This window comes from Balaenoptera borealis (assembly GCF_965194805.1).
Source record: "Balaenoptera borealis genome assembly, chromosome: 17".
NCBI lineage: Eukaryota > Metazoa > Chordata > Mammalia > Artiodactyla > Balaenopteridae > Balaenoptera > Balaenoptera borealis.
Window position 1 is genome coordinate 19,892,083 of NC_138876.1, and position 1,145,762 is coordinate 21,037,844.

General features: G+C 40.9%; 3 protein-coding genes, 6 long non-coding RNA genes and 2 pseudogenes across 27 annotated transcripts; 5 read left to right on the forward strand and 6 right to left on the reverse strand.

The window, feature by feature from the left end:
- Positions 1-57,793: 57,793 nt before the first annotated feature.
- On the forward strand, positions 57,794-546,743 carry SAMD12 (sterile alpha motif domain containing 12). 5 transcript variants are annotated; one of them, XM_082364474.1, is made up of 10 exons: positions 57,794-57,923; positions 98,180-98,358; positions 243,607-243,736; positions 296,191-296,331; positions 495,814-495,899; positions 522,603-522,693; positions 524,987-527,382; positions 531,051-531,120; positions 531,212-531,312; positions 535,034-546,743. In XM_082364474.1, exons 1-5 carry the CDS (start codon positions 57,911-57,913, stop codon positions 495,879-495,881), a joined length of 531 nt encoding a protein of 176 aa, XP_082220600.1. In that variant the 5' UTR covers positions 57,794-57,910; the 3' UTR covers positions 495,882-495,899; positions 522,603-522,693; positions 524,987-527,382; positions 531,051-531,120; positions 531,212-531,312; positions 535,034-546,743. The 5 variants fall into 5 exon arrangements, with proteins under 5 accessions (XP_082220600.1, XP_082220601.1, XP_082220598.1 ...); XM_082364475.1 differs by having other exon boundaries at positions 243,607-243,706; XM_082364472.1 differs by lacking the exons at positions 522,603-522,693; positions 524,987-527,382; positions 531,051-531,120; positions 531,212-531,312; positions 535,034-546,743 and adding an exon at positions 213,251-213,367 and having other exon boundaries at positions 495,814-504,258.
- Positions 108,863-114,150, reverse strand: LOC309615221. Its single transcript, XR_014236644.1, has 2 exons — positions 113,563-114,150; positions 108,863-113,220 (listed from the first exon to the last, which is right to left on the reverse strand). It is a non-coding gene; the product is annotated as an uncharacterized lncRNA (long non-coding RNA).
- Positions 273,255-289,862, reverse strand: LOC309615169. 3 transcript variants are annotated; one of them, XR_014236561.1, is made up of 6 exons: positions 285,865-289,862; positions 282,844-282,874; positions 282,278-282,304; positions 281,866-281,992; positions 277,764-277,988; positions 273,255-277,444 (listed from the first exon to the last, which is right to left on the reverse strand). It is a non-coding gene; the product is annotated as an uncharacterized lncRNA (long non-coding RNA). The 3 variants fall into 3 exon arrangements; XR_014236562.1 differs by having other exon boundaries at positions 277,355-277,444; positions 281,866-282,304; XR_014236563.1 differs by having other exon boundaries at positions 277,359-277,444; positions 277,760-277,988; positions 281,866-282,304.
- LOC309614612 (zinc finger C2HC domain-containing protein 1A pseudogene) lies at positions 365,029-365,807 on the forward strand (annotated as a pseudogene). Its single transcript has one exon. The product of its transcript is annotated as a zinc finger C2HC domain-containing protein 1A pseudogene (transcript).
- LOC309615147 (tumor suppressor candidate 2 pseudogene) lies at positions 366,931-387,600 on the reverse strand (annotated as a pseudogene). Its single transcript has one exon. The product of its transcript is annotated as a tumor suppressor candidate 2 pseudogene (transcript).
- LOC309615194 lies at positions 417,112-437,966 on the reverse strand. The gene is made up of 3 exons (XR_014236616.1): positions 436,247-437,966; positions 435,068-435,127; positions 417,112-428,099 (listed from the first exon to the last, which is right to left on the reverse strand). It is a non-coding gene; the product is annotated as an uncharacterized lncRNA (long non-coding RNA).
- On the forward strand, positions 438,079-457,802 carry LOC309614926. Its single transcript, XR_014236467.1, has 2 exons — positions 438,079-447,940; positions 447,995-457,802. It is a non-coding gene; the product is annotated as an uncharacterized lncRNA (long non-coding RNA).
- A 6,283-nt stretch (positions 546,744-553,026) lies between the features above and the next one.
- Positions 553,027-853,052, forward strand: EXT1 (exostosin glycosyltransferase 1). 2 transcript variants are annotated; one of them, XM_082364302.1, is made up of 11 exons: positions 553,029-554,732; positions 809,991-810,084; positions 811,595-811,702; positions 816,734-816,853; positions 830,504-830,636; positions 832,834-832,952; positions 834,230-834,325; positions 840,417-840,506; positions 845,944-846,104; positions 848,518-848,689; positions 852,494-853,052. In XM_082364302.1, exons 1-11 carry the CDS (start codon positions 553,771-553,773, stop codon positions 852,677-852,679), a joined length of 2,241 nt encoding a protein of 746 aa, XP_082220428.1. In that variant the 5' UTR covers positions 553,029-553,770; the 3' UTR covers positions 852,680-853,052. The 2 variants fall into 2 exon arrangements, with proteins under 2 accessions (XP_082220429.1, XP_082220428.1); XM_082364303.1 differs by lacking the exons at positions 830,504-830,636; positions 832,834-832,952; positions 834,230-834,325 and having other exon boundaries at positions 553,027-554,732.
- Positions 853,053-1,012,231: 159,179 nt separating this feature from the next.
- LOC309615210 lies at positions 1,012,232-1,043,857 on the reverse strand. The gene is made up of 2 exons (XR_014236633.1): positions 1,018,605-1,043,857; positions 1,012,232-1,018,283 (listed from the first exon to the last, which is right to left on the reverse strand). It is a non-coding gene; the product is annotated as an uncharacterized lncRNA (long non-coding RNA).
- A 34-nt stretch (positions 1,043,858-1,043,891) lies between these two features.
- LOC309615198 lies at positions 1,043,892-1,065,747 on the forward strand. Its single transcript, XR_014236620.1, has 2 exons — positions 1,043,892-1,051,707; positions 1,051,994-1,065,747. It is a non-coding gene; the product is annotated as an uncharacterized lncRNA (long non-coding RNA).
- A 1,125-nt stretch (positions 1,065,748-1,066,872) lies between these two features.
- Positions 1,066,873-1,131,226, reverse strand: MED30 (mediator complex subunit 30). 10 transcript variants are annotated; one of them, XM_082364444.1, is made up of 6 exons: positions 1,130,870-1,131,225; positions 1,123,588-1,123,746; positions 1,121,540-1,121,644; positions 1,091,920-1,092,119; positions 1,090,210-1,090,321; positions 1,085,882-1,088,855 (listed from the first exon to the last, which is right to left on the reverse strand). In XM_082364444.1, the coding sequence occupies exons 1-5, from the start codon at positions 1,131,044-1,131,046 to the stop codon at positions 1,090,228-1,090,230; spliced, it is 735 nt and encodes a 244-aa protein (XP_082220570.1). In that variant the 5' UTR covers positions 1,131,047-1,131,225; the 3' UTR covers positions 1,085,882-1,088,855; positions 1,090,210-1,090,227. The 10 variants fall into 10 exon arrangements, with proteins under 10 accessions (XP_082220568.1, XP_082220570.1, XP_082220571.1 ...); XM_082364442.1 differs by lacking the exons at positions 1,085,882-1,088,855; positions 1,090,210-1,090,321 and adding an exon at positions 1,066,873-1,078,205 and having other exon boundaries at positions 1,130,870-1,131,226; XM_082364445.1 differs by lacking the exon at positions 1,090,210-1,090,321 and having other exon boundaries at positions 1,085,882-1,089,361.
- Positions 1,131,227-1,145,762: the final 14,536 nt, after the last annotated feature.

The following is a 1,145,762-nucleotide window of genomic DNA, read 5'->3' on the forward strand; positions in this document are numbered from 1 at the left end:
AGCTTCTTTTAAACTTACTAGAAACAATTTTGTCTTTGTGAGAGTTTTATAACTACATCCAACAGCCTATACAAAGCCTGTCTTTATGCAGTTCCCATGGTGATAGGGCATAATATATGTGTCCATTAAATTTGGAAATGTAATGAAGTGTAATAAAAATCTACTTCAGAAAAATACACTTCTCAGCATATTTTTATTAATTAAAATATTGCATTGAGCGTTTTTCATGTCTGTATGCCTGACAGCAAGTAAAAGCTTTGCCACAGATTAACTGTGACTCTTGAGTTCCATCCAATATTAATTGGTACAAAATAGGAAAGGCATTTTTGCAGAGAAAATATTTTGACTGGTGGCCCAGAGTGATTAATCGTAAACAGTTATGCTTCCTGAACTGTGCATATACCATTTTAAATGCCACCAGCAATACGGATTTTGACATTTGTGTCTACAGGGGTAGAAAAAGACTAGAAAGTGGATATCTTTAATCCTTGGGGAAGAAGTTCCTTATAGATGACTCCCTACTCCAGCCTTGCAGAGAGTGTGACTATTTTGCCCGTGGGGGAGGCATGGTATCATATAAGCAGTTTAAGAAAACCCTGCACAAATTTAACTAACAACAACAAAAGCAAAGAAGAAAAATCATCTTGGTGCACCACTGGAGACACAGAAGTCAAAAAAAAAAGAAAAAAAGTGGGGGCAAGGGACAGGGAACCAAGGAATAATAAGCCAAATTACTCTCATATTCTACTTTGAATAGCTAAAATTCGAAGCAGAAGGAGAGGAAAAGAGACTTATTCTCAGGATGATTATCCAGTTATCTTCAGATGAGAAATAGAAAACTCTCAACTCCTCTGTCTGAGCTCCTTTCTGTGTCTGTCTTCCCAAATTAACAACATCTCAATGGCTTTGACATATTTGAAATCAATGTACATGGCTTCTACCTACCCCCCAAATCAAGAAGAGCATGAACTGCCTCTCATATAGTAAATTAATCTGAGAGATATTTGCCTTTTGAGTTCTTGGGTAATTGCAATGTAATAATTATGAGAATCTTGACTGTCCTGATTGCTGTTCCATGAAATATCCGATCGAGTTAAACCACATTGAGCAACTACTCAACTGAAGAACTAATGAGCTGGACTTACTAGGTCATAAACTCTCTCCCCCAATTTTTTTTTTAAAGTACTCTTTATAGGATTCCCTTTACTTAACCATACCTTAATACCCTAGCCACATTTTCTGGAATTATGAAAAATGTCTGAAAATACCACTGCCCCCACTTTAAATAGTGCCATACTCAAAAATGAAAGGAAATGCTTGGGCACAATATTTGTACTGAACCCATCACTGAGGGCATTATATCAATATTATATTACTATCAGATGGTACCCCTTTGCCTAGCTGTTGCAGTGAAAAAGCAATCGATGGCAATCCACAAATGTTTGGAAGTTCTACAAAACAAACTTTTTTTTTCCCACTGGCTCGGAAGGTTTTTTGGAAGTAGGGGACTCTAGGAGTTGCACATATATCAAGGCAATAATGGAAAGCAAAAGAAGTGAGAAAACTGAAGCCTTTCCAAATCTGGAGGCTCCCAGGGCCATGGAACACAGCCAATTGCCAACAGCTATTCTTCACTGGGTAAGGCAGGCTATGTAAGCACACTACTTTCACTAACCACGTGGAGTGATTCTCTGCTGAAATATATCAGAGGGCTCTTTGAGGGGCCCTAGTCAGGGTTCTAGGGGCTCTAGTCAGGGTTCTGTGATTTCCAACACAGAACAAACACTCCAGCTCCTGTCTGTTCCCGAGTTTCTCTTAAGTGCTCCCCTACCCCCTAACGCTTCATTTCACGTTGAAGCACTTATCAGACTATTCTAATGGTGTCCTTGTCTGTGCCTGCCCATCCACCAGACTGTGAGCCCCTTGATGGTGGGAAATGAATCTTACACTTTTCAGCATTCCACCCTCAATGAATAGTTAACCGTAAGTGTGGATTTACATAGATGGAAAAAGTCTCAAACTGTTTGTAAAATATTGTATACATATGCACACGGATTCTGTCAAATACATAATGGCACACTTCACCTTTTGCACCTCTAGATCACATTGTCTGGATAGTAGATACATTAGGATGATTACTTTATTCTCTGTGCCTGTTGGACTATTTGAAATATTACTGAATTATTAAATCTGAATATGGAAAAAGAGAAAATACCAATACCTAGTCACTAGCTCTGCCTACTGGTACCCATTTATTTATTCATTCATTCTTAGTATATTTTTTCAGTGCCTATAAAGTACTAGGTTTGTCGTAGGCATTGAGCAAGGAGTAGTGAACAAAACAAATTCCTTTTGTACTCTTGGAACTTACACTCTACTATGCTTGGGAAGAGACAATAAATTAGTAAATGAATAAAGATACCAGGCAATCTCAGGTTGCAGTAAGTGCCGTGGTCTGGAAAGATCCGTGCTCAGATGCCGCGGAGCAACTAAGCCCGTGCGCCACAACTACTGAGCCTGAACTCTAGAGCCTGCGTGCCACAACTACTGAAGCCCATGTGCCTAGAGCCGGTGCTCTGCAACGAGAAGCCACCGCAATGAGAAGCCCATGCACCGCAACGAAGAGCAGCCCCCGCTCGCCGCAACCAGAGAAAAGCCCGCGCGCAGCAACGAAGACCCAACACAGACTAAATAAATAAATAAATAAAATAAATTTTTTTAAAAAAGTAGTGCTTATAGAGAAAATAAACCGGATGATATAACAGAGTGACAGGAAGGAGGGAGGGGCTCCACTCGTAGGTGGACAGGAAAGGCTTCTTTGAGGTGGTAACTTACCAGGATAAACGTAGAAGAGTAAGGAAAGGTCGTGGGGTGGCCTATGAGGGCAGAACGTGGGCTGGGGCAAGATCAAGGAGGGCCTGAATGGATGCTGCAAGGAATTCAGATTTTACTGCAGTGCCATGAGAAACAACTGGAATGTTATAAGGGGGGAAGTGGCAAGGTCTTATTTTTCGGAAAGACCACTATGGCTGTTGGGTAGAGAATGGAAGGTGGCCTGCCAAGAGATGAAGCAGAGGACCCTTTAGGAAGACTGGGCTACATTTACTCTAATGGTTCTCAATCAGGGGTAATTTTGCCTCCCAAAGGACACTTGGCAACATCTGGAGACATTTTTGGTTATCACAACCAGGCGAGAGGGGTGCTGCTGGCATCTAGTGAACAGAGGCCACGGATGCTGCTCCAAGTCCTACAACGTACAGGACAGCCCTTCTCAACAAAAAGCTATCCATCCAGTGGTGCTGAGTTTCAGAAACCCTGATTTACGCTATGCAGATCTGCTCTTTGACTTCTGGATTGCGTGACAGAAGCAACAGGAAAAAAAACAAGTTATATAAATTCTAAGGGGTATGTGTTCATGGGAAGCAAAGAAGCAAACTATGGAAAGAAAAGAACAAATAAGAAGAAGCTGTAGGGACTTCCCTGGTGATCCAGTGGTTAAGAATCCACCTTCCTCATGCAGGGGGGATGCGGGTTCAATCCCCATTCAGGGAACTAGAATCCCACATACCACGGGGCAACTAAGCCTGCACACTTTAGAGCCCACACACCACAACTAAGACCCGATGCAGCCAAATAAATAAATATATTTTTTAAAAAATTAAAAAAGAAGAAGCTGTAAAGTTAGAGTCAGCCGAAGTATGGAGTCATCCACTTTTGTACCAAAAGCAAAGATGCTTTGCTCTTGAGACCAGCCGAACTTCCTTTAATTTCCTATTGCATCCTTGACATGGTGACCCTCATTGATAAAAAAAAATACACAGCTATTTTTTATTTTCCTTTAATTAAACTAAATAGCACTCCATTTAGATTGCTTTGTATTCACTTAGAAATCCTTAATGAATGGCACTTCTTGTCCTTGGATGTGTCTTCTTTTCAATAAATTGATAATTTCCCTTCAGAAACTGGAGCATTTTATTAATTAGTGACTAGGATTAAAATTTTTTTTCTGACAACACCTGGACCTTTTCCATTAATATTCTAAAACCAGAGACAGCAGTCCACAATGTACAGTACTGTCAGATATGTTCATCTAGGTTAAGCTGGATTTTTCTTTTTCATGCAGATTGATGCGACGGGATTCTCCCAACAAATTATTATGCTGAGTCTCAGAGAAGGTTTCACACTCAAAGGGAGCCCCTGGGATGCTGTTATTACTCTTTGAAGGACACTTGACTTTCACTGAACATCTGCTTTGCTTAATGTACCTCTACTAAATGCGAGCACCTGAACTGAATATTTTAACCGTGGAAGGCAACCAGCAAGAGACCATTTGGAAAACCCCAGGACCTTTGCCAGGAGGCTAAAGTACAATTGACCCTTGAACAACATGGATTTGAACTGTGAGGGTCCACTTATATAGATTTTTTTCAAGAAATGCATACAGTACAACACAGTTGTACTGTGGTCGTTTGAATCCAGGGATGCAGAACCTCAGATCCAGAGAACGGAGGGCTATGGGACTTGAACATCCGGGGATTTTGGTATCCATGGCGGGTCCTGGAACAAATCCCCTGTGGATACTGAGGGACAACTGGATAACTTAGATCCTTAAAAGAAAAGCCTCAAAATAGGTTTTTAGGGGTTTCCTTTAAAATCTGTATTTTGTGAATGGTCATATTCAGTGAAAATCAACAAAAACTGGAAAAACAAAGATTACTTATTCATATAAGAATATGAACGTTAGACGTACTAGAATAAAAAAGTTCTATTATGAGGCAATGTATAAGCAGATAAATAAAATTAACAGTGAAAGTACAAGTTAATACCAGTGAGGGTGGCAGGATGGGCACTCTCATACATTGTTTGGGGGGCAGGGTTTATTAATTATTACAACCTTTCACAGAAGCCCCTCTAAACAACTTTTTTAAAAGTTCATGCCTTATAATCCGATAACTACCCTTCTATCTTAAGTGAGTGATCAGAGAAGAACACAAAGATTTATGAGTAAGGGTATGTTGCAAGATTAAAATAATAGTGTGAAATGGTAACAATAGTCAGAAATTTGTTAAATGGATTATAGTTAACCTAAAATATGAAATAATAGTAAGTCATCAAAAATCAAGTTTTCAGGAAAACATTCAAGATACTGTTCACTAATGTACCCCTAGAACTTAAAACAGTACCTGGTACATGACATTAAGTCCTCTAAATATTTGTCAAATGAAAGACTATAATATTGAAGAGGGTACAAACCATTTTTTCCAGCATGATCCAAATTCTCTTGTAAGTATAATTTAGATAGCTACATGGATAGACCCCTACCCATGCATAGGAAAAGATCTGAAAGGTAACACTCGGAATTATTTACAACTGTTACTTTTGGGTGGTGGGTTTGTGCGTTGTTTTTATGTTCTTTATTTCTTCCTTTATTTTAAAAGTCTTCTACAATAAATATTAATCAGTTGCATAATCAAAAAGAGTGACCTTTCTAGGTGACAAAAGGTATGTATACATTAGAAACATAAATCACTATTCCTTTTGGTGATGTTTCTTGCTGGCCTTGATTCCATTTCCCTACTGGAGTTCCTGAGTGTTTATGGGATTAATCAATCAACTTAGTTTAACAAACTTGTTAAGGGTCTACCATGATCTGGGGAGACACACGTAAGCAGCACACTTCCTACTCTTAAGGGTATGACAGTAAATATAAAGCCATATTATTTAGTTAGATATTTAATATAAAGATAATATGGTTAAGAGAAAACTAATGAAACCTTTCCATTATCTGGAGCTAGTATCATAATGGAAGTGGGTGGGCATAGGTCACCATATGAGCAAAGAGCTAGAGGGTCTTCACCAACCTGGGGGAGATCAGAAGGAGAAGTTAAAGCCGTAAGGCCAAAGGAATGAGAATACACAGTTCCAGAAGCCAGGGAGAGAAAATGAGTGCAGGAGGAGGCCACGGTGGCATTCTGCCAGGAAAGCAGATAAGACAACACCTGAGATGCGAAGTAAGCAGCATGGGCAGCTGTGCTCTTTGGTGTGTCTGCTGGTCACATCTTCAACTCTACCCAAGGAGAAATGATAAATGACATGTCTGCTGCCTTCTCCAGCCTCAAGGCCAAGTTGCCAGCCCCTCAATCTAACCCTCATTTGTGAGTTAAAACTCCCCTTTCTTGGCTCTATCTCCACAAAACCTTGATCGCTCCATTTCCTACTCTTTCCACATCCCAAGTCCTCCGGCTCTCCTCCCTGCCAAAGAAACACATTCCATAATGCTTTCAAGATTTTAAGGCATTTTAAGACAGAGAAAAGCATTTTAAGACAAGGAATCCATGACTCAAGCTGCAGAGGGAGTCCATTTAAAGGAGATTTAAGTCATTGGTAAGATAGTAACTTTCAAACAAGACCAGTAGCCTGCCCCTGCTTGTCACATAGGGGCACTAAAGATGAATAGCCTTATTACCAGGCCCTTTGCACTAACAAACACCAGGTTTACAGGGAATAGCCCCAGAGAAGAGGTATCTCCAGAGAGAGTCTTACCAACATGCACTGTATTCAACAGCCACACAGATACAATAATTACCAATATAGATCGTGTGACCAAAAATAGCTTAGTGAATTTTGCGGTGTATTGTATAGATAAGCAGCTAGGGTGGGAATTTCTTTTTTAAACACAGAGTTCAGAAACAAATCAACAAAACTCAAAGCATCATAACCAATGTGTAGACCAACGAATGCTAGTTTCAGGGGATGATAACAGCTGTTATGAAAAATGAGAAACCTGGTTACAAATTCTGGGAAAAAAAATGAGAAACCTGGTTAAAAATTCTGGGAAACACTAGATAAGACAAGTGTCTCTACAATGGTCTTTAACGTGGCAAGATAAATTTAATTTCTCCTAGAGCATGAGAAGATATGTAACACTTCCCAAGTTTATTTGACCACAGAATCTCTTTGTGTAGATTATTTTGCAGATCTAGGGTTTTTGTAGGGAGCATAGTTTGAAACTCATGGAACTGGATTTGGTTTTTAAGTTATAAAATCGTATTAGAAGTGACCTCTAATCTCAGTGAGAAGTGATTTTAGAACAGCTGTTATCAGTTGTGTCTGCCCATTAAAATCACCTGAGAAACTTTTAAAATTCCCAATGACCAAGACTTACCCCAAATCAGAACTCAGATTCAACTCAGAATCCCTGGTGCTAGGACCCGGGCAACAGTATTTTATAAAGTTCCCAAGGGGACTGCAACGGGCAGCCACGTTGACGCCACTGCCGTTGTTGAGTCGCCCTCCAACGCAGGAGGCTCTTCAGCATCCTAGATATCTTGTTGAACTAGCTCTTCAATAACGGGGAACCTCTGTACCCCCAACAGGCAGTGAAACATTCCTCTGCTATGTTAAACAGAAGATGAAGCACATTGCGTCTAAGATAACATTTATCTCAGTAATATCTTACATTGCAAACTAGGGTGCATGCTACATTCCTATCTTCCATCGATAAATAAATGTCCCATATTTTTTTTCCCTTATTAGTTTGAACCTAGTGTTTCAGATAAAATTCACATACGGGGAAAACAAAGCTTCAAATGTATTAATAAAGTTCTAACAGCAGATATTGAGAAGCAGATATCTAGACAGAGAATATGGAATATTAACTGCGACATGTAATATTTAAGGGCAGGAATTTTCTATTAATATTTATATACCTAATATGTACCATGCAGAAATCTAAATAGCAGGGATGCATTTTGCATTAAGTAGACGTAGGCCCAGTGAATCTAACCAGCCTCCAGAGCACAGACTGTCTTGGAGGTGGGAGCTGCTATAGCCTTCTTTGCCAATCTTTGCCTTACTAGGAACCTTAATTACTTTTACTTATAGTTCTCCCAAGCACTGCTTTGCTTCTTCTCAATGAATTACTTGGAATCCATATGAAGTCACAAAGCATTGCTTTCAGTTGAATAGTTAAAATTCTTGAACTTCAGGGACTCCAGCCATACAAACCAAAAAAGAAATGCCTTTTTGAATCTACCAAAAACCAGTTTCACAAGGACATCCCAAAAAGCATTGCCCCTGACTTGGGATGAGTCGATAGGTCGTTCTGTTAAAATGCATAATAGTTTAATCCCTTAGATACCCATGGATTTCATGTATTAAAAACAAGACAACAGGCTCCAAATGGAGTCACTTATGCTAAGCCCCATATCACCAAATGTAGGCTTCATTACAGTTTTGGCTCTCCCAGAAATGGAATCTTAAACCAGCCACTGGTTTAATCTTAAATCAGCACTAGTCAGGTAATCTGCCTGATAGACACCTGCCATCTCCTAAAGAAAAGTGACCTTGCAATAACCAACCCACTTTTTTGTCTAGTATAAACTCCTTGTTCCCACTCCCTTTTGCCTATAAAAGTCTTTCATTATGTACAGCTCCTTGGAGCTCCTTTCTGTCTGCTAGATTAGATGCTCCCTGATTCATGAATCATTGAATAAAGCCAAGATCTTTAAAATTTACTCAAATGGATTTTAACACTTGCAAAACTTGCATCAAAGAAAACAAATACCTAGTGCTTTATCCTTAAAATTGAAAAGGTTTATGACAAGGTAGTTGCATTATTTATTTGAATAATAAAATAGAGACCAATTTCAACCTGACTTGCTAAAACCAGCTATCTGATCTTAGCATCGCTAATCTTTATTTCCTTCACAATCCAAGTTCCTTTATTATTTCATTGCTAATGACTGTTCTGATTAAGGAATTAGGGATAGAAATGATCATGCAGTATAATTACGTATGTAGATCTGGAGCTTTTTGCTTTTAAATTCAGTGTATTCAAAGAGCCAGATCTTGCTACTAGATAATTTGTGAAATTATTTATTGCATTAGTAATATGCTGGGATAGTTAAGGAGCTAAGAATTTCAGGATTATGCCATGTTCAATGGCTGGTGGTCCATAAATATACCAAATGAATCTAAGTAGGCCTTTAAAAAAATCCAATTTATTGAATTAAGTATGAGTTTTAATAGCCCAATAAAACATCACTGAAAGATAAATATTGGAAGTTACATTGCCCAATTTCAACATAGCAATTCATTGAATTTTATCTCTCTAGGAAAAAATATTATAATTCTTTTTCACGACAAATTTGTATCTAACTTAAATGATATTCCTTCATGAACCTGATAGCTTCTATAATAATGGAGTAAAGTTATCTGCTGTTTCCAACATAGTTTGTTAGGTATTTTGAAACTGAAATATAAAGAGGGCCTGAGGGAATGTGTAGCACTAAAGAAGAGGAAACACAGCGAAAGAAGCCGAGAGGAGGGGAATTTATGGCTGTGTTTAATTTTGTGGTTGGGCTGCTATCATGTAGAAGAGGGATTAGACTTTCTCTGATGCTTCTGAGGGCTAGAGACCAAATAGAGATAGGCTGTAAAACAACATAAGGAAATATTTTCAAGCAGTTGAAATTATTTCAAGATGGAAAATCCCTGAAAGGAAGTGAGTCTTTCATTAAGAAAAGAAATCAAGTTCAGGCTTGATAAACACAAGCAGAAATATTGAAGAAGAGGTCTGGCATCAGAACCAGGAGTCAACTGGATTACTTTTAAAGTCTGTTTCTACCCTGAGATCCTGAAATTAATTACAGTTAATTGGAGATTATCAAAAATCAAGGAATTTAGTTTAAATAAATCATTTTAGTTTAAATAAATCATTGAAATATCAGAAATCAGAATCAAGCTAAAATAAAACTTTTAATCCAAGGTACAGCCACTGAGAGACACACAAATGGTCATAATTAAATCATTCTCTATTAAAAATCTATACAAATATGGTCATATTTTTTCTATATAAAGTTATGTTTTTTGAAAAGCTGTACAAGAATGGTCTTTTTTATATTTCACATTAAAAACTATAAACTATTATAAACCTACATGCTTTAGGTTGTTATCCCTAGATTCTGAGGTCATAAATGATTTTTATTTTCTTCTTTTTGCTTATATTAACATATTTGTTTTCTTAAAAATGGAATGGTTAATTGAGAAATAAATTTTAGTAAAATATTCAAAGTATGTTTTGTCCACATTCACAGAATAACGTTAAAAACTGAGATACTTAATTTTCATCAAAGCCTCCTTTTAACCTCAATTGTCTGGATATGGTAAAAAAAAAAAATTTAAGTACTTAAATTATAATTATCTAAATTTGTCCTTTAAATTTTTCAGTGCATGTTGGTGGGAATGTAAACTGATACAGCCACTATGGAGAACAGTATGGAGGGTCCTTAAAAAACTAAAAATAGAACTACCATACGATCCAGCAATCCCACTACTGGGCATATACCCTGAGAAAACCATAATTCAAAAAGAGTCATGTACCACAATGTTCACTGCAGCTCTATTTACAATAGCCAAGATGTGGAAGCAACCTAAGTGTCCATCGACAGATGAATGGATAAAAAAGATGTGGCACATATATACAATGAATATTACTCAGCCATAAAAAGAAACGAAATTGAGTTATTTGTAGTAAGGTGGATGGACCTAGAGTCTGTCATACGGAGTGAAGTAAGTCAGAAAGAGGAAAACAAATACCGTATGCTAACACATGTATATGGAATCTAAAAAAATTGGTTCTGAAGAACCTAGGGGCAGGACAGGAATAAAGACGCAGATGTAGGGAATGGACTTGAGGACACGGGAAGGGGGAAGGGTAAGCTGGGATGAAGTGAGAGGTTGGCATGGACTTACATATACTACCAAATGTAAAATAGATAGCTAGTGGGAAGCAGCCACATAGCACAGGGAGATCAGCTTGGTGCCTTGTGACCACCTAGAGGTGTGGGATAGGGAGGGTGGGAGGGAGACGCAAGAGGGAGGAGATATGGGGATATATGTATATGTATAGCTGATTCACTTTGTTATAAAGAAGAAACTAACACACCATTGTAAAGCAATTATACTCCAATAAAGATGCTTAAAAAAATAAATAAATAAAATAAAAAATAAAAAGCAAAAAAAAAAATTTTTTTTCAGTGCACAAACAGCCTACGTATTCCATCATCTGAAAGCTCATACAAATTAATAAAATTAGCATTCTGGACATATTTTACTGAAAGTGCAAGAACATTGTCTTAGTATGTTTCACAATATAATTTTGTACCAAGGAGTATTTTAAATTTTATAATATTTTAGTTTAAAATTAAATCACTGTCAAAAATTATTTAGGGTTATAATCTCAACAGCTATACCAACTATGGAGGTAGAAAAAGTAACAAGATTTAATTCTGGTAAAATTAAGCATTTTACCAAGCAATAACATTGTAGTCAGAATTAAGGCAATAATCACATGGTACAAATTCAAGGAAAAAAATATAATTTATTCTGCTGTTCCCTCCTAATATCATGCAAAATAACTTATGAAAAAATCCATAATATTTCTGTGTACCTATCATTAAGTACTGTATTTTAAAATCATAGCTGCCTTCATTTAAATGCTATGACTGAAAGTTAAAGGTATCACATAAGGCCTTAAAAAGGAATTCAGGTTCCATACTCTGAAAATTATTTGAAACTTCAGGAAATTACTGTATTAGAAAACTCAGCTTTTAAATAAAAAAGATTCTACCAGCCTCACTCGGTATGTAATTTATTTCTTTGTTCTAGAAGGTTGTAATTTTGGAGACAGGCTAAGTAAACTAGTGCGCCATTAAGAAAAATCTGATTCTCTTCCTATCTGGGTAGCACCATATGCACAGGTGAGCATCAGCTGGAAGCAATTACCTGTGGGAAAAAGGGTAGTGACATGAATTGCTTCTGCAAGCACTTGCTTCGTTTTCTGAGTCCCTATCCTTTCTCTCACCTGTACTTGGAGCCACTGAGTACCCTCCTGCAGACTCAGCTCTATTCTCCAGGCCCTACGAACAATTTGATCCCTCATCAGAGAGTGTTTAAAGAGTCCCATTTCAGGACTCAAGAATAAACTTTGAATCCGCTTACTCTAGCCTGGTTTTGGTCCTTTGCCCCACTTCTGATATGCGGCCTTTCGACCCCTATCTTTCAACTCTGCCCTGACAAATGATTCCTGTCTTGTTCTCCTGCACCTGATCATCTGCTTGGAAAGCAGATCAGGAAGCCAGTCTCTCTGAGGCTGGGACCCAATACTGTCCTTATGCTTAAGAAAGATGGAGGCTCCCACATATTTATAAAGTAACACACACGTGCAAATGCATGTGTAGACATGTGCACACACACTAAATTCCAGAAGAGAGTTTTAAAGCTATGTTATTCTTTACAAGTTTACTTTGAACAAACTGGTCCTTTTACCTGCAAAAAGTTCAACACAATAGTACTATGTCAGTCACAAGCAAATTATAGAATTAATTTCTAAAATCAGTTCAAAATACATTATAAGAAATGTAGCAGGAATGGGACTCAGATATAAAATGATGTAACAAATGACTCTACAGTCTGATCATGGTACCTGTGTGTGTCCTCATCAGGAGAAGTGACGGGTGATGTTTCTTAGTCCCTGCAAATTTACTCTTCATTCCTCCACCCTACTCTGTGCTGAGGCTGGCTTGTATGGACAACTCAACCTGCTCCCTTGCCTTTGGCTGCCTGTTGGGTTTGCCACTGAGTAGAAGTAGTGGGGGTTGGAGGGATGATGAGATGGGGCTAGAAATATATTCCCTCACAGCTTCTCTGCCTCCAAGTTTTGCTTACAATTCCCCCTCCACCCCTTCGGATCTAGGGATGGTAACCACTCCCCACTGCTATTAGCTCCAGGGCACTGCACTATCCCTCGTGAGTTTCCCTACATGTGGCCAACACTTTGGTAATAGTCCCTTCATTAAGCTCCACCCGAAGTATCCAGTTTGAGAGTATCATCTATTTCCTGCTGCAACTCTGATACAAGAGATAAAGTCAAAATTCTAAATGTGAGGTTCTAAGTAAATGTAAGGCCAAAATCAAATGGTCTTTCTGGGCTTGTTCTGATGGCCGGGGGTCTCCATTCCTCATGTCCTGAAACCGGAATCCTGGCTCTAGCCCAGGCTTGTGGCTAGTTACTTACATGCTATGAACGGCTAGACCTCCCAGTTTTGACTTCTGCCAGTTTTGTTCTTCTTATGCCTCCTTTGCCAGGCTTTGGTGCAGTCAGAGCACCTTTATAATGTGATGCCATCCATCAACTGCACGACTATCTACCATCATTTGTCCACCTGCCTTTATATACCTGCCTGGCTAGACCTTCTCCAACTTCTGGCAGCTCCTACACGGTCACTACATGGACCTTCTCCAGCCCAGTGGACATATCTTTTCTCTATATCTGTATCTCCCCATTCCTACTGAATCAAACACTCTGAATCTCATCCATGTCACATAGATTCCATATAGGGGACTTGGTATAGAAATAGTTCATATGCTCCATTTTACAATCACTGCAACATCTTTTCTTCATGTGAAATAGGCATGTGTCCACCATTCACTTCCAGAAGTGTGATTTACTCTGCAGTCCTTTTTTTGCCTTCCCCAGTATGGGACATCAGTGGATACCCCTAGCTGGAGTATCCGCAGCTCTCCTCCTTTCAAGCCTCTGCTTTACTAAGTATACATGTAGGATGAAGCCATACACTAGAAGGCAAAATGGCACTGGGACCTTGACCAGTAGCTACCATTACCATTGAAAGAATCCAGAAACACATTTGTAACACTGGTAGATATTTGGGAGAAATGGGCATTCTGAATGCACCACCATGCGATCGGGCCACACTGACTTATTTCAGAACAGATAGAGAAGGAAAGCTGCTCAGAATTGCTCTGTTGATGTACAAGGTATACTGTCTGTTTGGTTGTTCTCTGTTAAATCTCTAAGAACTTTAGAAACAAAATTAACAGTTAGCTTAAGTGGTACTTAACCTTAAATCACTTTAGGAAGAGCCTGGGAGCATTGTGCCCTCTGAAGGGATGGGATAAAAGCAACACATGTGTGAGATTTTATACCGAGTTGATAATATAACTGAACCCTTTAAAGAGACCACTCAAGAGACCTGCCTGGCGGTCCAGTGGTTAAGATTTCACCTTCCAATGCAGGGGGTATGGGTTCGATCCCTGGTCGGGGACCTAAGATCCCACATGCGTCATGCCCGAAACACAAAACAGAAGCAATATTGTAACAAATTCAATAAAGACTTTAAAAATGGTCCACATCAAAAAATCTTAAAAAAGAAAAAAAAAATAGACCACTCAAGAACTTATTCTCCTGCCAACACTTGCTGAGATGATTTGATCTAGTCTCATGGATTAACTACAAACTCGTGACTCCCAGATTTAATCCTTCAGCCCAAATCTGTTCCCTGACCTTCAAAATTACTACTTAAGTGCCTCCTCTACAACTCCACATGGATGTTAGCCAAGCATCTCACACTGAACATGTCCCAAAGAGAGATAATTCTCCCACCTCCCCAGTCTGTGTCTCCTAGACTCTGACTAAATAATACCTCTACTCTTCTAGGTGTGCAGGAATAAAAATCTTGATTCCTCTTTTTTTCTCACTTTCAACCTATTAGCAAATTCAGTTAACTCTCCTTCTTAAATATCTAGAATTTGATCCCCACTCACCATCTCCACCATAACAACCCTGGTCCAAGCAGCATCTCTCTTGTCTAGACTAACACGGCCTCCTACCTATAGCTTTCCTCCTTCTACTTTTTCCCTCTATGTCTATTTTACAGAGAAAAGGAGACTTTAAAAAGGTGAGTCAGATCATGTCACGCCTCTGCTCAAACACTTGCGGTGGTTTCTCGATCTACAAGCATAAAATGTAAATTCTTTATCAAGGCTTATGTGAGGCTTGCCGATCTGCACCCTAACCTTCCTCTGCCTCTCATCTGCTTCCTCCTGATGACATCTCCTATCACACTCTCCCTTACTCATTTTGTTCCAGCCACAAGGGCGTCCATACTCCTACACCTGAAACATACGCCTATTCCAGGGACTTTGCCATGTTGCCTGAAACACTCTTCTCTTGACATGTGCCAGTCTTACTCCATCACCTCCTCAAGGTCTCTGCTGAGGTGTAACCTTAGGGAGACTTGTGTCTGCTCCTTCTACATAAAACAGCATGTCTCGCCCATATCATTCCTTATTCGCTTATCTTGCTATATTTTTCCAGATTAGAATGTAATATATCTATTTACTTACTGCATGCCTTCTTTCAGAAGATATAAACTCCTTGAGGATAGAGACTTTTATATTCTCAGCACCTCGAACAGTGCCTGATACTGAACAGGTTCTCACTGTATATTAGTTAGTTGATTAAACGAATGAATAATGTACTCTTTTGTTCCCAGTCTTTCTCATAATAAAAGCCTGCATGTTTGTACATACTCATACATCATCTGGAACACATCAGACCTTGATTCAGCCATTCACAATGTCCTAAGGATGGGAAATCTGGAGTTAATCATCCTTTTCAAATTGGCACTGCCCCCTGGGCATTCTATCATCCTTATACCAAGACTGCTGGAAAACCCAGATTGAGCGATTACAATGTTCTCCTAAGGAGCCATTTGCTGTTCATAAAACTCAAGAAAATAGCACCTATGGAACAAAGAGGCCGAGGCAGTGTAGACATACATTATCCTGAACAGCTTAAGATGGCTTCCAGGAATAGGATGTACCATGTAATAGCATAATAACCTGTCCATTTCTCATTAAAAGGAAACTGAGTGTACAGCTGGCACCGCACATTTATTTTTAAAGCTCTTACATGAAGTTGTTCTCACAGACTCTAACTGTGGGCTTGAAGATTCTAAAAGAGAATTTCTAATAACAGAAAAATCATCAAAATATCCCATGCCTTCTAAATGTGGAATTAGAAAATGAGGTAGCAGACAACAGAGGGAAGGAACTGCTGCAGAGAATACAGCATGTGAATTTTAGACAAATCTTCTGCTCTTTCAGGATTAATGACGAAATGATTAGAAAGAGTAAATATCTTGTGCCCTATGTTATGCATGATCTACATAAAGTGATTGGCTCAGAGGAGGCACTGAATATTTGGTACTTTTGTTTTTAACCTCTGTAATATTGTTTAAGATCATAGATTTGGATGTCAGGTATACGAGGGTTAATTCTTAGCTGCTACTCACTACCTGTGGAATTGGACCAGTCACCTAGCCTCTCTGATCTTCCATTCTCTTACCTAGAAAGTGGAGAGAATAACACCCTTCAGAGGAGAAGGACTAAACAAAATAAGCAAATAAAAGAATGTAGGTAGTGCAGTGTCTAGCATATAAATAATAATAACAGATACAATACGAGCAACGTAACATAGCAGGCATTGCGGAAATGGAACGGGAAGAAAGAGGAGGCGTGTCTGAACTGCCTTGTGATTACTCTTCCCCACTTTCAGGTCTCTACTCAGCTGTCTATGGCATGTGATTTTGAAGAGCTGCTAACAGGGTGAAAGTCTTTGGACTACTGTTTCTCACGCAGGAGAGAGGGAATTATTTCCCTCCACTTGCCATCTGATTTCCCACCTGACTTCACACTAAACTTAACATCCTCTCCAGGGTTTGATAACGCCACCCTTTCCCTAGGAATTCACGCTCAACCTCTTAGCATTAAGGTGGGTACATTCTTCAGCCACTCCTCCAATCCTGCCCGTCCCTCGCTTGTACTAGGCTGGCTCCACTCTTACACTTGGCTGCCTTTCCCCTGCTCCCTCTGCCCCTGTTATAGAAGCCTCCTCACCACCCCCTGAAGAAAGAAACTGGGATCTCAAAACTCATGATGTTTGCACCTGCTGACCCCACTTCTTTGTTCTCATCCAAACCAAGGCAGACTTATCCTTCAAGATCAAGCCTGTGTATCACCTGCCTGTGAAGATACTGCTGTCTTCTCCACCAATCACAAGTAGAGATGATTTCTTACTCCTTTGCATCATCTATGTGTCTCATTAGAACAGCATTATGCCTTTTAGAACCTCTATTGCAACTACTGGTTCATCTGTAACACAGGATTAGGCTCAGACAGACCTAACTTCTAATTCTAACTACCCATTTACTGTGTGACTTTGAGGATGTTATTCACTGTCCTTGAGCCTCAGAACCGTCCTCTGTAAAATCAAAATCATAATATTTATCTGAGAGGATTATCATGAGAACTCAATGAGATCATGGAAATAAATGTTTAGTCAACACTGTCACATAATATGTGTTTTATGTATACAGTGCCTGGCACACAGAACCTAGTCTTTCATCCAAAATTTTTTATAAAACATTTATGATGTGTCAAGTATTGTGTTAGGAGCTTGAGATTCAACAGAGGCAGTAAGACTCAGTTCCTGCATTCAACAAGCTCAGAGACTGTTACTGGAATGGGTGAGGGAGTGTTGGCTGGGAGAAGGGTGCAGTAGAGCAGGGCATTAAGGGGACGGATAGACAAGGAAAAGTGCAAGCATGCCACAGTGTGGCAGATGGTATAACGGGGTGGGATGACAGGCGACTGCACCCACCCAAGTCTTGGAGGGGAAGAAAGGCTTCCCAAAGGCTTTGGGATTTAAGCCTAGCCCTGAAGCGTGAATGGGAATCAGCCACACAATGGTGGTGGCGTAGTAGTAGAGCTGGTAGAAGTGATGAGGTTGGTGTGTGGCTTGAAGGACAGGAAGGAAGGGCTTGAAGGACATTCTTGGCAGGGAATGTGCGGGGATCTGGAAAGAAAGGAGACCCTACTGGGTTCAGAGTGCCAAAAGCATTTCAGTATGGCTTGAGACAATGAAGCCAGTAAACCAATAAACATTGAACTAATCAATTAGCTAAGTAATTCATTAACTGGACTCTCTACCCTTCCCACCCTCACTAAGCTCTTGTAGCACTTTTCTGCTGCTATCCATTGCATATTTCAAGACGTGTTCACATCCAGTACACTACAGTGTAGACAAGAGTGGTAAGGAGCAGGGGCTCTGCATTCAGACTCTCCAGGTTCAAATCTCAGCTCTAACACTTACTGGCTGTGGAACTTCAGTTACTTACCTCCAGTATCCTCTCTTGTAAAACAGAGATTAAAAACTATCCCCCAAGGGCTTCCTTGGTGGCGCAGTGGTTGAGAATCTGCCTGCCAATGCAGGGGACACGGGTTCGATCTCTGGTCCGGGAAGATCCCACATGCCGTGGAGCAACTAAGCCCGTGTGCCACAACTACTGAGCCTGTGCTCTAGAGCCTGTGGGCCACAACTACTGAGCCCGCGTGCCACAACTACTGAAGCCCGCATGCCTAGAGCCTGTGCTCCACCACGAGAGAAGCCACCGCAATGAGAAGCCGACGCACTGCAACGAAAAGTAGCCCCCGCTCGCCGCAACTAGAGAAAGCCCGCGTGCAGCAATGAAGACCCAACACAGCCAAAAATAAATTTTAAAAAAACAAACAAAAAAAAACTAGCCCCTCCCGTGGTTATATGGATTTAGTTGTTAGTATGGCAGCTGACACAGAGCAATCATTCAATAAATGTTATTGACGTGACACATACTTCTCCCTAAGTTTTCCCTGTGTGCACTTCTTGTTTCGTGACCCAACTGCAAGCTCTTTGGGGTCAAGGACGCAGTTTTAAACATTTTCTCTTCCCTGATAAGACAGAGCAGTGCTGGTTTAAAAGGCTCAATAAATGTGTGCTGACACTGTTATATTAGTTCAGGCAGCATAGCAGAATGCTTAAGATCATGAATTCCAGAGCAAGATCTGCCTGGGCTCATATTCATAGCTCTTTCATTTTCCGACTCTGTGATCTTGGGCAAGTTGCATAACCTCTCACTGCCTCAGTTTTTTCAACTGTAAATGGGGATAACCATAGCAATGACCTCGCTGGTTAGTTACGAGCATTCAGTGGGTGACCTTTTGTAAAACCCTTATTCCAGGGCTGGTATTTAAGAGCTAGTATTGTAATTATTATGCTGTGTGTATTTGTAGCATTAGAATGGAAAATAAGGACTGAAGTGGGAATGCATGGTGTCTAAATATGCAGCCAAACTAAAGACACAATGCCAATTAGAACTGTGTAATTTCTATGTATTTGTGTAAGATCACCTACACATATGTACAAATAAATATCTACAACCTCATTATATCAAAAGTAACACCATTTAATGTAACATGTCATACGTAGATTTCTCTCGGCTCCGTACCTGAATTTGTCCTATGAAATCTTGAGTCAAACAGAATCTTGGCTTCAGTAGAACCCAAGTAAGAGACTGCAGGGCTTCCCAGAAATAAGAAACCAAACAACAGAGACTGCATCTTAATAACCTGAAACCAGCAAATACCAAAAATTACAGCTTTAAAAACTTAGATATTAATGATTGATCCAATCCTAAGAGACTCAGTGTAATTTGAACCATCAAAGTCAGTTCTGAAGCTAGATCAAATCTACTTATCCATCCCTGATTTAGAGCTTATGGATTTTATTATTCTAAGGATCTGTAATCCAACTATCTCATTTGGGGCTCTTGGGGAAAGATGCAATAAAGTGTACAGAATGCTAGGAATTCAAATGGGGGAAATTTCTAACTCCTTAATTAAAGAGCAGGGATAATGCTTTCTGCATGAATCAGATTCATAAAAGTATAATAACAACCATAGATTTATAGTTGGACAACGGATATATGTCATGCTCTTGAGTTACAGCTGAGAACAGAGTTTGTTAAAGCTGAATTATGGCAAATTCCTTCAACTGAAAAAATGTATGCATAAAATATTAGCCATGATACACACTTAGAGTATTCTGCAGTATAATAAAGACCGTTTCTTTTAAAGGTTATAAATTAAGAATGTTTCCTTTCAAATGAAAGGAATTATCAATTATCACTTTCTTTTTAAAAGTGTCTGAGGATGTATCCTGTACCTATCTCCTATATAAAGGATATGTCCTTAACTGTAACATTTTTCTATGTAACCTTCTCCAGGGTCCCTGGATTATAGGCACAAAGCTACTGTAAAAATGAGAGAAATACACCAGTATTTACTGAAATATATCAGTAATTACTATGCTCACTACCCAGTTGCTTCTACATATTCTTTGATGCAGTGGACAGGTTTACAAGCATTCAGAGCACCTTTTTTTCTTTCTTATTATTTTAAGAAAATCCAGGTAGGAATTGCATAGGTAGCAAATATTCCTTGGACACCCACCATGAAGGCATATTTCTTCCTCCAAGCCAGGAAATGAGAGGAGAAAATTTTTCAAAGCATTTGAAGCTACATTTTCATGAAGACACTTGGGGATTTGAGCTTATAACTCACATGTCCAGGAAAGAGAGTTTGTTGGGTGGAATAAGTGACTCCCGAGGCCTGCAAGGGAACTCTGTCACTTGACTGGCAGGTACCAGCCAGTACCTCCAGTTGTGGGATTTGTAATAACATTTAGCCTATGCAAATTACTTTACCAACTCCCAGGATCATCAGTCTGTAGTTTGTTTTTTTCTCTGAAACTTGGCTTTCGTTCCTACTGGTCTGACTTGGGTTATTGCTGAGTTTATCCAAAACTCATCAGCTTTTGCTTCACCTCCTGACCAGGGAGTATCAGCACTTAAGCTTCTTTTTTTGGGGGGCAGGGGGCGAGGGGAAGAGAGCAAATATACATATATCTATATACTCTCTAGTTAATTAGAACTTAAAACTCTCTCTTTCTTTAAAAGTGGCTATTCTTTGAAAGTATTCAAGACTCCCATTCTGTACATTTATCCAGCAGCTCATGGGGGAAAAAAATCTTTGGTCTTTTCCTTTCTTTGTGTTATTTTTTAAACATATTTTTCCTGCTATTTTTAAACATAAGAATAAAGTATATATTTTTGGACATTTTTGAAGCTGTAGAAAAGATGGAGAACAATATTTAAAAACCATTCCTAATTCTGGTACCTTGAGCTCATCACCATTAACATTTGATATTTCTTTCTAGAACTTTTCCTGTGCCTTCTAATAGCATTAGGATCAAAATATATATAGACTGCTTTACATACTTCTTTTAAAATGTAACATTATATCTGAGAATTTTTCCATTTCCACATTCGATGAAAATCTAATTTTTAATGGTTGTGTAATACTCTAATGTGTATATACCCTAGTGAATTTAACCATTTCTATCTTGTTTGACATTTAAAATGTATTTAATTATTCATACGTAATCCCAGAATCTTGCTCTCATCTCTGAGTTTTTTCTCAAAGTTTGTATAAGCGCAAATACTGTGTCAAAAGATATTTTAGAAGACTATATAGGACATACTCTTTGTCAGGCATTGCTCTTAACTTTAATAATATTGGCTTATTTATTTTATCCTTTTAAGGTGGGGGTACTGTTGTTATCCTTATTTTACAGATGAGAAAACAGGCAGCAAGATTAAGTAATTTCCCAAAGTCACACTGGGAGTATGTGGAAGAATCGGGCTTTGAACTCACCATTTGAATTAACCATTGTTCCAAGCTGCCTCTTGGGAAAAGTTGCAAGACTTTTGATAAATATTGTCAATGTTTATAAAGATCATGCAATATGCAACTATGTGTGAGAGTACATACTTCAACTTCCATCATCTTAAATTCACCAGCACAGAATACTATTGCTTTTAATGTCTGTCCCCAAATTTTACATTTTAGATTTGTATTTATTCAGAATATATATATATATTTATTTATTTATGAATCACTCTGCTGTACACCTGAAACTAGCACAACATTGTAAATCAACTATACTTCAATTTAAAAAAGCAGTAAGAGGTATTTAAGGAGGGAAAGGAACTAGAGGAATTAAACTTACATCTTTATTTATTTTAAAGAAACAAATTACATTTATTCAATTCAGCTCCTTTATTCTAAACTTTATAGATGTTTTTTCTCTTTGAGAAAATAGTACTTTGAATGTAGTTGGAGTTCAACCAATAATTGAAGGCTCTAGAAAAGAGGAGAATTAATTCACATCAGATCAATAAGCACTAATTCAACTTACTTGGATATAGACTAGCAGGCTTGAAAGAATAGTGTGGCCACCTGAACTATTAAAGACAAGGCAAATATCTGATAGTGTATGTAGGAAAATTCACAGCATTAATGCTTCTGCCCAGTGAGGCTCCTTTCCTAACTCAGAAACAAGCTAATAGATGCTTCTTCAAGAAGCTTACCATTCGTGAAGGTATGGGAGGTATTTTCCAACAGAAGGCAGTTGGAAAATAATACAAGATGGTACCTAGTCATGAGCTAAATGAAACACAAATGCTATAGTAGGTCTGAGAGGGGAGAAAACTCCACAAGGCTAGGCCCTGAGCTAAGCCCTGATAGATGCTGTGAGATTTATCTAATGTAATTGTATTGAACTGGTGGAGCACGTCCTTCTGAGCAATGGTGAGCCGAATCTTTGGATGAAACCTAATTTAGGAAAAGTAGAAATGTTTGCAAATGGCAATATTTTAAATTGTCTTTTATTTTTAAGCAGGAAATATAATACCTACAACTGTTATTTTCCTCTTATTTCACTATCATGGAAGTGGTTCATTTGGTTTTGTTTTGTTTTTTTATTTTATGTCAAAAGGTAGAAACTACATAAGCAGGCTGACTGTATGCTGTGCTTCTGAACACATTTCAAGTTTGAATAAGATATACTGATGGCCATGTGAGTCAGCTAATTATGAAATATGGTTATCTAGTTGCACTTTATCATAAAGTGTTCTTTAAAATGAGAGATTAGTTTGTATTTCAGAAGCTATTAACAGTAGCCTTTAAATTACAGAACTACGCATGTTGTGGAACTATAGGGTTATTTCTAGACACTTCTTGAGAACAAATACTGCCGCAGTTTAAATACCTATACTACTTCTTAATTATGTTTTGTAGTTAAGGAAAATGTAATTATAGAATGGTTAAATTTTTATAAAAGATTAAGATACAAAGACATCCATTTTTTTTCCACTAGTCACCAAGAGTACTGTGCCTTCAGCCTACAAAAATTTCAAAACCTACCAAAAAAAAAAAAAAAAGCAACAAAAATGTACTGGCTTTAAAATAGAAAGAAAATTGCAAAGTAGGAATTAATAAATGATATTATTATATCTACAGAAGGCATCCTTTTGTTAACTATTCAATGACAAATCTTAAGACAGTTGTATATATGTTAAAATGTACCACTTCCCTTGTTAAAAATATTCGATATAATTTGGACCTTTAAAAGTAAGAGAACTTAAGTTCTGCAAAGTTCTTAACTTGGCCCTGCATTTAAGGAAGTACTTCTGTCTTATCAATCCATTTTGAAGCGCTGCTCATTAAACATGGCTTTCATTTCTCTAATAAGTAACATTCATTATATAATTACCTAAGGTACACTCAAGATATCAAAAAGTATTACAAAATTTCTACATCTGCCTACAGCCTCAATTGATAAAGGTCACTTGCTTCAGGCATGTGCTTTGGCTGACTATAATATTTGAGATGTTAGCAGTATGGTTTCCTCTATTTGAGCCACTGTTTATTCTTCACTGAGTATGTAATTTCAGCTTGCTTTTTGCTCAGACTCTGTAACAAATTATTCACTGCTCCTCCTCAGGGGCCACCCAGTTTGTGGTACTTTGTTACAACAACCCTAGCAACTATATGCCCCTAGGTTGAAATTCCAAACTCCAGCAAGAATTAAATGGATACATCTTGGGTCAGGCATCTTTCTCTGCTCTCATCAGCCATGGTGATGGGGGCAGGATTATAACTCCTGCAGACCAAGTGTGCATTTGAGACAAAGGGAGATCTAAACCTGCATCCCTAGAAAATAGAACAGGAGTTCAGTGCAGATGCTTTACTTGGAAGGTGCAAAACCACGGCGGCAAGTGTGAGGAAAAGGTAGGACTACCATATATCCTAGTTTGCTTTAGTCCTGGTTTGCACCTGTATCCCTGGTGGGTTGTGAGAGAATGATGAGCAAATGCACAAGTGGTTCTCCTTGAGGAGAGGCATGGTGATACTCTCAGCTCCACAAATCAAACACCTTCCTTCTTTTTGAGAAAGGCTGTGTGATGCCAAGTGACCAAAAGGTTCACAGGAATAGAAATCAGGGCCCCAGGGCTATAGTTTCATTTTTGCTCTTGCCTTTCATTTGGCTTAGGAATGTCCACAGAATATCAGGCTTGGAAGGCATCTAGTTTTGCATTCACTGACAGATACGTTTTTTTCATAGTGATTTTTGTATTTTAATGTCCATTAAATAAAATAACCAAGACATCAAATGTGCAAAATATAGTTTTAAAATAATAAATTTTAAAATAAATTTATCTGAAAAATTGAGTAAATCAATTTTAAGAAAAAGATTTAATAAATAATAGTACAGAGAACACTAGAGCAAAAATTGTGAGGGTGGTTCACTAAAGAAGTTCATTCATGAATCCAATGTTTAACTCCAGGTGCAACACGCAAGATATTGTGGTTCAGCCTGATATTGAACAGCCCCAATGACTAGTGTCTCCTGGTAATCCTTCCCCAGTGCCTCAGCCAGGTCTCTCTTCTTCTTCCTCTGTTTGTTCCCCATTAGTCCTGACTCTATTCTGTGGAGTCATACAGAATTATTCTATTGCTTCTTCCTCATGGCTGTCCTTCAAATACTGGAATAATCAAACCTTTTTTTTTTTTTTTTTTATAGCCCAGTTTGCTTTTTTTTTTTTTTTAAAGAAATTCACGTTCTTTTATTTATTTATTTATTTATTTATGACTGTGTTGAATCTTCGTTTCTGTGCAAGGGCTTTCTCTAGTTGCGGCAAGTGGGGACCACTCTTCATCGCGGTGCGCGGGCCTCTCACCATCGCGGGCTCTCTTGTTGCGGAGCACAGGCTCCAGACGCGCAGGCTCAGTAGTTGTGGCTCACGGGCCCAGTTGCTCCGTGGCATGTGGGATCTTCCCAGACCAGGGCTCGAACCCGTGTCCCCTGCATTGGCAGGCAGATTCTCAACCACTGCGCCACCAGGGAAGCCCAATCAAACCTTCTTTTAATCTTCTTTTTCTCAGGGCTAAGTACTCCTATGGCCCTTCCTCATTGAGAATCTTTATATTCTCTTCTCTGTCATCTTATGAATAAAGAAAGAGAAGGCCCATGTCTCAACAGCATATATTTCTCATGCAATCCACTTGGGCAGAGCTCCAGGAGAATACCAAGTCTCAACATTTCTATGTGGCTCAAATTTTGGAAATTCTTACATAAAAATTATTTGATCTCCCCTGTAACTTTGCAAGGTAAACAGGTCAGATTAGTCCTATTTATTAAATTAGAAAACAGAATGACAAAAATGTTAAGCAATGTCCTTTAATTAGAAGACAAATAATAAATGCAAAAAAATGGGGTCTCCATTACTAATATTTTGGGTTTTGTTTTTTTTGCTAAACCTGCTTTTTTTTTTTGTCTCTGGTATCATGAAATTCACAGCCCAAGATGTAAGATGATACGGACAGAACCCACAGAAAATGGAGAAAAGGAAAGAAAAAGTAAAGTAAAAAATTGAAAGGGAAAAAAATACAGGATGTGGAGTGGGCAGATGGGCAAACCAAAGGGAAATGATGGGTATAAAAGAGACATGACATTATATGTGAGTATTTTAGAGTGGATTGTCATACTTCATATTGGCTCTTGAACTTGAACTCCCTGAAGTCAGAGCCTACTGGTCTAGTAGTGATAGGGGGACCTTTCAGAAAATAAAATAAAATACAGTTGACGCTTCACATCTGTGGGTTCAACATCCATGGATTTGACCAACGGCAGATCAAATTTTGCCTGAATTTTGGTTGAATCCACACATTAGGAACCCAGGGATAGGGAGGGCCAACTGTACTACACCATTTTATAAAAGGAACTTGAGCATCCAAGGATTTGGGGATCCATGGGGGTCCTGGCACCAATCCCCCATGGACACCGAGAGGTGACTCTACATATATCCCCCCTAAGGAAGAGAAGAAGTCTCAAGGTCAGCCCCAGGTTTGGTGATTTGCTAGGAGGAATTATACGACTCAGTATATAGTTGTACTCACAGCTAAGATTTATTACAGTGAAAGGAATATAAAGCAAAATCAACAAAGGTAAGGGCACATAGGACAAAGTCTGAAGGAAACCAAATGCTAGCTCCCAAGGGGCCTGTCCTAGTGCAGTCACACAGGACATGCTTACGTCCTCCAGCAGTGTGTGCTTACAATATTGTCCACCACGGAAGCTCAATAACCAATGCATTTATTGGGACCTGGGCATATAAGTACCCATCGCCTGACATGTACCAAAATTCCAGAATCCCAGAAGAAAAGCAGGTGTTCAGCCTGCATAATATTGTTTGTCCAAACGGTTTAGGCACAGTGAGCCACTCTTGTCAGTTAGGGGCCATTTAACATCAGTGTAAGGATCTGTTTGCCATCAAATTCCCAGCTGCCAGCCAAGGCCAAAACTGCAAGCGGACTTCCTAAGGATGGTGGTCTCAGGTCTGCTATGGTAAGTTTTCTGCACACACAGTAAATGCTTCATCCAGCCAAAAGCTCTACTACAATCTCAGGTTGATTAGGCTCTGCAACAGAATTTCTTTTCTCCTCCTTGAAAAAGGGAACCCAAACTGTTTCAGTATATAAGTATTAGTCATCAGAAATACATTGGGGGAGCAGAGAAGAAAAATGGGTAAGACCAAGGAGCTAATGCCTAAATCCATCTAATGGATACATAAATCTACAGTCTCACTGATGATCTCTAAGCAACATTATTTCTCAATCCCACTTGAGAGTTCATTCCTACAACTGAGATATTTCTGCCCCTTAAATCTAACCTAAATCTTTCCTTCTTATTGAACTGGATGTTTCTATCTGGTTTAAGAAAGCCTTCCATTCCCTGTGGAAGCTCAGGTGGTAGCAGCATTATAGATCATCAGGGTCCACGATGATGTCTACACCATGATGTTGGCTCATGAAGAAGCAAGAATTTGAACCTTATATTGAAGGAGCAGGTTTTAAACTTCTATACATATAAAATAAAAGTAATCAGGTCAGGTTACTTGAGGAAAGTATGTCAGGAGATCTGGTTTCCTTCAGAGAAAATTTAGTCACTAATTAACTGTGTCTTCTTGGCCAATGAAACTCCTAAACCTCAGTTTTCTCATCTGTAAAATGAGATTGTCAAGCCACATGGCCTGCAAAGTCCCTTCTGACTCAAAACTCTGATTCAGTGGGTTTCACGATACTGTCAAACACAATACCATTGTCATGGTTATAAAGTCACAGTGCTCTTGACTCAAATGTCTTTTATCCCAAATTCAGGGGTGAAACAGGCAATGGGCAAGGAGCTGGGACTGAGAGAATTGACGTCAAAAGAAAAGGTTGCAGGGATTAAAGGAGCATCCGAATAAAAAGGGTGTTCCAAATACTCTTCCTACTCAGAAATTTTTATTTGAATCATACAGAACTATTTCTTTATGTTCTAGCTGAACTTCCCCTTCTTGGTTTTTAATAATAAAGAAATAAGCACATTAATTTTTTAAAACAGGAAATGACAGGGCAAAGATTCCATAAACAGCTGAAATGTTAATCACACAAAGGCTCCCAAAGCAATTTCATTCTGGACTCCTCATGCTTATGCATTACAATAGGGATTTTCATCAGAACACTGGCCCTTAGGACAGGCTGCTGGGCAAATGACACCTATGGCAGCCTGAATGCCTGTGCTGGCTTTTGAAGGGGCAACCAGGGCAGAATGTTCCAGAAAAGCCATTCACATAGACAGTGGTATTGGTGGGGCTGAGGCAACAGAGGGGATAATTAATCCATTTTGACAATACTAGGTAGTCTGCATATATTATCTCATTTGATTCAGCAACAGCTCATGAGGGGATATAATCATCATGCTCACTTCACAGATGATGGAAATGAGGTTCAGAGAAGGTAGGTAACTTTCTTAAAGTCACACAATCACACAGTGTATCAATTTTCCACTACTGTGCTCTTGCTGCATAACAAATTACCACAATCTCGGCAGTGTAAAACACCACATTGTATTGTCTCACAGTTTCCATTGCTCAGGAGTCCGGGTATGAGTTAGCTGGGTTCCCCATAAAGGTCTCATCAAGCTGAAATCAAGGTGTTGGCCAGGGCTGTGATTCTAATCTGAGGTTTAGGGTCCTCGTCCAAGCTCACTGATTACTGGCAGAATTCACTTCAGCTAGTAGAGCTCACACACACCCTTACCACGTGATTTCCAGTAGGCAGTTCACAACTTGGTTATCTGTTCCCAGGCCAGCCAGGCCCAACCAGGATAATCTCCCCCTTGGTTAACTCAAAGTCAACTAACTGGTAAGCAACCTAATTGCAGGGGTGACATCCAATCCTAGCCCCAGCTACCACCCACACTCAGGTGGGTGGCAGGGAGATCATACAGCATGTAGGCCACTGAGGGTCACCTTAGATCTCTGCCTACCATACGGAGCTGGTCAAAGACAAGCTCAAGACTTTTAGATCTTAAGTTGTGGGAAAGGCATGAAAATGAATAAATACAAAATAAATGTGCTCAGGGATATGTACATATAAATGATAAGTTAGATAGGAAGGAGCTATATCTGCCTGGGAAGAGTCCATAGAGTTCCATCTGACTTTAAAGAGGAAGAGGTTGTTGAGTGGATAAGATGACGGATTAAGTGGGGAGAGTATTAGAGGAAGGGGAAACATCTTCTTTACATCCCTTCAGTGATTCCCCATTGACTCTTCAGATTAACCTTAATCTTAAGTCTTAAATACAACTTACAAGTTCCCATGTGATCTGACTTCTCCTTCCTTGTCAGACAATGCCCCCCTTAATATCTGCCACTTGGACTCACTATACATCTTTTACATGCACGCTTTCCTTTCCTGGAACATTCTTTACCAGTATACTCCTACCACACTTAATTCTCCAAACTGTTTTTCCACAGTCCTACACACACACAAATACAAACACTCGTCACTCTCCTAATTACTATTTATTCTCCAGGTCTTGGTTTAGAAATCGCTACCTCTAGAAAGCCCTCCTCAGTGCCAAAGTTCCGAGTTAAAATGCTCACTGCAAGTGCTCCCATAACGTATGCACTCCTTAGCATCACATTTATTATAGTATCTTGTGCCTGTCGCTTTGAGGCTAGTAGAGGATTCAAGAGAGCCAAACTAAGGGATTAGTTCTGTCTTTTCACTCTTCCATTGCCAGTGCTCACCAGTTACTTAGTAGGTACTCAAAAACTATTTGTTGGATAAATAGGTAAAAGGCACAGAGGCAACACTTGACCATGGAAGAAAATTAAAGGCATCATAGACTAACTGGAAACTAAATTGTTGAAGTCTTTCAGAGCCTATACTAGGGCACTTCATATGGGCCTTAGCAGAGAATTTATAAATAAATAAATAAGTAAACATACATAAATGAGAAATTTTATATAGATATAAGAACAATAGTGCTTAAATCAAGATCAGAAAAAACAGAGACACTTCTTAAAAGTTTGTAAGTCTGATTTTCTGTTGAAATCATAGTCAAGAAATCAGAACTGATTTTTATAGTTGGCCATTCCTAGTATGTAGGTATATTGGTCAGGAGAGGCTAGGTTTTCCTGCAGTAACAAGTGATCCCAAAAACTACAGTGGCTTAAAACAAAGGTTTAGAGATGGGTTGAAGATGGCAGAGTAGAAGGACAAGCGCCCACTCCCTCTTGCGAGAGCACCAGAATCACAACTAACTGCTGAACAATCATCGACAGGAAGACAATGGAACTCACCAAAAAAGATACCCCACAACCAAAGACAAAGGAGAAGCCACAATGAGACGGTAGGAGGGGCGCAATCACAATAAAATCAAATCCCATAACTGCTGGGTGGTGACTCACAAACTGGAGAACACTTATACCACCGAAGTCTACCCACTGGAGTGAAGGTTCTGAGCCCCATGTCAGGCTTCCCAACCAGGGGGGCCAGCAATGGGAGGAGGAATTCCTAGAGAATCAGACCTTGAAGTCTAGCAGGATTTGACTGTAGGACTTCAACATGACTGGGGGAAACAGACACTCCACTCTTAGAGGGCACACACAAAGTGTGCACATCGGGACCCAGGGGAAAGAGCAGTGACCCCATAGGAGACTGAACCAGACCTACCTGATAGTGTTGGAGGGTCTCCTGTAGAGGTGGGGGGTGGCTGTGGCTCACCGTGAGGACAAGGACACTGGCAGCAGAACTTCTGGGAAGTACTCCTTGGCGTGAGCCCTCCCAGAGTCCGACAATAGCCCCACCAAAGAGCCAAGTAGGCTCCAGTGTTGGGTCGCCTCAGGCCAAACAACCAACAGGGAGGGAACCCAGCCTCACCCATCAGCAGACAAGCAGATTAAGGTTTTATTGAGCTCTGCCCACCAGAGCAACACCCAGCTCTACCCACCACCAGTCCCTCCCATCAGGAAACATGCACAAGCCTCTTAGATACCCTCATCCACCAGAGGGCATACAGCAGAAGCAAGAAGAACTACAATCCTGGAGTCTGTGGAACAAAAAACACATTCACAGAAAGACAGACAAGATGAAAAGGCAGAGGGCTATGTACCAGATGAAGGAACAAGATAAAACCCCAGAAAAACAACTAAATGAAGTGGAGATAGGCAACCTTCCAGAAAAAGAATTCAGAATAATGACAGTGAAGATGATCCAGGACCTCGGAAAAAGAATGGAGGCAAAGATCGAGAAGATGCAAGAAACGTTTAACAAAGACCTAGAAGAATAAAAGAACAAACACCTAGAAGAATTAAAGAACAAACAAACAGAGATGAACAATACAATAACTGAAATGAAAAATACACTAGAAGGAATCAATAGCAGAATAACTGAGGCAGAAGAACAGATAAGTGACCTGGAAGACAGAATGGTGGAATTTACTGCTGCAGAACAGAATAAAGAAAAAAGAATTAAAAGAAATGAAGACAGCCTAAGAGACCTCTGGGACAACATTAAACACAACAACATTCGCATTATCGGGGTCTCAGAAGGAGAAGAGAGAGAGAAAGGACCCAAGAAAATATTTGAAGAGATTATAGTCGAAAACTTCCCTAACATGGGAAAGGAAATAGCCACCCAAGTCCAGGAAGTGCAGAGAGTCCTAGACAGGATAAACCCAAGGAGAAACACACCAAGATACATAGTAATCAAATTGACAAAAATTAAAGACAAAGAAAAATTATTGAAAGCAACAAGGGAAAAATGACAAATAACATACAAGGGAACTCGCATAAGGTTAACAGCTGATTTCTCAGCAGAAGCTCTACAAGCCAGAAGGAAGTGGCATGATATATTTGAAGTGATGAAAGGGAAGAACCTACAACCAAGATAACTCTACCCGGGAGGGATCTCATTCAGATTCAATGGAGAAATCAAAAGCTTTACAGACAAGCAAAAACTAAAAGAATTCAGCACCACCAAACCAGCTCTACAAGAAATGCTAAAGGAACTTCTCTAGGTGGAAAACAAAAGAGAAGAAAAGGACCTACAAAAACAAACCCACAGGGGCTTCCCTGGTGGCGCAGTGGTTGGGGGTCCGCCTGCCAATGCAGGGGACACAGGTTCGTGTCCCGGTCCAGGAGGATCCCACATGGCACGGAGCAGCTAGGCCCGTGAGCCACAGCTACTGAGCCTGCGCGTCTGTAGCCTGTGCTCCGCAACGGGAGAGGCCGTGACAGTGAGAGGCCCGCGCACCGCGATGAAGACTGGCCCCTGCTCGCCGCAACTGGAGAGAGCCCTTGCACAGAAACTAAGACCCAACACATCCAAAAATAAATAAATAAATAAATTTATTAAAAACAAACAAACAAACAAACAAACCCATAACAATTAAGAAAATGGTAATAGGAACATACATATCGATAATTACCTTAAACGTGAATGGATTAAATGCTCCAACCAAAAGACACAGGCTCACTGAATGGATACAAAAACAAGACCCGTATATATGCTGTCTACAAAAGACCCACTTCAAACCTAGGGACACAGACAGACTGAAAGTGAGGGGATGGAAAAAGATATTCTATGAAAATGGAAATCAAAAGAAAGCTGGAGTAGCAATACTCATATCAGATAAAATAGACTTTAAAATAAAGAATGTTACAAGAGACAGGAGGGACACGACATAATGGAAAACGGATCAATCCAAGAAGAAGATATGACAATTATAAATATATATGCACCCAACATAGGAGTACCTCAACACATAAGGCAACTGCTAACAGCTATAAAAGAGGAAATCAACAGTAACACAGTAATAGTGAGGGGCTTTAACACCTCACTTACACCAATGGACAGATCATTTAAACAGAAAATTAATAAGGAAACACAAGCTTTAAATGACACAATAGGCCAGAGAGATATAATTGATATTTATAGGACATTCCATCCAAAAACAGCAGATTACACTTTCTTCTCAAGTGCACACAGAACATTCTCCAGGACAGATCACATCTTGGGTCACAAATCAAGCCTCAGTAAATTTAAGAAAATTGAAATCATATCAAGCATCTTTTCTGACCACAGCGCTATGAGATTAGAAATCAATTACAGGGGAAAAAACGTAAAAAACACAAACACAGAGAGGCCAAACAATACGTTACTAAATAACCAAGATATCACTGAAGAAATCAAAGAGGAAATCAAAAAATACCTAGAGACAAATGACAATGAAAACACAATGATCCAAAACCGATGGGATGCAGCAAAAGCAGTTCTAAGAGGGAAGTTTATAGCTATACAAGCCTACCTCAAGAAACAAGAAAAATCTCAAATAAACAATCCAATCTTACACCTAAAGGAACTAGAGAAAGAAGAACAAATAAAACCCAAAGGTAGTACAAGGAAAGAAATCATAAAGATCAGAGCAGAAGTAAATGGAATAGAAACAAAGAAAACAATAGCAAAGATCAATAAAAGTAAAAGCTGGTTCTTTGAGAAGATAAACAAAATTGATAAACCATTAGCCAGACTCATCAAGAAAAAGAGGGAGAGGACTCAAGTCCATAAAATTAGAAATGGAAAAGGAGAAGTTACAACAGACACCGCAGAAATACAAAGCATCTTAAGAGACTACTACAAGCAACTCTATGCCAATAAAATGGACAACCTGGAAGAAATGGACAAATTCTTAGAAAGGTATAGCCTTCCAAGAATGAACCAGGAAGGAACAGAAAATATGATCAGACCAATCACAATTAATGAAATTGAATCTGTGATTAAAAATCTTCCAAAAAACAAAAGTCCAGGACCAGATGGCTTCACAGGGGAATTATATCAAACATTTAGAGAAGAGCTAACACCCATCCTTCTCAAACTCTTTCAAAAAATTGCAGAGGGAGGAACACTCCCAAACTCATTCTATGAGGCCACCATCACCCTGATACCAAAACCAGGCAAAGATACTACAAAAAAAGAAAATTACAGACCAATATCACTGATGAATATAGATGCAAAAATCCTGAACAAAATACTAGTAAACAGAATCCAACAACACATTAAAAGGATCATACACCATGATCAAGTGGGATTTATCCCAGGGATGCAAGGATTCTTCAATATATGCTAATCAATCCATGTGATACAGCATATTAACAAATGGAAGAATAAAAACCATATGATCATGTCAATAGATGCAGAAAAAGCTTCTGACAAAATTCAACACCCATTTATAAGAAAAACTCTCCAGAAAGTGGGCACAGAGGGAACCTATCTCAACATAATAAAGGCCATATATGACAAACCCACAGCAAACGTCATTCTCAATGGTGAAAAACTGAAAGCATTTCCTCTAAGATCAGGAACAAGACAAGGATGTCCACTCTCACCATTATTATTCAACATAGTTTTGGAAGTCCTAGCCACGGCAATCAGAGAAGAAAAAGAAATAAAAGGAATACAAATTGGAAAGGAAGAAGTAAAACTGTCACTGTTTGCAGATGACATGATACTATGCATAGAGAATCCTAAAGATGCTACCAGAAAACTACTAGAGCTAATCAATGAATTTGGTAAAGTTGCAGGATACAAAATTAATGAAGGGAAATCTCTTGCATTCCTATACACTAATGATGAAAAATCTGAAAGAGAAATTAAGGAAACACTCCCATTTACCATTGCAACAAAAAGAATAAAATACCTAGGAATAAACCTTCCTAAGGAGACAGAAGACCTGTATGCAGAAAACTATAAGACATTCATGAAAGAAATGAACGATGATACAAACAGATGGAGAGCTACACCATGTTCTTGGATTGGAAGAATCAACATTGTGAAAATGATGATACTACCCAAAGCAATCTACAGATTCAATGCAATCCCTATCAAATTACCAGTGGCATTTTTTACAGAACTAGAACCAAAAATCTTACAATGTGTAAGGAGACACAAAAGACCCCAAATAGCTAAAGCAGTCTTGAAGGAAAAAAACGGAGCTGGAGGAATCATACTCCCTGACTTCAGACTACAGCACAAAGCTACAGTAATCAAGACAATATGGTACTGGCACAAAAACAGAAATATAGATCAATGGAACAGGATAGAAAGCCCAGAAATAAACCCACACACCTACAGTCAACTAATCTATGACAAAGGAGGCAAGGCTATACAATGGAGAAAAGACAGTCTCTTCAATAAGTGGTGCTGGGAAAACTGGACAGCTACATGTAAAAGAATGAAACACTCCCTAACACCATACAGAAAAGTGAACTCAAAATGGATTAGAGACCTAAATGTAAGACTGGAAACTATAAAACTCTTAGAGGAAAACATAGTAAGAACACTCTTTGACATAAATCACAGCAAGATCTTTTTTCATCCACCTCCTAGAGTAATGTAAATAGAAACAAAAATAAACAAACGGGACCTAGTGAAACTTAAAAGGTTTTGTAAAGCAAAGGCACTTACAACAAGATGAAAAGACAACCCTCAGTATGGGAGAAAATATTTGCAAATGAATCAACGGACAAAGGATTAATCTCCAAAATATATAAACAGCTCATGCATCTCAATATTAAAAAAACAAATGACCCAATGAAAAAATGGGCAGAAGACCTAAACAGACATTTCTCCAAAGAAGACATACAGATGGCCAAGAGGCCCATGAAAAGCTGCTCAACATCACTAGTTATTAGAGAAATGCAAATCAAAACTACAGTGAGGTATCACCTCACACCAGTCAGAATGGGCATCATCAGAAAATCTACAAACAACACATGCTGGAGAGGGTGTGGAGAAATGTGAACTGTCTTGCACTGTTGGTGGGAATGTAAATTGATACAGCCACTATGGAGAACAGTATGGAGGTTCCTTAAAAAACTAAAAATAGAATTATTATATGACCCAGCAATCCCACTACTGGGCATATACCCAGAGAAAACCATAATTCAAAATGACACATGCACCCCAATGTTCATTGCAGCACTACTTACAATAGCCAGGTCATGGAAGCAACCTAAATGCCCATCAACAGACGAATGGATAAAGAAGATGTGGTACACATATACAATGGAATATTACTCAGCCATAAAAAGGAACGAAATTGGGTCATTTGTAGAGACGTGGATGGATCTAGAGACTGTTATACAGAGTGAAGTAAGTCAGAAAGAGAAAAACAAATATCATATATTAATGCATATATGTGGAACCAAGAAAAATGATACAGATGAACCGGTTTGCAGGGCAGAAATAGAGACACAGATGTAGAGAACAAACGTATGGACACCAAGGGGGGAAAGCGGCGGGGGTGTGGGGGTGGTGGTGGGATGAACTGGGAGATTGAGATTGACATGTATACACTAATATGTATAAAATGGATGACTAAAGAGCCTGCTGTATAAAAAAATAAATAAAATAAAATTCAAAAAACAAAACAAAACAAAAAACAAAAGTTTATTTCTTGCTTACAATGCATGATCATTACTGCTCCAAATATTGGTCATTCCAGACTCAGGGTAACAGAACATCCTCTATCTCCAATAAATCTCTGGCCATCATAACAGAGAGAAGAAACATGATAAATCTAAAATGTTCATCTTGGAAGTGACACATGTTACCTTCATCTGTACTCCATTAAAGAAAGCAAGTTTACATAGCCACTCCTGAGTTCAACAGGGCAGAGACATATAAACCTCACACAAGAAGCAGTTCTTCAAGGAGGGGAAGTGAAATATTTGACAAAGAGTAATATAATTCATCGCACCAGGGATCAACGGGCTGCAAGGCTCTCTTCCAACGTTTGGATTTTCACTTTTCATTTGTCAGCAATTAAACATTACAATACTGCCCTGGATTTGGGGTAAAGAATACAAGTTAAGGTTTTAGAGGAAAGAGAAAGAAAGAATGCTCACATTGAAAAGGTCCCTATAGTTCACATAGTTACACCACCATATTTTATGAATAAGAAAACTGGCTCAGCGAAGCTAGTGGCCTTTCCTAAGGCAACTCTGCATCACATGAGAAAAAAAGAGCAAATCACAAACCACTGGCCTCTGGACTTAGGATCATTCTTGCATTGCCTACATGAGATAACCCAACTCCTATCTACAAATCAGACCCAAGACTTTGCACAGCAATGGATATGGTTCCTGCCCTTGAACCTGATTTATGGTCCTCCTGGGGGAACCCCGGAGTCAATGAGTTACAATGGGGCTTTTCTCAAACCAATTCTCCTTGCTCTGTTGAGAGAGGCTGTAATTATGCTCAGTTCTTTCCTTGTTTTATAGCTTGGTAATGACATAGTGAGAACATCTACAATAAAAATGTCTATGAGGCTTTGTTTCCTTTTGTATAAATTCATTGTCTAGAATCTAGCAGCCCCATGTCTTGGTGATTTATCAGAATTAGTCCATTTAGGAAGGAGTGCCTTGCTCAACTGAAGTCTGTGCTCTTTGTTTTATCCAAACACGGGTATTGTCATGTAGCTTCAACTAAGCTCCCATACCTATTTTAAAATTTAAAAAAATAAAAAACAAAAACCCTCTCTGGTTCTCAGTCAATTCTATCCTAAAGCCTCTTTATTCTAATCTTTTTCATGCTTCTTGATTGTATAATGAACACTTTTTCTTCATCATTTTCTTCCCCATTGACATTCCATCTAATCTGACTACATAATCTGATGGCTGCCTTCACTTAACAATTGTTCAAATCTTAGCGATGGCAGAAAACCTAATGAAACAGAGAGCTATTTTTAAAAAATAAAATGTGGTTTATTTAGACTTTTATTCTAAAATTTTTAATATGACCTCCTTAGTATATAATGGATTTTATGTCCTTCAAATTTTCTATGTAAAAACAAGGAGCATATACTCCAACATTCTCAAATCCTTAAGAAAAAGATATATGTATATGAATGGTCAATTAGCAGTTGTTTGCTCTCTGAGTTTTGAGTCCTTTTTTTTTTTTTTACTATCTCTTGTTTTCTACTTTTGATACATTTAGGTTGCATTTTTTTCTTCTAATATATTCAGGGTATTGAAGTGCAAGGTTTAGTGCTAAAAACTGGGCAAACAGTAGACATGTAAAGGAGCTTGAGGATAGACAGATTGGGCTATTCTAAAAAATGAAATAAACGTTCACTGCCTGCAGAGAGGTTAGAATCTAGATTTTTTAAAAGATGGCTCCTGACACTTTTAGGATTTGGAGTCTAAAAGCTTATTTTGGGGTTCCCTACCCCTCAGCTGAATTTTGACTGCTCTCTTCTCATTTGCTGACTCTGGCACAGGGTGCATAATTTACCTTTGAACAGCTCGAGGACTAGGACTTTAAATTCACCTTCTAATGATTTGTTGTTCTGCAATTTATATCCACACACACACATATATAACACAGGTATGGTATTTCCCTGAGGGTTCTCCAACATAAATAAACTAAATGATGTCAAGTCAGACAAGGGAAATTCTTCAAAGAAAGCCAAGTTGGCATATAGAATCCAGACATGGGTAGCACATTTGAACAAACAGGCAGACTGTGTGATAAAGAGCTGCTTCCCTACAATGCCAGAGTTTGGAAAAGTTGAAAAGTTTGGTTATTTGAATAGGACTATTTCCAGAAGACATCATCAATTAGTAGACAGATGGCTGGCTAAGATGAGGAAGTCATAATCACGTCCTAGAGGTCTAAAAACTTAACCTGTTTTGTTCCACAACTTAATTTCCACAGCTCAGCTTGGTTTCATTTCTGTCTTGGCCATGATAACTATACAATGACCCGTTCTCTCTTTGTTTAAACACAGCTGATATGATAGCAAATCTACTGCTAAACACCACAATTCTAAACCAGACTATCTCTTGTATATTAATTATCCTCCTATACAAAAAACTAGCATATGTTCACTATAGAAATACAGGAAAATAAGAAAAGTATAAAGAAGAAGTTGTGTGTAATCCTCTTGCTCAGACATAAAACTTCTACAGTATTTGGTATATTTTCTTCCAGCCTTTTTTTTTAGGATGACTCTTTCTATATCTACACCCCCATTCCCATACACAGAACTCCCCCTCCCAAACACACACATAGGGAGGAAGGCATCTTCCATCACTTACTAGAAAATGACTTAACCTTTTTACTCCTTAGTTTTCTTACCTGTAAAATGCAGGTATAAATAATTCGTGCTTCAATGACTAGTGTAAAGATTAAATGAGTTGAGTTATGGAATATGCTCAGAATCTTGTCTTGCACGTAATGATACTCAATAAATGCTGGCCACTATTATCTTACTGTATATTCAGTTTTGTTTCCTTTTTTAAAAAACTTTCTAAAGTACACTCAAACTCTGTCTCTCCACCTTCATAACCCTAGTCTAAGCTAGTGTCATCTCTCTCCTGAATTACCGCAATGATCATCTAATTGATGTCCCCGGTAGGACCTATGGTCTAGTCTCCATATAGTACATAGGGTCATTTGTTACAAATATAAATCAGACCATACAGCTCTCCTGCTTACAACCCTCTGATGATTTTCAATTACACATAGAACAAAATATAAATTTCTTACTATATGTATCATTTAGGGAGCGGATTCCAATTCATGTCATGGAACCCTGGTTAGAGTATCCAGATCAAACAGGAATCTGAAGGTGGGTATTCCAGAATGGGTGTAACAGCTGAAGATCCCCTCAAGGTCCCAGATGCTCTTTATCTTCCTGCTCCAAAATTGTTAGTCTAAAGCTTTCAGTTTCATGGTTGCAAGGCACTACTCGATCTCCAGGATCTCTTCCATGTTCCAGAGAGAAAGAGAAGACACGGGTGAAAGGGCACAAGTCGAAGTCCAAGGAGGTAAGCTACAGAGTCTGTCCCTTTTGCAAGAATCTTCCTAGAAGCCTCCTTCTACACACAGATTTCACGGTACATCTTTATCGGCATGAACAGTCTCACAATCTCCCTAACCCCTACTGCAGCTGCAAGAGACACCAGGAGAACCAGTATTTGAATTATTCACATAGGTGCTCCACACTGAACCGGTGGCCTGCAGAGAATTAACCCGTTTTGTGCAACAATCACACAAACACCAAGAGATTGCTTTCAAGGGAAATAAGGCATATAAAAAATAAACAGAACACAAAGGCGCTTTTTTCCTTTTTTCCCCCCATTCCCTCCTCATTAACACCATAACCTAAAAGTGGAGAGCAGGAAAGAGTTACAATATAAGACCAGAAAAGGCTGAAGTGCAGCTCCAAAGATCTAGACACACCTTTGATACCTGCCAGATGGGCCTCTGAAGTGCAAAACAGGATCAGATCCCTAAGGGAATTCTGACACACAGGTCCTGACCTATGAATTAATCAGAGAAGCCGCTGGGTGTGAACAGACAGTGCAGGACAGTTGGAGGGTGTGGTCTGGGTAGGTTGCTTGGCCAGGGTGGTCTCCACGACAAAAGAGAGAAATAATTCACTTAGGGGCCAAGTGACAAGTGTAGGGTCCCTCAGGGCAGAGCATGGCAATGACCATCCCTAAGCACGGATAAGAAGCTCATTGCAAATAATTCAATATGGAAACTTATGAAAAATCAACTTTAGTGTTTTCCCATATTTTCCTGCTTTCCACCCTTGAACCTTGCAACTCAAAGCATGTTTTGTGGCCCAGCAGCATTCACCACGCCTGGGAGTTTGTTACGATTCTATGCTGATCTCAAGCAGCTCCAGACCTACAAAATCAGAATCTACACTTTGACAAGATCACCATGGGATTCTTACGCACATTAAAGTTTGAAATCATAAGCTCTGAAATCTAAGCTGCATAAAAGCAGAGCCTTCGTGGGCTTTGTTCAGTGTTACATTTCCGGTGCAGCAAATAGTGCCTGGTGTTACCTGGAGGGGCTCAATAAACATTTGTTTTAGGAATGATTCAATGAGTGAATGCACTAGGGCTTGCTTGCTGAAGATGCATTTGAAAAGATGAGAGTTCCTTGTGTATTAGTCTCTGTACTTCATACACACATGCACACACACGCTTTTTTTAATCAAAGAATATTTTTTTAGTCCATACCTAATGCATACCTCAGATGCATTAGCACAACCTAAATACGTGACTGCAAGATGAACTCCCTTCCTGGACATTAGGAAAGGCTAAATCCAGGGAAGAGGTTAGGACAAGAGAGCGGGGTGAGCCTGGAGGAGTTACTCTCACAACCCAGAAGAACACGCAGGTTGGTGGTTGACCCCGGTGTGTCCAAAAGCCCCACCCCTCCTTGGGGATGAATGCACAGGACTCAGCAGGGAATGACCAGGATCCCATGTCTACAGGGGACCTCGGGAGGCTGGCCCTCTGTATGGATGCCACAGAGCTCAGAAAAGATGCCTGCTCCAGCTCTGGCCTAAATGTGACATTGCTAACTTTTTCTAAAAACCATTCATACCAGATAACAGTCATACCACCAAGCCCCTGCTGGCCTGAAGACTTTTTGGAGCCCCACATGAGCAGCCCAGATTGATGAATAACCCTGGCCAGGGGCATCTATGATGACAGATGGAATTTTCCTCCAGCCTTGGGATGTAAAGACTGTGAATCAGATTTCATTCCATTTAAAGGAAGCAAGAAGTGTGACATTCCCTTTTTAATCTTTTCTTTCTCATTTTTTATTTGAAAATTTTGAATGTACCCAAAGAGTGAAAAGGAAAAGTACAATGATCCCTCATTACCCATCATCCAGCGGCTAAAATTATCAATATGTTGTCAAACTTGATTCATCTATACCCCCCACTTTCCATTCTGTGCTGGTTATGTTTATTTAACAGCTTTATTGAGGTATAAGAGTCATAGAATTCACCCATTATAAGAGTACAAGTTGATGATTTTTAGTAAATTAAACAGATGTTCAAAAATTACCACAATCTTGTTTGAAAACATTTTCATCACCCCAACAAGTCCCCATGGACCCCCTCCTCCCCACTTTCATTGCCTGTTTATAGTCAATTCCTGCTCCCAATCTGAGCTCCAGGCAACCATTGATCTGCTTTCTATCTCCGTAGACTTGCCTCTTCTGGATCTTTCATATATAGGGAATTATACAATATATAATCTTTTGTTTCTGGATTCTTCCACTTAGCATAATATTTTTGAGGTTCATCTGTGTTGTAGCATATATAAGTACTTCAATTATTTTTATTACTGAAGAGTATTCCAGTATACAGATAGACCACATTTTGTTTATGTACTTACAAATTGATGGATATTTGAATGTAGGTTGGGGCTTTTGTGTTATAAAAATGCTATGAACATTCATTTAAAAGTCCTTTTGTGTACATATTTTCATTTTGCCCGGGTAGATACATGGGTGTGGAATTGCTGGGATATATGGTAGTTTTGTAAGAAACTGAAAACCTGTGTTCTGAAGCAGTTGCGCCAGTTTACATCTCTACCAGCAACGTGTGAGAGTTGCAGTTTCTCCACGTTCTCCCCAACACTTGCTTTTGTCTCCATTTTATTATAGCCTTTCGACTGCATAGGAAGTGGTATCTCTTGTGGTTTTAATTTGCATATCCCTAATGACTGATGATGTGGAGCATCTTTTCATGCACTTATTAGCCCTTCATAGATCTTCTCTAGTGAAAAGTCTATTCAAAATCCCTTATGAGATATATGACTTGCGAATTTTTTCTCAATCCAATCTGTGGTTGTCCTTTCATTTGATTAATGGTATTTTTCAAGCCGTTCTGACACTGGATGGTTATGATATCTGCTCACTCAGGATGTACAGAGACCTCACTTAGCCACTTTTAGTTCATTTGACCATAACAAATTACGGGGAGTCAATTTCAACTGAAGCTTTTCAAACTTTACAAAACATAAAGGTCTGCATCTGGACAAAACCAATGCTGGCCCAGCTTGTAGTTAATGGGATGGCCCAGGAGAGGGGGAGCACAGAGCTTCTCATGAAGGCAGAACAGAGGTTCCAGCAAGGACACCTGCTGGGACTTTGATAGTGATTGTAGAGAATTAACATCTTCCAATCCACGAACGTGGAATGTCTCTCCATTTATTTAGGTTTTCTTTGATTTCTGTCATCAATTTCCGGTGTATAAGTCTTATATTTCTTTTGTTAAATTTATTCCTAAGTATTTTATTCTTCTGGTGTTATTGTGAATGGAATTGTTTTCTAAATTTCATTTTCAAATAGCTCATTGCCAGTATATAAAATTACAATTGATTTTTGTAAATCAATCTTGTATCCTGTGACCTTGATGAACTCATTTATTATTTCCAGTCACTTTTTCTGGTGGTTTCCTTAGCATTTTTTTACATACAGTGTGACACTTTTTGCACGCACATTTCTGTGGAATAAGATTCATAGCAGCCTGATTTTAAATTGAACAAATTAGAATGCACCCAAGATTATTCCTATTATAGTGCTGCATATGCCTGAAGAGCAGAGTGCAAGAGGTGTCTGAGCCGTGCTGGGAATCACACAGCATCTGCAGCCTGTCTTACCTCTTCTACAGCCACATGAGACAGCTGTTTGGTTGAGGATTTTGTCAAAATATGCCTATACCTATAAGAATGTGCTGGGGTGGGGAGGGGGAATTATTGGAAATTGCTGCCTTTGGAAGATTGCTTGTCCTGAGGTATGTCCTTAAGGAAGATTCTAGGGAGAGAGAAGAAATCTTCAAGGGCAGGGACTGCATGGGAAAAACAAACTGGAAGGCAATGTACTTTGATGCCTCCGTGTGAAAAGTGTAAAAGTGTAAGAAGAGGCATCTTCCCTACTTCACAGAGGGTATAGATAATGGTACAAAATTGGCATTTTGAGTCCTGCAGAGCGTAGAATTCAAAGAACTAGATAAAGGCAGTGAAAAAAGAGAAGGTTTTACAATGGCTGAATTGTTGCTATAAAATTTGCAAAATCCTTATGCTGTAATAGAATTGAATCCCAACATATCATTGAATTAGTGTGTGTAAAGCACGTAGCTCAGAGTTTGGTTAATAGCAAATGTTCAATAAATGGTAGCTGTTTATATTATTACTATTACTTTTGCAACTAAAATTAGAGACATTCTGCAATTCTGTACAACCAGTATTTATAATGCTAAAGGCAGCTCTCTGCTCAATTTGATGCGCATTTCAGGGACAATATCATGGGACTCCGGAAGTAAATTAAGGCTGCTCAGGATAGAGGCAGACTTCAGAGAAGGCAGTAAGGAAGATGACAAAAACCAAAACTTTGCACTAACCGTGCATGACAATCAAGACCACAAAGTGCTTTTCCCATATCCATTACAGCATTATTCACAGTAGCCAAGATAGGGAAACAAACAACTTAAGTGTCCATCAACAGATAAATGGATAAAGAAGATATGATTTCTCTCTCTTTCTCCAAATATATAAATATAAATATAAATACAGTAAGTCTCCTACGTAAGAACAAGTTCCGTTCCAAGAGCACGTTCGTAAATCCAATTTGTTCGTAAGCCCAACAAAGTGAGCCTAGTTACCCAACTAACACAATCGGCTATATAATCCTGTACTGTAATAGGTTTATAATACTTTTCACAAGAATAATACGTAAAAAACAAACAAAAAATAAAGAAAACATTTTTAATCTTACAGTACAGTACCTGAAAAGTACAGTAGTACAGTACAACAGCTGGCGTACAGGGGCTGGCATTGAGTGAACAGGCCAGAAGAGTTACTGACTGGAGGAGGGAGAGGAGGTGGGAGATGGTAGAGCTGAAGGATCATCAGCAATAGGAGAAGGAAGGCAAGCTGCAATCTCACCCACGCCTGATGCTGATGGCACAGATTCTGGTTCCTTGATGGATTCAATTCTATCTACCCTCTTGAAAATACGATCCAGTGATGTCTGGGTAGTAGCTCTTTTTTTTCTTGTCATAGATGACATGGTAACACTGGATTGCATTCTGAACAGCTGCTGCAACCTTCGTGTACCGTTCTACGTTCAGGTCCTGTGCCTCAAAAACTAACAGTGCCTCCTCAAATAAAGAAAATCCCCTTGCCATTTCCTGCATTGAGAATCTCTTCAGTTCTTCAGTTACTTCTTTTTCCTCTTGTCTCTCTTCATCCTTTCTCTGGGCCTCCAAGTCCATCAGGTCTTCATTAGTAAGCTCCTTGTGTTGCACAGCAAGGAGTTCAATGAAGTCGTCCTCTTGCATATCTAGTTCCAGCTTCTCACTGAGGGTCACTAAGTTGCTGAAGACCACTTTGGACTCCTCATTCACCTTCTCAAATCCACGAAAATCGTGAACAAACTGCCAGCAAAGGTTCTTTCAAACCCCATTCAGGGTTACGGCCTTGCTCCACTCTCTCAATTATTTTCACTTTTGTTTCCATTGTTATTGCTTGGCGCTTCTTAGCAGTACCAGCTACATCACCGCTGCTTTTATGCTTGCTTCCAGACATCCTGGGCTTGAAATAAAGATACTGTACTACTGTACTCTACACAGTACTGTACAGTAAAGTACACAGAAGCACAATCACTTGTAGAGGATGCACACACGTGACAATGTACGCCGGACGTGTGAATTAACTTAAGTGACTGGACATGCAAAACGCACGTTCACATCTTTGAAAGTTCACAACTTGAAGGTTCATATGTAGGGGACTTACTGTATAAATATAAAAAATAATATTCATCCATGAGAAAGAAGGAAATACTGCCATTTGCAACAACATGAATGGACCTTGAAGGCATTATTCTAAATGAAATAAGTCAGAGAAATACTGTACAATATCACTTATATATGGAACCTAAAAAAGCCAAACTCATAGAAACAGAGAGTAGAGCCCCTGTGATTACCAGGGGCTGGGGACTGGGGGTAATTGGGGAGATGTTGGTCAAACAGTATAAACTTCCAGTTATAGGACAAATAAGTTCTGGGAATCACCATGTATAGCATGGTGATTATAGTAATAATACTGTATTTACATACTTAAAAGGTGCTAAGAGTGTAGATCTTAAATGCTCTCACCACAAAAACGAAACGGTAATTATGTGATGTGATGAAGGTGTTAGCTAACTCTATGGTGGTAATCATTTTACAATAGATAAGTGTATCAAATCAACACGTTGTATGCCTTGAACTTACACAGTGTTATATATCAGTTATATGTCAATAAAGCTGGGGGAAAAAAAAAAGACTACAAAGTGCTTGTGAAGAGACTAATGAATAAACCTGAAATGTGTGCATCTGTAGGTGTGTGTTTATATTCAGTAAATCTATTTCAAGCTTATCTGTAATCATATTTAATTACATCTTTAATTTCTAAATTGCCTGATTAAGAAACAAGCTCCCTTCTCATTGTATTTGAAAACCTAACACTGCAAGTGATTGTCAAAAAGGAGGCTATTGCGTAGCCAGGAAGTGCAGCCTGAGGGACAGTTTCAGAATAGATCCCTCCCCTCTCCTCCCCTGCCCTCCCTCCCTTTTCCTCCTTTCCTCACCTCTGCTCTAGTTAAGGGCTGAGTCATCTTACCTGGAGGTTACAGTATCACTGATTTGGGGGGTGGGGCTCTTTGGGCTACATTTAGTTCATTTGGCTACAAAATGCAACCCAGAAGCCAAGTTCTACTTGGTTGGAAGGTTTTTAGACCCTATACATCCCAGGAATCTACATCTGTAGAAACCACCTCTGTCTTTCCCAACTTCTGTGCTCCAAGTAACCAAAAGTCTGATAGGATGACCCAGGGCAGGACACCCAGAAGTGGCCTGAATGTGGTCAGGAAGAAAGAATGCTCAGGTGGCCAGCACCTTCAGGAGAAAGCGGCAGTGTTGGGGCACTCTGGCAATATCTCTCTGCCAGGCTCAGTTTCTCTGCTCTTGAGCAGACAGACAATCCTGCAGCCAGCAGAGAGAGACTCAGGTTGCTGAAAAAAGCAGGAAGCAGGCACACTGATTTTATCTTTGTGTGATGCTTGGCAAGAAGTGACTGCAACCTCAGGAAACTCTGCACTGAATGAATGAACATTCTAGAACCAACTCTGCCACATGGGAAGTGAAGCCATTTCACTTCTCTGAGCCTCCTTTTCTGCTTCTATATATTAGAAATGTAATAATTCCTACCTGTCAGGTGGCATCAAGGGTAGAAAAAGAACACACTCTAGAATGTTCTCTGTGAGGTCCAAAGCACCACACAAAAAGGAACCAAAAAATGACAAGCTCCGTGGTGCTATGTCTAAACTTGGCCCAGATATTAATATTTAAGTGGCTAAAAGCAGGGCCAATTTTCTCTGATATTCTTCTAACAAAGGTAATTTAAATTATAAGAATATACAATATTATTTTCACAGAATTTTATAATGTTATTTTCATTTGAACGAAATGAGTATGGCCAGAAACTTCTTTTTTCTCCTGAGTGGGCCCCTGTACAAAAATACATTGTTTATCACGGCTCTAATTGGCTCCCTTGTTTCGGGCCGACACTCTCACAGACCCATCCTTCACACCACTGCCAGACTTCTCTGGCTCAAAGACATGTCTGAGGTTGACTCCTCTTTTCCCCTAAGGAGCCATATCCAATCAGTCAAGTCTTATGGATTCTGCCTTCTTAATATCTCTCAAATCCAACCATTTCTCTCCATTGCAACTGACATGTCTCTATTTTAAGTCACTATCATTTTTCACCAGAAATTAACAAATTAGCTGTCTACACGGTCACTCACAGGGGCCCCTGTGTTGCTCTTTTACCTCGATTTCTTTCTCCACACTGCAGCTAGAATGATCTTCCCGCACTGCGCATTTTATCATGTAACTCCCTGCTGGAAACTGTAATTGTCAAGATGATCAAGTCCCCAACTGCTGGACCTGGCGTCCTTGCTCCTTCAGGTCCAACCTTCAGATTCAAGCCCTTGCTCAGCTCCTTTGCCTCACTGTGCACCACTTCTAATGCACTTTTCACTCCAGCCATTCCTAACTATGTAAGGTTCTCCCATGCCATGTTCTCATTTTTGCACACACCGTCCTCTTTACTAGGAAGACTCTTTCTAACAGTTTCCACACTCACTGCCTTCACATGCCTAATTCCTTACATCATCATTGCCATCACCTCTTTTGGGAATCCTGCTTAGGACGCCTAAGACTGGGCTAGATGCTCTTGCCCTGTGTCTTCATAGCACTTTACTCTTGTACTAATCTATCTGCACTTGCACTCACCTATTTGCTGCTATGGCTCATCAATTAAACTATCAACTCCCTGAGGACATGAATGGATCCTTGTTCCTGCTATAACCCAATAGTGGATGTTGTGTTCTCACACAGATTTCTTCCCATCTCCGAGCTCCTGGGGGTATAGATTACTGATGGCTCAAAGCCATGTCCCTTGCTGGGCACTGCCCTAGGCTGCAGAAAACTGGCTTGTTTTACATAGTTACAGACCCTCTTAGAGACACCAGGACATAGTTACAGACCCATAGTTACAGACCCTCTTAGAGACACTAGGCCACCAATGACTGGCTGACATAGCACACAACGGCCCGGCCTCCTTGCCACTTTAGGAAATCTCTAAAGGGTTATCTCAGCTCCAGAGCTCCTGGTAGGATAGGACGAGGCCTCAGTTGCAACCTCACTGAATATCCATTTTTCTCCCTGACCCATCCTGCCATCCTCACATTCTTTCACGTGCATCTCCCAAGAATATTCCCCAATAAATCTTCACGCACAATTCACAATTCTCAGTCTTAGAGTCTGTTTCCATGGAACCCAGTCAAAAACATTCCCCACCACCCAATATAGTACCTGGCACATATTAGGTGCTCAGAATGCACTTGACATTCAACAAATAAATGAAAAAATGCCTTTTAAGGCGTACACTCAGAGCAGGAAAGTTGTATTACTCATGTTTCCTTTTCTAGTGTCCAGCACAGTGCCTGACTACTTACTTGCTTGAATGGTCCTTCAAATGTTCTCTTTATATGACTAAGAGGGCAGTCTTCTGGAAGCATATGGCTCCTTTCTTTATGCATCAAGTCCAAAGTGATACAAGCTAAAAAGGAGTATAAAAGGTGTGTAATACTATTCTGCATAATAATGAAATTTGCTGCCTTCAAAGGAAGAAAAAGATATACTGCAAATTACAAAGCAGTTAAAAAATATTTTTTTTATTAGGGTTTAAAGGGACTGTGTTCCCTCTGAGAATTAAAATAACTGTAGGGTAAGCTATGTGCTGTCTAATAGATCTGATAGGTTTTTTTAAGGTGTATCTTTAGGAGAACCCCAAAGGGGATACGCCTTGGAGGATAAATGCTGACCTGAATGATGCTGTAAAACTGGGAGCACCAAGACCCTTCCCTTGTACCATTCTGCCACTTGTTGGGCTGTCAGAAGAAATCATTGATTGACCAAATAAAAACCCGAGGATGCTATTTTGGACTTAATAACTTGGACTTGGGGGAACGTCTTAATGAGGGGAATCACAATGGGTCCTGGAAGGACCCAATGGGTAGGAGTTGGGGTTTTCCAGAACATGAATGGAATTTCAATGGGGACATCTTGAAGATAAGGCTCTCTTGGATAGAGGGGCAAAACCAGTGATAGGGAAGTCAGATTAGAAATTGTGGGTGTGTTCAAAGAGGACCCATCTAGTGAAGGGTTGACTTCTTAGTTAACGCGCACACACACACACACACACACACACACACACACATGCATACTTTTGGACCTTGAAGAAGTTATATTTAGTACTTGGCTTTCAATTTTTTTTCTTTTTTTAAGTAGATTTTATTTTTTAGTGCAGTTTTAGGCTCCACACATTCCTAGCCAAAATTTCACACTATGAAGCACAGTAATTCCTTAGGCTTCAGCAAAATTGAGCAGAAAGTACAGAGGATTCTCATATACCCCCCGCCCCCGTACAAGCATAGCCTCCCTCATTATCAACATTCCCTATCAGAGTGGTACATTTGTTATTATTGATGAACCTGTATTGACACATCATTATCACCGAAGTCCATCGTTTACATTAGGGTTTGCTCTTGGTGTTGTATATTCTGTGAGTTTGGACAAATGTATAATGATGTGTATCCATCATTATAGCATCATACAGAGTAGTTTCTCTACCCTAAAAATCCTCTATGGGGCAATTCCCTCATAAAATTACCCCATCCTTCAGTAAAGAAAGTTATGTATATGTATACATGCACACACACATCTTGATATTCTAATGTGGTGACTCTGGGGAGGCTGAGGGTTGGGCAGTAAAGGAGAAATAGAGCAACAGTTATTGAGGAATGGCTTTCTGGAATATCACCTGTGAAGGTGTAGTACAGTGAGTAGGGGCTCATCACTAAGTAAGAAGTCTCAGGTAAGAGGCCCGGTAATAAGAAACAGCTTTCAAATAGACAACCCAAGAGAGTTTCCTGACCTGAGTCCACAACAAGCCCAAGAGAGTAAACCTCTTGGGTCACATTCTCTCTCTCTCAGGAAGATTCACATTGCATATTGGCATGTCAAAATCTTCAGGAAATTCTATCACTAAAGAAAACTACTTCCTTTAAGACTATATTCTCCAAAAATTACTGATACGTACTAATATCTGTGGCACCGTGTGTGAGGACTGCTACACAACCAAGTGAAGGGATTTATTTAAGAACAGGTTTTCACAACCAAAGAGGATATTCTTGGAAGTTTATGTGGTCACTGGACACAAGATAGTTTGGAGGTAAGAATGACTGGAGATGTGAGCTCTGTTTGGGATGGCTACAATGTTTCAATCCCAGTTCTCAGCATGTGTAGAATGAAGACGGTGGCTAAGGGATGAGAAAAGGAGTCAAGAGAGTAGTTGTTGAGGACAAATTGACCAGACTTGGTCACTAATTTCTCTTAGGATAATGAAAAAGGAAGTAGGAGGACTCACGTCATCATAAAACTTTAGAGCAGGAAGGGATCTTTAAGATCTTCTAGTTGGGCAGTTTTCAAACTTATATTTAGCCTTAGGACCTTCAAACATCAAAGTTTCACGGAGAAACCTAGGGACTTCCCTGGCGGTCCAGTGGTTGAGACTTCGCCTTCCAATGCAGGGGGTTTGGGTTTGATCCCTGGTCAGGGAGCTAAGATCCCACATGCCTCATGGTCAAAACACCAAAAACATAAAACAGAAGCAGTATTGTAACAAATTCAACAAAGACTTTAAAAAATAGTCCACATCAAAAAAATCTTAAAAAAAAAAAAAAGGAGAAACTTAAAGTGCAGGACAGAAGAACGGAGAGGGCCGTGGAAGTGTTTTATCCAACAGAGGAGAAAGGAAGAGTGTAGGGGAGGAATTCCTGGGCTTCACATTCTGAAATCTTGGCTCGGAATTTTTAGGGCATTCTAGATCTGAGAAGAAGTGCCCCAAGATATAGACTTCAAGTATCATTTTCTCCCACTCTCAAAGTAGTCCAGGACAAATAAATTTCAAAGGTGGGAATATTTCACATGAATGGTTTTAGAGGCCTTGCATTGTAGGAAGACCCATAGTTTTGTAGTTAAAAGCTCCATCCTCGAGTTGACTATTTGAGACCAATTCCTGGCTCTATCACACCCCTCCATCTGTTAACATGCAAGAAATTTCTTAACTTCTCTGTGCATACTTCAGTTTTCCCATCTGTAAAACTGGGATAATAATAGAGTAGCATCCATTTCCCAGGGTTATTGTGAAGATGAAATGAGCTATTCCATTGAAAATGCTTAGCACAAAGCCTGACACAAGGCAAGCAGTAACTTTAGCTCATTATATAATAAATGTTATCTCACTACTTAGGATGCTTGCTATTTGCCAAGCACTGTTGTAGGTACTGGAGAGATGAAAAACAAGATACTATTTAAGCCTTGCATTCACTAAACACTTATTTGAAGAATCTTACTTATGCTATTTCTTATGGTGATTTAAAATATGTCCACAAATTCTTAGACACTCCCTTCAAAACGTAGAGCCTAATTCCCCTCCCCTTGAACGTTGGCTAGACTAAGTGGCTCTAGACTAAGTGGCTCACTTCTAACAAGTAGAATAGGCAGAAGTGATGACGTATGATTTCCGAGATGAGGTCACAGAAGACATGTGGTTTCCTCCTTGGATCACTCTCTCTGGGGGAAGCCACTGTCACTTTGTGAGAACAATCCAGTAGTCCCATGAAGAGATGCCTGCTGCAAGGTACTGAGGTCTCCTACCAACAGCCAGCAATAACTTGCCAGGTGTGTGAGGAGCCACCAGAGCAGTGGATCCTCCAGCCCCAGTCAAGCCTTCAGATGATTACAGCCCTGGCCAGCATATTGACTGCAACCTCATGAGAGTCGAGCTACAATCACCCAGCTAAGCTGCTCTCAGATTCCCTGAACCACAGAAATTAGGTGAGATAATAAATGTTTATTATTTTAAGCCATGAACTTCGGGGTGAATATTAGAAAGATAGATAACTTATCCTCAAAAAGCCCTGAAAAGGGGCTTCCCTGGTGGCGCAGTGGTTGAGAATCTGCCTGCCAATGCAGGGCACACGGGTTCGAGCCCTGGTCTGGGAAGATCCCACATGCCGCGGAGCAACTAGGCCCGTGAGCCACAATTACTGAGCCTGCGCGTCTGAAGCCTGTGCTCCGCAACAAGAGAGGCCCGCACACCGTGATGAAGAGTGGCCCCCACTTGCCGCAACTAGAGAAAGCCCTCGCACAGAAACGAAGACCCAACACAGCCAAAAATAAATAAATAAATAAATTTAAAAAAAAGTCCTGAGCCCCAATCTCAACCCTTCCATTGGAAAAAAAAAAAAAAAAAAAAAGCCCCGAAAGGGATATATTGTTATCCATTTCATAGATAAGGAAACCAAGGTGGAGATGTTAATTACTTTGCTCAGTTCACCCAGCTGGTTGTGGTGAGAGGCAGATTTCAACTAAGATCTATAGGTTTCCAGGGTCCAGGGTATTTCTACTCCATCACTGTGCCTCCAAAGACAGTCAATGAAACATACAGCACACATAAGGGAGCACTATAAGGAAACAGGGCCTTGGGGAGGCTTTGCGGTCCGGTTTGCTGTTTTGCCTGAGACCAGCCCAGGGGATGAGAACGAAGGACCCCCAAGGGTCCATAAAAGCGTTGTATGAGGAAGGCAGAGATTGCCTTAACAAATATAGTCTGCATCAATTAAGACACCTTAACAGATACTACCCCATTAACATTTAAACCTGTGAGGCAAAAATTTGCAGATAGTTTCCCCCACTCCCATAAAATCCACATTTTCAGGTTTGGGGATTCTTGAATGAAACCAGACCTCACAGAAATACCTTTCAAATACCAAATTCTTCTCTAACAGTTACCATGGGCTGGAAAAAGCAAGTAGAAGGCAAAGCCTGAGTCTGCACTATGCTAATGCTGGCCTTATCTCACAAGGCACATCTTGGGTCCTGCAATCTTTCTCTCCCAGGTGCAATCTAAATCATCGCCTATGTCCCATTTTTCTTTAACTTCTTTGAGTTTGGCAGACATTAAGGCTGAGCCCCAGATCATGCCTGCAGGTTCAGGAGGGCAGTAATCTGTCATCAGCACCTGCAGTGCCTTTTATTGGCCTCTGACTGCATGAATTCCCTCGACTCTTACTTTCTGACAAAGGATAGACTTTTCTCATCTCTAACCACGAAGGCTCAACCCCATTCTTTCCTCCTGCAACAACACAATATGCTATATTTTCTGTCTCCGGGAAAATAAGAAAAGCATACAAAGAAAAGGCTGCAGAAGTTTCATCCATGTTACTTGCCCACCGTTCAAAAAGAGGCATGTGGAGTGGTTCCTTTGGGTCCACACCTGATATCAGTGTATCCAGCTCCAAGTTTTGACCTTGGTCCGCACTCTGCAAAATTGCATATGGTGGAAACACAATATGTGAAAAATTAGAAAGGTGAGATTGTATAGTGGTTAAGCACACGGCCTGCAAAGCCAGAATGCCGGGGTGTTTTTAAAGCACTTAGACAGATTTCTGGCAAATCATAACCACTCCATTAGTGTTTGATTCATATAGGTAGGTTAAATCTATTGAACAAACTCCCATTTCTTTAGAAAACTGCCTCTATTCTAAGATGGAGCTTTAGTTCTCTCATTTAATCCCCACAAAACCAAACAGTATATTAAGATATTAGAGTTCAGCACTGTCTATCCATCGCCCCATTCACAATTAGGAATTTGGTTGTTATTTTAAAGGAAGAATACTTTAAATATACGGACATTTGCTTAAAGACTTTCTTAATAGTGTTTTATGTTTTCCAATTTTGGTGTGCTAGGAAATTATTCTGCAGGACTGTATATATAAAAAATAACATGTCCTATATTTCAAAGGCAATGTAAAGCACTTTCAAGGGCAAAGTTGCCCATTTTTTATTTTTACTCTCCATTTTTACTGGAGAATCTAGCCCCACCTAAGCTCTGACAGCCCTTTGCTAAGTTTATGTGAACGTTACATGTGGCTCTCTGGTAAATTAACTCCCCGTGCCCCACGCCTGAAATGCTGCATTGCCCTGTGGCACATACAGCCCCAGGGCTCCCAGGGTCATACTTTTCCAGAACTGGCTGCAGACAGAACTGTGGAGTCAGCAACAGGTCTTCGGTAATAATCATTTCCACAAATGTATCGAACACTGTTCAAAGCCTTGCCTACATTTTCTCATTTTCTTCCCAGCATAGCTCATGCCAGACTCAGGAGCCAGCCCTGATGACCCCTCCCATCTTTCTCACACCCACACAAAATGAAGATTCATTGTGATGACTCTGGAGTATAAGAACACTGCTTATACAACTCCACTATTCCAGGAGGCAAATAGGACTTAGAGTCCTTAAAATTATATCCTTAGTATTCAGTGAATTGGTTAAACCTGCTCTATTTCTAGCACCTTCCCCCTGTCATTTTGCCACTAGCAAAATGCCCCCATTGCTTATTCTAGCACCCCTCTGTACTCAGAAACACACACATGCAGATACACAATGGCTAGCACCCAATCGGGATTGGGTCCCACTTCTCCCTCCTTCTTAAGAACAATGGCTAAATTTACCTCTTTGCAAAGTCTGGGTCCTAATGTCTTCTTTGGTAGTGGTTCTCAAACTTTAGCACGAATTAAAATCACTTGGCAGACTTGTGACACCACAGATTGCTGGATCCTAAACCCGTAAGTTTCTGATTCAGTAGGTCTGGGTTGAAGCCCAAAAATTTTAATTAACCAGCTCCCAGGTGATGCTCATGCTCTGGGTTCAGCACCCAGACCTTGAGAACAACTGCTCTAGTTTATAAAAGATGGTAGAAGATTCCAGTCTGCTGTGGGTTGAACTGTGTCCCCCCAAATAGATATGTTGGATTCCTAACCCCAGATACTTGTGAATGTGACCTTATTTGGAAATGGGGTTTTTGTAGATGTAATCAAATTAAGGTGAGGTGTCTTCATAGGAGAGATTTAGAGACAGAGACATACTCATGAGGAAGACCACCATGTGATGATGTTGGCAGAGATGGCACTGATGTAGCTACAAGCCAAGGAACCCCGAGGATTGCTAGCAACTTAGACTAGAAGCTAGGAAGAGGCAAAAGAGGATGCTTCCCTACAGCCTTCAGAGGAAGTATGGCTCTACCAACACCTGGATTTTGGAATTCTAGCCTCTAGGACTGTGAAAGAGTAGATTTCCATTGTTTTCAGCCACCCAGCTTACAGAACTTCGTGACAGCGGCCACAGGAGGCTAATACACAGTCATTGTAGAGACTGAGGAGTTAACCCAATTCTTCATCCTTCCCTGCATTCGCATCCTTGCCATGACTTCTTCATGGCCAGAGTATATTTCCTCACACCCCAACTTTGAGGTTGGCCATGTGACTTGCTTTGACAAATCACATGGGCGAAGAAGCGACAGTGCCCCAGTTCAGAGCCAGGCCTTAAAAAGTCTTGCACGCTTCCTTTTGCCCTCTTGCTCCTCTGCCATTACTAGGAGAATGGCTTCCTCCTTCAGCCTGGGGCAGAGTTCCCCCAAGCTACCCACAAACCTGCAGTGAGGAACAAAGCTGCCCCAGCCTCTTTGACTTAAAGCTAAGCCATCAAACCAAGCTGAGCTGTGTCTAGAGCAACAGAAACCTTCTCCTAACCCACCCCTGTCCTCGCCAAAAGAGCCTTGGTCTGAACCAGTTGTGGACACTGTTTGGCCACGGTGTGATCTGGGCAAACCCTTCAACTTTTCTGACTTAACTGTGAAATGAGGGGGCTTAGATTAACTTGTCTCTAGGTCATTTCTGAATTGATGAAAACATCTACTTCTAATAGTATGAAACATTAAAACAAACAAAAGTGAAATACGAACTTGCAGTTTCATGGGGGAAAATGGAGACCTAATCATCATTAGGTAGCTTATTCACATACTCCTTCAGTCAGGCATTATTTATAAACACATAATATATGTATTAAATATTTATTATGTGCCAGGCAGTGCTGGTGGCTGGAACATCAAAGGTGAGCAGTACCGGAGTCCATCCCTGACCTCGTGGAACCAGTGGAGGCACTGACATTACTTAAATACAGAGAGAGTAGAGAGGAAGCCCACACTCAGGAAGATGCAACAAGACTCAGTGACAGGTTAACAGAGCAGGAAACAGAGAGGAATGCCAAATATACCCCCTCTTTCCTTCTTACCCAGGCATTTTGGTCTCTATCCCTTTAACAAGATTGTGCAATAGAAGCTACAGATTAGAATCTCCTAAAGTACTTGAAAAAAGAAAAACAGTGCTGGGGATGGGAGCCCTACCTCCAGAGATTCTGATGCACTTTGTCAGCGTTGGTATTATTAATATTATCATTATTTTATCTTATTTTGCCCATGGCAAGCGTGTCTCACTTAACAGGACTCTCTCTACTGTACCAAGGATGGAAGGCTTGGGTTTGAATTGCGTACAGTTCCATGAACTCAGAGTTAAAGTATCACCAAGGGCATTTACTGGTTACAGGTATTTTTAAAAGTACCCAGACACAGCCATGTTACCCAATAGGAGGACTAAGCACATACTTAGTGACCACAAAAACAGGTGTGCACATATGCGCTCGGAAACAAAATTGTTCAGTGTTTAAAAAAAAAAAAAATTATCACCAAGAGGGACAAAGAAAATCTAAGTAGTCATCAGGACAGCAAGAATCGAATCCTTGTATTTCCTTGGAGTTATTTTCCAGAGTAATTTCTTTAAAAATTAAATATGGGGTAGGGGCAGAAGAGCTGGGGTCTGGGTGGACCATATGCAATTCTGAGCTCAGGCCTTTAAAAATCTTCTGAGCTCCAGGCCTTTAAAAATCTTGCTCAAATCTGAGTCTGATCTGTTCCCAAGGCCATTCCCTCACCTCCACCAGCGATAAATGCATCTGTATTTCCACACGCGGGAAAAAAAGTCTGGGAACTTCATTCTTACCAGTATTTACCAGCTCTGGAATTCTGCTGCCTTCAGCGTGATTCTTTTTCCTGTCTGCTTACAGCACTCCCAGCACCTGGAGTTAGGACAGAAGTTCCTAAGTTGAAAGAACACTCTCAGATGCTGCTAATTATTAGGCCCTATCACTGACCGCCAAGGGGCTCCCAGACCAGTCAAGCTGAAAGCCTCCTGTCTTGGAAGCCACACAGGTTTCCATCATCTGACATCCTCAGGTGGAATCCTGGTTCCCAGATTTTGTTTCTAATAACCCCTTAGGGGTGATACCTGTTCGGGTTTTTTAGGCCATCCCCCATGCCTACGCGAAGTGTTTAGCCACCTGAATCACCTGAGGGATCAGAATACAGCTGTATCACCTGGCAAGATTCTCCCTAGCCCACTTCCCAGGTCTGAGTAACAAGTTTCAACCGCACCCTGTGCAGCGGCTCTCTGGCCCAGGCGGAAAAACAGAGCCGGCCGGCGGCTCTGCTCCCCTCACTAACTGGGTGGCCAAGGAGGCCAGCGACAAGCCCAGAAGGTCACACCACAAACCCCGCCGCCTCCTGCCTCCCGCACGAGCCCTACCAGGTGCTTACCCCCTTCTAATCGACAGGGAAGAGCTCAATCGCGGGTCTCTGCTCCTGGCGCGGAACGAAATCCAGCGCACGGCATCTTGGGAAATGTAGTCCCAGCTACCTCCCAGGGTTCCCGGGTCTACTCATGAGACCCCCCCCGCCCCTCCAAGAGGGATTTCTCTGCCTGGGTCCGATGAAGCCGGCGATGCCATCCCAGTGTGGAGGCGGGGCCGCGCCCTTCGCAGGACTCGGGGTGGTCTCCCGGGTCGGAGGAAAGAGAGGGAACTACAATTCCCAGGCTGCTCTGCGCCGAGCCGGGAGCCGCCAGCCTCGCTTTGCGTGACCGCGGCAGGTTGGTCCTGGAGCAGATGAGCGCAGAATATTTAGGCGAAAGCGCGAGGAGGGAGGGGAGCGCGGGGCAGGAGGAGTATCTCGGCCCAGAAAATTATGCATGCGTTAGGGAAGCTCTGAGAGAATGGCTGTGGAAGGTAAGGGACGCTTGGGCATTTTAAGCTACCTCTTAACCCGCGCACCCCGATACACACATCCCCGATGAAGCTTGGGGAACGTGGGGAGGAGAGGAACGTGGGTGGTGGCAAGCGGGCCCTTTCCTCTTACACCTCTTGGCACTCACCTGAGCCACGGAGGGCCGGTAGGTGCTTTATTCAGTTACTTTGGAAAGACAGGTAGATGCGCAGCACTCTCGGGTTGGAGGCGAAGTGTCCCTAATGCGAAACGATGTGCTGGGTGTAGGGGGAAAGCCTGAGAGAGCGCTTGGAGGTCTTAGCCCCGAGGTGCCCTTTTCGCTGCCGCACCCCGCCAGGGCCGGCTCGGTGGCCTCGAGGTTGGGGATGCTCACTTTGGCCTCCACACATGGGAGAAGACCCTCGCCAGGTGCGTCATCGGGAAGCATGGACTGCTATTGGGTCGAGGGCCCCTCGTGTGTACGCAGCAGCGATAGCAGCAGATGCACCCAGAGGGTGGAGGTGTCTACACCTGTCTCTTTATACAACCCTCCCGAGGTTAGCAAAGTTTACAGAAACGAAATGGAATCAGCCAGGGATAAGGACAGCCAACCTCTTCCATTGGGGTGAATCCTTTTCTTTGAAGCCCACCTTCTGCTTTCCTCCTATAATTTTGGTCTTTGGCTTTGCAGTTTGGGCTTTATGATGTTGCCACCTTTGAACTGCCTGGTTGAAAGCAGGGACAGGCGGTTCGTGTGGGATCCCAAGTTTTCATTTCAGATGCTCTCACCTTGGAAGACTGGCTTTCTTGTTGAGGGTAGTTTCTGGGGAAAAATATGTGGGCCAGACGTGTTTGTGATGTCAAACGAGCAGTCACACTGTGCCTGAATGATAAATTGAAATGATCATGGGACCAAAGGGGAGTGTAAGTTCATCTACAGAATTATGGTTCCTGAGTGTGGTTCAGGTCAGAGGGGAAGCTGGTGTTGGAAAAAGAGGGCATGCCTGCCAGCTGCAGCAGGCTCCTTGCCAAGGGGAAGTGAGCCTGTTCCTTGGAGGCTGAAGGAAAGAAGGAACCACAAGGGTTTGCTGGCGTCCCTCTCCCCTACCCGCCCCAGGTGAGAGCAACTGAACTAATCTGACTCTTGCTGTCTTTGTAATTACTTAACAACTTGAAGTAGCAATAACCCAGGTCTTGTGGTCAGCACCCATTAACTCGGGAAACTCTTGCTTTTGGGCTGTCTCAGGTTCAGAGATCCCCAGCTGGGCACTTCTATCCACCTATCTACTTACCTTTACTGTTCTTATATATTTGGCTTTTAAATTTATATATATATATATAAATCTATACACACACACATATATAAATCTCATATATATGGCTTTGAAAAAACAAATAACCAAAGTTTTCTGTGCAAATGTAATAATAGGGTGAGAATCTGGCTTTTTGCATGGTTACAGTTGATGGTAACTGAGACAAGACTTTAGATGAAAAAAACAAAAAACACAAGATAAAGTTCATTCTGAGCTTGAGGCTAAGGGCAAGTTGACTTACTGGCACCTCTCTACCTCACCCCTCAGATGACATTATCTCTTCTCTTCCTCACTCTTCTGTGTCCTCAAGTGAAGGTCACTCCCACTGGTTGCCAGTCCATGATGTACTTGAAAGCAATTTCCTGCTCGCTGGAAGAAGTATAGAATTAGTCATATTTCTTGTCTGATGGGTTATTATACCAGCGAAGCCAGACCTTACAAAAACAAAGGCTTTGAAAGGAAGTATGCCTGGACTGTGGAGAGCTTATTTTATTTTCTAGTGACTTGTTTGGTTAAAGTGCCTGTCTAGTAAACAGGAGATCCTGAGTTTGAATCACAATGAGGCCTCAACTTGAAGACTAAAGGGAATATTTTAAACTTTGGCTGCAAATATTCCTATCTCTGGTCTTTACAAAGGCAGCTTTCTTGGTTTGAACTTGGCCCTTCCTAGCTACTCTCGTTTGGTCTTTCAAGGCTCAGGGAAAACTTCACCTCCTCTGGGAACCTGTCTCAACCCTCCCTTCCCTCTGTCTTCTGATTGCTCTGCCCAGTCTGTGGGAGGTGCCTCCTGCATTGTCTCCTCAGCACCTGTGCTTACATTTAACACTTGCCATACTTAACGTACTAACGTCTCTCACTAGACTCTAAGGCTACAGCCCCTGGGGAGTGGGGACCATGTACTCTTTGACTTTATACTCCCAGGCAATAGTACACTACCTGACCCATGATAGGTACTCAATAAATGCTCATGAAATGGATGGGAAGTAAATCCATGGAGCTTTTGTAACTGACTCCATAAGGGTGCATGGGGCTTTCTTAGGAGCCCAAATGCCATAAAATAAGGAACTTTTGAGAGGTTTGAAGGCAGTGGCTCTCACCTGAGGAGGGACATTGTCCTCCTAGGGCATGTTGAGATTTGCAGGGGCTGGTATTGATATTTTATGCCCATGGGCCAGGGATGCTAAGTGTCCTGTAGTGCATGGCCATCTCATACAAAATTCCCAACCCAAAACCAAGGAACAAGCAGTTTCCCCAAGCTCACTGAGAAACACTGATTTAGAGAATAAGGAATATTGCCAGAGGAAATGGAATAGGAAATATAATACATGTTACTTAACATCTGAGGTTTCGTTTCTGCATCTGGAAAAAATGGGCACACTACTGTTTAGGTCCCACTAAAGTTGTGAAGATTAAATAAAGGAAACGGCTTATTAAGAGTGGCTAGGACATGGATTCTCAGTAAATATTACTTGCACTCCCTCCCATCCTTCTCCTCCTATTAAAAAAAGCGGTACTGTTTGGAACCTGTTTTGTATCCTGAATTTTCACTGATTCATGCCAGTCTTTGTAATTAGTAGCAAATTAGAAGCTTGTTTTTTTTTTTTTTTCTTACAGTGTGTAACCTGTTTTCTTAAGTAAGCTTGAACTTGTAAAAGTGTTAAGAGCAAGTAGGGGACTCATTCATTTTGCTAAACTTGTAACTTGGAGTTTAAGATGAAAAAGAGGGCTCATTCACTTTGCTAAACTTGTAGCTTGCAGGTATTTTATGGCTACCCTGGGTTAGGCTTTCTTTGAGTTAATTACAGCATCCTATGTCTACTTCCTAATCTGGTTGTGACCCAAGCCTTACATTTATGGGCAGATTAAAGCTGAGCTTTCCAGCCACAGAACACGTTATGGTCTGCATTCAGATTGGGATTGTATTGGCATCCATTGTCTTAAAAAAAAAAATTGTAAGAAATTACTCCAAATAGCTGGAGAACTAGGACCTCTAGAAAGGAGGTAGCCTGTAGAAACCGAGAGTAATCCCTTCTCCGTGGACAGATTGTGTAGACAGTTGTCTTCATTGAGGCACTGTTTTCTAACATTAATGGGTTGAAGGGAGAGGAAAAAAGTGGATTCATCAGGCATAGTATTGTATTCACCTCTGTATTCCAAGATTGGTGTCTGGCACTTAGTTGGACCTCAGTAATTGTTTCATGAGTGAAGTATAAATGTCCCAGAGCAAGAGAAGGCTTTTCCTACTCCTGGTCCACATTTCCTCTCCTCCTTGCTTCATCCTCAGCTGTATAAGAAAGTGGAGCGGATAAATTTTGTACATAGTGTTTCTATTCCAGCTCTAATAGAATAATAGCTCCTCTTCCATGGCAGAAAGACGCGTCCCAATATTCACCACCCTCCAAAAAGATTTCCAGTTGTCGGCTGTGTGCTCTGAATGACATTGGGCTAAGGGATCCACATTTTACATCCAAAGTGAACAAATTGACTCATCAAATGGCCTCTGATTAGTCATTCAGTGCTCAAGTTCTATAGTTTTTCTCCTGTAAAAGAGTAACAAAACTTCCCATCACCAAAATATTGTAAGGATAAGTAATCATAACAGCGGCTGGGGAAAAAAGGGAAAACAAGATACCTCGGAACCTCATGGCAAAGAGAAGCAATCGTAAATGATGACTCTGTGCCCTGCTGGCGTTCAGAGCTGAGTCACAATCACAGAGGGGGATAAAGACGTCATCTTGATTACAAGGGTGCAGGGGTTATTCTTCCTGACTTTGGGCCGGATGGTAAAGTGGGTTTGCTACTACTGCACCCCAGCAGCGAGTTTACCCCTCACAGGACCGCCTGCCTCTGTAACACTGGCAGCCTGGACAGCAGAGAGAAGATGGGCTCCTGCAGCAGGCGTCTGGGACCCAGAGCGGGAGAGGCCCCAACTCCGGATGCATTGTTCCCTTTCACAGGCTTTCACGTCACCACTTGTCTTCTCCTCGCCCGAGGAGAGCCCATAGAGGGCGGAGAGGGACCAGCAGTGCCATTCTCTCGGATTGCCCCTATGACACGGGAAGTAAGGAGGACGGTGGCTCTCCTGGTACTAGCCTGCCTCCAGTTTTTTCTAACTGCATTTCCATGTTGAGAGCAAGGTTTATGTGCAGTTCTGCTTGGTGGTGCTTTCTGAGGGCAGGCACGGTGCCTTATGCCTGGCCCATGGTAGACTCCGTGTGAGGTTTGTTAAACAAATGAATCCATGAATGAATGGCAGACTGAATGAATGAATGGGTAGGCTAATGACTGCATCTGATTTCTGTGGTAGCCCCTATACACCCCCCCCCCGAGAAGAACTCCCAGCTGCGTTCATTTGCAGAGTGCTTGTTGTAAAAGCAGCGCAACTGTCAACACGCTTCCCTCTCAGCTCCGTGCAGCATCCGGTGTCAGTGTTCAACTACCTGCTACTCGATTCTCTTTCACTTCACTTTTCACCAAGGGTCTTTTATTCTTTTTTTCTAATATTTATTTTGTTCTCTAGCCCACGAGATCTGACTGTCCTGCAGCAGCAGCTTGTATCCATCACTCTGTTTTGGGACATGAGAGTGGTGAATATGAAGCCTTCGCTGAAAACTCCCCGTGCAGTGACTGTGCATGAGGGAGAAGTGGGGTCCCAAGCCCTGCTTGTACACTTGCTGCGACAGGAGTTCCTGCCACTCCCAGCTCTTCTTCGTGACCTCTAACTGGTTCAGACAGGGCTTCAGTCTAATCCTGCTGTTATCTGGCCACGCCCTTGCTAATTCCTTTCAGCCCACCCTTCTTTTTTGTCTGTCTTGCTGTGCTCTTTGGCCAGAAGGAACTAGGGCTGGTGCTAACAAGGGGGAGGTGGTGTAGAACCTCTGCCGGTGTAGCTGTGATCCGTAATGCTGTGGGACACATCACAGGAGGGACAGCCTGGGATCTGAAACCTGTGCCTGAACTCTGGGGACTGAGCGTCAGACGTTGTGCATTTAATGAAGAAAATTGCAAACTCCCTTTTCCTGGCGTTCAGGCAGGTTTTGCATTTGCTGTTGATAAACAGGAGAGCACTGCCTGTGTGCAAGGAACTCTACTAGATTTGGGGGGGGCCACTAAGAAGGAAGCTTAGCCGTCCCCCGCCTCCACTTTGCTGGAGACAGAGGTTCAGATTAGGCTGCATGATATAAGTGCTAAATAAAAGTACAAGCAGCATAACGTGGGCGTTCGGAGAACAAATGGAGCATTTGGTTCTGAGCTGGACGGGATGGGATGGCCTAACCAAGGGGATAGCATTTGAGTGAGCTGTTGAGTACGATACTGATGGGTGGGGAATGGGGGAAGGGCATGGAACAGAGGGCTGTATGTGGAATGTGTGCTACCCCCAAGTCCTGGTGTTGTGGTGGTTTAGCCCTCTGTGGGCAGGAAAGTTAATGAGGAAGCTCCTCTCACGTCTGGTACGTTCCTTTCCCTGTGGGCTCGATTATCTGCTTCACCAGACCTCCGGCACTCCCTGCAGCCCCGTTGGATCTTGCCCATGGTCCTTTTGTAACTACAAGAGCAAGCAAGGAAAGCTGCTCTCCTGTAAGTCAAACTGATCCTTCCCCAATTTTCTGATGTGGATGTAGCAGCACTACCAGCTCAGAGCTGGCTCATGAGAGCGAACTTGGCTATATTTAGTCTGATTTTTCTAAAGCGTGGGTGCAAGAAGCTGCTCGTATAGCTTGCCTCCCGAGGGAAGAGCACACAGGGGTGGCATTTGTCAGGGGACAGGGGTGGCCGCCTCGCTGCCTTCTTTCTGCAGCCTTTTTCCAAGGCCACCTGAGGCTGGGAGGAGCCAGCTGGCAAGTTCAATTCCTTTGCTCCTCGGCTGCCCTTGATGCTCTAGAAGGTGTTTGGTGCTGTTCTGTCCAGTAAATACCATGTCTTCAGGGATTTGATGTTTGTGGATTGGCCATAGGTACAGAATGAGCTCAGGCCTGCTGGTGCCTCACCATGGGAGCTGTGGCACGCACAGTGCTGTCTGTAAGCATACAAGCTCTGCAGGCAGATTGGGTGTGAGCCCCAGCCCTGCCAAGGGCCTGCGCTGTGGGCCTGAGCAGCTCTGAGACTTCTCTGCCCATCTGTCAAATGGGGATATTAGTAGTGATGACCTCCTAGGCGTGTTGAGGGGGTTCAATCAGTATCAAAGCTCTTAGGACCTGGTTTGGTAGTTGCTCAATAAACACTAAGCAAATATTGGACAAGATGACGGTGAAGCTGCTGTCTCTCCTTGCCTTCCTGCCACGTTTAAGAAAGCAGCTAAGCCATCTTTATGGCCCTGTGGTAGTACAGTGTCTGGTATAATTGTAGTTGCTAAGAAAGGAATGGTATTCATTATGTAATTCCCTGAAGTTATGAGGTAGCAGCGAAAAGTAAAAGTGATCATAATATGAGTGTATTTATTCATTAGAGACTCAACACTTAAATAATCTCTCCCCACCAAAAATTTACTTTCCACTTAACACCCACAATTTTGTAGGCCGGGCTCTCTTAGATGGTCTGATAATTGCCCAGTCATACAATGTGTATGTAAATTGACTGCAAAGAGAAATTTCAAGCCATGCAAAAGAGGAAAAAATTTCATGGACTCTTATGAAAGCGACATTGGAAAACTGACTAAATCACACAGCTGTGACCCAATTAAGATTTGGCTGAGTTAGGCCTGGTAACCATTAAAGAAGAGAAAATTGACCTAAAACACTGTTTTGGTAGGAAGCAAAGAAAAATATTAGACCACCTAAGGATTAGAGGTCTTTGGTGAAAAGTGATGCCCTGAAATATAATACTTTGGGGAAAAAATGATCTTTATAAATGGGCGTGAAAAGTCAAACATGAAATGAAAAATGTTTTGTCCTGCTGACATAAATCTTGTTGCAGGAATTATGTAACAGACAATTGATTTTTTTTTGGTTTTTGTTCTAAGAATTAACACACATTTACAACTATAAGTTTGGTTAAATGGGAGATAAACTTCTCCGTTTCTCCTTTCAAGATAAAGTATCATTCAGACTGTTTCACTATTAAGTTTTGAAACTTGAGTCCCTATTTCAAGATTTTTCTCCATGTTCTATATTAGTACTTTAAAAAAGTTTAAAAATCAGATTATTTAGGTATAATTTACATTCAGTAAAATTTACCTTTTGAAGTTCTTTGAGTTTTGGCAAATGTATACAATGTATTCAGTCTTGTAACCACCAAGACAATCAAGTTCAGTTCCTACAGCCCCAAAGGTTTTCTTGTGCCCTTTAGTTACCCTTCACTCTATTCACAACCCCTGACACACACTGCTCTGAATTGTCTTTATACTTTTGCCTTTTCCAGAAGGTTATATAAATGATATCATGTACTATGTTGTCATCTGCGTCTGAGTTCTTTCATTTAGTGAAATGCATTTGGGAGTCATCCATGTTGTTGCATGTATCAGTCATTCAGTCCTTTTAATTGGTGAGTAGTATTCCATTGGATGGATGTACCACAGTTTATTCTCCAGTCATACATTTGGATTGTTTCCAGTTTGGGGTAATAATGAAGAAATCACTATCAACAGTTGCATGCAGGTTTTTGTGTGAACATATTTATTTCTCTTGTATAAATAGCTAGGAGTGGAATTTTGGAGTCATAGTGTGTTTTAACTTATAAGAAACTGTCAAACTTTTCTAAAGTTACTGTGTCTCACACGTATTTTCCTCAATTTGGATTTTTTTTCTACTAATCCTCTGCTGATAATGAGGACCTCAGAAGAAAAAGAGAACAGGAACTAAGCAGGCGGTTGGATGGGATTAGAAGGAAACAGTTTTCCAGAAGTGAGTTCCTTGAGCTATATTACAGAAGAGCACGCAAGTATAGCAATGGCAACTATACATCCTGGTTTCCAGGTTAGTCCAGACTTCAAGGATGGATATAGCCTAGAAATACCACTGGTTTTGCATCCAAAAGAAAGCTGTTTAAATTCCCTTTTATAATGCGCAGTAACAGGAATTTGCCATCAAGTTCTGGATATTGATTTTTTTTTTTTTTGGTTATTGTGGCAAAACAGGTAAGGAAAGCAGCCTAGATGAGGGAGGGCTTACCTCTGGAGGAAATTTGGGTAAGAACATGAAGACAAAAAAGTTAAGACCATGTTTGAGAGGCCACGGAAAGTGAGTTTAACTGGAGCAGGAAACACTTAACCTGTCCCTGGAAGGAATTGGTCTTGCCCACCAAGGGGAGTCGTCAGAGGAGCCAAGGACTCCATTTTATGAAGCCTAAGAAAAGGTTAGTTGATCCAGTCTCCAGAGTGATTTAAGTTTTGGGTATGGCAGGGGCCAGGCTTGTTTTGCAGCTGTGTGTGATTCTGATTGAGAATTGGGTCATGAGCTCTCCCTTTATACATTGCAGGTAAACCAAGCACTGCTCCCGAAGACCACATTTTGCTCAGCCACAAATTGGGTAGAGGGCCTGATAACAGAATTGCTTCCAAATGCAAAACATGGTCTTGGAGGTATAATTTGGGTATGGACACATTAGGATTTCCCACTGGTCTCTGGGACCATGGGATGGGATATTTGAATTTAGGATAGCTACAGAATTCCTATGATACGTGGTTGCCTTAACACTACGCTACCCTGTTTGAGGTTGTAAAATATCAGTTCAGGGTTTTCGTGTTTTTCGTTTGAGAAGGTGCCTGTGCATTACATGGAGGTGAAAATATAATACTAACCAGGCTTCAGTAGATGTACTTTGCACTTGATTTTTGTCTGGAGTTTGGTGTTAAGGGTCATCTAGGAAATTTAGGTAGGTATAGCATTTACTTACTGTAGGTTGGAAATAGAATGTCCTTCATTTTACATTCACAGGTATTTATCGAGCATCTAATATACGCCAGTCTCTAGCAGGGTTTGATTTATAGTCCTATAATGCTGTGGATAAGCTTAGGAAAAGCAGGTGTTCTGAAGACAGATCTGCTTACGTAGTGTTTCCTTTAAGATTCTTCTGGGGCACTTGGATGGTATTTTTTAATAAGTCAGAAATGGGGTCTTGAATCTAACACATGGCCTGAGTCGTTCTTAATAAGCATATTTGGAGATGCTGGTATGCAGACAGGATTCTTAATCTAAGATCACAAGAGGGGACTGAAGGTCTCATGGGATCCTTGACGCCCTTAAACTATATGCACAGTATATATATGGACATTATGTGTATTTTTCATGGCAAAGGGGACAAGGGCTTTTATTCTTTTCTCCAGGGACTAAGGATGAGCATGATGATCTCCATGAGAACATCCATTTGACTTTTTTATTCTGATAAATCTCTAGTGCCTACAACTATGTCTGGCACATAGCACACAACTATTTGTTGAGTAAACAAGAGAACTAGTATCTTTCTGTTAGTTACTACTGACTACTCTGAGCCAGCCTCCTGATGGCCATTCTCCAAACATTAGTTTTCATAATGCAATGGGACAGGTGGTTTTCCCAGCCAATAGCTGAGAGACTTTTGGTCCAGAGTATTGATAATTTTTCCAAGACTGCACAGCTTATTCCTGGTAGGACAGGGCTTTGTTGCCAACTTTGCCATATTCTAGAGTCCATGCTTTTTCACCGTCCTGTGTTGCTTTCTGGTTTTGTTTTAATTTGGTAGTTTGGTTCTGGTTTAGTAGCTGTCTATCGGGAACATTAGTAATTGAAGGGGGGAAGAAAACCAGTGTAATAAACAAAACATTGCTTATTTGGGTTCGACAATAGGGAAAACTATTCCAGGTTTTTAGATCAAATCTCTGAGAAGGCATTTATCTTGATCTTGGCTCTCTACACTTTAGCTTCCCTCTGTGTAAGGAGCCCGAAGTCTTTGCGTTTTTGCTGTGGTTGTTGTTTTCCCATGAGACTTTCCATGTTCACTTATGTGCCCAGCACAAATTAGTGTGCATTTCTATTTTATTTGAATAACAAATATTCATCGTGCACTTGTGATAAGCTCAGCGCTGTGAACGGGATTCACCGAGTGATATAAAAGAATGTAAGGCCACGAACCTTCCCCTCATGGGGCTTACAGTTGCTTCATATTCAAGGCTCGGGTTGCGAAAAAGTAAAAAAGGTATGGACATGGGCAGGGTGGGCAGTGTAGAGGGCCCTGCTCTCTCTCAATCAGAGGAGCCACCATGCCCACAGCAATGGCCCTCCCACTGCCCTGAACTCCCCATGAGAAGTTCTTATAGGTTTTTTTTTTTTTTTTTTTTTAAACATTTAACTGCTGTGGAAAGTTTAATCATAGCCTGGAGAAACTGAAAAAACAAGGAAGCTGAAGTGATAATAAAGTAACGTAAAAGAAAGGAACAGAGGAGCAGATGTGAGAAATACTTCATAGGGGAGAAAACATAGGATTTGAGATTGTGTAGTTATAGGGTGCGACAGCCACGTAATTGCTCCCAACTCTTCAGCAGTACTCCACTGCCAATAAAATCTAGCTCAAACTCTAAAGCAGTCAGGGACCTTCCCAGAGTGTCACAGCCTTCCTTCTCCAGGCTGATCTCCCACCCCTTTTCCCCTAGGAAACTTCCCTAATATTTAAGGGGCCCAGCGATCAGCTGTGTGCTGGCTCACAGGGCACCTTGAATCCTTCCCATGTTGTTTATGCTGGTCTTCCTACCTCGAAGGCCTTTCTTCCACATGTTCACATGTTGTGCTTCTCACGTCCTTCTATGTACATATCTAAGGCAAGAGAATAGGTGGACGAGAGAGGGAGATCTCCTGTGAGAAGCGCGTGACCACCAGGCACCTGCAGTGTTAAGGGATGGGATGAGGAAGAGGAGGCTGAAGGAGATGGGAAAAAGCAGCCAGTGGAGGTACAGGTACCATTTCAGAGTGGAGCGTCTCAGCATCACCTGATGCACTAGGACAGCCAGCAAGACGTGTGCTGGGAAGTGCCCAGGGGTTTGGCATTCGGATGAAATGGGAAGGCAAATCCACATTATAATACTTCAGGGGTGTCAAGGAAGCAGCTCTTGATGCAAATGCATAGAAATGGAAAGAAAATGTATGGAAGTGGAAAGAAGGGAGAAATAGTTATGGCAAGGAGAGATCAAGGTCAAAGGAGATGTAAATGTGGTGAGAAACTGGAAGAAGGAAGACAAGGGGTCTAACCTAGATGGGAAGCAGTTCAAAGAAAGCCTGTATTTTTTAAGCTATGAAATATTTGAGAGTGTTTCTAGACTGTGTGTACATTGACCCAGCAGAGAGGGAGATTTTGAAGATACAGAGGATAAAAGAGATAACTGTTAGAACGAGGGCCATCCAGAGTTTAGATGTATTATCTCTTGGAGAAGGTGTTCTTTCTGGAAAGGGTGGGTGGTACAGATAGGAGTGTTGTAACTTTAAAATAAAAACATGACTATTAAAAAAATTAATACCTAGAATAGTGCCTATCACATAGTATAACTACTTATCATATATTAACTCATTAAGCTTCACATGAATCCTGTGAGGTAGGTACCATTATCATCCCTATTTACAAATAACGAAACGGGCACAGAGATGTTAACTCACTCAGCTAGTACATGGTAAAGCTGGAATTTGATTAAAAACAAAGATGTTCATCCAATTTCCTAGTTAGGACACTTTGGGGAATGCTGGATGAAGACATTATCATCTTCAGAATTTTCTTTAGAAGTGAGACTATTAAACAATCGCCTACTAATATACTGTTATGTCAGTTATATCGATAAAAATTTTTAAAGGATGATCTATAAGAACATGTGGGTCACTGACAATTTCTTGTATGTGAGTTTATTTTGTAATAACTAACTCCAGGTAGGACAGGGATGGAACCAGAGGACTCCTAATTCTCAAATGTTGGGAGGGTATAATTTTCGGAACATGAGTCCTCTTCTGGAGAGGTTAGGCCTTGGGGGGGTGGTGCTTGCTTGTGGAGCAGGGGTTGGGTGCATAGGCCAGCCAGCAGGTACCGCAAGGGCACTCTGATCCTACAGCCAGGGTATGGGGTTTCAGGAAAATAACAGCAAGTAGGAGTGATGTCAGAAAGGAGAGGGGAAAAGATGCTGAAAATAAATTTGGCCAATTTCACAGTTTTGCCAAGACGGGAACATTATCTCCATTTCCTTCTATCTCCTGCCCCCTTTCTGCTTTTAAAGGCCATAAGATTTAGGTTTCCAGGGTGCTGAGGCCATTGTCCCTGACTCTAATGGTAAGGGAGAGTAATTTTCCCTTGCTGATGTTCATTCTGTTGCTTGCAAAGTGTCTCTCTACAACCCCATGAAGCTCCTGCCTCCCTCTGACCTGCTTTGCCTGGCCAGGGTTTCTTAATTGAAACTCAATAGCTGATAGCTTTGGCATCCGTGCGTTTGCTGGGGCTCACCCCAAGGCCATCATCATCGTAACCATACTGCCCTGGCTTGACACAGCACTCCGTGCCTTCCAAAGTACAGCTTCTCATTTGAGCCACAGCTGACCCGTTGGCAGCTGGAACCGGCGCTCTTGTTCCCATTTCATAAATAAGGATGTGAAGGCTCCCTTACCCAGGGTCACAACTCATTAGCAGCAGAGCTTAGATTTAGAACTTGGTGTCTCTAGTCTTTTTCACTATGGCTTCTGTCATTGCTGCCATGATTTGGAAGGCATGGCGCAGTGCCTGATTTGAAGTGGGATGATGTAAAAGGGATCAAGAATTTTTCTTCAGTTATGGATGAAGGCAGCCAGAATGGAGCCTGAGGTCATGTAGTTCTCTGGAGGCACCTAATCTCTGGCTCAAGTGATAAGTTCCTCTTTTTCTCTCCCAGTATTTTGTTGATTCTCTATAACCATATCTTCTAAATAGTTACATTAAAGTAATATTTAAAAACACTTTTTTCAGGTATGAAAATTCTTCCTATTTACCATAGAAAGAAAAAAAATCGTAAGCACAGAAATAAGAAACTAAGAAGAACAGTAGCTAACATTTATTAGACACTTGCTGATATTAGCAGTTGGGGTTGCTCTTTAGCCAGCGTACCCTGGTGCAGCTGTACTGGTGGTTGATAGCGAAGGACTGTTCTGATGGATGGGGGTTCAGGCCATACTGGTGGTTTTGAATACCCTGCCTGTTCCCAATAATCCTATGAGGTGGTGGTTAATATTCATTTCCTGCATGACAAAATTAAGGCCCAGAGAGACTAAATAATTTCCTCCAAATCAGCAGCTGGTAAATGATGGAGCAAGAATTCAAACCCAAGTTCAGATGACTTCAGTGCCCATTCTGTTGCCATGAAACAAGTAGGCCACCCTGATACACCCAGTAGATACACCCTGGGAGAGTTCATATTTCCTCTTGGGCTTTATGTAGGTTACTGGTTATATCTGGTTTAACATAAGTCATTGTAGCAAATCTTAATAGCTGTTTAATTCTTGATAAAATATTAATGCATTTTATTCTCCCTCCTCCTTCTTAAAAAATGTTTGTAAGCACAGTGATCAATTTCATTCTCTTTAGATACAGCACTAATGAGGGCGATGATGGGAGCCCTTGAGAGGGCAACAAATACATAACTCTGCCCATGTTTCACAGGGTATCATCACATTCTGTCAGCTCTGTTCCTGTAACTTATTGACGGTTATTGTCAAGGTCAGAGCCATAGAAAACACTTACCTTTTATAATGAAGGGTGTATGTGTATTAGGTGGCATGAGAGGTCTGTGCAAGATGAGGACAGGATCCAAGTTAATTGTAGAACTCACACTTGTAAAATTTTCTTTAGTTATGCCCATCAACTTTTATTACAGCTTATTGATTCATGTGCACTACTTTTATTTGATTACTGCCAAGGCATTTTATACTTGTAAATTTCAGTATGTTCCTTTAACAAAGTTTTCTACCCATCCTTTTCTTCCGGAGTTTTATTTTGGTCTATCTAGTTATTCCCTAATGTTTCATTGATGTTTTCTTCTTGTTATACAGTGGAAGCAGTTCAGCCATTTTTATTCTTTTGTTTTTTCCTTTTATTGGTTAACTTTTATAACTTTATGTAATGTACTTAAAGCTGTATTTCTTACTCTTTACTCTTTTTTATTTTTACTGGAGTATAGTTGCTTTACAATGTTGTGTTTCTGCTGTACAGCAAAGTGAATCAGCTATACGTATGCACGTATCCCCTCTTTTTTGGATTTCCTTCCCATTTAGGTCACCACAGAGCATTGAGTAGAGTTCCCTGTGCTATCACAGTTCTCATCAGTTATCTATTTTATACATAGTAGTTATATAGTATTGTATATGTGTCAATCCCAAACTCCCAATTCATCCTACCCCCCTTGGTATCCATACGTTTTTTTCTCTACATCTGTGTCTCTATTTCTGCTTTGCAAATAAGTTCATCTGTATCATTTTTCTAGATTCCACATATAAGCGATATTATATGATATTTGTTTTTCTCTTTCTGACTTATTTCACTCTGTATGACAGTCTCTGGGTCCATCCATGTCTCTGCAAATAGCACAGCTTTGTTCCTTTTTCTGCCAGCCATTTTTATTCTCAGTGTTCTAAAATCTTTGATTAAGTAATCTTTGATTCAGAATCATTGCAGTTCTTATGTTCACTACTATGTATCTGTGTTCTAAGTGTTAAATATTTATGTTAGGATTACATTTTCAGATGATGAAACATACCCAGATATTTTATATACAAGTATAGACAGATAAATGTTCTCTACCATTTATTAAATGTGTACTGTATACCAAGGGTGTGGCTTATAACCATTTTCTCTAATGCTTACTACAATGTACTTATTCTCATTTTGTGTATGAGGAAACAGGCATTGGGTAAGTAATTTGTCTGAGGCCACTTAATAAAAGAAGCTGAGAATGAAGCCTGTGTATGTATGTATTGTTAAAATCATCATCATAGTGTCTAAATTCTTTGAGTACTTACTATGTGCAAGGAAGTGTGATAAGCACTTTATAAACTTAAAATCTAGATTTTATTATTATTAGTTTTGTGAGCATAATTTTAAAATGTCATGATCTTTTTTTAAAAAATTGCTTAAAATGTGTTGTTTTTGCTTAGTGTCCTATAAACTTATTGCTAATTCCAAACAAGAATTTGTCTGTTAAATCTCCTCCCAGTACATTCATATATTAGGTATTGTCAGCCTCTTCTCATTGAAGAGAATTTCCCCAAAGAATTCTGACTTGTTTTAAATAAGTCTAGTTGTTCTCTAGACTTACTTTAGAGCTGTCATGTTTGGATTTCCTTTCACCATTGTCCTTGGGTTGCCTTTCCTGGTGTCTTTGTGTTACATTTCCTCTTCTAGGATCCTAGATCTATCTCTTACTTTGTTTTCACCTTGGTTTTGATGGAGCACATCCTCCAGTTACCTCCTGAGAAAAGGTGCATGAGAAGCATACTTTTGGGAACTTGCGTATCTGAAAAAGTGTTTATTCTGCCCTTGTACTTAACTGATAATTTGATTAGACTTTTAAAAGTAAGTTGGAGATTGTCTTTCCTCACAACTTTGAAGCCTCTAATATCTTATAGTTTCCAGTTTTGGTTTTGAGAAATCTGAAGCCTTCTGATTCTTGATCATTGGTATGAAATACACATTTTTTTCTTGAAATTATTTAATCTTTTTATCCCTAGTGTTGAGAAATTTCATGAGAATGCACTTTAGTGTGAGTCTGTTTTTTTCCATTGCATTGTGTATTTAGTGGTTTTTCAAAGTGGAAACTCATGTCATTAATTTCGGAGAATTTTTTTGAATTATTTATTGGATTTCCTTTTATTCAATTCATTCTGTCCTTTATTTCTCTGGCTGCTGTTTTTGAGATGATGAAGTTCCTGGACTGGTTCTTATTTTTGAAGTCTATGTTTTCTATTTCTCATCTCTGTTCTTTTTGTTCTGTTTTCTGGTAGATTAATTTTATCTTTCAAATATCTGTGGCATTTACAATTTCTACTATCATTTTTAACTTTTCCAGAGATTTTTTTTGGCTTCCTGAAGTTTTTACAGCATCCTAATCTTATTTTGTGGATATAATATCCTCAATAAAATATGAAAAGATATTAGTGTTAACATTTTTATTTTTTTCAATTGAGGTTTACTTCACTCTTTGTATTTCTTCCAGGATGCTTTTCTTTCTATTCATTCTGGTCCTTTTTGGTTGGATGTTGTCAGATGTTTGTAGATATTAGGTTCTCTGCCCACATAGCCCACGTAAAAAAAAAAAAAAAAAAAAAATTAGGAAGTTCTCTATGTATAAATTGGGCCTGTCAATCATGGTTTTCATTATAAGATGAACTGGCTGGATATTTTTTAGGACAAGGGAGTGGGTCGTCTTATGTCAGGATTTTTAGGTCTTCTTTTTTTATTGGGCTGGTTAATTACTCAGAAGACCCAATATTCAAACTCCAATATATGATTGCTGGGTATATGCCTTGTTACTCATTAACTTCCAGATAAGTTTCAATGTCTGGTTATATTTTATTATTTTTAAGAAAGTTAGCAATCTAAATGTAGATTTTCTAGTAATTTCCATCTCTGAAGAGGATTCTTTTAACCAGAAATTTCCCTCCACTACAGTTGTCATCTTTGTTTTTTCATGGATGTATTTGAGCACCTGGAAAAATACCTGGTGCAAAGTAGGTGCTCAGAAAACAATTGTTGGATGAATTCATATTTCGCTCAGCACATCAGGCTTTGAGAACAATGTATGATAGGATGTAGGAAAAAGCCTATATGTCCTAACTTCCATCCTAGTGTTGTGGTGCATGTGTAGTCCTCAGATTTGACCAAGGCAGTCACGCAAACCAACATAGATTCAACCCCAAAAGAGAGGGTTTCCTGTTTACGGAACTTCTTGGGGCAAGAGTATATTTTATATTTGAGATCAGGAGTTGGTGTTGAAGTGGCACCAACCATAAATTGGCCTGAAAAAGGGCAAGTGGAAAAGTGCTGGCTGGGTTAACAGAGCTGCTCCTCTTAGGACCTTGCTTATACTTGTGTGTTCAGATGGCAGGATTTTGGAACTTGATTTAAGCACACATTCTGCTGACCGCTTCCTAGAGACTTTCCCATCTGCTCCTTTCTGCTGACTGGGTCTTTTTGAACTTAGAGTGGAGAGATGTACCCACAGGTCACCCACAGCTGCCTCTTTCCATCCTGACTAGCTTTTTCTCCGCTCTTTCTCTCTGCATCTTCCCACCAGTTCTTCATCACTGGGGTGGAAATTGAGGAGAGCTGGATGATGCTGAGCTGGCCTTTATGAAGAGCCAACTGTTGAACCAAAAGGACTCACCTGTTGGCATGACCACTTGCTCTCTGATAATGCCTTTGTCCTTCATTTTGACATCTGGGTTCCCAGTCTCAGGGAGCCACCAGTAGGATCAAGAGTCCCTGAAAGAAGCAAGAAGGGAGCAAGACCTCGCTCCTGAGGAGAATGAGGCAATTGTGTTTATTTTTTTAATATTTTAAAAAATTAATTAATTAATTTATTTTTGGCTGCATTGGGTCTTTGTTGCTGCACGTGGGCTTTCTCTAGTTGCGGCGAGCGGGGGCTACTCTTCGTTGTGGTGCGCAGGCTTCTCATTGCGGTGGCTTCTCTTGTTGTGGAGCACGGGCTCAAGGCGCGTGGGCTTCAGTAGTTGTGGCTCACGGGCTTAGTTGCTCCACGGTGTGTGGGATCTTCCCGGACCAGGGCTCGAACCCGTGTCCCCTGCATTGGCAGGCGGATTCTTAACCACTGCGCCACCAGGGAAGCCAGCAATTGTGTTTAAAGATAATTGTTCAGAAAAACTTGAAATTAGACTCAGTTGGCCAACCATGTTGGGTTTGTCAGGAGATGAGAAAAAAGGGGACTGTATAGGAAAATAGGATAATAGGAGAATATGGTGTCTGGAAATACTTAAAGAAGAATCATTCAATAGGCATGAAGAAAAAAATTATTTATCCAGTTATAAAGCTTTATCAGCTCTTTAGACCTAAAAGTATAGTTTGTTGCAAGCCTAAAGGTTTTTAATTTTTTTGCATAATTTACTATATTTTGTTACTATCCTAGAGCAAGATACTATTAGAAATTCAAGAATTTAGAAAAATGCAACATAGCAACATTTCCCTATCTTTCAAATTAACCTTTTAAAATAATTATAATTACACACTTATTATGTATACCCTTTGGAAAGTAGAAAGAAAAAAATTATCCATGGACCCAACTTCAAAAGACAGCCACTGTTAGTATTTGGCATATTTTCTTCTAGCCTTTTTCTTTGTATGGTTTTTGGTTTTGCATAGCAGGCATAAGGCATTTTACTTGGCTTTTAGTAGGATTTTTTGGTCTTCAATTGGAGTCAACTGTGGTTATATTCTGATAATGCATGTCTGTGATTTATTCTTTTCCTGTCATGAGGCTGAATAAGCAGTGCTTTAGCTCTTGGCTTGAATAAATTCTTTATATGCTTTTAACATAAAACATTGTTCGATTAGAAAGTGAATAATCCTTAGAGCAGAGAAGTATGACGTATGTTTAACAACCACTTAAAAAAAATATCAGATCTAAAAAAAAATCAGAAGCACAAAAATGGCTTGGGGAAAATGTGTATAACAAAGATAAGATTTTAAGGTTTCTAGACGGGAGACAGTCTCTCAGTGGACTCGGGACGTATCATAGATGTCTAGTATTACTTATTAAATAGATGATAATTTTTATTACATATAACATGGTAGTCTCAAGGCAGAGAGGGAAATTTTTTTATCTAGAGGCACAGAAGAGAGGAGTGCAGTACAATAGAGGCATGACTGAAACCAGTTAGAAATTCTGGTCCTGCCTGCACTGCTAACTAGCTGCTACATCAGAGGCACCTGCCCTCAATATCATAACCAATAAAATGAGGTGGTTAAACTATGTAATTTTAATGAGTTTCTATCCTCTGACATTCAACAACTCAATGAATTTATGATTCTGGGGCCAAACACTGAGAACATAAAGATCCTCCAACCCAGTAGCTGCAATGCCTTGACTCTTCCTTTCCTTCCTTCCTCACATCCAGTCAATTACTGAGTTTGACCCTTTTTACTGTTTAAGTCAGGGTTTGGCAAACGACCATCCATTTCCTTAAATAAAATTTTATTACGACAGAGTTATGCTCATTAGTTTATGTATTTATTGCTGCTTTTGTACTGCAGTGGCAGTGTTGGGCAGTTGCAACACTGGTTCGCAAAGCTGTAAATACTTACTGTCTGGCCCCTGATAGAAAAAGCTAGTCAACCCCTGATCTAAATGATTTACAAACCCATCTCCTCTCATTTTCACTACGTTTGTCCTACCTTAGGTCTTCATCTCTTCTCACCAGGAGAGTCCAAGAGCCGCTCATCTAATTTTTTTGACTCCAGTTTTGAGCCTTCCAAATGTGTTGCATACAGAAACGGTATAATTTTTCTTAGAAAAATCTTGAAACACCAGTTTGCTTGCTTAAAACCCTTGAGGAGCATCCTGCTGAACTCAGGATAAAATCCAAATTCCTTACCCAACACACAAAGTTAGAAAACCACTCCACTGATATCTGAAGACCCTTCTAGTCATGAGGCTAGGTGTTTGTTTGACATGACACATATGATATGAATTGCAATCTCGGAAAACCCAACTCAACTCAACCAGTCTTGAGTACGAAGAGGCTATATGTTGGCTCACCCAACTAAGAAGCCTGGGTGTAGATCTATATAGATGAAACCTTTCCCAAGGCTAGGTCTCTAGTTGTGTCACCTGAACTCCATTTCTTTCTGTTGGCTCCTCTGCTGCTGTGTTAGCCCTATTCACAGGCAGGCTTTCATCTTGAGAGGTCAGGACTGCCATAGCAGTTCCTGCCTCATAGCCTCCTGTGGACCCATCTTTTCCCACACAAGTGCAGAGGTCTCTCTGACTGGACAGCGTAGGTCATGTGATCAGGGATAATGGAAAGTGCTGATGGGTTTAGGGCCAGTGCCTGTGCTTATGCTCAGGAATTGGCGAAATCCCACCTGAACCATAAGGAGTGGGAAGAGGGGGAGGGCATTATCCCCAAACAAATAGTGGACTGTTGTGGAAACAGGGTGAATGGAGGTGGACTGAGACAAAATAACCAAGATTCACGGAGCATACCATGAGTGGGAGCCCTTTGACAGTCCAGCAGTAGTAGTTGCCATTAGAACCTGGGGAGGCCCATAACCAGAGTATCACAAAATTTTGGGGATTGTGATTGCCTTACTCAGTGGTTCTTAATTCTGGCTAATCATTAGAAGTACCAGATGCCTGGGCTCTTTGAGGACCAATTAACTTGGGATCTCTCCTGGTTTGCCAGGTAAGAGTGATTTTACACATTCTCCAGGTGACTCTAGGGTGCAGCTATGATGAACTATTGACTGGGTTTAGGTCCTGACTTTATTTACTGGTCTGTGGAATGGGAGCAATCCTCTTCATTCAGCAGGATTTGGGGGATGAAGAAATGAGGCAATATATGTAAGGAATATAGCCTACTTAGTTGCTCAAGTAAATAGGAGCTTCTTATTGGTGTTCTCAACTTTACAGGGATATTATATTAGAGTCCTAGGGCTGTCATCACAAAATGCCACAGACCGGATATCTTTTTTTTCTTTTTTTTAAGAATTTATTTCCAGACAACACATGGATTTAGCAGGGAAAGAAATGAATGCTATTAGAGTTATTTCCTATATTTTAATTTTTTTCCACTGCCCACAGGTGTGCCTCAAGTTTTAAAAGCAGAATGAAGAGCAGAAGCCACACAAGGACCCCCCATCTGAGTTTCTCGTTGTCTTAGTTCAGGCTGCTATATCAAAAATACCATAGACTGGTTGGCTTAAACAGCAAACATTTTGTACAGTTCTGGAGGCTGGCAAGTCTAAGATCAAAGTGCCTACAGACTCGGTTTCTAGTAAGGGCCTGTTTCCTAGTTCATAGGTGGCCAACCTCTCACTTTGTCCTCACAGGGCAGAAAGGGTAAGGGAGCTCTTTGGGGTCTCTTTTATAACAGCATTAATCCCATTCATGAGGGCTCCACGCTCATGACCTAATAACCTCCCAAAGGCCTCACCTCCTAATACCATCACATTGGGGGTTAGATAGCATATAGATGGGTCTTGTTTTTGTATCCATTCAGCAAGCCTGTGTCTTTTCGTTGGAGCATTTAATCCATTCACGTTTAAGGTGATTATTGATATGTATGTTCCTATGACCATTTTCTTAATTGTTTTGGGTTTGTTTTTGTAGGTCCTTTTCTTCTCTTGTGTTTCCCACTTAGAGAAGTTCCTTTAGCATTTGTTGTAGAGCTGGTTTAGTGGTGCTGAATTCTCTTAGCTTTTGCTTGTCTGTAAAGCTTTTGATTTCTCCATCAAATCTAAATGAGATCCTTGCTGGGTAGAGTAATCTTGGTTGTAGTTTCTTCCCTTTCATCACTTTAAGTATATCATGCCACTCTCTTCTGGCTTGTAGAGTTTCTGCTGAGAAATCAGCTGTTAACCTTATGGGAATTCCCTTGTATGTTATTTGTCATTTTTCCCTTGCTGCTTTCAATAATTTTTCTTTGTCTTTAATTTTTGCCAATTTGGTTACTATGTGTCTCAGCGTGTTTCTCCTTGGGTTTATCCTGTATGGGACTCGCTGCGCTTCCTGGACTTGGGTGGCTATTTCCTTTCCCATGTTAGGGAAGTTTTCGACTATAATCTCTTCAAATATTTTCTCGGGTCCTTTCTCTCTCTCTTCTCCTTCTGGGACCCCTATAATGTGAATATTGTTGTGTTTAATGTTGTCCCAGAGGTCTCTTAGGGTGTCTTCATTTCTTTTCATTCTTTTTTCTTTGTTCTGTTCTGCAGCAGTGAATTCCACCATTCTGTCTTCCAGGTCACTTATCCGTTCTTCTGCCTCAGTTATTCTTCTATTGACTCCTTCTAGTGTTGTTTTCATTTCAGTTATTGTATTGTTCATCTCTGTTTGTTTGTTCTTTAATTCTTCTAGGTCTTTGTTAAACATTTCTTGCATCTTCTCCATCTTTGCCTCCATTCTTATTCTGAGGTCCTGGATCATCTTCACTATCATTATTCTGAATTCTTTTTCTGGAAGGTTGCCTATCTCCACTTCATTTAGTTGTTTTTCTGGGGTTTTATCTTGTTCCTTCATCTGGTATATAGCCCTCTGCCTTTTCATCTTGTCTATCTTTCTGTGAATCCAGACCGGATATCTTAAACAACAGAAATTTCTCACAGTTCTGCAGGCTAGAAGCCCAAGATCAAGGTGTCGGCAGGTTTGGCTTCTCTCGAGACCTTTCTCCTGGGCTTGCAGATTGCCTTTTTTTGTGTACATACACATCTCTCCAGTCTTTTCCTCTTTTTATAAGGATGCCAGTTATATTGGATTAAGGCCCACCCTTATGGGCTCATTTAACCTTAATTACCTCTTTCAAGGTCCTGTCTCCAAATATAGTCACATCAGGGGTTGTTAAGATTTCAACATATGATTTATTTTGGTGGTTGTGAGGGGACAATTTAGTCCCATAGCAGATATGGATCCTTTGATTGTCTAATGAAAGCTAGGGTTTCTTTACTCAGAAAAATGCAGAGACACAATACACATTAAACCTTGCATATGTCTGTGGACTTCGAAGATGACTGTTAAACGGGAACATTTGCAGCAGCCTTGCAGAGGAAAACAAATACCAAAGGGAAGGATGTGTGTAAAAAGAGGACATCCCATTCTCATTCATTCATTTATTCAACAGTTACTTACCAAGTGCTGCCCATGTACCAGGCCTTGTGGTAGGGTTATAACAATGACATAGGCAAGGCCCCTTCTTCTCACGACTTACAATTTTTCGTTGATGGAGTCAGATAGTAAACACATACACCATTCAGTATCAGAGAGCACCAAGGGCTGTGTGTCAAGAATCAAAACAGAGTGATAAGGTGTTGTTTGCCTGGGAAGCTATTTAGATTTTGTGGTCAGGAATGTCTTCACTGAGGAGATGATGCTTAAGTGGAGGCTTCAATAACAAGGAGTCAGCCGTGCACATGGGGGCAGAGGGTTGATGGCTGACGAAATGCCTGCTACTCTCTGGTCTATTTTAGTAGCAGCTGGCAGAGCCACCTCCTCTAGCACCAGCTGCTTCCCAGATTCAGTTCTGCTGCCTGCACAGCAAGCAGTCAGGATCTGCTCTGAGATTGGCATGGCTGTTGTGGATTGCTCCCCTAGCTTTGGATGTCTTTTTCTTATCCTGTCTCAGAAATATTCAGGTCATGTGTTCAAAGGGGTGAGACCCATCATTGCAAATATCTGTTCCTCTAAGCACTCACTGACATTACCAGAGCTTAGTCGCTCTCGTTTTTAGCCTGAATTAGAGTTACCATTGTAGGGGGACAAGTTGGCATTGGTGGTGTGGTAAATGCATAAACAATTATTGTGTTGCACTACATGCTTCTATAACAGTATGCTGCGTGCTGAAGGATTTAAAGGGACCCCAGACAGCATCTGGATGGGATGGAGATGACTTTCCCTAGGAGCTGTATCCTTTAAAGGCCCCCCATTGGCCTTAGGGTAGCCTGCTGTGGCTGGCAGACTCCTGTGGGTCTGGTTCTCTCTACCTCTCTGCCAAGAGAGGCTAAGTAGGCTCTTGGGGCCAGTTCTGCTCTGTGTGTCTCATTCTAGGGGCAAGATTGAAAGGGCAGTAGCCTCTGGGCATGCTTTTTCTCCACTTATAACAAGTGCATATGAGGGCAAAGAAAAGTTCATAAGTATGTTGAATTCTGTTGCTCACGTCTCCTACACTCACATCCATTGGCCAAATTAACTTACATGGTCAAGACCAAAGTCATTGTATAGTATTCTGCTCCAAGGGTAGGGGAGTGAATGTTTATCAAACGGTAATCTGATCCACTCTAGCAGGTTAAGTGCTTATAACAGTACCCGTATAGGTCTGCCTAAACTATAAACAGTAGTGTACTTTTTTTTTTTTTTTAGCAAGGCAATGCTTTTTTTTTTTTTAATTTATTTTTTATTTATTTATTTTTGGCTGTGTTGGGTCTTCGTTTCTGTGCGAGGGCTTTCTCTAGTTGCGGCAAGCGGGGGCCACTCTTCATCGCAGTGCGCAGGCCTCTCACTGTCGTGGCCTCTCTTGTTGCGGAGCACAGGCTCCAGACGCGCAGTCTCAGTAGTTGTGGCACACAGGCCCAGTTGCCCCGCGGCATGTGGGATCTTCCCAGACCTGGGCTCGAACCTGTGTCCCCTGCATTGGCAGGCAGATTCTCAACCACTGCGCCACCAGGGAAGCCCCCAGTAGTGTACTTTTAACAGTCTTACTGTCGGGAAAGGGGAAAAAAGGGAGAAGTTTGTTAATATGTGAATGACAGAGTTGGGGGAGGATTATTATACAGGGCGAGGCTTGAGCATGTTAATAGATTTATGGGAGGAGGGTGGAGAAGACAGAAGACAGGGCAGCTTGAGGATTCAGCTGAAACTGGAAAACATGAAATTAGAGTGGTGCCATCTTTCTCATGGCTTTTGATAGCAGCAGCCAAGGAGGCAAATGGTTGGACTGATAACTTTCTTTGATCTGAGCCTTATGTATTTGATCCAGCCCCCTTCTCTCTAATCTTAAGGAGAGATTTAGATGGTAACAGTTGGTGTTTACAATGTTTTAATGGCTGTCATGTTGAGAACTGACTAGAAGCATCTTCAGAAATAATTTACAACACCATAAAATGAATTGCTAATCTTTCAGAGTGTATTCTTTAGCGTTGTTTTCGTTTGTATACCAGCCAAGAAGATCTATACCAATGAAGACACTGCTAAAATATTTTAGAAGCATAGTCTGATTTGAAAAGCTAAGTAGGAATATAAATCCTTTCTCAAACACGCAGTCACACTCTCTGCCGTTCTCTTGTGGTTTTGTTTTCATTGTCTCCTAGGGCATTGTGCATGTATGTGATTAACATGTCCACAGCATGCACACCCACCAGCGTTCAGGTCTACGACTCACCAGTGGGGACGTAAGGGCTACGGGGTATGTGTTGACTTGTACCAGCAGGCATTATTAGCCCTTATGATGAGCCCAGTATTGAAAGGGACACAGGTAATGATGTTGATAATTAACAAGAACATGATCTATTTGATGCCTAACTTTTGGGTAGTAACTTGAAGAAGTGGTAGCACAGTGCCCTGGGTAATGAAAGAAAGCTTTGGAAGTTCAGATGAAGCAATACAGGTATGTGTTGGAATAGGGGAGAGGGTTTTAATGAGACTTAAACTGTATCTCAAAGGTCGCTTGCATATCAACACGTGAATAATCTTAGTCATCCATGTTACTGAAACACAACATTAGCTAAATTTCTCCCTGCTCAAAACCTTGACTTTCCAACTGATTAGTGAAAGAATATTAGACCTCTTGCTGTAATACCCAAGACCTCAAACTCATTATAATCTGCTCTCAGATTATCCTGTCTCATCTTCAAGATTTCTTTTCATGTACTTTAGATTTTAAAAAACTTGTTCCTGCTTGTAAATGCTCCAAAATTCCCTAATCTGTACTTTTTTTTTTTTTTTGATAAATTTATTTATTTATTTATTTTTGGCTGCGTCGGGTCTTCGTTGCTGCATGTGGGCTTTCTCTCGTTGCAGTGAGCAGGGGCTACTCTTCTTTGCGATGCTTGGGCTTCTCACTGCGGTGGCTTCTCTTGTTGCAGAGCACAGGCTCTAGGTGCACGGGCTTCAGTAGTGGCAGCAGGAGGGCTCAGTAGTTGTGGCTCACAGGCTCTAGAGCACAGGCTCAGTAGTTGTGGCGCACGGGCTCAGTTGCTAGACGGCATGTGGGATCTTCCCGGACCAGGGCTCGAGCTCATGTCCCCTGCATTGGCAGACAGATTCTTAACCACTGCGCTACCAGGAAAGTCCCTGTACTTTGTTTAAAATTGGCCCTTCTGCTTGGACACCTTCCCCTGATCTATGAGTGCAAACCTCACCTCTTCTTCAAACCCTGTCTGACATACCAAGTGCCTATGAAATCTTGCCTGATTTTTTTTGCGGGTTGGAGGTAATCATTTCCCTTCTCATTTTTGAAGCCTCTCATCATTACTTTTTCAGCAACGTTTATTCCCACCCTCTCCTCTCCTCATATCATCTGCAGATAACTATTGGCCTGCTTATTTTTGGTCATTATCATAGAAATATTCAATCCTCTAGCTTTCATAGGCAAGTAATTTTTTAAAATGGGGACACTCAGTTTCTATAACTTTTTTGCTAACGTTAAAACTTATGTGCACAGACATTAAAACTTATGTGCACAGATGCTGAGGTACTTACCATCTCTTATTTAATTTCATAGAAGATAAGAAGTCGACACCAGGAAATGCAGGGAAGACAATATGAAAATAAGGACATGCCTTTATACTGAAAACATGTGGCCAGTGAAAAACTCACAAGAGGCTGTTTTCATTTCATTGAGGACCAATGAAATTTTCATCTCATCTCTCTTCTCTGGGTAGACATCTGGGAGCCACTATTTCAGTAGACTGTGAGCTTTGCTGGAGCTGATTTATCTTTGATTCCTAGTTTATCTTTGTCTTTCTCAGATAATCTTGGGTCTCTAAAAACTTATTAAAAAAGGAAAGAAAAAACCTGATTTGTAGCAACAGAGGCAGTTAGTTGGGGGATAGTTTATTCAGAGATCTGACAGTTGTCTAAAATAACCAAACAAGAACATCAGTTCTACAAAAGCATATTTGAAATGTGTATGAAAGAGCAATAGACAGGGATCTTCTATTGCAGGGATCTTGCAGGGATCTTTGTTCTCAAAGAGCAAAGTTTTTAAAATATTCCTAATTATGGCATTATATTTAATCTTTTTCTTATTCCTAAAATGTAGATATGGTTATTTAAATCACTAATACAAATATAGAAAAGCCAGAAATCATTTTCAAATTCTTGTTTTCTCAGTTCTTTTTCGAGTAACGTTTACAAAACAAAACAAAACAAATTGATTTTAACATTAGGAAGAAAGACACTGATTTTTTTTTTTCAAATTTGTGCTATCCAATAGAACTTTGTTTAATGATGGAAATGTTCAATGATCTGCACTGTCCGATATGGTAGCCATAGCCACACGTAGTTGTTGAGCAATAGAAATGTGGCTGGTGTGACTGAGGAACTAAATTTCAAGCTGTTCTTAAATAAAATTAAACTAAAATAGCCACATGCAACTGTTGGCTCCCATATTGGACAATGTGGCTTCAAAGGATTGACCAAGGAGTATTGAGCTGCGATTTGTGATACCAATTTGGATGGCATCTTATCAATTTTCTTAGTAAATTTGAGATACTTTAAAATGAACATTTTTTAAAATTATTCTCTAGCAAGTTGTATACCTGTTAAAGGCTCTATTGACTTTTGAGCTACTTTTAGTCCTCAGATCACCACAAGTTTTTAAAATGCCAATTCTCAATCCTTAAATTGCATTCTGTCCATTTCCTCCATTGTTATAGCTCTTCTTTGATCTTTTAGATAATATGATCTTTGACTTATGTGTATATATACTCATACACAAGTCCATACATATACACACACGTAGATAGCATATAATACATTTGTGAAACTCAGGTGAAATGAGGGATGAGGCTTGTTAAAATTTGAATGTTCCTTTTGTCTGAGCGTTACTATGAATAGAGAATATGAGCAAACAAATTGCCTGTTAAGATGATCTCGCTCCACCCCCTCGGGGAAGGAGAACACCCACATTCGTCAAGTCAAACCGGAACCTATCACACCTTTTTCATGTTTCCCTGATTTGACAGAAAACCCATGTTTCTGCCTGAAATATTCTTTTTTTCCTTAGCTGCCAGGATGACCCTTGCAAGAGAATTTTAAAGCTGCTTTTTCTTCTCTGAAGCCTTTCTGACCTTTTGTCCTCTTCTCCCTTTCCTAACCACACTGACCATTTAGTTACCCCTTTCTTTTTAGTGGAGTTGTGTGTGCTCGTGCATGCAGATGTGTAATCCAAGGGTCACGGTATTTGCTTTTGAAGAAATCAATATCATGAAGATATTAACAAGAGTGAAGGAAGTGATAATTATTGCAGTGGTTACCATTTGTGGGGCACTTAGTAAGGTGCCAGGCATTAACTAAGCACTTTAAATACATTTTCATCTAATTCTTCTAAAGTGTTGTAAAAAAGTTATGATTATCTCAATTTTATAGGTAAGATAACTCCAACTTAAAGCTGAGTAAGTTGCCCAAGACCACACAGCTAGTCAGTGGCAGAACCAGATTTATTGGACTCCAAAGCCCATGATTTTACTGGCTAAAGAATAATTAAGATGTAGAGAGAAAAAAACCCTTATTTCCCCAGAGTAGCATGGTGTGGTGGGAACAGCATTGTATGTGATGTGAAAGAGTTCTTGTTTTCATTTCCCCTTTGCCATTTTCATGGTGGCCTTAAACAAGTGCCTTAGTATCTCTTAAGTCTTTTTCTCCTTCTAATTTCCAATTCCCTCTTTCTAATTAATACCTTAGTGATAGACGATGCGATGTCCTCCATATGTTAATTCTGTACTACTTCCTCCTCTCTTCCCAAAATACCAGACTGTACTATGTAAAGACTTTCTAAACAGTTAGAGACACTTTTTTGTTTTTCATTAGTTTGGTTTGACAGAGAATGCCGTCAGCTCACCCATAGAGAGTATGTTACAAGGTGCAGCTATTTGCTTTTATCTTTATTTCTAACCTCATTTCTCAACTCTCACCAAGGTTGTTTATATATTTGAAAAACTGTCCTTTTTTCCTTCTGGCTTTCACTTTTTTTTTTTTTTTTTTAATTTCACTTTAGTTTTCCCTTTTCACTTAGGACTCCTACTTTTCAAGTCTGTACTATGTTCTTTTAAAGTTACATGACTACCATTTTGCCTATTTAACAATTGTTGAAATTATTAGTGCCAAATATTCCCCCGTTGTGATGGAGGGGGGCCGAAGGATATACATGGAGAATGGATGCTCATTGAGCATGTGGTAGGTGTCAGGTGTCCCATATGTGTTATCTCACTTTACTTTTGTCAATACAATAACAATGTGTGGCGAGTAATAAGGTAATATTAGTATTTCCATTTTATGGAAAAGAGGTAATATAACTTGCCCTACTTATATATATATATAGCAAATAAATATAGAGCTTGGGCTTGAGTCAATGTGTAGCTGTGTGTTGGGTAGGGCAGAGGGATAAGAATAAAAGCACAGGGTTCAGAAACATTTGTAAATTCTTAAAGTATATCTAGTGTTTGTATTTTGTTACATTTTTAAGATTATATCCAACAGAAAGCAAATATCCTAAGTGTTCAGTTTAGAGTTTTGATACTTGTATAGTGTTGTGTAACCAAAGCAAGACGTAGAACACTTGCGTTACCAAGGAAGCTCCCTCTACCCTTTCCAATGAAATCTTCCTTCGTCTCCTCCATTCGGCTCTTGAACCCATCCACTGAGCTTTTTATTTTGGATATTTTTTAGTTTTAACATTTCCATTTCTCTTCTTTGTCTTTTATTTCTTTGAGACTTTCTTGGCTGAAGCTTTCTGGTGTGTGTGTGTGTGTATTAATTGCTCATTGAAGCATTTTTTTACGTGGCCTGCTTTAAAATCTTTGTCAAATAATTCTGAGATCTGTCATCTTGGTGTTGGCATCTATTGATTTGTCTTTTCTCATTCAGTATGAGAACTTCCTGGTTCTTGGTTATGAGTGATTTTTGTTTGTTTAATCAAAACTTGGACATTTTCATTTTATGTTATGGGATGCTGAATCTTAATTAAACCTTCTGTTTTAGCCAGCTTTTTTTTTAATAAATTTATTTATTTTTTATTTATTTATTTTTGGCTGCGTTGTGTCTTCGTTGCTGCGGGCGGGCTTTCTCTAGTTGCGGCGAGCGGGGGCTGCTCTTCATTGTGGTGCAAGGGCTTCTTGCGGTGGCTTCTCTTGTTGCGGAGCACGGGCTCTAGGCTCGCGGGCTCAGTAGTTGTGGCGCATGGGCTTAGCTGCTCCACAGCATGTGGGATCTTCCTGGACCAGGGCTCAAACCCGTGTCCCCTGCATTGGCAGGTGGATTCTTAACCACTGCACCACCGGGAAAGCCCTAGCCAGCTTTCTTTAACACCATTCTGGCCAAGTGGAGTTTGAAATCCACGTTCCCCACTCTGAAGTTGCTACCTGGGAGGTGGGGCCTCTTAGTTATTTATCACTGGGAGGTGGTGAAAGTCCTGACTCCCATCAGGCTTCCTCAACATCAGCCCAGGAAGGAGGGACTGCCTGCTGTGGTGAGGCTGGAAGTCTAGCCTCCCCACAACTCAAATGACATCTGGCCTCCTTACCAGCTGACAGAGATGAAAGTCTGGGCTGTCTACCTGGCCTTCTATGATGCCACCCCGTTGTTGGTTTTGGAGTACCTTATTATAGCTTGGGGAGGGTGGGAGTCTGGGCTTCTCACTCAGCCTTTCATGAAGAAAAAAATCAGAGCAGATCATGTGTTTTATGAAAACTTGGTTCAGTTCATCTATATAGATAGAGACGTGTTTGGGCACTGGTTCATAATATGAAATCTGTTTCTTATAGTATCATGGATACAAATGTTTTGGTCACCATTGTAAACCACCTATTTCTTTATCAGTCTGATACCTCAATCCTCTAAAGCTTCATAGAACTTCTGAGTATATCTGCCTTTGTATTCTCTTCACAAAAGAGAAGAGTTAATGTCTGTGTGCCTTAGAGGTTGTCCAGAGCCTTCTCCTACTCTACTGATGGTGAAGTGTGTAAGTTAAGCATTATCTAAATATTTTCTGTGTTTAGATTGTCTAATCCAGGTATCATGGGTAGGAAGGGTGAATATCTGCTGTGGTTGTTACCCTTAAGTAGTCTCTGGGAATACTTGAAGGTTCCCTTAAAGTATTTTACAAGGAGGACATCGTCTCTGTAGACACGTGAGCTGGAGTGAGTGTGCTTCAGGTGGCTCGGAGCAGGCAGTGTCCCCACACAGCCACACGTGGTCTGAACACCTGGCTGAGATGGAGTCATCCAGGCCCAGCTCTGGCGGCCACACGGTAGCTGTCAAGGCTGCCGTCGGGCCGAATTGTGAGGACAATAGAGTGTGCGTTGGGGGTCCAACTGTTCACGTTCCGTATTTTTTTCCTCCTTCTCTCCTCATCAGCAGAGTGGCTTCCTCCTCTTGTTAGACTAAGGGATGCGTCTATTACTGGTCCCTTCCAGACTGGCTGGAAATGGGCATGTCCTCTTTTAATGCCTCCGAGTTACCCGTTTGGAAGTTTGTGTTTTACCATGTTCTTTTTTTTTTTTTTTTTTAATAAATAAATAAATTTTAAAAAAGATGGCATTGGGATAAATAATAGCTGTCTTTTTTTTTTTTTGGTCTACTGTATGCCAAGTACTTTTTTTTTGAATTTTTGAATTTTATTTTATTTATTTTTTTATACAGGTTCTTATTAGTTATCCATTTTATACATATTAGTGTATATATGTCAGTCCCAATCTCCCAGTTCATCCCACCACCACCCCACCCCCCCGCCACCGTGTTCTTTTTGATGGTAAGAAAAAGACTTCAACCTGTATTTACAAATGTTAAGCTTCGACATATATTTGCAGAACCACATTTAGCTGACCAAGGAGAGGTTTGGAAGTCATATTCTGTCTCCTCATAGCCTGACCCAAATGATAAAATCAAACATAATTTAGCTTATTTAAATTGCCTGGGAGTGGGGGAGTGCAGAATAAGTCAGAGGCGAGTTCCTCAAAGATCCATGAGTTCTTCTTTGATGATAAAGTGAAGGGGGCTGGGGTTCTTGGACCGCAGGGTCCTCCAGAACATGGTTCCACTCTACCCTAGGACAGGACTCACTCAGCAGACTTATTTTTGTAAAGGGCCAGCTAGCAAATATTTTAGTCTCTGCAGACCATATGGTCTCTGTCACCACTACTCACCTCCACCATTGTAGCAAAAGAGTGGTCATAGACAATATATAAATAACATGGCTGTGTTCCAATAAAACTTTATTTATGGACACTGACATTTGCATTTCATCTATTTTTAGGTCACAAAATATTCCTTTAGGTTTTTTCTCAACCATTTAAAAATGTAAAAATTATTCTTGGCTCACAAGGCATATGTAAACAGGTGGGAGGCTGGATTTGGCCCATGGGCTGACATTTGCTCACCCCTGCCGTAGAAGATGTCCACTGGACAGGCTCCTTTGCCCAAATAGACATTGTGCTTCCTGTCTGCTAGCTTAACCCAAGCTTATGTTCCTGAGATATTTCTAGTACATTGCTTTATTTTCATGTTAAAACATTAGTGACCTGACACTCATGAACACATCCTTACTCGTTCGCGCAAAAGTTGTTGTGAGTATTCTGGGCACCAAAGGCCCCCAGATGAATTAAGACTTTTGCCCTCAGGTCTTTACAGTGGAAGACCTGGATTGAGTCCACCTATGATGATAATTTTCTTGATAACAACATGCATTCTTAATGTACATCTTCCTTGCTAAGGTGGTATTATACTTAGGTAAGCTTTCTAAGTCATAACGGGAGTTATGAAACCCAGACTGTAATGTTTCGCTAGGATTTCAGTTTTCTTATTTTTCTCCATAAGGAAGAGCTAAGCAATCATATGTAACTGGTTAAAATGGAATCATACGTTAGTTTGGAATGGTTCATCTGAATGTTAGAGAACACCTGATTCAAAGTGGCTTAACAATTAAGGGATTATTTCTCTCCCAGAGCCCCAAGTCCAGAGGGAGGCAATTACAAACAAAGACTGAGTAGCCCAATGATGGCAGAGCCAGTGTGGCTGTTAGCCTCTTGGCTTTCACTCATGTTTGGAGCCCTATTGTCACAGAAGGTCTTTAGCAACTCTAGATAACACATCAGCATTCAAGGCAGAGAGAGGGAAGGAAGGGTGGTATCAACATCTGTTCTCTCTTGTCAGTTCCAGGACTGTCTTTTTATCCATCTGTTTAGGTCCCATTGGCAGGAACCTGTCAGCAGCCACTTGTAGCTGCAAGGGAGGCTGGAGAATTGAGTTTTGACTTTGTAGACATGCTGTGGGAGGTGGCAAGGAGGAGAGCATTGGGAATGTTTAGCCACCAGAAGTGTCTCCTGCAAAGGGTGGGAGGCCTTTTGTGATGCCCGGATTACTTCTAGGGAGTAGAGTTCTGCCAGATTTGAATCCAGAATATAACGAATAAGGCACTTCCCTTACTTAAACAGATATTTGGAGAGTGTCTGCTATGTGAATATTATATATGAGAGATGTACGAAACAAGGGCCATGTCCTCCAGGAACTTTTTCTCTAGCTAGAAGCAAGAAGTATACATGACATGATAAACAATCTATCTCAATTCTAATAGCTAATAATGGGGATTGGAGTATATTTGTGTTATAAGGTCATGTATTCATTTAGCAACATATATGAGGTGCCAAATACGTGCAACTTAGTCTTTGCAGGTACACAGATGAATAACACTGTTTCTGTTCTGCAGAAGGCAGTCAAGTGAAACAGCAGTTCCGGGACAGCTCTGTGGTTCCGTGATTTACGATATCTTTGAATTATCCAATTAGGTTGGAAGCAACTCTTATTTGCTCTTTTGAAAAATAAAGATCTAAGCTACTCATAAGAAGGGAATGGCAGTCAGTAGGATTGAATCAGTATCTTTCCATCATACCTCTGCTCATTCTGTAAGCAATGATTCAGCATAACTGTACGTTAGTCATTTGGCTAGGCCCTGGGCTTGTAAAGCTCAATAAGAAGTCGCTTGCTTCATGGGGCTCCTAGTTATAGGGTAGGCAGACATGTTAATAAATACTTGCAATGCATGGTGTATACACACACACACACCAGATTTAATAAGAAAAAGAGACATTGTCAACATTGCTTAGGAGGCTATAATGCATACAAAATCAGTTAAAGCTTCACAGGGGAAAGAAGAAAGAGTATTTCTTATTTCCGGAAGGATTACCCATGCAAATAAGGGAAGGGAAGAGTATATTATGGAAAAAGATCAATCCTGGCAAAGCAGAGAAGCACAAGACATCTCAGGAGCTGCAAGCAGCGTCTGTGTGTTGGTAGAAACGTAGGGGCAAGAGCCAGAGCAGCGCCAGTGGGGGTGTTTGCACAGCATCTCTGTTCACAGTGATGCTGGGAATAAAGGACCATTCAGCTTGAATGAGGCTCTGTCCCTTGTCTCGCTACAGGGAGAGTGTGGCGTGGGTGGGGACTGAAAGGGCTGGGAAGCTGCATGACTTCTTGGCAAGTACGATCCACTTGTTCTTACAAATGAACGTTGCGATGCCAGCACATCCCTCAGCTCTTCTTGAATCATCTTGAGATGAAATGAAGCCTGGCACTTTGGCATAGTCTGTTACTGTGACCTAAGTCCCATCGGAATGGGACCCCTCAGAGGTCAGGGCCAGGAAGGCCCGGGCTCGCTTCCAGCAAGTGAAGCATGTCTTCTGCCAGTCAGGCTGGGGCCCATTTTGGAGAACATGCCCTTTCCAAGAACATTTTAAAGTAATCTGATACCATTGAGCTATTATGATCTATTATATTTTTTTTAAAAAAGAAAGCAAAAAACGTGTTATACCTGAAAATCACAATAAGATGATTGAAAGAAGAATAAAAATACTTTTGGAACTTTCCACTTAACAGAGGCAATAGGGAGGTGAAATGAGAGGGAGTCCATTTTTGGTTTTTTGTTTTAAAATTTTATTGTAGAATTTAACAAAATTGATCACTAACCATTCTTGAGTGTGTGATTCAGTGGCATTAAATATATTTATATTGTTGTGCAACCATCACCACTATCCATCTCCAGAACTTTTTCATCAACCCAAACTGAAACTCCATACTAAGCAATAAGTCCCCATTCTCCTCTCCTCCAGCCCCTGGTAACCACTGTTCCACTTTGTCTCCATGAATTTGACTGTTCTAAGTACCTCTCATAAGTAGAATCATACAATACTTGTCCTTTTGTGACTGGCTTATTTCAATTTGTATAATGTCTTCAGGGTTCATCCCTATTGTAGCGTGTATCAGAATTTTATTCCTTTTTAATACTGAATAATATTCCGTAGTACATACATATGGCATTTTGTTTATCCATTTATCCATCGATGGACATCTGGGTTCTTTCCACCTTTTGGCTATTGTGAATAATGCTGCTATAAACATGGATATACAAATATCTGTTCAAGTCCCTACTTCAATTCTTTGGTTGAATTGCTGTATCAAATGGTAATTCTATTTTAATTCTGTTCTTTGAGGAATTCGCCATATGGTTTTCCACAGAAGCTGTCCCATTTTACATTCCCACCAGCAATGCGCAAGGTTTTCAGTTTCTGAGGGAGTGGGTTTTCGCACATGAAAAAAAGACGGTGCCTTCGAATTGGCATCTCAAAACAATGCTAAAACGTGTATTTGCATGAGGAATTTTCTCTAGGTTTTTAAAAGAGCAACATTTATAAAATCTGGTCTTTAACTCCTCATTTTAAGAGCTCACCGTTAGCAACTTTAACATTAAAGCAACAGTGACAGCCCTTCAGGTAAAGACCACAAGCAGCCTGCAGTGTCAATTCAATAACTAGAAATCCATAGGGCACAAGACTGGTTGGGAAGATCAGGGAAACAAGAAGGTCTCAAAGCTGACCTGTGAGCTGCTGAGCCCATTAAATTGAATAAATAACTTTAGTAAAAACAAGAAAGGGTAGTGATGAGGATAGAGATGAGAAAGCAAATGGAGGCACCTTTTACATGATGAACAAAGAGATGGAGGTCACAGCGTGTAAGAGGCCATTTAAAAGTGGCTTGAAAAAAAAAAAAGTCGCTTGATTTATAAACATTAGGGACATGAAATGTCAGGGAAAACTAAACAAAGCCTGTCAGAAATGGTTTTAAACAAATAAACCCAAACACAAAAACTGAAATCAACTGCAGGATTTGCAGGCGTGGAGGGAACAGCTGTGGAGGATTAAACTATATGTGTGAAGAACGTGACATGTGTAGAAAGTCAAAATGCCATAACCCACCTCATGTCTATAGAGATCTTCCATTTTGTACACTTAGTATTTACTAGCAGAGAAAAGATACCTTTTGATGTAAGGCATAGTTGTGTAAAGGCAGAATATTGGTGGTTCGTTCAGCAGCTGAACAGATGTTTCTCCAGTGCCTATTATGTGACCACTTCTGGACTGGGCAGTGGAGATGGAGCTGGCAGTTGTGGTCAGTGAAGCAGACAGGTCAATTAGACAGACATCCTCAGACAGGGGATGAAGCACCAGGATGCCAGAAGCTCCTAAAAGGCTTTCTGAAGAAGTCTGAAAAGACACCTGGGCTGAGTAGGAGTTTACTTCCCAAAGAAGGAAGCAAGGTTGAGGTGGAGTAGAACTTCCTTCTAGGAGGAGGGACCAACATGAGCAAAAGTGAGGGAAGTACGAGAGTCTGATGGGTGGGGAGGTGATGGCAGAGGAGAACAGGAGGTGCTGGAAGCTATCAGCAGCTCAGTGATATTCCTAGTCCATGAATTTCAAGGCAGGAAGCAGCTGGGAATCATGCTGGAGTAAGATCAAAGATACACACTTTTTTCTTTTCCTCACTAATCTCTAAATCTGTCCCATGCCCATCCGCCACCTCCCGACACAGGCTCACCTCTTTTTAATAATCACAATTTTAGTATGTTTAATTGAAGATTCATTGTAAGTAGGCTGATCTTTGGAGATGGGGAAGCTGATTGGTGTTAACAGTAATTAGCCTCACGCTCTCATAGGTTTTCTTCTTTTTCTACCACTGCCTGAATTGGGCATTGTGGTTGGTTCTCCAGCATCTATTCCACCCCTGCCTTGTTGAGTAACAGCGATCTGGTTTGGGGACTTGACCTTAGCTGAAGGTCAGCTGGTTTAAGGGTAATCCTATCTCTACTGCCAGGGTTTTAGTTCACTAACGGATGTGTGTGATTCACTTTGGGCCAATGAGAGAAGATCCAAGTTTGGAGGAGGATTTGGGGAAGAAAACTATGGTCAGTCAAGCTGTCTCTATTGCTAGATGAGAACCAGAAGCTTGTAGCTCTAGTGCCATGTGGGGACCCAGGCTTAGGATAAAGGTGATGTTATGGATAGCAAAATAGAAAGATGAAAAAGAGTCCTTGATGGCACCGTTGAACTTGGAAATCAGCTAACTCAGAACTTTTCCCATTACTGGGCTTCCTCTCCTGAAAGATAATGATTTTCCTTACTGCTTAATCTATTTTGGATTTGTTCATCTGAAACTTGAAATCATCTGCAACCTAAATGATACATGATCTTTGTGGCCTTCAGTAGACACCTGTATGACTTTATGACTATAACCCTTTGAGCCTCATTTCCCTTGTCTGTGAAATGAATATAATTATGTCTCAGAGTTTTTCATGAAGATTATTTGAGACCCACCACAAGTCTGAGGGAAGAGGCATGAACTAATACATGCTGAGTGCCTACGAGGCACCATGAAATAGACTAGTCCTTGTTTTAGGAAGCTTAAAGGCTAGAAGAGAAATTCAGATAATTTTGATATAAAAGAGTTTAAATAGGGTCACATGCATATGGATCTTTGTACAATACGTTTTTTAAGGTCATTCGTACAATGTTGAATACTTGCCATTCCAGGCACATGACCAAACCTGAAGAGTTGGTATTTAAACCAAAACCTGAAGGATGAGTAGAGGTTAGGTGAAGAATGGGGAAGAACAGTTCAGGCAAAGAAACGTTATATACAAAGTCCAGAGGGGACAGATTATGCACGGCCTTGTTGGCCATGTTAAAGATTTTTGAATAATCTGGGTGTAAAATGAAGCCATTAGAAAGTTGTTTTTTTTTTTACTTTTTTATTAAGGAAAATTTCAACATAGACAAAAGTGGAAGAAGTAGTATAATAAATCCCCATGAATCCACCAATTAGCTTCAAGAATTATCAACACGGCCAATCTCATCTCATCTATATCATTATCTTGTCCCCCATCCATTTTTTGTACAGTAGGTCCTTGTTGGCTATTTATTTTAAATAAAGCAGTGTATATATTTCAATCCCAAACTCCCTAACTATCCCTCCCTTCCAGGTAACCATAAGTTCATTCTCTAAGTCTGTGAGTCTGTTTCTGTTTTGTAGCAGAAGTCTCTTGAACTAACCTATACATTTTTAAATGGGATTGCGGGGGTCCAGCGAGGAAGAGCAGTTGGGCTGGTCACATTCTGGGGGAGAGAGGTGAGTAGCTTGGACCAGGGTGATGGCAGTGGAGGTGTGGAGTGAAGTAGGTGGATGGGAGCAGCATTTTGAGTGTAGTGCTTACTGGCTCTGGTGATAGATACAAGGGATGTGGTGACTTATGGAGAGAGTGTGTCAAGGAGGACTCTTCAGTTTCTGTGTGAGTAACTGAAGACAGGAGAAGGTGAATATTTTTTGGTAGAAAAACCAAGCTTCGGTGTGAACATGTTAAGTGTGAGATCTGTGATACACTGACATTGGGATGTTGAGTCACAGTCTTACATCTGAGGCTCATGAGAGAGGTCTCTCTGGGCTGGATTTAAAATTTGAGAGTCATGGTCAGGTTGATTGCATCAGAAGTGCTGGGAATGGATGGGACCTGTTAAGGGAGGAGTGGAGAGTGGGAAAAGAACACCTGACTACTTCTGGGAAGGCTTCCCTCATCTCTCAGGTGTAAAATATTCTTTCACAAGCCTGATCAAGAGAAAAGAAAGCCCTGGGGTGCTAAGTAAAGGGAAGAATTTTATAATCCCAGGCGTCCTCTAAAGGGGAAGAATGCTGAGAAAGGGGGAGACTGAAGATCCTGGGTAAAAGGAAATTACTGATGAAGTGGAGTCTCGAGGGAGATGGGAGGGGATTGGAGGTTCTGGCCTTAAATCCTCTGAGACCAAAGGGAAGGGGATAAGGATGGAAGTTTAGCTACATTTGAAGGCTTGAGGGTCACAGGGAGATGAGAGAATTCTCCACCAGAGACCTCAAAACACACATACCAGCTATATGTACATACATGTGTGCACATTCACTCACACACACCCATTGGTTCATGGATGTCATCCAGGGGGAATGTATGTTTCCTATAACATTCCCTGCTATTTCTTTGATAGTCATGGGTACACAGGAGGAACTCCTATGTGGAATGAATAAATATACTCAGTATGAGCTTTAGATTTTATTTGTGAGGGTATCTGCGTTAAAGGATGTGGAGAGATAAGGTGAAAATAGGAAGCTATTAGGCTTGGCTCCCTTCAGCTCTCCACTCTGACCTTTCCTTCTTTCATGGAGGAGTAGTAACTGTTTTAAAACCACTAGTTCTTTGTTTCTTGTCTGCCTCTTCTATTGGATTGTGAGTTCTTTGAAGCTAACATCTGTCATATATAAATCCGTGCTTGCAGGACCTGGTCCAGGAACGGCACACAGTAAGTGCTCAGTAAATATTTGTTGAATGACTGCAAGAGGGTGGACTTGAGTGGATGCTTGAAGAATAGAGAAGATTCAGAAATGGGGGGAGGGAATGAGCAGTTTTCCAGATGGAAGCAGAGATACACACTAAACTGCAGGGGTTGAAATGATTGCATGGGTGGAAGGCAGTACCCAAGTTGCCTGATATGGTATTGTCATCTGTAATGTGGGGATTAGTTGTTTGCTCAAGGTCAAACAACTTGGAACTGATGGTTCCTGGATTTGTACTCTAGTCTTTCTGACTTCAAAGCTCAGGATTTCCCACCATACCGTGCTCCCTCTTCACCAAATCATTTCCCATAATTATGACCCCCACCTCTCAACTTGGAGATGCCTTGTATCTTCCCACATAGGCCAGATGAAATATTGTCTTTCGCGGACACCTCCTTTATAGGATCTGTTTTCTGAGTTTAGATTTTTTCCTCTTTCCTAGCTCTCCACTGCGGTTTGAACCCACGGGGTATTGATCACCCTGCCCGTGCTGAAGGTATTAAACTGCAAATTGAAGGTGAAGGTGTTGATTCTCACTCTATTAAAAACAAAAATTTCCAGAAGGTGCTTGACCAAAAAGGAACCCCCAAGCGACTGCAGGCAGAAGCCGAGACGGCTAAGGTAGGTAATAATCCAGTAAGTTAAGGAGATTCTGAAGCTGCAGCTTTGCTATTTTGTGGTCCAGCCCCAGATGAGAACCGATGGTGCTTTCGTTAATTAGCGTTGTATCTTCAGTTAAAGAAACACTGCTCCTTGATTGCAGGTAATGAGAAATGAAAATATTGACCGCCTCCCCTTTAGAGTGAAATTGAAACACATTTGTGGTCAGTTTCATCGCATGAGGCTCTGAGGATGGTATAGAATGAGCCACAGGGAAGAGTGCCTTGGAATTAAAGCTGAAAGATTTGTTTGCCAGGCTCAGATTTATCATTTTATGACATGGGACAAGCCCTGTGACTTTTCAAGCCTCAGATTTTTCACCTATAGAATGGGTATCAGAAAAACTCCATCCTCCATTAGGTTGAACAGATGAAAGAATATTATGTATGTGGAAGTGTTTTGTAAAAGGCCCAGTTGGCTGCATGAGTATGAGGGGGCTTTTTGCTGACAATCACAATAACAAGTAATATTTTGTTAAATATATACATATATGCCAGGTACTGTTTGAAGGACTCTTGATATACTGGCTTATTGTCTCCCTGTAACAATTCTATGAGGTAGACAATAGTAAACAAGACCCTAATTAATGAAAGGTATAATTGTTTTATTTTGTTGCAGGATACTTTGTTCTTTTAGTCTTTTAGCCTAGATGTTGGTATAAAACACACCTTGGTAAACTGGGAGGATGGATGATTCTTTAGTAAGAGCAGCGTCTTTCAAAGGTTTTCTGCAATGGAACTGGCACTGTATGGGTTTTTGTCTGCAGTCAGTAAAGATGCTCTTGTTGGAGGTGTATATTAGTTTGCCCCTTGGAAATTGAGAGGACTAATCTTCGTGTGGTTATTTGATTTCTCCCTTGTGCATTTCCTTCAAAGGAATTTCCTTTCAAATGTTGGTTGAGTGGATGAATATGTGCATGCCTTGGAAAGCAAACGTTGCAATCATCCAAGAAAAACCTTAAGTAGAAAGGTCACTTGGCTGTCATACAATAACCACCACTCCCCCCAAAAAAATGCCTTCCAAAATCAGATGTGAATTTTTCTTCTTTATCTGTAGTTTTGAATAATTACCATGGCTGCTTCCCTTCTTTAGTGTGGATAATTAAAAACTGATGCCATAATGAGTGTCTGTGTGTCTGTGTTGTAGGGAGTGGGGAATGGTTAGCAAGGAAGATATTGCAGATATTTTGCACTAGATATTGTAGCTGAGAGAAATTGCACCTTATAGGAAACTGGTTGATTATTGAGGTTTGGTCTGTAAGAGGAGTTGAGAATAAGTGAGCCCTATTATGACATCTAAATCCAATCAGCCAGTGGTGACATCTTGAAAGAGTGAGAAAAAAATGTCTTAAGGGTCTTCTTTAACTAGGAAGATAAATGATTTGTCTGAGTAGGATCTTTTCAAAGAGATGCTTAAAATATTAAAAATTAGAGTGGAGAAAAAGAAAACAAGTTATTGACATTTGCCTGATTTAATTCACCTTTCAACATGTCCAGATTCTCTTTTATTTGCACAACAGATTGGTGATATAAGAAGTTTGATTCAAACCTGATAGGATTTGATAACTTCTGAATTATTTGGAATGTGTGCAATTGTAGTAAACCCTGAATTTTCATGTCAGTAGCACCTGCCTTTGCCTCTAGATCACCTTACGTTTGCTTTGCTGAAAACCTACTTCACTGAGAATGTAGTTGTCCATAATGAACCTTTCCTCAGGAATAACCTACAGCTGGAAACCACACTTATCTGAGTTTGTCCAGATCACCTACAATGAAACCGCCAAACAGGGTTGAGAGGGGATTCTGAATGTCTTCACATTGACATGTTTAGGAGTGAACAGACGAGGAGCTCTTGTTACAAAGTATTTATTTTTTCATGCAGGACTTGATGACAATGGTGGTTGCTGCTGGGGGGACAAAATAAAAAGAGCTTGATTACTGCAGACCTGCAGTGTCACATACCCTGGAGATTCTGAGCCACAGACAATGTGAACATATTCTGTGCATGTACAGACACATTGAAATGTGCCCTCCTGTTGCACTTAGAGGGTTATTGCAGCTGTGAGTCATCCTTTTTCCTTGGGTAAATAATTGAATCTCTGGTAACTTGACCTACATTAAACTTACCGTAAAAAACCTCTGGCTAGAAATGCATGCACTTAAAGCCACTCAGTAGTGTAAGTTGGTACAGATTTTCTGGAGGACAGTCTGATAGAGTTATCAACATTTTAAATGTGTATAAGTTTTGAGCCAGAATTCCCTCTCTCGGAACTTGTCCTAAGGAAATAATCATCCAGATGTGCAAAGATGGCTGTAGGAGAATGGTCACTCTAGCAATGTTTATAATATGAAAACAATGTCCTTTCATAGGACATTGGCTCAAGAAACTGTGTGTTCGTGGAATGGAATAGAGTTCTCCCTTTATAAGGGTGAGGGAGACCTATGTGTATTTATCCTAGTCTATTCAGGCTGCTATAACAATACCTTAAACTAGGTGACTTATAAACAATAGAAATTTATTTCTCACAGTTATGAAGGCTGGGAAGCTCAGGATCAAGGTGCCACCAGATTGAGTATCTGATGAGAGCTTGCTTCCTGGTTCATAGACAGTCATCATCACACTGTGTCCTCACATGGTGGAAAGGGACCAGGAATCTCTCTGGAGTCTCTTTTACAAGGGCACTAATCCCATTCATGAGGGCTCCACCCTCATCACCTAAAGGGACCTCCCAAAGTCCCCTCCTTCTAACACTATCACATTGGGGGTTAGGTTTCAGCATGTGAATTTTAGGGAGACACAGACATTCAGTCTATAGCAGTGTTTATGTGGGAAAATGAGTATGCTGCTATTTTAGAGTGGGGAGAGGAGGGAGAAGGGCAAGTTAACTGCACACTGTGTAAAACGTTCCCATTTTCGTAAAAATATCTTTTCTCTGTTAAAAGGCATCACTGAGTCTGAAAGAGTTCATTCCACAGTTTGAGCAGCAGTTTACATCTGGAGCTGAGATTATGGGGAAAACTTTCTTTTTCTGCACTTGAGTTTTTTTGTTTTTTTTTAAAGATATGTACCCTTCCAAGCATATTTATTTTAAAGCCCTTTTCAGATTGCCCCATTAACTTAAGCAGCTCATCCATGACTTTTCCTGTTTGTTGAGTCTGTATTCTGCCTTTGAGGGTGCTGTCTTTCCTCCCGTGGCTCCTAATTCTTGCTGGTTATTTGCCAAGGGGGAGTTATCTCGGGGACTATGCATGCCTTGGGTTGTGGAGGCCATTTGTTGAGGTGCTTTTGTAGTCTTTGTGCTGCTGAAGCAAGCACTGATGAGGTGCTTTTGTGTTTGTCCCTTCCTGAACTTTCTGGGATGTAACAGCTTTGACCAGGTGTTTAATTATGTTTCAATTTGATGTTCTCTTTGCTGACTGACTATACAAATCAAGTCCCCCCAGATGTGCTCTCCCATCTGCAGGCTTCACTCAGGAACCTGGTTCTAGCACGCTATCATGCCTGTGGGTTCTGCCACTTTTGGTCTGGCCAAGTTGGGCTTTGAAACCAATCCCTCTTCCAGATCTCCAGCAGGCATACTCTGCTTCAATCCTCCTCATTGCTGTGGGCTCCTGGCACCTAGAGATGTCTCTTTGGCCTTATATAAATTTAAAAATATATTTTCTAATATCTTTAAGTTTTTAGAGCCAGAGAGGGGATTGTATAGCACAAGTTTAATCTACCGTCTTGACCCTGAAATTTACATTGCTTTCATAGTTAAAAAATATCTCTATCGCTACATATCTTTGGAAAAATCATCCTTTTTGTTTCTTTATCTTAAATGTGATTTGGCACCCTTGGCCCCAGTTACTCTAAAGACTAGGGCCCTGATTCCAGAAAGAGGTTATCGGTGCTATGAGTTGCCGTCAGCTCTTATAGACAAAAGAGAAATCAATAGAGAACCAAGCTCACTTTGTTTTTTTTGTTTGCTTTTTTTTTTTTTGGCTGCACCGCATGGCATGAGGGATCTTAGTTCCCCAACCAGGGATCGAACCCGTGCCCCCCCTGCAGTGGAAGTACAGAGTCTTTACCACTGGACCGCCAGGAAGCTGGACCCCCGAGCTCACTTTTAAGCCTATTATTAGGTAGCATAGAGTCTAGTTGGAAAAAAAAAAAAAGAAAGAAACAGATCCAATTGAATTGTGGATTTGCAAAAGCGATTTACCATTGGGAGTGCTAAATGCTGGTGAGGACTTAGGAATTCAGAGAGTATGCATGCCATACCACAGCTGCAGTTATAAGTTCAAAATGCAAAAACATGTTGACTTAGCTTTACAGGTGGATACCAGGCAAGAGATAGTACGTATAGCATTTCCTCTCATCGGGAGGGCCAGAAGGTATGAAGGTACACAGCTGCTTCTGTTCCTTCACCCACACAGGGGTACCTACAACTGACACAGATGAGAGCCAAGGTGAGGATGAGTTTCCTTGACTCAGAGAAGGCACAGCCTCTTTTTCCCACCATTCTTTTTACCATTCTAGTCATGTGGGCCCAAGGCTATCTCACAGGTCCTGTAGACCAGGTGTGGTCCACATAGCAGTTTTCAAGGAAGCAGCGCTGTGAGCCCCTGGGGTCCTTCCCGGACAGGCCTGAGGTTAATGAACCCTTCCTTCCAGAGCAGTAGGCATGGGGCTGCCAGAGGGTAGGTACTCCAGGAGAGGAAGAAATGCACCTATGCTGTGAAATACAGGTAACATTCAGATATGCAGTAGTGAGAATGGAAGGCGTCCTTAGCAATGGTGTGACCACAGACATCTTCAGGTGCTCTCGGCAACAGTCTCCTTGAGTCCAGGTTTGTGTTGCGGAAGATGAGGTTGGAACAGTAGGTTGGGGCCCAGTCGTATGGGATTTGAATGCTAGGAGCGTAGATTTGTTTTCTATCTGCACCATCCAATATGGTAGCCACTAGCCATGTGTGGCTATTAAATCCATTAAAAATGAATAAAATGAAAAATTGTTTCCTTGGTCACACCAGCAAAATTTCAGGTGTTCTGCATGTGTCTAAGGATTACTGTCTTGGAAAGCACAGACATAGAACATCACAGAAAGTTCTGTTGGACAGGCTGCTCTGGTTTGTGGAAGCCATTGAAGTTTTCTGGGTATAGGAGTGAGTAAGATGAAAAGATGGAATTGTGTGATCTGACCCTTGTCCTTGGGCCTGGGGGGACATGTGCTTCAATCATGAGAAAAATGTGGAAAGGGGAGTCTGTTTTGAAAGTGATATCCCTAAATGCTCTGATGGTTGGAATTTGAGTTTCCATGGCAACTCAGGCTATGGAATAAGACCAGCCCATCAGCAAACAGTATCCTGGCTGTTCACCTTGGAATTCTGGAATGTGTCCTCACAAGTGGCCTAAATACAGCATTGGGAAACTAGAAACTCTTCACTTCTAGACTTGCTTTTCTAGGTGCTTATGAGAAAACTTACCCTGTGTTTTCATGCCTATGAAATAAGGGTTTCATAAGGTTAATCTTTATTTTTTCTTGCCAGCAATGTTAATTCACCAGAGCCTGTAAAGTGGTGAATCAGAGTAATGATCAAGAGTCTTGGTGGCTTTTTGTGTGTCCCTCTTATATGTGTCACTGCCCCCTTTTTATTTATAAAATCTCTGTTTTGCAGCTGAGAAAACAAAGAATTTGAATGGCTTGCCAAAACTTAGTTTCTGGCTAAAAATTGGAGGAAGATGAAATTCACATCTAAGTACAATGACCCTGAAACCATGATTTTTTTCACTCCTTTAACATTAAATGTACAAATGATTTATTTATTTGAAAAGAAAATATAATCTGATATACTGAGAATCTGGCCAACTAGGTGAAAGAAGAGGTTAAAACGCTGCCTGTATTCTTCCTTTCTTGGATAGAAACACAGCAGATCTTTATTGCTGTATTACATAAAGGAGAAGCAGCGCCAGCATCCAAAACAGTGAATAATTGCCTGCATTTGGCTTTGGGATGCATTCTGTGAATCTTTGGCAGCAGATAGCCTTTTCTCATTAGGCTAATATTAGATTTAGTTTGTGTTTCTTTGGCATTGAGTTAAAGGAGCTGGCCTGGAATTTTGTGTTGGAGGCAGGAGGAGGAGAAAGCCTGGTGCTTTGGGTAAGTCACAGGTGGATAAATGAGAGTTGACTGGAGGGCCGCTGGTGGACGTTTGTAAGAGTGGGCAGGAAGCAGTAATCTGGGATTGAAATGGAAAGTTCAAAGAATTTTGACTTGGGTTAAAGATGAAGGGTGGATTGTACTTAACCTTGATCAAATTACATGGCTCAGCTGTCTCTGAGAAGGTCTGTAGTAATTTGGGGATAGAATGATCTAATTCTTGGCTCTCTGTATTTCTTGGCTTGGGGATCAAGAGTGTCTCCAAAAGAAGCTGCCAACCCAATATAATGTCACCAATGATAGGAAAGGACATAATGCATGGGAAACATAATGAGCACATCCTTAGTTAAGAATTGTCAGGGGTCAGAACAAGAGACAAGCCAGAATGACTTCATGCTATGTGAGTTCAGCTCCCCTCAACCCACCCCATATATGCACTGGGCACTTGGAAAGAAAGAAACTACAGTTAACCAATATTTGAAAAGGTAAGCATTTATTACCAAAGTGTTGAGCTCTGAAAAGTGTAACAGTACAGCATGTATTTGAGCCACCGTTTCATGGTACAATCAACCAAGAAGGAACCTTAGGGAACATCTGACTACCTGATTTATTTCATAGGTGAGGATGAGAATATATGGCTTCTCCAAAATCTTGAAGCTAGTAGTGGCATAGCCTAGCCTAAAACATAGTAATTCTGATCCATGGCCACTGCTTTCCACTCTGTTGTGCTGACAAATCTTATACAAAACAATAAGTGCCTGCAGCCATTTGGTTAATATTCCTTTTCTTGTGTACCAGGACTGTAGTACGTGCCGTTTGAAGATGCAAAATGGAAAGTTGCATCAGGGGAGGTGGAACCCCTATCAGTGGGTGGATCAGAGCCCAGTTACAATTCCATCGACAGTTTTGACCCAGAGAAGATAGGCCTCTGGAAGAAGGCATTTGAGCTCTAAGCGTGGCTTGTCTGGTAGCACTCTGCCCAAATGCTTTTCTCTTCCAGCCTGAAATGCTGGAGATCAATATGTAAACCTTTCAACCATGGCAGCAGTTAGAATCATAACAGTCAGAACTGATAGAGAGATTTCAGAATTGTATGCATCTATGTAAAGGCAAGGGTATAATTTGTACCTAAGAAAGAGACAGACATAGGTGGCACACAGGACAGCAGTGAGCTTCTTCTGTAGTTGTGTTGAAAAGACTCCCAGTCCTTGATGGGTGATGCTGGAAAAGCCAAGAGGTATCTAAAAGCCCTGGTCAACTCAGCTGAGTGAAGAACTCAAGAAGCAGATAAAGTACAACTTGAGAGAGAAGCTTGAGGCCGAGTAAGATGAACGGCAGAAGGTGGTGGAAGAAAGCAGGGTTGGGCCTTTGCTCACACAGCTAGAAGGCTGATGCTAGCTCCTGGTGAGGGGCACTGTCGTTCAACAGGCACACACCATCTCTGAGCATATAGTGTCACCCTCTTTCTCTCTACATACACACCAGATGCTAAAACGTTTTATAAAATCCATATCATTAAGATTTTTAAGTGTATCTTTGCTTTCCCTGGTATCCTATGTCATAGTTGCTGTTGAACTATGAAGACTTGGACTCAGGTGACCGTTTAGAACAGGGGTGTGCAAACTTTTGCTGTCAAGGGCCAGATAGTAAATGGCTCTGCGTGGTGGATGTTGCAGTCCCCACGTGACTTTGAGGAAGTGGATGCATTTCACTGAGACGCTTACAGGGGGACCTGTGGTTTAGATGCACATCTTCACTGCTCCACATTGGCTCGGCTGTGCCGCAGCCGATGGGAGGAGCTGGGCCGCTCAGCTTTAGACACTGCACACCCAGCATTCTGGAGCAATGTTGGGGGAGGGTGAGAGGTGGACAGGGTACTTGAAATAATTTTTTAAAAACACCTTGCTTTCTCTTCTTTCTTCTCTATAAATATACAAATGGCTACTGCTTATGTTCTATTTGGATATAAACTGCCAAAAGTTAATAGTTGTGAAGGGAAAAAAACACGGTAATAAGTAATACAGCATTTTAAACTGCCCTGGCATCACTCTTACCTTGAGAAAAAGAGAGTATTCCATTATGTAAAAAAAAAAAAAATGCGAATTGCACAGCCAGTTCTGTTGTTTAGAGATCGATTATTCATCAGCACGTTGTGTTCAGTCATTCTACCCCCACTGCGTATTCTGAAGTCCACACGTGTTCCACCTCCACTGCCATCACCCGGGTCGACCTCATCATCTCTTAACTGGCTTCCACTTCACTCCTGCCCTCCTGTGATCCGTTCCCCACACGGTGGTCTTGAATCAAAGGATACCACTCACCAGCTTAGCGTCCTTAATGGTTTTTCCTAGCACTTAAAGTGAAAATCCAGACTCATTCCCACGGTAGGAACCCAAGATACTTGGGCCGTGCTTGACCTCCCTAATCCCACCTCACATCAGGCTTTCCTCTGGTTGTCTGAGCTCCAGACATACCTGTCTTTCTGTTTCTCGAATATACCAAGGTCATGCTCTCTTGAGCACATTCATACTTGCCATCCAGTCTGCCTGTATTTGCCCCATTGATCATTGCATCACTGGTTCCTTGTCACGTAGGTCTCAGTCAGATGTCCCTCTGCAGAGAAACCTGACCACTCCAGTCACACTGTCTGACATCACTGTTCGTCCTCCATAGAGCTTCTTCCTGTCTGAAATCATCCTATTTATTTTGTGTCTCCAGTAAAATGTAGACTTCTTGAGAGCAGTGATCTTGACTATCTTGTTCACTGCTACAGCATCAGTGAGTGCCTGCTACAGGGTGCAGCCCATCATAAAGAATACACTTTTGATTTGATAAATGAAATTAGTTGATGTGACCCAGAAGTCCCTTGCCTCTGGGTCTTCCTTTCTTTTGCCTCATAGTTATTTCATTATCTTTAACCTCTCTACAAGCAAGCAGGAGGATACATCTTGCTGGATCCCATAACAATTAATGGCAGGGAATGCTTTTCTGGAAGGTGGGTGCAAGTGGAACATTGTCCACAGGATGAGCAAGGGATACTTCCATAGCTACTCCAATACCCTTCATCCTCAAAGTCTAGGTTGTCCCTTAGACTAGGCAAATACCTGTTTGTAGTCTGTGGTAGGCATTCCAAACTTCACTTAGGCCAAGAGTCTCCAACCTGCAGATGAGGACCAGTGATCTCTCTGCTATCTCCAGGGTTGGCCAAGATTTCAGATGGCGAGGTTCCTTCACCCCCACCCTTAGCTCTTCACCATCCTCAGTGTATGCATCAGCTGACTCCCCTGATTTCTACCCCATTTCCTTGAAGTCAAAACTTGAAGGTAATAGAGAGCAGCAGCTTCTCCTTAAATGACCAGGAACTCCTGACTTAAATTGAAAATCAGACCACCAGGTACCAAGCAACACCTAAAACATTATTGCCAGGGATTTATGAATTAGAAATAGTTTTCAAATGTTGCTTTCACATGTGACCATACATCTCTACTAATAGTCTGCTTGAGCTGCTGTAACAAAATTCCATAGATTAGGTAGCTTCTATAATAGACATGTGTTTCTCACAGTTCTGGAGGCTGGGGAGTCCAAGATCAAGGTACCAGCCAATTTGGTTCCTGACTTGCTGATGGAAACCTTCTGCCTGTGTCCTCACATGGTGGAGAGAAAGTGAGCTCTAGTCTCTCTTCCCCTTCTTAAAAGAACACTCCTCCTATCATGGGGCCGCCCCCTCATGACCTTATCTAAATCTAAGCATCTCCCAAAGGCCCTATCTCCACATACCACCACATTGAGGGTTAGGGCTTCAACATACGAATTTGGGAGGGGCCACAAACATTTGGTCCAGAATATATACCAAATATGCATTTTGGCCAAATGGCTGAGTGTTCAGTCACTATTTGGCTGAAGTGGAATATTATCATCATAGAAGGAATGTCTATCATACAAGGATAAACCTGAAATATTAGGAAGAATACCTATTTATTACAACTTAAAGTTATACCAAGCAGATTTTTTTTAAAAATTGGCATGTAGTGCAGTGTAATAATTCCTCAGAGCCGTCGGCTCCTGTGGTTTTTATATTGCACATTTATGATACTGAAAATATACCCTTTCAACTGAGGTCAGTGAAGGAGCAACATACATTCTGGTCCAGCTCTGCCACTACAGGGTCGTGCTAATGGTGATATTCCCAAGTCATTAAGCCTTCATCCTCTCCGATGATAACTGACCGAAATAAAGACTTCAACTCTTGGACTTGCCATCTTAGTTGAAGCTCATGAGGCAATTTCATTGAAACAATCCCATAAACTAAAGCTTTGGGCTGTATTTTTATAAGTTTATTTATTTTTGACTGCATTGGGTCTTCATTGCTGTGCACGGGCTTTCTCTAGTTGTGGCGAGCGGGGGCTACTCTTTGTTGCAGTAAGCAGGCTTCTCATTGCGGTGGCTTCTCTTGCTGCGGAGCTCGGGCTCTAGGTGCACAGGCTTCAGTAGTTGTGGCACACAAGCTCAGTAGTTGTGGTGCATGGGCTTAGTTGCTCCGCGGCATGTGGGATCTTCCCAGACCAGGGCTCGAACCTGCGTCCCCTGCATTGGCAGGCGGATTCTTAACCACTGCGCCACCAGCGAAATCCCTGGGCTGTATTTAAAGAAGATGCTTTTTAAAAATTCTCAAGATCAAGCTGAATTTTGTTGCCATCCCTGTGGTTTTCTTTCTTCAAAGATGTTTTCACAATATTCATTGTAAAAACATGGTTTTCAGTTCAGCCAGAATGATCTTGTGAATGTGCCCGTCAGATCATGTTGTTCCTTTGCTCAGACTCCTCTCATCACTCACCATTTTCCTCAAATTAAAAGCCAAAGTCCTTTGGTGCCCTCCCAGGCCCAGCATGAGCTGTTCTCTGGCAAGTCACTCGTGTCATCTGCTGCTATACTCTTCCATGTTCAGGCTGCTCCTGGATTAAACCAGATATCTTCCCACCTCAGAGCCCTTGCACTGCCTGTTCCCTCTGCCTGCGATGTCTTTTTCTCAGGATGCACAAGGCTCACTCCTTCATCTTCTTCAAATCTTTGCTCACACATAACCTCAGGGAGGTTTACTGGGCTGTTGTATCAATAATTAAATAATGACCTCTTTTCCGGTGCCTCTGATCCCCGGCTCTTTTGTTATTCCCACTCAACCTACCCATCACTTTCTAAAACAGTGTATCATCTCCTTATCTATTACGTGTATTATTATTTTATGTCATCCATCTGAGTGTAAACTATGTGAGGGCAGGGACCTGATTTGTTTTTTGATCTATCCCTAAGACTACTAACCATACTTGACACTTCATAGGGGCACAATTATTTGTTGTTTAAATGAATTCTTGTAATCAATGTGCATTTAATGTTCACCTGGCTGATAAACTTTTAATATAAAAACAAACCAGGAGATTTTCAAGTTACATGTAAAACGCCTACTTTTATTGGAAAGGGAATTTTCACATAGCACTAGTAAGCCTGAAGAAACATCCCTATCTGTGTTACTAGCAGTGCTATGATGATCAGATGTGTAAGTAACCTACGTGATCAAATGATCATTAATTGTGCACAAGGTCAAGGTTGCCAAAAATAGAGCTGAAATGGCATTTGGCTACTTGGCCTGCCAAAAACCAAGGCTGAAGCCAAATCCTAATAGAATTTTGGCCAAATGCCACAACCAAAGCTGAACTCCATTGCCTCCCTGTTCTTTATGTAATTAAGCAGCTTAGCTCCTAAATGCTCTCATGTCTGACTTGCCCATTGTGTAATCTGGTTTTGGGGAGAAATCTGATACCAGCCTTTTCTCCTGTTGTACTAAATAGACAAAAAAGGGTTAACGCTATACATGCCTGGATAGTAGTAACTTCTTGGAGGTAGCCAGAACTGTAACAAACAAACAGGAGAGAGAAAGGCATCAAAGCTTGGATTTGTTATCAGGCAGAACGTTTTTATAGAGGATATGCACTTTCACGATTTTGATTGCTCCTTACATAACAGTAAAGAACATAGACTCTGGGACTTAGTGTGCAGTCCCTATTCTACCCTGCTACATGCTAGCTGTATAACCTGGGGCTAATTTCTTGTCCTTCCTCTGTCTCAGTGTCTTCATCTGTAGGGGTAATCATAGTATCTACCTCATTGGGTGGTTGGTAGTATCATTGGAATTTATATATAAAGTGCTCAAAACGACTCCTGGCATATAGTAAGCATGCTGTTAAGTTTGCTACTATCATTGTTCTTAATATCATCATTATTGTCAGAAAATATTTTGGCAAGATGGATTAGAGAAAATGCTTTTTTTTTTTTTTCCAGCAGAGGTTTCAAATTGGCTGCCTGCAGCCATATTGGGTCTACCAACACGTTTGTTTGCCCACACGAACTTAAGTTTTAAATGAATTCTTCAGCAGTGGAAAACCCCTGAAGTTCTTCATTTAAATGCTTCAGATTTCCCACTTCACTTGAAAATTTTTTAAAAATCTGGAAATGATAAGCCTAAATTGGTACCAGCTGGAGTTGTCAGCAGCTGCCCCTTTTAGACGAGCAGTCTCTCCACTTTGGTTCGGTCTATGCCTGGCCCTCTTCACTCATGATGTTTCCTGCTAGGCTTCTATAGGGAGTTTAGTTTGTGACCTTCAGGGTACAGGATGCTGACATAGTATAAAAAGTATAGTTAACCCTCTCTTATTTAGTGAGAATGGCTTTTATCTCCTTAAAATGCACATATCATTCAACATTCAAAGTATCTATTAGAGCTCTTATTCTGGTGATACCTATATTGAATAAGACAGAAGTAGAAACTGGGTCTCAAATATGTGCTATGATACAAGTTCTAATATATATTTGGAAGGAAACCAACCACAGTCTGAGAAACTGAGGTAGAAAATAAAGTTGGAGTAGAGGATTGGGGAGGGAAGGAAAAAAGGGAGGAAGGTTGCTTTCTGAAATGAAATCTACATGTTAGAAAGGAGCAGCCTTGCCAAAAGATGGGACAGCTTGTGCAAGGACCCTGAAGTAGAGAAGAATGTCTCCTGCTGAGGAATGGATAGAGACCAATGTGGCAGGTGTACACATGGCTCAAGATGATATTGGAGAGATCCTGTGTATCTGCCTGAATTTTATACTTAGTTCAATAGAGAAATCCATGGAAGGTTTCAGATAGGGGAGGGGCTTACAAAGAGAAGATCCTAGCTGCTTCTCAGAGGGTTTGTTAGAAGAGAGCAGGAGGAGAAACAGGGAGACTAGGAAGTGGATACTGCAGTTGATGGAGGTGAGAGATGGTGTCTTGGGCCAGGGTGATACCAGTAGAAGTGGAGAGAAGTGGGCAAACTTGAAGTTTATTTTGAAGACAGAAGTGGTAAGATGTGATTAGGTGTAACCCAGGAGGCAAAGGGGGGAATCGAGGATGACTCCAAAGTCCCTGGTTTGAGCAGATACCTGGACATTGGTGTTATTTAGTAAGATGGAGAAAAATGGCAAGGAGGGGAGGATGTTAAAAGGGGAAGATTTGAGGTGAAATCAGAAGTTTCATTTTGACCATATTTTATGACTTTTCAGTTACATCCCAGAGAAGGTGTCAGGTAAGCCATTAAACTTTCAAATCCAGGTTTCCAAGGGAGGTCTCGGCTACAGCTATAGATCAGCGGTCACATCTGTCACACTGTGGTGTGTACCTGTGTGTGTGTGTGTTGGTGGGGGGGGGGGGTTTACCAAATATGTAGAAACCAAAGGATTTTTTCATTGGTCCTTACCTCTAGGAGGTTGTATCTCTGGTTTCCCTGCCTCTGCTGCTGCTGCTACTACTTTGATTGTTATCCTTGCCATGTTATTGAACTTTGAGCCTAAGTACTAGGCTGTTCAGTTTGGAGGGTAATGACATAGCATGAAAGCACTTGGGTAGAAATAGCTCATCTTAACTTTTTTCTTTTCAGCCTCATGTTTTTTACCCCCACCCCCACCCCGCCCTGCAACTGACAATCATATTTGCCTACTGTTAACTGTTTTACACATTTGGTGAAAAGAAGCCAGTGCATTGCATGGCCATTTGGGAAAAGGGAGGAGTAGGGTTGTTGGGATGAGTAGCTGATAGTTTTTAAGCTTTGAAGCCTTATTAACTTTCTGTAGGGATATGAGGGTGTCTCTGCTGTTTATTAGTGCTGTCATCATAGTTGTCCCTTGTGTTCACTACCATCCACTTCTCTCCTCCTGGGCTCCTGGAAGACTGCACTTCCCAATCTCCCAGAATGCCTAGTTCTAGATGGTGGCCTGTGAGAGAAACACGCTGCCCTAACGGGCTGGGGCAGCAAAAACCCTGGTGCAAACTTCCAACTCCCTCTTCCCTTTTGGGGAGTATGATGGCCACATGCTCAGATGGCAGAGCACAGAGTCAAAGGAACTTTGATCACCAAGTCACAGCGTAGAGGACAATTGCCCAGGAGCTGACTTGGCACTGACTTTGTATAAGCAAGAAATAAACTTTCATTATGTCCGAAGGTGTGAGGAATGTTTGTTACTGCAGCATAAGCTTAGCCTAATCAGTTTAATCCAGGTGGCATCTGGGAACCATGCAGTAATGTTTGCCCAAAACCTAAGCTCCTCACAGGCAGGCATCTTGTTGAACTTCAAGCCAAGTGCAACCCCTGACAAAGATGGGTGTGCTTGGGCTTCCCTGGTGGCGCAGTGGTTGAGAGTCCGCCTGCCAATGCAGGGGACGCGGGTTCGGGCCCTGGTCTGGGAGGATCCCACATGCCACGGAGCGGCTGGACCTGTGAGCCACAACTACTGAGCCTGCACATCTGGAGCCTGTGCTCCGCAACAAGAGGGGCCGCGATAGTGAGAGGCCCGCGCACTGCGATGAAGAGTGACCCCCCCCCAACTTGCCGCAACTAGAGAAAGCCCTCGCACAGAAATGAAGACCCAACACAGCCATAAATAAATAAATTAATAAATAAAAATTAAAATGGAGATTTCTTTAAAAAAAAAAAAAAAAGATGGGTGTGCTTAACTAATACTCAGTATCAATCATGACTTTTCTTCTCAACAGATGGAGATTATCAGTGCCCTTTTCATTCTGAACTACTGAACTAACATTAAACTGCTATTTGAAGATTTTAAAGCTTTTTCCCTGGGGTCCCAGCAATTGTTACCAATGTCAGGACATTATAGTGCCCCGTTTTGTGTTTGTCTGTAATTGACAGCAGTTAGCTTCTGATCCCATCTCATTTTGATGCTGTGATTTCCTTTAGCTCATGTTTTTTTCTAGAATGTATCACTAAGTGCTCAGTACTTGTAACCGGTCTACATTATTGGCTTTAATTTAGAGACGAAGGTTGTTTTCTCCATTGTTATTTGTGTGTGTGCCTCTGTGTGTGTGTATGTGGTTTCATCCGCTTAAGCAATTATTTAGTTTTGGAGATGCTGACCTCTTTTTCCTTCCAGAATGCAATATGGGTTGTGTCTCTTACCACTTACACATCGACTTTAAGACACAAATGCTTCTCCATGAATGACTCTTTTCCCTCTTGGGCTTACTTGGCTAATATTTATCAGCAACATCTGGGGTTTAGCACAGTGAAGTTATTTACAGCAGTGCATATTAGTGCACTTCTCTGAGTCATGGCAGTTGCTAGCCAACTCTGCCATTTTGTTGAGGATGGTCCCCAGTGGAAACCCAAGATTTGCAGCTTTTTCTCAGGAAGCAGAAGGCTTGTGTGCCTTGATGGAAAATCCAGAAAACATAGGGAGAAGGAGTGGTCATAATAAGCATGGACGTTAGGAATCATCCAGCCTTTTCGTTTTACTGGTGAGAAAATTGATGGGCAAAGAAGAGGGATGCTCCAAAGAAGACATACAGATGGCCAAGAAGCACATGAAAAGCTGCTCAACATCACTAATTATTAGAGAAATGCAAATCAAAACTACAATGAGGTATCACCTCACGCCGGTTAGAATGGGCATCATCAGAAAATCTACAAACAGCAAATGCTGGAGAGGGTGTGGAGAAAAGGGAACCCTCTTGCACTGTTGGTGGGAATGTAAATTGATACAGCCAGTATGGAGAACAGTATGGAGGTTCCTTAAAAAACTAAAAATAGAATTATTATATGACCCAGCAATCCCACTACTGGGCATATACCCAGAGAAAACCATAATTCAAAATGACACATGCACCCCAATGTTCTCATTGCAGCACTACTTACAATAGCCAGGTCATGGAAGCAACCTAAATGCCCATCGACATACGAATGGATAAAGAAGATGTGGTACATATATACAATGGACTATTAACTCAGCCATAAAAAGGAACAAAATTGGGCCATTTGTAGAGACATGGATGGACCTAGAGTCTGTCATACAGAGTGAAGTAAGTCAGAAAGAGGAAAACAAATATCGTATATTAACGCATATATATGGAATCTAGAACAATGGTACAGATGAACCGGTTTGCAAGGCAGAAATAGACACAGATGTAGAGAACAAACGTATGGACCCCAAGGGGGGAAAGAGGTGGGGGGCGGTGTGTGTGGCGGTGGTGGTGGTGGGATGACCTGGGAGATGGGGATTGACATGTATACACTAATAGGTATAAAGTAGATAACTAATAAGAACCTGCTGTATAAAAAATAAATTAATTAAATTAAAAAAAAAGAGGGATGACTTGCAGAAGCCTGCAAAAAATAAGTTATAGAGATGCAAGTAGCAGTCAGATCTTTTGCACCCAATGAAGAAAATGTTTAATCCAAATGTTTATGGGAAAGAAGGTTTCTTTGTTCACAGATCATTTTTAGATTTTATTTCAGGGAAGAAAAATATGAGAAAGTTCGAGTTGTATAGGGGTTGGTTATTTTCATCATTTTAAGGGTTTCTCCACTTTCTTCCTGGAGAGGATCTCCTTGGAGCCATCCCTTGGTTAGAGCAGGGCGGGAAATTGCCTTCAGCTTTATGCTCTGGGCTTGGATGGTGATGGCTGCTAATGAGAATGGAATGAAATTTGCAGCAACATGGATGGACTTGGAGGGTATTATGCTAAGTGAAATAAGCAGACAGAGAAAGACAAATACTGTATGTTATCACTTATATGTGGAATCTAAAAAATAAAACAAGCTAGTGAATATATATAACACAAATGAAAAAGACTCATAGAAACCACAGTCTAGTTGTTACCAGTGAGGAGAGGGGCAAAATAGAGGTAGGGGATTAAGAGGTACAAACTACTATGTATAAAATGAACTACAAAGATAGATTGTACAGCACAGAGAATATAGCCAGTACTTTATAATAACCATAAATGGAGTATAATCTTTAAAAATTGTGAATCATTATGTTGTACACCTGAAACTTATGTAATATTGTAAATCAATATGCCTCAATAAAAATTTTTAATAATAAAATAATTTTTAAAAGGGAATAGCAACTCCGGCTGCTGTTTAAAATGATACCTAGGCTCCTGCATGCATTTCTACTCTTTTAAAAAATATATGTAATATTTGATAAATATACAATAGCATATAAAGTATATATGTGTGAATAATAGTAAATTTAGCACTGGTGAATCCACCACCAAACTTATGAAAGTCTGCTCGCTTTAAACTTAGTCTCTTTAAACGCTTGAGTTCTCTGGAAGTGACTGGCTTCCTTAGCTATATCCTTTTTTATTTTTATTTTTTGGTATTTTCACCTTCTATAAAATATTACTGACTAATCATATATAGCAGTGTCCTCTATAAAACAACCACGATTACACCAATCTTTTTTATTTTTACTTTTTGACTTTATCCCTCAAATATAGTGATTTCCAAAATTGTCATCAGCCCTTTTCTGGTTTTCATACCATTTCCCTCTTGGCAGTGTCTGTGCAGATGACTGTCAGGCCTGATCTGCAGGCCTGACTTCTCTCCTGAGGCCGCTTCCTTCATTTTCAGGTGCCTGGTGGACAGTTCCCCTGGGACCTACTGTAATTACATCAAAAGGAACATAACAGAGGAAAGGCTGCATCCCTTCTTTGGCAACTTGTAAGCCTTTGACATAAAAATCAAGGAGGAAAAATCTAATGTATATTATATTAGATGGCAGTCAAGCCCTTTCTCATCTGTCTTGTAATTTTTTTTTTAATTAATTAATTTATTTATTTATTTATGGCTGTGTTGGGTCTTCGTTTCTGTGCGAGGGCTTTTCCCAGTTGCGGCAAGCGGGGGCCACTCTTCATCGCGGTGCGCGGGCCTCTCACTCTTGCGGCCTCTCTTGTTGTGGAGCACAGGCTCCAGACGCGCAGACTCAGTAGTTGTGGCTCACGGGCCTAGTTGCTCCGCGGCATGTGGGATCTTCCCAGACCAGGGCTCGAACCCGTGTCCCCTGCATTGGCAGGCAGACTCTCAACCACTGCGCCACCAGGGAAGCCCTGTCTTGTAATTTTTTTTTTTTTTTAATTATTTATTTATTTTTGGCTGTGTTGGGTCTTCATTTCTGTGCGAGGACTTTCTCTAGTTGAGTGGGAGCCACTCTTCATCGCAGTGCGCAGACCTCTCACTCTTCATCGTGGTGCACGGGCCTCTCACTATTGCGGCCTCTCTTGTTGCGGAGCACAGGCTCCAGACGCACAGGCTCAGTAGTTATGGCTCACTCAGTAGTTGTGGCTCACGGGCCTAGTTGCTCCGCGGCATGTGGGATCTTCCCAGACCAGGGCTCGAACCCATGTGCCCTGCATTGGCAGGCAGATTCTCAACCACTGCGCCACCAGGGAAGCCCCTGTCTTGTAATTTTTAAGGAAGGTATTTCTTTTTAGAAATGCTGCATACCTACATTACGTAACATTACTTTTCTAAATCATCTTTTATACTTGATTACTGAGTATCAATTTCTATATTTGTAGACTGAGTAGGAATTTATGCTTAATATTTTATAACTTTCTGAACAAAATTTATTAATCAGATAGTCCCATGAACCATAAACTTTAATACACCAGTTTATTTTTACTTCCAGTCAGGTTGAGAGTTGTAATTTAACATTTGGCTTCTTTTATTAAAGAAGGCAGTTTTAAGATGGTTATTATAATCCCAGAGTTAAAGTTTGAGATATTTATAAATGGTTTTAATTCCTATTTTAAATTAATCCTATAGAGGAACAAGGTAGATATAACTTAAAATATAGAAATTTGCTTTTTCTAACAATATGTTCTTACCAAATGGATGAATAAAAGGTTTTATTTGCTATGCATTATCAAAAGTTTAACTTTTCTTAAAATTGGGCCTTAAATCTCACTGTTTCATCAAATGTGTTCTTAAATTTTCACTTTTAGTCTAGTTGCTTCTATTTTTGTCCCTGGGGTAGGTTTTGTGGGGTCTGATGCTTAGATAGTTTTGAAACTTTCGCTATAAAATTTCAAATGTAAAAATTCATAGAGTATGATTATCATTTTAGAATAGTAAATCACAGAAACTACAAATTTGACAGAGCTGACAGATACCACAAACATCACAAAATCTAGAAAAATAAGTTTTTATTAACTGATATGTAATACTTTTTTTCCCTTTATTTATTGACTGCTTGTTCATTGACTGCCTCTCCCTAAAACATTGATTTTGTAATATTTTCTATAGCAAGAATAGAAAAATAATTCAATATTTCCTCTAGTATGTTTGACCAAAATTTCTTGGTATTTCGGATATTGGAATTGGTATCACGTGACCTGTCGTACAAACATACTTACTGGTTGTAGTAATACTACAGGTTTGAGCCCTAAGACAGGAATCATGATAAAATCTATTTCCTAAGATTCCTCCAAACAAGAAAAAAAATAAGGTCTAATTATGTCATATTGTCAAGTCTGTTACCTAGGTCTCTTTTGACTTGGTGTCTGTGAGAGCTAGATTCTCAGCTTTCAGCTTTCCATGTCTAAAAAGTGGAAGAATTTTCTAAAGACTAGCATCCTGCTAGGAAGGGGAATAGAAGCCCTTCATTACATTTCAAAGCTTGCTGCTTCTACTTCATGTACTTCCGGTTCCAAGTGACTTGAGTCCATGCAAGTGAGAGGGTAGTAGAAGTACTCTTAGAAGTCATTCTACACTGAGACAGCTAGTAATAACTTAGCTATACGTGGAATCACGTTATCCATGTAATACCGTATAGACTGTATAAATACCTCTTACTAAACCCAAACTTAAGTTTGTTCTGCCTCAACTTCTTCTTAGCTGGATCCCCAAAATGTCTGTGGATTTTCTAACACGCCCAACATGAGGAAGATGTGACAGAGGGGAGTGAGAGTAGAAAGAGCCAATTATCTTAAGTGACTATGGAAGAGATACTTTACCTTAGCAAATTTCACAAATTGTAACAATATATGATCATGTGATTCCACAGGTGAGGCCCTGAGCAAATGAGGGGATGCTTCCCCAGCTTGAGTTGCAGTATGTTGACCCCTATTCCACCGTAAATACATAGGATGATTGTTAAAAAGCACTAACTTTCCGAATAGTATCTAGTTTAATACACAGTCGATGACGTGGCATTAGTTTATATGATCACTTGAGGTTTTATTCAGTTTGTGTTTTAAAATAAAAATGTATTATCTATTGGAGCCCTCCCTCAACAAAGAGCACATAATCAATTTAAAATGGAATTTAAAAACCCCACTAGATTTACTTTACAGAAATTTACTTGATATTAAAAGGCATGGTTTTGTGTATTTATTCAGTGAGTATGACACACTAGAATCGCTATGTGTGTTACGTTACTTGGATGCAAAGAAAGGGAGAGGAGAGAATGTTTTTAATTACACCAAACACTTATATAGCACTTATCATGTGACAGGTGCTGCTTGAAGTGCCTTTCTTGTGTCGCCGCTTCTAGTTCTAGCAGAATTGCACGGTAGATAAACTGAGACCCCTCCCATTACAAATATCAAGAAATGCTAGATGAAATATAACAGAAATCCTAATCAATACCTGGCAGAGCTTCTAAGCAGGGTAAAGGAAATCACCAGATGCTAGAAACAAGAAGGGGACTAAATACCAGGAGGTGAGAATCTGGGGCGGGGGGGTCATTGTGATGCCCTTGGTTGAAGGTTGACACTTGGGTTTTAAAACTCGTGGAGTTAAGAAGTGAGAGAGTCGGAACTGCTCCCCCCACATAGAATAAGAATGCTGAAAAGGCTGTGTTCTCTGAGCAAGAATGGTCTCAAGAGTCTTCCCACTAGTACAAGAAAGCGAAAGGAAGTGTATCTGTCTTCAGCTGGGTTCTGGTTAGGGAAAGAAGAGTCTTCCTAGAAAAACTTGAATTTATGTACCTGACTTCCTGTGAATTTGGAATTTATATTTGTAATTCCCATGTGTTCCAGGAGCTGAAAGCTGAGAAATTAATTCCCAAATTAGTTTTGTGCCAGTAATAGCCTTGGGACAAGTCCCAGAACCAAAATCTACTCTGGAGGGAGTTTTTGAGATATTAGGGAATCAATAAATAAGTCTCCTCCCAACTATAATTTAGTTGGGACCCAACTAAATTATAGTCAGGCAGATGTCAATTGGAAATTCACCCTGTTCCTGACACATCGGGTTGGATAGCGTGCAGTATGAGCTTGCTAGTACTTCACTCTCAAACCTGATCAACTTCTTCATTGAGTCTTAGCTCAGTTTCACGATTGCTGATCACCCACATGGAACAGACCATTTACAGCAATCTCCCCAAAGATTGTGTGTGGTCTAGCAGTCATCCTTGTCACCATATAATGATAGAAGGAACAATTCCCTAGTAGTATGGAAGTTGCATGCACCTAATAAAATAGCCTCAAAATAGATAAATAAATTGGAGAAATTGACAAATTCACAGTCATAGAAGGAAGTTTTAACTTTTCTTAGTAATTGAGACCCTAGGTGGACCAGTATTAGAAAGGATATAGAAAATATGAACAACCCAGTAAAGAATCTTGATGTAGTAGAGTTAGTAGCTTGGGCTAACAAGGAATACACATTCTATTCGTACATACAAGCCAGTAAGCTACAGCTGACAAAATTAAAGGTGCACATGCTATAACAGAGATTACGTCTTACATCCTTGTATAGAAACTGATTTGTGAAAGGACATTTACATAAATGTTAATTACAGGATTATTTATAATACAAAAAATAAGAACCTAAATAATCAGAAGACCAGCTAAATGAATTGTTCATACGAGGAATACTAAACATAATTTTAAATGATTGGACTGGAGTTATCTGACTCAAAATGCGTAGGTCTCATAAATGTGAGTAGCAATCAAATTGTAGAGTAATATATGCAGCATGATGACATCAATATTAAGTATAAAAATGTAAAAAATATATTTGTGGGTACATAAATCATTGCCAACTGATAAATGACATGTATACATACTGGAGGAAGCAAGGGAGGGGAACAGGTTTCACAAAGGTGCTTTTGACTGTCCTTGAAATTTTTTTGTTGTTAAAAACGATTCTAAAAAAAAAAAAAACCAATTCTAGAAGACTATGCTTAGGGGTATGGGAGTGACGTTTTCAAAGGGAGGAATGTTGGATCTTTGAAAATATTAAAAAATCATACTCTGAATGGAATTGTTTCCCCGTTAAATCTTTAACATTTCCCCATAAGGTGATTGGTAGGTAGATTTCTATTCCCCCCGTTTTAAAGATAAGAATACTGGTGAGGCCCAAGAGTGAGGACCCCAAATCTGAATTTTATACCTTTGGCTCAGTGCTCTGTCCATAATTATTTTACTCTGACATTTTCTAGTTCCCCATTCTCAGGGTGTGATTTCATCATTTTTTTTTCTAAGCCACTTTAGTAGAACGTAACTAATGACTAGGTACTCACTAGAAATCACCAAATATCAAGGATTGGTAATTGTGCCCCCAAAATCATTTAAAAATCACTTTAATATGTAGTGAGTTGACACAACGCTCAAGGATCCAGTCATACCCATTGCCCAATTTCATGTTGCAATGAGAAGGGGGCTGCATTGGTTGTGGCCAAGCTAATTACCATATAATAAACATTTTCTTATGGTTTGTTTCTCTGTTCAGGAAATGTAATGGTAAGCACATAACAGAGCTGGTTTGCAGTTCATTGGCACAATATGTTATTTAGTCGGATGGGAGAGATGTACAGTGTGCTGATTTGCAGGGTAGAAGAGACGGCTAATTTAAATTTTATGATATTAATATTTCTGAATATTGGTTGTAGAATTCATTAAGTTGTTTGATTCATTAAGAAAAGACTTTATATCTAGTGTCCGTGTGGTAGTGTGGAGGAAGACGTTTGTTGTTGTATGTCTATAATGCAAAGAGATGCACTAGAAGAAACCCAGCTGGCTTCATTGGGACTGGGGCGGGGGAATGAAGAGGAGGAATACTGTTGTTTTAGGGAATTTAGTATATTTGTTTTCTGGCACCCACTCAAAGAGAGAGAAATACTGTAAGCAAACTGTGAAACTTGGGTAAGAATGTCTTAGTTGTTTCATTAGTGATTTAAACAAAACTAAGAATGGAAATCAAGTGTAAAGATAACATCAGGAAAGGAATTCTTCAGTGTGTGCCCTGAGAAAGTTGTAATTGAAACTAATTTATCATTAATTGATTTGTGTACTTGGTGGGTTGTGTATTTTGCTTTATTCTCACATTTGCCGTGTTAACAAACAACGGATGACTGTCGGCTCTTTTGCAGTTGTTGAATTAGTGATTACTTTTTTACCCAAATCCCTGATTGGTCATCTTTAGGTTTGAGTCTTCCTCTTGCAAATGCACAGACATGGAAAAATATGGTGTATTAGAGTTCTCTGGACAGAACCAATAGGTTATATAGCTACAGATCCATCCTCCCTCACATCTTCTACTTCCTACCTACCTCGGCATCTGCCTGCCTACCCACCCACACACCTAGAGACTGACTGGTTAAGGAAATCACTCATGATTGTGGGGCCTGACAAGTTCAAAATCCACAGGGCAGGTGGCAGGCTGGAAACTCAGGCAGGGTTTATGTATTGCAGTTTTGAGGCAGTATTTTTTCTTCTTTGGGAGACCTCAGTCTTTGCTCTTAGAGCCTTCAATCGATTGGATGAGGCCCACCTACATCAAGGAGAGTATATTAGGGTTCTCCAGAGAAACAGAACAGATAGGTCAGTTGTGTGTGTGTGTATACATATGCATACATATATGTGTGTATCCATATGACTGATATAAGGAATCAGCTCACACGATTATGGAGGGTGAGAAGTCACCAAATACCTGTAGTTGGCAAACTGGGGACCCAAGAGAGCTGATGGTATAGTTCCAGTCCAAAAGCTGGTGAGCTCAACACCCAAGAAGAGCCAGTGTTTCAGTTTGAGTCTAAAGGCAGGAAAAGACTGATGTCCCAGCTCAAAGCAGTCAGGTGGAAAAGGTTCCTTTTTACTCATGAGAGGGTCAGCTTGATTGTTCTACTCAGGCCTTCAGTTGATGCAACTAATTGCTTACATTAGGGAGGACAATCTGCTTTACTCAAGTCTACTGACTCAAATGTTAATCTCATCAAAAACACCCTCACAGGGCTTCCCTGATGGCACAGTGGTTAAGAATCCGCCTGCCAATGCAGGGAACACGGGTTTGAGCCCTGGTCCGGGAAGATCCCACATGCCGCGGAGCAACTAAGTCCGTGCGCCACAACTACTGAGCCTGTGCTCTAGAGCCCGCGAGCCACAACTACTGAGCCCGCGTGCCACAACTACTGAAGCCCGCACGCCTAGAGCCCATGCTCCGCAACAAGAGAAGCCACCGCAATGAGAAGCCCGTGCACCACAACGAAGAGTAGCCCCTGCTCGCCACAACTAGAGAAAGCCCATGCACAGCCACGAAGACCCAATGCAGCCAAAAATAAATACATACATTAAAAAAAAAAAAATGCCCTCACAGAAACAACTGGAATAATATTTGACCAAATATCTGGGCACCCGTGACTCAGTCAAGTTGACACATGAAATTAACCATTATATATGTTGTATTTTTTTTTTCGTTGTTAAGGTACTGGGACCACATTGTAAGTTATTAGGATACTAGGAAGGAAAAAAATAATGTATCCATTATCCCACTAGAACTTTTCTTTCAGTCTTTTTAGTAAAAGGGTATGTTTTAAAGTATTTTGAAAATATTTGTGAAAATACTTTGGATGTTTGAAAGCTCTTATCTCTTTCGCATATTTGTCCCAGTCATTGGAGCAGAAAGACTAAAATAGGCCCTGGGGCCCTGGATCTTTGTCCAACCTCTGCCACTCGCTGACTTCATCAGTTGAGAAAGAAAGAGAAATCCTCCTGAGCCTCAGTTTCCTTATCTATTTATGAATTGTTTGGGCTTGGAATCTCTAGTGACATTTTCAGCTTGAATATTTTATTAATCCAGGATTTCTTGCAGGGGGGTACATGACCCACTCTATTGCTGCATGCTCGAGGATCAGGGGTGGTGTACAGATGAACAATGCTCAGTTTAATAATTCAATATTTTATTGTGTGTTTGAACAAAATAGGATTTGCACCCAAAATCATGGTTTCCTGATTATTGTTGCTTAGGACAAGGTGAAAACTAACGAAGGCAATCATTTCAGTGAAAAATATTAAGAAAATACATGTTTTAGACTTACATGGGAAAACATTAGAAATGCTCCAAGCTTGGGCCATATACAATATACTGTATTAATCTATGAATCTAAGTTGATGTGCTATCATGATGATGCTTTTCAAAAGACCCAGAAAGACCACAGTTCTCATGGCAGAGAGCAGTGTAGATGGTTGTTTGACACTTTGCTCCACCTGCATGAGTATAACCTGCTGAGTACTGCGCCAGGTGCAAGGATCCCTGGACGAATGGATGAGGCTTTGGCCCTTGGTAGCTTATAATCTAGTGGGGTATCAGGAGTGTCAATGAGTCATTGTAACCCCATATCATGTCTGCAGTAGTGAAAGTAGGTACTAGGGACCAGGTTTGGGATAACAGAGGAAAGAGACCACCTCTGCCATGGGAACACCAGGGAAAGCCTCACTGCAGTCCTTCTCAACCTGGCTGACAAATTGGGGATGGGCATTTCAGGCACAGGCAGTAGGCTGTCTAGAGCAGGGGTCCCCAACCCCCGGCCTGTTAGGATCCGGACCCAGTAGGGGGTGAGCAGCGAGCTAGCGAGTGGCTGCCTGAAGCATCCCACCGGCCCGTCCGTGGAAAATTGTCTTCCGTGAAACCGGTCCCTGATGCCAAAAAGGTTGAGGACCGCTGGTCTAGAGGCTTCCAGCAGATTCTTGGGTGTTTTCTGAAACATATTTTCACATAGAAAGTGCTTGGAGAAAATACATTCTGGAATATTTGCTGTCTCTACACTTTCCTGTTACCTGGCTCAGGGCTTCTATTTTTTTTTTTTTTTTTTTTTTTCTTTTTTAAACTCCTGAACGAGTCCTAAGTAAAAATCTGCATATCCTATAAACATTTTTTTTCAATATGGCTTTTGCCATTTTAAAAAAGGCATAGAGAAGAAAAATGATTTTCAGTGATCTTGGATGAGGGAAAACGTTGTATCCCTAATAAAATGCCTGAGTTTGCTTTTGTGTTCGCTGGGAGCCTACTGTAAAGCAAACCGATGTGGCCTTCTGTTCTGTTCCAGGCGCCAAGAGCTTGCTGGGCTGGGTTCCCACTGAGTCTGTGTAATGCATTCCTTCTGTCCCATCCCATATTGCAGAGCTGCTAAAGCTGATGACATCACCTTGGATGATAAAGCCATTCCCAAATGGGTTATGAGTTGAGCTGCCTAAATGGAGAGATTGGGTTGGGGGTGCAGAGGGGCTTGCCACTTAGTCCAACATTATAATTTCATTTGCCTTTTAAAAAAAAAAAAATGCCCTCTGTAGAAATAGGAAAGATTACACATTTAAATTTGAAGTATTTTATAGGGCTAATTTATTGCTCCATTGCTGCCTGGGCCGCAAGCAGATCTGTTCATCTGTTCCCTTGACAGCCTGCTGACTTAAGTCTGCTTTCCCTCCCAGTGGGCCTCCTCTGGACACCTTGGGAGCTGATGGGAATCATATGGACAAAGTAGGTGTGGGCTGCTGGGAAGAATTGTTTGATGCACAGTTATTCTGGTTGAGAATTTTTCCCATCGGGGCTGGGATTTACATAAACCTCTCTCCCTCCCACCCCTTGCTTTGAGAGCTCAGAGCTACTCATCACTGTTAAACTCTCACCTTAAACGTTACTTGGCCCAGGAGCCTTCCCTGAGCACCAAAGGCATGGGTGAGTCCCTTTGTCATCGGCTCTCACCCCACTGTGTGCTTCCGATCTCATCACGCTTGCCAAGCAAAGTGGGCCCCAGCGGGCTAATGCCCTCAAAACTGTATGTCGTGACCTGGAGGGGGTAGTGAGGAGTCTTATAGTAATGGCTCAAAGAGGGCGTGATCAGCTCATGGACAGTCGTCTGATTGGTTGGTGGTGAGGGAGTCAGCATCATCAGCCTTCTGGTTCCAGCTGGTCTGGGGTCTACGTGCTCGTGGGCACCATACCTTTAACTTCTTCCACCTGGTAGGGTCTCCAGTATCTGCAAAACAGCTCAAAGATATTGTTATGTATATCCCTTGAGGGGGACAGGACCCTGCCCCAAGGCTGCACTATTGTTTCTTTTGACTGTTTCTCCCTTTTCTCCACATGCCCTCCCTTCCCTAATTAGCAACTGTTTGAAGCTGCCCTTTGGAACTCAGGGAAGGTCATGGAGGCTGAATGAAGCTTACTTCCTGTAATCAAGAAATGGGAGACACAAAGTCTTTTGTGTCCAGGAGCCCCACAGGGTTCTGCTCAATATGAAAATAATGGTGTGTCAAGATTTGTAGGACAGAGAGTATGGGGTCTAGAGGAAGTGGTAGATACCGTAATCCAGGGTATGCACAATACCTGTGCGTTATTTAGAATTGTCTGGGCTGCTTATTTAAAAGTGTGTATGTGTGTCCATTTGTATATGTGTGCACGTGTGTGTGTATTTATATGGTTTAGAGCTTCATCCCAGTCGAGTAATTTATATCCGTATTGACTAGGTTTTGGGCATCAAAACCCTCATTCACCTCCTGTTGGCTTTCATTCTACTTCTGGTCCCCACTCTGCCTTTTTCTGTTTTCTTTCTTCATTCCTTCTCTTCATTATATATGGAAGCATCTAGCACAATACCTGGCACAAAGCATGTTCTCAGTAAATCTAACCTCTTTCCCCATCCTTTCTCCTTAATATTTCCAAAATGAGTGAGTGACTAGAATGTGTAGGGGGCACTGCTGTGGGATGTGTTGAGGAAGCGGTGAAGTAGTCAGGTGCAAGCTACTGACTGACTTTTGTCCATGTTATTAGCCTGGAAGGAGGATTGGGGAGGAGGGCAAATAGCTCTGCTTGTGTGGTCTTGGCTGTCTATCATGTTGTCCTTGTCTCCTAGGTACTCTGTAGTGGACATCAAGTACTTGAATTTCAATGTGGTTTTTCATGGCGTGTGGCCTGGGGTGAACCAGAGCAACTCTCTACACTCTTCGACTGACTTTCAGTCCTGACCAATATAAACATCATATGCTTGGAAAACCCAAAGTAGAGGAAGCCCTTGTGATTTGCTTGTTCTTAGTTATAAGTAAGTGTCACTCTTACCCAGAAACCCTGGAGACAGGTGCCTCTGGTGTGCACTCCCCCATGCCCAAGCTACTGCTGCTTTTGGCTCTACAGTGCATTCTTTGATCCTTCACCACCCTTTCCTGAAGGTTTTTGTGGAAGACTGCATTCCTTAACCAAAGCCTCAAAGAGAGGAAAGGATTCCTCTTTATTTCTGGCTTCTCTTAGGTCCTCCCACCCTTAGAACTAATCTATCTCTGGTCAAACATACCTTTAAACTTTGTATAGCTAATATCTTCCACCTAAAATATTGTCTAACTATGTAAGTGAAATGTGACCTATTTTTGTGCCGCCACACGTCTAGCACATAACTGATGATTAAATGTGAATATATGACTGGGGAAAATTGGGGATGAGCATTGCCATTTGGAGAATAACCAATGGACTAGCTTGGGTCAAGGAGGGTTTCCATCTTGGGGAGAGGGGAAGGGTGGGTTGGAAACAGATGGTAAAAGACCTCAGATAGCAGACCCAAGAGCTTGTAGGTAGATGGGGCCCCAGAGGATTTTTCTGAACAGGAGACTGATGGAATAAAGATTCATTTAGCCCCATTGGTTTGAAATGGGGGAGATGCTGGCAGTAAAGTGATGAAAGAGGATTATGAAGACCATTCTAGAAATTGATGAGTGCCTCAAATTTGGAATGTGGTCAGAAGGGATGGAAAGTGAGGAATGGATGCAAAAATATCTTATGGGGAAGAGTCTTTATTGTTGAGGGATATGGAGCCAAGATCCCTGCGGTTTCCACCATGAACTGAAATCGGGGCATGGAAAAGGGAAGCTGGCCAAGGGAGAAGGTGTTATTGTTTGTTCCCTTTAGGGTTTGACATGAAGGTAACTCTTCTTTTTTTTTTTTTGGCATCTCGTTTTATTTATTTTTATTTTTTTTTTGTACAACAGGTTCTTATTACTTATCTATTTTATACATATTAGTGTATATAAGTCAAGCCCAATCTCCCAGTTCATCCCACCACCACCCCCACTGCTTTCCCCCCTACATTTGTTCTCTACATCTGTGTCTCTATTTCTGCCTTGTAAACTGGTTCATCTGTACCGTTTTTTCTAGATTCCACATATATGTGTTAATATACGGTATTTGTTTTTCTCTTTCTGACTTACTTCACTCTGTATGACAGTCTCTAGGTCCATCCATGTCTCTACAAATGACCCAATTTCGTTCCTTTTTACGGCTGAGTAATATTCCATTGTATATATGTACCACATCTTCTTTATCCATTCGTCTGTCGATGGACAATTAGGTTGCTTCCATGACCTGGCTATTGTAAATAGCACTGCGGTGAACATTGGGGTGCATGTGTCTTTTTGAATTATGGTTTTCTCTGGGTATATGCCCAGTAGTGGGTTGCTGGGTTATATGGTAATTCTGATTGCTGGGTCATATGTTAATTCTCTTTTTCATTTTTTAAGGAAGAAGGTAACTCTTCTAAAGGGAGCTGTTCAGCTGATAATTAGAGACTTGAAATGGGAGACCAGGAGAGGGATCAGTGACAGAGATGAGGGATTTGGAAGTTATACACATAGAGGTATAGTTGGTGTCATGAGTGTGAAGAGGTAGTGAGCTTAGGATTAAATCCATAGACTCTGGGAATGCCCAAAGCAGGGGACAAGCTTTTTTTTGGTGTTTTTTTGTTTTGTGTGTGTGTGTTTGCTAGGTCTACAAGGACTGCCCTTTTTTCTTTTTTTTTTTTAATTAATTTATTTTTGGCTGCATTGGGTCTTCGTTGCTGCACGCAGGCTTTCTCTAGTTGTGGCGTGCGGGGGCTACTCTTCGTTGTGGCGCGCGGGCTTCTCGTTGCGGTGGCTTCCCTTGTTGCAGAGCATGGGCTGTAGGTCCACGGGCTTCAGTAGTTGTGGCACATGGGCTTAGTTGCTCCATGGCATGTGGGATCTTGCCAGACCAGGGCTTGAACCCATGTCCCCTGCATTGGCGTGAGGATTCTTAACCACTGTGCCACCAGGGGAGTCCCTTTTTTTTTTTCTTTTTTCTTCATTCTTAGGCTGTTTGTTTTTTAATTGATGTAACAACGATTTATAACATAGGTTTCATGTGTACAGCGTTATATTTTTACTTCTGTATACACTTCAGCATTCTCACCATCAAAGTGAGCCCAATTTACTGGTTAATTCTTCTTTTTTCTCGTTTCCTTTCTTTCATCTGCCTTCCCTCTTTAAAATATAAAATGTGTTTTATATGATCTATAGCATTGTGTAAGTCTAAGGTGTACCATGTGACGATTTGATATATGTATGTGTATATCATAAAATCATTACCACACTAAGATTAGTTAACACATCCATCACCTCGCATAGTTAACTTTGTTTTTTCCTTTGGTGTGTGGTGAGAACATTTAAGATCTATTCTCTTAACAACTTTCATGTGTATCATATAATGCCTTTTCCCCAGATTTATTAAGATATAATTGGCATATAATATTGTGTAAGTTTAAAATGTACAACATATTCATTTGGTGCATTTATATATTGTAAAATGCTTATCACCTTAGGGTTAGCTAACACCTTCCATCACACCCCATAATTACTATTTGTGTGTGGGGGGGGTGGTGAGAACATTTAAGAGCTACTCTCATAGCAACTTTCAAGTATGTTCCCTCTAATCACCAAGCTGTGCATTAGATCCCCAGAACTTACTTACCTTCTAGCTACAGTCACCATGCTGTACAGTACATTGCCTTCCCTCTTTTCTTCCCTTCCTCTTTCTTTTTCCCTCCCTCCCTCCTTCCTTCACCTCTTCCATTCCTTTTTTTCTCTTTACTTTGTCTTCCTTTTCCCTAATCTTGTGCAAAGATGCCTGGGTGTTTAGACGTAGGCTAGGGACAATCTTGGATGCAAGAGAGGAGTATAGGCAGGAAGGAAAACACAGACAACCTTGGGAAAGCCATGGTTCTGTTTTATATGTTATGCACAAGACTACTTTGTCCCTCAAGGGCAAATTACTCCTCATAATAGAAATAAAATTCATTTTGTTAAATGGGAATTACAGGCAACCTATCATACCTAAATGTGTATAGGCTTGGAAATTAACTTGCACTTGGATCTTTAAGTAACCTCATAAAAGTGATTGTCATAAAATTGCCTTTCTTTGTTCTCTGGTTTTTTAATTCTGGAAGACTTGGGACATTCCCCGGTATTTCCATACAGTGATGTTGGAAGTTGAAATCAAAGTGCTGCCTCCTTCTCCAAATGCCCTTCGAACCATAGTTCCCTAGAAACCAGAACTTTAAAAGGTATATCTAAAAGTGTACTCTTTTTTCAGTACAGTATTTTAAGTACTAATTCATATTTGTAGCAAATGTTATCATTTCAGGGATATTTTAATTTATATTTAAAACATTTAGTTGTTCATAAAGCAATTTAATTTTTAAAACAAATACTGTTTGGAAAATTAATGGCAATAGATGTACCTGTTTTCCTACTGAGAACGAGATGATCTAATCATCTTTACGGATCTCAAAGAAAATATCTTTTTGGTAGAGCATTTTCTTGCTATTGTCTGGAAGTCCTTAATACTTTTATCCATGCAGCCAGAGTAACCTATTTCTCACTAACTTAATAGTTCTCTCATCCTTACGTGGGGTAAAATGGACTGCCCCTTTGCAGTGGACATAGGCCCAACCTCTAGCATTGCCTGCTCACCTTCACTTTCTTTGGTTTATTGCAAATGAGATATTTGACACACTCATCTTCAAGAAAAAAAAAAAATACTCAAAATCATGAGTTAACACCTTTATCAACTTGGTCACTTAGTTCATTTGTGTATTTTGCATATGTCTGCAGTTTCAGTTGCTGAAATGTGTGTGTGTTTAGTCATGGGGAAATTACAAAACAACATAAAATATTTAACATATGGAATTTGTCTAAAGAAATTGACAATCTAGTTGCCTGGTGATTTATAGTTTAGAACAGCAAACTGTTACCCACAGGCCAAATCCTGCCTTCTCCCACTGCCTATCTTTTTTAAATTTTTATTTTATATTGGATTGTAGTTGATTAACAATGTTGTGTTAGTTTCAGGCGTACGACAAAGTGATTCAGTGATACATACACATGTATGTATTGTTTTTCAATTGCACTGCCTATTTTGTAAATAAAGTTTTATTGGAACACAGCCACACACTGTCATTTACATGTTGTCTGTGATTGCTTTCACACTACAATAGCAGATATGAGTAGTTTTGACAGATTCTGTGGCCTGTAAAACCTAAAATACTTATCAGGTCCTTTACAGCTGAGGTTCGCTTGACCCCAAGCTTAAAAGCACTTAAATACAAGTCAGTGATGCCCAAAGACTTGCCTAAGCAAGGTCTCATGGAGAGGCATTTTCAGATTGGCTACAGATTCATATAAAACATTATATACCTACTTGGAAGAGGGCAAACCAGGAAGACATAAACTGAGATGACTTTGGACAATTAGAGTCCTAGTTTGTTCATCAGCAAAGTGAGCTTAATAGCTCTCTACTTCCCTGGGTCATAGGATTTAATGAAATCACACACATACACGTGTTTCTCTGGGTTGGCTTCCTCCTCTGGGAAAGACAGGTTCTTGTAGCTCCAGGCTTACAGGATTCTGTTAGTTGAGATGTAAGAAAACCCCTGTTCTATCATCTCAACCTCTCTAGTTACTTGCCCACCTCTGGACCAGTCAGTGGCCTACCAGGGTGCTATGGCCTGAGGGAGAAGCATTTCCCATGAGAAAGGAATGCAACCGAAAAGTACCATGTTAACTGCATTGTCTTTACCTTTGTTAGACCTCATTCTTTGGCTTTACCCAAGCTTTGCGTGTATTCTGGGTTGAGATAAGTATTTTCAACAGCTAAGGCCTAGTGCACACATGGACACTTGACTACGTGGCCAGTTGCGGTGGTGCAGGCTTAAGGAACAGAAAGGCTCCTTTCTGCAGCACCAGCAGTAGCAACTACAGTGGTTTGTTGAGCAACTATGATATGTTTAGAATTCTGTGAATGGGACAGTCTTTGTGATTCTTTCCATCTACCTTGACAAACAGGGATGATTTTCACATAACTGACAGATCTCTATGTACATCCCTGGGGTTATGCACAATTCCTTGAATGCTGGCGTTATCAGAGTTCTCTTCCACAAGAAAGCATGTGGGAAGGCAAGTGGAGCTGACTTTATTACAGATGACCTTGAATCTGCTCAAGGGGTAGGGACAATCATAAAGCACTAACCAACTTTAGCACTTCATTATAACGTTAAAATTAGTAATGACCTACCTCATCACTGATCATAATGCCCTGGGGACCTGTGTCATGGTGGTTGAGAACCACTCTCCTGGAAGAACTTAGAGTCACCTTAGGGTGATAGAAGAGGTTTATAAAATTAGTTATGAGACAAGGTAGATGGATTGAGCACCTAATAAGTGGAGCCGGCATCTGGAACAGTTGAGAGTATAAAACATTCCACAGATAGAGGATTCTTGCATTTGTGAGCCTGTGTTAGTTATAGGTCTCTGGTTACGAGAAACAGAAATCGCCGCCAGTTAGCTTAAGTAAAAAGCAGAATTTATTGCAACAATGAAGTCTATCTTCTAGTCCTCCGTCATCTAAAATGACATCTGGCACATATTAGGTGCAAAGTAAATATTTGTTGAATGCATGATCCCAGCCAGAAAGTCATGAGAAACCCAGCTCTCCTCTCTGCTTCTCTGTATATAATGCTCTGTTCGCCTTTTTTTCCCCCCTGCAGCTGGTTTCTGTGCTACCCAGCCCATGGCCACCCACAGCTCCTGAGCTTATACTGTCCAGTTTCAGCCATGTGATGAGGCTGATTTGATTCCCTCATTTCTCACTTTAAATTCTGGGAGAGAGAGAGTCCGGTCCAGTATGAGCTACCAATGCACCTCTGGCAAATCAGCAGTGATGCAGACTTGGTGGCCAGCAGCATCTTCCCTAGGGTCCTCTGGCTCTGGGTTGGGCATATGGGGAGTATTCCCAGACACAAAGGAATTCATTGTAACTGAGAAGTTGGTCCAGGGTGTCTACTCTTGGCCCAGTGGGATAGATGAGATGAAAAGTGCTAAAGCCAACTCTCCATGTGGTTTGCAGCAAGGCAGGACTCTCTGGGGATGGATGATGGTAGCTGGAGTCAGAATGGTTCAGCCTCCCTGGTCTTAGGTAGACCGTCAACCCTACTCTTCTTCTGTGTTTAATACTCGGGTTCCATGCCAGCCAAGAGAACATAGAATTGTCTTTGAGAAAGTGTCAATTTGAGGCATCCTCATTTTTATGATAGCAGCTAGTTGCTGCTGAATAATAATGGAATTCTATTCCTGGACTTCGTGATTCCATCTCTGAGCAAATGCAAAGCAGGTCTTGGCAGGTATATCTATATATGATCAGCAATGCCAAGGCACCTCTTGCTGTTAAAGCAGTGCAGCAGACATGAGTGACATTTTTAGGCTGTTTGTATGGAGCATAATAATGTTTTAAGGTGGAATGTATTATGCTTTACTCTTTTTTTTTAAACATCTTTATTAGAGTATAATTGCTTTACAGTGGTGTGTTGGTTTCTGCTGTATAACAAAGTGAATCAGCTAAACCTATACATATATCCCCATATCTCCTCCCTCTTGTGTCTCCCTCCCACCCTCCCTATCCTACCCCTCTAGGTGGTCACAAAGCACCCAGCTGATCTCCCTGTGCTATGCGGCTGCTTCCCACTAGCTATCTATTTTACATTTGGTAGTATATATATGTCCATGCCACTCTCTCACTTTGTCCTAGCTTACCCTTCCCCCTCCCCGTGTCCTCAAGTCCATTCTCTATGTCTGCGTCTTTATTCCTGTCCTGCCCCTAGGTTCTTCAGAACCTTTTTTTTTTTTTTTTAGATTCCATATATATGTGTTAGCATACGGTATTTGTTTTTCTCTTTCTGACTTACTTCACTCTGTATGACAGACTCCAGGTCCATCCACCTCACTAAAAATAACTCAATTTCATTTCTTTTCATGGCTGAGTAATATTTCATCATATATATGTGCCACATCTTCTTTATCCATTCATCTGTCGATGGACACCTAGGTTGCTTCCATGTCCTGGCTATTGTAAATAGAGCTGCAGTGAACAATGTGGTACATTACTCTTTTTTAATTATGGTTTCATCAGGATATATGCCCAGTAGTGGGATTGCTGGGTCATATGGTAGTTCTATTTTTAGTTTTGTAAGGAACCTCCATACTGTTCTCCATAGTGGCTGTATCAATTTACATTCCCACCAACAGTGCAAGAGGGTTCCCTTTTCTCCACACCCTCTCCAGCATTTACTGTTTGTAGATTTTTTGATGATGGCCATTCTGACCGGTGTGAGGTGATACCTCATTGTAGTTTTGATTTGCATTTCTCTAATAATTAGTGATGTTGAGCAGCTTTTCATGTGCTTCTTGGCCATCTGTATGTCTTCTTTGGAGAAATGTCTGTTTACGTCTTCTGCCCATTTTGGGATTGGGCTGTTTGTTTCTTTAATATTGAGCTGCATGAGCTGTTTATATATTTTGGAGATTAATCCTTTGTCCGTTGATTCGTTTGCAAATATTTTCTCCCATTCTGAGGGTTGTCTTTTTGTCTTGTTTATGGTTTCCTTTACTGTGCAAAAGCTTTTAAGTTTCATTAGGTCCCATTTGTTGATTTTTGTTTTTATTTCCATTACTCTAGGAGGTGGATCAAAAAAGATCTTGCTGTGATTTATGTCAAAGAGTGTTCATACTATGTTTTCCTCTAAGAGTCTTATACTGTCCAGTCTTACATTTAGGTCTCTAATCCATTTTGAGTTTATTTTTGTGTATGGTATTAGGGAGTGTTTCATTCTTTTACATGTAACTGTCCAGTTTTCCCAGCACCACTTATTGAAGAGACTGTCTTTTCTCCATTGTATATCCTTGCCTCCTTTGTCATAGATTAGTTGACTGTAGGTGTGTGGGTTTATTTCTGGGCTTTCTATCCTGTTCCATTGATCTATATTTCTGTTTTTGTGCCAGTACCATATTGTCTTGATTACGGTAGCTTTGTAGTATAGTCTGAAGCCAAGATTCTGATTCCTCCAGCTCCGTTTTTCTTTCTCAAGATTGCTTTGGCTCTTCGGGATCTTTGGTGTTTCCATACGTATTGTGAAATGTTTTCTTCTAGTTCTGTGAAAAATGCCATTGGTAGTTTGATAGGGATTGCATTGAATCTGTAGATTGCTTTGGGTAGTATTGTCATTTTCACAGTGTTGATTCTTCCAATCCAAGAGCATGGTATATCTCTCCATCTGTTTGTATCATCTTTAATTTCTTTCATCAGTGTCTTATAGTTTTCTGCATACAGGTCTTTTGTCTCCCTAGGTAGGTTTATTCCTAGGTATTTTATTCTTTTTGTTGCAGTGGTAAATGGGAGTGTTCCCTTAATTTCTCTTTCAGATTTTTCATCATTAGTGTATAGGAATGCAAGAGATTCCTGTGCATTAATTTTGTATCCTGCAACTTTACCAAATTCATTGCTTAGCTCTAGTAGTTTTCTGGTGGCATCTTTAGGATTCTCTATGTATAGTATCATGTCATCTGCAAACAGTGACAGTTTTACTTCTTCTTTTCCAATTTGGATTCCTTTTATTTCTTTTTCTTCTCTGATTGCCATGGCTAGGACTTCCAAAACTATGTTGAATAATAATGGTGAGAGTGGACATCCTTGTCTTGTTCCTGATCTTACAGGAGATGGTTTCAGTTTTTCACCATTGAGAATGACGTTTGCTGTGGGTTTGTCATATATGGCCTTTATTATGTTGAGGTAGGTTCCCTCTGTGCCCACTTTCTGGAGAGTTTTTATCATAAATGGGTGTTGAGTTTTGTCAAAAGGTTTTTCTTCATCTATTGAGATGATCATATGGTTTTTGTTCTTCAATCTGTTAATATGGTGTATCACATTGATTTGCGTACATTGAAGAATTCTTGCATCCCTGGGATAAATCCCATTTTATCATGGTGTATGATCCTTTTAATGTGCTGTTGGATTTTGTTTGCTAGTTGAGGATTTTGTTGAGGATTTTTTCATCTATATTCATCAGTGATATTGGTCCATAATTTTCTTTTTTTGTAGTATCTTTGTCTGGTTTTGGTATCAGGGTGATGGTGGCCTCATAGAATGAGGTTGGGAGTGTTCCTTCCTCTGCAATTTTTTGGAAGAGTTTGAGAAGGATGAGTGTTAGCTCTTCTCTAAATGTTTGATAGAATTCCCCTGTGAAGCCATCTGGTTCTGTACTTTTGTTTGTTGGAAGATTTTTATCACATGTTCAATTTCATTACTTGTGATTGGTCTGTTCATATTTTCTATTTCTTCCTGGTTCAGTCTTGGAAGGTTATACCTTTCAAGAACTTGTCCATTTCTTCCAGGTTGTCCATTTTATTGGAATAGATTTGCTTGTAGTAGTCTCTTAGGATGCTTTGTATTTCTGCAGTATCTGTTGTAACTTCTCCGTTTTTCATTTCTAATTTTATTGATTTGAGTCCTCTCCCTCTTTTTCTTGATGAGTCTGGCTAATGGTTTATCAATTTTGTTATCTTCTCAAAGAACGAGCTTTTACTTTTATTCATCTTTGCTATTGTTTTCTTTGTTTCTATTTCATTTATTTCTGCTCTGATCTTTATGATTTCTTTCCTTCTGCTAACTTTGGGTTTTGTTTGTTCTTCTTTCTCTGGTTTCTTTAGGTGTAAGGTTGGATTGTTTATTTGAAATTTTTCTTGTTTCTTGAGGTAGGCTTGTGTAGCTATAAACTTCCCTCTTAGAACTGCTTTTGCTGCATCCCATAAGTTTTGGATTGTCATGTTTTCATTGTCATTTGTCTCTAGGTATTTTTTGATTTTCTGTTTGATTTCTTCAGTGATATCTTGGTTATTTAGTAACGTATTGTTTGGCCTCCATGTGTTTGTGTTTTTTACACTTTTTTCCCCGTAATTCATTTCTAATCTCATAGTGTTTTGGTCAGAAAAAATGCTTGATATGATTTCAGTTTTCTTAAATTTACTGAGGCTTGATTTGTGACCCAAGATATGATCCATCCTTGAGAGTGTTCTGTGCGCACTTGAGAAGAAAGTGTAATATGCTGTTTTTGGATGGAATGTCCTATAAATGTCAATGGAATCTATCTGGTCTATTGTGTCATTTAAAGCTTGTGTTTCCTTATTAATTTTCTGTTTGGATGATCTGTCCATTGGTTTAAGTGAGGTGTTAAAGTCCCCCACTATTATTGTGTTACTTTTGATTTCCTCTTTTATAACTGTTAGCAGTTGCCTTATGTATTGAGGTGCTCCTATGTTCAGGGCATATATATTTATAATTGTTATGTCTTCTTCTTGGATTGATCGCTTGATCATTATGTAGTGTCCTTCCTTGTCTCTTGTAACATTCTTTATTTTAATGTCTATTTTATCTGATATGAGTATTGCTACTCCAGCTTTCTTTTGATTTCCATTTGCATGGAATATCTTTCTCCATCCCTCCATTTTCAGTCTGTATGTGTCCCTAGGTCTGAAGTGGGTCTCTTGTAGACAACATACATATGGGTATTGTTTTTGTATCCATTCAGCAAGCCTGTGTCTTTTGGTTGGAGCATTTAATGCATTCACGTTTAAGGTAATTATCAGTATGTATGTTCCTATTACTATTTTCTTAATTGTTCTGGGTTTGTTTTTGTAGGTCCTTTTCTTCTCTTTTGTTTCCCACTTAGAGAAGTTCCTTTAGCATTTGTTGTAGAGCGTTGGTGGTGCTGAATTCTCTTAGCTTTTGCTTGCCTGTAAAGCTTTTGATTTCTGCATCGAATCTGAATGAGATCCTTGCCTGGTAGAGTAATCTTGGTTGTAGTTTCTTCCCTTTCATCACTTTAAGTATATCATGCCACTCGCTTCTGGCTTGTAGAGTTTCTGCTGAGAAATCAGCTGTTAACCTTATGGGAGTTCCCTTGCATGTTATTTGCCGTTTTTCCCTTGCTGCTTTCAATAATTTTTCTTTGTCTTTAATTTTTGCCAATTTGATGACTATGTGTCTCGGCGTGTTTCTCCTTGGGTTTATCCTGCCTGGGACTCTCTTTGCTTCCTGGACTTGGGTAGCTACTTCCTTCCCCATGTTAGGGAAATTTTCGACTGTAATCTCTTCAAATATTTTCTCGGGTCCTTTCTCTCTCTCTTCTCCTTCTGAGACCCCTATAATATGAATGTTGTTGCGTTTAATGTTGTCCTAGAGGTCTCTTAGGCTGTCTTCATTTCTTTTCATTCTTTTTTCTTTATTCTGTTCTGCAGCAGTGAATTCCACCACTCTGTCTTCCAGGTCACTTTTCCTTCTTCTTCCTCAGTTATTCTGCTATTGATTCCTTCTAGTGTAGTTTTCATTTCAGTTATTGTATTGTTCATCTCCGTTTGTTTGTTCTTTAATTCTTCTAGGTCTTTGTTAAACGTTTCTTGCATCTTCTCGATCTTTGCCTCCATTCTTTTTCTGAGGTCCTGGATCATCTTCACTATCATTATTCTGAATTCTTTTTCTGGAAGGTTGCCTATCTCTACTTCATTTAGTTGTTTTTCTGGGGTTTTATCTTGTTCCTTCATCTGGTACATAGCCCTCTACCTTTTCATCTTGTCTATCTTTCTGTGAATGTGGTTTTTGTTTCACAGGCTGCAGGATTGTAGTTCTTGCTTCTGCTGTCTGCCCTCTGGTGGATGAGGCTATCTAAGAGGCTTGTGCAAGTTTCCTCCACACTTTCGTACATTGAATTATTTAACTATTTTAGTTGAAGCATTTCCAATTTTTCACTCCATTGTATATACCATAATTTAACTACTCTCCTGTTGGTAAAGGTTGTTTCTAATTTTTTCCTTACAACAAAATATTCTAAAAGAAGAATCTTTGTACATACATTATTGTGTACAGTTGAATTCTTGATGGGTTCCTAGAAGTGGAATTGTGGGGTCAAAGGGTATACACATTTTATAACTTGGAATTAATGCCAAAATAACTTAAACAGAAGCCTTACCAAAGAACAGTTCCATTAACAGTGTATGAAGGGCTCATTGTTTTACATTACTTGCTTAATTTACTTGCTTGGTGCATGAGATGTCCTTGATATGCATTAGCGTTTTTCTTCTTTTAACCCTTTGCTAGAATGGAAAATAATTTTATAAATTAAGAAATATTCAGTCAGTGCCTTCCGTATGTCATGGGGAGAACTTATCTGTAAGGACCTTCCAACCTACCTGTGAAGATTAGACAGATTCACTTGAAATGTGGATTTGCAAAAGGGAATTATAATCTGTAAAATGAAAAGTACAAATAAAAAATGCATGGGCAGTTGGAAGGGCTGCTGTGTATGGTTGTGCAGGTCGGGCATTGCACAACTGTAGCCTATGAAGTAAATCTCCTAGAGTTGTGCGGTGCTTGTCTGCTTAACTCTGTGCAACTGCGGTGACGTTGTAGATGATCTGTATGAGCTGGGGTCTTAGAGAAAGTCATGGGAGAGTTGTAATTTGGATTGGTGATTAGGGAATAGGAAGAATTTGAGTCAGAAGAGATGAAGCAGTGTGATATTCCTTGTGGTAGGGATGGGAATAGCAAACCTTCAGGGAAAAGATGTTCAGGGCTGAGGACACAGCCACAGCCCCACGGCTTATGCTAGTTTCCACATGTGTTTGCTTTTGTTCACTTCATTTGTGGCTTTTTTCATGGTTAAAATGATAAAGGCATAGTCTGGCCTTGACGTTTCAAGGTTCTGGAAACCATATATTCTTGGTTTAAACAGAGGTGAACAGGTTCTGGGTTGTTGACTTACAGTAGTCAAGCATACAAGAGACTGATCATAAACCAGAATGCAAAATCATTAATTTCCCGGGGTAGAGGCAACTGGAACAAGATTGAGACCCAGACACTGGTTCAGGGATTGGAAGCCCATCAGAAAACTGCTTGATGAGCCCAGACTTGAGGCTAGAGTTCTGGCAATCTTAGAAGAGATTTCCAACAGTGATTGGATTGGTTTATCCACTCTGGTAATGTTTATGCCTAGGCTCTGTACCATTTCCTAGAATCAGAGCATCCCTTTCCCATTGTCATATCAGCGCTTGATGCAGGCTTATATTCTTATCTATCCTACTTTTGTCACACTATTTTACAACTTACCCAAGGGTTTCTGGTACAGTTAGTCCTTTTGGTCTCCCCACTCCCTTTTATGAGTTGGTTCTTGGCTTTTTACCCCTATTAAAGTTTTATTGTACCTTTTGTTTTAAGCTGCCTTTTTCTTTTTTTAGAAGACAAGCATACAATAAATAAATGTATATTACCTATGCTTGCCACAAACTTCTGTCATTACTGCCTCGCTTCATGTTGGACATGTTACAATTAAGTTGTTAATTTTCTTTAGTTAGCTACATTTTTCTGATCATTTTTTGCCCCCTCCCCAAGCAAAACAAATCCACCCTTTCATGTGTGTTCTTTCTTTGTTTCTGCATTATCTGTGCTAGAATATCTTATTTACCTGTGTCTTCATGACTAGATCCTAGAGTTCCAAAGAGATCAAAGACAATGTATGTTCATGCATGGGCTAGACACAATGCCAAGTGCAGGCTATAAAATAAATGGTCGATTACAGCATAGCATGAACATTCTCATGTTGGAGGCATATAGTAATAGGGGAGCATTTAGAAAGAACCATGGAACTGAGAATAATGCTGATAGATTTGTGGGAGGGGGGCTGAAGGTGAGTAGGTAGAAAGAGTAAGCAAACAGCATCGCCATAGTAAGGGAGACAGAAGGGGTAGCAAACTGTATGGCAAAAGCTTGGAGTGCAATGAATGGAAGACTGAGAGAGATGATGATAGAGTGAAGACAAGAGCCAGATTAGAAGGACTTTGTAAACTTTACCTTGGGGTTTATCTGGGAAAATGATGGCACAGAATTAGGTTCTCTGCCACCATGCTTCCTAGTTGCAACCTAATTGCCTTGCATCTGTCCTGAGTGGAGGAGTTATGGGCTAGGCAGGAGCCCCTGGAGATTTGCTGGAGTCCAGAACCAGAGAGCCAAGTCGGGAGCCAAGTCAAGCCTGGAGTGCAGTGGCGGAGAGCCCTTGGGAATATCAGGACACCTTGCTTCCTGGAGAGAGCTGAATCTGCAGAGCGCTGTGGACTCTGGGATTAAGAGCAGCACCATCCCTGAAAGTGTCTCTTGGAGGACCTCCTGCCCCGTAGGGACCTGTGATGAGAAATGAGAATACATAGGTTGAGTCTTTCCTTTATATGTGAGCAGGAGAACGCCAGCTTCTCCCGCTGAGAGACACAAGGAGGAAATGTACTTCCTCGTCATGGTGTATTAGTCTGGTAGTCTTGGTTTAGTCTGTAACAAAAATCCCCCAAACATCAGTGACAAAAATACAGCAAATTTCTTTTTCATATTACATGTCAGTTGCCCATCACCAGAGGTCTCCACATCAGGGACCTGGGCTGATTGAGGCGTCACCATCTGGAAAGTCAGTAGTTACTATAGCAGGAGGAGGGAAAGATGAATAATTGCACACTGACCCTTAAATATTTTCACTCGGAAGTGATGCACGTATTCACTGGACAGAACAAGTCACATGGGTACAAGTAACTTTGGGGGTTGGGGGGAGTGTAATCCTTTCTGTGCCAGAGATGGCAGGAACTGTATATTGGCAAACAGTGGAAATGTCCGCCACATTTGGGAATGGCAACTGCCAGCCTAGCCATTGCTGGTCCATAAGTCCATTGTCCTACCTCCTACCAGATTACTGCTTAAGGGCCTCAGTAGCTGGACCTGAGCCTCAGGGGTGAATAGAGCCTTGAACGGGCAAACGAAGATAACCTAAAAGGGACCCAGAACTCAGAGAGAGGAAAGATATGCAGAACACTGAGAATAGGTAGCAACTCCTATAGGGATCGGCGAATTATAGCCCATGGACCAAATCTGGCCCAACCAACTTGTTTTTGTGTGGCCACAAGCTACAAAGGATCTTACAGCTGTAAACGGTTGAGAAAAAATCGAAAGAAAAATAACATATCAAGTGCTTTACGAAAGAAAAATAACATATCAAGTGCTTTACAATGTGTCATACGTTCTTCTAAGTCTTTACATTTATCAGCTCAATTAACCTTTACTACAGTCCTGTAAAAGAGGTCCTAGTAGTCATTTTGTAGAAGAGGCCACTGAAGCTTCTAGATAGGTTAAGTAGATGGGTAGAACTAATGAGTCATTCAGCTGGAACTCAAACCCGGTAAGTTGTACCCTAGAGCCTAGGCTCTTAATCTGCTTCCCTGAGCGAACAGTTCTTCAACACTGTGAGTGCAGTATTGAAGTGACAAAAGAAAGATGCAGGAAGCGCATTCTGGTGAGTTCCCAGGAAAGAGCACCATATTTCAGGGAAGCAAAGAAAGTCTCCATAGGAAGAGGAGGCCCCACTTCTACCATGATAATAGGGAACACTAACTTTGAACCCCGATTAAACAAATTGTTACCCACCCCCCCAAAATAACTCTGTTCTTCTCATTAGTAGACTTCAGACCTGTGTTACAAAAATTTTACTCAGTTATTGCTATTATATTTTAAATTAAGCCAATGAAGAATTTATGAAAATTGACTTTCTCTCTTGTACACAGTATCCTCAATTTTTCCTCTTGGCCCACAAAGCCTGAGGCCCTTTAGAGAAGAAGTTTGCTCACCCCTGAACAAGTGCTATGGAAGCTGAGGAGCTTGCCAGTAACATTAATGAAAACAATGATACAAACATTTAGGAAGTTCAGTAATAACATACAAAGCCTTTGTGTAACTAAAAAAGAGTTTACTTTAGCTTTTTTAACATGAAATTTTCCAACATACTCAAAATAGTAAAAGAGTGGTAAAGTGGACCCCAGGTACCCAACACCTAGTTTCAACAAACACCTAGTTTTTACATATTGCTCCAACTGTTCTGTCCCTGGACATTGGTGTATTGTAAATAGACATCCTATCATTTCACTGGAAAATATTCCAGGATGTTTCTATAATAGATGAGGACATCTGTTTTTTTGTTTTTGTTTTTTTTTAAAGGCATAGCCACAATATCATTATCATACCTAACAAAATTAGGAAAAAATGCCTTAAGATTATAAAATAAGTCTATGTTCAGTTTTTCTTAATTTTGTCAAGAAAAGCAGAACTTCTCAATGAAGTGGCATGCGTGTGGAGGAGGCGGTGAGTGGTAACTTGTTCAAGCCAAGAAAAGCAAGGAAAAGAAAAAAAAGGAAACAAAGTAAAAAGAAAATAATGAAGATACAAGGAATAAAATTAAGTATATCAGTTGCTTAAGATGAACATGACTGAGCTCCCTTATTTTATACAGATTCAGTTAACAAAATCCAGCAACATGAAGCACTTTTAAATCAGAGCTGAAAAATGGTTTAAATTACAGGAATGTGCAAAGAGATACCAAGAAAAATAGAGGTTTTAATTTAATATCAAACTTATGGGAATAACTAATAAGAAAAAAAAAAGATAAGGTGTTAGAAGGTAAAGCCTGGAGCTTTTGGAGGAGGAGGAGGAGTTTTTGCCCTACCCTCTGTGCCTAAACAAAACACTAATGAAAGACAGCAAAAACAAACACAATTTTGTTTTATGTTATAAAATAATGAATCTTTAATGGTCTAGGGGCTGATCATAGAGTTTTCGTATCCACACTCCCTTCCCTGTGTTTGTCAACTGCATCATATAATAGTTTCTATATAAGAGAAATTTCTAGGAAGGAAGAACTCCAATGACACTCTAGTTGACAGGTCTTAGAACTGCAAAACGTTAAACTTACAATTTTAATTCTTTGGGGCTGAGATCATTCAATGTTAAAGATCAACAGTCATTAAAAAAAGACCCTAAAACAGTGCCTGACATATATTAAATGGCAATAAATATTAAATATTACAATTAAAAAAAAATCAAACATGGGAATTTGAGGTTAAAAGACTGAATAGGATAAATAAGGACATTACTTAATTATAGGCACAATATAAAGGAAGATATATTAGTCATAAGCATAGAGGCATCAAACAAGACTGAAAAATAAAAGCAGAACTTATTAAAATGCAAAAGAACTTGATATTAGTAAAATTTTAGTGTACAATCTTGCTATATATCTTTCAGCATGACCCAGACCTGGCAAACTGTGTGTTATAATAAAATTGAATATATTTAACTTTTAATTTTGTGAAGGGGAAAGGTATGTGTATTTTTCTATGTCTGTGAAATACTTTCAAGAACCGATTATGTTCTTAGCCCAAAATTTTCATAGCTCATGTTCTCTAATCATAATCTAGTAATTATAAACAATTTAAAAAAGAAATCAATACTAAAGTGATGACCCAAACCATCTTAATTATGTTAATAAAATTCTTCTAAATTATCCTTGGATCAAAACAGAAGCCAAAATTTGAATTACAGACTACCTCAAAAGCAGTTAAATTATGGGACATACCAAAAGCTGAACTCAGGGAAATGTATTTCCTTAAACATCAATATTTACAAAGTAAAATAAAAGAACTTCAAATGTGTCTTAAGAATTTAGAAAAAGAACATAAAAATAAAACCTATAGAAAAAGAAGTAGTAAAGATAAAGGCTGAAATTGTTGAAGCAGAAAATAATAACTTGTAGAAAAGTTAAGCAAGTCCAAAATCTGGTTCTTTGAAAAGACCGTTAAAATCGATAACCTCTTCTTGATTGTAGTTGAGAAAAAGAGAGAGACAGCAAAAATGTGTATAATTAGGGACAAGAAAGGAGATAAAACCACAGATAGAGAACAAATTAAAAGACTTGCAAGAGGATACAGTGTAAACCCTTGGGCCAATGAATTTGAGATCCCTAAGGAAATGTTTAGGATGCAAATTATAGGTCATTTCTGGGGGCTGGCCTAGTCAGAGAAGCCCCACCAAGCTTATTTCTCCCAGTGGTTCCAACTAGAAGTTCTGGACAAGATACCAAAAGGAACTGCCTGAGGCCTCTGAACAGTAAACAGTACAGACCAATGGGGAGGGAGTCAGCACTTGAACTACTGGTGAAGTGGTGAGGTTGCTGGTTTTCCTCTTTCATCCCAGCTGAAACCTGAACTGTGCAGAGGGGGTCCATGGCCACAGGTTAAGAGAGAGACCCTCTATTTCTAGCCAGAGGACCAGGAAAAGGGGGCCTCCTACAAACCAAAGAGTGTGGGAGAAATCTTTTTTTCTTGTTTCTTTTTCTCTCTCAGCCTCATCCTCACCTCAAGGGTGGCCTTATTGTGGCACCAAGTGGGGCCTCGGCGAGGTGCAGGCACCTAAAACCTTGAGAGAAAATGGTCTCTAGCCAGAAGAATCAGAAAAAGGGACCCCCGCCCAACCCGGTCCAAAGAGCGATGGGGGAGGTGACCCCGTTAGTTTCCCTCGTCTCTCACCATTTTGCCGGAGGGCAGCCCTGGTTGCACGGAGGTGTGGACAGTGGGGTGTGTAAGACTCATCCCCGCCTGTCTGTCCAGAGGAAGTGGGAAGACTCACACCTGTCATGGTGGGTACGTGACTGTGCATTCATCAAACTTAGGGACGTGTGTACCAAAAGGAATGAATTTAACTGGATATAGCTTCAAAATTTAAATTTAAACCAGAAAGCTTATACATGCATTTGGGAAGGAGACAGTTTGCATAAATTAATTACTGTAGAAGATATTAGAAACATGGTGAAAGGTCTCCTATTTAAAAGTCACAAGAATCAGGCCACTATACAACTAAGTTCTCTATCTATCAGAAAGCAGTTTCCACATATAAGTGGTATCATACAGTGTTTGTCTTTCTCTGTCTGACTTAACTAGTGAATATAACAAAAAAGAAGCAGACTCAGATATAGGGAACAAACTAGTGGTTACCAGTGGGGAGACGGAAGTGGGGAGGGGCAATATTGGGGTAGAGAATTAATAGGTACAAACTTTAGGTATAAAATAAGCTATAAGTATATATTGTACAACAGAATATAGCCAATATTTTCTAAAAACTATAAATGGAGTATAACCTTTAAAAATTGTGAATCACCATATTGTATACCTGTAACTTGTATAGTATTGCACAGCAACTATACTAATAAAAATTTTTATTCCAAAAAAACTTTTTTTTAATAATAACAACAAAAAAAGCAGTTAATCCTGGTATTACTACACTATTGTGGGCTATAAAGAAAGACAGTCTAACACTAATAGCAAAATGTGATTTTTAAAAAGTATAAAGAACAAAAACTACAGACCAATATCATGTGATTATAAATATCAAATAATCTAGCATTGTGTCAATGAATAATATGCTATGACTAGGTAGGCTTTTTCCAGGAACAGAAAGATATTCAGTGTCAGGAAATCTATCAGTATAATTCATTTCTATAACAAAGAAAAAAATTATTAAAATGCTTCCAAAGGCAGTTCTTAAACTTCAGCAGATATTAAACTTAAGGTTGAGTAAGAATATGTGGGAATTTCATAAATAAAGGCTGTTTACAAAGAAAAAATCAGTGGCTAATGTCTTAAGTGGCAAAACATTCAAATCATTTCAGTTAAAATCAGGAACTAGACAAGGGTGGCTACTGTCACCATTAGTATTCAGTACTGTTTTGGAGATTCTAATGTAGTAAGGAACGAAAATGTACAAATTGATATAAATAGTAGAAAAAAGAATAGTTATATCATCTGTGCTTATTATAAAATTGTATGCCTAGAAAATGCATGATAGACTGATAAAGTACTAGAATTAACAAAGGCTTTGTCCACAATAAATATACAAGTCAATAGTTTTTCCTCTCAATTAGCAAAAATGCAAGAAATGGGAATAAGGAAACACATTGCGTTCACACTTGGTGTCTGCAGTTTACCTGTATGCTGTGGGGAGCTACTGCCGGATGCGAAGCCTGGGAGAAATAGGATCAGGTTTGCATTTTGAAAAGAATGGCTTTGGCAGCTCCGAAGAGACTAGTTTGAAGCAGGGAGACCAATTATGACGCTCCTGCAGTGATGCAGACCAAGACGATGTGGCCTCAAGCAATGGCAGTGGCAGCGGAAAAGAATAGAAAGGGACGGATCCGAGAGATCAAGCAGGGAATAAAGGATTTGCCATCAGCTGATTGGAAGGAAGGGAGAGGGAAGAGTTAGAGATGAATCCCTAGATTCTGGCCAGGAGGCTGGCGGAAGGGGCTGCTGTTCCCTGAGTAGGAACACGGGAGGATGCACTCGTGCCACGTGTTGGGGGTTGGGAACATGTTCCTTTTGGACGTGTCGTGTCTGTGGGATATGAGTATTCAGCAGGCAGGTGGTTACGTGGGTTTGGAGCCGAGAGCGAAGGATGCATTTGAGGAAGACATTTGGGTGTCATCAGCAGGTTTGCCTGATATGCCCAGTGCAATTACTGGACCAGCGTTTCTTTCCGTAGGAAACTGATCTTCAAATGCCTGGCGTAAAGAATGTTTTCCTTTTAGTCCTCCAGACCTGTATACCTCTCTTTTTGTCCACTTTGCTCCACACCTCAGAAGTCTGTCCAGTATGGACTCTCTTGATCTCTGGTTCCTGATCACCTTTGGCCTTGACCAAAGTTTGTGCTTCTGCCAGGCTGTCTTCTCTTGTGGCTACAGCAATTCTGTAAACTTCTGGCAGCTGTTCCCTTTCGGCCTGGAGGTTTTAAAAACTCTCTGCTGGTATTCTACTCGACCTGATCCTTTCCCACACCTTTATAATTAGTCCCTTCATCAATTTCCTCCTAATCTTCCCATTTGATGTGCTGTTTCCTGTTTGCTACATCATCTGGTCAGTGAATTGGCTGCATCAGAATCAGCTGGGGTGCCTATTAAAATCCAGCTCTCTGGGCTTCATCCCATAGTTACCAAAACAGCATTTCTAGGGATGAAACCAAAGACTCAGCAATGTTTCAGGTGTCTCAGGTGATTCTGATCTGTAGCCAGATTGGGGAACCTTCCTTAGTGTTCCTGGTGACACTTCTGAGACAACATAATGTCATGAGCCAGATGTTGGAGGTTAAACAAACAGTTCAATCCCAGGCTCTGCCATTGCCCTTGTGTGACCTTGCGCAAAATTATTTCACTTGTCTAAGCCTTGAGTTCCACAAATGTAAAGGGAGCTCATAGTTCCTTCCTCATATTGTTATTCAGAGGCTTAAATGAGGTAACCCACGTAAAACAGCAGGATGATCCTAAGCTTCCAATTTTCGTTAATATCTGTTGATAGTGTCCAATCTCCAGACACTCAGATTTTACCAGCTTTAGGACAAATAAGACTTGGTCCCTGTATTCAGTCTTGTGAAGGACACAGAAAAGCAAGATAATTTCAGTAAAATGCAATTATATTCTTCAATGTTTATAAACTTCTAATTTGAGTTTAGGAACTTTCACTGATGTCAGCAAAGCTGTGTCCCAGAGCAGATGTGTGTCAGCTCCGTACTATGGAGTAGGGTTAGCAGTTGCTTGGACAGTGTTGCTTTGAACATATGAACAAATGGATTTAAGAACCTAACTATGGTTAGAGATGTTTTGTGATGAACTACTTTGGGAGCGCAGGAGAGGCTGGTTGAAGCAGGGCAGGTTTCAGAGACATTTTTGACATGTCATAGACACTTCAAGCTGTCCATCCGTTGGGCAAGGAGTCAGGGCAGGTGTTTCACTGACAGCTAATAGCACACGGAGTCCATGGAATGTGCATGTGTGGGATCATTGGGAAAGGCACAGTTTGGTACGACAGGGACGCAATATTAGAAACAGCTGGTGAACTGAGGTCATTCTTTTATTCAGCTAATATTTATTGAACTTCTGCTGTGGGTCAGGCACTGCTCTGGGTGTTGGGAACACAGACCAGTGCAAAATAGTCCTTGTCTGTCCTGATGGAACTTATATTCTAATAAGAGCTTTCGTTAATTAACACATGAGTAAATGTATAATGTGAAATGATAATTGCCATAGAAAAGTATTATAAAGCAGGATAAAGGGAAAAGGATGTGTGGGCCGGGGAGGGTGGGTAGGGGGATAATATGGGGCAGCCAGGGAAGGCCTCTCTAACAAGCTAACCTGAGGGGCATGCAGGAGCTGGCCAAGTGGAGATCTGGGGGAAAACATTCCAACAGAGGGAACACAGTACAAAGACCTTGACACAGAGCATGCTTGATGCAGTGGAGAAACAGCAGGGAGCCTGGGTGACTTGGGCAGAAGGAGAATGAAAAGAGTGATGAGAGACAAGATCTGAGAACTGGTGGGAGTTGTAGCTCACGTAAAGCTTGGGTAGCAATGGTGAGCATCTTTGCTTTTACTTTGAGTGAGGTAGTAAAGCACCATTGGGCTTTGGTAGCATCTGACTTACTTATGAAGGGTCGCACTGGCTGCTGTGTTGAGAATAGATTGTAGGGGAGCAGGCAGGAAGCAGGGTTACCACGTGGGAAGCTGTTGTAATAACTCGGGGGTGAGGTAGGGGTGGACCAGCCGGGCAGCAGTGGCAATGGTGAGAAGTGGTCAGACACTTGATGTATTTTGAAGATAGAGCTTCATGTTTTGATGATAGATCGCGTGTGAGCGCATGCACGAAAGATAAGGAGCAGTTCCGATCGACTCAAAGTTTTTGAGCCGAGCAGTTAGAAGGTCACAGTTGTTAGCTGAATCAGAACTGCAGGAGGAATAGGGTTGATGGGTAAGAATGAAAATCAGGAATTCTCCTTTTTTAAATATGTTTAGTTAGATATGGTGGAGCAGGCAGCTTAGGTAGAGAGTCTGAAGTTCAGGGGAGAAGTCCAGCTGCAGGTATAAATTCAGGAGGCATTAGTGTATAAGTGGCATTTAAATCCTTGAGATTGGGTGAGTTTTCTTAGGAAAAAAGAAAAGAGCTGCAGGGACTGGATGCTGGGACAACCAATATTTAGAAATCAGGGAGACTGGGAAAAAACAGGAAGGAGTCAGAAGGAGCAGGTGGTGAGGTGGGAAGGAAGGGGGGTGAGACATGTCCTAGATGCTAAAACAAAGTGCTTCTAGAAGGAGGGATGGTGGAATCAAATGTTCCTGATATGTTGAGTTTGATGATTGAGAATTGACAATAGCATTTGACCGTGTGGAATCAGTCATTGGTGACCCAGAAGAGCTGTCTCAGTGGGGCGATGGGGGTAAAACACCTGGTGGGAGTGGGTTCTGGAGAGAATGGGCCCTGAGGATTTGGAGAACAAGAGAAAGGACAACAATTTTGAGGCTTTTTATTCTAAAGGAGGGAAAGAGATATGGAGTGGGAACAGGAGGTGGATATGGGGACTTGGGGTAGAGATATAAAAAGATATTTCTATGCTGATGGGAATGATCTGGTAGAGAAGAGGGAAGTGAAGTGGGAAGAGTAGACAAGGGCCGAGTGACGACTCGAAGTAGGCACGAGGGTCTAGCATGTGAACGGAAGGCTCTGTTTCAAGTAGGAGCTCCTGGAGTTACGAGAGAGAAGACAAAGCAAGTGGGCCCAGAGACAAGATGGGCGGGTGGAAGGATGAGGAGGAAGGATTGGGGAGCTCTGTTCTGCTGGCTGCTCTGTTCTCAGAAGTAAGAATTAGAATTCCATTCAACAGTGAGGATGGACAGTGGACACTGGAAGGGAGTGGGTGACTGATGGGATTAGGGACACGTAATGGAGATGCCCAGGAGCACTAAGGTCCTCGTAAGTTACTGGCCTTGAATTTCAGTGGTAACCAGTCACCAGGGTCGTGTTTTATTCTCCAGCCGTATTCAGCTGGGCAGCTGAGGGTATTGCATAGACAGAGTTGAATTTATCTAAGGTTGGGGCTTTGCCAGGCAGATGTATCCAACCACATGAGAGAGAGGCAAAATATGCTGTGTAAGAAGTTTAGCTGTATTCTCTAAGCACTGGGGGTCATCTAATGACTTGTGTGTTTTACTAAGCACTGGGGGTCATCTAATGACTTGTGTGTTTTACTAAGCACTGGGGGTCATCTAATGACTTGTGTGTTTTACGAGGATAAATGTGATAGCCATGAAAAGGGGGAGCCCTGCACACTGTCACAGTGGATGGTAAGAGATGATATTAATTGCTTTCGTTTCAGCCACCCTGACCTTGGTGCTTGCTTTCAGTTTGATTGACTGTTGGAAGTCTGGACCTCTCAGTAGACTTGTATCTTTTGTCCACAGGCAGATGATAACTTCCACTTCCACAGGAGGTTGAGGGAGCGTCCACCCCCATTCCCCCTCCTCACAGTCTTCAATAAACCATGTGCCGAGTCAGCAAGCTCTGAGAGGTCTGTGGTTCCCAAAGCTAATTGTAAAACTTTGGTGCGTCACAGAGCACACGTGTTGTGCCACTCTTTTGATTCAACTGGGCCAACTCTTCTCAGGTACAAAATATATTTTATGAGTTAGATATCTATCTAAAGAGTACATTTTGTAAAGCCAGATAAAATTGCATTTTCAGCTAGAGAAATATCAAATATCAGAATGACCTCCAAGGACCAAAACATCCAGGAACACTGTGTATTTTATTAAGTAGAGGGAGCTAAAACAAAATCCATTGTGTGGGTATGTATAAAATGTGTTTACACCAGAATCATCTATCTTGGGATGGCCTTCTCATGACTACTTTATATATACCCTCAGGACCAACTCCATGTCTTTTTTATTATTAGTATTCATGTAAAGAAAAGCCTTTACATGAATTAAGAACCTTAAAAATTATTTATTCCATTAAGCTGTGTTGATTTTGTTCAGATTCGTTTCGTAGCTGGTGAAACGAATTTGTTTCTCAATAAAACAAATCAGGAAAGCCCTGCTGACAAGTCTTACAATTAAACTGGATATGAAATTCTTTAATCTGCAGTTGTCACAAATAGATGAAACATTCACAACAATTTTGTGGAGAAGTGTCTCTTGAAATGATTCCTTTCTCCTCCTCCTTGACGGAAACAATTAAAGCTCATGTTTGCTGACGGAAGATGATTATTTAGTGCTGAACTTGTTATCAGTCTTCCCGTGTGGTACTTTAGTTTGAGGCATGAGTTTTTAAGTTACTGAAAATTTAACATTGAGATGCTTAAGTCTCCCCTAAGACGGCTGAAAAACTCCCTCTGCCCACCAAGCTGTGAGGAGTGGCCGCTAAAATGGAAACTGAAATATTTGGATGATGAGCCTGGGTCCTCCCTAGTTCTTCTCTTCCCCCTCCCTCTTTTACTCAGACAATTAATCGTTTACGGAGTGGCCACCACAGTGCTGGACACCATAAACACTCCAGACTTAGGGGAGGACACAGTTCTCACCCCCGAGAGTTCATAATTCGGGGAATACTGGTCAAATTGTGCTAGGTTGGTTACCATATAGGTTATAGACCTTGTTAGGTAACCAGTACTTCATTGGAATGATGCTTTTCCGTTGACAAATAACGTACTGTCGGTCACTATAAGATTCCCTATTGCATAATCCAAAGTGAGTTTGAAAAACTAGGCAAAAGTACCCCCCCCACTCCGTCCCCCTGCCCCCATGCACACAGTGAAGGGGGCAGCTTCTCTTCGTTTGCTCTATAGCTTCTGGGTCTGGCTGAATGCCAACAAAAGTAGACGGTGACAAGGATATGAATGTAATTACCTGGGAAGAAAGAAGCTTAAATTCTTTTTTTTTTTTAAACCGCTAATGTTTATTCACTTACTTATTTACTTACTTATTTATTTATGGCTGCGCTGGGTCTTCGTTGCCGCGCGCAGGTTTTCTCTAGTTGCGGCGAGCGGGGGCTACTCTTTGTTGCGGTGCGCGGGCTTCTCATTGCGGTGGCTTCTCTTGTTGCGGCGCATGGGCTTAGTTGCTCTGCGGCATGTGGGATCTTCCCAGGCCAGGGATTGAACCCATGTCCCCTGTGTTGGCAGGTGGATTCTTAACCACTGTGCCAACAGGGAAGCCCAAGAAGCTTAATAAATTCTTGGCTTTATCACTTAGCATTTTTAGTACCATTAAGGAAAATAAGGGCCCTGGATAGAGATCATCAGTTGGATGGATCCCAGATGTGGGTATAAAGCATAGAAAGTGTTGAAGGTCATGCATCAGTCGCTCCAGCCATACGTGTGCGTATCTGGTTGTATAACACTATCAGCAATAACATTGTCAAATATGCAGGCGGCTGGAGGATAAATATGGAAGTCGAGTGAAAGGTAAAAGCGAGAATGGAAGAATAAATGACAGTGAACACTTATCTCTCAATAAGAGAAATGATTTCAAATGCACCTTCCTTCAGGCCAGCTCTGACAGGTCTCTAATACAAAATCCTTTGCCTGACATAACCAGCCTCTGAGAGTTAGGGACCCTGTGCTCTGCCACCTCTGCTCAGCACAAGGATGAAGGAAGTAGACCTGGCAGCCGGTGTTAAAGGAGCTTAGCTCAAAGGGAGGATCAAGGGAAATGTGACAGACAGTGAGTGCTGGGTAGAGATAACAGCTGCATGGTGGATGTTCAGAAACGTGTGAAAAATTGGACAATGCAACAAATAAAATGGAGAGGGGGGAAAACTACAATTTTTAGATCAGCATGCACCATGATGCTGGTTTAGACAAAAAGGGAGGAATCAGGCAGGCATTCCCATAGACGCAGACTAGAGGACGTGAAGGAAGAGAGACTTATACGTATACACTTAATATACATTTTACGTGTACGTGTACACGGAGTCCAACAAATCTTTAGTGCCTGAGCAAATACAGATTGACGAGACCAATGGTGAATCTGTGCTACCTAATAGGTTTACCCTTGTCCTAATTATTTTTTGTGGATCACTACCCAGAATGGATATAAAAAGGAATGGCTTTAACCTTTCTCTCAGGCTGATTGGAGTTTTACTATCTTTTTGCTCTTCTCCTTTCTAAATCAATGAAAAAAATTTTGTCTAAGAAACAGTAAATTGAGCCACTCTGACCTTTTGGTATCTGGTTAAAGCAAAAATGTAAGTGATTGTCTTCAGACATCTTATTGATGAGTCTTCCCGAAGAGAAACATAAGCCACCTGGCTTCCTGATTACTTTTCCTACATATCTAGTCCTTTCTCTCTTAACATTTTACCATCAAGAGCCTGAATCTTCACAAATAGGTTCTATGTTTTCAGAACAGGTAATTCATGTAAGTTCCCCGGACTAAATGTGTCAGTATATAGATCCCACTGGGCATTTATAGTTTAAAATGATCCTTTTTTTCTTTTTTTTTTTTTTTACTTCCTCTATCCTCATCCTAACAGTATGGTGAAAAATTGGCTTGCACGTGTTAGGGCGCTTTTTCTTTCCTTGACAGTAGTGATGGCCATGTTTTGAAGTATCTCACACCTGTGCAGTGTGATCTCTCGCCACGCCTGCCAGTTCAGATATTTCAGATATAAAAATGTTCAGGTAGGCTTCCAAGTGATTTAAATTGACTACATTTTCTGAAAAGTCAGGAATTTGAAGATGAAAAGGAATTTTTATATATACTTTTTCTTTACTGAAAGCTGGTGCTGTGTTTTAGCATATGGTTGTCATATGAGGTAATTAAGTCATTAGATTCTAGCAATGTATTTATTTTAGAGACTAAACGAAGCAAATCATGCTAGGAATGCTCACCTTCCCCTTCCTCAACTCCCCTCTCAGCTCTCTAATGCCTTCCTAGAGGAATATCTCGTGTGGGACCAAAGAAAAGCTTTTTCATATTGCTGACAATTACCTGAGCTTATCAGTTATCTTACAAGAGGCAATGATAACTCATAGAAGTACCAACATAATTATTACATCGTTTTCAATGCGGTGAACTTAAATGTACTGATAGCTTGAGCACAAATGATGTTGCTGTGACTTTATTGGTCAAATTATTTAGAATACACAGACTACAAGTTAAGTCACTTTATTCAGTTGTGACCAGTGAATGCAAGTCCTAATTTTAAAAGTACACAGCTTTAGACAATCTGTGGACCTCTTTCTCCTTTTTATAACTGCAGCATGTTCATTAAGGTCATACCATAAAGCAGACCATCTTTAGGCAGAACCGTGTAATTATAGGGATGCATACCCAATTTGTAGGGATGCATACCCAATTTGCATCAGGATCCCTTAGCTCACACACAATCATCAAATAGTGTATGACACTTGAAAGCAAAGGTACAGCCACTGCACCTCTATAGATTATCAAAAAGAATAAAACTGTGCTCCATGTACTTTAGAATGGACATAAGTATATTGTACTACACTGATTAGGAAAACAGTCCCAGAGGACTTTAGATTTTTGTGCAGGGGAAAGAATATAAGAATGTCAGCCAGACTTGCTTTGAAATTCTGATATCAGTTAGGCTCATTCTTAAGCTTTAGCTATTTTGACTCTTCTTTATTAATAACTAATATATCTAAAGATGTCTAGTGCTTGGCAAAATGCCTGGCATACAGTAGGTGCTCAGTAAGTGGTAGGTCATATTATGTGCAGAGTGGTGCTGGAGGAGTTTCCTAGGGGGTGGGGAGGTTAGTAGGGGGTGGAGAGGTTAACTTAAGGGTGTGGAGAACCCCTGGAAACCTCTGGAAAGATGTTTAGCCACAGAGAGTCTGAGGGAACAGAGCAGTGCCATCCTGAAGTTGGATTTCTTTCATTCCCACATGATGGGCTTGCTTGTCTGTTGGTATAAACAGGCTGGACCTCAGTCCCAGACCATTGACTTTTGTCCCCCTCTGCTGACTGTTTAATGCATTCCCAGCTCTCCTGCCTTTCAAATCTAGCTCTGTTGTCGGGAGCCACCATCATAAGCCTTCAGTTTCCACATTTCCTTTCTTTAAGAGCTCACCTGTTTCTTTCACAAACATTTATTGAACACACGCTGTGCACCAGGCCCTTGTGCCTGACATTGGAGATACTGAGCTAAAAAGACAGAGCCGTGCATTCCAGGAACATGTGTCCCAGCTCAGAAGCCCTATGGAGCTTCTGATGCTCGGGGCACACTTCCAGAAGCCTTTCTTCAAGAGGCCAGAGGTGCTCAGAATGATGGTGGTGCGGTGGGTTACAAAAAACATCATTCCAAGGAATGTTCTGTATGTGTTATCTACTAAGGGCTGAGAAGGGTGACATGCTCTTGTGTCACTGAGTGATCTCCCTTTACCCGCAGTTTAGCACAAGTTTATTCATAACTTAGGGAATGTCAGGTGAGCAGTGTGCTAAATGCTTGAAATACAGTGCTAAGTAAGTTTTGTCATTCTGTAACCTTTCAGGCATAGGGAACATATTGGAAGGAGGAATGGGGTAAAAGAGGCTATTTTTACTTTATCAAGATACAGGTATTGGCCCCAGAGCTAACAAGACTGGATTTCCCATTGAAAGGCTTATCTATCTGTAGTAAGACAGGCCTTCAATCCTATAGGGAATCTGTTCCATGTGGTTTGGTGGACCCAACTGTGCCCCACCCATGGTGGTAGGCATATGACTTATGCCTGGTAGTTCCGCATCTCTTTGGCCACAATGATTAGTTCAGATGTGGGCATGTGATCCAAACTAGGTCAATTGGAAACCCATGTAAGACTTTTTTGCCAAAGCTATTGGAGACAATGGCCTCCTTTTCCTTGGGGTTGCTAAGCTGGTAGGAAGTCAGTCTGGGGCTGCTGTTGACCACCATCTTTGCCTGTTGGAAAGGAGAAGAGAAACTGAACCTGAAGAGCATTGTTTAATGCCCCAGATTCAATCATGAATGAAAATAATATTTCCCAGTTTTGTGTGTGTTAATCACCTCCCTCCTATGACCCATTTCAAGGATGAATAGGTAGACATAAGCTAATTTAAATTCGATTGAGTTGCAACTAAAATAATTCTTACAAACTTAGCCATTCAAAAGCTAAGACATTACCAATAAATTCTGGTTGATTTTATAACAGTCTCAAATGTCTAAGCCGTATTGCCTTTGGAAACCACCTAATGTATGTGTCTGATTGATTCTGATACTTTATATGACATGTCATATCCTGTTGGGCAGGCACCCAGCAGACACGATGGTCCCTGGTGGTTTGTTAATAATCCTGTGCTCTGTAAGCACCTGGATGATACATCATCTGGAATTTCTATAGGATGCCCTTACAGGTGTGATATACTTCCCTTCCATTGTTGTTGTAAATGTTTCTCAATCACTTACTATGTACCAAGGATTATTGTTAGACATTACATCATAACCTTTAATCCTATAGCCCTAAGGGGATGGTACTGTTATCCCCGTTTTACAAATGAGGAAATTAAGATGTAGAGCAGTTAAGTAATTTTCCCAGTCACTCAGGTAAGTGCTAGACCTGTGATTGGCCCTTGAACCTGACTCCAGACCACTGTGTAATGGCATCTGTCTGTGCACCTGAAGTGGTTTTGGTTTATACATGTTTGGACTTACTTCAGACAGTCTTGCCCTTTGCTTCCCAGCTCCTTTGTTCCTTTGGGTGACTAGTGTTTCTAGTACCCCCTTTGAGCCAGGAACCATTCAGAAATGACACTGTTTTCTTCCCCACTGATAATATGTGGAGAGGGATATTCACCCATATAAAGAAAATAAGAGTCAGCCTAAGAAAGCTCTAGATTTTCTGGAAACTGTCTTGGAATATGGAACTTGTAAAATCCTATAGCCTCTCCTCAAATCCTGTTAAAATACCAACAGTTTGTCTGAAGCAAAGAAAAATGTCAACAATAGCAAAGAGCCACGGATAAGATTTAAGGAAAAATGAGTCAACATGAAAAGATACTTTGAACCAGAACGTTTATGGTCCAAGGAAGGAGAAATGGAAACCTTTGGGCTCTTAAGAGCTAAGCTTTCCTCTGTACCAAGGACAGCTTTCTATATTCCCAGAACTCCTAGGATTCCCTGCACTGAGCAAACTATACATGTTTCATGTCAGCAGCATGTTATAAACAACGTAAAACTTTTGTCCAAAACATTTTTACAAAATTGAGATGTCATCGCCACAGCCAAAACCAATGTAAATGAAATAACTCAAAAGCAATTGTAAGGTGGTGTTTAAAGCCATACATAATACTAGGGTATAAAGTGTATAAGTAACCCCTATAAGATAAGGGGCAAGAACCAATAACTATATGATAGAGATAAGAAAAGGTTGGAGATGTCAGTGGTAAAATATACATAAAGTGGAATATTATTCAATCTTAAAAAAGAAGGAGGGCTTCCCTGGTGGTGCAGTGGTTGAGAACCTGCCTGCCAATGCAGGGGACATGGGTTCGAGCCCTGGTCTGGGAAGATCCCACATGCCGCGGAGCAACTGGGCCCGTGGGCCACAACTACTGAGCCTGCGCGTCTGGAGCCTGTGCTCCGCAACAAGAGAGGCCGCGATAGTGAGAGGCCCGCGCACCGCAATGAAGAGTGGCCCCCGCTTGCTGCAACTAGAGAAAGCCCTCACACAGAAACGAAGACCCAACACAGCCATAAATAAATAAATAAATAAATAAAAATTAAAAAAAAAAAAGAAACACAACAACCAAATGTAATGCATAGTCCTTAATTAAATCCTGGTTGGAATTAACCAAAAGAAAAGAGGGAAATCCCATCGTATGAAATAACATGAATGAACCTGGAGGACATTATGCTAAGTGAAATAAACCAATCACAGAAAGATAAATATCACACGATCTTACATATGGAATTTTTTTTAAAAAGTCAAACTCATAGTAACGGTAGAATGGTGGTTACCAGAGGTTCTCATAACACACAGTTGTCTATAGTTAATTACCTTAAATTGACTAAATCAGTATTTCATATGCAGAAAGAGGACACTGATTCAGATGGTCAGCCTGCAGTTTGTGATCCATTTTAAATATGTTATAGGCAGAAGGAGTATGAAGACATCTTTGACAATTTGTTAACCTTCCTCATCCTAAAGCCTTGAAGAGAGGGATGGAGTGAGAATGACTGGCTCATAGATGGTACTCAATAAACATTTGCTGTGCATGAATGGCAGTGAGGAAATGAATGACACATGGGACTCCCTTCTGCCTTGTCCAGAGCCTGTGGTAAAGTTGGTCTGAAAACGGGCATCATAATACCTTTCTCCACATTTGCTCTGAGGAGGTATTGAGAAAATGGATAATGCAAAAGCGCTTGGTAAACATACAGCACTGTACACGTGTTTAAAAGTCCTACTGGGGTCCCATGGCTCATTTTAGGGCCCTCCGTGGTCAAAAATTAGAAAGTAATATGAGGCTTAAAAACTAGCTTTACATGCCATGTGACTTTCAGAAGCTGGCTGGCTTCAAACACTCTGTAGCAGAGAGCCTACAAATTTGAAGTTCAGCAACCCCCAACTCTCTGTACCTGATTATTTGCCTTACAGGCATTTTCTTCTTTTCTCTCTGGAGCAGCCAAGTTCTATACTTCCTATAGCTGACTCTGCTGGGTTTGACCTGGTCTTTATTGTAATACATATATAGGAATATATATGTATTTTGTGGTTTGTGTATCGGTGGTGGGGGCTGTTTTTTGAAGTGTCCCCTTTAACAGGGTAGATATACTTTTACAGCTTCACATGTACCCTGTGAGCTCTGTTGGCCATTTATAAACCCAGCCTTTCCTGCATCCTCGGACTTTTAATATTTCTTAATAGATGTACTCAAAGTCCTTTTCCTTTAAGATTTTTCAATTCTGTTCATCTTTACCTTATTATTTATATACTTTATTTGTAAAATATTTAAATTTCCTTCTCCTTGGGCTAGCTGCATTTGGGATTGGCAGATTTTAAAATTTTCATGGGCCCTGGTTTTGCAAGAGAAAAAAAATCAAATGACTAGTGCATGTCTGAACTACATGAATACTATTTAGTATTTATTACACCCAGACAGTTGACAAGGCAGGGAAATAAAGCTTGTTCCTGCCTTCAAGGGGTTCAAAGTCTCGTGAAGGAGATACACATATACAGTATAACTGCAAGAAAAATAATGATACAAGTGCTCGATAATATTAAGGATAGTCTGTAACCTGAACAGTGGAGAAGAGGTTACGGGGATACATTCCAAAACAAGAGAATGACATATGCAGTATCAAAGAGGCATGAAAGGGTAGGGTATGTTTAGATATGGCTAGTAGATCAGTATAGATGGATCTTAGGAAGCTGGGAACAATGTTCTGGGTCATTTCATTGGAAAAAATGACTGGGACTAGATCATAAGGAACTCAATGCCATGCTGAGTATTTCAGCACTGAACTGAAAAACTCAGTGTTTCTGCCAACCGACTGGTGGTTTTATCTCCCTTTATTATAATCTTTTAAAAATATTGTTTATTGAGTATCTGATGTGGCCCTGTTTCAATGCAATCTGATATGTTTGCATTCTCTGGGATTTGTTCAGTTATAAGTGATAGAAAAGTACCTTAAACTATCATATGCAATTAGTCAGTCAAATGATGGGGTAAATATTTATGGGCTCACAACACGGAAGGAAAAGATTATAGTTCAGGCCTGGCAGAGACAGGGCTCACAGTGTCATGAATCTCATCTTTTAGGTCTCTTTTGTCTGTTTTGTCTCTACAGCAATCTCTCTGTATGTGGCAATCCCCAGGTCATGCCCAGTTGACAAATGTCTCTTTCCTGGAAGTTCTTGCCGTCCTCTTCCGAGTTAAGGAACCACTCTGATTGTATTCACTTGTCCAATTGAAATGTGGACCTAGAAGTGTTAGAGAGGTGTCTCCAGGGAAAATATAGATCCTATTTCCAGATGAAGGAGAATGGATGCAGAGCTGGAAGGCAAAAAAAAAAAGTCCGCTGCAATGCTCTATTCTCTTAGAAAGGTTTAGCTACTGATTTATTTACTCATTTACTTATTCACTTAGAATTGGAGGCTCAGATATCATTGATAAGTAGAAAGGGCAAGTTTGATTTGTATGTCTGTCCTACAAGTGGCAACAAGTGTTTGTAGAAAGACAAAAGCTTTGTTCAGTGCAGATGTGGATTTGCCCCTGTTGTGTGCTTTTACAAAATAAATGGATACTTTTGAAGACATCACAATAGTAAATGATTTAACTACAACCAAACTGTGTCTGTTTAATTTCCTACTGACCTTCATGAGGTTGTAAAGCCCAGTGGAGACTTTTATTCTGTTGTGAATTTTGTGTTGCATTGTGTTGAGAAATATTTTGAATTGTCTTTTTTCCCTTTACTTTAGAGCTTGCTGTCAAAGCTGGAATGTAGGGCTTTAAGAAAGAAAGTACTTCCTCAACCAGAACTATAGAGTTGCTAGGGCCCCGCCATGATAATTGACACAGCAGAGGTTCAGCAAACATTGCTCTGAAGTTTGCATTATCAAATCTACCCAGATTTTCCAATCCATGAAACGTCTATTCAAGCACTTTTTTTGAATTTTACCATTGAGAGATTTCTAAATTTGTCAGTTGACCTGTTAGACACTTCATATTATGTTGCCTAAAATAACACCATAAACTGTGGGGGGAAAAGGTGGAATTGTCAAATCACCTACAGTTTTTAATGGTTTTCTCTTTCATATGAACATTTCAATTTCAGTTGCTGTCAGTTCCTCAAAATAAAAATCGATCTTTTTTTTCCCCTTCCTATTCCCATCACTCTGAGTGCTTTCCAGGGAAGTAACCAAATTAAATTTATCTCTGCAGCTTTTGAGTTTTTGTATTTATTTGTTTATTCTTTTCTAATTTGGTGAAATTGTTGCACTAAAACATCCCTTTCGTTAACAGTTCAATTTCCTTCTGCTGTTCTAGATGAGTTGTCAATGATAATATTTGAATTCCAGTAGGTTCTTTGTGAAGAAAAATATAATATCACAGGCTGTCACAGTCAGTTTATTTTTTAAATGACAGCGGTGTTGTTAATACCTTTTAACTTGAATTTCGAGAGGAATTTCAAGCTTTCATAGTTTTAAAATCCATGGAAAAGTAACCACGTTCATACTGTCTTTGCTTGGAGGAAATGCATTCTATCTACTGAATATTTTGAGTTACTAGCATTTTTAACTGTTGACCCAAGCTTTTGATAGGAACTCTGTGAAGAATTGTTAAATGAAGAAATAGTGCTCCCCTGCCCCAGCTGCTGCTTTTGGGTTTTTTTTTTTTGTTCATTTGTTTCTTGTTTTGTTTTTGGGTTTTGTTTGTTTGCTTGTTTGGGGAGTGGTTAGAGAGGCTTTGGGCATTTAATGCCTCACAGAGCTAGACTGTAATATCTAAACTTGACCAGTAGGTGCCACTCTCCAACATATGATGCCCCCTCATCTGCTGACTGTGACCAAATCTGCATAATGGGCGGAAGGGGTGCTTTCACTTTGTCGTAGGAATGACTCTTCCTGGAATTGTCTTGAGGAACCTTTTCCTCAAAGTTCAAGATTGGGTTTTATATATACTTCACAGGCAGTAATGGAATTTTATAAAAGTAAACCTCCAGAAATATGTATAGGTGCCCTTCTCGTTTTAAAAAATGATTGTGATACTAAACAATTGAGTGAAATACCTCCTTGTTAGTGTGATCTGGACCAGAGTCGCATGACATGCTTACCAGTGAAGGTTCCTGGGCCTCACCCTAAGCCTTCTTGGGGCAGAACTTTTTTGGTGAGAAGAGTGTTGATTACCAAGCCTCCCAGGAGATTCTTATGTAAAGTAAAAATTGAGAACCACTGTTATAAAAGATTATTGATTGTAAAGTGGTAGCCCTGCACATGTGTAGGAGAGTGGCTCTCCCACTAAAATGAGGGGGTATGAAAAGGAAAAAATCGTGTATGGTTGACCCTTGAACTTGGCGGTTGACCTGCCTATAACATATAGTCTTCCATGTCCACGGATTCAACCAACTGTATACTAGTGTAGTATTTACTCTATTTACTCTTGAAAAATATCCACATATAAGTAGACCTGCACAATTCAAAGTCATGTTGTCCAAGGGTCAGCTGTATATTGTGTGTGTATATATATGTGTAACTACTTTTGCTTGCAGAGATAACTCTCACCCTTAATATTATATTGAAATAATTTGTTACACATTAACTATATAGAATGTTACTTAAGGGTACAATAATGCATTATTATATAAACATCACCTTTCCATCAAGATTTAAAATCTAAGACAGTAGTCACTGTTAGATATTTAAGACATATGTTAAGGGCAGAAGTCAGAGAATCTAAGTATTTAAATTACATGTAAATTAATTTAAAGCTATTCATGATGTTACATTTTAGTTAAAAATAATAAACATAATCTGGACTTTATTGATAGAAATAGTGTCAGAAGTGGGGGATATGTGTGTATAATGTTCAATTTTGAGTTTTGGGGCAGTTATGCTTAGGATTTTTACCAAATCATACATTTCTACATTTTGGAAATAGAACCATTTCAAAAACAGACCATGTATAGATGTATTCATTCTTGCCCTCCAAGGGTCAAAGCTAGTTTCGTGAAGACACAGTACAATTTCTGTTTCTTGGGAAGTGATTTCTGAAACCTCAAGCTATTTTGCTGAAGTTCAGGTGCCAGCCTATCAGGCCCACTCCCCCTGTTATCCCAGCCACTACCTGGTCTAGCCTGTGGGTTTAATCATGATAGACAAGATGACTGTTTTGGCTGTGAGTCAGTCCCTGTGGATTAAATATTATTAAACTTTGGATAGTTGGCCAAATCCATTCACACAAGAACTTTTAAAGTTTTAAGCAATTATTTGGCATTTATAAAATACAAACACATACAGATGCACATTTCACTAGATTTGTGATCTTTTCGCACCTTCGTTGAAGATCAGTTCAGAATCACCCAAGAAAGTAATGCTTTTCTCTTATCAGACAATGATTGAACCTTAAGGGAAGACGGCTAATATTCTTGGTATATTTTTTATCATCCACTTGCTTCCCAAGTGGCAACTTACTGTCAATATTTAGACCAGCACTTTATTAAGGATATGAAATGTTACTACAGAGCAGATTTCATAAGAAATTTGATCCATCACTATGGTATGATACCAGACTTTCAATCATGTTGTACCATTAGAGTTCCATTTTTAATGTTGCCTGGGCCTGGAACTATGTTCAAAGTTGAAGAATAAAATGAGTTTGGAGAAAATGCATTTATCCCTTTCATTCATATCTCCACCTCAGTCATGCTCTGCCTACCTTGTTGATTGCTCCCAGGAATTTAGTTGAAAATAGTATGTATTGTTTCAGCACTTGCTGTGTGCCCAAAAGTGCCCCATATTTAACAGTAATGCAAATAAGCAATTCCTACCCAAAACAAGAAAAACAAATATGAATAAGTGATGATGGTACAAGTCATATGGAAGCAAAAATACATGATGACATGAAGATATCTTCCTTCTTTTATCTTTTTAGGCACGTAGAAATATTAGATAAACTGAAACATCATTAACAAGTCAAAGTTTATTATTAATTGTGAAAATGGAGACTTTATAGATGGCAAAAAAAAAAAAAAATCTCACCTTTGGGAGAAGGCTGCTTAAGTCTTTCATTCATTAATTCTTAAAAAAGGAAGAAGATGGTATAATCTGGACGTTAGTTTAACCGAGCAGGCTTCACCTTCCTTTTGAGAGAAAGTAAGATCTGGCCTTAGAGAGTACTTCTCTCATAAATTAGAAGTTTAGGTTGATTTTCCACTTCTTTTGGGGTCTAAGTCTATATGCCAATATAACAGCTAGTGTATAATTAACTCTTACTGTTGGTATTGTAGTTCAAATCCTAATTAGTTCTGGGACCTTGAGCAAATCACCTAGCCTTTCAAAGCCTCAGTTTTTTTCGTCTACAAATTAGGAATAATAGGGAGTAAATGAGATGATGATCATACCATGCTTGGCATCAAAATAATACGTGCTTTTCGGTAGAAGCTGTCTGTGTTTTACATACACCTTTAAGGAGTTTACCATCTAGTAGTTAAGATGGGACGTGTATTTATGTGGTTATAATTTAATACAAGGTAGAGTTCAGAAGAGGGAAAGATCACCTCTAACCTAGAAGACTGAGAGGAGAACGTGTCACTTGACCTAAGCCTTGAATAAAAGGAATACCATTAGAATAGGTAGGGAAGCCTTTCTGGGGGTGGAATTACACAAGTAGATCTGGAAAGGTGGGAAGGTACAAAGTACCGATGAGGTGGTCAGCGTGATTGCATCATAGAATTCGTGAAATGCCGCCAGTGTAAGTGAAGACTGGGGAAAATGAAGTAGATTGTAGCTAGACTGTTTATGCTTTGTGTTCAAAAGTTGGGTCTCTAAGCCACAGAAAATGGATTCTCATTCTGAACATTTGGAGGAGTGCATGGCCAGCTCATTTGTAACCACCATACCTACACCCAACTGAGAGCACCATGCCCGTACAGCTTCTTGGTGGCAGATGATAAGTAGCAACAGCCAATGGCTGAAGCATCCTGAACAGCTCTGGACTTCCGTATTATCCTGCTGGTCACATTTTCCACCACACCTATGTAGTCATCGAATATTAGAAGCTTTTTTTTTGGTTGGCTAAGGTAAAGGCTAACACTTTCTAAATAGGCTGTGACTGATTTTCTTGTAAATAATGTCTGCCTGGGGAACTATCAGAGCAACATGACCCTAGCACCTATCAGCCAACATTGGCGACAATGTTGTACAATCAAGTACACATAATTTCATGCATTAAGTCATTACCAAGTGCTTTTTCCATGCATTTATGGTATGAAAAAACCCAGACTAAGAGATTGTGTAGCTTTTTCTAGTTCTTGTGAACATCGTTGACATAGTGGCAGGATTGATCTATCCCAGTTTCCCTTTTCCCCATGGAAATTGGAAAGTTTTTGCTGATACATGGAAGACACAGAACAGCAGGCAAGCCAGAGAATGTCAGGAGGGAATGGGCCCCTCCATGAAGGTCTGTAGTCTTGCCTGAATTGGGGTTCAGGGGATGTTTTACTCACTAGAGACCAGAGCCAAAGTAGGAATTCAAAGCTCTGATGTACTCAGGGCCATAGAAAAATGAGTAAGTTATTAAGTGTCATGACTAATCAAGATATTAAAAAAACTGAAGATAATAAAGCAAAGCCACTGATTAGTGTGTAGATATGACCAGGAGTAAATAAGGAGTTAGGACTTCAGGAAATCTCTAGGAAAGACAGGGTGTCAGCTTTCAAAGCCAGAGCTTTTTCTTTCTCTTGTTGGTGCCTCCTCTGGTCCATCCTGCTAGAATATAGGGACCAGTGTTCTGTTCGACAGTGTTCTGTACCTAAACCGTAGGTGTGCCCATGGGTATAGGTACTGAGCTCTATTAGCGACTAGAGCAGTAAGAGAGCTGACTTTTAGTGAAAAGTTCTTTTTAGGGATGGCAATGAGATTGGAGTGCTAATGGACGATATTATGGCCAAAGCACGAAGGAATACTCAGATCCCGTACAGGGGCCCAAGGAAGATAGTCCATTAACTGCAAAATGGGAGGCAAAATAATGCCTCATTTTGGGCTGTGACTTCACCTCAAATCTTGATGTAGGGAGCTCTAGTAATTGAGTGAGTTCCCAAAGAAAAGTGTTTTTCTAAACTGATGGACATATTAGGATCTGGGTATGGGTTGCAGAAAACCCAATTAAACAGCAGCTCAAGTATATGATTGACTTTTCTCACATGCTACGAAGTCCAGAGTATGCAGTACATGACTGACACGCAGATGTGTAATATCTTCAATGTCACAGGCTCCTTCTGTCTTTCTCTTCTGTCTTCCTTAGCATAAGGCTTTTTGGTTTGCATAGTTTTAGTTCTACTCGACATATCTTCATGCCAGATAAGAAGAGGGGTAAGACCCAAGAGGCAGGTGTGACTGCCGGAAGAGTCCGTCCCTTTAAAAATGGTTTTCCTGGAGGGCAACCTAATGACTTCCACTTCTCTCTATGAGAATAGAACTCAGTCATGTGTCTACTTGCAAAGGATCCTGGGAAGTGCAGTTTACACATTGCTACCCTGAAAAAAATCAGAGTTCTGTTCATAGGAGTGGAGAAGAGATTGAATGACCAATATTCTGAATAACTTCAGAGTAAAGTGGGCCCTGAGACCGGTCCAGCCTCTGTTACTGCTCACCAAAACCCAAGCTCAGATTCCATCTCTGTGCCACTCTATCCCAGTTAGTGCCAGGTAGGGCAGGAGTTGGAACTGGAACTAGTCATTCACAAAGAGGAAGCTCATGTGTACCTTCTGTATTTGTGTTCTGTGCCTACTATAACCAATCACCACAATTTGGGGAGCTTAAAACAACAAATGTACTCACACTTCTGGAGGCCAGAAGTCCTAAATCTTAGAGGAACAGGCAGAGGGCTGCACTCCCTCTGAAAGCTCTAGGGAAGAATCTGTTCCTTCTTCTAGCTTCTGGTACCTGTTAGCCTTCCTTGACTTTGGTCGTATGTCTCTCTGCTCCATCTTCACATTGCCTTATCTTCTGTGAGTCTGTGTCTTCTCCATTTCTGCCTCTCTCAAATCTCCCTGTGCTTTTCTCCTATAAGGGAACTTGTCATTGGATTTGGAGCTCACCCAGGTAATCCAGGATGGTCTCATCATCTCAAGATCCTTAACTTAATTAGATCTACAAAGATCCTTTTTCCAAGTAAGGTCACATTCACAGGTTCCAGGGATTTGGGACATGGACATAGCTTTTGGGTGGCCACTATTCAAACCACTGCATCCTCTGATAAGCCATGAGTTTTCCCAAATCAGCCTAAACCTTTCAGAAATAGCAAGTCAAAGGCACACCCACCATATGGTCTCACCAGCTGTGTATGTTTGGAGAGAATAGACAAAATGATTAACAGCCAGGTCACCTTTCATTTATGGGTGGGCCTTATAATGTTGTTTTGAGCGTTAGATGGCCTTGGTACTAAGTATGTATTCAGTAAAGAGAATCTACCCATTATTACTGTGTTGCTCCTCTCTGGGCTTCTCTATAATGCCTGGTCTAGGAAGGGCAGATCACAAACAGGACTGTGTTTTTTTGCTGTGCGTTATAGAGGCTGGTGCAGAGCTGCCTTGTAAGTAATGACCTTTCCTTCCCACTCAGCTATGGCCTCAGAATATAGATGAAGGGATGGTGAATATGAACTTCATAATATGGTAATAGAAAAAGAATGAGGGGTTAGGGAAAGGCCGATTTAATGGTGGCAGAGGATAGAGGTAAGCCAAGAAAATCATGCGACACAGGCTATTTCTATGGGATGGTTAATGTGAGATACTGTCTTTGAGGACTTAGGCTTTGAGGCACACGGAAAATAAAGTTAGAGAAGGAGGTTTGGGCTACTGCCTCCACCCAGTATGGCCAACTTGCAAAGTTAGTGTCACTGCTCCTTTCAGACTCTCCAGAATCACCTTAGGCAACCATTTTATGATGATTTTATCTTTTAGTCCTGCTCTAAGCAATTATTTTAATTGGATTTTACCTGGGGCAGCAAAAGAGGTGGTGGTTACAGAGGAGGATTGACTTGAGAATGAGAGGTGGAGGGAGATGGCGGCAGTGTTGTGATTCCCCCTCCCACCGCCAGGTGGCGCTTGATATCTGACTGAACGTTTTAACCTTAGAACATGGTCTAGTCTCCTCAACTTTCTCAAATGATGAAAGGCAACATCATCTTGAAACAAATAGCCAACTCTCCATGGACTCTTCACACCTTGAGGATAAAGTTTGACCTTATTGGAAGTTTTCTAGAGGGTCATAAGGAGGTCTTGACAAGATGAGCCTTACGGGTGCCGTTGGCTAGTGGGAAGGGAGCCCTGAGCACAGGGATCCTTTATCCTCTTCATAAACGTTTGTCCAATGAACAAATGACTCTAATAACTTTCCATGAAAGAACCCAGTCCCAGCCACAGAAATAATCCCTTAAGTTTCTTAATTTCCTTTTATAATGCACTACAGGAAGAAGAGCTTATTTTCTAGTTTTAAACCAAATGGCAGCACACTGATACATTTCCTTTTACTTGGGAGAAATCCCCACTGACAGCATTAATGGATTTATTTTAAATTGCTGTTTGTAAAATGAAAGCAAACTCGAAATAATTACATAAAATTGTTTTTTAATGTTTGCATAATTTTTTCATCATTAAAAGCCACCGAGCTCTTTAATATTGAGGCAGAACCATCCATTGAACATAAAAAATTGTTACCTTGATGCTTTTAATATCTCTTCCTCACACACAGGCATTCTCTGCTCTTCGTGGTTATTTATAGTGCTTGTCACATTGGTAGTTTATTCTGACAAATGTATTGTTTTGGCCTGAACTTCACCAAAGAAGTGAGGGGCGGGAGGGATCCTTAGCCTGAAACTTCGCGGAAACCAGGCCTCCATCCTTGGCCTGCCATAGAGAATCAGACAAGGGTGCTACTCTCAGACCTTTAAGTGTTGCTATTCTTAGCACTTAACCTATTTTCAAAATCATCCTCTGCAGAGGCCATAACTCAATACTGAAAAAGCCTACAAAATCCACTTATTAGGATCAAGGTGTGGTTTTTTTAAGCTGTCTTCCTCAAAATTGCAGAGACGGCTGAGGAGTTCAACAGATATTTGCTTTGAATTTAGTTTTACATAACATTTTTTCTCACTGAAAACTGTAATAAAAATATGCCCTTCAGTGTATGCCAGATTTGAATACACCACACCATTAGTGCTTTAACTTGCCCTGACTTTTAGGCAGACATTAGAGAGAAAAGCTTTTCCTGTCATTTCTGTTTCACTGACACCTAACAAAGATTGTAACTCAAGCTGCTAAATAGTTGTAAATGATGATGATTATTTTTGTCTCTATGAATCAGGGCATTCATCAGGAACATGCAAAAATAAACTAAATACAAATGCTAATATGCATTTGTCTTACATAATCCATGAGTTCAAATGTTGCATTCCTCAAAACAGCCTCGCTGGCCTTTTGAATTGGCTGACTTTAAAATAAGAGATGTTACAAATTTGAACTTAAATATTCAAGCTAATAAAAGATTGCTTTTGTCTATTATAAGAGTCCCTGGAAGATACTGTTTTAAAGTAACCTCCCAATAAGCAAACTAAGAAAACGATTAAAAGTGTGGTCTACAGACCACACAGGCAGCCTGGAGGTTTGTTAGAAATGCATAAGCTTGGACCCCATGCCAGACCTACTGAGTCAGAGTCTGCATATTAACAACTCCCCAGGTGATTCATATGCATGTTAGTTTGAGAAGCACTGCACTAGACTAAGCAGCACAAGTCTTGGCTAATAAACTTGTAGTCTGTGGGAGGCACCATTATCGTCCATGAAGACACACTGTAAAGGTGCTCCCCAAACATCACTCAGAGGGCCAGTGTCCAAGCTGTATGGATTCCCAGGCACAGCCACAAGATGATGCTTTAGTAGGTCTTGTGGCTGCATATACTTCAGAAAGCTTCCCAGGCAGTTGTGAACAGCTGGTTTTATAGAAAGCAAGACATTGGAGAATGGGATAGAAAACTGACGGTTTTTAAAGTTTGGATGAAGAGAGGATGGTAAAGGGAAGGTTCACATCAAGGAAAGTGATCATGCTAGCTTGGCTCTAAGGTACCACATTCTCATCAGTCAGGGACCATTTGAGAAGGACAGGAGAACATGAAATGACAGGAAAAGTGGCTGGAGAGGTGCCCCATCCCACATTTGTTTGATACAGATCAGCATGCTAGACAGTGATAGACGTTGAGCTAAGTAACAAGACACTCTATCCTGTAGTGCTTTGTGATAATGGGGGAGAAACAAGAACATCAATAACTCTAATCCAAGTAAGAACAAAATAAGTATGAAAACAAGGTAAAATAATTCTCACCCTAAAGGAAAGAGTAATTGGTTTTAGCTAAAAGAATCAGGAATGACTTCCCCGAAAGGAGCCATCCCTGTTTTCCAGACATTGTTCTTATCACATTTGAGAAAGATTCATATGGAAGGAAAACTGGAGGAAGGTGTTTGAGGATAGAGCAAAACTCAGAGGCATGAAAGGCGTCCTGGGGCCCAGATCAGCATCTATTCTGGTGTGGGTGAAGAGGAGGCGTGTGGTGAGAGACAGCATAAAAGGGTACTTGGTTGTACCAGCGTGGGGACCACAGAGCCATGTTAAGGACAGTCTTCTCTGGATGTTGGCTACAACCTTGTTGATTGTTTGAAGGAGACCCAGAGGTCAAGGAAGTCAACACCCTTTTTTTTTTTTTTTCATTACCCAATAGGAAAAAATTCTTGAAGCTCTTGTCCTTGGAGTCTGTGGCCAAGACTCGTAAGTCATTTGTGCTTTTATCCACACTGATCTCTTGGCAACCTCCAGTGTTTATCAGTTTTTTTCAAGCACTGGCCAGCCATGTCCTCCTCGGACACATGAAACTCATATTCAACACTATTTTACATTTCTAGAGCATGTGTAGGCTTTCAGATGTTTTTCATATCCCACTGCTTCATTGAAGCTGTAGACCCACCATCCGAGGTAGGCAGGAGAGAGATTATTGCCATCTAATTTTGGCTTAGGGGGTTTGTGGGCTGGGGGCTAGTCAGCCTTGGAGCTGGGAATAGATCAAGTTAACTGTCCACTCCATATTTCCATATTTCCTCTCATGCCTTATGGTAAACCACTGTGGTAATCACTAGTTCCAGTTAACATTTGATCGTCCTCTCCTTCGGGCATGTGGATGAGTGAACTCTCTGCTTTTTACTGGTTGAGCGGTTCTGCCCAGGGAGACTGAGTGGAGGTGATGGATGCCACTTTCAGACTGGGACGTTTAATGACCAGCTTTAGACCAGGTGGTCCCTTCATCTGTGTGGTCATCACGGAAAGCATATCAGGATGAGGCCTCTGTCAGCCTGGGTTCCTGAGCAGCTCTGACGAGCTGAGCTGCTGTACTTGACTTGGAGTATGGTCAGGAAATAAACTTTCATTGTTAAGTCACTCGGATTTGGGAGTCATTGCCATATAATCTAGCCTATCCTGATGCTACAGCCTCCATCAAATCCTTTTGTACGTGAGCCAGTGTGTATTCACTGGAGAGTGAAGGGGTGTAAAAGGAACTTGACAGGGTGATAAACTTGACTCTCAGAGGGAAGGTGCTGTGTCTACCTCTTTCCTAGTTAAATCGACCGTTTCTACCTTATCCCTCACACCTCTTTGGAGCCCTGTCTATATTTGTTGAATGAATGAATAAACATACTTCTATTTAAAGTAAATCCTTGGGGTATGTTCTTTCTATCGAGATATGTTTTAGCAATATCATCTCTACATGTTAAACACCGTTAGCCATAGGAATACCAGGTGTAAACACCAACCTTTTCCCAGGAATTGTTGGGTAGGCTATCTTTATTACCATTAAATAGCTAGCATCCTAGGTTTTGGCAGTAGCAAAAAAGGATGAAGTTATGATGTTACTAGAAATTCAAAGCAGCGGATCCCCCAGCTTGGTTTGGTGATATTCCTGCAGCTGCCTATGTACCTTTAGGAGTGTTGTGACATAACACATGATACATTTTAATATTTCATTGAAAACACTGTCTTCTCCACCATTAATGTACCATGCTAGTGAGCCCCTATTCCAGGGAGTAGCATATAGCTGTGTAAACAGGGTCCTTCAGCAGAGATGGTGTCCGTGACCGGTGGTCATTGAAACGCTAAATGGCCTGCAAAGCCTTTGTCTCTGCTGGAATCAGAGGCCGCTGGGCCCGAGGTTGGTGGCCGTGTTCACTGCGCTGTATTCACCTGCAGCCCCTGCCCGCCCCCCCCCCTTATTTCAGTGCATTAATTATTTGCTTCCACTTCTTCTCTTTAATTAGTCCTCTGTTTCAGTCTTCCTGCTTCCTGACTTCATTCCTTTCTTTCATCGTCTCCATCTGTTTCTGTCTTTGAAAATTTCATTCTGGTCTTTAATTGATGTCTTCTCTAACATTTTGTAGTTCATTAGCATTTCTTACCAGATTTCTCACATTCAGTTCAGCCATTTTTTTACATATCTAAAAACTTTAAAACTCTCGATTAAGTATGTTGAGGCTCAAAAAGTCACCTTTTTTTTTTTTTGAGGAAATAAATGTTCCCAAATGCTTGTGATTCTTATAAACATTTTTCTAGTCTCTTAAGTCCAAAGCAGATGGCCTATATGATACCCTTGATATAGCACATTGTATTATTTCAAAACATAATAATTAATGATGGTAATAGTTAACTTTTAATGAGCACATAAATGTGTCAGGCATTTCCCTAAGTGTTTTGTATTTATTATCTCACTCAATTCTTACTAAAATCCTAAGAGGTCAGTATTAGCTCTGTTTTACACATGAGGAAACTGTTTCACAGAGAAGTTAAGTATCAGTAACATGGAATTGAACGAGGCAGCCAGATCCAGGTCCCATTCTCTTAACAATTGTAAAGCGAGAAAGGGGTCTGGTAAATAACTGGTTGGAAATACCTACAAGTCTTTGAAGATTAATTATTTTCCTGTTGGTATCCAAATTTATTAACCTGTTTTCAGCTGGTCATCATGTACAGATTTGTTTCTTAGCTGAAGTGATCATGTAAAAGTCACACCCAGCCAAACTTGGAAGAAAATAAATATTTCACAGAGTCAGTATATTTGGAACTGTGTTTTTAGACCAGGAGAAAACACGAATGTCATTATGTTACACTTGCCAAAGCTTTGGAATTTGGGGTTCTGAGACTCCTGTGCTGTGTGGCTTGCTTGATGCCCAAAAGCCGGGTCCGTCCTATGTCCACCAGGGCACATCCCGTGACAATCTGTTGACACATTTGGATCTCTTCCCATTTGATACATTATTGCCTAAGCTCACCTCACATTCTTTAATATCTTCTGCTAGTGACAAGGATGTTAACAACCGACAATTACTGTCTGTCAGGCACTTGCGCCATGAGCTTTCTGGACATTTCTCATTTGATTCTTATAGCAACTCCATAATGTATGTACTGTCATATTCTCAACCTACAGATAAACAGCCTAGGGAAGTTTCTGTGATTTGCTTATGCTGACACAGATGGGACATTGCAGCACTGGTAACCCCTGTTCTCACCATACGTGATTCGGGGTGTGTGGAAGGCATCCATTCATCAGACATTTCTTAAACCTGCTTGGTGTGAGATGTGCTGAACACTCAGAGGAAGGGGCTGGTTTTTGCCCTCATGGACTTGTAGTCAGCCTTGCACACAAATAATTGAGATAAAGAGATGAATAGTGCTGAAGAAGCACACAGAAAAGACCGACCAATTCCTTGGGGGAAGACTGAGAACAGAGTCAGTACATTTGATTGAGTGGGAATTAACCAGGTGAATAAGAGAAAGGCATTCAAGACCAAGGGAATACCATGTGTACAGGCCTGAAGTCCTTTACTGATTCATTCAACAAATATGTTTGACTTATGGTTACCGGGGGTAAGGGTGGGGCGGAGGGATAAACTGGAAGATTAGGATTGACATATACACACTACTATATATAAAATAGATAACTAATAAGGATCTACTGTAGAGCACAGGGAACTCTACTCAATCCTCTGTAATGGCCTATAGGGGAAAAGAATCTAAAAAAGAGTGGATATATGTATATGTACAACTGATTCACTTTGCTGTACACCTGAAACTAACAAAACATTGTAAATCAACTGTACTCCAATAAAAATTTTTAAAAACAAAAGCAAAAAAAAAAAAAAAAAAACCCATACACCTCGGACTGCCCTCATGGGCCTTACACCCCAAACATCCAGATGGAATGGGATTTCATGGAAGTGCATGGAACAGTTAGCACATAGCTACAGCTGGTGTTTATAAAGTGAAGGCAGGTGAAACTATTGGATTAGTTTCGTATTGCTGCTGCAACAAATTACCACAAATAATGGCTTAAAACACCACAAGTTTATTATCTTCCAGTTCTGGGGGTCAGAAGTCCAAAATAAGTCTCATGAGCTAAAAAATCAAAGCACTTTCATGGCTGTGTTCCTTCTCTAGGGAAGACTCCATTTCTTTGTCCTTTCCAGCTTCTAAAGGGCACCTGTATTCCCTGACTCACATCCCCTTCCACCATCTTCAAAGCCAGCAGTAAAACACCTTCAGATCTCTTCTACTCTGATACTCCTGTCTCCTCCTTAAAAGGACCCCTGTTATTACATGGAACCCAGCTGGATAATGCAGGATCATCTTCCCTCCACTTAAATCACAAAATACCTGCCATGGAAGGTAACACATTCACAAATTTCGAGGATTAGGATGTGGACACCTCTGGGGCCTCTTATTTTGCAGGAGAGGCAGATGATGAAGAGTTTCCTTTGACATCCTGGGACCTGGGCTTTGTTTAATAGAGTCATGGGAAATGAGCAGCAGCAAAAAGAGGAGAGAAGGAAATGTTCAGAGGTTTTTGCTGGTAGAGCTGATGAGGGTCGGAAGTAAGGTAGTATCAGTGGGAGTGGAAAAGAGTAAGCGATTTGAGAGAAAAGTAGTACATTTAGCACTTGGTGATTAACTGGGTTAAGTGGATGAAGGAGAGGGAAAATTCCAAGATGACCCCAAAGTTTCTCCCTTGGTCAGCTGGTAAGCAAATGTTCTTAATTTTCTGCTTAAAATGATACTTTCTGAACTATCCAGTGTCAGCATAAATATTCAGGCCAGTACATTAGCTGCATTGACTTCTAACAAATCACTGGTATTAGGCCTTCCAGTTGAAGTTACTCAGGTCTTCTGTTTTTATATTTTTCTGTCCTCTATTTAATATGGTGGTATACCCAGATGTCTTCTGCACTACATTGCATTTTAGTGTAGTATCTTATGCTAGCCTATGATTTGAGCTTTTAAGTTATGATAAAGCTTGACACACATCCGTCTTTCTTTTGTCTCTTAATATGTTTAAGAAAGTAATTCTTGATCCAGCAGTCTCATTTCTGGTTATATATCCAAAGGAAATAAAATCACTATCTCAATGAAATATCTGTACTCCCATGTTCATTGCAGCATTATTCACAGTAGCAAAGACACAGAAACAACCTACGTGTCTGTTGATAGATGGGAATGGATAAAGAAAATGTGTATATACATATTCCATTGTGTGTGTGTGTGTATGTGTGTATCATTCAGCCTTATAAAAGAAGGAAATCTTGGTATTTGTGACAATATGGATGAACCTGGAGGACATTTTGTGAAAAGAAATAAGGCAGACACAGAAAGACAAATATTGCATCATCTCATCTATATGTGGAACCTAAAAAAGAAAAGAAAACTGTTGAACTCAGAGAGGAGAGTGGTGGTTACGAGAGGCTAAGGGGCGGGGGAAAATGGGAGGTATTGATCAAAGGATGCGAACTTTCAGTTTTATGATGAATAAGTCCTGGTGCTCAAATATACAACATGGTGACTATACTTAGTAATAATGTATTATATACCTGAAAATTGCTAAGAAAATAGTTCACCAGTGTTCTCACCACACACCAAAAAAGAAAATGGTAACTATAGGATGTGATGAATATGTTAATTATTTTGATTGTGGTAATCATTTCAGTGTATACATATATCAAAACATGTTGTACACTTTAAATATATACAATTTACAATTTTTATTTGTCAAAATTCAAAATATATTTATTAAATTCTTACTGTTAAACACTGTGTTTGCATAGCCTGGGAAGAGTATATACAATGCATGTATCTGACAAGTGACTTGTATTCAGAATATATAAAGAAGTCATACAAATCAGTTTTAAAAAGGACAAACAGCCCAACTTTTTTAATTGGCTAAGACTTAGACACTTCACCAAAAAAAAAAATATATATATATATATATCAAAATGGCCAATAAGCCCATGAAAATATATGCAACATCATTAGGGGAATATAAATTAGGACCACAGTGAGAAACAATGTCATACTCCTAGAATAGTCAAAACTTTAAAAAGATCAGCAACACCAAATCACTGAGGATATGGAGCAATCAGAACTCTCATTCAGTGTGAGTGGGAATATAAAATGTTGCAACTACATTTGGAAAACTGTTGACAGCATCTCAAACTTAAACATATAGTAAATATAAAGTTAAATATATAGTACATATAAGGTTAAATACATACTTGCCCAGTGACCTAGAAATTCTACTCCTCTAAGTATTTCCAAGAGAAATTGACATATAGCCATGTAAATACTTGTACATGAATATTCATAGCAGTTTTATTCATAATACTCCGACAGTGTAAACAACTCAAATGTCCATCAACCAGAGAATGGATCAACAAATTATGGTGTATATATATACACAGTGATTCTCTGCAGCTTTAAAAGAGAAGAAATTACTTGTACACATGGCAACATGATTGAATCTTACAGACATTTTGTTGAAAGAAACCAGGCCCAAAAGCATACATACTGTATGATTCCACTTAAATGAAGTATGAAAACAGGCAAAAACAATCTATGGTGATAGAAAATAAAATAGAAGCTGCTATAAGGGGTAGGGATTAATTGGAAGAGGGCATGAGGGGATTTCCTGGGGGAATGGAAATGTCCTATATTTGATTAGGGTATTGGTTACATGGATGAACACACTTCTTAAAACTCATCAACTTTATATTTAAGGTGTATGCGTTTTATTATATGTAAATTTTACCTATAAAATAAAAATATTGTGCTAGGTACCAGGAATGCAATGATGAACAGAATAGATGAGGTCCCTACCTTCATGGATTTTGTAGTTGGATGGGTGAGAAAGACATTAAATAAGAAATTGCATGAGGGATAAGCCTAATGATATGGTGCTACGGTAGCATAAAGCAAGGGAAAACACTCAAGAAAGGTTAGCATCCCGAGAGACGTGACGTTTAAGCAGACTCTTAAAGGATGAGGAAGAGTGACTCAGGTGAAGTTGAAAAGGCAAAGAGGGAAGAGTTTCCTAAGAACTTGGAAAGTGGAAAAAAGAAAACTCACTTATTCAAGGAACTGATGTCCAGTATGACCGGAGGGTGGAGAAGGATGGGGAGGGTGACAGAAGATGACAGTCAGGGGCCAGACAGTGAAAAATCTTGTAGTTCATATTAAGGGCTTTGATATGTTGCTTGGGGCAAGGGGAAGGTGGTGGTGGGTTTTACTTTGTAGAATGATGTTATTGGTATAGCAGAGCCTGCCAGGTTTCTCCCATATTCATTTTTCCTTTCCTTAATATTAAAAATTTTAGCTGGGTATGGCTGCCCAAAGCAGAGGCTTCATTTCCTAGCCTAACTTGCAGCTCTTCGTGGCCATGTGGCTAAGTTCTGGCAAAGGGGATGTAAGTTCCTGGGAGACTTCTCTAGGAGACAGCTGGGGCATGCCCACCTTCTTCATTTCCTGCTCCTCCCTGCTTCCAGGAACTTGGCTGTGGCCTTGGAGGATGCTTGAGGATCCTGGCCACACAGATCCCAGGGTCAGATCCTGAGGACATCAAGGAGAAGAGCTTACACAGTGGTCCTGAGTGGCAAACCTCCAGACTTTTATGAGAAGGAGAGGAAAAGGGAGAGAGGGAAGAGAGAAGAGAAGGTGTCTTTGGAATTTTTTGTTAATGCTAGGTGAAGCTAATCCTAACTCAGATTTGCATTTTTAAAAGATCATCCTGGCCTCGTTGTGATTCCTGGACACACAGTTTTGTCAGCTTTCCTTTGATAGTTTGCTTTCTCTTTTGTTTCCTTGTCCCTTAGGGAGTTAGATGATGAAAATGAAGCAATCTTTTATCCACACAAATAACATTTTATGGTTTTTACTTTCAATTTCTGCAAGTGGCTGCTTTAAGGTATAGGAAAATGATAGACATGATCCACAATTATAAACTAATTACCAAGAACACGGACACCAAATCTCAATAAATGGGTTCCCCCTCCCCAGTTCATATTGAGCAAAGTTGATTAGCATCTTAAATAGGAAAGTTACATGACTCTCATATCTGAGTAGCTGCAAAATGTTAACATATGATAATGATTTACTACATCAACAGTATCAGAGTCCTTATTTTAAAGATGCCCATGTAGTAAGGACTTAAAACATTTTACTCAAAAAAAAAAACAAAAGCAAAAAAACCCTTTTTCTATCTGCAAGGAGGAAAACATAGGCAGGATCTATGCATAGTGATGGTATGGAAAAGGACCATTCCTCCCCTATATTAATCTGAAGTCTCTAGGATGTTTCTGGAGAAAAGAGCTGCCTCCTTTCCCTCCCATCCCCCTACCCCAGTGTTCACCAGGACCTCAGTATCCTAATAATACCTAACAATTTGCTTGGTGTTTTGAACAATTAAATCATGTTACTTCCTTTCAGTGTGTCAAACAAAAGAAGAAGCTAATATTTTTAAAAAACACAATAAAACAAAGGCCATTATGACTGTACTTAGAGCAGAGGGACATTATGAGCTAAGAGTGTTTTAAATTGGTTTTTAATGTGAAAATTAAAGGCATTATAAATCCATCACATGAACAGGATTGTAATTACCAGTCGATATAAAGAAAAAGACATCCTGATAGGAAGGGTTTTAAAGCACCGGAACAGATTACTGAAGGAAATTTGTCAAGGTGGTTTCTCTGGAGATCTTTAAAGGGGAAGAAGCTCATCTTTCGTAGTTGGTTTAGAGGAAACTTGGTAGGAGACAAGTGGTTGAAATTGCTGGCCTTTGAGGGTCTGTCTCTTCTACTAGAGTATTGTAAAAGTTCTATGAAAAGGGAATGTTTTCATAATCTTGGGGTGGGAGAAGATTTCTGAAACAAGACACAAAAAGCACTACTGCTAAGAAAAAATGGTAAATTGGATGCCGTTAAAACTAAGAACTGATCATCATAAAGCATAGTGAGTAGAATGAAAAGATAATCCACAGATTTGTTGAAATGTTTGCAATGCAGAAATCCAGCAAAGGACTTATATTCAAGTTTATAAAGCAGTTCTATAAATTAGTGAGAAAAAAGACAAATACCCCTATTTAAAATGGTCAAAAGAGTTGAACAGGCACTTCGCAAAAGGGGACATTGAAATTGCAATGAACATATGAAAAAGCTCAGCATCATTACTAACTGGAGAAATGCATATTAAAAACAAAACAAGATATTATGACTTTCTCACCAGAATTTCTGTAATTGAAACAACTGCCAATACCAGCGTTTGGCCAGAGTGTGGAGTAACTGATCTCTTACACATTGTTGTGAATGTGTAAATTGCTACAACCTCTTCAGAAAAGTGTTAGGCAGGTTTTTTGTTTGTTTTTTTTTTTAAATAGAGTTAAATAACTACCATGACTCTGCAACTCTACTCTTAAGTATTTGCCCAAGAAAGTGGAAATGTGTCCAAAGACTTGTATAGGGATGTCATAGCAGCTTTACTCAAAATAGCTACAAACTGAAAATAACCTAGGTGTCCATCAATCAGAGAAGGGAGGAAAAAACTAAAACCAACAATGGTATAGTTTCTACACAGTATTAAAGAAGAGTGAACTACTGATGTATGTAACAATATGGATAAATCTCACAGACTTGGTGCTAAAGGAAAGAAACCAGGCGCCAGAGTGCATGCTCTATTATCTCAGTTGTGTGTGGTTCAGAAGGCAAAACTAAGGGTGGAGGGAAGCACCAGAATAGCAGTTACCCTGGGGCTAGGGACTGGGGGGAAAGAAAATGTGTGACAAGTTCTGGTTGAGCAAGGGACATGAGAGGAAACCTCCTGGGGTGATGGAAATTTCCACCATCTTAATCTAGGTTGTGATTTCATGGTGTATACATACGTAAAAATATATTATTGCATTGTACAATTAAGATTAGTGTATTTTACTATTTGTAGACTTCAGTATTCTATATTGTGATTCTGAGTCCTGTTGGAGTATCATTCAGTATTTTTATTAGGTACATTATATAAAGCACCTGTCTTCAAAGACCTTATTTTTTTTTTAAAGTGTAAAAATTTTAAAGTCAAAGAAGAAATTGAATAAATAGAAAACAGCTAGCATGATGGTATATTTCAAGCAAACTATATCAATAATTACAATAAGTGCAAGTTGTCTAAATATACCACTTAAAAGACATAGATTTTTCACATGGAATAAAAAAGGAAGACACAATTATGTCCTCTACAAGAAACCTACTTTTTTTTTTTTTAACATCTTTATTGGAGTACAATTGTTTTACAATGGTGGGTTAGGTTCTGCTTTATAACAAAGTAAATCAGCTATACGTATACATATATCCCCATATCCCCATATCCCCTTCCTCTTGGGTCTTCCTCCCACCCTCCCTATCCCACCCCTCTCGGTGGTCACAAAGCACCGAGCTGATCTCCCTGTGCTATGCGGCTGCTTCCCACTAGCTATCTGTTTTACATTTGGTAGTGTATATATGTCCATGCCACTTTCTCACTTCGTCCCAGCTTACCCTTCCCCCTCCCCGTGTCCTCAATTCCATTCTCTACGTCTGCAAAGACCTTATTTTTTAAAATTTGTTTCCAGTTTTATTGAGATGTAATTGACACACAGCACTGTATAAATTTAAGGTTTACACCATAATGATTTCACTTGCATATATCATGAAATCATTACCATAATAAATGTAGTTAACATGCCTCGTCTCATGTAAGATACACGCCCCTCCCCAAAAAAAAACAAAAATTTTTTTCTGTGTGATGAGAACTTTTAGGATTTACTCTCTTAACAAGTTTCCTGTGCACCACACAGCAGTGTCAACAGTAGCCATCATGTTGTACATTACATCCCTAGTGCTTATTTATCTTATAACTGGAACTGCGTACCTTTTGACCACCGTCATCCAATTTCCCCTCCCCCAACCCCCCCCAACCTACGATAACCGTAAATCTGACCTCTTTTAATATGGCTTGGCGGGGGGGTTTGGTTTTGTTTTTTCAGATTCCACATATAAGTGAGATCATAGAGTATTTGTCTTTCTTTGTCTGACTTATTTCACTTAGCATAATGCCCCCAAGATCCACGCTTGTCACAAATGGCAGGATTTCCTCCTTTTTATGGTTGAATAATGTTCGATGTCTATACATATCATGTTTTCTTTATCCATTCATCTGTTGATGGATACTTAGGTTGTTTCCATTTTTTAGCTATTGTAAATAATCCTGCTGTGAACTTGGAGGTGCAGATATCTCGTCTGCATAATGTTTTCTTTTCCTTTGGCTATATTCCCAGGAGTGGGATTGCTGGATCATATGCCAGTTTAATTTTCCATTTTTTGAGGAGCTTCCATACTCTTCCAAAATGGCTGTACCAATTTACAGTCCCACCAACAGTGCAAAAGGGTTCCCTTTTCTCCACACCTTTGCCAGCATTTGTTATTTCTTGTCTTACTGATAATAGACATCCTAACAGGTGTGGGTTGGTATCTCATTGTGATTCTGATTTGCATTTCTCTAATGATTAGTGATGTAGAGCATCTTTTCATGTACCTTTTGGCTATTAATATATCTTCTTTGGAAAACTATCTGTTTGGGTCCTTGCCCATTTTTTAATCTGATGATGATGATTTTGCTATTAAGTTGTATGAGTTCTTTACATATTTTGAATATGAACCCCTTACCAGCTACATGGTTTGCAAGTATTTTTCCCATTCAGTACGTTGTCTTTTCGGTTTGTTTGCTGTGCATAAACTTTTTAGTTAGATGTACTCTCACTTGTTTGTTTACTTTTTTACCTTGTTGCTTGTGCTTTAGGTGTCATATTGAAAAAGTAATTTCCAAGACCCATGTCAAGGAGTGTTTTTTTTTTTAATGTTTTCTTCTAGGAGTTTTATGGTTTTGGGTCTTAATGTTTAAGTCTTTAATTCATTTTAAGTTAATTTTTGTTGGTGGTGTAAGATAAGGGTCTAGTTTCATTCTTCTACCTGTGAATATCCAGTTTTTCCCAGCACCATTTATTGAAGGGGCTGTCTTCTCCATTGAGTATTCTTGGCCCACTTGTCAAATATTAGTTGACCATACATGCATGGGTTTATTTCTGGTCTCTAGATTCTGTTTCATTGGTCTATGTGTCTTTTTTTATAGCAATACCATACTGTTTTGATTACTATAGCTTTATAATATAGCTTGAAATCAGGAAGTGTGATACCTCCCTCTTTGTTCTTCTTTCTTAGGGTTACTTTTGCTATTTGGGGTCTTTTTCACTTCTTTTAAAAATGTCATTGGACTATTGATAGAGATTGCCTTGAATCTATAGATGGCTTTGTGTAGTATGGAAATCTTAACAATATTAATTCTTCCAATCCATGAACGTGGAATACCTTTTTATTTATTAGTGTTGTCTTCAATTTCTTTCATTAATGTTTTGTAGTTTCAATGCAGAGCTCTTTCACCTTCTTGGTTAACTTTATTTCTAAGTATTTATTATTGTAAATTTCAAACACTTTAGATCATGTATCCTGTCATTTAAAAAAAATAACAGTAAAGTGAATGGATGGAGCATGTACATAATACATCCCTTATTAACTGTATCTTGTGGAACAAAATGTGTTTGGGGTAAAGATCATGATTATTGATAATAGTTATAAACCCACATTAGATATTCTTGATATTTTTTATTCATGTGCTGACTTGACGCATTTGATACCAGAAACCCCCTTTTACTATGCTTACTTATGGAAGTAAACATACTTTCATTTTAATTCACCAGCTGCTTTGTTGAACTTCATAGTCAATATCTTGGTGTTTCAGGGTAACTAATGGATTATATTAAGTATAGCCACGTGGTAAAATTAATCAAATTGCAGGAATAGAAAACTGTGCTGCATTTGATAGGTCTGTCTCTCAAGTCATGAAGCCATGATTTGAAGCCATGCTGGACTGTGTTATAGTGGACAGAAAAGTGGACTTAGAATAGAAAAGATTCTTGTCAAATCTCAGTTCTATCAGACACTACCTCTGACCAATTTATGTTTCATTTTTGAGGTTCATTTTCCTCTTCTCTGAAGGAGGACCAGTAATACCTGCCTCAAAAGGTCATTTGGGCAAGTAGAATAAAATAATATTTGTGAAAATGCTTAGCATAATGCATAATACATATTAGTTTAAAACACAGTAAAGCTTCATTTCTTCCTTTCAGTGCTCCCAGAAGCCACATGAAGCATCTAGACTTGGAGTTCTTCCTTTTTGCTAAGCCACCACATTGCTGGCCACTCCCAGCCTGAATAGCAGAAGCCAGACTACTTTAAACCGTATGCATCTAGGTGAACTCTGAAATATCAATAGAGGAAGGTACCCTTGATGCATGCTGAGTTGTGGCCTGGATTGTCTTCCAGCCCCTTCTAGACCTTATTCTCTGTTTATTCATTATCCTTAGTGTGCCTTCCCTTAAACTCCCCTTCACAAAACTCATAGTCTTTTGAATCGGATCCATTTCCCAGAGGATATTAGCACTCAAGTCTCGTATAATGCGCTGCATCACAGTTGTGTCAAATAGCTGGAGAACAGCAATAACCAAAATCTAGAGCCACTAACACCCCAGAGTGGTGGAATGGGTTGTCTAGGTGGGAAAGCCTACCACATACCAGGTCCTTTATGTACATTTGTGCTAGGTATTCTGTTTGCCTTCTAAGTCCCCTCTCACCCATCTTTGCCCTACTCAGACCCTGGCAGAACCACATCACCCAGGCTTCCTTGACCTCTGACTTCTAGTTGGGAAACACCAGCAGGAGACCAAAGGGCAGGAGGAGAATGAGGTGGAAGTGTTTATTTCTCCCGTTGCCCCATAACAGGCTTTGATTTGACAGTGGCTGCATTCCACTGTCTGAGGCCAGGGCTCCTGTTGGGCAGCATTTCTCCTTTGGCTGCAGCTCTCTTCAGGTTCCAATAGCAGCTCTCTCCCCTTCAGGCCTAGAGGTGGTATCTGCCTCCCACCATTGCTGGCACAGAGGTGCTTCCCCTTCCCCTGTTGGTTCCATTAAGCCTTGCTGTACCTTTGTTAATGCTTCTTACTGTGTTCATTTTCTTTTGCTGCTATAACATGACCACAGATGCTGTGTCTTAAAACAATGTATAGTCTGTTGGAAGTCTGTCATAGGTCTCACTGGACAAAAATCAAGGTGTGGGTAGGGCTTCATTCCTTTCTGGAGGCTCTAGGAAAGAATCTGTTTCCTTATCTTTTCCAGCTTCTAGAGGCCACCCATGTTCCTTGGCTTGTGGCCCCTTCCTCCATCTTCAAGGGCAGCAACAGCAAGTTGAATCCTCATATCACATTTCTGCCATTGTCTTCCACTTTTAAGATTGGGCCCACTCAGGTAGTTTAGGATAATTTCTTCATCTCAAGGTCCTTAACAGGAATCCAACCAGCAAAGTTCCTTTTGCCCAGTAAAGTGACATATTCACCAGTTCCAGTGTTCCAGAGATTAGAATGTTAGCATGTTTGATGGCCTTTATTCTGCCTACCAAAACTACCTGCATTAAATTCTCTTTATTTACCCCTTTGTATCATCTACTTCATGCCAGGACACTGATAAAGTATTCTTTAATCCCATCCCCTAGTGACTCTGTGATATATAGGTGTTGTTTCACAGGTGAGGAGGTTGAGGACAGAAACCAGTCAACTAAATATGGATTTACCATACCACTGTTAGGTGAATTTAATGATCTTGGGTAGTCTAAAAAAAAAAATCAGAAAATCCAAAGTTATTTATGCCTGCCGGCTGCTGGAACTGCCCATAAAATTTCATGAACATTGCCTAGCTCAAGGCAAAATTATTTGGTTTTTAATATGTATATGTCAAATATATATGCACATATGTATACTGCGTACCGACTTCCACAGCCCAAAGATCATAACCCAGAATCAAGTTTAAAAAAAGGAACTATGGGTACGGAAGGTTAGGCTTTATTCGGGTTCCTTTGACCTCTCTGCTTCTCTCCTCATCCAATCAGGCAACTTAGTTTCTTCTTCCTCCTTCTCCACTCTACCCCCATCTCTGTGTGTCTAATAAGTCGTTGCCCCATACCAGGCTTCGATTTGACAGTGGCTGCATTCCGCTATCTGAGGCCAGGGCTCCTGTTGGGCAGCATCTCTCCTTTGGCTGCATCTCTCTTCAGGCTCCTTCTTCTCCACTCTACCCCCATTTCTGTGTGTCTAATAAGTCATTGCAGCTTTGGTGTGAATTGGTTTAATGTGTTACCTCCCCCAGGAGTGTCGATGGGGTGAAAGAGGAGGTGGTGTGTACAACCCCGGGCCATCGTGTTCGCTGTTAGTAGATACCTTAGGCCAGTGGGTCGTTCAGTCCTACCTGATAGGGAACCACGACATCCATGTCCTCACTGCTGACCTCGGTGCTAGGCTAAGCAAAGCAACACAGAAAGCATGCTGGTGAGAGAGCGCTTGGCGGAGGAACAGTCCAAACGAGAAGCCAGGGCTTGGGTCTACAGATTGTGCTAATGCAATTGTAGACAAACTGGAGCAGAGTCCAAGCAGGGAGGTCAGGGCCACCATAAGCATCACTGAGTAGATCCGTTAGCATGAAAGTCCTGTAGGACCAGGGATTTGTTGTCTGGTTTCCTTGGTCTCCATATTCCCAAGCCCAGAGCAAATATTCTGTAGATATTTGTTAAGTGAAGGACTCAGAGAGAGTGGGGAAGGAGAGAAAGAAGTGACATTTCAGGGTTTGTAACCACCCCTCCAAAGACAAAGGCTGTTTTTCTCTCGCCATCTTTGCCCCTCTTAGAGTAGAACACTCAAGGGTTGACAGATGTGTCTTGACAGCCAGAAAGAGGCAAAGCCCCCCAGGAGGTATTAGCTGTTGATTTTGCAAGGGAATCTCAACGGCTGTCTCAACTAATGTGTTTCCCTTTTTAAGGGGACAGTGATATTTGAACGATAAAGCTATACCAATAATACATATGTAATTTACTGGTAATAGAATATCATAGATCAATATATAAATGTATCAGACCAACACACTGTGCACCTTAAACTTATACAATATTACATGTCAACTGTATCTCAATCATAAAAAATAATATCATAGATCATTGGGAAGTCCACTCGCCTAACATACTTCAACACATTCTTCTGCTATTCACATGACCACTTCATCCTCATGACTTATATCACTGAAGTCTCTGCTCACGTGTTCCTCTCTAGAGATGGTCTCCCAATCTCAGTACCACCCTCTTCCCTTACCGTCATAGCACATGCTATGGTGTTATATTACATGATAACTGTTTATGCCCAGAATGAACGGCTATGCAGCTAGGCACTCTCTCTGTTTTGTTTCCTGTTGTGTCCTCAGTACTGAGAACAATCCTTGACCCAGAGTTGGCACTCAGGAAATATTTGCTGAATGAATGAATCTGGCTTTGAATCTATCTGGTGACCTTCGGCAGGCCCATCTCGCCGCACCTCAGTTTTATCATCTATGAAATGGGGGTAAGAATTACAATATGGAGTTATTTTAAGAATTAGATAGTATTCAAAAGATCCTGGCACAGCATCTGGGCTTTCGAAAGCCCTCAAAAATAAGAGTTTCTTTAATGTTGTCTATTTTAATTGTGTATATTCTTGAGTATATGTAATTTTTCTTTGTTAAGGGTAGCTATTATTAGCTATTTAGAAAACTTGTTAATATTAATGATCTAGATGTGAGTTGTAGTAATCAAATCTCATCATCAAAGACAGAAAATCAAAGTTGGCCACTGACCATTAAATAAAATGTTATAATGAAATTCACTAGATGGCAATCTTGGTCTCAGTATGGCAGGAGTTGAGTGACAAGTTCTTATTTGTTAAAGCAAATTGTAAATGACCACATTAGATGACACAAGCAGAACAATAAATGTAGAAAGTGATTTAAGACTAGGTTCTTATAATGTCAGTCCTTTTCGATTTACAAATCTAAGCGGTACGTTTCTCCATAAAAAGTACAATGTAATGCAAAATAGTGTTGCTTTAAAATGTCAAGTGCCGTGAATTACTGAGATGTTGCTGATGGTTTGTGTTTTAACCTCAAACACTCCCAGTTATTGTCTTGATTGTTACAAATAGCAGATGTGCTTTCTGACATGATTATTACTTTATTAAATAATTTCGTTTAATGCCCTTATATCTCTTCCATGTCTCTCTAATAATTTATTCATGAGGCTCATCATATTCTGCATAAAGGTAACATGATTATATTTACACCTGAATTTTTTTTAAATTGAGATGGATGACAAAGATAGGATATTTTAAAATTACTTTGCTGCGCTGCCCTCTAATTGCCAATTTTACTGAATGTGAAATGTGTTTACCTTTTCTTCCTTACGGTTTCCCTGCGAATAATACTCAAAAAGCCAAAGAAAACCCTGTTCACCACAGAGCAGACTTTCAGGCGGGTCCTTCTTAGACCCCCTTCTGCAAGAGTTTTGTGCAGAAGTATCAGAATGCTTTTATTACAGGGTGAGGTGACCTCCATGAGTGTCCTTGGACAGCTTTAAAGCAAGCAATGAAACATAGACCTGTGTTCCTTATCTTCCATTTGGTAGCTGTTCAGTAAAAGTTGGAGTTGAAAGTGTATGAAGTGAAGTGAGTTGTGACAAGTTAAAATGATCTTTGCCTCAGAAAGTCGTCTTTATTCTAGGGAGGAGTTTGAAATGACTGGCGATGCTTGTTTTTGGAGCGTGGGTATCATTTTGTTGCATAAAATGCTCATTTCATGTCTTTGAAGCTATGGGATCCTGCACCTATTGAATTAAGAGGATACTCTACTGATGATGATTTGGGGGAATGAAAACAATGGGTTGTCATTTAACACATGTCACTGGGCGTCCTTCCTGGAGGGCTATGACTGCCTGGACTTTCTAAGTGGAAATAAAAATACAATTCGGATGTATAATTTCTATAAACCACGTAATTTGAGCCCAAAAAAACACTTTTTAAATTGAGGTATAGTTGATTTACAATATTATATTAGTTTCAGGTGTACAACATAGCACAAAATTTCTATAGATTATATTCCATTTAAAGCTACTCAAAATTTTGGCTATATTCCTTGTACTGTACAATGTATCCTTGTAGCTTATTGTATACATAGTAGTTTGTACCACTTAATCCCTGTGCCCCCTATAGCAGAGGGCTGGCTAAGTTTTTTTTTTTTTTTTTTTTCTGGCTAAGTTTTTGACTTCAGCTTTTTGGTAAAAACAGATCAAAATGACCCTCTTCTGCAAGGCCTGTCAAGGTCTTACTTCCCATTCCTATGGAGAATTCGTTTTTTTGTTAGCATTCCTTTATCCCTTAAAACCTATTTCTTTTCTACTTTCCCCTTTCCCTCCTTTCCTTCCTTCCTTCCTTCCTTCCAGCCAAGCCAACCACCTAGCCAGCTATTCAACAATCATTTTCAACCTCTTGCTGTGTGCCATAAACAGTGCGAGGTGTTAACGTATTCAAACGGTCAACGTAGAGATAGCCCCTGTTTTCCTGGAGCTTATAGTGTGCTGTAAAAAAATCGTTTAATACTTGATTACAGATTACTTTAAAGGCTAAAAAGGACAGAGTGCTCTGAGTGAATAACATCAGGAACTCACTTTAAATTGTGTGGTTAAGGCTGCCCTGAGGAAGCAGTGTTCAAACTGGGACTTGAAAGATGAGAAGAAACCATCGTGCCAAGATGGATAGGGGGGAAGGAAGGCGAGGAAGGCCAGGACAGGTAGAGGGGACTGTATGTAGGGAGGCACAGAGGCCCTCATGGAAGTGGGGATGGCCAGCCCCACTGCAGCCCTGTGGGCTTGGAGGAGAGCTCTGAGAATGGAACCTAAGTGGTACATGGGGGTGACCACACGGAGCCTTGCAGGCCAGGTCGGGGGTCTAGATCTGAAGTGTAATGGAAGTCAGTGAGGTGGCTGAAGGCTTACATTTTTTTAATTTCCATTTTTAAGTCACTCTGATTGCTTCTGTGGTATATTGCTTTGGAGGGGGCCCAGGCCAGCGTGAGGGAACCTGGAAGCTATTGCAGCAGTCCGTCCCTCGGTTACCATATTGAACACGTTGCGTTATTTAATGACTGATTAACTTGGCTCTTCATGCTGGCATCAGTGAGTCCTGACACACTTCTGACATACAGTGAGATGTGTCAGGAAGTGTTGAATGCCTGAATTAAAGGCCACCCTTAATGCCGTCCAGGGGGATTACTTCTCTTGTCTGTGACCTTCTGATTTGCTCACGATGATGATCATCTGCCACTGTCCCTGACCGAGGACACATGGCATGCATGTTGCCGAACCCCATAGCACCAGTAATCAAGTGCAGCATCCCTGCCTACAGAAGCAGGCCTGGGAGAGAGAACCACTTGCTTCTCCTTGCCTCGAGAAGCATTAAATTACCTGGTGTTGAAGTTTCCCAAAGCATATGCTGAATTTTTTCTTTTTTTTTTTTAAGATTTGTGTGTGTGCTATTATTCATGTTCTTTAAGGACCTTGCTATTGAATGCAAATATGACTCTGGTATGGGGTTTATACATCTCTCCCTTCTATCTTCATTCTCTTCTATACTGTTTTCAGGAGATCATTTGCACAGCTGCAGAGTAAGAGGTGCTGTGATCGTGTGTAGGGGTGTAGCATTGATCACCTGTAGGGATACAGCAGTGAACACAAATGATAAAAATATCTACCTTTGCAAGAAATTACCTTCTGGGAGCAATTATACAAGAAGATGGTGAGTATTAGGGGGCAAAAAGAAGAGTAAGGGAAGGGTTCTGCAGGTTGGGGTCATGGTTGAGAGAAGGCTTCACCGAGAGGGCAACATTTGAGGAGTGAGCTTCAAGTGAGGACACGAGGGAAGAGCACCCCAGATGAGGAGAGCAGCTCCTGCAAAGACTGAGGCACTGCAGGCCTGGCAAGTTAGAGGAAGGGCAGGGCGGCCAGCGTGGTTGGAGGGGAGTGAGCTCAGGGGGACTGGTGGGATGGGTGGTCGGTGAGATAAAGGTGCAGAGACAGACGAGGGTAGTCCTGTGGTCGACTGTGAGGACTTGGCTTTTACTTTGAGGGAAATGGGGAGCCAGTGCACAGTGTTGACCAAAGGAATTACATGAATTGGGCAGAGACAGACGAGGATAGTCCTGTGGTCGACTGTGAGGACTTGGCTTTTACTTTGAGGGAAATGGGGAGCCAGTGCACAGTGTTGACCAAAAGAATTACAGGTGTGTTGACTGTGAACTGCTCATTAAGTGACAGGGATAACAATCTACCAAATCCATTTGTCTTGAAATTGGTGTCCCAGGTGTGGTGTAGGAAATTGCTGACACTGGCCTTGAGTAACTGTGACATATTGTCATTGCTGGGGGTAGCTTAATTTCAAATAATGGAGTGTCACTTCTTCCCTAATGAGGTCTTAGAGCTCCTACTCAGTGCTGGAGAGAGAGAGACAGGATTGTGAAAAGTAGATCTGTGCGGTAGAGACACTGCCCCAAGCAGCTGGTCATTCGGAAGAGACGCACACACAACTGAAGTAGAGAGGCAGCCCAGCATAATGGTTAACAGCAGAGATTCTGGGGCCAGACTGCCTGGGTTGGGATCCAGTTCTGCCATTTGCAAGCTGTGTGATGTTAGGGAAGTTAACTTTGTTGTGCCTCAGTTGCCACACCATGAAATGGGAATCTTTGTGGTACCTCTTGGCGTTGCCATGAGGATTAGTGACTATTTATAAAGTGCCTTATATGTTTTAAATAAAATCCACATATACTCCCTACCTTTTTCTGGCTTAGGCACCAGGTTCATTACTTTGTGGCCCAAGGAAATGAGATTGCTCTCAACAAAGCCATGATGGCTCTTTCCTGGGTCCCTGTGTTTTCCTCTCTGTCTTTGATGACTCTGCAGTTAAGCCTGATAGTTCAGGGCTCTCCTCCAGTCCCGATTGAAAAATGCAACAGCAGCTTTCCTGTAAGGGGAACACCCTGTTGGAAGAAAATATGTTGGCCAAGCCATCATGCTAATTATCTAAGCCTCAAAGGAATTAATTTTCTGGTAGTCGTTGAGCTTACTGTCTTTAAAAAAAAAATGTTTATTAAATTAATGTGATAGGAAAGGATTTATATTTAAGTAATTGGATGATGGCTGGAATAAGAATGAAGGCATACTGAGAACTAGAGGTACAGGGTCAACATATATTAATTCTTCATAGGTTCTTAGGTTTTTGAGGAATTGGCATCTGTGTGATGCTAGGCTTAGGGTAGGGTCTGGTTCTTTTTAACTCTAGAATCAGATGATAATTGAGAGGAGAGTTCAACCAGGAACTGAGTACTATTCTATACCATGTGCTTTTTAAAAACTATCTCAGTTAATCAGCACTTGGTGAGGTATACAGAGTTTCATCTCTAACTCACAGTCTGAGGAAACTTGACACTAAGAGGCCATACAGCTACAAATGGTGGCCCCAATATTTGGAACTTTTATGTCTGCTTCTCAAGACCCTATTCTTTCCACTCTCTGTCTCCTTTTGGGCAGTCACTGCTGAGCATTATGAGTCGAAGAACTTGATCTCTTCTATCCTAGTAGGTAATAGTAATGCTTTCCTGTCAGAATTTTGGATCCCTAGAACCAGTATTGTAGAATTGACCTGGGAATAAATCCCTGTGTGTATCCTGTTCCTAATGTTCATTGGGACTTACAGACTTTCGACTGTTGCTAAAACCAAAGGATTGTCTTAACCATTCATATAAAGGGGAAAGACTATAAAAATGAGAGACACTAGCTCAAAATAAGGAAGTGACAAAAGTAAGTAATTTGAGTTAAATACCTCTGGGTTGTGTTACCGCAAAGGATCTTTATCCGCTGCTAACTGTGTGTCTCAGAGAATAAGCAGGTGCTGTGGTTGGAGGATTATGAAGCAGCCATCATGAATTGGGCATCAAACAGACCATAGAATCAGACCGTGCTCCACCTCGAGGCTAGAACTCATCCAGTGATGAGAGAGGGCTGCTGAAGTGTGCAGGCACAGGAATGGATGTGTCTGGGTGGGAACCAGTGGTGGCAGGTTCTCTGGAAGGCTTGTGTTTGTAGTCTTGCCAGCAAGTGGGAAGAAGCTTTGAGCATTGCTCAAGAGCTGGCAGAGAACCGCTGAGCTAGAGAAACAAATGCCATTTTCTGAGCACTGAGGTTTCTTGGCAGAAATCTTTGCTATTTGGAACTGCAAAGATGCGAATGAAGACATGAAATAATTTTAGTATTTATTTTTAGTAATTTTTAAGAACGTGCTTAGTATTATCCTGTTTCTAGAGCCACCTCTTCAGATTTGTTGAATTGAGATGGAAGCAACGCCAGGCATCTTTAATCTCCTTCCCTGCCACTTTAAGGCCCTCCACATGATTCCTGTCTGGCTCTTACGTACTCCCATGATGATAAAATCAACCATGTAGGGGACTGAACTGCAGTCTCGGAGCTTTGGAACTGTTGCCAGGTTTGGTAGAATTAAAAATGTCTTGCCTTTCTGGGCTAGACTCAACTTGGATTTTTTTTTTTTTTTTTCCCAACTTGGATTCTTTGTCACCGTAAGATGAAAATTTCAGGCACCAAGGGACAGAAAACATCCAAAATCTATGCATTCTCTCTTTATTCCCTAAAAGAGTAGAGTGCAGAACAAAACCCAGAAACTGCCCACACTGCTCCTGCCCTCTGCGTCAAGGTGAGAATCTTCCCTTATTTGCATGGTCCGTGGCGGATAGCAGAGGACACCCCTGCAACATGCAGCTGAGACTGTGCCATCGCCGGTGGGTGTTAATTCCCACTAGTGGGAATGTGCTTTGACTCCTCTTTTCATTCACTCTCCCTAAGGTCAGGAATGATGGGCCGCAGATGACAAGTCAGTTTTCTCTGTGCTTTGGGAGCAGGTTTAATATGACACCCAGACACAGCCTTTGCACACCATTTGGGATACCGAGTGGCAGATGTTTTTTACTTGAAGGAATGATTTCTACAAAGGGAGAGGAATTTTTGCAGGAAATTTGCAAACATTACATTGACCCTGATCACCTTGTTACAGATCCAGTTAGTCTTCTGGGAAGGGACTGCTAGGAAGGGAAGATCCTAGCAGTGCCTTGCTGGAGAACATTGAATAATTTGTGAATTTACAGTCCCATCTGCTTCCTTTTTTTTTCTGTTTTTTTTTTTTAATTGAAGTATAGTTGATTTACAGTGTTGTGTTAGTTTCAGGTGTGCAGCAAAGTGATTGTTTTATGTATGTATTCTTTTTCAGATTCTTTTCCATTATAGGTTATGACAAGATATTGAATATAGTTCCCTGTGCTGTACAATAGGTCCTTGTTGTTTACCTATTTTATACATAGTGGTGTGTATCTGTTAGTCTCAAACTCCTAATTTATCCCTCCCTTCCCTCCTTTCCCCTTTGATAGCCCTAAGTTTGTTTCCTGTGTCTGTGAGCCTATTTCTGTTTGGCAAATAAGTTCATCTGTATCATTTTTTTTTTTTAGATTCCACTTATAAGTGACACCGTATCATACTTGTCTTTGTCTGACTTACTTCCCTTAGTATGATAAACTCTAGGTCCATCTGTGTTGCTGCAAATGGCATTATTTCATTATTTTTTATGGTTGAGTAATATTCCATTTGTGTGTGTGTGTGTGTGTGTGTGTATACACATACATACATACACCACATCTTCTTTATCCATTCATCTGTTGATGGACATTTAGTTTGCTTCTGTGTCTTGGCTATTGTAAATAGTGCTGCAATGAACTTTGGGGTGCATGTATCTTTTTGGATTATAGTTTTTTCTGGATATATGCCCTGGAGTGAGATAGCAGGATCATATGGTAACTCTATTTTTGGTTTTTTAAGGACCCTCATTACTGTTCTTCATTGTGGCTGCACCAATTTACATTCCTACCAACAGTGTAGGAGGGTTCCCTTTTCTCCACACCCTCTCCAGTATTTATTGTTGTAGACTTTTTGATGACGGCCATTCTGACCAGTGTGAGGTGATACCTCATTGTAGTTTTGATTTGCATTTCTCTAATGATTAGTGACATTGAGCATCTTTTCATGTGTCTGTTGGCCATCTGTATGTCTTCTTTTTTATTTTTATTTTTTTTTAGTATGTCTTCTTTGGAGAAATGTCCGTTTAGGTCTTCTGCCCATTTTTTGATTGGGTTGTTTGTTTGTTTTGATATTGAGCTGTTTGTATATTTTGGAAATTAATCCTATGTTGGTTGCATCATTTGCAAATATTTTCTCCCATTCCGTAGGTTGTCTTTTTGTTTTGTTTATGGTTTCCTTTGCTGTGCAAAAGCTTTTCAGTTTAATTAGGTCCCATTTGTTTATTTTTGCTTTTGTTTCCATTACTCTAGGAGGCAGATCCAAAACATTTTGCTGCAATATATGTGAAAGAGTGTTCTGCTTATGTTTTCCTCTAGGAGTTTTATGGTATTTGGTCTTATATGTAGGTCTTTAATCCATTTTGAGTTTACTTTTTGTATACAGTGTTAGAGAATGTTCTAATTTCATTCTTTTACATGTAGCTTCCCAGTTTTCCCAGCACCACTTATTGAAGAGACTGTCATTTCTCCATTATATATTCTTGCCTCCTATGTCATAGATTAATTGACCATAAGTGCATGGGTTTATTTCTGAGCGTTCTATCCTGTTCCATTGATATGTGTCTGTTTTTCTGCCAGTACCATACCATTTTGATATCTGGAGCTTTGTTAGTATAGTCTGAAGTCAGGGAGCATGGTTCCTCCCACTCTGTTATTCCTTCTCAAGATTCTTTTGGCTATTCAGGGTCTTTTGTGTTTCTATACAAATTGCAAAATTATTCTGGTTCTGTGAAAAATGCCATTGGTAATTTGATAGAGATTGCATTGAATCTGTAGTTTGCCTTTGGTAGTATGGTCATTTTAATACGATTGATTCTTACAATCCAAGAACACAGTATATCTTTCCATCTGTTTGTGAAATCTTCAGTTTCTTTCATTAGTGTCTTAAACTTTTTGGAGTACAGGTCTTTGCCTCCTTAGGTAGGCTTTTCCTAAGTATTTTATTCTTTTTTGATGCAGTAGTAAATGGGATCGTTTCCTTAATTTCTCTTTCTGCTATTACGTTGTTAGTGTATAGCAATGCAACAGATTTCTGTATATTAATTTTGTATCCTGCAACTTTACCGAATTCTTTGATGAGCTCTAGTAGTTTTCTAGTGATGTCTTTAGGATTTTCTATGTATATTATCATGTTATCTGCAGACAGTGACAATTTTACTTCTTCCTTTCCAATTTGGATTCCTTTTATTTCCTTTTCTTCTCTGATTGCTGTGGCTAGGACTTCCAAAACTATGTTGCATAAAAGTGGGGAGAGTGGACATTCTTGTTCTGTTTCTGATCTTAGAGGGAATGCTTTCAGCTTTTCATTGTTGAGTATGATGTTACCTGTGGTTTTGTCATATATGGCCTTTATCATATTGAGGTATGTTCCTTCTATTCCCATTTTCTGGAGAATTTTTATCATTAATGGATGTTGAATTTTATCAAAAGCTTTTTTTGCATCTATTGAGTTGCTCATATGGTTTTTATTCTTCAATTGTTAATGTGGTATATCACATTGATTTATTTGTGGATGTTGAAAAGTCTTTGCATCTCTGGGATAAATCCCACTTGATCATGTTGTATGGTCCTTTTAATGCTGGATTTGGTTTGCTAGTATTTTGTTAAGGATTTTTACATCTATGTTCATTGGGGATATTGGCCTGTTATTTTCTTTTTTTGTGATATTTTTGTCTGGTTTTGGTGTCAGGGTGATGGTGATTTCATAGAATAAGTTTGGAAGTATTCCTTCTTCTGCAGTTTTTTGGAATAGTTTCAGAAGGATAGGTTTTAACTCAGTCCCATCTGCTTCTCATGAGAAGGGAGGAAAATCACATGGTGATGTTGTTAGTGGATCTCAAGGCTCAAATGGGATTTTCCCAAAAGTCTTCTCTAACCAGACTTAGCCGTATATTCTCAATATCCAATTTGACATCTAGTAAACCCACTAGAGTTTATTAAATAATCCAACAAACCTTCATTAAGTACCCCTGAAAGGAAGTACAAGATGGGGATTAAGAGTAGAGACTTAAGACATAGACTACCTATATTTCAGTCCTGGCTTTGCAACTTACTGGTTATATGATCTGGTCAATTTACTTAGTCATTCTATGCCTCGGCTACCACATCTGTAAAATGGGGGTGAAATTATCATCTGTGTCATTGGGTTGATGGGAACAGTAAATGAATTAATATCTCAGAAACACAAAGAACGATGTTTGACACATAACAAACACTGTTTAGGAGCCTGTTGGCTGATGGTGATGATGACAAAGATTATGACTATGATTATGACGACAGTGTTGATGATGACATTGATGACTTCGTTGTTGTTAGGCTGAGAATAAAAAAATACAGTTCTCTCAAGTGACTAGTCGTCTTGGGTGGGGATACAGCCAAGTCAGTCAACGGTGTCATCACAGATTTTGGATGTGTTTGGATAGAAGTGTGCAGTAGTATGAGTATAGAGGAGACTTGGTGTGGGGTGGTGGGAAAAACTCAGGAGGCTGTGATGTGCCAGCTGTATCTCAAGCAATGAGCAGGGGTTAGCGAGGAAAAGAGGTGAGAGCAGTGCCTTCCAGGTAGAAGAACCAGTGTGTGTGAAGGTGTGTGACAAGTTTGAGAATCGCAGTTAGTTTGGCCCGGTTAGTTAACATGTAGGATGCAGGTGAGGGAGGGGTGAGGGATAAGTTGGAGAAAGAAGTAGGAGCCAGATCACAAAGGGCCTCGTATGCCTTAATCGGAGTGGGGCTTTTACCGGGAAGGTCTGAAGCATGGGAATGACAGAGCCAGGGAGGCAGGGAATCAAAGACTCAAACATCAGTGACTCTTACAGCTTTTTGAGTTTCCTCATGTATAAAATTAGGGCCTCTGGGACTGCACGGTATTAAGATCTCTGCTGTGCTTGTAAGTACAGAACGAATGGCCAGAACGTTCTGTTTTTGGATTCTCTGTCAATAAGGCAGAAAACAGATGGCATACTCGACTAGGATTTTTGAGAATAAATGTTAAGGAAAAGACTCTTCAGAGGTGTGAGCTGAAGGTGTGGACAAGGGCCACCTGAGCGAGGACCAGCCACTTCCAGGACTGCTCAGATGCAGGGAGCATCTCGTCCTCTCCCTTCCCCACCCTCTCGTCTTCTACTGGTGCCTCCCATGACTGACCACTACTGGAAGCAAGAGGTCAGTGTGTAAGGTCCCCCTCCTTGGAGTCCAGGGAAGGACTGAGAATAGGAAAAATGGGAAATATCCTGAACTCCTCTTGGGACTGATTGTTCTGAGGCTATTTTAAGTCCTTTTTTTTTGTTTTTTGGCACCTGTCAAAATCCATTGTAAGACAATACCTGTGGACAAGATTGGAATTTGTGCAATATTTCAGATCACCTTCCTGTTCTGAGTCAGAAAGCTATACAGGCTATTTTACCGTATAATCAGCGACTTTGTTCTATTAGGGCATCCTAATGGAAAACCACAGAATAAGTATTACAATAATTCCCCCTCCTTTTCTTTCCATTTATTGAAACTCATCTGTGTGACAGGCTCTTGAGACTTATCACCACAATCCTTAAAACAATCTGAAAGGTGCTTAATATTATTCACATTTTATGTATAAGGAAATAGATGTGTGGTGTTCCAGTAACTCTATAGCTGTAACAAAACTGGGATTCAAATTCGGTTTGGGGTTTTTGTCTATACCCCACTATCTTTAGGCAATAAAGATCCTTTAGGTAAGTCTACCACCCTGCTTTGAGAAAGATACTGGGTACCTGGGTCACTACTGTCATCCCCACCATTTTCTCTACCACCGTCTCTATCATGGTCACCGCCAGCAACAACAAAACAAAAGCAACAAATATTGATAGATGCTTTAGGATGAGGGGCAAATTTTATGGACACTAAGTCTGAACATCTTAAGGAAGAGTTATTTTCGCTTAACCTCTGGTTTTATTTTTTAATGACAAGTTTCAATTTTGGCTTTGTAAAGGGATTTTTATCAGGTTTCTTCTCTCAGGTGCTATCAGTGATAACATATTGGTTATAATTTGGTGCCATGAAACATTTCAATGGAAGTACCAGGTCAGCCACTACTTCAATACTATTTGGATGCAACTAAAATTTTTGCAACATAGTGCAAGATAAAATTGCCCAGGACTGTATGTCCTTCTGCTTTCACCCAAAACGGTGGCTGCTAAAAGTCCTTACAACTGCAGACTGGGTAATTGAATAATTTGTATACCAAATTCAGGTCCAAATGATGCTTTTAATAGTATGATTACTCATAATAAGGAAAAGGTCAGCATTCACTAGTAATTATCTATTCTCTATAATTTTTAAAACATGAAAAAAATGCTGTGGCCAGCACATCCAAAGGGGGAAAGGCACTGCAACACAGCAATGGTATGTGAGAACTGTGCTTTATTATTAAATTAGTAATTTTCATTTGAGAAACACAGTGTATAATTGATCAGCTAATTTGCCCGAAGCCTTTCGTTTAGATACTGTATTTCACATCTCCTTTCACATTTTCACATTTCCAAAAGGCAGGCATCATTGTGTGACATAGTTTATTGATCATCTTTCTTTTTCTGTCTTAGTGATACCTAAAATAAATGCATGTCATAAAATCAGTGACATCTTAGATCAGATGAAATAGGGATTCGGACCCTTTTGTTTATTTTTTCCCGATGAGATATCCCTGAAAGACCAAAAGAACCCTTTGAAGAGAGCTAATGGAGAAGACTAAATTCACATATTCTAATAGTCATTCATTTTTCTAATTTATATTATATGCCTTATCTGTGTGAGACACTGTGAGTACTTTATGGGAGTAATAATCACAATGATAAATAGTATTTTCTGCATTTGGGTAGTGCTTCATAGTCTTTAAGGGACTGTTACATGCATCATCTTATTTATTCTCACAGTTGACTTGGAGGATAGACATCAGTTTCCTACTTTCTGGCTAAAGACAGGTGCAAACCTTCTGAAGGTTGGGCGCCTCTGCTAAGGTTATCCAGGTCAGTATTGACAGAACCAGAACCTGAGTCTCCCAACTCCAAGTCCACTCTTTAGAGCTGGGGCTTCCAAAGTTTAAGTCCAATTCCTGCTTTGCAATCCAACATTTTTTTTTTCTTATGTTCTAACATCTAGATAAACCTCTTTTCCCATGTTTTTTAATTGCATAAGTAATACATGAACATAAACCCACTGTTTAAAAAAAAAGTAAAAATGGAGTAAAAAGTGATGTATCTCCATACCACTGTTTCTTTTCTAGTATTTACATATGTGTAAATAGCTCTTTGGCATAAATCTTACTATGTATAGTGTTTTGTGCTTTGCTTTTCTCACTGTATATATCTTAGAGATTTATTCATTCATTTAACAAATATTTACTGTTCTCAGCACTGAGAGATCCTCATGTCAGTATATGTAGTTTTATCTCTTAACCAATGAAGAATATTCCATTCTATGCATTTACCATAATTTATTAAGGCATTTCCCTGTCACTGGACATTTGGCTTGTTTCCAAATGTAATTTCAGTTGCAACTAATGCTAAATAAAAATATAAAAATTGTAGCACATGCCTGTCAGGGCAAATGTGTACACTTGTGGGCTAGTTCCCTATGTGCAGGGTTAAAGGATGGGCATACTTAAGTTTTAGCTGTTTTTGCCTGTCCACAAAGGAAGCTGAACCAACAGTGTGTCAGAGTGAGCAAACTGAATCTCCATGAACTTTTTTTTCATTTATAAAAGGGAGGAAATAACACACACCTGATAGCGTTCTTCTGACAATCTTGCAGAGTAATGATAGCCATGCTGCAGGGCTTCACCCTCTCTTGGGGATCAGACAGAGCCACAGAAATGAACACAACAAGGGAGTCAATTCCAAGGGCATCTGGATGGTGCCGGCAGTTTGAAAAGGTCAGAGGAAGATGCAAACTTCTGCCTGCTGTGTGGTAGGAGGGCAGAAGAGTAAGTCTGGTCTGCCTGGTGGCTGGGGAGAAATGCATTGGGCTGCGATATTCCTGAAAGAATAGTGTGGATAAAGGCAAGGAAGAGATGAATGTGATGGGAAACCTGCAGTCCAGCAGAATCTGATATGGTGAAATGGAGCTGCAGCCTCTCCCTGGATTACAGCTTTCACTCTGCATCTCTGTAGTCCTGCAGCAAGATCAGCCGCTTTGCTGTGTCTGCTCAACTTGGTCATTGCTTTTTTTGTGTTCCTCGCTTCTCTGCACAGTGACAAGAAAGATACACCCATGGATAGGCTACCTAGAGTCCTGCACATCCCTCTCGTTAGGGAAGAGTGTTCGTCAGAAGGTCAGTGACAGTTGGAACTGGAGGAAAGTATCTAGCCTGTTGCCGCAGTGAAGCTACATTTGAGTTCAGCTCACCTGGACTGCTGTGTAGCCAGCATTCTGCCAGGCGCCTCTGAGGCAAAGAGAGAAGAGGGAAGGGGCTGAGAAGGTTATAACACCAACTTGGAACCCGCTAAAAGCTTTCAGATTAGAAATAGACTGTTGTTTCATCTCAGCAAAGCCCTGGGAAGCACCACGTGCCTCCTTGGATCTCCCTTTGCGGTGAGTTATTTTCCGAAGGCATTTCTGAGCCAGTGGAAACAATAGCAGGGTAGTCAAAAGACATCCTGGCATTTTTAAGGAGGATGAGGATGCCAATAGGGGTGGAGTTTTTGTGAGCATGTGAAGACGGGTAGGTTTTCAGAGGCAGTTGACAAAGACCCAGCCCTCTTTGCTAGTTCGTATTACTGCCTGGTGAGTCTGCCAAAAATCATGATGATACACTTTTTGGTCTCATTACTGCAGCTGTTTGCCCACCATCTACAATTATTTCATATTGTTAGGAGCCTGGCCCGGGTGTGTGTGTGTGTGTGTGTGTGTGTGTGTGTGTGTGTGTGTGTGTGTGTGTGTGTACTCTAGGGTACTCTGCTATTTGTTATTGTTCATTTCCACGTTTGTACTGCGGACACACTATCATATTAGTTGCCACAAAGTAAGAGTTGTGGTTTACAGGAGTGGGATTATTGGAAAAAGAGGCGGGGGCTTGAAGCAGGTCTCAGTCTCCCACTGGGTAGATAAAGTGTTCTGTAGTGCGGTGCCGCACCCCCATCCTTATGAACCTCAGAGAGCCACAAGTTGAGTGGCCTTTTGGGCTCTTGACTTAGAAGAGCATCAGGGTGATTGGCATGTGTAGTCTAGTTAGCAACCCGGAGTCATAAATAGATTGACCCTGAGTCATAAATAGATTGAGAACCATCTACTCTGCATTGTTGTCTCAGACCATAATTGATGGGGCAGGATTCAAACAGATCTTTACCAACTAGCTTGTTTGGCCTGTGCCGCGCTTCACATGGGTTTGCAGCTGCCAGGAGCTGCTGAGCGCAGAGCTGTCCTAGATCGGGTGTTCAACAAGCCTGTAAGGTAAGTGACTGCAGCCTAGATAGCTTGATGTTACCTACTTTACGCTGAGCTGACATTGTAGCGAAGATCGTGGCCGCATGTCCTTCTGCAGGGGAGCATACGAGGCATATGGATCTCCCAGGTCAGAGACCCTAACTTGGAAGTAGATGCAGCACAGTTTTTGAAATGATAATAGTAAGAAACCTTCATATAAATGTTTCCATATAGTAAACATTACTCCAGGCACTCTAAATGGGTTATGCCACTTAATATCCTTCAACGACCCTGTGAGATAGGTACAGTTATTCCCACTTTACAGACAAGGAGACAGAGACATGCTAAGATGATCCACTCGGGGTCATACAGCTGTCGCGTGCTGATTTGACCCTGGGCAGTCTGACCTTAGGATCCCCAGGCCATAATTGGTTGTAAGGGTCCAAAGGGGCCCAGGTGCAGCCATGGGGACGAGGAACTATAGACAGGTGTCAGAAGCATTTGATGATTGGCCCACTGTCTCTGAATACATAACTCAAGAAAATGCAGTCCTGTCATTTTCTCTCTCCAACATCCTGGTGTCTTCTTTTGTGATTCCTACTAGGAACCATTGATTACCAAAAATGGTTTGTGAAGCAGCCCAATTAAGTGAGCCAAGAATTACATGTCAAGTGTTACCATCTTTATTTGCTTATGTCAAGTGGAGTCGGAGTCCTTCTGTGATCAGCAAAGCAAGTGTAAAGTGGTTGATTAATTTCCTTTAAGTTTTGTCAAAATTTGTGTGCAGGGAATCTAATTTTCAGTTTAATTTTTCTTCCTAACACAGACACTCCATTTTTTTTTCTTTCTCTCTCTCACTATTACTGATAGCCGGAACACATCATTTGTAGTTTCATTTCACTTGAGTGTTGGATTAATAATATTAATCTGAATACTTCTCCTTCTTGTCTTTATTTTAAGTAATTTGTAAAGGATGGTCAGTTACAGACCTGCTTAAACAGATGACAGCCATTTTGCAGAATACCCGAAAAAGCAAAAGACTTTTATTGTCCTTTAAAATACTTCCCACACTGAGAAGTTTTTTGTGTGGTTAATAATATTTTTGTGGGATTTATTGTGTGCCTACTTTGGGCTGGGCATGGAAGAAACACAAAGGTGAATAAAACTCATACCAATAACTTCAGTTTTCTCATATATAAGATGAAGATGGTAATTGGATTTCTTTCATAGAGTTGTGATTAAATTATATAATCTTTGTAAATGTCTTAGTCTAAGTACTCAACAAATGTTAGCTGTGGCCACATGGCTTCAAAGGTGTCTTGGCTTCTGATTCTATATGACATGGAACCAGCTGGCTGCCCTGGTCTGAGACCTCCCCATGCTCTTCAAGCTCCCAGACCTGTGTTGGGACTCCTGTTTACTCTTTCCATGTTGCCAACTCCTGAGCTGTGACTGTATTCAATCCTATATCTAGATTTCATCTGAAGACCCCCTATGCTAGGTGTTAACTCAGGCTGTGCAGTGGAGTCTTCACTGGTTTCTCATTGTTGGTGTGAGGATGTGAGATGGAGAACATCTGTAATTCCTCCTCTAATCTGCTTTTTCCCCTTTAGTTATCACTAAAGGATCAATGACACCTCTTTTAGAAAGTAACTCCATCTTAGAAAACTACGGATATGCATGGGAACCAACTCATCTCAGATTTAGCATTCAAAGTCTTGAGATCCAGGAACCCCTAAGGGATAATTTCCCCAGGACTGTCTGTTTTAAAGCTGAAAATCTCAGCTTCCAGGAACCCCTGGTCCCAGGCAAACAGGGATGTTGGTCTCTCTAGATGCAGAAGACCAAGGCAATCAGGAAAGCATACCTCACATCTTGTTTGTATGTAATTATTTTGCCATGATAAAAAAATAGAATTAACTCTTCCTTTTTGAAATACAATAACTGCCTTTAAAGTTCTGTGAGATTGATGAGGCTACTACATGCTCTCTTGAGGGCAGCACCTGAGAGTCAGGAAGGATCCAGGTCTTAGCCTCTGTTTTGTACGTATCTGAAGCTATGTATATCCCTTCCTCTCTAGTTAAACAGATTCTGGAGATGCTGTAGGGCTTTTCAGAATAACAAGACAATTGACAAATAAGTCACTTTTATTGTTTTAAAAACAACTAACTGGCTAGCAGGTCAGCTGATCACCTTATTTTAGCCTCTAGAACAAGAGTCAACCTAGAAAATCAGATAACCACAAGAAGGTTGCTTGTTCATCATGGTGCCAGAGCAAAGGAAGTTGAGTCATTAGAAAGCCATCGAGTTTTAGGAGTTCCACTCACCCATCTGAAGGTATACAGTTGACCATTGAACAATATGGGAGTTAGGGGTGCAACCCTTCACATAGACAAAAATCGGAGGGAAACTTTACAGTGGGCCCTCCAAATCTGATATTCACATCTATGGATTCAACCAGCTGCTGATCATGTAGTACTGTAGTATGTATTGAAAAAAATCTGTATGTAAGTGGACCCACACAGTACAAACCTGTGTTGTTCAAGGGTCAACTGTGTGTATCAGTTCTCAACCCGGAAGTATAATCATTGCTTCCTAAATCTGTCTCCCAGAGATTCCACTTTAATTTGATTGGGGTGGATCTCAGACATTGCTCTTTGTAAAATTCTCCAGATTATTCTAATTTTCATCCAGGGTTGCGGCTAAGGATGTTGAGAACCCTCTCCACTGGGTAGTACCAGACACATTGAAAACCATGGACTTGACCTCTGCTTTCACTCCATAAAGACCAAACCATTCTGTTAAGACAGTACAGCAAAGCATAACATCCATTACTTTCTGTTTATAATTTCCTCGGGAAACTCCAGGTTATCTTAACAGAACTTAGGGGTGTTCCCAAACTATTTCTTATGGTAGGATAAATCTTTAAGTGTTTAACATCCTCCATTTATTTTGTTTTTTTGTTTGTTAATTTTATTTCATTTTTTAATTGAAGTATAGTTGATTTACATTATTGTGCTAGTTTCAAGTGTAGAGCAGAGTGATTCAGGTATATTTTTTCAGATTATTTTCCATTTTAGGTTATTACAAGATATTGAATATTGTTCCCTGTATTATACAGTAAATCCTTGCTTATCTATTTTATATATAGTAGTGTGTATCTGTTAATCCCATATTCCTAATTTATCCTCCCCTCCCCTCTCCCCTCTGGTAACCATAAGTTTGTTTTCTATGTCTGTGAGTCTGTTTCTCCTTTGTAAATAGATTCATTTGTATTATTTTTTAGATTCCACATATCAATATAAGTGATATCATATGATGTTTGTCTTTCTCTGTCTGACTTCACTTAGTGTGATGTTCTCTAGGTCCATCCATGGTGCTGCAACCTCTGTTTGTAATCGATTCTTATTAGCTCCAGTTTTAGATAATGCCATTTGCAAATCTTGTCTCCAAAGCTTAGAAGGGCAGCCCACCAGGAGACTTTAACAGGCACCATATTCGCTCAAAATAAAGAAGCCAGATAATACCAAATAGAATTGTTTCTGTGTATCCTTTACTCCACTTCCAAAAGACTTTCTTTGTTCCTTCCTGGCTTGCCTTTGGAAACTTTGGGGAAACACCATTTATTCTTAGCTAAATAGTCAACATTCCATTGGTTAGACTCCAAATTAATACCACTTTACCAAATATGAATAGCTCTCCTTACTTAATCTGATTATTTCCCTGGTTCTAACTGTTGTCAACCTTTGATACCTTTTTTTTCTGGAGCCATCTTTTCTATGACGTGTTCTCGGTAGTGGTTCTGATTCAACTCTCATGGGCCGGTGGAAATACCAAGTCTCTTTGTCCCTATTTCTCTTTTGCAGGCTTCTTCAAGGTAAACAGCTCAGTTGTATCAAACTGTCTTACAACACAACCAATTTAGGTTCGGCAAAGTTAACTTCTTCGCCTATCAGAGACATAAAGCTAGTGCATTCCTTAGCAACTGTTATTTGAGGGGACTTCTCCCAGCCCTCCTTGCAAGGCCAGAGTGTGAAGGACAGTATATAATGGAAGGATCAGCTGAAATCCTAATCCTTTTAGCAACAGTATGGCTCTTTAAAGCTTCTCCTGTAAGCTGCCCCTGAAATATGATTTTCATTTTTTTAAATGGGGAAACTCAGACATAGTCTCACAGAGAGATTAAATGACCTCCCCAAGGACATTCATTGCTAGTCAGAGGTTGATCCAGTAATCTAATTAAGGCCTTATAATTCCAGCAGTGTTGCCAAAACCACACTTTTCCCTCCTCCTCCTGCTAAACACACTAACTGAGTATGATGACTTGCCTGGCCCCTTGCCCTGGAAGCCCTCTGATGCCCACAGCTGAAGCCATTTGACCACACTTCCGGGTTCTACCCCAGGCCAAGGGCTTGGGATGATGAGTGGTCGTTAATCAGGGGGAATTTAAGGACTCGTCCTCAGGGGTCAGGTCTTGCCACTGGGGCTTTTCCGGGCTTAATCCTTCTGGCTGTGACACAGCCCCATACTGTACCGTGGTACTGGTAATAAATAGGATCACTATTCTGTTCTCCTTGGTTGGATTTTCCCCTTTGTCCTTCAGTTCCTGCAAGGCTAGGGTGCCCAGTTTTGGTGACTGGCCTGCCCTCCCAGAGTCCATGTTCTTTCCCTGAGCGCTTGCCAGGCGGTGGAAGCCCTGCCTTCTCCTGCCCACTCACCACCTGCTCGCCTTCCCACATGTCGCTGGCTTTCACATGTGCCATTGCTCCCTGTGATTCCCGGGTAGATTACTCTCTTTCTTCTACACCTCCTGACCTAGTAACGCCTGCCTGGGCCACTGTGTCACTGACACCTAGCATCTTGCTGCCCTTCCTGACCGAGCTTCTCCCCATTGCCTGTGGCTGGGCTACATCTGCTCTGTGAGTCTGTCTAGGTTCAAGGTTCAAATTTTATGCCACCACCTGTGAAGTTCCAGTTTTTTGGTCTGGACAGGAGCCATCCATACCCTATACCAGTTGAAGATTCTCTTTAGACTCAGCACTTTCCTCCCCTTTTAATTTATTTCTTATAGAACTTAACCTTTTATCCTGGCATTTGGAGGTAACCAGCAGTTTTCTTCTGTATTTCCAAGTGGTAGTTTGGCCTCTGCTTTTGATTTTGAAAATTGTTCTCATTTCTCATTGCCCTTATTTTCAGCCATGGTGTCAGGTTTGTGTCTGTCTTTTCTCTCTTTCCTTCTTTCTTGTTTGATTTTGTGGAGGGTTCTGTTTAATCTGTCTTTCACTGTATCATTCTAAGATGGATGGATGGATGAATGGGGTGGATGGATGGACAGACAAAAAAGCATGCAAACATTCTACCTGTTTCCTTTTTAATGATCCATCATTGGCACGGTTAAGAGTATCTGGTGTGTGTGAAACTGGTGTACCTTTGTGTTTTATCACTATCCCCTCCACAATACCTTAAATGTAGTTAACATTCAACACATGCCTGTTATCAATAATAAGGCAAAAACTATTATCTTGTCAAATTCAGGTTTGGTGTCAGAATGAAGGAGAGGCTTGTACTAGTTTACCAGAATAACCGTATCCTTCATTTTGTGTAGGAAGAGAAACAAGACAAGGCTATTAAAATCTCTGGAAATAAGTGATGTCTCTAAAGGGATCCCATTATCAGATGCACACGTAGTCCTGAATTGCAGTATTTGAAAATATTAGAAATGAGAGAGGTTTGAAATAAAGCAGCCTTAGGAAGGGACAGACATGGGACCAGAATAAAGTTAGATTCTTTCAATACCACATACCCAAAACTGACAAAACAATGTGCAGATATTCCATAATTTATTAAATCTTTATGGACATTTAGGATGCTTCCAAGTTTTCACTATTACAAATACCATAGCAACACGTGTGCACACCTACATGTATTCTTTTTTTTTTTTTTTTTTAAAGTTTAATTTTTATTTATTTATGGCTGTGCTGGGTCTCCGTCTCTGTGCGAGGGCCCTCCCCAGCTGCGGCAAGTGGGGGCCACTCTTCATCGCGGTGCGCAGGCCTCTCACTATCGCGGCCTCTCCTGTTGCGGAGCACAGGCTCCAGACGCGCAGGCTCAGTAATTGTGGCCCACGGGCCCAGTTGCTCCGTGGCATGTGGGATCCTCCCAAACCAGGCCTCGAACCCATGTCCCCTGCATTGGCAGGCAGACTCGCAACCACCGCGCCACCAGGGAAGCCCCCATGTATTCTTTTATACATACGTATCTCTGCTTCTTCTAGACAGAGACCTTGAAGTGGAATTGCACCTTGTGAACATTTAGAAACACACTAATGTGCACTTCAAAAAAAACAAAACTAGTCTGAGAGAGCACACTTCCTCGATGGATATTATCAATTTTCTCAGTACTTGCATATTTCTTGAGTAAGAACTCAATCGTGGTTCTCCTTTGCATGTCTCTGTTTACTAGTGAACGCTGTGCAGCAGTTGAAAATAATGAGGTGAATCTATATGTTTTAGGGTGGAAAATATTTCTAAAATCTATTAAGTAAAAACAAATTGAAAAGAAATGCACGTGGTACTGTCCCATTCATAGGGATGGGCAGGGCTCACAGAAAACCATATATTCCTGTTCTGCATGTATACAGGTATAAAATACATAGGAAAGAAAACATGTGCAAGGCTGTACCTCAAAGTGATGATAGTTGCTAACTGCTGAGAAGAATGGAATTGGGAAAATAGTATGAAAAGAGTGCGTGGCTCTTTATACATCTGTACTGTTTGAACTGTTGCAGTGAAAATGCATTCAAGAATTACTATGTATACTTTTTAAAAATAAAACAGCCATAGTATAATGTCTTCTGTCTCAGATATCTGAGTCTTTGTTAAATGACTGCTGGAATAATAAATGATATAAAAGCCAATATTTAAATAATCAACACCTACTATATGGCAGATCTTGTGTTGGAGCTATGAAGGGTAGAAATGATGGACAGAACTGTGAGTACTCTTGAAATGCTCACGGTTGTGTGTGGGAGCAGACCTGTAGACAGATAATTAAGCCCCACTGGGAAAGGGATTCTAGTGGGAGAATGTTACCAACAACTATGGGAACAAGGCAGGAGAGGGAATTGGGGAAATCCTGCAAATGAGGTTGCATTTGACCTGGGGCTTGGAAAGGTGTGCAGGAATTTTTCACGTAAAGAAAGTGAAAGTGACATCCTAGCAAAATAAAACATTATGCACAAGGGCACAGAAGCAAAGAAGGGGCAGGAGAAATAGTTTATGTAGTTGGAGAAATAGTTCTGGGGAAGTGATGGGTGATGAACCTGGGATGTTATGTTGGGTACCAGTCAGGTCAGGTTTGCCAGCTGGGACCATAGAAATGGGTCTCGTTCGCTCTCGCTTCACCAGCACTCAGCCCAGCACAGCTTGAGAGAATGCATGAGTGTGCTCACAGGCGTTCTTACTATATGTGGGAACCACACTACATCACTGTTCTTGACTTCATCACTCGTGGTCTACCCCATCTCTTCTCCCATCCTCTTGTACACTTCTTCATCAATAGTGTTCCTTTCCCAGGATCTTCCAACTTTCTCAGTCTTCTGGTTTCTCCTTTTCATCACACTGATATCCTCATGTGCCTCTGTTCTAAAACAACCCGCTGTTACTCCCCCTCCTCTCTGACTCCATGTCACCTTCGCTTATGCGGGCCACGGGCTGGATGTACTCCCATAGGTGCCCACATCATCCACTGCACTTCTCTCTCCTTGCACTTCTACCATATACTGCTTGTACCCAATTATGTTTCTCTCTCTTTTGAAACCCTTGGCTTCAAGCCATCATTTTTCATCTTTGTGTCCCCAGCAGATAGCACAGTGCCTGGCATGTAGTAAGCACTTAATAAATGTCAAATAAATGAATTGAGTAAATGAATCCCCTCCAATCCCCCCTCATGAGTTGTTGATTGTTAGTTTCTGTTTTTATACCCGGTCCATCAAACAGTACAATGTCCTGTGTGCCTATTGGACGGTGTAATTATGTGGTTATAGGACAATGCAAATCATAATACTTCATGGGGATGGAGCATTTGTGAGGGTCAATATCACATGGGACTTCAGAGCAGATGGGAGGCCATGTTATTACTGGAAAACACATTTCTATTGAAAAGTAGAAACTGTTCAATAAAACCAATGTTGTAACACCATTGTTAATTTTCATAATCTCATGCTGAGGTTTATTTATGTTAATTTTTTTCAAAGTATCAGTTTTTATTTTAGTGACTAGTTGTGATAGGAAATACATCTGACCCCCCCCCCATCTGAAATAGACATCTCTCACAGAGCTCCTCCTCGCCGTCCTAATCCCATGCTCTCTCCTCATCCAGCTGTATTGTCCTCATGGCACTCATCACTATTCACTGTTGATTTGTTGAGTGTGTCTTTTATGCTAGAATGTAAGCCATTTGCAGGCAGGGGTCTTTTCATTCTTTCTCACTAGTGCATTCCAAAGCGCTTTGCATGGATACTTGCTCAAATATTTCATGAGTGAATGAATCTTCCAAGTATTCTTTAGAAAGTTATCTAGCCATTTGCCTTCTGCCTGATATTTAAAATTCATCATGTTGAAGTTTTCTTCTTTTAAACCTCTGAGAGCTAGCAGGGACCACTTAGCAGCATATTTAAAAACTTGGTATGCACCTGACAGAAAATAGTCATCCAAAGTTATTAATAATTGTTTGCTTGTTTTAAGTGGCTTTTAAATAATTTGAATTATAATATGCAGAGGCATTTTCCCTGCTTTTAGTGCTGCCCTTCTGTTCAGTCCTCTGTCATCTGGATGTACAGTTGAATTATTTAAAATAGAAAATAAAGAAAAATGTAGAAGTGCTACTGAATATGTTAACTGTGGAAATCAGAACACTTTGCAAATAGGAACTACAAAGCCAGTGTTATCACGTGACAATTATAAATTATTTGACACTTTCCTGTGTAGCAGACTTTTTTTTTATTTTTAATAGATCTTTTTGGAGTATAATTGCTTCACAATAGTGTTAGTTTCTGTTGTACATCAAAGTGAATCAGCCATATGTATACATATATCTCCATATCCCCTCCCTCTTGAGCCTCCCTCCCACTCTCCCTATCCCACCTCTCTAGGTCATCGCAAAGCACCGAGCTGATCTCCCTGTGCTATTCTAGCAGACTTTTTTAAAAGCGATATATTAATATTGTAAAATACTGGAGCCACGAACTAAATACACACACACACACACACACACACACACACACACACACACACATACACACAGCTGAAAACTTAACTACTATTTGCTTTGAACAATGGGACAAACAGAGCATGAAATTAAGTGTCGACAGATTTTAATGTCGACAAAAGACATTAAATCTACAGATTTTCAACTTTTGTATGGTCACTTTTCAATGAGTAATAGTAACTTGAAAACTAGTTTGACTCTAAAAAGAATTATGGAGTAAAATACGTTTGATAAGTAGAAATAATATGATTGAAAGGGTAGCTGAGAGAGAGGCTGGAATCACCCTGCATGCAGTATGAAAGATTTTTGCTGCTTCGTAATCAATAATCCCAAATGACTCTGAAGGGCTCCACAGATGTATAAAAGGTAACAGAAAAACAATGGAATGGAGGAACAGAGAATCAGTGGAAAATTAGTTCAGGATCCTTTTCTGGGCTTTTCTTTAAAGGCTCAAAAAATGTCCTGCACTCAATTCTGTCTGGTCTGTATATCAAATGTGTAACCCAGACATTTTTATTATTAAGGTAACGTGCTTTCAAATCAAAGAGGTCAAGAAATGCAGAAGATACCTTTGAACCTCCAGCCTCTTTTTGTACCTGCTCAAAATGCCAAATAGCTAAAAGATCAGAATTAGGCCCCAGAAAAGAAATGGAAAATAATGAGCATGCAAAGGCAGAGAATGAAAGGTTTTTAAATTTAATAACCTGTGTAAATTCAAGGGGAAAAATGGAAATGGAGTAAAAAATGAAAACGGGAGCTAATTAAAAGGGAATAAACAGGAGATAGAAAAAGTGAAAACATGGAAGAGGATTTTCGATGATTTGTGGGGAAATTTGATTTTAGTTCAGTAAGGAAACTGCATTTTTGGTGTATCTTTTAGCGTTGTTACTCATTCCTTCAGACTCTGGATGATGTTTGGTGAGTGGGAGAGTTTTTCTTGTTTTGGATTTGTTAAGTGCTTCCATAAGATCCCAGATTTCATTTTTACAAATAATATTCATGTGCCGAGTAAGCCTTGCTCAGTGAGATTCCAGATTTCTATTTATGGCCCTGAATGGTCCTCCCTAGAGAAGGTCTGACAGCCACATGGACCAAAAAGACAAGACAGATTAGAAGAAAGACTGAGCAAATGACAATGCTTCTCTTGGCCAAGGCATATGTGTACTCATTGGGAGCTTGGATTCATGTTTAATTGGGTATTTGTGGCTAATCACAGAGAAGGCTAAGATTTCTCTTGTGAATAATAACTGCCAGCTTGATGCCTGGATCTAAGAAACCAACAGGATATGATGCCATGTTTCTTACCTTTTTGTGCTGTTTTCTGGAAGAGAGTTATGGAATGGCAACCATGAAATCCTTTGCATTTTTGCCTTCCTATAGATCTGGGTAAATTATGCCACTGAGAAAAAACAAATCTGGATTATTATGCAGCTGTCAATGAATGTTTCTAAAAACATGTTTAATCCTGATTTGCACCTGACCTACACTCCCGTAACAGTAAGTAGTAGCCTTAGTGGGAGTAGTAGCTATAGAGACAGTAGAAGTAGTAAGAAAATAACAATAATGGCAGAGGCTATCATTTATTAATTATAATTGTCAGAAGTAACGGAATAAATGTCATGTTTTGAGTTTATTTTCTAATCACATCATCATAGCAAACCTATGAGATAAACATATTATCCTCCTTTCCTTTATGGTGAAGCAGAGGCATAAAGAAATTGTCACCTGCTTACAGTTAAATAGCTATTGTATGGAAAAACCTAGGTGCAAATCTAGGTCCCTGGAATTCCATTTGAACAGAGTCAGGCTGAGTGCCTATTCGTGATGTTGTCCAGTCTCCCTTATTTAGATCTCTTGGTCTTTCAAGCTTATGTACTTGTGAATATACTTGTGAATATAAAGTGTACTATGAAAGGCCTCTTCTGTGTCAGTCAGTGCTCACCCCACACCTTATACAGTGCGAGGTGCTAATTAAGTATCCAGTAAATACATTCTAATGAATGAATGAATGAATCAGGACAGAGCCCTCATGGTTTTCAAATTCAGATGCACAAGACTGTTCTTGGCTTTGCATGTTGCTTCATTGCTCCCCTTTGTTTTATACCAAAGCCTTTCTCTACCATCAAATTGGGTCAGGAAAAGACACAAGGAAGACTCTGGTTTCTGATCCAGCATGTAAGAAGCTTGGAAGTCACCACTCCATCCTAATAACAAGAAAAACCTGAACAAACTGAAAAATCAATAACTCTTCTTAGATCCACAAGAGAAGTGAAGTCACAGAGCAAACTACTGCCCCCTTAATTAGAGAGGCCAACAGGTGAATACAGAGAATCACATCTAACCAGAGCATAAACCTCCATGTGAACCAGAGCTGGGGTAAAGAAACCTGGACTGTAATTGATGAATTGCTGAAAACTCAGTGTGAACAAATCTGAGAAATAAAAACTCCTTGGGGACCCAGTCATTGGGGGATACCATACTTTTTGTGAATTTTACCTCTTGGAGGTCTACCAGGCTCTCACAGTGAATATCAGACACAAATTCCCTTGTTCATGGAGCAGAGGGAAGGTGAAGGGAACCATTTTGAAATACAAGAGCACATTCTGTTCTTCTTAACAAGTTCTTCCCTCGGGAAAAACTATTTAACAGGATCCTAACCTGCTGGGGTATTTTCAGAGCCTAACTGACCTGGAGGAAGGGAAATACCCAACTCTAGTCCCCATTAGCCTTCTATATGGAGAAAGGATATACCCAGCTCCAGCCCACTCTAAGCATCCCGCTCTACCTAAGGTGGGGGAAACTGAGAAGAACGTATGAAGTTCACAGTACAGAGGCACAGGCTCACTAAAAGACTGAGCCCCAATTATAGGACTGTAGAAGGCTTCCCCTCCCCGCACATCTTACCACCCACATTACTAAAGCCCATTTATAGTAGTTACTTTTACCCAGTACATCATGTCTGGCTATCAAAGAAAAATAACAAGACATATTAAAAGGCAAAAAAAAAATCACAGTTTGAAGAGATTGAAAAACCATCAGAAAAAGACTCAGATATGGCAGAGATGTTGGAATTATCAAACCAGAAATTTAAAACAATTTTGATTGGTACGCTAAGAGCTTTGATGCATAAAGTAGACAGCATGCAGTAACAGATGGGCAATGTAAGTGGATAGATGAGAATTCTAACAAGCAACCAAAAAGAAATGTTAGAGGTCAAAATGTAACACTGTAACAGAAATGAAGAATGCCTTTGATGGGCTTATTAGTAGACTGAACACAGCTGAGGCAAGAATCTGTGCTTGGGGATATCTCAATAGGATCCTCCAAAACTGAGAAGCAAACAAAAAAGAACCCAGAGTAGAATATCTAAGAACTGTGGGACAACTACAAAAAGTTCAACATATGTGTAATACCAGAAAAAGAGAGAAAGGAAAAAAGAAATACTTGAAAAAATAATAGCTGAGATTTTCCCCAAGTTAATGTCAGACACCAAACCACAGATCCAGGAAGTTCAGAAAACACTAAGCAGGATAAACACCAAAAAAAACTAAACCTGTGTATATCATATTCAAACTGCAGAAAACCAAAGATAAAAAAGTCCTGAATGGGGCTTCCCTGGTGGCGCAGTGGTTGAGAGTTTGCCTGCCAATGCAGGGGACACAGGTTCGAGCCCTGGCCTGGGAAGATCCCACATGCCGTGGAGCAACTAGGCCCGTGAGCCACAACTGCTGAGCCTGCGCGTCTGGAGCCTGTGCTCCGCAACAAGAGAGGTTGCGATAGTGAGGGGCCTGCGCACCACGATGAAGAGTGGCCCCTGCTTGCCACAACTGGAGAAAGCCCTCGCACAGAAACAAAGACCCAACACAGCCAAAAATAAATAAATAAAATTTTTAAAAAATAAAATAAAATAAAGCAGGAAAGTGTAACATCCAAAGTTAAAAAAAAAAAAAATCCTGAATGAAGCCAGAACTGGGGGGGAAATGCCTTACCTATAGAGAAACGAAGATAAGAGTTAGATTTGACTTCTCAGAAACCGTGCAGGCAAGAAGAGAGTGGAGTGAAATATTTAAAGTGTTGAGAGAAAAAATAAACCTAACCTGGAATTCTGTACCCTGCAGAATTATCTTTCAAAAGTGAAGGAGAAATATACTTACTCAGACAAATAAAAATTTGAGATTTGTTACTCATAGACCTGCCTTGCAAGAAACATTTAAAGAACTTTAGAGAGAGAAAAAATTATATAGGTCAGAAACTCAGATCTACATTTGAAAGGAAGGACCAGAGAAGGAATAAATTAAGGTAAAAGAAACACTTTTATTTTTCTTATTCTTAATTGATCTAACAGATTAAAATGTTCAAAATAATAACAGCAACAATATAGTCAATTATGTACATGTATGTACATATATGCTTATGTGTAAGTGAAATAAATGACAGTGATGATACAAGGGAGGGGAGAGAGGAATTTAGGTTACTTTGATACTATAAGGTACTTGCACTACCCATGAAGTGGTATAGCGTTACTTGAATGTAGATTTGGATTCGTTTTAAATGTATATTGAAAACTCTAAGGTAATCACTAAAAAAGGTTTTGAAAGGAGTATAACTGATATACTAATACAGGAGAGAAAATGAAATCATATAAAATATTCAATTAAAACCAAAAAAGGCGTCACGAGAATGGAAGACAAATAGGAACAAAGAATAAGTGCAACAAGTAGAAAACAGTAATAGATATGGTGCATATTAATCCAACTATAGAATAATCACTTTGAATACTAATGGCCTAAATGTCCCAATTAAAAGACAGATTATCAGAGTGGATGAAAAAATAAGACCCACTGTATGTTGTCAACAAGAAACTCACTTTAAATGTAAAGATACATACAGATTAAAAGTAAATTAAAGATACACTGTGCTAATCAAAAGAAAGCAGGAATAACTATATTAATTTCAGACACAGTGGACTTCAGAGCAAAGAAATTTATCAGGGATAGAGGGGACATTATATAAAGATAAAGGGATCAGTTTTCCAAGAAAACCTAACAATTCTTAATGTGTACACACCTAACAAGAGCATCAAAATGTGTGAGGAAAAACTGATAGAACTACAAGGAGAAATAGATAAATCCACTCTTATATTGGGAGACTTCAGCATCCCTCTATCAGAAATGGACAGAAAAAGCAGGCAAAAAAATCAGTAATGTGATAGTTGAATTCAAACACCATCAATCAACTATATATAATGGACATCTATAGACTACTTCATCCAACAACATCAGAATGCATTCTTCTCAAGCTCACGTGGAACATTCACCATGATAGAGCACATTGTGGGCCATAAAACACACCTTAACAAATTTCAAAGAATAGAAATAATTTAATATCTGCTCTGAGACCACAATAGAATTAAGCTAGAAATCAGTAACAGCAAGAAAGCTGGAAAATCCCCCAAATACTTAGAGATTAAATGACACATTTCTAAACACATTAGTCAAAGAGAAGTCTCAAGAGAAACTAAATATTTTGAACTAAATGAAAATGAAAACACAACTAATCAAAATTTTTAGGATGAAATGAAAACAGTTCTTGGAGGGGAATCTATAGCATTGAATGCAGGTATCAGAAAAGAAAGATCTAAAATCAGTCGTCTAAGCTTCCACCTTGGGGAAACTAGAAAAAGAGGAGCAAATAAAATCCAAAGTAAGCAGAAGAAAAGAATTCATTAAAATTACAGCAGAAATCAGTGAAATTAAAAACAGGAAATCAATAGAAAATATTAATGAAACCAAAAGCTGATTTTTTTTTTTTTTGATTCTTTTTTAAAAGAAATTTGCTAAGCCTTTAGCCAGGCTAACTAGGGAAAAAAAGACATGACACAAATTGCTAATATCAGAAATTAAAGAGGAGACATCACTACAAATCCCATGAGCATTAATAAAGGAATACTATAAACTGTAAAATACTATAAACTGTACTATCAATACTATAAACAACTCTTTGTCCATATAAGTTTGATAACAAAGATGAAAGACTAATTTCTTGAAAGACATAATCTGCCAAAACTCATACAAGAAGAAATAGACAACCTGATTAGGCCTATATCTATTTAAAAATTGAATCAATAAATTAATAACCTTCCAAAACAGCACCAGGCCCAGATGAGTTTACTGTGAATTCTACTGAACATTTAAGGACAAAATTATACCCGTTCTCTACAATCTCTTTCAGAGCATAGAAGCAGAAAGAATACTTCCTAACTCATTCCATGAGGCAAGCATTTTTCCTAATATCAAAACCAGACAAAGACATTACAAGGGAAAAAACAAAAAAACCCACAGACCAATATCTCTCACACAGTTGCAAAAATCCTCAACAAAATATTAGTAAATCTAATCCAACAATGATGAAAAGAATTATATACTACAACCAAGTGTGATTTATCTCAGCAATACAATGCTGATTCAACTTCAAAAATCAATTAATGTAATCTATCACATCAATAGGCTAAAGAAGAAAAATCACACAATTATATCAAAATTTAACACCCATTCATGAGGAGAACTCTCAGTAACCTATCAATAAAAGGGAACTTCCTCAACCTGATAAAGAATATTTACAAAAACCCTACAGCTAACATACTTAATAGTGAGAAATTCCAAGCTTTTCCACTGAGATCACGAAGAAGGCAAGGAAGCCCCTCTCACTGCTGTTTCTCTAATCCTACTGAAAGTCCTGGCTAGTGAGATAAGACAAGAAAAGGAAATAAAGGGGGGTGGGGAGGAGGAAGAAATAAAACTGTCTTTGTTTGAAGATATCATTTCCGTCTATGTAGAAAATCTTTAAAAGTTGGCCAAAAATAAAAAGCAAATACAAAAACCATGGAACTGATAAAGGACAATAACAAGGTTGCAGGATATAAGGTTCATATACAAAAGTCAGTCAGTTTCCTATATCCCAGCAGTGAGCAAGTGGAATTTGAAATTAAAAACACTATATCATTTACTTTAGCACCCCCCCAAAATGAAATACTTAGGTATAAATCTAACAATATGTATGTGATCTATATGAGGAAAACTATAAAACTCTGATGAAGGAGATCAAAGAGGGACTAAATAAATGGAGAGAGAGTCCATGTTCATGGAGGAAGACTCAGTATTGGTAAGATATCAGTTCTTTCCAGCTTGCTATATAGATTCAGTGCATTCCCAATTAAAATCCCAGCATGTTATTTAGTGGATATTGACAAACAGAATCTAAAGTTTGTATCAAAGGGCAAAAGACCCAGAATAGCCAATGAAATACTGAAGGAGAAGAAGAGAGTTGGAGGATTGACCCTAACCAATTTCAAGACTTACTGTAAAGCTACAGTAATCAAAACAAAGTGGTATTGGTGAAAGAATAGAAATATAGATCAATGGGACAGGATACTGAACCCAGAAATAGACCCACACAAATATAGTCCACTGATTGACAAAGGAGCAGAGGCAATATGATGGAGCAGAGATAGTCTCTTCAATAAATAGTGCTAGAACAACTGGGTATTCATATTGAAAAGAATGAACTCATAGACTCAGATTTAACACCATTCATAAAAATTAACTCAAAATGAATCACATACCTATATGTAAAATGCAAAGCTGTAATACTCCTAGACGCTAGGAGAAAATCTAGATGGTCTTGGGTTTGCTAGTGACTTTTGAGATACTACACCAAAGGCATGATCTGTATAAAAAATAATTGATAAGCTGGATTTCATTAAAATTAAACATTTCTGCCCTGTGAAAGATACTATCAGTAGAATGAAAAGACAAGCCACCATCTGGGAGAAAATTTTTGCAGAAGACATATGTAATAAAGGACTGTTATTCAAAATATACAAAGACTCTTAAAAGTCAACCAAAAGAAAACAAAACCCAATTTAAAAATGGGTCAAGGAGTTTTATACACAGCTCAGTAAAGAGGATATCCATATGGCAAATAAGCATATGAAAAGATGCTCCATATCATATGTTATCAGAGAAATGAAAATAAAACAACAGTGAGATTCCATTACATACCTATTAGAATGGACAAAATCCTGAGCACTGACAACACCAGATGCTGACAAGGATGTGAAGCAGCGGGATCTCTCATTCACTGCTGGTGGAAATGCAAAATACAATAGCCACTTTAGAAGATGGTGTGGTGGTTTCTTACAAAGCTGAAGATACTTTTACCGTTATTATCCAGCAATTGCTACCCTTGCCATTTTTCCAAAGAAGTTGAAAACTTATGTCCATACAAAAACCTGTACACAGATGTTTATAGCAGCTTTATTCATGATTTCCAAAACTTGGAAACAAAAATCTTGGAAGGAACCAAGATATCCTTCAGTAGGTAAACGGATTTAAAAAAACAAAACAAAACTGTGGTACATGCAAGCAATGGAATATTATTCAGCTTTAAAAAGGAATGAATTATCAAGCAATGAAAAGACATGGAGGACACTTAAATGCGTATTACTCAGTGAAAGAATCTAATCTGAAAAAGCTACATACTATATGATTTCAATTATATGGCATTATGGGAAAGCCAAAATTATGGAGATAGTATAAAAGATCAGTGGTGGCCAGGTTAGGGAAGAGGCAGGGATGAACAGGGTGAGCACAGAAGATTTTTAAGGCAGTGAAACTACCCTTTATGGTACTATACTGGTGAATACCTGTCATTATCCATCTGTCCAAACACACAGAACGTGCAACACCTAGAGTGAATCCTAATGTAAACCATGGACACTTTGGATAATAATGATGTATTGATGTAGGTTCATCAGTTGTAACAAATGTACCTCTCTAGTGGGGAGTATTGATAATGGGGGAGACTGTGCATGTGTGTGGGCAGAAGTATACGAGAAATCTCTGTACCTTCCACTCAACTTTGCTGTGACCTTAAAGCTGCACTAAAAGATAGTCTATTTTTTTTAATCTATGCAAAGACACAAGGAGATAAAGCATAATTCTGTAATCTCACTTCTAGAATTTATACATCATCATAATCAAGAATCAGTCCAGACTCTGGAGATAGCTCTATATTTAGTGTTTGATTTATTCATCTAAAGAGTATTTATTTTGTGCCTGGGTGCTAGGTGCAGGGAATATAGTAGTAAACAAGTAAGTGGAAAACTATCAGATAACAAGAAGGGCTATAATGCATTAAAAATGTCTTGGGGTTTAGTTATGATCTGATGGTCAAGGAAGTCAGCCCTGAGGAAAAGACATTTAAACTGAGATCTGAATGACAGGCCAATGCTAGTGATGAGAACAGCTGAGAGAATAGCTAGCCTTTAGTACTTGCCCTAGAATAGGGATGGGCTCTGTGTGTTGGAGGAGCGGAAAGAGGAGGAGGTCTTGGTCTAGGAACATCAAGACCAAGGCAAAGAAGAGTTGGAGATGTTCCAGGAAAGGGCCTTGCAGGTTGGAGGATGGAGTTTGGATTTTATTATAAGTGGAAGGAAAAGGCAATGAAGAACTCAATCAGATTTACACATTTAAGAGTTTGTCTTTATTGAGCTATGGAGAATAGTTTATAGATGGCAAGTGTGGAAGTTGGGAAATGAGATAGAAAATTATTGCCAGAGTCTAGGTGACAAATGGTTATCTTTTTGGGTTGGAAGGAGTAAACTTGAGTATATGGGTCCTGGACACATTTTCCATGCAGACTCAGCAGTCCTGGTATGGATTGTATGTGTTTGTGTATTAGGGATGGGGTAAGGGAAAGCCAAGGAATGAAAGGATGATTATTGGACTTTGGGTCAGTACCTGCCAAGACATAGAAACACTGACAGAAGAACAGATTTGAGGGAAATCGTGAATTCTGTTTCGGACATGTTGAGTTTGAAAGTCTTATTGGACCTCCAAGTGAGACATCGTGTAGGCAGTTTGTCTAAATAAGTTGAAGTTAGAGATATTGAGGAAGAAGTATAAAACTTCAGCATCACTGATTTATAAACAATATTTAAAGCCAATAGGACTTGAAATTACCACGGATGAAAGTACATGTAGAAAGTAGAAGGGGTTACAGGATCAAATCCCAAAACAGACCATTTAGGAGTGGATCAGCAGCTAGCAAAAAGGGAAGTAACTGGAGAAGTAGAAAGAAAACCATTAGAGCGAGATGTATGGAAACCAGAAGAAGAAAGTATTTCAACGTCACAGTGTGTCTCATGGTGTCAGGTGCAACCAAGAGGCCACGTGAAGGGATGTGTGATGTTGGAAGAAGTGATGTTGGACTTACCCCTGGATGCCTCAGTGGCCATGACGAGAGCATGTTCAGTTGGAAGAGGAGGGAGGGAAGCCCTACTAGAATGACAGCACAAGGTGCTGAAACAGATTGTTACTCCAGACAGTTCTTTCAAGATGTGTTTCTGTGAAAAGAATGGGAAAATGGGGCAGTAGCTGGAGGTAGGGGAGGGGGAGGTTGGGTTTTCAAAATATGTTGTGGCAAAAAAGTCAAACAATATAACTTGTCTATTAATGGAGGAATGATTAAATTATTAGCTTTTCAGTGGCACACTACTGTGTGTGCATATATGCGGACATATATACTTTTGTATATATAAAATATTATCATGATAACAATTTTTAAAAACAAGGAAATTTGTCAATCGTCTATACTGATCACAAACTGAGCACAGATGTCTATGTCCTCTTCCTGCTGAATACCATTTAAAGATAATAGTATGGGAATATAAACATTAGATGGCAATAACCATGAGAAAGGAAAGGAGAAGAGAGGCCAATGAGTTTCACTGTAAAATCTCAAAGAGGTTCTAGACTGGGGGGCAGGAGTGAAAAACAGGACATAAAATGGGGAATCAGTAAAGCAGTGTCCATCAAACAGTCTTTTCCTTGCCCATTCCTGCTTGCAGAAAGAAAGCCCAATGGCCAGATGTTTATGCCTCAAGCAAAAATATAGTCCGTCTCTTAAAAGTTAATTTTTTATGTGTCTAGGATGAATTGGAGCATATTTTGTGGGTATTAGCACTCCAGAGTGAGGTCATCTTTGTTTTGGCATTTGGGGAGCATTTTGAGTAATAGACTACTCAGGCATCAAGCCCAGTGCAAATGCCCAGAAATCCCTGCCTAGTCTCCATTGCATCATTTTTTTCTTTTAATTAAGAGATAAAGATATAAACCAGATATTTGCAGGAAATCTACAGATAAAGTCAAATATGTGCAAAGAAACTTTTGAATAATAAAAACCCTCCTTTTAAAAAATTCTTTTAGTGTCCTCAAAGATATTCAAAAACATATTACATCCGTAAAAAAAATGCATTCATTTTTTAAAAAGTCCTGACTGGGGTGTGGCGGAGACCAGAGGCCTCTGGTCCCAGGCTTGTTCACAAGGAGTCTGGCTTGCACCACCTATCAAGCAAACCCCATCCTCATCGATGCCTCATCCCCCCTCCACTCCCCAACTCAAGAGTCACTGTGCGGTGCCTGTTCCCAGGGGCACGTGGCCCAGTGTTGCAGACCGGGCACAGGCCCAAAGGCTGAGCAGGGTCAGGACCGGGACCACTGATGCCAGAACGGCCATGTGGCTGACAGGGTCTTGGTGCTCCGGCCTAGTGTCAAGCCTGAGCCTCTGAGGTGGGAGAGCCAAGTTCAGGACACTGGACTACCAGAGACCTCCTGGCCCCATGTAACATCAATTGGTGAGAGCTCTCCTATAGATCTCCATCTCAGCACTAAGACCCAGCTCTACCCAACGACCAGCAAGCTCCAGTGCTGGACGCCCCATGCCAAACAACTACCAAGACAGGAACACAACCCCACCCATTAGCAGAGAGGCTGCCTAAAATCATAATAAGTTCACAGACACCCCAAAACACACCACCAGACACAGACCCGCCCACCAGAAAGACAAGATCCAGCCCCACCCACCAGAACACAGGCACCAGTCCTCTCCACCAGGAAGCCTACACAAGGCACTGAACCAACCTTACCCACTGGGAGCAGACACCAAAAAAAAACCAGGAACTACGAACCTGCAGCCTGCAAAAAGGAGACCACCAAACATAGTAAGTTAAGCAAAATGAGAAGACAGAGAAATACACAGCAGATGAAGGAGCAAGGTAAAAACCCACCAGACCAAACAAATGAAGAGGAAATAGGCAGTCTACCTGAAAACGAATTCAGAGTAATGATAGTAAAGATGATCCAAAATCTTGGAAATAGAATGCAGAAAATACAAGAAACGTTTAACAAGGACCTAGAAGAACTAAAGAGCAAACAAACAATGATGAACAACACAATAAATGAAATTAAAAGTTCTCTAGAAGGAATCAGTAGCAGAATAACTGAGGCAGAAGACTGGATAAGTGACCTGGTAGGTAAAATAGTGTAAATAACTACCGCAGAGCAGAATAAAGAATGAAAACAATTGAGGACAGTCTCAGAGACCTCTGGGACAACATTAAATGCACCAACATTCAAATTATAGGGGTCCCAGAACAAGAAGAGAAAAAGAAAGGGTCTGAGAAAATATTTGAAGAGATTGTAGTTGAAAACTTACCTAACATGGGTAAGGAAATAGTCACTCAAGTCCAGGAAACGCAGAGAGGTCCCATACAGGATAAATCCAAGGAGAAACATGCCAAGACACATACTAATCAAACTATCAAAAATTAAATACAAAGAAAAAATATTAAAAGCAGCAAGGGAAAAGCAACAAATAACATACAAGGGAATCCCCATAAGGTTAACAGCTGATCTTTCAGCAGAAACTCTGCAAGCCAGAAGGGAGTGGCAGGACATACTTAAAGTGATGAAAGGGAAAAACCTACAACCAAGATTACTGTACCCAGCAGGATCTCATTCAGATTCGACGGAGAAATTAAAACCTTTACAGACAAGCAAAAGCTAAGAGAATTCAGCACCACCACATCAGCTTTACAACAAACACTAAAAGAACTTCTCTAGGCAGGAAACACAAGAGAAGGAAAAGACCTACAAAAACAAACCCAAAACAATTAAGAAAATGGTAATAGGGACATACATATTGATAATTACCTTAAATGTAAATGGATTAAATGTTCCAACCAGAAGACATAGACCGGTTGAATGGATACAAGAACAAGACCCGTATATATGCTGTCTACAAGAGACCCACTTCAGACCTAGGGACTCATACAGAATGTATGTGAGGGGATGAAAAAGGTATTCCATGCCAATGGAAATCAAAAGAAAGCTGGAGTAGCAATACTCACATCAAATAAAATATACTTTAAAATAAAGACTATTACAAGAGAGAAAGAAGGACACTACATAATGATCAAGGGATCAATCCAAGAAGAAGATATAACAATTGTAAATATTTATGCACCCAACATAGGAGCACCTCAATACATAAGGCAAATGCTAACAGCCATAAAACAGGAAATGACAGTAACACAATCATAGTAGGGGACTTTAACACCCCACTTTCACCAATGGACAGATCATCCAAAATGAAAAGAAATAAGGAAACACAAGCTTTAAATGACACATTAAACAAGATGGATTTAATTGATATTTTTAGGACATTCCATCCAAAAGCAACAGAATACACTTTCTTCTCAAGTGCTCATGGAACATTTTTCATGATAGATCATATCTTGGGTCACAAATCAAGCCTTGGTAAATTTAAGAAAATTGAAATCGTATCAAGTATCTCTTCTGACCACAAAGCTATGAGACTAGATATCAATTACAGGGAAAAAAACTGTAAAGAATACAAACACATGGAGGCAAAACAATACACTACTAAATAACCAAGAGATCACTGAAGAAATCAAAGAGGAAATCAAAAAATACCTAGAAACAAATGACAATGAAAACACGATGGCCCAAAACCTATGGGATGCAGCAAAAGCAGTTCTAAGAGGGAAGTTTATAGCAATACAATCCTACCTCAAGAAACAAGAAAAATCTCAAATAAACAACCTAACTTTACACCTAAAGCAATTAGAAAAGAAGAACAACAACAACAAAAAAAAAAACCCAAAGTTAACCAAAGGAAAGAAATCATAAAGATCAGATCAGAAATAAATGAAAAAGAAATGAAGGAAACAGTAGCAAAGATCAATAAAACTAAAAGCTGGTTCTTTGAGATAATAAACAAAATTCATAAACCCCTAGCCAGACTCATCAAGAAAAAAAGGGAGAAGACTCTAATCAACAGAATTAGAAATGAAATAACAACTGACACTGCAGAAATACAAAGGATGATGAGAGATGACTACAAGCGCCTATATGCCAATAAAATGGGCAACCTGGAAGAAATGGACAAATTCTTAGAAAAGCACAACCTTCCGAGACTGAACCAGGAAGAAATAGAAAATATAAACAGGCCAGTCAGAAGCACTGAAATTGAAACGGTGATTAAAAATCTTCCAACAAACAAAAGCCCAGGACCAGATGGCTTCACAGGCGAATTCTATCAGACATTTAGAGAAGAGCTAACACCTATCCTTCTCAAACTCTTCCAAAATATAGCAGAGGAAGGAACACTCCCAAACTCATTCTACAATGCCACCATCACCCTGATACCAAAACCAGGCAAAGATGTCACAAAGAAAGAAAACTACGGTCCAATATCACTGATGAATATAGATGCAAAAATCCTCAACAAAATACTAGCAAAGAGAATCCAACAGCACATTAAAAGGATCATACATCATGATCAAGTGGGTTTTATCCCAGGAATTCAAGGATTCTTCAATATATGCAAATCAATAAATGTGATACACCATATTAACCAACTGAAGGAGGAAAACCGTATGATCATCTCAATAGATGCAGAAAAAGCTTTCGACAAAATTCAACACCCATTTATGATAAAACCCCTCCAGAAAGTAGGCATAGAGGGAACTTATGTGAACATAATAAAGGCCATATATGGCAAACCCACAGCCAACATCATCCTCAATGGTGAAAAACTGTAACCATCTCCTCTAAAATCAAGCACAAGACAAGGATGTTCACTCTCACCACTATTATTCAATGTAGTTTTGGAAGTTTTAGCCACAGCAATCAGAGAAGGAAAAGAAATAAATGGAATCCAAATCGAAAAAGAAGAAGTAAAGCTGTCACTGTTGGCAGATGACATGATACTATACATAGAGAATCCTAAAGATGCTACCAGAAAACTACTACAGCTAATCAATGAATTTGGTAAAGTAGCAGGATACAAAATTAATGCACAGAAATCTCTTGCATTCCTGTACACTAATGATGAAAAATTCGAAAGACAAATTAAGGCAACACTCCCATTTACCATTGCAACAAAAAGAATAGAATACCTAGGAATAAACCTACCTAAGGAGACAAAAGACCTGTATGCAGAAAACTATAAGACACTGATGAAAGAAATTAAAGATGATACAAACAGATGGAGAGATATACCATGCTCTTGGATTGGAAGAATCAACATTGTGAAAATGACTATACTACCCAAAGCAATCTACGGATTCAATGCAATCCCTATCAAGCTACCAATGGCATTTTTCACAGAACTACAACAAAAAATTTCACAATTTGTATGGAAACACAGTAGACCCTGAATAGCCAAAGCAATCTTGAGAAAGAAAAATGGAGCTGGAGGAATCAGGCTCCCTGACTTCAGACTATATTACAAAGCTACAGTAATCAAGACAGTATGGTACTGGCACAAAGACAGAAATATAGATCAATGGAACAGGATAGAAAGTCCAGACATAAACCCATGTACTTATGGTCACCTTATCTTTGATAAGGGGGGCAAGAATATACAATGGAGAAAAGACAGCCTCTTCAATAAGTGCTTCTGGGAAAACTGGACAACCACATGTAAAAGAATGAAATTAGAACACTCCCTAACACCATACACAAAAATAAACTCAAAATGGATTAAAGACCTAAATGTAAAGCCAGACACTATCAAACTCTTAGAGGAAAACATAGGCAGAACACTCTATGACATAAATCACAGCAAGTTCCTTTTTGACCCACCTCCTAGAGAAATGGAAATAAAAACAAAAATAAACAAATGTAATGTAATGAAACTTAAAAGCTTTTGCACAGCAAAGGAAACCATAAACAAGGTGAAAAGACAACCCTCAGAATGGGAGAATATATTTGCAAATGAAGCAATTGACAAAGGATTAATCTCCAAAATTTACAAGCAGCACATGCAGCTCAGTATCAAAAAAACAAACAACCCAATCCAAAAATGGGCAGAAGACCTAAATAGACATTTCTCCAAAGAAGATATACAGATTGCCAACAAACACATGAAAGGATGCTCAACATCACTAATCTTTAGAGAAATGCAAATCAAAACTACAATGAGGTATCACCTCACACCAGTCAGAATGGCCATCATCAAAAAATCTACAAACAATAAATGCTGCAGAGGGTGTGGAGAAAAGGGAACCCTCTTATGCTGTTGGTGGGAATGTAAATTAATACAGCCACTCTGGGACAGTATGGAGGTTCCTTAAAAAACTAAAAATAGAACTACCATATGACCCAGCAATCCCACTACTGGGCATATACCCTGAGAAAACCATAATTCAAAAAGAGTCATGTACCACAGTGTTCATTGCAGCTCTATTTACAATAGCCAGGACATGGAATCAACCTAAGTGTCTATCGACAGATGAATGGATAAAGAAGATGTGGCACATATATACAATGGAATATTACTCAGCCATAAAAAGAAACGAAATTGTGCTATTTTTAGTGAGGTGGATGGACCTAGATTCTGTCATACCGAGTGAAGTAAGTTAGAAAGAGAAAAAGAAATACCATATGCTAACACATATATATGGAATCTAAAAAAAAAAGATTCTGATGAGCCTAGGGGCACGACAGGAATAAAGATGCAGACGTAGAGAATGGACTTGAGGACACGGGGAGGGGGAAGTGTAAGCTGGGACGAAGTGAGAGAGTGGCATGGACATATATACACTACCAAATGTAAAATAGATAGCTAGTGGGAAGCAGCCGCATAGCACAGGGAGATCAGCCTGGTGCTTTGTGACCACCTAGAGGGGTGGGATAGGGAGGGTGGGAGGGAGACACAAGAGGGAAGATATTGGGATATATTTATACATGTAGCTGATTTACTTTGTTATACAGCAGAAAGTAATCAACATTGTAAATCAATTATACTCCAGTAAAGATGTTTTTTAAAAAAATGGCCTGGAAGCTTCGAAAAAAGAACACATTAGAGAATAAAGCAGCCCATTGGAATTAAAATTCAATTTTTGAAATAAATTTTAAAATTTAGTAGATGATTGGGCAGATGAAATTGAAGAAAAATCTCTCACCATTTATAACAAGGGTTGGCAAACTTTTTTATGAAGAACCAGGTAGTAAATATTCTCAGCTTTGCAAGCCATTCGGTCTCTGTCCAAATCATTCTCTCCAGCTTTGTAGCACGAAGGCAGATGGGCGTAGCCATGTTCCAGTATAACTTCATGAACGCTGAAGTTTGAGTTTTATGTAACTTTTACCCATCGTAACATAGTACTATTCTTTTGGGGGTTTTTTCAACCATTTCTGTATAAAAAAACATGATTAATTAGATTGTGGACCACACAGAAATAGGTAGTGGGCTAGATTTTGTCCAAGAGGCCATAGTTTATTGATCCCAATGTTGATGAAAATACAGATGGTATGTAGGAACAGCATACTAAATCGTGGAATGAACTTAAGCAACTGCTGGTGCATAAGAGAAGAAAGTCTCTTTGGTTTTCATGTTGGGTAACTTCTTTGAGGTTTTCAGCAAATATCACATTGGACTGCTGAGAATATGATACAAGAAAAAATAATTCATACCAGACTAATTGGCTCAACATTTGAACAGTACTTACACAGTCATAATAAGGTAAATTCTGGTTACTGTTTTTTTTAACTTTGAATCAATCTGCAGTCATAATATAGCAGATCAAATAGAGGTTGTAGGGCAAAATATGCACTGTTAAGCATGACAATATAAAAATAATACTATAGATGACAAAGGTGGGACTTGGAAGTAGATGAACAAGAGTTGAAAATGTAAGAAGAAGGAAATTAACAGCCATAGAAAAAAATTAAAAGAGCTTATTTGGGAAATCCTATATTTAAGTATATTAAGGCTACAAAGATAACTAATTAAGAGATAAAGTTAATAATACAAAGAGCAAACCAAGGAAAAGGAAGGCGAAAGGTAGCATTACGTGTGCTAATTCCTCATCTTTCTCATCAGGGAGTCCACAGGTAATTCTCTAAGTCTGATGAATTAAAGAGACTGAAAGAGGAACCATTAAGAGGTTGGCCCTGGAAATTGCAGCTGGGGTTGGAGAAGGGAGATATTTGAGTTAGACTGTGTATGTGTTCAACTTTGAAGAAATAAGAGTTTCCAGTGAGAAGAGATGGAACTTGTATTTTTCACTATAAGCTCTTTTGTATAACTTTTTTAAAAACCATGTGCATGCTTTCCTTGATAGCAACAAGAAGGTTACAAATAGACAGTATGACTATAGAAGTATAAAAATGACCTAAATTGGTTAAGCAAGTAAAGGTGCATAATTTTTTGTTCAGAGGGAAATGTGGCCTTAAAAACACATGCATGGACATGGATTCTGGAAGAATAGTTTATAAAGATAAAAGTAATTGTGTTAATGAGATAAATCCTGGTAAAATTTTCTTTAGTTGTATGAATAAGTTTTTTAAAAGAATATGTAAATATATAAGGAAATGTTTTTGCTTTTATCATATAATGCATCTTACCTCCATTTTATTCTCTTCCCTATTATATGTAAATAGTAAGATTTTCAAAGCTCTATCAACCTTCGATTGTCACACTATTTTGTCCACCTGACCCGTTTATCTGAACTAAAGTTTGCCCCTCTATTAGTCAGCTTGGACTGCCATAACAAAACACCATCAAACTGTGTAGCTCAAATAACAGAAATTTATTTTGTCACAGTTCTGGGGGCTGGAAGTTCAAGATCAGGGTCCCAGCATGCAGATTCTGGTGAGCGCTCTCTTCCTGGCTTGGAGACAGCCTCCTTCTTGCTGTGTCCACATCCTGTGGAGAGAGATACAAAGAGCTCTCTGTTGTCTCTTGTTCTACAAGGACAGTAATCCTATGGGATCAGGACCCCACTTTATGACCTCATTTAACCTTAATTACTTCCGTAAAATCTCTGCCTCCAAATATAGTACCATTGAGGGTTAGGCCCTAGTGTAGGTATTTTGGGGGACACAAACACTTAGTCCATAACAGCCCCCATTAAATTAAGTTGTCACGTGGCTCAGTTGAACATACAGACAAATTATTTTGCCACTGAGAAGTCATGGACCTGGAGAATGACTATCCTTTATGTAGGCTTGAATTTTAAAGCCATTTAACACTAGTATTAGAAGCTTTACATAGACTGGCCCCTACCCTAACAGATTCTAGAGTTTTTAGGCTCTCCAATCCCAAGTCCCCATCCTGTCCCTGCTAAATACAGTTGCAGCAGCATTTTCTTAGTGCTTTTGTTTTCTCCTGAGTGCCAATAGCATGGTACCCTCAACTTCCCTAAGACCCGTCGGCCCTCTTTTTTTCTGTAAAATCATCCAAAGTGAACACTCAGCCTTTTGATTATTTTATTTGATCTTCACAACAACTTTGTAAGATGGGGAGAGATGTTTTTATTCACATTTTATTGGTCATGTAGTTGAGAGGCAGAGATGAGCATTGCCCCACTGTACGGTGCAAAATATGTGCCTCCTTCCATAATAAGGAGAATGGAAAGAGCCCTGGCCTAGAGGTCTTATGACTGGTGCTGATCCCAGATCTAAGCTTGGCATACCCAGCTTATGGCAAAGGCAGGGTTGTTTTTGATCAGATTTATCTTCATTGATTCAATCACAGAAGTCTAGCACTGAGAAACTCAGTAAGATAAGTCACAGCTTTTTTTCCCTACATCCATCAAGCCAAAGTGATATCATGGTCCTCATTTTTCCCCCGTGTCCATCAGGCCAGAGTGATAGCATGGAGTAAGCATAGAGTTTGAGTTCACTAGCAGTGTGACCTTGGATGAGTTACTTCACCCCTCTAAGCCTGTTTCTCTATAAACTGAAAATACTAACTACTTTGTAGACTGTTGGGAGGATTGTAGATTGTTGGGAAGATTAAAGACAATTTATCTAAAGTACTTAAAACAATTCTTCCCATATGCTGTTACAAAAATGTACCTAATATTATGTCTAGAATGGCATTAATCTCCTCTGCCACATTCCCAAGCCTGATTTGCTCCAACTTAACCAAGCCTGTTCTCCTAGCAATTTCAGAGGAGCAAGAAGAATACCCAAGCACGGAGGGCCTCTTGACCTGGCCCATCATCACCTCTGCCTTGTTCTTTTTTTTTTTAACTTTTTATTTTATATTGGAGTATATCCGATTAACAATGTTGTGATAGTTTCAGGTGCACAGCAAAGCGACTCAGCCATATGTATACATGTGTCCAGACTCCCCTCCCATCCAGACTGCCACATAATACTGAGCTATACAGTAGGTCCTTGTTGGTTATCCTTTTTAAATATAGCAATGTTTACATCTGCCTTGTTCTTTTGATCAAAGCAAGCCACAAGCTCCTCTCTCTCCCTCCCCTAGACTCAAGAGATGGAGAAATAGATGCTACCTTGTGACCTAAGGACCTCAGGTCATATTGCAAAGGGTCATTTTTTTTTTTTTTTTTTTTTGCACTGAAGACATTTTTGTTATCAGTCTACCACATTGTTGTTCCAAAGGAATTTTTGTAAACATATGAAATGATGATCAACAACCAATTTTCTGGTTCCTATTTGCTTTCAGTTTTGCTTTTGTTCATTCAGCATTCACCCAGGGGTACGTGCTCGGAGTGTACATGTGCCTTGGCACCTCGCAGGCATAGCATCTCCCCTGTAGGTTGTGCTTATCTGGGTGGATGAGTGATGGGTTTTCCCACTGTACCGTGAGCAGGCACACAGTACAGTGTGATCCTCTCCCTTCGTGTTCCACTTGACAGGTGCAACAATCTGGGCTGATAAGAAAGGCAGGCCTTGGTAACCAGAGCCATCTGGGATGCTGGAGGCATCTTGTTTCCTCTTGACTGCCTGCGCATGTCTGTTTATTCCCTCCATGAGGTTTTATTGTTAGAAACCCTGATACCCAGTAGCGCACATTTGGGATGCGGCAGATCCTAACCAGCATTCCATGCAAGCGTCTGCTTCCCGGCTTGTAAGTGGTAGAGTCTACACATCTAGATGTGCACCTTTATAAATAGTTAGGTGCCTGGGGAATCTGGGCCATATCTTTGGGGTGGAATTAGGACACTTTGTGCCTGACTGTTCCTGGAGACAAGAAAGAGCTGACTCCGAGTCCGAGGAAAAACCACTGGCACAACCTATTGTTGGAAAACATGAGGTGATTATTTGTGTAGTTGCAGCAAAGCCGGCCTGAATAAGGAGGACCATTGCCTTGTGTCTCCTAATTTGGTATCTTTATTTTTCCATCTTTCTTTTCTTTCCTTTTTCTACATGTTCTCACTCTCTCCCTGCTCCTATACCTACCTTTTCCACTAGGGCCTTTTCATCCTCCTCCTTTCCTATCAGCTATTTTTCTTCAGGTCTCAGCTCAGTACACCTAACACCCTCTCACAATGCCTGCAGCTCAGCTCAAGTCAGCTGGACTCCGAGGACTGTCTGTGTTCACTGCACTATTGCTTCCCCAGATCAGGCTTGGGAACCCAGCAGGAGGGTGTACGGATGCCATTCAAGGGATGTGAAGGTAACTCTCCTGAACACATCGTATGCGGCAGGCACTTTAAAGCATTTAGATAAACTACTTGTAATCCTTCCACCAAGGACAAGATAGGAATTATTTCCAGCATATTGAGGAGCATATTTAGAAAGGTTTAGTGACCTTCCCAAGGTCACAGTGCTAGTGAATTCCAGAGCCGGCCTTCAGTCCAGGTCTGCATGATTCCAAATGCCAAGTTCTTTCGTTATATCTCTCTTCATGTCATTCAAAAAAGGAAAAAAGTGAGGATCAGAGATGTGAGCTATCTTGCTAAGAATTATAGTGTTGGAAAGTCTCTGCCTTTTTGGCTCAATATGAGAGAAATCTAATCGGAGGAAAGCCTGTCTTACTCCCAACCTGTGAATGTCAAAAGCACAGCTGGGACTTGAACCAGTTTTCTGACACTCAAGGCTATAGGAGCCATGATATATGATGGACAGACCGTTGTTTCATTCCTTCAGCAAATTATTATTGCCATGTGCCAGGCACTGTTCTAAAGTGTGGGATTCTTTGTGAAATAAAAAAGATCCTTGCCCTTGTGGAGGTTGCAAGCCAGTGGAAAGAAACAGATAATAAACAAAAGACAAAATAAGTTAGCTCTGTAGTGTGTTAGCTGATACTTACTATGGAGAAGGAAGCAGTGGAACAGGGTAATTAATGAGTGTTGGAAGCCGGAGGGAGGAGTGTTGCATTTTTAGTTAGGGAGATTAAGATAGGACTTATTGAAAAGGTAGTATTTGAACAGAGGCTCGAAGGAAGTGAGGGAATTAGCTGTGTGGGTATCTGGGAGAAGACCATTTCAGGCAAAACGAGGAGTGGATATAGTTGGCATTTGTGAGCCACAGCAAGAAGGCTGGTATAGTGGGAGCACATGTATTAAGGAAAGAGTAGTAGTAAAGGTGGCATCAAAGATACTACGTGCTCTGATTGCTTAAGGTTGTGTTAAACGTTTTAAAGATTTAAAATAAAGGCAAGGGAAAAACAAAACGACCTGTTAGGTGCATTAGGCACCTTGATGAAATAATCTAGATGTGGCATAATAGTGTTTCTGATCGGGATCGTAGCAATGTCGGTGATGAAAAGAGATTGGAGTCTGGATGTATTTGAAGGTAGACCCCTCAAGTTTCCCCAGCAGATGAGGTGTGGAATACAAGAGAAAGAGGGGCATCTGTATGAATCCAAGATTTGGGGCTTCAGCAACAGGAAGTGTAGCATTTCTCTCAGATGAGCTCTAGAAGGCAGTTTTGAGAGGAAGAACAGGAGCTCATTTTCGGACAAGTTGAATTAGAAAAGTTTCCTAGATATGCAGATGAAACTGTGAAGTGATCAGTTGTATATTTGATTCTTTTTTTTTTTTAATTTATTTATTTATTTTTGGCTGTGTTGGGTCTTCGTTTCTGTGCGAGGGCTTTCTCTAGTTGCGGCAAGCGGGGACCACTCTTCATCACGGTGCGCAGGCCTCTCACTATCGCGGCCTCTCTTGTTGCGGAGCACAGGCTCCAGACGTGCAGGCTCAGTAGTTGTGGCTCACGGGCCTAGTTGCTCCGCGGCATGTGGAATCTTCCCAGACCAGGGCTCGAACCCGTGTCCCCTGCATTGGCAGGCAGATTCGCAACCACTGCGCCACCAGGGAAGCCCTGTATATTTGATTCTTTACTCTGGGGAGAGAACAGAGAGAGAGACACACAATTAAAAGACGTGATCCCACAGACAGCACCAATGTGACGTGTGGACTGGAAATGAGTGCAGTGGGTAGTGAGATCTGTCTTGAATTGCTCCAGAAGTAGGACTCAGAAATCAGTGAGAAAGATGATGGAAGTCTGACTTCGGCTTTGACACAAAGGACCATTTTAAACTACTAACGCTTATAGCAATGGAATAATGGTGTGTTTCACAGGATGCATTTTCTAATGCTGTAAATTTTCAGGGAGGGTCTTGAATCTAGATCATCATTTTCTCAGATCTAGATCTAGATTTCTTTAGATCTCGTGCAGCTTCAAAAAAAAAGAGAGAAGAAAAATGTAGTAATTATTTTCAGTTAAGGGATTGACGTTTGCTCTTTATGTATTCGACTAAAGTTGTTTACACACACACACCCTTGATACATCTATCATGGCCCAGGTTTACTAGTCACCATTTTATTGATAGATGTCTTAAAGTGGATTGGACTCTTGCCTTGGGTTGAAACTTGAACCTACTGACTATTTAGATTCCTTCAAACTTTCAGTTTCTGTGATTCTGAGCATTTAGGAAGGAAAAAAGCCATCAAAAAATTCAATATGGACAAATTAAGGGAAAACAATTATGTCAAGCCAAACGTCTTTTTTTCCTTTAATGGCACCACCATGATGATGTCTTAAAACAGTGGTTCTCAAACTTTCAATCCCAGGACCCTGTTACAGTCTTTAAAGTTATTGAGGACCTCAGTGACCTTTTCTTTACATGGATGGTGCAGATATGGGAGAATAACCAAGTACCCTGTTTAATAAGGATCTCAAATGATGAATTGAAACCTGCAAAATTGAGGTTCACAAAAATCTACCTTCAGGATAAGAGAGCTGTAGCTTGACAGAAATTCATTTAAAGAAGACGCAAAGTTTTAGAACTTTCCCCTAAGTCCTGTATAGTCAGTGATATGACTCAGTAATAATGAAGGTTTAGGCTTAATAACACATTTCATTCATCATATTTAAGACACTGCCTTTTGAAGGAAATATTAACAAGCTACAATGCCCTGTGGAGGAGACTGGAAAGTAAAAGGTCTAAAACAGTTGCTGTATGGAAAACAGTTGAAGAAACTAATCAATGCCACACTGTGTACTTGGAAAAATTACTGAAGTTGCTTAGCCACTACTGCTACTTAGAGGGGTCACACTGCTCAGAAGAGATGAGCCTCACAAATTAGGAAGCATAAAGTGATCCAGGTGATATTAAAGCAGTGGTCAAAGTTAGAAAATGTGAATGAAATGAATCTTTCATTCATCCAAGAGGAAAGGTGTTCAGCTTTTACCTGGAAACTTTCTAGCAGTGAGATATCCTCTCTTGGGAAGACAAGAGGTTTAAGAGCGTCATTCATCATAAGATATTTCGGTTTGAACCCAAAAGTGACCAGGTGGATGTTATAAACTACACTGGGGATAGAATACAATAGAAGAGATACGTTTTAAAATTTGTCTAACCACAGTTTTCCCATGAAAGAGTTCAGGTCGCAGAAGAGGGCATTATTAGTACTTAAAAATTATTTAATTTAAATGCCAAGTATTCTGTGAACTAGCCCATCCTTCTTGATAATTAGAGGCCCTATTTTTGGTAAATGAGCATAAAAGCTGCTAAAATAGACATTAGTGGGTTATTGTTTGTGTGTATATGTGTGTTCCTCTCCCCTCTCCCCTCTCTTCCTTCCTTTTTCCAATCTTGAGTCAGATGACACAATAGAAGCCAATAAAAAGAAGACCTAGAACTAAAGAAAAAAACATTACAAGATGGTAAGAGAAGGAAGAAGCATTTTTAGAGTTCGCAAATGCTTGCTTATAATGAGATGCTGCAAGTTTGTTTACCACTTCCTGATATTTGGCCATAAAGCTTGCTTTGTCCTGCCAGTGGAAATAAACAACAGTCTTTGCTTTCTCTACTTTTTCTCAGTCAACCCACTGGGCTTCATGTAAGCTTATTAGCTCCTTAAGAGTTTGTACAACTACTGGGGACTTAAAATTTCAGCATTCTCTTATAAATCGAAACACAGTAAATTAAAAGAGAATTTATATTGCAAAACAAATAAGGGATAATTGAATTACAAGATAAAATTTAACTTTAAAAGCACTTTGTAATATTGATATGTTCTTTCAATATCAAACTTCTTTAAAGCATTTTTTATTACTTAGCAGAAATGCTTCAGGTTTACCTTAAAGAACTTAAAACTTAAGAACTCTTTCCAGTTAAATACAAATCAGAAGTTACTGTCAAATGTAGCTGAAATTATTGAATAAGGGTAAATTAAAATAGGAATTACTTGCAAAAAAAAAGTAATTTGCAAACAACTTTTCCCTCAGGAATATAATGTGTCTTTTGCATGAAGTGAGGTCTCTGTAAAACAGAAAGTGTGTATATGTCCATGCTACTCCCTCACTTGGTCCCAGCTTACCCTTCCCCCTCCCTGTGTCCTCAAGTCCATTCTCTATGTCTGCGTCTTTATTCCGGTCCTGCCCCTATACACTACCAAATGTAAAATAGATAGCTAGTGGGAAGCAGCCTCATAGCACAGGGAGATCAGCTCGGTGCTTTGTGACCACCTAGAGGGGTGGGATAGGGAGGGTGGGAGGGAGACGCAAGAAGGAGATATGAGGATATATGTATACATATAGCTGATTCACGTTGTTGTCAGCAGCAACTAACACACCATTGTAAAGCAATTATACTCCAATAAAGATGCTAAAACAAAAACAAAAACAAAAACAGAACGTGAAGGCATCTGAAATACACATTCAGATTGTCTATAGAAAGGCCAGGACCAATTCAGAAAGAAAATGCCTAGAATTCTGCTTGGTGTTACAATGCATGGGGGTTAAGGTAACAAACTGCCTCTGGCCTCTTTCAGGGGCAACAGAACAAACCAAAATTGTCTCCAGGGATGGAAATCGAGAGAATGATGTAGCAGGCCTGAGTGTAGAGGAAGAAACAGGGCAAGTGTTTTTTCTAATGTTTGCCTTGGGCAAGATTTTTTTTTATTATTTTCTACTAAATATGAAATACTATCTCTTTGTTTTACAAACTGTTATTTCAGTTTAGGCTCCTTCTGTGGGGGGAAATAAAATGCAGCATATTCAATAAAATTATCTAATGTTGGGTGTGGAGAGAGGCATGAGCGTTGGGTGGCAGAGGAAAGGAGGATAGCTGAAGTAACACTATGGAGCTACGAAGATTGAACAACTCTGCACCTCCCCGTGGGACAATGTGATAAAGAGATTGATGTGCGGTTAACACATGCTTGTTCCAAATGGCCCGTGGAAATCAGGTCTAAGACCTTTAAAGAAATCAGGTTATGTTTCTGCTTTGTACATAGGTTCATTTGTGCCATCTTTTAGATTCCACGGATAAGTGATAGCATACGGTAGGTGTCTCTCTCTTGCTGACTTCCTTCACTTAGTATGATCATCTCTAGTTGCATCCATGTTGCTGCAAATGGCATTATTTTGTTCTTTTTTATGGCGGACTGAGTCACTTTGCTGCACAGCAGAGATTGGCACACCATTGTAGATCAACTCTACTTCTATTAAAAAAAAAAAAGAAAGAAAGAAAAGAGCCAGGTTATGGTATTCACTCCCCAAGCCTGGTTGCTATTGGGGTTGGGGGCATTGTGACAGAAGGAAGAGGAGCACAGGTTGACCTGGGCTGCTATGTGAGCAACTGAGGCGGAACAAACAAAAGTCTGCTCTGAGAATAGAGAAGGCAGCGCGCACTGGGGCAGCTGAAGTCGACGATGGCTCTTCACAAGTTAATGTGTACGGCTGAGTAATAGTCCACTGTGTACATGGGCCACATCTCCTTTATCCATTCGTCTGTCGATGGACGCTCAGGTGGCTTCCATGTCCTGGTAGTGAGGTGGGTGGACCCAGAGACTGTCATACGGAGTGGGGTAAGTCAGAAAGAACAACACATACCGTAGGCTAACGCGTATGTATGGAATCTAAAAAAAGAAAACATGGTTCTGAAGAACCTAGGGGCAGGACAGGAATAAAGACGCAGACATAGAGCACGGACTTGAGGACGCGGGGAGAATAACATGGACATATATACACTACTAGGTGTAAAATAGATAGCTAGTGGGAAGCAGCTGCATAGCACAGGGAGATCAGCTCGGTGCTTTGTGACCACCATAGGGAGGGTGGGAGGGAGACGCAAGAGGGAGGAGATATGGGGATACATGTATAGGTATAGCTGATTCACTTTGCTATACAGCAGAAACTAACACACCATTGTAAAGCAATTATACTGCAATAAAGATGTTAAGAAAATAATTCAGATTAAAAAAAAAGTTAATGTGTAGCAAACTAATAACAAGTTCATATTAGAGCCAAGGCTAAGAATCAGTTGATAAATGGGGCCGATACATGTATCACTATCTGAGTAAGAGAAAAAACAGAGCTTATTAATGGTAGGAATCTGTATCCCTCCCCAATGTATTTGTTATGCCTGTTTACATGGAGGCATATCCCCGTAGGTTCGTATGGTCTTAAAAATCTGTACCTGAAGCTTTGTGTTTATTGCTGTCCAAGCATGTAACACCAAATTACTGCTGAGTAAGAGTATATTGTGAAGGCAAAGCAAAGCAACACCTGGATTGTTAGCCTCAGAACACCTGGATTTATAATAAAAGGAAATGTATAACACAAGAGTCCATGGTAAGCTGGTGAGGATGTATTCTGAGTTGACTTGGTGTGTTTGGATTCATCTCCCCCTGAATCTCCAGTTGATGAGACTTGTCTTGGAGCTGAGGGTGCTCCATTTCCTAGGAAATGAGCAAGTTGAAGAATGACCTCCCAGGAAGTTTGGTATATTGATGTATAAGCAGTTTATCTTCTTGCCTTTCCCTTCCTAATTTACAGCCTTCTGTGACTGGTTTATAGGAGTTTTCAAAAGATATGTGATTAGCTTTACTTGCAAGAAACCTGCAAGGGGTTTCAGGGCAATGATGTGTCAGCTATGAAGTCATTCAGCTAATCTGAAAGAAAATTTTTAGAGCAGGAAGGAGCCAGATTCAGAGGTGCTGACTTGTGAAACATGGTGGGAAGTGCCTTCCTAGCTAAAAGAGCTGAAACTCTGGTTTCCTAATCATGCGAGGGAAAAGTCATGACGAGCAAAAGGGAAAAAGCTAAACAACAACAAAACATGCACTCATTTGCACCATCCATGCCAGAGGCCCTTCTTTCTCATCAAAATTAGGAAAGCAATTGATATGGTTGTATGCAGTGATTAGAGGGAAAATGGCTGGCAGTCTGTGACTAGAGTATGCAGAGTGGAAGGGAGAGACGGACAAGTTTGAATAGGAGCCACGTGAGCAGCACACAGTCGGGGGTAGAGCAGCGAGGGCTAGACTTGAAATTCACTGCTGATTAAAAGTAAGGCAGGTTGGACTTGTTAGAAAAAAAAAAAAAAGTAAGGCAGGTCTGTGAGCTCAGACTCAGTGAGAATGGTTTCATTTCATTAATTCATTCGCTTATTCACTGTGGCTCTGTAGAGCCTCTGTTAAGTGCAAGGCACTCTGGGGAGGACAGTCATAACTATTGTATCCTCACTGAGTGTGCCAGTTACTAGGGTTGCAAAACAAATTACCCCAACACTTAATGGTGGAAGACAACGATACATGATGCTAGTGGATTATGTGTGTCTCTGCATCATGGTGTCTGGAAGTCTGAGCTGGAAAATTTGAATCCTGGTAGCTGGAATCATCTAAAGCTTGGTTACTCATTTGTCTGACGGTTGATAGGGTTGGTGGTGGCTGTCAGCTGAGACTTGAAGCCGGGGGATTGGCCAAAACTCCTATACCTGGTCTCTTCATGTGGTCAGAGCTTCCTCACAATATGGTGGCCAGGTTCTGAAGGTGAGTGCCAGATGAGGGTGAGCCAGGCAGAAGCTCTGTCTCTTTTCTGATGTAGCCTCAGAAGTCACAGATGGCATCAAGTCTGCTGTACTCCATTGGCCAGGCCCTCCATGAACCCTGTCAAAATTCAGACGGAGACAACATCAGCCCCAAATATCGGTGGAGGAATGAAAGCCACAGTCAGTGAAAAGGAGATATGTATGTGTGTATGTATGTATATGTGCATATGTAAAATCATCTTTGGAAAAATGCAATCTGCCACTCCTGAGAGTGAAAGAAAAAAAATTACCACAGCACAAAGCAAAAAATGATGTTTCATTTGTGATTATTTTATAAGTGATGGCCCAAAGAATCATACAATTCAAAATATACTAATAAAAAATAACACCTGAACACTGTTTTCTAAACTTGAATCACCTGCATGTCACTTCCACTGTTTTTACTATTACCATCTATATTATTGTTTTCTTAATTTTTCTTGAAATTGACCCATTTTTTATTGAAGTATAGTTGATGTACAATATTGTAAGTTACAGGTGTACAATATAGTGAGACACGATTTTTAAAGCTTATACTCCATTTATAGTTATTATAAAACATTGGCTATATTCCCAGTGTTGTACAATATATTCATGTAGCTTATTTTATACCTATTAGTTTGTACCTCATAGTGCCCTCCTCCTATCATGCCCCTCCCCTCTTCCCTCTCCCCACTGGTAACCATTAGTCTGTTCTATATATCTGCGAGTCTGCTTCTTTGTTGTTATAGTCAATAATTTGTTGTATTTTTTAGATTCCACATGTAAATGGTATCATAGAGTATTTGTCTTTCTGTGTCTGACTTATTTCACTTAGCATAACGCCCTCAAAGTCTATCCATGTTGCTGCAAATGGCAAAATTTCCTTCTTTTTTATGGATGAGTAATATTTCATTATATATATATATATATATATATATACATACACATACATCACATCTTCTTTATCCATTCATCTATTGATGGACATTTAAGTTGCTTCTGTATCTTGGCAGTTGTAAATAATGACCCAGGTTTTTATTAACTCAAATTTGTTTTAAAAGCAATCTAGGTATTACTACAGAAAATAGAATGTATTTTTGCCATAATTTATTTGTCATAAAATAAAGGTAACCTTAAATATAAAAAAAGTAAAACAGAGCAGTTATTATATGCTAGATGAAAATTCTGCTTTCCAATGACAGTTCCGAGGCTGAACGAAGCCCTCTCTTTGTCAAAGATCTTGTTAGCAGGTGTTAGAAAGATGTTAAATCACACTCATACAAAATCAAGGCTCTCCCCTTCACATAATCTGAGAGATTGAAAGAGAAGTGAAAGAGAATGATCCCTAGTGAGGTCAGTGATATTTAAGGCCAGGTCTGTGGACTGTCCAACATCCTTTAGAGAACTACTTCTATTAAAATCTTGATCCAGAATGCAAACACTGATCCAGAATGATAAAGATTATAGCTAGTTAAGCTTTCATTTAGCCTCAGCCAAGTCCCTGGGATCTATGAGGCAGACCGGCATCTAGCACAGTTGATGCTTGTTGATGAATGAATGTATTTGTAACCTGCCATTGGTCAGAGGCTGGGTCCTTTGCACCTTTGTGTTTCGTTTTGTTTCATAAGCCTCCCCGAAAGATCCAGTGAGCAATAAATGACTCCGGCTAGTTGGCTTCTACATGAAGTCTAGCTACACTCATTATCTTATTACCATTCCCCACATGCTGGTGGAATTGACTTTTTCCTTACCTACTGTGCATAACTAATTCCTAGACTTTACAGGACCACCCTAAATCCAGAGCTCTCAGGAGCTATTCTTATGTAGGTATCTAAATCCTATAACATTCGTTCCTAAAATAATTATTAGCACCTGCTGGGGCCAGTTATCCTAGGTCCTAGAGATATCAGAGGATAGTGAGAAATGGACACTTTCTTGTGATACAGAGAAAGGCCACTTGGGGGCAGCTGTTTCACCCCTAAAATTTAGTCAATTGCTTAGCAACCTAATTGTCTTGTTGTTAGAGTAGTCATCAGAAAACACTACTTCCTGGGGACTTCTCCCAGTAGAGAGAACCTGAGAATAGGTGTAGTTTTCATGGCCTTCTCCACCTGGACCTTTTCTTTCTGGCTTTCAGGGGCATGGGGAAGGTCTGCAAAGGCTCAGAGGAAGACAAGAGTCAGATATTTATCTTCAGGGAATCCAGCCTGTAGCCTTTACCACACTATAGGACTTCTAACAGCAGCGCCTTTCTAGGCATGGGGCTGGCATTAACAGATCTTCTTTTCCTTCTTTATTTATAGTCGGCTACGGTGAAGCTGTCAAAACCAGTGGCTCTGTGGACTCAGCAGGATGTCTGCAAGTGGTTGAAGAAACATTGTCCGAATCAGTATCAGATCTACAGTGAGTCATTCAAACAGCATGACATAACTGGTAAAGTATGCAGTATCCGAAATATTTCACTCCCTCTCCCTCTTCCCATCTCAATGGCCTTTCCCACACCCTTAAAATGAAAAAGCATCTCCCTGCTGAAATTGTCTGGCATGGTGGGTTTACTTTAAAAGGAACGATAAATTCCAGATCCGGGCACGCCATGCTGCTTAACAAGCATAAGTGGTTATTACAGGGAACCATGGATTTTGAATGTCTAGTATAAAAGTATGTGGTAATCAGGGTAAGGGGTTGGGGGATCCTAGAGAAAATAAGAGTGTAGCAGTCCTAGAGTAAAGAAAGGGAGGAGATCCTTCAAATTAATTTGGTTACAAGGTCCGTAGGTAGACATTTTAAGAAGAAAAGGTTTCTAAATGGGAAAATTCTGGACTGAATATAATAATACTAACTCACTGCTCCTGAGATGAATACCCTCAAAGCACAAATTAAGACTCCCTTTAAATCAACGGGCTTCGAGTATTATGTGTGGAAGTCGAGAAGCGCTTGGCAGCAGGAAATATGACAGCATAATGAACTGTAAAAGTCTGTAGGATCGTGTCTCTCAATTGGAGAATGGAGTGGGTAAGAGGGAGCGGATAGGTCCACGGTGGGAGCCCATCAGAGTAAGGGGGTCTTTTGCAGACCTCGCCTGCCCACCTGCCCTGAGATTCTGCTTGATTGTGGGTACCATTCCTCCCACCCTCCTCTTTTGCAAACCTTATAATGAAAGATAGGATGGAGGAACATGCTCTGTGCACCAAAACTGTGCTTCAAGGTGGGAAAAAGTGTTGAGAAGATCTGATTCCAGTCCAGATTCTTCTTTTTTCTAAGTGAAAACTGACCCTCTAGTGGGAAAGGGACTTGCTCTCGAGTAGTTCAGCACACCTGACGCCAAGCCCTTTCCAGGCTCATGCTTTGCATCTTCAGAAATGCTAACCTCTCTATATTCAGTCCCGTCACTTTGAAAAGGGTCACGTCAAGCAGAAAGCTTTATTTTTGCAGTTCAGTTCTTACCCTGTAGCTTCAAGATCTGGGGCAGATCGTACCTCCTTAGAGCAGGACTAGATGGGTGGTTTTCAAAGTGCGTTCCGTGGAGCCCTTGGTTGCACTAGAGGCTGCCAGAGGGACGTGCTTTGGGTTGAGATGGGTGTGTCTGTTTCACGTATTCAAATTGCACAGAAAACTTGATTTGGAAAAAAAAGGCTTCTAATATTAAATAACATTTTTTTTTTATTTTATTTTTATTTATTTATTTGGTTGCATTGGGTCTTCGTTGCTGCACACAGGCTTTCTCCAGTTGCATCGAGCGGGGGCTACTCTTAGTTGCGGTGCGCGGGCTTCTCATTGCGGTGGTTTCTCTTGTTGCAGAGCTCAGGCTTTAGGCACACGGGCTTCAGTAGTTGTGATACGTGGGCTCAGTAGTTGTGGCTCGTGGGCTCTAGAGCGCAGGCTCAGTAGTTGTGCGCAGGCTTAGTTGCTCCACGGCATGTGGGATCTTCCTGGACCAGAGATCGAACCCGTGTCCCCTGCACTGGCAGGCGGATTCTTAACCACTGCACCACCAGGGAAGTCTCTAAATAACATTTAAATAACGCTGAGCTAGATTATCAGAGATTCCTGATGACCAAGTTAGTAATGTTTAAATATGTAAGGAACACACAGGTGTAGCTCAAAGTGAGGTAACAGAGAGTGAAATCCTCCTAACTTAAGCATAGAAATGGTCCTTAATATACTTCTTTTCTCCTCTGAACTGGAGGTAATGGCCCATTTGGATGAAATTCCTGAAATCCTGAAAGCAGTGTCAGAACTTAGCTTAGATTCCAAGCGTCTAGATTCTTTTTCTTAGTCCCTCGCTTAAGGATATAAGAAAATCCCATACAGGATCAGTTATTCCACCCCTAAAATTTATCAACCAGTTAGTAACCATTTGGCTGATTATGGTAACCTTCATGAGATAATGTCTGTTTCTTAATGCTTGTGTGATAGTAATGGCAAAACCTTTGTCATGATCTTATTAGAAAGTAGTGTTATCTTTTGTTAGGCGTGGGAATTCTGTGATACCCTTGAGGGAAGGGTAAGCATTTATAATTGTTTGAAAAGGATGAGCATTACACCCCCCTCAGAAATAAAGATCTCATGCTTCAATGCTTATGGAGTAAATGGTACCACTTCCTAAGGCTTTCTGCTAAGTGGCCTTGTGTTGCAAACAGCTGTCATATTGCTTTTGGTGGCATACTTGGTCTCCACAAACACCTCTGGTATTGGTAAATCGCAACCTTCTTGAGATCTTGGACAAGCTGCTTAACCTAGACAAGTTATTCAACCTCACTTCTTCATCTTCAAAACGGAGATGATAATAATAACAATGCCTGTCTCAGAGAGTCATTGTGAAGATTAAATGAAATGATATAAACAAACCACTAAGTTAATCATTTATTGACACCTTCTACATACTAGCACTGTGCTGTTCTTCATGTCGAAATTCATCTGGAGGTGTCTAAAATCATACTGTTACTTCATTCTGAGGGCAGCCTGTTTTCTGGCAAGAAAAGAAAGCAGGGGATTATTTGGGGACTTAGGAGAGAATGATTTCAGGTTAACATTTGACACACACATCTTTCTGACCTTCACCTATTCAAGGCCTCAGAAGACCACTTTTGTCTCCTGTTTCTCTCCAAGGGTGAATGTAAACTACCCAAATGATCACAAGTGCCAAGTGGCCCGAAGATAGCTTTCAGGACTGAAGCCAGCCCTGTGATGCTGGCGGCTGCAGGAATCCTAGTGCCCTTGTAGGCTCTGATAAACTGGGCAAAGAGGATTGTGCAAAATCAAGACGTGATGGCAGAGAGAGCCTCAGCAGCCCATGCAGACAGTAGAGTGTCTTAGAGTGAGGGCCGGGAGGGGGTTACAAGTGCCAGGTCAAAGCCCAGACTTGCAGCTTAGTTCTGTGATTCTGTGAAGGTGACTTGGTGTACTCCCGCTTTCTTTACCTGTAAAGAGGAGATGATAATAGTACCCGCCTCAGAGTGTTGCTGTGAGAGTAGCTCACGGTCACAGTAAGCAGGCAGTGAATGTTAGCTGCTGCTGTTTTCCTAAGTGCTGCTGCGCTTTCTATGAAAACAAACCACACACATAAACACTGATGAATTCATCCATCTTTATTATCCTGAAAATTATAATGAGCACCTAAGGATGGGGGTTGGGATCTGGGCTCTAAATATCCTGTGCTTATCTGCAAGGCCGCAATAAAGACGTCCATATGTCTCTTATTTATGCTTAGATTCTCCTGAGTACTGCTGTTCATTTATGTGTCTTAAAGCAAGGGTCTCCAATATCATGCTCATCAGGGAAGCATGTTATATCTCTGTAACACATCAACAATCCCTTAATTTAGAGGCGCGCGGGACCATGGCGATAAATAAAAAAGACATATTGAATGGAAAGAAGAATCAGGAAGAAAAAAAAGATGGGCTTTCTGATTACAGACCTGAGGCAAATCCTCCTCCTCCCACCCGCCCCTGTTCTCCACCCCTCGACCTCTGACAAGTAATAACTGTGCAACATCACACAAGCTAGTTTCAAGTCAGTGATATGAGAATAATATTTATCTTAAAGGGTTGTGGGAAAGGTTAAAGGGGATGATGCATGTGAAGGGTTTAGCTTTACGCCTGATACATAGTAGACATCCGTTCAGCAAGTATTTACGGAGCATCTACCCTGTACCAGGTTTGGGGAATACAGCAATAAATAAAATGGTCAGTGATCTGTGTAGGGAAAAAATTGTGCCTCCATAGAAAACTGCATCCTCAATAGCACATCATTTCGGGTTGTCTAATTCTGATTCTACAAAGCTGTTCTACAACTCTGTAAGTTGTAGGTAAGTGATAGCAGTATAAAATAATCCTTGTGTGTAGATGTGTAAATTCTGTCCCACGGAGGTTCAGTTGACTTCCCAATCCACTGTGGAAAAGGTGAGTTTTGTCTCCCACTTACACATTCATTTCACTCCTGCTGATCTAAACATGTGTCGGCTCTTTGGAGTCTCCTTTGAGTTGGTTGTAACATCTTATCAGTTTCCACAAAATCTTAAACATGTGTTTATTTTTGTATATGATGAGAGTCATGATTTTAACTTTTTTGAAAGGTATCCTTTAACCTTGGTAGTTGTTTCATCTTTTTTTAATTGGTTTCAACCAACAATTCCACTATATTAACATCTTTCTGATGCCTTTGTTTAAAATACATTATATTCTAAACAAACTCCCCCCCCTCCGCCATCCAGTTTCTCCAAAGTCTAAGGAAACTTAAGGTATGTTTTAACACACCAGTATTCAAAACCTTGTGCAAATTTCCTATTAGAATTTCTGAGAATTTCATTGTGTCCAGAAGGCACCTGCTATTTTATGGCAGATGAGTTAAATCAGAAGAGACTCTACTAGTGGTAACTCCCTGCAGAAGCGCTCTTAACAGGCATAAGATGGTTAGAACACCTGAGAGGCATTAGGATAGATAGATTTAAATCATCAGATTAGGCTTGAAGGAAAGAAATTTGTCTATTTTCCTGTGCTTGCAGGATTCTTTCCCCAGCTTTCTGAGGCCGGGCTTGGAATGCTGATGAGGAAGCTCTGCTGGGACCAGGTGTAAGCTCACAGGCAATGTTCGGATTCTTTTTTATGCACAGTTAAGAATCTTTTCAGGTTTGAGGCAGTTTCAGCCCCTGGCTGTGCCTGGTATTCTTCCTGTGGTGGCTGCTAAAATCAACTCATTTCCTTCAGCATCAAGCCTTTCTTTCCTCTGTAAAGGGTTCTTTCCCCTCCCAACTTTAAAGACTTATCTTCCTGAGTGAGGCAGTCAGAGCTCCTCAGAATACAAAGTGTATCTTTAGAAGCTATTTGGAATGTGTAAAAGGTTTCCACGTGGCCTGCTTCATGGAACACAGGTGGGAATCCTTTAGATGTCTGCAGGAATAAATACTTACCCTGTGAATGTCCCCTGCATGTGGTCAGTATTGACTTGTCACATTTCTCATTGGTCTCCTACAAAATCAGTGAATATTTCTGGTTCTTTCTGTGCTTCAGACACTGCCCATTTGTACCTCTTTCCCCTTTTCAAAATATTCCGCTGGGATGTAGCACCCTGAAATTTGGTAGTTCTGCTTATGCTATTGAATAAAGGGGAAACCTCTTTATCTTTTTCAAACCTTTGGATTGTGGGCTCTGTGCATTTGCTAACATTTACCCTTCTGCTATTGTCTTCCTAGTCTTTTATCACGGTTAGAATTACCCATGGAGGTCAGTGGGGTGTGTAGTAAACAAGTGTCCAAAGAAGTGGAGTAATTATTTTATGTGCTATACCTGTGAGAACACTACTTTGTGGAACCCAGTATAGCCCAATAAAATGTGGGCTTGTTGAACTACCACAGTGCTTCATCTGCGCATTTTCTTGTCTTTATTGGTTTTCCCTCTGGATAGCTTTTGTATATCTTTGTATTTTGTTACATTTCTCTTTTGTATGAACTGCTCTACATTTTTTATTGAATCTCGAGCAGCATTTTGTATCTGCATAGTAAAGTTTTGATATCATCAGGGCATGAGTTTCCCACATATTAATTTTCCAATAACAGCATTTATTCTTCATTTTTAACACCCTTTGATAGAAAGCTTACTAACATCACCTCTATACTCCTCAGCATTCTTAAACCTAGGATGCTGAATTTGGTTGTTTTGATGATTCAGGATAATAGATTTCTGAATGTTGGAAGTGACTTCAGATGTCATCTGAGGTTTTATGGGGTCAGTTTAAAAATACGCCTTTCAATGAGAAGTATGAATGGAGATCAGAATATCAGCTTCATTCCCGATAAAGCTTTTTTGGAGAATATCCTTTAGGTCTTCAGATGAATTGATTTGCTAAGAATATTTTCCCTCTAAATCAGGTATTCTGGTCACTGGCACAGCTGGGAAGTGCCCCTCTAACCGCCTGGGAGAAAGCAGACTGCATCAGGCACACAGGTCACAAGACAGGACAGAACATGAGGCTGGGCTGGGCAAACCCGTTTCCTGCTTCCAAGGGCACCAAACAGAGGGGAGGAGAGAGGCCAGGAGCGTTAGTCAGGGCAGTTCTTCCATGAAGGAATAGGGTGGGGAACGAGTGTCCTCCTACCACTTCAATCATATGTCTCCCCACGTGTCCTTTCCAACATCCCTGCTAGATGGCCAGACAGCCTTTGCTCAGACACCTCCAGGGATGAGCATTTCATAATTTTTAAAAGCAAACTGTTATTTTTTGTTTGTTTTGGTCCAAGATTTTGGATGACGGTGACGGTTACAGTGCTTGGTTTTCCTTGCTCCCTCCTACTCTGAGCTACAGGGCTCTCAAATGCCATGCTTTCTTCTACCATCCTCAAACCTACCCTTTTACCTGGATAATTCCAGCTTCCTTTTGGGCTTTAGTTCAGATACTACCTCCTGCAAAAGCCTTTCTTACTCCTCCTCATCTGGATTAAGTAACCCATCCTGTAGCTCCCAGGATAAGCCCTGTGATAGAACTTGTCCCATGAAGTTGATAGTTGAAAAATATAATGATTAGAAAGTTCTGCTGAGGTTTTACTGAAACCCAACCCTAGACCCTGTTTAGGTTCCTGGGTTATAGAAACCTTTGCTGAAGAAAGCCCTTCATGACTGCCCCCCAGTACAGATTCACGTGCCAGGCCTCCATGGAACCATGATGCCTTCCCCCAGCCTTTCCTTCATCCCAGTGGCCTGTTGAGTGGCTCTCCCAACATGCTTTCTCCCAATTCCTTTCTTCATCGCTAGTAAAGGTCTGGTTTCTGCTACGCTGAAAAGTTACACGCTGTTTGATGGGCTTTCCCTAAAACTATTTACCCTCTACCCATCTGTCTTCTCCTGCCTCTTGTTTCAGAAAGCATGCTCTTATTCCCTTCTACAAACAAGCTTTTTCTGCCTTTGCTTTAACCAGACGTTCCGTATATCCTCTGGATATTTGCTTCCTCAGTTACAGTCATCCTCTCATCTTCAGTCTAGCTACACTGGCTACCTCCTTTCTCTCTAAATACAGTTGACCCCTGAACGAAGTGGATTTGATATACACAGGTCCACTTACACGCAGATATTTTTCAATGGAAAATGCAATAGGGCTACATGGTTCATTGAATCCGCGGATGCAGAGGAACCATGGATACGGAGGGCTGACAATACTGCAGGCGGATTAACCCCCTCGTTGTTCGAGGGTCAACTGTAGCTTCATTTTAGCCCCTTGACCAATCCCTTTCTATTCATTTCATTTATTTGTTAAATCATAATTAATTCATTTGTTTTATAAAATTTATGTGACCACTACCACATGCCAGGCAGAACACTGTACCCAACAGCTTCAGAATGTATGTACTTCCCAGTTCAGGGGACTTATTCACCACGATGTACTGTACGCCAGGGCACAAATCAGTCTCAGTAAATTTGAAAAAACTGAAGTGGCACAGGGTACACTCTCTGACCGAAACAGAATTAAATTAGAAATCATTACCAAGAAGATCCCAAATATTTAGAAACTTAATGCACATCCATGTAACCAGATGGGAGAGGGGAAAAAAAAAATCGCAAGAGAAACTAAAACATATTTTGAACTGAATGATAGTAGAAACATTAATATTTCAAACGTTTGTGTGGTACAGCTACAGAACTTAGAGGAAAATTATAGCATGAAATGCCTGTATTAGAAAAGAAAGAAGAAAGAGTTGAAATTGATTAATTAAAATTTTACCTTAAGAAGTTAGAGAAGGAAGAATACTAATCTCAAAGAGCTGAAATCAGTAAGACAGAAAACATACAGGCAATAAAGAAAATTAACAAAGGTAAAGCTGATTCTTTGAAAAGATCAACAAAAATTGATAAATGTCTAGATAGCCTGAATGAGGGAAAAAAAGAGCATCAAGTGAGAAATTGGGGATATCACTAAGTTTTCTACATTCATTAAAAGAGCAGAAAATACTATGAACAGGTTTATGCCCACATACTTAACAACTGAGATGAAATGGACTAATTCCTTAAAAACTATAACTTACCAATATCTGACTCAAGAAAGCTAGAAAATTTAAATAGCCATGGATCTCTTAATCACTTAAACTTTTAATCAGAACTTCCCATAAAGAAAGCTTCAAGCACAGAAGGCTTTTTCCAGTGAATTAAAACAGTCGAGAATTAGCAACCAAACTTTCACAAATTCTTTCAGAAAATAGAGAAAGGGGGAGCACTTCCAAACTCATTTTATGAGACCACACTAACCCTGATACCAAAACCTGACAAAGATATTACAAGAATGGTATGGTACAGACCAATATCCTTCATGAACATAAACCTACAAACCTTGACAAAATACAAGCAGGTTGAATCTCACAATAGACGAAAAGGATATTACATCATGTTTATGTGTGCATAGGAATGTAAAGTTGATTCCGTTTTTGAAAATCGATGTGATTCGTCATGTTAAGAGTAAATGAAGAAAGTCATATGATCATCTCATTAGATGCAGAAGGCTTCTGATTTCAGCTCTGATATGTAAAGAGCTTGGATGTCATCACTCTGATCCTTACCACAAGAAAAAGCTGGACACAGTGAGTTTCCTGGTAGTCTGGTGGTTAGGGCTCCACGCTCTCGCTGCCGAGGGGTTCAATCCCTGGTTGGGGAACTAAGATCCCACAAGCTGCACAGTGCAGCCAAAAAGGAAAAAAAGCTGGACAAACTGAAAACCAGTGGGGTGTTTTTTTTTTTTTTTTTTTGGACCCATCAGAGAGCTGATGTCATAATGCAAATCACCCCCCTGAAATCTGGAGAATAGGGCACATGCAGGAGATACAGAACCCTAAAGACCTGCTTAGCTGGAACAGAGACAGACCAATAATAATGGACAAAATATTTGGACACTTCACAAGGAAGGTAAAAGAATGGCCAATAAGCACATGAAAATATGCCCAGCAATATTAAGTCATCAGGAAAATGCAAATACAACCCAGTGAGATATCACTTTACACCCAGTAGAATGGCTGAAATTCAAAGGATTGGCAATACCAAGTGTTGCTGAAGATGTAGAGCAACTGGATCTCTTGTACACTGTTGTTGTGAGTAAATATGGTGCCACCAGATGCAGAAACTAAATTTCTTACACAGTTAATCACACACTTATTAGATGATCTGCCGTTCTGCTCTGAGATATTTACTCAAGAGAATCGGAAACATATGTTCATAAAAATTCCAGTCCACTCATATCCAAAAGAGCTTTACTCAGACAAAAATTTTAAACAACCCTTAGGTCCATGAAGAGTAGAATGGGTAAAACAAAGTGTGCTGTATTCACACCAGAAACAATGCAGAACAATACAAAGGAACCAACTACTGATGCATATGACAACATGAATGAATGTCACGTTATACTCAGAGAAAGAAGTTAGAAAGAAAAGAACACACACAGTGTGATTCCAATCATATGAAATTCTAAAACAACAAAATTAACTTACAGTGATGGCAGTGAGATCAGTGGTTACTTGCGGGGGTGTGTGTGGTGGGGTACTAGAAGGGAGATTGATATAAAGAGGAGCAACGGAACTTTCTGTGCTGATGAAAATGCTTCGTATCTTTGTCACAGTTATCTATTTGGCACCTCAAATCTGTGAAATTTATTGTAAGCAAGTTATATCTCAAAGCTGGTATTTACAAGCTTGTGTGCTTTCCAGATTTTCTAAAATGGACATACTGTTTTTAAAAGGAAAAAGTGAAAATGTCATCCTGCGTCTTTCCATACTAGCTATAGGATCATTTAGGTTAAAGGTAGTTAGGTGAATAGATAGAGTTTTCTATTCATTTATCTATAATATATAGTTATAGATAATGAGATTGAGTTTGAAAATCCACTTTATGCATTTTTCACTGGAAGAATAATCAGATACCAGAACATTCTTATAAAGAAAGGTATAGTTTACCAGTTGTTGGAAGATGTACTGCTGACGAAAGGAAAACAGTTCTCTTGTCTTATTGAGATTCTGCTTGTCTGAGCCTACACCTGTGCATCCAAGATACTTGTATTTCACAGATGAGTTAAATTTCAGAAAATATTCATTGCCGTAGCATACAGTTGGCCCTTTTATATTTTACTCATTAATAGCTTTTTCAGTTAAAAACTACTCTCACCACCATTTTATAAACCAAAGGAATTTTAACCAAAAAAAACCCAAAAAACAAAAAACCCTCATGGTTTAAAAATGGAGTACATTTCACTTAAAGAAAAACATACATTGTTTTTATTTCTCCCATTTTCATCACAGATCAGCGCCGCTTTGTTAAGTTAGTTAAGGAAACTACTGTTCTTGGGGACATTTATTGATATTCTAAATACAACATTTATTTAACATTAGAGATGGTATGTGGCAGGATAAGAATGGAAGTTGTCACCAAATGCACTATGTGTTGTTTCACATATCAGAACAAGAACAGAAGGAATATACTTTTTTTAACCAGCAGCATAGTGTTAAATACACCTCATACACTGCTCTTGTATCACCTACTGACTGCTCTCTGTAGAATTATTATAATCAAGCCTCCTCTCACAGGTGGGGAGGGTTGCTATGGTTACCAGTTTTCTCTTGGATGACCCTCCCCTCCTCTCATCACCTTCATAGGTTTTATAGTGTGGGAAACACACTAAAGGAAAAGGCTTGCCTAGGTCCCACGGCCAGGAAATAGGGAGCTGGGGTCAGGAGCTAGCTTTCTAAACCCTTATCCCAGTGCCTCTCTCACTTACAAGATACCCTTTTCCCAGCCAGCACCAGATAGCAGACCCACACCAAAGGCTTCTGAGACCTGAGAAATGCCAGTGCCAGCCAGAAGGAATCGCCTTACCAAAGTTGTAACCCTGGAGCCGTCCTGCTTTAGAAAACCCCTGACATCTTGAATAATGCCAGTTGTTTCCTGGAGGTTTTCTATGTGCAAGAGGCTCTGCTGAGAACTGTCCGCCTGTCGAGTACCTAGAACTGTCTGGAACCATTCAATGTTAGCAAATTGTAGCTCTCAATCTTGTAAGCTGTTACAGGTGAGGAAGCAAGGCCCAGACTTCAGTGGGCGACTCAAGCTGAGCGCTTAACATCAACAGGACCTACCACACAGGCTTGTTGGGAGGTGAAAGGAGTTAAAACATACTTAGAACAGTGCCAGGTACATTGTAGGGGCTCAATAAATGTTACCTGTCATCCTCATTATTGGTCTGTGTTTAGTAAGTGAGAAGCATTTAATGAGGACCACCATGGACCCTGCACCGTGCTCACCGCAGTGAGATAGAAAAGCAAGACACCACTGGTTCCATGGTGTCGGACCAGAAGGCACCTCCTCCTGTCTCCTGTTATTCACGTGAGTAAACAGAGGCCCAGAGCTAAACTGAGCTGTGCAAGGGCACACAAGTTCGTGGATTACCAGGAACTGTTAAAAGCTAAGTCACATTGCTATGGGACAACAGGAGACCCATTCTTAGGGAGAGCCCAGCAGGTTGCCTGGCTTAGAAGTAATCAGAGTAGGGGCTCGAAACGATCAAGACTCCCTCTTAGTGAGCGTGTTTTTCCACTCCCAATTCCAGGAGCAGAGTGAAGGTTTTATAGCCACCAATTCGATCTCATACTTCCTTACTTTCAACCAGATCCAGCTTTTCCTTCTCTTCCCCCTCTTTATTCCACCTTTCCAGTTCCCTGTGAGAATGTCACATTATACTAAATTAAATACGACCAAAGGTCTAGCTTCCTTTGCTCCTGACTTTGAACACTGAGCTTTTTACCCTGTCAGAGAAATTAAGTCAATGAAGCACAACCTGTCCTGAGAAGTCCCTGTTTGCTTTTCAGCTTCTGCATCAATTTGATTCCTTTTCTCCTGATGGTTTTGTTAATGACTCTGTTTGGTTTTGCTTTTTACTTTGCGTGTTTTTAGAACATGCTGAAGTCAGATTGTAAAATTGGAGATCCCCTCCCCTTGGTTTTGCTCCCAATCCCTGTTTGAAAGTTACTATACTGTGTACTCCCTTCCTGTCGAGTCAGGTCTCCCATCCATCCGCACAGAGCCCGGGTTGTATGCGCAGAGCCTCTATTGCTGCGTGCTTTTGGGGGATTGGAAATGAGTCCTTTTAGAGGCCACCTGCTAAGTGGACCGATGACTCTCCTCCTTCAGACAGCATTGTTTATGGTGATGGGCGTGAGGCTGTGCATTAACAGAGGGAACTGAAGCCCACACACGGGATTGATTCTCTTTAAGAGCCTGTGGCACTGCTTGCATGAAATACTATTGTCCTCAAGAGGTCTTGGCCAATGTCCTTCTAGGCCATTTGTGTGTGGACTCTCATGTTCCTCATTCAGAGTTCCACTAGATATGTTTTCCAATTCCCATATTTATTTTAGGGTGACGTGGCTGTTAAGTGTTTAATGGCTCCTGACAAGCTTCATATCTTGGAAAGTTATGAAAGATGAGAGAAAGCAGGGGTGTGGAGACCTGTGATGGAGTCCCCTCCGCTGATGAGTCGCTGATGAGTCCCCTTGGCCAAGTCTAACCTCTCTGAGCCTCAGTTTCCCTTTCTCTAAAATAAAATTATGATAATGTACCTTACAAAGTTGGTATCAGTTACTGTTGTTGTTGGTGATCTATAACTGTGTGGACTCCATACACAGGTTTGTAAGAAGCAGAGCATAGAAATTACTTTGCAGATGGTTAAGAATGATACAAATGGATATATGTCTGTGTGTATATGCATATATTTCAATTTCCCCAGCCCACCAAAATTTTGCTTTGCCCCATGCCTTTTTTTTTTTTTTTTTTTTTAATTTATTTATTTATTTTTGGCTGTGTTGGGTCTTTGTTTCTGTGTGCGGGCTTTCTCCAGTTGCGGCGAGCGGGGGCCACTCTTCATTGCGATGCGCGGGCCTCTCCCGTTGCAGAGCACAGGCTCCAGACGCGCAGGCTCAGTAGTTGTGGCTCACGGGCTTAGTTGCTCCACGGCATGTGGGATCTTCCCAGACCAGGGCTCAAACCCGTGTCCCCTGCATTGGCAGGCAGATTCTTAACCGTTGCGCCACCAGGGAAGCCCTGCCCCATGCCTTTTTGAGTAGTACTAATTATTGCAAATAAATATCAACTTATCTCCCAAACAGGTACTTAGCATCAAATACTCCCAAGACATTTCTCTAGTAACTCAGAGCGTAAAGAATTCAGAAGATTTGATTCTTGATAATTAAGAAAATTATCATGGTGTTAGGGAAAACCATATATTATTAAAAATATTTGGGTGTTTTCATGCCAGGCACTCCAATAAGTATTTTACATATATTTTTGTCTTCACAATAACCCCATAAGGTAATATTATTCCTATTTCACAAATGAGAAATATGAGACTCAGAAAACTTAGGTATCTTGTCTTATGTCATACAAGGCTAAAAGTGGCAAAGTCAAGGATTTTTCCAGTGCCATCTGAATCCAAAGCTCATGTTTTGACTATGAAAGATAGCATCATACAAGTGCAGGTGAGTGATACACAAAGGAAGGTTGGGGTAAATACCGAAGTGAACTTGAGAAGGAACTCTTATCTATGAGTCTGGTTTATTAGGAAATCTGCTTGGAGGAGGCTGAATTCATGTACAATTCTAGAAGAGAAAGTCCCTGAAATATCAAATTGTATTTACATATTTTGTTTGATCCTGATAGAATTTTTTTTAATTATTTATTTATTTATTATTTTTGGCTGCGTTGGGTCTTCACTGCTGCGCGCGAGCTTTCTCTAGTAGTGGCGAGCCAGGGCTACTCTTCATAGCAGTGCGCAGGCTTCTCATTGTGGTGGCTTCTTTTGTTGTGGAGCACAGGCTCTAGGCATGCGGGCTTCAATAGTTGTGACGCATGGGCTTCAGTAGTTGTGGCGCACAGCGTAGTGCGTAGGCGTAGTAGTTGCTCCGCGGCATGTGGGATCTTCCTGGACCAGGGCTCGAACCCGCGTCCCCTGCATTGGCAGGTGGATTCTCAACCACTGCGCCACCAGGGAAGTCCCTGATAGAATTTTAGAAGAAAATATAATAGCTTCCGAGCCACGAACCTCACCACTCCCTGTTGCCTCAGACCATGCCTCTTTTTACTCTGTGTTAGACCTGCCTGAGCCTGAAAGCATTTGGGTTTCTGAATCCTGAGGAGGGAACAGTGAAGGAGGTGGAGATAGATCAGAGGGATAGATCGAGAGCTCCATTGGAGAAGGCCTGAGTGTCAGGTTGAAGAAAGTAGATTTTCCTCTCTTGAGTGTCATTCAACACCCATCAGTGATAAAGCATTTTTCTAGATGAGTGAAGTGATAAGCTCAAAGCAGTCTTGGAAAAAAATCAAATATGCAGATGAAACATCACCAATGTATGAGTTGTTGGCCCAGGTGGATTCTGAAGCTTTTTCCCTTTCCCAGTCACCAAAGGTGGTTCCATGCCTAACTCCCTTTCCACAAAGCCCCCATCCCTCTCATTACTCTAAGAGTAGAGATCAGTAGTGATGAATTGTCTCAACATCCCTCCCTGCAATATTATCTGCGTTCTTACCCCTCCTTCACTGTTTCCTTTATGTCTCTGAGGGAAAAAAAATCTCTGTGCCAAATCCAGTGCCCTAACCATACTCTTCTCCCTGCCCACCTACCCTTCCTCCTCCCACACCAGAATGTTATTCATCTGTTTTTCCCTTTCTTCTGGGTTTAGACTTTTTGCCTCCGCTTTTGCATTTCAGTTTGAAAACATGCTGTATCCTGTCTACATCCCCTCCTCACTATTCTTACTCGCATCTCTGTGGTCTAGGTTTTCCGTCTTTCTCCTATGCAATCTCCCATGATCCAACTTTATGGCTCTCTAGGAAATCATTCTTTTGTCATTTTAAACCAGACTCAACCAGGTCACTTCCTGCATTTAAAAAAAATGAAATATGTGTGTGTATATATATATGTGTGTATATGTAGATGTATGTATGTGTATATGTATATATGTATATAAATAAAACCTACTGGATGAAGCCCAGATTCTTAAGCTTGGCATAATCATTCCTCATCTTCATTTTAGCCATTCCTTATATCCATCCTATTCCAAAACCTCAGCAGACCACTCTCGTTCTTGTCCCAATATTCACCTAGTGAACTTTTAGTAATTTTCAAGGCCTAACTCAAATTATTCCTCTCTTTCCTACATTCCTTGGACCTTTCCAAGCAGAATTCATTTTTCTCATTCTGTATTTTCTTTGCATTTTTTTTTACAACAAATGGCAGCTATTATTGTTAATATTGTAAGACTTATCATTTGGTTACACATTCATCTCCCTTCCACCAGCCCAGAAACTCCTCTAGGGTAGAAAGAGCATCTGATTTATCTTACCACCTATAGCTGTGTCAACCCAGTGCCTGGCATAAAATAGACATTTAATAAGTGTTGATTGGATTAAACTGAGTTTGTTCTTCCTTTGATAGGCTTAGCCCTGAATTTAAAGCCGTTCTTCATTTCCATTGATAAGAATATTTTGATTAGTCCTTCAGTTTCCTGATTTGCCTCCTTTTCATGAAACTCATCCTATCCTTTCCTATCTGCAACTTCTTATAATTACATTCCATTGATAATCAAGTCTCTCTTCCTGTCTCATTCTTGGAGAAACCCCATCTTACTTTTTTAAAAAATTCCAATTTTGAATCTGTACCAAGCCCCCAAATGCCATCTTTAAATGTATTGGAATGACAGACTCTCAGAATTTCGCAGGATCCAGAGTCCCATGTTTCCTTCAGACAGGTCTTCCCAAAGATGTTTTGGCAGGCTGTGTCTGGATCTCCGCTCAGTGCCAAGAGTGATTGTCACCATGTCATGGAAGCTTGCTGGACCCACTGAAATTCAAGAGACAGGTGTTATTTTGTAGGGTGGAAAGAATAGTCTTTATCTGAGAAGCTTCTGTTTAGGGTAGCAGGGCAGGAATACAGAATGTCACACCGTAGCTACATTTTGTGCTAGTTTGCCTGTGTTTCACAAGTAACAAAGCGTAATACAAATATAGCATTATGATTTCAGTCGTTCAAATGTCTGGACTTGGGTGCAACAGTGCTAGATTGAATCCCAGCCCTTCATGGCAAATTAGCAAACCCCAAACTACCTTAATGACATTGGTACTATCTCAGAGATTATAACTGACACAGAAGAAATGAGAACAGTGAGTGGCTAAAGTTTCTAATATGGAGCAATTTTGACTAACAAAATTGGCAGTTGCATTAGATAATAGTGGAATGATGTATCTTCTATAAAAGAAGTAGTTAATAATAGGTAGAGTAATATTTTTGAGAGTTTCCTAACATACAAGGAGCAGTGTCAAACACTTCTTATGCATTAATGACTCTAAGGAGAGTTATCCTTCTTTATATATGGGGAAAGTGGGCAGGGAGGTTCTGAATCCCTCAAGCTCACACAGCTAATAATGTGCAGTGGATAATCCAATATCAAGGGAAGGATTCTTCTGACCCAGGGGGTTGGCAAACTTTTTTTGGTAAAGGGCCAGATAGGGCCATTTGGTTTTACAGGCCATATGGTCTTCTCACAAGTACTGAACACTGCCTGTGCAGCATGTAAATGAATGAGGTGGCTGTGTTCCAATAAAACTTTATTTACAAAAACAGGCAGCAGGTCGGATCTGACCCACAGGCTGTAGCCTGCAGACCCCTATTCCAACCTCTTCCTTCCTTCCTCTGCCCAAATATGTTTTCTCAGTGATGGTTATAAAAGAAATGTAGAAGCCATAGTTTTCAAAAACATGTATTACTTTTTTCCTTTTAGTATAGTCAATATAGAAAAATTAGAAAATACACACACAAAGGAAAAATATGTAAAATTCCCTTTTAATTCCAACATCCAGAAATAATCACTGGTACAAACATTTTGATGTGCGTCCTTTCAGCTTGTTGTCTCTGCACACACATTTGTAAGAAATGGCATTTTACCTTAGTGGAATAGCCTTCTCTTTTCCACTTAAAAATATATGGCAAATGCATTTCTATGTCAGTTGCTGAATGCAAGATATTTTCTTTGTCTGTTAATGGTTATTCTCTGGATGTTGTGTATGTTTCCACTTTCCAGATAAATTGTTTATCTGGTCCCATATGCTTCTCTTTCAACACCCCATCCGCCCCTCCCTGGCTATGCCTGTCCTATATTCTTAGTTCTATGCTGAATTCTTCTTCCTCGTACTCTAACACACACACAGGCACGTGCAAAACACTGCACTTCTCTCCATGTCAGTAGCCCTCAGTTGTGCAGTTGTGAGTGTCACAATTTTCTGTCTCTAGCGTTGGTACCTCTGATGTTGATCGGATTCCTTCACCGTTACCCCGCTTGGGGCCAGCACAGTAGTGAAATCAGCCCCGGAGGTAAATGGGCACCAGAAAAATAGTCCATCTGCAAGTCCCTCTCAATGTCCTCTATAGCTGCCACACTTGAGGGCAGCATAAATTCTTTGTTTTCTTTCTGTCGGCCTCCCTCTTCCCCAAGGCTGCTCCAGAAGGGGAGCCTGCACAGCTTTTCTTAAATTCATTAAATTTTCGGTGTCCTTCCCCAGTGGTTGGTACGCAGCAAGTAACACAAGACAGGAGGGCCTTAGAATTCCTTCCAGGGAAAGGATATACCACGAGAGTTTCAAAAGGTCGCATGTTGCCACAGTGCCCTTCAGTCTTTCAAGGGATGCCGAGACATTTCTAGAAGGGGCTCATTGGGACAGCTGTAGTCATTCGGGAAGGATCTTAACTCCAAACCTGCCGTTGGGTGGTAAATTCACAGTGCTGATCAGATGAGCACACAGAAAAAGGGGGACAAGATATAGTTACTTCTGGTTTTGCAAAATATGCTCCTACTAAATTGAGGTCAAAGATTAGTCTCTCTCCCAGCAAACGTAGAAGGCTATAGAGTGAAAGATGCGGTTATAGCTGAGTACAGACAAAAAATGCCCCTATAGAATATAAAAGGAAGACCACTTTGTTTCTCTAAACAGTGACTTGAATGTGTTCAGTTAACTATTCTGAGAATGTCCCCAGAATCTTACAGATTTTGTTACTCATAAGAAATTTCCACTGATATTCATATCACACTTGAAATTTATAAAGTGATATTTCACACATATTATCTAACCTCGGAACCCTGTTGATATAATATTAGTGTGAATCTCTTTTCAGATGAGGAATGTAAAACTCAGAAAAGAAAAATGACCCAGACCACATAGCCAGTAGATGGCAGTACTCAGCTCCTCTGACACCTAAGACTCCATTTTTTCTCCAGTCCAAGGCAATTCCACCTTCCTTACTGCCCTCATTCTGCCCTTGTTAATTAAATGCTAGGCACAGTCATATTTGTCTGTTATAGAACATTCTGTGCTATTCTGTGCTACAGAACATGCAAACTATAGGGAAAGATTTTTGAAGCCAAGGAGAAGATTGTTTTAGCAGATTGAGAACTCTAGAATAATCTATATAGCCCAAGCATGGCTGTTCAAGATCACTTAATACCGAAGCTACAATACTATTCACCAAAAGACATTGTTACCTTTAACTAGAACTAGTAGAGAAAGGAAAATTACAATGAAACTCTTTTGAGATAATTAGTAAAATGTCAGGGACAGATGGACTTGAAACTATGGAAAAACATATGTTTTACTGATCATATTTTAGATGCTACAGTGGGAAAACTTGTCTCCTGATTGGAAAACTGTCCTTGTCATTTTTTTCTGCTTTTTATTGAAGAAATTGGCTGGCTTGCTTTTGGAAGTTTTTGTAGTCTGTGTCCTTCCCTCTTATTTATTTATTTATTTATTATTTTTAAAAAATTTTTGGCCGTGCCGCGGGGCATGTGGGATCTTAGTTCCCCGACCAGGGATCGAACCCACCCTCCCACACCCCCCCGCCCCCCCGCACTGGAAGCACAGAATCTTGTCTTTTTTTTTTTTTTTTTTTTTTTTTTTTTTTTTTTTTTTTTTGCTGTGTTGGGTCTTCATTGCTGTGCGTGGGCTTTCTCTAGTTGCAGTGAGCGGGGGCTACTCTTCGTTGCAGCGCACAGGCTTCTCATTGTCATGGCTTCTCTTGTGGAGCACAGGCTCTAGGTGCACAAACCTCAGTAGTTGTGGCACGTGGGCTCAGTAGTTGTGGCTTGTGGGCTCTAGAGCTCAGGCTCAGTAGTTGTGGCACACGGGCTTAGTTGCTCCGTGACATGTGGAATCTTCCTGGCCCAGGGCTCGAACCCGTGTCCCCTGCATTGGCAGGCAGATTCTCAACCACTGCGCCACCAGGGGAGCCCTGGAAGCACAGAATCTTAACCGCTGGACTGCCAGGAAAGTCCCCCTGTCCTTCCCTCTTTATCACTTCTGGCTGTGCACATTTAAGTTAGATTTTCTTAACACATTAAAAAAGAAAGGCTAACTATGGAGATTCCTTAAAAAGCTAAACTACCATACGACCCAGCAATCCCACTACTGGGCGTATACCCTGAGAAAACCATAATTCAAAAAGAGTCATGTACCACAATGTTCACTGCAGCTCTATTTACAATAGCCAGGACATGGAAGCAACCTAAGTGTCCATCGACAGATGAATGGATAAAGAAGATGTGGCACATATATACAATGGAATATTACTCAACCATAAAAAGAAACGAAACTGAGTTATTTGTAGTGAGGTGGATGGACCTAGAGTCTGTCATACAGAGTGAAGTAAGTCAGAAAGAGAAAACCAAATACCGTATGCTAACATATATATATGGAATCTAAAAAAAAAAAAAAAAGGGGTCTGAAGAACCTAGGGGCAGGACAGGAATAAAGACACAGATGTAGAGAATGGACTTGAAGACACAGGGAGGGGGAAGGGTAAGCTGGGACGAAGTCAGAGAATGGCATGGACATATATACACTACCAAATATAAAATAGCTAGTGGGAAGCAGCCGCGTAGCACAGGGAGATCAGCTCGGTGCTTTGTGACCACCTAGAAGGGTGGGATAGGGAGGGTGGGAGGGAGACGCAAGAGGGAGGGGATATGGGGATATATGTGTACGTATGGCTAATTCACTTTGTTATAAAGCAGAAACTAACACAGCATTATAAAGCAATTATACCCCAATAAAGATGTCAAAAAAAAAGTCTAGGAAATGAACAGGTCTACTCTGCTGCTTGGAAGCAGTATCAATAGAAATGATTGTTGTATGAACCACTAAGGGTAAAACCAGGTCCGGTTCAGAAGGTAATGGATACTATAGCTACTATCTTTGAAACTTCATAGCTTAAAAGGATAGCTGTTACAATCATACCCTCATTTATTTGGGACCCACTACCTCTTAATTCACAAGAACTGGTCTAGCCCATCAAAATGACACATGGTAGGCATTGAAGAAACAGGGATTGAGTTAATGGCAGGCAGAAGAGATAGAAGAAAAGAAAAAGCTGACTAGAAAGAAGGCCAGCTATGTGCTAGCCAAGTAAACTTGGGTAGGTCATACATCGAAATGGGGCTCCAGTTCCGCATCTGCAAAACAATGGAGTTTGAATAGAAAACCTCTCAAGTGTGTTTCAACCATAAGATTCTAAATCGCGCGTTTAGCAGTTGAATATTAAATCTTTGTTAATAACAGGTTATTATGCAAGATGGCATGGTGAATTGCACTGCTCACTAATTTATCTAATTTTGTTTCAGTGCCCATTTATATCTTACAGTGTTTGAAAATAATATTTCTGTTACACATATTCTCTAGTTTGGACCTTTAATCCTTAGGGGAAATCTTCCTTTTTTGATTCTAGCAGTTTGTTTACTTACTGAATATTTTATTTTTATCTCTATTGAAGTTTAATTATTTACTGATTAACTAAATAATTTGTAATTTATTATAAATTGCTAATTTACAAGTCATTCATTACCTGCTAATTGTTTAATTATCTTTAAATTAGTGCTCATTAATTTACTCAATAAACATTTGCTGAGCAATTACTAGATGGCCAGCTCTAGCAGAATGGAGATGCAAGCCCATGTGGGAAGGAGGTTGGGCTCCTTTAAAGAAGGAATTCACTGTCGCTTCTGGGAAACTGAATCTTCTTTAGTGCAACCATGTATGTTCACAACATCTCTTCATTAACCTAATTCCATTTAACTCTGTTTAAAAAAGTCCCCAAGAGTATGATATTTAGAAACTTTCATCTACAGTTGTTTCTAAGATTGGGCAAAGGAAAACACCTTTGATAATCCGTAAGACTGAAAAATCAAAATGAAGTTGATGGAATCATCAAAGTTAGATTTGTGTACTATATAATCACAAATGATTTACATATATTACTCTTCAAGTAAATAGGAGTTAACTGTGTTTGAGGGATGAAAGAAAAGAAATGGATGAAGATATTGAAGGGAAAAACAAACATGGAAAAGTTAATGAGGTTAAATGAGGTTGAAGGATTATCCCATGATTCCCTTGTGTTGATTTTTCTAGGTGGTACTAAGTCAGGCTAATCAAGCCCAAATGAATGAAACTGTAAACCACGAGATCGTTCGATTTTTCACATAGGACAGTTCCTTCAATCTGGAATTTTGGCAGCTACAACATTCAGTTCAACAGCCTAAATGTTATTTTAGATGAAACCAAGTCTTTGTTATTTGATTCTGTCCGAGTTTAAAGATCTCCTTGATTCCAGCTGACTCCCTAGGGCATATTAGAGATAGACTAAGTAAAAGTGTAGCATCATTGATTATCCTTTGCCAGAATTTGAGTAACACACCCTGAATAAAATATTAATGCCTCTTGGCCTAAACTCTTTCCCAGATCTGATTAACTTATTACAATTATGGTTAATAAGAATAGTTGATGCTGTTAATAATAATATAATTATGAAGCTCATCACTTCATACAACATTTTCTCTCTGTCTTTCCCTACATTCAGCATTTAATGCCATCCTACTGTGACTTAGACGGACAGTGCATATTGCAAACTGCCTCCCTGATTGCAGTTTAAGAGGAACTATTAAACTATGATTGGCACTTCCCTGATCTAATAGAAAGAAAACCCTATTCTCCTTTCATAACACTGAGCATTGATGTCTTTTCTTCACTGTGCTGCATTTTTTCATGTCTCCAAAAACTTTAAAGGGAAGAGGGGAAAGCCACACTAGATAAATGAGAATATTGAGATAGTGTTAATGGAAGATCCCTTTGAGTCATCTGAGGCCTCAGGCACTGTTAGTCTGATGAAGCCCTCTCCAGTTCTAGCACAAAACAGGCAGATCCTGACTTGTGAGTTGCCACTTCTGAGTGTGCATTGTGCCCTAGAGGTTTCCTTATTTGACTTACGTGGGCAGATTAGTTAGCGCATTCTTAACGCATACTTGGGAAAGGAGGCTGTCAATCCTAGAGGAGAATGGTTACTGAAGACGCTAGGCTACAACGAAATCTCCTCATTCCTTCTAATCCTTTCAGAACCTCACAAGAGTCAAATTTATGGTGTGCTCATCTTGAACAAAAAACGCACTCTCCAAATTCTCATTCAGGCACAAAAAATGTTTTCCAGTTACTTGCAACCTTTTATCAAGAAGTGTATTTTCTCCCTCACGTCATTCTCAGAACACAAAGCAACTAATTATTGGTAACAATCTACACACAAGAAAGTACTAGCTTAGAACAGGGTTATCTTCATTTTTATAGTGGTTTTTCCTCAAGTTTGTTGAAGGAGATGGGTCTTGGCTGGTGACAGGGCACACGTGGAGGTACAGTTTTTTATATATGTCTTATTTCACATGAAAGATACCAGTTAAATAATAAAATAGATGGAGGCCAAAAAAACCTTTTGTAAAATAGTCTTTTTCAGAAATGTTTGTAAAGGATTTTCTTCTTTTGTCCTAAAAGAGTGCTTAGTCTTTTCTTCTGAAGGACAAGAGCTGGTGATGGAATTTTCCAGTTGAACTTTGCAGTTGGCCATGTAATTTTTCAGTTGAATTGTGCAGTTGTTTTGAGCTCCTCAAGGGGGAGCTTTCACACAAGCTAACTGTAGTAATAAACACCTCTGAGGTTCCACTTGGACTTCTGGTGGGTACCTCCTTATCCATCCATTTAGTCCTGGTAGAAGTCTTCATATGCAAGTTTTACTGTTTTAATTGACATGAGGGAAGTGACAGACAGCCACTGACAGCCAATGATAATCTTTTAAAAAATTCTATCAAATTGTAAATTAATTGTTTTAGTTGTGAATTAATCAAATTCACTGCTAGGTGGTCCTACTATATGTAGGACACATATACATTACAAATGTGGTCTCTCTGGGCAGTGTCCTGCACTGAGTCAAGAAAGCAATGACAACTGGGCCTTAGACATGTACTTTTAATTAGAAAATTCTCTGTAGGGTTATTCAAACCTACCATTTCATACTGCCATATAAGCGTGCCATTTTTTTATGATTAATATGAAAGGGATTACTCTCATCCTTTAATAGATCTCAGGAGGTATTCCTCACCCCACCTCCAAACCATGTCCCTTCAACACAAATCTATTTCAGTGTGGATTACATATTTTATTCTCATTTTTAATGTCTGGATATAAGGACTGAGTAAGTCCTACTCAGACTCCTTTTTCAAAAATAAGAAGGATAAATTAATAACTTTGTTTAACCTCTACTTGGAGTTGAAATTGAAATAGATGGGGTATGTAGAAGAGTATGTAGACCTTATTTTTTTCCAAACAGATGCTGAAAGGTTATTTCCTATTGCTCCCTTTTTTTAAAGAAAAAAATTCAGGTATGATACATTGTCACTAAACAGTGATTTTTGACAGGTGATTATTTGCTCTAATTCAGCCTCCCCCTTTTCTTCCAAGGTAATTTCCCTGGGGAGGAAGTTGGGACAAAGAAAAGATGCAGAGTAACACTTCTCTTTATGATTCTTGGAAATATAATGCCCTTTCATGAGAAATACAACCATTTAGAGGGAAATGGTTCTTCTGTTTTAACTCTGAATACAGTGGGAGGATTTCTGTGGAATATAAATATTTGCAAACCCTTTATGTAAGCATGCTTTAACCAAACACCTGGTAAATGTTGCACAGTTTATTAATGACTTGCAAAACCTCAAAGTTGGGAAATACAACTATGCCATTATGATCAGTCATTTGGCAGATAGTCAAGCCTGACAGCAATTGTTTAATACCTTTTTACCCATAAAGCCTCTGAGTCACTGAAAACATTCAAGATTTCAGAAGATTTCCCTCCCACCCCCCTGACCCTGCACCAAATTGCTCAATTATCTTCCATAAAAAGTTCTATTATTCTTTCAAATTTGAAGTAATAAAAAACGACTGTAAGCAATGTTATAAAATACATATTATGTTGTCTCTACCTGTCTGAGACCCTTTCAAAAGCTATGGCACATTCTTTGCTTTCTTTCTATATTCATTTAACACCTATTACGTGCATGATATTAGATTATGTGCTGTAAGGGCTGGGAAGAAGGGTGAGAAGCAGTATGACATAAGATACCACCCTTCTGAGCTCCTAAAGTACTTTTGTGTTTCATTCTCCCCACCTGTGAGTTACGTAGCATCGCAAAGCAATATACAGTTAATTGTCAAGAAGATGGTTCAAAAGGTGAATTCTCCAGGAATCCGGAGGTGAAGCTGTCGTGGGATGGAGTGGTCTAAATTGATTCTGGGGTTACAGAATTTAAGCTAGACTTAAGAATATGTAGGATTAGGAAAGGCAGAAAGAGGGTGAAAGGGCATCACCAGAAAGAATAGTGGTTTGAATATCCCAAGTGTTTTAGAGACAGTACACAAAACTGTGATTAGAAACTGTGGGGTTTTTTTGTTTGTTTGTTTAAGTATTTATTTATTTATTTATGGCTGTGTTGGGTCTTCGTTTCTGTGCGAGGGCTTTCTCTAGTTGTGGCAAGCGGGGGCCACTCTTCATCGCGGTGCGCGGGCCTCTCACTGTCAAGGCCTCTCTTGTTGCGGAGCACAGGCTCCAGACGCGCAGGCTCAGTAGTTGTGGCTCACGGGCCTAGTTGCTCCGCGGCATGTGGGATCTTCCCAGACCAGGGCTCGAACCTGTGTCCCCTGCATTGGCAGGCAGATTCTCAACCACTGCACCACCAGGGAAGCCCCCGAAACTGTGGTTTTTATTAGGAAAGTGCCTTGAAATAAAAATTCTTGTTGTACTGATTATCTCTTGTTACTAAAGGTATTACATAGTACATGCATACCCTCCAAAAGAGTGGCTTAAAACAAATATTTATTTAGCTCACAAGTTCACAGCTTAGTGATTTAGGCTAGATCTGATGAGCAGTGCTTCTGGTTTTAGCTGGGTTCATCCACTTGTCTGTGAGCCAGCTGGCTGTTCGTTTGCGTGGAACAGACTTGACTGGGATGGCAGGGACGAATGGGACCTCCGCCCTGCTGCCATGTCTCTCACCTGCCAGCAGGCTGGCCCAGCATGTCTTCTCGTGGCAGTGGTGGAGGTGCAAGAGAAGAGAACCCCCATCTTACAAGTGCTGTCCAATCTTCTGCTTGAGTCACATTTGCTAACATTCCATTGACCAAAGCAAGTCACATAGCGGGGTTCACAGGACCACCCCACCATGTAGTATGTCCTAGATATACACAGTGAACTGTGCCGGTTATCTACTGTTGCTTAACGAAATATTCCAAAACGTAGTCACTTCAAACACCACTTATTATACCTCCCAGGTTGTGTGGGTTAAGAATTCAGGAAGGGCTTGGGTGACCTAGTCTTCTGGTCCTCGTGACCTTAGTGGTTCTCATCTGGTAGACAGACTGTTCTGGATGATCCAAGGCAGCTTCACTCATATGTCTGATATCTTGGCCAGAAGTCTGGGCTCAGCTGGACTTTTGACTGTGCTTCATTCCAGCTTGATGAGGTCTTAGGGAGACTCAGAATCCTCACGTGGCGCAGGCTTTTCCCAGGGCCAGCCTCCCGAAAGAACCCGGCGGAAACCACATGGCCTTTTCTGACCGTGCAGTAAGCTCTGCTGTGCTCAAAGGTCAGAGCAGACACAAGCCCTCCCAGATTCCAGAAATGGGGACACAGACTTTACGGGAGGAGTATAAAAGAATTTGCAGACATGTTTTGAAACCACCATGGTCATTCCACAAACAACAAATTACTTACGTTTTCCCTGTGTGTGAATTATACTCAACCCCTCGTAAGACCCGCCCATCCAAAGACCCATCCCATCATGGTATCAAGCTTAGGCACAAGGTCCAGCTTCTTATCTAAATCAGGTGCAGCTGAAACCCCCATCTATTCTTATCAGAATAGAATATTACTGTTACTTTTACCAATAAAATTTTCATTGGAATAAAAAGTACCAGTTTCACCATTTTCTTGGATTTCAAGAGCCATTTAACTTTCTTGTCTATTTTGTGTAAGTCAGTTTAGTTAAAAGTAAATGTTATAAGCTACAAAGCCGTTTACCTGGCACCTGTACATAGGGTATGTCCTAGTACACTGATCAGAATCCAGGGATGTGGGCAACACTGCTATCCCCCAAGCCTATGGAATTCTCACTTTTCTCTTGGGGATACTTTAAATACACCATAAGCTTCCAAATAATGGAGTCTTCTTTTTTAGGTAAAAAAAAATTATGAATATGGAGTCTTTTTCTTACCACACCCTAGGGTACAAACACACCATAATGAAAGCAATTGACATAGAGGAGATTAAATAAATATTTGCTGCCTTAACAAGAGAAAGAGTCTTTCACAAAGTAGGGACTCAGTATTTGTTGAATGAAAAGGACATTGCTGTATCAGCAACAAAAACTAAATTGCAGAAATCTCAGTTGTTCTCAACAACTCATCTCCTCAATGATGGAGTCAAAACATTGTGGAAGATTGAAACTTATTTTCCTATAAAGTGCATTCCCACTGGAGGCTGACTTGAAAAATTAACTTTCGGTATCAGTGGAGATTAACAGCTTTTCCTCCTTTCTACACCCTTCCCATTTGTAACTTCTTCTTGATGCCTTGGGTTTTACGTTTCATAGCAGCCTCATAAATCATTTAATTCCCTTCAACAATTAGCTGAGTTGAGTTTGTAATATTAATATCTTTTTTGTTCTTTTTAATGAAAGAACTAAGGCATATTGAGTTGAAATTTCTTGCTTAAGGCCACCTAGAGCATCAGTAACCATGCTGGGATTAAATTTTTAAAATTCTTACAGGCTTTACCTGTGTTCTTTTAGCCACTATGGCCATTTGATCTTTGCTTGAAATAAAAGAATTCTTGATGATTAAATAAGTGGACTTTCTTTTAAATAAGCAAATAATGGAACTTTCAAAACTAAAAGCAGTTAGCCTAGAGAATTCAATAATACTATTTTATGGAATAGAGTTGCTACAAAACAGCCTATTAAGTTGGAAAAAACAAGACAGCAGACAACGATGGTTCTTCCGAATCCTTTCTAGGAAGGTGGAAGGTGAATATCTGACTGCTCTGTCTGTTGGTTGGTGTTAGAGTAGAAAGTTGAAGGAGTTCTCTTCTATCTACCCCCAGGTTTCTCTGCAAAGCAGAACACTTCTAACAGTGATGGTAGGTAGTGGTTGGATAGGGAAGGTTAGGATATTGGAGAATTCGGAATAGCAGTGGTGCAGATTCACAGAACTGTTGAGCAGGTCTGAGGGTCCAAGTGAAGAGATGGAGACTATGACTTAGATTGTAGTGGCTGTGGTCCACATTGGTGCAACTTCTCTCCAGTAATGTGTAGGTTGATAAGGCAGATGGTTGGTATGATCTTTGATTGGCGTTTAGCTGGTCTTTTGAAGCATAAGTACAAGGGATGCTGAATTTGAGGATATTGTCAAGGGAGTCTGTATGCAATTGAGTATAGGATTGGAGTAAGAAAGTGAACTCACATGGGAATTTATAGATGTGGGGAAAGGGGAAGTAGAAGACACTTGAGTGTGCATAAGGTTGAAGGACAGAATAGCCAGAGTGAGAGAACAACTGGGCAGAGAGGAGGTTGGTGATGAAGCTTGAACTTGAAGAACATGAATAATTCACAGTGATAACAAAGTCCAGAGTGCGGCTATCAGGGTGAGTGGCTGAAGTAGGGTAATAGTAGGATAGTAGATTCATTTATACAGTGGAGAGTAGGATTTGATGTAAAATTGAGTCTGAAATCCAGGTGTCATATTCCTCAAGGGATGTGTGATTGAGAAGGTGGATAAAGATAAGAGAGGTAAGGATGAAATTGGAGGGTGGCATAAACACCAAAGGAAAAGGATCTCTTTTATGAGAATAGAGTAATAATCTGGAAGTAGCCATAGGAAGCTCTTGTCAGCAATCACCCAGATCACCTGTCTGTCCCTCTGGTGACATTTGTCAATGAGGCAAGGAGGAATTCCTAGTTGGTTATTTAGAAAATAATAAAAATTTAAAAATAAAGTTGAGGTTTTTGTCCATGCATTGTCCTTCCTGGTTTAATGAATACAGAAATACAGGGCTGACCTCCCTTTTCTCCCTTCAGAGTTTTCCCCTTAGTTTATTTTATCATTTTGTGATTTATTTTCCTTTAGGAATGCATTGTGTTTATTTTAACCTAATTGCCTCATAGGAAATATTGGAGCCAAGCATTTCAGGGAAGGCTTTGTATATTTTACTTCCTTGAGACTCTTTTCTGGTCAGAGGGAAGTACTTAAATCTGGTTTAATCCAGCTTATATAACCTCGTTAAATCAACATTCCCCAGCCTCCTGAGGTCATTGAACCTTGTAGTATTCATCCATGGAAAATACTTTCCGTGACCAACCATAGAGACAAAACAAAAAAAAAATGTCAGTAAGACTTGTTATCTCTTTGCACATAACGATTTCCATCGATTGTTAAAATTTATTAACAGGAAATACTTACTCCATCTAGCTTTCTTTATAGTCTGGAACATGATGGCTGAGAAAGAACGTAATAAAATCTGTGAAGTCATTAGTGGCAAGGACCAAAGGGCTTTCAGAATTGTTTTCCAAATTTTCAAATTCTAGGACAAAGTGGTTTATCTTTTCTTTCTTCCTCTCTCCCTCCCTCCCTCCTTCTCTCACTTCTTTCTTTCTTCCTTCGTTCCTTTCTTTCTTTCTCTTTTTCTTTCTCTCTTTCTTTCTCTTTCTCTTTCTTTTTCTTTCTTTCCTTCTTTCTCTTTCTTTCTTTCTTTCTCTTTCTTTCTTTCTCCTCTCCTATCCTTTCCTTCCTTTCCTCCCCTCCTCCCTTCCTCCCCTTCCTTCCTTCCTTCCTTCCATACAGTAAAGCACCCAAATCTTAAATGTACAGTTCAATAAATTTTTACATATGTGCATACACTCATGTAAACCTTACTCAGCTCATAACGTAGAATCTTTCTATCTTTCCAACAGGGTCCCTTCGGCCTCCTCCCAGCTGACTATCTTCAGAGTGAACCATTGTTCTTACCCCTGCTATCATAGATTAGTTCTACATATTTTTAAAATTCTTTTATTTCTGGCTTTTTTCACTCAATATTTTCTCTGTGCAGTTTCTCTACGTTGTTGAGTATAACTGTAACCTGTGGTTTTTCACTGTTGAATAATATTTAATTGTATGAATATCTTCTAATTTCTCTATTCCATTGCTGAGGGACATTGGATAATTTCCAGTTTGGGGCTCTTTTGATTAAAGGTACTAAGAATATTCTTGTACATATCTTTTGATAGAAAGAAGCACTCACTTCCATACCAAGGAATGGAGTTCCTGGATCTTTTAGCCTGAATAGATACTCCAAAGTTTTCAAAAGTGATTATTCTAGTTTACACTTTGACCAGCAGTTCATGATAATTCAAGTTTTTCCACATCCTTATCAACACTTGGTATTGTCAGTGCTTTCAATTTTAGCCATCCTAGGAGAGTTGTAAGAAAAGTTTATTCTTGAATTAAAACCAAGACAATTTTAAGATGAATGAATCAAAGTATAGGTTCAAGCAGAGGGCCATTAATCTTACAGAGCTTATTGGAGTGCCACAAGTAGAAAATAGTAAGAGATTTGTTGAGTTGATGTTTATTTAAATATAGCCCCCAGACCACCTGCCTCAGCCTCATTCAGGATGCTTGGTAAATATACATACTCCTGGCTTTAACCCTGATCCACTGAGTCAGAATTCCTGTCCTCAAATTCTACATGTGTACCAAACTCCCTTAGTAACCCTTATAGACATTGAAGAGTGTATGTACACCACTACATACATATTTGAATGACAGAGATCTCAAATGGCAATGTAGAAACTGGGTTAAATCTATGTTGATTGTATTTTGAGGCTAACAATTGAGGTACTCTGAAATCAAGACAGCCTCAGAAAATCTCAGTCACCCTTGATGTCCACAGATCTCACATATGGATAATTGGAATTCCGCGGGGAAAAGAGAATGAGGCCAAGGAAATATTTGAATTTTCTTCAGGAGGCTGAGAATTTTCCAAAGTTAGTGCAGACACAAAACCATAGATCCTAGGAGCTCAGAGAACACAAAACAGGACAAATACCAAAAATCAATCAGTCAAACAAACAAAACACATGTAGAAACTGAGGATAAAGGAACTTAAAATATTGTTCAAATTGACCAAGCAAATACGTGAAACAGCTAGAATTTAACCCCAGGCAATCTGACTCCAGAACTCCTACTCGTTTTCTTTCCATCTTTATTAAGGTATAATTGGCAAATAAAAATTATATATATTTAAGGTGTTTGACTTGATGTCTTGATATAGGTATGTATTGTGAGGGAAAGAAACTTCTACTCTTAACCATTCTGCTGTACGCATCTTCATTTAAAAAAAGAAACCACACTACCGCACACGCACATAAGATCATATATTATGTGTAACATAAATGTGTAGCAGACTTTATTCCCCATTTCCACTGAGAGAGCCCAATTTGCTCAACAGGTTAGAGCCCATTTTATCTCTTTACCTTTGTTTTCATTAACCCTGTTGCAACAGCAACCTGGTTGAAATGAACAAATCCTCTTTAACTCTTGGAGTTGCATTGAAGGAACTGGCAGGCTGGCATGAAGATACAGTATTTCCTACACTGGCAGATGCTAGCCTCATCTCTTCAGTGTGTGGAGAGATGCAATAAATCAGGAAAGAGGCTCTGTACGCAATTCAGAATGCAGGGTGTGTGGGTGGACTCTCGACAGGGATTCTGATAAATTTTAGAGATTGCTTACCAGCAAGTTCCTTTTACCCCATTTCACTGTTTTTTGGTAGGTTTCTCCTTTTTAAATGGCTTGTAGCAACTAGTTACTAGTATCAGAATTTTTTTTTTTAACAAAGGACAACAATAAAAGACAAACAGGACCAGGCCTTACAAAAGATTTGTCTAATCAAAGGTCATATGGTGAAATCTAAAGATGCTTAAAATTTTTAGATAATTTTTAGATAATTCTGCTCTGATTATTTGGGTAAATGCCAGCATCTGCTTCTTGTTGTTTCTGCTGTATCAGTCCAGTGCCCCTACTTCCATATCTCCTCTCTCCCCAACTCACGTGCACACTCAGAAGAATGTTTACTACAAGCCATTGCTCTTTACTAGGAGGGAAACAGGGAAGGAGATTTCTAAGGATTAGGTTACATTCCATAGATGAAAGGTTGTGGTTTTACACACAATAATATCATTCAGCCTTTGACCCCTCTGGCTCTTCTGGCTGTAACAGTTCCCTTGTAAACCCTAATCCCTGGACACTGTCAGTGTAGATACCATACAGGACTTGCATCTCTGTCAAGAAAACTTTCAAAGTTTTATCTCCTTGATGTTTCAGTGTTATTTCTCCATTTGCCTCTCCTGCATCTTACATATTTCTGTCTGATATTCTGATCTATGAGGACTTGCCTTTGATTAAGGGCCTTGCTCCTTAAATGTTCTTTTTCAGTTTCTCCACTTTATCAAAAGATTGGAGGCACCTCTGGTGACCCAACATCTCTGGCATGCTAAATCTGGGTGTCAAATGCAAACTTTGATTTGACAAGCCTCTTCCATTTCTAATTTCAATACTGATTTAGCAATACTGAATTATTTCTTTTTGTAGGCATATGATTTTCTTCTCAAACTTCCCTGTGTTACATAGGTTTTTCATAATTAAAGGCAGTGGATTGTTTAGAATCTAATCTTGGACACATGTGCCTTTTTTCTTATGGAAAGACAAGGAAATGGAACTTCATAAATCAGAATATTCGGCTTAAATGTAATTTATAAGGAACAAATACAGGACATGTAAATCATGCTCAAGAAAGGCTTACTTTCATCTTACAAGTCGGATTGAAAAATCATGTGGCTACATTTCTAAGTGATGAAAAGACATTCTGAAAATAAAATGTCAAGGTTAAATGTAGAGGCACATTTAGTGGATATTTGAGCAATCCCAATGTCCTCAAAAGTTTGTGTGTGTGTGTGTGTGTGTGTGTGTTCCCAGCGATGAATCTCATGACTTAGCTCATTTAAAAGGTGAATTCTCATCAGGGCTAACTTCTGTGTCCTCATGAGCTTTTAACGTTTCAGTATTTTAAAGAAAGCCTAGAGCTGTAATAATCCAATCCAGAAAATATACAGGACTCGAGGCAAAAAGAAGCCTGGAAGACTACTGCTTTACCGTCAAAGAAAATCTGAAAGAACTGTTATAGATTCAAATTTCAACTGTGTCCAGATTTCATAGCACTCTATGATTAAGGGAGAAATCTAGGAATAGTCACTACAGACACTTGTGTTCCTTATGTTAGAAGCAAGATATGAAAATAGTTCAGATGGCTAGGACTGGGATGACATGCCACTGGAAGATGCAGCCCAAACCAATAGAAATTTGATGCTTGGGTAGAGATTCATGATTTTAGAATCGACAATTCTATAAAGTCATTTCTAAGGATGGTATCATCTTATTCTTCAGTTTAGGCACATTTTGAAGCTATTCTTTACTGTAATAGTGAAGTTGTAACATTTGACATCTTTATGTAGAAGACTTAATTTAACCAATATAGTTTTTGTCGACTCCAAGCTGTTGATGTTATGATAGCAATGCGTTTATCAGTTATAAGATGTTTTTTCAATCTCAGTTCTGTTTTTATGGGCTGATCAGTACTCAGCTCTTCCTTTGACAGAGACTGTCTCCTGGCTTGTGAGGGTGTATGTTCTCACGGTCACAACATGATGGAGTGTGTGTGCTGATTTACAGATTTTTGTAGCTGAAGGCATGTATTCTGCTATGCTCCGTTACTCTGCATACAAAGGAAAACATTTCGATTGTAAAAAGCAAGCTCACTTGAGTTACTGAGAAGATGTAGCTTCTGCAAGGGGTAAAGGACAATGCTACATTTCCCTGTGGCTTTGTTGTTTGTGAATATGACTTACTTGTGTATCCAGGTGTCTCCTGATTTAAGGAGACCCAGTATACAAAATCTAAATTTGTAAAATGAGGGATCCATGAGTCTGTATTTGTTCTTCTTATTCTCTTGTTAAAGTCACAGCTTTTTACAATAACTTTGACAATAACTTTTTACAATAGTGCCAAATTAATATTCAGTGTGGTACAGGGCTTGAAGTCTGGGAGTGCCAGATTTGACCCAAAGCATCAATTCTTCTTGCTGGGAGGTTTTTGTCAGGATCTTTAACCTCTCTGGGCTTAATTTTCTCATCTGAAAAAATCGGAGAAGTAATTGTGCTTATATGTAAGAATCTGATGCGATAATTCATGTCAAGCATATAGATATTTGTATGTGTATGAAAATATATGTGTATCTGCATATATACATATGTATTTATGATTTACATAGTGCTCAAATACAGAGTGCGCTATTATTACATAGCGCTCACAGTGTTTTATGGAAAATGAGACACATGTATAAAATCAATAGATGATGTACACATACCATTTTTAGCAGCAGATTTATCTTAGTAATTATGTATTGCAGAGACCACTATTCATTTTCATTCCCTGCACACACACTTACTTACTATGGAGGTGGGTGACCTAGAGGCGTACTGGATGGGGCAGTGAAGCCATCTGGGCTGTTTTAAAATCATCACAGGCAACATGTCATGTTCATGTCAGAGACTCGATCGGGCACCCCTTTCCCCAGTAAATCCCTGTCAGAGTTTGGGTTCCCCAGAAAGCAGGCTCAGAGAAGGAGATCTGGGTGTTAGGAGTTTGTTGGGTGGTGTCCTCCTATTCGCCACCTGCTGGGAAAGTGAAAGATGCAGAATTCAGGCTGTGATTCAGTCATGACAAGATCTCAACCAGCCCCAGTTCTGGAGCTGGGGTTGACCTTTGGAGTTCACTGGGGGCTGGGCTAGCTGGGAGCTGGACTTTTACACCTTCTTCCTCCCACCCACCCCACCAGTCATTGGATCCTGGCTGCTTTCAGGAAGAGGGTCGTGACCTCGGGCAAAGTGGCTCTTTTCAGCCCAGGGCATTGCCCAGAAGGGCCGACAGCTGAGAGCAGTCAGCAGGCAACTCTCACTCCCAGCAGCTGGGGAGTTCTTTAGGCCTTACGGGGGATCTGAGTGACATGGCACAGAGTCTCCCATTCAGTAGAACCGATTATTGTCAGAAATTGATTTGGCCTAAGTTATCTGGTCTCTACTTTTCTCTTGTCTTTCTCCCTCTATTTTTTCCTTCTCTCCCACCCTTCCATCAGTCACTTATCGTTGGCCTGCTATGCAGCGGGCACTCTAGTGAGGTCTAGAAATTAAAATATTTTTAAAGAGAGATTCTCTTCCCTTTCCAAAGCTGCTATTCACATGCAGAGACAAGCCAGGCAGCAAAATGGGCAGAAGCGATGAACTATGGAGTTGGAAAAATAATAATTCAAAATTCTGCTGTCTCTTACCATCTATGTGATTGTGTCAGTAAAATTCTCAAGCCACATTTTCCTCATTTTTAAAATAGGGATAACAGTTAAACCTATCCAGAGGACTGTCCCAAAGAATAAATTAAAGAATGAGAAATTATTCACATTTATACCCAGCCCATCCTAATTGTCCAATAGATTATTGATGTTTTTATTATTGATAATAATGATGATGTCAAAGGTTTATGAATCCATTTCCATGTAACTCCTTTACCTTTGTTGAGTAAAATAAAAGATACCTCAGCTAGGAGGAAAGCTCAGTGATTGAATGACCTGATGTGTTAGACTCTACCCTTCACATACTCTGTACACTAGGGGTGCTGTGCGTCAAGGGCCTTCCATTGCAAGGTATGCTCTAGTGACTACTCCTGGCTGGACTCCTCAGCGTTCAGCACAAATGGTCCCTTCTCTTTCTTGAACCACGCTCATTCTGACACCTCATTCTCCCAGATTTTTTCCCTGTCTCCAGTCATTCATTAGCAGTGTGTCCCCGTTGGCCTGTCTCACTGATCTACCCACTCAGTGCGAGAGGTCCTCAAAGGATCAGCCTTAGGGCCTCTCCTCTGTCCATTCCCCTTTCTCTTTGACAGTGGGTTTATATGTCAACTCTATGATGGTGGCTCCCAAGCTAAACTCCAGACCTGACTTCTCTTTGAAGCTCCAAGCTTATACTCCACGCCCATTTTGCATTTCTCTTGAATATCTCATAGGCATGGGCAGTTCAGATTTATTCCGTGTCCTGACCAGAAGTATTGATCTTTTCCTTCTGACTTGTTCACTCAGTGTTCTCCATGTCAGCAGTGGCCCTTTCTTTTATTTTATTGACCAAGTGAGAAACACAGGGATGATTCTTGCTCTCCATTTCTTTCTTGCCTCAATACCTAATCTACCACCAAACCCTTTCATTCTACATTCAAAATATCTCCTCTCTTCACATCTTTATCACCACCTTCTAGTAGAAGCCACCGTCATCTATGGGCTCAACAACAGCTCCAGTTTCCTAGCTAGTTTCCCTCCTTCCAGATGTCACCTAGACCCTCAACTGGGACATTTTTTTATAGCCAAAGAGAGTTTTTAAATATAAATTGTATCCTGTCACTGCCCTGCTTAAAACTGTATTTTGACTTCGCATCACAGTTGGAGTAAGTAATGGGATCCTTGATCTTGCCTCCAAGACCAAGAATGATCTTACACTTGCCTGCCCTTCTATCCTCATCTCAAGCCACTGACCTCTTCTATCCTCATCTCAAGCCACTGACCTCTTCTATCCTCATCTCAAGCCATTGGCCTCCACCCGTCCCACAACCCTACCTCACCTTGCTGGCCTTCTTGCCTTCACTGAAAGTAGTAGTCTACACAGAATATTTGCATATTTTTTTTCTTCTGCCTCCACCCTCTTTCACTTTACTCTTCACTGGTCTTTCTCATCCTTCAGATAGTAGTGTACTTCCCTCACTAAACTGCAGCTCTGTGAGTACAGAGACCATATGGATTGTATTCACTGCTATACCCAGCACCTAGCCTAGTGGCTGCATTAGAAGATCATTGTTTTGTTTGTTTGTTTTGTTGGGTTTTTGTTTTGGTTGCGTTGGGTCTTCGTTGCTGTGCGTGAGCTTTCTCTAGTTGCAGCGAGCAGGGGCTACTCTTCGTTGAGGTGCGCAGGCTTCTCATTGCGGTAGCTTCTTTTGCTGTGGAGCATGGGCTCTAGGCACGTGTGCTTCAGTAGTTGTGGCTCGCGGGCTTCAGTAGTTGTGGCTCATGGGCTCTAGAGCTCAGGCTCAATAGTTGTGGCGCACGGGCTTAGTTGCTCTGTGGCATGTGGGATCTTCCCAGACCAGGTTTTGAACCTGTGTCCCCTGCATTGACAGGCGGATTCTTAACCACTGTGCCACCAGGGAAGCCCCAAGATCATTGTTTATTAAATGAAGGCTGAACCAAAGCAGGCATAGCCTTTCTAGACACAGCGTGAATTTGAATCAGGTGTCTTGGTTCTAGTCTCTGCTCTGCTAATTACTAGGCATGTGACTTTGGGCAGGTCCTTTCACTTTTCTGGGCTGTTTTTTTACTTTCATAATGGGGATGATACCATCTCTTCTCCCTTTCTCACAGGGCCATTCATTCAGCAAAACTTTAACAAATATCTACCATGTGCCGAGCACTGGAGCTACTCAGTTAAATGAAACCCACATTCTCTTTATAAAGAGCCTAGAATTTGGAATGGAAGAGAGTCATGTGAACAAATTCATGATTATATTATAATATAGTAAGTGTAATGCTAGAAACAAGGCACACCTTTATGAAATCTCTACTTTAATTTGAAAGAAATGTATTGAGTCAGGTACTATGCTAGGCACTTTCAAATTTACTGCCTAATTTTACTTTCACATAGAAAGCTCAAAGCGTTGAAAATCCGTATTCTCATTTTACAGATGAGGAAACTGTGACTCAGTGGCCTTAAGTAAGCTGCTCCAGCTCATAGCGCTAACCCAAGCTTTCTACTCCAAGTTCAGGTTGCTTTCCCAAAATCAAACAAACAAACAAAATTAAACTAAGTTGTGATTATATTATTGCTAGAAGAATGAGTTAACTAATATTGAACTGAAGTATTTTATAGCCAAATCTAAGTCAGAAGAGAAAGTTGTAACAAAGAATCTCACTTTTCCTTCAACTTCCACTTTTTTCCTAGCTTTCTCTGGGTCCATTTTTATTATCACTTATGATTGATTATAGAAAGAGTCTATTATTGGCTATAGTGTGTCTTTATTTGTACCCACAGTAAACAAAGTGTTTCCTACAACAATGATTTGAAACTTTCTGAGGTTAGAGAACCCTTGTATGTGACATTTTGCTCCCAAAATACTGACCCTAGTGTGTGGTTACTGGAGAAAACCCAAGTGGGTATTGCTTTGTTTTCTTTCCAAATAATTCTTGAAATGTCTTATTGCACCTTACAGTTCTTTAGAGAGAGCTCAATTAGAGATTAAACATATGAGATATACATCCTATAATAATGGAATTATAAAAAAAAGGAAGTAAGGACAGCTAAGTGACCTGAGCCCTCAAGCAGTGGCTGAGAGTCACAGTGAGGGAAGCAGTGTACAATGTAGGTATTGGTATAATTATAAACTGGCTGTACCGTGCAAGGCGGATGTATAGTACATTTCACCTGTGGGAACAGAGGGACCCATGGCTCATCAGAAACTCACCTGTAGCAAATCCTCAGTCTTAGGACTGGTCATCATCATCATCATCCATTGATAACTTCTGTTGAAAGCTTATGGGCCAGGCACTGTGCTTTCTATGTATCATCTCATTTAATCTTCATAAATATGCCTAGGACAGAGATAGTGTTATCATACTCATTAGTAAGGTGAGTAAATGAAGACTTACATCAGGTTAAGTAACTTGTGTAAGGTAGCATGACATGTAATTGGTGGAGACGTGTTTTGCACCCAAGCATCTGACTCCACGTGTGTGCCCTTGACCATCATAAAGCCATTGGTCCGTGCTGTCAGGGTCATCCAGTTCCCCCTTCCCCTGTGCTGCCAGTCTTCAGGGGTGATCTAATTCATCACAGCAAGAGCTCTCTCCCTTCCTCTTTCACTCTGTTCTTCCCACCTGCCTCCTGCTCCAGCATCGTAATCCCTGGGATGAGAGAAGGGAGAGAAGAAAGCTGTCATCCATGCGTGTCTCTAGTTCCACAGTCCTTAGCACCATCACTCACCTGGGCTACCAGGGGGCTGTTGCAACCCTGAAAGTCTTTTTGCAAAGTCAAGGTACTGGCACTACAGACGTGGCATCACATGTACCTGCAGTTGCAACATGGGACTGTTCCCTTCAGAGTCTACCACAACCTCTAACTCGAGTTTCCCTTGACAAAGTTCATTTTGACACTGTCCAAATCTTATTTCACTAGGTTATTAAGCAGTATTCTGAATGTTGGCAATAGAAAAGTGAAAAGATACACCCTCGCTTTAAGGACCTTTAAGTAGGGGAAGAGACACCTGTAACAGCACCTTATACTTTACCTGTAGGTTCCGAGGGAAGCCAAGGAGAAAGTAAGATCTGAGCCAACCCTTGAAGCCCATCAGACAAGAAGTGGGGAGGGAAGACATGAGAAGGCAGAACATGTAGGGAGACATGGATAAAGCAAACACCGAAGACGGTCTGATCATGCTGCTTACCTTATTCCAGCATAACTTTTAGTGATGTAACCTGTTGACATCAAATTTTGGACTTTAAGTTCGGTGAGCTTATTTTTTTTTTAGTATCTTTATTGGCATATAATTGCTTTACAATGGTGTGTGAGTTTCTGCTCTATAACAACGTGAGTCAGCTATACATATACATATATCCCCATATCTCCTCCCTCTTGCGTCTCCCTCCCACCCTCCCTATCCCACCCCTCTAGGTGGTCACAAAGCACCGAGCTGATCTCCCTGTGCTATGTGGCTGCTTCCTACTAGCTATCTATTTTACATTTGGTAGTGTATATATGGCCATGCCACTCTCTCACGTCGTCCCATCTTACCCTTCCCCCTCCCTGTGTCCTCAAGTCCATTCTCTATGTCTGCGTCTTTATTCCTGTCGGTGAGCTTATTTTTACTCCCTCTTGGAGGACAGAAGGGAACATTATGTAGATGTGCATCCTTTATTGTCTCTTCAGCATTGAAGCAATGCCAGACAGTGTCAATTTTTATGGTCTTGGTTTCCTCAAAATTTTGTCACATCAAATAGGAGAACCTTATTTCACTTCCATTACTCTTTTATTCATGAGGACCCTTCAGTTAAACCTCATTGGAAGTGTTGTGGTTATGGGCTTTGAGGCATTTCAAGATCAAATGCATGGAAATTTTTACTTGTAGAACTGAATTGGGATCCTTGTTCGTCTTGTACGCTTTGGAACTTTATCTCCATGAATGTGTTTCCTCATCCTTAAAATGGAGAAAAGAATGCTTCCCAGGGTGATTTGTGGATTAAATGGAGTAATGGATGGGAATGGGCCTAACACATAGTAGGTGCTTTTCTCAAAAGTATGTTTTGTGTTGGTTTGCCTCCTTATCTACCTGAGTCCCATGAACGTCTCTTGGATTAGCATTTTGAGAATCAGTTAGTTGAAAGCAAACATCTACATCAGTGGTTCTCAACCAAGGGTGAATTTGCCCTCCAGCAGACATTTGGCAAAAATCTGAAGACTTTTTTTTTTTTTTTTGGCCACACAACGTGGCATGTGGGATCTTAGCTCCCTGACCAGGGACTGAACCCTTGCCCCCTACAGTGGAAGTGCGGAATCTTAACCACTGGACCGCCAAGGAAGTCCCTGAAGACATTTTTGACTGTCACAACTGGGAGTAGGTGCTACTGGAATCTAGTTGGTAGAGGCCAGGGATGCTGCAAAACATCCTACAGTGCCCAGGACTGCTCCCCACAACAAGGAATTACCCAGCCCCAAATGTCAGTAGCACCCAAATAGACAAGGTCAAGCAGGTAAGACCCACTCTACTTGCATGTCATATTGATGACTTCTGAAATTTGGGATGTAGTAAATCAAATTTTCTTTTCCTTTTTACCACTACCTCCTGAGAAAGGATACCCACTGTCCTCATGAGGATGCCATCCTTTCAGGTGCTTCCATCATAGTTTCGGAGTGAACTACAGCACTCCCTGTAGGATTTTGGGTGGGACCCTTAGCTTTCTTTAGGTCTACTTCCTAAAAATGGCAATGACACTCTCTATTCTACTGCCTTCATTGAGTACTTAATCAGCACAACATGGGGGAGAGGGTATCATTTCATCCCCAGTTTACAAGTGAAAAAACTGAAGCCTAGAAAGGTGGATCATCACAACAGTAACCGTGGAGCAAATAAACGGTCAATCCAGCCCTGACTTTCAACTCCAAACCCAAGACCTCTTTCTTTTTCACCAAAGCTTTCCTAATAGATCGTATGGTCCTCATGGTCATTGCTATAGGTTTTATCACATAATTGCTTTTAGGATGTTTAATACCTGCAGGTAACTCTTCAGCTCCCCAAAGGCAGGAGCACTGTTTCCATCTCTTCTGCTGAATGTTTCTGGAGCTGGGCTAGTACTCACTTGTTAATCTTTCTACCAAAGAAATCCCTGGTATTAATAAAGTCCAACATTGAAAAGCTTAAGAAAAAAAAACGAATCTCTAGGTATCAGGAAGAGAAAGTCGAAGTAGCTTTGAAACATTTTTAAACATCCCTTTGGCATTGGGTCACTGGCTCAGATGAATTCGTGTGGAGAGGCCAGCAAGCCCAGTGCCTGCCTCTTCAGCAGATGAGCACTGTACATGTCGGGCTGTTATGGCCATGGGTGGAATATCGAGGGGGAGGGGGAGGCTGTCTGCAGACATCTCACGTGCTTCCTGGTAATTAATTTTAAAAGATGCCTGATGCATGGTGGGCTGCTCACCTAGTGACATTCAGTTAACAGAGAATCCCCAAGACAATGCATACAAATTCTGACAAATAAAAGCAAATGTACCAAGAGGTCTGGTTTACCTATCAAAACCAGAAAAGACCTTGAAGGTGGTTTATGATATCATAAATCTTCGGCTATAGTCTCCGATATGTTGATACTATACTTCTTCGCTTGGAAAATCTGCTCTGAGGTACAAGGGAAGTAATTACTGAGTCTTCCCAGGGACTAAAACGGAATCCCCAAACAAAATGTTTTAAGGTTTTCTTAAATTAATTTTTGGAGGGGATTTGGTAACTCTTTGTGTTACCAGCAACATCAAGGATTTAACCTTTAATTTACTGCCTGGAAGCTGTGTATTCCTTCTTGGAGAGCTGAAAAATAGTGCACAGCCATATTTCCCCTCTGTTTGAAAAGCACTATAAAATTTCTTTCTGACTTTATATTTCGGGTGAGAATTAGCATTATTTTAGTTTCCTCCTGTTAACATCATTGGCACCTGAATATATTCAACCAAAAACCTAGATTGTCTAAAACCGTCTTTTTTATCCTGGGATAAAACATAATGGAAAAGAATATAAAAAAGAATGTATGTATGTGTATAACTGAGTCACCTTGCTCAACAGCAGAAATTAACACAACATTGGAAATCAACTATACTTCAGTAAAAAAAAATAAATTAAAAAAATAAAAAAAGTCTTTTTACCCAAGACTGGTTTAAGAAAATCAATATACAGTTCCCATCAGTATGGTAAATTACTTACAGTGATCTCAATGCAAATGTCCATTAACCCTTCTCTTCCTCAGCACAGGGAAGGGGCCTTTAATTTACTGCTAATCGTTCTGAATGTAACCAAGTAAGTGACCAGGCTTGGCAGTGGGCTGCCTTCTCAGGTAGGAGTGAGAGGAGACTTATTGGTCTTGGAAGGTTTTGTGCACATTCTCGCCAGGAAATGAAGCAATGGGTTGGCTGACCTCAGAGTCTGTTCACTCCGGTACTGGTGATTTGCAGTCGCCCTCAGGAAATCAGGCACTGGGTTGGGGGTTACCTAAGAAGATAGGTTTGCGCTGCACGTGAGGTTATAAAAAACGGAAGGCCTGTTCACACTGGTCATCAGCCACCCTTGGTCTCGTTTGCTGTTAATCTAGAACAGACCTCACGGGGCGGAATCTCAGAACCTGAAGTCCATTCCAAAAGTCACTTGAAACCCTGAAGGCAAGGTTGCCTGAATCCCTTTCCATTGCAAGTGGGAGGGACATGGGGGAGGAAAGGTTAAAAGTCAGATGTTGAAAGTGGCAACTTGTGAGTCAAATATGACCCATGTACATGCTTTGTTTAGCTTTCATAATATGGGGGGAAAGGGCAAATTTTAAATTGGGAGGTTTTGTGAAACTTCTGGATTTTCCATTCTTCACTTAAAAATAGGAGCAGTAGCAACACTCAGCCTGTATTCTAGCATAGCAAAAATGGGTTAGAATTGCACATTTTAGAAAAAAACAACGACAAAATATCCCATCCACTGTCATCCACCAAGTCCCAGTGGTCCCTTAGATTGGTCCTCTTCACGCAGTTATGTTATCCTGACGACATTTGAGTTTGTAATAACCTCAGGTGTAATTGGATAAGGAGGTGGCCCCAGGTGCATCAAACATACAGAAGTATGCAGTTGGACTTAAGATGTATTCCACATTGTATAATAATTAAAATACCAAAATTTGCCAGTGATTAACTTTTTGAAAGTAAGTTACCGTGGCTTCTCATTATTCTTACTTGCCTACAGCCTGATGGGCTTTCTTGAAATGATGATAAGCAGAACAGTACAGCAGCTCAACTGAGAATTACAGATAAGCTTGGCTCTGTAAGTCAAGATTCTCTTGAGTACACGTGGTACAAATGAGCTCAACTCGCTCCCCGCCCCTCCCCCTCCATATTGACTCATATAAATGAGAAGCCCAGGGGTATCTGACTTCAGGCAAGGCTGTTTTTAGGAAATCAAATAATGTTATCTTATTTACCTCCCTCTCTCCCTCCCCCCCCACCTCCCTCCTCTCACCACCCCCCCTTTCTCTTTCTCAGCTCTGCTTTCTCTGTTGGCTTAATTCTCTAGCAAATTCTCTCCATATGGTGGCAGAGACAGCCACTGACAGCAAGTCTAAGCTTATATTGCCCCTTGGGACGTGATCTAAGTAAGAAAGGGAGAGAACTTCCCTCTTAGAAACCATAGCAATTCTACTAAATTTTATTTGCCCTGTCTGGGTCACACACCCAGCATTAAGAAATTTGTTCAGTGCCTCCATTGAGTCAGGCTCTAGCTAGGTGGTCGGAAACATCCTTACATGATGGGAGGAGGTGGGGGGGGAATCAGAAAATAAAAGGTAAACATAAGAAGAAAAGTATGTAGTCCTTTAGAAATGAAAAGTCCTGTAGTAAAAGCCCCACCAGTTGAGGAGGAGCAGCCCTCCCTGCCAAAGGCAAAACATAGCCCCTTTCACCAGAAGTAGGCAGGGATACAGTGCAAGGCAAAAACGAGGCATTCGTAATCTGCAAAGGAGTGTTTTATGACTGTGCACATCGTCTTGTGTCTCAGATGTGCTGCTTCAGGTTGGGCAGAAAAAGGAAAAAAAGACTAAAACTGGATGCCCTGTAAGGTAGGCACCCCGAAATGGCATGTGAGACTCGTATGATGTGCTCCCCGCCCAGCCGTGTCAAGCTTCCCAGAGTTCCCTAAAGTGGACCATTTGGTCGTCATTTCCGTCTCTGCCGAAGCTGTTTCCTGTGCCTCCAGTGCCCTTCCCCCTCCTACTCACTCTCCTGACTTGTGTTTTTTTTTAATTCAAGGACCTCAGCTAAGTTAGGTGCCCCTCCTGTGGGCTCTGGAAGAATCTGTACTTGTCCCACTGGCAGGGAAGTTACCTTTCTGCTCCTGGTTCTTCATCGTGAAATGTGTCCAGTCCCTGGTACAGACCTAGACCTTGTGTGATGAAGGAAGGATGAATTTGTTTCACAGCCCCTCGCAAAGGCCCCTCAGTCCCCTGTCGTTCTTCACTGTGGGAAGACTGTAGGGCGGTGGCCATCACAGCCTTGCGCATCGTGAAGTTATGCCCGTGTCCGCGCTGCTTGCCTTTCAGTCCTCAGAGACAGTGACCTTTTCTGGCCCTCAGGCTCCCTACACGAGACTTGGCAGAAGCCTGGTTGGGGAGCATGTCAGGCTATGGGAAGGATTCCTGGGCAGCAGTTTAGAGAGGTAGTTATAGAGCATGGCTTCTACGTATATTTGTCTCCTAGATCTGCAGCTTAGTAAGTATGTGACCTTTAGCTATGTTTAGTAGCTATTGATCAATTATAGATAATAAAAGTGTCTTCACAGAATTGTTGAAAATGAGGTAATCCGTGTAAAGCTCTTAGAACAGTGTTTAACACTTAGTAACGGCCCGATCAATGTTTGCTATTATTATTGTGATGATGAGAAGGAAGGAGGAGGACGCATCCTCAGCCAGCCAAGAATGGTAGTGCCCAGACTGCGTCATCATGGTGGTTCCAATTTACAGAGGGTGTGTGTTTGTATTATGTCATTTGATCCTCACGGTCACCCTATGAAACAGTGTCATTTTCATTCCCATTGTAGAGATGAGGAGATTAAGACTCAGGTGTGATTTCCTGGGCATTTATCTATACCCTTTAGCTCATGATCCCATGCTTTTGTGATTACGCTTCTCTCCTTATATCTCTGTTCCACAAATTCTGATTTTGGAGTCATGGTGAGATTGAAGAAACATGGGTTCAGGCTGTGGTACCCTGATGGTATGCCCAGCATCTGTCACTCTGTTCACTCTGTTGCTCTCGCCCAGCCAGGACTGGGGTAGAGCTGGGGGCATCTACCTGGTGTGTGACACAGACCTTTACCTGGGATCAGATTTGGAGCTAACCCTGTGCACAAATGGCCGTTTGTTTGGGGAACTGTACAGTGACCTCTATTTCCAGAAGAAAAGAGGCCCTGTAACTCACACTCTTTGGGAAAAGTGGCATTCCCCAACCACTTGCAGGGGCACCAAGACTTTCCAGTAGGGTAGGAGCTGAAGTCACATCCTTTGCCCCCCTCCAGTTTACCCTGAAATTTCCTGTTGGGCCTTATAACATGTGGTCATTCATCTTGGAAAGCTGTGACAGGGCTTCTGTTACAATTCTCTGAACAGAATATGGGGGTCATCTGAACTAGAGACCACAAACCAGATTGGGCCTGAAAGTCAGAGACACCTGCCTAGACCCAAGTCTTCCTGCCGTTTCCTGTATGGTTTTATACTTTCTCTGAGACTCACTTCTCCGTGGAACACAATGAACCCTGTGCCATACTCAGAAATCTCAGAGGTTCCTTCCAACTTGTAACAGACTGCATAGTGGCCATTCAGAGATACAGGTCCTAATCCCTGGAACCTATAAACGTTACCTTATAAAGAAAAAGGTCTTCGTAGATGTGATTAAAGATCTTCGCAGGAGGAGATTTTCCAGGATTATTTAAGTGGGCCCTAAATCACATCACGTGTCCTTATAAGAGAGAGGCAGGATGAAATTTCATACACGGAAGAGGAGAAGGTGATGTGAAGATAGAGGCAGAGATTAGAGTGATGTGGCCACGAGCAAAGGAATGCTGGCAGCCAGCAGAAGCTAGAAGTATCAAAGAACGAATTCCCCCCTACAGCCTCCAGAGGGGATGTGGTCCTGCTGACATCGTGATTTCAGCCCAGTGACACCAATGTTAAGCTCTGGTTTTTGAACTACGAGGAGTAAATTTCTGTTGTTTGGAACCCCTGTATTTGTAACGTGTTAAGGCATCTGTGGGAAACTAATACACTGCTCCCTAAGTCTATTGTCAGTTACCTGTTCTTGCCGCCCATCTGCTCAGCAAAGCTTATAGTCTCACTTGGTGCTTGTTCCAAAGCAGAACAAGACACTTGTCTTTCTTTAAGCCTGTAGGAAGGTGAAGTGGTCATTTAGTCTCAAGTTCTCAATGCTGTTCAACTTGGCAGGTGTTCCTGTGTTCGACACCAACAAAATGCCACCTCCTTCCTGTTACGTTCAATTTCTCTTTGTCGGTATTGTCCTATCTGAGAGTCAGTGTCCAATCAAGTCTCTTGAAACAGAAAAGCCACTAATTTAACAACCTTGAGATCATCAGTAGTGAGTAAAGACAACAACATTCATTTAGTGGCTCTAAGTATATCCGTTCAATAAATATTTCTTGTGCACCAGCACGTGGGCAGCAATAGGGAACCTGTGACAGTGGAGAACCTGACAGGAAAGATACTTATTCTTATGGAGCTGGCATTGTATTAGGCCACATGCAATAAAGCTTTTGTGTATATGCTCACGCTTCAATTGCAGCAAAATTCTTATTTCCAAGATTGCTAGCAGAGCGTCAGATCCATGTTTCTACTGGGTGAACCTCCTCTTGGAATATTCCCTGTCTTGGATTTGTACAAGGAGTCCTGGGAAACAGTTTTAGCACCCAAGACAACTGTTGGGGTTAAGCAATACAGACCTTAGGTCATAAGAGGTCCCTCTGATTTCTCTAAATTCCATCACGACGTGCCTGTGCTCACCTTACCCCAGTCAACTCAGAGCTTTGGGATTTGAGGAGAGTATTGAACGAATGAAAACATTCTGGGGAGAGAAGAAGACTATCGTAACTGTCCTCCTTTGTTTAATTCCATACTTTTCATTACTTCTCTGCATCCCAGGTGCTCTCAAAAGAAAAAAAATAATAGCACTAATACTACCATGATTTCCTCCCTCTGGTACATCCTCTCTTGGAGCAGTGACTCAACTTCCTGCCCTGAAATGGTGCCCCCAGCCATTGGTGGCTCAGGTTGAAAGCCTGAGTCATCTCTGATGTCTGCCATTCTTTCATGCCCCACTTCTAGGTATTGTAATTCAGAATTCTACTACTTCTCACTATGTCTTCACCTCCACCCTAGTGCAGGGCACCCTCGCTTCCTGTTTTGACTGCCCTGGTGGTGTTCTGACTCTTCCCATCACTGCTACACCTACTCTCCACCCCCAGTTCGTTCCCCACATACTGACCAGAGGAATTCTTTTCAGACATGAGATTATGCCCAAGTCATCCCGTGCTCAAAACTTTCCCCATTTAGAATAAAATCCAAAGTCTTCACCAAGGCCTAGGAGGCCCTGTATGATCTGGCCCCTGCCTTCTTTTGGACCGCATTTCCTACATACTTATCTTGCCTACTTTGCCCTAGTCACACTAGTCTTCCTGCCATTCCTCTCATTGCCTTGACACTTCTGTGTGTTCCAGGATCACCTCTTCAGAGAGGCCTTTTCTCACCACCCGAACTACAACAGCACCATCCTTCCAGTAGGTGTCCCTGTCTACCCCTATATATCGGTTTATTTCTGTGTTGTCTGCCTCTCACACAAATGATAAGCTCCACAAAGGCAGAAGATACTACTCATCTCTATAGCTCCAATACCCAGAGTAGGGTCAGGCATATAATGGTGCTCGGTAAATACTTAATAAAGGAAAGAAGTAGAAGGCCCGGGTATGATCAATATGGAGGACTTTAAGCTTCTTCCAACTCCAACAATCTATGAGTCTGTGAAGGGCCCAGCAGCCTGGTCACCGAAATGCCGTTTAGAACCAGTTTGGAGTATCAGGAAGTTTAGCTGGTGCTTCTTTTTTTTTTTAATTTTTTTTTTTTTCTTTTTTTGGCTGCACTCCGAAGCATGTGGGATCTTCCCTGACCAGGGACCGAACTGGCGCCCTCTGCAGTGGAAGCACAGAGTCTTAACCACTGGATCACCAGGCCCAGTGCTTCTTTTTTGAGATTGGGTTGACTTTTCTCTCCTTGATCCCTCCCTGTGTAGGCAGCTGACCGCAGAGGCAGGTGGTTGTTCAAGACACTTGTGTGAGAAAAGGCAGGAATGTAAAAGCCATAATAGCACTCCTCTATCTTCTGCCTACCCTAGCAGCCTCCTGCATCTACATGGTTACTGGACTCTTTAAAAAAAATCTTGGCTTTATCCCGTAGTCTTGGTCTAAATCTTACTTACTCCCTAAGTCCCAGGTTAAATATCCTTTGCTCTCTGACAGCTCCTTGATACCCAGACTAGTTTAGCTCACGCAGTTCTGGGCTCCCATATTTGCTCTTTCTTAGGATTGACTCATCACATACCTGTAAACATTGATCGTTAACTGCCTTCCTTATCAGTCTGAAAGCTCCAGGAGTGGCCCTGTCTTGTTCCTCATTATCCCCAGCATGAATAACAAAGTGACAAGGACATAGTGCTCAAAAAGTGTTTGTTGAATTAACAATTGGATTTTTATGATAAGCAACAAAAAGTGACAGTATACATTGAAAAAAAAAAAAAAGATGCAATTGATGATTGACTGCTTATCACCTCCCTGACCCACACTTGTTTGGACACTCTTTATTTTGTGGTCAGCAGGGGGTGGTGGGTTAGGAGATGGCTAGGACGTTTGCTCCTGTAAATGATCTAATGTTTGTGAAGAGTTTTCAGAACCACAGACTTAAATGGCTCTGTAGAAACCATCCAAGAAAGGCAGCAAATCAGATTTTGTTCATAAATTCCTTGGTGTACAGATCACGATCTTTTCTAGAAGTTGTTTTATCAGGAAATTCTTTTATATAATTTCCCTTAATCTTTCTCCTGTCTAAGACTTCTATTTTCTTACCGCTGAAGATAAAGCACACCTAAAGGTGTAGTAGTAAGAATTAGGAAAAGCTCTCATGTTTTCAGTATTCTTTAACTTTTCTCATTTTTCCTTTCTATCAATGGAAATAATGAAAATAACAGCAAGAACATCTTTAGTCTCAGGGCTGAAACAACTTGAACAGTCAAGCCTATAAGAGGTGAAATGTTGATAGGTACAATTGTTTGTACCACACAATGTGAAATGCACAAACTTATATAACTGGTAGAGTTTTGTTACTTGTACATTCAGAGCTGATGCTATTAACCCAGGTAGGAGATAAAATTCTGATAGGGCTCATGTATCCACATTTTGATCAGTCAGAGGCATTGATGGAACGGTTGAAGCTGGAGGTTCCTGGGGGAAGGGGGCATCTTTGTTTCTTTGTCTGCAAAGAAATTGAACCATGCACACTGGAATAAAACCCTCCCTCTGCGCACTAATGATGGACCAACCAACCTCTCAGGACCAAAGCTCCCAAGTGTCTTACCAACACCTCAGCAACTCTGGCTGCTGAATGTCCCAGTTTGTAAAACCACAGCCCAAATAGGACCAGGAAGGGGAGGAGGAAGAGAATTAGATAATCTGAATTTCATGGGTTTTTGCAGTATTTGTTGTTGAGTTGAGGGCCTATAGAAAGAGCTAAATATCTGCTATTTGGAGACCAATTATCCACATAAATGATACCCAAGTCCCATTCAGTGTTTTCTGAACATCACTTCGGGATCAAGGTCTGACAGCAGAATACTTGAAGGCAAGGCTGTCCCGGAAGCCTGGGACTCCGACTCACCACTCCTTAGCTCTGCGCCTTTGAGTGTGCCAGTGCCCAGAAATTAGGAAAGGGATAGCAAAGGAAATCTGAAGCCATCAGTTGACTTTTTATATATATATATATATTTATTTGTTTGTTTGTTTATTTGGCTGCGTCAGGTCTTAGTTGCAGCACACAGGATCTTCGTTGCGGATGGGGCATCATTCATTGCTGTGCACGGGCTTCTCTCTAGTTGTGGTGCGTGGGCTCAGTAGTTGCAGCACACAGGCTTAATTGCCCCACGGCATATGGGCTCTTAGTTCCCCGACCAGGGATTGAACCCACATCCCCTGCATTGGAAGGTGGACTCTTAACAACTGGATCACCAGGGAAGTCCCTCAGTTGACTTCTTAAAAACATGTTAAGTTCCAGTTGCAAGGCCAGTTGCTGCTGTAACAAGTTACCACAAACTTAGTAGCTTAAAACAATGCAAATTTATTATCTTACAGTTGTAGGGATCAGAAGTCCAGAATGGGTCCTATGGGCAAAAATCAAGGTAGAGCTGCATTGCTTCTGGAGAGTGTGGGAGAAAATCCATTTCCTTGTCTTTTCCACCTTGTAGAAGCCTGTCTTCCTTGGTTTGTGGTTGCATCTCTCCAATGTCTGCTTCCATTGACAGATCTCTCCCCTCTTTGGCTCTCCTGTGTTGCTCTTTCACTTATAAGGACCCATGTGATTAGATTGGACCCACCTGAGTAATGCCAGGTACTCTCCCATCTCAAGATCCTTAACAAAATCACATTTGCAGCATCCCTTTTGTCATATAAGATAACAAACTCACAGGTTCCTGAGATGAGGATGTGGACGTCTTTGGCAGAAAGAGCATCATTCTGCCTATCGCAGAAGACAGTCAGAACTACCTGAGTCTGTGTGTGTCCTATGCTTCCTTTCTCATGGCCGTCATGATCTGCCCACTGTTGCCAAGCTACCTCAGGTTCCCCTTCCCCCACCTCTTTTTCCTCTTCCACATGCAAATTTTTTACTGAAGCTTCAGACTACCACCCACCTCCACAACTCCCTGCACTCACTTCCTTGCCAGGCACCGGTCCAGAGCCAAATCGATATGGGTGTGGTTCTCATCAGTGCTGCCCATCAAATATATATCTTCCCCCCTACCACCTTCCTGGCACGTGATGGAAGCACAGTTCATGTGTGGGCCCTTGGTGGGTGGGGAAGTTCATGTGATTAGTTCTGGCCAAAAATTTATAAGTGACTCTAGGCTGAGCATTTCATTGATACTATGAGACCTTCCAGCCCCTCTGTTTTCCCTGTGGTACAATGATCAACAATGTTCAAAATGGATGGACTTGCAGTCGACATGTAGAATAAGCAGGAAATAAACTTTGTTGTAGCCACTGATATTTTGGGGTTGCTTGTTACTGCAGCATGGACCCTAATTTATCCTGACTGATGCATCTAGCAAAGCTTAAAAGTATGCACAGCATGGGTTGCTCTTAACTGGTTCTCCCTGTTCACCTGTCTCTACTCACAGGCCACACAGGCTCCCCTGTTCCTCAGATTAAAATGCCCACTAACCTCACCTTCTGGCTGTTGAGTTTATTTTTTGAGGAGGTAGAGAATTTAGTTCCTGAAGCGTATATCATAGTATACCCTAAGACTTACCATTGATCTCTGGTGGACTCTGTTTGTCATCAATTAAAATGAAAAAAGACCTGCAGGTCTGGTGACTGGGAGTGTTGGAGGGGGAGTACAGGGCCGTGCTATTCTCTTTATTTCTTGTGCAGGTCAAGCACAGAGTAGAGAGAATTCGGGAATTTGATGGAAACCACAGTAGCAAGGGAAGCATGCAGACCGCCCCACCACCACCCCCCCGCCACCACCCAGGAAAAGAAAGAGGTTGAAAGGAAACTATGCCAGGCTGCCCAGGGCCCAGGGTGTCTGTTCTGAGGGCACTCACACCGGAGGCTCCTTTTTTTGCCCACGCTCAGCCCTGCTGGAACTATTGCCTTAGGCCAGTGATTGGGTTAAGGCGTAGCTCCCACCAGCCAAAGATGGAACTCCAACCTAGCACCAGGGGTGCAGCAGGGGAGGTGGGTGCCCGCCGATTAAAAATGGACCTTCAAATGCATGTTTCACAGAAACGTTATCGTAGCCTGGTTAAACACTGCCGGAGTGTCTCTATAACCACAGTTAGAGCATCTAAGTCTTCAGCTGGCTTATCAGTGACAAGGGCTCTTATGGGTGAGCCTCAGAACCCATCACCCAACAGAGAGCATTGTTTCTATGGAAACATGCAATCTGTGACCCAAATACCCAGGTTAAAATGTTGCTGATTTATTTAACTCGATGTGTGAGTCAGTTGGGGATTGCCAATATTAGATAAAAATTGAAGTTCTTTTTTTAAACTTGTGGATTTTTTCCATCCTGCCTATCCATTCCAGTCAGCAGGCATAATGGAGGACCCTCTATTCTAAACTGCCTGTGTTTAGATGGAAACTTCTGTTATGGCAGGATCAGCCCAGAGGAAGATGGAAATCCTTTTCCAGCCATTGTTCATTTGCTTTTCCTTTTATTTCTTGTAAACCCTGCAGGGCGAGCCCTGCTGAGACTTACAGACAAAAAGCTTGAGCGAATGGGGATTGCCCAGGAGAACCTCCGGCAGCACATCTTACAACAGGTGCTCCAGCTGAAGGTGCGAGAAGAAGTCAGAAATCTACAGTTACTCACACAAGGTATTCTGCTGCTGCCTAGTGGGTGGATGGAAGGGGAGATGGGAGGAAAGAAACCCTTACCGTCGTGACAGAAGGGAGCCAGGGAAAAACTGGCTTGTTTTGTTTTGGTTTTTTGCAGAATTTTCTTTCATTAAAAAAAAAAGTATATAGATTTAAAGGCCACTTCCCTCCTAAAACTTCTCTTTTTCTTAGCTCACTAGGGGGAAGGATGTACAGATAAGTAATGGATAAGCAAACAGAATTATCTGAGCTAACTTCAAGGTCATCACATACAGCTATATAGGTTGTGCACTGCACAACCCCCAGAGTACCAGTTACATAGCTCAGTATACGATTGCACCACCTAGAGTTGTACAGTGTGCAGCCTGCACAACTGTACAGTGCAGCCCCAGCTATTTTAGTCTGACTACCAATTTTGAGGGGGCCTTGGAATTTGAGTGATTCCATAGTTCATACGGCCATGGTATAAGTGGAATTTTTTTGTTGCGTTTTGCTTTACTTCACTTTTCACTGAGAGAAAAACATTTTAGAAGTATGTGTCTGTCTGTGTGTGTGTGTGTGTATATATATATATATATATGTATGTATGTATATATAAATGCATACATATATATGTTTACACACACTCTCTAGAAATTTTGAGAACCCTATTTATCATCTTAAAAATAGAATTGTTTTTTAAATAGACTATAGGGAATTTAAAACTGCAGTATTACAACCATATAGTTCTAAACAAGAATCATTAATAATTTCAATATGTTGAAATCACTTAAAAGCCCTATAACTGGAAGTAACAGAATAAAGCTGGATCTTGAAGAAAACCTTAAGTTACACTGTAAGTTATATGTCTAGGTAAGATTTGGTTGCTGTCAACCTCCATTAACTATAACCCTTATTTGTTTTATTTTAATGCCCATTGTACACCATTTTAAATGAAAGGATGATAAAATATATATTTTTGAGAGCCTTGGGTATTTTTCAATCTGCAGACTATTGTTAATTGCATGCATACTGATATTGGAGAAATCTGGATCAGCCAAATTTCATGTTATTGCATCTAGATTAACCCATTAATAGTCTATTTGCCTGGAGGAAGTAATGTACTGCCTGAAAGATGACTGTTCTAGAAGGATAAATATAGACTTCGAGTGATATGAAAATATATTGTTTATTTGATATGCATTGTTTGCATTGGTCTCCAGAGACTTCCAATGGTAAATTCACAGATACAGGTACACTGAGTGACTTAAATGTGAATCTGACGTACTGATATACTTCTAAGTTCTTTTAAGAAGTAAACAGAGGTTCAAAGGTTTATCACAAGAATGTCCATTGCGGTGCTATTTATAAAACTGAAAAATTAGAAACAACCTAGATGTTCAGCAATATGGAGAGAATCAGATAATTCTATTTGAATTCAGAAGATACAATATAATATAGTCATTGGAATTATATCTTCAAGGGATATATGACAACATGGGAAAGTACTCAAGAAGTAATAGAAAGTAGGGGGGAAAGGCCATGTATAAAATGTTATTTATAATATGAGCCCAATTTTGTAAAAAGAACATATTTTTATATGCACACAGAAAAGGGGGATGCAAATGGTTTTGCCAGTATTTTGATAATGGTTCTCTTTGGGTGGTGAGATTGTGGGTGATTTTAACTGTTTCCTTTATATTTTTCTAAATTTTCCAAATCTTCTACTATAAATCCATATTACGGTTATAATCAGAAAATGCATTCACATTTTTTAAGCTTCAGTCACAAGCGTCGTTCTGCCCTGTTCTATTTAACGTCTGGGGTTTCTTCACCTCTTTTGTTTTCCTCCCTTGGTGATATATAGAATGAGACCTGAACTCATCCCGTGCACCTTGGACTTTTTTTTTTTCCCCTCTGCTACTGTCAGCCTGCAGTGTGTTTGCTTTGCAAAATCATTTTCTACAGCTTTCATTGCCCTAGATTCATAATATATAAGATTTTTCCTGAGATAGTACTCAACTCTATTAAGCTAAATATATGTTTGTGTTCTGGATAGATAATGCTAAGTTCAGCCTTTTCAATTCAGTTGTTGTCATTTTCTTTAGCTTTGAAAAGCTTTGCCTTTAGAATTCTTTCATTCCATTCCCTTTAGAAGAGATCACATTCTCTAGCTCTTGGATATTTTGTCTGCACTCATACTACCTTTTTTTATTGCTTGTCCTTTCCATGTTAATGTTCAAACTCATTTCATGTCAGACAGCTTTTGAAAATCTATTGCCTTATTGAAGTGATGGTTTCTTTTTAAAAAAAGTGAAACAAAAATTGACAAGTCGTTTTTGTGACTGATAGTAGAAGTTCTAAAGACAGCTGGAGTGGCCTTAAAATATTTTGGGTCTAGGTTTGCTATTATAAGAATTGTAACTCCATTCCACCCAAGTGAACTGAACTGAATGGCTTAACATACATATCATAAGGAAGTGTACCAGGGGGGTGATATGTGATTCGGTATTGAATATTTGATTCCTCATCTCAGAAGATATTAATCAGTGGAAATAATATGCTAAATAAGTACAAACAGGTGTCTTAGAATGTTACTTAGTTTTCAGAAATCCGTGAACTTTCCCCTTAAAGAGTGTAACTCACCCCTCCAGTCTCTAGAGGTACATTTTCTTTCCCAGCTCACATGGGACGGTGACTCTGGTGTAATGCAATTAAATTTTATTTGTTTTTAAGAAATATTTTCCAAGTAACACATTTAAATGAGGGTTGTTGCCTTCAAAGTAGCCAGTTTTTGAGGAAAGGGACTTATTTCACAAATGACTGTATTTCTTACATGTTTCCTTCTTACTTTTGGAGGCAATTTCAAAGCTTTAACTGAATCGCAAAGGTTTAGGAAGAACCTAAGTGTCCATCGTTAGGAGACCAGCTAAATGAGTTATGGTACATCCAGGCACTGGAGTATACTTGGAAGTTATAAACGCAAAAATGAAGAATAGTAATATGGAAGGATCTCTGAGATGCCAGGTGAAGTGGAAAAAACAAGGTGCAGAGCAAGGTAGAGAGTATACTGCATTTGCGAATGAGAGAGGGAGAAATAGTAATGTATATCTGCATGTGCTTTGTTTACATAAGAAAATGCTGATGCACAAGAAGCTAATACAAACTCTACCTATGGGACAGGGAAGAAGATGGATAGAGGACATATGCTTTTTAAGTCACTTTGTGTCTTGAAATATGTGTGTGTTAACTATTTAAAAGAGTAAAATGTTTTAAAAGAAATAAGGAGAAAGAATGAATTTTAGCATCAGACAGGCCTGAATTTTAAATCTCGGCCCCAACACTTACTGCTGTGTTATTTCAGGGAAGTTACTTAATCTGCGTGTGTTCCAGTTTCCTGATCTCTGAAAAGTGAGATCAGCAAATCGACTCACCTCATGGGGATGCTGTAAGAGTTAAACGAGCTCAAATATATACATCACTCAGTGCAGTGTGACAGTAAGTACAGAACATAGTTAGTTATCAGTAATAGAAGCCACAAAATTAAATCAACCTCATTAATTTATATGAAAGCTTTATTTTTATAATATCGTTTATTGAGCAATAATTCACAGAATATACAGTCTCCTCAAAGTGTAAATTCAGTGATTTTTAGTATCGTCACAGAGTTGTGCAACCGTCACCACAATTAATTTTAAAACATTTTCATCACCCCCAAAAAGAAACCTGGTACCCATTAACAGTCATTCCCCATTTCCTCCCAAGGCCCCCCCAACTACCAGCCCTTAGAAACCACTAATCTACTTTCTGTCTATTCGCCTGTTCTAGACATTTCCTATGAATGGAATCATTCGATATGTGGTATTTTGCAATTGGCTACTTTCACTTAGAATAATGGTTCTAAGGTTTACTCATGTTGTAAGCATGTGTCAGTATTTCATTCCTTTTTATTGCCAAATTGTATTTCATCGTATGAATGTACCACATTTTATTTGCATTTTATATGCAGTATACTCTCTAACTATACATTCATCAGTTGGACATTTGTATTGTTTCTGAATCTTGGTTATTATTCATAATGCTATTTTGAACGTACATTTTTGTGTGGACCTGTTTTCATTTCTCTTGGTTATATACCTGGGCGTGGAATTACTGAGTCATATGGTAACTCCCAGTATAAGTTACAGGAGCTGCCAGACAGTTTTCCACAGCAGCTGTACCATTTTATATTCCCACAAGCAGTGTATGAGGGTCTCAGTTTCTCCACATCCTTGCCAACACTTGTTATTGTCTGTCTTTTTTATTATAACCATTCTAATATGTGTAAAGTGGTATGTCGCTGTGATTTTTTTTTTTAAGGAAATAGCATTTTTATTTTTTTATTTATTTTATTTATTTATTTTTGGCTGTGTTGGGTCTTCGTTTCTGTGCGAGGGCTTTCTCTAGCTGTGGCAAGCGGGGGCCACTCCTCATCATGATGCACGGGCCTCTCACTATCGCGGCCTCTCCCGTTGCGGAGCACAGGCTCCAGACGCGCAGGCTCAGTAGTTGTGGCTCACGGGCCTAGTTGCTCCGCGGCATGTGGGATCCTCCCAGACCAGGGCTCGAACCCGTGTCCCCTGCATTAGCAGGCAGACTCTCAACCACTGTGCCACCAGGGAAGCCCTGTCCCTGTGATTTTGATTTTCATTTCCCTGATGGCTAATGATGTTTAACGCCTTTTCAAGTGCTTATTGACCATTGTGTATCTTCTGTGGGTAAACATCTATTCCGATCCTTTACTCATTTTTTAATTGGGTTATTTGTTTTTTCCAATCTTTATCTTGGACCCACCATGTTTCTCCATGCTTGATTACCCACTTTATTTACAAGATCTAAAGCTAAATATCGGGCTGCCATTTCCAAAGAGGAACCCCATCCTCAAAGAATGAAGTCTTATTTATCCCCACCAGAGGCGTTCAGAAGAACCTACCACAAACTTGGAAATCAACTCCAAAATGAAACAAATGAACTCTGAAGATCTCCTCTCAAGGAAACAACATTCTTTTGGTTGTAGAAATTATACACACATCAAATCAGTTACCTCAGTTTGTAATCAGACCTCCAAATTAGATACACCCATCGGAAAGCTCATTCTACTGCGTTTCTAGAAGAAATAAGCTAATAGATAATTAAGGCTAATTTTCCAACTTTTAATTGATGTTTTAAAACTTATCTTAAGCTTTTCATTCCACACCAGTCATTGTCACTCAGTTACCAGGAGCCCAATGACAGTAATACGGCCAAGATAGTCACAAATGGACTAGGAGAGCTCTAGCCAGCCACTGTGGATTTTCTGAACACAGGGAAGGTGAAGTCTCTGCCCTCCTTTTTCTTGCTCTCCTCCTTCTGGATACCGACCAAAGACAAAAACTATAAGGTGTTTAAAAAAATGTATATGGTGGATTCATAATAAATACATCAGTTTATAGGCACTATCAATGAATCATGACAAAAATTCCTGAAACAGCTCATTACCTAAAGCCAGAACTGTCCTTCAGCTAAAATGCCGGCCTCTGATTTCCCTGCCTTTATTCACAGTGGCCCTGTAACTACCTGACATTTGCAAGCAACATAATCAGTGTTTGGCCCTGCTTTACTGTCGTTCCCTCTGGTGCCTTTGAGGTAGTTCTTCCTTCATTCAGCCTTTTGGTCTTCTGTGTCCTGTCTGTGGAGTGGCCAGGATGTCCATCTGGTGGTCTTACTTGCTTGCACATTCCTGCAGGAAACTCAGCCGTGTCAGGGTACCTCCAGCTGTCTTTTGGGAAATGCAGTACAGAGCTGGAAACGTCATTATTATGGTTTCCTTCTGCTTAGTTCATGAGCGACAGGGGAAAAAGTTGCCTTATGTAACACGCAGAAGTGGTGCAAGTTATTTTGGCGTCTGTCAAATTAATCCATAATCAAGCATATGTGGGGCATCCTTACCTCTTTAATACTGGATATTTCTAGGAAGAAAAACACCCAGGGATACTGAAAGCTATTTCTCATATAGCTAATGAGTATAAAATGTTTACTGTATGCAAAGCAGTGCACTAATTGTCACATCAACTCCTGACATTTACCCTACCATAATCAGTACTGTTGTTAGCCTCAATTTACATATGGGGGAACTGAGGATGGAGAATTTAATTAACAGACCCAATATCAGACAACTAGTAAAAACGCGTAGTACAGGTCTGTCTGACTTCACAACAAACTTTTATCCATTAAACTTCATCACCTCTGATCTGTCAAATGAGTAATTCCTATTTCATAGCAATAATGTGATGATTACACGAGATTTTATGTGGAAACTATATAGCATAGTTCATGGCATACTCTGTGAAAGTGGGTTGGCCGACTTATTCTATAAAAAGCTAGATAGTAAGTATTTTGGTCTTTGTAGGCCATAGAGTGTCTGTTGTAACCACCCCATCATGGGAGAACAACCACAGACAATCTTAAATGAATTGGCATAGTAGTGTACCAATAAAATTTTATTTACAAACACAATTTCTAGTCCATAGTTTGACCCTGCTTCACAGGGTCAAAAATGTAAACTTTTCTCATCATCATCAAGATTATTGTTTTATTCTTAGTATCTTCCCTTTTGAGCTGTATACTCTTCCCTCAACCCCAGGGACACTATAGTATGGAACCACTCCTGGGGTGTCGTTTTCGGTATCTTTCTTGGCTACAAATGCATGGATAGTGTAAAAATGTAATAGTAACTCTGAGGGTTGGGTAAATGTAAGCAGTAGAAAACAATGTTCCAACTGGAGGATAAGGCAAACGAAGATAGTAAATGCTGCCATCTTCAAAGGCCTTTTTAAATTAGTGCCTACAAAATGAAAAAAAGAAGAGTATGATTGTTTACCAAGGCCAGTTATAGCTCATTAAACATTAGTGTTTCCCGAAGGGCTTTTTCCACATTGTACAAATATATGTGTCAAATTTTAGTTGAGAATTACATGACCAGATGGACTTTCCCAAAGCTCCACGACACAAATTAGGAACACTATTTTCTAATCCAAGAAGGCTTTTCAGAACCATGTGTACAGATTGAGTATTTTAGTCCAGTCACCCTCACAATGATACTTTAGCAACTGAAGTAGGCCATCTGAATTGAAATAGGCCATCTGGTCCACCACCTTGCTTAAAGAAGGAAGTCTTTGTAGAACACAGCAATAGACTCTTTGAGAAAGTTTCCAATCTCACTTTACAGTTTTGGGCACCAAGACCCAAAGAAGGTTAGAGGATAGTCTGTGGTTACACAGCTAGTCAGTGGCATAACTGAAGCTAGATCCCAGTCTCTTAATTCCCAGGCTGATATTCTTTTTTCTCATTGTTTTTATTAAGGTATAATTTACATACAGTAAAATTCACTATTTTTAGTGTACAGTTCTGCAAGTTTTAACAAATGCATACAGTTATATAACCACCACCACGGTCAAGATATAACAGTTCCATAACTCCAAAAAATACTCTCCCTGGTACCCCTTTGTTGTCAACCCCTCTCATTACCTCCAGCCTCTGGAAGCCACCGATATGTTTTCTGTTCCTTTAGTTTTGCCTTTTCCAGAATGTCATATAAAGGGAATCATGAAATCTGGCTGCTTTCACTTGCTATGATGCATTGAGACTTACCGAAGCTGAGGGTGTGTGTCACTTGTTCATTCATGCTCACTGTTTAGTATTGAATTGGTTTGATATACCACAGTTTATCCGTTCCCCAGTTGAAGGACATCTGGGTTGTTTCCAATTTTGGCAACTACTGATAACACTACTAGAAGCATTCACATACAGGTTTTGTATAAACATCAGTTTTCATTCATTAGCTAAGTACCTAGAAGTGGGATTGCTGGGATGAATCATAAGTATACATTAAACTTCATAAGAAACTGCCAGGCCAGTATTCTTAGGATAATAAAAATAGAATAACAGCATTAGAGACTGGCTTTAATACATATAAAAATACTGGAGATTTTCTGAAAATCACTGCGTCTTTGCAGATGTCCTACCTAGCACTTCTTAGAGCCACCATTATTTTAAGAGGGCCCTGCTTTCCTGGGAGTTTCTAATAAATTGTCTCAAGGTAAGTTTAGGTCAAGTGTGTTTACAGTTCACTCATTAATTCAATTAAAAAATTCTAGCATCAATGTACAGGCAGTAGGATATGGTTTTCCCCAGTCGTCATTGAGAAACGCTTCCTTTGTCTCTTTTCTGAGGAAGAAAATCTAATAATATTTGCAGCTCCCGGGAGAGAAAACATGAGCCGGTCAGATTCCCTCTTATGCGTTCATGGGGTATGTCTGATGGCCCTTTCTAGTATCTCTCAAATTACACTATTTAATTTCCAGGCTCCTCCACATCTTTTATTCAGCTGTGCCACTGGTGTTACAAATCTGATGCTCACATATCAGTTCTCTTCATACTCGGCTTTGCTGCTTCATCATTGGATAGCCTTAAGCTTTTCCTCCTTGGTGTTCATCTCTTCCATGAGCGTGATAATGATTCTCTTGGTTCTCCCCTTCTGTTTCTAGTGGCTCCTCCTTGGGCAGGTGGCTTGCCGCCTTCCTCTACCACTCCCCAAATGTTGATGCCCCCTGGAGATGGGTCCTCTCAGCTCTTCTCATTTTGCATGCTCTCTGAAGAGTCTCACCCACTCCCATCGCTTTAACCATCCCCTACTTCAAAGTTACTTTCAAATACATCTTAGACCTCTATGAAGCTTAAAAGATGTGAACCTCTGAATATTCCACTGACATCTCAAATTTAAAATATCCGAAGTCAACCCGATCGTCTTTCTCACCATCTCCCCAGCCAATTCTTCTCCCTGTGTTACTTCTCAAGGTTATTAATGCCTTCCTCACACCATCACCTAAATGAAGAAGGCTTAGAGTCACTCCTTTCCCCACCTACTCATGTGTAATCAGTGACCAAACCCTCTGAATTCTGCTTGTAAAATGGCTTTCCAGTCATTCCCTATCTCATCCCCATCCTTGCCACTGTGTTAAATCATCCCTTGTTGGCTCCTTCCCAGGCCATTAGAATAACCTACTAGTTATTATTTGATCTCTAGTCTCTGCTCTGCCCCATTCACTCTCCTTTAATTAACTTCCCACTTCTATTGCCAGAGTTAATTTAAATATATTTCTGACAACGTTATTTCCCTCCTAAAAGCATTTGATGGCTCCCAGTTGCCTACGGAATAAAATCCAAACGCTTTAGCATTCCATAGAAATCCATTCTAAGGCATTTCATAGATGCATTAACTTTGGGCGAGTTACTTGTCGGAGATTAAGATTCCTTAGTTGTAAAAATGGGGATAGGATCTATTTCACAGAGCTGTTGTGAGTATGGTATAATAAAACTCTTGAAAGGACCAAGCCGTGGTGAGTATGACCTCTTCTGAGAAGCCTTACCTTATCTCTCAGGCAGAATCAATCATTCCCTCTTCTTCATCCCTAAGCACTTTGTTCACACTAATAGTCTATTCATTACACAGTGCCTGTTGAGTATCTATTTGTTCTTCCATCCAGTGAGTAACAGGCTCTGTGGTAGGTACTAGGGATAAAAAGGAACACCCAATCTAGCAGTAGGAATAGGATATCAATGCCGTGGTAGAGATGCGTAGATGTAGAGTCGTGGCACAGAACTGGAACTTAACCTCATCTGGGAATGCGGGGAGACTGGGAAGGAAAACTTGCCGAAGGTATAGCTCATGAACTAGATCTCGAGGGATAAAAGTTTTGACAGATGGACATGAGCTGGCATGAGGCAGGAGGAGAAGCTTGTCCAAGAGCAGGGGGGCATGCAGTTTCTTTGTCTCCCCTGCAGATCATGGGCAACCACAGTTGTCTTCTGATTTTGCTGTGCTCTCCTACCTCCTAGTACAGTGTCCCACAGAGAGTGGATCCTCTGTTTAAATGTATTTTGCTGATTTAAATGTAATTGTTGCCCTTTTCTCTTATTTACCAGCTCTATTTCATTTTCAACGTCATCTTCTCAAAACAGTGCATGCAGTATAATTTTTAAATGGATTTGTAATAAACGAGAGGGGCTACAAAGCCATTTTGCATTATCCATGAGCAAAATTGCCAAAACTATCTTTTATTCCTTTGTGATCTTTTTGTATTGACTAGTAAAAACAATGGCAGTGGCTCTTAAATGTGTAAACCTTTGGCAAGGGCTCTTAAATATATAAGCCACCCCACCTACCTTGAGTTGTTTGGCCTAATATTTTGAAGTCTTCAGTGTTCTCCTGAGTGACACTGTCAAGTGACTGTAGAATGAACCTTTTCTCCTAAAACCCAGTTAATTGCCCAGGGGCTCATGTTGGGTGAGGACGTTGGATTCATAATTTTATAGGATTGTGTGCAAATTATTCTTCTGTCACTGGGGTCTTTCATTGACACTTTTTCACTCAGCGTTATTTGATTATGACCTTTCCCAGTTGCCTCCAAGACAGCATTTCTTCAACCTGCTACCTTCTTGGGCTTTACCCGCAATACATTTCCAAGTCTTCACACCCTGTTACACAAATTTTGCGGCTAGGAATATTTCTAATTTTGTCAGGTCTTTGAGCCTTCAGAAAAATTCTCCTTGGTATGAGCTTTATATTTAAAGACTTAGGTCTTTAAATATAAAGCTCGTAAACACAGACTTCTTTGGGGGAGTATTAAGCTCACACATCAGTTCATTAGTAGGAGTTAGCATTGTGACAGGTACACCGTAGCTAGCATCCATTCCTATTTCATTTTCATTCTGGAGTCCACTGTGGCCAGTTCATTCAAGAAGGTGTTTTGTTTGAAATGAGGCTTGAAGTGGACCCTTGCCTTTAATCTGTTGCAGTCTTCATGGCTGAGAAATAATCTGCTTATTCCGAGTACCGCGATGGTCCCTCTAACTAGCGTATGGTAGAAGTGTTCACACATCTTTCTAATTTGGACATGCTCTATCAGGAATTATCCTTGTCATTACTTCTTCACAACTCAATGTTTTATGGCATCTTTTGCATGGTGAAGAGTTCCCATAAGGGAACCACAAAGACTCCAAATGCTTCATGTCTGCCTCTGCAGAAATCACCAACCTTGAAATTCTTTACCATTGATGCCTTTTCATTAAATGTACTAAATGAAATTAAAAATATATTTGAGGGAATTCCCTGGCGGTCCAGTGGTTAGGACTCCACAATTTCACTGCCGAGGGCCTAGGTTCAATCCCTGGTTGAGGAACTAAGATCCCACAAGCCATGTGGCACAGCCAAAAAATATGTATATATTTGATGTTTCTTGTTTGGACAATTTAAGATGGCCATGAAATTGCATTGTTATGTCACCTTGTGGTTTGACTGTGGATTTGGAGAATCTTCAATGACTGATATTGCACTGAAGAAAGATATGGGTTTTCCACAACTGACATTGGTTCATTTCTGTGGGGTATGTTTAGACTCTGAAATCTTGGCTCTATGGTATTCAAATCTCCTATGGGCCTTTAGAAATGCTGTTGTAGTAAGACAATGGCATGTGGACCTGATGAGAGAAAATCAAAGCCATTTTCAGGGATGCAGTGAGCTGTTTTGGCTTTTCTAAGAAGAAATAGAGAAATGTGCCATCTATGTGCTTTAGAATTTCTGTCCTTAAGATTGTACATGATCTACTTTCTATGTGGCTTTTTTCTTTGGGGCCACTAATTCTCGGTGCCTGGAGTAAAGTTCTACATAGTGTAGATGTTCAAGGTTCTCCTTGCATCCAAGTTTCTACATGCCAATTCTAGAAGGCACCGCATACATACACTGTACTATGAATGGCCCAGCCAAGAATTAAAATCTTCAGTTCATCTCTGAAATAACCCCTCCATTCTTCATATCCCTTTTTTGTTTCTTTATCCCTTTATAGTAGCAATAATCATTCAGTAATTCATCTAAAAAATGTTTATTGAGATTTTACCAGGTACTCAGCAGTATATGCTATGTGTTAGGGATACAGGGATGAATGTGACATTCCTTGACTTTGAAGTCAAGTGAAAGAGACATGAGGAGTAACAGAGGTAAATGTAGAATTCTAGAATCATGTAGGAAGGTCACCTGATTTAGGAGGAATTTTTTTTAAGGAACCTCCATACTGTTCTCCATAGTGGCTGTATCAATTTACATTCCCACCAACAGTGCAAGAGGGTTCCCTTTTCTCCACACCCTCTCCAGCATTTATTGTTTGTAGATTTTTTGATGATGGCCATTCTGACGGTGTGAGGTGGTATATCATTATAGTTTTGATTTGCTTTTCTCTAATGATTAGTGATGTTGAGCATCCTTTCATGTATAGCTGATTCACTTTGTTATACAGCAGAAACTAACGCAACATTGTAAAGCAACTATACTCCAATAAAGATGTTAAAACAAAAAAAAACGGAATGTATCAGGAAAGTTTCCAAGGGTAAGTGACCTCTGAACTAAGCTAGGTGCTATAGTTAGCAGGGTGTGTTTATTTTCTCTTTAATCATAGAGCAAATATAAAATTGCCAAGATGATAAAAGCTTTGGATAGGTATACCATGCCATTAAAGTATATTTACTAACAAATCATAGATTTACTACTGAGTGCCTGCCATGTGTCCATCTTTACTGGATGTTTGTGAAATTCAGGAAGCAAGACAGCCCTGGTTCTCACATACATGGATTTTGTGTTTTAATGGGAAAGGCACTCATCAAAGAAAGAATCATAGTAACATGATGAGTGATGTGAAAGGGGATGTTAATTACACTTTGGGGCGTGAGTAAGCAGAGAGAATTCCCTGACTCTGAGGGATCAGGAAAACCTCCCTCAGGAAGCTGAGATCTAAAAGAGGAAGACGCATTAACTAGGGCAAGTGGGGCTTGGGAAGATGTCCCGGTGGGAGGGAACAGCCTGTTCTCAGGTCAAGGTTGAAAAGGAAGCTTGGTGCGTTCCAGGTGAAGATGGCTGGTATGATTAGAGGGTGGGGAGTGAGTAAGAAGGGAAGAAGCCAGCAGGAAGTGAGGCTGGAAAGGGACCCAGTGGTGATATGAATGCCTTGTTTGTTTGCTCTCCTTAAGGGATTTAGAGACAGTGGGGAGACACTGAAGAGTTTGGGACCAGACACTATCCTGATCAGATTTTTGTATCAAAAGAAGAGAAGATGCGCTGGAGAAGGAAAAACGGGGGGCCAGATCTCCAGTCAGGAAGTTGCTGCATTAATCTGTGCAGAAGGTGATGACAGCCTGAGTGAGGGTGGTGGCAGTTGGGGATGGAGAGAAGTCAACTCAAGAGCCCAGGCAACCTAGGATGGTAGATCGAGACCCAGTGAATGAGAGGGTTGTAAAGTAGCATCCTTCCCTCCTCTGCACCACAGTCTGCCCTCTCAAATCCATGACCCGCCCCCGCAGCAGAATTTTCGGGGCATGCTTCTTCAAAATGTAGATTTCTGGACCTTACCTTGGAACTGTCAAGTTAGGCTCTCGAGCCAGGCGTCAGTATTTTAAACAGCTTCATCCCCAGATGACTCTTACGCTTATGAAAGCTTGAGGGCCATGGCCCAGCACTGTGTAGATTCAGCACACCCAGTGCACCAGGTACTCAGCCCTCTTGTAGCATCAGAGTAAAACTCCCTTTGGGCTTAATGAGTTTGCTTGTTGTAACCATGTGAACTCAGAGGGAGGCTTCGGCCCTTGGAGTGCATGAGGGTTTCTCATCTTAAAGTCCAAAATGGAATGGAGCCCATCTGACACTCTCACCTAACCTTGCAGGTGAGGTCCTCAAGATCTAAGAAAGTGGCCCTTTATCTGCAGTTCTCAGGAGACAACACCACTGAAATCCCTCATCTACAGTTCCCCAGGTGAAATGCAACAAGTTCTCCTGGTCAGTCAATCCCACAGGGCGACAAAGAAGGTACTTTACACAGAGCCTCCACTATTTCCTGCACGTAGCAGGTATCAGGGCAAAGCTGTCGTGGCAGGACCTCCAGTAAAGCTAGAAGAGGGGAGGAGAGACAGGAAAGTACTTGCTTCAGCTCCACCAAGAACAGTTTAGGCATTCATATTGGAAATCATGGAGGTTTCATCGTTGGCAGCCATTTTCAAAATCATTAATACCTAATATTAGTGTTAGATACTGTTTTTATTTCTGTACAGAGGCACAGGTTACCAATTTATCACAATATTATCTCTAATGGAGCTAATATTGATTGTGCACCTATTTGCACATTTGGCATTTTAAATTCCATATTTAGTCCATACAATAATTTTGCAAGGTAAAGATCATGAACCCCATTCTACAGATAAAGAAACTGAGGCCCAGAGAGCTGCAGTGCCACACAGTTAAAAAGTGGGTGCACAGGGTTCTTCAGAGAAACATAACCAATAGGAGATAGATATATAATATTGTATAGGAGGTACATATATAAGCAGGGACAGAGAGGGAGGGGGAGAGAGAGATGGATTGACTGCCTGATTGATTGACTGACTGATTGATTATAAGGAATTGGCTCACATGATTATGGGGGCTAAGAAGTCCCAAGATTTGCAGCCAACAAGCTGGAGACCCAGGAGGGCCAATGGTATAGTTCCAATCCAAAAACTGGCAGGCTGAAAACCCAAGAACAAGTGTTTCAGTTCAAGTCCAAAAGCAGGGAAAAAACCCAATGTCCCAGCTCAAGGCAGTCAGGCAGGAGAGGTTCCATTTTACTTGAGGGAGGATCAGCCTTTTTGTTCTGTGCAAGCCTTTGACTGATTGGTTGAGGCCCACCCACACTGGAGAGAGCAATCTGCTTTATTCGTCTACCTATTCAAATGTTAATCTCATCCAAAAAACACACTCAGAATAACATTTGACAAATATCTGAGCACCCCATGGCTCAGTCAAGTTGACACATAAAATTAATCACCACAGTGGGTAAGATAACTAGTTGTCTTCAAAACCAATGCCCCTCCTTTCCAGCCTACCTGCCTGCTGTGAAGTATCTCTTCTTTCAAAGATGCAATTTTTTCTTGTATAAAAAACTCTTGATGCCAATGCATTTTTAAATGTTAACACTTGAGACTGTTCAAATAAAAGATTTCTCTTAATAGCTTGCTTCTGACACATAGTTATCACTGCCCATCCCCCATTTTCCATTAGTTGGGGCTGCTAGGAATGGGAGGTGCGTGGTTTTGCTGGGCCGCCTCCTGCGTACCTGCGATTTGGGGGCACTAAGAAATCAGATTTGTTTATCTCCCAACTTGACATCATAATGAAGCAGAGATGCCAGCCCAGCATTTCCTGATGCCCCCAAATATCCTGAGTAATCTTAATCTTGTTAGATCAATGACGTGAAATTTCGCTAGTTGCCATTTTAATTGATTTAATTGAAATTGATTTGGCATAAATGAGCGCACAGAAAATTATTAACAGTGACCTCCAAGGTTTCAAGTGTCTGCTATGTAAGACGTGATGGGGCTTTGATTTACACATCTGAAGGCTCACTCTTTCCAAGCTACGCCAGAGAAGTGAAACGGATGTTTAGCACTAAAAACCATTAAACATTGATGAGGGTAGTAAACGGAGGGTCTGAAAACATATGAGAAGCATTTGACTATACTTTTCAGTTCATCCCTTTCCTATCACGTTGGTTGGTTGTCATGAATCATGTTTACTATAAACTACATATGTGGATATTTATTCTTCTAAGTATTGGGAAATTTGATTTTTGTTATTTGAGTCCCTAAAATTCAGACCACACCATGGAAGGGAGGAAGAGATGAAATAATAGTAGAATAAATTTCATTGACTTAAAATTATTTTGAATTTTTTTTTGAAATTAATTGATCCTCTCCTGAGGCTTGGATATTTGTTTTGTTACACAAAGAGTTTTACTATAATAATTTTGATCTAGCAGGATTTGCATATATTTAGGCATAAATAAATGGCCTGTAATTTTCTTTCTAGTTCTGAAATTTTAGATATGCATTAGCTTTTCTGCTTCCTCTCTCCCTTTCCCTCTTTTTTTCTCCCCAACTTCTCCCCACTACCCACTTACTTTTTCACTGGAGACTCCTCTCTGCCCACAGAAGCACTGTTAGAAATTTATTAATTGAAGACCAGTTTCTGCTTCTTTGTCAGGGACAATCATTTTTAGAGATGATTTTCTGGTCTAATTAAATGAACATGTCACTCAGTCAAATGAATTCATTTATATTTATTTATCTCGTTCTTCAGGCTGGAATTTCTTAGCAGGGTCTTGGGCCCATCACATTTGTTCACAGAATGAACTGAAAAATGTCTCTTACATCTGTTTAAAAGGCTCACGAATAATTACTCCTCCCCGTAGAATCTGTATAAACAAAGCCAGGACTAGCAAATGTGCAAATAGTTGTTTTCTCGTGTCGAGGTCATCGAGGGATCCATATTTGAGTATGTCTGTGCACACACATGTGTCTGTGTGTGCTAGGGCAGGAAAGTGAGGAATACCCATCACCACAGTCCCTTCAGACCTTAAGAAAGTGCCAGAGGTAATGTTTTAACCACCTGTGTGTCTTTACTTGCCTTTTCAAAATGCTAATGGATGGTGCAAGGTGTAAATGCTACCCAATCTTTCCCATCAGATTTTTGGACAGATTACCTACTGAGTATAGACTGTGTCTAACATTATAATAGGTGCTTTAGGGTATGAAAATGGAATGAACATACTTATTCATTCACTCATTCAACAACTTTTGTTGAGTACCTACTATGTGCTGACACATAGTATTAGGTACTATTAGGCTAGGTATTAGGACTCAGTGATAAACAGTGCAATCCTTGGAACTGGACAAGTGGGGCAGCTGCAAAAGACTCACCAGAGTCTTTTTGGCATGAGCGAATCATGTTCCCTTTCCAGAAGGCTGACGCACTGGTTCTTAGGAGTTCTAATCCGCTTTTCTAGAACACCTGAAAGGGGTAAATGCCACCTTGAATTCTTCCAGGAAGAAACATGTGCAGTTAAAGCAGTTCTCCACCTCACTGAGAGGACAGAAAAGGACGGTGATGCCCACCTGACCTCCGTAGACTTTTATTTAGACTTTCTGGTGATCTCACAACCACAGATATGAACTCCTTAATCACCCGTCCTTTGTGGCAAAATGCTCTGTGCTAAAAAACCGTGTCCCTCATGACACACGTTGCCATTTTCACTTCTGTAGTACAAACAGGCTTTGACTCCACCTGGGGGTTTTTGGGGTTTTGCTTTTTATCTTAAATGGTCTGGAGACAAAACTGGGTTTAAAGGGCTTGAACGTTGAGTTTCCAGCAGCTTAACGAGTTACTCCATAGTGGAATGGTCACAATTTTAATCTTTAAGTCATCCTTTTGTTTTCTTCTCTGCAGCGTAATAAGAGCTGAAATTATGATGATTTGGCAGTTTTTACTGTGAGAGACAGTTGCACTGTGACCCAACTGGTCCCTTGAGTTAACCCAGCACTGGGGTTAAGAATTGCCAGTACTTGAGTTTCCTCATCCTTAAAATAGTTCCTGGTAGATACAAAGTGCCGTGACAGTAAAGATAATTGAAATAATTATTACTTAGACTCTGGGGAGCCTGTCCTATTCAAGCCCTGGGCTTAGAAAGAAAAGACTGGGAAAGAGTTGACTTCTTTGTCCCTTGACACAGGTGTAGGAAGTGTTGACTGTGGTGGAAATCCCACTGCCCAGGTGGAGAGGAAAAGGTGATTGGGTGTCTCCAAAGGTAGGAGAGTGGCTTCAGCTTAGGAACTCCTTCCCAGACCTTATAAGGGCAGCTCATAAAGTATTCGATTGGATAGTCATTCACTGAGCATATTAGTATATGCTAGGTACTGTACTAGGCCCAAGATAGTGTCTGCCTTCAAGGATCCTTCAGCCCAATGAATATTCCAAAATATATCATTCATTATGTTTCTTATGTATCAGCTCTGTTCTAAGCACTCCATTTACACTGTCATTGTATCCTTCCAACAACTGTATGAGACGGGAGCTATTATTATCCCTGTTCAGCAGATAAAATAACTGAGGCACAGAGAATTGAAGAGACTTAAACCAGGTCACACAGTTTAAGAAGTGACAGAGCAAGGGTTTGAACCCAGGCTCTCTCCAAAGCCCTGCTCATAGACACTGTGCTAAGTGTGTAGCTATAACTGTGGCTACCCTGTGAATATATTTCGTCATTCGTTTGTGCCAAGTTCCATGCCAGGTACTAGAGTTACAGTTGGGAACAGCGTAGAAATGGTCCCTGCCCTAGGTGATTTTTAGAACCTGGGGGGGAAGTAAATGTGAGGAAAGAAAGAAGCCTGCATATAAATATAGTCTCATCTCATTTAATGCCACCCCCTAAGGCACTGATTCATTATAACTACTTCTTTCTTAAATGTCTCCTTTAAAAAGATTGTTTAGACCTATAACTATCCATATAGTATTACTAACCTATATTTTATCCCTTCTCTGAGCACTTCCCCACTCTGTCATCCAGTGGGCTTCTACAGAACACCTTAGTGTACACGCAGCCCGTTAACATGGGACTACTACTCTGGAATATTTTCAACCAATCAGCAATCTTTCTTCATATTCTAAGGTAATTGTGCTCCCTTGGTTATAGTTATTCTGCTTTGGCCTCTCTTCTTGCCATTTATTTTATTATCTGGTGACCAGTTTTGACTATAATGGCAGAAAGAAAAGGCATGCAAGGGAGAGTGTTGGAACTGAAGCAAAAAAAACAACAGAAACCCAAAAAAGTACATCATCACAGGTGTAAAACTTCAAGTTCTATAGAGACTCACATTTGTTTTCAAGGTTTCAGGTTTGCTTTCTGTAGGGACTCAAATTTGCTTTCAAAGAAGCAAAGGATAAAGATTAGCAGGAAATTAGGAATTATCTGGACCTAATGAAAGCCAGTAGGAATATCACAAAGTTGGCCGCTGGTTGTTGGAAACAGTCTACGGCAAAAGTTACATGAGACTTCGTTAGATTTGGAAGAGTGGCCGCCATTGCCCAGTGCCAGAGGGGCATCTCCAAAGGAGCTGTACTGCACTGCCCCCTGCAGCATTGTTCAGTTAGCACATCCCTCTCTGGGGTCCTAGCCACCAGAAATGAGGGGTGTGTGTGTGTGTGTGTGTGTACTGTAAAGTTGTGTCAAGGGTAATGAAGGAAAAATTGAAAATGCAAGGAGAGGCTCTAAGTTAGACTGGGGCGTAACAGTGACATTTAAGTGGTGACAAGATGGAGAAATTAGGGTTGGTAGGTAAAGAGTAGGGGAAGAACAAGGAGGCTGATGGAAAAGCGTGTGCTAAACTCTGGAGCACAAAAGACGTTAACATTACTTGGGAACTGAACACAGACCACAGGTTGGACCTCAAGGGAAAGTCACGTGGCCTGGCCACAGCAAGGGCCAGATCTTGCAGGGCCTCAGAGCCACAGTCAGGATTTGGAATAGAGTCTCAATAAGTGTAATGAGAAGCCATTAAAGGATTTTAAGCAGAGAAGTGATGAGGTCTCATTTACATTTTTGAAAGATCATGCAGGCAGCTGTGTGGAAAATGGATTGGACGAGGGCAGGGATGGAACTGGGAAGGTCAGTGACTTTTGCGTGGGCCTCTCACTGTCGCGGCCTCTCTTGTTGCGGAGCACAGTCTCCAGACGCGCAGGCTCAGGTGATGGTTACAACTAGGGTGGTGGCCACTGAACAGGGACAACAGGGTGACTCTGTTTGCAGGTGGGACCAACAGGCCTTGGTGATGGATTGGGTGTGGCCAAGGGGAAATCCAGGGTGAGTCCAGGCTGCTGGCCTGAGCTGCTACACAGGTGGAGGAGCCTGCAAGGGGGACTGTGAGGCAGAGGCTGGGCTGGGAAGTGAAGAGGTCAGTTTGGAACACGTTAAGTTTGAGGTGCCTTTGAAACCTGGAAGAAAGCGGTCCGGTGTCTGAGTATGGAGCTCCAGTGAAGGCTCGGCACAGAACATGCAGGTTTAGGAATCATGAGAGTATGTGTATCAAATGTGCTGAAGGGGTGGTGCAGTCACCTGACCAGGAAGCAGTCCTGACCTTTACTTACAGTAGGTCTTGTCTTATGTCAAATAAGAGAGCTGCAGGGGGCTTCCCTGGGGGCTCAGTGGTTAAGAATCCGCCTGCCAATGCAGGGAACATGGGTTCGAGCCCTGGCCCGGGAAGATCCCACATGCCGCAGAGCAACTAAGCCCGTGCGCCACAACTACCGAGCCTTTGCTCTAGAGCCCGCAAGCCACAGCTACTGAGCCCGTGTGCCACAACTACTGAAGCCCGTGCACCTAGAGCCCATGCTCCACAACAAGAGAAGCCACCATAATGAGAAGCCTGCGCACTGCAACAAGCCCCTGTGCAGCAATGAAGACCCAACACAGCCCAAAATAAATAAATAAATAAATAAATTTATTAAAAAAAAAAAAAAAAGCTGCAGGGATAGGCTCCAAGTGTCCTGGGTGTGCTTCCCTCACTGGGTCGCCCATCCCGGGTCTCTTTTGATGAAGGTTGTTCAAATGAAGATCAGAAAAGGCTTTGAGAGGGACAAGAGGCTGTACTGAGGAGAGAGATCACGAAGCGACATTGTGAGGCTGCACACCACGCCCTGTCCTCTGCCAGCTCCCCGCTCCCAGCATTACTTTTGTTGATATTAGGATAAACTATCACAAAGTGACCCAAAGAACGAGCCTCAGAGTCAAAGAGTCTAGGTTGTGATCCCAGCTCTGTCCCTCCCCACCTATGAGGCAAATGTCACATCCTCTCTGAAAGTAAGTTTTCTCTGCTATCGAATGAGAACAAAAATACCTAGCTCACAGAGTGGCTATAGGATTCAAAGAGAGATTTTTGCAAAGATTTGTCATGGATCTGAATAAATGGTAGACAGGAAGCGGATCCACATCTAAGAACACATTCTTTCCAGAGATTAGTAAAAGGAGGAAGTATGTGTTTTATGAGGCTGTTCCAATCAGCCAAACACTGAATTTCTGTTAAAAATTCTGTAGTCACCTCAAGCCAGCGAGATGAGCAAGAGGGCATTGTATAAGATATGTAGCTTTATCACTGCCATTAAATTGCTTCTGACAGAGGCCAGTTTCTTTGTCAACCAGAATGACAGTCATTAGTGTACCAATACCTGAAGACAGGTTTTCATTGTCTGTGAACAAGTCTGGAGGATGGTATAGAAGCTTCTATAGATAGCTGTGCGTTTGGGTCCTTTTGATGATTTCACTTGATCAGGATATATAACTTGTTAAAGAATCATTCCTAATGTTTCGAGGTTCCTTATGAGTACGTAAGGAGGACATTTTATAAAACAGAGTTTTTGCCTTTACAGTAAGTACCCTACATATGAACCTTCAAGTTGCGAACTTTCAAAGATGTGAACGTGTGTTTGCATGTCCAGTCACGTAAGTTAGTTCACGTGTCTGGCATACATTGTCACGTGCTTGCATCCTCTACAAGTGGTTGTGCTTTTGTGTACTTTACTGTACAGTACTATATAGAGTATGGTAGTACGGTATCTTTATTTCAAGCTCAGGATGTCCAGAAGCAAGCGTACAAGCAGTGGTGATGTAGCTGGTACTACTGTACTTTTCAAGGTACTGCACTGTAAGATTAAAAATGTTTTCTTTATTTTTTTGTTTGTTTTTATGTATTATTTGTGTGAAAAGTATTATAAACCTATTACAGTATGGTACTATATAGCCAGTTGTGTTAGTTGGGTACCTAGGCTAACTTTGTTGGACTTATGAACAAATTGGACTTACGAACGTGCTCTCAGAATGGAACTCGTTCGTATGTAGGGGACTTAACTGTATTGTGGGACTAGAAGAATCCCTACCACAACTACCAGCAAATTGTCCATTCTCTACCATTGTTATACCCTTGCTTCCATTATTAATGGAATGGAATGTGTTTTAATGTTCCTTGTGTTTTAATGTTCTACTGAGAAATAGTCATGCTCATTACCTAGGTCAGCATGTGTATCCACTAAGCATCTCCTGCGTGCCCAGCACTGTTTGGACTCAGAACGAAGACTCTTCCTTGTTTTTCATTGACTCTGCAACTGGAGAACAATACAAGAGTATTTATGATTTGATGCTCATTGGAATCGTACATAATTAAGTGCTCTAGAACAGCTCTGTCCAGTAGAACTTTCTGAAATGATGGAAATATTCTAGCTCTGCACTGCTCAGTGCAGTAGCCACTGACCACCTGTGGCTATTGAACGCTTGAAATGTGGTTAGTGTGACTCAGGGGTTGAGTTTCTAATTTCATTTTAATTTACATTTAAGCAACCATATGTGGCTACTGGCTACCATATTGAACGGTGCAGCTCCAGTATTTCTAAAGAGAGATGGCTGTGGGCTCCAAGAACTCAGGAAGGAGGTAGGACTGCAGCCTGATCTTAGAAGTAGGGAGGAAACTGGAGGACCACTCCATCTAGAGTAACAGCATAAACAGAGGCTTTGAGGAAGGGGAAAGTGTGCGCTTTGTGAACATTGCAGAGGGAAGAGCACTGAGGGAAATTAGATGAGTGAGACTTTCTGAAAGTGTCAGGGAAGAAATTTCTAGAGTCTAGACCATTCCTCTATTTCACAAGTTTGGTATGAGTATTTTACCTGCATTAAACCTCCCGTATTTGGAATAGGGTTGCATAGTATTGATTTTGTTATGCTTTTTAATGAATAAATGAATTCCATAGAGTTATACCATATAGTGTACCAGGTGTTCATCGAAACTTTCAATACACATCCGCTGAGAATCTAAAGATAATTAAGAAGCGATTACATAGCAGAGGTTAAAGGAACCCACAAGGGTTGTTTAGTCACCCAGAGGCGAACAATGGCAGAAGCCAGAGGGAGCAAAGCAAGGGACTGTATCCAAAGAGTCTGTGGAAAGCCGGAGCCATGGGAGAGGGGTTAGCTGCCCGGAGACACAGCAGCAGAGAGGTGTAGGCTGTGAAGAACCATCCAATCCAAGCAGGGAGAGAACGAGAGAATAGTGAAACCTCTTGCCTGCTGCCTCCTGCTGGTGCCTCTCACTAGATAAAAGCAGCCAGAAGCAAGATGGCCTGAGATCACAGGTAACGCAGTCCACAGGAGTCAGCCTCCCATCAGAGCTGGACAGAAAAAGACGAGAATGGAGCATGGAGAAGGGGCAGGGAAAGGAGGTAGAAATAAACAATTCTCTTTTTCTTAATGTTTAAAAAAGTAGTGTCTTAGTTAGTGCTGCTAAAACAAAAATACCATAGGCTGGGTGACATAAACAACAGAAATTTATTTCTCACAATTCTGGAGGCTGGGAAGTCCAAGACCGAGGTGCTAGCCGATTCGTTTCCTGGTGAGAACTCTCCTCCTGGTTTGTAGACAATTGCTTCCTTGCTGTGTCTTTGCATGATTGGGGGTGGGGGATAGTAGCAGTGTAGGTGGGAGAGAGAAGGAGAAAGCAAGCTCTCTCATGTCTCATGTTATAAGGGAACTAATCCCACTCCTGAGGGCTCCACCCTCATGACCTAATTTCCTCCCAAAGGCCCCACTTCCTAATACCTTCACATTGGGGATTAGAGCTTCAGCATATGACTTTGGGGACAATACAAATATTTAGTCCATAGCAAATGGTAAAGTGGGAACTATATAAATATCTAATATGTTGGTTAAATTATGAAAAAACCATACAATTGAATGTGGTGCAACATTGAAATTATATGCAATGACAAGAGAAAATTCTCACCAGACATTAAGCGAAGAATATGAAAATAGCATATACAGGAAGTTTAAAATGTTATTTTTAGTGTACATTCAGTAAACATACAAATGTGTATTATTCATATTTACAGGGAAAAAAAAGAAAACTGGAAAGAAATACACCAATATTTTAACAGTGGTATCTCTGGATGGTGGTTTGAGGATGCTTTTTATTTTCTTCTTTGCACTCTCCTCGGTTTTCCAAATTTTCTAAAGTGACATAATTACTGCATTTTTCTGATCTGGAACAATGTTCTGTTGTTCTTGAGATATCTGCAGGGCTACACTGAGCAGAGAGCAGTATGTGACCGTGTCCTTTTTATCAGTCATTCACTAACTCTGCAGTTAACTTGAGTCTCACTATATACAGTACCCATTTCTGCAGTGATGACAGGGACCTGAGTTACATTTCTTAGTGCATTAAAAATAGGATGAGTTAATAAAATGCTCTTCTTTTAAAACATGCCACTGAGAAACCCTTAGGTCCTGGAGAATGGCCTGATTTCCTATTAATCTTTTTATTGCCTCAATTATTTCCTCAAACATGGTTAGTTAATTCAGGTCCCCACCTTTCCCCATTGTCTATTACATTTGGCCTCTGTTAAATATGAATCTTTGGTGGCACTTCCTTATTAAATTGACAGTTGCATAATGCTTTATTGGCATCTGTAAGAGTGAAGCGTATTTCTTAGGAACCACGGAGACAGTAGCCATTTCTTTTTTCGGAACCACCTGAGCAGAGCCAGTATTTTGTGCTCTTGTAATCTTCATCTTAAAAACAGCAATTCATCTGTTTCATTGTTTTATTCTTTCCTGATAAGAAGACACTCCCCACTACTGTCCTCCTGATCTATAATCAGCCGACCTTGATGGACTCTTGTAAATTGAATCATCACCAGTGATCTGATGACTTCTCCTGTTAGTTATCATTTCAGGAAATCCACTCCCCCTCCCTGGCTTGCTTTTTAACCTCCAGCTGCTACCCAATTATTAGTTCTTCGGATGGCTGCTTCAGCAGCTTTGCTCTAGTACTTGCTTGTAGTAGATATTAATAATAATAAGCAGTTCGTAAATGTACACACAGTGTTGAATGCACATAAGGATTATTGTTCATAACCCGAATTGTAGTCAGTTTTGCCATTAGGTGATTTAGGATTCTTGTGGATTCAAAGAACAGAAAGCTGGGGACTTCTTGGTGGTGCAGTGAATAAGACTTCGCGCTCCCAACACAGAGGGCCCCGGTTCGATCCCTGGTCAGGGAACTAGATCCCACGTGCATGCCACAACTAAGGATCCCATGTGCCACAACTAAGGAGCTGGCGAGCCACAACTAAGGATCCTTGGAGCCGCAAGTAAGGAGCCCACCTGCCGCAACTAAGACCCGGCACAACCAAATAAAAAAAAAAAAAAAAACAGAAAGCTGAAGTTGGCTTCTGCAAAACAACAGGGCTTGGTGGGGTGTTCCTGATACGCATAGGGAAGAAGTCTTTGACAGGGCTTCAGAGCAAAAAGGCAGCAGGACCTCTCATTTCTCCTTTTCTAGCTACTTCATTTTCTATACAGTTATCTCTACAACTCAAGCCACAGAATGGCAAGTGTCGTCTCACCCCTTTTGAGTTCACTGACTGTGGCCAGAGCCCTCAGAACTCTCCCAAGTGCTCTCAATTTTTCACCTTTCTGCTCCCAATTATTTTCTGCCCCTTCCCAACCCAATTCCTTATTCTCTGGACAGGAACTCTCATTGGCCCGGCTTTGATCCAGTCAACAACAGCCAGCAGCAGGGCTGTAATGTGTCTCCCTCACTGTCCAGAGATATCCCTTGGGGACATTGTGAGGCAGACAGACACCCTAAAAGGTGTTGACCACAGTTGTTATGTGATTGATGCCTTCATGGTACTTAATCAATGACAGAGATATAAAGTTACCAAATTAAAATCTTTTTTTATATTAATATTTAGAGGAAGAAGCATATAGCTCATGAAGATGAAGCCAGAGGGGGAAAAGTGAGCTTTGAAGACTTCTTTCCTACGTGTCAAGAAAGAACAGGTTATGTTCTTGACATAAGAGATTTTCACAGAGAGATGTCAGGGAGATGATGGGATGTGATTAAAGAAACTGAAGTAAAATATCAGAACTAGAAATGACAGCAAGAAAAGTAAAACACGGAAGGGCTAGCTCATAAGAGGCAGGCAGGTTTCCCATAGTGAATATGGCTATTTTGGTACCACGTTTAAGAATCTAGACACCAACTTATGCATATTTTACAAAGCTTGTATCCTGGAAATAAGATCCATTTTGAGGCAAACAAAATACAATTAGCCTTTCTGTGTGGGTCCTATTGCGTTGGATCCCCAAATTGAGACATAATGTAGAACACCCACTAGACTTCAGGCAAATCTTAGGCTATATGGTTATCAAATGAACCTTTAGATGAGTATCAGTATTAAGCTCTGTGCTAGGCACTTGAATAAACACCTCACGTTCTTTAACTCATTTAATTCTCACAAGCACCATCAAATAGGTTCCACAATTCCCATTTTATGGAGAGAAAACTGATAACTCTGAGAGACAGAAATGACATGGCCGAGGTGACAAGGTTAGAATTTGGAACTCAACCCAGATCTGTCTGACCACAAAACGCTTGGCTTTATTTTTTCAGTGTTTGAGTTGCGTTGTTGTAGGTTTTTCAACCTGTTCTATGGATTGTTTGAGGAATTATGTGAGGAACACCCCTGCTGCATCCCAGGCTAGCTCCCAGGCTAGCACTGGCGTGGACCCGTGAATGGTCAGACCATAAGCCACAACAGGATGCTAAATATTCAATACTATGAGGCTGTGACTGAGGCAGCTGGAGAAGAGGCATCTGCACATCCTAGCTATGGAAGCTTGGGCACGTTCCTTTCACCTCTGGGCTTCATCGCCTGCACCTGTAAAAGCAAGGGCATAAAAGGACCTACCTGAGAGGTGATTGTATAAAGAGTTGATATATGTAAAGATGCTAGAGCAGCACCCGAAACAAAGTAAAGGCTCCTACAGTGGTCGCTCTTATTATTACCCACAAAGTGCTATGTTCTGTCAGAATCGGTACTGCCTGCCCGAATGAGGCAGGCAGGATTCAGAGAGAAAAAGGCTTTGACGCATTGGGTATTGCTAGGTAAGGAGGCAAACGTTGAATATTTAAAAGAGAAGGATCTGTGAACGAGTGACTTCGTTTATTCAACACATGTTTTTTGAACCTATATGGTGAGCCAAGCACTCAGCTCAGTGTTACTTAGGGATGGAGAGGCATGGATGGCACAGTGAAAGTATATGGAATGTTCTAGATTCTTACTTCAAAAAAAAGATGAGTCCTAGGAAAATGGCCACAAGGAATTATCTGTGAAAACAATCAGGGGTATGACAGACCTAGGATTGCCTCAGAGAGATAATAATCTAATTTCTTTACCAAGCCCTTGCACAGTTCTTTATTTAGGCAACAGTTTTAGCACACCCAAGTGCACTGAGGGGTCTTCTCCCCCCCCACACACTCTCTATACCCACCTGTGTCTATCGACTCACTACAAAATGTATCACTGTCCTTCACGTTCCAGAATGACACAGCTAACTCGTCATATATCTCAATGAAGGATTATTCAGTTATATAGAACATTCCTCAACTGAAGATAGCTTGAGAAGGGAGAAAGAAGAAGTGTTGAGGCATATTAAAAATTGGCTTTTTCTTGGTGGCAGTTTGTCATTTTTCAATTTAGCATCCTTCCCTGTTCTTTTTTGTACCACGTAGATCTGTCTGGGTCTTGATTCCGAGGGGATTTTCTTGCGAGGTGCCTTTCTTCAACCATATGGATAAAATCACCAGGTTTAATTGAAGGCTGTTTGGAGTCTTGCTCTATTTACAGTTGTTGGCCTCAGTCCTAGACTCCAAGGAAATAGTGCCTCTTGGCTGGTGACGGTCTGCGTCTACTCCCTGGCATGGGCCTTGTCTTTGACTGGCCTTGGGTGTCACAGCTCCCTAGGACCTGGAACAAGCTCCACCTGGGACCCTTCTGGTTCCCTCAGGCCACCCTCATCCTACTGTCCCACCCCTTAGTCTCTGAAGCCACAAGAGTCTGTTGTCTGTGCCCGTCCGTGGTTCGTGGCATAGAGCAAAGGATCAAGACTGCTTGAGCTGGAAAGAACTTCATTTACTTAAACAAATATATGTATCAACAAGCCCATGTGTAGCACTTCCTGTGTATTAAGCACTTTCTCATTTCACAGATAAAGAAACCAAGGCACACCAAGGTTAAGGAACTTGTCATACAGCTGATAACTGGCGAAGCCAGGAAATGATCTCAGTGAGTAATTCAGTGTCTGCACTGTTTCCCCCAACTGTGCCGCTTTACCCTGCGCAGAGGCTACCTTGTCCAACCCCTTATTTGATTGAGTTATTGTATTAAAAACTTTACACACAGTAAGAGCCATGTACGTGCCGGCTGTTGTTATTAGTGTGTTTAATAGCTGGTGAAAGCTGAGGCCAGAGAAGTAATGCAAGTTCACACACTTAGCCCAGGATTTCCCAAATCATATTCTGCAGAATGCTAGTATCCAAAAGGATGTGATAAGTACTGTATTTTTTTTAAAGGATAATGATCAAATAGGGTTGGGAAATGTTGGTTAGAATTTAAAAACAGTCTTTTATACTATAGTACTTCTCAAAGCACTTTCATGTGCTAATGTGTATTATTAATCTCCCAAAGGTGGCCATGGCACACGGTTTTCTAGACTTAATAGACTACTGTATGGGAAAAAATTAGCATAACAGGACTGAGACTGCTTTTCTTAGAAGGTCCTGCCTGTGAGGTTGGCCCCTACTGGATTTCTGGAGAGTCCCCACCACCCCCTGTTCAGAAAGGCCCATGTGCCTAAAGCGTTTGCCCAAACAATATCACTTATGTTAAACACTTGCTTTCTTTCCGGGAATCTAGAAATTTGGTACCTGCCTAGCCAAGGATGCCTGTGTGACCAGCCCCTGATAAAAAACCTTAGGCGTTGAGCCTCTAATGAGCTTCCCTGGTAGAGAGCACTTCACACATGTTTCACAGTTCACGGCTGGAGGAATTAAAAGCATCCTGTGTGACTCCAAGGGGAGAGGTTGCTCGGAAGCTAGTGCCTGGTTTCCTCCGGACTTCGCCCCAGGGGCCTTTCTCTTTGCAGATCTTGCTCTGCATCCTTTTGCTGTGATGTGATACATCTTAGCTGTGAGCACGACTATATGCTGAGTCCCGTTGGTCCCCCCAGCGAATCAGCAAACCTGGGATGTTCTTTAGGACCCCTGTCACAACCAGAAAACCCTTTTCTTCACGATGCCTTTTAATGTCATGTGCTCACTGGGGTTCTACAGCGTACAGTGTGGGCAAGGATAGCTGTTCAGTCCCACAAGTTAGAGGCAGAGATCACCCAACATCACCACTCTGGGCTTCTTGGTGGAAAATGTTAGGGTTCCTGAGGCCCATGTGGAGGTCATTACCAAGTAATCATTTCCTTCCTGGTGGGAATACACAGATTAATTAGACAGTGACAGAGCAGAACTGGCTGGTACTATTTCATCACACTTTTGGCACGGTTGGGTGGCAAGGGTAAGGATGGAACCAATAGCTTCAAGATAGAACCATCTTTCATGTTCTTCTGTTTTTTTAGACTTAGCTCTTTAGCCCAGGATAAAATTATTGATATAAATTTATATTACATTATATTAGCATTTGTATGAAAAATGTATTATATAAAATTATATGTGTGCATAGGAAATTTTTCATATATCTAGTTAGCTCTACTAAAGGGAGGTTTTTGAGCCTCATGGCCGAGCCTGTGGCTTATCCCTTAGTAAATACGACTTCCTTGAGTTCACTGTAGAGAATAAACAGATGCACCAAGCGTCTCCTGAGAGCAGGTAGGCTGCTATGGTGCATGAAAAACCAGATGAAGAGGGTGATCAGCCCCAGTGTGTGTTCCTTCCAGCCCCTTCCCCGGTCTTCCTCCTGCACATTCTTCGTGGCTGACTTGTCCTCCTCGTGTTTTTCACAGCTGCTCAAAGTTATATTTGCATATCCTCTGCCAGGGGTGTACTTCCTGCAGCCCAGCCTGCTCCAGCTCACTTCCCTACATTGTATGTCTAGACCAGCCTACATTGTTTGCCTTTGACCTTCTTCTCACAGCCATGGTTGACCTGTTTCCAGATAACATACAGTCTTATACCAAGAACTGGCCAGTTATTAGTTGGTTTAGCTGGCTACTTGCCATGTTGACTAAACAGTTCGTCATCCTCATGGTCTCAATACCCCAGGCTCATGCTGGATCATGCCTCCGTTTATGTGTTTCTTTATGTGTTTCTTATATCCTTTTTGCTCTTTTTAACCTCTCCAAATCCCAGCTCAGGTCTTACTCTGTCCACCATGAAACTGGCCTTCTCCACTGCACCACTGTGGACCTCCCTGGACCTTGAATTCCCAACAGTATCTCTGTCTGTAGCGTACATGGTTATTTTATCTGCTTATACATCCAAACCCACAGTGGTTGAGCTCCTACGAAGAGGAGTCCCTGCCCCCCAAGGAGCTTTCTGTCTGTCTGAGCTGCTTCGCAGTGTTATACTATTTTTCACACACGAGTGCTAATTCCTCTCTGCATCTCTAAACAGTCTGAGAATAATGAACTCTTCTTGGGTTTTCTGCATTTCCAGAGTGATGAATCTTCAGTAGTAAATAGTGGTTAACAACTCAGGAAAAGGCTCACTTCCTAGCCCATTTCTACAGTCATGAGCCATATTCGTCTCTATTTCCTCAACTGTAAACTGGGAAGAGTCATATCTGTCCGACCGAGTTGTAAGGGCTGAGGTGGGTAATGTTCATAGCCTAGCACAGGGCCAAGCACATGCTAATCCTGTAAGTACATAGTAGCTATAATTCTCACTAAGCAGGCCTATGACACAAGAGTTTGTCATGGTTTTTCCTGGAACTTTGGCCTCAGAGCAGCACTGGGAGATTTTTCCTGGTGGGCAAGATCCTGGCATTGTACCATCCACCTTCCATCAGGTCCAACCTTAGCAAGATGGGAGGAGTTAAAAGAGAAAGCAGTAGAGACTCAGAAAGTCAACAAAGCGTGTCAAGACCTGCCAGGCTTCCTCTGCCCAAGGACGTGCATTTCCACATCCATTTTTGGCATGAAGGTTGCTGTCCCTAGTTTGTTGTGTTTCCTGACAGTCACTCAGTGTGGAATGGAGGCTGGAAAAAAGGGAAGACTTTCCACGTCCTGACAGAATACCGTGTGCCAGGTGCCATGTACGCAGTCTCCATTTTCACAGCATCCCTGCCGAGGAGGTGACCTTACTCTCATTTGAAAGATTTTATTTTTTTATAAGTTTATCTATTTATTTTTGGCTGTGTTAGGTCTTTGTTGCTGTGCGCGGGCTCTCTCCAGTTGCTACAAGCGGGGCCTTCTCATTGCGGTGGCTTCTCTTGTTGTGGAGCATGGGCTCTAGGCGCACGGGCTTCAGTAGTTGTGGCACGTGGGCTCAGTAGTTGTGGCTCGCGGGCTCTAGAGCGTAGGCCGGGTAGGTGTGGCACACAGGCTTAGTTGCTCCGCAGCATGTGGGATCTTCCTGGACCAGGGCTCAAACCCGTGTCACCTGCATTGGCAGGCAGATTCTTAACCACTGCACCACCAGGGAAACCCCTTGAAAGATTTTAAAACTGAGACTTAAAGAGGTTAAGTAACTTGACCAAAGTTGCACAGCTAACCCAACACAGACCCGAAGCCTTTCCCCTTAACACCAAATGCCCTTCAGTAAATCAAATCCTTGTTAAGTCCTGGCTGAGTCTGGGCTGATCTGTCTGCATTTCCCCTTCTACAAGACCCACTCCCACTCTGCCCCAGGGGTCTGTGGTAGAGGTGACAACTTCACAGCAAGCTTGTAACTCCAGAGCCCTAATACAGCCTCTTCAGGGCTGGGACTAGGGTGAGGCAAATGAGGGGCCTGTTGCAAAATGTAAGGGAGACCCTCACTCCCAGGTTCATGTATGTGTCAACCCACAGTTTTGCTCAACCTTATCCCAGCCCTGCCCTTCCTGAAGCCAGCTGTCCTGCAGTATAGCTGCTGGGATTTGCTAAAGACAGCTACACCTAGACCTCCGTCACGGTGAGAACCAGGATGGGCCTAAGACTGGCTGGCAGGCTGTTTGCTCCCCACACCCGCCTCCACCTTTCTCAGATTGCACGTTTCTATTTCTGGTCAACTCCTGCCCCTAAAACTCTTCTCCTTCCTCCAAAACTACCTTTCATGGTTTCTTTTTCACCTGATTTTCCCTCCCAAACCGTAATATGCCTCCCAAGCAGGAGGAGGCCACAGGGATCCTCTGCCAGGGCTACAGAAGTGGTCTCAGCCCAGGTGTCAGCTCCATTCTGTTGGACGTGACTGAGTAGACGAGGACTGGGAGGCCAGGCCAGGGCAGAGCGGAGAGCAAGGCGGCCTGGGGGAGTGGGCTTCACCTCAGGCATGGGATGTGGGTAGTTGTGCTGGCCATTGTTATTACCCGGGTCGCACCTTCTCATCATACAGAAGAGGAAGCGGAGGCCACGAGAAGGGGCATGACTTCCCTGAGCTCAGTCAACTAGCTAATGCAAAACCAGGCTCAGAAACCCTATCTGCTGCTCCCAGCACATTTTCTTCACTGAGTCGGGAGATGGAGCCCAATTCCATTACTACCATGGCCACCAAATCGTAAAAGGAGGCATGATTCATACTTTAGCTGTGCCCAGTTTTGCTCTCTCTCAAAAACCTGCCCCTGTAATTGAGTACCAGCAATGTGGTGTAGGCACCACCTACATCAGAATCATCTGGAGTTTTGGTTCAAAATGCTGAGTCTCGGGACATCCCCTAGTTCTTCTGACTCAGAAGGTGATTCGGTCACTAAAGTTTAAAAAGGACTAATGTGGAGATTAGACTGTTTATATCAGTGACGTCTTATTTAGTTTCTGGGCTTCTCTTTGTTTTCCTTTGGGGCATGAAGTCAGTATCATCATCTTGTATTTCTAGTTCTCAGTCAAATTCAGCAAGAAATGGAAATCACCATATATTTCATCAAACTGTGATTCGGCCAAGATAGAAATGGGAGAAGGGAATTCTCAGAATAGGAGACATTCAGTTTTCTCTTGTGGGGCATGATAGAGTTACATAGAAAGATCCGTCATTTACCTACTGGTGTGTTTTCAGTAAAATTCTGTTGTCAAAGACGGTAAAACGCTCTTAAGATCTTCATTTTCAGTTGTAGGCGGAAAATACATGTCAGTATTTTCCTAAAACTCCTTTATAAGAATTTTGTTTAGTGCATTAAGCCCAGGGTACATACTGGTGGGCACGGCCAGAATCTGCAAATGTGCGTGTTTGACACACACAGTTTTTCAGAAAATTTGAATTCATTGCCAACATTTTAAAATATTTATTCCATCGTCTACTTAACTTTTTTAAAATATTTCATATGGGACCACAGTCCCCCAGTGCAACAACCTGATACCCAGTGGCTGGTCTTTGAAACAGACTAAGGCACACTAAAGACATTTGTAAATTCTTTAACATTCCTCCTATGGAGAGGTGGTGTCTGGGTATCCTCCCCTACAAGGCTGAGTGACTGCTCTGACCAGTATAATGTGGCAGAAACTGGCAGCATCTACTTCCTGTCTCTTGAGACACTTGTTCAAGGAAGTGCACCACCATATAACAAGTGCAACTGCCCTGAGCTCACCATGCTGTGAGAAGCCCAAGCCACAAGAAGACGCCCTAGAAGAGACATCATGGGGAGAAAGACAAAGGTCAAGGAGCACCTGGGTGCCAGACACATGACTGAGGAAGCCATCTTGGAAAGGCATCCTCCATCCCCATGACGGGACATCACATGGATCAGAGATGGGCCACCCAGCTGAGCTCTTCGTGAATTCCCATCCAACAAAAGCATAAGCAAAAGAAAAACCCTTGCTTTAAGCCATCAATTCGGTCTAGAGAACCGAAACAAGAGCATGTGTTTCTAGCTTGCTCTGTTCTGACCTCCATTCCTTCCCCTGGCTTTACTTTCTCAAATTATTTTACATTTTGACTCCTGTAGGTATGTGGGTTCACAATCTGTATGTAAACCTGTCTGGAGACCCTTGAATTATGTGAACTTTTGAAAATTAGAATACTAAAAATAAATAAATGAATGAATGAATGAATGAATGAAAAAATTGGGTTCGGAGGGCAGGAGGGCTGCAGGGAGCAATGGAAATGTCTACTTGAAGTGCTTTGTCTTCCACAGACCACCTTGCTCAAGGTGAAGAGAGCGTAAGATCAAGGATTGGTCCGCTCCTCCTTCCTTATCTATAAAAGCAGGTCCCATTCATCTTTGACATTCAGTGAGCCTAGGAGGAAGATAGCTCTGCTTTTGTATTATTTATTTTGAGTGTGTATTTTTGCCTCTTGTAACATATTAGAAAGTATATTGATTCCATGGCAGTCCAACCTGTGGGGCAAAAGAAATGTCTAATTCTTTGTGGAGGCCTGTGCCTTTCTCATCTGTACCTCTTGCTCTTAGTAAATAGTTGTGGAGTAAATGAATGAACAAGTGAACGTGCGTTAGTCACCAAGGCTACAAAGACAAATGAGATGTAGTCCCTGCCCTTGAGGAGCTCACAGTCTGTCGAACACAGGCAGCAAATTAAATACTGGTTATGCCTCCTGGGTAGCACATTCTTTTATTCAGAAACATCATTTTGTCTGTGTCGAGCCGCTGTTCACACCCATAACCCGATGGAACGACAGGCTTGAGGGAAACATGCTTCAGAGGAGCCCAGGATAGGGCAGGGGGCTGCAAACCACCCACCCTGAAGAGGCACCCTCCCCGTGCTCAGGTCTTAACCTTGGCATGAAGAGGGGAAAGGGAGGTACGTCCTATCAGAGCTGTGGAAGGCCAGGCACGGTTACTCAGAAGCCCCCTCAGGGACCCATCAGAAAAGCAGGAACAGAATCACTGACGCATGGTTCCATCAGCCGCAGCTTGCGTGGACTGCAGAGACGGGCTGCAAGGCCGCTCCGTGGCCGCCACTCCTCAAAGCTGCAGCCAGAGCTGAAAGGTTTCAGGGCAAACACCAGAGTTCTGTTTTGCTTTTTAAGAGAGGTTGAGGAAGTCCCTGATTTTCATCAGCCTGGCCCATATGGGCTTTAAGGAATTATCTTTTTTTTCCACCCCAAGTAAGTTTAGCAAAGTGTCAGTTTGTGCATTTTTTTTTTTTTTTCCTTTTTCTTTCGTTATAATTGAGGACTTTGGGGAAGTGGGAGAGAGGGGAGGTGAACACTTTTGTTTAATCTTAAAGATAAGTGGCTTCTGGTTCTTTATTCAACTGGAGAGATTTGAGTATCAGTGTCAATATATTGATACAATCAACATTGTACAGAGCGTTGATTACCATGCTTTGGGGTTTTGAAAGACTTCTTTTTGTTTGTGTTAAATAGCAAGACCAGGCGGATGTCAGGAAATTGCTGGGGAGCGATGTCGGGGGTCTGGCCAATTTCCAAGCAGCAGAGCTGTGTTATAGCTGGGGAGGCCGAGCCCCACAGGTGAAAATGACTTTGTGTTTGTCAAGTAGAACTTGGTGAAATACCTAACCAGTAGTTAACTTTTTGTGTTCGATAGACTCTGAGCTCCTTCAAGTAGAAATCCCATAAGAAAAGGTAAAAGCAACAACAATGCAACCCAGCTTCTCTCCCATTCCTCACAATTTAAAAATGTCAGTGTCTTAACGCTTTGAGGAGAAAATGTCATCTTTATCAAGGGTCATTGTCTTTTTTAAAGAGTAGCTTTTTCACCATCCCATCATTGGAATCCAAAGTAAACATAAACTCACTGTCTTGGTAATAAGGTACAACTATAAAAAATAAGGATTTTTTTTTAAATTAAATAGCAGCTACAGGAACTGTTGCTAGTAAGTGATGATTAGCTTGTGATTACTAATAACTGACTATGCACCTCATTCAGTTCTGGCTGAAGAGATCCACTTTGAAAGGGGGAAGAACTTTATATATTCCTGAAAGCAGAGCCTGCTTGCTAGTTTTGTTTCTATTCTTTTAAGTTTTGCCACCTTCCTATAATCTGTAAATTGGTTTTGCACTGCTCTTAACCGTGATGAGTGTTTCTGGTGTTATCCACTATCCCTGGTGATTTCATTTAAATCTAGAATCTCATGGCCCACGATTCCTGTCTTTAGATGGGCAGTGTGTTCTTAAGTGAATAAAAAGTTGTATTGCTTAATCTTCAGGAGATGACTAGAAGGTGAAATAAGGTTAAAGAAAGCATGTCAAGATAGCATGCTTGGTCTCCCTGCTTCTAACGGGGTCTGAAATCACTCAGTACCTTGGGACTCAAAGCAATGGAAGAGACACTGGTGTGTAAAAGCACAACTGGCATGTGACGTGGATTACTGGTCCCAAGCCAGCAATTACTAGGGACCCGCTTGGTTGCATAGTCTTGTCCCTTAGTCCAGAGAGCTGAACTCTCAAATGAGGACTACATGGATAAAATTCCTGAAGCGTAAGCTTCCTCCTTCTTCCATTCATGAAGACTGTTCTATGACCATAAACATAATAGACCCAAAAAGAACTTTGAAAGATTGTATTGCCCATGCTCCTGACTTCAGGAAAAATGACGCACAACCTACCCCATACAAGATAACTGTGTGTCCGTTGTTAAGCCTTCAAGAAAATGATGGTAGCCAGCTTTCTTTGCTAACTTATCCTCATGCTTAATTACCCTCCCAGAAGGAAAATCCTGGTATGGCTATAGAATCAGTCGGACACAGCTGGATTCCAATGTCTGTGCAATTACTCTCTGGTTCTGTGATTATCAGCAGATTACCGATCTTGCCAGACCTTAACTAATTTGTAATATGTGAATAAACAGTCTGTGTACATCATGAGGTTTTAGTGGAGTGGAGATCCATGTGACACGTTCCTTTCCTCTTCCTCATTGCCTCACCCAGTCCCCTCCTGCTGCATTCTTTTTTTTTTTTAATCTTTATTGGAGTATAATTGCTTTACAATGTTGTGTTAGTTTCTGCTGTATAACGAAGTGAATCAGCTATACATATACATATATCCCCATTTCTCCTCCCTCTTGCGTCTCCCTCCCACCCTCCCTATCCCACCCCTCTAGGTGAGCTGATCTCCCTGTGCTATGCAGCTGCTTCGCACTAGCTATCTATTTTACATTTGGTAGTGTATACATGTCCCTGCCACTCTCTCACTTCGTCCCAGCTTACCCTTCCCCCTCCCCGTGTCCTCAAGTCCATTCTCTATGTCTTCGTATTTATTCCTGTCCTACCCCTAGGTTCTTCAGAACCTTTTTTTTTTTTTAAATTCCATATATATGTGTTAGCATATGGTATTTGTTTTTCTCTTTCTGACTTACGTCACTCTGTATGACAGACTCTATGTCCATCCACCTCACTACAAATAACTCAGCTTCATTTCTTTTTATGGCTGAGTAATATTCCATTGTATATATGTGCCACATCTTTTTTATCCATTCATCTGTCGGTGGACACTTAGGTTGCTTCCATGTCCTGGCTATTGTAAATAGAGCTGCAATGAACATTGTGGTACATGACTCTTTTTGAATTATGGTTTTCTCAGGGTATATGCCCAGTAGTGGGATTGCTGGGTCATATGGTAGTTCTATTTTTAGTTTTTTAAGGAACCTCATACTGTTCTCCATAGTGGCTGTAACAATTTACATTCCCACCAGCAGCGCAAGAGGGCTCCCTTTTCTCCACACCCTCTCCAGCATTTATTGTTTGTAGATTTTTTGATGATGGCCATTCTGACTGGTGTGAGGTGAAACCTCATTGTAGTTTTGATTTGAATTTCTCTAATAATTAATAATGTTGACCATTCTTTCATGTGTTTGTTGGCAATCTGTATATCTTCTTTGGAGAAATGTCTATTTAGGTCTTCTGCCCATTTTTGGATTGGGTTGTTTGTTTTTTTGATATTGAGCTGCTTGTAAATTTTGGAGATTAATCCTTTGTCAGTTGCTTCATTTGTAAATACTTTCTCCCATTCTGAGGGTTGTCTTTTTGTCTTGTTTATGGTTTCCTTTGCTGTGCAAAAGCTTTTAAGTTTCATTAGGTCCCATTTGTTTATTTTTGTTTTTATTTCCACTTCTCTAGGAGGGGGGTCAAAAAGGATCTTGCTGTGATTTATGTCATAGAGTGTTCTGCCTATGTTTTCCTCTAAGAGTTTGATAGTGTCTGGCCTTACACTTAGGTCTTTAATCCATTCTGAGTTTATTTTTGTGTATGGTGTCAGGGAGTGTTCTAATTTCATTCTTTTACATGTAGCTGTCCAGTTTTCCCAGCATCACTTATTGAACAGGCTCTCTTTTCTCCATTGTATATTCTTGCCTCCTTTATCAAAGATAAGCTGACCATATGTGTGTGGGTTTATCTCTGGGCTTTCTATCCTGTTCCATTGATCTATATTTCTGTTTTTGTGCCTGTACCATATTGTCTTGATTACGGTAGCTTTGTAGTATAGTCTGAAGTCTGGGAGCCTGATTCCTCCAGCTCCGTTTTTCTTTCTCAAGATTGCTTTGGCTCTTCGGGATCTTTTATGTTTCCATACAGATTGTGAAATTTTTTGTTCTAGTTCTGTGAAAAATGCCATTGGTAGCTTGACAGGGATTGCACTGAATCTGTAGATTGCTTTGGGTAGTATAGTCATTTTTACAATGTTGATTCTTCCAATCCAAGAACATGGTATATCTCTCCACCTCTTTGTATCATCTTTAATTTCTTTCATCAGTGTCTTATAGTTTTCTGCATACAGGTCTTTTGTCTCCTTAGGTAGGTTTATCCCTAGGTATTTTATTATTTTTGTTGCAGTGGTAAATGGGAGTGTTTCCTTAATTTCTCTTTCAGATTTTTCATCATTAGTGTATAGGAATGCAAGAGATTTCTGTGCATTAATTTTGTATCCTGCTACTTTACCAAATTCATTGATTAGCTGTAGTAGTCTTCTGATAGCTTCTTTAGGATTCTCTATGTATAGTATCATGTCTTCTGCAAACAGTGACAATTTTACTTCTTCTTTTCCGATTTGAATTCCTTTTATTACTTTTTCTTCTCTGATTGCTGTGACTAAAACTTCCAAAACTATGTTGAATAATAGTGGTGAGAGTGGACAACCTTGTCTTGTTCCTGATCTTAGAGGAAATGGTTTCAGTTTTTCACCATTGAGGATGATGTTGGCTGTGGGTTTGTCATATATGACCTTTATTATGTTGGGGTACGTTCCCTCTATGCCTACTTTCTGGAGGGTTTTTATCATAAATGGGTGTTGAATTTTGTTGAAAGCTTTTTCTGCCTCTTTTGAGATGATCATATGGTTTTTCTCCTTCAGTTTGTTAATATGGTGTATCACATTGATTGATTTGCATATATTGAAGAATCCTTACATTCCTGGGATAAACCCCACTTGATCATGGTGTATGATCCTTTTAAAGTGCTGTTAGATTCTGTTTGCTAGTATTTTGTTGAGGATTTTTGCATCTATGTTCATCAGTGATATTGGCCTGTAGTTTTCTTTCTTTGTGACATCCTTTTCTCATTTTGGTATCAGGGTGATGGTGGCCTCATAGAATGAGTTTGGGAGTGTTCCTCCCTCTGCTGTATTTTGGTAGAGTGTGAGAAGGATAGGTGTTAGCTCTTCTCTAAATGTTTGATAGAATTCACCTGTGAAGTCATCTGGTCCTGGGCTTTTGTTTGAAGATTTTTAATCACAGTCTCAATTTCAGTGCTTGTGATTGGTCTGTTTATATTTTCTATTTCTTCCTGGTTCAGTCTCGGAAAGTCATGCTTTTCTAAGAATTTGTCCATTTCTTCCAGGTTGTGCATTTGATTGGCATATAGGTGCTTGTAGTCATCTCTCATGCTGCTGCATTGTTAGTGTTCTCTGCCTCAGTGCAGAGGACAATGTCAAATGTCTAATCATTCCCTAGGGGAGTAGTTAGTGTGATGTCACTTGAAGACTTGACATAAACTTTAAAGGGAAACGTGCTTGTCCCCTTCAGAACAGCCAGATAAACTAAGAAAGCAGGTAGTATATCGCATTTTGTGTTAGTTTACTAGGGCTGCAGTTACAAAGTGCCCAAAACTGGATAGCTTAGAACAACAGAAATTGCCACATGAATGCCTTAGGGAAGGGCCTGTTCCAGGCTTCTCTCCTACCTTCCCATAGTTTCTTGTATGGCAGGATAACTGCGGTCTTCACATGCCTCTTTCTCTCTGCCCAATTTTCCCCTTTTATAAGGACACCAGTCGTATTGGATAAGGGGACCATGCTACTCCGATTTGACCTCATCTTACATCATTCCATCGACACCACCAAATCAGGTCTCACACTCTGACTTGATGAGGATTAGGACTTCGATATGTGAATCTGGGGGAGTCACATTTCAACCCCTAATACACTAAGTTGTGGGACAGTTCGTGGTTCCTGAAAATCTTTTGCCAGGTACTATTTGAAGTTATACTTGGGACTCAGGACAAAGTAATTTGTGGCCAGCCCCTCAGATATTGCAGAAAGACAATTCCTTGGAAAACCAACCTCAAACCCCTGGGTATTAGGAGAGTATGGAAACATGTCACAGTAGAGAGCCGCAGAGTCACGTGCACAAATGGAAGGGGAGGAAAAGCCTGGATGCAAGTGGACGAGACAGCCACAGAGGTCGTAGCTGAGCCACACCAAGAATGTCACACAAGGGACTTCCCTCATGGTTAAGACTTCGCCTTCCAGTGCAGGGGGTGCGGGTTCGATCCCTGGTCAGGGAGCTAAGATCCCTCATGCCTCTAGGCCAAAAAACCAAAACATAAAACAGAAGCAATATTGTAACAAATTCAATAAAAACTTAAAAAGAAAAAAAAAAGTGTCACACAATAGGTAAAGGGTCTTTGAGACAGTGGATGTACACTCTTCTTAGATCCAGGAAGTCTCTCTTCCTCTAGCCAAGGCTGTGCCTTTACCGGACCTAGGAAGCTTCTGGCCCTGCAACTGTGGCATGTGATGCAAAGGCCTTCAGCAGTCCCCAGGAGAAAATATCTGTAAAAGATATATAACCTTAAAACTGGCCTCCATAGGAATAAAGTTAATTGAAATTCTCAACACCACATTTTTTTGTTAGTTGGAACTAGCTGAGAAAATTTTAGAATAATTTTCAAATATCAGAATAGTGGTGAAGAGCAACATTTTGTCATTTGCAAACCAAGGGAGGATCAAGGGGAAGCTTGAATTATGGGAGGTGTGATTCAGATTAGATATGAGAAGAACTTCCTGATAGTAAGAGCAGTCTATTAAAAAAAGTAAAGAAACTGTGGTATCTTCGTTACCTATCTTAGACACAAAGGCGGGCACCTCTCTGTTATAAAATGAGCATAGTCATTCCCGAATATCAAAGAGCTGAGCTTTATCTTTCCATCATTTTTTATGCACCAAAGAGTTATTGTGCTCATAACTTACGCAGGTGCAGAGCTGAGATCTAGGGCCCCAGGGATGACAGACACAGGCTCCATCCTCAAAGAGCTCACCCACTCGTGCCGCTTACCCAATATCTAGTTGTTGAATAAAAACATAAATGAAGATGCAGAAACAGATAACTTCTCATGCAATGGCATAATACTAAGAGCTGCCCCAGTACTGTGTTTATATGTCTAACTGTGGGCAAAGTCATTCAAGAGTGCTTTGCCGAGGAGTTGGCATTTGGGCAACATCTAGAAAGATGACTGTTGTTTTGCAGGGTGGGCATGAAGGGATGGGACACACACATACAAGAGGCACGGTGATGGGCTGTTTGGACACTGAGTACAGTGTGACTGGAGTAGAGGTGACCTAGTGGAGGCTGAGGGGACCAGTGATCAGAGAGGAGGTGGGAGGAAGGCGAAATGCATAAACCCCAGTTCTTCAGAGGGTCTCTTGGGCTCCTAGTGACTCTAACGCTTTGTAAGTGAGGTCCTACTGTATTCAGTACTCTCCTGACCCAGCCTGAAAATAAGACACTCTTTTTTGTCCTTTGTTTGTAAATTTGTAAAACAAAAGGATTATTGCTTGATCATATTGTAAAACATAGGGCTGGGTGAGGAAATTCTTCAACTTGGGAATATTCAACTTCAACAGGTCAGGTCTTGTGACCATCCCCTCTCTTTCAGTAGAGACCCACTTGGGATCACGATACAGAAAACTGAACAAGCCTGGTGCCAGCTTCTTTCCGGAGAGTGGTGGGGCTTTGGGTAGGAGGTGGATGAGAAGGAAGTACAAAGTAGCTAGGCTCTTCAATGAGGGTGGAGCCGGCCACAGAGCACAGGAGCCATGCCGTTGAACTCTTGCCAGCTTATTTTGTTGCATAAAAATCTCATCTGTGCTCCTCCAGGAGAGAGTGGCCCTGTGGAGCTCAGAGAACAAGGTTTGCCGGACGCTGCCTCTTAGACCCTAAAATTGTTACCTAACCGGACTCGGCTTCACTCACCAATCTACCGACACTGGGTTGTGGTGAAGGAAAGTACAGCATGTATTTACCAAGCAAGGAGATAGGGCAGTTAATGCTCAAAAGAGCCAAAGTCCCGCTGGCTTTCAGACAAGGGTTTTTAAAGGCAACATTAAGGGTGAGCGTCACAGGGTGCGGGATCAGTCCCTGGACATTTTTCTGATTGGCTGGTGGTGAGGTCATAGGGTGATGTTTCAGGAATGTCGGTCATTCCAACCAGCCTGGGGTCTTTGTGCTCGTGGTCAGCATGTGGTCACCATCCTCCACCGGCTGAGGGGTGGGGGTCTTGGTTTTTGTAGAACAACTCAAAGATATGCATCAGATTGTTATCTTTATCCCTTCAGGAGGAACTAGGAGGCCTGTGATTCTGTTGTTCTAATCATTAACTGCTTGAGTCTGTTCTCTGGAATTCAAGAGAATGCCAAACAAGAAGCATGGGAAATGGAGGGGCTTGTACCCAGGAAGCCCCCAACAGGGTCCTGCTCGCTTTCAGTCCCCCTTTTCTTTGATGTTCCTCAGTCCTGAGGGGAACAGGGGCAGGACAAGAAAGGGAATAAAGTTTCAGACGGAGGGCACTCGGTTTTAGGGGGACTGGGTTTCAGGATCTCTCCCACCGAGAGGAGAGGTGTGAGCGAGGGAAGAGGGGGCTGGGGGCTGAAGGGAAGCAGCTCAGAGAAGCTCTCCATGCAGCAGTGTCTGTTGAGCACTTTCTACTTTTTGGGCACTGTGCTAATGCGGGAAGGCAAACACCATACTTCCCTGGCAGCAGGCATCCACGTGGTGAGACAGACATTTCCTCAGCAGATGACTAAAGCAGTCACAATACACGAGGTAAATGAGGGGACAGGCAGAGGGGCCGTGGACCCTTAGGAGTGGCCGTTCATTTTCCCCTAATGTGGCAAAGCAGCCCAGGCATGGCAGCAAGATTCAAGAAATGACTTGCTCAGTGTGGCTGGAATTTGAGGCTTGTGGTGGGGCAGTTATGAGAGCTGAAGCTGGAGGGCAGATAAAAGTGTGTGGTGCGAAGGGGCTGAACAGTGAGCCCTCGCATCCTGACAGGGACTGACCCACAGCTGAGGACCCAGTCTCACTTGGCTAGGAGCCGAGGTCCCACACCTTCTGCACATGCACACAAGCAACACCCAAGGGTGCTTTCCTACCGTTGCAGTGGTTATGTTGAGAAAACCAGGGCAGAGCACAATGGTAAAGAATAATTAGTGTTGTGACTAAATAAATGAACACACCACCTGTGCATCCTGTTTGGGGAAATGAGTCAGATTAGTGAAACAAGTCACACAATCACAGCAAATGCCAATCTCAGCCATGGCAGCTAGGCTGGTCATTTCTAGTTTTAATGAGGGCCTTCGTGATCAGCGTTCATTCAGATGAATGAAGAGGAATTTTCGGTGTATGTTTTATTTTTAATCACATAGATGTAATTGCTGCCAGAAAATTTTTTAAAAATTTAGTTAGTCAAACATTTTAAAGTTAAAGTTACTCTAAACACACCATGCAGGAACAACTGTTAACCTTTTGGTGCATATACTTTCAGACTTTCATAAATATGTTATGTTTATAAAAGTCGATTATTTTGTTCTGTCCTCTTAGCTTACATCTCACTTCAATTTTTGGAGTCCTTTTTGTTCCTCCTTTTTTCCTTTTGTAAATGGATGTGCCTAGTTTTGCTCTACATTATGAGTTTATCTTTGATTCCTTCCCCCCTCTGCCTCCTACTCCAGGAATTTGGAAGGTATGGTACTTGTTTAAAGTTCTTCTGACCATTACTATCAAATTTTTAAATAATATTGACACATGTTTAAAACCTATGTTCTAAACCTCTGTTTCTCAAATTATTAATGTCAAGAATGAAACAATATCTACTGACTCACCCCACATACAGATGAAAAGTGCCCACGCTTTCCTTCCTCCAGCTCCGGACACACACCACCCTTTCCCCCCAGTTTTTGTTATTCTACTTTAGGTTTTTATCTCAGTCTGCAATAGTTAAATTGGGGTTTTCTTTGTTTGTTTGTTTTTTGTTTTTGGCTGCATTGGGTCTTCGTTGCTGCGCACGGGCTTTCTCTAGTTGCGGCGAGCCGGGGCTACTCTTTGTTGCAGTGCACGGGCTTCTTATTGCGGTGGCTTCTCTTGTTGCGGAGCACGGGCTCTAGGCGCGTGGGCTCACTAGTTGTGGCGCACGGGCTTAGTTGCTCCGCGGCATGTGGGATCTTCCCGGACCAGGGCTCGAACCTCTGTCCCCTGCATTGGCAGGCAGATTCTTAACCACTGCACCACCAGGGAAATCCCTGCAATAGTTAAATTGTTGATTGTCACATAATCGGACCTCTTGTTTCAAGAATGAGATAGCGTTTACATTCTCCTTAGAAACAATGCTATTTAACAATGTTTGCATTCCTCAACGCCCATATTGTTGGTTGATCTCAGTTACCGTACAGAACACATCAGCATTCTAAAGCCCTTTCCCAGCTGAGAATGTCTTCTCCTTGCCTTCATTTATTACTGATGGTAGAATTTGGGAAGCATAGCGTAACCGTTCTCCCTGAAAACCACATAGACAAATTAGACTGATATTTTTTTTTTCTTTTATACAGGATCTATTTCTTTTTCCTGGATTTAGGAAAGTTTCTTTAGACTTGATATTCAGTGAATCTAAATATTTATCCGTTTTCACAAAGTCCACAGTAAAACTTTAGTGATTTTTTTTCTCTCACTTCAGAGAGATTTTTCTTCAGTATCCATTTTTTTAGTTTGTGTTTATCCATTTTATTATCCTTTTTCTAGCTTATCTTTTTTTAGTTTTATTGAGAAACAATTGACATACATCACTGTATAAGTTTAAGGCATACAGCATGATGGTTTGATGTACATATACTGTAAATGATTTCCACAGTTGGTTCAGCAAACATCCACCTTCTCATACAGATACAATAAAAAGAAAAAAGAAGAAAAGAAGAAAAAATTTCTCCTTGTGGTGAGAATGCTCAGGATTTACTCTCCTAACTTTCCTGTATATCACACAGCAGTGTTAGCTACAATCATCATGTTGTACGTGACACCCCTAGCACTGATTTATCTTATAACCGCAGGTTTGTACCTTTTGACCACCTTCCTGCAATTCCCCTCCCCCTTTCCCCCCTCTGCCTCTGGTGACCACAATTCTGATCTCTTTCTCTGTTTTTTGGGTTTTTTTTTTTTTTTTGATTCTACATATAAGTAAGATCATAGAGGACTTGTCTTTCTCTGTATGACTGTTTCACTTGGCGTAATGTCTTCAGGATCCATCTCTGTTGTTGCAAAGGTTAGGATTTCCTCGCTTTTTATGGCTGAATAATATTCCATTGTTTATATATACCACAACTCCTTTATCCCTTCATCCATCGATGGATACTTAGGTCACTTCCATGTCTTGGCTTTTGTAAATGCTGCTGCTATGAACATGGAGGTGTAGATATCTTTTCTAGTTAGTGTCTTTGTTACCTTTGAGTATTTTCCCAGAAGTGGAATTGCTGGATCATATGGTAGTTTTATTTTTAATTTTTTGAGGATCCTTTATACTCTTTTCCACATAGCGACTGTCACAATTTACAGGCCCCCCCCCATTATTTACAAGGATTCCCTTTTCTTCATATCCACACCAGTATTTGTTATCTCTTGTCTTTTTGATGATGGCCGTTCTAACAGGTGTGAGATGGTATCTCACTGTGGTTTTAATTTGCATTTCCCTAATGACTAGTGGTGCTGAGTATCTTCCCATGTACCTGTTAGCCTTTCATGTATCTTCCTTGGAGAAATGTCTTTTCAGATCCTTGGCCCATTTTTAAATTGGGTTATTTGCTTTTTTTTCTTACTGAGTTGTATGAGTTCTTTATGTTTTGGCTATTAACCCCTTATCAGATACATGGTTTGCAAATACTTTTTCCCATTCTGTAGATTGTATTTTTCACTCTGTTTAGGGCAATTTACGTTTTTGAAATTGGTTCTCTTGCAGTGGTTCTGATTGCTTCCTCAGTTACTCCCATTATGCATATGCTACATATACTGTGTCCGTGATTTCAGTCCATCTTTTTCTCTTTAGTCATTTTCACTTGCTTTTTTTTCTGTCTCTCTGAGTTCTGGGTGAGTGTCTCAAGTTTGCACTCACCTTAATAGTTTCTAAACCAGATCGATTTTCTGAATCACTTCAGGAAATTTTTGAAGTACAAATTTCTTAGCTTCACCCAAGGCCCACTAAATCAAAATCTCCTATATTTAACCCTAGGAATATATATTTTAAGTATCCGCTTCCCCCCCCAACCATATTTCTATGATCATCTAGGTTTGGAACCACTGTCCTATTTCACTAGTCTAATTCCACTTAATTCAGGAACAATTCTCCTCTTCACTGCTTTTTAGCAGTTTTAAATTCTGCAATGGAATTATTTGCTTCCTTGTATTCTTTTCATAAAATCCCTTTTTTACTTCCGTTTGTTGCCTCATGACCTCTCTTTTTAGCAAGTTTGTATTTTGAGTAATTACCTTGAGAATACAAAGTAGTTACTCTCTTAAACTTTTGTCTTTCTCTTATGGCAAATTTTTTCCAAAGTCTACTATTTTCTCATATGTTTATTTCCTTGGGTTTATATTATATTTATAGTCTGTGGTGTAGAACCTTTTCCTTTAATTCCTTGTTGGGAGCCTATTTCATAACTTACTCTTCATTGGTGCCTTGGGTGACTTCTCTGCATTCCCAGGCACTCTTAATTTGAGGACTGCGTAATATGCATTTACATAATAAGTTTTGTCATTCAGTCGCCTCAGGAGAATGGAGAGTAGCCAATTTCTTGAGTAGACCTAGCAGGAGAGCTTTGCCTTACTCAGCATTTCCTACATGTTGAGGACTCTCAACATGTAGACTCAGCCTGGGGACTCTTGCATCAAGACCCATCTCTCCGTATCTTGGGTACACTTCACTCTACCCACTGTGCTGTGTACCTCGTGTGGCTACGTCTCGTATTTCACATGAATTGTCTATCCCTGTGAGCTGGGTAGAATTTACATGAGTTGGAGCAGTATCCTGTCTAGTTCCAGAATGTTCGTCCTATTTCTTAATGAATGACCACGTTGGTGACAGTTGGGTTAGAGAACATCCCCACTTCACAGGAGTTCTGTGTGGTTGGGCCATGTGCATTATTTTCCCACACTGCATATTCCACATTGTTCCATAAAAATGAGTCTCTCTACTTCCAGCAGACTACCCTGCCTCCAGAACCTCTCCCCTAGATGTCAGAGTAAGTCTACAAAAAAATCAAGTAATAGCCCCTAACTGGAAATAAGCCCACAATCCATCTGCGGTTATGGTTAATAAATTGCGGTACGTTTGTACAATGGAAAGTAAATCTTAATTAGCCACATGCATCAGTATGAACAAATGTCAGAAACAAAGTTGAGTAAGAGTCAAACAGAAGACATTCAGTATGGTCCACTCACATCCATTTCCAAACAGGCAAAGCTCAGCAGTACGTTACTTAGACTAGAGATATATACGTAGGTGGTAGAGGTATTTTTTCAAAAAGCAAGTTAACAATGAACGCAAGTACCGGACAGTGATGCTCACAGGTGGAGGGGAGGGGACGGAATCAGGAAAAAGCCCTCCAGACATTCGAAGGTACTGCTAACATTCTACTTGCTAAGATCAGTAGCTGATGCACTGGTATTTGCTTTACTGTTATTTTTAATAATAATACTAATTTTTAATGACAATGGTTTTAAATAATTATACATCTAAAGTTTTAAGGTAACAATAGATTCAATGATATGTTAAATCTAATCCCAACAATTTTCATAACTTCTTTTTATGAATGACACTTCACAATTTAAAAAAATGAAAAGTAAAAATAAGCCATGTAAGAGAAAAAATAGCTAAGGGTCACCATTCAACTGTCCTCGCTTTCCCCCAGCTGTGGTCCTAGAGGGCTCTGTGTCCATAGTGGGGAAGGGGACTCCATGTGGTGCCCTGTTCCTTCCCCCCACCCACCCATTTAGCCAGGCCTCCTGATTTAGTGATGTTATTTGACTTTCCCAAAATGCCTTCCTCTTACTTGTCACCAAACAACTGTGCTCCACTCTCAGAATGAGAATTTGTATGTCTTCCCTCAGTTTGAGGCTTCTGGATGCTTGTAAATGGCTTTATTAGGTGACCTGGTTCAGCATTAAAGCTAGGCTTTTTCCGTACTCCTGCTTCTCTTTAGATTTCTGAAAGGAGGAAGGTCGGAAGCTTGCTTTCACGTGAGACTTCTCCCCAGAAATAGGAAGAATGGCTAGAGCCATACACAGAGCGATATTAACAGTAGTGTGACTGTGCACAATGCAGAACATCATTGTCAAGCAGCACCGCGTGTATTCACTTTCTTCAGAGGTAGCGTTCATGTCATGATGATTCCAGATGAGGACAACAAGGCTCAGGGAGTTCCAATGACTTGTCCCTGTTACTGAAGCTGAATTCAGAGTCCAGAGTCCACCCCCATCCACTCCATTGCAATGCCTGATGCTTCAAGTCTATAGTCAGCTCTAGTTGAAAGATACTTTGTCATTCAGTAATTATTTATTGAGCACCTATTATGTGCTGGACCAGGTGCTAAGGACACAACAATGAACAAGGCGTACCTTTTCACTGCTACCCTGACACTTAAAATATAGGACAGAATGTAGGCATTAAAGAAAGAATTGCACAAATAACTATGAAGTGACAGTTGTGAAGAAGTGACTGTGTGATAGTGTACAAAGGGGAACCGAGACTATAGGGTCAGGGAAAGGATTTCGTAAGGGAGTGGCCAACCATCTGAACCCCCAATGATAAACAAGTTAATCAAGCAAAGAAGCGGGGAGAAGAGCAACACAATAGAGGTACAGCCTGTAGGAAGAGCCCAGAGTCTGGGAAGAACTTGGTAAACTGAAGAAATTAGCAGAAGGGCCTAGTGAGGCAGGTGGACAGTAGCCAAGACACACTTTGCAGGGCCATGGTCAGGATTTTGGTTTTATTCTAAAAGTAAGGACCAGTCTGCGCAAGGTTTCAAGAAGAGGCGAGGCATCGTCATATCCATTGCTTTGTCTACTAAAAAGAGGGTAAAGAGAGCAGACCAGCTTATTTTAAGCCAAAATATAATCGGGAATGATTAACATATACTAATTATCTCCTATAGTATTATAGACTTGTTTGTAAGTCTATAGTATCCATAAGGCTCTTTAAATGGATAAAAATATGTCACTCTCACTCTACATATTGGAAATTGAAAATAGATCTGGCACACCTTAAAAGACGTTTCTGGCATTCACAGCTTTTCAAGTTGAAGATCCCGTCTTCTGAATAGGAGGTGCCAGGATCTTGAAGCAGCCCAGGGACTCCTACCACAGCCCACCCTTGCCAGTCAGACAACAAAAGGTCAGGGCCAGGAACCCCCAAGACTGCTTCAGCTCTTCAGGGTGCTAAAGAAATGTACCACGTGGTGAAATGAATGGGCCTTTGTTTTAAATCAACATCTTGTGTTTATAAATTCTCACTCAAGGTCTGTAAAGGGCCCATTCAGCAGATCTTTTTAAAATCAGAAAATTAATTTGAATATAACTTCTCTTGATTGCCCGCCAACCTTTCCCTCCTTCCAGTGGCATTTATCCATTGTTCTTCCATAAACTGGGAAATAACTGACTGCCCTCCAGAGTGAGGCTACCTGGAGTGGCGAATGGTGCAGTTCACACCTGTTTGTTGCATACCTGTGCCATGGAGGTACTACATCGTATGCTCTGGAAATGGATGACAGAGATGAGCAAGCCAGGCTTTCTGCCCTCGAGAGGCCTCCAGTCTTAGGAGATGATATCAGAGGATTACAGTAGACTGTGATACAAGTGCTACCGAGATGGCTAACACACTCTGGGTTTTCAGAAGCAAGAGAGGAACGAGGAGAACTTTCAGTTACTCAGATCTCTGGCAGTAGAAATTATGTTTTAGGACGTCATTTTAAAAAAATATATTGAAAGTCCATGCTTCTGAAAAATTGATTACGTTAGAATTCTGGACTGTCTGTTTATGTATTCCCTACAAAATGCCCTTCACTGAGTCTGTCTTTTGAAATGAATCTTCTCTGAACTAGCTGTGCATCTTTGGGGATCACTCGTGTGCATGTTTGCACGCCACTGCATGCTTACTCTATGGAAGGGACCAAAATAGCTATTGTCTAGTTGTTTTCATCTTTGATTTGCTTCACTGTAAATGGGATGTAAAACTGCCTATGGTAAGCTAATTATACCTAAGCATTTATCTTCTGCTGCTAAATGGAATCATGCAGAAGGCATCTCCCCACCCCAGAAGAATGGAACATTTAACCACAATAACTATTTTACATTAGATGAATCACCTTACTAACCTTTAGGACCTCGGTGCTATAAAGTATCTGACTAGCCAGGGAAACATGCAGGTCCTGCAGAATGACATTGTGTATTGTGTTTGATACTCGGTATAGAGCCCAGAGGCCTTAAAGTAGCAGCTCCTTTGTGAGAGGGCAGGTTGGGGATGGGAGGATGATTTCCACTAAATATCAATTCCAATACAGATTTGTAACTTTTAAACTCCTCACAAACATGCATTCCTAAAAGAGGCTGAATTGGGTCTTGTACTTGGTGGCTGTCATCCTACTAGAAATCTGAAGCAACACGAAGCATGCATTCATTCAGTCATCAGAAGAGAAGCAGAGGATGGACCTGGGTATTAAAATACATAATGTTCCCCAAGCCATCCCCTAGCCTGGGTCCTGAGGTTTTGGTCTCTTTTAGGAGGTGACATTTCATTGCTTACTCCTCAGTTTATGGTAATTTTATGCCGATCCAGGTCCAGGAATAATTGCTCCCAAATTCTTTATAAGGAAAACTCAGTTGTCATTTGCATTTTAGATGCCTGAAATGGATTGGCAGGCATTAGAGAGTTAATCCATCTTCTAGCTATGATTCACATATATATATATTGCTTTTCATTCTCCAGTTTGACACAGTAGAGCAGGTTGCTGTTATTGAGAAACTGAAGCAGCAGATGTGATTAAATCAGATCACACATCTCATTCTCTCTTTAATTTCACCTTGCTCTTCAGCAGCTGAATCCATGCGCTACCCCCATGGAGTCAGCCAGCGCCATGCATTCTTAACATGCCCAGCAGAGCAGTAGCAAAATGTTTCCAAAGTCAGCCACCCTGCTGGGCTCTCGTGCTTTCCAATCTGTGTTTGCCTCCAAATAAATCAGTATTGCTAGATCTGGTTTATTAATCCATTCATCTCCCTAGAGACTAAGATTTCTGGTTAATTTGCATCCTTAATGCTCAATTTCAACTAAGAGGAGCTTCAAAAAATAAAGACTAGAATCAAGGATAAAGAAACAATTAGGGGACTTCCCTGGTGGCACAGTGGTTAAGAATCCGCCTGCCAATTCAGGGGACACGGGTTCCATCCCCGGTCTGAGAAGATTCCACATGCCGGGGAGCATCTAAGTCCGTGCGTCACAACTACTGAGCCTGTGCTCTAGAGCCCGCGAGCCACAACTACTGAAGCCCGCGTGCGTAGAGCCCGTGCTCTGCAACAAAGAGAAGGCACCGCAATAAGAAGCCCGTGCACCGCAACGAAGAGTAGCCCCCGCTTGCCTCAACTCGAGAAAGCCCACGGGCAGCAACGAAGACCCAACGCAGCCAAAAAAATAAGTAAATTAATTAATTAAAACCTTGAGGATATTTAAAAAAAGAAAAAAGAAACAATTAGAAGAAGTCTTCAGTCTCTCTCCTCAACCTTCCCTTCTTTCTTCTGTGACTTCCCCATCTCTCTCCCACCCACCCTTATTCCCTGGTTCTAGGAATAGGAGTTGGAAATGGCATTTATACATTTGCTTCGCAAGCGTGTCCTAAGAAGCTACATTTGTGGCATTCCCGTTGCCATCGAAAAATGAAGTTGAAATAAGGAGGCATTTCTCAGATTAGGGTTCAGTGTGCCTGACCCCTGCTGTTTAGCATCAGACAGTTCAGGACCAACAAAAATGAAGCAGTGTCCCAGCACTGAGAAGCGAGCAGTGGTCCTGTGGCATACCCAGCATGGCAATAAGGGCCATCATAGATGCAGTCTCTCTCTCTCGAGACTAGCGGTCCCTTCCCACCTGGGTGTACTACTCTTCCTTTGCAACCAGAGTCCAATGACTATGACCAGTAATGGTCAACTGCATAGCATAATGTGGCTTAATTCATTCCACAAATACAGATGGAATGTATGCATGTTTGTATGTGCCAAGTGCTGCCCTAGGCAGTGCTGAACAAACACCATCACTGCTATGACGAAGCTTTTCTCCTCTTCATTATCTGACCTCTGCTTACTTCTCCCTTCTCATCCATTCACCCTCGGTGTGCTCTATTAACGTCCAGTACGGTAGAATAACCTACAGTCTCGTGAGCATCATTCATTATGGTCCATGTGTCTAGCGGACCTGGACCTCCTTCTACCCATTTGCCTGCCTAGCTTCCAGCCAAACATCAGGTCTCATTTCCTCCAGAAAATGGCCTTGCCCCTCCTCTGAGCTCACCGAAATGTGTCTTCTTGTCTTTCATCCATACTTGAACCTTTTCAGTGGTAGAGACTGTGTCAGTATGGTCCACATTCTCCCTGACACGTAGTGGGCACTCAAGAAACATTTGTGGAATTAATCACTGAATTCATGTTTATCCTTAAATAAGATCCATATATACTCATTTGCCCTTCATTTAATTTTTATAAGACCCACAAGATAAGCTTTTAAAAGGAAGTAGAAAGATTGTGACATTTGTAACCTTATCACCCTAATTGTAGTGAGAATTAACACCACTGTGTACTTTCTTATGAAAATCACCTCCTCTCCCTGTTATGCTTTTTAATAAGAATGGAACCCCTTGGCAAAATTAAATTGGAACTGTTAGAAATATTAGGTGGTTCTTTGTTGGAATCACTTCTGGAGAATTACCAAACCTGTGCTTTCCTTATCAAGTACAAATTAAAATTTATTTTAAGAATAATAATAAGAAACAGATTTACAACTATGAAAAATTGACATGCATGTAGATAAAATTTCTAAGCCAATGGGTAAAAATGAAAGAGTGTGTTTCGGTGGTGTGAATAAGGGTATATTTTCCTTGTTGCAAAATGTCCTTTAATATCTTATAATTTATTTTTGATGGAACAAGTATTAGAAAGAAAAGCAATCTTCTTGAAAAAAGTACATATCCAGGAGGTTTTTGCTTTAATTGTATGAGCTCAAGTGAATCAATTAAAAGTTTTCCCTGAGCAAACAAATATCTTTACCATGCTTTTGTGTTGTATAGACTTTTTTTTTTAATCTCAGGCTTTTCATCAGCAAGATGTTCATTTACTTGTTCAACAGGTAAACATTAAATATCTACTATAGGTCAGGCACTCTAATATGCACTTGTTTTCTCTGTATTAATAAAATGATTTGCAATATATACATGTATCAAATCATCACGTTGTATACCTTGAAGTTACACAATGTTATGTGTCATCTATGTTTCAAAAAAGCTGGAAGAAAATATTGATGACGACAAATTTTTATAGCACTTTCTACCTCCCTAAGCTCTTCCTTATACATGAGAACTACTATCTTTCACAATTCTGTAAAGTAGGTAGGACATGTGTGTCAGAGAAACAATAGTTGCTATAACAAATATATTCCAAAGAGTTAGTGGCTTAGTTCTCTCTTATTTAACAGTCCTAGCTGAAGATTGCAAGTCAGGAGGTGGCTGTGTTCCACACAGTCATTTAGGGGCCCAGGCTGGCAGCAGTTCTGCTGTCTTTAAGATACCATTTTTGATACTACTCCAGTCCTTTCCATTCCCACCTGGAAGTAAAGGGCCTTGAGCAAGAAACAGAGGTGACAAATATCACTTGTGCTTACATTCTGTTGGCAAGAGCTTAATCACATAACCACACCAGCCTCAAGAGTAGTTTGGAATTGTCATCTAGTCTTGTACTCAGACTAAAGGGAAGAATGGATTTGGGGGCATAGCTAACAGTCTGCAGCACAGCAGATATTTTAAAATTGCCATTTGTTAGATGAAAAAACTAAGGCTCAAAGAGGTTGATCTGCTTAAAACCACCCAGTTAAGCATGAACTATCAGAATCTGGCTCCTGAATGCTAGATCAATATCCCTTTCATCACTTCACATTGCCTAAAATTAGAGTGATAGCAAAAGACTGGCTCGGTGAAAGAATTGCCCATGGCTGTCCTGTGCACCAACTTTGTGAACATGAACTGTCATAGCACAGCACAGAATTTGGTATTCTTCTCTTGTTTAATTTGGTTCAGCCTTGACCAGAGAGGGGATCTTCCTAGTGTTAGAAGAAAGACTAAATGCTGCCTTATAAACATTTTAATGCAAACAATATGTCTGGCTTTCCACCAGCTCCAGGACAAGACTGAGAACAGACTAAAAAAATACATACCCACATTGAAAACTGAAGCACAGTCCCCAAACATGAATATAGCTGGGGATCTCCTTTGTATCTTCAGTTGCTCCCTGTCTGATGGCTCATTTAATGAATATTTATGGAGAGCTTATTATGTGGTAGGTACAGGGGCTAGAGAGAGGATCAAGAGAGACACAACTCCAGCCATTATGGAACTCATTATAGACAACAACTAACCAAAACGGTTACAAATTGGGACAAAGGATGCTGAGAGACAGAGAAATGGTGGGAGTTCTATTTCAGAGATGGCTTCTGGAAAAGCCTTTCTAAGGAGGTAACATTTAAACTGAATCCCAAAGGATGAGGAGTCGGTCATGCTGAGAACAGTGGGGAGAGCCTTCCAGACAGAAAAACAGTATATGCAGTGGTTCTGAGCAAGGAAGAATGTTACACTTTCAGAGAACTGAAGGTGTCCCTTTTGCCAAGGGATACTGAGTGAGTGGAAGGTGGTCAAGGTAATACTGGCCAAAGTGTTCTTATGTAACTCTCACAACAACCTGTGAGGTGGGTTACTATTTATCATCCCCATTTTACAGATAAGGAAACTGAGGTATAAAAAAGTTAAATGGTTAAATAACTAGCCTAATGGCACACAGCTAATAAACAGGGGGCCAGGATTTAAACTCAAGGAGTCTAGTTCCAGAGTCCGTCCCTACTTCGCTGCATTATCCTGCCATACTGCCAGAGCAAGACTTAAAACCTTCCACTCTATCATAAACAAAATTTCTCTCCTTTAAAACAAAAATACCTCTCTTCCCTTAGTAAAAGGCTCTTAACCTGAGGTCTCTGGATCCCTCCCTCCTCCAAGGGAACCTTGGCTAGAATTCAGTGGGGCTGATGAAGTTGGAGATATATAATATATATTATTTTTATGTGGAATAAATATTATATATGAAATATATTTCAATCAAAATTACACTTAATTTTATGCTGAATTCAATATACGAATTACACTTAATTTTATTTTTACTGAAATGTAACATTTCTTTCTATTATGACTATAAGTGCGAAAGCTCACTTCTCTTATCAGTTCTTGTGACTTTGTCAGTAGAATCACAGGTAATTTTTAATCACATCACAGTTTGTTGAAGATACCTTGAAATATCATTCGCACTCATCACCACTTTCAAATTATGGTAGTTATTATTCTTGCCAGTAAATCCTACCGTTTAATGCATCAATAAAGAACCAGCTGTATACTTCTATCATGAGATTTTAAGAACTATTTTGGTACGTGTTTTTTAATATAACTTGATTATTTTGTAATCTTGCATATTTTCCCTTTTGCATTTAAAAACATTCTTGAGAAGGACCATGGGCTTCACCAGACTGCCAAAGGAGACTTTGGCACAAAAAAGGGAAGGAGCCCTTCCCCTGACCCTTTCTGTGTTTAAACTTTTGCCCTCCTTCCCTACATAACTAGATTTCTAGAACAATCCACATGGATTGTACTTTCTCACGTCTCATTTTTTCCATAGTCCACTGTTTTCTGGCTTTCGCACCCAACTTCTTTTCACAAGATGGTAACTCAAAGATCACTGGAGTCCTCTGAGGTTTAACAAATACTTTTCAGTATCTCTTTTCCCTGAAATCTGTAGAATTTTGCCACTGTTGATCTCATTTTTCTTCAGGGGACACTCTCTTGCTTCAGCTTTAGGAAAATCACTCTTTTCTTTTCCTTGCCTACTTTGCAAGTGCCTTTACTGACTACTCCGCTAATCGCTCCTCAGAAACTAATGTTCCTAATGTTCTTCTTGGGAAACCACATCTACTCCTAAGACATCAACTGCCCCTGTACACTGATGATTCCAAGTCCAGCCACTTCTTCTAAGCTTCATTTCTGAGTTCCCAGCTGCCCAAAGATAATTTTCACCACCATAGCCCAGAGGTACCTCAAACTCAGCACATCAAAGATGAACTCCTCTATTGCCTCCACCACCAAACCTGCTTTTTTCTCCTGCATCTGCATTTTGTTTATGGACATCAGTCTCTTCTGATCACCCAAACTAAAAACCTTAGGGTTTCCGTCAATTGCTTCCCCTCCCTCACTCCTACTTCTACTGAACCAATAGTTCCTATTGGTCCATTATTGAGGAATTCGGGTTGATACAGCCCAAGGATGATGTGTACTACTGGGAGAGAAATAAATGTTCTAGGTATAAGTTTTATGAGTATATTAATTTATGACCCCCTTGAAAATTATGCTGTAGTTTTTATTGAGATATAATTGACCTATAACATTACATTAGTTTCAGGTGTACAACATGAATAAATACATGTCTATATTGTGAAATGATCACCAAAGTCTGGTTAACATCTATCACCACACATAGTTACAATTTTTTTCTCTTGTGATGAGAACTTTCAGAATTTGCTCTGTGACTTTTAACTATCTTTCCCGGGCCCACAACTTCTACCAGGAGTCTAATAGCTGAGTTATGACTTAAGATTCCAATTGTAATGGTTTTCCTCTCTTTCCCAGTGTGGAACGTGTTGAAGAAATAGGCCACGTTCCTCTGCCCAATGTCACATACAACTTCTTCCCTTGCTGACTAGAGGTGTCTAACCTTTTTCCAATGAGAACAGGGTGAGGAAGGCACGGCGGTCGAGAAAGTTCTTACGTGACAAATACTGTCATAAGCCGACCCTTGCTCTTGAGGGTTGACAAGCGTTTACTCTTTGATGGTTCTTCTGAGGACACCACCCCACCACCCCCACTGATGGAAGTGACTCATCTATGTTCCTTTTGATGAGAGCAAATGCATCTGTGTCCTTCGATGAGTTTATGTTTCTTCACCCCACAGTAGTTCAGCAGCACATCAGCTTCTTGGCTTGAGTTGTGTTTTCCCTTTTTAAGTGGCCTCTTAGAGGAGATCTTAGCTCCTCCACACCAGCTCTCTCGCTCAGGATGGCCCAGATCTGATCCAGGGGTAATGCTGATACAGTCCTTGCACAGACAAATGAGGACAGACTGTCTCTAACATTAAAATCTTTTGTTTAGTCTGCCAGCAGAGCAGTTAGCACACCGCAGGTTCTGGCTCTTTAGTTATCTCACTTTGTCCCACAAGCTCCCAGCAACATATGTCAAGTTGTTTGAAAGTTCCTTGAAGCCTCCTCACTAGACTTGGAATCAGAAAGCAGCCCCTCCTCTCTCTCCCCCCAAGCAAATAGAGGCAAATTAGAATGTCAGGGACTCGTGCCCATCTTTTTTATAGAAAAACTCCATCTAAAACTTTTTGATTGAAGTATACATATAGAAAAGGCCATATACATTAACTGTACAGCTCACTGAATTTTCACAAATTGAACACACCCATGAAACTAATACCCAGATCAAGAAATAGAACATGACTTGTATTCCCAGAAGCCTTCCCTATGCTCCCTTCCAGTGGCTACCCCTGCCCAAGGGGTAACACAATTCTCAGTTCTAATGGTAAAGAATAGCATCATCTGTTTTTGTTCATCATATAAATAGAATCATTCAGTATGTACTCTTTGTGTGTGACTTCTTCATTCAACATTATACATGTGGATGATTCATCCATATTGTTGTCTGCAGTTTTAGATGGTTTATTCTCATTTCTCTAAATTGGTCAACATGTGAACATATCACAATTTATTTCTGCATTCTGCAGTTCATGAGTATTTTGGTAGTTTCCAGTTTGCGACTACTCTGTAAAAAGTTCTGTTCTAGATTATATCAGACATATTTCGGTGAACAAAACTATACATTTCCATTGGTACATATTAGGAGTGGATTTGCTGAGTAGGGTAGGGTAGACTGTATTAGTTTGCTAGGGCTACCATAACAAGGTACCATATACTGGCTGGCTTAAACAACAGCACTTATTTTCTCACAGTTCTGGAAACTAGAAGTCTGAGATCAAGGTGTGAATAGTGTTGGTTTCTTCTGAGACCTCCTTCATGGCTTGGAGATGTCTGTCTTTTCCCTGTATTCTCTCACGGGCTTCCTTTTGTATGTCGCTGTCCAAATTTTCTCTCCTTATAAGGATACCAGTCATAAGGGATTAGGGCCCACCCTCATGACCTCATCTTAACTAAATCACCTCTTTAAGATCCCATCTCCAAATATGGTCACATTCCGACGTACTAAGGGTTAGGACTTCAGCGTATGAATTTGGGGATGGGGAATACAATTCAGTCTGTACATATATGTTCAGCCTTAGTAGATTCTTCCAGTGTCTCAAAGTGGTTTTAATAATAAACCCCCCCTCCAGGAGTGTATGAGAGTTCTGGTTGTTCCATATCCTCACCAACACTTGATATTTTGTTTTAAAGAAATCTTTAAACATATGCTCCCAACCTTTATATATGCTCTTGATATGACTGAGGGGTCAAGATAATGAAACTGGCTTCACACCTCTTTTGCAAACCTTGCGTTGTATGTGCAAGGCTCGTGGCATCTCCCTTTGGGATGTGGCATCTGTCGTCTTCACAGAAAACTTCATTCTCAGACCATGTTAACTAGATCTAGAATTTTTGCTTGCTTGTTTTTACATCCTTAGGCAGAAAGGTAAGTTGGCAATGCCAGTGCCTTCATTTAATTTTTGAAATTTGACTGTCTCTCCCACACCTGCCCTAGGATTTTGAGAGTAACTCACACCAAAAAGAAGATGGTACCAGAAATCTCTAAGAAGTTAGATCTCTTGATTCTGATGTTGGGGCCGCAGCTCTCAGGGTGAGCCCTGATAACAGTACCTCTCAGGGGATGTTGACTCACCTGGAGATGTCTTACAGCCCCAAGAGCAGTGGCTGTTCATTTGGGGCTGCAGCAATTTTCCCTTCCTCAGACCCTCCTCCATAGCTGGGCCATGCACGTTTGCTTTTGCACCATCATCTCCAATGGGAGGCTTCTGGAAGGACTTTTCCTAACCTTCTGATGACATTTAACGCACATTGAGGTTCATTGCAAAATAACTATTTTAAAACATTTATCCAAATTCCCGAGGTGACACACGCAGTGAGAATCAGAGCTCGGTTCAAAGGCTGTGCTAATGTCAAAACTCCTGTTCTTCGTAAACTGGACTCACAGATGGACACAGAATGAGTGCAGGGAAACTTAGTTACCTTAGTTTGGTATTAAATGAAGTAATAATATTCCCATATTACTACTAAGGAATCTTATCTTTTCTTGATTTGACTGAACCAAATTGGTAGGACACAACCACAGAAAGAAGTTAAAATTTGCAACCACAGAGAGTAGATTATATCACACAGATCTCAAAACTGTAATTGACCCTTTATCAAGAGCCACCAGTACAAAACCATTAATGGAGGTATTTAAGAGATTTCCTTCCTGTTACATGTCTGCTGTGGATTTAAGGGAGATATTTTCTGTCATAAACATCTACACCCCCAACTAGAAATTTATGTAGAACATAAATCACTTTATGCCCCTGTATTGACATATTAGTTCAAAACACTGCTGGCATGCAGGTGAGAGAGCAGCAGGGAGGAAAATTAGATGATCTGCTGGTAATCTGCTAATTTACAAGTTGAGAGAGGGTATTCTGGCTTGACACCACTTATATTTCTCCACGTGGCCAAGCACAAAACAGCAGCTGAGGTGGTGGTTATGGAATTCCTCCAAGATGGAAATGTGAGACCAGCCCTTCTCTCCTCCCTTCCTGCAGGTACTGACCTGCAGAGACTCTGTCGGCAACTGGAAAGTGCCTTATGTTTATCAAGAAATTAATGAAGAACTTATTCTCTTTTTGTTAATAGAAATCATGTTATATTGGAACTATTTGGGAAAGCAGACAGGATGTATAATAAGTGATTTCAAAGGGCAATAGGGCTCCTTCAGGCAGACGGCAGTGGCTGGGGGTAGAGGTGATGTAGAAAGATCAACTTACCTTTCTAAGGAACATCTCTAGCAACCTCATCTAGTGCATTTTTTGCTAAGTCTGAAATATTTACCACTGGTTTATATGATTTGATGGGAAGAACAAATGCTCAAATTCATCAAGATTTTCACTCCTGACACTAATTTAGTATTCTTGGTTTCGAATGTGGCTTATTTTTTTACTACTATATGAATGAATACACTACACACATATGTGTGTGCGAATGTGTGTGTATGTATACATATAAAGAAGGGAGGGAGGGAGGAAGGGAGGGAAAGAGGAAGAAAAGAGGGGATCCCATATTGGTGAATAATTCTGAATTTTTATTTGAAAGAGACTAAAGGTGAAGTGTCCTAAGTAGGTGGGTTTGTCTTTAATCTTGCTGAAATAAATATAAAAGTATAATTCCAGACATCTTCAAATGTCCCTATTCCAGCTCTCATGATCCCCATTAAGGTAAAATTGACAGGAACAGATAAAGGCTTGAAGTCTTCTATACATTTTTCTCTGCATCTACTACACTATTTTAATTCATACTTTCTATAGAATAAACTAAAATCTAAATGCCATTTTAAAAGTAGGATAGTGGGACTCTGTTGCCAATGGAAACATGAAGAAATGAAATATACCAGCTTTCTTTTTTTCAGCTTTTTATTTTGAAATTATTATCGATTCAGAGGAAGTGGCAGAAAAATGTACAGGGAGGTCCTGTGTACCCTTTACCCAGCACCCCACAATGCTAACACCTTGCATAACCGTAATACAATATCAAAACTAGGAAACGGACATTGGTATTATACAATCCATTAGTTTTACAAGCACACAAGTGTGTGTGGGTGTGTGTGTGTGTGTGTGTGAGAGAGAGAGAGATTTTATCACAGGTGTGGCTTTGTGCTACCACTACTGCAATCAAAATACAGAGCTGTTCCATCAGCACAGGGTCCCCTGTGCTACACTTTTATAGCCACATCTACCCCCACTGCCCACCCCTAACCCCTGGCAATCCCTAATTTGTCCTCCATCCCTATAATTTAGTTACCTCAAGAATGTTACTTACATGGAATCACAGAGTATATAACCTTTTTTATTTATTTATTTATTTATTTATTTATTTATTTATTTATTTATTTATTTATTTATTTATTTTTGGCTGTGTTGGGTCTTCATTTCTGTGCGAGGGCTTTCTCTAGTTGCGGCAAGCGGGGGCCACTCTTCATTGCGGTGCGTGGGCCTCTCACTGTCGCGGCCTCTCTTGTTGTGGAGCACAGGCTCCAGACGCGCAGGCTCAGTAGTTGTGGCTCACGGGCTTTGTTGCTCCGCGGCATGTGGGATCTTCACAGACCAGGGCTCGAACTCGTGTCCCCTGCATTGGCAGGCAGACTCTCAACCACTGCGCAACCAGGGAAGCCCTATAACCTTTTGAGATGGGCTTTTTTCTGGCTTGTTGCCATGTATGAAGAGTTTGTTCCCTTTTATCACTGACTCATACACCATGGATGGATGTCCCACAATTCGTTTAACTTTATAGTCAATGAAGGATATGTGGCTTGTTTCCAGTCTTGGGCTATTGCAAATATCGATAAAGCTGCTATGAACATTAGTGTACAGACTTCTGCACGAATAAATGTTTTCATTTTTCTGGGACAAACATCCAATAGCTTTCTTTTTTAAAAGAACATTGGTTCTCAAAAACAGAAAAAAAAAAATAACAAGAATTAAATGAGTTAATAGTTAGAGAATATTTAGCACATTGTTGGACTAGTAAAGTGCTTATTCATGGCAACATGCACTAAAATTTTTCTACTATGTAAACAGGCACTATTCTAGACACAGAGGGTACAAAGATAAAAAGATACAGACCCTGCCTTCAACAAACTCACTCATCCTAATTAGACAGAAAGAGAGGAAGGGTGCCACTTATCAGCCTTAGGCTGGAAGAGGCAAGAAGACGGAATAGTTACAGGAACTTAGAAGGGGACAGTCATGTGGCAAGAGCCACTGACAAGAGCTGTGGCCTTTGGTCAAAGGATGCAACCCTGGAAACCCGCAGTGAGGGAGGCTGGGGAATCAATACCCTGAACTCCCTCTCCTCCCTCCCCCTAGTCTTCTCCCAGCACTTCCCATTGGCAGGACCCACCCCAACTGGAAGCCAGAGGGCACAGGGCCCTGGGATGCCGTCCATGCAGGTCAGTGTCTAGGAGTACGGAGCATGATGGGGAAGGGTGCAGAGCAAAACTAGAGGAATCAGTAGACTAGATCCACCCCACACACGCACACCCAGCTTTGAATCCACTTTTTAACTTTAGGCAAGTTGCTTAATTTCTCTGCACCTCGGGTTGCTCACTGCAAAACAAGTGTCATAATGATAGTTATGCAGGTTATCGAGAGCATAAACTAGACGATGTCTCGAAAATGCCTGGCAGAGCTCCTGGAACGTGGTAGGCATCATTGAATGTGCTCCAGCCCCACCCCCAGCTGATGGCAGTTCTCTGCACTTGTGGCTGTTTTATAGTCTTCATGTATTTCCCAGGAGCATGGTCTCTCCTAGTGTGGTCCATAGACCATGTGCTTTAGAGACACCTGGGATCCTTTTCATCACACAGGTTCATGGCCCCCACCCCAGTCCCACTGAATCATGAGTAGAAGGATGGGAATCTTCCTTTCGGACAAGTTTCCCCAAGTGATTTTCATGCACAATAAGGTTTGGGAACCACCATCCTGGAAGTCCATATTTCTAATTGACGCCCACTTGGGTGAAGTAGAGGTGAGATTTATCTGTACTTGGCAGCCATTAGATATAGCTCCAGCCCATCAGCTCCGGGAAGAGGGCTGTGAGACCAGGACACTAATGGTCTGTCTTGCAGTGTTAGGCCATGCTGATTCTCCATTTTGCTGGCTTTATTAATACCCAAGGAACAATGTTCCCAGGTTTTTAATTAAAAATTCTCTAACATCCAGACTCTAATCATTTTCTAGGTTGGATATGGGCTTGGTAAGTAGCTGGCTCTGACCCCTACCTTTCAGAGAAAACTTAATAAGCAGAAGCTGTTAAAGGGAATAAAAAGCTTTGTGGTTGAGAACAGGTCAATTCTGAGTATAAACAGGAAGAGGCCAAAACTTAGAATAAGACCAGAGGATCTAGGACCTTGCTTTAGTTTGTTAAGGAAAAGTATAAGGGAATTAATCAGCAGTCCGGGACAGACACTGAGCTCATGGCTTGGGTCTTGAATTGGTTAGATCTCAGATGGGCTGCGATAGAGAGATTGGAAAGAGTAGGAGCTTAGACAAGAGGGAATTTTATTTGCTTCTCATGTAAAACTAGAGGCAGGCGGAGCAGGCCTGGGATGGCGGTTTTTCTCCACAAAGTTCTCAAGGACTCAGGGTTCTGTGGCTTTTGGTCCTGCTCTCCCCCAAATGTGGCCCACGTCCTCATGTTCCAGGATGGAATGCCAGTTGTCACATCCGTGTTCCAAACCACAGGAAAGGGGGAAGAAGGTACAAAGAGTGCGGAGCAGCTGACTTCTAAAGAAGGTTTAGAATCTGCCACACAACACATCTGATTACATCAGTTTGGCCAGAACTCATTCACATGGCCGCACCAAACTACAGGTCTAGCTTGGAAACGATATACTACTAAATGGATGATACATTGAGGACAGCTAAGAGTCACTGCCATTGGTTCTGCATCCTGAGAAACTTTGGACCTTCTTTTCCCAATGGAATGGTTATGATTCAGGTTCCATACAGGAACCCAGAAACCACTCCAGGTATATTTAGAAGAGAAAACTTAAGACAATTTGCAGCACAAGTGCAAAAATGAGACAACCCGGAGGTTAACAGCAGTGGGAAGCTTCTACCTTCCCTGGGGCTGGAGGGATAAACGAGGAGACAGAGTTTAGAAGTCAGGGTTGGTTGGCAGAACTTGGAACCCCAGTCGGCCATTCCAGTGGGAGCTAGAGCCATGAGATGCAGTCCCTGCCCTAGATGCCACCAGTAGCAAAGTGATCCAGGAAGAAATATGCTGGCCTTTCCCTTCTTCTGCCCCTCAGTCTCCTTCAAGTGCCTTATATTGGCTAGAACTGCCTGGAAGCCAGAGGGCAGGGACATCTGGGAAGTGTAGTTTCATGCAAACAGAGTAGGCAAAGAAGAGGAAAGTATGGATCTGAAAGCAAACAGGTGACTAGAGCAGCACCAAATCCAAGTTGTGGACCAGGATAAATTACTAATAATTGATACCTGGCTAGACATTTTTTCTGGATGAAAATTTTGCAAAACAAAAGTGTCCTTCTGTTGAAAGCAGGGACTTAAACAGATCTTACTTAGTACATCAGTGTTCACAACAGCGTTGTTCACAATTGCCAAAAAGTGGAAACAACCTAAATGTGCATCAACAGGTGAATGGATAAATAGAATGTGGTATATACATAAAGCTGAATATTATTTAGTCATAAAAAGGGATGAATTTCTGATACATGCTACAACCTGGATGAACCTTGAAAACATTATACCACGTGAAATAAGCCAGACACAAATGAACAAATACTGTATTATTCCACTTATATGAGGTACCTAGAATAGGCAAATTCATGGTGACAGAAAGTAGATGTTGCCTGGAGCTGGGAGTTGGAGGACAATGGAGAGTTATTGTGTAATGGGTGCAAAGCTTCTATTTGGGATGATGAAAAAGTTCTGGAAATGGGTAGTGCTCGTACAGTGCACAACACTGTAAATGTATTTAATGCCCTGAATTTTACATTGAAAAATAGTTAAAATAGTAAATTAAAAATTTAAGGTAAAGCATAAAAATAATGAGGATCCCTCTGCTTCCCAAGTGTATTTCCTGATCGCAGAACCCTTTATGTGGAAGGTATGATGAATGTTGGTAATCAAGCAATAGAAGCCAACTAATGGACAAAACAGGGGGATCCAAAGACCAGGAAGACTTCAAAACCAAAATCAAAACTCTGTTTCCAAGATGTGTTGTGAAGTTTCAATAATACTTTCTTGGGGGGAGAAATGTTATTTCCCCCTTTTCCTAACCTGAAATTGATATGGTCATGAAGAGTAAGCATAACCCAATGAAAAGGCCAAGGCAAAATCAGAGGTTTACAGAATTGGATGTCACCTCCCTTTCTCTCTCCCTCTCTCTCTCCCTCTCTCTCTCCCTCTCTCTCTCCCTCTCTCTCTCTCTCTCTGTCTGTCTGTCTGTCTGTGTGTGTGTATATGTATATATATATATATATATATATATATATATATATATACACGTATATATATATAGAGAGAGAGAGAGAGAGCATCTGAAGACTTGGAAATAGGTAATCTCACAAAGGAGCAGGAAAAGAAGTGAGAACCCAGAAAGCCTACAAGGGATTCTTTGAAGAAGGGAAATGAATGTGGGACAAGTTCAGTTTCTGGGTTACCTGTTAACAAGGAGCGGGGTCAAGGGGTCAGGATATACTCGACTATGTCTAAAACAGCTCAGAAATGTCCTCAAGATCAAGCACTGAAGATGGTTGTTGACTTTTGCACCCAGGAAGGTTATTGGCTGCTCAGTAAAGGCTGTTGCTGTGAATGGAAGGAGACTCTACACTGAAATGGGATGAGCAGAACAGTCCTCTCTGCATTTCTCCATTTGCTGGCTCAACAGAAGCAGTAAATAAACCCTATTCCCAGAACTATGCTGACAACATTGATGATGGCGGCACACAAATTAGGAGGTAAACAAAAAGCCATGTTAATTTCAAGCTCCATTAGAAACACAGGCAGGAAAAAAAAAAAAAAAAAATTAACATCTGCCAAATAGAAAAGGTCAAAATTGGAAGGGAAAGAAACTTTCTTTTTCAGATCCTAAGAAGGTACTGCCGACGTCAAAGACATGAGAGGATTCTGTTTCCTCGTTGACTTTGTGAATCATAGAATTCTTGTAAAAACTCTGTTGTCAATATCTCCTGGAATCAGATACGTGGGGTGATGAAGGATGAGCTGCATGTTCCTTCTCCTGGAAAAGGAAACCGTACAGTGTTTGGAGTAGAGCCACGAGATTACATTCCAGAGCTGTCTTCTATTTTGTCCCTTACATGTAATTTTTTTTTTTTTAAGAACCTCCAATAATATTTATGGCTTTGGCATAATGCATACGTAGTTTTCTTTTGAAGACTCCACAATATAAGTTGTCTCTGACATGGAATTGGCATAATAGCCTTGTGTAAAAGACCTCGGGCCCTTTAATCCCTTCGTAAAATGTGTTGCATGCCCCAGATCAAGTCCAGGAAATGCACACATGTCTTTCTCTTAGTTGCTTGTGTTGAGGGGGATGATACACAAATAAAAACAGATATTTCTCATAAGTTCTTTTTTATGTCATGGCAGTGCGCATTCTGGGTCTTTGATGATGGATGAGCCTTCATTTGTAAATTTAATGCCATATGTATTAACTTAGTTTCCTTCCAGGCATTTTGTATTAGCGAGCATCACATATGGCTTTATAATGCTCCAATACCAGATGCCTGGTGGTTCTTTGATTCAATATATGCAGGAAGAAAAGATGTAAAAGATGTATGGTTATGTATACCATAACTTTTTGGCTAGGTAATCGGTCAGAAGTTCCATCCTACCTGGTGGCAAGGGATTGACCTAGTTGACTTCTCAGGCTTCTTTCTCTAGATGTTATGATCCTGTGGCATATTTTCCCAGAGGTATTAAATCTGAAGAATCAATCACTAGATGCAATCAAATCCACCCTCCCTCCCCCAAAACCAAACAGGTATTTTTTTTTTAATTTGGACTTTAAATTGATTGATTGATTGATTGATTTTTGGCTGTGTTGGGTCTTCGTTTCTGTGCGAGGGCTTTCTCTAGTTGCGGCAAGCGGGGACAACTCTTCATTGCAGTGCGCGGGCCTCTCACTGTCGCGGCCTCTCTTGTTGCAGAGCACAGGCTCCGGACACGCAGGCTCAGTAGTTGTGGCTCACGGGCCTAGTTGCTCCGTGGCATGTGGAATCTTCCCAGACCAGGGCTCGAGCCCGTGTCCCCTGCATTGGCAGGCGGATTCTCAACCACTGCGCCACCAGGGAAGCCCCAAACAGGTATTTTTAAGTATGCAGCCATATACACATATACGCATTTCAAGAACAACAGAGTTCTCTTTGAGAATGGAAATATAGTCATTGATAAATTACATTACTGAACTGCAGGTATTAGTTACAGTGGAAAGTGAGAAATTGTAGGAAACTTTTAAAATCAGGACGTGGATTATGGCCTGAATTTAATTGTGTTGCTCAGGGCACTCTGCAGGCTGTCACTTGATTATGTTCAATTTACCTCTTTTTATATACCACCACTTACTCTCCAAATGTTTCATCTATGCTCGTTGTGTTTTCTCCAGCTCTCTCATAAGCTCTTTGAGATCAGAGCTAATGTTACACAGTAGAGACTCAATAAATACATTATAAATAAATAAAGGAGGCTGCGGCCGGAGCTGGGCGGCGGCGGTGGGAGCTGCCGGAGGAGTCTGGCGGAGCCCGAGGCGCTGGCGCTATGGAGCCCCTGGAATGGAAGTGTCCAAGTTGGAGAACTGTTACCTTGCAAGATTTGTGGAAGAACATTCTTTCCAGTGGCATCAAAAAAACATGGACCTAGGCTTCCCTGGTGGCGCAGTGGTTGAGAATCTGCCTGCTAATGCAGGGGACACGGGTTCGAGCCCTGGTCTGGGAAGATCCCACATGCCACGGAGTGGCTGGGCCCGTGAGCCACAACTACTGAGCCTGCGTGTCTGGAGCCTGTGCCCCGCAACGGGAGGGGCCGCGATAGTGAAAGGCCCGCGCACCGTGATGAAGAGTGGCCCCCGCTTGCCACAACTGGAGAAAGCCCTCGCACGAACCGAAGACCCAACACAGCCAAAAATAAATAAATAAATAAATAAAGTAGCTATAGAACGCAGCTTTCTTTAAAAAAAAAAAAAAAAAAAAAATGGACCTATTTACCAGAAAACTGCCACTGAAAAACGGAAGACTTTTGATTCAAGCAGACAAAGAGCTGAAGGAACGGATATTCCAACAGTAAAGCCTCTTAAACCTAGGCCTGAACCATCAAAGGAGCCATCTAATTGGAGAAGGAAGCATGAAGAGTTCATTGCCACCGTAAGAGCAGCTAAAGGCCTCGGTCAGGCCCTTAAAGAGGGTGGCACAGTTCCTCCCCCTCCCCCACCTTCTTATGATCCTGAGTATATTCAGGAGAGTTAATGAAAATGCAGCCGATAGACATATAAATTTCTGTAAAGAACAGGCAGCGCATATTAGTAATAAAGGCAAATTTTCTACTGATACCAAAGGAAAATCGACTTCTCAGACACAGTATAAGCCACCTGCACTTAAAAAGTCCAGTTCTCCTGGAACCACCTCATCAGGATCTTCACGATTACCACAGCCAAGTGGCGCTAGCAAAACTGTTATAGGTGTTCCTTCAGGTAAAGTGTCTGAAGTTGGCAGCTCTTTGGGAAACAAACTTCAGACCTTGTCTTCCTCCCATAAAGGGATAGCAGCCCCTCACGTAGGTAAGATGGACAAGTTAGGCCCTCCACTCCGAACTGGAAGACATGTGCAGAGGTCGCATGGCAGTGACGCAAAATCAGACAGTGCCATCAAAAGGCATGAGTTATTACCCATTTAGAAATCCGGCCTCAAGTGTGCTCGCAAGCAAAAGAAAAACATATACTGAGAGCTACATGGCCAGGGTCTACAGATAATTTTATTGAACAAATAACACAACAGCCTTCCTCGATTGAGGGCTACCCTTCCCCAAGCCATTTCTCACACGCTTAAAGCACAGAGTTTGCACAGTAAGGAATTCTTTTTAAAAGTCATTTCTATGTAGAAATCACGCTCTGCCCCAACATCATGGACTAGACTGTTGACAAGCGTTCACATTTTAAGTATTCCTTTATGATTGTTCTCTCCTTTCCGTCCCTACCCAGGGGCTCCAGTCCTTTTCTCTTACGGATCCTGAAGGGATGGGTATGCTGTAGGGCAGGGGGTGGTGGGGTCCTCAGAGCTACTGGCAGCAGCCCTAGGGTGCTGTCCCTTACCACAGGGTGGCAGACGCGTAAGGGCAAGGGGGATTGGACACGGTAGGTGGGATGCGGCAACGCCCCATAGGCACAGGCATCCAGAGCCCTTCCTGATCCCCGTCGTGTCCCCTCTCAACTTGGGGTGGGGTCAACAGCTAGCTGCAGTTGTGGGGGGGGGATGAGCCCAGCCCCGGGTAGAGGGAGAAACCTCCCACACCTATTAACAGCCAGCAAACTGTCCATCCATCTTGGGCGGGGGGTGGTGGACAGACAGGCAGGTAGGCAGGAAGAATCAGGCTTGTTCTGCCCCCAGCTTCGGTCCAACACAGGAGGAATTGAGGTAGCAAACAGGTGAAATGCTCCAACGAGAGGGAAAGGAAGTTCCCCCTGTGTACAGCTCCCACACCCTGGGGCTGGAGGAAGGCAGACCTTGCTTGTAAAGTGCTGTAGCCTCCAGCAGCGCTGGGCCCTGGGCAAGCTTGCAGGAATGCAGGCCAGGCAAGGGCACAGGAGCCAGGCATTCCCGACCAGCACATGCCCTGCCATGCTCCTCGGAGGGATTGCTGGGAAAGGGGGACTGGGAACTCTGCCGTCAGCCCTTGCCGGCCACCGGCCAACTCCTGTCCACATACAAACCGACACCCAACCAGCTCTGTAGGGCGGCCCTGCTCACCGTTGAAGGTTCCGGGCCAGGGGAGTTTATTCAGGGTTGTGGGCCCAGCCTAGGTTCCTCGATGGAAGCCACACCTGGAGCCTGGGGGGTTCTTGCTGGGGCCAGGGGGTGTTTATACCTGCCACCCCCCAGGCTCACACCTCATAGAGGATCGCAGGGAAATCCACGTGGATGCGAGGGGGGATCCAGCTTCGGATGCCCTGAGGAATCAGGTTCTCATGTGCCCGCCTCTGCTTGGCCCGCTTCTGCCCGTTCTTGGTGACGACTGTGTCCTCAAAGAACTCATGAGCCAGATCGCCATCCTCGGCATAGAACATGGAGCCGCGGCGGCGCGTGACTCCGAAGGGCGGCGGGGTGGTGGGGGGGCAAAGCTTGCTCAGCAGCAGCCGCCTCCGGGCCGCCGCCCCCCACCGCCAAGGCGAAGGGCCGCAGGCCGCGAGCTTTGGGGCCGCCGGCGCCCATGTCCGGGCCGCCGGCACATGGCGGCCCCGCGTCCGCTTCGGTCTCAAAGGGTGGTCGGCGCCGCCTTCCATGGGCTCCGCTGTCTCCCACAACGTTTTTTTTTTTTTAATGAAGAATAGGAAAAGGAAAGACGAGAATTAAAAGATACAGTGGGAAAAGGAATGGGGTTAGTCCACAAAATGTGTGGCATGAGACCCTGTAGATGGACTAGCCCCGGGCCACAAAGTGGAGTTTGAACTTTGTTGCAGGAGCCAAAGTACAGGAGAGGATAGGAGTAGTTACGTGATTCATGATGTCTAAAACAGAAAAATAAATCACTTTCTCTGTGAAAGTGCAACTAGTTCTGAGGCCTCAAAAGTTCTCCTTTGATTTCTCATAAGGAGACACTGGATAACTTAACTGTTAGCTTCTTAATTAACATCCCTACTGAATCCATACTAAATATGGCAATGGATTTCATAGGGTGTTTTTTTTTTAAGATGCCCTCAACGCAGGCCTATAACATGACATCCTGTGATCCACCAAAACCAGTTGTGATGGGGGTGTGTTATGTGTAGCTATATATATTGTCTGCTTTTGTTGTAAGTGTGTAACATGTACATATTCATTATTCACATTTAATCCAGGGATAGATTTTCAAGTATCTAAGATGCTAGCCCTCCATCCTGGTTGCCCATTAGAAAGAAGCATCTGTGGAGCTTTCTAAAAATGGACACATCAGGGTCCCTCCCTGAGATTTTGATTTCTTTAGTTTGGAGAGTGGGATCTGAGCATCTGCCATTTGGAGAGTTTTAAGAGTGATGTCTACGCATAACATGAGGATCATAGAGGAACTGGTGAATTGCTGTCTTTTCAGCTAGATTCTTTAATAAATAATGTATGTCTCAAAAAAATAAATAAACATTAAAAATAAATAAATAAAGGAGCAAAGGACTAGATGAACGTGGCTACAGATTCAAGATGCCGCCATTTACATTACAAGATGTGACCTGAGAAATTTAACAACTGAGGATGGTCCCAGTTCTTCCTTGGAGGTCATTCATTTTCCCCTCCTCTGGCTCCCATGAATAATATAGATGTTTAATTTTTCCCCCTTTGGTCCTTTGCCCTTTGAATCCACCCCAGCAAAAACACTCAACTCTATGGCACTAGAAAATGTTGTGAAGAGCTTTACCATCTTCCAACATTTGTGTATTTATATACTTATTTTATTCTTGGTCTTCGTTTGAGCTTTTAAAAATTTTCTCAGTTTCCACTCATTTTCTACATGTGTTGTCTTTGCCTTCTTTCTGACAGCTAAGGTACCTTTTTTTTTTTTTCATAAATTTTATTTATTTATTTTTGGCTGCGTTACGTCTTCGTTGCTGCCCGCGGGCTTTCTCTAGTTGCGGTGAGTGGGGGCTACTCTTTGTTGTGGTGCGTGTGCTTCTCATTGCGGTGGCTTCTCTTGTTGCAGAGCAGGGCTCTAGGCACGTGGACTTCAGTAGTTGTGGCACGACGGCTCAGTAGTTTTGGCTCATGGGCTCTAGAGTGCAGGCTCAGTAGTTGTGGCGCACGGACTTAGTTACTCCGCGGCATGTGGGATCTTCCCAGACCAGGGATTGAACCCGTGTCCCCTGCATTGGCAGGCAGATTCTTAACCACTGCGCCACCAGGGAAGTCCCTAAGGTACCTATTTTAAATGAGATGCTCCTAAAATACAGGTCAAGGACTCCCTACCTGTAGAAAAATTCTCCAAGGATAACATAAGGAACTAGTGGCAATGGCTATGTCTAGGCAGCGTAGAAACGTGGAGCAGAGTGTTTCCTTTTCATTCAGTAACCATCTGTTTGAATCATTTTTGTCCATGAGCGTGCATTGCTTTTATAATTTATAAACTGGTTAAAAGATAAAATATCTATACTCATCATGGCAATTCTAGCAGGTCTTAAAAGTTTTAATGAAATATGAATGCAGTTAGTTTATGCATATGTTTATTCTAAACAAATGAACAATCTCATTGTTCTAAGATACCACACTTAATGAATCCAGTATTCCACCTTTTGAAGCATCTTATAGGTATCTGAGATTAAATACTGGTCAGTGATTCATACTGGGGTACGTTTATGGGTGGAAGATGACTGAGCTGCTTTTGTATCTGTAGCTTTCCGCTTTGAATGACACACCCCCCGGTGAGTATTTTAATAACACAGGAAGTGTTTCCATCAGTGGGTCAAGAGAACCACTTCCATCACAGCTTTCCGTATTTTTATTCATTTTCTTCACTTGTGGCAGTGTTCACACTTGGAACCCGTTTCACATGCTAAGGGTCCTCCACCTTGATTACAGCTTTTTGCTAATTCTTCACATCCCATTTCACTCTTTGCATTTCCAAACTTTCTCTTTCTCTTCAAGGTTTTCATGTCATTTTGGTCCCAGGGTTTCATTCCCATGTCAGTCTATCTGATCCTGCCTCTAATTTGTCATTAGCATTTCTACTCTGGCTTGTTTGTTTTGAGTTTCTGCAAATGGTTCAACCATTGTCAGGCATGTTTTAACCTTCAAGTAAATAAATGTCTGCCTAGAAGTGCATAAAGTTATTTGACTCCATAAAAGAATGCTCACAAGCACGTGCTGTTCTTCATAAACATTCTATGTTACTGTATTAAGTTGATAATTGGTAAGATATGTTTAAATTTGCACATTGTAGAAACTGTAAGTTTAATTCCCAGCAGAGTAAGTGTATAAATGCTCAGAGTCATATACGATTCTATGAAGATGCACTGTTTATCTGTAATCTGTAACATTTAAAAATTAGCCAAAAAGGCTGAAAGAGTGTTCTTCCTATGTTTTCCTCTAAGAGTTTTATAGTGTCCCGTCTTACATTTAGGTCTTTAATCCATTTTGAGTTTATTTTTGTGTATGGTGTTAGGGAGTGTTCTAATTTCATTCTTTTACATGTAGCTGCCCAGTTTTCCTAACGCGTGTATGTGGAATCTAGAAAAACGGTACAGGTGAGCCTATATGCAGGGCAGGAATAGAGACGCAGACGTAGAGAATGGACGTGTGGAGACGGGGTGGCGGGGGAGGTGGGATGAATTGGGAGATTGGGATTGACATATATACACGACCGTGTGTAAAACAGGTAGCTAGTGGGCACCTGCTGTGTAGTACAGGGAGCTCAGCTCAGTGCTCTGTGGTGACCTAGATGGGTGGGATGGGGGGTGTGGGAGGTCCAAGAGGGAGGGGATATATGTATACATTATAGCTGATTCACTTCGTTATACAGCAGAAAGTAACACAGCATTGTAGAGCAACTATACCCCAATTTAAAAAAAATAAATGCATAGTAGGTAGTCAAAAAAAAGGCATGAAAGAGACTGGCTACATGATCCCCTCCCCCAGTGATTCTCCAACTTCAGTGTGCATGAGAACCACGTGAAGAGCTGGTTGAAACACTGATTGCTGAACTACTGATTCAGTCCGTCTTCAGTGGAGCCTGTGAATTTTCCTTTCTAACAAAATCCCAGTTGATTCTGATTCTGTTGATCTGGGACCAGATGTTGAGAACCATCGCTATCCCAGTTCTCCTCCTGAGCACACAGAAACACTGCATTTCCCAGCTGTGCTCATACTTATGTTAGGACCAAATGACTAGGTCCGGCCCAGTGGCATGTGTATGCCACCTCCACATCGGACCACACAGCTCCCTGCGTCGTTCTCCACTCTCTCTCGCCCCTTCCCTGGGCAACAGTGGAGACTATGTATTCAAGATGGTGGCCTGCCGAGATGGAGGGTCCCTAGATCTGTGAGTTTGTGATGGAGGAAAGCTGCCTTACTCACGTAAAGCTGTCACATGAAAGAAGAATAATCCTTTGTTATTTATATCAAGTCATTGAGTTTCAGGGCAGCGTTGCCTAACTCACCCTAATACACATGGCTTTCACGTGGTCATGAGATGAACCAGTTGCCCAGCTCTGAGGCAACTTTTACTATGCAAATTTGAGAGATTGAATCAATCTACCATCTACGCTTCCCCATCCAAAAAAAAAAAAAAACTATTTAAATTGACTTATATGTACTTAGCTTAGAGCCACATGTCTGTAGGCTACAAAGAGATTGTTGCTAATCTTTCAGAACATCTCCTAAAGCCACTTTGGTGCATTTTGGGGTGATGATCTTTCATCTGAACTTTTCCAACTGCCGGCTCCTTGGACTCAATATTCTTACACTCTCAAAATGGTTCTAGGCACACAGCCTTTACTTCACGTTGAATGAGACCAAGGCCCTTTTCCTCTCATTCAAAGCACATTACTGGACAGCTCTTCCTTGTCTGCCTCTGTTCCTCCTCTACCTGTTCTGCCAGTGAAGTCATCCCATAATTTCTTTTTTTTTTTTTTTCATGAAAACTTCCTTTTAATTAAAGAATAGTTGGTTTACAATGTTGTGTTAGTTTCAGGTGTACAGCAAAGTGATTCAGTTATATAGATATAGATATATAGAAACACACACACGTATGCACGTCTATTCTTTTTGAGATTCTTTTCCTTTATAGGTTATTACAAAATATTGAGTATAGTTCCCTATGCTATACAGTAGGTCCTTGTTGGTTATTTTATATATAGTAGTGTGTATATGTTAATCCCAAACTTCTAATTTTTCCCTCCCCCGCTTTCCCCTTTGGTAACCATAAGTTTGTTTTCTATGTCTGTGGGTCTATTTCTGTTTTCTGTATAAGTTCATTTGTGTCATTTTTTAAAATTAGGTTCCACATATAAGCAATATCATATGATATTTGTCTTTTTCTCTCTGGCTTACTGACTTGACTGGGGCATAATTTCCCCTTAGGCATCTTCACAGTTAAGGTTGATGGGCCCTGAGTGACCCACATCTTTCATCGTGGTTATAAGCCTGGAGACCCTCCCAGGTGATCCCTGTTCCTTTACCCCATTGCTGGTGATACTTTGCTGAATCTGACCCACCCCTTTCTGTGGACTCTGCCTGGATGTGCATGACCCCTTCCTGTCCCACCAACCTTGAAGAATTTGACCACTTGCCTACTTGGGCATCTGCCAGGCTCTGGTACACCATTTATTTGTCAGTTCTCCTGTCCAGACCTCCACACATAGTGCGCTCCATGACTAAAGTAGACTCTAGTCAAACTCTCTTCCTTTTTCATGCAAATGTTATATCATTGCCCCTATTAATGTCTCCTTCACACAGAAGTGAACCAAAAGCAAAGATTTTTCCCAGTTATACCTTATGAAAACTGCACTTCCCTCAACCCTTTCCTGGCATACTACCCCACGCTACCTTACGTGAAATCAAAGCCTCAAGATTACAGAATATAAAAGATTCACCTTTTAAAATGGTGTTCATTGTTCTGTTGATAAGTAATCATACATTTATTGAAGAGAATTTGGAAATTCAGAAGAGTACCAGCCTCTATCTAAAGATAATTTCTTTTATGTTTATCTTATTGCCATGTCATTTAAATATACCCAGCTACTTAATATTCTGTTGCACATTTAGGCCATCATTTATTCAAACAATCCAAGCAAATGTTGCTTCTGATTTTCTTATTATTATAAATAATGACAGGCTGCACATACCTGGTAATATTTCTAGATCTACCAAAAATCTATTTCTAGATTCTTTGCAAAGGAATCCCTTGGTATAAGTATATGAACAGTTGATGTAAATACTACAAGAAAGAGCTAAAATATTAAAAGTGGTGTGTCTGACGGGAAGTTTACTAGGATGGGCAGCGATGGGCAGAATGCTTTTTTCAGTTATAAGCACTGCATTTGACTTTTTCTGTTTGTGTATTATTACAATTAAAAATAAACATATTATAAAAATTATTTTATTTTTTCCCAAGTGAAGTTATGCTCTCAAAAAGGTGTATGAACACTTTAAAGAATTCATATTACATACACATATGAACAAATTGCCCTTCTGAAAATTTATAAAAATTTACCCTCCCATCAAGAATGTAAAACATTTACCTTCCTGAAAAAGCCTCTACAAACTAGGTATTTCTTTTTCCTTTTAAATATTTTCTAATTAGCTTTAAAGTGACAAGCAACTTTTATTTGCATTTATCTTACTGATAAGGTTGAATTGCTTTCCTATCTGATTTACGGTCCATTTATATTTCTTCTTTTGGTTGCCCCTGTGACATCTGTCCCTTTAGAAGGTGGTTTCCTTATACCAGTGACATGGCCATGGCTTAAACATTTGGGTAATTCTTCTTTTGGAATGACCATCAGAGTCCGAGTTACTTTTTCTTGGATATTCTTAGGACCAGTTAGTTATATCATCAAGTTATGGACAACTTGCAGAGCAACTGCATGGTGATAACCTCAGTTTTCTTTTGTGGTTTTAAACCATCCATGACAGGAACCGTCAAATGGGCATTCCAGTTACCTGTGGAGCCACGAGAACATGAACAGAATAAATACGTGGCTCTTGAAAGTCACCACAGTCGTTTGACTATATCTATTATGGAAGGCCTCTCACTACATCCACCTCATCATTTTATAGACTTCATATTTAATATATTTATATTAATTAAAAGTTGTCCATTAGTCTGCACGTCAATCTGTCACGCAACGTTATACACATAGTCTTATACGTAGCAGACACTTAGAAACTGGATCAAGACTGTAGACCAAGCATATTTTTGACTAAATGTCATTCATCCTAAGGATTTTTGTCTGTTTTATTCATCGTTGTATTCCAGGCAGCTAGAAGAGTTCCTAGCACAGACTAGGTGGTCAACAAATATTTATTGACTAAATGAATACATAATGAAAATATAAATGAATGAATGAACAAACCAACACTTCACAATTGGGCATCAAGACGCAAGCTTTGTTTACCTTCTTTTGTAATACAACACAAGATGGCAAATGCTTTTGAATAATACAGGTGACAAATACATGATAGAGGCTGAATGGCATTAGAAAAAGGGCAAGCTTCACTTCTAACTTTGGCTCTGTGCCCTCAGGGAATTTACAGTCTAGTGAGAGAGAGAGACATTAATCAAACGTTCCTACAAATAAATAGGGAATTAACAGATTTTAAGTGCCAGGCATATAACAGGCTTACCTAGCCTGGGTGTTCAAGGATGGCTTCCTTCTCTGAGGAAGGGGTATTTCAACCTCACATGGCAAAGGAAGCATTCTGAACACAAATTCAAAGACGAAAATGCATTGGAGAAACAGAGAAAAAACAAGTGCCAGGAAGCTCAGAGAGGGGTAGAGAGTGTTGAGAGATGAAGCTGGAGATAAGGTCTTTGTAGCTCTTTGCTCTGTGATGAGGGAGAGACACACTGACCCTTACCAGCAATAAGGTCTTGGTGACACCTACCTGGTAGGTTTATTGTGAGGATAAAACGTATATGTGTAACTGCTTAATGTCTGGCCCATAGCAATTCCCAGTTATGGTCATTTTTTCCCTCTTTCTTTCCTTTTGTTACCTATATCTTGAGTTCATTAAGAGCCAGAACTTGGTCTTCTATTTCAGTGGGTCCCCCTTAGTGCCTATCCTGGTGTGAACTGCTTGGTAAATGTTCAATAAATGACAGCTGGGGTTACCATTAGTAAGTAGTCTGTTGTATGCTAGGATTTTGTATTTATTTTCTTACTTAGGTTTTTATTTAATAAAAATTGATGTGGATTTATAATACTAAATTGAGTTTCTAACATCTGATACTTTCATATGCGGAATTATGCATCTTTGTTATCCATTTGGGATTTGGGATTTTGGTATTTGGGATTTGATTGTGTGGTTTGGACATGGTTTTATTTTCCAGCAAGTGGAGTGTTGGTTATTTCAGAGCTTCAAAGCATCTCTAAGATTTAGAATGATGAAAAAATGTAATCTATATATATTGAATTGCAACATATATTTGCATCACAGCATTTTTCTGATAGCTATCAGAAAAGCATATAAATACAGAGATTAAATGAATGCATAGAAGTAAAAATATCCTTTCACCAATAATTTGCTGCTCCAACAACAAAGCAATAATTTAGAACTCTAACCTTGTAATTCGGCTGATTAGAGGAATCCAATTCTCTCTTTATTTCACGTTATGTTGTATCTAATTGATGGAGAAGTCTAAGTGAATCAATATGCCAAAAACTGGCCTAGACAAACTCCATTTCTTTTGTGTCTAGATGACATGTATGCCCAGTTTGCCCAATTTTCAAGTAAAAAAAAAAGTCTGTTTTATTTTTTCCAACTGCCAAAACTGCAAACTAAAACTGGGTTCTCCCTCTTTCTCTCTCACATAATTACATAATAAAGTTCCCACATTCCAAACTTAGCTGACAATTCTGTTGACAATACACAAGATAGAGTAGAATGCATCCCAGCCTTCCTTAACTAGATGAGTCTAAACAATTGTAAAAAACAAACTTTAATCAGATTTAATGTACTCAGATCCAGCCAGATGCTCACAGCAGATCAGAGGAGAAAGAACACACGAAGCATCACCTTTTATGGCATGATCCTACATGATTCTTTCCTTTTTTTCTGATTATTGATGGTAGATACAAGATAATATTTATACTCCACATATTACCCACAAGTGCTTTTTTTTTTTTTTTGGGTCTTTTTCATCCTTCATTTTTTATTAAGAAGTTAAGTTCCTGTTTATCTTACCCCTCAGTTCTTCTTACAGATACAGTTTTGTGTACTGGCCTATTCATAAATTATTAATGTCACATTGGAAAAAACCTTTCAGAAACAGGCCCTCCTGACACGTAACTACTGGTAATTTCAGCCAAGCATCAGGGTGCCTGAAGCACACCCAGCTCTACCAGCAAAGAAAGCCTCTGAATCTCTTCTTCCGCTAGTGAAACAATTAATTTTACGTTCCATTTGCCAGCTACGGTGCCCACCTAAGTTGATCATGTCTGTTAAACCCATGTCAGTCTTTTCAGCCTGCTCAGCTCAGGGGAGAGTCAAAATGTATAGCCAGGTTCCCGCGCTTTGGGGTAGAAATGAAAAGATTTGCATTCCTCGAACAAGAAAATGGCATTGCTGGCTGTCAGTCTGGAAGGAAGGGCTTTTCTCTCCAACGTTGCACAGCAGGTTCTGCTCAAGTCCCTGAATGTCAGCTCATGCCTCACTGCTGAGCAAGCATCTTCCCCACCTAACCTGGCAGGCAGATGTGTCTGCCGTGAAAGCAGGCTGCCCTCAGATTGAGCAGGCAGGATGCCCCAAATTGGGGGCCAGTTCTGTTCAACTGAGTAGGTTGCACTGCAGCTTTCTCTAGTGGGAGTTTACGATCAGATTTGAGATGTGCCTTCAATGCCAAGGAAATCGAGCGGGAGAACAGTCTGACAGAGCTGGCTTGTGTCTGAAGACGTAGCGAGGGACACATCATTTCTCCCACTGGCACCCGACACCCCTTCCCTTCTCCCTGCCACATCCCATCCAGCATGGAGACTCGAGTGGGCCGATACAGTGGTTATGAGGGGAGTCGGGATTGCTTGGAGGAGAGGGCTTGGAGCCCCAGGGCCCCAGAAAATATCACAGTTGGGACCTATAATCTGACTGCGCATGGGGGTGTTTTGCATTTCACATCTTCGTCTGGCTTCTAGCAGCACACATCTGGCTCTAATTTTCACTAAAGTGTTAAAAAAAAAAAAAAGGAAAGGAAAGGAAAAAGAGCAAACTGGCTGTGGTAAGCCTGAAGAAGTTATAATTTCCTAAGAGGATAAATCTGCTGAGGAGAACATGTATTTCCAAACCAAATATAAATTGACTTCTGTATTTTCTGTTTTCAGTTGTATACGTTGTCTTTTCATTCACAAATATTGATTAAATGCCTAGTCTGTGCCACCACTAAGGTGAGCAAAACAGACTTTTTTTCCTGGCCCACAAGAAGCTAACCATCAAAGTAACATTCTCTTCAGTTATCATGAATCAATCAGAGTTGGATGTATACAAACCCTTAACATTTCAGACTATTTTACCATGTCTAAATACCTTATGGCTAAATTTCAGCGTCTCGTGTGTAAAATGAGGGGAATTGGTCTGCAAAATCCTTAAGGTACCTGGAAAACGTTCAGCTGGGCTCTGCCATTGGCACCTGTGTGGTCTTGGGGACGGTGCTTAATGTTTCTGAGTTTCAAACCCTGCATAAGTAAAATGAAATAATGCCCAATTTGCAAGGGTTTGGGTTTTTGTGTTTTTTTCAATGGAATGAAGATTGAAGTCTAGCCTGGCCTAATAGTAGTACAGAATAGAAGTAGCTATTATGATATTCTTGCTGTTTTTTCTGTGACTTTGTAAATATGGCTTTCGAGCCAAGGATTCCAGAATGTATTTTAATAGATTTACCAAAATCCCCTGATTCTGGTATGCCGCAGTTTATAGTAGGCAATAGAATTCAGTTTCTAAAGCATCTCTCTATAGCATTTTTCTTCTTTTATAGACCCACATGCAGGAGCATGGATGAAAAGAGACACGTATGTTCACTTTTGCCTGGTAAAGCAGGGTCATGCTTAAGATTGCTATGTGCCTACCAAGTTGTCACCAAAGAGCCAGTGGCTCTGAAACCAAATTCTGAAGTCACACTATTTCGGTTTCAAGCAAGCAAAAACACATGACAGTTAACAGAGATCATTTCTGTTCCTCTAGATTTTTCCTTCCATGTTAGAAAAATGACAAAGATTTTTCTGGGAACTAAATGGTAATAGATGATAATACGGAGACTTCAGGAAGTTAGCAGATATTTCCTATCAGAGCCAAGGACACGTGGAAATCAGGCCTCTGAAACATCAGCCAGACGCTGGAAATGCTCATGGTTTGGTTTCATTAAAGATACCAAAGAATAATTAGACCATGAGGGGAATTCTGTTTTCCGTTCCCCAGGGAATAGGATTAGTAAGTGACTTTCCATGTCATTCTTTTTTCCACTTCCTGTTTTGTTCCTGTTTGAGAAAATTGCTAAATGGCGGGAACAAAAAGAGTGGGAATACCCAAGCACCCCGAGCTATATGGCTGACCCAAGGAATGCTGCTAGTTTTTTTATTCTTGCCAGCCAGATCTAGGCTTTCCTGCAGGCCTGGATGGAGATTCTCTTTTCATCAAGACAGCCAAAATGATAGAACTTTGGGATCTTTCCATTGTTAATCAGGAAAAAAAAAAAAAAAAAAAGCAAGAAAAAAGGAAAGAAAAGATGTATGCATAGAAATAAAATGAAGTTACTTTATTTGTCAGTGTCCCTAACAGCTAGACGCAGTAAAACACTGTCACAAATAGGAAAGACTTTCAAGGTTTTCATTGTACTAGGAACTGTACACAATTAAATTGAAATATAAATGTAAGCCAGCATTTCAGTTAAGCTGCTTATTAAAATAATTAGGCCAGTGAAGCAAGGAGTGTGTAAGCCAAGGAAATTGTGAGGTTTGGTTAAAATGCTGTCACTGCAGGTATGTATAGAACTGAACGGGAAAGGAGTTATAAAGCCACAGATTTAGTAAATAAAAACCGTTCTGTGCTGAAAGTCGAAAGACATGGAAAGAACTAAAAAAAAAAATTTTTTTTTTAATCTCTACAGATTTGTAGTAATAGAAATCCTGAGCTGGAAGGGATTTTTGTGAAACCATTTCTAAACTGGCCACCATCAAGTTTCTATTAAAACTTATTTTTCCCTGTGAGCTTTACTTTTTGAAAGATTCCCTTTGCAATTTGCTCTTATTAAGTAGCAACTAACTTGATTTCCCACTAAGTAAAAACCTGATCCTCCAATTAGAGTATTGCATTAGCATGGAATAACTAGTGTTCCCTCTTTCAGTTGCTATTGGATTGGCCAAAAAGTTCGTTTGTGTTTTTCAGTAAGACATTTGGCCAACCCAATATAATAGAAAAAATCAGATAAATGGAACATTTAAATTTTCCTGTGTTACCTTATCATAGATAAAAATGTATGATTTCTGTTAGGCTTTTTCTGAAAAGCAAAAATAGGGCAAGGAGGCCCACTGCCACTTTTGGGGGGGGACTGGTAGGCACCCACTATCCGTTCCAGCCCCTTTGTTGTACGGCAGGTTTAATGGCCTAGCCTAAGCTGTACAGTCTAGTACAAGGTCAAAGCTAAAATACAGGTCTCTTTATTTTCAGTCTAGCCCTCTCTTTGCTAAACACCCTGCCTCTTTATAAACTTGTGAGGCTGAGGAATTTTGAGTGCTATTAATTCCAAGATTTTGGAAGCACAACCGCATTGGAAAGTCTGTAGAAATTGCGCTGTAGTAACCCATTTTCTTCTCTGGCCTTCTCATTAAATTTTCTTAATATCAAATTGGTCGTTTTTTATTTTTGATCCCATGTGCCATGCAGTAATATAAGGGCCACAGTTTCTACTTAGCTGATCCACTGTAAGACCTTTCAAGTCATTGAATCTTCCTTATTTGAGTCACTTAGTTTGAGACATGCCCCCCACAAACCCTTCTGTGTGATCAAATTAACAGTAAGACCTAGAAAAACTCAGAAGACACCTCTCTTCAATGACTCATTATGTTAAGATTGCTTCTTTCTGCTGAGAGCTACATTTGGAATCCAGCTCTATACTCTGTATCTCCAAGCAAGCTGGTAAGCAACTCAGATGTGCTGTTGGGACTTAATCAAGAGTGTGTGAATATGATTTGAGTCCATACTAAATGCGTTGAGAACTGTGTCCTTTCAGAACTTTAGGGAGAGTGGAATTGGCATTAGAAAAGTGATAACCTTAAAAATACAGCGTGGCTAAGAATTACAATCAGTGACAGCCACTTAGGAACCCCTGAATCTGGTTAGCTCTACTGTAACTAGGAAGCCATAGTGAATGACTGGACCATCACACCTGGCAATATCATCTTTTTAGACCACCTGAGCATGCAGTGAATGCATGAAAGGTCGCCGTTGCTTATGGAAGCTCTTTGGAAAATGTGGGCTCCCTGGATGCCACCTAGGCCCCTCATATCATTTAACTTTTTATTTATTTTTGGCTGCGTTGGGTCTTCATTGCTGCACGCGGGCTTTCTCTAGTTGCGGCGAGCGGGGGCTACTCTTCATTGCCGTGCTCAGGCTTCTCATTGCGGTGGCTTCTCTTGTTGCGGAGCACGGGCTCTAGGCGCGCAGGCTTCAGTAGTTGTGGCGCACGGGCTTCAGTAGTTGTGGCTCGCAGGCTCTGGAGCACAGGCTCAGTAGTTGTGGCGCACGGGCTTAGTTGCTCTGCGGCATGTGGGATCTTCCCAGACCAGGGCTCGAACCCGTGTCCCCTGCATTGGCAGGCAGACTCTTAACCACTGTGCCACCAGGGAAGTCCCCCTCATATCATTTAAATTGCATTTGGAAAACAGAACTTTAACAAACTACCATTTTAAGGTGCTGCTGCCGAGGAACCTCTGTCCCAAGGCTGCTTCGGGGAGACGTTTGCAAGATCTAGCGGGTGTCTCTCTTTCAACATATCAATTAGGAAAAGAGCAGAGGCAGATGTGATATATTAAATGGCCTTAAGATGGTTGGCTCTGAAAAAATCTCATATTGGCAAGAGTAATTCAAGTTGCCAGGAATCCAGACTTCGCCATGTGATACCCGCAGAAGTCTGCCAGGGTTTGACTGGTTTACTCTGCTAAATGAAACTGCTGATATGACTGTCGCGAGGTGATTAATAAAGTGCGTAAGTCTTAACTATGGCAAAAAAGAAGATGAATTGACCCACGCATAGATTGGAAATGTAATGAAACCAAATTGAAGCTACCAGGATTTGCTGATAAGAGTACACAAAAACAATACCACGTTTAGTATTCCTCAAGTCCCATTTTGTTGGCCTCATTTGGAAAATGACCAGGAAGACAAGTTTGGTGTTACTTTTCATTTTCCTGGCATAAGAGACCTGAACCAGCAACAGAGCAGGAAAATAATGACATGGTGAATACGTGCCTCTGGTATTTATCATTTATTACTTATTTCCTCCATGTTGAGCTTGAAAAAAAAAAAAAAAGATTGGTTCTGTTTCCCTCAAAGCTGCTATTGAATGCTATTGGTGATCATATACAAAGTTTGGGTAGTTTTCAAAGTAATTAGAACCCTAGAGCAAATAAACACTAAATGGGCTCTCATCTTTGAAGTTATTTTTTCTAACTAAATAGCTCTGTTCTGCTATGATTATATACTAGTCATTATAAAATTAAAAATCGGGGCTTCCCTGGTGGCGCAGTGGTTGAGAGTCTGCCTGCTAATGCAGGGGACACGGGTTCGAGCCCTGGTCTGGGAAGATCCCACATGCTGCGGAGCAACTAGGCCCGTGAGCCACAACTACTGAGCCTGCGCGTCTGGAGCCTGTGCTCTGCAACAAGAGAGGCCGCGATAGTGAGAGGCCCGCGCACCGCGATGAAGAGTGGCCCCCGCTCGCCGCAACTAGAGAAAGCCCTCGCACAGAAACGAAGACCCAACATAGCAATCAATCAATCAATCAATAAATCTTTAAAAAAAAAAGTTATTTTAAGTGAATGGATGCTTTTTTAAGAAGCATTTGTTTCTTGCTAATTGTTATGAGCTAATTTTAGTTTCTGATGGTCTTCAAGAAATCTGAAATCACTGCCTTAGAGCTGTAGTCCCCAGTGGTTGCAAGTGTCAATTCCAGAAGGAAAAAAAAAAAAAAATTGATGGGGAAGAGGGTCCAAAGCAATGAAAATCTGAATTTTCATGACTTTGAAAATACCTGGCTTTCTGAAGGTCATCACAGACAGATGGCATAGAAAAAACTGTCCTGTGGACCAGCACAACTAGAAGCTAACTGTGACCTTTGCATGTTAATTAATGTCTCTAAGCCTCAATTTTTGCATTTTTTAAAGGGAGATAATAATATCTACCTTGCAGCATTGTTTTGAGGATGAAAGATAACATCTATAAAATTTTTCGCATAGGAGCTGACATCATTTTAGTAGCTATAATTATTAGCATCACCTATCATCGTTTCCATTCTTTTCACGATAAGAAAATGTACTACTGCTCAGAGGCCCAAGCTTGCTCTTCAGGACAGTCAGTCCTTGGCTTCTTGTGACAATGTTGTTTTTAATGGCAAACTTGTTTCTACCAAGAACACGGCATTTAAGTTAATCTGGAAAAATGACGGTTTTCCATGTTATTTTGCTACCCTTATGGGCCAAAGCCAGGTGAATGTTGGGAAGAATGTGACTGTACAGGCCGTATGATTTATGAGGGGCTTTCCCATGAACAAGAAAGTTCTTGAAAGCCCACCCAGTCATAATTTCACACAGGCCTACACTTTCTGAATATCTCTCTCGGACAATCAGGAAAGCAAACAGTAAAAGAGGTAAACAACAATAACAGAAAACCAAATCATCAAACAAGGAAAACCGCTACAGATGTGTCTCATAAGTGTCTCTTTTCCCCTAGTTCTCTCTTCCTGTACTCTTCATTACAGATTACTATCATGAGTAAAACAGGTTAATAAAACCGGGGTGCCACTGCAAAGTAAAGGAGCTGTTACAGTGGAGGATTACTGGACTGAATGTCAATATTATGACATAGTATGAGTGTGTTTCATGTTTGGTAATTGCAATCATTGTTGCTTTTGTTGTGGTCATCCATGTACAATGCTTGGTGTCAGTCTATTTATCTCTTGTAAAAATAAAATACAGTGTGTGTGTGTGTGTGTGTGTGTGTGTGTGTGTGTGTGTGTGTAAAAAAAAAAAAAAAAACCGGGGTGCCAGGTGTTTGGTCAGGAGGGAGAGGTGATGAATGTCACCTTCGGGGTTTCCCTCTAACTCCCAGCACTACCCCAACTGTCTTCATCGGTAAACTCTTTCCTTTTACTGACCTTAGCTCTTTGCTCTGACTTCTCATTTTTCATTTTATTGTTGGTTCAGACAACATTCTTCCTAGTTTCTTGGTTTCCAGGTACTAAGTTTGCTGATCGTTCCTTATATTCTAGGCACTGAAATGCTTCACATGTATTATCCTAATTAATCCTCAGAACAACTCAGTATTACAGCTGAGGAAAAAAACAAAATGTCGGGTCATAGAGATAGTAAGTACCAGTTAAGTAAGTAAGGGCTTGAGTGAGCTCTTTCAAGTACATGAGACAAGGCTACCTTCCTAGCTATATTCAACATGGTGGGTACAGATTGGAATATCCTGATGGAATATCCACCAGAAAAAGCAAATTTTGATTCTAAGTGTAGATGGTATGAAGGGCACTTAGACTGTGGATCCTTGGTCTGACTTTTCCAAAGTTCAACGGAATCTATCCAGTTCTTTCGGTGCATAGATGTTGATCAAGAGTCACAAATCCAACTGACTCTCATGCTTTCTTCCTTCCTCCTTGGATCCATCCTCTTCTTACTCACAGCTTCCTGGTCCCACCACTCTGGCTTCCCAGTTAAAAGGAGCAGGAGAACCCTGCCAGCTTATGACACATCACCTCAGGGGTAATGGGAGAACATGCTCTCATCTCAGTGGAAGAAGGGCGTGGTAGTGTAAGCCTTTATTATTTTTCTTAAAGATACTGGAAAGAAAAAAAAAGGTTGGATGGTTTTCAGCAGAGGGATTGATGAGAAACAGGAAACCACATTCAGAGACGAAAAGGCCCCAAAAAAGACAAGAAAATTGCCCTCCCTAACTGCATCTCACTCAGAAGAGTCCAACACAGCTTTCTAACATACGCTTCCCCCCAACCCACTGAACTCGGGCACTACATTTATACAATCAGCCATGGTGTGTCCTTCTCCAAGTATCAGACAAGGGTTGTCACAGGATCAGATTTTTCTAATCGTCATAGCTATCAATTTGTACACCCACTCTGTGCCACATATGGGATTAGGTCCCATTCAGTCTCTGCAGTAACTCTGTGACATTGGCAAATTTTTATTACCAGCTTACACGAAAGCCAAGGCTGAACAAGTTTAAGCAGATTGTTTACTGACATGTAGTTAGAAACGGGCAGATCTGGTATCGAAACTAAGCTCTGTTGTCTCCCAGGACTGGCCATTTCCACTATGCCACATCGTCAGTGACAGGACAGCTTTTCAAGCATGCCATTCCAAATTAGTGGGTCTTTTTTGGAAGGACGGCCATAGAATAGGGAAAAGGGTTTTAGGAAAATCTGTTGATGCCGCAGTAACCTGAGAAAATAGCATTGGTTTCTTTTTTTTTTTTTAATGGCAACATTCAGAGGTCATTAAATACAATAAACCTTCAAGCTGCTCTATGGCTTTTTCTGCTTACCTACTGCTTTTTTAAAAAATCTGTGTCCTCCCCAAAGTTAGTATGATCACTATAACATGGGGACTAGAAGATTTATCAAGGAAGGTTGATTGAAGACTCATGAGTGCCCACAGCATAATTTGGACAAAATGGATTTACAAACCACTCAGAGTTGGGAGATCCAGTCCAGAAGTCCACCCATGCAACCAATATTCCAGCCTCTTTCTTCTGACCATTCCTGAACAAACATGGCTAAGAGCAGAGAAACTGAATAGGAAATCAGGAGGAGCCTGCCTGAATATAACAGGATGTGGTACCACATAACACAGACTCTGCACCCAGATGGCAGTTAGAGGGAACTTGAGCCAGATCATTTATCTCTGCCTGGGATCATGTAGTTCCCAACAACAGATGAATTTTTATCCACTGCTTCTCCAAGATTCTCCTATGGCCTGTTTTCTAGAAAACAATGATGTGGGTATCCATATGTCACCTCTGGCAATGTAAGAGAATTTAATGAATTTTATACCATCATTTCCAGTCAGCCTTGATGTCCCATTGTTTTTATATATTTTTTTTTTATTTATTTATTTTTGGCTGTGTCGGGTCTTCATTGCTGCGCGCAGGCTTCCTCTAGTTGCGGAGAGAGGGGGCTACTCTTCGTTGCGGTATGCAGGCTTCTCATTGCGGTGGCTTCTCTTGTTGTGGAGCACGGGCTCTAGGCGCGTGGGCTTCAGTAGTTGTGGCACACGGGCTTAGTTGCTCTGTGGCATGTGGGATCTTGCCGACCAGAGCTCGAACCTATGTCCCCTGCATTGGCAGGCGGATTCTTAATCACTACACCACCAGGGAAGTCCCCTCCATTTTTGTCTAGATAGAGTAAGAGGGACTATCTCGGATTCCTTACGGATGAAGATTGGAGGGAACAGGGATACATCAGGCAATCAGAATCACTCACTTGTCAATCTAATTGTGCAGATGTTCAAAACAGGATATGCTGCTTCTTGTCCAATTCAGTGTGAAATTTTATGGAATCATATCGCTTGAAGGGAAGTTATGCGATCATCCTAGGCAGTTCTGCCTCAAACCAGGTACACACCGCAACTGTAAAACACAGAGAGATTGGCTTATTGTTTCATCTGTTCTTAAGAAGGGCAAGAAACCTGGAGCTTTCTTCATTTTATCATAAAGGGGGGCAAAAAGTGATCATCAGGGTTGCCCGTAATGAATCTAAAGGAGTATATATGGAAAGGCTTCATTTAATAAGCTTGGTGGATAGAAGATTTGGCAGTCTTTTAAAGTCACCTTTATTTTACCCATTTTCTTGACATGAAATCTATGACTCATAGTCACCTTTGTTCTTTGAAAATGAGCTCCCACACCTTCCAGAATGTGATGCATTTTACTTTAGGGTGCCAGCAGGCATCTACAGACCAGAAAGCACTACGTCTCCATGCTTACAATTTATGAACAGAAACATTCAGTAATAGGGGAATTTTCTGAGTGAAACTCCCAGATAATGAGAATAGAACCCTACTCTCCAACCCCAGGGCAAGCCCTATTCCATATTTATGTCTGTATTCCATATTCATCTCCTCTATTTATACATTGGCTATTTGAAGTCTTTATTCATTCTCTTTCCCCCCCATCTCTCCAAGTTCTAGCCATAATAAGGAGACCCAGGGGAAACCCTTTCTCTTTACAGAAGGCTCATCACTGGAGTCTAAGATGTGCCTCCCTTCCCTAGAGTTCAGTGCTTGGTGGTTCTTACTCTTGTCTTCAGCTTCCGCTCACCAGTTAGTTCAGCTGTAGCCAGTGGGCTTCATCACACATGTCAATTCGGATTGGGTGTGGCTGATTAGACAAAGATTACAAGGCCGCTTATGGAGTCTGTGAGGAGAATGCAGTGATGGATAGCATCTTTCATGAGTATGGACATAGGAACAGAATATTTGGGCTATGTATCTACCTGTCTAAAACTAGCTCATAAACACCTAGAGAATAAGAATCTTTTACTTTGGATTTTGTATCCTTTGCATACCCGGTGTGGCTCTGACATCAGGAATAAGTTCTAAATGAGTCTGGAAAGCAATATCTTACTTTACCCAAAGATAACATTATCTCTGAAAAGTAAAGTACCAGAGAAGGAGTACTGTGTATTTTTCTCCATGACTCCTGGCCAAGTATCAAGATAAAGTGAAATTCCACATGCAGCCACACTTAGAACTAGGTTTTAATTGTGATACATCTGCGCCCAGTGAGATTTTTATTGTTTGTATATTTAATCCATCCAGTTAAATATAGAGCAATTGTCCAGCTCCTTCTAGCTGATGCCTAATTTGGCCTGAAATGATATGCCTAAAGGAAAAAGAAAATAATAAAAATATGTATTTGGCTGATGTAAAAATGAAATGAAAATATTGCAGGGAACCATAGCTAATGAAAATAGCCTGCATGATAAAAAACAGTCATATTTGCTTTGAAAACCTGCACCTCTTCCTTGAATTTCTAGAGGGAACGACTGGGTGGTGTCGACTAAAGCATCCGGATCCTGATCCCTCTCTAGTTTCCGCAGATTCCAATAACATTTGAGGTTCATTCTAATTTCATAAAGAATAAAGACTCCCCTACAGTTACAGCACTTACTGCCAGGGTTAATTGGAATTTCAACTTCTACAATTTCTGTAGGCTTCGAGCAAAATATCGTATGTGTGAAAGACAAGAGAAATAAATTGTAGGAGACTGACAGGTTGGGTTTACACAGAAGTTTCTCATTCTTTGGTTAAAAGTTCTTGAGCTGATAGAAGAAATAGACAGGTGCCGGGGCCCAGCTTTTAACCTGCTCAGCAGACAACATGCACCAGCCTACATAGGAGAGATCAAAGGGAGAGAGAGCCTTTGCCTGCCTTGGACTTCACGTCCTTAGAAAAATGGGAAGAACAGTGGACTTAGTATTAGAAGCCCTGAGTGCAAGTTTCTCCTAGATGTCTGACCTTGAGCATGTGATGTAGCCACCCCAAACCTTGATTTCCACTCTGAAAAAAAGAAAATTGTTTTTACTTATACCATAGGGTCAAGATGGTCAGATAAGAAAATGGAAGTGAAAGGACCTGATGAACTGTAATCAAGGCAAATCAAGCTGTTACCATCCTAATATCACTCAGCTCCAATTGCTTACCCCCATCTCCAGATAACTTGCCTTAAAACAGAGTCATTAAAGTCTTTCTTCAGTGGTATTGACCTTGTTTCTGCCAAAAGCACCTGAAGGATACAATTCCTGTATGTAACAGTGGCTTTCTCTACTAGATGGTGAGAGAGGAGATGGAGTTTGAAATGACCCCCCGGTGAGAACCATAGCCTTTCATGTAGAAAAAATGGATGATGAGCACATTTGGGGAGGGTAGAGGAGATGTGGGCTTAGAAATTGGGGAAGGGTTTTTAACCATCCCTGGAATCATACTCAGTGAGGGGTCTACTGAGTCAGCCTGAGGGAGTCTACATTTAAGATGATTGAAGCTACTCAGAACTCTGCCAGCTTGTTTCATGGCCTGATTCAGAACCCCTGGCCACCCAATGCAGGTTTCTAAACTATTTCTAGGTGTATCATATTTACAGAGACGACTGGCATGTAGATTACATATCCCCTTTTCTCTCTGGTCTAGAGCTTCTCTCTGGTCTAGATTACATATCCCCTTTTCTCTCTCTGCCTGTATGCCAAATATCAGCAATCTATTCCTAAAAATGCCTAGTGTCTAGGCATTAGAAGACACTTATTCATTCACCTAATATATATTGTGTACCTATCACAGAGTGGGTTCTGTGCTAGGAATTGACAATAAAATGGCGAGCAAGATGGAGTCACTGTCACATAGCATTTGCATCCCTAGCTCTACAGCCACTGCACACAGGAAGGCCCTTGAAGGAAGGAGACCACCCCTCTGGCCATGTGTGATGCTGCATTTTAAAAGAGCACTGGATTCCAAGTCTTTGTGGAAGCTCAGTTCTCTCTCTCTTACTAACTTACCATGTGATCTTTCTCATTCAGTTTCCTAATCTGTGAAATTAGAGGCTGAAATGAGTTCCCTTAGGACCCTTTCAATTCTAGAATTACCTGCTTCCTTGGCCTTAAAAAAAAATCTGTGCCTCAATTTCCACATTTGTTAGAGAAATTCTGCTATTTGCCCTGCTACCACCACTGCCTGTTTCTGAAATTGAATTTAGAGAATACGTTGAGTTTGAACAATATAAGGTGCCCAGGTAAACATAAGATACTGCTAAGAATATGATTAGGATGCGATCACTAACAGGACAGAGGAGGGCAGACTTGCAGTTTCTGCTTGGGGCCCCAGAATGTGCACCTCTGCTGCTTAAACTAAAAGCATGGAGCTACCTGCCGCTGTGCAGTTGGCTGACAAGAGCCGGCAATTACTAATAAATCTTATTTCTACAGAACCTCCCCCACCAAAGTGCTTGGGGCACAATACATATATAGTAATACAGTCGAGATAAGTCTCAGTTGCGTAATGAGAAAATAACCTCCTGTCACCATGTATGTGTGTTCCCTAGAAGCTAGGTTCAAACTGGTTTCGTCTCGTTTCTGAAGAATGCTTGAGCCTTTTCTTTCCCTTCTGCTGCTGCTTGGAGCTGGCTTTTGGGAGCAGACCTACAGTTTTTTCTTTCTCCTAAGTTTGATCGTGCAGAGTCACAATCCCCTCTGGGTCATTAAATACCAACAGCAGCATCCTGGCTGCCTTCGCCCTATTTCTGTTGAGGCCTGTAACATGAAATCACCGGGAGGCATCAATGATGATAATTTTGTCCTTGATTCTATCCCATACTCAAGTTTATCCCTGCTCTTGTAGCATAGAGTGGCCAGTGCAGCTAATCAGAGATGAGCTCAGTGCACTTTGAGGGGCTGCGCTCCTCTCTGAGTTGCTTGGCTACAAAATGGCACTAGGAAAATGCTTTGCATTTGCCTTGACACCCTAACAACTGAACTGAAAGGTATATTTTGACTAAGAATGAGGACATTGTGCTGTCATTTACACAGGGATTTGCTCTTGGAATTCCTTGCTCAGCTAAAGAAAATGTTGTGGCTATTGATTTCGTGGTTGATCTGGGCACTCGAGACAGAATAAAGCCTACAGGCATTTATTTTGCTCCTCCTGTCGCCATCATGAAAATGACAAGATGGCCCAGTCCCCTGTGCAAGTGGAGAGAACGTACAAAGGTCAACTCAGAATCTCAGTAGTGCCATTTAGAAGGAAATCATTTGCAGACAAGAAATTTGCCAAGGTTAAGTCACGTGTGTCTGTGCATTTACACGTGCGGTTGTCTGTCCTCAGCGTGTCTGCTTAACCAACTACTTCTTTGGTGAAGTGAGTCCCACAGCACCAAGCTGTCTACCTCCCCTTAGCTGCCCCAAAAAAGACACAGAAATCTCAGACACACGAGGAAAACAGAATTCTGCTGCATGGAAATCAGCAAAATGCACCAGATACGCATGTCCAGATTACAGTGTTAAAACAGACTTTTTACATATTCCCCCTTACGTATATAAAGCACTGACAATGCTCCCCACAATGTCAGAACAAGGAAGTGGTGGGAGAATTAACCATTTCAGTTTTGTATATGACAGCCCTAGTCTTGGCTACAGTTCAAAGCATAATTCAAATGTGAACCAGAAATGAGTGGTTAAAATCATTTTAAAAGATACAGTGTTTGCATCACTTCTCCTGTAACCATTTCTTATTACTGTTAATCATAAGCATTAATGAGAAGCTGCTAATATATGATTATTGCCTAATATTAAAATACACAAGGGCACACCCCCGTTTGATCTAGATTTCCGTTCCAGTTAAAAGCATGGGAAGGTGTTAGGATTTTTTCTTTTCATGTGTATTCAATTAGTAATAAAGAGCTATTGGTCTAACCAGTAGAAGGTCTTAAAAATAATAAAAATAACACCAGCTGATCGTAATTTATGTTTCAGAAAAACAGTTGTTATGCTTTCCATTCCAAGGAGGGAAAAAATTGTCAGGGGTGAGCACTTTTGAGCTTTTTGATCACTTGGAATTCATCTTCATTTTTGCATTGGAGGCTGAAGCAGTCCCAGACCCAGATGTGCAGTTGATTTTCGTTCAATTTCAACTCTTTGGGGAAAATTACACAGAATTGCCTAATTTTTTTCCTGAATGCCCAGATTACGTAAACACACCCATTTCATTTTAATAAGAGAGCTGGAGCTATCCACTGGGAGAACATGCTAGTACCTTGCTTTCTCTAAATTGTATTTGGGGGCAAACCTTGCACGAGGAAGGATTTAGATCCTTTTATATCCTAGAGTGTGACAACATCTCGTGAGCCACTTTGCAAATACACGTGGCTACATATCATGGAAGCAGTGCACCTTTGCTCCCCTTCACTTTATACTGCCATGTTCGTCTCTTTGGTCATGTATGAAGCCTCAGAATAGAAAACTTGCCCGACTTAGCTTTGCATTTGTGATCACTGACTCTAAATTATAGTGATCCAAACTTTAGCCCCTTCCCATACGGCTTGAGAGTAAGCTGTTTCTGGAGATGTTGCTTTCAACCTGGTTTTGAGTAGAAATGGTTCTCTTCCACTGGTAAGGCAGCCAGTGACCAATGAAAATGGGCCCATATACCACCTTTATGGTTTGTTTTCTATGCTGCCCACATGCTGGAGATCTCTTGGATCCACTTTAGACATTCAAGTTCAGCTAGGGAAAGGGGGACCTGTGGAAAGACAGGGAGAGAGGGCCTTTTCCTCAACCCTTTGCCTGTGGTAAATTCCACAGTGATAAAGCACAGAGATTAAATGAGATTAACTTATCTATGGCATTCTTGGGTCATCCATTTTGGCAAGGTTGCTTCCAATAATACTTTAGGCTTAGGTTGCAGGGCTACATGGGCTCTTGCATGAACAAATACGTTGTATTTAATGAGAATGAGAATGTGAACCAACATCAGGAGGTTTTCACGCAAGGCTTAATTACTCTCAGAGGTTTGAAGAGTATGAAATATGAGATACTTGGTCAAAAGTAAAAATGGCAATTAAAAATAAAAGTTGCTTGAGGTTAGGACCCAAACAAAGGTTTGCTTTGAAAGCATTTGTTTACGTTATCACCGTTTATGTTTTCCCACAATCTGGTCTCTTTCTGGAGTCAATAAATACCATGTTTGCTAATAGAATGACTGCTAGCAATTAGCAGAGTTCTAACCAACGCTGGGTAAATAGCTGCCTTGTTTGCTATGAAAATTACCAGTGAAGAACTAACCAGAATTGTTTTTACCAGCTCTGAAAAGAATCCCTCAGAGCTCTTTACTTGAGGAAAAGCAGCAGGAGTCAGGATAAAGGGCATGGACTCTGGAATTCAATAAGCAAGGGTTTGAATCCCAATTCAGTAGTTTAGCAGTCTCAAAATGTGGTCTCATGTATAAAATGAGGATAACAATAATTCTTTCATGGAGTCATTATAAAGATTAAATAAAGTGAGTATAGGAAAATAATATACATAGTAGAAGGGAAAGCATTTTATTAGGGTTAATCCTTTTTGTTTCCTTGATCTCTGAATACTATCATCTGAGAGTAGAATTCTGCAGATTTTATAGGAGACATACAAAGCAAATATGTTACTTTTTCCCCAATTGTCCCAGGCCTGCATAAACCTGTCAAAACAACATAAGGAAATGAATGCATCAGAACCAAAGCATGGTCTTTCATTTCTAGCAAGACGAATGACCAGCTATTTAGAGAAAAACCCTCCCAGTTTGCACTTAAGCATGCTAGATGATGATAGATTGATAGATCCATAGATCAATAGATAGGCAGATAGATATAGAGGTACAAAGTTAAGAACATCCAGAAAGCTCTACTTCACAGGGGTAAGTAAATCATGGAGCTGGCATTTATGGTCTAGGTTTTAGAGCTTTGCACACGTGAAGAGAGATGGACAGGAGTTAAAACCAGAACTCTGAGCAGGTTGGGAGGTTGAATCAGATGTCCGTCACGAAAACCAAAAACCCAGGAGTCCAAAGGGTGACATTCTCAGTAGGCGAATTAGGAAAAATAAAACCCACGCCACAGGGGTAAAATGGACAATCTAAAGACTTGCTTTCCATGACTCCAAGTGATGGAGATTGCACGTAGTCTGATTTCTAAACTTGTGGAAGAAAAACTGCAGAGAGAGAGGAAAAACTTCAAAAATCCTCAAGAGGTCAAGAAGGAAAAGTGCTAATAGAAGTATAGAAATAGTGGAACAGATGCCACAAAATAAAGTTGTGGAAATGTATCCAGTTATTTCAGTAACCAAAATCAATGCAATTGTATTATCCTTCCCTACTAAAAAGACAGTCATTGTCAAACTAGATTAACACACATACACACACTATCAGACAAAATCCAGCTATGTGTTGTTTAGAAGAGACATAGAATGGTTGAAAGTAGAGGTGAGAAAAAGGTATTCCAGGCAAACATTAACCTAAAGGAAGCTTTCATTAATATAATAATAACATCAAACAAAAACAGAATTAAAGCCAAAAAATAATATGCTAGAGATAAGGAGGTGTACTGAATTTTCTTAAAAGTTAACATTCTTCAGGAAACTGTAATAGTGTTGAATTCATATGTAATAAATAGTATAGCTTCAAATTGTAAAGATAAGTCTATAGAATTACAGTGAGAAATACACAACTCCACATCATAGTAGGGAATTTTTACTTTTTTTTTTTAAATTTTATTTATTTTTTGGCTGCGTTGGGTCTTCATTGCTGCATGTGGGCTTTCTCTAGTTGCGGCGAGCGGGGGCTACTCTTTGTTGTGGTGTGTGAGCTTCTCATTGCAGTGGCTTCTCTTGTTGTGGAGCATAGGCTCTAGGTGTGCGGGCTTCAGTAGTTGCAGCACGCAGGCTCTAGGGCATGCGGGCTTCAGTAGTTGTAGCACACTGGCTCATTAGTTGTGGCTCACGGGCTCTAGAGCGTAGGCTCAGTAGCTGTGGCGCACAGGCTTAGTTGTTCCACAGCATGTGGGATCTTCCCGGACCAGGGATTGAACCCGTGTCCCCTGCGTTGGCAGGCAGATTCTTAACCACTGTGCCACCAGGAAGTCCCATAGTAGAATATAGAAAACTGGAAAAAAACAATGAATAAGCTTGACCTCAAGGACATATATAGAACAGTCTTCTGACAACTGGAGAGTAGAAATTCCTTTGAGGGAGACACAGAAAATTCATAAAAATTAATCATATTCTAGGGCATAAAGAAAGTCTCAACAAATGTTAAAGAATCCATTTGATCACACAGAATATAAACAAATCAGTCATAAAAAGATAAATGCATATGTATGGAAGTTTTAAAACCCACTTTTAAATTACCTATGGATCAAAGAATAAATCATAATGGAAACTATGTAAATTAGGTGATAATATAAGTAATACTTCAGAAAATATGTGACAAGAAGCTAAAGCAATACTTAAAGAGAAATTTATAGCCTCAAATGCTTATATTAGAGGAAAAAATGTACTGAGTGAGTCATCAACTGAAAAATTTGAAAAAGAGCAGGAGAGTAAACCCAGAGATACTGGGGGAAAAATTAAGATAACAAAAACCAATGAAATTGAAAACACAAATAGAAACACTATTACTTTTTGAAAATTATAATGAATTAATGTGATTGATCACACACAAAAAAATTGCACAAATAAACAACATAATGGATATAAAGTCTGTAATTACAAATGCATAAGAAGTTAATTAGATAAAGCAAAATTATAAACTACTTTATGCAGATAAATTTGAAAATTTAGGTAAAATGGACAATCTAAAAATACATATAAATAATCAAAACTCATTTGAGAAAAAATGGAAAATCTAAATGATCCTATCATGAGAGAAATAAAATCAGTAATTAAATTTTTTTTCTACTGGAAATCACTAGACCAGAAGGTTTTACATATGAGTTATGCCAAATATTCAATTCCGAAATACATAAACTGTTTTAGACAATAGTAAAAGAGGGCATAATCCCAAACTTATTCTACAAGGGCAATATTAACCGTGGATCCAAAACTTGACACAGACAGTATAAGATAATAAAATTACACACAATTCAAATATCTAGAACATTAACAGGTAAAAAGAACATTAGCAAACCAAATTAAGCAATGGATTCTAAAATGATGTATCATAAATTTGGTTTACCCCTGGAAGCAAGGTTAGTCCATTATTAGAAAATTAATGTAATTCATCATATCAGCTGACTAGAGAAAATCATATGTCACCTCAATACATATCAAAAAATCATTCAGGGCTTCCCTGGTGGCGCAGTGGTTGAGAATCTGCCTGCCAATGCAGGGTACACGGGATCGAGCCCTGGTCTGGGAAGATCCCACATGCCGCGGAGCAACTAGGCCCGTGAGCCACAACTACTGAGCCTGCGCGTCTGGAGCCTGTGCTCCGCAACAAGAGAGGCCGCGACAGTGAGAGGCCCGCGCACCGCGATGAAGAGTGGCCCCCGCTCGCCGCAACTAGAAAAAGCACTCGCACAGAAACGAAGACCCAACACACCCCAAAATAAATAAATAAATTAATTAATTTATTTATTTATTTGTTTATTTATTTAAAAATCATTCAGTAAGATTTTACAACCATTCATGATAAAAATTCTCAGCAAACTAGGAAGCAAATGGAATTTTCTTAACCTAATGAAGTATATCTACAAAAAACTTACGGCGAACATCGTATTCAATGGTGAAATACTTTCAGAAGCCCCTTTAAAACCAGGAACAAAATGAGGAGGCTAGCTATCAGTATACGTATTCAAAATAGCTCTGGAGGTTCTAGTCTAGAGAAGTGTGGCCTAGTGAATAATTTGTATACCAAGAGACATGCACCCGAATGTTCAAAACAGCTTTGATTTTAATAGCATAAAACTGGAAATTACCCAATTATCCTTTGACTTAGAATGGATAAACCAATCTTGGCATCTTCATATAATGTCCTCCGATCACAGCAGGAAAACCAGTGGATCTTATTATCTATTTGTGTCCACGTGGATGAATAGTGTTGAACAAAAAGGCTAATCACAGAAGAATATGTATATAGTATCATTCCATTTATATGAAGTGTCCATAAAGTTTATAAATGGGCAAACTTTAATGTATGTTTTTTTATGTGCTAAACACTATTCTTTTTTGTTAATTTTTTAAAACTTTTATTTTATATTGGAGCATAGTTGATTAACAATGTTGTGATAGTTTCAGGTATACAGCAAAGTGATTCAGTTATACATATACATGTATCTATTCTTTTTCAAATTCTTTTCCCATTTAGGTTATTACAGAATATTGAGCAGAGCTCCCTGTGCTATACAGTAGGTCCTTGTTGGTTATCTATTTTAAATATCGCAGTGTGTACAAAATACATATATAAACTATAAAGAAAAATAAGGAAATAACCCAAAATTCAGAATCTTGGTTACATCTGAGGGGAGCACAGGAGATGAGCTCAGGGAAGGGCTTGTGCACAGTTTTCTGTATCTTAAGCTGCTAAGAGGTACACAGGTGTTTGTTATTATTGGACTCTACATTTTATATTGTCTGTAGTATATTTCATAATGTATAAAACAAAAAAATCCTTATGAATGTGGATGGAATACACATTCTTCTTTGATATAGCGTCCTATTACCCCATCAAAGACATCAATTCTGGAAGAGTGCCAATTTCATGTGCAAGAAACCTCACACAGTAATCATTTAACTATTGTCCTTTGTGTTTATTTGGTCTGTGGCCAAACTCTCCTACTTTATTTTTCTTCACATTTTTCTAAATCCACACTTTGATTTCTTACAACCATAGATCCGTGTCATGCAGTATTCATACCTACATGCTCACTCGGTCATTTACAAATTCCTTAACTTCCCTAAGGTACTTCCTCATCTGCAAAGCAGAAAATATAATACCTGCCTCAGACCATGGGGGTGAGAATTAAGCAAGATGATAATCAGCCTGGAATTTAGTAAGTACTAAATAAATATTAACTATTATTGATTGTTGTTATGAAATGGAATAGTTTATGTAGAGTTCCAGGAAAGTGTTGGGCGCAGTATAAGCATTGCATACATCACAGCGACTCTTAGTGTCATGGATCCAGGCCTTGTTCATTTCACTTTGATGATGACCTTCTGGAGACAAGGCTATACCCATTTCCATGATGCTCAGCCCTATTTCAATAGGACACATTCCTTGAGGCAGGTTCTCTATTTTCCCATCTGTGTATCTGCATTGCCTACTACAGTTTGTTGTTGGGGGGTCCTGAATGTTTACTGGATTCCTTTAAAGGCCATATATTAGCATCTGTTTCACAATGACCATTACCTGGTATCAAAGTTCATCACAGGACCTTCCTGGAGGAACCTATCGCTCAGGCTGATTAATTGACCATCTTCTTTGTCCAGTCAGTCATCACAGGTTCTTCCCCTGAAATAAAATTTAGTGAGGAAACATATAAAAGCTGCTACTACACAAATGACATAAGAGATCTTCAAAAATTAGGTTTATTGCACTCTTTCACAATCTTGTCCTTGCATTCAGGCCAGTTCTCAGAATTCCAACCAATGAATCATGGTTTCTCAGTCTGATAATTAGAGATATGATAACTCACCCCTGCTCCATATGGTTTAAACTTTAAACTCCTGTGATCCCCATTTACCCAATAATTACATTCAGCTGATGCAATGACCCCTTGGCCTGCTGATTGTATAATTTATCTTTATCCTTGTTTGTTCTCTGTTCGTTTGCAATGTGTTCTTCCTCTCTTTAATCCAAGAAATACGTCACTGTTGTTGTCTTTTGGATTATAAGATCAAGTGTATGATCTAGAAGATTGTCAAGGATGTGCAGAGGAGACTGCTAAGAAAGACTATCTCATATGTGTCATTAATTTTCCTCTTAACGGCCAAACTCCAGAAAGTACTAATTCAGCACACAGTGTGTTCCGTGACTCCCTAACCTCTTGAAAAGAGACCAGATAAAAATGAGGAATGCTTCCATTTAATGTGTTGTGTGTACAAATGCAAAAAATTGTAATCCAAATAAACATTTAGAAAAGGAAGATGAAAAAACTCAAATGAGAACATCCTACCCTCTGGGAATTCATAATCTAAATATGGCAAACACATAGAGTGAGATAGGAGAAGAGATAGTGGGTGGTAATGATATTGCTGACACTAATGTCCATTCAGGAAATGGAAATATATAGAAAGAGGAACCAGCTAGTTCTTGGGCATTGATCAAAGAAAAACCCACAAACATATTGAAGGAGAGGAAGGTCGCTTTATTTCTTAACGTACTCCTGCTGATTTTAGGTGGCTGCACAGCTAGTCTACCTCTGCTGCCCCCAGGGTTCTGGGGTATTTTGGCTAACATTATTTGCAGTGTCCGTAAACTCAAAGGAGGTCAGTGCTAAAGGGGATATGAGAGAACAGTCATGGTGTAAAAAACCTCAAGTACATTTAGGGAGCGGAAAATTCATAGGAATTTGTGAAGCAGCCTGGTGATGTTACCATAGTAGGAAGTAGTGATTACTACAGAAAACTGGGGCGTTCTTTCCCCACCCCCCAACCACCACTAAAGACAATCACATTCCAAGAAAAAAAAGTTTCTTTATTGTGCCAACCATGCTAAATATGTCTGCTGACCCCAGCTGACCAGTGAGTCTTAACAGCTCCCGTTACATAGATGAGAGATGCCTATCGTGGTAGTATTTACCTCAGATCACACAAACAAGGGCAGAGATGAGTCTAGGATCCAGACCTATTCATGCTGATGAACTGACTCTGAAACTCTGAAGGATGTGCAGGTGTTTCATGCAAAGAAAACAAATGTGCTAGCTGAAATAAAGTAGATGAGAGTGTAAAAGTTTTGTAAACACTACCAAAGTACTGGGGTCAATAAAAGAGACCCAAAACTTGATTGAATAAAACATCTTGCTTCCACCTCATTGCATCCTTGTCCATATTGATCAGCTGTAATAGAGCATGACAGAGGTATTGATTGCCTGAGGCAGTTCTCAGGTATTTGGGACCTGACAGCACAGCCATAGACTGTCAAGAAGGCAATGCTCTACAGAAACCTAAAATTAGGAAGGTTAAGTGAAAAGGGGACTGGGGCATAAGGTGTTCAATATTTATATCAGTCCAGCAAATGACTTACTTGAAGCAGGATGGGCCTCATCTTCTTCACCTATAAGTTACAGATAAGCATAAGATGGTTATTGTCTTATAAATAGCTGTTGATGAAATGCCTACTTAAAATGTTTGCCTGGGCTCTCAGGCAAATCAATATTGATTTCTAAAACACTCTCAAAAACAGTGAAAGCAGAGTGAATATACACTTCTACATTTGTTTCCTGCTTAAAAAACAAGAACAAACAAACAAAAAAACAAAAACATCAGTGAAGAAAAGTGTTAAGGGCTTAAATCGATCAAGTCATGAAAAACAAAGGGAAGATGACAGAACACAAATTTTGGAAGCTGGAAAGCAGATGGTCACATGGTAACTATATTAGCAGATCAAGATATTAATATCTGAGCTAAATTAAAGAAGATCAATGGAAAGTTTGAGAAATAATCAGATCCCCAGATCCCCTCTCCAACTCGTTGTATGCAGGAGACTCTCACGCCCCTACCCTGGCCAATGACTGAAGCTTTATTCCTGAAAAGGGTAAAACAGTCTCTGGGAATGGGGTACACCAGACACAGGTGAGAGCAAAGATCCAGGAGCAGCCTCTCCAGAAGAGGAAATTGACAGAACACCTGAAGTATGAACCATCTTCAGAGGGTATTTAGACCAGTGGTGAAGAGTTTGGGGCTGAGTTAGTGACAAGTATTTAGAAAAACCAAACAAATTGAAAAACAAGATAATTGCTACCTTTTGGGAAAACAGTAGTCGTGCAGGAAAGGAATTGTGACAGTAGCTTACTCCATCCTCAGTTTTGGATGGCATTAAATAGTGTAATAATGTAAACACTGAATATTGATTGAGTGAAAATTCCTATATGGGGTTGGAGGGGTGATGGGAAGGATAACAAGGGTGATAGAAGTGGAGGGAGGGAGGAGAGTTAAGAAGTCCTCTGTGTTCATAGTGGGAAATTGACTTTTTTAAAGTTTGGAAAAAATTTCAGTAGCAATGTAAGTATATCATTGAGAGAGAGCCAGGTATTGGGTTGGCCAAAAAGTTTGTTCAGGTTTTTCTATAATGTGGGCTGGGAATACCCGAATGAACTTTTTGGCCAACCCAATAAATGCCAAAATAATCAGTTGGGGGAGGGAGGAGTTAGGGAGGAGGGATATTGTCGGATTTTTTTTTTTTTTTTTATAGATCTTGTAGAGCTACTCAATTCTTTAAAATTAGGCCTAGATAACTTTGATTTAATATCTATACATTACATGTAGATTTCAAACTCATTAACAAAAATAGGATGGAAGTACGTGCCAAAAAGCCAAATTAGAGTTCTGTCTCAACAGCCAGAGGTGAGGATGGACAGAGAACGTCCTTCTCCCCGTCTCTGCGTCTTTCCCAGCAAACCACTCTATCCACGTGCTGGTGAGGTGACACCTCTGTCTCAAGCTCATGAAATGATGTATCCTCACTTAGGAATAATAGGAACCAGAGGGCCTCAGCCTTCTCAGAACATCTCACTTCTAACGGGCTTTTATTTATCTTCCCCTTTCGGTTGTGTTTCTTTAGTACATTTTTTGATCTTACCGATAGTAAAAATTATTTTCTTAGAATCAAAGCGTTGTAAGACTTGAAGAATTCTCTGGAATTTATGGAGTCTCCTTAACCACCTTCTTCAGAATAAACAGGGTCTGTGCCTTTTCCTTTAAAAGGCTGTGGCAAGGGACGGGGCAGTCGCTCTCACCTCAGTGTCTTGCACTGTGTGATGTCTTACAGTCTCGGACAGGGAGCTCCATGGTTCTGAACCTTTTTTCGGTCACAAGGATTTTAATCTCATTAAAGCTGTGGAATATGCTCTTAAGAAAAATTCCTCTGGACAGATTTTACATACACTTTAGGAGAATCAGGGAGTCCCGGATGCCCATTCACGGAGCACTTAAGTGTCCTGTTACGGGTCTGATCCGTATGACTTGCTCTATTAATAGATTCTAAGTAAGTGTTGAATTAAATGACTGAATGGACCCAAAGAGAGGGCCTCTGGTTCCAGCTGACGTGCTGGGTGAAAGCAAGGGCACACAATCATTACACTCGTTTATGTCTTTGATTTTCCTCTTGGAATCTGGAGAATTGGTTTCGGAACTCTTTCTCTCCCTGCTGTTTGGATTCTGTCTGCCCTTGTATTGTCCGCAGACCCTCCTTAAAAGGACTGAGTAGAAGTAGTCTTCTCTACTGCCTAGACTCCTGAGTTTCTAGCCCCAACTTGTAAAATATGCCCTTAACAGTATGTCTTGCCATTCTTCAATAAATGATGCTCTGTTATGCCCAATTTGTTCTACTTATTCAAGGCTGCCATATGGCCTCAATGGATGTCTGGTGAAAATGTATTTAATATCTCTTAAAACCTACATAAAAATGTCAAATGCCCATGATTTAAAGACAAATCCTTTTTGAGATATTGCTTTACCAATTAGCCACCTGGAGCTGTCTGGCCAGGTCCTAATCAATGAGCCAATGTAGTGGACATTTTGAAGATGGCCAAGTCCAAAGGAGAGCTGGGAATACTTAGCAAGTTTAGTAGTGATGAGAGTGCCAGGATAACTAAATTCAGGATGTTCTCGTTATGCTAATGCCTCCTTGCAGGACATTCCCACTCCCTCAGGTGAGCACCATCGGAAGTAACAGAGCTGCGTTACCTGAGCCCTGCCCTTTGCAGGGTAATAAAACTTAAACAGTGGCCGTGTGAGGAGCAATATAGGAGAAGTCATGGGAGGTACTTGCGGAATTAACCTTATTCTGTTGGTGGTCCTTTCTTTTCTACAAAGGACAGTTAGGTCTCAGTTTAAGTCCTCACCTTGTGAAGCCGTCAGGTCCACAAAATTTCTCCATCATCCCCTTCTCCAGCAATTCTCCCACCAGGTGGGAAAAGCTGAGCGGAAGGTAAGCTTTGGTGTGTCTCAGAACCTCTCTGGGGACACATGTAAAGCAATGCGGACGCCCATGTCACAGTATCAGATACTCCCGTTCTCACTCTCATACTTTTACTTCATTTTCCATCTTCTCCTGGCCTTCTGCCTTCACCTGTTTCACTCCTGTGTATATGGCAACATATTCTCTTCACTCTAGCACTGATCCTAACCAGCTTTAGAAAACAACCAGCTAGGAATGTCTTGAAGACTTTGTGATGGGTCACCAGGGCTTGCAGAATATTTTCTCTAAAAACAATTTTGTCTCCCCTTTTTGGCTTTAGAAACCAAAAGACTACTCCAATATGATTATTTATGTCACTAAATTGAAACGTGAGGAAACTTTTGTAAAACAAGGCCAGAAGTCCAGGGTTTGAGCGTACCCTTTAGTGGAACTTGGGAGGAACAGGAGGTGGAGGAGGACGTGTCAGTGTCTGTATCAGAAACACCTCATAGGGTGGCAAGGACGCCAATAGAACAAAAGCTACAGGGGTGGGAACAAGGAACCGTTTGCCTTATGGATAGAGAGCTAACTCTAACACATAAGAAGAGCGTGTTGATTTTTGCAGGTGTTCTTAACAAAGCAAGAAAGTTGGACTTAAACGGAAAATAAAATTGAAACTTACGTTAGGAAACAACAGAAAGTAGGACTCTTTCCATTGCAGTAGAAGATGGCTTTACCTTTCACAAAGTACAGGAAGTCTCACGTTACATGATGAAAACCATCTCCTCAGGGCTTAGGAAAGCAGTGGTCTGTGCATTTTCACTTCCTGCAAGCCTTTTAAGGGTTGTTTATGCGTTTACTGTCAGCGCCTTGACTGAGTGCACCAGCTCCATTCCCGCCTCCCCTGTCTCAGCGGCTGAGCCCCTGCTCTCCACCTCGCTGGTGTGCCTCCGAGAGGGACCAATTATTCTGCATCTCCTAAGCATTTACATATAAAATTGTTGCCTTGCATTTTCACACGTCCTCCTCTTTATGGTTGCTGGGGTCTTTCTCCTGCAGTTGCTCTGCCCGCACCCTGGAAGTCTTAACTTCCTAGAAGCTAGCAGCCGTATCTTTCTCCCCCCACCCCATCTTTTGGTTGCATTTAGGGTAATACTGCAATAAAAAGCCAGCCCTGAAACATGTGGATTGATTCACTAATTTTTTTTTTTTTTCTGGGATACATGTCTCTGTACCCCAGAACAGAATTCTGTGACTTCAGTTAAATGCATATCTGAAGGGTTTCACATTTCCCAATAGCTAATACTTAAAACAATGTCAGAGGCCTAAAAGCACCAATTTTCCTGTCCGGTTTTGTTCTGCTCTTGCATTGACAGTGAGAGTCTCATCTTTCCACACCCTCTGCCATTGTTTTTACGTGTCCACATGTAAGAATTAAAATGATCATTGGTTGACTAGTGCTTTCCTTTTGAAGGATTCTGTGCTTAAGAATTGACAGGTGTTCTTCCCAGAATCAACTATAGGAAGTAGGCACCTTTCATAAGGAAACTAAGAAAAAAGCACTTTATCAAGACTGCTTTACAATACCAAGAAAAATAAGTGGAGAGGGAATAAGAGATGAAACAAGAATGGCAGACATTGATGTTTATTGAAACTGGGGTTTAGTTCATGTAGGTTCATAGTACTGTTCTCACTACTTTTGTATACATTTGGAAATGTCCATACAGTAAACGTTTTAAAATGACTAAAATGAAACTGATTAAGTTAAAAACTGGTCAGGAGAAATCACATCTCTTCTTCATCTAATCTTTGGTTAAGATTATTTGGGTGCCTCCCTCTGGTATGGAAAATACTCATAATAACTGAACGCAATTCTAGAAGTCCCTTGAAACCCCGGTAGTTTGTATACAACCATTTTTACCTACCCATGGCTTTAAAGTCTTCAGATTTCCTTCCGCATTCCTCCTGAGTATCCCATGGAAGCCTATTTTGTACACCAGGAAGACATAAGGGGATGTCATTTCAAATGCTAAGATATAATCTTTTTCCTCTGTTCAGTTGTGGTAACGTGTGCGTTTCCCAGTAATTTCTCTCTGGTGTAAACTGCGTAAACTGCTTCTTTTCCGTGTTGTCTGTGCCACCACCTCATTTTCTTGTTGTTAACCAAAGAATTGTTCATCTCTGTTTAGACCAGATCTGCATCTGCTTTATGCTCTTCCATCTGTTCTGCAGTGTAGTGTCTTTGTAATATATTAGGTGCTGGGTAACATTTAAAGAGCCAGTCAAGTTAGTGTGGGCCTTAGGCTTTCTCTCCCTTGGAGGGGAAGATTCTTAGACTATTAACAGAAATATAAATGGGGTTTTACTGCCATGGAGAAACGTTGCCTTTGGAAATCTGTAAAAAAAAAAAAATATTTTTTTGAATTACAGTTAATTTACAATATTGTGTTAGTTTCAAGTGTACAACACAGTGATTCAGTTATACATATATGTATTTCTTCTTCTCCAGATTCTCTTCCATTATAGGTTATTACAAGATATTGAGTAGAGTTCCCTGTGTTATACAGTAGGTCCTTGTTGTTTAGATTTTTATATATAGTAGAGTGTATATGTTAATTCCAAACTCCTAATTTATCCCTCCCCTCCCCCACCCTGGTATATCCCCTTTGGTTTGTTTTCTATGTCTATGAGTCTATTTTTGTTTTGTAAGTAAGTTCATTTGTATCATTTTTTTAGATTCCACATGTAAGTGGTATCATATATTTGTCTTTCTCCGTCTGACTTCACTTAGTATGATAATCTCTAGGTCCATCCAAGTTGCTGCAAATGGCATTATTTCATTCTTTTTTATGGCTGAGTAATATTCCATTGTATATATAGACCACATCTTCTTTATCCATCCATCTGTCAATGGACATTTAGGTTGCTTCCATGTCTTGGCTATTGTAAATAGTGCCACTATGAACATTGGGGCACATGTATCTTTTCGAATATAGTTTTCTCTGGATATATGCCCAGGAGTGGGATTGCTGGATCATATGGTAACTCTATTTTTAGTTTTTTACGAAACCTCCATACTGTTTTCCATAGAGGCTGCACCAATTTACATTCCCACCAACAGTGTAGGAGGGTTCTTTTTTCTCCACACCCTCTCCAGCATTTATTATTTGTAGACTTTTTAAATTAAAAAATTTTTTAAGTCTTTTTCTCCTTACCTCTTCCTTTTTATCATCCCAAACCCACTCTCAGAACTAAGGGACTTGGTCTCCCTGAACAGACTGGTGGATTGAAACTTCAAAAGTACCTATATCCACATGTCTCTCTTTGATACTAGGGGTGAGTGGCTTTTATTCAGAGAAGGGCAGTTTCTACCCACGACTTCTGAGTCCATGTGCTTGGTTTCAGATCCCACCTCTACAAGCAGCCTGCCCCAGGCTCAGCTTTGCCATCCATAGAATGTCAGGATAATACCTGTCTTGTAGTATTGTCATAAAGATAACCTTTGAAAAGTTTGCAGTATGAGACCTCTCACTTACTGCAAAAACTTTATATTTAAATGGTCAAAGTTATAATTACCATTAACTCTCCAAGTCACTGACAGCATGGTAAAGGCTAAATATGGATAATAGCTACAAAAAATAATGTGTTTTCTGGGATGCCAAATAAAGTTGAAACCGATTTTCACATTAACAGCAGGCACTTGCTAACTTAGAAAACACAGCTACCAATGAGGCTCCAAAAGAAGGTCTTTGAGGCTGATGCTCATTTAATGTGTCATATTCACTTTGGGTGAAAACTTCTGCTGAAATGTGAGAGGCTCATTGAATTTATTTACTTTTCCCTCTCTTGTCTACTCAGCTGTCATCATGTGTATCCTCAGAGGTAGAAACTTTCTGACCAGGGCTTGTTGGTTAGGACAGAAGTTTCATGCTTTGATTTTGTTTTGTGTTTGAGGTTAGTAATGAAGAATTCAGGGGAAGGATTGTTGGATGCTCTAGGGAGAATATAGACATCACCTTATTTCTATTTCCTGTAAAGTTGAAAATGACAAAGAACAGTAGTGCTAATGAGTGGTACTGTGCCTAGTCAAGTTCAAAAAATAATTCTCTACTTCTGAACAAAGTGAAGCCTTTGATGAGAGCAGCTTTTCTGATAAATAAAAAATTCTAAGACTGACAGTAAATTTTTGGTATTCCTTCATTTACACGTTTAGGAAACATCTATTGAGCATCTTCTTTGAGCCAGGTACCTGTTAGACCCTAGGATTCTAAGATGAGTAAGACTATTATAAAAGGGGAGAAATAGCTCAGTTAAATTCTGTAATTTTAGGAGAGTTTTGAAAAAGGGCTAATTGCAAATGTATGGACTGGGTTTAGATAAAGTCGCAAGGGATGGTGCAGTACCCCGGGCATCGTGACAGTGGGGAGCTGTTACCACCCCTTGGCCTCAGTGAACAAGGGTGAGTCCTGGAACCTGGAGAGAGGCCAGTATGACTGGGCCTCCCCTGGGAGAGGCAGTGAGCTATAGCCAATTCAGAATGGCCTGCTGGGGAGGGAGCTGAAGATAAACTCCAAGGTCACTCCTCTCCTGCCCCCTGAAACTCCTGCTGGTGCTACCCATTGGAAGATCCCTCCTGAAGCCAGAGGGAAAGGGAGCTCACAGGTGTAGTTCAAAGAGGTCAGTCTCCCAGGTCACAGAGCAGGGTGGAGAAGGCACTGGAATGGGCAAAGGGAAGAATCCAGCACAACTATGACCTCCCTCAAGGTACTCAGTCTAATGGTAGAAGACTAACACACAAGCAGGTAAGTTTCAGTACTCATAGAAATTAACATGATACTGAAACATACAAAATAATATGAGAGCCCAGAGGACAAAGCTACTAGCTCTGCTATTACAGAACATTTATTCTGGTTCTCAAAGAATGAGTACAAGTTTGCTGGACGACAGGGGCAGGAGGAAGAAGAGGAAAAGGCACATAGATATACAAAGCTTGTTTAGAAATCATCAGTGTGACTCCAGCGCAAGGCGTATAAGACATAGGGAAAGGAATTGGGATTTTGTGAGGCTTTGTTGGGATTGCTGGAGAATATTATGCAGACTCACCACAACATGTTTAGTGAGCAAGTGTAAGATACTTGTGACCTGCCAGCTTCATGAGAGGTGTCTCTTCTGTTCACCACTGTGTGTGCAGCCCCGAGAACAGTGCTTCACACCTGTACCTCCCTCAAGCTTTTGGAGAACGAATGAACAAGGGAACAGAAGAACTGTTGTGTGTGAACCTAAGTCCCGTGACTTTGTTTTGACTTATTAAATTTGATACGCATTAGCAAGTGGTACTACTTTGATTCTCCCTTTCTGTTCTAGAAATAAGTAGATCTAAAGAACAGTGGCTGTGTGCAACAAGCACAAGATGAGGAGTCAGGACATCTGTTCATCACCGGAAGCATCATTTAGCCTTCTGTTTCTCAGCTCTCTTGTCTCTAAAGTGGAAGCTGTGCTAGCTCCCTCAGCTATCTCATAAGATTATTGTGAAGATCAAAGCTGCCTTGACAGGTCTAAAGAACTTGACAGATAACATGCAGCGGTGCCTCCTTCTCCTGCATCACTAGCGACTGAGATGGGCCACATAAGTGAATTTTTCAAATAATTAAATTTGTTGTATTAAACAAGGGTTTCTCAATCTCAGCACTACGTACATTTGGGGCCAGAATATCCCTCTGTGTGTGATGGCGGCGGGGTGCTTGTCCTGTGCATTATAGGATGTTTTTACAGCATCTCTGGCCTCTACTCATTAGCCACTGGCACTCTCCCCACCCCACAGCCACAGCCAATTGCAACAACTAAAAATGTCTCTAGACTTTGCCAGGTGTCTCCCAGAGAGCCAAATCATCCCCTGGTTAAGAACCACTGCATTAAGCATTTTTTTTCAATCTTAATCATTCTAGATGGAAATCTTTCTCAAATACATTGATCACATCCCTGGCCTGTTAAACATGGGCTCCTGGGTTGCTCCACTAGAGTACTGGCTGTAACAATCATCCCATCTTTAAGACATGGTAGAACTATGTCCCCGCATCCCTAGTCTGCTGAATTTTTGTAGACCTGTGTCTGCATTTTATCCTTTTAGTTTTCCCTCCCTTTCTCCCTGTGAGGCTGACAGCTGTCATTTTCCTGTAAGCATCGAAGTGTACTAATTTGCTATTTCTGATCTGCTTGGGATTTTAAAAGTGGCCAGCCAGATTTCATAGGATGCATCTAAAATGAGAATCAACTCAGTCCCTGAGTTTGGGTATACAGGAGCCTGGCAGATGGACTTGGTCTATTTGAGCCTTGCAGAGGCCTTCTTAACTCACTTCTCAATGCTCCTCCTCTTAGGGACACCTGCCAGGTCATGTGGTGTCATCACGACTGTTATTAATATGGCCATGATATTGCCCACATCAACTTTCCCACATCCTGATTTAGGATGAAATGTCTGATGGTAGTTCAAACATTCCTGCCAACTGGGTACAAACATTTCAGAGGACAATTAGTTTTTTACTTTCTCACCACCCTCCTCTTGCCTCAATTTAGAAATTATACGAGGGGGTCATATATCATTTATGTCATCTATGAGGCTGCACATAGCCTGGTGTAATGTCAGCCAATAAAATGTTCTTTGATATTTTAAATAAAATAAGTCTCTTGTGTTAGTTAGCACCTAGTATATTGACGTGGTGACAGGCACGTCGTAGGTGCTCAAAAAATGTTTGTGGAAGGAAACACAGGAATGAGTCACATGGCTATAACCTCACTTCCCAGTTGTCAGTATGATGAAAACTCACGTAAGGTGTGACAAGCCAAAGATAAAGACTTCAAAAATCCTACACTAGTATGTTTAAAATAGACAACTAATAAGAACCTGCTGTATAAAAAAAATAATAAAATTCAAAAAAAGAAAAAGAAAAAAAAATCCAGGTGAGGAAAGTGGTTTGTAATGAAAGCACAGGCTAATCTTTCACGTCGCAGATAAAGAGAGAAGTGCAGTAGTCCCAGAGGGGGGAAAATAAAATGACTAAACAGCATTCCGTTTCCTGTTCTGCCCTGGTTCTCTTTTAAGTTTGCAGGCTGGGAATGGCCCAGCTGATTCCAGCTCACAGGGCGAATTCACCTCCTTTTCTTTCCTCCGTTGCAAATGCTTGTGTGTTTCACTGGACAGGAAGAAAGGTTCAGACTCCGTGTCTGCCTGGCCCCAGTGGATAGGCTCTCGGGGATCTCTAATAGCTGCTTGCCCAGGTAGTTAGGCTATTTCTGTCCGCTGTAGCAAGGAAAAATCCCTCACACCAGAATAAAGCAACCTGTCGGGGAACTCTTAGCTGAATTGTGTGCAAGGTCAGAGGAAAGCATTTCATTTAAAAGTGGCTCTGTACATAATAAAAAAGGGATCAGCGTCCAATAAGACTCTGAACACAGGGAGAAAATTGACATTTGACTTGCTGCATTCTCTCAAGGTCATGTCTGGTCTTAACATTCCCCATGGGTGACAGGTTTCCAGATGGTGATTCTGGACCAGCCAGACCCTTGAGAAAGGAGGCCAAGACTGGGCAGTATCCACCTGGGACTGTGAAACGTGAGATCATGCTGATAGCAAGATCACCCTCAGGGCATGGCCTAGAATCCGAGCTAACCCCTGAGCGTCCCCTGAACGGAATGAATCCAGGGATGCTGTGATTTATACTTGTAGACTTCATCTGGTCATTTCAGTGAGGAGTTCTGTTGAAGAAGTGAAGACAATCTGACCTGGCCAGAGACAAGAAAATAGCCAGTCCTGGAAAGATATAGAAATTCTTAGAACATAGTAACAACCTATTTGAATTTTCAAAAAGGCAACATTAGTCAGAAAAGGTCTCTGTGTATCTCTTGGGTTCTGCAGTCTCGGTATTTCAGAAAGGTCACTGGTTAATTGGGCTGGCTTAATGGTTCTTTTTTTGTTTAATAAATTTATTTTTTTATTTTATTTTTGGCTGCATTGGGTCTTCGTTGCTGCACACAGGCTTTCTCTAGTTGCAGTGAGCAGGGGCTACTCTTCGTTGCAGTGCACAGGCTTCTCATTGCGGTGTCTTCTCTTGTTGCAGAGCATGGGCTCTAGGCGTGCGGGCCTCAGTAGTTGCGGCACACGGGCTCAGTAGTTGTGGCTCGCGGGCTCTAGAGCACAGGCTCAGTAGTTGTGGTGAACGGGCTTAGTTGCTCCACAGCATGTGGGATCTTCCAGGACCAGGGCTCGAACCTGAGGTCCCTGCATTGGCAGACGGATTCTTAACCACTGTGCCACCAGGGAAGCCCTGGTTCTTTTTATTATGGTGACTTTAGACCATATTTCTGGCAGAAGGCACCTGGTTAAGTCATGGGCTGCTCTGGGTGAAAGATATCACTTCTCTGGCACTTAGCCTCCCCAGAACAGAGCAGGAATTACATGGGTGACTTTGGAACGTGGTGGGTACTTAGCTTTGTTTTGGCTACATTCACAACAAAGAGCAGCAAAGGGCCTTTTCGAATGAGGTGATTGCACAGGATCTGCAGTCGTTTCTTGAGGCCAGTGTGTCTGGAGTCTGAGCAAACAGGAGGGTGGTGTGAGATGAGTTCAGCTCAGGCAGGGCTCAGCATTAGTGACCTGTTAGGAAATGAGGGATGAAGGGACTTAGACAAAGGTGGGAGCCAGGCCATTGCGGAATTCTGGGTTGAATTCCTGCATTCTGCTTGAATCCAAAGTATCCTAAAAGGTTCATTGGGCAGTAGGTTCTGGGGCTAAAAAGAACATATCTTATGCAAATATATTGAGTTAAGGAGGTCCTGCTGCCCATTTTGTAATTATTTATTGAGTACTTGCTAGGCACTGGTCACTTTTATGTATGTGATTTAAGAGAATTTTTACAAGCCTTTGGGATATTGAATTAGTATTTTTATTTTAAAGATGGGATAATGGGGGGCTGGCCATTTTCATATAGGTGATTTAGGAGAATTTTTACAAGCCTTTGAGATCTGAATTATTATCTTTATTTTAAAGATGGGGAGATGGGCGCTTCATACCTATTAGTCCTGCACACTTTGGCCTGAAACTTGACCTGTCGCAAGGCCTTATTTGGGACTGGCAAAACTAAAATTGGAAAACAGGTTTTCTGTTTTGTCCATTTTATACTAAAGTTCTTATGCGTCATAGGATAAATTAACTTTTGAGGTCTAGCCTAGAAAACGGAACACCAGGAGTAGTTTCATTGAGGAAATATCTTCTCATAGCAAATGTGAAAAGTTGTTAAAATATAACTCATTTATAACTTGTAACCACATATGTGTACACTAGTTATGAAGAATAAGTTCTGTATATAATAAGTAAATATATGTGTATGTGTACAGTTACTTATTTATCTTGTATCCACTGTATCCAGAAAAATTCTGAAAGAATGGGTCTTCAGTAGTTAACAATAGCTTTTTCTGGAAGATAAGATTTAGGGTAACTTCATTTTATTATTTTTTTCTCTTTTTGGAAATCTTTTTTTTATTTTTTTTTAACCATGGGAATGGAGCACAAATTATAATTCTTAGGAAAATGAGAAATAAAGGAGATGGCACACACCTATCTCTTTAAAGATTCAGGTGTATTTGGTTTTTCCTCCTTCTGAAGCCCATTCCCCCATCTGTATTGGTTTCATCACAATGATGAGTTAAGCGATCAACTTGAAGGTGATTCTGTGAGCTTACTAATTCAACGTTTGTGCGCGTGTCAAGATTCCAAAGGCATCATTCGACTCAGCCAAATTGAGCCACATCATGATAATTAGGATTGAGAAAATGTTTGGGGAGGCATTGGGAAGAAATTTGAGAAACCAAAGGGAAGGCATAGAGCTACCTGGTCCCTAGGACCATCCCCAGGAGATATCAGTTTCGGGGAGGGGATGAGCAAGTACGGGGGAAGCTAACCATCCATTGTCAATCACAGCCTCTGAAATCAATTTGGGAGAGGAACAAAGGGCAGATCTCAGAGCATGAGAGGAGCCCTAGAAAGATGGAAAAACACAGGCCAAGGAGACTAAAGAAAGACAAATCCTGAGCTGTGTGCTGGAAAGTTTGAGGAACAGCAAGGTTCTGCAGTGGGCACCGGTGTGTTTGAAAGGCTTGTCATGTGGTGTGAGCATGTAGGAAGCAGAGCGACTCTGATGACTCATTTGTCATGGGAAGAAATGGGGCGGGGAGAGGGAGGAAGGAGCAAGCTCCCAGGACAGAGGGAATGGAAACGATTTAGATACGTGTTATGAATTATTGTCTCCAAAGAGCCTGGTGTGGCAAGGCAGATGGTGACATAGGGGGTTTTACTTAAATCCCTTCCAACAAAGCTCACTGCCTCTTCCCATGCAGCATGAATCATAATCTCTGGAACTTTCTTGTCTCCAACAAGGAGGCTGTAGCATTAGCACTAATAACTGCTATTGGAAGGATTGTTACATCACTGCCATTTCTGCAACTGTTCTACACCCTCCTGTCAACCGTGGCCTGAAAGACCCCAGCGTGGAAATATTCACTGCAACCTAATACTTGACATATAGGGGATTGACTCTAGGATGATTTTTCAAAACTTAAGTTATATTCTCAAATGAGTGGTTTCTGGCCCCCATTCCCACCAGCCTCCTCTACATCTTTCATCTTTTATCCACAACGGGTGTGGCCAGTTTTCCCATAGATGGAAATATGTTTCATTTGCAGGAGACTATGGTTTAAGCATTATTATTGTTATGATGGTGGTGGCTGTCATTGTCATTTCAACTTCACCTATTTCTAAAAAGTGTTTGAGACAATTTTCTTGGATACAGTAGAACCTTTCAACAGGATTGAAATGTAAGAACTTTTTAACAGAAAGGATAGTTATAAACTATAAGCCCCAGTATTGTATTTCCCATTCTGGGCATTTTCTTCTTGGTGCATAGCAGATACTTGATAAATATTTTGGAATTAAGTATAAGTGGGTTTTGATTTCATGTGAATCACCTCTCTGTTGCCTATTAGTGTTATATACATTGGTCAGTTTATCTTCCTTTTCTGGGGCCTGGCCTTGGTTGCGGGATAGGTTAGTTGGTTAATTCATTTGTTCGTTAACTAACTGAACACATGCTAAATGTCAGGGATTATGTGAGGCACAGAGAATACGTCACTATTACATGTTCTCAGCAGCAGCGACATCAGGAACATAAACTTCCCCAAATACCTGCTGTCACCAGCAAGGATGCCAAAGACAAATTGGGGACCAACTGTTTACAAGGCAACTTGCTAGGCCATAAGATACAAAGATATGTCTTCATAAATACAAAAACAAGTGGGACATTCTATTTAAAAATCATAATACAGAACATGATAGTTTATAATTTACTGTAGAAAATTTATTTAACCTTTTGCACAGAAATGGTGCAAAATATGTCTTGCCACTATTCCCATTTTGGCATTGAGCAAACTGAGTTCTGTAACTCAGCACTTAGAAATATGATGTGTTAGTCTGGGTTCTCTAGAAAAACAGAGAAACAGAACCCATAGGAAAAAGAGAGAGAAAAACAGATCATGGGTGGATGGATACATATATATACATACATACATATTAACTGTAAGGAACTGAGCCACACAATTATGGAGGCTGAGAAGTTCAAGATCTATTGTCTGCAAACTGCAGGCACAAGAGAGCCGATGGTGTAGATCCAGTCTAAGTCCAAAAGGCTGAGAACCATGAGAGCTGATTCAGTCCAAGGCTGGAGCCCAAAAGCAGGAGAAGCCCAATGTCCCAGCTCAAAGACAGTCAGAGAGAGAATTCTTTCTCACTCAGGCCTTTGATAGATTAGCTGAGGCCCACCCACACTGGGGAGGGCAGTCTGCTTTACTCAGCCCACTGATTCAAACGTTCATCTCATCCAGAAACACCCTCACTGACACACCCAGAAATAGAGTTTAATCAAATATCTGGGTACCTCGTGTGACCCTATCAAATTGACACATAAGATTAACTGTCACACGTGGCCTACCCGGGATTGTACATCCATGAAGAGGGAGAGCTCATAGTTCTCTGCCTTTTCCACAAGGTTTCTCATTGAAATACCAACCACACCCAACTCTACTTAGTTTGGACAGAAGATTGGGTATGTTTGGACGTGTGTTATCTGTAGTTGGTTCACAAAGAAATGTCCAGGCAGCGTTCCATCTCTCACCAAAGCAGCTACAGTGGCCAGGGGCTCTCTTACCTCTCCGACGGCTGCCGGCTCTCCCCCATCAGAGTTGCCCACGACATGCCTGTGCTCAACTTCTCGCTGCACAGCATCCCTCTTCACTCCTCAGCGGTGCTGCCACACTCTCCTCCCCCCGTCACCACATTCTGCAGGAATTCCCACGGGCCCAGGACTCCTGTGGGGGTGGGCGGGACAGCCAGGGTCCCACAGAGGGTAAAGCCGGGACATGCCTTGTGCCTCTGAAGGCTCAGATTCCAGCTGCATGGGGGATGGGGCTGCTTGGGCCACCAGTGTGTTCCCAGTGCCCAGTCCCATCGCTAACCCATGTTAGGCAGTCAGTCAGCATTTGGTAAAAGAAAAGAAGGAAGGGCAGGATGGGGTAGGGAGAGGCGGAGGGTGTTGAAGAAGGAGGAAAGTAGGGAAAAGAGGGGAAAGTGAAAGAAAAGAAAAAAGTTCAAGAAAGGAGGGAGGGAAGAAGAAAGAAACATGAGAAAATCAAGAGAGGAAAAAGAAGGAGCAGGGGCTTCCCTGGTGGTGCAGTGGTTGAGAATCTGCCTGCCAAGGCAGGGGACACGGGTTCAAGCCCTGGTCTGGGAAGATCCCACATGCCGCGGAGCAACTGGGCCCGTGAGCCACAACTACTGAGCCTGCGCGTCTGGAGCCTGTGCTCCGCAACAAGAGAGGCCGCGACAGTGAGAGGCCCGCGCACCGTGATGAAGAGTGGACCCCGCTTCCCGCAACTAGAGAAAGCCTTCGCACAGAAACGAAGACCCAAACACAGCCAAAAATTAATTAATTAATTAATTAATTTAAAAAAAAAAAAAGAAGGAGCAGAAAGAACCAATAGAGTCAGCAAGAAGGGTGCTGGACTGGACAGGGAGATTGGATGATGGCTGATCCAGGTAGAGGAACACGGCCCCGGGCAAATGGAAAAGACAGGTGACTCCTAGCTCTGCCCGTAGCAAGCTGTGGGACCTCGCACAAGCCAGCCAGCCTTTGTGGAATGTCGGGGGAGGCCTTATTTGTAACAGGAGGGAATCAGACCAGGTCATCAGATGGAACCCCTGTCTCCATCCTGGTCCTCCGAGGATCAGCACAAGCCACCCAGCCACCAGCACTGACCCCGTTCGGGGTTCATTTCCCCCAGTCTTCATTAGTAGATACATAAATGTCCTCGGTGAATTTAGGGAGGAAAACACAATGACAGTTTCCGTAGCAGCTAAATTGCAGAACATGGAGAGGATTGAAAAGGACAAACCTTATTGTACTCAGCCTCCTCTTAAAGCCAAGACACGTGCAAATGCAAACCTCAGGTCTGCCCTCTGCCACGCCCAGGCAAAGCCTGACTAGAAGCTTCAGAAAGAAGAGTGTAAAATGAAATATAGATATTTATAATTGAAGTATCTTTCCCCCAGATATCGCTTTCTTTCTTTTTTTTTTTTTAATGAAAATTCAGTCAACTGAATATTTAGTTCCCCAAGGAAGGCTCCTTGGCTGTCGATTACACTGCACACATAGGGAGCAGCTCTACCAGAAAATGATGCCCGCTCTCAGCTAATGATCACCTTGCTCGGGATCAGTGGGAGACAAGGTCTTTGAGGTCGGCCCCCTTTCAGCTGCGAATTAGGTATTAAGTTCAGAGTATAGCCTAAAGCATTTTATGTGAGCCTGCAAACCAAATGGATGCTGGATCCAATTTTATACATGTACAGGTATATCAAATAAATGTAATTTCTCCATTGAAGGTGCTTGCTTTTAATTCCGGGGCCAGCAGTGCAGAACAGTTTTGAGGATTAAATTTCCATTCCGAGAAAGTAGCTGGGGATAGAACTTCTAAAGCAGGAGTAACCAAAAAGCAAAAGGTTTTCAGTGCTCACAGAGAAGGGGGGTGGGGGGTACAATGATCTAGCGAACACTCGACAGGCAAGAAGCCTTCAGGTGCAAGATTACTTCTGCCACCTCATTTCAAGTCAGATAATCGCCTTATTTATAACCAAAGAAGGCTAGTTTTGATGCCCTGATTGCAGCAGCGGGGACCCTGCTGTCATTCACAACACCTGGTGCCCCTGCTGTCATTCACAACACCTGGTGCCCCTCTGTGTTATATGTGGCCGCCCAGCTTCTTAACCACTACTGCAAAACGCACCTGAATCGGGTATAATTTTAAGACCAAACTCAAAGGCTTTAAAGAATAATCCTAGATCACGTCCTCCGTGAAGCCTTTCCTGATTTATGCCACTGAGCCACCACCACCTGACCACTCCAGCCTGCACCTGGCTCAGTCAGACCTTATGCATTTATCTGTGACAGCAACTGTGAGAAGAGGCAGTTCTACGGTAGGGTTAAGCTCTGCAATCTCAGACAAGTTATTCAACCTCTGTGAATCTTAAGTTTTATGCATTTTAAACGATGACCATAATAATAGGGTTGTGAGGATTGAGTGAGAAGTCCTTAAATCAGTACTTGGCACAGGGTAAATATTATAGGGCTGGGGAGGACAGACCCTGTCTTTGACTCTCTAGAACTCAGCCCAGCTTGGCAGGAAAAAACAGTTGATTGATTGACTTTTGATCTCTTTGTTTTAGGTGCTCTAAGCCTTGGGATATTTGAGGGGGGGTATTCACCAAACTGAACAAGCTTAGCTTGTTCTCGTTGATTGAGTGCCCCCTGCATGGCAAGTACTGTTTCACGCACTTGATATAAAATATTCTATTTCATCCTTATGTAACCCTCTGATTTTTCCCATTCTAAATGTGAGGGAAGTGAGTCTCAAAAGAGTTTAATAACTTGCTTAAGGCAATATTTGATGAGCCAGGATTCAAACACAGTGCGTGCGGTCTCCATGCTATTTCCGCCTTCCCTCAGCCTCCTTCCTCTGAGTCCCAGGGCTCAGACAGTTGGGTCGTGTGCTGACACGCTCTGGAGGGCTCCGCCCAGCCACACACAGCGCCCTCCTCGTGTGATCCGGGGAGTTCCTAGTCGGCCAGACTGGCTGTCCCTCCGTCCCAAGGGCCCGGAACTCAGCCTCAGTTAAGAGACTGGAGGAGATTTGCTCAGCTTGTCCTCCATCAAGCCCCTCCTCCCCAAACCTGGAGTGTGGAATCGCCCTCGTCACCTAGAGGCCGCTGCCTGCTGCCAGTCACCCAGTTAATGACGAGACCCACAGCACGCCATGCCTCTAACGCCTTCTACCCGTGACTCCATCAGAAGTTCATGGTATCCTTGAAAAATAATCCTATTGAAAGTCTACACTTCATCTCAGATCATTCTAAGGGACTAAGCTGCTGCTTAAGGTAAGAGCAAAGGGAACCTAGTATCTTACAGGCAATACACAGAAATCCCTGGTGGCGCAGTGGTTGAGAATCCGCCTGCCAATGCAGGGGACACGGGTTCAAGCCCTGGTCCAGGAATATCCCACATGCCGCGGAGCAACTAAGCTCGTGTGCCACAACTACTGAGCTGCAACTATTGAAGCCCGCACCTCGCAACGACGAGTAGCCCCACTCATCCCAACTAGGGAAAGCCCGCGCGCAGCAATGAAGACCCAACGTGACCAAAAAAAAAAAAAGAAATCTTGGAATTACTGCATGTCTTTTGTTAGGGAGAGGCTACCCTTATTCGAATTATCTTTCTTAATTTTTAAAATACAAAATCTTTCACAAGGTACTATTGTATAGAGTATCTAAAGTGATTTATGAGAATAGGAACTGCAGCGGAAGGAAATTATGTATGTGTGTATATACATGTATACATATCTATTCCTTTTTATTTAAGAAAATGAAATAATTGTCAGTTCAAGTAGTATTTTGACAGCAGGGGCAATTCCATTCAGCAGATGATCCTTGAGCATGAAGAGATTCTCATGAATAAAGAGGTACTCATAGCTGTATTTATCTTAAAATGGGTTTGTTTTAATGAGTTGAGTATTTTAAGGAGAAGTATATATTAATTTAAAAGAGTGTTTTAATAAGACAGCTTTCTGGGGCTTTTTGTCATTTAGCACCGATCATATTTTAATTGACTTCCATGTGTTGCACTTATTTTTTAGAAGAGGGTGTACGCCTTCTGATGTTTAAAAAAAAGTCACTTACTCACTAATCATTTTATCAAATAGTGGCCAAAACAAAGAGTGGGCTAAGGCCAGATTAGCAAATAAGCAGTCATGATTGCCATCAGATCCTGCCCATGCCCAGGGCAGACATCAGAAATCAATCTGAGCCATCATTCTTCTCAACACCACCCTCTGGCAGCAACCACCGGTCCATCAGTGTTGGCCACCAGTGTGATCCTGGGCTAACAGTTCTTTCGTTTCTTCATAGTCGGAGCCAAGGTTCATACAGGATTAGCCAAGAGTCAGAACACGATTCCATGTGGAATAATCAAGATAGAAATATTTACTGTAGAACTCACACCATGTGATTCCTGTATTATGAACAGAAATGGAATAATAGCTTTCCGTGTAGGAAAACAATCATTTGAAGTTAGGCCATATTTAGGGTAAGCACAGTTCCCACTGGATATAAATTTCACGTCTTCCACTGGTGAAACGTCCTTATCCATCTCCAGAAACACTGTCCCATTCTGCCTCCTACCATCTCTTACCTGAACTTCTGTAATAATTTCAACCAACAGTAAGTTCCTGAAGGACAGGGACTATGTCTGTTTTCCGTAATTATTGTTCGTTGTATGTGAGTGCCTCCCACCATTTGGCATAGTGAGTGAATGTGAATGAATTAATGCCCCCTAACTGAGTTCCCTGCCTCCTTAAATTGTATCCTCCACTTTATAGCCACATGTAAATCTGGACACATCACTCCCCTTCCTAAAACCTTGTCTCCTTTTCACCTACTGAGTGAAACCCAAAGTTCTCCCCAGTCACACTGCCAGCCAGCCAAGCTTTGCACTTTATCATCAAGTAATACCAAACTGTTTGAAGTTCCCCAAAAGCATCATGTAGTTTGTGCCTTTGTGCCTGTTCTCATGCTGTCCCCTCTACCTGAAACTCCTTCCCCACCTAATTCTAGTTCATCCTTCAAGGCTCAGTTAAATTATCATTTCCTTAGAAATCCTTCCCTGTATCCCAGAGTTGGGGTCACTGCCTCTCCACTAAAATCCCACATCACTCTGTTTATGTTTTTATTATATCACTCACCATTTGATGTTGGAGTGATCTATTTTTATATCTCCTTAAATGATTGTTTTTACTGCATGTTACAGAAAATCCAACTCAGACTGGATTATATTGGTTCACTTAAATAAAAAGAGGTATACAGCTTTCAGGTATAGTTTGATCCAGAGGTTCACGGGCTCATCGGGCTTCACTTTTCTGTTTCTCTTGACTGTATCATCCTGGCTTTTCCTTCAGACTAATCCCTCATGGTATCAGAATGATTGCCACAATTCCTAGGACAAGTTTCCCCATTGATATCCAGATTGGAAAAAAGAACTTCTCTTCCCCTCATGAGAAGACAAAAGCTCTGAGCTTTCTCTGATTGAATCAATGAAAGACTGGTGCCATCCCTAAACCAATCATGAGTACAAAGGAGATGGGAATATGGTACCTGGCTGAGACTCCAAGACTGGAAAGTTCATGTCCTTGTGGGAAGGGGGAAGGGATAAAGGATACTTTGGAGGCCACCAACAATATCCACTCTACTTTCCGATTAGACCAAGCTCCTAATGGTCATGCATGCACCCCTTACCATATTCATCTTTGGGTTCCCAGCATGTAGCACAGTGCTTGACACATGCAGAGCAGATGATGAATACACACTTGCTTAGCTGAAGGGAATTGAGCCTGCCTAGAAGTGAAAACACATGTATAGCCATGACCACCTTTGTCCGTGCTCCCTTCTTTAGCTCTGCAGATTCCTCCTCCACACTGGCTGCCTCCTCCAGCCACTTGTCACCCTTCCCCTGTGTGAATTCTTCTGCCTAAAGTGTATTCCCACTGCCCTTAGCCTGGGTTATTTTTTTCTCAATCAAAATTCAGCTTAAACCCCACTCACACCCACCCCAATCCCAAAAAGATCTCCCTGTTTAAAGGCTCTCTGAGGCTTCCCTTACAAGTTGAAGATTCTGTGATAAGTGCACGAACATATCACCAGAAATGATGGAAACATCAAAAGAGAATGGTTTGTCAGTCAGTCCTTTTTTATTAAGTATTCCCAGAAGGCAGCTGCTATATATCTTTTGATTATTCCTTCAGAAGAAAGGATAACAGAGTAGAGAGACTAGACTTTGCAAACAGGTCGGGGTCAAATCCTGGTCCCATCACTTCTTAACTCTGTGCAATGTTGGGCAAGTGATTTAACCTCTCTGAGCTCAGCTCCCTCCTGTGTAAAGTGAGGGGATAATACTACTCACCTCCCAGGATCATAATAAGGGTTAAATAAGATGAGCTATGTAACGTGGCTGGGACAGTAGATGTCATTTTCCCCCTCTCCTTTAGCATCCAGAGTGCATTATTGCTGTGCCTAGTATTTTAAGTTCTATAATAATAATCTACAGGGGATCCAGGCAATTAAAGCTGCTCACTGTTACTGGAGAAGCTCTTCTGAAAGCTCCTCTGGCCTCACAGTGTCTAAGAGCAGAAACTTGAGACTCCTTAGTAATCTTTGGTAACTAGTCCAGTTCCCCCCAAAGGAAGTTGTCTTCCTACTTTGGCATGCCCTGGGTTTGTTTTCCTGGTGAAGCAGAAGATAAACAGCTTGCCATCTGTGGTCACTCTGAAGATCCAGCTAGGGTGGGTGTGAAAGTCAGGACAGCTGTGGAGTCTAAGGAGTTTCAAGTGCCCTTGGGGTGCTTTGAACTTTGGGCTCTTGCTTCCTCACCTGCGGCCTCCCTGATATAAACCTCAGCCTCATCTCCTATTTCCAGAAATAAACCTTCCCTAAAATGTGAGGCAGGGAAGAGAAGTTCTTCGTAGACCTCAGACAGCTTCAGATTTATCATTGGACATCCCTGTTTATAAAACCCCATGCCAGGCTATTATCTGGTTATTTCTTCAGACCTTTATACCTCCTCTTGGCTCCTTTCTATATGTTTTCTTTTCTCCTTTCTGAGTTTTTGCTACACTTTGTGGAACAAAACAGAATTTCTCTCACTATCTCCTTCAGGGTATTTTATCACCAACTTTTGTGGTTTTAACTACTAGTCTCCTTCTACCCTGTAGAGTTCATCAACAATTTTTATCGAACAAGGATTGTTCCCTCCCTCAGAGGAATTCTAATGCCTGCTGTCAATAATCATTATTAATAACACATTCATCTTATATATAAGTGTGAATGGATTTTTTTTCCCTGCAAAATGTACAGAAAGGGCCACCCCATGGAAAGGACTGCAAATGTTCTCAAATCCCAGTGATTAAAAACAAAAGTCAATAACTTCATTTGATACCTGAATGGGAGGAGGGCAGATATTTTGTGTGTTCCTTGCTGATGGATTTCTAACAGGGGAAAAAAACCAGTAGCTCTTAGAGACAGTATTTTTAACCGTATACGCTTGAGTTTCTTGGGGAGCCAGTGAAAGAAAATCACTGCCCAATGTGCTGTTCTCTCTCTGTCTCCATGCAGAATTCTTTCTCTTGGTAAATACGACTGCCAAGTGCTCAGCTCTTTAAAGTTTTACCCCTCTCCGTTTTCACGAGAAGCACAACCAGAAACAAGAACTGCAGGTCATCTTTCAGGGCACAAGACTTCAAAGCTCCACACCATGGGCGTGCGTACAGGTTACTAAGCTAGGAAAACATGACACGTCTTTCGGACTTTTAAGTAAAGTTGCTTTCCTTGGTACAAAAGGAGTATATATCCATTGTCTAGAAAGTCTAGAATATACAGATAAGCAAAAGAAGAAAATAAAAGTCATGTCCCATTCCAGTACCCAGCAATAACCACTGTAAAATTTCATTGCAAATGCTTTTGATCTTTTAGGCATATATGTACATCTGGATATATAGTTTTTACAAAAATGAATCAGAGTTTGGGCTTGCAGGTTTTCTTTCTGGACCTCAGCTGCACAGGGTTAAGTTAACTGTACTACTTGGCTCGTGGCACACAATTTTTTCAGTTCTTTCAAGGGACACTTGTGGGATTTTCTTCTCTTTTTTTTTTTTTTTCAATTTCATTTTCTATCCCCACCCACTTAAGCAAAAACTGCAGCGCGTTTGACATATAATTAATATATACTATTGTTTTGAGTGTGAATATTTGTAATTCATACAAATTTTGGAATCTTTACGTGTTGCCATATATATATATGGCATATGTTGATATATATATATATATATATATATCATTTGATCTTTATAAAAACCGTGAAAACTAGGTGAAACAGGTATTTATTCTCCCCATTTAATGAATGAAAAAACTGAATTGACTCACAGAGATATAGTGATCTGCCCAAGTTCACATAGCTAACCAGTGGCCAAGCCAAGATCAACAGTCAAGTCTCTTGTTCCCTAGTAATATCTCCCCATAGGGCTTATTAAGAGTCAGGATTGTTTCCAACAAAATGCAGTCATCTTAAACTTCTCCATGAGAAAGTCGTTCACCACCTGATGAAAGGTCACATCAAAACGTGTATTTTCATAAGTCTGGAGTGACCTATCATTTTTGTCTAAGAAGTGAGCCAAATGGTCTTCTTCTCAAAAAAAAAAAAAAAAAAAGACAGGGGTATCAGTGTGGGCAGGGGTCACTCATCTCTTTGAACACTGTTGTGGGAGATAAGTTTCCTTCTGAAGGTGGTGACTGCAGACAAATTATGGTTTTCACGGTGAGTCATCTCCTAAACCTGCCCTCAGGTTAGCGATGGAATGAACCATTGGGCCAAAAAGAACAGAAACTTGGACATAAAGAATGGGAAGCAGGCAAAAGTTTCTAGCCATTCTCACATCAGAAAATATCTTTTTAGAAAATGAGTGTGTAGTTCCTTTTGACCTCCGTGCAGACCATAAACAGACAAGTTCGAGAGAAATATTGGATTCTGGCCCCTAAAATCAATGAATAACCCATCCCAGGGTTGGGTCTCAGGAGCTGAAGGCCAGGTGATTGTTTGTAGGGGAAGGTAAAGCTGAGCGCTTGGCTCCCACTGGCGAAGGAAAAAGTGATTGAATGATGGGGTGATGGAGGAGTCATTCTTCAGTGTAATTTTAATGACATTACAAAATGCTGTTCCTCAGCATTTTGTGGACAAGGAGAGAAGAGCTCGGTTGGCTGCTGTTTGGTTAGGGCTTTTTAATCTTGGCATGTCCTTCGGCACCACAGGCAATAGCAGGCAAAACCTGTGTCCTCTGAGCCTGTCTTCCTCATAAAAAGATTCCTTTTGCATAATCCAATTGATAAAGGCTTATAGTCGGTATTTTAAGAAGAATCAGTATGTCAAATATTTGCCCAATGAGCTCCAAAAAATTATCATAGCAATAACAATTATAACTCCTAAATACTGACTGCTTACCATGTGCCAAGCACTGTGTTTAACAAGCATCACTTTATCTACTCTGGGGAGAAAAAAAAAAAAGAAAACTCGGGCATAAGTGCTATTATTATCTCCGTTTTGTGGATGAGGAAATTGAAGCTTAGAGATGTGGAAGAAGTTGCCCAAGGCTACAAAACTAACTGGCCAAACTGGAATGCAAATCTTAGAACTATCTGACTCCAAAGATGAATTTCTGTGCTCTCAAAATTTGTATGAGTTATCCATTCCTGTGTAATAAATTATACACCACCATCAACATTCCCATCCCCAAGGCATAAGAATACCCTGGTGTGATGATTCAAGAATCTTCTCAGTCTGTGAACATGAGACCTAATTCCTCTTTCACTTCAGGTACCTTTAATTCACAGGAGAGTCTGTTTCTTCTCCCCATGGTAACAAAAAATATACTGAACTATGTTACTATAGTGTTATTATGGCTCAAGGAAAAAAATTCTTACCCCTAAAAAAACTTAACAAGCCCTGTCACCAGATTCACCCAAAATATCTTGAAGTTATATTCCCCTAGTATTGGATTTCATCTTCACTATTTACCAACTCTGTGGACTTGTGTAAGTTACCAACACTCTCTGGATTTCCATGGCCTCATTTATAGAACAAAACTTACTACCAACCAGATACCAAGAGGGCTGTTACAGGGAGATTCTGTTATAACTGAGAACTCTTGCCAGATTTCTTGCATGTGTCCTTTCCATGGTAGATGCTCAAATAAATATTTATGGAATAAATGTTTTGATGGAATGAATGCTCTAATTCTATTCCCAACTTTGCTGTTCGTTCTAAAACTTGGTTCTGCATGAGAGGAAGAAGAGATCCTTCCAAAATCTAGGGAACTCTGAAGGGATGGAAGATATAGGTTCCAGGACTCAGTGTGACTTTGGGCAGGTCATCAGATGTGATTCAGAGTCTCAGGGGCCTTACCCCCAAAATAAGAGGAACTGATGGCTGCACAACAATGTGAATGTACTTAATGCCACTGAAGGATACATTTAAAAATAGTCAAAATGATAAATTTTATGTTATGTATATTTTACCACAACAACAACAAAAAAAGGAAAATTCTAACTGTCTAGAGTACATTCTGATACTGGAATGCTAAAGCTTGAGACAAATAATACTGGCTAGCATGTATGATCCTTTACTATGTGCCAAGCACTGCTAAGATATCAGATGCTTGATCTCCTGTGACTTTCTCAGTGGTCCTGTGATCAGGGTATTATTATTACCCCCATTTTATAGATGAGGAAACAGCCAAAGCTAGCATTTCCAGAGCTGGGATTTGAACCAATATGTGTCTCACTGGAGAGCTCATGTGTTTACTACTTAGTTTTCTGATTGGGGGTGGGGGGAGGGGCGCAAATCACCAAATCACAGATGCAGGCAGCTCAAATCCTAGCCAAGGAAAAATTTGATTAAACAAAAAAAGGTAGTCTCAAGCCCCATCAGAATTTGAGAAAGGCCTTGGCTACTTCTTTTCTTTGAAGCTCCCAATATATTGGAACAGAGGGAGGAAAGGAAGAAGAGAGTCAGGGAGAAGAAAAAACAAAACCAGACCAAGACATAGTTACCAATATTTTGCTGTTTTGTTTTTTTTTTAATAAATTCATTTATTTTTATTTCTGGCTGCGTTGGGTCTTTGTTGCTGTGAGCGGGCTTTCTGGAGTTGCGGCGAGTTGGGGCCACTCTTTGCTGCAGTGCGTGGGCCTCTCATTGGGTGGCCTCTCTTGCTGCGGAGCACAGGCTCTAGGCGCGCGGGCTCAGTAGTTGTGGTTTGTGGGCTCTAGAGCACAGGCTCAGTAGTTGCGGCGCACGGGCTTAGTTGCTCCGGGCATGTGGGATCTTCCCGGACCAGGGCTCGAACCCGTGTCCCCTGCATTGGCAGGCGGATTCTTAACCACTGAGCCACCAGGGAAGCCCTGCTGGGTTTTTTTTTTTAATATTGATATTTAATTGTTATATTTGTGTGATTTTAATAATGACAAAAATATTTTATTGAGCAATAACATCACAAGTCCCAGTCAAGGTCCTACAGAATTGGAGGCCTGAGCAAACAGTGTCCAGCCTCTGCCTCTTTCTTCCCGCCCTCCAGCTCCTCCAGAGTAGAGAGGCTCTGAGTGCTGTTGTGATGTCACCTCAGCTCGCTCCTCTTGGCACAGCCATGGACCCTAGATGGGGCTGGAGGGACAAACAGGAAGTCCAGGGCTCCCATTGGATCACCGGTATGACACAACCTAGCTCTTAGGACCACAACCCAGGAAAGTTTGCTCCCCCAACCCCTCTTCTATGGGCTTCATTGATTCTTAAAACAATTGCAGTATTCATAGTAGTAATAATGATAGCATCTAACATGTGGAAGGCTTACCATATGTCTGATAAGCACACTGTACGTAACTTATTTCTTCCAGCAATTCAGTTAGGTAGATACAAGCATTAGTCATCGTCTTTTTCCATATGAAGAGACAGCTATACCTAGGAGTTAAGTGGTTTGCCCAAGACCACAAAGTTTTCAACTTGCAGAAGCAGAATGGAATTATGGAAAGTGGCTACCATTTACAGAGCACTTATAGTGGAGTTAGCTTGAGGATTGAATGGAATAATTCATCTAAACATTTAACCCAGAGGCTCACACCAACCCTATGCAGAAGGTTCTATGACTACCATCCTAAATTTACTGACGGGGAAAGCATGGCTTAGGGTAGGCAAGAAAATGTCTGAAAATACACAACTTAAAAGTGGCATAGCTCTGGGGTCTGTCTTATGTCAAAGCACAAATGCTAATCTGCTCTGCCCTCTGACCTTCTCAGAAACTGATTAGAAACCAAGAAGGTAAATTTCTGACTGTTGCATTATCACTTTGCATGGTCTCCCTATTGGCTCTGTGCTGTGAACCACTGTTGTTGTCTTGTTGTTTTTGTTTTTTATCCAGCTGAGGCATAACGCAGGGTCCCAGTCTCCTAAAATCTGTCTTTTCATCTTAAGGATCAAACTTGGTAATGAAGGAAATTGTTCTATTCAGTATGCCAAATCTCTTACAGAAGATGGATGTGGTTTGTGGTGCCATTTGTAGGCATGAGTTGCGATCGCTTCTCAATAACCTTTTCATGTAGCGATGCAGAACCATTCTAAGGCAGCCCAGGCAAGGTTTTTCCCATAATTGTGTCTGTAATAATCTACCATTTTATATTTATTTCATCAGTTTCAACAGTTCATAAGAACACACATAATCTTAGATGCAGTGATCAACTGTTTCAGAAGTGCCCCATCCTAAATTTAGGCCTCGCACTCGGTAATTTAGCTAGAGAGCTTCATTGTCGAGTGCCACTCTTTCACGGATGAGGGAAAGTGCTACTATTTAGGCTGTATTTAATTCTTATTATTTCGCCAGTTGAGCTGGATACCACGGAGTTTAATAATGCAGGGTATAATTGCCGTAATGCTGTGAAGGCACGGGGCTGCCGCCTCCCCTCGTCTTTGCTAGGACTCTCTCGCAAATGGGACACTGCTGCTCAGTGGGGCTTTTCTACTTCAATTTTTTAATAAAACAGATTTTGTTGCAGTGAGGAATTTGTGGAGGAATCGATTAAGGGTATGAAGTAGTCACCACGCAGAGCTTTTCATAACTGCTAAAATTCATTGGTTGAGGACTTAAGTGCCTGGCACTGTATCATCAGCTTATTTCCTGTCACAGCAACCCTGGAAGGTAGGTCCTATTGCTGCTGAGTTTGCAGAGTCTGGAAGGGATTGGTTTGTAGTGGGTCATGTAGTCCGCAGCAGAGGATGCCTCCTCCAGAGTCAGAGGCCTGCAGTTGCTGTTACATTGTCTTCCCAGAATGGACTCCTCTTGGTCCTTTTTGCAGAGCATAAAGGAGGGAATGTCTTAGGTGGGGCACAGCACATCCCACCTTACAGGGGATGGAGAGAGTCCCAGATGAGTTGTGAATTCTGGGTGTTTGTTTGCCTGTTTCCCAGGTGGATTGTCATGGCATTCACTACTAGTCACGGCTGTCCTTGTGCCTGTGTGCCCTACCCCCTCCCGCATCCACTCTTCAAATATGACCCCAACAACTGAGAGTAGAATGAATTTTACTCTGAAGTATGAAGTATCTTATGAAGCTGTATTGTTCTCGCTGCTAAGATCCCTTTCATTTTGTAGTGAGACTCACATTTGATTGCCTGATGAGAAACGATTCTTCCTTCCTCAAAATGTTTAAACCCTATGGACACCAGGACATGTGGAAAAGTAGATTTGTGGTAATCACGTTTATTTAAAGTGTTTATAATACATACGTTATTTGTTAATAGGCTGAGAGTGACATCTTACTGACCCTGAAATGTAAGGTTTATATATCTGAGACAGTTGAGGAGACTTTAAGGGAAATGATGGTAGAAATGACAGCTTATTTGGATAATACCTTCTGACTACTAAGAAATGGGATGAATCTAAAGTGTATGCGGATTTATCTAAACGTCACTTGGAATTCATTGAACACTGAAAACACTGAACTTTTTGTGGATACTAATGTAAGAAAAAGTGGGTAAAAATCAATTCTGCTTCTAAAGTACTTATAAATCAAGAACAAAGGACTATATTTGCTGAGGAATTATCTATTCTTAATGTTTTATTTAATAGCAATAATTAAATTTTGTTTTTACTAACCTTGAAAAATAAAAGCAGCAATCACGATACACAATAGGTATCGCATTGTTCATTGCTTCATTCAGTAAATATTTCTGTATCAGTCATCGTGCACTATAGCCAGTGAGGTACAGAACCTGCCATCACAGGTCCATTTCACTAGGGGAGACAAGTTATGAGCACAAAACCAAATCAATATGTGTAAATTCAGAGGATGATAAATGTTATGACAAACAAAAGTAAGGTAAGGAGGTAGACAGTGCTTCCTCTGGGGAGAGGGGTAGTCAGGGAAGCCCTTTTAAGGAAACAGAATCCCAGGAAGGACTAATGAGTGAGAAAGAATGTTCCAGTCCCTTTCATGTGCAGACTCCTCATCCAAAACAATCGGAACCACCAGTCCCACCTAAAGGAAAATAATTCTCTCTGACCTCCTCCCCCACCATTTTTTTCCTAGTTCTGTTTTCTTCGTAAAATATATTTAGGATAAAAAGATCTCAGTCCATCTTTCTTTAATATTATTCCCAAAGTGAGGCCAAATTTGTCCTGAAGTTGAGCCAAATTCAAGCAACGCTGCCAAGGGACCCGGTTCTATTAACAACTAGCTTGCAGTCTCTAGAAGGCTCTTATTTACTTGAGTCTGACTTGTCCTTTGGACTCTTCAGGTACCCCTCTCCCTAGGGGAAGCGCCTTAACATTGAACAGACCCACCTCCCCGCCACCCCCTTCATATGCTAACCTGGAAACAGCCTTTGTGCTCTGTCCAGGGCCTCACAACCTCTTCTCTCTGCCTTTTGGAGGAGGAAGAAGAGGATGGGACATGCCATTTGATAGGATTCTCCCAAAAGACAGGTACGATCCCAGGCATTTGACACACTTTACCTTATCTGATCTTTCTAATTTACCTGGGAGCTTGGGGACATCCTTATTCTGCAGGTGAGGGAAGACTGAGGCCTGGAGTGCTTAAGCCACTTCTTCAAAGTCACCCACTTCATGAGTTGTAGATCTGGGATTTGACCTCATTTCAGATTTCAAAACCATCTCGTACTCTTTCTGCAACATGGATCCAGAAAGCTGTCAATTTCTCTTGTCCCCCAAGGGAACAATATATGGAACTCTCCCACTACTCGCATAGCCAGAAAACCTTCCACCTAATTCTCATGGTCAGTGCCTGGCAAGTGGACATCAAAGCTACAAATTAAGGTTCCAACCAAAGAAAGTTCCAGTTTCTAGAATACAGTTTCCAGTAAGAGATGATATTGCAGGCAATAAACCGACTACCTTAACGGTAGGTGCCAAAACCCTATGGGTGGTTTATAGAGAAGTTGAAATAAGGAACAAAACAAATACATTTAGACTTCACCAAATTCCTCTCTGTTTGGGAGGAAGAAAAAATATTATTCTTTGCGAATGGGAAAAAAAGATAGATGTATTCCTCTCTGCTATTACATGGGTCCTGCTAAGCAATAATGCATGACCAAGCCAAATGCTCTGATCAGTTTCTCTGAGCTGTTATTAAAGTTTGCAAAAATATTGCTCAGATTCTTCCTGGCAGGGTTTCGATATTGTCTGTTTAAACTGGAATTGGGCTGGTACTCTTCATTTCTGTTAAGCCTGCCATAACTGGTGATCCCACCGCACAAATCTCCCGGTGCCGTGGCCTTCATCCAGCATCAGGGGCGACACCCTGAGAAGCAACATCCTCCGCTCTGTTGGGTCTCTGATATGATTCAGTTCAAAAATGACTGAATCAACTGTATTCCTCTTCTTTCTCTTTGCCTCCCCTTCTCACCCCCCAACATTCATGCACATGCGTGCACATGCACTCATGCAAACACATTCCTGCTTTCACACTGAGCAGGAATGAGAAGGGGGAACTTTACAGCACAGACTGCCTTGGAAGGTATTCCTGCCATGAAGTTGGGACCTCTGAGCCCAGTATTCAGAAAGGACACGACACTCTTCTTTTCTTCTGCCGATCTGGCAGATGACCTGAATCGTCCAGCAACATACCTTTCCACTCCCCAACTTTGTCCTCTCACCCTCTTCAGTCCTACTGAACCTGTTCCATTTCCTCAAACACACCAATCCTCTTTCTTGCCCCAGGCTTTGCTCTGATGGGAACACCCTTTACCCTCCAAGTCTCAACTTGGATGGCATTTCTCTGATCCCCCAGGATGATGGCTTAGATGCCCTTGTTATGTGCTACTGTGGGGAGCTTACCTTTCACACCCTGATTGTAATTTGTCTCCCCAAAGCAGCTGCAAATCCTGAGACACAGAACTAAGTCTGTCATGTTCACAGACCTGTATAAAGGTAGGCTAATTGCTGTAACACATCAACCAAAGAAATGTATGAAAGCTCCAGCACCGTAAACTTTTATTCTTGCATGGATAATGGTCCTAGGCAGGTTTGTCAGGTAGGCAGGGTGGCCCTCATCCGTGCAATCATTCAGCAACCCAGGCCGACAGAGATTCTGCCATCATCAGTAAGTGGCTTTCAAAGACTCCCTGGAGGTTTTCTCCGTACAACCCAGCCAAAAGGAAAAGGAGCGTGAAGGAGTGCCTCATGGGAGGCTTTTATGGACCTGGTCTAGAGGTGTGTACATCATTGTTGTTCGCGGTCTGTTGGCAAGAACTTAGTCGCCTCACCACACAGAATTGCAAGGGGCGCTAGGACATGTAGTCTCTGGCTGGGCAGCTACTCCCGATAAAAGGTATATAGAAGGGAGAACACAAATTTGGGTGGGTAAGTAGCCGATCAATAAGTAGTTGCTAAACAAATAAATGAATCAATGAGTGAAAAAACTGCAAAAGACATCTCCTTAATGTATTCTGAGCTGTGGTACAGGACCACCTTCTCACAGCTACTTCAAATTAAAAAACTATAAACTACCGATGGTCAGAGAGGCAGGTGAAAACCTAGATTGCCTTCAGTTTTTACTAGTAGAATGACAATGCCTGGCACAGTACCCAACATAGACAGTAGGCCCTCCATATTCATTGGTTCCACATCTGTGAATTCAACCACCTGCTGATATGGAGGGCTGACTGTACTATACCATTTTCTATAAGGGACTTGAGCATCCATGGATTTTGGTATCTTCAGGGGTCCTGGAACCAATCCCGCACGGATACCAGGGGAGGATTGTAGTTTATGTTCAATGAATATCAGTTGAATGAATGAGTGATTGGAAATCATAGACTGTTGAGATTGGAAATGATTTAATATCACCATGTTTATATTGTGCTGGCTGAGTGATCGTTCAGTCCCACTACAGAGGAAGCACACTCACTCCCAAAGCGGCACCTGCCATCTTCAGGTCATCCCTGTTAGAAACTCCTGTCTTCCGTTGAGCCAAAACCTGGCTTCTTACACTATCGCAGTATTGGTATCTGTCCCTTCAGGTCATACAAAGCATGTGTCTTCCAGAGGTGCTCAAACCTGGCTGTACATCAGAAGTGCCAGGGATGCTTTTAGGAAACTACGTAGTGCCAGATGGCATACCCAGAAATTCTGATTCCGTATATCCTCTGGGTTGTTCAGGAACCAGTAGTTTGAATAGCTCCCCCAAATGATCCTGATGTGTAGCTGGTCTAGGAGGCCATGTGTGTGACACTTCTGTCTGGGTTAGAATCCTGCTTCCATCACTTAACTAGCTGCAGTCCCTTGGGTAAGCCATTTAGCCTCTTTATTCTTCATCTCTAAAACTGTGACAAGAATAGTATCTGTGTCATAGGGTTGTTGTGAGGACTGAGTGATTATTTCAAGTAAAGTGCTTAGCGTAGTGCCTGACCCACAAAGGCCCTCATTAGACAGAGGCCACCATTGGCATTGTTATCCTCCGATCCTCTTACTCTCCTCCTCCGCCTCCTTAGCAGCTTTTCAGATATGTCAATGTCACCATTACAGAACACTTCTTTTCCAGACCAGTTACTCTCAGTTTTCTTTTTTTTTTTTCCTAATTCCTTTCCTACCTGGCAAATTCATATTTCACCTCTTACAGACAGATTTCATCCCAGGAGGAGGTGTAGTGTTTCTGTACCCCGTAACTCGTAGGGATAGAAGCATCTGATGCAATAAATGTAGGTAATTGGGCTTCGGCTCTGAACTTCAGATGCCAGTCATTACTGGTCATAGGAGGGCAGCTGTGCATATTCTCTTATTCCAGGGAAGTCTTCCCATAGGGCAACCCTAGATGTACTAGTGTCTGTAATGAAGGGGAAACCAGAGAGAGGATATGGAGTTTATTTTCTGAATGCTTTCATCCTGATATGTTCAGTTGAGTCCGAACCCAGCCCAGGTTAACTCATTAAGTTCCTGGAGTTTGTTGTAGATTTTCAGCCTTTAGTCATCATAGTCAAAACCATAGGAACAAAAATAATGAAAATGGTACCTGGGGAAGTAGGAAGGGCCGGTCTAAAAGTCCAATGTGAAGTTAGGAAGGGGAGAAAAGGCCAAATGTAAAAAGCAAAATGACCCCTAGTTAATGATAAGGTATGGTGTAGACTTTGGAAAGACATAAAGAAGTCAAGGAGAAAAACATCTGGACATCTCCTGGTTCAGGAGATACATTTTTCTTAAGTCTTATTTGTTGGTCATGGGTCACTCTTCTTTCACTTAAGATTGAGACCTGTCCTTATATGGTGAGGGACAGTTGAGGAATGGAGAGGATAAATTCATTATGATCATAATAATTTGTATTAATAAGATGTTCCTAAAGCTTCATAAATGTTCAGTCATATCCCTGTGAGTGTGAGGTAAACCATATATCAATATTCTTGTCTAATATATGAGGAAAATAAGTCTCAGAAAGGCATAGTGACTTACCCAGTGTCATACTTCATGTATACCAGGCCCAGGAGGAAAACCCAAGTTCTTCTAATTCCTAGTCCATTGTCCTCCACTCCTAATGCTACCAGTTCTGGAATGTTCCACTGATTTACTCTCTCACTATTCCTCAGTTTTTACACACACACACACGTGCACACACACACATTCAAAACTATCACATTCTTCTAAGCAGCTCTTATTCTCAGCTTATATGTCACCCCCTCTAGAAGTTCTTGACTTCCCCAAGCTGGCCATAGAATGTTGCTTCTACCTCAGTTACAACATGGATATCACTGGATTCTAATTACTTTTTTATAAGACTTCTCCCCCCACCCCCATGATGACTTTCTTGAGCACAAGGACTGTGATATACTTAACTTTATATCCCCAGCAACTTACACAGTGCAAAGCATAGAGTGGATCCTCCTTAAATATTTGTTGAATAGTTGGATATGTGGATGGATGGATGGATGGATGGATGGAAGGATGGAAGGTCTTTCAAGGTTGAGATTTAAAGAAACATACAAGAAGCCAGCTTGCTGTCAACAGAGGGCTTTCTTAACTTTCTGATAAAGACAGAATTCTTCTGACGCTTTTGGTTTAGATCTTCTACCATACTTCCTTATCCATATTCTGCTAGAATTTTCATTGCTGAAGTGTTTATTTGGTATCAATCATCATTGTACGCAAAAGGGAGAGAGCTTGTCCCAGGCAGCAGTGTAGTAACAATAGCACAGTCTTCAGATAGCCAAGACTTGAATCCTGTTTCATCAAGTTCTTAAGTGTATGAATTCTTCTAGAAATTCCTTATTCCTCAATTTCCTCACGTGTTAAATGAGGACAATGATGGTGCCTCCTATACAGATGGTATGTGAGGATTAAATGAGATAATAAATACAAAGTACTTTGTACGCACCAGCACTTTGGACAGCGCCGGACCCAGAGTAAGCATTCCTTATACGTGAACTCTTCTGTCTTCTTACTGCACACATATGACTACTGGGACCCAGAAATTTGGCTGAGTCAAGTCTGTATCTGGAGACCCAGTTCCGAGAAAGCCTGACGAGATGATCAGAGTTACTCTGGAGACTAAACAGGCTGTAATTCAGTGCATCCTTAGCCAAGTTACTTCTCTGAGTTCAATCTTATCATCTCTTCTTACAGACCTGCTTCAGTGTTTTAGTGAGCTAGAGGTCAAGCTCTGAGTAACCCGCCCCCCGCAATTGGCACTTGACATGTGTGACTTGAACTGGAAACTCATTGAAGACAGGAGCTCCTGAAGATGTACCCCTTGCATATCTGGGCCCAACTTGCTTCCCAGGAGTCCCTCTCTATAGGAAGTTTTGCTGAGTGGAAATAAACTTTCCTAAATCACTTAACATGCTCTTTGGGGGACTTAGTTGAGCTCCAGGAAGGTTCTGGCCCATTAACCCTATTCCCCTGCAAGCAGTTACTGAACTTAATGATCCTGCTGCCCCCAGCAGGGCACCAGGCCCACTCCCTGCCATGTTTGCTCCGGGATCCTCTCTGGCAGCCACAAAAGCCCTGGCAGCACAACTTTCCTTGCGGCATTTGGGAAGCTGGGCCAAGTTCTCTGTCAAGTTAATGGAGTGACCTTCTTTTAGGTTCTGGACAACCCAGCCTCATGTTCAGAGGTAGAGGGCTCTCCCTGGAATTATGAGCTCTTAGGTTTTACGTCTGTGCCTGCGTAGCACCTGGAACATAACAAACACTTAACGTGTAGGGAAGGATGGAGAGAGGGAAGGAACGAAGGAAGGAAGGAGGGAGAGAGAGAGAGGGAGGCCTGGTTTTTTGGTAGTATTAGCCTCAAGGTGTGTAGCATTTACCTAATACAGGACGAAGACCAAGGAGAGCTACTTTTACTGTTTTCTAATTTTAAAAAAGTCTTCTCCCATGAGTGATTTTGTGACCTCCATAAGCAAAGGGCAGTGGGGGGAGAAGCCACAGAATCTTCTGGTCATTTCAATATGTGCTCTCTCCAATCCTCTGCCCTTTCAAGAAGTCTCAGTTGAGAAATATCTGTAATAGGTGAGCAATGATAATGCCATTGAATAAAGATTGATGGAAACAGATATAAACCCAAAATGTTTTTCGTGCCAGAAATACTGTTTGCTCAACAATAAGTAACATCAAAGGACTGAAACATTTCCCACAGAGGTCAGCAGTTCTGGGATGATGCACTGAAATTCACACCTCTGCCAGAAGCGCTCTGTTCCTGGCATGACAAAGAAAAAGGCAGATCTGTTCATGTCAATACCCAGAGGAGGCAATTTTACCTTTTCTGATGATTGTTCAGGTGTGTCGTTCTCCAAAGAGCCTCCGGAGTCTCGTTAGGCCTGTTATAAAATTTTAAAACTTTGTTTCAAAATGGATAAATCCTTTTTTTGTTTTGTTTTATTTTGCTTTGTTTTTACTCCCGCAACTAAAACTGTAGCCTGCAGATGTCTGTCCTGTGTGAACCTTAGAGATACTCCTATTTCAGCAAGCATCGCTTTTATTTCCATAATTGGCCATATCTTGAAGCAAACCACCTGGGCTAAACTATATCTTTGGTTTTCTTTGTAATTTTAAAATATTGCCCTTTGTCCCTATAGCGCTTGTTATCTGAGAATCTCGATTCCGGAATCAAAGTATTTGAGATTAGGAATTAAAGATAATAATAGTAACATTTGGGTGCTAAGTGCTTTTTCTTCCCTTACTTCATTGAATCATCACGACAACCTATGATCTGAGTACATTACTATTTACGTGTTATGAATGTGGGAAGTCAGTAGCCAAAGGTACAATCCAGACCTTTCCAGAGCCTGTAACACTCCCATCTACTCTCTGGCTCCAAATCCACCTTAACCACACTGTTTTCCTTTAATATAGCACCTATCAATTTCCCACATACAGAATAATTTACCTATTATGTGTATTGTCTATTGTCTTTGTCCTCACTAGAATATGAGTCCCATGAATGCAAAAGTTCTTTTTTTCTGTTCTGTTCGTTGATGTATCCTAAGCTCAAGAAGAGAGCCTAGTGCATAGTAAGCCTTCACTATATATTGCAATTGTTATTGTTCCCTGTTTACCTGCTATACTGTGCCAATCCTATTCATGTTTTGCTGGCAGAAAAACTGAGGTCAGGAGCCACCTGGTGATTTACTAAAGATGACACAGTGAGCAAGTTGGCAAGAAAAACCAGATCTCCTTACTGCCAGCCCGGTTCTTTGCCTAAATCCCAATTCAATCTTGCCGTACTTTTATTATGCTATAAAATGAATAACTGTTTATGAGTTCATTCTCAGGCACGTTATTGCTTTTATATCACATCAAAGGACTTGAGACAGGCAAAAGATATAGCCCTATTGATTGTTCTCAGAGACTCAACTTTTCCATCCCACAAGGAATCCATGCTTAAAGTTCATTTTGGGGACAGGAGCCAGATAGAAGACCATCTCCAGCAAACGTACCTCCACGTCAGGGCAGGGTTGCAAGAGTGTCTGGTTTTAGGAATCTTGAAGTCAGTCTTCTGAACAGAGGACTGTTTCTGTTCCTCTCCACCAGGCTCTTACAGAACCTTAGAACTGACCTAAAATCAAAATGCTGAGATGTTTTCAGCTCTTGGATACTCAGTGGGTCAATGTCTTCTAGGGGAGATCCAGTAGCTACGGTAAGTAGCATGGGAGTGACTCACCCCTCCTTGAACCAGGTATTGAATCCATGGGCCTGGGATGTGAAGGGGTGAAGTGCTGGATGCTGGCTGAAGAAGAAAGTGGCAGCTTTAGAAGTAAGGGTGTGTTAAAATAAGAGCTGTGTGTTTGGCTTTCTGAAAAAAGACTAAAGAATCCAGAGCCTGTCAGGAGAATCCATTTATTTGAGCATGAGTTGTTTTTTCATTACCAGCAACAGAACACACCTCCTAATCCTCATAGTAACATCTCCCCATCCGCTTTAGAGTGGACTATGTCACTCTCAGTAGAAGACATAGGGAGAGAGGCTCTTCTACTACAGATAATGTGCCTAGACTACTCCGCTGTCACACGAGGCTGTTGGCCAAAAGAGAGGGACTTATTTGTACTTTAACAACTCAAGGGACCCATAGACATTAAAGCTATGCTGTTGAATTGACTAGTACCAAGCTCTATTAAGGGGTGCACTACAGTCTTTCAGGGCAATGATAATAATAATGAGTCCTCATAAAGCTCTCTATCCTTTAAAAATACATTTTTTAAAATACATTTTCTCATGCATTTTTAAACTTTAGCTTAGTATAAAATCATCCTGAGTTAGTTATAGCAGAGATTCTTACCACCTCCATTTCATAAGCTGGAAACCTGAGTTAAGAGGCACTGATGACATGCCCTAGGTCACATAGCTGGTAAATGACAAAGCCCAAATCCGCTGGCTTCTCAGTGTTTTCCACTATGACATTCTGCCTCCTGCCCACGTGATATCTCCACCTGGATGTCCTGGAGGCTTCTCAAATACATGGTGAGAACCAAATTCATTATCTTCACTTCACAGAAAAAAAAAAAAAAAGGCCATTCCTCTTCTCCCTTCTTATTTTTTTTTAACATCTTTATTGGAGTATAATTCCTTTACAATGTTATGTTAGTTTCTGCTGTATAACAAAGTGAATCAGCTATACGTATACATATATCCCCATATCCCCTCCCTCTTGCGTCTCCCTCCCACCCTCCCTATCCCACCCCTCTAGGTGGACACAAAGAACCGAGCTGATCTCCCTGTGCTATGCAGCTGCTTCCCACTAGCTATCTATTTCACATTTGGTAGTGTATATATGTCCATGACACTCTCTCACTTCATCCCAGCTTACCCTTCCCCCTCCCCGTGTCCTCAAATCCATTCTCTACATCTGCATCTTTATTCCTGTCCTGCCCCTAGGTTCTTCAGAACCTTTTTTTTTTTTTTCAGATTCCATATATATGTGTTAGCATATGGTATTGGTTTTTCTCTTTCTGACTTACTTCACTCTGTATGTCAGACGCTAGGTCCATCCACCTCATCAACAATAACTCAATTTCATTTCTTTTTTATGGCTGAGTAATGTTCCATTGTATACATGTGCCACATCTTCTTTATCCATTCATCTGTTGATGGACACTTAGGTTGCTTCCATGTCCTGGCTATTATAAATAGAGCTGCAGTGAACACTGTGGTACATGACTCTTTCTGAATTATGGTTTCCTCAGGGTATATGCCCAGTAGCGGGATTGCTGGGTCGTATGGTAGTTCTATTTTTAGATTTTTAAGGAATCTCCATACTGTTCTCCATAGTGGCTATACCAATATACATTCCCACCAACAGTGCAAGAGGGTTCCCTTTTCTCCACACCCTCTCCAGCATTTATTGTTTGTAGATTTTTTGATGATGGCCATTCTGACCAGTGTGGGGTGATACCTCATTGTAGTTTTGATTTGCATTTCTCTAATGATTAGTGGTGTTGAGCATCCTTTCATGTGTTTGTTGGCAATCTGTATATCTTCTTTGGAGAAACATCTGTTTAGGTCTTCTGCCCATTTATGGATTGGGTTGTTTGTTTTTTTGATATTGAGCTGCATGAGCTGCTTGTATATTTGGAGAATAATCCTTTGTCAGTTGCTTCATTTGCAAATATTTTCTCCCATTCTGAGGGTTGTATTTTCGTCTTGTTTATGGTTTCCTTTGCTGTGCAAAAGCTTTTAAGTTTCATTAGGTCCCATTTGTCTATTTTTGTTTTTATTTCCATTTCTCTATGAGATGAGTCAAAACGAATCTTGCTGTGATTTATGTCATACAGTGTTCTGCCTATGTTTTCCTGTAAGAGTTTGATAGTGTCTGGCCTTACATTTAGGTCTTTAATCCATTCTGAGTTTATTTTTGTGTATGGTGTTAGGGAGTGATTTAATTTCATTCTTTTACATGTAGCTGTCCAGTTTTCCCAGCACCACTTATTGAACAGGCTGTCTTTTCTCCATTGCATATTCTTGCCTCCTTTATCAAAAGTAAGGTGACCATATGTGCATGTGTTTATCTCTGGGCTTTCTATCCTGTTCCATTGATCTATATTTCTGTTTTTGTGCCAGTACCATACTGTCTTGATTACTGTAGCTTTGTACTAGAGTCTGAAGTCAGGGAGCCTGATTCCTCCAGCTCTGTTTTTCTTTCTCAAGATTGCTTTGGCTATTCAGGGTCTTTTGTGTTTCCATACAAATTGTGAAATTTTTTGTTCTAGTTCTGTGAAAAATACCATTGGTAGTTTGATAGGGATTGATTTGAATCTGTAGATTGCTTTGGGTAGTATAGTCATTTTCACAATGTTGATTCTTCGAATCCAAGAACATGGTATATCTCTCCATCTGTTTGTATCATCTCTAATTTCTTTCATCGGTGTCTTATAGTTTTCTGTATACAGGTCTTTTGTCTCCTTAGGTAGGTTTATCCCTAGATATTTTATTCTTTTTGTTGCAATGGTAAATGGGAGTGTTTCCTTAATTTCTCTTTCAGATTTTTCATCATTAGTGTATAGGAATGCAAGAGATTTCTATGCATTAATTTTGTATCCTGCTACTTTACCAAATTCATCGATTAGCTCTAGTAGTTTTCTGGTAGCATCTTTAGGACTCTATGTAAAGTATCATGTCATCTGCAAACAGTGACAGTTTTATTTCTTTTTTTCCAATTTGGATTCCTTTTATTTCTTCTTCTTCTCTGATTGCTGTGGCTAAAACTTTCAAAACTATGTTGAATAGTAGTGGTGAGAGTGGGCAACCTTGTCTTTTTCCTGATCCTAGTGGAAATGGTTTCAGTTTTTCCCCATTGAGAATGATGTTGGCTGTGGGTTTGTCTTATATGGCCTTTATTATGTTCACGTAAGTTCCCTCTGTGCCTACTTTCTGGAGGGTTTTTATCATAAATGGGTGTTGAATTTTGTCAAAAGCTTTTTCTGCATCCATTGAGATGATCATATGGTTTTTTTCCTTCAGTTTGTTAATATGGTGTATCACATTGATTGATTTGCATATATTGAAGAATCCTTGCATTCTTGGGATAAACCCCACTTGATCGTGGTGTATGATCTTTTTAGTGTGCTGTTGGATTCTGTTTGCTAGTATTTTGTTGAGGACTGTTGCATCTATGTTCCTCAGTGATGTCGGGCTGTAGTTTTCTTTCTTTGTGACATCTGTGTCTGGTTTTGGTATCAGGGTGATGGTGGCCTCGTAGAATGAGTTTGGGAGTGTTCCTCCCTCTGCTATATTTTGGAAGAGTTTGAGAAGGATAGGTGTTAGCTCCTCTCTAAATGTTTGGTAGATTCGCCTGTGAAGCCATCTGGTCCTGGACTTTTGTTTGTTGGAAGATTTTTAATCACAGTTTCAATTTCAGTGCTTGTGATTGATCTGTTTATATTTTCTATTTCTTCCTGGCTCAGTCTCAGAAGGTTGTGCTTTTCTAAGAGTTTGTCCATTTCTTCCAGGTTGTCCATTTTATTGGCATATCATTGCTTGTAGTAATCTCTCATTATCCTTTGTATTTCTGCAGTGTCAGTTGTTACTTCTCCTTTTTCATTTCTAATTCTGTTGACTTGAGTCTTTTGCCTTTTTTTCTTGATGAGTCTGGCTAATGGTTTATCAATTTTGTTTATCTTCTCAAAGAACCAGCTTTTAGTTTTATTGATCTTTGCTATCGTTCCCCTCATTTCTTTTTCATTTATTTCTGATCTGATCTTTATGATTTCTTTCCTTCTGCTAACTTTGGGGGTTTTTTTGTTCTTCTTTCTCTAATTGCTTTAGGTGTAAGGTTAGGTTTTTTATTTGAGATGTTTCTTGTTTCCTAAGGTAGGATTGTATTGCTATGAACTTCCCTCTTAGAACTGCTTTTGTTGCATCCCATAGGTTTTGGGCCATCGTGTTTTCATTGTCATTTGTTTCTAGGTATTTTTTGATTTCCTCTTTGATTTCTTAAGTGATCTCTTCGTTATTTAGTAGTACACTGTTTATCCTCCGTGTGTTTCTATTTTTTACAGATTTTTTTTCCTGTAATTGATATCTAGTCTCATAGTGTTGTGGTCGGAAAAGATACTTGATACGATCTCAATTTTCTTAAATTTACCAAGGCTTGATTTGTGACCCAAGGTATGATCTATCCTGGAGAATGTTCCATGAGCACTTGAGAAGAAAGTGTACTCTGTTGTTTTTGAATGGAATGTCCTATAAATATAAAATTAAGTCCATCCTGTGTAATGTGTCATTTAAAGCTTGTGTTTCCTTATTTCATTTTGGATGATCTGTCCATTAGTGAAAGTGGGGTGTTAACATCCCATACTATTATTGTGTTACTGTCGATTTCCCCTTTTATGGCTGTTAGCATTTGCCTTATGTACTGAGGTGCTCCTATGTTGGGTGCATAAATATTTATAATTGTTATATCTTCTTCTTGGATTTATCCCTTGATCATTATGTAGTGTTCTTCTGTGTTTCTTGTAAGAGTCTTTATTTTAAAGTCTATTTTGTCTCATATGAGAATTGCTACTGCAGCTTTCTTTTGATTTCCATTTGCATGGAATATCTTTTTCCATCCCCTCACTTTCAGTCTGTATGTGTCCGTAGGTCTGAAGTGGGTCTCTTGTAGACAGCATATATATGGGTCTTGTTTTTGTATCCATTCAGCCTGTCTGTGTCTTTTGGTTGGAGCATTTAATCCATTTACTTATAAGGTAATTATAGATATGTATGTTCCTATTACCATTTTCTTAATTGTTTTGGGTTTGTTATTGTAGGTCTTTTCCTTCTCTTGTGTTTCCTGCCTAGTGAACTTCCTTTAGCATTTGCTGTAAAGCTGGTTTGGTGGTGCTGAATTCTCTTAGCTTTTGCTTGTCTGTAAATGTTTTAATTTCTCCATCGAATCTGAATGAGATCCTTGCTGGGTAGAGTCATCTTGGTTGTAGGTTTTTCCCTTTCATCACTTTAATAACGTCCTGCCACTCCCTTCGGGCTTGCAGAGTTTCTGCTGAAAGATCAGCTGTTAGCCTTATGGAGATTCCCTTGTATGTTTTTTGTTGCTTTTCCCTTGCTGCTTTTAATATTTTTCCTTTGTATTTAATTTTTGATAGTTTGATTAATATGTGTCTTGGCATGTTTCTCCTTGGATTTATCCTGTATGGGATTCGCTGCGCTTCCTGGACTTGATTGACTCTTTCGTGTCCCATATTAGGGAATTTTTTAACTATAATCTCTTCAAATATTTTCTCAGTCCCTTTCTTTTTCTCTTCTTCTTCTGGGACCCCTATAATTCCAATGTTTGTGCATTTAATGTTGACCCAGAGGTTTCTGAGACTGTCCTCAATTCTTTTCATTCTTTTTATTCTGCTCTGCGGTAGTTATTTCCACTAGTTTATCTTCCAGGTCACTTATCTGTTCTTCTGCCTCAGTTATTCTGCTATTGATTCCTTCTAGAGGATTTTTAATTTCATTTATTGTGCTGTTCATCATTGTTTGTTTGCTCCTTAGTTCTTTCAGCTCCTTGTTAAACGTTTCTTGTATTTTCTCCATTCTATTTCCAAGATTTTGGATCATCTTTACTATCATTACTCTGAATTCTTTTTCAAGTAGACTGCCTATTTCCTCTTCATTTGTTTGGTCTGGTGGGGTTTTACTTTGCTCCTTCATCTGCTGCGTATTTCTCTGTCTTCTAATTTTGCTTAACTTACTGTGTTTGGGGTCTCCTTTTCACAGGCTGCAGGTTCGTGGTTCCCATTGTTTTTGGTGTCTGCCCCCAGTGGGTAAAGTTGGTTCAGTGGGTTCTATAGGCTTCCTGGTGGAGGGGACTAGTGCCTGTGTTCTGGTGGATGAGGCTGGACTTGTCTTTCTGGTGGGCAGTGCTGTGTCTGGCAGTGTGTTTTGGGGTGTCTGTGACCTTATTATGTTTTAGGCAGCCTCTCTGCTAATGTGTGGGGTTGTGTTCCTGTTTTGCTAGTTGTGTGGCATGGAGTGTCCAGCACTGGAGTTTGTTGGTCGTTGAGTGGAGCTGGGTCTTAGCATTGAGATGGAGATCTCTGGGAGAGCTCTCGCTAATTGATATTACATGGGGCCAGGAGGTCTCCAGTGGTCCAGTGTCCTGAACTTGGCTCTGCCACCTCAGAGTTCAGGCCTGACACCCGGCCAGAGCACCAAGACCCTGTCAGCCACACGGCTCAGAAGAAAAGGGAGAAAAACAAGAAAAAAAGAAAAGAAAATAACATAATATAAAGTTATTAAAATTAAAAATTAAAATAAAATTTTTCAAGTAATTTAAAAGAAAAACAACCAAACCAATAAACAAATCCACTAATGATAACAAGCGCTAAAAACTATACTAAGATAAACATAAAAATCGAAACTAGTCAGTCGCATACAGCAAACCCCAAGTCTACAGTTGCTCCCAAAGTCCACCACCTCAATTTTGGGATGATTCGTTGTCTATTCAGGTATTCCACAGATGCAAGGTACATCAAGTTGATTGTGGAGCTTTAATCCACTGCTTCTGAGGCTGCTGGGAGAGATTTCCCTTTCTCTTCTTTGTTCGCACAGCTCCTGGGCTTCAACTTTGGATTTGGACCCGCCTCTGCGTGTAGGTCGCCTGAGGGCGTCTGTTCCCCGCCCAGAGCAGAAGGGGTTAAAGGAGCAGCTGCTTCGGGGGCTCTGGCTCACTCAGGCCGGGGGAAGGGAGGGGTACGGATGCGGGGCGAGCCTGCGGCGGCAGAGGCCAGCGTGACGTTGCACCAGCCCAAGGCGCACCGTGCGTTCTCCCGGGGAGGTTGTCCCTGGATCACGGGACCCTGGCAGTGGCGGCCTGCACAGGCTCCCGGGAGGGGCGGTGTGGTTAGTGACCTGTGCTCGCACACAGGCTTCTTGGTGGCGGTGGCAGCAGCCTTAGCGTCTCATGCCCGTCTCTGGGGTCCATGCTGGTAGCCGCGGCTCGCGCCCGTCTCTGGAGTTCATTTAGGCGGTGCTCTGAATCCCCTCTCCTCACACACCCCGAAACAGTGGTCTCTTGCCTCTCAGGCAGGTCCAGACTTTTTCCCGGACTCCCTCCCGGCTAGCCGTGGCACACTAGCCCCCTTCAGGCTGTGTTCACGCCGCCAACCCCAGTCCTCTTCCTGGGATCCAACCTCCGAAGCCCGAGCCTCAGCTCCCAGCCCCCACCTGCCCCGGCGGCTGAGCAGACAAGCCTCTCGGGCTGGTGAGTGCTGGTCGGCACTGGTCCTCTGTGCGGGAATCTCTCCGCTTTGCCCTCTGCACCCCTGTTGCTGCGCTCTCCTCCGTGGGTCCGAAGCTTCCCCCCACCACCCCTTGTCTCCACCAGTGAAGGGGCTTCCTAGTGTGTGGAAACCTTTCCTCCTTCACAGCTCCCTCCCACTGGTGCAGGTCCCGTCCCTATTCTTTTGTCTCTGTTTTTTCTTTTTTCTTTTGCCCTACCCAGGTATGTGGGGAGTTTCTTGCCTTTTGGGAAGTCTGTGGTCTTCTGCCAGCGTTCAGTAGGTGTTCTGTAGGAGTTGTTCCACATGTAGATGTATTTTTGATGTATTTGTGGGGAGGAAGGTGATCTTCACGTCTTACTTCTCCTCCATCTTGAAGGTTCTGATTCCCCCTGTTTATTTAATAACTGTTCTACCCCAATCAGCCACCTTAGTAACTTTGGAGCCCCCCTTGATTTCCCCTCCTTTCTCCTGCACTATTTTTTAGAGTTACTCCAGGATTTTCATTTTTAAAATGTCTGTCAAAGCTCTTCTCTCTTATCTGTTGTCACTGGTACTGCCCTGATTCAGGCCTTTGTCATCTTTTGCTTGGCCTGCACTAATATTCAGTAGTTTGATTCATTCGACAAGTCATCACTGAACCTCTGCTATGTACCAGGCACTACACTTGGTGCTAGGGAGAGCGTCCTGAGCAAAAGCAAACATGGACCTTGTTTGCATGGCACTCTGTTCTCTAATTAGTTGTAACCAAATAGTCACTCCAACAGATGTAAAAGAGCAGCTATGACAGTTGCTACAAAGGCAAAAACGTGATCATCCTGCCAGCAGTGCCAGTAAAGAATGCTGTTTCTAAACCATAAATATGATCATGGCTCACCCTCTGCTTTAAAAAGGTACATAACTACCCATTGCCTACATGATAAAATCCAAACACACTAGCCAGGCATACATGTCTCTTCATGATTCAGCTCCAAACATTAGATGAGTTTGCAAGCCACCCCTCACTCAATTAACTCATCCTATGACTAAGCCATATCTGATATCGTTTTCACATCTTGCCATTCTGGAAACAACTCTGTTCTTTCATTCTTCCATATCTTGGCTTAAGCAAAACTCCCTTGCTGTAATGCTGTTCCTCTAGCTGTTTAAGGAGATAGCCTACTCACGCTTCAGACTCAGCTTAAATGCCTCTTCCCACTCCCTGGATGCAATTAATTATTCCTTATGTTTTCTAACATGTTTTCTATACCACTCATATAACGTCTCCCATTGGAATATAGTTAGTTACTTTCTCTTTCTACCTCCCTCCCCACCAGACTGTGAACCACTTGTGGGCAGAAATTGTTTTAGTTAATATAGGTTTGAACTGATGTTTCTGTTATTGCATAAGCCAGACCATAAATACATTGTAAGGGAGACAAAAATATTTTGTTCGTTTATTTCTTTTCACTGTGAGTGTCTGATTTCTCATGAGCACTTCTTTGCCCTCAATTTAATTTAAGGAAGGTTTCCCTCTTGGTTTGGGGTTTTTGTAGGAAATCGTATGCAAATAATTCCAGAGGTCTTTATATCATCATATTCTACAATGTGTCACCTCTTCTTTGTGTACAATATGTTCCTACCACTCCTGCTTTTTAAACCTCTGGCATAAGAACAGGCTTTGCATATTTGCATAATCACTGCTTACATGATTGCGAAGTGACCATGTCAAAATATGGAAAAGGTGTTCTTTGGGAAGGCTTTGATCTGTTTGTTTAATGGGGGTAAATTACCAGGAATGGATGAATTAATTGTCAACTGTTTCCATTACCTTTCCAACCTCTGCCAAGTCTAGATCTTGTCTCTCTGTGCTTGAATCATGAGTATTGCCAATTGGTTCCCAGGGTTTGCAACAGGAAATTGGGAAACTCATGAGAATAGTTGAGAATGAATTCTTTGAGAAACTGATTTTACAACACGATAAGAATGGTAGAAGAAAAATGTTGTGATGAACTAAAAATGGGCTCTTGGGAAGGAGTTAAGATTTTATTTAAAATGTACACTTCTTGGGACTTCCCTGGTTGCCCAGTGGTTAGGACTCTGTGATTCCAATGCAGGGGGGGATGCGTGTTCCATTCCTGGTGGGGGAACTAAGATCCCTTATGCCGCATGTCGTGACCAAAAAGCAAAAAAATAAATTGTACACTTCTTAAGGACCTTTAGATTTCCAGGATCTGGCAACTGAAAGGAAACATTTCTTTGAGACTCTCAAATTTCATATTCCACAATCTGATGGTCACAGACTGTTAGTCTATGAGACAAAGTCGTAAAATACAAAATCATGGCCAGATTATTTATGTAGATCAAAATAATGGATAGATATCTTTCTAAAATATAAAATAAAAAGTTAATAGCCCAACAGAATTGCTTCAGAGAAGAAGATATTACTCACCATGTCCATTACTGAAGGATGTGACAGTGGAATTACATGTAAGCAAGTACTCACTCCAAGTGGTGTGTGCATCAGGAAACACTGGTTCTCTCAACAGCAGAAGTCCCAGCCCGCTCACTCCAGCCATGAGTCGCCTCAACCATTTACTCAGAGTGCCAGACAAGCATTAGCACTTTTAATGTATGCCACAATTTTCAAAAGATAAGGACTTGAGTTCTGAATATTAGGATGCTGTCAGATGAACAGTAGAAACGGGGATGATTCTGTTTCGTTTCTTTATTCCTATGTAACAAACTACACCCAAACTTAGTGGCTTAAAACAACTACCATTTCATTATATCTCACACTTTTGAGGGTTGGGAATTGGAGCAAGGCTCAGCTAGGCGACTTTTCAGCTTCACGTGGCATTGAATGTGGTTCCTACGTGACATCAGCTGGTGGCAGGGCTGGTCCAAGATAGATTTACTCGCTTTCCGGGTGCTTTGGCAGGGGTGGCTGGAAGACTTGGCTCAGCTGGGCCCTTCCCCTTTCCATAGATTCTCAAGGCTTTTCCACATGGTCTCTCCTGTAGTGTGGTGAGACTTCTCAACAGACCAAGCTGCCCGCCTCTTACGGGCCAGTCGTAGACCTGATATATCATCATCGTCCCATTCTCCACTGTTCAAAGCAGCTGGAGGCCAACCCAGATTCAAGAGAAGGGGAAATAGATGCCCATCTCTCATTGAGAGGAAGCGTCAAAGAGTATGTAGCTGCCTTTACTCCACCAGAGAGTGTTAACAAAATTACCTTGTATATTTGTTTTAGGATTTGTACTTTAGATTTATAACCTAGGCAGAATAGATCATGCCTTCATTCAGTTTTTCTAAAAGTATTAAGCACATGCTCGTTGTGTGCATAGCACTGTGCTATCTACTGAGAGAGACTTGAGAAGAGATACAGGGCACAGTCTCTCCCCTCCAGGAATTTGCATCTAGATGGGAACACAAGACAAACACACAGCAAGCAATTAGAGCATGTAATAATATAACTAAAGTGGCAAAATGCACATCATAGACCAGTGTGGCCAACACAAATTCCTACAGGGCTCAGGCAAACACAGGAAAGAGAGAGGTGCACTGTCCTGAGAATAATCAGAAGTGTGATGGGCACTTTGGAAAACTGGAGCGTTCATGGCACATCTAAGGAGGCAGCTCCACTCAGCTCCAGCCAATTATTGTCATTTGAGAATACAGGACAATGAGGCCACAACTACCAGTTTTTCAAAGAAGTATAAATCTCTTCATGTTTGCGTGTTGGCAATTGATTAAAGTTTGGCCTACATGCCACCAGTTTTCAGACCCTAAAAAGGATGATAAGTGCTTTAAAGATTCATGAGAAGAGATGAAGTTACACCAGAGCAGTGCTATTTAAAGTGTGGGCTGCAGACCAGGGCCAGGCTGTGAATTGTGTATTACTGATGGACAGTGGAATAAGTCAATAACTTGAGGATAAGCACTTAGGTGTATTACCGATGTACAGTGGAATAAGTCAATAACTTGAGGATAAGCACTTAGGCACACTCTATAGCAATTTAACACCCAAGCCTGTAATTGGTACACTTGTGCTGTTGAAGAGAGACCAACTTTGGTCTTGCAGAACGTGGGCCGTGAGCTGTGTTTGCTGTGAACTGCGTGCTAGTCCTGAAAGCTAGGACCATGTGTGACCAAGCCCCATGGAATAGAGCCCCATGGTGAGGCGCCATGGAGAAGCTGGACCTCAAATAATAAATAGAGTTCAGATAAGCATGAGGGGACAGAAAGCTTTTCTAGGTATTAGAACAGCATGCCCAAAAATCAGAGGAGAGTTTATCTGTGAGGGATGTTGTGGAAGGCACGGATGGGATGTGTAGTGATTACAGAGAACCCCGGATACAGCCTCCTACCCTGGAACTTACACTGTGAGGAAAGTGGAGCCCCAGAGAGTCTTTTAATGCAGTTGGCCATTGCTAACATCCTACAATGCCCTTTCCCCTCTTTTCTCCTTTCTTTCAAGGCCTGGTTCAAATTCCACCCTCTCAGGACCAATTTATGCAACAGCGATCACTTTTTTTTTTTTTTTTTTTTTTTTGCATCAACTAATATCTTATACTATTATTTTTCCGTAGCCATCCCTTGGTATCTGTGGGGGATTGGTTCCAGGACCTGCCACGGATACCAAAGTCCTCAGATGCTCAAGTTCCATAGTTGGCCCTCCATATCCTCAGATGGGGGACCCGCGGATATGGAGGGCTGACTGTATTATTTATTGAAAAAATCCACATATAAGTTCAAACCCATGTTGGTCAAGGGTCAACTGTACAAGTATATTGTCTTTCCTCCCTAACATTTGAAGCACTTTGTGGGCAAAAACTGTCTTACCCAGCTCTGAGTCCCCTTCAGAATCTAGCACAATCTCTTGCCCATAGTGGATATTCCTTTGGCGTGTGCTGATGAACAAGACAGGTAGTTCTGCAGGGGAGACTCGTGCGGTAAGGGCATTTGGAATAGGTTAGAGCAGAAGAATAAAACTATCGCAAGGGTCTAAGAGATGAATGCTGAGGGCAGGCACTGGAAAGGAAAAACTGATGTAGGGGGTGTATACAGTGAAGGAATAGTTACATATACTACTCGTTATGCACAGAAACTCATATCACTGGTTTCCTGAAATCTCACACCACATTCATACATGGCTGATGTTGCATTTATCAAGAAACATTCAGAATAAGCTCCAATACTTAAAAGTTTGGGAGATTATTGAAACTTCCTCCTTTAAGCATTAAATAGATTTCTTAAATGTCTCACTTAATAAGTTTATTAATCTACGGTACATGTGTCCCTATGCTAAATGGCCCCCGACTGCTGCAATTCAGTACTTTTTGTTTCTTCGGTCCTCTACCAGCTCCTACTAAATGGTACCATCTGTGGGTCCTCGTTGCTTTCTATCCTGCTTACTTCATGGAACTTGTCTGAGTGAGGATGAAAGGGTATTTCATGTATATCCATGCAGTAGAGGCCACTTGGTAACAGCTATTTTCCTTGCCATATATAATCTTCTTAAAGCCTTTTCACTAATACTAAATTTATTTTGGTATTCTACATCAGGAGTCAGCAAACTTTTTTGTGTGAAGAACCATAGCAAATATTTTAGGTCTGGTGAGTTATACGATCTCTGTAGCAACAACTCAGCTCTTCCACTGTAATTTAAAAGCAGCCGTGGACAATACATAAACGAATGGACACAGCCATGTTCCAATGAAACTTGATTTATAAAAACAGGTAGTGGGCTGGATTTGCCTTATGGGTGCTCTAGTTTTCCAACACCTGTTCTAGATTATTGAACTTGCCAAATGCTAACTTTTGAAATACAGGAATTTGACTCTAACTTGGTTTATATAAAAAATAACAGAAAGATTTTTCATGTGTAGAGAAGTAATACTTCTCTAGCTTGATCATTCTTATTCAGGTTTTTTTAGAGCTTCAGATAAGTTCTCCTTACATCTAACAACTGCAGTAACAGCCTGACCTCTTGTTTGACCTCTCATCTGACTGGTGTTCCTATCAGACCTCCACCTCCATCTCCAGCCATTGTTCCACTGCACTTTCTACACTTCTCTAATTTATCCTGTTCATATGCTGTAAGGCACTGTCTCCTACACAACTGATTTCATTAAGAAATGGTAGCTTTGTCATCAACCAGCAAGTCATGGGAAAGAATCACAATTTCATGAGTGCTATAGCTTTAAAGCAAAGATAAACACCAGCAATTTATATTGAATTCAACACTAAGTTTACTTTCCTTCCCCTTCTTGATTTCCAGAATAAACACCAAGTTTCTAACATCCATATGGTAGTAGCATCCTTCGTGTATGTCTATTAAAAGCTTCCTGCTTCAGTGATATTTGGAGTTTCCCTGAGACACAGAAGATCTGTCTCCTTAAGCCTCTTTAGCTGAACGTTGCACTGCAAGATGAAATGCTTGACAGCGTTGCCTCTTGAGACACAGATGTCTCTACTAAGGGCACACACTCTTACCATCAGTTCTAACATGTTGCAGACACCATAGCCAGCCTCAGCACACAGGCTGCTAGATGTTAAGACAAAAGATCTTGATGTCCTAGCGTAGAAAGTGAACAGCAGTGTGAAATATACTTGGTGGCTGTTTAAAGTAACATGGTGGTCAGCCAGACTCCTATCTCAACCTGAAGCCTTTCTGACGCAAGGACTGACTGATTCTACTCCGTGTGTTAGTCTGTCAACAAGGTAATCTGTGTCATCTTGGGATTCCATTCTGAATAATCCATGACTGAGATGAATGTGTCCCCATGACTCTTGCTTGTTTCCACTAGGATATTATTCCTTGAGGCCACCACCGGATATCTAAAAAAGCTTGGGAATATCACAAGCTCATTTGTCTCTAATTCATGAACTCCACTCTCAAATTCCAAGTAAGGTTTTAGATTGTGTGGGGAGGGGGGAGATACTGAAACTTTCCCCCTCTTGAGTGTTTTTTAATTCTTCCCTATTTTTTTCCTGAACCCACCAGAACTCAACTCTTTTAAGGATTTCCAGTGATGGAAAAAACTCCCTGAGAGTGAAGGGAAAGGACTCTCTTAGAAATATCATTTATGATCTACAAATTTCAAGAATAAAGACATTGAATTGAATTTTAAGCCCTATACCCCTCTCATCATATAGTCAGATGAGAACTAAGGAGTAAGACAGTCAGAGCCCTACAAGCCCTGCTGAGCCCTGATAACCCCAGTGTACAGAATAATTATGCAAGGGCCTCAGTCCAGGAGTCAGAAGATCTGGATTCACTTCCAGGTCCTGCTTCTTTAAGGTTCTTGAATAGATCTTGCTCAGAGCACCTGTGAAAATTAACAAGTTAGTGAAGTTTGATTATCTATTGCTGCATAAAAAACTGCCCCATATTTTAGAGGCCCAAAACAACAACAGTCATTACTTGGCTATGATTTTGCAATTTGGGCAAGACTCAACCAGGAACTCGTCTTTTCTCCCCACATGCTATCAGCTGGGGCTGAGATCCGCATCCAAGATGGCACACTCAAATGGCTAGCAAGTTAGTCAAGGCAGTTGGCTGGTCATTCAGCTGAGGTTCAGCTGGGAGCCTCAATTCTCCTCCACGTGGGCCTCTCCATGTAGCTCCTTGGCCTACTCATAGCATGGCAACTGGGTTCTAAGGAGGAAGAAGCAGAAGTTCCCAGTTCTCCTAAAGATTAGGCCCAGAACTGGTCCAGTGCCATTTCTGCCATATGCTATTAGACAAAGCAGTCACAGGCCTGGCCCAGATTCAAAGGAGTAGGAAAAAAGACCCCAACGGGAGGTAGGAAGAGGGGCTGTGACAAGATTTTGCAGCCATCTCTCACATTGTTCATGGAAAAGTACTTTGATTTCTATGGAGATCATTCATGGTTTTGTAGTTTCTGAAATGTAAATTTTATCCAAAAAGAGGCAGATTTCAATCCAGTATTTTATCTCTTTGCAATATGAGGTTCAACTTCCCTGCACTCTTTTGAGATGCACCATTCTCCATTATTAAATGGACAGGTATTTGAGATTTGTTGAGCATCTAGTAGGCACAAGACCCCTAAAATATATTCTTTTATTTACTGTATTTCACTGCTTCTGAGATATACTATTTTTTTATATTTTAACATTTCTGAATTGAACATTTTACATTGTAATCACTGTAAGTCATATGGCAGTCTTGGGTGCATGAATTTGGCTGTGACTGTTCATATTTTCATCACTTCACTCAAGTTATATATACTATTAGTACTTCACCTGTTGAGTTTAATTGCTATTTTAAAATGTCTTCAGAAATATTACAGTATAATTTGGCATTGAAGCAAAAATATATCCCTAATGCTCAAAGTCACGGAAATAGAGCACCATTAGCGAGGCAAATGTTTGACATTGGAAGAATGACCTCAATTTCATATATTTTTAAAAAGCAGCAATCATGAGATTTACACTACCTATAGGAAGATACCACAAGAAGATGAAGGTGTGTTGATTTTATTACTAGGATGCATGCAAAAGGATTGCCCATCATACATGAAGCTTGTACCTAAAGTCAGAGAAATTGCCAGGTTCTTCAGAGCCAATGAAAGAAATCTCAAAGAAACTAAAGGCTAATATCATGCCTTGTGCAGGACTGTCCAAAAAAGCATTGTCTCATAGTTCCACGAGCAGTGTTTTCTTTTTTCCTTTCTCAGTGGTACTTTAAAAAAATTGCATTTTGGATTCATTGAAATATAGTAGTTCTCACAAAAACATCTGTAAACCACACATGAATTCCCTCCTTTTACAGATAAGGAAGCTGTGGCTCAGAGAGGTTAAATAACTTGACCAGTCTTAAAACTAGCGAGTAGAAGAATCACTTATTTTCATTACCCCACAGTGATCCCTTAAAATTGTAGGGCAGCACAGGTTGGTGGTCCTGAAAAGAGATGAAATGTTGTGTGATAACAGCCATTCCACCCACCCTGTCTCCAATAAACTTTACAAATGTGAATGCAGTGTTGCTGTAGTACCCCCAAACCAAACTCCAACTTTCTAGAGAGATTTTCAAGGGGCTGGGCCCCTGCCCGGGATTCCCTCACAATCCTTTTGAGAAGAGTAACTAATAAAAAAGCTTATTTGTGCAAAGAGTTTTATAAGAGGTCACATAATAAGTAATCAGAATAACTGCTCTGAAATAGTGATTTTTAAAGAAGAACAATTGCCCAACTCTTGAAGACAGAAGTAGGTTTTAGGAAGGCTTGCCCAAATGATAATTTTAAGGCAGTACATTAAACATTCCTTGGCCCCTTACAGAGGAGAGTTATGGCTTGGGCCATTGCTGCTCACTGACCCTAAGGACACACCGGGAGCTTCCTCTGCCCCCATCCTGTCTGGGCCAGCACCATTGTGGGACCGCCATGGGGGGCAGCAAGGGCCTGCTTCCCTCTTCTGCATTTCCACTGAAAAGACAGAAGGAGAGAAGGTTTCTAGACCCCTCCTACCATAGTGAGAGAGACTCCATCACTTCTCTGACAGGCCTTTATTAGGTATCATATAGTTGCTTAGTTTAGAGAGTTCTGAGTGCTTGGGGCTGAACAAAGATGCATAAAATACAAGCCCTTCGCACATGAAGTTTCCCTAACCAGGAGGGCAGGTGAGGCTTGGGCAGGATTCCCAGCCATATCTGTAAACAGTGATGAGCACCCTTCCTTCTGTAATGTCGTGCAGGACGTTACGTGATAGTGGTTTTCCTGTGTACAGATCTCTCCGTAGACCGGAAGCTTCCTGAGGGCAATGACAAGGGCCATTCATCTTTATATCCCTGGTATTTTGCATATGCCTGGTACAGTGATCAAAAAATGATGTTCATTTCATTTGTTCATTCATTCAACAAAGTCTTGCAGAGGTTCTGAACAGGGAGAGAGACGCTTTATGGGAATATATAAAACCTTGTTGAAGTGGCCTGTGAGCTGGCCTAGTAAGAAGGGGAGAATAGGGGCAGGAGAATGAGGAAGGAACTAGGGACCATGTAAACAAAGGAAAGGCAGGATGGGACAAATTCCATCAGTTACTGTGACTGGAATGCAGGGTGGGTAAGTCTGCAAGGATGGGCTGAAGTGTGATCGTAAAGGGCGGGGAATATTAGGCCAAGTGTTCTTCTCGAATGGGTGCCATTAAACAGAATCCCCTTCTCAGAACACTCAAGAGGTGGCATTGCTCTGGAGGAGAACAGGGAAGAGGAATATAGGGCGCTTCTTGTTAGAAAAATGTGCCTGGGATTTGTCTTCTGTCTTGCAAATGATGTTAAATGAATGCTCCATTAGCACCAACAGACTCCAGGTCTCATCTGTGATGCTAACGATACTTCCTTAGGAGGAGGTAGCACATCATAACTGAGCCAGAGTACCAGCTTCCGTCCTGGCTCCATCAGTTCTCAGCAGTGTGACCCAATCGCTGTGTGCCTTAGTTTTCTGGGTTGCAAAGTGGAGTTGATAATCATATCAACCTCAGAGGTGTTCTAAGGTTTAAAGGAAATGATGCACAGAAACCCCATGGGAACAGTACTTCTTGGCACGTAAGGGTTCCACAAATGTTAACTATTATTATCCCTTCTCTTCTGTGTACCTTAGTTTCCTCATCCAAATGGAGATAATAATGCCTGTCCCAGCCCATTTCTCCTAGACCCTGACAGAATAAAATATAATTGAATGCGTGAAAGCAATTTGGAAGTTAAGCTCTAGCATAGCGACAAGGTGGAGCTAGGGCTGTTAATTACTATGTACGTGGCTAAAACGTAATCCCAAGATCTTGGACAGGAAGGTGGGGCTCACACGTGTCTCCAGGCTACTGGCTACAGGTGTGGGTGCGTGAATGTCTTCTCTAGATGCAGTATGTCAAGAGGAGGACTTTAGCATGTGACTGGTCCAAGATGACATATAGATGGAAAGAGGGAAATTCACTAAGCAAGAAATAAATAAGGTTTAAGCCCTATAGCCTTGTGAGCCATATAATTTCAAACATCATAGTCTTGGACATCTGGGCTCTATTACCTGAAATCCCATTAAACCTTCAGTTTCATAATTCTGTGTAGAACTTGGTAAATTGCGAGATGCTGCTGATGGCCACCAGCCAGTTCAAGCAATTAATCACAAGGGTCCCCAAGCAGGTTTGCAACTCATGCCAAGTGTATTCTTTAAGGGGAAACTGTATACGCAAAAGAAATAGCCCAATCCATACAGTTTCATAGCAACGTGCTTTGTAGCTCTGCCAGCACAGAGAAATTATCTGTTATCATTAAGATATCCAAGCCTGGTAACTTTTTCCTCAATGGAAATTAGTACTCACCAGCCCAGGGAAGATCCTCAAACCTTGTTAACGCTAATGTAGATTGTAACATGCTGAGAGCTGACAAATCCAGTTCAGACAAAATGAAATCCTACCCTTTCCCCACCCTCAGCATTTTCTCATTTGAGGGAACTCAACTTGAACTGAGCTCTCCTTCCTTTTGAACTTTTCTAGAATGCCTGGGACTGTTTGCATTTGCTCCTGTGTTCCAGGCCAAAGGGCCAAAACACAGCAAAGAAATAACCTTGGAGCCTGTCTTCAGAATTCTGCTAGACATACCCCAGGGTGAAAGGGCCCATAACAAAAGAACTATTTCTCCTAAGACATCTTGCTTGTTTTTGCCAACTTAAAAGAGTTTATGTAAACGAGATAATCTTCTGCACTTTAGAACATTTATAAAGCCTTTCCTAATTACTATTTTGTTTAGAGAGAGATTCTGGGAACATGATGGAGAACAGAGGGGAAGCCTTGAACCCTCCCTACAGAGAGCAGAAAGGGAGGAGGGTGGGAATCAGAATAAATTTACAGTATGGGTTTAAGGATTGTGGCTTTGCCTTGCTTTTCAGGTTTCTTCTTTCTGAAACTGTTTTAACTAAATCTTTCAGTCTGTTTCCAATGCTACAAAGCAGCTGTCTAGTATGGTAGCCACTACATAGACGTGACCATTTAAATTTAAATGAATTAAAATTAAATAAAATTTAAAATTAATTTTCTGGAGACACTAGCCACATGTCAAGTGCTCAAAATAGCTACATGTGGCTAATGGCTGCCATATTGGACAAAGCAGATCTAGAACATTTCCATTGTTGCAGAAAGCTCCATTGGACGGTGCTGCTCTAGATGAAGGAACTCTACAGCCTTGCTACTCAAAGTGGGGTGCACAGACCAGCAGCACTGGTATCACCTGAGAGCTTGCGAGACCTGCGTGATCTGCATTTTAACAAGATACCCAAGTGACTCCTAGGCACATTAAAATTTGAGAAGCACTATTCTAAAATACCCTTAGACTCTGTATGGTGAAATCCATCATTGTCCCCAGCATTATTTGTTCATATTTATGTAGCTTGCGTAGCTTTATTTCAGAAAGAGGCACTTTAGCCCCTTGAGACTCGGCATGCAAAAGGAGAAACACTAAGTATATCTTGTATATGCCTTAAAAAGTGGGCTTTTCTCTTTTTCTTGGAAAAGCTGCAGGATCTGGAGAATTTTTTTGAACATACTTTTTCTAAAGAAGTGAATCTTAGAGAACATTTTTCTAGTGGAGAAGCTATTGGATTGGTCAACAGAGAGGCCCTTGAGATGAAAGTAAGATTAAATAGAAAGACAAAGTGGGGTATAGGTGAGCTTTAAAAAAAAAAAGGAAAAGGAACTTGATTTATTCATTCAGTCGACAAACATGAAAGGTGCCATGCTTTGTAAGTGAGTCAGGTGGGGTACAAAAGCAGTGAGAAGAATTAGGAAACCATTCCTCAGAATACAATCTGCCAGCCGGTCAGACACTGTGGAGATGGAGGGGAATTTCAGTGGCAACTTGAATTAAACTTCAAGGTTTTCATGCCCTCTCATGAGATTCACTGTCATTTGTGCCAGTGGACAGAGTTTTCTTCTGGAAGGCTCTGTGAGCCTTTAGAGTGGCTATTAGAATTTAATAACTTGAGAAGCTTGCCTCTGTCTAGTGCAGAGAATGGAATCGCTGGGGTTACCTCTGACTAATAGGCTATACAAACGCATCCCTGCTGAGAGCATCTGGCCTGCGATACTTTCTCCCGGAAATGCATCATCTCATATTCATGTGGTGCAAGGTGGCAGCCACTGTTGTCAGCAGGCTTCTAGTTCAAGTTGACCCTAAAGCTGGGTGAGGTTTTGCCATTTTCCTGGGGGAAATCATGCTCTGAGACTGAGGTCAATAGGTGTCTTGAATTATCACAGAGAATTTATAGAGTTCAGATGCTTGCATCCACTGAAATTCCTAAATCCATTCTCATTTGAGAACAGTACTATGGCCCCCAAAGAAATTCTGTCCTTACTTTAAGATAAACTGCTAACCTCATGCATGTAGGTTTGTCATACATTCATTCATTCAACAAAGATTTCAAGAACCCCTTTGCTATTCTAGGCATTTTACCACGCAAGTGCAGAAAGAGAAGAATAAGCCATACTCTTTGCCTAAAGAAGCTTGGGGTTAGGAGCAGTGATGCTTAAAGAGTGGTCCTCAGACTAGCGACATGGGTGTCCCCTGCAAGCTTGTTAGAAATGCAAATTTACATGGTACAGATGAACCGGTTTGCAAGGCAGAAATAGAGACACAGATGTAGAGAACAAACATATGGACACCAAGGGGGCAAAGCAGTGGAGCAGGGGGGAATGAATTGGGAGATTGGGATTGACATATATACACTAATGTGTATAAAATAGATAACTAATAAGAACCTACTGTATAAAAAAAATAAAATAAAATTCAAAAAACAAAAAATAAATGAAAATGTTAAATTTAATGTTAATTTCACCTCAATAAAAAACATAATAAAGCATTCTAAAAAAAAAAGAAAAGAAATGCAAATTTACAAACCCACTCCAGACCTACTGAATCAGATTCTTTCCATTGGAAAAAATGGAGCTCCAAATCTGGGCTTTACCATGCTCTCCAGGGAATTTCCAAGCACAGCAAAGTTGGAGGAGCATTAGTCTATAGACAGACACATCATCAGGTGATTCTAATACAGCATGATAAGTACAATGAGACAGATATGAAACTCTCCAAGCCTTGCAGCCCCCAAGGCAATGGGGAGCATGTTAGTAAATGCTCAATGGAATAGATATTGCTTGCCTCTTTGATTAATTGATGCATGAATCAGCCTATAGAAACTAAACAATATTGGGATGATGGACCCGGGGCTTTGAATGGGTTGGATGGCTTGCTCGGGTCTTGCCACTCCTGTCGGCCTCACTCTAAAACCCAATATTTGGATCACTGCACTATATCATATCCAGGACTCTTGGTATTTTATTTCATGAAGTGAACAAGACTCTAAAGCAAATTTCCCCCGCAGTCTGCACACTTTTCTCTGTCTGAAGGACAGATAACTACTATTTAAGTCCTGGGGAAAAGATGTAGGTGCGCCCACGTATTTGTGCCAAGCTGGCTTCGTGAGAATCACCGAGCCACTTGTTAAACACAGAGATTTCTAGACCTCCCCCTGGACACTCTGAATCAGTGGAAATGGAGAGAGGCTGGGCAAAATAAAAATTTTATGAAACTCCTTGAGATGAGTCTGATGCGGTCAATTTTGAGAACCTCAGACCGAAATGACCAAGTTCTTAAAACTCTGGAATCCAGAGACTCAACTTGACCCACAGGAACCAGAGTTGATTTCTGAGAGGTTTTTGAGCCTCATAGTGTAGACTGTAGACTAGCAGTTTTATTTGTAGTAGAACAGGAAGGGGATGAATACAGTGTCCGTGGGTTTTTTTTTTTTTCCCTAGGTCTGAGGAAAGGAGAGGGGCAGCTTGAACACAAGTGCATTCTTTCTCTGTCTCTCAGTGTATGTGTGTGTGTGTGTGTGTGTGTGTGTCCAGTTTCACTCATCTCACGAACCCACAAACCCCCTAGAGAGAGGCAGCAACCCAAGCCGATCAGGACAGCAAAGCCAGCTCCATAAAGACTCCACTTATTGTGTCAGAAGCCCATTACATTCTAACTGAAACAATAAAACGCAGGGCCGAGAGGGTGGGAGATGGAGGCCAAAGCCTTCCTACCCAACCTGGGTATAAATGATTGCCTGAAAATCTTCCCATGGGACCTTGGGACCTCCTGTGTCTTCTTAGCACTTGTGGAATCAACAGGCCCCTGACATGTCATAACCAGATTGAGGGTCACAGCCTGGCCTGAAGGCTGCGGCCTGTCTAAGGTCCTTTATCTCCCTGAGCCTGACTTTCTTCACCTGTAGAGTGAGGTTGCGGGATCTACGTCCTTGGGTTGCTGCAAAATGGACAGGCTCTGAGCATGAGGCTCAGCACAGAGTACTTGGTTAGTAATAGTGCTTATTGTTATGGTCGTTGTGGTCTATAGACTGAGTTAGTTGGTGTTATCCAGAGAAACAGAACCAATAGGAGATACTGGTCTCCAATAGGAGATGTATCTATAGATCTATCTATAGATCTATCTATCTAGAGAGAGATGATAGATAGATAGATAGATAGATAGATAGATAGATAGATAGATAGACAGAGAGATGATAGATAGATAGATAGATAGATAGATAGATAGATAGATAGATAGATAATTATAAGGAACAACTCACACAGTTTTGGAGGCTGAGAAGGCCGAAGATCTGTAGTGAGCAAGCTGGAGACCCAGGAGAGCTAATAAATTCCAGTTCAAGTCCAAATCCGAGTCCAAAGGCAGGAGAAGACTGATGTCCCAACTCAAAGACAGGCATAGAGAGTGAATTCTCCCTTACTCAGCCTTTATTCAACTCAGGCCTTCAACTGACTGGATGGGGCCCACCCACATTAGGGGGGACAGTCTGCTTTACTCAGTCTACTGATTCAAATGTTCATCTCATCCAGAAACGCCCTCCCCCACACACCCAGAATAATGTTTAATCAACTATCTGGCCGCCCCATGGCCCAGTCACTTTGACACATAAAACCAGCCATCACATAGTCATCGTGGTTCCCAGTTTACTAAGGGTTATGAGACGTTACAGACTAGTTTGTATACGTCATCTGTTTGATTGCCCTTAACCCAAGTCCTCTGCCACCCTGATACCCATCTTGCCTGACATTCTGACTTCCATCTTCATGCAGTCAGGGGTAGCGTTGATTTCTTAATCACATTCTCAGGAGGCAAACAACCACCCAACCACCCACGCCCACCCCCTGCCCCCACCAAACTATCAAGAGGGCCGAAAAAAAAAAAAGAAAAAAAAAAAAAAAGAGGGCCGGTAGTGGCAGAAATGAAACCAGTGCAACTGAGAACACTGTGACTTCTCCCACCGAAGGGCTGGTTAGCAGAGTTGAGTTTTATCGCCACATAAATCCTCCTTTGTCCTTCTTTTGTCTCCTAACTTCTTCCATACATACTGATTAATTAATTGAGCATACCTGTTTAAATCATCCCATCGTGATTCGTATAATGGTATGCCTGTGAGGGTTCTAAAAGTTAGAAATGATTTAGTATTAGAGGTTTTGATTACATTGAATATAAAATCAAATAAAATGAGCAAATGATGAAGAGGGGAGAGAGGTTTGAAATTAGCCTTATTTCCTGGATACACAAGAGGCACACTTAAGTTGGTTTTCATCTTGGCCTATTTTGGGAGTGATATATTTGGCTCACAACCAGGAATAGAAGATAAGCAAGGACCTCTACCCTCTAAACCAGCCTCAGCACCATTGACGTTTGAGCTGGTTAATTCTTTGAAGTGCGGGGCTGTCCTCTGCATTCCAGGATGTTTAGCAGGGTCCCTGGCCTCTACCCACTAGATGCCGGTAGTAGTACCCCCGAGCTGCGACAACCAGAAATGTCTCCTGACATTGCCAGATGGGGGCAAAACTGCACCCAGTTGAGAACCACTGCTCTAAACATAGAACAGCTTTTAGACTGTTAGATAGAAAGGTACTAGCTTTCTCTAGGTCAAACTTCTTACTTAGGGCACTTTGTATATAGGTTCACACTTGATGAGCATTCTTTTATGCAAACACAGCTACTTGCTTTGTCTCCCACATTCCTGTTGGAGTTTAGGAACTTGCTTTCCTAACACATGTTTCCTAGTGAGTCAGGAAAGCACTGTGGTGAGAACAGATCTGTGTTCCAGTCTCAGCTCTGGGCATTCCAGCAGGATGGCTGTGACAATTTAATGAACTTGGCCTCATTTTTTCCAGGTGTGTTATGAGGATAATGCAATTCAGGCCTCAAAGATGGCAGTCAGGACTCAGTGAGTGACTGCCTGTAGAACCTTAGTTGGCCATCGTAGCTGCTCAATAAATGTTAGTTCTGCTTCTTATTAACTGTTATGTGGAGGTGACTGTGGGTCTCACTCCTTTGGAATGTGCATCTCACCCCTGCTATGAATTGTCAGAGTGCATTCAGGCCTATCCTGAAGTCCTCAACCACAAGTCACGTGAAAGACACTTTCAGACAGAAGATACGGCCCTTCTGTTGGAATGGAAGACACTAAACAACCCTCTTAAGAGATGAGGTCTTCTTTCTTCTTTTAACCCCGGAGGGGCGGGGCTGCCTGCACACACTATATTTTCTTCTTTCCCAAACACACCCTTGCAACTAGAGTGAGGGAAGGTGGCACTGGACACTCTCAGTCCCAGGTCTGTTCTTGAATCCTCTACCAAGCTGGCCTTTGCCTCCCAGGCCAGCTTCTTCCTGCCTTTAAAGTGTCTGGCGTGAACTCTTTTTATCATGGATCTGTCTGTTGGCGTCTGCACTAACCTGGGTGAGAGTGGAAGCCAGCGTGCCTTGACTGTGGCCTTGGCAGGCAAGAGGAGTGTTATCCATTGCTGGAGGGGGCAAAGGCTTGGCCTCGGGGCTATGTTGTTTCTGCTTCCTGGCCCCCAGCTGTGGCATTAGTACATTGACCTCTTTGTATCTCTAGTTTCTCTAGGGAATTTTGGGACGTTTGGGCAGTAATAAAAATAAGAAGCCATCACTTAGCAGATATTGACTATCTGCCAAACACCATGCAAAGTATTTTTTCTATGAGCCTATTTCATCATTACAGCAACCAAGTGAGGTGGGGATTATTATCGCCATTTTAAAGGTGAAGATGTTGAGGTTTGAAGAAATTCATGTTTTCAACAACATGTAGCTGGTAAGTGGTGAGCCTGGATTATCAACCAGATCCACCTGATTCCAGAACCCACAATCTTTAATCACTAATGTTGCCCTACTCATCCTGGACCCTGATGCTGTTAGACTAAAGAGGTGATTGGTTCCCAGAATGCCTAAACTAGTAATGTTGAAAAAAGATTTGAGAAAGAGCTTTTTTTTTTTTTTTTTACTGTTTGTTAGCTGCAAATCCATACATGGCCATTTCCAGGATGCACATGTTCCTTGAGTAGTCCTTAGATGTAGAGAAAGAAACAGGAGCAGTCCTCTCTCTATATGCAGACCTGACTACAGGATTAAATCTCAACTAAAACTAGGTATTGAATTAAGCCCTGAAAAAGAGAAAAATCTCTCCTTCTCCAGCATCACTGCTTTCTTCATTATTTCACAACTATTTACTAAGCACTTTCTGTATACATGGCACTGCACTTTGCATTAGGAAGACATACAACAATAAAACATGGTACCACCCTCAAAAAATTTAGGAGGAGAGATGGATACATTAAAGTGTTCATGGTGGGTTTTGTGGTAAACATTTACGATGCCTTGCTGGCATCCAAGGGTAAGCTGTCAGCTGTTTCGAGAAAGAGAGAAGGCTTCATAAAGAATGTGATGCTTGAAGTAATCTTGAAAAACAGAGGAGTAGGTGTTCACTAGTGTTCCAGGATGTACAAAGAAGGCATCCTAGGCAGGAGGAAAGGTTGAGCAAAGCCTGCAAATAACCTAGTACATATGAGGAGCTAGAGGGAGTCTGGGATGGTGAAGCCCAGAGGATGGAACCCAAAAATTGTGCCATCTCAAAGATCACACTTTTCCCCCTTTAAAGGGCCAGAGCCATCTACCATTTACAACAAACCCATGGCCAACATAATACCTAACAGTGAACACCTGAAAGACTTCCTGCTAAATTCAGCAACAAGACAAGAATGCCCACTCTTGCCACTTCTATTTAACATAATGTTGGAAATCATAGGCACAGCAGTCAGACAAGAAAGAAAGAAAGAAGGAAGGAAGGAAGGAAGGAAGGGAAGAAGGGAGGAAGGAAAGAAGGAAAGAAAGAAAAGGTATCCAGATTGTAAGGGAAGAGATTAAACTCTCACTATTTGCAGATGACTTGATACTCTAAACAGAGAACCCTAAAGTCTCCACACAAAAACTATTAGAACTAATAAATGATTTCAGCAAGGTATTGGGATACTAGATTAATATACAAAAATGCTGCGTTTCTATACACTAATAATGAAATACTAGAGAAAGTAAAAACTAATCCCATTTAAAATCACATCAAAAAGAATAAAATACCTAGGAATAAACTTAACCAAGGAGGCAAAAGACCTATATGGTAAAAACTATAAAATATTGATGAAGGAAATTGTAGATGATACAAAGAAGTGGAAGATATCCATGCTCTTGGATTAGAAGAATTAATATTGTTAAAATGGCCATACTACCCAAAGCAATCTACAAATTTAATGCAAATTCTCTCAAAGCACCCCATTTTTCACAGAACTAGAACAAATAATCCTAATATTTATATGGAGCCACAAAAGACCTAGATTTGCTAAAGCAATCCTGACAAAAAAGAACAAAGCTGGAGGTATAACCCTTTTAGGCTTCAGTATACAGGCTTACTGTACACTACAAAGCTACAGTAATCAAAGCAGCATGGCACTGACACAAAAACATAGATCATCAGAACAGAATAGAGAGCCCAGAAATAAACCCATGCACATACAGTCAATTAATCTTCAACAGAGGAGGCAAGAATATACAATGGAGAAAAGAGAGTCTCTTTAACAAGTGGTGCTGGGAAAGCTGGACAGCTACGTGTAAAAAAAATGAAATTAGAACATTCCCTCACACCATATACAAAAATAAACTCAAACTGAGTTAAAGACCTAAATGTAAGACATGACACCATAAAACTCCTAGAAGAGAACATAGGTGAGAGATTCTTTGACATAAATCGTAGCAATATTTTCTTAGATCAGTCTCCCAAGGCAAAAGAAATAAAAGCAGAAGTAAACAAATGGGAGCTTGTCAAACTTAAAAGCTTTTGCACAGCAAAGGAAACCATCAACAAAACCAAAAGACAATCTATGGAATGGCAGAAAATATTTGCAAATGATGCAACCAACAGGGGTTAATATCCAAAAAATACAAACAGCTCATACAACTCAATATCAAAAAAAGAAAACCCAATCACAAAATGGACAGAAGGGCTAAATAAACATTTCTCTAAGGAATTCATACAGATGGCCAACAGGCACATGAAAAGATGCTCAACATTGCTAATTATTAGAGAAATGCAAAACTACAATGAAGTATCACCTCACATTTGTCAGAATGGCTATCATCAAAAAGTCTATAAATACTAAATGCTGGAGAGGGTGTGGAGAAAAGGGAACCCTCTTACACTGTTGGTGGAAATGTAAATTGGTGCAGCCACTATGGAAAAGAACATGGAGGTTCCTTTAAAAAAAATTAAAAGAGGGCTACCATATGATCCAGCAATCCCACTCCTGGGCATATATCCAGAAAAAAAGAAAACTCTAATTCAAAAAGATACATGCACCCCAATGTTCATAGCAGCACTATTTATAATAGCCAAGACTTGGAAAGCAACCCAAGTGCCCATCAACAGACAGTTGGTTTAAGAAGATATGGTATATATGTACAATGTAATACTACTCAGCCAAAAGAAGAATGAAATATTGCTATTTGCAGCAACATGGATGGACCCAGAGAATATAATGTTTAGTGAAATAAGACAAAGACAAATACTATATGATATCACTTATATGTGAAATCTAAGAAATAATACAAGTGAACGTATATACAAAACAAACAGATTCACAGACGTAGGAAACAAATTTATGGTTACCGGAGGGGAGAGAAGTGGGGGGAAGGGACAAGTCAGGAATATGGAATTAACAGATACAAACTACTATACATAAAATAAGTAAGCAATGAGGATTTACTATATAGAACCAGGGTATTATACTCAATATTTTGTAGTAACCTATAATGGAATATAATCTGCAAAAAAAAAACTGAATCACTATGCTGTACACCTGAAATTAACACAGTATTGTAAATCAACTATACCTCAATTCTAAAAACAAAACAAAACTATAAAGAGCCAGAGCCATCTAATACAAACTGCCATTTTACATTTTGACCTCATGTAGCTTTTACATACCTGAAGGCTTGATTCCTGTTACACATAACAAAAATCTCTAGCCAGGCGATAAAGGCAGAGCCATCACTATACATGTGACAGAAAGACAATGGTCCAAGCCTTATACTAGGCACATCCCTGCACATACAACCTGAGTAAACAGGGGCCTCTTGCTCCCACATAAAGCCCAACTCAACCTGGTGACACATTCAAAGGGAACATAAATAACTGCAAAAGCATCAAAGAGCAATGAATACTGATTCCGTGGAAAGACGGGTCAAGGTAGTATTATGCCATCCGCACTCTTCTCTTTGGCCATCCCTCTTCCAAAGGGCCCACACATGTGTCAGCCATCACCCCAAATCTCCTAGGTCACTCTACAAACCCCCAGTTTGTCTCTCTGTGGCCTCTACTCCTGTGTGTATTCAAGTCTTGTAGGAGTATCTCTGTTCTTTCTAATATCTCCATCTTTCTAATATAAATTAATTTAGCCACCAGTTTTTTTTCCTGCCCACTAGGGCCCTTTGTTTTGCTGATGGGGCTTGTGGATAACCACAGAATCCTAGTTAGAAGATAGGAGAATGGGAAATACTCTGAATACTTGATATATTTGTCCCTGTCACTCCTATATGTCACTAGAATGGGACAGACCTAGGTCTGAGTACAGATTTGACCTTCACTAGCAGTGTGACCTTGGGCAAATAATACTCCTGGGCCTCAATTTCCTCATCCACAAAATGGGGATGTTCTACCTATCCCAAGAACCGTACTGGGGAGCCACAGGTGAAAGACCTTTAAGGTCTAATAGGCTCAGCTCATGTCCATGGCTATAAATCTTATTGTATGCTAAAGTTAGACACATCTGCTTTCCATCAGCCTTAGAGGCTCATGTGGAAGACATGGTTATTTGGAGAAATAGCAGCTGTGATTAACCTAGTTATCAACTCCTGACTCAGGATCCAAAGTAGAGTAATTAATTGGCATTTACTCTTTATTATCATTATTCACTTTTCAATTTTACTTTTTAAATTTAGGTTATTCTTAATAATTCTTTTCACACATTTTCCAGAGCTGATTTTAGCAAAAGTCTGGATAATAGAATACGGTATCAGATTCCTAGAAATCTGTTATTCCAGCTGTACTTCGCTCTTACAGGTTGGCTTGGATAAAAGATTTTTACTTGTGTCAGTTTCTAATCCCCTTTAATAATACTGGACTGTTATTTCTTAATGAAATTATAAATATTTATTTTCTTAGTAGTATTAGTGAATGAAAATAACTGTGGATGCTTTAGTTAGTCAATGCTTATGGGTCAAAGCTGCACCCTTGTGAAACTAACTTTTGTTGTTCTTGTGTAAAACATTATGACAACAATAATAAAAATCCTAAAGCCTTCACCTTTCCCTTACATTTCTTTTCTGTACATATGTGTAAGTTTTGTATTGTAGTATATCATAACTGTTCACCATGTTGCTACATAATCATCGTAATTATTACTTTAGTGGCCATGTAATCATCCATCTTGTTAATGCACCATAATTTACTTAACCTAAGTTTTCAACAGTAGGAAACTGGTTGTCTTCTAATTTTTCCACTATTATAAATAACCTCTGGGTTGCATATTTGTGCATATAGCTTCTTTCATTTTTTTAGAATATTTCTTTAGGATGCACTCCGAGAATGGGAACACTGAGTCAATGAATGTGAATTTTTAATCGTTTTTAAATAAATAGACATTATTTTTCCAGTTTACAATACTATCAGCAATATATTAATATTCTACTTTCATTACAACCTTATCAGTAGTGTATATTATTGTATATTGAATGCACTTAAATAGTACCTTACTTTTGTTTCTGTATTGTCTCAAAAATAGTAAGTTTAATGAAACATTTGCTTATAAATTGTGCATTCTCTCATGTTTTAAAAAGTCAGTTTTAAAACCTAGGTAAGTTTTTTGTTTTGTTTTTTTTAACATCAAGAACTCTTGCTTTCTCTCCATTGCCCAGTAGTTCTGTGTATTAAATAAAGCTCATATTGATAATCTTTCTGAGCAAAATATTCAATTGTGCTCTTTTATTAACTAATTAATGAGGACCTGTGTATAAGGATCTGTAGGGAATACTGAGATAAAATAAAAGGAAATTAGAAAATAAAGTTGGAAAAATTAGACAAATATATCTGTACCAGCACTCCCAAGGTCAGAAGCAGGGTTGCCCTTCAAGTAGTTCAATCTGCTCAGATTTTAATGACTTTCTCTACCTAGTCACTGACCTGCTCAGCCAACCTGACTTTTCAACTAGCAAACTCAGGACCTCCACCCACACTGCTTCCAATATGTTTTTCTAGGTTTTATCCTGGGAAAGCTTCTTAATGAAGAATGAAACCCCCCCCCCCCACTATACCCTCGCCCCAAAATGCTTCCACATCATTCCCAGTCTGATCTTGTTCCAGATCAAGTAAATGCACGAAACCCCATAATGTATGACATGGTTTCCCAAACCACAGCCCTGTCATAGGGCTGAATACCAGTTCCAGGGATCCAGTTTTCCCCTTCCTTTCGTGCAACTTCTCCTATCCCTGAGATGGATACCTTCCACGCTCTGCAAAAAAAAAAAAAAAGAAAAGAAAAAAAAAGGAAGGACGTTCCAAGAATACAAGCCACCATAAGTTCATCTTGAAGTTGAGTCACCGTTACCTCCAATAGCGCCTTCTCTTTGACCTAAGGATGTTAAGGTTTGTTTGAATCGGATTATTGCTACATACCAGTACATGGGAATATAGAGAAATAGCTCATCATGTTTTCTTCTTTTTCCTCTTGCAGCCTCAACCGAGGGTTCTCCATAAACGCGGTTAGCCTTCCAAGCTGCTGTCCTGCCAGTCGATATGAACATGGCCTGTTCCTCACAGAAAGACTAACTCATGGCACTGCCAGAAGATATCCTTGGAGCATTGACAGATTAACCAGATTAACTGAAAAACCACCCATTCAGTCAAGATTATGGGCTTTGGGAAATCTTAGTTTACTGTGGATTTTTAAATGTGGTACATAATATACAGTGCCAACTTGCTTCAAGTGGTCATTGGCAGACCATTAGCTGGAAAACTGCTTCCGGTTTTCATCACTGTGCATAACTCAAGCTCCCTTTGGGGAGCTGACTGTGCCCTTCACTAGAAGTCCCGTTTTAGCATGGCAACTACTGGATTATTTTATTATGTGTGCAGACGGCATGATGCGTTAGAAAAAAAATTACGGCAGTTCTGCAATCTCAGTGGAAGTGTTCACAATATTATGCCCTGGTAGGAATGTAAACATGTCTCGATTGTGTTAGTTATGACATCTAAAGGTATTCTGTCCAGCTCTTAAGCACTTTACATGAGAGCCCCCTATACCGAAACGAATCAGCACGTTCAGTACATGTGAGAAAACAAGTCTTTTTTTCTTTCTTATAAATCTTGTCCTATTTCTGGCTCAGACTGTCCAAGACGAGGCTCCACTCCTAGCATATACTCCGTCGTTTGTGGTAGATTGGTAAATATGGCCACAGTACTGTTAGACTTAACCTCTTGACACTTTACTGAACAACTGGATTTCTTACAGCAGCAAAGGGAGGTAAAGGTGGGCCTGGGGAATGGTGATCATTTAGCTCTAGTTTCCTCTTACCTGGGCACAACTTACCACGAGCACATACACACACTCAAACACAGGAGGCTTCTATTTGGCCAATGTATGTAATCTCTCATTCTATAGAAGAGTTCTTTCCAAAGAACCAAAATGGGGGTGTGGCCATATTTTAATCTTAGCCTAGGTGCATTGATGGTAAAGACAGCAGAGTGCAGTTTCCCAGGGTGTGGTCTGCCTTTAACACTTTGGAAACCTCTCTACGTCAAGTTCTGATCACAATTCTTTGAAGAGGAAAAACAGCAAGTGACCGCCTGCATGTCTAGAGGAGCAAGAGGTTCCAACCCCACACTAGGTTTCTTCCTCAGAAGAGAACCTCCTAGTCCTTTTTAATCCTTTCTGGGATTATACCCATGACTAATTTTTTTGTACTATGTTTCACAGCAAAGCACTGTCCTGGGAAACCAGTCAACCCAGTTATTGCTTGTCTTTAGAGAAATGTCCATATTGATTGACCCTACATCATGCTTTAGCATTTTTTTTGTCCTGAAAATGTAAAGTTGACTGAATCAAAAACTCAGCCAAGTATGTTCTGTGTGCCCACAGTCCCAGCCTGAGACCGGCAGACATCGGAGACTTTTCTTTCAAAACATGTAACAACCCTGGGAGCCTGCCAGCACAAGCAAGCTTGGCAGTTCAGAGGGTCACCAGACACACACTCATTGTCAGTTCTCCCCACACCTTGCCTCCCCTGGGGGTATCAGGAAATGCACAGCCCATTAGAAAACTACCCCACCTGAGATTTGGAAACTTGACAGGGAAGGAAAGAGATCCAAATGTGATTCGGGTGAGTCACCCAGCAGGATGACTCACCACAAGCCTGCGGGCTGTAGTGCCAAAGAAGGGGGCTTGCAAGAGGGAACTCAGAGACGCTCCAGTCGCCACCAAATCTGGCCCTCTGCTGGGTCGGCATAGGCACCATCAGGCCCCAAGCAGACCGTAATTCTTTACAAATCCAGAATTAGGAAGTCAAATCCTGGCTGCCAACACCCCTGGGCACCTCAGTCTCCAATGCCCATCTCCTGAGGTTCAATTCCAATTCCAGAGCTCCCTCCAATCTTTCGTTCTTCCCTTCTTTATTCAGCAAGTGTTTATTGAGCATCTGCTATGTGCCAAGCATTAAGCTGGGGCAACAACAGTGTACAAGGTAGACTCTCCTTGCCCTTATGATATCTCCTCCTCCCAAACACTACCCCACCCCACCTTTTCCACAATGCAAACTGAATTCAGACAGCATTCATCCCCTGCCAGAGCAACGTGGGGAAATGGACATGCACAGTTCCCTTGCCCGAGGAAGTGGACAGCGTCAGGCCATGTATTTGCGCCCGTCATGTACAGCCAACCCTCCCAGCACCCAGATTTAACTGGTAGGAGCTCCCCAAAGCAACTTTCAGTTGCTTGATAGCCACCCTGGTCACCTATATTCCCATCTTTTATGCAGAAACAGCAATTCATCATCATGCTGGATTCTCTGAAGCCCCAATTCTGTAACTAGTCCCAGGGACACAAAATCGGGCCTGATGAATTCGAAAGAACTACTACCAGGTGCTGAGATATTATCTGGGAATGAGTTGGTTTAGCCAGGGACATTCTGAGAACAACTGTTAACACCCTTGGAAAACTGGACATGCTTTGTGGTGCAGATAGATGCTCATTAAATGGTGGTGGTTCATCCTTACTGACTTTGGCTTTTGCAAAATATGTTACAAACCATTAAATAAGTAGAGTTTCCTAGCTTTTTTTTTTTGAGTCAAAAGTGTGCTGGGCAATTATTTAAAGATGATGGGTAAAGATGGAGATAGGAAAGGGCAAAGATGGAGACAATGAAAGAGCCCCACTGAAGATGGCTTCTCTAAAAATGCCTTAATTCCTGGCACGTACCACATATTTGCATATGAACTACTGTTTTCCAAACTGTCGACCTCTGTTTGAAATCATCTGGAGGCATAGTTTTGGAAACGTGGTGGCATAAAATCTGAGCAGTCATGAGCTAAACCAACAAAATGGAGAAACAGTTTCCTTCACAGCCTTGGGATTCTTTGTTCTGTGTTGACCCACAGTGACCCATGGTTATTTCCTGCTGTGCTGAACCTTCTTGCCAAGATGTGTGTAGGACATTTTACTCCCAGAACCTCAGAGATGGCTGTGGTGAGTTTTGTTTAGTAGGAAGCAGGAGATGGGGAGGTAAGGGATAAATGCTTTGATGTCTAAGGGCTGTAAACAGTTGATGCATTTATTTTTCCTTTTACTTGAACCTGTGCTGAATATTTTATTAAAAGGCTGGGCCCCTCACTTGCACAGGAAAGGCAGTCTTGGGAAGGAACAGAAACGAATAATTATTAGACTCTCTGGGTTGCCAAGGGGATAAGTTTGTTCCAGCTCCAGAAGTGAATTTAAATACTCAGAGCATCGGTGGTTCTGCTAGGGTAAAAATCAAATCACTTGAGTAGTTTTAAGACATACCTAGGGGGACAGAGACCCTATCAGCTTTCTTGTGGGTAATGGCATCTTCAATTCCCTGCTCAGGCTCTGTGAGGTGTGTAACCGCAGCGTCGATTCCACCTCCCGATTACTGGGAAGTAACCCGGGTCCCCTCCAGGGTCACTTCTCAGTTGCCCAAAGGCTAATAGTCCTTCATTCTGAGGGAATTCTGCCTCATTTTTAAACTTCAAGGGGAAAAGGAATTATCAACCTGACGTGAGAATATAAACGGAGCATTAAAACCTCTAATGGATGTACCCCCTTGTTACTTGCAAATGCTTTCTCTGTCTGCAAATGTCACATAATTGATTTTGGATAGGAACAGTAAACGTCTCCCGGAAGAAAAGTTTTCAAGACCCCCTTAGCACTTTCGTTTCCTCAAAACTTCCTCTTCCAGTGCATCAGCAGCTTCATTCTTTGTGATATTTTCCTCTACGTTCTTTAGAGTAATTTTGTTACTTGACAACTAGACCTAAAGCTGCTGTCGTCTCTTTTTAAAAACCTCACCTTTGAAAATGACATCAGTTCCTTTCTGCCTTAAAGGCTGTTTTTATTCAGCTCTCCCACAACCCCTTCCGCTTTACTTACTTTCTTGCGTTGTTTTGTATTCTTTTTTCTTTTAATCTCTCTCTTCTTTTCACATAGTTCCTTGGGTGGGTTTCAAGTATTCTATAAAGAACTCAAACAGCGAAACATAGTGTGATCACCTTTTTTCCCCAGGACTGACTGAGAATTCCTTCTTAAGTTTGATCTTGGGGAAAGCTTGGTGCCCAGACAACGCTAGGACAGGGATTGTCATCTCCAGGGGGTGGCCGGTCAGTGCCGCTAATCAAAACAAGGGGCATGAGATCGTGAGGGAGGACAGCCCAGGAGATGCAGCTGCTCAGGGCACAGCTGGGGACTCGGTTTCAAAGACAAGTGGGTCCTGCCCCTTGGTCTCCTTGGATGTACATCTAATCCTGTAGCCAGAGAGCGATCTTACGAATTCTGCTTTATCAGTGTGGATTATTCCTGGCTCCACAGCACAGCTTCAAGGTCAGGGAGCTGCGTTTCCATTATTTTGCTCTGGTGACGTAACTCTAGTAAGGAGACAGGGAGCCTTCTTTTGAAGGCGAACCACCTGTGGGAAGCTTGAGGAAAACTTAGCCAAGTGCACAAGGAGGTTACACCAGCCCTCAATAAAAAGAACAAAATAGAGCCTTCCCTGGAGATTCTCATTTGGGAGGATGGCTAGGAGGATGATATTCTGGTTTTCTTCTGCCTATCATCTTGGCCCTGCAGGGAAAATTCTGGGCAAGTGGGGCAAGCACTACGATCTAACATTTTTAAAGTGAAAATTGGCCCGTGACAAATATAGAGGAGAAGTGCCGTTGAGTATGGGGCTAGTTTTAGACCTCCTGTTCAGCAGCACTGACTGAGAAATTACTTCCACAGCACAGCAGAGAAGGGGTATAGAAGGCCTTGTAAATCTGAAGCTTCCGTTCCACGTAGGGCTGTCTTAAAACCTTGCAGAGCTCCAAGCATTCTTACTTCAGAGCCTCCTTCCGCAATTATATCAAGCACTCAAAGGCACCAACAACATACACCTCATAAAATTTCGAGGTAACCATGACTTGCATTGACTTGTAGGTGACTGGTTGACATTGTTACAGATACTTACACATTAATTCTGATTATACAATATCCTTTTCATATTTGGGAGCCAATGGTTCAGGGGTTTCATTGTTTCATTGCTTGTTTTGTTGTTGTTGTTTTCCAAACCTCAAACATTTACAGAAGCCTTAGAAAGGCTCTTAAACCCAGGCCTTTTTGCCTGAAGTGCAGTGATAGAAACAGCCCTCTGACATAAACAAGGAGACTGTTAAATTAAGCCAACGTAGGAGATACTAACACCTGAAATCTTTAAGGCACCAAAGACCCTGCTGGTTGCCTTCTGCATTGTTTATAGCCTTCTAAATTTCAATCATTTGGATCAAAGGAAATAAACAGGCTGCTTTCACGTGGCCCTGGCACATCAGCACACACACAGCTACTACACGTGGAATTCTAAGCTGGGTTGACGTGCCAAAGCACACAGACCTGTTTCGTGTGGTCGTATCTATTCACCACCACCGACCCCCATTTTCTCTGAAAATGTACTCAAATGCTTTACTCCAAGAAAATTCTAAAATGAGACTCTTATTATTTAGATCATTACTTCTCTCAGGGTGGGGGAACTGATTTTGTGACATAACCTTGAAGAAAAATCACTGGCCATTAAATGCCTTGATGTTTCATTCCACAAGCTGACATTGGTCTTCTCCCATCTCCCCAGAGGTCAGCCTGGACTCCCTCTTAAATAGCACAAACGTCATAAAGACACGTTTTGAAGCTCTGAATAGACTCCCTATTCAAGCATAATTCCAAAAATGTGATTTGAATTGAGTACCACCTTGGTCCTTGATTATATGATTCCCTAGATCAATTCTAATTCTTTATATGTATTTTCAGTATTTTTTTTTTAGCACAATCAGCCGCATTTATGTGTTTGCATTGGGAGCTACCCGCTAACTCTGTTGCAGCTTTGGACAATGCCTATACCTAGTTCCCATTTGATGCATTTGAGAGGAGACCAAAAATGTTTCCCTGCATACCAGCTGCAGAGGTTTTGAAGTACGTAACCAGGTTCACTTTCACATCAAAAGGCCCCTGTTTATAGGTGGAAAATTTAAAGAGAAATGGGGGGGCAGGGGGAGTATTCATATTTGAACACTGGAACCTTTGTCATTTTCATTATAATTCCACTCTCACCTCACATCACCCTTCTCTTTCTAGAAGCAGTAGCCTCTTCAGTGAGTGTTGACCCCCACTTGGGGTAGTCAGGATTCCACTTGCTTAAATTCACTCAAAGGAAATTGGAAGCCTCTCTGGGGCTCTGAATGATTCCTCCACCACTACATTTCCTTCACCAGTAGAAAAATGCTATCCTTACAAGGCCATGTTTGAGGAGACCTCTGTTTAGCTGGTGAAAGTTCACATTACAGAGAGCTGAATAATGCCAGGTTCTTGACTTTGCCCTGTAAGTCTCAGTTGTGATTGGCACGGAAACAACTAGTCTGCTGAAAAGCCAAGCCAGCACAAATGTTTTGAAATGGATTCCACTAAAACTCCTGTGTCACTACATCCAACTTGCTGTAGGTCCAGTTAATCCAACTATTTAATATCATTAGGCACCAAATTAAATAGTTGTACACAAAATTTTAGAAAAGCTCGATATCGTAACACAATTACATATTAGCAGTCAAAAGTACTTGAGAAAAGAAAATATTGATCTGTTGTGGTTTCTGTACTTGAGTTATTCTTAGGGCTCTGTGGAGACTGGCACTGCTCTGATAAAGGGGAAGATGTTTTGAATTCAAGAATACTTGAACTCAAGAGAAATTGCCCATCTCTCTGGGCCTCTGCTCATCCGTTTGGGATGCTACCTGTTCCATCTTAGCAGACAGGGTTGTTTGGAGGCCAAAACGAGCTAAGCAGAGAAGCTGTCCTGTACCACCAATATCTGCGTATTCATCATGGTGAGCAAGGATGTGGGCTTTTATCAGTGAGTCTTTCCCCTTATCTTATGCCTTTCCCTATAGCTATTATTACTGAGAGTCCATGCTGGTATTTTAAAAAGTAAAATGATAAAGTATCAATCAACCTTTTTTGGGGGGTACAAAATTACTTTATTTGAAGGAATGATGCTAAGGAAGGAACTTAAGTAGATGTTTTTGTACAACTTATAGAAAAGGTGAAGGTAACCCAAACACTTCATATGTACACACAATACCTGGGGGCTGGTCTGAAGAGCCCATGATTAGGGTGTCCATTTATCTCCACCTTCCAAAGGTTTAGAGCACTGTGACCAAGCTGAGAGAGAGAGGTTTGGGCTGGGCTTAGTGCAGGTGAAGATTGCCAATCCCCGGGTTGAAGAAGACCAATGAAGTTGACAAATTGAGGGTCACAGAAAGCAGAGAGCCACATTGAACTTCCTTTATGAGCTTCTGTACATTGGTCTTTGTGCTAGAAAGAGGAAGAAAAATCACACAGTGTGAATTGAATATAAAACCAGTGCTCTTGATTGCATACGAGGGGAAAAAATCTGACCAAGAAAGAAAAGGGTTCACTGTTTTACAAACACTAACAAACATGGCTATAAAAGCACATTTCATGACACAAAAGCCTATGTAGAGGGTAGACATTTTTATAGCTTCCTTAAGTGAGTAGTTAAACCAGCAGTCTGAATTCTCTTAGTCCCCTAACAGTGGTTAATTAAATAAGTATTTTCCTTATTCATTGCCCACAACTGTGGTTTTTTTCTCTATGCACCCTAGAAAAATTCCCAAGACTTAAGGAGGACACAAGCTGGTTATGTAGTAAAATAAGAGTGCCTTTTCTGTTGGATGTTCATTTTAGTTCCCTGTTTTCCCAGGGCATACAATGTTTAGAAACTTTTTTCTCTAAACATAAGAATTATTGCACACCACAATTTTGAACTACCAATTTCCATATCTTAAGCAGCTATCAACTTGCCAATTCCCTTTGTGTCTCCTTTACATTTTCTTTTAATGTTTCCTTGCGTTTTGGGTTGTGCTCAAAAAGACTTTTGGGGGAGGGGCATGATTCTTTTTAAATTGATAGAAATGAAACTGTACAGATTTTTGCCCCCTTGTATCTGTGAGCATGATCTCTATCAGTCTTGAAAATCTGCTTTATCATTTTGTATATTTGACTATTTTGTATTCAGCATTACTTGATTCCTTACATGCATGGCAATGTATTAAAATGTGGGATTTCTATTACCGTGTAAAAGTGTTTTGATTCTGATTTTCAACATATATCCTTGGGGAAAAATTACATTAAACTTTTCTATTTTCTTCAGCTCATCAGCTTGTCAGAAGAAAAAAGAAAGTTAACAGCATTTCACTTTCCCTGTGTTAGCTAATGATGCAATTCATGGTGGAAAATTGTCCTCAATTATGCTGTGTTTCCTGGAGAAATAATATATGTGGAATGAATTGGTGGCCTCTCTCCAGCTCCCAGCACACAGAATTCCCCCAACACCGAGTCCCACCAGCGTGATGGCTATTACCGTTGAATGCTTTAGCGTTGAGCACAGCTAGGCAAAAGACACAGTTCTCTCCCTCCATAGAATTGCTAACACCCTGGAAAGAGATGGGACAACAGATCTTGGCCCACCAATCTGCTCTCACCCCGAGAGAGCCTTAAGTGCTTATCACAGCATGATTGATGGAATTTCCCATCACCTCCATCTCCATCTCTCAGGTGATGACCAAGTGTCAGCTGTCTGTATTTTATCAGTTGGGATGCTTTCAAGTAACACCTGCCCAAGGGATTCAGGATTAGAGAGCCGCTCTCTAGTTCAGCAAACATCTGGGTATACTCCACTCTACACCACGTATTTGAAACACACCAACATTTTTTTCTCAAATTAAAAAAAAAAAAATCCACTGAGTAATATGCACCAAATATAAACAGTAGACCATTTTTTCTGCTCTAAACTACCATTTTCACCCTTCCCTGTCTCAAGGAGACATCGTAATGAGTACTTAACAACCACTGTGACTTTGCTGAATATGATGAATTGCCTCAACTGGTAATAGAGAAATGCTTCCTTCCCAGAGAGGAAAAGGCACGTGTAAATTGCATGAAAAAGAAGGGAAACACCCACCGCCCTTCTTTATTACATGTTTACAGTGAATCTAGTTTTGGGGGATTTGGGGGGTTTTTTTCCCCCCAGAAAATGTTTCCAAAAGCAAAACCTGTGAGAACCTTTTAGTTTAGTTTACTGACTCACTGTATAAACCTTCTAAATCTGTCTACACACCCTGTAACTCTAAATGTACAATTTTCTCCCACTTTCTATTCATACAAGTTAAGAACATGGAAAACAGGGCAAGTTTCTTTGTCAGTGAACCTCTTTAGAAGATGTAAAACTAGAGCCCTACAAACCCCACATTCTCTTTGTCTTGACTTTTCTTGGATCATTTCTGGCTATTTTTTCTTTTTTTGTCTCTTTCTCATCATTTCCTTCCTTTTCCTCTGTCATTTCTCTGCCTTTAACTTAGCACTCCCTTTCTGTGTGCTTCTCTTTATCTTTCTCTACCTTACCTTCCTCTGCCTCTATCTCATCTCCTCCTCTCTCCCTTTTCTCATTTGTCTCTCTCTTTTAACCCATTTTACCCTTCTCCTTTCTTTTCCCTCTCTGTAGGGTAGGACACTCATCTTATTTGTATTTGTATCATCATCTCTTGGTACATAATAGTTGCTCAACAAATGTTAGGTGAACCAAATTAAACTTGGTGCCTTGTTCTTCCCACCTTATTCCCCTTCTTCCTACTGAGCCTAGCAACTGCCACGAACTCTTTGTTAAGCAAATGAACTCATTGTAATAAAGACTAAAGCCAGATGTGTTTTCAGAGGTGGGTGAAAGCTCTCGGTAGCAGGTTACCTAGGCAGCTTTAGGTAACCCAAGCCAGAAGTAGGTACAGAGAAAGCTTTCTTGCCATCTCAGTGCTTTGGGAACTAATACTTGCCTGGGTAAACGTGGTGGCCATATTTGGATCAAGGATAGTGATGTCATGAGAAGTTTACCATCAAAAGTATGTGTTGATCTAAGATGATTCAGAACTGTATAAAATCCCTCCATGGGACCTAGTAAATGTACTCTGCAGTGCTAGATCTTTTGTTCCAAAGAAAGCTGTCCACCGTTGAGGTTTCTTATGGTGATTATGAAATCATTAGGATTGTTAATACTTTCTCTTTCACATAAATCTATTTTTATGGCATATAGATATATGTACACTGTAAAATAGCTTTCCATTACCTTTCATGATTTTGTACGTATATGGATAAAATCAACTAAAAGAATAAGATTTAATAAGGACAACCACGTTCTTCTGTTTTTGTAAGCAACTGGGGAGATATAAAGTGGGAGTGGATAATTAGAACTGTGTACAGTTGTTTCACAAGTGAAGATGTCCCCCGTCTCATGAGAAATGGAAAACTTGATAGGTTCCTGTTTTTCTCTCATGTCTCTGTCCTTTTGTTAGTGTAACCCTAATATGATTAGGTCTCCCATTGCCCAATCTCTAGAGGGAAGTCCAAGAGGGGAATAAAAATATATACAAAAACTTTTCCAGATTTTATTTTGTCCTTCATGAAACTTCCAAAGCAGAAAGTGTGACAGGGTGTGGGTATGTGTTTTACAGAAAATATCTTAAAAGTCCTTCTTCCCATTTATGCCACCCTCATCATACATCCAAAGACAACTGCTTCCCTTCCTTAGACCAAATCTTTCCCTTCTGCCCGCCAACCAAGAAATCTCCCAGCCACCAGACTCTTCTGGTTCTTGTCTCACATTACACCCTCTTTCCTTCCATTTCCATTCTTCTCTACTAAATCTTAGTCCTTTTCCATGTAATTTTCCCATTTTTGCTTTTCCACCTCTGTTTTTCTATGCCTATTGCCCTGATTCTACCTCACAAAAGCTAGTAAACATTAGCTTTTCTTTAGTGAGCAAAGGAGGGAGAAGGATGTGACAATACAATATTTTTTCTTAATAATTTTCCTTATTAATTTTTCTTAATAAGTCTTGCCCCAGAACTGTGGAATAGATGATCAAAAAAAATGAAGAGTAACACATGGGTGATGTAGTTGCTTGTCATTGATGGCTCAAATTCTACCTCCAGAAAGTAAGCTGTATGGGGCTTGAAATCGTTTTTGTTTATTCATTGAGCAATCATTAGATGGATCTGGTGCTATTTGTTCTGTGTACCAGGATCTGTGCATGGTATTGCGTTAAGTGTTGGTGACTTACAGATGAAGGACATTTTCCCTCCCTTAAAGATCTTACATTCTAAGATACAGAAATAAGGAGCTCAGCAAAAAATAAGTGATAAGAATCCCTTAGGAAAGTCTAAATATCTCTGGAAGGATAATACTTAAGCCTCACTCGTTCTCCGATGCTGGGATTCAGGAGAGATGCAAGAATGTTCCATGTCAAGTAAGCTCGGAAAACATGATATATTTACCCCACTCCTAGTCACACATGATGCACGTTAGCATATTAAAACTTCTGAAAAGGCTTGCAGGTTATAGTTGTATATGTTTATTCAGTACAGCATTTTCAAAATTCGTTCAAGCATCAACTATTTTCCCCCAGAGAATACTAACTAATGCCTCATAGAACAAGCACTTTTGGAAATGCTGTTCTCAATCATTAGCTTGGTGATAATATGTTGTCTCAACCAGGTGAGTATAAAGTCCCTCAGGAAATATGTGATGCAAAAGATGAGCCCCCTAGAAGGTGATAAAGGTCTAAGGGCCAGAAAATGGGCTAAAAACAAATTTGCTGATTTCTATTAATTAATTATGAAGCAACCACTACATAGTCAACCTATGAGGCTATCACATCCTAGGCCTGCCACTAGCCATGATGGGAGAGGGGAAAACAATAATGTGAGTTTGACCAAGTCTCACATATCTCTGGATTTTAATTTTCTGTTTTGAAATATTAAGGGTTTGGAATAGATGGGCTCCAACATGGCTTTGTAGCACAACATTTTAAGTCCAATTATAACTTTGTACCACCTTATCTCCAACTTTGCGTTTAAAAAAATATGCACACATTAAAAAATCTAGAAGCTTCACTCCACTGTACCTTATTTTCCTTCTTAAGACTAAAGAAGACTTTTTATCTTACTTGTTTTTGTCTCACAAGTGTTACGGGAGATTTTCAAAGGAAACAAAAACTTGGACCACGGTTTGAGCAATCACACAAGCACATAGACCACAGTTGGTAACCTCACTGACATGAACAGGTGTTGATTTTTATTGGTTAAGCCAGAAATCTTTTAAACAATTATTCTTGGACACAATGGGAACTAGGGAAAAAAAGCAGTCATTCAAAGAATTTGAAAAAAGAAAATAAGTGGTATCAAACTTGATGCTTTTGGTATTCTTCCTTTGATGACATTCTGTTCAAAAATTAAATTAGGGGAGTTAGAGAGAGGCTGAATCCAGAACTATATTTTAAAGAAGGACTCATAAGATGTACACTAACTCCCAGGAGATGATATTTCTGAAAGTGTGTTGGTGTGTACGTGTGCACGTGTACAGTGATAGAGATGAGGGTGGGAGGGAAAGAAGAAGAAACTGGAAACGTTTCTAACAAAGCCCTGATTCCCCTTTTGGCCACCTTGACTTCCTCTCTCAACCTGGACAAGACGGATGAATCCCTGCCCTTGTTTTCCCTTTGTATTTGTCTCCATAACATTCCAAAATCATTCCATGGTGCATGAAACTAGAATAATCTTTTTAAAGTTGTTTATATATTTTGTTTCATTTTGGAGAACAAAAATTGATATCATGAGAATCAGTCCTCATGAGTATGTGATAATAAGTCTCTGAAATACAATTTAATTGATTGACTAGCAAAAGCAATAGCTCCAAGAACTTAGTGCTTGCCATGGGCCAAGCATTCTTTCTGTTACCTCATTTAATCCTCACAATATTCTGTTAGATATTATTATTCCCATTTCACAGGTGAAGAAATTAAGAGAATTTAAAGGGATTAAATTCTTAGGTCAGATCGCACAGCTGACTCAGCTGTTTCTGACTGGGAAACACAAAATCTCAACCATTAGACTATACACACATTAATTGAGCATGTACCATGCACATCAACTGAGCATGTACTAAATGACTAATCCCTAACATCTACTGTCCTTGACATCTTCAAAGTCAGAAGTACTTTTGAAATTCTCCTGAAAACTATGGATACCCTTGTCCAAACATGTACCCAACATACAAATCTTTACATACATTTTCAGCAGGTTCAAGGACCTTCTGAACCCCATCCCATTTTAAGAACTCTTCCCTTAAGTAATGATACAGAATTTAATTGGTGAAGAAGAGATGATAGCAGAAGAAATGGAGCCAGCAATGGCTTGGCCTTCAGTACACAAATTTCCTCTCACAGGAAGAGGGGAGATAGTCATGACTCATTCCACAAGTAGTTACTGGGTGTCTCCCGTGGGAAGTGCCATTGTAGGCCCTGGGAATACACCAGGAAATTGTGCAGACAAGGTCCAGTCCTCATGGAGACTGTTGTTCAGGAGGGGAGACAGGGAAATTAATAGGCATTAGATCTGTAGCCCTCATGCTGCATTTTTGAGTCTCTCAGTTCTTCTAAGGGTGCCTAAAAGACCGGCTAACTTAGTTTTGGATCTATGTCCTAAAGATACGGCTATTGTACAGTTTCTGTCCCAATGTGTGAAGTTGAAAATATAATGAGCACTTCTGTTAAAAATATTTTTCTTTATTGCCTTTGGTAAAAAGAGGAAGCAAATAGACTCGCTCTTTCAAATGCTGATTCCAACATCTGTCCTCCAAAATCGGTATTAATGTACTCTCTTCAAATTAGAACTTTTGATTTTCTGTGGATAACAAGAATATTAGCTATGCTGGGTTTTGTGCTGTTTCTGTTAAAATTTTAAACACCGTTTTGTTCAATGTATTGTTCAGTTCAGCTGAGGTTGGGGGTAAGAAGTCTATTTGTAGGAAACCAAGTATACATCCTGTGTCCTCATATGGTATCATTTCAAGCTTGTCAATTCTTTTTTTATGTTTATATTAATGCTTGTACTTATTCATAACCCATTTATATCCACAAAGTAGTTGAGGCAATTCACAAGAAAAAATACCATAAAATAGAAAGCTATAAATAAACTAAAATCAGAACCAGAGAAATTGTACAGCAATTAGAAGATTAAGGACAAGGATATAGGCTGTAACCTATCTACTTTGGCCATCATTATTAAAGAGTAGCCATAAATTTCATGTCAACATTGGAGGCAGTCAAAGTAACCTGATACAAGATTTACAACTACCATAAAGATAAACATGGATGTCTAGTGGAGAAGAATACAAAAGTCACATGAATTTTTAACATAAAACAGAAGAAATTGTGCTCACTTTGCTTAGGGTTATGCCTCCAACCCCTGGGAGTATGAGTTCAGTCTTCTCTGATGATAAGAGTGAAAAAACTGGAGAAGGACAACCTTGGGGGATGTCAAGTTTTTCTTCCCACATGAGTCTGAGAAAAATTTCTTAATGCATCTTTTTAGGTAGGACCCTGAGTGAAGCCATAGAAAATGTCCCTATAACATATGCAATAAAGGTTTTCACATAGCAGCTTATCATGTCCCTCAAAGGCAGCAAAGGGCACAGCAACTATGAGTGATCAGGTGGAAACAATTCTATGGCGCCCAATTTCATGTGATCTCAGTTCATGAGCTCATCAAATCTGCAGGCTTCCTAGAGGGCTGAGAATAAGGAATAAGCAAGATAATGTGCTCGTGACTGGAGCCCCCTAGAAACCAACCTCAGTCATGACAGCAATCATGTTTGGAGCGCTTGTAATATGGCAGGCTCTTTAAGGTATTGTATATATATTTTTTTTTTTTTAATTAATTTACTTTCGGCTGTGTTGGATCTTCGTTTCTGTGCGAGGGCTTTCTCTAGTTGCGGCAAGCGGGGTCCACTCTTCATCGCGGTGCACGGGCCTCTCACTATCGCGGCCTCTCTTGTTGCGGAGCACAGGCTCCAGACGCGCAGGCTCAAAAGTTGTGGCTCACGGGCCTAGTTGCTCCGTGGCATGTGGGATCTTCCCAGACCAGGGCTCGAACCCGTGTCCCCTGCATTGGCAGGCAGATTCTCAACCACTGCGCCACCAGGGAAGCCCCTAAAGTATTGTATACTTAATCCTTGTGATAACTCTCCAAGGTAGGGACGTTGATCAGGACTCTTTCAGTTGCAAGTGACTAAAGCTCAACTCAAACTACCTTAAGGGAAAAGAGGAGAGAAAGAGATTGATTGATTGATTGGTTGACTGGATGATGTATTGAAAAAGTTCAGGGCAAGATGGATCTTTCTCAGTATCCACTTTCTACTCAGCATCTGCTTTCTTCTCTGAGTGGGAAAAATGGCATCTCACAGCTCCAGGCTTACACAGAAAGAGACCCTGTCTTATCCAAGCCTGTCCTCAAAGTAGACTCATTTTTGGGTCACTTGCCTACCGCTTGGCCCAGTCTGTGTATCCAAGAGAATGTAGCCCTCTAATTGGCTGGCCCGAATTGCCAGTTCCACGAGACTCTCACAGAGTGGGAGGATGAGGAGCACCGAATTGACAGTTCCACGAGACTCTCACAGAGTGGGAGGATGAGGAGCACCGAATTGACAGTTCCACGAGACTCTCACAGAGTGGGAGGATGAGGAGCACCGAATTGACAGTTCCACGAGACTCTCACAGAGCGGGAGGACGAGGAGCACCGCCCAGAGGGAATGGATGAAGGGCAGACGCGTACACCAGACAGTCTCCGCAGTGGGTAATATTAGCCCCACTTGACAGAGGAGAAAATGGAGGCCAGAAATAACAAATGGCAGAGCCAAGATGAGGTTGTAAGCCCTGCATTAGTCGTAAAATCTGAAATGCTAACAGCTTAGTGCACCAAAACAGTAATTTTTACTTACCCTCCGTGCCTAACTCAAGTTGCTTCGCGTAGTACTCGCGACAGTCCCCAGGGACCCAGGCCGCCAGTGAAGTTTCTAGTATCTGAAAGACCTGGATTCCAGGCCTATAGAGCAGAGGAAGAGGAATGTTCACAGCCATCACTCACTAGCCAGGACGAGTCCCCTGGCTCTGCCCATGGATAGGGACTGACCCGGGGGGATGGGACATGCACGTGGATCTTTGTGAGTATTAACTATCTCTGCCGTTTAGGTCTGTATGACTCAAAACCTTTGTCTCTCACCTGCTATAGCTCAAGTGCCACAAAAACAAATGCGAGTAGTAAGAATTTCCAGCCAGCCTCTCCCTGCCAGCAGCCATGAGTAAGAAGGGGACAGGTCTTCCCGTTCCTCAACTGATCCTAAGAGAAAGAGCAATAGATTCAGAGCACAGCAGGCTGACAGAGCTGGCTGACACCCTGTCCAGAGGGCCGTTTCAGCGCCCGGCTTCCCCACAGGAGCCGCAGAGAAGGGGGCTGACGTAGACCCCGATTGCTACTGCCCAGTCTGCAAGGCTGCTCAGGGCTGAGTCCAGCTGACAGTGGCTCCTTCAGGCTGCCACTCACTGGGCTTAACCTCCAATGCAACTGTGCTTTGAGCCACGAATTGTGTTTCTGAATTTAGCTCTTCACGTGATTTGTATTCTCATCTTCAAGGACGACAGCAGGTGGTGATGGGAGATGCTGGTCTGGACTGCCCAAAGGCTGCCTTGTGACCTTGCGCTGTTGCAGGAATCTGAGAGCGTTAGGAATCATGCACATCGATCCACACCTTCTTTGTACCCACAGTTTTGATCCCAAATTCCTCCCTGACCCCTATCTGCATGAGCCAGACTGTGAACGATATAAACCCTCTCTTGCCTCTGCTGGCTTAAACCAGAACTTGACTTCAGCTATCGGCAGAAGACCTCTTTCACCTGGCGCTACTCTAGTAAGGAGTTGGTCTTCAAAAGGTAGAGGAGGAAACCTGAGGCCAAGGGGAAGGAAAAAAGACAGCTTTCCAGAAGGGAGTGCTAAGAAGAGACAATGCTTTTGATGTCTTTTCTTCTATTCCAAACACTACCCCTACTGGAGTGGCCAATCATATCAGGGGTCCCTGAAGACTTCACTATTGAGAGCTCCCTACTTTCACATATAATACCCGTGGAGATACTGCTGATTCTGACCAATTATCCCAAGGACTCCCCTCTATTGCCCAGTCACAGGACGGGCTGGCACTTACAAACTGTCCACAGAAGTGATGATACTCGCCCAGGCTCCTGGCAGAAGCGATGAACCATCACCAGAGTGCCTCCTTCTGTCCTTCTCTGCCGGGCACCCAAGACCACTTTGGACGCCATACATGCCAGATGGTGAGGCTACAAAGAGATGCTCCACCTGCGTCAGACTTTACATGAGCAAAAAATAGAACTGTATTGCATAAGCCAAGATTTCAGGAGTTGTCTGCTGTGGCACTTAGCATTAGTTACCCTGACTGATTCAATATGAGAAATGTGTAAAAAGTCTTAAGTGTTTGAAAAATCATGTGGTAGGCCCTATGAGATGGTACTTCTTTCCAAAAGAGCGAAAAAGAAGTATGTCATTCTTAACTGCCCTTCACTTTTTCAGGAAACAGTTCTATAATTGTGTATACGATCTTAAATTTTCTTCTCTTCCTTCTCAATGGAACATGGAATTGATTGGCTTAAAATAAGATTGACCACTTTTGACATTATTAGTATCAATTCAGGTCTTAACTACATTATACTGATGGAGCTTACAGGTCTTAACTCTAGTCTCGGAACATTGATTGCTTCATTTTCCACTTATTTTTATAAAATAAGGAGATAAAAAAATAAGAAAAGATTCATGAAATTGCCTGAACACACCTGGATGGTCAAACCTAGATTGCAGATTGACAGGAAGTGCTTCCGTGTGATGGTTTCAAATTTTCACATTTATGAGAGTTTGAATTCAGTGTAGGAACAGGTGGATGAGAGGTTTTGAGAAAAGTGTATGGCAGTGTGGTTACACCAGATGGCAGCATATAAACCTGTATGAATATCTACCACCTGGGCTTCTGAAAGGGCCTCTTGCCTTGCTGTTCTCCATGCCTAGAAGGCTCACATACCAGATCATCACATAACTATTTCTCAACCTTCTGTTTTGTTGAGAAAACAAACAAAAAGTTGGGGGGTGCCAGAGGGGAAGAACAGCGATTGAGGAAGTTTTGAACTTCACTCCGTATTAATGTTATTGTATACGATTAAAATTTTTGAGAGTCCTAATGGCATTGTGGGTATACAGGTAGTATCCTATTCTTGGGAAATATTTGCCGGACTATTTAGAGATAGTTTAGTGATGTCTATAACTTACCCTAAATGGTTCAACACCAAGAACCACATATATACGTACGTGTATATGCATACATACAAAGATGTGCACACATAGAAGAGGGAGAGAGCAAGTGTGGCATAAGGTTAATAATTGTTGCATTTAGGCAATGAGAAAATGGGTGTTAATTGAATAGTCATTTTCAACTTTTCTGTAGATTTGAAATTGTTCAAAATAAAAAGAGAATATAGTCTCCATACCTAATTTCTATCTTTTTATCTTTATTTTATCTTCATTTTTATCTTTCTCAATTCTCTGAAATTATGTATTTATTTATTTAATCAATTATTGGATCTTCTTTTTCCATTAGAATGTAAGCTCCTGGGAGCAGTTTTGTCAGTCTGGTAAACCACTTTATCCCAAGCACCTAGACCAAAGTAGCATTCAATTAAGAGCTGTTAAATGAACAACCCATTCAGATACCCTCAACCCATGCCATATCCCAGGCTCCTTAGGGATGAGTCAGGGACAGGTGCCTTGACCACCTCCAACCCCCCCCAACAATCAAAGGGCCCCCAAACAGCCAAAAAATCAGCAAATCTGACTTGAGTGTCCACAATCATCCCTGGGGAGCTACAAAAACAAGGAGATTTCAGTCTCAGTGGGGACATTAGACAGTCCACATACCACCAAGGTGACTGTGAGGGCTCTTTCCATTTCATAAAGTCACTTTGGCAAACACTGCCCCATTGAAACCCTCAGGTAAATCCTACAAGACAGGTAAAATGATTAGCCTGTCGACAGAGGAGGTCCAACACTTTTAACTGGCAGAGCTAAGATTTGAACTCCATTTCCCTGACTCAAAATAATGTACCCTTTTCACTATACATCAAACCATCTAAAAATATTACAATTACTAGCAGGCAGCATTTTTAATTGCCAAATGACTTATATATTCATATGTATACATATACACATATATATGTCAATATCACATCCCAAAATAGTCTATCACAGAAAACAGAGATTACTTCTCTAAAAGATAGAGCCTTGTAATGCACAATGACAACTTATTTTGTCATTGAGATGGAGGTCCTAGGGGCACTGGTTTTGAGCTAAGCCTCTGGGTCCTTTAAGGCAAGTACTTCTGTTCCTTAATCCACCAGCTTGCCCTTCTGCACCTGCACCTGCATAAAGACAGTCAACCCATTACAGTGGATGGCCCAGAGCTCTAACATTGCACCCTGACAATGCCTAACACCTTGTAAGCTGCACAGAGGCCTGTTTCAGTCAATACTTGAACAGAAAGCAAAAACTGGAAAAAAAATTTCGAGCAGTGCAAGGCGTAGTGTTGTTCACTTAAGGAGGTTGCACTTTTAACCACGAGTCAATACTATACCACTTGTCTGGTAGGAAAAGGGAGCTGGTTGAAAAGCATCATTTCTATCTTAAATAAGGAACAGAAAGCCTAACTCCTAAGAGCTGACACTTATTTTAAAATCCAGGGGGCTTCCCTGGTGGCGCAGTGGTTGAGAATCTGCCTGCTAATGCAGGGGACACGGGTTCAAGCCCTGGTCTGGGAAGATCACACATGCTGTGGAGCAACTAGGCCTGTGAGCCACAACTACTGAGCCTGCGCGTCTGGAGCCTGTGCTCCGCAACAAGAGAGGCCGCGATAGTGAGAGGCCCGTGCACCACGATGAAGAGTGGCCCCCGCTCGCCGCAACTAGAGAAAGCCCTAGCACAGAAACGAAGACCCAATATAGCCAAAAATAAATAAATTAATTAATTAATTAATTTAAAAAAAAATCCAATGGTACCACTAGATAGACTAGAATGCCTTTTGATCAAGATTCAACTCAGGTCATTACATGCCCATCCAAATTTTCAGTGGTCTCCAACTTGTTCAAACAGGCTTGCAGACTTGGCTGTACAATATAATGCTATGCTAAACCAATGCAATGATCAAATATACATTTTATATTTTAGAAACCTATGTTGAGGAATCTGACTAGAAAGTCTACATTCAAGATCTGTTTGGGAGCTTTTTCCTTTCTTTTTTAAAAAGCCTTATTAAGATACAATTGATATACCATAACTTACCTATTTTAAGTACACAATTCAATGTCTTAAAATATATTCAGAGGGCTATGCAACCATCTACCACAACCTAATTTTAGAACATTTTCATCACCCAAAAAAGGAACTCTGCACCCATCAGTAGTCACTCCCCTTTCACTCCAAATCTCCTCTTCCCCCAGCCCCTTACAACTACTAATCTACTTTCTATCTCTACACATTTTCCTGTCCTGGACATTTCATATGAATGAAATTATGCAATACATGATCTTTTATAACTGACTTCTTTCACATAGGATAATGTTCTCAAAGTTCATTCATGTTGTAGCAGGTATCAGTACTCCATTTTTATTGCCAAATATTTCATTGTATGAATATACAACATTTTATTTATCCACTCATCAGCTGATGGACATTTGGGTTGTTTCCACTTTTGACTATTATGCATAACACTGTTTAAAACATTCATCTACAAGTTTTTGGGTGGATGTATGTTTCTACTTCTCTTGGGTATATACCAAGGATTGAAATTGCTGGGTCATATAGTAACTCTATGTTTAACTTTTTGAGGATCTGCCAGACTGTCTTCCAAAGTGGCTGAAAAATTTTACCTTCCCATTAGCAATACGTGAGAGTTGCAGTCTCTCCGTGCCTTCACCAACTCTTGTTATTGTGTGAATTTTTCATTATAGTCATCCTAGTGGGTACGAAGTGGTATATCATTGTGGTTTTGGATTGCATTTTCATAATGACTAATAATGTTGAGCATCTTTTCATATGCTTGTTGGTCATATGTATATGTTATTTGGAGAAATGTCTCTTTGTATCCTTAGACAATTTTTAAATTTTGTTATTTGTCTTCTCGTTGAGCTGTAAGAGTTGTTTACGTATCTTGGATACAAGTCCCTTATCAGAGATATGACTTGCAAATATTTTCTCTCTTTCTGTCTGTTGCTTTTTCACTTTCTTGATAGTATCATTTGTAGCACAGAAGTTTTCAATTTTGGTATAGTCTAATTGCTCTATTTTTTCTTTTGTCACTTGTACTTTCATTGTTGAGTTGGAAAAACTCACTTCACTCTTCCTACTGTGTTTTTGTTCACACTACTATCACCCTCACAACACTTCTAACACCAGATGTGTGGGGGTTTTTTTCCGCATACCAAACAGTTCTCCAACACTAGCTGGGTATCCTACAATTCAACTCAATTCTGACATGATCTACCTGGAGATAGTGTCAGATCCCACAAGCTAAGGGCTCAGTGCCACAAGACTGCCCCCACTTCAGATGCCCATCTCAAGTCCAAGTGGTAACCTGTGCTTTTGCTCAACTGGTTATAAATTGGAGGTTCCCACAATCCCCTCCTTGGGTTTGATTAATTTGCTACAGAAGCTCACAGAACTCAGAAAAAAATGTACTTACGTTTGCTCGTTTATTACTAAAGGATATGATAAAAGACACGGATGAACAGCCAGATGAAGAGATACACAGGGCGAGGCCTGGGAGAGTCCCGAGCACAGGAGTTTCTGTCCCCATAGAGCTGGGGTGTGTCACCCTCCCTGCACACAGATGTGTTCACCCACCTGGAAGATCCCCAAACCCTGTACTTTGGGGATTTTTGTGAGGGTTTCATCACATAGGCATGATTGATCGTTAACACAGCTTCCAGCCCCCTCTCCCCTTTCTAGAGAATAGGGGTAGGGCTGAAAGTACCCAGCTTGTAATCATGGCTTGGTCTTTTGGTGACCAACTCCTACCCAGAAACTGACCAAGCATTGTCTCATTAGAACAAAAGATGCTTCTACCACCCATGAAATTCCAAGGGACTTAGGAGCTCTGGGTCAGAAACCAGGGTCAAAGACCAGACATTAGAACAAAAGATGCTTCTAGTGCACTTATCACTTAGGAAATTACAAGGGTTTTAGAAGCTCTGTGCCAGGAACAGGAGGCAGAGACCAGTATATATTTTTTCAATTATTTCATAGCTTCCTATCCAAGAAACTGTTACCTAACCTAAGGTCATGAAGATTTACTCCCATGTTATCTTCAGAGACTTTTATAATTTTACCACTTACATTTAGGTCTGTGATCCATTTTGACTCATTTGTGTGTATGGTGTGAAGGTAGGTGCCCAACTTCATTGTCTTGCATGTGGATATTTGGTTGTCTCAGAACCATTTGTTAAAGAGACTACTTTCCCCCATTGAATTGTCTTAGCATCCTTGTTGAAATCAATTAACCAGAAATGTAAGGGTTGGGTTTATTTTTGTATTAGCATGCCTTACATACTCCTCCAACGTTTATAATTAATTAAATTGATCTTTTTTATTGTTTGGGAAATATCTGATGTATTTCTAGAAAAAAGAATTTGCAAAGTATACATCAACCCATAGAATATGACATCCTAAAGATCACTTTAAGTCCCCTCCGTGTTTTGTAAGGAATATTAGTTTTCAAATCAAAATATTAGATTAATAATACCTGCAATAATTATAAGAAAAGTAATAGTGGGATATATTGGGCCCAGAACTGTGCTAAACTCTTTCAGCATGTGTAGCATTTAATCTTCACAAGAAGATTTTAAGCTCAGTGTATACTTGTTTCCCCAGATAAGAAAACTGAGGCTTCGAAGGGTTAAGTAACTTGCCTTACACAGCTAGTAAGTCACTTGACCATTTCCAAATCTCAGATGAACTGATCACGCTCTGTAAAACAGGTATAACTTGTAGATATTACCTAATAGCAGATGCAAAAGTCTAAATGTTCCCTCAGGGTCTGAGAGCATGGCCAAACAGCCCACTACAAACCTGAAATTTCCTTGAAGGCCCCATGTTTAATCTTTAAATTCATGCAAAACTTTTAATCTCTATAATATATGTGTTTATTTTAACTAGATAATATATGTGTTTATTTAAAATGCAGCTGAGTCCTGGAGGTAACACACAGAAGTAGGGAATTCCTTTTATTGTCTTCCTCATCCTTTTAAAATTACAATTAAAATGTTTCAAGAACTGTACATATTGCCTCTTCTAAAGCCATCGAGAACTATCCCTAGCTCTCCCTGTAAGAGCCCTTGGGGTCATAGGATTCTTCTGATAACATTGCTGTGTCTGACTAATGGACTCCACATGTTCCTGAAGCATGGCTATAAAACAGTTTCCTTTAAGCAAATCTTATTTTCATACTGACTAACATTATGGGAATGAAGATGTATTCCCACAGGAGCAAAGAAATGTAGCCCCAACATGTAATTTGGAAACAATTGCATCTGCAGGAAAGCTTTTTAAAATCACATATTTAAAAAGAAAGTGTATCATTTTTGATAAAACAATTATAGAGCCAAACTAAGTCACAAGGAGAAGAAATAGCGTGCTGAAACTCAGAATACTGTGCCAGGATCTGCACTTCCTCCTGGAGTAGCTTCCTCGAAAGGAAATTTGTCTACTGTGTACTCTGGGCTTTGTAGTCAGTCTGTTCCTGGTTTAAAAAAGAAAAAAACAAACAAACAACCCAATCCAGAAATGGGCAGAAGACCTTAATAGACATTTCTCCAAAGAAGATATACAGATTGCCAACAAACACATGAAAGGATGCTCAACATCACTAATCATTAGAGAAATGCAAATCAAAACTACAATGAGCTGAGTGAACTGATGAGGATGAGTATAATTTTTGTGACTTTCTGTCTGAATTTAAAAAAAAAACAAATCCCACAAGGACTCAGAGGCAAAGAATATACAAATCAGTTTTCACTGCAAAGTAAAGGAGCTGTTACAGTGGAGGATTACTGAACTGAATGTCAATATTAAAAAAAAAAAAAAAAAAAAAAACTACAATGAGGTATCACCTCACACCAGTCAGAATGACCATCGTCAAAAAATCTACAAACAATAAATGCTGGAGAGGGTGTGGAGAAAAGGGAACCCTCTTGCACTGTTGGTGGGAAGGTAAATTGATACAGCCACTATGGAGAACAGTATGGACATTCCTTAAAAAACCAAAAATAGAACTACCGTATGACCCAGCAATCCCACTACTGGGCATATACCCTGAGAAAACCATAATTCAAAAAGATTCATGTACCACAATGTTCATTGCAGCTCTATTTACAATAGCCAGGACATGGAAGCAACCTAAGTGTCCACTGACAGATGAATGGATAAAGAAGATGTGGCACATATATACAATGGAATATTACTCAGCCATAAAAAGAAATGAAATTGAGTTATTTGTAGTGAGGTGGATGGACCTAGAGACTGTCATACAGAGTGAAGTAAGTCAGAAAGTGAAAAACAAATACCGTATGCTAACACGTATATATGGAGTCTAAAATAAATAAATAAATAAATAATGGTCATGAAGAACCTAGGGGCAGGACAGGAATAAAGCCACAGACATTAGAGAATGGACTTGAGGACACGGGGAGTGGGAAGGGTAAGCTGGGACAAAGTGAGAGAGTGGCATGGACACATATACACTACCAAATGTAAAATAGATAGCTAGTGGGAAGCAGCTGCATAGCACAGGGAGATCAGCTCAGTACTTAGTGACCACCTACAGGGGTGGGATAGGGAGGGTGGGAGGGAGATGCAAGAGGGAGGGGATATGGGGATATATGTATACGTATAGCTGATTCACTTTCTTATACAGCAGAAACTAACACAACCTTGTAAAGCAATTATACTCCAATAAAGATGTTAAAAAAAAAAAGGAAAAAAAAGTGTTAAAATGCTTAACATTTTTGAATGTGTTAATTAAGGTTGATTGTTCTCTTAGGTAATCCATGGTTGGAGCCATTGATGGGTTTGCTTAATATTCTTTGTATTTTTTTCCATAGTGAAAATGGGTTTATTCTACATATGGATGTCTTCATAATCCTAATTTTTTCCCTCTGGGACTTGATTTTCACAACTGGTGTGCAGTTTTCTGACTTAGCAGTCAGAAAAAGAAAGGAAAGACCTGCCAGTCTGCTGATCTTGAAATTTAATAATTTCTGAAGGTCCTTCCTAAACCTATTAATTGAGCATCATGGAGCAGCAAAAAAGATAACTTCTCAGAGCATGATCCTGCCCTATCTGGGATGTACCAGGCAAACTGGTGAAGCAGGCAAGCCAGAGGTCTATTTGCAAGAGAACTAAAATGTATCTCGGGAAGAACACATCCTAAGAGAAAAGTGTCAGAGTGTAAAGAGGAGAATCCAGTAAGAATCCAGCAAAAAATTGACAGCACTCTCAAATTGAATAGTTGAAGAGTTTTTAATACAGATGCAATATACAAAGGTGTGGCCAGAACTTAGGGAAACCAACAAGATCTGGTGCAATGTCTCAGGGCGAGACCATGTGGTCACTGGAATATGGAAAGAGAGGACTCCAGGTGAAGCGGGAGGGTATTGGGGGAATAAATACCCTGACCTCATTCTCCTCTTAACTTCCATCTTCTACTGATTCCTCCCATTGGTCAAACCCAACCACATGCCAAAGGGCAAGGGAGCCCGTTGTGTCCACTTGGGTGTCAATGTCCTGCAGCCAAAGACCTCCAGGAGCACAGCTGTAATTGATCAATTGGGTTTATTGCTCGTTGGAGCAGACAAGAATGCACACCCTAGAGAACCTTGGGGAGTCATAGTAAGGGGATGTCAGAAAGGATTTATTTCTAAGATTTGGGCTGGTGGTGGGTAATTTGGGGAAGCACTGAAGGAGGGAGAGGCTTTGCTCTGCGTTGGATGCTGTCGGGAAGTGAGGCAAAACTCCTGTATCTACAGCCTCACGCCTTCGCTCCCTCATTCCCGATAAGATTTATTCAGATACTCAATCATAGACTTGCCACACTTCCTCATCGCGTCCCCCTCCTCTAATTAAAATGATTTGTGGCCGTGTTTGTGGCTCGGATGATGCCCACATTTTTGTGTGTGTTCCGATGTGAGTGTAGATTGCTCTTGCTGTCTTGATCCATGCGGGTCACAGCCCAGCCTGTCTGATGCTGAGGTTCTATGCTAGATTCAAAGCTCTGCCTCTCCACATCCACCCAGCTGTGGAGTCAGGGAGGCTGATCTGTGGGCAAGAGAAAAGCAGCTCCTATTCTCCAGGACCTGGCCTGATTCAATCAGGCCTTGGGGCTCTACAGTTGAACATAACATTTTTATAGAACCTCAACATCAGACAAGACCACGGAAGATGCAAGGTTCTGAGTCCAACGTGATGTTTGTCATCAGGCCACATCTCTGAGCCCAGCTCTGCGTGGGGAAAAGTAAGAAGTGATACAACTGCTTCCCTTGAAAAGCAAAGCCACTTACAAAACATTAGTGTTCCCGATGCCCTGCCTTGGGCTGCCTCCGAACAGAATATGACACAAAGGGAAGAGGGCCTTCTTTCCCATGTCACTGAAGGTCACTGGACACTGTGCAACTCAGGCACCTAGGAGGCGGAGTTAACTCTATGAAGGTTTCTGGCAGGGCAATGGGGGAGAACTGCATTCTGGCACCTGATTGGAAAGTGATGCTCAGTGAAAACAGAGGAAGCCATTGGTCCACGAGCACAGAAGGGATTCCCCCTGGGGACCCCCAGAGACACACAAGGGGATTTGCAGGAAGCTGCGATCTTGAATTATATAGAAGGAAGGAAGGACCAGAGAAATTTGGGCTTACCATTATTGTAACTTTGTTAATATCCACGGTCTGTTGAGGCATAGTGGAACCTAGCATAAATATTTTAAAACACCAAATCAACTAATTTTATATGCATTTAATTAAAGGGAGCTTCTTCCTCAGTTTGGCTATGATGCACAATGCACTTTTTTTATAAATTTATTTATTTATTTATTTATTTTTGGCTGTGTTGGGTCTTCGTTTCTGTGCGAGAGCTTTCTCTAGTTGAGGCGAGCGGGGGCCACTCTTCATCGCGGTGCGCGGGCCTCTCACTGTCGCGGCCTCTCCCATTACGGAGCACAGGCTCCAGATGCGCAGGCTCAGTAGTTGTGGCTCACGGGCTTAGTTGCTCCGCGGCATGTGGGATCTCCCCAGACCAGGGCTCGAACCCGTGTCCCCTGCATTGGCAGGCAGATTCTTAACCACTGCGCCACCAGGGAAGCCCCCACAATGCACTTTTAACAGCTTTTGTGCATCATTTCCAACCTGTAAATGTAGATAATCATGCTTACTTATTTATAAGGTTCTTTGAGGTTTTGGGAGGAAAGACTCTTTTAAAGTACAAAGCATTAATTTTTTGTGACAGAGTGCTATACGAGAAATGAACATGAAGCGATATAAAAATTTTTGTCTTCTTTCTTGCTTTCAGTTTTTAGTTGCTTTCTGCACAGAGACACAAAAGCCAGTCTCCAACAAGAGATCTGGGGTTTGAGATAACAGAACTAATAAAGTACTGTAAGTATAAAATCCTAAATAGGCTTGAATCGGCTACTCCTTTTGAAGATGAGAGAAATAAATTGAGAGACAAAGTATTTTGTACAAATGAACTCATTTCAGTAAGTTGCACTGATAATCCTATGAGTATGTAAATGGACCTCTATTTATAGACCCGTTATATCCATTTTTGACCGGGACGAGCCAGTGAAGCAATCGCAATAGTCAATCACTACAAGTAACTAGACCACAAGAGAAAAATGTGCCAGTTGCTAGGTGATGACTTTCAATCTATCATTTTAAGCAATAAATATAAGATGAAGTTATGAGGAGAGAAGCTATTCATAGCTAAAACTCTAGCTAAAATGGCTATTATTTATTGCACGGAACTGAAATTGGATGAAGTTGAGAAACCCAACATACCAACCCAGAAACCAAGATGCTACACCAGCGGACATCTTTCAAGGACAAACCCAAAGGTCAATAGAGAGCAAGGATTTAGGAGGAGGATGGAGAGGATAAAGGTTAAAAAAAAAAAAAAACTGGACTCGACTGTGTCGCTTATTATCATGCTTCAAAACATAAAAGGAAAAAGTAATTGATTCATTATTCAGAACTTTCCCATTTCTGAAAAAGACAAAAAGTCCCCCAGACCCTATCTATTAGCTAGCAGGTGGCAATAATGTATTTGTCACAATGACATATGCGAATGCTTTGTAAGACCCTGCCCTCTGAGAGCAGGGAAGTCAGTTTGGAAATACAGGTAATGCAAGTGAAGCAATCAGAGAATCACAAAGGCATTAAAATCCATTGGGTAAAACCTATGCCTGGCCTAAAGCAAGTGCTCAATCAATGCCAGGTTAACAATTAAGAATTATGTACTGTCATGTGTATTATTGCTGGTTCTATAAGGCAGGGACCTCAGCTGTCTAAAGCACAGCTGAGAATTCCAAAGCCCAAGGACAAGCCCCACCCCTTTCATTACCCATTTACTTTTGCAAGCCCGATAATCTAGAAGAGTGGTTCTCATACTTTAGTATATGCATCAGAATCACCTGGAGAACTTGGTTAGACACAGATCCCTGGGTCTCACCCACAGAGTTTCAGACCCAGTAGATCTGAGTAAGGTAATTTGCATTTCTAATGTGTTCCCAGGTGATAGTGATATTTCTGATTTGGGGAGCACATTTTGAGAACTGCTGGTCTCAAAGATTTTAAGTAAATTTCAAAACACGAAGGAGGATAATAAAAACAGCTAGTATTTAATGTACCCACGATGTCACTATGCTTCAGTCCTCCATTAGGGGATAGATAGATGATAGATAAAGAGATGTTAGATAGATAGGTAGATAGATGATAGAAAGTCTCTAATTTTCATATATGCACAAACACAAAAATCGGCATGATTTATTTCTAATTTTATAGATAAAGACCTAGAACTAGGCTTGGAGAAATTAAAACACTTGCCCACAGCATGTAAGAGGTAGAACACAGGCTTGAACCCTAGCCTGTCTCAGTTAAAGCCCACACCCCTTCCCCATACTGTTCTGCATCTCTGCGAGGCAGCAGTTACCTGCCAACAACAAAAAAATATCAGCTTACAGTGTTGGAAGAGCTTAAAAATCAATCAAAACCAGAAAGAACAAAAAATGCACAGTAGCCCGGGGTTTTTAAGGCAAGACAAGACAGCCTGACCCTCTGCAAGCTGGAGAGAAGGGACGAGCGTGAGCCGCACAGTTTCATTGCTTGGGGTGACCCCTGACTGGGGTGGATGGCCGGGCCTCCCTGTTGGCTCTAACTTTGTTACAGTTGAAGCAGAAACTGGCTGGCACAACCTTCAAAATCCAGAGAAAGGATAAAAGGAGATGCCTTAAAATTACACTTTCTCTTTGAAGGGCTCACGTTTCCCTGCATTGAACTTGACCCCAAATAATAATTATATGTGGAAGCTGAGAGGGTAAGAGCTATAGAAAGTGTCTCCTCTCCCTCCTCCTGCTTACATGAAGAAGAGCCCTTTGTTTCCCAGGCCAAGAGTGGCCGTGTAACACTGGAAGGGAAAACCCTTTCCCCTCATCCTGTCTCCTAGCCACGCTCTTGCTCCCTGGCTTGAGAGGACTCAAGCCACTCGGGCTTTGCTCCACCCAGATATTCTGATTTGACTCATCACAGCATCAGTGTGGCTTCAAAGCTCTCCCAGGTGGTTCTGATTGTAGCCAAATATGAGAAACACTGTGTAGTATCTTGTCTTGGTTTATATCTACAATCTCTCCTTCTGCTGCTTTCTCCCCCCTCTAAAACATGCTCACTTTATCCAAACTCTAGGAAAAAATACTTACATTGACCCTGCATCTCCACAAATTCCTTGACATCTATATTCTTAAAAATAATGGAGGTTATACATACCTGTTTATTTAGACCCATTCAGTATTTAACCCCTCAAAAGCAGGCTTCGGTCTCTAGTATCCCATCCAAGCAGGGTTTTTTGGTTTTGTTCTGGTTTTGTTTTTTAAACTCAGATACTGATAACCTACAACTTTTTCTCAGTCCTCATCCTCCTCAACTTTAATGATGTGGTTGATACTAGAGACCATTTAATCTTTGAATCCCTCTCAGGCCTTGAATTTGTGACCTCGTTTAATACTGCGTTTCCTACTACATTTCCTACCTTACCAACCATTGCTTTCATGTCACTTTTATTCTTTTCTCATCCTCTACCCTGTATTTGTAGAAATTCCTCAAAGTTCCATGCACTTCCATTTTCCCTTAGAAATCTTATCCATTTTCAGGAATCCAATAATCACTTTTTTAAAGAGTCTCTTGCCATCCTTATCTGCTGCCCAAGACTCTCAAAAAGTCTAGACCTAGATTCCGCTTATATACTCCACCTGTATATCCCTATCAGGATTTCAAAGTCAGCATGTCCCAAATGAAATCATTATCCTCTACCAATCTGTTTCTTCCCCGCCCTTCTCTTTTACGGAGTCACCCAAGGTTGAAACCTTGACATTTTCTGGGAGTCATCTTTGTTTTCTTCCTTTCTTTTCCTGCCAATAAGAGCACATTCCCGATAATTATGCAATGCCTTCATTGAGGTACAATAAGCTACACCTAAAGTGTCTAATTTGATAAATTTTGACATATGTATATATCAATGAAACACACAAGATAGTGAACAGAACCATAACCCTTAAAAATTGCCTCAGGCTCTCCTTCCCAAATGTCCCTGTCCTCCCCATCCCAGATAACTATCTGCTTTCTATCACTAAAGGTTATTTTGCACATTTTAGAATGATGTTGATCTTTTCCTGTGATTATTTGCCATTGTGTTCTTTTGTGAAGCATCTGTTTAATCTTTGGCTAAAATGTTAATTTATTTGTTAAACAAATTTATTATTATTATTATTATTATTATTATTACATTTTGGGGGCTCTTTATATATATTCTGAATACAAGCTCTTTGTCAGCTATATGATCTGCAAATATTTTCTCCCAGTGTATGACTTGTCTTTTCATTCTCATCATGGTGTCTTTTGAAGAGAAGCTCATAATTTTGATGAAATCCAATTTACTTTTTTCTTTTATAGATCATGCTTTTGGTATTGTATCTAAGAAATTGTTGCCCAATCCAAGGTGGCAAAGATTTTCTCCTGTGTTTCCTTCCTGAAGTGGCATAGTTACAGGCCTCACATTTAAGTCTACGATCTATATTCAGTCAGTTTTTGTATATAGCTTGAGATATAGATCAAAATTCCTTTTTTTCTTTTGCATATGGATGGTATATTGTTCCACACCATTTGCTGGAAACTAACAAAACTCTTTCTCTGCTTTATTGAAATCAATTCACCGTACATGCGTGGATCTCTTTTTTTTGGTTTCTAGACCCTTTATTTTGTACCATTGATCAATCTATCTACAAGGATGTCAATATGACACTATCTTGATTATTGTAACTTCGTAAGTCTTGAGACCAGGAAGTGTAAAGTTTGTTCTTCATTTTGAAAGAATTGGTTATTCTAGGTCCATTGAATTTCTTTTTTTTTTTTTTTTTTGAGGCATTTATTCCTCATTTTTTTTTAATTTAATTTTATTTATTTTTTATACAGCAGGTTCTTATTAGTCATCCATTTTATACACATCAGTGTATACATGTCAATCCAAGTCTCCCAATTCATCACACCACCCCGCCACCCCCCGCTGCTTTCCCGCCTTGGTGTCCATACGTTTGTTCTCTGCATCTGTGTCTCAATTTCTACCCTGAAAAGTGGTTCATCTGTACCATTTTTCTAGGTTCCACATATATGCGTTAATATACGATATTTGTTTTTCTCTCTCTGACTTACTTCACTCTGTATGACAGTCTCTAGATCCATCCACATCTCAACAAATGACCCAATATCATTCCTTTTTATGGCTGAGTAATATCCCATTGTATATATGTACCACATCTTCTTTATCCATTCGTCTGTCGATGGGCATTTAGGTTGCTTCCATGACCTAGCTATTGTAAATAGTGCTGCAATGAACATTGGGGTGCATGTGTCTTTTTGAATTATGGTTTTCTCTGGATATATGCCCAGTAGTGGGATTGCTGGGTCATATGGTAATTCTATTTTTAGTTTTTTGAGGAACCTCCATACTGTTCTCCATAGTGGCTGTATCAATTTGCATTCCCACCAACAGTGCAAGAGGGTTCCCTTTTCTCCACACCCTCTCCAACATTTGTTGTTTGTAGATTTTCTGATGATGCCCATTCTAACTGGTGTGAGGTGATACCTCATTGTAGTTTTGATTTGCATTTCTGTAATAATAAGTGATGTTCAGCAGCTTTTCATGTGCTTCTTGGCCATCTGTATGTCTTCTTTGGAGAAATGTCTATTTAGGTCTTCTGCCCATTTTTGGATTGGGTTGTTTGTTTCTTTAATATTGAGCTGCATGAGCTGTTTATATATTTTGGAGGTTAATCCTTTGTCCGTTGATTCGTTTGCAACTATTATCTCCCATTCTGAGGGTTGTCTTTTCATCTTGTTTATGGTTTCCTTTGCTGTGCAAAAACTTTGAAGTTTCATTCGGTCCCATTTGTTTATTTTTGTTTTTATTTCCATTACTCTAGGAGGTGGATCAAAAAAGATCTTGCTGCGATTTATGTCAAAGAGTGTTCTTCCTATGTTTTCCTCTAAGAGTTTTATAGTGTCCGTCTTACATTTAGGTCTCTAATCCATTTTGAGTTTATTTTTGTATATGGTATTAGGGAGTGTTCTAATTTCATTCTTTTACACGTAGCTGTCCAGTTTTCCCAGCACCACTTATTGAAGACACTGTCTTTTCTCCATTGTATATCCTTGCCTCCTTTGTCATAGATTAGTTGACCATAGGTGCGTGTGTTTATCTCTGGGCTTTCTATCTTGTTCCATTAATCCATGTTTCTGTTTTTGTGCCAGTACCATATTGTCTTCATTACTGTAGCTTTGTAGTATAGTCTGAAGTCAGGGAGTCTGATTCCTCCAGCTCCGTTTTTTTCCCTCAAGACTGCTTTGGCTATGTGGGGTCTTTTGTGTCTCCATACAAATTTTAAGATTTTTTATTCTGGTTCCGTAAAAAATACCATTGGTAATTTGATAGGGATTGCATTGAATCTGTAGATTGCTTTGGGTAGTATCATCATTTTCACAATATTGATTCTTCCAATCCAAGAACATGGTATATCTCTCCATCTGTTGGTATCATCTTTAATTTCGTTCATCAGTGTCTTTTACTTTTCTGCCTACAGGTCTTTTGTCTCCTTAAGTAGGTTTATTCCTAGGTATTTTATTCTTTTTGTTGCAATGGTAAATGGGAGTGTGTCCTTAACTTCTCTTTCAGATTTTTCATCATTAGTGTATAGGAATGCAAGAGATTTCTGTGCATTAATTTTGTATCCTGCTACTTTACCAAATTCATTGATTAGCTCTAGTAGTTTTCTGGTGGCATCTTTAGGATTCTCTATGTATAGTATCATGTCATCTGCAAACAGTGACAGTTTAACTTCTTCTTTTCTGATTTGGATTCCTTTTATTTCTTTTTCTTCTCTGATTGCCGTGGCTAGGACTTCCAAAACTATGTTGAATAATAGTGGTGAGAGTGGACATCCTTGTCTTATTCCTGATCTTAGAGGAAATGCTTTCAGTTTTTCACCATTGAGAATGATGTTTGCTGTGGGTTTGTCACATATGGCCTTTATTTATGTTGAGGTAGGTTCCCTCTATGCCCACTTTCTGGAGAGTTTTTATCATAAATGGGTGTTGAATTTTGTCAAAAGCTTTTTCTGCATCTATTGAAATGATCATATGGTTTTTATTCTTCAGTTTGTTAATATGGTGTATCACATTGATTGATTTGCGTATATTGAAGAATTCTTGCATCCCTGGGATAAACCCCACTTGATCATGGTGTATGATCCTTTTAATGTGTTGTTGGATTCTGTTTGCTAGTATTTTGTTTGGGATTTTTGCATCTATATTCATCAGTGATATTGGTCTGTAATTTTCTTTTTTTGTAGTATCTTTCTCTGGTTTTGGTATCAGAGTGATGATGACCTCATAGAATGAGTTTGAGAGTGTTCCTTCCTCTGCAATTTTTTGAAAGAGTTTGAGAAGGATGGGTGTTAGCTCTTCTCTAAATGTTTGTTAGAATTCCCCTGTGAAGCCATCTGGTCGTGGACTTTTGTTTGTTGGAAGATTTTTAATCACAGTTTCAATTTCATTACTTGTGATTGGTCTGTTCATATTTTCTATTACTTCCTGGTTCAGTCTTGGAAGGTTATACCTTTCTAAGAATTTGTCCATTTCTTCCAGGTTGTCCATTTTATTGGCATAGAGTTGCTTGTAGTAATCTCTTAGGATGCTTTGTATATCTGCGGTGTCTGTTGTAACTTCTCCTTTTTCATTTCTAATTTGATTGATTTGAGTCCTCTCCCTCTTTTTCTTCATGAGTGTGGCTATTGGTTTATAAATTTTGTTTATCTTCTCAAAGAACCAGCTTGTAGTTTTATTGAACTTTGCTATTGTTTACTTTGTTTCTATTTCATTTATTTCTGCTCTGATCTTTATGGTTTCTTTCCTTCTGCTAACTTTGGGTTTTGTTTGTTCTTCTTTCTCTAGTTCCTTTAGGTGTAAGGTTAGAGTGTTTATTTGAGATTTTTCTTGTTTCTTGAGGTAGGCTTGTATAGCTATAAACTTCCCTCTGAGAACTGCTTTTGCTGCATCCCATAGGTTTTGGGTCATCGTGTTTTCATTGTCATTTGTCTCTAAGTATTTTTTGATTTCCTCTTTGATTTCTTCAGTGATCTCTTGGTTATTTAGTAACGTATTGTTTAGCCTCCATGTGTTTGTGTTTTTTACGGTTTTTTCCCTGTAATTCATTTTTAATCTCATAGTGTTGTGGTCAGAAAAGATGCTTGATATGATTTCAATTTTCTTAAATTTACTGAGGCTTGATTGTGACCCAAGATGTGATCTATCCTGGAGAATGTTCCATGCACACTTGAGAAGAAAGTGTAATCTGCTGTTTTGGGATGGAATGTCCTATAAATATCAATTAAATCTATCTGGTCTGCTGTGTCATTTAAAGCTTCTGTTTCCTTATTTATTTTCATTTTGGATGATCTGTCCATTGGTGTAAGTGAGGTGTTAAAGTCCCCCACTATTATTGTGTTACTGTCGATTTCCTCTTTTATAACTGTTAACAGTTGCCTTATGTATTGAGGTGCTCCTATATTGGGAGCATATATACTTATAATTGTTATATCTTCTTCTTAGATTGATCCCTTGATCATTATGTAGTGTCTTTCCTTGTCTCTTGTAACATTCTTTATTTTAAAGTCTATTTTATCTGATATGAGTATTGCCACTCCAGCTTTCTTTTGATTTCCATTTTCATGGAATATCTTTTTCCATCCCCTCACTTTTAGTCTGAATGTGTCACTAGGTCTGAAGTGGGTCTCTTGTAGACAGCATACATATGGGTCTTGTTTTTGTATCCATTCAGCAAGTCTGTGTCTTTTAGTTGGAGCATTTAATCCTTTCACGTTTAAGGTAATTATTGATATGTATGTTCCTATGACCATATTCTTAATTGTTTGGGGTTTGTTTTTGTAGGTCCTCTTCTCCTTTTGTGTTTCCGACTTAGAGAAGTTCCTTTAGCATTTGTTGTAGAGCTGGTTTGGTGGTGCTGAATTCTCTTAGCTTTTGCTTGTCTGTAAAGCTTTTGACTTCTCCATCGAATCTGAATGAGATCCTTGCTGGGTAGAGTAATCTTGGTTGTAGGTTCTTCCCTTTCATCACTTTAAGTATATCATGCCACTCCCTTCTGGCTTGCAGAGTTTCTCCTGAGAAATCAGCTGTTAACCTTATGGGAGTTCCTTTGTATGTTATTTGTTGTTTTTCCCTTGCTGCTTTCAATACTTTTTCTTTGTCTTTAATTTTTGCCAATTTGATTACTATGTGTCTCGGTGTGTTTCTCCTTGGGTTTATCCTGTATGGGACTCTCTGCACTTCCTGGACTTAGGTGGCTATTTCCTTTCCCATGTTAGGGAAGTTTTCGACTATAATCTCTTCACATATTTTCTCTTGTCCTTTCTCTCTCTCTTCTCCTTCTGGGACCCGTATAATACGAATGTTGCTGTGTTTAATATTGTCCCAGAGGTCTCTTAGGCTGTCTTCATTTCTTTTCATTCTTTTTTCTTTATTCTGTTCTGCAGCAGTGAATTCCACCATTCTGTCTTCCAGGTCACTTATCCGTTCTTCTGCCTCAGTTATTCTGCTAGTGATTCCTTCTAGTGTAGTTTTCATTTCAGTTATTGTATTGTTCATCTCTGTTTGTTCTTTAATTCTTCTAGATATTTTTTAAACATTTCTTGCATCTTCTCGATCTTTGCCTCCATTCTTTTTCCGAGGTCCTGGATCATGTTCACTATCATTCTGAATTCTTTTTCTGGAAGGTTGCCTATCTCCACTTCATTTAATTGTTTTTCTGGGGTTTTATCTTGTTCCTTCATCTGGTACATATCCCTCTGCCTTTTCATCTTGTCTATCTTTCTGTGAATGTGGTTTTTGTTCCACAGGCTGCAGGATTATAGTTCTTGCTTCTGCTCAGGGCATGTTTTAATTGTTCTCTTTTGACCCTGCCATCCCACTTCCAGTCATCTGTCCTGTAGAAAGGGCTCCAAACTCCAGAACTCCACAGTCCTGAGGCCCTCCTTTCCACCTGCTTCCTCTCCCCATCTGCGCAGGCCCTAAGCCAGTCTATTGAATTTCCATACAAATTTTATGGATTTTGACTGGGATTGTATTGAATTTATAAGATCACCTTGGAGAAAATAGATGTATTGTAATGCCAAGCCTTCAGATCCATGAGCAGAGTATATCTCTTCATTTATCATGTCTGCTTAAATGAACCACAGCAGCATTTTATAATTTTCACTATACAGGTATTATTCATCTTTTGTTAGATTAATCTCTAAATATTGTGAGTTTTACCTTGTTGGGTTCTGTGTATTTTTATACTCCCATAAATATTTGTGAGCTTTGTTCTGGAATACAGTTAAGTTACTTGGAAATTGGAAATGGTTTGATTCTTTTGGGTCTTGCTGTAAATCTTCGTTAGGCAGAAAAACAGAGCAGCACTTAATCCAGGATTAATTTTTCTCCATTAGAGAAGTAAAGCCCTTCTGAGTACTCTGCTTTATGCCTTGTGAATTATGACACTTTCTGCTCTTTCTGGTGTGAGCACACAATCTTCCTGTCCCTGTGAGAGATCTTCGGGACCGTTTCCTTTGATCCTCTTGGATGGTTCTTTTCTCAGCCTTGGGTACTGATGATTACTCAGCTGAATATGCAAGAGATATCCTCTACAGACCCGCAGTGTTCTCTCGTCTCATATATTCTCCCATGAAAACTCTAGAGCCTTGGGGGCTTGACCGTCCTGTACCCTCATCTTTGTCTCCTCAACTCAGGAAGACCACTGGGATCCTCCTGAGTTCTTTTTCCTTTCCTGTTCCAAAGCCTGGAAACTCTCTCCAAGCAATATACTGGGGCCATCATAAGGTTCACCTCATTTGTTTCCCATCTTTCTGAGAACACTGCCCTTCAGTGTCTGATGTCCACTGCCTTGAAAAACTTTTTCATATATTTGTCCATTTTTTCAGTTGTTTTAAGTAGGAAGACAAATCTAGTCCCTGTTATTCCATCTTGGCTATAAGTGGAAGTCCTCCATGCCCCATGATTTTATTCTACAGATTTTATTCTCTTCTCTTTCATTCTATATTTTCTATTCCACCGACCTCATTATAACATTGTAAAAATAACAATAAAATAGCTTTCATTTATGAAACCTTGCTCTATGCCAGGACTTGTGTCACACACTTGTTAAGTATTATGTCCAGCAACCATGGCTGTAAGTTGGGCTTATTTACTTATGAAGTATTTCAAGCATTTAGAACAGTTGATAGTAATGTAAATGTTCTCAACACCTAGGATTGACAGTGCTAATCTTTTGCCGTATTTTCTTCAGCAAAAGCTAAAATTCCCTTTGTATCTTCTTCCCCAGACCAATTTCCAACCTCCCCTCGCTTAAGGTAGCTTTACTCTGGAGTTGGTGTTCTTCAGGTCCATGGATTTGTACATTCAAGGTGGACTTAATATCACCATTTTACTAATGAATGATCTGGGACTTAGAGAGATTAAGTAACATGCACAGAACCATTCAGTTTATAACTGGTGGAACTAATATTGGAGGCCAGGTCTCTCTGGTCCAAAGCCATGTACTTCACTCCAAGAATACATTCATCTTCCCAATGTCCTATTCAAATCACATCTTTTACCAATTTTGATTGCTATCCCTGAATTAAATATGTTTCTCATCTCGACTTTGTAGTCCTGACAAAACATGACTTCAGTGTACCTAGCCATGCATGCTCTGTGAAACCTCTTCCAATCATACAAAACCATGTTTTCCCCCAGTATTAAAGTGAATTTTCTTGCTGCTGTGTCATCGCCTATATTTTTTCCTCCATCTGGAATGCCCTCTTCTTCCCCTTTCTGTAGATTAAAAACCATACTGATCTCTCATAGCTTATCTGACAAAATATATCATTGATTCATTCATTTATTCATGTCAAATATTGATGCCTGTAAAGAGCAAATGACCAATGGCTATTTGAATCTTTGTTCCTTCTCTCCACTGGGTATTCTGCCACTCTACTCAGAACTCTCTAGCAAAGAATTTTTCATCTCTTCCCCCAGCATTTTGCCATATTTTATAGTAATTTGCATGTATACTCTCCCTCTTCTATATGGTAATTTTATCTCTGTATTTCCATGAATGTCTAGCACAGTGCCTTTGTACATGATGTGTGCCCAATAACGTCTTCTTAAATTGAATTATACACTCAAAATCTGGATATCCTGGGGAATGTAGGAACTGATAAGTATAGTAGTATTTGTTTTTAATTTACTTTCAGCTACTTAAAAAATACTGAGTACAAGAGTTTCTTTTTCTAGTACATCCCTAGAGCCTTTTCAAAACATCCAGGGCTCTGGCCCATGTGGAGCCTTGCTAGCCAGTGTTCCTCCAACAAACCCCTGAAACACAAGAGGAAATCTCAGCTCTGTCCTTCCACCCACAGAAAATGGCATTCACATCTTAAAGCAAGTTGGCTGACTTTTGGGTCCAAGCAAGTGGTATTAGGCCAAATGTTCACACTGATACAATCCGATGTTATCTTATACCACAAACGTTTTGCTTGGGCTTGGTGTAAGTGACTGTATGTTATTATTATTGCCGCATAAAGTGCCACTGCCATGAACGGAGTTGCTATCAATGGGTCTTTTTATGGTTACTGAGCTGCAGAGCGACCCTGCTTGAGCTGGAATGACTGATACAGCGGATTCCTCAGCTAATTCCATGCCAGTTTAGTCCCATTTTATAGCTCCCCCTGCCTTCCACTAAAACAGAATAGTGACTTTGAGATTATTCATTACATAAGTCAGAAAATAAATCATGTATTAGCGCTATATATTATAAGGAAAAAGTATGCTATAAGACACAAAAAGTATTTGGCGCTGTATAGAAATGCTTCGATTTACTTCTATGCTTGTGACACATAATTTCGCTCAGCTAGGTGGATTAACTAAAGAATGCGAAGGAAAAAAATATCTAAAACCAGAATAAATATTCCAGGCTACTTCCCTTTATTCAACTCTGTGTGCATGGACATTGCTGATTCGGACACGTACCATTTCCTTTTCATTATTCATCCTCCCAGAAGCTAGACAGACTAGAAATGTGCTAAGATATGTTATGAAAAAGTAATGAATTCTCTGCCATGTGCACCCTCCCCACACCGTGCTCCATTGTAGCAATATAGCAACTCCCTGAGGCTGTGGTCCAAGGAAGAGCCTAGCATCACTCTCCTTGAAGCACATCCATTTTCATCCCAGACCAGGGAGCATCAGTGGGCATCCTTCTGGTACCAATACAATTTAGATCAGTGATCACTGGCTGAGTACATATGGTGTGCCAGACACCGCACTAGGGTCTACAGTGGATACAATGTGATGCCTGGTTTTGCAGCTCTCATAACTAAATAGAACTATAAAGAACTTTAAGATACTGTATTAGGAACTATCATTACATGTGGCCTCCCCAACAAGAAAAACGTTGTTCAGCCACCCCATTCTGTAATGATGTATCTGGCCTGTGTGCTCTGACCGTTAGGTTCTTATTTTAATTTAGAGTTGAGTCCATTCTAACTTTGGTAAAATTCAACAGTTTTCTACCCAGGACTTAATAAAAATCAATGAAAAGGATTAAATAGTCAGGTTGGACCCACAACTTAAAATAGATTTGATGTAATTTACTAAATAGGTACTAATAAATATATGCATGTTGATTATACATGTATACGCAGTATTAAAGTTTAATAACTAAGCCATAACTAGTATGCAGAGCTAACTGAAATTTAATTAGGGTATGAGCAGTCTTGCTAACAGTGTTGCCCAAAGGGATGTCACCATCATGGTGGGGTCTAGTTCTTTTCAGCTTATTTCCAGGTTCTATATCTGTCTGCTCAGTCCCTTCAGTGGGTCTAAAACTGGTCCCATGCTAGGCCATTTGCTTAGTTTTTTATTCCAAGGCTGACATACTGTTACAGAAAATTATTCTCTTTTTCTGTCATTGCTCTCAAGGTTCAAGTCTTAAGTCTTCACTTAAGACTTCACTATATTTCATTATATTTCACTACAATCCAAGCTTTTATTGTTCCTAATTTGCTGTTGTGCAAACGTGTGCTGTGCTGGACTGTAGGATACCCACTATTCTCCAACGTCCGCTCTGCATTACTGTCTGTTCCAGCCACATAGATTCCTTGTCAATACTGAAATTTAGTGATGTGAGGGGTTCTATAGAACACCTCAGGTCTCAGGAAGGGAAAGAACAGTTTCCAGGCTAAGTGCTTTCTGAAAAGTTTTCTGCATTGTGTGGGGGTTATTGATGCACTTCTTTCTTCCTGGGGTTTTTGTGAGTAATTGATACATGCACGTTTATGTGAAGTCTGTAGTGGGATGACATGATGAACAAAGCACCATGGGAACACAGAGAAGAAAATGATGAATTCTGAAACGACAGTGATGTTTGATGATAATAGTTAGAAATTTTGGTCTGGCAGAGGATGTATGGAAGGGCATTCCAAACATAAGGACTAGCAGAGACAAATACAGTAATTTGTTGAAGTGAATGGCATGGTTAAAGAATGTGTGGTCCTCGGGTATGACTGGAGTACAGGTAGATTGAGATGAGATAAAGCTGGAGATGGAGCAAGATTTTCAAGGTCCTTGAATGTCATGGTAGAAATTTTGGAATTTGTCCTTTAAAAAAAAATCTGTCCTTTGACTTTTGCCTAAGCAGGTTTTGACATGATCTAATTTCCTTTTTCCAAAGGAAATTGACTGCAATAGAGTAGGTGGACCAAGATGGTGAAGAACAGTGGCAGGTGGACCAATTAGGGTCACCACAGTAATCCAAATGAGAGACTATGAACATATCAGTGAGGAAGGTAGCAGAGAGAGTGGGAGAGTATGTCATTTCAGATGTAGATTAAAGGGACTTAAAACAAATTGTATGAAGGATGAAGAAAAAGGAGGATCAGCGGTGAAGTTTGGGTTTCTGAATTGGATGACTGGGTAGATTGTGATATCATTAATCCAGATTAAAAATATAGGAGGTGGATGAATTTCTGCTGTGGGGGGATTTGGAGGACGGGGAAAGGTAGAGATACCTCTCTAGCCTAGAGTAATCCTTAGCTCATGGCGTGGCCTCTAGTCATCCCCCTTCTAAAGCAATATCAAGGGACAAGTTCATTTCTATGGCCAATATGAGGGATGAAGCTTAGTTCAGCCAATGCAAGGAGGATGTAGATAGGATTATTGGCTCCGATCCTTTACTCCTTGCTATATCCACACCCTTGATCTTGTATCTTTGCAGTGCCTCCCACAAAAGACACAATGTACTTTCCTTTCTCTTGGCTTTGAGTTTGACCAATGACATGTTAGTAAATGTGACACAAGCAAGGGTTTGAAATGTGCTTGTGCGGTGGGGCTTGCTTGCCCTTTTGTACTTCACCTATCACCATCAGGAGTGCTTTCCCCTGGGTCGCTATTTGCCCTTCACGCAGGTTCTACAGAGAACATTTATGAAGCAGAGCCAATGCAACAGCCACAGCTTGAAGCCAAGCCACCCAAACCCACATGAGGAAATAAATAATTATTTTACGCCACTGGGTTTTGGTGTATTTTGTTATGCAGTGAAAACTAACTGATACAGCCAGTAAGTGAAAAATATGGTTAAGGGTGGTGATCCTCTCAGCTTCTCTTCAGCCCTCCTAAGGTTGAGGGATACTGGCAGAGCCCCCAGCTGATCAAATGCTGGTCTGAACAGCAGATGGTGCAACCACAGATGAGGTTAAACAGATCTAGTCACATTAGTGATGGGACCCTTCATGGGTTTTCAGCCACCATTCAAAAAACATCCATTTATGCTCATGAATGGCAATGTGCTTCTGTTTCACAGATCACTAGGAACAGAAATTCCACTGCTAGTAGTGGATTTTTGCAAACCTTAATTACTCCCGAATCAAGAAGTTCTTGCTATTTTGAATCTCAATTTCTTATTCTATCCTAACTCTTAAATTATTTACACAGCAGGCTGGGGGGAGTTCATTTTCTTTTCTGCAGATATAAACTATCTGGTCAGATACCAACTTTAAATTCTTGAAGACAAGTATTAAGTAGACCTTTGGCCTTTCTTTCTCTGGGTAAACAATCCAAACTCATTTAACCTTTCCTCAGAGGTTCAATTTGCCAATTATGTGACTGTTTCTTTGCTCTTTTCTGAACCCTTTACTACTTTGTTACATCTCTTCTAGGTTGTAAAGACCAAAATTGGAATGATCTTTACATACATCTGAACTGGTGCTAAGTATAATCCCTTTATTCTTGGGTCTTTGAGAAGGTGCCAGGTCAGACACCTTAAGGTTGGATTATCTTCCATTGCACAGTTATAGAGGGTCTGTGCTCTCCTTGGATTTCCCAGCCACACATGGGACTCCCCATCTTGTATCTTTGGCATTGATTCTTGATACTTCAAAGTCTTAATCTGTCTTTTGTCTTTGCCATGATCACTCTAGGTTGTCAATGGTTGTTCTTTGTTTATTTTTATAGTCCTTCTGCTGAAACCATGATTTGTGTAATCTAGATTTAAGATTTCAAAAGTTAAAGACAGACACATTAGGTAGTTAGAATGAAGACACACCACTCTTGTAATACTAATCAAAGATAGTAATACTTAGTGACTTACTAAGTAAAAATATTATGCAAAGATAGTTAAATAATACCATAAGGTATTATTATTAGTAATAACATTTGGTATTTCCTGCCCAAAGGAAAACTGCAAAACGGCATAATTTCTCATTTTTGTAAAAGGGTTCCCCCGCAAAAAATGAGGTGAGGAAAATTAACAATACTCATAATAGCTAACGTTTATTGAGTAATAACAATGTTCTGGGTGCTGTACTGTTTTCATGTCTTAGGTTAGGCTCCCCCAGAAAGACTCAGAGATAAGGAATTTGTGTGAATGACTTATTAAGTTGTGTTCCCAGGACAAACCAGAAAGGAAGTGGAGAAAGTAGGACAGGAAAGGGAAGAAGTCAAGCAAGAAATTTCAGGTGTGCAATTTTCCCCTGGAGGAGCAAGATCACTTCCAGTTGAGAATTACTAAGGTAAGCCACCAAAACAGTGTGGTATTGGTAGCAAAATGGACACATAGACCAGTGGTATGCAATAGAGTCCAGAAATATACCTGTATGGTCAATTGATTTGCAATGAAGGGGGAAAGGTGATTCCACTGAGAACGATAGTCTTTTTAACAAATGACGCTGGAATAATTGGCTGTCAATTTGTAAAAAATAAATAAAAAATGAACTTCAGTTCATACCTCACATTATACACAAAAATATATTAACTAAAAATAGATCATGGGCCTAAATGCAAAACTTAAAACTATGAGACTTCTAAAAGAAAACATAAGAGAAAATCTTTGGAACCATGGATTAGGCAGAGATTGCTTAGATATCACAAAAAAATACAATCCATAGAAGAAAAAATTTTTATATTTTACTTTATCAAAATTAAGAATGTCTGCCCTTTGAAAGACTTCTAAAGGAGGAAAAGTCAAGCCACAAACTGAGAAAATATTTGCAAATCTGATAAAGGACTTGTACCCACAAGATATACAGAACAGTCAAAATTCAACTATAAGAAAACAAACAACCCAATAAAAATGGGAGAAAGTTTTGAAGATATGTACATGGCAAATACTTATGTTAAAATGTTCAACATCATTAGTCTTTTGGTAAATGCAAATTAAAACCACAAAGAGCTATCACTTCAAATCTACTAGAATGGCTATAATAAAAATATAGACAATTACAAGTGTTGGTGAGGATGTGGAGAAAATGGAATCCTCTTCAACTGATGGTGGGAATGTAAAATGGGACACCCACGTTGAAAACTAGTTTGTGCTTTCTTGAAAAGTTAAATATATATTTACCATATTACCCAGCAATTCCATACTGAGATATCTACTTAAAAACCAAAACGAAAAAACAAAAGAAAGAAAAGAAACAAAACATGTGTCCACACAAAGACTTGTATACAAATGTTCATAGCAGCATTATTCATAATTGCCCAAGAGTAGAAACAATCTAAATGTCCACCAACTGTGGAGTGGAGAAATAAAATGTGTTATAACCATACAATGGGATACTATTCAGGACATAAAAGTAAGAAATTATGATTCGTGCTACAACATGGATAAACCTCAAAATTTTTATGCTAATTAAAAGAAGCCAGACACAATGATCACGTATTATATGATTCCATCTATATGAAACCCCCAAAAAGGTAAATCTGTAAAGAAAGAAAATATATTAGAGTTGACTATGACTGAGGGTAGGAATAGGGATTAACTGCAAATAGGCATAAGAGATTTTTTTTTTGTGGGAGTTTGGGGAGAGTGATGGAAACATTCTAAAACTGGATTGTGTTAATGGTTGCATAACTCTGAAGATTTTCTAAAAATCATTAAATTACACACTTAAAAATGGTAAATGTTATGACATGTAAATTATGGCTCAGTGAAGCTGTTTTTTAAAAATAAGACCATATTGTTTTAATATATTTTTATTGATGTATAGTTGATTTACAATGTTGTGTTAATTTCTGCTGTACAGCTAAATGATTCTGTTATACATATTTATATATTCTTTTCCATTATCATTTATCATAGGATACTGAATATAGTTCTATGTGTTATACAGTAGGATCTTGTTATTTAAACATTCTATATATAAAAGCTTACATCTGCTAACATCAACCTCCCACTCCATTCCTCCCCCAAACCCCTCCCCTTTGGCAACCACCAGTCTGTTCGCTATGTTAGTGATTCTGTTTCTGTTTCATAGATAGGTTCATTTTTGTCATATTTTAGATTCCACATATAAGTGATATCATATGGCATTTGTCTTTCTCTTTCTTACTTACTTCACTTAGTATGATAATCTCCAGTTGCACTCAAGGTGCTGCAAATGGCATAATTTCGTTCTTTTTTATGCCTGAGTAGTATTCCACTGTAAAAATGTACCACATCTTCTTTATCCATTCATCTGTCAATGGACATTTAGGTTTTTCCATGTCTTGGCTATTGTGAAGGTGCTGCTATGAACATAGGGGTGCATATATCTTTTTGACTTATAGTTTTGTCTGGGTATATACCCAGGACTGGGATTGCTGGATCATATGGTAATTCTATTTTTAGCTTTCTGAGGAATGTCCATACTGTTTTCCCTAGTGGCTACATCAACTTACATTCCCACCAACAGTGTAGGAGGATTTCCTTTTCTCCACACCCTCTCCAGCATTTGTTATTTGTAGACTTTTTAATCATGGCCATTCTGACCAGTGTGAGGTGATACCTCATTGTAGTTTTGATTTGCATTTTTCTAATAATTAGTGATGTTGAGCATCTTTTCATGTGCCTATTGGTCATGTGTATTTCTTTTGGAGAAATGTTTATTTAGGTCTTCTGTCCATTTTTTTACTGGGTTATTTGTTTTTGTTGTTATTGAGTTGTATGAGCTGTTTGTATATTTTGGAAATTAAGCCTTTGTTGGTCACATCATTTGCAAATATTTTCTCCCATTCTGTAGATTGTATTTTCATTTTGTTTTTGGTTTCCTAGGAAGATCATATTGTATGTACAATTTTACATTCTACTTTTTTCACTAAAAACCATACTATAAGTATTTGTTAATGTCATTAAAGACAATTTGCAAACATCTTTCTAATAACTACTTACTATTTCTTTATATGCACTTGCCCAAGATTTATTGAATAGTTTCCTGTAGATTGTGTATGATTTTTGAAAATAATGTTTTGTTTAACCTCTTTGTGCACAGTAACTGTGTGACCTCAGACATGTTAACCTCTCTGAGCTTTAATTTTCTGATAGGAAAACGGGCATAATTAACAGTTCGTATTTCTTAGGACGATATAGCTATCCTGAGCATTATATAAAATCAAGTGTGAAACACTTAGCATGGTAACAACAAAAGCCATCTAGATGTTAGCCATCATTATTGCCATCAGCAAACATTATAAAACTTTAAATTTATGATTATTCCTCAGAATAGAATAACAACAGTGAAATCTCAGGGCTCGTTTTTTAAAAAAACACTGCTCTCTAAATTAGAAGTAGGCAAACCCATTCTTGGCTCTTTTCCACCCCCCTTCATGATACTGGGAACCCAAAATGATTCTTTGGATTCTTGCTCTGATGCTATGGACAGTTCTATGGCTCTAAGCTTCTTATTTCTCCCACCACAACCCATCAGTCCTGTGATTTCTCTCCTAGTGGGAGATGGACTAGGTGGCCTTGGATAAAAATATTGAACAAAAATGACCATGGGCGACAATGAATTATATGCTTCCTCATAGGTAACATAGTTGCCTTTTCATAAGGATCACTAGAGCCTAAATCTAGAGATGGAACATGGGGTCTTCAAGTTTCTCTAGTAAAGTTGATGGGGAAAATTGTTGGTCACTGAGTCCTTAAATCACAAACCACTTTGCATGTGGTTGTACTGCCCAAATTCCTTAGTGTGGTGTGCAAGGACCTTAGTTATTTACCGCCTATTTATTTCTTCAGCTTCATCTCTTCCTTCACTCTCCCTCCAATGTGATACTAAAATCATAATGTAGGTCTTGCCATTCCCCCCAATGTGCCACACTTTCTCTCCCACAAGGCTTTGTACATCATGTTTCCCTGCCTTGAACTCTCTGTACCTATCCCTACTCCCTTTATTTGACTAACTCCTACTTATAATGCTGGCATTGTCTTAAAAACTACATCTTCGAGAGACCTTCAAGATGGCAGAGGAGTAAGACGTGGAGATCACCTTCCTCCCACAAATACATCAGAAATACATCTACATGTGGAACAACTCCTACTGAACACCTACTGAACGCTGGCAGAAGACCTCAGACTTCCCAAAAGCTTTGCTTTTACCGTTTGTCCTAGGGTTCTGTCTTTTTTTTTTTTTTTTTTAGTGTAGCTTTTAGTGCTTGTTACCATTGGTGGATTTGTTTTTAGGTTTGGTTGCTCTCTTACTTTCTTTCTTTTTTTTATTTTTAATAATTTTTTTATTTTAACAACTTTATGTATTTTATTTCCTTTCTTTCTTTCTTTTTTTTTCTCACTTTTCTTCTGAGCTGTGTGGCTGAGAGGGTCCTGATGCTCCGGCCGGGTGTCAGACCTGAGCCGCTGAGGTGGGAGAGCCGAGTTCAGGACTTGGTCCACCAGAGAGTTCCCAGCTGCACATAATATAAAATGGCGAAAGCTCTCCCAGAGATCTCCATCTCAATGCTAACACCCAGCTCCACTCAACAACCAGCAAGCTACAGTGCTGGACACCCTACACCAAACAAATAGCAAGAGAGGAACACAACACCACACATTACCAGAGAGGCTGCCTAAAATCATAATAAGGTCACAGACACCCCAAAACACACCACCTGCCCACTAGAAAGACAAGATCCAGCCTCATCCACTAGAACACAGGCACTAGTCCCCTCCACCAGGAAGCCTACACAACCCACTGAACCAACCTTACCCACTGGGGGCAGACACCAAAAACAATGGGAACCACGAACCTGCAGCCTGCGAAAAGGAGACCCCAAACACAGTAAGTTAAGCAAAATGAGAAGACAGAGAAATACACAGCAGATGAAGGAGCAATGCAAAAACCCATCAGACCAAACAAATGAAGAGGAAATAGGCAGTCTACCTGAAAAAGAATTCAGAGTAATGATAGTCAAGATGATACAAAATCTTGGAAATAGAATGGAAAAAATAGAAGAAGCATTTAACAAGGACCTAGAAGAACTAAAGAGCAAACAAACAATGATGAACAACACAATAAATGAAATTAAAAATCCTCTAGAAGGAATCAATAGCACAATAACTGAGGCAGAAGAATGGATAAGTGACCTCGAAGATAAAATAGTGGAAATAACTACCACAGAGCAGAATAAAGAAAAAAGAATGAAAAGAATTGAGGACCATCTCAGAGACATCTGGGTCAATATTAAACTTACCAACATTCGCATTATAGGGGTCCCAGAAGAAGAGGAGAAAAAGAAAGGGACTTAGAAAAATTTGAAGAGATTCCCTAATATAGGAAAGGAAATAGTCAATCAAGTCCAGGCAGTGCAGAGAGTCCCATACAGGATAAATCCAAGGAGAAACACACTGACACATATTAATCAAACTATCAAAAATTAAATACAAAGGAAAAATGTTAAAAGCAGCAAGGGAAAAGCAACAAATAACATACAAGGGAATCCCCATAAGGTTACCAGCTGATCTTTCAGCAGAAACTCTGCAAGCCTGAAGGGAGTGGCAGGACATATTTAAAGTGATGAAAGGGAAAAACCTACAACCAAGATTACTCTACCAAGTAAGGATCTCATTCAGATTAGACAGAGAAATTACAAGCTTTACAGACAAGCAAAAGCTAAGAGAATTCAGCACCACCAAACCAGCTTTTCAACAAGTGCTAAAGGAACTTCTCTAGGCAGAAAACGCAAGAGAAGGAAAAGACCTACAATAACAAACCCAAAACAATTAAGAAAATGGTAATAGGAACATACATATCGATAACTACCTTAAATGTGAATGCATTAAATGCTCCAACCAAAAGCCATAGACTAGCTGAATGGATGCAAAAACAAGACCCGTATATATGCAGTCTACAAGACACCCACTTCAGACCTAGGGACACATACAGACTGAAAGTGAGGGGATGAAAAAGATATTCCATGCCAATGGAAATCAAAAGAAAGCTGGAGTAGCAATTGTCATATCAGACAAAATAGACTTTAAAATAAAGACTATTCCTAGAGACAAAGAAGGACACTACATAATGATCAAGGGATCAATCCAAGAAGAAGATATAACAGTAGTAAATATTTATGCACCCAACACAGGAGCACCTCAATATATAAGGCAAATGCTAACAGCCATAAAAGAGGAAATCGACAGTAACAAAATAATAGTAGGGGACGTTAACACCCCACTTTCACCAATGGACAGATCATCTAAAATGAAAATAAATAAGGAAACACAACTTTAAATGACACATTAAACAAGACGGACTTAATTGATATTTATAGGACATTCCATCCAAAACAACAGAATACACTTTCTTCTCAAGTGCTCATGGAACATTCTCCAGGATAGATCATACCTTGGGTCACAAATCAAGCCTTGATAAATTTAAGAAAATTGAAATAGTATCAAGTATCTTTTCCGACCACAACGCTATGAGACTAGATATTAATTACAGGAAAAAAACTGTAACAAATACAAACACATGGAGGCTAAACAATACACCACTACATAACCAAGAGATTACTGAAGAAATCAAAGAGCAAATCAAAAAATACCTAGAAACAAATGACAATGAAAACACTACGGCCCAAAACCTATGGGATGCAACAAAAGCAGTTCTAAGAGGGAATTTTATAACAATACAATCCTACCTCAAGAAACAAGAAACATCTCAAATAAACAACTTAACCTTACACCTAAAGCAATTAGAGAAAGAAGAACCAAAACCCCCCAAGGTTAGCAGAAGGAAAGAAATCATAAAGATCAGATCAGAAGTAAATGAAAAAGAAATGAAGGAAACGATAGCAAAGATCAATAAAAATAAAATAATAGCTGGTTCTTTGAGAAGATCACAAAACTGATAAACCATTAGCCAGACTAATCAAGAAAACAATGGAGAAGACTCAAATCAATAGAATTAGAAATGAAAAAGAAAAAGTAACAACTGACACTGCAGAAATACAAAGGATCATGAGAGATTACTACAAGCAACTACAGGCCAATAAAATGGACAACCTGGAAGAAATGGAAAAATTCTTAGAAATGCACAACCTTCCGAGACTGAGCCAGGAAAAAATAGAAAATATAAACAGACCAGTCACAAGCACTGACATTGAAACTGTGATTAAAAATCTTCCAACAAACAAAAGCCCAGGACCAGATGGCTTCACAGGCGAATTCTATCTAACATTTAGAGAAGAGCTAACACCTACCCTTCTCAAACTCTTCCAAAATACAGCAGAGGAAGGAACACTCCCAAACTCATTCTACAAGGCCACCATCACGATGATACCAAAACCAGACAAAGATGTCACGAAAAAAGAAAACTACAGGCCAATATCACTGATGAACATAGTTGCAAAAATCCTCAACAAAATACTAGCAAACAGAATCCAGCAACACACTAAAAGGATCATACACCATGATTAGGTGGGGTTTACCCCAAGAATGCAAGCATTCTTCAATATAGGCAAATCAATCAATGTGATACACAATATTAACAAATGGAAGGAGAAAAACCATATGATCATCTCAATAGATGCAGAAATAGCTTTTGACAAAATTCAGCACCCATTTATGATAAACACCCTCCAGAATGTAGGCATAGAGGGAAATTACCTCAACATAATAAAGGCCATATATGACAAACCCACAGCCAACATCGTTCTCAATGTGAAAAACCGAAACCATTTCCACTAAGATCAAGAACAAGACAAGGTTGCCCGCTCTCACCACTATTATTCAACATAGTTCTGGAAGTGTTAGCCACAGCAATCAGAGAAGAAAAAGAAATAAAAGGAATCCAAATCAGAAAAGAAGAAGTAAAATTGTCACTGTTTAAAGTTGATATGATACTATACATAAAGAATCCTAAAGACGCTACCAGAAAACTACTAGAGCTAATCAATGAATTTGGTAAAGTAGCAGGATACAAAATTAATGCACAGAAATCCCTTGCATTCCTATACACTAATGATGAAAAATCTGAAAGAGAAATTAAGGAAATACTCCCATTTACCATTGCAACAGAAAGAATAAAATACCTAGGAATAAACCTACCTAAGGAGACAAAAGACCTGTATGCAGAAAACTATAAGACACTGATGAAAGAAATTAAAGATGATACAAACAGATGGAGAGCTATACCATGTTCTTGGACTGGAAGAATCAACATTGTGAAAATGACTCTACTACCCAAAGCAATCTACAGATTCAGTACAATCTCTAGCAAACTACCAATGGCATTTTCACAGAACTAGAACAAAAAATTTCACAATTTGTATGGAAACACAAAAGACCCCGAATAGCCAAAACAATCCTGAGAAAGAAAAATGGAACTGGAGGAATCAGGCTCCCAGATCAGACTATACTATAAAGCTACAGTAATCAAGACTGTATGGTGTTGGCACAAAAAACAGAAATATAGATCAATGGAACAGGACAGAAATCCCAGAGATAAACCCACGCACATATGGTCACCTTATTTTTGATAAAGGAGGCAAGAATATACAATGGAAGCCTCTTCAATAAGTGGTGCTGGGAAAACTGGACAGCTACATGTAAAAGAATGAAATTAGAACACTCCCTAACACCATACACAAAAATAAATTCAAAATGTATTAAAGACCTAAATGTAAGGCCAGGCACTATAAAACTCTTAGAGGAAAACATAGGCAGAACACTGTATGACATAAATCACAGCAAGGTCCTTTTTTGACCCACCTCCTAGAGAAATGGAAATAAAAACAAAAATAAACAAATGGGACCTAATGAAACTTAAAAGCTTTTGCACTGCAAAGGAAACCATAAACAAGACGAAAAGACATCCCTAAGAATGGGAGAAAATATTTGCAAATGAAGCAACTGACAAAGGATTAATCTCCAAAATTTACAAGCAGCTCATGCAGCTCAATATCAAGAAAACAAACAACCCAATCCAAAAATGGGCAGAAGACCTAAATAGATATTTCTCCAAGGAAGATATACAGATTGCCAACACACACATGAAAGGATGCTCAACATCACTAATCATTAGAGAAATGCAAATCAAAACTACAATGAGGTCACACCTCACACCGTCAGAATGGCCATCATCAAAAAATCTACAAACAATAAATGCTGGAGAGGGTGTGGAGAAAAGGGAACCCTCTTGCACTGTAGGTGGGAATGTACATTGATACAGCACTATGGAGAACAGTATGGAGGTTCCTTAAAAAACTAAAATTAGAACTACCATATGACCGAGCAATCCCACTACTGGGCATATACCCTGAGAAAACCATAATTCAAAAAGAGTCATGTACCACAATGTTCATTGCAGCTCTGTTTACAATAGCCAGGACATGGAAGTAACCTAAGTTTCCATCGACAGTTGAATGGATAAAGAAGGTGTGGCACATATATACAATGGAATATTACTCAGCCACAAAAAGAAACAAAACTGAGTTATTTGTAGTGAGGTGGATGGACCTAGAGACTGTCATACAGAGTGAAGTAAGTCAGAAAGAGAAAAACAAATACCATATGCTAATGCATATATATGGAATGTAACAACAACAAAAAAGGTTCTGAAGAACCTAGGGGCAGGACAGGAATAAAGCTGCAGACGTAGAGAATGGACTTGAGGACATGGGGAGGGAGAAGGGAACCTGGGACGAAGTGAGAGAGTGGCATGGACATATATACACTACCAAATGTAAAATAGATAGCTAGTGGGAAGCAGCCGCATAGCACAGGGAGATCAGCTCGGTGCTTTGTGACCACCTAGAGGGGTGGGATAGGGAGGGTGAGAGGGAGACTCAAAAGGGAGGAGATATGGGGATATATGTATATGTATAGCTGATTCACTTTGTTATATACAGCAGAAACTAACACACCATTGTAAAGCAGTTATACTGCAATAAAGATGTTAAAAAAAAACCCCAAAAAACTACATCTTCTTGGAAGATTTTCTGTTCCCAAGTCCAACTTTCGTGCTCTGTCTTTAAGCTCCCATGGCACCCTGTCATTTCCCTTACTGGATTTGAATTACCTGTTTATTTGCCTTCTCCCCAATCACATTATGTGGCAACCATGAGGTTGCGTCACTTTGATCTCCCTTCAAGAAAGAACTTGCTGTTTAACTGCGAGGAGTGTAGTTAGCTGACAGCCTCCGGCTGTTAATGCCTTCAAGATCTGCCCCAGCTTTCAAGCTGAGACCATGACCTTTTCTGGCAGCCCCAGCCAATGACTGAGCATAATAGCAGTTCTAGGGCCAACTCGGAACTCGTTTAGCGGGAAATCTTTCGGTTGGCCAACTTTGTCAGATCTGCATGGTGGTCTCAGGCGCTCTCTGCCTCATCATACTTCTTCCCTCTTTCCCTTCACAGATGTCATATCTGCTTTTTGGGCTGAAGGATTTCCCTTCCCAATCCTGTTTCCTCACCCTTTAACTTTCATGGTATTACTCTCCAGTAAACCTCTTGCACTCCTAAATTTGTCACTGCATCTGCTTTCTAGAGAACCTGACTAACATAGACTATGAGCTTTTTAAAGGGAAGGACCATATTCTTTTCAAACTGTATCTCTAGCTCCCAGAGCAAGTCACAATAGGATCTCAAAAAAATAATCATGGAATAATTGAATGAATGAATGAATGCTCAAGATAATGGTTAACATTGAATGATGTCTTGATCTTACATAATTCACAGATGCCAGTCAACATTCAAGAACATTCTGATTTGAAGAGTCCGTTTCATCCATGAAATGCATTGTAGGAATGACATAATTGTGCATTTTGAGGTGGGTATTTTCCAGTGATTGGATTTATGCCAAATATATAATTTACCCCTTAAGAGAATCCCATGGGCTAATGTAGTTGAGTATGAGTCATAATAGATATTTGGACTTGAAGTTACACAATAGTTATATAATTGTTGTTAACTATCAAAATAGCAAATTTTAAATATTACTGCTTATGCCTCGAAACCTTGTCTAAAGGTTGCTCTATAAAATAAAATCCGAAGGCATTAAAAGTTTTTCTAAAACCTGGGCCCTCTTTATTTGGCACCTGTCACACTACCATCTGCATGAAGGACCTAGTTCCCCAGTAGATTGTGAACTGCTTCTGGGCAAGCATGCCACACACTTCTTTGTATCCAATCCCTCCCACCCTAACCTAACCCCTAGCATCTACAAGAGCTGCTTTGTCCTGGAAAACAATGGATTTCAAATACCTCAATTGAAATGCAAACTTCATCACTTACTAATTTTGACCTTCACCTTCTAAAACGCTTCCTTGTTTTTCTCACCTTTAACTCCATCTCATAAGAATTAGTGAGATTTGGAGATAATATTTCCTCTCTTCTCTTTCTCTCTCTGCTCTCACTCTCTCCTTCCCCGCCCCCCATCTTCCTTCTTCCCCTTCTTTGCTCACCCCTTCCTCTTCTGATTTTTCCTCCTTTCCTTCCTCCCTCTTTCCCTCCCTCCCTCCCTCCCTTCCTTCCTTCCTTCCTTCCTTCCTTCCTTCCTTCCTTCCTTCCTTCCTTCCTTCCTTCCTTCCTTTTATTCCCCAAACACTTATTAAATACTATGCCAGGTGCTTTGGAAGCAATGGTGAATAAAGCAGACAAGGCTTAAGGCTATGTCCTCCTGGACCCTCACAGTGGGGGTGGAGGTTATCAAAAATAATTAACCAGGGACTTCTCTGGTGGCGCAGTGGTTAAGAATCCGCCTTCCAGTGCAGGGGACACGGGTTCGAGCCCTGGTCTGGGAAGATCCCACATGCCACCGAGTAACTAAGCCCGTGCGCCACAACTACTGAGCCTGTGCTCCAGAGCCTGCGAGCCACAACTACTGAGCCCGTGTGCCTAGAGCCCGTGCTCCACAACAAGAGAAGCCACTGCAATGGGAAGCCCGCTCACCACAATGAAGAGTAGCCCCCGCTCGCTGCAACTAGAGAAAGCCCGTGTGCAGCAACGAAGACCCAACGCAGCCAAAAATAAAAATAAATAAATAAGCAAAATAAATAAATTTATAAAAAAGAAATAATAATAATTAACCAAGTGAAGGGGTGTGGTGGTCCACAAACTGCCTCCCTCCCCAAAGACGTCCATATCAAATCCCTGGTGTCTGTGAATGTGACTTTATTTGGAAAAAAATGGTCTTTGCGGATGTGCTTAGGCTGAGGATCTTGAAATGAAGAGACAACACTGGGTTATCTGGGTGGGCCCTGAATGGACACTGCCAACAGTTTGGGCATCTGGCCTCTAAAACTGTGAGAACACATTTCTATTGTTTTCAGCCAGCAAGTTTGTGATATTTTTTTTTTAAATGGGAATTATTTATTTATTTATTTATGGCTGTGTTGGGTCTTCGTTTCTGTGCGAGGGCTTTCTCTAGTTGCGGCAAGCGGGGGCCACTCTTCATCGCGGTGCGCGGGCCTTACACTATTGCGGCCTCTCTTGTTGTGGAGCACAGGCTCCAGACGCGCAGGCTCAGTAGTTGTGGCTCATGGGCCTAGTTGCTCCGTGGCATGTGGGATCTTCCCAGACCAGGGCTCAAACCCATGTCCCCTGCATTGGCAGGCAGATTCTCAACCACTGCGCCACCAGGGAAGCCCCCTGTGATAATTTTTTATATCAGTCACAGGAAACAAACACAAGGGGACATTTAAACAAGGGCCTCTAATCTAGACCAGGGGATCTGGGAAATGGCTGTGCATAGACCTTGGTCCTCCCCATGATTTCCTGCCTTCTGTCTCCTATAGCACTTTAGGATATTGTCTCATTTTCTAGACTCTACATCCTTTCCTCTCTGTTTGGCCCACTCTCACCTTTCCCCTGTCTGGGAAGTTGGAGATGAATTCCTCTAGGTCTGATTTGGACCCTCCTTACTATAGATTCTTTGAGGTCTATACTCCACATTTCTAGAAGTACACCACTGACCTCCATCAGCCTGGGTATTGTTAATTACAGAGAGAAGGCACACTTTGCCAGCAGGCACTACTTCCTAACATAGGACACTGTGATATGTCGTATAAAGGGCACAGGTGAGCATCACATTTTTTTTTCTATTTTTTGGCCTTACCGCACAGCATGCGGGATCCTAATTCCCCAACCAGGATTGAACCCGTGCCCCCTGCAGTGGAAGCACAGTGTCCCAACCACTGGACCGCCAGGGAAGTCCAAGTTCTACGTTTTAATACAGCTTCTGATACCAGTTGATTGTTTGATCTTTGGTGAGACATTTAGGTTATTTATGCTTCAGTTTCCTTATGTGTGAAATGAGGGTTTGGGATGAGTTTAACCCTAAAGTTCTCTTCTGGCTTTAAAAATAATTTTCATTCCATAGTCAAATGTTTTTTACTTTTGTGGAAAAAAATTTTATGCAAATTGACTTGGGATCCTATATAACTAATTCTGTAGATAAGAAGTTCTGAAAGCACATTATCTAAAAGGAAGAGGATATGCAACTCTTAGGTACTGTGTGTCTGTTGGTTTTGCCCAGCCCAGGTAATTCCCCATATCAGATGTACAGGTAATCACAGGTCTTGAGCATGCTCCCAAAACATACAACTCAAGTCAATCTTTGGGAATTCGTTTTTTAAAAATGCCATGTGTTTCATAGTGTCATGTCTATGGGTGAGCTTAAACAAGTAGTATAAGGTAATTTATTCAACCAGAAGAGGTTCCCCATCATACTTCCTTAATAAGATTGGCAATAATCAGGTGCTGGTTGCCTGTGATAGATTATTCATCATTCTAACAAATCTCTGGATCTGTGCTCTAGGCAGACCAAGTTGAAACATGCCTGTTCTTCCCTCGCTCTCTTCCCTCTCTGTCTCTCCCCTACAAGCTATGTGACACTGGATAATATTAGTCACTTATATACATCAATAGGTATATTCATCAAGCAGCCCACTTCTTTGCCTGGCACTGCAGGAATCGGAAATGTACAAGACAGGAATGGTCCATGCCATCAAAGAACTTACCTCTGCAAAGGTAGCCAAGAATTCATGTCAGCAGTAAGGGGCAATATAGGAGTGACTGAATTTGTTGTAGAAACAGAGAGCAGGAAGCAAACACTCTGGTCTGGAATTCAGCCCATGGATGTAAGCTATCCAACTTACCATAGGGATCCTAGCGCCTAGCACAGTTTATCCAATAAAGCAAGCACTCAATAGATATGAATTGAGTGGATAAATGTATGGTCTTTAGTGGGCAGGGATGGTCAGGAGAAGGTTTCTAGAAGAAGAGAAACTTGAGTTAGGATTTAAAGGATTGAGAGGCATTAGATGATATAAGGCAAGAGGAAACTTCTAGAGGAATATAAGCAAAGTTGCTGAAATAGACTCCGCATAGAGATAAAAGTAGGATTTAGAGGCAAAATTAATGCTGAGGTTGATTCTTAAAAGGTTAATGTCATTTCAGCTCATGGATTATCCATTGTTGAATAGTCAGAGTCTGTTTCTAGCATTTGTTAATTTTGGCAGTGGGAACAAGAAGTTCAAGGACCTGGAAGAGATGCATGGCCTCCCTCTGCGGCTGACCTGCAAAAAACTTTCCTAATTGTGTGCCAACATTTTCATGTGTTTCTAAAACTTTCAAATATGTAGTGAGAATCGTTAGTTGGGGGTACCAGATTAGTGTGGCTATCAGCTGCTTAGCCTAAAGAGGTATTGTTTCATGGTAAGAGGAGCTGGAGTTGTTATCCTACGACTTACACCATTGAGAATTGTCCCAGGGAGAGGCTATTTTCCAAAATTTTCTAGAAACTGTCATAAAGGTTGACCAGGACCATGTTCAGGACCATGACTCTTCCTAGCCCTCCTTTATTCTGCTCCTTGGGCTTGGTTCTCTCCATCTGAATGTCCAAATCTGGTCTTTCTTTCTTGCTCACATCTTAATAGTTTGCATGGAGTCAGGTAGCTTAGCAAAGATAAATTAACTATGAAGATGCTCCATTTACAATCCGTATGGTTTCTATTACTCACTGAATCAGAACTAACGTTCTTACTCTTTACATCAAAACTATCACCAGAGTTCTTTGGACCTCATTCCTGTCCCCTTAACCTACATCTCAGTTTCTGTGCTTGTATTTTTGCATAATGAAAAGTTAAATATCAGAGTGTCTATAGGGACGCAGTTTGGTATGTAGAACATTGACTTCAAAGCTGAAGACCTTTGTTTGAGACTAGATTCTGTCACAAATGAGCTATCTGGCCCTCCCTTGTCTAAGCTTCATTTTTCACTATGGTGAAATAGAAACAATAATACTTAACCTGCTATCCTCACAGAATTATGGAGAAGAATCTAGTGGGATGATGCATGTGACAGCCTTTGTAAAATGTAAGGTACATAAAGATGTAGAAAAGTTGTTTTCATTTTTGAGTCTTCTCTCAGCATATGGCGGTCTCAAATTACTAAGTATTTCTGTTCCATTATACAGATAGCTACTGAAATCCCAAGACTTTCATAAAACCTGAGTCAGGTAAGTGTTGATGATGTCTCTTGAATTTCACAATCTCAGAATTTGCTTCTATAGCTTCTTATCTTTTATGCCAATCTCTAAATGTCCTCTTGCCCCTGTGACTAACACTCTGGAGCGCTCAATTATATCTGTCGAATTAACGTATGAATGACTCAATGTCTATTAGTTAAAATGGTCTAGGCTATGCTTCAATAACAGATAAGCTCTGAATCCTCAGTAAGTTAGCCCAGTAAAACTTTATTTCTCACTCATGTTAAATCTGATACAGATCAGTGAGGCAGGGGGAGGCCTCCAGTGACTCAGAGGGTCAGAGTTTTTCTGCGTTGGATCAAGACATAGTTTCCAAGATTGCGGCAGGGAAGGAAAAGAAAGATGGAGAAAGCTCAGAGGATTTAACTGCCCGGGCCTAGACATGACAGATGTCATTTCCACTCACAGCCTATTGGCCAGAACTAATCATAGAGACCAACCAAACTGCAAAAGAGGCTACAGATTTCAGGGGAGCAAATTCTAAGTGCCAAAATATTTGCTGAGTGCTAACTTCTCTGCAAAACAATGCCCTCCATCTCAACAAGAGTCTTGCCCATTACATTCCAGATACTGTTCTGGGCACAAGGAAACAGCAGTACGTAAGACAGACAAATTCCCTGATTTCGGAGGGTAGGTTGAGGTGAAAGAATGAAAACATTCTGGCTGCACTCTCATTTTACAGTATCATGTATTGATACTATCTATTCTTCTACTTCACTTGTGCTATTTTCAAGGGTGTCCAAGTTTTTGAAAGAATAGAACCAGGGCCATTCTGATAGCTCTGTGCTCTTCCCTAGGGAAATGAGACTTGCTTCTCTTGCTTCTGCTGGTCATGAGGTTCAAAAGCCCCTGTGGTTTCAGCTGGGTGGAGGGAAGGGGGAAGGAAAGCTTGGAAGCAGCGCCTTCCAGCTGGACTTGTTTAGATTGGCACAGTCTCTGTAAGCAGCCATGACTCCAGAGCTGCTGGAAAATGTGCTTATCACCCTAGGGGGTTGAGCAGGAAGGGGAAGGTCCCAGCTGATAGAGCCTGAAAGAGAGCTAATGGAAACGGGCTTCAGCCTTTCTGTGGGTAAGCAGGAGTAAGATATAGGGTCCAGCTTCAGGGAATAAGCAAACCGTGATATTATTTTCACTATCCTAGCCAGAGAGAAAGGAAAACTATTGTTAGTTTTCATTGGATGAATGGGAGAAATATGCAGTTATGTTTCCTTCTCTGCTAGTTTCTTGTGACGGTCCTTTCCTTCTATCACTGGAGTTCCCTTCAGCTTAAAGGAAATATTTTTTTTCTTATCTGCCAAAACCCTGACACCAATCTCTGGGCTGACCTCACCCAGCATGACTTGTTCCTCTAATGCAGACTAGCATTTGTTGATTCTCTGTACTGCGCTACTTACACTAGATATTGTAGCATCCCTGTCTACCACCTCTATCTCCAGTTTACCTTCTGTCACACGGGCAGAAAGCTAAAAACTACATTCCCCAGTCTCTCCTCGTTGTTAAGTCTAGTTGCAATGTAGGATCTGTCAATGAGACGTACTCTCGTGAGATTAGCAAGTGGAAGGGAGAAGTACCATCCTCTTCAGGGCTGGCGTTGGCTGATGCACACGATCATCAAATGGGAGTTCGGGCAGTGACCAGGGAAGCTGGTCTGGGAATGAGATTTGAGGCTGTGGGGCAGCTGATGGTGACAGTGCTCTCCTGCAGCTTCCGGAACTGGAGGTGGCAGCTGCAAGAGAAGCCTTGAGGCCTAGAGGTGGCCCCTGTTTTCAGTTCCTGCTGTCCTTCCTGCAATTTTGTACCCACTTATTTCCCTACTTTAAGTCCTATTCTGCTTGAAATACCTAGGGTGGTTTCTATTTCCTGCGCTTATTTCCTGACCTACGAGATACTGCTATACACCATCTCACTTGGATGTTCATTGACTATAGCCGGCCTAAGTCACTCACTTGCTATTGGGTAGTCAGGAAACACCTTCTAAGATCCATGTTCTTATCACCACTCCATGCTGCCTCCTTCCTTATCGTTCAAGGATCAACTTTCACCTCCATTCTCACCCTGTCTCTGATTCCTCCATTCCAAGAAGGTGTCTGTCCCATACCTCTTCTTGTTGATTCATTTTGCCTAATATTGATACTTAACTTTCCTCTCTAATCTTCATTCCACAAAAAGAAAAAAAAATTAGCTCCAAGGGCAAGAGAAATGCTTTCTACTACTTCTGCAACTACCCCTCATTCGTATTCTTTTTTTTAACTTAAAAAAAACTTATAGAAGTATAGTCGATTTATTATGTTGTGTTAATTTCTGCTGTACAGAAAAATGTTATACATATATATATATATACATTCTTTTTCATATTCTTCTCCATTATGGTTTATCACAGGATATTGAACATAGTTCCCTGTGCTATACAGTAGGACCTTGTTGTTTATCCATTCTCTATATAGTAGTTTGCATCTGCTAATCCCAAACTCCCAATCCATCCCTCCTCCACCTCTCCTCTCCCTTCGAAACAAGTCTGTTCTCTATGTCTGTGAGTCTGTTTCTGTTTCATGAGTAAGTTCATTTGTGTCAAATTTTAGATTCCACGTTTAAGTGATATCATATGGTATTTGTCTTTGTCTTTCTGACTTACTTCACTCAGTATGATAATCTCTAGTTCCATCTATGCTGCTGCAAATGGTATTATTTCATTCTTTTTTATGGCTGAGTAATATTCCATTGAATATATGTACCACACTTTCTTTACTCATCTGTCATTGGGCATTTAGGTTGTTTCCATGTCTTGGCTATTGTAAATAGTGCTTCAATGAACACTGGGGTGCACATATCTTTTCAAATTACAGTTTTGTCCAGATATACGCCCAGGAGTGGGATTGCTGGATCATATGGCAACTCTATTTTTAGTTTTTTTGAGGAATCTCCATACTGTTCTCCACAGTGGCTGTACCTATTTCCATTCCCACTAACAGTGTAGGGGGTTCCCTTTTCTCCACACTCTCTCCAGCACTTGTTATTTGTAGACTTTTTAATGATGACCATTCTGACCAGTGTGAAGTGGTACCTCATTGTAGTTTTGATTCCCTTATGTGTATTCTTAATATTTGTTGGATGGCACTGTGCTAACTTGTAGAACATAAGAACACAGCACAGAGGGAAAACCTCTGTTCTTCAGTGTAAGCTGATACGTCTCCTACCATCTGCGTAACCCGATGTCCATAGGGCAATGACAAGCACCACTGGGAGGTGGGGGTGCACATTCTGGTGGAGGAAGAACCCTTATTACCAAAGAAATGGAGGAGAAGAGGAGGCAGAAAGAAACTGTCTAGGAATTTGTTCAAACAGGAAGCCCTGGGTTTTCTTCTTTGCTGACTGATCACACTTTTACTTTACATTTCACATCTCCTCAAGTTTCCTGCCATTATTTCACAGCAGGCATCAAAGTGACTCCCCCTCCCCCAATTTACATAGCTGCAGATGGGCTAGGGGAGCCAGATCCAGGAGCAAAGACATCAGCTGTGCACACCACCAGGTTTTCTCAAAGGGAAACCTCAAATTAATTTTCAAAGGTTAAAGGAAACTTGCCAGTCTGGAAGCTGCTGGAAAAATCCAACACATACTTGATTTCTTTCCAATCTAAGGGGAGAGCCTAAAGGATGGAGAAGCTATACCTCATTGGATCAAGAACACCAGGGAAATCAGAACTCAATGGTGAGCATCTGGATTTGCAACTGAAAAAAGTTCTCTCAGTAGTAAAGTTCGGTCTTCCCCTTAAATTTCACCTTGTGATTTTTCCCATTAGATCCGTTCCATAGTTTTGGTACCGGTTCCGGCCCTTCAGGTCCTGAGAACTGATGTGGGCATCAACAGAGAAGCCAGCTTCAGATTGAAAGGACCAGGCAGGTGAACAAAGTGGGGGTGGGGAGGGGGAGGGAAAGGAAGGAGGAGGGTATCATGTGGCAGGAGAGGGAGAAGGAGGAGTGAGGGTCCTGGGAACACAAGGAGGAAGAAAGCAGATACAAAGAACCTTTCTGCAAAGGAAAGAAAGATCCTCGTCCAAGCTCCTTCAAGGCCCAACCTGATAAACTCTTATAATATTCACTGTTTAGATCTCTTACTTTGTACTGACCAACTGGCAAGTCCTTTAGGATTGTTTGTAGTTTGTTCCTGTGTATACTTGATTTCACGATTAGACTGCCCGCTCCTCGAATCACTTTGCCAGTCGTTTCTGTGTGGTCTCCGGACCAGCAGCACCGTCACTGGGGGGCTTGTTGGAAATGCAGGCTCTCAGGCCCCACTCTAACCATGCTGAATCAGAACCTGCATTTTAACAAGATCTCCATGTGATTCGTGTGTCCAATAAAGATTGAGAGGCAGGGACCTACGACTCCAGAAATTAGCAAGGAAGTGAGAGCGACAGCGAGTGAGGGACTGAGCTTGCTCTCAGGAGGCTGGTATAAAGGCGTGTACTCCATACCCTGAGACACTGATGGAGGTTAAGCAATAAATAAGCTGGTAGCGGGCTGTCACAAACCAGGGAAACCTGGTTATACTCTAAGCCAGTGGGTTTCAGTTTAGTGTGTATCAGAATCACCTGGAAAGCTTGTTAAACCATAGATTGCTGGATCCACCCCCTTCCAGCGTTTCTGATTCAATAGGTCTAGGGTGGGCCTGGGAATCTGCACGTTCCTAGGTGATGCTGATGGTACTGGCCCAGGGACAACACTTTGAGAACGACGTCCCTGAGCAATAAAGATATTCAGATAAAGTAATCACCCTTCTACAAATTATTTGGGATCATTATGATCTCAAATCCCACACTGAGTTTGCCATGGGAGACCAGACCACTTTACAATTACTTCCAGAAAGAGGCCCTCGTGAGAAAGCCCTGATGCATTTTGACCAGCTGTGTTGGGTTGTGAGCCAATTACGAGGAAAGCTAGAATGGTCCTGCTTTCCCAGCCGTGTTATCCAGCAAACCCAGAGACAGTACGTTAGTAAAGAAAATTGTACAGATGAGACCTGGAAGCTGCCATTTCATTGGGGGGAAGGTTTTGTCTTTTCATTACAAGAGAAAGCTAACATTTCCCATCTCGCCCTTCTCCAGAAGTAGGTAAGCATAAGACCAAAGTCAATTTCTTACAATTTAGTAACCTCAGTACCAACCAATTATATTCTGGGACATGAGAAACAGCTGTTGTAACATTAGAGCTCCAACAGTTTCATCTCAGCTATTTAAAGGGATAAAAGAGCCAATATTTTCATTCCCTTATGATATTATCAAGACATGATAAACAACCAGGACTGTAGTATTAATTACATTAATTTGGAGAGGAGAGAGACCACTTTAATTGCTCCAAGCTGGAGAATAATTTTTTATGGGCAGACATTCATTCCATAAATTCACATTAGAAGGGGTACTTTGTCTTTCTCTATCAGCAGCAAAATTTCTGGAGGCAAAAAACAACGACCACCCCCTTTTAAGGTGGATTTCAATAGGAAAAAACATTCTCACTGTTGCCATGTGTCATTCATTGAATGCTGACTTGTTGAGCTATTTGAAAGAAAGAAATACAGGGAAGGTATTTGTCTTGAAATAATTTGTGATCTAAAAAAGGAAGTAGGACTGACGCAGCTAGATTTAAATACTTTCTCATATGTGGAATGGATTTAGAGTGTGTCACCTCCCTCTCAGGGTCAAGAAGACCAAATGAATGATGTACATCAAAATGCTTTGTAAACTATAACATCATACAAAAGCAGCAAAGGAAAGGGAAATATCCTTTATTGAGTGCTTTCTACATGGGGCACTGAGCTAGGTGCTTGACTTCTATGACCCTATTTTAATATTCATAAGAAATCTTAGAAAGAGAAGTAAGAACATAAAAAAGAGAGAATGTAATAAATAGGTGATGAAAATGCCAACTTTGTCAAAGTGGAAATTATTCAGATAAAATTGTACAGTTCCAATTAATTAATGTAATGTATGCTATTCATGACAGGTAATCTCTCTCACCCCAAAATACATAATAAATACATACTGACCTGATAGGTGGTCACATTATGGAATCACCCAAACATTAACTATAGTCTTGGTAATGAAAATATGTCTAAGTAAATCTATCCACTACAGCTCCTAGGATTAAAAACTACATTTGGCTCCAATGGTTGTGATGGAAGGGGAGAATTTAGGGTGGTTCCAGAAAGCAGCCCTGAAGAGCTGTTGAATGTTGCAAGTGTTGGACTAGCCATTTGTAATTTGGGGCTTAGAGGATGCCATCCAGGTTTCTAGAAGTACTTGTTCTAGAAACTCGCTATGAGCCCTGCTAACAGTATTGCATTTTGCCAGGTTCCCCTGCCATTGCCTCAAGAGTTGGTATGGAGCAGTTGTAGGGAATGGGTCTTCAATCCTGTTAATGCTCTGGAAACTTTAGTTGAGGATAGGAGCAGTTCACATACAACTAATAATGTCACGCTAAGGAAGAAGGTATTCAAAGAAATCGAAAGAACACTCTAGAATTGTGCATTCCCCAGTTGCTGGAACCAGGTGCACTGCTATAAATGGGGAGCCTTCACCAGAGTATGAGAAACTCTGAATATTGCAAAGTTCTGAACCACAGGGTCCCTTTTTATGTAGAAATATCTTCATAAGTTAAATGTCCAATAAGGGATTGCTTATGCAAAATGTGGAACAACTATATAAGCAAAAAAAGAAAAAAATCATGCAGTAAAGCTGTATAGGTCAATATGGAAAAATGTGTGAAGTACAGTGTAGGAGAGATTTTCAATTGCAAAATAGTATTGTTCAATATGATCTCACTTTTCTTTAAAAATGTGTTAATATGAATGGAAAAATGTTGGAAGTGTATGTAAGGAAATTTTAACACTGGTGGTCACTTGATAATGGAATATCAGGTCATTTTTATCATCTTTTTGCTTATCCACACTTTCTGAATTTTCTACAATAGTATATATCTTGTTTTATGATGTCCCAGAGAGACAATCATACGACTGTCATCCAAACTTGTTTGGGGTTTGGGGTTAACCCACTTTTTTTTTTTAATTTATTTTTTAATTTAATTTTATTTATTTTTTTATACAGCAGGTTCTTATTAGTTATCCATTTTATACATATTAGTGTGTATATGTCAATCCCAATCTCCCAATTCATCCCACCACCACCACCACCCCGCCACTTTCCCCCCTTAGTGTCCATTAACCCACTTTTAAAAGCTTAATTTTCATAAGCACACAAACAACTGCAAAATAAACTATCTGTGGCCTATCCAATATCCCACCTTTCTTTCTTGTTAACACAATCCAAATTTTGTTTGTCTATTGAGCAGGGACGTGCTAGGAAAAGTAGGCTCAGCTCTGTTGGATTATTCTTAGTCTAAGCTGCTGTGATGGTTAATTTTGTGTCAACTTGACTGGGCCATGGGGTGCCCAGATATTTGGTTAAACTGGGTATGTCTATAAGCGTGGAGATTTAACACTTGAATCAGTTGATTTAGTAAAGCAGATTGTCCTCCTCAGTGTGGTTGGGCCTCATCCAATCCAGTGATGGCCTGCCTAGATCAAAGAGGCAGAGTAAAAGAAAATTCTCTCTCTCTGCCTATTTTAGAGCTGGGACATTGGTCTTCTGCCTTCAGACTTAGACTTGGACTCAGACTGGATCTTATACCATTAGCTCTCCTAGGCCTCCAGCTTGCTGACTGCAGAGCTTGGGATTTGTCAGCTTCCATTATCACGTGAGCCAATTCCTTTTGATAAATCTCTTTATATATAAAAATACAAATATATATAATTATATACACATATATATTCTTTTTCTCTATTGATTCCGTTTCTCTGGAGAACCCAGACTAATACAGCCAACCATGGTCATTGTATTCTCTTTTGCTGGTGATTGGTAACATTGACCCACTTCTGGTCAATGAAATGTAAAGAGAATGCTGGGGAGGGGGTGTTCTGTGTAATTTTCCTCTTTAATAAGAAAGAGAGTGGCACAGACAGAAGCTGTTGTGGCTCCTCTTTCTTTCTGCTTTTGTTTGAGTTATGTGAGAACAAAATGCCTAGAGCTGGTGTAGCCGTACTGTGGCATTATTGCAGACCTTACCGACACATTAAAGATGGCAAAATGGGAAGTTGGAGAAACCGTGGATTCTTTTTTTTTAATTGAGTTATAACTAACATACAGTATTCTATTAGTTTCAGGTGTACAACATAGTGACTTAATATTTTTATGCATTATGAAATGATCACCACAATACTGACTATATTCCCTATGTGTACATTACATCCCCATGTACTGGTTGTTTGTACCTTCCAGTTATTAACTGGAAGTTTGTACCCCTTAATCCCCTTCACCTCTTTCATCTGTCCCCCCACCTCCCTCCCCTGTGGCAACTACCAGTTTGTTCTCTGTATCTGTGATTCTATTTCTGTTCTGTTTTGTTTGTTTGTTTTGTTTTTTACATTCCACATGTAAGTGAAATCATATGGTATTTACTTTTCTCTGACGTTTTTCACTCAGCATAATACCCTACAGGTCCTCACACATATATATATCTCATATATATATATATATATATATATATATATCACATCTTCTTTATCCATTCATCTATCAATAGACAAGCATTTCTTCCATAACTTGGCTATTGTAGATAGTGCTGCAATTAGCATAGGGGTACATAAATCTTTCCAACTTAGTGTTTTCATTTTCTTCAAATAAATACCCAAGAAGTGAAATTGCTGGGTCATATGTTAGTTCTATTTTCAGATATTTGAGGAACCTCTATACTGTTTTCCATAGTGGCTGCACCAATTTACATTTCAACCAACAGTGCACAAGTGTTCCCTTTTCTCCACATCCTCACCAACACTTGTTGTTTTTTGTCTTTTTGATGATAGCTGTTCTGACAAGTGTGAGGTGATATTTCATTGTGGTTTTGATTTGTGTTTCCCTGATGATTAGTGGTGCTGAGCACCTTTTCAAGTGCCGTTGGTCATTTGTATGTTTTCTTGGGGAACGTCTCCAGATCTTCCGCCTATTTTTTACTCCAGTTGTTTGTTTTTGATATTGAGTTGTATGAGTTCTTAACGTATTTTGGATATCAACACCTTATCAGATATACCGTTTGCAAATATTTTCTCCCATTCAGTACATTGCCTTTTCATTTTGTTGATAGTTTCCTTCACTGGGCAAAAGCTTTTTAGTTGGAAGTAGTCCTACTTATTTTTGCTTTTGTTGCCCTTGCCGGAGGAGACATATTCAAAAAAAATATTGTTAACACTGATGTCAAAGAGCATACTGCCTTTGTATTCTTCCAGGGGTTTTATGGTTTCATGACTTACATTTAAGTCTTGAATCCATCTTGAAGTTATTTTTGTATATGGTGTAAGAAAGTGGCCCAATATCATTCTTTTGCATGTAGCTGTCCAGTTTTCCCACCACAATTAATTGAAGGGACTATCTTTTCCCCATAGTATATTCTTGCCTCCTTTGTCATAAATTAATTGACCACAGGCGCATGGGTTTATTTCTGGGCTTTCTCTTCTGTTCCATTGAGCTATGCGTCTGTTTTTGTGTCAGTGCTAAACTGTTTTGATTACTATACCTTTGTAGTATAGATCCAAGTCTGTGAGCATGATACCTCCAGTTTTTTTCTTCTTTCTCAAGATTGCATTGGCTATCTGGGGCCTTTTGCGGTTCTATATAAATTTTAGGATTATTTGTTCTACTTTTGTGAAAAAATGCTATTGGTATTTTGATAGGAATTGCACTGAATATGTAGATGGCTTTGAGTAGTATGGATATTTTAACAGTATTAATTCTTCCAACCCATGAGCATGATATATCTTTCCATATATTTGTGTCATCTTCAATTTCTTTCCTCAGTGTCTTATAGTTTTCAGAGCACAGGTCTTTCACTGCCTTGGTTAAATTTATTCCTAGACATCTTATTCTTTTTGATAAAATTGTAAATGGGATTGTTGTCTTCATTTCTCTTTCTGATAGTTTGTAGTTAGCATACAGAAATGCAAAAGATTTCTATATATTGATTTTGTGTCCTGTAACTTTACTGAGTTAATTTATTAGTTTGTTTTTTGATGGAGTCTTGAGTTTTGTACATACATTTTTTATGTATCCTTTGTAGGGTTTTGGTTTGTGGTTACCTTGAGGTTCATATATATCAACTGTATATATAGTCTTCAATTTTAAGCTGGTATTCGCTTAAGTTTGAAGACATTCTAAAAGCATCATATTTTTACTACCCCCCCCCCCGCAACGTTTCATGTTTTGGATGTCACATTTTATATTTTTTATTTTGTGTATCCCTTAATTACTTGCAGTTATAGTTGACTGTACTACTTTTGTCTTTTAACCTTCATACTAGGTTTTTAAGAAGCTGATCCACTACTTTCACTATATATTTGCCTTTACCAGTGAGATTTTTCCCTTTTGTATATTTTCTTATTTCTAGTTGTGGCCTTTTCTTTTCTACTTAAAGAAGACTCTTCAACATTTCTTATAAGGCCAGTTTAGTGGTGATGAACTCCTTTAGTTTTTGCTTATCTGGGAAACTCTTGATCTCTCTTTCAATTCTGAATGATAACCTTACCTGATAGAGGATTTTAGGTTATAAGCTTTTTCCTTTTAATACTTTAAATATATGCTGCCACTCCCTCTGGCCTGTAAAGTTTCTGCTGAAAAATCAGCTGAAACTCCTATAAGGTTTCCTTTGTATGTGATTAGTTGTTTTTCTCTCCCTTCCCCCTGGATTCTTATTGATATTGCTGACCTGCTTCACCAACCAAAGCCAATTTCTAGACCACTCGTTAAGTGAGAAGCTAATGATAAGACATTTTATTTAAACCACTTTGAGTTTGAGTGTGCTGTTCCTTACATCAGAAACTAGCCAAAGAAAGAAAAAGTATAATCCCTCCCCTGCTATTATCATATTTTGTTAATCTGTTTTTTAAAGGTTGCTCTTTATAATCATTTCAGACGCAAAATTAGAAACTTTAAAAGATATATCATTTACTGTTTGCCTGTAGGTCACTGAAGTAGTCCCTGCAGGAGGACAAGAAATATATAGAAGAGTAGATCCCTTCTGCCAGTGAAGTCGTGTTCACATTGTTGGTGGCTAGACACATATCCGTAGTTTGAAGAGAAAGAGGAAGAGGAGATAAAGGCTCCCTTTTCTCCCACGGGTGATATCAATGCTGCTGAATCACTCTCAGACTTCAGAGTTGTTGGAGGAAACAATCATTCCAGGTTTTAAAGGGTAAAACTGGTTTTCTTTGGCAGTGTAGTTTTATAGTAAATTTCATCTTGTCACGTCTCCAACAAAAGAAACCTTTAAGAGGTTTAAAGTGGGAAATAGTTTATTGATGATATTGGCCATGAAGCCGGAAGAAGCACACATGTACCTACAGCCTTGGGCCTCGGCAGGTTGCCTCCAGGCCTTACCCCTACAGGAGACTTGGGAAAGGGCCAAAAAGATGACTGAGTTGCAGAACTTGATGTTGGCTGCTTGGCCATGGGGCCACTTCATTACTGTAGGGACACTCATTCTGGGATAGTTAATGACCTCTCCCTAGAGCCAAATAAATTGAATACTTGGGTGAAGGGTTTAGTCTTGAAAATGAGACCTCGACAGTAGTAAACCTATTGAGAATAAGGCAAATGGGCTTACAGAAATAAGATAGCAATTCTAGATGTGTGCCTCCTTTTCCTGATTATAAGCAGCACTGAAAAGTGAATGAAAATCAACTTATTGTAACAAAAATCCCATTCTCCTATTGGCCTGTATCATTTCGAAGATGATTTATCAAGCTGATTGATTTTCAAGATGTATTTGTTTCCAAACCTTTAACTTACATTTTTTTCTTTTCTCTTCCCAAACCTCTTGGTAAATGTACATTACATTAAATTAGGGATTCACTCACTCCTTCCTTCCTTCATTCCACATGAATTTTATGAGCACTTAACAGTGTGTCAGGTACTGTGCTAGGTGTCCAGGAAACAGAGGTGAAAAATAGATCAGACTTGTCCTTATGAAGTTAACAGTCCTTCTGAGACTTCTACTGTCTAAGTCAACAGTTGAAATAAGATGGGAGAAGCATTACTACAGAGACATGGACAGGAATGTGTGATGTCAAATGAAATGATCAACTTCACACGGAGGGGATTCAATAAAGGGAGCCTTTCGTTCAAAACAGATTCCTTCCACAGCATTAGTAAACATGGCTGAAGTGATCCATTTTTGGTCAGATTTCAGTAAATTAGTTGGTCTTAAAGCAAGACAGCATGAACCATATATCTACTCCATTTTATTTTAATTAGTTTTTCTTGAGAATATGGCTTTATCCAGTTAGCCATTCATTCAACAAAAATTTTTTGCATTCAAGTATGTGCTGGGTATGCAGGGGAATTCTGGCTTCCAATGTGAGTAAAGGAAAGAAGAGGTAAGGATTGGTGTGAAGGGAATAGTGGGAACAATTGTGGGACTAAGTCAATTCCATATTGGCGGCTAAGAGAATATTTAGGAGCCTGGGCCTCATATATTTAAAAATCAATTTCCCACCTTAGCTTAAAAGACCAACTGGTGCAAGTCACTTTCTTTTCAATTAAGGGGAGGATCTCAGTGCTACATTCAAATCAGTCACTGGGCTTCCTCATAGAAACAGCTCAATCAACATAATATTAATGATCTGATTCAAGGCCCTACTTCTGCACACACACATATGCTACACACACACATACGTGTAGTACATATAATACATTTATAGTTTTCTGGAAATTGATTTATGATTTGGACAGAAAGGACAGACGGCACTAACACCACGGATAACCCGCCTCCATTTTAAAGAGACTTCTTCCCTGGCAATCTCAAGCATGTTACCCTGAGTTCCACCCTGAGAAAGACTGGTGTTGGAAAGAAGCCTGGAAGGCTAAGAGACCCAGAGACCCAAGTGGTTTGTGTAGTGGGACTGGTAGAATGTACCAGAAGCTGTCAGAATGTACCAGAAGCTGTCAGAATGTGACAAGGGGGTATTTATGTTAAGGATGTGGGGAGAGAAATGAATTAGGCAGCAGTTGGATTCTTCAGTCAGGGGGTGAGGACAGGAGTTTAGGGGTACACTGTGCTCCTAAGGAGTTTTTTTTAAAAGAACACCCAAGTGGAGAGCATGGAGAGAGAATTTTTCTTGACACACCAATGTACAATGAGAACATATATTTAGTAACATTCGCCTCCCTGTACCCTGAGCAGCTGTTCAGCTAGCAAACACTCCTCCTTCCAGGCGGGGAAGGGAAAGTGTGCTGCACGAAGTTTCTGGAGTTGCCAGTGAGAGCAAGAGCTGGGGCCAGCATTCCGGAGCCGCCCCTCCCCCTCCCCCCTACCAGGCAGCAGGGGGTCCAGCACAGCCAGTGGTTGGGAAGGGGAAGCAAGGGCAGAGAAGTAGCTCCAAGGGAAGACCAGCTGGAGGGTCTTGTTTAATTTCGGCAGGAAGAGCACTTGAAGTTCATTCCTCTTTACTTCTCAAAAGCAGGAAGTTCATGCCTTCTCAAAAGCAGGAAGCTGGAAAGAGAATTTCTCAAAATTACCCCTCTTTGCTCTGTGAGGCTGGAACTCACTAGGCAGGGTTGGGGGCCATCAGGGAAATATTTTGTATCTCCTGGAGGTGAGACTTACGGGAAGTGGAAGACAGGATTTATCCACTTTGGGCCAAGCCATCCTTTTCCAAGGAGTGACAGAGTGGACACCTGATTTTCTAGGTTCATAGTTACCTTCTTGACAGTTTTTGACAGGCGCCTAGGGCATACAGGTGGCAGTGAGGATGGGCTAGGGTGGGAAAAGGCCCTATGTAACTAATATATGATACAGTCAAAGATAGTGTTCACTGGTTCCTTTGTTTCCTTCTTTCTTCCTTCCTCCCTTTCTCCCTCCCTCCTTCCCTCTCTCCCTCCCTCCTTTCCTCCCTCCCTCCCTTCCTTCCTTCCTCCCTCCCTCCCTTCTTCCCTCCCTTCCTTCCTTCATTCCTTTTCTTCCTTCCTTCCTTCATCTTCCCTTCCTCCCTCCCTTCTTCCTTTCCTTCTTTCCTTCCTCCCTCCTTCTCTCCCTCCCTTCCTTCCACTATAGTGTACTGGTACTACTCAAAGTGTGGTCCTCTACTGGCAGCATCAACATCACTTGAGAACTTGGTAGACATATAAATTCTTGGGTCCCACCCCATACTCCCTCTGTAGGCAATCTCTAAGACAAGGCAAAAGGATGTCACTTCCTAGATGAGGTTACAGAAAGACTTGGCTACAGTCTTGGATGAGCTCTGTCACTCACTCGCTTGCTATGAGGGAAGCCAGCTGCCATATTGTGAGTACCCTTTTGGAGAGGCCCATGGGGCAAGAAACTGATGTCTCTGGTCAATAGCCAATGAAGACCTGAGGTCCACCAACAACCACATGAGTGAGCAGGGAACTGTCTCCCCCAATTAAGCCTTGAAATACCAGCCCCCCACATCTTGATTGGAGCCTATGAAATATTCTGAGCCAGAGAACCTGATTAAGTTGTTACTGACTCACAGAAACTGGGAGATGATAAATGTTTGCTGTTTTAAGCCTCTAATCTTGGGTTAATTTGTTACACAGCAATAGATAACTAATAGAACTACTGAATTGGAAACTCTGCTCGTGGGGCCCTGGAATGTGTATTTTAGCATGTTTTCCAGGTGATGCTCATGCAAGGTAGTTTGAGAAGCACTGCGTGTGACTAAATTAAGAGTGAGGGCTTTAGAGCCAGGCTGCCTGGGTTCCAGTCCTAGCTCAACGACGTCCCAGCTGTAAGAGCTTGAGCAGTTTACTTAGCCTCTCTGTGCCTTCATTTCTTCTGTAAAATGTCACTAACAGTAGTACATACCTTTAGGTAGTGTAAAGAGGATTAGTTGTGTTAATATATTTAAAGCACTTAATGTATTGCCTGACAACATCGAGTACAATACATTTAGTGACGATTCATTCATTCGACAGACATTTACAAGGCACCAACTAAGGGTGAGGCATTGTGCTAGATCTTGGAGTTACGAAGATGCATAAGACATAGTTCACTTCTCCTGGGACTGTCGTCCTAGGAGATGGGCATAGAAAAGAATAAACACAATAAAAGGTTAAAATGCTGAGCTTGACTTCTGGAGCCTGTCCATGGAGGCATTAAGGAGAGGCTTAATAAATGGGGTAGTTGGAGGGATATGGGCTTGATTGCCCTCAATGCCTCACCTTAGTTTTTCTTAGTCTCAGTATCTTCCTTTTTATGTGGAAAACTGGCAAACCTATCACCACAAATAGCCTCCTAAGACAGGAGCTGGTGTCTTGTTCACAAGACGCTAGCCATCAGTCCTGTTTTCTGCTCCTAACAAGGCAGCCTGGTTCATTGGCATCCGCTCTTCCTTCTGTCTGAAAGCTTCCTCCCCCACCTCCTCCTCGCAGCACAGTCTCCTTCTTATCTTCATGTCTCTGCTCACATGCCTCCCCAGGGGGGTCTTCCTGGTCACTCTATTTAAATAGCGTCTCCATTTCAATGCACTTTTCATATCCTGGACAGCACTAGATTCTGGAACGTACTTAATCGGTTTATTTACTGTGTGTCTCCCTGGGTAGCCTTCACGGTCCCTCTGGGCTAACAGTTGGTCTGTTGTATTCACATGGCACACCCCCAGTGCCCTCCCTGGGACATAGTAGGCATTCAATAAATATTTGTTATTGATGGATAAATGGATGAATGGACATGTCCCTTCACAGCCACTGTAACACTTCAGCATCATTTGCTGAAATGCCAATCTTAATCACGAAGGACATTAATTCAAATTCTGGAAGACAAAACTGCTGAAAAACAGAATGTGAAACCAAGTCACTTTAATTCGAAGGGGCTGCTGGAGAACTGGGAAGAGATGGAGAGTAGGAGGCCATTATACCAGTTAACATGTACTAAGTACCTCCTCCTAGGTCCTGGGTACTCTATTAAATGTTTTATATGCGTTATTTCATATACATCTGAAGTGGCTATTATCATCTGGGAGAGCAGATGGGGAAACTGAGTCTTAGAGCCCTTGATTAACTTGCCTTAAGTCACAGCCAGTGTGGTGCAGATGAATCATGACTGAACCCAGGTGGTCAGGTTCCAAAGCTCCTGGGTTTAACCACTCTACTCTCCTGCCCCCAATGGAATGCAGCTCATTAGGTGAATATTCTGCACAAATAGAAATGTACACAGCTGAACTGCTATGTGACACCATGACAACACCAGACCAGACAGGGAAATATCAGAAAGGTTTCTTAAGAGAGGATGTCCACGAAATGGGAGCTGGGCGATGGACCAGCTGTAGGTCATTCACGGGGGCCCTTCCCCCTACCCAGGGGTCCCCTGTTGTTCGGAAGAAAGGTGGTCAGGACTGCAGTGGAGTGTCCCACCACCTCCAATGGATGTCAGTGTTCTCACCCTCAGAAACAAGATTGGTGGTCTCTTCCTAAGCCCCCAAAGGATTAACATTCTCTTCGTCAAGGCAGCTTGTAATTTACAGCAATTGGCAGTTCCTGTTGCAAGGGATTCCAAGATCAGAAAAGCCAAGGAGCGGTGACAGGTCAGATCTCAGCTTAGATGGAGAAGCTGTCTGTCGGGGTGGTGGTGAGGGGCTGTAACTAGGTGGGAGGGGCAGTTTTACAAAACAGCAGGGTCTGGCTGCCTTGCTCCTCGAGCAATCTTTGGCTGGGGGTTCCCATCAACAACAAGCCTCCACAGGCCTAAAAGAATAAGAAAGGAACCAGGCTTCTCAACTCTTCAACGGGACTAAAGTCTGCATTTTCCTGTGTGGTGAGGAATTATTGGCCCAGCAGCAAGGGGAGGCTGCTTCCCAGTAGAAGAGAACAATTAGGGAAAGTGAGAATATGCTTCTGTGGGCAATTCCCTTCTCAAGGCTTAATTAAAGCCAGAATGTATATTTTTAGTCTGCTTTTGCTTTTGTGACATTTAAATATTCAGATTTTCAAAGAGACAAAGCCTATGCTGAAATTTACATATAAATATATTGAAATATATTTAAATATGAGTCTTCTTCATACCTTTTTTTTCTTAAGGTTCCTGAGCTGTCTGCGCTTCCACAATGGGGTCAGTCTCTGGGAAATGAAGAACTGAAGCGTCTGAAGAGACAGAAGTAGAGGTAGAATTGCTGGGAGGTTGATATACTGGGGTGGACTTAACATTATGTACAGTGTATAATTTGAGGAATGATTTTCTTTGTTTAGACGGCAAGTTTTCAGAATGATGGTTTATCTAGGTCAGAGGGCAGTCCCCAGCCATGCAGACTTCGGTAGATGTATGTATGTATTTTTACCTATTTAGAAAGGCTACAGTCTCCCTGAAACTGGCTTGGAGACTTCCTCTTAAGACCTCAAGAATCCAGGATTCATAGAAATAGAGGAAATTTGACCAAAGAATGACCTTGGAGCATTATTCAAATAGCTAGCTTTATAGTCCATATTATGACCATGCTAATTACAAGTTACCGCATATACTATACATGGACCACCAACTTTAAATGATTTTGACAATCATGATATGCATTTAAATCACTGAAATAGAACTGGACATAATTTAACCTCCCTCGAGTGAGTTGGCAGTTACCTTAAGATCCTACAGTGTCTCTCTTGGTTATCACTGCAATCATCAATAATTATGCACCATGAGTAGCATAGAAGTGTCAGAGAATACAAATTTTTCAATTGTTAGATAGAAGACAAACTTGATTCTAATGGTTATCAGAAGTTTGAATTTTTTTTTTTTTGTAGTGAAGAGAACTTGACAGACTATTGCATAACAAAGAATGTTACAATCTAATGGGGAAAATTGGCTTGAATTGTGGGTGTCTTCCTGATTTCATCACCTTCAATAGTTGACATTTCCATTTCTCATTTTCTCTCAGTTACTCATCTATAAATGGATGTACAAATGTTAATAGGGACCTACACAAATTTAGCAACTTCCTCCTCTAGTAAATTATACCATGGAGCCATTTTTATTGTGATTCTTTCTTTCCATGTCTGTTTCTCCTCCTGGAGTTTGGACTGTGTGACACATGAATTGTTAAAGGAATGAAAGTCTTGGGAGAAAACAGAAGCTACCAAGACAAGCCAGCAAGGTGGGGCATCTGTGCCTTCCACCAGGGGTTAGTAAAACTCTTATAAGGCTCCTAGGATGGCATCCAGACTGAGATAAGGGCAACTCCTTTGTCACCATTTGTTCCTCAGAAAACACTCACCAGCAAGAGGATGTCCTATCACTGAAAATAGCTGCCAGTTCCAAGTTGTGAAACACACATGGACGAAACTGCTAAATATAAATATATATGACTTGGACTATATCAACCACTAGAGTTAAGATCATGGAGAAAATTTTCAGTTTAAATGTGCAGTTTTGATAAATACTAAGGCAGGCTATCTTGCCTAATTAGCAATCACAGGCTAATTGTCCAGCGATTAGGCTTATTGGCTTGACTCTGATTGTCATTGTTTCTGTATCATGAAAACAGGACTTAAAGTTCCCCTTCTCTCCTGGCTTGCTATCCTGGCTTACAATAATTGTTACCGTAAGGAATAAAGACTTTCAAAAATATGTTATAGATATATAAACTTGACTCCCTGCTTCCACTTTTGCCCTACTATCAGCTAGAGGGAGCTGTTAAAAATGGAAATCAGATCCTATCACTCCCCCGCTTAAAATCCTCCAAAGCTTATCCACCCCTCCGAAAATAAAATCCCAATACTGTGCCTGGCCTGCAGTGCCAGGACATGCTAAAGTTCCTGCAACTTCTCTGACCTCCTTCCTGCTCCTCTTCCCTGCACTCAGAACACTCCAGAAACAGTAGCCTTTCCGCTGATGCACTAACTCAGTGGTTCTCAAAGCGTGGTCCCTAGATCCGCAGTATCAGCCTCCTCTGGGAAGTGGTTAGAAATGCAAATTCTTGGGCCACACCCTAACTCTACTGAATCAGAAACTCTGGGGATGGGCCCCAACAATCTGTGTTTGAACCAACCCATCCAGTGATTCTAATGCCTGCTGAAAATAGACTCACTTCTGCCTCAGGACCTGGGTACTGGCCAGACACTTTGCTTGGCATACTCTTCCCAGGGCTCTTTCCTCATCAGTTGGAATCAGCCAAAATGTTAGCTCCTCACCTACTATCCTATTTAAAAATTTTTTATTTTATTGGAGTATAGTTGATTTACAATGTTGTGTTAGTTTCAGGTGTACAGCAAAGTGATGCAGTTATACATTTACATATATTCATTCTTTTTAAGATTCTTTTCTCATATAGGTTATCACAGAATATTGAGTAGAGTTCCCTGTGCTATAATGCAGTAGGTCCTCATTGGTTATCTATCTTATATATAGTAGTGTGTGTGTGTTCATCCCAAGCTCCTGATTTATCCCTCTCGACCATCCCATTTAAGGTGAGCCTCTTTGCTCTTCCTCATCTTAATCTATGCCATTAAATTATCCATTATGTTCTCCTTAGAATTATCTCAGATTATCCTGCTTATTTATTTACTTGCTATTTTATTATCTCCCCCAGTAGAATGAGAGCAGACACCCCACCTATTTTTTATACTGCAGATTCCAAGTGCCTAGTGTAGTGCCTTGCACATATGAAGTTCTTCATAAAAGTTTCTTCAATGAATGCCTATGAGATTTTTTGATCTGCTTGTCTTGCAGAAGGGAGATCAGTTAGATTATCTAAAGGCAGCTGCAGTGTTGGGGCAAAGCCTTGGCATGGAGTCGGAAGATGAGGCTCAAATTCTAAGTTCTCCACTTGGAGATCAGCTGACCTTGGGTAAATCATTTAATTGGGATAATGGGTCACCCAACAAGGGGTGGTTTTGTCTCGGAGAGGCATTTAGCAATGTCTGGAGATGTTTTAGTGTCAACTGCCGATGCAGGTGAGAGTGGGGAGTGCTATTAGTATCTAATGGGTAGAGGCCAGGGATGTGGCTAAACATCCTACAATGCACAGGCCAGCCCCCTGCAATAAAGAATGAATGCTCAGCAAAATAGTAACAGTCCCCCAGCTGAGAAAGCCCGAACTAGAGCCTTATGTTCTCACTAGTTAAATAGGGATAATACCCTCTTCCTAACTCACAGGGTTCTGGGGATGCTCAAGCAAAAGTCCTCTCATGAAAGCGCTTTGTAAATGACAAAGGACTATAGACAAATACCCTCAGTGTCTGGCACCACGCCTTACACAGGGTAGCTGCTTAATAAATATTCATTCAAGGAATGAATGAATGAATGAATGAATTGCAGGGACCCCCTTGCCAGGATTGAGTTTTCATTTCCTCATTTGCAATAGGAGATAGGGATAGTACTTGTGTCCTAGGAACCTTGGGAGGGTCGCAGAGACAATGTGTACAAAGCACCTGGCTCGGGATTTGACACATCCTCACTAGAATCGCCCTTGTTTCACCCTTGGTTAGTTTTCCTGCTTGGCTGCTCTGCCGGGCAGGTGGCGGGAGGCCTGAAAGAGCCTCTCACTTCCACTCCATTTTTCCTTCCCTTCTCAGTGGAGTTCCCCCTTCCTCCCTCCTAAGCACCTCCCCTCTCTCTTCTACCCCCTTGGTCTACACAGGGCAGCCTTGACTGTTTCAAGTGGAAAGGTATCACCAAGTCCTGCTCTGTGTTTTTCAGATGAAACACTTAAGGCCTGGCATTCAGAAACCACCAGCTCTGGGTTTCCTTGAGTTCCAGGCAGAGAAGGAACTGGAACCCGGGCTCCCGTCCTGGCTGAGAATCTCTCCACTCCTCCACGATGCCCTAATTTTCCTTGGCCTGCTTGTCTTTTCCCACCTCCTATAAGCAATCAGCACATACCCAGCAGAGTTTCCCAACCTTTCTGGGAACCTGGAATGTTTACTGTTAGAGACCCCACCCAGCACACATCACCAAAACATTAAAATGTGCCCACGTCAAATAAAAATTATGTATAACTTTATGACAATTGGGTTGCCTTGACAGTCAACCTAAAGTTACATTTTAGAGAATTTAAGCATTTTTTAATTTCAATATTTTAGTTTGTTTTTACATTTTGGAGTCAATTATTTTTTCCTACAGCAGATATAATTATAGACCCTTGAAAAGCATTTGTACCTCATACATTACCAAAAAAGTCTTCTTTGCTTTTTGTCCATTGGTGAGTTTCCCTTCTTCCCTTTCCCCGTTTGCTTATAATAGTCAGTGACCATTCCAGAGTCTATAAAGCATCTGGAAACTGTTGAGTGTTTGGTGGGTGATATTTCATGTATGTAATGCTGTTGACTTGCAAACATGATCTCATGCACCAGTGTCCATAATTGTCCAAGAGTGTGACAATCAGATCTTACATTTGCCGTATACATTGTGGACTGCAAAGGGCTTTCTCATCCATTATCCGTTTGTACTCATTTGATTCTCACAGTAACCCAGTGAACTGAGCACAATATACATTATATTACAGTTACTATTGATTTTATCAATAAGCATCCAAAACTTAGGGAGAAGTGACTCATTCAAGGTTATAAAGTAAGTGGCAGAGCCAAGATGAGAATCCACATCTTCTGGGTTTCATGTGTGCCATGCTGCTTTCAGGTCTTTAGTCAGCCCTGGGGAAAAATTACTCCTGAAAGAGGAAATTAAGCAAGGCTTGAATCACTGGGATAGCTTTAGCTTTGTGTGTGTGTGTGTGTGTGTGTGTGTGTGTGTGTGTGTGTGTGTGATACTACAACTCTAGCCTTGAATATTCTCCATTTGCCCTACAGACAATGGGCTCAAATAATTAATTAGCTCAACAAATACTTATTTAGTGATGGGCCCTGTCATAGGTGCTGGGGATATAGCAATGAACTAAAAATCCATGTCCTTGCCTCATGGAGCTCACATTCTAGATGCAACAGGTAAATGATAAATTGACAAGTCAATATATAGTATACAGGTGTCGATTAGTGTTAAGGATAAAAAATAAAGCAATTGAGGGGATAGGAAAACTGGGGAGGAGTTGCTACTTTATTTAGGAAGGTCAAAGGTGGCCTCAGTTGTAAGGTGGTATCGAGAAGAGACTTAAAGAAAGGGAGGGAGTATGTAGTGTGGATACTGGGGTGCATACTAGCTGAGATGAGCATGTGCAAAGGCCCTGAGGCAGGGGCATGTTTGGCAAGTATGAGAAACAGCAAGGAAACCAGCCTAGTTGGAGAAGAGTGGGTAGATTGGGATGGAGGGAGAGAGTTATTGGCAGGAAATGAGGTGAAAGGGGTCTGGTGAGTAGAGGTGGGGGCAGTTAGGGAAGATCCTGTAGGACCTTACAGGGCCTCGTGAGGGCTTTGGCTCATATTCTGAGATAGGGATCCCTTGAGGGCTTTGACCAGAGGAATTACATGATCTGACATACGTTGTTAAAGGATTTACGATGGACTGATTTGCCTTATGTTAAGATATTCCTGGTTTGTAATAGTTCTACCTTGAACAAGAGACTCAGTCTTGCTTTGAGAGACTACAATGGAGGCCTTTCTCTTCAAGCATGTTCAAGTGCTGAGGTGAAGTAGAATTTTAGTAATTCATTCATCATTCAAATCAGTGACCGAGCGCCACCTAAGTGCCAGAACTACCGTAGGCTTTGGGGATTCAGGAGTGAGAAAGACAGATAGGGTTCCTGCTCTCAGGGAGCTCCTTTTACAGTGAAGAAATACAGACAGCAAACAAACAAACAAAGGATTTCAGCTAATGAGAAGGGCTCGGGAGAAAATAAAACCGAGGGAGATGCAATATGATGCCATCATAGGGGGCTACTTTTTTTTTCCCCCCCATGTTTGCAATCACATTTATTGAAGCATCTACTTTGTTCCAGGTGTCAGGTTAGGCGCTCGGGACAAAAATCTGAATAAGACATACAGATCATACTTCTGTTGAGTTCATAGTCTAGATGAGGGATAGACATATAAATAATAATTCTAATGCAATAAAGGCAGTAATAGAAGAATGAATAAATGGGCAGGGTAATAGAGAAAAGGAGCATTCATTTTGTTGAGGCATGTTGGGGATTTGTGGATAAGATGATTTTTAAAAAAAATTTTTATTGGAGTATAGTTGATTTACAATGTTGTGTTAGTTTCAGGTGTACAGCAAAGTGAATTAGTTATACATATACGTATACCCACTTTTTTTTTTTTTTTTTAAGATTCTTTTCCATAAGGGGCTACGTAAGATTCCAGTTGGTTTTTGAAATGTGGAACTTAGGCAAAAAATGTTACACATGTAGAGCAATTTACAGTTTCCAGATTCAGAAAAATATTATTATTATGACTTTTTAAACGAGAAACTGAAATTCAGTGAGATTAAACCACATGCCCAAGGCACTAGTAAATGACAGATCTGGGGTCTGAATCCAAATTTTCTCTCATTTTCAGTACCAAAGTTTTTCTCACAGTATATACCACTATGGAATGTGACAGTAGGGCTGGGTATCCCTGGAGCGTGGGATGAGGGAATCAGTAATGGTTAGGCAAGACAAGAAAAAATGTGTCAAAGCAGAAAGAGATGCAAAAGAGCAAGGGCAGTAGCTGGCTCCTACTAAGATCACACAGGACAACTGTCAGGATATAGAGGGGCTGCAATCCCTACAGCCCCATTCCATAGGGCTGAGAAAATCTGCACCCTGATCTCAACAGAAGGATCCCTGCCTTGCGTGGCTGCTCTCAGCACCCCAGGCTGTGGGGGAGCCCTGGGTCACATGTGGTTTCAATCACTGCATTTATCTGTATCATTGTCATTGCATGTGGAAGATGACTGCAATCTCATCTCTGTCCCAGGCCTGTCCAAATTGTGCAGGGGGTACAAGTCAAATCTGGAAAAGCTACCTCATCTTTGGCAGGCCAGAGATAGGGAGAGACTTCAGGAATGTACAGTGATGTCCCACCCAGGCCCCTTCTCCCCTTTATTAAAAACAAATCTGAAACAACAAATGTCTAAAATTTTCCGCTTGATCATTTCACCCTGCCTTGTTATAACCATGCCCTTTGTCCACACCCACTGGAGGTTTTTGCAGCCTGGGGAGAGCTGGGAAGTGTCTGTCCCTCGCTCTCAGTCACTCCCATAATAAACAATCACTAAACAGCTTGCTGCCCTAGGCAACTGTTTGTCCAGCTTGGCCAGGCCCCTGTGACTTAGGCTGGGGAAGAGGGTGGGTGGTGTTCTCTGTAGAGCAGAATTCAGGCTCTGAGGCCAGAGAGCTTGGTTTGGACCAGAAATACTGTTTGGGAGTGAGCACATCTTTGTGGTCCTGGAAGACCTTTAGAGGGACTCCAGCTCTTTATCTGATTTGTCCAGTGAGGCTCCCTGGGGGGAGCTTGGGGCTGGGGTGTGGTAGGGCAGTTGAAGGGTGGACCAACCATCTTGTACTAATGGTAAAGAAGGTCATTTCCTGCCTCAAGTTTCTCATCTACAGCTGGGACAGCTGGCAGTTCTACTAGTCATCTATCCCTCAGAGACAGCTCCTTAAAAACCACCACCCCACCACGCGCAAAAGAGAATAGCATCACTATGTGCTGGGAAAAGCTTAAATTAACAGGGTTCTCCTCAGCTATTAGAAAATCTCTTTTCTTCCGCTGTATTTGATCTCTTGGAAGCTTTCTACAGAACAGACAAGGGGCTTCGGGATGCGCGGAAAGTTATTGAGGATTTGGGATAGGTGTCTTCTCTTAGGGCACCGACAGACATGAAGGATTGTAATGATTCCTCTTGATTGTAATATTTCCTCTTTATTCTTGGGGCTTGGGGTGTCTCCTTGGGGAAAGAGAAAAAAAAAAAAAAAAAAAAGGATGGGCTATGTAGGGAATAAGGGACCTGTTTTAATGCTTTGTAAAAAGGAAACATTTGGGGCCTCAGAGAGTCGAAGATGGGCGGGGAGAGGCATCCGTAAGGTCCGCGGTCGCTTTCTATGAAGTCTTTCTTTCCTCCCGCATCCCTTGGGCTCGCCCCACTGCTCCAATTTTCGAGCATCCTTCTCCAGGAACCCGAACACTCCCAGCCGCCCGCTCGGGGAGGCGTTGCCGACAGGCAGCCGAGGAGACGGGATTCTCGAGGGCGCCCGAGGCAGCAGGAGCAGCGGGGCCCGGGAAGCGCCGGACAGTCCCCGGTTCCCCGGTTCCCCAGCCGCCGCGCGCCAGCGGGCGTCTCTGGGAGGCGCTGGTTCCCGGCGCAGCAGCACAAGGCGGTGCGGCCCAGGCCGGGGTCCCGGCCGGGACGAGCCGAGGGGCCACGGGGCTCGCACTGGGCCGCCCCCCGCTCCGCCCGCCGGGCCCCGGCAGAAGCGCCCCGGGGTCCGCGCGCCGCCCGCAACCCCCTCGCCGCGCCGGCGCCTCTGCCGGTGGCCGGGGGTTATGAATGGGCGCAGCGGAAGCACCGCCCCCCCCGGACGTGACGCTCGGCCAATGGCAGCGCGGGCTGCGTGGATGGATGAGGTCAGCGCTGTCGTGTCGGGAATGGAATGTGTAAGTGTAACATTCAGAACCGGGTAACATTCGGCGACCGAACGCGGCGGTCGGCAGCAACCGCGCGGGGGCCTGGGAAGCGCCGCTCGGGGCCGGCACTGCCCGCGGGGAGGACGCGCCGCCGCCGTCACCCAGCGCCGCCGCCTTCTACCGGGCCGCCGCGCGTCCCGGGGGCCGGCCCCGCGAGCGCAGGAGTAAACACCGCTGGAGTCTCGGAGCCGCTGCAGAAGGGAATAAAGAGAGATGCAGGGATTTGTGAGGTTACGGCGCCCCAGCTGCAAGATGCACTAGCCGGCTGAACCCGGAGATCGGCTGACTTGTTGGAACCGGAGTGCTCTGCCCCGGAGTGTGGATGAGTTGAAGTTGCTTTCCCAGGGCTCGTTTTCCACGGCGCAGAGAGGAATCCGAGAGGCAAGGAAATCACTTCGTCTTGTCATTGATTGGGCATCGGGAGCTTTTTTTCCCCCCTCTCTTTCTTTTCCTCCGTCTTGTTGCATGCAAGAGAATTACAGTCCGCTGCTCGCCCGCCCTGGGTGCGAAATATTCAGCCCCGCTCTCTCCCGTCTATTGTGCAACCCAAAGATGAAAGACCGAAGGGGAGAAAGTTAAAGAAATCGCCCACATGCGCTGGATCAGTCCACGGCTTGGGGAAAGGCATCCAGAGAAGGTGGGAGCGGAGAGTTTGAAGTCTTTACAGGCGGGAAGATGGCGGACTGGAGCTGAAAGTGTTGATTGGGAAACTTGGGTGATTCTTGTGTTTATTTACAATCCTCTTGACCCAGGCAGGACACATGCAGGCCAAAAAACGCTATTTCATCCTGCTCTCAGCTGGCTCTTGTCTCGCCCTTTTGTTTTATTTCGGAGGCTTGCAGTTTAGGGCATCGAGAAGCCACAGCCGGAGAGAAGAGCACAGCCGTCGGAATGGCTTGCACCACCCGAGTCCGGATCATTTCTGGCCCCGCTTCCCGGACGCTCTGCGCCCCTTCGTTCCTTGGGATCAATTGGAAAACGAGGATTCCAGTGTGCACATTTCCCCACGGCAGAAGCGAGACGCCAACTCGAGCATCTACAAAGGCAAGAAGTGCCGCATGGAGTCCTGCTTCGATTTCACCCTTTGCAAGAAAAACGGCTTCAAAGTCTACGTATACCCGCAGCAAAAAGGGGAGAAAATCGCCGAAAGTTACCAAAACATTCTAGCGGCCATCGAGGGCTCCAGGTTCTACACCTCGGACCCCAGCCAGGCGTGCCTCTTTGTCCTGAGTCTGGATACTTTAGACAGAGACCAGTTGTCACCTCAGTATGTGCACAATTTGAGATCCAAAGTGCAGAGTCTCCACTTGTGGAACAGTGGTAGGAATCATTTAATTTTTAATTTATATTCTGGCACTTGGCCTGACTACACCGAGGATGTGGGGTTTGACATCGGCCAGGCGATGCTGGCCAAAGCCAGCATCAGTACTGAAAACTTCCGACCCAACTTTGATGTTTCTATTCCCCTCTTTTCTAAGGATCATCCCAGGACAGGAGGGGAGAGGGGGTTTTTGAAGTTTAACACTATCCCTCCTCTCAGGAAGTACATGCTAGTCTTCAAGGGGAAGAGGTACCTGACAGGGATAGGGTCAGACACCAGGAATGCCTTATATCACGTCCATAACGGGGAAGACGTCTTGCTTCTCACCACCTGCAAGCATGGCAAAGACTGGCAAAAGCACAAGGATTCTCGCTGTGACAGAGACAACACTGAGTATGAGAAGTAAGTGGCTTAGCTGATGGGCCTCAGCGGCTCAGCCCTGGGCCCTGCCCACCTGGTCCAGGTGTGAAGTTGGGAGATGGGGGTGGGGCAGGGGACCCCCCCCCCCCCCGGGTCCTTTTCCTTTTGCTCTGAGCCTGGGACTGAGCAGCCTGCTTCTGGTGTGTAGCTTGGAGCTGAGGACCCAGAGTTTGAGCTCCTTGGGCTAAGGGAAAATCCTGGAGCACTTTCCTGGGCCAAGTAGGTGACCATGTTTCCCTCTTGCTTGGAAAGCCTTCAGGGTGATGTGTGTTCTATGAAGGGTGTGGGTTTGATCCAAGTTTGGAAACTGCACTTCACCAGTGGATCCAGGAGGGTGTTTGTGAGAGGGTCTAGGGACCCGAGAGGCTCTGAATCCACTCACAGTCTGGGGACCTTACCCCAAGATTGATGCTTTATTTGCTTTTCTCACGAGCAGGGGGAGCAGCTTTCCGCGGAATTTTCCCACCCCTCAATTGTCATCTTTCCGCAAACCTTAAATTTGTGTTAGCAGTGGAAGTCCTTTAATTTCAGCTACTAAACTTTCTGTGCCTGCCTCTTCCCTACTCCCAGATGGCATTGACTTCTATGAAGGGAGACTGTAAACTGGTTAGGGCCTGTGATCTTGCATGCGTGCATGCATGCATGCATTCATTCATGTGTGTTTGTTGGCATGTATATATCCTGCCTCCCTAGGAGAAGCTGTTTTTAAAAAATCTGGGCCTCAGCCCCTCTGCTGTAAACTCCAGTTGCTAATTTAGATTTCCCATTCCCTTTTGTCTTTATCAATTTGCATGTAAATCGGAGACTGTTACTCTCTGAATGGGCTGTGAGATGCCTCTTTACCCTCTGGAGTGAAGCAAGTTTTGTCCAGTTGCTAAGTAACTGAGTTGGGGACTTTGTAGACCTTCTCACTCTTCCTTTTCCTTCCCAGTGACAGTAAGTGACACACTGGGCTTGGGGTCAAAACTAGTTTCTGCGAATCGGCTTTAACCTGAGCTTGGAGGGTCCGTTTCCTCATCGATGGGGTGGGAGCCCCAGACTCTCTCACTTCTGTCTGGCTGTGAAAGAGTTAGTGAGCTCCTACAGTGCCTTTCCACGTTACGCCAGTTAAAAACCAGAGCAGCCTTGTGCTACCCAGGGAGGAAGGGGAACCTCTCAGCTGAGTACAAGAGGAACTGGCAGAGGTTGGCGGGTTTTGCAATTGATTCATGAAATGCAGAATAGGGGAAACGCTTTGCAGACCTGATTGGAACAGGAAGGGGCATGGTGGGGAAAGGACCCTGAAATGAAAGGTTTGATTGTTGTCTGTGGATTTCCTCAGACACTCGGGCCTCTGTAGGAGTGATTGGAAGGGAAATTCAAGTCCTCCTGTACTTGATCGTAGACAGTGAAGGAGAAAGTATCAAACACTGGGATTCCCCAAACCCCAACGCCTCTTGCTTTTCGAGCATAAGCAAAGCCCGAGGCTGTAGGGTCAATTATGAATCTAAATTTTCCTCTGCTTCGGGGGCAGTTATGTGTGAATGTTGGGTGCAGTTGCCATGGATTAAGATTTTCTCACAAAAGAAACAAACTGTGGTTAGTAATGAACGCTTTGTTTACACGACATTTACATTGACCTATTCCTGTGGGTGCTTGTAAGAAAAAAATGCTCATAGCCTTTGAGGAATTTCTTTGTCTGGTTTATGGTGGAGTAACTCGAGATGAAGTCTGACCTTTCAGTGTCTTCTCAAGCAGTTTCACCGAATTTTGTAGAAGGATCATGATGGTCTTCATTCCTCTAAAGGAGCTGGAGGGGAGATCTTAAGAAATTTGAATTATACGTTTATTTGGGAAACACCCTCAATCCGATACAACAGTCACATCTGCTTTACTCTCCTAGTCCCAAAATAAATCGTCTACATTCTCTGCAGAAGGTTTTTCTAGAGATTTTTGGCAATAAGGGAAGGAGGGGTTGTTTCCAAGAAACTTTAATTTTTGCTAATTAAATTTCACTAATTTTTGACCTTTTGTCGTTGCATCAAGAAATCAGACACCCACACCCTTGTTTTGGTTTATGTTTAAAGACCACAAGGGGTCAGGCCCTCAGGACTGAGTCTCATCTGAAGAGTGGCATTTAGTGAGGAAAGCAAGTTGCCTCTTTCTCCTGAGCAGGGATTTCTTTCAGAGTCACTTCTGGATTTTCTTCATTCCTTTTTTGCATACTTTCCAGCTCTAACCTTGTTTCATAGGACGGGATGGTGTTGCAGAACGTTTATATTCATCGGCCTGCTTCACCTGGAGTTTTAACTCCTTCCTCTCACTGGGTTATCTGAACGCTTTATCTCTGAGAAATGGTGCTTGCAAACATGTCTGCCTCTGCGGTTGACTTTGGAAGATATGAAGAATGAATGAGCTCTGAAATGTGGTGAGAATGCTCACATAGCAGGCAACCTGTCTTGTGCTCTGAAGTAAGCACAACTGTTGTACTTTGCTATTTATACTGATGTTTTCTGTAAGTCAGCTGTGCGTGTGTCAGACGCAGAACTCCTTCAATCAAATGCTAATCTCTTCCCAGGGTTTTAGAGGAGGATATTGCAGTTAGGTCTATATAAGTCATCTAAGTTTGACTTCTTATACTGTCTCATGGTGTGACTTTTGATTCATCACCTTGAACCTTAGTTTATCCTTTGGTGGAATGGGTTTTTGACTGCTTTAGGGTTCTCTAAGCGTTCATTTGATAATGGCTTATAAAAACAGGATCAGTTTTCATCTACTTTTCTTTATCAGCAAGGGCCTATGAAAAGCCTTCAGTTTAATTTGCTGCCACAAACAACCACATATAACCTTGCTTTGGACTTAGGGGGTCTGATAATTAGATTGAAAATTTATGGTATCATGGTCAAGTTAGGATACTATAGAATATGTACAAGTGTATCAACTAAAAAAAAAGTTGCTTTTAGCGAAATTTAGCCTTATGTGACAATAAATGTTTAGTTGAGGACTTATCTTTCAACTTCACTTTTGTGAAAAACAGACAGTTACTACTAAAGGTATAGGAGAACTGCATGGAATGAAGGAACAGACTTTTCTCTTGTAATAGAGCAATATTTTTGACCCAGACTTCCAGGATTATATTAAAACATCCATTTTTATGACACCCGTAATTAATTTTCATCAGTTACATATATTAACAGATGTAGATGACACTGGCTAAAATAAGTTGCTGCAGTGATTACATGATTTGTAATGAGGCTTCAGAGAAATTCTATTTTACATCTTTTGAGCTTCTTATGCACCCTTACAGAATTACTGTATTTTTGCATGAACTTAATAGTGCAGATCCCTTCAAAGGGCATTATTGTGGAACTTCAAATTTGGCTTTCTGAAATAGAAGAAAAAGAAGGAAATGAGAGGTGGCTTCTATCTTTGACCCCTTTGAGGAAAGTGGTGGAGAATATTTTAAGCGGCTCTTCTGGGAACAGGCAGGATTCTGTGCAGGCCTTTTGGACACCTTCTCCTGTGTTTGTTGAAGCTGTACCTCACAATCCTGCTGTTCTTAAGGGTCTTGAAGGTAAGTGATCATACAACTTCCAAACATCCTAATTTTACAGACATGGAAACTGAGGGATAGACTGTTAAAGGGATTTGCTTAAGGTCAGAAAACTGTTTAGTAGCAGGGGTAGCCCTAGAAAGCAGGCCTTCTGACTTTTTCTCCTTGACCTACAGTATTCCATCATTAATTACAGACACACCTGAAAGCTCTCCAGCCACTGGAAGGTCCTTATTGATGGTGTTTCTTATGGGATTTCTCTTGGAATCATTTGGGAAGCTGATAAAGGCTTTGGACCAACTTTGTGAAAAAAGAAAGCACATACATGCATAATTTGTCATCTAGTTTTAGGGGTTGACACACAGCCGCTACTAAGGGCATCGTCAGACTTGAGAACTTTTGCTCTAGGGCTTACATATTTCTTTTCATTGCCAACTAAGGTGGAGGTCCCCGGTGCTGTTTAGTCTACGTAGGAGTTTTGGGGACTTTTCAGTTTGGCTCCAGTGAATTTTGGGAATAGGCTGTGAATTCACTGAATGCTAAGCTGAATTCAAATGCATTTATAGCAAAAAGAAAATGTGCACAAGTAAATGATGATATATTGATTCCCCATTTTCCCGAACTATATTCTCAGACACCTTGGGTGAGTTCGTGATCCAACAGGGAACCTTGGAGGAATGAAAGTTGGAAATTGTGCTTCTCAGGTTTTAAATGTAAAATATTAGCACCTTTTTCCCCACAGGTGTATGATAGCACAAAAGCATTTCTAAAATAAACCACATAAGCACAGTTTTGTTTTTTTGTTTTTTTTAACACACGTGTGCTCTTATTTTTTTTTTTTCATTTATTTATTTTTGGCTGCGTTGGGTCTTCGTGGCTGTGCGTGGGCTTTCTCTAGTTGCAGCGAGCGGGGGCTACTCTTCGTTGCGGTGTGCGGGCTTCTCATTGTGGTGGCTTCTATTGTTGAGGAGCACAGACTCTAGGCGCACGGGCTTCAGTAGTTGTGGCATGCAGGCTTCAGTAGTTGTGGCATGCAGGTTTCAGTAGTCGTGGCTCGCGGGCTCTAGAGCGCAGGCTCAGTAGTTGTGGCGCATGGGCTTAGTTGCTCCGCGGCATGTGGGATCTTCCCGGACCAGGGCTCGAACCCATGTCCCCTGCACTGGCAGGCGGATTCTTAACCACTGCGCCACCAGGGAAGCCCAAGCACAGTTTTAAAATAAAGCTAGGGCCAGCCCTAGATGAACTTTGAAGTTAGCAATTGTGTCTTCTTGCACTGAGGTTCTAATTCTTTCTGTGCCCCTCCCGCCCTCAAGTTTCTCACCTTCTCTGAACTTGCTTTCTGGAGGGCTCCTGAGAGCCTCATTTACAAGGAATCCCTAAAGGTTGAGGTTTTGTGGGCTACTTCCAGGGACATTTGCAAGTTGATTGAATCTAGTTCAAAAAATGACGGTTGAAAGTGGAATCTGTGACCTGAGCTGGGAGCCTGTGGGATTTTGTCCTTCAGAGGATGGCTTGCTACGAAGGCTTGGGCGGGCCTCACCAGTGGGAGGCCACCATTGGTCCCCCTGACTGTGACAGCAGCTTTGGGTGGCACCGACTTGGCCAAAAGGGGAGCTGTCACGCCCTCAGGTGGTGCTTGTTCTCTTTGTCCAAAGGCCTGTGGATGTTCCTCCCCAGAACCCGCTGTTAGAAACACCTGCTGACAATGACCTTGAGTACACTAAGGTCACACCAAAGGTTGTGCTTGATAGGGCCCGGCTGCTCTGCTCACAGCCACCTTGCCAGGTGTCTCGTCAGGCCATTTTACAGGTTTGTAAGCTGAGGCCAGCTCTGGAGAGGTGGATTGTCAAGGCTGCACAGCTTGTAAGTAGCTGAACGGAGGCTACAGTCCAGGTTTTCTGGTTCCCATTCCTCTCATTTCTCTGAGGCCCGCTGCTCCCTCATGACCGTCACTTTTCCACACAGCCTCTTCGGAGGGAACCCGTCAGGCTCAGCGGTCACTAGATACTGCAGTCTCCTGAGAGTGTTCGTGTTTGGACGTGAACACCATGAGCTTAATGACTGATTGGTTTTCCTTCAAAGCTCTTCCGTCTGTGCCCAAGTTCCTTTAATGCACAGGGACTCCCTCAAAACTGCAAGATATTTGTCCAGTGTCTTATCTGAAGTCGCCTTTATTAGCTCATTTAAGCCTTTCGACAACAGTGTGTAAAATCCCCACTTTACAGATAGGAGTGCAGGCCGCGAGAGGGTAAAGTTAGGAGCCATGGTCACATCTGGTGAGGAAATGGTGGTGTTCAAACCAGGCATCTTGGATGTCGAAGACAACGCTCTTTCCTCTAAAAAATGTTATCACCTTAAAGGATCAAGCAAAATTTCTACCTGTTCACAGTTTTGTATCAGTGAGTTTAGTGTGATTTGGGTGTTTGTATGTCGTATCTTTTTTTTTTCCCCTACTGCTTTCCTTTATAAACATGCTTCCCAAGGAAAAAATCTGGCTAAGAGATGTGATTAAGACGGCCCTGAGTTGACACTTAAGCATCGAACTCCTTCAGCTTATAACTTTGACTATGTAGATTCTGCCTTTCATTTTCTCCTAGAGCTCGTCTAAGGAAAGTGAGGAAGTGAATCATGTGTGACCTTTGCCCTCCTGCTAGCACCTTGCAGGGTTTGCCCTGTACTAGGTGTCAGTGAACCCATGAGGTGGTGCAGGAGTGACCGTTGCCCCAGGTATAAGGTGTGACCCTGTAGAAATGGGAGACCCACTGGAAGATTCCATTTCTGACAAAACGGGCCAGGTTTCTGGAGTGTAGCACACCACTGCTGCTAGGCCCTGAGGCTCCCTGTAGAAAAACAGTGGTTAAAATATTATAAAAATTGTACAGAGCCTCTGCAGAAAATTAGGAAAATGCAAAAGAGATGAATATGAAAATAAATGTCTTCTCTAGTCCTGACAATGAGAGCTAACCACTATTATTAAACTTCAGTAGTTGGCCTGTTATAACCCACATATACACCTCTGCGAGTGATTATGTCATTCCATGTCTGCATATCCAAGTACCTTGTATAGCTATGTTAATTATTATTTAATTAATAGTAAATAATGAATTCGACACATTTTCCTTACGTGTCTTGTTTGTGCCAGACACATAGGTGTTGGAGCTGGGAGTGAACAAAACAAACTCCTGGCCGTTCTAGTCTGTTGGTTTTATAAAGTTAAAGTCCGACTTTAAATGTATTTTTGCATGTTGCTTTTTTCTTTTTTTTTTTTTAAATTTTTATTTATTTATTTATTTATTATTTTTGGCTGTGTTGGGTCTTCGTTTCTGTGCGAGGGCCTCCTCTAGTTGCGGCAAGTGGGGGCCACTCCTCATCGCGGCGCGCGGGCTTCTCACTATCGCGGCCTCTCTTGTTGCGGAGCACAGGCTCCAGACGCGCAGGCTCAGTAGTTGTGGCTCACGGGCCCAGCCGCTCCACGGCATGTGGGATCCTCCCAGACCAGGGCTCGAACCCGTGTACCCCGCATTGGCAGGCAGACTCTCAACCACTGCGCCACCAGGGAAGCCCCATGCTTTTTTCTTAACATTATCTCAGAGCCTCTTCCTCTCCTACTAAAGAGGAAAATCCTATTAAAATACTAAAGTAGGATTTTTAATGGCTGCACGGTTCTTTTTAGTAACTTATGGCTGTACTGTAGTTGATTTGCATTTTCTTAGTAAGAGATTTGTTTCCCATCTTTTCTTTTATTATACATAAGTCTGTGATGAATTTCACTGTACTGAGGATTTGTTTTCTTCTGGACTAAGGTCTCTCTCTCAGAAAACACAGCACTTCCTCTCTCCTGACCCCCCGCCCCCCCAATCCCTTTTGGAGGAATAGCAATTTTTGAGGTGAGTTTGAGCACCCATTTAGCGAAGTAGCCGGCATGAAATGACTGCTTAGATAAACATCTGTAGGTGTTAATTGGTCCTGCGGAGGGGGTGGGCGGGGGAGGGGGTCTTTGAAGCTCCCACAGCTCTGTTCCCTTTGAAGTTTCATTTTTGCTGGAGCCAGAAACCTCCGTGTGTCTCTTTCCTGAGAAGACTGCTTCCTCTGTGCGTTCTACAGCCTCTCCTGGGATCTCAGAATCTGTGGGCCTAACCTGGGTAGATGTCAGTTTTTTAAGTTAATTGTGTCAGCTGCTCAAAGCCCTCCTCTCTTTTCTCTTTGGCTGTTGAGTCTTTGGTCCTTTGGAGGTGAATTGAGACAAGTGGCTTTACCTCTGGGGCATCCAGGTCAGGTCTGGGATTCTAGGAGCAAAGGAGGCACTATTCTAAGTGATTTAAAAACCAAGACAGAGGGAATTCCCTGGTGCTTTCACTGCCGAGGGCCCGGGTTCAATCCCTGGTCTGGGAACTAAAGTCCCCCAAGCCTCGCTGAGTGGCCAAAAAAAAAATAGAAAAAGAAAAACAAATAAACAAAAAACCAAGACAGAAAACAAGGTGAACCAAACCGTTTACGCCTAGTTAGACTTTCTTCCCATTGTAATTGCTTTGAGCAGCGATAAGATTTGTGGAGAAACACTTCCTCATTTTGTGTACCCTCTTGTCTTCTGTGAAGCCCTTTAGGAGAGGGCGATAACCCTGGACCAGGGAAGTCACTCACCCACACACATTCCTGGACTAGGTGCTGAACCGCTCAGCCTCATTTTCCACATCTGTAAGTGGGGATCATAACACCTCACAGGGTCATTGAAAGATTGAAAGGAGGTGGAGTGCGTAACTGCTTGTAATGCAAAACCTCTTAAACACTGATGTGCTCTACAAGGTGGTGGTGTTTATTAAAAACCATCTTGCTGCCATTTTCTAATCAACCACAGAGGTTTGCTTAGTTTCATAACTTGGCTCTTTACTAAGCCACAGAAATAACTGCTCACCTCTTTCTTGATACTTAATCCCCAGAAAATTGTGGTAGATGCCCTGGAAGGCTAGCCATTATTTCTGTGGGCTGTGGGAAGACCTAGATGGGGCCTTGGAGCTTGCAGGTGGCCTGGGGCAGAGGTGGGAGCAGGTGGAGGGTGGTCTCTGGGGCAGTCAGGCACTGCCTTGACTCTGCATCCCCCAAGTTCCCTGGATGACTGCTCTAGGAATGCACGTTATTGCTTTTGCAAGTGACTTCTGTGCCTCGTCGGTTGAGGGTGATCTTTGGAAGGCTACCTCGTATGAATGGGCTGGTTCGACAGGCCCTTAGGTTGCAAAGAGCAGGATATCACTCAGGCCACCTTAAGTCACAGGATTTATTGTGAAGGGACATGGAACAAAAACTGGACTGGAAGTGTTTCCAGCAAGTTCTCAGGACCCAGCACAATAACTTGGGTCTGCTCCTTTCTTCCCGCTCTGGACCTTCATCTCTCCCCAGACTGGCACCTCTGTCGCGGGGTGTGTCTGCCAACCACTGGCCAGTCTTTCCTGAATTCTCTCCTGCAGGCCCTGAAGGAAACCAGCCTGATTGGCTTTACTGGGGATCCTTACTCCTTTCAGGGGAGAGCCATTCCTGTCAGGCCATGTCTCTGGGTCTGGTGGTGACCTCATCAGTTGAAAGACTGCCCTGTCACGTTGTCATTCTTGATTGAATTGGTGGCCATCCTTTTGCAAAGAACAGCCTAAAGTTGCTTCCTGAAACGGGACTGTGGTTAGGGGAAGTTGCCTGTGGCAGGCACTGTTGAAGCCATATCCTGTTGGCACTGACATATTTGAGCCCGGTTGATGATGATGATAGCTGCTAATATTTCTTGAGCGTGTACTGTGTGCTGGGTAACGGGCAGTATCTTCTTTAATCTTTACGTCCACCCTAGCAGGAAGATACTCATTTGAGATGCAGAACAAAGTTCAGAGAATCTTTAAAAGTGACTTGCCTAAGAGCACACAGCTGGGACACAAACCGAGGGCCGTCTGGCTTCTGAACCTGTGTTCTTCACCACGGCATCGTACTGCTTCTGCACAGCTGGAACTGATGTCATGAAGACCACACACACGTAAACAATAGTGTGATTGATTTATAGGGTATCACTTGTGTTTCTCACCTAGAATTTATTTAATCTTGCTGGAGAAGAGACAGTTCTAACCAGCGTGGTAATCTGGTTTCTCAGCTCACAGCAGATTCAAAGCAGTCAATTTAAAGAGGGAGGGATTCTTGCAGGCGGAGCTGGGAAGAAGGGACAGTTGGCAACCCAAATGGAAGGAAGCAGGCCAGGAAGTGATAAAATGTAACACCCAGAAGAAGTAAAGAAGCACTGCAACTGAAGAGCAGCTGGCCCAGAGCCCGAGTGTGTCCTATGGACTCCCCAGAAGCGTGCCTTTGAGTCCCGCCACCTAACACCGTGCCTGTCACCAAGCAGAGCTTCTGTAAATATTTGATAAACTATACCATGGTACAGCGCTGACCGTGAGCCACCTCTTATGTACGCTGGCCTTTGTTTCAGAAAGTAGAGGAACAAATAATGAACTTTATAACTTTTTTGAACCCTATGGTTAAAATAAAAATATTTTGGTGGCCCTAAGATAAGCTCTCCATTTGAAAGCTTATGTACCAAGCTTAGCAAGTTCCCCAAGGGCTCCGGATACAAGGGGTAGTTGCATCCTTGGAGCTTGCATCAGAGTTCTGGTATTTGTTGCTAACTCAGATTTCTGGGGTTTTATAATACATATCAATACTTTAATGAGAAATATAAAGTTTTCTGGTATTGTCATGTGGGCCTGTGATGCTAGTTATTGTTTTTTTTTTTAATTTTTATTTATTCATTTATTTATTTATTTATGGCTGTGTTGGGTCTTCGTTTCTGTGCGAGGGCTTTCTCTAGTTGCGGCAAGCGGGGGCCACTCTTCATCGCCATGCGCGGGCCTCTCACTGTCGCGGCCTCTCTTGTTGCGGAGCACAGGCTCCAGACGCGAAGGCTCAGCAGTTGTGGCTCATGGGCTTAGTTGCTCCGTGGCATGTGGGATCTTCCCAGACCAGGGCTCGAACCCGTGTCCCCTGCATTGGCAGGCAGATTCTCAACCACTGCGCCACCAGGGAAGCCCGATGCTAGTTATTCTTGACTGACTAGTGCTCCAAATGCCTTGGGCCCTGGGCTCAGGGAAAGAGTGGCCCCGGGTGTGGAATATGGAGGCTGGGAATTAGAGAAGGGGAGGCGTCCATAAGGGGAGGAGGAGCATCTAGTCTGTTGCTTAGAGGCTGCCCTGGTAGGTATGTTGGGGCACATGTCCTGCTTTTTCTGCATTTCTGGGGATGCCCAGGATGGGAACTGATGGGTGGAGATCTGGAATGGATTTCACATGTCCTGTATATATTCCAGCACCCTGAGAGATTGGTGGAAGTCATCCACAGCACCACTGATAAAAATAGGACCATGCCACCATCCTAGTTGAACTCACCCTGGAGGCTTCTCATAATTCATTCATACGATATGAAGGTGGGGTTGGTCCAGCTCTACCTGCCTTTCCATCCCCAGACCCTTGGCAGAGCCTCATTCCTCCTCCTCCTCCCTTTCCCCACATGCCCTCTTCTCTCTCTCAGAAAACTGTCCCCCAGCTTCATTTCATTTCTTCCAGTGTCACTTCCTTGATGCCCCAGACTTGGTCACATTCCCCTGTTAATGGGCTCTTATAGAACAGTTAATACTTGCCACGGCTGTGGTTTTTTCCATTTATTTAACTATCTGTTTTTCTCTCTCCCCAGTAATTGTACGGGCCCTGAGGAGAGAATTCATGTTGTTTTTCATTAAATTTACTCAACAGATACTTATTAAGCACCTACTCTTTCCAGGCACTGGGGATTCAACAGTGAACCAAACAGACACACATCCCTGCCCCAAGATGGTCCCAGTCTAATGACTGGAGGCTTTTACCATGTCAGTTATGGCCTGTGTTAGGAGGTGCTTGGTGCTGGGAAGAAAAGCAGTGTATGGAAAGGGGTGAAGGCAGTGGGTCTCAACCTGGGGAGCTTCTGGAAATGGGGCATGGGCCCTACTCCTGGCCAATCAGACTCTATGGGGATGAAGTTCAGGTTTTTAAAAAGCTCACCAGGTGATGTGGATGCAGAGTGAGAATGGGAAAGGGGGGGGGTTACAGTTTAAATACAGGGGGAAGGAGGGCTCTGTGGCGAAAGTGACATTGAACTCACTCACTGCTGTGTCTTCACAGCCTAGCACCATGCCTGACCCACCCATACTGGGCGCTCAGTTTTTGTTGGATAAATGAAAAAAAAATTACATTTATTTAACCAATCGAAATGCTGTTGACCGTACAAAGTATGGGTTCTGTAGATGTCACTGTCTGGTTTACAGCCCAGGCCTTCCTGTGTTTCCTCCAAGTTCATCTTTTGCTGATTTACCCAGAGTTTCTTTTCATTTTCAAAGGGGATGTTTCTTCCAATAACCTTTTTTTTTTCTTTTCTTCCAAGGTAGTTTCTTTTCTTTCCTTTTCTTTTTTTCCTGTTCTGTTGGATATGATATTGGTAAAACCAAATTAAAATGAACTGACAGGCTTTACTGCATAGTGTGAATCTAAAGAATTTATTGCTACAGGAGAAACCATTATGGTCTTTTTGTCATTTAATTTTAACAGTCTGTAGATATTGGGACTTTTTGTGCCCCCTTAATTGCAATTTTTCTCCCAAATGGTAGGTCGAATATAACTTTTGGCTTACATTTCCTGCTCAGGTTACATCCCAACTCTGTTAACTGATATTGAAGCATTGCCCCAGAGTATATAGTAACATAGCTTAATTGAGCTATCAGGCTTCTAATGAATTCATATTGAGATTTATCATTTAATTAAAAAGCAAAGGGGAAAAAAAAGCAAAGGGAAGGTGTTCAGTTGTTTCTCCCATTGGCCTCCATTTCCTGCACTTAAAATCTCCTGGCTTGTTTGTGTTAGTTAGCTTGTGGAATTGTATGGATATTACATAAACGTATTCAAGGTGTATAGATTAAAAAGGAGAATGCACTGGATCCCAATTACTTGACTTCTTAATAGGTCTTAAAAATGGATTCAGATTTGGTGGCAATCGTATGACACTTGATTAAGTATGAATTATGTTTTATGTTTTTACAAAGCTTGGTAAGGTCATTTTCCAAAATGATTTCTAGGTCTGTGTGTCTGAACCAATCTGAAAATCTAATCAGAGGGGATCTAATACCGAAATACTTTAGCTTTACTGAGAAGCAGAGAATAAATTTTTCTTGAAAACACCATTTCTTATATGCTATGTGCTCCTTTAAAATTCACACTGCATTAAAAAAGCTGCCTTTAAGCAACACCTTTTATGATAACTGCATTTTTAAGTATGCAAGTGTAATGTTGCAAACCTGTAAATGTAGGGCAGTCAGTCTTTTACTGATTCAAAGACTGGAAATGTATGATATTTTCTGTATTTAGATTGTAGAGTTACATTACATGTTTTTAAAAAATTGAACAGTATTTTATATGAAGATAAAATTTAAGTACCTCAATGTTTACTACAGTTCAAAGAAAGAGTAGTATTTTCCTGCACTTATTTTATTTTATTTTTTTATAAATTTATTTATTTATTTATTTTTGGCTGCATTGGGTCTTTGTTGCTGCGCACAGTCTTTCTCTAGTTGCGGCAAGGCAGGCTACTCTTCGTTGCGGTGCGCAGGCTTCTCATTGCGGTGGCTTCTCTTGTTGCAGAGCACGGGCTCTAGGCCTGCAGGCTAAAGTAGTTGTGGCTCGCGGGCTCTGGAGCGCAGGCTCAGGAGTTGTGGTGCCCGGGCTTAGTTGTTACGCGGCATGTGGGATCTTCCCGGACCAGGGCTCGAACCTGTGTCCCCTGCACTGGCAGGCGGATTCTTAACCACTGTGCCACCAGGGAAGCCCCTGCACTTATTTTAGACTTAACTATGTCTAAGGAGTAACCCAAGTAGGATAAATGAGGGCAAAAAGGATTCAGTATCAAAATAAATTTTTTTTTTACATTGAGATATAATTGACGTATAACATTGTATTAGTTTTAGGTGTACATCATAATGATTTTATATATACATATATATTGCCAAATGATGATATGTTATATATAGATATATTGTAAAATATTTTATATATACATATTGCAAGTGATATGTAAATATATATTAGTAATATGTATATGTTGTGAAATGATTACCACAATAAGTTTAGTTAATGTCCACACATTTTTACAAATTTTTTTTCTTGTGATGAGAATTTTGAAGACTTACTCTCTTGTTAATTATAGACACCACTACATCTCTAGGACTATTAATCTCATAACTGGAAGTTTGTACCTTTTGACCGCCTTCACCTGTTTACTCCCCCGACACACACACCCCCAGCCCGCTTCTGGCAACCACCAATCTCTTCTCTGTGTCTGTGAGTTTGGGGGTTCTTTTTTGGATTCGTAAATGGTGTTCAGATGCTGTTTGTCTTTCTCTGTCTGACTTACTTCACTTAGCATCATACCCTCAAGATCTGTGTTGTCCCAAATGGCAAGATTTCCTTCTTTCTTAAGGCTGAATAATATTCCACTGTGTATATATACCATATTTCCTTTATCTGTTCACCCATTGATGGATATTTAGGTTGTTGCCATGTCTTGGCTACTGTTAATAATGCTGTCAGAATAAATTTTGAGTTTCTATAAACATAAGCTCAGAGATTGAGCACCCTTAAATTCCAAGTATGAAGTAGCTATTCTAGGGGGTGTTGGTGACTCTTTGAGCCTCCCTGGGCCTCAGTTTCCCTTAACTGGTTTTCCTGCACAGAGTCCTGTGAGCTCATCACCAATTGGGGCTATCAGGTCTGTGCACACATGTGTATGTCTATGCATCTGTCCTTTGTCTGAGAAGGAACCTGGTGTTCAATCATGCTATCATGGTGTCAGTTTTATCTGGAGGGAGGAGAAATAAGATCATGGAAGTGACCTTAAAGGTCTAGTGTAACTCTTGTATTATATAGATAAGGAAGTAGAGATCCAGGGAAGCTGGGCAGTTTGCCCAAGGTCATGTAGCTGGTTGCGACAGAACAGGGAATGGAGCACATATCTCTTGACTTCCAGCCAAGTATGGCACGGAGGTCATGCACCTGGGCTCTGGAAACTAGGGGCTTGAACGTGAATGGTGGCTCTGCCACTAGCTGGGCACCTTACTTCTTTGCTTCCATTTCTTCACTTATAAAATGGGGATAATAATAACTCCTATTTCATAGGGTTGTTTTTGTGAAGATTAAGTGAATGATATTACGTGTAAGATGCTTAGAACGGTGCTTGGTACATAGTAAGTACTCAGTCAATAACCATTGTTACTGTCATTCATGTTCCTGTTCCATTAAACCACGTTAGTCTTGTCCAATTTCAGATTTACCATTTGTGTCTGTTTATCATTGTTTTCATTTCATTTCTTCCATTGGACCTATCTGTTTACAGCTCATTATAACTATAGTGTGCAATGTGATACATTAGCTTGCTAGTCATATAAAAGTTCAAGGTGGTTTGGCAAGTGCCCAGAATTCCAACCACCTGTTGTAACTGTTGCCAAAATACGATAGATTTTCATTTCCCAGAAGTTGTTCCACCGAGGGTGCAAATTATTAATATGACTTTATGTCTTTAAAACATTTTTTTTTCCATTTACCAAAGTACGTATCATGTTTCCCACCTGTTCCGAGAAGCTGAGCAGTCACGTGGGTCTTCTTGTTCCTGCCTCTTGAAAAAACATTAAAACACTGGCAGATGTGCCAGTGGCATCGCCTGAAATGACTTTCTGAGCTAAACCTGCATGAGACAGAGAAGATAATACGATTTTTTTGTTCTCTCGCAATGCAAGGAGGCGAAGGAGCGATCCCATCACGATGGGGTACTTAGCAAATCGGGAAGTGATAACAGTGGATAACTTTCTACTTTCCGCAATTTGCATGGCTGTTAACAACTGATGGCTTTTCTTAGGACGGGCGTTATCAGCTGCAGCAGGACCCAGACCTCTGGACCCTTTCTGCATGCTAAGTTGAAGCAGTGTGTCACCTACCCTTGATGATAAACTTCTAACAGCAGTCTGGGTTAACGTTAGGGAGGAGACTTAAGCCTGTGTTCTGAAGATCTGGGAGGTTTCAGACGCATTGTAATTTATATTTTCATTCTTGCTCTCGGGAGACACAGCTGCAGTTAGGAACAAACACGTAGTAAGAGCTGTTCTGTAATAACCGTTTCTGCCACCAAATCCAGATGTGATCTGATTCCTACTGGATTCCACACTGGAGCAAGCCTTGCTGTGATGGAGATACACTGCGGGTCGCATCCTGTCCCTTGGCACTTTACCACATTCCCCCGACCCAAAAGCACGTTAGAACAGGATTATATCCTTATTGTAAATCACAGAATCATATAGAGTGTTCCCTAACAGCTTTTACAAAAGAGACTCTAGGGAACAGTTCATTAAGTATAAGTCAAGTGAGACCTTCTACCATAATCTCAAACATGATATTGCTTGACTGCAGACCGCAAGCAGTTGTGTATTTTACGTACAATAGCGACACTAGGGCTGTATTTATTTGTAGGTGGAGGAAATATTCAAAATCCATTTTCTTTTTCTGGGAACATTACTGTGTCAGTGTTGGATATTGTTTTCTACCAAGAATCAGATGCTTTTTTTTTTTTTTTTGTCTCCCTCTCCTTGTCGTCTCATTTCTTCCTCACAAAATAAAAATTGCCCTTCTTTCTCCCCGTAAGCTGACTTGCAGATTCAGGTAGCAGTTGAGATAAAAGTACCGTATCGTATTTCCAATTAACTCATTTAATTAGATGAGGTGAATTAATTGGATTTTTTGACATGTCTCTTAAAGTCTAAAATATTTGCTTTTGGAATTCCCAGGTACCGTGACTTGGGAGCTTTCTCAGTTTGCTCCTTGATTCAGGACTGGTGTAATAAGACCTGTCATTTGAAGCCTGTCATTTGAATTCCCCTTGGGGGTGTAAAAGTGGCCTAGTGATTTTTCAGATAGTGGAGCATAAATCAGCAGGCCCAGGGCATTCCCTGGTTATCACCAGGCTCATCAGCAGAAACCTGGATAAGCATTGCTCTGTCCACACAGCAGATGAGATGGTAATCTAAGGGCTTGTTTCCATCACGTGTGGACGGACTCTCTGAAGTTTCTTTCCCCTCACTATTCTCTCACCCTGTATAATTTTAGGTGTCTGCAAGCTTTGAGAGCCTCCTTATGTCCTGTCATTCAGGGCCTGGGGAAATTCTGGAATTTAGATTGGGGCAGTTTTAAACCTTAGATCATTCTACCTTGCATTATAATTATTTAGTTTTTGTCTCTCTGGGTGTATTCCTGGGTATAGCCGGTTCATTCCCCTCTGTACCCCAGAGCTCACCCCCCACTGCAGTAGTTGGATTGATAGGTGTTTAGTTAAATCTTACTACACTTGGTTAGCCCATTGTAGTCCTTTCTTTGGCTTAGAAATTCCAGAACCCAAACAGATGGAGGTAAGACTATGGCATATTCTGGAATTTTTCATCTTTTAAAACATTTTTTAGTTTTTAGTGTTTTAGTTTTCTTTAGTATCTGTCTTTTTCAAATATAGATCAAGGGGCCAGACCAAAAAATTTACTGGGATCAAAGTACATAACACCTCGTTTCATGGTGGAAAAATACCTGATAGGCTCTTTCTCTGCCATTTGACTCCAAACATCTTTTGATCACAAAGTTATTTGGATGTTTCATACTTTATGTAACATACTTCATACTTGGACTTAAATCCATAAGTCTTATCTCCAGACTTGTGTATTTGTTTTTTATCTGTTTCCCTGGTATTAGCACAACACTGAGCATATAGTAGCCCCTCTAGAAATATTTGTCTAATGAGTGTCTTTTGGTCACGGTGGCCTGTAAGTGCAGAGAGGAAGACTTTTGGAACTTAATAGACTTCTTTCATTTTGTTTGGAATAAGCAACCCACAGGGGATGTTGAATAGAAAAAATAAGTTTACAAGAATTTCCTCCCCCCGCCAGCCACTTGAGGTTCAATATAATAGGAATGAAGTTAGAGATTCACCAAAATCAGGTGATGATTTGCAGCTTTGAAATAACTTGTGCCTTTGACTGTCATTTTAGCTATGAGTAGGTTCCCGGTCATAATTCTGTAATATCCCGAAAAGCCTGCTTTATGGACCTTGAACTGCACTCTATTGTGTAAGGCCTCAGTTCTTGGCCAGGTGTAGTTTCTATTGCTTCAAAGCTCACTTCCTCCTGGAGGGCAGGCCAAGAGAGTGAAGTCCTTGTAGAGACTTGTGGTGGACTCTCCAGGCAACTCCACAAGAAAGAACCCTCTGATCACTCCTTTGGTGTTTCGACTGCCCCCTCCAAGAAAGGGACCAACTGTCCTGGTCCCTGGCCCCAGGACCAGAACCTCAGTCCCCACTGTCTCTTGGTGAACGGGGCACTGCATGCTATACTCAGACAGCTGCTCGTGGTGCCATCAGCTTTCCTGGAATCTAATCCCATAGCAGAGACCGTACAGAGGAGGCCCAGGGTTACAGTTCTGTGGCCTCGTCCCCCAGGGGCAGTTTCCCACAGGTGGGCTGCAGCTTCCCACAGGTGGGCTGCAGCTTCCCACAGGTGGGCTGCAGCTTCCAGGGTTCATCCCTAGGCTACTTCGTTCTTTTTTACAGGCCTTCTGTTGCCACTTGCGTCTCTGCAGAGCAGCTCCTGGCACCTCCCACTCCCACTTGACAAGGATGGATTTTACACACCTCTTTTTCCTGGGTACTCTCTAGCTGTTAACAAGGGACCATCAGAGGCATTTCTTTGTGGCTGTCTAGAAAAGCCCTCCCTGTAGTCTGAGCCACCCCACCCTGCTCTCTGCTGCTTCCTTTTAGTCAGTCTTTTTTCAGTAACCCTCCCTCCCGTGAAGACTGTGTTCACATGTGTGCACACGCGTGCACGTGCACACACACACACACCCACGCACACACACACTCTCTTCCTGTTCCCTGATTCCCTAACCCTACGTCACCCCTCCTACTGCCATTCAAATCAAGCTGTTCTAGCTCTTAAGGGTTCTTATCTCAGGACCTCGAGTTTACATTTAACTTTTAAGATAGAGCCACCCAAGGGTACAGCTTAAACCATAATCCAGTGAATGTTTGGGAAATTTTTTTTGGTGTGATTGCAGAAGTAATATTTGAGCGTTGTTCAAAGTTCAAACGTTACAGAAAGTGAAACTTACCTGTAACACACTCATATATCATCTTGAACGGTTGAGTGTATATTTCTTTTTTTTCTAGGCAGGTAACATATTATTTATTTTCTTGAAAATAGGATTATTTTATACATACACACATATCTCCTCCTTTGTAATTTCTTTTTTTAATCACTGAATTATATATCAAGCATTGTGCCATGTCAGTACCTATAAATCTCTCCCTCATTTTAATAGCTATAAGGTATTCCGTTGTGAAAATAATTCTTTGATTAGGTTACAGTAGAGTATAAACTGTGGCATTTGACTCTTCATCACAGTCTGTCTTTCTGTATATTCACCCTCCATTCTTGGTCTGAGAAAAAGGAGTATACTAAGTGTACGTTTAGCATAATGAGTTTTTTTTGGGGGGATAACTAGTTGAAATGTTTTGTTTTCTCAGTTGTCCATACCTGTTTAAAAACCTATTTTAAAGGCTAAAAAGCCTTAGGATTTTAATTGCTTTCTTAAATATAAAAATAATATACAATTTAGTTTGTCAGTTTAACTAAAGGACCAAAGTCCATGAACCGAAAAGACATAAGTCTCATGTAAAGGAATAAAGGAAACCTTTCCCAGAATGAGGACTGCTCTGAGATTCAGAATTGCAGACAGTGAAATTTGGGGTGTGACCCCTTAAATAAGTGTGATTTGGAAAAGGCTTCTAGCACTACTTCACATAGTGCTTTCAAAATGTCTGTTTATTTTCTCTCTTGGCACAAGTGAGTACAAATCATAACTGGTTAGATGATATCAAAGTCTGGGACCAGGGTAGAGAGTGGGTCTTACTCTGATTTGATCAAAAGCAAACAAAGCAAAAGCAAGTGGAAAAAAAAAGTTAAAATTTTCTCATTGTGGGACTAAAATGCTGCATGCTGAATTTTCACTTTCTGATTAGAACTGACAGTTAAACAGATATGATTTATGTCTTAGGGGTCAGGAAGAAACTGTCAAATTTTAGTTTGACTGTCCTTTTCTCTGTCTTCCCCCACTTTTTTTTTTTTTTTTCTTAAGCATGGCTGTATTAATCAGATAGCAGCCACTGTTTGACATGTCCTTCTGTGGTGTTTGTAGATTAAGTCAGAACCATGCCAAAAATCACTTTGCATTTTTCTGATGGAGGAGAAATGAACCTGGTTCATTCCATCTCAACAGCTTTACCCAAATGGTTTAGAGTAGACCTGCCTGATTTCAAAAAGGAGGGCTAATGTGGGGTCTGGTTTAATAGAGGTGCCATTTTTCCCCCTTCACCTCCAGGTTTTACGTTTCCGTGAACATTGGCTTTAATTTACCCCAAACAAGCCTATGAATGACCTTGCTCTAGTATCTCTTGCTGATTTCAACTCCCAAGTGATAAGCCGGGGAATGTTTTCTTTCTCAGCTCAGCAAGGAGGGGAAGGGGGCTCTTCTGCAGTTGCTTTTCCATGCATTTACTTTCTACCTGCTGGCTTCAAACAGTAATAATTTTTATGTGCTCCTTGTGCATTGTGTTTAATTAAAAGCAGTTCTATTCGCAGAGGTACTTGTATGATTTTTTTTTTCCCTGAAATGAATAAAACAAATAGGCATCTGGCATTTGTTTTGTATAATACAATCCCCATAAAATGAAGAGTAATAAAACATAATTATCTGTAAAGGCTTGTTTTATAAGCCTGAGAATGGGCTTGTTTCTACCAGCCTTTTAAAGTCTACTCATACAGGAAAGAATCCCTTTGTACATTAATACATAACAACAATAACAACAAAAGCTTCCCAATTAAACGCATGAACCCAACTTATTTTTATTAAACACATTTTTTTTTTTCTGTTATAGTGTGGATGACAAAAGTTTGTCATGTGTTTACCTAGTTTACCTAGTTTTCTCTCTAGATAAACACATTAGTCTGAATATTAGGAAATATTCACTTCCTGTTTGACAGTCTGTTCAATTGGTATAGCTATATTTATTACTTTTTCCCCATCATTAAAGAAACAATGTTATATCAGGTGCTGAATTTTTTTTTTAGGTCACAGACCACTCTGTAGATTCTAAAACCTTCCTTTCAAAAAAGTGCACGTCAAACTTTTGCATACATTTTGATAGGGTTTGCAGATTTTCTGATCTTTGGGTAAAGACCCCTGCCAATGCCTGATAATTATTTTGAAAACTGTAGTTATAATCTGAAGCTAAGGGACTTCCCTGGTGGTCCAGTGGTTAAGACTTTGCCTTCAATGCGGGGGGGTGCAGGTTCGGTCCCTGGTCGGGAGTTAAGATCCCACATACCTCATGGCCAAAAAAAAAACAAACCCAAACATAAAACAGAAGCAATATTGTAACAAATTAAATAAAGGCTTTAAAAATGGTCCACATCAAGAAAAAAAATATCTGAAGCTAAAGTGTTAGCTTCAGTATATGAATAGCTGATGAAAGGAATTTGCTCAATGGTTTTGCAGCATTGGATTTAATTTCAGGGTTGGACTTCTTTCTAGGAATGGAGGAGTACTCCTGTCTGAGAAAAAAACCCTCAGATTTTGGGAAGTATAGAAATTATTAGTTCAGAGGTGGACTTGCTGTCAGATTGGATGGTAGTGCCTATATCCCTGGGGGCTCCTGTTCCCAAGACTGTTTTTATTGTTCCTATCCACTGCTGGGTGCGAGCCTTGAAGTGGTGAATTCAGCCTCTGAGGTTGTATGTCCATTGCTGCAAGAATAAAAGCAGCAGTAACAAAATCATGCAGCGCAGTATTTCACGGTGACAGTTTTATGTGGTTGTGTGATGCTGCAGAGTCTTGTATGTGATATCGACCCTTTTCTTTTGAGTCAAAGCCCAGGGTTTTATTGGAGAAGGGAGGCTTCAGAAATAACTGAGTCTACCACAAAATTAAGCCCCTAAATAGTTATCCCATTCTGTCTATTATTAAACTAATTGCTTACAGGAAGTAATAAAGTACATATATCTATTGTATAGTACATATACTTATATCCGGCTTGAGTAATGATTTCTAATTCTAGACTTCTAACCCTTTTTTACTTTACCTTTTGGCCCTGAAATTATACTGAAACATTCATATTATTGTGAGTGTGGGTGAATTAAATAGACTTAATACCTGGTTTCTCTGTTGTCATCTACTGGAGAATGAATAGCTTAAAATAAGAGCGTCAGTTCCTCATCCAAAGGGAGGCTGAATATTCCAATTCTAGATCGGCAGTTACTTTGTGTGCTTATTTGAAATACCATTTTTGAACATACTTGGCACCTTAAAGTACCCAATTAAAAAGCTCTGTGGAAAGAGGAAGTCTGCGGATGTGCAATTAGTTCTTAGGATTCAGAGCATTTCCTTTATGTGTGGAAGGCCATAATATGAAATCACTGGACACAGTAGCTTTATGCCAGGAGCTTAGAATAGAAGGCACTTTCAAGATGGATTATTTCTGAACTCTGGCTCTTAAAATGGTTTACCTAAAGAGACTTCCAACTCCGTAAAAATACTGATGGTGTGAAAAAAACTTGGTTCTGTGCTTTCACAAAATTTTAGGTAATTGTTAACCATAACTAGCCATGTAATGAACAATATGTAACCATTATACAAGAGTTGCTTAAGTTCCTAGACTCTTTATTTTATCTGATTGACAACCTCACTCCTCCCACCTTTTATTTTATTTTTAAAGAGATAAGGGTTAGGTGCCAGAGAATTTGCCAGATATGGTATTGTTCCTTACAAAGTAATGAAGTCTCACTGGGTAGAGCCAGATGAGCTGTATGTTCTGAGATTATTTATAGTGTTTATGATAGACTCCAAACGCACACTAAGCATTTAATAGCTTTCCTTATTTACAAGTCAAATTCATCTAAGGGATATTATTCTTTTATTTTTCTGGTGATTGAACTGTTCCTTTAAAATAGATTATCAGGGAAGATGCAGAGTGACACAAAATTTGTTGGCGGTGAAAATGCAGGACAGATAAGCCTTTTCGTTTTAAATGCTTTGCAACAGAAAAGATTCACTTTAAGTAAAAACACTGCTTTTTGCCTTAGTGAAGTCGCATACACACCTGAGTAACATAGTATAGATAAGTGTATGTGAGCATGTGTCTTTTATTTCCCAATTATATAATAGATGCCTTTCATTAAAGTTTGCAGGAAAGTGAATGTCTATTAAGCAAATTATTTTTCCCTGTGACTTCTATTGTAGAAATGGTGTTGTCTTCCACTCGGCTGTGAATGTAGTATGTTCTCAGGTAAGAATACCAAGAAGAAGGAAAGAAAGGCAGGGGGGCGGGGGAGAAGAGAGAAAAACCCTTTCAATACCATAAATATAAAGGAAACATGAACTTTCTGATGAAGCTTCTGACTGATGCTCAAAGTATAGACTGTCATAGTGTCATAGTTAAGCTATGGCGTGTGACTTTAATAATAAAATGGTGATACACAGTAGTACCCCAATTCTGAAGGTGTTGCCCTTTTTCTTCACCCTTCCTCCCATTGTTCCCTTGGGAGAGAGAACTGTCACCAGGGATTTAAGCTAATAGGTTATTTTAATAACCTCAGCATCCTTGTCTCCATACTGTATAAACTTGACCTCCAAGTGTTGTTTTGTTAACTTGAAGATATAAGTTGGATATACTCACCTCTTTCAAAAAACATTTTCTCCTAACCCTTCACCAATTTGTTCCAAGATCTTTGCATGAGGAGTGCTAGTGGGTGATGCATAATGCCTAGTGGTTGAAACACCCACACTTCGTTAGCAAAAGAGTCTCATCTCAGTTCTTTTCAATTAACATCTGTGTGGTGCAATGTGGATTGTAGAAGGCCCTGTCCTTTGGGCCCCCATCCCAAATACCTGACATGGATTAAACACTAAGTGTGTATCATCGGGAGGGAACTATGCTTAACACACACTGTCTCATCTAATCCTTGCAAAGGCTCTGCATGGTATATATTAGGCCAGCCTCTATTTTACAGGACAGTGAGGCTTAGACTTGTTAAATGATTTGCCCAGAGTCACTCAAAGAATAAGGCAGGGTTAGCATTTGACCCCTGCTCAGATTTGACCCCAGCTCAGATTGGGCTCTGGAACCTGGACACGTAACTAACACCACACCCCGGCTTTCAGCCTGGGCTGTGCTTTCAGAGTCATCCAGGGACTTTGCAAAATACTGATGTGCAGGGATTCAGCATCTCAAGGAGCTGGACTCTGGGCGTCTGTGTCTTGAAGGTTTCACCAGTGACCCTGATGCTCTGTCTGAGGCAGCCTTGACAACGGCTGAATTCTGTTTAACATGCCCAGTTTAGTTTCTTGCTTGGTTGTTGAACTGCTAAACAAAGATCTGATCCCCACAGTCTTTGAGCCTATACTCGGGTCAGGGAGATGGATGCAAGGTGCTTTTTGTGTGCCAGGCTCATTCAGAAGTCTTCAAATTTCAAACTTGGTTCTTAGATGACTCAAGTTCAGAGTTTAGCTAAAGGCATTGTTTAATACCACAAGGAATTTTATCAAATTATATACTTACTATAAGGGGGAAAGTCTCTCTCTCCATCTGCCAAACTCCACCAGTTCTACTACTGATTGGTCTTGCCAATCAGCTCTAGGAGGTACAAAAATTTCTTGAGCCATAAGTACTGTACTCCATTGCATATCCTGGTAACACAGATTAAAACACTGATTGGAAGAGAAGTTTAATCATTAGTGCTAGCCTCACTCTTCTGAGATTTCAGGTTTCCTTCCCTCACCACCAGCTTAATTCTTTGTTCTCTGCTTTCAATTTCGGAAGAACTTTGGAATGTGTGAGAGAAATTATAATGAAGTTGGGAGAACCAGCAAACATGTCACTGGTGATGTGGATAGGGACAACTTGTGAGAAAGTTATTTGAAGCTGGGTTTTTAAAAATGTGGTCAGCTTATTATGCAGTATTGTAATTACATTTAGCTGCAAATGGTGTCTTGCACTGCATTATCTGTAAGTTTGGAACTTTTTGGTTGAAGAGAATATTGACACCCACATTTTAAAAAATTAGCCCATCTCTTTCTTGCTAAAAGAAGCCATAGGCATCTGACAGAAGATCCCTGTTTTAGCATACTCAGTCTCACTATGACTTTATAATGGTTTTCTTTCTGGAGAGTTTTATTCACATTGGTATGATTGAGAAAGAGCAGATAGGTCTTATTGGGGAAAAAATGTAGAATGTTTCAAATAATAAAGTCAGAAAATTTCTAGTTATAATCTTAAGACGTCTTCTCATGGCGTCTAGTTTTAGAAACAGATATTTTTCTGCCAGGTGTGAAGAACAATGCTTCCTAGGACAGTGGTGAGACTTACCACATGAGATTGTCCTTTTCTGCATTGTATTATGGTGTATGATGTGAAGGTTTAGAAATAAACACACCCCTGGACACGACAGGATTCCGTTAAGACATTCACTATTTTTAATGCATTTTGCTATTTTGGGCCTGTCATGTTCTTTTCGCGTGAGAAAAGCCATCCACTTGCCTTAGTCTGAGGTCAGATATAGCCCTCATTTCTCTATAATGGACTTGATGATGTTATAGTTTTAAAATAACTGAAAATTAACATTTCTTGTCCCCAGGATTATGAATGGCAGCCCTCTATCATTTTTATGCTATTAATCACACTCCTCTTTGCAAGAACTACCCCCCTCCCCTGGAAGTTAATGCCGTCATTTAATACACCTAAGTAATACCTGGCTGGAATCCCATAATGTTTTGTTTTGTTCTCAGCTTTTGTGACAGTGTTAAGAGGAAGGCAAGTAGTGTAGAGGTTGGGCTGAAAGAGGAGAAAATGGAGCAGTTGGAATCCCCCAGGGACAGAGTAAGAGATTGTTAATACATTAGTGGTGGGAGGGCTTGTGCAGAAGATACCACTGTACAATTAAATGGGGACTATTAAAAGCACGCCTGCCAATTCATTACATGACAGTTGTGATTTCTTTGTAAGCTCCTTTCCGGTTTTCTCCTCCTGGGACTCAGGAGTGCAAAGACTGTCAGGGAAGAGCCACAGTCACTTAGATGCTCGCTCCCTCACTCCCGACATTGGCTAATTGATGAAAACACTTCATGAGGGGAAAGCCCCCACAAATACCTATTTTCATCTGTAGACAATGGGGATGAAGGCAGGGCATCCTAGGGGACCACCCAGTGGTGTGCTCCAAAGCGCACCAGGCTTTATAAGCAGATACCTGTGTAGAAGAAATCTGCTTGGCGATAAAACCAAGTGAGTTTTGTGGGAAATTTTGGGTTAGAACATTTTTACTCCAAAAGAACACTGAATTTTGTATTTGTCGATATTATGTAAAAAACTGCAAAAATGTTTCTTTTTTAGGAAAATGATGTGTTTTAAAAAACAGTTGGAATCTGATTACCTGTATCACTTAGAACTTTAAGGCATGAGTTTAGTGGTTAAGCATGTTGGATATCAAATGGCATAGTAAAGATTCTGACCTGGCATCTTTTTTTCATGTCACTTAACTATCTAAGAATATCCCACCTCCCACCACCATCCCCTGCCCCGTTTCCTTATTGGTAAAATGGGATTCTGTAATAGTATATGTCTTATTATCGTTGCTTTGTGAGATAAATGAGAATGGAAAGCGTTTAGCACAGTGCCTGGCACAGGATAAGTGCCCCCTAAATATTAACTACTTTTTTTTTTTTAACATCTTTATTGGAGTATAATTGCTTTACAATGGTGTGTTAGTTTCTGCTTTATAACAAAGTGAATCAGCTATACATACACATATATCCCCATATCTCTTCCCTCATGCATCTCCCTCCCTCCCACCCTCCCTATCCCACCCCTCTAGGTGGTCACAAAGCACCGAGCTGATCTCCCTGTGCTATGGGGCTGCTTCCCACTAGCTATCTATTTTACATTTGGTAGTGTATATATGTCCATGCCACTCTCTCACCCTATCACATCTTACCCCTCCCCCTCCCCATATCCTCAAGTCCATTCTCTAGTAGGTCTGTGTCTTTATTCCCGTCTTGCCACTAGGTTCTTCATGACCTTTTTTTTCCCCTTAGATTCCATATATATGTGTTAGCATACTGTATTTGCTTTTCTCTTTCTGACTTACTTCACTCTGTATGACAGACTCTAACTCCATCCACCTCACTACAAATAACTCCATTTCATTTCTTTTTATGGCTGAGTAATATTCCATTGTATATATGTGCCACATCTTCTTTATCCATTCATCCGATGATGGACACTTAGGTTGCTTCCATGTCCTGGCTATTGTAAATAGAGCTGCAATGAATATTTTGGTACATGACTCTTTTTGAATTATGGTTTTCTCAGGGTATATGCCCAGTAGTGGGATTGCTGGGTCGTATGGTAGTTCTATTTTTAGTGTTTTAAGGAAACTCCCAACTGTTCTCCATAGTGGCTGTATCAATTTACATTCCCACCAACAGTACAAGAGTGTTCCCTTTTCTCCACACCCTCTCCAGCATTTATTATTTCTAGATTTTTTGATGATGGCCATTCTGACTGGTGTGAGATGATATCTCATTGTAGTTTTGATTTGCATTTCTCTGCTGATTAATGATGTTGCGCATTCTTTCATGTGTCTGTTGGCAATCTGTATATCTTCTTTGGAGAAATGTCTATTTAGGTCTTCTGCCCATTTTTGGATTGGGTTGTTTGTATTTTTGTTATTGAGCTGCATGAGCTGCTTGTAAATCTTGGAGATTAATCCTTTGTCAGTTGCTTCATTTGCAAATATTTTCTCCCATTCTGAGGGTTGTCTTTTGGTCTTGTTTATGGTTTCCTTTGCTGTGCAAAAGCTTTGAAGTTTCATTAGGTCCCATTTGTTTATTTGTGTTTTTATTTCCATTTCTCTAGGAGTTGGGTCAAAAAGGATCTTGCTGTGATGTATGTCATAGAGTGTTCTGCCTATGTTTTCCTCTAAGAGTTTGATAGTGTCTGGCCTTACATTTAGGTCTTTAATCCATTTTGAGTTTAATTTTTTGTATGGTGTTAGGAAGTGTTCTAATTTCATTCTTTTACATGTAGCTGTCCAGTTTTCCCAGAACATTGATCTATATTTCTGTTTTTGTGCCAGTACCATACTGTCTTGATTACTGTAGCTTTGTAGTATAGTCTGAAGTCAGGGAGCCTGATTCCTCCAGCTCTGTTTTACCTTCTCAAGATTGCTTTGGCTATTCGGGGTCTTTTGTGTTTCCATACAAATTGTGAAATTTTTTGTTTTAGTTCTGTGAAAAATGCCAGTGGTAGTTTGATAGGGATTGAATTGAATCTGTAGATTGCTTTGGGTAGTACAGTCATTTTCACAATGTTGATTTTTCCAATCCAAGAACATGGTATATCTCTCCATCTATTTGTATCATCTTTAATTTCTTTCATCAGTGTCTTATAATTTTCTGCATACAGGTCTTTTGTCTCCTTAGGTACGTTTATTCCTAGATATTTTATTCTTTTTGTTGCAGTGGTAAATGGGAGTGTTTTCTTAATTTCACTTTCAGATTTCTCATCATTAGTGTATAGGAATGCAAGGGGTTTCTGTGCATTAATTTTGTATCCTGCTACTTTACCAAATTCATTGATTAGCTCTAGCAGTTTTCTGGTAGCATCTTTAGGATTCCCTACGTATAGTCTCATGTCATCTGCAAACAGTGACAGCTTCACTTCTTCTTTTCTGATTTGGATTCCTTTTATTACCTTTTCTTCTCTGATTGCTGTGGTTAAAACTTCCAAAACTATGTTGAATAATAGTGGTGAGAGTGGACAACCTTGTCTTGTTCCTGATCTTAGAGGAAATAGTTTCAGTTTTTCACCATTGAGAATGATGTTGGCTGTGGGTTTGTCATATATGGCTTTTATTATGTTGAGGTAATTTCCCTCTATGCCTACATTCTGGAGGGTGTTTATCATAAATGGGTGCTGAATTTTGTCAAAAGCTATTTCTGCATCTATTGAGATGATCATATGGTTTTTCTCCTTCCATTTGTTAATATTGTGTATCACATTGATTGATTTGCGTATATTGAAGAATCCTTGCATTCCCGGGCTAAACCCCAGTTGATCATGGTGTATGATCCTTATAATGTGCTGTTGGATTCTGTTTGCTAGTATTTTGTTGAGGATTTTTGCATCTGTGTTAATCAGTGATATTGGTCTGTAGTTTTCTTTCTTTGTGACATCTTTGTCTGGTTTTGGTATCAGGGTGATGGTGGCCTCGTAGAATGAGTTTGGGAGTGTTCCTCCCTCTGTTATCTTTTGGAAGAGTTTGAGAAGGGTAAGTGTTAGCTCTTCTCTAAATGTTACATAGAATTCGCCTGTGAAGCCATCTGGTCCTGGGCTTTTGTTTGTTGGAAGATTTTTAATCACAGTTTCAATGTCGGTGCTTGTGATTAGTCTGTTCATATTTTCTATTTCTTCCTGGTTCAGTCTTGGAAGATTCTGCATTTCTAAGAATTTGTCCATTTCTTCCAGTTTGTCCATTTTATTGGCATATATTTGCTTGTAGTAATCTCTCATGATCCTTTGTATTTCTGCAGTGTCAGTTGTTACTTTTCCTTTTTCATTTCTAATTCTATTGATTTGAGTGTTCTCCCTTTTTTTGTTGAAGAGTCTGGCTAATGGTTTATCAATTTTGTTTATCTTCTCAAAGAACCAGCTTTTAGTTTTATTGATCTTTGCTGTAGTTTCCTTCATTTCTTTTTCATTTATTTCTGATCTGATCTTTATGATTTCTTTCCTTCTGCTAACTTTGGGGTTTTTTTGTCTTTCTTTCTCTAATTGCTTTAGGTGAAGGTTAGGTTGTTTATTTGAGATGTTTCTTGTTTCTCAGGGTAAGATTGTATTGCTATAAACTTCCCTCTTTGAACTGCTTTTGCTGCATCCCATAGGTTTTGGGTCGTCATGTTTTCATTGTCATTTGTTTCTAGGTATTTTTTGATTTCCTCTTTGATTTCTTCACTGATCTCTTGGTTATTAAGTAGTGTATTGTTTAGCCTCCATGTGTTTGTATTTTTTACAGATTTTTTCCTGTAATTGATATCTAGTCTCATAGCATTGTGGTCAGAAAAGATACTTGATACGATTTCAATTTTCTTAAGTTTACCAAGGCTTGATTTATGACCCAAGATATGATCTATCCTGGAGAATGTTCCGTGAGCTCTTGAGAAGAAAGTGTATTCTGTTGTTTTTGGATGGAATGTCCTATAAATATCAATTAAGTCCATCTTGTTTCATGTATCATTTAAAGCTTGTGTATCCTTATTTATTTTCATTTTAGATGATCTGTCCATTGGTGAAAATGGGGTGTTAAAGTCCCCTACTATGGTTGTGTTACTGTTGATTTCCCCTTTTATGGCTGTTAGTATTTGCCTTATGTATTGAGGTGCTCCTACGTTGGGTGCATAAATATTTACAATTGTTTTATCTTCTTTTGGATTGATCCCTTGATCATTATGTGGTGTCCTTCTTTGTCTCATGTAATAGTTTTTGTTTTAAAGTCTATTTTGTCTGATATGAGAATTGCTACTCTAGCTTTCTTTTGATTTCCATTTGCATGGAATATCTTTTTCCATCCCCTTACTTTCTGTCTGTATGTGTCCCTCGGTTTGAAGTGGGTCTCTTATAGACTGCATATGTATGGGTCTTGTTTTTGTATCCATTCAGCCAGTCTATGTCTTTCGGTTGGAGCATTTAATCCATTTACATTTAAGGTAGTTATCGATATGTATGTTCCTATTACCATTTTCTTAATTGTTTTGGGTTTGTTTTTGTAGGTCTTTTCCTTCTCTTGTGTTTCCTGCCTAGAGAAGTTCCTTTAGCATTTGTTGTAAAGCTGGGTTGGTGGTGCTGAATTCTCTTAGCTTTTGTTTGTCTGTAAAGGTTTTAGTTTCTCTGTCAAATCTGAATGAGATCCTTGCTGGGTAGGGTAATCTTGGTTGTAGGTTTTTTCCCTTTCATCACTTTAAGTATGTCCTGCCACTCCCTTCTGGCTTGCAGAGTTTCTGCTGAAAGATCAGCTGTTAACCTTATGGGGCTTCCCTTGTATGTTACTTTTCCCTTGCTGCTTTTAATATTTTTTCTTTGTATTTAATTTTTGATAGTTTGATTAATATGTGTCTTGGCATGCTTCTTCTTGGATTTATCCTGTATGGGACTCTCTATGCTTCCTGGATTTGATTAACTATTTCCTTTCCCATATTAGGGAAGTTTTCAACTATAAGCTCTTCAAATATTTTCTCAGTCCCTTTCTTTTTCTCTTCTTTTTCTGGGATCCCTATAATTCAAATGTTGGTGCATTTAATGTTGTCCCAGATGTCGCTGAGCTTGTCCTCAATTCTTTTCTTTTTTTTTTTCTTTATTCTGCTCTGTGGTAGTTATTTCCACTATTTTATCTTCCCGGTCACTTACCATTCTTCTGCCTCAGTTATTCTGCTGTTGATCCCTTCTAGAGAATTTTAAATTTCATTTATTGTGTTGTTCATCACTGTTTGTTTGCTCTTTAGTTCTTCTAGGTCCTTGTTAAACGTTTCTTGTATTTTCTCCGTTCTATTTCCAAGATTTTGTATCATCTTTACTATCATTCTGAATTCTTTTTCAGGTAGACTGCCTGTTTCCTCTTCATTTGTTAGATCTGGTCGGTTTTTACGTTGCTCCTTCATCTGCTGTGTGTTTCTCTGTCTTCTCATTTTGCTTAACTTACTGTGTTTGGGGTCTCCTTTTCGCAGGCTGCAGGTTCGTAGTTTCAGTTGTTTTTGGTGTCTGTTCCCAGTGGCTAAGGTTGGTTCAGTGAGTTGTGTAGGCTTCCTGGTGGAGGGGACTAGTGCCTGTGTTCTGGTGGATGAGGCTGGATCTTGTCTTTCTGGTGGGCAGGTCCACATCTGGTGGTGTGTTTGTGGGCTGTCTGTGGCCTTATTATGATTTTAGGTAGCCTCTCTGCTAATGTGTGGTGTTGTATTCCTGTCTTGCTCGTTGTTTGTCATAGGGTGTCCAGCACTGGAGCTTGCTGGTCATTGAATGGAGCTAGGTCTTGGCGTTGAGATGGAGATTTCCAGGAGATTGTTGCTGTTTGGTGTTATATGGAGCTGGGCGGTCTCTTGTGGACCAATGTCCTGAACTTGGCTCTCCCACCTCAGAGGCACAGCCCTGACAGCTGGCTGGAGTACCAAGAGCCTGTCATCCACACGGCTCAGAATAAAAAGGAGAAAAAAAAGAAAGAAAGAAAGAAGAAGATAAAATAAAATAAAATAAAATAAAGTTATTAAAATAAGAAATACTTATTAAAAAAATTATTTTTAAAGTAATTAAAAAAAAGAAAGAAAGAAGAAAGCAACCAAACCAAGAAACAAAGCCACCAATGATAACATGTGCTAAAAATTATACTAAAACAAACAAACAAACAAAAAACCGGACAGACAGAACCCTAGGACAAATGGTAAAAGCAAAGCTATACAGACAAAAATCACACACAGAAGCATACACATATACACTCACAAAATAGAAAAAGGGAAAAGAAAATATATATCCTTGCTCCCAAAGTCCACCTCCTCAATTTGGTATGATTCCGTGTCTATTCAGGTATTCCACAGATGCAAGGTACATCAAGTTGATTGTGGAGATTTAATCCGCTGCTTCTGAGGCTGCTGGGAGAATTTCCCTTTCTCTTCTTTGTTCATACAGCTCCTGGGCTTCAGCTTTGGATTTGGACCCGCCTCTGCGTGCAGGTCGCCTGAGGGCGTCTGTTCCTCACCCAGACAGGAGGGCGTTAAAGGAGCAGCTGCTTCGGGGGCTCTGGCTCACTCAGGCGGCGGGGAGGGTGGGGTACGGATGCGGGGCGAGCCTGCAGCAGCAGAGGCCGCTGTGACGTTGCACCAGCCCGAGGCCACTGTGCGTTCTCCCGGGGAAGTTGTCCCTGGATCACGGGACCCTGGCAGTGGCGGCCTGCACAGGCTCCCGGGAGGGGAGGTGTGGAGAGTGCCCTGTGCTCGCACACAGGCTTCTCGGTGGCGGCAGCAGCAGCCTTAGCGTCTCATGCCCGCCTCTGGGGTCCGCGATGATCGCCGCGGCTTGCGCCCGTCTCTGGAGCTCGTTTAGGCGGCACTCTGAATCTCCTCTCCTTGTGCACCCTGAAACAGTGGTTTCTTGCCTCTTAGGCAGGTCCAGGCTTTTTCCCGGACTCCCTCCCGGCTAGCCGTGGCGCACTAGCCCCTTCAGGCTGTGTTCACGCCGCCAACCCCAGTCCTCTCCCTGGGATCCGACCGAAGCCCAAGCCTCAGCTCCCAGCCCTCACCCGCCCCGGCGGGTGAGCAGACAAGCCTCTCGGGCTGGTGAGTGCTGGTCAGCGCCGAGCCTCCGTGCGGGAATCTCTCCGCTTTGCCCTCTGCTCCCCTGTTGCTGCGCTCTCCTCCGTGGCTCCGAAGCTTCCCCCCTCCGTCACCCGCAGTCTCCGCCCGCGAAGGGGCTTCCTAGTGTGTGGAGACCTTTCCTCCTTCACGGCTCCCTCCCAGAGGTGCAGGTCCCATCCCTATTCTTTTGTCTCTGTTGTTTCTTTTTTCTTTTGCCCTACCCAGGTACGTGGGGAGTTTCTTGCCTTTTGGGAAGTCTGAGGTTTTCTGCCAGCATTCAGTAGGTGTTCTGTAGGAGTTGTTCCACATATAGATGTATTTCTGATGTATTTGTGGGGAGGAAGGTGATCTCCACGTCTTACTCTTCCGCCATTTGAAACTCCTCCCATGCACTCACTGTCGAGGGATCTTGCTCCAACTCAACTACTTTTATTATCAATTTAATTTTAGGACCCCACACCCCCCAACAAAAGACAATTGGTCTCATCTACCTATTGAAGGGTAAGTCTGTGAGGAAGCTGAGACCTAGAGATTATGTATTAATTAGTGGAAGAGCCAGAATTAGAATTCAAATCTATGGACTTCCATGGTGGCGCAGTGGTTAAGAATCCATCTGCCAATGCAGGGGACGTGGGTTCGATCCCTGGTCCGGAAAGATCCCACATGCCGTGGAGCAACTAAGCCCGTGTGCCACAACTACTGAAGTCTGCGTGCCTAGAGCCCAGGCTCCTCAGTAAGAAAAGCCACCACAATGGGAAGCCCGTGCACCGCAAAGAAGAGTTGCCTCTGCTCACGGCAACTGGAGAAAGCCCGCGTGCAGCAACGAAGACCCAATGTAGCCAAAAATAAATAAAATAAAATAAATTAAAAAAAAAAAGAATCCAAATCTATGGCTTCCCATTGGACTATAGTGTTTCCCATAGTATGAGGCTGTTTCGTATTTTGTGAAGGAGGATGTGCCCTAATGAATTCTGCCTCATTTTCCTGGGTATTACACAGCTCATAGGGATTGAATGAACTTCTCCATTTGGCCTCAACCCCTTTTCCAGCCCCTATTATTACATATGACGTATGATTTTTATATATTTAAGAATATAGTTTTAAGTTTTCCATTGCTCAGTTTGTTTTGGGGGCAGAAATCCCCACACTTTTGAAGGTATTATCATTGAGTTTTAAAAGAAGTATCTTCAGAGAAAAATTCATCCTTTTTGATTATGCCCTAGGCCTGCAGAACACCATTTAAATAACAAGTGATAAAAAAAAAAAAGTGCAAGTGTTTGATTAAAACCAATCTCCCCTTAAAGACTAATGTTTCAGTCTCCATCAGGCCTTCGTCAAGGGAACTTCAGAGTGTGTTGCTGATGGCCAGATCCAGTTTATGGGGAGGTAAAAGAAAAGGCAATTATTTTAAAAATTCATCTGTTAACTTATAGACTTGATATATTGTATCTAAAAAGTGATGTTAGATAATAGATGTCCCAGTGCTTAAAAAAATGTATGACATGTATTGGGTTGGCGAAAAAGTTCGTTCGGGTTTTGCCATAACATCTTACGGGAAAACGTGAACGAACTTTTTGGCCAACCCAGTACTTCAGGGAAACAGCTATTTGATCAGATTTCAGGATGGCGTGAAGTTCTCATTGATAAATGGCATTGACAAGTGAGTGACATTTATCAGCTGAATAACTGAGGAAGCACAGATGATTTGAACCAGTGGTGACATCCTCCATACAATTTTCTGCATTGCTTTGGTGACTATCTGAGGTCTCTGCCGAACAGACACTGATATTCATGTTTCCAATTCAGATCATAGCATTTGCTATTTCCACGGCCTGCTGTAGCATCTGCCACTCGCCTCACCCCAACCTAATTTTTTCTCACCTTTATCTCTTTCAAGACTCAGCTATAGCAGTACCCCTGAGGAAGTGTTTCTTGCCTTCCTCTGTTCATTCATACTGGGTTCGAGACCCCTCTCTTTGGGGTTCCATAGCACCCTACTTTTGCTGCTTCTCCTAGCCCTTAGGGTGCAGTATTATAATTACGTTAAAATAATCTGTTTAGTGGTCTCTTTTTCCTATTAATCTTCCAGCTCTTTGGGGACAGAGACCACTTTTACCTTTTTACCTAGTGCCTTGCAGGGTGCCTGAAGGCAGTAGTGAATGTTCATTGAATAAACGAATGAATCACTTTCTGCCAAAGCCTGCCTTCGCTGAGTTTATGGGCCCTGGTAACCTTTTGTAAATGGAACTATTTTTATATAATTAGCCATTTCTCTTCTTCCTGTCTGCTGAAGTAATTTTTTATTTCCACGTAAATCTTGTTGTGCCCACTCCCCTCTGACTGCCCCCCAACCCCATACCCAATGTGGCTCATGCTTTATTTTGCTTTTTTAATTTTTGGAAGGGTGTAAAGTACAAGAGAGAATATAATGTGGGCTAAATCCCAGGGCTATTCAACTCGACTAGACCCTTTTAGCCTTCCAGAATGTTGAGAAAGTAATTAGTGAGTGGGGGGGGAAGTGTTAGAAGAAATGGCCACGGTTCTTTGTATCCGAAAGAATGTTTCTCCTTGGTGATTGTCACCCTTCTGAATAAATCCTTAAGTAAAGTACAAAAACACCAGCGGGCCAAACAATGACCAGCGGCTCTCCCTTTGGGATTGCAATCCCTTGTATGGCTAAGTTCAGAAATGGGTTTCCTGTTCAGATTTTTGATGAGTCATAATTTTGAGTGGCAGGGTAACCTTTGAACTTTCTGCTTTTTTGACATCAAAAGGAATTCTGCGCTTTACCAAAAAAAGTTTTATTCAAGGAATTAATACTCTTAAGGCACAGAGGGAAATTAGCATCAGACTTGTGGACATGATGGAAAAATTAGTATCTTTCATTTGCTCAATTTCTTTGGATTATAGTTTTTTGTTTTTGAAGATGGGGAGGTCAGATTTCCCTAGGTTTTCAGTATGTTGCTTTTAATACCCATAAAATTATTTTTCCTGTGCAAAATTGGATTTGATGAAAGTGGTTGTTTTTTGAATGACTTGAATATTCCCCCGATTCTTCAGTACATCTAATGGTGTTCATTCTACTCACAAAAAATCTTGACTCCGAGGGAAAAGTTTTTAGTAGCATTTTTATAGCATATGACACCTTTTATAGCAAAAATATGAATCAGTAAGTGTGTGTGCTTTTTAGCATAACTAAAAATTTTCTTCATGGAGTTTAAGATCTTAACTCTCATTTTGGCAGCAAATTTTTGCACATAGTAGGTTCTTAACATTGAATTGAATCCATTTGGACTATTCTTTATGTTCTCAGCATCTAATCCATGTTTCAGTGTGTCCTTCACTTCACTCCTGAGTTGTTGTTTTCTATGCATTGGGAGATGTATCATGCTTGGTTTTCCTATTCTTAATTTTTAAAAAAGCTAAACACATCCATCACTCAGCATTTCCTATTTATGAGAAAGAGTGATTTAAATTTTTCCAACATGGTTTGATGTGATGTGTATTGTAACCAGAGGTCATTATTTGTTCACTTTATGTTCTTCTTCACCCTCCATTTTTAGAAAAATGACTTATTTATTATGTAAAATGCCTTCCATAATGACCTTTGGGACTGAGATTTTTTTTTCTTCTAAAATGGTCTTGACCTAGGAAGGCTTATTATGAAAATTTAAAATTTAACAATTTAATCAAATGCCCCTCATCCTTCAACAGATAAATAATAAGATCAGAAAGGGTTTGAAGGGAAACTTGTAGAGTCAAAAGGACTTAAAGGATATGACAAATTTTGTTTTTAAAAATGGGAAAGACAAAATCATCATGTCTTGGGTGATTTGGGAAGCATCCTTGGGTGATAAAACTATAAAGAAATGCAAAATATGATGACTTAAAAGTAATCTATAAATATGTTACCAGTAGTGCATAGAATGAACACTCAGTTTATGACAGAAACATTTTGGTATTTGTCCGTGTTCTAATTTTTAAAGAAAACACAAGTGAAATCAGATTATAGGCTATAGGTACAGATTTTAATTGTTGCTAATATGACAGTGCTGAGTTCTTAACAAAAATATATGGAATATTTTCTGAGGTGTGGACCTAACAGAGATACTAGCTAGAAAAGTGACTATTATTTTTTTAAATTGTGAAGTAAATTTATTATCGCTTTGTTTGCTATTTATTACTAGAGTCTCTATGTTAATTCTGGTTTTATTGCTTTTCAGCATAACTAAGACCTAAGTCTTCTGCTGAATTTTGCTTGATTTTGTGAATTCTTTTGCTTTGGTCATTAGTTCTGTGTTACTGAGCAGCTTCACAATGCCATGCCTTGCACTAGGGCTACAGTTGTTAAATACAACAAGGTGAGCCTGCTTCTAAGGATCTCCCAGGACAGAGTCTTGAATAGTAAGTAAAAATAATGAGTAAGGATTCATTATTTTTGCTCTAAAAGTTTATAGAGCTCCATCTACAACGGCATTACTGGGGTCTATGGCTTTATGCATTTCGTCCCCGTTTGGTGGGATTTTGCCCAGTGTGGTCTCAGCTGAATCTTCAATAGGGAAACCTCTGAGCTGGGCCCTAGGGGATTGTGCAGAGCCTGGTGGCAGTTGTGGACGACTTGTGAAAGCCTGATGCCGGAAGCTCACTGCTCATGGGTGACCTTTTTCTTGTATGGCACAACCCTTGGCATTCCTAACATGCTACCTTGAAAGACAGTTTATTGCCTCTTAGGAATTCCAGACATCATCGGAATCACTTGTTTATATTATTTTTCAAAATAAAATCGAAAATGCACTTTTTGGAAGAAAAATGTCCTGTTTATTTAACTGCGATGGCTTGGACTTTTCTAGGTGTTGTTTCTTTAATTGAAAATTCTGTCTGGAAACGGATTTTTTTGTCTCCCTTTCCTTCTCTCTAGTTTTAAAAGGGGGAAAATTGGAACATTGCTTTCCAAACATTTTAATAGAAACAACCCCCAGAGTGAAATCTATATGAAGTCTTTAATTATTTTTATTATTATTATTCTATTTTTATTTTCCTATTAATAATTGTTGACTTCCTGCCTATAGGAAGTCAAAAACTACAGTATAATTTCCATTTGGTTGCACAGTCACTTTTGTAATCTAAATGCAAGATAAAAATAATTTCAGGAAATAATTAATTTTTCTAAAAGAGAGGTGTCTCTAGCTCCTAAAAATTCCATCGGACATTCATTCATCAGACACTTCTTTATAATAATAGTAGCTCATGTTTTTTGAGCACTTACTCCGTGCCAGGGATCGGGCCTCCTGCAGGATCTACAAGGCATTCAAACTGCTCTTGGGCATGAGGGTGAATAACACAGCTTTTGGCTTCCAAATGCTCAAAGATGGAGAGTATGCTGTGGGGAGAGGGGTCGAGACAGACACATTCACAGGAGGAATAATTACTGAGTGATAATGGAAGTGCATACAAAGCCTTTGAAAGTAACAGAGAAAGAGAGGGACAGGCTGAAAACTCTTTAATGTTTGCATTTGTTGTTAAAATTCATCCAAAGCAGCCAATCATATCTACCTTCTCTGGCATGAAAGTCCAAAGTGATTACAGTGGATGGTGTTCAAAACTCCACCATTGACACCATTTCCTTTCCCTTCTAGAAGGGGAATATAAAGGAGAAAGTGAAATTTGTTCTTGAAAGCAGGATACCTAACATTTACATTTAAAAGCAGCCAAGTTTGTGTTTTGTGGACTTAGGGATCTTACAATTCTTGTATTATCAACTGGTGACTTTTCTACGAGAATCTTTTGGAATGATTTTATGTTTTGTTTCAGAAATATGCTTCCCTTGACCCTGGATTATGATAGTGGGGATATATAAATCTACCTCCAACCTAAAGCATAATGCTGGTTGTATTTATTTTCTCTTTTCAGAATATAAAATGTAAAAGAATACAGAATAATTGCCGCCTACAGTACAAATGCCAACTCCTTCTTCAAAGGAACTTTGTTTAAATACTGAGAAACTTGGGTCCTTAGTACCGTTACTTAATATACAGCATCCCCTCATTATAAACATTTCCATGCCTCCCAGTGTGCTCCTGAGGCTTCCTTAAGATGTATGGATTGGCTTCTTTTCCTTTCGTATGGTCGAAACCTGAGAGTAGAGACACAACACAACTGAGGTTCCTAAAAGTACAGACGCTTGGGTCCAGCCAAGTCTTGATTCAAGTTAGAATTCCCTGGCTCTTTCCTTTGTCAGATGCAAACGCTGCACAGCCTGGTGTCTCAGAGCCCAAGACTTTGGGTGCTTTGTGAACGATTCTTCTGCAGATGCCCCTGGAAAGATGCTGCAGATAAAAGATGATTGGAGCTCCATTTTCTTGGTCAAGATAGATGATCTGTTACAAGAATTGGGACCTGAGTTTAAGCATGACTTAAAATAGTAACATCTGTCAAATGTTAACCATGACATTATATTTGAGAGGAAAAAAAAAAAAGAACTTTTAGGAGAAAAAAAAAATGCCCTTGAAGAGTGTGGGGAAATTGAAACCGCACTATCCCAGTCGTGTTTTATTGTAGTCATTGGAAATGAATGGGACTGGTATACACACCTACTGGAATGGATCGAAATAAAACGCCTAGCCAGCTCTCCTCTCCCCGAGAAGCCCAACCTCCTGTGGTCCAGATTTTCATATTCCTCCCAATTTGCCCCAGAGCATGCTGTGACCCTCATCCATCTTTTTTGCATTTAACAAAGTTGTAAAGGGATTTATATGCTTTCCATTAGTCTTAGCAAAGCTGCTGTCATGAATATTTAATAGAGAGCACAGTTTGTTTTTTTTTTTCTTTCTTTCCCAGCCCCCCGCCCCGACTTGCCCGTCTCTTTCGCCAGCCAGGAGCAATGTAAATATCTCCTCGCACCCCTGGCCCGATCCCAAAGTGGCACTGGGCTCTCTCAATTCAAAGCCTTGACTCCGTAAGGCAAGGACTGGCTTTTCTTTGTTTTTTTTTCTGCACCGGTTCTCCCTCCTTGTTCTCTTTCGGTCTCCTCTCCCCTCTCCCCGCTGGCATTGCTGTCCGTTTCTCGGTGGCTTGGGTGGCGCGGGGACCGGCGTGCGTGGGGCTCTGCTTCCGCCAGGTCTCCCGCGTCCTTCTCTCCCGCTGCAGACCAGCCGCCCCCTAGTACCCCCGGCCGGTCTTTTCCTTTGAACTTCACCGAAGCACAATAGCTGTCCTGCAACTTCGCTGGGGCTCCCTTGGATGCATTCCTGACACTTGCACGGGTCGCTGGTCTTTTTCTCTTTGCAACAGCAAAAAGGATGAATGTCTGGGACAGAAAATGACTTTTGAAGACGCTAAAAGATTTACCGTGTCTAGAGCAACCTCTGAACTTTGTGGTTGTTATCTCAGAAAAATGCACTTTTCCTACTGGTGGCTTAGATCATTTCTCATCCTTCTACCCTCCTTCCCTTCCTCCCCTGATCCCAGCGTTTACTTAGGGAATTTCCCCATTTGGTTCTCACCCCATCCCACCCTCCTTCCCTTCCCCTTTTTCCTTTATGCTTTGTCTCCTCCTGGGCCCCGGGAATGAGAGGCTCCTAAAGGCGAGGATCTGTCGGAGGGAACTGAAGAATTAAATCCTTCTCTGCAGGGGAAGGTTAAGGGCACTGGAGCCCCTTCTCCCTCCCAGTGAAGTCAGGCCTGTCTGAATGCCCCATCTCCAGGTACCTGCCCTAAAGCGTTGCTTGAAAGATTGGACCAGGAAATCCATACAAAATGTTTAACGTAGTATTTGACTATAGTAGTTGCTCAATAAATATCAGCTATATGTTATAATTAATGTCATTATACACATTTACTCATTTTTCTGAAATTCCTCCTTGTCTCAAAGATTCATATGGGTTCTAAATCTTTCCCATTTAATTAATTTTAGTAGAATGGAATAATGTTAGAGGGACTGAGCTAGATTCTATTTATCCTTTACATGTACAAATATAGCTTTTTTTTTTGCATTGGTTAAAAAGCTAAGGAGTATGAACGTAGATTTTTCTTTATTGGCTTCAGACTTTCACTTTTTGGTTTTTCACTTTTTCCATGTATCCTGGGCCTCTCCTCTCCTTCCTTCTGCCTGTTGGATCAGACTTTAATCTTGGTCCTTTTTGATGTGATTTTGCCCACTAAGCACATTTTATAAAACCACAAAAGTAATCTTTCTTCCTGGTCCAGAAGGCAGAGTATTTCGCTGGTCATCATACCTCTCCCACTTCCTCTGTCTCTAACAGTAAAAAGTCACTGTGCCTCCTCGTACTTTTTTTTTTTTTTTAAATGTTGGTGTGTCACTTCTGAGGTTAGTTTTTTATAAATTTATTTATTTATTATTTATTTTTGGCTGTGTTGGGTCTTCGTTTCTGTGCGAGGGCTTTCTCTAGTTGCGGCAAGCGGGGGCTACTCTTCATCGCGGTGCGCAGGCCTTTCACTATCGCGGCCTCTCTTGTTGCGGAGCACAGGCTCCAGACGCGCAGGCTCAGTAGCTGTGGCTCACGGGCCCAGTTCCTCCGCGGCATGTGGGATCTTCCCAGACCAGGGCTCGAACCCGTGTCCCCTGCATTAGCAGGCAGATTCTCAACCACTGCACCACCAGGGAAGCCCCCTCCTCGTACTTCTAATTGCAGACACTATTAAAAGATGTGACATCACAGCAAACACAGTGTTCCGAGTGATAGCTAATTTACCTTTTAGTTTTCCCAGTGAAACTTTTTGTAAATCTCATAGTGGAACCAGGCCTGTGTGTAAGTCAACTATATTTTAGGATATCCAGGGGTTATTTCTTACAGAGTGAGAAAAATTTGCTGCAGTTTAGAGAAGGTTACCAAGCAAATGCTTTAGGAGTCTGTGTTAGTCTGCCCTTAGGCTCCTATGGAATCATTCTGTTTGCCTTCCAAGGAGGAGACTCCTGGTAATTGTTACCTAATGAGTTCAGTGCATCAACCATAGGAATGCACACGGAGGAACTGAATGGGAACTCTAGTAAGATTTGTCTTCTGGGAGCTTATTCATCTGCAAAAGCTAGAAAAACATATGACAGGCCTTGGATATGAGTAGTTCCCTCTCTCTTGAATGAATTATTTTTACTAGATCTTGGATCTTAAGTGCTTATCTATCTCTGATGAACGCCTACCACCTTGTGCTTAATTGATGGGAGTATTGCTTCTTTTCTCTTCGGGTAACCTAAAATTTGAATCAGCTTGCAGGTAACCTTAGCTCACTAGTTCAATAGTGTAGTTGTAATCAACTAAAATCTCTGAAAGATTTCTACAAGGACTACTAATTAAACATATCCACTTCTTTCCTGTTTGGTGGACTTAACTACATACATTTCTAGATTAAATTTCTTCTAAATAGATAAGCCCCCAAATTCCATCTGATGAGATAATTTTGGATTCTGCCCCTGAAATCTATCAGTTTCCTCTTTCTCAGCTTCAGGCTTCCCTCCAATTTAGTCAACATACCACTCAGGTCTTTGATGGCAATGTTGACAGAGCAATGGCAGGTAAGAGCCCTTCAGTTCATCTCTGTAGCCCTTCTTGCCTTGAGTTGACATAGGCCCATTAGTAGGTCCCTTTGCGTTAGTGTTCCATTAAGTGTTTTCCTCTCCATTTCTTTATCATGCTATCAGGCTGACTGGAAAGATCTTTTCAAATGCCTTGCTAAAATCTTGACATGCTTGTGGACAGATGTTGGTATGATTAGGCTGGATGAACAGAAAACATGTATGGCCAGATCCATCTCTAGAATAAACCAATTTCCACATTGCTTTTGATCTCTTCCCGTTCTGTTTTCCGTAATTAAGACTCCTCACTGCAAATAATAATTAATGTGATGTCAAGAAGTTCTGAGGGTCTGGTCACCGGGGACCAGGGAGGAGGGAGAGAAACAAAAGGGGTTTCGTCCTTGGTGTAAGTGAGAGTCTTGCTGGGTCAGACAATTAGGTAACAATGTAAGGCAATATAGAATAAATGCTAAATTATGAAGAGCAGATTATAGGCGTTATGGAATGGGAAAAAAATTATAGGATGTAATTTCTGATGTCTTGAACGAATTTTAGAACTGTTTCGTGCAAGTGTCTCTTCTCTATTCTGAGGCTGTTCACTGCCATTGAAACTTTTCTGCTTTCTCGAAGCAGTGATAACGGTTAACGTGTTCTGAGTACTTACTGTATGTCAGGAGATTGGTCTAAGAACTTAACGGGTCTCAACTAATTTGATCCTCTCCACACACCTTTGAGGTGGATATGCTTCTTGACTTCATTTTATGGCTGAGGAAACCAAGGTGGGGAGGCTCATACCTGCCCAAAGTGAGCTCTGATTAATTCCTTCCTCCTTTTTGCTAGGAGGGTAGGTGGCGACACTGGGGGTTGCATTCTGGGCGAGAGCCTGAATTTTTATATATATATATATATATATTTTTTTTTAATTAATTTATTTATTTTTGGCTGCGTTGGGTCTTCGTTGCTGCGCGGGCTTTCTCTAGTGGCGGCGAGCGGGGTCTACTCTTCGTTGTGGTGTGCGGGCTTCTCATTGCGGTGGCTTCTCGTTGCGGAGCATGGGCTCTATGCATGCAGGCTTCAGTAGTTGCAGCACTTGGGCTCAATAGTTGTGGCTCATGGGCTGTAGAGCGCAGGCTCAGTAGTTGTGGTGCATGGGCTTAGTTGCTCCGCGGCATGTGGGATCTTCCTGGACCAGGGCTTGAACCTTTGTCCCCTGCATTGGCAGGCGGATTCTTAACCACTGTGCCACCAGGGAAGCCCGAGACCCTGAATTTTTAATCCTGCCTTCTTTTCACCTACTTACCTGTGTAGGTAGGACCTTGGGCAAGTTGCTTCACCTGTCAGAGCTTCTTAGTTGTAAAATGGAGCAGGATTGTTTTCTGGATTTAAATACCTCCTATTCAATAGATGCTCAAGGAATGGGAACTGTTGTTTATTAAAAGCAATGATAAGAATATCATTATCACACGCTCCACCCAAAGAGACCTGTTAGAATTGTAGAGAAAAGGAGCATGTCTGTCTTGATAAGTTTTTAAACCCCAGTACCAAGTACAATATTAGTCCTTTGTGGAATATTTGTGCAATGGATGGATGGAAGGACAGAATAGGCCAGGGATCAGAAGCGTTCCTGTAGCAGGCAGAAGCCATGTCATTTTCCAATGGAGTTATTCTTAGCCTTTCTCATCATTTGTTCATCAAAACAGTCCTTTTCTTAGCCTTACCTTCCACCATTTGTGATGGTAATCGTCACCACCTGACTTATTTTTCTTGGGAAAACACAAGCAAACAAAGCTGTCTCTTTCTGTCTTGGAGATTTTAACAGTATAAACTCACCTTATCATTAATTCCTGCCTTGTAATCCAGACGATAGTAAAGGACGTTGTACCATCACAGTGTGTCAACGCACACAGAGAACTATATAATTTTACCCCATATTAATACATTGTTTTAAGGAAGGTACTATCATCAGATGGCAATCTATAAACATGGCCCCTGAGACCAAGCGCTGGCACAGTTATTTATTCTTCAATTATTTATTCCATCCTAAAGATGGGAATGCTGACGGATACTGCAAAATGCACTACCTACCAATTTTTAGGAATTGAGTGACGGGATCTTTGGCAGACTGAAGTAGCTTTTTTATTGACACTACTTTTATGTATTTAAATTTCGCACCTTAAGTATGTTTGCAACACCCACTTAGATGACTGACATGAGAGGCAGTTTTGTTCATAAAAGCTACTTCAAAACAAATAAATTATCATTTAGTCTGAAAGGGTCAGATCGCAAATGGAGGTTTTCAAACAGCCTCAGGAACATTCAAATCACATGCTTAATATATATATATTTTTAAAATTTATTTATTTAGTTATTTATTTTTGGCTATGTTGGGTCTTCGTTTCTGTGCGAGGGCTTTCTCTAGTTGCAGCGAGCGGGGGCCACTCTTCATCGCGGTGCGCGGGCCTTTCACTATCGCGGCCTCTCTTGTTGCGGAGCACAGGCTCCGGACGCGCAGGCTCAGTAGTTGTGGCTCATGGGCCCAGTTGCTCCGCGGCATGTGGGATCTTCCCAGACCAGGGCTCGAACCCGTGTCCCCTGCATTAGCAGGCAGATTCTCAACCACTGCGCCACCAGGGAAGCCCACATGCTTAATATTTTATATGGTTTTATATTTAGATTGGATATTTTACGTAAAGTCTTTTTTCCCTTTTTAGCGCTTGGACCTCTTGAGATCCCTTTTCTAGCTGGTTTGGAGAGAACAGTTACACTTAGCCTCCATTTGCAGTAAGTAATTTCAGTTTAAATTACGTCAAGGGAGATTACCAGAAAGTTCCAGCCTTTGTGTCTTTTTCTCCACTTAACTGCATTGATAGGTACCATTCTTGTGGTTCCAATATATTATTTGTACATGATAAAATATGATTCCAATGAATTTGCACTTAGCAGCCATAAAAGAGTTAGTCTGGACTTAAGTCCTGAAGTTTAAGAGATTATTTATATCTGTATTGATACTGGAATCCACAAATGGAATCTTTCCCCGATAGTATGGCTTTCTTCAGAGATCAGTTTCAATTTTGCTTAAATCAGTTCTTTTCAGTTTTGATTTTTCAAACTCTTGGGTAATCCCCAGTTCATCTTACTTTCTAAAATTTCTAAAAGAAAAGTAATTTTAAGTTACATTTGCTTTAAAATGTCCTTATGCCAAGCACTAATTGATTTGAGGGGATTGATTACATAAACAAAAATCCTAAGAAGGAGAGAGAGAACTTCCAGTGTCTAGTAGATATTTTTTGAAATAACCATAATGCTTACTCTAGGTGTGTGTGTATGTGTACATATACATGTGTTCATTTATGACACATACAAACACACATATAGAAATTTATGGTGTGCTTTACGAATCTTGGGACTATCAGAAAAAAGTCAAGTAAATAAAATTAAAAATTTCAGAATAATTCCTGGAATAAAAGTGCACCTTCAGTGTTACGTTTCTGTATAAATCAAATTTACTGAAATTTAAAAACAATCCAAAGCTTTTATGATTACTTGAAACTTGAGGAGCAATCAGATACATCTACTTTTGATAAAAGTGACAATATGTAAATGATCATATTTTTTCCTTTAAAGCTTCATTCTCATGGGTATAACAGATATGTAAAGCTGTCATCTAGTTCGTAAGGTTCTTGTGAGAATTAAATTAGCTAATATAGTACAAACCTTTGTAGTGGGCCTGGATCGTAGCTAACCTGTAGGGAAAGATCATTGAATTATTACATTATCACCAGAGGTAGGCTTTCATCCTGGGTCTTATCATGAATCATTTCCAAGTCCTGTGCATGGTACAGAGTGGTAGATTAAAATAACCCTTTCAAATGCCTGTGACATCACTACAAAGAATCTTTCAACCCTTCTGTGAAGTTTTTTCCTGACAGTGAACTTGGCCATAGGTTGTCCTTTCTTGGTGTCCATTTGATTTCTGCCATACCTCTTTTCCTGTCTGTCTCCACTAACTCCCAATCTGTAGTCCTTCCAAATTCTCACTCTACCACCTGGACTTTGCCAAAGTGTAATTTTCACTCCCTTTTCAGCTACACAGGAAAATTTTATGATTTGCAAGTGGGAAAGGGTGCTAGGTTTGCGAGATTGGCCTCCAGCAGGAATTCTGAGATAGCCAGTCCAGAGAGGAGGAAATGGAATCAGAATAACAAAACAGGAACAGAGGGAACTGGGCTGAAAATCACTTTGGCAGGCAGCTGTTAGGGACTGATGCTGCGGTCACAGGTGTGAGACTGCCCTTTGGTTCTGTTTGAAGAAACCTTAAGCTGAAAGTGATGATGGGTTGCTGCCTCACTTTGTGTAAAGTGTTACCCGTGGGAAGTTCCCCTCAGCTACAAAATCCTGACCAAGGCAAGTCATGGGCAAGATCTTCCATGGGGAGATCTCCGTGGCTTACTTCCATCCCAATCGTGTGTCCTTTCTCATTCTCTCTTGTTCCGTCACACTGTTTGCTTCTTCCAGCTACTCCAAGCTATGTTTCTCTGAGTAAGAACTGCCATTTAGTGGATACTTGCTAGGAGCCAAATACAGTGCTGGCGGGGGGCATCCGTGGGGCAGTCCTTCCCAGCAGGCTATCTTGGCCTTGTTTACGTGGTGGCAGTGTCCCAAGAGGGCAGGAGTGGAAGCTGCAAGGCTTCTTGCAGTTTTGGCTTGGACTGAACAAATAACAACGGCAAAACAATAATAGTAATAGTAATAATGCAAACAACTCTTCTAGGAAATTTGAGACAAATCTCTTTCTTGTCCATGGAATATCAAAAATATTTACAATTCAAGATTATTTTAAAAATTGTTTTATAAGCAGTGTCTGTTGGTTTTCAGGCAAATGCACTAGGAATAACATGTTTTTGGAACACATTCTGCCACCTATAAAAGAGGCAATATTTTTTTTCAGATACAGGTGTTATGCAAGTTTATCACTTCTATTTTCTGTTTATCTTTAATGTTATAGCATTATCCAAACTATGTAACATGTGGATAAAAACCAGTATGATCTTTCTCTAAGGTATGGTTTCAGAAGTGCATCTACCTTTTTGAGCTTTCTTTCAAGATGCCAAGAAGAGGCTGACCACGTTGTTTAAGAACCCAACTTTGGAGTCAGCCAGACCTAGGGTCCAGCCCCATGCAACTTTGCTGAACCTATTTGCTTAGCTACAAAATGAAATGGATAGCTCCATGAAAGTCTCTATAAAGATGAAATGAGAGTGTGTTTCTACAGATGGGAATACATGGGAGGGGGCCATCTCAGGTAGTCAGAAAGTTGTACTCGCCATTGTTACGGTTACAGAAAATGCTCTGCAAACAAGTCTCGGTGGCTACTTCTTGTAGCTGGTGATTTACGCTCACCTTCCACACTGAGGAAAGAAATGATTTACTTCCCTTTCATAGCTGTCACTCGGTTGATCCAGCCCTGCAATGCTTACAGCATGGGGCTCATGATAACACTGTGATCAACACAAATGTTAGCAAGCTAAAGAGAGTTTAGCAGAAGTAGCCCATGTCAGGATAAGGTCTCTGATTTAACGTGCAATTTCTGAAAACCAGCCTGCATGTAACTGGCCTTATCCCTGCTGAGATAAGATCTCCGGATAGTTGCTTTGCAATTTTAGTAATTGGGGGAGGATAATGGCCATAATTTCCAATTAGTATTGATCGGATCGCTGCTTCAGTCTGAGATGAAACCCCTTTGTCTCGGTCCGATTTCCTTAGCTGTGATGGGCATAGTTTAGTTTAAAACTAGGCTCAGTGATGTGCTGGGTCCACACTGGCCAGTTCACTGGGCAGGGAACAGCCCGTGGGCACCACAGAGCCTCCTTCCATCCTGCTAGCGTGGCCTGTTTCATTCTCTTTTTGTTCCTTGCTTCTTCCATCTAGTCTAAGCTACATCTTAAGTCAGAACTGCCATTTCATGAACATGTTTGCTGTGAGCCAGACATTGTGCTGGTAGGAGCATACAGACTCCAGGAGGAAAGCCTCAGACTGGTCCACGTGGCAGCAATGTCCCAAGAAGGCAACGAGTGGAAACTGCAAGCTTCTCACAGCTTAGGCTTGAAAGTCTTACGATGTCATTTCCACTACATTCTTTGGGTCCAAGCAAGTCACCTGGCTAAACCCAGAGTCAGTGAAGGAGGAGATTTCTCAAGGTCATGCGCGGAGGGAGAGAATTCTCATGACTGTGTCGCAAAACAAACTACCAGAGACTTAGAGGTGGCAGTTACTATTTCCCCACGTGGCTTCATCATTTATGAGCAGACAATTGTCCAGCAAATATTAGATGGCAGAGCATCTACGGTATTAGGTTTTAGTTTTAAAACTTTTTCAGAAAGTTCAGCTCCATCTGCAAGTAGGTGATTAGCACATCCATAAAATTATCTAATTTTCAAACGGGTATGGTAGAGAAAAACTTTTAAGACAGTTCAGGACAGTAACCTTATTAGAACTAGATGTAGACCTAGTGTGGTCTTCAGAATCTTTCAGTCCAGTTTCTTCTCACCTCCTTCTCATGAGCTTTCCTTCTCTCCCAATGTGACAGGTGAGACCTAGAGAGATTTCAGTCCCATGTCCAAGGTCGGGTGGATGTTTAGTGACAGAGCAAGGGCTTCAGCCCCTTTCTGCAGCTCCACCATCCAGTTGGAAGAATTGGGACAAGAGGAGTATTAAAAAAGGCCCACCCACCAAATTTTATCTTCCTAATTTTCTCTATACACCAAATATGCTCGAATTCTTAAAAACTTATCTTCGGCTCTGCTTGGTTTGCAAAATGTGTGTTTAAAACCACCCCTTTTTTTTTAGCAGATCCCCAAGGAGTAAGTTCAAATGTCAAGGTTCTTTTTCTCCCCGCACTGAATGCCTCAACACAGTACGCAGTTTTATGACACGTACCAGATTCTCAGATACATTTGGTGAAGACTGTCGATTCAAACTCTTAAAAATATTCTGACTTGAAGCTGGAGAAGAAAGAGAGAATGGACACAACTTTGTGAAATCATGGTGGTCCTGGTCTTTCTGGTCTGTTTGTTGCTACCATTTAGCTCCTTGTGTCCACTTCACAGAGTCTCTGGAATGTTATTCTTTGAATCCTGGGGAATTGAGAGTCTTTTCAAAGACTCCGTCTGCAGGCATATTTTAAATCATATTTAAAAGCGTGTAGCTCGGTCTTTTTAAGTGTATGCTGTTTGTCTCCATGTAATAATAGTAATGTAAGAACTGAGAAGTAAATCCTTCAAGTAAAAACCTGCAGCAAAACCGTCTCCTGAATTGGGCTTGTGGTCTCACGGGGGAGGCCAGTTGGAAACTGAAGGCCAGAATTTGTAGCGAATGCTGCAGGGTTATGTAAGAGGGCTTTTAGTCTGTCTTGGTCAAGCAGCCTCCTCCATATTCCCACAGAGAAGTCAAGCAATTTGCTTTCAAGACCCAGAAGAGCAAAACATCCGCCTGTGGTGGGAACATCAGCAAATGTAGTGAACTTGGTGGTCATAGCAGTTGCCACATTTCAAATCTGTCCAAACTGTGATGGTGTGATTAGCACTTCAGCTTAGGAAAATGCCTCATCCACTTTTGTGAGAGGTAGAAAAATAACTAAGTAGCTGCTTTCATTGAACATTGCAAGCCTTGTTGAGGTGTGTACCTTTCATACAAAACCCCTCCATGAACTGCAGTGGAAAATACCGGTTTGTGATCATTTTGAATGATGTGTGATTGCCTTGATTAGCACTATAGTTACTAAGCAGATAAGCACTTCTTTGTTTTAAAAGGGAACTTGAATTTTTTTTTTTTCTATAACTGCCAGTTGCTTAATCTCTACCATCTTTAGTCTGTTTCAGAGAAAAAAAAAAAATTCTACCTAATCTGTGCTTGTCAGTGATGGCAAGTTTTAAAAGTAACTCAAATTAAAAAAAACAAAAAACCAAAAACCCCAGAACTCTATAGAAACCATCATTGGTCAAATGTTAGCATTGAATTTTTCCTTTAAGACAGAGATGAGACATTTTCTGCTTCTGTTTTCTAGATTTGCATGCACCCTTGATGTTCCAGAAAGCTAGGCATCCATATTATTTTGAGTTTATGAATTTATAATAACCTAGTAATAGCTATGGGGTGGTTAGGCCTGGAGGGGATGGGTAAGTAACAGAAAAATGGTAAGCAGCATAAATCGCACATTCTTATTTTTAACAGTCTAGCATACAGTTTCCCTGCTTTCTTCAATCCACATATAGTAACTTCCTTCCTGAAAACATTGGTCCAATTAGGCCAGCTTCTTGTTTAAAAGCTTTCTGTGCCTGGCCCTTTCCTGTAGGAAAAAAAAAAATCAAACTTTGAGGAATGGTTCTTTCTAAATTGGCCCCATTCTTCCCAGGTCACCTTTACTTCTATTACTCATGAATGTCTCACATCCCTGGGCTGGTAACATGCTATTCTTTCTGCTTTGAATGCCCTGAGAAATCCCGTCCTTCTACCAGCTGGTAACATTCTGATGACTTGTGTGGACTTAGGTCAAATGCCCTCACTTTGTCGAGTGTTGAGATCATGCCCCAGGTAAGGCTGACCCGGTCAGTGCCTCCTCTGCTTCCTGAGCCCTTGAGGGAGCGTTTTGTAAAGCGTGACTCACTCTGTGTTGGAAGTTTGTGTCTACAAGTCGGCCTCCCTCCTGCAAATACAGCTAATGTTGGAACTGTAGGCCCGCCAGGGCTTGACCCATATTAGACCTCTGCCTAAATATTGAGCAAGTCAGTGAATGACCTTCAGTGGAGTAGTTTAGCAACTCCAAGTTTACTCTGTGTCAACCACGGAAGGATTGTGGAGATGTAGAGACCATTATGACCAGGAAGCTAGAAAAAATTCAGTGAATGTGTGTAGACGTCTCTTCAGTTAACCTCTAAGAATGAATGAATGCTACCTGAGAATTGTTTTTTGTTGTCGTTGTTGTTTTTTAAATGAAAATTGGTGTTTTTTTTTTTTGTTTTTTTTTTTAGTAAAGCGCTACCATTACAAGTTATTTTTTCTTCTCCATGTTTCCTGTGGAATTTTTTTTCTTTCATTATCAAGGTGATAACACTTGGGAGTTTTGAAATCTTAAAATCCAATCAAAGCATTTTATCAGATTTTTGTCCTGTAAAATGGGGATAATGTCCTTGCTATTACTAATTTATCTTGAGGGAGACAGAATGGAAATATTATTTGATCTCCAAATCGTCTATGTAGACGAACAACTCAGTTTATTGGACTTTTTTGCTAGAAACCAACAAGTGCTTTTAAAATCTTGGAATGTTATTCGGCTGATCAACTAAACATATCAGTATTTTACTTAGCTTGCTCCCTCTTAGCTTTTCAAACTACCCCAGAGACCTAGCCAATCCTGCCCCTCACCCCACAATGAGTTGAGGCAGTCATGGCGAATTTACCTTATTTTATGTTTGAACATTTGGGTAGAAAGCTTGGGGTATTGAACCTTATGGGTTATGAAATGGGTTTAGGTGTGTAATGAGCCACACCATGATTCTACACAGATGGATAGTTTTATTAGCACATTTTCTAGGAGATGTATCTGCTGGTTACTCATGAACCAAACCAAACACAAACAATTTCCAAATTGCATCTCATACAACCCCCAGCTTAAAGATTCTTGATTTATAAATGTCTCTGTTTCACCGGAGCGGCTGCCAAGGAATCCCCTGCTTTGGTTGAATGTGCTTTTGATTTTGGCATGAATTGTCTTTGTTGATAATAATAAAACAATAACAGTAATCTGAGCCTCTATTGAATGTGTGTGCCAGCCCCTCTGCCAGGTGCTTTGCAGGCAGGGTTTAATTCATTCTCACTACAGTGCTCTTATAATGACTGATTTTAGATGAGGCAGCCAGGGCAGCGAGGAGGGAGGTAGATTACCCCCAGTTCGCCGGCCACAGTTTGCAGAAACGGACTTTCTGTGTGTGTCTGCAGTGCTGCTTCTTTCTCCTTTCAGGTTCAGGCATCTTGCCTGCAAAATCACTTTCACTTGAGAACATCTGTTGTGTAGCCATTTCTGCTTTTCCTTTCTCCCTCTCATGACGTAAAGAAAGAGAAAATGATACTAGGCAGTATTTTTAATAATAACAAGCAGATATACATATATCTTCATCAAATGGCTCTCCGTGAAGAACAAAAGATGTGCTTCACAGTCTCTGACGGTGTGATTTTCACCTGGAGCAGCTGAGCTGGGGTGGTACATCTTGTTCTTGGATGTGTTGATACAGCCCCTTAATTGCTCAAGGTATGTACCTCTTAATCACCTCTCCTTTGACATGAGGGCTATGCTATATACTAGGACCTGGAAACTGCAGGCCTTTCCAGCAACCCAAAAGGTACATGGCCCTTTCTGCAGAGACTACTCAAAACCATAAGTCACCAACTGAGAGACATCCTAGGGTGAAACAACCGAGAAAACTCAAACATCGTATAAAGGTTACCTCTTTGAGCTCCGAGGCCCATGAGTACTGGCTTCTTAAGAATACAGGTCGGTGGCTGCAATCTCGAATGTTCTCAAGGCCCTAGCAGGTGCTGTGAGTGGAGTGCAGGGTGGGAAGTGAGACGGCTGCTCTGCAGGAAAGTGGGGCTGGGGCAGGAGGGGGACAGGGTCATCGGGTCTTTCAAGGAGAGGCTGGAAATGTGGAATTTTAGGGGAAATCTCCCAATTTTCAAAAATTGGAACCAATTCAACCACTTGAAAAAGTCGGAGGGCCCAACCAAATGCGGCTGTGGGCCAGAATCAGCTTGCAGGAACCCACTTTGTGACCACTGGTTTAAGGCGTGTTGATAAATGGACTTATTGGTACTTGACTAAATGGAATGTGAGAAAGATTTATCTTTTGGGTAGGAACATAACTCATAAGAAGGAAGTCACTTATGCATTATTACTCAAGAGTTGTTGAGGTGCAAAATATTAGAAACTTAGCGGTCTCGGGGCACTTGGTGCCTGGTAGAGAGCCATCGGGGATGTTGATGTTATTTTGTGAAGATCTGCAGGGGTTCAGTGTGGTTCTAGTGTTTGGATGGGTTATATGGGTGGGGCTGTAGAAACATGTTTTTTAATGAATAGTTTTTTGGTCCCTGTGTCCCAGGTGCATGCGACTGCATGTGATTTCCTCAGTGGATCAGTAGTTGGCACAGGGACTGTGGGCTGAGGTCCCTTCTTTGTATTATCCTATTTATCAAACAAGTTTCAGACAAAGGAGCAGAACCATGGTGAGTGTTAGGGGATTAAGGAATTTCTTAATAGAAATTGGCCCTTTCTCAAATACGAGAGGAACTGGGGGGCAGTGAAGGCCTTGTGGTGGGTAGTCAGAGGGTTTAGAGAAAGTTCTACCTGGTCTCAAAAAGGGATCGTAAGAGGGCAGCCCAAGAGGGTCCTCTAAAAGCCATTGCCTCTGTGTCCGTGTAGTTGCCATCTCAGTGGTCTGCAGTCAGGTGCCTAGTGGTGGGCTGGGGCCACTGTTGCTCAGCAGGGCCATTAACTGGGAAGACAAGGGTGTGAGAGCAGAAGCAAGGACAAGCCAGGCCCCACCAGGCACCTTCCATCTGTCCATCGACTTCCTGAGAGTCATGGACCGGACTTCATTCCTGCTTTTCAAATCTCACACAAGCTCCTCATACAGCCAGCTGTAACTGGACCCTAGGGGGAAGGGTATTCTATCAAATTGGAGCTCCCAGTTAACCAAGTTGACCACAGTACTATCAGCATCCTCTATGACTAAGAATGACTACATCCTTAGAAGTGTGCTACTGAGAACTGCTGAATTCTCTCCTCTGCCCCTAAAAGACTTGTGGCTCTGAAACATGGGACAGAAATACCAGGTTTAGGGATTCCCGCTTTGGCCAGGCCAAAGTAGGTATGTTTCTGTTTAGGATCCTTCCAGCATTTTGTGAGCCACTTATGTGTACATGAAGGTTGTTTCATCTGATCTTTCTTCCTGGAAAATTTTAGTCTGGTGGGTTGGAGGAAAGAGGGGTATTTGGGGCCGTGATGCAGAGCAGCAGAGGGGAGAAAGACAGAAACTTTGGAGGTTAGGTTGAGGCAAGCTGAATTCACTTTTGCCTTGGGCCAATACACATACATTTCCTACCTCTTAGTTTTGTCTCCCTGCCTGTCAGTCAGTTAGTCAATCCATTCATCCATCCATCAGTATCTACTTCTATTCATATTGGTCCATATCCATATACTTATCTATATATTTATCTATCTGAATATATATGCAGTATATTTATTTAATCTATATCCAGCTATAAACACATATATCAAAAGCTTTTCAATGGAAACTTTTATGGATCTTTGACTATCTTCTGTTAAAAGTAGTCTGTATCAGGTAGATATAATAATCCTCTTTAGAGAGAAATTTTAGTTCTAGAAATTCTCACACAAAATAAACTCAAAACAGTCTTAGATGTCAGCCTCTTTTCAACCATTCAGTGAGATAATTGGTTTCTCTCCATATGAGGAGATGCGAGGATAAATGAGAACTCCTGCTACCTAATTTGTCCACGTTTTGTCTGACTACAGAGTTGTTGTTAGAGAATTACATCTTTGCAGTCAAGGGAAGCATGTTTGTAAGTTTATGGCTGAAGCTGGCTGGCAATTTTTGCCACAGTGTGGGCTGCTTTTTTTTTTTTTTTTAATTAATTAATTTATTTATTTTTGGCTGTGTTGGGTCTTCGTTTCTGTGCGAGGGCTTTCTCTAGTTGTGGCAAGTGGGGGCCACTCTTCATCGCGGTGCGCGGGCCTCTCACTGTCGTGGCCTCTCCCGTTGCGGAGCACAGGCTCCAGACGCGCAGGCTCAGTAGTTGTGACTCACAGGCTTAGTTGCTCCGCGGCATGTGGGATCTTCCCAGACCGGGGCTCGAACCCGTGTCCCCTGCATTGGCAGGCAGATTCTTAACCACTGCGCCACCAGGGAAGCCCCGTGGGCTGCTTTCAGGTGATACTTCAGCTTCTTATTGAAAAGTTGGCTACTTCTACGTCTCGACTGGTAGTTAGGATGACTGCTGAACAAGATGAGATAAATTGCTTTCAAACCTTAGAACATTAATTTGGAAGTTACCTAGTGCACAGCAGCAAGTTTTCCCTCCTTATTTCCTATAACTGCAGCTAGACTCTTCCCTTATCACCTACTTCCAATTTGGTAGATGCTTTTTTGTCAGTTTTGCTTGCCGCAAAAATGACCAAATTCCATCTTTCCTCCTGTTGTTTGATGTTTCTGGAGTGTGTTGATGTCTGTGTGTGTGTGTGTGTGTGTGTGTGTGTGTATGTGGGGTTATGTGATGTAGAAGTGTAGAGAGAGATATTATCTTCAAGGAATATTCTCCCAAAGCCACTGAACGTTCTGGGTAGAGATAGTGGTTTGCTCAGGTGCAGATCATTCTAGATTATTTCAAGAGAGCAGATATGTAGTGAACTCCTCCGTGTTCTGGGCACTGACCTGGGTCCTTGGCCATCCTAGGTACTCAGTGGGAAGAGTGCCTAATTGTCATGGCTCAGGTGCAGAACAAAAGAATGGAAGTTGTGAATTCAACCCATTACATTCATTCATTTACCACATTTTTATTGAGCATCTATTATATGCCTTAGGAACTGAGCTGAGTGCTAAAGGTTTAGTGGTGAGCAAAGCTTACAGTGCAGCTGGGGAACAGACAGTAATCACATGATTATACAAATAAATATTATACAAATAAATATATACACTTATTGCTATGGTAAATGCTCTGAGGGGCCTTAGATGTTGTGATGGGAGCACGAACTGGGAACGCAGGCATGGTGTCGGGAGAGGTTGTTTAGAGAAGGCAGGGCTTTGGGGTGGAGATATACTGGGAGAAGAGACTAGTCTGTCTGCCGCGGATGCATTAAGCGGTTCCTGTAGCCCTCTACACGCTGTAATCAGAAAGAAGAGCATCCTACAAAACAGAAATAGAGTTACAGATGTAGAAAACAAACTTATGGTTACCAGGGGGTAAGGTGGGGGAAGGGATAAATTGGAAGCTTAGGATTGACAGATACACACTACTGTGTATAAAATAGATAACTAATAAGGACCTAATGTAGAGCACAGGGAACTCTACTCAATACTCTGTAATGGCCTATATGGGAAAAGAATCTAAAAAAGAGTGGATATATGTATATGTATAACTAATTCACTTTGCTGTACACCTGAAACTAACACAACATTGTATATCATCTATACTCCAATAAAAATTAAAGAAAAAAAAAGACAAAAAAAAAGAAAGAAGAGTGTCCTTGAGGGTGTTCTTGCTCCAAATCCCAGGGCCGGTTTGGGGGAAACTAAGTCGCACCTCCAGGGCTGTTTAGTAACAGGGCATAATTGACTTTTCGTCTAAGGAGCTTTTCTCCTCCGGGCTGACCGAGTTGGCCTCCTGAGCTCTCCAGCTACACCTGCCAAGCCCACCAGGTGCTACGTTCCCAGCTGAGGTTGGAAACTCACACAACGTTCCCCTCCAGGCCCTCTTCTCTAGTAGAACTCCTTGACAATCTGCCCTATCCTACCATATTTTTTCAGATTACATCGATGTTGACTTAGGTGCCTGTCCTCTCTTTGTGGGAAGCTTACTGTCTGCCTGGGCCAGACCACCCAGAGCAGGATCTCTTCCTGGCTTCCTGGCAGATGCACACCCAGGCTCAAATCACAGAACGTGTTTCTTCTTCACCTGGGGCCAACTGCGTCTCTTCCGAACACTCCTTTTTTAGACTTGCCTGTACACGTACAGGTACAAGGGGCGGATGGTAGGGGCTGGGTAGATCGGGGGAGGGGGGGCGGGCTAAGTAAATAAGTAGCAAGGAGCATTTATCACAGTCTTCCTAGGGGCTAGGTGGGTTTCGCTAAATCCATTCATTTCCTTCTCGCTGATGAGTGAATAATCAGGTGACTCACAGAGAGCTACTAGTTTGAAGGTTGCAACATGTTCTCACTCGTTCTGTCCTACTAGACCTGGGAAAAAGGCTTCCGTTGGATGTGTTTTTAGGCACAAAGTGTCAATTCTTCTGAGATTTTTATTAAATATGTATTTTTTCCCCCAAAGGAGACGTGGTTTATAAAAGGTTTGAGAAGCACTGTGTTAGATCGTCTTTTGTTTGCTGTCTGCCTTGGAAGTGGTAGAGTGATCGCTTAAGGTAAAATCAGTCTAGAGAAATCTGGCAGAAATAATAGGAATTCCTGTTTGAAGGTGTGATGAGGCTTAGTCATTTTTTGCGATAGATACTCATATTAACAGTAATCTCATCCCATGTTTATTGAATACTTACCATACATTGGGTGCAGGGTTACGATTATATGTAATTATCATCATCATTTAATCTTTACAACAGCCCTATGAAGGAGATCCTTTTATCTTCATTTTATACATCAGGAAAGAGAAATAAGGTTAAATTATTACTAAGGGATGGGTCCAAATGACAAGAGAGGCCATCTACCTGTAAGAACAAGTTTCTAGCTATTTCTGCAACATGCCCTCAGTAAGAGAGGACAGTTTTGTTTCTCATCTCCATTTCTTTTTGCTAGAAAAAGGGTTCAAAATTTAATACGATTTTATGATCTGGCACAGTTTTTCTCTGGATGCAGATGAATTTAAAAGAGAATGGCAGCTTGTACACAGATGTTCGTGGCAACTTTATTTGTAGTAGCCCTAAACTAGTCACAGCACAATGCCCCTCAACATTTGGATGGGGAGACTGTGGCATATCCATACAAGGGAATAATATTCGGCAATAGGAGGGAATGAACTATTGATACACACTAACATGGCTGCGTCTCAAAATATTATGCTGAAAAAAAGAAGCCAGAGGAAAAAAAGAGTGTATGTGCCATATGATGCCATTTATATAAAATGCCGGGAAATGCAAATTAAGTTACAATGACAAAAAGTAGATCAGTGGTTGCCTGGGAGTGGCTGGGGGTGATGGTAAAGAGAGGATTGGGAAGAAACTTTCGAGGGTGATGGATAGATCATTAACTTGATTTTGGAGTTGATTTCATGAGCAGGTATATATGTCAAACTTTCCAAAGTGTACAATTTAAATATGTGCAGTTTATGGTATGTCAATTACACCTCCATAAAGCTGTTAAAAATACATGCAATAGGGGAAAGTAAAGAGAACGGTGAAGTAGAAGAAAGAAGAGCCCGAAGGAGCCCGAAGGAGCTCGAAAGAGCACGAAAGAGCACGAAAGCCTGCTTGCACTTCCAGTAGAAGAGCCCATTCTACTTCTTTAGGATGAAGCCTTTGAACTCCCTTAACTTCTCTTAGCTTCAGTTTTAGTTGTGGAGAAAATGGAGATAACAGTATCTTTATTTCAGGGTTATCTTATATGTATCTAAATATGTATCAAATGTTTGTTCAAAGTCTGGGGCACATGGTAGGAGTGCAATGGCAACGATCATTATTATCAACCCTATGAGCTGGTGGTGCATTGTAACTTGGAAACCGGAGGTGAAAAATCTAGGGGAAGGAAAGAGTTGCTGTGGGCTTGTCTTCTCAGGCAAAACTTCACTTGAAATAGCTTTTGATGGAAATTCCCTGGTGGTCCAGTGGTTAGGGCTCCGTGCTTACACTGCAAGGGGCCCTGAGTTGGATCCCTGGTCAGGGAACTAAGATCCCACAAGCTGGATGGAAAAGAAATAGCTTTTGAAGCCTGTACAGGAGTTAGACAAGTGGAATGAGCGGAGTAAAAATGCAGAGATGGCCCTAGATGAATCAGTTTTGGGGGGCTGGGGTGGGAAGAGCACGAAAGCCTGCTTGCTAAGAGAGGTGTTTTCCTAGATAGTTTTGGGTGCAAATAGCATACAGACTTAAAGGCTATGGTGAAGAAAAGGAATGGAGGGAAGAAAAGATGTGTGTCACGAGGGTTCTTATCTGACTGTTGCAATTATTGGCATTTTGGTCTGGGCAGTTCTTTGTTGTAGCAACTGCCTTATACACTGTAGGCTGTTTAGCAGCACCATCCTGTACAACCACCCCCCCCCCCCCCCCCCGTCTCTACCCACTAGCTGCCAGTAGCACTCCGGCCCCTACCCAGTCATGACAATCACAAATATCTCCAGGCTGTCAAGTATCCCTGGGGGTCACTGAGGACCACTGTGCTAGTGGTTAGACCAGGCTTCATTGAAGATGATATTTTCTTTTTCACGTTGGAAGGGAGGAAGGATTGGAACTTGTACAATAATAGAATAAACCGTTGTAGCTGGTTTAGCAGAAGTAGAGTGGTTCAGAGCATTGATCAGGAGTCAGAACGGATTCAGATCCTGGCTCCATCACTTACAAGCTGCACGGCCTTTCGCAAATAACCTATTTGTGCCTCAGTTCCCTTATCTGTAAAATGGGGGCAATTATAGTACCTTCCAATCGGGTGGTTGTGAGAATAAATAAATTGTAGCTGAAACCATGAATTATTTGCTTGAAGAAAACAGCTTAGCACTCCTTCCGTTATTCAAACGACTGTGAAAGCCACCTATGGGAAGACAATGATGTCTTCCTGTCTCTAGCCATCTTGAGCTGATTTTTAAAGTGTCCATCTCTTGAAAAGACCAGTTAAGAAATTAGTCTGAAAAGAAGGCTTTGCAAGATAAATGTGGAAAACGGTACCTTGTCTCCACGCTGACTCTTCCTCCCTGAACCCATGGAGAGATCCTTGTGTTATTTTGTAAAAGCCAGGTGTTCTTCAGCAGAGCGGAAAATGATGTCTAGGGCATGATGGCTGTTGTTGAGGTGAGTGGCTGTGCTCTGGAAAGGCACTTCTGGGCGTGGCCTTGGCCTCAGGGAAATCTTCTTCTCGGAACTGAAGGAAGACCTTTGCAGATACAAAGGCAGATCATGAAAGGGCTCGGAAAGGGCCTCCATTCCAACTTTTCAGTGACACTGGAGACCCTGTGTGATGGCCAGATTGCCTTCTGGGACCATTTCCCAGCCAGAGCTTTCTGCTGCTTTTATAACTCTTGTGTTAGAGGCTGCTTAGGAAATGCTATTAGGGATGTGTCAGGCTTCAACAAATGAGAACTTCCTTCCCGCCATCCCAGAGACGCGAGAGAAGCGTAGAGCCTGGCAGAATGACGGATGCAGTGGCTTATCAAGGTCATGAGCGGCAGCTGGCCCCATTGTAGCCCACATTCAAAGAAGGCTCCCCCACTACTGCGACAGTCCAGGGTTCTCTCCCAAATTCCTCAGATTCCAAACACAAAGGAGGTACCCCAGCCCTGGACTAATGTCCCCCGGGGGAAGGCAGATTATTTTTTTTTTTTTTTTTTTTTTTTTAAACATCTTTATTGAAGTATAATTGCCTTACAATAGTGTGTTAGCTTCTGCTTTATAACAAAGTGAATCAGTTATACATATACAATATGTTCCCATTTCTCTTCCCTCTTGCATCTCCCTCCCTCCCACCCTCCCCATCCCACCCCTCTAGGTGGTCACAAAGCACCGAGCTGATCTCCCTGTGCTATGCGGCTGCTTCCCACTAGCTATCTATTTTACATTTGGTAGTGTATATATGTCCATGACACTCTCTTACCCTGTCACATCTCACCCCACCCCCTCCCCCTATCCTCAAGTCCATTCTCTAGTAGGTCTGTGTCTTTATTCCCGTCTTGCCACTAGGTTCTTCATGGCCTTTTTTTTTTTTCCTTAGATTCCGTATATATGTGTTAGCATACTGTATTTGTTTTTCTCTTTCTGACTTACTTCACTCTGTATGACAGACTCTAACTCCATCCACCTCATTACAAATACCTCCATTTCATTTCTTTTTATGGCTGAGTAATATTCCATTGTATATATGTGCCACATCTTCTTTATCCATTCATCTGTCGATGGACACTTAGGTTGCTTCCAGGTCCTGGCTATTGTAAATAGAGCTGCAATGAACATTGTGGTACATGACACTTTTTGACCTATGGTTTTCTCAGGGTATATGCCCAGTAGTGGGATTGCTGGGTCGTATGGTAGTTCTATTTGTAGTTTTTTAAGGAACCTCCATACTGTTCTCCATAGTGGCTGTATCAATTTACATTCCCACCAACAGTGCAAGAGTGTTCCCTTTTTAAGCTCTTGTGTAGCCTTCACTACAGACAGATGGGCCTCCTCTGTCCTAAATAGAGACTATTTAATAACATTTGCTTCTTCTTATTAACTTTCTTTACTCACCTAATCTCATGAATCTAAACTGCTTTGGGACATCATTTAAAATGTTCCAAAACAAAGGGAGAATCTTTTGGCTCAGTACTTCCTTTGGAGAGGTGAATGTTAAACGGGGTTTAAAGATTTTTTTCTTTTAACCTCAAAGAGTTGAAGCTTGTTCTGGGGCCTAACACACAGCATTCTGTGAGTACAATGCTTACGTGAGCCCAGTTGTCTTAAAAGTATGCAAAATCCTCCCAGTAATTCAGGTTCATTTGACGTGCTTGTTGAGTTTATTGGGGTTAGGGCTGAATCGAAGGAGAAAAGCTATAGAAGTACAAGCAACCCCAAAAGAAAAAATTTGAATAGCAGATACTGAAGTAATAGGTTATTTATTTATTTATTTCAGCAGATACTGAGATAATAGGTTCAGACCTATTGATTGAAAGTAAAAAGTGCCAAAATTAAAAAAATCAGAATCCGAGTATCAGGAGGGAATGTACTGAGGATTTTTTTTTTTTTTTGGACAGTCTTTCCCAATCATTTCAATCTGATTGACGAAGAATAAAAATGGACCATATTCCCTACTGGCTAACATTTTGTGGTACCTTAGTCTCTAGGTTCTGGGGAGCAGCCTTAATCATGTTCACTTGCAAATCCTTTTCTCATTGTTTCTTTATTTTTTATTAAAAAAATTTTTTTATTGGAGTATAGTTGATTTACAATGTTGTGTTAGGTTCTGCTGCACAGCAAAGTGAATCAGTTATACATATACATATATACACTCTTTTTTAGATTCTTTTCCCTCTTTTCCCATTGTTAAAGGTTGGACAATGCTAAGGGTTAGTTGACATGATTCACATACGACCTTGTTCTAGAAAGACACTGAGAGGGCAAAGACTCCTCGCTTCAAAGTCTCATTTCCTCTATTCCCCTCACAGTTGTTTCTGACACTTAGAAATGCTCCCAAGCCCCTAGCATACATTTACTTTTCAGGAAGCATGCGGTACGGTAACCACCTTTCCAAAGGCCGATGGCACGGCCATGTCTGACTTCAAAACGTGGTTACACTTTATGTTGGGAATGCATAGCAGAAAACAGCAGGCCAGCCATGTGGAGAAATAAAGCCGGAAGAGACAGTATATTTTCAGGAGCAATTTAGTGCATGATTGATCTTACTGATACTGCTAGTGTAGTGTTTATAGCTGACTAGGTTTATCTGCAGCAACTAGCCAGCAGAACTCTGTTTTTGAGAAAAATCATGGGAGAAAATACATTGATTAGCTGGTAAGTTAACTCCACACTCTAAAATTAGGAAATCGGCCTGTCCTTGCTAACTTGGAAAGTTGTTAGACATAGTGTAATAAAGTTTGCTAATCTCTGGCCAGGGTCGCCTTTGGTTTCCTGCCCAATCACATGATCTTCTCTCTACTTTGTTTTCCCTGCTCAACCAAATCATCTCTTACTTTTGTGATTTTTCAGCTGGCTTTATTCAGTCTTCTTTTCCCATCAGAATAACGATGGAGAGGCAATTGTGCCCAGGAAGCAAACTGAATTTATAGGATGCTTCAGAGATTAAAAAAAAAAAAGAATGAATTTCAAAATTGTACGCTAGTATATGAACTGAGTTCATTTTAATTAAACATCACTATATCTGCATGTATGGATTATCCTTTCTCTGCCAGTGTCAACGGCTGGGGGTTTTTTACATCCTCTCTTGTGTGGTGTGGTGGAGAAGACACTTGACGTGTCTTGAAGTGGGAATGAGGTTTTCAACAACATTAAACAACACAGGACATCTTCCCCCGATTCTCTCATCTAATTCTTAGGGCAGTATAATCTCACTTTCTCTTTACCTTCTCGGAAATGAATCCAGATGTTATCTATGAATGCTGTAGAGCACGGCTGGCAAACGATGGCCTGTGGCCTGAGAATGACTTTCACATTAGTATTATTATTATTATTTAAAATATATTTATTTATTTATTTATTTATGGCTGTGTTGGGTCTTCGTTGCTGTGCACGGGCTTCTCATTGCGGTGGCTTCTCTTGTTGCGGAGCACAGGCTCTAGGCACACCGGGCTTCAGTAGTTGGAGCACGCAGGCTCAGTAGTTGTGTCTCATGGGCTCTAGAGCGCAGGCTCCGTAGTTGTGGCACGCGGGCTTAGTTGCTCCACGGCATGTGGGATCTTCCCGGACCAGGGCTGGAACCCGTGTCCCCTGCATTGGCAGGCGGATTCTCAACCACTGTGCCACCAGGGAAGTCCTCACATTATTAAATGTTTAGACTAATCAAGAGAAGAAAATCGTTTTGTGACACGTGAAAGTTACCTGCGATTCCAATGGCAGTGTCCATGCATAAAGGTTTACTGGAACCCAGGCATGCACGTTCCTTTACTTGTTCTCTCTGGCCGATCTCCCCTGACAGTGGTAGAGAGGAGTCCTTGCAACAGAGACTTCACGGTCAGCACAGCCTAGAATGTCTACTCTCTGTCTCTTCATGGAAGAGTGCCTGCCCCTGGTGTGGAGGCAGATTGAAAATTGAGAACCGTCAGTAAGAGAAAGAGCACAAGCTTTAGAGGCCGGCAGGATGGAGTCCATGCCTTGCTTTCCTCAAAGGTATTGGGTTGGCCAAAAAGTTGGTTCGGGTTTTCTGTAACAGCTTATGAAAAACCCGAACAAACTTTTTGGCCAACCCAATAAAACTGCAGATTGTTCTACTTCAGAGGGTATTGGTGAAGATGAAATGAGATAATGAGTGTAAAGTGTGTGCGTGTGTGTATATATAAAATAATATATATTATATATGATATATATTACTTATATATAAAATAATACATATGTGATATATATAACTATATCATATATAATACTTTATGTAAATATACTATGTATGTATAGGTGAAGTGGAATAATCTATAATATTATATATCTACATCTATTAGTATAATAGATATAATATGTATAATGTAAACTACATATAGCTATATTATATATAATAATATATATAATATTTTTGTGTGTATATGTGTATGCCTCACAGACACTCAGTCTGGTACTTGTGCCTTTCCCTTTCAGTGTGACCAGTTTTTCAAGCTCATTTTCTTACCCCAGGTCACCTGTTAACAGAACTGTAGCTGAAAATACCCTTTCCCAAGGCTGACGGTAGCTGGAGAGTTAGAAACAGCACTTCTCACTCCCACCCTCCTCCTTCTTTTATTCAGCAGCGTCTTTCTTTCCTCCACAAAACTGGTGGCGTTCAGCCCATGAGGGCAGCGAAATGCATTTTACCTTGAAGTGAATAGGTATACAGAATCGGTCTTGACCTTGAATGAAAGGAAAGCACGCCAAGCATCCTCCAGTCGGTGGAACTTGAGGGAAAGCACTGGTATAGGGGAACTTAGAGCATTGATTTCCAGAGGGGAGTTTTGCACGTGACAGTGACGTTCTGAGCCCGGAGCCCAGTGTCTCCCCTGTGGACGCCAGGGAGCCCCCTTCGCGCTCACGTGGCCTCCTCCACCTGCCAGCTGTGTTTTTTTCCAGTTAACACACTTCTTGTTAAGCCGACGTGGTTGCCTTATAAACTGTATCTCCATGGGCCGAAAGGAAATACAAAGCTGCCCCACGTGAAGATGAAGGTTCTTTGGCAGTGTCTTCCTCCGTCTCTTAGCGAGCACAGCAAACAGAGAACTCCCTTCTTTCTGACTTAAGTTACACATGTTTTTCCCCCCCTTTTTTTTTTTACTTTCAAAGCTGGCAGCCTCGTAAGAGCCGCATTCAAGTCAGCTGCGCCAGGGATGGGGGGCATCACTAATGGGGCATTTCTTGTCCTCCTGGCCTTCTTTCCCTCTGTGCTGTCTCTGTACCATGTATTATTAGCCACTTTGCGAAGTCAGAACTTTGCCAACCACTGGCTTCTGGATCCCGTGGGTCGCTGTCTGAATCTTGCTGCTTGTCCGGGAAAAAGTTAGTTTTACTACTGTTTGTAGAAAAAAAAATTGAATCAGATTGTATCAAACTCATTTAGGTTATTAGGATATGTGGTAACTCACCTAAGTAAACTGGGGGTAAAGCTGATGCTATGTGCTCATTACAGTTTGGCTTTTAATGTGAATTTTGTCCGGACTGGTGAATGATGTGCCCATTTGACCTTTTACTTTTCTTACTGTTAAAAAAAATTAACTTCTACCTTTCTATCTTTCTCTTCTTTGAAAGTTATTTTCATGTGACCTACCGTCCTAATTAGTTGGCTGTAAAGAGGTTAAGGGGGTGTAATTTCAAACCTTTTGATACTTGCCATTTTTTGGGGGGGGGGATGGATAATAGAGCTTTTGTTCTTGTTATTGGCTTATGATGATGGTCTGGAATTATTGTGTTTGGCTGCCAGCATGGTGCTTGGGTGTGATTAATTTGTGCAGCTTGCCATTGGATAAATAATATTCATTCCTTGAATCCTTGTTCAGAAGGGATTAGCCAAGTGAACTGGAAACCATGCCTTTGCAGGAGAGCTTTCGCTGTTTGTGACCATCAATGAGCAATCTAGTGGCTGATTTAATTCATTTTTTACAGAATTAGCTGACTGATTGGCGCTTAACGCTTCTTAACTTATTCTGTAGTATTTTAATCTTTAGTTTCTTCCACATCCACCAATATTATAGTGGACATAGTTCAGAACTTAACATTTCCCCAGAGACTTTGCTCTGGGAATTCAAAATAAATACCGTGTGAAATGGGTTTCAAGAACGTTGTTTTCTGATGGGTCTGTTTTTTTCTGTTTTTTTTCTCATAGAAGAAACGTGCTTTGAAAAAGTAAAATAAACTTAGCTTTTTTAAAAGGGAGGGTTAAAACAAATAAAACATGAAACAAAACATGTGACACATTAGAGGTCTGTATTCCACAGAACTCTCAAAGTCCATAACAAGGCTTTGGGTTTTGATATTGCATCATTTATAGGCTAAATAATTTATAATTAAGCTTTTGCCCTGTGGGATGGTTGCAGTGTGTTCCACCAGGAGGCTAGAGTTTCTCTTCAAATCTACAGTTCACTTGATTGATGAATAAGATAAGTGACTGCAAAATAGAGGGGGTCAAGGCTTCCCTGGTGGCGCAGTGGTTGAGAATCTGCCTGCCAATGCAGGGGACACGGGTTTGAGCCCTGGTCTGGGAAGATCCCACATGCCGTGGAGCAACTGGGCCCGTGAGCCACAATTACTGAGCCTGCGCGTCTGGAGCCTGTGCTCCGCAACAAGAGAGGCCGCGATAGTGAGAGGCCCGCGCACCGCGATGAAGAGCGGCCCCCGCTCGCCGCAACTAGAGAAAGCCTGCGCGCAGCAACAAAGACCCAATGCAGCCAAAAATAAATAAAAATAAAAATAAATAAATTATTAAAAAAAAACAACAAAGGGGTCAGTTTGGGAAAGTTTTCTCCCTTGTGGCTGCCCTTTGCCTTTGAATAGTTTCCTCCTGCATTTTGTTCATCTGAACAATGCATTAACTTGCCCGATGTAGGGGAGCTGGCTTGTTGCTCATAAATTGTAGTAACGTGTCTTTTGACTGCTAGGGAGTGAAGCAGTAAAGGTTCAAGGTACTGATTATTTTTGCATGTGTGTGTGTGTCTCCATGGACTAGACTCTGCTTCCCCACCTCAATTTTAACCTAAATTTCAATAACAGGTGAACGTAGTATTTAACGAATAAAAACAGAGTGAAGCTAGGTAAATTTGAATTTCAGATAAACAGCGAATGATTTTTTAATTATATTGTATTTATTATATTTGATCATATTGAATAGGCCCCTGTCTTTTATCTGGCAGCCCTAGGTGAGTGCTGGGGAGCTAGGTTTCTCTACACTGAGGGCCCCCAAGTTAGATCAGGTATTCAGAGATAATTGTGAGTGGAATTAAGAATGGGAAAAGAGAATGCCATTTATTAAGCATTTTTTAAATATCAAATCCTTTGTAGTTAGTCCTCAGCTTGTGAGATAGGTACAGTCATCCCTCAGTATCTGTGGGACTCCTTTGCATACCAAAATCTGCTGATGCATGAGTCCCTTATATAAAGTGGTGTCGTGTTTGCATATAACCTATGCACTTGCTCCTGTATACTTTAAATCATCTCTAGATTACTTAAAATACTGAACACAATATAAATGCTATGTAAGTAGTTATAAATACAATGTAAATGCTGTGAAAATAGTTGCCCGGTGCATGGCAAATTCAAGTTTTGCTTTTTGGAACTTTCTGGAATTTTTAAATTTTCAAATATTTTCGATCCTCACTTGGTTGAATCCACGGATGCAGAACCCGAGGATATGGAGGGCCGACTGTATTGTAAACCCTTTATACCTTTCCTGATTAAAATAGCTAACACTTACTAAGTGCCTTCCATGTTCTGGGCACTGTTCTGAGAAGTTTGATGTATCCTCGTTCAGTGCCGACAATAACCGTATGAGGGTTCAGTACTAACCCTCATTTTACAAGGGGGGACTCTGAACTGAGGTCCTGTACCTAGTAAGGGATTGTTCGGGGTTGAAGAAAAAGGATGGGTGGGGAACGTCTTGTTCCAGGTCACATAATTTGTAATTATGGAGCTAGGATTCCCGTGAAACTCCCTTCACTCCAGCAGGTTTTACTTCAGCTGCACATTGGACCTCCCTGGAGAGCTTTAAAAACCACAGATAACCGGGGCCCACCCCCAGAGAGTTGGATTTGCTTGGTCTGAGACTGGCCCAGCTCTCAGAACTTTCAAAACTTCCCCAGGCAATTCTAGTTTGCAACCAGGGTTGAGAGCAGTGGCTTTAGCCCATTTTGGAGTGAAATGAATTACCCTCCTTAGGACATCAGTCGCTCTATTTGCCTGTTCCTTTAGTTTTCCCTCCTCCACAGAAACTCACCATTCCAAATCTGGCAGCTAATTTTTCATGGTTTTTGTTTCCTCAAAATTATTTTCAGGAAGTCCTGGTGAATATATGTTGGGGTATAAACAAACCACAAAGAAAGACCTCTTGAGGGTATTCTGTTGATGGATTTTCTAAGCGATCTTTTCTTTTTCATTCACCCATTAGACTTCCTGGAGGAGGGAATATCCCTTTGCTCCACATTTAGCTCCAGCTGGGTACCAGGCTGGGTATGTGAGGAGGTCCACAGATTAATAAAACTAGACCACTACCCTCCAGGAGTTTTCAATTTTGGAAGGGAAGTATATAAATGTAATTCTAGGTTTAATTTTTCTAAAAGTCACTTCGGAGGAGTACAAAGTATTAAGGAATTTAGAGGTGGCAGAGGCAGGGGGCAGTGGAGTGAGGGGTGACCTCTGTAGTCTGCTGCCTTGGGTTTTTTTTTTTTTTTTTTTGGCCGTGCCATGTGGCATGTGATCTTAGTTCCCTGACCAGGGCTCGAACTGGCGCCCCTGCATTGGAAGTGCGTAGTCCTAACCACTGGACTGCCAGGGAAGTCGCTCTGTCGCCTCGGTTTGAATTCCTGCCCCATCACTTACCTGCTGCCCCCTCAGTCCCCCTGCCCTCGTTGACACAGTAGATATTCCAGTCCTTTGATGGGAGGCAAGAGTCAGTTTCTGCCTGTGGCGTGCATACAGCTGACCGGCCCAGGGTGAAAGCTCAGTCAGTGTGAGCTACCAGCTCTCTGCATTGCTTTACTTTAGTTTTTAATTTTTAATTTTTTTTTCCTGTGCATCAGTTTAAGCTTTCCAGCTGGCCTTAGCTTTATACTGATGGGCCTAAAGCATGCATACTAGGTCACTAAACTTTATCTATTAGTCCTTGAATTCACAGGGTCAAGAATTTGCCTTCATTTGGTAGCCCGTGAGGAGTCAGGAAGATGTGTGAATGGGAAACTGGACACAGTTCTAGAAGATAACTTGCGACCCAGTAGGAACCAGAGTAGGATGCAATAGGACCCCAGGACCCTGGCTTGGCTAAAAAAAAAAAAATAAAAGGATATCTAAGCCAGAAGGCAGCAGAAATAGAAAGAAGGGATGGCTTTTGGTACAAGGACTCAGATACGCATTACATGTGGTGGATGGGGAGAGAGGGACTGAGCTTCCATTCCCAACGGTGACATTCACAGACGGACAGCACAGGATGAGAGGCTGATTGTTAAGGGGAAAAGGATGGTGAATGAGGTTCCTGGCAAAGTTACATTACAGCCTTCATCACAAGCAAAGCAGTGCCACGTTCCACGTTATTTTGTTTGTGCTGTGATTGCATGTTTGGGGATAATGTAGACTCTCTCTCTAACTTCTGCTGGTTTAAGAGCTTGCATGAAGAAAGGTTCATCCCACTCCTAGCGTCCCATCTGTCCTTTATGTTGAACTTGTGCTTTCTTATCGTAGTTTGTGTAGGTCTAAGTATACTACTTTGCATAGGGAATGGATAAATCTTCTGTTGCTATTTGACCAATGGGGCAATTTCTTTGTTACCAGACAGTTCTGCAAGCAATAAATACTTCTGATATTCCGAGTATATTTATTTCTAAATGGGAGTTGGAGTCGTAAGGCATTTACTAATGCCAGGCTCAACTTATCATTCAGAAACAGAAGGCAGATGACTCGCAAAGACTGTTCCCACTTGAGATTTTTAAGGTCATTGGAAAGCTTCCGTTTTTATTGCAAGCTCTGTACTTTGTGAACTACGTGTTGAGACTTTTAGGAGATTGCTATGACTTAAACATTTTATCTTTGCCAATGTAGCCTGGACCAGGGGTTGGCAAACTTGTTCTGCTGAGTGCCAGATAGTAAATATTTTAGGCTTTGTGGGCCATCGAGCCTCTGTCGTAACTGCTCAGCTCTGCTGTTGGTATATGAAAGCAGCCATAGACAGTATATAAACAAATGAGCTTTGCCATGTTCCAATAAAACTTTGTTTACAAATACATGTGGTAGGCTGGATTTGGTCCTCAGGTCAGAGTTTTCTGATGCCTGGCATAGTATGTGAGCTGTAGGGCCAGCAGTTCTTGGCTTGATTGGCTAGTTCTCAGCTGTGTGACTTAACCTCTCTGAGTCTCCGTATTATCAGCTGTAAAATGGAATCAGTAGAAGAAACCACTTCATGGGGCTTATTTTGATGTTAAATGAGATCACACAAGTGGTTTTGCAGAGTTGCCAAAAATAGTAAGGACATAGAAAATGTTAGTTAAAGGCGGGGGGAAAAATAAAAACAGTCCATTTCAGTCCACATTATACAGTAATCCTGACGTTTGATTGCAATTATTTTAAGGTAAGAAGGAGAGACCAGCGAAGCACAATTTTTGAAGGGCCATGTAAGATCACAACAACTCCACAAGGAACAGATGTAAACTAGTGATATGTTGGCTTTTAACAGGCTAGAAAAAGTTGATGAGATCGTGGAAAGCTCCACATGGCCAATGTTGTTTATTCTTTGGATGGTTTTTCTTCTTGGAAATTTTGTGTCATTCCCTTTCTGGAAGTGAGTTAGACTTTTACCTATTCTTTGGGGTGTAGAGTTGGGCTTCCCCTCCTCCATGATAGCTGAGGTGTAAGGAATAATTTCTCGATATGAAATGTGACAAGCACTTATTGAGCACCTGCTGTATGTTCACATTGTGGGAGGTGTCGTGACTGCAGAGGGTGTTTCTGTAATCGTGGAGCTCCCGGTGGAGTTGCAAGAGACATACACACATGTGTGAAAGAGCCGGGCACAATGCTGAGGCAGTATGTAAATAAGTGAAATAAGTAAATAAATAAGTGAAGGCTTGTGTGATGCAGGGGGGCCATGTAAAGGTACCAATGGAATTCAGTGTGAGAAAAAAAAGTCCTATCCGATGGTGTTAACCAGTGGAAGCTTCGAGAAGAAAAATCTGGATGGGGCCCTTGTGAGTGTAGTTCATCTTGTCTGGGAAGATCTCTTTGCCAGGAAATAATTCTGCCCTGTTCCCTACAGGCATTGAGTTTGATTTTTGATGGATAGTGTCCCCTTGTTTTAAAAATGGTACCAAATCACCAAGGCAGTGATGTAGAGGGTAGGACTTTGTGGTGACAGCCCAGGGGAACAGTCATGGCTCTAGGCATTGGGTTTGCCTCACACTTCAAAGAACCTAAAAGTGAGGGTGATTTATTTATTCATGAAAACATGCCACACACAACTGGTACTCATGCCTGGAATTCTTGTTGTGGGTGGTCAGGGTGATCTGGTGAGAAGGGTGATGGGCAAAGAGGGGTGAGGAGCAGCTTCTCCACTAGGATGGCAGTCCCATAGGCCAGGCAGGCATTTGGGGCCAGGCAGGCATTTGGGTATATTACCATATACCCGGCATACTGGAACCGAGTGTGCCATAGAGTCGGAGCTCAATAAATATTTTCTGAATAAGTGAGCAAAAGAAATATTTGAGGTGGTCCCGTTGCCCTAAATTTGATATTGGGCACTTGAGCAGGGTAGTCTAATGACAGAATGGACATGAACCAAGTGAGAATAATGCAGTAGGTGGGGCTGTGATAAGTTATCAGATGGGAAGAGGTGAGAGAACCAACTGTCCATCTTGTGGTTCAGGAAGTCTTCAGATGTGCTTGTATGAACTTGGTCTTCAAGGATGGGTGGAATTAAACCAGGTATATCAAGGCATGGAGAACAGGGAAGTGCATACCTCGTAACAGGAAAAACTGGGCAAAGGCATGGTGGATTTAAAGAACACGGCAGATTTGGAGGACACTTACAAGCCCTTTGGGATTGGAGTGAAAGGCTCAAGAGAAGGGTCATTGATACACATACCCGGAGCACCTTTGCAGATGACTTTTGGACGTTCGTTGATGCAGGGACCACAATTTCTCAGAATCCCTTCTTGTGCCCTAAGTATCAAAGACCGTAGGGGTGTCCCCACCCTTAATGGGGAAAATAAGTTTTTTAACAGGGCCAGCAGTGGGGAAAGAGAGAGGACAGGCCTCATCCATGATCTCCTCACCCAACCCTGGGTTCAGAGGTGCCAGATGTGGTGCCAGATGTGACATTTGCCCAATGTATCCTTTTTTTTTTTTTTTTTTTTTAGTGCATCCAGCATACTTCCTACAGCTTGTAGAAATTGACATTTCCCGCTTTAAATAACAGCTACTATTCACTGAGGGAGCGTGATTCATGTGCCAGACCCTGTTCTAAGGGCTTCACCTCTAGTACTTGATATGGAATTCTTACAATAGTCCAATGAGATAGGTGCTATTTTAATCCCTACCCTATTGTTTTGAGGCAGGGACTTTATCTGTTTTGTTCCTTGCTGTATCTCCCATGCCTAGAAAGGTTCCTGGCACACAGTAGATGCTGGATTTTGAAAAGATTAATTGAGGGCAGACATAATTTGACCAAGTCATACTGGTTCTGTGTAGGAATTGAAGACCATTACTGAATTATTTCAAAGTCTGGATTCTTCACCCTGCGCAATACCACCTCCCTTCTGCCTAAAGGAGGAAATAGCAATGTTTTTCAGACTTGAGGTCTCCTTTTTAATGTTCTAGCTGTGGAATGCCTCGCACAGATACTTTTGGTCATTCTTTAATTTGATGTGGATAAAGAAGTTAGAATAAATCAGGTACTGTTTAGAAATGGCTTTGTTTTTTATACATTTGCAACAATGTGTGTGTGCACTTTTCCTAATTTCCATCTACTGACAATGCTTGCTTTTGCACAAGAACGGGGTTCCCTGCAATAACCTGACTCCAAAGCTGACAGATTGGGAAACTTGTGGCTTGGAGCCTGAACCCTCTCCTAGAGTCTGGGTCAGGCCTGAGTCTGGACAGGCCCTAGAGTTGGAAATTTAGGAGCTCAGCCGCCAGAACTCATGTCAACAATGGCTGTTGCTCCTTATTGAACAAGGACAGGCCATTCCATCCACAGATGTTTTCTCAGGCCTCGTCCTGTGTACTGTGAGAAATGAGAAAGTTCTTTGCCCCAGGGAGCTTCTTGTCTGCTGGAGGAGGTAAAACTTATGGAAATGGGGCAGAATGTGGGAAGAACTTTAACTGAAGCTACAAGAGCTTGGAGGAGAGAAGGGATGGACTCTGGATGGCTGCCTCACAGGTCCTGGATCTGAAAGAACACTGTAATGTGGGTGATCTCGAAAGAGACCCAAAAGGAAGCGTCCATTGATAAGGATTGAATGTGGCCCTGGTCCAGTAGGCTTGTGATCCAATTTATGGAAACAAAGCAAAACATAGACAAAGGGAAGGAGGTGATGAAGGGAAGATGTTTGAAATAATCAGTAACTCCAACAAATGTGCCCACCATCTCCTCCTACCCCATCTCCCAAGGTAACCAACAGGTAGTTTCATAAAGATACATAAAGATAGTTTGCTACAACCCTCCATCACTTTAATAACACTTGGGGTTCTCATCTCTGGGCAACGGAGACATTTGTAGGAAGAGACAGTTGCTATAGGGGTTTGTGTGAATCTGTGGTTTGAGGACTGGTGATTAGGCCAGCAGGTTTTTTTGACTACAGAGCAATTTGTTAAAAATAATGATAAAAACAAACACACACACACACACACACCCAAATCTGGTTTCTCACCATAACGAGAAGGAAGGTTTCAGAGGTCAAACATTGGCTCCTTCTACTTCTCATTTGAGAGTTTCATGAGCCAGAAAGCTTCTTCATCAAATAGCAGTTTCAGTATTAGTAGACTATGCGTTTTGGGGGCTGTTGTGCTTTCGCAGGATTTTTGAAATGTAACCACACTTCAGGATGAAAATGCAAAATGAAAATGCTAACATAGTAAGCACCAATAACAGAAGTGCTACTATCTGCCTTTCTACTTGAGGGGTTTTGTGGTTTTGGTGTGTTCATTTATTTTTGGAAAAAGACCGTCAAGCCTGCTTAGTCAGTGTCCCATCTCACCAGCCCAACTGAAGGAAGTTTCAAACTCTTTCACCTTCACTCAGAATTCATGTGAATTACTGGCGCCTGCTTGGGTGTTCAGTGAAAACAGTTCATCATCATTTTCTTTAAAAATTCTCATTTTTTTCTGGCATTTTGACTTGATATTACCTGTTGGTGGCTTCCTGGTTCTTAATGTTGAAACAGAATATAGGCTTAACCTTAGAGTGAAAGAAAGAATTAGCACATAAACTATCTGAGCATATCTAGCCCAACGTACATTAAAAAAACATATATATATAAACACACTTCTACCGTTTGGAATGAGATAATGCCACAAAGCCTGATGAGTTATTTATTCATCTCTACAAATATTGATTGAGCCCAGCATTCCAGATAGTGAGATATAGGAGAGTGAACTAGGCATGCAAAATCACTGCACTAAAGGGGCCTGCATTCTTCTTCTTGCTGTGTGTGTGTGTGTGTGTGTGTGTGTGTGTATGTGTGTGTGTGTAGAGAAGATAGATAATTTAATAAATTAGCAAGATCATTTCAGACTATAGCAAGTTCTATGCAAGGAACAAATGGTCCCTTTCAAAGGAAGGAGGCTAAGATGGGGGAACTGCATGTTCAGGTCATGGTCAGTGTTCAAAGGGTCCTTTTCTGAAATGGATGGGGGCAGTGAGTGGGCAGATGTGCTAGGATCTTTTTGGTATAGTTCAAAGAAGAGTACTATAAACGTGTGCCCCCCCAAATTTCATGTTGAAACCTAATTCCCAGTGGGATAGTACTTGGAGGTGTGGCTTTGCAAGGTGATTAGGTCACAAGGGTGGATCACTTGTTAATGGGATTAGTGCCCTTATAAAAGAGACCCCAGAGAGATCCCTTGCCTCTTTGCTCATGTGAGGACCCAGCAAGAACACAGCTGTATATGAACCATAAAGTGGGTTCTCACCAGACACTGAACCCTGCTAGAACTTTGATTTTGGACTTCCAGTTCTCCAGAACTGTGAGAGGTAAATGTCCACGGTTATAAGCCACCCAATCTATGGCATTCTGATATAGCAGCCCGAGTGGACAAAACAAAGTGTAATGGCTTAAAATGAGACAATGCTAACTTCAAATCTCAGCTTTACTTCTTAGATGTCCTCTCAGCAAGAAGGAGAAGTAATCTCTGCCCTGCAGAGTTGTTAAAAGGAGTAAAGACAAGCACAGGGTCCTGGGCACAGCCAATGCTCAGTAAAAGGTCAGTGCTCTTATGAGTGTTAGGTGTCCTATGTACAGGTAAGTCCTCGATGAATACAACTTTGGAAGAAGGGGATGTGGCTGATCATAAATGAAAACTCAAACTGCCGGGTTTAATTCAGCTGCTAGCAGGGGGAAGTCCTGGAGGCTGTGTTGAAATAAGAGTGTCAAACACAGAGACGGCAGCTGGACGTGGTGACTTCTGACTTCCACCCCTCCCCCGGCCTGCCGTGCTGCTTCAGCCCCTTCTAGGGCATCATGCACAGGCCCTGGCACAGACAAAGCACTCCACAAATATGCAGATAGCTGTTGACTTTTTATTAAACTGAATTTTTAAAATTAATTTTTGTTGGACTATAGTTGATTTGCAATGTTGTGTTAGTTTCTGCTGTACAGCAAAGTGAATCAGTTATACATATACATATATCCACTCTTTTTTAGATTCTTTTCCCATATAGGTCATTACAGAGTATTGAGTAGAGTTCCCTGTGCTATACAGTAGGTTCTTTTTAGTTATCTATTTTATATATAGTAGTGTGTATATGTCAGTCTCAATCTCCCAGTTTATACCCCCGCCCTTGGTAACCATAAGTTTGTTTTCCACATCTGTTATTTTAAACTGAATTTATTTATATGTTTAAACTGAATTCATATTTAATCCATTAAGGGAACAAGTAAGCCTCCAATGTAAGTCGTTCTTTTTGTAATTTGTCGTTATTCAGCAAGTTTTTTTGTTTTGTTTTTTAACATATTATATGTTTTAAATACTGTTGGGATTTATCTATCCTTCTTCTTCATTAAAACAAAATGATTTTGGGACCCAGAACTCAAATTCTGCTTTTCCAGCTTATTTTTTTTTTTTTTACTTCCTTTAAAATCTCTTCTCCATATAATGAGAGATCTGGAATCCTTTCAAAGGAGTAAAATTGAAAGGCTAAATAAAAACTAACTCATCCAAGGCTATTTAGCCAGTTGGTTACAGAGAAGAGAACAGATTTGGGACCTTTCAGTTTTCAGCGGGGAACTCATATTTGATTTTAACTAATGTGTAAAATTGGGTAGAGCACACTCAGTAATGTGTATGCAGGCTGCCTAGGAGCAGTGAAATCAGTAAAGTATGCGTGTGCAAGAAAAAGTAAACACAAATTTCCTTCTTCTGCTTTGTTGTAAGAGGGGACGCTTTTAAGCATCTTTTCATCTGAAAATCGTAAGGTGCTTGAGGGCAGACCTTTGGGTCTTGAGCTGTGTGTGCACGTGTGTGTTCATGTGTGTGCCTGTGCAAGCTCATGGCCACCTCTCATGCCTTTACCTAACACACACTTGTGCATCCTGAGGTCAGCGGGGGTTGTTCCACACAGGCATTTTTACTCAGGTTGTTCTGGAGAAAATTCTGAAGAGAGCCATATGCATTGATCATAAAGTTAGGAAATTTGACCTGTAAAGTGATGCTGAGATAGGAATTTAAATTCCCTTTCCCAATTTCTCGTGAGCATTTTTTGAGGCCATTTTTTCCTATTCTTGCTTGAATATAAGCATCACGTGGGGAGCAAAATTTGGATTGTGAGGTTTTTCCCCAGAGATTCTGATTGACTTGGTCTGGCTATGATAAAGCAGATTTGGGACACACAGGAAGTTAAGAAGAGGGGAATAAGATAAAAGTTCACTTGAAAGGTATTGCAGGAATAGGGAGCAGAGTTGGCAAAGTATTGCAGGTTCAAAAGAGCACTGGAGAAGCGGGCGTGTGCCTCAGGGGTGTGGGTGGTGGGGTGGGGAAGATGAACCCCGGGAGGTAATTGACAGACACTTGTGTTCAAGGCTCAAGAGTTGGGTTTTTTTTAAACATCTTTATTGGAGTATAATTGCTTTACAATGGTGTGTTAGTTTCTGCTGTATAACAAAGTGAATCAGCTATACATATACATACATCCCCATATCTCCTCCCTCTTGCGTCTCCCTCCCACCCCTCTAGGTGGTCACAGAGCACCGAGCTGACCTCCCTGTGCTATGCGGCTGCTTCCCACTAGCTATCTATTTTACATTTGGTAGTGTATATATGTCCATGCCACTCTCTCACTTTGTCCCAGCTTACCCTTCCCCTTCCCCGTGTCCTCAAGTCCATTCTCTAATGTCTGTGGCTTTATTCCTGTCCTGCCCCTAGGTTCTTCATGACCATTTTTTATTTATTTATTTATTTTAGACTCCATGTATATGTGTTAGCTTATGTTATTTGCTTTTCTCTTTCTGACTTACTTCACTGTGTATGACAGTCTCTAGGTCCATCCACCTCACTACAAATAACTCAATTTTGTTTCTTTTTATGGCTGAGTAATATTCCATTGTATATATGTGCTACATCTTCTTTATCCTTTCATCTGTTGATGGGCACTTAGGTTGCTTCCATGTCCTGGCTATTGTAAATAGAGCTGCAATGAACATTGTGGTACATGACTCTTTCTGAATTATGGTTTTCTCAGGGTATATGCCCAGTAATGGGATTGCTGGGTCATATGGTAGTTCTATTTTTAGTTTTTTGAGGAACCTCCATACTGTTCTCCACAGTGGCTCTATCAATGTACATTCCCACCTACAGTGCAAGAGGGTTCCCTTTTCTCCACACCCTCTCCAGCATTTATTGTTTGTAGATTTTTTGATGATGGCCATTCTGACTGGTGTGAGGTGATAAGGCTCAAGAGTTTTAACTTCATTGTGGACCCAGTCCCTTACTCAACGTGTACGTTTTTTTTGTCCTTATTTATGATCACAAAAGTAATATTTGTCCATTAAAAATAGAAACATTATATAATAAATTGATCCCAAAAGGAAATGTTCCCATAATTCTACCCTGTCCAACTCCAATGAAATTACTGTTGTAAAGTGTCTGGTGAATCAGATGAGTGATTTAGAGTTATAGCTCTGGTGGTAGATAGGATGGAATGCAGTGGCGAAAGCCTCCAACTTAGAGATAAGATGTGATGCCATTTCAGTATCCCAGGCAGGAGATGAATGAGGCTCTAAACTAAGGCATGGGAGGATGCAGAAAAGGGGAGGCCACCGAGAGATATGTAGACAGTGGAATGGAAAGGCCGTGGAGGAGTGAAAAAGGTGGAGGGAATCAGAGGGACCTCTGCGGTTTCTGGCTGGGTTAACTGGCTGGGCCGTGGTGTCATTAAGGACACTTAGGAATTTGGTGGCAGATCATATGGTTGGAGACATGTCAACTTTAAGGTGCCCGGGGGGATGTGGGGATGAAAATGTCTATTAGCCTTCTGGAATTGTGAAAGTGGAATTTAGGAGTGAGTTGGGATTTAAGAATATGGATTTGGAAGCCACAGAGACATGAAAAAAAAAAAAAAAAGAGATACAGAGTAAGGGAGGCAAGAGAAACAATAGTAAAATGGGTCATAACTGCTTAAGTGCTTTTGTTTGTAAGGCTTAATGAAATAAGGGCCTACACTCAGATTGCGGTAGTGGAGAGGGATGGGTAAGTTACCTCCTTAGGTCACAAAGAGGTTATAGGATCTGTTCTCATGAATTCATCAAATTTAACTTCTCATGCTGAAAAAGTAGAAAATTCCTAAAGGAGCTATCGTGTCAACTTTTTTGTTTTTGTTTTTAAACTTGAAAAATCCAAATACAGAATATTCACGAATTTAGAGAAATGTTCAGTTTAGATTCCAACTATGGTCATTCCCATAGCTATGTGGTGAAAGAAATCATGATTCTGATGAAGATACATTTTTAAATGTTGCACTGAAAAACTGTGACTAATATGAGTTTTGGATTTGCTATTGGGTTTGTGTGTGTGTGTGTGTGTGTGTGTGTGTGTGTGTGTGTGTGTGTTTGAATTGAGTTCATAGAAGTTATATCCGCAATCATTCATTTGTCTTCTGGAGGGCATTTCCATTTGGAAGTAAATTTTTTTTCTATTTATTCCTCTAAATATTCTAGAGTAGGAAGAAATGACAAGCCCTCTATCCTCGTTTACAAAGTTTGAGCTTAAAAAAAGGCAAATTTATTTTTAAAATTTACAATAGCTGTATTGTCAGTGGATTTGTGGCAGAGTCTACATAGTGTGGTTTTGGAAAATACACTGACTTTTCATGGCTTCAGACACGGTTTGCTTCCCAGGGCCTCTGGGCTTTAGCCTCCTGTTTGCAAGTGAGGATAGCAACACACATTGCACGGAAGGGTTTGAGGATTAAGTTACACTCTAGATGAAAACCCAAGCCCAGTTCTAACCTGCCCAGGGTTGGTATTCAAAAAATGTCCCTTCTCTTTCTATTCTTTCCTTCCCCCCAACAAAATTCATGCTCTGTTTCTGTTAAGTCCCTTTTGTAACACTATTTTAACATGATACTAAATATATTGCCAGAAACCATGTTTCCCAAAGCGTATGGTGTAGTTTATAATTTCTAACTTAGCTTTTTCTTTAAAACTTGAAAGCTTTTTAGCTTTATAAACTCACTTTTTGCTGCTAAGGATTATGGTGGGGGGGGCGGGGGCTGGTTTCTATCTCTACATTTCTGGTGGCAGTTGGATCTCTGCTCTCTCAGCAGTGAGTTCCCTGTGTCCAAACAGAGCATGATGAGTGTCATGCTTTGGCAGTTGGTGGAATTATTTCTCCCGCCTCTGGAGCCCGTGGCAAGGATAGAATCAGAGGGGTCCCTGGCGCAGTCCCCTATGCGAATTGGTAGTTATCCTGAATGTCACAGCAGCCTGGAAACGTAGACCCCATCAGGAGCCCAGCGAGAATTCTATCCAGTGCCACTCTGTTCCGTGAATCTGCATGTCGTCAGGACCCCAGTGACTTTGGGAGTGTATGTGAAGCCGAGGCACTGTCACATTCATATCTGTGTGATCTAAATGCCCTTTTGCTTTTCCATCATTGTCAGGGCTGCTGTTGTTTCTGTGCCTAAAAACGTAGCCTCAAACAGCCCACCATCTAGAACTCTGAGAGATGCTGTCGACCTTTATAACTCTTCTCTTTGAGGAGAAGATAGACTCTGCTCAGGTTCCAGAAATGTTGTCTTAAGATAGCTGGAAGGAAGTGTTTGAAATGGCACATATGCTTGTGATGCTGGTAACCAAGGAAACATGTCCCTGATGCAAAGCTTCCTTTAAAAAAACGATAGTACCTTTGGAGGATTGTCTCAGAATCACCCACAGCAAGATTCCAAAGGGATTTGAAATTAAACTAGGTCACTTTCAGAAACTGTATCAAGAATTAACAAAGTACATGAAGAGCTGCTTTAAAAATGCACTGTTTAGAAGAACAACCCAATACATTGTGGGTATAATATTCTAGCATCGGAATAATCTGAGTCTTACATCCATTATAATGGATATTGGATAAATCTTACTGGAGTAAACTTTCCTCTGCTCATGCCTTATTATTTGTATTATTATTATTATTCTTAGTTTACCTCTTATTCCCAATTAATCTTTAGATTCTCTCCACCTCTTTTGTAACAGTCAGTGATTAAAATTATAGAGTGTTGGTTCAACTCAACACCTACCCAGCTTGCATATGGAATTTGCTAATACATGCATCTTGTGTAGAATCGTAGAAGCTGGAGTTGATTTAGAAGATAATCAGATACAAACTTTTCTTTCAACAAATGAGAAACCGAATCGAGGAAGAGTTACTTAGAGGCAGAAGCTTCGCCCTGAATCTGAATATACACATTTTGGTAATGTTCTTGACACAAAGACCTGAGCATTATTGGTACAGATCATGTAGTATGATCACTAATACCATTTTAACATTTCTTTTTGTTACAAAAGATTTCTGAGTACTGGACAACAGGAAAAATATACTGAATTTACAAACAGCAGAAGGATTGGGGTAGTCCTGAATGCTAAAGTCTCAACCTCATATGTTAAAGCAATCAGGCAGTCTTTACAAATATGTAGACTGGTCTGTTATAAAAGAACAGGAAGTGGGCAGGTATTTGGTAAATTGCAGTGGATACAAATACCTAAAGTTACTTAACCTCTGGAAGGACTCTTGACAGCCAAATGGGTAGCAACCCCTGCCTTAAAGCTTCTTGTAATAAGCTGAAAACTGAATTTGTGCTGTATTTTTCTAAAGTGATATGTTTCGTAATTAAAGACATTGAAGTGGAAAGAAGTGTACATGGAATTTTCACTTGAGAGCAGATTTTACACCTGATGCCTCGTTATTAATTAAATTATATACCTGGGAATACAATTTCATCTTAGCTTAAAAGTTAAATTCTCATTGTCTATGAAAGACACTATGAAACTTTGATGGGATTTTAAAGATACTTATATTCTTAGAGTCATGAAAGTGAGCACAGACCCTGACACAAATCTGTATTGTCCGAAAGCAGTGGTTTTCAAACTGCAGCGGGAGCCAGAATCACCTGGAGGGCTTCTTACAACAGGTTGCTGGGCCTCGCCCTGAAATTTCTGAAATTTCTGATTCACTAGGTCTCGGGTGGAGCCTGAGATTTTGCATTTCTAACAAGTTTCTAGGAGATGTTGCTGCCGCTGCTCCAGAAACTGTGCTTTGAGGACCACTGAATTAAAGGAAACCCAACGGTTTACTTTATTTAATATCAGTATTCCATTTAACTTGGTACTTTTATTTTATCCTCAACCTACTTGCTCAGCCAGTCACTTGAAGACTGTGGCCCCTTAGGTAGAACATCATAAGCAGTGGTGGCTGGTCTTTGTTCAAAAATTGGCTTTAAGGTTGAGGAGGAGCCCTAGTTTGTACTGTTGCCAGTTTGAGTGGTGCAAATACTCCCATCTTGGTCAGTTTAAAGCTACCAATATCACAACAATCACCTTGTGTAAAATTTCTGAAAAGTTAACAATCATCTTCAGCACAGCCCTGAATCATAAGGAAGTGTCAAAGGTCACGTTGAAATTTAATCTTAAGGAAAGGGAACCCTTGTGTGCTATTGTTGGGAATATAAGTTCGTACTGCCATTATGGAAAACAGCCAGTATGGAGGTTTCTCAAAAATGAAAAATAGAACTATCATAGGACTCAGCAATCCCACTTCTGGGTATATACCCAAAGGAAATGAAATCAGTTTCTGAAAGAGATGTCTACACTCCTATGTTCGTGGCAGCATTTTCCACAACAGCCAGGATATGGAAACAACCTTAGTGTCCATTAGTGGACGAATGGTTAAAATGTGGTATGTATATACAATGGAATATCATTCAGCCATGAAAAAGAAAGAAATCCTGTAATTTGCAACAACATAGATAAACCTTGAGGGTATTATGGTAAGTGAAATAATCTAGATGGAGAAAGACAAATACTTTATGGTAATATTATACACAGACTCTAAATAAGTCATAGTCATAGAAGCAGTACATAGAATTGTGGTTATCAGGGGCTGGCTGTGGGGGAAATGAGATACAGGTGAACAGGTAGAAGCTTTCAGTTATAAGATGAATAAGTTCTGGGGATCTCATGTGCAGCATGGTGACCATAGTTAATAGTAGCGTACTGTATACTTGAGAGCTGCGAAGACAGTAGATCCCAATTCTTCTTACCGCCCCCAGCAAAAAAGGGTTCATACGTGAAAAAAGGGAAAGGAAGGAGGGGAGGAAGAAAATTAATTTAACCTTATGTGAGACAGACTTTTCACATCTCTTTGAGGGTCAGGTATGGAGAGGTATAAAAAATAAATTCTTGTTTATACCTGGGTGGTCCGATGAAGATGATTCTAGTCAGGGGGGGAGTAGGCACTATAGTTCAAAAGTCATAGACGGGCTGTCCACAGAGGAGTTTTATTGGCTCTAAAGCCTTTTAATTTTGAATTATTTGCTGACTTAACTGAGATTTTGCATATAAAAAAATCTAAATTTCTATCTTTTTTTGGACGAAAAGTTAGCAATTGTGGCAACTCCAGGCCCAGATTCTTACTCATCAGCCATTAGCTGGAGCTGCTTAGCTGCTGTTTCCTCCTCTGCCTGTTCCCCATTTAGAGCAGGCAGGACCTTTGCAGTCCATCCTTGTCCCGAGGCTCTCAGCTATGCTACCCTTGGACCTTCCTCATCCATCGACATTCATACTGACTAGTGCTGGCTAGTTATGCCCTCTGCACCACTTGAAGATGCAAACTCAGGAGAATATACATCCTCCTTCATGGGTACAAATGCCAGTGGGGAGAAGGGAAGCGTTTGGTCACCTTGAAGGACCTTTACAAATTGAAAAGTGAAAGTGGTCAGGTATCTCTCTCTCTTTTTTTTTTTTTTAATAAATTTATTTATTTATTTATTTTTGGCTGTGTTGGGTCTTCGTTTCTGTGCAAGGGCTTTCTCCAGTTGCGGAGAACGGGGGCCACTCTTCATCGCGGTGCGTGGGCCTCTCACTGTACCGGCCTCTCCCGTTGCGGAGCACAGGCTCCAGACGCGCAGGCTCAGTAGTTGTGGCTCACGGGCCCAGTTGCTCCGCGGCATGTGGGATCTTCCCAGACCAGGGCGCGAACCCGTGTCTCCTGCATTGGCAGGCGTATTCTCAATCACTGCGCCACCAGGGAAGCCCTCTCTTTTTTGCTCCTTCTTCTGTGTTTTCATCCCCCTGCTCTCCCTTTAGTTGGGGAGAGGGAGAGAAGGAAAGAGGAGTTATACTTTCTAGAAACAGAATCCAAGACCCAGAGAACCCTCTAATCTCTCTTTCTAAACTATAGACCTGGGATCTAGATGAGGATATTCCTGATAAGAGAATACTTGCTCCTAGGTGGTTTAATTATTGTTTATATGGTGTAAACACTTTTCTGAATCCTGCTATTCATTTGTCACTTCAGTGTTTCTTTTCCCATTTTCTCTCAGCATCTTGAATCTGCCCTGCCCAGGTTGGTTTTTACATCCTTAGCTTCTGTGAGTATGGGAACACACAGAGCAGAAGAAAATCCTTCTCACAAAATCTTTGACTTGCCTGAACCACACTGTAGTTATTTTATTTGAGGGTAATAGCATGAGGAAGATGTTCTAAGGGTCTCAGAGAGAAAAGCCCGGATTTAAATCTGATCATTATCAGATTGAGAGCTAAATACTTTGGCAACTTTCATGAGGAACTATCCTTGGGAATTTTCTGGATAAACATCATTCTTAAGTTTTGACAGTGTGCAGAATTTAGGCCACCCACATTGTGTGGAGTCCAAAATTGTTCAGTGAAATTTAAATGATATGTTTCAAGAGTTTGGTTGAACTTGTAATTTAACCTGGGAGGGGGGAGTAAACAAATACTTGTGGGAAAATATTTGTGCTCAAAATCAATAAGGAACAGGCAGTAGGTTACCCTGCACTCTGAGAGCTCTACTTTTCAGCTGAAGGTAGTACCGGGTGGCATTTGTCAAGAGCAGGGAGAGATGTTGGGCATGTTGACTTGCTAAGGATCACTGCTACTGGCTCCTTCCTTGTCTTAGGATGTTCAAGTCAGGTTTATCCACAGATGAATAATCAGTGGGATTTATTCAGCATTTACTTTTGTGCCACATGGTATAATATAGGAATTTAGCACTGTCAAGAGTCTCACTTGTGAGATGGAAAAACTGACCCTTAGAGGACTCAGTAACTATGTGGTGGTCTCGCAACTCATGTGTGAAGGAGTGCCAGGCCTTGGGTGCAGCTTTACCTGAGTCCACCTTTGCCATCACAAATTATCTGTATACGTCATTGCCCTTGGAAGAGGATTCCTTGTAAGTTGTATTTTTTATACTCATGAGTATTGAATCTACAAATGCATCTCTATAAAAGTTTATTATTTTAAACTCCTAAACTGGCTTCATAAAGCTTTTTGGATATTGCTTAGCACACACAGTCTATCTGACATGGCCTGAATGGTATTTTGATTTTTAATGAATATTGATGTATATATTATGGTGAGTTCATCTTACTTTGTAACACATAGCTTTATGCCTTAACTTTCTTTTTCTTTTTTCCTTCTTGTAGTCGATTTATCCACCAACCAGCCATATATATAGGGAAATAAATATTTTAAGCTCTTATTTAGGAAAATTGGAAGACCCTAGGTTTTCAGACTCCCACCTAAATAAAGTAGGCAGAAAAGGCACAGCATCTGGTGAATGGAGCATGTTAGATTTTCCACTGAGAATTCTCTCATGCATCAGTTTTCTGGTGATTCCTGGTACTCTCGCAGTTAACCTGGAAGTGTGCTTTTATTAAGGATTTCTTTTTCCTCGAGGCCAGACGCGACCTTGCCCTTTGTCTGAGCGGCTCTGGGCCGTGAGTGGAGTGTTGGTACTTCTGGGAAGAGAGCGGCTGCTTCAGGGCCTGAGCACTGGGGCAACCACCATCTGTCCATCTTTGTAGACTTTTCGTGCTTTAGATGTTGTCCTCACCACAAGGGCCTTTGAGGGTTGGGGCCACAACTCTCCCTCTTATTCTCCCACTACAGCTGTATAACTGGTTGTAAAACTTTCACTTGTAGGTGAAAACTCATTTTGGCAACCACGAATTCCCACTATAATTCATTTAGAAACTGCAGTGTTTCTATTAATGGAAAAGTAAGCTCAAGCATCAAACAGCCTGGCTAATACGTGTTGTTAATTGCATATTGTTGGTAACTGTAAACTCTGAGATTGCACTAATAAAAGGTAATAATTCCCAAGACAGCCAGGAAGGGAGCTGAGGATGACTGCAAATTCAGCCCTTGCAGTTTTGCCATGTTTGGCTACGTTTAAGTGAGCGAGAACTGATCTGAGTGCTGATAATGCATTGGGAAATTTTTTTGGACTAAGTAAGGGTGATTGGAGATTGAAGACTTTGTGTCAGTGTGGGGACGTGGTGACTGCTGATGGGGCAGATGGTTTTTTCAGATAATTGCTAAGGGCTCAGAATGCCGTGGCAAGTGCTTCTCAGAAGGTTGCAGCTCAGCGGAAACCTTGTCTGGTCAAACCTTGTATGCTTGCCTTTTGAGTCCACGTTTCATGTAAGCCGATACTCAAAGCGAGCACTTGTAGAAGGAGAAGAGGATGTGGATAAATCAGAAGACTTGGACTTGAGGCTGGCTCTGTCCCTTAGCTGAATGCCCTGAACCAGAGCCATTCAATTCACTGAACTTCCGCTCTTCGACATTTGTAGAATGTAGCTACTTTGTTAGGGCTGTTATGAGCATTCCATGAGATAATGTAGGATATGAAAAACCACTTTGTAAACTCTTTAAGTGTGAGGAAACTAGATACCTGCCCTTTCTTAATTTTCTGATGAGACAAATGGACCCAGAGGATGCATCACTATAAATCTATTCTTTATACTCGAGGTTCTTTCAAAATACCACCCCTGAGTAGTGCTTGTAGTTTCTCTCTTTAAAAAAAATTATTAAAAAGTTACTTTATGACCTACTCTCTGGGGCTGGAAGTGCCTTTTTTTGGTAACCCAGATTCCTGTGGCTTGCATTGGGTCATTACTTTGGGCAATCTGATGCCTGAGAAGATCTTGTTCTCTGTGTTCCAAATAAACCCTCTTGGGCTTGGAAAAGGCACTGTCTACAATGTGTGACTAACGGGCTGTTGAAGGTGTTAGACGTAGCCCAAGAATCCGATGAATCAGCAGCTGACTGTTGTCTTTAGTAGCTCTCACCATTTTCCCCCCAAAGATAAAAGACCCCCCCCACCACTGCCAACAATTAAGTTGACTGTAACAGCACTTATGGCAGAGCTGGAAATCAAATGAAAGTCAAGATGCCGCTACTCTTCGAGGCATTCTTCCCTAGTGGCTTAACACGGGTCAGACTCCTCAAGATGAGGAGGAGGATGAATGTATTGTGTCCTTCAAGGAGAGATCTCAGAAGTTTATTTTACCCTTTTGAAAATTTGACAGTTTAAATACATGCTTTAAAAACCTATAAGTAGGAGGCAGGTTTGTTATGTTTAATTGCATTCAAAGAAATAAAAGTAGCGGAGTTGAAAGAGAAGAGTCTAGAAGAGATTGTTACCTTTTGAAGTCTTTATCAAGATTATACTATAGACTGAGTAAATAAAAAATAATAGCCCAAGCTTTTCACCTTGGGGTGCTAATGAAATAAATACTGTGGCTGTACTGTTTTCTCCTCCAGTCCTCACTTCAGCTGAGCACTGAGGGAGCCCTGGACCGGGGAGTGGGCATCCTCTCTGAGCTGGAGGCTGAATTCTCTTAGCAGAGCCGGCATGGATCCCGAGAAGATTGTAGGGCTTGGCTACAAGGGGTCCCTGTGCCTATTGCGCACAGGTGGAGACCTGCATGTATTTTCACTACGGTGATGGGGACGAGCGGTAGCTCTTAGCCTCTGCATAACTGTAACCTCTGTAATTCACGAGACGATCCTGACCATAACGTGTCATCCTTTCCCGTCCAGGGTGCGGCACCTCTTTTTGGCATGTGCTTTTGTCTTGCATTTTTTGTTCTCTGAAAAACTTCTTCCAGCCAAAGATTGATGTGCCTGGATGATTTATGGCAGTGATTGTCAGGGACTTTTGAAGCCCATCCAATTTCAGGATTCAGCTTCTCATTTCTTGTCATTTATGGCACATTTGATGAATTCTCACTATCAGCTGACATGTTTCATAATTGTCAAAACTTTGATTGAAGTCGTATTTCTGGGAAAACAACAACAACAATGGGAGAAAGAAAAAAACAAGGCTCCTTTACCACATTTTTTTCTCTGTGCCCCAAACTGCTCTGCTGGAGGTTCACAGCCCCATCATTTAGCCACTCAGTGACTTACTGACCTTGCAAACCCATCTCCTCGCTCTCCTTTTACAGTCTTCTGCCTGCATTTACCGTGCCTTGTATTTTGCTTGTTTGGGCCTTTTCTGGTCCAGAGGGTAAAAGCTGTTGAAAGTAGCGCTTCAGAGAAAGTTTCTAAGCTTTTCCTTCAGACGTCTTTCAAGGCACATCTGAGTGGGGCTTGCATAGATAGTATCAAGCTCTTTCCTTAAACCTGGTGTTATCTTAAACCTGGTGTTGGCTTATTTTGTTTTTGTTTTTATTCCACAACATTCTTTGGCTGGAATGTCAGCTCTTCAGGTCCTTGGCTGCTTTCACAACCTAGAAATCTGCTTATGCACTTTGCTGTTCTTTTCATAGTTAAGGCAGCAAACATCAGTCAGTGATGGATCTGGTCCCTTTGTATGTAGAGTTGATTTTGTTGTTGGTTATTTTTTATTTTATTTTCTATTTTATTTCATTTTATTTTGTTTTATTTTTGCCCACCTCAGTCCTGTGCATCTTTCTAATTCAGCGAAAAATATTTATAGCAACTGACTTCTTTTCCTTCCCACTCTGTCCCCAGGGTACAATGACAAAGAAGCCTTTCTTTTACCCTAGCTTATAGTTTCTCAGTTTCCTTCCCCAGCAGCAATCACTAATATCAGTTTCTTTTGTATCCTTTTAGAGATATTGCATGCACATACAAGGATTCATTAATACACATACGTAGAAACACACATACATATACAAACATCAAGATAAAGTTTGAACTCATAAATCTGGACTTCTCATGGTACTGTTTAAAACATATTAATATCTGTCATCTCCCTCCTGCTATTTAGATGAAAGACAGCCTCCTTATGTCCTGCAAGGACATGCCCTGTGTGACCTGGTTCCCCTCTGCCTCTCCAGCTCATTATCACCAGTCTTCCTCTTCCTCAGTTCTCCAGACACACCCCCTGTTCTTCTGTTAGTCCCTCAAACAGAAGCCTTCCCTGCTCCCTCACATTAGCCCAGTTACCTTGCTCTGTGCTGCATAGTTTCCTGGACTGTCCATTTATAGCATGCATCATAATTTTAAAATTCTATATTTGTATGACTATTTGAATAACATCTTTCCTCTTCTGCTAAACTCCAAGTTCCATGAAGACGGGAAGCTTTGCTTTGCTTTCCTTCCTCCCTCCCTCCCTTTTTTTCAAGTCCTTTTATCCCTAGAGCCTGTGCTTTGCCTGAAACATATGTAGTAGAATCACCATAGATCACGGTTGCATGAATGAATAATGAATGACAAACAAATGGCTGATTGCATGGATGAATGTATGAGGTGGAAGCTTCCTTTGGGTAGGGAGGAAATGCTGCCTTCTGGAAAACAGTTGCACTTTACTATCAAACACATTTTTTATCTGTAGACGCTAGGCACTTTCTTTTTTTTTTTTTTGCTTCTAACCAATTCCTAAGAAGTCAGCCATCCTAGAAAGGTTGATCATAAAGCAGTCAAGAAAAACCAGGGTGGTTAAATAGGGTATTTACACCCCTGTTTTTATTTGGAAAATTCTTCCACGTTGTCATTTCTTAATGAGGCATCCAGAAAATAAGACAGGGTAGATTAGAGAGACGAGGAGGGAAAGGAGTGACTTCATACTGGATTGATGGTCCAGTGAAGGTGAGACTCATGTCAGATACCTGTGTTCCTAACATCTGGCACAAGTTAAGTGCTTAGTACCTGTTATGGAGCCGCAATGGGACGACGAACAAACATGCAGGCCGAAAGGAAGAAACGGCACTGCGAATTCCGGAGCTGACATTATCATGAATGAGCCGCTCTGTTTCTTTGCTAAAGTCTTGAGTCTAATAAGCTCCTGGAGATCTATATTACTTACGCTACAGCCACTTTTTCTTTCAAATTTACCATCACTTTTTTCCTTTTTAGTTTTTTCCTCTAACTCTTGAGTTTTAATCTTTTGTCTTGAAAAAAGGCAGAAAATATAGGGAGCATTTGGGACAGAGATGGAGTGATGAAGTTTTAGGTACAGCTCTGCATCTGGATTTGGTGCTCATTCATTTCTGAAGGTTGACCATCCTATTTTCCTCGTAGGCGGGGATTCAGTTTACATTTACATCAGTCCACTTCTTGCATCTCAAATGGTCAAGGGAGTCAAGGTATTCCTATCTGAAGCTCCCCTTCTGCTGACTGAGCTTTCTTCTAAGCCAGAGCCAGGGAAGGCTTATTTGTTGCTATCGCCCATTGTGTGGATTGTGGCAGCGCACCATACTTAATTGCCAATGGTCAGGAACATTCCTTCTTAATAAGAGTTCTTGAGTTATTTATAATTAGCCCATTGCTTGTTTGTTATTGTATTTGAAGTGCTTGAAAATCTCTCTTAAGTAAATTTCTCCTTATTTACCTTATTCCCCACAAACTTCCTTTTTCCTTAGCTAATCACAAATGCCAACCTAACCTTAACTCATCCTAAGTAGCGAAACTATTTTGCTCTTTTATGAAACATGTCGAACACTTATGTCACATTCAGTTACTTTCCAGGAAATAATGGGACCTTACCCTGAAATTTCGTGCGGCTTATGACTTGGTTTATGACACCAGATGGAAGCGACAGACTTGAATCCCCTACCCACCTGTTCCTCTTTTCCTTCCCTTCATTCATTTGACTTTTGATACAGTTCTCACATGTCAAAATATGCCTGGGTGCCAAGCCTCATGCTATGAATGATCCAGGGTTCAAAGTATTTGACCCTCACTGTTTCCCCCAGGCGTTTACCTCCATAAATGATAGGACACTCTTTCAACCATGAAAAGTAATTAGTTGTTTCTTTTAATCTACCCAGCTGCATTCCAGAAAGTAATAAATCTCTGAAATTATTGAAATAATGAGCAACAATTACAGACACTATTGGGTTAACCTTGGGAGCTAATCTTAAGGGAAATTAAGCATGCATCCTTTTTTCTATATTCCTCCCCCATTCTTCTTTCTTTCTGTTTCCCCTATTATATCAATATATTCATATATATCAGCTTCACAGATACCAAATGACTTTAACCCAATGAGGATTTTCTGGTTGGAAGTAGTTTCATAAGACTTCGGGGAGAGACACCTAAAGATCTCATATTTTAGTGGTCATAGCAAAACCTTTGTGATACATTATTAACTGCCCGCCATATGAAAAATATGTTCCTAGAAGCAACCCAAAGTGTATAGTTAGGCAGTCCTTAACAATTAAAGCCTCCCTCTTTTAAAAAAATTTTTAATAAAAGTTCATATTTTCACAATAAATGATTTATAGAGAAATTTTAATGTGTAAGCTTTCCACCGAGTCTAACTGAAATTAGAAAGCTTTGAAATGAACTCATAAATAGTGTTCTAACATACAGAAATATACTGGAAGCTGTAAAGTGTACAGCAGTTTATCACTGAAAAGTTAGGCTACATTAAAGGGTGTAGATTTGGTTTAACTCTGTCTTCCCCACATGGCTCAGTAATAACTTTGATGCTGAACGTTTTGCAAAGTACTTTTTACATATATCGCCTTATTTGATCTGTGGAACTACCCCCTCAGGTCAGAAGGAGGCTAGGTATTACCATCCCTGTTTTATAGGCAAGGGAGCTATGGTGCAGAGAGGCTAAGTGGCTTGGAAGGTCACCGAGACAGCAAAGTGAGGACCTAAGAACACACAGATTCTATGACTCACGAATCCAGGTCTCTTTCCCCTCAGCCATGCTAACCCGTAATATAATACTATTCGATCAGGCAATGCTCCTGAAATAACTTCAGACAGCGCTCAATGCTGAAGGACATATGCTGTGTTTTAATCAAAGAAGACTGTGACATCAAGGATTAGCTTGCCCTCGTTTCTTTGTATGATGCCGGGTGGCTGAAAATTTGAAGATGCTCTATATTTGTATCTTTGATCAGATAATACGCCAAGCATTGTTTTATAGAGGATTATCATAGCATCTGCAGTGTGTTTTAGATAACACAATTAAAACAGCTCTGATTTCACTCGATGCTTTTAAAAACCACCTCTACCTTGGACACCTCCATCAATAACTAGGTCTGGATCAAAATGTAGCACAAAAGTTAAAAGCAGAGGTGTATAGAGAAAAGACCTCCGAGCTGTCTCTTTCTAATTCTAGCAAGGGGGGGGGGAGATTTGTAAATAGAATCTCTCATAGTGTCAGAGTAAACTCAATAGTTAGAGCGAAATGGTTCCATTTTCTGTGGCTGTAGGAACTGAGACCAGATGATTGCATCTGTTGAATATCTCCAAATAAACTTTTATTAAGATTCTCTCCAGACAAGCAGTTTTATAAGGATTACAAATAAAACCCCAAATAGAGATTTTAGGCTTTCTTCCTTTATAAAAACAAAATAAGTTTTTTTTTTTTTTTTCTTAAGCCGTTGGGAGAACACTAAAATAATAAGTGCCAGTAAAGGTGGAAGAGAAGCAGAGACTGTGAATAACCCCCCAAATTGATGAAGTGGGCTGACTAGCTGGCGTTGCTGCAGTATCTTTTCCATGTTGGACTAGTTAGAGGTCTGAAACACGAGACTATAAAAAGCATTCCTCAAGCAGTGGATGTATGGCTTTTGGTTATTTAACCACTGTTTACTAGAAAGCAGTGTTGGTGGTGGTGAAGAGAGCAGAACCTGGAACCTGGATGCCTGGGTTCCAGGTCTGGCTGTGCCGCTTACGAACCAGGGTAAGTAATTTGGGGCAGTTGTTTAACCTTTGCAAATCTAAAAAGGGGATGTTAACAATATTTCACACATATCCAGTAGTTAAAATAGTGCCTGGCACACAGAAACCTTCAGCCTGTTCAGATCACCTTGTTAAGAATGGTTGGGGATGGGGGAAAGAAAGATAAAGACTCTGGGGACCTTAAGGCCTGGGAGATGACCATTCCATCCCTACGAAGATGTAAGGAGTCCTTTTCTGGGTCCAGGGGATGCGGGATGAATAATTATGGAAATGAATCTTTCCTGCCGTAGAACCCACCATTTACTTGTGGTTCTGCTAACAATTTAATGCTGGGTTACTCGTATTAATCATTATTCCTCTTCTGACCAGCATGTCTCTGATTCACATTCTTTTTCTTCCTCTCTCTCTCTCTCTTTCTCCACACACACACACACACACACACACACACAGACACATGCACACACGCTTTTTTTTTTTTGAGCATAGCAGTTCAGAGAACTCCTTGGAGTTACATGTACTCAAGACTTGGGGCCCTCTCTATATACACTTTTGAATCTATTTCTCCCATTTCCATCTCCTTTTTTTTGTTACTGCCTGACCTTACTCCTTCCTAAGTGAAAGAGAAAGGAATTAATTAAAGTTAGGGAAATCATAGGTTTCAGAAATGAAGAAACATGGATTTCTAAAGCCACTCACATTGGACTAGATTATTTTGTGTATATTTCTTTAAGTCTTTTTTTTTTTCTCTCTCTGCCCCTGGAGCTACCGAAAGCACATTGATCACTTTTTACAGCTTTGCCATGATAGGTGCAGTAGTTGCTTTTTTATTGAACCATAGATTGCAGTATTATAAAACACATTCAGAGGAGTAATGAAGGCCATTTTTAATTGCACTTGGGAAGCAGGGCACTATTATTAAATTATACCTGCATCTGTATTGGAAAGAAGCGAGAGAATACCAGATCATGTTTCTCTTTGGGCTTTGAAGTTTCCCAGAGCTGAAGTGAATTCAGGGCTGCATGACAAAATTTGGAACTTCAGCCTTTGGGAATTGTGAGTCAGAACTTCCCCAGTCCTGTGATTAACCTCGTACACCCACAACTATTGCAAATCAGACAACCAAGGGGTTAGTAATCTTAAGGTTATTCACTGGTGGGTAACTATATACGTGCACAGACAAATAGGACACAGGGGCACACGAAGATTTTTAGTTAAAAATATGGTAGACGTACATTGTATTAGTTTGTTAGGGCTGCCATAGCAGGATCCATAAACTTGATGGCATGAACAACATAAACCTCAACGTACTGGAGGCCAGATGTCCAAGATCAAGGTGTTAGTAGGGTTCCTTCTGTGGGCTGTTAGAGAGAATCAGTTTCATGTGTCTCACTTAGCTTCTGGTGGCTTGCTGGCAATCTTTGGTGTTTCTTGGCTTATAGAAGCATTGCCCCAATCTTTGCCTTAATCTTAACATGGTGTTCTCTGTGTGTGTGTGTGTGTGTCCGTGTCCAAATTTCCTCTTCTTTATAAGGACACTAGTCAGATTGGATTAAGGGCTCACCCTGCTCCAGTATGACCTCATCCCAACCTAACTAATTACATCTACAACGACCCTATTTCCAAATAAGATCACATTCTAAGGTACTGGGGTTGAAGCGTATGCATTTAGGGGGACATTATTCAACTGATTTGTCTTTATTGGTATATGTGTATATCATAATGTTCTGCTATAAGTTGTTGAGAATTTCCAAGAAGCGTGGACATGAGTTGCAAGAAGAAAAAAATTCCTTGCGCAATGAACTGCACTAATTTACTTCTTAACATTTCAGGGAAGCGTTCTGGAAGGTGAAATTGCTCTAAGCCAATGCATGGAAAATCATGTGCGAGTGATCATTCCTTTTGTTGCATTCTTCCAAAGATTCTTTTGGCAGTCCTGTGCTTAGTCCAGAGGCCTCCACCTCCGGTGGTTTAGGCATGTGTGTACACTATTGTGTGCAGGGTTGTGTGAAGCCAATTATGGTTGGAAACAGTCGCTTAGCTGGCAGTTAGGTTCCCCGCGGTCTCAAATTATGTTGCTTTAAATTAAGATTGTGCAGATTTGAGTTGCTTTGGTAATTTGCAAAAGGTGTTTTGGGGTTATAACTAGAAATGTAATCTTCCAATTAGGAGGTTTTCTAGCTGATACCTGTTTTGTTCATTAAACTGCAGGCTCAGCTCAAGTATTTTTCATCTACTTTCTAAAGCAATGGTAAGAGTGCTTGCCACCCAGGTGAGCGGGGATAGAGGCAGAATCCTGAATCTTTGGCCCTGACCTCAGCTTTCTTGAGGACCCAATTTTGGCTTTATTACTGTTTACTTTAGCAACCCAGGTAAAAACAAGTATCAAATAACTCTTCCATTGCATCTAAAACCTGAGGTTTTGCAAGAGACAAAACCTTTCAAAAGTGAGATCTGTTGTTTAAATATGAAGTAATATTCTGTTATTAACCCAGGCCAGCCAAGACATGCTCTTTGATTAGCCTACAAAAGAGAGGATAATGTGTAAGGAGAGTGGAGGCTATTTTACTTAGTAATGTCTTGGAGGTTTAAAATTTATCCTAAGTTGATGAGATTTGGATTCAAGGAGACAAACGGATAGAAGTAACTTAAGTTCAAGATGGTGGACATCTCGTCCTTATAAATAGGATCATACCAATCCATCTGGGGGAACAGGGTGCTATGTATTGCATTTTCCCTCTTTCATTAGAAATTTTATAAACATACCATGCATACAGAGAAGTTCACAAGTCACAGGGACTCAGCTTGATGATTTTTCACTAAGTGAACTCATCTGTGGAACCAGCACTCAGATAAAGAGACAGAACCCTGAAAGGCTGCTGTGTCTCTTCCAGTCACTCACTCCAGGTTTTGTGATTGTGTTGAAAACTTGTTTTTACCAGCAGTAAATACTGATGATTTTTTTTTAAATTAAAAAACAATTTATTTATTTTATTTATTTATTTTTGGCTGCGTTGGGTCTTCATTGCTGCGTGCGGGCTTTTCTCTAGTTGCAGCGAGCGGGGGCTACTCTTTGTTGAGGTGCACAGGCTTCTCATTGCGGTGGCTTCTCTTGTTGTGGAGCATGGGCTCTAGGCGTGCGGGCTTCAGTAGTTGTGGCACGTGGGTTCAGTAGTTGTGGCTCACGGGCTCTAGAGGGCAGGCTCAGTAGTTGTGGCACGCGGGCTGAGTTGCTCTGCGGCATATGGGATCTTCCCGGACCAGGGCTCGAACCCGTGTCCCCTGCACTGGCAGGCGGATTCTTAACCCCTACACCACCAGGAAAGCCCCAGGACTGATGATTTTTGAGAGCGCACTTCCATCTTGGTGTTGTTTTATAGTTGTCGGTTAATTTCTACTGGCAGCATTTTCATGCTTCTTGTACACCCTCCTGGAGGTTGGGTTTAATCCTTAGAGTGGAGCCTTCTGATTGGTGTGACACAGAGCAGAAGACGGACTTTACTGCCCCAGGCAGTGTCCTCCAGCCGCTGCCTGCCTTTGCTTCTCCCCACCAGGCTGAGTTCCTGTGGTTCCTTGGGACCAAGGCCATCTTCTCCTTTACCTTCATGTCTTACCTTTGTTGTTATCCCTCCCAGGAGCCTGTCCATCCCCCTTGGCTCACTCCTATTCTATTAGTTTCCTAGGGTTGTCATAATAAAGTATCACACACTTTAAGCAACAGACATTTGTTCTCCTATAGGTCTGGAGGCTAGAAGTCCAGAGTTAAGGTGTTGGCAGGGCCATGTTCCTTCTGAAGCCTCTAGGCTTCTTTTCTCGTGTCTTTCTGGTATCTCCAAGTGTCCTTGGTTTGTATGATTTTCACATGGATATCTTCCCTCTGTGTCTTGTGTTTCTTTGCCTTCACATGGCATTCTCCTCTCTATGTCTTTTTCCTCTTCTTGTAAGGACTCCAGTCATATTGGATTAAGGGCCCAACCTACCCTAGTATGATCTCATTTTAACGAATTATATCTCTAACAGCCTTGTTTCTGAACAGATCGTGTTCTGAAGTATTGGAGTTAGGACTTCAGCATCTTTCTGGGGGACTCATTTCAACCCATAACACCTACTTTTCCCTCCCTCTTGGTTTAGCCGTCACCTTCTCCGGGAAATCTTCTGTGATGTTTCTTTTCCCCAGCGTCTGGCTTTGGTGTCCCTTTTGATACCGCAACTCCCTCTTTTTTTTTTTTTTTTTTTAAAGATTTATTTATTGATTGATTACTATGTTGGGTCTTCGTTTCTGTGCTAGGGCTTTCTCTAGTTGCGGCAAGCGGGGGCCACTCTTCATCGCAGTGCGCGGGCCTCCCACCATCGTGGCCTCTCTTGTTGCGGAGCACAGGCTCCAGACGCGCAGGCTCAGTAGTTGTGGCTCACGGGCCTAGTTGCTCCGTGGCACGTGGGATCTTCCCAGACCAAGGCTCGAACCCGTGTCCCCTGCATTAGCAGGCAGACTCCCAACCACTGCGCCACCAGGGAAGCCCCACTCCCTCATTTTAATACTTCTTAGCATATCTTATAATTGTTTCTTTATTTTCATTCTCTGCTCCACCCTAAGCAACCTGATGTCAGGGATAATTTAGGGTATTTTAGAAATATTTGTTTTTGAATTATTGGAAGTGTTACATTACAGTAATGTGGAAGCATTTATTCATTTTGAGATAACTTGAAATATTGGTACCTTAGTCATCTTCATCGTCTCTCTTTTGGGAGGAGGAAGCACTAAAAGCAAAAGCTTGGGTTAAGCATCACCCCTTCTCTTGAGTTTTTGTCATTGTGGACAAACACGGTTTCTAAATCCTTTTCTTGAAAGCACACGACTGCTGAGCAGATGTGGCATCTGGTTCTCTCCAGGACCCTAAGCAGCTTACTGATCCAACAGTTTAAAGACTCTTTACTGGCCACGGTAACATTACTTCTGGTTGCCTGTCTTAATTCATTTTAGATTAATCTGTCTCGTAGACCGAAGGAAAATGAATTGAGTCAGTAACTTCAAGTGTTATGTAAACTCTGTACAGTGCTAAATAATTGAATAGAGTTTTATATATGGTTTTGAAATTGGAATGTCAATTTGACATAAATACTCCAAAACAGAGTGTTAGATGAGCTGATCTGCTCCTCATATAAAAGCTTTGAAACGTCCATTCCTGTATCATTCTAGAATGTTCCATTGCCCTCCTTCATGGAATATTCAGGGCCCGTTAATTTTCCTTGAGCATGTAAACTTTGGGAAAGGTGAATCTGCTGGTAGAGCTCCTAGGCTCAGGGTTGAGGTTTTGGGGTGATGGTGCCCAAACTTCAGTGTGTTTAAGAATCACCCAAGAGGGCTGTTAGGAAGGATGCTTTTTGGGTCCACCCCAGAAACTCTGATTTGGTAGGACTGTGGTTGGGACCCAGGAAAATCCTTCGTAACCACTGGTGGTTCTTCTACTGACGTTCTCACACCACATTTTAAAGAAATACTGGTTTAGGGGATGTGAGGGGGAGAATATGGGAACTTCTGAGAAGAAACTCAAGGCAATTTCCCATCAAATACATTTATCACAACAAGGCGGACCAAAAGTTACTTTTTTTGAGTGGGAAAGGGGATATTTTGTCAAGCGGCCCAAAATTAGTTATTAAGATTTCTGGAGATCTGTGGGAGGAAGGCTAAAGTATCATTCTTATCAGAAAAAATATATGAATTCTATTACCAATACCCGTTAAGCCCATTTTATGGAGAGAAAGACTTGAGGCTCAAAGAGCAAAGAAAACTGACATTGGTTGAGCACTAAATCAGTGAAGCAGCAGCCATATTAGTAGTTTATCATTATCTTTATTTCATGCACATTATAGAACAGCCCTGTGACGTGTTAGCATTGCCATTTACAGATATGGAATGTGAGAGTAGGGTAGTTCAAATAACTTGCCGGGATTACACATTTAGTTTGTGGTCGAGCTGGGATTCACACACAGCTCTGTTTAACTCCAAAATCCACGGCCTTTTTACTACATCAGGTAGATTCAAGATCTTTATGTGGCTAGAATGGCTAGATAAAATACAGGATGGCCAGTTAAATCTGAATTTCAGATAAGCAATGAATAATTTTAGTATGGCCCATAAAGTCCTTGAGATATACTAAAAATTTAATGGGATATACTTATACTTTAAAAATCAGTGGGTATTGTTATACTAAAAAACAGATTGTTTATCTGAGATTCACATTTAACTAGGCATCCGGTATTTTTTTTTTTTTTAACAGTATCCTCTTTTTTTTTTTTTTTAAACTTTTGGATTTTATTTTATTTTATTTGTTTATTTATTTATGGCTGTGTTGGGTCTTCGTTTCCGTGCGAGGGCTTTCTCTAGTTGCAGCAAGCAGGGCCACTCTTCATCGCGATGCGCGGGCCTCTCACTATCGCGGCCTCTCTCGTTGCAGAGCACAGGCTCCAGACGCGCAGGCTCAGTAGTTGTGGCTCACGGGCCTAATTGCTCCGTGGCATGTGGGATCTTCCCAGACCAGGGCTCGAACCTGTGTCCCCTGCATTGGCAGGCAGATTCTCAACCACTGTGCCACCAGGGAAGCCCCATCCGGTATTTTTATTTGCTAAACTGGCAACCCTGTATGCGGCTCGTGGGCTTTAGGTTGTAGGATCACACTCTCCTGACTTCTGACTCCAAGTCCATTCCCTCCTTTCTAAGTGCCATATCCAATCCTACTATCAAATGTTCTCTGCTTTTCTCTTTGGACCCTAGTTCTCTCTTCCGAGTAAGGCCTAGCTCAGGTGAGAATAGGGTCTGTCTCAAACCAGTGAGCACAAGAGATGGCGTACACTTTCTTCACCCACAGCATGCATAGCTTCATTTGCTTAATTTTAGAGATGAGAGTAAGAACCAGGGTAATTTTAGAGACAAGAGTAAGAGCCAGGGTCAGGTACCTTCTTAGCGATGATAGAAAGAATCAGGCCACCAGTCTGCTACATCAAATTTAGGAAAAGCCTTTTATTTGGGGTATAATTGAAGTCAGAGCAATAAGGGTAAGTTTAAAAAAAATAGCTCCTGGGATAAAACTTTTGTGAGAAAAATAATTATTATTTTTTTGGTTAATGTTAGATTGAGTGCTTGTTATTTGGCAGGCAGTTTATATACATCATTCTTACAGGCTGCCCCTGTGAGGTAGTAATTATTATCTTCCCATTTTAGAGATGAGGCTGATAGAGAAGTGATGTACGCAGCCCCAGGTATAACAGTGGTGACATACAGAGCTGGGATTTCAGCCAGCTGTCTCTACCCTACAAGCCCTGTTCTTAATTGCCCTGTGCTGCCCCCAGTGCTAGAGTTTCCAGCTGGGCACAGTTCTTCCACTGCAGACTGCCTTGTCAAGTGGCCTTGTAGGAATCTGTTCTCTGGGCTCGGGAAGCCCACAGCCCTGAAGGATGCTGTGGGCCCCGCCCGACGTGCTAGCAGAGGACTCAGGACTGAACATGCAGGCACCAGCAGCTTACTGCCTCTAGCTTTAGACATAGTAGCTCCCCAGGAGCAGGGTCACTCCCGAAGTGCCTTTTGATACCTGTGGCACACCGGGAGGTCACAACGACTTCTTCAGGAATTAGACCTTAGCCCAGGAGAAACCCTGTCATATGTCTTCTGTGTGCAGCAGAAGCTTCCAGCAAAGCCTTCTTAATAACGCTTGATGATTGCAGGGTTGCTTTGGAATTAAAACCAGCATCTGGCATGCACTTCAATAATGGTTCCCTGCTTTTGGCCAGAGTTTTTGAAAACTTAACATCTATGAGTTTTCCTTTATTGGTAAATGATAACGAAGTGCTTTAAAGACAAGAAATAATGTTTGTGGTGGTAGTTGTGTGAAGGAGAAATGTGGAGACGGAGAGCGGGTCTTTGAAGCCCGGTCCCCTGTGCTCCTGCGTCCGTGAACATCTCCCTTTGCACCAGGGCTACCAGCGGCTGATGTTCTCTTGTCCTGTCTGGTACTCTGAAGACGACACATGTCCTCCCTTCCAGAATCATTTATAAAAACAGACTTCCCATTTTCTGAAGTGATTAAAAGGGTTCCTTGAAATAGTGAGATCATAGATGCAGTTCGGAATTTATCCTTAAGTGAATATTAACTGTGTGTCTCGGAAGCATGGCAGAGGGAAACCGGATCCTTTGAAACGCAAACGAAAGCCTTCTGAGCCAGAAAAGGGGGAAAGTGGGTGGTAAGAGGTGCAGGGAATTTTGGAATCAGACAAGAAATGTCACCTTCCACATTTGTAATTTGGGGTAAGTTGTCTTAGCTTCTCAGAACCTCAGTTTTCCTGATCTGAAACAGCGTTAATAATGCTTATCTCAGAGAGTCCTGGGAATTAAGTGAAATATTTCACATGAAAGGCCAGGCTGACTTGGGCCCAGTATTGGCTCAGTGCTTTTTTTCCCCCCTCTCCACATCATAATATGGCAGCGGGAAAATGGGTTTTGATTTATAGAAATTTCACTTTATAGGCAGTTTTTTAATTTTAATTTTTAATTTTTTAAAAAAACAATACAAATATATTCTCTTACAGTTCTGGGGGTCAGAAACCTAAATGCAAAGTGTCAGCAAGGCTGTTTCCTTCTGGAGGCTTTAGGGGGAGAATCTGTTTCCTTGTATAGGCAGTTTTTTAAATGAATAAAGTAGCTGTCGTCTAATTTCAGCTGTTCATTCATGAATGTTTCTGGGCGCCTCCTCTGTTCCTGGCACTCTTCAAGCCGCTGGGGATAGAGTATGAATGGGACAGGCACGATTCCCACCCCCTCTCTGCAGCTTCCATACTAGGCAGGGGCACGGTGAATAGGCAAATCAGGTGGAGTGTACTTTTAATGTCAGGTAGCATGTTGAACACAAAGCAGGTGGGGAGAAGGAATCCGAGGGTATTCGGCTATGGTGGCCAGTGAGGGCCTCCCTGAGGAGGTGATGCTTGAGCATCGTAACGCTTTCTTGTGGTGAGTGGCTGCCATGCTGAAATGACAAATAGCCATCACTGGACGGGTAAGTCTCTCCCCCGTGGTGCGTACATTTTCTTTCGTGCATCTTTATGGCTCTCACCTTTCCTTACCCCTCCTCTCTCCCTTCCTCTCCCTTGTCCTCCCAGCATCATATTACTGGGCAGAATTGAATTACCCCACAGAAAGCTTTCATCAACGTGGCTCTTCCATCGGGGTGTCACTGTAAGCCTTGGCACCGTGAGAGTTGGCTGTGGAAGTAGCCTCTGGCAACAAGAGGAACTGAAGCCTGAGATGCGACAGGGTGAGAAAAAGTGAGATGGGAGCTGAGAGAGTTCTTAAAACTTTCATGAGGTTCCATAGAGCCTGCGAGAACACTTGGGGGCCCCTCCGTTGTTCGTGAGAATCGATGCCTTCAGCCCAAGGTAATGGAAGGCTCCTTGCAAGCTGATGGGCTCTATAAATACACTCCTGATGGTCCTCAATGCTAATGTCAGGAGTAACTGCTCTAAAGCTTCTCCTTTTAACTAGGTGAGATGGATTTCGGGATGTCTGTGTAACACATTCAAACAGAATTTATGTTGGTTTTCTTTGTCAACAGCTGAAGTTGGAATTCTTCCCAGCTGGTGGTCCAAGTGCTGTTTTTCCCTTGTTATTTTGCTGAGATCTGGGGGGGAGGTGAAGTAGAGGTTGGGGGCAGGGCGGGCAGGAGGTGGAGTAAAGGAAGCCAAGTCTGCAAATATACACGGATCCTGCCCACTGGAAGCTCTGACATCCATCTTTTGATAGGCAGATGAAAACACAATGGAGCAAAGATTGTTCTGACTTATCTCTCGTATAGCTTCTCCTGCTCAGGGGTTTGCCTTCAGTAGCTCTGAAGCCTGTTTGTAACTTGTAGAACTTGATATTCTCATCAGCCTGTCCCTCCCTTTGTTTTGGACTAAATGTGCTTATGGTGCAGGCAGCTGTGGACTCAGTGTTGGTGTAGACAGTATGCCTTGCATTTGCTGAGCCTGCAAATGTTGGCTGGTGTCTGGCCATTACTTGCTTTGACTCACTCTTTCTCCATGTCCTTTTCTCGAACTCTGTGGCCCAGAGCCACCAAACTCCTACAACCTCATTTTCTAGTACTGGAGATAGGGACATGTGATCTTGGCCAAGTTTTTGATGTTTCCTCTAGGATTGAGAGGTAATCTGGGAAATGTAGCTTGGCTGCCAAGAATCGGGCATTTCCAGGACACTTTGGTGGTTTATGAGAAGAACGGAGAAGAGTTTAGAATCTGGGAGGTGAGGTTATTTTCCCAAAGCAGTTCAAGAGCCACTTTCCCCAGAAAGGACTTGTAGACTTCTGAAGTCCCTGTTGTAACCTTTGGCCTTTTTCTCCCCCAGCGAAGTCAGTGGACACCTCATTTCTCATATTGATTTCCCCAATCTTCTGGGATTTTCACCATTAACATCCCTTCCCCATTTCCTTTTAAATATCCTGGTAGCTCCACTACTGGAATTTATCCTACAGATATACTTACATGGGTATGAGATGACCTGTGTAATTAAGAAAAGCCACACTTGCTGAGCCCTTACCTGATTTCAGGAACGAAGGATTTTGTATATTTTAAACTCATTTCATTCTTAAAACAACTCTGTGAGGTGGGACTAATAGTGTCTCTGTTTCTAAACAAGACAGTGGAGGCAGGAAGAAATTAAGTAACTTGACTAAAACAACCTTTGTTTTTAACAAGAGAAGATTGGAAACAACCTATTCAATGTGTGTCTCAGTTAAGTATATAAGTGCTTCATTTATACCGTGGAATACTGTGTAGTCATAGAAAAATGGTATTGAATATCATCATGTATTCATTTGTAGAAATCTCCATGATACAGTAAGTGAAAACAAGTAAGTCGTATCTAGAGTGTAATATGCTATAATTGTCATGGGGTTGGTTGGAGGGAAGATGACATATTTTTTCTAATATCCAAGAGACGAATGGTAGTGATTCTCCATGGTGGGAAGGGACCAGACTGGCAGATGAGAGACACGATTGGAAAGGAATTTTTTTCCCACTATACTTGGATATTTTTGAACCATGTGAATACATTTTCTATTCATGATTACCTAAATAAATGTAAAAATAATAATAAAAATGTCAACAGCACTATTATGGGCAAAACATAAATGAACCAGCTCAGTCTGTAGTTAAAACAACAGCAAAGTGACAACCATCACAAATGTTTTTTGACCCAGGCACTTGCCATACATGATTTAATTCCACCAACTCTTGCATGGAAGTTGTTATTAGCACCGTTCACGGGTGAGAAACTGAGGCTCATGAGAAACAGTTGATGCCTGAAGGCCCAGCTCTGACACGCGGATTGGTTGATTCTAAAGCCCACTGCAGGTTTTTTCATTCTGTCTCTGTGGACCCTTTGCATCTATTATTAGAAAAGGAACCTGGGCAAATGAAGTTCAATTCATTGGAGCAAATTACAAAAATACACTTTACCAGGTTAATTTGAGGGCTCAGTGATGAGTTAGTGTTGCTTTAAAATGTTTAATCTTGGGGCTTCCCTGGTGGCTCAGTGGTTGAGAATCTGCCTGCCGATGCAGGGGACACGGGTTCAAGCCCTGGTCTGGGAAGATCCCACATGCCGCGGAGCAACTGGGCCCGTGAGCCACAACTACTGAGCCTGCGCGTCTGGAGCCTGTGCTCCGCAACAAGAGAGGCCGCAATAGTGAGAGGCCCGCGCACCGCGATGAAGAGTGGCCCCCGCTCGCCACAACTAGAGAAAGCCCTCGCACAGAAACGAAGACCCAACACAGCCAAAAATAAAATAAATAAATAATAAATAAATAAATAAATAAAATTTAAAAAAAATGTTTAGTCTTAAATTATGAGATTCTCTTGCTAGTGTTTTCTAAAATGAACGCTTCTCTGGAATTATTCTTTAGTCCTTTGAGACTTTATTTTTAAGAGTAAGACTAGGGAGTCCTTTAGTCTGGCTTTTCTGCTCTAGATTGTTTGGGCAAGAGTCAGAACACTGGAAAAATGCTGTCCTAACCTGGGGGGACGTGGGTGGGCTTTGGGGGGTTTACGCAGCTCCAGGGAACTGGGAGCAAACTTTTCTGAGTATTGATTTGCATGGGGGTGTTTTCCTTGAGTCGGGGGGGGCAGTTTTAATCTAAGTTATCAAAGATGCTCAGGGTCTCCTGAGGTTGTTTGGGGCTGTTATCCTCAGAGGGTGCTGCGATTCTTCTGCACCCTGCAGACAAGTTTTCTATGTCTGTTCAATACTTTAAAAAATTGAATTAATTGCAAACTCTAATAATTGGGAGATTTCACATAAAAATCTGGATTCAGTGCTTAGGTAGAAAAATTGGAAGGCTTACAGCACTGGGCTTGCAGTTCGCTGTGGCAGTAGTCTTCTGGGGCACCTTTACTATTCTTTTTAATTTATTTTTTTATTGAAGTATAGTTGATTTACAGTGCTCTGTCAATTTCTGCTGTCTAGCAAAGTGACTCAGTTATACACATATATACATTCTTTTTCATATTCTTTTCCATACGGTTTATCCCAGGATATTGGATATAGTTCCCTGTGCTATACAGTAGGACCTTGTTTTTATCCATTCTCTATGTAATAGTTTGCATCTACTAACCCCCAAACTCCCAATCCATCCCTCCCCTCCCCAGCCCGCCCTTGGTAACCACAAGTCTGTTCTCTACATCTGTAAGTCTGTTTCTGTTTTGTAGATAAGTTCCTTTGTTTGGGGCCCCTTTAATGGGGCGTGTGCTCTCTAGTTTGCCTCAGACCACAAACTTCAAGGTCAGCTGTAGTCTAAATGGCATTGACTTGACCTGAGGAGAAGTGGGTTTTAGTCTCTTTCTTCCCAAAGCAACTCTTAAAACAATGTGCATCATTTTTTGCAGAGGATGAAACTGAGACGGGTTAAATGGCATCACCCCATGTTGCACATTGATGTGGGTTAGGAGAACATGAAATTTGTACTCAGATCATCTGACTCTTTTCTAATATTTTCTTCCATTGAACCGCGATTGTCTCCCATTATTTTTTTTTTGAGACCCCTAGCACTTCTGGCAATAGGTATCGTATCCATTTCACCAAAACTTGGCACAGCTCTGACAAAGGAAGGTGACATCCCACAAGGGCAGAGCTGGCAACTGGTCCCAGGTTTTCTGAATCCAGACACTACATACTTTTAGTTGTTTTAGTTGTAGGTACTTGCAGACTACAGAGATCTATATGAATTCTGAGGTTCTCTGCAGCCGAGATGTTAATGATTCTAACATATTTGATTCCAAACAGAAGCAGGAAAGGTGGAGGGACCCCCCCCCCCCATTGTTGACATTGTTTCAGAACTGGTGGAAAGTTCCTGGGGTTAATCAGACCACAACTTGTAAAAGGCTCATTCCTTGCAAGGCACAAACTGGTCTGGGAGTTGTAGCACATGGCTAAAAAGTAGGAGAGATGTTAAGAGGGATAACAAATTTCTTTCCAGAGTCCTATAATCTTTAATGGGGAACCTCACTGTACACACCTGAAAGGATTTAAGCACCTGTGCAAAGGCTACACCTCAATAAGTACCTGTTAACATTATTTTAACTGTGTTCTTACCTACAACGTAAAAGGGATGTGATGTTGTATGCTGTCAGTTAGAGATGGCTGCTTGAGGGAGCTCTGTCATAGGCCATTGTATGGTGATATCATTTGGAGCATATTCATTTGTACTGTGTATTAGCCACTAAATCTGTAAGGTGGAGGTTCTCTGCCACGAACGAAGAAACGTAGGGTGTGCTGTTTTTCTGGATGCTTCTTTACCCGTTGACTAGTTTGCGCTCAGCCTACAATCTTCACTTACACGTAATATAGAAGAAAAGGTGCAGAGAGGACCAATATCTCCAAAGACAGTAGGTCTAGTGGTGAAGACCCTGGGCTCAGGACCAGACTTCTGGATTTAAATCCTGGCTCTATCACTTTAAGAAGATGAAAAAGGGGTGTGTAGCTGTAGAGATTGTTACATTTGCTCACAGCTTTAATCTTCTGCCAAATGCTTGAGTATACCAGACAGTTCTCAATTTGTCATCCCTACTCCTCAGTTTTCTCTGTGAAATAGAAGTTAGTTAACCTGGCTAAAGTTAATTGATATGAGTAGTTGAATCTATACTAGGAGCAGTAGGGACAGAGGAACACAATTATGCAGATGCTTTTCTTTTACAAGGAAATGAGAGCAGTTTGTTTTACACCATTGAATCTCAGACTTCTTTGGTCTCCAGCCTTCTTTATGCTTTTGGGCTTACTGGAGTCTCTGCAGAGCTTTTGTTTATGTGGGTAATAACCATCAGTGTTTACCATGTTGAAAATGTGAACCTTAAAAATCATTGTGTGGGCTTCCCTGGTGGCGCAGTGGTTGAGAGTCTGCCTGCCAATGCAGGGGACACGGGTTCGAGACCTGGTCTGGGAAGATCCCACATGCCGCAGAGCAGCTGGGTCCGTGAGCCACAACTACTGAGCCTGCGCGTTTGGAGCCTGTGCTCCGCAACAAGAGAGGCCACGATAGTGAGAGGCCCGCACACCGCGATGAAGAGTGGCGCCCACTTGCCACAACTAGAGAAAGCCCTCGCACAGAAACAAAGACCCAACACAGCCATAAATAAATAAATTTTTTAAAAAAATCATTAAGTACATATTTGTCAATTCATCTAGATAGCAACGATGAACACAGTACATTTTAACAAAAATAAGGTCTGGTATATTGTGAAAATAGCTTTGACTTCACAAATCCCATGAGGGAGAACGGCTGACCTAAAGTATTAGTTTGTCTCAGAACATGAAATAATAAAGGATAAAACTTGGACAGTGAATCTTATTTGCTTTGTTTAGAATGACTGAGTTTGTAAAAAACAAAAATAAAATGTGTTAAAATCAAGAAAATTTCACTCAAAAAAAAAAATCCTGGTTCTATCATTTACCAGTCTGTGTGACCTTAGATCATTCATTTATTGGGCCACTTATTGCTTCGGTTTTCTCCTCTGTAAAACCTAGGGAATAAAAAATTCATATGCCATGGAATTACTGTGAAGTCAGGCTTATGTGTGAAAAATACTTAGGACCGAGTCTGGCCCATGCTTAGTAGAGCATAGGTGTTGGCGGCTGCTGCTTTTTATCATTGTTGAGATGCTTTTTCCTGCATTGCTCTGTTGTAGCAGAAAGAGCTTGGGATCTAGAGCCAAGAAACTGGTGGGCACAGATGCTGGGAATGAGCATCCTCTGGGGCTCCCTTTCCTGAGCCTTCATGTGAGCGCATTAGACTAATCTCCAGGAGCCTTCCTAGCTACAAACAAGTCTGGGATACCCTTCCATCACGAGAAGTATTATTCAGTGCTTGATGGTCTGTGAGGCTGGGACAGCCACTTGTACACAAACCCCTGGCTTTCAAAAGACAGCCGACCTTGGGGGGGACCATAGGCTTTGACCTTAAGCTTTGACTCCACCACTCCAACTCTAGGATCTTATGCAAATCACATTTGTTTCAGGGCTTTGTCTCCTCCACTCCGTATAAAAGTGGGATAATGATATCGTCTTTCAGGGTCTGTGTGGGGAGTGAATAGATAGTGTTTGGTAAAGGTCCTGCAGAGTGTGGTGGCCTAGGAGGTGCTCAGGAAGTGGCAGCAGCACTCAGTATTGTGATGAATGAAAAATTCTGATCTCAGATCCCATAAATCAAAATACCCTAACTCCTTAGGCGAGATTGTTGCCTACAATCATCAGCGTCTCTGGAGCAATGAATACTGTAGATTGCATATTACTTGGAGAATGTGGGTGAACTAATTGCATCCAGGCAAGGGGGTGACTTGCTTGAGATTAAATCAAAAGGAATTTCCTGGGTTTGTGATGTAAGGGAAGTTCACAGCCATGGTGGTGGTTAGAATAGCCAGGAACAAGGAACCCCAGATGCAAGGACCAAGAATAGTGATTGCAAGTGATTGCAAAAGTGGTGGAGGGATTGAGCAATGGGCCGAGTTTAGCTGGCTGTCTACACTGTGCTTCACATTCAGTTTCCTTCCTTTAATGGCTGAAAAATTTGGAGGTCAGCGCTCCTTCTTCCCCCCCAGCCAAAAACAGTTTCATTTTTTGCTTTAATTCTGCCCACCCTGTCTTTTCTTGCCTGTATTTGCCAATTCGTTCAATAAATACTTATTTCACTTCTACTATGCACCAGGTCCTGGAGATGCAACAGTAAAACACACATGTGCACACATACATGCATGTGCGTACACATATGCACACATATGTACACACGTGCTCGCGAATCCCTCCCTTTGTGGGGTTTACATTCTAGTTGAGGAAGACAGAAAATTTTTTAAAAAGGTGTTTAGTAAAAGATATAGTTTGTCCTTTTTGGGCCTGTTGTGTGTTTCTCTACTTTTTGTGTTGTTTTTGCCTCTGCTACCTGGGGGGTTGTGTGTTCTGTTTCTTCTTCCTTAACCCGTCCTTTCTGATCCCCTTCTCTAGGATATGCTGAACTCCCAGTTTTTAGTCCGTAGACTGGGGGATTTTGCTGTGTGTGGGTCAGATCGCCTTCTTTGTTTGTATAGAATCTCAGTCAGTCTCTCCTTCTCTCCTCTCCCCGACCTTCCCCTCCTTGAAGATAATAATCTAACTCCAACATCCATGATACGATGACTTGCCAAGTGCTCTATTTCTAGTTACAGTTACTAAGGAATTGTAAGGAGGCGTTGGAAAATGGCACTTGGCCTCTGCTTAGCTTTTATTCAGATTGGCTGTTTTCCAAGGCCCCGGAAGATCAATGATGCATGTCGTGCGAAAGGCAGCTGCAGGGTCAGGGCGTATTTATTGCTTGCTGGGGCATGTTATTGACCAATCAGAAGTTAAACAGCGCCTGGCTACACCAGCTAAGACATTACCTCTGAGCCAGGAAGACAAGAGATCACCTCGGGCCACTTCTGTTTACACAGACAGATGTGCAAACGGACTCGCTGCTAGCAGCTCTAGGCATCTGTGTGTCTGCCAGGATTTCGGCTTGTTTGGTCCTGGGAGAAAGGACATGTCCATGATGATGAGCATTTTTTGACTCAGCCGTCCTCAAGGCGGGCATGAATTGTTCACTTTGAAACCTCTGTTGGTACATCCAAGTTCACTGCAAGGTTTTGCTGGGTGGGATGTAACGGTTCACATTTCCAAAGCTGATCTACCTATTCTTTCTGTCTGTCTATCTAGCTATCTATCACCTATCAGTCATCTATATATCAACTATCTATCTACATCTCTCTCTGTCACTTCTATAATATCTCTATCTCTCTATCATCTATCTTTACACACACAAACCTATTTATAATTTTCTCTCTTTTGAAAGTCTCATTTGGCATTGAATGAGGGAAGGACAGGAGAAACTCAGATAACATTTGATGAGATACAAACACAGTTTGCATGTGCTTGGATGAGTATGGAACCCCAGAGGTGCATTATTCAGGAAAAAAATAAAACTCTGTTAATATATATATATATATATATATATATATATATATATATATATATATATATAAAAGAAATAGGTAGTGAAAATCTCCTTTTAGCTTTACGTTGTGTTCTGAAGCTCAGCTCTGAGGTTTATGTTCTGGCTGTGAAAAATAAAAAAATTTTATGAAGTTTTTAAAGAACATTTCTTTTCCTTTTTCTTCCTAGATGTCAAAAGTACTATTTGGGTGAACTATTGACTGAGGCAGGAAGGCTGGAGCAAGGAAAACAATAGGAATCCAGATGAAAAGGCCCGAAAGCGTAAAACCTAGTGGCACCCCCCCCCCCCACCTACCGCCCCATGAAATAATCCTTTCACTTTGGTTCTTTGAATTGAAATAGCATTGAGGATTAGGCTGGTGTGAGCCTTGCAACATTTGAGATGGATGTGTTTTTCTAACCACTTGCCTTAGAGTGGAAATTTTTAGCAAGTGAAGGATCTGTTTTGTGTGTGGGAGGGTTGATCCGAATGGCGTTAGGAGTTCAAAAGAGGATCTAAAACTAAAGCACAGGTATATTTTGGATTGTACTGTTTAATCACATTTAATGAATGTGCAAGAACGATACATAGTGTGAGTCTGGGTTAAGAAGGCGCGCCAGGGCGGGGTTGCCCAGCTCTGTGACCACCTGTACCGTCTGCAGCTCCTGTCCCTACACGGTCCACGTGTAGGGGTTAAATTGTGGGGCATCTCATATCAGTTTACCCAGCATATCAGTTTACCCACTCTTTACAGTGGGAATCAAATATTGACTTGTTTGTTGGTTGGGCCTAATTTGATTACGTTTTCATCGTTTCAGGTCGTGGGGACCGTTTTGTGCAGAATCTGGTTATTTTCAGCGCTAGAGTTAGGCGCTCTATTATTTATTAATAATTCTGTGAAACGCTGAAGTAGAGCAAGCAACTTTATAAAACTTTACTGCTCGGTTACTGTCGGTTTTTCACATTCGCCTTCAAAATCTGTGTGGCAGCCTTTCATTCCGGAATTTCTGAAACGATGAGGAGGAAGTGAATGAATATTTCCCTAGGCCGTGCTATGTCTCGGGCCTTGTTTTGTGCGAGACAGATGTACCCTGCTTTCTCGGAACCCTTGGAGTGTTAGTCATATTACCTTCCTTTTAACAAGTGAAGAGAGAGGTTTAGCTGATGTGGGCAAGGCCACCCTGTTAGCGAGTAGTGGAGCTGGGATTGGAATGCAGTGCTGACTTCTGTGCCTATAATCTTTCTGCTTCGGTTTCATGAAAATGGGCTCATTCGGACTGATTTGGGGTTTCACCAGTTAGCCTTTGGTAACAAAGGCCTAGGAGCCTTCACCCATGTTCAGCTGTCTTGTATCTGTGTGAAGGGCACAGCTTTCATGTTTATGGTTCTTATCTGCAAGATCGGCATGATTCTACCAACGGGAACAAACTCCCTCCCTAAAAATGCAGAATTTACCGTATGCATGAATGGCAGTGGGTTTCCGCTGTCAAAGAAGATGCTTTGCAGAAGCACAAGACTGCCAGTCACAGAGGATGTTACAGGGAAGGGCTGCACCGGCAGGATGATGTCAGTGGGGAGGGAGGGGTCCTGGGAGCTCCTTGGGGAGTAGAGGTGAGCCCTGGGGAAACAGAGCTTTGTATTAAACCACAGGGGTTCAGGGCAAGGGGGTGGGTGATGGGGAGTGACAAACACCCATCCTGGCCGACAGTTGCTTATTAGCTTAGTAAGAGAATAGCTTATTATCTCTTTTTTTTTTCCAAAGAAAGACAGACTTGTAGTTCATTTTGTGTTTTTTTTAAATAAATACACTTTACATGAAAGAAAAAGGCCTTTGATTTGTACTTTCCACATTGGGGAGAAAGGGAAGAAGAAAAGATTTTTGAGCTATTTGTGGAATCCAAACTCGGCAGTAATAAAGAGTGGGCTTTACCAAGCAGGGCATTTCAGGATGGCAGTGTGTGTGTGTGTCATTTGAACAGCCTTCTGGAATAATTCCACCTTGACAGTGTGCAAAATGGCCCTGGAAAGGCTTGGTGAGGGAGACCGAGGTGGGAGGTGAGATTCTGTGCAACTTGGGAAGACTCCCTGATGCGAGTCTACATTCTGGGGAGGTCCTTGCATGGAAAGAGGAGAACCACTGTAACTGAATTTTTAAAATATTAAGTTTGGGTCTTGAGAACAGCCGTCTGTGGAGGGCATAAGCTTTACCGTGGGAAAGAGCTGGACGAGTACAGAACTATGAGCTAAACAGTGCTTCCTGCGCATTTTGTTTTGTGACTTTGGATCCTGTGTGATCACACAGGCCGCTAGGATGTCACGGAAACAGCATCAGGCTGGGGTGGCTGTATTCACAGATTGGCCAGTGTGTACCTTTGGGTGAAGACCACGAGCTCAAAGTGAGGACAAAGCGAGGACATTGGGTTGGCCCCAGATCACCTGTCAAAGTTCTCACCTAACCCTAAGGTTTCCCTTGTCTCTGGTAAACACAATCTGGGCAGTTGATTAACCCAGTAACCATCCAAACAGTTTTTCTTTTTTATAGACTTGACACCTGAGGGGAAAGGGCTTTGTAATTTTGTGGCTTCATCTGCATTGGGATATTAATGGAACAGGAATTGTGCTTATTAACTTATAAATGATAATCAGAACAATCTAATCTGAGCTAATGCTTTCAGACAAAGGCCAGAATAGGCTGTGTACTATTCTCTGCCTCTACTGAATGATGGAAAACATGTATGTCAGTTCAGCCAGTTTGTTTGTTTTAATTTTTCTTGATCGCTTTCCCAAAGCAATTTCTGTTTGAGGTAATGGCATTAACCCTTTGTCTTTTCGTCCATATAAGGGGTTGGCAGACTATGGTTCAGGCCCTTAACAGGAAAAGTTTATCGACCTTGATCTATATTAATGAATATGGCTTTATTGTATCTGTGCATTTATGGTAAACTGCAAATCCTTCTTGAACAAAGGTGGGCGTAGATATCTACATATAATCTATCGATGTATCTTAGTTGGTCATATTGGGAAGGGGATTATCCCATCCTATGGGGCTATGCTGATTTGAAAAAAAAAAAACAAAAACAACAAAAAACCACAAATGACCACCATACACACTGGGAAGGACCAGTGCCTAAATCCAGGCTGTGGAGAGCCAAGTGAAGGCATTTCAGCATCCTATCTCTGGGTGTGTGCAAGAGCAGGATATGACCACAAAGAAGTGTGCCAGAGTGCAAGTGGTTTTCTGCAAGTCTGCAGCCAGAAGAGGTACTGCTGGAAATTTTAGCGGCTTCTCATATAAAATGTTAACTGCTCTGCTCAGAACAGGTTGAGGGTCAGTGACAGAGACTGAGTGTTCAGTTATGTTACAATAAGTCATTTCAACAATGACTGTTGGCTCCTTACCTGTTGCTTTTCTCTTTCCCCTTTTCAGTCCTGCATTAAGAAATGCAGGAGTAATGGAGTTTTGCCAAGGGTTTCAGAAGTTCTAATAAGAAAGACTGTTTTTCCAGTAACTATGACTGCAACACAAATTACTCCAAAATGTACTGGCATAAACAGCCGTTTATTATGTTGACGGATTGTGTGGGTCAAACATTAAGACGAGGCAGAGCAGAGATGACTTGTCTTTGTTCCTTGATATATGGGGCCTCAGCTGAAGAGCTCAAATGCTGGGGCTGGAATCATCTCAAACAGTGCTGTCTCGTAGAACTTTCCGCAGTGATAGAAAGATTCTATATCTGCACTGTCCAATATGGCAGCCACTAGCCACACATGACTACTGAGCACTTGAAATATGGCTAGTGCACTATGGAATTAAAATTTTAATTTAGTTAATTTAGATGTAAATAGCCACTGGTGGCTCGTGGCTCCCATATTGGACAGTACAAATCTGAAGGCTTGTTTACGTAGCTAGGTATCGCTATGTACTATCCAATATGGTAGCCACTAGCCAGCAGTTGAGAATTTAGTTGGGGTTGTCGCCATTGGAATACCTCTGTGTGATTTCTCCATGTAGTCTCCTCTTCCTCATCACACGGTGGCTGGGTTCCAAGGGTGAGCTTCTTAAGAGAAGGAGCCAAGGAACCTACCAGTGGAGTAGACGGTGTTGCTTCCGCCATGTTCTAGTCATCAAGGTACTTACAAAGTCCCATCCAGGTTCAAGAGGAGGGGCAATAGACTCCATTTATTGATGACAAGTGGCAAGGTTCTGGAAGAGCATTAGGACTGGAAATATTGCTATAGTTATTTCTCCCAAATGTAATCTGCCACTGGTGTTCCAGGTACCCAGTACATTCACTCATTTATTCATACAGCAGACATTGAGTACCTACTCTGTACCTGCATTATGTTTCTTAGGGGAGATGGCAGTTGAAAGTAATGAAGCTTATAACACAGTGGAAGGGGTGAGTGGGGAAGGCACTCATAGGTGTTTCCAAGGCAGTGTGAAATGTGCCATGATAACATGTAGGAAGTAGAGAAGATTCGCTGAGACACCTAGGAGTCTCTTTGAAGAAGCAACATGGAAACTGGATCTTAAAGTCACGCTAGACTGACTAAGGAGTTTGCCAGAGAGAGACCAGTAATTTAGGCAAAAGGACAAGCATGTTGAAAATCTGAAAGGCGAAAAGCTAAGCTTTTCCTGGGGATGCCTCAACTCTGCAGTGCTTGAGCAAGAAAGAAGACTGTCCAGTTGCCCTGCCAACCACATCCTTCATTTCCCCCGTGTGTGTGTCTCCACCCACACCATGCATATTGAGAACCAGCCACACACCTAGCAGGTCACCAATCCAGGAAAATCCATAAACCCAAGGGGATATCACTGATGAATTACCAACAAGTTGCCTGTCAGCAGGAAACATGGATTGGATTAGAGAATCCTCGTACCATGCTGGCTTTTCTAAAGAAGGTCTGGCTCTGAGAGAGGAACAAAGATGCCTGAACACATGGTCAGCATTGGAAGCAAATATTGATTGGCCCCTGCTGGGGAGCAGAGCTAGAGTGAGTTAGAGGCTGATGTCAAAAAGTGCTGGGGTGTGGAAAACCATTAACTGTGCTGATTGACCAGAATAAAAGCTCCATCTATTTTTAAGATCTCAAAAATGAGGGTGAAATATTTAAGTGGGTGGAAGGGCAAAAGGGCTGGTTAGAACCCAAGCCTGGGCTAAGGCACTTTCTCTGAGTTGGCCTCTGTTACTTTGGCCACAGGTCTTGGACTATCCTTCTCTATCTCCTGTTCTGCATAGTGCTTTTCTGGACCTGTGACGATTTCTTAATGCTGTGCAAAATTCACTTAATTGAATATGAATGTCCAAACAGCTGATGTTCAGTGGTGTTCAGATTTAGGATTCAGACCATTTGCTGGGTGTTCTTTTTAAACTGGTAGAAAAATGCTCTGGATGTAACTGATTGCATCTGACTGTCGACTGGGTTAGAAATATCTCCATCACTACCAGATGTATGAAATACTGGAAAGGGAGTGTTTATCTTTAGCAGGTTAGACTAGCTAGCTCTGTGGATCTAGATTGACTAAAATAGCTTATTGCTCCAGGGATAAGGCTGGGTTGTGTTCCATCATTTCTTTTAAATAAAGTCTGATCTAGAGTCTTTTAATTGAAGATTTTCGAAACCTGCTCTTTTACTTTGAAACCTGTGATTTGTTTGTCCTTCTAGAGTAGCATTCTCCGATAGACCTTTCTGCAATGAAAATGTTCTAAATGTGCGTGGTAACCATTAGCCACATGTGGATATGGAATACTTGAAATGTGGCTAGGGCAACCGAGGAGCTCAATTTTTAACTTTCATTTAATTTAATGTAAATAGCCACATAGGGCTAGTGGCTACCCCAACGGGCAACACAGTCATAGGGTCTGATTTAAAAATGGTATTTGATGAGGTGAGCATGAAAGCTTTGCTAACTTTCTAGTTTTTGAACAGTATCTTAACTTAGGAGTCAAGTCTTTCCTCTAGCAGCAATCCATGGAAAGAAGCAACGCTAATGGGGTGCCATTAGCAGCCTGAAGGCTTGGGATGGGAATGGAGGGATAGGGCCACCAGGCCAGTCATGACACTCATTTTCCCTATAGCTTCTCTGCAAGATAACCAGGTTATTGGTAGTAGATTCAGTAGCCAAAGACGTTTGGGGAAAGCCAGGTTAATTGCAATTACGCAGGTTCTTTCTGAAGTTTTCTCAGCCTTAAATATGCTATTATGGATTGTGAGTCTCCAGATAAGGCTTCAGGGCCAAATATATTTGATCCCTGTTTCTCTTTCTAATGTATTCTATGAAATGCTTTGGGAAATACCGCTTTAAGCCATGACACTTTCTGCCACAATAGCTGATAAATTTAAGGTCTATTATAGGCAGTGAATCTATCCATCTTCTGGAGTTCTGCAGAGTTGAAAATCTGCTTTTGTGATGTGAGTCTGATCGTCCAGTCTTTCCTTCTCTGTGTGTGCATTGTTCGTTAACTCTTCAAGTCCAGAAATATCTGGGCTGGCCTGGCTAGATCGTATGCCCTCCAGGCCAGAGGCACAGGTGTCTGCTTTGGACAGTTTTAGCTGCTTGAGCCCAGGGCTGTAACAGGTAGCAGGCACCTGCACCAAAGGCCTCAATGTAGCTTTTTCTTTCCTCTCCTAGGAAAGGCTGAGACTTTATACCTCCGCACTACCGTGCCTTTGCTACTGACTTTCTGAGTGGTCAGGATTAGTTCTTGTAGTTGGAGAAATGCTGGTGTTTCCTGTATCAGTGATTATTCTCTCTTTTCTCTCTCCTTGTGTAGACTTGCATGCGAGTGCATGCATACTTCTTTCTCCAAGGTTTGTTTGTTTGTTTGTTTGTTTGTTTGTTTTTAAATAATCAGCCAGCAGGAGACAAATCGAGCAGATCACAGCACCCTGTTCATTTAATCAAGTGAGTTACTAAAGGAAGGGAAAAGCAAGAAATATGAAAGTGAAAGAGAAATATTTCCTCCTCTTCCTCTTTTTCCTCCCTCTCTCTTTAAAAATTGTCCAACGAGTTATCTGTAGAAAACATCTGTCTCCCCAAGAATAAAAGTAATTTGGTTTCTGATCTTGGCCTGTCCCCCCTCTGGTTGGAGGGAAGAATTTTCGCCACTCGTCTGAAGTGAAATCAGCAAGGTGCTGTCTGTTGTGAAGTTGAAATATTGAGCTTTATGATATGACAGTCAAGTAGCAAAAAGTGTTTTTCTGCTTGACAATGTCACCATTGTGCGATAAGAAAGAATTCCGGGAAGAAGAGACTTGCAGACACCGGGTCTACAGCTGTCTGTCCCCACGTCCTTCCAGGCTCATTGTCATGGCAGCCCCGCTACCTTGGAATGAGTGCCATCTCCAATTCCTCTGCATTAGTGGTTATCTGGCTAGTACTGATTATCTTGTCAGGAGACAAAGGGTCTGCAGCATAGGTGACGGTGAAGAGTGTCAACAGTGGCTCTGCAGGAAGCGGAATGATCCAAAGGCCTGGGGAAAAAATGCAGGGCTAGTGCACGAGTCCTGGAATTCTCCTCTTTGTTAAAAAGATTCCTGGGTCTCTGAGAAGTGGAGTCATCAGGGCTAGGGGAAGATTTGGGGCCAAGCCTTTGTATCCTAGATCTATCTACTTAAAACATTTTTTTTGTAGTTATTCAAAAAGAGGAGGTCCCATTGAGACTGACTTGAACAAATATTTGCTCTCCCTAATCATGTACCCAGAGCGGCTCTCCTGACTGTTTAATGCACACCTTCATATCCACAATAGTATAAGGAAAAGTTTATAATGTGTTTGGGAGGCTTCTGAAGCTGGGGCAATAATTCTTTGCACTTCTGTAAGACTTTCCTTCCTGAGAGACCTCAGCCAGGTTTACCTTAGCCGCTGTTGTTGGAGTGAAGTGAGGAGATGAAATTCTAGAGAAGGGAGGAGTTGCTGTGGGCAGCTGCCAACATGTATTATAGGTAAGACACTTGTCTTTGCCAAAAGTTTTGTGCCAGCCACCATCCTTTCTTTCTGAGTAGGAATAACAGGCAAGTCAGAGCTTACAACTGCTTCCTCGTAGTGGGACTTAAGTGTCACGTCGGGTGGGTGGGGGGCAGACTGGGCTGTTGACCCTGATAATGGTCTTCTGGCTCAGTCCCTCTGTGACGGGCCAAACCATCTCTTTATTAGACTCAAGATCTAGTGAGTCTTACTAAGAGAAGGCTTGAAGAACTTGTCTGTACGTTGAAGACACTGAGGTCTGGAAGAACTGAATTTGAAACCTTCCTCCATCCTGTGTTTGGACCTTGGGACGATCACTTAACTTCTTGGTGCCTCGGTTTTCCCATCTGTAAAATAGGCATAATAAACATCATTCACACATATTTGGAGTGACATTTAGAGAAAGTACGAGTCTAGCTCCTGACCAGGATGGACCCTTGTGTTGGAGTGGTGGTTATTAATCTGACATCACCTCTAGAGCCTTTCAACACCCGAGGGCCACCTTCACGTTGCAGGTTGGATAAAAATGGCCTCTGAAGCGATTTCCAGAATTTTTTCTCCATGCAGTTCATTGCGTCCAGAACAAGTCAAATTGGGTAGTCACTCAGGAGTCACGTCATCCCACAAAATGAGAGATGAGAAAAGGGGAGGTTCTGCCTGGTGCAGGGGAGGTGATAAAGCATGTGAATGTGCCCCAGACCTCTAGGCAATCAGGCTGTGGGCAGCAAAGACACAAATGGAGCCTCCATCCTCCAGGACTGGATCTGTAGATCTAACTCAAGTTCCCCCATCTCAGTATTGCAGAACTAGCTACTGGAATTGGTACAACAGCTACTGAGCATTTTGCTGTCAGGGGAAGCATATATTTAGGTGAAGATGTATAAACACTCACTTTCTAGGAGGCTGGAATGTGTCAAGATGTCTCCTCTGCTGAGGAGTCTACTTTTCCTTCTCCAGCCTTTATGGTTAAATCCGGTTCGACGGATGCTGTGTCCAGCTGTCAGGTGGTCTCAGTTCTCTGGAATTTGTTTAAAATAAAGCCAGTTGTTTCTTATCTGTTGTCATGAAACAGAAGCGCTCTCCTCTTCTTAATTGTTACCATCTTCAAGGGCAGGAAAATATTACTTCCTCTACAGAAAGAGAGGGAGACCCCACCTGGTTTCCAAGGGGCCCTTTGATTTTTTTCCCCATTTTTCCCTTGCGCATATGTGTTTGATCTGTAACATCGTTGGTGTCACGTGAGCTGTGGAGGTGGGAAAACATCGTGCGTCTTCTGGCAGGGCCTGACGTCTCTTGTTTTTGGGCGCTGCAAGTGTGAGTAGGCAACTCTCACCCAGATTGATGACTCTTGATGCTGGTAGCTGACTTCCTGTTTGGACTTTTCTGTTTCGAGTGGTTGAGTGGGTGACTTGGCGGTTTGTAAGTAATGCTCAACAGGGCTTCTTTAAGTGGTTCTTCCGTACAAGAGGAATGGTCACCAAACAGAATGGGCTTTGGAGTTGGCCAGTTCAAAAGCACTATTGAGTGAGTGTGTCAGGCTCTGTTCTGAGGTCTGGGGCCACAGGGATGAACTGGATAGAGCCGGCTCTTTGTTCTCTGGGATTGTGTGGTCTAGTGGGGGCAGATGGACAACAAACATGGAAGCCAAAGTGAACAAACATAAATAAATAAGACCGGGAGAGGGGAGCGGAAGCGGGGAGACCCCTTCGGAGGCTTTTGATGTTCTCCGGACCATAGTAATGCTGCTTGGAGCTAGGTGGGAGCAGGGGAGATGGGCTCTTTGTCTATAGTTTGGCGGTAGATCCAATGGAAACTGCCAGGTCTTGCCTCTGCTGTGGTTTGTTATTTAACTTCTCTTTAAAACCTTCATTTTTCTCCTCTGTAAAAGGGAGATCACGGTAAACTTACTTCACAGAGTTGTAGTGGTTAAAAATGCATGTCTTATATACACTATCAAATGTAAAATAGATGGCTATTGGGAAGCAGCCGCAGAGCACAGGGAGATCAGCTCAGTGCTTTGTGACCACCTAGAGGGATGGGATAGGGAGGATGGGAGAGAGTCGCAAGAGGGAGGAGATATGGGGATATATGTATATGTATAGCTGATTCACTTTGTTAGACAGCAGAAACTAACACACCATTGTAAAGCAATTATACTTCAATAAGGATGTTAAAAAAATGCACGTCTTTTTTTCGTTGTTATTGAGGGAGTTATATGCGAGCAAGCACCTCTCATTGGTTTTCAGGGGGGAGCCCCTCTCCTGTCTCTGGATGGCCGCTTGTCCCTGCTGCCACCTCTGGAGGGACTGCTCCTGACTCTGTGGTGGGGCTGGAAGTGAGCGGCCGGGGATGGGGAGGAGGGCAGCCTCAGGCCTGCACTGGTGTCCCTCTGTCTGGTCGTCCTGCCTTTTCCCAGTTCCTGGCAGCTGCCACCATCTCCCCGGAGAGCAGCGGGTCTCTGTGTGGCCTGAGTATCTTTGGCGACAGAACCACCTGGGATCCTTGTTAGACCTGCGGATTCCTGCTCCCCGCCCCGATCTCCTGAGTCAGCATCACCGGGGCTGGGCCCAGGAATCCACACTTACTGATGGGCTCTCCGTGTCTGCCTTGTATACTCCAAACTTTGAGAATCTCTCATTCAGAAAGTTTGATTTTGTTTTTGGAGTCATCATAGGAGCTAATGATTGTTGTAGGTTTATTATGTGATGCTGCTGAGTGTTTTACATGCAATAACCGTGTCAGATGGATCCTAATTATATACTTGTCTTATTGGTGAATAAACTGAGGCATAGAGGATTTAAGCAGTTTGCTCAAATACTGAAGAAAGAGCCAGTATCTGAACCCAGATCCCCAGCTCTTGTCTTCCGCTTTTTTCAGTCTCCCTTATGTAGTGCTATTCTGTGAATGAAACTTCTTAGTTTAAAATGAGTCCTGGGTGACCTCCTGTTATATAAAAAGTAACAAGTTAAACATGAAATATTTTAAAATTGAGCTTTAACTTACATTAAAGCCTGGAATTTGGCTCAGATTTTGACCTAAGTGTCTGCCCTGAGGAAGTTATTATTTTTAAATATGCCTCAATGGCATTTTTTTTTTTGATATGGACCATTTTTAAAGTCTTTATTGAGTTTGTTACAATATTGCTTCTGTTTTATGTTTTTGGTTTTTTGGCCGCGAGGCATATGGGATCTTAGCTCCCCGACCAGGGATCGAACCTGCACCCCCTGCATTGGAAGGCAAAGTCTTAACCACTGGAGTGCCCAGGAAGTCCCCTGAGGAAGTTATTTTAAGGAAGGTTCCCTTTTGTTCATGTTGGTAAATCAGACCCTGTGGTGTGGCCCTGCTTGCCTTGTAAACCTTTACCTGCTGTGCTTCTTCGTGTGCACGAGATGCATGTGCTGTCCTGGGCCAGCACCTGGAACAGTTTCTGCTAAAGGGCTAGCACCTGTGCAGATTGACACCACTGTTCTCCCTCACCCCCCTGACCACCGATCTGCTTCTTGGGAGGCTGTGTAAAGAGATGGAGAAGCTGGGGTTTTCCCCACGTCTGGAGGTCACTGAAGGTATTTTTTTCTTTTTAACTCTTAGTGGTTTCAGGTTAGTGTCTGAGAAAAGTTGGCCATCAAAATAGGACCAGCCCAAGGAGGCTTGAAGATAAAAATCAATCATTCCATTCATAGTTCTTTCTTACTTCAGATTCCTATTGCTTCCAACTCCAGGGAGGAATTTGCTAAAAAAACAACCTCATACATCACTTAAGGTGGAAAGAGATTTTCAATATGTATAGACTTTAAGTTTATTAGAGACTGTTATTTAGAATAGGATAGGTGGGGAGAGGTTGTGACTAACATTTTATCCTTGCATCTCAGGTTCTGAAACCTTAAAAAAAGAAAGTGTTCTTTGTGCCCCAAACCCGCTCAAAATTGCATTTCTGAAAGCAGTTTTGTTGGTTTTAGCTTTACTTGAGTTGTGATCACATTGAAAATCCAAAGCCTAATCTTTATGAAAAGGTACTTTAAAAATATAGTGGTCTTGCATCCTAAACATTTGCAAGTTTGGTTTGTTTGTGGCAACTTCAAGATTTACGACTAATTGTCCCATTAACCATTTGCCAAATGTTTCCATGTTGTTGGGATGCATTTTACCAGCTGTTGATAATAAAAATTTGTGGCCAGTTTTCAGAAGACGAGCCTATGATCAATGTACAACTTTCTCTGAAACTAGTATCTCATCTTTCATTAGAGTTTCCTCTCCACTGAAGTATGGGGTATCAATTGCACAATACTGGAGAGACATGGCCACGTAGAGACTATACGTCCAGTGTGTCCTCGATTCATGGACTTCGGTCTTTAATCCTAAAGTTATTCTCCATAAAAGGAGAGGTAAAGACAGGCATTTTTAAGGTGAGCCAGGGACACCAGGAAGTTTGCACTTTGTAGAAAAGAGGCGTGCAGGGCACAGAGAAAGACCCATTTCTAGGCCTTGTATCGAGGGCAGAAAGAAGAGGCTTTGAGAAAAGTGTGTGTGTGTGTGTGTGTGTGTGTGTGTGTGTACACATGTACGTACCTAATTGTAGGGTTCGTTTTACGCGTCACAGGAAGTCCTTGCTACCCTGTTATTCCTGCAGCTGGTGTGGGATATTGACTCGACTATTGATTGGTTCCTTTTTTATTTTCACTTAGGACACTTAGGGTTACGAAGAGTCATAAAGGGTTAGTGCCACTATGAAAGGAGTAGCCTAACACTCAGGAGCCAGCACTATCCTTTTTCAACAAGACAAGCCTACAGTAGTTTCTGGAAAAGAAGAAATCCCCAGTCCAGAATCACTGTAATTAGGACATGGCATCAAATTCTATTGTTCAAGCTGAGGAAGAGTAGGCTGATTCCAATAGAACTTATTCCAATATCATAGAAAAGTGATTTGTGAGTCGACTCTAACATTTGAGATTTGTTTCAATCATAAAAATGACAAATTAGCCAAGGCACCAACAATTGATGTCATCTCATGTGACATAAATTTTGACTTACATAAAGCAAATGTAATCAATGTGGCTACAACCCCATCACTTCATCTTTACATAGTTTATAAAGTTAGGAAAAGTAGCTCATGAACAGAGTTTGTTTATTTTTTCAGCTAAAGTTTTTCTAATATTTTCCTTCAAATGATCTCAGTTTTTTTCCCATTCGCCCATTTCCCTGAAGGTCTAGGATCCCTGTATCCTTAGAGCATTCTGATTGTGTAGATTCACTTGTAATGTGTTTTCTCTTTGGACGATTTTGCCACACCAGAAACACTTTCTATTCCTGGGGTCTTATTTCTAGAGATCTCCACCAATAGAGAAATCTGTGAATATTGTACTGTGCCCGTGCTCTATGTGCGGAAGTCTCCCTAATTTAGGGACTGAATTACAGGGCATTCACAGGCAAGATCAGTGCCTGCTAGAGGCCTTCCCCCTGGTACCATGGGTCAGGGAGACTGAAAGGGCATCTGTATGCACAGGAAAAGGGAAGCGTGGGGAGAGCATATCTAAAACAACATCTCCAGCCCCTGCTGCCACCACCCCTGCCTTTTTCCTAATTACCACTTGCTTATTGTTTGTCTTTCCCATTAGAACATGGGCTCCATAAAAGTAGGGTAGTTCTCTATTATGTGAATTAATCTATCCCTGCCACCGAGACCAGGGCCTGGCACATAATAGGGGCTCAGTCATTGCATGGTGACTAGTGGGTTTTTGAGTTTTCCATTTCTCAATTACATACTCTCTGAAAATAACAGTAGGAGGGGAGCCAGAGAAGACAGACAGACACCATATACGGAATAAAGATAGATAAATTCAGAGTATGGAGAACGAGGCAGGATGTATCATCATGACTCAGACTACCTCTGCTTAAATATTATTAGCTCTGAAAAAAATAACATATCCATTTGTGTAGCCTTTTGCAGTAAACACATACATTAAATCATTAGATTCCCCTAAAAGGTCTTATTAAAATGGTGTTTTTTTAACGGCTATAATGTTGAGCTTGTTTTGTAGTAGGACTGTCTCTGGTTTTTTTGAGGGGAAGGGAGGGTGTTATAACTGCTGGGAGATGTTTAGAACATGCATGTGCCATGGGGTCTACTATTACTGAGTTTGCATGTTGACATTTGGAGTTTTCTGGTATTTTTTATTGTGATAGTTAAGGCTGATAGTCATTACTCCTTCTTCCCCGTCCTGACTGGTGTTACTTATGTGGAGAATAGAAAAGAAAGACAGGCTTTGTCAGCTGCCTTCAAAGAGACTACAAATCTTGTTTGCGGTGGGTTGATGGGGGGAGTGGTGTCTTAAAACTATTTTATTGGCCTTGTTGAAGTGTCAGGAACATTTAAGTCAAGAGCAGGAGGATGGTGCTGACTGGGGAGCAAATTTAAGTTTGTTTTTCATCTTGGGAAAAGCATCATTACTTTTGAATAAGTGGGGTTAGGCAGAACTCTAAAATGGCCCCCAAGATTTCCACACCCTGGTATACACATATCTCATCCTAGTTATCTAATCAAACATTAATGGAGGTGCTGCTCTGAAAAGATACGTGCAGACGTAATTAAGGTCCTAAAAAGTTGACCTTAAGACAGGGAAATTATCGGGAGTGAATCTGACCTAATCAGATGAGCCCTTAAAAAGGACTGGACATTTCTTCAAGATAGGATTCATGCCATGACAGGGATTCGACCTGAGGGAGCTTCTTCTTTGCTGGCTTTGAAGATAGGGGGTAGGCGGTGTAGGGGACAGGAAATGTCCCTCTCGGTGTGGCAAGAAATGCAGATGGCCTGGCTGCTAGTGGCCGAAAATGGCCCCTGACTTATGGCCAGCAAGGAAAGGGGGACCTCAGTCCTATAACCACAAGGAAGTGAATTCTGCCACAGCAATTTGTGCTTGGAAGCAGACCCCAGGCTCCAGATGAGAATGTAGCCCAACTGACATCTGGTGAGACCCTCAGCAGAGAAAACATGGGCCAGGGCCAAACTGCTGACCTACAGAACTACATGCTGATAAATTGGTTCTTTTAAGCTGCCACATTTATGGTAATTTATTACAGTGACAATAGAAAACAAATGCAGAGGGAAATCTCATTCAGATTCAGTCTGAAAAAAAAAAAAACTAAACTAAACTTTTAAAAATGAAATGCAGTTTGCCTTCTGAAGGAAAGTACTTCTTTAGGTCCAAGTCACCAACATACACAGCTGATGGGATCAAGCTCAGTGTTGATTGCCTTGCTCCGTTGGGTCCCGGCTAAATGAATAGATTGAAAGTTTTGGTAATTAGTAATCAAGTGTTTATAAATTAATGGGTAGCTCCAGAGTATAAGAGGAGCCCTAAAATAGTTTCTGCCAAGTGTTTTATTTATTCTTGGAACAACCTTATTCATGCATCATCCTTTCTTCATAGATAGTACAGAGATTAGTTCCAGCCCTCCTCCTGTCTGAAGACTGTAGTTTCTGAATTAGTAGAGTTGGAATTCATAGTCTTAAAAAAATAAAGTGCTTAAAATTCCCAGTGCTGCTGGTTTCGTATAAAGAGAGAGCCTTGGTTGAAGATTGTGATGTCCACAGATGTTTTTCTATAAAAGCAGATTTTAAAGTGGGTTTGCATAAATGAGGTCTCTTTCCTGAGACGTGAGTGAAGCATCTTTCCACGAGAAGCTGTATTAGTGCAATCAATACACTCACGCAAGTGACCCTTTTGAAAGGAAGCCCTGAAGGCATTCGCGGGCTGGCTGGCTTTTGCATGAATGACAGCGCAGTCACAGGAAAGCAGACGCCTGCTGCCTCGGCCACTACCGCCACTGGTGCACACGCCGCATGGGGCTGCCCTCCCGGCAGGAGTGTGTGTTTGTCCTGCTGGCTGGGGACTGCGGTTTGGCCTTTTTGTTTACAAGAGAGAGGAGAGCAGCCTCTGTCCTCCAACTGCTGTGAAAACAGTGTTGGAAAACCAGAGCGAAGTTTCCACTCGAGAACTCACCCTGGAAAAAACCCGCCGAATAAACCAACCTTCCTTAATGAAAGACCATCTGGGTTAAAACACAGACCAGTGGGCCAGAACCCAGATGACAGGAAAAACATAATGAGAAGAGTTGTTGTTTAGCAAAGTTTCCGAGTGGGATTTCCATGTATTAAGTTGGTAGAGGGCCCAACGGTGGAAAACAGAGGAAACAGGAAAGCAGTGTGTACAGTTTGTAGTGAAGATTTTAGCGGTGGGATCAATGTGCACGTTGGTTAAAGAACCGCCATGTCTGAAGGTCTTCCCCAAAGTGAAATAGGTGCTCCGCATCTGGCTTTGTATGGCCTAAAATTTGGGGAGGGCTTCACCATGTCCCAGGAACCGGGCTAGGTTCGCAGTGAAACACTGGTGAAAAATACCACTATCTCAACTTTCATGGAGCTCGTGCTCTCCTGGGGGAGCTAGAAAATACCAATCATTTAAAATTGGAATTTAAACATAGTAATCGGACGCTGTAACCTTCTCATTAGAAATTCTGCTGTGATACCCAAGAAACTCACCAGTGTAGTGATACGAAAAGTGCTAGCAATGGACACTGGGGGAAGAACAGTGACACTAAAATGTGCCTCTTAGAGGAGTGGCATTTAAGCAGAGTTGGGAGTTCAGGATGAGTCGGCCTATGAAGAGTTAAGGGAAGAATATTCCCAGTCGGGGAAAACATGTGCAAAGCCTGAGTTAGGAAGGAGCTTGGGGTAGTCAGAGACCTCCAGTGGAGTGGCTGGGACGGTGAACACTAGGAGGGTGTCACCAGATCGGGATGGGGAGGTAAGCTGGGCTTCCTTGCACAGGATCTTCAAGGGGCTTTTACTTTAGCGTCAGGGTGCATGGGAGCCATTGAAGGTTACACAGCAGGGGATGTATCCATGCTCTGTTGTGCATTAAAAAAATCTCTCTGCGAACAAACGTATGGACGCCAAGGGGGGAAGGTGGTGGGAGTGGTGGTGGTGGGATGAACTGGGAGATGGGGATTGGCACGTATACACTAATACGTATAAAATAGATAACGAAGAAGAACCTGCTGTATAAAAAATAAATAAAATAAAAACATTCAAAACAACCTCAATATTTAATTCAATCAAAAAAAAAATCTCTCTGCTTGCTTTTTTGGAGAGTGGTCGGTAGAAGGGAAGGAGCAGGCAGGAAGGCCGGTTTGATGGCTCTTTCTGCAGTCCAGGAGAGCAATGACGGTGACACGAAGTGGGAAGTGACAGCAGTGGTGGCAGATGGGGATGGATTGGAGTAGTACTTTGGAGGAAGACTCAGCAGGATTTGGAAGTGGATTGCATCCTGAGAGTGGGGAATGGGGAGAGGTAAGGGGGAAGGACCAGGACGAACCCCAGGTCATTTCCCTCCTCCACCTTTTCTCCTTTGCCCTGCCCTTTTCCTCTGTTACCATCGCGGGAAAAATGAGAGTAGGCTTGTGAGACAGTTGCTTTGATCAGTCAAGGCAGAATCTAGCAATCTAGAATTCTGTGAGGAGTATCTTGAACCCTCTGGACGTTGGTACGGAGTGTTGGCTCACCATGAATTAATAACATACCCAAGCTATCTTAGATGGGAAACTAGTCATTTATACCATGGGGGTCTCTTCATTACAGCTTTGCTACCTTGTCCCTGGTATCTACAAGCTTCATAGTAAAGACTTTTGTCCCAATGCATCACTGAAAACACCTGCATTAACCCATGGGGCTTGGGGGAGGGGTGGGGGGAATATTGGGACATAGACATATATAGAATGAAACAATTTAGTTAAATGGGAATTTATTTTCTAGCTTTTGTGTGTCACTCACTAAAGGTACAATGGTCCAAATAAATGTTGTTTTGTATGTATGTTTCCCCATGGCACTGTTCTATTACAGAGCTTTGGAAAGGTGAAAAGAGTCCCTTTATCCATTCAAAGGTAGAGATTAGGATCAAAATCTGGAACATTTTGTGGTGGAGATTAGGCATTTAGTGTTAACTGTGTGTTGCCTGGTCTAGTTAGTAAACTGTGGAGGGGAGCTGTCTTTGTGTCTTTGTCATGTTTTTGTTATTCCTTTTTTCAGTATCTCTCTACCAGGATACTCTGGGGGCTTCCACTGGCTAGAGTACGTTTTTCTTTTTTTTTGGCCGCGTTGGGTCTTTGTTGCTGCGCGTGGGCTTTCTCTAGTTGTGGCGAGCGGGGGGCTACTCTTCGTTTCGGTGCGCGGGCTTCTCATTGTGGTGGCTTCTCTTGTTGCGGAGCACGGGCTGTAGGTGCACGGGCTTCAGTAGTTGCAGTGCATGGGCTCAGTAGTTGTGGCTCTAGAGTGCAGGCTCAGTAGTTGTGGTGCATGGGCTTAGTTGTTCCGCGGCATGTGGGATCTTCCTGGACCAGGGCTCGAACCCGTGTCCCTTGCATTGGCAGACGGATTCTTAACCACTGCGCCACCAGGGAAGTCCCTGTTCTTCTTTTAATATTCTTCAAGAAGCGAACTCAGTTCTAGAACTTTTGCTACCTGCCTTACCATGACTGTTCCCCACCCCCCCCACCCCCAGTTATCATAAAAATATGCCGTTGGTATCAATAATGAAGACAAATAAATGGTGGATGGGACTCTTGGAGACTAAATGATCCCATTTGGTTTTTAACCCAACATAGTAATGTCTTCCTCTTGGGGCTAAGGGCCTGGGGGACGGTTGCATGAGACAGGGGAAAAGTCATGTCTCTTGGAGTAATTTCCACAGGGTTCATGCCGAGCTCTGCTGGTTACCCGCAGCAGAACTGTCAGCTCTGGTCTTCTGTTTCTTTGTGTGGAAAATGGTAATAACAGCACTGATCCTGCCTCCATCACAGATTGGTGTGAAAATCAAAGGAGAGGGATAATCAGACCCGAAGTGGCTTGGTCGATTGCACAGCACTGTGTCACCATCTGTGGATGTTAGTGTTAGTTTTAGACCAGTCGTGGTAGTGTTAGGTAGACCCCAAACGAAACTGAGCCTTTCCAGAATCTCTCTTTTCTAGGGGGTAATCACTGCTTTCAAACAAGTACCAGTGGGTCAAAACTAAAAGTGTGAATCATGCAGCTACAACACATTTGAAGACAGATAAACCTTTCTGGGATGTCCTGGGAATGTTTAGTTGATCCTTCCCGTATATGTCATCCAGAGGAGGAAATCTCTCCCCACTCTGCCTACCACGTCCTCATACAGAAACCCAGTCTGTTTTTTTTCCCCTCATTCGTTTAGATAAATTGTGACTCTTTTTTTTAAGGAAGAAACTTCCAGATAAGAAGTACTTTTACATAGTGGAATGTGACCTCTAGATTCTTTCTTGTGTCCTAGCATTTGCATTAAAATTCCAAAGGGGTGATGTACTGACTGAAGGACGCCGATAGATAGGGGATGGGAACAAGTCATTAACTCATTACTCAGTTTTTATTTTGTAACCACTTAGAATAAGTATACGTGTAAAATGTGAGCATAATGACGTGGTATTAGTTGGAGCCAGATGTGGTCGTTCAGAAATAGGTAAGCAAGGGGTTGCCAGACATTCACACTTCACTGGGCGTCCTGTATCGTTACCAAATCTGGCAACATTCCCCATGAAGTAAGGTACAATGTACCTACACCCTTCATCAGCAGAGAGGCTCCTTACGTCATGGGACAGAGTGGATATTGGGTATGTGTTCTGCCCCCTTCATCCAAACAGATACTCCTTTAAAGATCCTAGATACTGAGTTTAGGCAACTTCATTATTAATTACTAATTATTGTGTCAGGGATTCTTTTCCTTGAAATGAAACCCTATCAGCTCTGCCTATGTCCTCATTAACTCTTTAGTTAAATGCCTGGGTTATATATAGCTTAAGGGGAGCTAAGTTTGCTGAAGAAAGAAAACCTAGGGACTAGCTTCACTGTTTGGGTCCTTAAATTTGTCTTCTTTGTTATGTACCTACCAGGCCATTGGTCTTGAATGTTGAGTACAGAGATGTTTACGTGGATCTCAGACCTCTCACTTGATCCTCCATATGACCAAGGCCAGTAAATGATTGAAAGGACCCAAAACCCAACTGAGTGTTTCATTTCAGGCAAGGACTATTCTACCCCGTCTACCATCAATTCCTTGCCCCTTTTTAATGTGTTCTTTGTATCAGGTTTACAGACTTAAAATGGCTTGTGGTCTATTGTGAGCCCCACATCATCTTTACCTCTCAAATTAACTAACTCATTCGAACTTCATCTCAGCGTCAAGTAATTTCTTTTCCCACTAGCACTTTCTTTTACTACTTTGCCATACTGAAGGGGCACTTGGATATATGCCATACTGAAGGGGCACTTGGATATATGATCATCTATATGAAAAATCTCAGGATAAAGCGTCCTCTGGAACCTTAATGTACTATGTAACGGTGAGTTCCATGAATGACCAGTTCCAAAAGATTCTGCCGAGGGATGCAAACACTAGAACCTCGATATCTGGGGCCACTCTTCCTTCAGAGATCAGGCCTGAGATACCAATGCCCTGACATCGCCTTTTCTGATGGCACTACTCAGCTCATCCAAGAGGCTCCCTATCCTTCTCTCCTTACCTCCACCAGGAGCTCTTATCAACTCCCTCTTCCTGCCAGCCCTTCTCCTACTGCATTATTTTAGGGTAAAGTCTCCCATTTGAGTCTGTTAAACAAACTTATACTTATCTAAACCTTCACTGAAGTATAAACTTACATAAAGTGCCAAATCCTAAGTTTTTAGATTTCATACAAATGGAATCTTACTGTATGTATCTTCGTACCTTTTCGGTCTGACTTCGGTAACTCAGCATTGTGTCTGTGGGGATTCATCCATGAAGTTGTGTTTATCTGTGGTTCATTCTTCGTACTTGTTGAGCAGTATTCCATTTTATGAATATCCCACAGTGTGTTTGCCCACTACTACTATGGATGAATATTCTGGCTGTTTCCAGTTTGAGGCTATTTATGGATAAAGTTTGTATAAGCATTCTTACACATATCTTTTGATGTGAACACTTATTTCTGTTGGCTATATAGCCACAAGAGGAATAGTGGTAGGTGATTCACATGAGATTCTTAATGGGAGAGATTGAATTTGATACTGAGAATTATGCTTCATAGTAAGCCTTATGGGGTATCTTTTTCCATGAGTTGAAAAATAGCTCTAATAGAGGTCTGAATATTTTTTTGCTCGATACTCTTACAGAAACTATTTCTCCAAGTTACCAGTGCCATTTTGAACATGAATTCGGGTTTATGTGTGTGTGTGTGTGTGTGTGTGTGTGTGTGTGTGTGTGTGTGTGTTTTAACCCCGAGCCCACTGCTTTAAGCTCATGTTATTATTTTCTTTATTAGCCTTTTTCTCTTTTCTAGCATTCAGATTATTTTTGAAAAAATAGTAACATATGGGTTCAGGGGCAACACTGTCAGAGTCTTTCTTGTAAAATTACTCCTGGCTTGACATTGAACTACAGATGACAAGTTTGCCAAATTATATGAGGTGAAACTAAAACGAAAGTGAGGAGGTTAATTTTTCAAATGGATGTATTTGGGCAGCGGGCATTTATGGAGTGCTGTTGTGACGCCATCACGCTGTCAGGTACCCGAAAATATAGCCATTATTTGCAAGGAGCTGACAGTCTGGTAGTGGGGGGCAGAAAAGGAAACCAGCACTTTTAATGTCCTTTAAATATTGCTTTGCATGTTACAGGGGAGGATGGGAGGGTGGGAGGGGATGGAGGCGGAGAGGGTGGCAACGTGGGAGCATGGGTGTAGGGCGTCTGAGTCAGACTGAGACTCGGAGAGGGCTTCCTAGAGTAGATTTTGAAGGAAGAGAAAAATTTAGATATTTGGGGGAAATGGGGTGGAGTCAAGGGCTTGTATTCCAGGCAAAGGGACCAAAGAGCATATTTAAAGGAATGGAGGCATGAAATAGTATTATCCATGTAGTAGCCAATTTAGGGGATAAAACACGTTCTATTCCATTGATGATGCTATTGCAATATACATTTCTGGAATGCCTCTTTTGGAATGACTTTCAGAGCTAATTTTCAAACCATACCAGAAAATCACTCTTGATACTTTATAGCTTTAACCCAAATGGTATTCCCCAGCTGGATACTCCTCAGATCTGTCTCCTGAATGCTTTTGGCTCATTCCAAAGCAAAACAGTCTGTCTTCAGAAGGTTTAAGACTTACCACTATTGAGAACATTCAAACACTGTGTGTGCCTCAGAACTCAGAAATCAATACCAAAAGGCCAGTTGTGTGTAAAAAGCACTTATCATTGGGATACATCTATAACCTCCTAAGGTTGAGGTTCACTTTCAGCTTTTAACCAAGTTTCTATTTTAGAGATTTTATGTCAAAATTGGATCATTTTGTATGATGAGAGTTAGTGGATGTGCCTCACAACAAGCCCAAGTGCTTTTGGAAGAAGAAATCTATTCTTGTAACATTATAACTAACCCTGGATTTGGTGAAACTGGCTGGTAGACCATGGAATCAAGGGTCATCTGGGAGATAGCCTCAAGAAGTGAAAGCCACATCGTGGTGATGATTGTCTGTGATGTCAGCCAAATTGGAGTAACAGAAAGGCAGATCCATGAAGCCACGGAGCAGATGGGGAAAGGTGGGGGAGGATAGCAGGACAGAGAAGAGGGTTCGGGAAGGCAGGAGGTGGCATCGGAGAGTCAAAGAAGCTGGCCCAGCTCAGGCAACCATCAGTTAAATGCCTTGCCTCCAGCTGTATATTTTGAGTTCATTGACTCCTATGACATATGAGCAAAAATAAACCGAAAGCCTTCCTAGTGTCAATGTAGATCTGATCTGTTATCTCTCATGTATTTAGTTAATCAATGCCAGTTGTTTTTGAAGATAGGAATAGTTTTGTGGCCCAGTGAGTTGGGAGGGGAAAGGAAGAATGATCAACTTTTTATCTTTAGGTAAGGACTTTATTTAATGAGGGACTAAACAACTGGAGCTGGTCTACACCGATCTAAAAGCTTACTTAGGGTCCTGTCGGGTGACTTATTTGTTTCCACTGTTCCAACAGTTCATGTGAGTTGTTATCTTTAATGTGGCTTAAATAAAACCACATATACCACGTGCCTATGGGTAATTAGATTCCAAAATCAGTTTTTACTTGTATCTTTTTTTTCAGATGTATTTGTAGACAGGGTGTAAAGGCCCCATATTAAACTAGCATAACAGCCATTGATTTGCAGATAGCCATAAACACATTTGGGGATGGAAATCCTGAAAGATGCCATAGTTTTCACCTATTTATCCACACACATTACATATTCTCATACAGTTTGACTTAGAACCACGTTAGGATCAACCAGTGCCCTCCGAGCCAAGAGGGTTTCCAATATGGCAGTTGCAGTGGAAAGGGAGGGGCTTACTGGCGATTTTCACTCCCCTGTCGTTTTATCTTGTATCCTGTGTGGGCATCAGTTTCCTGAGGATGTCCACACTGACTCAAGGAGGAGTGTCCAGAGAGATTTCACACTTAAGTGCAGAAGCACCCGCACTTAATTTCTCATGGAAAGAAAATATTTTACGGTGTCCCTACAAGTTCCCCAAACACTGCCACATAGTTTGCGTCTGAAAATACTGTTCAGCCTTAAGGCAACATTGGAACAGGTCTGTTCTTGGTTTTCAGAATCTTTCTTTGGCTTCCAGTGAAACATATGAAAACTATTGAAGAAAAGTTATCGGCATTTGATTGTGCATTTGCCACTATAATATGTGTACACGTGTGTGTTGTGTGAGAGTGTGCTTCCCACCCCAGAATGGAAAAAAGACACTTAGACTGTAATGAACTTGCTCTCCTGGCATGCCTTCACCTCCTCCTACCATCTGAGCGAGAGCGGTTTCATATATTCTCTTCCAGCAATTGACCTTTCCTGTGTCTACCTATTACTTACTAATTTTATTTGTGTCCAGCACCCTTGCCACAAATTTGCTTTTCAAGTGTAAAAAAAAAACAGTAAATATTCCTCTAAAATGTTTATTGCTCTGCAAAATAAATGGGCAGAGGTTATAAAATATTGTGCATCCGGCACAGTGGATTCTTCAGCTGCTCTCTGGAAATCCAGGAGCCTGTACCAGTGCCAAACTCGATTTCATTTTTCTGTTGTTCAAGTTGTCATACGTTATGAACGGTCCCCTTGGTGATTCTGAACACATTGGCACAGACCTCAAGAATGTCTTATTGGGAAAAAAAAAAAATTGAGAAAGGGGGTAGCATTTGCAAAAAGAGTCAAACCCAGGTGATTATTAGGCATCTATAATCTACAGGACCGCCATGCATTCAGTGGGTTTTTCTGGAGTTGAGGGCAGGGGGAGGAAGGACGCTGCACCTTCTTTAGCGCTTCATCACTGATATTAATCGAATGGCTTCTTTACTTCCTTGCAGTTAAACCATTAATAATCATGAAAAGCTTATAAACTCTGGGTTTAATCTTCATTGTTACCTAAAACTCAAAGAGTGATATCCTTTGAATATAAATAGACCTTTTCTCTAATGTATCCTCAGAACTGCCTTTCTCCCTTTAGGTTTCTGTGGTCCCCTTAACTCCGAGAAGGGTGTGCCCTGGTATGACTTGGATCAGGAAACATGCCTCAGGAACTATTTTGTGACTTTTGGACCCCTGCTATGTTTTACGGGTTGGCCAAAATTTATCACGTAGTTTCCACTCCAGGAATGTGCCCAAGTTACTCAGGCTCTGGGGGCAGAGGAGATGGAGTAGTGTTTGTGGGAGGGGTGGAAGAGATACATTTTCCTTTGAATTTCTATAGTGAGTGAAGTGGTCTGGTTTGAAATAAGCGCAGGTGAGTTGCAGGCTACTCACTTTGGAAACAAGATGAATTAAGATCCTTCTGCTGTTTCTGGGAGCTGAGGGCAAGCTAGGCGGACACTTGGGGGGCTGGGACAGGCCAGGTCCCTGCAGCGCAGTGCCTCTGGAGGGAGTTGGGGCAGGAGGGGACGTAACAGGGTTTGAGGACCTTCTCTGAACCCAGAACCACACTAGGTAATCCCTCAAGTTTCCTCATCCTTCCTTCCTAGAATCCTATGAGAGAAGCCTTACCACCTTTATTTTTTTTAGTTGGAAAAACTGAGATAACCCAGGATTACACTGCCTATAAGTTACAGAAAGTGGCAGAATTGGAGCCCTTGTTCTCCAGATATAATCCTCTGCGTGTGCCCTCTCTCGTATGTGTTCTCACTTCATTTAAATCTGACTTGCAAGGAATTTTTGATCAATCTCAGCCAGGTCTGTAATTGCTAAATCATGATGTATGCACCCAGATCATAAAGAATTTCAACTAAACCACCCTTTTTTTTTTTTTTAACATCTTTATTGGAGTATAATTGCTTTACAATGGTGTGTTAGTTTCTGCTTTATAACAAAGTGAATCAGCTATCCATATACATATATCCCCATATCGCCTCCCTCTTGAGTCTCCCTCCCACCCTCCCTATCCCACCCCTCTAGGTGGTCACAAAGCACAGAGCTGATCTCCTTGTGCTATGCGGCTGCTTCCCACTAGCTATCTATTTTACATTTGGTAGTGTATATATGTCCATGCCACTCTCTCACTTCATCCCAGTTTACCCTTCCCCCTCCCGTGTCCTCAAGTCCATTCTCTACGTCTGCGTCTTTTTTCCTGTCCTGACCCTAGGTTCTTCAGAACTATTCTTTTTAGTTTGTTTTTAGATTCCATATATATGTGTTAGCATATGGTATTTGTTTTTCTCTTTCTGACTTACTTCACTCTGTATGACAGTCTCTAGGTCCATCCACCTCACTACAAATAACTCAATTTCGTTTCTTTTAAACCATTCTTTCCCAAAGTGTGGTCCATGGACCACACACCTTGAAATCATGTGGGGCCTTTGCTGAAATGCTGATTCCTGGGCCCTGCCGCCAACCAAGTGGATCCCAGGTTCTGAGGGTGGAGCCCAGGTATAAGCACTCTGGGAATTTCTGTTGTGCCCAAAATTTGAGAGTTCTGGGATACAACCTCTTTATAGCGCTGCAGTATAAAAAGGTCTTAGGGATAGGGATGGCTAAACCACGATGTCTGCAGGCAACTAGTACGTGAATTCTGCCTGAAGAACGTCTGGCTCTATCTCCTCATTTGACACAAAAGGAAGTTGTGGTTTGGGGGGTTTAAGTAATGGTTAAAATTCTCCTGGCTTGTTTGCAGTAAAGCAGAGACTAGGACCAGTTCTTTCTCCACACTGTAGCTCGCTGCTTCCAGCCTTTTAAAAATCAGCTAATCAAGGAAACTTGGATCCATTTCAATCCTGTCAGTGACCCTACACTCCACATAAAAGATGAGTCCTGGGAGAACAACCGTTCTGATTCACACTCATTTGAATGTTGAAAAAAACTGTGCATTTCTTCAGAGTTCTCTGTAGGAGGTGGAAAGATTCAATAAGCTAGCTAAAAAGGTTTCCGTCACACACACACACACACACACGCACACGCACACGCACACACACACACACACACACACACACACACATACAGAGCCCCATACAGCCTGGGTCTGTCACAACATATGAAGGGTGGGGCCTGGCAAGCATGCATAATTTAGGCAAGATTTTCATGGATTTTTCAGTATTTGCAGGTGATTTCTTAAACTATATATTAAAACACTTCCATAAAGATGAAGCTGGAATTTCACCGTGGGCTCAAAAGGAAGAGAATTGGTGTTTCTGGGATTCATGTGCATATTTTAACGTGAGGCATTTCACTTTATGTCATGAGGAAGGTCTCACACGATGGCTGACATTTTGAGTTTGTAGGACTGAACACACCGATTGCCAGACAATTCTGGACGAACAAAAGGTGGAAGAGATTGCTTTGGAAAACTGTTCAATTCAGTTAAGAAACATCCCTGAGTAAAATTTACTTGTTTATTATTTATGAGTTCTCATAGAATAGTGCGAAAGATACTTCTTGGGTGGGGGTCCGTCGGGAGGAGACAAAATCCTGCTTGTTTGCATTTTACTTTGGATCCCAAATCATGGGGCTTCTCCTAGAAGGCTTGGACCCTGTCCCAAGGCCTTCCGTAGTAAATGTGGCTGCTTTGTTTTGTTCCCTAATTGTTTCATTTGTAAGAGTCATATCTGCTGGAGAAAGATGGTAAACACTTTTGCACCAGGTCTGCTTTTTGCGTTTTCCTTCTTTCTTTATACATCATCATGGTATAGAACCTATTTTTGCTTAATAGTTTTGGGCACGAGAAGGAGTACATATTTATTCTTTCCACATAATATTACTGAGCGCCTTCTGTGCTCAATATTATAGCGATGCTCCATCCAGATTACTGAACACAGCTGTATACGGTAGGTAGTGTATAGTCAAATATTTATTGCTTTACAGAAGGCAGAACGGGTAGTGTTTAATTAAGAGCACGTGCTTTGGGATGAGGCAGGCTGCGTTTGAACCCCAGCAGTGATGCTTGTTGCTCCTTGTATCATCTTGGGGAGGTTGCTTACCACCACTCTGCCTTAGTTCACTCTTCTATGAGTTAATAGTAACTCTCAGTGATGTTTTGAAGATTAAGTAGCAGACTGCATGAGTAGGCGCTCAGTAACTGACAAGTGCAATGGCTGTTGTTGTTGTTGTTATTATAATTAGCAAGAACCATAACAATAGTCAGTCCGTTATTGAATTATCTAAGTGTTCATCCTACTTGACTTTTGAACTTTGGCAGGAACATCTAGGCTTAATTTCTGGGTTAGGCTTCCCCCCTCCCCCAAATTTGGTTTGTTCAGTTCCTACCTCTATTTTATGATGTTTCCATTTTGATCATATTACCCCAAGTTAACCACGTTGAAATTTTAAGCATGGAAGCCTGAAGAGGTCTCCTTTTCTGAAAGGGTCGTTTTTGTTTTGTTTTTTTTTAATTTAATAACTGATGTTTCTTAAGTTTTTGGTCTGAGGAAAGGGCAGCATTTCCTTGGCTGTTGGCCCAAAGACGTAGCAATAGGAGCTGGTCCCTGAACAGAAATGTGGAGTTTGTGAGTGAAGAGTTGGTCACCCAGACAGCCCTCCTCCCTCAGACATTCAGGTGCATTCTGGGAAAGTTAACTGAATTCAAAACACTCACCTTGCCAGGGTCACCTTTAAGTGCCAGGCACAAAACTGTAATGAGCTTCCTTTCTCATAATTCTTCTTTTCATGATTTTCTCAGCTGGTTTCTTCAAAGGATTATTTGTAAAGACCTTTATGGTGTGTTATGATTTAATCAGATGTAGCTCGAATTTCCCGAGATGTGTTAATTATCATTGCCACACAAGTGCAACAGAGGAAGCAAAATGTTTTTCATCTGGTCAGGTTGAGGGTTTGTTTAAAATGTACTTAGGGCCATTAGGATCAAATCAAAATGTAGTGCACGGTAATTATGCATGAAATAAAAGATTACCTGCTGTTTAAGTAGCCAGTTTCCTGATAATATTGCAATAAAGTCTTGAGAGAAAATTGGTTTCCCAATAGCAGTAGAACACCTTATTTAAGGGGACAAAGTGAACTGTATTAGGTTGAAAAAATGAAAAAGAGATAAGGAAAAGAAAAACAGATTTTACCATTAAAATTATCAGTGGATATTATCCTCAGTCTTAAAGAAAAGTTACTGTTTTAGTCTTTCCCTTGATCCAAGTAGAGAATGATTTGTTGGCGTTTAAATAGCAATGGAGTTGGTATATTTCAGATTTGATTAAATACAGGAAAGAATAAATGTCTTATGTAAGAAGGGAAAGGCATATGTTAGCCTTAGTATATGAGAGTAGTTAAAAGCCTGACTTCAGAAATCAGACAAATGCCAAAGTTGAAATCCAGTCCACATACTCACTAGCTGCATGGCTTCCGCCGTGTTATTTAACTTCTCTGACCCTCAGTTTCTTTATCAGCAAAATGAGGCTGCTAATATAATACACCTTGTGGTAAAGATTAAATGAGAAAATGTAAGTAAAGCACTTAGCGAGACATGTTTATTGTATAGTAGTGATAAATTAATATTAGATGTCATTATCATGTCAGTTGGGGCTCTGACTGATTGAAAATAGTCTGAATAGCAAGGGGAAAATTTTTAAACTTTGGAATTCTGAACACATGTAGTATATATATAAGGTAGAAATCTCATTCCGTGTTGGAATTGGATGCTGCTTTGTGGAACTGCGATGGTGAGGATAATATGAGGTTGACAAATGTGCTGATACGGAGAATTCTCAGCGTCACCCACTGGATCATTACTTTTTACCTTTTGGAGAGAATTAATATGAAATAGACCTGTTCATGATGATTTGGCTAGCAAAATAGGTGATTTCTGCGAAGATTTTCCTGCCACAGACCTGTCCTTGGTGAAGAAGAAATAATTTTCTTGGTTATTCCTCCAGTAGAAAATTCGGACATTGCCCCTTTTGTTCATGGTTGGAGAAGTTTCTAGTTACTCCGTATATCTGAACTATCTGTGTGAATAGTTAACACATACCGAGGGTTAAAAATTAACTAGTTACAGAAAGTCCTTTTTTTTTAATTCTAAAAAAGTAACTTCTTTTGGGGTATTAGAGAAAAAGTTCAAGAGATTCACTGATTAATATTTATTGATCCAGTTATATAGCTGGCAATGTGGTAGCGCTTTCACAGTTTCTATCTAACTTAAGAATAACTGGAGGGGAAGAGGAAGAGAAAGATTCTTGCTCCATATGTATTAGAAAACTATCCTTTAAATTTCAAAGGTTGTATGTGGACTTCTGAATTGCATGATTATCAATCTGCAAGACCTTGAGACTATTTATTTAACCAGAAGTTTCTGACCCCAGAATGCCAGCATCACTTTTGGTGGTCTTTGGAGCGAATGTCCCCTTGTTTTTCATGTATCCATTAAAGAACTGAATGGAGATATTTAGTGCTCTTCTGCCGAGGAATTCCTCAAATTGGCCTCACCATTTGGTTCCAGGTTGTTAATTGAACAGTAGCAATCAGCCTGCGTGATCTTTAATGTTCTGACGCTGCTGACTGATGCCTAGGACATCAGACATTTTGTAACGCACTACGAAATCATTCTGTACTCAAGACCGAAGAAAGCAACACATCATTTGGACCATGTTTTATCTTTATCCTCAAGGTCCAGAGGGTGTGCCTGTTGATCTTTCCGTGGTCTAGTTAACTCTCAAACACCCCATATCTCAAGCCCGACATGAAGGGTACTGAGAGTTAGTTAGCGTGAAATCATTTATTTTTGACTCTTCGTTTTGCTTCATTTGTTTATCCAACAAATACTTATTAAATGTCCACTATGTGCCAGGAGACATTCTCCTAGGCACCTGGAATGTACCAGTGAGTAAAACCAAGATTTCTATTTGTGTGAAATTCACACCCTGCCTGAATGGAGGGGTTTGGGATTCTTCAAGGGGCCCTTTGCCTCCTTTCATTACATTTGGAAAGAAGAATTAAATCAGAAGGCAAAGTACAAATCCTGTTTGGTGAACTAACGTCTATTCCCTCACCCTCTACCCCCTGCCCCCAAAACTACCACACATACACACCTTTCTGGGAGGAGGAAAGGAAAGCAAGATAAAATTTGTTGTACAGGGCAGTGTTTGCTATGATCATACCAAAGGTCTGTATAACTCAGTCTCCCAGTCTTAATAATTGGCATTTTATAGAATCAGCTTTGACTATCTCCTTGTTGCCCCACTGGACAGTTCTTCACTTTCTTGGTGCCAAATGTTCTACCTTCTCCAAGAATTTATGATTATGGTAGTTATTTTTTTCTTTCTTTTTCACGTGCAGTACTTTAGAAGCCAGTGTGATAGCTGTCCTCAGGGGATCCTTATAAAAACTTAGCAGACAAGAATTATAAGCACTTTATTGGAATTCTACTAATTCTGGATTTCACATCAACTGGGAGGGTTGTCTAGATGGAAGCTTATCTTTGCTTTACATTGCTATCTTCAAAGATAATGTAAATTAAAAGGATAGAGGGGAAATATTTAAAGTATATAAGTAAACAAATGATAAAAAGCACTCTAATTCCCCAAAGCAGGTTCTTTGAGCATGCACAATGGTTTGTACTTAAAATTAATATTCCTTGTTTAATAGCTTTCACCAGCTTTAATCAGCATAACCATTTCGTCAAAATTATTAAGACTTTCATCGAATGAACCTGACTCCCCAGGGGTGGGGAGGGGAGATGGGTTGCATATAATAAAATGAATTTATATTTGGGGATAAATAGCCACACATCTCGTACTCTTGGGCATAAAGTAGTTAGCAGTGGCTAAATTTGATTCGCCACATTCACAGAAGCAACACAAGCAGTTTCTGCTTTTCATAGCATAGATTACTAGAAAGAAGAGTATTCCAAATGGATAATGGCTTAGTATAGCCACTGTGTGGCCTGCAGTACCTTCTTCTACCAGGAGGTGGTAGTTCTTTCAATTCAGGAAGCTGATCCTCTGACCAAGATTACCTGGTAATTGATTGAGGGAGAAAGAAGTGACCCAAACTGACAAATAAGGACTTTGATATGACACTATATAAATGCACAAACTTCGAGGCAACGGAAGGAAGGAAATGATTACCTTGCTAGCTTTTTTCCCCTCTGCGTGGATCATTCCTAATGAATATCTGAGATCTCACCAAGACAGATTTTGCATCCCTAACTTCTGGATGATACTTAGTGGGAAATTCATAGTTCACACAAAGAGTTAGGAGATTGATCGCTAAGACCCCTTTAAGGCTGAGGTAGCAGCTCAGCCTACCACGTAAAGGTACTGGTCCAGGTAAATCTTGCTGTAGGGAACCTGCAGTTTCTCTTGGATACACTCCTGAGAAAGTTCTAGCCATCCTTCGGGTGCAAGACTGACGCTTATTTTCTGCAACAATATTTGTTCCCAACAGAAGATTGCTGAAGAATCTCTTTATATGTGATGTTTTGCAATAAGTGCATGTAGGTTGCATGTTTGCAAGTAGCATCCAATTTGAAAAACTCATTTTAAAAGCTTTTAGGAATTCACAGGTATAGACTCATAACATGTCAACTCATCTCATGAGGATTCTTTTGGTACATCCAGATTTCTCTATGCTGGGTTTGCTTAAATTCACTATAAATCTTAATTGAGAAGCATATTCAAGTCAGTGATTAATGTCAAAGATAACTATTTATCCTCAGGCCTGTATGCTAGGATTTTTTTTTCCCTCAACTCCATATGCTCCTTCCTTGACATCTGCTTCAAAATCAAGAAATGCTTTGGACAAGTAAATGCCCTGAAATTTGGTCCAAGTTAGAGTGTCTTCAGTACCACAGAAAAGACTATTTCCCCATTAAAAAAAAAAAAAAAAGTGTGAGTGTCAGGCAGAGTCTTGCACCTTTTTTGGTTTTTCTCACTGCTAGAATCACCAGGGCCAGGGCGGAGCATAGAACATCCCAGGCAGATTTCACCACTGTGGAATTCTTCTTCATTATTATTTGAAAAAGCAAAGAATTCGTTGTAGCCCTTTGGTGCACTAACACTTGCATAGTTTGCCCCAGGCCTCTCGTAAGCAGCAGTATCCAAAATTAAATGTCTAATTTCACTGCTTCGACATCCTTTGTTGGCACGGCATCTGGGATGCTCATTATCACTTCTCCAAGATGGCTGCCTCGGGCAGTCGATTCAGTCGAAACCAAATTGTAATTAAACGATTTTAGTTTTGCACACCCGCCTTCGCATTTTTCTCCACTTATTATGCATGGTGAAAGTTCCTCACTGCCCAAATCCACGTACTCATGGATGATGTACGAAAGACACAGAACTGTTTCCTAAGGTTCACTCTTTTCTCTCGTTTCCTTTTCTATCTCACGTCACTTGAGTACCTCTAAGATGAGTTGGTGATGGCGGTCAGTAATTTGTGTTGGGTCTAGGTGAGTATAAGCCGGAAGAGTCCATTAGGTTTGGAGCTTTTTGTAAGTTTTTGAGGAAAGTAAAGGCGTAGTGAGGGTAAAATGTTTGTGGGTGCGTTTAGATTACTTGTACAAAATAGCTTTAAGTCTTACCATGAAAAATGCCAGTTTTATTCAATTTGCAAATTAATCCATAAGTTACATTTTGTATTTTATCAGGTATTTATTATGTGTACTCATTGTGCTAAATGTAGTCTTCTATTGAATGGACTGGTCCTAACAACCCTGTGAGGTCAGGTGGAAGCTTTGAGAGGTTAAGTAACCTAACCGTGGTTATAGAGAAAGGAAGTAGCGAAACTGGGCTTCTGGGGCAGAGGTGGGAGAGGAACTTAGACATTCAGCCTTCTTCAGTGTGGTTCCTAGCCTCTAACACCAGCCTCCGGGGGCCTGATTCAGGGTGGTCTGGACAACTGTATTATGAAGAAACATTGTGATTCATCCATTATGAGCTTGGGCTCTGGAATCAGACACATACAGAGTTCAACCTCGTTCTTCCCCTTGCTCTCTATGACCTCTAGCGTCTCACCTGTGAAATGGAGATAAAGAATCTTTGCCACGAGGGAGGTTGGGAGTTTAAGGAAGATAATGGAAGGTGTTTAACCAGCATCGCATCCACAGGTGATGGTGACGATAGCGGTGAAGATGTGAGGACGCTGTAGGTGACTGCTTCCCTTCCATTCCCCCCTCCCCCCGCCCCATGGCTATAGCTTGAGGCCACATCTGGTATGGAACGCTAGCTAGCAAAAGCGCAGAGGATGCAACATCTTTACTGGTGGGAGCCTAAAGCAGAGCGGAGTGATGCATGCTCCGTGCCCAAGGCCGTGATGGGTAGAGGCGAGGCCAGGGCAGGAGGCAGGAGCCCGGGCAGGCTTGTGTACAGGCACGAGAGTTCTGTGTCTCCTCCAGGAAAATGGCCTGCCCCCCGATGGCTTTCCCCAGTGAGAGCAACTTTCCCAGGCACGAGCCCATCGTCTTCAGCCATCGTGCCCTCACTCCAGGCGCAATCTGTTTCCCAGGTGCAAAGAGGTGCTAATTGGAGGAGGTGTCGAACATTAGACGTCCTCAGCATTCATCTGGGGCCTTGTGGCTGATAGGCCCCAGCTGATAGTATAGTTAGAACTAGACCCTTGGATAGAAGGCAGTAATGGGGGAACAAAAGAGTCCAGATGAACTCATCCTGTTTCTGGTTCTTGGTGGCTTCAGAGAAGAGACTTCCACGAGGACTAAAATGAGGATGTTTAATAGAGAAGCCAGAGACAGTAAGTGCAGGACTTGTGGAGGGAAACGAATGGTGTATTTAGGAAAAAAAGTGGATCTTTGGATCTATTTTTAACTGAATAATTTAAACTCCAGTAAATTACTTATTTTTGACGGGGCAAATTAAAAAAAGGGGTTCAGTTCTACTTGCAGGGACTAAAGCTGGAGGCTGTAGGTACATAGTTAAATGCTCAGTGAATCTTTGCTAACCAGTGAACTGGAAGATTATTGTGTTGCTCTGATATAATATTTTTAGAGTTTAGTTTATTTTTATTGTTGTTTTAATTTGGAAAGCAGGTAAGCAGTCTGATAATTATATTAGAATCACTGATTTAAATACAAGGAAATATGAGTGTTTAGTCCAGATTTGATTCAGAAACTATTTTGATGACCGAGTTTTGTTTTGGCTTATGTGGATTCGGTATCGATGTTTCTCCACTGTCTAACTCTTGGGGATGATGGGCAGTGATCTGTGTTTAATTCAAGTGTGAGACACACACTTGACACAGGTTTGGTTCTTTTTGGAAGTCAGGTTCTTTGTAGGAGGTTTAGGGTTGTGTAGAGAACTGTGAAGACATCTCTCTGTATTTCATTTCCTGAGCCCTATCCACACACCTCAGTACTGCTTCTCACTTTACTCCACTCCTTCTCCCAGGTACTTGAAAATCTGGATGTTTTCCTATGAGCCTGGGATATTGCTCACAAAGAACTTTTCACTTGAGAAAAGGCTTGAGGGATGCCTCCCCTCTGCTTTAACTTAGTCCCCATTTTAATGTCTCTAAACTTTTGAAAATAAAGTGCATCTATAAAGAAATTTGTTACCAGGAACTCTTGAGGTAGTGGTCGGTTTTGTTAAAGTAATTAGAAGCTGTTCCCTTCCTCTGCTCTCCAAAATCACCACTGAGCTCCACATTTACTAGTTCTTATTTTTAGAATGAGCTGACTGTAATAGTTAAGATAAGATCATTTCAATATCTAAAGGCGTTATTCTAAGGAAGCCCATTTCAACAGAAACACAGTTAAGTATCTTGAACTGCACAGATATGTTTTTGATGTTGAGCTGGAAATGAGTATTTTTATCTTCTTTAAAGACTGGGCAAAGGAGAAGGAAAAGAATGAACTTTTTTCACTCCCTCCACCCCATAACCTCCATTAAAAATTTTCAAAAGAAGTACAGATATTCTCACATTTCCTGAAATTCTGTAGTGCGCCATTAAAATGTCTGTGAGTATATAAGCAAAACAGGGCTTTGCTGTCTTAGAGACTTACCTGGGGGGACCTTGAGGAATCTGCATCTCTGTGACACCCTCACCCCTCATTCCTAAACACACATGCACATACCTGTCTAGGTCAAGTCCCCCATCCTTTTCAGATAAGAGTAGGACCCTGCAGGCACAATTTTACAGTAAGACACAGTCCTGATTAAGACACTGCGTGGCGGCTATTAAGAACTTGTCCCCTTTACCCTTTCAATAAAAGTCTGGATTTTTCATTCCACAACTTTGGTAATGGTCCATACCAGAGTCACGGATTGGTAGGAGTGAACTGGATCCTTGATCTTCTGGGGGAGGAAACTAAAGCCAACTGAGTGGAAGTGACTTCCGCAGGGCAGGGCCAAGCTTGTGCCAAGGGTACCTCGTTTCCCATTTCAAGGTTCAAGGTCTGTCTACCGTGTAAGGCCCCTGCAGGAAAGACCTGCAGCTGAGGAAGAGCAGCCTTTCTCTTCTGGGCAGGGGGCAGCACGAACTCATTGCCATTGAAGGAGTTACTGGCTTTTTATCAAGAGGCCCTGGCGTCGATTTAATTTAGTGGCACTATGTTGTTGGTTGAAGAGTTTGCAATTTTTTCAGAAGTAATGGATTTAACCAGTTCCTCCGCTTTCATCCTGGCATCTTAGCAGTCTTCGGAAAACATTAGCAGTAATGAGGTGACGCAGAATACTCTTAAGACATGCGTGCCTGGGATCTTCTGCTTTTCGTACTCTGCACTCTGGGTATAAGTCTTTGTGACTGTTAACACAGTGTTGTCGCTGAGACACAAAGCAGGGAGAACCGCTTTTCCAGAACTGTCAGGTGGTTCAAATTAAAAAGCAAATTATGGCTGTGTTGTTACAGCCTGGGAAAAGGGAAACAGCGTGTTTCAAACTTGCCACTTCATTTGCCAGGGTGGAAATTGCGTTGGTTGTAGGGTTGAATTTGGCCAACAGTTTCAAATTCTCAGCCAGTGGTGCCCACCCCAGGGAGGCAGGTATTGTGAGCCCGCTCTTCAGTGTATTTCTGCCCCCAGACCCTCTTCTTTCTCTCTTCTCTTTCTCCGCATACGTGTATGTTGATGCCCATTGGTAAGGAACCCTAGCTTGGCATGCAGTTGCCTCCCACTTTAGAATCTGAAGGTGAGAGAGCAAAGGTAACCCTTTTCTCTGTTTTGAAATACTTCCTTGCAATCCTTTGTGCCTGCTCACGGGATGGTAGTCGGGGTCTTTCAGCAGTAGTAAGGAAATACTATTTTTACTCTCTGTTTTGCTATTTAAAAATATCCATGCTTGTCATTTTGGGACCTTTCTCTGTAGCATCGTTATCTATTAATAACCACACTTAAAAGAGATGCAGGGGGGTTCAGATTATCTGTAAACAGCAGATATTCTAACATGATTATGATGTGCTTCTGAATTCGCCACTTTTGTGTTTGTTATTTTAGGATTCCATCTTCTTCGAGTATTGTTGATTATATATAACGAGAGAACTGGCCACGCCCAGGATACCCTCGGGATGGGTTGTGCTTCCAGGGGAGGCTGGGTTGGGCAGTGGTATGCTATTGGTAGCACAGTTGTTTTCAGTAGTTCCCAGGTGCAGGGAGTGTGCAGAATGGTGATGGAGCTTTGAATTATAACCCCGATGAGCCCTGTGGTGGGGTTTAAAGTAAGGCTTCAGATTCAGGCCTGCGTTTGACCCTCTGGTCTATTCATTGTCTGTATCATTTGGCGAGGATGGATATTAATCTCCCTAACAGGAAGTACAGATAATTCTGTGGCTCAGGCATATCCTAGGATTCTAGGTACTTTACATTTTTCCACATTGCCATCTCAGCACACCTGTTTTGGTCACAAGCTGATTCTCATCAGGACCTGGCAACTTCTGGAAGTTTCCTCCTTGGTTCTCCTCTTAGGAGCAAAGGAGACCATTCCTGGAGCCCCTTGACAGACTTCCCTCACTGGAGAGCAGAAGAGCAGCCCCGTGACAGGCTAACCCAGCCGCGAGCCACACTCTGAGGGGAATCAGAACTAGAGCTGAGTTAGTCTCTGCCAAAGCAAATGGCCTGGGGATAAGAGTAGACACACAGTGGGAATTCTTCTAGAAAGGAGGATGGAGGCCAGAAGTGGATGTTGGGGTGATAATGAAGATGCCAACTTCAGCCTCAAGTTTCCTCAGTTGTAAAATGAGGACAACAGTGATTCTTTTTTTTTTTTAATAATTCTTTATTTTATTTATTTATTTTTGGCTGTGTTGGGTCTTCGTTTCTGTGCGAGGGCTTTCTCTAGTTGCGGCAAGTGGGGGCCACTCTTCATCGCGGTGAGCGGGCCTCTCACTATCGCGGCCTCTCTTGTTGCGGAGCACAGGCTCCAGACGCACAGGCTCAGTAGTTGTGGCTCATGGGCTTAGTTGCTCCGCGGCATGTGGGATCTTCCCAGACCAGGGCTCGAACCCATGTCCCCTGCATTGGCAGGCAGACTCTCAACCACTGTGCCACCAGGAAAGCCCAACAATGATTCTTAATGGGATGATTGTGAGACTCAAATGAGTTAATACTATAAAGCACCTAAGAGAGGTCCAGCCACATAATAAACATTCAATGAGCGGTAGCTGTTATTATTACAGTAATGAAAGCATTACAGTCCAGCAGTGTTATAATACATGTTGAATTAAAAAATGGTGATAAACCAGTGCGGGGAATGACCCACTACGTGGCTGCATAACGAACTACAGTCTGAACTGGAAGCAAAGACATCCTTCCTCTGCATCATTTGGGGCTGGTCGTTTGTCACATTGAGCCGTGAGCATTTGGGGCTTTCAGGATCCATTGTCACCAGAAGTATGGGCCACCGGATGGATTTCAGCCAGGAGGAGCTAGAGAGAGCAGGCAGCTGGGAACCCAGGGCGTTGATTAGGTTGTAAGTTTTTTGGGGGTTCACAGCACTGGAAGACACCTTTCACAGAATCATGGGAGCAGAATGACCATTTCTCCCTATAATCTGGGGACCCAGGCCCAGTTTTGCTAGCTGGATGGTTTTATGAGGGTGGAGTAAAGCAGCAGTACATATATTTGTATAGCTGGGCTAAGTGACAGCTGTAGGGCCAGCTGGGTTAGAACTCAATATAAGATCATAGTCTACAAATCCTTGGATGTCCTGGGAAACAAGAGGGAATTGTTATTTGGGACACAGTGGGAAAAGTGAGTGACAAGAAGAAAGGCAAATTAATTAAAATACACACGTCCTTGCCAGAATTAAAAGCGATTACATCCTTGGTTTTCTAACTGTGCTATTCAGTCATTTACTAAATACGGCTTGTGATACGTCAGCTGAGGGATAACCTTTATATTACAGTAAAATTGATGAACCTCTTTGGTGCAGACAGTTCTGTCTTCGGTGGCTTACCTCATTTCAGCCAATGCAGAATTTTTTTTAAAGATTGATTTATTTTCTTTATTTTTGGCTGCGTTGGGTCTTAGTTGCGGCACGTAGGATCTTTCGTTGCGGCGTGTGGACTCCTCTCTAGTTGTGGCTTTCGGGTTTTCTCTCTCTAGTTGTGGCGTGCAGGCTCCAGGGCACGTGGGCTCTGTAGTTGTGGCCCGCGGGTTCCTAGAGCACGTGGGCTCTAGAGCACGTGGGCTCCATCGTTTGCAGCACGTGGGCTCTAGTTTAGGCGCACGAGCTTAGTAGTTGTGGCGCGCGGGCTTAGTTGCCCCACGGCATGTGGGACCTTAGTTCCCTGATCAGGGATCGAACCCGCGTCCCCTGCATTGTTAGGCGGATTCTTTACCACTGGACCACCAAGGAAGATCTCAGCCAATGCAGAATTGAAATGAGGGAAAAGGATCCTGAGGCTTTATTGTACAGCATCTTCTCACCCATATTTTTTTTGAGTTGACTTTGTTTTCCTGATAAATTATAAATTCCTTTAAGGAACTGTGTCAACCTCATCTTCTATCCTTACTCGTTAGCGGAGTATCTGGAATGAAGTACTTATTCTGTAAATGTTTGCTGATTAGGTGCTGCAGGTGTGAACCAACTATATTGTAAAGGTAATATGACACTAATTTTGTATTCAAATAACATTTTAGTATCTCATATTTTATAATCTATACAACTAATGCGTGTGCTACTTCTCCAAGACAAAATGTGGTGATGGGTATTTTTTTTTAAAAGGGTTATTTAAGATTGACTTATGGGGGATATTTGTTCTAGGATGATTACCAAATACGCTCCATCGGAAGCCACTACGAGTCCCACTTTTATGAGTTCTAATAATTTATGATATTGATTTAATTTACTCTTATCTTAGGTCCAAACCATCTAGATCAGGGGTCAGCAAACTTTTTTCTTTCATAAGCCACGTAGTAAATATGTTTGGTCTTGTGGGCCATATGTTCTCTGTCATACCTATTTCAATTCTGCCCTTGCTGCATGAAAATAGCCACAGATAATACTTAAACGAAGGAGTGTGGCTATGTTCCAATAAAACTATTTCTGAACACTGAAATTTGAATTTCGTATATTCTTCTTCTTTTGATTTTTGTTTCCCCCAACCATTTAAAAAACGTGAAAATCATTCTTAGCTTGCAGGCTGTCCCAAAACAGGCCCTGGGCTGTAATTGGGAGATCTCTGATGTAGACCCTAGTCATCTACTAAGTGCACCGTCAGCAGAGGAGATGATCTACATAAAAGAGCATAATTGAAAGAAATCAGGAGTAGGCAGAAGAATGGCTTGTGGGTTGCCATTTGCACATGGCTCTTACGGTCATCATTCCACGGGTTTTTGCTGCATGTCTTTTTTCCATAGGCAGTAGGTATCCCCTGTGAGGGCAGAGCCCTGGCCCATTCTTCTCTATATTCTAAGGGTCTAGTGCCTATGAATGAATGAACAAAAGAATAAAAGAATCAATCCAACATACATGTCACAGTAGGTGCTAGGTTACTGAATCACAAAGGATGAAATTTCTTTTGAGAAAAACACAAAAACCAGAGGCCCACGGCACTGTTATCAGTTTGCCTACAGACACTAAACACTATAAATCGGCTTTGTGTAACATATGGAAGAGTGACTGTGAAGGAGGGCTGTGTAAGGAGGGAAACATGCAAATCATTTCAGAAAGATTTCCATTCCTATGGACTCAGGGGGTTGCCAAGGCATTGCAGTTCTTCCCTTAAAATGATGGGTCATTAATGATACTCTAAAATGTTACATCTTCTCCTTTTTGCCTTTGTAGAGGGACTGCTTAACCCTCAGGAAAGGTTTCCATAGGGAAATAATCTCAAATAAGATTAGATTTTTTAAACTAGGAGTCATCTTTTTATATGTACTGATACTATTATTTCTGATGTTGGTTTAATTGACCCTTAATTAAGGTCTAAAATTCGATTTCTCCCCCAAAATACAATTGCCCCCTTTGTTTAAAAGTTAAAAAAAACCCACATTTTTTTCATCTTCCATTTTTGTTTCTCCATGGATACAGTGGAAAGAGCCAGTAAAACTCTCCTATTAAACATATGAGAAAGGCTATGCTTCTGTCTGGTTAAAAGCTGTGGGGTAGTTTCTACTAAAACAATCAGGGTGAATTTGTATATTATCTTTGAGCACAATTCATAGGCCATCCATTTAATGTTCCAATATACTGATGTGGTTTTTTTTGCGTTTTTCTGTGTCTGTATTTTCAAACCATTTCTTACTCCAGTGTGCTCATTCCTGGTTCTATCAGGTTAAGCTGATGTAAGCTTCAAAGGGACAGTTCAGACTTGAGACGTGCTGCTGGCACCAGCCAGTTTTGTTCCTATTGTGGCCACTTCCGTTTAGCTGTTGTGTTGTGATGTTTTGACAAAGTGAAGGCTCAATGAGACAGGAGCTTAAATAAACAGGAATTGGACTCATACCCCTATTTCCAGGAAAAATGGGAACAGCAGGCATTATCTGATGTAATTAAAGTGTATTGAACCCTGAACAAAGTCCTTGGTGTAAATCCTCATTTGGCCTTTACAACCAGTGGGCTTAGAACCAGGGATGTGAATGACCTGCTGGTTGGAAGGTCTGTGGCCTCTCCAAGGACATGTAGAGTGTATGGCGAGCCTATTAGAGATTTCCTTGGTAGTAATTTTAGAAAGATACTTAGGTGCCATCTGGTCTCCCCTCCCTAAACCCCAGTTACCTTGTCTACAAAATGGGAATAATTTTATTTCCCATTGGGATTGTGATGTTGGTTGGACTTAAAGAAGTATTTTAAGTACAGTACATAACACAGTTTCTCAGATCAGCAGATCCTCAAGAATAAGTGACTGTTACTATTACTTCTTCTCTTTTCTAAACATCCCCCCAAAGTCTTAATTAGTAAAGAATTCTTTCTTACCAGGTTGAAATCTTTACCATATAACCTAGTATGAATTTTATACTATTGGGCACTTTCTATGGTGTTATTACTTATGTATAAAATAGTTTAATCTCAATCCATTTATTTTGTAATTTTTTTCACAAATGACTCATAAGCAAGCCCAAGAGAATAATTTCCAAATATTCAGGTTTTTCTACCTTGATAATTCTGTCATTCATATATATATATATATATATATATATATAGTGCACATATACCAATTATATATATGTGTGTATATATATATATGTATAAAATACATATGCAATTTAAAAAAAACAGGTACTGACATTAGATTTACCCTCAAGTTATAAATATGTCAGCTGTCTCTTTGGGTCGCTGTGATTTTTCAGGTGCCCTCAAATATTTCTAAAGCTATAAGTGTGTAGACTTATGATGGATCTGCTGACTTCAAATGGATATTTGTTATTCAACCTAAATATTGTTCAACCAGGCCCGACTAACTTCTCTTTTATCCAGATTAATTTTCTCTTTCTTCTGAGGATGGTGTTATATATAAATTGCTGATATTTAAGATAATATGAATTGGGAAATTGGGAATTTGCAGAATCATCTCGTTCTGGGTGAGAATGAGAGTTTGGGATCTTTATCTCCCAAGGATACATTAACCTATCTCTTAAACACTCAACAAAGTATATTAGCATCATTAGACAGTGTTTAAAATTCAGGCGTATCTGTTCTTCCGGTTCCAAGTTGTAGTGGAGTTGTCTTCCATTGGGGAATAATTTGTCTCTATTAATTGAGGACAAATGCGCATGCGTGTTTTAATTACACAGTAAATTAGGAGAATTTAAGATGCAGAATATGTGGGAGCCAAGAATTCAAAACCAGCAACTCAAAAACGTAAGTAGATTAAACAGGAAAAACATCTCGGCATACGAGTGCAAGCAGGTCCCAAGATAAAGAAGGGGGAAAAACAAGATCAAGACCAATTATTCAGGTTTTACTAAGGCTCCTTTCAAGCAGAACGATTCTGATTTATGGTTATAAACTATTGTTGGCTAGACATGGCAGGTGGAAGAAAACATTTATCACAGGGTTACTTCAACATGTCTGGCTTCAAGGGCCCTTTTATGCATTCAGTGAAGAATAAATATTGAGCATTTCTTACGTGAATTTAAGTGTTAGAGAACTCCCATAGCAAGTATTCAGTCTATGTCCTTGGAACCCTGAGAGTATATGAAAAAATCATATGATTATGAGCTTCTGTGGGGAAAGAGTCTAGAACTTTCCTTAGATTCTCACTGGGGTCCACGATCCGAAAAGGTAGGAATTCAAAGCTGCTGCTTGAGCAACGCGGACATTTGTTGACTTTGTTCTCTGTCATTTAAGGTTAACCAAAGTTGCCTCTCATAAACTGTTATGGCTTCTGTTTTTTAGGCAAGGAAAAGGGGAATGATTTTTTTTCCCCACCCCACTATGGCCGCCAGAATGCTTTCAACCAAATTTGGTGCTTCCCAGAAAGACCAACCCGTTTGTCACTAGTTCAGAGCATCTTTCTCTTCTTTCTCCTCTTACCATATACATACTTAGATATCTCTTTTTATTCTTTTCTTTTTTAAAAAATGCCCTGGGCATCTGAGTTTTTGTCGTAAGCTACCTTAAATCCTTTTTGGAAGCAGGTCGGATCTGATAAAACCCATGGCTCCCCAGGATCTCAGAGTGCTGGCTGATTGATTACAGGGCAAGGGAAGCAGAGGGTGTAGGTATTCCCTCAAACATCACAGGGGACAGAAAAACAGCCTCCAATTGTTTGTTCTACTGAGGGCGGCTGGGAAAAGTCCTCTTCAAATGAGAGGTCCAGGAAGGGAGGAATGAGAACTTCTGGTTACCCTCCGAAGTGAAACTAAGATAATTTCTGCCTTCCTAGCACAACTTAGGCTAATTACTCAGACGTAATCACTTGCTTTTATGGTTCCAGTAGGGATTGTGTTCTTGCTGGTTCATCTTGTCTCCCCCAGTGGACATTGTGCTCCTTAAGAATGGGGACGCTCACTCCTTTTCTATTTATTATGATTGTTCTTTGGGCAGTGCTTCTCGCATAGCAGGCAAAATGCAATTGATGTTAATGATCAAGACACGACGACCTGGGAACCTAACACTGCTTCGTGGACGATCTTGAAAACATCATGTGGAGATTTGTGGTAAACATGTCATCACCTTCCAGAAGGTTTCAGAACTTAGTGATGATTTGTGCTTTCCTGAGACAATTGACTGTGCCAGCACTCAAGAGAGAAACGTTCCCTTCTAAATAGAGGTGATGGAGTTAAACTCATAGTAGCTGATTGTTGAAAATTATAAGGTGCAGTTGTGTATTTTTCCTATAAACATTATCTCACAAGAAATCGAATGAAAGAAAAGGGTGACTCTGGAAAACTGTCAAGTATAATTTATCTGTTTAAACCCTGAACAAACTGCGAGATCTTTAGGCCCCTGAATACAGAACATTTTACCCCTCTATCACTGGCATGCAAGTGTATTTACCCATTATGAGTGGCTTATTTCCTAGTTTATGTGCATTGTGTGTATAATCACGTCTGCCTTTTCCTCTCCTGCACATCCTAAGGGGAATTAATCACTTATTATGGTCCTTTTAAACAAGACAGAACAGATCTCTGCTTAAAGCTTAGGAGGTTCCTTTATAACAGTGCTTGGCTCAGGTAGCCTTGTGTGTACTTCTGAAAAATACGTCCCATAAACGTCCTGAAATTGGCTTCAAAGGCATCCACTGTGTCCTCTGTGAAAAGCAATGTGGAAGAAGGAAGCATTCTCAAGGAGGGACCAGAAGTCAATTCTTTTTTATTCCCCAATATAAGTTTCACTTTCCCCAAAGAGGAGGAGGGAAACTCCCTCAGGTCCGTGCCAGGTGGCCTAAGGGCCAATGGCGGAGTCCACATGGGAGCACAAGACGTTAATAATTAAAAAGCCCTAGGCCTCCCACCCTCCCCTGGATCGATGCCTGTTTGCTGAGACAAGCTGCAGGCCTGCTCCTGGTCCTCGTGCCAGGGCTCGGCTGTTTTTGTTGACGAAGCTTTTCGTCTGCTTCCCTTGTGATCCCAAGTTACGTGCCGGCTCCTGTGGGTTCTTTGGGTTCCTGGTTGTGTCTCTGCAGGCCCTGGCCTGTCTGTACCAACCTCCTGTGTGACCGGCTTCAGGCACAGGCCCCAGGGGGCACGGAGGGTGCTGGGATTGAGCGCCGCACAGCACTTCTGTATGGCATTCCTGTGTTCTGGTGTTTTGCATTCCCTTTTACTGGTTCTTGCTCAGAGCGCTGATGTCAAGTAAAAAAATCATTACTTGCACTTTAATTCCAAAGGGGAAACAGAGAGAGGTGAATCAAATGTGCCTCGCAAACAGGTCGAGATTAAACTGGGCTCCCTCTAAACCCCAGTCACACTTTTTAATGTTCGATTACAGTTTCTTCAGGCATGACATGGGAATCTTATACATCGACCGACGCTTGCCAAATATTCTGTGACGCTGGAATCTTCTGGGAAAGTCCAACATCTAAAAGAGGAGGATGGGGGTCCCCCAGATCCATTAACCGTGGCCCCCTCTGTCCAAATGGCCTCTGAGGGGAGGCCGTGGAGTCCAGCTTGGGAAAATCTCCAGGGTCTCTAAGGGCTATCGGAGCTCCCAGAGGGAGGGCGATGGTTTGATTGAGGAAAGGTGAAATACAGGGATTGGGACCGCTGGCATCCACGCCTCACTTTGCCAACATGCGTGATCTTAGTGCCTTGACCTCTCCACTCCTCGGTTTCCTTATCAATCAAGTGGGGACAATAAACGAGATAATCTGTTTTAGAGGCCTCTGCCCGTAGGCCTGGCCCAGAGAATGGTGATATCATTGCTAGTTTTGTTATCGTCGTCATTAAAAAAATCAATAATAATTGTTGTACTTTGAATTTGGGGGAACAGGTTTAAAAACAAAAACAGTATCAGTAATAAAAATTGCCGGTTCTTTTAATATGTGCGTTCTTCCTTGGGAGGCATTCCAACCATGATCTGAATTTTTCCAACTGAAAAGTCGTGGAGCAGTTCTGTCTTAAAACCTATCCTGTGTGTCGTTTCTAAGTAGAGTCTTAGGTGCACACTAGCTCTGTAGCAAGGCAAAGCTGTCATCTATTGAATCTTCACTTCTTCACCTTTATCAGGTGGGGAAGAAATACCAAATCAATAGCTCTGAAGAGTAGAAAGAGAACAGTTAAAAGTAACTCAGTGCCAGGACCACATACGGCCTTGGGGGCGTTCTATTCCCTGTACCCCTTTCATTTCCTGTAGTTAAAGGTAGAATTGGGGGAAGATCAACTAATAAAAACAACCCCCCTCCCCATGTCTCTTATATCTATTACATCTCCCTTATACAAAAATGAAGACAGTTTCTGAGAAATGCAATTGGAACTAAAAAGCCAGTTTAATGAGACCATCAGCTAGGGAACGGAGACAGTGGAGGCGAGGCCGTGTAGCTTGGTGAGGTTTGCTGGCTGGAGCCGCTGGAGCTTCCGCATAGGTTTCCCTGCAACCACAGCAGGCATGACACTGGGAAAATGAGGCCTAAAGAACCAGCTGACTGTCCAAGGAGATGGGGATATCACACCCTAGCTATCCGGTTACTGGCCCATGAGAGGTTATTTCACAAGGCAAATTAGAAACCAAATATGCTATTACACATGTAGTAAATAACAACAGTAAAAATAAAAATCACTTGTCATTTTATCGCTCAGATATTCCTGTTGATTGTGATCTGTGTGCCCATATGCGGATACATAACACTGTACGTGGGCTCGTGCACGCGAGTACTTTCTTTTGCAAGAACATCGTCACTGCTTCCTAGCTTCTTTGACCCAACAGTCTACCATAGATAGTTTTCCATTCTATTAAATATACGTCTATAAATTTTTTTTGGTATGTGGCTATGTAGTATTCCTTGGCATAGATGAACCAGAATTTATCAAAGTACTTACTGTTGGTCATTTGGTTATTTGCGGTATGCATTGCTATAATGGATGCTGGGATTATAATAAACATAGACATTTCTTTATGCACCTCCTTGGCTACTTCTCCACAAATGACCTCCCGATTCACTTTCTTTCCAGCAGTTTATAAATTTCTGTTTACCCCGACCCTTGCTGTTATCAGGTAGTTAGCTTCAGAAAAAAAAATTCTTGCCTATTTGTTAGACTGAAAAAGCTCCCTTGCTTTAATTTGTATGTCTGTGATTACTAGTGAGATTGCAAATCTTTTCCTATATTTATTGACCATATGCATTTTTTTTCTTTTGCGAAGGGCCTCCTGATGTCCTTTGCCTAATTTTCTATTATTGTGGCTCTATCTTTCTTATTTTATAAGAACTCTTTTACATATTCAATCTATTTTCCCTGTTGGTCATAAACCTTGGCAGAATTTTCTGATGACAAGGAGGTGATCTTCCAGGAAAGAGAATATTCTGGGCATAGTATGATACTCTGGAAGCAGGAGAAAAAGAAAACCCAAGTACAGCAGATCCCTTGGTTCTTCAGAAATAAGAAGTCTTACTTTGGGGGCTGTTTAGGGATTGGTTGCCATAAAGAAGGTACGTTTCTAGTGAATATTTCAATGTTGTAGTTACATGTATTCAACCAATGTAACTTGAGAGAAGACAGTTTCTACTTTAGTGTTAGGACATTAAGAGCAACGGAGAATTTTCTACCTCTTCCTTTAAATAAAGATGGAGTAAGAGAGCTATATCTGCAAAGCAGTTACAGTGGCATGTCGGGGTATTCATAGTTTATATCTGGATGGTTCAGGGCAGAATATCATGTTTGCATTAAAGATTTAAGCAAGACCATTTTTTAAAATTGCCTGGATAAATGCTTCCTTACTCCATGAATATTTCACACATTTAAGAGAGATGCTAGAGAATTACATATGGACTGTTTTGTTTTAACATAAATGTGTATATCGACTCTAGATTGGAAAGGATCTTTGTAACTACCAGAGAGTTTCTAACCCAGTAAACTCATTTTCTAATGATCCGCGGATCCGGGGGTACTCCATATTTTCCCAGGATCACTTGACTGCTGCATGCCCAGGGCTAGGAGTAGACCCCAAGCCATCTGACATCTTAGCAAATGTAAGTTTTGTTACATCAGCAGAACTTGGTGGATTTTTAAGTGTAGAAGTCTTCTTATCATTTACTCATATCAGCCACCGTGCTAGGCTCTGGGGATATAAAAGACGTGGGCTGGGTCTGACCCGTGCCATTACAGTCTCATAGGGAAGAGACTCAGGAGAGTTACAGTAAATGAATAAATGCCTCAAGGATACAGGTAGTACGATTATGGTCTGGACACAGGTGCATAGGGAGGATGAAGAGAGAAGTGTGATTCACTTGGGCTAAAGACTTAATAGAAGGAGTGAACCTTGAGCTGAGTTTTTAAGAGGTGAGCCCTTGGGGTTTAAGGGATCCATGTGTCCTCCGTGTTAAAATTAGTTAAGTTTGGATAGCAATGAGGAGGTGGAAAGATGGTGGGCTGTGGAACAGTTTGCCCTGTGTGTGTGTCCTGACCCGCTGAACAGTCGGTTTACTTTCTGCGAGCCTCAGTTGTCCCATGTGGAACTAGGATGATACTGTGTATTGAATGTGTGGGACTGGGGTTGTAGGCTCAGCACAGTACCTGGCAGAGTACACGGCAGGCAGAGCTAGTGGGTGTGACAGGGGTGGCGTTAGCAGTGTGAGTGACAGCGCAGGGGACGACTGAGACTCTTCAGCCGCTGTGACCTTTCTTACCTGTGTCATACGTCAGATGGCCTGAGACTCGACGTTGTGATTTCTACCCTGTGTTTTCGTTATAAAATGAGGGGTCCCTTGAAGAAAGGGGGCGGTGAGTTTCGTGTGTGAAGCTTTCTGAATGACCCATTCTGCAATAAGGGGGGATTTGGTACGAGGGTGTGAAATGGAGACAAACAGAGCCCTTCTGTGCCAGCCCTCTTAGGAGGGCTGTATGGGTTTGGGCTGAAAAAGGGTCATTGACGATCAGCCCTCTCTGCACCGTGTGTGGTGAAGGCCTTAGCTGACTGCCACCATAGTGACTCGTTTGCAAGGCATGTTGCTGTTTCCGCAGCTGACCCTTAAGAATCCAACCTGTTTCCTGGTCCCGTTGCCGCTACCCTAGATCCAGCCTTCCTGGAGTTTGCCCAGACCACTAGTTTTTTTAAATGATGAGCCCAGCCCAAGGTCTTTTCTCCCTTCCTTAGGTAATAGTGGCCAAATCTCAGCATTCAAACTTGGCAAGTTAGACACCAATTTCCCTCTCCTTCTCTAAAACTTGCCAGTGGCTTTGCATTCCGCATAATAAAAATCCAGACTTCCTACCAGGGCATTTGATATTCACCTGTACACCACCTGTACAGCAGACAAGGGAGAGAGACTGTCCAGGGGTGCAGGCAGGGATGTGGGCATTCATTAGCAGCCTATACTCACAGCACAGGGATGACTATACCGGCCCAACATAAAGGGGATCTGATCAGACCACCAGAAGCTTCAAATGTACCTGCCAATCAGACTCCTATTGATCCTTCAAAACCCAGACAGATTCTACCTGTGTGAAGTGTTCCCCAGCCCAGAAGTCCTCATTCTGAGCTAATGATGGTATCTACCATCTCTTCTTTTTCTTTATGCCTCATTAGAAGCCTTATCAAGATCCACCTTATATCACTGTGGGTTGGCTTAATGTGGGGCTCCCTGCTAGACTAATGGGTTTCTTCTTGAAGACACAGTATGTTTTAATTCACCTTTAAAGGGCTGCTCCCCAGACCCCAGGACTGTCCCTCTGTAGCTGTTTAGTAAAGGTCATCTGAATTGAAATGACCTGGAACATTCTTCCAGGCTGCCTCGTGCTTTGACCCCAAGGGACTATTTCTCCAATTCTCCATTCCAGGAATGCTAGCTCGGCTTGCTGTTCTTTTCTCCCCAAAATTCCATAGCCATTGAGGTTTTACAACCCGATCTAAGTTTTCTTTCTGGGCTCCTGTTTTCTTCCTCCTGCCCCCCTGAATGTCACCCGACTTCATCTCCCTAGTCAACCCAGGCAGGTAGCCCGCTGTCATCTGCTCCCTGCCTGGGCTGGGCCCCCAGGGAGATGAAGTTGAAATAAGCGTCATGTCTTGGATGCCACTCGGGCTGGCACCCAGAATCTGGCAGTTGGTAAATCCTGGCTCGTGTCATTCATTGAATGTCATGGCTTATTGGTGCAACCGTGAAAATTGTTCAGAGGGCAGCTGAGACATCTTTGGCCGACCCAAGAATCATTTCTGGCGATCGAAAAGGGATACCACTTTGTAGTTTAGAACTAGATTCTGAAAGTTGCATTCACAATCCAGTAGTCAAATGGAAACATTCCTCCCTTCATTCACTTACTCCACAATCTTTTCTTCCTTGCGTTCTATTTCTTGTGTGCTGGGTAGGGGAACAATGAGTAAAATGTGGTTTTTGCATTTGAGGAATTTATAATTCAGGGAAGGAGATGGGACTGAGACGGGTATGTACACAGCTTGCAATAATAAGAGGGATTTTGAGATAGTACCACAAGGAAGGAAGCGTTTGGGGTATTGGTGAAGAATTTAGTCTCTGAAGTTCAAGTGCCCGGAGGTCATATCCCAGCTCCGTTATTATTAGCGTTGGGACTTTGGGCAAGTAGTTTAATTTTCTTGGCTTCACTTTTTTCCATCTGTCAAATGGAAATAACAGTAGTACCCGCCTCACAGGGTAGTTTGTATGGATTAAATAAGATTATCCGTGTAAAGTATATAGCCTGGCAGAATTGATAAATATTATCAATATTATTATGGCTATTATTACTGATGGGCTAATTCCTATGGAGCGGTCCATAGAATAGGTTTTGTTTTAGTGAGGCCTTGAGTTTTCACAAGCAAGAGAGGCTTCCAATGGGAAGAAACAGCCTGAAAGAAAAAATGAGGGGATAGTTTTTTTGGGAATTAGCAAGTAGTTTGGACTTGGGTAGTACTGATAAATACTTGATGGGTTTCTCTGGGAGCTGAAGCTGTAAAATGGGCAGAGTCCAGGACCTTGTAGATAATGAGTCCTCAATAAATATTTCCCAAATTTCTTTGATCTATAGATCTTGAATTACTTTTTTGTGCTCATGCGTTAACATTCATTTAGGTTAAAGGATGCCAGTGGACAATGGGTCCAAATTTATTTTATTGTGAAATAAAAATAATTCTGAGTGTACCTCCTTGAACAGATAGAGGATTTCCAGAGATTGGCCTCCTCCCAAAATCTGCACTGTCCAGCGCACCAGCTGTAAGTCACACGGGGCTACCCAGCACTTGATATATGGTTGGTTTGATGAAGAAACTGAGTTTTTAATTTTCTTTAATTTTAATTAATTTAAGGAGCCCCAGGTGGCCGAGGGCAACCAGACAGCATGGCACCGCAGTCCAGAAATTATTTTGGATACCCATAGAGGCAGCGTGCAGATGTTAAGCATTGGGTTTGGATTGGCGTGGAGCAAGGGAGATGTTTCCTATGGAGGTTTCTGGTACTGTCATTCCAGAAGAGAAGGACCACTAAACCAGCTGTTAATGTTGATCAGTATTGCTTCAGAGAGTCAATCTCTGAAATAGGCAGTCTCTGACTAGAGTAAGCAGTGCTGCAATAGAGAGCCTTGAAAATACAAGGCTGATTACTGAGCCCCTAGGAAGCAATTGTCCTAATCAGGCTCTGTTAATAAACTATAGACCACAAGCCATGTGTGTTTCTCTCTCTGTCTCTGTCTCTCTCTCTCTCTGTCTCTGCCGTGCTCAGTCTGGCACAGAGTGCATAAGAGTTATTTTTCGTCGCAGCCTCAGATTTTAAACAAATGGCAGAATGCTCTGAAGCCCGTTGAGCATGGGGGGAAACCTTATAGCCTTTCTTGTGCGGGAACAGCTAATGAGGGAGCCGCTTGACAAGAGCTGGCTTAGTGTGGTGGCTTCTGGCCTCCAGCCCGTTGATTTGCTTGCTGGGACGGCTACACTCAGGCAAGCAGAGTTGAGCCACGGGGAGGGGGCAGCGTGAAGAAACACAGGCTTCATAAATCAGGACGATTCAGCAAGATTGCATTTGCATTGACTCTGGGCCAGGGGCCTGCACGCCACGGAGTGTCTGCCGTGGAAGTTGACATTTTAATGATTTGATTAGTTTAGGAAGAATATTTTTATGGATTGTGTCGTCGACTATATTAAGTACTGAGTGGAGTTGTTACCTTATGATGAACTTCCATTACCTTGGCTGTGTACGAGTCTGTGCAGTGATTGCAGCCCAAGACCCTAAGGGTAATCTCGTGCAATCCTCTTAAAGAGAGTGCTGTTTAATGACTAAAGCTGTTAATCATATTAAATACACGCAGCTGCTCTAGGAAAAAAAAACCCGCCAAACAAGCATAAATTTTAAAAAAAGCGTTTTGAATTAGCTAAACGGGGTGTTTCTGGTGGGATGTCGGGTGAGGGAGTTGCAGTGGGGGAAGGAAGCAGAGAAAGAGATGGAGGAAGATAGTAGTCATAACTACAGTCAAAGTGCTGTTTATTGATCTATGTGGCAGGCGCTGGTTCAGGTGAGTGTATTGGAACGTTTTGGGCCACACACAAGAGACTGTCCAACTCCAAGCAGTTTAAACAATCAAGAAAATTGACTGTCTCACAGAAAAAGAATTGAGGAGGTAGACAGTTCTAAAGTGGTGTTTCTTGTTGTTGCGTCTTGTTTGTAAATCACCATGATGTCAGGGCTCTGGGTTGCCTTTTTGGGGATGAGCTTGGTTTTCTCTAGATTTGGTCATTGTGGACCAAATGGAGGTTTATTTCTCCATTGGAGTTTCTTCTTCATCAGTGGAGGTTTATTAGGCTAACGAGGTGGCTGAGATGTGAGGAATCCCAAGTAAATCCGTACGGCATCTATGGCAGTGGGATTTGGAGATCCTGGATCCACTGTCCATTGGAGGCATTAGTTGAGAGGATACTCCACACAGAAGGCAAGCAGGGAAATTCAGTCCTGGAGGTTATCCCCTCCCCGCATCAACCAACCATCCATTTTGTTTCCTTTGCACAAGTCTCAGTGGAATTACGTTGCCGAGTCAGACTACCATTCTACCTGAGCAAATATGTGGGTGCACAGTTTTCCAAATACACAGTTTTTGTGGGGTGATGGGCTGAACTGAAGAAGGAACAAGCCGTCTCTTTCCTTAGCCCTTCTGTCGTCTGAGGCAAGAGTTGATAAAAGCGGTTCATTCATTCCCCTCCGCCTGGTGTTCTGTAAACCAGAAACAGGGGGCTTTGAACATAGCATTGAACCGTAGAGGTTGGTTTTCATTAAATATTAAATACCTGCCCTAAAAGTTTACAACCTAGTATTTTGACAACCCAGGTTCTCTCTGTACCTGTGATTTCCTGTGTGAAGAGACTGTTGCAGAGGTCTAAACATTAAAAAATAGAAAGCTATGAGTTACCAAAATACATATTTGCATTGAGATATTCAAGAAAACAGAGTCTGAGCGCCCCGGGGTTGTAGGAGTGATAGGTGACTAAACAGGATTTTGTGCAGAAAAAACACTTGGGTTTGGGGAATGGAAGAGCAAGTGAGTAGAAACGGGGGGCCTAACGGTGGCGGTGACGTGTTGGCCCCCTGCCCTTACAACTGCTGCGTTGTTTCCTGAGAGCTGCCCCGGGGGTGGGTCTCCCTAACGCCCGGGACCATCTAATTCTCACCACAATCCTAGGAAGTTCACAGGTCTTCATTTTAGAGATGAAGAAACTGAGGCAACCAGAGTTCAGTAAGCAACAAAGTGGATTTTCAAGCCCAGATCTGTTTTGATAACAGAGCTCCTAGGCTTTCTCCCTAACGATGCTCTGCAAGCTGTGTTCTGCTGAATCCTCAGGAATCTCTAGGTTAGATGCATGTGTAGGATCAAGTCAGGAGGAAAGGACTGGAGTGGCTTTGCAACTCCCAACCTCTGCTCTTAGTCGGTTTTATATCTTGAGTTTTAACATTTTTGTGGAGGAAAAGGTTCTGTGTTTTAAAAATTAATAACAAAATAAGTAAAAGCATGCAGACCGCTGTCTCGTCCCTCAGTGCTTGATTCGAGTACCCTTTTACTTGCAGAGGGAGCCGTAGTGGGGAAGAGCTCTGGGTTTTCTTCCTTCCTCCTTTCCTTTCCTTCCCTTCCCTTCCCTTCTTTATTTCTTTCCTTCTTTCTTTCTCTTTTTCTTTCTTTCTTTCTTTCTTTCCTTCTCTTTCTTTCTTTTTTTTTTCTTTCTTTTTCTTTCTTTCAAGTATAGTTGATTTACAATGTTGTGCTAGTTTCAGGTGTACAGCAAAGTGATTCAGTTATATATATATACATATATATATATATATTCTTTCAGATTCTTTTCCATTATAGGTTATTATAAGATATTGAATATAGTTCCCTGTGCTATACAGTAGGTCCTTGTTGTTTATCTATTTAATATGTAATAGTGTGTATATGTTAATCCCAAATTCCTAGTTTATCTCCCCCCACACCTGCCTTTCCCCTTTGGAGCTCTGGGTTTTCTAAGCGCCCAGCTGGCTTACTCGCTGGGAATTGACTGCCTACCAGCTTTCATTCTGTAGCCAGAAGCTGAAAGGCATGAGCCCTTTGAAGAGATAGACGAAAGCAAAGAGGGTCATCAAGATGAGACGGAAGGGAAGTGGAGTGTGACATTCCTTGGAGGAAATTTCCCAAGTGAGCGCTGCCTCCAGAGCTTGCCCACTGAAGCGTATTGCGCAGTCACTTCCTGGTCTCCGCTGAAGCCCTGGGGACCTCTTCCTGCACCTGAGCAGCCCCCCAGGCTCTTCCATCTCTCCTTATTAGAGGCTGGGGCTTTCCTGCCTCCTTCTTCTCTTAGAAAGCCAGCTTTGTTCCACCCTATCCCTCTGCTTCTCTGGACCCCTTCTTCCTTGCTCTTCCTGAAGGCAAGTAGAAGAGCTTTTTTTTTTTTTTTTTAAAGGTGTTATGCGCTTTGGGCAAACAGGTGGAGGAAAACAAAACAAGCTCCCCACGATCCTGCTTTTCCTATGTCGGGGGTGCGGGGAGAGGGCTCTGAAAGGGCACAGGTGTGTCCCAGACTGAAGGAGTTGCAAAATGCTGTGCTGAAACAATGCGTGTTGGAGAAAGCACAGACTGTTCTGGATGGAAAAGATAACCTTTGTCCAGAATCCCAGTCGGGAGAGGCAGTTTTGCTGGCAGGATTGTGGCAGAGGTTTCTCAGAGCTGGAGCCAGGAAGGGAGGGTCCATGGCCCTGGGAAGAGGGCAGCTCCAGGGGGAGCCAAGGCCAGGTGGTGGGGACCCCCCTCCCCACCGAGCCTCTGAGCGGGAGTCTGGACTTGGTCATTTGAAAACAAAATGAGAAGTGTGATGTGACACGTTTAGGATGGGGATGTGGGCAGAGTTGGATAGAAGGGGTGGTTGTATCATCTGTCTATGCCCTGTGACATGCAGTCCTTCCTTCATTTGTTCATTTAACAGGTGTTCATTGATTACTTACAATGGGTCACACCTGGTCTAGGCACATGGGACACAGCTGTAAATAAGACCAAGAAGGGCCCAGCCCTCATGGGGCTTATATTCTGTAGACAAAGAATAAATAAACTAGCCAATGCTTAGATTAAAATACACCTGAGTAATGACCTGCTGTATAAAAATAAATAAATAAAATAAAATTCAAAAATTCAAAAAAATACCTGAGTAATGAAGGCTATACAGAAAATTAAAATAGGTTTATGATGTGCTAGAAAGTGATTAGATCTACTAAGGCCAGGAGGCCTCTCTGAGTGGGGCTTTTGAGGTGGAACATGAGTGTAGAATGGTGCCATTCTTGTGAAGGTTAAAGAAGAACATACCAACTGAGGGAGGACAGCCAGTGCAAAGGCCCTGAGGCAGACAAGAGAGTAGTATAGTCAGGGAACAGTGGGAAGGCCAGTGTGGTTGGGGTTGAGTGAGCGAGGGGAGGGGAAGAGTGTTAGGAGTATTAGTTTTGTATCCCTGCTGAGTGTCCTTGAACAAATTCCTCAGCCATTCTGTGCAGTTGCCCCAGCTCTCGGTCTCACATACTGGATTTTGGGTGTCCACGTATGTGATCCCAAGTTCCTTTCTTTCATTTTTTCATTTTGATCATAATCTCAGAACAGTCATAAAAGCATTTTCTGGGTCATCATGACGCTCCTAGGACCGAACAAAGCTGTGGATTTCATAACTATTTATGTTTGTTTTGTACAATTGAATCCAGGCAGTCAGTACCATGTATGTGTTACGAGTGGGATTCCCATTTTTACGTAGCAGCTTGCCTCCTTTCTTAGAAGCAGTCTTAGCTGGTGTCTGCTGTAGCTTTTTTCCCTCTGCTCCCAGACTCAGTAATTGGATTAGCTACCATTTAATGCATCTTTCAGTGCCTCAGAACTAGCCTTATCTTCATCTGAACAAAACACCTCTTCAGATTTACCCAAGTGACTGCTCAGAAAAATCAGCATGATTTCTGGTCTACATTTGAGGAAGTTGAAGTCTGATTATCTTGAGCCTGCCAACAAAACTTTGAAGTTCCTTTTGTTCTTTTGAAGTTTTGTCTTCAACAAAAACTTTTTGTTCAACCTGCTTATGCAAAAGGAAGTTAAAGCACCCCAAAAACCTTAAATACAGAACCCAACCAGAGCTCTGTTTTTCTACTGTAAAACTCACCATAGACCAATCACGTTTTAGCAAAACATGATTTCAGATGAAAATGATTAAAATTTCTTTGGTTTTTAATGTCTTGTATTTGTGCATAAGGAGTAACATTTCAATAAAAATGATTTAAGGGAATGCATTTACTTAATGCACTTTCCACATGGGCATTTCCTTCTTCAAATGTGGTCCATATTACTTAAGTTTGAGATTCAATGCTCCAGTTTACAAACTAGCTACAGAGCATTTCAAGTGGTCAAAAATGTAGGACCCAGATGGGGTGATGTAGAGCTTTGGGATTCTGACTTCATCCCCCAAGGAAACCTTGAGGGATGAATACTATTATTCATTATTGCTATGATGTCCCAATAAAGGAAGAGGTATGACAAAGGGATGGGATTTTGCAGCATGTAGCCGTTCTTCACGGGTATATCCGGGGTCAGGCCCCTTTAGAAGCATATTTTTGAAAATAGATGCCTTCAGCCTCTCCATACCTTTGTTTGTTTGTTTCTGAAAGACCAGTAAACTTGGTAAAATTCATCTTAATATCTAGCTAATAACCACTCCTGGGCGTTTGGTTTTTCTCTCTCTCCTTCCCACCCTCCTCCTCTCTCCTCAGCTCCTTCCCTCCCTTACACAACGCACACGACAGCCACCCACCCCCCATATATTTCAGTGTAGCTTTAAAGATTTATCAGTTCCTAATATCTCAGTCTACCCAGTTCCTAATCATGTCTCCTCTGCTGTGTGTCCAGAGAATGCATCCATATATCAGTCTGCTTGATTGTTGGAGAACACTTTGTCAACTTGTCATTTGCTTCTATAAATATAGAAATATATCTTTAAAACTTGATAGACATTTTGCCATCATATTCTCTTCTCTTCTCCCATATCTTCTAGCCCTAATCCATTTTTGGAAGTGATTTTTGGTTGGAGGGGTGGACCAGATGTGGTTCTTCAGAGATAAGTCTGCCCATTTTCCAAATGAAGATGTCTGTGTGGTCTTTGACACCTTGACTGTGTGGATAAATGTTCTACTCCTTTGAACATATGGGTAAAAGAATTAATTTGCATCCAGTTGCCCAAATCTGTCTTCATAGCCTGGGGAGAAATGATGGTTGTCACTCATGGTTCCCTCCTACCCCCCACCTTTCATTTGGTGCTTCATCTCTTCCTCTGGGCGTGTGAGCATCTCAAGAAAAATGTTGACTGGCCCACTGGTGGGGGTGACAGTGAGCGACAGGCAGTCTTGCACTTCTGGATTAAGGATAAGATCCCCCATTTGGCCAGCTTTCCACACTCCTATCAAACACGTAGCTACAGATAGAGACCCATCTTAAAAGAAGCGTACGGCTGTCCAAGCTTTGCAGTTAGGAATTGCTGGGCAGACCTTCATCTTTGGTGCACTTGCTTCAACCTCGCCCCCTCTGACCCTGATAGGAGCAGTTCTGAGGAATCTGGCATGAATCTTACCAGAAAAATCCATTAAGCCTACTTATAATTCTTTGACTGGTCTTTTCTTTTAGTTTTGGTCATTATTTTCCATCAGTTCATTCATTCAGCAAATACTAAGCAAATACTCCCACTCCGTGTCTACTAACTGCTTTACTGGCTAGTCTGTGAGCATGACAGTGGGAGGACAATGCGTATGCTTTATTGCTGTGCCCCCTGGCACCTTCCACATTGCATAGCATGGAGTAGGTGCTCATATTCCTATTTTGTGCATGGAGTGATCGGGGGAGGTGCTCAGAGAAAGGGACGCTTCTTAGGTTTAGGTCACCTGCCTGTAGATCATCTTTTTTGAGCTTGTGTCTGGTGTCTCCACTACGTGTGTGTTTCTCCACCTTCTCTGAAGGAACTCTCTCTTGAGCTCAGCATCAGAGGCACTACAATACAGAACACTGCTTGGCCGGGCTTACCCCATAAACAAACAACATGTATTGAGCACTTACTGTATACCCGGCGCTCTTCCATGCACTGCATATGTATGAGCTCATTTCCTCCTCCCGGTGATGTACAAGGTATAGGCGTCCACGAGGACCCCAACTGATGAAGCCAAGGAACAGGAAGGATTCAGACTTTGCTCAAGGGACCCACCACAAAGGAAGCTTCTTTAATCGACCTGGGGCTCAGCTATTTCAGTTTTTGAATAGGCCTTGGGCTTTTTGGGTTGTTTTCATGGGAGCATAACTCAAAGTTCTTGGCCTTTTCACACTCATTTTAGTCAACGTCACAAGCACTTGCTCCGTAAAGAAATGGTATCACTTGTACTTTTCTCTTAAAAAAAAAAAAATTCCTCCTCTGTAATGCATTGGTTTAATCTTTTTATTTTTGAAATATCGACCAATGTGTCGAGAACACACGCTTCTCTTGTCACGTCTGGCAGACACTCAGGCCCTGGCCTGAGGTTTCACGTATTTGAGGGTTACCAGGCGAGGAGACTTACTACTAAATTCTGTTGGATGTGAGATCTGAGCCAGTTGTCAGCGAGATCTCTCTGCCTCCCTCAATTGTCGTGTTCTAAATAAATGTTATTACTCTTATTATCATCATTATTATTTTTTACGGTCCCTGTTTGGTGTTTTTCCAGAGAGGCAGTCCTTCCTTGAAAGATTAAAAAAAAAAAAAAAGACAAGATTTTCAAGAAAGTTTGAATAAAGGAAACATCAGAATTTTTAGATTCTGTGCCTCCTGAGAAATAATTTATTTTCTTGCCTTTTTTGTTTGCTCCTTCATTCATGCATGCATACATACACACACGTGTTCAACCTGATATTTACTACTTGCCAGCAGTGTGCCAGGCAGTTCAACAGTTCTCATCTAGCGGCCTTGGTTTTATCCTGTCTTCCTGGAACTAACTGTTCATTCTTTGGTGAGTCACCCCAACGTCTGGCTCTTCACCTCCAAAATGAGGCCGCTGTCCTAGAGGTTCTCTATCAACTCCAGAGGTCTATGATATTTACGGTAAGGGCTAGGCCCACTCAGTTCAGATCAGCAGCATCGTTCATATCAAGCCTGTTCCATAAGGAGGAAGCTGCCTTCTCCACTGGAGGCTCCACGGAACAAATAACATGCCCTCTTCTGCCCCAGACACGCCTTCTGTCATTTGACCGCGGCGGCTCGTATGAAAGGGAGCTGTTCGTAAGAGAGAGAGACAAATGTTTGCAGGTCTTAGCCTGCAAACAGGACCAACTACATAACTTACAGGGTCTAGCACAAAATGAAAATGCAGGCTCCTTGTTCAAAAATCCTTACGAGTTTTAAGGCACAGCAGAGCATTAAACCAAGCCCGGGACCCTTCTGAGAACACAGGGTTTTCTTTGTCACTGCCCGGGCCACACGCTCGTGAAGCCAGCTCTCCCTGCAGATGAATCCGATGACAGACAGAAGTATCTTCCCCTTTCGTAAGCAGATTAAGAGGATACTCCACTGTTTCACAGTGTATAAATTCTTTTTGTTATTATGACTATAATCATTATCTTAAATGACACTGCCCCCTCTGCCCATCTTCCCTTGTGAGAGTATAAACTCCCTGAGACAGGGATTACAGTTTACTTAATTTATGATTTCTCCCAGGTGGATACCTGGCAGGATATGTTTGTTGAATGCAGTGAATGCCATGTTTACTTGTAAGAAGAAATTGTGATTTGTTTTTTCAGAGAGCACTTTTTCCAGAGAAATGGGTTTTAAAAATCCAGCTTAAGGAATTCAGAGTCACGTTTAATACGGTGAATGTGGGAATTAAGATGAGCCATTCCCTGAACTGCTCAGAAGGAAAACCGAGCAGTACAAGAGAGAAGACCCCTAAAACAATGAGATGGATTTGTTTTGGTTTTGTTTGAAACCTTTTGGATGCAACACAAATCAGTGTTTTTGTTGCTAGTTGGGACTTCATGGAAGGTAATAGCCAGATGAGGTAGAGCTAAGAAAATCTGGGAGTGAAATTTACAGGCCTGCAGTGTTTGTAACTCTGCATTTCTTCTGTGTGATTTTATAAATGTGTTCTTATGAAGGGGATGGTTGTTATCATATCGTTATTACATCTCCCACATGGCAGAGAATCCAAAAGAGGGCTCATTGAAGGAGTTATAAATTGCACATGTAAACAGCTGGAATTTTGTGTGTCGGTAAAGCCTCTGAGGTGAGATTGATGAAATACGTTATGACATTCAGGGCTTTAGTTGCTTGTGTTCTTCTAGAATTTTTGGCAGGTCTTTAACCAAGAGACATCAGCAGTGCAGTTATTTTCAATAACCTGGACTCTAGGAAAAGTTAGAAATCCATCCAAATAGAAGGTAAATAAAGATGTTTATTGGCAAAGCCTAGTCTGTAAGTATTTTTGTTGGGTGTGGATCTTCTAAATCTGTGGAGTTGGACTATCCACCCCCTTGTTTCTCCTCATTCTGTTTGACCTTCTATATTGTCCCCTTGGCTTCAGTGACCCCCCATTCTCTCCCCTGCTCCCACCCCAATTTTTTTAGAGGTCAGCTGTATTTATGAGCTGATGTATTTAGGTGTTTGAATTTACTCGGTAATTTTGGCAATTAACGACTTTCTATGGATTCCATTCTCAGGCACCACCACCCCATCCCTGCACCTAGCCATGATTCTCTGCATTAGTGACGAAGCTTGAATGATGAAATGACGTCTACAAAAAAGTAGGGGAAACTTGTCTGAAGAGCAGTCAGTTAGGTGGGCATTGAAGTGGAGGCCCCGTCTGGGGTTTTACCTGGTCCATCTTCAAAAGAACTCACCTGAGTTCTAACCCCTAGGATCACAAACCATAAAGCAATGGTTAGTTTAGATCCATTTTGGGACCAAAAAATGTCTCTAAAATACTTTAAATAGAGAAGGAGAAGTTCTACCACCCAAGTGATCTAAAGAAAGAGATCGAAGTTTGCCCTGACAGTTGCATTGGGATTGTACCGAGGTTATAAACTCTGTTCCTATGAAGAGGCTCACAGTTGCCTCTTAGAGTGAGGGCATCAACATGCTGGAGTGAAAAGAAGACGGAACCAGGAGCAGCCAGGATGGGGTCTAGTTCAGGCTCCTCTGTGAACTTGATCAAGACCTGAGGCAGATCACTTAACCTTCTGGGTCTCAGGTTCCTTAACTTTGAAATGAAGAAGCTCAAAGAAGCAACGTGAGACGTGGCTATTGCAGGATACTAGGGCTGAAAGCAGTGTCTTGTTTTTAAGCTACCAAACTACCTCAGATGTATTCTCATAGACCTGGAGTCATGTGCCTTCTGTAACTGGAAAAGGCTGCAAGGTTATGGTACCATTTGTCTTTTGGAGAAACGATACTCTTCTCTGCAAACTTCTGCTCCAGCTTTGAAATACGCCATCAAGTCTCCCCTTGCGATAATAAGTTGTGGGTTTGTTATGTTTTGTTTTGTTCATTGATCCATTCATTCTTTCAACACTTATGTGCCAAGCATTATATTAAATGCTGTGGAAATAGTGACGAATAAGACAGATATAGCTCCTGTCCTCATAGCTCTTAGAGCCTTCTCCTGTCATGTGGGGAAATCTGTAGAATATAGCTTGGGGGGAGGGGGGTGACATCGTAAAACATTTCAAAAGCATTCTCATTTCTAGTCTAAAGCTATCCACTGTGGCATTGGGGTGGCATTAACATAGTCCCTTCTTACCTAAAAGATTTCAAATCTATCTTCTGGGATATTTTCCTCCATGGGAACATGTCTCTATATTTATAATGAAAATCATTTAAGAGTCAAAAACTAACAGAACACCTGCTTGTGAGTTTATTAAGGAAATAGGTTGCTGAGATTTAGGCATCCTTTAACGAGCCCATTACATATCAAAAATTGGATACATTTCAAGAGCCATTTACTTATATGCTTTATTAATAATTCCAATCTCTGATATTAAAATCCCCTTGGAACTGGCAGACTCCAATATGCAGAATAAAGGGATGTTACTTTTGCCTAATCTTTATCAAACTTGGGTTAGGTTTCGTGTCCTTCTGAACCATACGGGACCTGATTTTTCCTTCTCCCCCTGCTTCTCTTCCGTCTAAGTCTGTTGTGTAGAAGACAGGGTATTTCTCTGGATTTCCTGCTTACTCTACCTGTTTTGGCCTGTAGTGATAATTATTTTTCTCTGAAGCACATGATGTAACCATGGAGGCCAATGTGAGGTCAGTAGTACCCACATGGCACCATAATTACAGACAGCTGCTGATTGTCTTTGTGCTCGGAAGATTTGGAAAGATGTTGCATAAAGGTGTAAGCAGATAATTTCCTTTTAGCTTCTGTTAATAATACAACCTAAAGGGATTCCACTCATTTAGCCTTGCTCCCGTTGGTTTTTATAGCAGCCAAAATACCTCCCACCCCTCCACCCCAGGACACTACTCTGGAGGGTAGCTGATGACATATAAAGTAAATCTCTTAATTATCTGTGAGCTATAGATCGGATCGGTCAGTAGCCCAGTGCCATGCACAGAGGGGGCATTCAATAAGTATGTCACTAATACAGTAGAAATAGAGAAAAGAATTGTGGCCAAAGCAGTCTATATATGAATTGCTTCGTTATTTTCTTAAAATGTACGTTGTGGTTCAGTAGATTTAAGGTAGAGTCTAAAATTCTGCATTTCTGACATGCTCCCATGGGATGTCAGTTCCTCTGATCCCAGAGCCTCCTTTGAGTACAAGTTAGGCAGTGCTGGGACCAGAATCTAGCTGTTTTAACTTCCACTCTGGGAGTACTTTCCAGGACATCAGTGATGGCGAATGCAACTCCCTACATTTTCCTTCTTCCTCTTACATGGCCCCTACCACTGATTGACTGTCGAACTCATTCCCTCTGAGCCCCCAAGATGCAACATCAGAATCTTTCTAATGGGGTGCTTCATGCCCGAACTACCCATTGAGTCAAATTTTATTTCAGATCATACTTGGGGGAGGGAGCAGAGAAGGGGTCATCCTGACACTCCCTGTTGCTTCTCTAAGTCAACTAAACATATCGATAATCCAAAGTCCCATCTAGCATTAGCCTTAGCAAATGTTGCCTCTTTATCCTCTGGTAAGTCCAGTGAAGATTCTTTGCAGCAAACCATAGAAACTGACTGTGGCTGAATTCACCAGAAAAAGAAATTATTGAGGAATACTGGACTATCCACAACATTGACAAGGTGGTGAGGACTCGGCTGGGAATACTGGTTGGAACCTTGACTGTGAACTTCTCAGAGACAGCTGAGACACACTGGGTGTTGGCAGTGCCACCACTGGATCCTGAAAGCTCCATCTGATTGGCCACCTTAGGTTCTGTTTCTAACCCTACCTGGCCAAGGAAGGCAAGGGGAGAGAGAAGCTGGCCTTCTCCTGCTTCCATAATGAAAAGCAAACCTTGCCCCCATCCCAAAGATTCTCACAGTGGAGAATTCCTCGATCATAGACAAGGGGATCAGTTATCGGAGCAGCCAAAGAGGTAGCTGTCCGCCATAACTTTCATGCTCATGGAAAGTTACTTAGCAAAAGTTTCGAAATGAAACTGAAACTTGGCGACCTACCAACTCTAGTAACAGCATCATGCCCCTCTGTTCTTTTAATTGCTATTAATTGATGTTAGAAATCAGTTGACCTCTTCAAATGGATGGAGGCATCTCCTTTCTTTAGGAAGGGAGGCCTTGCAAATTGCAGGTAGGAGTGCTGGGCGTGGAAGTGCTAAGGGCTGTCTGGTTCAGGTCACCTGTGAGTTTCCGGAAGGCATGTCTCCTTTCCAGGAGTTGTTGCCTTTGAACCAAATGGATTACCTCCTCCAGCAGCAAATCCAATTGACAGTTGAACATTTGCAGTTCTTACAGGGATTTAAGTGAAACTCTTGAAGCTGCAATTTTTGTAACTGGGGTTAAAAAAAAAAAAAGAAAACAGATCTGAATAAAGGGAGATAATCCTATACGGAGTTTGAGCGTATAGTTCGGTTTCTTTGAACGTGAATGTTTTCCAGGCAGATGAACAAACTTTTTGGAATGTTGAGTATATGCAAACATTCCAATCAAGGCTAATTGTTGTGTCTGTGTGCTCTGACTCTCATTTTGCTTTCTCTTCTTCTTCTTCTGCTGTATCCTATAGGAATGTGATCACAGACTTAGAAATAGGATTTGCATTGGTATAAATAATGCCCAAGCTGTTTGGAGGACAGGCTTCCTGTCTAGGGCACAGTGTTTGGAGATGGCATGTTCTGCCTGAAATCTAGGTTTGGTTTAGATGATAGAAATAATGCTTTGATTTGTCCAAACATCAGAGTTCACTCGGCGCCTTTACGTCTGTTCTTTCATTTGATCTTCCCTCTAACCCCTTGAAGTTGGCCAAATGGGCGTTATTATTCTCATTTTACCAATGAGGGAGGGATGCGTGGACAAAGGCATCCAGATGAGAGATTTCTAGGTAATGTTCATAATGACATCCTCCAGTGAAATTGTTGTTACCCTGTCAAGTATATAACAACAAGTTGCTGTTCTCTCCCTTTGTGAATGGGATGCTCCTTTATGCCTCTCACAGAGCAGCCTCATGAGACTTAATGAGTAGGGTCTGTTAGGTGCACCAGAATCCTCAGATAAGAGGAACACCTCTTAGTATTTACTATGAAAGAGCAAGGCTTTTTGAGTAGCTGCTCCTGTGTAGTTAATGACACTGGCCAGAGGGGTTGCTGCTTCCTGGGCTTTGTCTTTAGTGGTCATTACCATCAGGAAATGTACCAGGATGTTACTTCATAAGGTGTAAGTGCATTTTTTGAACAGAGAAAGGAAAATAGAAATCACCTTTGTGATGTAACACTTTAAAGGATGACCTTTACTGTTACTGTGATCCTGAGTTCCACAAATTAGAAGGTACATGTTTGTTCCAAATGTTACATCTTATATGATTTAGGGATGGTGGGAGGCGGGGCCCTATAGAGCCGTGCTTGAGGTGGGGTGTTGCTTAATCTTGTGGAGGGGCAAAGTGGGCTCTATTCTGAACCAGCCACTTCTGGTACCCCAGGACAGCCGTGGACAAGTCGTCTTAATAGCCATAGGTCTGTTTCCTCCTCCTGCAAGTAATCCCTAAGATAATAATGCTGACCCTACTTCCTCAGGCATTTGGAAAGAGTGACTAATGTAAAGTAAAGGCACTTGAAGTATATACAATCATGCTGGAAACACGAACTGCAGTAAGGAACAAGAAAGCAGCAGTCCCTCTTACTTCCCAGGAGATTTTGTATGATGATTATTTTCCGTAGTGTTTTCTTTGTTAAGTGAAAAGCTGGCCCATGCTTGGGAGATGACGCAGGGAAAGAACACTCTAGACTAGGATTTAGGAATGTGTTAGTAATTGGTGATTAATTTTGCTGTTAAAATCTCACTGATGCTGTTAAAAAATAGAAATTAGATTTTTCCCTCTTCTGTTTTCGCTCCCTCTCCCCTTCACCCATTCACCTCAGTGCCCCAGTGTCTCCTCCCTCTCACCACCCCCACCATGTTAACTGTCCGCATTAGGTGGAGTGATCTTGCCTCATATTAACCTGAGAAAAATAAACCAGAATTTAAAAACACTTCTTGACACGTAGTAAATATGCAAAACCTACATTCATTGTTTATAAACGATCATATTAGCTGACCTTCTAAATAACATAGAGCGAGTCATTTTAACATGATTCGGAATTTGGATTTGAAATATATATTAAGTGGTTATTCTTTCTTTTTTTTTTTTAAATTTATTTATTTTTGACTGTGTTGGGTCTTCGTTTCTGTGCGAGGGCTTTCTCCAGTTGCGGCAAGCGGGGCCACTCTTCATCGCGGTGCGCGGGCCTCTCACTATCGCGACCTCTCTTGTTGCGGAGCACAGGCTCCAGACGCGCAGGCTCAGTAGTTGTGGCTCACGGGCCTAGTTGCTCCACAGCATGTGGGATCTTCCCAGACCAGGGCTCGAACCCGTGTCCCCTGCATTGGCAGGCAGATTCTCAACCACTGCGCCACCAGGGAAGCCCAAGTGGTTATTTCTTTAAAGGTCAGGTGTCATCTTAATTTTCACTTTAATGAGCATGAAAGTCAAGAGAAGTTCTTGTATTTTATTATTTTTCTGTGAAGTTGAATTCTTGGTTCTCCAAGCATATGCAGGGCAAAAACAAGGGTCTTCTCCACTATAGAAGTAGCTGCACTGAATTTAGCAAACCTGCAGATTTTTTTTCCCTCAAGATTTTTAGATGGTTCACTTAAGGATGAATATTATTCTCATATTCTACTTCCACAGTGTACCTAATGTGTTATGTCAGTGATTATTCACATGAGTAATAAGATGCTCCTAAACCTAGTAGGTTGAAACAACAATTGATAACTTCTCAGAATCCTCTGCATTGACTGGATTGTTCATCTACTTCAAGGGGTGTCAGCTGGGGTCACTCATCTGTGTTTAACCGGTAGCTCAGCTGGGGGACCTTGGTTCATCTCCACGCAGCCTTTCTCTCCAGCAGGAGAACTTGGACTTCCTTACAACATGGCAGCTGAATCCCCTGAGGCAGATTCCCAGAGAGCAAAAGCAGAAGTGCCAGGCCACCTACGGGCTACACTCAAAACAGATGGTGTCATATTTGCAGCAGTTCTGCTGGTTAGAGCAAGTCACAAGGCCACCCAGATTCAATAGGAGGGGAAATAGACTTTTTTTCAGAAGGGAAGGTCAGCATATGCATTCAGGGAAGGGAGGAACTGATGGAGGCCATCACTGGAGACTAGCACATTCCTTATACCTGTGCAGCGTGGTCGTTACTGTATACATTGGACCATATTTCTAGGTGAAGATAGATGGAGCTCTTTTGGGGCAGAAACCCATAGTATTCCTAATGTTACTTGTAGGACCTGGAGCTGTGTGTCATGCAGGGCAGATGCTCACTATCGTTGAATGAAAGAACACGCTGTGAAATTTTAGAAAGTTGAGTATAATATACATCCTAAGAAGTGACCTTGCTGGCAAATAGGAAATACCAACTTCACATTTAGCATAGGGAAGTCTCTTGTGTTCCACTAACTCGGGCTGTTTAAAAGCTGTGTTACAGGAGGTTCTGGTGCTCAGAAAGGAAGTCGTTTGGCAGATAGCAGTGTTCACTGGTGGCTTAAGGAGCATCCTGGAAAGGGCTCAGGGCTCCCACACTAACGTTCACTAGGGCAGGATCCTTGCTGCCAGATCCTCACACTGTGCTGACCAAGCTGTGGTCGTCTGTGCATGTCTGCAAGGGCTCAGAGCACGTTAGGCACTCATTGCCTGCCAAGTTAGTAAGTGACAGTGAGTGAGGGAAAAGAAATGAGGGAATTTCGGTGCTGTACACCTACAGTGCCCCCAGGAGAATACCTCTGGGATGGAATGTATGATTGCTTGTCCAGGCATACCCTCATCGCCTGTTCTCTCTTTTCTACCTACTAGAGCCCATTCTGCTGGACAGACAGAAGCGACATTGGTATTATATGCTCATGAGAATGTGCAAATATGTTAATCACGCCAGGTCCAAGGAGAGCTTTGAGTCTCTGAGGCTATCCCATTAGCTCTGTTAAATGACTATTAGACCATCCACCTCCAAAATTTGGGGTGAGAATTTTATGAAAGCATCTTAACAATGAAAATATTAAAGAAGCATAGGTAGGCTTTTAGATTTTCTAGGAGTATTAGGATAAAGATAAAAAATGATGGTAGCAGTAGGAAGCTACTTATGAAAAGATGTCTTTACAGCGTGGTAGCTTATGAAAATCCTTTTCTTCTCCTTTTAGTTCCTTGCCATCAGTACAATTACTAATATTACTATTTTGGTGATGTCCAGAGAGAGAGGATTTGATTTTGATAGATGTTCTTGAATTATTTGTATTCCCTCTTAGCCATTATGCTCCGAAATAGTTTTCTCTTAAACAATATTGTTAATAAGAGTTAGACAGAAATCTGAATTTTTGTTAAAAGTGCCGTTTCCAGCTTTAGTCCTGTCATTTTAAACTTCTCTCTACCTTGTCATGCCATTTTAACTATGTATATATTGTCATTCCAAAAGCTAAGTTGCAGGCCTCTATCCTGAGAATTATAAATCTCTTAAAGAAAAAGAAAGAAGAGGCCTAGCTGGGTTTCCTGGGTAACGGATGTAACTCTGTGTCTTTGTGTGTGTGTGTGTGTGTGTGTGTGTGTGTGTTTGTGTGTGTGTACACGCGCACGTGCTGGTGCTCCAGGCCCTGGAGACTGGTATCAGAATTACTCTGACCTAAAACTGCACTCTAGATTTTAACACACCTCCAGTTGAAGAGAGGAGAAAACATTTGCAGCATGGAATTATCGGTCCCATTACCACCCAGGTGTCAAGGAAATGAAGCTTTTCTATTACAAGATTGCCGTAAATCACACAAGAGGATGACAGCCTCGTTAACATGGGTAAAGTTACTGTAATTTATGTATAAATAACTTTTCTGTGTCAAGACGTAGTATCATTCAGTCCCTCCAGAATAACATCTTTTCCATGAAAAAAGTAAAATGCCAAAAAAAGCCGTTTCTATCAAAGAAATCCACAGAAGACAGTGGTTTCTGGCTATAAACCTGGCTTTGACACAGCCCACAGCATCTCTGCTTTATAATTTTAGGTTTTCCATTCAGCCAAAACGGAATATTTCAGGCCTTATCTCAAATAGTGATTTGCTATACTGTTGGCTGTGATATATCAATTGGCTGGGAACCAGTTTAGGGCCAGATTAGGTAGGGATCTCTTTGGTGTCCTTAGGAAAAGGGGCTGTGTTGGGTGAAGGGTCTCCACTATGGATTTTATACTCAACTCATGGCAACAGCCAAAAGGATCCTCCATGTGGTTTAAGAAGCGGAGATTTTGCCCAGAGTCCCTGAATGGTGGAAACATCTGAGAGAGACATCCTGAATGTCCATCATGTGCTGAGGCCCCTGGGACTGGAAGTGAGCCCAAGCTGTAGTTACCGAGGTATTCCCTCTGGTTTGGTGTTAACTCCTGGTGAGGGGACAAGCTAGCAAGGGAGACCAGGACCCTTATGTGGGCAGGGTTCCCTTGGATGACCTGACATCTTCTTAACAAATGCTGAGTTTACCAGCTTGAACTCTACCACCCACACTTATTCTTCTCTCTCTTAGTTCTTTTGCTGTGGCTGTAATTATCTGGAACTTATCTCATAGTTTTCACTGTGTTATTAGCAATAGAAATACCAGTTTTGATCTTTATATAAATTCTGGGAAGGAATTTTTCTTAAGATCGGACTTGACTTGGGACACTGTATTTATATACTTTCTGGTGGCCATGTTGTACAGTGACAAGTGATTCACTAGTTGGGGTCACGATCCAGTCTAGTCAGAATAAACTCATTACACTTTGCTATTCCACCTTGGCCTCTGTGACCCAGCACCGCGAGGGTGTCCATGGGGACAGGAGGCTGAGAGAATACGGAGCCCAGGATTAGGAGGCCTGCATCCTAGCCCCAGCTTGTTCTCTCTTAAGCCCCCAGTTTTCTCCTCAGTAAATGAAGCCACTGAAATTAATCACTTTGAAGAGCTCATCTAGCCTTGAAGGAAGATCATTTTTTCTTTTTAATTATTTTTTAAATATAAAATTTTAGTTAAGTTTTAAACACAAAAGTACTACTTGATCATTAAAATAAACAAATGAAAGAGTAAAGAAAGGAATAAAGTAAAAAGCAAAAGTTTTCCTGCCCCCTCTTTTGGTCCCAAAATATACAATTTTAAAGGGGGAAATCTCTGGATCTGGAAGAGATGATCTCTTTAGATTACTCTTAGAGGTAATCTCTAATGGTGACGACGTACAGTCCTGTAAGGTTTTCTGTGCAGTATTCTGCATTGTGTAGGGCTGAACCATTCCTAGGGAACGATTCTTAGTTTCGGTCTTTGTCTCTCCCTTGCAACATGGTGCCACTGTTGATCAAGGAGCCTGATCTGTCTCTATTTCTATTATACCATTTTATCTTCATTAGTCTTTGTTTCTTCTTCATGTATTTAAAAAACAACCCTCTTGGGACTTCCCTGTTGGCGCAGTGGTTAAGAATCCACCTGCCAATGCAGGAGACACGGGTTCGAGCCCTGGTCCAGGAAGATCCCATATGCCGTGGAGCAACTAAGCCCGTGCGCCACAACTACTGAGCCTGCGAGCCACAGCTACTGAACCCTGCGGGCCTCGAGCCGGTGCTCCACAACGAGAAGCCACCGCAATGAGAAGCCCGTGCACTGCAATGAAGAGTAGCCCCCGCTCGCCGCAACTAGAGACACCCGTGCACAGCAATGAAGACCCAACGCAGCCAAAAATAATAAATAAATAAATAAATAAAATAAAAAATAAAAATTGGAAAGTAACAAGTTTTCATGAGGATATGGAGAAATTGGAACCTTTATCCATTGTTTAAAAAAAAAAAGAATCCACCTGCCAATGCAGGGGACACAGGTTCGATCCCTGGTCTGGGAAGAACCCACATGCCACGGAGCAACTAGAGCCCGCAAGCCACAACTACTGAAGCCAGCATGCCTTGAGCCCGTGCTCCACAACAAGAGAAGCTACCGCAAGGAGAAGCCCACGCACTGCAACAAAGAGTAGCCCCCCTCGCCGTAACTAGAGAAAGCCTGCATGCAGCAACAAAGACCCAATGCAGCCAAAAAAAGAAAAAAAAAACAACCAAACAAAAATCAACCCTCTTCTTCCTCTCTCGTCTTCTCTTCTTCCTCCTTCTCCTCTTCCTCCTCCTACCCTTCTCCCCCTTCTCCTTTTCTCTTCTTTTCTGCATTTCTATAGAGGTATCCTAAAAATAACTAAACACTTATTAGTTTTAGTTATTTTTAAACACTTAGTAGTAGTTCCCAGTGAGAAAGGTATGTTGGTATTGCAGATTGTCATTGTCTTTAAAAAATAAAATAATACTATTTGTCAGATCCACAAGATTTACTGAGTGCTTGTTCTGTATAAGACATCAAACTGAGTACTAAAACAGGGTGTAATAATGTGGTATTAAAACCATATTTGTGCCAACCAGCACAGATGGAAATCTTGTTACCAACCAGAGTTGTGTCCATTCATCTTCCACACAGCAAAGCCAATCTACTGACACTGGGTTGTGATGAAGGAAAGTACAGCATTTATTTGCAGGGCACCAAGCAAGGAGAAAGAGCAGCTAATGCTCAAAAGACCTGAAATCTCTGATGGCTTTCCGGCAAGCATTTTTAAAGGCAACATTAGGGGTGAGGGTCACAGGGTGCACGATCAGCCCCTGGATTTTTCTGATTGGTTGGTAGTGAGGTAACAGGGTGATGTTTCTGGAATTTCAGTCATCAACCTTCTGATTCCAGCTGGTCTGGGGTCTACCTGCTTGTAGTCAGTGTGTGGTCACTATCCTCCACCGGCTGGGGGTCTTAGTTTCTATAGAACAACGCAAAGATATGCGTCAGATTGTTATCTGTATCCCTCAGGAAGAACCCAGAAGGCCTGTGACTCTGTTGTTCTAATCAATACCTGCTTTAGTCTGTTCTTTGGAACTCCAGGGAAGACCAAACTAGAAGCAGGGGACACAGTGGGGCTTGTACCCAGGAAGGCTCAGCAGGGTCCTACTTGGATTCAATCTGAGGGACGCTGGGTATCCTGGAACCTGACTATATCCTGGTACTCTTTACTGAGTTCTGAAGAAGAAAGAGATGTTAAAGAGAGTGCTGTGTACAAGCTCCCCCCAAAAGTATATGAGAAATGAAAAATTTGGACCCACCATTTGCCTTCTCCCCAAGGCCAGTTTTCTAAGAAGGTTCTTTATTTGCTCTTGGCTCTTGATTGGCTTAGGGCTGTTGAGTGTTTACTGCTTTCTGTTGATGGTAGTTGTGTTACCAAGTCCAGGCTCATTCTGCTCACGGCAGGACAGGCCAATGAATTGGAGATGAGGTTTTGAGGCAAGGAATACGACTTTATTCAGAAAGCCAGCAGACAGAAAAGATGGCAGACTAGTGTCTCCGATAAACCATCTTATCAGCGTTTGGATGCCAGTTTCTTTTACAGCACAGAGGGGGGAGGAGATGAGGAAGTAAAGTAAAAAGGCCGTAAGTTTTGCGAATATCCCCTGGAATGGCCAGCTTCGGGGAGGGGATGTGTTCATTTCTTCTTTCTTGCGGCCTTCCACAGGTGGGTGGGGTCAGATTGTGTCCCTGTGAGCTGAACAGAGACATTTAGTTTAACATTAAGGCCGAGGGGCAGGGTACCCTGAGGCAGGCCATTATGAATGATTATAATAACAGAAGCAACGAAAAGTAAAGGTTAAAATCAAAGAAACAGATCGAACATGGAGTCTGATTTAGCTCTTCCCTCTTAGAATTGTAGACTTTTGTCCTCATAAGTGCTTCATTTGTGGTCTTTAGACTCAATTACTCCTTGGATGGGGAGTCTGAACAGGCCACCCAGACTGAGTAAGTTTCACCTCTCATGTTATTGTGGCTGGATGATCATGGGTCAGAGTCTCTGCTTTCTTTGATGGTCAGTGGAACATGCTTCCTGACTGCCCCACCATATACCAGGGAATACGAAGGCTTGGCCCATGTCTAAGGCTTATTTAAGGCTTATCTATTCTGTGATCTTTTCCTGCTGTTGGTTTGATTACACAATGGGGGAAATTTAATCGTGAAAGAACTTAATAATTATAAAGAACTTACCGTGTGCTAGGCGGTGGCCTGAGCACCCTCTTGCAACCAGAGACAAGCACTACTATGACGCCCATTGTAGAGACAAGGAAGGTGAAGTTTAGAGAGGACAAGTGACTTTGCCAGAGTCACTCAGCCAGTGAGTCTTGGAGTCAGAAATCAGCCTCAGGCAGTTTGACTCCAGAGTCCAAGCTCTTCCCCCGTCCCTTCCAGTACCTTCCATCCCTGTAGCCTGACTTGTCACAGATTTAGGTAGGCCTCACGAGGCTGTTTGTGGTTGCATTACGTGCACTAGTGACACCTAACAGCAAAGGTATTTCTCAAACACACACCAGAGCACTCATGGACTATATTGTTTCACTAGTCCAGGGTCTTGTGAATCTTGCCATGATCTTGCAGAAAGAGTTCTCAATGGAGAGTCAAAACACTTGGTCATGTAGCTAGACTTTTCTAAGCCCCGGACATCTCATCAATAAAATGAGGACGATGACACTTGACAAGGTTGTAGTGGTAGTCGAACTGTGTAACATACATGAAGCAGAGACTGGCTGGGCTCTCACATAGTTGGTTCTCAGTTCATTTTATTTCCTTTTTTTTACCTCCACCAGTTCCTCTTCTTCCCTCTCTGTATTTCCTGATTTTTCTCCCTTGCTGGCACAATCATTCAACGTATCTATCGCCGGGCTGTAGTTCCAAGTGGCAAGAAAGCAGAAGTGGATGTGTTTATCGCCGTCTCAGGCTCTCAGAGTGAGTGTGTTGTCTTTGGAAGCTGTGGTCAGATCCCACACCAGGTGGACCGTCTTCCCTGGAGTTCCGGAGAGGAAAGAGAGCCTGTTAGTAGACAAATGGGTCACAGGAGGAGGTGGCCAGCTAGTGGAATACACTCTCGTTCTGATATTTCTTTCTCCTGGGAGTGATTTTATCTTCATCAGCAGTTCATCTTGACCTCCCAAGACTTGACTTGTGCAGTCTTTCTGGGGCTTGTGAAAATGATATGAGTCTGGCAAGGCATTTAATCCACTGTGGAGACACCCTGCTTAGAGGAAATGGCATGCAGATTATGCTTATCATGGGAAACACGTATTAAGCCCCATCCTGGACATCTCGTAAATAAATCCATTTTTAAACTTTCTCTAGGAGGACTTTCCAGGAAAGGGAAATGATCTCAGAAATGGTGACAATGTACGAATGATGGCAAATGAATGGAGCATCCAACTGTGATTTTTTTTTTCTTTCTAAATGATTAACAGACTCAAGTTATAAACATAAGAAATAAAAATAAGTTTTTGAGACATAAGTCACCATGAAGTATAGGACTGCAAATCAGCCTTTCCTTTTTTAACTTTTTATTTTGAAATAATTTTATACTTAGAGAAAAGTTCCAAAAATAGTGTATCCTTCACCCAGCGTTCCCTAAAGTTAACATATTATATAACCGTAGTGTAATTATTCAAAGAAATTAACATTGGTACAATACTATTAATTAAGCTACAGACTATTTGGATTCCATCAGTTTTTTTGTTGTTGTTGTTTTGTTTTGTTTTGCTTTTTTTGGCTGCATCGGGTCTTAGCTGCGGCATGCGGGATCTTCGTTGAGGCATACGGGCTCCTCCTTGCAGCACTTGGGCTTCTCTCTAGTTGTGGCGCCGGGGCTCCACAGCGTGTGGGCTCTGTAGTTTGCGTCACGCGGGCTCTGTCGTTGAGGCGTGTGAGCTCAGTAGTTGTGACCACGCAGGCTTAGCTGCCCTGGGGCATGTGGGATCTTAGTTCCCCGACCAGGGGTCGAACATGCCTCCCCTGCATTAGAAGGTGGATTCTTTACCACTGGACCACCAGGGAAGTCCTTCCATCAGCTCCAGCCCCCGCGCCTTCTCTCTTTGTTCCTGGATCCAATCCCGGATCCCACACTGTCTTTAGTCTTAGTGTATTTTTAGTCTCCGCCAATCAGTGACTGTCCTCAGTCTTTCCTTATCGCTCATGACATTGACAGTGATTATTCATTTTAATGCTCCTTTTCAGTCCTTATCACTAACTTGTTTTATAGTCAACATTATCCAACTGTAGTTAAATTTTTTCATTTAGCATCCCAATATGAGACATTTTCAATGTATGGCATATTAAGTGGTTGGAATTTCTCTCTGCAGTAAATTTCAGGATTTGGCTAGTGATTCAGTTCTTAAAAGCTTAATGGTCACAGAATGAACAAGCAAAGGGACTTCTGATAGTTTTCTCCAACTACTCTTGTCTTGACCATAAAGAAACGGAGGGCAGAGGAGTAAGGAGATGTGCTAGGGACACACAGATGGTTAGGGGAGAACCCCAGTCTTACCTTGTTGTCATGTGGTTACCTTGCTTAAAATCTCCAAAGTTTTCCCTTCACAGTTGGAATTAAATCTAGTCACGTTACTGTGTCGACAAGGCCCTCAGAGACCTGACCTCAGCCTGCCTTCCCCACCTCATCTCCACTCTTCCCGCACCTCCTTCATGATTTTCTAGCCGCACTGGTCCCTCTTCCTGAAACACTCCAAGCTCATTCTTCCCTCCCACGTCAGGGGCCCGCTCTTGAAAACTATTGATTCCATTTTGATTTTTCCTAAAAGCTTCTCATGATAATCTGTGATTTTAATGATAAACTATTAGCTAGACAATAAGCATTGCTGTCTCTCCTAATCATAAACTGACCTTGATATGTTCAGTTTGCTTCAGTAAGTCTTCCCTGAATTGCTGTCCCCAGTAGAATGTGAGCTTCTTGAGAGTAAGGACCTCATCCTGTAAGGATACAACTGTATCCCTTAGGTCCAGAACTGTGCCTGGCATCTGAGAAATAGCTCAATAAGTATCTGTGGACCGAGTGAGTACATTTTCTGAGAGCTATGGTTACAGGAAGAAGAAACCTGTCCTTCCCTTTCTTCTGGAACCTGTGAGAAGCATCTTTCCTGGGTCACCTGGTCAACAGGAATTTATTGGAGATCTCCCTGGCCAGCACCACAATAGGGCTTTGTTAAATCTGCTCCTCCTTTTTTTTTTTTTTTTTTTTTTTTCCCTGTTTAACTTGAATAGTGTAAGGGACAGAGAGCAAAAAAGATGAGCATTTCAAAGGCCTTTAAATCAAAGTCAGCTCTGCCACTTGGCCTTTGGTGGGTCCCGTTCAATGAGAAATCCACCCCTTCCCATAAAGGTGTTATAAGAGACCTCTTTCCCAAACATTTGGAGTAGAACTATAGAATCTTTAAAGGATAATAAAATACCAAGGTTTAAATACATTTCTGTTACTTTTCACAACTCCGTTATTACTCTATTGTCTTTGGAGGGGCCCCTGAGGGGCTGTGAAAGGGCCTTTACCAGCAGATCAAAAGAACGGAAGTGCTGACGGCACCTCTGGGTTCACCAGCCTGAAACAAAAGGACAGCGGCTTCCTTTCTAAGACCTGTGCCGCACCCCTGGCTACGCTTTATGTTGTTAGATCTAGATGGAGACCTGTTTGATTTGAGAGCTGGGCAGGCTTTCATTAAAAATGTGTTTTTGCTTTTATGAAGTTTCCTTAGCCAACTCATTTGGTACGAATTACAGAGGCTGCTGTAGATAAGCCTGCTGTCGTGACTAGGAATGAACAAAACGTGTTAGCGTGACCTATTCTACACCGAGTAGGACATTAAGAAATGCCAAATCAGGCCATTCAGATGCCATTAGAAATATAAAACTATCCTTTTCATTTACAAAAAACAACAGCAACAACGGCTTCTAGCAGAGTATCCTTGTAATGGTATCAGTCCATTTACTGATGAGAATGCTGGAATTTAAGGAGATCACGTAGTAGGCAATAAAAGGTGAACCTACGTCTTTAAGAAATTATAATCATAAATGTATTTGATCCTGCTTGTGGAACAGCAGGCATTGTACTAGTTTCATTTAGTGAATTGGATGAGTGATGAATAGGTTCTAAAAAGGCTTTTTGGCTTTTGTTCCCACTTGGTTTTATATTTATTTCAAGTTCACCAAACAACCAAATTTAGGCTGAGCAAGAGTTCCTTGAAAAGGAGGGCCAGATATGGACCCAGGAAGCCCGGGTATTGCCTGCTCCTCTTTCTGTCACCAACTAAACTATTTGTGAATTTGGGCAGTAAATAGCTCTTTAGGCCACAGTTTCCTTTACCTAACTAATTCTAAGTTCTTATTCTTGTCTGACCCTATTATATAATGAATTTTTTAAGCAACTGATTTGTAAGAGATGTACAGTGGCTTTAAATTTCATTTTTTTTTTTTCAGTTTTGGAAAGTAGTTCTCTTAAAAGAACAAATATCATTCCCCTTAATTCCATATTATCGATAACATTTATTTGCTTAAAGAGACTTTTCGGTGCACAGTATTTAGTGGATACCATATAAATGTTGCCTAAATCAGTGGAAACATTGTTTGGCTAATATTAACCAAAAAGTAATTTCTTGAAAGTTTAGACCATATTTCAGAAAAAGAAATGTAATCCATGTTGGTAAGATTGTCCCTTGATCTTACAGATGATGAGGAAGTAGGTATATACCGTCTTCCAAAATGTTTTCTAGCTAATGCTATCTTACTGTTCAAATGTAAAAAACCCATAGGCAGCTGGTGTACTTTATAGGCTTATAAATACCAGAACTTACTAACAGGTTGATCAGCAAGCTTTACAGTTTGCTTTAAAAAGTGAGAGCTTCCTAATAGTGGAGAAATACTTCACAGTTCATTTGTTTTTAAAATGTGAATTTCATCAAGAAGACCTAGGATGGATTTTTACCAAATGAAGTGTGGTATGACGGTAACGGTCACAGCACGTTTTATTAATTCATATGTAATATGGCAGAATGAGTGGCTACTGAAAACAGCAAAGCGAGAGAATATTTCTCATTCAGAGTATCTCATTTTCCATTATTAATAATTAATAGAGCTTTTCATTTTTAAGTGTCACTACTGAAAGTGCCAGTGTGCTCAGCAGTAAGCGATTACAGAATGTTATTTTAAGGTAATGGTGTTCCCAGTAACAACAAAAGTCAGAGGATGGGCAGGAAACACTCTTATTATCAGATATGGGCACCATCCTGAAACAGACAGAGGCTTTGTGGATTGTTCCCCAAGTATTTGCACACGACTCTAATGCAGGTACCTAGAGCAAGCATTTTATGGTGTTCAAAAGCTTGAAAAATTTGTTGGTGGTGAAAATTGCTAAACCCTTACATGGACTGATTGTTTTAGCTATTAAAATGCCAACAATTCGCTGTTACCTGCTTGTGTTTGGGCAAGAATCCGGATATTGGTAGACTTGCCTATGTGAAAGCATTTGCTCCACTAAGGCCGCCTTGTTTGATCTGAGAATTGTTTGAGAGTGAGTGTGCGGGCTGGAGGATGTCAAGAAAGAATTCCGTGAGGAATGCTATGTCCTTTAACAGAGAATTCAGGGCTGTTACAGGGGAATGTGCAGAGTCAGGCATGGTCGCCTGGGTTGCCATCATACTGAGGTATGAAGCAGATGTGCTAAAACAAGCAGTCTCTCTTTCTTTCTTTGTTTCCTGCACTTGGAACTCTCCAAATTGTGGATAGTAATAGTTCTGTATTAGCCAGATAATATAGGATGGGTTTGTGGGTTGGGCTAAGACCTGTGTGACATGACCTTTGCCTTCTGATCTAATAGATCTGACACCTAACATCACCATCATTCTCCTTAAAATAGATATAAAACATATGTACACTGTTCTTTCCCAAGGAGACAAGTGTTTTCCCAGTAAAATATTTACCATTCATTAATTTTTCAGATGCCCGTGTGTTTTTTTGCCTTTTTTTTTTTTTTTTTTTGCCTTTGAGGTATACCAGTTGTATGTATAAAATGTATAAAGCTTAACACACAAAATATGAATGTTCTGGGCTCTAAAGAGTTACATAGGAAATAGTGCATGTGATAGAACAAATTTTGGAAATGTGCTTTGAGGTTATAAGATCTTGGAGAGCTGTCATTTGGGAGGATATTTATCCCTGGGGATGACTAATGGATTTCAACGGATGGCAACTCATGTTAATTGGTAGTGGCTTACTGAACGCAGTGTTGAGAAGGATTCTGAGGACTTTTGAATTCAGTGGGAGAGAAGTCTGTTTCTTATGTCCGTCCCAGGCATCAATCTTGTCATTTGTTTTGCCATTCCTGGTTTATATACTCCTCTGACATGAGACTGAGCAGGGATTTAGTATAAACCACTATTTAGATGGGTTCTGAACCAATGTTTCAAAATTAAATCAAGTCCAAGAATTAAGTCGATCAGAATTTAATCTTTGTTGAGCTCTTACCACGTGCTACATGCTGTGAAGAAAACAAATATGCAAAGTTAAATAGGATGGTAAGACACTGAATGGTGGGGAATGGTCAGATAATAATAACTGCTGAAAGAACTAGAAAGAGAACACCAGGCTGAGAGTCAGGAGAATCAGAGATAATAAAGAATGGCAAAGGAGAAGCCATTCCTTCAGGGAGAGATGGTTTTATAAAAGCAAAGGTAGCGAGTACAAAGTGTAGCCTTTTCAGAGCAATGTGAGGACTCCAGCCTATTTGGAAAGATTGTGTTTTGGAGAAAGTGGGAGCCACCAGCTGGTAGAGGGCCTTAGAAATGGATTGTTTTCATGGTTTTCTTCTTCTTGCTACTTTGTTCTAGACTGTAGGTCCCTAGAAGGTAAGAAACTGGTTATCAGTCACCTGCTTTCATCAGTGATTTATTAAGCGGTCCACCATATGTCAGGCACCATCTTAAGATGACAAGACTTGGTTTGGACTCTGGCCTGGAGGATTTTTCAGAGTGGAGTAGGAATAGGGAAGGAAATGTCTACCAATTCATACCTGCAGGCCTTTTTAAGGAACTCATTGTTAGCTCCATTGTACAGAAGAGAAGACAGAGGCTCAGAAATGCTAATTTGCCTAAGGTCACCCAGCAGAGCTGGATTAGCATTTAGGTCTTTTTTGCACTTTAATTCTGGCTTCTGTTCCCCAGAGTTCTTACAAGTGCTCTTTAATCAAGTGTTATATTTATGGGCCTTTTTATTTAATTTCTCTTTTGCCCAGAGCTGGGAGATACCATGTTCTTATAGTTCTTTTTGAAAGACATTTAAAGTAAGCATTTTTAATGAAGCGTAATATGCATACCAAAAAAGTCCACAAATCATAAATATTCAACCTGACCAGTTTTCACAAAGTGAACCCCTTATAACCACTACCTAGAGGAACTGAATGTATTTCACTTATTTAAAGTGAGTGGAAATTGACCATAAGGTAATGCATTTTTGCACATTTCCTCTTTCTCCCTCCCTCCCTCCTTCTTCCTCTTCTCCTATTCCCCGTTTCTCCCATTCCCCTCTCCTCTGCCTCTTTCCGCCCCCCCCCCCATTTCCTCCAGGCTGAAGTGTTCCCTTGAACTTCTTGATCACAGAACTTTTTCCCAAAGTACATCCTTGAAACCACCTGGTGTGTTGGAGGGGATGATGCCTGTCTTTTGGGAATCACATCAGCTATAGAGAAGGAACAGAAGTGCCAGCAGTGTTGAGTGCTGATTTAATTCTATTCAAGCCACTTTCTCATACACCTAGAATGTACCAGGCATTGTGATATTTTAAAGAATATATCCATGCCAGTCTTCACAGATATACCCATTTTGCATACAAAGACACTAAAATTCAAAGAGGTTAGGTGACTTCTGCAAAGTTATATACAACCTAGTAAATGGTAGATTTCTTTACACTCATCCATTTTCCTTTAAAATGCATCATAGCTGCCTGCTTTTACCTTCACTCTTTGCTGAACTAAGTTTGCATGACTAAAAATAAAACTAAATTAGCGAAAAAGGGCCTAGACACACCAGGTTTGTTACAGGAACTGCTTTTTTGCCTCCCTTTCTTTTTTAGAATAAGAACTCTGATTCCAGATAATTGCAGTCCTGGAAATAGGACACAGTCTCATATTTTGAGAAGCTGTTCTCACGTTTCCAGATCTCTGTAAGAGCCTGTCTTTGCAGGCTTGTTTAGTTACACTGTTGGCTTAAAGCTGATGCAACTGGTTTTCCTAGAACCAGAAGTTCCTGAAGAGATACTAACAAGATAAATCAGCTTTCTTTGTGTCATAGTTAGTTAAAAAAAACAAATTCTAAGAACCTCAGGTCAATTACTGTCCCTCGAGTAACCCATGTTCCTAGGAAGTATTTTAAATGCCCTTTGAATGATACAAATGCAGTTCAAGAGAAGGGCATTGTTTACGAATTTGTTTACAACTTCTGTGATTAGAACAACTCTTACAGTTTGACTTTTTTTGAGGTGAGTCTCCTTTATTATTTTTAGTTCCTTCTCATGCCTTTCCAAACCAGGAATACTTACATGTTGGGATTGAGCCTGTCTTTAGATTATTGATTAGAGGCACCATTTAATTTGGTATTTTGACAAAGAGTGTCTTATGTCAAGTTTATAAGACTGACTTCTTTGTGCAAGCAAGTGTCCAACAAGGAGGAGGAGAAGAGAGTTTCAGTACAGGTCGTTGGAGATAGAAAATAATTTTTTACACTGTATGACTCCTTTCAAGAATGCCATTTTGATTCATGTTTAGTTGAATCTGTGATAAATCTTTGTTTCCATGTTTTTTGAGAGTCAATTCTAACTCGGGGGTGATCTGGGAAATTTCTAAAATGCTCTAATATAGTCATAATAAACATAGTTTTTAAAGTGAAAAATGAGAGTATTTGCTTTCGTCCCATCACTCATCGTGGAGTTTGGGCTCATCAAGGGAGTGTTCTGTTGGTATCTGGGGAATCCTTGGAGCTAAATTAACACCCTGTCTCTTCCCCTGGCCCGTTCCTTAATCTCTTCAGGAGTGCTGGAGTTTTTGCCTTGAGAACTTCCTACTGCTGCTTCTCTTTAGTTTGAGCCTTCAAATATACCTGAACATAATAAAACACTCCCCAAATAGGTGAATATCGGAAGGAAAGATACATGGTTTGATGCTTTCTTTGTGGGGGGCATGGTTTCTAGACAAACACAGTGTCATGTTCATATTAAGAGCTTAATAAATATGGATGGAATGAATGGATGATTTGTGACAGTGAAAATTGTGTATCTCAGTAGTGATGTACACAGATCCTGGATCCATCTCTCTTGTTTGTAGAGTTAAAAAATGGACTTTCCTTTATATGTTTAGAGATTTGATGGAAAAATCAAGGAACACATAAGGGGTTAAAGAAAGAAATCCCTTGCACCCAGATTGTGGAGTGTATCTGTAAGGTCCCTCTCCCTGTCTGACAATAACAAGGATTCTATTTAAAGATTTGTGTGCTAAATCAAGAAGCTGAGAGGCTCCTTGACCGTAATAGAGGAGAAAGGAAAACATGAGTGGCAGAAGATGCAAAATGCATTGTTTCACCTATGGGGTCTCCCTCCTCCTCTTTGCATAGGGTTACTGGAGGCTGTAGCAGGCTATTGTAGTGTTTTCTCGATATGTTTTGCCATCTCCTTTGCTGGGGAGCTAAATTATCATAACAGTGCATGGCCGGGTACTCTAAAAATCAACGCTCTGGTCTTGCTAAGCAGTGCCCTGGAGAATGCTGGACCCAACCCTGCTAGATCTTATTTATTGCAGATCAGAATTCTGGCTTCACTGAGACTTCTTACTGGGTCCTCTGGGCTTCCACACAGTACTGAGTTGTTGCAGAGTTTACACAGCGTCTGCCTCGGTAGGAATCAGAGGATGCCGCCAATGGCATAGGAGGCTTTGGGGTCAGACAGACTTGTACTGGAACCATGGATATTCTGCTCATTGGCTATATGTCCTGAATGTGTTACTTAACCTCTGGACCTCATCAGTAAATCTGGGGAAGGTATTACCTACTTCCTAAAGCAACAATGACTTGAGGAAAAGTAACTACCAATAAACGGTAGCTGCTAGTTCATACTAATATGAACGTTTACTTTTCTTCTGCTTTTCCTAACCCCTCGCTGTAGGAGCCATCAAATCTGTTGCGGAAAGGAATCACACAGGGCTCGTGAGAGCAGGGGGCTTGGAAACAGCAGACCTTGTCATGGAGGTTGGCTCTCCAGCTAACCTAGGCGTCTACTATTGAGGTCATTCACCTTGGCCGCTGCAAGTCAGCAATATATGGTGGTTTTCCCTGTTTGTCAGTAATGGGAGTGATTGCAGGGTAGAATGGATTCCTACCGCAGAATTAGACTTGCGGGGAAGACCAGCCTACAACAATGAATTTCATGGCATCAGCCATAACGCTCAGCCCTGCATCCCAGATGTTCTATGTCTTGAATTGGAATGAACTCAGTAAACAACCACGCCCAGGTATTCTCTGCCAGACAATAACAATACAATGCAATCGTTTTGAACTTGCTTTTAAAAACAAAGAGCTTCCTCATATGCTTTTTCTGTGTGAAAAGTATACAACATTTATCGAATCCCGTGCCTTTGGAGAATGACAGTGCTGACGTTGCCTTAGCGAACGTTGTTCCGCCGAGCTGGGTGCTTCAGAACCAGCGCCTAACTCAGGTGTCATCTCTGGCCATCTTTCTTCATCTCCAGGTGGGACTTCCTCCTCCTCATGCTCCTATAGAACACGTCTGTCAAAGCGCCCGCCACATTGTGTAGGAATGAATGGGTTATGTGTTGGCTTATCCTGATAAGACTTGAGCCCCATGAAGGCGAGGACCTTCCTGGAGTCATCATGGTGCATCCGTCTCCTACGCCAACACCTATCATGGAGCGGGAAGCTTGGTCCATTTTGCTGTGATTGACCTGAACTTCACCAGTGCATTTAAGGGCTTTCTTCTTCTTGTAACTCCAGTTTGAATTTAGACTGTGTCTTAGGGAGCGCACCCAGAGTACAAGGTAAGATATTTTGACATAGAGCGTTCTATGCTCAAATTGCCACGTAGCGAGGACCACTTTCCTCAGACATATGCTTTTCTGATTCTCTAACCCCAAAAGGGGGCATCAACTACAAAACCCCGACAGCTGATAAGCTTTGATTTTATGTTGGTTGCATTTATCTCGCTGCTTCTTCAAAACACGGGCCTGTGTTACCTCTGAGACATCATCTTTGGTCTCCCCCATCCCTCTAGATTGGATTAATTGATTTATGTAGCTATTGAACACACGCTGCCTCAGAACACTTGTGTTTTAACCCAGTAGGAACCCCAGCTGATCCTTTCGAAAGCAACTTTTAAGAGAAACTGATGCCCTGTGAACACGTCAGCAAGCTCGTCTTAGAGCAGCTGCAGACTCATTTTGAGACTGCCTAATTATTTATGCACCCAGATCGCACTCCTTTCCAGTGATAGGCTGAGACTGAGCTGACTCTTAAATACAGGAAGATATGCTATGAATGCTTTATTATTAAAATAGGTCAGTTTTCTATTATGTTTCCCAAAATCTTAAAGCTAGCATTAGAAAATTCTATTTCTGCCAGCTTCTACAGATGCAAAACTGTTCTTTCAAAAACTTGCTTTTTAGTGTTTGCAAATGTGAGCACAACATATCTCACTGTCAGTTTAAAATAAGTGTGTGTATGGGGGGGGTGTTGTGTGTTTAGACAGAGAATGTAAATTTCATCCCAGTAAGTGCTTATTCTGAAGACCATCTTCTCTCCAGTGTAAACGTGTGCTTATCAGTATGGAATAAATGTAGTCCAAAAAAATAGGAGAGTAAATGGCCTTTTATTCAAATTGTGTGGGTTTTTTTTTAATAATAGTAAAAGCTTTATTATCAATCACTTCATTTTTCTCCACCTACAGATTTGGAGGGTAGGAAAAGAAAGCATTTGGGGGCCAGTTTCTTGAATCAAAACAAATCAGGAATTGGCAACACTGTAGTTTCCTGACTATTTACCGACCTGATTGGTATCATTTTCTGAGCTTGGGAGAGCAGTATTCATTCATTTTTATTTTACTTCTACAGACTGAGTTTAGTAGGTAATGTGGAAACCATCTACCATAAATAAATTGCTGCAAGATAACAAACAGAATTGGAATTCGTGCTTACATTTGCCTGTTTTTTTTTTTTTTTTTTTTTTCTTTTTCCTCCCTTAAATCCAGCTCTGTCTGGAAAGGCCTATAACATGCTTTTCAGGACGTTGAATGTTCTAACTTACAAAGCTTCATGCGGCCTTCAACCGTTCACACGTTTTACGAAACCCACAGAGGTGGCAGAGAGGGAGGGAATTCGAATTCAACTTGACATAGAGGCATAATTTAACAATAGCAGAATCAAAAAAGATGTGATTAAAATCACACCTCCGAATGTGAGGACACGAAGATTCTGTCAAACAGACTGCATTTCCGAGCCACCTCCATTGAATTCAGCATTTCTGTGGCTTTAAAGCCCTTAATCCCTTCTGTCCAGCAAATTTGCAAGACTGCAACTAGAAAACCGAGCGAATGTTGAGAACGTCCTCAAGATGGCTTTGTCTGGGACAGTGTGCCTGGCATCCCCTAGGGAAGCACTTCCTCCAAAGAACTGGCTCCCCACACATTGCTTCTGAGAAGGAAATCAGAGGAGAGACTCCAGAATGGAATCATGGAAGCCGCTTGCGTGTACTTGGCTCATTTGAAACTTTGGTTGTAAAACCTAGATACCTCCACTCTTGGTCTTTGTCCTCACGATTTGGCTTCATGGGGAGACAGTAGGGTGTTGTGCTTTGGCGTCGAGACAAATTCGGGAGCCCATTCTTGGCTTTGCTTCCTGGGTAAGTGACTTTACTTTTCACCTGTAAAATGGGTATATCAACAGCAATAGCCACTCAGAGACCACTTCCTTTGTGCCAAGCCCCACGTTCAATATTATTCTTACAACCACCCTAGGAGGTAGCTTCTTACATTCAAAGAGTAGCGAACTTGAGGCTTAAAAATACCAGGCGACTGGCCAAGATGACACTCTTGGAATGTGATGGATGTAGCACATAAGGTCACCACACTCTGTTACCTGGTGACCAGCTACTTTTGAAATCAGCTCCACTCAGGTGGGTGATACGTGTGCTCTGTGCCCTGCTGGATACGGTTTAATCTTCTCGTTTCTCTATTGGGGGCTTTTGACAGGCTGTAGGTGACAGGCGAAAAAGCCACATGCAGCTAGTTTTGTCTACTATGGAGAGAACAACTAGTCCCGGCTGAACTTTTTTTAACTGGCTGCTGCTTTGGTGTCGTAGAAACACAGCCTTAGTCTCTTCCCTGTCGAAAAATTATAATGTGGTAGCCCAGCAGGGCTGGAAGAGCTGGCAAGTGAGGGCACTCTTGGAGCAGGGAGGAGACCGAACATCGTCCTCGAAGGTGACGGGGGCAGGAGCTAGTGGGCTGAGACCAGAGGAGGGAAGAAGTAGTGCACAGAGTTCATCCTTCTCCCTGGGGATAAAAACCTGTAAAAGTGAACCCTTCATTTAAGGGCAGTGCACTTAGAAGGCAGCTAATCTGTTTGTCCCCTGTTCTTTCTCTAAATGTAATTAAGGAGACTTTGAAGAAGGAATATTGTGCTAAAGCCTAGGTAAGAACCTGCTGTCCAGCCACCCCGCCAAATCCCTAAAGCCTCGTTTGATTTTAATATTTTTCTTTTGGATTCCACTCTGCTGCTGTGTGAGGAGCAGCAGGTGGGGAGGGTAGAGAGGAGGGTTCCTGGGGCAGCAGAAATCCTTGTGGAAAACCTTTTTTAATCTGGATGATGGCTTGGTAATGTAAGCGGTGAGAGTTGGCATAGGAGTGAAAACTGTAGGATTAATGGCCTTGAGCCTAATTCCCTGATACCTTTTAAAAGGCCAGCTAACCAGCTGGCTTTCTCCTTTTGCTCCACATATACTCTCTCCCATATCCCGAGGTGTTTTTGTTTGTTTGTTTGTTTTTTCTTTTCCCTTCAGCCATTCTTTAACCCCTTCTCTGAATCTGAATTTTAGCATCAAATATGTGTCAAAGAGAGAGTTGTAGATATGTGATCATACGCGTCAAAGATGCTTAGATGTTAATATCCTAACGAGAAGACTTTGTCATAAAATATGAGATGGTTATTTGCATTACAAAGTGATCTGGGATTTTTTTGGGGGTTGCAAATTTTCAAAAATGTGAACTCTTACTGGCGTGGCTCTCTGCGCGCTCACACGCACGTACCTTCCTGCATATGTGTGCGTGAATGTGACTTTCCATTTAAACCCTTGGAATATGCATTTTCTTATGGAAGTAAGAATAAAGCCCAACAAATGTTACCAATCCTTGTGGATGTTCCAGATACAATATAAATGCAGGACCCTCCTCATACTTTAAAATCTTACTGCTTTACCCAAGTGCCCATCTAATGTCTGGCTGAAACCCATGGGATCTGTAAGACAGGCAGCCCAGGGTAGCGTAAACAGCTGTGTCTCGGCATGTCCCTGTGAACCTCTACAGGTGTAAGTGTACAGGCAATGAGCATTACTTCGGGTGGGAGTGGAGGCGCCAGACAGGAAGCAAAAAGAGTGTGACTGACTCGAGCAAACAAGAACTTGATTAGTGTTTCCAGCATGAAACCTTTGAAGTGGGTCAGCAGGAAAAGAAGAAAAGGCAAAGCAGCCAGACACGGGAGATTTCTTGTTGCCTCGGTTATTCCGGGGGACTCTGAAATACCAGTCCCTATTAGTGTGGTGGGTAAACATTCTCATTATTCTGTAATTTGCATTATTATTGGAAGGTAGTTAATGACACTAACATTTTCCTATAACACTCAGACCTGAATGGGTCTTAAGGACATCCCTCCGGTCTTGCGTGAAGTTGTTTACTGGTTGATTGTTGAGCGCTGGAAACCACTTCTGGTTCGCTCTGGCTGTGAGTGGACTCTGCTGGGCCCACTACATTTTGTAATCTGATTGCATTGGCCATGCCAGTCAGATTGGCTTGATTCTTTCCACCCTAGACTAATGCCTGGCCGGGGGCAGGCACTCAGTAACGATAGCGGTGATTACAGTATGCGTTAACCAAAACATGGGAGCCTTTGTATAACTCTTGTCGTCATGACTGGTTTATGTCTATAGACAACATCTGATATTTAGGGAGATTGTGGGGTGCTTTTCCCAAATCACAGATAAACCTCCACACAGGTCTCTATGAGAGCCGAGCCAAGCCAGCCAGGATGTTATCGAATCACTCCCTATGGGACTTCCCTGGTGGTCCAGTGGTTAAGACTCCACGCTTCCACTGCAGGGGGCACGGGTTCCATCCCTGGTTGGGGAACTAAGATCCCACATGCCATGTTGTGCGGCCAAAACAACAACAACAACAAATCGCTCCCTGTAACTTCACAGCCTTCCTTGGTTTACAACCATTTTGATCATGTCATCTCAGATTTCCCGTCAACAGAGGATTAGTTCACCCACCCAGAGGTTTTGCCAATTTGATACAGCAAGCCCACGAAGCTTCTAGACATTGCATTCACTGGTTGATGGTTGATCCAGTCTTCCTGTTTAGGTTCAGTTAAACGCTCATATTTACACATTTCCATGTTTATTTTTAGCTCCCTTCTCCATCGCTTCCTGTCGTTTCCCTTGGCGGTCCTCTCCCCTCCCCAGATGCTGTGCGGGGATTAAACTGGACGCCATGATAAAAGAGGCAGCATCATTTGGAGCGTTTTTCTTATAATGCATTTAATTTGCCCCAGTCAGGATCAGCCGAGGTCTCTTTAACGACAAGGGACAGACGTGGCAGCCTTGGGGAGGAGAAACATACATTGTCCGGTCTGTGCTTTGAAACAGGGCCCTGGTCATGGTGGGAAGGATAACTAATTCAGAGTCACTTTACATTCATTCCAGACAGGAACGTATTTCTCCTGTATTACTTACAAAGGACTTGGAGGCGGGAATGAAGGCAGCAGGCAGCATTAGGAATGTAAGTACAGATAGGGCTGTCATCTTTGTGGTTGTTCCTCTGGATGGATGCTGTTAATTTTAACAGCATGGTGAAAAAGAGATAGAATTGGTCACCTTGTGCTGCAATCGATTGCTTTGCCTTTCTTCCCGCCTGCCATGGAGGGAGGGAGTCCAAGAGGCTTTTACTGCTCACTGTCTGCTCTCAGCAAACGTGAACCAGAAGCACAGCAACGTGGCGAGAGTTTTACGGCTTCGAAGTGTGGTTAGTTCCATGCTGAGGTGAGAGCAGAAGGCACCAGGGATTAGGGACAGGCGCAGATGTTAGGCAGCACCGTGGGGATTGATCGGCCCGCATGAGTGCCAGTCTCTGGAATTGATGTTGCTGTACCCCAGGGAGGTCAGCCTGGAAGCTTCTTGCCTCGCTGCCCAAATTCCATTTGCACCCAGCAACCCTCAGAGGATTCCAGAGACCTTTTTGTTTCTTCGTGCCGTTCTCCCTGTAAGCGTCCCATATGGCCTTGGCATGGAACAGGTGGATCTAACCCCGTGGTATTAACAACATGGCTTTGGTTGTTCTCAGAGACCTTTGCTTCTGTCCAAATGGCTTTTCTGTGCTGCCTCTCTCGAAAGATTAGAAAACGCTCATGTTTTTCCTTTTCCTTCATCATACTTCTGCTCTTACTTATTTAGCAGAAAGTTCACATAGATAAGAAAGATGGTATATCATAGACATTTTTGTTCTGAAAGAAATGACCCCCTCAACGAAAGAGGAAAGAAGAGTATGTCAACCATCCGTCAATCCATGCTCATTTTTGGTATAGACAGACGAATACATATACATACATATAAATATCTGCACATATGTATATATGCACATGTGTGTGTGTATAAATGTGGCAATAATGTGTCAGATACTATTCCAGGAATGTCCAGAAATGAAACAGGGAACACAGTTTCAAACATAGAAGATTATGAGACTTCCCTGGCAGTCCAGTGGTTAAGACTCAGCGCTTTCACTGCTGTGGGCCCAGGTTTGATCCCTAGTCGGGGAACTAAGATCCCACAAGCTGTGTGGCACAGCAAATAAAAACAACAACAACAACAGAAACAGACTCACAGACTTAGAGAACGAACTTATGCTTACCAGTAGGGAAGGGTCGGAGGTAGGGATAGATTGGGATTGACATGTACATGTACTGCTATATTTAAAATAGATAACCAACAAGGACCTGCTGTATAGTACAGGGAACTCCGCCCAATACTCTGTAATAACCTAAATGGGAAAAGAGTTTGAAAAAGAATAGTAGCCAAATAAATAAATAAATAATAAACATAGAAGATTATATTTTGGAATAACACGGCTCCAGCCAAGCCCCTGTTCACCTTCCCAAATGTGCTACTTCTGCTGTCTTCCCATCTCAGTAAAAAAGCAAGGCAACTCTCTCTTAATTTGCTCAGGCCAAAAACCTTGATCTTGTTCTTGACTCCTTTCTTTCTCTCATAAACCACATCCAACTCACCAGAACATCCTGTTTGTTGTAGCTTTGGGAGACATCCAGAATCCATCCACTTCTTATCTCCACGGCTTCCTTCCGCGTCTCAGCTATGGTCACCTCTCACATGACCCTTGCAGTGGCCTCTTAGTGTGTTTGGGCTGCCAGAACAAAATACCACATACTGGGCGGCTTCGTAACGACAAACATGTATTTCTCACAGTTCCCGGGGCTGAAAGTCGGAGGTCAGGGTGCCGGCATGGTTGGGTGAGGGCACTCTTCTGACTCACAGGCTCCTTGCTCTGTCCTCACGTGGCAGAAGGGGCAAGGGAGCCCTTGGGCCTATTTACAAAGGCATTCATCTCATTCATGAGGGCTCTGCCCTCTTGACCTTATTCAACTTTCAAAAACCCCACCTCCAAATACCATCACATTGAGCATTAGGATTTCAACAAAAATTCTGGGGGGACACAGACATTCAGACCACAGCAGCTGCCTAATTATCCTCCCTGCTTCTCCCACCACCTTTGGCCCACTACCAATTCTTCTCCACCCAGCAGCCACCAGAGGAAACCTTGTAAAAGATAAGTTAGCTCTTTCCCATCCTTTGCTCACAATCCTTAATGGCTTCCCATCTCACTCACAGAAGTGTCCACATCCTCTCCCTGGCCTACAAGATGATGTCTGATGTCATCTCCTAACACTTCTTTACCTCACTTGTTTCCCAGTTGACACATATTCTCCGAACAGCAGCAGCAGTAGTAGAAGTGGGAGTAGTAGTGGAAGTAATTTTCTTACCAGACTTAAGCTGGCTTTTGCTGGCCAGAATCCTCCCATCAAAAGTATCCTTATATAAGATCACTTACTTTGGGTTCATGTTTTTTTGAGCATGAGCTACCCATACTCCTTGCTTGGCACTGCAATAAAACTTTCTCTGCTCCAAAAAAAAAAAAAAAAAAAATCACTTACTTTGGGCATTTTCCTAGGTGGGTGCATTTGAGACCTTGTTGACAAGTCCTGGGGCCTCACTTAGTAGTGGGCTGTGCAGTTTTGAGGTTACTGGGATCTTCCACTGAGTGTCCAAAGCTCAGGAGATGATTAAACTGGAAACAGAAGGCACTGTCAGGGGTCAGCCTCTGCCATCAGTGAACTCGTGCCAAGAAGGCCTCCCCTGCCCCTCACTCCTGCTCAGGACAGTGCCTTCAGCCAGGGTCCCTAGGATGGGGGAAAGCCCTTCTGAATATTTTTCTGTCTCTGGATTAGTGAAAAGCAAAATAGACACTGTGGCATTTGGTGCTTCTGCTACATACAAGAGTACTCAGCGACTTCTTTTGACTTCATATGAGAAGCATCTTTAAATATATTGAATCCAGGGCCATGATGTTGATCACACCCACTCTGTCTTCCTGACTTGGAGCCTTTTTTTTTTTCCCTCAAGGGCATTTCCAACAAAGGAGTATGGCTTTCAGATTTGTAAACTGCCACCTTATTATCCTATTAGTCAATTACAGCTGCTGAAGAGCAGGGTAAGTGACAGTATGGCAGATTACAGCAATTTATTTGCCATTCTCATCATCTTGTTCAGCATATCATCAGGCTATTTAAATTTAATGATAAGACTTTTACATGTGTCTTAGAGCAGTTAAAGTTGTAATCAAAATGTTTAGGAAAACCTCTACTGACCTGCTTAAGTGCCGCCTCTTTTAACATTGCTGGTAATGCCTTATCGTCATTTTTGTTAGCAAAGTTGACTCTCATTAGGAGAAGCAACCTCTTTTCAAAAGAAAGTACAGCTTTTTGGTGTGTACAGAGCTCAAGAAAGATGGTGAGGATGGAAATTTCTTACTTCGGTTGGTGTGAAAATGAGCACCAAGTAGCTAAATCTTCCTGAGAAACTTGATGGAGTCTGGGAATAGAAGAGGTTGTGGGCGTGAGGTCAGGATGTGTGTACAGCATGGCGCTGGGAGGAGCTTGGAGGAAGGAGAGCTGTGGGTAAGGAGGAAAAAATAACTGCCCTCTGTGATGTCTGGTTCTCTTTCAAGCTAAGGGCTATCGGTTTTCTGTAGTAGTGCCTGCAGTGAAACAAAAAGAAAATCTGTATAAAAAGAAAAAGAAGTTTAATGCTTAGATAGAATCTTTGGATCTTATGGGACAGGATGAGACAGTGGAGGACCTGTTACCTTGAACTTGTTCACACCTTCAGCTTCATTGGTGGACGTGAGGGGCTGTTGTAATTAACTGAATAATGGAAAGACCTAAACCTTGGGTATACCCAGATTATGCTAAACTTCACTATACTCTCTGGTCCTCACTGATGGTTACACACTCGCTTCATTATTATGGAGCTCTCAGGATACCGTGTCAATTGTAAAGTCAACAATACCTGGCCTCCTATGAGTTTAAGCTCAAGAGTTTAATATCCATAACCTCAGGCAAAGGTAAGAACAGGGTTTCTCAACCTTGACACTATTGACATATTGGGTTGGATAAGTTGTTGTTACGGGGGCTGCCCTGTGCATTGTAGGATGTGTGGCAGCATCCCTGGCCTCTATCCCATGGATGCCAATAGCACCCCCCCATCACCCAGCTGTGACAACCAAAAATGTTTTTAGATAGTACCAAAGGTCCTGTGGAAGGCAAAATCAACTACTCTTGATGATTCACACTTTACGTTATCACTGGCAAATAACTCAGGCTTTTGGTGTATACTTAACAACTATGTAATGAATCTCTACTCTGTGTAAGTCAGCACAGAAGAGACTGAAATAAGATACTTTTTGTGACAGAATATAGTACCTGTTAGTGTAAAAGATGCATCCCAAATTTCATAGTAAATTTGGTGAGGCAGTGTTTTTCATTCATATTTTAAATCATATATTCTTTGAAAGTTATTTCAAACAGTCTTCTAAGAGAAATCACTATTTTGTTATATAAAAATTGTACATTATGTGACAGGGTCTAGCTGTAGGTTTTTTCCAAGTTGGCAGAGTAATTGAATAGTCTGGGCATTGTATGTTCTCAAGCAGCATGGTGACATTGCTTGAACTTTCTTAGGCAGTTAGACCTAAAGATGATTTCATATTTTTGGCACATTGCATTCCTTCTATAATATAGGACCATTGAATGCAAAGTATTCTTTGCATACATTTTTCTGGAGATGGATTGGGTCATTAATAGTGGAAAGAGAATGGGCTTAGGCAGCCTGCATTACTTAGTAGTTTAGGGAACAGAAGGTAAGAAAGTGCTACGTGACAACAGATGGTACCAGAATTTAAGCAAAGCATGATATCAGGGTCCAAGGCAGTCAAGGAAGGCAAAGAGGAAGAGTTGGGACTTGAGCAGGCCCTGATAGAAAGACAGAGCTTGGATAAGCAGAGAAATAGGGAAACCAAACAGAGTCCACTGTAAAGAGAGACATCAGCTTCTGTCTTCCTTAGAAGCCATAGTTCAAGGGCATTTAGCTAAGACCTGAGAACAAAGAAGGGCTAGGTACCTTGGGTTCCAGCAAGCATTCAGTTTTCTCTAGACCATTTACAGCACCCTTAACTAACCCATATTGCCCTTTAGAATATATAAATATGGTGGTGTGACTATATGTGGTGATGGCCTTTAGGATTTTGCAGAATGAGAAATATTATATTGGGCTGGCCAAAAAGTTCGTTCGGGTTTTTCCAGAAGACGTTACAGAAAAGTCCAAATGAATTTTTTGGCCAACCCAATATAACCTTATTCAGCCTATTTCCCAAGCTGTTAAGCAACTAAAAACTCTGAGACTGATGCTCTCTCCATCTACAAGGATCATGAATCTATATGAATGTAATTGTATTATTCAATCTATCATTATATCATCTATTTTTATTATCACCGTAATCTTGAGATAGTTCATTACAGCATAAAATGATAACCTCCATGAAAATGACTTGACATGTATTTCTACTAACTTAATATGTTTAGCTAGGTGTGCAGAATTTTTGCTTTTAGTACTCTTAAAAGTAAGTATTCTGAGAAGTGGCATTACACTTGTGTAGAATAGTCTTATTGTTATCAATTTTTTGACAGTATCCTTCAAATTGTGGATATTTAATCAAAAAGAGAAGTCAGTTGAGCAATGAGAAAGAAATTATTGAATGAAATGAATAAGAAAGGGATTGGAGATGTCCCTGAAAACATGTTTTGCTTGGTGGTAGGTCCTTGCAATATTTCTGGAAGATTGAATGTAACATGGTCTTTCTTAGTAGCGGCAAGATAAAGAAACATCTCTGAGTCGTATAAATATCATTCTGAATGAGCCTATAGCTCTATCTAAAGAATTATTAGCCAATAGGTATCTTAGAAAATTAAGGTATGCCCTGGAAAATAAACATAACAGTATTTCTTATACATTACAAAGGTAAGACAAAGCTGAGCACTTTTCATGACAAGGAAGCTTTCTTGGTTGAACAGTTAAGCAAAGATTATATTTTTTGTGTTATCGGTAGCATGCTTCCAGTGATTTATTTCATTCCTATTTTGTAAGTGTGTAGTGGAGGCACAGAGATTAATTAACATACTCAAAGTCACAAACTAGTAAGTTACAAAACTGGGATTCAAACTCTGGTGAAGCAACTTCAGATCCTAAGCTTTTTTTTTTTTTTTTTTTTTTTTTTTTAACTGTCGGAGTTTTAACCTCTGTCCTATATCATATGGTGTTTCTAACTAGAAATATTGAAGCCCTTGAGTTAATTTTGCCCATTTAATCCAGGTGAGTGTGTAAGAAGCCCACCTTCTGAAACTGGGAAGTGAGATGAACATAATTGGCTTGGTCAGCTTGAACACAGAATGAGAAGACACAGCAAAAGGCAGTGATCTAGGTGTATCTACAGGGTCTTGCCCAGTGACTGGATAAATATATAGTTTCTGTCTCTAAGGGATAACTTTCCTTCGGAATTTGACTTTTTTTTTGTGCTCAGCCAATTTGCAGGTGAATCCGTCACATCGTTGGCTTGGCGCTGGCTTAGTAAATGTGAACTAAGTCAACAGCCTAGCTGCTTTGTCTTTGAGGGTAGGAATGCTTCCACTCATTCTTATATGGAGGACACAATTGGTAGCCACCAAATATTTGTGGAATCAAATTGACTGACAAGTCACTTGGGTGGTATTTCTACTAGAGCTCACACTGAGATGGAAAGAAACTAACACTGAAACTCTAGTGACTGGCATTCACCAGCAAACTGAAGTCAGTGCAGTATAAGGTGGTCCATTTGGTACTATACCCAAAAGGGTTTAATTGCTGACACATCAAAGGAAGTTTATTCTGAAGCCAGCTCACTTGAAAGTTATAATTTTACGTATAATGTTGCCATTTAGAAAAAAATCTCTATATTAAATGCCTAGTATTTAACAAATATAATCCTCTCATAACAACCTCATGAGGTGTATATTAGATCCATCATGTAACATAAAAACTGAGACTCAGAGAGGTCACACAGTTGAATGTGTACACAGTCACACAACTTTCAACTGGTATTTGAAACCAGGTCCAATGGACTCAAAATTTTAAGTTCATTCTACCATTCCCAGCACTGGATTAAGGACCGAGGGGGTCATCACATCAGCTAACTCTTCAGTCTGAAGTGTATGTTGATGCGTAGTCTATTCCTTGACACCATTTTCTGAACTTCGGGTAGCTTTCAAAATCCCCTGTTTGTAGCTGTGTTTTTAGATTCATCCCTTAATGTAGCACTCAAGGGGAAAAAAAACCTCAGCAGACCCCATATTAACTGGGAAGCCCCTTCTGTGTTGCATTTCGATCTGTTTATGCTGAAGCTGATTAGCACTTTTTGAAAAGTGCATCTAAATCCTTGTGCTAATCAAGGGAAATCGAGCCGTGTTGTTACTGTGGAAAGCTGGAGAGAAGAATGGATGTATGGGCAAGTTTCTTTTTTATTAATCATACAGCATATAGCTTGGTGCCACACCTACCCCCTTCCCCAACAAACACCGCTCCTGAGTGCTTATTTAATAAAGCAACCCAGCAGGTGAATATTTAAGTGTTAGTGGATTTCAGGCAGTTTCAGTTCAGTGCAGTAGAGAGAACAGAGGAGAATTTGGGGGCGGGGTCATGTCCAGCATGCTATTAAAGGAAAGTGTGCAGGCTGGTATACATTAATGACACAATCGTAATTTTGAAGCATGATGTGAACTGGCTGTGTGTGTTTACTGTAATTAGTGGCTGTTCATCTTTGGGTGGTGTTTTCAGATGTAGGTTTTATTATTATTCAGGTACGGTGAGGCCCACAGATCAGGCGATGATTGCTGTTGAAAAGATAATTTGTTATTGACAATTCCCAAGGGGTGGGGACATGCCTTGCCACTCAGGGCCACGTGGGGAAGCACTCGGGTTGGTTAGGAGGCAGAGGTAACAAGGGGGAAACCCGGACAAGAGTTTTTTGTTGTGGTTTTGGTGGGAAGGAAAGGGTGAGTCAGAGTAAACAGGCTTAGGATTGGCTGGTTTGAATAATTTCAGCCGACTCCAGAGCATATGGGCTATCTCTAGTTGTCTGGTACCGGGCCCTGGAATAGTGGCATGGGGTATAAGAGCCTAATAGAGGAGGGGGTTGGAGGTGTGGGTTCTGGGCTGATTGTTTTACTGTCTCTAGGAGTTAGCTAGCTCTGGGAGGGGCAATCCCTCCAGTGTCCGCCAGGTCCCAGATGCCAAAAGTACCAGCATTAAGATGTGCTTAATACAGGTGGTGTGAAGCTGACTGCTCCTTGTATCAGTACATCTGGCGTTGATGAGTGCATCTAAGAAAAACACTCATCTACCTCTGCCGCCTGCAAGTAGGTACAAATGCCAACAGCTGTGCAGGCTGGGGGTAGACTTGACTTGCAGCTGATTTTATTCTTTACCAAGCAACGACACCAAATTGGCACTTGCTGATCCCTTCCCCCCCATCATTTTTCTTTGGGGGCTCTTGGGGATATGAGATTCCTCTTTGTCTTCCTGTTACCTGCTGTGGAACAAGGAGTGATGCCAAGGAATGGGGTGGAGAAGAGGGAGGGAGGTATGATAATATTTAGTTTTGTTCGTTTCATGCTTAAACAGATTTAAGGAATTTTCAGAGCAGAATCTTGTTTCAAGTATATGGCCATTTTTCAATGAGAGTCACTTATTAACCTCTACTTCCATGAGCAGAAGCTCCTGAGTCTCTCTGAAGACACAGAGCAAAGATTTCCTTCCTCCCTCCAACCCTCTCAAAATCCCCAATGCTACTTACTCCTAAGCTGGCTGAGAGGCTGTAAAGCTCACAGTTGTGAAGACAGAAACAGATTTGCACCTTTATGGCATGAAAACTTTGATGTCATCTTACAGAGAAACTACCCTGTGTAATTCAAAAATTTAACATTCTAGTCTGACTGCAGTTTACCTGCTAATGCTGTGAAAGTAGCATCTGGCCTAGACTCCAGCTGGTCTGTGGTCTCTGAAAAGACAACCACATAAAGCCGTTCACTTAGCTCCCTGCCCTTCAAAAGGCCTCTCCAGGGTGTACTCCATTGAAACCATTGCTTAGCTAGGGGACTTTCCTGAGGATAGCTCTAGTTTGGGTTTGTCTAGTTGTGTACTGTCAAGGTAACAAGGGATCTCAGAAAGCTAGAAAGAGAAGTGGTATCAATAGAAATGCCTTTATTATTTTTTTAATAGATCTTTATTGGAGTATAATTGCTTCACAATACTGTGTTAGTTTCTGCTGTACAACAAAGTGAATCAGCCATATGCATACATATCCCCATATCCCCTCCCTCTTGAGCCTCCCTCCCACCCTCCCTATCCTACCCTTTTAGGTCATCACAAGAAGAGGGACTGAATTGACTCAAGCATCAGCTCCAGCCATTCAGAATTGCCAATGGTTGTTTCACGGCTGTGATGATTTTGATGAGCTTTTATTGTTGCTTTCACTGGCAGCACCATCCAGGGGCAATGAGGATAAGCACTGTCTGGTGAAGAGCAATTCCTGTGATTATTTGTAAGTGAGTTGTAATCTCAGGAGTTATGGCACAGAGGCCACATAGAAGTTTATAAAGGAAGTAGAAGTTGACTACGAGCTGATGCCAAACAAATGAAACCTTGAGTTGATTTTTTTTTCCAAATGCTGGGTACCCAGGACCACTTTTAAATGTTTCTAGCACTTAAAAGGAAAATTCAAAATCACATCAGTAAATACCCCTTTTAAAAAAAAAAAAAAAAAATATATATATATATATATATATAGTGATTGTAAACAACATGCATGCCTTTGGAGTGGGTTAACTGGGTTAGAACCCTTCACTGAATATTGAGTGTTTTTATCTTTATTGCTTTATTTCTTGATATTTCCCAGATGGCAAAACCTCTTTAAAAATTATAATGTGTAATGCCATATCATATTTTTATACCCAGAGCACCTAGCACACTGATAGGCACAAAGGACTGATTGAGTAACCCTGCTTTAGAGGAAATGAGTTGACTTACAGAACCTCTAAAGCTGCAAAGTAATGATCCATGTCCTTTTCCTCCTCCGGAGATTTTACTGAGGCTAATTGGGAGTTGGTGGAACTGGGTATTGATTAGGGTGGAAGGTCTTAATAGCAGTGACATTAAGACAATAGGAAATTAAAGCAGCCTGCTAGATATTGCCTTCCCCCCTGCCCCCACAAACAAACAAACAGACAAACAAACCTGCCACTAGCCATTTAAAATAAACTAAATAACACCAATACAAATCCAACTCACTTGGTTTTGTCTCGTTACAGTTTCCTTCATAGGCTTAGGTCTTGAGGTAAGTGTTACCTGGCAAAAAATTCCCATTAGATTTATCACTGCTTGATTTCTTAATAGTATATCTCATCGGAATAATGTTTGGGGAGGCTACTTTATGCCAGGACAATACCAGGGGATCTCTGGAAGAAGACCTGTATTTTTTGTCTGCAGCATTAACTACAGTTTGGGAGAAGCACTGGGCTGGTTTTGTGGTTTCCCTCTTTTTAGGGCTGCTCATCACTTCAACCACAAAATCACTGCTAACCTTCAGAAGGGGAAAGAAATATTGGCCAACCTACGTTTTCTTTTCGTTTTTTAATGACAAGCAGTGACTTGGGTTCTTAGAGACCAGACAGCTGAGTTGTGTTTGGAGTTCCCCAATATAGTCTTTGCAGAAATGTGGGTTGGTTTCTACGTTGCTACAAACCAATCCTCTGCATTAGGGTTGGCCTCTGTCCTGGAACCACAGAAGTGGTTTGCTCTACCAGTTGACTCATCCTGCTTAACTTCCGTATCACCATGAAGATCCAGCATCTCTTACCAGCCCATGAGGCTATGAGACAGTGAACGTTGAAATGAGTGGTAAAGACTGGCCAGCCTGCATTAAAACCCAAGTCATTCATTCATTCATTCAACTAGTATTTATGGAATTCCCCAAATTAGCCAGGCATTGCTCCAGAAGCTATGGATACAGTAATGAACTAGACCCGCAGTTGCAAACTTTTTCTTTGAAGTGCAGATAGCAAATATTTTAGGCTTTGCAGGCCTTACTATTCCTATTACAGCTCTTCAACTCTGCCTTTTTTAAAAAATTTATTTATTTTTGCACAGTAGTAGCCATAGCAGCATATAAATGACTATCAGCTGCGTTCTAATGAAACTTGATTTATAAAAACAGGTAACATGTGACCCATAGTTCACCACCCCTAAACTAGACCATTAATATTCTTGCCCTTGTTGGGTGTACATTCTAGTAATCTGCATTTAATTTCTACTAGGTAGTTATATTTTATGCGGAAGATATGTTCCTAAAGGCCTCACCTAATTCAAAACAAAAAATTCAAAACTTGAAAGCTTAGGTTCATTAGGTAAAAGACTCCTAAAGAGGTTAAGATGTCAATATAACCAGCAAACAAAAAGACTCATCATGTAAGAGTCAAAACAAAGCAATATTTTAAAAAACACACTTTTTTACTAGTTCATGATTAATAATGGTTGGTAACTATGGAATATAATTCCTAGATATTAAACATCCACAAGAAAACTAAATCATCTGTAGCTTTTGATGAATTGACCATTCCTTTAATGCTATGAAGACAAGATGGAAATTTGTCACCAACTTCAGAAATCTAAAGTTTTGGAGATCACCCCATCCCATCATGTCAAAACTACTGCAGGCTCCATAAATAGCTTAAAGAAACAAGTTGTTTAGAAATTTGGTGAATGCAGAAAATTGTTCACTTAGTATGCTATCTTTCGTGAATTGGCCATTCACTGACTTGGTAGCTAGGCATGTTGACTTTTGGCAAAGGAACCTAGAACAGGTGAGCATGGTTCTAGGTACATGCTGTGACTCAAAATGCTCTTTGGATGGATGGCTGCATACATTATGAATACATGCATGGTCAGACTTGCTCATAGAATAGTATTAATTGTTTAAGTTAGAGAACTTATCAGATTCCTACATAGCAAGGGGATTTCATTCATGATTCTAGATAGAGAATGTTGCTTTTGGAGTTCAAAAGCTGATTCAGTTCTAGGCCTACTTACAATTTTCCCCCTAACATTTTATTTATAAATTAACATTTATAAAGTTTCAAACACATAGAAAAGTTGGAAGAATTGTCCAATGAACACCTATATGGCTTATGAATTTTTAATAAGTGATAGGCTCTCTGTTTCCAAAGTAGGTAAAAGGATATCAACTCAAATCTTATTTAGGACCACTTCTTTTCAGGAGTGACCAGAGACTGAACTGAACCATTTCTAGTTCTGTTTTGTGTTTCTTAGGAAAAACCATGAAATGTCCCTTAGCTCTAGGTTGTACCTGCTCTTGAACTTGCTCATTCTCACTTTCAATGAGTCTTTTTTTTTTTTTTTAAAAAAGACAACCTTAGATTTCTTTAGTGTCATAGAATCACCATTGCCAAGCCTTACAGGAACTGAAATCAGCATCAAAAATTTTAATGCTGAGTATGGACCAGTGTGGCTGAATACCGAATACTGAAATTTATTTCTTGTGTTGCTAAGAAACTGGAAGGCCTGGGATGCCCTTTTGAATTGCTAAGGTATGTCTTTCCAGTGTTATAATTCCATTTAATTGCTGCAGAATGAAAATTCAAGAGGTCTGTGTTACCCCAGCCCTGTCTCCTTCCACATGTCAGTGTAAAGTATCACGTGGATCTCAGGAAGAATTTACTAGCTGCAAAGTAAAATGCCGTCTTCCACACTGTAATTTCTTGAGTTCCTTTTCCTTCATGTGGAAAGGAATGATTGAGGGGGAAAAGAAATTGTTTGACATCTAACCACAGAAGGAAAAATTAGTCTCCTCCAACTTCTCCAGGGTCTGTTTTTGTTTCATTCTACAATCTGTGTGCCTCTGGTCCGGTGAGGAATTATGATGTGAAAGGGAGTTATTTCCTTTTAGAAGATTTGGTCTCCATTTAATAGTAATCACAAGTTTGGGAAAACTGAAGGGCTGCAAATATTTTCTACGTCTTTCTGAGTGTCGGCTACACTAATGAACGCTACAACCAACCCATCACTGATTGTTTTGTTAGCCACTCCTGCCTGTGCGATAATAATATATTCTTGCCCTGTTGACCTCTGGCTGTGTTACCTGTTTTGGCCAATGAAATGTGAGCTCAAGTCACCTGTGCCACTTATGAGGAAAAGCTTTAAGAGCCATTGAATGATTCCACCATTGTCATTGTTCCTTCTGACCTGAAGGCAGTAACAGCATCCTAGAGGCAAGCTGCCTGGGTCGCCTAGTGAAGGTCTGGAACACAACCCTCAGCTGACAGCCCATGGCCATGTTGTTGAAAGCCATTGATCTCGGTGCTGGGGTCGTTTGTTACTGCAGCATAGCTTAGCCAAGCTGACTGGCATCCCACACTTACCATAATCTAGTGCCTGTTCATACTTCTCTGGTTCTAAAATGGATTCATTGAAAGATTGTAAACCTTTACTTGTGTGACTATGAGAGGAAGAGAGGGCTCTGGACCAATTACCTTCAGAACAATGGATTTTTCTGTCTACAGTTATCATTGTTTTCAAAATCCTCTTTCCCCTTCCCTGATTATCCGCAAATTTGCCCTTTGAGAGACTTTAAACTGAATCACAAGCAGCTTGTCCCTCATTAATTAGAATAAAGCCTCCTTGCGGGCCAGAGTTTGTTTTCAATGGTGTATCTCAAGTGCCTGGCACACAGTAGATGCTTACCGAATATTTGGTGAATGAATGAACAATATGATTTATTTCCAGTGGGTTTCTCTTTTGATTTTTTTAGTGAAGCGTATAGTCAGGATAATCACATTCCTGAACTATGTTTCTGTGCCTCTAATAGAAAATCAGATTCTGGTTAATAGGTTGAATATTTCTCTTAGTAAATTAACTGATACCACACAAGATTAAATCACCAGGGGTCATGACCCCAGTTTATTATAACCAAGGTGTCATCAATTACTTGAAACACTACCTTTGCCTCCTTTGGGGGGAAAAGTTAACTTGTAGTTTAAATGAAAAAGTTGATTATGAAATAGTAGCTTCCCAAAATAGGAGATTCTGCTTGACTTCAGTATTCCGACAACTGAACTGGACCAGAAATGAAACACATCACCATATTGTATTCATGGCCTCTCTGAGCCCTGTCCCAATTTCAGGGTGAGGGTATTCCCGCAGACTTAGCGCATTTACTCATCTCCTCTGCTTTGTCATTGTCAGGCTGGATTTAGGTAGCATTACTGTAAAATTGCCCACTGAGAAATTTCAGCACGAAAAGGTTTTCTGATCTCTTTAAAATAAAACGGTTAAAAATAGACCTTGTGGGAACAGCTTTCCACTTCAAGAACAGAATCCTGCAAAAATGTTTTAATGCAGATTGGGGACCTAATTACTTTTTCTCACCTCAGCTTAGCCGTAGTTGCGCTATAGTGAGAACAACAAGTCTTGGTTTTATAGAATGTGGCCAGTGAGCCCTCCACATCCTGCAGAGGTTCTGTGTCGACTTGGCCACGGCCTGCTTCTCCTCCCCTCCCCTCCCCTCCCGTCCCCTCCGTGGGGCTTTGTTTGGGACAGTGGGTCCAACTTTGCCCCCCCTACATCTAGTTCCTCATTAATTCACTGACCTTCCCCTAGGAGGCCAGGAAGGCCTAGCCAGTTTAGCTACACTGGCCTCTGGTGATTGCAAGCAGTGAAGTCTGCTCTGAGCAAAGGGGAAGTGACTAAAAGGAGAACTAGCCATGAAAGAGGCTCTGTAATTAAGATCCAGGGTCTTCTATTCACTGGGTCATTAGGGCTGGTTAAACCCAGCCTCTGTGACATGCCCAGGGCCTTGGTTAGTTTGTGGCACACGCGGAGTGTCTATATATAACAAAGTAGACTACTGACTGGCCGTGTAGTTTTCTTATTTCAGTGTTATCCTCTTTCCCACAGCCTGGGAGCTCCCTTCTCTGTGAGTGTTTGCTTGTGACATTCCTTTACAGTTTTTGTTTCTGTTCTTTACTGCTGTAGATCTGATACCTTAGAACAGTGCCTGGGACTTAATACATGCTCAATAAATAGTTGTTGAATGAAGAATGAATGACAAACTGATAAAAGCATCTCCAGTATTACTGGTGACCAGTAATTGTTTAATTTTGTGGCAGAGTTTAGTATTTTACTGCCTTTAACATGACCTACATTCATCATTATTATTTTCATTATTATTATTTAACCCATGCCCTTACTTCTACTAGCAGATAGAAAATTCTCTTTAAGAAATTGTTACCGGACCAAACTTGAGTCTGCTTGCCTGTGCACAGTACAGCCAATCTACTGACACCGGGTTGTGGTGAAGGAAAATGCGGCCTTCATTCCAGGGCACCAAGCGAGGAGTCCAGGGCAGCTAGTGCTCAAAACACCTGAACTCCTCGCTGGGTTTCAGGGAGGCATTTTTAAAGGCCAGGTGAGGGGGGGTGGGGGTCGTAGGGTGTGTGATCAGCTCGTGCACAATTCTCTGATTGGTTGATGGTGAGGTAACAGGGAGGTGTCACAGGGGTTAACATGATCAATCCTTAGGCTCCAGTAGGTCTGGGGGCTACGTGCTCGTGGTCATCAAGTAGTTAACTTCTTCCATTTGGTGGTGAGTTTAGCGTCTGTAAAACAACTCAGGAAATGTGCATCAGATACTATTATCTAGGTCCTTCAGAGAGGAGCTAAAGCAGAGGATATGGGGGAAGGGTCTGTCCTGGGAAGGCCCCATAGGGTCCTGCTCGGTTACAAAATGACAAACCATCTAAACTCTAGCAACAAGACAAGGAATGGAATGCATTTCTCAAAATTCCCATTGGGCCATCTGTGTAGGGCATTTTTAAAGAATCCATCCCTAGCCTATGGGTCTAGGGTCTAGAATCTCTTAAAATGAATTTGAATGTTTCTGAGATAAACTGCTCATTGCTTCTACCTGTTTCTGCTGCAAAGTTCTCACTTTTCTTGTGCTCTTTTTGCACTCTCCTTCCACGTGTCTCCCTGCACATGCATATTCTTCCTGCCTCTGTCCCAATAATCCTATCATTTTTTAAAGTTCAAGCGTCACTTCCGCTGGATACGGACATTCCCCCCCAACCCCCCCCCCGCCATTGCCATGAATTAGATGCTTCTCCTTCTCAAAGCACCTGATGGGCCCTGAGTACATTTCCAGCATATAGTGCTTAATCACCCTTTATTGCTACTGTCTGATTAACAGGTAGATAGACGGTTGGACTCTTAACTCTTCTAGGGCAAGGCAGGAATACCATTCATCTCTGTTGGTGCGCCGAGATGGCATAGTGCCTGGCACCAGTAGGTGCTCAGAATATTCATTGCATGAATTTAATTGTTTATGTTCTAAAGAAAGCTTCAGGTAGGTGCTTACAGTCTTTGGCATCTCTCGTTACACAAGCCAGTTGCCCTTCTCACTGCCTGGGCGGTTTGACTTTAAGGCCGGATTCAACCTGCTGTAGCAGAGCCCATGGCCACTGCCCACTTCTGTGTGGGAAGAAGGGCCAGAGGGCATTTGTTGAGCAGGAATCCTGGAATCCCGGGTTCTGGAATCCCATGTTTTCTCAGTATCCTATTATATTCTTCCCTGTCCTTTTTTCTGCTCCCTTCAACTCCTCTCCCCTAAAGGCAGGACTTGGCAACTGATTGTTTTGCTCACTTAAGCATCGTGGAAATATAGCAAATAAAAGGATGACCCTGGCAAGTTACTCGAACACAGTTGGAACGTTGCCTAAAAGAGTTATGCATGTGGAATTAGCCATCAGGACTCTGAAATCACAGCTGTTGCTTGAGAAGCAAGAGGCTGGAGGGACCAGATACTGAGGCTTCTTCCTCCTCTGTTCCCTAACCCTAGCTAAACATCCGAGGCAGCTGATTCCCAGCCTTAATAGCAAAGCATAGGGAAGAGTACAGCTATTCCTATTGACAGTGTCTTTAGATGTCTCATGCATAAGAAACCTGACCAACATCTTAAGTCTTCTTTCCACAAAGCTGCAGCTTAAAAATCTTTCCCTCTAGTAGCTTCCATATGTAGGAAAGAGAACAGCTGGCTGACCCTGCTGTCAGATCTCCTACTGGACCATTGGAAAGAAGGAATTCAGGAAATAAAGCAATGTTAAAAACTGGGTAAAGTAAATTTTAAAATGCAGTCACCTGAATCTGTGATGTGACACTCAGGACCGATGGAGAAGGAATGTGTTGATATTTATTAGTTTCTGTGATCGTCGGTATTGGAACCCATTTGGATGAGAGACCTTTTTTTTTTCTTTTCCATTATTGTTTATTTCAGGATATTGCATATAGTTCCCTGTGCTATACAATAGGACCTTGTTGTTTATCCATTCTATATATAGTAGTTTGCATCTACTAATCCCAAACTCCCAGTCCAGCCCTCCCTCTTGGCAACCACAAGCCTGTTTTCTATGTCTGTGAGTCTGTTTCTGTTTCATAGATAAGTTCTTTTTAGATAAGTTCTTTAAGTCATATTTCAGATTCCACATAAAAGCGGTATCATATGATATTTGTATTTGTATTATTAGTAAGTCTGTCTGACTTAACTTCACTCAGTATGACAATCTCTAGGTCCATCCATGTTGCTGCAAATGGCATTATTTCATTCTTTTTTATGGCTGAGTAATATTCCATTGTATATGTGTACCAGATCTTCTTTATCCATTCTTCTGTCAATGGACGTTTAGGTTGTTTTCATGTCCTGGCTATTGTAAATAGTGCTGCTGTGAACATTGAGGTGCATGTATCTTTTCAAATTGTAGTTTTCTCCGGATATATGCCCAGGAGTGGGATTGCTGGATCATATGGTAGCTCTATTTTTAGTTTTTTGAGGAACCTTCATACTGTTTTCCATAGTGGCTCCACCAATTTACATGTCCACCAACAGTGTAGGAGGGTTCCCCTTTTTGGAATGAGAGACTTTTTGAAGTTCATGTTGTCAGTGAAGGACTGCTTACATTTTTATGGACATGTGAGTAAGAGAGTTAGCAGATCAGTTGGTGGGACTATATGAGAGTTCATTTAGCTAACTGCCCAGGATAATTGGGGAATAAGGGATGGGGTTCTTCTTTTAAGGCTGTAGTGGGAACAGCATTGAAAAATGAAATTGTCAAACAAACTCGACAGTATATATCCATTTCATATCATGCATTATTCAATAATCTATCAAAACCATTTTGTACCTCTCTGCTCATTTCTTATTTAAAAGAAGTGATGATTTAAAATTTAGGAATTTCTCACAAGCTGGACTGACTCATTCTATCCAAATTTATTCACCTACTGACTTACACTTAAATTAATGCTGAGGTTGAGGTTGACAAGGGTGAAGAGGATTAAGGTGTCTCAAGCAAAGGAGATACCTGAGAAATTCTCCCAGGCCACTTGTAACCTTTTGTGTGCCATGCTACCTGTCTTTCAGGATGAAGGAAGATAGTCTAGGAGTGTTAAGTTTTGGTGGCATGCTAAACAAAGAAACAAACCAGATATGCAAACCAGAAATACCAAATGAATCTCTTTTGAATATTGATGCGCTATACTCTGTATGAGTGTCAAGAATCACTCTGATCCTATTGGCACATCTGTAAATATCCCATTAGTTTTCTCCTTACAAGTGAGAGAGAGAGAGAGAGAGATCAGTATTGGTCCTAACTGTGCTTACTATTTTTTCCACTTCCTTAACTCCCAATTTTAGTGGGAATTATAGTTTTCCCTTCAAAAAGAGTTTTGCATTCACAGATCACTCTTTTAGGGAACTGTTTTGAACTCACCAACTGAAGTGTCTCTTCTAAGAACTCTGAAGCCCTCCCTCTAACTTCTCCCTAATTCTTGTTGTAGAAAAAATTCAGAATCTATTATATAAAATTCCATCTTGGCTTCCTCATCCCTAAACTGGACATACATTTCCTTTTAGTTTTTCTCTCTTTGCCCATTATTTGATTTGCAGGTTTTTAGAGATCTTAGAAACTGAGTGAATAGAAGAATTTCTAGTATATAAATTAGATACCAAACTGTGTCGCATGATATTGCCATTTCTTTCATCTCCTTACTGCTAGGATTAAAAATAATTATCTTTTGAATAAAATACCAGTAACAACAACAACAACAAACCCACCCAGCTTTTCTTTTTTTTGTTGTTTTTTAAACTTCTTAAATGTATTTATTTATTTATTTATTTTTGGCTGTGTTGGGTCTTCGTTTCTGTGCGAGGGCTTTCTTTAGTTGTGGCGAGCGGGGGCCACTCTTCATCGCGGTGCGCGGGCCTCTCACTGTCGCGGCCTCTCTTGTTGCAGAGCACAGGCTCCAGACGCGCAGGCTCAGTAGTTGTGGCTCACGGGCCCAGTTGCTCCGCGGCATGTGGGATCTTCCCAGACCAGGGCTCGAACCCGTGTCCCCTGCATTGGCAGGCAGATTCTCAACCACTGCGCCACCAGGGAAGCCCCCAGCTTTTCTTTTAATGCTGCGCAATTAGCGGCTATCCAAACATCTCATGGTAAACATATTAAAATCCACACTCCATATTTTTAGGTAACAAAATGTGCATCGAGATACTCTTCATTTTGTAAATTAGGTAATCCTGGTAACATTTGATAGTGTTATTCTCAATTCTTATCTGTAGCTATACAGTCATTGAGCTGAATAAAATGTCACAAGGTAGCAATTAGGAACATCTTTTTTTTTTTTTTTTTTTTTAATCCACAAGTTCAGTAAATTACAAGTTGATTGTCTGAGTAAACCATGTTACCTGCTGTGGCTGCTTTGTTAAGAGAATAGAGTTCTGCATGCAAATTACCAACAGTTAGTAATTCCCAGTATGACAGAGGGTATTTTTCCTATAACTTAAAACTCCCTTCACCCACCCCAGGAAAACAGATTAAGATAAACACATTATCCATATTATCCTCTTTCTCCAATTTCTCAGCCCCAGGCAACCGTGCCCACCCTAGCCCTACCCCAGTGGAGACTGTGGAAGGACACCCCTCTGGCCTCACAATTGCATTTAGCAATGCTTCACCGAAGTGTACACAGACTAATCAGGATGGAGGAAATGCCCACTCATTTTCTCATTAGGGGACAGAAATTTGTGTGGACCAGACAGAGTGTGCATAGTCATTCTTGCATTGGGGTAACCTGTGGTATTTCAGGGAGGTCCTGCTCTTGTGTACTGCATATGGTTCACTGTCAGATAATTTAACACCCAAGAAAATCTCCCTTGAATAAATTAGAATGTATTTGCAAATTAATTGGTTAATTAGATTTTAGACATCTCTGAGGGACTGATCCGAAACAGATGTGTGCAAAAGCCCCTCACAGACCTGAGGATGAGGGCTTCTTACTGGGCTTTCTGAAGGAAGAGCTGCCCTGTCACTTGATCCTATCCTATCCAGAGGATTCCAATATATGCGTTTACACAGAAAGCAGTAGTACTACATTCCTGCCTTGGAGTTAACTGTGATAGGGGCATACTCAGCAGTGGTCCTCTGTTCAAATAACTGTACCATAAAATAAAGCACTATTGGAATTGATGCTTTCTTGATTATGTTAGGAAACCATATGGGAATCCAGTTACAGCTAAAGGAGGACAAATTAGGGAATACTTTTAAATACTTCTGTAAGACATGGGCAGTGCCTATGAAAATACCATAAAAAAGCCAGAGCTTGAGCTCAAGCCTTGGAGTTCAAAAGCAGCTGGTATTTGTCCTTTTCCCTTTTTCTCCCTCTGTTGCTTTACCCTTTTGTAGAATGGAAACTCAGTTGGCATTCCCGTTAATACTGTACGTAATACTAATGTGATGTTTCTAATTGGATCATTGGAGTAGATTCCATTTTGTCCCTCTGTTCATTTTTTTAATGAAGCTTTTATGATGGACCCACGGGGTCCTGAGATGGATGCTGGACCCAAAAGAGAATGCCACTGTCCCTGCTTTCAGTGATCTCTTGCTGCTTTGTGGAACGGTGAATTTGGTTTGTGTATTTCCTAGCACTCGCAGTGGGAAGAGGCAGCCCAGTGGAGCAGCTTGCAGGACAGGAGAATAAGTGTCGACTTAGATTGGTTATGGGTGAGCCACGTGTTCATAGTTACGTGAACTCAGTGTTGGCAGGAGCCACTCTCTGGGAGCCAGTGTAGACCATTGGGCAAGGTGCTAGAATTTGGAAACAAATGGTGTATTCAAGATGGAAATATCAGTATTCGGCCTCTCCTCCCTCTTTCCATTTGATGCCCGCTTGTTACATCGATTGTCAGCTCCCAGAGGACACCTTTGTGTCACCTGTACCTAGAAGAGTCCCTTGCAAAGAACAGACTGACAGCAAATGTTGAATGTGAGCAGATGTGCCAATGGAGCGGTTCTCAGATATTCAAATAAAAGAGCCACACCTGGAAAATCAGAGGGGAATATTAGGGGTCCAAGATGGATTTTTTTTTTTTTTTTTTTTTTTGGCCATGCCGAGCAGCTTGTGGGATCTTAGTTCCCCAACCAGGGATCGAACCCAGACCCACGGCAGTGAAAGCACCGAGTTTTAACCACTGGACCGCCAGGGAATTCTCCAAGATGGATTTTTAATAAGACTGTGCATCCCATTTTACCCTGAGATTTGAGAGATATGTTGTATTATCATAACAAATTGCTTCACTTTTAGTTTTGCTTACATGTTAAGAAAAGTGAACCATCACAGAAATAACTTATGAATAGTTGGGTCATCTTTAAACAAAGTTTTTTCATGTCCTAAACCTGTTATTTTTTTTTTTAAATAAGAGACAAAGTCTTAAAAGTACAGAAATGATAAGAAATGATATTCTCATTCGAAATTAGTATTGTTTCAAGCTTGGGGTCCATTGCTTCTTGTAATAGGGGCAGTGTCACTTTATAGTATTTCCTTGCTTTATATCCCATGGTAAATGGGTTTTTTCCTAAATCTTAAAAAATTAGTTCATAGTCTAAAGGATTATTATATTTGATTTGATTTTCTCAGAACAACATTATTAAAAGCACTATGCACCTACCATAACCTTATTTCAAGGAGAAAAAAAAATTTTATATATATATATATATATATATATATATACACACGTATTTTTAGTGTGAGGGAAAATGAATCTTTATGGCAAAATAATTTAAACTCTACCTTCCTTTTCCAAACAGAATCCATTAAAATGTAGTTTAATCAAATAGGATTATTTTTAAATCAGAAACCTATATACTGGTATTAATGTTCAACACTGAGATAGAGATACCATAAAATGAAATGTTATTTTGAAAATGGACTTTGTTCTTGCTATGCTGTCCTTCAGTAAGAGCCAATATTTCCGTAAAAAAAAAAAAAATGAGAAATTTACTAAGTTTGTTTTATTTTAATTTCCAGGCATTGTTTACGAGTGGGAGGTGTATGTTTTGAAGGATTTCAAAAGTTTCTGGTAATTGACTCCATCAAACACTTGAGACCAGAATATCCCCGTACATCCTCTCCTCCAGGACCTGAACTGCCCTTTAGCCAACCCTGACCTAGAGGTGAGCTTATAGCTCATCCTTGCAATCCTCTGAGTTGAAGAGACGAACTGCTGTTTATGGGCAAGATCCAGCTTCTTCACCTATTGGCATTACTATGCAAATACTGTGGATTGGCAGACCGCGTTCCTTTCCTCAAGTTCTTCCCCATTCTGGGTGTGGAAGCAGGCACACACGGGTTCACCAGGGTTCACGGGGCAGACGGGAGGATCTGGGCCTGGAGGGAAGCCTTACCCACTGGAGTGGGGTCGACGCTGGGCAGGAGTCTGCGAGCGCTGGCAGGAAGTCCAGCCCGCCAGGCAGAACTCACACAGCAGGGAACACAGAGTTGTGCAAAAAGTGAGCTTTTTTGGCAGGTACTTGGCACTGGGGAGGTCTTGAGGGCCCCAGAGCAGGTGCAGGTGAGTGGAGGAAGGCTAGGAGCACACCTGTCGGCAGAGCTTTAATGCCGTCTGAGCCCGGTATCAGGCCCTGCTTCTTGGGCTAGGATTTTGGCAGGACTCTAGAATTTGCCCTGAAACATGTTTTTATTGTAACGTACCACTTGCTGGTGAGGATGTGTGGAAGGGGATAGATAGTTTTTAACTGCCTACGTCGCATAGACTATCAACATTGATTAAAAGAACCTAGCCAGAGGAAGCAGCCATATTGGCTTAAGTGGCTCCCAGGCCTTGTGTAAAAAAACTGTGGCCTAGGGAATGGGCTGATGTCTTACACTTTTTTTTTTTTATCATACTGTTACAGTTTTTAATGTATGAAATCTGAAACAATTCAGATTTATCACTGACAAAGTGATAAATACATACCTAGATCAATTTCTTAGGTTAAGTTGTGGCTAAATTCACTTAAGTTCAAGGTTCTAAGTGGCTGGGGGAGTCCTCTGTACCTTGAACAGCCTTCTGTCCCAATGAGATGAGCCCTTACTATAACAGCCTGTGCTAATTCCATCAAATTTATCACATTGTATTTTAATTATCAGTTAATCAGTCTCCCATCAGATTGGGGATTCCTTCAGGGAGAGACTATCTTGTTCACTTTGTCTTGAAATAGGTACCAAATTATTTGACAAATGAGTAATAAACAACACTTCAAATGGCATGCATTTATCCATAATTATTGAGTATTAACCTACAAATATTCTATAATCCGATTTTAAATCCTCAAGTTTATACCTAGGCTTTGATTTAGCTTATGCTAATTTTTAAAATGTGTAGCTTTGAGGCATTCTATTATAAAAAGCTGGTACTCATATACATAAATGAGTAAGAACTTAAAATTCATCATATATTTACTTCATTTTTTTAGCTTGACCTTCTTTTTATCTTCATTAATTTTGGCTGCTGTATAAGGAGATCCTCCCTTGTCTGGGTGATTTAAAAGCATAATTCATCGATGAGCATCTCTTTTTTTTTTTTGAAAGGAATGGGTTGGATTTGAGGCTGATGCTTTTTTTTTTTTAATTTATTTATTTTATTTTTATTTTTGGCTGTGTTGGGTCTTCGTTTCTGTGCGAGGGCTTTCTCTAGTTGTGGCAAGCGGGGGCCACTCTTCATCGCGGTGCGCGGGCCTCTCACTATCGCGGCCTCTCTTGTTGCGGAGCACAGGCTCCAGACGCGCAGGCTCAGTAGTTGTGGCTCACGGGCCTAGCTGCTCCGTGGCATGTGGGATCTTCCCAGACCAGGGCTCGAACCCGTGTCCCCTGCATTGGCAGGCAGATTCTCAACCACTGCGCCACCAGGGAAGCCCAAGCATCTCTTATTTTTCCCTTATTGGCAGTAGGGCTTACACCTAGTATTAATGCTGCTTCCCGTTTTGTCATTTTGGGTTCAAACCCACCTCTGTAATAGCCACCACTGAGGGCAGATTTTGGTAGACTTTGAAAAACTTGTCTTACTCGAGGCTCCATAATGCCTCATGGCTTGCAAAGCGTAACGGCGTGCAAATCCGGTAGCAGCAATGGTTAGTCCAACTGCTACCACTGTACTGGCCATGGTTCCCGCTCGGCCCCTCTGCTTCCACTGGTGGCTTACACTTACATCACATGCTGCCTTAAGGCTGGGAGTGGGGATCAGTCCCATCCACGCCAAAGGGAGTGGGTAGCTCCCCAGAGGGGAAATAGATGCAGGGAAGGGTGCAACAATTACCCAGTGTTGGAACCCACAGACGCCACGTATGTTTGGGCTGAAATCCGCCTTGGGCTCTTTTCCATGAGGCTGTTCACTGTAGTCTAGGGCCCCGTTTGCCTGGAGAAGAGTGTGGGCAGAGATGCTATTGGCCAGTGATAGTCCTTGGAGCCAAGTACCTCTGGCGGGAAGATAAAGTATGGACTTGGTGTCTGGAACAAGGGAAAAGTCCAGTTATAAGAAGTTGAGACAAATAATTAAAAGGGCGAACGGCGTCGGTCATGTGCTGAAACCCTGAATCTGGAATCCAAGCTTCTCAGGCCTTCTCTCTCCGAGGTAGACTGGTTCTAGAACCTCGGGTGGAATTAAACTTGCAAAGTGGGTGGTCATGTGTTTCACCACGGGGCTTTGAAGACTATGAGTAGAGGGGACCAACAAATTTATATAGTAGAGCATACAAATTGCTTATTACTGGGTTGGTTGGTTAATAGGTATGTTTACGTGCAGAAGAACATGCAGCCTCCCAATTAGCAAGAGGGCTTTTTAAAAAATAAAAGCTAGGAGAGGGAAAAAAAAAAGAAAACGATGTATTTAGGGAAAGTGGGTAGGTTTGAAGGAATGAGTCTCTCTGAAGATTGTTACAGGTAAAACTCCAAGTCTCCGATCCAGCCAGGGTGTTAGTGACTGGAAATCATTATCATATGACCATTTGCTGTTTGGTGGAGTGTTTGGAATGAGCTAGTTAATCCCATTCCAATTCATAATGGGCAGGTAGCCAATTCATACAAAACACCTTGACAATCCATACTAATTGGTTTGTCTCCATGGAGCTGCCAAATTGAATTGCCCATGGAGATGGACATTTCCCTCAACCCAGCCCCCCCCCATTTCAACTCTCCCTCCTCTCTCCTACCACCACCACCACACACACACACACACACACACACATACACACACACACACACACACACACGGCACTGGAATGATTTTGCTTTTAAATAACATCATTTTATCCACCCATTTTTCTGGGCTCTAAATTTCCCCATGCTTTCTTTTTAAAAGAAGGAGTGGATTCAAGGTAAGGAAAGTAAACTGAATGCCCTTGGAACATTTTCAGGGTCATTTGTTATTTTCAGAGTTGGTTTCATTGCCAAGGGTAGTAAGAAAAAAAATGTTATCTGTGAACAAAACAAAAATGCAATTCATGTTTTGGAAAGCCAGGGAAACAAATTCCCAGACAAAGATTCATACAGCCTAGAAATAGTTTCAGAAAGATCTACCGACCCACAAAAACTTCTACCAGCCCACAGAATCATTTCCAAGAATGGCTAATCATGTACTATTGAGAAATACCCCCCAAAAAAGGATAAAAATACGGGTGTATGTAACTTTGATTGATAGCTGGGTTTTGAATAAATAATTACCCTTTACACCTGAAAGTTGGCTTCACCAAGCAAGCACTGACCACCTCTGGGCTCAGTTGATTTTCTGGGCATTTCTAAGGGGCAGTAAGATGGACAGCAGTCCCTCCATTTGGTCAGTGTTCTGTTCCGTCGGCTGGCTGGGCAAGCAGGGGCACTTGGTAGCGGTTAATTTCGAGTTCTGGAGCTGGACTGAATCCTGGCTGTGTTCCTCACAGCTGTGTGACCTTGAGCAATCACTTAACGTCCCTGGGCCTCAGTTTTTTAATCAACCATCCTTACCATAGGCTCTCTGCTTAAATGAAAAGCATATTTTATATTTAAATAACATGTTTTTAGTTTTCAGTTTTAAATTACTTAACTTTTGGTGCATTTGGGTTTTACCTAAGGAAGGGAAACTTCCGTGTAATGAAATCCTGTAATACCCCCTTCCTTTATTAATGTGACATTGCCCACCCCCTCATCCCCCGCAACCGAGGGTAAATTAAAGCAGTATAACCCAGTGTAAACATTTGTCAGCCCAAATGCATTTATAGACATTCAGTGTGTGCAGACACCTGGTTATTTACACGATTTATACCATTAGTGCCGTCATTTCTAGATAGGATGAATTTCAAATACCTGTTCCTCGTAAGCCTTGCTGTGAGTTTTGACAGTCAGAAATAAATAATCTTACCTTTAATTATCTCTGTCTGTAGAATGTGGTAGATAGGGAACAATGGGTATGAAATACTCATCCTCCTAGGGTCCAAGAGGGATGAAAGAAAGTTTTCGTAAAGTACAAGACAGAAGGAAGTCATTTCTGAGTAAGCCCATTAGATATTTTTCTTGCTCCGTCATCACAAAGCCTAGACACCACTGAAAGGAAAATGATCTGATAGGCTCCTGTTTACCACTGCTTGAGGATAGAGGGAGATTTGATTTGAGCCTCCTGGCCTCCATGGAAAGTCACATAAATAGGAAGTGAAATTTACAAGGGATTCCAACAGACTCCACAGAGGTTTGCATGGGGTGGACCAGCACATCTCAGGCACTCATGCTGGCTCTCAGATGTTCGTTTGGGCTTCCATCATGGTAATTCAGCTTCTCTGCAGATGAATAATTAATGCTAGAGGCATGAAATCTGTAAAAGAAGCCCCAGCTTTTAGTCTTCTGAAAAGTCCTTGTCTCTGGAGAAGTGAGAGGAAAGTAGGGAATCTCTACAGACTGCCCTACAGAAAACCTGCAAGAAGGCTTGGCAACCCAGCGCTGTCCTCTGGGCTTTCTTATCATCCATGTGCACCAATTACTAGATAATGTCAGGGATACTCTTAATTTGGGGAGAAAGCAAAGCATGTAAACCTGTTCCTTGGACTGAGAAAGAATGGAATTTTAAAAAATTTTTCCTGATTTTTGTGTTTTTGCGGTAGGGTTGAAACATGTTCTTAAGGATTTTTTGTTTTTTTTTAAACATTTTGGTGGAACACAGTTTTCAGCATTACTCCTCTCCCTTTTGCGAGGATGGGTAGGTATGGAATCATCTTGCTGTTATGCCAGTGTAGTAAAATTCTCTGCAACTGGTTGCCTGTGGAAGAGGTTGGAATAAATTGTTGCAGACCCAGGCTGACTGGCAGCAGAAACTTTTTCCGCAACACCTATGACAACTTCGTCATTCGGAAAATTGTATCCAGGTAGTAAAGGCTGGCAGTGATTTATGCTGCCTCAGGTTACGACTCCTACTATGCATGCGTGAAATACCGCCGGGTTCTACGGGGCTTCTTAAAGAACTCCACTAGATCCACTTCTTTCATTCTTCTTCTTCAGCCTGCCTTACTGACATGTCTGAAGTGTGATTTGAGGGTCTGCGGGAGGAAGAAGCCAGGATTTGGAGCCATCTGGAGCCTGGGCGAGTAAGCACTGGGTGAACATCTGTTTGAAACTTTGTGGAGATATCTAGCGCCACTGATTTACAGTCCTTCGGGGAGCCTGTGTACAGAACCCAGACTCCAGAGGAAGCTGGCATCTGGCAGGAGTCGGGGTACACAATTGTGCTTGATTATCAGGATATGATAAGTCTGTCTGGCCTTATATTCATTGCCAAATTGTAGATTTCTTATTGGGGCCACATCAGTCCTCCCTGCCACCAAAACCAAAAAAAACCAAAAATACAAAAGGAAAAAAAAAAGCCCAGTCTTATCATACTCATAGCAAAATATATGTAGTCATACAGAAATATCACAATAAAATGATGCTTCTGAGAATCATTAGAGTATAGAAGCTAAGAGTATGCACTTTGGAGTGCATTGGAGTCAGATGACTTGGATTCCAATCTAGGCTCTGGCACAGAAGTAGCTGTGTGACTGTGGGCAAGTCACTTAACCTCTCTGTGCTTTTGTTTCTTCATCTCTAAAGAGGGGATGTTAGTAATAGTGCTTACTTTTTAGGGTTATTTTGAGAAGTAGATGGAGTTTATATATGTAAGGGATTTAAAATAGCACCTGGAAAATGAAGCACTATATAATGGGGTGTGTGTGTGTGTGTGTGTGTGTGTGTGTGTAGTATATGAGTATGATCACAACCGCGACCACCCACTGCCCTGTCAGAAAAATGCCTTTGGTTGTGTCATTTACCTTCCTTCCTCTACCACCACTTGCCCCTCCACCCCACCCCACCCCACCCAGACTGGCTTGGTTTCCCTTGTTCCTTGAGTGTGTCAGGAATGTTCCACGTTGGAGCTCTGCACAAATGCATCCCCCTTCCAGAACTGTTCTTCCCACACCCCCTTTAGGAAGCTGCCTTCTCTTCAGCTCTCAGGCCATGTCAATGTTGCTTCTTCAGAGAGGGCTTCCCTGACCACCCAACCTTGACTCAGTTTTGACCTCCTACCCATAGTCACTCTAATGCTCCTGTTCTTTAGCCCCCGTCAGGGTTGATAGCTACACATGACCATTTGCATTTCTTCAGGGTCTGTATCCCACGGTAGACGATGAACTCCACAGAGCACATCTCATTTCTGAGTGAGTCACCATTGTAGATCCAGCAGCCAGCCCAGCGCAGGGCCAGCACATGGTAGGCACTCAGTAAATATTGCTCCAAAGTAAGTGACTGGCTGACTGATGAGCTTTTTTAGATTATATCCAAGGTGCTGTGGGCAGTGCATTTCTTCTGAGCTGGCCAACTCCAACTCCCTTCCCCCCGCCCCCCATCTCACTAGTTACTACCCCTTTTGTTTATATTGTAATAAAAGTGAAAGAGAAGTCAGGGAAATCATCAAAGGGCTCTTTTAGAGATGAGATAGGGCCTCCTTTTCCCTCTTTGGTATCATTTTGACCATCTGGTTGGGAGCTAAGGAGGAGGAACCAGGACCTGATCTTCCTGATCAGGCGAGTTGAGTGGGGACACTTGGCACGTGGACATGCCCCATCTACTGGTTGAATCGGGTGGCTACATCCTTAATGGGTGGTGATGCCCTGTGCAGTGAATTCTTGCCTCCAGTCTCTTTCAAAGCAGCTGAGACTGGGGTTTCTACCACACGTTATTATCCTGCTGGCAAGAGAATTAACGGCAAAGCATGGTTTGCTTGTGGAGCACACATTTTGCATCTCTAGTGTCTAAATTTGCATCAGGATCACACACATTCTGTTGTGTGGGTTTTGCAAGTTTGAAGTGAAGGGTTTCACACTTGTGTCCAAAGGTTAAAATCTGTAGTTTAACATCAGTGTTCACTGTTTAGTTGTTCCTTGTGAATATTATATTGACCAAATTTGCAGCATGTAGAGAATACCTTCTCTGCAAGACAACTGAAGGAGATGTGGGCACCACACCCATTTTTCAGTCTGCCCTTAGGGATCGTGGGTTCTTAAGATAAAAGTTTCAGGGAGAAAATAGAATCTCCTTGTGGTCCTTTCTCTCTCTCTCTCTCTCACACACACACACACACACACACACACACACAACTCGGGACTTACATTGCCTGTAAGGCTCAATAAGTAAATTGGGGAAGATGGAATTTGTCACTCTGCTTAAAGAAACATAATTATTTTAAAATGACAAATGGTCCCTTTGTCAATAAATGATTTATGTCTTAGCTTCCATGCCTGGATACCTTGTGTGAATTATGAATTCGCTTGTAAGTAGATTTAGCAAAGGGTGCCCAGCAGGTCCCTGGGCTGAGCACTAAGTGGGTAGCACTTCTTTCATTCTGCTGCTTTTCCGCTGCCATTGTGTTGGGGATGCAGATGTCTGAACATGAATTCAGGTGGGTATAGCTGTAATGTGCTGCTTTACAAGGATTCATCTAGCATCTCCATCGAAAAGAATCTCCCCTCACCACCCCCTCCAAATTTCAACATCAGAAGTAGCGAGAAGATGAAACCATCTTAATTTGGTTTAAATTTTAAGGTCAATCACTCTCAATTACAGGGATTTTTTTCTTTAAAAAAAATTAAGTAGCTGCTAATTTATTCTTCCTTGCTATTATTCCACAGAGTTTCCACTCAGCCTCCCAAGGGGAAGGCCTTGAACAAGTAGCTGGGTTTTGTGCCTGTATGTTTGATCACTGAGTTATTTACAACTAGAGGATTTCCCAGTGACAAATAAACTGGATGGACCTGTAGCTTAATTTGGTTTTTCTCCATTCAGGATGATTTCAGACAGCTGAGCACATGTACCTAGCACCCTATCAGAACAGACGTGAAAGGCAGACTATGAATGCATTAACTTATCTGGAATATAACAATCCGAAAAGCCTAGATGTCAGCCATTTAAATGTCTGCATACATGTCAGTTCTGTATGTTAAGGTCTAGTGGTACTTTATTTGAATTACCCATTGGAATGAGCACCGAAATATCTTCAGTGCTCAATACTTTGAAAGATCTCATCTATGCCTCTTCTTAAGACATCAAGAACTGCCAGTACAAAATGCCAGTGAAGCCCAGCAGCTTCTCATACCTCAGGTGCAGACAGACCATGTTTGGATTTTTTTTTTTTTTTAAGTATTTGTTTATTTATTTATTTATGGCTGTGTTGGATCTTCGTTTCTGTGCGAGGGCTTTCTCCAGTTGTGGCAAGCGGGGGCCACTCTTCATCGCGGTGCGCGGGCCTCTCACTATCGTGGCCTCTCTTGTTGGGAGCACAGGCTCCAGACGCGCAGGCTCAGTAGTTGTGGCTCACGGGCCCAGTTGCTCCACGGCATGTGGGATCCTCCCAGACCAGGGCTCGAACCCGTGTCCCCTGCATTGGCAGGCAGATTCTCAACCACTGCGCCACCAGGGAAGCCCCCATGTTTGGATTTTAATTGTCCTTCTCTGCTGGCTGTGTGACTCTGGGCAAATTATTGGAACTCTTTCAGCTTCTGTGCTCAGTTGTGAAATGGGGATAATAGTATTAACCTCAGATTGTGACCCTGAGATGGTGATACTGTATGTAAAGTACTTAGCACAGGGCTTAGCATATGAGTGTGCTAAAAATTGTGGCAGTTGTTATAGCGTTATCATTATTATTTCTACATGTGAAGGTACTATTTTATAAATATATTTTATGTTTTTTACCAAGAGCCTTTCCTTGGACTCTCACGTCAGCTTTCTTATTCTAGGAGAGACTATGATTTAAAGAATGGAAATGTGTTTTGTGATATTTAAATATATATACATATATATTTTTCCCCGAACTTTTTCTTCTAATTTATTTTCTGAGGAATTAGCAGCCTTCAAGATACAGGTGGCAGTGGTTTGCTCTGGTCTGACCTCAATATACGATCTTCAGTTTGCTTTGTCGGAGGTTGTGGGCAAGTGCTGTAATCCCTAAATTAGTCTAAGAGGCAGATGGATGGAAACAGTGTCTTCGTTGGGTGAACCCAGTTGTGGCTTTTCTTTTGTTCCGGGCTCCAATCCAAACTAATGCCTTAATAACTGAAATTGTCTCTTTCACCCCTCTCACCTTAAAAACTATTAAATTCAGCAGGAAGGACTCATCATTGTGGCAGAGAGATGCCCTCTCAGGGTCTCTCCGGGCCAGTGGGTCCCGGGCCAGCACAGTGGTCAGTACTTGAGGACGAGCGGGAGCCAGAGCTCCTGGGTAATCCTCCTGAGCAGGTCGTCCCGACAGAAGCTCCAGCTTCCTTTCCTCTTGGGCCACTTCTACCGCATCCTAAGGCTGCCTCTTTCTGCAATTAAGTCATTTCATTCCTTTCTCTCAGGCTTTTCCTTCACCTTAGAGACGTTCAGTGTTAGGGCAAAACACAGGCATTCAAGCTGCTCATTGCATTTAGGGAGTTGGGGAATTTGGCTTTTAATTACTGTGAAAATATGATTATTTAGGGATTCAGCACCATCTCTACTGAGCCTGTAGGATGCTGAGACAACAGGAAAAAGGGCTCATAAATAAGTTTAAAACAGGTGAGTTGGCAGGTCCTGGGGGTGGAGGGCAGAGCACGTGAAATGAACTGGCATGATCCTGAGTATCTTTGCTTAGCTCTAATCAAGATGTCAAGCGTCTTTTCTGCCGCAGCTTTCCTACCTGTAACGTGGGTTAAGGTCTGCTGCCGTCAGCTACTGCTCGGCAGGCATGTGGAATCTGGGATGCTAATAATATGATCAATGTGCTCAACAGAAAGTGAGTGTCTGTCCAGACATCCAGGCTTGAATACTCATTTTTCCAGGCAGCAAGCAGCCCCAGCCTGTGTTTTACATACCATCCAATGGATTTCGTCTGTGTCGCACTTGTTGGAACAATTAGTTGTGGTGTGTGTACTTTGCTGGCTCAAAGGTATTTTCCATTTCTTGATGGTCTTTGACAGTTTGTCGTCAACACCGCTCGCAGTAATTCGTCTTCACCCCGGTCCTGCTTGACCGATACTTATCCTTTAGGCCTCAGCTTAGTCCCCTTCTCCTGACTAGGTCAAATTCCTCTTTCGTGTGCCCCCATAGGACGATTAGTCTCTCCTTGGAACATTCGCCACAGCTGTTGATTTTATTATGGTTAATTATTTAATATCAGTCTCCCAAAAAAGACTGTCAATTCCATAAGGTAAAGAAACATCATCATCATCATTATTAAAGTTATTATTCTTATTTTTGCTCACCATTGAATTCCCCACTCCTGACAGTAGCATGCCTGGTACTTATAGGTTCACAATAAGTATTATTGTTAGATGGGTGGATGGCTGGCTGGATGAGTACACAAGTGAATGATTGAAATGCCAGTGTCCCCGACAGGATTTCTCTCTTCCCTGTCCTATTCATGTGGCCTCAGGGACCCACACATGTAGTACAGGCTCCCCTCAAGCTTCTAAGACAACTAAAGGGCATGATATAGTTCTTGGTGCCAAAGCCCCACAATGGACTGGGAAAGTAAAAATTATATAAATTCTTAGAAAGAGGGCTTAAGGTTTCTGTGTTCAAAAGTGGTCTTGTCTGGGATAAAATATAGCAAATGAACAGCAATTTTTTGTTTTTTGAACGGCATGGAAGGCTACTAATTTCATCTTTCAATCTAGTTCCCTAAGTAAGTAAATAAGTAAGTACCTTCTTGCAGACCAGATATTTGTAGCATTATATGTTCTTGCATTTTTCAGGGTATTTGCAAATATTTTATGAACAGCAGTTTGTTTCTCACCTGTTCTACCTACTCCCCAGGACCTGGGAGTAGTACTTTAAATGTGGGCTGACCTCGGGAAGGTTATCCTTTCTGAATCTGAGCCGGATAAAAGATCTGGCTCAGAGATATACCAGGCATATCTCTGGTTAGAAGATCCTAAATCAGTCCAGTAGATTCCATAGTGGTTCTCATGGTGTCCCTCAAGACGGAGCTCACTGGCTAGTCCCTGCGATATCTCCATGAAGCATTATAGAAAGGAGGCAGTGTGCATACTATAATATATAATAACTTGGGCCCTGCAGTCAGAATGCCTGAGTTCAAATCGCACCTGCCTACTAATTAAGTGAGTTTAGATAAATAAGGTATAATCTTCAATTTCCTCTTCTATAAAGTAGGAGACATAATGTTACCTACTTCACAGGGTAGTTGGAAGAACAAATGGCCAAACAGACATAAAGTGCTTTGCAGAATGTTGGGCGTGCAATAGGCCCAATAAATGTTAGCTGTAATTATTATCGCCATTTTTCTTGATTGCAGCAGTTTCCATTGTGATCCCAAGCCAGTCCCTATGAATGCTTTTCCATCCTATGCCTTTCAGACTATTCTGGGAGCCACATTTTCCCCTGCCTTTTCTGCCAGCACGCCTTTGGCTTGGGTTTTTACTAGGAGGACCGAAGTACAGTGTCCAGGAATGGCACCAGTTATACTGCATCTTGCCTTATATTACCTTAACCTGTACTGTAAAGGCCAACTCGAATTGCCTGAAAATCCATGCTGTACCGTGAGTGATTTGGGCGGTGCACACACTCTGTACACCGGCATTAAATAAAGTGAATAATGCTGACTGTGTGTGTGCACCCAGCCAGATTGCCCAGCTTTCTTAAATCATTTAGGCACACTTAATCTAATGGAACATGTTATGACTTCAACAGCTTCTGAATAAAAGTTGGAGGAAAGAAAAATCTGAAACGTGGCACCAACTAAAATCCCCATAACAGTTATTTAAGGCAGCTGAAGCACTTCCACGGAAACTGGGCTCTGTTGGAGAAATAGCCACTCCTCTTACAGAATGAAACCTCATTGTTTTTTTTTTTTCTTTTTGCCTTTTAAAAAATTTCCTTCTTTTATTTTTAGATTTTGGATGAGAATGGGACTCCAAATCAATTTTTAGGCTATTTCTTCCTTGTTCTGCTTGCTCAGAACGGTCCTTTTTATCTTGCTTCTGCCCCTGGTGGTGTCATCTTGGGCGAGTTACTTGACCTCTCCTGGCTTTGCTTTCTTCATTTGGGTGTTTGTGCTGGGCGATCTTTGTGGTACCTTCCCGCTGTTAACATTCTTTTGATTTCATGATTTCTCTTCCTTATTATTACAGAAAGCACAAGTGTTGTGCCTTAAGCCTAAGATAGGACAGTATTTATTGATCAAGTTGAAAAACCTCTACTTTCCACATTCCAGGGCTCTGAGTTTGGGCTCAGAGAGTTACAGTGGCTTTTAGGCAGTTTTTGTGCGAAGGGTGGTTTTGGATTTCTTTTCTGTTTTTCTGTAGACCTTATTTGGACGTCTGGCCTTTTGATCTTGGTAGAGAATACTGTGTCTTGACACACACCAATGCCTTAACCCTTGGCATGTTTCGGAAGCCCACAGGCAGGGTCCTGAGGTTGCCTGAGTCACCATTAATGAACCAAACTGCCTGCAATGCTCCAATGGCTGCCTTTTGGCACTTGGCAGGAAAATCCTTTTCATGTTAGTTTCAAGGTTGTCAGACATCATTATCCCCAAGTATTAAAAATTTCAAAGAAAGGAGGCACTGTGTTTGATTTATAGAATAATTATCTAGCTTTAGCTCTAACTTGGCTTTGGCAATGGTTTTGCAAGCACTCGAAAATTAAATCCATTTTTTATGGCACTACAAGGTATTATCTCACAGCAAATGATAATTAAACACCTGTGAAATCAATTAGCCCTTTAAGCAGGGAAAAAAAGTTTTCCAATTATGTTTTCGCACCTCAAAAACTTTTATAATTCCAAAACCGGCGCTCGTGGAGAGGGATATGGTCGATCGGCATTACTGAGTCCACTTTCCATTAAGATCATCCCTAAATTTTGCTTTGACTTAATCCTGAGGAAGGCAGTTTGTGGTACCCTTTCCCTTCCAGAGAGGATGCAGTCGCCTTTGGAGCTGACTCTTAGCAGCTATCTATCTGACACACAGCTGAGCTGTCAGCTCCTCTGCAAAGGAGGTTACTCACTTTGTGTTTTGATGCCAAGTTTTACTTGACAGTTTATTTAAAAGCCAAGATTCCTTAATGGAAACCAAGCAACAAGACGTTCCATGTGACAGAATTACTCTCTCTTTAAGGGCCCTGTAGCCAAGAGTTCTGAGCCATCTTCATTCCAAATTCATAACCTGAAAACAGAGTGGTTAATAGCTGAAAACGAACACAGTGGAAAACTGGGAATCATGGCGGGCCTTTCAGCCCCACAGGATCATGTGTGTTTCATCACTGGCTTTGGTAACAAATTAGCTATTCCAGATGCTTCTTTTGGAAAATGATCTGCACTTCTGAAGAATTGAATGGATTTAGGAGAGAGGACATAACAATTTGAGACTCAAAAAGAAGAAAAAGAAACAGGCCTTTGACATCCTCTACATTATGCCTCATATGTACAAAGGCCATTCCAGAAATATGCTTGCTTCATCCTTATTGATACTCATATGTGCTTTAATTTGCATAATACTGTCATCTATACTGTTTCATTACATCCTCAGTAGACTTCATTATTAGGTAGGCAAGACTAGTATGTTTGTCCCATTTTATAAATAAGCATGGATTCAGAACCAGAGTATAACTTGCTTAAAATCAAAGTGACAAAGTCGAGACCAGAACCTATATTTTCTAGGTGTTACTTTATGTAGGCTTCATCCTATCACTCTACATAAACATCTCTTAAAGACATTCCTTTTAAAAAAAAAAATTTCTAAAGACATTTTTAATGGGATCTTGCTTTCATAGCAGATGGCATTTGGAGAAGTTGATGAATCTTAATGTTAACCAGAGACATCAGGCAGATATTGCATAAAGCAAAGACGAGAGAGAACTTGTCTTATATCCTTTTAGAAACTTGTCCTACAGAATTACCCTTGTGAATGTGGCCAGCGTTTTTGGACACTTTATGACCTCACAGGCATTATTCGCTGAGGAATAAGGAGATCTGGCATTCATTCAACAACTATTTCTTAAAAAATGACTATGGTCCAAGCACAAGTCTAGCGGCTGGGGTCACAGCAGTGAATAGGAACAGTTGGCCAGAAAGACAAATATGTGTGTGAATTCAGACAGTGGTAAATCCTAGGACAGAGACGAAATGGGGAATTGGGACAGTGAGTGCTGGGAACACAGGCTGGTCTGCGAGGGCCTCTCTGAGGAGGGACTGTTTGTCTGAAGGCTGATGTGCATCTTGAGGTAGATCTGGGAGAAGAAAAATTCCAGGGAGAGGACATGGCAAGTACAAGTCCATGAGATGGTAATGTGTGTGATGTTTCTAGAAACTGAGAGAAGGACAGTGTAGCTGTAGATGGTGAGTGAGGAGAGGAGCAGTCAGAGCTGTCGGCAGAAGCCAGTTCTCAGGGAGCCCTGTCGGCCAGGGCAAGGGACGTGACTATTATCCTAAGTGCCATGAGGAGTCGGTGGAGGGTTTTCAGCCTGGGAGTGATGTCTTAACGGTATCTTTGGTTGCTTTATGGAAAATGGATTTTAGGGGGATAAGATTGAACCTATTCTGACCTGAAACTATTAAGAACAAGAGTATGCTTCCTGTTGCTCTGCTCACGTGGAAACCCAAAGGAGGAGTAGAATTAAAGAGATATAGGAAAGAGGGGCATAAGGAGACTCTGGTTCCCATGGAATTACAAAACCCAGTAGGGGGCAGCTCCTGGAGGGCTTCTGCATCTTTGTTTCCCCAGTGCTCAGTGTGTCACTTGGCACATAGGAGCTGCTCAACTTTCATTTGTCCAGCAAATAAATATCAGAGCAGGAAGGCATCTTAAGAGCCATCTGGTCTACCTCTCTCCCATCAGATGCTTAAATTATCCCTCTGTCCCACAACCTCTTCCCAAAGTGAGGCCACCTAGGAGTTGGTAGCTGTTTAGCTGCTTCTCAAGGGGAACAGTGCTGAGCAGAGCTGGCTGGAGGAGAGGCAGAGGTGACTCAGTGTCACAGACTCTTTCTCCCAGGGCACTGTTGTGGTTCTGCCAAAGGAAATGGCAGAATCTAGACTTACGGGCTTTCCCAATCTCCAGTGACCAAACCCCTCATGGAGGCTGATCTCGTCAGTAAGCCATATGTGGCATCAGATTGTTCATCATAACAGATTTTTATGTCTCATGGAGGCACGTATGCACCTGTACAAGTATATACTCATACCCAGGTGAGAGAGATTAAACTTTCCATAGACAACTAGCTTCATGCAGCTTTCATATTATGTTGGCGTCCTGTAAATTTTGAGGATGGGCCATCGCTGCCTATGCAAATTTCTGAGGTCTCATTTGCTTGTTCAGTGCAAAAGGCCCAGAGGTGAGCTGGCCCTGACTGTCAAAGTCAGAAGGTGGCGCCCAGGAATGGCAAAGGTAGGAAAGGAGACGGGAAGTGAGGGTAGCTGAAACCAGCATCATTTCATTAGCTGTGTGTAATTGGATTCTCAAGGTATTTTATAATCACTTAAGTGCAAGGAGCAGATGACAGGCTTCAGCACTGACCAAGAATGCAGGGTATGTGAGATTCGCCACTGGACGGCCCCTACGTAGTGTCTACTCTGGTGACGAGAACAGCCCAGCAGGAATTCCAAACATCCTCCTAATCCCAGTGCCGACCGGCTGGTTGTGCAGGGAAGAATGTCTTGGCTCAAGAAGGAAAGGGGTCAGAACATTGGGGTGAGCCCAGTTTTCTTTGGGGGATGAGGAGTCTTCGCCTTTGCACCGATGCAATGTTTATCATGGCAGAAGCCGGGAAGAGGTTCCCCAGTTTTATTTTCTTTAGTCAGACGTGGAGGAAAGCCAGGAGACAGTTCAGTTTGAATAGTGCTGTGCATACATTTAACTTGATTTGCAAATAATGCTGTTTAGCAGGGCTGGTGAAACACACATTCCCCCCCCCCCTTCATCAGTGTGCAGAGAGGACAGAATTTTTAACAAGATGCCAGGCCTTTGAAAATAAAGACAGAAAAGGGATACAAAATGTACAAAAGGAAGACACTATATATAAAAGACACTCTTTTCCATTCTCCAAGTCAGTTGGGCTCAGCCTAAACACAGGAGTGAAGATCATCCTAGGAAGGATTGGCATAATCAAGAGCCAGACATATTGTTATTAGCTAAGCAGAGGTGGTTGTAACGAAGGTCTCATGTCTCTTCTTTGTGTCTCTATTGTTTCTACAGCCCCTCCCGCCCCCCTGCAAACCAATTCACACTGAGCACTTTTCATCTATTTCATACCTATGTTTTGAGTGGCTCCTGCAGGCCAGGCCCTGGTGGCAGGTGTTGGTTCAACAGAAAGTAGGACCATGGTCCTCCCTCCTGGAGCCCAGTGGAAGGAAAACAAGAAAATGGGCAACTTGATCCAGAGGGAGTAGTAGACAGGGAATCCTGGGTGCCATGTGAGCAGCAAGAGGGTCTCTGGGTAAGACTTAGGGATCGGGGAAGGTTTCCTCCAGGGTGGAAGGGAAGACGGGTGTGTAGGGAAGTACCCTGTCCACAGGCTGCTTCCTGGGACTCGGCCTGTCCCTGGGGAGTCGCCATCGAGGCTCGACACCCCACGCTGCTGGCCCCGGTACTGGGCTCCTCAGCTTCAGTCCACACTTCCTGGCCCTGCCGCACTTGGCTTGTCTTCATGGCGCAGAGCCTGGTGAAAGGTTAATGGTGAGATAATGACCTTGGGCTTCCCAGTTGCCCTCGGGTCTGTCCCAGACATATAGCTCCCGCAGTCAGGACCTTGTTGTGCCTTTGGTGGACCCATTTATCCATCTGAGGTCACGGCTGCTCCTGGCTCCTTAATTGTCACTCCCTTCCCTTTCCCCCCTGTACCCAGAGAGCCCCTTATTTAGCACTTTCAGAAATGCTCTATTTCCAACCAGAGAATTTAGACCCACACGTCCTGGAATTGCATTTATCTCAGAGCACTTTGAAATTTGGTATTGCTGAACAGAAAAGCCGGTGCTCCAAAATCTCGCCTCCTTCCGACAGCTTCCTGAGGTTCATGTCCCCTGGCAAAATATATTCAAAATCTTTCATTTCCCCCTTTTCTGGGGAAGTTACTCCTTCCTTCGAGGCAGCTCTGGGAGACAACAGAGCCCTTCTTGTACAAGCCCCACAAAGTACAACTCTGCTACTCGACTTCATCATCTGTAAAATGGGGCCACTTCATGGGTGGTTGTAGAGAGAAAGGGCAGGAATGAACACGGATTGTTGCCCCACCCATGGGAAACATGTAATCAGTGGGGGGATGATTATTATAATTGTTATCATTAATGGCTGTCCTATTTTTGTCACTTGCTTTTACATATTAGCCATTGAGCTGCTATGAAATGGGCGGGAACCAAGGTGGTCTTCTGCATGGTGTACCTGGTACCTGTTAAATTCATTAATATGTGCAGGTGAGGGTTACCACCTGGTCCAGGTTTACAGTTCTTAGCTGTCAGTGGATGTTTAGGGTAGAGATGGGGTGGGGGAGTTTAGACTTGATATGGGATTATGATCCAGTGTGTTCAGACGCAGTGTTTGATTCCAAGGATCCAGCCAACTCTTTCTTCTTCCCTGTGAAAAGCAGGTATAACCATATCCACCTCCTGGGGTGGCTGTGAGGCTTAAATGAGATAATGTGTGTGAAAGAGTCAGTACCTCCTCTGGGGCCTCCCGCCCCAGCCAGAGCCCACACACTGTTCCTCCCTCCCTTCCCGATATTGAAATGGATTTTAAATGGGCATTAAAAAGAAGATGGTCTTCCATGGAAAGCCAGGAAGTGTGAAAGGGTGGACAGCTTGGGATCGGCAGGGTCATTCAGAGGAGCACCACAAAGAAATCATTTCCTAATCCTTGGCCTGACCGGGTGCCCCAGAGGTTCGAGCAGCCGGCAGTGCTCAGGGCACAGTGGCCTGTGTTAGGAATCTCACCATCTCCAAATAGCGAGGGCCTTCCCGCTGGGAGCTACTGAGTCCCTGAGGCTGCAGTCACTCTGGTCACCAGCACCACACACTAGGATAATCCATCTGCGTTTCCCTGACTTCGGAACATAGAGTAGCTCATTCGTGGGCACAGACACTGTATGAGCAGGTGGCGTGAAGAAACTGAGGCTCAGTGAATCCCGTGAATTCACAGAGACCACTGGGGCCTATACTTTTCTGTGTGTAATTTACAAGACAACAAATAGAGATAGAATGGTGACCAATGGACCCATTTTCCAGCTAAAAGATTGGCTCCCACTCATGGGTTTCTCGGTTCAAATCTGTGCCTTGGGCCAATTTCATTTTATTACATGCTATGGATTTTGGGGTTTTCTCAAAAATAATTGAACTTTTAAGCGTCACATCTGGGATAGTCCAAGAAAGGGCCTAAGGCAACATAGATATTAAATAACAGAGCACCATCTTGGACTGAACTCCTGGTGTGACATGGGGTGGAGTTTTGAGTAGAGGAGAAAGAGTCCTTTTAAATGGTAGCCTTTTGTTGCCAATGCTTGAAATTAGGTGGAAGGTTTAGGACTTCACCGTGTGAGAAACATAACTTTCAGACACTCCATTTGTGTGAGCTGCCGAGGAGACAGTATCATGTAGTAGAGAGCAAAGGCCCTTTAGAATCAGAAAGCCTAGAGCTGGAGCCCCGGTGGCTCCGCAGCTGTGACCTACGTTGGCGAGGTTATCGGGCTGTGCGAATGTAATGTCTGCCTGTGAAGTTGGCTTATATCAAGTCCTAAGCGTTCCTTTGGTGACATGTCACTCTTCTGCTTGAACCCTTCAGGGAGTCACGACCGCCTGCACAGGGTCATGTCTGAGGTCCAGGAGATCCTCCCAGGGGGACCCTGCCTGTACCAGCAGCCTCATCGCTCCTCCCCGTCTGGCACACCCCAGACTCTGGGCAGTGTGTCTCACCTTGGTGTCTCTGTTCCTGCTCTGCTACCTCTACCCCCAGAGATGCCTGTCGCCTCCTCTCAGCTCTTTGCCGGACTGATTCTTGCTCTTCCTTTAATATTAGCTCAGAATCTCCCGTCCTCCCAGAGGCATCCCTGCTTCTCACTTTCCCCCCCGAAGCCAAGCTGTGCCTGTTGTTTCTCTTCTCTACGTAACTCCCAGCCCTTGCCTCCATCCTCCCATTTCCCTCACCGAATGACAATCGTTTGATAACACATCTGCCTTCTCCCTGGACCATCAGTTCCTTGAACAGTATTTTGACACATGGTACTAGGCATTACTAGGCATTAGGCATTCAACAAATGTTTGTTGAATGAATGAAAGAAAGCACAGAGGAAGTGCCAAGGAAGCTATTTTATTTCCCTTATCCCAGAGCACTTTGTGTAGCTACAACAGTCATATAAGTCGTTTTTGCGTTCTTTGTTTTTTTCTTCAGGGATGTGATTCTAACCTGGGGGTAAGCAAAGACGATTAAGTACTTATGAGGATGGGGGCTGAGAGGGAGCATATCAGCTGTAGATGTTCACTTACTTTCTAAATCAATACGTGAGACACACTGTAGCAGCATCAGGGGGCGACTAGAATTGCGTGACTACAGGGAGGACGGCCTGGCTCACGTCTTCCCTATCCTCTTTGATTAGCAGAAAGCAGGCTCGCATGGAACTGAGCCTACCAAGGAACTGTGGGAAGCACAGGTGGACCCGTGGGCACACTGCACCAGCATCATCCGTGGCTACGGAGCGTTTGATAATAAGGCAAAATCCTTTCAGTTAGAAGCTGCTGTTGTGATTCACAGCTTCTGTTTTCATTTTATTTTCAAGGGTCTGCTCTACACATCTCCCTGGCTCTGTCTTGGGGCATCCGTTCCTCTTCCGTTTGTTTGTTACGTTTTAGAAATGTTTGTATTCCTCTTGAACTGCTGTAGTTTATACAAAAATGTACGATCACGCAGTGCCTTGCAGCTTCTACTGTATGCACGCGATCTCATTTAATCTTCACATCTTTGAGGCCCAGAAAAGGTAAACAATCTGCACAGGGACGCACAGAGAGTGGTAGATCCAGAAGCCAAGTTCTTCATCCCAGGTTTTCCTACTTAAACCGGCTGTATTTTCCGTTATATTCGGTCGCCTCCCTTCCAATCATATCTATCATCTATGGATTGCTTATAATGTGCCCAGGCTTTAGTTAAAATGTACCATTTAATCCTCACAGTAGAAGTATTATCCCCATTTTGCCAACCAGGAAACTAAGATCTAGACAAATTAAAAACTTTCCCAAGATCATTCAGCTTATGAATAGCCAAGATGAAATTGGAACCCAAGTTTGGCTGGGTCTAAAGCTGCTTAACCACTAAGCTTTTAATCACTAAGCTCTTAACCACCGTGCCAGTGGTTCTCAAAATTTAGGGTGCATCTTAATTATCTGGAGGGCTTGTTAAAACACAGAATTCTGGGCCCTTCCCCCAGAGTTTCTGATTCAGCAGGCCTGGGTGAGGCTGAGAATGTACATTTCTACCAATTTCCCAGACAATGCCACTAGTTGGAAGAGTGTACTTTGAGGACCCCAGCGCTAATGCCACATCGCCCTCCGCCCATATGCTGGTTGCACTGAATTGCTGCCAGCCAAAAAAAAAAAAAAAATGTGTTTCATATGGAGGGGAAGGGCTTCAATTATGCATTATTGTATGGCCCATTTTAAATGGGGTGTATCCCATACATTATTCACTACAACTTTAAGGTTGTTGTAGTGAATTATTTCGGCCGTAGAACGGGTTTGGTTTCTAGGTTAAATACAGGGTCATGTTATTTTTATTGTGTTTTTCATTGAAGTAGTTTATGGAAACTGTTCTGTCTTCTGCGTCATCACTTATACAACGGGGGACTTAATGGCCATCTGAAAAGGGTAACAAAACCATTATTAATTAAAGCTGAAAGTTCTCTGAGATTAGTTGCCTCCCTCATCTACTTACCTTCTTGCTTAGGATCTCATATGTTCGTTATTTCTTGTTTTTAAGAAGTTTATGATTTTGATGTGATTTATATTTCTAAGCTTAAGTCATAGGGAAGAATTAGTCTCTAAAAAGACTGTCCCCCTCCCTTGACTTGTTGTCTCCCCATCTTTTTCCCCAGTCCCTATCCACTGGTTACCACCAACCTGTTCTCCGTCTCTGTAATTATGTTATTTCATGAACACTATATAAATGGACTAATTCAGAATATGTCCTTTTGGGATTGGCTTTTTCACTTAGGATAATTTTCTTGAGGTTGTTGTGTGTATCAATAGTTCATTTCCTTTTATTGCTAAGAAGTATTCTAAGCTATACATGTACCACAGTTGGTTGAATGATTCACCCATTGAAGGATATTTGGATAGTTTCCAGTTTGGGGCTATTAAGGATAAAGCTGCTGTGAACATTCGTGGACAAGTTTCTGCGTGAAAATAAGTTTTCATTTCTCTGGGATAAATGCCCAAGAGTGCAATTGCTGGGTGCTAAGCCCATTTTTAGTTCTAAGAGAAACCGCCAAACCATTTTCCAACGTGGCCGCCGCATTTTACCATCCCACCAGCAACATACGAGTGTTCCAATGTCTCTGCAGCCACATCAGTGCCTGTTGTCATGTGTCCTTTTGATTGTAGCCATCCTACTTGCTGTAAAGTGATACTTCGTTGTTTTCGATTTGCATTTCCCTAAAGACTAATGGTTAAGTATATTTTCATGTGCTTATTGGCACTTTGTATATTTTCTTTGGAACAATGTCTATTCACATCCTTTGCCTGTTTTTATAAATTTATTTATTTTTCTTCACACACACACACTGTATTTTATTTTTACAAGAGATAAATAGACTGACACCAAGCATTGTACATGGATGACCACAACAAAAGCAACAATGATTGCAATTACCAAACATGAAACACACTCATACTATGTCATAATATTGACATTCAGTCCAGTAATCCTCCACTGTAACAGCTCCTTTACTTTGCAGTGAAAATTGATTTGTATATTCTTTGCCTCTGAGTCCTTGTGGGATTTTTTTTTTTTTTTTAAATTCAGACAGAAAGTCACAGAAATTATACTCATCCTCATCAGTTCACTCAGTCCCATGTAATTAATTTTTTTTTTCATCTTGATCTTTTGTTAGCACTTTTATAAGTTCATCAGTTTTTCATTAGAGTTCTGAAAATGCTTATTCATTCAGTTCAGCAGTACAGTCAGTTACCAGAAACCTGTACTTGTCAGAGTCTTTTCCATGAATTTCTTGAAGATGAAACCCTTTTATAGGAACATATTTGCAAAATCATCAGAGTACACCCAGAACTGTCTGTAAATGACAAAAGACTTAAAAATGACCACGGTTAAAGATTTGATGAAAGTTCATAATAATGCAGTTGACAAGAAAATTAGTTATTTCTGAGATATACATTTTAAAGTAATAACTAGGATTATGACTTATAACATTATACCAGAACATATAAGATTTTTAGAAATTTCATGTAATGTCTGAAACATTTATATTAACATATTTCCATACATATTTCCATACAAATACAAATATAAGATTTTTAGAAATTTCATGTAATGTCTGAAACATTTATATTAACATATTTCCATACATATTTCCATACAAATACAAATATAAGATTTTTAGAAATTTCATGTAATGTCTGAAACATTTATATTAACATATTTCCATACAAATAACCCAATGAAAGTTTAGTATTAGTTGTTTTGTTTGTTTTTTTATACTGCAGGTTCTTATTAGGCATCAGTTTTATACACATCAGTGTATACATGTCAATCCCAATCGCCCAATTCAGCACACCACCATCCCCACCTCACCGCAGTTTTCCCCCCTTGGTGTCCATATGTCCATTCTCTACATCCGTGTCTCAACTTCTGCCCTGCAAACTGGCTCATCTGTACCATTTTTCTAGGTTCCACATACATGCATTAATATACGATATTTGTTTTTCTCTTTCTGACTTACTTCACTCTGTATGACAGTCTCTAGATCCATCCACGTCTCAACAAATGACTCAATTTCGTTCCTTTTTATGGCTGAGTAATATTCCATTGTATATATGTACCACACCTTCTTTATCCATTCATCTGTTGATGGGCATTTAGGTTGCTTCCATGACCTGGCTATTGAAAATAGTGCTGCAATGAACATTCGGGTGCGTGTGTCTTTTTGAATTACGGTTTTCTCTGGGTATATGCCCAGTAGTGGGATTGCTGGGTCATATGGTAATTCTATTTTTAGTTTTTTAAGGAACCTCCATATTGTTCTCCATAGTGGCTGTATCAATTTACATTCCCACCAACAGTGCAAGAGGTTTCCCTTTTCTCCACACCCTCTCCAGCATTTGTTGTTTGTAGATTTTCTGATGATGCCCATTCTAACAGGAGTGAGGTGATACCTCATTGTAGTTTTGATTTGCATTTCTCTAATAATTAGTGATGTTGAGCATCTTTTCATGTGCTTCGTGGCGGTCTGTATGTCTTCTTTGGAGAAATGTCTATTTAGGTCTTCTGCCCATTTTTGGATTGGGGTGTTTGTTTCTTTGATATTGAGCTGAATGAGCTGTTTATATATTTTGGAGATTAATCCTTTGTCCGTTGATTCATTTGCAAATATTTTCTCCCATTCTGAGGGTTGTCTTTTCGTCTTGTTTATGGTTTCCTTTGCTGTGCAAAAGCTTTGAAGTTTCATTAGGTCCCACTTGTTGATTTTTGTTTTTATTTCCATTACTCTAGGAGGTGGATCAAAAAAGATCTTGCTGTGATTTATGTCAAACAGTGTTCTTCCTATGTTTTCCTCTAAGAGTTTTATAGTGTCCAGTCTTATATTTAGGTCTCTAATCCATTTTGAGTTTATTTTTGTGTATGGTGTTAGGGAGTATTCTAATTTCATTCTTTTACATGTAGCTGTCCAGTTTTCCCAGCACCACTTATTGAAGAGACTGTCTTTTCTCCATTGTATATCTTTGCCTCCTTTGTCATAGATTAGTTGACCATAGGTGCGTGGGTTAATCTCTGGGCTTTCTATCTTGTTCCATTGATCTATGTTTCTGTTTTTGTGCCAGTACCATATTGTCTTGATTACTGTAGCTTTGTAGTATAGTCTGAAGTCAGGGAGTCTGATTCCTCCAGCTCCATTTTTTTGCCTCAAGACTGCTTTGGCTATTCGGGGTCCTTTGTGTCTCCATACAAATTTTAAGATGGTTTGTTCTAGCTCCGTAAAAAATGCCATTGGTAATTTGATAGGGATTGCATTGAATCTGTAGATTGCTTTGGGTAGTATACTCATTTTCACAATGTTGATTCTTCCAATCCAAGAACATGGTATATCTCTCCATCTGTTGGTATCATCTTTAATTTCTTTCATCAGTGTCTTATAGTTTTCTGCATACAGGTCTCTTGTCTCCCTAGGTAGGTTTATTCCTAGGTATTTTATTCTTTTTGTTGCAATGGTAAATGGGAGTGTTTCCATAATTTCTCTTTCAGATTTTTCATCATTAGTGTATAGGAATGCAAGAGATTTCTGTGCATTAATTTTGTATCCTGCAACTTTACCATATTCATTAATTAGCTCTAGCAGTTTTCTGGTGGCAGTTTTAGGATTCTCTATGTATAGTATCATGTCATCCGCAAACAGTGACAGTTTTACTTCTTCTTTTCCAATTTGTATTCCTTTTATTTCTTTTTCTTCTCTGATTGCCGTGGCTAGGACTTCCAGAACTAAGTTGAATAATAGTGGTGAGAGTGGACATCCTTGTCTCGTTCCTGATCTTAGAGGAAATGCTTTTAGTTTTTCACCATTGAGAATGATGTTTGCTGTGGGTTTGTCATATATGGCCTTTATTATGTTGAGGTAGGTTCCCTCTATGCCCACTTTCTGGAGAGTTTTTATCAGAAATGGGTGTTGAATTTTGTCAAAAGCTTTTTCTGCATCTATTGAGATGATCATATGGTTTTTATTCTTCAATTTGTTAATATGGTGTATCACATTGATTGATTTGCGTATATTGAAGAATCCTTGCATCCCTGGGATAAATCCCACTTGATCATGGTGTATGATCCTTTTAATGTGTTGCTGGATTCTGTTTGCTAGTATTTTGTTGAGGATTTTTGCATCTATATTCATCAGTGATATTGGTCTGTAATTTTCTTTTTTTGTAGTGTCTTTGTCTGGTTTTGGTATAAGGGTGATGGTGGCCTCATAGAATGAGTTTGGGAGTGTTCCTTCCTCTGCAATTTTTTGGAAGAGTTTGAGAAGGATGGGTGTTAGCTCTTCTCTAAATGTTTGATAGAATTCACCTGTGAAGCCATCTGGTCCTGGACTTTTGTTTGTTGGAAGATTTTTCATCACAGTTTCAATTTCATTACTTGTGATTGGTCTGTTCATATTTTCTGTTTCTTCCTGGTTCAGTCTGGGAAGGTTATACCTTTCTAAGAATTTGTCCATTTCTTCCAGGTTGTCCATTTTATTGGCATAAAGTTGCTTGTAGTAGTCTCTTAGGATGCTTTGTATTTCTGCAGTGTCTGTTGTAACTTCTCCTTTTTCATTTCTGATTTTATTGATTTCAGTCCTCTCCCTCTTTTTCTTGATGAGTCTGGCTAATGGCTTATCAATTTTGTTTATCTTCTCAAAGAACCAACTTTTAGTTTTATTGATCTTTACTATTGTTTTCTTTGTTTCTATTTCATTTATTTCTGCTCTGATCTTTATGATTTCTTTCCTTCTGCTAACTTTGGGTTTTGTTTGTTCTTCTTTCTCTACTTTCTTTAGGTGTAAGGTTAGATTGTTTACTTGAGATTTTTCTTGTTTCTTTAGGTAGGCTTGTATAGCTATAAACTTCCCTCTTAGAACTGCTTTTGCTGCATCCCATAGGTTTTGGGTCGTCGTGTTTTCATTGTCATTTGTCTCTAGGTATTTTTTTATTTCCTCTTTGATTTCTTCAGTGATCTCTTGGTTATTTAGTAACGTATTGTTTAGCCTCCATGTGTTTGTCCTTTTTATGTTTTTTTCCCTGTAATTCATTTCTAATCTCATAGCGTTGTGGTCAGAAAAAATGCTTGATATGATTTCAATTTTCTTAAATTTACTGAGGCTTGATTTGTGACCCAAGATGTGATCTATCCTGGAGAATGTTCCGTGCGCACTTGAGAAGAACGTGTAATCTGCTGTTTTTGGATGGAATGTCCTATAAATATCAATTAAATCTATCTGGTCTATTGTGTCATTTAAAGCTTCTGTTTCCTTATTTATTTTCATTTTGGATGATCTGTCCATTGGTGTAAGTGAGGTGTTAAAGTCCCCCACTATTATTGTGTTACTGTCGATTTCCTCTTTTATAGCTGTTAGCAGTTGCCTTATGTATTGAGGTGCTCCTATGTTGGGTGCATATATATTTATAATTGTTATATCTTCTTCTTGGATTGATCCCTGGATCATTATGTAGTGTCCTTCCTTGTCTCTTGTAACATTCTTTATTTTAAAGTCTATTTTATCTGATATGAGTATAGCTACTCCAGCTTTCTTTTGATTTCCATTTGCATGGAATATCTTTTTCCATCCCCTCACTTTCAGTCTGTATGTGTCCCTAGGTCTAAAGTGGGTCTCTTGTAGACAGCATATATATGGGTCTTGTTTTTGTATCCATTCAGCCAGTCTATGTCTTTTGGTTGGGGCATTTAATCCATTCACATTTAAGGTAATTATCGATATGTATGTTCCTATGACCATTTTCTTAATTGTTTTGGGTTTGTTTTTGTAGGTCCTTTTCTTCTCTTGTGTTTCCCACTTAGAGAAGTTCCTTTAGCATTTGTTGTAGAGCTGGTTTGGTGGTGCTGAATTCTCTTAGCTTTTGCTTGTCTGCAAAGCTTTTGATTTCTCCATCAAATCTAAATGAGATCCTTGCCGGGTAGAGTAATCTTGGTTGTAGGTTCTTCCCTTTCATCACTTTAAGTATATCATGCCACTCCCTTCTGGCTTGCAGAGTTTCTGCTGAGACATCAGCTGTTAACCTTATGGGAGTTCCCTTGTATGTTATTTGTCATTTTTCCCTTGCTGCTTTCAATAATTTTTCTTTGTCTTTAAGTTTTGCCACTTTGATTACTATGTGTCTTGGCGTGTTTCTCCTTGGGTTTATTCTGTATGGGACTCTCTGCGCTTCCTGGACTCGGGTGGCTATTTCCTTTCCCATGTTAGGGAAGTTTTCGACTATAATCTCTTCAAATATTTTCTCTGGTCCTTTCTCTCTCTCTTCTCCTTCTGGGACCCCTATAATGCGAATGTTGTTGTGTTTAATGTTGTCCCAGAGGTCTCTTAGGCTGTCTTCATTTCTTTTCATTCTTTTTTCTTTAGTCTGTTCCGCAGCAGTGAATTCCACCATTCTGTCTTCCAGGTCACTTATCCGTTCTTCTGCCTCAGTTATTCTGCTATTGATTCCTTCTAGTGTAGTTTTCATTTCAGTTATTGTATTGGTCATCTCTGTTTGTTTGTTCTTTAATTCTTCTAGGTCTTTGTTAATCATTTCTTGCATCTTCTCAATCTTTGCCTCCATTCTTATTCCAAGGTCCTGGATCATCTTCACTATCATTATTCTGAATTCTTTTTCTGGAAGGTTGCCTATCTCCACTTCATTTAGTTGTTTTTCTGGGGTTTTTTCTTGTTCCTTCATCTGGTACATAGCCCTCTGCCTTTTCATCTTCTCTATCTTTCTGTAACTGTGGTTTTTGGTCCACAGGCTGCAGGATTATAGTTTTTCTTGCTTCTGTTGTCTGCCCTCTGGTGGTTGAGGCTATCTAAGAGGCTCGATGGGAGGCTCTGGTGGTGGGTAGAGCTGACTGTTGCTGTGGCGGTCAGAGCTCAGTAAAACCTTAATCCACTTGACTGTTGATGGGTGGGGCTGGGTTCCCTCCCTGTTGCTGTGGCGGTCAGAGCTCAGTAAAACCTTAATCCACTTGACTGTTGATGGGTGGGGCTGGGTTCCCTCCCTGTTGCTGTGGCGGTCAGAGCTCAGTAAAACCTTAATCCACTTGACTGTTGATGGGTGGGGCTGGGTTCCCTCCCTGTTGGTTGTTTTGCCTGAGGCAACCCAACACTGGAGCCTACCCGTGCTCTTTGGTGGGGTTAATGGCAGACTCTGGGAGGGCTCACGCCAAGGAGAACTTCCCAGAACCTCTGCTGCCAGTGTCCTTATCCCCACGGTGAAACAGAGCCACCACTCGCCTCTGCAGGAGACCCCCCAACACCAGCAGGTAGGTCTGGTTCAGTCTCCCCCAGGGTCACTGCTCCTTCCCCTGGGTCCCGATGCACACATTACTTTGTGTGTGCCCTCCAAGAATGGGGTCTCTGTTTCCCCCAGTCCTGTCAAAGTCCTGCAATCAATTCCCACTAGGCTTCAAAGTCTGATTCTCTAGGAATTCCTCCTCCCGTTGCCGGACCCCCAGGTTGGGAAGCCTGATGTGGGGCTCAGAACCTTCACTCCAGTGGGTGGACTTCTGTGGTATAAGTGTTCGCCAGTCTGTGAGTCACCCACCCAGCAGTTATGGGATTTGATTTTACTCTGATTGCGCCCCTCCTACCGTCTCACTGTGGCTTCTCCTCTGTCCTTGGTCGTGGGGTATCCTCCTTGGTGAAGTCCAGGGTCTTCCTGTCAATGATTGTCCAGCAGCCAGTTGTGATTCTGGTGCTCTCGCAAGAGGGAGTGAGAGCACGTCCTTCTACTCCGCCATCTTGGTTAATCTCCCTATAAATTTATTTATTTATTTATTTTGACTGCGTTGGGTCTTTGTTGCTGTGTGCGGGCTTTTCTCTAGTTGTGGTGAGTGAGGGCTACTCTTTGTTGTGGTGCGTGGGCTTCTCATTGTGGTGGCTTCTCTTGTTGTGGAGCATGGGCTCTAGGCACGTGGGCTCAGTAGTTGTGGTTCGCAGGCTCTAGAGCGCAGGTTCAGTAGTTGTGGTGCATGGGCTTAGTTGTTCCGCGGTATGTGGGCTCTTCCTGGACCAGGGCTCGAACCCGTGTTCCCTGCATTGGCAGGCGGATTCTTAACCACTGTGCCACCAGGGAAGCCCCCATTTGTCTGTTTTTAAATTGGATTATTTGTCTTTTGATTGTTGGGTTGTAAGAGTTCTTTACCTTTTCTGGATAAAAGTCCCTTGTCAGATTTATGATTTGCAAATATTTTCTCTCTTCTATAGGTTGTCTTTTCACTTTCTCGATGGGAACTGGGGATAGAGGGAGACCAGTCTTCTCAGCTGTACTCACCTACGTTAGAACTTCTATTAGGCAGAGCTGATGGGAGTTGTTGATGGAGCAGATCTTGGCTCAGATGCTCCAGACGCTCTCAGTTCTTGCCGAGATTTGGTAGATTTTCTTGAACAAATGTTTTTCCATTTGTCATCATGACCTTAGGACAATTTCCAGAAACTTTCAATGAATGCTCTTATAATTTGTACCAGTTAAATTATTGTTTTGCTGGGAAGAGTGTCCACAGAATTCCTTAGTGTGTCATTTTGGAAGGCCAGGCTTCCACAGTGTACTTAATACAAATGCCCTCAGGAGATGTTACACCTGAAGTCCTCATCAGTCTTTCTAGTTCTCCGATGAGTCTTTGGTAGATCTAGCAGCTGAAGAAGCATCTTCTCTACACAACATCTGCAAGACTAGAACAGTGCCTGGAACATAGTATTTCTTAAAGGAATGATTGAATAAATGAACAAGTTTAAGCACCTAGAAGGAGGTAGACATGGGGCATGGGAGAACATCAGAGAGCTGAGTGAGAGGGTACCAAATACATACGTGGCTCAATTAGAAAGATTGTCCCCTTTGCAGGCATCATTACTTCTTCAATTGTAATACACAGTAATTCATAGGCTCACTGTCACTAGAGCCCAAGAATGAGGCTGGTTCATGGGTTGAGCATGATTAGAAATCCTAAAATCATTGTTTCAGGTTATGAGTGATTATGTTTCTGTATGTCTTTGTGTGTCAATATAAATACACACATTACACATTGTGTACACGAGCAGATTTCTGTAGACACATATACACACATACATACATACATACAATGGTTATGGAGACTTTTGGAGCAATGGGATACTCTCAAAGGGACATTCTTCTTTCTTACCTAAAAATGATAACATAAAGAATAATGGAATGTTCAAAACAATCTTTAGTCATCTTGCCCAACTGACTCATTTTGCAGATGAGGAAACTGAGGCCCAGAGAGCCCATTGTTTTGTTCTTAATCTCACAGCTTACCTAGTGGGTTCCTGATTCCAGCAAGAATGATTGTCCCCCATCTCCTGTTACCTATTATGTGAATGAACACAAGTTTCAATCATGAAGCTTTATTCACTGCATCAGCAAATCTTCCTATACAACCACTTAAAAATCAACAGCTTGAATAACTGTCATTTGAATTTTTCCTACAAGTTTTCTACCTTTCCTCTCGCTCCACTCCTTCCCTACAGTAAATTTTGCAACTGGCAACTTTGAAACTTGTTACAATCCAGCACGTTAATAGGGTTTTACATTTTAGCAGCCTAATGATGAGGAGGTAGGGCCTTCTGTTCTAGCCCCTCAGGGGTTTCTATTCTGGGCATTTATAAAACTTTGCTGTAGCCTCAAGTATATTTGACCTTTTTATATTAAAAAAAAGTTTCAGTTTAAACTTTATACGTATATATTATGTGTATGTACATATTTCACTCTTCTCCACTGATTAGGTAGATAATCAGACATTATCAACAGTTGAACTTGAAGATACTTGTCAATTATTTCCCTATGTTTGGTAAGGAAGAGAAGCCATTACTATCATAATTTATTAGTATTTTCATTTAGCTAGATTTGAGCCCTCTTAAAAATCTTTTCTGCTTTGAGGTCTATTTTGCAGTTTAGTTAATGCAGCAAGGGTTTTCTTTTTTCTTTTTCTTTTTCTTTTTTTTTTTAAATTTTACTCTCAATGGAGATAATCTTAATCCATTCACGGTGACCTTTCCTTGTGCAAATTAGTTGTACATGCTTGTTTAAGTAAATGGTCCTTTGCATGATGTCTCTTCTTAATGATGGGTTTATAATCAAAAATTGACTTATTCCCATATGCCTAGTTTGTGTGAGAATATAAAAATAGATGTGGACTTGAAAAATATAAACGTATATATCAGTATACCCAAAAGAGGAGGGAAGAATCCAATGCCTTCAGGCTATGATTAAATTAGACTATTAGAGTCAGAAAATGCTGGTGACATATGCTACTGTCAAAGTCACCTGTCTGCCGAGCCTGGGAGGCTCTTGAAAAAGGAGAGTGATTTCTTCCTGGCTCTGAGAAACTGGGCCTTCACAGGACCTGGGCCATCTCCAGTTTCCCAAGTTTTCTGAAGCTCCAAATGAACTTTCAACTGTGTGTTTAGGAATGTATTTGTGGAAATCATTTATATTTATATTTATTTATTTATTTTTAAAAGATTTCTAGTTTAATTAATTAATTAATTTGGCCATGCTGTGCGGTCTGCGGGATCTTAGTTCCCTGACCAGGGATTGAACTCATGTACCCTACATTGGGATTGCAGAGTCTTAAGCACTGGACTGCCAGGGAAGTCACTGGAAATCATTTTTATAGTGCTAGCCCTGAATAAAATGAGATGCTTGTTACCCTTCCTGCACTTCACCGGTATAAAGAGACAGGTGACGTTCATATTACATTTTGTATTTTTTCAAGGGTAGAAACAGTGTGATACAACTAAATGGTGTTTGAGGAAAAGAAACAATCATCTCTTCTGCTGCTCAGGTTCCCACAGACCCCACCGTTTTTTTTCTCCTGTTATTCCTCTTTCCCCATTTCTTGGTCTGGCTCCTTCTCTCTCACCTCCATGCCAACCATTCTTATACAGGAGTGTTTGTCTGGGGTAACCAAATGTTCTTGGTTAAAAGTAGAAACTCCAGCTTGAAGGAGAAACTAAATGTTTTGTGCTTGGAATGGAGGTTTCCTGAGTAGGTTTTAGTAGCATGGGTTCGTGGGGTAGGAAACAAGAACAGCCTTCATTTTACTCAATGACATGGCATTAAAAAAGAACAACTAGCAGTGAGTACTTTTTAAGCTTATGGGGGCAACCTATTTTCATCCAACACAAAAATCTGACTTGGGAAGCAAAAGCTGGGCAAGCCAAAATTTTGCTGGGACCATCAGACTTGTCTTTTATGTACTGTTTGCAAAAGGCCCTAATTTCTTTGTCCAATGTGATGGTTCACATTTCTTCTCCTTCATGCAACAACCCTGCCCACCTCCCGCCCTGGAAAAGTGAGGCTTGCCTGTGTATCGCCGAGTTGCTCTGGGTAATTTCTGGTAGGTGTGCACCCACCCCAGGTGTGTTCATTCATCCTCCCTGACCCTCTCCGCTGCCCCATTCCTAAGGCGTCTTTGTTTGCTGATGGCTCCTCCTCTTTTTCTAGGTATGATTATCGGGAAATGCTGCACAATGCCACTTTCTGTCTGGTTCCTCGTGGTCGCAGGCTTGGGTCTTTCAGGTTCCTGGAGGCTCTGCAGGTAAGAGACCCTGATCCTCCCCAGAATAGGGCTGAGGACTCAACGTCAGACTGGGGCGGAGTTTAACCGTAGCACTTCTCCTGGGGTCTAAGCCGAACTTGCCTTGAACACGTGAAATCTGTTTTCCCAAGAAAATCTGCAACATTTTTATGAGTGGGGGGCGGGGGCGGAGGGAGGATTTACTCCCTGCCTTTGGACATGAGGAGATTCGATGGGAATCTCAAGGGAGGGTGAGTTCTTCAGAGATGTGTTTACAAACAGAGGGCACATCTGCTTGCCCACCAGGCAGCCGACCTGGGCTCCACAGAGACTCAGACCTCCTCCTGGAAGCCAGTCTCAAGAGCAATGAAAATGGCTGATGGGTGGTATTTCCCAAAAGCAAAATCGTTGGTTCTGTCCCCATCTCCGTCGTTACTCAGTTCCTCTAAATGCTGAGCGCGATACCCAGCAAGGTGGAGGCACTCACTCAGCCCACCTCCTCCCAGGCTCTGAAGTTCAGAGCTCCTGGAGCTGCTGGGTCTCTGCTATTAACCTTCACTTTGCAGAAATGCCTTCACCTGCTGAGACAGTTCTCCACACTTCCCACCTGGAAGTTGCAACCAGCCTTCCTTGTTGGCGAGAAAGCACGCCTTCCACCTCTCTCCTCCTCAGCTCCCGGACCCCTTGCTACTGTGTCCTTTCTTCCTCTGTGCTCTGCCCCTGGCTGAATCTGTGCTTTTGTCGCAGTGCTTCTTAACTGCCATCATTCTGTCCTGTCCTCTGACAGGAGAGCTTCCTTCCCTTGAAAGTCTTTTGTGGCACGTTCTACAAAGCATACCATTCCTGACATTCCCCTAGCCTCTTGGGATGTTGCATGGAGCAAATTGTTCTCTGCTTTGGATTCTGAGTTATTTGCAATCAGAATTTTGTCATCAGCCTGGTGTTTCTTGGCTCTTAGGTCCCTGTGCAGGTAGTAAATTGGTACGACAGTGGTTGGGATCCCTCCACACTGAAGGGAACAAAGTTCAGATGTTTACATGGCTAGGGAAAGGTGGGCACCCGGTAACAGTTTAGTCCACAAAACGCTTTATCAGGAATGCCGAACTGTTCTTTGTTGCTCAGGACATTGGGGTGAACCACTTTGCAAGTGGACTGTGGCAGTTACACTGACAAGGCTGTTCATGTTCAAGGTGGGTTTTACGCTAGGATTTTGTTGGTGAGCGATTTTGTTACATCAGTAAAACTTCTTCAGCGGAGGCCAGTTGCCTCCATAGAGGTAAGGTCAGCCAAACCATGTACAAGAATAGAAATGGGGTTTTCGCATTCTAGGGCAAGACTTGCAAATAGCAAAATCTCAGCTGGATACAGACAACCTTCATGTGACTTGATAATTCATAAAAGCCCACTTTTCTTCTGACCTCCGCAGTCCAGGATTCATGCCAGTAATTGAATTTGTACCAATTTCACCTCCGATTGGAAGGGTTCCTGCTGCCGTATTCCTCACACTCACGAAGTCCCCTTCTTTGTGCAGGCCGCCTGTGTCCCTGTGATGCTCAGCAATGGATGGGAGTTGCCATTCTCTGAAGTGATTAATTGGAACCAAGCTGCCGTCATAGGTGATGAGAGATTGTTATTACAGGTAAGGAAGGGGTGGTGGTGGCCTTCAACAGATCAGTGGATTACTGTTGCCCCCGTCCAAACTTTCAAAGAAGATGAATCCAAAAGGTCAGCTCTGTAAAAGAAATTTTATCAGGAGAAGAAAATTGCCTGGGTCATGGTGAATATGAAGTCATTTAACATGACATCGTTCACTTCCCAACACACAATCTGCTCAGGTCCAGGGAATATATTCAGAGAAGGAGAAGTTGCAGGTAGACCACACTGAACTTTGATACTGAGAAGAGGTGTGTATCTACCCCCCTCAATATTCAAAATGTTTAGAAATGATAGCAGAGAGTTTTTGTACCATCCTGCTGCCACTTTGTACTCCTTTCCCAATTCCGTATCTGCCTTCAGATTAATTTTCAGAAAGAGAGAGGTCTCTAGGGCTGATTCTTATAATTAGTGTTATCATTGCTCAAATGATCTAGTCTGGGTACGTGAGTGAGTGTTATCTTTAAGATGTATATTTAAAAGAGCAGCCTCAAATGAAAATGTATGTTTTTTTAAAATGTATTTTTGGCCATTTAGATTTTTTCCATTTAATTTTATTGTTGTAAGAACATGTAATATGAAATCTACTCTTTTAACAAATTTTGACGTGTACTCATTATGGTTGAGTGTAGGTACAATGTGCTACAGCAGGTCTCTAAAGCTTATTCAGCTTGCTTAACTGAAGCTTTATGCCCACTTATTAGTAATTCCTCACTTCCTATCCCCCAACCCCTGGTCACCACCATTCTACTCTTTAATTCTATGAATTTGATTATTTTAGTATCTCTTATAAGTGGACTCATTAATTATTTGTCTTTCTGTGACTGGTTTATTTCACTTAGTATAATGTCCTCAAGGTTCATCCATGTTGTCTTCTGTTGCAGAATTAAGACTTACTAATTATTAAAATGTCCGTATTACCCAAAGTGATCCACAGACTCAAGGCAATTTCTGCCAAACTCCTAATGGCATTTGTTTTTTACAGAAATAGAAAAACAGCTCTAAACTCCATATGGAGCCAGAAAAGACCCCAAATAGCCAAATCAATCTTGAGGAAAAAGAACAAAGCCAAGGCATATAGTCCCTAATTTCAAAATATATTATAAAGCTCCAGTCATCAAAACAGTATGGTACTGGCATAAAGACAGATATATAGACTAATGGACCAGAATACAGAGCTAAGAAATAAATCCACACATATACATCAACCAATCTTCCACAAGATTGGTTGATGTATATGTATATGCCTAATTAAAGTTTGAACTTCTCAAGAGCTGCCTGGGAAGGGGGATATGATACTCACAGAAAAATCCTGGGGCAGGAATAGTCAGTCACTGAGGATTTCTAAAGACCCTTTGTGCAATAATGTTTTAGCTTCAACATAAATTGCCATACTCTTTTCTCTAAAATGATGGAATATTTTAATGCTTTTATTTCATGGCATTGTACTTTATCTTGAACTACCACAAATATTTGTAAAATGATATTTTTTAATGTCCTTTTTTCGATATTCAGGAAATTCACTTTCTAATTCTATCATTGATTCTACTTCTGTGCTGCTGGCCAGTCTGCTAACTGGCTGGTGAAATAACTCAGTACTCTCCCTAAAGTAACAGTGGAATATCTGTAACCAAGAGGGCCATGAATTAGGCAAGCCAAGCTGAACGCAGCTCCTAAAACATGACTTGTGTCTGGTACTCAGATCTGTGATTTCCAAGGCCCCTGGGACCTCAGAAGCAAAAGGAGGACATGTGATCTAGTAGAGTTCTCCCCACACAGAGATGGTGTGTGCCTAAAACATTCACTCATGACAGGCCAAACAAAAGTGATAGATGTGGTTCTTTTCCATGTTGCCTTTTTCCTTCCTCTTATGATTTTTAAAAAATAATGCATGCTCATTAAAGGAAATTTAGGAAAGAAAGGGAATAAAAAATACCAGCCATAATTTCTCCATTTATGTACCAGTGCTCCTGTGAATTTGATGTGACTAAGTTGGGAGTTTGTCTTTGAGAACGGAGCGTGTTCCAGGATACTGAATTGTGGTTGTCTGGTCTCTACCATTTCAGCAGAGTTGATTCCCCAGAAGCATTTCACCTTCTGAGGCAACACTTTGGCTTGACGCTGGAGATGTTTTCATTCTGCACCTACTCAAACTTGCTGGCATTTTCCTCTCTCATATGCAGTCTGTCTTTGCACACCTGCCTCCATATTGAATGATGACTGCACTGTCATTGACAGTGGTTTTAAAGAACTGGCACCCAGCCCAAATGTCTGCTCTGGGAAGTGTTTTTGTTATGTTACCATTTTTCATTTCCTGTTTTAGAACAGCTCAGGTGTTTTTATTTGCATATATTCTTGTTGTCATGTCACCAAGAGAGCTTACTGTTGCTTTCCTATATCTATCTTGGTAGATTCCATTAGTTCCGTTACCATGCATGACCTTTTATTAAGACTTCACTGAGTTCTGCAACTTTGAACAATCCGGCCAAATTGGAATTAATTTATCACTTTCCCATACCTGTCTCTCGGGACAAGCAGATTAATAACCAGTAGCCAAATGCCATTAAAATTTGGAACTCTGTCTTTTCAATCAATTGGAATTATCTTCCAGAGCACTTCGAAGAGTGCTGTCAGACACTTGTATCATATGCACAAATGGGTAGGATATATTTCACTTGATGTAGTAACATCAAGATGTGGCTAATAGAAGAGAAGGGTTGTATTGGTAAGCTCATCTGTGCTATCCCTTTCTGCCTTCATAACCACAGCCTACTCAGTTTTCCGGAGAGCACATAGTGATGATAGATTTTGACATTTTTCTAATGGACTGGTTCCTCATGATCATGATGAAACTGTCTACCTGTATGACTCTTAGAAAGTACCACTGACGTTCAGAAGAGGGTATGATTATGAAAATTGAGGAGGGTAATTTTTTTCTAGTCTTTCTTTGGCAATCTGAGTAATTTTCTCAGTAAATAAAAATAAATGTTCTTTGGCTTATGAAGGATCCATGATCTGAATGGTTTCTCTGCCTTCTTCAAGGATATTTTATTTCCACTTGACCTTGAGCTCTGGTTTCAGGCTAATGTTTCTCCTTTACCTGTTGCCTCCATGCTGCTTCAGTGTTGGGAATCCAGATACACACTTTGGGGCTGCAGATTTAGTATCTGCTTCTGGACGTTGCCAAAGCAAGTGAACTTGTCCTTATGTAGATACTGTGAAGCAGTTCTATGGCTTCCCGTAAGAGTGGTCTTGAATCAAAAAATATGCTCCTACTTCCTTCGCCACCACTGGAAATTCAGACGTAGTCTTAGTCACAATGCCATGGGTAACTTTCTTACTAAAGCAGCTAGTGGAGCATTCCTGCTTCAGTCCAGGCTCCCATGCCTGACTGATTAGTTACACATTAGGGAGGCAAGCATGCAGAAAGAGGTGAGCACAAAAGGACAGTTGCTAATCACAAGGAATCTCCCCTAAGTATAGACTCCATAAATGAAATAGCCTTTGAGCTATAGGTGAAGGTAGGGAGCAAACCAAGGAGACTCACCAGACACCCAGGAAGTACATTTCAGAGCTCCAGACCCAAGCAAGTTCACATGCAGACATTAAGCAATTGGTCTGTCTTTGAATATCATCACCCCTAAGTCAATAATAATGGTAGCAGTAATAATTGCTTTGTTAATAAAGCTTCCCATGTGCTAGGCATTGTGCGAAGCACTTATGTGATCTTCATAACAACCTTATGATGTTAGTACTCTATCCCCCTTTTATAAGTGAGGAAATGAAATCTTTGAGAGATCATGTAACTTGTCCAAGGAAGCAGGGCTAGTAAATGGCAGAGCCAAGACTCCCACTGTGGTCTAACGCCCATGTTCCTGTGCTTAACCATTGAGTTATACTGCTAGTGAAAATAATGATATCCCTTTGGTGGCTTCAGATGGCCATGTTCAATTCCACTTCTATTTATTGAATAACTACTACAGGCATACCTCGCTTATTTTATGCTTTGTAGATGCTTTTTTTTTTTTTTTTAACAAATTGAAGGTTTGTGTCAACCCTGTGCTGTCAGATGATGGTTAGTGTTTTTTTTTTTAGTAATAAGTATTTTTAATTAAGGTACTTACATTGTGTTTTTAGACATTATGCTATTGCACACTTAATAGACTATAGTGTAAACATAACTTTTATATGCACTGGGAAACCAAACAAATTTTGTGTGACTCGCTTTATTGCGATATTTGGTTTATTGTGGTGGTCTGGAACTGAACACACAGTATCTGTGCGGTGTACCTATACATAAAAGCCACCCTCCTAGCTATAAAATGTGTAGCAGGATGGACAGGGCATAGATCCCCCCTTTAAAATTGTGCAGCCTGGGAGAGGGCAGTGATGGTTAAACAGGCATGACAGATTGTGTTAGTTTGGGGTAAGTGCTGGAGCCAAAAAGAGAAGTCTGGGGAGCAGAAAGCTCTCAGGGAGAGGTAGGAGATACATGCACATAGAAGTGACTACCCCAGCTGCATATTAAATGGAGAGACTCAGAGACATTCCCTAAAAAGCCTTTTGTAGATCATTTATAGTCCCTGGCGTGGTGTGTCTTAGAAGTGCTTGGGGGATGACGTCTCTCAGCCTTGCTCCAAGGCTGTATGTAGCTCCTTCTCTGTAGAATTTGGTTGTCCATGGGCAGGATCACGGATGTGTGGGAATCTGAGAAGGGAAAACAGCAAAGACTACTATAGGAACACCCTAAGCAACTGATAAGCTGCTACCAAATCTTAGAAGTGAGCTCTAACTCTCGTGCATTTAAGGTCCTTAAAGCTGATTCCCAGTAAGTGCTGTTTGTAGCTGACACTTCTGAAGAGCCTTTCAATTTAGGGGTTGGTGGTTTTTAGTAGATCTGTGTGCTAGAAGCTGAATGCTGTGAAGAATAAAAGCCTAACCCAAGTGGGTTATTTTGATCAAATGGCATCTTATTGTTTTCCCGTTATAGTTATTATGTGTTCACCTTGTGTTACAGATTCCTTCTACAATCAGGTCTATTCATCAGGATAAAATCCTAGCACTTAGACAGCAGACACAATTCTTGTGGGAGGCTTATTTTTCTTCAGTTGAGAAGATTGTATTAACTACACTAGAGGTAAGTGAGGCCACTTGGCTCTCGGTCTTGAATAATGGTCCTTTATATGTTTCTCTCAGCCTTCTCTTTTGCTAGTAGTGATGTGTCAAATGAGGCGAAACCGAACTTTCTGTACTTGAATGTGTCAGTTAACCCCTTTTTACCTGCTCTGCCGTGCCCAAGCAAAGACCTCCATTCTTGACAAACTCCACTGAGGAAAGCTGACATAAGAGAAATTAAACTCCTTGACACAGAGATCGGCTCTGTCTTACATCATTTCAGAGACAGGTAGCTAATGACTGTCTTCCTGTCATTCACACTCAATGGCATCCTTTGAAGGCATATTTCTGGAGCCCACTTAGGAAACAGTTAGTGACCAAGTAGGGGAAAATCTTCTCCCATTCTAAAAATATGAATAGTTTACTGGGTACTATAGTCCAATGGCATTAGGATACAGCCACATTTATTCTCAAGACATATGCAGCCCAACTAGCGTCATTGCTGCAAGGATGTGTTAAGAAGAAGATCAGGATGGCACCCATCTGGTACAGAAAGTGTTAAACTTTATGAGATCAGAAACTATTCTAGACAGATGGGTGCCTATCTTCAAGTTGCCTTTTTTAAGGCAGGAGGAAAAAAGGAAAGGGAAGCATGGAGATGATTAAAACCTTTGGAAGTAGAGCAGAGAGCGATGGCCTGAGGCTACTCCAAAGTAGCACAAAGAGCTGAGAAAAGATTTCTGGATCTGCACACTCATGAATTACAGGAAGGAGAGCAGAGGTCCTCAGGTGAAGCACAGCATCAAGGTGATTCTGAGGTGTCCGCCACATGAAGTAGGGGCATTTGCGGCCTCACTTTTGAAATATTTTCTTTGGAGAAGTTATTACTGCTCCAAAAGCTAATGTAATTGGGAGTATACACTATGCTAAGTCTGAAAAATACCAAGAAAACTGAAGTCATCCTGTTTTGTGCCATTGCTGTTGCCTTGCTATCCTGGGTACCAGAGCCAATGCTGGTCCTATCCCAGGCACACTGTGAGGCTTACCTACCCTGAGCCTAGCCTGGGCCTTCTGCTTTTGTGGGGCCAGGCTCTATCGCAGTGTCCCCTTGTAAATGGGGTGTGTCGTTTTCATCCTGGAACTAAGTGAAAAGGGCTATTTAGGACCCAGGTCGCCCCATGAAAGGGGACAGGGTAGAATGCCTTCCAAGGGCTTCTTTATTACAAGCAAATTTCTCTTATTCCTCCAAAAGCACTCTCCTCAGTGAAAACTGATTGGGTTTTTACTTCTGTACATAGCAGCAGATTTGAATATGTAATAAATTTGAACCTTTTCTTTGATCCTGTCTTCCGTCTAAGACCCTTCCTAGGCCCTTCTTAAGGAAAGTTGAATGTCACTTGTTTTGGGGTTTTTTGTTTGTTTGTTTGTTTGCTTTTTGGAATGAGTGCTTTTTATCAAAGGAGTGTATATTCCTTTTAGAAAATAATAGAAAATACTTATGGCACAAAAATAAAATCATCTACCCATACAAATCACTATTGACATATATACACACACATAAACACATACATATTCATTTTTTTCTATGCAAATGCATAAATATGTTGTCATTTTTAATTTAAAGAGGAGTCTTTCTATACTTAGTTTGTAACCTGTTTTTTCTGCTTAACAATTATTCCTAGTATCTCATTAGATTTTTTCTACAATTATTTTAATGGCTATATAATATTCCATTCATGATGTCACTTAATTCCGTTAATTAATCCCCAGTTTGAGGCTATTAAAATTGTTTCTGGTTTTTCATTATTATATACATCCTCGAAGCTAATAGCCTCAGGGCCAAGTTGTTGTGCAGATTCAAGATTACTTCCTTAGGATAAATTCCTTGAATTCAAAGTCCTGGTTCAAACAATATGCCAAATGCTAAGATTTAGAATATGAACTGTCAATTTTCCTGCAATAGAATTCAACTAATTTATATTCCCTCCAGCTTATATGAGAGAACCTATTTTAATTTTTTTTTTTTCACTTTCACCATATTGGACATTATATCCTTAAAAATGATAAATCATTATTTTCTTAAGGTCTTAGTAAGAATGCATATTTTTTGTATGTTTCTTGCTCAGGCAGCTCACAAAGAAATAGAAATGGCCACAATGTTGTCCCACTTTTCTCATTAATTTTTAAGAGCTTATTAGATTAAAAAAGATTAACCTTTGATTCTTTTGTAGCAAATATTTCCCCCCAATTTGTGGTATGCTTTCTGTTTTGTTTAGCATGGGGCAATCTTTTCATCTGCAGCTTTTCCATTTGCTACTGTTTAGAAAGGGCTTTTTGACCCATAATTTTATTTATGTACAACACACATACACATTAGTATTTTCTAGTACTTTCATGGTTAATTTTTTACATTTAACTATTTAATCCAATTTACTTTTATATATGATCTGTGTTGAAAAAGCTAAACTTTGTTTTTTTTTGGACAAATTTTTCTGTAGTTGCTCCAATACATTTCCTTTTTTTTTTTGCCATGCCACACAGCTTATGGGATCTTAGTTTCCAGACCAGAGATTGAATCCAGGCCCTCGGCAGTGAGAGTGCAGAGTCGTAACCACTGGACTGCCAGGGAATTCCCCTGATATATTTCTTAAGTTATTCTTTCCTCAGTGTTTTCACATGCCACATTTACGCATCTTTGGCTATACACCCAGACCACATGTTTTCATTTTTTCACCCTATATTCCATCCCTTAGTGAACCTCTATTTATTTAAGCCATCTGCTATTGTTGACTATTAATGTTGTTTCTAATTATTTCTTTTTTAGAGATAGAGATATCTTTATCCAAGCAATGCCCTTCTACATGTATCTTAGACTACGTCTTTATTTCTTTAGATGGAGTCCTTGAAATGAGATTTCTCAACCCAAGAGTCCAGGCATGACTAAGACTCATGATAGGTATTGCCAAATTACTCTTCAAAGAGGTTGAATCAATCTAGATTCTCACAGGCCATCTGGGGGACACCCTCTCTTACTGTATCCTTGTCAGCCTTCAGAATCATAATTAAAACACACACATACACAGCTTTGTTAATTTGCCAGATGAAAGATGGTATCTCATTAATTATATTTCTTTTGAGTATGGTTTATTGCATAGCTCTGGTCTCTTGCCTATTAAGTTAGCAGTACTCAATTATCTTATAATAACAGTTGGATGTGTTATATTCATCAGCATAGGATCGTAAGTCAAGCTGTTTTCATCTCTGTGCCTGGAAAGCTGTCTTCCCCTTCGATTTGAGCCATGCAGTTCTTTAGGGACACAGTTTTTTTGGGTTTTTTTTTTTCTTAATAGATCTTTATTGGAGTATAATTGCTTCACAATACTGTGTTAGTTAGTTTCTGTTGTACAACAAAGTGAATCAGCCACATGCATACGTATGTCCCCATATCCCCTCCCTCTTGAGCCTCCCTCCCACCCTCCCTATCCCACCCCTCTAGGTCATCGCAAAGCACCAAGCTGATCTCCCTGTGCTATGCAGCTGCTTCCCACTAGCTATCTATTTTACATTTGGTAGTGTATATAAGTCCATGCCACTCTCTCACTTCATCCCAGCTTACCCTTCCCCCTCCCTGTGTCCTCAAGTCCATTCTCTACATCTGTGTCTTTATTCCTGTCCTGCCCCTAGGTTCTTCATAACCTTTTTGTTTTTTTTAGATTCCATATATATGTGTTAGCATACGGTATTTGTTTTTCTCTTTCTCACTTACTTTACTCTGTATGACAGATTCTAGGTCCATCCACCTCACCACAAATAACTCAATTTCGTTTCTTTTTATGGCTGAGTAATATTCCATTGTATACATGTGCCACATCTTCTTTAGCCATTCATCAGTCGATGGACACTTAGGTTGCGTCCATGTCCTGGCTATTGTAAATAGTGCTGCAGTGAATATTGTGGTACGTCTCTCTCTTTTTTTTTTTTTAATTTTTTAATTTAATTTAATTTTTTTTTTTATACAGCAGGTTCTTATTAGTTAACCACTGTATACATATTAGTGTATATATGTCAATCCCACTCTCCCAATTCATCCCACCACCCCCCTCCACCGCTTTCCCCCCTTGGTCTCCATACGTTTGTTCTCTACATCTGTGTCTCCATTTCTGCCCTGCAAACCGGTTCATCTGTACCACTTTTCTAGGTTCCACATATATGCGTTAATATACGATATTTGTTTTTCTCTTTCTGACTTACTTCACTCTGTATGACAGTCTCTAGATCCATCCACGTCTCTACAAATGACCCAATTTCGTTCCTTTTTATGGCTGAGTAATATTCCATTGTATATATGTACCACATCTTCTTTATCCATTCGTCTGTCAATGGACATTTAAGTTGCTTCCATGACCTGGCTATTGTGAATAGGGCTGCAATGAACATTGGGGTGCATGTGTCTTTTTGAATTATGGTTTTCTCAGGGTATATGCCCAGTAGTGGGATTGCTGGGTCATATGGTAATTCTATTTTTAGTTTTTTGAGGAACCTCCATACTGTTCTCCATAGTGGCTGTATCAATTTACATTCCCACCAACACTGCAGGAGGGTTCCCTTTTCTCCACACCCTCTCCAGCATTTGTTGTTTGTAGATTTTCTGATGATGCCCATTCTAACTGATGTGAGGTGGTACCTCACTGTAGTTTTGATTTGCATTTCTCTATTAGTGATGTTGAGCAGCTTTTCATGTGCTTCTTGGCCATCTGCATGTCTTCTTTGGAGAAATGTCTATTTAGGTCTTCTGCCCATTTATGATTGGGTTGTTTGTTTTTTTAATATTGAGCTGCATGAGCTGCTTATATATTTTAGAGATTAATCCTTTGTCTGTTGATTCGTTTGCAAATATTTTCTCCCATTTTGAGGGTTGTCTTTTTGTCTTCTTTGTAGTTTCCTTTGCTTTTCAAAAGCTTTTAAGTTTCATTAGGTCCCATTTGTTGATTTTTGTTTTTATTTCCATTACTCTAGGAGGTGGATCAGAAAAGATCTTGCTGTGATTTATGTCAAAGAGTGTTCTTCCTATATTTTCCTCTAAGAGTTTTATAGTGTCCAGTCTTACATTAGGTCTCTAATCCATTTGGAGTTTATTTTTGTGTATGGTGTTAGGGAGTGTTCTAATTTCTTTCTTTTACATGTAGCTGTCCAGTTTTCCCAGCAGCACTTATTGAAGAGGCTGTCTTTTTTCCATTGTATATCTTTGCCTCCTTTGTCATAGATTAGTTGACCATAGGTGTGTGGGTTTATCTCTGGGCTTTCTATCCTGTTCCATTGATCTATATTTCTGTTTTTGTTCCAGTACCATATTGTCTTGATTACTGTAGCTTTGTATTATAGTCTGAACTCAGGGAGTCTGATTCCTCCAGCTCCGTTTTTTTTCCTCAACACTGCTTTGGCTATATGGGGGTCTTTTGTGTCTTCATACAAATTTTAAGATTTTTTGTTCTAGTTCTGTAAAAGATGCCATTGGTAGTTTGATAGAGATTGCATTGAATCTGTAGATTGCTTTGGGTAGTATACTCATTTTCACAGTATTGATTCTTCCAATCCAAGAACATGGTATATCTCTCCATCTGTTTGTATCATCTTTAATTTCTTTCATCAGTGTCTTATAGTTTTCTGCTTACAGGTCTTTTGTCTCCCTAGGTAGGTTTATTCCTAGGTATTTTATTCTTTTTGTTGCAATGGTAAATGGGACTGTGTCCTTAATTTCTCTTTCAGATTTTTCATCATTAGTGTATAGGAATGCAAGAGATTTCTATGTATTAATTTTGTATCCTGCAACTTTACCAAATTCATTGATTAGCTCTAGCACTTTTCTGGTAGCATCTTTAGGATTCTCTATGTATAGTGTCATGTCATCTGCAAACAGTGACAGTTTTACTTTTCTTTTCTAATTTGTATTCCTTTTATTTCTTTTTCTTCTCTAATTTCCATGGCTAGGACTTCCAAAACTATGTTGAATAATAGTGGTGAGAGTGGATATCCTTGTCTTGTTCCTGATCTTAGCGGAAATGTTTTCAGTTTTTCACCATTGGGTATGATGCTTGCTGTGGGTTTGTCATATATGACCTTTATTATGTTGAGGTAGGTTCCCTATATGCCCGTTTTCTGGAGAGTTTTTATCATAAATGGGTGGTGAATTTTGTCAGAAGCTTTCTCTGCATCTATTGAGATGATCATATGGTTTTTATACCTTAATTTGTTAATGTGGTGTATCACATTGATTGATTTGCATATATTGAAGAATCCTTGGGATAAATCCCACTTGATCATAGTGTATGATCCTTTTAATGTGTTGTTGGATTCTGTTTGCTGGTATTTTGTTCAGGATTTTTGCATCTATGTTAATCAGTGATATTGGTCTGTAATTTTCTTTTTTTGTGATATCTTTTTCTGGTTTTGGTATCAGGGTGATGGTGGCTTCGTAGAATGAATTTGGGAGTGTTTCTCCCTCTGCAATTTTTTGGAAGAGTTTGAGAAGGATCGGTGTTAACTCTTCTCTAAATGTTTGATAGAATTTGCCTGTGAAGCCATCTGGTCCTGGACTTCTGTTTGTTGGAAGATTTTAAATTACAGTTTCAATTTCATTACTTGTGATAGTTCTGTTTATATTTTCTGATTCTTCCTGGTTCAGTCTTGGAAAATTGTACGTTTCCAAGAATTTGCCCATTTCTTCATGGTTGTCCATTTTATTGGCATATAGTTGTTTGTAGTCTCTTATAATCCTTTGTATTTCTTTGGTGTCAGTTGTGATTTCTCCTTTTTCATTTTTAACTTTATTGATTTGCATCCTCTCTCTTTTTTTCTTGATGAGTCTGGCTAAGGGTTTATCAATTTTGTTTATCTTCTCAAAGAACCAGCTTTTAGTTTTATTGCTCTTTGCTGTTGTTTTCTTCATTTCTATTTCATTTATTTCTGCTCTGATCTTTATGATTTCTTTCTTTCTACTTACTTTGGGTTTTCTTTGTTCTTTCTCTAGTTGTTTTGAGTGTTGGATTAGATTGTTTATTTGAGATTTTTCTTGTTTCTTGAGGTGAGATTGAATTGCTATAAACTTCCCTCTTAGAACTGCTTTTACTGCATCCCATAGGTTTGGGTCGTCATGTTTTCATTTTCATTTGTTTCTAGGTATTTTTTAATTTCTTCTTTGATTTCTTCAGTGATCTCTTGATTATTTAGTAGTGCACTGTTTAGCCTCCATGTATTTGTGTTTTTTACAGTTTTTTTCCTGTAATTGATTTCCAGTCTCATAGTGTTGTGGTCAGAGAAGATGCTTGATATGATTTCTGTTTTCTTAAATTTTCCGAGGCTTGATGTGTGACGCAAGATGTGATGTATCCTGGAGAATTTTCCGTGTGCATTTGAGAAGAAAGTGTATTCTGCCACTTTTGGGTGGAAATTCTGTAAATATCAGTTAAATCTATCTGTTCTATTGTGTCATTTAAAGTATGTGTTTCCGTATTTATTTTCTGTTTGGATGATCTGTCCATTGGTGTAAGTGGGGTGTTAAAGTCCCCTACTATTATTGTGTTACTGTTGATTTCTCCTTTCATGGTTGTTAGCATTTGCCTTATGTATTGAGGTGCTCCTATGCTGGGTGCATAAACATTTATAATTGTTATATCTTCTCTTGGATTGATCCCTTGATCACTGTGTAGTGTCCCTCCTTATCTCTTGTAACAGTCTTTATTTTAAAGTCTCTTTTATCTGATTTGAGAATTGCTACTCCAGCTTTCTTTTGATTTCCATTTGCATGGAATATCTTTTTCCATCCTTTCACTTTCAGTCTGTATGTGTCCCTAGGTCTGAAGTGGGTCTCTTGTAGACAGCATATATATGGGTCTTGTTTTTGTATCCATTCAGTCAGTCTTTGTCTTTTGGTTAGGGCATTTAATCTATTTACATTCAAGGTTATTATTGATATGTATGTTCCTATTACCATTTTCTTAATTGTTTTGGGTTTGTTTTTGTGGGTCTTCTTCTTCTCTTGTGTTTCCCACCTAGAGAAGTGTCTTTAGCATTTGTTGCAAAGCTGGTTTAGTGGTGCTGAATTCTCTTAGCTTTTGCTTGTCTGAAAAGCTGTTGAGTTCTCTGTCGAATCTGAATGAGATCCTTGCTGGGTAGAGTAATCTTGGTTGTAGTTTTTTCTCTTTCATCACTTTAAGTGTATCCTGCCACTCCCTTCTGGCCTGCCGAGTTTCTGCTGAAAAATCAGCTGATAACCTTATGGGGATTCCTTTGTATGTTATTTTTTGTTTTTCCCTTGCTGCTTTTAATATTTTTTCTTTAAATTTAATTTTTGTTAGTTTGATTAATATGTGCCTTGGTGTGTTTTTCCTAGGGTTATCCTGTATGGGACTCTGTGCTTCCTGGACTTGGGTGACTATTTCCTTTCCCGTGTTAGGGAAGTTTTCAACTATAATCTCTTCAAATATTTTCTCAGACCCTTTCTTTTTCTCTTCTTCTTCTGGGGCCCCTATAATTTGAATGTTGGTGCTTTTAGCATTGTCCCAGATGTCTCTGAGATTGTCTTCAATTCTTTTCATTCTTTTTTCTTTATTCTGCTCCTTGGCAGTTATTTCCACCATTTTACCTTCCAGCTCACTTATTTGTTCTGCCTCAGTTATTCTGTTATTGATTCCTTCTATTGTATTTTTCATTTCAGTTATGGTGTTGTTCGTCTCTGTTTGTTTGTTCTTTAGTTCTTCTATATCTTTGTTAAACATTTCTTGTATTTTCTCAATCCATGCCTCCATTCTATTTCCAAGATCCTTATCATCTTTACTATCATTACTTTGGAGTCTTTTTCAGGTAGATTGCCTATTTCCTCTTCATTTATTTGGTCTTGTAGGTTTTTACCTTGCTCCTTCATGTGTGACATATTTTTTTGCCCTCTCTCTCTCACTCTCTTTTTTTTTTTTTTTTGAGTGGGATTGTGTTCCTGTCTTATTGGTTGTTTGGCCTGTGGATTCCAACACTGGAGTTTGTAGGCTATTGGGTAGAGCTGGGTCTTGGTGCTGAGATGAGGACCTCTGTGAGACCTCAGTCCGATGAATATTCCCTGGGGTCTGAGGTTCTCTGTTAGTCCAGTGGTTCAGACTCAGAGCTCCCACCGCAGGAGCTTCGGCCCAATCCCCTGCTTGTGAACCAAGATCCCACAAGCCATGTGGGGTGACAAAAAAAAAGAGAGAACATAAGAAAGTAAAAAATAAAATTAGACTAGGAAACTAACAGATATGTTAGAAAGAATATGAAAATAAAAATATAGGTGAATCAACAACTGGAAGGTACAGCAGTACCACAATAGTGAAAAAGAGGAGGAGGGGAAAAAAAAATCAGGGGAGGCCTTGGCTGTGGAGTGTGGGGCCTAAGCAAGGGTGAGGTTTGGGCGGTGGGCAGGGCCAATGCTCAGGACCCACAGGGCTGGAAAAGGCCCTGGGGCCTGTGGGGAGTTGGGCTTAGGCTGAAGGAACAGAAGGGGCCCAGCTGTGCCCCCCACCCTGGTCTCAGAGGACAGAGGACCTCACCTGGGAGCCCAGCAGGCTTCCTGGGCTTGAGTGGGTGGGGCAAACTCCCTCCTCTCCTCTCCTGCTCCTTAGGTCCCATAGGGCCCCTCCCGCCTGCCTCTCCTGATCTCCCCTGGCATCCCTCCTATGCCCCCAGGACCAATGTGGCTGGGGGGAGGGGGGACTTTGGAGGGCAGGGGACCGGCCTGGGAGCTCAGCAGGTTCCCCAGGCCCGAGTGGGCGGGGCAAACGCCCTCCTATTCCCCCAAGGACCCATGCGGCCTGGAGCACAGTTGTTTTTAGAACACTATAACCATATACTTCATTCAAATTTATTGCAACTGACAAAATCTCCTCATATATTTCCAAAATTGGATTTTAACAATTTGACCTCTCAACTGAATTGCATGAGAGATACCATCCAGTTTCCCTTTTTAATTCAGAGCTTAGATTACCCCAGGATCCAATGTAAACAGAAAAGCAGAGAAAAATAGCAGAAAATGCCATCCACATACCCAGATAAACAGCCAATATGTTCATGAGAACGATTTAACTGTCACAAATCAAAAATTCCTACTTGAGATAATATGTCCTTCAATTCCTGCTGGAGTGCGTATGGTCAGGGTAATGCAGCATTACCCTTGGACAACATACATTTGAAGATCCCTTGCTTTGGGGATGATCTACCTGGAGACTCTTTCTTCCTTACGTGCTGTATTCTGAGTCACGGGAAGGGAATTACTTGCTCTTTGGTGATTATGAGCCTTAGAGTTGTAGGTAGTGCTTAGATACGGTTGGAAACAAGACACCTCATCTTTCTTTCCAACACCAGGGTCAGGTTGTTAGTACACTCAACTGTGCTGCATTCTCTCCTACTTGGGATTTGCCTAGTATTTCTAGTCTGCTTGAAACTTCCTAATTCTGCATGTTGGAATTAAGGAGCTCTTTAATAAGAGCTAGGCTCTTAGGAGCTCATTTTTTGGTGCAAATTGAGAAGTAATGATAGGGATAATGATCAAATACTGCAAAGACAGTGTTCTTGGATTCCATTATTTGTCAGAATACTGCACAACCGTAACCTGGCACTAAGGATTGAACCTGAGGAGCTCAGTCAGAATCAGGCTGAGCAAAAGAAAATGGCATCCAACGGTAATGACATATGAAAACAGCTCACAGTAGCTTGGAAACACAATTTTAAGTGACGTTTTACGAAGGGTTCTCTGTTTCTCTCTTCACTTATCTAACCATATGCACATTCAGACCATAGTATTATTGATGCCGTTGTATAATGAAAGTTTGAAATCAGTGAGAGAATAGAAATAGGAGATTTTGCTTTGGTTTGGAATGAGGTAGCGTATGGTGGCGCTGCGTGTATTAGGCAACATAGTATTGGTCAAAAGACAGAGTCAAGGCCGCCTAGAATGACTGGAACCTATAATCAATTGTCCATTATTTTAAAAATAGATGGCACATAAAAATGAAAAATAAGGAGCCTGTCATTCTTCCCTTTGAATTCATGTTAATAAGAAATATCATCCTTATTGAGGGTGCCATTTGGGGCTGTAAGGAAAAAAATTTCGTGTAAATTTTGTGTGCCTGTGTTTGCACATATGTATGTGTTGATTTTCTTTATAGTGTCCAACCTTTCAATATGACGTCTTCGTTCACAGCGTTCGAGAGTGAGTACTAAGGGCCCTGAAAGGCTCCTGGGAGCTGTCCAGTGTAGCAATAGGGAGAATTGGACATTAGGAGAGGGACAAAATGACCTTTCTATTTGGTGAAATGAGATCATACTCTGTCAAACTTTTGGAAGGCAAGTTGATATCAACCTTTCAGAAAGACATTTGGTAATACATATGAACAGCCTTTAAAGTGTTCATACCCTTTGACAAAATCCTAAAGCATCGGTCCTAAACGTGGAAAGTTTTAACTCATAAATATGTTCATTGCTTTGCATGGAAATAATTGCACTATTGTTGGACATTTAGGATAAGTAAACCATTAATGCTATTAATAATATGGAAAGATCTATAATATATAATATCTGTGATAGTAAAGCTGTGTAAAAATAGAAATGGAAAAATCCATGCCTAGAGAATGAACACAGGAATGAGATTTTTTTAAAAAATCAAGTCTTAAGTATGAAGATTTAGGCAACCTTTCCTAACAGATTCTGAAACGTTGTTATAATTAATGTGATATTTTACTGCTTATTACGTATGAGGATAGTAAGTCATAAAGGTGGCAAATTGCTTGACCCGGGTTAAATTCAACATTTGCTATTGCTCTTATATCTTTTCTGATATCGCCCTGTTTGAAGAGAATATAAAATGCTTTTTGATACTTCAGAGGAATACTATAACTTATCATATCCTTGACTTCAAAAAGATGACAGTGTTGTGATACTGAATCAAAAAGAGTCAATGACATTGAGAATCACACCACCCGGAGACCCAAAGTGAATAGGGACCCAATTTGTGACATCTGTGAGTTCCATGTCACTTGTGTGTAGATCGGATTTATGACACCGTCCATTGTCAATGTTTTCTGTGTCTTGATATCCAAACTTATTTAAGCAACCACATGCTAGAAGGGACATAAATTTGGAAAGCAAAAAAAGGGAGGATCTAAATGAAAACCTATAAAGGAAAATAAGTAGAATTGGAAGGTACAAATAATTAAAAACTGGAATAATTGGTGTACAAAGTGAAATTGCTAGCCATGTAAAAACCCTTCACAACCATGACAATTTTCTTACAATTAATGCCTAGACAATAGCATTTTAACACATCTCTGTTAAACCACGAAGAGCAAACATTAACACTTGAGCAAGGTTCCTAAAATCTTCCCCAAATTGGAAACCTCTGCCAATCCATATAAAATGAGCAGTTTTGATCTGGGGAAAAGAGAAAATGCAGAAATCATTGAACTAAGATCTTTGAGTTCTTCTAAATTTCCTCCTTGCTTCCTTCTCTCTCATTAAGAAATATAAACACAATAAGGTTTGCAAAGATAAATGCAGCTGACTTTATTACTTGTCTAGTCACCGTGTGGGATGAGATGAGGGTGGTAATAACCTTAGCAAATAATACAACTCCATTTAAAATGGTCTGTACTTAAAATCACATTGCATTAAATGGGGACCTGGAAAATGATGATTTAGGTCTTAAATCTCTAAAGATATATGCCAGGCTTTTGTTTTTTAAGTACAAAAAAATTGCTGAAAACATGAAATTCTGTATCAAGTTAATTATTTGCCAAATCATATCTTAATGAGTGGATGGTATAATTACAAGAGTTTGAAAGTCCACTGTAAAGTGGACTAATCACATTCATCTGACAAATGATTCGGGATGGGAGAATGTTTGACTCGAAATGTAGAATTTAATGATCTGCGAGGTCTTCAAGTCCAAAGAAACTAATGAACTAGCTTGGCTATCATTACTCTCCATATGCCATGGTTCTTGTCCTGTTATGCAGGATGTTTTGAGCAATTGTTAAGTCACTACTTTTTGAGATGAAAGGTAGAAAAAACTTCAGCTAACTAGTACCCCAAAGTCCTACACTTGAATTTGAAAGGACAATGAGATATGTCAAGCAAATAAATCTGCCTCCGGAATTAAAGGAACAGATCAAAACCTCAGCTGCTTCGGGAATGTGCCGTGCCTTCCATATGCTCCCAGCTCAGTCTCCATATGGACATCTATGTGCCCTGAGAACAGATCTTCCTGATGTGGATCTGGAAGCACTGCTAGATCTCAGCCATCAGGGAAACTCTTCTACACACTCTGCTTTGACATGAGAGTGGACTTATTATTATAGAAAGACAAGATAGAATTTATGGTAAACTGCAGTTTAATTAGGAAATTGGATTAGCCATTATTCATCTCTTTCTCTCTCTCTCTCTATCTCTCTCTCTCTCACTCTTTTCCATTGCTCTGTCACTCTGTGTCAGAGAATCAGTGAAGAATCGGGTTGTTTCAGTGAAGAATCAAGTTGGGGGTGGGGTAGGAGACTCACCACTTTGAGTGCCATCAGCCCTCAAATTTGGATTGACTGTGTTCCTCATCTGATACCGTCCGTCTCCTCTCACCATGTGCCATGTTTTCATTTTCTAGATTATTCAGGACAGAATATTCAAGCACATATCCCGTAACAGTTTAATATGGAACAAACATCCTGGAGGATTGTTCGTCCTACCACAGTATTCATCTTATCTGGGAGATTTCCCTTACTACTATGCTAATTTAGGTAAGTGAGTGCCTTCCAGGGAGCTATTCTGGTTTACCCGCCAGGTGTCATCCAGAACTAAAGTCCCTTGATTTTTCGATTCCACCGCGGTGTCTTTGTATCATCCTATGTTGGAGACTGCTTTCTAGAGCCCTGTCCTGAACGGTGTATCAAGGTCAAGAATTATAAATCCAGCAGAGCATTGCAAAGTGAAAAATTCCTTTCTTACCTGAGCCGTTGTACTTTACATTTAGCAGAGTCATTTCTTTTTGAGAAATAGGCTTCCCAAATTACAGATCATTTTGAACATGACAATGGGTTCACTATAATTTTAAGTCTCATCTTATATAAAATGGAGCTAGGAGAGCTCTCCCTACTTTTTTTTTTTCCTCCACAATCCCAACTTCTCTGTCTCAGACCAAAGAAAAACCGAACTAATAAAGGGAAAGGAAAAAGATTTAAGAATATATGATAGGGGAGAAACTTATTCACTTCATTCAATATTTATTATGCCCCTCTTCTGTGCCATGTTAATGCAATGCTAGGTGGTAGAAATAAAAAGTCAAAGGAGATACAAGCTCTGGTCTCAAGCAGCTTTTAGTCTAGTCATAATGGGGAAAAGGGAACCGGCAGAGGGACGAAGCTTTGCAAAAGGCTGTTACCGCCATAGATGTATACGTATTTGGAGCCCCATTCGCTCTAGGGTTAGTAACATCTTGGACACGTCTCCTCATTCATAGTTCCAAATTTGAGAAACCCTGGGATAATAAAGCATCTTTCAAGTCGATATGGCAAAAAGACTGCAGATTTTTGTGTGGAGTTAGCAGAGCTAGCACATTAGAAGTGTGTAATTGATGCTTCTTAAACTGTTAGAGGAAAATCTTAAAGCACTGACTTGTCCTCACTGCTAAAAAAGGGAACCCCCTCCATCATATTTATTCTTCTTACTTGGCAAAGCCTTGAATGTGTATCTAGATAGTGGGAAAGCTAGCTTCTTTCTAACATGCAATTAAAGTACTAGTCAGATGGTATAATTTGCCCTGCAAAACGTTCGTATAATCCTTTGAGATATATATAGTCTGATTCTTACCTTTATCCAGTCACTACCAAAGCTTAACTTGAATGTCCCTGCACTGTCTTGTTCATATTTAAACTACTAAAATGTGAAATTAGTGGCTCTAAACTAATGAAGTTTTGGGAGGCTTTTTAACCTGTCTCCAATTTCTTAGTGGGTTCTCATGGAAAAACTCATTTGGGGGGGAGAAGGCATCTCACTGCTCTCTCTTTGGTGGCAGTTGTTATTTTGTACATTTATAGTACCTTTTCCACCTCGGGCCTCAGAGCGCACAGTTGGCAGAGGTCTGGACCACATACTTTTCCTCTCAGCTGTGTCACTGGTACACAAAGAAGAGATTCTTGGGAGTAGAGCAGCTTCTACTCTAAAATAGTGATGATGGTGATTATGATAGCGGTAAGCTCACGCTGAGTACTTACTGTTTGCAGGTCCTGTTCTAAGTGCTCTGTATGCATTAACTCATTTAATTTAATTCTCATAACAACTCCATAACTTTGATCCTGTTGCTATCAGCCCCATTTCACAGCTGTGGAAACACAGAGGGTTAAGTAATTTTTCCAAGATCCCACCACCACTCAGTGGTGGAACGGAGCTTCAGACATAGACACTCATGCTCTGGATGTTGTTCTTTTAACCTTTACCACTTGCTAGTTATTATCTGAAATAGTATCAATCAGGCAAAAACCCCTTAACTACATAATTCAGAGTAAGACAGATGCAAATATCCTGGAAGAGAGAACACATTTACAAAAATCCATCCTAAGACGTAAGTGACTAGAGTTAGACCCTTTCTTGGGTAGAGAGTGGTGAGTAGTGGTGTGTGTGCGTAATTAGACTTTGGGTGCCTAAAAAGCGGAAGGGAGATCAAAGATGCATCCCCAAGGGAGGAAGGAAACGACTGTCAAAGGAAGAATCTGGAAATGGGCATTGAACTGTAAATTATCCAGGTCCCTAGACTCAGGCAGCAGTTAACTAGCAGCTTTTCACCTTGTTTTTGTTCCGTCAGGACACAAGAGGCAGAGGAAAAATACACTAGAAGGGAACATCATCAGCTCCAGGGTGAGGCAGTGGAGTGGAGAGGACTAATTTTCTAAGTCTTGTTTTTCAGTGCTTCATTAGGCCTCTCTGCCCTTTCTGTTTCAGGTTTAAAGCCCCCCTCCAAATTCACTGCAGTCATCCACGCGGTGACCCCCCTGGTCTCTCAGTCCCAGCCAGTGTTGAAACTCCTCGTGGCTGCAGCCAGATCCCAATACTGTGCTCAGGTGAGTGGAGGTGTTGGCCACGGTGCCTGCCCCCTCCTGCTCAGTGGACCAGAGACCCCCAACCCTCCCTGGTCCTTCCCGGCTACGCGCTGTGCCCCCAGGGACTCCTCTCGCGTCGTGCCCCGTTACTCCCCTTTCCTTTGTCACACCTCGTTACGCCCATTTCGTCAGCTTAGAGGTTCTTGAAAGTGAAATCTGGTACAGGTAAGGGGTGGATTACAAAGAGATCTTTGCCCTGGGATAAAGTTAAATATTGGGTTGGCCCAAAAGGTCATTCGGGTTCTTCTAACATCTTTTGGAAAAACCTGAGCGAACTTTTTGGCCAGCCCGATATACACCAATACACTCTTTAAAGAATACAGAGGCACATTATTTCATTTTTACGTGTCAGAGTGATAAAGGAACATCAGAAAGGCCACGGAGAGGACCCAGAAAACTAGGTTTCCGCAGCAGAAACCAATTCGTTGGTGTCAGGAGGCGTCAACTTTTCTTTCACGGCCACCGTGACTAATTATAAAATTGGGAAAGGAAGATGATACCTATGGTAATAATGTTTTCCAAATTGGTATCGCTGTCGTACTCTTAACGGTGGTTTTTCTGAATTGTAAATTACACAAGAAGGTTTACACACGACAAAAGAATGGAATCACGTGGAAGTATGCATTTTGGAGCTAAACGTCGTTTTTATTGGAAATAACAGGATCACAGGAAATCAGCAACCATCCTGGAGAATCCAAAACACGAGCTCACGCCAGTCCTGTCTTGAATTCTCTTCTTTCTCCCATGTTGCCTGGTGTAGCGTGAATGCATAGCCGACGTTCAGTGTGCATTTTTATTCAATTTGATCCAGGTTGTTATCTTACTCGTCATCATAAGACATCAGAATTTAGGAAAACACTTTGTTAAAAACCAGCAACCCTGAAATGACTTCTTTCCTCCCCAGCTTTCTCCTACCCCCTTGACACAGTTTTTCTTAGGTTACTCTTTTTGTCCCCTCTCTTTGGTTGTTAGAGTGATCGGGTTTTGAGGGTTGTGTAGGAGTGCACTCACTTTTATTTTTTTAATTTTTGTTGGAGGATAGTTGATTTACAATGTTGTGTTAGTTTCAGGTGTACAGAGTGGAGTGGACTCACTTTAAATTCAGTTTTGAGGTCTGCCATCCTGCCTTGCTTATATCCCCATCTCCTCTCTCTCTGTCTGTAAGAAGAAACTTTGGGTTGGAGGCCTATGTAAATCTAGCCTTACCAAGCCATCTCATGACCCCCTGTCCCTTTCAGATCATAGTTCTATGGAATTGTGACAAGCCTCTCCCAGCCAAACACCGCTGGCCTGCCACTGCCGTGCCTGTCATCGTGATTGAAGGAGAAAGCAAGGTAGGACCAGAGGGGACCTCACTGTGGAATCAGTGTGGAAGCTTCGTGTCTTCGGTGGGGCACCATGCGTGTTGGTCTTAGCCATCTTCCTCCTGTTTCTGGGAGTGCTGGCCTGGACTGTTTTTCCAAAACCATACCTGTCTCTGAATGTCCTCTGCTTTGACAGCCATAGGCTTTTTTTAAAAACTTTTTTGAAGTATAGTTGATTTACAATGTTGTTTTAATTACTACTGTACAGCAACATGACTCAACTATACATAAATATATTCTTTTTCATATTCTTTTCCATTATGGTTCATCACAGGATATTGAATATAGTTCCCTGTGCTATACAGTAGGACCTTGTTATTTATCCATCCTATAAATAGTAGTTTGCATCTGCTAATCCCAAACTCCCATTCCTTCCCTCCTCTATCCCCCTCCCTCTTGGCAACTACAAGTCTGTTCTCTATGTCTGTGAGTCTATTTCTGTTTTGTAGATAAGTTGATTTGTGTCATTTTTTTTTAACTTTTAAAAAATATTTTATTTATTTATTTTTGGTTGTGTTGGGTCTTCATTGCTACGCACGGGCTTTCTCTAGTTGCGGCGAGCAGGGGCTACTCTTCGTTGAGGTGCGCGGGCTTCTCATTGCGGTGGCTTCTCTCTTGTTGTGGAGCACGGGCTCTAGAGCGCAGGCTTCAGTAGTTGTGGCACACGGGCTCAGTAGTTGTGGCTCATGGGCTCTAGAGATCAGGCTCAGTAGTTGTGGCACACGGGCTTAGTTGCTCTGTGGCATGTGGGATCTTCTGGGACCAGGGATCGAACCCATATCCCCTGCATTGGCAGGCGGATTCTTAACCACTGCGCCACCAGGGAAGCCCCTGTGTCATATTTTAGATCCCGCTTGTAGGTGTTATCATATGGTATTTGTTTTCCTCTTTCTGACTGACTTTACTTAGTATGATAATCTCTAGGTCCATCCATATTGCTGCAAATGGCATTATTTCATTCTTTTTAATGGCTGAGTAGTATTCCATTGTGTGTGTGTGTGTGTGTGTGTGTGCGTGTGTGCGCGCACACACATGTATCACATCTTTATCCATTCATCTGTTGATGGACATTTAGGTTTTTTCCATGTCTTGGCTGTTGTGAAGCCAAGTGCTGCTATGAACATAGAGATGCATGTATCTTTTTGAATTATAGTTTTATCTGGATATATGCCCAGGAGTGGGATTGCTGGATCATATGGCAGCTATATTTTTAGTTTTTTAACGAATCTCCATACTGTTTTCCATAGTGACAGCCGTAGGCTTTGGAATTGGGTCCTAATACTAACTCTTCAGGAGATGTGTGACCCTGACTATACTTTCCTTCTCTGAGCCTCAGTTTCCTCATCTACAAAATGGAAATAATAACACATAACACATGGGGTACTATGAGGAGTAAATAAATTCAGGGCCTGGCAATGGTAATCTTTCTGGAAATGATGAGGATGAAGATGAGGCTGCTGATGGTGGTGGTGATGCATGAGGTTTGCTTAGCTGATTAATCTGAGTTAGTTGTGTCTTTGAGAATAGTGGTTCTTCCTAACATTTATCTTTAAAAGGACATTTCCACCTTACTTTTGTTTTGAGGTGCCCATCAGAGAATCTCAGGAGTGCTGGGTGCCTAGCTGGCCCCTGCTTCCCTTCTCCAGTTCATCTTGCCTAGAACGGAATGATCCTCTTAATCATCTCATGGCCCTTAAGGGAGTCTTTTTGCTAATGCTTTCAATTAACATCAGAGGCCGTGTATAATCTGGCCTTAGCCGGCCTTCCCAATCTTCTCTCTCATTGCTTTTCCTCTGTAGATTTCATCAGTCACAGTTAACAGCACTGTGTCCCTTCCTACCCCTAAGTGTTGTCTTTCCCATTTGCTGTAAGTCTTGACCATCCTTCCTCAGCTGTTCATTTCTGTTATTGAAATTCCCATATATTCTTTAAGCCCTGGTTCACATGCTCCCTCCTCTTGGAAATATCTTCCACTCTTTGCTGCCAGAGGTGAATTCTTTTTTCTCAAGCTTCTGCTGGTGGCTTTCTTGTAGATCTTATACATTGTGAGGAAATTAGTCTCTTATTAAATGACACTGAGATTGTCATCTAAGAGACTTCCTCCGTCAGTCCCCAAAGAGTTAGGTCATGAGAGATTGTCTCACACTAAGTAAACCCTCTTTGAGCCAGAATAAGAACAACCAAGGTATTAGGTTGCACCATTTGAAATCATCATTTGGGTGGCTGCAAGTGGGCATTTCATATAGTTCAACAGGATGCACTGAGAATTGTAACTGTCACGTGCGTGGACAAGGTGATCCGTGCATTATCTATTGAGTTCCAGTGTAGGCTGCCTACTGTGTGCTGGGCAACATGAGGGAACACAGTGGTGAATGTGACACATACAGTCACAGCCTTCATAGGACTGGAGTCAAGCAATGTGGTTATCAGAGAGCTGATTGGTAAGCACTTAATGAGGAAAGGGAGGGATGAGAATAATCACATGCCTGTTGGCATCGGTCTTACTTACCCTTATGAATTCATCTCACCAATAGGTATGGTTTCACAAAAGGGACTGGCACAGAAAAATCTCCTGCCTACAACCCCATATATCTGTCTCCCCAGTTCCAATGCCTGAGGCCCTGAACAGTGCTCAGATGGGTTCTCTTCACTTTGAACTTGGAAATTCTTTGTTTTTTTATGCTTCCATGGGTGACTAGGTATCCTTCTGGTAGATAAGTCTCTCTTTGAATATGTCAGGATATTCAAATAGGATCCATTCTGACTGACCGACTGGGAGCCATTCTGACTCCTATGGTTAGTATTGCATTTTTATGCACAGACGCATTGACTGATTTTATACTCTCACTCCCAGCTAGTAGTCCCAGTTTCTTTATTTCTAAGATGATGATGATGATAATAGTACCTTTCTTGTAGGCTTTATCAGATGTGTCTTATAAGATACCTACCTCCCATTCTCCCAGCCGTATTTATGTCTGGGCTTCTGGCCATTTGTTGAGTCCTAGACTTCACCTTGGCCACTGAATCCAGTAGGTCATGTGGTTCCTTTTCCCTCGTTGGGACCGCACCACCTGGTAAAGCATTTGCACGTAAGTCTTGCTTTAGACTCTGTATTCTAGGGCACCTGGACGCTAAGACTTGGGCCCATTTTGATGATGAGATGAGATACTGCATTACAGGTGCTCAGCCCTGTACCTGTTATACACTCAGGATTCAGTAAATGTCAGCTCCTCTTCTGGGCGGGGGGCATTGTAAAGTGATGGTTTGTATTATGGGCTTTGGGGTCAGACTTCCTCTATGTGACCTAAGGCAAGTTATTTCATTCTGTGTGCCTCAATCCCTCCTTCAGTAAATGGAAGAAATCGTAACACCTAACAGGTTAGCTAAAAGGATCAAATGGTTTGATACTGTACATGTAAATGTATTGCTGCTTAGGAGTGTGGATGCACATGGTAGGTGCTTGAAAAATGTCAACTCTTATTGTGCTTTGTATTATTACTTATGAACATTTCTTATCTTCCCTACTAGACAGGGAACTTCTTGAGCCTAGGTCATTTCCTAGTTGTGTTTGTTCATTCTAGAAGGGTTTGGGCTGTTACATGGTAGCTAAGTATTTCTTAAATGAGCTAACAAGGAAAACCCAGCTCCCTCAGGATTGACTTTGTAAGTACATTGGCTCCTTTCATGCTAATCCACTGAACTTTTGGAACGTAGCTGAGGCAGGGTATTTGAAAGAGAGCCTCTAGTTTCTACACTAGATTTAGAAGTGGCTGACTTATGGGCTCTTAACTCTTATTGATGAAGCAAGTTCAGAAAAAGGAAATGGATCCTTTTAAACCCAGTGGTTGGGCCCATAACGGGGAAAGAAGTCATATGTCCTCCTCCTTCCCCATTTTAAATGTCCATGTCTAGCCTTGAGTTTAAAATTGATGTGTTTGCTGCTTTGGCTGGAAAATTCTGTTTTGAATTTATGGGCCTTGTCTCTGCAGCTCTCCCCTGTAGGCTTAACAAGGGAAAGGTCAGGGCATCACTAAGCTGGCAACTAATAACTTCTGCATTAGTTAGTGGGCATGTAAACAGTGTCAGGAGAATTGCTTCAGGCTGAGATTTCTGAGCCCTGTGTATACGGGGTTGCTGATCGCTTTTGTATTTTATTTTGGAAGACTGAGAAAGAGGAAAAAACACTTGACCCAGTTGTCAGATGTGTAGGAGCAGAGCCTGGAGTATAGGTATATCCCTTGAGCTCCCACAGATGGGTTCTAGTGGGCATTTTCCGTCCTTTAATGATGTGAGCCCTCCAGTAGCTTCTCCGGCACGTAAACCAAATCTGAGATGAGGCTTGCGGATGAGATGGCTCCCTGATGTAAATATGGCCTGGGCTTCTTTGGGGGGCGTGGGGAGGGGTCCTTAGATTTTGAGCCTTGGCAGCCGGGCTAAGTGCCTCCCTTTTCCCTTTATCTCTAGCATTCATTCCCTGGCCTTTGTGCCTTGAAAGTTGATGGCAAGTGTCTTCTCTCTCAGTCTCCGCGTAGGAATTGAGAGAGGATGGCACAACAGTTACTATACCTCCCAGAGGAAGTGGTGAATGTGGGATTGCCCTGTGTGCCCACATTCACTTTTGAGGTCCTTTCCACCCCGAGACAGGTATAGCATAGGGCTGAGGTGCTCTATAGAATCACACCACCTGGGATGGTGTGCTGGTGGGTCCATCCTAAGCAAGACACAACCTTTCTGTACCTTAGTTTTCTCACCTATAAAATGGGGTTGTTATACAGATGAAATGAGATGATGTACATAAAGAACTTGGAACATTTCCGGGACTTCCCTGGTGGTCCAGTGGGTAGGACTCCGCGCTCCCAATACAGGGGACCCAGGTGCGATCCCTGGTCGGGGAACTAGATCCCGCATGTCGCAAAACGAAGATCTTGCGTGCTGCAACTAAATAAACAAATAAATAAATAAGAACTTGGAACATTCCCTGACATAGAGTAAATGTTTTAAAAAATGTTAGTTATTCTTATATCATCATTCTTATTAGGTATTCTACAGAAACTTCAACACAGAAGTTCATGCTGGGACTGTCATAGGGTAGTCTCTTCAGTCTCAGTTTTTCAACTGATCCCCTCATCCCCCAAACCCTCACCACACACACATACACACACACACACACTCACACACACACTCACACGCACACCCACACACACACACACGTACAACTCACCTCACCATGCCTTATCCTGGTGCTGCCCAAACTTTATACTACCTTCACAGTTTTCCTAAATCCATGGACCACGTGTTCTATTGTCTAGTATTTTTCTTTAAATCAGCTTACTTTTCACTTTAATGAAACTATTTTTGAATAACTCTACTAGTACCTTTTATTGCTATAGCTACTAATATATATGTGTATATATTTTTGCTTCTCTGAGCTAAAATTAATAAAGAGTAGAATTTTTAAATGTTTGTCTCTGCACCTCCTAAAATGACCTGGCCTTCCAGTGGTGTGTGTCCCACACTTGGAATCACTGCTCCTTCCATCCACTCTTCCCTGGCCTCAGAGTGCTGGCTCTCCCCTCTGTGCCTTTGCATCTACTGAGCCCTCTGTCTCTTAGGCCTCATTTCTATTTATCCCCAGTGGATTCCTGGCCATCAAGGTCCTGATTCAGTGTGACTCTGAGGCTTTCGTTGCTCTTCCAAGCAGCTGGTTGCTGCATCCTCTGGTCTCCCGGCATTTCTCGTATCAGGCGAGGACCGATCATCCGCATCTTGTTCTCTTGGTCATCTTGGTCTCCCTGCAGACTATGAACTCCTCCAATCTTACTCGCCTCTGTACTGCCTTCGACTAGCAAGGTGTCTGTACACAGTAGGTGCCCAGTAATGGTGGGACCAAATGGATCTGCACAGATGGGAAACGGAAGCCTTCTGTTTTGAGAGGTGACATGGTGGTGGAGCATCCTTTGTGAAGATGACAATGGGGGAAATTTTCCTGAAAACAAGACTGTCCATTTACCTCTCTTCTCCCCGATTCCTTCCCTCCTGCCTGCTTTCCCCCGCCTCCCAGGTTATGAGCAGCCGTTTTCTGCCCTATGACAACATCGTCACAGACGCCGTGCTCAGCCTTGACGAGGACACTGTGCTTTCAACCACGGAGGTAAGCAGCCTCACCAAGGAGGGGCGGAGGGCCCTGCGGGCAGTCGCCTCAAACCCCAAGGTGCCGGCGCCTCCTTTGCCCTTGCCTGGGCCAAGCCCAAAACGTTTTTCAAAACTTCCTGCAGAGTCGGTCTGAATCAACCCGGTTCCTGTGAGCACCTTGCCGCCACCTGGCACCCTGATGAGGGCATTTTCCCCTTTGTTTCCTCTGCTAATCGGTTCCTCATTTGCAAGACTGTGCCTCACCTCACCCCTCCCTCCTGCCCTCCTTTTGTTTGTTTGTTTGTTTGTTTTTAAACAGTGCAGGTGCAGGCAGGTGTGCAGAGGGACCCAGGGGAGGCGGGCAGGGGCACCTGTTTAGCATTTTCTTGAAACCACGCTCTGGGAGCCCATCTTTCCTGATTCTGCCAACGCCTGTGCGGGTGTGTGTTGACTCTGTTGGGGAACACTATTCTGGGTTCTAAAGGCAGCTTTTCCATCTTGGTTGGAAGTGTGCATTTTCTTTAACCCAGACGAGAGCAAACGGTTTCACTTGAAGGCTGAGATGGAGATCCCTGCTATTTCAGATGTTCAGGTATTTGTGCCAAAAATAAGATTGCACAGAGCAATGTGTGAGGGGGAGGGAGAGAAGAGGAAAGATAGCTATGCTAGAAAACCAATTTTTACAACTCGAATGAGTATTGATCTCTGAAACCGCACTTAAAACCGTAGAGGGGACCAAAGACAGTTACACAAAAATGTAGTAGATCACAAATACATTATTCATGGTAGCTGCTAAAAAGCTTGGAGACTTAGCTACTTATCCTGTTCCCCTTCTTTTATTCCTTTTTATTCATAATCATTTTCTTTTCAATTTAAATGTCGACACTTACCAGCAGGCGTTTTCCTGGATGCCAGTCTGATTCTAACGGCCTGCTGCCCACATAGCCAGGACTCATGGTAACTTGGGCTAGCAGTCTCTGTGTCGCTTCAAATTCCATGGATGCTCCCAGTTTCCCTCAGATGGAGTTGCGCAGACGTTCTGTGTAAGGGCAACCAAAGTCACCCCAGGACAAAATGTCCTGGGCCTCACCTTGGTTAAAGGCTTTCTATGCAACCAAAGCTCTGTAAATCCTTGGTGAATGAGTGATGTTGGAGGCATGCGTGCCGCGTGGATTAAAGTGTGAGCACACAGCCAATTGTGTCATGTGGGAGTCGGCAGGAGAAAGAGGTGGGGGGAAGGGGAGAGATGCTTAATGTTCAAAGAGAATGACTGCAATGGAATACAAGGAACGGGACGCTCCAGCTTGCGTTTTTCTCCTGCTTCCTGCAAGGGAGGCTGGTATCCCCGGAGCAAATTGATTCACCAAGTATTTATTGAGGGATGTCTTTGTTCTGGTCTCTGCCAGGTACTTTGATTACACAGTTCCTGCCTGTAGCCGCCAGAGTCCTGGCAGCAAACGATTCAAATCAGGTGACTCAAATGAAGGGATTTAGGATGACTTAGGGAGGTGAGTGGGGTTAAAGGACGCCACAGGAGAGGGAGAGGCACCTGGGGAGTGGCACGAGCTTGAAGCAGCTCCCACTTCTAGGCCTGAAGAAGTGAAGGAAGGAAACAGTGTTTCCGGTGTCCCTGAGAGGGGGAACTAGGAAGAAGAGGCTGCCCTACAAGAGCTATGACCATGGAGGAGTGTGGCACCTACCAGAACTCTGGGGCCGGAGCTGGGGTGGGGAGCAGGGGAGAAATACTGTCCTCTCTCTGTCCCACCTCCGTTTTCCTGCCAGCAACTCCCATTGACCTAACCCAATCAGCCACCAGCTGGCAAGGAAGACCAGGTTATGCAGTCCATAGAGTTCCATTGTCTCAGGCGTAGGGCACGGCAAGAAGAGCGGAGAGTGGATCTCGGAGAGCAAACAGGAAAGGCAGCACGTTGCCATGTGAAACGTATAGTCAAGACTACAGCATATACCTGAATCGTTACCCTATGACCTGAAGTATTGATTGATGTCTCATCTTCCGCTGGGCACAGAGCAGTTGATCTCACACTCGGGTTTGTTTCTCTCTGCCCCACGGTGAAATAACTTTCAGCTGCTGTGATGTAAATTCACGTGCTGGTGAATTTCTTTTCAAAGAATAGCAATTCCAGCCTCTCAATGCATGCTGGGAAGAACTTGTGCTGTATGTGGAGCAATTAGAAGTCAGCGTGGGTTGAGCATGAGATGGAAGTTTAAGAGGCTGGCCGTCTGGTTTGTTTACTTTTCTGGCTGATCAGTGGAGCAGTCGTGTTGCCTGACACGGTGGAGGACAAGGGTTTCTCTTTTCTCTTTTTTTTAGGTGAATAGATGTTGGTTCATTTTATTTCCTCTCTAAGGATTCTTAGCTTGTTTAAATGCCTCTCTGTAGTATTAAGGATAGATTTTTAAACAGTGTCCTATAAAGGGTATTAGATAGAGTTGGTTTATAGTTATTTACATTTATCTGGGTTGCTTCAAATCCTCGAAAGAAAACCGATGTTAGTTTTTAAGAGAAGAGGCCATAAGCTGACCTTTGCCTCCTTTGATGTGTTAATGAGCTGCGTGAAAGCAGAACTATCACAAGAATCATAGTTTTATTGGAATTTACTTTTGAGCTGCTTTGAAATGACTTGAAACGGCTTTGAGATAGTAAGGAATTCATGTGATGAAAACACCCCATCGGTGTATGCGTCTCCTTTTCAAAGGATAATGGAAAACTCCGAAGAGTGCTGACAGCCAGGCTGATTCTTTGATGACGGGCTGCATAATGTACTATCCCGTGAGTTGGCACCATTAGTATTGAACGCCAGTGATGATGTGCAGGTTATCACGACCTGCTTTCGGTTTTTTGGCAAATACTGTCCACTCCCCTGCTATCTTTTAACTTTGAGACGCCCCTTACCCCACCACGCTTCCTTAATGTGTATCCCAACAAGCTACTTTTTTCCCCCCAGGTATTATAGTTTGGGGGAAAAAGCTATATTGTTAAGGCTTTCTTATCTTGAGTCAGGGCACCAAACTAAATCTCCATAAAAATTTAAATTCATGGCTGTTTACAAAAATCATGTCTTCTAACTAAGCCCCAAGAATTCAGAGATAAAAGGACCCTTACAGATCACCCAGGCCAGTGTTTCCCAAACCTAGGATTTCACTGATATGTTTACCTAGGATGAGGCTTAAAAAAAGAAAGAGTATGCTGTTTAAAGAAAAATATTAACTAAGTTATTGAATATGTGGTGGGAATGTGGGAAAAGGAGCGATGATGGTTATGCATATGGTGAAAACTTGGGAAATACTGATCTAGGCTTATTTGCTTTGTCTTGTAATTGAGGTAAAATTCACATAGCATAAAATTAACCATCTTCAAGTGTATGATTCAGTGGCATTTAATACCTTCACCGTGTTGTATGCCTATTACCTCTACTTCATTCTGAAACATTTTCATTACCCAAAAAGGAAACCCATTAATCAGTCACTCCCTATCCTTTGAAACCACTAATCTGTTTTCTGTGTCTATGGATTTGTGTATTCTGGACACTTCATGTAAGTGGAATCACACAATATGGGGCCTTTTGTGTGTGGCTTCTTTCACTCAGCATAATGTTTTCAAGGTCTGTCCACGTCGTGGCACGCATACGCATCAGTGTTTCATTCCTTTTTATAGCTGAATAATATTCCATTGAATGGATATACCATGTTTGGTTTATTTATTGATGAGTTGAGGGCATTTGGGTTGTTTCCACCTTTGGGCTATTGGGCACGGTTATTTGCTCTGCTTTTGAACCCCTGGGAGGTCAGGAACTGGACTTGCCAACATCACTCCCCAGCCACCATCACAGTGCCAAGACTTGAAATATCTGTGGAATAAGTGAAAATTCCGTTTGCATTGCTTATCAAGAAGAGATAGGGCAAAGGTTGTTGGGTGCACGTGTAACCTGTATAAGATAAATTGTTTTCAACACTGTAGCAACAGAGCTAGAAGGGGAAGCTATGATAACAGTAAAAACAAAAATCACACCAAAAAAATCACACACCAAATCTGAAACCAGATGGCTTGGGTTCAGATCTTGGCTCTGCCACTTACTAACTCAGAAAAATTATTTGAACCTCCATATCCTTAGCTTCCCTCTCTGTAAACTGGAGACTCTAAAATTACCTACTTCACAGGGTTACTGTGAGGATGAAATGAGTTAAAATATGTAAGTTTTTTTTTTGTATCTGAAATGTCTTCATTTTGATTTCATTTTTGAAAGAAAATAGAACTGAAAGAAATAGAGTTACAGTTATTTCTTTCAGTATTTTAAATCATTTGATCTACAGAATTCTTGCTTGCATCATTTCTTTTGTTTTTCTCCAGGTTTATTGAAATATAATGATGTATAATATTGTATTAGTCCAAGGTGTACAACATGATTTGATATATGTATATATTGCAAAAGGATTACCACAACAATTTTAGTTACTATCAATCACCTCACATGGCTATAATAAAATATGTAAGTTCTTATAACCATGCCTGTTGTATTATAAGCATTACACAATTATGACCATTATATGATGGTTTGCTGTTACTGGGTTTTTGGGGGGGGGTTGTTTTGTTTTGTTTTTACTTTCTGTATGTTATTTTATGTGTCATTCATCAAAGAATCATAGAAAGTCAAAAGTGAGTTTACACATTTGAAAACAGACTATTTGCTAATTACACATGTTAGTTTGTAGCAGGTTCAGAAGTACCTGCTTTGGGTTATTTTGAGCACTAGGAAGTCATTTCACTGCATTTCCTTTAAAAATAATCTTGGTCTGTCCCCACTTATTCCTAGTGATTTTTCACTGTGGATGTGTTTTCTAAATTCCCTTGCACTGAGTATCTTCACACCTGAGAGGCCTGAATTACTGTTCTTGATGATACCTGCTTTGTATTCCCGTTAGAACTTGTGTGCTTTTAAAACATCTTTTCTCTGGCTCTTAAGTGGATGCTTTGATTTTAGTCACTGTGGCTTTGCTGTGTGCTGGTGATGATGTATGCTATATATTCATATGGTAGATGTATACAGAAAATCTGCTCCTGTTTATAAAACAGATGCATTTATGCCTCCCATCAATCAGTGGTCACATATCTTTTGGAGGTTGGGGGGGAAGCAACTGATTTTTTGACTTTTTAGCTTGAATAGACTGGATTTCTAAAGGACATATCCACCAATGTATTTTTTTTCCTTCTTTCATTTCCACACTAATCTGAAGTTTCTTTAACAGAAAACATTAAAATGTGCATAATTATGGGGCCAAATGTCAAGCAGTCAGTTTAATTTGCTGCTGAATACATGGAATTAATGTTACGCAACAGTCCTGGGATTTCACATTACGAATTAGCAGGGGGAAGGTGATGTCTTGTTGACATTTGTTAACACCGTTGATTGCTTGTTTGGCTTGTGTTCTGCCTGCAGGTGGATTTTGCGTTCACCGTGTGGCAGAGCTTCCCCGAGAGGATTGTAGGGTACCCTGCACGCAGCCATTTCTGGGATAACTCGAAGGAGCGGTGGGGCTACACGTCCAAGTGGACGAACGACTACTCCATGGTGTTGACGGGAGCTGCTCTTTACCACAAGTGAGGAGTTTGGACACCATCTTATATTGTTTTTTATATTAGTTTCTGGCTGCTGCAGAGATGGGAACTTGGGCCAAATCTTGTTAACAACCTTAATGGAAATTAGTTTGAAAAATCCCCATTTCAATTCTGTTGATGTGGCCAGCGTGTATGTTTGAAATCAGTAAAACCTCTTGGCTTATGGCATCTTTAGAAACTATGGTAGAGCAGCATCTTCAGTGACTCTGAGGTGTGGAGACGTACTCAGAGTGTATTGAGTAACTGAATGTGTAGAAGAACAACAAAGTAAACACTTAATTGAGCACCTCCCAGCACTGTTCTAGGTGCTTAGGATTTACCACTGAGTAAAATAGGAAAAAAACTATCTGCCCATACAGGTTTTGTATTCTAACAATATACATAATACTTCTATAATATATTAAGAGAGGGGCTTCCCTGGTGGCACAGTGGTTAAGAATCTGCCTGCCAGTGCAGGGGACACAGGTTCGAGCCCTGGTCCGGGAAGATCCCACATGGAGTGGAGCAACTAAGCCCGTGCGCCACAACTACTGAGCCTGTGCTCTAGAGCCCATGCTCCGCAACAAAGAGTAGCCCCCGCTCGCTGCAACTAGAGAAAGCCCGCGTGCAGCAACGAAGACCCCAACGCAGCCAAAAATAAAAATAAATAAATTTAAAAATATATCTATGAGGAGATAAGACAAAGCAGAGCAGGGCAAAGGTGGAGAAGGGGCAGGTTGGGGGTGATCCTCATTGAACGGATGAGATTTGAGTGGAGACTTGAAAGGAGAAAAGAAGTCAGCCAGGAGAATACCTGTAGGAGGAGTGCTCTGGCGTGGGGAGCAGTGTGAAAGGATGCCCTGAGACAGGATGCTGGAGGAATATCCTGAAGACCGATGTGACCAGAGTGGAGTGAGGGGCAAGCAGGTGAGAGAGGTCATGGGATCCCGGATGCAGGACCCTGCTTTCCATCATGAGGACTTGACCGTCTTCTAAGTTATGTGGGGAGCCGGTGCAGGGATGTGAGCAGAGCAATCCTTCTTATGTTTTAGGCATCTACTATGAAGGCTGTGGTGAGGATAGACTCTAAGGGGGCCAGGGGAGAAGCAGGGAGACTTACTAGGAGGTGACTGACATTATCTAGGCAAGAGATGATGGAACCTGGGTCAGGAAGTGAGCAACAGAGGTGGGAAGGTAGTGATCAGATTGTGGACATATTTTGAAGATGCTCCAGCATGATGTCCTGACAGATTGGGTACAGAGTTTGATGACTCTTAGGGTTTTTGACTTGAAGAACTAGAAGTATAGAGTAGTAAGCCATCAACAGAGTTGGGGAAAGGCGTAGATGGAATAGGTATTAGGGAAAATACAGGAGTTCAGTCTTGAGCATGTAGGGACATTTAACAGAGTGTGTTGAAAACGTCAGGGATGGAGATATAAATTTGGGAGCTGTTTGCATAGATTTGATCTTTAAAGCTAGGACACTCAGGTAAGATGGCCAAATTCATGAGTGTAGAAGGCTAATGTTCCTGACTCAATCATTATTGAAATCCCCTCCTTAGTAAGGTGAACACAGCAATCTTAACCTGGTCTTTTTTAGTAAAATATAGAGAATCCTGTCGTCTCAAGGATGGAGTTGGAAATGCACAAGGTATAAGCATTTAGGGTGACTGAATCTTGATGTCAAGACTCCACCTCTTTCTTCCCGCCACCACCATTCAGTGAACCAAATTCATTCAAATGATTTTTCCAATAAATATATGCTATATATTCCTCCAAAAAAAATACTAGGGTGAGAAATAATTCAAATAAATTGTGGGTTCTCCATAATGATTGACCACCAGATTGATTGGGGTTTTGAAACACAAAAGAAGTGTTTTGTGTTGAAAACACTTTGTAGAAGTGTTGAAACACATGCCTTACAGGCCAGAAAAAATGGAATGGTTATACTGTTGAACTCAGAGTTATGGAATAGTATTGAATACAGTTCTGATTAAACCAATAATTAAAAGTGTAAAGCAACTTGTAATGATATGTGGATCACATGTAAGTAACTTCTCTTGCCATCTAAGTATTCGGTTTCTAACCAACCAGCCTGATATTAAAGTTAGCCTGGGCAGACAATAGCTGCATCTGTGTGCTTCTCTGTACCTTGTTTCCTCATCTGTAAAACAGGGATAATACGAGTACCTACATCATAGGTTTCTTATAAGGATTAGATGAGGCATTTCTTGTAAAGTACTTTAGAACATTACCTGGTATATAGTATGTACCATATAAATGACAATTGTCATCGTCATCATCAACCATGATATGTTTAGGGATTCAAAGAATGAGTATGTGGTTTCTGTCAAAGAAGACCACCTGTTATTTTATAATGATGACCCCTGCTGAAACCTGTCTTTGGTTTGTACAGATATTATCACTACCTTTACACCCATTACCTGCCAGCCAGCCTGAAGAACATGGTGGACCAATTGGCCAACTGTGAGGACATACTCATGAATTTCCTGGTGTCTGCTGTGACAAAATTGCCTCCAATCAAAGTGACCCAGAAGAAACAGTATAAGGAGACAATGATGGGACAGGTAAGAGAAGGAGAACTCTCCCCCCTTGCTTTGCTCACTGGTGACTCAGTCTGAGGTAATGAGGACTCACTGTTCCTCTAGGAAGCATAATGAGAAGATATCAGGAAACAAACCACATCCAAAAGCTCTGAGGGAGTGTATGTTTGGACGTGGGTAATTGGGAAGATGTAAGTCAAGAGTATCGTTATGTCAAGAGTATAAAAGCTGTCTAAATTGGTGCAGCCACTATGTAGAAAAGTATGGAGGTTCCTTAAAAAAACTAAAAATAGAGTTACCATATGATCCAGCAATCTCATTCCTGGTCATACATCCAGAGAAAACTATAAATCGAAAATACCCATGTACCCCAATGTTCATAGCAGCACTGTTTACAAAAGCCAAGACATGCCAGCAACCTAAGTGTCCATCGACAGATGAATGGATAAAGAAGATGTGACTATATATATATATATATATATATATATATATATATATATATATATATGCAATGGAATATTAGCCATGAAAATGAATGAAATAATGCCATTTGCAGTAATATGGATGGACCTAGGGATTATCATACTAAGTGAAGTAAGTCAGACAGAGAGACAAATATCATATAATATTGCTTATATGTGGAATCTTAAAAAATGATACAAATGAACTGATTTACAAAACAGAAGTAGACTCACAGCCGTAGAAAACAAAGTATGGTTACCAAAGGGGATAGTGGGTGTGGGGAGAGATAAATTAGGAGTTTAGGATTAACAGATACACACTACTATGTATAAAATAGGTAAACAACAAGGACCTACTGTATAGCGCAGGGAACAATACTCAGTATCTTGTAATAACCTATAATGGAAAAGAATCTAAAAAAGAATATATACCTGTATAACTGAATCACTTTGCTGTACACCTGAAACTAACACAACATTTATACTTCAATAAAAGTTGAATAAAAAAATAAAAGTGCTCATGTGACCTACCAGGTGGCATAAGAAAGACGTCTCTTCTCCAGAGTTAAAGACCTAAAGAGAATTTATGCAAGTTTATTTTAGATGTTTTATTGAATCAATAGCTAATAATGCTCTCAACACAGCCTTCTAGTGGTTGCTCTTGAGTTGGATGCGCATTGTGGAGGCAGATGAGGAGTCATAGTACTTGATTTTCAGTTCTAGAGCAAGCACTTAGTTGCTGTAGGCAAGTCAGTTACCTTCCGAAACTCAATTGTCCCATTTTTAAAATGGAAATGGTGAAATCTACCTCACAGCGTTGAGGTCAGATGTATGAAAGCTTTTGCCAAAGTAAAATACAGCGTTGAGTCACAAATGATTACTACTAAAGATACTTTCAGTGAAATATAATCTAACTTTCTCTTTTTACAAGTAAGAAAACTAGGACCCAGAGAATTTAAGCATATTGCCAGAAGTCACCCAGGATTAGAGACAACTTGGAGTTGAATCCCGGCCTCTGTTTCTTCCACTATTTATTCTTCTACACCCCAGGGTCCTTTTATTCATCTTGGACAGAGCCCAGTACTCTATGTACGAAATCAAAAACCATAAGACCATTTAGATCTACCCAAGTTAAATCATGGAGAATCCAGCAGGATTTGAGTCAACCTAAAAGGACATACTTATGTAGTTATATCAGTTCAATCTGGGGGATTTTCCATGTACCTTGTTCTAACAGTTATTGAAAATGACATATAAATCTAGCTTTTGCAGAGGAAAATGTAACCAGGCCTCATGTTAACACAATTGATGGTTTTTCATTCTCTGAATTTAGTAAAAGCAAAAAATTTACAGGATTTTAAGTTTATAAAATTTAATAATTTAATATTTACCAAATATGTACAGGTTATCAGGCATTGTTCTAGGTACTAGGTACTGGACAAAGTAAAGAATCTAGTGGAAAATTCTATTTCCCTCTAATTACTAAAAGGACGGGCGAGAGGATTTACAAGAATTTGTCATTTTTAAGACCGAAAGACTTTTCAAATTCAAGTAAAATGTATTGAGTACCCATGCATATTCATATTTATTATCTCATTTAAAGATACACCATTCCTTTAATATTGTTAACTCAGAGTCCTCTGGACTCCCCTGAGGTTATACACAAATTAGGGGTGGAACTCATAACGTATGGTTTCTTAGGGGTTGGTTTTTTACTCTTTTCATAGATTTGCCTAATTCTACCAAACCAATATTTCTAGTGACTTTACACATGTTTTGGAACAGATCTAAGTTTAGGCTTAGGTCTAACTAGACGTATCTAGCTAGATATGTGCTATATTTGCCCCCTTCTTCCCATCATATACACTAGTTTATTGAATGTTTGTGTGACTGGTGAAGTAAATGGATATCGTGCTCTAAAATTATGCCTTTGTAACACAGGAAAGATATCTTCTGTAATATGTTGGTTGACCCAAAATAAATGTTAAAATCAAGAGGCAAAAAAGAGACTTGAATGATTCACTTGGACTCTTTTCTTTTTCATTTGTAAGAGAATAAGAATGAGCTTAGGCTCTTGATAGTGTTTCCCTTTGCGGATGTGAGCACTCACCGGGATGTAGTGGGTCTAGCCCTTTGGGAATAAGTGGGCCAATCAGAAATGGCCTGCAAGCTTATCCCAAATTAGGAGAAAAATGGAGGTACCTTTGGGACTTTCGGCTCTGATATGGACTCAACTGGTCAGCTTAATTTGATACTCTCTCTGATTTACCAAGCAGAGTTCCTCTAGTACAAAAGGTAAAGAATGAAACCTGAGTTCTGCCCCTTTCTAGCCCTGAACAAACAATTTTAACTTCCTTGAACCTGCTTCCTCATCTGTAAAGTGGAGATGCTATTACCTGGGTAGATAACTCGACCAGGTTGCTGCGAGGCTCAAATGAGCTCATGAAAACACTTTACAAATAGTGTTTTGTTTGTTGTTCTGCTGCTCCAAGATAACTTGACATTTTTATTTACCTTCGATGCTTTCTTTCAAGCATATTGACACTTGTGGTTTTAAAGTGACTCTGAGTGATTCTCACAGCAAAATGTACCTTCCTATGAAAGTATTTTCTAACAATGCATGAGGATGCAAACACATTACACACACACACACACACACACACACACATATATACACATACATATATATACACCATTCAACAGTGGCCTATTGACATAAATGAGTTTGTGGGTTTTTTTCGACATAATTGGGCAGCCCACCTTTTCCTTGTTTCATAAAAACACGATTTTAAAGACATTATGCTTAGTTGATCTATTTAAATTTCAGCACTCAAGTCACTTAAGGCATTCTTTTAAATCAATGTTAGTCATTTAGATGGTCTAAAAATATTTAACCAACCTTAGGGTCAACATGGAGAGCTGAAGAGATGGCAGCCATCTTTCTTCTTACCCAGAATCAACCAAATTAACAGAGGGGTTTCAGAAAATTATCTGTGAAACCATAAACACATTATTAGTCATCGCATTTGCTCCCAAGTGCAAAGAAAAGTTTTATGTTTAGTGACCACAGCAGTTGCGATTCAGTTGGTGGGTCCTTCACGGACCAGAGAATGTGTCAGTCCCTATGGATCTTTGTATGTTTGGGGCTTTGGGAAACGTGGCAGGTCTCGGGCAAATCTTCTGGCGAGGCTGAAAATCCGGATCCATGCTTGCATCTTCACCAGGCACGTGGATGGGGCCGGCGTGGTGGCCAGGCCAGACCCTGAGGCCTACTGCGTGCCCATAAGCCTGACTTCGTTTACGGCCGTGTGTCCATCTCACCTGGCACCTGTCTCATCGTCTTCCCTCTTTCTCTCCCTTTCCCCAGACCTCTCGGGCTTCCCGCTGGGCTGACCCTGACCACTTTGCCCAGCGACAGAGCTGCATGAATACGTTTGCCAGCTGGTTTGGCTACATGCCGCTGATCCACTCTCAGATGAGGCTCGACCCCGTCCTCTTTAAAGACCAGGTCTCTATTCTGCGGAAGAAATACCGAGACATCGAGCGACTTTGAGGAGCCTGGCCGAGTCGGGGGAGGGGAGCAAGAAGGGCCAGAGGATGGGGTCAGTGGCTCTCTCTTCCCCGTGCAGATCCGCTCAGCGGCGGAGCCAGATTGTGCCAAGTATCCAAATAAACTAAGATGATCAAAGTGACAAAAAAAGAAAATAAAGGAAAATAAAAAGGCCAATGGAAACTCTACGCCTGACTCGTGGGACTGCACAGGACTGCTCCAGACTCACCTCACTGACTTCTATGTCCCAAGACTAGGTTGTGTACAGTTTAATTATGGAACATTAAATAATTATTTTTGAAATGATTGCTATGCAGGTTTAAACTTTTTTAATGATCAAAACTATTAAAAACCAGAGTTCTTTCTTTAATCAAAATTGTGTTGGTTGTGAATATTTCAAAGCTGCTGTTCCTCTTCCCGCAGACAGCATTGCCGTCGGTCGCGCGGGGTGCCCTGCAGCTTTGAAAAGCTCGGACTTCGTGGAAAAAACCATAAGTCACTCTACCCCATGTCAAGAAATAACCAAGCATAAATAAGACAAGTTCATGACTCAGCTTTGCCAGAGCAAATTGTTTTCCATTTTGAATTTGCAGCTCCACTTGAACTTTTATCTCTAAAATGTTGCTGCATGAGAAAAAGTATAATGACCTCCAGGTAGACAGTTCTAACTGAAAACTTTATGTTTGGGATAAAGAAGTATGATCATCTTTTTCATTGGGGGGGGGTGTGGGAAGTTAGTACCAAGAAAACGCTAGTGTAATTAAGAAGTGTTCAGTTTACGCAAGGAACCATGCAAACAATGCACCAGCATATTAGTGAGATGGAAGTATCGACCCACAATAGTAACCTAGTGCTTTTCACGGGGGTGGGTTAGATTACGCATTCAACCACTGACACACGTCTGCTTAGGTAGGGCTGGGGAAAGGCTTTGGTTTCAAGGCAAAGGAAGAATGAGTATATCGTTGGCTCAGCAGGAGTCACAAGACAAGCTCTTTTCATGGTTGTGAAAACCTCGTTTCAGAAGCTTCTCTGTTGAAGAAGAAGTAATAATGTTGAAATTCCCACCATTGAACTTGAGGATTGCTGAGAAGTAAACGGAGTGTGTATCTCACCATTGGGACCCTGATACCACTTTTAGCCAAACAGTGTTTTGAGCAAGAATCTGGCAAACAAAATAATCAGAAACAAATGTGAATACTGTTTTATTTCATTTTAATTTTTAAATCTGTAGAATCTGTAGTTTAGTTGTGCTTCTTGTTAAAAAGAACATTTCTATCCCTGGAAATGCTGCTTTGAGCTTCTGATTATTATAAAATTGCAATTACAAACTGAAAAAAATATATATATCCCTTAACTCCATTGTAAAAGATGGAGACTTCTGAGATTAAATGCTTGCTTCTACTCGGAAGAGGCAAGAGAGAATAAAGAAGAGAAAGACATTATTGGGTCCTCTTATGCTGAATAAACAAGAAGCACTTGAATTTTTTTTTTTTTTTTTTTTTGCCCCTAAACTCTCATACATCTCATAAATGTGTTTCCAGCATTGGGTTAGAAGAAAGTCTCATCACAGAATTATGTTCAAGTGCCTGGCTTAGGTCAGTGGAAACTAAATCCAGGAGACTTTAACTCATCCTTGTTCTGTAGACATCTGGAAGAGAGAAAGGAACTTTCAAAGAGAATGCAAGGAGGGAGAGAGCTTTGAGTACTGGAGAAGTGACTCAATATGCTACCTAGTGACAGCAAGGACCAGAGCCCACGTGTCCTGATTCTGTGTTGTGAGTGGTGCACAGGCAATGAACTTCAATGAAAGACGGGCTTTTCTCTGCAGCCTGGTGACTCAGAAGAGCTCCTTAAATCTCTCTCTTATCCAATTTGACCCAGCCTTAGCCCACTCTCATACATGTGACATTTTCTGCTAAGTGGATATGACTATCTCTTAAGTATTTGTTGAAAAATAATTCTTAGGTCCATGGTGCTTGCACTCGTTTCCTTCTATAAAATGCCCAAATAGGTTTCATGCCGTTTAAGTTGCAACACTCAGCAACTTAAAGGGTTAGCAGTTAATCCTTATTCATCTGGCCTTTGCAAATTTGTATTTAATTCTTTAGGTTTGCCGAATTATTCTTGTATCTTTCTCCTTTGCAAAAATGAATGTGATGTTTTTGTTAAACGACCCCCAAGCCGACTTGCAACTCATGTTGTCGTCTTGGCTTGCAGATCTGTGTCCTTCATTGTACCAGTTAGTCGCATGAATGGATTCAGGGAACTGTTTTTGCCCGATTTACTGTCACAAAACTCACAGGGCATATTCTCCACAAACAATGTATGTTATGTAGAAAGAAAAAAAAAAGGATGGTAATTATAAATGAGAACAGGGTCTGACATACTTTTCAGCCACTTGAAATCTCCATGGTTTTATTTTATGTCATTCTCAGAGCACATCTCTTTGGAATGCTGGCCAGTATGTTCTTTTCCCATTTTGAACCTACATCTGGGAATAGAACAATGCTTAGCAAATCAGCAAGGCCCAACAGTAAGATGTAATTTTTATTCACTTAGGCAGGAGTTGTATTTCACTGCAGCAAGTTGACAAATCATAACCATCTCTGTAGGATGTCAGGAGTTATCTCTCAGTCAACTTCAATGATAATCAGGGGTCCCGAAGTCAGCCAACATGAACTGGAAAGAAGCCAAGACCAGAGAGTACAGTGCCTGCCAACCACGTAATGAATTTCATGCAGAAACTCCGTAGAGGACTCGGCCACTTATGATTTCCACGCAATATCTTTTTCCAGCTCCACATTAGGACGTATGATCTTAAAAATAATTTTTTTAAAGCTGACTTAGGTGTTCATGCAAAACGGCTTATACAAATCAAGTTTACATATACATGAACCATATCACCTTTGTTGAAAACAACAAAATGACCCAAAATTGAGGCTGTAGAGAAAAATCCATGAAATAATCATTGTAGTCATGTCACAAAAGATAACCTAGCTAGGTAGGCCTACCTGGACATATCATATTGGCACACTTTGCAATAGGATGCTTCAGAAGAAGTGGAATATCTGCTAGGTGGAATTTTATGTGCATTACACGTTAATTTTTTCTTGTTCCAAATGGTGCTCAAAGAAGGATCAATCTCAATTGCTTCCTTCAATTTTTCTTTTGGAGTGATTTTTATTTTTCATTTATAGTAGGCTATGTTAGCCTTTATTTTAACAATTCTGGAAACCTGGGTACTTGAAGGGATATTATGCTGGTAGCCTTTCATAAAGGTTACTAAACTTTAATTATCAGGGGTGAGCTGAATGAATGTGAATAGATCTAGATACTATTGGGGGGAAAAAGAGAGCTCTTGATTTAAGAAGTAAAGAAATATTAATCAAACCTGTTTAAAGGGCGGGAGTAAGGAGAAGGCAGCCCACCAGCTTAGAATCTGAATAAGACTTGCTGGACCAGCTGAATTATGGATGCAAAAGCCGAGGCAAACTTCCCAGACCTGAAAGTGTCTTATGTTCCCTTAGGTCTCTGAGAGCTCCAGTTTTAAAAAGGACCAGTTATTACCATGAACTCTCAAATTAAAATGTCCTGTCTTCTAATAGTTAAGATCATCGATGCACAGCCAGTACCTCAGGGCTTCAGTTGCTGAATTCCTTTACCTTGTTTCCATTGGCAGTGATGATGGACGAGAACCTTTCGGGTGGCTTTGTCATTCTTGGCCAGATTTAACCAGGAAAGCTTTCACTGCTGGCCTCATTCTCTCAGGCATGATTGAGGGGGACATAGTTGTTCTGACTTGAGTTCTCAGTGAATAAGTATTAATACCAGACTGTGCCGAACTTGCCTCCTTCTGTCTTAGAACTTCAGCAAGTACACAATTACTCCTTGACTCCAATCCTACTTTAAAAGAATGGGATCGAGCATCCTAAGAACACCATCTCACCTGTCAATTCAGTAACGCTGTCCAGAAGCTGTGGCTAGAAAAGCTGCTATTTACAGTATCATCTTTTTTTTTTTTTTTTTGGCTATGCTGGGTCTTAGTTGCGGCCTGTGGGATCTGTAGTTGCAGCATGTGGGGTCTTTAGTTGTGGCATGCGAACCTTAGTTGCAGCATGTGGGATCCAGTTGCCTGACCAGGGCTCTAACCCAGGCCCCCTACATTGGGAGTGCAGAGTCTTAGCCACTGGACCCCAAGGGAAGTGCCTACAATATATTCTTGATAATAAAGGTGACCCCTGGAAACCATCTCCCCTTTTCCCCCTTTCCAAAAATCAAAGGATTTTATTTCCATATTTTTACTTAGCAGGGATTGACTGTAGTTGTCACTAATATAAAGTTCCAGGATGTTCCGTATCAGGAGCCTAGATGAGCTACCCAGATTTTGCCCAATTAAATAGGTGAGGGAGGCTGTAATATCCTCTGGGAAAGAGACGAGCGGGAACCATCAAGAAAGCCGTCAGATTAGCAGGGTCTCACCCTTGTTTAAAATCAAGTCAAGCTAGCCTTTCAGTCACTCTGTTTTTGTAATGATTTGCCTTTTAGGCCTCAAAGGCCATTTGATTTCTGCAGTAGTTCTCTGTTCTCCTCTTATAGGAATACATCCCTTTCCTTTTGATTGTAATTATTACTAAAATTAGGGCCATGCAGATGACCTGGTTACCATGTAATGAACCTTGTATATTTATTTTGAGAGAAAAATATGTATAGGATATGTTGAGGGGTGAAAGAAAGATGTGGAAAACTGGAACTATTTTAGGTGGCAAGTTGTAAAGAAAAAAAAAGTATACCTTATTTTGTATACGATGTACATTTGGGACAGTTTTCTAATATGTTGCCAATGTTTTTGTAGTATCACCACAGGTCTTTTCTGAAGTGTTTTCCCCACTTGTTACAGACAATTAATGAGTTAGTGCAATTAAGCCCTGAAGTGTGTGTGTGTGTGAGAGAGCCTGTGAGAAAATACAAAGCCATAGATCTTGATTTACTTCACTGACCTGTGTAACTTTATGTCTGGGTTTTACCATCCGAGATAGATTGTTTTATAGAGAGTGTCACCAAAGAATATTTCCTTCCAATTTATAGAAGAAAAAAAAAAAGAGAGACATTATTAATAAATGACATGACTTTTCATCTGCGTGGTTTTCATTTCATCTTTTCTGTTGACTACAGAAAGATGTCAGTTCTAAGGAGGATTCGATGTGCTGGGGAACACAAAGCTCGTGTGGAGATTCTGGGGGAGTTTGGAAGATGAGGTTGGACCACGTGTGCTGGGTGGAGGTCCAACTCTTGCAACCTGGCTGCAGCCCAGCACTCAGCCTCCTGGGGAACATGATGCCGCCAGCAGCAGCCACCTCCCAGGCCAGATGCAGCTGGTACTGTTGCAGGCAGGCCAGGGTGAAAAGTGGTGCTATGCCCAGTTCTCAGCGTTCCTCCACATGGACGCTGGGACAACGTGGCAGGGCCAGGCCCCAGAGCATCTGGAGCCTGACAGCTGTGGCCATTACCCCCTTTGGTTTCAACTGCTGCATAGGGCTCATGAATTACTGGCTGGCAAAGCATTTATTAGACTGGCATTTCTCAAAAGGGTTTACAAATGGTTCCAGGTGTGAATGCAGCTCCCTGATTCAGGACCGCTGTAGTAAGATTTTATGACAGTAATAAACCTCCTCATTCTACTCTATCCTCCATCCCTTTGGGGGCTCTCCTCCCCTTCCCTCAGCCCTCTTTCTTTGGACATTTTTAGAGAAAGGATATCAGTCACCAGCTTCACGTATTTGCAGAGAAGCAAATGCCAAATTGTGCTTGGGGGTGTTGATTTGTTTTAAGACATCAATCAGGTCATATGTTCAATATTTTAGTTTGTCCCTCTGAATGGTGGCTAAAATGGTGACTTCAGAATATTAATTGACAAATATTTTCTGAACAACTACTGTATATAGAGCACTGTTCTATGTGCATCCGAAGGAATGAAGATGAAAAAATCCTACTTCTTGTTCCCAAGCAAGAGAGAAAGAAGTCAGGGTGAGGTCAGACAAGGCGTGTCTAAGGCCAGTCATCAAAGGAGGCTCAGAAAGAGGTTTGCCAAGTCCCAGGTTCCAAACTGGAACTTGGTTGTGACAGTGCTACTTTGTACAATCTGGCCTCACAATGTGATGGATGATGTTGTAAAATCATTCCCAAGTGTGATGACAAATGAGAAGGCTTGTTGTAGAAGCAGCTTTTAAATTCGGTCCAACCCAGCCTCACAGATGTTTCAACAAATGCCATAGGGTGCGAAAATACCTTGAGCAAACCTACTTGATAAATCAAAGATGGTGTTGCTTTATCATCTGAGCATTTCCACCAAGTCTACTCATGACAAGAGAAAAGCAGAAGTTATTTGTGGACACCTGAGTCATTCTGCATTGGTCTCCCCTAACACTGTACTGACTCTCTGATTTGCAGGAACTCAGAACATAGGGGGAACAAATTAGGCTACGTTGCCTACTGTTTGAGGCTCAACTATGCTTTGGAGGACACAGTGAAGACACGTCCCTACTGCAGTGGATTCAAGGTTTTTATTTCCTTTTGATCTCACTTAGATGAACTGCCCAAGTGTGCTATGTAAGGTCACAGTTTTGGAACACAGCTAACTACCTGGGTTTGAATCCTGATTCTGCCTCTTGGTAGTTCTGTGATCCTACAGAAATTACCTTTCCTCTCTGCCTTGATTTCCTCAGAATAGTACTGGTCTATACCTTATAGGGGTCTCATGAGGAGTAAATGAGTTAATCAATAAGACGTTCTTAAAATAGCACACGGTATATAATAAGAAGTATATAACTTTTTTTTTTATAAATTTATTTATTTATTTATTTTTGCTGTGTTGGGTCTTCGTTTCTGTGCGAGGGCTTTCTCTAGTTGTGGTGAGCGGGGGCCACTCTTCATCGCGGTGCGCGGGCCTCTCACTGTCGCGGCCTCTCTTGTTGCGGAGCACAGGCTGCAGACGCACAGGCTCAGTAGTTGTGGCTCACGGGCCCAGCTGCTCCGTGGCATGTGGGATCTTCCCAGACCAGGGCTCGAACCCGTGTCCCCTGCATCGGCAGGCAGATTCTCAACCACTGCACCACCAGGGAAGCCCAAGAAGTATATAACTCTTAGCTATTATTATTAGTCAATAGTTTTCCAAAATGGTTTATTTTAGGAATCTTTTCCTTAGCCTGTTAAAGAGGAAACATTCTTAGTTTAATGTTCAGGATGTTGATACTGACAAACTTGTTTTTCTAGTGTCACAGGCACCCCTTGTTTTCAGTTGCAATCATGTTTTAATGTCTTTCATCATGAAATCATCCTAGCATCCAGGAATGGGCAGTCCATCAGCGGAAATTATGCAAAGTTGAGTTTTTATTTTCTGGCTGAACTTTGAGGGATCTTTTTTATTCTCATTTAATGGAATATAGTTGAGGTAGCTCAGGACAAAAATGAAGTTTGGGTGCCAATTATTATCGTTTTTTTTCCTGGTGGCTTCAATTATATTAAGAAAGAAAACATGCTCTTGCCAATATGTAAATTATTTGCCAAGTTTGGATTTCTGTTCCAAACTGAACTGCAAATAACCTGGTTTCCTTGGCTAAATCTACTTGTGAAACAAACTTAAAATGTATATTTAATCAGATAGGACCAGATCGTTCCATCTTAGAGTAGATGAAAAAAGTTAAACTATGAAGAGGGAACTTGGAGGCTATTTTAACTGCTCCGCAAAGATCCGTATATACGTATTGTTTCATAACATGCTTTTAAAAATTTAATATATAGTGAACATATTTCCATGCATTAAATCATCTCGAACAATCAAATTGTAATGGATGCATAGAACTCCATTGTATGGCTCTTCCATGTTTTTTTTTTACCTAATTCCTAACTGTTGGATATTTAGGTATTAAGTTTCTTACAGTTATGTGGTAAATATTGTAATCATCATTTGATCAATGTGATCCATGCTGTGGTATATATTCTTTTTTTTTTTTTAATTTTATAGCTACTTTATTTATTTATTTTATTATTTATTTTTGGCTGTGTTGGGTCTTCGGTTCGTGCGAGGGCTTTCTCTAGTTGCGGCAAGCGGGGGCCACTCTTCATCGCGGTGCGCGGGCCTCTTACTATCGCGGCCTCTCTTATTGCGGAGCACAGGCTCCAGATGCGCAGGCTCAGTAGTTGTGGCTCACGGGCCCAGCTGCTCCGTGGCATGTGGGATCTTCCCAGACCAGGGCTCGAACCCGTGTCCCCTGCATCGGCAGGCAGATTCTCAACCACTGCGCCACCAGGGAAGCCCTGGTATATATTCTTAAAGATAAATCTTTGTTCACACCCATGACCATTATTTCAGGATAAATCATAGACATAAAATTGGCAAGTCAAATGTTGTAAACATTTTAGAGATGTTTGCTGCATATTCACAAGATATTTCAATATATGATAATAGCTACTGAAAGAAAATTTCAGTTAACCCAATAAAAAGCTATCTAGAAAAAAATCATAATAATTGCAATTTGGCGGCTAAAATGTTTTTAAAAATGGGGTCCATGGAGGCAAAATAACAAAGGGTAATCTTCAGCGGTTAAAAAAAAAAGTTGAATATTATTCTTCTGGAGGGACAAATTTATTGGTACTAGCCCTCTTGTTGGATGTTGGAAAAATTTTTTGCAGATGACATGTGCCTTATGTCTTGTCTTCCGGTTGAAAGAGGGAGTTAAAATAAAGCTTCCTTCTCAGATAGTGTCTTCTTCCTTCTGGCAATATCCACATCAATTAAGTTTTAATAAAAAGCATTTTAAATATCATTCTCCCTGGCAGCTGGTGAGTCTTCTCTTCCAGTATCAGCTTGTTTTTCTTTAGGGGAACGCAGCCCTCTTTCCCTCCTAGGTTCTATGATTTGTATGACGCTGATCCCACCCTTTATCCTGACTCCAGGGGAGTTATGTACCTGTCAGGTCATTGAGACCCAGTTCCAGATCATGTATGGGCACTTTTAAGAAGGAGGTACCAGGACTTCCCTGACAGTCCAGTGGTTAAGACCTCGCCTCCCAATGCAGGGGGTGTGGGTTCAATCCCTGGTCTGGGAGCTAAGATCCCACATGCCTCATGGCCAAAAAGCCAAAATATAAAACAGAAGCAATATTGTAACAAATTCAATAAAAAGTTTAAAATGGTCCGCATCAAAAAATCTTAAAAAAAAAAAAGGAGGTACCATCTTGCCTTTAGCATTATGTGCATAATATACTGCAGTAAGGATCACACTAACAATCTAGCAAGGATAGATGTGTTGGAGAGGAGTCGTTTAGCATATCTCAAGGGAGACTTCATTGAAGATGTGCATTTAAGTGAGATCTTAAGAAATAAGTAGCAATTTAACAGAAGAGAGTAGAAAGGGCACTACTTACAAAGGGACATGGACCTAAACACCTTCCATCCGAAGTATGTACAGAGGGAAAAGCGAGAGCCTAGATCTGTATGAAAGACATCATCATAACACAAAGATATGGTTGGTTCAGCTCAGGATGACTGCTTGGCTAACAGCATGTATTCCCAGCAAAAAGTAAAGTACGTAAGTGAGTAAGTAATAATAATAATAATAATAGTTCCCTTGAGTCGCATTTTCTTTGCTCCTAATGCAAAAGTTTCAGTGCAAAACACTGGAATTGAGGGTCATATCTGATTCTACTGCACTTACCAGAGAAAGTATGCAGAGGGTAACGGAAAGCACGTGCTCTTCAAAATCTGTAGGAAAGATCTGGCTCTAAAGACTTTGAAATGGAAAAATTAACTTCCATTTCTGGTTAGGATGTAGAAAGTTGCAAAAGATTGTCACACTCATCTTTGCAATGAGTACAAGTCCAATAAGCTACAATATCATGGTAATTTAAAGCCTGACAGAGAGACGAAGATGCAAAGAAAGTTAAATGAACTAAATCTTAGGAAGAGATAATCCGTTCCTAGAAGAAGAGTATCCCATGGCTGCTTTCATTCTAGCAACACCAGAATGTTACTCCATCCGAGAGTGGGGTAAGGAGAAACCAGGTGTGCTGCTCATAAACTTTTAGTGGCCATGTGTGGGCTGGTATGAGGGGTTCAAATTCCTAGGTGACCCAGTCACATGTTGATTTGTGCCCATCTACCAACTCTTTACCGTGAGATCCTCACCAGTTGTATGTAGCAGGAAACTGAATGCTGAATACAGAACAGAAGGATTGAGAGAAATCCCCTTAAGGCACACTGGGTCTTCACTGGGTAGAAGGTAGTGGCCCACCAATATCTAAGGGAAGGGCAGGAACACTGAGAGAATCCCTTCCATCATCCTGAGATGTAGAGAACCATAACAGTGCAAGGCAGTGGCCCACTGAAGGTAGGAGGGAAAAGCAGGAAAGCTGAGAGAGATCCCTCCTGAAGTACACAGAGAGCCCCTTGAGAGCCCCCTTCAAGATCCACTGAACCTCCACTGAGTGCATGGCAGTGGCCAACCAAAGGCTGGAGGCGAGACAAGAAAGTTAAGAAAAATCTCCCTCAGGTTCATGGGACCCCCACCAAGCGCAAGGCAACTCCCCAGATCCTTGCATAGACATAAGGTAAGTGATATTTAATATAAAATTAATATGTTAGTTTTCTTACTGCCTTATAACTTGGCTTTCAGAGAATCACCTTACTGTACAGTATGCTTCTCTCTCAAAATTGGAGAAACTACATATCAGCCTATCATCACAGGTAAGTGTTTTCCTTTTTTTTAAACTATATATATATATATATATATATATATATATATATATATATATATATATATATATGCACACACACTTCAATACAAGTGTTGCATATATGTTCTACATGGATACTTAGGCAGTGATGATGATGATAATGCAGAAACACCTCATACAGTTCTTGCCGAACAGTTGTTAGATTTTCACGTGAAGACATCCACACACACGCAAGCAAATACGTTTATTAACTGTGTGGTATGATAATTATTTACTACTCGTGAAGTAGAAGTGGATCATGATAAAGGTCTTCATCCTTGTCTCTTCATCCTGGGTGGGCTGAGGAGAAGGAGGAAGAGAAGGGGCTGGTCTTGCTGTCTCAGTGGTGGCAGAGGTGGAGGAGATTCAGGAGCAGAAAGGGGGAAAGGAGAGGCAGACACGCTCAATGTAACTCTATGGAAATACGTCCTAATTTCTGTCCGACATTTTTACTTTTTCATTTGACTAAAAATGTTTCTATATAGTACCAGTCCTTCTTCCTCCATCATCTGATTTCATTTCAGTGCCGTATCATGGGAAGGTCCGTGTCATAAAAGAAGTCAAAAGCAGTCTTGAATCACCAGAACCCTTCTGCCAGATTGTCTAAATGTCCATTTGTTTCCTTGCTCTGCTTCTTCTACACCTTCTTCCTCATCAGCTGGCACTGGTTCAGAAGTGCCCATCTCCACCAAGTTGACTTCTGTTCATTCCTCTGGTGTGGTGTCTATTCGCTCTTGAATTTCTCCAAGATCCATATCTTGAAACCCTTTACACACCCCCAACCCCCTTTTGCCACATCTACAATCTCTTTCCTGATTTCCTCGACTGGCTCTGTTGTAAATTCTGTGGAGTCATGCACAACATCTGGACACAGTTTTCTCCGGCAGGAATTTATTATTTCAGGTTTGATGGCTTTCACAGCTTTTTCTATAGTAACTATGGCATCTTCAATGGTGTAAACCTTCCAGACCTGCATGATGTTCTCTCTATCATGGTTCTCTTTCATAATGTTGACCATCCTTTCCATAGAGTACTGTGTGAAATGAGCCTCAAAGCTCCTTATGACCCCCGATCTAGAGGCTGAATTAGAGACCTTGTGTTTGGGGGTAAAGTAGGCCACTTCGACATCTTCGGTGTTGAACTCATGAGGTTCTGGGTGACCAGTTGCATTGTCCAGTATTAAAAGAACTTTAAAAGTCAACCTGTTACTGGCAAGGTACTTCCTGACTTCAGGGACAAACATTGATGAAACCAACCCAGAAAAAGTTTTCTCGTCCAGGCCTTCTTGTACAACCAAAAGAGTGACAGCTGGTGTTTACCTTTTCCCTTCAAGGCTTGGGGTTTAGCAGCTTTATAAGTAAGGGCAGTCCTGATTATAAACACAACTGCATTTGCACAAAACAGTAGACTTCTCTTATTCCTTCCTGTCTTAAATCTTGGTGCTCACTTTCTTCCTTACTAATAAATGTCCTTTGTGGCATTTTTTTCCAGAACAGGGCACTTTCGTCTGCATTAAAAACCTGTTCAGGCAGATATCCTTTCTCCTCACTGATTTTCTTCATGGCGTCAGGGAACTGGTCTGCTACCTCTCTGTTGGCAGAAGCTGCTTCTCCTGTCTTGATGTTTTTTTTTTGAAGCCAAACCTCTTTCTAAAACCATCCTTTGCTGGCGTTAAATTCTCCAGCTTTAGATCCTTCGCCTTCCATTTTGCTTTAAGTTACCATGTAATGACTTTGTTTTTTCTCAGATTGTGTTGAGTCTGTAGGTATGCCTTTCTTATAGCAATCCTGCACCTACAGAAAAGCTGCATTTTCAATACGAGATAAAAAGATACTTCATAAAAGTGCAAGGTTTTCACACCTGCTGGCATAGCTGCAGTGATAGCTTTACGAATTTTCTTTTCTTTTTTTACAGTGGTCCTTACACTCAATTCTTTTATCTTGAAATGGTGGGCAACCGCAGCTGCAGACCTCAATCTACAGTATAGGTCCTCAAAACATTAAAAATAGAACTACCGTATTGTCCAGCAATCTCACTTTTGAGTCTATTTCTAAAGGAAATGAAATCAACTATCATAAAGAAATATCTGCACCCCCATGTTCACTGTAGCATTAGTTACATTAGCCAAGATATGGAAACAACTGTGTCTAATAATGGATGAATGGATAAAGAAAATGAAATATATATCTATATATCTGTATCTATCTATCTCTCTATATAGATATTATATATAATGGAATATTATTCAGCCTTAAAAAAATAAGGAAATCCTGTCATTTGCAACAATATAGATGAACTCTGAGGGCATTATGTTCACTAAAATAAGTCAGAGTAAGACACATACTGTATGATCTCACTTACGTGTTGAATCTAAAGAAAAAAACTCATAGAAATAGACAATAGAGAGGTGGCTGCAAGGTAGGGAAATGGGGAAAAGTAGTCAAAGGTAAAAACTTCCGGTTATAAGACAAATAAGTTCTGGGGATGTAATGTACAGCATGGGGACTATAGCTAATAATACTGTATTTTATATCTGAAGGTTACTAAGAAAGTAGATCTTAAAAGTTCCCATCACACACACACACACACACACACACACACACACACACAAATTGTAACTATGTGAGGTGATGGATGTGTTAACTAACCTTATTATGGTAATCATTTTGCAATATATTACATATATCAAATCATTATATTTTATACCTTAAATTTACGCAGTGTTATATGTCACTTATATCTCAATAAACCTGGTGGGAGGGAAGGTCAACATATCAAAATCAACAGCATTTAAGAAAACACTGGAGAGAGAGACCTTCAAGATGGCGGAGGAGTAAGATATGGAGATCACCTTCCTCCCCACAAATACATCAGAAATACATCTACATGTGGAACAACTCCTACAGAACACCTACTGAACGCTGGCAGAAGACCTCAGACTTCCCAAAAGGCAAGAAATTCCCCATATACCTGGGTAGGGCAAAAGAAAAAAGAAAAAACAGAGACAAAAGAGTAGGGATGGGACCTGCACATCTGGGAGGGAGCTGTGAAGGAGGAAAAGTTTCCACACACTAGGAAACCCCTTCACCGGCGGAGACTGCGGGTGGTGAAGTGGGGGAGCTTCAGAGCCACGGAGGAGAGCGCAGCCACAGGGGTGCAGAGGGCAAAGCGGAGAGATTCCCGCACAGAGGATCAGTGCCGACCAGCACTCACTAGCCCGAGAGGCTTCTCTGCTCACCTGCCGGGGAGGGTGGGTGTTGGCTGCGTGAACACAGCCTGAAGGGGGCTAGTGCGCCATAGCCAGCCAGGAGTGTGTTCGGGAAAAAGTCTAAAACTGCCTAAGAGGCAAGAGACCGTTGTTTCTGGGTGCGCGAGGAAAGGGGATTCAGGGCACCGCCTAAAGGAGCTCCAGAGACGGGCGCGAGCCGCGGCTATCAGCGCGGACCCCAGAGACGGGCATGAGACGCTAAGGCTGCTGCTGCAGCACCAAGAAGCCTGTGTGCAAGCACAGGTCACTATCCACACTGCCCCTCCCGGGAGCCTGTGCAGCCCGCCACTGCCAGGGTCCCGTGATCCAGGGACAAGTGCCCTGGGATAACACTCGGCACACCTCAGGCTGTTGCAACGTCATGCCGGCCTCTGTCAGTGCAGGCTCGCCCCGCATCCATACCCCTCCCTCCCCCTAGCCTGAGTGAACCAAAGCCCCCTAATCAGCCGCTCCTTTAACCCCGTCCTGTCTGGGTGGGGAACAGACGCCCTCAGGCGACCTGCACGCAGAGGCGGGTCCAAATCCGAAGCTGAACCCCAGGAGCTGTGCGAACAAAGAAGAGAAAGGGAAATCTCTCCCAGCAGCCTCAGGAGCAGGGGATTAAATCTCCACAATCAACTTGATGTACCCTGCATCTGTGGAATACCTGAATACACAACGAATCATCCCAAAATTCAGGTGGTGGACTTTGGGAGCAACTGTAGACTTGGGGTTTGCTTTCTGCATGTAATTTGTTTCTGGTTTTATGTTTATCTTAGTTTAGTATTTAGAGTTTATTATCACTGGTAGATTTGTTTATTGATTTGGTTGCTCTCTTCCTTTTTTTATTTTATATATATATATATATATATATATATATATATATATATATAGTACTTTTTCTGTTTTTGTGAGTGTGTATGTGTATGCCCCTCTGTGTGATTTTGTCTGTATAGCTTTGCTTTTACCATTTGTCCTAGGGTTCTGTCTGTCCCTTTTTTTTAGTATAGTTTTTAGTGCTTGTTATCATTGGTGGATTTGTTTTTGGTTCGGTTGCTCTCTTCTTTTTCGTTCTCTTTCTTTTTTCTTCCTTTCTTTCTTTTTATTACTTTTTAATTTTTTTAGTTTTAATAATTTTTTTATTTTTAATATTAGTAACTTTATTTTCTTTCTTTCCTTCCTTCCTTCCTTCCTTCCTTCCTTTCTTTCTTTCTTTCTCTCTCTCTTTCTCTCTCTCTCTCTCTCTCTTTCTCTTTCTCTCTCTTTCTTTCTCTCTTTCTTTCTCTCTTTCTTTCTTTCTTTCTTTCTTTCTTTCTTTCTTCCTTCCTTCCTCCCTCCCACCCTCCCTCCCTCTCTCTCTTTTCTTTCTTTCTTTCTTTCTTTCTTTCTTTCTTTCTTTCTTTCTGTCTGTCTGTCTTTCTTTCTTTCTTTCTTTCTTTCTTTCTTTCTTTCTTCTTTCTTCCATGTGGCTGACAGGGTCTTAGTGCTTTGGCCAGTTGTCAGGCCTGTGCCTCTGAGGTGGGAGAGCCGAGTTCAGGACATTGGTCCACCAGAGACCTCCCAGCTCCACAGAATATCAAATGGTGAAAGCTCTCCCAGATATCTCCATCTCAACGCTAAGACCCAGCTCAACTCAACGACCAGCAAGCTGCAGTGCAGGACACCCTATGCCAAACAACTAGCAAGACAGGAACACAAACCCAACCATTAGCAGAGAGGCTGCCTAAAATCATAATAAGGTCACAGACCCCCCAAAACACACCACCAGACGTGGACCTGCCCACCAGAAAGACAAGATCCAGCCTCATCCACCAGAACACAGGCACTGGTCCCCTCCACCAGTAAGCCTACACAACCCACTGAACCAACCTTAGCCACTGGGGAAAGACACCAAAAACAATGGGAACTACAAACCTGCAGCCTGCGAAAAGGAGACCCCAAACACAGTAAGTTAAGCAAAATGAGAAGACAGAGAAACACTCAGCAGATGAAGGAGCAAGGCAAAAACCCATCAGACCAAACAAATGAAAAGGAAATAGGTAGTCTACCTAAAAAAGAATTCAGAGTAATGATAGTAAAGATGATCCAAAATCTTGGAAATAGAATGGAGAAAATACAAAAAACGTTTAACAAGGACCTAGAAGAACTAAAGAGCAAACAAACAATGATTAACAGCACAATAAATGTAATTAAAAATTCTCTAGAAGGAATAAATAGCAGAATAACTGAAGCAGAAAAACGGATAAAAGACCTGGAGGATAACATGGTGGAAATAACTACCGCAGAGCAGAATAAAGAAAAAAATGAATTGAGGACAGTCTCAGAGACCTCTGGGACAACATTAAATGCACCAACATTCGAATTATAGGGGTCCCAGAAGAAGAAGAGAAAAAGAAAGGGACTGAAAAAATATTTGAAGAGATCATAGTCGAAAACTTCCCTAATATGGGAAAGGAAATAGTCAATCAAGTCCGGAAAGCACAGAGTCCCATACAGGATAAATCCAAGGAGAAACATGCCAAGACACATATTAATCAAACCATAAAAAATTAAATACAAAGAAAAAATATTAAAAGCAACAAGGGAAAAACAACAAATAACATACAAGGGAATCCCCATAAGGTTAACAGCTGATTTTTCTGCAGAAAATCAGAAAAGAAAAAGAAAAAGAAAAAAAGAAAACTCTGCAAGCCAGAAGGGAGTGGCTGGACATATTTAAAGTGATGAAAGGGAAAAACCTACAACCAAGATGACTCTACCCAGCAAGGATCTCATTCAGATTCGACAGAGAAATTAAAACCTTTACAGACAAGCAAAAGCTAAGAATTCAGCACCACCAAACCAGCTTATAACAAATGCTAAAGGAACTTCTCTAGGCAGGAAACACAAGAGAAGGAAAAGACGTACAATAACAAAGCCAAAACAATTAAGAAAATGGTAATGGGAACACACATATCTATAACTACCTTAAATGTAAATGGATTAAATGCTCCAAGCAAAAGACATAGACTGGCTGAATGGATACAAAATCAAGATCCGTATATATGCTGTCTACAAGAGACCCACTTCAGACCTAGGGACACATACAGACTGAAAGTGAGGGGATGGAAAAAGATATTCCATGCAAATGGAAATCAAAAGAAAGCTGGAGTAACAATTCTCATATAAGACAAAATAGGCTTTAAAATAAAGACTACTACAAGAGATAAAGAAGGACAGTACATAATGATCAAGGGATCAATCCAAGAAAAAGATATAACAATTGTAAATATTTATGCACTCAACATAGGAGCACCTCAATACATAAGGGAAATGCTAACAGCCATAAAAGTGGAAATCGACAGTAACACAATCATAGTAGGGGATTTAACACCCCACTTTCACCAGTGGACAGATCATCCAAAATGAAAATAAATAAGGAAACACAAGCTTTAAATGATACATTAAACAAGATGGACTTAATTGATATTTATAGGACATTCCATCCAAAAACAACAGAATACACTTTCTTCTCAAGTGCTCATGGAACATTCTTCAGGATAGATCATATATTGGGTCACAAATCAAGTCTCGGTAAATTTGAGAAAATTGAAATCATATCAAGTATCTTTTCCGAACACAATGCTATGAGACTAGATATCAATTACAGGGAAAAATCTGTAAAAAATATAAACACATGGAGGCTAAACAATACAGTACTAAATAACCAAGAGATCACTGAAGAAATCAAAGAGGAAATCAAGAAATACCTAGAAACAAATGACAATGAAAACATGACGACCCAAAACCTATGGGATGCAGCAAAAGCAGTTCTAAGAGGGAAGTTTATAGCAATACAATCCTACCTCAAGAAACAATAAACATCTCAAATAAGCAACCTAACCTTACATCTAAAGCAATTAGAGAAAGAACAAAAATCCCCAAAGTTAGCAGAAGGAAGGAAATCATAAAGATCAGATCAGAAATAAATGAAAAAGAAATGAAGGAAACTACAGCAAAGATCAATAAAACTAAAAGCTGGTTCTTTGAGAAGATAAACAACATTGATAAACCATTAGCCAGACTCATCAAGAAAAAAAGAGAGAACACTCAAATCAATAGAATTAGAAATGAAAAAGGAGAAGTAACAACTGACATTGCAGAAATACAAAGGATCATGAGAGATTACTACAAGCAACTATATGCCGATAAAATGGACAACCTGGAAGAAACGGACAAATTCTTAGAAAAGCACAACCTTCTGAGACTGAACCAGGAAGAAATAGAAAATATGAACAGACCAATCACAAGCACTGAAATTGAGACTGTGATTAAAAATCTTCCAACAAACCAAAGCCCAGGACCAGATGGCTTCACAGGCGAATTCTGTCAAACATTTAGAGAAGAGCTAACACCTATCCTTCTCAAACTCCTCCAAAATAAAGCAGAAGGAGGAACACTCCCAAACTCATTCTACGAGGCCACCATCACCTTGATACCAAAACCAGACAAAGATGCCACAAAAAAAGAAAACTAGAGGCCAATATCGCTGATGAACATAGATGCAAAAATCCTCAACAAAATACTAGCAAACAGAATCCAACAGCACATTAAAATGATCATACACCATGATCAAGTGGGGTTTATCTCCCAGGAATGCAAGGATTCTTCAATATATGCATATCAATCAATATGATACACCATATTAAAAAACTGAAGGAGAAAAACCATATGATCATTCAATACATGCAGAAAAAGCTTTTGCATCTATGATAAAAACTCTCCAGAAAGTAGGCATAGAGGGAACATACCTCAACTTAATGAAGGCCATATATGCCAAACCCACAGCCAACATCATTCTCAATGGTGAAAAACTGAAACCATTTCCTCTATGATCAGGAACAGGACAAAGTTGTCCACTCTCATCACTGTTATTCAACATAGCTTTGGAAGTTTTAACCACAGCAATCAGAGAAGAAAAAGAAATAGAATGTATCCAAATCTTAAAAGAAGAAGTAAAGCTGTCACTGTTTGCAGATGACATGATACTATACATAGGGAATCCTAAAGATGCTACCAGAAAACTACTAGAGCTAATCAATGAATTTGGTAAAGTAGCAGGATACAAGATTAATGCACAGAAATCCCTTGCATTCCTATACATTAATGATGAAAAATCTGAAAGAGAAATTAAGGAAACACTCCCATTTACCATTGCAACAAAAAGAATAAAATACGTAGGAATAAACCTACCTAAGGACACAAAAGACCTGTATGAGGAAAACTATAAGACACTGATGAAAGAAATTAAAGATGATACAAACAGATGGAGAGATATACCATGTTCTTGGATTGGAAGAATCAACATTGTGAAAATGACTATACTACCCAAAGCAATCTACAAATTCAATGCAATCCCTATCAAACTACCAATGGCATTTTTCACAGAACTAGAACAAAAAATTTCATAATTTGTATGGAAACACAAAAGATCCTGATTAGCCAAAGCAATCTCGAGAAAGAAAAACAGAGCTGGAGGAATCAGGATCCTGGGCTTTAGACTATACTACAAAGCTACAGTAATCAAGACAGTATGGTACTGGCACAAAAACAGAAATATAGATCAATGGAACAAGATAGAAAGCCCAGAGATAAACCCACGCACATATGGACACCTTATTTTTGATAAATGAGGCAAGAATATACAATGGAGAAAAGACAGCCTGTTCAATAAGTGGTGCTGGGAAAACTGGACAGCTACATGTAAAAGAATGAAATTTGAACACTCCCTAACACCATACACAAAAATAAACTCAAAATGGATTAAAGACCTAAATGTAAGGCCAGACACTATAAAAGTCTTAGAGGAAAACATAGGCAGAACACTCTATGACATAAATCACAGCAAGATCCTTTTTGACCCACCTCCTAGAGAAATGAAAATAAAAACAAAAATAATCAAATGGGACCTAAAGAAACTTAAAGCTTTTGCACAGCAAAGGAAAACATAAACAAGATGAAAAGACAACCCTCAGAATGGGAGAAAATATTTGCAAATGAAGCAACTGACAAAGGATTAATCTCCACAATTACAGCAGCTCGTGCAGCTCAATATCAAAAAAACAAACAACCCAATCCAAAAATGGACAGAAGACCTAAATAGACATTTCTCCAAAGAAGATATACAGATTGCCAATAAACACATGAAAAGATGCTCAGCATCACTAATCATTAGAGAAATGCAAATCAAAACTACAATGAGGTATCACCTCACACCAGTCAGAATGGCCATCATCAAAATATCTACAAACAATAAATGCTGGAGAGGGTGTGGAGAAAAGGGAACCCTCTTGCACTGTTGGTGGGAATGTAAATTGATACAGCCACTATGGAGAACAGTATGGAGGTTCCTTAAAAAACTAAAAATAGAACTACCATACGACCCAGCAATCCCACTACTGGGCATATACCCTGAGAAAACCATAATTCAAAAAGAGTCATGTACCAAAATGTTCATTGCAGCTCTATTTACAATAGCCAGGACATGGAAGCAACCAAAGTGTCCATCGACAGATGAATGGATAAAGAAGATGTGGCAGATATATACACTGGAATATTACTCAACCATAGAAAGAAAAGAAATTGAGTTATTTGTAGTGAGGTGGATGGACTTAGAGTCTGTCATACAGAGTGAAGTAAGTCAGAAATAGAAAAACAAATACCGTATGCTAACACATATATATGGAATAAAAAAAAAAAAGGTTCTGAAGAACCTAGGGGCAGGACAGGAATAAAGATTCAGATGGAGAGAATGGACTTGAGGACACGGGGAGTGGGAAGGGTAAGCTGGGACGAAGTGAGAGAAGTGAGAGAGTGTCATGGACATATATACACTACCAAATGTAAAATAGATAGCTAGTGGGAAGCAGCCGCATAGCACAGTGAGATCAGCTCGGTGCTTTGTGGCAACCTAGAGGGGTGGGATAGAGAGCGTGGGAGAGAGACGCAAGAGGGAGGAGATATGGGGATATATGTATATGTATAGCTGATTCACTGTGTTATAAAACAGAAACTAACACACCATTGTAAAGCAATTATACTCCAATAAAGATGCTAAAAAAAAAAAAAAAAGAAAAGATTGGAGACTGTCTTTTGACCTTGGCCTTAGAATAAGCAAAAATTTCTGGGGATTAAAAAAATTACTAATTATAAAAAAAAAAGTTGGTCTTCATCAAAATTGGAAGTTTCTGTTCATGAAAAGACGCCATTAGGAAAATATTTCTGTCAAGTTTGAAATAAGTAAAACTAATATATGGTGATAAGAATAGTGGTTGCCTCTGGGTTGGGGAACAGGTGAGAAATATCTAGAAGCAGTATGAGAAAACTCCCTGGGGTAATGGAAATCTTTCTATACCTTGATTTGGTAAGTGGGTATATCAGTGTGTATACTTTTTAAAAGCCAAGGAACTGTACACCTAATATTTGTGAATTTTATTGTACGTTATTTATACCTCAGTTTTTAAAAAATGTTAAGAATATGCAAATTCACTAACAATAAGAGAAACACAGTTTTGAAAATGATTAAAATAACATGCAAAGATTCCAACCCTGGCTAATGGGGACCTCAAATATTAGCCAATAAGAAGACAAAGCAGCACCTTTACTAAAAGTAGAGTGAGTGTACCATAGTAAGACTTTGGGACTTAGAAATGTAGGTTTTATGCTACTATGGGATGAGAAGGCAATTATTTTCAACTATTTTGGGTCTCAGATGCCTTTGAGATTCCATCAAAGTTATGATCTCTGGCATATATATATATATATATATATATATATATATATATATATATATATATATATATGCTATATGCACACAATATTTGATGTACTGTAAAAGTGTTTCATGGAGGTGGGAGTTTCATGGATTCCCTGGAGGCTATCCCTGGACTCCTGGGATTCCACTGATACCAGGATGAGACATGTTTTCCTAAATCCTCAAAGCCATAGAAATTTACAGCACCAAGAACATACCTTTTACTACTAAATAAGATGGTCATGTTTCTTAATAGTATTTTTCTATAACAGCTTTAGATTTATGAAAGAAAAAAGGGAGAAGGTTAGTAAGGAGAGTTCCCATACATCCCACATCCAGTTAACACCTTCCATTAGTATGAAACCAGCATTGATACATTACCACATTACCATTAACGAAAACCCATACATTACAGATTTCTTTATTTTTTACCTAGTGTCCCTTTTTTACCCTAGGATTACATCCAGGACACCACATTACATTTAGTTGTCATATTTCCTGAGGCTCCTCTTGGCTGTGACTGTTTCTGAGATTTTTCTGTTTTCAATGAAGATGGTCACGTTTATTTTTTTTAATTTTTAAAAAAATTTTAATTAAGATGGTCATGTTTCTTAAGTGGTCTTTCCAAATACTGGATTACAGTTTTGTAAGAACATTTCATCTTCCAGTTTATACAACATTTCCACTAACTATAGTATGTCAAATCCCACCAAACCTGCCACTGTTTGCTATCCAAACTGGTGGGAGTGCCAGTGGCTGATGAAAATTATCCATTACCTGTGGTCCTAAAACAGGGTTGAATTCATTGGCCTGGGGAATTTAGTGGGAAAATGAACCCACTTCTAAATCCAAGCCACTCTGTGTCAAGGGATCAATCAGTGTGTAGACATTACCAAGAATATGATTCATGCCATGAACCACTTGGTAGAAATAATTGCCTGCATGGTCATGGTGTGTAAAACTGCTCCTGAAGATGGGAAGAGAGATCAGGGCTACAGGATAGTAGACATTTGTATTTTTGGTAGATGTGGAAAAAAATGTGTTTTTCTTCATGATCCCAAACCATTGGCCTAGCTCTATCTTAGACTATCTATGAATGGATGTAATCTGACCTAGTTTTTCCAATAAATGAGTACATATTCCACCCCCTGCCTTAGGTAAGGAAGAGAACATTCTGATTTTTCACTGAATATTATATCTACGACCTATGTAGATATTTTTTTTGAAGAAAAAAATCTCTTTTAGCTAAGCACATTTCAGAAGCATTACACCCTAGTTTCTTCTTTTTGCTTCCTAACTCCTTATTTATAGCTTCAAGATACTGGCAGAAACAAATTCCTTCAGCTATTTTTTGCATAACATTGTCTAAATACTTTATTTTGAGGCCCCTTTTTTTCCTCACCCATCTACTTATAGTGTCTATAAAAATATAGCCTCAAGCTGCTTAAACTCAATGACTCTGCACTATATGCCTGAATCTTTAATTACAATAACAACTGTCCTCGTGTTATTTAGGTGAACACCTTAGAAATGGATGCTTAAAACTACTCCCAAGTTGGTCACTGAAAAGCTGAGTACCCTTTGCTAATTAGCATGGGTCACAGGTCACTCAGGAAGATAACTCCATTGCATTACTCAAGGTGAGTCATGGCTCTTGCATGAAAATTATTCAGTTATGTTTACTATATTGTAGTCTTCAAGAGTAAGGCCACATTCTTATGTAGAGTTAGGACCTCACTTGAGGGGTGAGGTCACTTATGATGTGACTAAGTGAAAGGAAACAGAAAATGGAAGCATGTGGATGAGTCCTAGATCGGCAAAAGTGAAGGTCTAGCCCTCGTAGACCTGACCGGTGGCTCTTGAACTTATCTGCCTATCAGCACTAATAAAGGAGATTTAAGAATATACATGGATTTCTAAGCCCATGTCCAGAGTCTGATTCAGTAAGCATGGGGTGAGTTCTATCGTCTGAATATTTTAAAATATGACCAGACATTTCTGATGCATGTTCATATTTAGTATTACTTCTTATACCAGTGTCCATAATCCTTTTGCATCATTGATGCCTTTCAGAATCTGATGAAAGCTATGGGCCAATTTCTTAGAGAAATGCATATATACCCCCCAAAAATGTATTGATATGTGGAGTGGATCATCTAAATAATATGTCTGATAACACCTCTCTGCTGTCTGCAAGCACTCAATGTTTCTCGAATACCTGATTGAGGTGAGACTCCTTTATGTGGCTTTCTAGGTCTCCCAAGACCCCCTTACCCCTGAAGCCTGTTGTCCTTTCAAGTTTCCTTTTTTTTTTTTTTTTTTTTTAAAGCAAAGTGAACTGTTTATTGCTACATTCACATGTTTTGCTGTATTTAACCTCTTTGCCTTCGCTCATGCTGTGCCTGTTGCCTGGGATCCTATTCTCTTTCCTTCTCCAACCTATGTCAGGTGATTATTCATTGATGTTTTAAGATGGAACTCAGCCAGTCCTTCCTCCAGAATTTCTGATCTATTCTCCCTAGTCCCATTCCCAAAGTGTATTGGGTCCTCTTCACCTGTTCTATCATAGCATCCTGTGCATATTTCTTTCTTAGCACATAGCATGCTAGGCTGGACTTTTCTGTTTAGGTGCCTGTCTGGCACAAGATGGGGAGATAAGTGAGAGCAGGGAGGGTGTCTTTGTCATTTTGTCAACTAGTCATTAGATAGTGCCGACCCAGAGTTAGCATTCAATGAATGTTTGTTGACTGAATATCTGGGAAGAATTTGGAAGACTTGGGAAGATACATTCAGGTAGGAGTGGTTAAAAATGCCCTTTATAACATGGAAGCAGAGTAGGCAGTTGGAAGCACTTTTTTGGTGAGGATCATGTGTTAATGTAACTGAACTTTTGAAAGCAGAGGGAACACTTGTCTTGCCAATCAGAATACCTAATCTCATGCTTCTTTCACTTTTCTTCTGTTGTCCCCCAACTTCAGTAAAATCATTTCTAATCATACTGGCCCTTGTTTCTACTGTGCTGTGAGAAATCAAAGGCAGAATCTACAACTAGGGCAAAAGGTTAAAATGGATATTCTCCACCCTTCTACACTCCCCAACTGGACGGTCTCTTTTCTGTGCTAGTCTTGGGAGAACTGATGTTTTGTTTTGTGTTTTGATTTCCATTAAAGGGGGCATGCATAGCTCTACTAGTCATTCATTTATTCACACTCATTCATTCAAAAATTATTTGTGAAGTGTCCATTAGCACTAACCCTTGACTAACTTAAGTCTTACCCTCTTCTAGAAAAAGCCCTCAAGCTACAAAAATTAATTTAAAAATCATCAGAAGCTTCTTTCTCATCTACCAAACCACTAGTACACACACATACACACACACATTAACTGGATCTGGCTGCAGGAGGTGTCACTAAGGAAAGACTTTCTTCTCTGAGGCCCTGATGCTTTTCTGTTAATGTAGAAGAGTTCTGAGGCTGCATCTGACATCAATCTTGGCAAGCCTAGCACTCAGGGAAGAATGCTAACAGGTGAAGCAGGAAGCCGAGGCTCTTTTACCTCTTCTGTTTTTTACATTTACTTTCCTCTTCATACCACCAGATGGGTAGTGGTTCATCAGTTGATATATTTAGCAACCTAGAACAAAAATTACTCTGGAGAGAGGAATGGGTGAGTATGGATGGTATTTTTTTTAACTCAATTCATTATTATTAGAGAGGTTAGATTTTTTTTTTTCTATTGTGGTAGTTATGCAAAGCAGCAACCTTAAAACCATGCAGTGAATTATGAATCAGAGTATAAAAGCACAAAGCAGTCTTCTAGATAAGTCTGGGACATGTTTCATTGTTTTCTACCTCCATGGGAGGGATGTGAAGGACACTGATGGTGGCTTATACCCTCATCCTGCTCCACTACCATGGTGAGCTATGAAGGAATCTCTATCTTAACTTAAGGCTGGGGACTAGATGTCTCCTAGCAAGGTATTTGTTTGGGGAGGTCAGAAGAAGCATAGACAGTGTCCATATCATGCACAAGGGACATCATGATCTTGGTGGACCAGGCATATTGTGATCAGTGTCAAAACTGGAGAGTGGGTAAAAGCACAAGAAGATTCCATGTTATGAAAATATGTCAGAAGGTAGGAGAATAGGATAATCAGGAATGTAACATACAGTGGTATGTGTGGTGAACCAGGACACTTCATTCAAATAAAAGTCTATGGACTTCCCTTCTGTCTATGGTGATGTAGCTGGTAGTGGCCCAAACCTACCATCAAGACAACTAGAAAAGCACAAAAAATCTGTTTCAAAAAAATGGGTGAGGGGCCTAGATTGAGAGGAAAGGGGAACTTAATGAGGTAAGCACACTAATTCTGTGCCCCACTTTTCCCTGGGGAGCATTTGCCTATTCATTAAGCTTTGCAGGGTAAAGGGCTGAGAAGCTGGGTAGAGAAATGCCAAAAGAAGCAGAGATCTGGCAGAGCTCTTGGAAATCTCATGGTGTTAAAGAGAAAAAAATCAGGTTTGGACCATGAAGGCAGTCATGACTTGAGACAACAGGAATCTGAAGATAAGATGCTGAAGGGAGGAGACAGTAGGTAATAAACTGAGTGAAATTCACAGGATGAAAACCAAGTTTTGGTAGCCTCCCAGTACTGAGGGGACACAGATTATAATCCAGGCACAATGAAGGAAGAGGGGCCTCTTAAATATCCCACATTCTTAGTTGGGACCCCTGAAGTGCTAGACTCTAGGACTAAAGGCAAACAGAAATCGAGAAGACTATCAAAGTCTGAAATCTAGATTTGAGACTGCTAATGGGACTGAGACAATCTACTTCACCAATTTCACCACTCTTCTCTCCTTGAAACTGCCCCATCAATTGATGCAAAGATACAAGTGACTCTCTGGGACTTTTTTTTTTTTTTAAGATTTATTTTCATTTACTTATTTATTTTGGCCACGCCAGGTCTTTGTTTTAGCATGTGGGATCTTCTTTGGGCCATGTGGGATCTTTTTTTTTTTTTTTTTAGTTGCGGCATATGGACTTCTTAGTAGCGGCATGCATGCGGGATCTAGTTCTCCGACCAGGGATCGAACCCAGGCCCTCTGCATTGGGAGTGCAGAGTCTTACCCACTGGACCACCAGGGAAGTCCCTCTCTGGGACTTCTGAGGCTAAGGCAAAATAGTATTGTACCTTCCACCTGGGCCTTTTGGAATGTTCTCTACTGGCATGCCCACTCTTTGGGAAGCCAGTTGCTTCTCAAGACGTCCTACTACCTTGATACCACAATGTGTGGAAAGTGATTCCAGCTACTCTCATCTGTACCAGCTATCCCAGCCCAGGGAACAAACGTGAGTAAAGGAGCCAGCTCCCTAGCAGATACCACATGGAGAAGAACAGAGGCCCCAGACATATGGTTCTATTTGATTATCTCAATCATCTCCAGCTATCTGAACCACCACAGCTATGACCCTAGACAGCATGGAACAGAGGTGAGGCATCCCTGCTGGATTCTGCCTGAATTCCTGGCCCCAAGAATCATGAACATGATAAATTCTTGTTTTCTTACGCAACTTACTTTTGAAGTGGTTTTGTTTAGCAGCAATAATTAATGGAAACATGTCCTATTTGGCTACCTGCCATATGACTGGGTGAGTAACATCATCTCTGCAGAAAAATAACATCATCCAAAGTGTTTACAGTTATTCATATGCAATATCTGGCATTCAATCAAAAATTGTAAGTCCTATCCAAAATAGGACACAGAGAAAAATGAATAATAGGACAGAAATACAGGTGATCCAAAATTGGAACTAGTCAGATATAGACTTTAAAATAACTGTCATTAATGTGTTCAAGAAAATAAATGACAATATGGAAACTTTCACCAAAATCCTGAAATCTATTTAAAAAAAAGGATCAAATGGAAACTATAAAACCAAAAAACACAATAACTGAATTTAAGAATTTAAAAGATTAATTTAGCAGCTGATTGAGCATAGGTGAAGAGATTAGTAAACAGGAAAATATAAGTAAATAGAAAACCTCAGATTGAGAGTGGAGAGAAACAAAAATGTAAAGTATGGGAAAGAGCATAAAAGACATGAGAGACAATAAAAACAGCAAATATATGTATAACTGCCATCTTACAAGAAAAGGAGAGGTAAAAAATGACCATCACAATATCTGAAGAGAAAATGGTTAAGGATTTCCCAAAATGGATAATTGATATCAACCCAAAGATGCAAGAATGTATGTGAATCCCAAGCAGAACAAATATAAAGAAAAGCACATCTAGACACTTCAGGATAAGCTTCTGGAAAAACAAGAAAAAGAGAAAATCTGAAAAGCATCCAGAGTCAAAAGGATCAAACTTCAATTATCACTTCAATTAGGTAATCAGCTGACTTTTTAACAGAAAGCACAGAAGCCAGAATGCAATGGAAAGAATCTTTAAGTCTCTGAAAGAAAATGATGGCAACATAGAATACTTAACCCTGAAAAAAATATCCTTTATAAGTGAAAATGAAATAGACATTTCAACACCAATAGAAAACTGAGGAAGCTGATTTCCTGTAGGCCTGCATGAAAAGAAGTAATGAGAATTCTTAAGGAAAAAAAAAAGAGTCCATGTATAAGTGTAAAAATGAAAAAATGAATGAAGATATTCATTAATTCAGTCAATATCATTTCATGTCTACTTTGGAGGAAGATTCTACTGTATGTCCATCTTTTCCTTCAAACACAGTCTCTGTATTCAGGGACACTCTGTTACTCAGCCTTGATTCATTCCATTCATGTCTCATCTCTTTTCTTTGAACATACCAGGCAAATTTCTGCTTCAAGGGCTTTGCATTTTCTTTTCCTTCTGCCTTGAGTGCTCTTCTCCCAAGATATCTGCATGGTTGGTTCCCTCACTTCTTTCAGAATTTCACTCAAGTCACCATCATAGTTGGTGCTTTCCTGACAACTATATCTAAAATGTCAAGCCCTTCCTGTGAAGGGTTCCTTGCTTTATCATTCCTCTTTACCACTCACCACTATTCAATATATTACAGATTTTTCTTTTTAATATTTTTATTTTCCCCTCTAATAAAATGTAACCTCTAAGCAGGGTTTTTGCCTATTCTGTGCATTCATTATTGTATCCCTAGTGTCTATAGCAACAATAATAGTCTACTCAATAAATATTTGTTGAATTAATGAATAAACGAGTTGAATACAGTGGGAAAACTATGGCTTATATTTGAAAAATAGAAGTGTGAATGCAATAAGAGAAAGGTAATGCCTTCTGGATTTTCAGAGGATGGCAAGGTCACAACTGGTAAGTGTGACCTCCAAGGCCATGGCATTGGAGCTGGATCTTAGAGGGTGAATGGCAGCTGGAAATGGGAATTTGAAGGGTTCCAGGTGCAGGCTGATACCTGGGTAGCGGCTGGAGAGGGAAATGGGAAGCATGCTTGAGCAATCCTGAGAAGCCCTGCATGAATGATTACAAACAGAGGAGGGTTAGAAGATGAAGTTGGGGATGTCAGAACACCGAGGATCTCAAATGCTAGGACAGGGGTTGGGGTTTATTTTTGTAGGAAAAGAAGACTCACTGAAGTCTTTCAAGCAGGGATATGACAGAATTGGAGCTGTGCTGTCTGAATATCAATTCAGCAATCAGGAGAGTGGTTCGGACAGCAGAGAGATGGGAGGTGGATAGACCAGTTATGAGGCCATTTCAATAATCCAAGCAAGAGTTAATGAGGGTCTGAATTAGGGTGACAGCAAATAGAATGAAGAGGAAGAGGCAGAAAGAAGAGGTGTCAAGGAGATGGAACTGACAGGTCTTGACAGCTGATTAGGAATGGAGGACGAGAGACAGGACTCCCTCATCCTGACTGTGAGGCTTCAAGCTTAAGTGATGGGCAGATGGTGAAGCCATTAATAGAATAAAAGAACTGAGGGGAAGAAACTGCTTTGAGGGTGGAATTGGGATTTAGGTTCTTGTCTGGATTTGGGATTGCTTGTGGCAACTTTATCTTTTGGGGGACTTTGCCCCTTCTCCTTCCTGAAGGAGAAGCCTGCTCTGTGGAAGGCCACACTTTTGAGTCTAACCTGATATGATAGGCGCTCAAGTGCTGTGGGTTGTATGTGGGATTCTCTCAGTGGGCCCCTCTGGGCTGGGGCTCAAGGTTTGGTGAAGCCTGAGTATGGTTCTGATTTCTTCATTTGTCTCACTTGCTCTCAGCTGCTGCAGACTCTAAAGACGATCATGATTGTCTGAGCCAAACAATCAGGATCTGTTTCCTGGAGTGCTGGGCTCAAAGAAAGCAGCCTCCTGTGCCAAGACTTCTGGAGGAAGGAGCTAGAGCTTCCCCAGCATGCCCCCACCACACCCCCCGGGGATACTCCTCAGCTCAAAGCACAAGGTTGGCAATCATGATGGTCTCCTCCTGAGAACCCTGGCCGATAATTGACTGAGTTTTCCTTAAGTGTACTGTATCTACTTTAATGAGCAGCAAAATACTCTTTGTAATAAAATAGTGGCTTCTAGTGTTCTAGAGTAGCCCCAATTACATTTAATGTACAAAAGGTTGGGGCAAGGGAGGAGAGGGTTTTTATACAGAAGGATCTTGAGTTATTCTTGAAAGTTCTAGGAGAATCAGAACTTTCTATATTGTAGCCTCTTTTTAATAGTGAGAAATTCACTAAAGAAACCATGCTGCCATTCTTGTGTAAGAAAAAAGTTGTTTAACAATGGGACTAACCATTTTTTCATTTACTTGGCTAGTAAGTTTTAAAGTTTTTTCAGATAAGAAATAACATGGTAGACAAGAAAGAGCATGGCCATTGGTAGGAGATAGACCTTGTTCAAACTCCAGTTGGGTCACCCTCGAGGACATTGTTGATTGCCTATCTCGCATACTTTCTGCCTTCCTCCTTAAGAGAGCAGCATTTTTCTGGTTTAGGAATATGCCTGGTTGGCTTAAGACAATCCTAACCTCCTTTGCCAAGAACAGGTTGATCATGTGAATGCAAACTGGGCTACTGAGAAATGAGGTGAAGTCTGCTGGGAATTCTAAAAAAGTTCTTGCTTCACCCTTTAGGGACACTTTCTTAAAGTGATTCTTTTTGACCACTAAATGTGAAAAAGGAGCCACCATCTCATGACCATGAAAGGAACTATCTTTAGGGTAACACTGAAACCATGAATGGCTGACAGAAGGAATCTGAATCCTGGAGCATACTTTGGGGCTTCTAGATAGAGTAACCCTAAATTATATATCACTTCTGGACTTGCAGTTCTGTGAACCAGTAAGTTTCCTAATTGTTTACAGCTGCTTGAATCATTGCTGCTTTTATTTGCCTGTGAAAGCAGCTTAATTGATACCACCGCTAACTAATTTAGGACCTAGGCAGATTGCTTCACCATACTAGCCTCAGGATGCACATCCATGAAAGGGAAAAAGAAAAGGAATGGAGACTTTTAGAAAAGATGGCCATCTACCAGTTGAGCTGTGGTGCTTTTGGGAGTCATCAAAGTTGACTGCTCTCATGTTGCATTTCCACTGATGCCCATGGGTGCTTCCAAATAGTTTGAGAGGTTTCTAGTTGGATGAGACTCAGTGACGTGACAATAAAATTGGCATCTTTCGCTTCAGAGATGAGAAGCAGCTGCTTCTTTTTATGTTCTTGATTCCCTAATTGCCCTGGTCCTGACTCCAGTGGATGCTAGAAAATTCTTCTGCTGGAATAACGCTGCCTTTGCCCCGGAGACTTTTTGTGCAAAGTATCTTCTGAGTCTCAGGAAGGATAGAGCTGGAAGTCGGCTGAACTTCCAGACCTGCCTGTGTGGCTGTTTTCTGCTGGCTGTAAATAACTATCTAGTGTAGCTGGATGTGGTCTGGGATTAGCTTTCTTTAAAACCTGGATGTTGGCTGCCAACTGTTCCATTTATTCTTGTATTCATTTAACAAATAATTATTAAACACCTACTGTGTGCCAGACACTTTTCTAGGCCTTAGGGATTGTATTAGTTTGTTAGTGCTGCCATAACAAAAACCACAGACTGGCTAGCTTAGACAACAGAGATTTATTTTCACACAGTTGTGGAGGCTGGAAGTTCAAGATCAGGGGCTGGTTGGCAGAGTTGATTTCTTCTGAGGCCTCACTCCTTGATGGCGATCTTCTTCTGTCTTTATGTGGTCTTTCCTCTGTGTACATGTCTGTGTCCAGATTTCCTCTTCTTGTAAGGACACCAGTTATATTGGACTAGGCTCCCCCTAAAGACCTCACTTTAATTTAATTACCTCTTTAAAGACCTTATCTCCAAATATGTTTACATTCTGAAATACTGGGGCTTAGGGATTCAACATATGAATCTGGGGGGGAGGGCAGGGCTACTCAATTGAGTCCATAACAGGGGACAAGAAGGACAAAGAGGCAGCTCCTTTTGAATGTGAGCTGTTTGCCCATGATGCTCTCTTGGTTTGTTTCCTGAGCCACCTCTCAGTGAAGTGATGGACTGAAGGTTTGCAAACAGATCAATTTTCAGCAGCAAAGGCGTTTTTCTAGATGGGGTTCTGAATCCTTCCATTTCTTTGCAAGAAACTCTGATTCTTCCATTTTTTGCAAGAAACTCTGATCCTTCCATTTCTTTGCAAGAAACTCTGATCCTTTACAAATATATGCCATTACTCACTGACAGTACATCCTATTACTGTTTTTGCTGATTCTATGCAAAGTGATAAATTTAGCCTAACTCTTTCCAAGTTGTAGGTAACTTGCATTTAGAATTACAGAAGAAGAAATAGCAAGCTGTCTGCAAAAATGTATTCAGTGACAGGATGACTAATCCGTGGAGATTACGTTCTGCTGTAGCTATAGTACAATTGTGGATAGCCTTCATTAAGCATTTGTTCTATTACAGGCTCTGTGTTAAATGGGTTATGCACGCTACCTCATTATCCACAAAACAATGCCTTGATATCATTATTCCCATTTTTCAGATGAGAAAATTGACACTCAGAGAAGTGAGGGCACTTCGCTCAGGTTTGGGACTCTGCGTGGACCTATTAACTACCAAGCAGTACCGCTAAGAAAAGGTGGCATTGATTTTTTGTTTAGGGAGGTGTGGAGAGGGAAGTGATAGCTAGTGATGCTCTGCTAAACTTTAAATTATATAACTTTAGAGCTGGAAGGGCTCCTGAGATCATCTAGTCCTTGTTCAATGACATACCTTGAGTGAGTTGAAAAGTTAGAACAATAATTCTGGTTTTCTGATTCCAGGAGGTCCCATTGATTCTCCATTTACTGTATAATAATAATAATTATAACAACAAAACCATCATGTTGTTTTTAGAGCCTCTTTTTGTTTTCAGAATGTTTCCACATACTTCAAATTAAAACAGAACACCGGGCTTTAATTGGCTAAACAGGAAATGGCCTGGGCTCCTCCAGGTGAAGAAGAATTTAACCGTGATGAACAGGAAATGCCTTAGCAGCCATGTTTCTCACCAGCACTGGTTGTTTTTTAGCCTGGATCACACTCGTTAAGATTGACTAGAAGGGGCAGGCTGCAACTCTCTTGGTCATCGCCCTGAGGCAAAGAACCCAGCTCTCAGAATCAGGACACAAAGGATTCGATGTAAAAAGCAGGACTTCTGCACGGAGAAAACACAAAGGAAGCCATATCCAAGGTAAAGCGAGAGATTAATGTATCACTGAGTATTCTGGGTAGCAAGCAACAGAATCCTATGCTGGCTAAAATCGGGAGGGGGAAAAAGAAATGCTTTGTCCTGCTATAAGGTACTTCACAGGATGGAGAAGAGGGCTGGAGAAATCAGACTTAGAAGAGAGAGGAACCAGGAAACTCCAGATAGTCTCAAAAACTAAAATGAATTTCTTCTGTCATGGTTTCATTTCATTTGAGAATTAAAACTCCAGAAGAGAAAGTCCATTTGGCCCAGCTTAGGGCATGTGCCTGCCCTAGACGGTCTGGAGTGGTTAATGAAAGCATCTGTAGAGGTAGCCTCCAAGGGCAGCTTTGGCTGCCAAAGTGCAAGGGCAGGCACCTGGGTTTTCCACCCTTCCCACCAAGAACGCAAAATGATCTCAGGACCCTCTTTTTACTCTTTCAAATTATTGAGGACCTCAAAGAGCTTTGGTTTATGTAGATATCTTATTAGAAATTACAACTGATAAATTTTAAAAAATGTATTTATAAATTTATTTAAATATCTCAACAAAAAACCTATTTCATATGAACATAAATGGTATGTTTTAAAACTGAAAATGATTGTATTCTCTGAAACCAGAAACCTTAGTGAAAAACACCGGTGTTGTTTTATATTTTTGCAAATTTCTCTTTATCTGGCTTAATAGGAGACAGCTAGATTCTCATATCTGCTTTTGCATTCACTTTGTTGTAATATTTCATTTTGGTTAAAGTAAATGAAGAAAAGATGTGAAGTAGGAAAAGGGGGGAGTATTTAAAAGTCTTTCAGATTATTGTGGAAATTCTTCTTTGATATTATGCCCAAACTCAACAAGTAGTAGTTTTTTGAAATCTGAAAACTTGATAATAAATTTTCATGCTCAGATACTTTAAGATCCATTAGTATCTCTTGCACTTTGTCTCTTACCCATGCATGATTTTTGTATCGTCGTGCATTGGTCATTTGGGAAATATTGATTTACTGAGTTACGCAGATCTTCCAAATGTTCCCACACTTCACTAACAGTATACAAAATCATAGTGATCAATATCACCACCCATCTCCTCAGAAAAATATTTAAGCACTGGGGCACTGTCCAGCTCATGGTGGCACACACTAGGTTTTCTATCTTAATTTTCACATGAAAACTTAAATTTTATTAGTAGCAAAAATACTGTCAGTTATTGTCTCTGAAATGACATTCTCATTTCATTCATTTTTGAGAGAGTGCCCAATATTCAGGTCTGAATAACCACAGTTTGTCTGTCATTCTTTCAGCCAAAAGGGAATTTTGTGGGGAAAAAAACCAGTTAATCCAGCTCACTCACACACAAGCCATTGCACAAGTGCTTCCACTCAAGACAGCTATCATGCTTCTGCATGCAGCAGAAGTGCTTTATGCGGACTTCCCATTTCATCACAAAAAATATTAAAATGACATGTACCCAGGGGCCAAGGCTTAATAAATTAATAATTTGTATTGCTTCATCAATGACATTTTAAGATGAAACTGGCTTTTAAAAGAATTGTGAGTATGTGGTGGTGAAGAAGGTAATACAATGGCTACTAGTATCATTTGGTGGCACTGCCTGAATTTACATAAAAGTACCAGAGATTTGACTTATTATTGCTTTTTGGGGGGTCACTTTTTACCTGGAAGTAATTTTAAAATTCAAAAAATTTCAAAAATGATAATCATACCAAGAACACATATACTTTTTATTTTGATTCACCATTTTTTTGTATTTTGCTCCTTTTGCCTTATCATTTGCCCTCTCCCCCACTCCTTTTTGTTTTTTCCCTGAATCATTTGGGGGTAAGTTACATATATAATTGTCATTTATCCCTAATATTTCAGTCTACATTTCTTAAGAGAAGGATATTCTCTTAAATAACTACAGTACTTTTATCAACTTTATAAAGTTACATTAATACAGTATTTTTATTGCCCATATTCTGGTTTTGTCAGTTGACCTAATGAGGTCGTTTATTAAATGAGGAGTCAGATATTAAATGCAATACCTGACTCCACAAGATCCAGTGTGGAGTCAGGTATTGCATTTAATTCTCTTATCTCTTTAGCCTCATTTAATTTGGAATATACTTCCACAAACTTTTTTTTTCTTTTAAGACACTGACATTTAAAAAAAAAATTTATTGGAAGTATAGTTGATTTACAATGTTGTGTTTCTTCTGTACAGCAAAGTGAATCAGTTATATATATACGTATACTACGGTGTTTTAGATTCTTTTCCCATATTGGTCATTACGGAGTATTGAGTAGAGTTCCCTGTGCTCTACAGCAGGTTCTTATTAGTTACCTATTTTATATATAGTAGTGTGTATATGTCAATTCCAATCTCCCAATTTATCCCTCTTCCCCCTTTCCCGCCCCTCCCCCCACTGGTAACCATAAGTTTGTTTTCTACATCTGAAGACACTGACATTTTTTGAGAGTAAAGGCCACACTCCTCTATGCCTCCTTTAAAAAAAAAAAAGATCTTTATTTTGTGTTTGTCTCATGTTTCATTGTGATTAGATTCTGATTATGCATTCTAGGCCTGAATCCTGCATAGGTGTCCTCAGGAGCCATGTCTTGGGGCCCACCATAGCCATATGTCTTTTGCTAATAATGTTAACTGTGATCACCAGTTAGGGTGTGGTCTCCACTGTATAATTACTGTGCTTTATTTTTCTCCTTTACCTCAATTAGTAATCTGTGGGGAGACACCTTAAGACCATGCAAATATCCTATTTCTTATCCATTGATGAGATTTAGCATCTATTGGTGATTCTTGCTTGATCTAACCTTTATTATGGTGGTTACAAAATATATATGTATATGTCTATTCTATATATCTCCTCTATCTATCTACATTTTATTGATATAAACTCATGCTTTCTTATTTTTCCAATTGTTTACAATACATTCCTGTACTTAGTTATTTGGGTGCTAAAACTGTCCCAGCTCTTGCCAGTGGCAGCCCTCTGAGCTCCTTCCTGTGTCTTTGTGACATGTCCCAGTCACTTTCTCTTTTCTTGAGCACTTCCTTACTTTCTTTTTTTTTTAAATTTTTTTAAAAATTTATTTTATTTATTTATTTTTGGCTGTGTTGGGTCTTCATTGCTGCACGCGGGCTTTCTCTGGTTGCGGTGAGCGAGGGCTACTCTTCGTCACAGTGCGCGGGCTTCTCATCGCGATGGCTTCTCTTGTTGCGGAGCATGGGCTCTAGGTGTGCAGGCTGTAAAGTGCAGGCTCAGTAGTTGTGGTGCATGGGCTTAGCTGCTCTGCGGCATGTGGGATCTTCCTGGAGCAGGGCTCAAACCTGTGTCCCCTGCATTGGCAGGCGGATTCTTAACCACTGCGCCACCAGGGAAGACAAAAACTTTCTTACTTTCTGGCATAAGTTCTCAGCTCATCTTGTACCTACCTTGCCCCAGTCCATGACTCAGCTATTTCTTCAAGGAAGCCTGATGCCTTTTAGATCCCATTGCTTTTGCACCATCAGTGCCAATGTCAAGTGAAAGGGGCAACTAAAGTCTTAACGTTATTATGAAAATAGTTTTGACCTCTTGGACTCCTTGAAAGTGTCTCAGGGACACCCAGAAGTCTGTGGACACTTTGAGAATTGTTACTGAATATAAATTATGTTTAAGTATATGGTCAGGTGTTCATAATTTCTCATATAATGGTTGTTAAATTAGCTTAATTGGGGAGCTAAAGATCCCCACTTAGCAGCTGTGAAATCTTAGTTACTTGGCCTCTCTGGGCTTCATTTTCATCATCTGGAATTAGGGATAATATTACTTCCCAGGCCTGCTGAGGATTACATGCAATAACTCACCTAAGTGCTGGATGCAGGGCCTAATATAGAGTGACTGTTTAATAAACGATGTCTTTAGGGGGAAGATAACTTGTCTCTTTAGTTTACACATCATCAGATAGAGGAATGGTACTCAAAGAGGCATGCAAGGAACTTCACTCACAGCTAAACCTTTTTTAGTTGATGAGCTCCTGGACTTAGAGCAGATGCCGTAGTGGTATGAGATTAGGTGGTCTTAGGAGAAGGGGTAAATATATTTTGTATGTGAGAGAGAGGCAAAATGTGGTCAGAGAGCAGATTCTGGTGGAATATGTAGTTTCCAAGATGGTCACAACAAGATCTCCCATCCCACATGCCCCTTGTGCAATGTGAAGTGCCACTCCTTTCATCGAGAAGTGAGGTCTGTATTTCCTCCCCATGAACCTGGGCAGGATTTTGGCTATGGCAGAACTGATGCTCTGAGACATTTGACGCTATGTCATAAAAATCAATGCAGCTTCCACTAGGGTCTCTTGGAATGCTCACTCTTGGAACCAGCCCCATTCTGGGAGGAAGCAACAGTCACAGGGAGGGGCCATATGCAGATGTTCTGGCAGACAGTCTCAGGTGAGGACTGCCCAGCTCAGCCCAGTTAGCCCTCAAAACCGTGAGAGATGGTAAGAGAATGTAGTTGTTGTAAGCTGTTACATGTGGGGGTGTTTGCTTACACAGTGACAGATAACAGTGCCTATACATAGGTGGGCACACTAGAAACTAACAACGGGTCATCTCTACCCCAAACATGAGCTATGAGGTAGGTCATAGGTGATGCGTAGACACTTGTCCACACTTGGCGAATGCCCCAAAAAGAGGCCTGATGAAGAAAGACTCTTAACAGACTTATGCATAATAACTCTTGCTGTTCTGGAACCAAATTGCAAAGTGTGGAGTAGGTGGTCTCTGGCATTGATGACACCCCCTGGGTTCACTTGAGGCAGCTGTAGAAGTCCTTCCACTCTTTCCTTCCTTCCTGTTTTCTTTTCCTTTCCTCTCCTTTCCTGAACCGTCTTCTCCTCTCCTGACTTGTCCTCACATTCTTTCTTTCTTCTCCACCCAAAGCAGTTTGATGAAAAAAGGAAAGAACATGAATTTTGAAGGTAAGATGGCCTAGGTTTAAACCCACTTATTAGTAACTTGACTTTGGGCAAGTTCTCTCTTCTCTCCTAGCCTCACTTCCTCCATCTGTAAATTATAATTAATACTACAGAGAGTCATTGAGATGGTTAGGTGGCATTATTAAAGCATTCAGCACATTGCTAGGCACGTAGACGATCACAATCCACAATCCATGTTGATTTGCTTCTCTTTCTTTAATCACAACCAGAGTTTTCTCCTTTGCTTACTCCAAACTCCTTGGCCTCTTTCCCTAGATAATCCCATTTCACAGATGCTGTTTTGTTTCCGCTCTTGGTTTGCTCTGCCAATGCGCCCAGCAGACCTACAAATTCCAGATGCTGAGAGAAAAGCTCTTGATTCAGGCTGAATGCAGGGATGATATTCGCTAAAATGCAGATGACACATTAGGTACCTGTGGGAAGCTTGTGTGCTGGATCGGAAACAGGCAAAAACAAAATCTCTTGGCAAAAATGGGCTCCTGGTAGAGGGTAGGCAGGAAGGAGCAGAGACAAATGGAGATTGACTGATAGCGCCACGTTACTCTTCTGGAGCTGAAACGTGCAACCACAGCCCAGGTACAGGTGGAGTAGTTGCCCCCTGGGAAGAAGGGTGGTTTGTCTGAAGGATATGAGAAGGAGAGCTGGGATTCGGGGAGAGAATATCTTGGAGAATAGAGTTACCCATCTTTGTTTCAAATGGTTGTGCGGGTTAAATGGGCCTGATCCTGCCTTTAATGCGCAAAGTCAATGGGAATTTTGAGGGCAGATCAAATGCACCACTAGGAAAACTGAACTTTCCAGCCAAACATGGACAAAGACTGAGCCGAATGATGTGATAGCTGCGTATATCTAGACATTTCTGAAGGAAAAAAAAATGGTAAAAGAGGAAATTGTGTTTATAAAGACCATTGCAATAACCACCAGGTAGGAAATAGGACTCCAGGGTAGAAAGCAAGAGCTGTTTTTGTCCAAGGAGCCTTTCTGACAGATAACTTGAATTCTTATACAAATCTTTTCCTTTTGGCACTGGTTTCTGTTTTCAAAACCCAATCCAAGGGTTCACAGATTGGACTCACAGATTGCTAGTAATAAAGAAATCCTTAGAGATCACCTAGTTCCACCCTGTCATTTCTTGGCGAAGATTACTAAAGCCCAGAGAGGTCTAATGAATTCCCCAAGAACACACAGCTAGTTTGGAGTCGGGCCAAGGCCAGAAGCTTGGCTGCCTGCCTCCCAGTGCAGAGCTCTTTTCCAGCCTCTCTTTTCTCCATATCTTCTCAACAATTACAGGTTCTGCACTTTCTTTGGTCAACCACTACTCATGAAATATATTTATTAGATGCCACCAGCCAATCCTACATCCACATTTTTGCTCTAAGTGAAGTCACCTCCCCCTTCAGGGAGATTCCTAATAATCTGAAAGATGAATACTCTTTAAATACAGGGTATAGTTCAGTGAAAACTAGTTCAAAATTGCTTATACATCCATTCCACAGACATTTATTAATCACCTACTATGTGCCACATATGTGTTTATGATCACGGTTATGAGCAAAACAGACAATTACAGAGAACAGAGAGACTCAACACATACATATCTGGTAGAAAAAGATCCGGCATTCAGAGTTGACCACACATTTAATACATTGTGGGGAAATAAAAAGAATATGTTCTATGAGGGCTGGGAGGTGGTTATTTTTGCTATGAATTAGTCAGATCTTATAATGTCATATTTGGCTCATATAAACTGTTGACGAATCAGAAAAAAAGATTATTATAGCGATTTTTAAAAATGACTCTCGTATTCCTATAAGGACAAAAATAAATGGGCGTGAGGTACTTAAATTAGAATTTAGAAACTTAAGGATGACTTGAAACTAACTTGAATATGGGAAAATGTTAACTGGCCATGCTCTATCTTCATAGAGAACTTTGCAAAAGAAAATGAGTTTAAGGCACAGTGGAAGAGATTGTGGTTGGACTTAAGGAAACCTTTCATAACACTCAAGGCGGTACACCTAGACTTGAGGATCAGGGCAGAATCTGTAAAGGGGGGGAAGCTCCTTTTCTTGTTGGTCAGTTCTCTCCTTCTAAGTTCTTGGTCAGAAACTGTGCCAGTAATGTTTTCATTCTTTTCCCCAAGGTTTAGGCAGGGTCGTGGAATCCTTGAGGTCCTGCAGCCCCTGGGTTCCTGCTCTGCCCATCTGGGCCTGTCCTTAGGCATCCTGTGCCATCAGACTTCCTGTGGTGAGAGCTGATCCTCCAGCTCACCGTGCCCGTGAGTCTGTGGCGGCCACCTCCAGCCATGTGCCCCTAGCACAGGCATTTAAGATCTTGTTCTCCAAGTGCGGTTCTGGGCTTAGCAGGATCAGCACCACCCCAGATCAATTGAGTCAGAATCCATTTCATACAATCCCCAGTGATTTCTATGCATCTTAAAGTTTGAGAAGCTGTGTTCTAGAACACTGGCCACTGAGTCAGACAGACGTGACTTCAAAGTTTGGTTCTGCTATCTTCTGACTCTGTGACCTCAGCTAAGTCACCTGCTCTACCTGAGCTATCTGTAAAATGAGTACAAGAGTTCTTGCTTCTTAGACTCTGAGGAAGGCCCTTCCCGGCTACCTGACTTCACATGGATCTTTCCTATTACATTCACCTCAGTTTATTATGTTTCTCTGGGAGAGCAATTATTACAACTTGAAATTACTAGTGTCTGTACTGTTTAAATGTAAGTTCCATGAAGGCAGGAACTGTCCCTCTCTTTGATATTTGATATTCTTGGGACTTTGCACAGTACCTGGCACCTAAAGGGTGGCTCCATATTTGTTGAATAACTGAATAGTATTATGGTTAAGTTACGTAACACAAGAGAAACATTAGCTCACGTCTGACTTGGAGAAAATGTTCACTAAATGGTAGCTATTGATGAAACCGGGTGCCTAATTGTGGGACCCAGTGTAAAATGCAAATGCAAGGCCCCTTGTTAAAAAAATTACTAACAATTTCAAGATGGTGACAAAAGAGTATTAAACCAAGGGCCCTCCTCAGAGCTGGACCCTTTGTGATTATACAGGTTGCATGCCCGGAAGGCGGCCCTGGGTATTGATAGTATTACTATTATTGTGGTTATTCTGTGGTAGATGTTTTCACCACCCAAGGACGCTCGTCTCCCCCTTCTCCTTGCAGTGTGACATCAGGCCAAGAGCCCCCCAGGCCACCTCGCTTTCTGAGACTCAGCTTTCTGTCCTCTATCTGCTCTGATGAAGAGACTAAGAGATACCCTGAAACTTGACAAAGTGCAAAATGGACCCTGTCAGGTGGACCAGGTCTAAAGTATTCCTCACAGCAAAGTGATGATTTACACCTGATTAGTAAATGTGGCATTCATTGAATCAGCAGAAGTTCTGCAAATGTGCGCCGAACAGAATTTTAAATGAGTTTCCGTAATGCACGTACACGTAATGTATGGCTTTTAATTTACTTGATAATGTAAAAATACAGTCCGAGGTGAGGAACGAGGCAGACAGAGTCACTCAATTCTAACGTAACAACTTTTCTTTATGGGAAACTGAAAATAGGGGCAGGGCTCAGAATATAAAACAGTCATGAGGAATTGAAGCTAAAAACGGAGAGAGATGAATTTGCTCGAAAACAACCAGCTTGGCGCTGCTTCCAGGGTCAGTTGAATTGTGGGAGTGCAAAAGCAAAAGCAAGGTGTTTCCACGGGCCCCAGCCCTGCTGGGTTTAGAATGACATCCTTACTGGGCTAAGTTTATCCTTTCAGAGCCTGGGTGCCTTTAGCTGTTAAGCAGGGAGAATCACCCACCTCCTGCCTACAACGTTGTAGGCAGAGAAAAAAGAATGTTGCTCTTGTCAAAACGCTTTGTTCAACATTATGGGATACAAAAACAAGGTGGTATGCTCTGCAGAAAGAGCACTAGCCTGGAAATCAAAAAACCCAGTTTCTGACACAAACTTGCCCATTTATTAATTACCCATCTTCAGTGCTTTGGAACCGGGCGGCTAGACCTGGTTGAAAATTCCAAAGCTGTTACTTTCTGGCTGTGTAAACTTGGGGGTGGGGTGGGGGGATACTTTAACCCTCTCCGAGCCTCAGTTTTCTCATCAGTAAAATGGGGTTGAACTAAATTCGAGGGAGTATTTAGCACACCCGACACATGGCAAGACCTCAACAACTCTTTCTGAGCCATTTTCTCTACTGTTGATTGGGATATTAGAAAACTTAAAAGCACTGTCCTGCCATACAACACTTCTGTGCTACATTCAAGCTGGAGACACTTTATTGACCCTGCAGCTCCTCATCCTCTCTTCCACCAGCCCCAATTTCCCAGGAGTTTTCTGGTTCTGGTGCTGCAGGGTCTTTTTGTTCAGAGTTATTTGTCAGCTACACCTTCCAATGGTATTAACTTGTAACTGTGGTGGCAGCCCTCTCCTAGGGGCTTGTGCTTGAATTGAAAGATTCTGAAACCAAAATGCTTTCCAGAGACAAAAGAGCAATAGATGGGTGGAGTTAATATTCAGAGACACTGGCCCTACTGGGTGTACCTTTCAAACATACAGCTTAGGCACCATACATTTGTGAGGTCCATTTGATCCAAGGTCTTAACTACATATTTGGTTAGAAAGGCAAGTATATCTTAATATTTCTGTTCAGCCTTAATGACTGTGTGATTTTGATAATGACCTCAATTTTGCCATCTATTATTTTATTCTGCACCATTCTCAGCATTACATAGAAGTCTGCTTAGGAGACACAAATCACGGTGGCTGCATTGTTCATGATTTTCCCAGCAGCTATGTATGTGTTTCCCTAGCTTCCTCTAGCACAGACACTGCCCCACTCTAGCCAGCCCTGTGGACCCAGGACCTAGGCTGCCCCAACTGCCATAGCTTCTCCCACCATAGTAAATGGCTCAAGAGGTGGCCAGGTGACTCAAGGGAGGCCAATTTTGTCCTTCTTCTAGGTTTTACCAACAAACTGCTGAACACGATGAAAAAATGTGAGGCCACAGTGGTATGCAGCCCAGTTTCCCTGTTGGCACGCAGCTATGGAAACAAGATAGATGGATAGTCATGTAGATCGTTGAGGACGTTCTAGCCAGTGCATTCCTGCCCTTTCCAAGGTCACGTCACTCACAAAGAGAAGTCCTTGTTGTGCAATCTGATACAAACATCCATACAGACGAGCAACAAGACGTCATTTGTCTCAGAGTCCTGGTAACAGAGGTGATGCCACAGTGGGTAATAGAGCACAGGGTGTGATTAAGTAGAGGCTGGTGGTACAGATTACTCTTGCTAGATTGTTGGTGGGGAGAGGAAAGAAAGAGGTCAGGCAATAGCAGATGTGATGCTGTGATACGCTAGGAAATACCTATTTGGGCTTTTTCCCCAGTTCCTGGCGTAGAACTTCTAAAACCTTTGGAATTTGTGAGTGACAGGAGTGAGAAGAGTGTCTTTTGTTATTCTTAATAGGGTTTTAAAAATATACCTGGGTTTATACTAATGAGGTCACTCTTGGTGGTCTCCTCGGTAACTTCAGGTTGGGTGCTGGTTAGCAGAGGAACCAGCCATGTGATTAAAGGGCAGACACCTTCAGCCCCATCCTCTGACCTCTGGAGAAGAAAAGCGGGCTGGAGATTGAGTTAATCACCAATAGTCAATGATTTAATCTACCATATTTACAAAATAGAACCTCCATAAAAACTCTAAAGAAAGGGGCTCTCAGAGCTTCTGGGATGGTGAAACGCATCCCCGTGCCAAGAGGGTGGCACACCCCAAACTCCATGGAAACAGACGCTCCTACACTTGAGATCCTTCTGGACCTTGTACCTCTTCATCTGGCTATTTATTTGTATCATTTCTATTATCTTTTATTATAAACCACTACTAGTAAGTAAAGTGTTTCCCTGAAATCTGTGAGCTGTACTAACACATTACTGAGCCCAAGGAGGGTGTCATGGGAACCCCTGATTTATAGCTGGTTGGTCAGAAGTACAGGAGGCCTGGCCTTGCAATTGGCATCTGAAGTGTGGGAAGTCTTGTGGCACTGGGCCCTTTAACTTGTGTGCTCTAGCTAATTCCAAGTAGTGTCAGAATTGAATTGAATCATTGGACACCCAATTGGTGAACTGAGAATTGGTTGTTGTTATGGAAAAAACCTACACATTTGGTGTCAGATGTGTCCTGGTGTTGTAAAAACAGCAAATCTTATTAGTAGGGTAGCAGGCTCAAAGGAAGGTAGGTTTTTCAGGCTAAAGGAGAATTTTAGCTGCCTGAATTATCTCTCTTCTCTTTAAGACGGGGAGAGGAAAACCAATGGAGCAAGGTCTCAGCAGAAATGCAGAAGAGAGCGCCAGAAGGGGCAGTAGCATTGGTCAGTATGGGAGATACTTCTCCTTTGAGATTACAGTAGAGGAAGAGACGGTAATAATAGAGAAAATCTGAGAGATGGAGAGAAGTCATGGGAGCTTATGCTAGGGTGGCCATGATTTTCTCACTGCAAGAGAAGATTTGGGAGATTAAATTGCTGTTTGGACAGAGATGGGTCCCTGTGGGGCTGGGGCTATGCTCCCATGCCCTCTGGAACCACCCAAGGGCCAAGGAAAGGAGAGGGTGGTGGCTGAAACAGATCTCAGGAAGGACAAGGCCTCTGGGGTTGATGTCTACATTATAATTGATGGGTTGTCATTGTCTGTCATAACCCAACCTCCCTACCATGGCAAGGGCATCTGTTGAGGCTGTGGGAGCTTGCTGTGCACATGGCTGTGGAGAAAAGACAGAGTCTGTTAAATCAGTGAACCTGACAGAGCAAGGGAATCAACGGGCTATTTGCCCATGTAATCTTTCTTTCATCTCTTAGTCAACTGCTGTAATGACATTTCCCAAGGGGAATTTTTCTGATGTCCTGGTCCCACTGGGGTTGTGGAGAGTGATTGTCCTATGGTGTCAAGACTATTATTCTCTGGTCGCCAAGACAGCAGACTCATATGAAGCCTTAAGAATATTCTAGGGTATACTCATTGTTTGCCAACTTAGCTTTCTGTTTTTATTTTGGCTTCATATATCTAGATAAGAGAACATAAAATGTAGAGGGTAAGGGCTCTGGTCATACAGGTAGGTGGACCTGGGTTTGAATCTCATTGCTGTCTCTCATGATCTTACACAACCTTTACAAAGTTATTTAACCTCTTTAATATTCCATTCTTCATCTGTAAAAAGGCATAATAAGAGTACCTACTTAATCTGCTATGAATATTAAATAGAAAAACATACGTAAAATTCTTAGATTGTTACCAGCTCATAGTAGGTACTCACATAGCTGAATTCAGAGATGGCTAGAGAGAGAATCCAGGGCTCCTTATTCCTTCTTATATCATGAGGTTTTTGCATTTTTTTGGTTGGTTTGTTTTTGTTTTTTTAACCTGTCACAAGACTGCAATGTACTTTGGGCATTTCTTTATACAATTAACCAGGGAGGTCAATTTAAATCTTCTGTTATTAGCTTTATTTTTAATTAAGTGACTTGTTGAAAGGTAGACCACTTGGTCTCTCTGGTCAGTAAGTTTTATAATATGCTAAATCTAATCCACTGGTATTGACTACCTGGGGCATGGTAGTGAGGATTTTCTAGGCCAAATTGAAAGGAGTGCTGTGATTGATTAGTGATGTCTGCCCAGGACACGGTTAGGATTGTGACTTAACCTGTTCCCCCTATGTGCTGACTCTGTATAGACCCTGAGGTCATGGGTCACAGATGCAAGTCAGAGGCCAAGGAATGTTACATAACTTGCAGAATTGCCAATGCTTATGGAGAAGGTACCTGCTAATTTGAAGAGGCTAGAGAATCGAAAAAAGTGCCAATCACTCAACTTGTTGATGACGTCAGGACTTGCCTGATTTCCTGCTTCATGTCTGTTCCTCCCCAGAGCTGGAACTACTTGAGTCCCGCCTGCAGCTCAGCTGGTGCCACCCCATACCCTGAGCCTATTCCTTCCTGCCGTCAACAGAGATTTTAAGAACTCTAGTGGGCTTCTATGTAACCTAGTACCGCCCACCATCTAAGCCAGCTCTGGTCCAAGTCTGGTCTTTTTGCCTTGAGCCTTTGAGTGCTGGGATCCACCTTACTGATGTCCTTGAATGCCCTTTCGTCACCCTGTTTGTCCAGATCTCTAAAATGATTTTTCTACTGGATTTTACAAACACCTGTCAGGATGTCCTCTTACCTCTTCCTTCCACATGTCAAAGGCTTTTTTTTTATACAACCTGCATATTATTAATGAGGCTTTTCACTTCCACAGGGGTGGTTATGTGATGGAAACAAGGTGAGCTTTGAAAGTAGCCAGACCTAGGTTCCAATTTCAGCTCAGCTTTTTCTTAACTATGTGGCATTAGACATATGGGTCAATTTTCTCATCTATAAAATGGGGATGGTAATAGCATAGCAGGCTGTTATATCCTATATTGTCAAAGTAGACAAAGATGTTGGAGGACCTAGCACATAGGAGTTGCTAACACATGAACAACAACAACAAAATAACACTAACAATAGCTATTATTTATTGAGCACTCATCATGTATGAGGCATTGAGCCAAATACTCTCCATAATAAAATTAATACTCTGATTCATATTTCACAGACAAAGAATCTGAGGTTTAGCAAGGTCAGTAACTCACCCAACATTACCCAGAGAATCAAGGGCAGAGCCTGGGTTTAGCCAAGGTCTGTTTAACCAACCTAAAGCCTGACCTTCTTTAATCACACTATATGGTCAACAAATAGTGTAAGCATCTTGCACCCATTTGGATGAATGTTCTCCTGTTCTCTGAAGCTGGGTTTGTCCCAGGCATTTACTATGCCCCTCCAGACATAAATGATGACAATTTTCCTCTTCCCACTCCCCCCAGTATGCCTCTTTCTGTTCCCATGGAACACTTTATGGCTGACCATGTCATAAGATATGACATCCTCAAGTCTATTATGCCAAACACATTTGAGTTTTAAAATATTGAACTGGTTTTAGATACAGCCCTGGGAGTAATTTTCAAATCTGGGCTCCCAACCAGCAAAGTAATTTCCATTTATTAATGGGAAAATAAACATCTCCTGTAAATGGGTTCTTCCTTCCATGGCCCTTGTCCTCAGACATACAGGGCGGGGTGGGCATCATTCATGCCTGAGGATGTCATGTGAGACTAGGTGAGCGGGTTGTAGGCCTAGAACAGACCTTATGTATGTGTCTACTTGGCCCTGCCCTGTGATTGTGCTTCCTGCTCCCTCAGTTCCTAATGAATGTTGTCTTTGTCTTTTTATTAAAGATTAGGCTGGAGTCATGGGGGCAACTCCTTTTGTAGGGTGCCTGTAAGCAAGCCAATGAATTATGAGAAAGTTGTTAAGATCTGGCCACTGAAATACCAAATGACCATGAGGGTGATCTGGCAGCGGAGAACAGAAAAAACTGTAATTTATTGATCCAAATATTATTCCAAGTACTTTGTATACATTATCTTATTTAATTTTCCAATAATCCTGGATGGGAGTCATTATTATTTCCATTTTTATGACACTGTGACCCGGAAAATTAAATAACCTGTTACTAAACAGACTAAACAGTTACTAAATAGTGGTACAACCCAACACATTTTATTATGAAGACCTACCTTTTGAACCCAAGGTTCGAATAGTGAATAATGAATGTAAACTCTCAAAACTGGTGTCAGAATTTCTCACTGATTCAGTACCTATTATACCAGATGCATAATTAGAATCTACCCAAAACTGATGTGAGTTTACAGCCAGAGCCTGAAATTGAGAAATGCCATTCAGTTATTTGCATACAAATAGACTACAGTTATTATGAAGGATAGTCCATTACAGAATTCAGTTTAGCTTGCATTTTAGGTAAAACCATAAAGTCAGCTACGAAAGAGTTAGCTTTATCAATTACATTTTTTGTAAACCCAGTTTTTGTTTTTTTTAAGGTTTTTGAATTGATGTGCTCAAGGGAAAAAAAAATACCCATGGGCTAAAATTATATAATCAACATTGTGGGAAATGAGATTGAAGTTTTTGAAAGTTTGGGTCTCTTTCTAAGGAATGTGCCAGAAATCTCAACCATCATTTGGATCTGGCTCTGATCTCAGCATTGAATCTGTGCTTGACTGTCAATCTGTGGGACAAGCTTTAGGTAGTATAATCTCCTTGGAGCGTCAGAAGATTTCTAGATTCCAGACTCACCACTCTGGCTCTTTCTTTTTCTTTCTGGACAGTCATGGAGACCATTCTGCCAGGAGCTACCATAAAAGATAATGTATGGGATTTAGAGATTTAGAAAAATGTGGGTCTGAAAACTATGTCATTACTTACCTGTGTATCTGTGAAAAATTTCTTTTACCTCTCTCTGTTTTATAGCCTTGTCTGAAAAAATGAGAATTATAATGGCATATACCTCAAAGGGGTGCTGTAAGAATTAAGTAAGATAAGAAGATAAAGTCCTCAGTATAGTTCATGGTACACGGTAAATCACTCTGAGTTAAAATCATTATAATTGTTAGAGGATTAACTTTTAATGCACATAACCTAATAAATTCAGTGACGCATGTGGTCTAGTCAAAGAGTTGTGTGTCATATCCAGGGTAACACAGTCCTACATTAAAGGCAGTTAAAAGCAATAGAAATCTTCTATTTGCATTTAGTGGAGAAGATCAAAGAGTATCCCATTACTAAGCCACCTTGACATTTTGTAACATCACTTTTCCTTTTTTTCTCCCAATCGCTTACACCCTGTAGCTGCCCAAGTATCTCTTTCTTTATAACCACAACTGCAAAAGAACTCTTCCTTGATAAGTAGGCTACAAAGTTTTTTAATCTCTCATCTCCTTACCCCTCTTTCTATCACTTTATTATGTAGGTCATCTCAGCTTCTCTCTCAGTAAGCAAAAATCCTTTCTTAGTAGGATTGGGAAGGAGTGGGAACTGAGCAGGCAATTCAGGATTATTTTTAAGGGGCTGGAGGTGGACTGGGGGTGGCTGTTAGCACTCATGGACCAAAAACTTTAGTTACACCACACAGATATAATCTCCAGAGCAAGGAAAGTTCTGGCTTCTAAGCTGTTTACCCTATACCTGAAGCCATACTTTGTGAAGAATGTTGTTACGTTTAACTATGTGGAGAAGGAGAGATCCATAAGAAAATCTTCTGTGTCAATGAAAGAGCATTCCATATGACCTGGCAAAAGAAAAACTCAGGGATGCTATGACTTTAGATATTAAAAATATGCCTTTTTAATATGCCTTTAGATATTAAAAAAATGGCAAAAGTAGAATCAACAGAATTGAGAGGAGTGGACTTGCAGCTCCGTTGAATGAAGAATGTTCATATAGTCAAAGCTTTTGGAAGACAGAATGAGCTTCCTTAGGAGGCAATGAGTTATCCGGCACTGGAGGTATTTAAAATAAGGCTGATGACTTCTAGGCAGATATATTGTAAATGGTGTAAAGCATCTGAAGGGGGTTGGATGAACCATAGAGGTCTCTTTCCATGCTGAGATTCTATAATTCTATTAATCAGAACAGAGTTCAGTACATACTTCTGATATTGACAACTTGTAGCTCCTAATCTGAGGTTCATTCACTCATGGCATCTGAGAAGTAATTTATTTTTTTTGGTGGGATTCTGTGCTCTAGTGCCTTCTCTGGCCCTGCCTCTTCTTTCCTTGGCTTTAGTAACGTAGTTCTCATTCTCACTCCAGTCCCAGTCTAACTCCTGTGAAATGGTTGGTGTGATTTCAAACATCAGTGGTCTCTTCCTGCCAATCTAGAGGGTCAGAGGAGGCGTGCGTCCATCAGAGAAGGGTCATATAATGTCCACATGTCTAGACCTTAGGAGCTCTGAGCTCTTGCCCAGGGTCTGACACTAATTCTGTAAGCCTCATCTCATCTCTGTGTCTCCATTTCCTTATCTTTAAATGAGGTACAACATAGCTTCTTTCTAAGGTTCCCATGGTTCTTTCAGCTCATGACACTAAGGTGCTAAATGCCCCTCTGATAGGAAGTGAAATGACTTGGGAAAATTGTGAATAAGCTGAAGCAGCATTTGGAATCTTAGTATGGTACTGTTCAACTAATATTCATTATGCACCTACTATATGCCGCATGCTCTGATAAGACAAAGAGGATGTAGCAGCTGACAGGGCAGATAAGGTTCCTGCCCTCACAGAGTTTACATTCTGGGGGGCTATAGAGCCAGGTAAGTAAGTAAACAGCTCATTTCATATTATGAAGAAAATAAAATAGGATGTTATGTTTGACCGACCGTGGAAGTCAAGAACAGCCTGTCTGAGGAAGTCCATTAGAGCTGATTTTCTAATTATGACAAGGGCCAGCTATATGAAGACATGGGAGAGAGTGAAAAATAAGAACAAAGGCTTTGGTTTCTTTAAGGGGCAGAAGGAAGCCTGCTGTGTCTAGAGCATGATGGTATGGAGGGACCAAGATTCTAGAAAAAGTAGACAACACCCAGATCATCAGAAATATGAGAAGAGTTTATACTTAATTTCATGTTGACTGGGCTAGTGCATTTCTTGGAAGCATCACAGAGAATCCCATTACTAACCACCTTGACACTTTGTAACTGGCCAAGATGGCCGTAAGTTCAGATGAAGGGCTAGGACTGGCATGATAGTGACTGGACTAGATGGCAGCAGGAGAAGTAGAGAGAAGAGGGTGCATTCTGCAAACGTCACAGTGGAGCCAGTATGACTTAGGTTGGAGTAGATATGAGGTGATGGGGGGGAGGGGCATGAGGCAAACTAGAAATCTAGAATTACTTTTTGCTTTTTCTCTCTCAGTACTTGAGAATGGATATATCATGGGAGAGGAACAGGTATTATTAAAAATAACAGTGGCTATTATGTACTGGATATTTATTACACGAGATCTGTGCGGGTACTTTTGTCGTCTTTATGTCTCCAGCTCAATAAATTTGTTGAAGGACATTGTATGTCAGGCACAATTTTAAGAACCTTGCCTACATTATTTAATTCTTAGTCGGTATTTGTTTACATAGTGATTTAGGAAGATTAAGTAACTTGCTCCAAGGTAACATAGCAAATAAGCTACAAAACTAGGATTTAAACCCAAGTCAGTCTAGTTCTGAACCCTGGTGTCTTTTATATCTTCACATTTATTTCCAAGCATACCAGACACTATAAAGGGAGCTGCTAACTAGTTCTGGGAAACTGAGTGGCCTCCCGAGAGACCTCCTCATATAATACCAGCACAGAAGCGTGGCTACTAGGAATGACTTCAATAAAAATTGAAGAAAGATGGAAGTTAATCTGAGGATCTGAACCAAACAAAGCTTCCATACTATGGATCCTCCTATCCACAACAATAGCAAGACTCTAACGTTGTTTCCAAAATCTGGTTTGGAATTCACCAACGTTACAGGCACACAATGAAGCACAAACCATCTGTAAAATAAATAATGACAAGTCTAGTCAAGGAGTATCTGGCTTTTTTAACTGACAGAAAACACTTTTTTAAAGAAAGGTGGCTGAACACGTAGTTTCAGCCATCTGATATCAAAGAAGGAGAATTGTTTTCTTATGTGCACATAATTACCAAGATCTATGCACACTGGGTAATGTGTTCTGATTTTCAATAATTGTGTAGCCAGTCACATCTTCAGAGATCAAAAATAGCCTTTAAGGGGGAAACTTCCAGGCTGATTCCAGGAGCAGGAATCAATGTGAAGTTACATGTTTAGCACATTAACTCTTAATTCTAGATAGATGTACTCTTTTCCCTTTTTTAAGATGTCTGGAATGACAAAAATTGATGAAGACATGAGAACTAAGCCAACTTCCATAATGATAGGTTGGGTATATTGCCAGTTTCTCACTGTTTTACCATCATTCATTGACTGCCCTTCAAGGACTAATTAAAGTTGGTGAAGCTACCTCTCTTATGTCTTTGCCAACTCCTCCTCCTTCTGATCTGCCTTTATTTCTGGAACGTTCTTCTGGTGTACTCAACTAATAAATTGCCGTGCTATATGATTACATGTTTGTCAATGCTAGGCTGTGAACTCTTTGAGGGTTGTTCATGTCTCATTTATCTTAACTGTTCTATGAGTTAGAATGTGTAAGCACACAAGCAACAGACAAAATAAAAAACCTCAACCTTAAACTTAAGGAAATGTGCTAGATTACATAACTGGAAACCCAGACATAGAGCAGAAAGCTGAGTTAATCTGGTGGTACTGACCTTGTTTCCCTATAGTTCTTTTGGCCCCTGCTTTTGTTTCTTCAATCTGGTGGTGAGATGTGAGCAGCAGTTATGAACTTCACATCCATACATGGCCATAACCAAAGGAAAAGGGAAGTGTCTTGCTGTGATGATTTCTTCAGACCAAGGAAGAGCTTTCCAAGAAGCCTCCAGATAGCCCTTCTTAGTCTCAATGGCCATTTAGGAATCAATCAAGATGAATGAGTTTACCATGATTGGCTTAGATGAATCAGCTCCCCTAGCCATATGGCTGTTATCCCATGGAGGACTGTAGGGAAGAAAGATCATGATGTCCTCCACCCATGTCCAAAGCCTAGTACAGAACTTGGCACTTAGATAATGTTCAATGAGTGTTTTTTGAGTAAATAAGTGAATTACATGACCCACTGCCTGATATGCCCTTTTCAGAACTTCTGTATTTATAATCAGCACCATTCACTTGGCTTGGAACTTAATTATATGCTTTCTCTTGTTCTTTGATAATGTCATGTGTGTTAGTCTTGTTTTAAAAATCAGATATTAACTATCTAAAGGCAGGGTCCGTGGCAAATAAATGTTAGTTGACTGAATGAGTCTTGCTTTCTTGGTGTTCTCTCAAGTGTGGAGACCAGGAATGGACACGTTAGACATACAGTGGTTTATTTGTGAGTTTAACTCTGTAGTGAGGAGCAAGGCACATGTTTCTTTGATAGGAAACCAGTGAAAAAGGAGAAAAATACCTTTTGTGTTTAATTTAACTAAGGCTCAGTGGAGCTCAGTTTAAATAAGCTGGAGCCAGCAAGAACTTACTCACTGGGTAAGAACATTTTAGCAGTCGCTATAATGCCTTGCTCTGCATTGGGCACAATGTGTCCGCATAACGGAAGTGCATGCTCTCTTCTCTGTCTGCTGGAATGAACCCAGCGTGGGTCGTCAGATGTAAAGTACCTGGGAGAGGAACAGCACTGAGAGGATGAACTGCACCGTTTTGACCAAAGTGTCCACATGGCCATAGAGGTGACAGAAAAATGCCTCAAAATTGCTAACATTTAGTGAGCAATTCTAAGGTGTCAGGCATTGTTCTGTTTTTTGTAGAAACCACTTTGTCTTCTCAACAGCTCCAGGAAGTAGGTGCCATCATGAGCGCCACTTTGCAGTTGAGAACATTAAGGTTTAGAGAATTAAAATGGCTTGCACAGGGTCATACTGTTAGTAAATGGTGTCAGGATTTGAATTCAGGAAGGCTGTCTTCAGAGTCTGTGCTCTTACCCACTGCTGAAGATGGTCCTGAGTTCAAGGCTAAATATAAGGAGCAAGGAGAGGTAAAAAACCAGGTTTAGAAGGTTAAAACCAGGAGAAATAGTTCAGGAAGAAAGGTCTGAGATGAGTAAGAGCAAACGGTTCAGGACTCAGTAGCGAATAATGCAAAACATTGAATGAAGGTGGTCTTTTATTTGAAGCCAAATGTATGGCATATTGGAGGAAGCTGTCCTAATGACTTAAAGTTATTATCTAGAGCTGATGGTCTTTGCCTTCATACAACTTTTGATCTAGCTGAGAAGATAAAGATTACATATATATGAAAAATATTAGTAAATTATATAAAAAAGTAGATGCTCAAGGGCAACGGAATGGGCATGTGGACTATATAGAGATTGTATGAGAGGTCTTTTCCTCTGTTGTCATCATTCTGTATTTTCTACGGATTGGATTCACAGGCAAAAGCTGGGCATTGTCTTCCCTGGAGTCAGAAGGCCCAAGTGCCAGGGTCTACCTCCCTGCAGTCTCCAATGGTGCTGCATCATGGAAGCCTTCTCAGCCTGTTTAAAGTGTTACCTGACCCTGCTTGTTGAATGCCGTTCATGTGGGCCTTCTGTGAGAAGGCTTATTTCCTTTACTGTATTTGGCTAAGACAGCAGTACCGTGGGTGGCTTCAGTATTAAGTTTGGAACAGAGGAAGTATTGCAACACATGCCAAGAATTGAATTTTATTTTTAAAAGCTGCTTTTTACAGAATTGAATATCTTGACCCTCCCTGGTTACAGCAGACCCACACACGGGAATTGTTGTAGGGTGGGTGACTTGGGCATCCTTTAGTGACAGGTATATATTCTTTATAGGAGTAATCTCAAGGGATAATACTTCCTTTTGAGAGTCCTTATAATCTCTCAAATTCTTTCTTATGGCTCTTCTCCCTGTCCTTGTTTCTAGCACTGTGTTTTAGCATCATGACAATCTTTGTGGCTGAGGTAGATTGCTTTGCTTCATGAAAGAGAAGGTGTATTTTGTTGTTTCACAATCAAGTGTCCTGTTCCTCTGTGTGACCACTGGGAGGAAACAGTTCAAATGTAAATCTGGGAAGTGGGGCTGGTGGAGCAAATTGAGACCACCAACAGCTTACCCTGTGGCTTCAGAAAAAGCATTCCCTTATCCTCCCCTTCAGATGGTTCTTGATGATACAGGATGAGAGCATCCTTGGAAGATGTGGTGAGGGAAAAGATGCAGCATATAAAACACCGAAGATGTCTGCATGAAAGAGGTCTCGAAGCATCAATGGCACCATTACCCTCCTATCCCACTGATCCTCATTCTTAATTTCTTAGTTGCAACAACGCCCTGCTTTACAGGAGATGAGTACACTGGTGACTTAGAGGCCAATGGGTGGGAATTCCAGATCTCAAGAATGCAAAGGCAAAGCTGACCCACTGAGTGTGAGAGGAAAAGGCATATCTGTTTTTTTAACTGTAGCAGGGGGATCCTGATGTAGCTCTGTAAAGGCTACAGGCATGATCAATGTGCTAGTGTGGGTGTGGCATTAGGGAAGTGTGACATAGTGTTTTTGCTTGTGAGTGGTCTCCCTTCCCCTTCCTCAGCTTTGTCTCCTGGACCCGGAGGCATCTCTCTACAATAAGACTGTGGACTGCCAAGCTGCCTGCTTAGAAGGACTTCGGAAGAGTTACAAAGCAGTGTCTTCATCAGACACCCGACAGGGCAAGCTTTGCTCAGGACTGCTATCCAGTTGGCTGTGTCTTCCTTTGAAATGTGCTTTAAGAATTGATGTATTTGATTTTTGACTTTGCTTAACGTTGGGTATTAACTCAATGGCTGTTAGTCAGTGCTCTGGAGACAGGGCTGACACTGTTTTGGAGAAAGGTCTCACAGTGAGGACTACTTCCCCACGATTTAAACATCAGTTTTAGACATCTGGCCTTACCCAGGTGCTTGAAATGGAGAGGGGAGTGAGGGGCAAGGAGAGGCACCTTTGCCTCTTCCCTTGAAGGTGTAGATGTTTCAAAACTTTCAAGTGATTTCAAGGATACTTTAAATTCATATAAAAAAGATCACAAAAAGGTAGAGCCCAAGAGAATAATGAGCTCTGAGTCCAAAAATCATAACTATCAACTAAAGGCAAAAGGATATGTGTAGCTTTGATGATTATTTGTATATGTGTGTATTTATTTATTGGTATCCACCCTCCAGTGGATTTGCTTTACCTCTTCATGGTTGTGGGCCCAGGGGCAGAAGAGGAGACGATCGCCTTTATCCTAGACAAGCCTTCACATTGTCCAGTTTTGCTCATTGGGAACTGGAGATGGAGATTGATGTTGGAACTAAATTCTCATGTAATCAAATGTATGTGTTTTACTCTTTTTCTCTGTACATATCTTCTTGGGTTCCTTGTGGAGGGAGTTTGTAGGAGGGCAGGATTCAAGGATTTGGGATTCTGTATCTTGGCCAAATACAATTTTCTCAATGTCTTCCTGTCATGTCATGATTTATGGCCCACAGTAACTGAAGAGGCAGAACAAAGAGTTTGGACACAAGGCACGGATGCCAGCAACTAGGAGAACCATAGAAATTAAGAAAAATTGTTCATCCATTCTCAATCATTCAAAAAATATATATGTTGGCACTGTATACAATGGAGTTTCAAATTTACCTAAGATGGGATCCCTTTTGTCGAAGAGCTCACTATTTAGCAGGGCAAGTAGACTTACAAATGAATATTTATCATCAGTGGGAGGAGTGCCGTATTGAAGAGGAGTATTGTAACATGTTGCAACCATTAGGCAGAACTCCAAAGTCTCCCTCCTAAAACCCCATCCCCATTCTCCACTCCTTCTTGTCTTGCCCTCTTTTGTCTCTTTGTAGTTATAATTTTTAATATTTGTAAGTATATAACACATTTCAGTGGATGTAGAAATTCGATTGCTCAAAGCATTCCCAGAGCCAACGTGGGGGTAGTAGATGATAAAGACCAGTCCTACCCTGGGCTCCATTTTCCTTTGGTCTCTTCTTCTTGGACTTCTTTTTTTTCCTTCAGAAGCACTGGTAAGACACACAACCAGTGGTCCGTGTGGTTCTAAGGGGAAAAGAGGAAAGGACACTCTAAGGGACTTTAAGGCCAGCACAGGCACATTCTTGACATGTCGTGTGATCTAGCCCAGCTCACCAAGAGTGAGTACTGGCATCTGAGGACCAAGCCTCAACCAGTAATAACACTGCCTTTTCCTGGCCCCATCGTCTATGAACGTCAATTAGTATGGCTGTGACAGGGTAGGGGTGGGTGTTTCCCCCGGGGACACCAGCTCCCTAATGGAGCAGAAGTGGGTGGGTTGTGACTAGAGATAAACCAGGGATGAGAATGCCTGTGAAATGTGATGTGTTGAGGAGAATCGTTTTTGTTTTCTTTCCCTCCCAGAAAAGAGAAGTTGTCTAGTACTTGACATGTATATTTCAAAAAAAAAAAAAAGGTATGCTTGGGAGGTTGGGAAGATAATGTCTAAAGACTCTGGAAAGATTAATAGAATCCCTTTATCCCTACTGGCCAAAAAAAAAAAAAAAAAAAAAAAGTAAGGCCCAATCCATCAGCATAAAGTTTCAGTGAAGCAAGATGAATAAGCTTTAGAGAGCTGCTGTACAACTGTACATGTAGTCAACAATAATGTTGGTACACTTAAGCATTCAGGAGGGAAGATCTCATGTTAAGTGTTCTTACCACAATAAGAACACTTAAGCATTCAGGAGGGAAGATCTCATGTTAAGTGTTCTTATCACAATAAAATAAAATTTAAAATAAATAAATGCCTAAAGACAAAGGGGAGAAAAAAAGAAATGCAAGACCCAGGCTGTGAAGGTGGGTCAGCAATGCCTTCCTGGTGTAGAGGCAGCATGTCCTGGGTAGAAGGGACTTTAGTAGTAGAGGACTGGTTGGAAGCCTAATTCTACCACTTATTGGCTGGAACATCTTGGACAAGTGACTTAACTTCTCCAAGACTCAGTTTCCTCATCTATTCTACAGAGTTATTTCTTTTCTCAAAGAGCTGTTGCATGGACAAAATGATATGCTATATACCTATGCGTATATACCCCTGGTACAGTCTCTGGCTTAGAAAGAGCTGAATAAATGATGCTTTTGTGGTTGTGACTAAAAGACAGCCTTGCTGGGAACAGCAGGGCATGAGTCAGCCTTCTCAAACTCTCAGTGTAGAGGAAGAGGCAGGCTGTCTTCCTCTTGATAGTTCAGAAAGGTGAATATTGGACTGGAAAAGCAGAGTTCACTTTGCTGGGTACTATGCTCAAACTCCTGTTTTGGTTTTCTAAAGCTACATAACAAACCATCCCAAAACAGTGACTTAAAATGACATTTAATGACTTTCATTATTCTGCAATTTGGACAGAATTTAGCAGAATCAGCTCGTCTCTGCTCCATGTCACATTGGCTACCATGGCTCATCCAGAGAGGCTCAACTGGGGCTGGAGAATCTTCTTCCAAGATGGTTCACTCAGCCAAGATGTCTAGTGAGTTGATGCTGGCTGTTGGTGGAGAGCTTGGCTGGGACTCTCAGTGAGGACTTCTGTCCTCCTCTGTGTGGTTAATTTGGGCTTCTCAGAGCATGGTGGCTGGGTTTTGAGAACGTGTATCCCCAAAGCATGCATTCCAAGAGGACAAACCTCTCTTTACACCAAGCTTGCTGATGTCCCATTGGCCAAAGCCAGTTGCATGACCAAGGCCAGGAAAGTGAAGGGGTGGAAGAAGTAGGGAATGACACAAGTCATGGATGCCATCATGCATGGTTTGTTAGTGGCCACCAAAGTGAGGTTCACTTAAAAAAAAAAAAAGTGAGATGTAAGAATTTACAACCAAAATTCTGTGAGTTCAGAGCAGATTCTCTGTCCACTAGCTTCTATTCTTCATTGTAACAGATTCTCATGAATTATTCTTTGGATCAATGCACACATGATCTTCAAATAGCCCTGGAAGGTGCCAACAGCCTTTGCTAATATGTTGCTTCCTTCACCCTTTATTTTCCAAAATATTTATAAACATTTTAGATTAATGTACAAGGAGTCCAGAGCCGGGTGAATCAATGATTTAGGTCTAATATGTGCAGTTTTTGTGAGTCTGAGCTGAACCATCTAAAAATGTCGCTCACCTCCCCCTGTTCACCCTGCATGAACAACTTTTTTAAAAACTTTATTGAAAAGGAATGAATTCTCTGAAACCAGCAGCATTGTATTTTACTGATAGGTGCTCATTACCTGAATAAACAAAAGTCTTTATTTGCAAGAGAAAAAAAATCCATTTAGTGATTGAAACAACTTGCTCTTTTATAGCTTGTAGTATTAATTAACCTCCCCCTTTCTCTCCCCTTTTAAAAAGAGCGTGTTTTAATTGTTGGCTTTTCCCATATCCCTTGTTTTGTGTCTGTAGTTTCCAAATTGATACAGAGACTGCTAGTAAGATCTTAAAAATAGTCTTGCATTACTTATGAGAAAGACAATTTTCAATTAATTATAAATGATTTCATTTCAAAACTTAGAAACCTACTGTGAATCCTGAACCTAATACTTATCTTCTCTAATTGCATGAAGAGGAATGCAGAAATATATTTGGTTGAATGTGTAATTGGCATGCTTGTATTAAGGTTACTGTTTTAGCCTATTATGCTTCCCAGGGAATGTAGTGAAGTCTTTACTCCCACCGAAAGCTTTTGAATTTTTTGGCATCAAATGGTTTAGGAGTGGAAACGTGCAGAGGGCAAGTGGGGCACCCACAGGCGGGCTGAAGGAAGAGAAGGATGGAGCAACTCTCCCTTGGGGTCCTCTCCAGATGTCTTTGTGTAGATGAAGGAGTGCTTACAAATGTTCCATGCTGATTTCTCCTGGAGCTAGAGGCGTGAAAACAACTGTAACATTTCCACACAATCAAAATTGTGTTGCTTTCTCCTTTTTTTCTCCAGCTGAACCTCCTTCTTTGTCCTAGACCTGCCTCAATACATGTTACTCTAAAGGATGGTATTATCGATTAAGCCTTTATGGTACCGGAGGGGGACCCATCCCAGGACCCAAGAGTGGGCTCTTGTCTAACACTCAGAAATGAATTGTCTGAGGAGACACACTTGCTGACAACGCAAAAGACTTCGTTGGGAAGGGGCGCCCTGGTGGAGAGCAGTGGGATAAGGGAACCCAGGAGAACTGCTCTGCCACATGGCTTGCAGTCTCAGGGTTTATGGTAATGGGGTTAGCTTTCCAGGTTGTCTCTGGCCAGTCATCTTGCTTGTGCTCATATTTGGTCTGATTCAAGGCCCTTCCTGGTGGTGCACACATTTCTCAGTCAAGATGATTTCCAGCACAAGGGTTTCTGGGAGGTTGGTAGGATGTATTATGGGCTGGTGTCTCCTCCTTCCTTAGGCCCCTCCTGAATTCTTTTGGCTGGTGGTAGCTTGTCAGTTCTGTGTTCCTTATCGGGATCTCCTGTTGTGAGATAACTCATGCAAGCGGTTATTATCCTGCCTGGCCAGGGTGGGCGGTTTCAGTCAGTGGGTCCCGAACACTTACGATGTGCCTGGGACTGGGCAATGCTACTTCCATGCAGTATCTCCCAACTCTAAGAAATACTTGTCATTATTTTTCTTTTACAAATGTGGAAATCAAGATGTAGAAAGGTTAATTGGTCTAAAGTCACACAGCTTGGTTCTGAGCTTAATTCTAAAGTCCATTTTTTTCAATCATTACTTTTTTGCCTTTCATGGAAGTAAGGAGAAAGTTACCAGGGCACATAAGGCTAATTTCCCTTGTGTAGGTAACGTCTCCAGGGAAAGACATGCTTTGGAGGCAGTGTAGCAAGGTTTTGAGAGCAGGGTTTTGGGATCAGCAGATGGCAGATCCGTCTTTGGTTGTCTGTCTGACCTTGGGCAAATTATTTCATTTCTCTAAGCCTTGGTTTTCTTGTGTACAAAATAAGAATAGTAATACCAGCCTCAGAGAGGAGCACAGTGTAATGGTTAAGATTGTGACCTATTTGAAAAATAAAATGAAATGAAGTAATAATACATGCTACTACATGGGTGAACCTTGAAAACATGATCCTAAGAGAAAGAAGCCAGTCATAAAAGACCACCTATTATATGATCCATTTATATCAGATGCCTAGAAGGGGCAAATCTATAGAGACAGAAAGTAGATTAGTGGTTACCTAGAGCTGAGGGGAATGGGGAAGATTGGGAGGTGACAGCTAAAAGGTATGGGGTTTCTTTTTGGCGTGGTGAAAATGTTCTAAAATTGATTACGGTTGTAGAACTCCGTGAATATACTATTGACCACTGAATGGTGCATTGTATGGTATATGAATTATATCTCAATAAATCTGTTATGTATAACAGAGTGTGGTCAGGGGGACAGAAGCCTTGTTGGTTCCTGTCAGACCTCTCCTAGTCAATACCCAGTCAGTGAGGTGACAGTGACCTCATTAAATAACTCTATGCCTCAGCATCCTCACTAGTAAGATTGGGATCAAAGTACCTACTCCATGGGGTTGTTGAGAGGATTGAATGCATTAAAGTACACGAAGAGCGTGGAACGGTGCCTGGAGCCCGTAAACTCTTAATAAATGTCATAATTTCTATGATCATTATCTTACTCTTCTTATTATCATTTATTGAGTACAGCATCTGACCTATGAGACATGCTTCATAAGTGGCAGCTACTGGTAGTAGCAACTGGGACTATTTAAGGGAATTGTCTGAATTTTAGAAATTCTGTGATGGGACTGCTTTTGGAAATCAACCATGATGGACCTAAAGGATACACTGCTCATCCTGCTGCAAAGCCCTGAGTTTGGGGTTCTAGTCCTTCTCTCTTGGCTCCAAGCCCTCAATCACGTGATTTGGACAGACATTCGGAGGTGTTTGGCGTCACCCATCATCATCAGGAAAATCCCAGGGGTGCTTTCATCCTGTCACTCGCCAAGGCTTTGTGCCGGTGGACCTGCCCACCCCGAGGTTGGACGGGAGAGTCCTCTCACTGCCCGTAAAGCTCTCTCAGGAAAGAGATGCTGAAGGCCGCTTCCCAGCTTCTCAATATTTGAATTCCTCAGCACTGACTTGCACACACTTGCAATCTGTTCCTTTTTCTGGCTTAGCTTCAGGAAAACTTGAAGCCAACATTTTGCCCAAGAATGATAATCAACTCAATTCAGGCTACGAATAGCACTTATCCCTTCTGTTTCCTTCAGATGAACTGTCCTCTGTTTTATTCTTAAACCGTTAGCATTGTTTCTCAGATCCTATCAAGAGCAGACGGTGATAAGAACCCGAACTTAATGAAAACATAAACACTAAGAAATCCCAACTATGTAATATGTGGAAGTCAAAATGATGTAAGGAGAGTTATCTTTAAATTCCTTAACACGAAGTTCATTCAGAACCTACAGAGATGACTCAAAGCCAAAGAAAGTTTAAGGAGGAGGAAAAAAGATGAGGACCCAGTTCCTCCTCTGTGTTCATGAAATTTTTGGGAGACTTGAACATCCGAGCCAAGAGAGGAAATGTACATCCTTAGCTACTTGAGAGCAGAAAGACAGAGAACCGCTGGAAAGCTATGCCTTTGGCGAGGCTCATCACTTACCTTGTTATTTGCCAGGGTGAGAAGTTAAGTGCTGCACACATGATTGACAGAGCTGGGCCTTTTACTGGACAGCATTTTTTTTGGTTTAAATGGGGCAAGTTCCTGTGAAAACCTTCATTCCGCACATGGCAGCTATGCATCGTCACTGGAGCCAGATCTGTCATGCAACGCCAAGAGCCTGATACAGGCTGATGTGTGCCTTGGCCAAGAAATCTGGGGAAGCAGCATTGTGATAAAGTTACTTCTTATTTGACTGCCTTTCTTTCAAAATAGAAACTTCTGTTACTCACAGGAACGTGCCAGAGGCTGTTTGCATCTCCTTCTTCTGGGCAAAATGCTTGATTTTTAAGCAGCCTATTTTTATCATCCTTTCCCATCATTACCAGGACATCATAATGTTGTTTTGAGGACATTGGAGTAATGTCTCCTGAACTTGAATAATATTGGTGGGCTGTGAGGCTGAGGGCAGAGGGCTGGACCATGCGGTTTGCTCGGCTTCTGTCGTGTTGGGAAACTGGAGAAGAAGTCACATTCGCAGTGCAAATTAGAGTAGCTGAATGTTAAACAATTGCTGGAACCATTTCCCCTGAAACTGCATTCATTTCAAGCACTTGTATTGAGTAACTAGTAAGGGCCAGGTGCTGTACTAGGGACTTGGGAAATTCAAAATTTGATGGAGTCACTGTGCTCCAATGAGGAGCTTATGGGGAGGCTGGAAAGGACAGAGGCATGTAACTAATATGTATGTTATATTTGGTGTGCAAAGGAAAGGGTGGTCAGTTCTTCTTATAGGGTGTCAGGAAAGTCTTCATATTGGAAGTGATACTTTGGAGCTTTAAAGAGGACTAAGTGTTCTTCTCATGGACAGGCTTGGAGGGCATTTTTGCTTCAGTGATTCATCCCAGTATGATATCAGGGAATTTCTTTTTAATGCAACAAGGATTCTCCAAAATAAACCACAAGGACAGTACTTGACGTATCATTGGATCCCTGACATATTAGATGGGAATCAAAGATAAACACTAGGGTTTGTACATGGCAACAAGATAGGATCATGGCACTATTGACATTTGGGCTGGATAACTTCTTTGTTATGAAGGGGCTTGTCCTGTGCATTGTAGGATGTTTAGCAGAAACCCTGGCCTCTACCCACTATATACCAGTGCTTCTCCACCTCCACCAGGTGTGACAACTCAAAAATGTCTCTTGACGTTGCCGAATGTCCCCTAAGGAACAAAATTACCCTCAATTGAGAAATGCTGAGCTAGAAAGACATTTGGAACAACTCTGGAGCTGAAGAATGATAAGGGTGGTTAGCAGAACTTTAGAAATACTAGACACATGCTGCCTACAGGGGGTTGCTTGGGAGAATTGTTGATTATTATTATATAAATAACTCCTTGGAGCTATTCACCTGGAGAACTGCTAATCACCTGGAGAGCAATGTGGAGTATGAGAAACAGCTTGATAAGATATTAACACCTGCAATTCAGAACATCTGTCCAAATGACTTTCCATTTGGAACTCATAATTGAAACCACCTTTGGTTTCCTTAATCTGTGGAATCTTAATACATGGAGTAGGTCTGTCCCAGTTGGCAGCCAAACCCAGCTTTGCATCGCATTCCACATCAACTTCTCTGAAATCTCCAAGCCTTTCTTTGTGAGGTGACCCCAGAGTCTCACCAAATGAATTTCACTTCTAAGTGAGACTATCAGAAAACGTACTCACCAGAAGTGCCCAAATTCATCTGGCCATTTCTGCAGGACTTGGTAAGATACAGAGAGCAGTTCCATTTTATTAAACAAAGTGTTAAGGTCGATTCAAAACATCGAGATGGAGGCCCTTTTTTTAGAGCCAACCCATTATGGGGCATGCAAATATGAGGGACACATAGTCTCCATTATACAAGGGCTCTGGGAGCAAATATTAGAATTCATGGTGATCTGAAAGAAGTTAATTAATCTCTCTGTGTCATTTTTTTTCCTTTTGTAAAATGAGGTAATATAAATACATGTTTTCTTACAGGGTTGATGAGAATTGAAAGGAAATCATCCAAGTAAAATATCAGCAGAGTGCCTGGCATACAGTTAGTACTTTACACATGTTAACTGCAGTTTATTATCACCAATATTTAAATGCTGTCATAATATGCTTGGAAGCTCTGAGAGCATTGAGATGGGATCCTTAATTGAGGACGGACAGCTGGACTCAGCAAAGTCTGTCCGTAATGGGAGAGACCCCAATAGGAGTCCTGAAGGATGAAAACTTAGAAGCTGGGCAGAGTGAGCAAGACAAGGAGGGCTTTTCAGCCTTGCTGTTCCCTCTGCTGGAACAACCATCCCCAAACCTCCGAAAGACTCACTGCCTTCCTCCAGTGAGATTTTGCTCAAATTTTGCTTCTTTCTCATTAAGCCCTTCCACCCATATCCTGTGTAAAATTGAACTTCTCGTTCTTTCACACTCTATCTCCTTCCTTTATTTTTCTCCTTGGCACTTGGTACCATCTGACATTTTGCTTATTGATTATGTTTACTGTCTGCAAGAAAGTAGGCTCCAGGAGAACAGAGTTTTTCTTAAGTCTGTTCACAGCTTTGTAACTACCATCTAGGTTCTAGAACAGTGCCTGGCATAGGGCTGGAGTTTAATAAATATTGGTAAAATAAATGAATTGCAGGCACATGGGCAGAAGCATAAGGGTGAAAGAGAACATCTATTTAGGGAAATGAAAGTAAATTGATACGGCTTAAGCACAGAGTATATGCTTTGAAGAAAGAAGAAATTAGGCTGGAGAAGTAACCAGGGACTTGATCATAGAAAGCCTTCTTTCATATTGGCCTTTAACCTGAGGAACCATTCAAAGGTTTTAAGGGAATGGTCATATTTTCATTCTATAAAGCTCACTGTAGCACCAATATGAAGAATGCAAAGAAGAGGAAGCCAACTAAGGATAGAGGAGCAGTCACTTGGCCCTTGCCTGTTAAGATGAAAATGGATGAGGGCCTGACCTGGACATAGAGAATACGGATGAGGAGACATCTTTGAAACGAGGAGGTTGGTGTGGCAAGATGTGACAGTTAATTGGATGAGGAAGGTAAATGGAGAGTGAGGAACCCAAGATTATTTCAAGATTTTAGACTTGGGCATTTCCCAAACAGGCACGTGCCCAGTGCTGAATCCATCTGGTACTTTATTCTGAGACCTTAAATCTGGAGTGAGGGGCACAAAGACAATGCACCTCTGCAATGTTTCAGGACCCCTGAGTCAGCAAGAGAGGTAGCCATCCTGATGAGATGTTTCTGTATTATTTTTTCTGCTTATTTGCCCTCTGACTCTGCCTTTGTCTTGGTTTGGATTAGTCCCAGAAGCAGATGTTGAGCTTAGGATTTGAGAGCAAGTAGTTTATTAGGGAGACGATGCCTGAAAACACTGGTAGAGGAATGGGAACACCTAACAGGGAAGGGAAAGAAGTCAAGAAACAGTGCGCTATTGAGCAGGTTACCATTGTGAGCATCTGGGGCTCAATTCACTGGGTACCTCTGGGAGACTGGGTAGAAGGTGGTTCTCAAAATATGGTCCTAGGAGCAGCAACACTGGCATCAGCTGCGGACATGTTAGAAATGCAAGTTCACAGGCTCCCCTCTGACCTACCATATTAGAATCTCTGGGGAATGGAGTCCATTAAACTATTTTAACAAATGCTCCAGGTGATTCTTATATATATTAAACTTTTGGAACCACTGGTATAGGATATGCCTTAGAATTAGTCCCCATGGACAGCAAAAAGCTGGGTATATTTTTCTACCAGCTCTGGTTCCTTTGGGCCTTTAAAAATAAAAGGAAAGAGTAAATGGGAAATGGAGGTTATACTATAACCTTGAGTGAATTGATTTTTAGGCACATAATAATTCTGTGCCATGAAGTGCTTTCCAGGATTACACCCAAATTCGGCGTACGAGGCAATGTTTTCAAAGCACTGTGGGAAAAGTTGAAATTGGTCTTATTCTACTTTTTCCCCTCTCTGGAGCCCTGCTTCACCAGCTGTCACATATTTCTTCTCACGCTGAGACCTCTTTTCCTTCTGCTTGACCTGTGGTGAGTTGGGCATCATTTATAGTCATAGAAAAAAAAAAAAAAGAGAGAACAGGAATAAGTACATATTAAAGTTGGCATACTTGAAACAAGCTGAATGACAAAGACCCACTAGCTCTTGATGTGAAGTTTTAAGTAACCCTTGGTTAGACTTCTGAGAAGTTTCTGAAAACGTCATAGACTCAGAGGTCTTTGAAATGAAGACACCGGTTGCTGCCTAAATACCAACCTAGGGACTGGTGTGCTGTTTGGAATTTGGCTCTTCCTTTTGTGATGAACTTACTGAATTTCCATAAAGCTTCTGACTGATAGGATTTGATCACTACTCTGGCTTCTCGCGTGAAGATTTCACTTGGTTAAAGGGCTATTGAGAACATTAACACTACAGATTTGCAGATGGCACTCATGGGGAGAAAAACCTAATACCCAGAAGTAAATAACACACATCCAAGAGGGTATTTCTCTACTCTCACTTAGCAAGTCTTCTTATGTCCCAGTGTGCTGTACTTTTGTGGATGAATTTTGGATTCAGGAGAGAGAGGAGATGGCAGCTGCTGAGGTGGCCTGGAAAAGTCCTAGGCATCCTCCCTTCCCCCACATCCTAATCCCATCATTTTAACTGAAAGAAAATCTGCCCATTATTCTTTGAGGACTCAAAGCCAAGCTCTCCCAGTGACAGTTAACAGTAGTTAATTCTGGTTGTAACCGGATCTCTCTCCTTCAATCTCTTCTCTTCACCATTTTCACTCTCCCTAGGGGATCTCCTCACTCACAGGTCTTTAAATACCACCTAAACGTTGATAAATTCCAAATTTATATCTTCATCTCAGTCATCTTTTTCTCAGGTGTCCACCTGACTGCTGCCAGCTCCTGTAGCTGGCTCCTAAAACTCAACTTGTCTAGAAGAAGGCTCCTGGTCCTCCTCTAGGGTCCTGAATGTGCTCCTTCTGCAGAGTTTCCCATTTCTAAGAGGCACACATCCATCCACGCAATTGCTCAAGCCAGAAATTTGCGAATCATCTGTCAGTTTCCTTTTCGTCATTCTCTGCATCTCTTCAATTACTTAGGGTTGTAGATTCTACCTACAAATGTATCTTGAAGACATCTACTTTTCTCCATCTCCATTGCTCCCACAATAGGGCAAGCAGTGGCCCCTCAACTAGACTCTCAGCAGCCTTTCTGCAATCCACTCATTACATGGCAGCCAAGGTGAACTTTATAAACGTAGAACTTATTGCGTCCCTTTCCTGCTTAAAATTCTTCAGTGATTTTCCGTTGCTTTTAGGATCAAGTTCTAAAGATCCAGAAGGCCCTGTGATATAAATCTCCAGCCTCAACTCCTGTTTCTCTCTTACTCAAATTCTGTCCTGACTCAAGGACTTTTTTTTCCCTACTCTCAATCTGGATAATTCGTATCTCACTCTAAGTGGAATTTTTCCAAAGGAAGCCTTCCCTCATTCCACTGAACGGGTTAAAATTGTCCTGCTTATGATGTCGTGCTCACTCGACTTTTCTTTCACAGAATGTATCAAAAGTGATACATTTTCCATATGATTATTTATTTACTAACAATTTCCCAGACTAGGCTATGAGTTTACAAGGATGGAGACCATATCTGTTTTGCTCCCTGCTGAATTGCTAGAACATTTTACAGAGCTAGATACTAAGTGAATACTCAAGTATCTGTTGAATGAATGGATGAATTATGTTGACAGTAGTTAAATTCCAGAATGATTAGAGGTGACAGGATAATTAAGGTGTCCAGAAAGACTCAGGAAAGAGGACTGGCCTGGTGAGCCAGTGTGAGTGGTTAGAGATGGAGAGGGAAAGACTCTTCCTTCCTCTATTCTGTGTACTAAACTGCAGAGAAGAGATGCAAGGATCACCAGACAAATAGGACCAGAGTGTCTACTTAATGAAGCTAAGCAAGAGTCAGTCATCTCCTATGATTCAGAGCTCCTAGTAACACTGTTAGAGAAGCTTGCCTACCTAGAACCTTGGGCCTGATTCACACACCTGGCAACTGGCACAAGATGGGGTGGAGATGGAGAGGAAGATGGAGATGGAGGTGGAGGTGGAGATGGAGATGGAAATGGAGATAGAGATAGAGAAGGGAGGGAGAGGCCATAAGGAGAGTGGGAAAGAGAGATCCTATATGGTGGGGAGACCCTTCCCACACTGAGACAAGAAGCAGAGAAGAAAGACCCTTTCTGCCTGAGAGCCCAAATGCCCAAGGGAGTAAGAGGCCTCTTTGAGGGGGCTTAATGAATGGCAACTGATTACCCTGGCTACTCCCTCTTTTTTGGGGAAAAGAGTAAAGCAGCAGTTGGTGGAATAAGGGGGCTAAGTGCTCATTTTCATATGCCCCCCCTTATTGGAAAGAAACAGAAGCTCCTCTTCTAGAGGAAAAGAAGTAAGATTTCTCCCCTTGAGGCCAGGAGGCTGAATGTTATCACATGCCCTATTAGCACCTGTGGAGAGGATCCTAAGAATTTCCTCCTTTGAACTATTAATATGGTGATTTCCCATTGTACCTTGTATTTACATTATTTATATCCCTTATATTGTTAGACAGTTATTATCTCTTTATGACTCAGTATCTCCCAATAGTCTTTGAGCTTTTTGGAGGAAAGATCATGCTTTTTCCACTGTTGTAACTTCTAGGTCTATGAAGATTTTGGGGGCACATTTTATACTCAATAATATTTGCTAAATGAATATGCACATAAAAGAAAAAGTGGTCAGGATCTGAAGATGATGAGATACTATTCATAATATTCCAGCTTTTAGGAGGCTCTCTGTCTTTGCTGGTACTTGTGTAGCTCCCATACTGTTCTGAATCACTAAAGTTAGTCCATGATCATTACCATTCTGTATTTCTCCAAATAATCCATGAGTATATATTTTAATACCTTTTTCTCCCTAAATAAATCCAGGGAGAGACAATAGGAAGTCATGATTCTAGATAAGCAGAGTCCACATAGGTTTGCAGAACCATTCTAAGTTTACAAAAATATCTCTGGGGGTTGTTGCATTGTTTACAAATAATGAACCAAAGTGACTAACCTATTCATGTGTATTTGAATGAGATTATCCTTTTTATTTTTTAACCCAGGTTTTGTGTGTGTGTGTGTGTTGGGAGACACTTGGAAATTAAAATAACTAGTACCCTGCTTTTAATGAGGACCCAGAAATAATGAGATCATGGAACCAGCATGAACTTGATGCTACACAGCTAATTTAGTCCGAGAATTTCCATGCTACATAACAAGGTAAAGGGCTTAAACTCCACTGAGGTCTCTCTCTTTTTCTAATGATGGATTTCCCAAAACACATAGATGTATGACACAACTGCTCATGTTTAAACTAAAAACTATGTTTTTCTCTTTGCTGTATGATCAGTGAAATGTGTCAGTCCCCAAGACATGACCAAACAGCATCAAAGCAGGAGTGAAAATGCAGACGTTGTCTGCATAACACTTCTTAAAGCCACCAGGAGGCTATTAAGAGATTTGAGATAAAACACTACAGTAGTAAGAGTCCTAAGAGGGGAAGCTTAGTTGTTAAGAGAGTCACATCCACATGTTTGGGGAGTAGAAAATTGCTGCATGTAGAGCAAAGAGAGAAAAAAAGCATATTAAGGTATTCAAAGAGGGGTTCTCAGGGATTTTTTTGAAAATTGTTGTTTTAATTTTAGATTTTTTTAGATATTGATACATTAAAATTGTATTTATTACATATTAGATATTTTTAGATATTTTAGAAATTAACATAAGAAAGGATTGGGAAGACACTGGGACGCTGAGTTCTATGAGCCAGGTGTCTGTACTTCTGTGTGTAGGTTGAGGGATGGAGGTCTCAGGTGAGCCTAAAAGAAATTCAGGATATCTGGGCATATCTGTAAAGTGGTGGGGGCAGTAGCCTTCAGCCCTCTATTTATCAGAGGTGATTTATGTGAGGTTTAGACAGCTTCTTTTTATTTTTTTAACATCTTTATTGGAGTATAATTGCTTTACAGTGGTGTATCAGTTTCTGCTGTGTAACAAAGTGAATCAGCTATACATATACATACATCCCCATATCTCCTCCCTCTTGCGTCTCCCTCCCCATCCCACCCCTCTAGGTGGTCACAAAGCACCGAGCTGATCTCCCTGTGCTATGTGGCTGCTTCCCACTAGCTATCTATTTTACATTTGGTAGTGTATATATGTCTATGCCACTCTCTGACTTCATGGGGGGAAGGGTAAGCTAGACAGCTTCTTTTAAAAATAGATAGATGCCTCGCTCCATGGAAAGGAAGAGGATTGGGGGACATGAGGAAACATTGGAGTGTCTGAACCCAGACCCATGAATTCATATTGCCCTGGGGTGGGGTGGGGTGGGGTGGAGGTGGGGAGAGGGGCTGCTCTGCTAGAAGTTAGAGGACCCGTTTCTACCAGTGAGACTTGAGAAGAAGGTAATCCTGTTTGGGGGAAATATGAGATAATGATATGATGGAAACTGTGAAAAAGAGATAGCTTCCTACTTCTGAAAGACATTGCTTTGACATTATAAAGACTTGCTTATGGATCACAAGGAATTAATGCTTGTCATGGATATCAGTGTTGACTTGCCCCTGGACCACTTATTTATGTTAGAGAAAGGAGGATCTCAGTAGAGACCAGATATTCTTGGAACACTGTGACAAATGAATGTTCTGTAGTCAGAACTCCGTCCCTTGGACAAGACTGTATGGACCAGGTCCACACTCAGCATGTCACCATGCTCACACTTTCTTTCATGGAAACTCTTAGGGTGTCTCATAAAACTCCAGGTTGAAAATCACCACAATCAGTACAATTTAGGATGACCATTGCTGGTGATACTCGAGGGAAAACGTTAGTTATCTAAGTTCAACAAGTGTTCTACACAGATTGAGAACATCACAATATTGAGAAGGACCTCAGCCTTCTTCAGCCCTGTTCTTCTTCACCATCCTCTCCAAACAGGAGGATGTTGATGTGAATATTAAAGTGGAGGGATTGTAAGTGGGCAGTGTTGGGCACATGGTCTCTTTCTTCCTTGGGATTCTTCTCCTCTAACATGCAGTACTCCTGAGATGGGTAAACTATTTAGTCATTAATGCTGAGGACATAGGATGATAGGGGAAAAATGGGGCACTTGATGAGGAAGAAAGAATGCAGGAAGAGAAAGGATGGGACAAATCACAAATTTCACTGACAACACAAGTTGGTGTGGGGCAAGCTTTGCTCACAATCATCCTTGGTTTTTAGTGTGCTACATCCATTTTTGGTGTCGCCACCTCAAAATGCAGTTTTGCCATCTCTGACCTTACGTATTCAGAGTAAATGGATTCCTGTGAAACTTGAAACCAATATATTACAACACCATGCGGATTTCCCAACATGATCAATTCTGGGTGTGCGCTGGCCATAGAGCAGGATCTTTCAACCAAGCGTGACAAAGTGCTTTATACCCAGTCTATATTTTTCTCCACCTTTTGCAATTAAAGGAGGGTAGAGAGATGGCTGGCTGGCTGGCTAGAAAACAGAGCCAGAGCCAGAAATAGAACCTAGAAGTCTAACTTCTCTTTTTCACACTCTTTCTAGAATTATAGGACCGTTTCCTTCTTCCTCCTCCTTGTCCCATGGCTCCTCCCACTTGTAACTGTTGTTCACACCAGTACATTACAGAAATGACTTCCCTGGAAGTCAAAAAGATGTAATTGTGAAAGCAAAGTTCTGAATTTTCAACAGCCTATATTCTTGGAATGCCTGGATAGGATATTTCTCATCGTTGAGAGAGCTGTTCAGAGCTCATTATGAAAGTGTTACCAAGAGATTTATACTCATATCTGTCAGATATTATTGGACTATGTTTCCTTATGTTAAAATTTGTTGTTATGACCCATAAAAAAGAGGGTAAAGTTACATCCTTGGTAGGATTTTTCTGAGGATTAAGTGGGATAATTTATATTAAATGCTTAGCTACTTTTTATTTTATGGCTGTAGACGAAAGGGAAAAAAGGTACCATGTTGAAACCTTCAGTTTAACACCATTCAAATAATTTGAGTTTCACAAATATTTCCTGTGTACCTATTCTGTGTGAAGAAGTGCCTTCTATTCCCGATAAGATGAAGTGATAACTGAAATACATCACATTTTAGTTCTATGTGGGTGGTTACGGGCACCACTGTGGAGGAAAACAATATACCAACAATGGTATTGATACCATCTTTGTTAGACATTTCTTTAACATAATGGCTCAGAGCATGGGTTCTAGAACTAGAACTGCCTTAGATCAAATCCTGCCTCTGACTCTTTCTGGCTGTGTGACCTTGGCAAGTTTCTTGATCTGTGTTGCAATCTCTTCATAATAGTACTTATTTCATAAAGTTGTTGTGGAGATTTAAAAAGTTCAGTTATGTAAGACATTAAGAGTTATGCCTGGCTTGGTGCTAAGTGCGTATTTACTGTTAACTCATCCTTATTCATCGCAGTGTGACCAGTCAGGGTGTACTGTCATCTGGATGATTTGGCTAGCTATCCATCACAGCTTCACAGGATGAAGCACCTTGGTGGGGCACGGTGTTCTAGAGTCTAGTCCTCCATTTACACGTTCAGACTCACAGTTTCCTAAATGCACTGAAACTTAAAAATCTGAAGGCTGATTTATTAATTTGCCACAAAAAAATATAACCACTGTGTACTGTAGTGGTTAAGAGTATAAACTCCAGAGATGTGTTCTAACTTAGCTTTGGCTCAGACATAGCTGCCTATTCTTGGGCAAGTTATTTACCCCATCTGAGCTTCATTTTCCTTTCCTGTAAGATTAGGATTCCTTCTGAGGAATGTGATGAGGATTCCATGTTATAAATCATGTAAAGCACTTAGTACATGGGGCAGAAACTATGAAGACATGTCAATTCCTAGATTCTCCTTTCTGAGTACTCAGGAAGACATTTCTCAGCTTTCCTTGCAGTTAAATGTGATCATGTGACTGAGTTCCAGCCATTGGAATGTGAAGGCAAGTGATGCGCATCAATTCCAGACTGACTCAACAAAACTCCATGTGCAATCTTTGCTCTTTTTCTCTATTCACCAGTTGCCTTAATAATCTCTGAAGACTTAGGGGACAAGACTGCCAATGATAGAAGAGGCCAAGTTTCCTGATTAAAAGTGTAGATTGGAGCCTCCCTGTTCTTTCCAATCAAAACCCGCAATTCAGCATAAGTGAGGGAGAAATTTTAAAACTTTTATTAGGTTAAGCTGCTGAGATATAGGGTTTTTGAAACAGGACTTTTAGCCTAGTGTGTGTAGCACAGTATCTGGCTGATCAAAATGATCAACGAATGTCAGCTAATAACCGTCGTCAGCAATCAGACCATGATGCTCATGGTCACAATTCTCTCCCCATTTGTGGCTCCACATGAGAAATTAAATAAGGCCTCTGTACATTTCTCAAAACACTTATGAACAAAGGAATCAGAACAAAGGGACGTGGTTGTTAGACCCAAAAGCAATTTCATCTAGGCAACAGTGATACTGACAACTGACAAACAGTAATACAAACCCCACTTGTTCCTCAACAGTGAACTTGCATTGACCATCATGCTTCTACTTTCTGATCCAGTCAAGACAGGGCTAGATAAACACTGATACATTTGTTCCCTTTGGAATAGCCTTTTAGAGGTGGCATGCCCATCATCCCCATGGTGCTTGCACAGCCATTCTTCAAATGAGATCCAAAGCAGTTGATACAGTAAAAGCTCTGACCAAGTTACCAAGAATCAATTTTTTCTCTGTTACATTGATTCACCCTGATGTGCCAAATTGATGTTATGTGTATGCAGTTGGAGATATGTTAGTATAACTTATGCTTCCTTGAGGCTATTCCCTAGTCACCTTGATTGGAACTTTGAGCATTTCCCCAAACTCCTTAAGAACTGATTGGTTTACATTGACAGATGGCTTGGGTCATATTTGAGGGATAGATATTAGCAGTTAATTTTCAGAGAATAGCCTTGTTTTTAAGTTTTTAAAGTCACCTGACTTTTGCCCATACTGTTGTCTCCCTGCTTTGATTTCCAGTTATATTTTGTGCCCTTCAAACCTTTACTGAGCCCACTTGACATCATTGGACATTCTTTTACATCTCAGCATTCCCAGGTTATCTGCCGGCTCCTGGGCTTATTAGGGGTTGGTGCTTTCAGAAGCTTGACTAACTCCATGTGATAGCTGGCATGATGTATTGGCACAGCATAGTGGAAACAATGGATTTCTAGAGATTTACCATCTGGACTGCACCATCAGATGAGCTAGAGTACTCCAAAAGGGAAAACATGATAAATTTATGCCCTCACATTACTGTAATTCTGTACCACTCAACAATTACATATTAAACATATACTAGGTGCCAAGCAGTAAGAGTATAATTATGAATAAGTTGCAGTTTTGTGCTGGGGGAGCCCATAAGCTTATAGGGGAGAAATAGGCGTATTATTATTATGTGACTATTGTTTTTAACAGGTAACTTGTTTTTGTTCACTTAAAGAATGCCTGAGTAATGCACAACTTTTGCACCTTTTAACTGAGACATGATTCATATACAGTGAAGCACACGAATCTTAGGTATAATGCTCATAAATTTTTACATGTACACTCATGGAACTATCACCCAGTTCAAGATATAGAACATTTCCAGCACCCCAGAAGGCTTAATCATGCCTCTTATTAGTCAATATGCACCATCATAAAGGATACCTCTGACAATATAGATTTGTCTTGTGGTTTTGAATTTCATAGAAATGGACTTACATGAACCTGCTTGTGTTTGGCTTCTATTGCCTAATATTGTCTGTAAGATTGATGTTATTGAGTGTGGCCATAGATTCATCCATCTTACTCTTGAATGTTTTGGTTATTTCTAGTTTGGGGACTTTATAATAGAGCTACAGTGAACATTCTTGTATAGGCATTTGTTGGCTATAAGCACTCATTTTTGAGGGCTTATACACAGAATTGGAATCACTGGGTCATAAGGACACTTATGTTTGCTTTAGTAGGTACTGGTAAATAGTTATCCAAAGTATATCAATTTGTATCCCCCCCTAGCAATGTTTGAGAATTCCAGTTCCCCATTCTCACCAAAACTTGGTTTTGTTAGTTAGTTCTTTAGTTTTAGTCATCTTCATGTAGGTGTGATGGTATTAATCATGGTTTCAATTTTCATTCCCTGATGACTAATAAATTTATTTGTTTATTGACATTTTTATATTCTGTGAACTGCTTTTTCAGTTCATATATTATGTGAACTGCTTTTTAAGAATTTTGCCTTTTAAAAAGTTGAATTATTATTTGTTTCTTTTATTATTTGTAGAAATTCTTTATACCTTCTGACTATGAGTATTTTACAGTATATAGTATTTATTTATATAGTATTTGATATCTATACTTATGTCTATATATCTATATCTAATGTCCTTATAGTTTCTGTAGGAGCTGTAGTGATGGCTCTCTCTTTTGTTTTTCTTTTTTTTTTTTCCTTGATCAGTATTGTTTGGAGTATATCAATTTTGTTAATCTTTTAGAAAATTTTTTTTGCTTTTGTTGATTTTTCTCAATTGCCTTTCTCTTTTCTATTTAAAGGATGTCCATTTTTATCTAATTGATATCTAATTTTATTGTTATTACTTAATTGTTTCTACTTACTTTGGGTTTAATTTTTAATTTTTTAACTTCTTGAAAAATGAAATCTTAAAGTATTGGTTTTAAATCTTTTTCTACTACATGCATTATTTTAGCTTTATACTCCACATTTTAACATGTGGTAGCCTCATTGCCGTTTGGTTCAAAATAATTAATTTTCCTTATGACTTTTCTTTGACTCTTGGATATGGTTGCAGATTTGCTTACTTCTCCTTTTAGTTCTGTCAACTTTGCTTTATATATTTGGATGCTGTGTTAATTGTATATAAATTTCAGAATGCTGTATCTTCCTGTTTAGTTGTCCCTTTTACTGTTATGAAATGCTCTTCTTTAATTCTTGCCTTGAAATCTACTTTACCTAATATTAACGTAGCAACCTCAGCTTTCTTTTGATTAGGTTTGTATAGTATATATTTAAAAAATTCTTTTACTTTCAAGTTTTTTGTGGACTTATATTTAAGTCTGTCTCATATGTAATTTTGGTTAAATTGGCTAAAAAATATATGCCTTTTAATTTGACTTTTAAAAACCATTTACATTTAATGTAGTTGCTGATATAGATTTTAGGCTTACCATCTTCCTTATATTTTATTACATCTGTTTTTTCCTTATTTCTTTTTCTTGTCTTCTTTTAGATTAATCAAGTATGTGTTTTGTAAATACATTATATGTTATAGACTCCACAAGACATTACTATTATTGTTACTTTAAATAGTTAATATGTATGTTTATATTAATAGTTGTTACCAGATTATTTCTGATAAAAGCTTGAGGTCTGAGTGGGGGCAGAATTACTCTGTTACTTGCAAAGTAAAGGCTTTGCTTAATGCTTGATGAAGGAAGACATGAAGAAGAAAGAGAGGGAGAGTGGGGGTGGAACAGGAGTTAGTGAGATGGCAGAAGGCCAAGAACTCTCTGATATGATTTCTCCTTGAAACTCCTAATTGCCAGATCTTTTGTAACTGCTACAGAAATATTGAAGTGCTTGCTAAGTATGTATTGTTTATAGAATAATTTATTCATTTATTCAACCATTTTTTCATTCATCTGTAAAACATCAACTGAGCATGTATTTAGGTACTGGGCTAATTGCTTAATATAAAATGATGAAAATAAGATAGACATAGTTCCTGGCTTCAAGGAACTCATAGTCTAGTAGGCAAAACATCTGTATAAACAGATATGAAGAAGTTCTCATTTTATTCAGAAAAATGTTTTGGTAATTTGATTAGGTCACCCATGTCTCTAAAATCTCCAATAGATTTCCATTAGACTTAGAAAAAATCTAAATCTTTGATGTGATCTGCCACTACCTGTCTCTCTCTTCATCTTTTATGGCCACTCTCTCACATAGCTTTGTCCCAGGACACACAAAATTCATTGCTACCTCAGAGTTTCTGCCCTCATAGTTCTTTCAGTTTACAACATTTGTCTCAAGTTCACCACAAGGCTGATTCCTTCATATCTTCAACCCTCAACTCTATGGTAATTGCATGTCCATAGACAGTCCACACCTGACCACTCTGTCTTAATTCTGTCCACCCCACCAAGTAAATTTCACATTACCACAACCTGAAATCATCTCATTTATTAATTTGTTTTGTGTTCCCTCTACTAGGATGTAAGTTTCATAATAGTAGAAATCTGTTTTTCTTCATTTCTGTGTTCCAATTTCATTGCATATAGTGGGTGTTGACTACATGAGGGGTTAGATTAGGATGTGACCGGTGGGGCCCCCCCCCCCCACATACTCTATTCTCATTCTCCTGTGGTCCTTTCATTCCAAGGCCTTGATAATAGTTGGTGCCAGGATTCTGGGGAAAACTGCTTTGCCATAGACTGTGTGAAGAATTCGGTGCATTATTCTACTTATAAGAGAGAGGGGGAAAGTGGTAAGGGTTGGAGTAAAGAAGATATTAGAGGCAGAGTGCTACACTACTTGACTCCTTTAGATGCCCTTCCCTCCAAATTATGAGACTCATGAATATCTGGTACTGATTATAGAAATCAAAGTGTTGAATTTCATCCCAAAGTTGTCTAATGATGGACAAAAGCAATAATGGAGGAAGCTAAAGCTTGAGAGATAGAGCAGAGAAGGAGATGTAAAACCCTTGGAGTTGGGCTGCACCCCACAGGCTAGCAAGCCCTGTACTTGCCCAGCCTCAAGACTGAAGAGCCCAGAGTCAGCGACAGAGACATCAATGGTTTAAGGGATAAGGAGGATCTTACATGTCTGAAGCAAGGCCCTGGAGTGATACCCCGGCTGTGTGCGGCAGATAACAGGCAGGACATGAAGATATGGCAACAGTCTTCCCTGGGGTGGGTTGGGGGTTGGAGAGAGAGGTTATCAGTTATAGGGGAAACTGAAGTCAGGTTGGCTTATCAGTTACCAGGGAAACCAGCAGAGGAGCAAGCCTCTCACTGCCCCTTTGATAAGCTATCCTGGTAGGGATGTTCTGATCTAAAGATTGGAAAAATCACTGGCTGGGACTGGGGGCAAGTGTGTAGGCATTTACTGATTAGGATCTGTGATTAAGAGGGAAGGTGAGGCATGTGAGTAGGGTGTAGGTGAGGCAGGGACAGGTCAAGCGGGGATGTACAGAAAGCAAGAGAATAGTCATCTTTAGTGACCTGATCATATGCTTGGGAATTAGCAGAAATATTGAGAGGGCACTTCCCGAGGCCATGGAAATGGCAATTCAAGACAATTTTGCCTAGCTTTCACGGGGTAGGGAGATAATGATAATTAAAATCTGTGATACATAAAGGAATTGTGCCATAAAAAGATATTCTAAAATGTGGAGCAAATGACTGAGAAATGATTAAGACTGTCCACTGGATGTGAGAAGGGGACTGTTCTGTAAAGTCTTTTCATACCGTATGTAATGACTAAAATAAGTCTTGAAGAATCAGTCGATATTTTCCAGGTAGACAGAGTAGTTGTGAGTGAAGAGTGTTTCAAAAAGAGACATGTGTAAAAGCATAGTGGTGTGAATCAGTATTCATTAAAAAAAAATTCATTCAGTCACCTTTAGTGAGTTCCCACTAATTGCCAGACTCTGGACCAATCATGGAACTGCAAGGATTTAGACTGGCTGGCATGCAGGCAGCAGAACTGGGTAGAAGTTCAGAGCATAGGTTTTGGTGTCGGACAAACTTGACTTCAAATCTCAGCTCTACTACTTCTGAGTTGTGCAAACTTGGGCAAGTTATTTAATCTCTTTGTGCCTTGGTTTCCTCATCCATCAATACTTGCTGTGATTATACAGGAGAAAATGAATGTAGAGTACTTTGCCCAGTGCCTATATGTGACCAAATGTCAGCCACTAGTATTTCTTCCATGTTGTTAATTTGGTAGAAATGAGTACAGAATACTTGCATGGATGTACAAGATAATAAACTTTTTGTAACCACTGACAGGGTCTTTTTTGTACATCATTATGGGGAAAACAAGAAGCTTTTCCAAACTCCTCTCCTGGGACCAGGGGTAGGGATTCTTGATCTCATTCCATTGGTTATGAAGAGTTTTCACACAGAGGCAAAGCATCCTTTTACTTCTCTCATGGGGGGTAGGGAGAGTTGCTGGGGAGATACATCTGCACCACAGCTTTTCTGGGTAAACTGATCACTCCCTACTGATTTGTTATCATGCTAAAAGCATCTCCTCCCTTCCTTTCTGGAGCTTTTGCAGCTGTTCCTGGAGGAAGACCCAGTTGAAAGGGGTTGTTACGGACCTGGAACAGCTGGGATCTTTAATGATCTGTCAGCAGCTCACAGCAAAGTTCCAACACCCTGAGGTAATGATGAGGGTGGTGGAAGACTCAGAGGAGGAGCTGATTCTGCAATAAGCTGAAGCTTCTTTGAAATCTGGTGACACAGCTATTGAGAGACCAGCAGGCTGGAGAAGGACATGGGTTTGGCTGAGGAGAGGAGAGATTCTTCTCTATGGATGACTTGAGGGCAGACACATGAGATCCTGTGGGAGACTTCCAATATGGGTGGTGGGGGAGAAATCCTGGGGCCAAGAAATTACAGGCTCATAATTAGCTGGTCAGAGCAATCAATAGTCACATCGATTGTCATTTGCTTGCAAATTGCCCACCTGGAGTCCCTCAGAAAATCTTGGCCACAAGACTTAGATTGCTGATTCTGAAGGTTGTGAACAATAATTACTCTCTGTCCAATCACCTGTCACAGTATCAGCCCCAAGACCCTTGGTCTCTGGATTCCAAAACAGGGTACAAAGGGCTGAGTAAGTTAGTATGGAGAGGTTAGTATGGAGAGTGGTACTTCCTCTTGCAGGCATGCATGGTCTGATGGCCCCATTTGTTTGGTTTTCAAGAAGACTAATAATAAGTTAAGAGATCCAAGGCAAAAAAAAAAGAGAGATCCAAGGCCCTGCTGTTTTTAAATTGCTTCCATAACCAGGGATTACCACCCTATGTTTTTCAGGCTTTTTTTGTTTTTGTTTGTTTTGTTTTCTTTGGTTAGGGTTAATGAGAAAAGCCCAACTCAAATGAATAAATGAGAAACTGTTTGTGTCAGTGAAAATTTAAGTCAAAAGGGATTTTGTTTGGTGGTAAATTCAGAGGATGACAAGCTTTGGACATGGCTCAATCCAGAGGCTCATGATGTCTTCAGGACTCAGTATTTCTCTATTGTCATCCCTCAGTTTTACATTTTTCTGTGTTATTCTTTTTACAGGAGGTTTCCCCCAGAAGGTGGCAGAGAAAGCCACTAGTGGCTCTAAGCCTTTATTCTACTAGCTTCCACAAGCCCAACATAAAGAGGGAACCCCTTTCTCAAAGGTTTCAGTGTAAAGGACCCTCATCAGTTAGACTGCCATGTGTACCTCTTGGAACCAATCATGGTGCCTCTTACTAGCAAAGCCTGAGTCACAGATGAGTCTGTCCTTGAAAGGGATAATAGGGTCATTGCCATATGAACACCATGAATAAAAGTGAATGTTGTGATGGTTCCCTAATGGCACATTGGGGTGCCGCAAGCAGAACCTGAATGAATGTATGTTGGGGAGGCAAAAATTCCAGATGTTCTACTCCATGCCTAAACCAGGTTTCAAGTCTGTACTGCTCTTCCAATCGTGAGTCCCCACAACAGAGGATAGAAAGTCTGGTTCAATTCAATTCCACAAACATTTACCAGGCACTTACTACGTGCCAAGATCCATGGGAGGCCCTGGGAAAGCAAAGATGAATGAAACATAAACTCTGCTGTCAGAGATCTCACAGTTTGATGACTAAGACTAATAGTATGGATGAGGTGCTATAGTGGTGGGATGGACAAAATCCCATAAAAACACGAACATCAAACACATTGATTGATAGCTGGCTGGGGCCTGAGAAGACCCCCCTCAGAGGGTCTTCAGGACTTTGAGTCTCGAAGTGTGAGGAGGATTCTGTTGGAAGAGTTAGAAACAGGGGAAGCATTCCAAGCAGAGGGACTGTCATGTGCAAAGGTATAGAGGTGTGTCGTGTGGTTAAACATGGATGAGACAGAACAGGGAAGGAAGGCTTGTTAGGTTGTGGCAAAAGCTTAAGTGAAGTTATGAATTCCCAAGTTTGGGAGGGGAGTGGGGCAGGCAGATTCTAGGATGAGCCACGGTGATCACTTCCCTTGTATAGGCTCCCCTTGGAGTGTGGGTGGACCCTGTGAATATGAGCACATATTACTCCCTGATGAGGTTATGTTACATGGCACAGTTGACTATAAGAAACAGAGACCTGCAGGGCTAGGCCTAATCACCTGAACCCTTTAAATGCAGAAAGTTTTCTCCAGCTGGCAGCAAAAGAGGAAGTCAGAGATTTGAAGCTGGCTGTAGTCACAAGGAAAAGTCCTGAGAGTGGCCTCTGGCAGCTGAGAGCACCACCCAGCTGACAGCCAGCAAGAAAACAAGGACCTTGATCGTATAACAACAAGGAACTCGAGTGTACCTACCCTGAAAAGAGCTCCAAGGTGGATTCTTCCCCAAAGTCTTCAGATAGTAGCTCAGCCTGGCTGGCACCTTGATTTTGGCCTTTCAAGACCTTCAGCAGAGAGCTCAGTTGAGTCTGCCCAGTTTTCTGAAATACAGAACTGTGAGTTAATCAGTGGGTGTTGCTTTAAGCCACTAAGTTTCTGGTAATTAGTTCTGCATCAGTAGAAAACTAATATACATGAGAACAATGAAGAATTCATCATGAGGTTGTACCTAATTGATTCTAAGACTCTCACAGAAGTGTAGGCTCCTTGGGGCTGGGATTGTGTCTTGTATTTACCACTATATAGCCAGCACCCATCACTCTGCCTGGTACACAGAAGACAAACAAGAATCAGTTGAATGAATGAATATGTGAACGATCAGTTCTAACCACTATTAGACAAAGGCTACACTTTTCACACCCTCTAGATGCTAGTGAGCATATAGCCTATCTGTGTGTGCCACCCTGCCTGCTAGCCTGAATTCTCAAGATGACCCAACAGCAGGCAAATGCCCATTTCCTAAGCCAACAAATTATTTTGCAATACCAGTCCAGTGCTGTGCTAGCCTTTCTGCAGGTGCAACCCAGCAGCTGAAAGATATGCCTCCTATCTTCAGGAAGATTGCTGACTTACTGGGGAGTGAAGATCATCAAATGGAATATAATTAGAGGCAGTGTGTTATGGGAAGAAAAGCAATGGATTTATTTTGTTTTGTTTGCTTATTTTACTTTATATTTTTTTCTCAATTTTATAAACATCAGTGTATACATGTCAATCCCAATCGCCCAATTCAGCACACCACCATCCCCACCCCACCGCGGTTTTCCCCCCTTGGTGTCCATACATTTGTTCTCTACATCTGTGTCTCAACTTCTGCCCTGCAAATCGGTTCATCTGTACCATTTTTCTAGGTTTCACATACATGCATTAATATACGATATTTGTTTTTCTCTCTCTGACTTACTTCACTCTGTATGACAGTCTCTAGATCCATCCACGTCTCAACAAATGACCCAATTTCGTTCCTTTTTATGGCTGAGCAATATTCCATTGTATATATGTACCACACCTTCTTTATCCATTCGTCTGTCGATGGGCATTTAGGTTGCTTCCATGACCTAGCTATTGTAAATAGTGCTGCAATGAACATTGGGGTGCATGTGTCTTTTTGGATTCTGGTTTTCTCTGGGTATATGCCCTGTAATGGGATTGCTGGATCATATGGTAATTCTATTTTTAGTTTTTTAAGGAACCTCCATACTGTTCTCCATAGTGGCTGTATCAATTTACATTCCCACCAACAGTGCAAGAGGGTTCCCTTTTCTCCACACCCTCTCCAGCATTTGTTGTTTGTAGATTTTCTGATGACGCCCATTCTAACTGGTGTGAGGTGATAACTCATTGTAGTTTTGATTTGCATTTCTCTAATAATCAGTGATGTTGAGCAGCTTTTCATGTGCTTCTTGGCCATCTGTATGTCTTCTTTGGAGAAATGTTTATTTAGGTCTTCTGCCCATTTTTGGATTGGGTTGTTTGTTTTTTTAATATTGAGCTGCATGAGCTGTTTATATATTTTAGAGATTAATCCTTTGTCCATTGATTCGTTTGCAAATATTTTCTCCCATTCCGAGGGTTGTCTTTTCATCTTGTTTGTGGTTTCCTTTGCTGTGCAAAAGCTTTGAAGTTTCATTAGGTCCCATTTGTTGATTTTTGTTTTTATTTCCATTACTCTAGGAGGTGGATCAAAAAAGATCTTGCTGTGATGTATGTCAAAGAGTGTTCTTCCTATGTTTTCCTCTAAGAGTTTTATAGTGTCCGGTCTTACATTTAGGTCTCGAATCCATTTTGAGTTTATTTTTGTGTATGGTGTTAGGGAGTGTTCTAATTTCATTCTTTTACATGTAGCTGTCCAGTTTTCCCAGCACCACTTATCGAAGAGACTGTCTTTTCTCCATTGTGTATCCTTGTCTCCTTTGTCATAGATTAGTTGACCATAGGTGCGTGGGTTCATCTCTGGGCTTTCTATCATGTTCCATTGATCTATGTTTCTGTTTTTGTGCCAGTACCATATTGTCTTGATTACTGTAGCTTTGTAGTATAAGTCTGAAGTCAGGGAGTCTGATTCCTCCAGCTCCATTTTTCTTTCTCAAGATTGCTTTGGCTATTTGGGGTCTTTTGTGTTTCCATACAAATTGTGAAATTTTTTGTTCTAGTTCTGGGGGGAAAAATGCCAGTGGTAGTTTGATAGGGATTACATTGAATCTGTAGATTGCTTTGGGTAGTAGAGTCATTTTCACAATATTGATTCTTCCAATCCAAGAACATGGTATATCTCTCCATCTGTTGGTATCATCTTTAATTTCTTTCATCAGTGTCTTATAATTTTCTGCATACAGGTCTTTTGTCTCCTTAGGTAGGTTTATTCCTAGATATTTTATTCTTTTTGTAGCAGTGGTAAATGGGAGTGTTTTCTTAATTTTGCTTTCATATTTCTCATCATTAGTGTATAGGAATGCAAGAGATTTCTGTGCATTAATTTTGTATCCTGCTACTTTACCAAATTCATTGATTAGCTCTAGTAGTTTTCTGGTAACATCTTTAGGATTCTCTGTGTATAGTATCATGTCATCTGCAAACAGTGACAGTTTTACTTCTTCTTTTCCAGTTTGTATTCCTTTTATTTCTTTTTCTTCTCTGATGGCCGTGGCTAGGACTTCCAAAAGTATGTTGAATAACAGTGGTGAGAGTGGACATCCTTGTCTTGTTCCTGATCTTAGAGGAAATGCTTTCAGTTTTTCACCATTGAGAATGATGTTTGCTGTGGGTTTGTCATATATGGCCTTTATTATGTTGAGGTAGGTTCCCTCTACGCCCACTTTCTGGAGAGTTTTTATCATAAATGGGTGTTGAATTTTGTCAAAAGCTTTTTCTGCATCTGTTGAGATGATCATATAGTTTTTATTCTTGAATTTGTTAATATGGTGTATTACATTGATTGATTTGTGTATATTGAAGAATCCCTGCATCCCTGGGATAAACCCCACTTGATCATGGTGTATGATCCTTTTAATGTGTTGTTGGATTCTGTTTGCTAGTATTTTGTTGAGGATTTTTGCACCTATATTCATCAGTGATATTGGTCTGTAATTTTCTTTTTTTGTAGTATCTTTGTCTGGTTTGGTATCAGGATGATGGTGGCCTCATAGAATGAGTTTGGGAGTGTTCCTTCCTCTGCAATTTTTTGGAAGAGTTTGAGAAGGATGGGTGTTAGCTCTTCTCTAAATGTTTGATAGAATTCACCTGTGAAGCCATCTGGTCCTGGACTTTTGTTTGTTGGAAGATTTTTTAAAAATTTTTTAAAATTTATTTGTTTACTTTTGGCTGCGTTGGGTCTTTGTTGCTGTGCGTGGGCTTCCTCTACTTGGGGCTACTGTTTTTTTGTTGTGGTGGTGGTGTGCGGGCTTCTCACTGAGGTGGCTTCTGTTGTTGTGGAGCACGGGCTCTAGGCACACAGGCTTCAGTCGTTGTGGCTCACGGGCCCTAGAGCTCAGGCTCAGTAGTTGTGGCGCACGGGCTCAGCCGCTCTGCGGCATGTGGGATCCTCCTGGACCAGGGCTCAAACCCATGTCCCTTGCATTGGCAGGTGGACTCCTAACCACTGCGCCACTAGGGAAGTCCCTTGTTGGAAGATTTTTAATCACAGTTTCCATTTCATTACTTGTGATTCATCTGTTCATATTTTCTATTTCTTCCTGGTTCAGTCTTGGAAGGTTATAGCTTTCAAAGAATTTGTCCATTTCTTCCAGGTTGTCCATTTTATTGGCATAGAGTTGCTTGTAGTTGTCTCTTAGCATGCTTTGTATTTCTGTGGTGTCTCTTGTAAAATCTCCTTTTTCATTTCTAATTTGATTGATTTGAGTCCTCTCCCTCTTTTTCTTGATGAGTCTGGCTAATGGTTTATCAATTTTGTTTATCTTCTCAAAGAACCAGCTTTTAGTTTTATTGATCTTTGCTATTGTTTTCTTTGTTTCTATTTCATTTATTTCTGCTGTGATCTTTATGGTATCTTTCCTTCTGCTAACTTTGGGTTTTGTTTGTTCTTCTTTCTCTAGTTCCTTTAGGTGTAAGGTTAGAGTGTTTATTTGAGATTTTTCTTGTTTTTTGAGGTAAGCTTGTATGGCTATAATCTTCCCTCTTAGAACTGCTTTTGCTGCATCCCATAGGTTTTGGATCGTCGTGTTTTCATTGTCATTTGTCTCTAGGTATTTTTTGATTTCCTCTTTGATTTCTTCAGTGATCTCTTGGTTATTTAGTAACGTATTGTTTAGCCTCCATGTGTTTGTGCTTTTTACGTTTTTTTCCCTGTAATTCATTTTTAATCTCATAGAGTTGTGGTCAGAAAAGATGCTTGATATGATTTCAATTTTCTTAAATTTACTGAGGCTTGATTTGTGACCCAAGATGTGATCTAGCCTGGAGAATGTTCCGTGCGCACTTGAGAAGAAAGTGTAATCTGCTCTTTTTGGATGGAATGTCCTATAAATATCAATTAAATCTATCTGGTCTATTGTGTCATTTAAAGCTTCTGTTTCCTTATTTATTTTCATTTTGGATGATCTGTCCATTGGTGTAAGTGAGGTGTTAAAGTCCCCCACTATTACTGTGTTACTGTCGATTTCCTCTTTTATAGCTGTTAGCAGTTGCCTTATGTATTGAGGTGCTCCTATGTTGGGTGCATATATATTTATAATTGTTATATCTTCTTCTTGGATTGATCCCTGGATCATTATGTAGTGTCCTTCCTTGTCTCTTGTAACATTCTTTATTTTAAAGTCTATTTTATCTGATATGAGTATAGCTACTCCAGCTTTCTTTTGATTTCCATTTGCATGGAATATCTTTTTCCATCCCCTCACTTTCAGTCTGTATGTGTCCCTAGGTCTAAAGTGGGTCTCTTGTAGACAGCATATATATGGGTCTTGTTTTTGTATCCATTCAGCAAGCCTGTGTCTTTTGGTTGGAGCATTTAATCCATTCACGTTTAAGGTAATTATCGATATGTATGTTCCTATGACCATTTTCTTAATTGTTTTGGGTTTGTTTTTGTAGGTCCTTTTCTTCTCTTGTGTTTCCCACTTAGAGAAGTTCCTTTAGCATTTGTTGTAGAGCTGGTTTGGTGGTGCTGAATTCTCTTAGCTTTTGCTTGTCTGTAAAGCTTTTGATTTCTCCATCAAATCTGAATGAGATCCTTGCCGGGTAGAGTAATCTTGGTTGTAGGTTCTTCCCTTTCATCACTTTAAGTATATCATGCCACTCCCTTCTGGCTTGTAGAGTTTCTGCTGAGAAATCAGCTGTTAACCTTATGGGAGTTCCCTTGTATGTTATTTGTTGTTTTTCCCTTGCTGGTTTTAATACTTTTTCTTTGTCTTTAATTTTTGCCAATTTGATTACTATGTGTCTTGGCGTGTTTCTCCTTGAGTTTATCCTGTATGGGACTCTCTGTGCTTCCTGGACTTGGGTGACTATTTCCTTTCCCACATTAGGGAAGTTTTCAACTATAATCTCTTCAAATATTTTCTCTGGTCCTTTCTCTCTCTCTTCTCCTTCTGGGACCCCTATAATGCGAATGTTGTTGCGTTTAAGATGTCCCAGAGGTCTCTTAGGCTGTCTTCATTTCTTTTCATTCTTTTTTCTTTATTCTGTTCCACAGCAGTGAATTCCACCATTCTGTCTTCCAGGTCACTTATCCATTCTTCTGCCTCAGTTATTCTGCTGTTCCTTCTAGTGTAGTTTTCATTTCAGTTATTGTATTGTTCATGTTTGTTTGTTTGTTCTTTAATTTTTCTAGATCTTTGTTAAACATTTCTTGCATCTTCTCGATCTTTGCCTCCATTCTTTTCCGAGGTCCTGGATCATCTTCACTATCATTATTCTGAATTCTTAAAGCAGTGGATTTGTAATGAAAGGACCTGGGTTTGAGACCTGGCTCTGCCTTACTAGCCATGTGACTTTAAGCTATTAGATAATCCTTTTTGCGCCTCAGTCTCCTCATCCCTTGGGGCATAATGGTAATGTTTATCTCTCATTGATGTTGTGACACTCATACAAAATGTTTGAGAAAAGCAATTTGCAAACTGTAAAGTTATAAGTCCATATTAGTAACAAAAGGGTTAGTTAAAGATAACCCTAGAAATTGCTAGAGAGTCTGGCTTGGGTTGCGATTTCAAAGAAGTCATGGGTGTGATTTGACAGAAGGCAGCAAGGGCATGGAAAGGGGTAGGGTGGCTTAGAGGCAGAATTAAATCCAGAATTCATTGTTTTTGAACCATTTAGTGCACAACCTTAAATGGCTTTTCTCCTCCTGGGAATCAACTGTGTTCAACAAGTGCTGGAAAATTTGGCAAACTAAGAACAAAGAGACCTTAATATTCTTGTATTATTCAAGGTTTCCATCTTTTCACCATGGCTGGAGCAATCCAGTGCTTCTGAAGATTTTAGAGAATAACTCTGATCTCAATAAAAATGCAAATTGCTTGCTTAGGGTAACTACCAGATGTTTTCTTGACAGCCTGATGGGGTCAGTCAGTAAGGTCAAAGTAAATTTCTTTCCTGCCAGAAAGGAATGACTAGAAGCAGAGTCCCCTTGTATGGCATTTCCAGGGACTTGCTCCAATTAGTCTAGACCCTCGGTTTGAGATAGTCAGGAGGCAAAGCAGCTTCCAGAGTCTTAGGATCCCTACTCCTTTTCTGTTTGGTAAACTCCTAACCACACATTGATGGTGCAGGGTGGGGCTGGGGCAAGGGGAGATGCTGAGGAAATGTTTTAAGGTCACTGCAAGATAATAACAGTGACAAGAAGATGATAAGAAGACATACAGAATGGTGTGAATCTCAGCCAAAAGCCTCGAGCAGGCTGAATTGAGGTGGAGGTACCAGCTATAGGATGGTGATAGACATCTGTTGGTTTGTCTGCGTTATATCCTTTCCCTCTTCTTCTGGTAATATAACTCTTCTTTTCTCTGGAGCCTGAGTAGGGCTAGCCCATCTGGCCCTCTGCTCTAGCCACAGTGGTGGGCATGTGACCTAGATACGTCCAGTAAATTACCCAAACCTTTTGGCCATAGTGATTCAAGAATGGATACATGTCCCAGGTTGAACCAATCAATCACAACATTCCCTGATCCCCTTTTGACCTACTTATCAGGGAACATGTCTTTTTAGGCTGCTGGGCTTGCTAGGCTAGATCCTGGGCTCTTGGAAACCATCATTGAAGAGACACCATAGGAGACATACCTAAAACATGGAGAGGGAGGGACTGAGCCCTGATGCCTTATTTTGATCCTCTGGGTCCAGTAACATCTGAAGTCACTCATTTGACTTCCCCGTTATAGACACTAAAATTCTTTTTTTGCATAAGTTAGTTTGTCAAACCTCTATTCCTTGCAACTGAAAGTGTTTTAACTCATATAAATACCAAGTCCAAAGATCAAAAAGCTTCCCACTTGGCAATACACACATTAACTCATTAGTCTAGAGCCATCTAGGCATTAAGTACAGGGCATTATTCTAGATGTTAGCAGCTACTAAGATTCATTAAACTATCCATCAATAAGCATTACTGGGGTACATGCATCAATCAGATGCTGTGGAGGCAGAAGTTATTATGTCACATTCTTTTTTGCCCTTGAGGACATCACAATTTAGGAAAACATATAAACAAATCACTAAAGTAAAGTCTGAAAATGTTTTGAGAGTTCAGAGCATAATGCTTCATGGTTAAAGATTACTTCCAAAATCGGATAGGGATACAAAAATCTAAAACGTGGCTCTTGCTGTTACTAAGTTTGCTGTTAAGATAAGGAGGAAAGGCATTCAACAAAAAGTGAAAACTCATGTGCTAGAAAACAGTGTGGGATTGGAACCCAGTGGATGGTGGTATAGTCAGTGGCTATGGAGCTTAGACAAGGGAGAGATCCCAGAGAACTACCATTCATCCGGGAGGACTTTGTGGAAAAGGTTAGCCTTGGAAGGGGCTTTCAGGACCAGGTTGGATTCTTACTGGTTGCACATGATGCAGCTGGGGACTTTAAATATGGATAGGCAAGTCAGTAATAGGGTGTACTGGTGGCATCAGCCAAGAAGATCAGTCTTTTGTGGTGGCTGGAAGCCCTTCAGGGGGAGGCTGGAAATCCTAAGGTGAGGATTTGTCATTAACAAAGCCTGGATATTCAGAGATCTCCTAACACCTCCATATTAGATCAAGTTTACTTTCATCTGCAAGGATGAAAAAAACAAAGACCTAAAATATCAGTGGTTTAAACAAGAGAGATGTTTATTTCTCACTCAGATGACTGCACATAAGCTTTTGGGGGCTGACGTGGTTTCTCCAGGGTTCAGGAAATTAAGCTTCTAATATTTTGTCATCTCCTTTCTAGAGGGTAGTGCCCTTGTCCACGTTGTTCAAGATGGCTCACTACTATGTTTGAATCTCATACAGGGAGTGAGAAAGAAGAAAGAGGGGACTCACATCCCTCTCCTATAAAGGCAAGACTTAGGGGTGCATTCATCATTACTGCTCATATTCCACTGGCTAGAACTCAGTCACATGGACACAGCTAGCTGTAAGAGGGGCTGGAAAATGTAGTTTTATTCTGAGCATCTGTGTGTTAAAACCCAGGGATTCTAGATTTGAGGAAAAGTGAAGCATAAATATTAGGACACAACCAGTCTCTGTTACAACTTCCTTTTCCAGGAGGCTATTGAGGGGTTAAAGACTAAGAAACACATGCACTGAGACCCTTAACAAGGGCTAATCCATTTTCTTCCTTTTTCCAGCCCCACCCATTAGCCTCCTAATGAAATTGGGAAAATGTAAGGAGAAGAGAGAGAATATTTGTTGAACACTGTTCCAGGAACTTTCTGCAGCAATTTAATCTTCACACCACCATTATGAAATAGGCATGATTATCCCCACTTTAAAAACAATAATCTGAGATTCAGAAACAAGATATAGAGGTGGGGAACTAGCATTATTGACCCATTAGAAAGAATCAGACACTTTATATTCATTAAATATGCCCAACATTTAATGTTTGTTAACTCATTAAATCCTCACAATTCAGACAGATAAATATTATTATTCCTTTTGCATATGGGGAAACCAAAATTGGGAAGATAAGCCTGGAATTTGAATTTACTTCTAACTCCAAAAGCCAAAGTACTTCTATGGTACAAACACGCTACATCCCACCATTGTCAGCTACAACTTTTTCAGTGTGAGTTGAATACTTTATTTGCTTACTAATTAATTAATCAATCCATCACTTCAACAGAAGTTTTTTAAGCACCCAGGATGTGTCAGGCTCAAGTCTCTGACCTCTTATGCCTCACATTCTAGGTGGGGAAATTGAATCCCCATTGAATCCATTGAAACAAACCCTTATTGTATGCCTATTATGACTAAGACTGGTTTTATAAAGACAAGTACAATGCTTGGCATATAGCAGCACTCAATAAATATTGAATTAATTAAAGACGTAACCCTCAGGGAAGGACTTCATGGTCTATTAGTTCAGATTCAGAACAATGTGAATTTGGGAAGGGATGCTGCTTGCTACAGCTGTGAACTGAAAGACTATCTTTAGATGTGCTGGGTGTGAAGAGCTGCCGGAGTCAGGACCGTCTTCTCAATGTCTCCCATATACACTCTGCTTCTCTGAGTTCCCTGTGAGTAGCAACTGCTCTAAAAACCAAGCACACGCAGAAGCCACGCAAGAAACAGGACTGGAGCTTAGAGCCAGTGACTAGCAAGTGAGTTCATTCCTTGGCCTGTCGGCGTTGCCTTTTTGTACTAAAAATCTGGCCGTGATTTCAGGGTGACTGAGGGCAACTCGAGAAAGAAAAAAAAAAAAGAACAAGAACCCCTTAAACACATCTGTATCAAATTATCCATAGATTTGGTAATGAACACAAGGCATTCCTGAATCCGATGGGCCCAACATGGGGGGAATGTTGCTGAATACATTCTGTTTCTTGCCTTTTCAGTTCTTCCCTCCACCTATCTCCCTCCAGGGTGTACTTCTGAACCACCTATCTAAGACTTATCTATGCTAGAGCCAAGGGAGAGGATGGCTTCCTGATGGAGATTTCTTGAAAGAAGATATGAATTTTAATGTCTGGATGGATGCCCAGATGGAAAAAAAAGTATGAAAAGGAAGAGAGAGCCCTGAAATAGAATGTTTCTAGAATGGAAAATGAAGTGAGAGGGTGCAGGAATTCTCATTATTCTAGGCACCTCTGTGGACCTGCTGGCTTTTTAGTGGAATGATCACTATGTCTATTCCTATTTGATGGTTGGGCTGTTGACAGTTGACAAGAGAATCTCTGATTCTGAAAGAGGAAAAATGGAGGGTAATAGTAATTCTTGTTGAACTTTGGGGTCTTCTTTTAACCCATCTCATAATGCGACTGTGTTTTGAGTTGGGGAAAGAGCTAAAAATGATTTCTTTAGGGATAGAAACTTTTAGTTACACTGTGAGTGCACACCTCCAGAGTGCTATCCATTTCGGAAGATCTGTAGGAGAGGAGAAAAAGAAAATCCACCAAGCAAAGCAATCAGTCCAAATGTTTATATCTAAAATCAGTGGTACCAGTAACTTAGCCACCTCAGAAATTTACACACCGATTCCTATGTAGCTACCACTGAAATAGGATTTTTGGAATCTTTCTTATTTTCTTCAAAATGCCTTTACAGCCATGATTTGTGCTCCTCAGTAAAGTAATTCTAGTTCTTCTTTGTTTGAAAATACATTTGCATATTAGGAAGGGTGGTAAGGAAATAGAAAAAAAGAAATACAGTTGATATGTTAGCATGAAAAAATAAATTGCATTCTTTTAAATGATCAAACAACCTATGTTTATTGTAGGAAATGTCAAAAATTACAAAGAAGAAAAAAGAATTTTCCTGTAATCCCAGCCACAATGAAAAACACTTGTAACATGTTTCAGGCTTTTTAATACCTACATATGTGGCAGGTTAGATGACTCATTATCACAGCTGAGGTGGGAGAGAATAAAAAGGTAATTAATTTCCCCATCTTTCCCATTCCACCCCTTCCATTTCTATCCTCTTCTCTCAAGACGCTCATTTTCTTCTGAGGAAAAAAAAAAATCAAAAAACACTCTTGCCTTTGTCTTCCAAGGTTTAAGCTCATTTGTGTTTGGGTTTGTGTATGTCTTGGGTGTGCATGTGTATGTGAATTGGGTTGGAGGGATGAAGATTGAGAGTTTATTTGGGTCTTAGGGGTCTTCAAAGAAATAACCAACCAAGGCTTTAGTTTGGAAGATTAGGCTTGTCATGGAATTAAGGCAGAAATGTGCTCCATGGGGAGGAGAGAGAGAAACTGGAGCTTAAGTATAAAGGGTAGAGTAGCCCTAGAAGAGAACTGATGTGTCCAAAGGAGGTTGAAAGGAGAGACCGGAGTTTGAAAGGGTCAGAGATCTGCACCCCTCCCACCAGCACCCTGGAGTGGCAAAACCTCTGGTGATGTGTCCCTGGGGAGAGAACACTGAACATCACTGCTTTGAGATCAGGGACAGAAACTTCCTGTAGCCAAGCCTATGACAAGTCCAAGGCTATGAGGGGCACCCCTCTTTCCACCTCCAGAACTGCAGCCCTTGTCAATATCAAGATGTCCTATGAGGAACTGTGGCAACAGAGGCACTTGACCATGATCTAGAGATAGGCACCTCTTCCACTTCTTGGTACCACATTAGCCCTGGATTAGTAGGAAGATCCAAGGGAAAGTGTGTATGTGTGTATGTGTGTGCAGGGGAAGGGGTATGAACCAACAGTCCCTGACATGGTTCTTCCTTTCAGCCAGGTAGGATGGGACTCTAAGCCAGATTTCATCCAATTTAGAAAAATAAAGATAAGTGGTAATTCTTGCATCTGTATGGAAGGAGCAAATTCATGCCTGATATAGATGTGTTTTTCAAACACAGTAAGAATGGAGTCACACTGTATAATGTATCATGATCATTCCATGCTGTTACATATTCTTTTGCAACATAATTTAAAGTAGCTGCATAATAACTCGTTGTGTAGCCAAAGTATAATTCGTCTACTTCCCTATAATTAGATATTTAGGTGGTTTCTACTAGTCTTATACAAATTTCTAAGATAAACAATGCTACTGCTATATGTCTTTACTCACATCCCTTATTTCATTAAGATAATTTCCAAAAGAATTCCTGAGTCAAAGATTTTACAGAATTCTAAAGTTCTTGAACTCTTGATACATGTTAATAAATCTTCCCACAGAGGAGAGTATCCTACTTTTCACCAGTAGTATCTTACTTTTCCCACAGAGGGAGTATCTTTACTTTTCACCACCAGAAATTGCCCGTTTCCTGGCACTCTGTTCAAGCCTGGGAAGTAACATTTTTAAAATGTTGGAAGTTGGATTGCTGAAGAATGGTATTGCCATCTTTTAGCACTCTTTTTAAAATAAAAGGGCCATCATTTCTCTTCATCACTCACCTTAGTTTCAGACTTTTGTCTACTTTATAGACCTGATCTTTCTTAATAGATCAGGGATTGCCCGGCTGAGGACAAATCACAGGATGTGTTGTATGCCTTCTAGTAAGATGGCTCCACCTAGATGCGAAGGAGTTGGGGGCTGGGGGCAGGATAGAAGTGTTCCTGGCTTAGCAACTACTTACCAGCCAAGGTTCTCCATTATAGAAGAGGAGGTACGTGTCTTGGGGGGCAGGTAGCCATCTTTGTAACAACTACTTGCAAACTGTATGCACCTGGATGGGTTACTTCACCTCTCTATGGGTCCATGTTCTCATCTGTCAGATGAGAAGATAATCATTTAGAGAAGATAATCATATCTACCTCACTGGCTTGTTGGAAGACCAAATGGGACAGTTCTTATAATGCTCTGTGCAGAGTGGTGGCACATAGTAAGATCTCAGGAAGTGTCAGCTGTTCTTATAAATATCTAAGTCTTTATTTGGGGATCCTATGTTGGGATTTCACCTTTTTTAAGATTGTAGGCATTATCTGTGGTTCATTTAACTGTATACGTATGATGACTTGTTTTCCTTAATAAAATTTTAGTTTTTCAAGAAATGTACACGACAAAAATTTAGAAGTTTAAAATAGAGAAAAAGGAAGAGAAAAAGAAATCCAAAACTGTGATTCTTTTCTGTATTCTTTCTAGTCTTTCTTTATTTGCATGTGTTCACATAGCTATAATCATCATGTGTATATAATTTGTACCCTAGTTTATGCAATTATGTTAATTTTATATCGACATTTTATCTTTATATTTGGCCTTTCTGGTGTTTCTATATTATTCCCTTGAGTGAATGTCTGGTAGTTTCTGTGATGATTCTTTTAATATTGAACATTTGGGGATGTTTCTAATTTTTTGCTATCATAAATAGCATGATTGTAAACATTGTTTTCACATGGTGTTTTACATATTTTGACTTATTCCTTAGGGTTTGGGACCAGAAATTAATTGCCAAATTGCATTTACCAACTGACAATGCCACCAACAAGGTGAAAATGCATTTTACTGCACTCTAGGTAGCAAGGCTTTCTAGCTTTCAGTTATAAATATCATGCAGACTTGCAAAATGTAACCTTTTGATTTGCATGAATGAATAGTTTTGTAATGAATAGTTTTCTCTTTTACTTTCTAGAGCTAGTTATTCTTCCTCTTGTGATTTTTTGTTTTAGAACCATTATGATAGCTTCTTGAATTATCTTAAAACTAGTTTTCTCTCTACCTCAGAACACTATTACATTGTCACCAATGGTTATTTAGTACCTACCTTGTGCACAGAACTGTCTGGGCATTTGGTCTGGGTATAATAATGGGAGAGAGCTGGATTGGACAGTAATGTGCAGAGGAGTGATGGAGAGACAAGGCTTGGGCTGTACAGCAGATGCAACCCAAAAGCAGGACATAATGAGGCTGAATATCTTTTTGGATATTTATTGGCATTTGATTTATTCTTTTGTGAATTGCCCATTTAAGTCATTTGTCCATTTTTCTATTTTTTACTTTAATACTTATTGATACTCTTTGTATATTTTGATTATGTTTTGAAATGTTTTGTTGTATGTGCATGAGAGAGACAAAGAAATCTATATATAGATAGGATTAAACTATTTTGTTATGGTGCTGCCATAACAAACTATCACAGATTGAGTGGCTTAAACAACAGACATTTATTTTCTTACAGTTCTGGAGGCTCACAGTCCAAGATCAAGGTGTCTGCTTGTTTGGTTTCTCTTGAGGCCTCTCTCCTTGGCTTGCAGATGGCTACTGTATAATAATAGAAAAAATATATTATTGGTCTTTGTCCCCAGTTACTGGCACAGAGCTCCTAAAACCCTTGTAATTTCCTAAGTGATAAGAGTACTACAAGCATCTTGTTCTAATATTTGGTCTTTGACCTTGGTTGCTGACACAGAGCTCCTAAGTCCTTTGGAATTTCTTGGGTGATAGGAGTGTCTTTTGTTCTAAAGAAGCAACTCTTGGTGGCCTCCTGGATGGCTTCAGGATGGGGGCTGGTCACCAGATGGACCAAACCATGATTAGAAACTTGGAGATTTCAGCTCCATCCTCCATCCTCCGGAAAGGGGAGAGGGACTGGAGACTGAGTTAATGATTGATTATGCCTACGTGATGAAGTCTCCACAAAAAATCCCCAAGGTAGGGGGTTTGGAGAACTTCCAGGTTGAACACATCTGTGTGCAGGGAGTGACACACCCTAGCTCCATGGGAACAGAAGCTCCTGTACTCTGGACTATACCAGACTTTGCCCTATGTATCTCTTCATCTGGCTGGTCATCTTTACCCTTTTCATATCTTTTATTATATAATAAATTAAGTATAAGTGTTTCCCAGAGCTCCGTGAGCTCTTTTAGCAAATAATCAAATCTAAGGAGGGGTCATGATAACCTCCAGTTTGTAGCCAAGTCAAACCGAAGTTGTGGGTAACCTGGAGACATACTATTTGGGATCTAAAGTCGGGGGAAGTCTTGTGGGAATGAGCCCTTAACTTGTGGGGTCTAATCTAACTCAATCTAACGTCAGAATTGAGTTGACTTGTAGGACACACAGCTAGTGTCAGAGAATTGGTTGGTATGGGAAAAAATCCCACACATCTGGTGTCAGAAATATTGTGTTTGAGAAAAAGGAGAAACACAGGGAGTTTTCCCTAGACAGCTGCCTCCTCACTGTGTTTTCAGATGGTCATCCCTCTGTCAAATGTGCCCCTGATGTCTCTCTGTGTGTCCAATTTCCTCTTATAAGGATGCCAGTCAGATTGGATTAGGGACCATGCTAACAACCTCATTTTAACCTAATTGTCTCTTTTAAGGCCTTATCTCCAAATATAGTCACATTCTTAGATACTGGGGGTTAGTACTTCAGTATATGAATTTTGGGGTGGGGTGACACAATTCCACCCATAACATACATAAATATATTTTATATATACATCTATATATATGTAAAATATACACATACATATATGCATGTATACATAAATAAAAACATTTAAAAATATATTCATGATATTTTTCTACGTAATACTTATTTACATGCTTATTTAGTTAAATCAGGTATCATAGTTGAGTTTCCTAGAAACAGAGGCTGAAATGGCAATTTGTATACACGTGCTTTATTAGAGAAATACTCTCAGGAGAAAACTGTAAGTGCAGTGAAGGAATTAGGATGGGGAAGGGGAAGAAGCAAGGATGTGATTTGGGGTTAGGTCTAGCCTCAACTTTAAGAGGATGGGAAGAGGAGCTCATAGCAACTTTGGATTAAATTGACAGAGGTCGATTCTCCAGAGAACCTTGTGTAGCAGTACCTGCAGAAGCTGGGCTATGGCACTCCAAAGGGAGAAAAGATCCCGGGGACCCGGACCAAGTACCAAGAGCATCTACAACATTACCTTTTGCTTCATTCTGCCCGAGACTTGGCCCATAGTTAGAAAAATGGTCTCCCACATTTGCTCCTATTTTCTTCTAATATTTTTTTAAATTAATTAATGTATTTATTTATTTATTTATTTTTGGCTGTGTTGGGTATTCGTTTCTGTGCGAGGGCTTTCTCTAGTTGCGGCAAGCAGGGGCCACTCTTCATCGTGGTGCGTGGGTCTCTCACTATCGTGGCCTCTCTTGTTGCGGAGCACAGGCTCCAGACGCGCAGGCTCAGTAGTTGTGGCTCATGGGCCTAGTTGCTCCGCAGCATGTGGGATCTTCCCAGACCAGGGCTTGAACCCGTGTCCCCTGCATTAGCAGGCAGATTCTCAACCACTGCGCCACCATGGAAGACCACTTCTAATATTTTTATGGCTTAAAAAAAACGACTTGGAATTTATTTTCCTGTCTGGTATAAGGTAGAAATATCATATGATCTTTTCCTAATGGCTAATGAGTTTTCTCAATACCGGTCACTGAAATAGACCACCAGGGCTTACAGAGGCCAGAGTAAATGGGAAAATGCTATTTGGTGCCAATCTGGGTAGAGAAGTTGAGAGAACAGGCTTTTTAATTTTTTTTTAGTATAATGCAGTATTTGTTGTGTCTCAAGTAACTACTATTTGAGGACACTTACAATATTTATAATATTAATGGAACTTAACCTAAGAGAAGTTCAACTTACATTTTTTTAAAAATATATTTTAATACTGGGTATTAATCAGAGAGATAGTCAAAATAATTACGGTCAAAAGTATTGGGTCAGGGCTTCCCTGGTGGCGCAGTGGCTGAGAATCTGCCTGCCAATGCAGGGGACACGGGTTCGAGCCCTGGTCTGGGAAGATCCCACATGCCGCAGAGCAACTGGGCCCGTGAGCCACAATTACTGAGCCTGCGCGTCTGGAGCCTGTGCCCCGCAATGGGAGGGGCCGCGATAGTGAAAGGCCCGCGCACCGCGATGAAGAGTGGCCCCCACTTGCCGCAACTAGAGAAAGCCCTCACACGAAAACTAAGAGACCCAACATAGCCATAAATAAATAAATAAATAAATAAAGTATTAAAAAAAAAAAAAGTATTGGGTCAAAAACTTATAATAAATATTTGATGTTAGTCTACATACAATTCAATTTTTGGTGTATAGTTCTTTGGCTGCAAGAAAGAACATTTGCTTTACTCCATTAATAGGAATATCTCAATGTTGGAATGACCTCCTCTTGATATTTCTTCTGCTATTGATTTTTAACATAATTATTTGTGATTGTATGAATAAGTTGAGTGGAGAGGCACTCACTGTGTTTATTCCAAGTAAGAGAACATAACCGATTACTATAGTAATGAGGAGGTAGATGGTCAGTGCAACTGCCCAATATTTTTGAGGCCAATAGGTTAAGCCTAAGAGGCTCTGACTAGTTATTCTTGGTCTTGGACCAAGTGTTCATCCCAGCTATGCTCCCAGAATGAGCAGGTAATAGAGGCAGAAGTGATGAAACCGGCAGTAAGGAGGGGGTTTATATCCAACCTTGACGTTCAGCTCAAGCAGTGAGGTCCTATCATCATGTCTAAGAAGGTTTGTTCTTAGGGGGGTGTCTGGTCCCTGACCTCCTGGAATTGAGACTCAGAAGATGGAAGATTAAGTCTCTCTCCATGGCCCTTGTGCCCATCACTTCTTCTCTTCCTCTTCAGGAGAGCCAGTCTACATGGACTTCCAGACTCTCTTCTTCCTGGAGATGTTCTTGCCCCAGTGGTTGTCACTATAGCATTTTTTTCCTTAAGGAAAGCACTTCTGCCTTGGCTCACAGTGTATTTTGCTCCCTGGTGAATGCTGAAAAGACACAGTCATCCATCTTTCCTGCAACATCCAACTCCTCTGGCAAGTGACCTTCCTTCCAATCTTGGCAAAACCCTGCTGAGGCCTTAGTTCACCTCTTATTCCTTTTACAGTAAAAAAAAAAAAAAAAAAAAAAAGAGTTGTTCTATTATTTATCTCATAAAATCTTCATTTTATTCTCTGCTTCACTGTTTTGTATCATTTTCATGCACTCCCTTCACCTTCAGTAAACTTCCGCTTCCTCCCCGGGAAGGATACCTGATGTGTATATTTTTATAATTCCTGTGGCTTTTTCTTATCTCTGATTACTTCATGTTAAATTAACTCAGTCTGGCTGGGGACACTCACACACACAATTGCTTTAGTGCTACAGCAACCTTGCTGCAAAGATCTCCTAGTATTGCTGATGAACTATCTGAAAAAAGCTGACTTCAGCTTAGTGTATGAACTGTCTGGGATGGGAGTGGGACATATCCCTGACTTCAGACCTGTAATTTGCTTGCTCAGTTTAGTCAGAAGCTAATGTAGAAGGGAATGAGGTCTCCTAGCTATAGTAAAGAAGGAAGTAGGGTTGCTTTCCATGGTAAATTATACCATGCAACCATTAAGTAGGAAAATGGTAAGAGAGGTTGGTGAATTTCCAAATTGAAGCTTGGTTCCTTTGAATCAGCCTACAAATGGCTTTGTCAAGGTCATAATCAATGGACAAGACAGGGTCAATGATCTTTGGGTCTAGCCATGGGTGCTGAATACCAGCCAAGCATATACTGGGCGGCAGACGTTCTTCTTGAAGCTGCTTGTTGTGCAGCTCCAGTAGGTCAGAAATGTTTGGAAGATGAGATCAATACAACCTATTTGATCCAGTCTCTAACGACTTAGATCTGTTTTACTCGTTCATTCATTTGTTCATTCATTCATTCATTTTTCCATCTTTATGTAACAGGTCCAGGTTAACCCTGGACCAAATTGTGAAGTAGGTAGTTAATTATTCTTGGGCCTATCACCTCCTCTTTAGTTGAAGTGCTCTGCTTCTTCCCTCCATTCTCAGGTGCTAAGGGCCATCATATCTGCTCTCTCCTTCCTTCTAACATTGCATTGCTTCTCTTGACTCTTGCTACTTCTCCAAAACATACCCCTCCCTGTTTCTGTTCCCGCAGAACACTGATGAGTGACTCGCTTTCCAATCTGGTTAACCATTCACCTAAGGTGCTGTAATATTGCAGACTTAACAGTGAGTTACCAATACAAGAATTTCTGGCATCAGGGTAGCTGTTTGGAGAAGTTTTTTTAGAGGGTGCTCATATTAGAGGCAAATTGAGGGGGTCAGTGGAGAATGTGCAAGTGGCTGCCTACTTTCAAAGCATAATTGTTAAGAAGTTTTAAAAAAGATTTTCACATAAAATACTATGGATTTGAGTTAGAAATAGACTCTTAGATAAAATACAAAACTGCATAATATCCTATAGGGCAATATAACCATAACCTTAAGGGTTATCTATAATACTGGACAGAAATCATTTGCATGTGTATTATATAAAAATGTACAGGTTAACTTGTGAAAATGCGCTCTAATCAATAGCAAGTACAATGTCAAATAGAGGTATGTTCTAGGTAATTAAAAAATCTTTGGGTAGGCCTGTGAAGCAGTGTTGTAGTATGACACTGACGAGGACATACTTTCTTTTTTCCAAGTGTTGAAGATACACACACACTGATGTTTTATATCTGTGTATATGTATATATGTGTATATGTATGTACTATATATATTACATACAGTGTTATATATGCTATGTATATATACACATATATAATGATATGTATAGTATAAATATATATTTATACAAATGCACGCATATATTTCTCTCTCACTCTCTCTCTCTCTCTATATATATGGCCTACCTAACCTCTTTTTTTAATTGAAGTATAATTGACTTATAAAATACATATTTGTTTCAGGTGTACAACATAGTGATTTGATATTTTAATACATTACAAAATAATCACCATAATAATGCTAGTGACCATCTGTCACTATACAGTTATTACAGTATTATTGACTATATTCCCTATGTTGTACGTTACATCACTTTGACTTATTTATTTTATAACTAGAAATTTGTACCTATTACTGCCTCCCCCTCCCCCAGCCCTCCTCCCTTCTGGGAACTACTAGTTTGTACTCTGTATCTCTAACTATATCTCTATCTCTATGAGTCTGTTTCTGCTTTGCTATGTTGTTGATTTGTTTTGTCTTTCAGATTCCACATATAAAGGAAATCATATGGTATTTGTCTTTCTCTGTCTTATTTCATCCAGTATAATACCCTCTAGGTCCATACATATTGTGGCAAATGGCAAGATTTTACTCTTTCTTATGGCTAATATGTATATACACACACACATATATCACATCTTCTTTATCCATTCACCTATCAATGGACACTTAGGTTGCTTCCAAGTCTTAGCTATTTTACATAAAGCTGTAATGAACATTGAAGTGCATATATCTTTCCAAATTAGTGTTTTTGTTTTCTTCCAATAAATACCCAGAAGTGGAATTGCTGGATAGTATGGTAGTTCTATTTTTAATTTTTTGAGGAATCTCCATACTCTTTTACATAATGGCTGTACCAATTTACATTCCCACCAACAGTGCCCGAGGGTTCCCTTTTTTCCACATCTTTACCAACACTTATTATCTGTTGTCTTTTGAATAATAGCCATTCTGACAGGTGTGAGGTGATACCTCATTGTGGTTTTGATTTGTATGTCTCTGATGATTAGTGATATTGAATATCTTTTCATGTGTTTGTTATTTTTCTAGTTACTTTTGGTAAAATTCTTTTTTGTTTCTCGAGGGAGGTCTGTTTCACCATGAACTTCCCTCTTTTTCTATGTTCCATAGATTTTGGATTACTGTGTTTCCATCTTCATTTGTCTCAAAGTTTTTAAAAAGATTTCCTCCCTGATTTCTTCATTGACCTATTGATTGTTTAGTAGCATATTGTGTAGTCTCCACATGTTTTTGCTTTTTACAATTTTCTTATTGTAATTGATTTCTAGTTTCATACCATTGTGGTCAGAAAAGATACTTGATATGATTTCAATCTTCTTAAATTTGTTGAGACTTGTTTTGTGGTCTAACATGTGATCTATCCTGGAGAATGTTCCATGCGTACTTGAAAAGAACTGTATTGTGTACTTTTGGTATGGAAAGTATTATATATATCTATTAAGTTCATCTTGTTTAAGGTGTAGTTAAGGCCAATGTTTCCTTATTGATTTTCCGTCTGGATGATCTAATCACTGATGTAAGTGTGGTATTAAAGTCCCATAGTATTATTGTATTACTTTCTCCCTTTACATCTTTTAGTATTTGCTCTTTTATATTTAGGTGCTCCTATGTTAGGGGCACAAATATTTATAAATGTTATATCCTCTTGTGATTGACCCCTTTATCGTTATGTAATGACCCTCTTTTTGTTTGTTCCTGTCTTTGTTTTAAAGTATATTTTGTCTAACATTAGTATTGCTACCCCAGCTTTCTTTTGTCTCCATTTGCATGGAATATCTTTTTCTTTTTCTTTTCTTTTTTAAATTAATTAATTTCTTTATTTTTGGCTGTGTTGGGTCTTCATTGCTACACGCAGGCTTTCTCTAGTTGTGGCGAGTGGGGGCTACTCTTCGTTGCGGTGTGCAGGCTTCTCATTGCAGTGGCTTCTCTTGTTGCAGAGCATGGGCTCTAGGTGCACAGGCTTCAGTAGTTGTGGCACGTGGGCTCTAGAGCACAGGCTGAGTAGTTGTGGTGCATGGGCTTAGTTGCTCTGCAGCATTTGGGCTCTTCCCAGACCAGGGATTGAACCCGAGTCCCCTGCATTGGCAGGCAGATTCTTAACCACTGTGCCACCAGGGAAGTCCCTGGAATATCTTTTTCTATTCCGTGACTTTCAGAATGTGTGTGCCTTTAGATCTGAAGCACATTTCTCATAGGCAGCATGTATATGGGTCCTGTCTTTTTTATCCCTTCAGCCACCCTATGACCTTTGGTTGGAGCATTTAGTCCATTTACATTTAAAGTGATTATTGATAGGTATATACTTATTGCTGTTTTGTTAGTTGTTTTCTGGGTGTTTTTGTAGATCTTCTCTGTTATTTTTCTTCTCTTGGTCTTCTTGTGGTTTTATAATATTCTTTACTATTATGTTTGTGTTTCTTTCTCTTTCATGTGTGTATCTGTTGTATAGTTTTGGTTTGTGATTACCATGAGGTTCATAGATATCAACCTATAAATATAGCAGTTTATTTTAAGCTGACATTTACTTAAGTTTGAATGCATTCTAAAAGCACTACATATGTCATATGTACCCTCCCAATGTTTTATGTTTTTGACATCATTATTGACATCTTTTTATTTTGTGTATCCCTTGACTATTTATTATAGTTATAGTTAATTTTACTACTTTTGTTTTTTAACCTTCATGGTAGCTTTTTAGTGGCTGATCCACTGCCTTTCCTGTATATTCGCCTTTACCAGTGAGATATTTTTCCTTTTATTTATTTTATTGTTCCTATGTTATAGTGGAAAAATGGCCTTTTATTTTCCACTTAAAGAAGATCCTTACCATTTTTTGTAAGACCTATTTAGTGGTGATGAACTTTTTTGGTTTTTGCTTGTCTGGGAAACATTTTGTCTCTCCTTTACTTCTAAATGATAACCTTGCCAGGTAGCACATTCTTGGTTGTAAATTTTTTCCTTTCAGCACCTTAAATATATTGTGCCACTCCCTTCTGACCTACAAAGTTTCTGCTGAAAAATCTGCTGATAGTCTTATGGGGGTTCCCTTCCATGTAACTAGTTGTTTTCTCTTGCTGCCTTTAAAATTCTCTATTTTAGCTTTTGCCATTTTAATTACAGTATGTCTTGGTGTAGATCTTTTGGGGTTCATTTTGTTTGGGACCCTCTGTATTTCCTCAACCTGGATATCTTTATCTTTTCCTAGGTTAGGGAAGTTTTCAGTCATTATTTATTCAAATAAGTTTTCTGCCCCTTTCTTTCACTTGTCTCCTTCTGAGACCCCTATAATGTGAATGTTAATATGCTTCATGTTGTCCCAAAGGCCCCTTAAACTATCCTTATTTAAAAATTTTTTTTTAAATTTAAAAGAATTTTAAAGAATTTTTTAAAATTCTTTTTTCTTTTTGCTGTTCTGATTGGGTGATTTCTATTCTTTCTTCCAGGTTGCTGATATGTTCATCTAATCTGCTATTAATTTCCTTTAGTTTATTTTTTACTTTCATTTATTATATTCTTCAGCTCTGATTGGTTCTGTCTTATATTTTATAAATCTTTTTTTGTTGTTGAAGTTCTCACTGTTTTCCTTCATTCTTCTCCTGAATTCAGTGAGCATCTTTATAACCATAATTTTAACTCTTTAACAGGCATATTACTTCTTTTCTCTGTTTCTTTAGGGTTTTTATTTTCCTGGGGTTTTATCTTTTTCTTTCATTTGGGACATATTCCCCTGTCTCCTCATTTTGTTTGACTTTCTATGTTTGGTTCTATGAAATAGGTGAAACAGTTACCTCTCCTGATCTTGAAGACATGGCCCTGTATAGGATCATCTCCTGTGTAACTGTGTGCTGGGTGGTTTTGGCATACTAACTGGAGCTAGAGCAGGCCCAGGCTGGGAGGCCTCTGGGGTGTGTCATGTTGGGCCATCTTGGCAGGATGGCTGGACCTGGAGCAGGTATAGGCTGGGGGTACTCTGGTGCTACATGCCAGTGCCACTCTGGTAGGATGGCTGGAGCTGGACCAAGCATGGGAGAGGGGTCCCAGGATGTGCTGCACTGGTGCTGCCCTAGTGGGGCAGCTGGTTACCTACTTAACTTCTAAAGCATCAGTACTGGTTGTTGGTAGTGCGCTGGTACTGCCCTCAGAGATTCTGCTTTAAATGGTTTGGGATGTAACCTGGGCATCCAAAATTCCAAAGTCTGCCCGGATAATGACCTTTATCACTTCTCCTAGGGGATACTTTCTGTAAAAGTGTGGAGAGATTGTATTTTTACTTTATGGGAAAGGAATCCTGTGCTGTGTCTGGGTAGTTCATGTTTCATGCACCTGGATTCTCCTTAGTCTCATTATTCTTCATTATAAGGGGAAGACATCCAAATAGCTCCTTACCTGGCTGGCTAAAATATCAGAACTCCAAACCAGCATAAAATTAGTATTTCCTGTCAGGTATCTGGTAGCCTATTAAGATGGTTAGCCAGTTTGAAAAAGGCATGTGGCAGTACAAGCCTCCTTAACTAGGAGAAAGATCTTCATGTGCAGCTGGTGACAGAAAGGGCAGCCTGTTGAACGTTAGGTTTCCCAGGCATGCTCTTTGTACAGATAGCTCCACTTTGGTCCCATTTGTGTCCTTTATGAAGAGTTGCTACTTGCTTTCTTCTTGGGAGAGAAGCTTTAAAGCCTTAAGCCTGCCTTGATCCATTTATCCTGTAATTTCTCGGCTAAGGATGTTATTTTCACCTCCCCACCACACTTTCCTCTTTCCATCCTGTTCTTCAATCCCATATTAGGTGGCTGGCTCAGTTTTCTTCAGGGTCTTTTATCCTCTGACCTGGCTTCCAGCACTCCTGTGGCTTTTCCTCTTGACCCATCCCATGGAGGTAGAATGGGAGGAGGATGTCAAAGGAGAAAATGAGACACAAGCATTGATAGTACAGTGGAAGCAGGAGACTGTTATGAGTTGAATTATGTCTCAATTCATATGCTGAAGTCCTAATTCCCAGTGCTTCAGAATTTGATCTTATTTGGAAATTGAGTCATTGTAGATGTAATTAGTTAAGATGAGGTCATTAGTGCGGACCCTAATCCGCATTAAAAAAGGGAAATGTAGACACAGAGATAGTCTCTCTCTCTCTCATAGAAACACATACACACACACACACACACAAACACACACATACAGAGAACACCATGTGAAGATGAAGGCAGAGATTGGGGTGATGCTTCGACAAGCCAAGGAACACAAAAGACTGTCAGTAAACCACCAGAAGCTCGGAGAGAGGCATAGAACAGATTCTCCCTCATAACTCTCAGGAGGAACCAACACTGCTGACACCTTGATCTCGTACTTCTAGCCTCCAGAACCATGAGACCATAAATTTCTACTGTTTAAGCTCCTCAGTTTGTGCACTTTCTCATGGCAGCCCTGGAAACTAATACAGGGAACCTAAGAGGATGGCCCATGGCTCCTCTTCTGTTTGTCCCTCATGCACTAGAGCAGTTTTCTCCAGAGTGTGTTGCTTGGAGATGGGAGCTTCCCTGGAGCTGCCTCAGGGGCCAGAGGAGGCCAAACCAATGGGTCTACAGCCTCCCTTTTCAACAGAACAGCCCTGAATTTGTGTTTTTACACCTTAGGCCTCCATGTAAAATTTCGCTTGCAAAAACAGTTCATCTGCCAAAAAAGCTAGAAACCCCTGTAGCTACCCTAGCAGAGGGGACTCCTTTTTTCAACACTTTGTGAACCTTCCACATGTTCTTGTATTAAGTGTTTTCTTAGTCTGTGCTGGACTAAGATAAATTCCCTCTCGTGATCACTGTTTCCAATGATCTGAAACAATGGACTGAACAATGGACCTGCTTCTGGAAATGTGAAGTCAGGAAAGAGGAAGTCTCCAGGCACTGAAATAACGGGGCTGTTTTCCCCTGCTCCAGGAGGCCAGGTTTCCACCAAGCCCTCCCCAGAGAGCAGGCTCTGCGAGCAGCATGGCTGGGGCAGGGAGGTGGGGGTGATTCCAGGCTGGAAGAGGAGAATGAGAATGGCACGACTTGTCCTGACCCTACGATGGTTTTCAAAAAGCAGTCTTAGCTGGCTTGAATTCCTGCCTAGCTCCTCTGGTCCAGGGTCGTGCTTACCATCTTTGCTATCACCTGTGGATACTGCCCTCTTCTCTCCAGAAGCAAGGACTCATTTGCTCCATTGTGTGGTGGGTACTTTGGGCCACCTCCACTGTGGGCTGCTTTGAACTTTGAGGCATACTCTACCTTTCCTGCCAGCCTCCCAGAAATCTTCACTCTTCTCCTTGCACTGTGGTCCAACTACTCTGCATCACCCACTCACGGAACAGCTGATGAGGTCTTCATGTCTAAGGGTACTTTGGTAACCGTGCCTGTAACCACAGGCCATAAAAAGCTGAGAAGTAGAGCAGTCTCAGTAATGAGATAAAATTTAGCCCCGTGCCATGCATGGTTCTGAGTGTCCTTGCAACAATTCTATTAGGTAGGTACTACTATCCTCATGTAACTGATGATGAAATTGAGGCTCAGAGAGGTTTAGTAAGTTGCCTAATGTTACATGATCCATAAATGAGAGAGCAGGAATCCAGCCCAGGCAGTCTGGCTCCAGAGCCCTGCTCTGAAGCACCATGTACATCACACTCAATGGAGATTCACAGTAGAAAGCCTCAAGTATAGGCCCAGGAGAACGTATTTTGGGTGTGTTTCTGAGGTCTAAGCCAAAGCACTGAAAATAGTGGGGAAGGTGCAGGTTAATAGTAATTCACAAATTAACAAGGATGTTGCCTGTTAATACAAAGAGCATAATAAGGACTACAGTAAGTACTGAGCTAAATTTCCATTGTGACTTTTTTTTTAACCAAACACAAACAAGTGGCAGATTATTACAGCTTTCCCTTGGGCCTTAGGCCAACCTAAAGGAAATGTTAAAGTATTGACAGGGACCCTTTGTCTCAGCCACAGTAAGGGGGCTCTATATCACTAAAGGTGATAAATATCCAATGCATTTTGTTGTCATTTCCATGTCTAATTTCCCTGAGAAGAGTCTTTGCCAAGAACTTCCTAGAAATGAATGCAAGCAAAGAATTCTTTCCTATACTTAGTACATATTTTTAATAATATGCTGGTTGTATGGTCTTTCCTTTCCAGGTTGTGGGATTGAACTACTTTGCTTGGACAGTAGCCTTTGCTGCTTGTGGGGTTAGCTGTCCCAATTCTCCTCTGGGGACAGGGTTTCAGTGTGATTTCCATGGCAGGGTCCAGGCTTGACCTACAGCTGAGAGCCCAGGTTGCACTTGATTGATGGCCACAGCTTCCTGACTAATTGGTGTGTGGTCCTTCCTGCCTCCTTGTCATACCGGGCTCTAGCTTTGTGGAATGCCATTCTTTGCTTGTCCTTTCACTGGTGGAAAGTGCAATTTCCAGCTTCAACATGTGGGGCTATGAGCTCCAGTTCAGCCCGGCTATGTGCCCATGAAGTAATTGAAGCCGGAGCCTCTGTTGGACTCCCACTGCCGGGCTGACCGGAAGGTTAAAAGACGCAACTGCTAATAGGCACTGAAAGCAGCGATGTCTCCCTGGAGGCATGAGGCACTCGCACAGGAGATCAATATGTCAGAGATTATCCTGCTTCTATCATTGTCCCTTTTCACCAAGGCTAGATAATGGGAGGGATGTCCCCGGAGTCCACTATTAATATTACATGGAGAATTGGAGGTGAGACCAGAGGAGACCATAGCCCCCCTTTCAAAGTGCCTTCTGCTGTGGACTTTTTTTTAATAAATTTATTTACTTATTTATTTTTAGCTGTGTTGGGTCTTCGTCTCTGTGCGAGGGCTTTCTCTAGTTGCGGCGAGCGGGGACCACTCTTCATTGCGGTGCGCGGGCCTCTCACTATCGCGGCCTCTCTTGTTGGGGAGCACAAGCTCCAGACGCGCAGGCTCAGTAGTTGTGGCCCATGGGCCCAGCTGCTCCGTGGCATGTGGGATCTTCCCAGACCAGGGCTCGAACTCGTGTCCCCTGCATTGGCAGGCAGACTCTCAACCACTGCGTCACCAGGGAAGCCCCTGCTGTGGACTTTTGATTGTAGGACTAGTGACCAGTCTGTTCTTCTAGACAGATGATTTTCTCTTTAAAAAAATCCTCCATGAAAATTCAGTTTATGAAACAGAGACGAGCAAATGTAGCAGGAGCCATTGATGCCTTGTTCCATGTTGCCTTGGCCCAGCTTGAGTTCACCAGCCGGGGTGGGCAGTTTGTGTACCTCCTTCTCTGTCCAGGATTGTTCTTCTGCAGCCTCTATAGAGGCTCTTTCAGCTGGCCCGCAGGGTCATAGGGAATTGAGGGGTTTGTGATACCCCGGGGGCCACCCTCAACCAATGAGGTTCCAGACATGGAAGAAAACTACTCCAGTTTTCTATCACTCAGTGGGAAATATTTGCGGTGAGTTCTACACGAATCTTCAGAGGGTCTCCAACAGATTGTTTCCCTGCTGTCCTCAGAGATAATGTACTTATGCATATGCCCTTCGTGGCTTTTCTCCCTTCCCAGTTTCTCCTTCCCCACCTGTGCTTCCTGGAATCATCTTTCAATATACTGCCTGTGTCTTAATCCTTTCCTCAGAGTTTGCGTCTGGGGGCACCAAATCAAGACAGCAGGGTAAGGGGCCCAGAGCTAGACCATTTGGCTTTCTCCTTTCCCCTGCCCCTGGCCCCAGCCTCCTCATGCAGCTGGGCCTGAAACTCCTATGGAGCTCCAGGCATGCTACCCAAGGGCTATCTATCCCTTTTCACTCTGAAAATCCCCAAGGCTGAATTGATATGTTCCCCCAAGTCCTGCTCTTTTCCTTGCTCTTTTTAATCTCTGAAAATGGTCCCATCATTCCTTTAGTTCACCAGGGCCAGAAACCCTAGTCTGGTCTTATGCTTCTTATGGTCCATCAATTAAACTCCCCTTGCTCCCCATGTACAATTAGTGTATGTCCTCCCAATTCTATCATCTATATAGTTCCTGAACACATCCCGTCCTAACCACCTCCACTACCATACTTCCTTCAGACCCCAAATGTCCTGGGTAGGGTGACGGTCTGATGTTCTCTGTGGTAGATGTTTTTGGTGCCATGTTCAGAGCTCCTTGACAGCTGCTCTGGGTGAGTTCAGTGAGTGCTGCAGCTAACAGCTTACACCTGTGGACTTCTGCAAAGAATTACCCTCGGCATACAATCCAGCTAATGCAGGGATGCTGGGAGGTTAGACCCTCTTAATCCCTAGAAGCATCTGATGACTGATGCGGAGTTCAGTTATGTCCAGCCCCTCATGTCGAGGTGGGACAATTATGTGATGCAACTTGGACTCCAGCACACTCTGGATCAGATCGTGGATAGACTATCTGGGACCCTATCTTTGCTATGTTTCTATCCTTTCCTTTTTCTTTTCTCGTTGCTCTCTTATATGTTTTTTCCTGGAGAGCAGTCCCTTTAGCAAATCACATGCACCAGAATACCTATCTCAGGCTCTGCCTCTAGGTAGCCCAGCATAAAAAACTTCATGAACTAGGCTACAAGGACCCTTTATAAAACGCTCTCCACTTCAATCAAATGTTTGGGAAATTCTTATAGGCAGTATTATTCATTATTTGCTTCAAACCTTCTTTGGAGTGAGTTTCTCACATTTCCTTTTTGCTGCTGCTTTCTTGAATTTTCTTCTTCTCTCCATCCCCTTTGGATCAGTAGCTCTGTGGAACCATAAAATTTTGTTGCTAAACTGTGTTAAGAATTTTTGTATCTATTTTCAAAATATTGATATTGGTCTATAGTTTTCTTGAAATGTCCTTTTCTGGTTTTGTTATCAGAATAATGCTGGCCTCGTGGAATGAGTTGATAAACAATGTAACGTTAGTTTAAATTCTTCCTTAAATATCTGATAGAATTCACCAGTAAAACCGTTTGGGCCTGGAATTTCCTTTCTTTTCTTTTTTCTTCTTAGTTTTTTTCTCCCTCATAGTCCATGGGCAAGTTCTGCCCACTCTCCGCTCTCTCCAACTTAGGTCTTAGGGTATAGGATTTTCTTAGCCTCTGGATTCCAGGGAGTAACGCTTGTCCCTCTCCCAGAGGAACAGGGACATTCCCTTTCCACTCCCACAGTGCTCCATACATAAGTTCCACTCAACTGTGTGGTTGCCAGCTGTGTGGAAAGCAAATTATGGTAAGCACGTCGAATTTTCTGCTCTGGATTCCCAAGTCCCTCTCACTGTGTCTGCCCTGAGGCTTCCACAGCCAGGTGTGGAGATGACAATGGTGCACTAACGTTGCCTGCACCTGAGCGGTGTCCGCCAGCCCTGGGCACTCTATGTGCGGCCACAGCTGACATGGATTTGAGACCTGGGCCCAGGAAACCCAGGGCTACTAGCACCCATGTTCACTGGAGAAACTCAGCAGAGAACAAACCACCCCATCCCTCTTCTGTATCAGGAGATACTAAAATCAAGTTCCTGGCTTGTGTTTCATTCTTGGTCTTGGTGGACAAGGCAGTGAGGTGGTGATGACCCTGCTCTGGCTGTTTGAAGACAACCTGGGATTTTTAGGAGAGGTGAGTTACTTCTGAGTACCTCTCCAGGTGCCAAGAAGATTTGCCTTTACCTTGGTCTACAACCTACCAATGGAAAATTGATATTTCCTGCTCAGGGTGAACCAACTCCTAGGATGGTCTACAGTGTCAATATCCATTCCCTTCTGAAGAAATGCCATCTTTTCTCATAGCAGGATGGTGGAGGCCTGTGGGCAGACAAGATGTCATACAATCGTCCAACCCTGGTCCAATTTTCAAAGTCTGCATTATTCAGTCTTATGTTTCCATATAAATGTTTCTACTTAGTTCAGTGCCAGCTAAGACCATCATGGTAAATTCTAGTCATTATTACTGATTTTTTTGTTGTTGTTGTTGTGGTGGTGGTGATGATGATGATAATGATGATGATGATGATGATTTTTAAACAACAACCTGGTTTTAGCCACTATATACCTGGCTTTGCCATTCCTATCTTTTCTCCCTTCCCAGCATCCAACCTGACTCTGAATTCCAGGATGCTGCAAGGCCTTCTACAGCCATGTTATAATGCTCTGGGACTTATTTTCCACATTTATAAACTGAGAGTGGTAAAAGCTATAAATAGCAAAATCCCTTGCCGCGCTAGCATTCTATATTTCCAAGATGGATTTACATGCCCCTTACATTTTTACCTATTTAAAGAGGAGGATTTTCCATTTACCCTTGGTGACCGAGAGTCCTGTTATTTCCTTGATAGATGTAATAGACTCTGCAGACACACAGCAAGTAAAGATCAAACAAATATACATTTCTAATGAATTATTTATGTTGTGTATAAGCATTAGTGCAAGTGGTTTTGTTGAAATGGAATTACAAGTCAAAAATCAGTGCTAGATGAAGGGAGGTGAATCTTTCTCATTTCCAGTTAGTTGGAGGAAAAGATTTCTGGGAAAAGCGACGTTTTAAGGACTTTTGTACCAGGGCAGAGAGAAGGCCTGAAGGCATTTTGGCAAAGAGAAAAATCTTCCAGTCACAGGATGTAGAGCAAGAGAAAAATTAAGATGAGAGAGAAAGATATGTCTATTGAGGTCTTCCACACATTTTTTGATTGGGTTGTTTGTTTTTTTGATACTGAGCTGCATGAGCTCTTTGTATATTTTGGAAACCAACCTATGGTTACCAAGGGGTAAAGAGAGGGAAGGGATAAATTGGGAGATTGGGATTGACATATACACTCTACTATATATAAAATAGATAACTAATAAGGACCTACTGTATAGCACAGGGAACTCTACTCAATACTCTGTAATGACCTATATGGGAAAGGAACCTTAAAAAAAGTAGGCATACATGTATGTATAACTGATTCACTTTGCTGTATACCTGAAACTAACACAACATTTTAAATCAACTCTACTCCAATAAACAAAAAATAAATAAATAAATAAAGGAAAAAGAAAGATAAGAGAGAAAGCAATGGTGGATTTGGTGGGCTCTGTGTCCAACCTAAGCAAAGCAAAAACCAGGGGCTCCCCCACTGTAGGTCATGTTGCATTTATTTTGAGGCCCAGGAGTTATTACATGCTTTGTAAAGAAAGTGAATGGGAAATATTGTGGCGATAACAGTAATAATGAACATAAGTATAGCCAATATTTACTGAGTGCTTACCATATACTAGATCTTGGGCCAAGTGCTTTGCATGTATGACTGTTTAATCACCCCAGCGTGGAGATGCAAAAGGTAATATCATGATTTCCCATTTATCCACGAAGAGACTGAAGTGTATTGTTGCTAGCAGTTTTCTGAAGGCCATGCAACTATTCATTGTTGGAGCTGGAATTCAAATTAAGGTTTGTCTAACTCTAAAATACAGTACTAAAATAAAATAAAATAAAATACTGATTCTGATGCACTAACATAAATACTGAAATAGATAAATAATATATGCATATCTAGAACAAACTTAACCCTGAGGATATTAACTGAGTTCTCTGGTTGAGGTGACCTCAGTTACATAATCTTGAGATTTTTCCCTCTTCTGAACATGAACTATTTAAATGCTCGGACATTCTAGAGATTCAAACTATTTTCTCAGAAATCGACTGTTTCATTTCCTTGCTGAGAATTATAATTGGGGTAACTTCATCAGTGGTAGCCACTCTTTGAATTACATAAATATAAAGATTGGGGCTTCCCTGGTAGCGCAGTGGTTGAGAGTCTGCCTGCCAATGCAGGGGACACGGGTTCGAGCCCTGGTCTGGGAAGATCCCACATGCCGCGGAGCAACTGGGCCCGTGAGCCACAATTACTGAGCCTGCGCGTCTGGAGCCTGTGCTCTGCAACAAGAGAGGCCGCGACAGTGAGAGGCCCATGCACCGCGATGAAGAGTGGCCCCCGCTCGCCGCAACTAGAGAAAGCCCTCGCACAGAAACAAAGACCCAACACAGCCATGAATAAATAAATAAATAAAAATTTAAAAAATGGCTAATACTCTCTTAAAAAAAAAACGAACAAAAAAACAAAAAAACACATTAATTTGTTTGAAAACAAATAAATATAAAGAAATGTTGATGTGGTTTTCTTTAATATTTTTCCCTCCCTTCCTCCCTTCCTTCCTTCGTTCCTGCTATGCCAATCTGAATAAAGTCTATCATTTGCCTTTCATGTCCCAAAATACGTCTTGCCTTGCAAAAGAAATAACACCTGCAAATTCAAATTTTTACCCTGAAATGATATTAGAAGGGCAATTTTAAATAACCAAATCTGATATCATTCCTTGTGAAATCCTTATTAATAATTGAGCTTTTTTTTATGTGTCAGACATTGTGCTTAGCACATACATTGTTTCACAACATCTTTTGGAAGTAAGCACTATTATTCTCATGAGGTTAAGTGATAGTATTCTTCCCAGTTTAAAAAAGAATGAACTGAGGTTGATGGAGGATAAATCACTTATTCAAGGTCACACAGATAGTAAATGGTGGAAGCAGGATTGAATGTAAGCTGCCTGATTCCAAGGACTGTGCACTTAATCATAACATCACATTGCATCTCACCAGAGGAAGAGCCATTCCTGCCAAATCCATAGGAGACGTGAATAATGGTTAGACATCTATCCATCGCTTTGTCCATTCTTTCATCCATGCATCCATCTATCCAAAAAGTATCCATTATGTACAGACAATGTACTGGCTTTCCAAACAAGCAGGGAAATTAGCTGCTTGGAGTTTTGCAGCCCTTTAGTATCCTGTGATGTTTCTAAAAGATAGAACTAGAGGAAGGATGTTCTAGAAGAGAAAAGCCTTGTTTCTCCAAATAATTAAGACAGCATGTGACTCAAATAAGCACAAGATTAAGGGGCTGGGCAGGACGTTAAAGGTGGGGTCAGAATGAGGCATCTCTTACTCTCTTGGCACTTTCCTTTAATGGGGACAGGAAAACTTGTGTGACTTACTCTGTTCCGCTTTCTTCCTGCTGTAGCAGGCTCGACAGATTTTTCCTTGCAAACCCTTGCTTCTATGGAATCCTTCAACCCAGAATATACTCAACATTTTGTACCTGCTATGTTCCAGGTACTGAATAATACAGAGTCCCTTCTTTTCAGTAGAGCTCAGTAATTGATCGTTTTCTACATGTTTCACCGTGCCTTGCTTTCCAAATGCCGGTCCAACTGGATTCATCAGAATCACCTAGGGCACCTTGTAGCCACCATTTTCTGTTTTTGAGAATCAATAGAGCAAAGTGATTAAAGACAGACTCTGAAGGCTGACTGCCTGTGTTCAAATCCCAGCAGTACATGGCCTTAGTCAAGTTACTTAGCCTCTCTGGGTTTTAGTTTCCTCAACATAAAGGGGAATAGTTCCTAATTCATAGTTAGGATGAGGATTTAGAGAGTTAGTATTATACATAAAACACTTAGAAGGAGTGTCTGCCAAATAGTAAGTGTTATAGATTATTAGCCCTTGTTATTATTAAAATTATAAATCATGAAACTGCTCAGATGGACTGGATGAGAATTTTTGGAGGTGGGGCTTGGGATCCTTTGTTGTTGTTGTTGTTCTGCTTTCCAGGTGATTCTGTTTCTGGGTCTTGTTTTGGACTCACTGACATAGAGTGAAGTATTCTTAAATGTGAGTTTGGGTCCTAAGTCTCTTTATCTCTCTTTTTAATCAATGCTTTTATTCCATTACGTCCTATTGGAATCTCATTTTTTCCAAACATCTTTTTCTTGTCTGGATTCTATTGAGTCCCCCTCTTAAGATATGAGTTGATCAGGGACTAATACTCAGAAACTAGCAGCTGATTAAATCGTTCCCCTACATATGATTCATCTTCCCTGGTTATTATTTGTGCAGTTTGGTTGCCCTGTGAGATTATAAATCCCTTGGTATAGACCCATACCTATGGAGTTATACACAGAGCTCAATAAGTATCAAGTTCAGTAATGATCCAGACACATAGTTCAAGACAGTATTCTCATTATACGTGCCACAGTCATTTACAAAGTTTCCCTTCAACTGATAGGAGTACTTTTCTTGATATTAGCCATGACAAATCAGTAACTATTCTATTTTTATGAATCTTAAAAATATAAAACCAATGTGAAAAAAAATCACATAGTGAATAAAAATATCACGTAGTTTGGTTTACCTGTCCCATATATCTAGGACTCATTGTCTACGTAATGTTGACCACACAGCCTAAGTAAGACAAAGAAAATTGGGAAAGTTCTATGAAAAGCAAGTAAATTGATTAAACATGCTTGCAGACTATATGCCCAATGACTCCAGGGTGAAAAACAATAACTTTAGAAGATACAGATTGGCTTCCTGGTCAACAGTGATCCCCCTAGGGCTATGGAAAAATTGTTCCTCTCTTGCTCCAACCATTCTAAGGGGCTGCCATTCTAATTTGTCCAAGGTGTGGACACGAGACCCATGTTGGGTGTCTTAGTTCGGGCTGCTATAACAAAGTGGCATAGATTGGCTGGTTTATAAACAGCAGATATTTACTTCTCACGGTTCTGGAGAGTGGAAATCCAAGATCTGTGTACCAGTGTGGCTGGTTCTAGAGCCCTCTACTAGACTGCAGAATGGCTGACTTCTCCTATCTTCACATGGCAAAAAAAAAAAAAAGGATGAGAGATCTCTCTGGGTACTCTTATAAGGGCACTAATCTCACTTATGAGGGCTCTACCCCCATGACCTAATTACCTCCCAAAGGCCCCACCTTCTAATACGATCACACTGGGGGTTAGAATTTCAGCATATGAATCTGGGGGAGACATAGACATTCAGTCCATTGCATTGGTCAAGTAAAGACCTCGCCTGGGAGTTTCTGAATTGAAACTGCAGATGAAGATTACCCATATCTGTTACAGCCACGACTAGCTTCATGCAGCTGGTGGCTTAGAGAATAAATCCAGCAGGCAGAGAGATGCCTTGATGAGAGATAGTAAAGCAGAGGGATGGAGTCAGAACAGCATTTGAGGCCCTGATGTGAGTTCTTCAGCCTCACTCCAACCCCATCTTCTCTGTAGTGTAGCGTGTGCAGTCACTGCTCTCTCTCTTTGGCTTATGTTACTGTGAGTTGGTTTCATGTGAATGTCATGGAGTTCTGACTTAGTAGAGTGGAATTAAGTTTAGAGTTGAGACCCTGTAAAACGTATTCTTCTATTAATATAGCTGTATTAGTATACGTTTCTGGAGTCTAAACAGTGTCACTGTTGGCTCACAGCAAAGTAGGGGTTAACTAACACCCCCAGATATTTTTCGGATAAACTGCTCTCTAGTTTTATCTCTACCTTTCTGCAAAGGGCATTTAATTCAGTTGACTAGATGCAAGATTTTATCTTTATCTTTCTTAAATTCCATCTTGGTGATTTTAATAGCCCCGTATTCTAACTTACGTAAAGTTCAAACACTGATTTTTGTCAACTATCATATCATCTTTCCCTTCTGAGTTTGTGTCATCTACAAGTTTGATAAATGTGTGTTTTACATCTTCAAACATGTATATCAGGAATACAAGTTTAAGTGTTGAAAAAGTTGAGTGTTTTTGACCTTGCAGTTTCCCTTCTAGGTATATATCTTCTCACATATGCATAAGGAGACTTGTTGAAGGCTGTCCCATGCAGCATTGTTATAGAGAAAAGTGGGAATAACCACAGTATCCGGTAATCAATAAATAAATGTGGTACATTCAAGGAACTATATTACTACAAAAGAAGTAAAAAGTTAAAAGAAGTGAAGTAGAATGCTGAGTATAAACATTGATTGTTCTTAAAACATTGATGACAAAGGCAATGTGCAGAGTGGTATGTACAATGCAATATGATATTAAAACAAAATGTTAAAAATGACGAATTCTGGCAGTAGGAACATGGGTAATTATGATTGCTATAGACTGAATATTTGTGTCCCCCCAAAGTTTGTATGTTAAATCCTAACCCCCAATGGGATGGTATTTGGAGGTGGGGCCTTTGGGAGGTGTTAGGTCATGAGGGCAGAGCCCTCAGGAATGGGACTGGTACCCTTATAAAAGAGACCCCAGAGTGCTCCCTTTGCTTCTTTCAACCATGAGAGATTATAGCAAGAAGACAGCCCTCTATGAATCAGGAAGTGGGCTCTCATCAGACACAGAATCTGCTAGCACCTTGATCTCAGATTTCCAGTCTCCAGCATTATAAAAATAAATGTTTGTTGTTTAAGTCACCTGGACTATGGTATTTTGTTATAGCAGCCCGAATGGACAAAGACAATTTATACTTATATTATACTTGTGATTTTCTGTATTTAAAAATTTCTAAAGTATAGTCTTTGGCACTCCAATAGCAGCATCCATCAATGTGATTGACCTACTTAATAAACTTACCAAGAAAGTAAATGAACATGGTTTGACATGACAAGTTCAGTGGAGACTGGCTAGTCTGATTCCCAATTTTCTTCTTGGGCATAGAGGAAGATTACATTTACCAATGTCCCTTGCAGTTGGGTCTGGGCCACATGACTGTATTCTGGTCAATGGGATATAGATCTGGCCATCAAACTCCCTGCATGATCCTCTATGCTCTCTCCTCCCTTCCACAGTGACAGTGAGGCCAAAGGATGAAAGGGATAACAAATCAGAAGACAGCCATCCAGGGAGGCTGCCTCTCCTGCATCAGACTATGATGTAAAGGACTGATAAACCTTAGTTGTGTTAAGTCACTGAGAAACAGGGGTAATAATTCAGTGGTTAGTGCTGCTTATCCTTTAGATGCACTAGCTAGTCTTCAAAGATTTATTTATTGAGAGAGTAATATTAAAACGTTAAAGGAAAATAAAACAGATAACTTTCTACTATCCTAAATCAGCTTTTAATATTTTTCCCTTTTCACTTTCCATTATAATCTGTAGACACACTTAGAGTTGGAATGTTCCCTAGGGACAACATTTTTGAAGAAATCTTTTTTCATTCTTTTGAGAGTAATATACATTCTCAAGGTACAGAAATATTTAGTTTTTTCAAAATAATTATATCAATTTGCAATACCATCAGCAGTTTTCCTGCGGTATTACAAGTATTAGCTTTTAGCAATTTTGTTTTTTAAATGAAAATGGTTGTACCTTTCTGTATATTAAAAAAAATATTACGATCTCCTTTGGGAACTTCAGGCAGTACAGAAAAGTTTGAAGAAAAAAGTAAAAATCATCCGTATGGCCACTATCCAGTACTCTTTGATGACATTTTGGTGTAAAATCCCCAGTTATATGTGTGTGAACACACACACACAAATGTTAGTTATAAATCTCTATATAACCTACCTTAGCAATATATTATGGACATTTTTTACACCAACAAATACAGATCTACATTATCATTTTGAATATGAATTGTACTGTTCAGAAGCCAGTAGCCATTGTGGCTATTTAAATTAAAATTCATTAAAATTGAATCAAATTAAATAACATGAAATATTCAGTTTTCTGTCACAATGCCACATGTCAAACGCTCAATAACCACATGTGGGTAGTGACTACTATATTGTACAATACAAATGCAGAACATTTCTATTAATACTGAAAAATCTGTACAGCACAATTATAGATTTATAAAGGTTTGCATAGGTTTACTGAACAAATCCTTTATTTTTGATATTGTTATCCCTAGTGTATTCTTTTTTTATGTAAATGTTTCACAGCAAATCTTATGCTTTAAGTGCAGTTTTTGGTTCTTATAATTTGATGATGTTTGGTTTTTATGATTTTTTTTCTTCCAGTTTTATTGAGATATAATTGACTGCACCACTGTATAAGTTTAAGGTGGACAGCGTAATTATTTGACTTACATACATCATGAAATGATTGTCACAATAAATTTAGTGAACATCCACTGTCTCATATAGGTACAAAATTAAAGACATAGGAAAGAATTTTTTTGTGTGTGATGAGAACTCTTAGGATTTGCCCTCTTAACAATATTCATATGTAACACACGGCAGTGTTAGTTATCTTTATCATGTTGTACATGACATCCCTAGGATTTATTTCTCTTGTAACTGAAAGTGTGTACCTTTTGACCACCTTGATCCAATTTCTTTTCCCCCCAACCCTCCTGTCTCTGGTAACCACAAATCTGATCTCTTTTTCTATGAATTTGTTTATTTTTGAAGTATAATTGATCTACAATACTATGTTAGTTCTTGTTACACAACACAGTGATTTGGTATTTCTATACATTTCAAAATGACACTGCAATAAATCTAGGTACACTATGTCACCATACAAAGATACTATAGTTATTGACTACATTCACCACACTGTACATTTCATACTCATGACTCATCTATTTTGCAGCTGGAAGTTCTTTGTATCTATGAGTCTGTTATGTTCGTTCATTTGTTTTGGTTTTTAGATTCCACATATAAGTGAAATCATGCAGTATTTGTTTTCCTCTGACTTAGCATAATACCCTCTAGGTCCATCCATGTTGTTGCAAATGGCAAGATTTCATTCTTTTTTATGGCTAATAATCTATTGTATAACCTACCACATCTTGTTTATCCATTCAGTATTGATGAGCACTTGAGTTGCTTCTATATCTTGGCTATTGTAATAATGCTGCAGTGAATATAGGGATGCATATATCTTCAAATTAGTGTTTTTGCTTCCTTTGGATTAATACCCAAGAGTGGAATCGCTGGATCATATGGTAGTTCTATTTTTAATTTTTTGAGGACTCTCAGTGCTGTTTTCCATAGTGGTTATACCAATTTACATTCCCACCAACAGTGCACGAGGGTTCCCTTTTCCCCACATCCTTACCAACACTTATTATCTGTTGTCTTTTGGATAACAGCCATTCTGAGAGGTGTGAGGTGATATCTCATTGTGGTTTTGATTTGCATTTCCCTGATGATCAGTGATGTAGAGCATCTTTTCAGGTGTCTGTTGGCCATCTGTATGTCTTCTTTGGAAAAATATCTATTTGCATATGTTTATTGAACAAATCCTCTGTTTTTGATATTAAGTTATCCCTAATGTATCCTTTTCTCTATTCTAAACAGTATTGCCAGGAACATTTTTATAGCAATCTTTGGGCAGATCTGCGATTACTTTCAGAACTCTGAGATGGCGCCTAACGCCAACAATGAAGGCACATGCCAGTTTCATCTCTGACCCAGCTCTTACTACATTTATTTCCTGATTTTCTTTCTTTGACTTTGCTACCTCACTGTAAATCACATCTGGATTCTGTCTTCGTCCGTTTGGACTGCTATACCAAAATACCATAGACTGGCTGGCTTAAACACGAACTACTTCTCACAGTTTTGAAGACTGAGAAATCTAAGATCAAGGTGCTAGCAGATTCTGCGTCTGATGACAGTCAGCTTCCTGGATGATAAATGGCTATCTTCTTGCTGTAACCTCACATAGTCGAATGGGGGTAAGAGACATTTCTGTGGTCTTTTTTATGAGTACTAATCCCATTCATGAGGGTTGCATCCTCATGACCTAGTCACCTTCCAAAGGCCCCACTTCCAAATACCATCACATTGGAGGTTAGGATTTAACGTATCAAAACTGGGGGGGAGGGGAACACAAATATTCAGTCTAGAGCAGATGCTTTGTAATCTCATCTTTTAACTGTTGTTTCATAGACCTATTGACCTTTAATGTCTCTAGGTATAAAAAACAACTATTGTCTACTTCCTGCTTTTTGCTGGAGATGAGTTTTCAAAAACATTCTCCTTATTTACTTTTCACTTCTGTATAAGTCAGTATAGGCTAAGTTGTGCTACAGTAACAAAAACCTCGACTTCTTAGTGGCTTAGTACAAGGTTTTATTTTTCACTCATGCTATACAGCAGGTGGCTGGGGCTCCGCTTCAAGTTATTCTTACACCAGGATACAAGGTGATGGGGGAGCCACCATCTGGAAGATTCCTGATAGAGGGAGAAAGAGGTTGGCAGGTTCACACACTAATTCTTAACTTTGCCTCCCAGAAGTGGTACATATGATTTCCACTCAATTTCAGTGATCAAAACAACTCACAGCATCCTGCCTAATGCTAAAGGAGATGGGAAGTACATGTGCCTGGGAGAACAACCAGAAACACTCAATAAAAAGCATTAATGATGCATCCAGTATTATTTCTATTTTACTAGTTACAAAATGTTTGCAAAGGCATAATATAATAGCGATGACATAATAATACCTAACATTTACCAGGTGTCAAACATTTTGGTAAGTATTTTACATACTTATCTCACTTAATCGTCATAATCTTCATTTTCTTTATGATGATTACACTCATTTTATAAATGAGGCATAGAAAAAGCAAGTGTCTTGTCCAAGATTTCATGGTTAGAAAATGGTTGAGCTAGGATTCTGATTCTAGAACATGCATGCTTAAATGCTGCGTACTTTGTGTTGTTTTTTAGATTCATAGTGGTGGTTTTCTCCTTACTCATCTTTGAATGGGGGAAGTTCTATGCAGACCTGCTGTCCCTAAATAATGCACAGGTAAGCTTCCTTTTGTGGTTATTTGGGTGCTACCTGGTTTCTCACCATAGAAACAAGCAGAAGCCTGGATGAAACAACATCATACGAACAGGTAAGTCTTTATCAACCTAAAGAGGGAGAAAGCCCCATGAGCCAAGGACATTGGAAACCTGGGTACTTTGCATAATTTTTCCCTGTTGAAACGACTGCAGAAGTGGTGGCTTCACCGGGCTGGGAGAGAACCTATTTCCTTGGGGAGGATTTTTCCAGTTATGTATTGAGCTCAGGCTTAGGGCAAAGGGACACTATTAGAAATAGTTCAGTTAAGAGAAAAAAATCTTTGGCCTATAGGTTTTTTGCTTGATGTGACTACAAATATATTCTCCCAAACAGCTGCCTTTCTTTGTTATTTATAGTTGATTAATCCCCATCTCTCTCACAGTGTGCCTTTGCTGCTAGACCTTACTCCTTCAAATTGCGAGAATTTTCCCCCTCAAGCCTATAGTCATCTGACTAGTGTCACTATGAAGTTGCCAAATATGAGATAAATGGCTAGGAGTGACACAATGATTTCTCTTTCCTTAATTGCCAGTGGAGCTGTGGCCTGGCCGTAGCTACAGAGAAATTGACTCCAAGTGTGGCCATCTTCCATCTGCTCTTGACCTGCTCATGAGCATTATCATAATTTCCCTCCTTTCCTTCCTGCAACTGCCTTAGAGGAAAGGTAGTTATTGCTTTTCACAGTTGGTACTGAAGCTGGCAGGCATTCCTCACTTTGTGGTTCAGATGGGGTTGGCACCATTCCCTGGTTCACAGCGGGTGACTCTATGTTCCTACCCCTGCCCCATCTCCCTCCTCCATGGTCATTTCAGTGATTTTCCTTGGTGAGGAGTGGAGACTGTGTTTATGTTGTCATCCTTCCTGTAAGTCTGTTTTCTATTTTTTCAAACTATTTTTTTTAAACTTAGCAGATGTTACAAAGTTGCTTAAATTTGCATTTCTTGATTACAAGTTAGCTGGAACATTTTCCCAGACATTTGTTTTCTATTTGTATTTTCTCTTGTGTATATTTTGTTTGTTTGAGACTTGATCATTTAGCTATTGGAGTCCTACGGGTAGTTTCTAAAAATATGTGTATGCATTCTGAGATCATTAAGGAATCGCTCCTTTCTGTTGTTTCTGATGGAAATATTTTCTTTTCAATCATGTTTCCTTTTCATTTTATGTACATTTTATAACGGCCTTTTGATCAAAACTCACCAGAATTGTTTTCTTTCCTGATCTGTTTACCTGTTTAGTGCCTGGCTCTTCTCCTTAGAATGCAGGCTCCTTGAAGGCATGGGCCCTGGGTGACCTGCTTACCACTGACTCCCTAGTACCTAGAATAGTGCCTGGCAGTATTAAATTAATAAATGTTTATTACATAAAAATATATTTGATGGCTTCAAATCTTTTGAAGTAACCATCTCTTCTTAATGGCATAAATCTTTATAAGCTGCTTTTTCCCTGATTATTTGATTAAATGAAAACATTTAGGTTTTTTAGTTTTACTGGAAGGTATCTATTTTTTTTCCTTCATACTATTATCTTAACCCCATATATTATGGTTTTTTCTTCTTGTTTTAGAAGTATTATAGGAAGTATTTTAATATCATATATTAAATTACTGTGTTCCATGGATTAATTTTTCTAATTTTGAAATATTACCATATGGGTTCCATTATTATTGCTTAAAATAAGTTTTAAAACAAATCTTGTAAATTTCATCTTTTGTCATCATTCTTTTAAGAATATTCTTTAATGTCAGTACTCTTGTTCTTTCTATTTAATTTTAGAACCTTTGGGGGGTTATTACTGATGGCTTCTCATAATTACTACCATCTTTTCTAAATGCCGAGAAACTAGATATTTGTTAATTTGGTTGTGGGTTGGCATCAAACTTATATGTTATTTCCAGTATCCACCTTTCCCCACTTCTAAAACTGTAAATATTTCCCCATCTCTGACTTTTGAAGCCTCTTCCATTTTTCACAATTGATTGAATGTTAATAACAGTAGCTTTGAGATTGTACTTATGAGATTCTTTAGCATCCTGTAATGTAGTTCTCTTTGTATTGTTGATTCAAATGTATTAAATGAATGAGGTGCATTTTAAATTGTCTTCATTGATATCTTAAGTTGTAATTTCCACCCCATATGCATTTCCACCCTTGTACTCTAAAAACTTGAACCATAGTTAAATCAGAAAACTAACTCATTCCTCTTTTATATAATCTATGTAGCCATCCATTCACTTTCTCCATTCATTCAATCAAAAAAGTACTTATTTTCCAGGCTTTATGCTAGGCTCTGGGGGTTATGACCAAAATGGACATTATCCTTGATCTTATGTGAAACATTGAAACTTTTCTTTCCTCAGTCCCAAAAATAACTAGAAGAAGGAATAAAAAGGGATAAAAGTGGGGCTTCCCTGGTGGCGCGGTGGTTGAGAATCTGCCTGCTAATGCAGGGGACATGGGTTCGAGCCCTGGTCTGGGAAGATCCCACATGCCACGGAGCAACTAGGCCCGTGAGCCACAATTGCTGAGCCTGCACGTCTGAAGCCTGTGCTCCGCAACAAGAGAGGCCGCGATAGTGAGAGGCCCGCGCACCGCGATGAAGAGTGGCCCCCACTTGCCACAACTAGAGGAAGCCCTCGCACAGAAACGAAGACCCAACACAGCCAAAAATAAATAAATAAATTAATTAATTAAAAAAAAAAAAAGGGATAAAAGAGAGAAAACCACTGGAGTTTTCTCATCTTCAGATTTCTAACCAGGACAGTAGAATTTTTAGAGACACATTTCAGTTGTTTTTTTTCCCCCCAATTTTGTCATTTATTCCACAGTTAATCATCACAAGTTAGTAGCAATTTGTGGGCTTGATGAGCCTTGTCAGCCCCTCTGCCACATCTTGGATATATGTTCCAAGACCACAAACCTACACTTGGTTGGTCAGGTCTGAGCACCATAGAAGGAAGGGAATTTCCAACCACCTTGATTAGTCTCTTGCTTTTCTGAGGAACTAGCTGTGTTCTCCCACAAAGGATGAACCTTTGAATTCTTCTTGGCAGTCGGTACAGGATAGTCTTCATCAGGAGTTTTGAAATTAATCTCCAAGAGGAAAGTCTATTGTATTTTCTCCACTTATCTTTCCTTCAGTCTCTCATTCTTCTACTCTCCTAATCCTTACCATTCATTTCTCTGTTCCTTACTGGTGGGGACTGCTTTATTGCTTTCTGTTTGCGTTCTTTCTACCATTCCGTTTCAAGAATCTCTCACCCTCTCCTATAAGGGTAGTATGGAAGGGCATTCCCCAACCCTTTCATTCATTTTCTTCTCTAACAGATTATATAAATAGCAAATGCAGTTAAGTCTTCAACATGAACTTTGAAGGTCCCTAAAACAGTTTCTTTGGTATTCATAATTTTGCTGCTCAGATTAGTGAATTCTCCCCCTGCCCACTCCACTGTACCCATCCCCACCACAACACACACACACACACACACACACACACACACACACACACACATATGTTCCCAGGAGCTCTTTCTGTAAAACCTACAAACAGAATTTAGGAAAATCAAGTTGTTTATCATGGAGGTTATAAAGCTGAGAGAGACAAATACAGACTGGGCTTCTGGTATATGTAGGAGTTGATAAAGGAAGTTAGAAGGCGGTTTAAGCTGTATAAAAATGACACCATCTAAGGGAGAGGCCAGATGAATCTGATACGCTTAAAAGGCCAAGGAGAGATTTATTTTGGTCATTGCCCCAGGGATGACTAAGCCTAAAAATTATTTGTACCAACTAAGTCACTATAGAATCTGAGGCAGACCCACAACCAGAATAATTACCACTGGCCTGATCAACACTTCTCCTTTCTGTAGTCAAACTGTGTTCATCAATTCAACCCTTTTTCATTTAGCATCTATAATGTGCCGGACACTGTGCTGGGTTCTGAGGCTAGGGGAGACAAAAGAAACACCTTAAGGAGGTATCGAAATACTGAGGAACAGATGATAATAAACTGGATAAGAAGGGCAATGATAAAGGAAGTGCAGGATGCTATACAAACCTACAAGGGAGGCATCAAATCTACATTAGGTATGTTGGAGAAAGCTCTCTAGGAGGAAATGACTTCTGATCTAAAACCTGAAGGTGAAAAAGTCCTTAGCTAGTCAAAAGTGAGATGGCGATAAATTTGAGTGGTAGTCCTGGTTGAGGGAGCAGGGGACTATAGATATCATATACCATTCAGCTATATGATATTTGGGCCTCTATTTCATCATAAATAAGTTGAAACTGAGATCCACTTAAAATCTATTGTTTCTATCCAGCTCCATATTGGAATTATATTACCCTACAGACTAGAATACTCTGAGTCCAATGGCCAAGACTCTGTTCTCCCCGGACAGTGTTTGTCTGGGCACTGCCAACATTGGTCTAGAAGACTTTTTTGTTTGTTTTCATAATTGGCCAACTTTCCCCCTTTCTCCATCCCCAATCCCAAGAGTGACATACTCTCAAAGCTATGATAATACATTCCAGTAGGTTACCTCAAAGTTCTAGAAGCTATCCTGCCTCCATCAAGGGTCTCTACATATGTGTGTTCTGACCAAGAGTTCTTATTTTGCAATCTGACTCTCAGAAGATCTATTTTTCTGTTGCTGGGAGTCACCTTATTGTGGCTTTCCATCTTCTTGTACTCCTAACTTATTGTTTACTGTCTTTTCAGTAGACAAAAGAGAGCACAAATTTAATTTGGAATCACAGAGATCTTCTACCCAAAGGACCACTGTCCAGTGATGGATGCTGTGCACCACTGAAAATATTCATTCATATTCACATATTGTGATTATCTGTAAGAAATGGTACAAATGTGATTCCAGGAGTTGAGAGGAAATTGCTTCTGTTTTATTAAGATCCTTTAAACCTTAGACTCTTGCTTAAAACTAGAAGATAAGTCATCAGAAGATAAATATAAGAGCTTGTATAGTTCAAAAGCACGCAGTCTCTGAAATGAAGATAAAAATGTCAAGAACAAAAGATTATAAAGGCTATTGCTCTCATTGTATGGAAGGGGGAAAACATATCTTTATGAGACTCCTGGCTCACTAATACTGCAGAAAAATCAGGTCATGCTACACTTTAAAATCTCTTAGATGACCTTTCTGGCCTGTCAGAATTAGTGGAGAAAATTTTAATAATACTCAGATCTATTGACGTTTTATGTGCTGAACTTTCTTGGAGAAATCAGGGGACAACATGCCATTATAAGTTTCAGTTCTACTTCTCTCTTACTGTCATAACTTTTGATCGCACCTATTTTTTTCTTTTTTTTTTGAAATGAAATGCTTTAGAAAATGTCATCCTTGAGAGTTTTGGTTGATGTTTTCAGGGTTTGTCGTTTTTGTTAGTCATCAGATGGCTCTGTGTCGTTTATGTCAATATATGAAAGTAACTGAGCAAGAAATTTCATTGACTGATAATGTGGATCATTCATACACGAGTGTTTAGACCTCTCTGCCATAATATTTTTTAGAAGTAAGCTTTCCCTAACTTCCTATTTGCAGCCCCTGAGAATTAACTTGCTCCTTAAGAGTTACATGACTTTTGACCTCTCTGCCTGAGGGAAACATAGAGTGTGGGTAACCATGAAATGGTCCCTTGGTTATGAACTCATCCAGAGTTGACTGGCCAATGTTTGTGTAATAGATACACAGGGCCTCAAACACTGTGGGTGTATTGAGAGGTATCTGGGAAATGTAATGTACTTTAAATTACCAAGAAGTAATTTGATCTGAATAAGACAACTCCAAAGAGAGCTCATTATGTTTCACCAAAATGCAATTGCAAATTGTAATTGGATTTCTTTTTTAAGATGAACAGCAAACCCAGGGAAGTGGTGCATTTATCATTTTTGTCAATCCCTTTCTAGAACTTGAGCACTAGGGATGATGGCACACAGTGTCACCCCCTAAGGAACAGAGAGTATTCTCTAACTCAGATGGGGTAGGCAGACCTGGCTGTCGCTCTTCCTGTACACAATAGCCATTAATGTGTTTTGAGTGGAGGAGGAATTATTCAGTGGACATTTTCAGAAGGTTAATCTGAGAGCAGTGTTTAGAGAAAATTGGGGGTAAGAAAAGAAATTTGAACATGGTAGAATATGAGACTGTAGTATTATCCCAAACTTGTAATGTTGGGGGTCTGGACCTGGGAAGAGGTGGTGGGATTGGAACGGAAGATGCGGGTATGAGGAATAATTCAATGTGACTGCACCCAGAGCACTTAATAACTAGTTGCATATTGGAGATAGTGTGTAATGGCAATAACCCTGGTCTAAGCATCAGGAAGAATAAAGAGGTTTTCAGAGCAAGGTTGAGGCTTAGTTTTCTATTTTATGAAAGAAAGGAATTGAAGTACAGTGATCTCCAATTCCTTTCCAGGCCTGACATTTTAAAATAGGAAGATTTTAAGGCATTACAACTTTGCCCCTCATCTCCATCAGGAGGCTTGACATCAGGAAGAGTAAAAGGTACAGTTGCTGTTTGGTGTATCTCTGAATTCTCATTGGCACTTGCACCCCTAATAGATCCCTGGCTAAGCAAAAACCTCAGTTCTACAACCATACCACACTTTCTGATCCCTCTCCAGAGTCAAAGATCATCTGTCTTAGATGTACTCATGTTGGTGGATGGCATCTCATAAACTAATTTAGCAGTAAGGAATAAATAGCCTATAATGGCTAAAGCATTTTTTTTGTTTTGTTAGAGATGATAATATTTAATCTTTGTATAGTTGGCCCAATTTTCAGAAATACATTCCATTTAGACTTCTCGGAAACACTGTGAGGCACATCGACATTGGGGGTGTCAGTATGTCTGTTTTACAGATGAGGAAACTGAGATTTGGGGCAATTAAGGAGGTTGCACAAGATTACCCAGCTACTAAGTGGCAGAGACAGACTGAAATGCAGGCTTTCTTACTCCAAGTCCATTGCACTTTCCGTTCCGTTAGCATATTCATGGACATTTTAAGTCCCTGGGCAAGAATATAAAGAAGTATTTTTGGTCCAGGGACATTTGAAACCATCCAATGATCACCATTTGGTCTATTTTTTCTACTTTCAAATATAATCCCTGCAACCATCTCATTTGGAATAGTTCCAACAACATTCTATTTAGTAATCCATAGCAATAACGATCATAATCACACTTTCTCCCTGACCATCCCAAAGAACGTTTAGTGTATTAATGCTGTTAATTAATCCTCATGACATTTTAGCAAATGAAGCAGATTGCAGGTAGGATGTCCCACTTGGCTGACTGGGAAGCTGAGGTAGAAAGCAAGGGTAGAGAGTTGCCTCAAGGTGAGAATAAATCAGCAGAGTTGGTGAGCCAAGAATAGCCTTTTTACAGCTGGAGCTTAAAAGTCTATTGGGAAGGGGTTTGTGCTATTTATTCTCCTTAGAAGATTACTGTTCAGGCACCAGAAAAAATTGCCATTTTAAAGCCAAGCTTTTCTTTGCTTAGTTATTTTTCAGTGCTTTTGAATTCACTGTTCTCTTCCTTTGGGGTCCCCACCTTTTTGCAACTGAGGCGACTTCAACTTTCTCTCTTCTGGGAGAACATGCCTAATTGTCCTGCAGATGACAATCTCCTTTACCCCTGCAGTGTCACCTCCCCGTTACCTCCTCTGAGACCGGAGCACTCCACTTTTCAATGGTTTCCCGGGAATTTGTCCCACGGGTCTCCCTTTCCTCTATTCAGGGACCTGGGATGGAGTCTTGTCTTTGCAGCACCCACGTCTCCATTGGGAGGAAGAGTGTTTGTTTCTGATGTTGTATTTCAATGTTTTATTTTCATCAGAGAGAAGATTGAGTGACTTCATCTCTCTGTGTTAAAAATGATGATTGTGTCCGTGACCACGTGCTCCGTCCAAGCTCTGTGTGGTTTCTGTAGTTACTGAAGCACTGGGGACAGGCTGGGGAGCAATGACTGATTGCCCTGTGGCAAAGCTAAGGAGGAGAGTATTGTTTCTCTGCGGCAGGGAGTCTGGTTACACTGGGGGAAAGGGAAGGGGATTCCTGTAGGCTGACAGGAAGACCATAGTTATCTGGGGGAAAAGGCACGATTATGTTGCTCTGTTGTTGGGAAATGTGGTCGCCTTTAACCTTGAGCCAAACCAGAGAATCCTGCTGTGATTTACTTTAACACTGTATTTATACTCCCCACAATAATTAACCATGTTTCAAACATCATCAGGATGTGAGTTATCAAAATAATATTACTCTGATGGTAAAAGTGTCTTTAAAAGCCTAAGCCACTTAGCTCAGCAAAGATAAAAAGGCCAAACAAAGCCCACGCCAAAACATTACCAAAATATTGGCCATACGTCTTTTCAAAATCATTGTCTGTGACGTTTTCTTAAAAGCATCACAAGATCCAGACAGGTAGTACAGGCATGGGCAAGAGCCTAAGTAAGCTTTTTTATAAAGTATTTGCTCAATACTTATCTTCTGTGACTGGAGACAAATGAAATGGTAGAGGAGAACATTAAAATGCTGGCAGAGTTCTAGCAGCTTCAAGGCAGGGAAGGGAAATAAATGCTATACATGTTGCCACCTGCCATTCTCAAGTTCATGGCAGACATCACCAATGGATCACATCACTCTTCCCTGTTGAGTCTGTTCTCAGTTAACGGTCTTTCTCATCATGGCACTGAACATAGCCACGATCAAATTTTAGGACTTGGTTCCACAGCTGAAAACCTTTTACCTTCCCTGTTTTAGAGCAAGCTGACTTACCCTGCTTTCCTCCAGAGTAGAACCAAAGTTACAGAGAAACTGGGCATGTGTGGTGGGCGGGGTGGATTGATATTAATATAATTCAGGTATTTTCCAAGAGAGCTGGGCTAATCTGAAGTCTGCAGCTGTGGTCGAATTATCTCCAAATTTAGGACACTTAAAATACTGCATCACTAATGAAAGAAATACAACTTAAAACACCAGTGTTTTACATTTTGAATTAAAATTTGATAATACAAAGAGTTTGGGGAAGAATTGTGGAAACATGTAACCTCATTCACCTTGGAAAGTATAGATTGATACCATAATTTGGAGGGCAATTTAGAAGTATCCGCCCCCAAATTAAATGCATATACCATTTGTCCCAGTAATTCAACATCTACAGATGTTTCCACAAGTATTTAAGAATACGTATTTAAAGGATATGCATGATTTTGTAATACATTGATTGCAAAATAATTTAAAAATTAAAAATAAAGGTTACAATCTGTATATCTCTCAGTAGAATACTATGCAGGCATTCAGAAGAATGGGATAGGCACAAAGTGGTAAATGGCATTGTTTCTTTACAATTATTCAGTTTCTTCTCTTCCTAGCTATATTTCTTTGCCCCACTGTCTTCATGCTTGGTCAGATAACATACCTTGCCCATGGGATGTGAATGGGCATGATATTTGCCGCATTCTAAAATATGATTGCCTAGCTTGGCTGGAACTCTTTAGCTCCAACTCTCTATCACATGAGCATAATGTCACATAGTGGCTATTTTATCAGCTTGGGTACCAAAATGAGAAAATTAGTTGAACAGAACTTATTGGAGCAGAGCCAGATGAACCCAACTAAGTCAAGCCAAGCCCAAGAACCACAGCCGATCTACTACTCTCATGTAACGTAAGCAATAAGTAAATATTTGTTGTAAGCCACTGAGATCTTAAGGTTGTTTGTTTGTTATATAGCATTACTGCAGCAAAACCTGCCCGATATATCTAATGTAGAAAAAAATGTCAGGAATATGCTAACATTTTGAAAAAATGAAAAAATGAAAAGAGCTAATTACATAACAACATAATCAATATGATTGGCATTTGAAATTATCTATCAGTCGATCTATCTATCCATTCATCCATCCATCTTTCCTTGTATATATATTTTAAAAATCTGAAAAGATATGTAGAGAACTACCAGCCATAGGTACCTCTGGTTGTGGGCAGGAGGAATAAAGAGAAGAGGAACTTAGTATTTAATTCATGTTTTTACTATTTGAATTTTTTACCAAAATGGGTTACTTTAATAATAAAAATATCAAGCAAAGTTTTCATTTTTAGTATTTTCTATTTCAGGTATTTGTTCTAGTTTTGAGCATTGCTTTTATTATGTCATTATACCTTTAAAATACTGTGAGTTCTGGTGGAAAAAGAAAATCCACAAGAAATGCCCAAGCACTGATAAACAAAACACAAATGTGTTCTGTATCCATTCAACAATACGTAACTAACTTGTGACCTAACCTCAGAGATAGTCCCCAAAACTAAGGAGGTCAGTGGAGAAGCATGGGGAAAGGTGGCAGTGATAAGTTGCTACATGGGTTTGTGTTCCTTTGTGACCAAGACAAAGGCAAATACTGAGAAATCTGAAGGCAGAGTGGCAAATGCTTTCTCTCTTTCTCTCTGTCTCTCTGTCTCAAGGCTAGAATTGACTTTCCCTGTGAAAAGCAAGGAATCATATTCATAGCATGTTTAACATTTTTTTCTAACTTAAAAAATTATGAAAAAGGCTGATCCCAGATAAAACTGAGAAGTAATCCTTTCCCTGTTCTATCCCAGGCCAAGAAAACCAGTCTTTCCTTTGTCCTATTCCTTTGTGATTCATTTGTGGGAAAAACAAAGATCTCTTTCCCCTTGAGGCCATTGCCCCACTGTTTCCTCTTAGAATATCCCTCCGGCACCTTTACCTTTCACCTCACTAATTCCTGGTGGCCTTCATGGCTCAGATGTCACCTCATTTAGACACCTGCTTTGTCCCCCAAGGCCAGGAGTTGCCCTCCTGTGTGTCCCAGTATTACTGTGTCTGTAACAGAAGTATGGAACTATCATGTTCTGCTGTCTGTGCCCATTTATTTGTCTTTCTCACCCATTAAGCTCTTTAAGGTCAGGCACTGTGGCTTATTTATCATCATATCCCTAGTAACCCATCCTGTGCTTGGTGTGTAATAGGTGCTCAGTAAATATTTGTTGACTTGATTAAAAAAAAGAGTGCTGATTCAATAAAGTAATCTGTACCCAGATGTTAATGTCTTGTCCTTTAGGAATGTTTGCCTTTTAATAGAAAAGGGCAGGCAGGAATTTTAGATTCTTCTATTAACAGGCTGGTAGAGGACCTATTTTTTCCAGAGGAGTCTTCTGATTCCTAGGGTGACCAAGTGTGTCTGCATTTGGCTGGAACTGAGGAATTTCTCAGGGTGTGGGACTTTCAGTGCTAATATGGGGATAGTCTCGGGCAAATTGGGATGACTAATCACTCCACTTTTAGATCAATCACATTAGAATTACCAGGTCTTCTTATACACAGATCAAGGCAAACTGTACCATCCTCCTCTCAGAAAGAATACCACCATTAATATGTTATTGCCAATATTTCCATTTCTCCTACCACGCAGGGATCATTGCATCTTCATTGATAAAACTCATGTGGTTTCTCAATGGACACATAAAAGATATAGATTAAAACCTTCCATCCTTTCCTGCTGTGTCCACAGAAGGTTGTCAGTCAGCGTGAGGAATTTATTAAGAGATTAAGTACTTAGAGGGCAGGGACTATGGCTGTTTTTATAGTGACAGGAATAGTACTGAACCAATGTTCATTTCTTATCAGAGCCTTTTCTTGCCAGTAGTGGTGTTGAGAGAGCAAAGGGTCTCAAGATTATTAGGCATACCCTGAGTTACCACAAGTTATTCAGTCTGGCTAAGAGTCAGGACCCTTATGCAAACACATCTCAAGTAATCCTCCAAGGAATGTCTGTATGCTGGAGCTAAACAGACAAGCTCTTGTCTTTGTCGAGTCTGCAAGTTTCTACCAGAAGTCAAACTGCTTTTGCCCCAAAAGTAAAGGGTTGGCTAAGGCAGCTGGTGGGCACAGCTGTGAAATACAGGGATTTCCAAACCCAGACTCTGTCAAGAAATCAGCTCTCTTACTGGCAGCTGTGCTCCAGCTGTGATGAAACACAAAGGGCTCCCCCAGAAGACAGCTGAGACTGAACCAGATCCCTGCTCCCAACTGCTCAGTCTTCTTCAGAACACTGTAGAAACATCAGATTACACCAAGTAGGGATGTTCTCGAAACTGTGCCTTGGCCAACCTTTGACCTCTCCACAGTCTTTCTCTCTTCTCTGTGTTTTCCTCTGGAACTTGTGTTCTGGACCAGTTAGAGACCTGGGTGAAAAGGGAGAGAAAGAGCACATTAGTTCAAAAAGAACAGTGTCTTGACCATCTACTCAGTCAGCAAATATTAGCACATACTTTTTTTTTTTTTTAAATAAATTTATTTATTTATTTATTTATTTTTGGCTGTGTTGGGTCTTCGTTTCTGTGCGAGGGCTTTCTCCAGTTGCGGCGAGCGGGGGCCACTCTTCATCGTGATGCGCGGGCCTCTCGCTCTCGCGGCCTCTCCCATTGCGGAGCACAGGCTCCAGACGCGCAGGCTCAGTAGTTGTGGCTCACGGGCCTAGTTGCTCCGTGGCATGTGGGATCCTGCCGGACCGGGGCACGAACCCGTGTCCCCTGCATTGGCAGGCGGATTCTCAACCACTGCGCCACCAGGGAAGCCCGAGCACATACTATTAATTGTGGTTCTCTGTGGCAGTGGACACATAATAGGCAGTTCGATCTATCACTTTCCTCACTTCCATCCACTGAGTGAGGCTCTTAAGCATCCTTGGGAAGAAACACCAAGGTGGTGTGTTTCTAGGTGGAAGTACATTCTACAAAAGGGATGCATTCAAAACACTGTTTTAAAGATAACATGTTGACAGGATGATTATTAAAACTGTGATAATAAGATGTTAGAAGAAGCAGTATAAATGGAAGATAGTGAAACACAGAGAGCAGGAGGCGAAGGGAAGGACATTAAGGACTGACTGTATAGCCCATCCCTTCCTGCTTTCCCTACCTTATAACCTGGATAAGCCTCTTATTCCAGGGCTGCTTATGATGCCTGCCTTTGTTTGCTTCTCCTGTAGAAGATGGGTAGAGATGACCCCTTAGAATGGGAGTGATAACTAACCACGAATGGTGTCATGGCAAGCAACATCTGTCCCCACAGTAAGAGAAAAAGGAATATCTCCTGTGCTAGCTACTATTGCTAAGTAACAAACCACCCCAAAACTTAGTGGCATAAGACAACCTTTCTTTTTTTAAAAAAACTTTTTATTTTATATTGGAGAATAGCCGATTAACAACGTTGTGATAATTTCATGGGCACAGCAAAGGGACTTAGCCATACACATGCAACAACATTTCTTTTTGCTCACAGATTCTGTAGGTCAGGAATTAGCACCAGTCAAAGCAGGGGTGGCTTGTTTCTGCTCCATTATGTCTGGTACCTCAGTTAGGGAGACCTAAAGACTGGGAGTGATATGATAGATGGAGGCTGGAATCATCTGGCAGCATCTTTACTTACATCTTTAGAGGTTGATGCTGGCTGTCGATAAGACCTCAGCTGCGCTGTTGGCTGGGGCACTTACATATGATCACTTCTCCATGTGGTCTTCTTGGCATGCAGTAGTTTGTGTCTCCTTGCCACGTGGTGGCTGGTTTCCAAGACTGAGTGTTCCAAGACAGCAGGAGTGCATGACATTTTTGATCTGCCCTTGGAGGTCACTTCTGTCCTATCCTATTGCTTGAGGCAATTACAAAGTTCTCTTCAAGCTCAAGGTGGAGGATACTTGATGAGGGAAATTTTAAGATCACATGTTAGATGGTAGGTATTGTTGTCATCTTTGGAAAATATTATCTGCCACATCCTCCTAAGTTAAAAGTTTGAGAAAAGGGGTTAGAAGTTAGCAAGTTTGGGGGACTGGAAGTCATGATTCTTTTCTTTGAAAATTCTTCTGACTTTCTGAATATGCTCTGCTGATTAAGCCTCCGTATCTTCGCCCTTGAAGATCACCCCACCATGAGGGCAATTTCCCATCTTTTTTGTCAGACATTCTTTGATTTAACGTTCCAGACACAATTCTATTGGTAACTCATTGGTAAAATCTTCTCTGGTGAACCAAGATAAAATTAATCACACATTTCTCTGTGCTCCAAACAATAACTAATATGTAATGAGCACTTTTCTATGTACCGGGCACAGTTCCAAGTAACTTAACATGGTTTAAATAACTTATTCTTCACAGCAAGCCTGTAAGGTAAAGAACATTATTACTATTTTAACTTTATGGATGAAGAAACTGAGGCACAAAGGATTGAATAACTTGGCTTAAGGGCATACAGCTTAAAAGTGGTAGAGCCAAGATTGAAGGCAGAGCCAGCCAGTATGCCACATCTAGAGGGACTACTGGGAGAAAGACTTCAGAATCAGGTTTATAGAAAATATCTACTAAGTAATTTGCCCAAAGAGTGTAGGTAGGAAGTGGAACAAAATTCCTGACACTTCGGTCAACTCAGTCTTTCCGGTAACCTTAGACACCCACTTCCTCCAATGAATTAAAAAAAACCCAATTAAGATCAGACGTTGAAGTACTTACGGGAGAAATTTTCCAACAATGTAAACCAACTTTTAAAAGAGGGGCATATAGGAAGTCTGAAAACACACAATTTAAAAATCATTATTTCATAAACGTTTCTGTGAAGTCGGGGAAGGGTTAAGGATGTGGTAGTCTCTCTTCTCCTCATGGAAGAGAAGCAGAATTTTAAATAGCTCCTCTTCCCCAGCTTGGCAGTGCTCTGACTTCCGAGGATGACTCTAATTGCTCAGAAGCACAACCTTCCCTCCTTGAGAAACTGGGGAATGATTTAGGTGCTTTGTTTTTTCTTTGCAGCCTTCCTGACCACCACCCCCCCACCATCCTTCCACCCAACACACATCTGTGCGTTCACTAAGCATGAACGTGGGTTTGCCTGACCTCAGACTCCAGGCACCTTTTTGTGAAGAGTTTCTAAGTGAAAGGGGCAAGGGGTGTTCCAGTGTCATCGGGCCATTCTTAATTTTTCTTGAGAGAAAATAATGTTAACTGTATCGTCTGATTACATGGTGCTAACTAGCATCAAATATGCATACATCTGGTTTGTTTGGAGAGCGTTAGTCCTCAAGATGCCAGGGACTGCAGAAGCTCCAGGGAGGAGAAAATTCAAACTTCTCAGATGCAGAGAGTTCATTCAGAAGTAATCCTAGACTTTTATTTCTTGTAAGAGGCTTTCCAAAGCCTGCCTCGTCCCATTTTTTCTGCTGTCCTTACTGGTACCACTGCCACAGTCCTGGCTTCCCGCTCCAACATCTAAGTGAGGCTACGGGAAACCATGAATTGTGTCTAACTTTGGAAACCCAACACTCACTCTCTGTCCGAGGTCTGCGAAGTGATCCAGTACCCAAGAGGCAGGTAAAATGATAACCTGCATCCATGCTGGAGGAGAGCATCAAGAGGACGTGCGAGCCAGTTGACACCGGAGCTAGACCTGGGCAAGCAACCTGAGGTTCCTCACCCACTCCCCTGTTCTTGGAATGTCTGTTCTGCCACAGTGGGAGCTGTTCCGAGGATGTAACCTTGAGAGAGTAAGGTGTTGTTGAAACCATATGGACGGTATATGTGACTGAACCCAGTTAAGGCCGCTATATAAACTTTTAAGATTCTGCTGGGCAGGCACAAACATCTCCTCATCTTATGGTGCCCAAGACAAGCCTTGTATGTGAGTTCCCTTGCTTATTAAGACTGCCACCTACCAATCTGGACTGGCCTCTTTCTTCAGTCTTTCCTTGCCCTCTGTGTGTGGGGCCAGTTTATGAACCTACACTCCACGTGACCAATTTACTCTCTTTCCCCGCAAGCCCAAGGTTCCCAGCACGGTGCTCATCTGAATACCACACTAGTAGCCTCCAATTCATTTTTTTATAGCCCCACTTTCTACTATTTGCCTGTGATTGAACAGTGGAAGTTTGTAGAAATAAGGTTTCTACTCAACTGTGGGTTTTTTGTTTTTTATTTTTAATTTATTAATTAATTTATTTATTTATGGCTGTGTTGGGTCTTCGTTTCTGTGCGAGGGCTTTCTCTAGTTGCGGCAAGCGGGGGCCACTCTTCATCGCGGTGCGCGGGCCTCTCACTATCGCGGCCTCTCTTGTTGCGGAGCACAGACTCCAGACGCGCAGGCTCAGTAGTTGTGGCGCACGGGCCTAGTTGCTCCACGGCATGTGGGATCTTCCCAGACCAGGGCTCGAACCCGTGTCCCCTGCATTGGCAGGCAGATTCTCAACCACTGCGTCACCAGGGAAGCCCAACTGTGGGGTTTTGAGACAGAATATGTAAGACTTCAAGATTTACAGAATTTTCATTAAGTCTTCCCTGAGGGAACTGTTAGCCTTCAACAGTGATGTATAGAGACCAGCGTTTTCTTCTTGATGAGTTTCAGTCCAACATGGCTGTCTTAGTCATTTTCGTATGCTCCCTTTCTGGGTCTTTGTGAATTGACTGATTGATTGGAAATTTGTTCTTTGGTCTAAATATCATCAATGTACTTTTGTTTCCTGTCTTAATTTTTTTTGCTATTCATTTGAACCTCAAGAAGAATTTCAGATATGTCATATTGGCTCTGCCTGTGGCTACTTGGTGCTCAACTCAATCCAAAGATCCTGTTTTAGAAAAGGGACACATGGCAAGAAATGTAAATTGCTGTACTCTGCTCCTCAGCCATCAAACATCCTTTGTTAACATTCTTATTTTCCACTAAATGAGCTATTGTTGCTACAAGTCAGTGGTTCCACTACAGAATTTGTAGGACAATAAACAAAGTGTAAAATATATGTAATGAGGACTGCCTCTAATTTCCCCTTAATTGCACATTGAATTATAGCCAGCACGACCCTGACACCAGCATTACTTCCTCAATACATAGCCTTGATGTAGAGCAAATTTTTCTTGTATGACAGGTTTATTTCTTTGTTGAAGAACTGTTTAAGAGGTATTTCATTGTATGTTGCAAAGATGTAATTGGGCTCTGGCTGGTTTAGTCGTTTAATAGGTATGATCATAATGATATGTCACTTTTTAGTATATGGGCTCCTCATTCCTTTCCAGGTTGATTGCTTTATCTAGGAGACATCAAATGGAGTCCCTACAAAATAATATCTGTGGGAAGATGAGCTGCAGATTTATATCTCCCTTTAAGTTCAGGGCTTTGGTATGTTCAGAGAAGAATGGCCGCTTCATATCAAATAAGGCTGAAAAAAGTAGTGAAATCTGCAAATAAAATTTTTATCACTTAATATTTAAAGTGTATTTTTCTTGAATGGCAGGGAAAATCTGCAGAGGTATTGACTACTCACCAACTGACCACTGGACACAAAAACTCTGAGGTGCTTTGAGATTAAGTTCCCAGAAGAACATTTATGGTGCTAGGTGATATCACCTGCAGCATATCAATTAATCCAAAATTATTTTTTATTTTATCTTTTGTACCTCCAACCATAATCCTAATTTCTAATCCATTTTGAGTACTGTTCTTCTTATCCTATTTTCTGTGTTTCCATTTGCTTTCTTAACTGTGTGTTGAACCCACGCTGTATTCATCATAAAATTCAGAAATATCAACATAAGTGTTGAAGATGGGTAGATTCGAGAGAAGGAAAGATGTGGAAGGTTGAGAGGGACAGGTGATTCTGGGCATAGCGCAGTAGGACTCAGTGAAGAAACCCCCAGCAGTGATCTGATCCGAAGGGACACTGGCTTAGGTGATGACAAAGTGGCATTGTTTGAACAAGCGTAGCTACAGTAACATTGGTGGCGACAGGAACATGCCTGGCTGTGGTCATCCGCGGTGGCTGCTTCAGTGACCTTGTTGCTCCATATTTATATTCAGCGGTAGCAGCATCTGCAGCAGAGCCTTTGTCAGACAAAAGCAGTTGCCATGATGTCTTCAGGGGGTACCAATGACATGATTGGCAGTTTTAGTGTCAGGAGCGACTGAAGATGTCACCATAGCAGCTAAAGAAAGTCGGTGGGGCGGGGTGGGGGGGGAGAGCTGAAACACTGCAGTCTCCAATTAAACTAGTGTTCCAAGGAAGACACCTGCTGTGGATTACCAGTGGCTGCGCGCAGGTATGGGGTGAAGAGGCTATTTTTCCAGGAGAGCTGATAGGAGTAAAGTCAGAGAAGACTAGTATAGATCTTGTAAGAATTGTTGTATTAAATGCAATAGTAAGGTGTAAAGCAGCTAAAACAATGCCTGGCACATATTACAGATTAGCTAATTTTATTAATATAGTACAGTAATAATATTATTATTACAGTTCCCTCTTGTTAAGCACTTATATTAAGTCTAGGGGCTGAACTTAGGTCTTTATTTGTATGATACAGACAGCATTTTTATGCCACAACTTTAGTTTATATGCTGTTATAGACTGAGTTGTACCCTCCCCCCTTCCTCCAAATCCACTTGTTGAGGCCCTAACTTCCAATAGAACTGTATTTGGAGGTGGAGCTTTTAAGGAGGTAATTGGCTGAATGAGGTCATAAGGGTGGGGCCTTAATCTGATAGGACTGGTGTCCTTACAAGAAGAAGAAGAGACACCAGAGTTCTCTCTCCGCTCACACAGAGAAAAGCCCATGTGAGGACACAGTGAGAAGGCACCGTCTACAAGCCAAGGAGAGAGGTCTCACTAGAAACCAACCCTGTTGGTACCTTGATCTTCAAGCCTCCAGAACTGTGAGAAAACCAGCTTCTGTTGTTTAAGCCACCTAGTCGATGGTATTCTGTTGTGGCAGCCTGAGCAGGCATAAAAACCAACCCTTCCCCCCAAATCCTTTATTTTCCATAATTCAGTTTACTTTCTATGACTTTACTTGCTTGCCTACCCTAATGATGGGAAGAACACTTGATCTTGCCAATTAAAGCTTTCTCCGCTTTCTGGTTTAAAGCAAACTGTTTGGATACTTACACTCTCCATTCTCCTTCCCCAAGATGGCGTCTGGGAGCAGACGGACACTTTTTTTTTTTAAACCTGAGGGTTTTTTTTTTTTGAAGTAGAGCTGATTTACAATGTTGTGTTAATTACTGCTGTTCAGCAAAGTGATTCAGTTATACATATATATACATTCTTTGTTTTTAAATGTTTATTTTGATTTAATCCAGTTTCTAAACTGAGTCATGTGATATGTTGTAATCTTTTTTAAGATTTATTATTTATTTATTTATTTATTTTACTTATTTTTGTCTGCGTCGGGTCTTTGTTGTGGCACGAGGGATTTTTGCTGAGGTATGTGGTATCTTTTGTTGTGGCGCGCGAGGGCTTCTCTCTAGTTGTGGCGGTGGGTTTTCTCTTCTCTAGTTGCGGCGCGTGGGTTCCAGAGTGCTTGGGCTCTGTAGTTTGTGTCATGCAGGCTCTCTAGTTGAGGTGCAGGAGCTCAGTAGTTGTGGCATGTGGGATTAGTTGCCCCACGGCATGTGGGATCTTAGTTCCCTGACCAGGGATCGAACCCGTGTCCCCTGCATTGGAAGGCGGATTCTTTACCACTGGACCACCAGGGAAGTCCCTATACATTCTTTTTTTTAATATTGTTTCCCATTATGGTTTCTCATAGGATACTAAATATAATTCTCTCTGATATACAATAGGATCTTGTTGTTTATCCATTCTATATATAAAAACTTACTTCTGCTAGCCCCAACCTCCAACTCCATCCCTCCCACCCCCTTGGTAACCACCAGTCTGTTCTCTATGTTTGTGATTCTGTTTCTGTTTCATAGATAGGTTCATTTGTGTCATATTTTAGATTCCACATATAAGTGATATCATGGTATTTGTCTTTCTCTTTCTGACTTACTTCACTTAGTATGATAATCTCTAGTTGCATCTATGTTGCTGCAAATGCATTATTTCATTCTTTTTTATGCAAATGCAAATGCATTATTTCATTCTTTTTTATGGCTGAGTAGTATTCCATTGTATATATGTACCACATCTTCTTTATCCATTCATCTCTCAATGAACATTTAGCTTGTTTCCATGTCTTGCTAATTGTGAATAGTGCTGCTATTAACATAGGGCTGCATGTATCTTTTTAAATTATAGTTTTGTCTGGGTATATGCCCAGGAGTGGGATTGCTGGATCATATAGTAACTCTATTTTTAGTTTTCTGAGGAACCGCCATACTGTTTTCCACATGGCTGCACTAACTTACATTCCTACCAACAGCGACACTTACTTCTTCTTGAGGTGTTGGGGCAAGAGGTCCTTCTGGTCTTCTCTTGGGAGGGGGTTTGTGCTGTATGCACTGCTGAAGTGTCTGCAGTGGAGTAACTTGTTTGTATGTCACACTTAGGGCCTGGTGATTTCCCCCATGGTGGACCTGGGTCTCACCTTAGCTATCCCTGGGGCTGCTGGTCCTTAGGGGCTGGCTGAGACTCCTGTCCCATCACTAGGTCTCCTGGGAATGTCAGATCCCCCCGCAGACCTTGGAAATGGGGTGGAGGTGGGGTTGTGGGCAGAGGCTGGGAGAATAGTCTCTCAAGCACTTTCACCTCGTGCTTTCCTAGGTCATTTCTCCTCCAACATCTGGACGCCATGTTGGTCTTGCTGCCTATGAACTCAGGTCATCTGTAAAACCATGAGCTCTGGGGAGGCAGGGAATAAGAATGTTACTTTGCTTCCCTTGACTCCAACTAAAGGCTTTATATTCCCCCCAACATTAACCTCAGACGGCCAGGGAAATGAGTTCACTTATATTGGTCCTCCGACTTTTCTTCTCCCATTCTCAGGCTCGATCTGCTCATTTTCCACTTCAACTCCAGTGACAGAAACGGCCCTTCAGTCCAGTCCTTTCCCTTTCCCACCTCAAGGCTTACACTAAAACCCTAGGCTCTGGTCTTTCTAGCTCTGGCTCTTGATTTACAAAGCTCAGCTTTTGGAGTTCAAAGAAAACACCTCATCAAAACCCTAGATTCTGAAAAATAAAGGAACTTGTCTTTAGCCTATTGTCCTGCCATGAACAACAACAACAAATCTATATCTTAAAGCTCAAAGCCAAGTAATGACTTATTTGATCTAGGAGAGTCTACCTTCCCCCTGAAATATTGAATGTCTCAAGGGTGACAGGGAAATGAGCAATAATTAAGGGTTTAAAAGAAAAGACAATACATTGATTAAATATTTTCAAAATACCCTCACTGCTGTACTCTCTTGTTAGTAAATCTTTCCACACTCAACCCCTCCCCACAAAGTTATCTTTGCCTTTATCTTGCCCCTCCCTTCAAAGAAAGTGGGAGCTAAGGTCTTTCTACGTTCTGTTTTGATCCCTCTCTTCTCCACTGAGTTCAAACAGCAATAGCAGGCAGAACTTTTTTGGGGGAACAGAGATAAGCCTTGAAATGACCTTGAATTACTAGAGGGTGTTAAGCAAGTTTTTCGGTTAAAATCTAGAGAGAGTGAAGCGTGCTACTCTGACCCCAATCTCCATCACCTCCCAGCCTCAGTTACTGTTTTGTCTCCGGTCTCAGGAAGCCAAAAGGTAGCACTGGCTGAACAGGGGCCACCAGAGAGTGAGAGAGATCAGCCTCCATGCCATAACCTGAAACTTAACCCAAATCACGGGTTGTCTTTCCAGCCTGACTTTGGAATCTAGTTTCCTTCCCTAAGACACAGCCTGTCCAAATCACTCAACTAATGACGTGGCTTGCAGCTGCTAGTATCACCCTTCCCTTTCCAAGAAAGGTTTTGGTTCTTTCAAAGATTTCGATTTCAAGAAATCAACTTTAATGTTGCTTCCCCTGCTCATCCTTTTCTGCTTTCTCTCGGTTACCTCTGTACACTGTTCCTCAATAGGTAAAGAGGGTGGTGTAGGGTTTGTGATTAGTCCAGAGTCCCTACTTCACTGCCTGGGGAGAGACTGCAGAGATTGACATTCTCTCAGAGAAATCCCATTATTGGCAACATCCAGTGTCCAATATGGGAGAGTAAGGGTGGAGAAGCAGTGACCGAGGGCTGGGCATGGGCGGGGAGCAGCAGGTAGCCTCCCAGGGTCTTATGTGCTCTAGTATGGTATGAATGAAGTAGCTAAGAGTTCTTCAGGCTCTCAAGGGGGCTACAGAATTGAAGAAAGGACTGGTGGACAGGAAAATGTCTGAAGTCAGGAGAAAGAAGCTGAAGAAGGCAAGGATCTTTTGACAGAGGCATTGGCTGACAGTGCCAGCAAGACATCACAAAGATCAGGCAGGACCAGCTCTATTTGAATGGATGCTGGATCAGGATGCCCAGGGCTTGGTGGATCCAACTTTGCCAGATCAGATGAGCAAGGAAAGAGGCCAGCCGCCAAAGGTCACGCATAATGAGATGCCTCAACTGCAAACCAGCAAGGGTTAGAAGCTAGGACATGATATAATACTCCTCTCCACAAACTTATTCACCCTCAGATAGAAGGTGAGGTGCGGTAAGGGGAAGCTTAGAAAGAATTAATTCTTACCCAAAGGGTCTAAGATTTGAATGGGATAAAGACTGAGAAAGTTATACTTTAATTTGGATTTATAAAAATCACTGAATAAGAATGGAGTGTACTAGAATGTGATAAAATATATCTTTTGCTATAGACAGACTGGCAGTTTATACATTAAGTTGGATTTGCCAATTCAAAAAAAGGTACTTTTTTTTTCAAATCTGAGTTTTTATACTCATCCACTGTACTTGTTTAATACTTTAATCAATCCTGTAAGGAAATTAGGCTCAGAGAGATCAAATTATTTGATCAAGAGATTAAATAATTTGGTCATAGTTAGCAATTAACAGAGCCAAGACTTTAATTTATCTGGATCAAAGTCTGTGTTTCTAACTCCTGTGCCTAAACCTCAGAGTTATATGGCTGTTATTTTTAGCCTCTGTATTGTTTTTCATCCATAGGAGGGTGTGGCCTTAAAAAATAAATCCTGTTGTAAATGTTCTTTATTTGCCTTTGTCCTTTGTTCTCGTTTTTCCCTCCCTCTACTTCTTTAATCTCTGATTTTGTCCCTTTTATCTTATTAGTCCTCTATTTTGTCCTTTTTTTTTTATCACTCCAATGAGCCCCCATGGTTGACGATCAGTTCCTCTCAAAGCCTTATTTGCCTACACCAAGCTGTGTGGCCCTCAGGATACAGACTCTATCACATGGGGCCACCTGGCCTGGCACCTTCCTAGACCTCAGGAAGCAGGACATGAAGACAGCACTGCCTTTGGATTTGGAAGCCTACAAATTAAGAGTTCATTGTGTTTGGGAGGTCCAGGAGGATTGAGTTTCAGATGAATGGAATAATCATCTTCCAGAGAAGTAAATTTACTTGGCAGGTTTCCACTAAAATGGATTTAAAAAAATGTCAGATGGAACTAAAACATTTAAGACATATGGTGCATTAACTAAATGTTTAAACATTTACCTTTAGCTGCGTGAACATACCACTGATGAGATGAGTTCAGTGAGCTATGTTGAACATCTTTGACGGAATCACTGTCCAGTAGAGAGCTCTATTTCTTGAATTTATTTAATATAAACCACCCCCAGATGCTTACAACAGATACCAAATACATGTTATAATTTCACTGCTGAATGCGAATGCACATAAAAATGAAAGATCCAAATGAGAAAATCTATCTGTAATCTCAGTCATTACCTTTTATTTGAAATCGGTTCTCCATGAGAAGGGTGCAAAGAAGAGTATCATTAGGTACGAAGCAGTGAAAGTCACTGGGATGCCATCAGCCCATTCTACTGTCTTCCAGAAAATCCCTTAATACTTTATTGCAGGGTCAGCAAACATGTAGCAAGTGTGGGAGTGCTCCCCTCACCCCCTGTCTGTAGCAGACATTGTTAATCATTCACAACACTTAATTTTCCTGCTGAGCCTGCACTTGGCCTGAGACTTTTTCTGCACCCAGCACTCCAGGCAACCACTGCCGATTGATCCAAGTTGGCACTTAAAACGAAACCTATTTGCAATCTCCAGGCATAGAACAATGATAGAGCAGTGGGGTGTTTCTATATATGATGTATCTAAGAGACGTGATAATTGTGGTAGTAGGCCATTGGATGCTGTTAGGATTTATTCCTTTAATTAAAAGGATGGCTGTGGGGCTCCTTGGGTTCTGGAAGAATCCACTAGGACTTGGATTAGCCTCTATCTAGTTGTATAAAGGGCTGGTATTCTGTCTTCTAGGCAGACAAATTCCACACATACCTATATCCTTTTCTCTTTCACACTCTGAGTTTCAGATCCTCAAACTGAGAATTCTAAACCCATTTGAAATAGAATGAGTCAGGAACTAACAGAGACTCTGAAACTAAGGTAATCACTTAAATTCTGGATACTGCAGAGAACTTCCTGGAATAAAGGTGTGTGTATGTTGATGGGGTGGGGGGAGGTGTGGAACTTGTATTTAAGATCTGATCTCATATGTGTTCACATTTCCTATGTAGGCTGTAAATAATAACAGCTACTGTTTATTTACCTGACAAGGTGTTAAGCACCAAAGGACACGCACTTTCTGTTTTTAAAATCAAAATGTGTAAATACGTCAGCCCAAATATTTTTGTGAATGCTCTTTTTTGCCTCCATTCAGAATATCTTTCTTTGAAAAAATATTTTAATCAAAGTTCTTCAATTAAGTTGTCTCTATGATTCTTTTGAATGTTTCTCCAAACTCAGATGCTGCAAAATCATAGGCATTGTTACTTTCACTCCATTCCAGTTCAGAATATAAATTTATCTAATAAAAGTAAGAGTTCCATCGAGAGTCTCACCACAAGTTGAAACATTCCAAGCTACATTACAGAATTTCAAATTTAAATATTATACACAGCAGGAGGATTCATCTTTTTATTTGGTCACTTCTTTCTTCAATATTTTAAAGATAAATTTAGTGATGTTTCTTTACATCATTACTTTCTGCAAAATCCACAAAAAGTAACTGTTAGCTTTTGAAATCAATGCTGATGTTTTTCCAGTAGATTAGCACTTTATAGTTTCACATGGTCACAGATATCATTATGGCTCCCAAGTTAGATGTCAAATGCCGGCAAACATTTTGTGCAAGTTACGTGTTCATCAACTTTCTTAAGAAATTCAGTACTTAAATTTTTATTAAACATGTGATTTCTTTCCCCTAGAATTCACTGCTGCTAAAGAGTTATCTTTAAATTTTTAAAAAGTTACCAAAAAATAATATAAATAAAAAGTTGTAGATTTAGAGCATATAATATATGATAAAACCGCTGTAGTACAAATTATTCTCTACATACTCCATAGAAGGATTCTCAGTCTCTATTTCCCATACATTTTACATACACCAAACCTACAGTTTCCAAGTTTCCCCTGCCTCTGTGCCCTGGTACTCCGGTGGCTTCATGCATCTTGCAGCCTGTAGCACTGGCCATGGCACCATTTGCACATGTGCTCATTAGCTTGGAAGGGGCAGTGGTATTGAACACTTCTGTCACTAACGCCACCAAAGACTGAAGGAGTTTGCTTCCCAAAGCCTAGTGTACAAGATCACTCTATTTCCTTCCAAGAGAGGTATTATTATACTGCATCTAGACAGGATCAAGAGAAGAAAGAAGGGTCATCTCTGGTTGGTTTCGAATACAAGCAAGTATTAAATTGAGAAGTCTTTTTATGGCATGTGCATTTCACATACAGACTAGCTGAAACCATGGCAGAAGCTAAAAGTAAAAGTGGAAGCCTAGAAAGTTCAGAATGTTTTAATACAATTATTAATAATAATACTTTTATAAAAATGAAAAACGTGAGGCACATGCTAAAGCAGATGGAGTGCCAGGATACTAGACATAAATAGAGACAGTTCAAGGCAAACCTGGATATATGCTTCCCTTACTTGGCATTTAAGAGGCCGATCTTCAGATCATTCTGGACCCAATTCTGGCTGTATCAATTAACAGCTGCATGACTATAGGCAGATATCTACCTTCAACCTTCTTGTTTGCAAACTGAGAGCTAAAATGCCTACCTCACTGGGCCGTTGTAAGGAGAAAAATGTATGGAAAGTGTCCCGAGCAAGGACCAGGTACACAAAGCAACGGCTCACTACATGAGACAGAGATGTTGTTATTATCACCATGCTCTTCTTAACAATGACTTATTGCACACAGAGGCCATGGGATGATTGCTACTCAGGCTGATTTTTCCCTTGAAAAATGAAGCAGGATCAGAAAGAATCAGGGAGAACAGAAAAGGGAAGCAAGGAAGGTGGTCAAGTCGTATAACAGCCCTGCGGTATTGGTAAGATGGTTTAGATTTGTGCTGTTATCCCTTCAAAACAAGAGAAGAACTACTATTTATCAAGCCCTTCCTCTAAGTCCAGCCCTGGAGCAAATATTTACTCCTTTTTATAATGGGGCTGTATCATTCACACTGGTGCTTTCCTTATAATTGCCACACGGGGCACTATTATTATTACCTCCATTTTACAGATGAGGAAACTGAGGCTTCAAGAGGTTAGAGAACAAGAGCTAACACGGAATAGTTAGATATAAAACACATGCTCCTAAATCCATGCTTCTTATCTACATTACTTCTCAGAAGTTACAAGTGTCCCTAGTGGACCCACATCTGGAGTGTCCAACATACAGTTCTGTTCATCAACACTAAGTAGCATTTTATGAGAAGATGAGGTTGTCCTTTCTTATTAAGAACCTCAAAAAATTAGAAATTCTTATAAGATGGTTCATTTCTAAATTTATCTAAACAGTTTTCAGAGCCTATTTGTAATTTTTAGCTATTGGCAGTAGCAAGTTCTATAATGTCTTATCCAATAAGTATAAAACTAGCCTATGCTGCAGTAACAACCCCCAAATCTCAGTTGTTTAAGGTAGCAAAAGATTATTTCTTGGTCATGTTACCTGTCTATTGCAAATCCTCAAGGTAGGAACTCAGGAAATCAGATTGAAAAGATAGTCACCATCACCAGCCAGAGGGACGAGCGCTCTTGAGGCTCTCACATTGCATGATCTAGCTCAGAAGTGATACACTCACATCCCCAGAAAATCCACTGGGCAGAACTAGCTGCATGGCCTCACCCAAGTATAAGGGAGCTAAGAAGTACAATTCTGCCATGTGTATGGGAAAGTAAAAATAAAAATATTTGGCAAACAGCAACAATCATTGATACAAAGTTACTACAAATGTTGTAAATTTTTACTTTTAATTTTTATAAAATGCTCTATTTGCCCTATTTCAAGTTTCAGGTGGTTCCCTCTACTCAATATATTCTATTATTAGGTAAAGAAATACTTGTTCACATATTTTAACAGAATTTCCACCTTGTTTCCAATGGAAGAACATCAGATTGAAGAAGAGTCTGTCTTTTCTAAAAAGTTCTTTAAAAAAAAAAATGACATCAACTCCTAGCTAAGGGGGATTCCTTAAGGAAATGTGTCATTTTCTTGTCTAGAAGTCAATGAGCTCAAAGAAAAATAAAGGTAGGGCTGAAAGGATGTGGAATAAAAGACCCAGTTAATGCCTAAAAGACGCCAAATTGGAAAGTGTTACTGCTCCTTGTATCATCCATCACTGCAAATGGCTCAGCAGGAAAAAGACTATCTCAAGCTGGCAGTCTTGCCGTAGAAATAGATCATTGTAATACGGGTGGCAGAATTGCGGAGCTCAACATGGCCAGTGACATTCCATTGACTGGTTAAGAACCAAGAAGGGTAAGAACTGAGTGAATGAAAATTCAATCAAGTTCTAATCAAATTAACATTCAATAAACTGGGAAATATTCTTGTGTTGGGTTTTTTTTTTTTTTTTTTTTGGTCCCTAAATATTAATCAGCTGTAAGTTACTTTCAAGTTATTCATTCAGCTTTAAAAAATGGATTGGTCTTTTCATAGAAATCTGTATTCAAAAGTAAAGATGGAATTTAGTGTCCTTGGCTTAGATGTACTTCATAGAAGTGAGCAGTCTTTCATGGCTGCATTCTTAGCACATAATAAAGACTGAGAGTGGAGGAGACATTACAGGTGCATGGGGCTGGAGACATGCAATGTAGAGATTGGGAACAAACTCAGCTTTCAGGGTGTTCAATGCCACCCACAGAAAATTCTTCATCGTGTCTTTATTAAACTCCTATTTGGCAATCAGGAAGAAGTAGGATAATTCAGTTCCAAAAATAATTATTGAGCACCTGCTAATATGCCTAAAAGTGCTTTGCATACTTCAATGAACCATATGAGAGGAGAAGTATTTTTTTTGTTATGGCACCATACTTGAAATTGCACAGACAACACAGGTCAACAAGATCAGGCAATGAAGAGAAAAGTAACAAAATAATCAACTGTTAGATTGAAGTATTGATCAAGGTTTATATTTTGCAGAGTAAGTGTAAGTCCAAAGTAAGTATTGGTTAAAAATCAGTGGCTTGCGGAGCAACTAAGCCCGTGCACCACAACTACTGAGCCTGCGCTCTAGAGCCCGCGAGCCACAACTACTGAGCCCATGTGCCACAACTACTGAAGCCCGCGCACCTAGAGCCTGTGCTCCGCAACAAGAGAAGCCACCGCAATGAGAAGCCCGCTCACCAAAAGGAAGTGTAGCCCCTGCTCGCCGCAACTAGAGAAAGCCCGCATGCAACAACGAAGACCCAACACAGCCAAAAATGAAAAAAATTTTAAAAAAATAAATAAAATAAAAAGATAAAAAAAATCAGTGGCTTAATTTGATGTCTATATCAAAGCACATTTAAAATATTACAAAGAAAACATTTAAACCTAGTTTTATACCTATGTAATTCTAATTTCTAAAATACTTTATCACATCAGCTGATTAGTTAAGAAGGTTCTTTTTGTGATGTTAATTAAGTCAGCATTCATTTGCAGCAACATGGATGGGCCTAGAGATTATCATACTAAGTGAAGTAAGTCAGACAAAGACAAATATCATATGATATCACTTATATGTGGAATCTAAAATATGATACAACTGAATTTATTTACAAAACGGAAATAGACTCAGAAATAGAAAACAGACTTATGGTTACCAAAAGGGAAAGGGGGTGGGGGAGGGATAAATTAGGAGTTGGGATTAGCAGATACAAACTCCTATGTATGAAATAGATGAACAACAAGATCCTACTGCATAGCACAGGGAACTATATTCAATATCTTGTAATAACCTATAATGGAAAAGACTATGAAAAAGAATATATATGTACATACATAAATGAATCACTTTGCTGTATACCTGAAATTAACACAATGTTGTAAATCAACTGTACTTCAATAAAAAAAAAAATTGTCAGCATATTTAGGTATCATTCAAGACACGAACATGATTGTGTGTTGCTTAGCAATTCATAATTATTAGAGGTTTTTAGAGACTTATAGCAATATCAGATGCTCTTGAATAAAATATTTTAATGAAAATTAAAAATTTTCACCTTATAAAATTTAAAATTCCCCCAATTATTATTATTGATATAACAATGGTACATCAAGTGTAAAAGAATCTTAATAAACTTACAGTATTGGTTGAAAATATATATGATTTCACCTAGCTGATACAATTATATTAATGTCTGACAAAATACATTTTAAGAAAAAAGTATTACTGGAGATAAAGATGACCATTAAGCAATGATAAATTATTCAGTTTACCAGGATGTAATAATTCTAAACTTGTACACACACAACAGCCTCAAATATATGCAAAAAAATCAATAGGACTACAAGAAGAATGTGGCAATTTCACAAAGTCTGAAATTTTAATATTTTCTCTCAGTTGTCAGAACAAGCACATAAAAAAAAAAAATCAGTAAGGGTGTTGAAGATTGAATGAAACCTGATAGAACAGGTATAGAACACTGTATCCAACAACTGCAGAATATGTATTATTTCCAATTAAACATAAAAGATTGATGAAATTTTCCATGGCTAAGCCACAAAATTAGTTTCAACAGATTTCCAAGGATGGGCATCTGTGGCAAAGATTAGCTAAATGTTCGCTAAGTATGCTTCCTCTTCCTGGGTCCACAGCTAAACTACATTTTACAATCTCCTTGTACCTAGATGGGAATATGGAATTAGCTCTGGTCAAAGAAAAGTAGGTGAAAGTGATTATGCTATTTTCAGCCCTGACCCCTGAACATATCCTATATGACCTCTACCCACTCTCTCTTTATTCATCAGCCAACTCAGTGTAGCAGGGTGTCCAGTGAGGTCCTGGGTGGCAAAGCTACTAGATGTTGCCTGGATCCCTGAGTTGTTACTTGGAGGAGAGCCACTCAGGAGAGTCCACTGACCAGTAGCTTGATGTGAGAAACTTTGTGTGTGTGTGTCAAGTCATTGAGATTTTAAAGCTTCTCATCCTATCAAGTAGCTGACTAAAATAGTATTGTGCAAACTGCATTCTCTGACAAAATTGCAATTAGGTTAAAAATTTAGCATAAGTAGTAATAATGAGAAAATAGCTATAAGCTCGGAAGTTTAAAAACACATTTTTAAAACAACACAGGTAACAAGAATAAATAATGATGAAAATTAGAATGTACTCAAAACTGCATAATAATTAAAATACTAATTATCAAGATGTGTACTAGCAGCTTAAAACAGTATTTATAGGAAAAAATATCACCTTAAATATTAACATTAAAAACAATGAGGGATCCAGAAATAAACCCATACAGCTATTGTCAATTAATCTATGAGAAAGGAGGCAAGAATATACAATGGAGAAAAGGCAGTCTCTTCAACAAGTGGTGCTGGGAAAGCCGACAGCTACATGTAAATCAATGAAATTAGAACATTCCCTCACACCATATACAGAAACTCAAAATGGTTTAAAGACCTAAATACAAAACATGACACGATAAAACTCCTAGAAGAGAACATAGGCAAGACATTCTCAGACATAAATCGTATCAATATTTTCTTAGATCAGTCTCCCAAGGCAAAAGAAATAAAAGCAAAAACAAACAAATGGGACCTAATCAAACTTAAAAGCTTTTGCACAGCAAAGGAAACCATCAACAAAAATAAAAGACAACCTATGGAATTGGAGAAAATATTTGCAAATGACATGACCAACAAGGGATTAATATCCAAAATATACAAACAGTTCATACAACTCAATATAAAAAAAAAAAAAAAACACCCAATCAAAAAATGGGCAGAAGACCTAAATAGACATTTCTCCAAAGAAGACATATAGGTGGCCAACAAGCACATGAAAAGATACTCAACAACACTAATTATTAGAGAAATGCAAATCAAAACCACAGTGAGGTATTATCTCACACTGGTCAGAATGGCCAACATCAAAAAGTCTACAAATAATACATGCTGGAAAGGGTGTGGTGAAAAAGGAACCCTCCTACACTGTTGGTGGAAATGTAAATTGGTGCAGCCACTATGGAAAACAGTATAGAGGTTACTTAAAAAACTAAAAATAGAGCTACCGTATGATCTGGCAATCCCACTCCTGGGCATATATCTGGAAAAGACAGAATCTAATTCAAAAGATACATGCACCCCAATGTTCATAGCAGCACTATTTATAATAGCTGGAAATGGAAACAACCCAAGTTCCCATCCACAGATGATTGGCTTAAGAACAGCCAAAGAAAAGAATGAAATATTGCCATTTGCAGCAACATGGATGGACCTAGAGAACATTATACTAAGTGAAGTATAGAGAAAGACAAATATTATTTATCACTTATATGTGGAATCTAAAAAGTAATTCAAATGAATCTATATACACAACAGAAACAGACTCACAGACACAGAAAACAAACTTACAGTTACCAAAAGAGAAAGGGAGGGGGTGGGGATAAATTTGGAGTATGGGATTAACAGATACAAACTACTATACATAAAAGAGATAAGCAACAAGGATTTACTGTGTAGCACAGGGAACTATATTTGACATCTTGTAATAACCTATAATGGAAAATAATCTGAAAAATATATAACGGAATCACTTTGCTATACACCTGAAACTAACACAATATTGTAAATCAACTATAATCCAATGAAAATGTAAATGTAAATCAAATCAATAAAATGTTCTGGAAGGAGAAATAATAATGAGGGCTCAGACATAACGAACTAGGTTTCTAACTTAAGGAATTAGAAAAAAAACACAGCAGAATGAAGATTGGAGTGGTAATTAATGAAATAGAAAACACACACATAATAGGATCAATAAGCCAAAGGTTGATTTTTAAAATTGAAATATAATTCACATACCACAAAGTCCACCATTTTAAAGTGGACGATTCACTAAAGTTTTCTTTAGTGTAGTCACAAATATGTGCAACCATCATCACTAATTCCAGAACATTTTCATTACCCCAGAAAGAAACCCTGCAGCTACTGGCAGTGATGCCCCACGTTTCCCTCCCCTCAGCCCCTGGCAACCACTAACCTACTTTCTCTCACTAAGGGTTCGCCTATTCGGGATGTTACACATAAATGGAATCATACAATATGTGGCCTTTTGAGACTGTTTTTTTCCGCTTTGCATAATGTTTTCAAGCTTCATCTATGCTGTAGCAAGTATCAGTCCTTAATCTTTTTCATGTTCAAATAATATTCCATGTATGGCTATACTACCTTTTGTTTTTCATTCATCAGTTGATAGACATTTGGGTTATTTCAGCCTTTTGGCTACTGTGAATAATGGTTTTATGAACATTCATAAACAAGTTTTTGTGCGGACATATGCTTATATCTGTATATATCCAAGGGTGTATAAGGGTGTATATGTTTAAACGTACATATACCCAACTATCTTGGGTATGTACCTAGGAGTAGACTTGCTGGGTCTTATGGTAATTCCATGTTTAACTTTTTGAGGAATTGCTAAACTGTTTTTCAAAGCAGCTCTACCATTTTACATTCCCACCAGCAATTCATGAGGGTCCCAATTTCTCTATATTCTCACCAACACCTGTTACTTCCTGTCTTTTTTATCATTGCCAGAGTGAGTGTGAAGTGGTATCTCATTGTGGTTTTGCATTTCTCCAGTGAGTATTGTGTTGAACATCTTTTCATGTGCCTATTGGCCCATTGTATATCTTGTTACGAAAATATTCAAATCCTTTGCTCATTATTAAATTTGGTTGTCTTTTTTATTATTAAGTTGGAAGAGTTCTTTATAATATTCTGGATACAGACCTACAAGAGATATATGACTTAAAAAGTAATATCTACCATTCTATAGGTTTCCCCTTTGCATTACTGATGGTATCATTTGCAACATAAAAGTAGTTTTTAATTTTGATCAAGTTCAACTTACATTTTTTTTTTTTGGATGTGCACACTATTTAATGTGTTGGTGTATCCAGCACCGCCTGCTAGGCCTCTGTCCCTCCTCACAAAGCTGTGATTCTTGGCCCCAACACCCTTAACCCAGATGTGGTATAAAGACACTGGCTGGAGACCACTTTATGCAGCTAGAGAAACCGGAAGACACTGCCCGCCCCTTCCCCAGGAAAGTACACTTTAAAACGTAAAGACACTGAAAAAAAAAAAATCGGAAGAGGAAAACTATTACAAAAGGGGAAATGAGCACCCCTAAAACCAAAGTGTTGTATATGCTTAAAATAAAGCATTAAGTAAAAATATTATATCAAAAAATCCCTTAAGCCAAAGGGTACAAATTTCAGGATGCTTCCACGTCGTGGGCCATGGGGTCTCCCTGCTTGGCTCCAGTGCCTTGGGGCCCGTGTGGCAGAGAGTGGGTGCGCCGCTGGGCCCACCCATCGTGCCAATGGGCCTCTTCTGTCCACGCTCCTCAAACACACAGCCAAGGGGCAGCCTGCCTACTCCAGACTGGAGAGCGGGTGGGCAGTCCTTCAGTCCATCCTGGGGGTGCTCGGGGAGGGGGGGGCACTGGCAGAGGCATTGCATCTCCCCTACAATGTCCCCAGCTCTCTGCCCTGTGGTCTCCCCTAAAATTTAGAGCCCCCATCTCCACCCAGTGCCAATGGACAGTCGCGGGGGCTGGAGTGAGGGGAGGCGTAGTCACGGTGCCCCGGCTGTCCCTCCCCGCAGGCCTCGTTGGAGGAGCGGGTCACGGCGGCAGTTCCTTCCGGAACCCGTGGGCAGCACGGCTGCGGCGGCAGCGCAGTCTCACTGATGCTCAGCCCCAGGAGGCCCCTGGTGGGCTGCTTGGTCATCCTGTCCTCGGGCACCTCGGGAGCCAGCCCGTGAGGTCCTTTCACGTCGGGCTGGGTCTCAGCGAGAACTTGTCGCGGCCGTGCTGGCTCTGGCACCAGAGCAGCCAGAGCAGACGGACGTCGGCGACGCCACGGGTCTCCATCACCGCCTCCTGCGCCATCAGGCCCTTCACCAGCAGGCTGACCCACGAGAACAGCAGCCCAGAGGGCGTGGCCACCAGCCGGTGCCGCTGCAGGCGCCGCGTGAAGGTCACGTGCTCCAGCGAGCGCGGAGCGAGGAGGGCGAGGAGGTCGAGGAGGGCGAGGGCGTCTCACTGTAGATACAGGGGGGGGGCACGCCCGGCTTGCGCGCTAGCTGCGTGCTGGGCGCCCTCCCCCAGCGTGCTGCAGGAGCGGAAGGGCGGCTCCGTGGCCCCGAAGTCGAAAGGACTCCCAGCCCTGGCGCCAGGCCGGCGGCCGCCAGGTAAGCCGCGTCCTGCAGCCGCTCCTCAGGGCCTGGCAGCGGGAGTTGAAGAGAGCGTCGCTGGTCAGCTCACCCAGCGGCTCCGGTTCCCCGGAATTCAGGGACAGGGTTGGGCCCCTCCGGTCACACACCCGCAGGATCCAGGTAATCCTGAGCTCCTTAGGGTTCTGCTTGAAGCGCTGCAAGATGGCCGGGAGCTCGGTGTACGTGTGGTAGCGGTCGCTTGCTCCATGTGGGTGGGCGCCAGCGCTCTCGCAGTCAAGGCCGCCGCCACCCCGGGCAGGGAACCTCAGGGAAACCGGGAGGAGCCCTGCCACAGGAGCAAGAGGGATGGCGGGCCCTTCGACTCCCGAGGAGCCACCAGTATGGGTGGCGGGCACCTCCTCAGTTTGAAGATATACCCAACCCTCACTTTCTCCACCGTCCAACCTCTTTAATTTTTATTTGGTTGCCTGTGCTTTTGGTGTCATATTTAAGAACCGTTGCCTAATCCAAATCTCAAAGATTTTTACCTGTTTTTAATCCTACGACTTTTAGAGTTTTAGCCTTTATATTTAGGTATTTCAATTTTTAAGTTAATTTTTGTATATGGTATGACATAGTGGTCCAACTTCATTCTTTTCATCCAGTTGTCTCAGCACCATTCATTGCAGAGACTATTTTCCCCCATTGAATTTTCTTGGTACCTTTGTTGAAAATAAATTGACCATAAATGGGTCTATTTGTCAAAATTCGATTCCATTGTTCAGTTTGTCTTATCCTCTTGCCAGCACCAGTCTTGAGAATGGGAAGTGAGAGTCCTTTAACTTTGTTCTTCTTTTTCAAGATTATTTTGCCTTTGCTTAGTCATTTTCATTTCTATGGGAATATTAGGGTAAGTTTGTTACTTTCTGTAGAAAAGCATGGCTGAAATTTTGATAGAGAGTCCATTGAACTGGTGGATAATTTGGGAAGAATTGCTGTCTTAAAATATTGTCTTTCATGAACACAGGTGTCTTCCTTTGTATTTAGGTATTCTTTAAATTCTTTTGATGAAGTTTTGTAGTTTTTAGTGTACAAGTCTTGTACTTATTTGTTAATTTTATTTCTAAGAATGTCATTCTTCTCATGCTATTGTAAATGAAATTGCATTCTTAATTTCAGTTTTGGCTTTTTTATTGCTAGTGTGAAGAATGCAGTTGATTTTTGTATGTTGATCTTGTATCCTGCAATCTCGCTGAACTAGTTTCATTAACTCTAATAGCTTTTTTTAGTGAATTAGGATTTTCTGCATGCAAGATGATGCCATCCTTAAAAACTTTTCTTGCCTAACTTTCCTGGCTAGAACCTTTAGTATTATGTTGAATAGGCATCTTTGTCTTGTTCCTGATCTTAGAGTGAAAGTAATCACTGTTTCACTGTTAAATATAATGTTAGCTGTGGGTTTTTCATAGATGCCCTTTATCACGTTGAGGAAGTTGCCTTCTATTACTGTTGGGTGTCTTTAACCTAGATGATGATAATATTGGATTTTGTCAAATGCTTTTTCTACATGTATGGAGATGATTTTTTTTTTTTTTGGTCTTTTATTCTATTAATTTGGTGTATTCCTTTGATTGATTGATTTTTATGTGTTGAACCAACTATGCATTCCTGGGATAAATCCTTTTTCATGTTGCTGGATTCAGTTTGCCACTATTTTGTTGATACTTTTTGCATCTATATTCATAAGGTATGTTGATTTATAGTTTTCTTTTTTAGTGATTTCTTTGTCTGGTTTTGGCATCAGGGTAATACTGGCCTCAGGTAATGACTCGAGAAGTGTTCCTTTCCTCCTATTTTTGGGAAAAATTTGTGAGGGATTCTTAATAATTCTGCTGTAAACATTTGGTAGTATTCACCAGCAAAATCATCTTGGCCCTGGGCTTTTCTTTTTGGGAATTTTTTGATTACTAATTCAATCCTTTTACTTCTTTTAGCTCTATTAGACTTTTTCTTTTGAGTCAATTTTGATAGTTTGTGTCTTTCTAGGCCTTTATTTTATCTAGGTTATCTAATTTGTTGGCACACAATTATTCACAGAATTTCCTTATAATTCTTTTAATTTTGTAAGGTTGGTAGTGATGTCCTTTCTTTCTTGATTTTAGTAGTTTTAGTGTTACTTTTTTCTTTAGTCAGTCTAGCTAAAATTTTGTTAGTTTTGTGGATCTTTTCAAAGATCCAACTTTTGTTTTATTGATTTTTCTCTATTCTTTTTAATTTTTGGTTTCATTTATTAACACTCTATTCTTTATTATTATTATTATCATCATCATTATTATTATTATTTTCCTTTTACTAACTTTGGGTTAGTTGGCTTTATTGTTTTATATTTTTAAGGTGGAAGTTTAGGTTATTAATTTGAGGTCTTTCTTCTTTTTAAATATAGGTATTTATAGTTGTAAATTTCACTTTAATCACTGCTTTATCTGCATCCCATAAATTTTAGTATGTTTTGTTCTCACTTTTATTAATCTCTTTCTAATCTCCCTTGTGATTTGTTTTTATTTGATCCGTTGGTTATTTAGTTTTGTACTGTTTAATTTCTGCATATATGTGAATTTCCCAAAATTGCTTCTGTTATTTATTTTTACTTTTATTCCACTGTGGTCTAAGAACATATCGTATGATTTTAGTACTTTTAAATTTACTGAGACTTGTTTTATGGCCTAACATATGGTCTGTCCTGGAGAATGTTCCATGTGCAGTTGATAAGAATGTATTTTGCTGTTGTTGCATCAAGTGTTCTATAGATGTCTGTAAGACCACCCAGAATGGTGGTCACCTCTGGAGGGGAGGAAGGAAAATATGATTGGGGTGGGTTCACAGGGAACTAAGGGGGTTGTAATGCTGGATATCTCAAGTCTTTGGTGAGTACATGAGCATTTTATTATTTCTCTGTAAGATGTATGTATATATTTTTATTCATGCTTCAATACACAGATTTTACTGTAAAATATATCCAGCTAGCCATGAGACTATATTGTGTCAGTCCCATGTTCTGCTTACAGAGAATATGGCTTAAGGATCAGGATAGGCTGCAGTCGTTCTGGATTTTCAGGGGTGTCAGGAAGAAAAATAAATGTTTGCAATGAGCACAGAAGTGGCTTTTGCACCTGCTTTCTCACAGCTAAATGAGATGGTGTTTTAAAAAGTTAGCTTTAAGAAAAGAAGGGCATGTTAAAGGAGATACTCAGTGAATTCTTGCAGTAGGATTAGAATCTGAGCAGACCTTACTGTCCCCAGGAGGATTTGGTGTCAGGTAGCATATATAAGGCTGTGTCACTCTACAAGTCCCTCTGCAGGTGCAGAATGATAACCAATGTTTGGTGTTAGAATTTTGTATTTAGATTAGTGACCCCACTTTCCAAGTGTCTACACACAAGTGGCATGGACATATTACAGGTTTAGAGAATGATTTCAGAAGCAACCGAAACATTATAGACAGAGGCAAGACATGTTTGCAGTGTGGCCAAGAGAGTATGGACTTTTACATCCTGGGCCAATCAAGAACTTGATCCTGAGAAAATTGATATCATAAGGAAAGATGATTTCCTGAAGTGACTTTTGCAGGGTGAAAAGAATTGAAATAACATAGGACATTAAATGAAAATTTCTGAATAAATATCTAAATGGGCCAGAGATGGCTTTGCATGTCGTTTCTAGGAGCAGTCTCCGCTCACAGTTTTTTTTTTTTTTTTTTTTTAATTTATTTATTTTTTTGGCTGTGTTGGGTCTTCGTTTCTGTGCGAGGGCTTTCTCTAGTTGCGGCAAGCGGGGGCCACTCTTCATCGCGGTGCGCGGGCCTCTCACTGTCGCGGCCTCTCTTGTTGCGGAGCACAGGCTCCAGACGCGCAGGCTCAGTAGTTGTGGCTCATGGGCCTAGTTGCTCCGTGGCGTGCGGGATCTTCCCAGACCAGGGCTTGAACCCGTGTCCCCTGCATTGGCAGGCAGATTGTCAACCACTGCGCCACCAGGGAAGCCCTTACAGTTCTTTTCACTGCCATGATCAAAGGAAAGATCTTTCGACAAGCCAAGAAAAGTTTGGTGCAGGCACAGCTTAAGAAATGTTAATGAGTTACTGGACATGCAGATGTGAAAATAAAGGCTACAGTTGGGCTTCAGCACAGAGCTGGAAATTTTGCTTACAAATTACACAGACAGAAAAAAATTCTCTGTGAAAAAAATTGTGAATCAGGAAAAGAGAGTAACTAATATGGAGGTTGGTTTCTAATTACGACGCCACAAATTAAACAAGAAATCTTTATTTACAGCAATGTCTAGGGCAAGTCAGTCAACTCTATTGGAGGGAAAGTTTGGCAAAATTAATGCGAAATGACAGAAATTTTAAGTATTATATTGTAGTAACATTTAAATGTGGGTTTTTCCAGGTTTCTGGGGGAAAGCACAGACAAATCACGAGAAAACATTTTATGTACTCAGCACTCTAGTAAGTAGTGTGACAAACCAGATGAACGATGCAATATGTTTCCTGCCCTTATGGACTTTATATAATCTAGTTAAAGAGACACCATCAGGGTGAAATAATGAGATAAAAATATGAGGCAGAATCAAGAGTACTTGCCCTTGTGGACAGTTCTCAGCAACCTCACTCTCTGGGTCCTGGTAAAGAAGCAGGCAGTTGGAGCATCTACTTCTTGACCACCCAGGGATCCTCATTCATTCTTACTGATTCCTATCTGTGCCCCCTTTAGCTTATATGCAGAAATTGCAATGACTCCTAGCAGGGCTTTGTTATGGAGCTTTCTACAAATTAAAAACAGGAATTTAAAGGAATGAAAATTGCTTGGAGCAAGAACATTGAAAATGATAAAAGGGCAACTAATAGTGAGAAAGGAAATATAAAGCCTTTCATACACATGACTTTGAAAGCAGAACCAGCTGAGAACATTTAACAGAGGAGCAAGCAAGCCTTCCCCTCCCAGGCCTCCATCTGACTGTGATGTTGCGCAGTGTGATGGCTGATAGCCATGTGCTGACTTCATCATTAACAATATGTATATATTTGGTAAAGCCAGAAATTGTGTAATACATTTGGGAAATCTTTCCATCAAAAATTAGTTCAAACACAACCTTTTGGTGTACAAAGAGAATAAGCCTCAGTTCTCAGGACAAATCACAGTGGACTACCTCATTACCCAACCATCCTGGATAAATGAGGCATTACTCTGTATTACTGAGTCTGCCATTGTATGGTGTAGAACATATTTTCTATATTATTATAAAATAAAATTATAATATTATTTTTGCAATATCACAACTTTTATAGTGGTTCCTAAGGCAGCAAGTTAGCCAAATTTCAGACACTGTAACGGAAGGATCTTCTGGATCAAATGGCTTATTAAGTAGATAAACTCAAATGAAAATAAGAATATATTTCAAGTAGGTCTTCTGTTTTGATATTTGCATGTGTAGTTTTTCAGTGTTCTGGGGTAGTGTGCAGCACAGTAAAAGGCAATGGTAATGAATATCACTACGCACACATATTTGTATTATAAAAGGAAAACTGTGCACCTAGATTTGTGATCAGAACAGAATCTGAGGGATGTGTATCACGATGGCAACACTGATTTTGGAAAAACAAAAAAAGACGGAAGGAACAGTAACCCAGGCTTAAGCAACAGCAGATTTTTCTTTTTTTGATTATTCATTTATTTTGTGGGATTTCAACAGTGAAAGAGACCCAAGGAGCCATAAAATCAGTCCCTCAAATTGAAGTTGAAAAAAGTGAATCATCTCTTGCACCCACCGATTGGTAGTAATTAACTTGAGAGCATCTCAGTTACTCTTCTATTAAGCAGTTCTAGGGAATCAAATTTATTTTAGTTTACTTATTGGATTCATCCTAAGCACTCAAGGTGCTTTTGAAGGATATGATGCAAATTGATAGCATCATTTAATATTTATTGAATTATAGCATCACATGCCTTAGAGCAGACACTAGACTTAATGAGAAGAGCAAGACATTCCCACTTTATAGAGAGAGTAACCAAGACAGGTGGGTAGGGGAAAGACTTGCTCAAAGTCAGACAGAAAATACTGAAAGGAGATTAGGTAGGACCCAGTTAGGTAATCCTTGGTAGATTGCCGTTTTCACTTGTACATAAGCTGAATTTGCTGGGGAAATATATATCAGGAAGAAATAAAATGTATTGAGAAAAAGAAGAGTTAATTTTTGAACTCTGGAATGGTAGTTGGGATGCTTAAGCATAAACACTTGGAGGGGTGGTGGTTAAACTCCTGTATTTACTTAGCTATCATGCTGTTTGCATTTCTCAATCCGTCTCTGCCAACTGGTATCTGTCACTAGCCAACTAGAGAAGGGAGAGACAGGAAAGGGAAATATTAAGCCCAGATTATCTTTTATAAGTGTATAAATTAATGGATATGATAGATTTTTTCAATGTGGAAACTCAAAGTTCTGTGCCTAGTTCTGTATTTTGGTTGTGTCAGTAAACCCAGAGCCAATGGGTTTATTTACAATCTTCTTTCCTGATTGGAATGAATAAAAGGGAAGCCTAGATCACAGAGGATTTTAGTCTCCCAGTTGGGATGCTCCACACCCCTAACATACATAGACAGAGATGACTCTGAGCTCTTTCTATGCTGTTTCCATGGTCATGGCTGCCCACTGCTCTGTTCCAACCCAAACTCTGCTGTGATTTTAACCCTATGTCTCTGGCTGAAGCAGCCTGCTTAGAGTTCTGGGTTGAGGTTTGTGTGTGTGGAGGGGCATACTTTCTTTCTTCAGACTTGGCCCTGCCAATAAGTCTATAGATAGGATTCTAATCCTCTGCACTTCTTCCTGTGCAATTCCAACTTTGGCTGGAATTTTGATTTTAGAATTTTCTGTCCATAGAATTAAGTCTTTCTGGCCTCCTGTTCTCTACCCCCAACATCTTGTTTTATCCTTTTATTTCCAATAAAGACATTTCTACTGAAGGAGAAAGAAAGTGGGAATAGGGAATGATGAATACTGAAGGTCGATTAATGTATTAAAACCCAAAATGATTATTTTTGATTCATGACTTCTGAAAATATATGTGATAGTTCTTCAACATTAGGAGAAAGATGAACAAAGAGCAAGAGAAAATCTTTGTTGTTTTATTGATCTTCCTTAATTATATTCTTTTATCTCAGGAATAAGCTTGCACAGAAGCTTCTGCTTGTACCTGCTGGATAGATGGATGCTTCTGAATCTACATCATTCCCATTGCTTTTGCCATTCCCCAGCCCTTGTTAAAGGCAACCTCTTCTTTTTTTTTTTTTTTTTTTTTTATAAATTTATTTATTTATTTTTGGCTGTGTTGGGTCTTCGTTTCTGTGCGAGGGCTTTCTCTAGTTGTGGCGAGCGGGGGCCACTCCTCATCGCGGTGCGCGGGCCTCTCACTATCGTGGCCTCTCTTGTTGCGGAGCACAGGCTCCAGACGCGCAGGCTCAGTCGTTGTGGCTCACGGGCCTAGTTGCTCCGCGGCATGTGGGATCTTCCCAGACCAGGGCTCGAACCCGTGTCCCCTGCACTGGCAGGCAGATTCTCAACCACTGCGCCACCAGGGAAGCCCCAAGGCAACCTCTTCTAATGCAAACAAAATCATACAAAAAAATCTAAATTTCTCTTGGTTTCTAAATGGATAAGAATTTGTTTCTGAACTGAAAGGAGCTTTTTTTTCCTGACAAAAATCTGATCATTTCAGGATAAAACATATGACAGGTCAATATTGCTTTCCTGGTGATAGCCCGGAGTGGGGTGACCCAGCAAAAACATCCAGAGACAAATTAAAGACAAGAGTAAAAACAGTTATGTGCTCAAGCACAGGAGGGGTGGTAAACATACCAGTAGTGATTATTTATATTCCAAGTATGATTAATATCATAACAAATTGACATGTATTTGCCTTGGAGACATGATTGGAGGAGAAAATCTGAATGTTTGGTGAATCAAGGAGACTTCATGGAAGAGACGGCTTTAGAGAAGGGTGTAAAAAGTGTCTGAGAAGGAAATAGAGGTTGGTAGTTCCAAATACAGAGGTGGTCAAGGTGAGTGTGTCTGGGAAAAACAAGTTGTCTGACTGTGGGATACATGAGAGCGTGGGAGAGGGGGCCAGGAAAAAAGAGCCTTATTGTGGATGCCTGAAATGTTTATACTCGAATTGGTAGGCAATGGTTTTTAAGCATGAATGTTAATAGGTTTGAAGTTTAAGAAAATTAAATTGTGGACCAGAAAGACTGGAAGGGAAATAGAATTAGCAATCAGGAGAATTTTGTAGTAGCGGAAGTGAGAAATCTTGAGAATCTAAGCTAAAGGAAATAATCAGACTTCATTGGCTGTGTCTTCATGAAGCTAACATATCAAGTGATTGAATAAGCCATAGATCCCTTAGTAAATTTAATAAAAATCTCTGGAAATCCTCCAGAAAAATATCATATTTCCACATACTCATAAAAATGTTGCTTATAATTTCAGGGAATTGCTTATAATTTCCTGGGAACCAGAGAGCATTTAGGAACCTATGGGCTACAAGTTAAGCACCTTTGAGTCTGACTGATTTGATTGCATTTAAAAAATGAACCAATCAGTTATATAACAAATATTGTTTACCATTTTGACATAATGTAGATTGGCATTTCACACTTTTTTTTATAACTTAGTACAGAGGTTGTGGTAAAACAATTTTGGCAATTACTACATACTCTTATCATCCTCTGGAAGATGAAATTACATATCGTCATGTTAAATGTTCTACAGTAAAGAACACTGGCTTAACTCTGTTTACTCCAGTGCTTCCAGCCATTAATCCAATGGTTGTCAGAACCTGTCTTTGCAGTCTTCACCCAGAGACCCCTGCTAAATTGTTTCACAATCTTCAGATATAAATGGAACTTAGGCTCCAAGGACATAAAGTCCCTTTGCATCTGCCTTCACCTCTCTCAACCCTCCTTCCTGTGAACCAGGAGGTAGACGTTCTGGTCTTTACTAACCAGTAGTGTGATCTTGGAAAAATTATGGCCTCAGAATTCATTTCTGGAGAAGAAGGGTGTGAATCTCTATGCCCTGTATTGGTGGTTCTCAAACCCTAGCGTTCATCAGAATCATCATGAAGCCTTCTTAAAGCCCCACACCAGAGTTTCTGAGTGTGAAGGCTGGGCTGGGGCCTGAAGAGTTTGCATTACTGTGGAGTTAGTTCCCAGGTGATGCCGATGCTGATAGTCAACAGACCAAACTTTGAGAACTGCTGCTCTAGCATTTTTAAGATCCTGTAAACACTTAAGACTCTTTCCCATTTAGGTCATTTCCTCTCCCGAGCTGGCGACTCACTGCCTACCTGCTCCTGTTTTGGGTCTGCAGGGCCACAAATTCTCCATGCATTATTTTGTGTGATGGTTGCTGTTGGTGTTTTCTGAGCAAGACTGTATCATCATTGCTGTTGCTCTTGCCATTCCCCAGCCCTTGTCAAAGGCAGCTTGTCTAGTACAAACAAAGTCGTACAGAACATATAAATGCTTTTTAAAATTTCAAATGTGTATAGAGGGCACTAATGAAATGTGTCACTATGTTGGCTGACATGGTTTAAAGCAAACTTTTTTGGATACTACATATTTGATGAATCAAGCCAACATGTAGTTAGACTTGGTTGTACAGAGGACTTATTTACATGGCCTTTCTTTTAGGGGAACACTGCTCTGTTTAACGTGTATGTTAGTGTAGGTGCTGCTTAAACATGGAAAGGATTCCCTCTATTCAGAATGCATGGGAGCAACTGCAGAGCTAGTGCTGGGACAAAATGATGACATTGATAAAATTTGACTTTGGGATCCCTTCGCTCTGTGTTCAGTCACTTAATAAATATTTACCGATCGTTGGCATATAAGGCATTAAGCTAGATGCTTTGGCGGATACAGAAATAAATCAGATCAAATCCTTGCCCGCAATGGAATTTATAACCTACTGTAAGACTTAAGATGTGTACATTCATGAAGACAGTGAGCAGGGCTGCTGCTTTATTGGCTGGGCTCAAATGACAGCAAATCTATTACTAGTTATGTGACCTTGGACAGTTTGTGTAACCCTTTGAGCCTCAGCTTCATAATGGTAGGTAAAGTAATGCTGCATAGGATCACTTATGGCCTCATTGTAAAAACCCATATAAAATGCTTTCTACCATGTTCAGAATATATTATGTATTCAATAAACGTAGCAGTTTTAAAAACTATCATCATAAAAGTAGAGTGATAAATATAATAGATAGTTTTGAATGCTTACTATGTGTTGGATATTGAACTAAGAGTTTTTCATGTATTACTTCATTAGTCCTACACCAACCCTTAATAAACTGATAGTGTAGTTTTCTTCATTTTGTAGATGAGAAGCAGAACTCAGGAACCTTAAGACATTTTCCTAAGTAATATAGCTTGTAAATGCCTGAGCTTCTATTTCAACAACAGCATTCTGGTTCCAGGGCTTGCACCCTTAACCACTATGTGTACTGCTACTTAACAAATGCTCCAAGAGGGATAAACAAGATACTTGAGGAAGTCAGAGGTAGGAGCGAAAACTTCTGTCTAGGAGGAAGTGCTACTATGATAAAGGCTTAAAATTTGAGCTAGAGCTTGAAAGATAGGGGGATTTTGGCTTTGCACATTCTCACCTGCCCTGTTCTTATTCAACATATTTATTTATTGCATAAATATTTACCCAACACTTCTTTTGCACCAGGCCTTGTGGTGGGTGCTAGAGATGCAGCAGGAAATAAGAAGGGCACAGCATCACTGGTTCAGTATCCATGCCTTCATGCAACTTGTGATCCGGAGCTGGAGGTGGCAACCCAACAGGCACTTAATGAGCAATTATGAGGGAGAAGTTTAGACTGCTGTTTAATTCAGGAACTATCAGCTGAGGGCTTACTCCATCCTGGGCTGTGCTGCATGCCACGGGGGACACAAAAGTGAAGATGTGGTTCTGTTCTGCTCACTAGTTAGACTCCCCGGGAAAAGCTTTGTTTTCTTCTTCATGTTTCTTGCTGCTGTATATATTCTGTCCTGCAGTGGAAATCTCTGATCTGAAATCCATTCATTCATAGTTATTTGTGATCTCTTAATTTTTTTTAAAATAAATAAATACATAAATAAATAAATATATTTATTTATTTATGTATTTATTTATTTTCGGCTGTGTTGGGTGTTCGTTGCTGCAAACGGGCTTTCTCTAGTTGCGGCGAGCGGGGGCTACTCTTCGTTGTGGTGCACGGGCTTCTCATTGCGGTGGCTTCTCTTGTTGCGGAGGCTTCTCGTTGCGGAGCATGGGCCCTAGGCGCGCGGGCTTCAGTAGTTGTGACACGTGAGCTCAGTAGTTGTGGCTCGCGGGCTCTGGAGCGCAGGCTCAGTAGCTGTGGCACACAGGCTGAGTTGCTTCATGGCATGTGGGATCTTCCCGGACCAGGGATTGAACCCGTGTCCCCTGCATTGGCAGGTGGATTCTTAACCACTGTGCCACCAGGGAAGCCCGATCTCTTAATTTTTAAAAAATTTTTATTTTAATTTAATTTTATAGTGGAGTCTAGTGGATTTACAATGTTGTGTTAGTTTCAGGTGCACAGCAAAGGGATTCAGTTATACATATACATATATCCTTTCTTTTTCAGATTCTTTTCCCATGTAGGTTATTATAGATTATTGAGTAGCGTTACCTGTGATATACAGTAGGTCCTTGTTTTTTATTTAATATATAGTAGTAGGTGTATGTTAATCCCAAACTCCTAATTTATGTGATCTCTTAATTTTTAAATAAACTAATGTGATTGGATAACATTTTTAAACTATTGACCCATTTCTGCCCCTCCCTCGCTTTTATTTTTTATCCCTCTCTTCTGCCACATACCTCCATTCATGCAGCTAAAGTTTGGTTCACACATTGCCTAAGGAGAAGGATATTACAGGGCAGAAAATTGAGGGAAGGGTCAGTCTTTCTGGCTCTAGTTTCTAAAAGCCTGTGCCCTGAAAGGAAGGAATAGGACTCCTGACATAACCCACTTCAGTCGGAAAAGGCTTCCTGGGCAGGGAATGCCTTTAGCAATGTTGGGAAATGACTGTGATTAAATTTCTGCCACCTCAGCTGTGAATGAGGAATTGAAAAAAAATTCAGTTAAATTATAGAAAAATAATTGGAATCCACTGCACTGATTCATGCTAAGATTTATAATCCTTTCCAGTTAATTTTGGATTTCAGTGAGGACTTTTAATATCATATTCACTCATTCAGCAAATATTTACCGAGCATCTCTCTACCATGTGCCAGGGAAGTCAGAGGCTAGTATTAGAGTGTGGAGTAAGAATAGACACAGTTCTTGCTGAATATTACCTTCAGGCAGAAAGTCATTAATCAACTAATTACACAAATAGATGTAAAATTACAAGTGTGGAAATTGCCACTGAGGAAAAAGATACAGGGAGTATTCACAAGGGGGTCTGACCTCTTCTGGGGGCATCTGAGAAGTCTCTCTGGGAAGTGACATTTTAATTGAGACCTGGAAATGAACAGGAGCTAATTAGGTAAAGAGGAGAGGAGAGAGTCAGTGTTCCTGGCAGACAGGATTTCAACCCCTTCGTGTGGTGGCAGAGCCACTAGAAAAAAATCTTTATTGGAGGGAAGAGAGAGAGGGACTGTTGATCACAAAACGAGGGCAGCTACTGACATTAAGTGCTTTCCTGAGTGTGAAGGCATATTCTGTGCATGGGGGCTGCTTGTGTGTGTCTCCCATTATCTTTGTGCATGTCTCCCTGAAGCCTCAAAGCTCAGAGTGTCGAAGGCTAAACTCTTCATCTTTCCCCAAATCTGCCCCTGCTCCTGAGCGTCCCATCTTGACAAATGATGGCTCTGTCTTTGCATTTTGTATAAGCCAGAACCCTCAACATCATCCTTTCCTCATCCTTCTTCCTCATCCCCTGTGTCCCATCAATCTCCAGGTTCCATCAATTCTGTCTCATTAATTTCTCTCACAGCTAATTCACCTCACTCCACTCCCACTGCCTTAGTGGGGGTCAGCACCCTTCCCTCCGGGCTCTGTGCATACTGAGCTACTTTACATTCTTTGAGGAAGCTGCACCTTTCCCTGTCTCCAGGTTTTTATGCATATCTTTCCTCTGTCCAGAATCCTCCTTCCCTCCTCCGGTATGCCTGTCCTTTGACAAACCCTCCCCGGCCATCAGCCACAACCGCTAAGGAGATGAGGTTGGCTTTTCCTCCATTCTTGTTAGGGATAACAAGTACTAAGTACCTCGTGCTTATCCCTATCAACTACCTGTTTATTCATCTATCTAGACCTGGCTATCCAACATGGTGGTCGCTAATTACCCGTGGTATGAAACACTTGAAATGTAGCTAGGATGAATTGAGATACACCATGTGTGTAAAATACCATATTTTAAAGACATAGTACAAAAAATGCGAAATATTTAATTACTAATTTTTAACGCTGGTTGCATGCTGAAATGATAATATTTTGGATATCAAGTCAAATAAATACATTAGTAAAGTGAAATTCACCTGATGCTTTTTACTTTTTAAAACGTGCCTAGTAGAAAATTTAAAAGTATATATATATGACTCACATTTGTGCCTTGCATCTTTTTCCTGTTGGATGGTACTGGTCTAGACGCTATAAACAACTAGAGCAGGGGTCAGCAAACTATGGCCCATGGGCCAAATCTGGTCTGCTACCTGTTTTAGTCAATAAAGTTTTATTGGAACACAGCCAGATTCATTCACTTACATATTTTCAATGGCTCTTTCCCACTTATGATAGGAACTATATGGCCCACAAGCCTAAAATATTTACTCTTGGCCCTTTTCAGGAAAAGTTTGCTGACCTCTGTTCTAGAAGGCTGATATTGTATTTTATTCATCATTGTATCTCAAATCATTGCACAATACCTGGCACTCAATAAATGTCTGCTGAGTAAATAAATGTCTAACCAGTAGATGTTTGTTGAATGAATACAAGTTTGAGAATTGTATTGGCAGGATCATCGCTAGCATCATTTTATAACCCACAGCTGTGGTGACCATATGACTAAAACTAAAAATTGAATATGACTTGATAAGTAGTTATGTAACTGGACAGAAGTCATATACAGTATTTAAAATTGGAACACCCTGTAAAAGCCCAGAATACATGGTCCGCACTTCCATCATCATGAAATATCTTGATTTTGGAGTAGACAGAGATATTTTAATTATGCCTGAAATAGGATGGAGTGTTGTATAAGTGAGAAAGAGAACTGTCTCAAAGGTTGGATATTTGGGATTAAGGGTTTAGGTCATAACTACCTTTAGTGTGCCATGTGTGCTCTATTGATATTGTAGAAAGGAATCTGAAAACTAGAGGGCAGAGTGATGATGGAGGCTAAAGACCAACAAAGAAGAGACTCCCGGGAAGGCAATATTTCAGTCTTTTTGCAAGAGATCCTGATCTTCCAGAAAGGATTCCTACATTCAACTTTCCTGTAGGTTCCTCCCATACAGGCTTCCTACAGGCAGTTTTTGCCTGGAAATGTAAAGCAGTAAATCACATGGAAATCTGAATTGGTTTGCATACATGGGAATTAATTCTTATGTCTTAAAAATGGCGCTGAGAATGAGTGTTGGAAGAGAGTTAAGTACATCTTCACACTTTGATCCAAATATACTCCTGTCATTTACTCTCTGCTCACAAATCTACAGCTGTTAGAAGGCACAAAATCATTTTCTTTTGCTTTTCTCTGTCAAATTGTTGATGAAAATGATTTTACAAAATTGAAACATCCAGAGTTACCATAGATGAGAATCAAATTTCAGGTCTTGGTTATGCAACATAATCTCATCTCATAAGAACCACTCATTTTTTAAAAATCATAACATTTCTCAGTGTTGAATTGAATCTTTTCTTTTTGAGTAATTAAAGTTGTAAAAGCAACTTGATATATTCATTGGAGCAGGTAGATTCCAGAGGGCTTTTCTGAAGGGAGGCAGAGAGTTTTCTTTTATTAGAGCATATTTGGGAAGCAAACAAAAGAAGAATGAGAATAATATTCATTAGTGGCATATGTGATCAGTATAGAAAGAGAATATTAAATATTTGATAATTTTTACTTTAGCTGGTTCAGAGAAATGAGGGATTATAAAGTTGATAAGATCATAGAGCTGAATCTGTCCATCCATCCGTCCATCCACCCACCCACCCACTCATTTATCAATCTACCAGCAGTTGCTTATTGAATTTATTGAATTACATTTATTAAAGTACTATTTGTCCAGCTCTGTAGTAGGTGTTACGGGAGATACAAGGGAAACAAAAGACAATTCTGTGAATCTAAGGAGATTCATAGAATGCTAGGTGTGAAGATGACATTATTTTAATTCAACACTGTCTCTTTCACATTAAGAAACAATTGTTAGGTGATTTGTGTAATGTAATACTCGAAGAATTGTATGGTGAGCCACAGAACCCTGGTTCCTAGTCTAATAATTTTTCTACTGATAGCAGTTGGGTAAGTCAGATATATATATCTACCTAAAAGGCTAGAGAGTAAATAATTCTAGGTCATCATGTAAGCAAGTGTGGGATCACTGGATGAGTCTGATCTATGGGGCTTTGGAGAATATCCAACATTGATCAAGGTGAAAGGAAGGTTGAAAGGTGGAGTGGGGTGTGGAGCTGGACTTAAAGGAAATACAGAGCTTGGAATCATAAACGGTAGAGAGAAGACATTCCAGAAGACAAACAAAAGAGACAAATGCAAGGGGAGAGGAACTAAGCAGAATAGAAGGGAAAGAGAAACAACTAGGTTAGACAAGAGTCGACAGAAGTGGTGGAGGTGGCTTGGTGTGGAGCAGAGGCCACTGTGGAGAAGCTGGTGGGATGAGGTTGGGTCAGTGAGGTGAGAGCATCGATGTTAGAAGGTTGAATGCCTTCTGGAGAAAATTTTTTCTATTAGTAAGAGGCTAAAGTGTAAGCCAGGTTTTGGGAAGATTTATACACTGCACTCCCACTCTACAGAAAGACAGAGTATTCCTCAAGGGCCCAGCAAGAAACCCAAAAGGAAAGAAAATCATTCTGGCAAATTAAATAAATATGGCAGTAAGTGTATCATGTTTCCTTTTTCATATCTTTATATTGCATACCACTTCCTGATGTTTGATCAAAATTTACTAGTTTGGTGGGAAAATCTAAAAGAGAATATTTGAGAAAAGCCACAGGAAACTAATAACATTAAGGATATGCACACATTTATTTTCAGAAATAGTCAATTTGTACTCCACTGGGGTTGGATTTTTTTAAGGTTTTGATATACTGCTGAAATTATGGTTTAGGTAGGATGAAATGCATTCTTAAACATTACATTTTCACAGTAATATCTACATATCACTCAGAACACCATCACTGGCAGATAGTAAATATTTTATATCTTATTGAAAAATAATATTTTTTCTTATAAAACATTGGAATCATATTCCTTTTAGGCTCTTCCCAAAAGTTTCCCTTGAAAAGGTTAAAAAATAATCCTGCCTAAATCTTCATCATACAAATTTGCCAGTGAATTTTGAGGGCAGGAGTTTTTGGTTTGGATTTTAACTGCCATGGATTCGGCATACCAGATTCTGTTCTGTGTCATCACTGTGCATTGCCACTGCATGTACATGTGGAATTGGTATGGAAAAACAATCTGTAGCTCTTTACTTCTTTTTCTTTGTTGTTTCTTATAATGTGAGTAGAAATTTTATATCTACATAAATAATGCCAACCTTCAGCTATTTATCCAACTCTTTTTATGAGTTTGCAAAAGATGACCAGTGGTCAGGCTCTTTCAACTGCACAACAGTTGCTGCCTTTATCTGCATAAATAACTTGCCTTTCAGTGAAGTGGAATGATAGGAACAGAGGAAAAACATGGGCATTCATTGCCTGTTTTTACTGACAAAGTGAAGTTGGAGAGTATAAGCATGGATGTGATTTACCCTTTATCTCCTGAAGGCTTGGCTTGAGTAATTCGCTACCTTAATACTTCCTTAAACATTGTTCCTTGTTCTTTATCAAGGACTTGATAATCTAATGAGGGAAACAGACATGAGTAGACAACTTGTACAATGGAAGGAGTGCTATAAAGTGGATTAAACAAAGCACTATGAACATGTGAGATTTGCCCCCTTTTCCAAGTTCATAGAGAAGATTGACTACTCATTTTAGTTTCTGATGCACACTCTTCTGAAAATAAGCATATTTTTAGACCATGACATGAGGTTACTATCATTCTCCTCATCTTCAAATAGGGGCAGGACACTCTGAATAGATATTATGGATGGTAGTAAGATGTTTCTATGCTCATCCTCAATGTGGCTAAGGGTGTGGGAAAGTGGGCACTCATACTTCGTTGGCAGTAGGGTGTATCGGAGGATATCAGTTGACTTTCTCTGGAAGCAGTTGGGTAATATGCTCCGTGAAGGTGCTGTGTATCTTGATTACTACTCAATCTGTAATGCCTAAAATTCAACTTGAATAAATGGATAAATTAATAAATCCTAAAATATTTAAAATTTTGTATATGCTTTGATGCCCAAATTTTAATTATAAGAATTAAAAATCATATGAAGCTACTATTAAGATTTAGCTATAAGAATATACATTATATTGTTATTTATCATACTAAAAACTCAAAACAGCTCAGTTAAGTTTAACACTATGGGATTTAGTAAAAATTACATAACATCCCTACTGTGGACTATTGCACACCCACAAGTGATAATGTTGCAAAGTATGTATATAAATGATACAGAAGAATGCATGAGACTTTTATAAGTAGGTCATAAAACAGTGCATAGAGTATTACTCCATTGTTATAAGATGATAAACTAAGAATTTTTAAAAGGATGTCAAAGAAAGGAGTTTACCGGAGACTTAGGTATTGCCTTATAAACTCCAAAATTTTAGTGGCTTGAAACAGTACTATGTAGCCAATTGGCTTTTGTGAATCAGCAGGGAAGCTCTGCTTATCGTAGCTGCTCAGGTTCCCAAAATGAAGCAAGCATCACAATCAGTGCTGATCACTGTGCCATATAGAAAAGACCTGTGGAAGGTTTCACACTAGGAAATAAATGCTATAACATAGAAGTAAAAGATGACAGTTCTGCTCACAACTCATTGGCCAGATCTAGTCACATGTCCCACCCACCCAAAAGGGAGCAAGGAATTATAATCCTCCCATGTAATTGGGGGGAGAGAATTAGAAATGTTTGGTGAGCAGCACTAAGGATACCACTTATGGTATCAATATTCAACTCACTTGGTCTGTCTCTGAGGAGACAATCCAAAAGTCCTATCCAATCAGGGCATCAGAGTCCAAGCTTGTGATGTCTGGGTGGTGCCTGATGGTCTGGATATGGCTCCTTTTGATCTTCAAACCAACTGAAAAAATAGATTATCTCTTCCCCGAAACACATAGTACAGAATGGTAGAATAGTGGCAGGGTGTCTACAGCACTCCCATTTGGAAAGGGGAAGTCGCTGGTCCATATCAATCCTGAAATCTAACTGCAGGTCCTAATCCCCTGGAGATAAGGACTGCTTCATGACTAGGTTCTGACTGGGCTCCTGGGAAAGGGTTTTCCAATCAGTTGTTCCATGTAGCCCTTGGATCTGCCCTTTAGAGGTCTTTCTTTTTCTATTATTTGCCTTTGCTCCATCTGAAAAGTGCACTACAGAATGTGCCCCCCTTCAAGGATGAGAAGCTTAGCCTGAAAATGCTCTCAGAAGCTCACAAGCCCAACTATTGTTAAAGTTTCTGTCTTTAGACTACAAAAAACTGTCACAAACATTTTTGGAAGGCTCATAGTTTTCTTTGGCTGTACAACTTTCTAAAAAATTTAATCAACTTTTTTTTTTTTTTATTGTTGATTCTGGTTAGTTCCTCCTGCTAATAGCCACATACACAGCTCTTTATTGAGACATCCCTCTCTCTGTTTCATCTTTACTGCAGTTATATTAAACCAACCAAGCTTCATTGGAAGAGCCACAACTTCAGGCTCTTTTTGTTTGGGCTATTTTGTCTAAATGAAAGGCTAAGTGCCATCTTAACTCATTCAGAAGTTTGACAGTGGGTGTGAAAACCATACCCTTGATTTATTCTTTGACACAAGGCTGTGTTTTAATCTTCTAGTCTTTCACCAATTGCTGATAAGAAACAATTGCCTCTTCTGCTTTCCAAATTCTCTGGACCATCTCTGTTACCTTCCATACTTGCTTACAAATCAGTTAATTGTGTCCTTAGCCCATTCTTTTTATTGTAGTACCTTTTCAAAGGCGGCCAACAACAGTCGTCATCTGCTAGAAAAGTTCTGTTTCCCAATCACTTCCTGTAAAGCTACAAGTTCACAAAGTTTATCACCTTCCTTTCAAATTACCACGGGTGACATTTTCACAAAATAGATTATCTGTGCATAAATTGTTATCTTTTTAGCTGCAAACTAAAGACTCTTTGCTGCCTGTCACCTGACCACTCATCCTATGCCACATACCTTAGTTTTCTGATACGCTGTTACTCCAATTCTAGGCACTTATTTTGTATTGACCAGAATAAGAGAGATCTGGTCCTCAGTTTTGTAGGTCCCTGAAATTTTATTGTCATCAAATGATTTTGTCCCATTTTGAATGGAAAACACATTCAAATTGATAAAAGATGATGGGTAAAAGTGTTGATTTGTTAATTTAAAATTGAAAGTCTATTTAAGTAGCTAAAATATCTGTGTTCTCTAACCACAACATATTATTCTGAGTCAAGAAATTCTAGAAACCATTACTTTAATCTGAATGTTTCTTGGTTACTAAGTGTTAATGGAGTGCTTGATCATGAGTGGATATCATTGTGGAATAATTCATCCAGTCTCTATAGAAGCTTGACCTCCCTTGTATCACAAGAGAGCTCAGCACTTCATTGAGAGGGACACATTCAGACAGGGATCTCATCTTGTAGCTTATATTCTAGGAGGTAGAGACAAACAACAAATGGTGAACACAAAATAATACTTATGACATAATGCAAGTGCATTTTAAATAATAAACCTGGGTGATGGGATGTAGTGTAACTTGGAGGAGTGCATGGAGGAAGATATTGCAATATTTTAGCTAAAATGGCCAGTGAAAATCATTCTAAGGTGGTGACATTAGAGCCAAGACTCAAATGAGGGTAAAGGGGTAATCATAGAAGATCTGATGAAAGAACATTCTCTGTAGAAGGAACAGCATGTTCAAAAGGCCAGTGGTGTGAATGGGCTCAGTGTGTTGGAAGAATAGAAAGAAGGCCTGGGAATGAGGAGAATGGTGAGTGGGGAGGTATGTGGTCATGTCTGAAAGATTGGCCAGGGATGTATCATGTACAGCTTTGTTAGTCATGTTGAGGAGTTGGTGTTTTCCTCTAAGCCCAGTGGAACCACTGGAGACTTTTAAGCAATAGATCAATTTGATCTGTTTTATGCTTTAAGAAGATCACCCTGGCTGGCTGTTTGGAGAATGAACTCTGGCAAGAAACGAGTGGAAACAGCCCGCTGCAGCCAAGGTGTGAGACACTGGTCATTTGGATTCGAGCTGTAGCAATGGAGATGGTGTTAAGTGGTGGGATCTTGAAAATATTTTGGAGATAAGAGTTGGCAAGATTTGCAGAGAGATTGTTTGAGAAACATGAGGAAAAGTAGGAAAATGAATGTTGTTTCAAGTTTTTTGGCCCAAGAAACTTGGTGGTAGTGATATCATTAACTGTGATAAGGAAGACAGCTAGGGGTAAATCAAGAATTTTATTTTGGACATACTAAGTTTGAGATGTCTATTAGACAGCTAAGAGATGATGTCAAGTAGGCAGTGGGATATATAAAACTAGAGCCCAGGGGGTGTTAAGAACTAGGGATAGAGATTTATGAGTCATCAGTACAAAAGTGTTATTTTAAGCCATAGAAGAGGTTGAGATCACCTAGAAAAGGAATTCGAACAGAAAAGAGGGTGGACGACGGAGTTAAGGGTTAGCAGAGGAGGAGGGACCAGAAATGGAAATTAAGAAGGAGCAAAGTTGAGGTTGGAGGAAAATCAGGAGTGAGTGGTGTTGTGAAAACCAAGCAGAGAGATTTCTGCGAGAAGAAAGTCAAGTGCTGCAAGTTGATTAAGTGCCCTAATCCAGCTTCCTGATTAATATTTCTTCCAAGCACCTATAATACCATGCCACTCTTTCTAGCATTTGATCCTACTGGAAAGGAGGCTAATTATGGAATAGTAATTGTTTGTAGTATTATTCCCTTTTGGTCAATTATATTAAGAAGTGGGTGAAGTGGTATTTTGGTTAATGAGGAGGAGCTTGGGTCTCTTCTCCAACATTGACATCACTGGTGGTAACTACTTACTTGCTGTGGAAAGGTTACTTAACTTCTCAGAGCCTTGGTTTCCACTTGTTTTCTGGGGATGACTACTCATATCAGAGTCTTGTTGTGGGAATTAATTAATATAATGTATACAAGGCAGTAAGTTCAGTGCCAGTCAAAATGTAATTAGATCACAAATGGTAGCTTTTATTATTTTTTTCCCCTGATGCTGATTGGCTAATTACAGAAATGGGTCACTATTGAGTAATCCTGTGAAGATGCGCTGGTGGTTGTTTTTAGGATGATGCTGGAGAGGTAATGTCTACATACTGTTGCAATAGGATAGAAGCCAGCCACTCAAACTATATATTTAAATGCCTCCTGCTGCTCCAGCCCCCACTACCACGTACGCGTCCTTTTGAGTCAGGACGTGTAAAACTCAGACAAGTGATGTTTTAAGAGATGGAATGATAGAAACGTACCTCTGTGCTTCTCTGCGAAGAATTATCCAGGCCTGGCGGTGTATCAAGCTGCCAGTGAGCAGATAAAGTAGGGATAGGGGCCTGTGCAGAGCCGAGAGTGGGTCATGAACTTTGTTAAAATAAGCAGGCATTTCCCCACCTTCGGGCAGCTCACAAGCCTATCTTATCCTCTGAAGCCCAAGAGAGTGGGTCAGGGATATAATTGAGCAAGTGTCTCGGATTCATTTTCCAGAAAATGAGGCCATTAGCCCTAGCTGCTCTCTGAGAGGTTTTTGTTAAACATAACAATTCCTCTGAAACTGTTACAGTTCCCCTCATGGTCCCTCTGTGCCAGGCACTTTCATCTGTGGAGGCGGTGGGGTGGCAGTGGCCACCCTGGAGTTGGGTAGGCAGTCAGCGCTGGTGGAGATGGAGCAGCGCCCTTCCTCCAAACCGACGCCCCCTCGCCTCTCTGAGGGCATCTCATCTCGAGTTTTGAAATAATACCTTCACCATACCCCCTCCTTCAACACAAACACCTATTTTTCGGTTCCAATTGACCTGTTAAGCTAATTTTCCTTGGGGGAGTCATCACTTTGGCTTAATTGTCAAAAAGATAGTAAGCCAGCTGTGGAGCTGGACTACCTCTGTTTGAATCTTGATTCCATTGTTTAAGATCTCTGTGATCTTGATGAAATTGATTAATCTCTCTAATCCTGGATCCTCATCTACAAAACGAGACTGATTACTGTTGTGTAGCCTATTGTGTAGATTAATGAATTAATTCATACAAAGGACTTACTTAGCATTATTTGCTAACTTAGTACTATTAAGTCTTTAATAATAAACGTTGATGGGATATTTTGTCTCTGTTATGTAGGAACACTGAGAAGCTCGTTTTAAGAGGCTTCTTCATGTTGTTATTTTCACCAGTGGTATTTTGCATATCGTTGGTGGTTTCAACATTTTATTCCACCCTCTCTGATGCTCTGAAGAAAGAGATACCATGTTGGAAGCATCTAGGAAGCTAGCTTTATGATATAGTAGAGGATAATGACACCTCCTCTAGTTTTATATTTATGAGAACAGCTAACCCATCAAACAAAATGTCAACGCGGAGCTGGAGTCATTTAACTGAGTATGTTTATCTTTAGGGTGTTTTCAGCTGCATGTAATAGAAAACTGACAGAAACTTGCTTAAGTAATACGAAAATGTATCTCACAAAGCTAAAAGTCCAGAGGTAGGATAAACTCAGCCATGTTCTGAAGGATCCACTGTTTCTGCATCTATGCCATGGTATCCTCAGAGGCTTGTCCTTCCTTTCAGACTTGTCCCTCTCTGGTCACAAAAGGGCTGGTAGAGTCCCAGGCATTACACGTCTAGAGAAAGAAGGGCCATTTTTCCTCGTGTCTTTTTCTCATAGGATCCTACTGATAACTGTAAGAAATCACTACGTTGCAACCTTCCGAACGATTCCTGTGCTTTCCATTCACACAACAGCCTCCTTAGGCATGTAGATGGTCTCAAGAGTTCAGCGTAAATAGCTCAACAGCTTACCAGCCCACCATCCCAGGTCGTCTCTTCCCTCTGCCTCCACCCTTTCCCACATGGGCAATTGCACATTTTAAAGTCTATTACTTGTAGAACCTCATTCCTGGTTCCAAGTGTTTTTATCAATTTGGGTTATCTGTCGCAAGCAGCAGAAAACAACTCTGGCTGATTTAGGCAGGAGGTAAATTTATTTAAAATGTACTAAATAGTTCCAGAATGATCCTGAATTTTCTTCTGCTATAAAGGACATCATGGAGACACTTGGCAAATTCTGAATAAAGTCTGCAAATTAGATAATAGTATTGTATTTGTATTCATTTGATGATTTTGAAAATTGTGCTGTGATTATGTAAGAGAATTTCTTTTTATTAAATACACAATGACATTTTAGGGCAAAGATATCATGTCTACAATTTACTATTAAACAGTTTAGGAAAAATACACACACACAGAAGGATAAAGCAGTGTCTAATAATATTAACGTAGGGAAACTGGCTGAAGGGTATTCAGGAATATTTTGAACTCCTCTTGTGACTTTTGTGTAGGTTTTTATATCCAATTAAAAAATTGTCTTTTAATGATGCAAAAAGATATGAGGTAAGGTTGCAGTGCTGTATCAAGTCCGGCAACTTGTTTTAATAAATCGCCAAAGACAATGAGGAAGATATTTAGTGAATAGCTCGAGAGTGGCCTAGATTGCAAGAGATTCGGGCCAGAAGGCTTCAGAGCCAGTAACAGTGCTCCAGATCACTCCATGGAGCTCAGCGCTTGTGGACAGAACTGCCGCCTCCATGATGTGCTGTTGGACGTCGTAGTTTGCTCTGCTGCTGTGGCTGGCGCTGGACACTCTCACCACCATCAGCACAGTGGCTGCTGCTGCTGCTCCCAGATGGTCTTTTTACCACGGCCACCACTGCCAGGGACTTGTCTCCAGGACCTTTGCGTTTTAGCCTCACTTTCAATTTCAAAGTCCGGGCTGCAGGAATCAGACTGAGAGAGCCCAAGTCATGGGCTTTTACGTAGGCACCAGTTAGGCTCGTAAAAATGAGTATCAGGAATTTTCAGTCTCTAGAGTGACACACAAGTCCTGCTTTGCCACAGAGGGAGGGATTCTTCAAGAAGGAGTGGGTTTCAGACACCACACAACCCACAAAAATGACAGATGTCCATTGCAAGGTGGTGTTTGCAATTCTCTCTCTTAGGATGTCAAAATACATTCTGGGTGTTGTTCTGTTGAAAGGTAGGAGCAAAAGAAAATGTATTTCTTTCAACGTGGAAGGAGTAAAATACTCACAGATGTTGGGTCCTAACTCACACATACACTCATAGTGTGGGTTAATATGGAAAATTATCCTCAATGAGATTTAACCACCTTCTGATGTTACATGGAAAAGTTGGACCCTTTGTTTTCAGTTGGATTGCTTTTATTCTCAGTAGTCTTTATTCTGAACATTGATTTTTTTTTTTTGTTCTCTCTCACACGCTTTTTAAAATTTTCGCCTCTTCTATTTCTTTTTGTAAAAATGATTGGGTAATTTGATATAAGGTTGCCATTTTTGCTTCAGAAGATATTCAGTTCCTGTCTCTCGAGAGGAAAATCCTGTCCTCAGCTCTGGTCCCGCATCTAGTGCAAAGCGGAGACTCAACATACTTTTGTTTCTCCCTCAAACCTTGTTTTAGTATGTGATATAAATGTAATTATATAACATAATAGAATATTGAGGTGTTACTTCTGCCTAGTAGTGTGTTAAGTGCTGTTTGTGCATTGAATAGTTTTTGTGCTCCTAATATCTAATTGGAAAAGAAAAATATGCTTCGCTTAAGGAAAAAACAGCAGTGTCATATAATTCTTAAGAGCATAATATTTTATTTTTATAAATGTTCCCCATAAAAACATGATTAGAGGAAAGTAAAAAAATATGAGAAATTGTACTCTAAAAGTATTTGACATCTGGTTGGAATTGTTATGTTATTTGATTGTCCAAAGTTTCTTCGGAGGGGTCGAGGGAATTTTAACGTTTCATTTGGCAGTCAGATCTGGAGATGAATTTAACTGGCCTTCAGTAGTGCTGGCCTGTTCCTGAGAGAGAGAGAGATGATTGAGAGGGAGGGGTGGAGAAGGAGAAGAAGCCTTTACTTACACTCCTTAAGGGATGACTCGGGTGGACAGTCTGAATTATGGGACTTACTGGCAGCAAGCAAGTATTGCCAGAGTGGATTACTGCAAAATGCTTCAGCTGGGGATGGTTTTGAAAACCACTCATCAATTACAGATGGTACCTGGCATAGTAGCATGGATACCCTTGAGGGCTTTTGTCCAGGAAATTTGAAGAAGCCTGTTATCTCTGACCTCCTCAAATCACCTCTTCTTTCACGGGTGACCCTTCTTACCTATGGACCTCACCTGTTTCTCACAGAACTACAACTCCAAACTGTATATCAATTATTAAACAATGTCCAGTGCAGGACACTGACTTTCACTAGTTTTGGAAATGATCGAGACCAACATTAGTCTTTGTTAAATCACTGAGTGGTTTGGTGGTCTCTAGTCACAAGTGAAAGGATCAAATTTAGGATTTCTAGATAGCAGAATCACACTAGGGTTAAGCAAATGTCCAGATTTTCCCAGAGTTAATTGGGTTCTAGTTGTTGCTTATTTGAGACAGGAAGTAAGATGAAATGTCCTAACATGGTTAAACTTGGTGGGCAAATGAACTCATCTGGGGCAGCAGGTTATAACTGTCCCCATTTGGGTTCATGTAGTGACCCATGGTAACTTGGGTCCATGGATAGATACCTGGAAGGTCCATGGAAAGACTTCAGGATATTCCTGAGTCTACTTCAAGTATAAGCAAAATTTTATTTGTATTTCCTTATTGCATTTATTTTTTTCTGAGGAATGTCCGTACTTTCTATTGGATTCTCAAAGGGATACAGGATATGGAAAATTTTGAATATACTGCCCCATAGTGAATGGCACAAATCTCTCTCAATCTGTAATGTCTCTAGCCCTAAGCAAAGCTAGGTTAAAGGGTAGAACAGAGTCAACTTCCTGGAGTGCCCTCTACAAGGAATACTAAGACAGTACTGAATTAAGTTGAAAAATTGTGAATTTATCTCACTCCTAGACATTGACCTTAAGTGAAATTAAAAATGGAAACTTTTAAAATTTGTCTTTTGAGCATTTTTGCAAACACCCATGCAGTCATAGCCAAAATTCTGGAATTAAGTGATGTTCAGAATGCTAAATATCCTGGAGACCTAAGTGGCTGTTTCTTCCAGGAGTCAGAGTTAAGAACTCCAGCTGAGTAATCACAAATGAGAAAAAAAAAATGTTTTTACTCATATGTCTCATAAAAAGGAAAGAATATCCATGTCATATCTTATTCCTCATAGCTTCCAATTCCTTCATCCCACAGCTGTTCCTTCCCAGGGCAGCTCTCCATATTCTCTATCCCAGTCCAGGCTACGTAGTTTCCTCTTTGTGGCCTTCTCCCTTTAGCCTTGCTCTTTATTGTGCGGATCAATTTAGTTGCTTTGGCTTAATCCTTCCTCCTGCCTTCTCTTTCTGAGCCTGCCCCTCTTCAGCCAAAGCCCAGATTCTGCATCACAAATGTTCTAGTACCTGGGCTGGAAAAAGACACCCTTTGTGAGTGGGAGAGGTGGAATAGGGGGGAAAACAGGAAACACACACTCCTAAAGCTTGTTGTGGTTGCACATGGCAGAGTGTTGATTACAAGAAATGAGTAATGTTTCTCATTTCTTAACTTTAAAATCATTTAATATGCCTCCCAGATAGTTTTCTGATTTGGAAAACCACAAAAGAAAAAAAATAGTTTAATGCTTTCCAGAATTCTTTTTTTCAGAATTCTGCTTCAAATTGTGGAAACAAATTTGTCAGTGAATCTGATTCTGGATGTAGTTTTCATTAATAGAAAATCTGTTTCTTCTATCTCCACTCAGAGTTGATGGGCTCATATGAGTCTTTTCACATGTGCCAGACAGCATGCTAGACACTGGTGAAATGGAGATGAAAAGGCTCATCCCAACTTTAAGGACTGATGGACAGACAGAAATAGGGATGATTACAGTATGTGAAGATAAATGTACCTGTAGGGTTGTGATGGGAAGCATCTACATTTGTCTATAGGAAGTGAGCCTTAAACTAACTCCTGAAAAATGAATAAGCTTTAGGTGAAGGTGAGAGTATAATTGCAGAGGGTACACAGTGCACACAAAAGGAAGGCACGAGAGGACATAAGAGGCTTGAAGAGGTGGAGCTGGAAGAAAAAAATTGAAACCAAATGTGACTGGTCAGGTTCCCTTTAGTCTACACAGTAAGGGATCTTGGTTTTCCTCATGGGGAATTCAGAGCTTTTGAATCACCTCTATAGCCACCATGGCAGTGGTTCTCAGTATGGCATGGTAGCTAACTGGGTAGGCTTAGAGGTCAGACTGCCTAGGTTCCTTATTCTTGCTAGTAGAGTGCCACTGGACAGTGCACCTGGCTTCCCTGTGCATCAGTTTTCTCATCTATAAAATGAGGATGTCTCTTTCCCAGGATTGTAGTGAAGATTTAATTCATCCACGTAAGATGTTTAGAATTGTATCAATATCTAGCATAGGTATCAGAGTGCAAAAACAAACAAACAAACAAAACAAAACCCATGAACTGTTTTGTGCATTCCCTTTCAAACATCAGTAAATTGAATGAATGTTCTGCAGCATTCCAAAGTTTGATCTTCTAACAAGGTTGGCCTTAGGAGTAATTAGGTGAATCAGACACCTCTCTATATGTTGCAAGAAGCATAGTGTCACCTATTCTCTGTTCTACCATATTTCCCCTACTTGGGAAAGTCTTGATACCCAGTGATTAAACATTACTAGTATCTGAAGATAGTTGATAATTAAACTGTTATTAAGCACGAACATCTGGATGTAATACAGTTATCAGAGATGAGAGGATGGATCACAAACCTGGTAAGCTGAAGGCCCAAAATGAAAAATAAAGGAATAAAAATTAATTTTTGTCTGTAGCATAATATATGATTTAAACTTTGCTCTCAATATAAATACTGTTTATTGTTTATGAAACACTTTAACATGTTATCTCATTGGATAGTTAAAATTATCCCAAGAGATGCAGGTAGAGCATCTTTTACTATTAAGAATGTATCCAAAATAAGGAAACCAAGGCACAGGTGAATACAAGTGTGGCAACTTTTGTTCTACTGCCCCTTCTCTATATGTAGCTCTACAATGTTTTTATTGAGAAGGAAGAAAAGTCTAAAATCCACTTTGGAGAGTTGTATGATTTCTGGTGGCGCACTTGATGTATTTATCAAGAAGTTGTAGTCACTGGTAGTGTCTGCTGCCTAGGGTGGAGAACTTGCTTGGGATGTGTGTATTATTCATGGTTACTAGACTAACATGGCTAACCTGTTATAACAAGGCTTTAAGGTTGCTATTCCATGTTTATAGACACATAGCAACAACAACGAACAAAGAAATGGACTGGGAATTTATTCCATGAATATTTTTATAGCCTATACTGTATGTAGAGTCACCATGGAGTGACTCAAGGACCTTACAGACAGGTTGAGGAGGTGTGAACTGCACATATAAAAGGTTAAATAAAAGTAAACGAAGATGAAAAGAAATAAAACAAGTGAAAATATCTTTAGGTAACATGTTTTCTATAGCTACTATCAAATAAGTGGTAATGAGTGGCTGACAGAACATCTCATAAACTCAATTCCCACTTAAAAATATGCACCTTAAACTCATGAGCCTACAGATAGATCTCTTATGACTGAACAAAACGCTTATAGAATAAGCATGTAGAGAGGAAAGAGAAAATAGAGACCTAGATGGAGACACCAGAGCATAAGCTCCATGAGTTCAGGGACAAAGCTTGAATTATTTGCTGAATCTCTAGGGCTTAGAATAATACATTAATAGATGCTCAAAAAATATTTGCTCATTTAATGAATGAGTGGATACATGGATAAATGCCAGAGAAAATCATAGAACTGAAAGAGTATATTTAAGGTACTCCAAGGTGGGTGCAGTGTATTTTCATATTTTTATACTTGGCATGTAGCACATAATAGGTGTTCAATAAATGTAGTGGAAGGAAGGAAGGAAAGGAGGGAGAATGGGAGTTAATAGCATAGGATCATAAGACTGGAAGGAAATTTGTGAAGTCATTGGTCCTTCTCTTAAACTCAAGAAAAAGTCTGAGTATAGAGCAAATCTAACCAACCAATCAAAGAGAAAGCCTCGTAGAAGTGACATTTAAAGGTGTTAATCAGTCTAATAGAAAGAAGCAAAGGGCTAGAGTTTGAGAAAGAGTTCTGAATTGAAGTCAATTTGATTCCTAGCTTTGCCAATTTCTTTGTCTGTGACCTTACACAAATTGTTATACTAACTGGGTCTCAGTTTTCTCAGCTCTTCAAGGGGAATTACTGTGCTACAGAATTTTTATAAAGATTAAATAAGATAGTGTATTAAAATGTGTTCAGTAGCTTAGTACATGTTTATATAAAGAAAGAAATTCCTCAAATATGTTGAACTGTTAAATGTTAATAAAAATGCTAAGGAAAGATTTTTCTCTGGAATCTTTTAGAAGGAGAAATGCTAACTAAAATTACAAGTATCTTTTCTTAAAATTTAATTTATGGAAAATCCTAGTTCTTTTGGTTGGTGGCATGTCTCAGAGGATTTTGCATACTAGGGAAAGTGCTTACAAATAATGTAACGTGATAATGTAAATTATGTCATGCCACAAAAATTCTTCAATATTTAATTAAAAACTCCAACAACTTAAAATTCAAGAAGTGTCAAGAAATTAATTGAGGGTATAGACTAGTGGTCAGAGGACTTTGGCTGTCAGCTCCAAAGCCATACTTTCTCCCCTGGTTCAGATTACTGGGAAGACTTGGAAAGAATGGATCCAGCTGCTATAATACATGCTTATGGTTACAGCAGGAAGTGTAAATATTAGTGCCTGTTTTGATGTGCTGTCCCTGAGTTCCAGGATAGGGTTTTTTGGAGAGTCAGTAATGGAAGGAAGTGAGAAGCGTGTCACAGCTAACAGCCAAGGAGTCTCTAGGGGTCGTATCAAGGGTTGCCTTCAATCCTGCAAGGGTTACAGCTGTGCCAGGAGATATGTAAAGTTTAAAAAATATTAAATAAATGAAACCAGTCCTTTTAGTTTCTTATACTATACACAGTGCCAGCTCTGGGCTCAGGGTCAAATCCACTGACAAGTCATTAATATCAGGGGGAACCACCCAAATCCAGAGACATGCATAATTCTGCCTCCGTCTGTTCTTAGTCGACAGTCAATTGGGTAAGACACAGTCACTTGATTTTTTTTTTTTCCTTTTTCTCTTTTCATGAGTGTGTATGTGTATGCTTCTTTGTGTGATTTGGTCTGTTTAGGTTTGCTTTTACTATTTGTACTAGGGCTCTGTCTGTTTTTTTTTTTTTTTCTTTTTTTTTCTTCCTTTTCTTCTGAGCTGTGTGGCTGGCAGGGTCTTGGTGCTCTGGCCAGGTGTCGAGCCTGAGCCTCCAAGGTGGAAGGGCCCAGTCCAGGACATTGGACCACCAGAAACCTCCCAGCCCCACGTAATATCAATCAGCGAAACCTCTCCCAGAGATCTTCATCTCAACACTAAGGCCCAGCCCCACCCAACAGCCAGCAAGCTCCAGTGCTGGATGCCCCATGCCAAACAACTAGCAGGACAGGAACACAACCCCAGCCATTAGCGGAGAGGCTGCCTAGAGTCATACTAAGTTCACAGACACTCCAAAACACGCCACTGGACGTAGCCCTGCCCACCAAAAGGACAAGATCCAGCCCCACCCACCAATGAAACACGACGACCCAAAACCTTTGGGATGCAGCAAAAGCAGTTCTAAGAGGGAAATTTATAGCAATACAGTCCTACCTCAACAAACAAGAAAAATCTCAAACAAACAACCTAACCTTACACCTGAAGCAGTTAGAGAAAGAAGAACAAAAAAAAAACCCCCAAAGTTAGCAGAAGGAAAGAAATCATAAAGATCAGATCAGAAATAAATGAAAAAGAAATGAAGGAAACAGTAGCAAAGATCAGTAAAACTAAAAGCTGGTTCTTTGAGAAGATAAAATTGATAAACCATTAGACTCATCAAGAAAAAAAGGGAGAAGACTCAAATCAACAGAATTAGAAATGAAAAAGAAGTAACAACTGACACTGAAGAAATATAAAGGATCATGAGAGACTACTACAAGCAACTATATGCCAATAAAATGGACAACCTGTAAGAAATGGACACATTCTTAGAGAAGTACAGCCTTCCAAGACTGAACCAGAAAGAAATAGAAAATATAAACAGACCAATCACAAGCACTGAAATTGAAACTGTGATTAAAAATCTTCCAACAAACAAAAGCCCAGGACGAGGTGGCTTCACAGACGAATTCTATCAAACATTTAGTGAAGAGCTAACACCTGTCCTTCTCAAACTCTTCCAAAATATAGCAGAGGGAGGAACACTCCCAAACTCATTCCACAAGGCCACCATCACCCTGATACCAAAACCAAAGATGTCACAAAGAAAGAAAACTACAGGTCAATATCACTGATAACCATAAATGCAAAAATCCTCAACAAAATACTAGCAAACAGAATCCAACAGCACATTAAAAGGATCATACACCAGGATCAAGTGGGATTAATCCCAGGAATGCAAGGATTCTTCAATATATGCAAATCAATCAATGTGATACACCATATTAACAAACTGAAGGATAAAAACCACCATATGATCATATCACTAGATGTAGAAAAAGCTTGCAACAAAATTCAACACCCATTTATGATAAAAACTCTCCAGAAAGTGGGCAGAGAGGGAATCTACCTCAAGATAATAAAGGCTGTGTATGACATACCCACAGCCAACATTGTTCTCAACGGTGAAAAACTGAAACCATTTCCTCTAAGATCAGAAACAAGAAAAGGTTGCCCACTCTCACCACTGTTATTCAACATAGTTTTGGAAGTTTTAGCCACTGCAATCAGAGAAGTAAAAGAAATAAAAGGAATCCAAATCGGAAAAGAGGAAGTAAAACTGTCACTGTTTGCAGATAACATGATACTATACATAGAGAATCCTAAAGATGCTACCAGAAAAGTGCTAGAGCTAATCAATGAATTTGGTAAAGTAGCAGGATACAAAATTAATGCACAGAAATCTCTTGCATTCCTATACACTAACGACGAAAAATCTGAAAGGGAAATTAAGGAAACACTCCCATTTACCATTTCAACAAAAAGAATAAACTACCTAGGAATAAACCTTCCTAAGGAGACAAAAGACCTGTATGCAGAAAACTATAAGACACTGATGAAAGAAATTAAAGACGATACAAACAGATGGAGAGATATACCATGTTGTTGGATTGGAAGAATCAACATTGTGAAAATGAGTATACTACCCAAAGCAATCTATAGATTCAGTGCAATCCCGATCAATCTGCCAATGGCATTTTTCACAGAACTAGAACAAAAAATTTTACAATTTTTATGGACACACAAAAGACCCTGAATAGCCAAAGCAATCTTGAGAAAGAAAAATGGAACTGGAGGAGTCAGGCTCCCTGACTTCACTATACTATACTACAAAGCTACAGTAATCAAGACAATATGGTACTGGCACAAGAACAGAAATATAGATCAATGGAACAGGATAGAAAGCCCAGAGATAAACCCACGCACATATGGTCACCTTGTCTTTGATAAAGGAGGCAAGAATATACAGTGGAGAAGACAGCCTCTTCAATAAGTGGTGCTGGGTAAACTGGACAGCTACATGTAAAAGAATGAAATTAGAACACTCCCTAACACCATACACAAAAATAAACTCAAAATGGATTAAAGACCTAAATGTAAGGCCAGACACTATAAAACTCTTAGAGGAAAACATAGGCAGAACACTCTATAACATAAATCACAGAAATATCCTTTTTGACCTACCTCCTAGAGAAATGGAAATAAAAACAAAAATAAACAAATGGGACCTAATGAAACTTAAAAGCTTTTGCACAGCAAAGGAAACCATAAACAAGACGAAAAGACAACCCTCAGTATGGGAGAAAATATTTGCAAACGAAGCAACTGACAAAGGATTAATCTCCAAAATATACAAGCAGCTCAATATCAAAAAAAACCCAACCCAATCCAAAAATGGGCAGAAGACCTAAATAGACATTTCTCCAAAGAAGATATACAGATTGCCAACAAACACATGAAAGGATGCTCAACATCACTAATCATTAGAGAAATGCAAATCAAAACTACCATGAGGTATCACATCACATCAATCAGAATGGCCATCATCAAAAAATCTACAAACAATAATTGCTGGAGAGGGTGTGGAGAAAAGGGAACCCTCTTGCCCTGTTGGTGGGAATGTAAATTGATAACAGCCACTATGGAGAACACTATGGAGAGTCCTTAAAAAACTAAAAATAGAACTACCATACGACCCAGCAATCCCACTACTGGGCATATACCCCGAGAAAACAATGATTCAGAAAGAGTCATGTACCACAGTGTTCATTGCAGCTCTATTTACAATAGACAGGACATGGAAGCAACCGAAGTGTCCATCAACAGATGAATGGATAAAGGAGATGTGGCACATATATACAATGGAATATTACTCAGCCATAAAAAGAAATGAAATTGATTTATTTGTAGTGAGGTGGGTGGACCTAGAGTCTGTCATATAGAGTGAAGTAAGTCAGAAAGAGAAAAACAGATACCATATGCTAACACATATATATGGAATCTAAAAAAAAAAACAAAAATGGTTATGAAGAACCTAGGGCTGGACAGGAATAAAGATGCAGACGTAGAGAATGGACTTGAGGACACGGGCAAGGGGAAGGGTAAGTTGGGACGAAGTGAGAGGGTGGCATGGACTTATATATACTACCAAGTGTAAAATAGCTAGTGGGAAGCAGCTGCGTAGCACTGGGAGACCAGCTTGGTGCTTTGTGACCACCTAGAGGGGTGGGATAGGGAGGGTGGGAGGGAGATGCAAGAGGGAGGAGATATGGGGATATATATATATGTATAGCTGATTCACTTTGTTATAAAGCAGAAACTAACACACCATTGTAAAGCAATTATACTCCAATAAAATGTTAAAAAAAACAAAAATTCAAAATGGATTAAAGACCTAAATGTAAGGCAAGACACTATAATACTCTTAGAGGAAAACATAGGTAGAACACTCTGTGACATAAATCATAGCAAGATCCTTTTTAACCCACCTCCTAGAGAAATGGAAATAAAAATAAACAAATGGGATCTAATGAAACTTAAAAGCTTTTGCACAGCAAAGGAAACCATAAACAAGACGAAAAGACAACCCTCAGAATGGGAGAAAATATTTGCAAACAAAGCAACTGACAAAGGATTAATCTCCAGAATATACAAGTAGCTCATGCAGTTCAATATCAAAAAAAGAAACAACCCAATCCAAAAATGGGTAGAAGTCCTAAATAGACATTTCTGCAAAGAAAATATACAGATGGCCAACAGACACATGAAAAGATGCTCAACATCACTAATCATTAGTGAAAACCACAGTGAGGTATCACCTCACACCAATCAGAATGACCATCATCAGAAATCTATAAACAGTAAATGCTGGAGAGGGTGTGGAGAAAAGGGAACCCTCTTGCACTGTTGGTGGGAATGCAAATTGATACAGGCACTATGGAGAACACTATGGAGGTTCCTTAAAAAACTAAAAATAGAACTGTCGTATGACCCAGCAATCCCACTACTGGGCATATACCCTGAGAAAACCATAATTCAAAAAGAGACATGTACCACAGTGTTCATTGCAGTGCTATTTACAATAGCCAGGACATGGAAGCAACCTAAGTGTCCATCGACAGATGAATGGATAAAGAAGGTGTGGCACATATATACAATGGAATATTACTCAGCCATAAAAGGAAACAAAATTGAGTTATTTGTAGTGAGGTGGATGGACCTAGAGTCCATCATACAGAGTGAAGTAAGTCAGAGAGAGAAAAACAAATACCGTATGCTAACACATATATAGGGAATCTTAAAACAAATGGTTCTGACGAACCTAGGGGCAGGACAGGAATAAAGACGCAGACATAGAGTATGGACCTGAGGACACGGGGAGGGGGAAGGGTAAGCTGCGACGAAGTGAGAGAGTGGCATGGACATATATACACTACCAAATGTAAAATAGATAGCTAGTGGGAAGCAGCCGCATAGCACAGGGAGATCAGCTCAGTACTTAGTGACCACCTAGAGGGGTGGGATAGGGAGGGTGGGAGGGAGACGCAAGAGGGAGGGGATATGGGGATATATGTATACGTATAGCTGATTCACTTTGTTATACAGCAGAAACTAACAACATTGTAAAGCAATTATACTCCAATAAAGATGTTAAAAAAAGAAAAAAAGACACAGCTGCTTGAATAGAATAGGCCAACCAGGTCAAGTGTGGCCATGGCAAAAGTTGAGTTCCAGTTTATCCTTGCTACCAGTTTTCTGTCATTTAAAGGATCCCAGAGGGATGGGAGATCTGTTTTCTCAGACTCTGTGAGCTAGGATGACAGTTTCTCTCTCTTGACCCTTTAATGCAATTTGGTCAAGTCACACAAGGAAATATCCATCCACCTTGTCCCCAGGTCTTCCTCCACCTACTCTGACCTTAAGTTACCCCAGCACTTAACTAAAATCAGAAAGATAGAAACAGAAAAAAAAATGTTACAGCTAGCAAGGTCCATTATGATGATCTAGTTACCTACTCACACCTCATTTTACAGATGAAAAAGATGAGGACTTGGGAGGGATGTAATCACGTAGCTGGCTTATGATCAGAACCAAACTAGAGCCCCAGACTCTTGACATCCTGGCCAAAGTATTTTCTAGCATTCATAGCTTGAGAAGCAGGCTGCTCCAAAGATGTAGAGTTGAGCAGCAGGAATGAAGGAAACTAGGAAAAGCCTACAAAGTTAAAGTCTGAGCAAGGTATATTTTTGCAGACTGAGTACAGTTTTAAGAAATAAAAAGAATTTGATATGCATGTGCATAAAGTAAAAATTAAAGGAGTCTGTTAATGTTTAAATGATATTAAAAGGAGTGAACACTGATGGTCCTCAAAGGAGATGAATGAATGGACCAAAGATTTCTTTGTTTTGATATTTCTTGTCTTGGAAAATCTGGTACTGAGCTAGGTGAGGTATATAAAAGAGAGGGAGGGTAGTGAACTTCTGTGTGATCCTCATGGGCTTAAATCCATTAGAGATCAGACGCATGTACCATTATGGGGAGCAGCTGAGCTGGATCCAAAGATTTGAGTCTGTCTGCATAGGGTTTCTCTAATGTGAAGAAAAAAAAAATCAATGGAACTGAAAAGATAATGGAAATTTCTCTTTGTGCTTATCAATAATTGCTGAAGGTTTGAGTCATATGAGAATAGCTTTGAATTCCCTGGGATAGGCTGACCAGTGGAAACATCTCAAGCCCTCTGATTGTCCATGAAGCCTATTCAGTCAGCCAGCCAACTAGTCAATCATTCTGTTAATGGTCAGTTCAGTCCAAATGGTTAACTGGTGGGATATGATGAATATAGCCATTGTGTTTCCTCATTTGTAGGTTCTGGGCAATGCCAACTTCCCCTGCTAGTCCTCTTAGGTTATGATGTTGAGATGTGCTGACTCATGTGGTACATCTACAGAGTGACTTTTTTAGATGAAGTAGTAAAATTTGGCAGTAATCGGTATTGAATAAGGAAGACCACTGAACTAGGTAGGCTCCAGACTAGACAAATCATGAGAAAATGTGCTTTAGAGTAGTGCCTAAGGTTGCAGGCTTCACACATAGACTGACTAGTTTAAATTGTGGCATCATCCTTTACTGGGTCTTTGAACTAGTTATTTAACCTTTTGTTGTGCCAGTTTCCTTCTCTGTAAAATATAGGAATAATAATTCCCCTCTCATCAGAATACTGTAAGGATAAAATTAGGAAATATTTATGAAGGGCTCAAAAGAGGGTGTAGCACAAAATAAGTGCTCTATAAATATTAACATTATTAATTAATGCTAATGATTAATACTAATTAATATTATGTAAATGTAGAAAACCCTGTTGACATAAGGAAATGATGGATGAACATGCTATATGCTTTAACACATATTCAATGATACATAAATATGATATAAGATTGTTAATGGTAATAGTAATATTACTAGAGACAGTGATTGAAGAAATACTTGCAAGAAATCTTTTGGGTTATTTAGTCTCCTTAGAACACCAGGTAACAATTAGCTGGAAACTTGGCATTATCTAGCTTTTACCTTGAGGTTTAGGCAGAAGGTAGTTGACTCACTGGTTCAGTGGGCACAACAGTATCGCTACAGATATCATTGAACCTCTGCTATAAGCTCAGAGATGGAAGAAATATAGATCAAATATGGTTCCTGTCATCAAGGTGCCATATGAAATAATGAGGGAAAGAACACATAAACCACTGCCTATAATCCAAAGAATAAGAACAATATTATTTTCTCAGAGAAACCCATCTTTGGCTTTTTAACTCCCGTGTTTTTCCTCCCTTCTCTTTCTCCACCTAGTTTAGGAATCTTTATTGTACATCCCCTAACCCCATGTTTTTATCTTTTGTAGCCTTTATCATCATTGTAATTTAAAAATATATTTTTGCAGTTTACAATTTAATACCTGTCCCATCCCACTTGACAGTATCCTCCTAAAACTCAAGACCATGTCTTCCCTTCTTACTGCTTAGTCTTCAATGCTTAGCACAATGCCAAACACCAAAGTACTTTGTAACTATTTGTTCATAGCATAAAAGAGGAAGGTCCTACCTAGTAGTACTGGGGAAAGGTCCACAGGGGAGGCACTGGGTTTGAAGGTACAGAGAGATTCAATGGAGGAAACACGTATATGAACCTTTAAAACCAACTGCATGCTCCCAAAAAACTAAACTGTCTGACTTGTTGCTACCACATGAGCCCTTGTTCGCCTGAATTGTGTAATCATTTTGACATTTTGGAGAAATATTTACTAGGCAAAATAAGCGGACTGCTACAACGGGGTCAGGCATCTGAGTTCAAGTTCTACTTCTGCCAGTCAGGAGCTCTGCACATGTAACTGCACTCATCTGAGCCTCAACTTCCACATCTACATGAAGTAGCAACATTCATCCCCACTGAGCTGTTGTGGGGTTTGAGCTGGTCCATGAAGGGGAAACCTTTTGTAAACTGCAAGCATATATGAGACCTGCTTATTAGTACACTTGGCCATAACTGTACTGGCAAAAGGAATAACCACAGTGACACGAGCAGCTCTTTATTTATTTATTTTTTAAACATCTTTATTGGAGTATAATTGCTTTAACACACAGCTCTTAACAACTGCCTTTCATCAGAGGAGGAGGTCTCATGGAAGCCCCAGCAAGTGGCAAATCTCTGTGTTTTACAAACCCAGGTTCTCCATTAAAGGGAATCAGCTCATCAGCAAGACAGGAGCTTGTCAGCTCTCCCTTCCTCTGAATCTGGGCCAGGTCGGTTGCCCGAATTTCATGCACAGTAATAAAGGCATTGACATTAAATGTGTTGCCGGGAATCAACAACCTATTCAGGGTAAGATATTATGGCACAGCAGTCCCCAAACAATATGTGTTTTTAAAAATATGCTTAAAACTGCAAGTGCTTTTGTGTGGCCGCTTTGCAAAATCACTAGAGCTTAAGTATTTGTATTTTAATGTTTATCCCCAAACTGGCCTGCTGTTTTTAAATTGCCCAGGAAACGAAATGTCGAAAATGGAAGGAAACCAGCACAAGCTACATTTAGAAAAGCAGTGTTAGTGAAGCAAGCTGCGGGGTTCTGATACCTTAACAGCACCATACAATGCTCATAATTAAATAACTGTTTTTCTTAACATAGCTATTCCTATTTTTCCCCCAGCCACTTATGTAAAAGCATTTAATGTTCATTCTTTCATTGCCAAACAGAGACTCTTGTAAAGAGGTAACTGGTCCCCGAAATTGTTAAAATGTTTTAATAATGTTTTACAAAGGGGAAGAATATATTAGAAAACAAAATCAGGCTCTAGATACTTTGTGGTTATTTTTATTGGCAGTTGGCCCACAAATAATGATTTATGTGGAGGAATGTCATGCCATGGAGCTACTACGTGAACACTGGTAAAAGCAATAACAAAATGCATTCTGCTTATCAGTGTCCCAGACACAGTGGCAGAGCAAGAGGCTGCCGGCAGCTGAAAAAAGAGACAAGTTTGCTGGGGAACCGTAAGATGGAGCAGCTAGGCTTCCAAATACGGATGGTCCTCAACTTAACGATGTTTCGACTTATGGTTTCTCAACGTTATGATGGTGTGAAAGTGATATGCCTTCAGTAGAAACCATACTTCCAGTTTTGAATTTTGATCTTTCCCCGGGCTAGCAATGTGCAGCACGATACCCTCTCGTGATGCTGGGCAGCGTCACGATCACAACCAGTACGCTGGCAACCGTTCTGTACCCACACAACCATTCTGTTTTTTCACTTTCGGTACAGCATTCAATAAATTACATGAGATATTCAACACTTTATCATAAAATGGGCTTTGTGTTAGATGATTTTGCCCAACTGTAGGCTAATGGAAGTGTTCTGAGCAGGTCTAAGGTAGGTGAGGCGAAGCTATGACGTTTGGTTGCGCTTTCGACTTACGGTACTTTCAACTAGCGATGGGTTTATCTGGATGTGACCCCATTGTAAATTGAGGAAGATCTGTAATTAAACAGGAGGAAAGAGGGAATGGGACCAAAAACAACTAGGATTTATCGTGCTCCTACCACGTACCAGCATAATTCATACGGTATTTTGAAAGCCTCACACCAACTGCGTGAGATGAATGTACAGCTGAGGCTGCGATAGCTTAAGTAACTATCTCCAGGTTGCACAGGTAGGAGTGGCAGAGCTGAGAGTATGTCTTATATCTGTGTGACTCTTAATCCCATTTGTTCTCTATTAATCAGTGAACACTGCTGAGAGAGCAAGTTAAGCTATCAAGGCTGGAATGAAATGGGGAAGTGTTCTGAGACTGGAAAAAAACAAGGGGAAGGAAAAATCCTATACAGTGGTTATTTCTCCAAGTATGGTCCTGGGTCACCTGCCTCAGAATCACCTCAAAAGTTTGTTAAAAATGAAAAATCCCAGGTACACATATATACACTACCAAATGTAAAATAGATAGCTAGTGGGAAGCAGCCGCATAGCACAGGGAGATCAGCTCGGTGCTTTGTGACCACCTAGAGGGGTGGGATGGGGGGGGTGGGAGGGAGGGAGATGCAAGAGGGAAGAGATATGGGAACATATTGTATATGTATAACTGATTAACTTTGTTATAAAGCAGAAGCTGACACACCATTGTAAGGCAATTATACTTCAATAAAGATGTTTTTAAAAAAATAAAAAAAAATAAAAAAAAAATGAAAAATCCCAGGTCTTACTACTTTCAACTACAGAAATAGAAGTTCTAAATGTGGGGCTCCAGGATATTAGGGTATTCATTTCCCCCCAAGAACCTAAAGATATTCTTATGCACTTTTAGGAACCAACCATAACCACCAATGTGTCTTAATTTGTTCTCTGTGCTTAACTTAATGGGGGTGTTCTCCGAGGAGATATCTCTCATGGCACTGTTGTTTAGTGAAACACATTTTGAGAATAGCTGGTTTATACTTATGCAGTTGCAAACTCCTCTGACTCATCTATTGTGTGAATAGAAATAGGAGTTTGAGGTTATTGTAAATTTCTTTTCTGAGGTATGATGGACATTTATAAGAGCCATTCAGTAAGTGTTCATGTTCCTATACCCAAATGGGAAATCTGTTTTCAGCTCGTACTCTAATCAGGATTTAATTTTTCCCACAAGAGTGATTGTATTAGTTACTTATTGCTGTGTAACAAATTACAAAATTTAATGGCTTAACAGAAAACATATGGATATGAAGGACACTGTGAGGAATGAAAAATCCAACTTGAAAAGATCATATAGTATATGATTTGAATCATACAACATTTTTGAAATAACAAAATTATAGAGATGGAGAACAGATTAGTGGTTGCCAGGGGTTAGGGATGGTGTGCAAGCTGGATGTGACTGTAAAGTGGTGGCATGAGGTATATCTTTGTGGTGATAGAGCAGTTCTGCATCTTGATTGCTGTGGTGGTGATACCACATACACAGTGGGTAAGATGGCATAGAACTCTACACAGTATGGTACCTGGTTTTGTTTTCGGTTTTGATGTTGTGCTATAGTTATGTAAGATATAACCATTGGGGGAGACTGGGTGAAGTGTACAGGAGACCTCTCTGTACTATTCCTGCAATTTCCTATATAATTATTTCAAAATAAAAAGTTAAAAAAAACCCATAAACAGTTGTTATCTCATAGTCCCCATTGGTCCGAAGTAGAATGGTGGGTATGTCTGGCTCAGGGTCTCTCGTGAGTTTTCAGGGAAACTGTGGGCTGGAGCTGAAGAATCACCCGCAGCCTGGATTGGAGGATAATCTGCTTCTAAGCTCATTCATGTGGCTCTTGGCAGGATTCAGTGCCTCATGGGTTGTTGGACTGAGGACCTCAGCTTCTCACTGGTTGTTGGCTGGAATTCCCCGTCTGTTCTTTACCGCTTGGGCCTCTCCATAAATCCGCTCACTACGTGGCAGCCAGCTTTTCTTAAAGCAAGTGAGAGAGAGTAGATGAACACCCAGATGGTAGCCACAGTCTTTTAAGAAACTAAACTTTTTAGAATCTAAACTCACATTCTCTTCATTAGAAGTGAGTCAAAAAGCCCAGCCAACACTTAAAGGGAGGGCATTACACAAGGGCACGAACTTCAGGGGGTGGGGATCATTGGGACCCGCTCTAGAGGTGTCTATCACAAAGGCATTTTAAAGTATCTTTCTTTTTGACACAGTATGGAGAAATGATAGAATACACACAGTGATCGTGTTAGAGGAAGAATGATACGGCTCTAGCCCCGAGTAGCCATTCTGCGGTTAATAACTGAGGCAGTCAACTGGGATTTTTCAGTCTATTTGAAGAAGCAAGCCTCCACAGCAATAACAATGTCAAAGGCTCTACTGGGAGGGACATCAGTAAACACGCAAATTCATAAGCAAATGTCAAAAATTTCTTGCAAATAGTAGTGAAGGCCCTGATATGAAGAGTAAATATTATGGATATTTATTTCAAGATATGCTTTGCAGGTTGGGGAGGCCAGAACAAGGGTGAGGATAACCAGAAAGGAGTGTATCCCCATGCTTAATTTGCTGCAGTTGTTCTCATGGGAACTGGTCTCTGCAGCAGAGGGCAGGCCGGTTGTCTGCTTCAATCAGATGAGAGACTTGTGAAGCCTTACAGTCTTACAGGCAAGATTGTCCCCTCTAGGTCCCACCGAGACATAAACCACCGTTTGCTGTGATCAGAATTGAACTTGGGCTGAGAATTGGCATAGGGCTGTCCTGTCACTGATAGGCTAGGTGGGTCCCTGGTAGTTATGTGCTGTACTCATGGGCTGCTGATAGAGTATTTGGGCTTGTCCCCAAAACTTGTCCCCAGACTTTCACTGTATCGACTCCATGGGAAAGGCTTTGTCCAACTCTTTATCCCCAAGATGCTCGATCAACAGCATGGCAGCCTCACCTAACTGTTAGCTAAATGAATTCGGAACAGCCTGCTCTGGAGTATTGAGCATTGACGAACAGCTCGTGAATTTTCTCCAGAATTTTCTCTAGTGTTGCCAGAAGTATTGGATATACTACAGTGATCTCAGTGGGGCTCTTGAGTGAGTCTTGTCTTCAGTCAGTAGGTGCTGAATGCAGTGGGGAAGGGACTTGCTGGCCAGGGGAGCCAGAGTCATGGTGGTAATGATGACAAATGGATGTTTGAGTGTGTGTGTGTGTGTGTGTGTGTGTGTGACATGCACGCCCCATGTCAGCCATTGTCCACCCTCCCAGGTGGTAATAGTTGGGATGTAACTAGACACTTAGTGGTTATAGGCTCCCAACTATGCCTGGAAATGCCATGTGAGAACTGGCCCCTGCTTATCCCTCCACCCACATGAAATACCCCTTTCCCCTCACCCTTGCACATTATGCTCCAACCATAACCATACTCCTCTGGGTTTGGTTCCTCAGACATGCCAAGCTTTTCCTAGCCTCTGGGCATTTCCAAATGATGTTCCATTGTGCGTTTCTCTTACAGTCTTTATCATAACTTACAATGCTTTCACTTGTGTGCTTACATTTCTGAGGGAGGGGTGTTTCTTCCCTCATAGGCTGTGAATTCTGTGATGGTAGGACTATGACCCTTTTGTTTATCATTATATTTTGGCATATGTTAGACATTCAATAAATAAGCTGAATATATTCTTGAGAGTTTCACACACAGTTTCCATTCTTTTAACACACAGAGGCCGAAGAGTCCAGGCCAGGTAGATAATTGATGACTGAGCTGTCCATCCTAGTGTGGATAGGCAATGAGATGGGTAGAAGGTATAAAACCAAATTAGAGACAGATAGAGGGGATCCAGTGAAGGAGGAGGCTGGGCATACATTGTCAGGGTATTTCCTGAGCTAAATGCAGCGTGTCAGCCTTACCTTCTGGTGATGGCAGACATGGTTATGAAGGGTGTATGTAAAGGCCTGGCCAGAGAAAAAGAAATGACAGTTTAGTTAAATCAGACTGTTCTCAAGCAAAAGAAACTTATTTCGTATCAAACTGTGTTGAGCCAGAGGTGTTGAGAATAGCAGAGGTGTTTTCAGTGTGACAGTTGTGAATTGTGTTTATCACTATTAACAATGACAGGCACACCTTGGAGATATTGTGGGTCTGGTTCCAGACCCCGGCAATGAAGCGAACATCACAGTAAAGTGAGTTACATGAATTTTTTTGGTTTCCCAGTACATATAAAAGTTATGTTTATACTCTGCTGTAGTCTGTGATGAAGTGTGCAATAGCAGTATGTCTAAAAACAATATACATACCTTAATTAAAAAGTGGTTTATTACTAAAAAATGCTAACCATCATCTGATAGCGCAGGGTTGCCTCACATCTTCAATTTGTAAAAAACTCTATTTGTGAAGCGCAAAAAAGTAAAGGGCAATAAAGTGAGGTATGCCTGTATTATGATCAAAGCACCATAAAAAGTAATGTACTGCCAAAGTTTGAGAGTCTAAACAGTTAACCGGTACTATTTTGATTCCAGAATGGTGAGTGTTAGAAACACCTGTTGCTGAGAGCCGTTTGTCTCCGCTGCTTAGCACTGCCACTGGTAAAGACAGTGTGTATTTTGGAGAAGAAAGGAGAATCAGCTTCCTTGCTACAGCTGCCCATATGAATGTCCTGGAGGCACTAAGGAGCGTGATGGTTGAGTGGAAATCTCACGCTGGCAGAGGCAGCGGCACTCACCAGCATCTTTGTGTCTCCCTTTCCTTCTGACCCCAGTATTAAATGACATATCCCAGACCCTTCTCATTTAGGTGGAGCCACGTGCCATAGTGTGGGCAGAAGGGAGGGATGCCGTTTCCCGCACTGGCCCATAAAAATCTTCCACACACGATCCTCCGCCTGTGATGTGAATGGGAAACAAACAGTTATTGTGATTTGGGGATATTTGTGACAGCAGTTAGCCTTCCCTGACTAATACAGCCATTGTTCCACAAGACAGGGTCTAAAATCAAATATTTTTCTAACATATCTGATGGTTCCAAGGTCGTGCTTTATTGCTTGAATACAAGAACACACTGCAGGATGTCCCCCAGCTTCTATTTGCAAACAGAAGACAGTTTAACATAAGAGAGTGAAATGAGTCTGTTTATACTTGAACACTATCAAGTAACCCATGGTTTCAATTGTGTGTGTGTGTGTGTCTGTACTCATGTGATGCCAAAATACTGGTTTGATTAAAATGTAGGCATTTCACAGTATTTGGTTACAGGCGGGTCAGTCATAATATTTAGTGTGAGAGACATTGTTCTCCTCAAAATGTCCTTTCATCATTTCATACCCTTGCTTATATGAAAAATACAAAGTTGTCTTGAATCTAAAATTCAGGTGTAGTAGGAATACTGGTAATAAACAAGCCTCTCATTTCAGTGTAAAGGGAACAGTGTTAAGGTAGAGGGAAATTCAGACACTAAGGGCACTGGAGCAAAGACTTAGCTCATTTTGTACAGGAGGGCAGGGCAACTGTACAAAAAGTCTTAGCAATGGATGTTCATGACGAGTGGTAATAAGAACTACAGGAATAGAGAAGTGAGTATCCTAGGTCCAATTCCCTGGAGGCCATGTCTGAGCTGGGGATTCTTGTGTAAGTGCGTTATTGAGGCTATTCTCTTAAAGAAACCTGTAAGGAAGTGGGAGAAGCGAGATAAAGCAGAGGAAGAAGCTAAGGAAAGATATGGTTTCAGGGGAAGTCTGGCCCCATCTGATCTCATGGAGAGCTCTGAAGCATGAATGGTACCCCAGAATTATTCCACCTTGAGGCATCAGTCAGTCATTTACTGTGGACCATCACCCAAGGTGAGGTGTATAACTTTCCAGACATTCCTGTGCAAGGTGGCTCCCATTGACCAATGGCAGTTCTCCAGAGAAGGATATAGCTAGGAATTATCAATAGCCATCATTCACAGTTTCTGGGAGATGAGTGCACTGCCCCTATGAAAGGGATGTAAGTGGGATCCCCATCGTCTTCACCAGTCCCCTGCTTGCATTGTTCAGATCCACTTGATTCTCACGTTATGTTTATGCCACTCATGCAAAGCTCCTCTAGGTTTCTGACTGATCATAGTTTCTAGGGAAACTTATAAGACTGAGAGTTAGTGAAGGTAATATCCCAAGATCATAACTGGCACACGTCATCTCTCCTCCACTGCCCTTTCTAGATTCCCCTCCCTCTCACCTAGCATCTCTGCTGGTCAAGATGGCGCCTGGTAGGGTGACCTAGATATACGTGCTTGGGGGTTCTAAGCCTTGGGTTCCCAGGCCCTTATCTAGCTATGGTTGCTGTCCTTGCCTATTTACAACTAAAATTGAGCATGGTAGTACCAAGAGGTGCCCAGTTTATCCTCTGAGTTATAAACATATTCTTACCTGCTCTTATTATGTAGCTGCAGCTCTGTCTCTTCATGATAATCAGGGTCAGCTCTTTCTGTCACATAGCAAATCCTTTCTGTTTCTGTTGGTCTATTGGAACAAGGAGCCCAAAGTGGGCAGGAGCAATAGTTTTAAGTTTAGTGAGATTCTTGATGTTTCCCTGATGGAAAACATCCCCTCTCTGGGAAGTGGGACCTCTATAACCACACAAACTAAAGTTACAGGGATGAGAAGCACAAATTCCTAACTAGGTCATTGGGAGTGATGGAGAACAAGACCATTCATGCTACATTCCTTGGTTCCTGGACCCAGGTATATTCGACTGGTTGGACACAAAGCATTGTAGCTCTTTCTGTCCTTGCCCTGGGACTTGATATTGTTTTTTAACTGCTATCTTGGCTGAGAGGTTTCTGCCAACTGCTCAATATGTCTATTCTGATTATACATTTGAGAACCAGGTAAATAGCACTATGTGGTTCCAGGTTTCCAGTGGACACATTGTGAAACTGCCCTGTGCCAGGAGTTCACTTATTCTCGGTTCCCTGGGAAACCCTGCACTGTTATGTGGACCACGATAGTGCTCTGGGTCTCCAGGTATCAGTATCAACTTGAACTCAGACCAACAACCCTCAAAAGATACGGATATTTTCCTTTCCACAGTATATTATGACTCAAGGAAATAACTCTAGATCACATTGGGGAAGGACTGTATGCTCTTGGTGTGGTGTCATAGGGTCCTTCTCCTTCAATTGCTGCAGTCTAGGTTTGAGAACGGGCTCTGCTCTGGAAACTGGGCAAAGGATTGTGATTTTTCTTTGAGGCAGCCGACCTCAGCCTTCTGCTTATCCATCCTTGATTTAGTTTGATTATCTATATAAAGCAACATCCTTGCTGGTCGTCCATCTATTTTGCCCTTAATAACACATGTTCTTTTAGCCATATCTCTAGATCCCTGCGTTCCTGTGAACCTCCTGGCAGGAATCGACCTGCGTACCAATTAAGGCAGTTATGCCCATCTTCCTTCTGATGGTTAAGTGCTGCCACCTGGCCTCTGTCATTCTGTACCGTTATCATCCCCATTGCTTCGAGGGAGCCCAGTTCTCCAACAGCATGTCCCGCTGTCAGTCCTGATCTACAGAAGACAGACACTAATGAGCTTCTCAACAGTGCTGCTCTCCCCATCATCAGAGCCTTGGAAAGAAAACGAATTATTCTCTGAGCCCTCCAGAGGAACATAGTCAGCTGATGGATTCCTGGTCGTATAGAGTAGATACATTCTTGCATGCTCACTTCTCTGAGCTTTTTGATCCTTTCCTTTATACTTTGCCACTGAAATTCTGGCATCTCTTCTGCATTTAATATATCCATTACTTTTCCCAAGGTTCTGAGGGCCATCCCTGCCCTGTATCAGAAACAGTGCTCAGGCTCTTACCAAGATGTTAAGTCTTGTGTCATGAGAGGTGTCCCTCTATTGATAAGTTATCCCTATCCAGCTGTGTATGTCACCTCCCAGGCTTACTCTCAGTATCAAGGTCTCACATTTTCCCTGTCAGTGTCCTGACTTTGGTTTAGGACACCTTGTCAAGGCTGATAACTCAGTCTCCTCTGAAGTTTTCCAACTCTTACAATTAGGTTCTGGGCTCAATTTCCAGCATAATTGGCCCTCCAGAGACAGGAGATGGGGGTCTTTTTAAACACCACCAAAGAAGCTTTCTGACATTCACACCTTGCTTTAAACAGATGATTAATCCACCTAAATCTGCATTTTCTCTCTTTACAACGCAGCTGCCCAATTCTATAGTCCTTATGATTACTACTTCCTCAATACCTCTAAGATGCCAGGGATATTACCCAGAAACCTGTGCATGCCCTTCTACCCATATCACAGCCCAATTCATTCTAGGTGAAAAATGATAGTACACAGCTGCAAATGCCAAGACTCTCAGTAATCTATCTACCTCTGAGGATGGGGCTTTTATTACCATCCAGAGCTGAAAATGGGATTCTTGTGTAATTAATTTATTAAAGAAGTGCTCTCAGGAGAAACCTATAGAGAAGTGAGGATGCAGGATAGGACAAGGGACGAAGCCAAGCAAAGATGAGGGTTCAGCTAAGATTGAGTCTAATCCTGTTCCCACAGGGAGCTGTGGTGACTGAATGACAGCACAGAATTGCTCCACCTTGAGGCAAGGGGACCAGACTTTTGTATCCTTGAATCATTCTGTCATTGGCTGTCTGCCACTCCCAGGGAGGAGTTATGTAACCTCCCAGACGTCTACAGGTGAGGCAGCTCTTGTCAGCCAAGGACAATTTTCTAGAGGACAGTGCAGCTATGTGCCCTTAGAGACTGACACTTGCAGAAGCTGGAGGACGGGTGCACCAGCCTTGTAAAGAGATCTGGGCAAGGTGCCAATGAATCTGTTGTAGTAAGAGAGGTCTCTGCAGGCTGAATGGTCAAAGAAGCTGCCATAAATATGGAGAGCCTCAAACTCTGTGCCCGAGAAGACTGAGTATTATGACCATGATCCTTCATGGGCTAGTTAGTCTGGTGTTGCATTAATTCATTCATGTATTCACTTACGCGTTTATTCAGCAAGTCCACATTGCATGCCTGTTATATGGCAGACACTGCCCCTCGCTGCACTGAATATACAGCAGTGAAATAGGAAGATGTGGTCCCTGCCCTTAAGGGACTCACAGCCTGGTAGGGGAAATCACTGCCCCACCACCTCAGTGGAGTTGCACTGTGTGTGCATTACGCAACACCAGTCAAACTATATGCACTCGGAACAAAAAAGATTTCACAATTTAGATAGGGTGGGCTGTTTTGCCCAACAACAACTCAGCGAATGCGTTCCCTGAGCTTAGTAGGAGATGGGAGGTGTGACATAGCTGTTTTCTCAATCACAACTTAGCCTAAACAGAACCTAACTGCTGTGTTGAATATTATTCTATTGAAATTAATTTAAAAATTTTTTCAGTTTAATTTTTAAGATTAGCACATTACAACTACTGTTTCTAAAAAATGAGAACACAGATTATGAGTGCAGGGGTCCCCGTTTCTGGACTCTTCTGAGTAGGTCTAATGCATGTAGCTGGATGTAAAATTTAAGCTGGATCTAGGTGTCTATAATCTAGTGTACCAAATTTTCATAGGTGCCAGCCAGGCCCATTGATCTGCATTTTTCTTTAAGTGCAGCCTATGTGGAGCAATTTGAGCCCTGGAGTGGGCAGACTTTGGGTGGCGGGAATGCTAGCTTCTTTAAGAGCCCACGTACAAATAAGCCCTCTTAGCTTTGTTCAAGCCCAGACTGATTTGCTGATTCTGAGTCCTTGGCCTCTGTTTTCACTGGAGGGAGAGAGCTCAGTCTTTATATTGATTGGTTAAAGGCGAGTTTGAGTCAGCTCATGTGCAGCAGTGGCAGTATTGAGTTGTTGAGTTGTATTTGTGGCTTGCCTTGAAATGAAAGCTTTTTATTGGATTATTGTGAGGATGGGTAGTGAAAGCAAGTAGTCATCGAAGTTACTGATGGCTTTGTGTTTGGAATCAGTAACTAGAGTACACAGGGCTGGTTGATTTGCTACGTTTAGCCGTAAAGTATGAATGAGAATTAGTTGGTGAAATGCTTGTTAATAGATCATCATAATGCATTCTTTCCTTGTCTCTTGGAGAAAATTTCAGCCCTTGAAAAGGAATTTAGAAAGATCAATATTCTGTATGAAGCATGTTTTTACAAAAAAAAAAATCTATCAGGGTCAGAGAAACTATGGAGTTACATGACATCTACTGACGGTGGGGAGTATCACAATTCAGTCTGTGCTGAGAGATTATCTCCCCCACCCATAAATATTTGTAACAGATATCTGCATGTGGAAATATTGTGGCTCTGGCCTATGAAACTAGAAACCTAGTGCCGAAGTTCCCTAGTCAGCTCTTACTCTTGCCGGGAATTGGCTGGGAAGTTGTCGGGCCCAGGAGCTAGTTTTCGATTTAACTTCTTTCAGGTTGATGCATGGTGCCAACAACCTGCTTCTAGCCCTGCCAAAGAGCAGCCTGCAAGAGATTTGTGGGCTGTATTGTACACAGGAGCAAAACACATCACTGTCTTTCTACCAGAGGGGCGTTGCTCGCTCTCACAAGGCGAAAATCTAGTATTACTCAGATAAAGCTCTAGACTCTGTATCTAGGCAGAGAAAGTTAGAGTCCCAACATAGGAAAGGGATTACCGTTCTTGCTATATCAGTTATCTATTGCCGTAGTAATGCTGCATTAAAAACAACTACAAACCTCGGCGGCATGTATTAATAAACATTTCGTTTTGCTCACGCATCTACGGGTTAGTGAGGTGGCAATGCTAATCTGGGTCAAGCTTGGCTGAGCTCAGCTGGGCTCACTCAGCGCTTGTGGTCAGCTGGCAAGGTGTCGGGGGCTAGATGTCTGAGGTAGCCTTGGCTTTGCTCCATGTGGCCTCTCATCCTCCCCCAGACTAATCCACGATTGTTTGCCAGGGGAGGCAAGGTCTAAGGGAGCAAAGGGAAGCGCTCACAGCCTGTAGAGGCATAGGCTTGGAACTGGCAGGTGTTTATCTTTTGTGTGTTCTCTTGGCTGAAGCGTATCACAAGGGCAACCCACATTCAAGGGGATGGGAAGAGCTTCAAGACCACCTGTAAAGGGCATGGAATCACAAAGGGATGGAGAATTGGAGCCATTTTTGCAGTCAACTTATCATACTCAGTTGTGCATAAAAGTTCCAGGTGAAAGGATAATTGATTACTAAGTGGTCCATGATAAGCCAGTCAAAATCAGAGTAGACCTTTGTAAGAGGGATCAGTACTTCTGTGTCAGTTCTTCCTGAACTGAGTTTGTAGAGTGGTCACTCTCGGACATAGGCAGAGTTTCTGTACTCTGCTCATCTGTCTTTGATCTATCTGTTAGTTATTTTTCACTTTCTAGATCTGCTCTTTAGCAGTGTTTAGCAAAGAAGCTTGTAAAAATGGGGGTAAAAATGACTGCTAAAGGCAAAATGCATTGAGTCTCACTATGCCTTTTCATGGAGTGAACCAAAAGGAATGGAGTGCCAGGTGTAGAATTTCAGGCACTGGACAATGAGTTGCTGCTGGGCAGGAAGTGTCCTTCTCCTGGAATTGCCTTCCTGTGGAAGAGCAGGGCTCTGCTGTCTGAGATATGGGTTCTGATGGAACTGAACTGCTCAGGAGATGCGTACGCTTTGGGAATTTACTTGACCTCTTTGAGCCACCTATACCTTCATCTATAAAATAGGAATAATAATATATACTTTAAGACAACGTAAAACCCAAGAAGGTAATATAATGGATTCTTTGCTGCTCCTGGCCAAAAGTAGATTTATAGCAAAGTTCCTTCCTGTATCACCCCATCCCGTATGACCGCTTTGGCTGCACGTAAAAGGTTGACTCTACAGTTCTGGTTGAGAATCACTGCCAGGGTAAGAGAGAGCAGCAAATCTACATGGGCTGTCTCCCTGTTGGCATACACTGTGTTTATTGGTCATTGAGGGTATGAATATGTCTATGGTGCAGTCCCTGCCAGAGAAGAATTTATAATTTGGTGGTGCTTAAGAGTGAGACTGAGAACTTGAGCCTCTGGCTAAAGAGTTCAATGTCCCATCTCTCCTCAGTGACTTTTCCATGACCTTCACTAAGAATCTGATTGTCTAGAGAACAAAATGCCTCACACTGAGAACTGGCTGAGTCCATTCCTGAGTTCAGTAATGGGCAGGGCCACAGAGATGGAAGAGATTTGCTGGATATACATGAGCAAATGTTTCCTGTAGTGGCCTCATCTGAGACTCAGGAACATCAACTTTAGTCCCAATATAACTAATTAAAAGCTTTAAAATGCCCAGTCATTCAAACAACTCAACTGTGGGTTCTTTGAAGGCAAAGACTTTTATTTTTCTTCTATGTGTCTTTGGAGTTGGCTTCACATATAATTTTTTTTTTGAAGTTGTATTATTCTAAAGGATAGCATGAGAACGTTCTTTTGTAGTGATAGAACAATTCTGTATCTTGATTGTGGTGGTTGTTACACAATGTGTACATGTGATAAAATTGCATAAAACTATACATACACACACATATACAAATGAAAGCATGCAAAAATTGGTGCACTCTGAATAAATTCCATGGATGGTACTAGTGTCAGTGTCGTCACTTTGATATTGTACCATATTCATATAGGATGCTACCATTGGTGGGAGCTGGATGAAGGGTGCACCAGACTTCTCTTGTACTATTTTTGAAACTTACTGGGAGACTATAATTAATTCAAAATGAAAAATATTTTTTAAAATGTATTAGTATTTTCTGTGTGCTCTTATAGGAACTACATTACTTCTTCAGTATGACTTAACCTACTGTTTGTGTATCTTTCCCTCTTGAGGACCAACCCCGTCTTGCTTACTGCTGTATCTCCAGGTAGAACCTGGCATTCAGCAAATAGCTATCAAATTATTGAATGTGTACTTTAATGAATGAATGAATGAGCGAGTGAATCTCCCTTTTTGGGGAATCTAGGGCTTGGCTTAATTAATTAAGTCCAGTTAACTAAAATATGTTAAGGCCACTTGCCTAAGTTCACATAGTTAGTGGTGGTTTGAGGGTTTCCTGGCCCTACTGCTCTATACTGTCCAGGAAATGACTGCATTAGGAAGGCAGGTCAGTTACATGGTATCTAATGACTATGTATGAGTACCCATGCTGACTCCTCCATGGGACAACATTCATCTGAAATTAAAGTGAAGCAAATAAACCCTTACTCATGCTGTTGTTCTCTTCCCCCAGAATGGTCTGTGTTTATCTATAGCAACAGGCAGGACTAAATGACCTGACATGGGGAAAACACCACAGAAGAAAAGCTTGCCTTGAGGCTCCATCACCTGCCACTACTCATGCCGGGTCATTTTGATAATATTTTCCGTTTTGCTTTCCATCCGCAAAACACTTTGCAGCCATTAACTAATTACTCTTCTCTGATCAGAGTTGATAGCTGTTCAGCGCGTTGCCTTTAAATATTTAACTGTGTTCAGAAAAGAACAACAAAAGCCCCAGATTGGCAATCACATGACATCATCAAATGCCAGATAACACTTTCCATTTTTCTCTAACCAAGATTATGATGCTTTGAAGAGCAAAGCTTTGATAGCTTAGGAGATGCTATAGGAAGCAGGGGAAGATTACCCCATGATTATCCTACTCCCAGCTTAAAGCTCTTAGTGGCTTCCCTTTGTTCTTAAGGTGTAAGTTTCTTGCCAAAGCTCACAAGGTCATAAGTTATCTGGTCTTTGCCTCCAGCACCAGGTTTTTCCTGTGTCAAACTCCCAGTTGTTTTCCATACACTGGACACATTGGTTTTTTCCTGGCTTCCCACATCCCCTGTCCCCTCCCACATCTGAGCCCTTTCCCTGGGATGCCCTGCTGTCTTTTCCTTCTCCTCCTACCGCCTTCTAAGACCTCACATTCCCAGCTACAACGGTATGTTTTCAGGAAAGACTTTTCTGAGCCATCTTAGGCTAGATGAGCTTATCCTATTTTGCACTCTCAGAATAATTGATACTTCTTTTGTAGCCATTATCATAATAGTATTTAAACAAAATTAATTATATAATTAGCTGTTGGTCATCTCCCTTCTCCTTTATACTATGCGTTCCATGTAGTTCTGTGGAACTAATGTGAACAATAAGTATTTACTGAAAAAATGGATCAGTGAATGAACCAATGAATTAGTATCATGGATTAAGAAAGAGGGTGGGGGTTTCCCTGGTGGCGCAGTGGTTGAGAATCTGCCTGCCAATGCAGGGGACACGGGTTCGAGCCCTGGTCTGGGAAGATCCCACATGCCGCGGAGCAACTAGGCCCGTGAGCCACAACTACTGAGCCTGCGCGTCTGGAGCCTGTGCTCCGCAACAAGAGAGGCCACGATAGTGAGAGGCCCGCGCACCGCGATGAAGAGTGGCCCCCGCTTGTCGCAACTAGAGAAAGCCCTCGCACAGAAACGAAGACCCAACACAGCCAAAAATAAATAAATAAATACATAAATTAAAAAAAAAAAAAAAAGAGGGTGGAAGTGGGTAATGACCTCCAAAGTGATGTTTCACTTATCCTCTTAAGCTACTGAGTCAGCTACCTATAGAGAAGTTAAAATACTTCCCCAGTGAATGCACAAATAAACAGTGAATGCATAAATAAATTGTCTGGTACATCCAGACAGTGACGTATTACTCAACACTAAAAAGAAATGAGTTATCAAGCCCTGAAAAGATGGAAGAAACTGAAATGGGTATTACCAAGTGAAAGAAGCCAATCCGAAAAGGCTATTTACTCTATGATTCCAATTATGTGACATTCTGGAAAAGGCGAAACTATGGAGACAGTAAAAAGATCAGTGGTGGCCGGGGGTGGAGAAGGGGGAGGGGTGAATAGGTAGAGCACAGGGGACTTTTAGGCCAGTGCAGATACTCTGTATGATGCCATAGTGGTGGATCCATGTCATTATATTTGTCCAGATCCATAGAATGTGTGACACCAAGAGTGACCTGTAAACTGTGGACTCTGGGTGATTATGATGTGTCCATGTAGGTTCACCTTGTAACAAAGGTACCCCTCTGGTGGGGGATGTTGATAGTGGAGGAAGCTAAGCACCTGTGGGAGCAGGGGATAGATGGGAAATTGCTATACCTTTCCCGCAGTTTTGCTGTGAGCCTAAAACTGCTCCAAAAAATGGTCTTAATTAAAAAAAGCTGATTGGTGTTTGCCCCAGAGGCTCGGGGGAAGGAGGATTCCCCTGAGCCCTAAGTAGCTGTGGCTCGTGGGCTCTAGAGCGCAGGCTCAGTAGTTGTGGTGCACGGGCTTAGTTGCTCCGTGGTACGTGGAATCTTCTTGGACCAGGGATCAAACCCGTGTCCCCTGCATTGGCAGGTGGATTCTTAACCACTGTGCCACCAGGGAAGCCCTTATAATTTTTAAAAAATTTATTTATCAAATCATACACTTTATTTTTTTTTAACATCTTTATTGGAGTATAATTGCTTTACATTTTTGTGTTAGTTGCTGCTGTATAACAAAGTGAATCAGCTATACGTATATGTATATCCCCATATCCCCTCCCTCTTGTGTCTCCCTCCCTCCCACCCTCCCTATCCCACCCCTCTAGGAGGTCACAAAGCACCGAGCTGATCTCCCTGTGCTATGCGGCTGCTTCCCACTTGCTATCTATTTTACATTTGGTAGTGTATATATGTCCATGCCACTTCCTCACTTTGTCCCAGCTTACCCTTCCCCCTCCCTGTGTCCTCAAGTCCATTCTCTACATCTGTGTCTTTATTCCTGTCCTGCCCCTAGGTTCATCAGAACCATTTTTTTTTTTAGATTCCATGTATATGTGTTAGCATACGATATTTGTTTTTCTCTTTCTGACTTACTTCACTCTGTATGACAGACTCTAGGTCCATCCACCTCACTACAAATAACTCAATTTCGTTTCTTTTTATGGCTGAGTAATATTCCATTGTATATATGTGCCATAAATCTTCTTTATCCATTCATCTGTTGATGGACACTTAGGTTGCTTCCATGTCCTGGCTATTGTAAATAGAGCTGCAATGAACATTGTGGTACATGACTCTTTTTTTTTTTTTTTTTTTCAAGTTTATTTGTTTATTTTTGCTGTATTGGGTCTTCGTTTCTGTGCGAGGGCTTTCTCTAGTTGCGGCGAGCGGGGGCCACTCTTCATCGCAGTGCGCAGGCCTTTCACTGTCACGGCCTCTCTTGTTGCGGAGCACAGGCTCCAGACGCGCAGGCTCAGTAGTTGTGGCTCACGGGCCTAGTTGCTCCGCGGCATGTGGGATCTTCCCAGAGCAGGGCTCGAACCCGTGTCCCCTGCATTGGCAGGCGGATTCTCAACCACTGCGCCACCAGGGAAGCCCCATGACTCTTTTTGAATTATGGTTTTCTCAGGATATATGCCCAGTAGTGGGATTGCTGGGTCATATGGTAGTTCTATTTTTAGTTTTTTAAGGAACCTTCATACTGTTCTCCATAGTGGCTGTATCAATTTACATTCCCACTGACAGTGAAGGAGGGTTCCCTTTTCTCCACACCCTCTCCAGTATTTATTGTCAAATCATACACTTTAAAATGGTTAATTATATGTTATATATGTTTTACCTCAGTAAATAATAATAATAATAATAATAATTATAATAATAAGTGCTCCCCAGAATCTTTCCTAGCAAAAATGGTCCATGAAAACAGTAGTTGTCTCATGCTATTGTATATGTGGAGATGAAGGTAACCTATAATTTTAGGGGAGAATTAAGAAAAGAAAAATGCAGACTATCATTATAAGAAATTTTCTGTAGTTTCAGACCTCTTGGCCTATTTCTCAAAGAATGAGTTAAACACGCTGACCAATATTTTCACTTATAATTTTATACTCAGTAAAATAGTCTTAGATTTAGGAATATAGTTTTTTAACATGAGTCTCTAAAGAGTTATTTTTATTTTGAATGAGAAAATATAAAGCATATGAATTTTAATTTTTCTTGAATTGGCACTGATATAAAAGAGGTTGTTCACTAAACTCTATAGCTTTACACACAGTTTCTTCCTGATGGCACTTGCCTTCTTTCCAGCCTCACTTTGCATCTTAGAAGTCTTACACTGAGTTCTATCCAGGGGTCACTGTGTCACTGGAGACCTTTTCTTTAAAAAAAATTTTTTCTATGCATTTCATCTTCTTTCTCACGTCTCAAAAATCCAGTTTTGTTCCCACCGAGGATTTTTATGACAAGGGTAGTTTCATTCTCATGTTTCTGCCAGCTTTCATTTCTGAATGCCCTATCTCAACTGGAAAAATATAAATAGAAGCATGGATAATGGTATTAACATACATGGATGTCTTAGCTCAGGCTGACATAAAATACCATAGACTGGGGGGCTTAAACAACAGACATTTATTTTCTCACAGTTCCTGAGGCTGAAAGCCCAAGATCAGGGTACCAGCATGTCTGGGTTCTGATAAGGACTCTCTTCTTGGGTTACTTCTTGCTCTGCCCTCCCATGGCTTTTCCTCAATGCATGTATATGTTCTCCTTCTTGTAAGAAGAGGGAGAGAAAAAGATCACTGTCTTTCTCTTTTTATAAGGCCACCAATCCCTTTGGATTAGGACCCTGCTCTTATGACAGCATTTAACTTTATTTACCTCCTAACAGCCCCATCTCCAAACACAGTCATCTTCAGGGTTGGGCCTTCAACGTATGAATTTGAGCAGGGGACACAGTTTAATCCATACAATGGATAAGAATTTAAAGTTCCCCAGCAAAGTCTCACTACAGTCTTTATGTGGTTCTACTTCATTAGATATTTCCAAAGCACTCACATACATTATCTTATTTGATTAATGATTGTTTATGCATTTCAGATTTCAAAACACAGGGACCTAAGAGATAAAAGTGACTTTTCGAAGCCATCTGGCTAAGAAGTGCAGAGAGGCCTCAGGTGGCCTCATTGTGGACCATGTTCCAGCCTCCACAAGTGGGCAGAGCCCAAGCTCATTTGCCCTATTTCAGTCTCTTGAACTGGAAATTCCCAAAAGGAACTGAAAACCTACTCTCAAATAAGAGTTATTTCTTTGTGAATAATGGATTGTATGCTATAAATTAAACATTACCCGTCTTACTAAATAGTTAAGTCAAGCATTATGACTGGTTGCAAGCTTAGGACCTGAGTGTAATCCTGATTTGGGCGGCCAGTCTCTCCTTTCTAGGTCAGGGTCTCAGCCCAGTTTCTGTGACCTCTTGATCTTGAGTGGCTTTTCTCTTTTCTCCACATTGTGGAGAAGTGTTACAGAATACTTCCCACTTCCACCCGGATCTAGCCAGTACACAGGTTTTGCTCTCATAATCTGTCCTGAGACAGATTTGCACTCTCCTTTTGCCTGTGCTCTTTCTTTCTTCTTCAGCATTGGCCTCCCCGAGCCTTCCAACTCTCCAGCCACTGCACTCACCGTGTATTACCTTATATGACTTAGCTTTGTCTTCCTGTTTTGGATTCCATGTGCCTCCTCATTTTCTTCTGGTTCTCTTTGTGATGCTGGACTCGATCCCCATGACACAGCATTTATTTTCCAGCCTTCTCTGGGGTCCTCCTTGGCACAGAGGCTGTCTCTTCAGTCTCCACTTGCCCCAGGGACAAGGCTTCGCTGCCAGATCCCACCCTGGATGACCAAGCCCCTCTGGCCATGGATGACTTCTGTTTACTGTATCCCTTTATCTTAATGGGATGGACTTTTTCATTGGGATGGAATGAACCAGCTTTCTGGAAAAGGACCCCCAAGAAAACCCTACTGAAGCAAATACTTCATCGGAGATGCTTATGAAAGTCCTTGAAATGACTCTTTGTAAAAGGTTGACAGGAATCAAAGGACCAGGAAGGCCAAATGCAGCAATAGCATGAAACTTTCCATATGTATAACCCCTTTCTTATCTACTTCATATGGTTTATAAATGCATTTTGGACAGAAAAAGGAATATGCCAGCATAGTTGTTTCGTCCACAGAGAATCATTTTTGTATGAGAGATGAGTCAAATTTTATTTTATTTTATTTTATTTTTTATTGATATGCAAAAAACTTCACATTTTTAATGTATATATTTTGATGAGTTTGGCCATATTCATAAATCCATGAGAATCATATCTGTTTGTGAAGATTGTACTTGGGGGAAGAGGGAGAAGCAGAGAAGCAGAGAAAATATTTGGAAAGAAAAATCCTCAATTTGACTCTTGGCTCAGAAATAGAATTTCTGTTTTGGAGAAAGTATCAGGTGTCCTGACTTTACAGTCTTCCAAATAGGAAAAAAAATATACATTCTCCACTGAGTTGTGATAATGACTAACAACGTGTTGAGAGCTTATTGTGTACCTGACAGTGTCGACTGGGCTTACCTTCTTATGGAAGTTTAAGTTTTACTTGAAAGACTGCTGTCGCTCTAGCTGCAAATTCAGATCCTCTCAGTTGGCCTTGGGTAGTCAGCAAGGCTTATGGGTACTAACTCTGCAGAAATCTGGTAGTGTGCCAGTAGGCAGGGCCTGTCTGTGCAGCTTTGCTTGTTCATAGTTGGGGAAGGGGCTGGCTGGGCTGGCTTACACTATTCTCATTTTGTCTTGTCATTTTCCTTGGGTGGAGTGTCCTGCCATGTGATGCCCTGATATGGGAAGCCGAACCCGAGGCTCGAGTTTCCAATGTCATGACTGCCAAATGCACTATCCCCAAGATGTTAAATCAAGGGAAAGTGACTACGTGATTGGGAGATGCTTCTCCTTGTGGTCCCTGAGACTGACACTAATCCAAAGGCAAGCTGTAGGCAGCTATTTTGGATTTGATGCAAATGTGAATCACAGTTTGTCAGGTACTTTCTCATTGTGATTGACATATTTACTGTTGACAATACAAGGTGAACCCTGCAGTCCTCTTAGATATGTGGCCCTTTGCCTCAAGACAACGTTCAGGGTGAGAATAGAATGTGGGATTTTGTTCCAGGTGCCCATCTGCCTGGGTATTTTTTTAAAAACTCTCTTGAGAATTCTCCAGGCTTCTCTTGACTGACAGCACGGAAGTCTTGTCATCTAAATATGTAAGTCTTCTGGCAACTGGCACATGTGTTGTTTATAGACAGGGTTTAAGATCTCGAGTGTGAGGGCTCTTCATATCTGTTGGTTCCTTGTACCATCACAGTTTTTTGTAAGTTTGGGTTCTTCATTGACCAATGAATCCTCTCTGACCAGAGCTGATGAAAGGGCACCAATTCCTGAAATCATAGTAACAAAGGATGGTCTGGAGAGGTTTTTTTCTACTTTGGCAAGGTCCAATATTCTGGCTAATCTAGACGTTTCTAACATTGCATTCCTCAGGACACGTGGTTTGCAGAATGTTAATGGGTGCCAGGAAAGAACTCTGTAGTCAAATGCGTCTGGAACACGGGAGGCTCACGATGCCTCATTCTTGGAGTTTCTTGGTGCATAATAAAAGTTCTGAGCTGCTCTGCAGCCAAGATGCTTGTATAACTTCAACCACATGACCCCAAGTAATTGACTGTGAATTCTTTCCAGTAGCATCTATTGTATCCTTTAACATCTGTTGACATTGTGTAGGATGCATTTTGGAAAGTACTCATATAGGAAAAAGGCTTTCATTCCCTAAACCTGGTTTCCCAAATATGACCCAGCAACTCTAATTATGGAACGAGAGGAAAAGAAAGATGTGGGGCTCGCCTGGAAAAGGCAGGCCAGGAGCCTTGCAAGCAAGTGAGAGGACAGCTGGTGATTTAGCGGCTGGGCACTTATCTGCAGGCCCCAGCTCAGATCCTCCCTGCCCATGATGGCTTCTCTGGTGACCCCATCCCAGAGCCACATCTCTTTCCTGTTCATACCACTCATTGGCTACTTGACTACACTGAATGTTATATTCATGATGAATAAGCATTTGAAACCGTCTTGAAAAACACAAAATCTAGCCCTTTTGTTTTAAGTGATGGAGAACCAGAGTAGATATTTTAGGTTACTTTTTACATGCGTAGATCACTTCACTACATTTCTGTCCAGACTTGCAATCAGTGGGTAAAGGGGTATGAATTTTGTGAAGACTTTTGATACCTATTACCCAAATTACCTTTCAGAAAAGTTTTACCAATTTTCACTTCCAGTTTACACACTTGGCTATGTATGGAAGTGACTGTCTTGGTGGACAGGACGTACCTTAAAGTTGTTATTATTATTAACTCATTATACAATCATTAGTTTCTGAGAACAGGGAGGAAAAATAGGCTCCCAGCATATCCTAGAGGCTGCCCCCTCCCAACCCCTAGGTAACTCTTGGGCTTTCAGCTGTTGATGGCTGCTTGGTGATGGTTACTTGGTGATGGCAGGCTGCCATCAGCTGGCTTGGGAGTAACCCAGTGTAGCATCCAAGAGCTTCTGGCACTTCTAGAAAAGTGTTTTCCTGGCCAATTCCCACCTACACACTTTAACTGGGTCTGCACATGGCAGCTTGACAATAGCCTGATATTTACATGTATGATCACCTCGCCCTGCAAATCCAGGGACTACCATCACCAAGGAGGGCGTGCCCAGAAGCCAGGTCTGTCGGATTCTGTTATTGATGTGGGCAACCCATTTGTCAGTCATGCCAGCCCTTCTCATAAAATAGGGCCGAGAAAAGGATTTGTCCTGTGGATCCTGGTATTCCCTAGACCCTATAACACCAGAACTACGAAAAATAATAAGAATAAAGCTAACATTTATTGAGGCCATCCCCTATCCAAGACCTGTCTAACCACTTTATATGCATTATCCAGCAGCCAAAGGATCCTTTAAGTCATGAGATTGTGTCACCTGCTTATGAAACTTTTCAAAAGCTTTCCATATCACTTAGAATAAAAGCCAGAGTCCTTCTTATGAACTTCAAAGGCCCTACATGGTTCTCCCACCCAGGCTCCTACCTACCCTACTGTAACCTGCATGAACTCATCCCTCACTCTGCTCTGGACATACTGGACCCCCTCATCTTTCCTCAGACATCTCAGGCACACTTTTGCCTCAGGACCTTTGCATGTGCTCCCTCCCCTCCACCTAGAATGTTTTGACAACAGATATCTCTGGCTACAGACCTACTTCCTTCTGGTCTGTACTCAAAAGTGATCTTCTCAATGAAGTCTTCTCTGGACATTTTACCAATCTGTTACTCAAATCTTCCTTTCTTGATTGATTGATTTTTTTCATAGCACTTAACATGATTTACATGCTTAATTTATCTGGTGTACTGTCTGTTTTCCCCCATTAGAATGTAAGTCCCTGAGGGGCTTTGTCTCTCTTTGTCACAGTGGTATCACCAGCACTTGGAAGAGTGTCTGGCATATACTATAGGTGCTCAATAAGTATTTGTGCATAATGAATAAACTCACCTAATTCTCACATCAGCCCTAGGGGCAAGGGACTATTGTTTTCCTTAGTTTTTCGGATGAAACAACTTAGACTTGGAGAGGTTAAGGAATCATCCCCGCAAGCAGTGGCACTGGGGTTTGAGCCCCCCGCTCTTAGCCACTCTCCTCCATGCCCCTCAGAGACGTGTGAGAAATTGAAATCCTCCATGGGCACCTCACGAGGTTCAGCCTCCAGAGCCAAACAGCCAAGACTCCTCGAGCCGGCCCCAACCTAACTTTCTAAACACAGTGTCTTATCTGCCGCACGTTTCAGCCAAACAGACCATGGTGTTGCCTCTTCTCTGGTTTTGCTTACACTGCTCCCTTCCTCTCACCCGATTCAAATCCTTTGCGCACATCTAGGCTCAAGTCAAATGCCACGTCTCCACGAAGCCCTCTGATGATCGTTTGCTTGTTCAAGATAGTTGCGCGTCAGGATCTTCTTTCTACAGTTCTTAACGCAGAGGCCACATCTGTTTGAGCTTTGTCTTTTCCACGATGTTGTGCGGAGACTCTCAAGCCCCAAAATCCGTTTACCAAACACACAGACGCCTCTTGCCACGATGGAGTAACATATTCTGAGTGGGGAGTATTTTCAAACATGGACGTCCTAATCCATGAAAATAGAGTTTGTTGCTGAACACAAAGCTACATTTAGGCAAGAGAAGAACTAGGTGGTTCGTTGATTACATAGAAACCGCCAATCCTCTTAATCAGCACAGTCTAGAAAATCAGTCAAGCCAGGTGTTCGGTTGTTCGACATTTGTAGACAGAACAACAAGTAGTAGATTGAATTTCCTCTGCTCTGTATGATGGTTTTTGCTGTTATATAAAATGCCCTCAGACATTGAAGGTATTGTACAGATACGCACCTGTTATTTCTTTCAGAAACACATAATCGCTTAAGAGTGTGGGGTGGAGAATGAGAAGCAGGAGAAAGGGAGGGCGTATTGGAAACAGATACACATCAAATATTTCACACACTCATAAATAAGAATGCACTTTAAAGCCATATGTGTAACTTTATTTTGCATGTAACAATAGAATTTTAGCATATTGGGTCAGAAGGAGGACTTGGGAGACTCACCCTTTCTGGTGGCTCCCTTTGTAACCTTGGACTGTTGACTCACTGAGTAAGCTTTGTGATCTCAGTGACCAGATGAGGACACTAACATTCACACCCAAATGGGACAGGCATCTTTTAGACATAAAAGATATTTTAAAATAAAATAAATTATATATGTGTATATATATATATGTATGTATGTATATAACATTTATGAAAAGACCTTAAGTTTTTAGCATCAAAAATACTGTAAGGAGCCAAATGTAGTTCTTCCCCCTGTGAGGTATTACTTGGCATAATTAATTAATTAACTGATTAATTGTTTAATTTAATTTCCTGTCACTTTAATCCCATCTACCTACTCCTGCATTGTTCTCACTTCTCCTTCAGTGCCTTCCTTTTCTTGCCCTCCCATCTTTTGCCTGTTGCCTCCTTGCTTCTCCCTCAGAACCCAAACCACAGACTGGTGACTGCGGAGGATAAGGATGGGGACGCTGGCTGAGCTGGAAGGTGGGGAGCACGGTTAGACTTCGGCTTCCCAAGAAGTCCACCACAGACCCTGCCTAGAGGAACTATGAAATCAATGATAAGAACTTTTATGAACTGCATTATTATTTGTATTGCCAGCACTATTTTCTAAAACTGTGTTTTCTAGTAAATCAAAATACACATTTACAAATGTCTCGGCCAAGGTCTTATGCTTCAGGCCAGGAAACCACGAAAGCCAGTCATTTTCAATCCTGACACACCTCTGAATCAAGTTGAAGGTCTTAATGAAACCAAAGTAGTCTTGCCTGAAGCACAAATGCTGACATACCATTAATACACTTTTAAATTGTTTTTCCTCAGCTCTGGGCATAAAGGAAGCTTTAGCATCTGTCTCTGAAACTAGATCCAACCAAACCTGGGTCTCCAGACTGTGATCTTTGTGGACTCTTAATAAAGGTCCATGAAGGAAAGTATCTATTGACAGAGTTGATTTTTGAAATACTGGGTGAGACTCAGTTAAACAGGGTTTTTGTTTTTTTTTTCTGCTAAACTTCTCTGAGTCATTAGCATGCTATGCCAGGCATGGAGGGGAGAATGTAGCATGTAATGTTTCTCAAAGTTACTTGACCATGGAATCCCCACTCTTTTTTTTCAGGGCATCTGTAAGACTAGTTTCTATGGAATACATTTTGGAGAATACTGGTGAGAAGTATAAATTAATGTGAATGATTTCTGCATGAGAAATATGAACATTAAACACGACTCTTGTATAGGGGAAGGGGACATCCATGAAAGAAAACTCCAGGCACCCAAGATCCTTAGGAGGCAGATTTGAAATGTGAGCCAAGAGAAAGCCAAGTGAAGAGATCCTGACTTTCCTAACAATGCAAGAGAGGAGACAGGACATCGGGTTCAGTTTATTAATTGAATCATAATTAATAGGGATTTAATTATAATAAGCGTAAGGTCAGAAAGATTTTCTCATGAAGAATAGAAGACTGTAATCTGTTTTTACATTAGCAGGGTGGAACCAAACCTTTTAATTCTCATCTTTCTTGCAGAAATTAACTACCACTCACTTTCCATTGAAATTCCATGTGATGACAGCTCTAGGATCTTCAGCTTCAGCGTCTACTTAGATACATTGCTATTGAGACAGATGCCTTATGGGCATCTTTTTGTGTCTCTAGTTGCGACTGTTCAGGGTGACTGTTCTGAGAGGCTGCTGGAGCTGTGACAGCTCACTACGAATGCCAGATGAGCTCTGGTCTGCAGCTCCTCCATTCCTAAACTAGTGATTTCACACCTTTCAATTCCCTATGAGTAACTTAACTAACTACTTAAATGGTCCTTTTGAAAATAGGTTCATTTATTGGCTTAATGGCTTAGGGTGCATTCTTTGTAAATTCAGCCCTAAGGGCCCAATCAGAAGATGAAATATGTCTGGCTTGGCCACTGCAGGAATTGATTAAAGGAGGCTCTTGCTTGCTTCCTGGTACTCTGCCAAACAGGAATTAAAATGCAAGCAAGATGTTGTCCTTAGCTTTAGCAATTCCACTGAGAGGTTTTCCTCCCACTAAAGTGGAAGGGACTGAGGCCAGTTCTAAAGCAGCACCTCAGCTTAAGAAACAAACAAAAAATAATAAAGGTTTTCAACAAGGTGTTATTTTGAAACAGACCTATGTGTTTCCAAATATGGCCACCTTGCAGGGATTAGAATAAAAATTGTGCGGTGCAAAGACTGTCTGGCCAGGTAAAGTTGGGCAAGGTTACTTGGGGTCCTTCTTTCTCTGTAAAAATTGGGAGTAGGATTTGACTGTCTAGAAGGTATCCTGGCCACAAGGACTCTGTGACGGAAGCTGTAGGGAGTGAGCTTCCCTCTCTTTGTGGCTCCTGTTGAGACCAGAGGAAGTAGACATTTGTGACTCTAGCTGAAGCAGGGCTCTAAAGACCTCACCCGCCTCTTCTACCACCTATCCCATCTCCACTGTGATTATGAACTCTGCTTAGCTTCTCAGTTCAATCTAATCCACAGTGTTTGAGTGGACCCAAGCACAGAGACAGTAAAAGTTAGGACTCTGAGTTTCAAGTTCAGAAACTCTACTCAAACTGATTTTAAAAGAACAATCATAACAAGAGCAATAGAGAGAGAAAGAGATTGATTTTATTGTCACTTGTAACTAAAAAGTACAAAGAGTAAGTTTCCTTCAGGCACAGCTGTATCCAGGTGCTAATATGGCTTCAACAACGTTTTCATATGGCTCTTTTGTCCTCTGGTTTGGATTTATTTTCAAGCAGGTTCTCCCTTCATGGCAAGAAAATGGCCACCAGTAGCTCAATACTTATATTCCAGTTTAGCAACCCCAATGGAAGGGGAGTGCTTCTTTCTTCCTCAGTCCCAAGATTCATTTAACATTCCTCAAATAAGTGGTAGGAGACACAGCAGTGGGCAAGACGGGTGAAGCCTCTGACCTTGCTGGTTGGCACTTCACTGGAGGAACTTAGATGGAGTGTGTATCCCTGAGTCCGTTGCTTTGTTCAGGGCATTGGGATAGGCTATCTAGCCAGGTTAATCTTGAATGACTCCTGCTGCCATCCAGCAAAGCTGATATTTTGGAGGACAGCTCTCCCTTGTCCCCAGTGTCTCACTATCTAAATGATACTTTCTATCTTCATCATAAGGCTAGAACTGCATGGGGCAACCTTGTTATCTACTCCAGTTTAGGAAGTAATGATAGTAAATGTTTACTGAATGGCTTTGCATACATTAACACAGGTAATCCTCGCCACAAACCAGAATTTACATACTCTTTATGATGTCCATTTAAGGTGGAATAAATGGAGGTACAGAGAGGTAGAGAATGTAGCTGTGGTGCCCAGGCTATAGGGAACTGTGAGGCTGGTACTTATTGAGGATAACCTGGCAGTTATTACTCCTTTCCTCCCATCTGATTCCTTTCCCATAGCAAGAGGAGAAGGTGACCTAGACAGAGTTCAAGGGAAAAAGAGGGTCATCCTTTCTAGGCAGCAACCGCATGAGGTGTATTTCACCTCATGTAATGGGTGTGTTTCTAAAATGTCTTTGAAAATCTCCCTTCTACAAATCAATTCCTCTTTTCCCTTTATAGTTTTTGATAAAACACCCGATGAGTATCATAGACTCTTTCCCTTTAATGGAATTTTCTTGAATGGATGATGACTTGAAATAATTGGACACTGTTTGGAGCTTGGGAGTCTTTTTATGAGATGGTGGTTTCTGTTACAATGGGTGCTGGTTAAAAATGGGTTCTCACCTATAAGCCATCTAGCTCACCCTAACTGATAAGTTGACTCTGTCTTTTATGACTATTGTGCTTGTGTTCTTATAGAATTGGCCACCCTCTAATTTACTCAAAAGGAATAGTATTGATTTGCACCAGTTTTGTGGATTTTTAGTATCTTTTTCCTCAGCTAGGAAACATACCAGTTTCTTCCTAGCCTATCTGTAAAGGTCACTTGTATTCCTGGGATGCTTTTACTAGAATGAACTTGAACTAAAGATCAATCAATGTGATGCTATTCCTGACTAGGTTTTGTGAACCCAGGTGACAGCATCATCTTGAAGTGGCCAATTACTGAGCCTCTCAACTAGTTAACGATAGAAAAATGGGGGGCCGTGGATTGTTAGATGCCCACTGGCTTTGACTTACTCTTTGAAATATTGATTCTAACAACTTATTTTTGTATGTTATTGATACAGCAGACCATTTGGATGTGCAGTAAGCCAGCCATCAGATGTGAGGTACTAACCCAGATGAGTAATCATTTTGTGATAGATACATTAAAATAATTTTGTCCTTCCTAAGACTTTTAGAAAAGGCAGACAGAGGTTTTCAAGAAGAACTTATGTTTGTCAGTGGATTAGGAAAATGAAAGGTATATCCACTCTTCCTTTAAAAGAGTTGATGTTTCTTGGAGCTTTGGAAACAGAAGACAAAATGCCTTTGACCATCAGGTCATCCATTTCAGAGGCTGTTGTTTTCTGGGTAGAGTTCAAGATTTGTTATGTTTGACAGTCATTTGTAGCTTCCTTCTGAGTAGAATAGATTTCCAAATTACAAACCATCAGGCAAGCATCAAACTGAATGTGAAAATCAATGACCCATCACAGTTACAAGCATGTAGATGGCCATGGCATGGTGAGTAGACCATTGCAGAGAGGGACATGCTTGAGGAAGAACAGACAAGGGCGGCTTTATTTACCCACTTCTTACCTTTGCCTTCTGCTTCTACCACCCTGACCTGCCATTGAAATGTGTCAGTGAATTTAAGTCAAGTAATAACCTGTGACTAATCTGTACGCAGCTTCTAAGCCATTTCCTCTATTTCAGTTAGCAGAGGCGTCTGCCTTCAACAACTGCCCTCCCTTCACAGAATCCCTCCTGCCATCCTCGTTTACATATGGGCTCATCCTTCCAACAGCTTCTTGTAACCCTGAACCTCTGTTGGCAAGAAAACTGAGTGCTATTTTTTAAGATCTTCAACTGGAAGCTTGTGGCTGCACAATAGGAAAATCCAACCTTCTTTTATTATTATTTGTAACAACGGCTACTGTTTCTGTTATGGAACCAAACTTGGGTCCGCTTGCCCATGCAGTACAGCCAATCTACTGACACAGGGACGTGGTGAAGGAAAGTGCAGGGCGCCAAGCAAGGAGTCCAGGATGGCTAGTGCTCAAAAAGCCCCCAATCTCTGATGGGTTTCAGCAAAGCATTTATAAAGGCCAAGTGAGGGAACGGGGTCACAGGGTACGTGATCAGCTCGTGCGCAATTCTCTGGCTGGTTGATGGTGAGGTAACAGGGCCGTGTCACGGGGTTAACATTATCTATCCTTAGGCGCCAGTAGGTCTGGGGGCTATTGCTCATGATCATCAAGTAGTTAATTTCTTCCACCAGTGGTGGTTTTAGCATCCGTAAACCAACCCAGGATATGTGCATCAGATGCTGTTACCTGGGTACTTCAGACAGGAGCTACAGCAGAGGATATAGGGGAGGGGTCTGTCCCGGGAAGGCCCCATAGGGTCCTGTGACATTTTTGTGAACACTTTCTATTTGCAGGCACTGTGGTAGCATTTTTAAACCTTGTCTCATAGATTCTCTGGAGGTGTCTGTGAGGTAGACATCGTTCCTCCCATTCTACAGATAAGGAGGAAGAGCTTCAGGGCAATTAACTTCTTCAAAGTGATTTAAGGCCAGGTGTGTACTCTCAACAACAGCACAAAAATTAAATTAGAGAGTTACAGTTTTCACCTAGAGATGAGTGTCTCTCTCAGAAGGAATTGGGAAATCCCTCTTTATGAGATCTCTTTAAAAATTTGTTTTTAAATAAGTGTTTATTTTAGAATACTTTTAAAGAAAAGTTGCAAGGATAAGACTGGAGAGTTCCTTTATACCCTGACCCCAGTTTCCCCTGCTGTTAACATCTTACATTGGTTTGATACATTTACATAGTATGATACACTTTTCATAGCTAATGAACCAATATGGCCGTATTATTATTCACTAAATCTCCATAATTTATTTGTATTTCTTGAGTTTTTGCCTGATACCCTTTTTCTTTCTCAGCATCCCATCCAGAATAACACATTTTATTTAGTTATCATGTCTCCTTAGGCTCTTCCAGACTTTGACAGCTTCTCAGACTTTGTTTTTGATGACCTTGACAGTTTTGAGGAGTAGTGAGCAGATATTTTGCAGAATTATCTATTTTTTAAAAAATTTTTATTTATTTATTTATTTATTTTTGGCTGTGTTGGGTCTTCCTTTCTGTGCGAGGGCTTTCTCCAGTTGCGGCAAGCGGGGGCCACTCTTCATCGCGGTGCGCGGGCCTCTCACTATCGTGGCCTCTCTTGTTGCGGAGCACAGGCTCTAGACGCGCAGGCTCAGTAGTTGTGGCTCACGGGCCTACTTGCTCCGTGGCATGTGGGATCTTCCCAGACCAGGGCTTGAACCCGTGTCCCCTGCATTAGCAGGCAGATTCTCAACCACTGCGCCACCAGGGAAGCCCCAGAATTATCTGTTAATATGGTTTATCTGATGATCTTCTCTGGTATCTCAAGACTGTTACACAAACACATGATAGCTTCACCAGGAGAACTTCTTGAATTAGCTTTAAATTGTCAGAGCCTAGGCACGCAGATGAGGACAGGAATTTAGGCAAAGTATACATACGTACAGCAAGGACAACTACATTCTTTTGGGTGAACGAATGGGACACATTTCATCAGAAATCCTTCCCCCCAGAAATCTCTCTCTCTCTCTCTCTGTCTCTCTCTCTCACTCACATACACACACTGTGTGCCAGATATTTATGAGAAAGTTAGAAATTTACAGAATAATAAGGTAGGTGAAGCCATGATTTCAGTTAATGATAAAATTGTCATTGTAAATGGCATGTTTGTGGCCAAGAAAAACAGATGTCCGTATAACAATTTGGAGCCATCCAATGCATAAAGCAATTTGTAGATAATCTGCTAAGCAGATATAGTATCAAAATGTAGTCATTGTCAATCGGACGTACATCCAGGCTGTATGTCTAATTGACCAGTTAATTTCCAGTCTGTCTCAGGAGCTACTAAACATGGTTTGAAATGGAGCCCTTGGTGCTTCACCTAATGTCGATAAACAAAGGAGCAGGTTCCTCAGCATGTTCAAAGCACAGAGAGTTCAGGGTGCTGTGGTCTGTATGTAAACTCAGGTGCCTCATCAAGCTGTTGTTGACCCAGTCTGAATTGGTAATGCAGTGGTGAAATAATGTATCATCCCATTTAAATGGCTGGCAACTAAAACTATTGTAAAAAAAAAAAAAAAAAAAAAAGACCTCTGTCACCAAGACTGGAGACAGAGAAAAACACCTCATCAGTAAAGCATTTTATGATGGTTTTCTATAGAACACACCTGATTTTGGCCATTTGAGCGGATGACAAGGTCCCTCCCTGTCTTTCTTCCCCAGCTCCTGGCTTCCAGGAGATTCTGTCTCAACTCTTGGTGTCCAGTTGAAAGTTCTTCTCAATTTCAACACTGGACCATGTCCATCCATTGTCTCCCACTTTGATAACTACAAATAAAAAGAATGATCCCAATTCCTTTCTGAAAGACGGAAGAATATGCATTAGAATAAATAGACAAGATTCATTGCAAGAGGAATATGATCCTCTGAAGCAGCAGTCAAGGTGACTTTTCTGAGCACCCCACTGACAGCCATAGGCTCCTGTTTGCAGTTCTCTGCCACCGCTCCCCAGCTGCCCTTGGCTCCAGGTGTATCCATGGTCCTGGAATGCAGCCAGAGAAAGAGCTGGAAGGGGTGGGAGTGCTCTGATGGTAGAGCGGTGTGAGGGCTTTATCCTCCCCTAGGGGCTCTAAATATTCTTCGTGGCACTTGGTTTTTGAAGCGCCCCATCGTCTGGAAGCCTGCACCGCATCAGAAGTTGGAAGCAGCCTGTTATTGATTGCAGCTGCATCCTGATTTGGCCGAGGAAGAAGGGTGTAGAAAGCAAATGTGGTCCCATTTGGCAAGGACACCTTCCAGGTGAACAACAATCAGGAAAGATGTCTAGAGGCAAGGTTATGAGCCACAGAGACAGAACTGACAGGCCCAGGGTAGATAATAAGTGCCTTGCCTTTTTTTTTTCTTTTTTTAAATACATTATTTAATTTTTATTTATTTATTTGTTTATTTATGGCTGTGTTGGGTCTTCGTTTTTGTGCAAGGGCTTTCTCTAGTTGCGGCGAGCGGGGGCCAATCTTCATCGCGGCGCGTGGGCCTCTCACTATCGCGGCCTCTCTTGTTGCGGAGCACAGGCTCCAGACGCGCAGGCTCAGTAATTGTGGCGCACGGGCCTAGTTGCTCCGCGGCATGTGGGATCTTCTCAGACCAGGGCTCGAACCCGTGTCCCCTGCATTGGCAGGCAGACTCGCAAGCACTGCGCCACCAGGGAAGCCCAAGTGCCTTGTCTTTTAAAGGGAACCTCCCTCTCAGAAGTTTTGGGAACCAAAACCAGATTTCTGTGTACCTTTTACTTATTAGGTCCTAGGACAAATGTGTGTGTTTGTGTGTGTGTGTGTATGTGTGTGTGTGTGTGTGTGTGTGTGTGTGTGTGTGTATGTATTATAAGCCCTTAACAAGCTTGCCTCGCCTCCACACACACTGGTGTGTCAGAGGCTCAGTGTATTTCACACACGTCATCAAATGCTGTCTCGCTTGTTAGAGAAAACAAGTATTATAGTGTTTGTGCTCCTCCACATCTGAATTGGGCCTGTAGACTTGTATCTGGGGCTTCACCATGGAGGTGTTCACCACTCACAAAACCCCGAAAGATTCCTGAGATGATGATCTGCCCTTTTGCTGAAGCACACAATTAAATGTTTTCCTGCAAAGTTTGAATTACCTGCTGAGTGAACTTAACTGCCAGAGCAGCAAGCACATCACGGTAAAGTTTTGTTATAGAAGAACAGCAGCTCTTAAGATAGAATCATGACTTGATTTCTTTGTTGGAAACAAGAAGTCCTGAAATGTATCCATTTGCTGGATTGAAAATGGCAACGTAGAGAAAGTCAAGAGGACTTAAAGTTAAATGTGGAAGATTACATATAAGTGTGTATCTTCTTTCCTGTTTTAAATGTCACTGAAACCGAGGAGGGAATTTACAAAGTGGAAACTAATAAGAACCAAGAGAACAAAAGAAGAGACAATAGGAGGCAAAAGATGGTAACAGATTTTTGAAAAATGGGAGTGGCTTAAGGAGGAGTGACTGACTGAGCAAAGCAGAGGAAGTTATGTGGTGTGCGCCCGCAGATGTCTAACTGCATGAGTTAGACACCCAGTATCCTGGGAAGCAGGAGAGAGGCATAGGACTGAAAGCAGGTGGGTTGATAGAAAATGTTTTACTATGCATCTGGATTCCTAGGTTTCTTTCCCAGTCCTTAAAACCAGGTGTTTTCTCCTCCACCTGCCCCAGCATACGCGTGCACACACACACACACACACACACACACACACACACACACACACACCCACAAACAGAAGTTTATTCCTTGGAAAAACTTAACCATAGGAACAGAACGAAGCAAAACAGAACTGAACCACAAAGTGGAACCAAGCATAGCAGAAAAAGTGAATGTAGGTGAGGCTGAAATTGGGGCAGAGGAGCTAAGTGAAAGCCTGCAGAACTGAGAGACCCAGTCCTAGCTCTCCACAGACAAGCATACAGCCAAGTAAGAGATGCAAGGATTTGCCAGTAAAGAAACTGAACAGCTACAGAGAAAAGACTTACAGATATTGGTACACAAAGACCCTGAAATGTTTTCACTCAATTCACTGCTCAATCACCCTGTGGTAAAGACTGCCAGTCAACAAGCCCCACCTACTTACACAAAATTGAAATTTTAGTGCCTCCTCCAAATATTGCCTAACATTTGAGGAAAATCTTCAACATGAAAGACTGAGGCCAAAATAACAAACAGAAGAAAGGAACTGGGATGAGAGTGATGCCACATCATGAGTGGAAAAAGAAATGCTGAAGAAAATACACACAAATACACACACACATTTACCTCAGGGAGATACAAGGATATATTGCCTCCCTGCCCTGGGAACAGGAACAATCAATTAAAAAAAAAATGATTTCTAAAAGTAAAAATTCAATTCAAAGTTTTGAAAATAAAGTTGAGAAAATAGCCTAGAAGACAGAATAAAAGGACAATGAGAAGAAAATTCAAGAAAAAAATATAAGAAAATTAGAAATCCAATATTACATTTAAAAAATTCAACACATAGAAATTCCAGAAGAAAAGCGAGTAAATGAAGAAGTAATACAAAAAAATTGCCCAGAACTGAGTAACATCAGTTTCCAGATTGAAATGGCTCATGGGCAATGCCCAACACAGTGAATAAAAGAAAACCCACACCAAATACAGTATGATAAAATTTCAGATACCAGATATACAGAGAAGATCCTAAAATCAGAATGAAGTGGGCTCAGAAGACAACAAAGGGACATTCCAAACATTCCAAGGAAGCTTGTCTTCACCTTCAAATTCCAAATCCTCCCAGGTCTTTTTTTTTAAAAGATGTCTTTTTTTTTTTTTTTTTTTTGATGTGGACCATTTTTAAAGTCTATTGAATTTGTTACAGTATTGCTTCTGTTTTATGTTTTGATTTTTTGGCCGCGAGGCATGTGGGATCTTAGCTCCCCAACCAGGGATTGAACCCACACCCCCTGCATTGGAAGGTGAAGTCTTAACCCCTGGACCGCCAGGGAAGTCCCATCCTCCCAGGTCTTGATCAAGTGAGAGAGTAGCATTAAAAATGTTTTCAGATATGCAAGGACTCAAAAATCTTACCTCCTAGGCCCTATTACTTAGAAAAGTACTGGAAGATGTGCTCTTGCTAAACAAGGTAGTAAACCAAGAAAGCTCAAGACATGAAACCAAGAAACAGGCCATTGAGTATAAAATGAGATGAAGAGAAGTCCCAGAACAGTGAGAGACCTGGCCTAGAAGGCAACTGCTCAGATTTGGGCAGGAAGATGAGGGCTCCAGGAAAGAGTTGGAGCTGATAGATTATCAGATGCATTTGACAACGTGGAGAATTGTGTGTGTGTGTGTATGTGTGTGTGTGTGTGTGTGTGTTGGGGAAGGGGTGGTAGAGTAATCTGTCAGAGCTGTAGGGAAGAGGTACTGATTGGCACATAAGAAAATTAATCAAGTAAAAAAAAAAAAGACAACATAAACTCCAGGAAAAATAAAAAGAAAGGAAAATTTCCTGAGCAGAGAACAATATTCACATAGTCATAAAATATAAACACACAGTCTGACTTAACCAAAATATGTGGATAGAAATATTTTTAAAGGACAGGCGTATGAGTGAGACTTTGTGTGTTAGTGTCTGTGAGGAAGGGTGCTAACCTTTATCTGCTGGAATATAAGTAGTCAGTGCCTCAAATTGATAACATGAAAAAATAAAATCTGTGCGTTATGAAATTAAGGAGGTATATTCTAGAAAAAACAGCTAATCGAGTCAAAAGTAGTTGCTCTTGGGAAACAGAATAGATACTTTCTCTTATAAGCCCTTTTTTACTATTTGGCTTTTAACGGTGTTTATGTATTGCTTTGATAAAAATCAAAGTTCATTAAAAATAAAGAGCATGGATAAAAGTTTTTAAAAAGGTATTGAATAGATCTATGCAACTGATGACTGGTTCTTATCCACAGCAAAGAAGTCCAGGATAAATTAAAAAGTGGAATATGCTGTATTTTTAAAAAACAAGCATCTGAAGATGTCACTGTTCAGTCATACTTTGCTGAATTTTATTGGGGCAGGAAGCAAAGAATATGTTATAATGACCTTTTTGCATTTGGAAATTCTTGAAGATCTCTGATTATATCCCTATGAATGTCAAAGATTCATTGAACTAAATCCAAACTAACAAAGCAGATAAATTATGAAGAGATTTTTTGGCATTAGGGAGAATTCCTTTGTTTTTTTGAAGTGTTTGTGAGAATTCCTTTAAATAGCAGCCTCCTCTGGTACACTGAAGTTTAGTAGATATCATCCTCTAGCAAGAATCTAGGGAAGATCAAAAGAAGAGGTACTTAGATCTAAAGAGCTAGGAGTTGCTGCTGTTCCTTGATTTCTCAGGAGATAAGATAAAGCAGCTCTGGCACCGCAGTGTGAGTTAGCAGGAAAAGACTTTCTTCGCCCAAGTTTGACATCTGTGCCACTTGTGAGGAGCAGGCCCACGGCTTTATTAAGCAGGGTGCATATTTACAATCGTTGAGTGCAGTGACCAAACATGTGAACTCTTCTCAGCTTGACTTGGAAACTGCTGAGATTAAGAAACTTCCAAACCACTGAAAACATTTGTTAAAGAAAGAAAAATCAATCCCCTTGAACAGAGCTAAAGGTGAAATTTACATCACTGTCGAAAAATTTCTGGCCCTTCTTTTTGCAAAAATAATGTAACTGTGAGAGTTGCCTTCACTGGCAGGAAAGTAGCAACCTGTACTGTCCTGAGGAAGTAAGCATAAAGGGTAGGTTGTCTTGAAGCCTCATTAGGCAAAGCTCGCTTAAGGCTAGGTCCCCAGGGCTCTGTGAATGGATGGCGACAGCCAGCCCCTTTTCTGTCACCTGAGCCTGAAAATTCATCCGCAAGTGATAAGCTGACAGAGCTGGTTAAAGAGCAAGGCTGAGAACAGCTCCCTCTCGGTGCATCTTCTCACCTTTGTTGACGTCTGGAAAGCTACCGCCTCTGCCATCAGTATCTCCAGCACGTCCTAATGTCTACTCGAGGCATCCCCGTCCCCACCTCCAGGTGGGCCGATGCATCCAGTTCCCCCAGAGTGTTTGGGGAAAAGGAGAACAAGAAAATCGAAGCAACAGCCTCTTTTGTTGCCATTCCAGAACAGAAGGACATTTCAGAGTCTTTAAGGCATCTCACCAGGGAGAGAAGATTCCAGTGTAGCAGAAAGGAGGCCGGCAGTGTTCTGCGGCAGATTTATATTTACACAGGGCCAGGGAGAAACAGCCGCTGGCTCTGTCAGTGCCGACAGGATGTATGAGCCCTGAGCAGCAGCTGGGCAGCCTCTTTTTGCAGGGAACCTAGGAAGAGGCCTTCCCGCATATTTTCCCTGTGAACCTGGGCAGCCCCTCCTCCCCCCACCCCTTCCCTTGCTCATTTCAAAGGCCCTCACAGATGCCGAGGCCAGCAGCCAAAGCTTGCTGAGAAACTTCAGCAAGAGAAGAGCTCGAATGATTCGGGATGACGATTCCTTCTCCTTCGTCTGCTGGGTATTAATAATAGTCACTGCTTCATGGGGTTGTTGTGAGGATTAAAGGAGTTATTAATTAAGTGGAAGATGATTAGAAGGATGTGTGACCCAAAGAGTGTTAGCCGTCTTTAGTCATAGTAGTTGTGGTAGTATTCAAAAGATCAGCAAGAACGTGAGAGATGAAATTACACTTTATCTAAGGAGGCAGTTGGGTGACCAGATGACTGGATATTATCTGATTGAAGTGAAGTGTCACAGCTTTGAATGAGGACTTCTGTGTTGGAGGAAATGGGTCAACAGAGCCCTGCAAACGAAGCCTAGAGAGGTTACAGAAACTGAACCCATGGCAAGTTGGCTGTTGATTACAGAACCATTGAATGTAGGAGAATAAGTGTTACTAATTTATTCATTTATGAATATTTTGGCGACTTTGGTCCAAAGCCTTCTTGAACAGTTGAGAACATTGAGGGGTCAGGTTAGATCAACTTTTCCTAAGGACATGCCCCCCAAGAAGGTAGGAGACCCTCAGAAAGCCTTTGTCCTTCATTCCACAGTGTCCTCCTATGAAAAAAAGGTTGCAGGATGGAAGGCCCACTCTTCCTCAGTTTGTAGCCAGTTTTGAGGCTTGACAGTGATACAAGTGGGACATGGTCTGGCTCCTTTAAACAAAGGTAGAGCAGGTGATTTCGTTACACATGTAAAACTTGGTCAAGTATGCTACCTACCTCTTAGAATTGTGAGGAGTCAAAGGTGCTTGACCCAGAACCAGGTAACTGATCAATAAATGTTGATTTATCCCCTTCCTGGGAGGGGTTCATAGTAGTTTCTGTGGAATGCAAATAGTATTGTCAGAATTGAAATTTGCACACAGTACTGTCAGACTCCAAAGCCTGCTCCCAAACTCGACTATAACGTAGGCAACTGTGGTGCAAAGCAGAATTAAAGCAGAGAGAGAGATGTAAAAAAGTTGTAGCTCTGTGTCCCAAGTACTGCTCAAATGCTCACATTAGATTCCAAACTTAAGAGAGTAAATTAAATTCTTAAGTTGGCACTGTGGTTGCAATGAGACGCTAAATATATTGCTTTTGTATCCATTCTGGACTAGTCTGAATTGCCAGTATCCTGTTCAATGCACAGGGAGCCCAAGGGAGAAGCCCCAAGTGAGGGAGATTGGCCCAGGCATGTTGGGAGGTAGAAAGTGGGAACTGGTTCCTGATCTTCAGGGGCGATGCCCCAGGCAGTCACTTAGCTTGTGAGAACCACAGTGCATTCAGCAAAAGTCTTCTTTTGTCAAGGATAAATGGGAACAGTCCCTCTGGAAAAAGATGGCAGCTGAAGAATAGAAGGGGAAATCAGGACTCTTAATATCAGGAGCTGCAGAACTGGTGTGCTGAAGAGGTGAAAAAAACCTCTTATGTGCAATTAAACAGTTTGCATCCTTGGAAAAGGGCTGGATCCAGAAACTTCTAATATATATTTCTGGAGATTTGGTGTCTTTCCCACAAATGCATGTGCCCCTCCCCTACCATAGCTCAGCATTCATTCATGCAACAAATACTGCTACATGCCAAGTGGAGTTCTAGGTGCTAAGGAAATGATAGTGTTTCGTTGTTGTTTTCTTTTGTTTCAATGTGGACAAAGCTCATGGGTCTTATATTCTAGAGAAGACAGACAACAAACAAGTAAAGAAATACATAATAAAATACCAGGCTATGGTGTAGAGAAAAAGTAAGCAGGGTAAGACATAGGAAATGTTTGGAGATAGCTGTCATAAATTGGGCTGGCAGGGAAGGGCTTTCTGATGGATGATCTTTGATCAGAGAATGATGGGAATGAGCAAGCAGGTATCTGGGGAAAGAGAATTCCAGGAGATGGAAAGGCAAGTGCAAAAGCCCTGAGGCAGACACGTGAGGGATGTGGACAGGGGCTGGGGTAGTCAGAGCAGAGAGAGCAAGAAGGAAAATGCAGGAGATAAGATCAGACAGATGCAGGAAGCAGAGCAGGCAGGACTTTGATGGAGGGGAAGCTTGACTTGTTTTCTGAGAGAAAAAGTCTCACTTCTCATTTATGTTTTAATAGTATCATTTCATCCAAGATGAAGGCCAGAATGTTTGGTTCCTAAACATTCCAAAAGGAACAGTTCATTAGTGCAGAAAAGGAGACAATAAAGAGGAGGGTACCTTGTAGGAGAGGTGTGTTTACATTCCTTCAAATTTTAAGTGAACATAATTCCTACACAATAGAGGTCTGCTTTCAAGCACGATAGGATAGCTGTCCATCAACCCCTCTCTGCTGTGGGGATAGAAAAGGAGGAGAAATTGTACATAAAAAATGCAAAATAAGCAGGGGTTTGTTTGACTAATGTCTGAAAAAGTCATATAAAAATTAACTAGTGTCGATGGTAGGGCAATAGATAAAGGAGGCAGGAGCCCAGTGGTTGGCCTGGGAAAGTCACACCAGTATTAAAAACTTCCCAGAAATGGCCCACAAAGTGGATAATCCACAGGTGAGTAATAAGTGACTGAAATACAACAGTTAAGACAGCAGTTTTGATGAAACAACCTCCAAAGCTTATTAAGTGATTTTCAAAAGAAAACAAATTGGCTTGAGCCTCCTCCTAAAATAGGCAGGTATGTAGCAAACTATTGATATAATGATCTTGGGAGGTTAACACAAGCTTTGCTCTGGCCTTTTCCTTCTTGTTGCTCTACTTGTAAAACCGTGGTCTCTGGATTGTTGATTAGGAATAGCTTTGCTTTTAACGGTTCAGAATCCTCCCAATACTGTGGCCTTGATGTGGAGAAACACTTCGTATTATGACACCTTTGGACCTTTGAATCTCAGAGCCACCAACATGTACAGTCCTGATACCTGGACTCTTATACTATCATCATTCTCAGTCCTGAAACACAGGCACTGGGTCTACAGAGCCCAGACTCTGGAATCGAACTGCCCATATTTAGACCTTGGCACTGAACCCTGGCTCTGTATTTACTGGTTGGGCTTGCATGTACCTAGATTTCCCCATGCATAAAATAAGGGAAAATAATAGAGTACTTGTAAGAGCTCAGTGTAAATACACACACACACACACACACACACACACACAGAGTAGTGTGTGATAAAAAGAGTTCCTTAATGCCAGTTATTCATATTATTAGTGATATCAGCTTATAGTTTGGTTATTTTTCTTTCTTTAATTCCTTCCTTCCCTTTTTTCTTTTCTTCTTCTTTTAAGATTTCTCTCTTGTTGTTTGTTTCTTCTTTTCCCTTATTACCATCATTAATCTTCATCCTGTCATTATTGTTATTGTATCCCAAGAATAGGCTGTAGACACACTTGATTTTGGCAAATAATATGGCGGCATGATGGTGAGTGGAATGTAGGCGGAGTCAATGCTAGTACTTTACAGATGATACAAAGGCTAATAAACACACCTTCTTACAACCCCTGGCCCAGAAGGAAAGTGGGTGGAGGAAGGGGCAAGGGGAGGGGAGGCGTGAAAGGGGAGGAAGGTGGGGGAGGATGGAAAGAGAATAGAGTGAAGAAGAGCCACAGAAAATCCTGAGGGGGACAATACCCACAATGTACAGAACATAAACATGAACTATGTCCTGAAGTGCTTTACCATCTTATCATGGGGATAACTTATCCTTGATCATAAGCACTACTGCAGTTAACACTTCAATATAAATACGTGCATCAGGAAAACCTGCTTTTGTACGAATGAGGCCCTTATGGGCCACCATAAAGGTTGGGAAGATGTAAAGATGGAGTGGGAGGTGGAGACCAAGAGAACAATGGAAGGTTTAGGGAAATGGATGAACAGGTTGATACAATATCAGCTAATGGGGTGCATCTGAGGCAGATAAAAAGAGCACTGACTCACAGGAGGAAAGTCAGAAAACGCTCCATCTTTGGGGAGCCGCCGTGTCGTCTTGGCCATGACAAGCTGCAGTATGTCTTGCTGGCAGTACGTTTTACAGTGCTGGATGGCATTGGTGAGAGTGAAGAATCCTTATTTTGGTTTTCAGGTGACACCAGGGACTGCAGAGAGAGACGTTTTCTTCTGGAACTGGGGAGATGGACCTGAAACCCAGAAAAAACTGAGCCATTACCTAGAGATAAAGGGATGAACTCCCTGGCTGGGAGAGGGGTAGGGAGATGGACAACCAGGCCGGGACTCAGCCTCACATCATCCCACTGAGCGCCAGTGTGCTTCACCCATCTCCTGACCGGAGTGTGCAGCTTCTCGCTTGCTTACGTCCTGGTCCTGGAACCTGACCTGCGGCCGAAGGAGAGGTAAGGTTCTGCCCCATCTCACCCTGTGAACTTGGGCAAATTGCTTACCCCTTCAACAACTCAGCCTCCTAATCTGCAAAACGGGCGATGGAAGAGTGCCTTCAGATCAGGTTAGTGTTATTAAACTGTGTCCTTTGGAAGCCCTTCAAGGACAAAGGTCTCAGGGGACAGGGAGAATGGGAAAAGGTTGTTTCAGTTGTCCTTACATCCACATTCATCTCCTGCCCCGCCGCCACCGTGGAGAACAGCTTTTTCTTGCATGAACTATGCGTTTGCACTGCAGGGCAATATTAGGTCTGCAAAGGGCTTTTCAAGGCTAAGATTGAAAACCCACTGGCGTCGGCCATCTCTAGGATTGCTTCTGCCTCTTATCTTCTGTTTCTGTTTTTCATGAGGTGACGTGAGAGTACCTTGTGCTGAACACACGGTGGGGAAAAGGCCCAGAGAGAAGTAAATCGGAAAAATGGGTGTGTGGAGGGTACCAGGGCTTTGGCTGAGGGAACCCCCAGGGCTTGCTTAGGAGGAGGCAGAGGAAGGGTCTGCGTCTCGCTGGAAGGGGTTGTTCTCCCCTACCCCCCTCACAGTGGTCTCTCTCAAGTGCAGAATTAATTCCTTATACTTTAGATTACAGGAAGAATCCACTTTGGAGCACTGATTTCTTACTAAGAGTGTGCTATGTAGTCTGTAATTTGAGATATATTACCAAAGACAGTATGATGAAAATAGGTGCTGCTAATTGCCCTAATTGGGATACCCATTGCAGGGCTGGTTCCCTGCAGTGATGGTTGCTGTAAATGCTCAGCTTTTTTTATCTCCAATTGGCTGCAGAGCTTCAGATATTAGCATATTGTTATAATAGGTTAACGTTGAGATTACTGGTGTTCAAAATATGTGGATTCTAGAAATCTCATATTATAAAAACCCCTCTTGTATTTGCATAGAGCACTGCAATCCAGGGAACTCAGCAGTCTGTACTCTTCACAGTGGTGCCTGAAGCTTGATTCTGAAACTGCCCTTTATCTGGCAGTTGATTCTGCGATTGCCTGATTCATCCTCTAAAATTAACAGAAACTCTGCTTCCAGAACACTGTCACTTTGGTTTATGCAAGGGCATGGTCAGAACAATTAAGAGGGCAAAGTTTTGGGAGTTCATCCAGTTTATAGAGCAGGTTGTACGCCTCTTTTGTTCCTTTGCAGACTTTTGTTTGAGGCCTGTTTCTGATAGAACCTGGGAGCAAAGTTTTGGGGGCAGAAACTTACATGTTTGCCACTCAAAATAGTGAATGCAGCCAGCAGCATGGTTATCACCTAGGAGTTAGAAATACAGAATCGGGCCCACCCCAGACCTACTGAATCAAAATCACTATTTTAATGGGATCCCAGGCGATTCATGCACATTCTGTTACAGACTTCACCTACCTCTGACTTTAGTTGTTGATACCAAAAAGAATCCAATAATTGTGAAGCATGAGATTGGTTTAGGCCAGTTTGCAACAGAAAGAAGGAGAATTTCCAAGGATTTTATGCCGAGAGGAGCTGGGAAGGAAGAGGGAAAGAGAAGCAGGGACAGAAGTAAAGCTTAGTAGAGGTTGCAGACTCGCATGCTTCCATGGACAAGGCCAGTATGGGAAACAAGGAAAGCGGGCGTGATAGGAACTATACTGCGACCTGGAGAATTTGTGCCGCTTTCAAACACAGCCATCACTGCTCCGCTCTGGACGGTGGCCGCACAGAAATGTGGGCCCAGCATTGTCAGACCTTCTGACTTTTTCAAGAGCCTGGAATATACATTTTAATGGGAAATTCTCTGATTTTTATTCAGTGAGGCCCAGTAGACTAAACCTAATTCTATCAGCTAATAACAGCTGAGCTTACACAGTCACTAACTGCTTAAAAGGGCCGTGGCAAGTCACTTCTCTCTATATCTATTTGTGCATTCCTTTCATGGGTTATTATTAGAGAACATGTAATTTCCCAAATCCATTAGGATAATAATGACATGCTTGGGAGACCTGAGTCAAAGGCTCTGAGAATACATCGCTGGTTTCAGTTGGAGATGATATTCCTTGGAAAGCCGGAAACCTGCAGTTTTCTTACGGGGTCTCAATTTTCTGATGGTGAATCCAAGGGTTTGGAAAACACGCTACTTAACCATGCGTTGCTATGTGAACAGGTGGCTACTATAAGCTTTGCAATTTGGTGTTACGTAACTGAGTTCAGAGTTGAGGTGTTTGATTGATAGAGTTTTCTTTCTCTAGGGAGACACCAGGCATTGGGAGTGAGCAGTGGTAGAGGGTGGGAGAGCTCGGAACCCCCAGGTGAATGCAGTGAGCTGCTTCCCTGGGGATGTGCCTCAGAATTGATCATTTTCAAGGCTTTGTCTAAAGATCCCCTCCATTAAAATCGCTTGGAGTGTATTTTGAAATTCAGAATCCCAGGTGTGATTACAAATCTGCTAAATAAAAATCCAGGGAATGAAGCCATGAAAAAATTTTAACAGATACTCCAGATCATTTTTATAAAAATTAAAATTGTAGGGCAATAGCATTTTAATGAGAGAATGCTAGGTGGTAACTGATTATTCTCCATATCTACTGAAGATAGAGTAAAAAGAAATGCACTTAATCTGCTGCAAAAAGAATGAGACCGTATTGGAAAGGACAATAGGATTGAGACGCTTGAATGTGACAGTATCATGCCAGTGAGAGAGCATCCCTGATTTAGACCAGGTCCATATGTTGTCCTGTAAGCCAGTTCTCTGGGAGGAAAAAAACTATGACTTGTAGTGTCTCCCTATTTCTGTGGTGCAAATACTCCCATCATGGCCAATTTCTTGCTACCAACATGTCATCACTGAATGGGAAGTTGGGAAGGGACATGAAGAATTGGCTCTCATGAGCCTGTGCCAGCTGGCTCTAGCTGACCACAGGCAGCCCTTCACAAAGCAGTCCCAGAGGAAAATGTAAGTGCACGGAACAGTTAATGCTATCAATACATACAGGAATTAGATATAAATGTAACTATATATCTAAATATATAATTATATATATAAATGTAAAATATATATATATATATATATAATTAATATAGTTTAACCACATAGAAATTTATATGAACTCCCACTGTAGTGTTCCAGATAGCTAGGTTGGACTAGGTGCAAGGTTTCTTTACCTTAATGAAGGCAGTTTACACACCTGGGGCTGTGCTTCCCAAAATGTCCATGTGAATCACCTTTGGATCTTGTTAAAATGCAGATTATGGTTCCACAGGCTGTGGGGCGAGGCCGGAGAGTCTGTGTTTCTAACAAGCTTCCAGGTGAGGCAGTCATGCTGGTCCATGGACCACTTTGAGGATGTCAGCCGAGAGTCAAAGCAAGTTGACTCCTTTTGCCCCTTTCCCTTGAACACAAATCAAAGCCTCAAAACTTACATTCCAAGGGGTTGAAAAGTCATACCCTAGTTAGCACCAGCGCAAATGGAGATGGAGAGTTCCAAACATGAGAAAAATTGTCCTGGTGTTTGGTTAACCAGTTCCACAGTGTTCTTCCTCAGGAAGGGAGTAATTGGAATGGGTAGAGAGAGTTCTTTTGCCTAGGGACCAAACCCAAAGGGCAGTTCCCTGCCAGTCTGTGTGCCTGAAAATAGGGATCATAAACAAAAGCTGACTCTGAAATCTGCTTTACTAAAGATGACTGCAGACATGATAAATCGATTGCCTATAGAGGCCACATTGGACTTGGGAGGACCAGGGACATCCACTGTAATGAGGGGTTCTGCCTGATGTCCCTCTTTTATATGTACCACTTCAGGGTTCCTAAACAGTCTTTTAAGGATTGGGACTGGCTCTTGGGGCCAAGAAAACCAAGCTTGATAGTGAGACAATAAATCTCTCTTCCGGTTGAACAAGAATAGAGTGTTTTGAGTGTTTATGGGTGTTCAGCATTGTGCTAGTGTTTCACCTGCTTTTTTTTTTTTTTTTTTTCCAAACCCCCCACCAATTATACACGGAAGGTATTACTGTCCTAATTCTCAAGTGAGAAATTGAGGCACAGTGAGATGATTCAATGTGCCTGATGTCGAAGGGCAAGTGGTAGAGCCAGAATTTAAACCCAAATCTGTTTCTGCATTTGCTGTGTATATTTGTCCTTTTTGCTTCTTATCTGTAAACTTTTGTGAATAAGGATTATGCCTTCTCTCTTTATTTCATCATTGAGTACCCAGGTAGGATTGTGTCTGTGTGTGTCTGTTGTTTATATACACAAAAAGTCTATACACAATGCTTTGTTTCTTGGAGCTCTTGGGGACTGATAACTGTGCAAATGAAAATGAAAATGTTAAATCCACATTATTTATATGCTTATATGTTCACACAGTCAGTGTGTTACAAATAACTCCAAACTATTCAATAATTATTGTATATAATTTTCAATATGCAACTGATAGAATTCGCTAATAATGTACAAGAAAATGTGTATGTGGTATGGTATGAGCACACATAAGGACCACTCAGGGAGAAGTCAACAAACCCAATAGCAGAACGGAGCTGGAGAAGCTCTGTACATCGCAATGGGCACACGAGAGAAAGACATTTAAAAGCCTGGCAAGGTCAGATCAAGATGATGGAGTAGGAAAATCCTGAGCTCACCTCCTCCTGCAGACACACCAAAACTACAACTACATATAGAACAACTGTCTCTGAGAACAACCTGAAGACTAGCAGAACAGATTTTCTATACCTAAGGATATAAAGAAAAGGCCCCATTGAGATGGGTAGGAGGGGCAGAGATGTGGTCTAATCAGAACCCACACCCCCGGTTTGGCAACCCACAAGCAGGAGGGATATCACAACCACAGAGGTCCCCACTGAGGGGCAAGGGGTCTGAGCTCCATGCCAGGCTCCCCAGCTTGGGAAACCTGCACTGGGAAGATGAACACTCATAATATCTGGGTTTGAAAACCAGTGGGGCTTATGTCTGGGAGAGCTGGAGGGGTGTGGGAAACTGAGACTCTGTTTTTAAGGGGGTTGCACACAAACTTACTCTCCCTGAGTTCCAGTGCAGAGGCAGCAGCTTGAAAAGCACTTGGCTCATACAAGAAGGAGAGTCATTGACTAATTTTAGGACATGTGCTAGAGGGACCAGGATCTACTGGAACTTTCTCTGGGTATGGAGACACTGGCAGGTCACATTTCTTTTTGCTCTCCTTCTACCTAGCTGGCCCAGTGCTGGTGGATATCATTTCTGACTCTCCCCATCTACCTTGCTAGCACTGCTTGCCCTGTCCTGTCGCTCACCTGGGGACTTGCCCCAGCTGGCATTCCTCCAAAGTGTCCCCCTGCCACATCACACCTGGTGGGCAGCCTTAGACAGCACTGGCACCCCTCCAAAGCAGCTCCCACTCTAGGGGGTTCAGCGCTGCTCACCAGTGCCGCCCACAGCAGCCATAGCCAGACCTCATAGACAGCTGGGCCAGGGACCAGCCCTGCCCACCAGAGTGTCTGCAGCAGTTGTGGCCCAACCACAATGAAAGCATTCATGCAGCCCACACAGGGGATACCCCTAGAGCCCCTGGCTCTGTTGACCAGGGGAGATTGCACTACTGGACCCCACAGGACACCTTCTACATGAGGCCATTCTTTCAAGACTGGGAGACTTAGCTGAAATAACTAATGCATAGAAACAAACACAGAGAGTTAGGCAAAATGAGGAGACAGGAATACCCTCTAAAGAAAAAGCAAGTCAAAACCTCAGAAAAAGAACTAAACTAAGTGGAGATAAGCAATACCAGATAAAGAATTCAAAGTAATAAACATGTTCACCAAATTTGGGAGAAGAATGAATGAACTTAGTGAAAACTTCAGCAAAGAGATAGAAAATATTAAAAAAAAAAATTGAAGAATACAGTAACAAATGAAAAATGCACTAGAGGGAATCAGCAGCAGATTAGGGGATGCAGAAGAATGGATTAGTGATCTGGAAGACAGAGTAGTAGAAATTACCCAATTGGGATAGCAAAAAAAAAAATTTAAAAAGAATAATTGAAGGGACCTCTAACGACAACATCAAGCATACTAACACTCACATTATAAGGGTTCCAGAATGAGGAGAAAGAGAGAAAAGGACAGAAAGCCTATTTGAAGAAATAATGGCTGAAAACTTCCCTAACCTGGCAAAGAAAACATATCCAAGTCCAGGAAGCATAGATTCCCAAACAAGATGAACCCAAAGAGACCCAAACCAAGGCATATTGTAATTAAAATGGAAAAAATTAAAGATAAAGAGAGAATCTTAAAAGCACCAAGAGGAAAACAAATAGGTACATGAAAGGAAACTCCCATAAGACTATCAGCTAATTTTTCTGCAAAGTTTGCAGGCTAGAAGGTAGTGGTATGATATATTGAAGGTAATGAATGGAAAAAAACTTACAGCCAAGAATATTCTACCCAGCAAGGATATCATTCAGAATTGAAGGCGATATAAAGTATTTCCCAGAGAAGCAAAAGCTAAATGAGTTCATCAACACTAAGTTGGCCTCACAGGAAATCTTAAAGGGCCTTTTTTAAACAGAAAAGGCCATTACTGGAAACAAGATAATTATGAATGAAAAAAATCTCACTGGTAGAGGCAAACATATAGTAAAGGTAGTGGATCAACCAGCTATAAAGCTAGTATGAAATTTAAAAGACAAAAGTAATGATCTATATCTAAAATAATTGATACAAAAAATAAAAATACATAAAATATGACACCAAAACCACAACACATTGGAGAGGGATTAAAATGTAATGCTTTTAGAATGTGCTTGAGTTGAAGTGACCATCAACTTAAAATAGACTGCTATATATAGGTTGTTATATACGAATCATGGTAACACAAACCAATACCTGTAACAGATGCACAAAAAATAAGAGAGAAAGGAATACAAACATAACACTTAAGAAAGTCATCAAATCACAAGGGAAGAGAACAAGAGAAGAAGAAAAGAACAGAGAAGAACCACAAAAACAACCAGAAAACAGTTAACATAATGGCAATAAGTACATACCTATCAATTACTTTAAATGTAAATGGATTAAATGTTTCAATGAAGAGATATAGGGTGACCGAGTGGATGCAAGACCCATCTATATACTGTCCACAGGTTACTTCAGATCTAAAGACGCACACAGACTGAAAGTGAAGGAATGGAGAAAGGTAGTCCATGCAAATGGAATCAGAAAGAAAGTTGAGGTAGCAATAACATATCAAATAAATAAATAAAATTTTAAAAATAATAGTAAAAATAAAAGCCTGGCAGGTGCCTTGACCTAGTGAAAAGTCTGAATCAAGCCAGCTATGAGATGCCCTTCTCAGATCCCTACCCATTCTCAGACCCCAGGAGTGTGGGTTCAACTCTGGCAAGGCCTTCTCAAGCGGAGGTCTGCTTGGCACCCTACAGACTTCAAACTCAAGTGACACTCGGGACAGGGAGTCGGATCACCCATGCTCTGGAGAAGGAATCTCAGTTCCACAGCACCATCAGTCTTCTTGGTAGCCTTTCATTTTTTCCTTTAAGAACAGAGCACTGGTATTAAAAGTTGTGGGCTGCTCCCATCTGAGGAAGGGTTTTCCTTCCTTATGCTTCTGCATACTGTGGGGTAAACGGTACATGCTTCTTGAAGTGAGAGTCAGCTCTATCAACCTCTAATCTTTGTAAGTGTGCAGACACTGTGTATGTTGGCCCAATTCTTCTTCTTCTCTGCTTCCTTCCTGGCAAAGCCATCATCCAATGCCAATGACTAAAATGCTATACACCCACTTGCCCAGTATCCCTTATGGCTACAGGTGGTCATGCCATTCATTCCTGCCAAATTAGATTTAAGAAGTGTGTTAGGGAGTTCAGGGTAAAATTTTCTTCCCTGATGAAAAAGGGTGCTGTAGCCAAAGAAGTCCCAGCTCCCCTCTATCTTGCTTGTGGTCTGGTGGTGTAAACATATGGTGCCTGGAACTACAACAGCCATCACAGGCCTAAAGACTGTAAGCCAACAGGTCAAAGATGGAGGAGAGGAAGGATGGATAGAGCCAGGGTCCTTGATATCATTGTTAATTTAATGACCCGACCCTGGGACCCAGACTTCCAGACTCCTTGTTCTCGGGGATAACTTGAAGTGTTTTTGTTTAAGCCGTTGTTAGGTATTCTGTTGCTTGCGGTTCAAAGCATCCTAAGTGATACACAAGTTATGTGATCTCTCTGAACCTAAACTTTCTCATCTAAAAAGTGTGGTCAGCACCACCTAGGAGAATTGGGGGTAACTAAATAATTTGATCTACATAAGTCACCTGACAAAATGCCATCTCAGAATAGATACTCAGCACATTTTAGTTAAGTGTAAAGAAAAATTGGAAGTGTGGTGCACTGCTTTTGGCTGAATATGAATATTGCTACAGCTATTTTATGAACCTTCTAAGGTATAGAGTGAACAGTACAATGATTTTTTTTGCTTTACATTCCTTTATATTATTACTTTGTAAATATCATGTATGTGTAAATATGCATACCCACACTTACATGATTTTTTTTCTCCTAACATCTTTTTTACTGCTTAGTTGGGAAGCAGACTATTTCTCCTTTCTCTGGGAAGGAAGGGAGATTATCACAGTAGAGTTCAAAGGCTCAGAAAACAGTCTGGGTACTTAACGATAGCTCTCCATTTAAGAACTCTTTCTACAGCTGGCTAGACTGGTTTAAGCCTCATCATATCAGATTTTCCTGGTAACATTTTCCAAGTTTGTATAAGCTTCAGCAGGCTACAGACTTTACCAGAACCTTGGACAGGATGCTCATTGATCTACTATGAAAACACTGTGAAACCCATCTTCCTCCCAGATGGAGGAAATGCGTTCGCTGGTAAAGCTTCCTCTCTTTTGTTTCTCGTCTCTTTGTCATTTCAGAAGTGGCTGCTCTCACAGACTCTTTGGTGGTTGCTGAAATTGGCTTTATTTGTCTGCTTCTTAGAAAGCAATCAACTTGTCTATGAAAATCATCTTCCATTGTCAGGCCAACAATGGCTCTTGCAGCCTCCTCTGTATCTTCAAGTGGAATTCAAAAGGCATTGGTCTCTTCCAATTCCAAAGGGCCAGAAAGCGCCCAAGGCTCGGCTCTTGAACTGCCTGACTAAAGTACCCCTGTGTCTTCCTTCCTTCTCAAGGAAGTGTGCAAAATGGCCCTTCCTCCCTGGAAATTTTCAAGAGTGCTGGAGTGGACAACTTCTTTTATGCTCCTCTTACCTACTTTTTTGCAGTACACTGTACTGCAAGATGCAGAGACCCATGTCTTTGGTAAAAGTGTTTGCAGGCTGATCTGGCATAGGCTGGTGCTGAATTGGACCATCTGCCAAGGAAGGCAGCCCTGGTCCCCATACCCACATTTGCCTTGCAGACTGAGGTCATATGGTTGTGACATCTCACCAGATTCAGAACCAAAACATTGGTCAGGATGCAGCTTTCATGAGTAGTGTGAACTGGAGGCAGATGCTCAGTACAGACGGTCCCTGACTTACAACTTTTAGACTTTATGATGGAACGTGATAGGCATTCAGGAGAAACTGTACTTTGAATTTTGATCTCTTCCCCAGGCCAGGGATATGTGGTACGATACTCTCTTGTGATGCTGGGCAGTGGCGGTGAGCCCCAGCTCCTAGTCAACCGCGCAATCACGAGGTAAACAACCGATGCACTGACTACCATTCTGTCTGTCACTTTCGGTACAGTATTCAGTAAATCACATGAGATATTCAACACTTTGCTATAAAATAGGCTTTGTATTAGACGGTTTTGTCTAACTTTAGGCTAATGGAATGGTTCTGAGCAAGTTTAAGGTAGGCTGAGCTAAGCTATGATGTTTGGAAGGTTAGGTGTATTAAGTGCCTTTTTGACTTACAATATTTTCAACTTGTGATGGGCTTATCTGGGACATAACCCCAACAGAAGTTGAGAAAGTTCTGTATTTACATTCCAGAACATTCTGGAACATAGTCAAGCAAAGCTGCTCCTTCAAGAGTGGCAATGAAGCATGATTCTTAGGAGCATATGTTGTTTTTTAAAAAAATTAATTTATTTTATTTATTTTTGGCTGCACTGGGTCTTCATTGCGCACGCAGGCTTTCTCTAGTTGCGGCGAGCGGGGGCTACTCTTCGTTGCGGTGCACAGGCTTCTCATTGTGGTGGCTTCTCTTGTTGTGGAGCATGGGCTGTAGGCGCGTGGGCTTCAGTAGTTGTGGCACACAGGGTCAGTAGTCATGGCTCACGGGCTCTAGAGCGCAGGCTCAGTAGTTGTGGTGCACGGGCTTAGTTGCTCTGTGGCATGTGGGAATCTTCCCGGACCAGGGCTCGAACCCATGTCCCCTGCATTGGCAGGTGGATTCTTAATCATTGCGCCACCAGGGAAGTCCCAGGAGCATATGTTTCAATCTAAGATTATCTGAATGTCTCCCGGGCAAGCTATTTCACCTTAGTTTCCTCATTTGTAAAATGAGGGTTTTAATAAAACCTACCTCATAGTAGTGTCTATAAGGATTAGGTGAGGCAGTGGTTATAAACCACAGGGCACAGAAGTTAATAACTGTTGTGTATTATTTTCATAAATTCTTTATAACCTTATGAGTCATTTATTCAAGAAATACCTATTGGGTGCCTATTATGTGCCAGGAAGATTCCCTTCTTGTTGATGTTCAAAATGATGCATTCACCTTGAATGACGTGTGGCCGACAAGCCCCATCACAGGTCAGTTGTTCATGTCCTCTGAGATGCTGCTATTTCTTCAGGAGTTTCCTCCAGAAAGCACTGCCCTGGCTGAAGAAGGCAATCCACTCCGCCCCCCCCAGGAAGTAAAACCCCCTCTCGCCCAGCTTTTGTGCTCTGTAACCAACTGTGGCTTGTAAGAGCATTTCGGACTCTGCCAAGAGCCCTTGGAGCACAGGTCTTACTGAATTTTAGCTAACAGGCCTCACAGAGTGGAGTGCTGTGCTCAGCTGAAGTATTGCTCTGATTTGCTGGATGCATTTGGATTCTCCTTATGGTGAAATGCCTGGTGGCTTCTGAACAAGTATGTAACTGGAGACAAGGAAAATAGATGAAAGAAAGTGCAAAAGATATCTAGGGGCAGGAAATAAAAAAGGAAGACGACGTTAGCTCTGTTTTTTCAAATATTACTTTCTTTTTCCTTTCCATGACCTGCCTGTTCAAATAGTCCTTTATAACACTGCAGAAGGAGAAAATAAGATAAAGGGTACTGCATCTCCTTCTGTGAAAGCAAGCAAGATTCCAGTCTCACGTTCTAGGGAGTCATAGTTCTGAAGTGGTGCTGGTCCTTCCACGGCACCTGAAGGGAAAACAGTGGTGGCCATGGCAGGAGTGCCTGACATTTACCAAGCGCTTGTATGGACCAGGCCCACGCTAAGGGCTGTACCAATATTATCACATTGTGTGTGTGTGTGTGTGTGTCTGTGAGGGGTCAACTGATTGCTAAGAGGAGCTCAAGGTCTAGATCTTCCAGGGGCATTCAGATTTTTATGCCATGCACATCTGTCTATGTTCTACCCATGTTTTTGAATCTTCTAGTCTGTGTACTGGTTAAGAATGAGGACATTGGAGCCAGACTGAGATTTGAATCCAGTTCAGCTACTTTCTAGCTGCGTGGCCTGGGGCAAGTGTTTTAACTTCCCTGGGCTTCCATTTCCTGATCTGTAAAGCGGGAGAATTAATAGTTCCTATTTCACGAAGTTGTGCAGGTTAAATGAGTTATTACATGTAGAACAGGGCCTGGCACACAAAATCTGTCATTTTTGTTCATCCTCTATGATTAATTCTCCAAGGAAAATATATTCTTTGCTTTCAGTCCTCACCCCCTTTCTAGCCCCTGTAAAAAGGGAATGATTCATATGATTGTTTTAATGACTTAGTGACTTAATGTATAGAAAGTATTACCCTCTGTACTGTCTGTTCATAGATGGCACTCCATAAATGAGTTTGAACTTCTCTTGATATTGTAGTATAGAAGCTTATCCTAAGATTTTTGGTTTATCTTTAATTTTATGGGTGCCAATCATTATTAATAATGCATTCATTAATGTATAAACTTAATCATTAATATGTAAATATTTTGACCACAAAAGTATTGTTTCTTGCATCAAGTATAGTGAAAAAAAAAAGAGAAATAACTGCTTAAGGTAACGTACAAAGTAAAAAGATCCATTTCCTAATCAGTAGAAATTTACGAACTAAAATGAATTTTGATTCAAACAAGCTTGAACACTATTAATTGAATATCTGTGATGGTTATAGCATTGTGCTGGGTGGAGGAAGAGGGAAAATTAATCTGAATCCCAGGGAGTTTTCCATCTACCTGGGCAGACAAAGCACACACATGAAGCTGGAACATAAGAGCAGAAGGTAGGGTGTGATTGACCCAGGAGTCTGCAGAGTTCAGAGATGGTGGAAATCAGTGTGGAAAGATGTGAGGGCCAGCAGTGGGTTCACAGGAGCCTTGAAGGATTGTTAAGGATTTAACCAGACAGAAGGAAGGGAGGACAGGGCATCCAGGTTGAGGAAGAGGCTAAGCCAGTGCTGGATTCGCCAGCGTGTGACATGGAAAGGCTGGGAGCAGAGCCTTCTGAAGGGCGGCCATCAGCTACCCGGGTCTGTCTCAGGCAGGTTAGCGTTTAGAATAAAACATAGCCAGAAATTGGAGACTGACAGGACAGAATTGATAGAAGCAAGAAGATGGGATCAAAAATAGCTCGGGGTAGGGTGAGGAGTTAGGGCTTTGCAGACAGACAAATGGCAATGGCAGTGCATCTAGTTGAGTTTTGAGTTTCCGCTGTGAGTGTGAGGAAACTTGAGTGCCGCTTACTGGAGGCTGGAGTAAGCATTGGCTGTAGAGAGGGGGTAACAAGTGGTGATGAGTTTATTCTTCACGCTTGATTTTAGACTGAATTCCAAGTAGAGATAATGGCATCTGACATCTATGTATTTCTTTACCTTCTCCATCCTTATAAATGACCAAGTTGATTGTTAGGTGAGGCAGTGGTAGATTTTAAGTATATAGCTTTTTTTTTTTAATGGTATTTGTCTTTCTCTTTCTGACTTATTTCACTTAGTATGATAATTGCTAGTTGCATACATGTTGCTGCAAATCTCAGCACCAGTTTTTAAAAAAATTTTATTTATTTTATTTTTATTTTTGGCTGCATTGGGTCTTTGTTGCTGCACGCAGGGTTTTCTCTAGTTGCAGCGAGCAGGGGCTACTCTTCTTTGCGGTACGAGGGCTTCTCATTGTGGTGGCTTCTCTTGTTGCGGAGCACAGGGTCTAGACGCGTGGGCTTCAGTAGTTGTGGCTTGTGGGCTCTAGAGCGCAGGCTCAGTAGCTGTGGTGTACGGGCTTAGTTGCTTCGTGGCATGTGGGATCTTCCCAGACCAGGGCAGGCGGATTCTTAACCACTGTGCCACCAGGGAAGTCCAGTATATAGCTTTTGTAAATATAAACTTTCCAGTTTTCAGAGCTATCTAAAAATATGATCTACATAACATACTATGTGTCCCTTTTACAGAGGGGAAAACCAAGTCATAAGCAAGCTGAAAAATTTGCCCAAGGGAACAGCTGGTAAGCAGCAGAGCTGGGACGTAGGGAGTTTGTCTTTAGGGTTCACACCCTCGCCCACTATTCAGGACTCAGTCTCACAGAGTGAGAATTCTCTAAGAGCCGAGATATTTCTCTCACCATCGAGAAGCAGAAGACCCTTTCCTATCTATGCCCATCCTCCTCCCCCACAAATACAGAGTCTTGTAAACAAGTAAATAACCCAGTACTTATACAAAAATCCTTCAAAGGCTCAGGAGAAAATACATCCTCAAAACAGAAGCTAGCAGCTCCAGGAAATGCCCCAAACTCTCTGACCTCACTAGGCCAACAAACTGCATTGCTACAACCTTGCATGGATTGGCAAGAACAAGCAACATGTAGGAATCCATCAAGACGAGCAAGGAAATACACTCGCTACAACTCTGTTTCATGCTTTAGTTATTTCTCACCTGGACCGTTGCTGGCACCTTGGCAAGCCCTTTTCGTTCATCCGTCTTGCTTTTACTGTCTATTCAAAACACAGAAACACATTTATTTTTTCCCCACCAGCTGTAATTCTCAAACCACCCTTTACTCAGGCAATTATACCAGTTTTCTGTTTCATCAGAGAATTCAATTTAAAATTTTAGTGTCAGTGGTTAAAATACTTCATACATAACTTCAAGTTTGTATGGTTTTAATTCACATTTATGTTTCCATTCACACCCTGCATTCTTTAATTGATTTATTTGTTAGTGATGCCATCTGTAGATTTTGAGTACTGAGCTTTCACAAATGACTTTTCTTCCCCCTCCCAAAGCTGTTTTGAAAACTATTTCCCTCACCTTATTGCAATTAAAGCTGTGCTACATTCTCATTTGCGGACTTGAACATTTTTATAGCATTGCCTTTTTGTGTCTTTAGATTGTTACAGGTCTGGGCATATGTAGCAGTAACTTTCTAACCACAGAGATAATTTTTTTGTGTGGAACCCCTGGGAAGGAGACCTCTAGCTTGAGCTCTGTAATCTGCTCTACAGGCACCAAGATAATCTAAGTCCCCATGGAATAAAAGCAGGCCACTGGTTCTTTGGGTTGGTTGGTGAGCATCCAATTTGTAAATGTGAAGAAGTCCCCTGAGAAGCCTAGAGTTTGTGTATAGGGACAGCTGTCTTCTAGCTTATATTCCATAACCTTTGAGCAAAAGGTCCTTTCCAACTTGGTATATCCACCTCCTAGCCTGGTGCCCAGAGTCTGTAGGTGATCAACAGATGGCTGTTAGATGAGTAAATCATAAATCCAGCTTAGTTATTTTATCAGTCTAAAACAAGACGTGGCTGGAACTTCCCTGGTGGCGCAGTGGTTAAGAATCCGCCTGCCAATGCAGGGGACACGGGTTCGAGCCCTGGTCCGGGAAGATCCCACATGCCGCGGAGCAACTAAGCCCGTGCGCCACAACTGCTGAGCCTGTGCTCCAGAGCCTGTGAGCCACAACTACTGAAGCCCGCGTGCCTAGAGCCCGTGCTCCGCATCAAGAGAAGCTGCCACAACTAGAGAAAGCCCGTGTGCAGCAACGAAGACCCAACGCAGCCAAAAATAAAAAGATAAATAAATAAATAAATTTATTAAAAAAATAAATAAAACAAGATGTGGCCATGTACAGCATGAAACAGGGAACAAGGAGAAATGCCATCTTCCTTTTGTCTTCACTCAACCTCTCAAATGTCTTGAAATTATTACGATCTATAAGGATGGAAGATAATGCATCAATCCCCTTTGCCTCTAAAAGTTGTTGACTGGGTGGCATTCTCTCTTCAGTTTTCTCCTGAGCGGTATAATTGTGGTTGATGACACCCACACCCCTGACACCCAAGAGTGTACAGTCAGCCAGCTATCCTTCAAAACTACATTAGTGTATAGGTGAGTTATAGGACTTTTTCCTCTTGAAGTTCTTTGCTCCAAATATTTAACTATTACTGGAAAAATCAGTCCTTCAGGATTCTTTCCATGCTTTTAAATCTGCATACAGCAGTGGCTCTTACCTTGGCCGACCGTTGGAATCACCTGGGGAGCTTTAAAACACATTGTTGCCTGGATCCCACCCCAGCCATTCTGATTGAATTGGCCTGGGGCATGGCTTCACAGGGGATTTTGACATTTTCCCAGTTGATTCTAATGTTCAGCCAAGGTTGAGAACTGCTCCTATAAAGTATTATTTTTAAGTTCTTAAAAGGCTAGAACTTTAAATATGGCACAAAACTTTTCATTTTGTATCAATACTGCTACTTTTTATACAGTTTTTCATGTTAAAATACTCATAATGACTATCACTAAACTGCATAGAAAAATATTTTTCCAGTGTTGGTGACAGATCACCTGGCAAACTTGTTTCTAAATATGCAAACCCTTAGACCCTACTTTAGAGATTCTGATTCAGTAAACTTGTGCTAAGTCCAAAATCTGTATTTTTAAAAGTGCACCCAAGTTGATTCCCGTGCTCGCTAACCTTGAAGAGGTACTGCCTCAAAAAGACATCTGAATTAAGTTAAAACAGGTTAAGGTAGTTCTAACAAGGACATGCCACTTGGTGATCTTGTAATCCTGTGTCATAGAATAAGATCTCAAAGTACAGAGAAAATACAGGTTTACATTTTCTTTGTAAGCTTTGGGAATGCAAATTACATATTGACAACAGCTAGAATTTTCAAAAAAAAATGCATGAATCATCAGTGCATTCATACATTTACTGATGTAAATGCATTAGTGTACAATTCAACCCTATGTAATAATATAAACTTAAAGATATTAACGTAAATATATTAACTCTACTTCTTTAAGTTAAAAAAAAGATATGAGAGAATTCACGACTGCTACCATGTTAAAAATATATATACATCTGGAATATCTTTCAGTTTAGGCTTAAAAAAAATCAGTCCTTGGTCCACAAATGTTTTAAAGGAATAGAAAAAATTTTAAGGCATCCAGTTATGTTGGACAAATTTGATAACAAAGTCTTTGAGCTTTAGGACAAAGCACACATTTTAGTTTAAGGCTGAAAGACTGCTCTCTCTAGCTTAAACTTCCTTGGGAATTTAAGGTAAGAAAATGAATTACTCAAACTGGAACTACATCAAAATGTCAAGTTAACACATTTTGTCTTGTAATGGTGCCAAGGGATCTAATGTCTGAATGATGAGGGCCTTCGGTTTCCAAATCATTTTAAAGATAATTTCATTACCAGGATGCTGAAGTTTTCATTTTATTTTTTTCTTAGCTCTTTCATATCTCTGCTTTAACCCATGCGAGGCTAACCAAGACCTGATAAGATCACATTGCAATTAATTGAAAAAGCTTCAAAGAAAAAAAACAAAGGCTGCAAAGAAAAATGTCAACACAGAAGTCCACAAATTGAGAAAAAAATTAAAATTAACAATTTTCTCATGATAGTCAATGATGCATTTAGTTTTCTCTAAAACTTTTCTTGGGGTTTGAGAGTTGAATAACTGATGTTATCTGAGACAGTATTAGAACCAAGGAAGAACATCAGTGGACTGTGGTTGCCATTGTTGTACGTTTTTCTTGCAAATTTTTCTGATTGGTATTTTTTTCCCTAGTATTTGTTCCCTGCTCAGTAACTTTTCCATGACTCTCACACCCAATTCCTAGCCACAAAGATGGGCTTATAACCTGGCTGATCTAATTATAGAACCCACAGTGTACACACAGTTGGTTCAAAGGTTGGTTACGTGACCCAAGCTGCGCTGATCAGGGTCCACTCCAGTTCTCAACGCAGAGTGGGAGGAGAAGGGGCCCAGCCTCTGGAGTCAGGGCGTGGAAAAGATGTAAAGGTAAGCTGGTGGGAGGCCATCTTTCCCACCATTTGGAGAAAGCCTGTCTACAGTAGGAGAGAATGGAGCAGAGAGAGAGCGGAAATTAGGGGTGGGCAAAGAGAATCCCGGGGCATTGAATCTTGGTTCTAATTCTTGAAGTCTTGGTTTCTGCAGCTTTTCTCTGCTTCTGTGAGCTCTTCTCAAGCATCCTTTCTTGGGACATGAATTAATAAATTCCCTTTTTGGCTTAAGCCATTTGGAATTGGGTTTCTAACATTTGCAACTACAATTCTAACAAAGAATATAAGATCAACTAATCCCACCTATCATTTTACAGACAAGAAAACTGAGATTTACTTGCCCAAGGCCACACATGGTGATTGAATTGCCTTTCTGGCTCTTCAGTCTCCCGGCATGCTCTCCCTCAAAAAGCTGAAACTTTGTTACTGGAGTCTATGTTTTTATAACCCCAACACATTCATAACAAGCCTCAAGTAGACTAGTGAGTGACTGTATAAACCAGCATCAGTTTTGAGGACTTCAAGAACACACAGAATTTGAGGTTCCCAGAATTTGGGGCTACTGCTCTATGAGAGTAGCTGCATCGATTAATTTCTCCACATTGAGATTCCCTATAGAACCAAGCCCCCAAAGATACAATTTCCACATTCAAGAGTTGAGTTTGTGACACCTTGAATGATCTAAGGAGTTGAGTGTGATTAAAACAAAACAAAACCAAAAAACTCCATTTGGTTAAAACATTTTTTTATAACTGCTTTACAAGTTGTCAGTACCAAAACACTAAATTCCCAGTAGTCATCAGCAATCTACCATGCAAAGAACATACAGTGAAAACCTGTAAAAAAAAAAAAAACAAAACAAAAACCCTCCATGTCCAACTGGTGATAGGCTAAATAAAATAGATACTGCAGACTTCTGGGGTAGATTGAATTATTGGTCCTAATTCTTCTTGTCATAGCTTCATATACCATTACCTTCTGCCTTATAACTGCTGTGCTTCCCACCACGGGGTCATTTCCCCATTTGACTAACACTGGGCTTGCTCAGGGGAACTTGCTCTGATGAATGTGCAGTTAGAGAGTCTAAAGATGTCCCCGTGGTTTGGCTTGTCTTGTCGTGCTTCTGCCACTTGTTAGAGGTGGGAATCTGTATAACTTAAAATGAATAGGCAGTGTTTGCACATGCTGGAAAATTCCACAGGTACCAAAGGGTATACAATGAATAGTAAGCATCTTCTGTACCCTTATCCTCAACCACCCAGGTTCCCTCCCCAGAGGAAGCTGGTACCCTTCCGAGAATCCATATACTACAAAGTCAAATAGCAGTATTTACTGAGTTCGAACCAAGGCCAGTAGGTAGGGGCTTCTGGATCAGGCTGGGAGAAATCTTTCCTGAGAAGGATCCAACTCTCTTATTTGAGGATACATTATTTATAATCTGAGAAACCAGCTCCTGTAGGCAGACCTGTAAAGGACTTATTACTGTAGACCAACTACCAGTCTACAGAAGCACTGGTCATACAGAACTATCTCACTTAAACTCTTAAAAATTCACTGTTTCTAAAACATGCTTAAGATTACTTAGGATATATCTGAAAAATCAGATAGGGGGTTGCTTCTTGGCCTAAAGCAGGTAGCAAATAAGCACATAGTTGGGATTTCAACACATTTTTCTCTCCTTTTAGGGACAGATCATTCCAATTAAGGCCAAACACTTGAAGAACCACAATAAAAACAATTTCAATTTTCATCTGCTTACAACAATAGAGAAGTTAACTGTTTTCTCATTCTAACTTCCTTGGGACTCAGACTAAATTTTAAAAATTGAGCTGAAATGGTAACTTATATGTTTAATTTGTACCACAGATGGACTGAACTTGATATTTTCATCTGCAAAAATGTTTAAACCTTTCATTTTCTCCTAAGAGGGTAATGAAATGAACAAAACAACCATTGATCAAATTTAGAAATTTATTTACAAAACTTAATTACTTTGCTTTTAAAAAACAATTATTTAATTCATGAAGATTAACCAAAAACAAACCCCATCAAAGTTTACTACCATAATCTTTCACAGAATCAAAAGCTTAAAGAAAAACCACCAATGAATGCTTTCATGTAAAACCACAGTGTAAAAAATAGAAACTTTCATTCTAGTGACTAGAATAAAAGCAGATAAATAATCTTCTTTAAAGGGAAAAAATGCTTGAGGGGAAAAAAATGGTATAACATGTGTAATGCTGGACATTTAAATATCAGTTTAGTTCCTCATTGCTAACATGGCATTTATATCCCAGATGAGATTTCGTAATTGATCCATAATTTGCTTCAGCTGTTGATTCTTCTGTTTGAGTTTCTGTACAAACAAAAGAATTTATCAAAAATGTTTCATGAAATACATACCATGAAGGTAGAAGACTAAAATGTCATAAGTTAGAACTCTCATGATCCAGACAGAAATTAAGCTAATTTCCTTAAAGGCAGAAGGTCTCAAGCCTTTTCTGGCCGCAAACATTCACTGCAAGGCATGATGAATTCTAATTCAGCCCCCAGAGGCCTACAGCTCCATCCCCCACCTCCCTTTACTCCTCCCACTGCTACCACCAAAGAAAATAAGCTCAATATTTACTTGTTATAAAACCTAAGTACATAGATTTTCCAAGAGGCAGCGTAGCATAATGGTTAAGAGCACAATCTCTAGAGCCAGACTCTCTGGGTTTATACTCAGGTCCTTCACTAACTAAACATATGACGTTGGCCAAATTACTTAAGCTCTCTGTCCCTCAGTTTCCACAACAGAAAAATGGGGAAAATCACTGAACCTACCTCATACGAGTTTTTATGAGGATCAAAAGATTTGATTCATGTCAAGTGTTAGGACTGTGCCTGGCATACAAGTAAGCGTTCAACAAATGTTACTGGTCGGCACAGAACGTGAACCGTCAATGGAGAACATAAAGTATAATAAAAATGCAATGCCTATGAGTATGGATGTATGTATATACCTGTGAAACCATTGCCATAAGATAATAGACATCCATTACCTCTAAAAAAAAAAAAAAAAAAAAAAAATGCAATGCCTGATGGAACTGGTCTTCCAAACATGCGGCAGAAGTCACTGTTTGCTCTCGGCATGAAGTGCAACCTAATGCTGAAAACTGAAGACAAGATGGTACAGCCCTGATATAATCGTCTTCCTAACTGAGATCTGCTGGATGCCCTGAGTGCCCATGGCAGGTGTCTCTGTATCTCTAGATCTGGGTTTCTACTAGACCACGGTTTGTAAACTTCTTTTTAAGCATCCTTTCTTCAAATCCTAGGTAGTAAATGTCTGTGTGGATAAGACAAGATAAACATAGAGAATTTCAAAGCGTTTACTAGTTATTATAATAATCATTACTTTTAAGTAACCTCTTGGAAACATTACATTTGGAAGTAATATATTTAGTTAGATACTTTTAAAGATACTATGTTAAAATACCTCCAGATCAAGTAGTACCTGTTCATTATAAAGAGACCTAAAAATCTTAATTTTGATTTCATTAAAGAGCAAACTAAGACTAAATAAATCGCTCATATTCTATCTAGAGTTAGAGAGGTAACAGGAGGTAAGAAGCTAAAAGGGAGGAAGAAATTCTTATCAGAAAACAGAAAAGCAATTTAAAGAGACTTCAACATTAATTAAATTTAATTCATATTTGAAAAGAGAATTAACACAACACAGTCAGATTAAAACATATGACCGTAGAGTATACAGGGTAAGCATACAGTATTCAGTACCATAAAGCTCACTTTAACATAGTTTTGGGGAAAAAGATACTATTAGTACTTCAGGTACTCAGTCTCCTTGTTCAGTTTTCACACGCCCGATCTTCTAAGTTCTGTTGTCGTAAGTATGTGGTAGCTGCCTATTAAGTCTCTGTCATCCTAGAGACCAAGAAACTTCTGCCAGCAATCAAGGGTGGCAGCAAAACAGGAATATACGAATAAAGGTGTATATTGGGAGGTCAAAAACCTTAGTTCCAGTTCTGACTTTGCCTCTAACTTGCTATTTGATCTTAGACAAATTCCTTACCCTCAGTTTTCTTTTGTAAGAAATTGGATTATATAATCTATTAGGCCCTTGCCAGTTCTGATTTCTTTATACCCATACATAAGATGAAAATCAGTTACACAGACACATGTAATGAAAACCAGTAAGCTTAGTTCAGGGAACTAATTCAAGGCTTCAAAATGATTCAGTCAGCTGCCCTTTTCCACCAAGCCATCATTCCTCTAAGCTGTGAGAGACTTCAGCTACCATGATTCCCTGCTCAATTCTCATTTTTCAGGTGGAAAGTAGAGAAGAGCAACTTAATAAGAATAAAAGGAAGAGAAAGAATATGAGTTGATTTTTAAAAAATTATTTGAATTGGTACCTTCTGACATATCTTGAATATGGTCACTTTAAAAAATTTCAGAACTTCTCTTTGGAATGGAATTCTTAGCCTGTAACACATTTTGTTCCATAAATATTTACTGAGGGTATATTATGTGCCCGGCTCTGGGTTAGGCATTGTAAGGGAAGAAAAATGAGTAAGAAATGGTCTGTTGCCTTGAAGAAACTCAGCATGAAGTAGGAAGAAGATATACTGCCCAAACGACCTAGACCATAACCTGGTTAAGGCAGATGGCAGGGGAAAAATATCAGGTGCTGTGGAACCCCAACTGGTAGGGTCAGCAAACAAGGAAAATATTTTTGTTTGGGGTCTAGAAAAGTTGGTGGTGAGCAAAAAGTGGAAGGAAGGATAAATTTGGTCTTGTTAGTAGACAATGGGGATCCATTAAAATTCTTGAAGAAGAAGAAGTATGATTTAAACTGCAGTGAAAAAGGTTAACTGGGCAAATGTGTGTGATGGGTTCTCCTAAATAACTTCAATAGTGACAAATCTGTATCCATGGAAAAGGAGAAAGAGGAGGTATTGTAAGTTTTTGAAACAGCTGAAGACCATTCAAAGGCCAAGTCTGGTGAAAGAAGCTTAGTGATCACATTTCAGTATAAATTAAGGAGTAACTAGAAGTAATGAAATTATATTCTTGAGTGGTTAAAAACAGACTTTCAAATCAATATCAAAACAGAGGTTACAGATGGCTCCCACAATGGTTACATCACTGGAATAAATGCTACTTTCAAGAATACTCATTTGGAAATATAAATTCTGATGTACTCATTTAAAAAATTTAGCGTCATTAACTCTTAAGTAAGAGAACTAAAAAATGTGGGATATTTTCAAGGTAATATTCAACTCTAGGGAATAGTAAAACTTTTTTAAAGTATGATATGTCATAAGGCATTTGGACAGTTTGTCTCAAAGAGGCCACAAAGTTTTACATTAAAAGAATTAGCATACAAGTAAAATACCTAGAGCCAAAACACATCATGAAAATATCAACAGCAAAGCTGACAGTTATGCTTATTAGTGGTTAAACTGTAAATAAATTTTCATGACATGATACAGGATTTAATATATACAGTCTTGCCACTGATTGATTTTAACAGAGGTTGACAGCTGCTGTTATCAAAATCCATCATCTGTGCCTAATTTGTTACGTTAACAGGTGAATGTGTAAGTAGAGTAGATACTTAAAAAAATATGTTTATGCTAAGTCATACCATGTAATTTACTATTCATACAAAGGCTGTGACAATTGGTAAGAAATGCTTTAACTTCTAACTGCTTGAACTCAATTATATGTCAACTCTGTAAAAACTACCCACATATCTCTTTCAGTTTCATTTTACCATTAACAGAATACTTTAAAGCAAAATAGAACTCATTCTGATATCCTTAAAATATAGTCTCAAACAAGTGTTCATCCTTTACTTGGGTATTAAGGCTTATGGATTCAAGGACATATGAAAAGAAAATGAAGTATTTTAAAAAGCTAAAAATTTGACTATTAAAATTAGGCCATTCTGCATCTGATGATTTATATCAAATACTGATTACAAATTTCATGCCCCGAAGTTTCATGCCACTATGGTAGACATTAGTGATATATATGTTGTTAGAAACCAGACTGACCATCAATATGTTCTGTACAATTTCAAGTACACAGTGATATTCAGCTGACCCTTAAACAATGTGGGGGACTGGTTCCAGGACCTGCCGTGGTACCAAAATCTGAGGATGCTCAAGTCCCCCAGTCTGCCCTCTGTATCCATGGTTCTGCTTCCGCAGATTCAGTCAACTGCATATTGTGTAGTACTGGAGTATTTTATTGAAAAAAATCCGCATATGAGTGGATCTGCACAGTTCAAACCTGTGTTGTTCAGGGGTCAACTGTAGTTGAAAAATTAACTCAATTAATTTAAACTACTTTTAATAGCATCTTTGTGATTATGTAATTAGGCCAACATTTTACCATCTGAAGGTAGCTATTTAAAATAAACATATTTTTCACAGAAACATTCAGGTATGTGTGCCACTAAGGCAGAAAAATATATATCAATTGATCATGAGTTTACTCAGTGTTTTAAAATTTTTCAATTATATTTTAATCTTATATTCTAGAAGGGAGGTACAAAGTTGGAAGAAGTGGGAGAAAAGAAAAAATAAAATACATTAGTACCACTAATTATACATAAGATAACTTGGTTAACAGTCAGAATATGTATTATAGTCAATTCACATTTATAATATTTTATTTAAGGAATGAGTCAAAAACCTCTTTGGGTCAAAAAATCCACTTTGGTTTTCAGCTGTTAACTTTATTCTCTTCTGCCTTTTTTAGGGGAATTTCAATTTGAGTTAACCAAATCTTAGTCCTCTTCCTCTTTTTTTTTTTTTGGTTTCTGTTTACTGCTTAATTCTTGAGTACTGTCTCAAATTATAGTAACAATTCCCAGGAAGTAAGAGCCATGAGGCCAATCAAATGAATACTTCCTCTGCCATTCAAGAGAAGATATTTTCTCTCTAAATTCTCTTAAAAAAAAATTCCCATGGAAATATAGGGCTAAGCTTTAAATCTGTTTAATTTAAAACATGTAATGGATTCTTTCCTCTTTGTAATAATCTTCAGTTCAATACCATGTTAACTAAAACAAGTTTTATCCCAAAGTTAGAAGTATGTACAACAGCAAATTCAACAGATTCAAATGGTTTATTCAAAATCAAAACGAGTTCTCAAATGCCTGAAGTATAAATGGGAACACAGAATTTAAAATATGGGCTTTTATTCCATAAATAGATGAACGTTCAGAAATACTTTGTGCATTGAAATAAGCCTGTTGCAGAGAAACACTGCGGACTAAACACATGTGTTTATCTTTTCTTTTTTCTCAAACCCTAATAAAATGGCAGGAGAGGAATGTAAAAGCTATAAATCCATGTGGAGAAAAATGATCAGAAAGGAGACAACAGTAGATGTCAGGTGGCACATTTTAAGAATGAAAAGTAGAAGGGGAGCAATAAATGACATGGGAGGAAACTACTGTACAGCCCAGATGGATGCAGGAAGGATGCCAATGAGAACGGGCTGATCCTCCACGGAGAACTGGAGACAGGTGCCGTCGCAAAGTCAGCACGTGAGGCCCAGGGGACAGAAACGGGAGGGAAACAGCTACAGGGACTAGCAGGGACTAGCGAGAGCCCCAGGTGCTCACTCCCACTCCTCACCAGCAGGGGACTGAGTACCCTCTCCCGTGTCCTGTCCCACGTTTCAGGGAACGAGAGGTTTGTTTCCTATGAAATTGAACCAGAACAGCTGGGGATTCAGTGCCACCAGCACAGCAGACGGCAAGAAGACATGAGACTATACTCTACGTAGGGCACTGGAAGATTCTTCTCTGAAGAAACGGAATAGCCCTAAAGAAAAAAAGCCTCAGTAAATGATAGTTGGGGGTCCCCCCAAAGAGAAGAGCCAACTTGCTTCCAAATCTCGCTATGATGAAGCCAACTCACAAAGCCTGTGATAGGCTTTCTAGTGCTTCCCTCCCAAATATAAATGGCTCATGTTTAAGCATCAGATGCTCAGCAGATCTTTTAGAGCCTCCATCTGCAAAGTCAACAAAGCATAACGGGTTGGCAATCTATGGCACGTGACCTGTTTTTGTAAGGCCCATGAGCTAAGGATCGTTTTTACATCAGAACAAGGACCATGGGCTTCCCTGGTGGTGCAGTGGTTAAGAATCCGCCTGCCAACGCAGGGGACACGGGTTCGAGCCCTGGTCCGGGAAGATCCCATGTGCCACAGAGCAACTAAGCCTGTGCACCACAACTACTGAGCCTGCGCTCTAGAGTCCATGAGCCACAACTACTGAGCCCACGCGCCTAGAGCCCGTGCTCCGCAACAAGAGAAGCCACCGCAATGAGAAGCCCGTGCACCGCAAGGAAGAGTAGCCCCCGCTCGTAATGAAGACCCAACGCAGCCAAAAATAAATAAATGAAATAATTAAAAAAAAAAAAAAAAGAACAAGGACCACATGTCTCACAAAGCCTAAAATAATATTTACTATCTGGTCCTTTAAAGTTTGCCAAACCCTGTATGAGAAGATGATGGAAGAATACCTTCCAATTTCTGAGGGAACTTAATTTACAACATAGAATTTTATATCTAGCCAAACGATCAACTGGACAGATACGTGAAGGCTAAAAACTTAAGTCCCTGCATTCCTCCTAAAGAAGCCACTGACATCTGGACCTTACTGAGGGAGAAATAAACCAAGAAAGAGAAAGATGGGAGATTGAGGAAATAGTGAAACCAACAGAAGAGGTGAAGGAAAGCCCCAGGGCAATGGATGAAGAGCAGGCCTAGGGAGCATTCAACCCAGACCTGACGAGATGGGAGGACTCTGGTGTGTGTGTGGGGGGGTGGGGAATAAACCTGTAAGTCGTCTGATAATTTGATTCTGGAAAGTTGGAAAACAGTACTGAGGTGCGGCCACAGATGTATAAAGAACTAACTAAAATTTTTCAAAATTACAGAATTATTAACTTTAGGAAAACAAAATAATTATTCAAGGAAATGTAATTCTAGTTTACTATGTGGCTTAGCAATAAGCAGTATTTATGTGCCATAATAATATGAACACAGAATATTTACTGAACCCCAATTATGACAACGGCATTGAAAGGACTGGGGGAAGGAAAGTATGTAGGTGGGTCCAGGACAGAGAGAGACTGTACAGAGAGCTACATCCTCATGTGGAGAAAGAAATGCTTTTATACATCATAGTCTTGGTATCAATTACATCCTTTACTTAAAATTCACAAAATTCTACGTCAGTAGCTAGTAAGAGTTTTTTGATTACACACTGTCAAAGTATTACTATACTCTGATTATATGATAGGTCTTTAAAAAAAATCAAGAATAGCTTATGACTAAATCATCATATTAGGAAAAAAAAGAGGAACTTAGAGAAATGGAAAGTGAAATGAAACTTACCTTTAGAAAAATTACATCTTTCTGAAGTTACACAAGTTTCCCCCCACCCTCCCCCTGATCCCCCCACAAATATCATGATATCTTCTATGGTAGAGAACAAACTATATGTATGTCACATGTGGTACTCTGAAATCAAAGTTACCATCACAATTGTGTTTTATTTATATATACATTTCATTGTATTTTATAAATAATATCCTTACTACAGAGAAAAATAATAGAACACATCCATTGTGAATTAATACATAGATTATCAACAGAAACATGTAACGCTTAATAAATGAATGTCTCATATCTCTGTACTACCAAACACCACTTATTCTTCAAGATCTAAATTAAAAGTTCCCAATCCCCTCCTAATCCCCTCCTAATTTCCTACTGTAAATTGTTTATACTTATTACTGTCAAATTTGCTGGAACTATTCTTCTTAATTTATATTTCACCTCTTAAAAATTGTTTTAAATGTTATTTTAGAAAAAGCTATCCTTTTTTCCTGAGTTTTGATATAATTTTTCTTTTAATTTTCCAATATTTTGTTTTGCAAGTCTTATTTTCAACTCTGAAATTCATTTTGACACATGGTGTAATATAAAAGCTAGCTTAATTTTCCCTAGAAGTGTCTCTTTTTAAAGACTAATTTTCCACACAATCCCTCTTATGTCATATTAAATTCTCATATACAATAGGAAGACTTTTTCTGGCTATTATTTTACTAATCTATTTTTGTGCTGGTATTTCACACTTAATTATTGTTTTTACAGTATGCTTCATATCACATTTTAGTTTTTGAAGCAAAGAGTTCTTTATTTTATTACTCTTGTAGGAATTGTTTTATATATGTATTTTAGTATGCTCTCAAGAAAAAAATTCCCATTTGGATTTTATTTGGATTTGTTTTTTGATTGGTATTGCACTAAAATCTTACTATTTTTGTGCAGTTTCAAGAGAATTCATATTTGGATTTGGACTGTTACTGTATTAAAACTATGAAATAATCACGACTGGCATTTTTAGAATAGTTATTGCCCATATAAGAACTTAATGTGTTCTTTCAACTATTCAAAACTTCTTTTATGTATCTTAATAAGTTTAGTTACATATATCATGGAAATAATTCCTAACTAAATATTAGTTTTTGCAATTGTGAATAGTATCTTATATTCTAATTTCTTTATGGCATTATAGAAAAATGGTATCAATCTTGTATTAAGCTCTTTTTTCAAACACTTATTGACTCATTAATCAATGAGCTGCTTTGCGCTTGAGTTAAAATGTTATGTACAAGCTTAAGGAACTTAACAGATTTGTACATAATATTATAACCCCTGTTTCCTAAAGTTTATTTCTGTTTCACTGGCTATAACTTCTAAAATAGTATTAAACACAGTGGTGTAAGGCACCCTATTTTATGCCTATATTTCATCTCTATGAAAAATGTTGGCTATTTATCTGAAATAAGTTTTTTTTTAAAAAAGACTATCTTGTTAATAGTTTTAAGCATTCATTGAATCAGCAGCATTTGAAGTCTATCAAATGTCTTTTAGATCTGAGAAAAATAAATTTTTTTTTCAATTTAATCTACTGATATTACATATTATATATGTAAACTGAGTCATCCTCCTCTACCTCAGAAAACCCTCTGTGGCTGTGGTGGATTAATTAATACCCTGATGAATTCTATTAACTAGCATTAAGAATTTCAGGAGTGGGGCAGGAGGTGGGAGCGTGTATTTGGAAGTGAAGGAGCGAGATTGGTAGTTTTATTTACTGTGCTATTTGTTAGGTTTTGGTAAGCCATGTTTCCACCACAGAATGAACTGACAACATTCCTTTTTCCCTATGTTTCTAGAGAACTATCTGAACATTATCTTCTGAACTTCTAAAAGTACTCAGCAATAAATTCAAGTTAGGAACTTTTGGGGGGTGGAGGGTGGTGGGATGGGGTAGTGCTTTGATAACTCAATTTCTTATTCAGCTGTTGAGACATTCACCTCTCCTACTTGTAAATTTTTATCATTTGCTGCTCCAAATATGCTCTAAGCTAGAGAGCTACAGTTCTGCCTAGAAAAGAAAAAAGTAAATGGGTTGTGACTGAGTGCCTATGAGGCTTTTCTAAGAGCTTTATTGCCTGAATTCTGTGATCTCTCTTCTGACTATTCAGATGGCATTTCTGCTTACCTTTTAGTTCTGGGTTGTACTCTAAGTAGGTTAAATTTGTCACAGAAAACAACTTCAGGTAATTCTATAATTCAAATTATGTTTTTGAGTTACACAGACTCCCTTGTAATTTGTATCAGTAATTCGGAAATATAAAACATACAGACTAGCAACTCACTTTATTGACTTCAGCAATTTCTCGCCTCTCTTCACTAGCAAAACGAGGTGGGCCGGCCCGGTCATCATTCTTTGAGCCATCTTCTTCCACGTATGGAATAAGTTGCTGGGAGTGACAGACAAAAGTTAAAAAAGTCAAACATATGATGCACAATTTCCAATTATACTGGTATAGATAATGCATCCGATTAAGATCAATTTTTATACTTTTCTCTTAATAGTACAAAAATACATTTTAATTCAAATGACGGCCTAAAATAAAAGCCTTAGAAGTCTGTCATTTCAGTGCACTCTAACATTAGCTTTTCAGGTTTCTTTTGCAAAATAGTCCTTTTAGCAAAATTAGTCGTCACATATAATTAAGTAATATCCTAATTAAGTAATATCCTACTCAGTCAATCAGCAAGTATTTAATTGGCAGATAGTGGGTGAGGAGACACTGCAAAAATAATGACAAATAAGATACAAGTCCTACCCTTAAGAAATTTATAGTTCATTGAGATGGAACAGGCTTTCCTTCATCTATACTAAAAAGAAAGGAACTTCATGGTTGTGTATTATATAAATGTGATTTACTTGCTATCTAGTATCTGTGCAGATTTCTAGATGTCTTTTAGTTAGGAGAAAGTTTTTTTTGTAAGAGAAGAAAATTTATATAGCAGTGAAACTTCTAGCAGGATTATAATTAAATACGTATGATTTGTGATGAAGTTTATTTGATGAAGCCTCTTGTGACAGAGACTTCAGGAATTATCTAGTCCTTCCATCTTTTATTACCAATGCAGGAACAGGACAGAGGTAAATAACTGGTACAATCAGGAGTCAATCTGGCCAAACTTCTATGAATTCTTGGGACAAATATAAACTTGCCCACATTCACAGCTACTTTCTTCCTTTCCTCTCTCCTAACGCAAGCAGAGTGGTCCTTCCTCCTGAAGACACTTAGTCTCCATTCCTGTGCCCTGATTCCTCTGCCCTCCTGTCTTCATTATTTATTTCCCCCAACCTCACCCTACCATTCTCTTCCTTTTTTATCTAAACATGTTCTCCCATTTGGAGGAAAAAATCCCAAACCCTCAACTCTATCCCTCCTTCCATCTACTGCTTTCTTCCCTTGCTTTTAATAATCTAAGCTTCTTGAAAGATGGATATCCACTTTCTGGCTTCAGTTCCTTATTTCCTGTTTAATCTTCAGCTCACTGTGATATGACTTCTTGTTGCTACCTTTCACAGACGCTCTGCTCAAATATACCAACAATTAATCTGGTGGACAGTTTTCATTCTTTATTTTCCTTGACTTCTCTGCAGCATCTGTCAATATCAACCACATTTCCCATCTTCCACATCTCTGACCACTTCTTTTCAGGCTGTATTGCAGTTTACTCTTTCACTGTTCACTCTTTACATGCTGATCACTCAAACAAGAAAGCACTGATCACAGGAAACTGTTCCTTATATGTAATGAGAGAACATCCAAACCTTCCCAGCTACCTTTGGTGGCAGAGATATAACTTGTCAACAGGAAAAGGGCACCTATAAAAATATCATATACCTAATTAACTAAAATATATCTATGATCTGAGATTAAATTAAAAAAAATATTTAAAAACTAGAGTGATTCCACTAAGATAATTTAATAATGATGAAAATAGTTATAACCTTTTATCTGTAAAGAACTTACATGAAAACCACTTTAAAAGGATTTTACAATACTATTAATATGCCTACTAAAACATCATGCACTGATTTAATTAAAATGAGACACTGGAAGCAATAATAAAAATTGCCACAGACAACCCTCTCCTCCCAACAACAAAAATTTACTATCAGCCTGGATGTTAAAGTCTACTAGAAATTATTAACATGAAAAGACAGTAATAATTCTATGCATATATATATATATATCACAATTTCATCTTCTCTAGTCAAAAGCAAAACCAGTGTGTTTCATAATCTGGAAATATGGTGAAAATAGAAGAGAGAAAGGAAAAAATTACAAATGTCCTGAGACTATCTTAGACTCATCCTCCCTCTACCACTAAAACTTGCCTCTACTGGAATGGGATCCATCCCGCCGCAGTTTTCATTGCATTTATCATAGACCAATCTCAGCTTCCTGAAGAGAATAGAGAGTTGGCGAAGATGATCCTGTAGCTTTGCTAAGCGGTCTTGATATGTTCCAGTATGGTAAGTGACACCGTTTGGCAGCTTCTCAACAAAAAAACAAAAATATAAGGTAATGAAAATCGAGATTTTCTTTCAGTAAAGCTAGCAAAACGAAACAATCTTTAAGCAATGCATAAAAGCAAGCTGTTCCTCACAGTTAATCAAGTGCAATTTTAAGAATTTAAGAGTAATACATGTTCATTTATTAATTAGCTCCTTGGCAGCTCTAGAAAAGACTTTGTGATAAGCCTCTCTGATCAGTTGAAATGCTTTCCACCTCTAACTTTTGATTATATCACAGCTTTGTATTATAACTTTAAAAAGAATACACAATTTTAATATCACTTACTATTATATAAAGGCAGCAAGCTTCTGAACTCAACCAGGAAGTTAAAAACAAAATACAATTTAAAGGAAAAGAAGAAGAAAAGAAAAAAATTAAGATCAGGACTTTTCAGCAGAAGAAGAAGAGTATGCTGCCACTGTTGTAAAAATAATCTCAAAATACCTTAAATATAAGATAATTAATATACTCAAGGCATGCATTAAAACATAAAGCTGTCACCAGAAGTTTTACTTTAAAAGGAAATCAATAGCAGGAGATAGGTGCAAATCAATCTGTACTTGAACATCATTAATAAATTATTACAAGTAACTGCTATGATCATAACTCTGTGTTGGATGCTTATATATTTTTAATTCAGGAATTTTATCAAAAGAAGCCAAAAATATATACTGAAATGACAAAAATCACAGATAAATGGAAAAACTACTACTTATTTAGAACTAAATGCACCTTTTGTGCAGTGCTGAAACTCACAAACAAAATCTTCCTTTCTCTGTACATCTTTACATTATTTTATTCCCACAATTTGAGCTGTGAAATCATCCTGAAATTAGAATTAACAAAATTTGTACCATGTTTTCTAGTATACGAGGTAATTTCATTATAAGCACTCATACATACACTTACCCTGGGGAATAAAGTGACTTAAAACCAAGACCCAAACTACTAATAGCTAGAAAATCAGTCCAGTCTTTCTAAACCTCAGTTCATCCTTTTTTTCTTTTCTAAACAGATGAGGTAGGAATGCAAAAAAAAAAAAAAAAAAAAAAAAAAAGCCTGATAGAGTGTTCAGAGAAGAAAGAAAACAAGACACACTATCATTACAAGTAGGTAAAACCATAAACACTAAAAAAAGAAAAAAAAGAGTGTAAAGGCCTATACGTAGTTGTTAAAAGGTGTAATAGTTGATAAAAGATGTAATAGGAAGACAGGCTTAATTCATTTTCTTTTCTCTCATTTCCAAATTTCCTGTAATGTTATGTTTATAAGTTAAGGAGATGGATCTTCTGAAATTCTTTGAAATGAGTTTTATTAGGATTTTTGGAAATTCTCAAGAATTAAAACATCCTGAGGATTATATCTCAAAGAAATGTGATAAAAGTACTAAGGACTGAATTAGTGAAAACAGTTTAAAGGAGAAAAGCATTAAGAGTTCACCCCACAATACAACGTAGGATTTCTCATGACCTTTCAATTTATGAACTTTCACAAACATTAACAAATAAGAGAAAAGTTTCAAAGGGTCACTGCTTTCTTGTTTGGGTGGTAATAAGTATAATGATTACATCTTGCATACAGAAGCAGGCTCTACCTTTATTATGGGACTGACTACGTTGAGTACTTTGCCCATATTTTGTACTTAATAAAGACTAGAAGCAACTGGCATTTATATCCCTGTATTTGGAATAGTGCACACACACACAAAGTTTTAAAGTACAGTCTGGATTATTTTACTTTCATGAATTATTTTTTCCATAAATCGACACTTAAAATTCGCTAAGAATTCTGTGTTATGCAAAAGAACTCTTGATAAATCCTTTCATAAAGGAAAACAAAATCCTTCGAAATACAAAGAACCACCCTCCTCAAATTCACCCTCTTAGCAAGTCTGGGTATTAGTTTTCACATAGAGCATCAGCTTCTCAAAGAAGGAAGCAATTAATTCTTCAAAAAATTTACTGTACACTTTTCATGTGTCAGACACTGTTCTAGAATCTGAGGTAGAGCAGTGAACATGAGAGACACAAGTTTCCTATACCATAGAGTATAAGTTATAATAGTGCCTAGGAGCTCTTGGGATATACTATATAATGTAGATGTTTAGCTAACAAGCTCATCAATAACCATCTCACTAATGAATACTGAATATCTGTAAATAAATATGTGATCATACCGCTAGACACTAAAAAGGCATTCAACTAAATTCAACATCCATTCTTAAAACAAATACAAAACTCTTAATAAAAATTCCCCAACACGATAAAATACATTTATCTCAGTTAAAAAGTCAGCACCGGGCTTCCCTGGTGGCGCAGTGGTTGAGAATCCACCTGCCAATGCAGGGGACACGGGTTCGAGCCCTGGTCTGGGAAGATCCCACATGCCGCGGAGCAACTAGGCCCGTGAGCCACAATTACTGAGCCTGCGCGTCTGGAGCCTGTGCTCCGCAACAAGAGAGGCCGCGATAGTGAGAGGCCCGCGCACCGCGATGAAGAGTGGCCCCCGCTTGCCACAGCTAGAGAGAGCCCTCGCACAGAAACGAAGACCCAACACAGCCATAAATAAAAAAAATTAAAAAAAAAAGAATAGAAGCAACCTAAACTTCAATTTGAAAAAAAAAGAAAAAGCACCATGATTAATGTGGAAATATTACAAGCATCTGCACTAAAGTCAGGAACAGAACAGGATGTCTACTAAGACCACTAATACTACCAGTGAACACTGTTCTGGAGGTACTGGCCAATGCAGTCAGAGAAGAAAAAAATGTTGAAATATTAAAAAGCTGTGGTATAATCGTCACTATTTACAAATGATATAAAGTGCTGCTATCAATAAAGGAAGTCAAGAGAGAGATGGGTACAAACTTAATACACAGAAAACCATAGCTCTGCTTTCATATATAAAAACAAAAGAAAATGAGAAAGGAAAAAGACCCCATTTACAACAGCAACAATAAGGATAAAATATCCAGATAAAATATTTGACCTAAAAAATGTCAAGATAAATATGAAAACTTAAAATACTTCATAGAGACACAAAAAAGGATATTTTGTGTTCTTGGTTAATAAGACTCAACATCATACCAATATAAAGTCTCTCTAGGTTAAATCAACCGAATAAAAGCACTAACAGGATTTTCTCAGAACTATTAAGGTGATTCTAAAGTACATGTGGAAAGATAAGCAAGAATAGCCAGGGCAATTTTGAAAAATAAGTGTAAATACTTTATAGAGCCTCAATAAATATAAGAAAGTTTGCCATTACTACATAAAAGAAGGCAGCTAAGTGGAATAGAGCATCCATAAATTGATTCGTTTATATGAAGTAGCATCTGAAATCAATGGGGGAGGAAAACAAATTATTCAATCAACCTTTCGGAAAAAGTAAAGTTGGGGCCATGCCTTACACTTCATACTAGGATAAATTCCATACGGATCAAAGTTGAGGTATAAAAATTGAAACAAAACTGAATTTTTCCTGATTTTGGAGTGGGGAAGGACTTCCTAACTTAGACATTGAACCTAAAAAGACTGATAAATTCAGCTACCTTAAAAAAAATATATGTATGGCAAAAGGTAAACAACAGACTGGGGGAAAAAATACTTGCAAGTTATACCATACAGAGCAGGTTTTTCTAATATGTAACTAGCCAAATCTTAAAAGTTGGGGGAGAGGGTAAAAAAGACCCAAAAAAAAAAAAAAAGATAGAAAAATCGGCAAATAATATGAACAGGCAGTTAACGGAAAAGGAAACAGAAATGATTCATAAAAATATGAAGAGATGCTGGGACTCATTAAGACTAGGAGAAATGTAAAGTAGATTTTCACCTATCAAATGATCAAAGGTCCAGAAATATAATTTGCTGTGTTAGTCACAGCCTGATTGTTGGTCAGGAAATGGTAGCATAAGCTGGTACAACTTCCATGGAGCGCAATTCATCATAATTTATCTAATTACAGAAGCACAAAGCCACGTCTAAGAATTATCCTGCAGGTATACTTGAGCATTTATGTAGGAAGGTATTCACTACAGTATAGCAGAGATTAAAAGCAATCTAAATGCCCTTCACTAGAGGACTGGCTAAATAAAGCACCGTATGTCCATGCAGTGGATTACTATATTATACACCTTAAAAGGAAAAGGAAGTATTTTCTGTATAGATATGAATAAACTCCAAAAGGTACCAAATGAAAAAAGCAAGGTGCAAAATGTGTATAATATACTAGTATTATCTGTGCAAAAAGGGAGGAAATGAAATAATATACATATACATTTGCTTAAATATGCACAGACTATCTGGAAGGATATACTAGGATAGTAATAAAAATCAATAATAATCATCACCTGTGGAGAGACGTTAGCTAGCAGATAGTGATGGGAGGGGGAATGTTCACTGTAATGTCCTTTTTTATTTCTGAATTCTGAATGTATTATATATTCAAAACAATTTTTTTTTAAGATTTAAAGCATAACAAATAGAATCAAAGCAATACGTTCTTATGCAGGGAATCTTAATCTGGGATCTAGCGATCTTTGGGGAGACATCTGTTAACCCCCTGAAATTTTATTCAAAATGTTTACATGTGCATTTTTCTCAGAAGAGAGTCCATAGTTATCATTAGATTTTCAAGAGGCTAAAGGACAACTAATAACCATTTCTCTAAAACAAATGCTCAGAAATAACCTCAGCAGTTGATATTTATGGCACTTCATCCTTCTAGATTAATAATATAGAAGATAATTTTAAAAATTTGAATACTTAAAGAAATGCATTAATAAATAGCTTATATGTAGTCTTGTTTGTACCACTTCTCTCAGCTTTTTATAAATGAAGGAGCACATTGTTGCTTCATTTCCAGCCAATTATGATATGGCCCACAGGGTCTTAGAGGAGTTAAATCACAGAATTCACAATATAAGAAGCACAAAGAAATAACTATTGTAGTCCCTTACAAATTGGTTTTGAATATATGTCCACATGTAATCTAGTTGTTAATAATACTTTTTTGAAAGAGTTCAGTTCTTTCATTGTTGGTTATGGATGTGTATTATATCTCTGTTAATAGTACAAATTGTTTGACAGCAAGTTAGTATCATAAAGAGGTTAGTAGGACGAGCTACCAGTCATGTGTGATGTTGGGTAAAATCTTCTCATTTTAAGCCTCAGTTTCCTTAATTGTAAAATCGGGATAAAAATACTTCTTAGAACTGTTCTTATAACAGTATACCTGACCAAGGAAAGTATTTGATAAATGTAAGCTATTAGCTCTACTAGTCCAATACAGCAGGTTGAAAATAAAGAAATATTTGCTAAATTCTGAGATCATTTAACCCATACTTTAATCATCTTATATATTAATCTATTAATTTTTAAAACAATAGCCAAAGATTTCATATCTTCTCTTGGATTCCCTTTGTATTTTATTTCACACTGGCTTTACTGACATGGTCTTAAAAGATTTCCATACAACTGTATTACTTCTAGAATCAAGAGAAAAAAAAAACTCAACCATTAAAAAAAAAAAAGGCAATAAAACATTCTTTAGTGCACCAATTGAAATAAGAGTTCTAAAGTTCTAAGAGTCTGAGGGCCTGGTTTCAAATTTACCCTACACTGACTAGATTTGGACAAGTCACTTCACCTCTCAGAATCATAGAATCCTCATCCATAAAACAAGAATGATACCCACATCACATAGTAGTAAAGATAAGCATTAAAAATGGGTTAGCAAAATGGTGCTGGAATAATTGGATATCCAAATGCAAAAAAAAAAACCACTCAGATCCATATCTATCATCATATAAAAAAATTAACTCCATGCGGATCATAGCCCTCAATGTAAAACCTAGAACTATAAAACTTCCAGAAGAAAACATAGGAAATCTTTGCCACCTTGGGTTAGACAAAGATTTCTTAGATATGGCACCAAAAGCAAAATCTGTAAAAGAACAAATAAATTGGATTCCATCAAAATTTAAAATACCTGTTCTTCAAAAGGCAACGTGAAGAGAATGAAAAGACAAGCCACAGACTGCGAGACAAAACAAAAAGACATACAATGCAGAAAAAAAAGAAAAGACATACAATAACAAGTGCTGGCAAGAATGAGGAGTAACTAGAAGGCTCAAGCACTGCTGATGAAAATGTGAAATGGTGAGGCCACTTTGGAAAAGTTTCTTAAAATGTTAAACAGACATTTCCCTTATAACCCAGCAATTCCACTCCCAGGCATCTATCTACTCAAGAGAAATGAAACACATGTTCACACAAACATTTGTAGCTGAACACTCATAGCAGTATTATTTATAATAGCTCCAAAGTGGATACAACACAAATGTCCATCAACAGATGAACAGATACGCTAATTGTGTTATATTCATACGGTAGAACACTGTTCAGCAATGAAGAGGAAGGAACTACTGATATATGCTGAGTGAAAGGAGCCACACCACCCGCCCGCACCAAAAATCATAGTGTATGTTATATGAAACTCTATAAAATGCAAACTAATTTACGGTGCCAGAAAGCAAAGCAGAGATTGGCTGTGGATGGAAGGCCAGAAGTAAAGATTTAAAAGGGGCACGAGGAAACTTTGTGGGGTGATGGATGGTTTCACAAGTACACATGTGTCAAAACTTTAAATGCATTGTACTGTACGTCAATTATACCAAAATAAAGCAGTTTAACAAAATGCTTAGCAGAATCTGAATTCAACACCTTGGACCCTCAAAAAGTATTCTGTGGGAAAATATGAGATTAAAATAATCCCAAGAGCATGGCGGAGTGAGACTCACCTCTACCTTGAAAGATAAAAGAGTTCGCCTAGAAACCTGAGAACCCGGTCGAATCTAGAAAATGTGGCTTCAATCTTCCAGAAATCCGCCATGGAAAACATCACCTCCACATCTTGGGGACAGACACATTACTGGGGAACGCTTCTGAATGTAAATGGGGGCGACCACATACTCGAGGTTTGGCCAGGGCAGCCGCGTCGACGCCCAGGGGCCCCACGTAACAAACCAGCAGCCCCTTCCCTCGCAGAAACATCCCGCTTTCTCCACGCACGGCCATGAGCGGAGCCCTCCTTCCTTCCCACCTGCATGTTCCTCAGGAGCTGGAAGATCTCCATGGTGCGGTACACGATGTCCTGGACCGTCTCCTGCCCGATCCGGCAGAGCGATGCGGTGTTGACCTCCCGGGCCGCCTGCTGGGCCTGGGGCCCGGCGAAGGGCCCGGGCGCCATCCCCGACGCCGCCAACGGAGGGGTGGACATGGCGTGGCAGCGGCGTCAGGTCAGCAGGGCTGCAGAGTAGGCGTCAGGGCGTCCGCCCGACGCTCGGCGGTCGCTGGCCTCGGCGCGAGCAGAAGCTTCCAAGACTCGGGCGGTCTGATTTAAACACAGCTGCCGCGACTTCCGCCACCGTGACGTAACACGTCGTCAAACGTCACGGGGACTGCGCACTCGGCGGGGTCCCTGGGAACCTGTGTCAGCGCAAAGTCGGCCGGGATTGGGCTGGACGCGCGGGCGGGGCGGGACGGACGGGTTGAGTAGCCAATCACCGGCTGTACTCTAGCCAGAGGGGGCGGAGCGCGTGGAGGAAGGCCGGTGGGTTTTCCCACCAATTCGTTTCCCAGTCTCAGCCAGTGGTTAGAATTCTTGATAGTACGCTTACTTCGTCTTAATTTCCTTGCTGATCATTTTTTTTTTTTATAACAAGCGTACGAAGTTTGTAGTAGTATTGTCCTTTCACAACTAGAAGGCAGGCCCAGAGGGGCTAGTTTGACATGTTTAATCGCATACAGCTTGCAACTGATAACCTGCGATTTGAGTTTTTGATCTTCATGCTTCAGTGTGACCTGACACCAACTCCCCATTTGTTGTTGGTCCCTGCTGAAAAGTTGGTTTATTCGGGAAGCTCTCCTGATCACCGGAAGTATAAAATTAACACTTCTGTCTCACATACACTATCCCCCCACCCCCTTCCCCTTTCTGACTTCGGCACTATGTTGTATACAATTTTCAGTTTGTTTACATTCTGACTTCTCCTCGCCTTATTCACACACACTAGAATGCAAACTTTGTAAAAACAGAAACTATGTTTTATTTGCTTACTCTATTCTCAATGCTTAGTGATTGGCACATAGAAGGTGCTCGATAAATACATGTTATGACATTATAAATGTAAGAAAAATTAGAATAAAGCCATTCTCTCTCCTACCTCTTCCTGTCCATTTCCAAAGGAGGGGGAAAGTCCAGAATGTGAAAACTGGTGATAGGCACTAAATTACTGTGTTTTAAATAGTATCTGAACACTCCATTGGTGAGGACTTAACAGGAAAATGTTATTAAAAATGACATAGGAGCCATTGTGGAGATTTTAAGCATAGTGATTTACAGCTGTTTAGTGAGCAATTGCCATTTGACAAATATTTACTGAGCACCTACTATGTGATGGGTGCTAGGAGTGGAGATAGAGTAGTGGACAAGTCAGACAAAAACTCTGCTCTCCTGGGACAGACCACTAAATATTGTGATGAGTGTCTAGAAGCAAAAGTTCAAGGTCCTAATATCTAGGTGCTAACAATTTAGGGGATCAGGGACGATCTGAAGGGAATAAGTTGGGCCCTGATGGTGAATGGCAGAGGGTGCAGAACACTGGAGCCTCTTCTGTGAGGGGATAATGGGGCAAGGGTACCTCCAGATGCTTCCAGGGTCAGAAGTTTAGCATCAGGGTGTGTCAGGAAATAAGGCTGAAGAGAGGCAAACCTTGGAGGACCTTCTAAGACATGTCAAGCAGTTTGGGCTTTATTCTGAGTGAAAGAGCAAGGCATTGAAGAGTTTCAGGAGACAGGAATAATTGCCAGAAATATTCAGCTTAGAAGGTTTATTGTGGCTGCTAAATGGAGAATGGTGAGTATGTACTGTCTCCTTGTTCCCTCCCAAAGGAAGATGATAATGATGGTGATGGTCTGTATTAGAGAAATAGTACAGTGGGTAACTTTTGAATAAGTATTTGGTAAGTAGTATCTGGAGAACTTGATGTTGACTGGATTGGGAGTGTGAGGAGAAGAAGAAGAAGATGGCACATGTTTCTGCCTTGAACAAACAGCTGATGTGTATGCCATTTACCAAGGTAGAGTACACTGAAGAAAAACATGATTCAGTGAAATTATGACTGGTATCAGTTTCCTATTGCCGCTCTAACAAATCACCACAAACGTAGTGACTTAAAACAACACGAGTCAATGCAATCCCTATCAAATTACCAATGACATCTTTTTTACATAACTAGAACAAAAAATCTTAAAATTTGTATGGAGACACAAAAGACTCCGAATAGCCAAAGCAATCTTGAGGGAAAAAAAACGGAGCTGGAGGAATCAGGCTCCCAGACTTCAGACTGTACTACAGAGCTACAGTAATCAAGACAATATGGTACTGGCACAAAAACAGAAATATAGATCAATGGAACAGGATACAAAGCCCAGAGATAAACCCATGCACCTATGATCAACTAATCTATGACAAAGGAGGCAAGGATATACAATGGAGAAAAGACAGTCTCTTCAATAAGTGGTGCTGGGAAAACTGGACAGCTACATGTAGAAGAAAGAAATTAGAACACTCCCTAACACCATACACAAAAATAAACTCAGAATGGATTAAAGACCTAAATGTAAGATGGGACACTGTAAAACTCTTAGAGGAAAACATAGCAAGAACACTGTTTGACATAAATCACAGCAAGATCTTTTTTGACCCATCTGCTAGAGTAATGGGAAAAAAAAATGGGACCTAATGAAATTTAAAGCTTTTGCACAGCAAAGGAAACTATAAACAAGATGAAAAGAGAACCCTCAGAATGGGAGAAAATATTTGCAAATGAATCAGCAGACAAAGGATTAAGCTCCAAAATATATAAACAGCTCATGCAGCTCAATATTAAAAAAAGAAACAACCCAATCCAAAAATGTGCCGAAGACCTAAATAGACATTTCTCCAAAGAAGACATACAGATGGCCAAGAGGCACATGAAAAACTGTTCAACATCACTAATAATTAGAGAAATGCAAATCAAAACTACAATGAGGTATCACCTCACACCAGTTAGAATGGGCATCATCAGAAAATCTACAAACAACAAATGCTGGCGAGGGTGTGGAGAAAAGGGACCCCTCTTGCACTGTTGGTGGGAATGTAAATTGATGCAGACGCTATGGAGAACAGTATGGAGGTTCCTTAAAAAGTAAAAATAGACTTACCATATGACCCAGCAATCCCACTACTGGGCATGTACCCAGAGAAAACCATAATTCAAAAAGACACATGCACCCCAATTGTTCATTGTAGCACTATGTACAATAGCCAGGTCATGGAAGCAACCTAAATGCCCATTGACAGACGAATGGATAAAGAAGATGTGGTACATATATACAATGGAATATTAGCCATAAAAAAAAATGAAATTGAGTTATTTGTAGTGAGGTGGATGGACCTAGAGTCTGTCATACAGAGTAAGTCAGAGAGAGAAAAACAAATACTGTATGCTAACGCATATATATGGAATCTAAAAACAAAAAAAAAATGGTACTGATGAACCTAGTGGCAAGACAGGAATAAAGATGCAGACGTAGAGAATGGACTTAAGGACATGGGTGTGGGGAGAAGCTGGGACGAAGTGAGAGAGTAGCATTGACATACATACACTCCCAAATGTAAAACAGATAGCTAGTGGGAAGCAGCTGCATAGCACAGGGAGATCAGCTCGGTGCTTTGTGACCACCTAGAGGGGTGGGATAGGGAGGGTGGGAGGGAGGCTCAAGAGGGAGGGGGTATGGGGAAAAAAAAAAGAAATGCATGAATTAAATCACTACTTCACACCAAAGAATGGTTTCTCCCCCAGGTTTAGAGAATTTGTATGTCCTGGTCAACTGTTTTGGGTATTTAAGCGCTTAATGTCTTTTTTCCTTAAGTGTCACAGTTATCGCCAACCAAAGTCTGCTATTCAGGTACACTTAGCCAGGATCAGGAGATATTTGTAAACACCGTCAATGAGAGCACGAGGCTTTAAAGAGACAAACATGTTTTGGGATGAAAAGGCTCAAACTCTATATGAATTTGCCTATTGTTTGTGGTTGATTGTCTCACAACCACATGTCCTGATGCTGGTTGTTCCTTTTTTGGGCTAGAAGTAAATATTCTACTCCTCCTTTTCAAGTTTTATGGTCATCAAACAAACTAGTAAAAACTAGCTCTAAGGGCTTTGTGATCATTGATACTTCAAGGTGAGTAGTAAATGAGGCAGAATAAAGTGAATAATTCACCTGCCAGAATTTTCTGTACCCTTGTCTACTACGACTTCTCTTGAAGATTTTTTGTTTTAAACTTTTTCATAGAGTACTGGATGGAAAGCCTTCTGCATTGCTGTTAATGGTCTAAAGCATGGTCTTCAGATTTCTTAATACATTAGAAGATTGGATACTTGTTTAAAAATACCAGTATTGACTACATTCACCCTGCCCCAAACGCATAACATCTAGTGCTTCAGTATCTAAGGAGATGCCTGGAAAACTATTTAAAATTACACCTTTTTTTCCCTCTCTCTTACTCTTTCTTCCCTTGGCCTCTCACTTCCATTTGTATTTTGATATAATTTCTTTCCCCCACCTCCCACCTTACTCTATTGAGAACTTCTGATCTAAACAACAGAGCCCTTTGTCAGTTGCTTTAGCGAGAATCATCTTACAACCAATTTTGTTTAGTTAGGATGATGATGTAAAGTGAAAAATACCTACATTTAAAAATATTTACACACATTCTGAGGGGCAAAAAAATAAAGGTATGGTAAGTCAAGGCATTTCTCTTAGGGGGACATCATGTACAGCCTGAATTTTGAGCAGATTTTTGAGAGAGGAGTAACAGGTAATGGTGCAGCAGCAGAGGAGGGAGGCATCTCGTGTATTGGCAGAGGATGAAACAGACAAAACAGGGGTGAGAAATCACAAATCTTCAGGATAGAAATAATGTTGGAAGAAAGTACTTGCTTATCACTGGCCAAATTTTCGGAAAGGACCAATTACGAGAAACAGCTCCTACTTTCATTCACTCTTTCCCAAGGTCAGAGAGGTGATTGTGTGATGAGACTGGGTCTAGGATCAGTCAATCAGTCTCCCCCCTGCCCCCCACCTTCTTTCTCTCCCTTAGGCTAACCCTCCCACAGTGCAGTGTCCTCACTTCCTCTCCCTCAGGCGCTGCCCCTACCCTGCCTGGGACTGGCAGATGATACAAGAGAAAGGCAAAGCTAAAGCATATTCTATGATCTAGCTTTACCAAGGATAAGGCTGATATTTTACCTTCATCCCTTTGATTTTTCTGTATGTATTTCTCATCACATCTGATCTGCTAGGTTAAAAGAAAGGCAATATTATGGCCTTTAAATCTCAACGTATGGTCTAATTGCAAAAGAAGTAGAGAATTAAGATAAACCCCCTGTCTTCCTGAAACTCCTCTTTCATCGTGTTAGTCTCTGTTTATGTCCTTCCTATGATTCCAATCATCTCCATAAAAAGTCTCAGTTTCTCTGACTTCTCAAGGCCTCCCATTGTTTTACTTCTATTCTACTTGAGCAACCTTATTTCTCACTGTCTTGAGCAGATCAATCATGGACCTTGCCATCCTCAGGGTCCTTTCTAAAGGAAACTGCTCTTCCTACTTAGGTGGCAGTCTTAGGTAGCCATTTCTGTACCATATGACTCCTCGTCTATCCTAATACTAGGGATGGACATGTGACCCAAGGGCAACCAACTTATAAACTGGCCAGCAATGTATCGCTGGCTTTGTATGCAAAGCTCTGCCCAAACAAGGATGAAGGTAATCAAGTGGGATGATCAGAAAGTGTTTCTCAGGACTTTGAAGGGGAAAGAAAGAGTGAATCAGGCAGTAGTCAAAGGGAGCAGGATGGTTGGGAGCTTGAGGAGAAGTGAACCCAAAGACAGGTAGAGACTGAGAGGCTGCTGGTGTTGGGAGGGGTGATTGGAGGAAGCTTATGCTTCAGGACCATACAACCTCAGGTACCATCTTTCTACTGTAATTTATTTGACCTCAGAGGGCATGCTTTTTTTTACACAAGTTCCTCACAAATTTGCACATGAAATCTGGACTCCTGGACATGTCTGGTGGGGTCCTGCATATCCTGTCCATGTTCTACCTTTTCTCAGCTCTTGCCTCTCTTGCACCCATGCACTGTGCATTGTCACATTGTCCTTGAAGCTTTTCAAAGGTACCAAGTACTTTCTGTCCTCTGAGTTTTCATACAAGTTCTTCTCTCTCTGTGGATTGCTTTAACCCATCCCACTCACTCCCAACCCTTTTATTTCTCTGCTGGCTTCCCTTCATTTAAATCCCAGGTGAAATGTGGCTTCCTTGGACCCTCCCAACTGAAATATGATCCCTCTTTTATTCATAGTACTTCCTGTTCCATCCTTTCATAGCACTAACCATATTTTGCAATTATATATATATTTTTTAACATCTTTATTGGAGTATAATTGCTTTACAATGGTGTGTTAGTTTCTGCTTTATAACAAAGTGAATCAGCGATACATATACATATATCCCCATATCCCCTCCCTCTTGCGTCTCCCTCCCACCGCCCCTATCTCACCCCTCTAGGTGGTCACAAGGCACTGAGCTGATATCCCTTTGCTATGCAGCTGTTTCCCACTAGCTATCTATTTTACATTTGGTAGTATATATAAGTCCATGCCACTCTCTCACTTCGTCCCAGCTTACCCGTCCCCGTCCCCCTCCCCGTGTCTTCAAGTCCATTGTCTATGTCTGCGTCTTTATGCAATTATATTTTTATTTGCACATTTATTTATTTGATGACTGCTCCTTCCAGTAGTCTGTAAACAACATATGGGGTAAGGAGTATATGCATATTTGTTCACCACTGTGTTCTTAGCATTTAGCTCAGTGCCTAGGACATTGTAGATTTTTAATAGCCAATGCATGAAGGAAGGAAGGAAGGAAGTATATTAAATGGTTCCCTTACTTCTCATTCCCATCTACTTTTCTCAAGTCCAGACATAAGATCCTTCACTCCTTTCTCTATCTCAGTGCTTCTTTTTTCTCCTATCTTTTAATTACATTTATAGTTTAACCACTACAAGCACATTTGACATTTATTATTATATCATCTGTTATTCCTTAATTGTTTAATGCACGCTTGGTTAATTTATCCACTGATGAAAGCAGGGAGTGTCTCATGCCATGTATCCCCTCCTTCCACAAAGTGCCTAGCACAGTACCAGACACGTTATGAAATTTAATAAATAGTTGACAGCCTAAAACAAGTCCCTTTCAGTGAATGCACCAAAAGATGGAGATGTGGGGTGCTATGAAGTTCTAGAGACTTACTTCTAAGTCTCACACATTAGGAAAAAAAGCTCTTCAGGAGAAGGAACTGTAGTTTCCATCATCATTGTCCTCATGACTGAGAATTAAAGGCCCGCAGATGCAGAGCTCTAGAGTAAGCACAGGGGACGTTTTAAAGTCCATTTACAAACATAGTCCTAATATGTTTTTCAGTTAAAACTTAAACAGACAACTGAGACCTGCTTAATGCTTTGAATATTAATAATCAGATTCTTTGGTTACCTTTGCGTGAACAAAGTCATAAATGGTGAGAAAGCCCTGCTGATTCATCTAAAAATTAGACTTTAACATTTACTAGCATAAAATTATTTTTTTTATGTATACTGCAATTTTATTTCAATTGCACAAAGCATGTAGGAAATTTAAATGAAACAGTACGGTAAAAATAGCAGAGAACCAAAAAAATCTAAAAAAGGAAGTACACCTAAAGCATGAGAATTCAACATTCATTAAGTATTTCTTTTAGTTCTACTTTTTGGACCTAGCCACCTTAATTAGTAAAAATTTTACTGTTTCATCTTTATCTCATCTCCATATCTAGCTTACAAAAGTCTTAGAGAGTAGGCACCATATCCTCTTTTTTCAAGCAAGTAGTGTTTATTAATTTAGTTCCACTTATTATTAAAATAAAACTTATATACAATAAAGTGCACATATTTCAAGTGTACAATTTGATGAGTTTCGACATATGTTTACACCCCAGAACTACCACAATCAAGGTACTGAACATTTCTGACACCTCCAAAATTTCTCTGTGCCCTTTTACCTCATGCCTCACTTTATTCCTTGTGTTATGCAATCACTGATCTATTTCTATCATTATAGGTAAAATTTCATTTTATAGGCTTTTATAAAAATGTAAACATACAGTACATGCACTTTTTGTTGCCTGGATTCTTTTATTCAATATAATAATTTTGAAAGTCATTCCATGTAGATGCAAATTTTAGTAGGTGGTGCCTTTTGGCTGTTGAATACTATTCCATTGTATGGTCATACCATATTTTGTTTATCTGTTCACGGCTGATGGATATTTGCATTATTTCCACTTTTAGAATATTACAAATGAAGCTGCTACGATCATTTGTAAACATGTTTTCATATGGAATTGGGTAATAGTGTAATCACTGGGTTATACATGGTGTATGTTTAAATTTTTAAAAATCTGCTAAAATGTTTTCCAAAGCATTTGTACAATTTTACATTCCTACCAGCAGTTTATGAGGACATATCACCCCCAACACTTGGTATTACCTGTGTTTTAAATCCTGGCTCTTTTGAAAGGTGCTTAATTTAGGTATATCATTGTTTAATTTTTTTCTCTTTATGACAAATGATGATGAACATTTTTTTCCATGTGCTTATTATGCATCTGTGTATCTTCTTTTGTGAAACGTCTGTCAAATCTTTTGCCGATTTGTAAACTGGCAAGTTGGTAGAGTTCTTTATGTATTCTGGATTCAAGTCCTTTGCTCGAAGTAATTTTCAGATTTTAGCTTCTTGTGGTGGAATTTTAGGTCATTGAGAATGTGTTGTATTTTTCTGGTTCTTTGTATTTTGAGACATTTTGGATTCTATCATGGGCATTCTGAAAGTTTTGTTGTATAGACTCTGGGTTCTATTATATTCCTCTGAGAAATTTTGTTGATGTTTCCTTTTTCGCCATCAATTAACCTGGTACGACATAAGCTATAACTCTTTGATTACTTTCTGTGGACAGTCATCTAAATTTTAGTTCAATTCTTTAAGCCATTGCTGTATTGCTTTAAATCTGTCCCACATATGCATGGTAACAGGGTCAACCTTAACCTTTTAAAAAAGTTCTCATGCATAGAATTAGGGGATTTACTCCTCTGGCTTTCTCCCTCTGGGATTCTCTTCCCACTCTCCAGTGGTGGCTGTTGTCCAGGCTCTTTCCTTGGTTCTTCCAGCAAGATGGTGGGGCTTCTCTTATAGTTTTAGCTTCCTGAGTTGCAATAAACTCTGTTACTGCAGCCCAACTTTGGGGCAAAGCCATAGGAAAACACAAAACTCACCCCCATGCTTGTTGCTGCTCCAGATTTCTAGTTCCCTCCATAATCTGCCTGCTTTTGTTTACTCTTAAAAATCTTCAGGTTTAAGTGTTTTTTCCAGAGTCTATAATTGTTATAAGTGGGAGGACTGGTCTGTAAGGGAGTTACACCACCATACCGGAAGGGGAACTCCACCATATATTCTGTTATCTCTTTTATTCCTTGCTTGCAGTCTCTTTAGAGCCAGAGCAGGAGCTTAGAGATCAGGTCACCATTTTTCTTTCTGCTTCTACGTGACTATACATAGCCAAGACAATTGAAAGGGCATACAGGAGACAAACAGAAGTTGGGAGGTTGGGGACGTGGCTGAGGGAGAGATCAGAAGTGTCAAAGTTTTCCTAAGCATCGCAAAATAGATATTTTGGATCATAGTTTAGAAGTAGTGGAGCACAAATCCTTTTCTTTCTGTTACCAAAGCCCTGTCCCTTTCCTCTCATCACCCTACTTCTCAAGCTTGAATTCTGTGCTAGTGTCTCTGCCTCTCCATGTTATTCTGACATGGCATCATTTTCTTTTGTTGACTTAGGGAGCTGTTGATCCCTCCCAGAGGGGTTACCATCTATGCACTGTATGTCCAGATCTAAACAAAAATTGGGAGCTGAAAGGAAATTCTGTATTTGCATTACAAAGGGAAGGCCAGTCTCATTTCCCTTTTTTTATCAAAAAGTGCACTCCAGGTATTTGCTCACACAAGCCTTCAATAAATGCTTGTTGAAATGAATTGAGTCCTTGGAAAAGCGTTTAGGGAGATTAAGTGAATCACGGAAATAACCATGACAGTAGAAAATCATATACAACTTAAGATCTATTAGCACCTTCAACTGTGCCTTAACACATACATTGTAACAACTTGAAACTCATTAACAGCTTGTTCTCTGTCTTGTATGATCAATGGTTTGCTTTTCACTTACAAGATTTTTTTTTCTTGCTCTGCTTCACAAAAGAAGAGATGAGGACTAATGGATAAACATACCAAAATCAGGGAAGTTTTATGCATTCTTAAGAAGTTTCTTAACATTTCTTAACATCTTTCAGAGTTAAAAACATAGGGGTTTATGTCCAGGAGTTCTTTTCTTTCCCTAACATTATCATTCTGTTTGTGTCTGTGAACCCGGTTATTTCTGAAGAGGCTAGGGATTTTTCTTTCTATGACTCATTCATTGTTCATTTAACAACATTTATTGAGTGCCCAATATGTGCCAGACGCTGTTCCGAGCGCTGGAGCTAAAGCAGTGAAGAAAATAGAGAAACATCCTTGCCCACATGAGCTTACCTTCTAGTGGGGGAGACAGACAATAAACTAACAAATGAATCAAATAACAAACAACAGAGGGAAATATATACTATGTCAATGGTGATAAGGGCTATGGAGAAAAACAAATCAGAGAAAGGAGATAGACAATGCTGTTTAATTAAACTAGTCAGAGAAGACATCACATATTAGATAATCTTTGAGTCAATACCTGAAGGAGATGAGGAATCAGGCTCTGATGTACTGAGTAAAAACATTCCAGATGGCTTGAGAGTGACAGCTTGTCATCTCTCTTACGTGACCAATGGTTTGAGGACCCTGAGCAGGGAGGCACTGGGAAGGGAGCTGCCTGGTACGTTCAAGACCCAGCAAGCAGGCCTATGGGGCCCGCACATTGCAGCCGCGGGGGTGGGGGAGGTGGAGAGAGGTGGCTGGTGGAGGGGGGCGGAGCTGGTGGACAGAGGTTGCTGTATCATGTAAGGCACTTATGCTAGAAAGACACGGGGGTGGAGGGCTGGTTTGAGCAGTGGAGGGAGATGGTGTGACTTTTATTTTAGCAGGATTTCTCTGAATAGAATAGACTGTAGAAGACCCAGATCAGAAGGGGAAAAACAAACAGACAAACAGTGGAGGTGATTCAAATAATTCAGAGGCAGGATCCTGAAAGGATGGACGAGGGTTGCAACAGGGGAAGAGGTGAGGAGCGCTCATACACTGGATTTGTTTTGAAGGGAGAGCTGGAAGGAACTGCTGAGTGGAATGAGAGCAAAAGAGAAGTCAGGGATGCATCCAAAATTTTGGCCAGAGCACCAGGACCAATGTAATCATCAGTAACCGAGAGAGAGAGGGCCTTGAGAAGAGTATATTATGAAAAAATAACAATGTAGTTGTTACATGTAAAGTGTGAATGAAATGTCCATCAGACACCCAAATACTGGGCAGTTGAACACAGGAATGCAGGGTTTAGGGGAGAGGTTGGACTAGAGACATAATGGTGAGAGTTCTCAGAATATAGGTGATGTTTAATACCCTGAGGATGGTTAAGATTGCTGCTGATTTCTGGAGTGCAGTAGAATTAAGAGATCCAGGAGATGGGGAACGATAAGGACAGTAGGCTGAGAAGGTAAGGCTAGTGAGGGAGGAGGCCAGCGAGGAGAGGAGGGTGTCCTAAAACCTGAACTAAGAGGGTATTTCAGGGAAGTGAGCAATCAGCGTGTCACATGCTGCTCACGGGTCAAGTAAGGTGAGGAACAGCAACGTGGAGGTCACTGGAGATCATGATCACATTAAAACAGTTTAATTAGAGTGAAGACTGGTTGCAACGTATTTTAGAGATGATTGGAAGAGAGGAACTGTCGCTGGTGAGTATAGAGAATGTTTTCCAGGAATTTTCCTCTAAAAGAGGGGCAGAGAAATAGTGGGTAGCTGGATGCAGCTGTAGGGGCAAGAGATTTTTTTTTTTTTTTAATTTAAAAAGATGGGAGAAATTACAACATGGTTGTATGCTTCTAGAAATGATCCAATAAAGAGAGAGAAATGGTGGTGCAGGAGTGAGTGGGGAAAATTACTGCCAAAAGGAGCGAGAAGGGATGGAGTCTAGTGCACAAGTGGAGGAGTTGGCCTTGGATAAGAGGATGGGCAGTTCATCCAGAGTAAAGAGGAGGGAAGACTGAGTGCCTTGGCAGAGATCCAGGTGCATTTGGATTTTTCCTTCTAATTGCCAAAATTTTAGTTGGTAGGAGGAAGATTAAAAAATTTAAAACCATGTTGGCACATAACATAAAGGCATAGTAAATATTGTTGTTTTTACTGGGAAAAATCAAAACTGGAAGGGGTCAGCTTCTCAGGTCTTTAATATTTCAAGATGAGGAGACAAAGGCCAAGACGTTAACAAGCTAGTTGTTGCTAGAATTGATTTCATCTCATAATCCTGTGCTTAGCTCATTACATTGGTTACTTAAAAAGGTACCATCCCCATTGTTATACATAGTATATTAAATGGAGTATCTATGAAAAAAATTTACATCAATAAGCAGTATATACACCAAGTAAGCATATAGTAATAGGAAATCATGAACTACAGTCTTTTATATTCTTTCACCCAAGCATCACAACAACCATGAGTTATGAATTATTGTTACCAATTTTGCAGATAAGAAAATTGGGATCTCAAAGTATTCAATAGTTAAGTAACTTGGCTAAGGTTACACAGCCATAGGTGGCAGAACCAGATCTGAAATCCAGGTTTTCTGACTCAAATCCAATATATTCTGTAATATATTTTGTTATTTCTAATAATGAAATCTCAAATCATATTCCTGAGTTATCCAAAAGTTTCTATTATTTTCAATGTCTTCTATTAAGGTAGGAAAATAAATAAGTCAAATGCAATTACAATAAATGTTTTAACACTTTAGGGAGTAGTTTCAGTTGACTGAAGATATCACTCATCCAAAACTCCCTTTTTCCCAATGATAAATGAGATGTGGAAACACAAAAGAGAACTGATGATTAGAAGGCAACAGATGAAAATAAAACGTTGGGGATGAATTCAACTTAAAACAAGCTAGTTTAAATGTCATTGATCCTTTGAGGTATGGGAATATTTTTAATATTTCTTAGACCTTGAGATCATTGGTGGGAAGAAAAGCTGGTATTTGAGAGATGTGATTTAAAAGATGGTCCTGACTCATGTAACTTGCAAACCAATGAGCTGAAAAATCCAAATATTTCAGAATCAAAGTTTTTACATTAGTATTGTGCCCGATACCCATGAACCAACTAATAACGTGAGCAAAAGTGATTTTGAAGCTAGTTTTCTCAGGACTGCAGAAGTAGGAAGTTGACTGGATAACATTGCCCTACTTCCTCTCAGTTAAACTTGGGACACATGGTATTACCCCTGGGCCAATTTATCCCAATCTGGGTGCTAGACTGTTCCTCTGGATCTCTTCGTAGACTTTTTGTTGTCCTCTGGGTCAGTCAGTTCTCTCTCTGAAACTGAGGTTTTGCCATCTCATTGGTAGGAATGCGTCTCTTATCTACTTTCTCATCTTGGACTTCTAGCAGCTTTTCACTGTGGTGAAATGTTTTCATCAAGAAGTAATAACAATCATGACAATTTATGGAGTATTTACCAGATGGTAGTCATTTTACAGAACACTTTAAAAAATGTGTTTGTACTCATTTTGTTCTACCAATGACTTTATATAAGTACTATTTTCATCCTACTTATTATACACATGAGTAATCTCAGGTTTAGAGAAGTTAAGTAAATTGCCCAGGGCCCTATAGCTAGTAAACATTTCTTATGTAACTCTGGGCATTCTTTCACAGGTAGGAGGACTTAGGGAAAGGCTTGGAACTGTCTTGTTTTTGTGAGGGAGGCCTTGGAGGGAAAGGTGGAAAGTGAAAGGTAACAAGTTGACAATACAGTGTTTCTAGTAGTTGAGAGTCTCCTTCTAGCTCAAAATCTCCATTGTCCTCAGAAAGAGAATTGTTATGGGGCCACCCACGGGGAGATGCACCAAGAAAGTTTTGTATGGCCTCATCTATAAGCTGAGGATCATGTTCTAATTGAGTGGATACTTCAAACTCATGTTGGTATTGTAGTCAATGCTTTAATAGAAATGAAGACTAGACAGAAGTCCAAAACCAAGTGGTTTGGGTTCTATTAACATGTTACATTGTTTGCTTTCCTATCTCCTGAAAGTATCTAGTTAATTCACAGTGACATGAACAGAAATATACTGTTTTTATCCCTTTTCTGTTTCAAACTGAAAACACTGGGTTGGTTTCCCTGAGTCTGCTCACTCAGAGTGGGGCCCACTGAGCCTTGCCCTTGGTTCCCATTCATATGTACTGTTACTGGCCTCCTTTGTCCTTCCTTGTTCCTTAGCACTGCAAACCCATCTTACATTTGGTATCACATCTTGGAGTTTCTTCCAAGGGATCTTGATCTTTCTGGGATTTTCAGGTCGGTTTCCCTATACTGGTACATTTCAATGCTTCATCACTTCATTTTGGCCTTGCCACCCAGCTGTCCAGGGCCATAGTGGGTAGCTCTAATTTCAGTATCTATCTACTCTCCCTTCCTTGACTCTCTTGTTTTGGACACAGGATCATGTTTCATTTATGCAGCCTGATCATTCATTCATTCACTCTTCATTTATTTAAATCAACAAATCTTTTTTTGAGGGCTTTCAAGATGCAAGGCCTTTTGCTGTGT

Coding starts and splice junctions, on each gene's coding strand:
- SAMD12 (XM_082364472.1), top strand. Junction 243,737..296,190: donor CAAACAGCATGACATAACTG/GTAAAGTATGCA, acceptor TAAACCCTGCAG/GGCGAGCCCTGCTGAGACTT. Junction 296,332..495,813: donor TCTACAGTTACTCACACAAG/GTATTCTGCTGC, acceptor TCTTGCTTTCAG/TTTTTAGTTGCTTTCTGCAC.
- EXT1 (XM_082364302.1), top strand. CDS start 553,771: ATGCAGGCCAAAAAACGCTATTTCATCCTGCTCTCAGCTGGCTCTTGT. Junction 810,085..811,594: donor GGTTCCTGGAGGCTCTGCAG/GTAAGAGACCCT, acceptor TTCTTTGTGCAG/GCCGCCTGTGTCCCTGTGAT. Junction 832,953..834,229: donor GATCCCAATACTGTGCTCAG/GTGAGTGGAGGT, acceptor TGTCCCTTTCAG/ATCATAGTTCTATGGAATTG.
- MED30 (XM_082364442.1), bottom strand. CDS start 1,131,046: ATGTCCACCCCTCCGTTGGCGGCGTCGGGGATGGCGCCCGGGCCCTTC. Junction 1,092,120..1,121,539: donor AAATTGCTGAAGTCAATAAA/GTGAGTTGCTAG, acceptor TCTGGGTTTCAG/GTCCATCTCCCCAGTTCCAG. Junction 1,078,206..1,091,919: donor CGTTTTCTGACTTTCCTCCT/GTGAGTCAGTGC, acceptor AACTCTGTCTAG/GTCACCTTCTCCTCTTGCTA.